Below are 1,009,194 nucleotides of genomic sequence, written 5' to 3' on the forward strand. Positions count from 1 at the left end.
GGGATGGAAACCGAGCGCAGCGCAGAGGAGGCGGCATCATCAGGCAAATTATCGCCTCGCTGATCATCTCAACGCTTCTTATGCATCAGTAACAGATTAGCGGCTGGTGATATTTTCTGTCCGCTGGAGGCTGGGACGGCGGCATCTGCTGTCGCCAAATTCCATTTTTCATTCTGCAGATGTCGACTGCAGGAAGGAGGCGAAGAAGAAGAAAATGAAGAAGAAGCGGCCTGTTTTCGTCGGGTGAAGCCTTCAGGGATTAATCACTGATCGCCATGAACGGCGAATCAATGTGGGTTATCTTCATCTGCTCGTGGATAACTCGCGTGGGCAGCTTTCACGCCTTGCGGGTGATGTTGTCACTTTGGATGAAATACGTTTAAAAACAATAATGTGAGATGTGTGTTGAAACCCATTGAAGACGGAATACCACAGCAGCAGATGGGCTGGTGTTAGGTGATGATCAGTATGGGACTGACCTGACTTTGCGTCAACACTCTGCTGGGTGCCAGCCGGAAGATGTCATCCTCCCAGGCACCTGATTTGGGCTCCAATTTCACTGATGATCCCCTGGAGGATGGCTTCACACTGTCCAGTCAGGACCCAGTCTGGTCCTCCTTGGCTGACAGTGTCTTGAGGGTGGTGCTCATATCTGTGATTGTGTGCCTCTCTTTGTTTGGGAACGTGGTCGTTCTCCTGGTTTTCCAAAGGAAGCCTCAGCTCCTTCACGTCGCCAACCGCTTTGTCCTCAACCTCCTCCTGGCGGATCTCCTCCAGACTGTCTTAGTCATGCCGTTTGCCATTGCGGCTGCCTTGCCGGGTGTGTGGCCACTGGATGCTCGGCTGTGCCAGGCTCTGGTGGTGCTCATGCACCTTTTTGCATTCGCCGGAGTCAACACCATCATTGTTGTCTCAGTGGATCGCTACCTGGCCATTATCCACCCTCTATCTTATCCGACCCGCATGACCCCTCACTTAGGCACCAACCTGATCATTGCCACCTGGGTGCTGAGCGTCTTGCAGAGCACACCCCCTCTCTACGGCTGGGGCTCCATAGATTTTGACCGTCATTACAAGGTCTGCACAGTGGTGTGGTCCTCCAGCTTGTCCTATTCTGCTGTGGTGTTCACCTTTTCCTTTTGGCTTCCAGTGCTAATCATGCTCGGATGCTACTGGATGGTGTTTAGAGCTGCTAGGAGACAGAATGCATTAGTGCATCCCATTCAGACGCAATCATACTCCCAGCCGTGCCAGCAGGAATTCCAGGGCCCCACCAGTCCGCAGCAGCTTTCTTTACCCCAGCAGGCAAGTTCACCTGAGGGCCCCTACACAGCCCGAAGACACCCTGTTCGAGTTAAACACAGACGGTTCCACTACCACTGCAAGGCAGCTCGTGTAGTGTTTGTCATCATGGCTTCATATATCTTCAGTATGGGTCCCTACAGCATTCTGAATACCATTTCGATGAGCACCAGAGTCAATGTGCCCCCGTGGTTGTCCTCCACTGCCCTTGTGCTCTTCTTCTTGCAGTGCTGCCTTCATCCGTACATTTATGGCTACATGCATCGCAGCGTGAGAAAAGAGTTCCTGGCTTTGCTTTATGGGATGCTCTGCAAGCAGGGTCGTCCACGACACAGCTCCACAGTGGAGGGCTGCTTCACCGCGACGGAGGGACACCCCAACGCTCACTCTCACCTCCCCAGTCTGCCTGCTCGAGTTTTCCCCATGCAGACTTGGGAAGAGTGCACAACGTCCTCCTCTCCTACTTGTGAGAGGAAGTCAAGAGACAGCCGCAGAGAGACCACCTCTACCAGTTTCAGCTCAGAGAGAGAGCTTCCTGTTCATGGCCAGCAAAGCTCATGATCTGCACTGCAGTCATTAGAAAGGAAATCTTTATTCCTATGTGAGGAGTTCCTGTGGATGGGAGGCGATAAATGTGGATCTAGCCTGCTGAGCTTGTAAGCGGTGGTACTGAATACATTACCATTCACTTAACAATCGTTTGATGGTTTGTCTTAAATGGAAAGTGCAGGCCTTTTGAAATTAGGTTTCCTTAAAATAAGAAGATAATATTTTAATAGCAGTAGGTAACTCTCTAGATTGCAGCAAACTCCTACTGTCTTTAAACAGCAAAAACATTTATGTAAACACAGTTTTATGAACCTTTAAATTGCTCTAATGTTGGCATTGAATGGTTATTTTCACAGAAACTGGTGCTTACAGTCTGTTTGATTTGTATAAAAAGTTGAAGCTCTGATTTGGGTGAAGGCATCACATCCAAGTGTTTTCTTGTTGTAATTCGGAAAACTCAAATGGATTTGCTGTTTGTTGTTGTGGTAACTAACTAAATACTGTATTTTCTTCTATTTTATGTGTACAAATTCTAAAGAGACATTGTCACCATTAAATAACATGAAATGTATAGGAGACCTTATACATTTTATGTTATCTGTACAAGAAAATAACTGGTGGTGCACTCCCTCCTCCCTTCATTTTCTCTCTTTCTTGTGTAACTAAACAAAAGTTCATGTGTTAATAGCGTAGATGACAATGGCTTAAAGGTTTATAAAATGGTGCTCCAAAAAACTGCTTTCAGATTTAGAGCCTAGAGTTATTTTAAGATGGTAGAAGACCACTTCGGTGTCCCTCTTCGGGCAGCCATTATCTTTAAGCCAACTAATCTGGATTTATATTAAATAAAGTGACTTATCTACTGCAGTTAAGATATTGTCAGAACCTAACCTCAGAAATCCCAAACTATCCCTATACGCTTCTCCAATGGAGTTAACTGTACAAGGGGAAAAGTTTTATTCAGTCAAGAGTATCAAAACTGGCTGAGGGTTTTTTAATATGTAAATGCTATAAAAGTTATAAAAGTTACAACATAGATTGTATGTACAAGACGTGCTGTTGTCATCATGTTCTGTCTGTAAAACCATTATAAGAAGTATCCAATATTGTAATTACTGATGTTTGAATTTCAAAATGGACCTTTAAAACATTTTTTAATTTTAACTAATCAATCCAGACCTTGCCCTAAAATGGAATATCATCTTTTTTCTGACACAAACCAATGATATCTTGAATTAATTGTTAGTTTAGCAAGACCTCCCCTCTAGTGCGTTTTATGCGAAGCATGCTGGAGGTCACAGCTTTATTTCCATCATATCGACTCAGGGTGCTGCTCACAGACTAAGAAAAATGATGTGCCCGTATCAATTTAATTTTTAGCTTGTAAATATTTATTTTCTGCAACTCCTCTTAGTCTTGAACCGCCTTTTTGGAGAATAGAAAGAATGATTCACTGTGCCTGTAAGCTAAAGAACATAGAAGGGTTATAATTCCCTTTAGTTAATAATATGGACAAACATACACACACATCAGTTTTTACTTCATTCTGGCAAAACCTGAAGATTTTTACTTATTCAGTGTGTCAAATTTGGACTCAGTATTTACTGCTTTTTTAATGTCAGCCTTTCTTTAGAGAGACAGAGTATTTTCTTTAACACCACACAACACAGGGAGCAACGTGTGATAAAAATATAACAGTGCACCAGTTGTTTTAAACAACCAGCATGCCAGGAGAGCTTATGTAACAGATGTCTTACATTCCATTAAACACATGTAAAGGTGTAAGATACCTCTTTAAGAAAAATTAGAAAGATGTGATCAGAGGTTCCAGAGATCCAGAAATTTCCATTTCATGGCAGACTTTTGAATTGGTGATTCCTTAAAATCTTAACCAATTTCTTTTCACATAAAAGTGAATGTTTGGTTCCAAAAGGTGGCGTATCTTAACAAATTGCATTTAGGTACAGTTATTTGAATCGATAATCTTAAAATCTCTGGTTGTTCAGAGGATCTAGAATATTTCCTTTGACTTTCCCGTTGATCTGAGTGTTGATCTGGTTGTTGAAGTTATACAATTATTCCACGCTGGACAGATAGTAAAGCATATTATTTAAAAACCCCTGAATGAGTTCATGGCCATGCTGAGTGTATGTAAATGTCTGACTGCACCAACAGTGCTACAAGTCAGAGAAAAGAATATTTGGAAAGCCGTAAGCTTGACTAGGGCTCATTTTAACAGCAAGTTTTGCCTTTGTTTTGGTATTTCTATAACTGTTTGTTAAAGAAAAAATTGTTTTGCCCCTAGTGTGTTATTTTTCATACTATATTGTGATAGATTTGTATGTTTTTTTTTCTTTCCGAGACCTGCCTTTGTTATAAACCTGTATTTATCCAGGTCAGTAGAGAAAACATATTTGACAATCAAACTTGTCAGAATTTTTCAATCGAACAGTTTGCATTGCAGCAAATAAGATAAAATGTTTAGACTTTAAGAAACTACATATTTTGTGCATTTGTATTAATTTGGTTGGAATAATAAATGCTGTTTGTTGTTTAATAATAAACTGTATGTAATGTATAAGAAAACCAATGTCATTTTACATTGATGTTCATCCAAGAAATATTTAAAATCAGGCATTTTTCTGTCTTCAGTTAAAGTCACACTTAGTTTTAACTTAATGGATAAATTATGCAAATTAATTTATCACCAGTATATTACAATATACTTATTTGAATTACTGCATCAACAGTTGGAAATAAAACATCTCAATCTGTTTTCCATATAGTTTTATAATAGAAAAAGTTGCTTGGGATCACTACTGAATGGGAGCTTCTAGTCTAAAGTCCAGAAATAAGTAGAAAGAAGTGACATTTTATAGTAACTCAAACACAATAAAACCATTTTCCCTTTAGATTAATTACATTTATTTGTAAAGTTTCCACCTCTGATGAAGACTTCCCACCGCCAGAAGCACACAGCAGTGGTGCTTATGCAATTAATAGCTTAACAAACCACTTTAGATCATTAAGGGATGCATCTCAATGGACTACATAGTAAGTAACTTCATGGCCTGCATTAAAATTAAAATTGGATTTTTTTTCTGTGAGCAAACACACTGAAATATTCTTAATATGTAACACACTGTAGTCACTCCAACGCTGGCATGCCTTCAGTACCTGCATCATCCTTCTACTCTACAGAATCTTAATTTGAAGAAAATGGACATCATCATACCAGTGTCAGTGTTTTATATGTTTAAACTACTTTACTGCCTGATATTTAAAGAATTTAAGCCCAATTCACACCTACAAATCAAAATATGCGGAAAATGAAAAACCCCACAAGAGGCTCTCATAATGGTGACAGTTTTTAAGAAGCATTCTCACTCTCCCTCTTTATACAGCATATGTACATTTTGTTTTCCAAATCATTCCAGAACAGAAAAAAGGAGCATTTAGCCATGAAAGAATAGAAAAACCAAAACACTAAATATTTCACTTTGTTTAGAAATTAAAACAAATGGTTCGTGGTGCCAACTTAATCACTGGAACCCTCACTGATTATCAAGGCGCCATTCAGAAGATAAAGGGTCAACAGTGAAACAATATGATATACATATATATTTATATTTAAAATGAAAAGAAAGCAACAGAGGTTTAAAGCACAAAAAAGGACGGGCTCTGTTTCAGTTCCGGTCCGTTTAGACCACTTCATGACAAAGGGAGCACTGAGGAGCCCAGCGCTGTGGCAGCAAGATGTTAGTCCATGCTTCAGCCCTCTAGTCCACTTTCACCACACTGTAGATCTTATTTACAAACCAGAAGCAAGCGAAGAAGCCAATTGTACCTAAAGGTGGGAGACAGGAAAAGCACATCTGTTAAAAAAATAAATAAATCATCAGATTAACAAGGCAAAATCAGCATAAACTGGCACCCCTGGTAAAATGTGTTAAAACCTTCAATTATACTACTATTTCAGTTGTATGAGGCACACAAATGTAATTAACAAAAAATATAAACAAGAAATAATTATTTTTAACAAAATCACCAATTTCACTTACTAGTATCTAATAACTCCAATAGAGAAATTTATATTATCCTATGAACTGATCCGTTTTTAGAGACTTTATAATTTATGACGTCATATGATTAACATTTTATTCAACACAAGGTAGCAAAAGGCACACAAAGTACACTAAAATAGTTTGTACTTGTTACCACATTACTTCTGAATGCCTTCACATGTAATATCACACTTTAAGCTTTTTCCATATTATCTTTAAAGATAAATTAATTAATTTAAAACTTCAACATTGTAGCTTACTTTCGTCCTTTTATTTCTGGAGAAAGTACTCTATATAACTGGAGATAATTTGCCCCCAAATTGTAAGTTATTATCTAGACCAAAGATCTGCCATCATTACAACCGTCAGTCCAGCTAAAGAAAACTCATCTAGAGCCATGAATGCCACAAGAGAATATATAGATATATAAATATTACTGATACTGGTCACTTTGTTATGGAAATTCAATAAAAAAGAAAAGGGGAAAAAAAAGAACCCGAATTTATTATTGTTATTATTATTATTATTAAATTGCTATTCAAAAATAGTTGGCTCTTTATTGTGGAAGGTCCAAAAAGCAACCTTTCTGGAGTCACAGTTTGCAAAAAACATATAAATATATTGCCAGAGTCAAAGTCAAAACTTTTTAAGTCCTATTACTCATTATCAATGCCAATATGAAAAAAGTCACATTGGGTTTGGATTGCAAATATTCTCAGTAAAGAGTATTTGGATAAATGTTCTAGTTAGCCATGTACCGGGTACTTTCAATGTAATATCGAGGTTTTTCTGCAACCTGGATCCTGATCAATCTAGATGAGTCAACTGCAATCGATTTGGTGATTGACATGGAATCAAGAGAACATTATTAAAAAAAAAATATATATATATAGAGAGAGAGAGAGAGAGTATATATATTTTGACAAAAACACAGCGAGCTCGGATGCATACGTTCGTTCCTTTAGTTAAAATCCCAAATCACTTCATCTGGGTGTAAAACCCCGTCTGACTGCTGAATGGGTTCCACACATAAAGCCCCCAGCAGAAATAAGTTGTGATCAAAGTTGGGATGAGATGGCAAAGAGACAACAGAATAAAAAGTGAAAAGAAGAAATGACACGGATTAGGAGTATTTAAATCAAAACTAGCAGAAAGGAGGGAAACTAATCATCTTTTTCCTGAACTGCAGAACTACTTTGCAGCGATAATCTTTTGACATCTTGTCCGCTTGCTACTTATAGCTCTGACCCAAGACAGTGTCAACCAGAACAGCCGTGACGAGCGTTGCTATGGACTAAATTTTTTATCTGCCTAATGACAGAATAATACCAGGGCATATGTCACCATCAACATCTTGGTGAGCCAAATGATCTTGTGCAACACACAGACTAGGCGGGTATGTGCTCATTATTCCCTACTTTATATTATCCTCTTTCTGCTGACAACCTGAATCTCATTTGAGTCGGCAAGAAAGCTCAACAGCGCCACATAGATCTGCAACTGGAAAAATCTAGACTATTAATGTGGCTTGTAAGAAACAGTCCTGCAGGAAAATGAAATCTAAATGTCAAAGTTTTTCAGCAAAAGGAAGCAGGAAGTGCTCTAAAACGTCCTGGTAGATTGCTTTGTAAAGACCGGACCAAAATCTGGGTGTAATGATGGACTCAGACCTGAACCTTGAGAGTCACATAAAGGCAGTTACAAAGTCAGCCTTCTATCACCTGAAAAACATTTCTAGGAATAAATGACTAATGTCATAGCAAGATCTAGAAAAACTCATTCATGCGCTTACCGTTAGTTGCATTTATTACTGCAATAGTTTCTTCATAGGTCTGATATTAAAAAAAAAAAAAAAATATATATATATATATATATATATATATTAAAAAAAAGAGAGAGAGAGCTGCAGCTGACCCAGAACACTGATGCTTGCAATCTCACTAAAACCAGGAAGATAACGTTCCATCAACCAGTTGGAAAAATCCTTATTCTGGCTGCCTGCAGCTCAGAGAATAAACTTTACAATATTTCTATTAGTTTGTAAATCACATAATGACAAACTACCAGTTTTTCTGGTTCTGGTCTGCTCTGCAACCCCAGAACCAAACATGGAGATGCTGCATTCAGCTTCTATGAACCACAAATCTATAACAAGCTTCCAGAAAACTGCAAAACAGCTGAAACACTGAGTTCCTTTAAATCGAGGCTAAAAACCCACCTGTTTAGAGCTGCTTTTGATTAACAATACATACAAATAAACTTGATGGATTGAATCATCTCAGGATTGCCATCATACCAATTGTGTATGATTTTTTACTACATTATTCTTTCCACTCAACTTTACATTAAGCCAGCTTCTTTACCAACAGTCTTTTAGTGACATACCAGATGAGAAAGTAGTCAGTGACAACTGTCTGTCACCAGTCTTCCCCATAATTGTGCAGTCCATAGAAAAACATTAAACATTAATTGGTCTTAAATTATATTTTAGTTTTCTCAGAACTTAATGTTGGATGTTCATTTGATGTAAGTCATTGTCATTTGAATGAACAGAATCAAACACTTTTGAGTGTAACAACTATTAATTTCATTTTGGCAACTTAAGTATTGAAATACATTCCTTTTTTATTTCATTACTTTATAGATACTTTATCTTATCGTGGCAAGTATAAAAGGCCATTAAAATGAGAGCAAATAAATGTTGAGGAATTTCCTGATGTCTATTCTTAGAACAGGATCTTGAATGTTCCTTCTACTGGTAATCTGACTATCCACTGGTACCACATTACCTTTGAAAAGACAGCACAACCCACACTTTTTACTGATCTTAAACTTTCACTGAATTTAATGAGACACAGAACAAAGTCATGTCTGCAATACACAGAAACAAGGACAAAACAATTATCATTAAAAAGTAAAATTCTTACCTGTAAAGAGGAAGAAGATGAGAACCATAATCATAGTGTATCCAAAGTACAGTATAGTGCTTGCCGCGCCAATTATTTGCAGCTTTGAGAAGAAGTAGTGCACAGCATAGATAAAGAGATAGACTGCTGTGAAGCCGCTGGTCAGGAATGAACGCCACCACCAATGGTAGTCCTGGATGAATCAGATAAAAGATGGTGAGTTAGGGTCCGCTAAAACAATAAAAAAAATGAAAGAAATCTAGCCTAAACATTCAGGTACCTCAGCACACAGGTGGAAGTAGCACAGCAGAATTGTGGCCTCAGAGCAGGTGATCAGGAGAATAATGAAAACCAGGAACAGGAACCCAAACATGTAGTACATCTGATGAGACCTAAATCAAAAATCTTAATTCATTCACCCTGTAAACATGTTTAAGTATCTAATATCGGAGTTGCAGATTTCTCAGAAATGGAGATTATTTCACATTTGTACCAAATGCTGTTGAGGATGAAGAACAGCTGGATGAAGATGCAACCAAAAGGAAGGATGCCACCCATGACGATCCCAGGGATGGGCTTAGTGAAGAAGGACTGCTCAGGAATTTGACGGGGGATTTGATTTGTCCGCACTGGTTGCTCAATTGCCTGCACCAAACAGAAAAAAAAGCTGAAAGCTGACAAGAAGAAAAGATAAAAACGCATTTGTCTATGTTTTGTCAACTCGGAAGATCTAACTCACAGGTTTCTTGAATCCAAAGTAGGCACCAATGAAGGTGAGAGGAACAGAGATTCCAAACCACATGGCCAAAATGGCCACCAAAGTACCAAAGGGGATTGCAGCTGAGGATCCCTCCACCCAAAGGATGAGGTTCATCATGAAAAAGTCTGCAAATACAATCCTAAAGAAAAAAATAAAACAACGACTCAGTACAAAGGTCAATTATACGTTGGATAACATCAGTATGCAAGCCTCCAGACCTGCTAACACAGAAGTGCATGAAATGTGAGCATTTGCTAAGCTAAATATTGTACCCTGGGCACAGGAGAGCTGTCAGCAACACGTTGGTCTTCCACTTTTCACCTCCAAAAGCTGATAAGAAGAGACAAGAATTAACTATTGTGACAGGAACAATGACAATGAAGTTTGCATGAAAGTTTATGAGTGAAGTATTATCCAAGTTGGTTTAGCTCTGAGATATCCTACTACATTATCTAAACTGAGGGTGACAATTACAAAACAACTTTTTATTCATTTATTTTTAAAATCTACTTTGTAAAACTGTAACTTTCATACAAAGTGGAGAATTACTTTTGTAAAGACGTGCAGACACGTAGCCAGCAGGTGTTCCCAGCAGGACCCAGAGAACCACAGCGCACGTCATCAGAGCCCCTCTGTTGGCAGGAGACAGGAATCCAAGACAGGCCAGGACTAAAGTGGACAGAAAGTCATGAATGCATCATTTCAAACATAATGTATGTAGAATGTGAAAGGCGAAACACTTTAATAGAATGCCTGGCTAACTTAAGAATGTAAAACGTGTATGGTATATGTTACCATATACTGTCATTTAAGTTGAAAGCTCTATGCTTAGTACAGATTTAGAATATCTGTTTCCATTTAGCTCCCAAAACAATATTTATGATAAAAGTCATATGATCAGAATTAGGTGATAAATTAAAGAAGTTTTCTTATTATATTTTGAACATGAGGAAAGCAGAGAATCATGCTCCAATGTTACTTGAAACCTTAAACATCCTGTATGGGTTGAATTTATTCACAACCATACAAAATAATTTGTTTTTATGCAGTCAAGATAGGGCTGAACGATATGGTTGAAAAACGTATGATATAAGTATTTAATATCAGTCAATAATTATTTATTTTTTTGTTTTACATATCTGAAATACTGCCAATCCTTACAGAGTGTGATGAAGGTCATGATGAAGATCTGGGTGCCCTGTCCAAGGAACACAGACAGCAGCATCCCCTTCCTGGGAGGACGGAAAACATCCCCATGCACTTGCTTCCATCCTGACTCCTCCTGTGCGTCTTCCTGAGGGACAAATGTCAACACAACGGTCAAGGGACAGACTCAAATTTATACAAGTTTAAAGTTAAAAAGGTTGCCAACCACCAGACACTCATTCCTGCTAGACAAACACATATATGTGAAGACAGATTTTAAAAAGGTGTAAAATTTGGTGTGAACAAACTAATTTCAAGGAAAAATACATTTTTCCCTTTTTCTGACAGATTAAACTCCTAGTTTAAAGATCCACACCACATTTTACATTCCATGTGTTCTCTGTTTGCCAGAATCATACACACCCAAGCACCTGATTTAGTTCAATCTTTAGAATGGATTTCATTAAGCTTACATAGGGTAGAGAAGATTTTTCCTTGGCCGGTGTAAGCTTTATCAAGTCTCCCTGTGAAATGTAACAGAGTATTTGTAATTTTGGATGCAATGTACTCGTGCTGGGTGGTATTTTACACTGCAGATTTAAAGCATAAGCCGCACAAATAAGCACAAGCAGACCAATGAATGGTGTTACTAAAAATAAACTCCAGTCTACAATGTGTTAGAATAATTTCTTCAGTTAAACGTCTAAATTCCTCATGAAAATCCTTATCTAGAGTGATATGGATCTACCCAGCTGTCCTGCCTTATTTCACACATACAAGAGTTTTCGATCTGATTAGTCTCAGCAATAAAAGCATTCAGGAATAGAAACACATTCAATAAATGAGAATACCATTGAAAACTTTATTTCATTAATTCAAAAAGTGACACTCGTACCGATATTTTCCAATTGGTCCATATTGAAATCTGCACTGCAAAAATACAAAATCTTACCAGGTATTCTGGTCTACATTCTAGTTCAAGTATGTTAGTACACGTGAAACAAGAAAAACTAACTTACAAATAACTTTTAAGCAAGATTTGCTTTGTGAACTTGTTTTAAGTCACTAATACCTTGATATCAACAAAAAACTACTAGTTTCATTGGCAGATTATTTCACTTGTAACATGGGAAAATGTGTTATAAGTGAAATAATCTGCCGATGGAATTAGTACTTTTTCACCAATTTTAAGGAATTATTGACTTAAAAGTTACTTGTAGGGGCGTGCCGTGGTGGCGTAGGGGTTAGCACGACCCACATTTGGAGGCCTTGAGTCCTCGATGCGGCCGTCGCGGGTTCGATTCCCGGACCCGACGACATTTGCCGCATGTCTTCCCCCCTCTCCTTCCCCATTTCCTGTCAGCCTACTATCATATAAGGGACACTAGAGCCCACAAAAAGACCCCCTAGAGGGGTAAAAAAAAAAAAAAAAAAAAGGTTACTTGTAAGTTAGTTTTGTCTTATTTCAAGTGCACAAAGATATTTACACAAAAACTAAAAAAAATTACATGGTAAGATTTTGTATTTTTGTACTGTATATAATATCAGTTTCCTTTTCAGTTAAATTACTCAAATAAATTCACAAAACTTTTGGATGCTATTCTAAATCATTTAGATACATCTAGATAGCTCAAGACACATGGCCCACTGTTCTAAGCATGTAAACATCAGACTACCAACTAGTTAGTAAGAAAACCATCCTTGATCAATGGTTTTCAACAAGGATGAAAACCATTCATCCTTTCAACAAGGATGAATGGTTTCATCCTTTCATCAGTCAATTTTATCAAAATTGTCTGATAACAATTGTATTTAATGTCTGATAAAATTAAACTGTCTGATTAATTTTATCAGACAGTAGTAACAGTCTGTTTGTAATAATTTCCAAAAATGAAAATGCTGAAACATTTTTTGGTACAGGTGGAATCTGAAAATAAATGGAGATTACTTCTAATATTCTGGTTTCATAACACCAACAGGAGGTGGAAGGGCTTGTCTTGCGTGAGTAAGTGATGATGTCCTCCAATTTATTTGTAGCAGGAAAGTTTTGTACACATCAGAACAGGAAAGTCAAACAGCGCCTTTACCTGATCCACCTGATTGTATCTGGCGATGTCCTTATGAAGGGTTCTCAGCATGATCATGGCAACCATGCCAGACAGGAAAAGCACAATTACCAGGGAATTCATGATGCTGTTGGACACACAAGACACACCTTAATGCAAATACCAAAAATAACGAGCTTGTGAATAGTAGCGACAGTTTTTTAAAGCGAAAAAGCATTAAAAGCGTATTCGGACCTAAACCACTGGATGTTGGTATGAGGCATCGAGACCAGGATGTAGTCCCACCTAGAGGCCCATTTGATGGTATTATTTTCCTGCAAAATTAATTTTAAAAAATGCAATAATCAGGTAACAGTTTTCTCCTTACAGACCATGAACAGGTAACACATTACTAAAAAGTATAGTCACACATAAAAGGCTTACCTCAAATGTTACAGAATAGGTGTAAACGATGGTTATATCCTCTTTAACCTCCCCTGGCACTTCCATTGGGTTTCCTGATTCACAGTTTGGTTTGTTTTCATCTGCTTGTTTGATGCTGTTTGCAGAAAATACAAAAAGTCAACTTATGTTAAAATGTAATTGTTAAGAACAAAAGCCAACTGTCATTAAGATCATAACCTTAACTACGTGCTGTAAGAGCATCTCAGTGCATGATAACCACTTTATGTTTGAACATGTTTTGTGTACTTTAGGACAGAAAAACAAGTCATATTTCAACTGCAGCAAAAATGATAGAACATATGGACATTTACAGTTAATGTCAACTATTGCCATTTATTGTTAATTTCATTTTGATATACTAACAGTTTCAAAATTGTCAGTACGTCAACCAAGTTCATTATTCCTCACTACAAATACTTCCAGTCAAATATGTCTATATTGTAAGCAAAGGAAAACCATAGTAGCCTTTCAACCAGCTGACTGGCAGTGAGCAGCAACAGGGAAAGACAGTGGAGCACTTTGTTACTCTCTGGTAGCTCTTTAGTCAGTAATAAGGGTATGAACAAAAACTTTTGTGGTTTTTAAATGTGAAACTATTGAAAACCTCTCTATACAGTCATGCTGAAAGGTGACGCATGTCTAAATGAGTTGCATTAAAAAATTAAATAAATAAATAGTAGCTGATTGTCCATCTACGTCCACTTGACTCTCACCTCCTTGGTTCAAGAGTGGCAGCAACCAAGCGAGAGCCTCGCCAACCTTCATTTTCTCCGCTGTGGTAAGTAATCTTTATGTCCACATGGTTGAAGACATAAAATGTGTTTTTCTTGTTGAACTCAGACTGAAAAAAGATACAAATGTGTCTCATTAGTCAACGTCCATTTCAGCTTTAACTTCATTTGAACATATTGAACTCATGCTATTCTGTGTGACAGGTGAAAGTCATCAGATTTATTTAGTTTTCGCATCATATTAATATCTTTCCTTGGTCCTCCAAAATAAGAAAAAAACATGAAAGCACAGGCAAAATTATAAGTTCAACCACCAAAAAAACCTAAAGTATTTTTAGGCAAATTAATCAGATCTGAAGGTTCATTCCTTTATTAAAAAAAAAAATTTGTATATAATAGTTAAAAACTAAAACATAAACTAAATGAGAGTATATAATAGTTACCAACTAAAACATAAACTAAATGAGAGTGCATTTAAAGATGGTTAGATAAAAATGCATTATTTGCTGCTGACGTACACTGTCACACTGCTCCAACAGGTATCACTGGTTGGTAAAGCCAAACTGGTTACATTGATTGCTAGCACAGCTTAATGCAATCCGTTTTACAGTCACTAATGCTGTTCAAGCCAATTTCCTTTAAATACACAATGTCAACTTTGTTGAAATTCCTTCTTGGGTAAAAAATTACTTTAAAGAAAATACCTATTAGCTGCTGTTAATTTATTTTAATTTCACACATTCTTATAATAAAACCACAATGCAGAAATTAAAAAAAGCAAGAAACCACAACTCACATTAATTACACAGGCATCTTTTGCTCGACCATCTGATGTGACAAAGCAGCCAATAGGGAAGCCAGGGTTGCAATACTTTTGACCGTCTTCAACGTCATAGCACCATGTCACTGGCATGTTGTCGATAATCCTTAAAATACATTTAAAATGATAAAGGTTTGCTTAAATACTTTCCTTTGTTCATTTATTCATTTTCTCTAAATTAGCATTAATTCTTAAGGAGAAATGGAATCAGTATGAATCTTCTAATGACGTGTATCTGCCACTAACCAGTGATGCTGGTAATTCAGCTGCATTCCCATCTTGAGAAAATCCAATTTTGATGCATCATCTTTGTTCCCTGCCTTGTACGTCTTGGTGCAAACTTTCTGGCATGCATTTTCTTTAAACTTGATCTACAAAAAAAGACCAAAAAAGACTGTTTTTTAGCAGCAACATGGATAAAGATTTGGTGGAATGAATGTTACATCTCTGCAAACATAGAATGAACGAAACAAAAACATTTGCCATTATTCAGGCTCTCACCTTGTAAGGGGAAGACTCAATTCGCTCACCAAATAGCACCTGTCCCAGGTTCTCCGATGGCCTCTTCTCCTGATCATCTTTGCAGAAGTCAAACCTTTATCAAATATTTAAATGATCATCCACAGAAAAATTATGATACTGATCAAGACTTTTTTTAAATCTAAAATATCAAATGACTTACATATCATATTCGTAAGGCAGAACAGACTCCACTGAATCCAAGCGATTAACAAACACCTCAATCTGCGTCTGTAAAGAAGATACTTTGAAATGTAACTTTTATAGAACATTTTTAAAAAACATAAACTAATGAGCCTGAAATTATCGCGTCCCAAATGGAAAAATAATTATCACTCACAGAAACTTTTTTAAATGGCATTAGAGGCAAAATCACGAGACAATGGCTTTTAAGCAATCACTAGTGAGACGAAACAATACAAAGTTCCTAAACATCATCACGATATGCCAGTATCCTGTTCCAGACATTAGCCGGGGCCTAGAGGACAAGCGGCTAGCTACTGCTATTTCTGCCAGTTGAAAAAGAGATGTCAAAAACACAAGGAAAAATATTGAAATTTCTACTGATGAACATGTACATAACTTATTAAGAATTGCTACTCCACTGAAAGAAATCATACCTGGCATTCTTCTGTCTCTTTGTCACAAAAACTCACGGGAGCCAAACCCGGAAGATAAAACGCCGAGCATGAACTGAAATATACGACTAGAAAATAGACCAATCCAACTGGCTGTCGCATCTTCATTTTAACGCGGGCTAAGCTCTCCAACGCTGCGATATCTTGCTGTTAAAGGCAGTGTATCCCCTAATTTATAAGGGCCTACTGTTCACCGGGTATCTACGGCTGGCTAAAAGCCGTTTCACTAACTCGGGATACGGACACCGATCCAGACTGACAACGTCCCACCTCTGTCAAGCTTCGCGGATGTCACGGGGTTTCCCCTCCAAAGTAAAGGTACGAAGGATTCGGTCTGCTCCAAACGTTGGATTTCTGTTTTAAGATTATGCAAAACTGCGTATAATACAATTTGTATTAAAATGTTTTTAACATGTTTTACTTATATTATAAAGGAACTATATGGACGCTTAAAATGAACAGGTATATTTACTATTTGAATTATTTTGACAGGCATCATATTTTGACACCGTGGAACTTTACGTTGCTTGTCAGCCACCATCACCACCCTTGTTTTCCTCGTTTTTATAGCAGAACTAAGTTAGAGAAGGAAACGATCAAGTACAATTATGAAAATGTGTGAGAGAAATCTGAATTTTTGTATAAGAGAACAGACGGCATTTTAAATAAATGAAGAGGAAAAATCACTCGTAAATTTGGGAAATAATGTACATAAAAGATGCCTAGAAAACCGGAATGATACGTAGCGCTTGTAGAAGGAAACGGAAGTTCACAACTTTGCATAGACTGTGGTGATGGTTTTTCTAAAATAACTCTAATTTATTTGCTTAAATAATCAGCCTATAACTTCAAATGATATACATTTTTTCACATTATTTAGTTGAGCTTTAGTTCTGTACCATCAACTGTAACTCAGAATTTATGTAAACAAAATGTACTCACAATCTGATCCTGGGATATTGCAAATATTGATCTTGAGAACTTTGTAATTTAGCCTAATTTCTAAGGAGTCATTCATAACACAGACCGACAGACAGATAGATCGATGCTTTTGTAGGTGTTCAGCAGGAGTCAGTTTTCCATCCTCCAATTACTGAAGGCCCTTGATCGCCAAGTCCTTGTACTCCATTCCATTTCATTCCTGATATATGCTGCAATAAAAGCATTAGCGGAGTACTTCTGAATGTGGCATAACTCAGACCTGTCTTTGGTGTCCAGCATAAACAGAAACGAAACCAGAACTGTTCTGTGAAACCCCAATGTTGCTCTCCACCTTCACGGAAACACAGTTCCAACTGGAGATACTATGAAATAACAGCAACATTTCAAAAACTGGACATATAATTAAGTCTTTCTTATTTGTTGAAAACTAATAATGAAAGTGGGTAAAATGTGGAAAGTTCCTAATTTAGAAATACTTGTTTTTATCCCCGAACCTTCAGATTTTTGCTCAAAAAGCAGATTATGAAGACACATCCCAACTATAGAAACAATTTCAGTGTAATAGTACATTTAAATCAACAAAAGAAAGGTTTTACCTGAAATTAAATTAAGTTTTGAGCTTCCCAGCCAGAGTCCAACTAAATTTACCCATCACCTATTTTCAATGCAATGTTCAGTCCCTTTCAGGGGAAAGTTTTATTTATAACTTTTAACACTGATTCATGAGTCCTTGAGGTTCATAAATTGTACCGATGTCACAAAGTGCTTCACAAAAAGGTAACCCACAAAATGCACAGAAAGCTACAGTGGAGAATACAGAACACAATGCAATCATAAAGGCCTAAATCTAATTAACAGCTTCCTTGAATTAAAGTGTATTTATTTATCTGTAGTAGTGCAGAATGACCCAGTCAAAGTCCAGATTCAAATTCAGGAAGTTGATGTCCACAATCGTTCTCCATTCAGTTTGACAGCTTGAGCTACTTAGCAAAGATGTACAATTTTTGTAACCTCACAAGTTGTGAAGTGATGTTCATTCAGTCACTTAAGAGAGTGAAAAAAAATGGTATGAGTGGTTGCATGACTAAAATTTCAAGGGATTTTAAAACAAGCATTTCATAAGTACAAATAATGAAAACGATGTTGAAACATTAAACCCAAATAGAAAATGACTGGGATACAAGAGCGGTTGTAGTTGTGCAGCGCCTTGGAGTGCCACTAGGGGGCAGGCGTATGTATTTCAGCCGGAAGAAGGTAAATAGAGGAAGAAGAGCAACCGTTGTTCACCATCATTGTATCCTCCTAAAGCCTGATAAATTTGGTAGTTCCTCGTCATAGCACGTTGGTAGCCTGCATGCTTTGAGCAGACTGAGTCCGCGTTGTTTTAAATATTACACACTTTGTGCATTTAAACCGCCGTATTGAAGTGTTTTTTTTGTAGCTCGTGGGGAAAGTCGTCTAACGTGAATAACTGTTTCGCTGATATTGGTGGCGCGTTTATCGCCATTTTGCGCGTTGAGCGACTCAAAACCAGCAAAAAGGTATTTATCTAGCAAATGATCCGTTTTTAGGAGCAGTTTTATTGTTCCTGTGCAATATTTTCCGTGTGATAGTTGACCCGAATGGCATTTTCTTTGTTTTTCAGAATGGCCGAAGCAGACCGACCGGGGAAGCTCTTCATCGGTGGACTCAACACGGAGACCACCGACAAGGCCTTGGAGCAGTACTTCAGCAAATATGGCAGGATCGTCGAAGGTGGGAATGGCCCCTCCACAAGTAGAACTCGATTTTAATTTTCTACGGATTTAACACCGCGTGCAACGCTTATGTGTTGCTGTATTTAATACACACTTAAAGTTTTATATTTTTAGTTGTAATATTACAGTTTAATTTGCATCTTTTCCTTTTGTTTAGCAGTTTTACCAATACTTAAAATAAATACTGAAGACTTTGTATGAACTCGGAATGTTTCATTTTCACTTTCGATAGATATGATGAGTGTGTTTTTTTTTTGTTGTTTATTTTCAAAATACTTTGAGGGGCCTTTTGAAAAGCTAAATAGTTTATGAATGTATAATTAAATGCTTAAATATTAAGCTATTTTATTTCCTATGCCCAATTACATTAAGGATGTAGTGTTGAATGCCCGCTAATCCCCAAAAGTTGCTTAAAATAGGAACACAGCATCTAGTTTTCTCAGTGAATTGTTCAAATAAATGACTAATGATAAACGACTTGCACCTTTATCCAGTCAAAGGGTCACATTTGTTACTACATAATCTTTTCAGAAGTGGCCGTGGGTTAAATATTCTGTCTTGGTATAATAGACATAGGATGTTTTTATTTTAATTTTTTCAATAAAAAAAAGAAAAAGATCCCAATTCAGCCAAAGAAATCAGGGTTTTATCACACCTAAACATTGATATGCCCTGGCTATGTGAACAGAATACTTGGCATTTTGCAACATACAGATTTTGAATGTTATGTTATCAATGGGAATCAAAACGGTTTTAGTAAGTCATTTCAGCACAAACTACATCTGCAGACTTTCAGATGGTGATACATCAACTCTCAAATTAGTAGGTTATACTAAACTTTCAATCAGAGTGTTTTATTGTTTTTTTAGTTATTATTGCAGTTCAGGGGATGTAATAAAATATAAAGTAAAAACAAACTATTATGTCTTAAATCTAAAAATGTATTGAAATTTTTGTCTTGGAAAAAAAAATTCTGGTCTCACCTTTTTGTTTTTATGTTTCAGTACTTCTGATGAAGGACCGTGAAACAAACAAATCGAGGGGCTTTGCTTTTGTAACCTTTGAAAGTCCGGCTGATGCAAAAGATGCTGCCCGGGAAATGAATGGAAAGGTGGGTCTTTGTTTTTCTTTAACATATTATTTTTTATAAAAATTTTAAGTTCTGATTATAATTGTACCTTTTTTTTAACCAGTCTTTGGATGGGAAGCCTATTAAAGTGGAGCAAGCTACAAAGCCTCAGTTTGAGAGTTCTGGCAGACGTGGGCCGCCTATGCATTCTCGAAGCCGGGGTCCTCCCAGAGGGCCCCGCGGGTCAAGGGGAGGAATTAGGGGCCCGCCATCCAGAGGTAAGATTTTCATCAAAATCAGGTTTTTTGGCAGAGTTTGCATATGAACTAGGAATTGGACTTTGGTTTCCTCTCGATAACGCAGGCATTTTTAAATATAGACACCTATTGGGAAATTTAAAAAGGTGGGTGTTTAATGAACTTGGATGAATGCTGAAAATATGTCCTTCTTTCAAGACTACTATGATTCAGAAGATGGAGATGGCTACTATAGTCGGATGTCATCCAGAGGTCCCCCAATGAAACGAGGTCCACCAGTTCGCAATGGGGGTCCTCCACCCAAGAGGTCGGCCCTATCTGGTCCCATGAGCAGGCGTGAGTATTTAAAACGGTCTCAGAATATTAATTTCTTTTCTTTCTTTTTAAAACAAATTGTTTCTCAACGGTTTGGGGAATACAACTGTTAACTTGTTGTCATTTCAGCTCCCATGTCCAGAGACAGGGATCCCTATGGTCCTCCACCCCGCAGAGACTCCATGTCCAGGAGAGATGATTATCCATCCCCAAGAGATGACCATTACAACCCTAAAGACGGGTAGGAAATATCAGAACAAGGGTCTATTGTGAATTATTTCTGAGCATAAACAGGAACATTTACACAAGATAAAAAAAGATTTACTAAAAGATAATATGGGAAAGTTGTAGAATAAATACTCCATAAACACTTTTATTGTACCTTGTTGTTGTGATGAACCTAAATAGATCGGTCCTGTTTAATGATTTTTAGATACTCCAGCCGGGATTACAGCTCAAGAGACCGGGACTATGGACCCCCTCCCAGAGATTACTCCTACAGAGAATATTCTAGTTCTGGCTCCAGAGATGACTATGGCTCAATGTCAAGAGGATACAGGTATGCCTGTCCCTGTAGCATATTTTACTTAATGATAATTACTCAGAAATGATTGTGATGAATAATATCGATACAACTTTAAAGTAATGTAATGATAAAGAAGTACATCAAAGCTCACAAATGTAATTACTAAGCAACAGTTAACACTGGAACTGAAAAAGGTTTTAAACATCCAAAAGAACATAAACAAAACAACCAAAAACACTAAATGAAATGAAAATAAAAACCTACACACATTAAAAACCATAAATAAAATAGATTATGAAGTTTTTGTATGTAAAATTGCCCTTCATAAATAATAATCTTTGGTTTCATACCAGGAAAACTGTCAGGTGTGACTTTTATAAGCAAAAATGCAAACTAACAACAAAAACACTCTATTTGAATATCTTTACTTGCATTTTCTAGCTTGTGTCTACAATACTGTGCGCCTGGCAAGTAACTGACACCAGAGTTCACTCCTCTTTCAGCTAAGGCAACAAGAAGGGAGGGGTCAGTCGGGTCAATGCACTGGAGTGAAGCCTTTTGTTATCCAGTTTGGTAGAAAGAGAAACGGGAAGAAAGCAAACAACCAAATGCAAATTATTGAGTTTATTTTAATAATTGTTGTGCTTACTATGACAGGCTTAGATGCAGGTTTGTTTTAGTTCTTAAGGTTTTAAGACATTCTTAAAATCGCACCTGCCCGTCTAATTATAACGGGGTTGTTATGTATTTTACCAAGCGACCGTGATGGTTATGGAGGTGGCAGAGAGCCGAGAGGCTACATGGATCGTCCCAGTGGTGGCTCCTACCGAGATTCCTATGATGGTTACGGTAAGATGCAGCTCCATGAGCTCAACAAATTATTACTGTCACACAGGGAAAAGCTGCAAAAATAAGTCATGGCACAGGCTGCAACAGAAAGCTCAAGTTCACTACCTCCCAAGAGAAGAACTTTCACCTTGAACAAACCTCCAACTCGCACATTTATATTTAATTCAAATATTGGCTTTTAGGCTAAAAGCAGAAATTTGACTAAAAGTTCAGTCCATTCAGTGCAATTCCTATATTTATCAAAAAAGTGTGGCAATTTCAGGCAAAGACACGATTTGATTTGACCTGACGCAGAGTATGCAACTGTAAGGAACCATCAAAAACCTTGGAAATGTCCATTAAGTGTTGCCTAGCAAAGCACTCCCTCAAGGAGTAAACTTCACAAACCTTCAAGACAAGTCAGAAAACCTCGTCTCTTTTCTTCACCTGGACCTGTTAAAGGAAAAATGGCTTCCTGAGTAAATGGCATGCAGAAATGGAGTAACACTACCCACTTATTCAATGTAGAAGATATAAATTTTATATCAACTGCAACTGCTCATCAACTAAAACATCCACATTAAATGTAGAACTCAAACAAATGGAAGATGAAAAAAAAAAGAAACACACAACCCATGAAATTTGTCACAGGATGAATTCTATTGGCAGAAAGTGCGCACTTAACGGTGCAAGTAATTTATTGAAGTTGAACCTTACCTGAACCATTACCTGAACCATTGACCCTGCAGGTAACTCTCGCAGCGCCCCACCCTCACGGGGCCCCCCACCATCCTATGGTGGAAGCGGTGGAAGCAGTCGTTACGATGACTATGGCAGCAGCTCCAGGGACGGCTATGGCAGTCGTGACAGTTACCCCAGCAGCCGGAGTGACCCGTACCCTCCGAGCCGTGGAGAGAGAATGGGTAGGCAGGAAAGGGGCCCGGCCCCCCCTGGCGAGAGAGGCTACCCTCCTCGTGACTCGTATGGCTCAAGTCGTGGAGGGCCTCGCGGTGGCCGTGGTGGCGGTCGGCCTGATAGAGGAATGGCTCGCAGCAGATACTAAAATGGACTTGGAAGTCTCATTAATGCAAACTTTGATCTTCGTACATACTTGACACATGTTTTGGAAGAAATCTGATGAATACAAACAGACAAAATGTGTCTTAACTCTGTGACTTAGGAAGCTTAGCTTTGTATCTTTTACTTTCCCCGTTTTATGTGTATTTTTTTTTTCCCATTTTTTATATATAGTATTTCTTTACCTATGTCACAGTGTAGTTACTAAGTGTTTTTGTCAGTTCAGTGTGAATTGAATCTGCAATGCCCTAAATATGGCTTTCATACGCTAATAAAGCTTTTAGTTGAAACTCTACATCTCATCGATTTTTCACCTCGAGATTTCTGACAAAAAAGTGACGGGGAAAAAGTGATGACACGTCTCCTTTGCAAAGTTCTGTAATCATAGGTGAGTCTGTTCGCACATATGATGGAGTGGAATGAAATATTAAACAAATGTGCTTCCAACTGGACACTACTGTTTGCCAGATGGGGAAATGTTACTGTCAAAATGTTCCAATGTAGTTCCCCTTGGAAATGGATCCATCACCCTAGAGCAATTTGATGACATGCAACAAGCAAACACAACTCGACTGATAGTCATCAGCTGGTAAGCAAAGCAAACCTTTGTTTCTCACCTGTAAATGAGTTTCTCATTGTCCTGTATTACAATCTTCACTCCAGACAACTTTTGCCTCAGGAGACACTGCAATAAGGAAGTCAACTGAAATAAGCGCTTTTAATTGTTTTATATGGTAATTTTTATAAGAGCAACAAACCATGAGGATTCCTTCCTTTTGATCAAGATTGACAATCTGAGCCCTCGAAACAACTTTTTGCTCAACGAGTTGTGCAGTTTCAAAGAATTGGCATCAGTATTTTTTTTGACATTAAGTGACATCTAGTAAAAAACGTTTTGTCTTGGTAAAAGCCAAGCAGGCATAAATTATGTTCAGTAACCAAACCTCTTCTACAAGCATGCTCAAAAAAACTGGAGACCTGTGGAGAAACGCCATCAACCCAGCAGCCAAACTGGAGGAAAAAAAAAATCATACGGAGAAACTTGAAGTTGGATTGAGAACTACAATATCTTTATATTTTATTTTTCAATACACACTTAAGACAAGGACAATGTTAATTTTTTTTCTGTGTTGCAGGATGAACATCAAAGTAATGGCTGCTGAAATATACCAGAGTTCTATCCTCCAGTTGTTGGACTGATTTAACCAGATCGTCTTTAACCAACCTAGGTATGTCCAGCACATGACAACAGCTTCTTGATCAAATATTACATTAGCATGTAAAATTGAAGCATGTAACATGTGGAATATGTTGGCCAACATTTTTTTTTGCACCCCAGTCATATGCAATATCAATGTTGCACACTAATATTATAACAACATGTTGTGCTGCCTTACTCCCTCTGGTTTATACTGTTAACTCCTTTACCCTAAACTCATTTATACATTTTAAATTGTTGCTGATTTGTAAGATTAGCTGTAACTTGCTATCATTCTATAGATCTAACTTTCAGCTTGATTTAATCTTTTGTTGATAGCTTTACAGGTGCTGTTGCAGGGGTTGGCTGAAACTGTTCGACTGGAAAAATCTGTTGGAAGTGGGAAGAGTCCAGACTGAGGAATTGGTTAAATTTGATATTTGTTGTGTTTTAAATAAAGTCTTTAAAATCAGTTTTTTCTTTTTGTCTCAATAAAACAGTGAAACTGGGAAAGATGGTCAGTAAAGCAGTTGTTGTGTAATATTTCTGAACGTAGCAAATCAGAATTTTGTTTCCAGACCTTTTGAAGTGATAACCTTTGATATAGAAATACTTGATAAGATGGATTTAAAAATTAGGGTGTGCTCTAAAAGTTTAACCCGGTGATACCTTGAAAATGTATTAATACTCAAACTTTTCCTTTTTCTTTTCTGTCACAAACGTTAAAGTACTTTGAGGCTTTGTGCGTTAGACCGGTGTTTCTCTGTTCCTCAAGGCACACTTCCCTGCATGTTTTAGGTATTTCCTTGCTTCAGTCCAGCTGATTTCAATTGATGACTGATTAACAGGAGTTTGTTGAACTGCAATCAGTTGAATCAGGCACATTAAAGCAGGGAAACCTCTAAAACATGTAGGACACTGTGCCTTGAGGACCAGGGTTGGGGAAACACTGCGTTAGACCAACACAAAGCAACATAATTGTGAAGTTGAAGGAAACGTAACCACAACCATGGCCTGCATTTATGTTTGACCCCAACAGTCATTTGGAGAGTTATCTTTCTTTTGCACTCACTGCTGCAGGTTTTTGGGCCTAGTCTGTACCAGATTGGCATGACTAGACTGAATTTTCTGCCCATCCCTGAATTCCAAATTCTTAGCACAAATTCCAAATAAATTTAGGTCTGGACTTTGACTGGACCATTTTATTTTTGCTAAATTACTTTCTCAGTCTGCTGTGTTCTGCAGGAGGCTGCTAATATAAAATTTATTAGGTGAAGCTGTGAAAAACTTAATGTGGTTTAATGTTTTCAAGTAATGTTTTTTTTCTTCCACTCTATGTTTTGTTTTGCTCTGTTCTAGTACTGAACAGCCCTTTGGTTAAGCAGAGTTTTAAATGCGTTTGTCAGATAAATTGGATTTGGGAGCAAACATCAAAAACATAACTGAGAAATTACATGCAGGTGAGCTAAATATACAAGTTAGCTGATTTCAGAAAGCAGTTGGACTTTATTTAGGCCTATTAGTGTAAAAATGAATCTTCCAATCCAAACTCAAATTATTAAACTTTGAAGAACAGTGAGATAATGTGAATTTCACATTTGCAAGTTTCCTAAATAAGTTGCAAAACACCCCGTCAGTCTTGTTGCAGACCTGCTGTTTTTTTCCCCTCATGCAAAAATATGCTGATGCATCTAAGATATCAGTTACTTTCTTTATTTTCTGAGCCTTGCTTCATTTGTTCTTGATACCATCTGCTCTCTCACACCATGTGCTGCTTTGCAGGGGGAAATCCAGCACCCTGTGTATTGTTGAGGTGCCTGTTTGCCAGTAGGGGTGATCATCAGTTTTGCGTGTAGTAACTGCCTCCTCCAACCCCCCACACCCCCCTTCTCGCCGCCTCGTTTTTTTTGTTTTTTTTTTAAACTTTAGCAGAAGTGCGGATGTGAGCTGCATATTGATACGGAACAGGCCGCCACTTTTCTGTTTTAGCAATGCGGGCTTAGGCGATGATCATTTTGTGGAGCTATGAATCCCGAGGAGCAGACTGTAACGTGGTTGATATCGTTAGGAGTGCTCAGCTCGCCCAAAAAGAACATAGCGGACCCGGAGGAGTTTCTGAAAACATCACTCAAGGATGGGGTCGTCCTGTGCAAGCTCACGGAGAGACTCATACCTGGCTTCACGCCCAAGGTGAGCTGCTGATTTATTAAGTAAACAAAATGTCAAACGATCGACTGATCTCGGTGAAAAAGAAGGGAGGGGTTTGATGAAAGTGATACCGACAGGAACTTCTCTCTGCAGCCCTGGCCTTGCATTCTCTACCCGAGCTGTAAGTTTTGACAGCTGAACGCTTTTCTATTACTTTTACAGGGAGTGCTGCGTCGGGTTAATGGAGGTTTTCTGCGAGTTTACAGTCTACAGATTTCAATAAGTGATTTCCTGTGGGGGGGGGGGAATGTTCCGCATTCTTGATATGACTGAGTAGGTCAGTGTGAACACCTACTAAAACAAGACTAGTTTTGCCATAGGAGTGCACCAAATAGTTCACACTTTCAATAGTTATACCTGGAGAATTCACCAGAGCAATAACATCTTGACTTTTTAATGCGATTAAAGTGATTTTGTATGTTAAATGTGGAGGTAACAAAGTTGATCATGATAACAGTTGCAAATTCAGGTCGTCACTTCCTCTTGAGCGGCTGCTCTTCCCGGTGTTGCGTCGAGATGCGTTTCCCCACTTACTTCTGCCCTGCTGTCAGGCCATTGCGCGTCTTTACTGGGTTTTATGGTGGAGAATATGGCGCGTTCAAGTACACATTGTACACTAGATTATCTGTGTTGAAGAAGCTGTGAAATTAAATCTTCAAATCATATTTAAATGCCTCCCCTCTCAACACTTAGCATTTTAAAGAGGTTGTACCTTTAAACACTGATTTCATTAAATTATCTCGGTAAAGCTGGACTCCTTTGATCAATTAAATGCAATAAAAAGTAAAATTATAAAATTTTAATATGATCTTGATTAAAAGCAAGTAAGTCATTTGTTTTGTTAAAATATTTTAATACAGAATATTTAATTAATCTAAACTGTAGGTGAATTTCAGAGTAGATTGGAAAACTGCTTATACTCATTTTGTGCAGTAAGGCTCTGATTGCCTCACTGTATTTAAATATAAGACTATGCCAACATAAGAGGTATTTTTTTTCAGACACATGCATGATGCTGTACAAGCCAGTTGTAGCCCATAAAGTTTGTTTTGATACCATAATAAAGCATAAAAAGAATATCTCTATTTTTTCACATTACATAGTACTTGGGGGAATTTTTTTTAATATAAAATTCACAGTTAAAGACTACAAATAATTATTTGAAGAGTAGCTTCTTTTTCATAAAGCTCATTCATTGGAATATCTGGCTTCAATTGTATTCCTCAGTTGCATCAAAAGACATAAATGTTGAGAGTAAATCAAAGTGAATTAGGCTTATCAAAATTAGTTATGCTAGCTAAAAGACAGCCTAATGAACAACATATATTTAATTCAAATTAGGATTTTCTTACTATTTGGGAATTTTTCCTTTTAAATTCTCTGATTTGGGTCAGGCAGTTTGAGTCCACAAAGTATTTATTTTTATTCCCCCATGTTGTTACACTGGTAAGCATTGTCTCTGAGGTGTTGCTTTAAAATATGTCTACATGTGCCAGTTCCGTCAAATATAGTGAATTATCAGAAGTGGACAAAGGCATGACAAAGTCCTCATCTTGGATTCTTCAAATTGTTTAAATCTGTAGTAATCTTGCTGTATTTTTTCTTTCATTATTCCGGCATTTAGCATCTACATATATTTTTTTATATGAGACAGAAATATAGTGTACTTGACCAGAATGCAAGACTTAACTTGCTAAATGTATGAAATTCATTAGGTTACTTTTGTTATTTTTATTCATTTTTTAAAAATATATTCATATGTCCAATAAATAAGCTAATTATTGAAATCATAAAATTCTAAAAATGCCTTTGGAGTTTTACTGAAACTTTCAGAAACTGAGAGTTGGTCAAAGACGTTATTTATTAAGTGTTTAATAAGACCACTGTGATATTTGAGCTTTAAATAAACGTTATAGTCATTATCAGTACCTCCACCGTTTATTGCGGTGTTAATATTGTAGCGTACAACTACACCTGAATGCACCACGTCGGCCGTAAAACGCTATTTAAAAGCGTAGCTGCAACCGGAAGTTGCAGCTTCTCTTTTCTTGCGAGCTATTTTGGTTTATCTTCATATCTTCTCCTAGCTCCACAGCGTTTGCGTAGCAAGTATGTTTTAGCTTAGATTAATAGGTGAAAATCTCTGCCTTTCTTTCATACGTATTTTGTACTCGTTGTTAAGAGAGACCTTTATTTTGAAAGTCTTCAAAGTGAGCGGATGTTTTGCTTAAATGTGGCTTCTTTGGCGTTTCTGTGGCTTATGACCGCACAGAGGAGATTCATTAGCCATTCAGTAATGTTTGAAATTGTGAGGCGCAACATTTGGATTGGGTTTACAATTTTGTGGGGTTTGTTTCTTCAAAGTGACACTAAAACTAAAGCTATGACGGGCTTGAAGAGCCAGTGTGTGTCATATACCCGCTTGGATTACTAAACCGAGGTGTGGGTTTATATATTTATTTTTTTTGCTCAGTATTCCCAGGATCCAAGAACTGAAGCTGACTGCATCTCCAACATCAAGGAGTTTTTAAGAGGATGCTCGTCGTTGAAAGTGGAGGTAAGTTGCCCCAGTGAATTTTCATGATCATTTTCTATCGACAGCGCTTTATTCCCCTGCAGTCCAAAGGGAAAGCTTTGATCACACTTTCTTGTGTTGTGATCTGCTTATTAGGTTAGACGTCATGTTTACTATGGACTAGGGAAGATGGGATTTTTTTTTTTACTGTCACCACCCGATTCATTTACTTCAAATAGCAATAATTCACTTCCTTGTAAGTTTACTTTCTCTTTTACATTGCTATGTAAATCAAATAATAACAATAATAAAAAAAAACTTGTTTAATGTTGTCACAGACATCCATTCCAGGATTCTGTTTTAGAAAAAGGGAAGTAATTATGGTCCGTGGTGTAACCTTGACATTATTATTATATTGCGCTTAAATATGTACAAACATATGACATGATCTAAATGTCTCTATTACGCAGAAAATGTTATTCTTACTGCCACCAAAATATTTATTGCTATTGATTCTTGCAGTCATAACAATATTGTTCAATATCTAAAATTATTTTGGTTTAAACAATAAGTTCCGTGGTATTTTTCAAGCACTTTTTAGAATTATAGAAAGAATAACACAAATAGCAGTGGATTGGTATGAGATATGCTCATCTATGATTACAATCCAACAGTTATATCTACTCCTGCTGAAACTGTCACTTACTGATTTATAATTATTATTGAAATATGGATTATGGATAATTAGTGTTTATTATTATTATTTTTATTTATAGACTTCAGCAAATCCTTCTCAATTTAATAGTAATTTAAAATAAACATTCTTTTTACAAAGTTGGCATATAATAAACTGATAGGTGATTATGTAGGCATGCCATCTGTTCTGTAGGCCATTTTAAAGTACAACTGTAGACTTTTACAGTTAATAGGTTGTTTAGTGGCACTCCTCCAATCTCCACAAAATTACCATGTTTTTCACAACCAGAAGTATTTTAAAACTGATTTTATTATTTTGTAAGCAAATAAAAGCGTAGTTGTGGTCTTGCGTTCATGTTGACCAGAAGTGCTCAGCAACGGGTGGGGGAGGGGAGTCGTGCACTACTCCATGCTCCATACAGCGGGGAGAAAGGGTCTCTGAGCCTTTTTCTTGCGGGATTTAAATCATAGGAATGGTATGATGGACTTTCTTTTAAATTTTGGAAAGTAACTTTTTTTAAAAATCTAATAAACCTTGATAAAAGTAACTCACCCATGCTGAAACAGGAATATAATATGTTGACATTTGCTTATTTATTTCTTGGTTTGTATGTTCAGTTGTAATATGAACCGTATCATCTTCATAAGAGTGATTCATGTTGCTACTTTAGTTTCTGTGATCATGACCTTACCATGTGTTATTACAACTAGAAATGTTTTTTAACAACAAAAAAAGCATATAAACAAGTAAGGCAGCATTAAACACTAAGACGTGCATGATGGTAACTTTTTAAAACTTTATTAGACAACTAAGCACAAACCAACTGGGACTTTTTCCTTCATGCAAGAGTGTTTTTCCTCAATTCCAGCCAGTTCTACACCGTACCAGAACAGCGGACATTAATGTCTCTCCCAGTCTGTTATAAATAATCTGTTGTGGTTTTGAAACACATCACTCGCTCTGTTTAAGCAGCAATTTGAGTCAGCAAGCTTGACTCACTTTAGTGGTTCAGTAGTCCTGCCCAGCTGGCTTGTTATGTCTGGGAGGTCCTCTTTGCTTTTTATCCACCAACTCTGGTTTAGCCCATAATTAGACGTTTTGCCAGCAGCCACTAGGTCACTGGCAGAAGGTTTCTGAGAGGTGCTGTCAAACGTATCAGCCTGGGGATGTCTATGTGGCTATTACAAACCCTGCCCTTCCCTAAGCGATTATGGTATTTTCTTTTTGCCTTTTGCTCTGATAAATAAATAACCCCTGTCTGTCCAGCGCCTATATGAAGAAAGCTGGGTAACTGCTTTCACTTCTGCTTGCAGATGACAAGGAGGAAGAGCCAATTACCGTTCATGGCCTGTGATTTTTTATTTTTATCACTGTTGTGAAATGTAGAAGATGTGTTCGCCCTTTGTTCATACTTTGCAACTGTCATTTAGTGCAACAACTATTACAACTCAGGTCAAAATCTCATAACTAGCACACTTAAATCCATGTTAAAAACTTACATGACTGACTGCAATAACTACATCATTACCAGAAACCAGTGACCAGAAACAAAGCACACAGCCTATATTGTTGCTTATTTTCATTTTATTCAAAACAATCATACAGACGTTTTTCTCTTTGTTGATTTCATACCTGAACACGTCACACACAAAAAAAATGCAACTAAACACAACTCCTGAATCTGCTGTTACAGTGCTCAGCCTCTATATTTAAGATGTTTTATTTAAAATGTGAAACTTTATCCACTGGAGGAAAGACGATAGCTGTCTGAGTTGGGCTAACCTGGCAATGTGAGTTCAGGGAAGTGGAAAGAGAATTGCAAATGAATGTTTCTCTGTTTTATTGCAAAAAGAGGTCAGGTTCAAAATATCTGTGGTTTTCTTTGCCTTATAATCACTTTATGTATGCTGCTTCGGTATAGGTTTCCTTCTATTGTTTGTGTTGCATGGAAGAATAAGAGTCTTGTTGGTGTGAATCACAAAAGCAACAAAACTCACTCTTCCCTGTAAAGGAGCTAATTTTGACCTACTTCTTAGCTATGTTTCTGCCACAGAACCTTTTCCAGGAACCTAGGGTAGGCTTTCAGGGCCATAATTACCTACCCTCGGTTTCCAGGGTAGATCCTGGTAGATCCAGCCTGATCTACCAGATTCTCATATGAAAATGTACTCTGAAAAGCAGGGAGGGGTATTACCCAAAACTGACTTTTTAGCACTTTATACCACGATGTATGTTATTCCCTCATCAAACACATACCTGGAGTGTTTGTGGGTTGCATGAAACATTCACGCTTGTTTGACAATCCTTGAATCTCCCATGGCAACCATTAGGTGTTGCTTTAACTCCTGCTCATACGATGCGCCATCTTTTGTTTCCAGTTGTAGTTGGCATTTCAATATTTGGCTTATTGCTACTAATTTTCCTACTTCCATCTAGAAGACGTGACACAGAGATGTGACGCCATATCCGGATCTAAACTCCGATTACAGAGATAAATCAAATACACTATAAATCTTAATGCAATATTTTAAGATTTTAAATTTGAATTAGGCCACAAAGTTATAAGGAAATATAAACTGGGAGATAATTGAAACAGAATGATGGTATTCAGCCAGTTGATGATGCTTAGCTCCTCCCACCTGAAAACTTCACCTGTCGTCCAGGGTAGATAAAAAGGTACTAACTCTGTCCCTATTGTGGCTGTTTTCTGGGCTAGAGCTCTATTATGGTAATCTTACAAATTAAAATTCAACTCAATAGAGTTTAATTTTAACTTGTTGGAACACAGTGCTGTGATCCCAGTCGGTAGACTGAGCCCACAGTTTACACTATGGGCTCAGTGTAAACTGATTGAAACATGCTTTATGCCTAGGTTTAAATGATCCCAGTTTGTATGAACAGATTGTTTCAGTTTTATTTTTTGTCTGACTGTATTTTTCTCTGTTTCTTTTCCATCCAGGGGTTTGAACCAGAGTGGTTATACACTGGAGAGAATTTTGGCAAGGTCCTGAATACGCTGCTGGCATTCAACTTTGCCACGCAAGGTAACAGTTCTCATTTTTTTCTTTTCTGCGGTTCAGTTTGCTTGTTCAAGTAAAAGTTCAACAGTCTTAGATTTTTGTCTCCAATGGCAGCAAAAAGAGAAACAAAACATTAGGCATTGTGATATTTATTTGGTTTTTATCTAATAGCAAATGATTTATTGGACCTTTTATTGCATCCAATTGTTTTAAGGAATGAGAAGCTGTTCACACCATTGAATAACCATGTCAGCTGTTAGAATGGGATTGTTCTGACTGTAATAAATAATAAAGTTCCTATGGTATTTTTATATTTATGATAAGAAGTCTCCATTTCTTTTCAGGAGTCATAGGCTTCCTAAATTTGTCTGTTTTGCCATTGAGGTCTAGATCACTTTTATTTAATGCACAAAAACAAGACTTATTGATACTAATTCTGTAGTATCAATAAGGGATTATTGATACTAAACTGTCATTGTGATTATGACAGTTATGATAATGTTTATTCAGTATATTCATTGTATTTTTGTTTGAGTAAATGTATGAAAGTCAAAATGTAAACTTTGGCGAAATTTAGTTGTTTCCAAGCGCTTATGCCACTAAGTATTATTTTTGTTAACATTGTCAGTATATCAAGCTCATGTTTGTTGGTTAATTAGGTGAGCTGTCAGCTAATTTAGGTAGTTTGTATTTTTGGGTTTCCCTTATGGGAATGATGGGTTGTCCAGATTTCCAAAGACTTAACTTTTATTTATGATAAAAAAAAACAACAAAAAAACAATAGAATTTTTCTTTCATTAAGCTGAATGAGAGTGTGCAGCAACAGGTGTGGGAGGGGCAGCAGTGTTTGACTCTGTTCTCTATGCAATCAGAGAAAACGGGTCATTCTGATACAAACTCTTCAGCGATTTTTGAAGCCGTAAATTTTACATTTTTCAGCATACCTTAATGCATTAATTAGCCCATGCTTGATATACTGTACGTATAACAAATTAAGGAATTGTAAATTATTATTATAATGATCTGGGAATTGCAGAATACGTTTATTTTTTGGTTGATGGTCGAAAAAGAACATTAGTAAATGAGTTGAGACTACACTGAGGGTTTTGGCTACATGTCTCTTTGGGTTACAGATGGGCAGCTTGCATGGCAGTGTGTGCTTGTGTCACGCTGTGTGCCATTTTTATTCATGCTTTAATGCACCTCAGACAGTATCCTGTGACCTCATGTGTGTAATATTGTAATAAATGGGGTACGAAGGTGAAAATACTGTTGGAATTTGAAATGCTAGACAAATCCTGGACTAACTGCTTCATTGAGGAGTCTTTGTTTGGGGTCTGTCAGATAAAAGTAATACATTAAAGTGATTCAAACACAACGGAGAGAATTATTTGCTCTGCCACTAAGTATTTAGGTTGTAGACGTTTAAATACCATCAATTCATTGCTTAAAAAACTCCAATCATTTTCATTACATAAATGCATCAACGATCCATACATCATTTTGATTTTTGTAAAAAGTAAATAATGATCAAGCTTGTGTGTGCAATATTTTTTAAAGTTGATTCATGTGTTTGCCATTCATGAATTTAATGAAAAATGACTGTGCCACAATGTGAGGAGTTGAAACTTCATTTTACTCTGGTTGCTAGGGAATAAAAAAGGTTTGCCTTTCTTTGAAGGCGATAGGTCGAGAGGTTCACCAATCAGACTTTTTCCATGTGATATCAATTTTTCTTTTTCTTTGAAGTCTGACCAGTTCTGACTAATTCTGGTCATTGTCTTTTCTAAAAATGAAAAGAAGTGTCTATCCCTTAACCTTTTATGGGATTTTATTGAACTGAAACAAGTGCATTGTAGACCAAAAATGTTTGGAGCTCTAAATTTTGATGCAATTAATTAATTGGGGAAAAGAATCAGATATTAAGTGTTTGTGCTGCAGATTAATTCTGAATCAAATCTATGGCTGACTGATTAGTGCATCTTGTGATTGATTAAATATTAATTATTGCAATCTAATGTGAGATCATTGGTATTTAGCATCCTTACATGTTTCTTGCTTTGTTTCTTGAATCCTCTGTGTAAAAAAGTGGCGACCACTGAACAGACTTAGGCTTAGGCTTCACTGTGCAGATGGCTTCACATATGGGATTTATGAGTCCCACCTGTCACTGCCTTCAACGTCTGTTTTTAATGATAACAATCATTTTAAAGTATAATATATGCCGGCGTATGGAAAGCAGAGACTCTCCTGCTTTTTCCCCATCTAAACCATATCAGAGTGGCATGAATTCAAAATGATATGCTGATTAAACAGGATTACACAAAATATTGCTGTTTTACTGCCAGTAAGAGAAAGTTCCCCTATGATTTATATCCTCGAACCTTTAATGTTTATTTGATCCGATTTTAGGTTTGAAAGGTTAATTGTGTATCACATTCCTTTCTCATCTTTTGTAATTTGAAAAAGCAACAAACAACAAACTTGGCTAGCTTTCAGTTGGCATAAAATGAGTTTCCTTCTGTGAGTGCTTCTGCTTGCTAGCCTGTGTCTGTTTTATTCCAAATAAAGCCAGTAGAAAGGTTACTGCTCAGTGCACTGGCAGAGCTGCTCTCATACTGCAGGGCAGCTGATATCTACTGACTTTAAATCAAAGTTCCTCTGCAGCAGTGGCTGACTTATGACACAGTGCTAGAGCTGACATAAATCTGATTTTTATTTTTATTTTCTCCATGGCTCTGCCTGTGCAATAAAAATGCTATCAGACATGAGCAGCTTTGGAGAAAATATGATCATAGAGCAACATGGATGCTGCACAAGCGATCTCTGATGTTGTTTATTTGAAGGCTGCTCTTTGTTTAGCTGCTTGTTTATTCCAGGCTTGTAATGTCAGTTTTGCTTAAATCCGATTATCCTGTGAGTAATCAAAAATTCGTAGCCTTTGTTTGTTCGCTGCCTTGGAGCGGTGCAGAGCAGCAGAGCATTATTAATATGAATTATCTTCAGGTTGTCATCCTCCACTGTGGTTGTGCACCTGCATGACGTGTTTGTGTACCTTTTCCAGGTGAGAGCACTGAAATGTAACCTTAATTTGAGACTTCCTGTCTTGTCCATGTGTGTGCGTAGATTGTGCTGTGGAGCGATGTCCTCAGTCCGGTTCGTCCTCTCCTAATCAGACGACGTCTTCACACGCGCTGTCCTCCACCAGATCCAAAGGGTCTCTGCGCAGACAATCTAAATCAGTGGTATGATTTCTCTTTATTTTCAGCTATATTTTATATTTTGAATGCTTAAACACATGCTGTACAGTGACACTGCTGGTAACACTGTTGCCTTGCAACAAGACGAAAGTCTTTCATCAAGGAGTTTGCATGTTCTCTCTGTACATATATGGGTTTTCTCTGGGTACTCCTAGGTCCTCTCAAAGTCCAAAAACATGACTCCTGAGTCAATTAGTTTCTCTAAATCGTCCATGTGTATGAGTGTGGGAATAAATGATGGATAGGTGCAATGCTTAAATGTGTTTTAGAGTTTTTTTTTAAGCCAATTTGTTGAAAATGCTAAAATATATTCTGAGACGGCTTTGCAATTCCTTTGTATGAAGAAATAATCTCCTAAATAAAGTTCTGGGGGAAAGGCAGTCATAAGTAGAAAATCTAGATGAAGTGTATATTTTATGTATCAACCTGCATCTGCTTTTTCAGGATGGTAAGAGACTAAATAAATGTTACCTACTAACCTTGATCGTGACTAATTTTATTTTGAGAAATTTTAAATAAGTTGAGCTGCCGTAATATCACTTAAGTTAATGAAAAGAGCTTTAGTGTTGCATTCAACACAACTTAGCCTGCTTTATGTTCAATAAACGTACTAACTTTTTGACGTTTCTGTTCCAATCTGATTCATATTCTCCGTTGGAATCTTTTAAGATGCCCAGTTGCTCTACTGGACATATATATTTTTTTTCAGATGTTATAATGAAATAAAGACATTGTTTGTTGACTGTTTTTAAGTCGTCACTAATTAGCGAATTGGTCTCAACTTACTTTGATGAACTTTTTAAGCTCCTAACACCTTTACACATGTATGATTAACTGCATTGAAACAGTCTATACTTAGGTTTGTTCTACGTTTACTAAATCAAATGTGATCTTTGGAATTAGTTTATTGCAAGCCCAACTCAAACTTGGCACAACCATTATTTATCCTGACTGTCTGTGCAGAGTAAACAGCTTTAAATGTGACCAGCATTAAAGTTTATGACTGTTTGAAATCCTTAATCCACTCTATATGCAAAGCATCAGACAGGGAGGTGTTAACAAGTAGCAGACTGTCACCTAACAGTGTTTCAGTGTAACAAATTCAGAATATTAACACCATTGATAGTCTTAATAAGACATCAGTGAAGAAAAGGAGAGATTAAAATCTACTGGAGCTTGGTGTGGATGTGAAGACACCAGAGGAAAACATTTTACTGTCTGACAATCAGCTGTTTAATATATAAATTCACTAAAAACATAAGAGGTTGTTTTATTTGGGAAGCACACACCTTTATCTGTAAAGCTCAAGTTCTGCTATAGTGCATGTTATGATAGAGTAATCAAAAAGTAATTGGAACAAAAAATTAAACTACAGAGAAAGCTCATCAGGAATGAAGCCTATTTACCTATTTATTTAATTGCATTTAGTTTTTAAACTTTTATTAAGAAAATATGATGATTAGTTATTTATTTTTTTCATTTTCGAACAATGTGGAATTTGTTAAAACATAATTTATGTTAACTGAATGTTACTAGCCCATCACTTTTATCATTCAGATTAGAAAGTAACCAATCAGTCCACAAGAGGTAAGAATCTGCAAAGTTCCTTTTGGTATCAACCAGAAAAAACTTCAGAACTGCATTTCTAGTTTAGATTGCCTCACTAATAGAGGTGGGAAGTTGTCTGCAATCAGTCTCGACCGGATTCACATCCATCCAAATAGATTATAGAGGACAGATGTTGGTGAAAGCTCTAGAAGATACATGATTTTTTTTGTAATCTAGTAAATGTCTACTTGTGAAAATATAGGCATTATTACCAGTAATATCTCACCAGTGTGTTACTGTATGCAGATATAAATCTTTACTGAAACTGTGGAAACACTAGTTTTGCTGGTGACTGGAATTGACTCAGCTGTTCGAACAGGAAATGTCTGAAAACGGCGGCGGCGGGCAGGTGATGGTGAAGGCCCGCTTCAACTTCAAGCAGAACAACGAGGACGAGCTGTCTTTCAGCAAAGGTGACATGATCATCGTCACGCGGCAGGAGGACGGCGGATGGTGGGAGGGGACCCTTAACAGCAAGACGGGCTGGTTCCCTAGCAACTACGTTCGAGAAATCAAACCATGCGGTGAGTTTGGTTTCCCTTCTCTGATGATAATCCTGCCTTTCAACTTTGACCGTATTGGTCTGAAAATGTTGAACTGTTATGCATTTAATGGACTCTTTTAGTCCAAAAAAGTAACTTTGGTAGAATTGGAGAGTTTTCACTTTTGCTTATAAGGCTCATATATAACTTGACTGAGAATAATTTAATGACATAATTGAAATTAGAAATGTTAATGTTGTAAATATATTCCGTTATTGTCTCTGAATTCCTCCTCAGAAAAGCCATTATCTCCTAAAGGAACTCCTCTGACCAAGAACTACTTCAGTGTGGTGAGTTTCCATCAAATGTTATTAAAAAAAAATGCACATTCAGGTGTAAAATAGATTAGCTATTCCTGCTTATATTGGCTAAAATCACATGTAGTGTATCAGTATTTTGAAGGACGTTTGCCCTGTTTAAATTTCAGACATTTAATTTAGTGTCCTGCTTACTGTTGAAGGAAGAATAAACATCATGGTGAAATCAAAACCTACAAATAGAAGATTGTAGCAACTTATCCGACTGGTTAAGAACTTAAAGAGGTCTCAGAAGAATTTTAAATCGGTTGTTATGCTGTAAAAAACTAATCTATGAGTGGAAAACAATCAAAATAACGGCCAACTTGCCCAAATTGGGCCATCCAAGCAAGTTCACCTTGACAGCGGACAGCAAGATGAGTCTGTAATTCAATTATTTGGACTTTTGAACAAAGGAAATGTAACTTTTTAGAAAAAGAACATTGTGGTAAAAGTGTCTTGGTTTGGGCCTGGACCTACTGCAGGTGCCCCCAATACATTTCTTAAATTTATTTTTTGTTTAATGAGTAAAAACAGGATTAACCTTTGATTTTTTTTTTTTTGGGAGGGGGAGGGTGAGGGAGTGACTAATTAATTAAATTAACGTACTAACAAAATAAATGGCACATAAATGGATAAATAATTCTTAGTTTGCCACAAGTTGGCCATTTTCTAAAGTTATTTTCAGAACATGGAAGGTTTTTATAAGATCGGATTATTTTAAATATTCTCTCTGTTTTGTTTTTCATAGGTAGTTCAGGACATCTTGGAGCATGAGCGGGAGTTTGTTAAAGAGTTACAAACTGTGCTCACTTGTTACCTCCGACCCCTGCAAGCTAATGACAAGTAAGAACAAAACAATGACATGGGTCATACTGGCTCTTAGATTAGAAGTCTGAATTTTGACCTATCATTTTGGGTAACTGAAAAAATAAAAACTTATATTGGCAGCAATATATTTATCACAATTAAAGTCATGGTTAAGATTTGTACAGGGTCTTTCACTTTCAGTTTTTTAAGTATAAAGATTAGTGAAGTCCAACTTTGGATAAATAACAGGCCATTTCTGTTTCTTTCTGTTATTTAACTAAGTTGTTGGTTCTGAGGAAATGTAGAGTATAAATAGCAGCCAGCTGCTGCACAATTACATCTATTTAGCAAGAGTTGGCTCCTCTGTGAAAGCAGAAGTTGTGCCAGTTTTTTGGTCTGAGTTTTAAGGTGTGTTTTAATATATTGCCATGAAACAAAGACCTCAGCTATGACTTTGGAGCAATAAAATAATTTGCTGCCCATCAATCTAAGAAGGGATGTAAAGCAATCTTTATCAACTAAAATTCATTATCCTATAGTGAGAAAAATTATTTACAAATGGAAACATTCTAGTTGGCTCTCAATCTTCCAGAAGTGATGTTTCAACTTGAAGTTACACAGTGCAAAGGTAAGAGGTACTGGAAGAAACCCAAAGACCCTAGTTTGTGACCAGAACATTAAAGACATAAGTAAGAGTTAGTGAACAGCCTCTTTTCTTTAAAATAATAATAGCAACAATGCTCAGTTCTCCTAATTTAGCAAACCAGTAGTTTAACAAAAAAGCTACATTTGATATCAGTGGAGACTTTGTCATGAAAAAAACATTTCAGTGAGGAAAATGTTATTTATTTGCAGTTGATTTAATTGGTTCAGTATTCACCAAAATATCATAAGGTAATGCTTTCCTAATATCTTGCAGCAGCAAACTAAATGTATCCAAATTAAGCATATTTTACTAACTGTCAGGCGCAGAGGTGAAAGGAGAAACTGGGCCATGAACCAGGACAATGACCTGAAGCACAAGACAATCTCATGTCAGAAAAAACAACAAGACTGAAGATAGAACTTCAATATCAGTCTGATTAAAATACTGCAGTGTAAACCTAAATACATTTGTATAAAAATAATCTACTGCTCACAAGTATGTAAAGAAGTGAGCAAAGCTTGTCCATAATAATGTGAGAGGCTACAGAAAAACTGAAGTTGTTGCTCTTAAAGGTGTTTTTATAAGCTGCTGAATCATTGCATGCCATTTTTTCACACACCACTTCTCCATTTTGGTTCAGTTAAAAAAACCCCAAAAAACATGGTACGATATGTCGCACTTTATTCCTCCGAGGTTGAATCGATCTAATCTTAATCCCAGAGAGAAACATATCATTTTTTTCAGCATGTTCTAAAATATAAAACTTTAGAAGTGATTTAAAAGTTACTACAATGATGGCATTTGATGCAAAAGTTACCATAGTTTAGAACAGTCTGGATTAATTTTCACTTTGTTTCTAATATTTAACTTTCTTTTATAAAAGAAAGTTAAATATTAGTCATATTTTAGAGAAGGCTGACTGTTGTCCCTGTTTATTCTCATGCCTGCATGTTCAGGTTAAGTAGTGGAGACAGCGCCACCTTGTGTGGGAACCTGGAGGAGATCCTCACCTTCCAGCAGGGACTGTGTTTAGCTTTGGAGGACTGCACCAAGTAAGTCTAGTCACTGATTTATCTCTTCAAACTGCGTTTGTGGAATTTAATAGACCAGAAGACGACAAATACATGTGATCATTTCCTTTTATGTACATTTAACACTGTAAAGTTCTGCAAAGCTTCCCACGTGTACATTTTTTCAATCACTTCCTTCCCCCTAGACGCCTCTGGTTGTGCGTCTTTGTACAAGTGCCACCTTGCAAAGTGTGTGAATGTGCAATATCACAGTAACTGTAATGTTAGACAAGTTTATATGATATGCTCTTGTAGCATTTATTCACAGCTGAGAAAATTACCCTTCACTGTTACTTAAAAACTGGTGCCAGAATAAGCCCTTAAAGTTTTGCATAAATGTGATAAACATGATAAATATGTATTTTTAACACAGAATATTTAATTTTTAATTTTTGTGTTGAATATTAATATTTAAATATGAAATTAACATTAAAAAAAACAGTTTAATGTTGAACTTTGAAACGGATGTCATGAATAATGACAAGAGGAAAATTGTTTTAAATGTTTTATGGCTTTCCACGTTTGCTATTTGAACCGGTCCTGTGTTTCTTCCTCTTCATATTTTTAACTCTTTCTCTGATTTTCCAGAGTTGCAGAGGGGCAACAGAGAGTGGCAGGATGCTATTTAAATCTCATGAGTCAGATCAAGAGTCTCTACCTGACTTACTGTTCAAGTCATCCATCAGCCGTCTGCATCCTTACTGATCACAGGTCAGCCCCTGCACACAAAAACAGCACAGTACTGTTAAAAAGGGATTGGTATTTAACTAGGTGTCACTGGTTTTCATTTGTTCTTTAGATTTTCTTGCTTAAGAAAAGAAGTAAGTTATGTTAGTCCTTTAGCATTTAATAATCAAATGTATACAATTAAAGCAGAACTTCTGTATCAAGGTTACTGTAGTATCATATGAAGAGTTAAATAAGACTAGATTTTCAATATCATGCCGTAAAATAATTAAGTCAGATGTTTTTGTTTTTCTTTTTATAGTTTTTTAATTGTTCATGCATACTGCTTGTATGTGTTTGAAAGGTTGAAATGTGTTTGCAACTATTATTTCTTCGAGTTTTAGCTCTGAATGAGAGTGAGTTTTGTTTTGATGTACTTAGGGAAGTATGCATGCAATAAACCTAATTTTATCCAAGACATTCTGCCATCCCCACAAAACTGCAATAAAATTCTGCTCCAGTAAATAACTTGCTGTATATTTCAGCAATAATAACAAAGACCTTGTTACGTTATTTTTTACCAGCTCATTATAATTTGGGAATTAAAACTTGGTTTAAAAACCTTCCTTGTTTTTAATTGTTGGCTAAACCTTGGTGTCAATAAATATTTTTGCAGCTTACAATTACCTTACAGTAATAGTATTTCATACAAACAAGAAGGCGTTTCATTAGACCAGAAGTTGTAATTTTTAAACTGAACTCGTTCTGGTTAGCTTCACGCGTACGCGGATGAATCAGGTATAAAACTGTAAGTTTGTGTTTCCGGTGAAGGATACTTAATGGTCTCAGCTTTTAAAACTGTTTAAGAAAAAAAAAACCCATCCAGCCTGTCAACAGTCAACGATAACCGTCAAACCAGGGAGGATATTTCTGTGGAGCTAACATGTCTGGAAAAAAGGAGAGTGGCGGTGGATGGAGGAAAGTTTTATGGGATCCAGAGAAGAGAGAGTTTCTAGGGCGAACAGGGGACAGTTGGCTTAAAATATTTATGTTCTACGTGATTTTCTACGCATTCCTGTTTGGGATTTTCATCGGGACCATTCTGGTTTTGCTGATGACTTTAAATATGTACAAACCCAAATATCAGGACAGAATTGTTCCCTCAGGTCTGTCATTCTCACCCTACGCCCACAACTTTGACATCATTTACAAGACGGACAACCCGTCTTCATATGAGGTGTACGTCAAAAACCTGAAGGAGTTTATTGAGCAATATAATGATGAGAAACAGACTGACGACATGAAATATGAGGATTGTGGAACCACCCCGAAGTTATACACTGAATGCGGCGAACTCGAAAGTAATACAGGACAGAGGAAAAGTTGCCGCTTCAGCAGAAGGGAGCTTCAAGGCTGCTCCGGGGAAAACGACACCACCTTTGGCTTTAAGGAGGGAAAGCCGTGCCTCAAGTGCAGAGTGTGCGGGGAAGGCTACAAGGAGGACGGCCTTGATGGAGTATTTTACGTTCACTTCACTGTGAAACAGTGACACCAGACATGATGATGGCAAAATAATAAAAAAAAAGACATAGAAAGATATTTAAGAGTTCAGATAACGTCTCTCAACGTGTGCTTATATTTGATTTTTCGTGATTTTTGACCAGAATTAAAATAGGTTGTAAAATACAGGGCGGTAGCAATAGCAAATACTCTTTCTACAGTTAACGATGGCTTGGGGTGAGGGATGATTGGGATGTTCATCGATTACTGTAAAAACTTGTAGTTTCACTACTGATATGTAGCGAGTTGTGTCTCTGTCGCCATGGTGTTTCATCCTTATGTGGTTTATATATTGAAGTGTCCAGGCTTTGTAGGGTCCTCTGTTTTATTTTTACTTCAGGTGTGAATCCGCGCTCCCATGCAGGTGTTTATTTATGTGAGTGCATGGAGATTTTGTCAGTGTGTTTAGACTAACCAAAATACTAGATTGGTACTCTGAACCTTTAAGGTGTTAAGATGATTGTGTTATATGTTTTGTTTTTATACATTTTCCTTATGCAAGTGTGTCGTAGAAGAATGTTTGTTCACGTTTAGTTCAGCTTCACAATTAATAGGTTTTAGATGGCGTTTTTCTTCAATAACATATGTTCTTTCTACTGGTATAAGTTTCATATCAATAAGACAATAGACAGGGGATGCAGATATTGGTAGGCTAATAATAGGCTTTGCCAAAAAATGCATCCCCCTACTATCTTGAAGAAATAAAGAGTAAAATAACTTTTTGTACATAACCACACTTCTCTTAACTTCTGGTATGAGTTTATATCAATAGGATAATATCTGAGGGAAATAGATAGGCATGCAAATATTGGCAGGCTAATAATTTGCTTTGCAAAAAAATGCATCCCAAAAATGCATAGTGGTAGGTTTTTTTTTCTTTTGATTTCATATGATTGAAATGAGAATTTTACATACATAAAGAGACACCATCAGGTTTTTTTCTCACTGTCTCATATTAAGTCAGAACAAATTTTTCTTGTTTCTGGATGATATGATGCACTATGTCTAGGTCTATCTCTGAAAGTGTACAGTAAAATTATGAGATATTGATTGTGGTTATAGCGTAGGTGATGCTGTAATAAAATCCAAAGTGAGTTTGTTGTCATCTCTGAGAAAATTGAGAGAAATAAAATCCTGAAAATCACACAGCACTACATAACAACTGAGGTACTTTGGGTGCATCTCCAAAAAATCTACAATAAAATTATGAATTACTTATTTTGCTTTTAGAATGTGATCCTTAAATGTATTCTAAAGAAAGTTAATCACCTCGATGGAGTTATAATTAATTCCTGAAAATAAGTTACATTCATATTTCGGGTAAGCATTATGAGTCACTTTGACTTGACATTTCTCAAAAGTTGTACAGTAAAATTATGAAATATATATTCTGGTTTTAATATAGGCCATCTACCAAAATAATCCAAAAAGTTTGTCGTCACCTCTTCAAAAAATTTGAGAAATGCATTCCTGGAAATGAGACTGTGTAGGATGCATCGGTTGTATTTCTCCAAAACTGTACAGTAAAATTATGAAACATTTATTCTGGTCATAGTAGAGGTGACTCTTCTAGCATAATCTAAAGAAGGTTTGTTGTTACCTCTGAGGATTTTGGAGAATTTGTTTTTTTCCCCCCTCATCTTCAAGTGCGACTATTTCTCTTAATTCACCATGTATACATGGGATACTACATTGCCTCTGATTTTCTCTAACTTTAATAGCAGAGACTTTAGCTTTATATTCATACATTGAAAAAAAGTACAATTGCATAAATATAAAATGTTTCCATTATTGAACAATTGATAACAATTGATAAAGTAAGTTGCATCAAGGAACGTAATATGGCCAGTAAAACAGATTTTCAGTCTTCTTAGCCTGATCTTAAGCTTTACAATATTAATTCAGAATGAGCAGATGTTAATAGTATCAACAATAAATTTTATTTATAATGCACTTTACATTTCTAAAAATCTAAGTGTTACAAGCAATAAGACAAGTAAACATTGTATTGAACAGAAATGTCATCTAAAACCTATTTAATTATGAAGATTAACAAAACGTGAACAAAGTATTCTTCTACAGTGAACTTGTATAAGAAAATGCATAAAAACAACATATAGCACAGTCAACTTTAGTCTGAACACAATGACAAACACTATCAACTCACATAAACAAACGAGAACACATTGGACTCCTAAAGCAGACATGAAACAGAATATTATGACAAACTCTGGATCTTTCAAAATATATAGAAATGAAACAAAGACTACTCGCTATACATCAGTAGTAAAACTGCAGTTTTAAAATAATCGATAAACATCCCAATTACCCCCCCTCCCCGCCACAATCGCCCATTGACAGTCGAAAGAATATTTGCTATTGTGTATTTTACATTGTATTTTAACTATGGACAGAAAAAAAAGATAAACTCAAAGACGGTGTCTGAACTCTTGAATATCTTTCTACGTTATTATTATTATTTTTTTGCCATCATCGTGTCTGGGGTCACTGTTTCACAGTGACGCGAACGTAAAATAGTCCATCAATGCCTTCCGCCGTGTAGCCTTCCCCGTACACTTTGCACTTGATGCGGAGCTCCCTGTTCTTGGTGAGGTTGGTGAACTTGATGCCCACCAGAGGCTGCAGGTAATTGGGATGCAGCATTTTGCCGTAGTAGGGGAAGTACTGGAGAGGGAAACCCGCGTTGCCCGCGAAGCCAAAGTACTTGATCTCTCCGATCAGGCCGTCGTCTTCCGCCCATCTATTCGTGCAGTGAACGGGGAGGAAGTTATAAAAGGATTTGCCTTGCAGATCGTCTGGAAGCAAATCGCTGCTGGAAGGAGGTTTTGGTCTGAAATTGATAATCCTGTTGAGCTTGACAATGAGGCACGGCTTTCCCTCCTTAAAGCCAAAGGTGGTGTCGTTTTCCCCGGAGCAGCCTTGAAGCTCCCTTCTGCTGAAGCGGCAACTTTTCCTCTGTCCTGTATTACTTTCGAGTTCGCCGCGTTCAGTGTATAACTTCGGGGTGGTTCCACAATCCTCATATTTCATGTTGTCGGTCTGTTTCTCATCATTATATTGCTCAATAAACTCCTTCAGGCTTTTGACGTACACCTCATATGAAGACGGGTCGTCCGTCTTGTAAATGATCTCAAGGTTGTGGGCGTAGGGTGAGAATGACAGACCTGAGGGAACAATTCTGTCCTGGTATCTGGGTTTGTACATATTTAAAGTCATCAGCAAAACCAGAATGGTCGCGACGAAAATCCCACACAGGAATGCGTAGAAAATCACGTAGAACACGGATATCTTAAGCCAACTGTCCCCTGTTCGCCCTAGAAACTCTCTCTTCTCTGGATCCCAAAAGGTTTCCCTCCATCCGCCGCTCTTTCCTCCAGACATGTTGGCTCCACAAAAATATCCTCTCCGGTTTACGTTCTGTAACGGTTTGACGGTTGGACAACGGCTCGACCGTTGACAGGCTGTTGTTGTTTTATCTTTCTTTTACCAGCAGTTTTAAAAGCTGAGACTTTTTTTTTTAAGTGTCCTTAACAGAAAACGCGAACGGCCAGTTTGCACCCGACTCCTCCGCGCACGCGTGAAGCTAACCAGAACTAGCTTCGTTTAAAAAGTACCACTTCCGGTCTGACGAAACGTTTTCCCGTTTGGTTCCTTCCAGTTGAAATGAAACGCCATAATTTTCAGTTGAAACAATCAGAAAAATATTTGACTAGTTTATATAAAAGCTTTACAATAGTTTATCTGAAACTTAATCATTAATTTTACAAAAGATTTTCAACATTTTCACAGTTCTTACTATCAGTCAATCAAGTTCATTCAGCTGCAAGGCACAAAATTACAAAGTTATTAAGGAAACGCCACACAATAATTGAACAAACATTTGATGAGTGCCATCAACATCAAGTAGGTTGGTCAATATTTAATTTATTATGGCTCAGAAGCAATTCTTAACAGGGGGGTTTTAGTCTTGGCTAACTAGTTTGTATGAGAGCTTTTTAGTAGGTTATATTAGAGGTACATGTTTTCTCTAGTTTAAATGAGAACTTTTCACTGGTCTTTGTGTATTTTATATGTGTATCAATCAATCACGTTTATTTGTATGCCACAAGTTCAAAGTGCTTTATGTCATAAAACACAAAAATAAAAAGTCATTAAAAATTGCCATACAGTCAGTAAGAGACATAAAATTTTGATTAGTGCCATCATCAAAATTATTAATACACATCAAATATGTTGGTCAATATTCCATTTATTGTGGCTCAAAAGAAACAGGTGGATTTACAGTCTTGATTTAAAGGAAATCTGTGTTTCAGCTGTTTTGCAGTTTTCTGGAAGTTTGTTCCAGATTTGTGGTGCATAGAAGCTGAATGCTTCTCCATGTTCGGTTCTGGGGATGTAGAGCAGGCCAGAACAAGAACACCTGACTGGTCTGTAAGGTTGATACAATAACTACAGATCGTTATATATGTTCATTTAAATTTTATGTATTTTTCACAAATATTTTGATTAGGTTTTTCAAATTTTGGGAATTTCACTTTCTTTTGTTTTGCTGTAGTCCTGCTTTTATCCAGAAGGTGACAGTCTTTCCATCTTTAAATTCAAATGTCTCTTAACTTCCTCTGAGACATTGCAGAACAGCTTTCTGTTTAAACGTCTCCTTCTCTTCCCCTCATGGTAAAACACTGTGTTTTGATTTATTGTGTGTATTTCAGTAAATGCCTCATAAAGGCAAAGTGATAAAAGAAATAAGCTATGGTCCAGCCTTGATGAAATAGTTAACATGGATGTGTCATATGAAGTTCTGCTTTGTGCGCACACACACACACACACCCCCAAACACTTGCTTACACATGTTGAGTTACACACAGGAAGTTGACTGTTGACAGGATATATAGAGTTGTGGTTATATTGAAAAGCAGGCAGGCAGGTTTTTTCACAGTAAGCACATTTGCTTTTCCTCTGCAAATGCCTTCATGTTTCTGTTTTACTCATTGGTTCAAATTGGTAGAGCTGCTGCAGGATTATGTGTGACTCTCTTCTTTGGATCATGGAAACTCATTGATGTTGTTCCATTTGAAACAGGTTGCAGGGAATTACACATAAGCCCCATGAAACAAATCCATGTTCTAATTTGCATCATGATTGTTAGTTGTGAGATTCTATTTTTTTTCACTTGTATAATATAATGTCATAGCAATGAAGCATAGGTGTTATATGGAAGTCTCACTTACAGGGGGAGCCAATTTTAATTTGAGAGGGAAAGGATGTTGCAATATTTTGCTGAAGTATTTCATCATTTCAGCAGTTTGGATTGTATTTCTTGTTGAATGCAGTATTTTAGTGAGCCAAATGTTTTTTGTGACTGTTTCAGGAAGCAGCTTCTTTTACTAAAGAGCGGAGTTATGATTGAATATTCAAACTGTTGCTGGGTATTGTTTTTCTGGATTAAGTTGGGTGTTTTCTGCAAAATACTCATCAATACTTACATGCACTTAGTCGATACACATCTAAGTATTGACTAATAAGTAATTATTGTCTGTACTTAAAAATTAGGGAGTAATGCAAAAGAATGGTTTATGTATGCATTTTCTATTAAAATTACTTTACCAGTGTAAAAATAAATAAAATCTGTGATTTCTAAAGGGTACATCAATTAAATGTAAACCAAACAGTGTATTTTAATTTATTTGTTGTTATTCATCTCTACTTTGTAGTTGTTCACAAACAACAAAATGGTGTTTTTGTGTGTTTAATAGTGAGGAACTGGGTAAGTTCATTGAGAGCCAGGGAGCAAGCACTTCAGGCATCCTCACCCTGACCACCAGCCTCAGTAAGCCCTTCATAAGGCTCGACAAATACCCAACACTGCTGCAGGAGCTGGAGAGACATGTGGAGGTACAGAAGAATGTATATCCAAATTATCAGTCCATGTCCAGCATACAGCATACTTGTGACTGAAAAAGAACCAAAAATACAACTCAAATCTTGAGTCACGCTGTGGATTGGTTTGATGTTCTCTTAAAAGCTAACAGGATTAACCTGCCATCTCAAAACCTTCCAAATTGCAATTAATGTGTACTTAATTACAAATAGTTTTACATATTGGGATTTATGTGAACATAAATTAAAGATAGGACAGTTTAAGCAATCATCATGCATATACAAAGATTCTGTTTTATATTTCAACATCTTTGTTAATTTACTGTTCAGACCAGATAATCTACCTTTATGCTTTTTTTCCCTATGATGGCAAAAAAAATCTAACTCCTAATAATCTATCATTATTTGAAGTAAAACCATTTTTTATTAAGGTTAAATATAGAAACATAAAAGAGAAACAAGCCTCTGTCACAGATCCTCCATTGTGCAACACAACAGTGAGTTTAGACTTTTCCACATTGTTAAGTTTTATTTGTAAGTTGTTAAAACCTCAATCTAGGCCAACGTACATAGTTCCAGTTAATAGGTTGGACTTTTCCTGGATTTTCTCCCAAAGAAATTCTTGCTGAATGACGCCTTATGTTTATACAGATGTTTGTTTATTTACATCATAGGAAGCTCATCCAGACTATGCGGACATCATAAAGGCAACAGCTGCATTTAAGAGTCTAGTGGTAAGTCATTACTTAACCTTTTATTAACCGGGAGGTCTCAATTTCATATATCCACCTCAAACCTCAGACAGTATCTCATTCTGTCATGGTGGGTTTCATTAATCCCAATATTTACCCTCTTCCAATGTTGTGCTCTTAGTTCATAACATTGATATTTAAGAAAATTCTTTGCTTGAAACTGAACTGAAATGGTGACATGTGGTTGAATAAATTCTGGTCCTGACATCAATGTGTTTTATATAATCTCAATAATAATAATACACTAAAACGCATAACTTCCACTCAGCCTCCTCCTTCTTTTTTTTGTGAGACAAGTGACAGCAACGCATTGCAATGTAGTCTAGAGGGTAAGATTTTGAAGAAAGTGTCTGTTCCCTCTCTTTTCTACCTTGTGTCGAGTGATTGCGTTGTTCCTACTGTAGGTGTGAAATGAAACGCCTTCATGAAAGAGCTGGATTAGAAACGAACGACCACGTTGAACCTCAGTCAACAACAGTTTGAGGCACCGTTTCCCCGGTGCGGCTCTGAGTTCCTTGTAAGAGCCGAAGTGACTCACTTGTCTTTTCAACAGAGCTTCACAGGAAACGGGACCAAAAAAAAAAGCATCAGACAACCCCGGCTTGTTTCATTTGCAAGTTTAATTTTTCTTTTGTGTCTTGAATGTGCGGTTGGGTGGGCAGGCACTCAAGAACATCTATGTAGAGCAGCGTTGACAGAAATGATGGAAAGTCGAAGATGTTGCATTGTCATTTTTTCTGTCTGATGAGGGAGAGTCCCTGTATAGCACCTGAAAAAGTTAGCTTCTTCATACAGCTTACACGTTTGGCAAATTAATAAAAAAAAACAAAAAAACATCCAAGTTGCATTGTTGTAAGTGAAATTCAAGGTCAAATCATTGCTGCTAATTTCTCAAGAAACTGTTAGTGATTCAATGGAAAATTCTTAGAAAATATGTGTCCTTTTAAGAATATTATCACTTTTTTAATGCAGCTGTTTGTGTGTTTAGTCCCAGTGTCAAGACCTAAGGAAGCGCAAGAACCTGGAGCTGCAGATCCTGTCAGAACCAGTGAGGGGCTGGGAGGGAGACAGCATGAAGAGCCTGGGACAAGTGGCCTATATGTCTCTGGTCCATGTGAGAAATGGGGCCAGTGAGGTAAGAGCAGAGTTTGGACTGGTGCAGTACAGAATGGCCACTTTGATATTTTTGCAAGAACTTTGCAATTTCTTCCATGCTGTTCTACTGTTGATATAAGATTTCTGTTCTATATTAAAAGATTAAACTTCAAAAATGTATAACATACATCTTGTAAAATTAACCTGGAAAAAACAACCAAAGCATATCTGTTCAGTTAAATATATATAAAAATTAAATAAGTTCCTTGGTGCTGAAGTATGCACACCAACTCTTTGTTAGCAAACCACAAAATCCTATTCTATATTCCTTTCTTTGGTAGCACTCTATCAGCTATCTGTCACCTAACATTTGTGTACCCTAAAGTTAAGTCTCAAGAGCTATCACCATGTGAGTACAAACAGTTTTAAACAACTTAAAAACTTATATTTTCCTCTCATAAAGTCAATCTTTATTGACTTTGGAATGTGCTTGGTATGCACCGCTAAGGAGACATTGAAAAAAGAAAAAAAAAGCTCTTCTTATCCACACCGGAAATCGTGGTCACCAGATCTTGTGTGCAGCAGATAGTATCTGGTGTGTTAGGGATAAGAAAGTTTATCTTCTGGCATTGTTTTGTTTAGATCCACTTTATATTATATCCCTATTCAGATCCAGGAAATATTCACCAAAAGTGAATATCGCTGCCTCAGTAGGTTAATCTTTTTCCAGTGTCTGTGGATGCGATGCACAAAATTCTGTACCCCTTTGCTGCAACAGTAATTTATCCCACAAGTATCGCATAGAAACCTAAACAGGCCACACGCAGAGAGTAAGGCAAGTGGTGCTTTCTTGTGGGGTTTCTGTGTAGGGGTCGACATCCAGGCCGTGGTTGGAAGACAGCCCAATGCAGATATTTAGTTTCAGACTCTTTTAGTCATGCCCAACCACTTTCCAACCACATTTGCAGTAGTTGTTTTGTTTTTTCGTACTTTACTCATCATGGATGATTTCCCAAATGTGCAACATTTAACCATTCTGCCAATCATGTGCACGCTAACAGAGAATAAGGTTTGCTAATTTGAGCAAAAGTTGTGGTTTTGCATTGGCAGGTGCAGCCTAAATGTGTGTGGTTCTGCCAAGCAGCACACTAAGCTAGTCAGACGTTTCCTACATAGTTCCGGAAATGTCTGGAATTGTATTTGACCAATTTCCTGGTCAAAATTATGAATAAACAAAAATTTAATTGAATTGTTTCTTGTCTTTGTTTATAATGAAATGACATTCTTAATCTTGGATTTGACCTTGATTCTGACATTTTGGTTTTTGACTTGCTGGTTGAATACGTCAGACTCATCCAAGATTTAAAAAAAAATAGAATTTTGCTGCTTTTTGGACTTTGGACAACTTCAAATTCAGATTGAATTGGATCTGTGGTCGATAAACTGAATCTGGTTATAATACTGAACAATGCAGATAAAGGTTTAATAAAAATGAAAATAAAAACACTTTAAAAGTATTGTTTTCTTTTAGAAATGTTTATAGATTAAATAAAGTTACCAATGTTCAAGGGTTTAGCAACCAAAGCATATCTGTTCAGTTAAAAAAAAATATATATAAAAATTAAATAAGTTCCTTGGTGCTGAAGTATGCACACCAACTCTTTGTTAGCAAACCACAAAATCCTATTCTATATTCCTTTCTTTGGTAGCACTCTATCAGCTATCTGTCACCTAACATTTGTGTACCCTAAAGTTAAGTCTCAAGAGCTATCACCATGTGAGATTGAATTGGATCTGTGGTCGATAAACTGAATCTGGTTATAATACTGAACAATGCAGATAAAGGTTTAATAAAAATGAAATTAAAAACACTTTAAAAGTATTGTTTTCTTTTAGAAATGTTTATAGATTAAATAAAGTTACCAATGTTCAAGGGTTTAGCAACCAAAGCATATCTGTTCAGTTAAAAAAAAATATATATAAAAATTAAATAAGTTCCTTGGTGCTGAAGTAATGAAAATAAAATGAAAATAAAAACACTTTAAAAGTATTGTTTTCTTTTAGAAATGTTTATAGATTAAATAAAGTTACCAATGTTCAAGGGTTTAGCATTTAATAAGGAACTTTTGAAATCTAAATAAAGCACATGAAGAAACATCTGCAAAATGATGTCAGTCACCTTCTGAAAATTGGAAGCCAGTTTCTTACTGTGTTGGCTGGTCTTTTCTGGAGCATACAAATAAAACTACTCATAAAGCAGTTCAATGAAATTGGATTTTCTTATATTTTAATATCCCAAATCCTATAATTGGAGTAATGCAGAAGCTTCAAGTTGAAAAAAGACTTGTAGAAATCCTGTAGTTAAGTTTCAGACACTCTTGTCTCAGCAACAAGAAAAAAAACAAACTGTTTTCTGTCCTGTGTGATGTCAATATGTCCAGCATGATGTCTTGTTTGTCTTCCTTTCAGGAAAAAGAGGAACGCTATCTTATGCTTTTCCCAAATGTCTTAGTTATGCTGTCTGCTAGTCCCCGGATGAGTGGCTTTATTTATCAGGTGAGACATAATGTACTTTGTATGTACTTTTATAAGAGCATACTGAAAATAGTCTAGCAATATTTGTAATAGAAATCAGGAAGCATTTTTTAAATGGAGGTTTTTGGATTTAGTTACAAATTATAAATTAACCGCCCATTGCTCTGAGAAGGGATCTCTTTAGGCAAGCTGGTGGTTTATTATACATATTTATGCATGTAGGTGCATTTTAATGCATGTAGGTGCATTTTAATGCCATATCTTAAAATAATATGAGGTTTGATGGGCAATTTATTCAAAGTGTAAATGTATTTTTTCTCTGAGTTAGAAAACCTGCTAATCTCCTGTTAAATGATGCCATATCTGTATGAAAATGCACTTGTAGGCTGAACAGCAGTGTTAAGCATGTGTTAAAAGTTTTGCCTTGTCTGCAAATGCCTAGTGGCTTTCAGTGGAGGTAGTGTGATGGTATGGGGGGGATATCTTCCCAACTGACAAAAAACATGGCTTGTCATTACTGACGGCCATCTCAATACAGAAACCAATCAAATGAGATTCTATAACCAGTAGAAATCCCAAATTTCCACAGTCTGGGAATGAATTAGAGACAAATAACCTAACAACATAAAATGTAATTCCAAGGAGTATTGTAACAATCACAACTTTTCTTACTTTTGAAAGTTCATATTTGTTTCCTTTTTCTCTGTGGCTTTTGTCCAATTCAGGGAAAGCTCTCGCTAACAGGCACCACGGTAACGAGACAAGTAGAAGATGGAGAAAACACTCCTCATGCATTTGACATCACAGGTTTGCATCTGACATACTGGGGAAAAATCTCTTCCTACCATTGGGCTTCTAGCAGCTGTTTGGATAAATATGGAATTGTTCTTGTGACCAGATTTAAGTCCTACTCTAACGCTAAGCTAAATGGTGTCTGTGCTGTAGCAGGAGCACAAAACAAAGCTTGCAACTCATCTTAAATGTGCTTATTTTATCTGTAACCTTGCAGAGATAATGGACTCCTCAACAGTTTGCAGCACTTTTTTTTGTGCAAGATTTGACTTTAAAGTAATTTTGATTTTGTTTTCTACAACTTCATTCCTGAAACACTGATAGTTTAATTAGTTAGGAGGAAAAAATCCAAGCGAAAGAGATCTGCATTGTTGATTTACTCCTACATTTCCTAAATCCTCTTTTTCTTTTTTCGGTTGTGGTTGATTTTATCAGTCGGTCTAATAAGTTGTTTGTGTCACGTCACACTTTCTCTGAAAGAACTATGATTTCCGTGCTGCTTTCTTTTGGGGTTTTTTGTAGGAGGCATGATCGATCGCTTTTCAGTGTTCTGCAGCAGCGCTCAAGAGTTGCAAGAGTGGCTGGAGCACCTGCAGCCTTACACCAAATCAGGAAGTCCTGCAGGCACCATTTCAAAGGTCAGGACACCCACTCGCACCGGCAGAAACATACACTGTATAAAGTCAAAACAATACTCAGAGTGAACCTCACACCTTGTTTAAAGTGTGAAACCTCCAGTGTTAGTCCAAAGATGACGAGCACCAGACCACTTTGATAAATCTCATACGTCTGCTTTGACGTTCTTCTGCAGACTGCAAATGGGAAGCCGTTGAGCGCAGTCGGCACTCCCACACACCTTCCCCACCTGAGTGGCCCGAGCGCCGTCAGCCGGGGTCCCCTGGAGCCGCCAAAGACCAGCAAGCCGTGGACCCTCAGCTGCCTGCGTCCCGCTCCGCCTCTTAAGCCCTCTGCTGCGCTGGGCTACAAAGAGGTAGGAACCTGCAGAACTGCACAAACAAACCCACACCAGTTTCTCATAATCAGTCATGCAATACTGTGGTAGTCAGAACCTGCAAGAAGTCCCCCTCCTCTACGTGTCCACCTTTCCAGCTTTTAAGTCGTCTTTAAAGATTTATTCATACTGTGGGGGTCCTGGGCTTTTTTATGCTTTTACATTTCCAGCAAAGGCACAATTAATCCCCACCTTTAATGAGTTTTTAACTGATATCGAGATGATTTCAGTCAAGAAAAGGGTTGAACTTTTGAGATAGTCCATCATCCAAACCTATGTGTACGAACTATTTGTCATTGCGTAAATGGAAAAGCTTCGAAGCAAACAATGAAATGTGGTGGAAGGTGATGTTTATTCCAGTAACGTCTGTCTGGTCATCAAAAGCGTGACTGGCATTCGAGAGCATTGAGTTCACTGGTGGTTATGAATTACTTGGTTTTTGATGTGAGATGATGCTTGATTTGTGGTCCACGTGGGCGGTAGAAGCTTTCATAAGTCAGCACTTTCTGCTAAAACTTTCAGTTGTTACACATTCCTACCACAGAATCTGACACTGAGCAGACAACCTTCTGTTCCCTTATGTGTCTTTTTTTCCCAAGAGTCTCCCCAACTTTTAAAATGCAAATTCTTTATACTTCTGCACCTCCTCAACTTTTTTTTTTTATTTTGGAGTCAAAGCAAGCAGAAGCCTCAGTGTTGTTTTTTTCTCTCTCCCACAATGATTGTATCTGCAGTCTTCTGAATTCATATGACGTTTCACTTCACCTTTATGCTCTCTGAATGCAGCTACCACCAAAATAAGTTAGCACTTTGTATAACATATCTAAAAGAAAAAGACAAACATTTGCAAATTGTTTAAACTGGCGTGTTTATAAAATAATGCCTGTTAATTAGTCAAATTTACTGCTGATGTTCTAATTAAAATATTTGGATAAGAGCAGCTAATGACTTGAGAAGTTTGGTGGAACATTGATTTTTGAAGAAAATGGAAAAGAAAGAGAAGTTAGGTTTGATTTAAGTTCAGACTGTGAGAAAAAATCTTTACACACACATTTGGTATATATAAGCTTCTGGTTTCAAAAGTGTCTTAAAAAGTAATTAGACTTTTTTCATTAATTTACTATAATGAATATACACAACTAATATACACATTAATATACACAACTTTCATCTCATCTCAGTGGGATATTATAAAGTTTTCACTAATTTGATTAAAAGAGCCAAATTCATATGCAGGTTATTTCTTTAAATATTGATGATTGCAGTTTATAACTAATAAAAACCCCAAATTAAGGTTCTCAGAATATTACCTGGCCCTCCAGACTCCAAATTACAGTATATCACTAAGTCCCTCCACTTTTTCACAAATCTGCAAAATTTACACAGAATTCACACAAAATCAACAGTTCTCCACATTTTTGTTATTTCACTGACAATTTTTCAAAAAATTGGCTAAAAACATTGGGCTTAAGTGACTGATGTCAAGTTAAATCTGTGATTGCTACATCTATTAATAAAAAGTCACAATATAACATCATACGTTACCTCAAATATCTTGAAAAGTCCTTACAAATATTTCTAAATTGGCACCACAAAATCTGTGATTTTGAATAAAGAAAACATCAAAGCAATCACAAACTCCTGGAGGGACTGATCAGTGTGTGAAAAGATGTTCAATATTATTTCATTTTAAGAAACACTTATTGGCTGCTGAAACAGCTTTTTATTGCTATAATTAATGGGTTTTAATGGGTTTTATCAATGCATTCTGGCACAACCAGCACTCTAAGAACATTCAGATTTTTGATATGACCCAAAATGAAAATGAGTTGGACGCCCCTGACCTAATGCTGTCAAGCTTTATGGAGATTCAGATTTTATTTGCCTGGAGGAAGATAACTGTGCAGACAAACTGAAGGCTGAGCCATAGTGTGATCACTTTAGTTCCTGCTACGTTAATTCAGTCAATCATGCAAAAGGAGCCCTGACCAAGTACTGTGTACATATACTTTACAGTACATGGGCACATTTTAGAATATGCCAACATTTCTGCAATGTAAGTTATGATTTTTTCTTTTTCTTTTTTTTTTTTACATTTTCTAAAAATCTGAATTTTGGGTTGTCTTAGTTGTAAGCAGTAATCATCAAAATTAGCAGAAATAAACAGCTGATATATATTACTCCATGCATATTGTTTCTATATGATGTAATGGGTTTCACCTTTTGAAGTAAGTTACTCAAACTTTTGTATGAACTCCTGACTTACTGAAATATGTGGACAATATGCCAAAATAGCTGGCTCCATGTAAACATGTATTACTCTTATTTTTGTGAAACTGGGGTACTGTGACTTTTGTGTGTCCAGATGAATACCAGCACAAAACTTTCTAGGGCACTTTGTGGTTCGGCCATCGTTTGAGGTTACGTAGAGCTAAATAGCAAATGCACAGAAGACTTTGAGGGGATTGTTTCTGCACAGTCATCACTTTGTTACTGCTGGTGTTTTTCGACATCAACCATCTACTGTGGAGGTCGCTTCTGTGCAGTCGTAACTCTTCGCCTGTTTCGCTATTGCATTGACAGTAATTTTTAAATTACTGAGAAGCCGCAGCAATTTGGACAGAGCAAACGCTCATCTGACAGCAAACACATCGAGTGTAGGAAGCGTGGGACTCACAGATGTGCGTGCACCAATTATGAAGCAGAAGAGGGGGGTTGAAAGTGTACTGATCAAAAACAAAAGCTTAATCTTAGCTATGATTATCAAATTTGTTCCATGTTTGCCAAATTATATGCAGCGCAAACATCCCTCTAATGTTAGCCACATAATCTGTCTTTTGGAGCCTTTAATGAACAGCAAAGACTTAACTATGTGTAATCAATACAAACTCCAATCATACTATCACTGCCTCAGATTAGCTGTGGAGTTATGGTAGGTTCTATGATGAAAGATGAAGCACAAATTCCTGGTCATTAAAGCTGCATCATGTAACTTTTATTACAAGAAAATTACATATGTCAAACTGTCTCTATGAGAGAAACTGTCTCTACGAGAGAATGGTGTAACACAGATGATGTGTGGGGACAGAAAGAGCTCCTCTTCCTTCTCCCAGTGCTGCCAATGTTAACTAGAAACAACCAATCAGAGCCAGGAGAAGGATCTCCTTGGTCTATGCTACGCTGCAGCTAGCAGAGCCTGTCATGAATGCTAAGGCTAGTTATAACTGCAGAGAGACAGTTTTTTTGTAACTGAGTTGTTTCTCCGCCATTTGCACAGTTAGTAGCGAGTACATGAGGATGATTGACAGCGCTAAGATCCTCCTCCTGGCTGATTGGTTGTTATTGGCTGGGAGGTGGAGGAGATCGATCTTTTTACAGATTATCTGTCTCATAACAAACTGTCATGACATGGTGACAGTTTTAGAAATATTTAAAAAACATACTCTTTATAAAAGTTACATACTGCGACTTTAAACAACATTTTCATTCATTTTTACTCACTAACAAATCAAATCGTGTGAACCTACTTATGCTCTTGACAAGTATTGGGACTTTAACTGAGGATGAGTGTGAAAACCTTAAATAAATGGTTGCTATGGATACTTAGTGACCCTAAGTATCCATAATTCACCGTACAGGGAATTTGCATTTTCCCTGTACGGTGCTTAAATGGCATTAAATTATTTTTTTCTGTGGATGGTGGCAAGATAAACTCGGGTTCCCGTTCAACGTCTTTTATCACAGTTTCAGTTGTTTTAAATATTGCTGTGACTGTAGATAAGTGTGAGTTTGGATAAAGAGTAACATTTCCAGTAGCTGTTTATTTATCTACTGGAAAATATGCCTTGATTGTCAAATTCATTATAAGAGAAAATGACCTCATGTCATTTCAATTCTCCTAGGAAAACAGGAAAGTATTGATCTGTAATCAATAGTTCCTGAAGAAATAAGAAAACTTAAAAAGTAATGCTTTTTCATAACTTTAGTTGGCTATGACTTTTGTTACAGCTACGACTGGTTTTATAAATAAGTTAAGGCCAGTTGTCCTTTCCTGACTCATAAAGATCCACCCATATCTGCTTTACTTTTACTCATTTTGAGGAGTTTTGAATGAGACCCAGAAAAACTGAAAGTCATTGATAAAGTTAATCACCTCATGTGGGATCTATTAACTACTAACGATAAAAAAATTGTATATTTTATTTTACAGAAACTGTTGGGGAGTGTGACTTAACTGTGACCTCACTCAGTACATTTTTTACATAAATTTTTCCTAATGTTCGTTTTTTCAAGATTAAAGCACATTTTATATTTGAGTACATTTATTGACTGAACAAATGTGATTAAAGGTTAGATATGTCAGATTTGTTTATGGTGAGATTATGTTGCTGTGCTTGGCCTCATTATTACTGTTATCTTATGTTGCTTTTTTCAGCCTCTTCTGTTTTTATTAAATAATTATTAAATAATAAGCAACAATTAGCATAATTCATCTAATTGAATTATGTGTTTCCCTTGTTGTGTATTCTTTATAAATAAAAGTTGACAATTTTGACTGGGAGCACAAAAACAGTTCACTCAACACAGGTAAACATGAACACGTCTCAACTTTTAAAATCGGTCATCAAATTCAAAACAACTTCAAGATGCCCTGTTTTTTAATAATATTCAGGTAAACATAGATAAATAATTCTTTTTTTGCATTTTTTCTTTTTTCTTTACTCAAATGTTAAGTTTTTCATCCTGTTCTGCAAAAACAGTAGGTTTGATCCATTAAGAGTGTTTTGAAACATCGCACCCTTCACTCATTGTAATGTTTCATGCACATTGTTTCCCCTTTTTTTCTCTTTTTTTCCGTTCTGCCTTCTTTAGAGGATGTCTTATATCATGAAGGTAAGGTTAGACGTGTCTCTGTTTCTGTGTGTGTGTGCTTGTGGGTAAAAATGTGGGCAGGGGGAGGTGGGATGGGGGTTGCCTGTATGTGAGTGTGTTGAGCTGACATGCCATTGCTCTGTTTTGCTTCACCTCTTCTCTTTCATTGTCTCATCATGTTGGTTTCCTGTTTTCTGTGGCCCCTGCGAGTTTTCTCTTCCCTCCATTCCCTGCAAGAAGTCAGCCAGCCACTAAGATACCTTTTTTTTCCACTTCTTCTTTTGAAATCAATTTCTGACGCACAGGAGCAGTACAATTCCACCTGAGAAGCTTCTTTTCTGGAAAGCTCAGTCGGGTCTGTCCCTCAGCAATGAATTTTTTTGATGCAGGCAAATAAGTGCAATACCTACAGTATGTTGACATCATAGAATAAAGGATGAATTTTTAGGTGGCTTTTGAAAGAAAGGAAAGAAAAAGCAGGAGCTGAGTTTTCCGTGTGTTGTCTACATGCCAAATCAAATCATTTACCAAGCAGCCTGAGGCACAATTTGTTAGACATATTAGTCATATTTTCTGCTTAAAGGTGGCACATGGGGTCATTTTTGCCCTTTTTGGCATCTTTAAGCTGCTTTTTACAAGAAGAAGAGTTGGGAAAGCACAGTTTGAATTATATGTAGTTAAAACACATTATTCAGCTTAAATAGTTTTGACCCTCTAACTTTAATCACAATGAGTCTTCATCACAAGACTGAAATCCCTGTGCATCTCAATATATTAAATGCCCTTAAATAAGTTAACTTTTTCAGTTATTCAATTCAAAATTCACATGCTATAGATTCAGTAGAAACACGTGATATATTCCAGTTATTTTCTGTTTAATTTGATGATTATTCCTTTCAGCAAATTGAAACCCAAGATTCAGTATCTTAGAAAATTTGAATACCTACAAAACAAAATTATTTTTAGGAAAAGTCATCATGCAAATTAATCCAATGACATTCTTCACAAGGAAGATAAACCAAAAAATAAGTGCTGCACCCAAACATTTTTATAGAAAGTTAAGTGTAAGAAAAAAATGAAGAAGAATTGAGGATAAATGCAGCTTTTAGTTGGTATGAATCGATCTCATTTGAAAGTCTGACGGAGATTGAGGTGCGTTCTTAAAGACACATCCCTCACTGATGTATTCAGGAAGTTTTACTTTAATTGTTGGATTACTTGTTTTAAGAAGCTCCTAAACTAGAAAAAACATCAGAAGTAAAAGCCACACTATTAAAAATCCTTTCTTTTATTGGCTAAAGCTCTTTTCATCAACTTATTCTATTGTGTTGTTGTTTTTTTACAGCACTTTGGTTTTAACCAACAACACTGTTTTTAAAAGTGCTATATGAATAAATTTGACATTGACAAAGCTGTAAGCCAAAAGCATCACATTCAGTGAAAATAAAGGTTTGTTGCAGATCAATCTGCACTCAATGAATGTAAAAGAGTTTCACGTTTTGAATTGAATTACTAAAATCACATTCTAAGAATTGCTGTCCAGTTTGAAGTGTTTCTAAATAATGGGGCATGCCATTACAGCATGGAGCAAATTACAAATTTAAAGAACTGTGACAGAAGGATCTCCATGAGTTCAAGGTCTGCACTACTCATGACAGGAATAACACATCACACGACTAAACAGGTTTTTTTGGTGAATTACTTCACACCTCTGGTTTTCAAATGTTTCACAGAGGAAACTATTTTTATGAGTGATTTCAAATTAAATGAAAACTAAGCAGAAAAGCAAAACCCTCATTCATGAAACCACATTTTTGTGGTTAGATTTTTTAAAATAAAAACACTGAATCTTCAGTTTTTACTTCAAATGCTTGGCTAATACTGTAGAGAAAAAGCTTTGGTAGTTAAGTTACTTTCATTTTCCTGCAACTATATTTTTGAACGCACATGATATAACCTATAGAAATGATTAGCTCTTATTTGAAACCCTTTCAAGCAGGCTGCATTTTACCTCAGAGACGTTTTCCTGCCAGTTTGGTCTCGGTTAACTCATGCTTGCTGCCTTGTTTGTTGATGGTTCTTTTGTTTCTTCACTGTGTGTACATTCGGGATGCAAATCCCCAAAAAGCTTGCATTGTGTTTTGAACTGAAGCCTCATGTTTCAGCTGTGTGTAGAGCCGAGACGTTTGTGTTCACAAAGATTCATTGAGTTTGTTGTTGTGCTCCTGCAGGACTCCAGTAAGAGCCCAAGGCCGATAAAAAAGTTCCTGCCAGGCAACAGGAAGAAAGACCGCAAGCCCTCTGATGACGAGTTTCAGATAAGAAAAAGTAAGAGTTTCACCCTGAACAAGAACTACTTCTAAATTTCAAATAATTCATGTTTATATTTCACTGCCTAAACTTTCTTGCACTGAGTTCATCATGAACAAGTTATTGAATCAAAAAGACCTTGAATAAAAAAAAAATCTTTAAAAACTTAAAAATCATAATGTTATGTAGCATTTTCAACCTTGACTTTGCTCAGATTTTCTTGTTTTAGTTATGGAAAAAGTAAAATTTGTCTTTTTTATTTTATAAAATTTCCACACCCGTTTAAATCCAAATTTTTCCTTGCAAGATAAGTGCATGCATTTCAAACCTTAGACCTCCTGAGCATGTAATATTAGACAGTTGTATGTGTCGTACCAACTAACTAACTCACTTTTTAGTTACCCAGTACTCTGGTTGCCTAGCAACACCCAGTTGAGTAACTTGAGCAGTAGCAGTTTAAGGTTCTGCCACGATAACGGCCTAAAAATGCAAACAATGTCAGAAAAACGGTGTATAAAACAGAAAAAGGTCACATCACCAGTTTGGCAGTGTTTCAGATTTTTAAAACAAAGCAAAAAAAAACAGATCAATAATTATTGATATCGACTCATATAAAAAGCTTATATCGTGATGCGTTTTTCAGCCCTACTTCACCTGTTGGATTAACAATATTTTTGATTAATGGTACAGTGAAACCTTCCCTTACACAGTAAACTCATGTCATGCACCCTGCTGATCAATATTCTCTTTCTTGTTTTAAATTTTCTAAAAGGTATCACCTGTTTCTTTGATTGCTAAATAACAGTCATGTTTCGACAGGCACAGCTGCTCTGGAGGAAGACGCTCAGATACTTCGGGTGATTGAGGCTTATTGCACAGGAGCCAGCCTGCACCAAACCACCACAGGTGTGTGTTGCCAGATCACACACAGATACATTAAAATGATTTTGGCGTCTTAAAGGCATCAACATAGCTCATGTGTTCATTTGTGTGTACATGCACAGCGGTACGGAAAGAGTGTGTCCCTCAGGTTCTCCTGCCTGAAGAAGAGAAAATAATCGTGGAGGAAATTAAGAGCAACGGACAGACAGTAACTGAGGAAAAGTAAGCATGTTGTTGCTTCTAAAGTAAAAAGCTTTAGGAATATTTCAGCATAAATATTTGCTTGTAATTGGATTAACCAATCAAATATGTATCCATTAAAGACAAAATCACCTTCATGTATAAAATAACTAGAATGAAATGTTTAGCTTGCTAAAACAGAATAACCGGTGTAAAGTAGCTCTTACTTCTTCTGGCATGAAATAAATGCTTTTATATTTTAACTTGTAGGAGCCTGGTTGACGCAGTTTATGCTTTAAAGGACGAGGTTCATGAGTTAAAAAAGGTAAGTTGGAATACTTGTAATAAAATGCTAAATTATTTCTTACAGAAACATGCTGAGTGGTATTAACTACCTGAAAGTTGCCAAAAACGCCAAATATACAAACTGTTAATAGAAATGATCACTTTAAACACTTCCTCAGTTTGATATAATTGTTGTTTTGTTTTTAGATCTGTACATTAACCACATTATCAAAAACTGAGTTCATGGAAGTTGGCAAATGTTAGCCAAGAAAGTACAACATGCTTAGTTTTGACCCCTCTGCTTGGTGGGAGGTTGGTGGTTGCATATTAATGCAAAAACTTGTCAATAATAGAAAGTTTTTGAATGTTCAGAACAGCGTAACTTATCAGATTAGAAAAACATTTAAACAAACTTTCTGCAACTTAATAAGGCAACTGACAAGTTCCTTTATTAGCAGAATAGAAATAGTACAGAAATAGTAAAGCTATTTCTGTAATACATATAGAGAAATGTATTGCAGAACAGTAAAATGGTCAAGTTGGTTACCTCTCATTATTGTTAGTATCTATTTTACTACATCATGTCATAAATTTATTTTAAATCTGTCACATTATCAAATTGTGTGGGTTTTTTTGTTTTTGTTTTTTCTTTACTTATGATAATCATTTTTGGGAATCTCATTCCAATTCATGCCTAGTTTGAGTGTGAAATGAAATCTATTTTAAAATGGCTGAAATGTCCTTTTGTGTTGTCTCCTTTAAAGACGTACAGGTAAGACGTTTACCTGCCGTACATTCTCAGCAGAACTCGCATAAAAACATTTGAACTGTGGAGCTCAATGAAAACTGAAAAGTAAATGAAAACGAGGCTTCTTGGTTTTAATTCTTGGTTGCTTCCGTAACATTGTTGCTTTTCTTTTTTCACACACAATAATTCGCTTCATCTGAACTATTTCATCAATGGAAATGCCTCCACTATTACTACTAAATTAACCTCATCATTTCTATTTGTTGATGCTTAACCAGAAGGAAGAAGACAGACAGTGAACTAATTTCCCACTGTTTTGACTTCATACCAGTTTCTACCACCAGCTTCTCGGTACTGTAGCCAACATGTTGGCAGTCGAAACAGCTGGTGGTAAAGTGAGTTCTGACTTTTGTGGAAACCCCCCTGTGTGAAGACAACAGGATGCTGCTCGATCTCACATGTATTTGGTCTTCCCTGTATAGAAAATATCTTAAAGATTTAAATGTAAATCAGACCTGTCAGCCGCTGAGGTGTCTGATTTAGGGAAGCCTGGGTTCCCACAATGCAACATGGCAGCAATAGGGAATTCAGATCTCCACTACCAATAAGTAAAATTTGTGAATCAAATTATTATGTTTTAATTTGGTCAAATTTTTTTTTTTAGTCAAATCAGCTCAAGAGATCCAACTTTTAAAGTGCTTTTCACGTTTCTCGGTAACACTTTATTTGAAGGAATGTGCATAAGACTGACCATTTTAATGGACTTTTAATGCAGCTTTTAGTACAACCTTGCATCAAAACTGTCATTACTTACTGAATGACACTTTCCTGCAACTTCTGGGTGCAACTTTTCTCCAACACAGAAATAAGGAGCCATGTTGTAATGACTTCCTAAAGGCAGAGTTTCAAAAACAGCAGGAGTTTTTAAAAAAGAGGCCGAGCTTTAAGGCATTAAATCACAAAGTTCAATTTCTTTTAAGTCATATTTGATATATGTATATAATTTTAGAACAATTGAAGGTAACACAGTTACATGATTGTGCTGTAAAATGACCTTTTGTGCCTGGAAAATGCACCTTTAAAGGGGCGTGAATACCTTTGCCAGAGCATTATAAATGATGCAAATCTGAGACAAACCAGTTACTGACTAATATTACCTCCAGTCATTTGAACCTTCACTCTTTAATGTTATTATTCCCCCCTGTGTTTTACAGGAAAATAAGTGGATGAAGCAGTTTCTGGAGGAGGAGCAGAAGTCTCGCAAAGAGCTGGAAAGATTGGTGAGAAAGCTGAGCAAGCAGAAGAACGACTGCGGCTGGGAGGACAGCAGCCATTAGGACAGTGGACCGTCCTCACAGCACACCTCTTCAGCCTGTTAGCTCCCGTTTACAGGAGCGGACTCGCACTGGGGCAGGTTTCTGTGTGTTTATGCGTTTATTTTTCCATGCGTGTCTTCCGTCTTCACATTTCACTTGCACATAAACGTGGAGCTTCGTCGCCTCCAACCCTGGAGCTGGATTTGACAGCTCGACGGAATCGGATCCGTCTCATCGGAAGACCCAAACAAGCATGCTTACTGCCGAACAGCTCGGCTAATCCTCTGTGTTTCAAGCAATCTCCCCCATTTGGACTGTAAGATCCGCCCTGCTAATGGAAGAATTCTGGAAAGAAACAAACTCTCCGTAGCTTCTTCTGCTGTTGTTGGAATAGAAAAGGAGTAAAAAGCCATCGAGTTTTCTGCTTCTCTTGTCTGAACTTCTTTTAAAACCGGACTGATGATCTCTTCAAATCATGACTTTGTCACTGTTGTATTTTATTACCATAGGGTTCCTTGTTGGAAAAAAAAAATCTTCCTGTTGTGCTTTCATAATACACAGCATTTTTCAACATGACAAGGATTCATCCAATTCATGTTCAGGGGATTTTATAGGCATTTTAGCAAGTCACACAGGTGACTTTAACAAGCTCAATCTCCAAATGCAGCTGTATACTGTTTATTTAAAAACTGCATGGATGTACAGTGTTTCTACATTATAAATTCTGCATCAGAAATGCAATAATCAATATATATCCAGACATATATACTCCAAAGCAATGCATCTGCATAATGAAATAGGAAAGACTTAACTCTGTACTATTTGCTATTATAAGAGTAGACAAAGAGGTAACCCTTACTAAAATATATATGGGAATCATTTTAACATGTTGAGTAGATAACCATTCTTTGTTTTGAATTTATAAGGATAGTCCGTATTTATTGCTAACCCAGACATTTAAAATGTGGTGTAAGCCTTATGGAGAACGTTTTGCAAGGAAAACCCTGTTTTATATTGCTAAAGAGGAAAAAGAGAATCTTGTTTTGCTTTGAGAATTTACAGATTTCTGTCTGGGAACAGAGGAAATAAACAGATGTTGGTGTTAAACATATTTAAGTGCCTCCCGAAGGGGTCCGAAAACCAAACAAGAGTTTGAGACCGACTGGGACTAAACATGAAATATATTCAAAGTGTCAAGCTTAGTTTAATGATGTTATTATGTATGTTGGGTCTGAAAACAAACAGCGCTTTGCTTCCTATTTATGGTCGTGGCCTCTTTCTGAAGACCAACCGCGGTACATTTCCTCATGGGGACGAGCGCACGCACTGTCAACGCTGTTATGTGGTGCACTGCACAGAAACAGTGAATGTCACTGAAATGCAATAAGTGACTGCTTTACTGACAGACCTCTGGGTAAAAACCAGCAGCCATCAGTCAGATTCAAACAACCTGCAATATTAAGGACTGAATGAATTCATGAACAAAAAACCCTCCAGATGCTTTTTATTCGCCTTTACTCAGTGACGTTTCCTGATTAAAAACAATGAGGTCCATTTTTTTTCATCCACAAATGATCCAGATTGTTGAATTTGTGACACAGTTGCTGTGTGAGAAGTGTGTTTTTTTTTTTTGTTTTTTTTTTGCACGCACCTCTATTCAGAAACTTCTCAGCACTGTGTAGCATTTGATGCAGCTGGTTCGTCTGCAAAGGTGTAACTTTCAGGCTCAAAGGCACATCTCGTCTCACCAGCCAGACTAGGTGATCTAATAATGTTGCAGAGATGCAACCTCCCCTCAAAACGACTGTTTCCATTAAGCACCACACACTGTAATTCGAAATTCCCAATAGCTTCTGTGAGCACTTACTGGTGGGAAGAAGTTCACCTGATTTCCACGCCACTGTGTTTATGTTTTTTTTGTTTGTTTTTTAAAGCTTGTTCTATGCAATTATTGTTGCAAGTATTTTATCCTTTTTTTCTAGACATTCTGTACTGTATGTTTGGTTTGATTGCTCTTTTATTAAAAGTTTAATATAACAAGTGGAGTTCTGGATTGAAAATCAGTTTGTAACCATGACAGCAATGGAAATAAGTTTTCTACATTCATGCTGGAAATCCACAGATGGCAGGCAGGCTTTTCCACCCCGCGTTCATCACATGTGCAGCGCAGGAATTTGTAGGTTGTTCAGCTTCGCTCTCAGGAAACCCTTTGCATGGTGGAAGGAGTGACATGCTGTAAGAGTAGGCTGCGTCTGCACACCTCCATAGAGATTCACACTTTCCGTACTGTTATACTCCATGTACAAAGCACGTTTTATTTGCCAACCTATACTCTCTGGAGTTTTGAATTACTCATCAAGTACTGCAGGTGTACTTATGAGCTAAAAAGGAAACATTACAGTCATGAAGAAGCAGAGTGAAGCTAATTTAGGAACACAAAAAGGCCCAGGCGAGCCTGGTATGAGTGTCACGACTCAAGATGGATGGTATAGATTTTTTCATCTCCATTTTCGCCTCCCTGGGCGAACAGTTTCTTTGGAACCTGAAAAATGTAACGAGCTTTGGTGTGTTTTCACATGCAGAATAAAATAGCTTTTAAAAAATCTCTGCGCAGTGTAGAAAAAATCAGTCTAGAAATAAATTCATTCTCCAGTTTTTTTTTTAAACAGTGAAAAATCTCTTTACTACACCTTGCCAAATCGACATTGGAAAAAAGCAATAAACATATTTGAAGCACTGCTTGCATAACTTAAAAAACTAAAAATAGATGTCAGATGTTCAGGTTTTCCTCAAAATCTGGGTCACCCTACCCAGAGAGCCCTGTATTTAAAAAAAAAAACAAACGCTCTGAATTAAGAGGTTAAACCTTTCAGGATAATGATGCAACATGGCAGCCCTGCAGAGGAAGGTGAGGGGAGCTGAAAGGGTCGTTGGATTTGTCCTTACTGTTTGTCCTGGCTCTGCTTCAGACCCCTCACGTCCTCTGCATGAACTTTGTAAAACTACTTGTGCTACTTTTGAATTCTGAAATAAGATACATTGATTTGATTTAGAAGGTTAAATTACAAAAAGGATAACTGATGAGAGAAAAAGTTGGTCTCATCAGATTTCTAAAGTTAATTTACGAGTCAAGTGTCTATCTTTGCCACCGCGAGAAGGTGCATCAGTAGTTGTTGCTGTGTGCCCTAGAAAATTAAAACCACAGTGGTTCAGAGCAGTTTCTGTTCTTTATCACATTTAAAAAGTGCTGTTTTTCTAAACTTTTAAGTTTTTTTTGTCAATGCCCATAAAGAGCTGCTGGACAATAAAAATGTAAGCGCTAATTCTTGAAATGTGTAATTCCCTCGCCCCCCCCACCCCAAAAAAAACAGACTAGATCATTCAGATTAAATATAAAAGTTATTTTACATATAGTCCAATTTATATAAATAAATACAAAGCAATCACTGACAATAACAAAGAAATAGACAATGTTATTTAATAAATTATAGTTTGGAAATGTCTCTCAATTCCACAAAAGTTTGTTGATTAACTCCTACAGAGTCTCCTTAGTATCTATATTCCATCCACAGTCACAGATTCCTGTTTTGGAGTCCCGGTCCATGTGGCTCCTACAGCTTATACATCCCAAAACTCGTCGATTGCTTTCCGTAGTCCACAAGCGAGAGGTTTTCCACCCAGATGGCGAGCTGGTTTCCCTTACTCAGTGTGATCACGTCCTGCAGCGTAACTGTGCACAGCTGAGGGTTCGAACCGTCCTTGTCGCTCAGGCTGCAGTGGGCCTTAGTCACCTCCTTCTGCTCTGCCATCTCGTTGTTCCTCAGCTTGATGCAGCCGGTCAGCGGGGCGATGCTGTGCTTGGAGAAGGTCACCCTGGAGTAGACGAGGTAGTCACCGGGCTCCAGGACAGTCAGCCAGCTTTTGTGAAAGTAGTTGATGTTCTTGCGAACTGAGAGGTCCATTCTCCACTCAAGATAACCAGCTAGAAAAAAAACAGTAAAAGTTGTTTTTTATTTTTTGATTATAACTGCATTTCTATAAAAAGAGAAAACAGATATTTCTTTTTTCTTACATTTTTTCTCAATTGTAGCATTTGGCTTTCCAATCAACATGCGTGCAAAGGCTCTGTAGGTTGTTTCTTGTTTTTCTACGGGGGGAAAACCAACTAAAAGTGGAAAAAAACACAAATACATGTCAGGTTTCTTTATCTGATTGACTTTTCTCTCTAAACTCAGAACAGCAATATTCAGTAAAATCAGTTTACCTCTTCCTTGTGGTGAGGAGTAGGTTGCCTGCAAGAACAAGAGAAAGTTAAACATCAGTGGAACAATAGACAAATAATTATTCTCTGCGCTGTATTAAATCTATTTTAGCAATGCGCTAAATGTGAGGCCATAAAAAGCATGTGAGGTGTGACATGTACGTTACATTTGCAGAGGAGGATTTCCTGTGCATCTCAAACTGAATTTTAGTGAGACTTTAGATGGTGCAAAACCTATGAATCTGCATCAGTGTCTGCCTCACCAGTTAGAGAAAACTCAAGTTTTCAGCTTTAGATTTAAAACAAAAGAACTTTTGTCACAAACCACGGCGCTACTTACATGTGCAATTTGTCTTTCATTGTAGTACAGGTATAGAAATCCTCCGACAGACAGAAACAAGTGCAGGGTCACCACACAAACCAAAAATCGCAGAAGTGGCTTGCTGTAGCCTGGCGATGTAAGCTGAGTCGGGATGAGGATCGGCTCGGGCCTGCCGAGCCGCGGGGGCACCGGCGGAGGCACCTGCGGCAGCGCCATGCTGGTCTGGTAGGTGTTGATCATGATGCAGTGGAGCGGCCTGTTGCCCGTGGCATCCCATGCGCTTCTGAGCCGATGCTCCCCACAGCAGACGAGTTTTTCTGTATGTACTTCCTGGAAGCTTTGAGCCCTTCAGATCTGTGAGAGCTGTGACCTTTGTGGAGGACGCAAGTGTGTCGTGTGAAATACATCATGCCATCTCTTCCTTCCTTTATGGCAGGTATGTTTCACTTGGTTCCATTTGTTGCAATGTTTGACTGCACTACTAAATAAAACCCAACCCTTGAAAAGAAGCTTGTAAATAGATTGTGACGTGGTTTCTGATGCAGAAAGCATACTCAAACTGGATTCTTAAATTGTATTTACGAGCTTAGGGTCGTTTTATGTGCTTGATTAGTTATTTTATTTTGAAGGCTTCAAAAAAACTATGCACTCCAGCATCCATTGCATCACACTAACTCACAATATATTTAATCAACAAAGACATACCGTATGTGTCAAATCCAACACCCAGTTCGCATTTATGACACTATTTCTGTTTGCAACTTAGTTTTTAATGTAAAATTGCTTGTTGTTTATTCTCTATAGAACAAATGTGTGAACCGGCAGAAGATTTTTCACATTTTCATAGTATTATTTGAGTTTTTCTAAAAATAATTTTTTTGTTATTTAGGTAAAAAGTAAAGAAAAAATTATTTTGTTCTTGAAGTTATGAAGTTTATAGTCATATCAGTTTTTTTTTAATGCTTCAGAGTTAAACAATACCCCACACATTGTGACTCCTGGAATAGGGTCCAGCTGCCAACCCTGAACATGAGAATAGCTAATGGATTCACAGTGTGTCAAAATCTAAATCATTTTATTATCAACCCAAATTTTGGGTTTTAAAGAAGAGCTCTTCTTTTCTGAAATGCTTAAATAAAGTAAAAATAACGACTCGAGCACACGGACCTGTGGTACTCCCTTCCAACTTGTGGTTTGATTTGTCTGTCAATTACAAACAGGCCCACAGCATGACAGATCCTCAACCATTCTTGTTAACATTTGTTATTCAAGACGGATGAGGAGACAACTCACAGAGATTTATCTAGAAGGGTTCTTATTTTAGATTCCCATACGCAGCAGGATTATCCATCTGAAGGAGTTTCACTACTTCACCACAGCAACTTGGTTGTGGTAGCAAAAGTTGAGCTAAAGTGAAACATTTTAATGTAACACGGTTTCACTGCTGAATGCACTGAGAGCTGCATTCTCAGTTTGTGCAGCTGCGGTGTTGCTACAGGATGATTCAGTCTGGCTGGAGTTGTTGAGCTGGTTCTCCGTCTTTTCTTTTCACCATAAAATTCTCTCCATATTACTAAAACAAATTAAAAAATAATATTTCCCCCCGTTCCGATTTTGAAATGTACAAACAGTTTGAATAAGTTTGGTTGTAACATCTAAAGCAACAATTTTTTTTTTCCAAACGTACATTTGTTTTTTTTCCAGTCAAAAATAAAATGATGGTACTGATTGAATTGCAATGTACTCTTGCCATTTTCTACATTTATATGGCAATATATACACTTATTTGTATTTTTCTTTTAGGCGGATAATATTTGATGTAGATTAAATTAGATTTTATCACCTAACTATCATCAATTATTTTTAATACCTTGTTTTTTGCAATAACAGCTGCATAAAATGTCTTTATCAGACAAAGAGTAGAAACCAAGCTGCATCTCTGATCAGTGATAAAGTGAAAAAAAGAAACAAATGCACGTGCAAATGTTTGCAGTGTGCACTCTAAGTTTTCTGCACGTGTTTGTTTAATTATAGCAACACATGAACCTTAGGCAGATAGCTGGTGCTGAAGTCAGTGCTGATGAGTTCACAGCTTCCACTGGTGGTTCGAAACTTTCTTAACTCCAAGCTCTACACCTTCAGAGAACAAACTAAATATTAAGCTTTGAAAATGTGTCAAACTCGAGGCCTGGGGACCAAATGTGGTTCGCCGCAGCTTTTTATAAGGCCTCATAGGGATGCATAAATATAGACTTTAAGTTGTGTGGATGTCATTTCTATCAATCAAAGCAAATCTGTTTTCATTGGTATTCTGCTAAATTACATCAACGTGAAACAATGTTCAGCATTATTTAACGTTAAGAAGTACTTATCAAATGCACGGATATCAATTTATTGATATTTTAACAATTTGTTAATGAGTTTTATCAATACATTTTGGCACAACCGGCCATTTGAGAACATGGGTTTGACACCCCTGACTTCATTAATCAACATTTATTTATTTACTTTTACTTTGTTGCTGTGAACCAGGATCATTTTGGTCCTGTTGTTGCCTCTAACTTTGATTCTCTTAATACTTTTCAAAATCAGCTGAAGACACATTTATTCAGACTGGCTTTTAATTAGTTTTATTTTGTTTTATGCTCCATGATTTCTGTTTTATCCCTCCTTCTGTGTTCTTATGTCTTATATTTTCTAAAGCACTTTGTGGTTTCTGACCTGTAAAATGTGCTATATAAATAAAATTTATTTATTTACTTACTTGAACAAACATCAAGACAGGCTATAAAAGGGATTATACTACCCTCTTTTTGTTTGGGGGAATATTTATGTGAAGCAAAATGTATTTATGTAAGGTGAAATAAATATTTTTTAAAATAAGAAGCCAAAATTTAATAGAAGGAAAGGTTGAAAAATTAATTTATATCTTCAGTTTCTTATAAGCGCTTCTTATGTAGCAATATCGTGGAGAAGCCTTTTGTTCTAGAGCAGCGGTTCCCAAAGTGTGGGGCGCGCCCCCTAGGGGAGGCGCAGTGCCATTGCAGGGGGGGGGGGGGGCGCAGGAAGCGTGTGGATAAATGAAAAAAAAAAAACAGTTACACAAAAGTGTTTCACTGTAAAGATGGTTTGTACTGTGTTTTGTTGCACACTACAACAAAAATGTGACATAAACTTTAGTGGAGTTTGAAAACAAAATATGTAACAACTGAGCACAACTGTGTGTGCCCAGTTGAATTTTTTTTCTTTGTTGGGGGGGATTTTATTGGAATCCATAGGGGGGCCCAGAAAATCTTTGGGAACCACTGTTCAAGAGAATCTTCAATGTAATAATGACCAGAAAATACATATAATATTTATAAATGTCTAAAAACAACCAAAATGAAAACCCAAAAGGAAGCGACCACTGACGGATGTGATTGTGAAGCTTTCATGGTGTGTAATGGACAAACAGGATGTTTCTGTCGCTGCGGCAGCTGCATGGAGCGGCGGTTCTGCTGCAGAGGAACTGAGGCTGCGAAGGGCTGGAGGAGGCTGGTTTCCGACCATGAAAGGCATCCGACTGATGATTTCTTGGAGCTGGATGTTCCTCTCCATGAACAGAGTGTGGTTCCCCGCTGCACTTTATGAAGGCTACGAAGCACCTGTAAAACTGTTTGAAATACAGAATGAGCCTCAAACGTTAGAACATTTACCTCACAGATACTTTTCTTTTGTATACTAACTAGATTTTGATGTAAAGTAATATGCTAATTTATACTTTTTAAACCAGCACAGTTTGCCTTTATGCAGCCAGACTTTACACTGAAATCATGCAAAGTGGTCTTAATGAACAGCTTTTCAGCCTTTCTGCAGTTTTCTTTTTCACTCATTTTCTACTCTAAAACTTGGATCTGAAAGATGCATAATTCTTCAGTTGACCAGATTTTTCAGAAAAAAGTTTTGTAAAATACAATTATCACTCAAACTATGTTTCTATTGATATTTTTTAAATGACTCAGTCAAATTCTGCTTTTGTGATTAATTACTTAATTAACTTAATTTGATTTAAAAAAAGGCTTTTGCTAAGTTGTCTGTTATGTATCAACACAATACTTAAGTTTAGGAGCCTTTTAATGCCTGCATGATCAGTAGAGTTAATAAACAACAAAATATTACAGTGGAAACGATCAAGAACTTGACATCCTCAGTGAAGGTAGTTTTATTTATTTTGAATGACTATAATTAATAATTTTCCAAGCAGATGGAAACATTAAAAGGTAAGCTGATATAGTCTGGTATTATTGATAAAATGAACATGTTTTCTATACCTGGCCTTGCAAAAGAATATTTTACTTTTCCACATTTAATCATATTAGAATCTGAGGAAAATTATACATGGTTTATGATTTTTTTATACAAAAAATATGTATATTTAAGCCATGTAGTCAGCATGCATTTAAATGTTTACCCTACATTAAAAATGCTACATGTAAAAATAACTTTCCACCTCAACACACTTAATCAATATCTATGTGCTCTGACCAGAGCAGACTGAAAGATGGACAGATTTTAACTCAGGATAAACTTGGAAGAAAACATTTCACAGACTACAAAAGACTGGGGTGAAGGTTTAGTGGGATAACAACCCTGAACATACAGCCAGAGCTACGACATACTGGTTCAGTCAAAGTCCAGACCTAAATCCAATTCAGATTCTGCAGCAAGACATGAACATTGATGGTCAGGATTGCTCTCCATCCAATCCAACCGATCCTGAGTGTGTTTACAAACAAGAGTGGGTAAAGATGTCAGATTCAGATTTGCGGGTAGAAACATAAACCAAAAAACCTGCAGCTGTGATTTCAGCTAAAGGTAAATGGTTTGTTAGATTCTCACGCAGCATGTTTTAAAATAATTTCCCTTCTGGGTAACGACTATATACAACTTTGCTTTGGACTATCACAAAATCCCAATGAAATGCAACAACTCGTGTTTGTAGCTCTACAAATCTGAAAATTTTCAAAAGGTCTAGGAGCTTAGACAATAAATTACAGTATCTTTTTCTCTCTTTAAGCTGTTGTCATAAACTTGGTGATGCTTTTTGTTTTCTGTCTTGCCAGTGAGGTGAGTTATCTTATCATCATTTTAAAGTGGCAGCATTATGTAAAATTAACTTATTTTAGCTTTAAGTCACGTTATAATGTTATTCCCTCACTAAAAACATCCTGGAGTGTTGCTTTGATTCATTCATGCATGTTTGAGAAATCCTGTAATCTCCACGGCAACCATTTAGCTGGGTGGACCTAGCCCCGCCCTCAAGGCGCAGCTCCTCCTCCTCAGAGATTCTGAGCTCCTCCTCACAAGTCCCCCACTCAGCTCCTTCAGACTAGCCAGCAGCAATTAGCGAACATCTGGTGGAACTGCACATCTCTGGAGCGCATTAGATGAGCTATTTCTCAGCACAACACTGGTAAAAAACATTATTAAAGTGTTCATAGAGGAGCCATGTTGCGATGACTTCCTGAAGGCGGGTTTCAGAGAGTTTTTAAAGAGACAGAGACCCAATTTCAAGTCATTGAAATAAGCTCATATAGCATTTTTATAACATAGTTACTTGATTGTGCAATAAAATGGGACAAAAACACAGAATACTGCCCCTTTACAGTTTTCCTCTCCAGAAAAATCACTGTACTTCATTCTTCCTGAGGTCTCACCTGGTTGTTAAAGAACACGTAGATAATGGGGTTGACCACCGTGCTGAACTTGGCCAAGATGGACGGCACCACGCTGGCCAGGGGAGTGACCAGCCCCGACCGGCCGAAGGTGGCCATCAGCGCCGTGACTCCATAGGGCATCCAGCACACCATGTAGCAGGACACCATGGACAGCACCATGAGCAGAATGTGTTGCTCTCTGCGCTGCGCGGCCAGCAGGTTGACCTTACCCACCTGCAGCCCCGGATAACAGAGTCACAGACAGAGAAGGCAAAAATTATCGAATTTCATCATTTTAAAAGCATAATCTAATATTCCTCTAACAGGTACAAGCTGAAGTCATATGAGTTTGGTTTTTACGGAGTACCGAAAGGGACATAAAAGGGAGAAAATAGAAAATACATTTTCTCATGAGCATGAGATGGTATCTAGTTCGCACAATTTTGCATATGGTGCGCACCAAGGTTATTGTAATTAATTTCATTAACTGAAATAAATAAAAATGGTAGTTAATGGGGAAAAATATAACTAACTGGAACTATGTTGCATGTTTAAATAAATAACTAAATTCTACTAAAATTAGAGAAGTAATACCCTTTATTTTTGTGTTTAAGTCTTATTTATTAGATTAATAAAATCTAATAAATAAACTCATGAATATATATATATTTTTCTGCACAAGCAGTTTCCGTCAGCTGTCGGCAAATTACGGCCTCCCAGAGGTCCACAAAATGGCCACAACAATAGTTGGGAGAAAACTAAGGTCAGTTTTTGTTTGTTCATCAATAATTTAATATATTTTTAAAATATATTATATTATATATATATATATATATATATATATATATATATATATATATATATATATATATATATATATATATAATATATATTATGTTGAGTATTCAATGTAAACATAACTGCAATAAAATACTTTGACCTTTTTGAATTCTCCACCTAAAAATGTACCATTTTAAGGAAAAACTAAAACGACTATAGCAAATAAAAACTGAACTGAAATGAAGCAATATTTAACTAAAAATAACCAGTAAAACTAGCAAACCCACTCTAAAAACATACTAAAACTAACTGAATTAGACATTAAAAAATCACAACCAAATAAAACTAAACTGTAATAAAAAAAAAAATCCAAAACTATTATAACCTTTTGCGCATGAAAAAGTTACATTTGTATATTTCCTTTCGTAGATTTTGACATTTCTTCTTGATTTTTCATAAACAATTTGTCGTTTGATTAATAAGGTGCAAGTTTAAAGCCACCCATCTGAAGAGTCTATTCATTTACTGCCATCTAGTGGTAGAGTGAAGAAAAACATCTTATTGGCATCTTTTGTTCAGAGCTTCTTGCAGCTTTCACTCTGGATTCCTGCAGAACAAAGGAAAGCTCAAAGGCTCAAAACAAATTAAGATGAATTTGTCTTCTAGTCAATATTTAAACCTAAACTCATTATAATGCTTCATCATCCAGCCATTGACTGGCCGCATCATACAACTGTATCCGCCTTTTAAATTCTTTTCAGAAATAATACATGGAATATATGTTTTTTTATACTGTAGAATGAATATGTTTTAGAAATAACTTTAGAGAAAGCTACTAAATAAAACATCTCCACCAAACCTCCTCGTTTCTGGGTTTTTCAGAAAGTGAGACATCCTTTCAAATATTTTGTTGAAATCAACTTTCAGGTCAATCAGCAGGAGGTTGGAGGAGAGCGGAGAGGAGGCAGGAATTAATCAAAATGAGATCCCACCTGATTGCCTCTGCAATTTCTTGTAGAAATCAAATGTCTAGATGAATGAAAGGAGAGAAAACAGCACAGCCAATGATCCCTCATTCATAAAATTAAATAGGTTTTTAGTTACTGTCAAGCTAAAAGCCAACAAGGACGTAGATGTTTAACTCTTGACGGCTGCACACATACATCAAGCTCTCCTCTTTTCAACATCTCGCTCTGACATCTTCTAATAATCAAATTGCAAATCCTGACAGAAGAAACAAAAAACCTGTGGATTGAAATATTGCCTGATTTTTAAAATGACACACTTATTATCATCCTTTTTCCAGGTCCAAGTGTTGAGATAAATTTGGTTTTCATTAGTCATACTTCCAGTTGTTTTAGACATTTTGATTAGCAAGTTTAGGCCAGTAGCTGTTTTCTTGTAGTTGCGTCCTCACTTATAAAAATTAACACAGACGACTAACTTTAGACATTATGCTCTCTCATCTTTCTCATTTTTATGAATGGCTTGGAGAAATTACCCTCTTTATCACCAGTTTTTAGACACTCCATTGGACTAGAAGAAGTGAAGAAATATTTTGAAACTATTTTTTTTTTTGCTTACATTTATTTTTTAAGGAAGGTTTTTGGTACTTAGTGCAAAACCAGTTATTTTTTAAGAAAGAACAACTTTCTCCACTGAACAAATGCAGTCGAATTAAAGGTAGGGTTGTTCTGAATTTTCTTTAAGTGTGAGATTATGCTGATGCAATTAAAAAGCAGATTTTACTTTGAACAGATTTGCTGATTTTTGTAGCTCAGAGTAAAGCTAATGGACATTTTATTGCTTTAGTTCATGGGAGTCAAACTCATTTTAATTTTGTCAAAATTATGAATGTTCTTAAAGGGCCAGTTTGTGCCATAATGTATTGATGAAACCCATTAACAAACTGTTAGGATATTGACAAATAGCTGTGTCTGCATTAAAATTAGTATTTCTTAAAATTAAATAATACTGAACATATTTTGAAACTGATCAGTCCCTCCAGAATTTTGTGATTTTTTTTCAATCAAAATCACTGATTTGTGGAGCTAATTTAGAAATATTTGCTAGATATATTTTTTTATATATTTTTACATTTGTATAACATATAATGACTTTTGTTTGCTAACGGGCTATTACTTGACATCAAGTAAAGCCTAGGAAGCAGTGTAGACGAAGTAAGAAATACTGCCTCCTGCAGGTGGGAGTTAGCATCACATGAACACAACGTTTTTGACCAATTTGTTGGAACATTTTCAGTAAACTCACAATTAAGCATTATCAAAAAAAAGGTGCAGGGATCTGTTGATTTTCCATGGTAGTAAAATCTCAGAAAAACTAGAGAGACTAATGGTACTATACAGATTTGACACATGAATTTTCAAGGGTTTTTAATTCAGTGCTGATATTACAGATACAATTAAACTTTATATCTCAGATGTGATAATTCAAAACACCAGTGTGAGTGCAATCCAAAGGTTGTGGTGGGGATTCTTGCTAGTTGTCTTTATTGGACTGAAACATCCTCATTCATCTGTTTCTAAAAAATGCTGCTGACTTAGTTCGCTTCTGATCATCAGGTGAAATTTTCAGGACCCCTTCTCTGCTCTGACTCCTCTGAGAGCACGGACTTTCAAAAAAAAAAAAACATGCTTATATAACGCTGGGTATCCAATGGTAACACGTAGCTCACAGGCTCTAAAAATACCTTCTGGGTGATTCATTCATAGCAGTAGTGGAAGCAAAGAGCTACTGGGAGCCTTTAATTACCAATTTAGATATGATTGACAGGTTTATAGGAAACTCAATAAAGGCTGGCTCGAGTTATGGGAATCTAAGTGGATCACTGCAAAGAGCAAAGCCGCAGCCCCTAAATAAAACCTACTCCTGCTGGATGAATTGATTCACAGATTGTAAACACACTCCAGGGGGTTCTGGGATGTTTTGGCTTGACAACGACGGTTCTGACAGCTGCAGCTCAAACTCAGACACACATTTCTGAATCCCAAAAGTACCCTGGCAGGAAAAAGCACCTGCAGAACCCATGTCAGTGGAGCCTTTGGAGCTTTTAAGCTGAGTAGACGGACAACAACAAAAGCATTTTAAGAAAATTATTCTCAAGAAAACTGCAGCACTGGTTTGTGCCATGTATACTTTAGATGCATTTGCAAATTAGCATTTTTCAATTCAGGAAATTGTTAAAGGCTTTTAGGCCTTAATATAATATGCAATTATGCTGCTTACTGATATGCAGAAGGCATAATTGAAAAAGTTATGTTCAGACTATAATTAGGAAATGACATGTGAATGTAGAGAGTTGAAGTCTGCAACAAAACCCTGAGTGAAAGCTGCTCAAAGGTTTTCTATACACGACATCCCAGTTTTTCTGCAGAGCACCAGATGAAAAACTGAGCAGACTGGTGGTTTAAAGTGTTATTAATCTCTGCAGTAACACATGGCTGTATTCAATTCAATTAAATTTAATATGAAAAATATGTTTACGTGAGTGTGATGTAACATATGAGACACCATGTTTTTAACTTGCAAACTGTTTTCACAAAATTCAACATATTCAGAAATTTCCAAGTTTTTTTCTAGGAAATTTCTGAGATTAATCTCAATATTTCTGAGTCGTTTTAAAGTAAATTTTTGAGTTTTCAAACTCACAAATTTCCGTGTTTTTTCTAGGAGATTTCTCAAAGTAATCTAAACAATTCTGATTTTTTTTGTTGCATATTTTTGACTTTTTAAACTTAGACTTTTTAGTTTTACCTAGAAAATTTCTGAGATTAATTTCAGCTTGTTTTTTTCTAGCGGATTTTTGACTTTTCAAACTCAAAGATTTCCTTGTTTCATCTAGAAGATTTCTGAGAATAATCTCAAAACTTCTGAGGTTGTTTTTTTTCCAGCAGATTTCTTAATTTTCAAGCTTAGACATTTTCCAGATTTTTTTTCCTAGAAAATTTCTGAGATTAAATTTTAAATTTTTGGGGTGGAAATTTACTCCTCTTTGTTTTCTTTCTCTCTACAACTGCCCTAATACTCCGTCATCTTACCCAAACTACTAGCCGTCACCATAAAAACCTTGACTACTTTTGCACTTACCCTCCTTATAGCAAACAGGATTCGTCCATAAGAGTAAACCATGAGCATCAGTGGCAGCAGCAAACAGAAGATGAAGAGACACAGCACGTAGGATACGCTGGTGGGTGAGCGCAGGTGCCACTGGACAGAGCAAGTGGTTCCGGGACCTTCGGGACCATAGCTGCTCCAACCCAGGAAGGGCGGCAGCGTCCAGAGGAGCGAGTAGAACCAGGTGCCTCCGATGAAGAGCCAGGCCTTCCTGAAGTCTGAGACGTCCACCTTAGAGGAACGCAGCACAGTGTTGTAGCGCTCATAGGAAAGGACTGACAGGGACACCAGGGACACAATGCCTTATGGAGAGAGGAAGAGGGGAAATATAATCATCAAAGGCAGCATATTTATTATTTTAGTGCACAAATCACATATAATATTATAACTCATCATTTTGGTGTACATATATCTTAAACTTTATTAAAAATATATATATTTTTTACATATTTGTTGAAACTGTCACCACATCATGACAGTACGTTATCAGATAATCTCCCCCTCTTGCTGTATGCTACTCTGCTGTTAGCATAGCCTGTCGTGAATGCTAAGGCTAGTTAGCATGGCCAACCATGATGGCAGATAAACAATTTTTCTGTAATAGTAAAATGTTTTTCCACCATTAGTACATTTATGAGATTGATTGACACCTCTAAGCTCCTCCTCCTGGCTCTGATTGGTTGTTTTTGTTCAGAGCCGTGCATTTCTTCAGACGTTAATAGTATCTCAGAGAGGAGGTGGAGGAGATTGACCTTTTCACAGATTATCTGTTTCATATTGTCACAACATGGACACAGTTTTACAAATATGTAAAAAAACAAAACAAAAACTAATTTCTTTTAAATAAAATTTACATACTGCACCTTTAATGGGAAGCTTTAAATCTTCCAACAAATTCACTACGATGTTAGATGGTGAATCTCAAAGTTCATTCAGACAAATAGAAAAAAAGAAAAAAGAAAATGTTTGAGGTGCCAGGACAACAAATCATCTCTCAAAAATGAAAATGGCTGCCTGACTTAACTTGGCAAAGATCTGCATTATCTGCAAGACCTCAGTGATTTCTTTTTCTCATGTAAATGAGAGGAAAATTAATCCAAACAGATAAACAAATCTATGGCAGACTGACCGTGTAACTGTGTTGCAATGTGATAATGCATGACTAAAATGGTGCAACTTTAAAAGAGCCATAAAAGATCCGTGGTTCAACGTGGATCTCAAGTTGCTCAGGTTTTTCACTTATCACTTTTACAGCTTGGCCTCATCTTTATATAATGAGCCATTCTGATTTTTTGCAATTAAGATTTATTTTAAATATATAATTTTTAATTAGAACTATATCCTGACAGGTTGAAATCTGAAACTTTCTTTTTTTTCCATGAGAGTATTGTTATACGCTTGGATAAACGTACAAAGGTCAGTTCATGAAATAGTTTTTTAATGTCTCAATCAATATAAAATTCCCTGGCTTGATCATAATTTGAAAGTGTTCAGTGGGTTTATTGCCAGAAACTCAATTATCTGCTTTATTTTTCACTATTTAAAGACTTTAAAAGATGATCTATAGGAAACTAATGTCAGCTTGATGGAATGTAAGTTTCAATAATGTCTTTATATAATTATAGAATCATTTAAAGGTGAGATCACAGTGATATTTTACAACTGATGAGTTTTTTCCAGTCATGCTGTATAAATCTCTCTCCACGCCTGTTATTGATTGTCTTCCTTACGATTTCTGGAGATATACAGAAGGTAACCCTTGGCTGAATTTTTTTCTATTTATTATTATTATTATTATTATTATTATTATTATTATTTTAGTTTTTACAATACACAAACACACATTTTGCATTTTGTTGTTGCTTTCAACTCAATTTCCCTCAGAAATCAGTAAATATGTCTAAATGACATTCTTTAATCTGTTATTTGTGATATTAAAGTTTACTTAAATATTACAGTTATTTTGTTGTTATTTTAATACAACTTCTAATTTCTAAATATTGAAAAAATATATATATTTCAGAATCAGATCTGACTCCTGAGGAATTTAACTGGGAGGAGCCACAGTAAATACGTTTTTTTATTTAATATAAATACAGAAACATTTGTGTAACCCTTCATAAGAGAATAAATAAATAATAAAATAATAAGAGAAAAAAGGCTTGAAAACATCCAGTTGTGTAATTAATGTAAATAACGTGTTTTACTGAAATAAATAAACTTTTTATTAAAAATTTTCTAATTTATATTAAATATGACTTTGTTTGTTTATTCTTCATTGAAGTTCTCTGTATTGAATAGAGTATCCAGATTTTTTTTACTCAAGTAAGAGTAGCAATAGTTGATAATATTATTCAAGAAAGTTTTACAGTGCAATAAAATCACTCATGAAAGTAACATGAATGGAGGTCATGTTGCATTCAAAGGCGGCTCGGAAGAACAAGTTATGACATGTTAACAAAGAAAATGTGCGGGAACTGAGCGTAAAGATACAGGAGGTTTGGGAGGCCCTACTCTATCAAATCCAGACGAATAATAGAAATAATAGATAATAGAATCCAGATGAATAATAGAAATAATAGATAATAGAATCCAGATGAATAATAGAAAGTTGGCCACTCCAAGGTCAAAACAAAACAAACAGCTTCCAGTCCAGGGCAGGCGCCCAGACATGACTAACAATGTGATGTCCATTGTGACAAACTTCATCAGGATTAAGACAATTGTCTTACAAACAGCTGCAGAATGTAAGTGCTACAAAAATATGTTTCATAATTTCATAATTATGAAAACTGTCGAGACAGATAATCTGTGAAAACAATTACGCTCCTCCAACTCCTCCCAGTGCAAAAATGCACATCCTGCTCAAAAACAGCCAATCAGAGCCAGGAAGAGGGTCTCAGCGCTGTCAATCAACCTCGTGTACACGCTGTTCAACGTGGTAATGGTTGAGACGCAACTAATCATTACAGGAAAACCGTCGTTGGTGAACATGCTAACTAGCCTTAGCATTCATGGCAGGCGAAGTATAATTTATAAAAAGGAGTATGAGGAAGTGTGTTTATCGTTTAGTGGTGGAAACGAAATAATTTTCATAGGTAATATTTAATGCCCTCAAAATTTTGTTTTTAAAGTGTAAAATTGGTGATAATTCTTTAGTTAGGAACTTTTTAATAATAGTTAAACATTTGGCAAACAAGTCCAGCAATGCCAAACAACAATAACAACATAACTCACCAAAAAGATAATAATTTAATATTATGGAATTATGGAATTAAATAACACTTATTACCCTCAATATTTTGTTTTTATAGTGTAAAATTGGTGATAATTCTTTAGTTAGGAACTTTTTAATAATAGTTAAACTTTTAGAAAACAAACGTAGCAATATCAAACAACAGTAACAACATATTACTCACCAAAAAGGAAATTATTTAATACCAACAAGGAATTAAATGATAGGTAACATTTAATACCCTCAAAATTTCGTTTTTGAAGTGTAAAACTGGTGATAATTCTTTAGTTAGGGACTGTTTAGTAACCAAACATAGCAATGCCAAACAACAACATAATTCACCAAAAGGTATCACTTAATACCCCCAAGATTTATTTTTAACGTGCAAAATTGATGATAATTCTTTGGTTAGGAAGTTTTTCAAAATAGTTAAGCGTTAAGTAAACAAACCTTGCAATATATAACAACATATCACTCACAAAAAAGGAAATTATTTAAAACCAACAAGGAATTAAATGACAGGTAACATTAATTGAAATGTCGTTTTTAAAGTATAAAATTGATGGTAACTTTTTAGTCAGGAGCTTCTTAATAATAGTTAAACATTTAGCAAACAAACCTAACAATGTCAAACAACAACAATAACAACATGTAACTCACCAAAAAGGGAATTGGCGAACCCGTACCACTTACAGCCGAACTCTCCAATGAGCCACCTACCGCGCAGACTCGCGGCGAAGCTGAACGGCGTCCCGAAGACGCACACCAGAACGTCGCTCAGGCTGATGTTGAGCAGGATGAGGTTGATCGGTGTCCACAGGCAGCGGAACCTTGCGAAGACCAGCAGCGTCAGAGAGTTGTTGAGGATCCCGGCCACCAGAATGAAGCCGAGGCACACCGCCACGGCCGTGTGGCCGCTCCGGCTCAGCCCATCGCGGCTGTGGGGCGTCGTGGAGTCGCGCAGGGTCGCGTCGCTGCTTAGGCTTGAGCTGTTTGTGGTGCTTAAATTAGAGCCGTGCAAGTAGAGGACCATAGCAGGTGGAGAGGAGGTCAACAGACAGAAGGAAAGTCTTGCACTTCGGCTCCAGACGCTGCAGGCTGGTGTAAGAGAGTTGAATATGACCAGAGCACTTCTTTATACCTGCACTCCTGAAATGCAAAAACACCCCCACCCCTTTTATTCTGCTGGGCACAAACACCAGTATTTTCCTTTTTCCTTTGAACCCTTTCATTTACTAGTTCAGGCCATTTTGATCACAACAGCTTGCATGAATACATCCCCCCAAATTGATGCCTTTCCAACTGGAAACGTGTTGCCTTTCAACAGGACGTGCTTATGTGAGTTAAAATTGCCTCCTCACAGCAAGTTCCATTGGTTTATTTTTTGCGTTTTCATGGCAGATGTGGGTCAGGTTCAGTGAATGTCCAAAATAAGCTTTCAATTTCAAAGTTAAAGCGGAGCCATTTACTCCTGCTGCGCCACATTGGAAATACAAAGTTTGTTGCCTGATTTATGCTAAGTTGTGCATTTCTTTTTTAGCTTTCTGTGCCCGACTGTGTTTAGCTGAATGAAGCAGATTCAATTCACAGCAAAGAATTCAGTTCTTTACAATTAGACTAACTCATCATGTTTTTTTTCCTTCTTCTTCTTCAAGTCTTTTCTCAGTGGTGGAAAACTTCAAATGAGACTCGCTGAAGTGCATTTTTTATGTTTGGACAAACAAATGAAGTGTTTGAGTTGCCAATGAACGGGCTTGCATTGAAAAGAAGAGGAAATAGAGAAAACTCTAATGACATTTAAGAAACAGTCTTGCGTTTTATTTGTTCTCTTTTAAAAATTAGGGTCAAAACACAAGCAGACCTTTTGGTTTCGGTTTTCAACCTCGAGCCTTGTTAGTGGACACTGTTTCCTCTACTGCGCCATCTTTAGCTTCATTAGTGGACCATTCAACCTTCAGGTCTTCCTCTTGAGGTGTTCAGGTGACTCCTGCAACCTTTGGGTCACTTTCTGGAGCTGTCAGTCAGTCCTGCTACCTCCAGGCTGCCCACTAGGATTATACTCATTTTCTGATTGGCTGCTGGTCAAATTCATCAAGTTGTTTTACTCCTAAAGCTTTCGAACACTGCTGCAAAAAACCATCAGAACTGTGAATAAAAATAAAACTTGACGTGATTTATATAGGATATTGCATTATTTCCTACAATCACAAGAAGGAATTGTGATTAAAATTTGTATTATCTGGTAATAAAGTCATAATATATTATCTCATAATAATAAATTATGCCACAGAACTCTGTCATCTAAAATCAGAAGGTATGAGGCAGCATTCATGCTTAGTGAATGTAATAATGAATGAATAATGAATAAAAAACATTTTAAAAGTTGATGTTTCTTTACGTATTTAGTATTAATAATGCTAAAGTTAATGCTTTAAAGCATGCTCTACACATCAAACCTGACATTAGGGTAACTCTCATTAGATCTAATTTTGGTCAGTCTGGACTGACGGAGAAAATCTACCAGCTAAATTTGTATTAATCGTTTTGGACTGAATGTTTTCCTCTTTGAGCCCAACAGCAGCCTGAGTATTCCTAAAGCATATGAATAGGAAGGAGGATCATGTATCTGGTGCCGTGTCCATGTCCACCTCCTGCAGGGACAAAGATTGGCTGCTGTTTCTTCTTTACACCTCCTCTAATGAGATTCCCTTCCAGGTCCCACCAGAGAGTCACTTCTGCACCAGATCAACGAAATTCTCCATGAGGGTTTGCATTTCTCATTAGGTCCAACCATATAATCCATGCATGGTATTATGAAACAGTAAATAATCATAATATAGTGTAAACTTGCCAAATTGTGCTTCTTCTTCCGGTATATTTAAGAAAATTTAGTTGAAAATGTAAGACTAATACATCATTCCAGATTATATATTGTAAGTGCATGAAAAACATTCCAGTAAAATAAATTAAAGCTTCTAGTTTTAACATGATGAAAACGTGAAAAGGTTTCATAGAATGTGTTTTTTTTTTGTTTTTTTTGCGAGGCGCTGCTGTTATTAGATGTTTCTGATCAGCTGCAGGTAATTTAGAAAGTTACAAAACACATTTTTCCAATTTTCTGGCGTGAAATATTGAGATATAATCAACTCGCCGTTGAATCTGGGAGGATTCATAAAAAATTTTTAAAGTTCATCATCTGAGAAAACAAAACTTTCCAAAGATTAAAGATGGTGGCCAGTCTGTCATAGACTGAAGGTCATAACAAGGTTTACAAATTAAAGTAAGTTCAAAACAAAATTATTAAAAATACTTTTGAAAAGTTAGTTACAGTTCATCTTGATTGCATTTTTATGCCTTATTAAAGTTGTGCATAAACAAATTTATAAATGTCTAGACTGAATACTTTACCAAGGTTTACAAATGAAAGTAAATTCAACCCAAGATAATTAAAAATAAATTTGAAAAGTTAATCATTTCATCTTGATTGCATTTTTCCACCTTATTAAAGTTGTGCATAAGCAAATCTGTAGATGTCTTTGCCAAAGTGTCTACAGAGAACAATTTAGTAAAAGGACTGGCTGTTACCACAAGACACGACAAAGAGGGAAGGAGAGATTAATCTTGGACTGTGTAAATTGAAATTTCTCTGCTAAATACCAAGGAAATACCAGTAAAGATTATTATTGTACAGCCAGTGAGTGAGAATTTTTTAGCTGGATTGTTTCTAAAGTGTCCTAAAGGGCATCAGTGGGAGACTTACCAGAAAACCCAGTCGATTATATGCTTGTTAATTATAGAGCTTAAATGGAAATGATAAATCAAAACTTTTCTTTCATTGACAAATGACATATTACCATATGAAAGGTGAAAAAAGTCTGAAACTGTGGGTGTTACGTTTACTTGGGGCTTTCATCCATGTTGGATAATCAGATCTCTGGATAAAAGCTTTAAAAGGTTGAAGGTAAAGTATTTAAACCTTCTTTTACTTTCTGCACATGTTTTGAAATTCTACACAACAAAATTAAAATCTAAATATTAATATTAAAAGAAATATCTATGTATCACAGAAATTACTTTATTTTTACTTATTTTTTTTATTGTGAATTACATTTCTTAATCTGAGACCTGAGTGCGAATTTCATACCACAAACAAACACTTGTTGCTTCAGGAGTCTGGTTTCTGTTTTAAAAAAAAACTTGGATGACTGGGTGAAATTAGTCTTGGAAAATTAACCTGAACCATGTCCAAACAATCATAAATACATTTTAGATAGATAGAAGGTTCACATAACTCTCTTCTTTTTTGTTTATGTTGTGTTTACGTAACTCCTTTTAGTGTCTCTTCCCCAAGTGGGCACTCTTGACCTAAATCACTTTTTTATTGACCCAATAGAGCAGCTTTAACAGCTGTGAAAACTTTTGTAGTCAACATCCTATTGCTTGGAAGTTTAAATCACTTGACAATGAAATCTGAGAGACGTGATGTAAACACTGACTCAACAAATTTATTTGACTTAAAAAGTAGAAGATTGTAGACTCAAATGTTTTACAGTGTAAGTGATTTCCTAAAACATTTCAATAATTTAACATTTCTTTGTTCTAATTGAATGTTTTCCAACAATCAGAAGCCTGATAAAAAAAATAGATAATTTTCTCATAAAATAAGTTGAAAGATCCTCTGGATCATCTGTAAAGTGTCCATTACATCATATGAATGTGACTCTGTGGCCATCCTGTTCCAGCTGTAACATGTCCCTACACTGCCATCACACAATTTAAAACACAAAGCTTTGCTTAATGTCTCGGGTTGGTGATGAGACCCACGATCTCAGACAACCAGAGCGCTCTTTACCCTCAAACACACACCTGGCTGGGGGCCCATAAGACTCGGAACAATGCCCACAGAGCAGCCATTTTGCAACCCATCTGTGGTTCACACAGCAGCGGATGGATAGAAGCTAATAATAGCACAGCACCATCATTAATCCAGCCTCATCTTGTGGGGAAAGCTACTCCTCCATCTGCGACTATGAATAGCGTTTCGACAGTGAAATGTGGATAATGACATCTCTAAGCATGTGGAGAAAATAGCTGGTGAGTTATAAAGCTGGATGACATCACATGTTGAATGTAAACAATAACCTCTTCATTTTGGACGCACTAGATTTACTTCATGGCTATCTTATATTTGATCATCGTCCTTTTATTGCAAAGAAATGTATAGTATTTGTTTGTATCTGGGTAAAAGTCATTAAAAGTCAGACATGGTTGGAGCAACTAGTTACATTTATTCAATTACTTTTACTGGAGTAAAATGTACTTTTAGGAGTATTTTTCACTACGCTGTACGTTTTACTTGAGTGATTTAATTATGAAGTATTTATACTCTTACATGAGTAAAATTCCTGGATGTTCTACCCACTGAATGAAAGACAAACGTTTTAACCAAAAATTCACCAAATACGGACACATCTGTTTTTTGGTCGTTTGTTGTTGAAAGAAAAATGTTATTGATATATTTTGTTACTTATATGAATCATTTTCATTTTTGTCCTTAAAATACCAAAATTTCCACTTAGCTTCATATTTTGGTCTGTCTGATTATGTAATTTTTAAATATTAAATGATTGATAGTTTGGTCATTTATTCAGCACTTGAGTAAACTTTTTACCAAAAACTTCTTGAGTCATTTCCTGAATGGCTACTTTTTACTTTTACTTTAGTAAAAAAATATATTGAAGTATTACTCTTACTTGAGTACAATTTTTGGATACTTGTTTACTGGTGTATAGCTGTTTAACATTTTTGACACTTTCATTTCATTACTTATTTAGCTACATTTACCAGTTTAGATGCACCAAAAATGTGTGTTTTCTAATAAAATATTACTCAATGACAAAGTGTTTTTGTCAACATACAGCTCTGCTCTAAATGTTGTTAAAATTTTGTGTGAAAACTGATAATTTTTCTTAGGCTAGAAGGCATTTGTCCTTTAAAAATGGCTGTAGCAACTGAACGGTCAACCACTGTGATACAGCAAGATGGAAAGACTAGCATTAGCAACGCTAGCATCATAAAACCAAAGCACTCATTCTTCAGAAAGTTCCATCCATCCATCCATCCACCCATCCATCCATCCATCCATCCACTGCGCATTTCCATACTATCACCTTTTCTGTTTCTGTATTTTTAATTTCCATTGTTATACTTTCTAATTTTACTGTTTTTGTGCATTTAAATATTAATCCCAGTAAACTACACAACTCCATTTCCCCAGTCCCTCAACTTCTCGATTTGTTTTGTACCTTTGTTTTATTTTTCCGTGTGTATTTATGTGAGGTTTACTTAATTAGATTTTCTGTAAAGCACTTTGTGTTATTTGTCTGTGTAGATATAAAGTTTGACTCACTGAAATGTCACTTTACTGGGATTTTAGGTGACAGACCAACACAAAGTAAAGCATAATTATGATATAGGAGGAAACTAATCAACATTCAAAAATGTTTGAGATGCATTTTATGGATTTCACTCCACTTATGCTAAAAAAATGCTTTAAATCACTGTTTAATGCAATATTAATCACTCTGTATGTAAACTTATGAATCTGAAGTCATTGATAAACAAATCTCTGACATATTATTTCTCTCATTATTGTGACTTTTATCAAAAAGAAATAATTTTGTTAATTCTACCTCACTGAAAACAAGAGAAGTGTCGACAGATTTAACTTCAGGCAGGGAGAAAACAAAAGTGTCTTTTTGTTTGGTGTAAATAAATTATAACATGAGTAAGAAATTTTTATTTGTTTCCTAATCTCAGCTGCTGAACCTAAACTCATCCCTCCAAAATAAAAATAAAAAGTAATTTATAAAACATCTAAAATGAAGGAAATTTTGATCTAATTAAACATAAAACCATCAAAAAGAAATTTAGGCAACAATATTACACATTTTTTCATAGGTTTTTAATTAATTATAGTCTTTGTATATTAAAACAAACAACAAAAATATTGCATTTGCATGTAGAATACCCAAAATGTATTTTTCTTTCTAAATTTATCCTTTTAGAAAGGATACATTTTGCAACTAATGTTTTGTTGAAAAAAAAAAACAAAACTTTTAATGCCCAACATATTTAATAGTGAAGCTGACAGAGCTCAACCATACAGACTCTCAAAAACAGTTAAATGGAAGAATACGAGTTTTACCAACAATATGTCTGTGTGTTAAATGAAAGGTAGTAGGTTAACTGTCTTATTAACTATAGCTAATTATAAACTGATTTAGGGGAAAAATTGAAGAAAAAGGAAACAAGTAAACTAGTTTCTTCATATAGTTAAAACCAGATATTTACATATAATGTTTAAAAACTTTTTTTTTTACACCATCTGACATTAAATCTGCCCTAACTCGTCCTGCTTTATGTCATTTAGGATTGTGTACAATTTTAATATTCATTAAATGCCAGAATAATTGAAGATGAATTATTTTTAATTACTTTCTTCAATTCAGGTGTTTACGTGCAATTAGATTTCACCGATTTTCTCAATAAGTAGGGAAAACCCCAGTTGACAATGATCAATTAATTACATAAATGTGTCAGAGGTTTGTGTGTTTTGCTGTAAAATTTGCACATAATCACCAAACCAAAAAGCAAACGACATGAAGATACTTGTTGAAAGGGAAAATCAGTATCTGCAATGACAAGCCACTCAGAGAGGAAGAAGTCAGTAATCCTACAGCAACATAAAATCTCCAGACTACAGATTACAGATCAAGTCAAACTTTTCTGGTTTTCTGAAGTTAAAATAGTTTGAAGCCGAACAAAAACTAGTTCATTTCAATATATAACATCATGAGAAAGCAATATTCTTTGTCAACCAGGAAATTAAAGCTGAAGCAAAAACGAGTCTTTCGATTGGACAATTACCCAAAGCTTATGATCTAATTAGTGACAAATTAGCTTAAGGTGTGTATGTTAACTTCTGACTTTGAAGAAAGTAGAAAAACTGAAGTTAACTCTCAGTACTGTACATTTAGGAAACATAGATAATTTTATGCACCTAGAAGATATTCTGTACTGAAAGGTTAATTCTGATTTGCTGTCAAAAAGAAAAAAAGGTGTTATGTATGTGTGTTAAAATATCTAGTTTAACTGTAAATTTCCTCAAGTGATCAACAAAGAAGCACATAATTTATTTACACACATCTAGAGTTATAAAGCTAAACATCCAACAGGATTTAGGACGTTTTTAGGAGCAGACAAAGTTCAGTTATTATCTTTTCATCCAAATAAAGAGAAATTAAAATGTACATTTTAAAAAAAAAACAACCCTGCAAAGAAACCTAGTAATCCAACACTTCAAAACGTCTAGATACTGATTATTAGGTATCATGTACATTTCTTCATAAAGACTGTGGGCTCAAATCCACCAACAGGGGTCAGAAACACACTGTTTAACTAAAAGGCATCAATCTTTTATTATTTATTTGTAAGCAGTGATGGCTGCCTCTGATTATTTTCAACTATTCTTTTTACAAAACCTAAAAGTACAAGGTAGTATTTTTCCTAGATTGTTATTGACCAAGCAAAGCTTCCCCTCCCTGTCTGAGTATCTTCCAACAAACCCAACCAGGTGAACTAAAGGTAGATCAGGTTGTAGCTACATTATTTTTTACGCATCTAAGAGGCTCACAGTTTTCAGACTTAACACTGGCCTGTTGACTGAAGTAAAACCCACAAAGAAAGTGCACTTCATCCAGCTTCACCTCAAAACGTGTGAAAACAGACACACGGCTCTGATACTTTAAAAAGGAATGCCAAAAGTTGAGGAACTGGTTTGCCACAGAGAGCTTCCTTCAGTAGAGGCTGTCCCAGTACGCGCTCAGGCGCTGAGGTCATCTCAGCAAACAATAGAGAGAGAACATCGTCAGGAAATCAAAATGCTGCTCTGCTGAAATGAACAGAAACACGCTGCGGTGGCTAAAGCTGTCCTCTGTTCCTTCTGCACTCCGTGTTTCACCTCAGTACCAGTACAAGTCCGTTTTATCCCCATGTCGACCTGGAAAAAAGAGGAAAAGATCATCAAGCAAAGTTAAACGGCTCTTAAAGGTGCAGGTACTCTGAAATTGTGCTCAAGTAAAAGTAGCACCACTTCGACATGCTTTTACTCTAGTAAAAACAAAAAGTATCCAAAAATTAACATGTGTAAAAGTAAAAAAAAATGTGGTAAAAAAAAGTCTAGGATGATCATATCATCTGATTTAATATTCAGAAATGGACAACATTACTGTTTAAGAGTACAGCTCTTAAAGGTGCAGGCACCCAGAAATTGTACTCAAGCAAAAGTACTTCAAGGTATGTTTTCTCTGGTAAAAGTAAAAAGTAGATATCCAGAGAAACACTTTATGTAAAAGTACAAAAGTATTTAGTAAAAAATACCTGATCATATCATCTGATTTAATATTCAGAAATGGACATCATCTCTGATAAGAGTTAAAGCTCTTAAAGGTGCAGGCACCCAGAAACTGTACTCAAGTAAAAGTACTGCAACATATTTTTTCTCAAGTAAAAGTAAAAAGTAAACATCCGAAAAGTTACTATGTGTAAAAGTAAAAGAGTATTTGGTAAAAAAAAAAAAAATGCTACTCAACAACTGAGTATCATCTGATTTAATATTGAGAAATAATATAATCACACAGCAAAAGATATAAACTTCTATGTGAATTCTGATATTTTAAAGATTAAAAAAAGGAAAAAACTTGACACAAATATACAATATAAGTAGAAAATAGCATATTCAGGCCAGAAAACACTTCCAAACACTTCTTTTTAAAATATAAAAGTTAATATTAAATTAAGACTTACCAGGTTCGAAGCCTGTTGGAGGGTCCATAGACTCCCTGTACCCCGGAGGCACCGCCCAGCCTGGAAGTGGGTCCGGCTTGGAGCTGGAGGCGATGCTGGGTCCCATCTCGCTCCGGTCGCCGTGCAGCAGGTTGAGCAGGGATGTGGGGTACTGCTGTCCAGTAAGACTCAGCCCGTCTGAGGACAGGGAGCACATGATGGTAGACAGCGCCGGACCTTCTCTTGACCTGAACGTGTTCCAGGATCCTGGCGTCTCCTCCGCCGAGCTGAGGGTCAGGATGTGTCCCGTTAACGAGTTCACCTGGGACTCGAAGTAAGGGGCGGAGACGCTCCCCTGACAGTTGTCTGTGCTCTCTGTGGGAAAAAAATTATACTCTGAGAATCATGTTTGACTTTAAAGGGGCAATATTTTGTGCTTTCCAGCCACATAAAATCCTTCAGTTGTGTATATATCAAATATAACTTACACTCTAAAAAATGTATTTGGGCTGTAGTTCATTTTATGGACTTATTTACATTAACCTCACTTAATTCGTTTGGTTTAGTCATGACAACTTGCTGTTTTGTGTTGAATTAAAGTAAAAGTTACACATTTTAACCAAATTAAGTTTTTACTTTGACTTTACTTGAACCGGTTAAGTTCAATGCCGCGTTCGTATCCTACGTCTGATGTCATGATGCAAGCTTCACCAGGGACAGATCCGGTACCGACCAGGCGACTTTGCAATTTAACGCCTTCAAATTCTGTCTCTTTAAGAAACTCCCGGTCTTTCTGAAGCTCCGCCTTCGGGAAGTCATCACAACATGGCTCCTCTATTAACAAACTTTTTACCAGCATTGCGCTGAGATGTACCTCCTATAATGAGCTCAGCTGATGAGCAGCTCCACCACGTGTTTGCTAATAGCTGCTGGCTAGTCTGCAGGAGCTGAGTGGGGGAGTGGTGCTCTGTAATTTGGAAGCTCAGAAATGTGGAGGAGGAGCTATGTCCCCCCAAGCGTTTTAAAAACCCAAATGGTTGCCATGGGAGATTAAAGGATTTCTTAAACGTGCATGAAAGAATCAAAGCAGCACTCCAGATGAGAGAAAGTCACTTTTATGAAGTACTGCCTCCTTTAGTAATGCAGTGACTCTTTTACATGCTCACCTAGTTTTACAGTTTTGCGGATTTTCTTTGACCTTAGCCCCGACTCGTAGGCCTTGTTGGCTTTGCCGAGAGCTCTGGAGAAGTGTTCGTCCACCATGCTGTTAATGTCTCCCTTGAAGTACATCAGGACGACGCTGTCAGGGTTCTCCTCCACCTTCACAGGTACCGGACTGTCTGCTCGCTCCTCCATAGGTCACCTGCTACTGACAATTCAAAAGTGGACAATCAGAAATAGCTTTTCGCATTTAATAATGTTTGAAACAAGAGCTCAAACTATATTTAACTATGAAAAATCACAATAAAACAATAATGTCTTTTGCTGTAAGAAAACATGTTTATGTCATATCTGCTTTGAACTAGTTTCTCTGGAATGCAAAACTGAACAACTTTTTGCACTAAAACATGGAAGACATTTTGAACTATTGCAGTTTAACACATGCACACTTTCCTTAATGTATATATGTTAATCTCAATTTATTTTTTAAATATTTTTTTTTTATCTTTGTGTGAAGCTACATACATTTATGTTGATGTTACACCTGCATTTCCTGACAATAATGGATGTTTCTGTCTCTATTCTATCTTTATGTTTTGCGTTTAGTCATGTTGAACAATCCTGCTAGCAAGTAGCAAAATAATTTTGATTGAGAAATTATTTTCTGTAAGGAAATGAAACAAGCATCAATCAAAAGATAATTAGACAATGTATAAAAAGTATCTTCTCTGTTTTATTTATATTTGACCAAAAACAAAAGTATCAGGAATTTTAGCAGTGCAGCAATTAAACTCCTGTTACAATTGGTAACAAGCTTTTTGGAGGCCTCCTTCCCATCATCCTAATTTTTAACTGCCTCTTCAGACTGTCTTTCATTTTCAATTCAACACCAACTTGTCCGAAGAAACATGTTGGTGAAATTAAAAGATTATTTTAAATCTAAATCTCCAAGGGTTTTTAGCTGAACTGTAGATTTATATACATCAGGTAAAATCTGTAACTGTTTCTTTTGAAGGCTTGTAGGTCACCATGTTACTCTTTTATATTTCTGAGACTTAAAAGATTTTTAAATTTTATATTTCAGAACAATTTTAAACTAAGTCTGAGCTCACCACAATTGAAATCAAGTTGTGCAAGAACATATAATTTTGTTTTGTTTGTTAGAAATCCAGCTAATCTGTTTCTTCTCCAGACTCAATAACTCCCAACATGCTGCAAACTTAATTTTAACTGAACTCTTATGGACCCAATCAACCCCATCATCTGTTAGCTTTAAGAAACGTACTTGTTTTACCCGTCTTGATGACTGACCAACGTTGAAGAGGGAGCACAAGCTTGCATTGACTGGTTGATCCCCCACTTCCAAAAAACCCCCAAAAAACAGCAGAACCAACAAGAAAACTGCAAAATCAGAGCATAGATTCAACTAGCTGCTATTGTTTTCAACGTTTACTCGGCAAAGAAAGCGTTTTACTCACGGAGCCTGCAGACTTACTGGATGATTTAGCTGGGGAGGGTTACAGCTATGATCAGAATGTTATCCAGCAGGTTCCTCAGGAGCCCGAACCGCAACTCAGTCAAAACATTCCTGGTTCAAACTGGCAGAAAGGTTTGCACAGTTTAACAGCCGCTCTGCTTAGATTTCAGCTGAATTAGAACGTCAGATTCACGGAAACTGCTTTAAACAAATTCTGAAGTTTCATTTATTTTCTGTCTCTTTGTTTGAAGAACCAAAGAGGATTGAATGTTCTGGTGTGGACCAGGTGTTCCTTTCCAACTGGATTGAAAACAGAACATTGCAACAAACTTCACATCCCTTGAATTTTCTCACAACAAAGTTTCATGTAATTTATTGGGATTTTATGTGGCTCTGGGTTGATCACAAAGCAAAGCACATCTGCAAAGTGAAAAGATTTCAGAAACAAAAATAAGTCACCCAGATAACCTTCCTCAAACTTGATCAGATCGTATTGACATCATCCCTAATCATCAATTTTCACACCATAAATGCTTAGCTGGTTTTTAGTTTGAACTGCAGCCATTCCAAAACACAAATTTGCTCTAAGTCAGGGGTCTCAAACTCCAGTCTTCGAGGGCCGCAGTCCTGCAACTTTTAGGTGTGCCTCTGCTGCACCACACCTGAACAGAATAATTAGGTCATTAGCAAAGTTCTGGAGAACTGATCTACACAATAGGGGAGGTAATTAAGCCATTTCATTCCAGTGTTTTGTACCTGTGACACATCTAAAAACTGCAGGACAGCGGCCCGTGAGGACTGGAATTTGACACCCATGCTAAGCTAAACTGCTCTCCGGTAGCTCCAGGTGTATGTTATACAGGCACTAAATAAGTCAACACTTAACATATGTAATTTAAAATGCTTTACAGGAAAAATACAGGAGCTGAGAAACCTACAAAAACTGTAAAACCTACTTTAGTCAACTGATCTAACTAAATTAGTATAATTGGGAGAAATTAGCTGCATTAGGCTTTATTGTTTTATTTAGGGATACACGAGTAGAGGACGTAAACATAAATACAAGCAGATATTTAACATTTTTATTTTGAAATTATAAAAATTTAACAATTTCACAAATACTTCTGCAATGCCATTCAAGTTTATGATGGCTGAAGTTTTTTCCCCAATCTTTCTAAAGAGGTAAAAACTAATCTGAAACCGAAAAAAGAACAATAAGTAAAAGTACATCTCTGTTCAGAATCAGAAAAAAATAAATCTGAAAACTGAAAAACATCCAATTTAAGGTTTAGTTTCTAAAATTTAAAACAAATATAGATTCCTTCTTAGTCATTTTTAATATTTCAAAGTTGTACCTTTGCCATAAATTTTATCTATTTTTTTAAATTTTTTTATTTATTTATTTATTTTAAACTTTATTTTTATTCAATTTTTAAACATACAATTACATACAATCGAACATGAGGGCAAGGGCATGTGGTATGTATTCACACTGATGAGCATTACAATGTTACAGACATTTCACTGTTTAAAATCACACATGGAAAGTAACAAGGAAAACTCCCAGGTGTCTGTCCGAGTGATGTGGAGTCACAGACATCATCTGTTACACACCTTTGGCAATAAAATGATCCCATTTTTCCCAGAGTTTCTCTCCTTTCTCCTTCTTGAGCCGTATTGTAAAAGTCAACATTTCCATATCGTGGATCAGGTTTAATCTATTTTTTTTAAACATGAAGAACTCCAAGTCAAGCAGAAGATGATCATGATCACATTTTTATTTCAGCAATAAAAATGACACAGGATACGTCTTACAAAAATAATCTTGCTGCAGTTAAATTTTGATATGCATTCACATTAAATTACCCAAATTTATCTTGCTACCAAAAATGAAAAATACAGATAAAAAAGATATCTGATTCTCACGAGCTTATTAGTTCTCAGTAAATAAAATACAATTAAAATAAATAGTTTATTTAAAAATTAAAATCAAGCACAGTTTACAAAATTGTCTTTAGTGGAAACATACAGAGATAAAGAACAAATGAGCAGCAGTTTCTGTAAAATATATAACAACGCTGATAGATGTAACAATATATAAAAATGTTTCTCTGTCTTGTTTTGAAATCCTTGAAAGTGCCCTGCAGATTTTATACCTCTACTATTACCAACCTAACCTAAAATATTTTCAGTTTCTATGAAATTAATTAATTAAACCTAGTTCATTTCAGTGTATACTTGTCACATGTGACAATACTTTAAGGTGAAATGTTCATAATAGTAAAAAAAATCCTGAGTAACATTTCAGAAATGTGCTTTTTGTGATTTCTCCCTGCTCATTTTAAAAAATTATTTGTACCCAAATTTGTGACTGATTGATCTTGTCTTCCTGCTTCAGAAGCTCACTACTGCCACCTAGCGGTGTGAGTGTTTTGGAGATTACGTGGAGGAGTCAGTGACTTGGTGGAGGAGTTGTTGTCAGAGTGAACTGAGTCGGATTTGACAAGATTGCCCTTTTTGTTACGAACGTCCATTGTTACAGAGCGTCTGCAGTCTGAATGCAGGAACAACAGAGAATAATTATTCACACTGAAAACACACGATTGTTGTGGGAATCAAATGCAGAACAGAAGAAAATACCTGAGGTTTCATTAGCCCTGAAACGTCCACAGCACAAATAAATTTTCCACTGTTTCCTCACATTTTCCTTCATCAAACAGTGGAACACAAAAACAAAAAATCCTGGCCAAAAACAACAAGATACCTTATTATTACACATACTGATAAAAATACGTAATTGTGCAGTAAAATCCAACAAACTTATATTTACCTTGAAAAGAGTTGCAGATTGCAAATAGGTACATCATGACCACTCGTGCTGGTTCGAATGAAAAGAAGCCCAACGACCAGGTGAGGCCCAGCAGGACAGTGAGGCCGACGACTGCTCTAAAGTCCTGCAGCGCGCTGCGGCTCTTGACTAGCGGTTTGTTGGTCCTCATTTGTTTGATCTGGATCAGAACCACGACGAACACGCCCAGGTTGCCCAAGAAGATGAAGAGAATAAATCCCACCACTGTGATGTAGTAGAAAATGTTATTCTGAATCCAACAGCTGTGGGAGTGGAGATGGAGAGAGAAAAAGTAATTTGGAGTTTTCTGTAGTTAAAGAAATAGACACCATGCAATGTCTGTGTTATCTCCTTGCTGCTGGACTTACAATTGTTCAGTGGACTCAAGCGCCACTCCTGTTTGTTCAGGAACAAAGCTTCCATAAGTGTCTTTATCTATGGCGAGCACAAGGCTGACTATCACCAAAGGAATACCTGTAGAAGCAGAAGAGAGTCAAATTATGATACTCTTGCAAGCTGTCTTAAAATGAGACAAAAAATAAATAAGAATATTTTAAAGGCTGGTTATGTATCTTTCATTCATGTTACCTTCAGTTTTCTAACACAAATTAGAAGAAATTTGGCTTCACAATTTGATGCCTTGAAATTGGCCTCTGTCTCTTAAATGGTGCGTTCACACAGCACGCGTTTCACGAGTCAAAAACCCATCCGAAGCTTCAAGTTAGACTCGTGTGCACTTTGACATTTTGCTCTAGATGCACAAAACGCGTTTGGTGTGAACGCACCATAAGAATCATCTACTCCTTTGGACAATCCTGCTTCAGCCCATCATAACAACACTGCTACATTTCAAACTGTTCTTTAGGAGCGTTGCACCGAGAAGTAGATAATTTGATGAGCTCAACAGACACGCTGCTGCCGCTAGTCTAGAGGGGTGATCTGTTGAGGCTGACGCTTGATTTGGGTTTTAGGCACCCCTGAATCGCTGCCACTGGAGTTTAAAAGATTTCTCAAACATGCATGAAAGAATCAAAGCAACACTCCTGGTATGTTTCTGATGAGGGAATAACATTATAATACAATGTAAATCTAAAAAAAAAAGTCACTTTTAAGTAATATTCCCCCCTTTAAAATTTGTTTTTACTCCTCTCACACAAACCTGCAAACTTGAATTGTAGGATTTCTTACTACAATTTCAATTTCTGATTAATTTGGGTACTTTAAGAAATAGAACTGAAACATAACTAAATTTGAAACAGTCCAAGAATAAACCCAAACACCAGATCAAATCTCTCACTCAAAGTTTATGTGTTAGAAAACTGAAAGAGAGTAAACTAGATTCCTGACCTGTTCAACCTGTTCAGCAAATTCCACTCTGCAAAATGTTATTGAAAGTTTAAATTAAGTTTTTTCTTACCCCATCCAACAGCGCAGAATTTCAGTAAATAGGCAGGCACGTAGGTGTTGAAAACCTTCACCAGTGCGAAGTACATGTGAAAGGCCTCCAAGCCCATCCAGGTGCAGGAAGCCAAGAGGAAATAGTGGAGGAAAGCAGCTGTCGTGATGCACAATGCGTAGCTGGAGAAGGATGCGAGCCACGAGTCGATAAGAAAGAACATGGTCAAACCCAGCAGTGCAGCGGACAAGTTGATGAGTATTTTAGATGGATAGTCCTGACGCAACTTCCTGCAGGGGGAAAAAAAAACGTTTTCTCTAAAATTCAGATATGGGTAAATTTGTTAGCCAATGTGAACAATATGCAAAAAGTTTTCTTTTGTTTTTGTTTTTATCATAATGAAATCACACTGAAAGATAAAAAAACAACCTATAATTTAAGTAATAAAGTGAGGAAACTCATGAGGAAATAAAAGTTTTAGCAAACCTATCAATAGCACCATTATTAACAAGAACAAGCTTTTATTTATTTATTTATTCCACTTTAATCTGATGAGAAGAAAAATGAACCATGCCTTTCTGTTTCCAGGGGGAATAAATAGGACGTGACACAAAATTAATTTCTTCTAGCTACTAGCAAACAGGAAAGGTAAACATCTCAAAAGCTCAGTTATAGACCTATAACAACTAGTTGTGTTTTATGGTAACCATTTTTCTAGAACAATCATTAAAAACTGTACAAGTTAAACGTTATTTAGGAGGACTGAGAGAAAAGTACAAAAATGTCACGTCTGCTAAGCTGTGGTAGAATTTTAAAGGTGAAATTTTATGCTTTCTTTAATAGTTTAGAAAATATAAACATATTCATTACATTTTTTGCACAATCTTTCTTAGAAAATGTGATTTTAGTCTGATGAGTTCTATCTAATTGTAGCTCCTTTCAGATTGAGTTTTTTTAAAGCATCTTGTCACTTTAAATCCAAATAACCTGCTGCAGGCCTCACGCAAAAGTAAAAGTTAATGTCACAAAATGTGTTGGTAGTTACTTACTCAAAAATAAGGTAGGTGAGCAAAGTGATTCCTAGAAAGATGGAGGAAAGACCACAACCAAGGTAAGAGATTATTGTGAGAATCCGGATATCTTCGGGGTCCATTGGGCCTTGGCTTACATCCTCAAAGAAACAAACAGAGCCAAACATTTTATTTCACTCACCGCACATTAAATCACTCTTTAACAAAATCATTTGTATTTCTAAACGTAGTGATAGCCGTTGTTGCCAAACACTTTAATTTTGATTTCTTCAGCCCATATTACATTACAAATATTAAACATTCTTAAAGTTATTTCTTTATTTCCATTGATTTCTTTAGATTTTTCCATGATATTACACAAGAAAGCTAGGAGTTTGAAATGTTGCGCTACATTGATCTGACTCCTGTGTTATTAAGGCAAATGTTGATTTAATGCTTGAGGATAATGTCCTGATCACAATAAATGTTTTTGAGCAGAATTCATTGTGATGTTTAACAAAATTCATTATCAGATCAGAAATTTTGTTCATGCAATTTGAAACAAGAATTTAAATTATTCCAAAGTAAAATAAGTTGTTATTTTCACTTGATATTGGGAGTAAAATAATAGAGAAATGTGGCTCTTTAAATAGATGAGTAGATTTTTCTCTGGCATATTGTGAAATAATTATATGGTTTAAACTGCAGCACTAAGTTAAAACTCGCAATTCAAGATTAATTCACTTAAAACATAATGTTTACACTCTTGTTTCTTGTTAAGTCAACTTTGTGAACTTTAATTCCTGAGTTAAAACAAAAACTATTTTCTTGTTGACTTAAATTGCATTTTCAAGGCAGCAGGTGCACTTTCATTTTCAAATGTTTTACAGTGTTGGGCCTTCACATTGCTTAAAGGAATAGCAATCTTTGTCTTAGTCTATGCAAACTTTCAAACATAAAGAAGTAAAATAGAGATGAATATCATCTGTATTCTCTATTGTTTTCACAGTTTGGGTGCAGGAGGTTGTTTTTGTTGGGTTTATTTATAAATGCTCAGTAATGTCTCACCAGCAGGACACCAAAATGTGTGAGGTGATCACAGAGACAGCTGGTCTGATGAGGGGAAATGTTACGGGTTTCACAGCCGCTGCTGCTCCAACCACCAAGGCTACCTGAAAGTACACAACACACACACACGCACCAGCATGAACACACACAAACATCCTTTTTATCAAACCTTCTTATCAACTCAGTAAAAAACCTTTATGAATCCCAGTTGTTCCCTAACAAGACTCGATTACAGTAAATCCAACTGTACACACAGAAGATAATAAGCAAAGATCCACTCACTATACTTTTGGAAATCCCAGAACACACACTTTGACTGTAAACAGAGGCAAATGTTAGTCATGTCAAAGCAAACACAGAGAAAATCTTTGATATAGCTGACAAACGAAAAAGTAATGTTTATACCCGTCTGGTTTCTTCGTGCTTGAAGGTCACCACCACTCGTTCCTGCAGGTTGATAACTTGGCTGTTATTAATGCTGGCAGAAACTACAAAGGAGTTTAAGGTCCAATTCCCATCAGTTTCATTGATTAAGTAGGGGTCCTGTTAATAAAAACACAGCACTGGTTACTATAGTAATCAGTAGAAAATATCCTTCACCGATATATTTTTTTGCGATACGTAAATTTAATATAGTAAGATAAAAATTGTACGTAAATCTAAATGTTTTTAGACTTTTAGACTTCTTAACGATAGTGAGACTATTCTCATGTTTGTGTGGCTAGCACAGCCTGAAATAAGAAGACATTTCCGTCTCTGTCCAAAGATAGCAAAAGCCGCGTCACTTGTTTATTAGATCTGTAAGCCAGAGACGTAAAACGAAAAGGTTGCTCAGCAACTTCAGAAAGTCAATACACTTCACTAAAAAATAGCACCTTAGACCTTAAGAAAAAGCCCTCCGAAAGAGCTTAAATGTCTACAAAATGTTTTCACTTTAATGTGATTTTTAAAAATATATATATACACCTCTGGAAAAAAAATTAAGAGACCACTTAAAATAATCAGTTTCTCTAATTTTACTTTTTATAAGTATATTTTTGAGTAAAATGAACATTGTTCTTTTATTCTATGACCTACTGACAGTATGTCCCTGAAATTCCAAGCAAATATTTTGTATTTATTTGCAGAAAATGAAAAATGGTCAAAATAAGGAAAACGTTGCAGTGCTTTCAGACCTGAAATAATGCAAAGAAAACAAGTTCATATTCATTTAGACACAACAATACTAATGTTTAAACTCAGGAAGAGTTCAGAAATCAATGTTTGGTGGAATAACCACAAGGACTTCAATGCGGTTCAGTGCAGTGGGCTCTTCATTTTTCCCAGGGCTGTATATATGGTTTGTTGATTCATAACTTCTTTTTAATAAGAGAATCAAAATAGGTAATAAATCACCTGAAAGAGGTTGGGCGTTCCATAAAAATGAAATTGCACTCGTGTTGTGTTTCTGACTCCAGGTGGGAAAAAGTTGTTGATCTCAGCGGGCAAGGAAATAGTCGCACTTGTTTCTGCAAGTGGTTTGCTGACAAAGCTCTGGTTAACAAATATCTAGAAAATAAAAGTAAGAAAGACCATTAAAACCATTTTAGCTGAAATTTTCTTATCTCCACTGACAGCTTAGAAAACCTGTTTTGTTGTGCACCAGTGCTTGTATATAGAGTGTAAAATGTTGCACTACTGAATCAGGAAAGAGTAGGTAACTTTTTTGTTGTTATGCCTTTTATCATCTTTGACCTCTAGGGATTTCTTCTTCTCTTCGTTTGTTTCAGAGCTGTCTTGCTGCCACAGCTGAGATGTGTTGTAGCTTGTCTGCCATTCCATAAAGAGCGTCATCACAAAGTGTCACGCCTCTTCTTCCCCTGGGCTTGTACTGCAGTGAACTTGCCCGTAGCTGTCATAAACTTATACAGCTTGGTGTAATTCCTTAAACGAATATGTACATTTAAAAGTGAGAAGTGTGTTGGTTCACGTTGGAAGCCAATATCAGTTATCTGGAGTTGTGGTTAAAGTCTCCTTCACTCCTGTTTTGTGGTTAGAAAGGGAGCTTTTGTTTATTTGTAGGGAGAGCTATCCTCTACCTATTTGATGTACTGTATTAGTTTTTACTGCTACGTCACACCTGCCAGATTATGTTGTTGTTAAGGGGGCTGTAACAATGCTTCATTTATTTTATTTTTCTACATTTAATGACTACCTGACCTTCTATGGATGAAGGTTAAATGTGTGCGCAGACGCTCACAAAAATATTAGCTGCATTAATCTAAAATTGAGTTGATCTTCCTTCCTGTTTGAGCCACGTCAAGCATTCATCATGCTGATGTGAGTTAATTTTCATTGGTGCAGACAGAATGTCTGTGTGACGCATCATGAAATCATACAATGTTATTTTTTACATTTCTATGAGTAGATCAAATTCTTGGCATGCAGGCACAAACAGCTCTGGAAAAAGTTAAGAGACCACTTAAAATGATCAGTTTCTCAAATTTTCCTTTATATAGGTATATGTTTGAGTAAAATAAACATTGTTCTTTTATTCTATGAACTACTGACAACATGTCTCTGAAATTCATAGCAAATTTTTTTTATCTATTTGCAGAAAATGAGAAATGATCAAAATAACGAAAAAGACTTAGTGCTTTCAGACCTGAAGTAATGCAAATAAAACAAGTTCATATTCATTTAGAAACAACAATACTAATGTTTTAACTCAACAAGAGTTCAGAAATCAATATTTGGTGAATAACCAGGAGGTTTTCAATGGGGTTCAGTGCACTTAATTTTTCCAGAGCTGTAGATAACTGAAGTGTATTGAGTGACAGTCTTATTACAATCATACCAGCTTACCTCAGGGTTCGTTGAGGATGACAGAGACACACCAAAGGTGAGGCCACTGAACTGATCTGGATCGACATTAATCATGGAAAGGGCAAGCGCAGGAGATTTGATATTTGTACATTCCCCTTGAAATTCTATACTGTTCCCCATCTGGTCTGTAAGATCAAGGACACTTTCCCAAAGAATGAAAGAGGGAAAAAATTAAAAAGTCACAGAAAAGTAATATAGAAAATTGAGCATATTACACTTTCTCCTTACATGTCAGTGACTGGTGTGATGTCAGTTTCAGAAAGCAGGATGTTGGCCACGATGTTGACAATGTCAACGCCAACTTTAGGTTCGATGATGCTTACATCAACCACTTCACTTAGCTTGTCCATCACCAATCCCAGCTCAGAGGAAGACAGCTGGGAGTTATTACTGAGCTGAACATCTACGAGGTCCTGAATTATGTCCACAACCTCTGCTGCATTATCTAAAAATCATTTGTATGTGTGTTATTTATGACCATGTTGTTTTAGCTATAGGAATAAATGAAAGTGTGTGTGGCTGATTCTCTTACCAGGTGTGACTGTAATGTTGCTGATGTCTGAAATTGTCTGAAACTTGTTACAGTTTGTCATATTAGGATTATCCCAGCTGGTCGTATCAGTTTCAATGTGTAGTTTACTAAAAAAAAAAAAAGAAGAAAATTTGCAATTTGTTTTGCATTTTTACACGTTTTGACTGAAGGTTGTAAAGAACAGTAGCATTAATAATAATAAAACTGTCCTCTGGTGATTATGAACTCAGTAGGCATCTACCCAACATTTATTGACAGACCATAAAAATCATCATTGCACAGTAATATCGTTAAATAGTGCATGATACTGAAGCCTTTAATTACAGTAATGATTCATGTTCTATAAAATGATTTCCTGTTCAAGCTTCAGGATGGCAGAGATGGAGCTGTAATGGCTGAGGGGATATTTGGATCATTCTGCTCTTTAATTAGCAGACTGTTATGGTATTTGCTGTAGGGTCTCAGTTTAAAGATAGCAAATGCAAAATATTATCAGCTTTTGTACACGAGTGCAAAATAAACATTTGTAATGACTGAAACCCTGATCACAGCTTAGTCAATAATATATTGTATAAAATTATAAAACATGCTTTCCATTCTAGGAAAAAAGCTTTTTGCAGAGCATGTCAACATCTTATTATGTTTCATTTGCATCAAAATACTGGTACAAATCAGATTAAACAATGATTTTCCCCTGCAAACTAAGTCTGGCCACTTCTTACCAAAGTCTGTAGGCTCGATTCGATGCTGGTTTCCTGCATTGCATCTCTGCAGTGACTTGTGGAAATGTTTCTGGCCAAATATATCGCCCATAAAATGATGAGGTTTTTTCTTCTAAACAGCTTTTTGGCTCTAAAAGAGAAGAAATAACAGGATTAGACTGCATGAGGCCAGCATGTCACTTTCAATTAGATTATTTTAACATTAAAAATAAACTTGAAATGGTATGATACTATTGCAAAATACTGTTTATTTTAGAAACACAGCTTACCTATGTGTTTGATTGATATATTTGTTGTCTGAATTGCAAAAGAGATGTTTCCATATTCTGATGTCAAGGCAGAATAAATTAATTGCTCAACTTCAGCCACATCGTACTTGTGATACTCTTGAACATGGAAGGTGCAGTGGTATCTATAGATGACATAAAGGATTAGCATGAAGGCCACATACATAAAACTAGACAATAAATCTAAAGGATGAGAATAAGCTGAAAACAGCAGATTGTCTTTTATTCACATACTGATTCTGTTTGATGATGGGAGTCTAGAAAACAAGAAAGCAGAGATTTTACTTCATTTAGATGAAACAGATTGATAAAAATTTCCATCTGAAGATGTGATTTGTCTTGTTTCTTTACTGGGATGCATACTTACCAGTAAGCCAGTGTACTCTCCCATGCTCCTGTAAAATGTGTATCAGTTAAAGAGGGAACCAAATTTAAAATATTAAAAACTAGAATGCTAATTGTGCACAAAGACTGAAGGAAAACCCACCTGTCATAACCGCCTTTTATGACAAGATTCACCACACTCAAACTGTTATTGGTCTCAAGCTTTTGTTGCAGCTTTAAGAAAAAAGGGATAATGTAAATGTTTTTGCAAATATGATTTTTCTCAGTGATTATATTAATGTTCTTACCCATTCTTCAATGATGTCTGTAGGCTTTGACAGGATTCCTGTTATGACTAAGGTCAAATTAACTCGAAAAAACTGATCTGGCATGACTGCAAAAGGAGAAAAATGTAAGAGATTACATTATATGCTTATATTTTAAATATTTTTAAATACATCACAGTTTTAAGTTGACTACATTTCTTCAGTAAGAAAAAAAAATCACACATGGAAAAATTGCTGTTTATTCTATATGTGTTACCGCATATCGGTCAGGAGAAGTGGGACAAAAACCCAGAAAACTAGGCTATGAGAAGCTTTTGGAAAAATTCCTACCATGTACAGTTGCAAAAGTAGTTCTACCAAATCATTACCTAGTACTAAGAACATAAAAACTTTAGATTTGGAAAATATAAGAAAACATTTTCTGCATTCACCAAATTCAAATTCAAAAATACTTCATTGATCCCAAAGGGAAATTAAATGTTGTTTTAATTGATATTAAAAAATTCAAAATCTAATCTAGTTATTGCAGATGGTGATGGTTGGAACGACCTCCTGTAGCGGTTTGTACTGCAGCTAATTTGAAGAAGCTTCTGACTAAAGACAAATGAAAGACTAAAGATCCTAATCATATTGAAATGTTTAATGTTAGCCACTAAGAAGATATCTGAGATCTATTTCTACACTCTATTTTTTCAACTGTAAATGTATTTTTATGGAGAACTAACCAACTGTTACAGTGCGATCTACAGGTTTTCCTGTCGTTGAAAACTTGACAGGCCTATTCGGTGTGGTCGCCGTTAAACCTTTTTCTGTAAACAAAATGAAACACAATTATTAAAAGTTAACAAACGTTTCTATTAAAGTTCAGGAAAAAAAAAATTCACAACCTCACCTGAGGTTGTGAATTTTTGTGTCCATGGTGAGGTGGTTAATGAAGGTGTAATAGTTGGTGGTGGTCTTGTCACACGAGGGGAAATCACTAAAAGACAGAAAATGATTCATCAAAATAGATATCTGAAAAAGAAAAGTGATCCAAATCCTCTTGTAGCACATTATGTAAGAATATTTTAAAAAATATTGATTGGAGATTAAGCTGCATAAATTGCATCATTTATGCAGCTTTCTAAAGTCTGGGAATTCACCCAGAAAGCAACCCAACAAAGGAACATGAAAACAGAAGTCTAATGTATTGACCCTTTACAACTACGTCACTTAATCATTCAAGGGCAAATGAGCAAATGAAATTGTTTTCCCAAGTTGTTTTAGGCAGTTTATTCATGGCTTCTACTTGTTCAAGTCGAACTAATTTGTCTGTGAAGGTAACACACCTGGATTGGGTTCATAGACGGTGATATTAGCAAAAGTTGGACATAGCTAGCTCATGCCTCCTCCTCCTCCCTTCTGATGTGTGGTTCTAAATACCAACTTTGCCTGAATTCATACCACATGATTTATATCACTGTCATAAACAGCGTTTCCCCGTAAACTGGAGTAGCCTTAAAAACCTACAAAAGACGAGATGCTAACCAGGTTTTTCCATACAGGTTAGGATATGACAGTGTGGCATTGTCTTCACGTTAATAATTAGACGCATTATGCGATATTTAATATCTTTTTAATCACACTTACTTATAACGTATATGAACTTTAATCTTCTCACCTTGTAAAAAGAGTTCGCTACAAATCCGCGGGATGACAGTCATTATGATTGACCGTTCCTACCCATCGCCGCCATCTTTCATCATGAAAAGATATGCAATAAAATGACAATGTAGTGGCGATTGTTTGCTAAAACAAACATCCAATAAAAGTTCCATCAAGCCATTACTTAGGCACTGGGGTCAAGTTTCTGTACGCAGGCAAAAGAAGGTTCAATGTCCAAACTTGTTGATTGTTCTGGATGATTTATTTTCTTATTTCAGCAAACAATTTAAGAGTTCAAACTTTCCTTTGTTCTCATGCTGCCTCTCTTGTTCTGGTAAAAACCATAGGCCCAAACCCAAATGCCTGCTGGTCCTTAATCTACACTTATAGAAAGTGGACTGACCCACATTTCTTCCTGTCTTACTTTAAAAAAATAAATAAATAAGAAAAAATAACAAAAACAAAAGATAAATAGAATCAACAATTATTAACCTGCAAATAAATTCTGTAAATAATACAAAAAATATACATTTAAGAATTAACTAACAAAATTCAAATGGATAATGAACTAAAGAATAAATAGCTCCAACACACAAGTTTGGTTTCTATCCTTTTCTGTTTATGCAGCCGATCGCACAGCACCCAATGACTATCTTTACAGTGAAATCAGCTAAATAAAAGCGATTGTAGGCTACCAGATGTCTGTTTTTAGACTGGCTTTAAAGGAGGAGCGGGCAAATTTCTGAAGAGCGTGACGTCACGTGAAAAGGGTCAATATCCAGAGTTGGCATTTCAGCCACATTACAACATTACATCATGCTGATAAAACACCAGAACTGAAAAAAGTGAAGCAGTTACTGCATGTGCTTAAATCAACATTCCCTTTAATATTAATAATCCCCCATGTGATTGCTGGGTGTGATTAGTGATCTGTAGCGTATTGGAAGACATGGGCTCACCAGCAGGAAGTACGGCGATGCTGTCATGGACAGCTTCTATGGTGAGGAAGTTGAAAGAGAAGTTCGTACTCAGCAAGGCAGAAATGTCCGTCTGAACTGTTTTGACGTTTGCAGCAGGATCCACGCTCACATACACCTCACAGCCGAAACTAAAGAGGGGAAATATGAGAGCATGTAAACAAATTATGCAAACTAGTTTGGACTATATATATATAAATACATACTTATACCAAGCAGCACTTTATTTTTATATTTTCTGCCAATCTCACCATTTCTTACAGACTCGGTTAGACTGTTTTGGCAAATCCTACAAATCAGAAACAGTTGGAAATCTTTACTTAAAAGTGACATATGTTTGCAATTTGTTTAAGAAAAAGATCATTTAGCTATTTATGTTTTCATTAACATGTATTATTTAAGGGCGTACCTCGTCTAGGTGCACTTCGCATGTTGGGCTGTAGAGAACACAGATGGGTCAAATTTAAGTCTGTCAGCTTTTTATTTGTTTGTTCCTTAGCACATTTTGTACGCATAATTTTAAAGAGGTTTTACTATTAAACATTTTTTTGGATTATGTATTTAGCTAAATCTAGACCATAGATTTATATGCCTACTACAAAATGATTAAACCTCCTGCAAATGTCAGGTAAACCAAACCATAAAAATCTATAAAACCTTATTCTGTGTACTTTTACTACAGTAGTTGTTCCATGACTGCAGTTTGAAAAGAGAAAATATGTTACCTTTGAGATGAAACGTAAATGTCTTGGACAGAAATGTTGTTGGGGAAAATGTTCACAAGCTGAAAAACAGAAAATGATAAGATACTCAACAAATATACTGTTTTAGTTCTGACCCATCACACTATTACATATCTGCCTTGCTTTTCAATGGCGTTCAAATATATTTGGCTTAAATTAATATATTACAGATTTCTTAAATGTTTCAAATGTTTAAACAGCTTTATTATTAGACAACGATAACCAGAGTAAGAACAAGATAAGGTTTTTGAAGTTTATTAATTTGTTAAGGCAAAAGCTATCCAAAACCTATGTGAAAACTAGTCAATCTCTTACCAAATCATGACTTTTTATTAACTACAATTTTTGAAAGCCTTTGTTTTGCTTGACTTAATCACTCTCAAACCTGCAGAATCGAAAAATCATCTAATTAATACCCATCTAATAACATGGAGCAGGACAAAGGATTTTAAAAAGTAACATAAAAGTCATGCCCTGACTTAAGGAAACAAATTTTCTAATTTATCAATATGAAAAGGTTAACAAAAATAAGTCCTTGGGACTCTAGTGAACAATAATAAGAGTCATTATTAACAAATTGAGAAAACATGAATCATTGGTGTATTTTCCCAGGAGTGACTGGTCTGCCAAAATTACTCAAATAGTACATAAATAACTAATCCAGGACATTACAGAAGAAACTAGATTCTAGATAAAACACTATCTAAAGAACTGCAGGCCTAAATTGACTCAAAGGAGAGACTTTGGTCATGTTTTTCACAGTAATTCATATAAAAATTATCTGAATAATTTAAGGCTATCATAGGGTGTTGATAGATCATCCAAATTTCACCTCCAGATAGTTGGCCAATCATTTACTGGTCACTTTGCTACTGTGCATTTCCCCATTGAGGGACACTTTTTTTGTTTTTATTCTATTCTATCAGTTTTACACCCTTCTTCCCACTATACATGCACTTTAAAAACAAAGCACAAGACTTGAAAATAGGTTGAAAATGTGCTCAATGTCTTTACATTTAGATTCCCATATCAACATGCGTGACAAGATAGGAAACAGTGAGACAGCAGATGTTTGTACCCAGTTTCTTGTGATTCCTTCCAGAGCCAGTGAGCAGTTTTCAGGACTTTTGAGGTTGGTTACTGTCACCCACATGTTGATTTTATAATTAGACCAGCCTTAAAAATAGAAAGAAAAGGACCATGTTAGATCCATTAATAGGGTTGTGAACCTCGAAATTAGAGAAGTCAGAATATTTTTTCTTTGACTCCAAAGTCAGCGAAATAGAGTGATTTCAAAAAGTAGCTTTGCAGGCTTGTTAAAGTAATCATGCTTCTTAAACCTTTCTGCACTTTGTCACGTTACATCTACAAACTTCAAAGTATTTTTTCTGGCTGACTGCAAGTTATTTTTTACATTAAAAACCATTTTGAAACTATAACTTTTCCTTCATTTCACCATTCTAATCTAATTTGTGTTGGTTTATCACTTATAAGAGCAGCATTGTGTTTTCCAAGCACATAGTGTCATTTTATAGCACAATCAAGTAACTTTCCTAACTTGAGTTGTTAGAAAAATGCTATATATATATATATATCAAATATGACTTTACTTTGTAATTTAACACCTTGAAATTGGGCATCTGTCACTTTAAAAACTCCTGCTCTCTGAAACTCCACCTTAAGGAAGTTATCACAACATGGCTCCTCTGTTAACCCTTTAGCAACGTTTTACCAGTGTTTCACTGAAAAATAGCTTGTATAATGAGCTCAGCAGATGTGCAGTGCCACTAGGTGTTTGCTAATTTCTGCTGGCTAGTCTGAAGGAGCTGAATGGTTTCCATGGAGCTTAAAGGATTTCTCAAACATGCATCCAATAATTAAAACAAGACTCCAGGTATGTTTTTGATGGGGGAATAACATTATAACATGAAGTAAAGCTAAAAAATGTTTGATTTTACTTAATACTGCCCCCTTATAGTCCCAGTTGATTACAGTTTAGCTTCTAGTGAAGAAAATGAGAAACAGTGTTTCAGACAGACTTATATCAACAGTTATATCAGTAAAAATAAAATCCCATATCTACCACAGGTTAGGTTGTTGTCGGGGACAGGAGGACAGTCATTCTTCCACTGCTGCAGATCCCAGCTCACCACATCTCCGTCTGCACAACCCAGGCTGCTCACCTCCTCAGCGCTCCACTCCTTCCCCCACATCCTGAACAAACCTATCTCACCTAGCAAGTTGTTACCGCTCTCCGGCTTCAGTGCACCATTAGGGAGAACACTATGAGAAACCCCCAGAGTGAGAGTGCCATTTGGTGCCAGCTGTTGGTGTGCATCATCTGAATAAAAAAGTTTATTTTTTACAGTAGATCCATTTAAGTACACCGTCAGCTTCTGGTTTTTACCAGACCATGTGAGACAGATGGAATGCCATGTCTTTAATGAGAGGTCCTGATCTATTTGGTATTGTTTTCCAAAAAGCCAAATTTTTAAATGTGAATTATTGCCTTCAAGTCCCAGCTCTTTCCGTTCTGTAGATCTATAAAGAAAGCCTGTCCATTGTGCTGAACTGGTGCGTTTTAAACGAATGCAGACGCTCAAATCCGTCAGAGCTGGAACCCTCACTTCCGGGTGGAGCTGCCACAAACATGGAGGCCCATTAAACGCCAACTTCTTTCCCCACAGGCTGGTGCTGGCAGAGTTGGCTGCTGAAAGGACGTACAGAAAAGACTAATGAAGACTCAAAAAAAACGTTTTTGAGCTCAGAATACATCTGTCACTATAAAAAATTAACAAAACATCTGTAAATACAGCAAAAATTAATAAAATGTGTGATTTTTCTAAATGCATTTCTACTGGCATGAAAATAGTGCCAGATGTTGGTACTAACTCAGGTAAACAACACATAAAAACAAATGACAACAAATAAACCTGTACATTATGTGTGGTAAAGTAGAATAAAACAAGCTGTAAAAACTCATAAGATGCAAAAACAATTCTAAAAGCAGTCATTTTAAACATATTTCGTATCACACAAGACGTAGATCATGCTGGCTAAAAGCAATGAGCTCCTCAAAACCTCTGCAATGTACCAACTGAGCACTCCTGTCACTGCGACAATCATTTCACCATAAATCAACAATCATTAGATGTGCCACACAAAACTTTCTTGACCAGTTCAATCTGCCACATTTAGGAAAGACATTACTTAGCATAAAATTATTAGCATCAAATTTATATTTGTTAAATTAAAGATGTTATTTGACAACAGCGTTTGATCCAACAACATCACACGAACAGCCCCGGATTAAAATGACTTGAAAATTTGCCTTAATCCTCTTTATTTTATTATTTATTTATTCTCCTTGGCCTTAATTTAGTTTTCAGTGTGGTTGATTATTCTGTGCTGATGCAGGATCTTGGAAATAATATGTCTCATTTGCACTCTCTCAATTGTCTTTCCTGCTATCCTGCTGGTAGGACCTTTTCTGTTTCTTTTCATAACTTTGAATTTGATCGTTATTCTTGCTCATGGTGTTCCACAAGCATCTATTTTTTCTCAATTCATTCATTTTTTTCTCCATTTTCTTGATTTCGGGTGGACTTAATTTTTATATATTTGCTTGATTTGTTGTTTTTAAGTGTTTTTATTGTTATATTTCTGTTTGAAGCACCTTTAGCCTCAAGCTGTCAAATGAAATGTGCTTCATAAATAAAATTTATTTGAACTGATCAAAAAGGAAGACAATCAATCCCAAACAATACAATACAGTTAGGTTGTTCTTCTTAATATGAAATACCTTCAAGTTGTCATTTAAAACAAAGCCTGGTCTGCAGAGTAATAAATACATTTGAGGACAAATACTTTTTCTAAGCACTCACTTCACATGTTTTAATTTATAAAAATATACATATATATGACTTCATACTTCAAAGGCGCTACTTTGGGCAATTTATTTAATCTTACCTGAATTTAGAGGACACAGTGACATCAATATAGGCAAACAGATGATCAGAAAAGTCAAGCTTCTCATTGACGTCATGACAGCAAGAATTGAAACAAAACTTCAGAACTTCTTCAGCACTCAGGTGTTCATCTGCTGTAAAAGAGAAAGAAAATCTGTCATGTTTTATTCATTTGCCTTCTCATCAAGAAAGAATAGCATGCTAAGAATTTAGCATAACTAAATTGAGTGAAACAAAATGAGACTTACCATTATGTACTCACTTTCTAAGGATCCAGTTTTGTGTTATTAAGTGTTTTGTCAGAAAGTAAGCTCTCACTTCACTTATCAAGAATCTGTGTGCACCATGACAGCTGGCAAACGTTCCTTTATTACTCTATGAGCACATCTCCACACCCACTCCCTTTGGTTTCTGGAGTTACTCATTAGTCACAAGCAATAAAATTAACCAACAAGCATCCTATTGGTTAACAAAAAGCTTCATGAAACAAACAAAAGAAATTCATAGTTTTGATGTTGCATAGCGCCTTTGAATAAAAGTCAAAGCTGGAAATTTGCAATTTGGAAGACAACAATGTATCTCTGCATCTCGTTGCACAATAAACCTATAAATATTTCAGGTAAACAACACATAAAAACAAATGACAACAAATAAACCTGTACATTATGCAAATACATAACTTCTGCAAATACATAACTTATTTGCAGAATAAGTTATTCTGCAAATAAGTTTGCAGAATAACTTCTGCTTCTGCAAATACATAACTTAAAGCAGCAGAAAACATGGTTTGTCGTTTCATTTGTGTCATTAGTGACGGCCACATCATGTGGATGTTACTTTGTGCTCATGTGTGTGTGATGTGTTTAGGTTTTACCAAGTCATGAGTTCAGCTTAATATTCTCATGGGTTGAGTTTTATCTTCAAGTGATAACTGTCCAAACAAACCTAATTGGCTTTTCCGTGACACGTCCAATGGCTTTCAGCTGTGAAGAACTGAAGGCAGGGCCAGACCATTACAACACTGAAAAAATTTAACAATCAGTGTGTATTAACAGAATTTTTACACTCATGTTTTCTAACCAGAAAGGTAAATTTTTAAGCAAATGGTAACAGTAATTTTTCCTTCTCCTTCTCCATTTTTTCTTGCTCTATACTCCCATCAAGTGGCCAAACCTTGGATTGCAACCTTTTGTATTGAAAGAGTTTATGAACTTTTCTGTCATCCACACCATGAGCCTAGACTTTACCAAGGTGTTGCTTGCACCAGAATCAAAGGTTTGACCCCAGAAATGCAGACACTCTGACACAAACACAGTCTCTTTGTTGCACTAAGAACCACTAACAAGGACCTCATTCATCTATTTTTATCCCCTTCCCTTTTCATCTCGGTGGTCCGGAGTAAAATAAGAGAGGGTCCCCCAGAAAGAAAATGGAGACGACCGGTTTGTGACGTGAAGTCCCCCATTTGGGGGACTTGTATTCATTGGTCTAAGGTTACCCTGCTTGGGAACTCCCCCTGCGTCACAGGTGATGTAGAGCGGTGGGATTTCCCAAAGATCTTTCCCACTGTTGAATTCCTCCCCTAAGAAACTTTGAGGTCAGGACGAACACAGAAGGTGTGGAGATATTGAGCAGACATCAAAAAATTCGTAAGTGTTTGAAGGTTTTAATCCATTCAACTTTCTATCTCAGAACATGTTGTTTCTGTTTTAGTTTAACGTGACATCATTTTTAAGGTTGTGTTTTCTCAAGTTGGAACATACACAATAAAGAAGAGGCATGTTTACTTTTCTGACTGGAGCTTCTTTCATATTGATGGTATGTCTGTCTTTTTATTACTTTCCTTTTTCACTGTTACTTAAATATGATAGCACAGTGCATAATTTTCCTAAATATTGTTAGTATTTTGTGAATTTTCTGCAGAACAACATCTTGAACAGGAAAACACACCTAAAACATGAAACACAGCTGTCTCTTTGGATCAGGGTTGAGAAATACTGAGATAGAGAACATATTAAGCACAACTTAATGACATGAACATTTCATTACCTGGCAAAACTTTTATATTCGGGGGGATCAAAGAGTTGGATTAAGGCGTTTTAAAGCAGAATATAACACATTAAAGCAGGACACTGGCCCTAAAAAACGTACACTGATGTAACAGACTTCAAAATGTATAATCTCCATCCAATTTTGAAAGGAAGAATGGCCAAAAGCATCCTAGTTTTTGTTATGCAAAGTGGTTAGGGATGTATGTATTCCAAGGAAGGAACTGAATAATAAAATGTGAATAGCATGCAACACATTTTGTAAAAAAATAAAATAACATTTAGAAAAAAATTAAAACCATTCTCTATTATCCTTCTACATGGGAAAGATGCATTTATTTGTGTTTGTGGCTGTAGTTGACAACATGCAAGAAACTTTAGGAAGCAAATCTTTTGCAAAGCTCTATAAATGTCTTTAGTGATGGTGAAACAATAGAAAGGATTGATTTGGCTTGTAGTCTTGCGTACTTGTTTCTAAACTCCTATAATTAATCCCCCTCCTTTGTGTGCATAGGTGCAATCTGAGCCTAGATGTGATCAGACGGAGTACTTACACCATAATGGCACCTGTGTTGCATGCCCTGTTTGTAAACCCGGAGAACAGCTGTCAGGGGTAATGCAAAGCTATTTCACAGCATCATTTCCTCCTTTAAAACCCGCTGACACTAAATCTACACCATATATCACTTTCAGGATTGTGGCTTTGGTTATGGAGGGGATGGGGTGTGTATTCCTTGTGACGCGGGGACCTTCAGCACAGATACGGGTGTGGATCCCTGCAGGAGATGCACCCAGTGCAACCTGCTGAACCGCCTGGCGTTGATTGCCTGTTCACCCACCAGTGACACTGTGTGTGGGCACTGTCTTCCAGGGTTAGTTCCATTCACAGCGCCAGAGAAAACAACAGTCGCATTTCGTTACTAGTTTCAGCTGATATACGCTGTATGTGTTATTGTGTGCAGATATTATGAGCTGAAGAGCCTGACAGGGGAGGTGGAGCTGCTGTGTATTCCTTGTGACAGACATGACAAAGTCCACAAAGAGTGTTTGCGCTTTACTTCTCGAGGCTCAAAAACACGTAAGACCCAAAGATAAACCAGTGACACCACACACAAAACTTTATGCAAAAGTTTTTGTATCTATTGGTGATTTTGTGAAACTGATATTTTTGTTTGACAGAGAGTGCCATCATGTTACCAGTCAGAAAGTCAGAAGAATCAACAGCAAATGGTAATTCAATATTTTTATATATCCAGAGATTACTTACTTACACTTATTTAGCAACCCAGAACAGGGAACCTACCTTACCAACTACTTTTTAGACTCCTATTCTTCCAAACCAGAAAAGGAATTAGACCAGAGGACACTTACTTATACTTATCTACCAACCCTGAATATGAATATCTATTTTATTTACTTTGGATCAACATTATTAGCTTTTTCTTCTTTTTCTCTTTCCTTTGGTTTGTTATTTTGTTTGTATTTCCTTTTAATTCCTGTAAAGCACTTTGTTTTGCCTTTTTGCTGAAAATGTGCTATCTAAATAAAATTACCTTTATCTTTATAAAGATCCAGAGAGAAATTTACATGCAAGCTTAATGGCCATGGCTTTCATCAAAATGTAAGGCTTTAATAATCATACAACAAACATAAATGAATTAAATGACTGAAAACAAGATTTTGGTGCACAAGTTGGAATTTTTGTGAACTTTCTTTAATCCTGTTGGGATTTCAACTGGCTAGCTGCTGAAGTGAGATGCAGTTGAATAATCTGAAGGTACCCAACCAACATTTACATTTGGGTCAATAAATAAAAAATTAACCGTCTTCAGAGATTGTTTTCTGCTCCAATGTTAACAGCATCTATATATGTTTGATGCAGGACAACTCGGGGTAAAAAGTTTACTTGTTGTATGATTTGAACCTTTTTGAGACTCAGAAAATACGCTGCCAATATGAGTTGTAAATGGACCCGACAAGAAGCCTAGCATGACTCCAAGCCCAGTAAATACTCATTCTGCCTGACAAAAATCCACATGTTGACTGAGTAATCCTCCATTTTCCTTATTTCATTGTTTTTAAAATTCAACAATGTTGTTAATTGTATAACCTTATTGTTCAGTACAAAAATAACAGTTCAAATCTATCCATAAATCTCCAAAATACCAGGATATTCATATCCCTGATGAATGCATGTAAATTTCCACCTGAACTCTTAACATGATTTTAAATATTTTTGCATGTTTTCTTGTACTTCTTTCAGGAATAAAAGAGGAAAGTCTTTCTGTGGTCTTTATCGGCGCTGCAATAGCATCCTTGTTTTTTCTTATTTCTCTGTTACTTTGGATTCTCCTCCTGACTGCAAAAAGATTCAGTAAGTTAGATCATTAGCATTTTATCCATATTTACTGTTTTATTGGACAAAACAGAGATTCTAAACATGTTTCTTTGTTCAGAGCAGATTCCTGAGCGCCGTCTAAAGCCTGAAGGTTTACTGACTGCAGCAGACCTTCAGTACGAATGTGCCTCCGGTCAACCAGAGAGAGCAACACAACAAAACCGTCCTTCAGAGCCCGTTTCACCCGAAGACACACCGAGGTATGTTTTCTGTGAAATCTGGAACAAAGAACAGCTTTATAAGCATTTATTTAATCTATGTCCTATTTTTTTAAACGATAAACTACCCAGAGGCCCAAACTCACTGAGCCATGAGAATGAGCTGCATCCCACTTCTATCGTGATTAATGTCACCACCAACATCAAGCCCTGCAGTCAGAAACAAGATAATATCATGCAGGAAGGACAAAAAGGCTTCACCACAGAGGAGGTACTTTGTTTTCTTTTCCTAGTTTTCTGAGAATCTCACAGCAGCAACACTGAGACCTTTGCTGAGCGCTCTGTGTCTTAAGATTTGAGCATTTGTTCAAACTTCAGTTTTAAAGTTCATTTTAAAGAACTTTTCTTCATGTATTGAAGTGCATAGGAGGGCTGCAAATAACAATTATTTTAGTAATCGATTATTCTGCCAATTGGATTAAAAAAAAACTTGGCAATATTTGTAGATTTTTCATTTAACCACTTAAGCTTATTTTAAACAATATTAGAAATACATTAAAAATGCAAATGAACAAATAAGTTATTTCATTTTTTAAATAAGAAATGCCTAAAATGCAACAACAAAGCAGTCCTTTTGTGAACACTTCATTATTTGTACCAAAAAATGCAACAAATGATCAAGTTTAGGGTAGACCATATTTACAGACAAAGGATTTTTTTAACCCCATTTTTTTATTTTATGTATATCTATATTTTTATTTGAGTCTAAATGTAAAGTCTGTGTATTTTTTGTACACTTTTGGTTTAATTACTGCTATGACTGTAATGGTTTGTCATCAAAAGGGTATTTTCTGGTCTGTATATTCCAGTTAACAATTATTGATTAGTAGATTAGATGACAATTATTTCAAAAATTGTGAACTAAACATATTTTTATAAAAGTTGTATACTGTGGCATAATGGGTAATTTATAGTGCCCTGGTTTTTAATTAAATCTGGTGAAAATTTTTCATATTGTCACCTTCCTAAAATAATTGCTAAAAGTTTTTTTTTTTCTCCCCCCAAATAATCTTTTAGCAAAAAAAAAAAAACTTTTTAGGAAGGTGATCATATTTTATATGTGAATCTAAATAATTTGTTCTCAGTGCTTTTATGAGCAATAAGTCAGATAAGTATATGATAATCAATTAACTTATTCTAAATCATAGTATATCTGTTGAATTACTGTTAGCATCAGTGATAAAATATATTTATTAGTTAATAAATGAATGAGTAATCCTGCTTCATCTACTATATCAACATTAGGTGGAGCAAAAACTGCAGACAATATGGGAGATTGCTCAAGGTACGTGCTTTACCTTACGCTATGAAAAGATCTAAATGTTCTCCAGTTGGGTGTTTTTTGAGCTCTTATTTTGCAAGTTCTCGCTATTGTCCTGAATCTGTTCAGGTCAGAGTATCGAGATGCTGGGCTATGACACCATCCAGGATTTGTCCCTGCTGCTCGACTCTCCCAACCACATCTACGTTCTAAGGAAGCTCGGGTTGTCTTTGGGTGTGCCGCCTCACCTCACTGCTCATTTCCACAGCTTCCAGGACCTTTTCCAGTACCTCCGCACCTCCACCTACACGCAGCTTCCCCAACTGGCCCAGGCCGCTGCGCTCCTGCCTAATTTTGAAGTTGTTTCGAGGATACACAAAGCCCTGGTGAACAAGTGATTACTTACACCCTGAGGATGCGTTCCCATGACTTGAACTGTTGTGTGTTACTCATAACCTGCTTTACATGATGACACAGTCACCAGATCAGGCTGAATTTACTTACTGCAAGATGAGAAAGACGTTGTTTCTTCTGTGGGAAATAGATTTGGAGTGAAATGTGACACCACTGTAAGCTGATTATTCATAGCAGAGCTGACTTCACTAATTTATTTTGTGTAACCCGTGCTAAGCAGAAAATAATGCATGTGTTATGATGATAAACTAATAATTTCAGATAAAATAAATCAGATTTCATACTTTGTGTGTTTTCAAAATAAATTTATGCCATAGCCAAGTTAGTCCAGCTGCAGATCAAGGCAATGTTGCTTCGTGTGTGCAATGTGAAATGGGTGAGCAGCCCTCTGGCAAAAGCATGTGAGACAAAGCCGGACAGAGGATACAGTGTTCATGGTAAAAGAAAGGAACTTGAGCTGTGAGAAAATTTTCTGATCCACTTACTGGGAGATGTTTGTGAATTGATCATCTCTGGGTCTAAGAGATTCTCCAACACATCAAATCTGGTAAGGTTTTAAGCTTTCCCATTCTTTTTAAAATTATATCAAACATACTTTATGGGCAATTCTAGTGAAATGTACTACATTTATTCTTTCTGTCTGAAATTATTAAAAAATATATATGTATTATAAATGATACAATAACCACGATAAGAATTTAACTTAGCAATAATATTTTGTGGCAATAAAAAAGACTATAAGTTTTATTTATTACAATAAAAAAAAAAAAAACTTTTTGAAGCCTGTAACAAGTACCTCTGTGAACGCTAGAGGGCGCTTCCTTCTTAATTAGAAATAGCCACGGTTGGTTCTCGTCTTTCATTCCTCTGTGCGGGATCGTTTATTAAACAGATGCAGTACAGCAGGCGTATTAAACGCTCACAGTTAATGACAAAACAGTGAAAAGAGCACGTTTTAAATAACAATAATTATTGTAATAATAATAATCAGATCAGATTGGTTTCTTTATTATATGCAAATTAACACAAAGTCAACCATGGAATGAAATGCTTAGGAGAAGAACCATCGACTCGCTATAAAATCAAAAAGTACTAGTAGCACGTAATAGTAGTACATGATAATAAAAATGATAATAAAACAAATACTATAATATTACAAAATAGAAAAATATAATATACAAAAAATAATATACAATATAGTAATATTTTTCTGAAAATTAGTCATCACTTTAATTCCCAAGACCTTTTTCATAATTCACATTATGATGATATATATGTATATTTTCAGCATTTATAAAAACGTAAAGTGAGCTAAAATGCTATGCTTTAAATGTTATCCAATCTTTTATTTTTAATCTTTGCTTATTTATTTAAATCAAAATTGCATATTATTTAGCATATAATATCCGTTTTGGTCAATGACTACTGTCCATGAAATAAATTCACATGGAACCACATCAGGAAAAGTTCGGCCCATGTTTTGTTTAATGGGTTTTCCGTAAATTGGTCAGAGTGAGGCCTCTCCTTCAACCGTCTTTGATGTCCACGTCCCCGCGGTGTCCGAGTCCAACCGGCTGCGAAGTGTTGCGCGCCCCTGGTGTAGAAAAGAAAAAAAAAACAGACAAGGAAAACTTCATAGAAATGGCGGAGAGTGCTACGACGCTCAAAGGCTTGAGAGCCCAGATGGGTAAGCGAAAATAAAACATTAGCTTGTTGTCGTTAGACCTGTTTGTGCCGTTCGTCGTGGTAATGAGTTTATGATGTTTCCGGACAGCCGCGGCCGTTTACCGGGCTGTTTGAGCGGCAAGCTTTCCTGGCTAGTAAACGTTAGCTCTCAGTTCGGTCACCTGCTTACAATGGACGCAGACGAATCTGCAACCTCTCTACCTAAAGCTAAACTTTGGTTTGACAAAAACACCCTTCTGGTTGAAGTGATTAACTTTATAAAAGCTAGACTAGCTGATGCCACTTTGTAAAAGTTCCTGTAATTAATGTTAGCCACCGATACAACTTAATGTTTGTAGTTTGAAGCCGGAAGACAAATAACGACTGGATTGCAGTATTGGCTAATTTTTTTTATAAATTATTTAGTTGTTGCGCTATTTATTTTTAGATAACAACGTGCCACGGATTTACTGACACATAAGAATTACAGACGAAGCTAGCTAACTGCTGGTAAATACCAAACTAGCTTTATCTATTTCTTCCTTTATAAATTCTGTCAATAGTAAATAATTGATCATTTCAGCTCATTTTTAAAGTTTTGACAAGCTGAGTGGTTCAGTGCCATGTCCTATTGCTGTAAACCAGAAGGCACATGGTAAATCAGCAGTTTTGCAGCTTCCTGCTTCAGAGTACTTTATGCTGCATGATTCCCCCTCCTTCATGCTCCTATGTTGCTGGCCAGTTGTGTCTGTTTTGTTGGCATATGGCATAACCCCCTCCACTCTTAAGGGTGGATAACATCAACAATGGCTGACCTGAATTTCAGTAGAAAAGCTGGAGAGTCAGTCTCTGATTGGATAGTTTTAAATGTAGAGCTGTTTTTTTTATTATTATTCTTATTATTTTTAAAAGAACTGCTCTGCATTAATAATCAGTTCAGATCTGTTTTAATGAAGTTTGACCTGCTGATTCTGGGTTGTTTTTCCCCTAATAACTAGCAGGTTATTTGATAGATGGTAGTTTATTTGACTTTTCCTGACAGGAACTGATATCGGTTATGCCTTTGAGGTGTTTATTTATTTATTAAAAATGCGTGCTTGCAATTTGGGAATAGTTTGGTTGACACTTTATTTAAATCCAAGAAATGCATCCGTGCATGATTGGTGGAACAGCAAAATTATTCCTGATGATTCTAGTTTTGATGAACAGGAGCTTTAGAGCCGACTAACAGTTCATTTTATTTATTTTTTGTTCTTTTTCCCCCTAAAGACAAAAGTGCATCCCAGTACATGGTGTTGGTTGATGCATTCGGGGTCCAAAATTGTCTGGATTTCATAGATTTGGTGCATGTTATAAATGCAACAAAAGGTTAATATTTTTCAGTGTTGGGCCTCAGATCACTAATCGGAGCCAAACAAGAAGAAAATAGTCGATTATAGTCTTTGTCTGATCAATTGGTGTGTTGCTATTTATTTGAGATCATGCTTTTCTTTGAGCTCTGATCTACTGATGATGGACTTTTGCGTTTTCTCTGGTCTGTAGGGATGCACCAAAATGAAAATTTGGGCTAATATATGATTTTAATATTGCTGTTGTGGCCGATAACCAATATTTACTAATATCATATATATTTCACAAACTTTTAGACACCTCAAAAATACAACCACACCGTTGCTTCAGTTAAACTTCCCATAATCTTTTGCTGCATCACCATCTTTGTCACGTAATGAACAAACACTACTTGTCCAACCTCTTCCACTTCCCCTCCAGAAACAAACAGCATCAAGATGTTCACTAATATCGGCCGATACTGACGTTGGTGTCATTACATTCTGCATCTCCAATCCGATTTCTTGGCCAGCCGATTTAACTAATTCAGGGAGCTCCTTGATTGGCAGATAGTTGCATGTGAAGCCGATCTTATCTACCTCAACAAAGCTCTAAAAATCAGCCACTGTCCTCTTCTGCTCTGCTGTGAGGAAGGCTTGACTGACAAACCGGACCACCAGGTCATGTCTTACGTTTGCATTTTAAACAAAAAAAATGGTATAAATCAAAATCGGAATCGGCAGGTCAGGCTTTTTAAAGATCGTAATTGGCGATTGGCCAGAAAACTGTAATTGATGCATTCCGAATCTATAATAAAATGTGTTTAAGATTGTTTGAAAGAGGTAATAAATTGTAGAGTAACATAAAACAAAGATAATCCCAATGATTGCATCAAATCATACTTACCTAATCTTTTTATTTATTTTATTAACCTCAAAAAATGCACCAAAGCATGTGCTGTTTGATGCATTTATTGCCTGAAAATGGTGAGAGTTCAAAATTGTTATGCATTTAATCACTAATAATTAAAAGAATCAGGTTTTTCAATACATGAATTGCCACTTAAGAAAGAGTTGTCCAGTTCAGTCCCTGACTGACTGACTGTTGCGTCTCTGTTTCTCTTTATTTATTTTTTCCTAATGTGACTGTCATTGAGCTTACTTTGGGTTCGGCCTCATGGTCAGAAACCTGCTTTGTTAAGCAAAAGAATCCCTGCATTTTTTTGGATGCAGATTCATGTGGGTAGACTGAAACAGGAGTCTCTATCAGTGCTTTTCATCGCTGCTTTACTGAGCTCTCGGATGTTTACTGCGTTTGCATCTGTGGGCATGAATGCTCAGCTTGTTATGGCTGCAGCAGCAGTCGGGCTCGTGTGTTTGAGCGATTTTTAGGGTATGAGGGAGTTCTCTGCATACCCAATTTGGGTGTAGTAACGTTTTTTTTTTACTCCCGGCTATAAGTGGGCTGCATTTAGAGCTGATCTTCCTGTTTCCCCCTTCGCTTTTCCAGACAGTATTTTCTATCTGGAATTTGCGTCCACCCAGTTCTGTGGTTTTATGAAAATGTCCACCGAGTTTAGAGTTACGCGTCGGAATTCTAGCTTTGCGAGGAATTAAAAACGAATCGTTTGATTGACCTTGAGTCGAACTAGAGGACTGACAGTGATAAAATAATGTAAGGAATTCGACTCGTGGGGATTGTGTCTTCCACAAGAATGTGAGGAAGGAGATGGTTTACCCTGCAGTTTGAAGGAAATCACACAGCTGCATGTGAAAATGCAAGCTTATACAGACAATAAATGAATAGCCCAAAAGCAGAAAATCTCAGTTTCTACTTTTAGTTGTATTTTTTTAATTGATGTTTGAGTAATTTTTTTATTTTCTTATGGTTTTGATTGTAATTTAAGTTTATAGGCTAGGTTAGGTCAGTGCATCCATCTATATGAACACACACAAGAATTTGAATTGCAAACTAAGTCAGTTAGTTTATATATCATCACTAAAGTAATATAAGCTTATGTGGCAATGATGATTTTACATTTACTTTGTCCTTAAATATCTCTTTAACTGTCTGGGACTGCTATTTCTCTTTAATTTGTTTAGTTTTTATGTAACAAACCTGGATGCACAGACCATTAATATGTGACTCACTTAAGTTTGTTAACTGATTTAATATAATGATAAATGCCCCATGCTGTATACACCTAAACATTGTTTTATTATTTTGTCCTTTTATGGATATTTATTACAAGAGTTCATGGACTTTGCTGCTGAACCACTGGACAATATGTCACCTTACCTAAAGAAATATTTACCTAAAGATATTTTTATGTAAAAAAAATAAATCCTCCATTATTTGTTCCACATTGGAAAAATTTCAGTGGATGAGGAATAAATCGACAGAAACACAAAGTACAAACATTTAATTCAATTTCAATACAAGTTTAAAAAAGAAAATCTTAGGAGCTACCAAAAATAAAACTGAAAAAACTATGCATTAATAAATAGTAAAAATAGGTCCTAAATGGAAATTTAATTTAATTTAATTACACTGCACAGATTGAGTGTTTTTTTTATATTTGTTAATAAAACAGGATATATGAAGGAAAATGGAGATCTGTGCAAAGAACAGCAGGATTGTAAACAGATAATCTGTTTGTTGGGAACAGTGCTGGTTGTACAGTTCCAACAGCTGCTGGTAGCGAAGGTCTGCAGTTTTGCTCCTTTGTGCATTTAGGAGATAGATCTTGGACATAAATCTCAGACAGATGGAAAAATTGGAGTATGCAGCCATATTATAGCAAGTCCTGATAAGTCATTTACCGGTAGTTTAGTTTTTCTGCAGGGTTTACAAATAAAGTTATTTCAGGTTGATAACATTTATGCTGGCTCCTTTGAAAAACATAAAATGGATTCTGCTTTTTTACAAAGAAATACATGGAAAGAAAAGTAAGAAATTTGTTGATTAAGCATTATTAGGATATACAGTACAGACCAAAAGTTTGGACACACCTTCTAATTCAATGGGTTTTCTTTATTTTCATGACTATTTATAAGGCAAGAAATCCCACTTATTAACCTGACAGGGCAGGTTGACCTATGAAGTGAAAACCATTTCAGGTGACTACCTCTTGAAGCTCATCAAGAAAATGCAGAGTGTGTGCAAAGCAGTAATCACAGCAAAAGGTTGCTACTTTGAAGAAACTAGAATATAAGGGGTATTTTCAGTTGTTTTACACTTTTTTGTTTAGTGCATATTTCCACATGTGTTATTCATAGTTTTGATGCCTTCAGTGTGAATCTACAATGTCAATAGTCATGAAAACAAAGGAAACTCATTGAATTAAAAGGTGTGTCCAAACTTTTGGTCTGTACTGTATAAATAAAAATGATAAATGCATCTGTAAGAAAAAGAGGTGTACCCGGAGGAGAGAACTCTATCAAACTGTGATGTGTCATCACTTCCTTCTTACTGCAAATAGCCGAGGCTTACAGTTGCATAAACAGGCCTTGGTAATCCTATAGTAGATTTAATGTGTGTGTGTGTTTCTGTGTGTGTGAATTAGCTTTTATCTGCAGCGTAATCTGACCTGAGATCCTGAAGGTGACAACATTAGATGGCTGGTTGTTTGAGATTTTATTTCTGGTGCTGCAGAAGAATATTTTAGTTATTTTAGATATAATTGAGGATGTATGTTAACTCCACTCCCATTCTGTTAAAATAAAAAATCAGGTTGCCATCCTGACCTGGGTAGAAACTTGACTCCTCTCCTCCCCTCTCTGTGGGTCACCTGACCTTGAGATGGCTGTGTGCATGCAAATTACCCCAAAACCTGAAAAGGATGTAAAATATTCAACTTAGCAACTCATCATCACGCTCAGAGCAAACTCAGGAAACAAAATACTTAAAAATGTTCCTCATTTGCTGTTTGGTCCTAAATAATTGATGATGATCAATATTTTAGGTACATTTTCAATGCTGGCCCATGGTTTCAAAATACCACAGCATTCTGGGCCAGATTGTGATTCGTTGATCAGCTGTTCTTGTTGGCTCCATTTCTTGGTGCTGTTTAACTTTAAAGGCCAATTTTAAGAAGTTTTGCTTGAATGGAATAATGTGAAACTATTGTTGTGGAGGCCCATGTTAATTTGCTTCAAAGAGAAATAAAAAAGGATGTAATTCAAAGGGTTTTTAAGAAAGGCAGGGAAATATGGCTGGAAAACATATCACCATGTAAGCATTTTATATCAGCTTGTATCAATAATTATTGATTTGTTTTTTGTTTTACACATCCAAAATACTGCGAAACTAATGATGTCAACTTTCTTCTTTTAGCCACAGTTTCCTCTTAAGATGTTGTTTTCATTTTTTTCATATTTACTTTTTAAGCAGTTATGGGGCAAAACCTCAAACTTCTCAGGTGCACTGAGTATTCTGTGAGCCGTGCACAGTTTAGATTTTATACTCAAGCATATTTCTACATTTCTAATGACAAATTCCCTAATTTTCCATTATCCAAACTAATACTAGCCAGTTTGATGAACTAGTTGGGCTCCTAGCTCTGTTGAAAACAAAATATCTGCTCATTTGTTACAAGAATATATACAACTAGAGAATATGATTTCCTGTTTAGGGCAAATAAAATGTTTGAAAAGTAAATGTCTATAGTTTTGAGAGCAAACTGCTTTAAAAGGTGGATTTCTTCTAGTCCAAGCTGGAACAGTAAAATAGTTATTTCCTTCAAATATAACAGCTCACTATTTGAGATACTTTCAACCCTACTGAGCAAAAAAGGAATTGGATTGTTGTTAAGCTTCCTCTGTTGACAGTGGCTTTTAAATGCTAAATATATGGTCTATCATGCAGGAAAAATATACATATATATATTTTTAAACGTTGCCTGCAGGTATTTTGGTCTGCATATTCATCCTGTGACGACGCATAGTTGAACAAAAGTGTGTCCACTTCAAGTTCTAAATACCACAAGGTCCACTCTTATATTTAGCAGTTCAGATACTTCCTGAGCAACAAGCAATTTAGCTGCAACTTGCTGCAGGGCACAATATGGAGCACAGCTGAAAAAAAAAACAAAAAACAAACCAGCTCATCTAACTTTTGAATTTTTCATACATGGATTCACTCAGTTTTTGACTGAGTCTATTAAAATATTACTGTTGATGTTGTTACAGTTGGTTCAGACTATTGTAATACAAACTGGCTTGTTTCCTGTTTTGTATGTTTTCTGTTTTTTTATGTCCAAGCTGCAGAGTTGAGCAGCTGGGTCATCATTTGCCCCCTGGTGGTCTTTATTTCCTGCTTTATGAAGCCCTGTGGCTCAGAGCAGATCTGACTTTAATCAATCAGTGTCCGGTCTGCTCCTGATGCTTTTCCACCATCTTTTATGACCCAAATTTGCTAAAAATGCAAACATTAATAGACAGAACCTTTACAATTCCTTATTCCTAAGGCAGACTGAGCTGAGATCAATTGCATTATTCAGTTTTAAACGATGGTCAGTTAAGAAGCATAAACTAAATTTGAATCAAAGGGCTGAAATCATTTTGCTCAGCAGAGAGAATATTCTGCCTAGTTACTGCCATTGGTCGGCATGGAAACCAGCCTCCAGAGAGGTGAGCTTCCAGAAAGTGCTTGAGATGTTTTAAAGAGTTAGCAGTTTGTCTTATCATCAGTAGATATATGTTAATGTGTGCAGATCTCCATAGTGATGGCGTGCTAAGAGGGAGCTCCTCTCATTGACTCTCTTCATTTCTATGAGCACACCTGGCTCTCTTCAGTTCGGTTAGGAAACGCTCTCCTCCGTCTCCTTAAAGCTTTTTTTATTCAAGAATGAGAGATGCGTCTCTGGAGAGCTGTGTGCATCTTATTCTAAGATGTTTGTCATATTTGCAACCATTCTACATGTTGATATTGTTGATACTTGGGATTTAAATCAAATCATGAAAAGATTAATGTTCGTCTTATAAAGTTCTACATATTTACATATGCTGTTGTTATGCTTAAATAGTCTGCACTGTCAAAGTTAACAGCTGCTACCTAAAGTCCTTCCTTCCTGTCAGCTTTTACTTCCCTCTATGAGGCAGTTTACTGAACTCGAAAGTTTGAAAGTCTGACCAAGCGTACCTGTAGCTTTTTGCAAATGCAAATATGTCCCATTAATTGTAGAGTTATTTGTGTTTTTTCTGTTTTAGTGTACTTAGGGCAACTTGAGTATCAATAAAATGTTGATTTTGCATTCATGCAGTACAACCCAAATTTGTAATCAGATACCGACTGTCGGTTCACTCACAACTGGAACAGAAGAGAAAGATTATATCTGTAAAAGAGACTTGAACCCAGAGGTGTCGATTACATTTTCATCCATCCATCCATCCATAAAAAAATTTGGAATATTATGAAAGATTTCTGTTTTTGCCACTCATTTCCGAAAGTGAAACTCTTACATTATTTAGATTTCTGTCTTTATTTCTCCAAATTTCTAATTTTAGAAAATTAGAATATCGTCAGAAAGTTAAATATTTTCACGCCCTAATAACTCAATTTACTCAAAACACCTGTAAAGGTTTCCTGATCCTCCAGACTGTCTCAGTCTGAGTCAGAAAGCTACACAATCATTGGGAAGACAGCTGAACACCTAATGCTTTTTACTGCTGAAAAGTTTTATGGAGATGCTGATTCCATTTTTCAGCTGGACTTGGTACCGACCCACACTGCCAAAAGTACCAAAACCTGGTCCAATGACCGCTATAAAACAATCTGAGCTTCCATTACACTTCAGCAGAACCATAGGCTGATTGCCTCCATGCCATGCTCCATAAATGCAGTAATTTATGAAAAAGAAGTTCTCTAAAAGCAACATAAATGCATAGATGTAATGTTTGAAATCCCTAACAAGTTTTATTTGAGATGTTCAGCTTTAAAACAGCAAAATTTTACATCCTTGGGTAAGCAATAAATGTTTAAATATTTTCCAATAAAGCTGTACTTCATCATTTACAACAAAAAAAGTTGTGACACAAACTGATCAAAAGTTTGCAAAATGTCACTTTTCATGAAATCTTACTGAAGAAAAACAGTTCGGGTGATGTTTTTTATATATATATATATATATATATATATATATATATATATATATATATATATATATATATAAATATATATATATTCATGGGGAAGAGATAGTTTACCATTCTTACTGAAGGAGACATGTTGCTGTATAATTGAAATGCAATCTTAAAAAAGTTTCTGTCTTCCTACTTTCTTCAGAAATTCAGTTTACCAAAAATTTTGACAATTGATGTCATATATTATAATAGGGCTGAAACAATTCCTCGAATGATTGGAGTGCCTCGATTATTAAAATTCTTCGAGGAAAATTTGCCTGCCTCGAAGCTTCATTAATTTATGTTTTATTATTTAGCGCTCCGTGTTCCGGTCGGAACATTATATGCGTTACGCATAGCTCTCACGTCTGCCTCTGAGTTGTTGACGAAAGCTAAGAGTTAGTGGCATAACGTCCAATTTTCAAGTTCGGCCCGTGGGGATTTTATTGATTAGTGATAATGCTTTCATCGTTTTTGGGGGACCAATAAGCATCCTTAAAATGACTGGCGCTATGCCTGGAGTACGGCAGCCTATCTCGTCCGGGACCTGCTGATTGAAAGCGAACGGCGGGAAGAGCGCTGTGGGAGTATTTATACAGGTAAGCGGATAGACTGAACACGCGGGTAGCTGAGTAGTTGATGGTTACAGTGTAAGTGTAGCTTTACAGATGAACCGCACAATAAATTTCATATCTTCCTGGTCTGAACAAACGTGTGGCAGAGCACATCGTGGCGGTACATGGCTGGAAGATGAGTTTCTGAGTGTGACAAATGAAGGTGGCGTAAATATCTCATATTGCTCTCCCCGTTCTTACTTTCCTACCCTGGTCTACCGTTCGTCTTAACCCCCCCCCCCCGGTCTTAAGTTCTATTTACTCCCCTCCACCCCCATCTTACGTTCGTACGTTCACCTGCCCCCCGCCCCCCAAGTCCCCAACTCCAAGCGATATTTCCCGTGTTCTCAAACCCAAAGCTCATCAGGTATGGGGCAAGGTGAGAATTCATCTATTAAACTCACTGGAGATGAATACATAAACTAAAAGCTGGAGTATAGACATTTTTTATAAGCGTATTTGTGAGCCTGCCTCTTTATTATTAAATTGAATATAATTTCAGATTTTTGTATAACTTTTCTTCGGGTTAACTTAGAAAGTGAGCTATTATTGTTACAAGTTAGTTTTCTAAACTACAGAAAAGTAACTGGTAGGGAAGCTCAAAAATGAAAAATTGGACTGATATTAATATCCAATAGTAACACTGGTGTTATGCCAGATTTACCAATATTTTATTTAATCTTTTTTATCCGATTACTCGATTAATCGTAAGAATAATCGATAGATTACTCGATTACTATAATATTCGTTTACAACAGCCCTATATTATAATTTTATAATTTTATTTTCAAAAATGTTCACTTTAAAGTTCGAGTACACAGAGATTAAATGTAGACCATGACATGCGGGGCCACAGGCAGATATTTGCTATGTTTATACTTTCTGTCAATATTATTGATAAAAGATGTGACCTTAGGAAGTCAAACGTAATGTGACCTTTCATCTGCCAGTTTTTGAGTATTAATGTCCTGACCTACTAGCAAATGCTCAGATGGATGTTATTGTGGCTGGAATATTTTATTTAACTGGTTCTAGTTTTGTCCTGAAGCAGCATGAGTAACTTTTAATACCCAACATTGGAGGTTTATTATTTGCACCTAAACTAATGTTCTGGACAGATACGTACTGTACTGTCTGGGTGTCTTTTAGGGAATCAGATCTGCTGTGATATTTCCTGAAGTTTATCTGCTCATGTCTGCACTGCGCTTGTTTTAGGGTTTGGATTTCCTCTCAGTTCTGCTCCGTCATCTGGAAGGGAGTTGATTTCCATGCAGACGGGCGGATGTATCATGTTACTCTTTGGTGTGAGAAACCATGATTAGTGCTTGTATGTGTTCAAGATGATTTGGTTACCACACAACAACAAAGTAAACGTCATAAAAGCAGAACATGCAGCATTGCGTAACTTATTCCTTTTATTCACTTGTGGTTAATTTTACTGGTTCTGCAAATTATTTTTGTTTTTCTTTAAAAAAAAAAATTTTTAGCCCTTTTAAAAACTTTAAATATTTTGTTGTGACAATGAATAAAATATTTGGCTGAAGACTCAGTTTCTATATTTTAGCTCCAACCATGCTTTCTTAATGTTTAGGAAGCATATTTTTGGTCAATTTTTCCCTCTTTGCCAGGATGGAAATTATGATTTTAGCTTAGCAAAGTTTTGTGAGCAGACTACACATAACCATATGATGCAAATAATATCCAGATTTAGAGCATAGATGAAATTTAAGTCAATGCAAGTCATAAATTAAGTTTTTACACTTAATTAACAGAAAACTAATAATTTTGATCTTATAGTTCTCTTTGTCGACAATATTTAGTTTTGAGTTGACTTTTTATGGCTTTTGCAGTTTTATATATGATATATCTTTTGAAAGGTGCTAGTTTTTTATTCACTCAGTAAGCATGCAGGGGTTTTCTCTCTTTGCTGTGTTCAACTGTTAAACATAACTAAAGGAGATTTTTCTAATTTTGCCACATTACTTCCAATAATTTTAATGTATTTGACGTAATAGACCAACAGAAAGTGGTGCATATTTGTGAAATAGAAAGGGATGCATGGTTTTCATTTAACCATTAACTCACCATGAACCATTGTGCCTCTGGCTGTATGTTTAGTGGATATTATTGGTAAATCTTGGAATTGCGATAAATGCACGTTTCTCACTCTTTCTGGCTCATGATTTCAACAGTCTGGATGTTAAATTGAAATGCAAATGTGAGTTCAAGACGTTTTGAACAACTTAGCCAACAGTTGGTGCAATCCAACGAGTCCTTTGTGGTATTAATTTGCACACAGTTTGATTGGAAAAACAACTTACTAAGTAACAGAACCCCATCTTCCACATCTTTGATCTGTCCTGTACTTGATTTGTGCCAAACTTCAAACTACACAATCCTTTTTCCTTTTATTTCAGAAATATTTGCCACTTTATGTTGCTCTAACTCATAAAATTATAATAAAATGTGACTCAAAGTTCAAAGACCAAGTTTTCTAACATTTCTTTTACTTTATACAAAGTTGTGGGTGTGAAAATTACATCACATAAAATACACTTTGGTGCTATAAATAAATAGAAATAAGTAGAAATACTTGTTTGCTAAAGTATTGGTTCTATATATCATTACTATATGTTCAACTAAGGTCACTGCTTTTGAAAAATGTCAGGAATTTCAGATTTGGTTTGAGAGTAGGCGAGAGCCTTCCAGGACAGATTTGAAAGTGTCAGTCAATACTGCGAGTATCACAAGATTGCTGGTCGTTTTACTCTTAGTCAGCAGTTCTGTAGTGCTGAATGCATGGCAACCAGAGGAAAAGAAGCTCCTGATTGATTCCAGGGCTCATAAAAAAATAATCACGTCCTCACCATTTCCTCCCCTTGTGACCTTTGGGTTTTCAGTGCAGCAGAAAACAATGATGGTAGTAGTAGAAAGTTGTGCTCAGTAAGTACAAGACTAAGCACAACTTTTAAACAATTGATTTAAGACATTTTCAAATATAGAGTTGGCAATGAGAGGGAAGATATGGGTGATTATTCCAAATCGCTCAATAAATCTTTTGCAGCAGAGAAAAGCATGTCATTCTTGCATGCTAAAATACCCCAGACTAAATAATATCACAATATTTTGTGCTACTATTGTGTTTTTTAAGTTATACTTAAAAAACACATGCATCTTTCAATTATTCTTGAAAAATATTCTCATTTGAAATATAGACTTCTTCAGTATGTCATTTACTTTAAAAAAAGTGATTTATATCACTAAACTGCACACAGTAACTGCATTTAATCATATTTCCAAATTTACTGATATTTATTGATTTTCTTGTAGAAAAAAAACAATGGAGAAAATAGCAAAATAACATTTCCAATCATACTGTCAGTTTTGTTTTTTTTTATTCAACATCAACAAGGGAAATTTATCAGGACAATGTTGAATCAAAAGTCTTAATTTTTCATGATAAATGCCCACCTCTACCTCATACTACTCTAGGTATGTAGGATTATGCAATTATATCCATTCATAATGTGTGTGTAGTTTGACCTGTAAGTCCTGGATGTCTTTGTTTCCCCTTACAGCTGCAGCTGCACAGGCACAAGCCGAGGAGCGGCGTAGCATAGCAGGGAACAGTCCAGGACCTTCAGCCGTCTCCCCTTCCAAACCTCAGGGCTGTAAGCCAGGTACATGACACCACACACTGACACAGATACAATCAAAGTTTTCTCACAGCTTTTATCTTCCATAACGTTAACACGATCCACCTCCGCCATCCTCCTAGGGTGGCTTAAAGGAGGTTAGTCATCATCTTATTACTGTAACAGTTGCCAAAGCTCATTAATGACAGTCACATGCACACATCTGCTTGCACCATACCAAGCCTTCGTAGCACTCTGCTTCTGTGTAATTCCCTTGCAAGTTGTCTGGGTTGTTGTACATGGTTTTTAGTTTTTAACCTACTTTATACCTTCATGTCTTCAGTTATTGACGGCGCCGCACTTAGAGTAGACGACCGGCTGCGAGTGGCAAAAGAGAGGCGAGAGGAGGCAGAGAAACAACAGGGTAAGAGAAGAATATGGCTTACTTTCTTTCAACTGCTTAATAAAAGCATAGCATGCAATAGATTAATCAAGAATGTGTGTCACTGCTAGTTATAGCTTCAATACCAAATGGCTTTTCATTATAGAGATTATGCCACACCCATACATGAAGGACTGCAGATTAAGTGTCTGGTTTTCAGTGGCACTCTTTATCAATCCTTAAACGTTGTCAGCTTTAAGGGAGTCCCAGATCATGGAGCGGGAGCGCAAAGCTAAGCTGCAAGTGGAACGCCAGCTGGAGGAACGTCAGAAAAAGCTCGAGGAACAGCGGAAGAAGGAGGAACAGAAACGATTGGCTGTGGAGGAGAAGAGGAAGCAGAAGCAGGAAGAGGAAAAGGTAAAAAGCTCTAAATTGTTTTCTTATATCACATGTGCCAAACTCAAGACCCAAGAACCAAATCTGACCCACCATTGCTCTTTATGTGGCTCTCTAGACTCCAAATTACATCAGTAAATACCTTTGTTTTTTTCAAAATTTGCAAAATTCACACAAAACCAACAGATCCCTACATTGTTTCTGATTTTACTGCAATTTTTTCTTTCAAAATTGATCACAAACATTGGGCTAAAGTAACTGCTGCCTGAGCCTTACTTGGTGTCACGTTATAATTCATGATTGATGCAGCAAATAATAAAAAGTCACATTTAACATCATACATTAGTGCAAATTTTGCAAAAATTCCTTCCAAATATTTCTAAATTAGCACCACAATCTGTGACTCTGATTGCAAAAAACAAAAACATTCACAGAATTCTGGAGGGACTGATCAGTATGAAAAATTTTCAGTATTATTAATAAATAGATGTTTGTTTCAGCATTCAATAAGTGTTTCTTAAAATTAAATATTTTAATGGGTTAAATAATAATGGGTTTTATCAATACATTCTGGCACAACCGACCCTTTAAGAACAGTCAGATTTTTGATGGGGCCCAAAATGAAATTGAGTTTGACATCTTAAATTGATCATCTTAGATTTTCTTAAAAGCTCATTTTAAAACAATTAGATCATGGTATATTTGTTCTAGCTCTTGTGCAGTGAAGGACATGGATATATTCCACCCTTAGAGGCCAGCCGTGGCTGAAAACAACGACTTGTGTTTTCTTTTGCTCTGTCCTTGTCGTTGTTCAGGAGCACTACGAGGCAGTTATGAGGCGAACACTAGAACGCAGTCAGCGAGTCGAGCAGAGACAGAAGAGGTGGTCTTGGGGAGGATTGTCCGGAGACCAAGATGGACGAGCAGGTACAGGAACTTTGTGTTTGCATATGCTGATTAAGCTTTAGGGTTTTGTTTTGTTTTTTTGTTTGTTTGAGGCATAGTAAACTTTTCAAAACAAGACTTCAACGTTTTCAAGTTGGTTCATATCAGCAGACACAGCAGGTTACGCTTGCTTAATATGGATTAAAAATGATTTACAGAAAAATTGCACCATGTTCTTTGTGCCTTGCAAAACTCGTCATACTCTGTTGAATTTTTCCATGTTCTTTATTTACACCTACAAACCTCAAAGTATTTTACTCCGATTTTATATAATAGACCAAATTAAAGTAGCACATAACTGGAAAGTGGGGGGTAAATATGTGGTTCTCAAAATAAATACAAATCTTTAAAGTTTGGTGTACATTTTTAGTCTGTCCCCTTCACTCTGATACCTCTAAATGAAATACAGTGAATCCACATTGCCTTTATAAGTCCAGTGTAATTTAATCGCATTATGAAAACAGCTGATCTCAGGCCTCAGAGGTTTGTTAGAGAAAATTATTGAGCGAATGGCTTCATGAAGATCAAGGAATATGGCAAACAAGTCAGAGAAACAATTTTAAACAATTTTTAAGTTATAAAACAACACCCCAAGTTTTAAAGCTGACAGTACACTTTTTAATCCATCATCTGAAAATGGGGGAGAGTTTTGTCCAACTGGCGTCTTTGGAGTTGAAGTAGAAGATGCGCCCCACAAATATGGTCTTTATGCAACATTGGCTTGAAAAAAAGCCTCACGTCCAGTTTGTCAAAAACCATGTATATAGAAAACTCCAAGCATGTGGAATAAGGTACTCTGACTAGATGAGATTAAAATTTAACTTTACATTCATGTGAAACGTGCAGTGGACATTCACCTTCAAGCAGCTCCAGGACTCATGGATTATTTTTCTTCCACATCAGAGTTTTGGGCTACTTTTTGTTTGTGTGTCACTAAAGTTTCCAGTAACATGCATTAAAGTTTGACAAAATGTGCAAATACTCAACTAGTATGATTAGTTTTAAATCCCACTCTAAGACACTTGTTATTTGGATTATTGGCTAAACTTTATCATTTTTTTAACTGGGAGAATTAACCACATCAACAAAATTCATCTGTATAACTTTTAGGTGTCATGTACTATGTGTTATGAATATTGTTCTGTTCTTCGTGTGAAGGATGTGTCCCGTCCTCGTGTTTTTGCTCCACTCAGAGCGCTGTGTTTTCCCACAGGAGATTCTGACGCCAGCATCTCTTCTCCAGTAGCTATAGTTGTCTCCTCTCCCTCGCCAGAAAAGCCACCAAGGAGTGGACAAGGTTTTGTTTAATTTGTTTACCTTTGTGCAGCATGGACTGTCGCTGGCACCACAAATGGCTTGTTTACCATCTGTCCTCTCTACTGTCACATGTTGTCCCATCTACTCCTTGCCTGGCACTAACTGGCACTTTTCACTAACGGTTTTTTTTTTCTTTTTTCTGAGGCATTCATCCAGAAAGTTTATTAGGTTTGGTTTTTAGCTTCACATGTGGCTTTCTCACTCTCATTATTGAGCAGGTTTGGTCAAAATATTGAATTTATTCCTATTTCTGCTATTTCCAAGAAAATTAACAGCAGGTAGATATATGGACAAGCAGTAGTGCGCTACCATATATTGCACATTTATTATCACAAAGTCATTTTACGCTGTAAGCTTTGCAAAGAAATACTTGGACTGCTTTAAATACTAACTTAATTGCACAACTACCATCAAATCAGGGTGTTTATGCTAATCATGTATATCTGAAAAAACTAGAAAAAGTTCAATATTTTTGTCACTCATTTCAGTAAGTGAAACTTGTACAATATATGGGTCTGGCAAACATGGATTGAATTATTTCAAGCCTTTATTGCTTATAATTTTGATGATTATGGCTTACTGATCCCAATTCAATGTCTCAGAAAACTGCAATATTGTAAAAAAAAAAAAAAAATGAATATTAGAATCCCATTGTGTCAGCTAATGGTTGTCCAGCATGTTCATGGAAAGTTAAGTGGAAGGAAAGTAAAATTGACAACAGAAATAAGTGCAGCCTTGAGAAGTTTGTCAGAGAAACAGTGCAGATGACCTGAATGCTGCTTTCAAATCAACCTGGCTTCCAGAAACCTTAGGAGAACCACAGAAGGCCCAACAAAGCATTGAGGCCTTAGAAATTAATATACATTTCTGAAGCATCACATTTGTTCTTTGTTAATATTCAAAGGCCGAATTTGGGGGATTTCATTGTCTGTAAGCTACAATCATCAAAATTACAAGATGAAAAATCTGAGTTTCATTTTCTAAAATGGGTGACAAAAAATGTTGACTTAATAATATTCAATTTTGTGTTTGTTTTTTAGACATACCTGTGTATATTGATACACCCACCAGAAAATGTTTCAAAACGGCTTCAAGATGTTCTGGTAAAGCCGTTAAGTAACTACTTTTAAGTTGTTTTTTGCTAAAACAGGAGGTGTAGCCAGTTCATGTTGCTTAAAAGAAAATAATTATGTAATTTGTTTCAAGCAGCTGGATAAAATACTCGTCTTTGGTCTACATTTCCAGTTAACCCAAATCAGAAGGATTAAGAGTTTAGTTGGATATCTGTTTATCAGGTATCTGGCAGAACAGTATTCACCAACATCATCCCATGTTTTCTGATCCTATGTTGCCTCAAACAGCAGACATAGTCGGTTTTATTTAATAGCTTCAATAAAATAAGTGAGGATTACAACCAGAATGAGTGTAAATAGATTCTGGTTGAAAGAAAGGATGATAATCTGTTGTATACTCTTTAATTAAGCAAAAATATCAAACTATCAGAAGAATAAAAGTAGATTTAAAATGATTTATGCACCTTGGTACAAAGTGATTTGTTTATTAGAATGGGGAAGGGTCAAATTGATCCACACATTTTGCAGTTGCTGGACGGTTTATTAAAAAAGTACAATAATGTCTAGACTGCTACCAAGTATGTTATGCATTTCTTCAGAAACCCAAATACCGAAACAGGCTGTTTATTTTCTTTGTCCAGTACAATAGATCCAAATGGGACTATTGATTCCAGCGATTGCTTTAGGTAATTTTGCCCGGCCCTTCAGCTGTGCACATCCAGGTGACACAGGCTACTCGGCATTGAAACCTTTCAATTGAAAAATCATCAAAGTACCGCTATTGTCTGTTGTTAATGCTGTCTGGTTATGGTTGGCTAAACCCAACATCTGTTGTCTGTTGACTACAAACTGGCTTGTTCATGTTCTGGATTTATATTGCATTAACTGAATGTTGCATAAATAGCTCATATTACTGGAAGTAAACCTGATTATTTTCTCTTAAAGGAGTTAGATAGTAGTAGAGCCTCATAGTCCCTTGTCTGCACCTGAAGTCCCTTCCCTATTGGCTGTCCTCCGGTAAATCCCTCCTCCCTTGTCTGTTCTTCCTCCCTGCTTTTAGCTGACAAGCGCTCCACATCCACAACTAACCTGAAACAGCCGCCCGAGGCTGGCATCAGCAAACGTTTATCCTCCTCCTCTGCCACCCTTGGTAAATCACCTGACAAAAGTAAGTCCTTCCTCTCCCTCCTCTCCTCAGATTGCTTTCCAATGCTCTGACCCCATACAGTGAAATCCTCTTAATGTTTTTTAGAATAAATATGCACAAACTGTGTGATTAACAAGGTTTCTTCAAGCCTCTCCCTGTGTCTGTACTAATTGTCTAATAAACTGAGTGTTTAGAATCTAGTACAATTATTTCACACCATGTGGATCCATAAAACTACTGCCTGTGGTTACTAATTGTGTATTTTTATGTACTGAATTGAATTTTCTGACAAATTCTGAGTTTTAGTCACCAAATGGTAAAGTTGGGGCCTTTTTACTCCTTTTCTTTTTGGTTGTAATTAGTCATTTTAATTGCCATTATTTTCCATGTGGAAACATGTTTTAATTTCAAAACTACCTGTCAGTACAACAGTGTTTATTTCTATTATTTTGAATGATTATGGCTTACATCTCCCAAAATATTCCAAATTGTATTGATCAGAAAGTTATACTCTTGAAAGTTGAATTGAAAAAAAATTGTACTTTGCCTTGAGCATAAAGCAGTACAATAAAGAAAGTCTAAGAGAGTTTTCTAATAACTACTAGACCTTTTTTTCCTCTAATTTTATCTGTGGGTGTTTGATTATTGTCTCTCAGGTGTTAGGCCGAGGAGTTCGTCTTGCAACCGGTTGCCAAGCAATGGCATGGCTGCTCAGGCCGGTAAGGGAGATGGCAAACAGCTTCAGGTGGAAGAGACAGGTGCAGACGATCCCCTCTTCTATCCTTATTGTGCTTTTAGAACCAAAACCGGGTCACATCACATCACTCATCAGAGTGGTGACACATTTTCAGCTCTGAAACTGCTTCCGACTCTAAACTGAGTGAGCTTTCTAAGTCTTGCTTGTATCAAAGCCTTTCAGCTGTTGGGCTTATTTCTTCTAAAGTGTGTTTTTGAAGAAAAAAGTTTGCTCAAACAGTGGTAAAGCTTGTCTGTGTGTTTACCCATTATCTCTTAAACTAGGGCATCAACTGCTGCCAGCACTGACCCTGGTGACTTGCATAAGGCTAAACGATGCGCACATGACTCGCAAACTCTTTTCTGGGCTTTTTTACTTGTTGACTCCCTCCGCAGTGTGTGGTTGGCTGTAACTCCACTCTCATGTCTGTAGGACGCTCTGTGAAGAAGAGAAGTTCCTCCCTCACACGAGTAAGTGTGAGCAGAGCACAGACCCCTGCCAAGCCTGAAAAGGGGACAACGGATGATCAAGGTGGCTAGCATGGAAAAGCAGCATGCATTGCTCGGATCGCCTCCTTTTTAACAACAAGCATTCAGCTTCATTTTCCTAAACTAAGGACTTCTGAGAGAAATGTTTATATCAGTTGAGTGTTGTGGATGTCATGGTTGGTTTTGGCTTGTCTTCTGCTCTTTAACCACATCTTTTGCACTGAATGGTCAATTTCTCTTAAAGCAGATGCTATTCTTCTCTATACTGTTGACGTTTGTAATAAAATACTTAGGGCTGGATGATATGGCTGAAAAATGTATCACGATATAAGCATTTCATATTAGTTGTTGATAATTGTGAGTATCGATAATTGTTGATTCGTTTTTTAGTTGAAATACTGACAAACTGGTGGTGTGACCTTTCCTGTTTTATCCACAGTTTTCAGTCCATGCTGTTTTATTTATTTTTAAGCAGTTATGAGGCACAGTGACTAAACCTTAAACTGCTGCTGTGCAAGATACTCAGAAGGTTGTTGCTAGGTAACCAAAGAATGATTGAGCGAGTTGCTAGGTAACCTCAGAGTGAGAGAGTTAGCTGATTCCACAAAACTTTCTTAGTTGGCTTTGAGCAGATAAAGCCTTTCCTCTTCCTACATCTCCCAGAATGCTGTGCGGTTCTGGATCAAAATTCAGTGAATATTCTACATATTGACTATTAAACATTTTATCATGTCTATTGCGATTATACATAATCAATTTATTGTCCAGCCCTAAAAATACTTAACATTTCTGCTTCCCGAACCCTATTCAGTGTTTGTCACTTTGGTAAATCTTTTAACCTTTTTCATTACTAAGCATCCGTACAGGAACAGTTCTGTTGTGTGCTGTCTGCTCTAACACGGTTTTTTTGTCCTGTTGTATCAAAGTGATGGTTGTCTTCTCCCTTCAAGATGGTGTCATTGCTGGATTTAACTTGCCGTTGCCTCAGTGCGGTGTCTCTCAGTGCCATCCTTCCACAGAAGCACGAGAGCGCAGAAGTAACAACAGCAGTTTGTTGCAGGCTCCGTGTTGCTGTTAACCACAAATGCTTTTTTTGTTTGTGCTTCAGCCACATTGTCCCGTTTGTGCCAGTGAAACTCGAATGATGTTATTGTCTTGTACAAATGTGTTTTCTGTGTGGTTAACTTAGCTATTGGTGAGCGTTACATCTACAACCATAAATCCTCTTAAACACAGACTTTCTTATTTTCTTTGGTATGACCTTACCCATGTCTAGGAACAAACTAAAAAATGAGATTTGAACCTGAATTACCGACCATCATTTATTGATCGGTCATCAGCAGATGTCCTGTCAGAAAGGGTTTCCTGTTAAGAAGCTAGTTTTTAAAAAAACTTTCCTTCCACATGAACTTTTTTTTTTTACCTCACAACAGGCAAACCTCAATTTTATGTTTCATTTAGCCCCCCTACTTTGCACCATTTTCTTCATTTGGGTGTTTTATGTTTGCCACATCTTCATTATCTGCGGTGGAGATGTGCAGCAGAAGTTAAATAACTCTTGCATGATCACATTCATTCACTCTATCACTTTGTCTTTGGACTGTTTCTCTTCTGACACAACCGTATTCTTCCTCGTTCTTTAGGATCAATTAATGGTTATTTTTTTCATCTCCTTCTTCTTCAAGGAACCATTGATTCAGCCTCACTGTCTAATTGACCTTCTGTTTTTACTCACGTTCAGTTTCAGATCATTTTTCTCTGTGCTCATTCATGGTTTGGACAGTGACACCTGAGCGACAGTCCATGTATGATTACAGAGACATAACCTTTGGTTCAGTGTGATTCTCTCCTGTTAAATCACCTGGTGACTTTTCTTTTTGCCTTCATCCTCCCCAACTCTCATCCACCCATTCCTTCCTCTGCTGTTTTTCGGTGATTTTTCGGCCGTGTAGCCCGCAAGCCACCGGCCAGTACAGTGGATGAAGGGGTCCTTAGTCGCCTGCTCACTCCCACCCAGGCCTCACTAGCTAGGAGCAAGAGCGCCGCCGTCCTGTCCGCTGAAGGATCAGATGCTACAGGTAACCTCCGCTTAGGAGACCCTGACTCAGAAGAAGGATGGCTAGATCAGCACCCCTCTCCTGCCTATTAGAGAAGCTTAGTGTTTAAAAAGTACATGTAGTGTCTCTTAGTAGTACTTCTATAGGATCCTTCTGAACTCTTAAATGTTTTTAAAACCCTTTGGCTTCGACATTGGTGGTAGAATTTGAGAAAAAAAAACACATCGATAAAATCTCTTTTAGCAATTTGCAGTGTTTACACACCAATTATTTTCAGTACATTACACTCAGTGAGCGAAAGTATGATGTAAATATTGACATGAACAGTGTTCCAGCTCACATGTCTGTTCGGTTCTGACACAATTGGCTGTTTGTTGAGCAGCAGCCTTGGCCACAAACATTTCTTTCCATCTGACGAGCCTATTGCTCCGTGAGATTTACCCTAAGCCGATTACCTATTGGTTCTGAAAAGGTCTGCCGTGTTTTTATGCACGTGTTACGGTAGTGAGGCGACACTTCAGGTGATTTCATTGATATTTGGACAAATTATGCTGTTCTAAAGTTATATCCAGTGTATTGTGTCACTGTGGCTGATGGGAATATAATACGGATATTTCTCTCTACGCTTTATAAATTATGAAACAAGCACTCACTTTAGAGTTGCGTGGACCTTTTTTGTTGTGTTTATTGACTGGCCATTACCAGGCCATTAACAGCAATAGATCCTCTGGAGCCCAGTATAGCCGTCGTCCTTGGCAGGAGGGAGAGCTCGTGACAGGGTGTGTTACACAGTCACCACTGCTGCTCAGTGCTCCGTCACAATGAATTACTGAGCACATTTGGAGCGATATTGTGACAGGAAGAGTTCTCTAGGTCTCTCCAGGGATTATGACGGCTAATCCCCCCAATCTGACACAGCAAGCTGGTGGAGAAAGCTATTTTCTCCTCCCAGCTGTAGGCATGATTACTATAGTTCCTGACAGCCACTTCCATTCACAAGTAGGCATGAACTAATTACTAGTTTAGAGGTTTCTAAAAGTTTGTTTCAGAACCACAAGTGTTTTCCATAATAACCTTCCTACAGTTTAAAGGGCCCAATTATGTAAAATTCACATTTAGTATGTTTTAAACTTCCACTTGGGTCTCAACTACTTCTAAAAGCAGCAGAAGCGTTTAGAAAAAAACTAACTCCCAGCCATGCTTTTGGCAATAAGTTAATGTATTTTGGTGTCTAGAAAATGAGCCGTTTCCAAAACCTTCCAAATGTAACACCACAAATCAGCAGGCACTGCCCGTTACCTAGCAACCCAAGCTGAGTTCCAGCACATTTGGTCAGCTGGTTTTACAGCTGTTTGCGCAAGTACCTTTATTAGCAACATGTCTGTAAAATGGCTAACAGCAGGTTTGCTACCCTAGCAAAGAGCCCATCTATTTAAATACTTAATATAGTTAATATTAGTGGACATTTATTCTATATTTTATTAATGTATTTCTTAAAATCCAACATATGGATATAGGAGACAAAACTTTAAAAGGTAGGTGTTACTTGAGCAGCACTAGGAATAATTGAAAACCTTTGGAGTGAGATGCACCAGTCAGTTGTCAGACATCTCAATTGGCCAATTTTTCCCTGAATGGCTTAAATCAGATTTTTCAAACATTGAAAAAACTTTTTTTCCCCCAAATTCATTAAATGCATCAAAGCTAAGACTTTCCAGAGTCTTCTGTATATAAACAGTTCAACCAACAGCATGTACTTTGTAACTATTTAATTTTCTGTAGGACTCAAAGATGCCACAAGCAAGCCTTTTTCCGTTATAAGAAAATGTGCTTAAAATAGTAATAAAAAATTGGTTAATATCTCCCAGAAAATGCCTCATTGTTGCATCCATACTTATAATAATGTTTTCTTTTAAAATATCTATGTAAATACTGTGATTTAAACAGTGGTATTAACATTCATTGTTAACATGTGAAAATCATGTGCGGGCTCATGCCTTTTCCTAAGTTTGTGGTTTAACTTGGGAAAATGGTCAAAATCCCAATTTTAGATATATTTTTAATTCTCAGATAAAATAAAGGCAAATCAGTCATTCTGGCCTTTAAGGATGAACTATTGTGATTACAAGACAAAGTACAAACTTAGATGTGTTTGTCTAGTGTTTTTTACAGACAGTGTTTCAGTGTTGTCTGTTGTTCCATATCGTTAGGTTTTGTGTTGTTTGTGTTATGATGTGCTTCCTGTTTAGATATTTGCGTTGTGTGCCGAAGCTTTGGTGGATGCAGTGTGTGTTTGGGACTTTTCTCAGATTGTTCCTCCTCGCTCATCGTATCTCCCAAAATGTAGAAATCAACCTAGAGCCTGCTTAAGTGCTACATCTAACAAATTGCTCTTTGTGTGCTTTTGTCCCCTCACAAACCACTCTTCCCACATTTCTCTCCAACCATCATCTGCCTCTCCCCAAATCTCCCTCTCTTCTCCCATCAACTCTCTTCACTCTGCCCCCTTTTTTTTTGTTTTTTGCTGCTTTGCTGCCCAACTTGGTCGCTTCTCACTCCTCCCATTGGTTGTGCTCCCCTGGCCCTGCGATGACTGTGTCCTTTACCAGAGTGTCACCTGTGTCCTCGTTCAGCCTCCCCCAGCCCCATGAACCCGGCGCGCGGCCCCTTGCGCAGCCGCAGCATCGACCGACAGAAGAGCGGCATGACTGCGTCAAAATCAGCCAGCGAAGCCCTCGATACATCCCTGGTGAGACATCTCTTCATTCTGCAGTAAAAACTGCAGCTTATTACATCTTATTTATTGAATTAAGCTGCATCTGTGTCAGTAGGTTAGTTAGGATTACTTGGTTGTCGGGTCTAATCTGAACTGTATATGTGTCAAATTGCTGAGTGACTCATTGAGGAGGACGTCTGAATAACCATCAGAATTTATTTAGAGACTGAATGCTATTGGAAATGTTAGCAAAATGTTAATATCTTTACATTTTTATTTATTTTATTTATTTACCAGCAACAGCTAGGCCTGGCACAATAAATTAATTAATTGCATGTTAGATTAGAAGGAGCTCAATAATTTTTATTTGCATGATTTCTCATTTTTCCAATTTCTACTAAAACTGAATGGCAAAAGTCTTCAGTTTGGTGCTTTTGTCTCAACACGCCTTTTCTCTTAAGGACAGTTTTGTTTACAGAGGCTTCATAATTATTTATTTTGTTTTGTTTATTTATTTTTGGATATTTAAAATGTCCTCCAGTTCCTATATTAAATGTTCATTAGAAGTTAAAGTTTATTCATCTTTAAGAAAGTGTTACCATTTTGAAGAATTACTTCAAAATGACTGTAAACATTATTATTGTTTATCACAATAACTTCTGGGATAATTTATTGTGGCAGGCTTTTACATCTTCTGGTGGAGTTAACATTTTAAACAATTTTTACTAGTTAACAAATTTGATAGTTTTATTATTTTACATTTTAAAATAACAATACAAAATTCAAGCACTAACAGTAAAATGGCTTTAAACTGGTTGAAAAATGGCATGACATGGTCTGATTTATATGCACATATTTACATTTGCCTGTCAAAGTATTATGCTAACCATAGGAAAATGTTGCTCCTCCTGTGCTTTGAACACGCCTGGTCACCTGTTTGTTGCATTTGTTTATCCTCCAGAGGAATAGTTTCCTACTCCTGCACACAAAGTCTACCTCTCTGTTCTAACTTGGTGCCTGGCTCTGCAGCGTAATCTGCGGTTGTGAAGGACTTCATTGTTGTTGTATGAAACAAAAGGATCCACAGTGGCCGATTATGCCCGGGTCAAGCCATGCAAAGTAGACTGACCCCACCCTGGTCACAGAGACTAATTTAGGAAGCAGTTGACTTTTTTTTTTCTTGCTTCATTGTTTTCTGTCCTCCTGCTCCACTCTTATCAATAAGATCAGAGCTAAATTAAAGTATGACAGCACTGAACCTCTTCTTTGTGTGATTTGAAAGGATAGTCAGGTCTTTGAAAAATTGCTGCCTACAATTTGGACTGACACAATAAACAATAGATCAATTAATCGCATAATAAATTAAAACAAACTTAGTAATTTCTATCTGCTTAATCTTTTTGTTTTTCTCTTTGTTTTCTCTCTTTGTACCTAAAACTGAATGACAAAAGTCTTTCATTTTATTTGTTTCTTTGTTTATTTGTACAGACTCAAAATTAGGAAATTTTGCTGAAAAATATACACTTTGCATTTAAGATAAAAAAAAAAAACGATTCTGCAAAAATCTTTTATTTCAAGTGACGGCTTTTTTTATTTTTATATCAGAGCAGACAGAGCTGAGCTTTTCATGTTGTTAGTATTTTTTGCTTTGCTTTTTTGCTATGTTATTGCATTGTAAAAAGGGAATTGAATTGTTTTATTTTTGTGTTGTATCTCTAATAATGTTGTATAAAATGGCTTAAATGTAAAAAAAAATGTATCCCATCAATTATCAGAACAATTGACTTTAAAATGAACTTGTTGCATGTGCACCTAAATACCAAAAACACTAACCCAGTGGTGAGGGCGTTAGGAGAAAATCTGCTTTAATTTGTTTCAAATCTAAGGACTCAAAAGGAACCGATTCCCTGGGTTAGAAACCACACAGGCTTCTAGGATGTCGTTTCATTAACTTTTAATGTCCAAGTGCTTTATTTAGAGCTGTAAACATGATAACAGACTGGCAGCAAGGGCATCCATGTGACTCCAGAGGAGACAAAGACACTGTACACTTCAAGCCATTGGCTCCAAATGATTAACCGCATCCATGTTCTTATGAGAACCTGCTTTAGCTCTTCACATGAATCCAAACTACTGCAGTCTCTAGAATTCATATTCAGATCAACACAGACTTTTTGAAATTTCAGATAAGACAAGGCATTTGTTGTTTAGTTGTTTTAAAATGAAGGTTTCTGCAGATATTTCCTTTTAACTTATTCAGATTTGTCCTTTTTTCCTACAGAAAGACAAACAATTAGCATCACCCAGTAGGCAACGTCCCGCCTCACCGTCAACCTCCATGGGACGCCATCGCTCACCGTCTCCAGCGCCTAGCCCAACTCCAAAGAGAACCCCGTCCCCATCAGCGTCCAAGTAAGACTTTACACATGCCCACTCACTTCTTTTGATTTGATTTTAAATAAAAATTTTACCTTTTTCTCTTACAGGCAAAGTCCCAAGACGCGCCCACCGTCACCGTCTGCGATGAAGCAGCGCCCCCCGTCTCCTCAGCCCCCATCAGCCAAACCCCCGCCCATCCAGAAACCGTCTCTCACTCCAACTGGGCCGCCAACACTGCGAAAGAGGGACTCCAAGTCCAAGGACCTGGGTCCTGTTCAGCCTGTGGCTCCACAGGCCACTGAGGCTAGCAAGACCAAAGACAAAGACGGTGAGCTGCGAAACATGCAGTTTGCTCTATTTATGTAGCACCAGATTAGGACTGCAACTAAAGATTATTTTAGTATTCCATTATTCTGCCAAATAAAAAAAATCACCATATTCTAAGATTTTTTTTATTTAACCGCTTAATACAATATCACAAAAACATTAAAAGATGTAAAGGAACAATTAAATTCCTTTTTAAAAACATTTTATTGCCTAAAATGCTGTAACATAGCATTCCTTTAGTCTGTTCTTTATTATTTGTAGCAAAGGATCCATCTGCAGCTAAAAACATACAGTTCTGGTCAAAATGAACAGACCACTGCACTGAATTCCTGGTTTTCCACCAAATGTTGATTCCTGAACTCTTCCTGAGTTGAAATAAGTTGTTTCTAAATGAATATAAACTCATTTTATTTGCATTATTTGAGGTGTGAAAGCACTGCATCTTTTTTTATTTTGACCTTTTCTCATTTTCTGCAAATAAATACTAAATTTTTTGCTTTGAATCTCTGAGACATGTTGTCTGTATTTCATAGAATAAAAGAACAATGTTCATTTTACTCAAACATTTACCTATAAAGAGTAAAATCAGAAAGACGGATAATTTTAAGTGATCTCTTAGTTTTTTCCAGAGCTGTACTTCTAACATCAACATGTCAAAAGTTCAGGCCTTTTCGTTTCACTCAACATCAGTACAGTGTAGGGCTGATGTGGTGATTCTGTTTTGGATTAACTGATTAATTATTGGATGGCAAAAAGGTGTTTAACAGGAGATTTAATTTAGCAAAACTTTAACCAGATGAAACAAAAGCTTTGAGGATTTCTGGTCGGAACATATTTACAGATAAAGAAGGTTTTTTTAATCTCACATGGAAAATGTATATAATTTTGTACAGTTATGGTTTAATCGTTGCTCTGAATATGTTGTTGTTTCAGCAAGTGGCATATTTTAGTCAGTTAACTATTAATCAATTAATCAATTTGTTGATTATTTCAATAATCAGTTCATCAGGATTAGTCATTTCTGAAGTTCACAATAAATGTAATCTCAAGGGTCCAGTTCATACCTGGTATATAATCCAATATATTCAACTCCAACCAGTTCAGATTATTTTAGTACAATCCCACCACAAAGTCCAATCAAGATTCAATTATAACTCAAATTGTAACACTTTTAAAAGCAGCTAATAAACAGTTTTCCAAGTAAGCCCATCAGATTGCTATTACTGTTAATTATAATAATATTGAGGCCAAAACAGTGTAGGTTTATTATATAATGCAACATGACTTCATTAGTCAGGTTTTGTATTTGCACAAACTGATTAATACTGGAGCAGCTAGGATGTTTGCTCTGGTGCATCCAGAAATGCTGACAATGTCGTCTTCCCATCTTAAGAGGGTAAATTTCACAGCAGCTCTTTGTTATGTTATGTTTACTTTCAGACTTTTGTTCTCTAGTTTGATGCTGTGGCAGGGTTGTTCTAATCGTTTTCTTTTGAATGACCAAATTTCCTTTAATCTTTGCAAGTAAAATATCTTGCTAATTCTCTACTCAGTTCAGTTTACACCAAATTAATGGTCTGTAAACAGTAGCACAACAAAATGCATGGTACTTCTCTGCATTTATTAAATTGAGCAAAGTTTTAACAGAATATGAAATCTTTCTAAATTTCTAAACAATCCTAAAAATCTTGTGTTTGTTGCACATTGACGTGGCAGCAGCTTTTCCCAGCATTAAATCCCTTCGGAGCAGGAGACTCAGTTATGTTCCAGCTGGAGTTGCATCCCGTTTCTGTTCTGCTTGGTGTTGCTACTGCCACCCTCTGGACAGAATGGTGTACTGCAGGATGAACTAGCAGATTAAAATAATTTGGTGCTAGTACTTAAACACAAAGTGTTTTATGTGTAAAAAATTATATTTTTGTATGCGGCAGTTTATAAAAGGAAAAATCACTTTATATATGTGTAAATAGTGCCACTTTAAATCAATTGTCAGTTGACTTAGCCACTCTATATTATAATTGCTAAGAAATTATCTGCCTTGCAAAAGTATTCATACCCCCTGACAGGTCAACATTAAAAGTGCAAGTTGCAGTTATTGTACTGAGATTTTAGCTCAGATCAGCAAAAAGTTTTGAATATTTAAGTGGAAAGGAAAACTATAAACGCATTTTCTACAAATTAAAATTGAGAGCAGTGCATTTGTTTTCCTTTCTAGAAAGCCTCCATCCAATCTCAGTCAGACTGGATGGAGCGCATCTGTGAACATAAGTTTTAAAGTCCTGCGTGAAATTTTGAACTGGATTTGGTCTGGTCTTTGACTAGGCCATTCTAAGATGAATGTGTGTAATCTAAACCATAGTAGGCAGGTCTGCTGCACTTTGTAGCATTTATTTCAAGGGTTGTTCTACATTTAGTTCCATCTCCAGTGAAGCTGAGCTGATGAAAACAATCCCTACAGCACAATGCTGCCAACATTGAATTTTAGCATTCAGTTAAAAAGGTCCATTTAAGTCTTGTCTGACTTCTGATCAGCAACATGCTTTTAGTTCAGTGTCACAGATGATAAACAGGAGAGAGTTTTTTATTGATTGACTGAGTTTCCTCCATGATGTACGCTGCGTAAAGTTGGAAATCTCTGCACCAAGTAGTCAGGGTTGTGAATTATAATCTGTCTAAATGATCTTCGGATTTGTCTATCATTTTAAAAAACAGAAAAAAAAGGTCTAATACAGTATCAGGCCATCTTTAGCTATCAGTAAGGCTCTTCTCTGTGTCCAGTAAAAAACTGATATCTTTCTTTTGTAAAAAAAGTTGTAAAAGAAACAACTTTTCTTGTTGTTGTAAGTGATTATAAACTTGCTGACATTTCTTCTTGTCAGACTCAAAGACAACCGGCACAAATTCGGCTGCTGAGGCGGCTAAGATCCTGGCAGAAAATCGAAGGCTGATGAGGGAGCAGAAGGAGCGAGAGGAGCAGCTGAGGATACAGATGGAGGAAGAGGAGAGGTGAGATTACTGCTGCACTGAGGCGCAGAAGTTATAAATCACTACAGATTGATCAAAACAGATTAATCTGTAATCTGTTTTGATGTATTAATATGTTCTCAACTAAAAACTTCTGTTTGCTCCTCTAGGCTGAGAAAAGAGGAAGAGGAGCGTTTAGCCGAAGAGGCTCGACTGAAACGCCTGGAGGAGGAGAAGAGGTTGGCCGAAGAGAGGAAAGTGAAAGAAGAAGAAGAAGCCCGTCTAGCAGAGGAAGACAGAAAAAGACTGGAAGAAGAAGAAGCGCTGAGGCAGGCCGAGCTCCAGAAGGAACGAGAGGAGGCCGAGGCCAAAGCCCTGGAGGAGGCTGAGAGAGTCCGCCAGGAACGAGACCGGATCATGCAGCAGAACCAGCAGGAGCGAATGGAGAGGAAGAAGGTAGGACGGAGGAAGAATGGAAGCAGATTACTTTGTTTTTTTAACCTGAGTCTGTTGTTGGTCTGGAAAATTACAGAATTTGAAAGAGTGGAAAATGATTGTGTTTCTAGACTTTTATTTCATTTGTTTGTCCTACTTTTTATTTATTCTGTATGTTCATCCTAGTTTTCCATTCATTTGTATTAGCCTCTTTCTTTTCTCTTTCAGCCCTTCTTTGTTTCTTTTTCTTTCTTTCTGACCCTCTTTATTTCTTTCTGTTTTTCTTTCGCTTGTTTCTTGTGTTTGTTCATCCTAGTCTATATTTTTTCATCCTAGGTTTTTGTTTATCTACTAGTCTCTTTCTTTTTCTTTTTTCATTCCATTTTTTTTTCGGTCCCTCTTTCTCTCTGTTTCTTTTTCTTTTTTTCTTGCCTTATTTTGTATGTTTGTCTTAATCTTTTTTTTTGTCCTAGTTTTTTGTTTGTTTGTACTAGTCTCTTTCTTTCTCATTCCTGTTTTTCTTTCTGATCCTTTCTTCATTTTTCTGGTTTTGTTTCTTTTTGTTTGTTCGTCTGTTTCTTTTCTCTCTTTCCTTCTATTTTCTTGCTTTGTTTTCATTCTTTCCTTTCTTTTTTCCTTGCTTGTTTTTTCTTCTTCCTTTCTTTCTATCTCTAAATCTTCCGTTTTTGTTTCATCTGTTCGTTCGTTCATTCTTTCTTTCTGTCCTTACATTCGTCCTTATTTGTCTTTTATTTCTTTTTGTCCTTGTTTTTCATCTTGTTCCTGTCTTTCCTCGTCCTTCGTCTCTTTCTTTTTTTCTCTCATTTCTCTATTTCCTCACATTGCTCCTTCTTTAGGTCTTCCTCTCTTTGCTTCATTTATTTTTCTTGTACTTTTTTATTCCTTTCTGTCTTTTTCTCTATCCATCCTCTCATTTAATCATCTTCAGTACTTTAGTGTTTTATATTTCAAAATATATTTAAAAAAAAGAATAAATACTGAGTACTCTGGAAAAGCCTGAAATTTCCAACAGGTACCCTGTCTATTGAAAACATTGGTGGAGAAAAAATGTTTTTTTAGTCATTTTCTTTTATTTTCAGAGAATTGAAGAAATAATGAAGAGAACTAGAAAAGGGGACCAAACCGACTTAAAGGTGAACTTTCAATCAGTTAACACTCTGACTTTCTTAACATGTTTGATCAGCTGCTGATCAGTGTTGAATGATGTCTTGATTATTTCTGATTCAGAGAGATGACGATAAATATTCACAGGAGAATGGAGATGAAGGCATGGATGAGATGAAAGGTGAAACCAAATGCAAGTGTGCCTCAATTTTCACAACTCAAAATATTTTTATGTTTAAATATGAGTGAAAGTGAGTCGTGTATGGAACCATTCATTCCTCAAACAGACGACATTTCTGTGGACGATGACCAGGACGTTTTGTCCGCTGGAGATGTTGGGGTTAAACAAGATGGCGGCCTGAACGGAAATCCAGAGACCGAAGACAAGGAGAACACCAACGGCACGACTGCTGACGACACGCAGGCAGGAAGGTGGGAAGATGAAATGATTTCTCCTCGTTTTAGTTTTTACAGATTAATGCATAAAACAGGAAATATTCACTTTGATCCTCTGACCCCTCGACATCAAATTCAGCCGTGGTTTGTAACGGCGTATAAAATAATACGTATTTTATACAGTTATGGCTTTCAACTTTTTTAAAATCTGTATTCTCCAATAAGCAATTAATCGATTACTAAATTAGTTGACAATTCTTTTAATCATCGATTCCTCAGAGTTCATCTGATTCTCTCAGCCCAATTCCTGCTGATGAAAATTTAGAAAAATCCTAGAATTTGTTTTAAGTTTCATCCATATGAGAATCTGTTCTTGTGGGTTTCCCAGACATCTGCAGAAATTTCAACAAGTTTATGTATCAAGTTTATGTGTTATCAGCCTGGCGGGCCACCAGGCTTCACTTGCCCTTCCACCAGGCTAAGCATTGCTTTTTATTATTAACAGTGATAACAAAGACAGGTTAAAAGGTCTCTTTGGTGAAACTGTTGGAAGAGCAAATGGCAACACAGCACATTCAGTATGTGAACACAAGGTGAAACAGAGGCCAGGTGTCTTTTTTTAATTCACCAGGACTCTGTTACCACTTCCTGTTTTTAATGGTCTACACGCTACACTAGGTGACAAGGCAGAAAATTTTAGTTGCATGCTTTTTTTATGTTTGCTTTTTATAAGACTTTACATCTGGTGTTTAGGTATTAATGTCTTAGAATAACTTATAATTACACTGAACACCAAATAATTTTGGTCTAGTTTCTAGTACACATATTTTAGGACAGTTGAAATAAGACAAAACTAATTTACAAGTAACAAGTTTTAAGTTAGAGTTTTAAGGCTTCCTGGATAGATGTACAATGGATATAAAAAAAAGTCTACACACCTCTGGGTAAAACAAATATAAATGTAAGAAAAAGTTGCAGCATCCTTGTATCATAAGTTTGCACAGATGTAAACCAACATATTGTTGAACAACGTTTTGTTAAAATTTCAGCATTTATTCTTCTTTGGTGAGAGTCTATGGTCTTCTCGCTTCTTGATTTTGCCTTTTTTAGCCATAGTTGTTTAGATTGTGACGATAGCTCGTCGTTGCAGTCACATTTTCTGTGATTTTGAAGCATGCTTGGGATCATTGTGACACCAAAACATAAAACCCGGTACCTTCCTGGCAGACACTTGTCGGTTTTGGGTCACAACTTGCTGGTATGTGCAACTGATTACATGCACCGGCGTGCGATCTGGGGCAGAAAGTCCTCGGTAATAATTCTCGTCTCTTATGTTGTTTTAAGTCAATAATTCTGTAATATTAATGAAAACGTTCTTGTTCCACTGGCAGATTATTTCGCTTGTAACATGGGAAAAAACATAAAAATGTTGTTATAAGTGATATAATAAATATTAAGGAATGATTGACTTAAAATAAGCTCCTACATCTTGCTGAGGAGTTACTTGTAAATGAGATTTATCTTATTTCAAGTCTACTAGGATATTTTCTTTAGAAACTAGACCAAGAATACTTGGTCTAGTTAAAATATGTACCTACTTATATTTTCAGATTTCTTGATAACTTTAAAAAAGTTTTAACTCAAAAACATGGTGGGCTGCTGGACGGCTGACCTAGCACCGGGTTTAGCCGGTTTTCTGGGGAAAACCGTTTTAATTCAAGTCAGAAGTGAACTTAGAGCTGGATAGTTTGGAAAGGTTTGCAGGAGTCTCGGCTGCCATTAATGGCTTTCTCCAACTCCAGTCCGGTTCCTACGAGCCGCCTCGTCGAGGGCTCAGAGTTCCTGAACGAGGAGGACTCCACCAAAGACGGCATGGTGTCCAGCCTCAACGGGAAGTCCAACCAGTGGAGCTTCGAGGAGCTCATCGACACCAACATCCACTCCAAGACTCGGCCTCTCATCGAGTCCGAGGACCGCAACCAGGTTTTAATCCACTGTGACGGGAGCTCAGATGGAACCAGGGTGGCCTTTGAGGAGAAGGGAACTCCCATCAGCACCCTGCACTCCTCCAATCAGCCCATAGAAGCCATGTCAGGTGAGGCTTCACGTCTCTGCTTTACAAACGCTGAGTCGGCGCAATCTCCCCGCAGGCTGAAACTCTTCTCCCGTTTCATCCCTGCAGAAATTTGATGCTGCAGTCGTCGCAGAGAAGCCTCTTTGTGTTGCACTCCAAACTTCCCTGAAAGAATCTTCTAGTCGTTCCAAACAGTTCCCACCTCTTCCTGCGGGAGGCGCACAAGACGAAACGGAAAGACCACCCCAAGTGCTGCAGTTGCTCCCCACGCAAAGAGGAAACGGATTGAATTAAATTAAAATATTATAAAACGCCACGCTTCAGGGAAATGTTTCATGTTCCTCGTCTTTCCTCTTCCTCTTGTGTTTAGTATCAATTCAATTTTGTGTCAAAAACTTTTGTATTTTCTTTTTGTTAGGGGCGCGTTCTTATAATTTATTAAATTGTTTTTGCTTTATTATTGTAATTATTATGTTCAGTCTTGTTTTCTCTCTTGTATGAGAATATTCCATGACACGTGAAAGTCAGGCCGTGTGAATTATATGATAAATATCTAAAGAAATGTTAATAATCATTGTTATTCCTGTCTGGGTTCGGGTGGAAAGCTTCGTTCTGCATGTGGTTCGTCTAAATTTACTTGACCGGCTGCTTTTTGCAGCACCCAGCTACGTGTATGGCCTTACCTTTTATTTTTATTTCCCAACTTTGGATTCTTTTCTCTCTAAGTGCTAAAATGCATAATTATTATGAAGCTCATGCACACACAGTTCAGCGACGGGATTCCTTCACAAACACAGGATAGATCTGGTTTTGTTTTGTCCTTTTTCTCACACTGTCTTGTTTTCTCTTTTCTAGCCACTAGGGGGCGTCACAACCACAAAGGTGAAATATTTTGAGTCTGCTTATGTGCGTAGAACCAATGTTTACTAACATCACTGCAATGGACCCGATTTTAGTCTCATATCTTTATCTTTGCATCCAGCTGCAACAAAACTTGTTAAAGGGATAGTTTGGATTTTTTTGACGTTTTGTGACTATATCTGTAATCTTTTTTTATGTGGACTGATAAAAACTAAACATAAAAAATCCAAGGTATCTCTTCTTCAGTTTCTGTTCCTCAGTTTCACCGTCTCACACCAGCTGCTATATCTGGTAAAACGCATTTCAGCTCCTTTGGTAGTTTAGAAAATGGTGGATTGTTTATATTTAAGTGTTATTATGTTTTGTATATAATCAGTATTAGGCAAGTAAAGCCATGTTTAGGAAGGAGGCGGCTCAGGTTGTGGTTTATTGGGGTCTTCTTATTGGTTACTGTTACAGCTTGAGTGGTGCGCTGTGATTGGTTTAGCTCAGTTTGGCTCGTTTGTTAGAAAATCCTCCAACAAAAGCAACTTTATGATTTCCTTAAATCTGATGTGCAGTTTTAATGTTGGTCTCGGTTTCAGATCCATCTAAAACATCTTTGGGCCATTTTGGCAACTTGTTTGACCTCTGACCTGAGTTGTTTTATATACAGATGTGGCACATCAGCTCAGGTTTCTGCTCTCACTATACTACAGAGGAGCATTTTCACCAAACTAAATAATGTGAGTCAGACTTGATTTTTCTGTGTTTTCCTTCCCTTTTTCATGAAATGCATAAAAATGTTAATATTCCCTTTGCTTGAATAATTTCATTCTAGGTTTAAATTATTTGAGCTTTGATTAATAAGCTCAGTGAATGTTACAGAACCGTCCTGCATTACTTACTCACCAAATCTCTAAGAGCCACTCGCTTCCAACTTTCATTTCATGACGTCTTTGGGAAAACGCTCCACCCTATCAGATGACTTGTTACTGGGACGCTGCGATGTTTTGATATTTCTTCGTGTTTTACTCCACCCACTTCCCCATCAAATATAGACCCTGTTTATAGTGGCAGGTGTTTGTTTTTTTCAGGTTCTGCTGCATTTCTAAATACTAAACTTAAAGCTCTCGGTCTTCACTATAATGTTTGATAGAATAGAAAGGTGCCTTAGTTTGAGATGTACTGTTTTTATCTCACAGTTGACGGTGTCTTTACCTCGGCCTCGACAATCAGTCCACCCATTCAGGGCGACTCTGAATATAAATATTTCTCTGGAGGATTTGCTATCAAGCCCTGGTTTGCAAATAAAATCTGTACTGTAAATATAAAGAGAACAGATGTGATACAGACTGTTAAAACAATAAAGTCTGAATGAAAATATTTCTGTTGTGATTCTGTTTTTTGTGCCAAAGAAGAGACAAACGAGCTCTATACATCATTTTATTTGTTTCCTTTAAGCTTCAAGTTTTAACTACGCAACAGGTTTATTACTACAATGGCGTTTTAGGGCTTTTATAAATGGGGGGGGAAAAAGAGTAAATTTTTGCCAAAAACCTTCAAATATTTTTTTATTAATCTCAGAAATTTTCTAGAAAAAACCCCAGAAATTTCTTGAGCTCCAAAAGTCAAAACCTTTCAAGAACCTTTCCACCTTTCAAGTTCAAGAAAAAAACTCAGCAATATTTAGATTAATCAGAAATTTTCTAGAAAAGAAACTTGGAAAATTCTGAACACCAAATGTTGAAAATTTTCTACAAAAAAACTGAAATTTAGAAATTAATTTCAGAGATTTTCTACAAAAAACTTGGAAGTTTCTTTGCTTGAAAAATTGCTAGAAAAGAGTCAAATTTTGAGACTGAAATTTTCTAGGAAAACACTTGGAAATGTCCAAGTTTCAAAAGGCAAACATTTTTTGACTTTTGGAAATTTTCAGTTTCTAAAATCTTTTTTTACTTTTGAAACTCAGAAATTTCAATGTTTTTTTTTTCTAGAAAATTCATACGTTTTAGAAATCTCAATTTTGAGATTAATCTGAAAATTTCTAAGTTTTGGTAGAAATGCACCTTTTTTTTATCCACAATGGCCCTAATACCTTGTCAGATTATTCAGCATGGATTACAAAGCCATGGCATATTTTATATGTCTAACATGTAACACAATTATTAATCAAAGCTGTTATGCTTGAGCAGCAACTGGCAGAATAAAAGCATTTAATCCAGAAAATGGATTAAAGCACTAAGGCACTAAAGTTACATTAGAAACACAAGGCAACAGAGAATCCCTAAAAACATCAGATTATAATCCCACTTTGTAAATTCTGCTGCCATATTGGAGACGAACTCCAGAAACAGAGACATGTTGCATTGCTGAAGATTGGAAACTTTAGTGCAAAAGCAGATTGCAAAAACCTTGATTCTCAACTTGATTCACCAAAGAACCAAAAAAAAAAACTGCATGCATCCTAATTCTGAAATAATTCAGTTTGAGTCACAAACTAAACTCAAAGCTGCAGAAGATTAGAGCCACAAAAAAAAAATTATTCTGACTTTTAAAAAAAATTCCCTCAGAAATTCTGACTTTCAGAATCTCAGAAATGTTTTAGAAAAAAAACTGGGACATTTCTTGCACTCTAAAAGTTTAAAATTAGTTTGAGATTTTCAAATTGTCTTTGCAGTTCTAGTCTTAAAATTAAAATCTATCAAATAAATTTGAAAAAGGCTTTCAGTGGATAAAGTGCAGATTTATAAATCTGATAAGAATATTTTTATTCTTATCAGATTTATTCAAACATATTCAATGTTTGAATATTTAGAGTTTGACCCAGAATTATGAGAAAAAAGAATTTTTTTTCAGTGGCCCTAATTGTCTTCCATACAAATCGGTTTCCTCATGAATCAAAAGTCTTCTGTTTACAGCTTCTTGGCGCAGTCGGGGCAGTAAATTTGCTCTGCGTTGATAACGAAGCGCTTGTTGGCGAGGGACAGGGAGCATTTCTTGCAGGTGAAGCAATACTCGTGCCAGGAGAGTCCCTCGTAGTTCACCACGTTGGTGCCATGGCCGAACCCTGGAGAGCAGACGTGGGTTTGCATCAACTTCAATTAACAGAAAAAATAAATACTAATGTTGTCGCTTTATAGCCAGAGATGAACACATTTGGGTTGGGATCTCTGGACTGAAACAGCCTACAAAACAACATGATTTCTGGTTTTTAGTATTTAAAAAGCAGTTCAAGTTGCCCAAAATACACAAATGTGATTTATTTTTTTAAACCATCAAATTGGAATACTGTGAAAAGATGTAGTCCGTTATTATTAATCTTTCTGCTATTTCTGCTGGCAAACTTTCTCAATTAAAATCAGGGTTAGATTCAGTTCAAACCCAATGAGTCTATTTCTTTTTTTTTAAAATAAAGACCAAACATTAAACTCCGGTCCGACCTGTGATTGGGTTCTTGCAGCCGTTGCACTTCTTGGCCACGTCGGTCTTGTAGCAGTCCACACAGTAAACGTGATCCTCATGGGAGGTGAAGCGCGTTCCTGCCAGAGGTTTACGGCACGTCTCGCACACAAAGCACTCCGAGTGCCAGGGCTGGTCCTGGTAGCTGATCCCTCCAGAGGTGATGGGCTTTAAGAGCAGCATGCTGGTCACGACGCTGAGCTCAGAAAGCCTGAACAACAACAACAACAACCTGGCTTCATACCTGCTTGCACTTGAAGCATTTCTTGGAGAACTTCTTCTCGTGGCACGGAGCGCAGTAGATGTCATCACCTCTGGCCAGGAAACTCTGCGTGCGGATTGGCTGCTTGCACTCGAAGCAGGTGAAGCATTCGTCATGCCACACCTTGTTCTTATACTCCACGTTCTGTGACCCTAAAGCACAAAACAGCGACTTTATGAAGTGCACTTGAAAAATTGAAGAGAATTACCTTTATAACCTGACAATGTGTTTTTGGATGATGTCTCAATGCTGTCTTCTGATTTTGGACTCATTCTGTTCACTTCATGTATTTGAACATGGACAGCTTTACATAAAAATTAAAACTAAAATAATTAGGAGACAAAAGATGAAACGTGAGGCTAGGGTAAAGATGATCTGTATCTAAATGTCAAATTCAGCAAAGACCCCAGGGCTACATACCAGGGTCATTGTCGATAGAGTAAAAAAAAAAGGGAGCAAATTTTCACCAAAAAACTCTGAAATTTTTAGATTAGTCTGAGAAGTTTTCTAGAGAAAATCTTGGAAATTTCTGAGCTTAAATCCAAAATTTGCTAAAAGAATTTTGACTGGGAAAATTTTTAAGATTAATTTTGTAGCAAATGTTCGACTTTCCTCTTTTTCTACAAAAGTTATGAGATTAATCTCAAATTTTCAGAATTTTCTCCGAGCAGATTTTCAACTTTTCAAACTCTGAAATAAATTTTTTTTAAAAAACATTACAAAATTTCTGAGATTTTTTCTAGCAAATATTCCACTTTACAAACTTAAATATATTTTTTTTAAATTCTAGAAAGTTTCTGAGATTAGTCTTGAATATTTAAGAATTTTTTTCTAGCAGATATTCAACTTTTCAATCTCAGAAATTTTCTAAAATTTTTCTACAAAATTTCTGAGATTAATTTCAAAATTTTAGAATTTTTTCCTCCGTTTTGTTTTCTTATATCTACAATGGCCCTAATACCCCATTATCCTCCTTCAACTGATTCAAGACAAGATTTCAGCTTCTTTTACATGACATTGTTGCGTTTAGAAATATTCATACACCAACTACTTTTTTTAATGTATATTTTTTTATAGATTCAAGAATAGACATTGGGATTAACTTTCTTTGTGACACTTTGCCCAAAGACCTGGTTTAAACTGGTTATTTAGTGAAGTTTTTGTCGACTCAACTCTGGTTATCCCTTTAGCCTATTAAGCAAAAAAAAAAAAAAAAAATACTTGTAAGAATGAGTTACTGAACTGAAAATGAATGAAAAGCAGCCAAAATCCAAAGGAAAACTTTCAAACACTAAAAAAATGTTTACATTATTAATTAATTTAACCTTAATTAGTTCAGGGAGTCTTTTCAAGAAAGACCCAATCAATGTTGTTACGTCCTCATTTATAACTATAACATTAACATTATAGAAGTGAAGAAAACTACAATCTGACCCACCTGGCATCACCACCTTGTAGCAGCCCTGGCAGCGGTTGCCATCCTCCCTGGAGCCGCATTTCCCACACATGATCTTGCCATCGTCTCGGGCGCTAAACGGCTCGTTAGCCAGCGGCTTGTAGCATTTAGCGCATCGGAAACAATCCTCATGCCAGTAGCGGTTCTTATGGTGGAGCTCCTAAACAAACAAAGAGAGGTGTGTAAGTTTAGAAAGCATCCTGCAGATTATCATAAACTTTTACACTGTAAACACAACATCTTATGAAGTATTTTTGGTCTCGTTCCCATAGGGCAAACATCTCAGTACACTTGAATTAAGACAAAACTAACATGAAACTAACATACAGGAGCTTGTTTTAAGTTAATAATTCCCTAATACTGATGAAAAAATAAACATTTTTCCCATAAGTGAAATAATCTGCCAGTGGATCTAGTACTTTTCCATCAACATTATCAATCAAGTTTATTTATATAGCACATTTCAGCAACAAGGCAGTTCAAAGTGCTTTGTGTCATTAAAACACAAAAATAAAAAGTCATTAAAAACAACATACAGTCACCAAATGAGAAACTAATGACAAACATTACATTTTGTCGTGTGTCAGCACATCAAAATCAGGATTTTTTAAATTCAAAATAAGCTACTATATCCTGCTAAAAAGTTACTTGAAAGTTAATTTTGTCTTATTTTAATTGTGCTGAGATAACAAATAACTTTTAGCAACATAAAGGAGCGTATATGGGGGGAAAAAATCTTCCTATAAATGAAATAATCTGCCAGTAGTATGTGCACTTTTGCATAAATATTAAGGAACTATTGACTTAAAGTTGCTGAAAAGTTACTTGTAAACTAGTTTTAATTCCAGTGTGCTATAGTATTTGCACTGGAAATACTTTGTGTTTTTGCAGTGTACGTGACAGCGCATATTTGTGAAATAGACGATAATTTTATGGTTTTCAAGAGGTAATTCATGTGAATAAAATCCAGGACAACCAGTCTTCTTAAGCCTGTACTTTGACTGGGTCATTCTAATCTCAATTGATTGAACTCGTTTATTTCATGGTGGTATGTTTAGGGTCTTGCTAGAAAATTAACGTCAGCCACCAGAATTTCCTAGTATTTAGTTTCATCCACTTTGAGTTTTAGTTTCTTTAATCAGAGCGAACAAAAATACTCCACAGTTCTCAATAAGTTTTTTTTTTTTTTTTTTTGCTCTACTTTATTTTAACACATCATGAAAAATCTCATAAAATAAACTGTATTCATATCAGTCTGTTCAATTTAAAATATCTCAACCAAAAACAGGTTTATTGCTCCTGTTTGTCCACCTTGGGGGTTTTTTTGTTTGTTTTTTTTTTACCTTTGAGTCGGCTCCGATTGGGCGTCGGCACTCTGCACAGGTGTTGGCGCAGAGTTTGTCGAAGCACTTGGTGCAAACGTGCTTCTCGTCCTTCTTCACGTACTTCTTACCGTGCAGGTTGTCGCGACAGTAGTAGCAGTCGAAGCGATCAGTCATGGTGGAGGTGAGGTAACTCCTGGGACCTGAAACAAAGACAGTGAAGGGTTAAATCAAAATGGAGGGGGTGAAATTATGTCATAAAAGAAGCTCGGATGTCTTTTAATGAACATTTCTGTTCAGTTTTTATTGAGGAGAAAACGGCGACAGCTGATAACGGCAACGGCTGTTCGTTACCTAGCAACCAAAACCAACGGAAGCAAGACAGTGCCAAAAGACAGAACCAGGTCCTTCAAAATAAAATACTTCCTCTATCCAAATTCCTCGCACTAGTTAAATATGTTTCACTTCATCTTTTGTAATTCAATTAATAATCATCATCATGTACATTATGCTCAACATACAATTGTAAATAAGTCACTTATCATGCAAATTATACTTAACAAATAAGTGTAAAAAAGTCACAATAGAAGCCATTCTTCCATTTCTTTCATTCTGTTTCATAATTATGTATTTATTTGTGTTGGTCTGTCTGATATAATCCTAATTAAATACATTAAGGTTTGTAGCTGCAGCATTTAAAGGGTATTAATACTTTACCAAGACCCAAAAACCTTATTCAAGTAAGAGTTACACCTCTTCAACATATTTTCACTCAAGTAAAAGTAAAATGTAGCCGTCCAATAAATTACTTAAGTGTTAAAAAGTAGCTGATCAAAACATTAATCATTTAATATCTAAAAATTACATCACCAGATGGACCAAAATATGGAGTTAAGTGGAAATTTTGGTATTTTTAGGATGAAAATGACAATAATTCATATAAGTAACAAAAAATAGCAAAATAAAGCAAAATAAAATGTTTACAAATTAGTTTATTTCAATAAAAAATAAACTAATTTTTATTGAAATTAGTTTATTTCACCTGCAGTGAAACTTTAACAAAAACTGCAGGTGTGTGTCTGTGTCTGGTGGATCTTTGGTTAAAACATAATTGTTTTTCATTCAGTGGGTAGAAAATCCAGAAATTTTACTTAATTACTTCATAATAAAATTACTCAAGTAAGAGTAAAAAAGTATTTAGTAAAAATTACATAATCAAATAGACCAAAATATAAAGTTAAGTGGAAATTTTTGTATTTTAAGGACTAATAATTCATATAAGTAAAATCTGGCAAAATATTATTTTCCAAATCAGTTTCTTCTAATACAAAATTGTTTCAACTTTAACAAAAACTGCAGGTCTGTGTCTGGTGAATTTCTGGTTAAAACATGTTTGTCTTTCATTCAGTGGGTAGAGGATACAAAAATGTTACTCAATTGCTTCATAATGAAATTATGAAGACTCAAGTAAAAGTAAAAACTACAACGTAGTAAAGATATTCCTAAAAAGTTACTCAAGTAAATGTAATTGAGTAGATGTAAATAGTTACTATTGAACTCTGACCAAGTCTCTAAGTTCTCAGAATAATTTCCTGAAGTGAAACCAGGAGTTGAGGCTAAACGAGGACCGTGTGTTCTGTTACGGAGGCATACCAAACTGATGACAGAGGTGCGAATGAGGTAAACCAGCTCACACAGACGGCTTCTTGTTCTGCGTTAATCTGACTTCCCCTGCAGAGCTTTATCTGTTGGCTCGTTCTCCCCGGACCTCCTCTGAACTCTGTAAACAACTCGGCTTATTCTTCATTCTGATTTCCAGCAGCTGCATCATTTTCTCCAACAGCTGATTGCTACCTACAGCCGCAGATGTTTCGATCTGATAGCAATAACAGGAACCAAGCAGGAAACAATGGGTGGAATGACATTATGTCCTAGTAACCATAGGAACGAGAGAAATATTTGTCTATTTTAATGGGATGTGGTAAACAGCCCCCTCCTGGAGCATGGTATGTCCCCCTGTTGTGTGTGGATGGATGGATGGATGAATGGATGGATGGATGGGAGAGGTTTTGGTGTAGCAATGTGCAGCTGTGCTGTCGGGATAACAAGTGGAGAGGGAACCCAGAAATAACCCAACCTGTCCAACCGACTCAAGCTTCTGGCGAGGCGAGCCGCTCAGCGGATCTATTTAAAGAACCTCCCAAAGTGGGGAGAATGTTGAAAGGCCCACAGGGGGATAAGCAGCTATTGTTGGCGCAGCTTTAATCTTTGTTGCAAACAGAGTGGCAGCTGCCGTCTGTCAAACAAACGGGTGAGATGGTATGCACTCACCCTCATCTGTAGAGGGAGAGGATTATCAAAACTGTGTCCCTGTGGACAGACGACCTCTGCAGTGGAAAAGGTCACAGAGGGACCAGAGACCGGAGCCAGACCGACCACCAACCAAAGCCGCATCTTGATTTATTACGTGGGTGTTTTTGTTGTTGTTTTTTGCATATACACTGCAAATCACCAAATCTTACCAAGTATTTTTGGTTCAGTTTCTAGTCCAAATATCTTGATACACTTGATTTACAAGTAACCTTTCAGAATATATAAGAGCTTCATGTAAGACATTAATTCATCAATATTGTTCCAGTTCTGGCAGATTCATCACTTATAACCAGAGAGTATCCAGAACTTGTATTAAAATAAGAGCAGCACTACTTCAACATATTTTTACTCAAGTAAAAGTTGAAAGGGCCGTTCAAGAAATTACTCAAGTAAGAGTAAAAAGTATTTGGTATAAAGTCTACTCAAGTACTGAGTAACTGATCAAATTGTCAATCATTTAATATTTAAAAATTACATAATCAGATAGACCAAAACATAAAGTCAAATTTTGGTATTTTTAGAACTAAAATGACAATAATTCTTACAAGCAACAAAAAAAATAAAATCAGGCAAAAGATCATTTTTCCAGATCAGTATCTCAGGGCCACAACCTGAAAAGCTTTGCTTCCTGAAATTCAAATATTTTCAGAGTAATATATTTGCGACTAACTATTTACTGCATTTCATGAGAGTATTTTAATTATATTAAAATTAGTCTGAACTCCAGGTATTAAAAACTTTGTTCCTGTCAGGAATAAATCGATGTCAGTCATTTAATAAGAATGATGTTCCAGTTTTATGGTCAATTGCATTAACCTGCTGACTAGAAAGTGGTTTTGTATAATTGTATGTATCAGTGACGCTTGTGTGGCAGAAATAGTTTAAACCACATCATAAAAATAAGTAAACAACAGATTCAACATGCAAAATCCTGCAGTAGTGTGAAAAATAAAGCAATTTCCCTCCAGTAAAGAGAAACAGTTATATTTTGACTTTAAAGTTTTACCACATGTAATTTCTGTGACATTTATATGTTTTCTAAACATCAACCAAACTAAGATTATCTTTAAATTCAGATTATTTTGTTTATGTAAATGCAAAACTTTTTTTCTCACGTTTTCATTAGAATCAGACCCAGAGGTTTTTATGTAAAAGTTTCCGAGGGTAAATTCAACAATGAGCTCTTATAAGTAGCTGGGAAAAAAATCTAATCTAAAAATGAAGCTATGCTGGAAAGAAAACTTTAATTACGCATAATAATGTTGATCTGAATGAGAATAAACATAGAAAACACATTCTTTCTGATTTTTTGTTTGATTTTTTAAAATATCAGTATCAGAATTCATTTTGTGCACGAAAGAAAGCGGGATAAAATTTGAAAAATAGCAACTCTGGAAGGCAAGGCAAATAATAGAATAAAATAATACATAAGAACATTTCAAATCTAAAAATAAAGTAGAAACACACAGAAACAACTGGGATGTTCCAGAAAAATAAATAAATTATGCTGATTGGGGTTTAGCTAAATATGCTCCTCTTGTAGGGAAACACACATAAAAAATGAACATACCAAAACATATAAAGTTCCTATTTCTTTGTTTAAAAACTTTTTACCTGAATGCCTGTAGAAAGTCATGTTTGGTTCCAATCAGGTACGAAGGGAGGAAAATTTTGAGTTTTATGATCCACAGAGCATCAAACCCAGCAACCCTGAGCATCAGTGTGTTATGGAGGCCTGTTTATACCCCTCTGCAACCCAGACCACCGCTGACCCCTCATCCAAATCCAACCTTCACCTCTCCAGGCCTTTTTAGGATATGGATCAGAGAATATGGACAGAGGACAGATTAGGGGATATATTTTGGATTCCAGAACAGTGACATCAGGTGTTAAATAAAGATACTCCCGCTGCCCCAACATGAGATGGTTAGCTGGAGTGTTAAGATTATGAACAAATGACATGATGAATCATAGGAAGAGTCAGGTTGGATGGGGAACATTTACCCACAAACATGACCACAGCACCCTTAAGGACTGATTTATTTTCAGTTTATCTGCAAAACAAATGTTGATTTTTAGTTAGTTTAGTTTAATTTATGACTACTGAGATGATATTTAGTTAATCTGCTGTCTTCAAATGAACATAAATAATTCAAAATTTCTCGTAAAAACTAACAAAACAGTTATTGTATCTGAAGTAAAGGAGTTGGGATTGAATCTGACATATTTGTTATTTTGTAAATGTGAGACAGCAGAACAAATGCATAAAAATGTTTCCATTGTTGGCTTTAAAGATGAGGAACAGCACATCTTGCTTGTACTTCCTGAGTTAACTTAGATTGGATCTAATGAAGCGTAGCCTCATCAGGCTGTAACCCGCAGCAACAAAAGTCGTGTTTACATGGCGGCAGGCCTGTTTCCACATGTGACCTTTTGCCCTGGACTTTTATGAGCCTCCATCACCCTCCAAATCTGGTTAGCAGGCAGATGACCTGAGCCAAATTGTGTCCATCAGGAGGAGCAGTGACTCACCGCATGCTTCCTCGCACACAGAGCCGTGTTAGCGTGCAGACATAAGGTCAGGGTTTGGCTAGCAGAGCCAGACATGCCGAGATCTAAAATATGTGTGGACAAAAGGCCATGAGGGGAGCTCTATCAACACACAAATACTCCCAAACCAAAGGGGCTGGCGCTCAGAGACACTCAGACAAATTCAGATAAGATTAGTGCAGGTTGGACTTTTCAGTGGTTCCAACTGGGCTCACAGGAGTCAAAACAGGAAAGAGGCAGTTCCTTCTGCTGATATGGGAGGTACACCTTTTAGCTTTGTGGAAAATAAACGGTTCTTGTTGATTAATGACACATTGGAAGTTTTTTCTTTAGGTAAATGAAAAAAAAAAAGAAAATATTCACCTTTTCCCTCTCTCTATTCCACATATGAAGACAGTGAACAGATCTTTAAAAGGCTGGGAATGATAATCTAATGTGTGCGTAATTTTAGCCATTTAAACTGGGATTGTGTGGATATATCCTTATTGATCCCTGATGTAACCAGGATAATTTTTCTATACTAGATTTAGTTATTTTATTTTTTGATTTTGTTAGATTTAATTTATTTTTATTTAAAAGTTTAATTAAAATCCCCCTTTCTTTAATTTAATTAACACCAACCAGGCGAGAACAACCTTGTTCTCGCGCGGGTTTGACGTCATGTGACAGCTGCACGTCAGCGTCCTAAATTGACAGCTACGGCTTATATGGCTGCTAATCGCACCTTAGATAGGAAACGCTGTCGGACCCTGACGTACAGGTAGGCTTCTGGTCTGTTCCCAAAGCGGTTTTCAGATATCTATTGTATATTCTTCAATCGTGTACCTCTGTTAACTTGCAGACGGGTGATTAATCAACCGAACGTTGTAAAGATCACGGTTGGTCAAGAGGGAACTGGTGAGTGTTTGCTCGGGAGCTAGCATGCTAGCACTAGTCTCCCCAGCCTGTTGTAATTATACACCGATCTAAAGCACATTCAAATTGAAATGCTTACTGAAACTATTGTTGTGTAAAAAATACTGTTTTGCATAAGTTGCATTTAATTATTATGTAAACCCTTGCAATTATAAGAAAATACATGTACATGTAAATTGATTATTTAGGCCTGTTTACACAGGCCAGCTGTATTGCCGATCCCCCGCTCAAGGAGTGGCTGAAGGGTCTGGAATACAGCAAGGATTGTCTGGCTTCATGCTGACCAGACTGGCGAGCTAACCGTTTAAGCGGATCCGGAAATACAACACCTATTATCTGAGGAAACTCTTCCGAACTGGTTGGAGATTCATCTCAACAAGTCTTCATTGAAGGAACTGGATTATTATTATTATCTTGTTTTTCCCTTTCATCATCAACAAAGACTGGTTGACTGCCTTGGTATAAGGAACTCTTTTGGACTCTAAATTGTTAACTAACTTGTATATATTGTAAATATTAATACAACTCACCAATTTTTGCACCATCTAGCTGTCTCTGTGTTTTTACAAATTGCCACCTCCTCCAGCAGACGAATCTAGTTTTAAAGGGATCACTTGGATTGATTTTAATTTGGATTATTTCAAATCCTACAAATCCTAGAATGCAACACAGGTTACACTGACCTAAAACTTCATTTTTAATTACGTCTTACAGAAAACGTTAGACAGTTTGACTGAACTTTATGATTTCTTATCAGAAAACGCCCTAATGTTCCACTTGAGTTGCTAGGTAACAGGTTGGGCTTCACTGGGGTTGCTAGGTAATGGCAGAGTTGCTTCTAATTAAATTCTGGAGATTTTTGAAATGGCTTATTTTCCAGACACTAAAAAACATTATCTTATTTCCGTAAACTGACTGGGTGTTTTTTTCTTTGAAATTCTTCTTTTTAGAAGCAGTAGAAACCCAAACAAATGCAATGTGCATAATAGCTGCTCTTTAATATCCAACAAATGAAGCTATATGAGCTACAGCTCTGGGAAAAAAGAGAACACTTTAACTTTTTGTGATTTTATTCTTTCTAGGTAATGTTTGACCAAAATGAACATTATTTTATTCTACGAACTACTGACAACATGTCTCTGAAATTCTAAGCAAAAATTTAGTATTTACTTACCAGAAAATGAGAAATGGTCAAAATAAGGAAAAAGATGCAGTGCTTTCAGACCTCAAATAATGCAACGAAAAAGCTTATATTCATTTAGAAACAACAATACTAATGTTTTAACTCAGAAATCAGTATTTAGTGGAATAACCAGGAAGTTTTCAGTGGGTTTCAGTGCAGTGGGCTCTTAATGTTTTTCAGAGCTGTATATAATAATATAATCTGGTAACGCCTCATTTCTAAGTATTAAAAGCCACTTGCTGCTTCTAAGAAATCCCACTCAGGCCGCCTTCACTGTTTCAGTATTACTTCAAAACTATTGACAGAAATATTATTCCAACCGTTTTATTCTAGCTGCTGTTTCTGCTCTCCTGTTGCTCTATAATTCACCAAACATTCAAATTGAGTTTAAGTTTCTGCTTGTGAAGGGAACAGCAGTTTATCTTGCACTCAGTTTGCTCAGCATTCACAGAAATAAGCAACCTTGCCTATTTAAGGCAGCACCGGGCCGCTGCTGCTCTCCATTCATCAATGTGGACGTCGCCGAGCCACGCCCTCTTTCTTCCTCTCTGCTCCATTTGCAATAAAAGAGAGTGATGGGACTGTCTCCTCAACAAAAGTGTCTGTCTGCCTGAGTAACAGCTGGCACAGCGCTGCCTCAGTCTGCTGCATCTCCAAGGTTTCATTTGCTTTAAGTGGTTTATGAAATGACGACAGCTAAGGACTTCTTCTCTGCCATTAAAGTTTGGTTAATTCTTTACTCAGTCACTACAAAGATGTTTTGGTTTTTAAAGGCTGGTGAGGTCATACTGACTGGAGAAAGAGCTGTAATCTCCCACTCGCCTAAATGACATCATGTAGTTGGTTTGGCAGCATCCCATGTAAAAACAGGGAGGGGACGTATGTTTTAACGGCTTAAAGCCACAAGTAGTACCTTTGGGCTCAGCAGGTTACACACATAAACACACTTAAAAGGTATTAAGATCAGGGCGCATACAGTCTGGACAAACATTAGGACACGCCAGTGAATTTTAGCAAGAAATGTTCACATATCTGAGTCTAATCTCTGGAAAATAATGTGATTAATGTGTTTAAACAACAATTCACCTTGTTTCACTTATTAAAAATTGATTTTTACAGAAAGGCATTTTCTAGCTGAGGAAAATGTTTGGATACGCTATGCAGTGTTACCCCTTCTGTTGCAATAATTACAGTGACACAACTCTACCAGGCTCTGAAATGTGTCTGAGGAACATTTACCACACTCTTTGACTGCAGTAGAGAGATGTTTTAAAAATTTCTATCATGTTTCAAGTGATAAAGATCTGGACTTTGGCTCTTCACAAGACTTTCCATCTCATAATATGGTGAATCTTCTGAGCTACAGTCATGTTGCAGAATAAAGTTCATCTTCAGCCTTCCTTTTTCCACAAATGATCTCACATTTTCCTCAAACACCCTCTGATACAGCAGATTTCATCATGGATTTTTTTAGTTTATGTTAAATGTGTCCTCTGTTGTTTTAAAGTAATCTGTCCAAAGAACTTTATTCCAGGTCTTTGTCCGCTTTTGCTTTGGAAACATTTGAATTTGTCTTGTCTTTGTTCAATTTTTCAAATGTTGCCCTTTTGCACACCTCCAAAAAAAGAAGAAGCATGCAGCAGCATATTATGCAGAATTTGTTTGAAAAATATTAAAGTGGTGCAGGAATTAGCACTGTTGGCTTGCAGGAAAAAGGTCCTGGGCTCAAATATCAATATTTGATATATTGATATTTGATAGAATATTCAATATATTGAATACTCACTGAACAGCACAGAATTATGGGAGATGTAGGCAGAGGAAAGACATTAGCCACTCAAGCAAGGTTCATGGAATCAACTAACTCTCTCACTTTTTCGTTACCTAGCAACTCATTCATTCTTTGGTTACCTAGCAACAACTTGTTGAGTAACTGACACAGCAGCAGTTTAAGGTTTAACCACTGCACCTCATAACTGCTTAAAAATAAATAAGCAGCAACAGTTCTCAGGGAGTGAAAACTGTGGATAAAACAGAAAAGGTCAAGCCACCAGTTTGGCACAAACTTAAAACCAAAAACTAATCAATAATTAGCAAAATTGACAATTATCAATATTAACTGATATGAATCGTTTATATAGTGATAAGTTTTTAAGCCATTTTGTCCAGTTTTAAATTGTAGCAGGTTTTAATGTTTCTTGTTTTAATGCATTCCTGTTGGATGCATCATCTTTACTATCTTTATATGCCATGTATAACTCCAGAAACGTCCTTTTTGGTGCTAAAATACTGCCTTATATTTCTTGGTTCTTCTGAGTTTAGAACCTTTTTCCTGTCTAAATAATTGCTATGCAACTTTATAAACACAAGTATTAAGTATTAGTCTAAGGACTAATATTTAAAGGCTTGAAAATGAGTAAAAAAGCAGGAGAAGTTAAAAGGTAATCAAATTTAGAAAGCCTGAGGACTTACTGACCAAGGCCACATTAAATGAGAAAGTGTTTGGAAGCAAAATGTAACAAAATGAGGGATGACTCAAGAATTTTCCACCACTCATGTGACGTTACACAACAAGCCTGCAGCTATTGTTTCCTGTTTGATCCTGAGTACATTAAGCTCCATTAAGATATCATGGTGTTTGTGAGGAAGAGGTGCTCAGAACACCAGATAGTGGACATTTCATTACTACAACCCAGGCAGCTGTTTACACTGAATCTAAAGTCATACCACTGTGATAACATTGCAACACAAATTCACATTTTTATCATTTTCCTTACAGTTACACAGAGCAATACTTCACCTATAAGCAAAAAATGGACTTTGAAAGTAAAGGAAACTGCCAACAATAAACTTTATTGTGTTTTTTATTTATTTTGTTCTCAGTCAGAAAGATAAGAGACGCTGTCAACATATTTATGCTGCATTACAAAGGAGAATGCAGCTCCAACCCAAAAAATGGGCTAGTTGGTCACAAGTAATTTAACTAAGTTTATCAAACTTATTTATATATGTTTGTTTATCTTGATAACTTAATAAACGTAATAAATTAACTTAGATAAACTTGATTTGATTGCTTGTTACCAGTTCACATATTTTGAACTATATATAAAATATTTTATTCAATTTTTCTCTGGGATTATTGTGAAGGTGTGGAAAAATAAGACACGTTTTGACTAAGTCAGTGCATATATTTAACATAACTCATCAGAGACTAGATAAACGAAGAACCGCAGGACGGTCATTCTTACTCCTCCTACCGTTTTTTATTTACTTCTTGCCAGCGGCTCCACCTAGTGGCGTGGAGTGGTTAAACACTACAAAGAACAACAATTATTAAAGTATTTCTTTATTGAATTGAACTGAAGTCAAGAACTTAAGGGAGAATAGGACAAACTTTAATGAGTTGCAGAATGAGTTTATTTATTTGACTATAATACGCGTTCTTGTTTTGTGCATCTTTTTAAAAAGATAAGCAGGCAAGAAGTTAGATTGGTTAAAGTAATCCAATAGCAGATATTTCTTTCTACAGCTTAAATGTAGCCATATCCAACATATCAAAAAATAAACAAATAAAAATAAAGAAAAAAAAATTCTGCCTTTTCGTGGTGTGCCAACCCCAGATTATCATCTGGTCATCACTGAAAAACGTTCTAGAGGCTTTATACTGAGTATGCTTAAATCATAATATTTAGTAAAATGTGTCCTGAGAGGAAGTGGCACCTGATGGATTGTTGAATTAAACTGCTTCACATAATGCTAAAATTCAACTTTAAATAAGCAGATATGTTGTTTGGTGCATCACTTGTTGCTTGTAACACTAATCCCCCATAAATAATTATATTTAAAGAAATTAACCACTATAGCTTACCAGAGGTGGACAGAGTACTCGAAACTTGTACTCCAGTAAGAGCAGCAGTACTTCAACATATTTTTTCTCAGGTAAAGGTAAAAAGTATCCATCCAAGAAATTACTCAATAAGAAGTATTTGGAAAAAAGTCTACTCAAGTACTGATTATTGATCAAATTATCAGTTGTTTAATATTTAAAATAACATAATCAGATGGACCAAAATATAAAGTTAAGCGGAAATTTTAGTATTTTAATTACCAAAATGACAGTAATTCATATAAGCATCAAAATATAACAAAATCAGACAAAAAAATGGTCTCCAAATCAGTTTCTTTCAATAAAAAAATATGAAACTTTAATAAAAACTGCAGGTGTGTCTGGTGAATTTTTAGTTACTGGCAGTGGGAAGAGAATCCGACATTTTACTGAAGTAAAAGTAGCAACACTTCATAATAAATTGAGTCAAATACAAAAATACTCCTAAAAGTAAATTTTTTCAACAAAAAAAAAGTTACTCAAGTAAATGTAAATGAGTAACTGCAACTAGTAACTACCCAGCTGATTCTCTCTCGAAGAAATCATGTTGGAAATGTCCCTCTAGTAAGAAAACGTGTCCCTAAGTGAACCAAACAATGTCATCATGATGAAATTCATCCATATTGATAAACTTGAATATAATTAAAACCGGACTGAGGGTCTAATTGGTGATCTGGGATAAAAGCACGGCAGCAGTTTTTACTCACCTCTGCAGAAAGCGTCTGTCACTTTGCGCCAGCTGCGATGCGTCCGGTCCGTTGGGTTCGACGGAAAGGGTTCAAATGAGCGCAGACTGCGCAGCTTTAAAGCGCGCAGCTAAAAAGAAAAAAAAAAAAAAAAGGCGAGGAAAAGAAAAAAAAAATAGGCGAGCCAAACCCCTACAAATCCCAATAAACAATGACCTCAACCAGGAATCTACAAGCACTTACCTTAGTACTCATTGGCTCTACAGAAACGGAAATCGGTGGAAAGTAGTCATAATTTTTCTGCGTCGATGGGAGCAGAGACTCAACATAGTTACAGCTCTGCTCTGCAGAAATATTCAGCTATTACATAATTGATCTTGGCAGCACTTTAGCTGTTTACAGCTATTTAAAAAATGTAGGGGATTTGTTAACTTGACACTTTCAGCCTCACTCATCTCCTTCTTTGGTAAAGAAACCAAGATGACACAGTCCTGACCCAAAGCAAACACATGCACCCTGCAGTAACCCACAATTCTGAATATTGCGCTTCAGAAATATGATTTAAAGCTCCCAAAGGGCTTTAACAGATGTTTGCATCCTCCCTTATCACAAACAACAAGCTTTACGAGACAGTTTGTGATGCTTCAGGGTGAAATTTCAGAGATCAGGAGGTTATGTCTGTTGTCGTAAAAGCTGCCAGAGTTACCTCAGATCAAGTTAAACGATAAAAAGGCTTTATAAACTTTTCTGTGCCCTGCAACAACACTCCTACCCCTTGAAATTTTTCACTTTTCACATTGTAACAGTGAAATGTAGTCCTACACTGCAAAAACACAAAATCTTACCAAGTATTTTTGTCTAGTTTCTACGGCAAATATCTTAACACTTGAAATAAAACAAAACTAACTTACAAGTAACTTGTCAGCAAAATATATGAGCTTGTTTTAAGTAATTTCTTAAAATTGATGAAAAATTATTTCACTTATACCAAAGCAATTTTCCATGTAGTGAGTGAAATAATCTGCCAATGGAACTAATACTTTTTAATCAATATTAATAAATTATTAACTTAAAACAAGCTCTTATATCTAGCTGAAAAGTTAAGTTAGTTTAGTCTCATTTCAACTATTAAGATATTTGCACTAGAAACTTGACCAAAAATACTTGGTAAGATTTTGTGTTTTTGCAGTGTGCAAAGTATTAACTCTTTGGGTCTGAATACAAATCTCTTCAAATTTTTATTTAGAAAAGGAAACATGTATCTCTTTGTTTTTATTTCATAATTTTGCACAATTTTAAGTTAACAAAATCCAGATTAAACACATTTAAATTTTAGGTTGTAACATGATAAAACATTGAAAAAGTTCAAAAGGTGTAAACACTTTTGTAAAACAATGTATTCTACATGTATTGCCTTTACCACAAACTTATTAGTAAGATTATAAAAGTATGAAAACATCACCGACAAGGCAAGTTTTGTTTTTTATCAAGTGCTATTTTCCTTAAATAGACAAAAATATCCAAATGTTTTTTAGTTGGTATTTAGGTCCAGTCAGAGGAGGAAACAAAAAACCCAAAAAACTATTAAGTCTCATTCTTCATTTAAAGTGCGTTTTAAGTCTGCACAATAAATCCCTTGATTGAATAATCACAAAATGCTTGGGGAAACTTGAGCTAAGTGCTCACTACTTCCTTCTCTAAACAGACATTCTTGAGCAAACGCCATGGACTCGGTGTCCATATTAGGAGCATTACCTGATATGTTGGGAAAGAAGAATTAAATGCTGTCTCTCATAGCAGGACAACATGTCTTTTTTAAACACTGATACATTACTTTGTTTTGAGTTTTTCAATAAATTACTCTGACACAGACTTAGCAGATCTGCCTTCAGGTCTGCCAAGTGTGGCTATTTTTAATTACCATGATAAAACTGGCAGAGAATCCTAACAATTAAGCTCTGTTTATTTCAGCTAGTCTGTAGCGCTTTCTGTGGTAAAACCAGCAAACCAATCGTGTTGGAGCTCCACTTAAGTTGCTAGGTAACGGGGTTCAGCTCGGCTGGAGTTGCTAGGAAACGGTGCAGTGCCCGTTGAACGTGACTTAGAAATTGTTAGGGTTTTGGGGCAGCTCATTTTTCAGACACCAGATGAAAACATTAACTGCTTTTAGAAGCACTTGAGACTCAAATGTGAAATTATAACATGAGTCCTTTATTTAAACAGAGACGAGGTAAACGTCTTGTAAAAGTTGCATCTTTCATCAGCTTATATACAGTGAATGAATATAATCCTAAATTTTGCTTCATTACTTTGATGGAATCTGCAAAAACACAAAGTCTTGCAAAGTATTTTGGTCTTTTTCCTAGTGCAAATATCTAAGTACATTTGGAATAAGACAAACTTAACTTAATAGCAACTTTCAAGCAAGATAGACATACTTGTTTTAAGTAAATAATTCCTTAGTATTGATGAAAAAGTACTAGTTCTTATGGCAGAAACTAGAAACTGGTTTCTAGACTAGAAACATTTGATAAGACTTTGTGTTTTTGCAGCAAGACCAATAATTTGTTTGCTCTTTTAAAATGGCAACAAAAGAGAGTTATGGATCAAACTACTCACCCTAGATCTAATTTTTGAAACATTAGTTTCTATTGACTATAAAATTAGTCAAATTGGAATTACAAAAATGTATTTGTTTTATAGAAACCAATTAAAAAAAAAATCATGTTCTTTGCTAAAATGTTTTTCAGCTGTACACGAGTCATGTGGTCAACACCCAGATGTTAAAGACGGCAGGAAGTAGCATGAGGATGTCGGTGCGGCATGTTTTTTAATGACTTATTGCGTGAACAAACTTATTTATGTGTGGTTTTAATCGCGTTTATTATTTTTGGAAACACCACAATTGCAAAATTGTGTTTTTTCTACATCAGTGGAATATTGACAAAATTTCATGGACATTTTTAATGACTAGTATGTTACAGCCTGTAAAACTGGATGAAACTGATCATTTTCACACACCAATACTTTCAAGTGACATATCAGACGAATCAGGTATGAATGAGAGGATCAGTAGTCAGACATCTGTAAACCAATACTGAAATAGGTAAATAATGAGGCCATCAGACAGAGAGCTTTAATCAAATGCAAAGGCTCTAGTTTATTGACCGTTGCACGCACACAGAACAGGTGAGTATATTTACACAGATGTAAACAGTCAGTATCGGCAACCAAAAAAAAAGAGAGGACACAGTATCATGTTTTGTTTTGTTTTTTTGGCCAGACACACATCCATTAACACTTTCAGGCATTTGGACACATTCACACAGAGAGAAAATGCAGAATGAAGAGAGAGAGAAAGAGAGCAGAGTGTCTGAAAACACGGAGCACAGCAGGCCTCTTTGGTCAGCTACTTCAGACAAGATTTCCACTGATCAAAGCTCAAGTTACCGATCAGAAAGCAGAAGCAGAGCAGAGAAACACCAAGACCTTGATCACCTTTTGAAGAGTTCACATTGTGACATGTGGATAATAATGGCACACAGTTCTGCTCAGATTTATTTAACTTCTTTTTTCTTTTCTTTTTTTTCAAAGATGCACAATCAGCGAAAGATAATTTATGCTCTGAAGACATCATTGAAAGAGCATCTTGTTGGAAACATACAAGATACAAAAGTACCAGATAAGATGGAAAATCTGCATGAAATCATATTTTCCATGCAAGTCACTGAAATGGTTCGTTACAGAAATGTTTCTTTAAACATCACTCAAAATAAAACGGTAAATAACATAAAACCAGCTGTCGGATAAAACAAAAACATTACTGGAAACAAATGAAGCACAAAAATGAGTGTGAATTACAGGCTTCTTTCACTTTATTTCCTCTCTTTAAAAAATTCATCATACAAACAAGTGAAATGATAATTCAACGTAATAACAGATCATGTGGAGTCATAAAGAATGCCTGATTAAAGCAAATAAACAAGCAAACAAGAGATAAAAAGCTAAATTAGAGGTTCCTGCACAGCAGAAGATAACCAAGGAAGGAAGAGCGATATGTACAAGCCTGCTCTACTTCCCTCCTCTTCACTCCTTTATTCTTTCCTTCTCTATTTTTTTAATTCCCATCATCCTGCATTTATTCTGCATGAACTCACTTATTGTTCTTTGGCTCACACCGAGGCCAAAACACAAAAAAAGATGGTTGTGTTCAGCTTAGTCACCAAATGTATTCTGGCTTCGGTTCAAATAAACACAGCGTCGCCACGGCGACAACCCGACCATGGCTTCCTGTTCAGTCAGCATCAGCAGATGTGAAACTCTGCAGCCCTAAACGAGTTCAGAAAGCTTTCCGTTCTTCTTTAACATGAACAAAAATAAAGCAAATGTGCAAGTAAACTTCTGTTTTACCTTCAAATGATTCGTGAGTAAACAGTTCAGTACGAAATAGGGGGAACAAATCCAGCAAGTAAACTAGCCCAACACCGGCAGCTTTCCAAATAAAGACCTGGAACAGTCCCAGTGCAAATATCTACTCCTCCCAGGGTAGATGAAATATGAAATATTAATCTGTCAAGATGAAATATTTAGTAGGCTGCAATATTTTAGGAGGCATCTTTTAAAATGATGCACCTTAATAAGATAACTGATTAATTGGATGGTCTTTAATTGTCCCAGAAAGCGGTAATGTAATGCCATGTTTTCCAAATACTGCACAGCCCTAATATTATGAATTATAAGGAGAGACAAAAACATGGCAATTTATAAAATCCAGCACTGCAATATTGAACTGACTAGTCAAACGGAGAAAACATGTATTTATCTCTCACTACATGAGAACATCATTAAAAACTTATTTTATTTCAGTAATTTAAATAAAAAAAGGGAAAGTTGCATATTATTGAGATTAATTGCACACAGATTGAGATATTTGCTGCAAATTCATCTGATTATGAAAACTCACATTTCAATTTCTCATAAAAGTAAAATCAGAACATTGTATAAGATTAATTATTAATATATGTAATTTATTATTTAACATTGTTACGTTATGGTACACAATCATGTGTATGACTGTTGACTGTATAGTTATCCAGAATACAATCAATGACATCCACATGAAGAGGTAAGCTGCAAGAGCTCAGAGCTAAAGAAGAGAGCTTACTCGAAAGTTGAGTGGAAGGAAAACAGCTAGTAGCATACGGGAAGAAGCTAAAGAGAAAAAGGACACCATTGTTGGGGTTTATTGTTCTCTTTAAATACAAGGTAAAGTTAGTTCCTCGTTTAGTTTTCAAGGTTGAAGGGTGAGGAAGATGAGTTGAAAGGCACACAATCCAAGCTGCTAGAAGATAATTTGTTCTTGGTCTGATGTAATATTCTGACTTACCGAAAAACTGAAATTTGGGTTTTCATTAGCTGGTAATCAATATTTCACTCAGTGTCCAATAAATCCACAGTAATACAATTTATGAACTGAAATACTGAAATAAATTAATGTGATGATATTCACACCTACTGAGATTTAGCTGCATAAATAACTGTGGTAGTAAAGTTGTGTAACAGAAAATAGATTTCAGAGATAAAACTAGCAAAGCACTGAAAGATGCCTAGTTTAAGTCAGTCAATACATTCATTGTTCAGCAATATGAAACTAGATTAATGAAGAAACTAAATTTACTTCACCCTTCTGCAAGTAGATAATCTCTCTAATTTCTAATTATATTAAAAATACAACAGATGTTTTAGCGTCAAGTTTAGGTACCGAAAAGGTTTTATTTTTTATTACCTTCCTGAAAAAATATCTGAATAGAAATATGTGAACAAAGCTGGATGTGTATGGCAAATGTTCCTCTGCAAAAAGCGTAGAAAACACTTTAAGGTCGAATGGATTCGGTTTACACAAAGCGTCAAAATGCGTGACGGGAATGGCACAAAGCTGACTCACTTCACCTCACTTAGGTCTCATTTTCACAGCAGCAAACCTTCAATCTGCTGTGACCGCGCTCAGAGTCCAGAGGAAGGCGTTAAGCCTCTCTCTAATGTCACAGTCTAAGGTCACCCACAGAGGTCCGTAACTGGCTCCTACTGCTTCACACAATATTTACAAGCAACCCGCACAAACCCTCCCGACAAGCCTGTGCGGTATATTGCTACCTTTAGGGACGGAGGCTTCTCTTGGGTTTAATAAATATTTCTATATTTTTTCCTGTACCATCCCAAAGTCACTTTCCCTCTCAGAGATAATCTAGTATAGAGTTGCCATGCTTAAAAACTACAATTCCCAGGCACTTGATTGTAACCAAATGTACAGTAACGTTTTTCCACTGGGTGAGCTTGCTGGGAGATGCTCAGAAAAAAGGTAGCAACATTCAAAGTCAGACCCAAAACGCAGACCGAAAAAAAAAGCTCTATATCCTAAAATACAAAGAAAACACAAGCAACCTCCACATGCATAACAACGTTATAGTTTCTCTTGAGATATACTGTACACTGACAAATTAGGTAAAGGTTGGCGTTTGCATTTACTCACCAACTCATGCTGCGATGCTACAATAAGCTGAATGACAAGAGAAAAAATGTGAAGAAAACCAGGAATGATTGAAGTAAGAGGTATGAAATGAGCAGAAAGAGAATGAGGTAGAGACAGCGTTTTCCTAAAGAGGAAGAGAGCAAAAAGGAAAAAAGGCAAAGTGCAGAAAAATAAAATAAAAATGGGAGTGTGAAAAGAGGAGAGTCAGGTACTCGTCTTTTGCTCAGTGGCTCATTTCAGTTTGTACTGGACGTTTGCGCTGAAACCTGGTTTTCACATCCGCAGGTGATCCGTGAACGGCGGCTCCGAGTCGTCCATGGGCAGAACAAGGCGCGTGCCCCTCATCACCAGCTCATGATCGCCGTACGCCAGCTCCCGGTCCAGGTCGTCCGTGGCCAGGCCGCCGCTGGTGCGGGCGCCTGTGGCGTCAGTGCTGACCGTGATGTCGCCATAAGTCAGGCTGATGTCACCGTCCGTCAGGATGAGGTCGGAGTCGTCATCCTTCAGCTGACACTCATTCTGGGAGAGGAAAACAAGGAACAAGTCGGGTTTATTACACTCATCTAAACTAAAACGGGTCCGTATAGGGATGTTATTGATTAACAGTTAACTGGATTAAAATGAGCTCAAATCGATTAAATAGTAACTTCCACTTAAACCTTTCTTTAGTGTTGTAATTTGGCTGCCATCCAGCAGAGGGCAGTGTGGGGCCAATAAATACAAAAGCAAGGATGGCGGAAACATACCAGAACAGGAAAGAGAAATGGTCCAAATAGAGTATGGTGGGGAAGGAAAGATGCACTTTATGCGGTTCTGTTTGGTAAGATGGCGTATTAGGGCCGTGGGAGAATAAAAAAAATAAAACAAAAATTCTGACAAAAAAATTTCAGAAATTTTCTGGAAAGACAAGGAAATTTCTGAGCTTGAAACATCAAACATTTGCTTGAAAACATTTTGAGATTAAATCTCTGAGTTTGAATAGTCAAATTGTTTTGGCTTTTGAAACAGATTTCTGAAGTCAATCTAAAAATGTTTCAAAAGATTTTTTCTAGAAAATCTTTGACTTTTCAAGCACAGAAATATTCTTGTTTTTATAGAAACTTTCTGAGATATTCTTTTGGTGAAGATTTACTCCTTTTTTTCTACAATGACCCCAATATGCCATTATAGTTTATTCAGTCAGTATTTAACACATCTGACATGCATAAAAGTTAAAATATAATGATGTGATACTTTTTTTATATTCACCACATGAACAATGTATCCCTTCATGCTAAGGAAAGACAATCTGCCCTCTTGATACAAATGAAAACTCAAGTTTGTAAGAAAATGGCCGCTTAACTAATTATTAGTCGACCAATCAACTTTAGATTAACTCATTAATCGATAACTTGCTTGTCCCGTGTGACCTGCAGTCTGACCTCATAGGCCTGGGGGCTGGTGAGGAAGCGGGCGAGGGGGCCACAGCAGGGAGGAAGCGTGGTAGTGAGAGGAGGGCCGCTGTGTGTCAGGATGGGCTTCAGGTAGCTGGAGAGAGGCTGGAGTCAAGGAAAAACTTACACAATGAACTCCAAGGGAGAGCAACAGGAAACAGCCGATTACGTGATTAATGCCTGGCATCAGCATCAGGAACAAAAACTCCATTGTTTTTATACATAAGTGATTTTATTCCAGTTGACTGTCTTTTCATATTTTTTGCACACAGTGAATGAACCGCTGCCTATTCATGGTTCAGTATTTGCAAGTTTTTCTGTCTTTTCTCCAAATTATTCACAGAAAATTTGTCATTTGGTGGATTTTCTTAAAAAAGAGCTAATCTAAAATCTTTGAAAGAAAATGCAGCTCATAAAGCTGGAATACATAGGCACAATGCCACTTTGCACTATTGACCCTCTCCTGTTGCAAAATGAGCAGGGACAATGAAATAATTGAACTTAAAAAATGTTGGAAAAAAAAATTAAATAATCAATATTTTATTGTAATGTTACATACATTGTATTTTCTTACTAAGCTACATTAAATTACATAAAATCTTGATCGTTTTAGGTCAGTGAGGATTAAAAAAATTAACTAAAGTTTGCTGAATGTCAAAATAAAGGATAGTTATTATTATGGCATTCATCAAATACACATCATTTTGGTAACCCTAACTGACCTAAAAAAATAAATATTTTTTCTCATTTAAAGTCAGACAGTTAAAAAAAAACGTTACATTTATTTGTAGAGTATGTAAAGATCTGGTTTCAATTGTAGTTCTTGAGATCATTTGTTTCTAAATCTATAACCTGTGCTCCCCCTGTTGGCTGAAAATATGAACTTCACCACTCACCCATGGAACTGAAACAGAACCAGATGAATCACGAAAACACGATGAGTTGTTTCTATAAAGGATACTTGTGGTCAAAGTTGTACCAAATTCTGAAAAGCCAGGCACTTTCTTGTTTGGTGCTCCTCCTCTCTGATCCGTCAGCAAAACTCATCTGAACCAACAAAAAGGGCATTACTCTGTAAAACCAGTTCAAAAAACATTAGCTCCAAGTTTTACCTTAACGTTGCTAACTTACAGAGTTTTCCTGATCAGAGTCAACTCCGACTCTGTTAGAAGAAAAACAGTAAATCAGTCGCAGTTGGACATTTTTAGAGAAATTTCTCTAAATGCCTACAATGCCCAGATGTAGAAGACTCTACCAGTTACTGGAAATGTTTGATCATAGTCACTGTCACAAACTGGGGTTAAGGAGCAACCAGCAATTACTTTTCACAGGTAGGTTTGGATAGCCTTTCTCCTTTAACAGATAAAATAAATTTTTTGAAAACTGTAATTTCTCTCTACTCGGGTTGACAAGACAAATTTAAAAAAAGTTAAATAGTCTAAATTTGAGCCTTTTCGATTCAAACCAAAAATAATCAGGCATATACATTAAATTTTTTCCATTATAATATTCTTAGATTCTGCACTGTATAAAGGCGCTATTGGGCCATTGTAAATAGAAAAAAGGGAGAGTACATTTAAAAAACTTACATTTTGAGATTAATTTCAGAAATTTTATAGAAAAAAAAGGATATTTTTGAGATTGAAAAGTCAAAAATCTCAAAACTTTTGAGATTAATCTTAGAAGTTTTCCGCAAAGGATCTCGGAAATTTCAGATTTTTTTTGTGGAAAATTTTTCAACTTTTGAAACTCATACATTTCTAAGAATAAACTCAAAATATATAATTTATTTTTTGGCAAATTTTTGACAGTTGTATGTCAGAAATTTACAAGTTTTTGTCTACAAAATTTCTGAGATTTTTTTTGCAAAAAGGTACTCTTTTTTTTTTTTTTCTTCAATGGCCCTAATATGTCATTGTAGCATTAGGACTAGTTAGGGAGGAAAATGTTATTTTCCTCAGACATTATGAGCAGTTTGATACAGCATGATTTAAACTACTAGAAGTTTCCCAGAACTGTGCGTATCAAGTTTGGCGTTTGTTTTTAAGGAATAAAGAAAACAGTCTAACAGGGAAATCTGTCTAAGTTTATGTCTGAAACTGCTTACCGTATCCGCTGACAGGACAGCATCTGAGTGGTGCCGCCACCACAAACCCAAACAGTGAAGAAAACCACAAGAAGATTGGTGGAGAACATCATCTGGCGGGCGTATGTGGCCGTGTCCCTGATGGACAGGGCAAAGGTCATCGCACCGCGCAGCCCTGAAAACCAAACAAAAACAGGAAAACAAGGTCACAAACATGTGATCATAAGGCAAACTGTCTGCTTTTAACAATCCTGCAGTCTGCTCTACTGGCCTGCAAACATCATCATGTGCTGGAAGTTGGATCTAATCTTGTTAAATCGACCCAGATTAAGGAGGAGTGACAGAGGGTAGATGTTAGCAGCTCTACCCACAAACACCGCCAGCTGGATGGGAGGAACGTCAAGGAGGAAAACCAGAGGAACGTCCTCACACATCACCCACAAAACTCCTCACTAAATCAATCCTGAATTAATAAACAAATATCCTTTTATAAATGTAAACACTCATGAAATGTTTCTGTTTTCCAGGTTGAAAAGATACAAACGCTCCAACGATGAACATGGGATTAAAGACGTGGTTCTGGAAAGTGAACAGGGTCAGACCCATGTAGGAGAAGATGAAGTTCTCTGCCAGGAAATTTAACAGCTCAAACAGCTGAAATAGAAAGAAAAGAAACATTAAAAAATGTTAACATTTTGTATTTGAGTCTCATTAATGGTTTGTTCGTGAAATTAACGGCTTTTATTCACCATATCGTAAAAGTACATCTAATATTTATCGTATTTTCTGATGAGTTTAAATTGCTCCATGTGATTGTGGAGAAACTGATGGACCTAGAATTCTTTTCCTTTTAAATCACACTTCACTTTCCCAAACCTTTCCTTTTTTAAAGTCAGGTCAAGTATTCAAAACTCCAGATTATTAGCAAAACCTTTGGTATGAGTTTCAGATAGAAACACTGATAGAAGTTGTGATGAATTTAAATCTTTATATGAATATTTAACACTGGAACAGGAAGACATTTTAAATATCCCAAATAAATAAACAATAGAAACAACAAATAAAATAAACTCTCTGTAAACAAAATGAACCTACAAAAAAGGAAAGCACCAGACTGAAGACTTTTGTAATCCAGTTTTTGGTAGAAAGAGAGAAAAGAAAAAAACAATCATGCAAGTAGAAATTGTTATTTATCATTCAAGTAATTGTTTTATTGCTTATTGCAACAGGAATATTCACACATATGATTTAAGGTAGGTTATTATTTATTACAACAGTGAATCCTGGTGTATTATTTTTACAAGGACACTCTAATACTTCAGTAAATACTAAACAGTTTTGTAGCATTAGTCTGGTTCTGACCTGCTTTGTCCGGTCCTGAGACTCTGGAGACAGATTGTTGAAGGTGTAGTGGGCCTGAGTGATGCCACAGAAGAGCACAGCCACAACACCTGCAGAACACAACATGATCATATGATCGAAAGACAAGCAAACCACATTTAAATCTTTTCAACGAGGCTGGAATGTATGAAATTACATGTACTACAGATTCACTTTAAATTTGTGTGTTTGCTACCTGTGAAGCCACAAGCTTCAGCCAGCAGGAAGGTGCTCCAGGACATGAGGAAGAACAGAGCCGTCTCCAGCAGCTGAAAGTCCCTCAGTTTGGTGAACTTCGTCACGTAGTCCGAGTCAAGGATTTTATTGAAATTAATTTAACTGATTTTAAGGGTGCATTCACACCAACCCTGTTTAGTCCACTTTAACCAAACTGTAGTTTGTTTGTCTAGAAGGTCCGGTTCGTTTGGCGAGATGTGAACGCACAATCAAACTCTGCAAGGACCAAAAACTAAAAATCCGCCTAAAAACCTCATTCTCTGTTCAGTTGACGTGAACTCTGGTACGGTTTGATTCATATGAAAATCCCAAGAGGACCAGAGGCCGCTACAAAAGCAGGAAGCGAACTGTAGCGCATGGGATTCTGGGTAAATACAAACAAAACAAATTGCTTCTGATCTCTTATCAAAGACAAAGGAGAAATCCTACAACCACTAAAATCTGACACTACTTCAATTTAGTTTACATTTCATGAGGAAGGAAGTTGCGCTCATTGCCTTCTTTAAAGGTTTTTGTGCTGTTTACTTCAGTGCTTCTTGCTGCAGCGCCACCACAGGCGAGGGGGGAAACTGATTTTCCAAAGGGTTTGGTTCCTTTGACACAATGTGATGTGAAAGCGAACCTCACCAGCTGAAAATTTAACAAATGTTGCAATTTTGATCCCCAATCAAACCAACTATACTGAACTACCAGGTGTCAAAAAACCTGCGCTATCTGTGCCACGTTACAAAGAACAATCGGTATGCTTTTGTTGTTTTCAGTACTTTACATACACCTATCTGCCAATCACTAACAGCAGGATATTATTAGTAACCTAAGGCATAACTTTGTTTATTCATAGCTTACGCAGCAGACTGGATAGACGACAAAACCAGAAAAGATATGAGAGCTGTAACGATTCCCGTGGCAACGCCCAGAGAGAAGGAGCCGCTGAAAACGCCAAGGAACATCCCTAAAGACTTCAGCAAGGCCATGGCCTCAAACGTGTGGCTGTTGTCTCCTTGTGGCTGATATGCAACAATAGACCTGATAATAAAACACAAAGAAAAACACTTAAAGGCAAGTATACACAATGGACACCAGATATTTGCATATGAAACCCTTCTATGTTTGTCTCATGTCCAGTAGGTTGACTTCACGACAGACACATTCAGGTTCTCTGTATTTATTCTAACAAAGGAGGAAATCAAGTTGGTAGTTAACATCAGTCCAATAGCTTCTGTCTCAGTTACCGACGGCAACAGAAAAAAAAAGGGGGGCGGGAAGAGCTGTCAGTTACTGGTTGCTATGGTAACCACCAACTGCCAAGAGCAGCGCAACAGAATTTAAAACGCCAATAAATGTCCGGAGAAGCAACTGCTTGACTACATTTGTCAAGAAGTTGACAAAGCACTTTGTATTGCCTTGTTGCTGAAAATGTGCTATATAAATAAAATTACCTTACCTTTAAATTAAATAAATTCAAGGAATAAAGAAACAAATTTTGACAAACTTCACATCCACAGTATCGCCAAAACAAACCCTGTTACACATGCACTGTATAAAAGAGACAAAACCTTAGTTTTCTTACTAACTCAGACTGAACTTTTCCTGTTTTAGGTCTGTTAGGATTGGCACTAAAAGTATTCTCAGGTTTACCAGCTTCCCACTTTTTTCTAGAAATGTAACCATTTGTTTGAAAACCCAATAAAAGTACAACACTATACCCAAAACACAAATTCTTTCAATTATAAAAAAGCAAAGCCAAAGAAAATTATCAATATATTGTGTTTTAACCAAATAACACAGTTTCTTTCAAATAAAGTAAAGCAAAAATGAATATTAACCCATAAAGATCTTTTGTATCGAGGAAATGGTTCATTTTTTGTCTTTTAGCAGATGGTAATTTAGAGAACTTTAGTCCGATTTAATGTCAGGCAGTAAAAGAAAATAAGGTTTGTGTCTCTTTATGCTTTTAGTCGTGCATGTAAAAAATAGCCAAACTGCAAACCAAAGAGTAGATATTTTATTTTCAGAAATGTTCTCTTACTCAATTTGACCAAATAGCCAGTCTTTAAACGGTATCCTTATCAGGCAGATATTTAAGGGCATGACTTTACATTCCAGTGTTTAATCAGAACCAGAAAGAACTCGGGCTGAATGTTTTTCTCTACTGAAAACAGTCCTGCAGCAGGAACACGGAAATACTTTAAAAATTATCCATTGCCGGGAAGACGACCAACTAAAAACAGAAAAAAGACCTGAGAATATGGAAAATTATTTTTAAATTCATGTTGAAGGACAGATATAGTCAAAAGGATAAAACAATGCTATCAAACTTTAATCAAATATGTACTGAAAAATAATTTAAAGTCTGAGATGAAAAAAATGTCTGGCAAACAGGAATTTTTTTTTTAATTTTTAAAAAATATATTGCTTACTTATTGCTCCCTAGGTAACAATGTTTCACAAAAAACACACCAGAGGAGTTTAGTGCTGAAAAGCTCAGACATTATTAAATATTTCTTTATGATGCTCTACTATGCTACTGTAATAAAATATTAATTTATTTGCAGGTTGTTGTTATTTTTACTCAATATTAATATGTAAAAACCAATACATATGAAAAACCCTAGTCTGTATATTTTCCTACAGTCTCAATTTCTCTTTACCAATGTACGTAGTTTTAGAATAAAATGTACTGAAAAACACCAAACAGGAACTTTTATCTGTTTTTCCAACCAATTTGATTCTAAAATTAGGTTTGTTCAACATGACACATAAATCACAAGGCATTTTGTCGTTAAGCTTCTCGTCTCCTCCTCAAAGATAACTAAAGGGTGTGGAAATTTTTTTCATCAAACATAATTTACTAAAAGGACAAAAAAAGCAAATATCGCAATATTCTAAAACTCTGGCTGGATAAGCCAGGGTAAAAACAACAAAAGCTTCTGATTCGTCATGCTAGTCCCCAGCCACTGCAAATGCACACAACGACATGCTCTACTTAACGCACAGTCAATGAGTTGGTGAGGGTCTCTCTGCATGGCCCGCTTCCTCCTAGCTGCATGCTATTTTAATGCATTATTCAGTGGAAATTACAACACAACGATGAAGGGAAAGAGGAAAAAGGAAGCAACACCAGGGGAACCGATTCCAGCTTGGTCAAATGTGAATCTCACACCTGGTTGGTTCACTGATCAAACATGAAAAACACAGTTTCATATATGTTTGTTCATGTCTCAAACATTCAGGCATCACGATTAGACATAATTTGATTTTAAAAACTTACGAGGACAAAACGACCGCTACGGCATCATTGAGGACGCTCTCTCCAAACAGTAATGCATACAAATCCACGTCAACCTGCAGCTCATGGAAGATAGCCAGGACCGTCACTGTGAGACCAACAGAAACACATAAAAACTGACATATACTGGAAAGACATTTATGCAGTTTCCTCAGAAAAATGCTACCATTTAAAAGAGTACAAAAAAGAAAATCTCAAAAGTGGTTACTTTTACCCTCTAACACTTTCAGAAATCTCATTCAACTTTGCCTCTAATTTTTGCATCCTGAGGATTATCTTGGAAGCTTTTACAGAAATGGTTAATTGATCTATTTAGGGTTTATGTATTCACTTTATTAGAGTCAATGTATTTCAACTTAAATTCAGTGCAAACCTGTGCATCTTTACTGAGTTTAGGCAGTCTCAGAAATAAAAGATCAACAATTTCTGAGTGCATGGAAAACAAAAATGTGGTGCAGACGATGTCAGCAATTAAAACGTTATCAGTACTTCTCACTACTGCTAGCAGAAACTAATGTTGGTTTTTAGATAAACATTTCTAAAAATGTTTTATGACTAAAAAATTTTTCAAATGATCAAAATTTAGTTTGCAGCAACTGAAATCAAGTATATAAAATATGAGTCATAACACCTACTTTTGAAAAGACTGATAATAATGCTGGAGTACCTCAGGGTTGTATATTGAGTCCCATTTATTAGATTGTATATTAATGACTTTCCTGGAGTTTGATCACCTCATGCAGGTTCAAATGTAAATTTATATGAATAATTACAAGTTGCTTAATAAAATGCATAAAATAAATTAGATCTGTATCCACATTCACAGTGTGTTTTGTGTTACTATAAATGTGCATAATAATGTCATTTATTTGATTAATTTAACCCTTTTAGACCGAACGTGTCGGGGACAACACAGCCAGATTTGCAGTACCATAAACATTTGCGCTATCTGAAAAATTCCAACGGTTTCTGAAAGAGGAACGTTGCACTTTCCAGCCAACATCGGGTTATTAAGGTAATTTCACTCCTGCCAGAACATGGAGCATGTTTTTCTTCGGTTTAATTTGATGAGACACTTTTTTAATAGACAGTAAATTGTGAAAATAACTGCTATATAGCGAAAGTTCCAGTTCAGAGGGTTAAAATATAATCCTTGAATAGAAAACATAATCAGAAGTTCATTTGAATATATACCCGGGTCTGTTGCTGAGACAATGGCTCCAAAGAATAGACAGTCGGTGAAGAAGAAGTCTCCACCCAGTTGGCCCAGGTGCTTCATCAGCGTGACACAGCCGTACATCAACAACCTGTTGGAGGACTTCTTTAATTATCTTACTAAATGGATTATCGACACTTTAAAATTCATCGCAGTAGTTAGAGCTGTGGTTTTTCTCAGTGCTGTTTCAGAGCACAATCATCTTACCCAATAATAAAACAGGAAATCACTGTCCCCACAAAGGCATAAGCCAGGATGGATCCCATGTTCCGGAAAAAATGTCTCTGAAAAATAAAAGCAAACATGCAGCTAACTTTACTGAAGTTACAGTATTTAATCATAAATTAAAACAATTTATTTAAAGATCTGAGGATGTTGTACCCTTTTCAAGCTGTAGCCTGCATGAAAGATGATGGGCGGGAGAAGAATATTGAAGAAAACCTCAGGGTCAAAGGTAACCTGAAGGCCACAAAAACAAAGATATGTATCAATAAAACAGCAAAATAATCAAATGTTTTGATGCTAATTAATGTTATGTTTAATTATTTATTTAATCGAGAATGACACAACTGGGACATTGAGTAAAATAACATGTTAAAAGAGGGCAGCGACTGAATCAAGCATCAATTAAGGCTGAGATTATTCTTATTTTAGGTCTGAATCCAGATCAGTGCCAAATTTGTCAGAGCAGAGAGACGTTAGGACGTTTTTATTTTACACTGGATCACACAGGGAACAGCCTCTTACAGCACTACAGTACACTGAATTAAAGTGGATTTTTTCACTTATTGTTTGTGTTGAATTTGGGATTCCAGAGAAATAAAGTCCTTGGAAAAGTAATTCCTCAATTAATTAAGGATTTTTATGCGACAATCCAACAGAAAATAGCACAGCTGCGAACTGGAAAGTAATGCAAGATTTTCTTTTTTACAACTATAAATAACTAACATGAGTAAAGCTGACAGGTTAAAGTATCTTTCAAAGAACAGTGGGAAAACAACTCAGTGATAGGTCATTTTACAAAGTATTATCTCAGAGGAGGTAAATTATTCGTTTCCCTAAAGAATTTAAAACTTTGCAGTTGAAATTTGACAAAATGTAAAAAGAAAAAGTTCAAATGGTATTAACATTTTTGCAATCAGATGCCAAAGCATGACACACTTCTCTATTTAACCAGAAATAACTCAAGTGATTTGTGTTGTTTCAACTGCAATTTCTTTCTTGGTAACTGTGCATTTATTTATTTAAAATAACCAGAATCATGGCTCCAACTTCAAAGCTGAAAAGTAAAGTAAAACACCAAAAAGCTCACTCAGTCATCAGCAGTAACTACCACAAACGTGAGTAGACAGCCAGTACCTTGCGCAGCATCTCGTTGTCTTTCAAGTCATTCACGTCATTCACCTCGTTGGAACTGATCTCCCCCTTCAAGGTGTATTCGTAAAGTTTGCCACTGACATTTACCAGCAGGGTGGCGGGGCTGGCGTTGACAAAGCAGCCAGTTGGGACAACGTTGGTGTCCCGAGGGACCTGAACGGCGTAGCGCAAGATTACCCCGACAATAAGGCCTGAGAAAAGAGGCGGAGAGCAAAAATAGAACAGAGGAGGTTAGAATTTAAGACAACAAAGCTCCATTTATTTTTATTGCATTTTAAATTTTCTCTCAAACACATTTAAAAATAAGAATCTGGTGCTTGGGTTTGCTACTTTCTCATCCACAGGCAGAAATAAAATAAATTCATTCACCCCTGATAAATGTAGCTCTAGTCTCATCTTGATCACACACTTTTTCATGCCATCAACAAGCTGCTGGTTAGTCATGTCTGAATTTCTGTTTTGCTAGTAAATCTTAACTTGCAGTTGTGTGTAAACTTTTTGCCTGACAGGCCAAAACTGTTAAATTTAAACTACTGGCAGGTCACAAAATTCATTAAATTAATAACACAAAAATTAGTTTATTTTCATTTTTCTTTTTACCTGATAAATCATGTTGCCTTATTAAAAGAAAAACCAACAATTTCAAAACTTCTAGGGCCAGATGATTTCTGTTTTTTGTTTTGTTTTTTTGGCCCCCCTGACTTGTGTTGGGGAGGCTGATCAAATTAATTTTAAGGGCCACAAATGGCCCCAGAGCCACACTTTGGACTCCCCTGGTCTAGTGGATTTTATAAACAAAGTGCAGAAATTCATTGATTTCCTTTTAAGTCTGCAGATTAATATTTACAGAATTAAAACTGATGTGGATGAGTTTTTGGGTGATATAAAAAACCAACATGTCAGGTTAAATAGGAGGAAGTAGTCAGTGGAGCACAGCATAAGCAGATTAATTACTGTCTTGTCTCAATTCAATGTTACCAGTTTTACCTGCTTGGAGGGGAAGTGAAATGTTTTTGATGTTAAAAAGGGAACAGAAGAGGAGCTGCCCATTTTCAAAAATAAACTACAGCTTAAACTAAAAATCACGATGTTGACATTTCACATCTGATCGATATCTGCGTTCACATCTGGTCGATATCTGCGGGTCTGATGGCGTCTCCCACCTGTCACTCTCACCATAAATCATGGCCAGCCCGGTTTCGTGCAGAAACCTGAAGCGCCGGTGCTTGAAGAGCCAGATGGTTAGGATGGTGAGGGTGAGGAGCAGGATGAAGATGAGCAGGTCTGCGCTGTCCTGCCTGTGGCTCTCCTCAGCCTTCTTCTCCGTATCATCCCCCTCCTGGGCTGGAGATGATGCTGCTGAGACACTGATGAACACACACAGGCTCACCAGAACCAGCAGCCGCAGCGTCCTCAAAGCCCGCAGCGAGACGTCCACGCTCGTTTTTGTCAACATTATGGCTATTTTCTGATAGGGTCAATGTCGTCGGAGTTAAAAGAAAAAGAGAGAGAAGAGAATGAGTCACGGACTGAGAGAAGAGAAGACAGCCAAGTCGGCAGCAAGAGTCAACCCGGAAGTTAAAATTATTTTTCTCCAGAAAGCGTATAAATGCATTTCACGCTAAAAGCCTTCTCCAGGGTTGTTTTAAATTAGCCAATGCTTGAAAAAAACATATTTGTTTACAACAATAATTTTAATAATGAAATCTCAAGCTTATTGGAGATTTTGAGCTTTTAACGGAAATTACCCATTTCACTCTGACCTGTACTTTTTTATTTTGAAATCTGCATTTTATGTCATTTCAACAGGAAGTGAATCCAAACAGGCATTTAATTCATTTTTGAATTAACGCTGCGAAATATAACTTTTGCGATAAAATCAATTAAAACTTTCTGAATATATTTGTGACTCTTTTGCTACTCCAAGCGGCAAGTCTCGCGATACAACCCAAATGCAACGTTTGCATATATCGGTATTTGTAAACTTAGATAAATCAAATTGAAAACGCACCGTATTTCATATAGACGCTTTCCTTTTAATTAGTTCAGATTTAAATAACTCACCCGTAACTTAAATAACTCATACAACTCTTGGATGCAGAGATGAATCTTGCACTTTTCGGATGATCACGCACATTTTTATTTTCACAATTTTGTTGATAGGCGTCAGCGGAAGTGTACAGACGAGAAGGCGTAAACATTCAACAAATCCGAGGAGGACATGAACGCAGCACAGCACATCACTCTACAGTTAGTTTAGCATATGGCTAATCTCTGTGGTCAGACGATACCTTGATTACATCCAAGTCGTTCATTTCGAGTTTTTTTTGTTGCCATTATTCTTTGCGGATCGGCATTTCATTTCTACTGCAGGCTTCGTAAATCACGAAGCTGGAAATGACGTCTAAAATTAAAGGTCAGCGCTATCATTTAGCTTTCTTTGCTAACATTAGCATTTGCTTACCTTGGTTTTTTATTATTTATGTTGCATTAACCACATCTGCATTGGAGGAATGAACGCAAACAAGTGTAATACAGTGTGATAAGTTAAGTTTACTGCATTATATGAATTATAACAATAGCAATGTAAACGTTACAGTCTATGGTAAACGTCTTAAGTAACTATGTTTACCTGTTCTGTTTTGCACTATAAATAAAGCGTGACAACTGCAGTAAGCTTTTGGTAAATAAGTTCATTTTGCTTAATTTGATTGTCTTCCTATCCAATTCCGTGTTTAACTAGAAGGTTTAATTTTTTTAAAATACCATATTCATGATAAAATAAGCCACAAGCTCTTAGTAAACTCAAAAATTATACCAGATCCCTGTTTATGTTTTGATTCTAGTGGGAAAGGTCGGCTCCAAGAACAAAGAAGATGCTCCTTATGAGCTGGAGAGCCAGTTTGTCTTGAGGCTTCCTTCGGTGAGGAAGTTTACTCCTTTAATAAAAGTCAGCATGGTACACTGTGTGTTTAAAGTGATGTGAATTCACTTTCTATCTTTTTCAGGAGTATGCCTCAACAGTCAGAAGGATAGCACAGTCCAGCAGTATGAACATGAAAGACAGACTTACAATCGAGCTGCACCGTAAGTTACTTTATCAGTATTGCTGCCACTGTTCTGCGCCATACGCTTGACCTGTTTGTTAAACTACTAATTTCACTTCATTTGATCTTGAAATTAATCTCACAACATCTGCATTGCTGATGGGAGGTTATCGTGCACTTATTATGTAAAGGAATATAATTTTGATTTCAACCATTGTTTTATATTAGTCTTTAAAACTGAAACTGTGTGCAGGAGTTTCAATTTATTGAGAATTTTCTCTAATGCATACAGAGCCTAAATGATGCATACAGACTCAAATATGAATATCCGCTCCCATAAACTCCTGGTATAATTCTGACTGGATGTTTGGCAACTCTTCCTAAAGTTAATAAAAAGTTGCTACTTTTCTGGCACTGGCACAGTTTTTAAGCAAAGCCTGTAAATTTTTAGTTGGGTTGAAGTTGGGGTCATCAAGATTCAACAAGGTATTTCAACAGGAAAATGATTCAAACACACAACAAAACTGAAAAAATGAACAAATCAGAGCATCATTACACATATAAAATAATTCCTTACATCATTTCCACTGAACATATCTGAACTATACTTTAACACTAAGTTGATGGCAGGAAATCAACCAGTTTAAGTTAACTCTATCAATGCTGATAAGAAGAATGATCGACAGTAAATTCAGAATTATGCCTAAACTTCACTCATGACTTTGAAAACAGAAAAATATTTAGCTAAATATTAGCGGGGTTGCATTTGTAGCCCTTCTTTGTTCATCTTAAGTCCAGTAGGTCGACGTCACAACAGATACAATCAGGCTTATTGAGTGAAATGCACAACATTAACTATGATAACAGTCAAAAACATTTACAAAACCTGGAAAAATTACTCATGAAACCTTTTATATAATTAAATTGGTCAAAAATCAATGTTAAAATATAAAACTGATAAAGAAAACATAGAGCTGATGATAATACATACCACAGTTACAGACGGCAACAGAAAAAGGAGATGAGCTGTCTGTTACTGGTTGCTATGGTAACCACCAACTACTCAAATGTAACTTTTTGACTAAAAAAACAAATTTGAAGTCTAAATAAACCAATTTTGACAATGTGTAATTATGTTGAAAATAAAATTCTGTTACATATTTAAGTTTGTATTGATGTTTTTGACTTTGAGCGTATAGAAGAAGATTCTGATTATATTTATTATGTGCTTAATATTAATCAAAGTTGATTCATGTTTTCACCAAGAAAAAAGTAGTACAACTACATCTCTCAAAAGCATAAAATTACTTCATGTGAACTTCTGTCTTGAATGAGTTTTATTTTTACGTTCTGTTGGTTTCATATGTATTAGATTTTTGTAACATTTTGAATACTGCAAGGTTAGTTTTCAGTGAAAGCACTGCTGATTAGCAAATCAATTATATACTTGCTTATGGTTAAATTTCCTGAATTAGAAATTTTACTTCTGCTGATCATTTCTGCGATTAAAAAAATGTAGTTAGAAATAATAACAAATATATTTTAACTTTCCTGAATTGTGTGAACACAGAATTTGGATATGAATCCATAAAAGCCCTTAAAAATGTTGGGATACATCTGGAAGTCCTATGTGTTTAGTTTTTTAGTTAAGAATGTTAAAAGGTAGTTCTTTTTTCCATCTGATCAGAACGCAGTGAAAACCAAAATGCTTTTATTTCTCATTTTGCTCCGGTTTACAGCGGACGGTCGTCATGGGATCGTGAGAGTCGATCGTGTTCCTCTGGCCTGCAAACTGGTGGAGCTGCCATGCATGATTGAGTCCCTGAAAACAGTAGACAAGAAAACATTTTACAAGACAGCTGATGTCTGTCAGGTAAATCTTAATCTCAACTTAAACTTTTTCTTCTGTTTTTTTAGAGCTTTAGAGCAACCTTAAATTTGATTACATATCTTATTTTTATTTATGTGGGATAATCCAGTTGATCATTGTGAAGGGGAAGTTAAACAATAAATGTTTTCCAATTTATTTTTTACAAATCAGGATCAAAAAATTTTGAAAACCATCCATAATTTTCCTTCCATTTCACAATTATGTACTACCTCATGCCCAAAGAAATTATTCAATTTTGCAATTTTTAATATGAGAAAGTATTAATTTTTTAAAATAATTCAATGTTTTCTGTATCTGTGGTTAGATGCTGGTGTGTACACTAGATGGAGACCTCTACCCTCCTTTGGAGGAGCCAACCGGCACTGACCCAAAGACTAAAAAGAAAGACAAAGACAAGGACAAGAAATTCATCTGGAATCATGGCAGTAAGTTGATAAATATTCTCACAGGTCTTGATTTTTTTAAATTTTAGCTAAAAATGTCTTATATTAGCATATTGTCTTCTTGCTAACTCTGTCGTTTCACGTCCACAGTCACCTGCCCTCTGAAAAACACTCGCAAGCGAAGATTTCGGAAGACGGCGAAAAAGAAGGTTTCAACATAGTTTTTTTATTTTTTATTTCCCTCAGCATTCCTCACCCGTCTGCTTAGCATACTGTTTGATGAGCTGTCTCTTTTCTGAGCTCTCCTCCAACAAGACATTTACATTTCATGAAACAGTGGTGAAAGTGAAAACTAAGATTTACATATAAATAAAGCATTTTGTCTTAGTTTTCCCCAAAGGCATACAAAAAAAAGCCATTTCACAATAGCTTTGATCAAAGTGAACGTGAGCGAGCCGAAGCTCTACACTTCTACTTTGTCTTGTGAATGGATTTTCCTAAAGGTGTGGAGCAAAGCCATATTGATTAGGCCTCCTCTGTTTCAGTCGCTAATGCCCTTCCTGGCCGGCAGCCAGCTGCTACCTTCACGTGTTTGTGGTTGTGTGTATGTGCATGTTGGTTTACAAGTATGCTGATCTTTCTCTGCTTTTCCCCCGCTGCAGTACATTGAATCTCCTGATGTGGAAAAGGAAGTGAAGAGGCTGCTGAGCACAGACGCAGAGGCTGTCAGTGTTCGTATCCTTTTAGACACCTGCGGTAAAAATATTCAGTGCATCCACTGGAAAACTGCGCGTGTTGTTGTGCTTTACCAAGCAAAATAAATCTCCTACATGTTGAAGAAAGTAGAAGATCACACATTCAGGTTCATCTCAGTATATTAGAGCAGGGCTGTCAGACTCACTTTCATTTTGGGCTGTATCAAAAGTCTCGATGCTCTTAAAGGGCATTTTATTTCAGAATGTATTAATAAAACCCACTAAACTGTTAAAATACCAATAAATAGCTGCTTGTTTCAGTATTCAATAATTGTTTCTTAAAATTAAATAATATTGAACATCTTTTCACACTGGTCAGTCCATCCAGGATTTTGTGATTGTCACAGTTTGTGGTTCTAATTTAGAAATATTTGTAAGGAATTTTTATTATATTTGCGTTAATGTCTGATCTTAAGTGTGACTTTTTATCAATCGCTGTATCGATCATGCACTATAACTTGATATCAGATAAGGTTGAGGCAGCAATCACTTAAACCCAACATTTTTGGCCAATTTTGAGAAAAATTTGCAGTAAAAATCAGAAAAAAAATTGGGTATCTGTTGATATTTGTGTGGATTTTGCAGATTTGTGAAAAAACTGGAGGGACTAATTTATGTAATTTGAAGTTTTAAGGGACATAAAAATCCCAATTTTATTCAAAAAGAGATTCTCATATAAATTTTCTACATAGTGCCGGTGTTTATTTCTTCTGATTTTGTACAATTTATTCTCTTTTTGCATTAAATCTGCCATGGAAGTGATCAGCCTTGGGCTCTGCTGAAGTGATTAGGAAGCCCTGGTTACTTTAATCGTGACTTTGAGCTCGTCTGCATTGTTGGTCTTGAATCGTTTCTCTTCTTCTTGATCTAAAACTTATTGGTTTAGGTCAGGTGCTGTTGATAAATCAACTATCTCCCTAAAACTCTTGATTTTGCTTTCCAATCTTATGGCTGCCATTATCTTTGCTGCATTCGCAAAAATTTCTACCACACTTTTTCCTTCCACTCAACTTTCCATTGATCTATTTATGTCTTACTTTCTTTGTGGGTGATTGTCAGTGACCGCTAGACAACTTAGCCAGTAGCTTCTCCATTATTATGCAATCCAGAACAAGACTGTATTATAACATTTCTGCATGAAAAACAAAAATAGGATGGGTTTATTTAAAATTTTGCTCTTCTGAGAAACAGGACCTTAAGTTTTCTTTAACATTAAGACATATCCAAAAAGATTAGCAGAAATAAATATTTGAAAAAAACAACATATTATATAGACTCACTGCAAAAACAACAAGTCTTACAAAGTATTTTTGGGCTTTTTTCTTGTGCCAACTAACTTACAAGTAACTTTACAAAAATATATAGGAGCTTGTTTTAAGTAAATAATTCCTTAGTGTTGATGGTATTAGATCCACTGTCATATTAGTTCACTAATGAGACATTTTCCCCATGTTATAACTGAAGTGTTAGTTTTATCTTATTTCAAGGGTACAAAGATATTTGAAACTTGTTTAAATTTGGTCTTTTTGCAGTGCATTATACATTATGACATATCTCAGCTGAGTTACTAATGTAGATGGAATCAGGTTTCGATAATAATCTATTTTATTGTGTCAATTTCATTTAACCTCCACACGTTGTCTTTCTTATGTTTTTATTATAATTCATTTTTGCTGGGCTGTGATTGGTCAGACAGTGGAAATGCCCACAGTTTTTATACGATTAGATGTTTAGATGGAGCGTCTTTCTTCTCTCTGGTGTGACAGCCATATTTGCTCCCCTGACTTTTATTTTCCCAGCTGGATTTATCCCACACTCAGCCTCCTTCCCAGCTCACCTTACTTGCCTCTGTGTAAAGCGTTTGTGGGTGAAGATGCGGTGTGAAAAGAAGCTTTTAAGGTCTCTGATGAAGCTCTGAGCCTGCCTGACAGAATAAGAGCACAGGAAGGCTGCTTTGTGTGGCTACTCGCTGTGAGTTAATTGAGACGGACTGTTCATTATCACTGCTTAGTTGAGCACTGTAAAACTAGATTATTTATAGATCCATTGTTTGCATGCAGCTTTAGACATACACACAACATATGCAGGTAGAGATGTGGACAAAGCTGGAAAATGATCTGTTTCTAGAGTGGGGAAAAATTAAAATAGTTTTTAATACAACCAACAGTAGGAACATTATTAAAGCTCCTCCTCTGTGTACTCTGCATAACCTTTTTTGACAATAGAACAAGACTTGTCTTAGAGCATTTCTCAAGTTTGGTGCTTACAGAGAGGAGAATCCTTCATCATTCCTCTTTGCACAACCTTTCCTTTTGCTTTTTTCCTCTTAAGATCGCCCCACAAAAATCATGGAAGAAGTCTGATTTTGGAGCCTTTCTGAGTTGATTTGGCCACATGTGTTAGATCAGGGGTGTCAAACTCATTTTTGGGCCACTTTAAGATCTTAAACATCCTCAAAGGGCAAAATGTATTGATAAAACTACCGATTAACAAATTGTTAGTTATACCTTTCTCAACATATGATGAGTATGTCATAAAAATAACCTATTTTCACATTGTAATTTGACACTATGCAAGAAGCTCATTGATTTTTATGGCCCTCTATAGCAGGGGTGTCCAAAGTGTGGCCTGGGGACCATTTGTGGCCCTTGGACTGAGTGTGTGTGACCCTCAAAAGCTTTTGAGAATGATAGAAATTAGGACTTTTTATTTTTAAATCAGGATGAAGTTATTACCAACATTATTTTCTCATAATGGAAAAAGTTAGGTATAACACAAAGTCTTTTTATAGCCAAGCTTTTATTATTAGTAGAAAAACATTTATTCAGAGATTTTTACTGACTTTGCTGAACCAAAATCAACTTTTATTTAATCTACTGAAATTGGCTAATTATAGCAAGCATTTTAACAGAAAGTGACCTAAATTATGTTATCGTAGCTGAGAATAAATTTGTTATACTGTGCCCAAAATAATTTGAAAACAAGATGCCTTTCTTTAAATATAGCACACCTATAGAATCATTTTTATATTTAGGATCTACAAAGAATAATCTCCCTTTCTACTACCGTAATAAATTTGTTTTACTACTTTATTTGCTTGATTTTAGTTTTCGTATTCTTTTTTTTTTGGCCTCAAGTTTGACATGTATTTTAGATTATTTTCCTGAATAAATAAATATTAGAACTTTATTCTGGTAACTTTATTCTTATATTCTGACTTTAATCTAATAATTTTATTTATTTACTTTCTTTCTTACAGAAAATTATTTTAAAAACTCCACATATTTGCATTTTTTATTTACGACAGGAAAGGTTCTTCTCTGGCAAACCTCACAAGGAACTGGTTGGCATGACGACATCGTCAAATGGTTGCTATGGATACTGGGAGACCCTAAGAAGCCACTCCCTAGAATTTTTCCCTTGCTGTCCTGCTCACTGTATATGTAGGATAAATTAAATACGACTTTGTAATTATTAGCAAGTTATCATAATACTATCTTAACATGGATGTTTTTCCTATTAAATAAACATCCTATTACAATAGAATATTAATTTATCTTCAAGGTTTTTAACCCCGTTTTTACCAGACGTGCTGTTCATTTGGTGTTGATTTCTTTGCAACACTGTGGATAAGTGAAGTTTCTGGAAGTTGTTTGACCTTAACTCCAGATGTCCAGGGTGGGAGATCATAGCAGAGGATGAGTCCAAAGAAGCCGACCAGCACGGCTCTCTGGCCAATCTGGACTCTTCTCCCGGCACCTCGGGGCACAAGATGGGTCATGGAGCCTCAGGTAAAAACAACGCAACTTATTCATTGTATGAAGTGTGGAGAAAAAGTGATTTGCTGATTTTGTAGTTCTGCTTAATAATGAAGACTTTCAGGCGAAAAATAATTCCCATACTTTGGGTCGCCGTGGATACATTGTGAAAGATTTAGTTTGCTTTGAGTTTCTCACTTTAATTTGTTAAAAATTAAAATAAACCAGTGTTTCTGTTTGCTGTGTGTTAGTTATACAATGAAAGGAAAATGAATCAATTTGATTTTACCAACATCCATCCATCCATCCATTTTCTGTTCACCCTTGTCCCTAATGGGGTCGGGAGGGTTGCCGGTGCCTATCTCCAGCTACGTTCCGGGCGGGAGGCGGGGTTCACCCTGGACAGGTCGCCAGTCTGTCGCAGGGCAACACAGAGACATACAGGACAAACAACCATGCACACACACACTCACACCTAGGGAGAATTTAGATAGACCAATTAACCTAACAGTCATGTTTTTGGACTGTGGGAGGAAGCCGGAGTACCAACACATTAACAAAAAAAAATATTGATGTTCAGCTGTTGATGAAATAATTGCTTTGCGGTTTAAGATGATAAATCACTTTCAATCACAATCATTATATTTTAATTTTCTCATCATAAATGTCAAAATATTTTTAGGTGTTCATATTAAAAGCAAGATGGCTCCCAGCCATATTCCTATGTTGCCTTCTTGTGGTTTAGCAGTTTTGGTTGTTTGGTGCCAGACATTTTGTTTTGTTTCGTTTTTCCAGGTTATATTGTACTTTTGCAATTTTGGAAATGTTGTGCTCTGATGTTTTGGCTACAAAAATGTGGTTTTGGGTCCTGTTGTGGGATTGTAGTTTGAAGAAGTCAAACAACCTAAACAAATTATAAATGAGATATGTCATATTCATAAGTAATTATTACAAAGAGAAATAAATTGAAAGTAATTTGAAAAAGGTCCATTGAAATGAACTGGTCTTTCCAAGAAAACAAAAGGTAAGTAGGAATAAAATATAGCTATGGTTGGTGAAAAGGTGAACTCTCACATTTCCTGCCAAACATTGTTTGTTTGTGATCACCATTAATTCTTATTTTCATTTTAGCTTAATAGGAACTAAGCTGTATGTAATGTGAACCATTTTTCCTTAGGTGATCGATTTTAGGTTTCAGCATTTTTCTCATTTGTCTCATTCTCTAAAGTCCCACGCGACGAACTGAGGGAGATCTTCAACGACATCAGCAGCTCTAGTGAGGATGAGGAGGATGAAGGGGACCGGCACGACGACGAAGACCTGAACATCATGGACACTGAGGACGATCTGGTGCGGCAGCTGCAAGACAAGCTGAACGAGTCGGACTCGGCTCAGAATGAAAGCGACAGAAACAACCAGATAGGTGAGGAACAAAACTTTAGCATCATGAGCTCTCTGCTGGTTGAATTCATTTCAATGAGGACTGCCAGGTGAATAGAAAGTGAACTTTGACCCTATTACTCTTTACACATACTCTGTTTATTATCTAGCATGCTGTTTTCTCTTGCACACAGGACTTAGATCCAAATACTTAGAGGTCATCATAAAGGATTAGCTCCACTAAAGAAAGAGCAAGAACGACCCAGACTGATTTTTTTCTCAGAATTCAGAATGTTTTTCAGAATTTTTCCTTTTTCTCAAAATTCTCACTTTTTTCCCAGAATTCTTTTTTTTTCCCAAAATTCTCACTTTTTTCCCAGAATTCTTTTTTTTTTTCTCCAAAATTTTGACTTTTTCTCAAAGTTCTGACTTTTTCTAATTTGTCATTTGTTTTGAGGAATTTTTTTCCCTCAAAATTCAGACTATTTTTTCCTCAAAACATTCAGAATGTGTTTATAAATTTTTACTTTTTTCTCAAAATTCTCACTTTTTTTTTCTCAAAATTCAGATTTATTTCCAAATGTTTACTTTTTTCTCAAAGTTCTGTCTTTTTCCCAAACAATTTTAGATAAAATATATATTTTTGTTTTTAGATTTACAACCTTTTTTCTTTCTTTCTGACTTTTTCCCCCTCACTCTTAGCTTTTGCTGATAAGGCAAAAGCTTAGTGTGATACAAATTCTGACATTTTTTCTGAGAATTAAATTTTCTTTCTGAATTTTGACTTTTCTCTCAAAATTGTGACTTTTTTGTCTCAGATTCTGACTATTTCCCCCCCAAAAAAGTAAACATATTATATTAAATTTATATTAAATTCTCATAATTAATGAAGCCATATGCTCTCCTTATTTTCCCTACAATCCACTTGACGACAAAAAGACCCAGACTGGATTCTCTGGGTAGGGTTCAACTGTTTACTTCAAAAATAAAAACAATACAGATGAAAATTATCCTCAAAAATGATAAAAATTTAAAGAATAATAAGAATGAGATCAAAAAACTGTGTGGTTCCGGTCCAGCAGCATACACACACACACAAACCTCTTTAACTGTCTAATAAGCAATTATATTTGCTAGTTTAGTTTCTTATATTACAAATCCTTGTGCATGAGAGGTTCTAACCCGTAAAATATTGTCCTGTCCATATTTGAACCTGTAAATAGTCACTTTTATCCTAATAAACGTAAATCATCATAAGCATTAACTTAATTTATCCTGAAGATCTGAACAAACGTAAACTGAATTTATGCTTCTGAAACTTTCTTTAACTACCTTATTAACTGAAATTAAATGTTGGATTTTTTGAATCACATTTTGTTGTTGCTGTAAGAAAAGGGGAATTTCTGCTAAGGAGTTTTAAGCATCTTTACCAAAGGTGCCAATAACTAAAGAATGTGTATAAATTAGTTTAAAACCGATTCAAGTTAAGCTATTTAGTTATTATATTAGTCTATAACCCCCTTTTGGAGAGTGCAGTTTTCTCTATGAAGTTTATTACCATAGTTAAAATATTCATGTACAAAGGCCAAAGGATGATCCCAGATCAAGGCTCGTATTTGTTAAATGTAAGATATGGACATGAGTGCCAAGTGCAGACTCTTTAATTTAAACATATTCACATTCAAATAACCTCCTTACCTAGGCTGTATGAAGCAATAGGTGCCTTAGATCATGCAATGTTTCATGCTGGGCTTGCAAGTCCCACCTCAGGGTAAATGTTCCGCCTCTTAGCCAACGCAGATGTTAATTTTTCAGTCCTAGTTGTCACAGCGACAAGGTTGGACTTTGGACGAAAGTTTGACGTTAAATTAAATCAGATCACCCTCAGGTACTTGTCAAAACAGATGTAAACAAAATAAATAAATAAACTGAGCCAAGTATCTGAACTTTTAATAAGAGCTGAGTTTTTTAGGTCAGACATCACACGCTCAGAGTTAAATAAATAGCCCCTCTTTCACTTAAACACACACGCTGTGCCCCTCACACACTGACAGCTCTCAGCTAACCAGCCTGACAGGTGTTGTATCTCAGCATGCAGCTCAGGCAGCTGCCCGCTCTGGCAGCGCTCTGCCTCCTTATCTGCATACATGAAGCTGTCAGTCAGCACCACTGGTCAGCTCCAAACACACTTTATTCCCAGTGTGTTTCAAGCTGGCTCACAATACTTCCTGCAGCAGTTCATGGTTGTGATCAGCGACGCCGCAGTGGCTGCTTCTTTAGTAATTTAACAAAACACAGCAGCTGCACCAGAATATCAAGCACCAGTCGTTACAAGCAGAGAGTGGGTACAATTAATTTGATTAATTAGGATGCTGATGAGGCAAAAGCTTAGCGTGACACAGTACGATTCAATTTAATATGGAAGTTAAGCCTACAGTGGTCTGATTTAGTTGTCTCAATTCCTTAAATTGAACAATTGTTTCCTTTAGATCCAATGTATTAGACTCCTCTTCTTGTGCTAAAGGTGTATGTCTTGTCCCTGGAGTGCTGCTTGTGAAGATGCTCCTGTAATTTTTCAGCTTTGCTGCCCAGGAAAGCAAACACTTTGATGTTTTCTTTATGTTTTTTATATTTCTAACATACGAACCACCTGCTGTTTTCTGCAGTTATGGACTATCAGGTGCAGATTAACAACATAAAGGCCAAGCTTCAGGACACGCGTGCCAGAAAGAAACAGCAGGAGGAGCTCATCATGAAAGTGGAAAACCAGGCCCTGAAGGTGAACAGCGAATCCAATTTAGGATTACACCACAGAAACACAAAATATCACCAAGTATTTTTGGTCTAGTTTCTAGCAGGGGTGCACCGATTTAGCCAGCCGATTTTCTTTATTTTGGGAGATGGGTGATGAGCTGATTTTTGAACCCAATCTTATCTACCTTGGAAAACGTCTAAAAATCAACAACTGTCCTCTTTTGTTCTCCCGTTGGAGAGTTTTGGCTGATCGACCGGGCAATCGACTGCAGATGCAGTCAGTGCACCCCTAATTTCTAGTGCAAATATTTTACTTGAAATAAGACAAAACTAATTACAATTAACTTATCAACAAGATACTGGTGCTTTGTTTCAGTAAATAACTCCTTAATATTGAAAAAAAACCATTAGTTCCGCTAATAACATTGGATAAATGTCTTGTTATAAGTGAAATAATATAGTACTTTTTAATCAATATTAAGAAATTTTTGATGTAACATAAACTCCTATATTTTGCTGAAAAGTCATTTGTGAGTTTTGTTTTATTTCAAGTTTACTAAGATATTTGCACTAAAAACCAGACCAAAAATACTTGTAATAATTAGTGTTTTTGCAGTGCATGGTTTGTTTATGCAGAAATATTTCTTCACTGAGCAGGTATTTAATTTCATTCATGATTGAGTTGGTGAATCCTGCAGAAACCCTGTTTTTTAAATCAAATTTAAAGGGGATGGATAAAAATTTATGCCACACGTTTTATATTTTTGGTTGTAAAAAATGTTCTGTGTTTAAGGAACATTTCTATGGGTTGCTTTTTAGCATAAAAAAGCAAAAAAATCTCCCTCTTCAACCGTGCGCTCTTTATTGAAAACTTTACAATGAGTGGAGCATGAGCAGACATGGGGCTTTTTTCATGTTGCCAGTGAGAGCTCTCATTTCCTGGTGTTTTGGGACCGTCTCAGGCTCATCACCAGTCGTTATTATCACAGTCGCGTGGAAAAGGTCAGCCGTCTCTGACTGGCATTCCAAGTGGCCTTTCTGTCACAGAGAAGATACTGACATGAGCAGACACACATTTAAAGCCATCACACTTTAATGAGGCTCAGCATGTCGACTCCTACTAATCCTGTTTGTGTCTCTCTCTCTCCTCGCAGAATCGCTTCCAAGCCTTGCTGGATGAGATCGTTCAGCAGGAGGAGCAGGAGATGGAGCAGGTGAGTAATTGTTTGGTAATAACTTCACGCTGTGAGCTTTTTAAAGCTCTCGGCTCTAAATACCAGCCTTTACAGAAAAGTTAGAAGGTAAAGTTTAATTTCTTCTGACACTCCCTACTGTGAAATATATTGTGATGTGAAGAGTTAATTATCATCTTCTTTCTCTACAGTTTAATTTGGTATTTACTGAGCCTCAATCATATATATTTTGTCCCCCCCCCCAACAGCTGGCCTCGCTTCAGGAGCAGCTGGACTCCCTGATAGAGAAGTGACCAGCAGGGGGCAGTCTCTTATCGGGGGCAGTCTCTTATCGTCTTCAGCCTCTCATCATCAGGAGAAAGGGAGGAGGACCCTGTCCTCATTCAGGAAGGAGGCGTCTTTTATCAACGAAACTTGCCTCGTCATTCCAATTTGGTCGTTTTTATGTATCACATCTGCAGCATTTTGATTTGTGAATAGTCTAGAAGGTTTTTTTTTCCAAGTTGCCGCATTATGCATGTGCATTTTGGGCTTTAGGAGGAAGTATTTTGTCATTCTAAAATAAAATATGAGTCTCTGACAAGTTTTGCTTCTGTCTTTTCTGCGTAAGAATGAGAAAGACATGTACCAGCATATTCATATTTTTTAAGCATTTGCTTCATCCATTTAGGGTGCAAATAAATAAACTTTTTTCTTTATTATTATTTGCTATTAATTGGACATTTTTTTAAACCATTGCTTTAAAAAAAATTATATGTTTCTGCCTTTTTTAACTTCAAAATGAATAACAGTCACGATGAAAATGGCAGAAAGTTAGCTTTTTTTTTTTATTAAGCAATGGTTTAAAAAATTGTGCCAGAAGAAGTGGGGTGATTTCCAGTTAATAAAAAATAATATTAATTTTAAGGATGAATTAAATTTAAAACAAGTGGGTCAGATTAAGTGACTATTTAAGGTAGTGTTGATACACTCACACTTTATTTAGTTGTTTCACACAGAGGGTAAATGAAGTTCTTCCATTATTCATACCCACTGTCTTTGCTTAGCAGCCAAACATGTAAAAGATCTTTATTTTTGCTCATGAAACAAATGGGAAACGATGGAAACTGAACAAAACCAAAAGGTTGCCATCAGCAAGTCTCTCAGGTGTCCTAAATAATTCTCCTTATTTTACTGGTCTCTGTTTTTGTGTGCCTCATACTAAATGTTAAAAGAAAAATAAAGCAGAAATGTTCAAGGCTGAAGCTGTAAGAATCCTCCAGGCAGCGCGGATGGTTCTGTTACAGGAAGTGATCCTCATCTGTGGCCAGATAACCTCAAAACAAATCCATCCTCATTTCTGATAGAAACAGATTAAAGAATAATAGTTTAGGTGTTATGTGAGAAACTCAAGAAATTGCTTCTGTGAAATTGCTTAGTTGAATTAAATAATAGTGTGAATATTTGACATTTAAAATTGGTTGTTTTTTTTCTGACCCATCTTCTTTTACAGAGATATATTTTAAAAAGGCTGAATATGTGTAAGGGTGTTATTTTTCTTTTATGTGTCTATTCTCTTGTCCTTATCTGAACTTCACTTCATTTAAAATGAAGAGCATCAAAGAGTAAGAGCTGATTCATGCTTTAGTAGACCCAAATGGAGGTCATTTTCAGAGCTTTACTTTTAATGAAAAGGAGAAAAAAGTTGTTTTTGACCTGTTGGTCACTGTTCAAAGAAAATCTGGCCAATTCTGATCACTTACTAATTGATTATTGTCTCCCAACAGGAAATATGTCATTGTATCATGTCCAGTCTCACTAATCTACTCCAAATTATTTATATAACCCCTTAAAATCAGAAGTACAGTGCATAATAAAGCAACAAAGCAAAAACAAAATAAATAAGCGCAACAGAAATAAACTAAAACTATATTATATAAATGACTGGCAATACTTTTAAAAACAATTAAAAAGGAAAGTATTAATTAAAATGCACATTTGAATGGAATACATTTATAAAATGTATTGGTTGACCAGGAAGACTGACGCATAATGTCAACAATAAGATATTTAAAAAATATATTAGTTTTAATTGCATGGAGGCCATTGGTGTCCTACAGTTAAACTAGAAGCTAAGTCCAGTTTAAAAGCTCTACTGAGGTCTTCTGAGAACAGTACACAGAGCTGCATGTAGTAACAGTGAAATGTTGTTGGTGGAGACAATGAGCTGTTTTAAATAAGTTGGTATTTATTACCTTCATCCAATTGCCTTCTGAATAAACCTTTGAGATGTTAAAGGAAATCTTTGAGGTTCAGCAAAATGAGGTTGCTCTAATTAGGTGTCAGTGTGATCTGACGCTTAGCCATTTTTGAAAGTTTAATTTTCTACACTAATATGTATTTAATTGTGGACGTTTATTACACAGTCGTGTTTTTATTGGATGATGTAACCCCAGTGAAGCATTTTATGTTGAGATTGGAAGTGGAACTAGAACACAGCCCTGAGGAACCCCTTAGTTAACTCCAGTAAGTGATGGCAATTGTAATAAAAAATTTCATATGTGCTCCTGAGGCTTCTTTTTGTTTCGATTATCTGAATATTCTTACCATAAGATTGATCAGCTGCTCTCACACAGACATTCCTCAGCAGTGTCAAAAAAAATACGGTAGGGGACGGATCCATGATGCTCGAGTCAGAACTTATCAAAATCAGATTTATCCTCTTTAGCATCAAACACAGACTCACTTTTCTTAACAAAAGGCAAATGGAAGAATCATTGGTCCATAATAGTCCAAAACTTCATAAAACCGGTCTTCCCTTTGTTAGGAAACACTTTCACAAGATTTACTGACCAGAACCTATAAGAGAGACCCAAAATCAATTGCTAGCTAGAGCAAACTTGATAGACTCTTTTTTTAATTTTTGTTCTGACCTTGCATTGTTTTAATAAATTTGTTATGTCTTAGTCTTATCATAATGTTAAACAAATTTATTTTACAACACAATTCTGTATTAATGTTAAACTGAAAACTGCACCTTCCTTAAAGACATGACTTGACCAAAAACCTATGATTTTTTTTAAATCCAGCACTGTCAGGGCAAGGTATGATTTGTTTTTTTAGGTTTTTTGACAACACTTAAGATGAAACCTTTTTCTTGATCAATCCGATGAGGTTAGATATTTTATTATTTATCATTTACCCTTGAATCATGAAAGAAAGTTTTATAAAAGACTGTAGAAAGAGACTCGTTAAGCCCTGCTGAATAAACCATCAGTGACAGGTTGTGTGCAAAGAGAAAAAAGAAAATCAATTACTTTTGTTGTCTGTGTAGTTAAAAATACATGCTTATGTTTTGAAGCAGTAGTAGAAGCTTCAGCCTGTTTTGATCACTATAAATGTATATAGACACTGTAGTACAAAATACATTAAATCTGAAAAAGAATGGTTATTTTTGTAGTCATCTGATTTATTTTCAACTGAACAGTTCATAGGGTGCAACCAAATCCATGGCAGCACCAGAGATTGTTTTTCCTACAGGTGCGAAAAGAGGCAAAGTATTTTATTAAGGATCATTTGTTCTTCATGAGGGCTGCACAGTGGTAGCACTGTTGCCTTGCAGCAAGAAGGTGTTTGCATGTTCTCCCTGTGCATGCTGGGTTTTCTCCGGGAACTCCGGCTTCCTCCCACAGTTCAAAAACATGACTGTCAGGTTAATTGGTCTCTCTAAATTCTTCCTAGGTGTGAGTGTGTGTGTGTGTGTGTGCATGGTTGTTTGTCCTGTCTGTTTCTGTGTTGCCCTGCGACAGACAGGCGACCTGTCCAGGGTGACCCCCGCCTCTCGCCCGGAACGTAGCTGGAGATGGACACCAGCACCTCCTGACCCCACTAGGGACAAGGATGTACAGAAAATGGATGGATGGATGGATTTGTTCTTCGTTCTCAACACACAGAGAAGAAAACTACAACAGTCACCAATAAGGTGGATATTGAATAATCGGTATTCTGAACCGAATAACTGCAATATATCTATATCTATTTCCTGTCACAAGATTGGATTTTATTTTTAATCAAAATACAATCATTGATTTATTATTATTATTATTATTATTATTATTATTATTATTATTAGTTGTATACAATATCACAACTACCGCATATTGAAAAAATATTAACTTAGATGAAAAATAAAATAGTAATCTGATATTATCATGGGGGAACTGCAGCATCCCCTTTTGCACCGCCATTGAACCAAATAACTGCTTTTAGGTATCTAAAGTTAAGTCATCAAGTTCATCATATTTATTTGTTTTCAGTATGATCTTTAGTTGTCCCACAGCAATCTAGACCTTTCTCGTACAGAAGAGTCTGGGCTTCCTTGCTCCTTGCTGCAAAGATTGCCCCACCAATCGTCAGGGTAGGCGAGGGATTAGCTCCACAGATTAAAGTGGCCATCTCCAAACCCTGGCTAATCCCACCATCTGTCAGAGAGCAGCAAACCAGCCAAGACTCTCTTCACTGGGCTAATTAGAAAAGCCAGAGGAGCGCACATCCAAAGAAGGGGGAAAGGAAATCTTCAAACTTTTCTGTTTAATATTCAGCAAGGCGATGGAGGAGACGTACCTTCTCAACTATCCAGGCGTCAAGAAGAAAATCTTGGCAGGTGGGAAAGGACCTCTGCCTCATTTCCCACTTGGGACAAAGGTATCTTTAAATTCCCTTAATGGTGTTAAATGCTGATAAACTAAATAACAATTCTAGTTTTTAAGTGTGCATTTATAGATGGGTTTTATGCACCTAAATTAGATCTTCTGAATTATTCATAAGGAGGGGGAAATTACTCCATGTCTGGCTCTCATGCACAAAGCAAACATTTGGTCAACCAAATTGCAACATGTTTTTTTGGCCCACTTCCTGTTCAGCCTCTGATCTGCTGGTCTCCAACTTTTCCCCTCCTTCCCAGTCACCATCCAGCCATATGGCACTGAGCCTGGATGTTGTGACAAATATTTTCCATGACAATGACAGCATGAATTTCCATTCACCAGTGTGTGTAGGCGTGTGTGCATGCGTGTGTGTGTGTCTTTCCACTCTACCCCAGTTGCACACACACCGCTTTTAGACGTTTTGTCTGTCACAGGCTATAAATAGAAGGTTAGGACTCAACATAATTTCACAGTGATTTAGGTTTTGTATGCATTTTATAACAAACAGGTGAGAGATCTAATAAAACCCTCCATCTCTACACTGTAAAACATTTGAGGTTGGTTTAACTTGAAAATGAAAGTCCACCTACTGCCTTGAAAATGCAGTTTAAGTCAATAAGAAAATTGTTTTGATTTTAACTCAGAAATTAAAGTTCATTAAGCTGGTTTAACAACAAGAGACAAGTTTTCTAAACATTGTTTTTAAAGTCCATTAATCTTGAATTGTGAGTTTTAACTTAATGGTGCAATTTAAACCAAATTATTATTTCATCATACTAGAAAAAACTGCCCTCGCCTAGTTAAAGAGCCACATTTCTATATTATTTTGACTCACAATATCAAGTTAAAATAACAACTTATTTTACTTTTGAATAATTAAAATTATTGTTTCAAATTGCATGAAGAAAATTTCTGATCTGATAATGAATTTTATTAAACATAACAATGAATTCTACTCAAAAACATTTAGTGTGAACAGGACATTATCCTCAAGCTTTGCTAACTGAGAATTACATTAAAATGAACATTTGCCTTAATAAAACACCGATCAATGTAACGCATTTCCATCTCAGGGTGCTGAAACAGGCCACTAAGCGGGAAATAGCTCCCATTCCTGTCTTTTTCTACTTTCAGTTTTTTTAAGTGCTAACCTAAAAACTCTAGTTTGTTCAATTCTTGGAGGTTTGACAAAATTAATAAAAACTAACACAACTGACTAAGTTTATTTTTCACAAACTTTTGAACATTTAGGTGCAAAATCTAAAATTCGCTAAATTTATTTGACTTAAAGAGAAGAAGATAGAAGAAGAAGAATTACTTTATTCATCCCAGCAGGGAAATTATTTTTTAATTATTCTTCTTCTTCTAAAAAAAGAAGATAGTAGACACAACAAAATGCGGCTCCAATGTTTTACAGTGTATGTTGCATAATAAGTGTCTGGAATTTGGTATGAAGTGCTTTTAAATAATAGAGCCACTAAAGCACTCACCACCAGGGGAATTTAAATTAAAAATGCTTATATATTCAAAGAAAAACTGACAGCTTGGAACTACAGAAGTGATAGAATAATAGGAGGAACAATGAGAAATAATTAGGAAAAACTTAGAGAGCGTGATGTCAGAAACACATTTCTGTATTTTCCCCGCTGTACATCTCAGGTGATCTTCCATTTCCAAACCCTGCTGGACAACTTTGAGCGAACGGTCATTGATGACAGCAGACTGGTCGGCAGACCGGCTGAGATCTTTGTTGGAAAGATGTTCAAGATGGAAATCTGGGAGCCCTTGTTGACGTCCATGCGGGTCGGAGAGGTGGCAGAGTTCTGGTGTGACGCCGTTGTGAGTCCTAGAGGTCATACTCATGGAGCATACGAATGTGTTTTATTTCAGCCCTATAAAACATGTCAATGTTTTTGTTTATGTGTAATTTGTTTCAGCACACAGGCTTGTATCCCATTGTGTCGAAGGGAATGAGGCTGATTGCCCAAGGGAAGGACCCCCTGGAGGGCCAGAAACACATGTGTGGCATGGGGAACCTATTCCACTATCACTCCACTGGCTTCCCGGAGCTCGACGAGATAATGCGAAATCCTCAGCCACTCATATTCATCATGGAGTTGCTGCAGGTGAGCTACAGAGTTTTATTAGATGATTTAAAGATTATTAGCCCCAGAGCAGGCTCAAGTTCAAATAAGAAGCTGCTCAATGCCTCCAAACCAGCAGGGGGCGCACAACAACTCTATAATTTCTGTCATAAATACCTTATAAGAGCAGCAAGAATGAATTTCAGGTAAAATATTTTGGAAAACGTTTTATAACCTTTGGACTAAAGTGCAAAATACAAGAAAAAAACAAAGAATTGAGATACACCATGAAAACACAAAGAACTTGGATTACCAGCAAAACAAACAGAAATATTTGTATTTGTGATAGTTATTCAAAAATCTTATATTCAGTGGTATGTAAAGAAGTTTCTTTTTTAATAGTTTTCTTTCTTTTATTTTCATGTTTTAAATAGTTTAATATTTTGCTGTGGATTTTTGTTTGCTATTTTTGCTGAAATTGTTTTTATGTTATATCTGGTTCTCGTTAACCAATTTGGGTTCCTATTTTATCAACATTTGATTCCATCTTCCAATCATTTTGTATCCGTTAACATACCATTAGTATTCACATGTGTAGCCTCTGTAGCTAGTTTCTGATAGAACTTAAGTGTTTTGTTAAATTACAGATGTAAATAACAGTAGAAATGGTCAGATCTCATGTACAAGGCAATGTACATTATTATCTATGATATATTCCATTTTGATTGATTTTTATTGTTCTACATCAGCAGAGCATTCACCCGTAACTCATTTTCATAACAAAACATCAGCGTATAAATGACCAGCACCTGTACTGACTCTGTATAATGGTTAGGTTTTCCTGAAGATATGTTGTGTTTTTGTTTGAAGGTTTCACCTCAGGGCTTCTGTAGAATAAAAGCAAAGAAAAAAACCATCAGATGTCCTCCCTCTTTATGCAACAACAATAGATAAAACAAAAGAAACATTTACAATGCACTGACAGCATAGACAAAAAACCTGTTTCTGTCTACAAACATTCAACTTTGAAGAGATAAATAAGCTGAATCTCATCAGGGACTTTGATGCTTCAAGATGTAAAATCTATATTCTTTCTTCTTTTGATGCCATTTTCTTAGGGAAAACTTAAGATCTCTGACTTAAGTTGTGTAGCCTCAACATAAAAGTTCACGCAGGAAATTATTTAGACTTTGTGCTCTTCAAAACCTAGACCTCTACCTGCAAAATGTTTAAGCAGTAAAAAGTCCTGCAATACACTATACAAACTGCAAGAACAGATCAATTTAAAGGTAATTTCCTTTAAACTTAATAGTGTTTTGTAGAGCGCAAAGACTTAAATAAAAGAAATTCAATTATTTGTTCTGCACTATTTTTATTAGCATTAAATTAAGCAAGTTGTTGAAAAGTTAGCAAACTTTTAACATTTACGAATATCTAAATGTAATGTATTTATAAAACATAACTAAAAATATTTTTGGATGACTGTTTCATTCCATTGCTGGAGGGTTTTTTCTGCTCTGCTGCATGTTTATCCTGCTGCGTTCTCCTCCTCCTCCCTGCTGCTCCCAGGTAGGAGACCCCTTGTCTTACCACAGAGAGTCGTGGATGATGGAGAAGGACGAGAAGCTGCAGACGGTGCCCATTCTCCACATGCAGGGCAACGCTCTGGTCAGGCAGAAACAATTCAGAGAGGCTGCCAGCAAGTACAAGGAAGCCGTCCTGCTGCTAAAAACAGTGCAGTCCAGGGTGAGTAAAGGATGGGGATAAATCACGGTTATACATGTCCTTTCTGTCCTTTAACACATTCATGAATGTTGAAGGACAACAACCCAAGCTGACCTCTATCCCATTTGGTCAGCTGGTTTTATCGCTGTACAATGGCTGCTGGAAAAGACAAGTGTTTTGTTGGTGACCTACCATCCAGAAACCAATTGCTGCATTCTTTTTGGTTGTGCAGGAGGCTCCACCTTTGCTTCTCAAAGATATATGGTTGTATAATTGTGAATCTGTTTGCAGCCATTTTCATGTGCAACTGTAAACGTAGAGTTGAGGGGTGTGGCCAGCAGCAGATTATTTGGCTTTAAAGTGACAGGAGGCCCCAAAATATCTAATTCTGAAAGTAGATTAAAATGAAATTTCATTATCTAAGAATGATTTTGAGCAAAACATTTAATAAAAATCTTTTGTATAGCTACTCTAATCTGGTAGGAAACATCCTGGGTCACCTTCTAGAGATGTTTTTGCTTTAGTCACTGTTTCAAATCCCTTTATTGTTTGAATCAGTTAAAAAACCCACCAGACCCATCTAGTTCAAGTAAATTATTCATCTTTACGAGGAACTGCAGAGTGACAGCAGCACCATGGCCATGTCCTGTTTTCTTTCTCTGCATGTGTTAGGAGATGCCAGGTGATGTAGATTACATTAACTTGGGGCGAATGATTGTCCCCCTGGAGCTGAACTACTGCCAGTGTATGTTGGAGCTGGAGGAGTACTACGAAGTCATAGAGCACACAACGGAGCTGCTGGAGAAACACAAAGGTAACAACAAAGTCTTGGAGGAAATACTGCTGTAAGGTTCATGTTAGGAAATTGCTATGCTGGGAATCGTGTATTTAATTTATCTCTTCCAGGAAGAAATGACATAATGTACTCTGTCTTTTCTTCCATCTTCGTTTTTCTTTTTTTTTTTCCCTGCGTCACCAAGCTTCACACTCCCACGTCTGTGTCACTATACCTCTGATGTTAGCAGCTGCATTGGAGGCTCCACGGTTAATCTTGTGCATTGAGGTGGTTTAACAGTGTGAGGTTATTATTGACTCCAGAGATGTGAACCAGCAAATCTCACCATATGCTTGCTGTCCTCTAAGCTCAAGGCTACTGATGTGCTCAAAAACAGAGAAAAACGAAGAAAACACAATTTCTTATCGAGTTCCTTTGGTGTTTTAATGTTCAAACATAGTTTAAGGCCTCTTTTTAATGTTTATTAGTCCACTGTTACCAAAAAGGGCTCAAAATATATTATGCACCAATCCTCAAGGCAAAAAAGAAGAAATCATAAAAATCAAAAGGCTTTTGAGACTGTAATGTAACTACACTAATGCTATTATGCATGCCATAATTAATTATCCTATTACAGCTTACACTTGTCAAGATGTGGGGATTGTTGTGCAGCAAGTGAGCTGTCACTGATTGTAAACACTGAAACTCATCAAGCCTGGCGATCTTTGTGCTTTTGACAGAAACTGAGATGTGATCAGCAGGTCAGGATTAGTTTTAATGAATTAGAGAATAACGCTTTGACTGGAGTGTCAGGTAGCTGGCACCTGCTAATCGTGGTCCAAGAGAAGTCGATATAGGAACCAATAACAGGGTCCTTACAGGTTCACTGGTGCAGAAAATCTGGTCTGCATGAAAGAATCTGTGAAAAACATTAATCCTGTTAGTTTCAGCAGAAAAACTGTAGCATAAATGAACCACACCGACTTTAAATTGTAGGCTTTTTTGTATTTTTATTTTTAATCAAAGAATTTGGTATTTACTTATTGGATTACATCAATCAGGGCTTGATTGTCAATGTTATGACACATAAAGTAAAATATTACTCTCAACCATACAGACCTATGTTTAACAAAAGTTTTGTCAGGAAACGTCTGAAAGTAATTTGCCAATGGCTTACAAAATGTTATTATAATGGTGCATTAGGGCCATTGTAGATTGAAGAAAAAAGAAGTAAATTTCTTCCAAAAACTCCGAAATTTTGACTTGAGTCTCATAAATTTTCTAGAAAAAACATAGAAATTTCTGAGTGTCAAAATTTGAAACAAAAATCTACTGGGTGTTTGTGTTGTACTGTAGTATAAAATTAAAATGAAAGTAAAAATGTGTTTATTGAAAGATAAAATTTTCTCTCTCTTTTAAGATTTTTGTTTATTAGTGAACATTTCACTTAAATTTGTTCTAATTTGTCACCATCAACAGTCTAGTGACATAAATCTGTGATACTGACCCTTCGTCCGTGACGTCACGCTCTCCAGAGGTCCGCCCACTCCGCCATGATGGACGTGAAAACAACCAATGCGCTCCTTTAAAGTCAGTCTAAAAACAAGACATCTGTAACCTAATGTGGCTTCTATTTAGTTGATTTCAAATTAAAATGGTCGTAGGGTGCTGCGCTACCCTACCCCAAACAGATATCGATAGAAACCAAACTTGTAATTTTATTTTATCATTTTTAATGAGGAAAGATGGCGGCGGCGATGGATAGCAGCTGTCAATAATGACTGGCAGTCCTCGGTGTAACCGCTGATTTGCACTTTTTACAGGGTAGGAAGATTAACGTTCATATACTTTATAAGTAAGCATGATTAGAAATATATTAAATATTGCATTATGGAGAAGGTAGGCGTCTAACTATTGGTAACCATGGAGACAATGCCGCACTGTCATGTAGCCTAGCATGTATGGAGAAAACTGGTTAGCATCTCGTCTTTTGTAGTTTTTAAACCTGCTCTGGTGTGAGGGAAGGCGCTGTTTATGACATAGTGACATAAATCATATGGCGTGAATTCAGGCAAAGTCGGTAATTTGATCAACGCCTCAGGAGGGATAAGATATGGGTCGGTTTCTAAGCTAGCTATTTCCATCTTTTGTAAATACCGCCGTCTGTGAGCCTCATCTAGGTGTGTTACCTTCATAGACAAATTAGCTCGAATCGAACAAGTAGAAGCCATAAATAAACTAGAAAAACAACTTGGGAAGACAATTTCAATTGCTCTGTTCAATACTTCCGTCCCTCGTCCATCATGGCGCCTGGGATGATGAAATGACGTAGTCACAAATGTCAAATTCTTGAACACTCCTGATGTAGAGAAACCAATTAACCTGACATGTTTTTGAACTGTGGGAGGAAGCTGGAGTATCCAGAGAGAACCCAAACCTGCACAGGTAGAACATGCAAACTCCATGCAGAAAGACATATTTGCTGCTTGGTAGCACTGTTGCCAAGTGTCAGATATAACCGAAAATTTAGTGTTCTTTAAGGTTGTTTTAGTTAATAAATGATCTGATTCTTAGAGTTTAAATCTACTTCAATTACTGGAAAATTATTTTCTTTAATATGAAGGATCCATTAAACAAAGAGCCAGTCCAGACCTGTGTTAAGCTACTTCAGCTAAATTTTTAAAATGTTTCTGACTTTCCATGAGAACCTGCTGGATTCTGCAGAGAGTGCGTAGGAGGACATGAGGTTGACATTACCCCAGGTTTTACAGCTGGAGCAGCCATGGGAATTGCACTGTCACACTCATGGCTAGTCATATAAGGCGAGAGGAGCCTTGCAAGTTGGCACAGCCACCACTTCAGAGCCTCACAAGTTTCCCCCCTTACCCTGTGACAGAATGCTCAGACACAGCCTGGATTTTCAGTATTACACTGTTTTGATTATTCTGTGTTAGTTTATGTACTTTGGTGCTCCCCTACTTTTACTGCATCTGATCATATTTTGGTTTGAATGAAAATCTGAGGTTAAGTCACTAATTATATACCAAACAACTGCAGTTATGGATAAGTGATCTTAAAGGCATGATTTTCACTTTTTCCCCACTTTCTCTTAGTACTACCACAAACTTCTGCTTATTTTGTGGGATTTTATGTGACAGAACAAAACAAAGAAGTGCATAAAGGAAAAGGGTGCATGGTTCTTTTTCAAATAAGTACTGAAAATGGTAGCATGCGTATACATTCAGCCCCATGAGTCAAAACTTTGCAGAACTATTTTTTGCTGCAAGAGAAAATCTTTTGGGATTTGTCTCCACCAGCTTTATTCTTCTAAAGACTGAGATTTTTGCCCACTCTTTGATGCACTATAGCTTAAGCCAGGGGTACCCAAAGTCGGCCCTCGAGGGCCGGCATCCTGCATGTTTTAGTTCTCTCCCTGGTTTAACGCACCTGGATCAAATGATGGCTCGTTAGAAGGCCTAAGAAGAAAACTGACATGCTGAAAAGGTTGTTGATACCGCCAGGGAGAGAACCAAAACGTTCAGGATTCCGGCCCTCGAGGACCAACTTTGGGCACCCCTGGCTTAAGAGGCTGTGAATATCAGCTTTCAAGTCTAGCCACAAATTCCCAGTTTGATTTGAGTCTGAACTTTGACTAGGCTAGTCCAACTTTGACCAGCTTTGAGCTAAACCACTCATTGCAGCTGCGACTTTGTAACGAGCCAAGTCTTTTCTACACTTGGTTTATTCAGTAGTTTTCCTAGTGTTTAATTTTGCTTTGTGTTCTGGTTTTGTTGTGTTTTTAAGCTTTAATTAAGAACTAAATATTTATTCTTAGTTCATTCCTAAGTTGCCCAGGCTCACTGTCAACATCCAGCTGCACTCAGCTGGTTTCAGTATCACTAGCTGCGTTTCCAGTAACCATAGAATTGTGCAAATTGAAATTATGAAAATAAATTTACTTAATATAAACGCGGCAATTAAAAAAAAAAAAAGTCCTACAATTACTGTAGGACTGTAGGGTTTTCAGCCATTTTGAAATGAATGTATTTTGTAAAACTGAATTGGAAACAATTTTTTCACATAACAGAAGTCAACAGCTGGACATTACTACTGGAGGAAACGTCAAATAAGCTGACAGGAAGTGGTAGGAGGATAGTTTTAATTTTTTTTTCTGACAATCTGAAGCTGGCTCCACCAGAGCCGTTTGTCATTGTCCTATGTTTATGGTATTTGTCCTAATTTTTTTTTACAGCCTCTAAATACAAAAAATGTCCTATATTTCCATCCATCCTCCTGTGAACTTTGACCAGCATTCCTGTCTCCGCTGAAGAACCGCTTTCCTACAAAGTGTTGATTTAAAAACAGCAGGAAGGTGAAGGTGTGAGACATAGCACAGCAATAATGAGATTTAAACGTCATAAGGAAAGCAATAGGGCTATGAGTGTGTGTGTTAAGCTTGACCAGTGAAGTGCAAAAACACCTTTCAACAGTAACATGACATTTTGTCAGGTTACAGCCACAAACTTCAGTGTGTTTTACTGGGATTTGTATTTTTATAAGTTTTGTATAGCTTTGGAGTAATCTGTCTTTTGTCAATTATAACTGCAACACTCTTAGGGTTTGTCTAGCAGTTTTTCAAATATAAGGTAAATATTTTTAACCGTTCTTTATAAAATGGTTCAATCCAACTGGATAAAGTGTCAGTTTTCAAGTCTTGGAACAGACTCGCAATTATATTTAGGTCTGGACTTTGACTGGGCCATTCTAACACCTGAATATGTTGAGATCTGAACCATTTTTTGTGACTTTGGTTGCATGTTCAGGATATTATTCCTTACTGCTAAAAATCTTACCAAGTAATTTTTGTCTAGTTTCTAGTGCAAATATCTTATTACACTTAAAATAAGACAACATTGGTTGTTCACATCGGCCCAGTTTTATTTATCGAACTGACACGTTATATTTCCCATCCATTCTCCTCTGATCACTGACCTGCATCCCATCATCTTTTTCTCTGAGAATAGTGTTTCCAGTCTCATGTGACCAGAGCGTCTTCTTCCTCATGCTTCCGCCGTCCCCAACACGGTTTACGTCAAACAGAACATTTTATATTTCTTCTTCTCCTCTATAAAAGACAGATTTGTGTAATTTTTATTTTACTCCAAAGCTATACCAGACTTATAAAAATACAAATTCCAGTAAAACACATTGCAGTTTGTGGCTGTAACCTGACAAAATGTGATGTTACTGTTGAAATATGTTTTGCAGGGGAGAGTTTTTGCACTCCACTGGTCAAGCTTAAGACGTCTCCACAGCCCTACTGCTCTCCTTATGATGTTTAAATCTTATTATTGCAGTGTTATGTCTTCCCGCTGTTTTTCCAGTTCATTTTTGTCACTATTCCACAGCCTTTCATCACCTTCTCATCCTCCTCTAAGTTGGTGCCGTGTTGTTGTTCCTCCTGTCGTCAGTGTCATGTTGTCTGCTGAATTTTAAGTCTCTCGTTTCATCCCCTCAGCGCAGCAGTTCTGTGGAAATGGCAGGCTCGCTGCAGTGTTTCTGCCGTTGCCGGTGGCGACAGTGAAATCTGGTTAACTGTTGGCTGAATAAAATTTAGCATAGGCAGAAATTAAATGCTGAGGAACAGAAAAAGCATCAGTGAGTGTATCTAGCCTGAAGACAGAGGCACTGCCATGCGAGAACGCAGCGTTTCTTTACAAACTGGTGTTAAAAACTGATCATTTATTTTTATTGCATGATAAATGTAAGTTACAAGCTTCTTGTCATCTTAGTTTAGTTAATGAAGGGTAAAAAAGTTAAATATGTTTCTGCAAACCTAAAAACACGTTCATGGTGCTTCTACATATTACACAGATTCTCCTTGTGTTCTTTTTTGTTTTACAGAAACAGAACAAGATATGTCTTGATTTTTGTATTTCTGCAAATTCATGTCATAATATAATTTAAAAATGCTGATTTAAAATTAATTGGACATTTTTAAAGACTCACAATTAAACTTTTGATCCCTGATTTACTTTTGGTTATAAGGAGGTTTTATAAACCCCATGTGATACATTTCAAAGCACCTGGAGTCACAAACTAACTGCGCTTTTAAATGATAATAAGAGATGATTATCAGTTTAACAGAATATTTAACAGAGATAATCATCATGATTATCATGATGATTATTCAATAACTAGTTTTTTCATTAATGCTGAACCTCACTGTGATTTTAAACAGAATAAGAAAACAAAACAGGAGTTTTAAATATACCAATATTTTACGCAGTTCTTGATAAAAAGGAAACCACGCTTTTCTGTCTCAGCAGCCAAGAAAGCACTGACACTTTTTAATGATGGCCTAGTCAAAGGCCATACCTAAGTCCAATTGAAAATATGTGTCAAAATCTTTAATTGAGTTGCTTTTCACATCTTTTATCAATCCTTTTCCGGCTGAGCTTGAGTCGTTTTAAAAAATAACATGGACCAAGTTCGTCGTCCAAAAAGGCCTCTAGTTGTAGCTGCAGTGAAAAGTTTTGTCACATGTAAATGTTCTGAACTTTAAGATATAAAAAATCAAAAACCTCAAGTAAATTTTTCTTCCATTTCAAATTTGCTCCTTACTATAAATTACATAAAAGCCTCAATAAAATACAGTAATGTTACTGTCAGGGGCTAGAGATGTCCAAGCAGATTAGATCTACTCATTTGTCAAAAAATTAAAATTAGTTAAAGCTGCAGTATGTAAATTTGATGAAGAATATGTTTTTCGCGTGTTTGCTCACTATGTTGTGACGTTATAATACGAGAGTGTGTGAAAAGATCGATCTCCTCCCTGAGCTACTACTGACGTCTAAAGAAAAGCACCCAATCAGAGCCAGGATGCGGGTCTTAGTGTTGTCAATCAACCTCATGTACTCTGTTAAATGTGCTAATGGCGGAGAAACAACTTACTGTTACAGAAAAACCGTCGTAATCAGTGGCCATGCTAACCAGCCTTATGGTGCGTTCACACCGAATGCGCTTAGCACGTCACAAACATGTCCGACGCATCAAGTTCGACATGTGCAGTTTGAAGTCAGACCTTTGACATTTTGCTCTGAACACCCTGGACATGAAACGCTTTAAATAGCTCAGCCTTTGGTCGCAGCTTTTGGTCGCAGCTTTTGGTCGCAGCCTTTGGCCGCAGCCTTTGGCCGCAGCCTTTGGCCGCAGCTTTTGGCCGCAGCTTTTGGCCGCAGCCTTTGGCCGCAGCCTTTGGCCGCAGCCTTTGGCCGCAGCTTTTGGCCGCAGCCTTTGGCCGCAGCCTTTGGCCGCAGCCTTTGGTCGCAGCTTTTGGTCGCAGCTTTTGGTCGCAGCCTTTGGTCGCAGCTTTTGGTCGCAGCTTTTGGTCGCAGCTTTTGGTCGCAGCCTTTGGCCGCAGCCTTTGGCCGCAGCCTTTGGCCGCAGCTTTTGGCCGCAGCCTTTGGCCGCAGCCTTTGGCCGCAGCCTTTGGCCGCAGCTTTTGGCCGCAGCCTTTGGCCGCAGCCTTTGGCCGCAGCCTTTGGCCGTAGCTTTTGGCCGCAGCCTTTGGCCGCAGCCTTTGGCCGCAGCCTTTGGCCGCAGCCTTTGGCCGCAGCCTTTGGTCGCAGCTTTTGGTCGCAGCCTTTGGCCGCAGACTTTGGCCGCAGCCTCGCCGTGCCTCCACAGAGACTTTGAATGTAAACCTGACATGTCTGTCGGTCAAAACGCGTTTGGTGTGAACGCATCATTAGCATTCTCAACAGGCTATGCTAACTACAGTAGCAGAGAGCACAGGGGTACAAGCAGCGCCACATGGAGACGTGATTGACAGCACTAAGACCCAGCCCCTAACGCTGATTGGTTATTTTGGGAGAAGACAGAGGAGCTTGATTTTTTTGTTGTTGTTTTCACAGATTGTCTCATATTGTACTGTAACAGCATAGTGAGTTTCAACAAATATATAAATATATATATATATTTCTAATAAAATTAGAAATGCAGCTTTAAAGTCATTTGTCAGAAACTTAAAATGAGCTAAAATTATTTTTGCCTGAATGACACTAACACCTAATTTCAGATGCATGGAAATCCAATTTTGACATGTTAGAGATATAAGCTGAAGCTGCAGTTTACCAGATTGCAAACTCAGCATCTACAGAGCATATTTCTACTTCCATATGAATAATAAAAACATAATTTAAGCAACCGCTTGAATTTCTGCTTCTCAGACTGCGTGAAGGGCTACTACAAGCGGGCCAAGGCTCACGCTGCCGTGTGGAACGAGAAGGAGGCCAGAAGAGACTTCAGTACGGTGGCCCAGTTGGACATCACTCTGGCTGCGCTTGTTCGCCGAGAGCTGAAGGAGCTGTCGGAGCGCATGAAAGAGAAGTACTGGGAGGAGAAGGAGCAGTACTGGAACATGCTGGAGAAAACGGAGGGCACCAGTAAACACGAGGAGGAAGAGCAACAAGATGAAGAGGAGGAGGAAGATGAAGAAACAAAAAAGAAAGAAAGCGACTTTGAAAGTGGCAAAGCAGGCGAGAAAACCGGTTCATCTGAGATGAAACGTGTTGAAGAAGGAGAATCTGGAGAAGAAAAGGTTCGGCCATCTGAGGGAGTGAAGGAGGAAGAAAGCAGCTGTGCAGTGGAGCTGCAGGCCTGTGATGAGATGGAGGGGAAGGACTGGCAGCAGATGTTACGGCTGGTCATGATTCTGCAGAACGAGGGAAACTTCCTCATCAAAGAGCAACACTTCCCAGACGCTTCCGCCAAGTTCAAGGAGGCTCTGGGATACGTGGACTTCTTACAAAACAAGGTATGCAATACAAGACAGGTTATCAGAAAAACTAAAATACTTTTAGATATTTTTCACTTTTCTATCACCTTTTAATCTCCAACTTCTGCTATTTTTTAACCGCATAAAGTAAATGTGAACTGGAAGAAAAATAATTTATCAGTTATTCTTTTGTTTTTGCATAAAAATCTGAAAAGTTTAACTATTTAGTAAAAAAACAAAAACACATTTTAATGCAATTATAACTGCAACACTTTTAGGGTTTATCTATCAGTTTTCAAAATGTAAAGATAAATATTTTTAACCATAATTTTTAAAATGGCTCAATCCGATTGGATGGAGATAATCAGAGCTGCAGTTTTCAAGTGTAGGAACAGGCTCTCATTTATGTTTAGGTCTGGACTTTGACTAGGCCATTCTAACGCCTGAATTTGACCTAAACCATTTCTTGTGACTCTGGTTGCTTGTTCAGGAGATTATCATTCACTGCTAAATATATCACCAAGTAATTTTTGCCTAGTTTCTAGTGCAAATATGTTATTACACTTGAAATAAGACAAAACTAACTTACAAGTACTTTTTCAGTACAATATACCTGCTTGTTTTAAGTAAATATTTCCTTAATGTAGATGACAAAGTGCTGGTTCCACTGGCAGATTATGTCAATTATTACAAGACATTTTCTTCATGTTATAAGGGAAATAATGTGCTACTGAAACATGTAATTTTTCATCAATATCACTTAAAACGAGCTCCTATGTCTTGTTAAAAAGTTGCTTGTGAGTTAGTTTTGTCTTTTTTAAAGTGTACTAAGATATTTGCACTATAAACCAGACCAAAAATAGTGTGTAATGTTTTGTGTTTTAGCATTGAACAAGCAACTGGAGCCACAATCTAATGGTTTAGATTGTGGATTTTGTGTTTTTGCAGCGCACCATTTAAATAAATTTCAAGTCAAGAACTAAAAAGTGGTTCAGAACATCTTGTAGCTTTGAATAGCTTTTGATGATCTGCTCGGTTTGTGTTTGTACTGAAGAGCAGCGTTGGTTCACCGGGAAACTGAGGAGCAGAGCTAAAAATATCAGACATCCATAGAGACGTCTCTATCACAGCTCTCCTTCAGAAACTTTCTCCTGCGGCCTCCAAACGCTCCATCTTTATTTTCCCTTTATCTTACAGTCATCATCTTCATCATTTCCTTCCTTCCTTTTCTATATTTGTTCACATTCTCTTGTTTGGGTTTAATCTTTTCAACATTTCCTCTGCCGTATATCACCACCGCGCCCGTCTCCGTCCGTCCACTGCCTTTCATCAGCAGGTGGATCAACACGGCGAGGACTGGGAGTCGCTGGAGAAAGTGCGTCTCCCGCTCAGTCTCAACCTGAGCCAGTCCATGCTGGAGCTGAAACAATACCAGGAGGTGGTGGAGCTGAACAGCCGGCTGCTGAAGACACATAGAGGTAGGATTTGTTTGGTGTGAAAAATCAAAGAGAGTTTGTCACACTTGGTAGGAAGCTGAAAACAAAAAATCCTACTTGATACAGAAATAGGAACACGAGTTAAAAATATGAAGGTCTTACCTCTGTAAGAATACTTTATTTCTTTATTTACTGAGAAAGTATAATTCAACATTCGGTGTCTCTCTTTATTCCCCTGACACAAACCCATGGACATCACAGTCAGAAATTAATTTTACGTTTGCTTCCTCTGTGGTGAACTATTTATAGTTGAGGCCGATGTGAAATTTCAGTTTTTATGTTTGTCTTTTCCCATCATTTAGTTTTCTCATCATTCCTCAGACATCTTCCTGTCACCGACCACAAACCTGCTGGTCGATTTAGACGTTTCCACCTCAGTCAGGAAATTTATTGTGCTGGTTTTGAGTTTCATTTCTGCTTATTTACAGAACCATGCGGCCATGTTTATGCCCTGTAAACTTTTTCACTGTTTTACACTCTTCTTTTTTTTTCTCTTTTCTTTTCGAGTGTAGCCAGTTGCCTTTAGAGGTCACCACATTGCAAATAGAGTCCATATTTGTTTAATTCAGTCTCAGGTTAACTCCAGTTGATCCGTGAAGGACTCTGAGGTTTTCTGAATCTGTTGGAGGCTCAAAGACTTGAACTGGGGCAGAATGGACCATTTCATGCACTTTGCACATTACTTAAAACGTACTTATTTTAGCTCGTATTATTTTTTTAATGTTTTACATAATTAGGGCCACTGAAAAATAAATAAATTGACATTTTTCTCAGAATTCTGACTTTAATTTTAGTCAGATAAATTTTTTTTCAGGGATCCTAATTGTCTTACGTCTCTTAATTGTCTCTTAATTTTCAACGTTTTTAGTTCATAAAGTGGATCATTTTTGACTTTTCAAGCTCAGAAATGTTCTTTTTCTTTCTGGAAAATATCAGATTTTTTCTTAGAATTTTGTAATTTTTAGAATTCGGACATTTTATTGCTTTTTCTAGAGAATTTCTGAGATTAATCTGAAAATGTCTCCTTTTTTTCTCACTAATCTTTCACCTTTTGAACTCAGAACTTTCCTTGCTTTTTCTAGAAAATTTCTGAAAACCTAAAAATGTCTGAATTTTTGTTTCACAAATTTTCAACTTTACAAACTCAGAAATTTCTGTCTTTGTTATATGGCACTAATATGTCATTGTACAATTGCTCCTTTGGGGATAAATTTATTTATTTATTTTTTTCAAGCCAAAAGTGTTTGAACTCTGATTGCTAGGCGAGGGGCTGGGTTTTGCTGGGTTGCTAGGTAACAGGTAGTGCCTGCTGATTTTTGAAGTTACGTTCAGAAAGTTTCTGAAACAGGTCGTTTTCCAGACCCCAAAAAATATTAATTTATCTCTTAAGGAACATCTGGGTGTTTTTTTAAGCACTTTGACCGTTTTGTGAAGCAGCAGAAATGGAAGCACAAAAACATGCAAAATGTGAATTTTATGTCCCCTTTCAAAGGATGTAAATATATCTCTGAACCAATCTCGTTTACCGTCTACTTCCCCCTCTCAGTACTTTTGTCATCTCCACCTATTTTTTCCTATTTCTACTCCAAAGGTAACTTTAAAGCGACGTACCAGAGGGCGCGGGCGCACGCTGCTTTGTGCAACGAGGATGAAGCTCGAAGAGACTTTGCCACGGTGGAGAAACTGGATCCAAAGTTTAAACCCTTTGTCCAGAAGGAGCTGAAGATATTAGGGGAAAACATCCGCAAAATGCACGCCGGCCAGAAGAAGAATTATTGGGAAACGACAAAGGAGAAGTGGGGTCCTGTTGGAAGCAGGACCAAGGATGCAGTAAGAAAGAAAAACACAAACTCTGCTAAGAAAGACACAGAAAAAAACACTGAGGTGGACAAAAACAGTGAAAGTCATAAAGTTGAAGAGAGGGAAAGCCCAGCAGAACACCGTCCTGTTGAGACTGAAGGAGCGGGCGACTCAGAAACAGGAAAACATCCAGATTTGAAAGCAGAGCATTGTGACAAAGAGCAAACGTGTGGGAGGACGAGTGAATTGGGGTCAGATAAAGAAAAACCAGCGAGGGTCGCGGCTCCTGAAGCAGATAATCACAAAACAGATAAAGATGGTGACCCTGCGTCCACCAGCTCAGATAATGTAGTGAGCAGGAGATCGCGGCACGATAAAGGGAAGAAGAAGAAGGTCAAACGCCAATCAAGAAACGCAGCAAAAAGAACAAAGTCAGGGACAGGAAAAGGAGACGGACCAATAAACTGACAGCAGCCTGTAGAGTCACAAGCGTTGACAAAATCAGAGATAAAAGGTTATTATATAACAAATCTGGAAGTGGAAAAACAAAGTCAGGAAATACTGATTTGCCACTGTAAAGCCAAATATAGACACCTAAATATAATGAATATAAATAGCATGGCCTCATTCTGAGTTCAATTGTTTTATTCAACCCTCAAAGCACTTAGAAAAAACACACGCACACAAACAAGCAGTTTGCCAAATACAAAGTTTTATTTCTGTACACAAAGAGTAGAAAGCAGCCAGTAACCCACTTGTTATTACAGTAAAAAGCCTCTCCAAAGAAAACCTCTCACACAGATTAAAAACTCCCAGGACAAAGTGTTGGACGACAACAGGAAATCAAAACCGTTAAACAATGAACTTCAAGGTGATTAATGAGGTATATTAGTGGTGAGTTAAACAAAAGAAAAAGCCTCATTTCACCTGCGTGAATCAGTGATTTTATGAGGAGAAACATGCTTGAGGTTTGGTGATGTATGATCCTGTTGCATGTTAGACGACATACATGAAGTCTGAACAAACATGTTCAGACCAGAGAGGACTCAGGCTGAAGAGTGATGATGATGATGACGCATGTGAACTTGTTTTTTGTTTCTGTCATGCAACATGGCGCGTTAGTTGGCATGTTTTGTAGAGGTGATACAGATAAAGTAGAAAATGATTATAATTATAAGTAAAAATGCAGCAGAACATTGTGTTTTTTCTCAAGTGGGGAAAGAAACATTAAGTGTCTGCAGCATAATGTAACTGCATCGCTAAAACACAAAACGTTACCAGGTATTTTTGGTCTAGTTTCAAATGCAAATATATTGAAACAAGACAAACTAACTTAAAGTAACTTTTCTAAGCCAATAATTACTTTAAGTACCAGGACTATTGGCAGATTATTTCACATTCAACATGAGAAAATGTTTTATTATAAGTGAAATAATCTGCCAGTGGAACTAGAAGTTCTTCATCAACATTAAGGAATTATTTACTTAAAGCTTACAGCTGGCTGAAAACTTACTTGTAAGTTAGTTTTGTCTTATTTCAAGTCTAATAAAAGGTTTGCACTAGAAACTAGAACCAACAGGATAGAAATAAGAAATACCAAAGCTGAAACTGTTCCTGTTTATTTATGCTAATTAGAGTATTGAAGTACAACTAGATGCTGTAGGAAGTTAGAAAAGTTTGATGTGTTTCTTTTGCACTTTAAAGTTGAAATTTCTATGCTATAAGTTTAGAAAAATAACCCAAAATGCCCAAAAGTTAAACTTTCAACTTAAAAAAGAAAACAACCACCCGCCCCCAATCAAATCATCCAATTCACGATTTGTTGTGTTATTTCTAATATCAGGATCTGATTTATTTGGAAATGTAATGACGGTAGATCTTCCATCTCTGCACAATTCAAACTGAAACTCAAGTATTTTTTGTGTTTTAATAAAATATGCTTGCCTAGTAAAATAGTAATATAGTGTTAGTTAGAAATACTGCCACCTGCAGGTGGGAGTTAGCATCACAACGTTTTTGACCATTTTGTTGAAATATTTTCAGTAAACTCACAATTAAGCATTATTGCAAAGAAAAGTGCAGGAATCTGATGATTTTCCATGATAGTGGAATCTCAAACTAGAGCAACTATTGAAATTTGACATTGTACATATTTAAAAAGTGATTTGGTTTGATTGATAAAATAAAAATTGAGCACACAACTGTTATGTTAAAGGTTTTATTTATGTGTTCCTCTGGAGCCCAAAGGGCCACATAAATAGCTACAGCGGGCCGGACTTGGCCCCCGGGCCATGAGTTTGACACATGTATCACAGAACATAAGGAAAATATGCGAAAGCTACTGAGGGGAAAAATAAATACAAAAGTAAATAAATTAAGACCTGTGATTAACGTATTTAAGGCCAATTTAGATGTTTTAAAATGAATGTAAGACATTTTAAGGCCTTAATTTTGGAAACATCAATTTAAAACCTTGAATTGATGTTAAGGATGGGTGGACACCCTACATTAGCAATTGTAGCAGGATGGAGGTGAAGCGTCATTTTCACACCCAAATTTCAACTTCCAAGCTAAATGGAACGCAGCATCAAACGTTTTGTAATTCGTTGATTGATTTCTGCCATATGGCGGCCGTTTATGCTGATTGTTGTTGTAGTGACTGGATTCCTCATGTCTGAATCGCTCTAAACAATCTCTAACAAGCAGTGTAACTTCATTAAATATCCATTTCTTGTTGTTCTTGTAACTGCCATGTCGCTATGATATCAAGATAAATAACAGCTGACATGTTCTGAATGCCTCCGCGTGTTTTTCACAGTTTGTCGCTGCTACATGTTTTTGTGCATCTTGACGTGTGTGATGGGTAATCATTGTTTAATGAGATGCATAAATACCCAGAGATAAATCACAATGAGTAAACATGGCTTCTGCTCATTGTTCTCCTCTGAAGCTGCGCCAATGCACAACAAAAGAAAGAAAAGATTTCGGTAATGATAATGACTTCCCTCAGCACCGGGCTCCAGTGGAGGAGGAGAAATGGTGGCTTGTGTTTGGGAAACAAGGAGCTTTCTCTTGCTTCCCTTAAGGCTATTAGCATTTGTAATATGAACTGCACATCAACCATCCATCTGGCTGCGTCCTTGGGGATAGTTCCCTAGCAACAGTATCAAAACTAACAGGCATCGAGCGCCGAGGAGGACGGTGTCAAACGGGAGTGCTGAGCCTGGGGTCCGACAATGTAATGAGTGCAGCAGACAGGTTTCAGGTTCTTCTTTGTGAGGTCGGAGCTCCTACTGCTGCAACTCAAATGTCTCCGTCCGTCCTGGAAGAATGCGGTGGTTTCATTTCGCTTCGTTCTTCCGGTGCCGCGTCTACCGGTGGCAGACATATCAAAGTGGATCTCTCCCACCAGCCCTCCAGCGATAAATGGAACAATTCTTTTTGTTTTAGTATTTTCTACCCTCCTTTCATGTCTTTCGGGTCTGCAGTCCCTCACAGCGTCTCAGGTTTGACTGCGTGCTCAACTACGCCGTGATCCCCACTTGTCCCATCACTTTCAATCAGCAGCAGCCCTTTGCAAACACTGACACACAAACATCTGATGCAACCTCCTGTCCTGAAAATGAAAAAACGTTCAGAAAAACCAACCAACTCTGTCACACCGACTTGCTTCAGTTTTTTAAGGCATTAATAGTGTGTACAGGAAAATGCATGACGTAACTTACAGCGCCTCGAAAAAGCAATCACACCCTCTCAACTTTTCACATTTTGTCACTTAAAAACTAAAAGGTTCTGTGGATTTTATTGGGATTTGATGTGAAAGTCAAACACAAAGTAGTTTTTCTCTGCATCATCTACTAATCTGATTAGATTGAGAGCGTCTTTAAACTGCAATTTTATTTTTTTCCTACAGATTCTTATTCTAAAGTGTTGGACTTGAGGACTTTCTAATATAATTCGACTGCCTAAAGTAGGGGAGTCCAAACCTTTTTCCATGTGGGCCAAAATTGTTGACTCAAAAGTAATAATGGGTCAAAAAAAACAAAAACAACGTAAAATCAAGATTTTTAAACATTAGGGCTTCGTAGATAGAAAACAAGGAGTAAATTCCCACCAACTACTGAGAAATTTTATGATTAATCAAAAATTTTCTAGAAATTTCCATGTTTTTTTGGAGAAAAATTTTAATATAAACATTTTATTTTTTTCCCTAGCAAATTACCTTTTTTTTTTTTTTTTTTTAGGAAATTTTTGCAGAAATGTCCAACTTTTTTCCCCCATAATGGCCCTAATACAGATTTTGCATGTTTGCTGTACTAAAAGAAAGTTTTCAAATTTTCAGTTTCTTTTGGGCTTGATTGAACACACGTGAGTCCGTGGCGAAGATGAACGTCGTCCAGTAAACTTGTGATAAATTTACACTTTCCCATGACCAACGTTACAAAAAGCCAGCTAGCGAGAGTATATTAGCATCTAGTTAGCGGTAGCCTCAAATGCCTCAAGTCACACAACGAAGAATGAAGAAGTCTGCAAACAACTCAAACGTAACAAAAAATACGTATAATTATGGATTTAAAAGGGGTGATTTTAATCTATGCACGTGACAATTTTCATGTATACTAAAAAAAAAACCCAACTTAGTTCCTCCTTCTTCATAATTATGCACTATTTTCTGTTTCCCAATATTTTCTGTTTCCCAATTTCCCAAAATTCCCAATAATCCACTTTTTGTCTGTTGCAATGTTGCCAATATAAATAAGTTGAAGGGGTATAAATACTCTTATAAGGCTTATAAATAATAAAGTCATCTCTCCCGATCACTCAACCTTTTCTATATGGAAATACTTTCTATCAAAGTGGAATAATAAATGCACAATCCAGAGCTATCAGTATTTTAAAACTACATAGAATGAAAAGATCATTGTGGATAATGATGCTGCCGGAGTGCATCATGGCGGTGAGCCTCGTCTGGACCCCTGTTGTGTTTGAAAGTAGAGAGAGGGAGGGCTTCAGCCTTCAGCTCCTTCTGTCAGTTTCTCTTCACACAGCATGAAAACAATAAGATCCCGGGGAGGAGGCATGCATGCTGTTACTGATCGGCATACATTTCCTCAACAGGGCAGCGTTCCAGGAACAATACAAAATGGGCTCAAAACACCTAATTTGCCTGAATGATTTGGGGGGGGAAAATAAATCAATCTCCAGGTTTATGAAAGTGCGCGTGTTTCTGCACAGCGCGTTATTGATCATGCAGAGGCTCCTTGTGTATTTAAGCAGAGAGCAGGTTGAATCTGAATGTGTATGTATAGCAGCAGACGTGTGAAGGACTCACTTAGGAGAGGCAGGAGATGAGAGCGACAAGCAGAGTGAGGAGCGATATTCAGCGTGTGCAAACAGAGGCGCTGTGCTGGCGGGCACTTTGGGCAGTCTTTAATAAATCATGGATTTAACTTATGAAAATGCACCATTCTCACAAAAAAAACCCAAACAAAAAAACCCCCGGCTCTTCTGGGGGCTGCCAGCTCCAATTTGCATCTCCTAGTGATATGAAATCAGACAGCAGCCCTGATGCAATTACCAAAATCTGAAAAATAAACCATGATAACACATTCAAACGTAAAAAACACGCAGGTACGATGGCGTGTTAGAGCCATGATGGAGAGAGAAAAAGGAGGAGTACATTTCTGAGAAAAACCTCAGAAAATCTGAGAGTAATCAGAAATTTTCTAGAAAAAAATTGGAGATTTTTTATTTTGAAAAGTCAAAGATTTCCTAGAAAAAACTCAGCAATTCTGAGAGTAATCGCTGAAATTTTCTCAAAGTAAATTTGAAATTTCTGAGTTTGAGAAGTTGAAAATTTCTGAGATTAATCTTAGAATTTTTTTCTCTGAAATTTACTCATTTTCTTCTCTCTATAATGGCCCTAAAACAAAGTCGTACACAAGTGACCCCCTTCCCCTCCAGTTTTGTATTTTTCCAGTACTTCTGGACTTTGTGCTCTGATCTGATATAAAGCTTCACACCTCTGAACGACTACACAAATACTGGTAAGCACAGTGTCTTGGTTGGGCGTTTCGTTTTTTTTGTTGTCGTTTTTTTACCCTTTGACCTTCTGCTAACAATATATTCCTCTTGGCTCCTTAGCATGCTGTCACTGAGCTTATGAAGCGCAGCCTGGCCAAAAAGGGCATCAGCGTGAGCCTCTGGCAGTTTGCATGAGAAAGGCTTTTAGTGCACAGCGATCCGGATGAGGGTTAGTTCTTAATGGCGGCGGCGCCGTGGCAGTCGCAGGGTCTGACGTGTCGCCGCCTGACCTCGTGCCTCGTTTCAGGCTGCCGTTCTGTTATTGTAGGCCCCTCACAGGGTTAGATGTGTGATGTGGTGCCTGAAATTAAAGAGGAAAAGAAATGTAGGAGCGGAAGATTAAAAAAACAGACCAAGAAATCTGCAGCTAAATAGCCTTGCAGACTGCATCATAAAAGCACTGGGATGATTTATAAGTCTGACAGTGATGCTAACCGTTTCTCTTAGCAACAGTCGATGTGTCACTCTTATCGCCCTCCTCCTCTTTGCCATTTAATCTTCCCGTCCCTCCCTCCCTGACTATCGACCCGCAGCAGTACATATTTGCTCTCCTCTCCATGTCTCACTCCCCGGGGCAGAGATCGGTGCAGGCTGGATGGACTCACCCGGCTCGGAGGGGAAGACGTTTCTCAGCTGTTCGATGACCTCCTGAAGCTGCAGCACGGTGTCCTGCTCGCGCTCCAAATCATCTCCTGACACAAACACAGTTTTAACCCATCAGCACCGGAAAAACACACAATCTCACCAACTAATTCTGGTCCAGTTTCTACTGCAAATAATCTGCTTAAAATAAGACAGAGCTAACTTACATGTAACGTTTTATCAAGGTATAGGAGTTTGATTTACGTCAGTTATTCTACTGGCAGATTATTTCACTTAAAACAAGACAAATTTCCCATGTTGTTATATATTTTATTAGTTTCTTCTTTAAATATTGTGATTTATCACCAAATCCTACCAAGTGTTTTTGTTCAGTTTCTATTGGTATGTCTTAGTACACTTGAAATAAATAACTAATAACTAACTTACAAGTAACATCTTAGCAAGATATAGAAGTTTGTTTGTCAATAATTCCTTCATATTGATTAAAAAAAGTCCTAGTTCCACTGGCAGATCATTTTACTCATAAACAGACATTTTTCCCATAAGTGAAATATTTGGCCAGTGGAACCAGAACCTTTTCATTAACAATAAGGAAATATTTACTTAAAACAAGCTCCTATATTGTACTAAAAAGTTCCCTTTATGTTAGTTTTATCCTATTTTCAGTGTACTAAGATATTTGCACTAGAAACTAGACCAAAACGACTCTGTGTTATATTCTGGGTCAGCATGTTTGCGGGTTTCAGCCTGGCTGCGTGACGCTGACCTGCTGCCTCGGTGTCGGTCATCTCCCTGCTGGGCGGCTCCCCTTGGCGCCCGCCTCCTGACACCGGAGAGGAGAGCGTCGACAGCTCGGATCCGTTCGCCTCCGAATCATCTTTGGGCTGGAAGAAGAAATAAAACAATCATTCATTTACAAGTCTTCACCTTTATAAAGCGGTAAAGTCATTTCAGATAAGAGAATAACAGAACGGGTTGTACGGTGCAATGCCAAAGTGTTTGTACCCTTTGGACATCATAACTGGATTTATCACAGACCACCAGAAAGTGCATAATTGCAAACTAAATTTGTGATTATATTCAGACCCCCTGAGTCAACACTTTGTAGAAACACCTTATTGTAGCTGCAGGTCTTTAGAGAAATGTCTCTGCTTGCTTTGCACATCAGGTGGAAAAAACTTTTAATTGCTAATTATGTCAAGCTGGATTGAGCTACAATGAACATTAATTTTAAGGTCTTACCACAGAAAATCAAATAGATTTAGTTCTGGATCATTTATAGAATTTCATTAATTTCAAGTTGAAGAACAGAGGATTTTGTTTATCAGAATGAAAATAGATTTTATTTGTATTGTTGGTTTTGTTTTGATCAAATAAAAATAAATATCCTCAATACAATATATTGAAGTTGTTTAAAAAGTTTAAGAGGTGTCGATACATTTGCAAGGCACAATAAAACAGCCTTAAAGGGTGTCCAAAGTGTGGCCCGGGGCCATTTGTGGCCCTTGAAAGGATTTTGTTTGGTCCCTGAAAACAAAGTGGTAAAAATTTGATCAACAAAACAGAAAACAACTGATCACCCAAAAAATGGGAAACTGTCTGTTTTATGTTTTCAGTCTTTGACAATATGCAGATTTCATAACATTTTTTTATTGTTGAGCAGGTAAAGCAACAACAAAAGAATCATATTAAATCATTTTATGCTCTTTCAGTTGAATAAATTTGTCAGTTTTGGACACCTCTGCTTTAAACCAAACTTAAAATGTCAGCGTTGCTCTAAAACCTGCAGCACAAAAGGCTTAGGATCCCAATCAAACATGCACAATGCAACACAAAAATATAAAATGCAACATGGCATGTTTTTGTTTTTAGCAACACGGAAGCTGACCTCTGGAGGAGTTTAACGTCTGCAGAGACTCGAAACGGATTCACGCATTCAGATGACGGCTTCCAGAGACTTTATTTTACAAAGAAATTAATCTGTGATACTCTGTGAAAAATAAATCAAACAACATTTTTTCCTTCCTCACAAGCAGGAATACGCTGAGCACTCCCCTCCTCTTCCTCTGCCTGCTCTCTCTTAGCGAACATAAGAGGCAGCATCCCGTCCTTCTTTCTTAGCGTCTTTCTCATCTTTGTCCCTCTTCTTTCCCCTCATTCACTGACCTGAATGTGCAATTACTCTTACTTAATAATTTACACAATGTCATAATGGTAACAGCATGAGTCAGCTCCCACTCTCCTGTGCTGCTCTTTGTTATACATTTCCTTTATACTGCAGTGAATCTTTTAATACGATCCTTCAGTGTCTGTTCAACCTCGTCTTTTTGTACTGTACCTCTTTGTACTCCCTCCCTCCCCTCTTTATAGGCTCCATTGTTGCTTTCTGCACTCATATGAATGCAGTTATATAAATATTAAAACTCAGATTTTTTTTTCCAGCTCTATGCAGAAAAAGAAATAAGAGAGAAAGTTACTGTGGAACAAAGAAACACCTAAAAGGATTTATCTTCATGCCACTCGGTGATACTTGATATTAACTGTATAATGCTGCCCACAGAAACGGCTAAAATGATAAATGCTTTGCAGAATAATATTCCGGTTCAGTCAAGCTCTCTTTCATCAACGATAAAACAGACTCTTCCATTATATTTTATACACAAAACACCTGATGGAGGAAAGGATCTGCTTGCTAAACTAGTGATAAGACACACAAATACGTCTACAGACAAACCCCAGTGCATCACATACAGAGGGAATTGTGTTTTCTTCTTCTTTGGTTTTATAAATAGTTAATGGTGATTTATTTCAGATTAAATGGAGCAGCTCCTCTTGGGAAACTGAACTTGAACCAAATAAACAGAAAAACATGCAAACCTAACAAGATACATGAACATAACTTTATTAAATTAAAGGGGAATTACACAAAATAAATAGACTTTATATGATATAGCTTGCAGAATGATTACAGTTGTGTTTAGAAGTGAATATATATCAATTTTGAGCTTTAATTAGCCACTTTAATTTTATTGCGGAATGTCTAAGAACATCTAGTGATTTTTAAGAACAACTAGATGCAAAAATTTGAATTTATCAAGTATTTTATCTCTTAATTAACACATACTGAGCAGCATTTCAAAGAGAACGAAAGAGAAAATCCTCTGCCTTAACATTGCAAACTGCTGAACAATGTTGTATATTAATATTTCTGACTTATTTTATATTTAGTCTATTTTGCGATTTACAAGTACCATGTTTTGTTTGTATGGTAAAGTGTCTTGAGACGACATTTGATGTGAATTTGTGGGATATAGATAAAATGAACTCAACTGAATAATAATAAGAAAAAAAACACTTATTTTCTAAGTCAATCAAACCACACTTTTCATGCTTCAGGCTTAATTAAAATTACCAAAATGATTTCTATTTGCTAAATGCCACAATAATGAGAAAAAGGATACGTCAGAGATTTATGTTAGATTTGGTCTTAAAAATACATCCAAAAATTAACCTCTAATTAACTCAAATGTGTCAAAAAGGTTTGAATTTGGACACCGCTAGCTGTTAAAAGCAAGGAAATGATCTCAAAAACAAATGAAAAATTCAGTGAAAAACTAGTAATTCAAAGACAAATGTCAGAATTCAGAGGGGAAAAAAGTATAAAATCAGCAATTCATGTCAGAATTTGTAGAAAAAAACTAAATTTAGAAAAGAAGTTGGATTTCAGAGAAATATAATTGGAATTCTGAGAAAAGTCAGAAGTTGGAAATTAAAGTCAAAAAATCAGAGAAAAACATAATTCAGAGGAAAAACTAAATTTGGCAATTGAAGTGAAAATTCAAAGAAAACTGTTGGAGTTTGGGGGAAAGAAAATCAGGGGAAACGTTTATGGATCAAAGTAAAAATTCAGAAATCAGCATGTTTTTTTGTTGTGACCATCAACGATGATGTGGGAGTGGATAAAAGACGCCGACATCGAGCATTTTGAACAGTCCAGACCTCAGCATCTCTGAAGGTTCCTGGACAATGCTTCAGTCTGAGGTTAATGGTTGTGGTGCAACTGTTTAAGTGGGATTTATCCATACATTTCAACATGAACGCATCATTTTCTTCCTGAAAATTATTAACTCAAACCTGAACAGATACAATAAATCTGATTTTTAAAACATTAAAGTTAATTTCACCGAAAACTTTAATGTTTTCAGACTTTTTAATGAAAAAAGAGAATCATTAAAAAGTCGAAACCTGAAATTCACCCGATTGTATTTGCATCTCTGTTAAATCGCTGATTTAAATGGGTTTACCTGTAGCAGAAGCTCCCTGAGTCGGCGCAGCTGCGACTCCAGCTGTTTGTTGTGGTCCTCCAGGATCTGCATCCGGGTCTCCAGGCGCGTTTTGTGCTGCCGCAGCACCCGCGCCTCCGCCAGCAGCTCTTCGTCCTGCGCCCCTCCCGCTGTGGGCGACCCGGGGCCGCCCTCACCAGCCTCGGTCAGCATGGGAAGCGCCGCTGCTTCTTCGTGTTTCCACTTGAGTCGCCTGTACTCGCTCTGCAGCACCCTGAGGACACGCAGCGGAGGGCGGGGGAGGAAGCTGTCAGGCCAACTTATTGATGTAGGAGGCAAAAAAATATCAATATGATGTATATTTATTTACCTCCAACAGAAAAATGTACATAAATATTTAGTGTAACTGGAATAATCTCACTTAAAATGTAAATAGTGACATATTGCTCAGTGTAGCGTGCTACGCTTATAACTCCAAATGTACATTAACGCAAATGAATGTTGACAACTCACCCCATTAAGATTAATAGTCTTTAATACAAGCCTTAATACTCAGCACGCAATATTTCTCCTTGATGTGACACAATATTGCGAAAAACTGTTTAGAGTTTGTAGACTCGTGATGTATCGTTAATTAATTAGATTTTGGACACGCTGACCTGCAGGCTACTGACACTAAAGTGTCTGGAACAGCAAAATGCAAGGACTGGCGTCTTTCTTAGTCATAATTTAAATTAAAAACTTAATGGACTCATCACCAAACCTTTCACTGCAACTTTTGGGGTAAAAACAAGAGCGCTGTGAGCAGTTTACTTTTTAAATTTTTTTTTATCTGTTTCCATTTATGTGTGCATCTTGCTTATGTCTCCATCAGGATTTATTCTGCACCATTTCCAACAAGATTGGTGAGTAATTCTGATTCTAAACCATCTAATTGTCCCAAAGTGTCTCCCTCTAACAATTTGGAGTTAGGGCATAAAGAAATGCAGCAAAGCAGTCCAAAAATGTTGAGTACTTTCAATCTGACAACTAGAAAAATACTTCAAGTTATTTTGCTTCTTCTAACTAGTCTCCTGAGTTCTGCAGTGCATCAAATGTTCAAAGAAAAGCTGAAGCAATGCAGTGGTAAACATGCCTCCAACCACTCATCTGAAAGTTAAAATGAGTTTTCCCAAAGCAAATAAAGAGTCAGTTTTAACATTTATCTTTGTACTTGTGCAAATGAGAAATACATTTACATTTTAGATGCTGCAAATTATCTAACTGTGGTTTTAGTTAAATATTCTGTCTTCCAACAGAACAAAACAACTTATTTTAAGTCAGAATTTGTTTTGGAAAATCTAATAAGTACCAATAAAATCTATTTAATCAATCCCTTTGCATCAGTGTGAAGAGCTTTAGAGCGACTATTTGTTAATTTATTTATTTATTCACAACTTTCTAAAGTTCTTGTACTGTGATGACTCTTTGGGTCTTCAGTCATTCTTGGATTTATTGCCGGTGGTTCTGGTGGTGGCCCAGTTTGGATTTAATGCTGTGTTTGGTTTTCTCCAAATGTCACAGTCAAAACTAGCAGATCTTCACTAAATCTTACCTCATATTCTTGTGTAGTATTTAGTGCAAATATCTTAGTAAACCTGAAATAAAATAAAACTAACTTAAAAGTAACCTTTCAGCAAGTTAAAAGAGCTTGTTTTAAGTAAATAATTCCTTATTATCAATAAAAAGTATTAGTTCCACTGGCAGATTAGTTATGTCATAAGTGAAAACATCTGCGTGAGACCAGTACTTTTCATCATTATTAAGGAGTTATTGACTTAACACAAGTTTCTATGTCTTGCTGAAAAGTTACTTCTACCTTAGTGAACTTGAAATATGACAAAACTAAGAAACTAGACCAAAATGCTTAGATTTTGTGTTTTTGCAAAGTTGTGGTTCCCTCTAACTGAAGCAGGGAAACTCTTCCAAAAACCTCAGACCTTTTCTGAATCTTTCTGTCATAAACTTTAACACTTTAGGTCCTAACTGGGCTTTCTGGAGTCTGAGATGAAGAGTCTAATCTTTTACAATTTCTTTAATATAGTAATGTCTGACCTCTGTAGATGTTATGAACTTCACCTTGTTTGGTGACCTATTTTATTCCACTTTTTTAATTTGTCCTTTACCTGGATTAAAAACCTATTGAGATTAAAAACCTAACCTTTTTGTCAAGGGAGTTCTTGCAACAAATACAACAATCTAAATTATCATTGCTGAGTCTTTCCATATTGTGTTCAACTCTAGTACTTGAGTAAAAGTATTGATACTCAAAGTCAAATCTTACTCAACTACAAGTAAAAGTTGCTTTCTTAAAACTTTACTCAAATGTAAGTACTGATGTACTTACTTTTTAAAATACTTCAAAAGTAGAAATTATGTTTTCTAATAATGTCAGATTTATTAATGTTTTTACAGATTTTTGTAACTTGCTGAAACCACGTGATTGTACTGACATGTAGAACCGCTCTGCTACAAAGAATCTACGCTACTTGTAAAAACTTCAGCATAAAATGCTACTAAAAAATTTAAAGCTTTCTTTAAAATTTATTTAAAACGTCCCCACAATCGTATGTCAGTAAAGAAAAACGACAACAGCGGACTACAAAGTCTGCTGAGCCAAAGGGAACGAGTAATGACGTATTCCCATTTCAAAAACGTCACAAATTAGCACTGCCCCCAGAGGCCCCACAGAAGCCCAGCCCGTTACCTAGCAACCCCACAGAAGCCCAGCCCGTTACCTAGCAACCCCACGGAAGCTCAGCCCATTACCTAGCAACCTAAACTGAACTACTGGACTTTTGGACAGCTGGTTTTGCAGGCATTAGGACTACAGAAATGTAGTGAGTCAAAAGTCATAAGTTCCCCAAAAAATAAATACTCAAAATACTTACTTAAGTACAGTGCTCAAGTAAATGTACTTTGTTATTGTCCGTCACTGCTAATTAGTTATATTTTTACTACATTTAAAGGTCATATTTAGATAATTAAACCACAGTAGGAACCAGAACCCTTTTAATGTCTCCTAGTATTCAAAGTCCATGAAATAAAGTTGCTGTTTTAGTCCTGACTCTCAAAACACACGAGTAGTTCTCATTAATGCTGTTAGTTTGGGTCTCTGCAGCTATGTAATGGATTTCTTTTTTGTGGCCCTGATTTATTGTGTGTACACACATTACGAACACCATGTTGGGGCATTTTGAGAAAAATAGAAATAATAATTTGGTCAAGGTTTCCAACACCCGGAGGCTGTAAGTATGTGCGGGTTTACGTTGCTGTGGGTTTGTAAAGGTCACTGGCAAAGCAGGGAGGAGACAATTATTCATATGAATCATTCGCATAAAGATGCCTCTAGTGACAAATTAAGTGCATGTAGGAGAAAATGAATTAGCGTCATTTATGGAAAATGTCTGAACTCCAAGCACATAAATTCAAATCAAAGCATTAATATTTTGTGTTTCAGACTTGCTTTTCCTCTTGCGTCACACCAGTCAGTTCATTTTGAGCTTTTCTCCTCTATCTTTTGGACACAGGGTGTCAAAGCGAAGCTCAATTTACAGCTTCTTCCATGTTATCACACTGCTATACACATTTGGCTGACAGCTATGTGTTCAGATTGGGTTTTTTCTTCTTTATTTTCAGTTGGCTGTTCAAATGACTGTAGATTTTGAGTGTGTTTACTCCCAGCAGGAGATATTTCAAATCGGAGAGTTGTTGAAAACAGTGCGAACAATAAACACCTGCACACTTTTATTGAGCTTGTCTGGATGTCTCACTAAACCAGAAGATGACACTGCAAAAACACAAAATCTTATCAAGTATTTTAGGTCTAGTTTTAGTGTAAATATCTTATTCAACTGATGTACAGGTGACGTTTCAGAAAGATACAGGAGCTTAGTTTAAGGCTGTGTTCACACTGCAGCCTGAAGTGACCCAATTCCGATTTTTCGTCAAATTAGATTTTTTTTTTGCCGGGGCCGTTCACACTTCCAAATAAATGCGACCTGTACGTGTTCTCCAGTGTGAATGGGCAAACGACCTGGAAGTGTCCCACATGCACAGTAGAGGGCGCAATAGCGTCAGTGTTCTCAGTGTTTTGCCATCCACCATAAATAGAAGAAGTGCTCAGTGTTCGCAGAAGTAAACATGGATGCTAACGGTGGCGCATAGCTTACACATTTGAAGTTGTTGTCCGACCGGAGCAGCACTTTAACAGCTTAATCCTCATTACAGTCCGTCATGGTTCTTGTTTTTATTGTATTGTATAGTGACATTTGTTGAGTATCAGTGACGTTCAGGTCGGATGAATGCGACCTGGACGTTAAATCACATTTGAATCGGATACGTATCGGATACCCAAGTCAGCTGGGTCGCATTCGAAAAGAATCCAACCTGTGTTGTTCAGACTGTCATGACAAGATGGGATACAGGTCCCAAAAAATCGGAATTGGGTCACTTCAGGCTGCAGTGTGAACGCAGCCTAAGTCGGCAATTCCTTAATAGAAGATTATTTAACTTATAACATGAGAAAAATGCTGTAAGTGAAATAATCAGCCAGTAGAAGTAGTAAATTTTTAACAATATTAAGACTTATTTATTTAAAACAAGCTCCTATGTGTGGCTGAAAACTTGTAAGTTAGTTTTGTCACTGACTCCAAGATTGTCATTAGGACAAGATTAAAAAATTTAAATAAAACAATGTTAAAACTATGATCAAAAATCTATTTTTGGAAACATATGGCAGCAGAAACAAAACTGGTTTATATGGCTTAGTTTTACATTTTACATTACATTTATATTTTCCATGTTGTAAGTGCAATAATCTGTCAGTGGATCAACATTAAAGAATTATGTATTTAAACCAAGTGAATAATTTCTTGCTAAAATGTTTTGTAAGTTAGTTTTGTCTTATTACAAGTTTACTAAGGTATTTGAAGTAAAGCCGACACCAAAAATACTTGGTAAGATTTGTCTTTTTTCAGTGCAAATAGTCAACAACGTTGTTATTCCTGATGTGTATTGATGGATATATCTGGTTTACTTCTATTTTATTTTTCATAAATGATCATCTCAGTCGATAAATACTTCAGGAATTGTTATGCATAAGTCAAAACTTCAGGATTGGGACATTTTCCCGAACAGACCTGTTCTCGTTCTCCAGGCGGGCCAGGGTGCATTGGAGCTGCTCCTTGTCCTGATGCTCCAGGTGAGCCAGTAGCATGTGCTGCCCGCAGGGTGAATCGTGGTCCAGGGCTGGGCTGGAGTGACGCAGGAGGTACTGATCTTCATCCCTGAGTCCCCCACACAGGAGACAGCACACTGAGCCACCAGCACACAGCCACCAGCAGCACAAAGCAGAGCCAGCGGCGCGGCATCACGGCCGAAGCAAAGCAAGCAGGATGATGAGGACGGGATCACAGAACGAGACAAAACCAAACAGAACGGGACAAACCCGGCTCACCGCACCATTAAACCTCTGACATCTACCAAAACGGCTGAGCTCATCTTTAACTTCAACACAACTCCGACAATAATAAAATCACCACTGACACTGAAATAGAAAAGATAATGTGAGGATCTATTACAGCAGACTTGAGGCAATAAATAGATGTCTAACTGTCTGGCAATTATTGTAATGGATGTAATGGAAAGACAGTTATTTTGCAGTTTATGTCTGGTAATAATACGTCTGCCAGTGGAGACAACTTTATTGGATTAAAGTGAACAGAAAGTTATAACCTTTTTATTTTTATGCCTGGTTATACATTGCGGTGATATTTAGAAAAAAACTCCAGCTTTTTTTCTGCATTGATTTAATGTGTTTTAATCCAACCTAGACCACAGCCTGTCACAATAAACAATTAATCAATTAATCCCATGATAGATTAACATGAGCGCAATAATTTCAATTCTCATAATTAGTATTTATGTGTGTATAGAGATATTATAATCCATTTTATTTATGGTTTTGATTGTATGAAAGTATTTATTTCCATTGTATTTACTGTATTTTAGTTGTCGTGTTTCATTTAGGATATTTAAAATATTTTTCAGTTCCCGTGTTAAGTTTTCTTTAGAAGATTAAAGTTTATTGTTCTTTGAGACGGCAAACTCACATTGTTTTTATCAATAAATTACTTGAAAATGGTCTCAAAATAGCAATAGTCATTTATTGCAACATGCAGACTGCCTCAACAAACATGTGAAAGAATAACTTTCTTTTACACGTCGCTCTTTGTTGCTCAGTGTGGCGACAGGATGCAACGGTGGCTGGGAGGTCCAAACTAACGTTACAAAATATGGAAACCTTTTACAACTTTCAAAACAAAGGCACATTTTAGAAAATAAATTAATAATATGTGAAACATTTTTACAAGCCTCAAAACAAATGACAAAATCAAGCCAAAAGGGAATGTACTAACTCCAAGTGCTCATTTCAATAATAATAATAATAATAATACATCAAACTTATGTAGCGTTTTTTTTAGAGTTCATCATCTGTCAGCTGTCAGAGGAGACGTCGGTGTTTTATACTTGGTAGTGGATACAGACTGTATGCGGTATTTTGGACATTTTAGTCAGCAATTTTACAGAAGCTGCACATTTTCAGAAAAAAACTAAAACAAACCATCACCCTCCTGCTACTTCCTGTTGTCTTCTTCGTCGTGTTCAGTAGCAACATCTGGATGCTGATTGTTTGACTTGTGTGATGCAAAAAAATATATATATATTTCCATTACAATTTTGTAAAATATATTTTATGACCTCATTCTAGTGTAGAAACTTTTTGTTTGAAAATTGTCATGTTTCAATTTGTGTCATTTGGAAAAAGTGACAAAAAATCTGAGCAGAAACACAAAATCTTTCAAATTAAAGATTTATTTTCCAACTCTGACCTGGTCATGACCTACAGGACAGCAGTGCCCAAAATAATGAGACTGCAAATCCGACCGTATGAAGTGAGCTTCTTCCTCAGGGTGACTCATCGCTGCTACTCAGCCTTAACTAAGATTTCAGCTATTTAGGAAGAGCTGGAAGTAGAAATGGGCTTCTTGAATTTAAAGGTAGGAGGTTTCATGAGCTCCTTCCTGGAGGGCGTTTTTCAGATATGACCCACTAACAGGAGGTCTCCTGGCAAATTATTGACTTGTTGGGGAGATTAGATTTCGTATCTGACATCTGAACACCTCAGAGTCCCCTGCAGATAAGCTGGAGAAGGCAGCTTCAGAGAAGGCTTTCTGGAAATCTCTGCTTAAGCTGTTTCCCCTGCAGCTTTTTCTTGAATGTGTGGCAAAGGCAGCATGACTGGATGTAGCAACAAAACTTCTGCAATACAAAATATATAAAAAATTACCTGTAACTTATAAAGAATTATCTGCTAATTAGCTTTCAAATTTACTGTAAGATTGCTTTGGTATTCTGACTGAATAGAGCAACATCTTATACATTTAATTTCTATTTATTACCCAAAATGAGCTAAAATGCCTTGAAGATTTTTACATTTTGTGACATTAAAAATAAAAACTTTATAGTATTTTAATGAGATTTTATGTAGAAAATTAACATAAAGTATAACATAACCATAATATAGATGGAAAATGTTTCATGTGTTTCAAAGTAATTATGGAAAACAAATCTGAGGAAGCGTGGCATGGATTTGCAGTCATTATGTGGACCAACTGTTCAAATTCAAAAACACTTTATTGATCTCAAAGGGAAATTAAATGTTCTTGTAACTCATATTAATTAAAAATTCCTCAAAGAATTCACTGAAACTGCAGCTGCATGTCTTTTGGGATTTATCTCAATTGGGTTTGCAAATATGGAGGCTGAACACTTTGCTCCTACACTGCAAAAACACAAAACCCTATTAAGGATTTTTTTATCTTATTTCTAGTGGAAATATCTTTGTAAAATTGAAATAAGACAAAACTAACTTACAAGTAACTTTTCTTCAAGAAATAGGAGTTTATTCAATATTGCTTTAATATTCATAAAAAAGTACTAGTTCACTAAAAACATGGGAAAAATATAAGTGAAATAATTTGCCAATTAAATAACTTTTTCATCAATATTAAGGAATTACTGACTTAAAACAAGCTTGTATATCTTGTTAAAAAGTTACTTGTAAAATAGTTTTGTTTTATTGCAAGATATATGCACTAAAAACTAGACCAAAATTACTTTTTGTCAAAGTATGTTTTTTATTTTTGCACTGTATTTTACCTTTATTCCAATAAATGAAGGAGTGTAAACACAAAAATAATTTTATTTTATATAAAGTTTAGCAGAAGAGAGACTTGCTTTTCTTTGAATATAGAGAAATGTGCAGAGAAAAGGTTTTAAATATTCAGTTAAATTCTTCAGAGACTGTTGTTGCATTTTGTCATATTTTTGGTGATGCAATGAGTATAAAGTTAAAAATAGCAAAACAAGTTCTAAAAAGGAACAATTTAGTTTGATTACATTTTATGTATGAGAAAATAAGCAGAAAAAATCTAATTTGGGAGGTTTTACATTTTTTGGTGAAAAGTAAAAAATGACTTAGTAACCAATTACTTTTGAAAAAGACTAATCAGTAAGTAAGTAGATCATTTCTTGGGGAAGTAATTTTTAATTAGAAACTAATCACTATTTCCAAGTAACTTGACCAACTCTGTTATTGACCCTAATGGATGCTAAATTTTCTCCCCGGCTGTTCTTTGGTTTTCATGATGCTGTTTGCTCCTTAATGTTCTCTGGAAAACCGCTGAGACTCTAATGGACGTACCTAATGTTGGTCTATCTAATAAAATTGTGATAAATTACACTGAGATTTATCATTTTCACGCGACAAAAATATGAAAAACGTCAAGGGGAATGAAGACGTTTTCGAGGTTATAACCGTATTTCACCTCAGTTTCCTGCCAGTAAGTACAGTGAATGCAGAGCAATGTAGGAAGATGAGGGAGTGGTGAAAGCTGTGGACAGAGACAGCAGGAGTCGGGACAGAAAACAGCATGATAGCAGCCAAAACACCAGCTGGAGACGCAGATAGCAGAGCAGCACGTTCGGAGCCATGCAGCAAAAGAAGCTGCACTGACAGACAGAGTGACAGGTCTGCAGAATCAACCCCAAATACAAGACCACAAGAGCAGAAAGCAATGCTGCTACTGGAACCGAGCGGCTTGTCATGCATACCAAACATGCTCAGCAGCTCAATTATAGATGCACATACTTGTAGAGTTACATGAAAATGCAGGAGTTCTTAAGATGCATGCGTGTATGAACAAAGGCTTGAGAAGCACTGACGTCAGAGGTAAAACTTGTTTTAACAAGTTTTGTTTTAGACAAAATAAAAAATTGCTCTTTATGTGGTGTCAATCACCGCCTTCTCTCACAGGCAGACAGACATAACATTCATCTGAAGAGAAATAATAAGCACATTTCACAATGCACACACTGAGAGATGCACCTGGAGTCCCAAAGACCATACAACACTTTGTACAGAGCTGAGACGACTTTAAAGTGCATTGAAAGAGAAAAACAATCTCAGAGGAGCAAACGTTTGACAGCTCACACCAATGTCAACAAACAATGAGACACTGACTCAAAGGATGGCTCCCAACAACTCGAAACCTCTTTCTCCACTCTCAGTTTTCCACAATGAGAAGTGACTGCATCATTCACATCAAAATAACACTTCTTCCACTTACTGCTACTCACTCTCAGCCAAGTCCTACAAACACAAACAGGCTCTCACCGCTATCTACACAAACCCAGAGACTCGAACCACAGCAGGCGAGTCGCATGATGGAGGAGCACGACACTCCATGTGTGTCAGTCCCATTATGTGGACGATTACTTATGTCGCCCAGTAACAGACAAACATCCATGTTCAAGCTGGAGCACAAACATAACAGAAATGGCTGATGTCTTGAGGGCCAAAGGGCGCGCGCGCGCACACACACACACACACACACACACACACACACACACACACACACACACACACATAAAGCAGCGACTGTAATCAGGGCGTTTGTTGTTTGGCCACATACTCACAGGCTCTCGTCTGGAGACAGGCTATCCGTGAAGAATGAGCAATTCTGGTTTTCCATTTCTGCCAATCTGTAAACAAACCCAAGTCAGTCAGTCAATGAATAAATGAATAAATAAATAAAGTCACAATCAATCAATCAGGTGTTGTCTCTAGTGAACATCCCATTAAACAGAAATGTTTTCTGGAAAAACAGTCAAAAGTCAATAAATCAAAAAGTCAACCTGCAAAAAATATGATAGCAAAATTACTACAGTTCTGGAAAACATCAAGAGTTCACTGCACTGAACCCCATTGAAAACCTGCTGGTTATTCACCAAATACTGATTTCTGAACTCTTCCTGAGTTAAAACATTAGTATTGTTGTTTCTAAAGGTTAGTGTTGTTTCTAAATGAATATGAACTTGTTTCCATGGCCTTATTTGAGCTCTGAAAGCGCTACGTCTTTCTCATTATTTTGACCATTTCTCATTTTCTGCTAATAAATAAATTTTTCTTTGAATTTCAGAGGCCTGTTGTCAGTAGTTCATGGAATAAAAGAACAATGTTAATTTTACTCAAACATTTACCTATAAAGAGTAAAATCAGAGAAACTGATGGTTTTTCAATGGTCTCATAATTTTTTCCAGAGCTGCACATTCATATCAAAATATCGCAAAACAACGGACGAGGATTAGGACCGCTGAAAAAAACAATTTAGATTTTTTTCTCAGAATTTTATTTTAAAAAACTGAAGAATTCTGAGGATTCAGTGATGCTGGTTGTTTAAATCTGAAAATATTTCAAGAGGGCATTAAGAAGCTCTAGTAGCATACATAGAGCTAAAATTAACTTTAAATTGAATTGTTTCATTGACAATTATTTCTATTTCCAGAACAGAAATAATGAATTGAATTTTGTATTTCTGCACAGAGCAGTCAGTAGGTAGAACTGATCTAAAGCAGAAAGACATGAAAGCTGCAGATTTATTCATGTGTTTATTTACACACGTACAAGTTTTTGTGCCAATGCAACATTCAGCCAAACATTCACATAGGACCAATTGAGAAACTAAGATGTTTGCTGAACTGAAATGTTACTAAACATGAACATCAAATTATATTTCATTTATAATTTTATTGACTTTACCAAACATTTAATTAAAAACTACAGGCCTGAATTCATACATTTTGTTTACACGGCTACTAGAAAGGCTGGCAACTTGGATGTGTAACACCTTTAGAAGTGTTTGAAGGCTCTTGCACCAGAACTTGTTGTTGCAGCAACATGTTCTCAGATTTTGAATAATTGCATCCAACTAGCAATAAACTGTTTAGAAACATCTGGTTCACAAGATTGCAGAATGGCAAAAACACTTTTTTCGCCTTAGAGAAAGAGCTATAAAAATGTCCACAAGGACAGAGGATAAAACTGTACTGTGACTGTCTGGCAGCCTGCAGGCAATAAAAAGCCTTTTTAGAAATAAGCTCTTCTGAAATGTAAGCCTGTGAGGAGGCAGAGTGAGCGGTTTGGGGGTGTTTCAGAACGAAGGACTGATTTGACTTTCAGTGGACAGCCGTGCTTCACAAGCTGTAAACTGTTTACTTGATAACAGCGAATACAGGGAGGTGGTGAGAATAAAACAACCCATTTATTAACCTTTGAATGGAAGAAAACCACAAGTGAACAAGCAAAACCATATTTTTCTTCAAAACCTTTTGTAAATTGACATTAAAAGAGATTTGTTTTAAATAAATATATGAATGATCATTTCCTATACTATTTGTGGATGCATCTATGCTACAAATATTCCTGCTAAAAGTGTATTATCCTGCCAAAGTTTCTGCTTGAACTTATAATCACAGAGATAAGCTGCTCTCATGTAGTTTCAGTTTTTAAGACCTTGAATTTTATTGCTAATGGATCAATTTTGTGAAGAGTCATATTGCGTAACAGCAGATTGCTTTCGCATATTGCTTCATTTTTACAACGTGTTTTACATAAGCCGTAATGTTTATGGTTTTTATTGAATGATTAAATATTAAATATATCAACAGGGACCAACTATTTTTATCAGAAACTCCTTCAGTCTCTGCTTCTCACCCTTTGCTCTCAAAACAGACTGATGTTAAAAGGTCTGATTCATTCATTGGTTGGTGACGCGGTGAGCAGGAAGGACCTCCAGTACCAGTCAGTCTTACATTGAATCTGAAGAGGCTTCTGACTGAAGACTGTTGCTGTAGGACAGTCTCTGGCCTGTCATGATGAACTAACATTTTAATATCCAGGCAAACGCTACACAGTATGCAGCCGTTTAATAAATTTGTTTCTTGAAGTCTTGACTCTTTAACCATTGATAGCTACACCAAGGGTCCAATTTAGTTCATTTTAATCCAATTATAGTCAGCTAGAAAGTGTGGCTCATTGGGGGAGTCATGAATCCAAAGCAAGTTGGAGCGTCATCCGCCTAAAAACCTCAGCCTTGGTTTGTTTAAAGTAAACTGGGACGGTTCAAATGCATATGTGAACACCAAGCAGACCAGAGAACACTCGGAAAGCAGGGAATTCTGGGTAAATGCAGCCAAACAAAATGTATGAGTGTAGCACTAAAGGGAGAAATAACTTGTGGTCTTTTACCAAAGACAAAAGATAAGTCCTACAACTGGTCAAATCTGACGGCACTCCATTTTTGTTTACATTTTGTGAAGAAGGAAGTTGCATTTATGACTTCTTCTGAGGTTTTTGTGTTGTTTCCTTCAGTAGTTCTTGGTGCAGCACCACCACAGGCGAGGAGGGGAACAGGTTTTTCAATTAGTTTGGATCATTTGACAGAGCAGTGTGAAAGTGAACCCCACCAGTTGAAAATATAAATCTTGAAACACCCTAAGAACACTATGTTCTTATGAACATTATGTTCTTAGGGTTCTTATGAAGGAAGTAGTTAAAAAAAATATTGGTTTGTTCTTTAAATATTGTGATTTATCACCTGGGAGAAGCAACACATTGCACTGCCAAAACACAAGATCTTACCAAGTATTTCTGGTGTAATTTCTAATAATCACTTCATATTGTTGAAAAAGTACTAGTTCCAATGGCAGATTATTTCACTTAAGACATTTTCCAGTGTTATAAGTGAAATAATCTGCCAGTGGAACCAACTTAAACATACAAAATAAGTAAAGAAAGAACTAAAACCTATTTGGACTATTTTTGAATTATTTTCACATGGTAACACAACCAAACTATCACATGATAGTTTTGGTTGTGTCTGTTAATCTGTATGTTTAATAAAGAGATGTTTTCATGAGCAATTCCATCTCCACTGAAAGATATTACAAAAACAAAAATGCTGTTAAAAGACCGATTTTCAACCAGTTTTCTGCATAAAAGTGTAAAAAATGTAAACATGTTTTCACTTAGGATCTTTAAAGGTCTATGTATAATTTTAAATTAACATTTGTTATCACTGTGACTGCATACAAAATAGACCGAGGTGTATTTGAGAATGAATTGAAAGGGAATGCAAACACTGCAAACGGGAAAAAAAAATTTAATTTACAAAATATTTTTGGTTTAGTTCCTAGTGAAAATATGTTGGTACACTTATTTGAAGTAAGACAAAACTGACTAACAATTAACCTTCCAATGTGATTTAAGTCAATAATTGCTGAATGTAGATTTTAAAAAGTACTGGATCCACGGTAGATTATTTCACGTATAACAATTTTCCAATGTTATAAATGAAACAATTTGCAATCACATTAAAGGATTATTAACTTAAAACAAGCTCCTATTTCTTGCTGAAAAGTTACTTGCAAGTCAGTTTTGTCTTATTTCAAGTTTACTGAAATGCTTCCACTTGAAATTAGACCGAAATTTGTGTTTTCGAAGCTTGATGAAAATGTATGACCAGCATACAGACTACATGCCAGCAGACCTAAATGTTTGCAGCAGCTTTCCTCCAGCAGAGAGATTCGCTCCAGACTGCATCAAGTTCTGCAGCGCTGTCAGCTGAAGCAGTGAGGAGTGAAAGCAGCACCGGGTAGTGATTTAGAGGCTGTCTGCAGTGTCCAAGCTACATCCTATTTCTTTTCATTTTCCAACGCAACTGCAGCTCTGAAAAATGTTGGATTTATCCGTGTCGTGGTACAGGAGTCCTGGCACGGTGAACCTTACTGCTCGTAATTCAATCTGCAACACTATTCATCAGAAGGGGTCCTAAAACCTCAAGACTGAGTCAGGGACAAGAGTAAATGAGAAAGAAAAGGGCAGAACGTAATAGCACACAGTAGTGTGTGTATTCTCTGGTGTGCACAAGCTGGTGTTTAGCTTTTTCTACATAATATTGGATGTGAAAGGAAATGAGAAATGAGAGAGAGCGAGGGCTGGAGAGGAGAAATCCTGCCTGAGCTTCAAGAGGCTTCTTTATTATCTCCTTCTCATCTATCCTCTGTGAGATGTCACAGCAGCGGTGATGATGAAAGGAATGAAGTTCGGCATCAATGAATAGGGAAGAGCGCACCGAGAGATACAGACATAAAAATCAGAAAAGAGAAAGGAGGCCATGTCGGTGTTTGAAGTGTACAAATGTCACATTTGTAACCTCAAACTTCAAATACAAATATGGTGTTTGAGATGAATGAAGGATTTATAAAACGGCAGGAATAAATTTGGCAACATTTAATGTAAAACATCTTTGAGGAAGGTGGACTTCTGCGGCTTCATGCCTTAGAAAGTCTGGCTCAAGGCAAGGGAGTTTGTAAAATTACACATTTCCTCAAAAAATACATTTAAATGTAACTAGCACAGTTGAAAAAAGGAGTAGTTACAGATGTACGAAAAAGGGAAAAGTAATTTGGTGGAGACATTGAATTATTTTATGCAGAAAGAGAACAGCAAAGTTTTCTCATCTAGAAACTTATTTTATGACCAGAGGAAAGTCAAGTTTTCTTCAACACTTAACCTCTGCAACTTTAACAGAGGAGGAGATTTTCTTTTTTGCTACTTTGAAAAGGTTATTTCTTCATAGTGCTGTGGGGGTGGTGGCAGAAGTAAGAAAGTGAAAAACATCTTTCAAATTTTTTGTTATTCTACAAGAAAGAATTTAAAAAGAGTCAGCCAAGGAATAATTATTAAGTTATTCTGACATCTATGAATTTCCTTAGAAAATGCAAAAGTAATGTAAATATTTATAACACTTCCTCTCAGTCGCCTACCTATGACGAAGAGCAGTGGTGGGATTGGTTTGCAGTCATCCGTACAGAGAGGCCAAAGAGCCAAAGAGAAAAAATTATTTTTTTAAGCTGCAGCTTGAGTAGGCCTCTTTTCAGCTGATAGTCTCAAAATGTTGAACTCCTACAGTGGAATTGCAAAGTCTGAAATGGAAAATCTTCCCTGAAGTCAGACTTGGAAAATAAAATGGCTCTCACCAACTTTGACACCAAAATCCAATATGGCTGCCATGTGTCTAAAAATACCCCAAATCATTCAATATAATATGCATTTTCAAACATATTTCCTTCATGTTCAAATTCATAAAGACCTTTTGTGTTCCAGGATTTCCCCCAGTGTTTTAAAAGCTTGGCGGCCCGCTGTACTTTACCAGCCCCCCTCCGGGCCAAGAGTTGCTTGTTTTTTGTTTTTAGAAAAGTTAATAATAAGAAGAAATTTTATTAATAATTAAAAAAAAAAAAATTATTATTTTAATCCAGATTGAAAGTATCTCTGTTGCTCTGAGCGTTTCACTGGTGGAGCAAATGTATTCCTAAAAGATAATTTTATAGTTTATGCATTTAAAGCTGGAGAGTGGACCAAACACACAGCTGGCGCTTCTGCGCGTTGCTTCTGCGCGTTGCTTCTGCGCGTTGCTTCTGCGCGTTGCTTCTGCGCGTTGCTTCTGCGCGTTGCTTCTGCGCGTTGCTTCTGCGCGTTGCCTCGCGCTCTGCCGCCGAATGATCTCTGCCCTCCTTTCACTCATACAGGTTGACCTGTATGGATATTTACATCAACCCCTGTGTGAAATTATTTTTCTTTGGCGAACTCCACATCAAGGTAAGAGTTTAAACCCCACCGCTCTGGTTGCGCAGCTCTATGTGAACAGCAGAAATAACTTGTAGACGAGCGTTCAGACGTGCACAATGAGGGAGCGTTGTGATGATTTATATTTGTGAACAAACAATTATCTCAACACGCTGCCCAATGTGTGGCTCTGTCTTCCCTGTAAAGTTTATGTATGTGGTCCCAGTTGGCCGGTACGTTAGTGGTTCCCAAACCAGCGTTAACCACATCATGCAGGTTCAGCCCGGTGAGGAGCTTTCGCGCTCACTTCACCAGACAAAGACACACACCTGCAGTTTTTGTTAAAGTTTTATGTTTTTTTAATGAAAAAAACTGATTTGGAAAAAAACTATTTTTGCCTGATTTTGTTGGGGTTTTTTTTGTTACTTATATAAATTATTGTAATTTTCTATCCTTAAAATACCAAATTGTATAGTTAACTTTATATTTTGGTCCATCTGATAATGTAAATTTTAAATATTATATGTAGGCTTTTTAACAAATACTTTTTTACTCATACTTGAGTCATTTCTTGGACAGTTATTTTTTACTTTTACCTGAGTAAAAATGTAGTATAGTATAGTATAGTATAGTATAGTATAGTATACTGTAAAACAGCAGAATACAGTGTCGTGTAGTATAGTACAGCACAGTAGAGTATAGCATAGTATACTGTAGTATAGTATAGCATAGTATACTATGGTGCAGTGTAGTGTAGTATAGTATATATAGTATAGTATGGTGTAGTATAGTGTTGTATAGCATAGTATAATATATATAATATAGTATAGTATAGTGTTGTGTAGTATAGTATAGTATAGTATAGTAAAGTATAGTATAGTGTTGTGTAGTATAGTATAGTATGGCACAGTATAGTATAGTATAGTATACTGTAAAACAGCAGAATACAGTGTCGTGTAGTATAGTACAGCACAGTAGAGTATAGCATCGTATACTGTAGTATAGTATAGCATAGTATACTATGGTGCAGTGTAGTGTAGTATAGTATATATAGTATAGTATGGTGTAGTATAGTGTAGTGTAGTGTTGTATAGCATAGTATAATATATATAATATAGTATAGTATAGTATAGTGTTGTATAGTATAGTATAGTATAGTATAGTATAGTAAAGTATAGTATAGTGTTGTGTAGTATAGTATAGTATGGCTCAGTATAGTATAGTATAGTATACTGTAAAACAGCAGAATACAGTGTCGTGTAGTATAGTACAGCACAGTAGAGTATAGCATCGTATACTGTAGTATAGTATAGCATAGTATACTATGGTGCAGTGTAGTGTAGTATAGTATATATAGTATAGTATGGTGTAGTATAGTGTAGTGTAGTGTTGTATAGCATAGTATAATATATATAATATAGTATAGTATAGTGTTGTGTAGTATAGTATAGTATAGTATAGTAAAGTATAGTGTAGTATAGTATAGTATGGCACAGTATAGTATAGTATAGTATAGTATAGTATAGTATAGTATAGTATTATAATAGTTCTACTCTTACAAGTTTTGGATACTTTGCCCACCTCTGCTTTTCAGCAAAATCAGAGTTTGATTTAAGTCAATAATTCTCGAAGACTGATAAAAAATAAAAGATACTTGTTCCATTAGAAGATTCTTTTTTACTTTAGAGTAAAAATATTAAATAAATTACAGCAAAATATCAGCAGATTTCTCCACCAAACGGGCACTTTGACAGGCTCACAGACAAACATGTGCTTACCTAATGGGTCACATCAACGGATTAATTCTGAACACGCCGACCTGCCAGTAATGATAACTTTTATTTTGATATAAGCTTGGTTTTCCATTGCTGTGAACAGTGACTGAGAGTGAATTCAAATAAGAACTGCAATGCGCTCATAAACGGAAAGGAAACAAGGAAGCAGGAGAAAATAATACGTCCTGTCAGAATAAAAGTAGGAGACCATATCAAAGACTATCTATCCCGATAATGACTCCACTTGAATCATGTTAATGAACAAGTGAGTTCGGTCTTCGCTCATTTTCTCCCCCCATGTGAATAAAAGTGTAGCTGTCGCTGTAATCATCAAGTACACCAGATCAATCGAGCGTCTTTTTTTTTTTTCTCTGAAGAGTTTTTTCGACAGTAGGCTGGCAGGAAGGAGGGTGAGGAGAGGGGGGAAGACATGCGGCAAAGGTCGTCGGGACCGGGAGTCAAACCCGCGACGTCCGCGTCCAGGACTAAGGCCTCCAAATGTGGGGCGTGCTAACCCCCTGCGCCACCACAGCACGCCCCAAATGGAGCGTCTTTGAACCACAATGATTTTTGTTTACAAAGACTTCATAATTCATTTAATTTGTTGTTCCTCTATTCCGGTGTCTAAATGTTCATTAGAATTTAAAATTTATTGATCACGGAGAATGTGTTCTTGCATTTTTATGCCATTATTACAATTATATTACTTGAAAATATTACTTGGTAAAATTGTGTGTTTTTGCAGTGTGAGTTCAGGTTTTTTCAGTGACCAACATAACCCACAGGCTGTTTGAACAAAATTATATTGAATATGACAAAACCATTGAGATATAGAGGATGTGGCAGAAAATACATTAAAAAACAGAGAATGGGATAAGAATAAAAAGAACAAGAGGCAAAATAAATGTGCAGGAGGCAAAAGAAGAAAGGGATCAAAGACAAAGGCAAACAAAGAAGAGTTGGAAGGGGAAAACAGGGTGAATGCAAGGGGGTAAAGATGAAAATAGTGCCTGCTCTCATTGCTGTCTGTTGCTCTTGTTTTGGCAGGATGTAAAGTGAGTAGATCCTCAGGGAAGTATTACACAATAGCACACATACAAGAACAGGAACGCTCTCTTTCCGTTCATGCACCGCAGGCACATTGGAGAGGGATCTACGTGTCCAGCTATGCCCACAGTGCAGCTCTGCCAGCAGTGTGGGAGTCCAGGTCTGTGGCCTGTTTATAACCTGTCACCGAGACTCTAATCTACACCGACAGCTCCCAGGTGACCAATGGGCTCACTGCCCCGGCAAGTGACAGGCCGCTGGGCAGGCTGAACCCTGATAACCTTCACAGACACTCACAGGGAAGCGCAAACTGCTACGCTTGTGTTCAAATGTGAGCGTGTGTGTGAGGGGAAAGAGCGACTGCAGCCTCCGAGCTGGCCGGAGTGCAAGGAATTAAATCAATACCGCAATCAGCAAAGACTAAAAGATTAGTGAGGGAGGAGAAAGGGTGGACGGAGTACAGAGAGGGTGCATTAGGAGGAAAGGGGGATTATATGAAGAGGAGAAGTGAAGGAGAAGGAGAGAATGTTGTACAGTAATGAGCTGATATATATAGCAGCACAGCGGAGCAAGGCTCGTACCTGCTGGCGTAGTGTTCAATCCTGCTGTGTGTGTCTGCATGGGGCAGCCTGGGTGAGGAGCAAGGGCTGAAAAGAAGCAAATTCAAAGTCATTATTCCTAAGTAAAAAAAACACCTTAGTTCAATATGAAACAGTACAAGAGGCCAGCATGCGAGACACAGCAGGAGGGAAATGGAAAGTTACTGCAGGCATTTAGTTCTGCGTGTAAGAAGTAACATTTAAGTGTTTGTGATTAGAAATGCTCACGTTTTTCTTCTGCCATGATGAAAACTGGAAATGTCACTAGCTGTGTTTCCAACACTGTAAAAATACAAAATCGTACGTATTTGTGGTCTAGTTTCTAGTGCAATAATAAGATATTATTTCAAATGACTATCTTAGTTCATTTGAAATAAGACGAAATACCTTACAAGTAACTTGTCAGCAAGATATAGTTACTTTTTTTTAGCAAGTAATTCCTTAATATTGATGAAAAAGTTCTAGTTCTATTTGCTGATTATTTCACTTATAACATGGGACAAAATTCTTGTTAAAGGTAAAACAGTTTACCAATGTAACTGGAAACATTTCAACAATATTAAGGAATTATTGACTTAATACATGCTCTTATTTCTTGCTGAAAAGTTACTTTTGATTAAGATATTTCCACTAGAAACTAGACCAAAATTACTTGGTAAGATTTTGTGTTTTTACAGTGCATTGACCATATAACTGCACAATTTGACATTTCCAAAATAAATTAGTTTAACGGAAACACTTTTTTGCATCACACAAGTCAAATGATCAATAACCAGATGTTGCCACTGGACGGTTGGAGGATGACAGCGCTGAATATGTTTTTAACGGTTTTGGACCTAAGTTTAATTTTGTTATTTTTAGTTTGGGACCTCCCGCCTTTTAGTCGAAGCTCTCTGCTTTGCACCCCATGGTGGGACTTGATCTGTCAGTCTGACTGTGCCGTGCTGCGACTCCAAATGATTCTTCAAATGTAATATGATATTTTTAAAGCTAGACAGGTTGTATGGCCATTGTAACACCAACAGTGCAATACTTATATCTAAGTACATTGTCACAACCCTAGACTTAATCAGCTGCTGCTTCCTTTTACTCCATGTTATTTGATCCTCAGAAAGGCTTACATCTGTTTTGAGTAATGTTTCCTTAATTTTAGAGGTTATAAAACAATGACACAATCCGGTGAAACATGAACTCATGCTACATCATTCTGGGTGCTCTTGTAGCCTGAGGCTACTGCTTCATGGTGAGCTCACGGATTTTTATCTCACTACTCCGGTTCTGCTTTTCTTTTCTAGCAGACTTGCTCATGAGAAATGTGACTGAATCAGAATGAGATCACAAGGCTAATGTCATGAACACAGAGAAGTGACTTTAAACCATTTTGGTGATTACCAGAAAACATTAGCAACAAATAAAAGTAGATAAAAATAAAAACATCTTTTATGTTTAAATCAGTTCAATTTCAAAGCAATATATATATATATATATATATATATATATATATATATATATATACACTTCAGGATGCAGCAGATATTTCAGAGTTCACTCATTATAATTGTTTAGTTTTGTTTCAATTTATGAAACTTAATCAAACATTTTTTATCCTCAGTAAACTTTTTAATGTAAAATAAAAACTTCTCACAGTAGCAAAAACACTTACAGACAAAAAAATGTAATGTTGTTGCACAAATCTCACTTTAAATAAACCAATAAAAAGCTCAAAATGTTAAACATTGTCCTGTTTTTTTATAACAACAGCAGTTTGTGCATAAACAAAGTATAAACAGTGACAACATAATTTATTTGATTTAATGCACAGATGTTTTCTGACATTTACCTTTTTATTTCATAACCTGTTTTGCATGAGTATTGTAATAACCATTAAAGCAACAATGTTGCTTTTTTCCATGTTTGCACCCTTATATCACAATAAAGCAGAAGTTAAACTAATGTTTCTCAAACACTCACAAACCACCTCACTCAACATTAGCCCCGCAATAACACAACATCTTAATCTATACAAGTGAAACAAAAAGGTTAGTCTCTTAACTCATTGTCTTTGTTCCTCCTAATGTGAAGGTGGCGCCGTTTTGTAGTTGTGACTGGCCACAATAAAACCATGAACACGTCTACTGGGGACGTTTTGAGTTATTTACAAGTTAGAAAACACATGGATATCAAAAAAGTACTACTACAAGCATTCTGTGAACTAATGATATTTTAGGGTTATTTGTAATAAAGAAGCATAATTTAAAAAAAGACTTGAGATGCATTGGAAAAAACACTTTCTTTCAGCAGGTAGATAGCCTGACGTAAATAGTTTTATTTTAGGAGTTAAAATGCAGTTAGTCAGCGTGGGGCGCAGCTCTGTCCACCATAATATCGCGGTCAGGTTTTCTTTTTAGTGATCCAGTCTTAAGTCACTTGTCCGTCATTATTTTTACACACAATCCTTTGGTAAGCAAACTTTAGCGTCGCACAGTTAACTTGACTCACGGCAAATAAACAGTTTTTTATATGCAGTACGTCATGGATCACTAGGGGGCGCCAGCGGACCACCAGTGGTCTAACGACCACAGTTTGAGAAAGACTGAGTTAGAGCTTAAAGAGAACCAGGAAGCAACTTAATCTTGAACTTCAGCTGGAAAGTTTGCAGCCTGCTGCATTTCCTTCTCCGATGTAAAGAAGCCAACTTGATTACAAATTTGTTAAAATCCTTTATATGACTTTTTCATTCTGGAGTTTTGCAAACACCAAAATAACCATTAACTTATTGCCAAAACAGTTTGGTGTTTTTTAGCACTTGTGCTATTTTTAGAAGCAGTAGAAACACAAAAGGAAGTATAAAAACATGCAAAATGTGAATTTTGTTTAATAGATCCCCTTTGATTTATTGTTATACTAACACATTTGTCTCAAGTAAATAAATGTATACAGTTCTGCCTGTCTGCATAGTGGAACATCTGAGAAAAGAGACAAAGGGATGGATGTGTGTTGTGGGACTCACGTCTCTGAGCTTTCAGCTTCCAGTACAGACTGCACAGGCAGGTAACCTCTCTGCGGGTGCTTTGTAAAGTACTGCTTTGACCTGAACTTGTTCTTCAGAGTCTTAGCGAAGTCCCTCATCTTCTCTCCCGAGGTTGTCTGCCGCCGTCCAGGGAAGCGAGTGGAGGAGGGGGTGAAAAGTGGAGGTTGAAGCACAGGGCATGGATGATTGAAAGACAAATTGCACTGCTTTAGAGTTGCCATCTCCAGAGACCACCTCATGTAAAATGTATCCCCTTTTTTTCCTCCAATACTAATGTTTCTTTCTATCCACTGTCTCTACATTATTGCTCTGTTTAAAATCTTCAGTTTTTCATCATATCTGTCAGAGTAATTTTTATATGCTTTCCTGCTGCAAGAACCGTACCCTGCAATATAAAAACATTTTTGCAGAAAATAAAAATACCGTATTTTCCGCACTATAAGGCGCACCACATTATAAGGCGCACCTTCAATGAATGGCTTATTTTAAAACTTTTTTCATATATAAGGCGCACCGTATTATAAGGCGCATAGAATAGACGCCACAGTAGAGGCTGGAGTTACGTTATGCATCCATTAGATGGAGCTGCGCTAAAGGGAATGTCGACAAAACAGTCAGATAGGTCAGTCAAACTTTATTAATAGATTACAAACCAGCGTTCTGAAAACTCCGTTCATTCCCAAAATGAACAGCTGTTGCTTCCTCCACTTCCGCACCATCGATTGTTCATGTTAAATTCTCTCACTGCTGCTCTATGGGCTCTTTGCACCTCAGCTTCCGGGGAAAAGCGGCTCAATCTTTTCCGATCTATTGAAAATGTCTCTTTCCACTGGTTGTGTCCAAGGTAACAATAAATGATGAACATCGATCCGAAGCCCCGACAATAAGCTGGAGAAAGGTTTTAAGATGTTCGCCTCCTTATACACAGATATGAAGGTGAGTTTTACTTTCTTTAAACTGGCTAACATTAGCTTTAGCTTATGCTAGACATTTTTCTTGTAAAAATGTATCTAAACATTTTTCATCCATTCTAACGGACAATGTTTTTACCTTGTGTTCAAGTATATTATGTGGTTTATTGTCGTTAGTGTCAGAGACCAAGTAACGGGGATTTTACGGTTCAGGCTTTTTGCTTCTGCAGCCTGAGGAACAACGAGCCCATAGCTTAACAGTAGAGCAGCTCTGGTGTCGGAGTTCTAGTTCAGCTGACGGTTCAGGTTCAGAGTTGTTGCTTTTAGAAAAATATGGCCGTGTTCCTTAAGGTCTCCGTGTTATTTCACTTTATTAGTTTTGCATGTTTCTAGTGAAGCAGGTCGGTGTTTACAGCAGTGTGTCCAGGCGGATCAGTAGCTCGGCTGTCTGGTTCTGGTCTGCTCTCTGGTTCCCATAAACTCTTTCAGGCTGAATACAGAAGTGATTCCATGGAAATAACACAGGAGGCTCCTTTACCTTCTTCTTTAGGCTGAAGAAGCTGATCCGGAGTGAAGTGAAGGCTGTAAACTTTGCTGTGCAGCGTTAGCTTTAACTGGTAGCAACAAATATTTACAAGCCACCGTCTTCTTAATTCAGGATCGTTTGGAAATCCATGAAAACTTAAAAGCCCATTATATTAGGAAGACAGCAATGTTCATAGTATAGTTTTATTTGTGTCTGAAATAAGACTTTGTCTTTTCTAGCTGTCATGGTAACTCAAAGCGGAAAAAAGAGAGCCGCATTTGCGCATGCGGTTGTGACGTCATCGCAGCAGGTGCAAAGAGCCCATTACCATGTTCTACTGTGTGACTGATTGCCTTGAGCTTAAACTCTGCAAGCGTGTCTCTTAATAGGAGCTATTTTGGGGTCTTTACACAAAACCCAACCTACACTGCTGGCTGCATCTGCGGCTGCTTTCCTCCGTTTCTTCTTCTACGGGAAAATGAAGTCGGCAGCTGCTTACCGTAGTTGAGAGACCTGTTGTGGCTCAATATTGGTCCATATATAAGGCGCACCGTCGGCTTTTGAGAAAATTGAAGGTTTTTAGGTGCGCCTTATAGTGCGGAAAATACGGTACTGCTTGATTTTACATCTTGAAATTGAATTGATCTTATAACATTTGCACTCACTCTACTGATTATTCATGGGTTTTCCTGAATGTTTGTGGTCCAAACAACCCTTTAAATGAACCAAAAATTTGCCAAAAATAAATGTCTCTACTAAGTGATTCTCTCTCCATTTATTCTATAGAGCTGGACAAATAGATACAGTTGATAAGATCCTTAATTCATGCTTGGCAGAAGAAATAGGGAGTTAGGTGTATGTATTTGGTCTTGAGTAAAGTTGAGCTTCATCTCTCCCTAAAGACTTGAATTTGTATTCTGGTAAAGCGGTACATAATGCTCATCTTACTGGGGTGTAGTACTCCATGATGGGGTAGTGCAGCTTCTTGCCCTTGCTTGTGCGGCCGGTTAGAAAACATGTCTGGCAGATGTCCACATTGAACTGCTTCAAACTGCGATACCTGTCGAGATCAATAAAACAGAGACTTTAACGATGTTTGCAGGAGAACTGAATGGAGTGGTAGAGTGGCTGAGTGTGTGTGTATTCTTATCTCAGCCATGCTGTAGAGGCTTATATTTCTCTGCACACTCTCACAAAAGATGTTTGATTTCCTATACAAAACCCTGGGTTTTTGGTGTTGTTAAAATGACTAATAGGTTTAACTTAAGTTTAGGACAAATCTTAATGAAATCTCTCAAATCAATGCAATGGCTTCAGCAGAAACAGCAAAAGAGATATCTAACAACAACACAAAAAATTCACACATTTCACAATGACCTAGCAACAGAAAATATCAAATTTATTAGTTTATTTAATATATGTAAATTATCATTCTTAGAATTCTAATTTTAAGTCCCTTCTAACAACCGGTTAAAGGTGACCTATGATGCCTTTAGGGCCTTTTGTCAATTTAAATCCTAATAAACTGCTGCTGACCAGCAGTTTACTACAACTCAATGTTTATAGTCACACATGAAAACGGCTGCAAACAATTACCCAAACTTACATCTTTGAAAAGCAGAAGCAGAGCCTCCTGCACAACCAACAAGAATGCAGCAACTGGTTTCTGAATGATAGGTCAACAATAAAACACTTGTCTTTCCCAGCAGTCATTGTACAGCACATACAGTGGTAAAATCAGCTGACCAAACATGCTGGAGCTCCACTTGGATTGCTAAGTGATGGGCTAAGATCGGCAGGGGTTGCTAGGTAATGGGGCAGTGTGAGATTTTTGAAATGGCTCTTTTTCCAGACCCCAAAAAACCATTAACTTATAAAAAAAAACAGCTGGATTTATTTTTTCAAACTTTTGGACAGTTTTTAGAAGCAGCTGAAACCCAAACGAAAGTACAAAATGTGCAAAATATGAATTCAGCATAATAGCTCTCCTTTTTTAAAAAAAATACTGCTTTCCAAAGGCCCAAAATTTATGTTTATGTCTGACACTGTTAAAAGGTGCAACAAGGACAGATATCTGTATATCACAGATTTTTTTGTTACCTGATAAAGAAAAAGTCTAATTTCCCACTTCTAAACATTTTTTAAAATAATCTGTTTTAATCATTTGATCCACTAACAATACCTTTACATGTAAATATCCATTTGGTTGAATTGAATCCCCAGCAGCCATGCCTACCTGAAACCCTTAATGGGGCATTGTTTGCAGACGTAGCATTTGGCCTGATGCTTGGTGGACTCTGCAGCAGCTACGCGGTGCAGGACGGGCAGCCAAACCATCGACTGGGGCTCGAGGCTCATCCATTCCAGGAAATGAGACACCTCAATGGCAGGCTTCCCAGGGGCCTGTTAGGGAAAGGTAAGAGAGACAAGAGACTGTAAACAACCCAAAAATAGACCAACAAGAGGCCATGTTCTTAAAGCAATAAAAACAGCAACAATTCTTTCCTGCTTAAAGGCAGTTTCAGCTAAAACGTCCCAATATTGAAGAGAGCGCCCAGCATTAAATCTTTTATGTAGCATATATGCTTAAGCATCTACAAAGCTAAAAATATAACAGACATAAATTATACAGAGGTTACTGTGAGTTTGCATGTACTCTCTCCTGAAGAAAGCTTGTTTGAAAAAAAAAGAAGAAAAAAGAAAGCCAACCTAATAAAGGAATAACTCGTCAAGTGCTCAAAATCCGTGATGTGCTAAATTCTCATTAAGTCTGCATCAGAGATGCATAAGGAAGTTGATTTCCCTGGGGCTGCCCCTGCACAAGCAGGGTAACATACATGTATGTGAGTGTGTGCACTGATCACAGGCGGAGAGGTGCTCAGAGATGTGGGGTCTCCGGGGATGAAGGAGCTCCTCTCTGTTAGCAGGGTACCCAGCTTGACTCCCTGTGGGAGGTCGAATGGCAGCTTCTTCCACACCAAAACACCTGGAACTGGAGCTGCTCACCCGATCACGCTACTCCATCTCAAAACAGATGGGATGTTCACTGTCGCTGGGAAATTTAGCTTGATTAATACAACCTCTTCTACCAGGCATATACTGTATATAAAAAATAGTGTTGGGTTTTGTATTTCCCAAATTATTTTGTTTAATTTATTTCAGGTCTTTACCTTTGAATGCTGTGAAAGCACTGAAATATTTATTGGAAGATAAATTATTCTTACTTCCTGCCTGGATTTTTCCAAATAACCTCTGCAGAGACCTTGTTCGGCTCACACTGTTTTCTAGCAACTATTTCATGCAACCTGCTTTGTTGTTGCCGTTTCCTCTGTCTTTCTGTCATTTCAGTTTAACAATCAGCATGAAGTGGAGACGAATAGTATCGAGAACTACCAAGTGTCCCTGAATAACCGGTAGACGGGTCACTCTAATTTTATCTCAGAGTAAATATAAACACAAGGAGAAACAGAATACGTTCAAAGAGCTTCATCTGATATTGCCGTTACTGACCGGATTATATTGTGCACCATGACAATATTATTGGAAACTGAGAGATTTTGATTGGTTAATAATCTTCTGCTGCCTTCAGTTTTCATTTGTTGACCTAAATCAGCAGCAGATTAAATTTAATCCATCTATTTCTCACCTTCTTGGATGATTCCTTGAACATGTTAGGATAAGTCTATATGGGCTATAACAAACGTTTTGTTACAGTTTTTACACAAAATCATTCTTAGATAATAAGATTTACGTCTGCTCAGTTCTGCCTATTTCAGAATGAGCTGTTTTAGGGCCTCTTGTCACTTTAAATCCAACCACACATGTACACATTTATACCTAATGGGAATTTAGAGCAACCAATTGAGCTAAAAGTCCTGTTTTTGGTTTGTGGGTGGAAGCCGGAGTAACCAGTAAGGATCCACACATATATAGTGGAGAATATGCAAAGTGGAAACAGAGAAGACTTGGAAGCCAGGATCCTCTGGTTTTTCTCCTACTAGAAGAACCAGAATTTTATTTCTTCATACTTTACATTTTCTGATAAATCTTCTTGGATTAATCTTGATAGGAAAGACGTATCTTGTTTCTGTGACTTATTAAATGTAATGATAAAAGTATCATGAATTATTTAAAGCACAAGCATAATAATAATTATTTTTTTCTTGAGTGGAAAACAAACAAAGGTAAATTCCCAAAGCAGCCAGTCTAATTTTAATTTTTTTGCATTTCCTTTTTTAGAAATTACATGTTTTATTTTACTTGTTTTACATTAAAAACAGCTCTGAAACAGTTTCGACTTTAGAAAGCTTTGATATAGAGAGGCGCCCTCACCATGATCTCTCCACCACAGTTCATCTGTTAATTGTTTTTTAAACAAACCCGGTGACGTAAATTAAGTTCAACCATTTCAACTTTGATCTCCTGCTTTGGCAGGCTGTCGTGCTGGAGGCATTCTCTTGACAATTCATCTTACAGACTTCTACGTTCCAGATAATTCGTCCTGATGGTCAGAGACAGTTCTTGCAAAAGTAATTGAGATATTCCTTCCAAACATCTGAACTGTAACCTGGTGATAAGCTTTTATAGAGCTTTAAAGGGGCCGTGTTGTGTATTTTCCAAGGCATTTTACAGCACAGTCAAGTAAATCTGTGAGGTTCAGTAGATATAAAAATGCTTTATATAACAAATATGACTTAATTTGTAATTTAACACCTTGAAATTGGGCTTCTGTCTCTTTTATAACACCTTTAAAAATTAATCACATTGGTCCTCTGTTAACCCATTAACAACGTTTTTACCAGCGTTGAACAGAAAAGTAGCTCAGGTAATGAGCTCAGCTGATGCGCAGTCCCACTAGGTGTTTGCTAATTGCTGCTGGCTAGTCTGAAGGAGCTGAGAGTTGGAAGCTTGGAAACCTGGAATCCTGGAATCTGCAGCTCCGAGGAGGAGCTTCATCTTGAAGGCGGGGCTAGGTCCACCCAGGCTGAACGGTTGCCATGGAGATGAAAGAATTTCCCAACCATTTATGAAGGAGTAAAGGTGTTTTTGATGAGGGAAAACATGATGTAAGGCTCATACTACCCCTTTAAAGATGGAGCCTAAGCCTCCAACACTGCTATGTAGAAAAAATCTATTTAATCAACCTCCAGAGCTCCAAGCACATCTGTTAATGGACCTGGGCGTGAAACGCGGCCGTGTCCTCACCATGCGGAAGCAGCTCCGGACGCTTGGCTCCGTGTTGCTGCCGCCGAAAGCTGCGACTTCGCCCAGCTGGCGGGGGATCTGGATGGCTTCATGCAGCAGCAGGCTGAGGTGACGCTGGTCTGTCAAGCCTCCAGGACCGGACACCTGACGGAACAAGTCTGCAAAACGTTCACGCAGTTATCCATCAATTATGCACTAACTAATCTAATTTCACACCGGCACATGCAGCAGCAATCATTATACGATGTGTGGCTAAGAGCATTAGCCACACATGTGTCTGTATTTTTCTTTCCTCTGCGTGAGGACACTTGCTGACTTTAAAATTCTGCATTTATTCCAAAGTCAAGTAGCTTTTATCTATTTTAAACTAGGAATAAAACTTTACTAATGGTCTTCCTGGTTATTTTAGAGATGAAAGACCTGAACAAAAGCCATCTTGTCAAGTTCTGACCGAGCCTTTCTCTATGCTTGGAGTCTGCCTGTCGCTGAAGAGATGAATCTTGACAGGCGCGTGAGTGTGCTGCACAATCGCAGCATTGCATGTATCGCCTCTCTTTGCGGGTTTATGTCTCCCCACAATGAGCTAACGTTTGGCTCCAACGCCTGCATCTTAAACAGCCTCCTTCATATCGTCCTCGTAACCAGAGCTGAGGCCTGTTTGATGTTTTTAAATATTCCCACAAAGCTTCTGAGTGGAGCTCTGGACATGTTTTATGGAGACATTTTCTCAGCATATCGGCCTCTTACATCTTAAATATGCTGCTTTCATTGTGCAGACTCTATGGTGAGATAATAGGAACCATTGGTACGACACAAAAGCACAAGTTACTGCAGTTTTCTCACTGCTGAGATTTTAAATTCTGTAAAACCTGTGGACAAAAATTACATTTCCAGAACATTTTCAGATCAGAATCTATATAGATTCATTAACTTAAAAGGACTGAACACATTCTCTGATGTGAAAACTGGAAAAAGATTTCAGTACGCATCGCACTGAACAAGACATGCACTATAAGAAAGCATAAATACAAACCAAATGATTTTCATTAATGAAAACGTGTTAGAGAGATATCTAGAGATAATTTTGCTGGTTAATTTAACAGGAATCAGTCAGAAACATAATATGCAAAACTGGGCTATGAAGCATAATATGCTATAGTTTAGCCAATTAATTCATATTTAATCAGAGGTTTACCAATAGTATTGTTTGGTAGGAGGAAGTGCACTTCTGCAGATGGCAGTAGGACCGCAGGGAGAAGGAATAGCAGCTTTACTTTTTCACAGATTATCTGTCTATTATACTATCAGCACAAATATGTGAAACAAAACCTATATTTTCACAAACTGGAGCTTTTATTAAACTATTTCATAGTTGTTCACAATACCTTATTGGAAAATTTGTGTTTAATACTAAGTTGAAGAACATTTATTATTACCTGGTAAAATATTGACTGCTCAGAGTCTCTCAGGAGAATCCCACTTCACATAGTCACAACTTTTAAGAACAAATGCTGCATTAAACATAAATCATTTCCATAGGAAAGACAAGGAGTGCTAAACTTATTTTAAGCTTGACTTGTTTGAAAAAGTAAAAGCCTTAAGAAAGTGACTCCTGCAAGCAATCCTTTTAAGGTTTGTGGTGCAGCAGGGAAAGAAAGCTTTCTTCATTATGGCAACATAACCATTCTCCACCATTACACTAAGTGGATGTCTTGTAATCCTGGCAATCAGGGATGTTTTATTTTGGATCTCTCTTTAAAGTCGATAAGATGCACTTACCAACTCAAACAAGCATCAGACTTACATTTGTACTTCTCCTGGACGTCTGCGATGCACAAGCTCACCAGTCCCATTTTGAAGCTAAGAACTCGCATTTTGCCGTTTCGTGCACTGCAGGAAAGAAACGCAGATAGGATAAGGAAAAAAAAACTTCTGAGATTACAGTTTTTAAAAGGTGGACAATCTCGAATCACTGCGTTGCGGATCATGTAATACAGAGCTCTGCTGGGAAGAATTACACGGGTCACAGCAGCACAATTCAGGTCAGTGAAGTAGTGTGAAATTGCATTAGAGGACATTCAGAGTAAGTAAAGGCTCTTCAGGGAAATGGTAAAGTGTGGTCCAAACATTTTATGCCCAGAAGAGCAATACAAATCTCATATGCCAGATAAAATAAATCAATAAAGCACCTTGTAAAGGTATTCTGCCATTAACTTTTTACATTTTGCCATCAAAGACTTTAATATTTCTATTGATATGATATGCAGCAAACCAACACTGGCATATTTAAAAGATTAAATGAAAATAATAAATGTTTTCTTAAAATTTATTATTTTGAATAATAATTCAAAATTATTATTGAAATAAAAATTTCAATAATAAGAAATAAAAATTTAAATAAACATTTGGCATTGTAATCAGCCCTAGAGTTGATAGAAAGATGAGTGGCACATTCTGTTCTTAGGTTGTTGCCAAGAGTATGGCGTCACATTCCTGCCAAAAACCCTGACAGAGAACTGAAGGGAACATACGTCTGATCGCAGGCATTTCCATTTATTTGCAGGCCCATGAATGCAGCACGAAAGTTGTGCACCTCTCTGAGTTTAACAAGCATAATTAGGTGAGGAAATTCTTCTGATTGATCTGATTGTCTGAATTTTCAGGTCAAATCCAGGTGGAGGTAGGCGAGTTTAACCTCTCACCATGCTGCATTCATAGACCTGCAAATTAAGAGAAATACCCATCATGAGCTATGTGCTCTCTAGTTAATAAATCTGCTGATGTGATTCCTTAATAAGCTCCTCGAGGTTTTTGGCAGGAATGTAACAACATACTGGTGTGGCAGCTGCTTAAGTAGGTGCTGCTGCAAGAACTAATAAAACGAGAAAAAAAACGATGGTATAAAATAAATAAGTCCAAATCTAAGTTTAATTGAGATCAGCACTTGAAGACTGAAGTTCATTAAAAACCTGTCATCTAACTGAGCGTTTTGCAAAACATTATGCAAGAATTTCAGTACAAGTCTCAAAACAAATTCAATAATACTTGACTGATCCCCAACAGAAATTGAATCTTGCTGTAACTCATTAATTCAGATTGTTCAGAGAGTTATTGAAGATAGTGATGACTGTTGGCAGGAAAAATCTCTTGTAGCAGCGAAAATGAAGAAGCCTCTGACTGAAGACACTGCAGATGAGAAGTGAGATTCTACAAAGTATTGATTCAACATTACATACAACACACTTTTAAAAAATTTTATAAAAAAAGAAAAAACTGAAAACCTATTATGCTCTATTGTCTTTGTTCCTCACATAAAATACATTAAAGTTTGTGGTGACATAAAATACCTTTAAAGTACTGTTCAAACCTCATATGAAAAAGATTTCCCTATATGAAGAACAGACCGTTTTAAAACAAGCAACACATTTTTGATTCATAAAATGCAGAAAAATTACATTTGAGAACGAACCACGTCATTGCTGTTTCCAAACAGCCTCTAAAAATTTTATGCAGATCTAAGCAGCATTAGCAAACACCGTGCTAATCAAATTAGCATTTCAAATGTCACACGAAGGATCAAGAACATTGGATTCATCCAGGAACATCAGGTCAAATTAGATGAAAGTGCAAATTTCATTTCTGCAGCTGAATGCTAGCCTGAAGGAGTACAGATCTGTATTTGACAGGTTTCTAAAAATGTGCACACATTAAAAAGGCACAAATATATCTATGAGAAGGAAAGACAAAGTGATGAGTCACAGTTGCTCCCCTGTTAGATTCAGGACCAGAGGAGACACTGAGCACATGGTGACGACTGGCTGTCAGCATCTTTCTCTCACGCTTTCTGCTGTGCTCCTCATGCCATCTTCAATGTGCATCCCAGCGCTGCTCCTCAGGGGACACGTTTCTCCCTGACATGCCTCCGGAAGTAACGCACACACAAACATATACGCACACACTCGCCCTAAACCACATTTTCTCCTCACAAGCACAAAAATTAAGCTCAAGTCTCGTTGACATTCCTTGCCGCTGTTTATTAGGGAACAAAAAGCAATTACTGAAATTTATTCAGACGACGAAGCCGCTGATTGTTTCTCATTAGCAGAGAATGGTTAAAAGCTACAGACCGGATATATGGCTTTCACGGCGGCTGTCTTATGTTTCACTGTCTGTGCTGAGGGGCTTTTCCTGGAGATGGAACAAACAGGAACAAAGCTGGGTGAGTTCTGGTGTCAAAGAGGATTTGCTCTGGTTGTGTCTGACCCTCTGGCTTGAAGCTGTTACTGCAGCTTTAGCCGTTCGCAGTCTTCCTAAACGTCTGAGAAAGTAGCCACATGACTGCTTACATCCGTCTCCAATCTGTTTTCCTGCAACTCCTAAGGAACAGCTCTTACAGGACATCAAATAAGGCAGCAACACAATAATAAAGTGCATTTCTGATGCCTGTGAACACATTTAAGTTCACAAAATGCCCATAAACGTGGAGCTATTTGTAAGATTTCCAAGAATTGAAGGTTTTGAAGATTTCACAGCAACATTTGCAATGCTGACAGAAATTGCTGCTGATGTAACAATTATTTTTCCATAATTATGTGAAGTCAACTTTATGCTAGCTAGGAAAAAACAAACTCCTGACTGGATTCTTTCTGCTAAGATCATTATTATCAAATGAAGTGTTAGACTCAAAACACTTGATTGTTTCCAACTCAGGACGGTATTTCCAGAATTATTTTGAATTTCTGAGACAGCGTTGACTGTATTTGGTCAAATTTGAAAATAAACATCTCTAGAAAAAATGAAGAGCCCGCTGCACTGAACCAAATTGAAAACCTTCTGGTTATTTCATCAAATATTAATTTCTGAATTCTTCCTGAGTTAAAACATTAGTATTGTTGTTTCTAAATGAATATGAATTGTTTTCTTTGCATTATTTGAGGTCTGAAAGCACTGCATCTTTTCAGTTATTTTGACCATTTCTTATTTTCTGCAAATAAATAAAAACATTTTGCTTGGGATTTCAGAGACATGTTGTCAGTAGTTTATACAAGAAAAGAACAATGTTCATTTTACTCAAACATATACCTATAAAAAGTAAAATCAAAGAAACCAATCATTTTAAGTGGTCTCTTCATTTTTTCCAGAGCTTTATGTACAAGTAACAGAATAATAAAATAGCAAAAAAGAGAGCAAATCCTAATTGGGCTCATTGATTAGTCTTTCTTGGATAATAACAAAGGACTGATTCAAAGAAGAAGCCAGAAATTCAATATGTGCAAGACCTTTTCAGGCTGACAATGAACTACAGAAACCTCCAAAGGTCAAACAAGTTTGAGAGGGAAAAGGTTGTGATGACTCATGTTGGACATTTACCTCAAATACGACAAATTTAGTTTAGTTATGTAGAACCTTTAAAAAAAAAACCATCTCAAAGCACTTAACACGATACAACAGGATAAAATGATCACAAATGAATAGAACAGAAACATACGAGTACATGAAAAGATTAAAACTAAAGTTTCTGAGGCATACTGTGAAGAAATGCTGGTGAATTTAAAATTAAGACTCTTTGAACAAGCTGATTCTTCTGCTTTGATGGAGAATCAATGATGGGTTCAGGTTTAATACACATTTTTCCAGATGAAAAACCTGACTTAGCAAAGGTTAAGGTGGAGTTGTGCTGCTTTCTGAAATAGTTTAAAACATCTCATGAAGATAGAGATCAAAAACGCTGAAAAAAATACATATGGTTTGTTTAATATATCATTTTTTTGTCTTGTACGTTTGGTTCACTTGCTTTAAGAACTAAAGGTTTAGAACAGTTAAAACTTTTTAATGGTCTAGATTTACATTTAGACATCAACAACATTCAGGAGCAAACTTAGAGAATTGTCTTTGTTCTGCAATAAAATCCCTTTGAGGGAATTTAATCTTCTGAAAAATTGTTGACTCAGTGCAACATCAAATTTAATGAGCATTTAATGAGAGAAATTAGTGCCACTTACTGCTGGATGCATTTAACACTCCAGACTTCTCCACCACATTATTTATCTTCTTCTAACCTGACAACTACAGCGTATAAAAAGAGTGAACACTTATCTTAAAATGCCAGGCTTTTGGGAAATGACAACAATTATTCAAGCAATCGTGGAAACATTTCCATGTTTAGCGTGACATAAATACAATCTAAAAAAAAACAAATATGGAAGTGAGAAAGACAAAAATATTTTCACACTTTCACAGTGATGTTTGTATTAACCAGCATTTATTCATGAGTTTACCTTATCATCAGTTATAGTAAAACTTGATAAACTGAAAGAGTGGTGAGTTCACTTCTGCTAATCTGCTAATGTGCTAATAGAGGAGACAATTTTTATAATTTTGAAAACACTCAGCACACTTAGCTTCCTGTAAGTAACTTTACAGATAAAGTGTAAAATAATAATTTATTTGGTTATTTCGTAAGCTTTAAGTTGAAAAGGCTCCAGGCCATGTATCTTAAGGCAGTGGTCCCCAACCCTGGTCCTCAGGGCCCACTGCCCTGCATGTTTTAGGTGTTTCCCTGCTGCTGTACACCTGGGTTAAATGAACAGGTGACTAACTGGCTTCTGCAGCAATTGAAAGAATGCAAAGGAAGTCATGCAATAATATGAGTCTGTAGTCCGGACTCATCAAAAACATGCAGGACAGCGGTCCCGGAGGACCAGGGTTGGGGACCACTGCCTAAAGGTTTGGCAGAAAAATAGCAGCGTGCATTATTAAATCAACACCATACCTGGAATGAGACATGGTGATGGCAGCATCATGATTTTATGATATGGGCTTATTTTTCCCATGTTGGAAGAGTTGTTTGTCAAAAAAAATTTATTCGAATTAAAATACAAGCCGATCCTCAGGATCACAGTAAATCTAAGCATGCGTACAAATATTAAGTCAAAGCAAAGCTTGTTGTGATACGCGGTTCTGAGTTGTTGCACAGGTGCAAAAAACTGAAGAACTCAAAGGTTGAATTAGCTAAAGTTAATCACTCCGAGCAGAAATGATGACGAGGTCTTTGTCTCAGGTGCTTTACCATCTTCTTACATACATTTTTGAAGACATAAAAGTTTTGATCATTTAGTTAATCATCTTCATAAGAGAGTTTATCTGTCTTTGGTAACCGCTGGTTAGCTTGTGTCAGTGAAAGATGAATTGAAAAAGAAAGGTAATATCTGTAAAAATAAAATAGTAAAGAGGTGGCAGAGAGGGATCAATGTCAGCTGGATATACAGTACAGACCAAAAGTTTGGACACACCTTTTAATTCAATGAGTTTCCTTTATTTTCATGACTGTTGACATTGTAGATTCACACTGAAGGCATCAAAACTATGAATAACACATGTGGAAATATGCACTAAACAAAAAAGTGTAAAACAACTGAAAATACCCCTTATATTCTAGTTTCTTCAAAGTAGCAACCTTTTGCTGTGATTACTGCTTTGCACACACTCTGCATTTTCTTGATGAGCTTCAAGAGGTCGTCACCTGAAATGGTTTTCATTTCATAGGTGTGCCCTGTCAGGTTAATAAGTGGGATTTCTTGCCTTATAAATAGTCATGAAAATAAAGAAAACCCATTGAATTAGAAGGTGTGTCCAAACTTTTGGTCTGTACTGTATAAACCCTTCATCAAGCTACAGCCTAAACTGCAAACAGTTTTCAACAAATACTTTGCCTTTACCTCGACAGAAAGAGCTACACCCACCTGTCATAAACATTGAGCAGCCAGTTGAGGCACATGTCAACGCAGAGAGGGATGTTGACCAGAATGGACCTCTGCTCCTCCAGCCTCTCGTACATGGCCGTCAGGCCGTGAATCACCTCCACTACATCCATCACATGCTCCCCCTGCTGCAGCTCCTGCTCCCGAAACACGTCCACCAGGCTGCTCAGCGCCACCAGGTCCACTGAACACAACACACAAGTTTCTGTCACACACACTGATATCGAGCCGAGTTAAAGTAACACTCAACCAGCAATCTGTCTCACCATCTGTGAAGGCAGCAGCTTTTTCACAAACAAAATAAGAAAGTAGATTTCTGCACATTTCTAAATATTAAGATTCAATAATAGAATCTTAATAATAAATAAATGCAGGTAACCATGGCAACCAGTGAGCGTTTAACGGCTGGCCGGCTCTTCCTGCACTCAGGCCGCGCGCTGTGTTTACAAACAAACAATTCTTCTATGACTTAAAAAAAAAAGTACTTTGTAATGTAACGGTTTTGAATTTTTCCACCAAGATTTTTCTGAGACTCCGCCTTCAGGAAGTCGTCACAACATGGCTCCTCTATTAACCCTTTAACAACCTTTTTACCAGCGTTTCACTGAGACGCAACTCAAAAATGAGCTCAGCAGTTCCACCAGGTCTGTGCTGATGGCTGAGGCAAAAATAAAGCAAAATAATAAAAAATTTACAAGTAAACGTCAAAATTAAAACAGAAACATTAAAGTAAACCCTAAATAACCTATTTAGACATGTTATCAACAAAAAAAGTTATTTTAGGGGTTAGTTACACCTTAACAACTAACAAATGATAATATTAGATTTAAGGATGAGAATGTGAGGTTTAAGTGTCATTCAATATGGGAATTTCATTTGATGTATTTATTTTAAACAGGTTTTTAAAAACAAAAAGACAAACAATCAGTAGGGCAGAGAAAACATGTGCCTGTTCAATATGACAAATAAATGATATTACATAGACAAAATGCTTACAAACTAACAAGAAGATCTACAGACAATAACAGTGATAATGACAATTTTAATTTAAGAGTTTATCTGGTGAGAGAGGTTCTTATGTAAAACTGAATGTCAGTGGCCATAATAATTTTTTTTTTAATTATTATTATTTATTTCCTGTTTTTACTTTTTGTTTGTTCAAAATAAGTGAATACCATTTTGAAGCGACCTGGAGAAAAACAGCTGTTGAAGGTTAAAGGTCAAATCTGAGGTGTTCGTGTGCATTACAGTAGGAACTAAAAGAGCTTAGAATGTGTTTGTTTCATTCAAATCAACATGCATATAAACATCAGTTCACTTCGCTTGTGAACGCAGCAGCGGTCTCCTCTTCCACGCCGCAACAGCGGTGCTTATTCACCCATTTTGGCTACTTAAGCCCCACCATATGCTTCAAGAGCAGTGACACAAATTTGATTTCTCTCTTCTAAACTAATTTGATGACCCATCCCTGGGAGCGGAGCTAAAAGGGTGTCCGTTGATGCCAGGTATAATTGGATAGTGCGATAATGAGGTAGAACAGAGAGAGGAGAGATAAGGGGAGTATTTTGAAGGATGGGAGGGAATCACCCAAAAATGCATTTTTGATGGGCTCCGACGCGGCTCTGCTCAGCCATTCAGAGCAATGAAGAATGAGGATTTGCTAGTTATCAAGGCAGCCTAGCAATTAAATTCAGTAACGATATCGACTCCTAGACCCGAGGACGGTGAGATAACAGCTGGAAAGAGAAAGTGACAGAAAGGGTTTTACGTGCTTGCTGAGATTTTACTATGGCGACTTGGTATGTGGGAAGGCAGCAAGGTCACAGGAAGGTTACAGCAGAAAAGGGAGAGAAAAGAGAAAGGAAGTAAAATGAACGGAAGGTGAAAATGGGCTGAACTGGGGTCAGATTCCTGAAAAAGGAGAAAAAAACTATCCAAACGGAGGAATCGACCCCAATGGGACCGTCAATGAAGCTTCAACCAAGCAGCTAAAACTAATTAACTTCCATTTTGTAACTCAAATGGACCAATTAATAGTCAATTAAGCAGAACGCAAGGCTGTGATGACAATGAGGATTACAGCTGCATTTTAAACCCAACAGCAGGATGTTTTCAAACCTGACTGAAGTTCTTCAAATCAGACAAAACTGGTGTCAAACGTTTGTGCAGAAAAAATGTTTGTTTGTGTCGCTATCATTTTAAAGATATTAAGAAATGTTTCCAAAGGTCATGAAAGGTCAACCAGGCTCCCTACCTTCTTCAAATCAGACAAAATTGGTGTCAATCAGCTCGACTATGTTTGTTGATTGGTTTGTGCAGCAAAACTTTTGTTTGTGCTGCTTTGGCTTTGAAGAAATTAATGAAAGTTTAAAGGTCATTTTGATTTTTTAAAAGTGGGGCGGCTGGTTGACCTTTCATGACCTTTGGAAACATTTCTTAATATCTTTAACCCTTCATGACCCAAGTTTCAAATCTCCACCTGGATTTTTTTGCTTATTTTAATTGTACAAAGTTATTTAAATGTCCAGTGAGTAAATATATATTTACCTATTTAACCATAACAACTGGAACTTTCAGAATAAAGTAAGTTTTTTTTACGATTACCGTAGAGTGTTTCATCAGATTAATTTTACTCCCAGCTGCGGCGGGGGTGAAATTACTGTAATAACCCCATATTGGCTGGAAAGAAAAAACTACTCCCCTTTCAGAAATCGTTGAAATTTTTCAGACAGTGCAAAGTGTGGCGGAATTACGGTACTGCAAATTTGGCTGGATCGCCGGCGCTTCATTTGGCAACTTCACTCAGGTTATTTTCAACTGTTTCCAGGCAGAGTGGAGGGAGCCATGATGCTTTTGATCGCTGACTAAACAAATGTGCCACAGCTAATCGGTGTATCACAGAGAGCACGTCACAGTGTATTACTGCTGGTGCAGGATAACAAAATATCACATAAGCAATCAGACAGGCAGAGAATACACCAGCAAAATACCAAACATACATCTCAGAGCCTTCTGAACCCGTCGAAGCTTCATAGCTGTTCTGTATGCAGAGAACTTGATGTTGTTCAGCTCCGCTGGTGGAAGGAAAAAGAGATATAAAGAGATTAAAGAGATGAGAGGGAGAACTAATCCATTCCGCCCTGCAACCGAGGAATAAGGCATCTCGAATCTGTTTATCACCACACTGCAGAAGTCATTAGCACTTTATTGTATTAGAAACATTATCCACACTTGCATTTTTTGGTACACATGCAGGTCCAGCTGCGACGGTGTGCGTATCTATTCCCGCAAACTCCCCGTGTCAGACGAGATTAACCGTGAGGCGCATCATGTCGTTTAATCACAATTAATTAGAGGCTAAGCGGGAAGCAATCACAGCGCTGGCAAATTGGGCCTCATAGGTTAATGACAGTAGAAATGTAGCCCCCGAGGTGATTGAGATGCGGGTCGCTTAATGAGCTGGGAGATAAAGCCTTAACAGTCCAAACCCAAACTTGGGGGCGACCGAGGTCACGGACGAACGAGCATGAGGACGGCTCGTCTCTTCACTCACCCAGCGCCTGGTACAGCTCTGTCATCTTTGGATGGTCCCAGCATGTTGTCTGGGCCTGATGGCTGAAAGAGAAAATAACAAAGGCAAATAGATTCATGTAGCAAGGACAAATGGAACTACATTTTCTTTTCGACCTCACTGATCAAAGCGGGACTGACAAAAGGAGTGAGAATAAAAAGGCGTGAAAAAGAGAGATGGGGGGAAATCTGAAAAACAGAACATAGTAGCTACGTTTCCACTACAAATGTGCTCAAATCTTTGTCTATATTCTGCTAATGTCGAAAAAGCACCAACAAGTGGTGTTTCCTTTAAATAAGAACGAAAATTAAAGTCACACGTGAATGAGCTTGTTAATGCAATAAGTCATTAAAAATCATGGAGGTCACGTTTGTAAACAGTTACATGAGATATAATCATATTTCAGCTGCTAACATTCAACATCAACCATCAAGCAGTGGAGCAACAAACTCCCTATACTTGAGACCGTCTACATTTGCGGCGTTTTGGTGATTTTACAAAGAGTTATGGATTCAACACATTCGAATTACAAAACTTTTTATGAACTGTGCGATGCTGTAAGCTCTGGTGAAGCCAGCTGCACATTATCTAAAAAAAACCCCCAAAACAAACCATAATCCTCTTCCTACTTCTTGTTTCCTTCTTTGCTGTTTTCACCAGTAGTAACATCCGGCTTTTGATCATGTGACTCATGCGAAGCAAAAAAGGCTGAGCAATGGAAACTCCAGGTGGAGTTTCCATTGCAGTTTTGCAAAATATAGCTCTGGAAAAAATGAAGAGATCACTAAAAATGATCAGTTTCACAGATTTAACTTTTCATAGGTATATGATTTAGTAAAATGAACATTGATCTTTTATCCTATGAACTACTGACAACATGTCACTGAAATTTCAATCAAAAATGTTGTATTTATTTGCATAAAATGAGGAATTTTATTTTATGCAAATAAAGTATAATTTGCATAAAATATGTCGAAAAAGATGAAGTCAGAAAGACTTCATCTTTTTTCATCTTTCTTAATTTTTCAAGAGCTGTATATTTATTTTGATCCAGCTAAAATAAAATAAAAACCATTTTGTTCTAGTGCAAAAACGTTTTCGCAAAAAACGTAAGTTTTTCCTCTAATGGTGCAGTATTAGCTTTTATAAAGCATATGTTTTTACATATTTGTTAAGATTAAGTATAATATGAAATTAATAATCTGTGAAAAGATTTGTCCCCTCCACCTCCTTCATGAGCTATTATTGTCGTCTGAAGAAATACACAGCTCCCGACCAACAACAGCCAATCAGAGCCAGGAGGCGGGTCTTAATGCTGTCAATCAATGTCATTTACTCGCTGTTAAATGCGCTAATTGGTGGAGAAACAACTTACCGTTACAGAAAAACCATTAATCCGCCTTAGCATTTACAATAGGACCAGTTGACAGGAAAAAGCTGTAGCGGCACCAGAGAGCAAAGAGGTGTGGCGGAGGGAAGGGAACAGAGCAGCGCCACACGCCATAGTGACTGGCAGCGCTAAGACCCGCCTCCGTACTCTGATTGGTTGTTTCTAGTTAACACTGGGAGCACTGGGAGAAGGTAGGAGCATACCATACTATCGTGACAGTGACAGCTTCAACAAATATGTAAAAAACATCTATACTTTTTCTATAAAAGTTACATACTGCAGCTTTAAGCAAATGTATTTTCCTATTTTCAATTTGCACAGTTTTATGGTTAATGGAAATTTAACTTGTGAATACTTTTCGCATAAAATGGCAAGAAATTTTAGGCCTGAAAAGTCCAGACACGAGTCAAACATAATGAAGGGATTCATGTTCAGACGTTAGAGTTACAACACATGACTGCTTTGCTGCTCTCATAAATACAACATGATCCAACTCATATCTATCTTTTTATGAAAAAACAAAACTCTAGGCTGCAGTTTCCTCTGAAGGGAACATCCAGGAAATGTATCATCCATAAAATGGATTCAATAAAAGGACAAGAGCAACAGAATAAATGAGAAACCCCACAGCAGGAAGTCTGCCAGAAAACATGGGCCTCTCAGGGCTGGAATCATCATTCTACCTGCACAAGCGCTCATTGATTACTGCCGAGTAGAGAGCTACTCAGATGCTATACATCTCCCATCCCCACCGGAATAGGAATACAGTCCATAAAGCACTGACTGGCAGGCTAAACAAAGACCCACAAGGTTGTGCTGCAGATGATTAACAAGATAAATACTGCAAGTCTACAGAGGAACAAAGCGCATAAATGTTTGTTCAGTTGCAAATGGAGCATTCTGTTCAAAGACATGCCTAAATGTACCTGTTACGCATTTACGACACAATTCATTTATTTAAAAAAAGTCTTTCTATCGATCAGGTGAGCTGATAAATAAACTTGTGCTTAGCCAAACAGAGCTCACAATAGTTTCTGCTCAAATCACAAGCATTATTTTTCTACTCACCAATAAACTACGGTGAGATCTTTGAAAATTTCTGCAAATATGTGTGCTACTAAAAGTTCAATAAAGATGCAGTTATGTGAAAAAATATTTATCCCAGGTCTCTTCTGCATCTCCTTTTTCAAATCAAAATCTAATTTGATTTGCATAGCACATTTCAGCAACAAGGCATGATAAAAACACAAAAAAAATCAACATCTGAAACATTAAAATGTCCAAGTGTTGTCATTTACATTTCAAAATGTTGGCTAGTGTTTTATTTATTATGGTACAAAAGCAACTTTAAAAAGGTTTTTAGTCTAGATTTAAAGGAACTCAGTGATTTTTGGAAGTTTGCTCCACACTATAAAACATTTGGAGGTGGTTTAACTTGAAAATGAAAGCCTTGAAAACAACTTGGGAGATTTCTAAATGTGCGCAAAACTAGTGGAAATCCTAACTAACGAGATGCAGAAAATCTTTTACATTGACTGGACAACGGCTTTTCGTCACAGCAAAAAACACCTGCAGATGGTAAAGTTTTTTCTTCTGATTTGCTAGTACTGGATAAACTTGAATAAGATCTACAGAAACACCAAGAGAAAGACAAGAACTTTTGCTTCAACATATTTTTGTTTTATGTATTGAATCTGTCATATTTCCAGAGCCTCTGTACAGATAATCAGGGAAAACCTGATTCATTTTGACAGGAAAACTGTTTCAATTTATATTTAAACAGGATATTATTGCTTGATTAACTTCCTTCCTTCCCTATGGAAAGTCCACCGCAGGCAGCGCCTCTGTGCGTGTCTGTTAGTGCTTACTGCCCTCCAACCCGCTCACAGCAGGTGGTTCTGCTGCAGGTCACATCTTACTGACAGGTTGTCGTTCTTCTACAATGTTTCCCTGTGGTTCCCCAATAAGACGACATCAAAATCAGGGTTTGATTATTTCCACAGCCAAACAATTAATTGGCAGAGAGCTAATCAATCTGACGACTGTTGAAATTTCTGGTGGTAAATTTAAGTTAAACTGAGTTGCTGTTGCATTTTGATTTTTCATTGCTGGTTCAATTGCTGTGTGATTATTATAGAATTACACAAATACATGCTGATTTGTTTTAATCTTTGCTTAAATCAGAGCTGGACAGAGTACACAAATTTGTACTCAAGAAAGAGTATCACCACTTTAATATATATTTAATGAAGTAAAAGTAAAAAGCAGCCATCCAAGAAATTACTCATAAAGAGAAAAACGTATTTGGTAAAAGTCTACTCAAGTACAGAGTCACTGATCAAACCATTTAATATAAAAAAATTACATAATCAGACAAAAATCTAAAATTAAGTGGAAAGTTTAGTGTTTTAAGGAGAAAATGACAATAATGTGTATAAGCAACACAAAATAAAATCTAGCAAAAGAACATTTTTCCAATTCAGTTTCTTTCCATAAAATGTATGAAACTTTAACTAAAACTGCAGGTCTGTGTCTGGTGAATTTTTGATTAAAACATGTTTGATTTTCATTCTGTGACTAGAAAATCCAGAAATTTTACTCAAGTAAGAGTAGAAACACGTCAACATATTTTTAGTCAATTAAAAGTAAAAAGTAGCTCAAGTAAGAGAAAAAAGTGTTCGGTAAAAAGTCTAATGAAATACTGAGTAACTGATCAAATAATTTAATATTTAAAAATTATCATCAGATGGACCAAAATACAAAGAGGAAATTTTTGTATTTTAAGGACCAAAATGACAATACTTTATATAAATAACAAAAAAAATAGTAAAATCAGGCAAAAGAAAATTTTTCCAAATCAGTTTCTTTCAATAAAAAAACCTGTGAAACTTTAACAAAAACTGCAGGTGAGACTGTTTATGGTGAATGTCTGGTTAAGATGTGTTTGTTTTTCATTCAGTGGAGAATCCAGAAATTTAACTTAATTACTTCATAATAAAATTACTCAAGTAAAAGTAAAAAGTACATTGTAGTAAAAATGCTCCTGAAAATGTATATTTTTCAAAAAGGTTACTCAAGTAACTGTAACTGAGTAAATGTAACTAGTTAGTACCCAGCTCTGCCTGGACTTTATCAGATTATAAAACTAACTGGGGCTTGTGTGTGTGAACAGAACTGTAATAAATTGTCAATTGATCTCCACAAAAACACCAAGGAGGCTGAAGAATTAATCAACATAAAAAAAATCTAATTTCTACACATATGTGAGGAAATCAATTGCATAATATTAGAAACTTCATTACACCAATTTCAGTTTGTTCTTTCACTGAATCTGGCACTAAAAATATCATCTGATCGAGTCATTTAACCTGGCATGAAAAAGTGCATTCACCTGGATAACACAAACAGTCACTTACTTAATGTAATAGGGCACTTTGTTTGGGGAGATGGCACGCTCCCATGGTACCTGGACCGAACCTGTGCAAACACAGAGAGAAAGAGGGGGGTAAAAATCAATTTGAGAGTGGTCTCGTCATGCATGAACTGTGCTCAGTGCGCCTGACATCGTGTCCAGACACAGTGTCCATTCAGACCTTTGCTAACGGAGCTGCTGCCCTGTAAAACAGGCGCAGTGAAGCCAGAGAAACGAGTTCATTGTGTGACGAGGTTCTCACAGAGAGCCGGCTTGTTTAGTGTCGAGTCATAGATCACAGCCAGGGAGTCAGTGAAAGAGGATCCCTGCAGAATTTCCTCATTTACTCGTACAAAGCCAACATTTAGATTAGGAAAATCAAAATGTGGATTATCAAACTGCTTTTTGGGGGGGTTTAAACTTAAGAATGCAAAACTAGATGTAATGTATTTCTATAAAGGTCTGAATAGATAAAGGAAGAGCATTAAGGACAGGTACAAGTTAATTACCTGGGCAACACTTTATCTGAACGATGTGGCTGACATAACACCTGTCATAAGCATGAAGGAGTCTTCATGAATGTTTACCGCTGTTGTCATAAAGTGTCATTCGGTAAATAAAGATAACGTTTAGTGCAACTTTGCATTAAAAGTGTCTTTATTTACCAAGCAATGCAAAACTGACACATTTAATAAACTTTTAATAGAATTTTACATTAAAAGTGTATTTATTTAGAAAATAATGCAAAATTTACACATTCAATAGATTTTTAAAGCAACTTTTAGGGCAACTTTGCGTCATTAGTGAAGACATTCATGAAGGCTCCTTCTTGTTTATAACGGGTGTTTTGTCATGTCAGTCTTATGCACACCCCTTCATATAAAGTGTTACTATTAATGGCAAAGTAACAAAATATTACCAAGTATTTTTGGTCTAGTTTCCAGTGAAAATAACATAGTACACCTGAAATAATTTAAAACAAACTCACAGATAACTTTTAAGCAAGATATTGGTTAAAAGTCAATAATTTGTTGATATTGGTGTAAAGCTACTGGCAGATTATTTCTTTATAAAAAGTGTTTTGGTGTTTTTGATAACAGAGCTCTGTGAGGGACACATTTATTTGCAAGTGAATAAAGAAATAAAACCAGGCAGCTCTAAGATTATCAGTCATTTATGTAAAAACTGACACATTTGAAGTTCATTTCCCGTTCAGCTCTTGATCCTAGCAGATGCTCTGGTTCGGATAAACTCAAATAAAAACAGAGTTGTTTTTTTTTACACTTTTTCAGCTCAGTTTGGAGTATATGATGGAGAACTAGGGCCGTACTAAGAAACTTACAAGAATAGTCATAATATTACGATAATAAAGGTGTAAAAATATCATAGTAGTCAACTTTTAAAATAAAGTCACTATATTACAAGAATAAAGACATAATATTCTTGCAAGTTTGTTTGTTCTTAATATTATCTGATGTTTAAGTTATTAGTTTTTCAGATGGTGAGAAACATAATTTGATTCTTTGTATGTCTAGTACATATAATGAATTGAACAAATAGAGTTCGACTTTTATTTTATTTTCAAAATATTGTAACTTAATTGCTGTGATTACATTGTTTTATTTTCTTAGTCTGGCCCTAATACATCGTAGTACGATTATCTTTCAACAGGATAATTATTAATTACACAGTTCATAATTCTGACCTTTATGAAAGTTTTGTCACAAGAAAGCTGCTGTTGAAGGAAAGTCACAATCTTGCTTGCAGTTTCCCACAAACTACATGTGAAAACTTGAATCTCCACTGTGACACATGGTGGTGGCAGCATCAAGCTGGTTACTGCTTTGGAAAATGGATTAACAGGAATACAGTGTAAACCCGGACAGAAAATCTGCTGTAGGCTGCAAAAGAATCCTAACAGAACAACAACTCTTAACAAACATAAAAATGTGCCATGAAACGGTTTAGATCAAAGTATATCTACCGTACCTTCTGCACGATATAATCTGTTTTTGATCTTTTTAAATGTATAAACTCACTGGATTATAAGGAGGATTAAGCAAAACAAAACAGTCAGTCAAAGCACAGGACGTGTCACTCTGCTGACTTCAGCAGGCGTAGTGCAACTAAAACATTTTGACACAAAATCGTTTCGAGGTCAGTAAGCACAACCAGAAATAATCTGTACTAATTCACTAGTGGGGTTGTTTTACTCCAGAACAATATATAAGGTGCTCCGGGTTACTTTAAAATAATTAAAGACTTTCTAAGTGAGTCTTTTAGTCTGGAAAATACGGTATGTTAGTGTGGCCAAGTTAAACCTGGACATTACTGAGAAACTCTGCATCTAATCTGGTGACTGAGACATTTTATTCTCTCCTAAAGACTAGCAGCTGTAAATCCAGTAAGTGGTGCTTTTACAGAGGGAACTGAACATAAATGCAATGTGAAAAATGCTTTTTTTCTGACTTTATTTATAAGAACTTGTATCATTTTCCTAACACTTGTGAAAGACATCATGTCTTTCATGATGTATTTTGTGAAAGACAGCATGTTGGTCTTTCACATAAATAAAACAATAAAACAAACTCTTTGTATTGTTGTAATTTTATGTAAACCAGAAGTTTTCAGCAGTGCCTCCATACATTAAAGCGGCAGACATTTTCTTTGCACAGTCAAGTTTTCAACACTGACCTCACCTTGACAGAGTAACCAACTTTACAGAATGACTTGTAAAAACAGTCAATATTTTTATTCAGATATAATTTGAATAATCTTCAATAATTAATTAGTTCAAAGAAAAACTAATTCTTTATAAAAGAAGAGAAAATGTGTTCATCAGAGAAGTTATTGCTTTAGCGAACAGCAAAACATTTCCAAATAATCCAGCAGAAACGAGACTTGAGCTTGTTTGAAAGGTAAAATACGATTAGCATAGTATTAACATAAAGGTTCAAAATTAAAATTTATAAAACAAACTAATAGTTTTTACTTACAACAGATCAGGAAAAATTATTCCTGCTGCTGCAAAGACAGCCTAGCATTCCTGATTTTATGATTTTAATATTTATGCATTGCCTTCCACAATAACAAATGTTGATGGATGATAGACTGACCCAGTAACTATTGCAATAACCGATTATATTGTTGTTTTGAGACCATTTTCAATTAATATATTAATAATGGCATTATAATGCAAGTTCGCCCTCTCAAAGATCAATAAACTTTAATTTTCTAAAGGACACTGCACACCATATCATAACTGGATGATATCTTAAATATCCAAAATAAAACCCGACAACCAAAAACAATGAATACAACTGAAATAAAAACCTGCATACGACCACAACAATAAATAAAATGAATTATAATGTCTCTGTAAACAAAAAGTATTACTCATCAGAATGGAAATGATCAAACTCATTTTAATTTATCATCCGATTGATTAATTGCAGACACAAGGACAGGAAGAGAACATAGATAACTGAGTCAATACTTAATATTTCTCCTGAGTTACAGATTTAATCTACTGATAATATTTTACTGATTCAATCAATTCAATCAGTAAAATATTGAAACATTAAAAAAATCAAGACTTTAACTCAGAGATCAATCCAGTCCTTGAGCGTTTCTATCCTGAAACTTTTAGATGTTTCCTGCTCCAACTCACCTGAATCAAAGAGCTGATTTCCCTCATCTGCAGCCACTCAGCCCTGCAGAGGCCTGCTAACGAGCCATTCACCTGATTTATGTGTTCTGGAGGAGGGATTCATCTCAAAGTTGCAGAATAGTAGCTGCTTGAAACCAAACCATTGTCCAAGCCAACGACAGAAGTCAAATTTGACCTTTCTGTCAGTTAGAGACATAAAAAGATGATTTGTGAATCCACCGGGACGGCGCCACATCAGCATCCTTCATCGCTAACTTCCTGTTTATTGGAAACCTTTTTAACCTTCTGGATAACTTCTTTGCCTCGTTCACATGCTGCCTCATGTTGCTCCTCCACTCATCAGGCAGAACTGAGTGGTGGGTTATGGTGGTGCATTTTGATGCATTACATCTTGTCTTCTATATATAGACTAAAGTAATGTTAGTACAGGCTGGTTTACATGCCTTCATTTGTTACTTCTAACATGCTACTAGCCACATTTCCATTACAAATATGCACAAATCTTTGTCTATATTCAACTAAAAAAAACACAACAAAACGCAGAAGTTTCCATTAAATAAGAAATTTAATGAAAATCAAGGTAAATAAGCTTGCTTACGCAATAAGGCATTAAAAATAATGACAGCAATAGATGTAAATAGTTAAATGAAATATATATACATATATATGTATTCAGCCATGGCGCTCTATCATTATCAGACATCATAGGAGATGTCTGCGTCTTATTCAGGCGTTGGAGCGACAAACTCTACATACTTTGGAGCGACAAACTCTACATACTTTGGAGTAACTACTTGTGCAGCGTTTTAGAGAATTTTAGACGCTGATTCAACAAGTTTGAATGAACTGTGTGATGCTGTGAGTTCTGGTGGATCTAGCTGCACAATGTCTAAGAAAAACTAAAACAAAATCAAACCATCTTCCTCCTCCTACCACCACTTCCTGTCGTTTTCTTTGTCGTTTCGACCAGTAGGAACAACCGGCTGTTGATCACGTGACTCGTATGATGCGAAAAAGTGTTTCAATGTGTCTGAAAAACCTCCTCGCAAAAACTTTTTTTAAATGAACTTTTTTTTTTTTATGCCCGTGTTTCCATTTATGATTTCAATTTGCACCATTTTATGTTCAATTTTATGGGTCTCAACTTGAGAACCCGAAGAAACACACTCACACAAAACCAAGCTTTCACATTTCATTCTCAATTTAAATCAGATCTCACTTTTAGACAACCTGCTGCCTCTCCTCATCCTCTGCAGAACAGCAGGTAGAAGAAGAGACAGAATTTATAAATGTGGCTCTCTGATCAAATTAGGCCCACGTGCGCCAGAGGAACCAAGCTCTCCAGCTCCACCTCTAACCCAAATGCACACACACACTGACAGCTTCTAATTGTATTAACCCCCTCACTCCTCTCCACACACATACATGCATCCACTTTCTTTGAGGTGGTGCCTTGGCACAGCACGCCACAGATTGTTGCAACACAAGGCACCAACTTCAAATAGCAGAGGAGGACCCTTACTGGAGAGGAAGTGTTGCGATCCAGGGCCAAAGTCTCTGTGTGCATCCTGGAGCTGCTTCAGCCGCTCCTCAATGGAGCCCTGAGGACACACACAAAGACACGCACGAAGTTAAATCAAAGACACTCCTGCTGCTCCGCACTCCCTATCACAAGCCTCCACAATTGGAAAACAAACACGCACACAGGCTACTTGCTTCTTCTCTATTAGCCAACTGCTGAATGTAAAATTAGCTGGGCTTTTATTTGTTTGGGATTTTTCTCCAGCTCCTGAAAGCAGCAGGTAGAAAATGAAGACAGATTATAAAATGATTTGCTATGTGAAAAGTACGGCAGGCTGCAGGGTCGTGTGGTGGAGAGCTGCAGAGAGAAAGCGTTAAATGTTGCGTCAATAACCATGGAGACTGGGTTGACAGAATTAAGCTTGACATGGTTTTTAAAAAAAAAACTTAAATATTTGGTAGGTTTCCCACCAAATGAGATTTAGCCTGTCTAATCCCAGTTTATGTGAAAAGTATTGGATTTGGCACATGAATCCATGTCAGCCTCCTCAAACAATGGGAGGTAAATCCACTCACTGGGAAGTGAGTAGGCAGACAAAGATAGAAGGAGAAAAAGATAAAGATTAAATAGACAATGCTCTTAAAAACTAAGAACCTGATTTCAGTGAACATCTATCAGACCAGGAAATTCAAAAATAAAATCTAGAGCTTGATTTAAATTGTTTTAGACTAATAGAGAGGACCGTTGTTGCGCCTGGGAGATGCTACTGCCAACTTTGCTGTGTTGTACGATCTATTTGCTCTACAGGCAATTTAGCCGGGCATAAGGAAGACAAATGACTAAATTATCTGTGAAGGGCAAATATTAGCAAAACAAATTTGGACAAGGACTTCCACTAGTGCCAGACAAACCATAATAAACAGTGATCAATCTGGTGCAGCAATTAAGCTTTTAATATTTCAATTAGAATAGAACTGACACCAAATAGAAAGGTGACTTCATTCTGCTGCTACTGGAAATACATTGTACAATACTATCAAATTTCTTCCACTTCAAGTCCATACATTCAGACTTTTTTGAGTCATTTTAAAGCTTTTCTTTGGACTTTTGTTGATTTTGCATTAAATTAAGAGTCAGGCCTAGCTGAGAACATTGAGTAGAGGAAAAGAAAATCTTTTTGAGATAAATATCAGCTGAAGGTTGTGTTTTAAAGAACAATTTGTGGTTAATATGTCTTTGGGATCATATTTGCTTCTGTTTTAATTCTGTTATCTTTGGTATTTTTAAGATTCAACTGCACTGTAAATCATTTGGAGGTGGTTTAACTTAAAAAATGCAATTTAAGTCAACAAGAAAATTCTTTTGGTTTTAACTCAGAAATTAAAAATCATGAAGTTGATTTAAGTTGTTTAAACATTGTTTTTTAAGTTCATTAATCTTAAATTGTGAGTTTTAACTTAATGTTGGAATTTAAACCTAATAATTACTTCACGATATACAAGAAAAGATTTCCCTCACCTAGTTCAAGAGCCACATTTCTCTGTTGCTTTCACTTTCATATTATGGTCTGTCTGATGTTGTACTTTTTAAATATTAAATGATTGATAGTTTGATCAGTTACTCAGTACTTGAGTAGCTTTTTACCAAATACTTTTTTACTTGAGTGGCTACTTTTTACTTTTACTTGAGTAAAAATATGTTTAAGTATCGCTACTTTTGAGTACTTTTGAGTATTTTTTGAGTACTCTACCCACAACTGGAAATAGGTCAGAATGTTAGCAAATGATGAACAGAAAAATGTATCTAGATAGGATTACTGTTTTACTTAACCTGGAATAAAAATGCTAATTATTAGGCTGGATCAACTTTTAACATAAATATGAATCAGCCAATGAAATGGCAGCATCTAGCCATGCTGAAGATGATTGGCTGAAGTTCAAACTGAAGAAAGAAGATGATTTAGGTGACTTTGTTTGTGCCGAATGATCTCGTCTGACTATTTCAGAAACTTTTAATCCACAGAGATTTCCACCCTGAGCCATCTTTTATGCTTAGGGTTAGAAAAACAGAAAAAACAGAAGGCAATTAGCTGGATGAAATTGCCTTGCTAAGGTTAAAGGTGAGCTGTCATACTGCATTGTATCAGAGATTCGGTTTGCTGCTGCTGCTAGTGGTGTAATGGGGCTGGGATTCTTTTATTGGACCCGTTGGAACCAGCAGAGCATCAATAAATGTCACAGCATACCTGAGTATCTTTACTGATCGTCTCGATCCCTTTATGACTGCAGCGCACCAATTTCCTGACGGCTACTTCCAGCAGGATTCATGTTACACAGTATAACCAAATACGCTGGGAAAGTTCTTGTTTTTTATTTCTGGGTAATCCTAATTACTTTAGCAAGCCGTTTATTTATTTCTATGTTTATTTCCAAGGTGTTTTTATAAGTAAGTGTAAACAGTAGGTCAAGAAATACACAAACAGCTATGACATTTTTTTTGGGGGGGAACACCTTAAATTACAATTTTATGGAGCCCCATAGGGGACATGGGAAAAGGTTTCTCTTGGTTTTCATCGTAATAAGCAAAAACACAAAGGTCTATTCTGTACACAGTCACCAATGTCAACATAAAATTCTAAATATATCCGTATTTAAAGAGCCTGAGTGGAAACGTGTTTATATGTTCTGAACTCCTTGGTGCAGAAAATTGATTGAAAATCGATTTATTCACTGCATTTTATGTTTGTTTGTGTAAGGTTGAGATGGAACTGCACATGAAAACGGACCTTTATTAACCAGATTACCAACACAAAAAGACAATCAAAACTATCAGATGACTTTACTACCCAGTGAAAAATAACTCAGAAATAGTCCAAATAGTTTGGATATAGTTCTTCTTTATTTCTTTCTAATGGAAAGTTTCTGTTTATATCTTAGAAGGGATGGAAAAAGATGAAAAATTTTGAAAAAAAAAACATATCTGCTGGAAAATATAGATCCAGGACAGCATTTTTTTACCATAATAATAAAAGCAAAAGTTACAATGGGAGGTAAATCCACTAAATAAAGGGTTTTATCTTGAGGCACACAGATCACCGAACTGAGAAGAAAAGAAAAAAGGGGCTAACCTGTTTTAAAGATCTTTTTCTTGAAAGGGAAAAGGAGGACGAATGGATTAGACTTTCAATTTGTTCTATTTTTGTAGCTCTACAAATGTCAGTCTCAAAGGAGTTTTCAAGGAAATGCTGAAAGGTGATGAAGACATCTTCAAAGCAGTTTCTACAGACCCTGAGTGTCTGCAAAATGTAAATGGTTCAGCTGTGAAGATGTTTGAATCTGAACCAAAAGGGACAGAGAAACTTAGAGGTAAATCTGTCCACATGTGGACCAAGACTTTCTTACAGAACATTAGAACATTGATTTATTTGTAAGGGTTGCAAATCAAACATGGGCAAATTTTGAGCTACAAAAACTCTTTGAAAGCAGAAGAAAGTTAGGATGCAAAGTGGGAGGTAGGATATTAATTTCTACAAACTTTCCAAGTGGTTTTAAATGATTAATATCTGAAGAGAGAGGCAGAGAGAGTAAAAAAAGTGCTGGCTGACACGTCAGGCTGTGAAGAATGATGTCATGAAGGTTATTTAATGTGAGCAGGATGTTTTAACAGCAGGTGAAAGCTGAGAGGGTTTTATTGTGTTTGTAGGAGCAGAGAGTCTGACGGTGGATGCAGCTGATGCTTGAAAAACGCTGCAGCTTTCCCTGCTAGTGCATTCATCCAATCAGCTCAGCAGGGAGGGGAAGTGAAGCTCACTTCAATGTTTCAAAGGCTTTAAGGGTAAGTGCCTCAGATTCAATGAAGTATTGCCCTCATTTTGTAAGTGCATGTTCAAGCAAACATTTCTACTGCAAACATCAGTTTTTACTGCTCCTCTTAGGAATTCTGGAGTGTCACTTTTAGATTATTTAAGCTTTATGACATGTATCACCCTGCTGCAGCTTTGTCGTTTTAAAAAAGAGTTTGCATTTTATGATCTGTTGTCATAAATAGATCTACGTTCTCACTACAAAACTGTGTGATTTTGAAAACTAAAACTTTTTCGATTTTGACCAAGCAAAACAAACCAAAATCTCGCCTTGGAAATCCAATCAAATCTCTAATGGAAGATTTTATATGGAAATTCCTAAAGTTCAATTCATCTTTATCAAAGCAGGACTTAAAAGAGAGTCGATGCTTGCTTTTAACAGCCTGTTAATATTACTATCGCGTAGCTCGACTGATGATCCCCAAAGCAGAAGCACTCAGCGACATAACGTATTAAAGATATGTGCAAAGTGCAAAAAATTAGTCAAAGTTATGACATGCTGTGCAGTTCAAGAGGGTAAACCTGATGCTAAAAGCAGACAGTAATATTACATTAAAATAAAGATTTTTTTTGTCTCTTCTTCATTTGATGTTGATAATATTCAGCTGAAAAAAATCTTAGCAAGTAGAAAACATGTAATTAGCAAAAGTGGTAGAAAGTGAAACATTTTACAACAGAATTAATGATTGAATTTGAAATGGAGAATAATAACATTTACACAGTTTGTGTTTCAAAGTCTATCCCTGCCTCTGTGTTTATAATACTGATGATGTTTCTCGTTTGGTTGAAAAGTTGAACTTTGTTCTAGAAAAAACACATTTTAAACAAACAACTTGTAAAGGCAGTTCCTCTGCTGATATGCTAAATGGTTAGGAAATTCTGAGAATGAAAAATCTACTCCAAGAGATCCATGGAGCAATTATCGGAGGCATTAACAGGTGCTAAATATCTGCAAACTTAAATTTGGATGCACTTATATTTCTGAAACTACAGGCAACAGTAAAAATAGAATATGCCAAGCAAACAGAGTCTCTCTAGACTCATTGTTTTTCCACAGCTCTAAGAAAAAATTAAGAGACCACTTAAAATGATCAGTTTCTCTGATTTTATTCTTTATAGATAATGTTTGAGTAAAATGAATATTGTTCTTTTGTTCTATGAACTACTGACAACATGTCTCCAAAGTTCCAAGCAAATATTTTGTACTTATTAGCAGAAAATGAAAAATGGTCAAAATAAGAAAAGACGCAGCGCTTTCACACCTCAAATAATGCAAAGAAACCATCATTTAGAAACAACAATACTAATGTTTTAACTCAGAAATCAGTATTTGGTGGAATAACCAGGAGGTTTTCAGTGGGGTTCAATGCAGTGGGCTCTTAATGGTTTCCAGAACTGTAGATCAGCTGTTATGCATACATGTAGGAGAAAGTCTGCTGTTGTGTTTATTTGTGCATGACGGCCAGAGCAGATAGAGTTGGATTCTCAGATCAGAGCTTTTTAAGTCCTGCAAGCTTTGAAAAATACCGTCTGCTGAAATCAGATGGTAACTTTGACAGAGAATGTATCCAGCACTCTGCAACAGAAACCAGACACACTTTTCTTATTTATTAATAAATGTTATTTATCTTTGAATAAATCTAAGGAAGAATCCTTCTCTTGTCTTTTATGTAATCTGTATTTTTTAATTAGAAAAATCATCATCTCAGTGAGGGAAATGTTTTTCTGTTCTATTTCGATCAGTTCTTCACCAGCTGAACTGAGGTCACTCATCACATGATACAAAAAAATGGTGCAAATTTCTTTAAAGAGCATTAAAAAAGATGAACATGCAAAAGATTTTCAAAAATGGACTGCACTGTGAATTCCTCCCACAGAGTTAAAATGTAGAGGAAGAGTTGAAAGCCTGAGATTCTGAAAGACATTCTTCAGACAGAGGCAAGAGGAACCGGACCACAACGAATGATGCAACGTATTGACACGAAAGGTTTTCACTTTGTTCTGATGTGCATGGGCACCTTTATAGCCCCAGATATTACACCTGCACATCCTGCAGGAAAACGTGCTGCTGGCAGCATCAAACCTGCCAATAAATTCTACCTGAAGCACTTTCCATCTGCTGTTGAGATGCTCCAGGGCCCGGGCGTTCTCCATCGACAAATGGACATCAGAGATTGCCAGCTGGTGGGCCAACTCATTGACCTGCTTCATGCCCTCTTTCACCTGCGAGAGTTCCTCCTTGAACAACTGCAGGAGCCAGAAAGAGAACAAAAAGAAGCACAAAATGGTAACAATAATCATAAATGTAAGTATCAGAAAAAAATACCTTAACTTAGCTAATACTTGACTAATCAAAGAAAAGATTTGGTAACACTTTACGAGAAGGGGTGTGAATAAGACTGGCATGACGCTGACATAAACACGAAGACGTCTTTAGTAAATAATGACACTTTTAAAGCAAATTTGATTACAGGTGACACTTTAAGACAAAAATTGCATTAAAACTGTCACTTTTAATACAAAGTTACATTAAAAGTTGTAAATAATGACACTCATTTACAAACACTCATTTGATGACACTTTTAATGCAAAGTCGATTAAAGGTAACACTTTAAAACAAAAACTGCATTAAGATGGTCACTTTTAATGCAAAGTTACATTAAAATCTGTAAATGTTGACTTTTAATGCAAAGTTGCATTAAAAGTTGCATTATAGTGTAATTATTTACCGAATGAACCTTCATGACAGCCATAAGTGTTCATGAAGACTTCATGTTTACGACAGTGTCACGTCAGTCTTATGCACACCAAATCAAATGAAATGTTACCAAATCTTTTTTAAATTTCTCCATTCCACAAACTTTTGTACAGCAACAGTGAGCTAACATCTGGAAATCAAAGCAAATGAATACTAATCACTCCAGATATATGCCTAAAAATGAACAGACAATGAAAGAAAACCATCTGATCTAAAAAAGAAACAGGATAAATCATATAAAATAACGAAGGTCAACAGAACCGACGGCTCATAAATTTGTCTGGAAATATTTTAAAACAACAAAACTGATTTAAACTAAGAAAAACAAACAGGTTCACCACCAGAATTTTAATTTTTGCTAAAGTCTTTGCTCTGTACTGGCGGTAAAATATAAGTTTTGTAAGGGTTGCAGAAGACAGAAGACAAAGTGGCTACAAAAACAAACACATGTAATTTGTGAAGGTTCAGAAAAGGAGAATAGAGTGACATTCATTACTGCTTCAAACTATCCCTGACTTTTATCCAAGAGCCAAGGTTTGCCGGTAATCTTTTAAAGCATTCATGATCAATATTTCTTCAGGCTTTGTGAAGGTCTTTTTAAAAAGCTCTTCTTCAATATTTTGAGGACTTTGGCTGCTATTCATAACAGACGAATAGCTCCTAAAAGGCATTTCTTTAACAAATAGGAAACATTTCAGCTACGATGTGACAAAAGAGCCTGAGCACCATCCTTCAGTTGATCACAGAGTGTAAGGTTGCAGTTAACGGCTATTTTAGAGCCGCCTTGTTGTTGAAAAACTATTGTTCATGTTGCTTTCTCATCACACAGATATAGAATAAACAAACACAAGATTAATGCTACTAAATAGCAGCAGCAAGATTAAATGTTTGAAAGAATGTGGAAACAATTTCAAAAATCAGGGTAGCTTTTCCTGTACAGAAAATAAACAGGTTTAATGTTACCACTGTAACTTGAGACATTTTCTAGTGCCTGGTCTCTGAGAGTCTGGATAAAATTGAGATTAGTAATCTATGTCTAATAAAAAATTTAACCTTTAACTTGGTCTAAATCACGTGTCAAACTCAAGGCCCGTGGGCCAAAGCCGGCCCGCCATAGCTTTTTATGCGGCCCTCTAGATTCTAGACTAAACCCCTAATGTGCTTAAATATTATGTGTTCAGTCAAATCAATGCAGTTTTATCTGTTTATTGCCAAATTATATCAATCAGTCCCTCCAGTTTCTTGAGAATTGTCGTGGAAATTCAGGTAAAATCAACAAATCCCTGCACTTTTTTGTACTAATTGGGAGTTTATAGCTGATCTTTCTCAAAAATTGTGAAAAACTTTCTCACTTGTACTAACCAGCTGCCTCAGCTTTAACTGATGCCAGATTATAGTCCATGATCTATATAGCAAGTCATAAAAAGTCACATTTACCATCATAAATGGTAAATGTAAAAGACTCAAGAAAATCAAAAAGAATAAAGAAATCCTGGAGGGACTGAAGAGACGTTCAATAATATTATTTATTTTAAGAATTTATTGATATTTTAACAGTTTGTGAGCAGGTTTTATCAGTACATTCTGGCACAACTGGCCCTTTAAGAGCCTTCATGATATTGATTTGGCCCAAAACGAAAATGAGTATGACTCCACTGATCTAAATTATTAATTTTCTTCTAACTAAAAATGAGGTATCTGTGACTCATTAAATTACACGTATCTACTTAATATTGTCATTATTTCAACAACTATTTGGTATCTTGAGATCAGATTAAGCTAAACATTTGACAAAATGTGATTTTTGCCGGGTCAAAGTTGATGCTCTGGACTAAACAGTTTAGCCCTTTTTAAGTCCGTTTCATTCAAACTCTAGTCCATTTCTTTATTAAGCTCGGTTTGTTTGGGGAGATGTGTATGCTCAATCGAATTCTGATGCAGACTGAAAATAGCAAACTCTGTGCTGCCTAAAACCTTCAGTCTCAGGCCTGTTGAAATTGAACAAAAACAAACACGAGAGTCTGGCACTAGTGGATGAAATTACTCTTGGTCTTTCACCAAAGACGGAAGTGAAATCCTACAACCACAAAAATCTGATGCTATTCCATTTTTGTTTACATTATTAAGACTCACACTAACACACTGTTGAAGAAGGAAGTTGCATTCATATCTTCTTCTGAGGTTTTTGTGTTGTTTCCTTCTGTCATTCTCAGTGCGGCGCCACCACAGGTGAGGAGGAGAACAGGTTTTTCAACTGGTTTGGTTTGTTTGACACAGTGTAGAGTGAAAGTGGTCCCCAATCAAACCCAATCTACGGGACGATCGGAGGTGAAAACACCATAAGTGTCTCAGTCTGAGTCTTAAAAAATTTTGTTTCTTTTGCTCTGTATTCATTTGCATATGGCTAATATTCTTTGTTTTTATGTGAACTAAAAGCCCAACCAGGGACAAGAACTGCAAATGATCTCAAGCTATAAATCTTAAACACTTGTTCCAATGCACAGATAAACTAACAAACTACATATTTTTATTTTTGGCTTTTATGTGATTGATAAACTAAGTAGCACACATTTGTGAAACAGAACAAGAATGAATAAAACTTTTTTTATGATTTTAGAAATGGACATTTCTGCAGAGTGAAAGCAAACCAGTTGAATAGCAACCAAAAATATGAATAATCTAGTATTAGATTTTATATAAATGACTCTATGATATATAATTATATTGCAATATAAGCCATGATCATGTTGCTAAACATTTTGATCGATTTATGACTTATTCTGACCTCTATCTCCAAATATTACTTGCAACTTGGCATCCTATAGACCCCGTTTCTCAGCCCACATTCAATGAAAGAGCTTCATTGTGAAACAGACATTGAGTGTCTTACTGGAGCACTTTCTAAATAACATCTAAGTGCCTTTATTCTACAATGATAGCAAATATTGAGAAATAAAATGAGGCTGGAGGCATCATCTGGATTGAAAGAAATTGATGAAAAGCCACAGAGTGCAACACTTCATTCCTTTATTCATTTACAAATGTATCTTCACTTGCTGCTGTGTCATCAATTTGCAGCATTACTTCTGTGATCAATGGAACATTTTAGAGTAGTGCTATTATTACATCTATGCTAACCCAATAACGGCTGACAAAAGAGTATACACGGTTTTAAAAATTGTTTTCATGACTGTCTGACTGTAAGTCCAAAGTACAATTTAATATTCAACATGATTGCATGGCTTGAGCCTAAAAGATGTCAGCCAAGAAAACTAAGCAAAAGTGAAAAGAGGAAAACTTTAACTTCACATAATTTATATTTTAGAAGACGATTCACAGGCTGGAAAAGGTTGCTGGGGCTGAAACGGCTCCAAGGAAGTGATAGAGCTTTGCAAAAATAGTTTTACTATTTGAATCAAATTTACTACATCTCAAACACAAACTTCAGTATCTTTTATTCATAATTTGAACCAACACACAGCAGTACATAATTGTGTTGGATTGTATAGCGATGAGCAGCGTAAAGATCAAGAAACAAAGCAGACGAGTCAGGAATTAAGCTGTGGAGACGATAAGAGAAGAGTTAGATCATCAAACAATATCTCAAGCTTTGATTATCTCACTGATCCTCCAATTCAAATGGTTGTATAAAGTGACTAACCAGGTAAGGAGAGCATTAATCACAAATACAGACAAAAGGCCACTATTGGACATTTATTGGTCAAATCTGGCTTTTATAACAGAGTGAAAAGAATTTTAAAAATTCTAGATTATAGTTTGTTTAAACTTAAAGCTACAGCAAATGTAGGAAAAGGTGTTCCAGTCAAAGGAGACAAATCTTTTTCATGGAAAACTTAGAGTGGACATGAAATAAAAAATTAATTATAGGGATGATTTGATGTAAATTTTATTGAGAATATGTGGCAAGGCTTGAATAAGGATATTTAGAGATGTTAAGTGTCCAGTCTGACTGTGTTTCTGTGTTTTAACAGAGGAATATGCAAAAATGTCTCCAGATATAAATAACCGGCAGGAATCTACACAAAAAATGCATCCAAACGTTTTACAAAGTGCTGATACAAGAGAAGCATTGAATGCAACCCAGTTTTCAGATTTTTAATTGTAAAATATTTTAATAACCTTGTAGATTTTTTTGTTCTTTCACGTCACAACTATGCACTACTTTGTATTGTCACCAATACGATCTCAATGAAACACATTAAAATGTATTTTTGTTAAGTTGGGGCAAAATGTGATTAGTTTACATCTTACAGAGATAAGATGTACATTTCAACGCCCTATGTAGATATTATCAGACAAACAGGCAAAAACTGAAGGAAATAATGTAAAAAAAGTCTCCGTTTTGTCGTTTTCATCATGAGAAAAGATGCAACAACAAACCTACAGCTAATTCTGTATCTGTCATAAAGCAGCCTTTAAAGAGTCAAAACAAGTCCTGTAAGACGCCACAGGTTTATTTTAGCATCTTTCGGTAGGTGAATGTATATGTGCATATGTCACTGTGAGCATGAGATGAGGAAACCTGACAAGTCTTCCCTGAAGACTGGGCCCAAACATGTGCTGGTTGTGACAAGAGTCCAAACAGTGACATGATTTTTGTGAAGGGTCCTCAGTTATAATGAACAGTACCACACAATTACAGGCGGCAGCGGCACTCGGCACTCAATAATGACTAAACCAACGACCTGTCATTTGTTTAACAACCTCTCCTCGGAGAAGGATCGTAACCCGCGCCGCCTCGCAGCGTCAATTTGAAGCGGCACGTACTTGTCATCGTCTCTCACATCGTAGCTGCTCTGACAGGCATATTTATGCAGGCAAACAAACATTTTGATACAGAACTGCATGATACAGATCTGAAATATTCATGCAGGAAACATAGTTTCAGTGCTCTTGGTGAAAAAAACTTGCCGTCTTTAAAATTTGCCATGTATAAAAGCTTATTTGTCATTATTTGGAGGCCCTAGTCTACAGGTAAAACAGATTTGTAACAGTTTAAGTGTGAGCGTTGTGTGTTTAGCACAACCTTGGTGGCGTCAATGTGGTCCTGCAGTGAGTCGATGAAGAGGTCGCCAACAGGCTCCCAGGCGTCCCTCACGCCCTCTGCCTGCTCCAGGGCCCCTGCCAGCTCCTCCATGGCTGCCTGGATCTGCAAAAGGCGCTCCAGTGTCCTCTCCATGTGCCTGCAGGATTTGTTGAAATTACAGTTAAAATCTGAGCTAAGAAAAGTTTTGTGCTAATGCAAACATGCAGTAGATCACAGAGATTTGTCTCAGTTTTTGTTTTTGTATTTTTTGGGGGTCAGGGTAGGATGTGTTACTTTTTACAGAATCTATTAGAATCAGTTTTACTGGCTAAATCTGAGCAAAAATTAAGGAGCTTGTCGTTCATATGCTCACAACGTACAGTCACCAGTAATAATTGTTACAAACATAATTTTCTTACAAAAGCAAATGTTAAATACACAAAGTATCTGTGTTTTACAACCAAGTTTTAACAAAAGGTAAAACCAAGTGTATCCAGAGACTTCTACTGAAAAGCAAACTTTGCTGAACCTCAATCAGCTTTTATACTTTCTTAAACTTGGCAAAATATAGTGAGCGTTTTGAAACAAAGTGACCCAAAGCCTGTTCTTATTACTGAAAATAAATTTATTCAATCGAGTCCAAAAGAAACTGAAAACTAGATTTCTTCTTTTAATACAGCATATGTGCAAAATTAAGTAACAAGTTTATGCCATAAAAAACTTTAAAAAATGTAATTTTGAGAATAATCTCAGAAATTTTGTAGAAAAAAAATCTAATGTGTAGATTAATATCAGAAATTTCTACAGCAAAACCTTGTAAATATCTGAATTTCCAACGCTGAAAATTTCTTTTGAAATTTTTTCTAGAAAGGTGGAAATTTACTCCTTTTTTCTACCTACAATGGCCAAATCGCTTTCACGTTTTGGAGCTACAATAGATACCGAACTACATTATTTGCCTGATTTCAGGTAGGTTTTTTTTGCCCCACAACTATTTTTGAGTCAACAATTTTGGCCCAGCTGGCAAAAAGTTTGGACATCCCTGCTCTAATGTAAGGAACAAACAGTTTTAAACACTCTGTAAATCAGTTCTTATAACAGCAGAAGATAGTTGAATCTGCAATGAAGAAGTTGAACATGTAGGATCTTTATAGACTGTAAAAATGTACATATCAGGAGTATTTACAGATATAAAGTGGATGACGATCGGCTTTTAGAGCAGTTCTATAGGAAGACAGAAAACAGGAATAATAAAATGACAGGCTGGTTCTATTTAAATTATTTCTTAATTCTGCAGTAATTGGGTCAAGATATGGTAAGTGAAATAAAACTCAGCTTTGAAAAATGATAATTAACATAGAAGCAGTTACTCTTTTACATAGAGCCAGGTTGGTTTGGAAAGTTTTTTCCAATTTTTTATTCTGACAGTAAAATTAGTTTAATGATCTGAAACATTGGGAGATTTTTATTCCTTTAACTGAGATGCTGAGAGATGGTGGAGGTAAAAACGCGATGAGTTGGAGAAATGATTAACGAGTAAAAGGAAAATTATGCTCTTCTGAACATTCTTTTAATTTCTTGGGGATTTAATAGTTCATAATTTTGAGTGCAATATAGCAGAAAAGCAGAATAAAGTTTAATTACTTTAATCTCAGAAGGATCTATTTGCAGAGAGAGAGCGAAGCGTCTGACCTGTGGCGGTCCACGCAGCGAGCGGTCAGTTTTTCCCACAGGTCACTCGCCACGTTCGCCTGCTTCCACACAGATCGGCTCACGTTCAAAATCCGTCGCCGTGGAGACACCTCTGCAGAAGACAGAGAAAGGTAAATAAAGCAATAAAAGCATCAACATATGAAAGCAATAAGAGTGTGGAGGACATAGCTTTACAATGATTGGTAAGAAAAGTGTGATAGCAAAGAAAAGAGTTGGAAAAGTTTAATGAAAACAGAGCAGATGGGTAACGAGGCAAAAAAAAAAAAAAGAAATAGACGTGGGAGAGGAGAAATAGTGAAACACACTGCATTATTGATCTGAGCAGATGGTGCTGTAGAGCTGGTAAACTGGAGGTAATTGGTCCCGACCCGGACCCTTTCCTAAACTTGGTATGACGCCAGAGGACAGATCACTGCTAATAACAATTAATGGAGGATTTCACCTGCGAGGGCCCTAATCAAACGAACTCTAAGGGGGAAAATGAATGTGACATTTCGGCTGGCGCAGCAGTTGGCATATAGCATGAAGGGAGCAGACCTTTTCCATCGGTCAGGGTCTCCTCTGGCTCCTGGAAGGGGTGCTGAGCCAGAAAGGCCTGGGCTGACTCCAAAACCGAGTAGATGAAGGGCCCGCGAGACTTGACATCCTCCATAAACGCCTGCAGGGGAAAGGAAGAATAAAATATAAAAACAGTCATTAAGCTGAAGGATAGAAGTGGAAAATGATGAGTCGTGAAGGCAGAGCGCAACTTTTATCTTTAAATAAAATAACCTCAACAAATAGAGACTAAAATGAGTTAAATTTTAAACTAACAACCGGGCGATGATGAAAAATTACCATGAAATATTTTGAGGATCAAATTAGGTACTACCAATCACAAATGGAAATAATACAGCTTAAAAAATATATTAACAGAAATTAAATAAATGTGTATTTCCAAGTGTTTCTTGTTTAGAAGCAAAGAAATTACATTAATTGTTTTTCACCATTTCAAAATCTGGTCTAAATTTGGTGTTTCAGCTAAAATATTTTGAACAATACTTAAAATCTATTTATTATTATGACTACTAACTCTAGAAACCGAAAACTTCTCTGAAAGAATAATGTAAATAACTAAAAAGTTAAATGAAGTTTATTTGTACACCATATTTAAGTAACAAGGCAGTTCAAAGTGCTTTACATCATAAAAACAAAAAATGCAAAATCATAAAAACACAGTCAACAAATGAAGCATTACATTTTGCTGTTGTTACACATCAAATATGTTAATTAATGTTTAATTTATTATGTTTCAAAGCAATTCTAAACAGGTGGGTTTTAGTCTAGATTTAAAGGAACTCAGTGTTTTTGCAGTTTTCTGGAAGTTTGTTCCAGATTTGTGGTGCATAGAAACTGAATGCTGCTTCTCCATGTCTGGTTCTGGTTCTGGGGATGCAGAGCAGAACTAGAACCAGAATCAGAAGATATTTTGATATTTTAACAGTTTGTGAACAGGTTTTACCAATACATTCTGGCAGAACAAGTCCTTTAAGAGTATCCATGATCTTGATGTGGCCCAAAACAAAAATGAGTTTGACACTTTATACTGTAGAATCACTTAAAAGGTTTTGGCGTACAAAAAACCCCAGCAAACTATCATAGTTGAGTAGTCGTCAAGTGTTTCTCCTCAAACCCAGCTGCAGACGAACTCGGCACTAGAGGCAGGTTATAAAACGGATTTGGCACTTTAATCCTGTTGTATTTCGACCAGAGCATGTCACAGTCACAGTTTATAATAGCATCAAAAAATTGTGGTTCTTCTTCCTTACAGGAGAACCTACCTAACGCAGTAGCGCTGTCTGCTTGTGCAGAAAAGGAGAACAAATCCACAGAGTGCGGATCATTTAGCCTCTGTTTACAGAAGTACCAGGTCTTGTACGCTAACAGTACTTGCCATGCAAATTACAGACGAGCAACTCAATTTGTGAGAAAACACACTCATGCCTTAACTTTCTGCTTTCTCTTAAACCCAGAGCATCCCCTTGAGCCTAGAAGAAAGCCATTGTGTCAACTTTCTCCTTTCTTATTCACTAATCTTTGTTCTGTATGAAACCCTCACTGCAGGTGCAAGACTTAGCACCGGGGATATTCCCCCTCTTCACAGTAATTTATTTAGGCGGAGCCAGCATGTTCAATCCTCTTACGGTATAAAGAGATTTACAATTTCAGCGAGGAAAAAAAGAAAAAATCTACATCAGTAGTTTGAATTGGAAACCCCAGCAGTGACACTGTTTCCAAGGCTTTTAACAAGAGCCCGACAGGCCCTGATAACGCGCGGAAAGTAGAGCTACACCGAAGCGCCGGCAAACACCAGCTGGCGCAGAGCAAACAAGCAAAAAGCGTGTGACGACGCAACGCTGGGGCGTGAGATAAAACTCCCAGTGCAACAGTCATGAGGTAAACCTGCCGTCTGTCTTTCTCCACTTCCTCCGCTGACATGTTTTGCTCTCTTCCCATTTCTGTGTCCTCTTTTCATCCTCTCCAGCTCTCCATTCTTCCCCTCGTCAATTTAGCTACTTTGCTTCCCAAAAGAGGAGCTGAGCCATGGATTCTCTGAGCCAGCTGTCATGTTAAAACTTTAATTCCAGCAAAATTTCACACTCACAGACTTCGTCTTTGGTTGGAGGAACATTAAGAGGGGAGCCTTCAGATCAGATTAAGATACATTATGCATGGAATGGAGAGAAGTCAGGGGGATGAAATGGCTTCATTGACTTGGCTTAAACATGTTGATGGCATTAATTTCACTCGCTCTTGATGTTTCCTCTCAATGTGTGATGAATTTTCATCTCATTTTCCTATTTTACACGAGGCAGAGAATGTTGTACAGCTGAAACCCCTCCACAGCAGGAGCACTCTCTCATCCTAACACCCAGACACACACACACATCCATGCCACACTCGAAGACATTGCCCTCTTTCCAAACCCCCCAAAACACGCAGCGTAAACATCCCCACAAACTAATACTGATGCACATGTGCCGGCACAGAAACGAAGTGCAGCACAGCGCAGACTCACACAGTGACTGGAGAATAAATCCACTTACGATCAATAATTCACATTTCTTAAAAAGGTTTAATTCTCCGTAGAAAACTGGGAGGCAATTTCCCTCGTTGCTTTGTTGGAAAAGTTTTAGTGCGACCACACACTCTGGGAGCAGAGGCATCACAGATTATACACGAGAGCTGAACTGAAAATGGGACAGAGAAAAGAGAAAGAGAGGAAGATAGAGAGAGAGGAGGGGAAGGGAGGGGAAGAATGGTGGCGTTCAGCAGAACTCCATGTAGTGAACTTGTGGGTTTATTCACAAAATCTCACACTTTAGACTCAAATTTCTATATTTCTTCCTGCAATTCTTCAATAACAGTCTACAGATTTGAATAAAACGTATTAACTTTGAACATAATCAGTTAGTAATCAATGCATATCACGTGTAGATCTCACAAATAATGTATGTTAAACATGTCTAATACCACAACTGCTTTTGTTCAAAAATCTGCACATCTTGAACATATCAAATAAGAAATGGGGCAACCTAAAAAAAAAGTTGCATTTCCATTACAAATATGAGCAAAAGTTTGCAGTTTATTCTGCTAATGTGAAAGAAAAAAAAAAACAATTTCACAATTGTGGTGTTTCTACTGGCCCTTTCCTGCAAGATTTATGATCCTTTATGTCAGGATTTTTTCTCCAAAGTGCTTTTGATTTTCTTGAGGCATAAAAAAAGTGATTGTTTCTAGGATTTTTTTCCTAGGTGATCAGTTGTAATTTTCTCCGAACACAAAGTTGTTATTTGGAAAATACATCCATAGTCTTCAGGGGTTACTTGATGTCACAATATGTTTTTTTTACCAGCAAGAGTATAAGGAGGGACTGGATATTCCTGAGTTGCTTTTTCGTCTGTCAGCCATATTGGATTTAACAAAACTGTTCCTGCACTTGCAGTGGATGGCCAGTAGTTGGCAGTGTATTATACGATGCACTAGTGTCTACTTTAGTGGTCTCTGTGCATTTATAACATAGAAATCCACAAGAAACACAAAAAAGTGGCTTTTAGATAGCTGCCCACTGCAGTGACCACACTATGCATGAAAGGGTTAAATAAGAATTAAAATCATGAATAAGTTTGTTCACGTGATAAGTCATTAAAAAACATGCGTAGCCGTCGTCCAATAACCACTTCCTGTTGTTTTCTTCTCTAATAAGGTCCGATTGTTGATCACGACTTGTGTGATGTGAAAAACATGTTTACATTGCAATTTTGTGAAATATACTAAAAAGTACCTCATGCAAGTGCAAAAACTTTTATCGAAAAAACAATAAATTTTGGAGACCTGGCTTTAACCCAAACCAACTGGTTGTCCACTTCCTGTATTCTTATTTTTAAGAACACACAACATGCCATGTCTAGGTACAAGGACAGGACAGAAAGTGAGGGGGAAAGCTGTCAAAACAATCTTCTTCCCAACAACTCGTCTCAGAAAATGCAGGACACGGCAACCATAAGATGAATAACACAAAGGAAAACACAAAGTGACAGAACATAAAGGCGGTGCCAACAAGCGGAGGACAAAAAAATTAAAACACACTCAAGGCAAGTGCATCAAAGGTTTGAAAAACTACTAAATTTTTGACACTGCTGCCTTTGCAGCCAAGCTGGCAGTGAAGATGTCTGTGACAGTCGTCACAGTGACATGATGAGGCTGACACTCAGCAGAGATGAGGCCAAGAGGCATCAAACACCAAACAGGACAGCAACGTTCCCCAGAGCGAGAAGCTGCTCAAACCAAACGAACCACAGGAGATACACTGACTTGTTTGGATGACAGAGTTCTTGGGTTAATTAGTTTTTTGGAGAGGTAACAAACATCCGTCATATTAATTCTGGAACAGGAAAAGGGTGACTGATTTTGTTTTTACATGCTGCAATCAAAATAAAGGTCATAATTCTCTACTTTGGCTTTACCTAATAGAGAAATCTCTGGCTGGTTTACTACAGCTTATCTAAATGATCAGTCCAACAATACAGGGAGAGGATATGTTTACCATCATGCTAATATTGTTATTTTTTACTCTTTCTGTAGGAATCAGCAGTCATTCAATCTAATTTTTGCTTATTTTTTTAATGCAGCGTCTTATAAACCCAATAAAAACCCTTCAATTCTTCACATTTATTTATGCTACAACCTCAAACTTTAATATATTTTATTGGGACTGATTGGAAATACTGCAAAATTATGAAGTGGAACTAAAATATTACATCCTTTTCTTTTTTTTTTTTTTACACTTTTCAGTGTGGTGTGAAAGTCCAACAAAATAGGCAATGTTAAAAAAATACTAAGAGTGTTTATTTAAAGTCTATCACCATGAAGAGGACACAAACATGAGAAAGCATATGTTCCTGATGACAACAAAGCTCCATGCTTAGCAGAAAACAAAATTTTTTATTCACCCTCAAAACAATACCTACAGTAAAACACGGTAGTGGCAGCATACTGCTGTGGGGATGCTTTTCATAGGAAGATGGACAGAGCAAAATACAAGTTAGAGGTTCAACTTCCAGCAGGAAAACAACTCTAGATATACAACCAACGCTATAATGAAACAGTTTAGCTCAGAGCACATTAATGTGTTAGAGTGGTCCAGTCAAAGTCCAAACCTAAATCAAACTGGAAATCTGTTGCACAGACACTCTCCATTAAGTCTGACTAAGATATTTTTATGAAAGAAATAGGGAAATGGTCCAGTCTCTACATGTGAAGAGCTGATAGAGATGAAAACAAAAATATTTATGATTGTAGACTAGATAAAGGTTCATGCCACACTTTCGAGATTTTTAGGGGTAAAAAAATAAAGAAAAATGACATATTCTTCTTATTTCACTTTTATTAATCTCTCACATAAACTCCAATTTTAATTTTTTACCCCTCCAGGGGGTCTTTTTGTGGGCTCTAGAGTCCCTTTTCATGAAGTAGGCTGACAGGAAAGGGGGAAGGAGAGGGGGGAAGACATGCGGTAAACGTCGCCGGGTCCGGGAGTCGAACCCGCAACAGCCGCTTCGAGGACTTGAGACCTCCAAATGTGGGTCGCGCTAACCCCTACGCCACCACGGCACGCCCCAATTTTAATATTTTGAAGCTAGTGGCCTCCTCCATGGGCTGCCACCTTATCGTGGTGGAGGGGTTTGAGTGCCCCAATGATCCTAGGAGCTATGCTGTCTGGGGCTTCATGCCCCTGGTAGGGTCACCCAAGGCAGACAGGTCCTAGGTGAGGGACCAGACAAAGTGCAGCCCGAAGACCCCAATGATGAAGGAAAACCTTGGACTTGGTGTTCCCTCGCCCGGACGCGGGTCACCGGGGCCCCACTCTGGAGCCAGGCCTGGAGGGGGGGCACGATGGCGAGCGTCTGGTGGCCGGGCTTTTACCCATGGAGCCCGGCCGGGCTCAGCCCGAAGAGGAAACATGGGCCCCCCCTCCCATGGGCCCACCACCTGTGGGAGGGGCCAAAGGGGTCGGGTGCACTGTGTGATGGGTGGCGGCCAAGGGAGGGGACCCTGGCGGTCCGATCCTCGGTTGCAGAAACTGGCTCTTGGGACGTGGAATGTCACCTCTCTGGTGGGGAAGGAGCCGGAGCTAGTGCGTGAGGTCGAGAGGTTCCGGCTAGAAATAGTCGGTCTCACCTCGACGCATGGCTATGGTTCTGGAACCAGTCTCCTTGAGAGGGGCTGGACATACTTCCACTCTGGAGTTGCCCAGGGAGAGAGACGTCGGGCAGGAGTGGGCATACTTGTTGCTCCCCATCTCGGCGCCTGTACGTTGGGGTTTACCCCGGTGAACGAGAGGGTAGGATCCCTCCGCCTACGGGTGGGGGGACGGGTTCTGACTGTCGTTTGTGCTTACGGGCCGAACGACAGTTCAGATTACCCACCCTTTTTGGAGTCCTTAGAGGGGGTACTGGAGAGTGCTCCTCCTGGGGACTCCCTTGTTCTGCTGGGGGACTTCAACGCTCACGTGGGCAACGACAGTGAGACCTGGAGGGGCGTGGTTGGGAGGAACGGCCCACCCGACCTGAACTCGAGCGGTGTTCTGTTGCTGGACTTCTGTGCTCGCCATGGATTGTCCATAACGAACACCATGTTCAAGCATAAGGGTGTCCATATGTGCACTTGGCACCAGGACACCCTAGGCCGCAGTTCGATGATCGACTTTGTCATCGTTTCATCGGATCTGCGGCCGTATGTCTTGGACACTCGGGTGAAGAGAGGTGCGGAGCTGTCCACTGACCACTACCTGGTGGTGAGTTGGCTCCGGTGGCGGGGGCGAAAGCCGGTCAGACCTGGCAGGCCCAAACGTGTTGTGAGGGTCTGCTGGGAACGTCTGGCGGAATCCCCTGTGAGACGGAGCTTTAACTCCCATCTCCGGCAAAACTTCGAACACGTCCCGGGGGAGGTGGGGGACATGGAGTCTGAGTGGACCGTGTTCCGTGCCTCCATTGTCGAGGCGGCCGATCGGAGCTGTGGCCGCAAGGTTGTCGGTGCCTGTCGCGGCGGCAACCCTCGAACCCGTTGGTGGACACCTTCGGTGAGGGATGCCGTCAGGCTGAAGAAGGAGTCCTATCGAGCCTTTTTGGCCTGTGGGACTCCGGAAGCAGCTGATGGGTACCGGCGGGCGAAGCGGCATGCGGCTCGGGCGGTTGCTGAGGCAAAAACTCGGGTGTGGGAGGAGTTTGGAGAGGCCATGGAGAAAGACTTCCGCACGGCTTCGAGGCGATTCTGGTCCACCATCCGGCGTCTCAGGGGGGGGAAGCGGTGCAGCACCAACACTGTTTATAGTGGGGATGGTGTGCTGCTGACCTCTACTCGGGACGTTGTGGGCCGGTGGGCAGAGTACTTCGAAGACCTCCTCAATCCCACCAACATGCCTTCCACTGAGGAAGCGGAGCCTGGGGACTCTGGGTTGGGCTCTCCAATCTCTGGGGGCGAGGTCGCCGAGGTGGTTAAAAAGCTCCTCGGTGGCAAGGCCCCGGGGGTGGATGAGATCCGCCCGGAGTTCCTTAAGGCTCTGGATGTTGTAGGGTTGTGTTGGTTGACGCGACTCTGCAATATCGCATGGACATCGGGGGCAGTTCCCCTGGATTGGCAGACTGGGGTGGTGGTCCCCCTGTTCAAAAAGGGGGACCGGAGGGTGTGCTCCAATTATAGAGGGGTCACACTCTTAAGCCTCCCTGGCAAGGTCTATTCAGGGGTCCTGGAGAGGAGGGTCCGTCGGATAGTCGAACCTCGGATTCAGGAAGAGCAGTGTGGTTTTCGTCCTGGTCGTGGAACACTGGACCAGCTCTACACCCTCAGCAGGGTCCTGGAGGGTGCATGGGAGTTCGCCCAACCAGTCTACATGTGTTTTGTGGACTTGGAGAAGGCGTTCGACCGTGTCCCTCGGGGAGCCCTGTGGGGGGTTCTCCGGGACTATGGGGTACCGGGCCCTCTGATACGGGCTGTCAGGTCCCTGTATGACCGGTGTCAGAGTCTGGTCCGCATTGCCGGCAGTAAGTCGGGCTCGTTTCCGGTGAGAGTTGGACTCCGCCAGGGCTGCCCTTTGTCACCGATTCTGTTCATCACTTTCATGGACAGAATTTCTAGGCGCAGCCAAGGTGTTGAGGGGATCCGATTTGGTGGCCTCAGGATCTCATCTCTGCTTTTCGCAGACGATGTGGTCCTTTTGGCTTCATCAGATCGTGATCTGCAGCTCTCGCTGGATCGGTTCGCAGCCGAGTGTGAAGCGGCCGGGATGGGGATCAGTGCCTCCAAATCCGAGGCCATGGTCTTGAGCCGGAAAAGGGTAGAGTGCCTTCTCCGGGTCAGGGGGGGTGTCCTGCCCCAAGTGGAGGAGTTTAAGTATCTCGGGATCTTGTTCACGAATGGGGGAAGAAGGGAGCGGGAGATCGACAGGCGGATTGGCGCAGCGTCTGCTGTCAAGCGGGCGCTGTACCGGTCCGTCGTGGTGAAGAGAGAGCTGAGCCAAAAAGCGAAGCTCTCGATTTACCGGTCGATCTACGTTCCCACCCTCATCTATGGTCATGAGCTTTGGGTCATGACCGAAAGAACGAGATCGCGGATACAAGCGGCCGAAATGGGTTTTCTCCGTAGGGTGGCTGGGCTCTCCCTTAGAGATAGGGTGAGAAGCTCAGTCATCCGGGAGGGACTCAGAGTAGAGCCGCTGCTCCTTCACATCGAGAGGAGCCAGTTGAGGTGGCTTGGGCATCTGGTCAGGATGCCTCCTGGACGCCTCCCTGGTGAGGTGTTCCGGGCACGTCCCACCGGGAGGAGGCCCCGGGGAAGACCCAGGACACGCTGGAGGGACTATGTCTCTCGGCTGGCCTGGGAACGCCTCGGGATTCCCCCGGAAGAGCTGGAAGAAGTGGCCGGGGAGAGGGAAGTCTGGGCCTCCCTTCTGAAGCTGCTACCCCCGCGACCCGACCTCGGATAAGCGGAAGAAGATGGATGGATGGATGGATGGATGGATGGATGGATGGATGGATGAAGCTAGTAGCTGTGACTTTGGTATTTTTTTAGATCGTACCAAAATGTTTGTCTGCATCTCCTTTCAGATTTAAATGTTAATTTATTTTTTTAATCCATAAGTATAACAGGATCCAGACAATTTAAATTCCACCTAGTTGTATAATATTTTATGGAATCTATTAAATTTTAGATCACAGATGCATGGTATGCAAAGCTGCTGGGATTTGGCTTGTATTTGCTTTGTTATTTATTTATGCAGCTGAAGGGTCACAGTGAGGTATGTAATATGTTAGTGAAGAACAAGCTGTGCTTCTTATTTAAAAATTACATTTTAATTTTGTCTCAGTGTTGAATAGATCATAGTGAGTGTCAACCTGCTCACACTGCTGCCATGTCATGACATTTTTTGGATTAGAAACCAAATATTCTGAATATAATGAACTCAATGTTCACAAGATCTCAATACTAATTAATTTCCCCTTTTATTTTGCTTTAATATTGCATGTCTGCTTTGAACACATGAACTGGAGTGTATGGTGTTGCAGCATAAATGTGGAGTGTAGATTCCTGTGGTTAGCTGCTCCTGTGGTCCTTCTAATTGAAATGCTGATTCAACAACAGAGCAGCTCTGGCTGAAGTTTAAAGGAGGTGAAACAGGAGCTACACGTCTTTTCTTGTCAGTACGGATTAACTTCAGACATGACGGCGCAGAAATCTACAGAAATGGCGGAGGTGCTCAGAGAAAAGAAGAATTTGTTTTAACCTGAATGGAGCTGCATTCCCATTACAAATGTGCACAAACTTTTGTCAATATTCTGCTAAAGTAAAAAAAACAAAAAAACAACACAATTTCGAAATTGGAGTGTTTCCATTACATAAGAAATAGAATCAAAATCACATGTGAATAAGCTTGCTCATGCGATAAGTCATTAAAGACTGTATGTGGTGTTTTGGGGAAATTTTGCAGAAGAGCTGTGGATTCAACATGTTGGAATGACACAACTTTTTATGAACTGTGTGATGCTGAAAGCTCCGGTGGAGCTAGATTGCAAATTTTCCAATAAAAACAAAAACAAACCATTATCCTACTACCACTTCCTGTCGTCTTCTTTGTTGTTTTTGCCAGTAGTAACATCCGGATGTTGATCACTTGACTCTTGTGATGTGAAAAGTCTTTAGATGTGGTTGAAAAATTACCTAATCCTAGTGCAAAAATGTTTTTTTTTTTTTTTTCAAAAACTGCCGTATGTCCCTTACGCGAATTTATTACAATTTCAGTTTGCTTAATTTTATTGTTAATGGAAATGCAACTTCTGTGTATTCATGCTTTAAGATGCATTGTTTGTTACTGAAGTAGTTGAAGTGAAAGAACAACTTAAGTAAATCAGGTGAGACTTTTAGTTTAAACAAAATGATTAGCATAGTTTCTGCTCATTTATTTTCTGATCCATGTGTCAGAGTTTCTGCTTGCTGTCATCTGGAAGCTCCATGTTTCTGTAACAGGTTTATTACCCTCCCTGTCCACAGAGCACACAGCTCTATACAACCTGTCAATTAAAATTATTTCCAAGGAGAGATTTTAATCCCTGGAAGACATCTTGGGACTCCTGCAGCTGTCCCACCAGTGGGCCTCATCACCATATGTGAAAACTTTTTGTTTGAAAGAATAACTAACATTTTGCAGAAGTTTTCCATCATCATGATGGATTGCTTTGTGAAAGAACCCAGCATCCGAATGCACATATGGTCAGCGTGAATACCATTTCATGAGAATAACCAGCGTACTTCCTACAGGTGTTTTGATGAATCTGGAGTACCAGATGGTTTCTTACAACGATTCTCCTGAGAAGTCATGGTTGGCCTTTCATCCAACAAACCATCTGTAGATTGTTATTTAAACAGATTTCCACCAACGAAATCAACAAAACGCAATAAAGAAGGTAGTCAAAATGTAAACAAAAAGTTCAATATAGAAATAAATGTGGGAACGTTTCTACAGACAAGCCTCAGATGTACCAAGAGGAGAAAACTACAACTACTGGCGTAGAAAAAGATTCTCAATAATGGTAATTTGTTGTTAGCTCAGTTTAGTTGGACAACATGACAACAGTTAAAAAAACATGCACAAAAAAATGGCAAAATTACAAATGAAACCATTATATAGTAATAAAATTTGTCTAAAGTATGTGTTAAAATATAATACTGGTAGAGACAACACAAATCTGATCCTAATGTTACAGGCAGAAATAGAAAAGGGGGAGAAACTAACTGTCATTGGTTGCTATGGTAACCACCAACTGTTAGCATAACATAACTTATGTTGATGCTTGGCAAGTGATATCACTTATCAGTTACAAGTTTGCCTGGCAAACTTGTTAAATGGTACTACCTCCAAAACATTGGCAGCAAGTGAATATTATTTTTTTAGACAATAAAATAAACTGGTCCAAAAAGTGAATCAGACGACATCTCTAACTGAACTCGTACCGGCGGTCGCTGAGATCCGAGAACGCTGTTTTATCCACTAAGCTATATCGACCGACAGAAGTCTAATGATCCTACCTGTCATCGATTCTGATCTAACGGACACCTCGCGCTTTAAGAAGCAAACCTGGATTAACTGGTGATACTTTCAGAATCTCAGTTTGAGTAAAGATTTTAACCTGTTTCTGATGTAAAAGTATATAAGACAATTGTTTTTTTCAGCATTCTCTCTCATGGTTGAGTATCAGGGTCACTTGATGAAAAAGAATAAAGATGTTTAGTTAAAATACGAAAAAAATATCAACAATAAAGAAGAAATGATACTGCCACATAGATCTGCGGTAGCCATGTCTTCTGTAAGTGAACTAGGAAATAAGCTATAGCATGTTACAAAAACAGTGTTTAAAAAGATTTCGCTATAGTTTCTCCATCCATCCATCCATCCATTTTCTGTTCACCCTTGTCCCTAATGGGGTCGGGAGGGTTGCTGGTGCCTATCTCCAGCTACGTTCCGGGCGAGAGGCGGGGTACACCCTGGACAGGTCGCCAGTCTGTCGCAGGGCAACACAGAGACATACAGGACAAACAACCATGCACACACACACTCACACCTAGGGAGAATTTAGAGAAACCAATTGACCTGACAGTCATGTTTTTGGACTGTGGGAGGAAGCCGGAGTACCCGGAGAGAACCCACGCACGCACAGGGAGAACATGCAAACTCCATGCAGAAAGACCCCGGCCGGGAATCGAACCCAGGACCTTCTTGCTGCAAGTTTAGTTTCCATAGTTTCTGTGGATATCTATTTGAAATATCATACAATATGAGGGAGATGTGAAAAACAACATAGCCAGTGGATCTTTTAAATATTTTATTTTTAATCCCATGGCTCTTCAACATTTATGTCGGCTTGCTGAGATCTGTTTATGGCACCTTGAGAGTTATTTCGATCTTCCTATGACGAGTTTCAACCTCTGAAGCAACACATAAATCAGGACAAGTTCTGCGTAATTTACATGTTTTGGTGATTTTACAGATTAATGTAAAAAAAAAAAAAAAGGCAACATACCATGTTAGACCAATAAAAGTCTTTCTAATTAGTTATTCCTGAGATCTTAATGGTTGTCTTACGGAATAGGATAGTATTTTTTGCAAAATTCTTTAGCTTTTTAAGCTTATCGCATTGTTTACTTCCTGGTTCGGTAAAGGGGTCCTAAAAAGCCACGCCCACACAAACATCTGTCCTTCCCAGCTGCCGCCACCAGTTAATTTAGCCACCAGTTAATCTATAACAACGGCACAAAAGTTGGAAATAGCCAGCTTAGAAACCGACCCTAACCTACTCCCTCCTGAAGTGTTGATCAATTTAGTGACTTTGCCTGAATTCACACACATGATTTATGTCACTATGTCATAAACAGCGTTTCCCTTAAACTGGAGCAACATTAAAAACCAGTTTTTTCAGTACATGCTAGGCTACATGACGGTAGGACCGTGTTTCCATGGTCGCTAATAGAGATACGTATCTTCTCCAAAGAGCAATATTTTATTCATATCTTTCTAATAATACTTATTTATAAAGTATATGAACGTAAATATTCTTACCCTGTAAAACGCGTTTGCTGCAAATCCGCGGTTACACCGAGGACTGCCAGTCATTATGATTGACGGCTGCTATCCATCGCCGCCGCCATCTTTCCTCATTAAAAGTTACAAATAAAAATGACAAGTTTGTTTTGCATCCTTGTCTGTTTGTGCAGCCGACCGCGCAGCAACCTATATCCATTTTTACTGCGAAATCCACTAAATAAAAGCGATATTAGACTACTGGTTGTTGACAGGCTTTAAAGGAGCACATTGGCTGTTTTGACGTCCATCATGGCGGCTGGGCGGAGTTCTGGAGAGCGTGACGTCACAGACAATGGGTCAAAACCAATAATTGTCAGGAGAATTAACTTTTTGACTAAAACAGAAATGCATTTAAAGATTAAAAACACAGTTATTTACTAATTTATTTATTATTAATAAATTTACATTAAAATGTATTTATTAATTAATTTCCCTTTGGGATTAATAAAGTATTTTTGAATTTGAATTTACCAACTTCACACCTATAATATTGCTAAAATAAAACCCTTACACATACAAAATGTTTGAAGCCACCCACAGCTTTTTATTGTGCTTCTAAGAAATCAAACTTTCTTGTCGTCATTTGACCTTTACAGGGGGCACCATGTGGCTCCATGGCAGAGCACACACACCGCATATGGAGGTTGTTGTCCTTGACGCAGCTGTCCTGGATTCAGTTCTCAACCCTGGACTATTTACTGCATGTCTTTCCTCTTGTCTCTGCCCTTTTTCCTGTCATATTACAAATAAATACAGGCATCAAGCCCTTTAAAAGAAAAGAAAAACTCACCAACAGTGATTTTTCCTGTATATTTGGAAATTTATTTTAACTTCTCTAACAGCAGAAACAGTCAAGCTCTTTATTTTATGATGTTCTGGCTGGAAAGTAGAGTAAATGTTTATTTGAGAATTTAATCGGAGTTCCCACATGCAGCAGCTGCTCACAGCCAGGTGTTGTGAAATCTATTCTAAACAGCCTTTTAAATGTCTAAAGTATTCAGCTATAAAACATGCAGCTGAACAAAAACAATAAACCACAAAAGAGCGTACACGCAACTGAGCACAGAAAGAGGCAGAAACTCACACGGACCCATAACTGAAGCCTGAGATTCTGCAGAATATTCTAACAAGCAGTAATCCATCTCAAACTACGATCTTTGTATCTGTGGTGAATTTATCTATTGGCCAGACAAACAAACTGATCCATAAGGTGTTTGTCTTTGAGTTTGTCAGGCTCAAAGAGATTTAAAGACCAGCTCATTGAGCCACAGAGCAATTATCTGACAGGCGGAGATGTCATTTTTGTCAACAACACTTAAAGACTTTCCCTAAAGGCCGACAGACAATAATAAAACACTGAAACTGCTGCTGATCTCATCCATTCAACACCACTAAAGCTTAGCAAACACACTGCAGCCAAAGAAACAAGCACATAATCCTTGTTCTGTTTAGCGTTAATAAAAATCTTGTTTACCTTTGAATCAGTGGGATGCTTAACGAAAATATGACTGTGACTCAATTCCGCCAGGTCACAGTTTGGGATTAAAACAGAAATATATCTGCATCCTTAGTAAAACTATGCAAAGAACATTAAGTAAATTCATGTTTTATTGCAGCAGCAAATAAAACAGCTTTTTCTTTTGATAGCATGTATTCAGTGTGGACAAATTAAATGTTGAGTAGTAATTGTTTTTAACAAAATCACTATAAGCATCTCTGCTGTTAATACTTTGTATAACTCATTTTTGAAAACCAAATAATTTATTTCCATTTGGTGCAGGATGCTTTCATATTGAACTTTTTTGCAAGTGAACTATTATTTGTGAACAAAGGCACAAGGATGACAATCGTTGCTCTTATTGGACAATTGAAAAACTTCATAGATACAAGTTCATGCTAAACCTTAAACACATAATCATTCATATATGTTAAAAGACAAATGAAAACAGTTCAACATTACATGATTTATCTGCTTTTTGACTCTTAATTTAAAAAGATTAAGAGTCTTTAGTAAATTTTTACAGGATTTGTGTTAAATCCTGTAAAAAATATGTATTTAATATCTCATTTGTCTTTCTCATAACAATGAAACAACACGGAGTGTCTAAATAACATTTAGTAAATAAAAAGTTTGGTTTTATGTGTTGTGTGTATGGGCGTTGTTGTGTATTAATAATGAAAAGCAATTAAGTATAGGTCATTTTATAATTAACAATCATTGAAAAATGCTAATTTCTAAAGAGATTTTTAGTTCTTCGGATCTTAACACAGTAACATTTACCTAATATCTCTCTAACAGAGCCAAGTTGATCATATCACTGTCAACTGAAGGCAGGAAAAACGTATCAGCCGTCTATCTAGTAGTGACTGAAACTGGACATTAAAGGAACTAATCGATATCTTTGATATCTGCACCATCTGCCAGAGACGTGTTTCTGTATCTCTAAACTCAAAGCACACTTTGTGGTTGTCGATAACAAACCTGCTAAAAAAAAAAGAAAGCCCAGATATTTTGTTGAATTTTGGAACAGACTGAGTTAACTGTCACATGAAAGAAAAGTTTACAGAAGTTACCAAAAAGCAGTCTGACCTTTTTCTCAGACAGAAAATAGCACATAAATTTGTCATCAATCTTTTTCCATATTCCTCCTATATGCATCCAAATGCAAGAATCTAAAAAAGGTCACTTCTTGTCACCTCTGTCACACATTTTTCCCACTTTTAGCTTTGACAGAGTAACAAATACTCTACCCTGTGAATGAATTAAAAAGGTATTACTGTGCACTTTACCTGGTGGAACTCTCTCTGGTGCTGGACGGCCCCAACGTCGCCTCCTATGGGCAGCTGCTCCGATAGCTCCTCGTCCTTGGCTGTCAGCCATTCTATGATCTCCTGCAGAGAGAGCTGCAGCTTCCCGCTGTTGTCGGAGAAAGCTTCGAGCCGTGCCCTGCCAACACACGTACGCACAGGGAATGGATTTCGCAAACGTTTTCCAAAGCACCAGCCAGGAGATGACATGAAGCCATTTCCTCTCACCACCCAGAACGGCAGCATAGAGCGAACTTCACATATAGTCAAACTAGTTACCATCATTTGTTTCAAAATAAAGATTCATTATGAGTTTTAGACAGTGTCCCTCATCTTGTTGAAGAACTGTCCTGTAGATGTTTAAAATTCAAATTCAAAAATACTCTATTGATCCCAAAGGGAAATTAAATGACATTGTAGATCATATTAATTCAGATTCTTCAAAGAGTTATTGTAGATGGCGGTGGCAGGAAAGATCCCCTGTAGCAGTCTGTGTTACAGTGAATCTGAAGAAGTCTCTGACTGAAGACATTGTTTTCAGTGAAAGAGTCTCATGAAAAGGATGGTCAGGGTTGTTTATAATTTATAAAATTTTACAAAGAATTATTCTTTGTATCATCATCTCCAGAGGTTCCACAGGCATCCCCAGAACAGAACCAGAACAGAACCAATCTTCTTAATCAGGCTGTTGGGCCTTTTTAGGTCCCTGGCTCTCATGCTGCTGCCCCAACAGATGACAGACGAAGAGACTAAACTCTCAACAACAGACTTATAGAAGATCTGCAGCATTTCGATGCAAACCTTGAAGGATCTTAGCCTCTTCCAGTCTCCTCTGTCTCTTCTTATAGACGCTTCACTGTTGCATCTCCGGTCCAGTTTGTTGTCCAGATGAACACAGAGGTATTTATATTCCTGAACCACCTCCTCTTCTTCTCCCATGATGGAAATAGGGTTTGATCTTTCACCCTGTTCTTCCTGAAATCAACAATCATCTCCTTTGTGTTGTTTACTTTCAAGATGAGTTGATTGATTCCACACCATGACACAAAGCCGTCCACCAGATCTCTGTACTCAGCCTCTTGTCCATCTCTGATTATCTCTGATTCATTTTACAGCTCAGGTCATATGGGCATGATTCTCATTAATTTGTAAGTTTTTATTTTAATACTTCTTTATCATGTTACCAAAAAATCAGTTTTTCTGAACTGAATGCCTGACTATCTTAATTATGTTATACAATATTATGCTAATACTGACACATACTCAACTATGCAAATGTAATGCATTCACTTCAATCTTTTTTATTATTTAGTGCGGAAGGGCACTGACTGTCGCACAAAGACAAGGCTATTAGCTTGTCATTTGGGATTGAGTCCAGCTTCTTTGCCAGAAGAGAAACCATATTTCTGCTTTTGGTTAATCTCATTGTATAGACATTTTCTCAACAAAACAATAAATGGAAAAGTTCAACAAACGAGCAAAGCTCTAAGAAGGGGAAATGTAGATTTACATGATAGGGGAAAATCTCTTGGAGCCATTTCTGATTCAAATGCAAGATGGATGTTCAGACAAAAATTGTGCTTTTTAGGCACATTATCTGCTCCACTTTTCACTTGTCAACTGAGCAACTAACTCACTCACTCTTTGGTTGCTAGCAATCTTTTTTTTTTGTCAAAGTCTTTCATCTGCCTACATTCCCCAGATTGCTGTGCAGTTAAAATCTGCCAGATTAAGGAGCTTTATTTCACTTCAGAGTAAAAGTCAAAGTCACATCATTTTGTATCTGTCTTTAAATGTTCCAGTACACTGCTGATTGCAGAATATTGATAAGAAATAATGATTTAGGTTCAATACATTTACTGGATTTAACAGCTAAACCAAGTAGTGGGAGGTTTTTCAGAATAAAAACTGAGTTTCTCAGGGAACAAGGAATTCTCAAAGAAATGCCATATTTCTCCTGAAATATTGAACATTTTGTGACATTTTTCAGGATTGTTATCAATGTGAGCAGAGAAAGAAGCAGCACTGGAAATACTGGATGTAAATACTGGATGTTTTGTTGTTTTTTACTTTTGTTTTCCAGCAAAAGTAAAAGTAAAAAACATACTGTGATTTCTGCATTTCCAAACTCTGACTTTATCAATCTTCAGCCACATTTCACTAAATGTGAGCAAGCAGGAACACTCTGCGACTGAAATAAAAACTGCTGTGGGTACATGGTGCAAATGATGGCAGAAATGAACATTGTGACAAGGCCTCAAACAGCAATGAGGAAAGTTTATTTGCTGATTTTAATTCTAAGTTTGCTTCCTCTGCCTACCTGTCTGCAACCCAACTCATTTATGCAGCTAATTCTGAATCTAGGATTATTTAAATAAATGTAATTTAAAAAAAACAACTTTGAAAAGGATGCCAAAATAAAGTACTCTAAAGCTTCATCAGCAGGTGTTCAAGTCATGTTTTCAGAGTTTTTATTAACCTTCTTTCATGCTCTAAGCATTATTATTCATTTTTATATAATTGAGACGGTTACAGAGTGTGACATTTTCTCTCTTTATTTGTCTCGTGTGCAGAAACCATAGCAGAGCCAGTGATTTCAGCACTCCATATGCTGAGGCGAAGAGAATCGGTAAATATAGATGCAAACAGAACAAAGTTCAAAAACCTGTTAGTGAGAAAGAAAAATTACTCCTAACATATTTGTTAGACTTCAAGGAACACTGACAACAAACTGCTTCTTTCTTTCTCGTTTTACTCTAACTGTGCTGCTTGAAACCAACACAGAATATTAAAAAATAAAGCAATATCACTCTGGTTTAGCATGAAAAGTACAAGCTGAGTATTGTTGATGTGGTCTGAACCAGTGTTGTATAAAGTACTGAAATCTCAGAGTCAAGTAAAAGTATCGGTACCTCTCCAAAATATGACTTTGGTAAAAGTCGAAGTCACTGACTGAAATGTTACTTGAGTTAAAGTCTTAAAGTATCTGAAACTTCTTGTACTTAAGTATGGAAATTACTGTAAAAATGGATGTACTCAAGTAATGTAATGAAAAGTACAAGTAAAAAGTAAAACAAAGCAAATGCAGTTTGAATGACATTTTTTATATTTTGGTAAACTTGCCAAATACACTTAAAATAATGTACCCAACCAAGTGCAGGCAAAATTAAACCTGTTAATAGATATACCTGCAGGCATCATTTAGTTAAGGAAATTAGGTGCTTTACCTATAGCACAAGGTTAACTTAACCTGCTTTACAACTGAACCAGCTTCTTAGTATACCCTCCAGGACAGAAAATACAAAGTTTTTGTAAGCCTTAAGTTTTCCCTTCAAGTAAGGTCAGTGCTGAAAATGAGAAAAATAAATAGTACAGAAAATGCGGCCAACATGAAGAAAAAGATCTGTTACGATTACTCTACTTCACAAATCAGTGAATCAGCCAATGCTACAGTCAGTAGGTGGTGCACACAACTGGTCATTATGCAAAAGAAAAAAAGAATTGGGAGGGAAATGCAGCTTATTGGCATCTGTAAACCTGGTTTTGAACTTGCATGCCTTTCCTATATTCGTTAAATTTAGTCTAAATTGCTATCGCTATGGCTTCTGTCCCCCCTTGAACAGAGGAGTCTAGGTAGCCTGATACAGTCAACATTAGGCCTAAGCTAAATACACCACGTGTGGAACTGAAACAATGCCAAACAAAGTTCATTTATGGTCAACGTTTCACAATACAGTAGTGTCTAGTGACCAAGCTATAGTTACTGAAACAGGAGGATTATAACCATTTCATAAGAAGTTACCTCGATGTGTTTCTTCAAGTTGGACGGGGAGTTTTTGTAAGATAGAATTTCCACATCTTCGGGCAGGAATAACATAAACTGCATGCGGTACGATGAATCTTTAACACCCACGAAAGAGTGTATTGTGTTTAAATAAGGCCATGGGCTCTCATCACCAGCTGGTGGTTCAGCTGGAGCCGTGTCCGACGTAGTTGCAGTCGTTGTGGTCTCCGTCTCCTCCTCCATGTGGCTGCGGCTGATTGCGAGATTTGCTTTGTGTTTAATGGGAGAAGCGAAACAGGTGTATCCTATTGGTGGTGATGAACAAGCCCAGGCAAGCAGGATACCGACTTTGTTCGGTAGCCTGCTTGCTACTTGCTAATCAGTAGGTGGGGTCAAAACACTTGCGTTTCTCTCTCGCGCTTTTTTGTAACGAGTAACTAAACCACACATTGAAAATGTATCGGAGTAAAAGTACGCAATTAAGTTCGGAAATATAGTGAAGTAAAAGTGAAAGTCATCAAAAATTTTCATACTCGAGGAAAGTATGAAGTACTCCAAAATATACTTAAGTAAAGTAGTGAAGTATTTTTACTTCGTTACTATACAACACTGGTCTGAACCAGGAAATGACTCGAGGTACTGAGAGAAACTCACATAAAGCCTTGAGTTAAGTCTCAAAAGCTTAATAAGTAACTCAGAATCATCATAAGCATAACAAGTAGGAGGTTTGTACAATTTGGCAACACTGGAGCATCCCACTGGCCCTGTTGTGCTTTGGTTTATTGACAATGTCAACAACTGTCTGTATATGAGACAAAATGTAAAAACACAAATTTTAGCACTTTCTAAAACTCCAAGTAAAGCATTGAGTTGTTTTTATGGCAGAAGTTTGTTCTTTCACAAGTTATAATTTGAGCATCTTGGACATTTCTCCAAATGTATATTTGCTCTTAAGACTTTTTCTTATAAGTCTTCAAAATTGAAAAAACAAGTTATTCTTTTCAAGAAGAGTTAAATAATTAGAGTCTGGACTCTCTTTCTGTCTGCTTGTAGTGGATCACAGAGTTGGAGTCAGGAAAGAGTCCCTGCAGGCATGTACAGTGTTTCCTATCATCATGAACTAGTCAGCATTTAATTTCTCTCAACTTCTTTTTGTGTGGGATCTCACATCGCCTCCACATTGGGACGAGGTTTTATGTTTAATGCTTTGACCCCTGGTAGGATTTTCCACAGCAATCAACCTCAGTCTAAGAGTCAGAGTATAACTCATTCAATCAACAGAGCAGATAAATGTGATCTTTTATTCAAATGTAAATAAAAAAGTGGACACTCAATGAGATGTTGAAGCCAGTATTTTGACCCTGATGAGATGCACACAGAGATGAGACGCCGTATCATGTTCCAGAGTCCGAATGATCTGGGAAACTTCTTGATCTGCAGATCAAAAGTATGACATCTGCAGCCACCGCTGCTGCTGTCGAAGTGGTCCGAGTCGGGAACCAACCGCCCTGCAGCGGGGCGCCAGTGGAGGACCGCTGGGAGACCGCTCCATGTCTCTTGGAGAAATCACTGCTAAAGCAGGACATCACAGTTGAAAAAAAATTCTAAACTAAAAATCTAAGAAGATAAAATACCATGATATACAGCTCTGGAAGAATTTAAAAGACTTTAATTTATCAGTTTCTCTGATTTTACTTTTTATAGGTAAATGTTTGAGTAAAATGAACATTGTTCTTTTATTGTATGAACTACAGACATGTCTCTGAAATTTCAAGTAAAAATTTAGTATTTATTAGCAGAAAATGAGAAATGGTCAGAATAATGAAAGGTGCAGTGCTTTCAGACCTCAAATAATGCAAAGGAAACAAGTTCATTAGAAACAACAATACTAATGTTTTAACTGAGGAAGAGTTCAGAAATCAAGTTTTGGTGGAATAACCAGGAGGTTTTAATGGGGCTCCTTTTTTTCTCCAGTGCTGTATGTATGTACATTATAATATTCTGAATGTTGTGGCATTTTTAGAGGAAATTAAAGGGTTGCAGACTTGCTGAAGGTTTGCCGGTGGAAACTGCAGATGGAAATCCAGCAGCTGATTGTCCTAAGTGCATACCAGCGCCCAGCAGGGTAAGAAATGTTCGAGGGAAGGGCTGCTCTTGCATAAATGGCACATCTGGCACCAGAGGGATGAGGGCATTGTCAAGGTTTCGCAGCGTTTCAATTACACACACCATGGGTCTGCACTCAGATATCATTACACCTGTACATCACAATTTGCCGGGACGTCACATCAGAGATAATAAGGCTGAGTGAAGAGAGGAACTCCTACATAAAGCTCTTATTTAGGGGGGTGGGCTGAATTAAAATTCAGACGGCGTCTTAAGTGTAAATAGAGAAACACTTAAAGGATTCAGGCCTAATCTAATCAGGTAGGATCTCATCAAACAATGCCCCCACTGGCCAGACTAATCAGGAGTGAAATTATGCATGACACTTGGATAATCCTAAACAATGAAGAGCCTAAAACATTCACCGTTAGCACTTGATCTAAAACAATATCAAATAGTGGAAAAGAATCCCTGAAGGACAATTTGCTTCCAGCTGATTTTGGCACCGATGAGTTCTGATTCACGAAGAATCATTTATTACTTTATTATTGAAGCGACTGGAGAGCTGCATAGGACTTTGGTACTCAACTGGTTCAAATCTTACATAAAGAACGGGGACCTTTTCTTGTCTTCTCAGACAGAAGTCACATGTGGGGTACCCCAAGTTTCAATCCTAGGACCCCTCTTATTCAATATTTATGCTCCCTCTAGCTCTATTTATAACAGGAAATAAGATTGAATACCATAGCTGCGCAGATACCACTCTACATCATGATGTCACCAAATGACTCTGAACCCATCCAAGCACTGAACAAATGCTTAGAACAGATAAATGTGTGTTTGTGCCGTAGATTTCTCCAGCTCAACAGAAACAAAACTGAAGTTATTATCTTTGGACCTAAAGAGGAACGATCTAGAGTCAACGCACAGCTTCAGTTACTACAACTAAAAACCAGCGATCAGGATCGATATCTGGGTGTAGTGATGGACTCTGACCTGAACCTTCAGAGCCACATAAAGACAGTTACAAAGTCGGTCTTTCATCACCTGAAGAACATTTCCAGGATAAGAGGACTAATGCCTCTGTGAGATCTAGAGAAACTCAACCATGTGTTTATTTTAGTCGCATTGATTATTGCAACAGCGTCTTTACAGGTCTGACTAAAAAAATCAATCGGATCCAGAACACTGCTGCTGGCGTTCTGACTAAAACCAGGAAGATAGAGCACATCGCATCTACTGCTGTTGTATCAACCATTCAGACGTCTCAGGTCTTCTGGTTCTGCTCTGCATCACCGGAACCAAACATGGAGAAGCAGCATTCAGCTTCTATGCACCACAAATCTGGAACAAACTTCCAGAAAACAGCAAAACTCTAAATTTCTATAAACCCACCTATTTAGAGTTGCCTTTGATTATTAGTAAATGGAACATTGATCAATATATTTAATGAATATTGGTGATTTTGATGATGGAACTTGACAAAATGTGATGCTTATTTGTTTCACAATTGTACGATGATGGTTTTGTGATGCAGAGCTGTCTGAACTGTGTTGTTGCTGAAATGTCCTATAGAAATAAACCTGAACTTGAACTTACTTTGTGTATTTGAGGATGTGATGAATGCTTTAGGACTTAGAGAGGAAAAGACAAGGAATCAAGGTGGTTGGAGTAAATTTCAGAAGTCTAAGGCCAATCTGTGTGAAGCAGACCATGACGTCCTCTCGCCTCTTGTTGCCCCTTCCAACTCAGTTTTCAGTGGTAATTGAATCAGTGCAGAAATGTTTCCCTTTTGTCCCAACAAAACAGCCTTTCACTCTGAAACCAGGTGCAGAGACACATCGACTTAACAAGGTTCTCATTTCATGTCTTTGATGAGTCTAAGCAACGTCATCCATCAAACGATGACCTTGGCAGTTACGCACAGATGCTTCAGAATGCTTCAAATACTAATGTGGGAATTCACACTGAAAACATGCAGGTGAACGCACGAATCGCTGCTGCTTCCACTACACATACACACACACACACACACACACAGCAGGTGAGACAAATAAAGAAGCACTTGCTCTGTAATGGAATTGTCTTAACATGACAGCTGCTGTCAGGAAAGCCCCCAGCTCTGCTCGGCTGCAGGTTTGCTGCACTAAACATCCGCTAAGATGGGATTCTCTCTCTGCAGGAAACACCTCCGAAGTGGTTTAACAGCTACTGCATGTGGGCCAGGTTCTGCAGCTGTAGACTGAAGATGTCAGACTTTATCTGTCAAAAAAAATAAATTGAAAAGGGAAGCTGAGCATCATCATTGTCTTTGCAGGGAGATTATTGTTGAAGTTAAATGTGCTCCAACTGACTAGTTCTCTGATATTACGCAAATATAAAAAATGGGTTTTGCTTTCTTTTGTAGAATTTATTGGAAAAGATGTGTACAAAAACCTTAAAATGAGTGCTTGTAAAAGAAAACTTTAGTGAAAAACTCCCCAACAGTGAGCTTTAAAGACTTATTACTCACCTTACTATTCTTCTCACCTTGTTGTGTGAGTGTTTTGTTGCAGTCCAGCACTGTTTGTTACAGTTCAACCTGTTTTTAAACATTTTAATCAAATCTCCAGCTGCAGATATGAGCATGTTTTGACAAATAACTATTTTCAGGTAACCATTAAGCCCCATTTCTAACCCTAGGAAACAGGAAGTCACAGGTCACTAATTCAAGATTAAATGTGTTTAGAAACTCTGACCAACTATAAATTAAAAAAATGCTTCAGTCTATTTTACAGGAGTGCTTATTGGATGCAGACTGCATGAAGACAATCATTAGCACAATCATTGGGGATGACATGCAGGTAATTTGCATGTCATCCCCATTCAAAGATAAAATGTAACAGACTAGCAAAACTTTAACAAGTTTTAACAGATTTTTTTTTAAATGGGCACATTGCACAGATTTTGTTTTAACCAGAAAACAATTATTCACACAACACCTGAATTCCAACCCTACCAGTAGCATTCTGAGCTCCCACAATCCCAAAACAACCACAGTGTCACAGTGACCCCGTCCCTCTAACTGCCTAACAATAATCTAACTAATCTCCCCCCTAGTCTTCAGGTGTTACCGTAATGGGTTTTTATGCACTAGTGCCCGAGAGTCCGGAAAAGCAACCAATAAATGGCGACCCCCCTGCAACTCCGGATGTGCTCCCAAGACAACTGCTCTACTCACGTTCACACCACACTAAAATCCCCCCACAAAAAACTCCATAAAGGAAGTCGTTGTTAAGCTTAACAGGGACAGAACACCGCGACTTACTATCCCGGACGAGCCCCCATTTGTCATGCCCCACTCATAGGCAATGACAAAAATGGGAGACAGACGAGCGGATCCATAGACACAATAATTTATTCAATCAAAAATATGCGCTGGGAGAACTGCTCAGCCATTCCGAGAGAGGCGTGGACCAATGCTGCTTGTCCCGGTCTGATCCGGAGGCCAACCAAGCAGACCCAGTGACTAACAGGATGTCAGTATTTATCAGCCACCCGGTGCGTTCAATTGACAAACCATCTACCTGCTTCCTGAAAAGAACAAAGAAAACAAATAGTGGACTAGAGACACCTACTGGATAGGAGGGGATCATCACAGAAGTGAAACATAGCTTTTCATTTCCTATTATGAAGGCAGCGACTAAGGCGAGTTCTGACCCAGCAGAGATGGATTACGTCAATCCGTTAAATTTTATCTTTGAATATTACCGGAGAATCTGACTCATTAGCAGTGAATTTGTAAAGATTTCTCCCTGTATAAATTTAATGTTTCAAATGTCATTTTGTCTCAGAGTTAGAACTTGTTTTTAAAAAACTATATGCACTGGATTATGCATATAAAAACAGAAGTCTGTTTTTAAAAAGCTCGACGCTCTCTAAAGTTTCATCTTAGAATAACACCAATAAAAAAAAAGGTTGTAATTATCTGAGAAAAAACAGAGGGGGAAATTATCTCATCCCAGATTGTGTTTCTGTTTTTGCTGAAAGCCTGTCTGTCTCAGCGTGTGTTTAGGTCTGTGTGTGTGTGTGTGTGCTCAGTGTGAGCAAAAAGCTCGATGACAATGCCAGCATTAATCAATACAAATGGGCTAATGGGGATGGAGTGCATGCAGCTCTTCCTGTGTTTGTAACACATAATAGACTCAACATGCTGTCATCTGCAGACATCAGAGATCGGAACAGGATCTTGTTACACCAGCGAATCTCACTGTGCAAAACCTCCAGCTGCAACAGAAAAACTAGATAAACCTCCAAAAGAAACATAAAGGAAAAACTTCTTAAAGTTCAGGATATATCTACAGATGGGAGTTACAGTTCTGCACTGGTTTGATTCCATTTTACAGTTTTATGAGTCGGTTTTTTTCCACATGGTCACTGTACATGTACATGATGGGATTTCGCTTCCAACCATGTTTTCTTTAATAACTTGCGTTGTCTTTGCACAGGTGGGATTTGTCTACACGATTGAAGTTGTCACCGAGTTATTATGTCAGGTTGTGAGTTTGGACAACTCCACATGAAAAATGTGAGTTTTTCTCTTCAATCCATTTTCACATCTTCATCCTGACTTTATGTTTTTCAGAGAAAAAGCTGCAACATGGTTTCTGTGAGACGTAAACAGCAAATGAAAGTCAAAGCCCAAGTCATGTTTATGATTTATGCTGCTAATGAAAATGTAAAGAGAACCGCGAGCGCTGCAGGAAATCTGGTGCCTCCTTTCATTTGTCAGACTAATTTGAATAAATCTATCAGTCTCTTCTGGTGTAAATCAGGGATGTCCAAACTTTTTGCCAAGTGGGCCAAAATTGTACTGTAGACTCAAAAGTAGTTGTGGGCCAAAAAAATTAAGCAAATAAAGTAGCTCAATATTTATAGATCCAAAACCTGAAGTTGATTTTTATGGACAGGCAGAAAAAGGAGTAAATTTCCTCCAAAAATTCTGAAATTTTGTGATTAATCTAAAAAATTATCAAGAAATTTTACAATTTTCTAGAAAATTTTCTTTTGAAAGATTTTTGGCATTTGAATTTCAGAAATGTAAAAGCTTGATTGTTTTATTTTTTTTTTTTTAGAAAATTTCTGATCTTAATCAGGAATTCCAGCAAATTTTCTAGAAATTTGTATTTTCTTTGCATTTCCTAGAACTTTTCTGAGATTAGATTTTTTGTCAAAAATAGATTTTTTATGTTGGCTGTGTTAAAATAAAGACATTTGGTTTTTTGAATAAATTTATTTCCAGTAATAAGAACAAGATTTGGGTCACTTTGTTTCAAAATGCTCGCTATATTTCACCAAGTTTTAGAAAGAACAAAAGTTGATTTGGGTTCAGCAAAGTTGGCTTTTCAGAATAAGTCTCTGGATAAACTTGGTAATAAAAAGACAAATATTCTGTGTTGTACTTTATATTTTCTTGTGTAAAAAAATTATGTTGGTAATATTTTTACATCCAAATTTGTATAATTTTTGAATAAGAGTTGGGGGCCATACAGAATCAGTCAAAGGGCCACAGATGGCCCCCAGGCCGCACTTTGGACACCCCTGACGTAAATGTAGTTTGTATGGGATCAGTGGTGTTAATGGATGCATTCAAATGAGCCTGGTGGTTTTAACATTTTCTGCAAATTATAAGCTGAAGTGGTGAATTTTTCTGGCAAAAATAAAGTAAATTCATGAAAAAGGGCAGAAACTTATATCTGTCTGCTACATTCCTACTACTGTGTAGGCAGCTGCATACACAACAGAAATAGATCACTTGTATGGATTTATCTGTTTGAAACTTAAAGTGTATTCAGAGTTGAGGCTGAGGGCAGGACTGTGCTTTATATCTTGGTTGGCAAACAAGTAGAAGAGAGGGCAAAAAGTCAAGATATCGTCCCACTTCTAACATTTTTTATTTTTTTATATCCAAGTAATATTTTTTTTGGGCAGAAATGTGGACAGTCAAGCTTGCATTTCAGGCGGCCATGTCTCACTTTGACTTTCATGATTTGCTACAGACCCAAACGCAGAGAGCCAACAGACAAAATTACAGGATGTTTCATGAAAAAATGTCAAAAAGACTGACAAAAAGATGGAGGAAAATACAGAGAGAGAAACACGAGGGAGATGAAAGTATAATCTGGAAGTTTGTGGCTGGAAAATAAGGAGCATGGGGGAGATGATTACTGATTATTGAAAACTATTGGATAAGTATCTGATTTAATTTTACTTAGAGGAGTGGGACAGATATTGTTTTATTGTTTTTCTGGGAGGTGAAAAGATCCAAATTGGGCCATTAAAACTGCAGTGAAAAAGCCAGATATATGTCACATTTTGACAAAAAAAAGCACAGCACATTTGTCTGCTGTGTGGACATATAGATCTATCATGATAACAAATTTTGGTTAATGATAAATTGTCCCAGAAGTTAAATAATAAACGATAATATCGTTGCTTTGAGATCATTTTCACATAATATCATAATAATGCAAGAACAGACTATCAAAATTAATAAACTATAAATTCTATTGAACATTTGACACTGGAACTGGAAGACATTTTAAATATCCAAAATAAATAAACAAAACATCAGAAGCAACAAATAAAATTAATTATGAAGTCTCTATAAACTCAACTAGCCCTTCAAATAAAGGGCTAGTTGAGACCAAGGCACCAAACTGAAGACTTTTATCATCCAGATTGTGGTAGAAAGAGAGAAAAGAGAAAAATGACAAATCATGCAAACGGAAATTATTCACCTTGTTTCAATTTATCATGTAATACATTGATTTATTGCTTATTGTAACAGGCCAAAATAAAACTCTGATGTTTTATTTTGAACTCATCCATCTTTTTTTTGAAGAATTACGACCCAGCCACAGAGAAAAGAAACCTGACTGCAGAGTTCACTGCTGTATGCTAACCAGATAATATTATACTTATGAACCCTGATTGGAAGCTTTCAGTTCCTCTAAAGCAGCTTTGGTATCCAAATAGTTCATGATGCTCCCTTTGCATGAATACAGCCACATAAAATCTCCAGATATTAAAATTTTCTATGCTTCCGTCATGAAAAAAGATTAATTAGAGAGAAAATCTGCAGATTTCCGCTGCAGCTGCAGAAGTATAAAACAACATCCATGAAAACGGATCACTTGCGGGAGCTGAGGTGAACAATTTTAATCAAAGAGTTGAAGATAAAAATATGAAAACAACACCTGAGTTTTGCGTTCCTTTAAACTTTGTTCTGAGACGTGGAAAAAAAAAAATATATATATATATATATATAGAGAGAGAGAGAGAGAGAGAGAGAGAAAATCATGACCCGAATGACAACCAGACCTCCTCTGCGCCAATTACAACGGCTGAGTGAAGTACCATCAGAGATCATTGAGAATGTGAATGCAGCATTGAGAACAATCCCTACCAACACCATAACAGAAACCAATGAGCTGATCTACAACTCAGCATCAGTGATCCTTGAGACACTTGGCTATAAGAGCAGCCATGAGACCCAATACCCACCATGGAAAAGACGGTTAGAGGCTAAAATCAAGGTAACAAGGAGGGAAGTGAGCCAATTGTCAGAGCTCCACAAGGGTACAATGAAAAGACCAGTACCCAGAAAGTACAGGCAGATGCCCATACCTGAAGCACTCGAAACTGCCAAACAGAGGCTCCAAGCCTTGGCCAGCCGCCTAAAGAGATACACAAGGGAGAATGAATCCAGAAGGATTAACAGGCTCTTCTCCACTCAACCAGCTAAGGTGTACTCTCAATGGCAGGGTAATAACAACAGAGTAGACCCACCAAGGCTGGAGACTGAACAATACTGGAAAGGCATATGGGAAAGGGAGGCGTCCCACAACAGCAATGCACAGTGGTTGATCTCTCTACGAGAGGACCATAATAACCTCCCTGAGCAAGCCTTGGTAACCATCACTGTGACAGATGTCCAAGAAAGAGTCTCAGATATGAAAAACTGGACAGCACCAGGGCCTGACATGATCCATGCCTACTGGCTAAAGAAACTCACTGCCCTCCATGAGTGACTGGCAGGCCAAATGAACCAGCTGCTACAAAGTGGGACTCACCCTGAATGGTTAACTGAAGGGCGGACAATCCTAATCCAGAAGGATCCATCAAAGGGTCCAGTCCCACCCAACTACCGACCAATAACCTGCCTCTCCACAACATGGAAGCTCATGTCAGGCATCATAGCGGCCAAGATAAGCAAACACATGGATAAACACATGAGCACGGCACAGAAAGGTATCGGTGTAAATAGCAGGGGAGCCAAACACCAACTCCTCGTAGACCGCACAGTTGCCCGAGACTGCAAAACCCGACACACCAACCTGTGCATGGCTTGGATTGATTACAAGAAAGCCTATGACTCAATGCCGCATACTTGGATCATTGAATGCTTAGAGATGTATAACATCAACAGGACTCTGAGAGCCTTCATTGCAAACTCGATGAAGCTGTGGAAAACCACCCTTGAAGCCAACTGCAAACCACTTGCACAAGTGTCCATCAAATGTGGCATATACCAAGGAGATGCTCTTTCCCCGCTACTGTTCTGCATAGGCCTGAACCCCCTCAGCCAAATTATCAACAAGACTGGCTACGGATACCGACTCAAAAATGGGGCCAACATCAGTCACCTTCTCTACATGGATGACATCAAGCTGTATGCCAAGAGTGAGCGAGACATCGACTCACTGATCCACACCACCAGGATCTACAGCACGGACATTGGGATGTCATTCGGACTAGAGAAGTGTGGTCGGCTGATCACAAAGAGGGGGAAGGTCATCCGCACAGAAGGGGTCTCACTCCCAGAAGGAACAATAGCAGACATAGAGGACAGTTACAAGTACCTAGGTATACCACAAGCAAATGGCAACCTCGATGAGGTCACAAGGAAAGGAGCCACAGCTAAATACCTTCAACGAATAAGGCAAGTCCTGAGAAGCCAGCTCAATGGCAAGAACAAAATCCGTGCGATAAACAGCTATGCCCTGCCAGTAATCAGATACCCGGCTGGAATAATTAGCTGGCCAAAGGAGGAGATAAAAGCCACGGATATTAAGACTAGAAAACTACTAACAATGCATGGAGGGTTCCATCCCAAATCCAGCACCCTGAGACTGTACACGAGCCGCAAGGAAGGAGGCAGAGGACTAGTGAGTGTGAGAACCACAATCCAGGACGAAACAACTAAGATCCATAAATACATCAGGGACAAAGCCTCAACAGACAATGTGCTCAGTGAATATCTCAGACAACAGGGAACGGAGGTTGAGGTGCCAGAGATACCATCATGGGAGGACAAGCCCCTACATGGGATGTACCACCAGCAAATAACCCAAGTGGCTGATATCAGTAAATCCTACCAATGGCTGGAAAAAGCTGGACTCAAGGACAGCACAGAGGCCCTCATCCTGGCCGCCCAGGAACAGGCCCTAAACACCAGAGCAATAGAGGCCCAGATCTACCACACCAGACAAGACCCAAGGTGTAGGTTGTGCAAGGAGGCCCCTGAGACAGTCCAGCACATAACAGCAGGGTGCAAGATACTGGCAGGGAAAGCGTACATGGAACGACATAACCAAGTTGCAGGCATAGTGTACAGAAACATCTGTGCAGAATATGGACTGGAAACCCCGAGATCAAAGTGGGAAACTCCCCCAAAGGTGACGGAGAACGCCAGAGCTAAGATCCTGTGGGACTTCCAGATCCAGACAGACAAAATGGTAATGGCGAACCAACCAGACATTGTCGTAGTGGATAAACAACAGAGGAAAGCCGTTGTGGTAGATGTAGCAATACCAAGCGACTGCAACATCAGGAAAAAGGAGCACGAGAAACTAGAGAAATACCAGGGCCTCAGGGAGGAACTGGAGAGGGCCTGGAAGGTGAAGACCACAGTGGTGCCTGTGGTCATCGGGGCCCTCGGGGCAGTCACCCCCAAACTGGACCAATGGCTACAACAGATCCCAGGAACAACATCAGACATCTCAGTCCAGAAATGTGCAGTCCTTGGCACAGCCAAGATACTGCGCAGAACCCTCAAGCTCCCAGGCCTCTGGTAGAGGACCCGAGCTCAGAGGATAAGAACCACCCGCGGTGGGTGAGAAGGGAATTTTTATATATATATATATATACATATATATATATATAGATGCATATATACATCTGCTAATCTTGATTACCTCATTTTCTTCAAAGATAAATTGCAAACAAATACTAAGTTCAAACAACATTTCAACGCCAATCAGACAGAGAGCGTTTCTGCATCAATGATTAATTAATGTATGGAATCTGTGCAGCGTTTCTGCAGTTTAAGGAGCTCGCTGCCTCGGGGCACAGAGAGGCTTTCAGCACAGCTCTGTTTTTCTCCATTTCTTCTTTTGTCAGCTGCAGAGATGTTGCAAAAGCAGGAAAAGAAAGTTAAATCCTGACGGGCTGCGTTGACACAGCACCACGGCGTTTAGTTAGTATTCACATCTTTTTTTCTTTTCGTATCTCAAGGGAAGCCACACTGAGAGTTTGCTTTGTTTAGGTCACGGTTTCGTGGCTGATCATTTCGAGAGGGAATTTAGAATAAGACAGGAAGGGGTGTTACTAAAATATAAATTCATTGGTAGAGGAGAGGACAATGCATTGCATTGCATTGTGTGCACTGCAAAAACACAAAGTCTTACCAAATATTTTTGGCTTAGCTTTTAGGCAAAATATCTTGGCACACTTGAAAAAAGACAAAACTAACTCACAAGTTAAATTTCCAGCAAGATGTAGGAGACTGTTTTAGTTTAAGTCAATAATTCCTTAATATTGAAGAAAAACTACAAGTTCCAGTAGCAGATTATTTCACTTATAACACCTGAAAAACATCTTTATAAGTGAAATTATCTGCCAGTGGAATTAGTATTCTTCTTTAATCAATGTTAAGGAATTATTTATTTCAAACACACTCATGTATTGTGCTGAAAAGTTACTTGTAAATTTGTTTTGTCTTATTTCAGGTGTATGAAAATAATTCCAGTGAAAACAACTGTGGATAAAAAAAATATACTTGATAAGATTTTGTGCTTTTGCAGTGCAATAAGAGTCAAGAAGCAAATACAAAATTAAAATTGCTTTAAAAAAAATCTTAAGTGATCATGAATTTTATTAGTTTGCTTTCAACTTAGCTTCTCTTGCTTGAATAATTCCCACGGTATGAGCATTGACGTAGTTTTGCGTCATCACTCGGTTTACACAGTCAGCTCACTTTTTTCTCAACAATTTGTCAAACAGATTCTTCACAACTGGTCACTTATCTCTAATAAAATATTAAATAGAAAACCCCCTCATGGTGCTTAGAGCCAAAGATCTGAACTTTTACTCAGTCAGTCCATTAAACACAAAGTGATGCTTTTCAACACTTTACTTACTTTAATTTTGATTATTCTGGCTTACAACTAATGGAAACCCAATTCCTTTTCAAAGAATTTGAATGTTTGATGGGGCAAATTTAAAAAAAAGGAATTTTAATACAGAAATGTTTTGCCTACTTAGATGTTAGTCAGCATCTGTGTTAAATATTTGTTCCAGGTTATTTTGTCTGAAATCTGGTGTTTTTATCTTGATTTTCACAATACTCCACTGACTTTCTGTGGGGCTTAGGATGATGACAGTGTGGAAACCCTCCACTGGACCTCAAGCAGTCTGTGTTTTATCTCTGAATCAGGAGTTAAAACATATGTTTTACTCGCAACAGAGAGTGCTGTGATGACTAAATTACAGACTCTGTGATTCTGAATGCGTCTACTTCCACATTTCAATCCAAGCACATCTTTCCAGGTGGCACAAGAATTAATTTAACAAAATTATTCCAGCAGTTAAATCAAATCCTCAACCATTCTCTAGTGCAGTCATTAGCAACCAGCTGTAAAGGGACTAAAATTATTCTTCATCCAACAAGCTTTGTTTGTCTCTATTAATAAATGTTCAAATGAAATTCAGCGGTGCTGTTTGTCCGGATTTATGCAGACTTGTTGCAGCGCGTGACCTGTGAACATCCCAAATATCCAGTCTAACAAGAAAACAGGTAAACAATCATCTAGTCAAAGCGATAATTTGTGAACTAAATCAAGGTTCTGCATGCGGCGCAGCTGTTGCCTCTGCTGGCAGCAGGAGGTTAAGTAAAAACGTTCACCTTCATCATAAATAAGTCATGCTGTATCATAAAAGAGTAAACATTATGTGCATGTTTGCCAACCTTTCCTGAATTGCTGGCCTCCTTCAGTTTCTCGTTTTACTTTCTGCACAGCGGGGTTCACGTTTGATGTCCAACTTTAGGGTAACATCCAACATGCATCTCAATATTAGGTGCTGGAGTTTTTCCCCATTCCTACACACAGAACTGGTGTAACTGGGGAGAGGTTGTAGGTCACAGAGACTGTTTACGCTCTGCAAATGTCTGAGATCAGAGTTTTCTGATTGTTACTCTAACATACTGTATGTTTGCATAATAACAGAAAAACATGCAATTGGATTAGAAATGCAGAACATTGCAATGTTTATATCCATTTCAAATAATCCACATTTTAGAGCAAAAACTATTAAATAATTGTGGAGATTTAGGGCAACGAAAGACTGTCAAAAGATGGAAAATGATATTAGTACCCAAAGTTTCTTTGGATTACTCTGGGAATATAATATTAAAACAATACATGAAAGCAGGATTTTAATTTCATATTAAAATTAAAATAGCCACTGATTTTGTTGATCTTAAAGCAGTTTTTAACTATTTTAACTGTATTTTTAGGGTCATTGTCATTTTGATGCTGCGTTCACTACAAACGCGTTTTGAGTGTCAGGCACAGATGGTTTACATTCAAACTCTATGTGGAGTTTATCCTTCGAGGGCACGAGATGCGGAGCGTCAACCAGCTCGTAGTTTTGCATTTTCTGACGTGAAACAAAAACTATGGAGGATAAACTAATTGTCGCTGTTTGTTCTTGTACTGCAATATACGACCAATCAAGTTATAACTACAGAAGCAGGAACAGAAAGGACTTTGCTTGGAAGAGGATCAGTGAGGAAGTTGGAATGTCTAATAAGTTATAACTTTTACTATTTGAAAATATTTCCCCGCATTTGAGCTATCCAAATCCGTCCAGCAAAAACGCTGCATCATGTTACATGACCATTAAATAAACATTAAGTAAACGTTAAATAAACATACTGTATTTATTTAGACAAAATATGCAGGAAACGGTGGAAGAGCTTGAAGAACACGTATGCTAATGAGTCTCCTCTCAACGCTGCCTAGAGCGATTTTGTTGCAAACGAGAAGCGTCGTTTTTGACACACGAAACGCGTTTGGAGAGAACGCACCATTAAAACTTCCAAGATCCTTTCTTCACTATTTCTTTATATTGTTTTGCCCTCATGATGTCGTCCACTTTTTGAGGGTCAAAAGTCACCAAAATAGCTACAGAGCATAATCCTGCCACAGCCACAGTTGGTTGTCTTCTCATGTATTGCAAGTTTTCAATTCATTCCAGTTAGCAAATAGAGAAATTTGGAAATTTCAAAAACTTATTGGATTAACTGTAGGATTTTTAGATAATGATTAAATTTAATTAAGACAAGAATATACATACTAAAAAATTGCTTCTTCCCAAGAGATAAACCCTGAACCATATCAATAAATTTTAAGAGCAATATTTCTAATTTCTTGAATATAACATTCCGGTTGTTTCTATTTGTTTTTACTATACTTTATATACTTATTTATTTATTTTTCACTGCCTTCAAGAGCTGCTATTTTAAAAATTAGTTGTACTTTCTTGTACAATAACAATAAAATAATTTGATTCTATTCTAATATTTGGGTAAAACTTTACGTTAACCTAATAAATGTTTGCATTTGTGAGTTTAAGTGAAATTGCAGCTCTAATTCCTTCATTTCTAAGTGTGCTTCTGAAAAATCCCGGGGCTAAAAAGCCTGTCAATTAAAACGGGATTCATCCTTAATGATGCCGTTGCTAAAGCAACATCTTATGAAAGAAGAACCAACTAGACAGAGGAAATGCTTTTCAAATCTAAATAAGTGCAGCTAAAGGGAAATTAATTACTGTAACCATTTTTATGAAGACAAAGGACAGTGTTGGATGCTGGCTTGGCTGTAAATAAACTTATTTATGCGTTTTATTTATTAGAAGAATGACTCGTAATATTTAACCCACGACAAACTTGGGTAAGCAAAGATTTTAGAATAATTAGAAATACTTAAAATATGACAAATGTAGGCTTTAAAACACAAATTAAGCCTTAAGAGGAACAGTTCTAAGTGTGCTTCTGAAAAATCCCAGGGCTAAAAAGTGACGCATGTCAGCGACTCATTGCTATGATTAACCAACATTCATGTTGTGAATCAGAATCTGATGATTGGTTGTACCGAACGTCAGTCGCTTTCACGGGTCTCTGCATGATGTACATTAAGCAATCTGATCCGAAGTGTTTCTGCAGAAAGCCATTCCACACGCCGCACTGTTATATAAGACATGAATGAAAGTCTTGTTCGATATCAGTCCACACCACAGGCGTAACTTCCTGAAGGACTGGTGGGGACATGTCCCCACCAATATTTCCTGCCCCTTTTTTTCTTTATGTGTCTGCATCTATGTGCGGACAGTAACTCGGCAGCAGCTGCACGCTGTATTCAAAGCATTAACAACCAGGTAATGCTTTTGAAAACTCCTTTGTAAAACATAAAAATGGCAAGTCCTCTCAGCGATCTAGTGCAATGGTCCCCAACCTTTTTGTCACGGCGGACCGGTTAAGGCTTGGCAATTTTACTATGTGGGTCGCATGATATATATATTTATATAAAGAAAGTGGAGAGTAGGTTAGCAATGGCAGCTTAACTTTCATCACCTGAAAATGAATGAACTATTACTGCGCTATTACTGTTCAATTAACACAAAAACAAGGCGACCCACATAGATTTTCTGACAGACAATCAGAAGAGCAGGTGTTTAAGTTAGTTAATCAACCACCGCCAGCGTTCAGGCGATCACTTCCTAATGATCGCAAAATGAAAATTCAAAAACATAAATTTGCAACGGACAGAATGCTCTGTTTGGTGTTTTTACGTACTTCTTTGTGTGGGAAATGTTTTTGTGGGTTTTTAGTGTTAATTCCCAACGCACTTGAACGTTATCTTTGCTCTGCGCTCCTGGGGCTGTTGTTCATTGGTTGCCATGGCAACGAGTCTGCGTGCAACATTAAGCTGACAGACTGAGAAAAAAACAGTCTGTTTTTCTACATTTTTCCCAGGACAAATTGCATAATTTGCTCGTAGAACGTGGCGATATTCAGAACAATCATCAAATAGGATGAAATATTTCATAAAGTATATAGGAGTCAAAGTTTGTTCAATTTTAAACCATCCGACAGCGAGTAAAATGAAATTATTGGTCAATATAATAAAGAAATTTGTTTTGTTCTCTTGTGTTTTTACAGAACGGACAGAAACCAAACTATTTATAGATTTATATGCAGAGAGAATATATTTTACATATCCAAACATCAGCATCTCGGCTTTAAGCCACATTTTATTGAATTCAGTAACATCGATGGTCACTCAACTCACCAGCTGCTCCAACCAGACACACAAAAGGTTTTGGGTCTTTAATATTTGCTACATTAAAGACAGACCATATCTCATCTGCTATGTGTAATTTAGCAAAGGTTTTGCCAACCAGCTGAGGGACGGTTTTGGAGTCAGAATCACATGAAAAATACAAAGTTTGATTCATTTGGTTTACACAGAAGTTTCTTATTCTACTTTTGGAATGCTTAATAACATTTTGATTGTTACAGAATCTCGTGTTGTTTGTGTTTTTAGCACTTGGTAAAATCAGACAAGAAAAGACAACTATGTGATAATTCTTCACAAAAAATATTTCTGAATTGTGAAACTGTTTTCAACTGTAGGCAAGCATTCAGCAAATACAGGCTGATTCCACAAATTAGAATATGACTGAAAAGTTCCTTTGTCAGCAGATCCATCACCAACTGAAAGACATTATATAGATTAATTAGATTACTTCCGTTTTAACATATTTATATTTCATAGTATGTTTAATACCTGCTAAAAGGTTATTTTTGAACGGTGATATTAATCTGAGAAGCCTGATCAGGACGCATGTCCTAATTTATTGAATAAGACTGCAAGGCATTCACATGTAAGTTTTGGCTTTATTCTTAGCACTAAAAAAGACTTTTCTTTTCTTCCAGTAACGGTGGGTGCATCCTGCTCCTCCTCATCCCCACCAACTTGCAACACAAAATTACACCCTGGCTCCACACACAGAGAAAATAGCAGTTCTGCACAGATGCATACCAGGAAGGAAGCTGCGGGTTTTTTTTCTCCTTTTATGTTACACGACACAGAAGCAGAGATGGAGTGGTGGCTGTAGGCACAAAAGGATGATAGAAGAACCAAAAGATGACAAAAAAATCCAAGGAAACAGAAGTAAAGCCGAGTGGTTCATGTTTTGCATGCTGAAGGAAAAACAGAGATGTAGTTTGTGTATTTCAGAGGCAGTGGTCCCTTTTTATTGGGTTTGTGGCTGTTTGTTTGTGGATAGAGGCGACCGTGCTCCAACACGTTTATGAGCATCAGAGAGTGGGGGGCTTTTGTAGCAGTGCAGTATTCCTCCTCGTGGTTCATCTATCAGATCCTGACACAAAAACACATACTGAGGGAGTCCCTGTTTCTGCTGCGTCCCTTGGGTGAGCGCAGCCTTCCAGGGTTTCTGCAGAATAAATCTCAGTTTTTCCCAATATTCATTCATTATAGATGACTTGGTATGCTTGTCAGAGGAAGAAGAATGAAGAAGTGAAAGAAGTAGAACATAGTTCAGTCGTACACGGATCATTTTTTAAAGATATTTCATAAGTCAAAAGTTGATAGATTATGTAAGTAAAATTACGCTACGACAACATCATAAAGCTTCACTTAACACCACAGGTGGTAGAGAAGACAAGAGTTGACATATGTTGAAGTAACATTACTTCAACATATTTTTACTCAAGTAAGAGTAAAAAGTATCCGTTCAAAAAATTACTCAAGTAAAAGTAAAAAAGTATTTGGTAAAAAGGCAACTGAGTAACTGATCAAATTCCCAATCAGTTAATATTTAAAAATTACATAATTAGACAGACAAAAATATAAAGTTAAATGGAAAATTTGGTATTTCAAAGACCTAAATCACATATGTCAGAGTCAAGGCCCGCGGGCCACATCCGGCCCGCGAGAAGGTTTTTTACGGCCCCTGGAATGATCTTGATTTATTATTAGAACCGGCCCGCAGACCGCAGTAAGCCGGCACCCCGTCTGAAAAAAAAATACCTTCCTTATTTGAACTGTAAGTAGTTCTTTAAATGTTCTGTGAGATGATGTACTTACCCATGTATCCATAACAACCGGAACTTTCAATATCCACCAAGTTATTGCCGAAATATACCATCTATTAAAGGAGTGCCCCCCGGATTAATTACACTCTCTGCAGCTGCAGCTGCGAAGTTACAGTATTAACCCGATACTTGCTGGAAAGTGCAACGTCTCCCCTTTCAGAAACCGTTGGAACTTTTCCACTTAGCGCTACGTGTGGCGGAATTACGGTACTGCAAATTTAGATGTGTCGCCGGCGACACGTGTAGCTGCGCATCCAGGCTGCTCAAACGTTGTCTATGTTTGGCAGCACATACCTGTGTGAACAACTGTTTTCTTTGATGAACCTGAACAAAACATCACACAGAAGTCAACTTACTGCTGAACACCTTCACTCAATTCTGAGGATTTCCTCAGCTCAGAGCCTTACCCCGAACATTGATGAACTTGTGGAAAAGATGGGACACCACCAAGTATCACCCTCAACCTCAAACAAGTGAACATTACTGTGCAATCACATATTTAGAGTTTTTACTCAGTTCAAGTTTAAAAGTTAAAGTTTAATATTTGTTTTCACTGCATGTTACTTCTCCTTGATGAAAGTGCTGTTTTTGATTAATAGATTTTTGCACTTTATTTTATTGTATTTCAATCCAATTATATTTTAAAAATATTTCAGTTGTGTCTGTTGAAAATTAAAGATTACTGACAGAGCCATAAGAAAATATTGCTTTATTTATCTGATCATATTGGAATATATTTGTTAGGTTTTCAGTAGGTTCAATTAGGTTCACTAGACTATATGCGTCACTTAAAAAAATTTCAATGAACATTCGATCAGTCCGGCCCTCGGCTTGTAGCTAAATTTTTTATTTGGCCCTCCGTCCATTTGACTTTGACACCCCTGACCTAAATGATTCATATAAATAACATAATTACAAAGTAACAGAAGCAAGCTAAAGAAACTGTCGTGTTCTGTGTTTTCTGTGTGTTAATTTCGAGTTTTCTGTGTTCTCCGAGTCTCCGTGTTGTCCCGTCTCCCTTTGATTACTCCCAGGTGTTTCTTATTCCCTGATTACCCCCAGTGTATTTAATGCCACCTGTGTGTCTGCGTCTTTGTCGGGTCCTCGTCGCTTGTTGTGTGATTTCTGTCTGCCTGTTCATTTGCCACGCCATCATTCTGTTGCTACCGGTGTGAGCCCTGGTTTCCGCTCAGCCGTGCCGCCAGAATCTTTGTGAACTGTTTTTGAACGTTATTCAGTATTAAAATTACCATCTTTACCTCATCCTGGGTCTGCTGCGTCTGCCTCACCACATCCACCGCACCAATTCATGACAGAAACATGTTTTTCAAATCAAGTTTCTTTTAGTAAAAACAAATATGACTTAAAAGAAATTTGACTTATTGCTATAAAGAAAAGCGAAATCAAGTCTCATTATTACTAATGAGCAGTGCATATATAAGGATATATTGCATATGAAATGACTTAATTTTGATAATTATGTACTTAGTGATTAACTTTATGTGTAAAAAACATAACATATCCATTTCTCCTTTTCCATTTTGAAACTATAATAGAACCAGTGACTTGTGATCAGGAAAACATTTAACTTGTAATCTTGAATAAGAAGTAAAATCGATGCTTTTTTTCCACTTGACAGACATTTCTTTTAAAAAAATGTCTTTTTATTGGGAATATAAAAAATTTTGTGGTCAAAAACTGTTGAATTTCAGCCGCGTTGCCTGTTGAAATACATGGATAGCAGTGCAATGCTGAGCCTCACCTCTGGTGGCGCTCTATTGCAAAAAACGAATGAAGCAGTTAGTTGGTGCATACTCATTGCTTTTCTCTCAGTATCCCCAATATACTTATTTATTTACACGTGTTTTACATATGCTGACGTTCCACTGTCTGTCTGATATCTTTAATAAATGTGAGTGACATTTAGTCTTTCTGATCAGATGTAAATGTGAAGTAAAAATGAGAAGGTTGAGGCAGAAAATACTCTGCCTCTATGATAGGGGGCAGTGCTGAGCCCCATAAACGCAACAGGAAGCAGTTACTCTTCTTCTACACATTTTCTGACTGAAAACAGTCGGAAAAATAGAAAAAAATTTAACTGCAATGTAACAGTTTAAGGCAACTCTCTTCTTTGGCTGCCAGATTTTTAAAAATGAAAGAAAAATGAGAAACAAGGACATTTTTTGGACAACCTTGAAAGTAAGATCATATACAATTTGCTATTTTAATCTCAAAAGAGGGAGGTCACCTAAATAAACATTTAAATTTTAAGAAATCATATATGACCTCATATTAAATATTCTCTTATTTTCATATTGCTGGATTATCGGTTAAAGCATAATTGAAAGCTTTAACCAGGTAAAACTAAAATATAAGATTTTGAATTTGTACATCTGACTCTAGAGGAGTTTTGCCTCACCAGTCATGAACCTCGCTGCATGTCACTGAACAGAACAATGTTTTCTCTGGTTTGAGGGTTTAATTTGAGTCATATAAACTCTTCAGCATGCGATGGTACAGCGTGTGTTAAAATCCTGATTATTATTTCCAGTGAGTCAAACAGTGTAGCCATCCAGAAAACCCAACATTGTTTCTAATCTGTCCAGGCTCCGACCGTGAAGCAGATGATGGCTGGTAAGCAGACATAGCTCACTGCTCTCCTCACTTTTGTTTAATTTCAAGCAAGGCAAACGCACACACACACCTACATGCGAAGAGGTAATTCATCAAATTATTCATGGGATTCCTAATTTCCCAGTGGTTTGTTGTATCATTAATGTATAACAAGACTTGTTCTGTCAGGCCTGCAGCCCTGAAAGACGTGGGTTTCTTCTCTGCATGTTTTTATTCTAGGGTTCCTTCGTCTTTTCTTTGAGTCGCAGCAAGTCCAAGCCGGATAAAAGAGAAACAAACAGAACCGGCTCCAGATATAAGAGAAAATAAATTATGGTAAAAAATGTAAATAAAGATTTTAATATCCTAACCCAGACAAGTGACACCAATAATAATCAATCTTTGTAAAGGATGGACGGACAGACGGATGGATGTATGGATGGATGGATGGATGTTACTTTATTTCAGGCCACTGCATTGATCTTTAATGAATTGATTATAGATGATCAGATGAAGCCCAAATTGCCAAATTCCTTCAGTTGGAACTAAATTGATCCAATTGAACGACAGACGTCAAGCGCAGAGTCACCAAACTTTGGTATTTAACTATTAAAACACTAAAGCTGTGAAGCACGGTGGTGGTAGCATCATGCTAAGGTTTTGTGGCCGTTCTATCCACATGTTGATAAAATATGATAAAAACGACATTAAGCTTGTGGATTGCCTCTCTCCTCAACCCCTAATAATAGTAAAGTATTTATTGTTACAGTAAAGTATTTATTGTTACATACTGTACACATATTTATTGTATTTAAGATGTGTGGGTCGAAGTGAGGGAACAATAAATTCTGACTTGTTCAGTCATTACTTATTTTTACATAAATTAAACTTTTATGTTGAATGATAAAGAACGGTAAAAATGAATAATTAACGTCCTGAAGTTAATACATTTAGGGGCCATGGGGAGTTTAAGCAAACATCTGACGGTCAGTGGATGAAAAAGAATAATGTGGCTTTTCATGCTTTGTTAGAAACACAAAAATAAAGTCTTAAAGTTAATCTCAGACAGCAGTGAAAGCAGTGAACTGCTTATCTATTGTAGAAGAAGTAGGTTTAAACTGTTGACCTTGAATAATATAATTAGGATTAACATGTAACTGGGGCTCAGTGAGTCCTGCAGGCATTGTGCAGCAGTTTTCTTGAGGGAAAAAAAAAAACGGGGCAAAATATCACCACAGGGCATTTCACCTACTTTCTATATGGTGTTGTAGGGAGGACAAAAGGATGGGTGAAATTACCACAACAGCAGAAAAGGTAAAAGAAAACAAGGCTGGGATGGCAGCTAAAGCAACTTTAAACGAGGAGGGTGTGCAGCTGTAGAAACAGGAACATTGAGGTAATGACAAGAGCAGACAGAGATAAAAACAAACTCAGAGATCACCGTTTGCCCTCAGACGGATGCCAAACGTGGGCGGTTGGCTCTCTGCAGCCATCCAAGCCACGGAGCTAAACAATTCATAGCATGCGACTGAGCTACCCACACCGAGCGCCGTGTGCATTCCCTGCAGAGCAAAACAATGGCCATGTCACCGAGTGGCACAGCGTAAGCTCTAACAATGCCTGATACCGTTTTCTTCATGCCCGACACAGAATCAACTGTACTACATGGAAAATCTGTCTGAAGGTAGATAACTAAAACCCAGCAGCACATGAAAAAACACCACACTGTGTCTTAGATGTGACAATTCAGCAACAAGTTGATCCTTGCTTTACTGGTGCAGTGTGGAGGAAAACAACTGGCTTTCTTCAAAGAGCAGCTGGAGTGCAATTTAGACAAGGACAAAGACTGATGTGTCTAAGATTTCGACACACAGGTTTAATATGGAGGGTTAGGAGTAAAAAAAGTAATAAAAATACTAGGGGTGCACCAATAATTATGGCTGATAACTGATATTTACCGATATTCTATGTATTTCTCTACATATAATATACATATTTGACATATTTGGTTAAAAAAACAACAACCAGAAACAGACAACAAGAAGATGGAAATAAATATCGGTTGTTAATATTGGCCCAGTTTTATTTATCAGGTGATACTGATACATAAAAAATGACTAATATCGGTTGATACTGATGTTAGGGCCGATATATCGTGCATCCCTAAAAAATATCACAAAAGACATAAATGTAAATTTCCAATTAATTATTTAAAAGAATCATAAAACAATGAAAAACATAATTAATTGATTAAATTTACCACTAAATTAATTATTTAGCAGTAAATGGCTGAGTTTGACAGGTTAAATTATTTCACTTTGAAGGAGCAACAAAATAAATAAACACTGTGAAATAATTAAATAGAATTTTAAATAAAAGTTTATTTAAATTCATTATTTAGAATGTGGATTTCATTATTTTATGGGACATTTAGTTATTTAATTGCATATCATTCGGTCCATGTTTTTGGACTGTGACAATAATAAAAATCTCCTGATTTCTTGGAAATTTCCAAGAAAGTCAAGACCAACTTTCCTTCAAGCCAGTTCGGTAAGTAATTAGATTAATGCTATCTTAACATTCTTCCTGTTCTATTTTTAGTAGAAATAATTTTAAGATTTTTTCCCTCTACTTTGTATTTGTATTGTATTTCTATACATTTAGAGAGTGATTTTTTGTTGTTGTTTCAAAGTTTTTCTGAATAATTCTGCTAAATACAACACCTGCCTGTTCCTTCAGATATAGTGTGAACAAGAGTTTAGCTGGCATTGCGAAGACAATGATGAATAATATTAGAGCGAGCTTTTTAGATATTAAATAAAAGTGTCCTGGGAATGGAGCCCTGAGGAACCCCGCATGTGATTTATGTTTGGTTTCTAATGGCCAAAGTAGGTCTGGACTGGTCACAGTAATACGCAATCCCAAATCAGTCTGCATGCTGGGAGAAATTAAATGCATTACAGAGATCCAGTAATATCAAGACAAAAAATTTTAGACGCGTCAATGTGGAGATAGCTGTGCTTTTAAAACTATATCAATGAAGTTTCCGTGTGCTAAGAGTAAAACTATTGAGCTAAATGTTAAAATACACAACAAAACTGACTAAATATTTCTTAAAGAACAGCTGAATTCATCAAATATTGCTGTGTATTACTTTATTTTACACAATAATGTCCAAGAAAAAAAAATTAACCATTGTTTCCCTTATTTTTAAAAATTACAGCATGTTAATAACTTCACTGTTAAAGCTCTTAGAAAGCCAGGTTAGCATTTAGCCCGTAGCATGTGTGCCTAATTATAGCTGCAGTTTGTAACTTTTAAAAAATATGTTTTTATCATATTTGTTAAAACTGTCACCATGTCATGACAGTATAATATAAGACAGATAATCTGTGAAATGATTGATCTCTTTCTTCAGATACTATTCCTGTCTGAAGTAATGCACCGTTCACAATCAAAAACAACCAATCAGAGTCAGGAGGAGTTCTTAGCGATGTCAATCATCCAGGTGTACGTGCTGCTAAATGTGCTAACGGCGGCTAAACAATTTACCATTACAGAAAACTACTTATCTACCATTATTGGTTGTATTGTAGCAAAGAACAAGGGGATGGGAGAAGCAGCATGGAAATGGGAATGATTGGCAGCGTTTAGACCCGCCCCTTGGCTCTGATTGGTTGTTTTTAGTTAGCACTGGAAGAAGGCAGAAAAGCTTGCTTTTTTCACAGACTCATACAATACTGTCACAATGTAGTGGCAGTTTCAACACATATTCAAAAATATTTTTTTTATAAAAGTTACATACTGCAGCTTTAAAGTTTCACACAGCTGTTGGCACGACATTGTCACTATAGCGAAATCCAGCAGCACAAATTTGAATTTCTCCCATTCACACCATATGAAGACATAGCCTTAGGGACGCCGTTTGAAAGGATGGACAGAAGCTTTGAATTTTATTGTAACAAAGCTTCAGTGAACTGTCAGTCAGAGCGAGACAGGCCATTGTAAAACCAGTTGTCTGTACATCGCAAGCAGCTGACATCAAATGCAGGCAGACGCTTCCACCGGACAGCTCTCAGCCTCAAGGTTAGACAGCTTCTCCTCATTCATTCCCATTTCATCCTGCCCTTCTCCGTTCCCTACATCTCTCCTGTGTGATGATTTAATACCACCTGTCAGTTTCTCCTCTCCTTCTACCCTTACCCCATATGTTAGCGTCCTTCTGTATTCCCCGATCTTTCTCGCTCAGCCTGATGCAGCCAGAGTGGAGGTTGGATGTAAACAGCAACTGTAGGCCATGCAAAGTGATCTCATTATGCAGGACTACAGGGTAAACTGTCTTACCCAATTTAATAACTATCCTTCCCCTCACAAACTTTTCAGCTACATCAGGGTCAAACAAGCAGTTAAGGGGTGTCAAGAAAACTGGTATGAGGTTTGAGATCTATCCAGGTACACACAGAAAAAGGTGCATGAAAGCCTGAAGGAAATAAAGCAATCTTGTGTTTTGATTTATAATGATTGAGTGTTTTGATAAGGATTAAGTTGAACATGGATGAATACAATAGGTAAAATGACTGTATGTAAGTAATCACTGAATGATTCACTGAATGATTCTGAAGTGTACGAATCATGATCTGTAATAACATGACAACAATGAAATGATTAAGGTTTGATGATTTATAATAAGTGAAAGAGGTGATTAATGCTTATGATTAATGCTTAATGAAAATCAGCACATAGTTTTTAATATTTGACTGTGTTTAAAAGTTAATCAGAGGAAAGCACATAGGCTTTAATGTTAAAAAGAAAAAGGGAAAAAGCAGAAGGGGAACTTGTGAGTTCCTGCTGTCGCAAGCAGTTCTGAACAGATGGCCAGACGCACAGGATGGGTGGGGCAGTATGGTTGGCTAAGAACAACACGCTGAGGACAGGACGCTGAGGACAGGACGGTACTTTCCATCCCAGCCAGCAGACAGGAGGAGCCGAAGACACGTAAACTAACACTCCCCATACACATATATGGCAGAGAACTGTATATAAGCAGACGGAAAAGGAGAAGTTCTTGTTCTTTGTCTGCGGCACCGAAGTAGAGCTAACACGAAGAAGCAGATCGAGGAAACAACAGCAGACCACACCCAGAAGCCACGGGAAAAGCTGAAGCTTCGTGCCGCCAAAGGGAGACAAGTTCCAATCGTCCAACCCGGGTTTCTGATTCGATCGTCGGTCTTGCCTCAACCCAAACATTACAACAGACTTGGAGAAAAGACAAAGGTTCCGGAGGGATAAGGAGTTGGGTTTTCAAGACAATTGAACCCTCTCTACTTTGCTTCTATTCTAAAGAGGATTTTCCACACAAAGGACAAAGATTCAGACCAAGGTTTTCGGACGTTCCTGTTGCTAAAGATCCACCATCAACTGGGTATGAGTCGAACTTGCTTCCTAAAAAGCTATCTCAGAATCTGCGACATAGGTTAGGGAAAAGAGACAGTAGGGTATGATTGTACATGTTGATCTTATTACACTGCTCTTGAATTATATACAATTGATTATTGATCTGTATGTCACATATCCCTGCTTAAGCTTGCTTAATAAATTCATACTCTAAAATTCTAATGAGGTTGGTGGACATTGGAATTAATTGAGTCATTTACTCCTTTTTCAGTTCTTTTAATAAAGGTAAAACTAATGTACATGGTTCTAGTAAAGAGGAGGCTTCATAATTTCCTTTGGTGAGAGTAAAATAATGACCCAGGGACTTACATCCAAGTCACTAAATCTAGTCTAGTCGGTTCCAAGAGCAAGTTATATTTTAGAAAGCGAGCTACCGTTAACAGGAGTGGTTATTGGAATTATGCAGCTGTGAGGGCTACTCAGCTGACCGTTTCTTAACTGAAAAGGGTCGTAACTTCTGGATTGGAGGTAGTTAGAGCTAGACGAATCGCTTTCGACACCAGTTTAAATAGATTATCTCTTATAGATCTCTTTTAGGGTAATACCCAGGTCTTAGAGATTTTCCGGACCTGTTAGACAGAGAACTGGTCAGTAGTCAGCCCCGGAGGATTGTGACGAAGTGGGCGGGGCTAGCTATTGCAGGATAACGGACATGGCGCCCAACGTGGGGCGGAGCCAAGTAGGCGGGCCCTAATAAACCAGGTCAGTAAAAACAGAAGTGTGATTCTGAATAGCTCACTTGGATGGTTAACTCTGAGGGAATAGAGTTAACGGTGACTGATAAGGCCGTCAGTCACAACCCTTGCAGTAACTGTATAGCATGCAGGTGAGGGAAAGCTTCTACTGAGGATAAGTGATAGTATCCAGACAGTGAAGCCAGTAGCCAACACAGCCTGGACCCATCCCTACTCAAGAGCGCAAAGAGAGGCTTTGGGGGATAGGCAACTCGAAGACAAAGACAACTATGGATGACGAAGAAAGGGGGGAACTGGATCCCCTGCAAAAGCCAGCAAAGGGACAAGAGGCAAGCAACATCAGCCGGGATGGAGAGAGTCATCAATCCCATCTTTCCCAATCCACATTAACACAATTGCCTGTATCATTGATATTACTCGGTGATGGATTGGATTCCTGGATTGAGGTAATTAGGAGGGTTTTCTTTGAATCTCACTACACCATCAAAGAGGACATGGCACGGAACTTAATGAAATACCTGGTACGGACTCGGATATACTTTTGCACACAGCTTAAACATGGTCACCGACTGGGAGTCGTTAAATGCCCGGTAAAGGTAACCAAGAAATCGGAGATCAGAGAATGGCTGGAATGGTTCGCTGAACTCCTTGAAGGATGGACGATTGGTGAGCTGCGGATGGTCTACAGCCCCTCCGAGAAATATGACAGCCTAGTGAAGACAGCTACATTGGAAGCGGGCATCGATGGGATCCTGGTGAACCCTCTCGCCAGTGGGGTGCGCAAATACAAAGAATATGCCGAGGTTCTGCAGAGACTTTCGGCCTTCAAAGAGACCCGAGGAAAAGAGCAGGCCCCAGACAAAGCGGAATCGGAGGTGGCTGAGGCCCCCTCTCGACTGCCCAGCAGAGCCACAACACCGACAAACCAGCCGAAGCAAGCTCCGCAGGACCTGATAGACCTGACGGACAACGACGACAACATCCCAGCTCTACCGGGATCATCGCGAAACGACGAAATCCCCTCTGAACAGTCAGGAGAGGAAAATCATGAGGGAGCGCTCATCGACGGCTTCACCAAGGAGCAGTTGGGGCAAGCGGCCAGGGACTGGTCCCCTCAACGGGATCTGGGGGTCGGGTTTCATCCCCGAGTCCACAGCACGGAGAGAAGGCAGCCACCGCCACCTACGGAGACTCCAGCGGGCAGCAGTTCCGACGAGGACGAGGAGGAATCGGATGAGGAGCTGTGGGACCCCGGCCGCCCTAAAAAGAAGACCCAAAAGTCGGATGTTTGGAGGAGCACCCGAGAGTTGACCAAAATACCATCAGAGACCATCAGCTTAAGGCTGCAATCCGGGCTCATGATTTACCAGTTTATTGGAGGAATATGGGACCTTGAAGGTGACGGGCTGATTGTGTTCACCAATGATAAATACAAAATCCACAATCGAAAGTTTCGACGCAGCCTTAAAAACCAAGCTGGGAAATACTATCAAAAAGACTCAAAGGTGTTGGGGGCTTCCTGTAGTGAAGAGACTAGAGGAGACGTAGTGATGATGAAGGGCTACAGTCTCCCTTATGGTGCCGTAATCCTGGTCCCAATTGATGTTTACAAGAAAGGAGAGAGTCTGGAGGAGTATCGGAAGAAGATGTGGCATGGACTCGAAAGGGGCCTGGTGACCGCCAGCAACGAAAACATGAGAAGGGTGATGGTGAGCGTGCAGGGACTAAGATCGGCAGATTTGCCAGGGGATACCGCCAGGGCGGTCACAGAGAACGGAGTGGTGAACATAGCCAAGACCAACAGTCATTTCTTTGTGTTCAAAGAGGTGGTGGTGGTGGTTGACCCCCGTATGCATCGACTCCGTACGGAGCAAGGTGTACGAATGGCAACTGAAATGGAGGAACAATGCCGCATCAGCCACCCAGCAAAGGAGATCAAGAAATATCCCTTAAAAATACCCCAGAGTGGAGTTTCAAACACCACCCAGACCGGCACGGCCAAGGTTATGGAGCCACTCAGGATAAAGTTAAGGGAAGCACCAGTCGGGCCAGAGTCCCAGGCCGCAAGATATGTCAAAGAATTCTCATTCGAGGGAAGCAGCAGTGAACTGAGGCAACCCAACACGGACAGAGTCAAGAATGAGCAGCTGACGGTCCAGAGAGAAGTAGGACCGATGAAACCAGCCAAGATTCAACCGCTAAACTCCCCCAGGAGGGAACCTCTTAGACAACAACAGTATGAGGACATCAGCGACTCGGAGGAAGGAGAAGAGCAACAGGAGATCGAACATTCTGAAGAAGAAGAAGAAGAGAGTGAACACGACAGCATCTTCTCCGACCCAAAGCAACCACCGACAGGGCATAAGACACTCCGAACAGGACAGCACCGAGGAAAGAAGAAAGAAATAGAAACCTTTGACATCGAGGGTTCTTCTGAGAGACTGGCGAGAGACGTGACCTGGGGCCCTGTACAGGCTAAAGACGGACGGCGTACGTATGTACCAGAGGTCGGTCAGACAGAGTACCAGATTCCAGCAGGATGGGCCAGCAGGCTGGGAGACAAGGTGCTGCTCGAGGTAGAAGCGACAGTCGGGGAGTGGGCTAACATCCTGATGACACCATCCTGCTCTACCCTGACAGCACACTATTCCCTGACCACCAACTTCAGGAACGCATACATGGGAATTATGTATGATGTGATGCTGCGACGACTGAAGAAAGCGGCCTACAAGTACTCCAGGGAGACTCGACAGAAGCTGGACGAGGTGTCGGCTGATGAGGAGGAACCTCAGGCGACGTCTTCAGAGCCAGGACCACAGATCCCGCAGAGACCACAAGGGGTGTCAGCCCAGCCACCGGCCACTACTACTGGACAAGATGCATACGCAGAACTAAAGAATCTAAGGCTGGTGATTCGTAGTAAAAACGCAGACGAAAATAATGAGGAGTATTTGAAAGATGTCTGGCCAACTGTGCTATCTACCACCAACCACGAAGGGGCCAAAAAGTTGTGGCTGACCAGCGTGACTGCGGACCCGATGGTTGGAACAGAGTCAGCACAGAGCAACTATGAGAGATTAGTGTTGGAGGACATGGACGACGAAGAGTCCCAGGTGAAGAGGGCTAGAGGACGGCTGGACAAAGGAAGCCGGTTGGAACCGCTTTGGCACACACTAAAGCAAACCGTTTCTCCCGCGAGGTATGTGAAGGTACTGCGTGAGGTGACAAAGGGACGAAGAGGAGAGATTGTGTTTGTGAAACTACCAGTGAGAAGCACAACCGTGGCCCAGATGGATGTGGCAGTGCAGGGATTCGACCTGGAGCAGCAGTACTATGAGGACAAAAGGAAGAAGGAGGCTAGCCAACCAGCCAAGCCACCTGGAAGGGTCAACATCAGACAGCCATCTAACTTCCAGAACAGGCCGTTCCCGCAGGGCACACAGCCATCCAACTTCCAGGGCCGGCCGTTTCAACAGGGAGCACCACCATCCAATTTCCAAAACCGGCCGTTCCAGCAGAAACCACCAGGACCAAAAGGAAGACCGACCAACCCGCCGGCTTCACAAAATCAGCCAGGGAAAGGTCAGTTCCTGACGGATGAAGAATATAGGAAATTGAGCCCAGAGCAAAGGACGGCCCTCCGTGAGTCCCGTAAAGCCGGGGCCGGAGGGTCACCAAAGTAATGGCGTCCAGGTCGCGGGTTATTTTAGAAAATGCCTACTGGGAAGGGGACGAAATCTACGCCAAAGTGGAGGGAGTACCCTACCTGGTGGACACCGGAGCGGAGGTGTCTATGACCCGCAAAGACCTAGAAACAGCAGGACACCTGAAGGTTCAGTTTGCTAATGGAAAAATAGAAGAAATGCCATACGGGACATGGAAAGGAGTAGTGTGGGTGAAAGGTCCTTACAATCTACTCACAGTAAAAGACTTAGATGAACTCAGTAAAAAGAAAGGCACACATCGCCGACTAGAGCGAAGGCTGACGAGCTTGAAAGCAAGGTTGGTGAAAGTCGGCCCGACCCAAACCGGATCCGGGCAGCAGGACTGGTACAAACCGATTGACATACCGACGGTGACAGAACAGAAGATCGCAGAGAGTGACTTCTCCCCGGCTGGGAAAAAGAAGCTGCGTGAGATCATCGTTACAGCGCAAGTGGCACGGTTCAAGAACGATTGTGGGGATTTGGGTCCAAAGTTTGTTCATCACATCGAAGGTGGGGTTCATCCACCTGTTCGGCAGTACCCGCTGAATCCGGGAGCAGTCGAGGAGATGGACAAGATAGTGAAGGAGCTGAGCGCCCTGGAAATCATCAGAGAGGAGCTCAACCCGATCACCAACAGCCCCATCCAGGCGGTGAAGAAACCTGAATCGGCTGGAGGGGGTTGGAGACCAGTTATCAACTTCAAGGCCCTGAATCGGAGAACAATAGCAAACCGAGCCAGTCTAATCAATCCCCAAGGAGCGCTGAAAACTCTTCGAGTCAAGAAGTTCAAGTCATGCATCGACCTAGCAAATGGATTTTTCTCTCTACGCCTCGCCAGACAATCGCAAGGTAAAACTGCGTTCACCCACAAAGGCAAGAGCTATGTGTGGCAAAGGTTACCCCAGGGATACAAGAACTCCCCAAACGTGTTCCAGTCAGCAGTGATGGAAGTACTGGGGGACGTAGGTGCAACTGTGTACATTGATGATGTCTTTATTGCTGATGACACAGAAGAAGAACACCTACAAAGACTACAAAAAGTGGTAGAAAACCTCACCAAGGCAGGCTTGAAGCTAAACCTCAAGAAATGTCAATTTGGACAGTTCCAAGTGAATTATCTGGGTTTCCAAGTCACGTCGGACTTGGGACTCTCAGACGGGTACAGAGAAAAGCTGACGAACATTCAACCACCTCAGTCAGAGAATGACTTACAGAAAATATTAGGACTATGCAACTACGTCCGGGACCACGTACCCAATTATCAGAAGTATGCCAAGCCTTTGTACAAATGCCTGAGAAAGAGTGAGGAGGACGAAAAGGACGGAAAAAGACCCTGGGTTTGGACAGCAGCGAATCAACAGAACCTGGAAGACTTGAGAAAAGCCATTCAAGCAGCTGTGAGACTGGAGCCAAGAAGTTTGTCAGAAAGACTGGTGGCAGAAATCAGCTGTGAGAATGACGATGCCATGATCAAAGTGAGTAATGAAAATGGAGGCTTGGTTACCCTGTGGAGTTACACCCTGACTTCTGTTGAGAGGAAATATCCGCAGGAGGAGAAAGAGCTAGCGGTGTTAGCTCGTTACTGGGGTGTGCTGAAGGATCTAGCACAAGGACAACCAGTTAAAGTCATCACACAGAGCCAAGTTCATAAGTATCTAAGAAAAGGTACCGTGGAAAGTACTAAAGCAACTAACACACGGTGGGGAAGATGGGAAGACATCCTGCTGGACCCGGAGCTTGAGATTGGGCCAGCACAACCCACCAGTAAGAAGAAACCGCCAGAGACATCTGAGAAGCCAAAACAACCGGAATGGACAATCTACACCGATGGATCCAGAAAGGGGTCCGACCAGTCGGCATACTGGGGATTTATTCTGAAGCAAGACGGCAAGGAAAAATGCCGTCAGAAAGGAAAAGCTCCCGGTAGTGCTCAAGCCGGAGAAGTAACGGCCGTACTGGAAGGATTGCTGGAGCTGGTGAAAAGGAAAATCAAGAATGCCAGGTTAGTAACCGACAGTTACTACTGCGCTCAAGCCCTTAGAGAAGACTTGGCCATTTGGGAAGAAAATGGTTTCGAGACAGCGAAGGGCAAGCCAGTGGCACACAGAGACTTGTGGAAAAAGATTGCTGAGCTAAAACTACAACTGGAAATAGATGTTGAGCATCAAAAAGCACACACGCATGAGGGAGCTCATTGGCGTGGGAATGATGAAGTGGACTGTTATGTCCAGCAAAGAAAGATCGTCTTTGTCGGTACCGAGAAGTGGGACAGCACTCCCAGAGGACGGGAGGTCCCAGAAGAGTACGTGGTTGAGGTCGTGCGGAGCGTGCATGAGGCCCTTGGACATGCAGGCGTACGACCTACCCGTAAGGAGCTGGAGGAGCAGGATCTTTGGATCCCAGTGAAACAAGTCCAACGCGTGCTAAGGGACTGTGAAGTATGTGGACAATACAACGCAGGTCGCCGAGGGCAGCGGATGGAGGGGTTATCCATCAAAAGCACGGTCCCCTGGGGTTCAGTCTGCATGGATGTTGCAGGCCCCATGGGGATAACAGGAAGAAGAGGTGAGAAGTACCTCTTAGTGCTGGTGGATTCTATGTCGGGGTTTGTAACTACAAAAGCAGCCAGGAAAGCAAACGGCAACAGTGTTGTCGGCATGCTGGAACAAGTATGCAGTGCCCTGGGAATCCCGAAAGAGCTGCGCACGGATAATGGGACTCATTTCCGTAATTCACAGGTTGACCAATGGTGCCAAAAGTTTGGAGTAATGCGAGTTTACTCTCCACCCTATACCCCACAAGCTAACGGAGTGGTAGAACGAGCCATAGGGTTAGTGAAAAGCTGGATAGCTAAAAATGCTAACACCAACAGTTGGAGCACACAGGCGGTGGAAATAGGGCAGGCCCTGAATGACAGAAGCAGAGCCGAGAGGCCCGCCCCTGCAATGGAGCTCAACCAACGGCCGTTCACCACGAAGGAAGTGGGGCGGAGCTCCAGCGACAAAAAGGAGAAGCCGACGCCCAGAGTGCCATTCCGAGAGGGACAGCGCGTGTGGGTCAAAGCAAGAGAGCAACCTGTAAATGCAGCAGTAAAACCCAAGTTTGAGACCACTGACATCGTCAAGCAAATACTGGATAGGAACACAGTATTGCTGAAAAGAAAAGGGATTCAAGGAGTTGAGCAGCTCAAGCCAGTTCCTGACTAAAGTGAAACAGAAGCCGGTGAAATGGCCAGTGAATCATGTACCATTCCACCCTATATCGGACTGGCCACCGTGAAAGGGGTGGTTATAATTAGAAGAACACCTTCAGGGATTTGGGCAGGACGAGCCCTGAAGAAATTGGATTGGGCTAAAAAGGGAGTCCTGTCGGAGGAGCGAGAGATGCTGATATGGGCAAGAGCTAAAAGTCGCTGTCCGGTTTGTTTAGTAAACAACCCACTCCCCATCACCTGGGAGGGACCGGGCCGTGAGAAACCCAGGCAACAAGGAGCCACCGCAGAGATACTACAACATCTCCGCGTCTCTCCGGTTACGGTTTTGAACAACACCATCTGTGGGAACTGCCGGGTAGGTTACCTGCCCCGACTTCAGTTGGAGACCCAATGGAGTTGGCAGAATGAAGAACCAAAAAGCTGTTATTGCGTCTGGGATGGGGACGATCTCCATCACTGTTCTACTTGCGAAGACCAGCTGGGGAGAGGAGAACTGACTTTGACAGGTCAGGCTGAGGGATGGCAGGTGACGAGGTTTTACAGCTCGCTGCGATATTACAGAACATATGGCCAAGTACAACCAAATCACGGGAGCCCCATACCGCTAATATTACCGGGACCTTCAGCTCCCCCGAACACCCCAGAAGAAGCGGATCCATGGGTGTGGAGGAGGGAAGAAGGGCCCCATGATGTCCTGTGGGATTCTGTTCATGCTGCCTGGCCGTATGAAGCTGCCGGAACATCCCTGTCATTTCCACCATTGAACACCAGCCACTCCCCTGTGATCTTCCGGGTACATCGGCCTCACGCGTACCAACCATCAGCTGAGGGACTAAGTGCACTCCCAGATGACACCAGAGACCAAGCCGTTAATGGGGGTTGGACAGGCCCCTGGGAGCTGACCACATGGGCACATCTGATTTTGGAAGTCATCAATGACTGCACAATTCCTGTGGTGGATTTACCGGACGTGCCAAGGGAAGATGGAGTACGCTGCTCAGATATGTATTACTACACCACTGAGGTGGACGGGTGGGGCAGCAATGCGGTAAGACCTAAGGAAAAGTCTTGCCTGTACTGGATAACAGCGGAGTCCCAGTTTCGGGATGGAGTATTGCAACACCCGGGAGGCGTGGCCCACAGAGCGGGTACGCCCTCCGATCCTAGCACCTCCTGCCAGATTCAGCTGTCAGTGCGCATGATCACCGTCCCCTTTAAAGGAATCTACTCCGTCGGAGCAGCCATCAAAGTGGTGCCAGACGAGCAGAATTACGCCACCGTGTCCTACACCGAACCGGAGCCTCCTAAGAAGAAACCCAAGACCCACGCCTGGCAGAAGCTCGCTTCAGCATTTCCATGGAGGAAGAAGAACCAAGACTAACGGATAAACCGGAAGGGGGAAAACGAGTCGTCAAGTCCCAACGTCAGTCAAAACCCACAAGACGGACAGGTACAAAGGTTTTAGTAACTAAAATGTTCAAAGTAGGAGCTGGAGTCTCGTCGGGACTATCAGATAAAGGTCCGTTCCTGAGACTCCCTACTACCTCTATTCTCCTGGATATGCCAAGAGAAGATTTCACTCCTTCCAATCCGCTCACCGAAGCATATTTTCTCAAGTACCTCATATATCTTCGACCCACTGATTTTCAGAACACCAAACAGGTGGGGGAAAGTGAAGAGTACACGTCACCCCCTCCAACGAAGCCACATTTATTCATCCCCACCGCACCGCCTGCTTGGCAAGGACGACGGTCCAATAACACGGTCCATTATGCATCAATTTCACCTATGAGCCCAAGATCTCTGCCATGGACTTTTAATACAGTGTATCACAGGGTACAGGGGATCGAACTACGGATAAGGTGGGGTCCCCATTACCTTGAACCACTGCAAGGACTGTATTGTGAAATTTCACTTAATGACATGATTATTTGGACCACATCACCAAGTATGGCAAAAACCATAGTAAAGAGGGAAATGAATCCAGAATGTTATATATTTAATAACACCAGGCTTCCATTGAAATTGGAAATAGACAGGGTCTACCCCAACCCACCACACCAGAGGATTTTTACTCCGTCAACCTGGGGGTACCGCACCAGACTAACTTTGCATGGGCAACCTTTGTACACCTACATCTCAGTACCCGCCCCAATAGGGTACAATCACGAATCTTGGTATGACCAGGCGTTGAAAAACGGCACCGCCCAAGGCCCGTTTCCTCGGCCGCACTATTGGAGGGTGTTCCACTGGAAGTGGGTGTGGAGGGGGTTGGAGCCCGACTTACCCTACCCCTCTCCTATATTTACAGCCTTGCAACAAAGAAGAGCCACCAGACGGGTTGCAAAGAACCCGGCTCACCAAGGCTGTATCAAGGCTTTGAGAAAAATTTGTGCAAAGCCTGATGCACCGGATCCCAGAGAATCACTAATCTGGCCAGAATGGATGCTATCGGCATGAGGCGCAAGCCTACAGACCAGGGTTGGCTGGACTCAACATCGGATTCGGACAGCTCTTCTGACACTGACGACGACTCGGACACCTCTAACGAACCTTTGCTACGGAAAACGACTACGATAACAGGAAAATCCCTTTGCCTGAAAGGGCTGCTGACGCTTCTTGCTTTGCTATTTGCTGCTGCTGTTCTCGCTACGACCTTCTACTTCATCGGAGTTGGACCGTGGTACCTTACGCATACAAAGGTCACTTATGGACATTCCAAGTATGCCACCTTCAACTGCTGGAATACAAGCACCACGGCTATTTTTGTGCCATGGGACAACGAAACTTCTGCCCAGAATCGAACCGGATTATTCGCCAAAGACAACGGCAAAAAGTATGTGGAACGCCGAGCCTACAAATTGAACGACTCCTCCCTAGACGACCTCTTGAATCGGACCTGGGAGATCTACGCCTATGACTTCCTCAACACAGGAGCACTCTGCTGGATACGGGTTCTACAACGCAAGGAACGACGGACCGTCAGGTGTAACTGGATTCATCCGGATCGAGGATTTCCAGAATGGCATTGCAACATGGCTTGTCGATCACTACTAATGTTGCCGAACCAGGGGTACTGGGATACCGAAGTAGTATACCCGGCCCCGCACAGGTCCTCAGGCTGTCGGGCCTGGCTCCCACGAGGGGAGTTTTGGGGTGACTATCACCTAAATTGCAGAGAGGATGTCAACATCACAGAGCGATCGCGGGTTAACAGCACCTCCCGAAACGACTTTCTCGATTGGGCAACGAGGCCACCCCCCAACGACAGTTTGACTAACATTACGGCCTTCCTGATTCGACAAGGTCCAACACGGTTTATGTACCAATCTGACCAGCAGCATTGTTATAGGAACCACTTTAGGTGGTTAAATGCCTGCCTCTGGAATAAGTTTGTCAAATGCAGGGGCCAAAATTATATTGTCACAGCTGTAGAGGAATACCGGTCGGATTTCTGGCACTCTGTACGCTCAATACGGACAGAAATTGAAACCTGGCTAAATCACACATTCCCATGGACGTATATAGCCAAAGACCAAACGTTCTTTGAGGGAGACTTCCCCGAGGGAGCGGTTCGCTCTCTTGCTGGGTTAGAGGACTTTCACATTGCCAACTTACGTACTCAACCCCTTCCAACTCCTGATGACCTTCTGAGCGTTCCTAAAGGCGACTTTGCAAAGATTGACAAATGTGTTGCGCGCAGTATTTTTGACAGCCTTAATAACACTTGTTGGGTGAAAACCCACTCGTCACCACGATGTGACCTCGTACAAACTAGCAAGACCTTCTATTCCACCTGGAGGTATCACTGCCCTGATCCTGACGTCCTTCCGACCGCTAAATGGGCTTTACGGGCCTGGTATGAGGATTATTCTCGGAATTGGGACTGGGAATGGTGGGGACTTCAGCAAAAAGAACTTCAAGCCTGGGTTATACCCTGTCTCCGTCAGTCTACCAATTATTGGATCCAGTACCAGTACCTCGCCACAGTTTATTCTAAGGACCGCATGATTTGGCCTGGGGTTTTTTGGAGACCTGAAAACTACGTCAACCCCAGACCCTGGCGCATGACTTGTAAAAATAACACGCGACAAGTCCTTGAGTGTGTCATAAGTTTAGCCAGAAGACCCTGCCATGAGGTTCGAGGTTGGGAGAGCTACTGCAACCAACATTATGCCGATGAGTATGACACTCACTCTTCAGAAGTTACTTGGCGCAAAATAAATGGTACATGGCGGAGGGCTATTGTAAGCGGAAAGACCTGTACCGACGCAATCCTAGGTTACCACCTCCAGAAGCGCAAGAGTATTCTGGGTCTGCCAGTTCCCTTCATCCCAAACCCCCTTATAGCCATCGCCGAAGGACATGCTTTCCGAAAGAGTATATGTGATGGGAAAGTAGACCCCGGGTTTGACTGGATTGGACCTAATCTTTTGTATTCCAACCTCACCTGCACAATCTCTAAGGAGATTTGGCAGAAATGTGGCGAAGGAGCGGACCAACACGACTGTTTCTGGTATGAAACTATGGGTGCAACCATCGTGACCGCAATCACCGAGGTTGTCGAAGAGGCTGCTAGTGTGGTGGAAGGGGGCCTCCACATTGTTGAGCAATGGCTGCTGAGTGCGCTGAGTATGCTGTGGCCATACATCCTGGGCCTACTGGGAGTGGCCGTGGCTTTAATCGTCGGCAAAGTTGTCCTGGAGGTGTGGCTGAAAGCACTTTGTCGTTGCAAAAAGAGGGAGTACCAGGCCCTCCCCCCGAAGGAGGAGCCTGCTTCTGCATAAAAGAGAGCTGCCGTGTGCCTGCGAGCCATTCAATCCTCGCTGCAGCTGCCGACAGCACCGGAACCAAAAGAACCACCATCGGACATCATGGAATCTAACTCTTCGACCAACACATCGAACCCCAACTCACTTTTTGCTCCAATTCAAGTGAGTACCCTTGAGCACTTAGGGGTTACCCTGGCCTGGGTACTCTACTGCCACACTGGTTCCTGGCCCAGGGGACATCCTATGAGGATCTTCGTTGCGCTACAAGGATATGTGAAGCTTATCCTACGACCCATCATCCTCCAGAAATGGGGGTTAGCTTCATCCCTCTTCGCTTGTTACCTGATGGGCCGTACCCGCATCAACTGGCGCAGGGGCGTTGTGGTCTGCCTATGGCTCGTCACCGACACCACAGCCCTGATACTGGAGTTGGTCTTTGGGGGTCGTCAAGCCACTCGAACCGCCCCACTTAAGATCCTCACAGCTATTCTAGAAGGGCTCTTCGCAGTATCTATCCTCGTCTACTTAGCGCGCCAAGCCTTGTCCATCAAAGGTCGGGGCAGGCGCATATGGCTGCAAAAGTGGATAGTTCTGGCTCTCTGGGCAACGGTTTGGGGGATCTTGGTGGTCCTCTACTGGCTTCAGGAAACCTCAGACCTAGCCATCGTTGTATGGATGATGACCTATGCTGCAATATTCCATGATTCCGCTCATGTCTATGATAGGGGCGAACCAGCTCCAGATCATGACATTCCGGTTCCTGTGATTAATTCTCCCTGGCTGGCAGCCCAAGCAGGCACACGAGCTTAAACCAGCTACACTCTCCGCTTTCGCTTTTGCATAATTGTTGTGTTATTGTTAATCCGAAACCCCTAATCGTGAAGTTACCTAGGTTGCTGTTTCTTCTCAGGCACCAACCTGCTGTGTGGGATGTGGGATCGCCGCAGAGTCCTATGGATTCATATGGGTTGCATCGTCCTCCCGCTGGTGTCACCGTTGCGTGAGCAGCCGTATCACCGATGTAACGGCAATTCTCTGCGCCACAGGGCAAGGAGATTTGCCTTACATAGCGGCCTCCACATCTCGATCCCTGGAACGGGTGCACAAAATAGTGTGGACCTCTGCCTTTGGCCAAGAAGACGACGACCTTATAACATCTCCACTGCACACGGGACTCCTGCTGCCCGTGATCCAGAAATTATGGGAGCACCAGCTTACTCGCCAATGCCTGCCAACTCTACACCTTCTCGATGGACGAGTTGTGGCAGTGGGCGAGTACCTTCCACCAGCGTGTCCCGTGTCGCCGGATATGTTTATCGATGTCGGATGCCAAACCAGCAGTGCGACTCACAGAAAAGGTACCCAAACTGAGATTCTCAGTTCATCTCACCAAGCGTGCCAGACAGAAGACCCCCTCTTCGTGTCATCTCCTTCACCGGATCCGCCTTCAACCGATATGGATTTTCAGGATCTGCTGACTGAGTTGGAGGGATTCTGTGACGACCCACCGACACTGCCAGACTCTGAGATGGATCTGTCTTCGCTTCTGCAATTTTCCCTGGAGGACATTAGCCCTCCCGGATCAGCAGGATCTCCACTTCCTCCACAGTTGGACGCCGAGTGCTGGATTTCTCCGCCGTCCAATCTGACGGAGTATGAGGTTGTGGATACCTGGACACCATCATCATCTCCGGTTGCCTGCTACGAACAGGACATCTTGACTGCTGATTGCGGTGATGGACTTGACCTCTTTTGACCTCGGACTTTGTGTTTTCTGCGATGCACCGTCCGATCTCAAGGAGGGGGTGTCAAGAAAACTGGTATGAGGTTTGAGATCTATCCAGGTACACACAGAAAAAGGTGCATGAAAGCCTGAAGGAAATAAAGCAATCTTGTGTTTTGATTTATAATGATTGAGTGTTTTGATAAGGATTAAGTTGAACATGGATGAATACAATAGGTAAAATGACTGTATGTAAGTAATCACTGAATGATTCACTGAATGATTCTGAAGTGTACGAATCATGATCTGTAATAACATGACAACAATGAAATGATTAAGGTTTGATGATTTATAATAAGTGAAAGAGGTGATTAATGCTTATGATTAATGCTTAATGAAAATCAGCACATAGTTTTTAATATTTGACTGTGTTTAAAAGTTAATCAGAGGAAAGCACATAGGCTTTAATGTTAAAAAGAAAAAGGGAAAAAGCAGAAGGGGAACTTGTGAGTTCCTGCTGTCGCAAGCAGTTCTGAACAGATGGCCAGACGCACAGGATGGGTGGGGCAGTATGGTTGGCTAAGAACAACACGCTGAGGACAGGACGCTGAGGACAGGACGGTACTTTCCATCCCAGCCAGCAGACAGGAGGAGCCGAAGACACGTAAACTAACACTCCCCATACACATATATGGCAGAGAACTGTATATAAGCAGACGGAAAAGGAGAAGTTCTTGTTCTTTGTCTGCGGCACCGAAGTAGAGCTAACACGAAGAAGCAGATCGAGGAAACAACAGCAGACCACACCCAGAAGCCACGGGAAAAGCTGAAGCTTCGTGCCGCCAAAGGGAGACAAGTTCCAATCGTCCAACCCGGGTTTCTGATTCGATCGTCGGTCTTGCCTCAACCCAAACATTACAACAGACTTGGAGAAAAGACAAAGGTTCCGGAGGGATAAGGAGTTGGGTTTTCAAGACAATTGAACCCTCTCTACTTTGCTTCTATTCTAAAGAGGATTTTCCACACAAAGGACAAAGATTCAGACCAAGGTTTTCGGACGTTCCTGTTGCTAAAGATCCACCATCAACTGGGTATGAGTCGAACTTGCTTCCTAAAAAGCTATCTCAGAATCTGCGACATAGGTTAGGGAAAAGAGACAGTAGGGTATGATTGTACATGTTGATCTTATTACACTGCTCTTGAATTATATACAATTGATTATTGATCTGTATGTCACATATCCCTGCTTAAGCTTGCTTAATAAATTCATACTCTAAAATTCTAATGAGGTTGGTGGACATTGGAATTAATTGAGTCATTTACTCCTTTTTCAGTTCTTTTAATAAAGGTAAAACTAATGTACATGGTTCTAGTAAAGAGGAGGCTTCATAATTTCCTTTGGTGAGAGTAAAATAATGACCCAGGGACTTACATCCAAGTCACTAAATCTAGTCTAGTCGGTTCCAAGAGCAAGTTATATTTTAGAAAGCGAGCTACCGTTAACAGGAGTGGTTATTGGAATTATGCAGCTGTGAGGGCTACTCAGCTGACCGTTTCTTAACTGAAAAGGGTCGTAACTTCTGGATTGGAGGTAGTTAGAGCTAGACGAATCGCTTTCGACACCAGTTTAAATAGATTATCTCTTATAGATCTCTTTTAGGGTAATACCCAGGTCTTAGAGATTTTCCGGACCTGTTAGACAGAGAACTGGTCAGTAGTCAGCCCCGGAGGATTGTGACGAAGTGGGCGGGGCTAGCTATTGCAGGATAACGGACAGGGGGCAATTGTCTAAACAGGATGCCAGCAGAATTAAAGAAACAGTGAGCCTGGATGTTTTCCAATTAAGCATTAAAGAATTACATGAACCCATTGTAATTGTTTTGCTCTGACAAACCTCTCGAGTGTAGAAGCAGCATTTACCCATATTATATCAATAATTAATATGACTTCAAGCAGAAGTGAAGTATGCATTATTGTGTGACGGCACATTATTAGTTCAGAAATGTCTTTTTTTAATTGCCTAAACACAACGGAGGCATCTAAAAAGGCTGTTTGTTGTAAAACATATCATAAAAAAATACATAAACGTTGCACATCACTATGCAGCTTGTAAACATGTTGGCTGCAATTATCTGGCTGCATTAGTGTGTACATCCTAAACTTCTGAAGCACAGGAGAAAAGCAATTTTAGTAAAAGATGGGACAACAGGGACATTACAGAAGCTAAATATTTCCACGAAATTACTGAAAAGACAAGACTGAAACTGGCCACACAGGCAACAGTTAAGGAGCTACATTATTACCAACAATACACTGCAAAACACCAGATCTTACCAAGTATATTTGGTCTACAGTAGTTTATAGTGCAAATGTCTTAGTACACTTGAAATACAACAAAACCCATTTACAAGTGAATTTTCAACAAGATATTGGAGCTCGGTTCAAGTAAATAATTTCTTTATCTATTGATGAAAAAGATTATATCACTTATAAGAAGTAATTTTTGCCATGTTCAAAGTGAATAAGTCTGCCAGTGGAACCAGTACTTTTTCATCCCGGAATTATTTACTTAAAACAAGCTTGGTGAAAAGTTACTTGTCAGCTAGTTTTGTCTTATTTCAAATGTTCTAAGACATTTGCATTAAAAACTAGATTAATACTTGGTAAGATCTGGTGTTTTTGCAGTGTACTGACTATTTCCTACAATCTGCTGTAATCTCCATATATCTGGACTAAGAAGTCTTAATAAAAAAGATAAAAGTGCATTCATAAAAAATTTAAGTTTAGCACATAAATGATCAAAATCGTCAAAAGAACGCCACATCTACAGTGAAACATGGTGGTGGCAGCATCATGCTATGGTGTTGCTTTCTTTAGATGGAACTAAGTTTTTTGTCAAAATGGATGGAGTTATGAACAGATCCAAATAACCCATAACATTCCCAGGATTCATCCAAATTAACAAAAGAAAAATACATTTTGGTGTTTTCTGATCAGAGCACATTTATAGTTGTGTGTCCTACATGTATTATTATACATAACAGCGAATATCTTATCTGGCAGTTGTTGGATCATCTGACAGTTTACAATTGTCACCAGATGCAGAGGATGACATGTTATTTGATGTTACCAGAACTAGCAGAAGGTTGAAAAGGCCATGCTAATGGTTTCAATGTATTGTGCAAGTGCTCAGCATGTGGGAAGTGCAGATGTCAAAGTGGCACAAAGTTGGATGCACTGGGTATATGAGGGCACCCACACACTCAGTGTCATCCCACTCCGGGCTGTAAACACTTAAATGCCATAGCTCAGATGGCTGGCACAGATGTCATGTAGTTCTGAAAGCTCGTAAACAATCGCCTATCTCAGGCTTTGACTGCTGGCACAAAATGAAATTCTTTGTAAATTCAAAAACCCAGCCTTGCCGAGTCTGAATGTGAAGAAAGAAGCATAATAATAAAATTCTTTAAAAGAAAATAGAAAATTAATTTTGTAAGCCAGATTTGAATTCCATGTATTTTGTAGTGATTTTATTTGACAGAGCAGAAAAGTCAGCTAAGCTTGTTGTCCATTTGTATTCATTGCCACCTCTTAATAAGATCCAGTCCTCCTCATTGCCTTTAAAATTGAACTACTTAGTGAAGAGTGCACTTGAGTGTAATTCCTTGTTTGATAGAGAACAAACAGCTTCATGAAAACCAGGAAACACAGCAGACAATAGTTCAGGACAATAGTCCTGAACTATTGTGACAAAATCTAAAGGAGGTTTCAGCTCTACAGCAATATTCCCAGTTTCAGACATCTCACAAAACTCGGTTCAATCCAGTTGAACCGAGTTTTGTGAGAAAGAGTAAGACACAGTTTAAAACTTAACACATGGGCATGGAGAGTATTAATCAGAAAACTCTGGAGGAGTTGCAAGGATCCACAGCTCAGATGGGACGACCTGTTAACTACTCATTCACTCCAAGAAGCAGCCCTATATAGAAAGTTATTGTTAAAAATGAGAGAAAAGCAAAAATATTTAAGAAGTATGACTTATTTTGCATGGTACTGTAGCTCGGCTGACTCTCTTTAGCTTCAGAAAGTGTTGAGCCAGTTCAACATTTACACAAGTTGACTCAAAATTCAGTTCACATAACATCTGCTAAATAGTGTTGCACCTCGTTTCAGGTAATAATAGCCTCCAGGCGTTGCATTTGTAAACTAGATTCAACTGTTAGTCCTCTTTTATGTTTAACTCTGCATATATGAAACTGATTTTGTTTGAGCACAACTTGATTGAACAGCAACAACACGTTTGTAAATTGAAGGCATACATCACAGTTTTCAATCAATAACAATATGACATATTAGACACATGATCAATATCAATAGATATAGAACTTTTAATATTCAATATTCTGGGAGATGAAGGCGAAGAAAAAGACTTTAGCTGCTCACCCTCTTACGGCCAGATAAAAATGGTTAGTGGCAGCAACCGACTCACTCGCTCTTTGGTTACCTAGCAACTTATTCATTCTTTGGTTGCCTAGCAACAACCTGTGGAGCAAGTTTCAGTTTCCACCACTGTGCCTCATAACTGCTAAAAAATAAACGGCAGTGTGGAGTGAAAACTGTGGATAAAACAGGAAATGTCGCAGCAGCCGTTTAGCAGCATTTCAGGTATTTAAACTTCAAAAATAAACAATTATTATTGATATCGACTGATGTGACAAGCTTATATTGTGATACGTTTTTCAGCATATCGTCCAGCCATGGTTCAGATTTCACAGAAATGTCTCATGAATGCACATGAATGCTCTTTGAGCACAATACCGCCTACTTTTAACTCTGTGCATCTTTCATGATAGGAAAGTTGAGCCAAAACACCCAAACTAACTGAGAAATGTTTGCATTGAAGCCATACTTTATGTTACACCATAGTTATAAGTTCTCATTTTATTCAGTCTTCTTCATGTATGAGTCTTTTGCTATGGCTTCTAAAGATGTTTTATGTGTCTAATTACAAATTTTAGTTGCATCTACTTTACTTAACATCTTTCATCAAAATCAAGTTATGCTTAGAGCTTCTGCAAAGCAATTTGTGCTAAAATCATGTGTGTACTTGCTGGTTTATACTCCCAATGCATCTTACGAATGAACAAGTTGTTGAAAATTGTTTGAGATTTTTAAGTCAAAAGCAGTAGCGCAGATGAAAGCAGAGACTATGTAGCCAAAGCAGAGAAAATATGCTTCTTTTTCCTCTTACCGAATGTTGTGGGACTTGCGTTTGATCTCATTCCAGCAGAGGTTCATCTCTCCTGTTTGGTGGGAACTGCTTCCTCTCAGTCTCCGGCACTCGGTCGCCTCCTCTGGCCCCTCACCGTCCACAGTGGACTGGCACGGCACACACTGGCATCCTGGCCACGAGGGCCGCCGCGCAGCTACACAAACAGAGGAACACAATGTGTTTGTTACAGGACAATCTTTTTGAATTTACTCTCTGATTATTACATAGAGGCGAGGTAGGGAACATAAAACAGCACAGGTTTGTCCAGCACTTCGATCCTTTGACCTTCCCACAAATGGAGATGTCCCCCATTTTCGCCCTAAAACCTTTTCTCTGAAGTCAGTGGTGCCACAGTTCTGACCCATATTCAGTGGCCATGAAGAATTTTGTCTTGAAGTCTTAAAGAGAATCGATTATGTTTCTGTGGGCGATAAAAATCATGTTCTTTGCGTTTTTTGCACAAAATAATTCTTAGATAATGAGATTTTAGTCTGGTTGGTTCAGGATGAGCTGTTTTAAGGCGTCTTCTCACTTTAAATCTAAATAATTTGCTTCTGGCCACATCCTCAACTCAACATTTACACTCACATGTGAAAATGGCTGCAAACAGATGTACAATTATATAATTGTACATGTTTGAAAAGCAGAAGTGGAGGCTCCTGCACAACCAACAAGAATGCAATAAGTAGTTTCTGATAGTAAGCCAACAACAAAACAGTTGTCTTTTCCAGCAGCAATTGTACAGTGCATCCAGTGGTAAAAAACAGCTGACCAAACGTGCTGGAGCTTACCTTGGGTTGCTAGGTAACAGGGCTGGGCTTGGCTAGGGTTGCTAGGTAACGGGGCTGGGTTTGTACTTTTTTAAGCACTTGAGCTGTTTTTAGAAGCAGTAAATGGATCAAATGTGAACTTTGCATAACAGGTTATCTTTATCAGTTCATTTTAAAATAATATATGAAATGATCCAAATTCCCACAGCCCCCAAACTAAACTTTGCACAAAATTGGGTCTTTCAAAGAAAAAATAAGCCTGTATATACAGTAAAACTGGTTGCAAAGTGATTTAAGGACAAAAAAACTTTAAACTTTTGGTGTGGCTATCACAAAACCCTGATGTCAGTTCCATAGAAAATTTGTGGGCAGACCTGAAAAGGTGTTTGAACAAAGCAGCCTAAAAACCAGACTTATTTACAGCTGTTCTGTCAGGGGGAATGGGCCACAAGTCACCAGCAAACTGCGGTGAGGAGCTTATGGGAGAACAATCAAAATGTTTTACTAAAATCAGACTTCAAACATGCAAGGAAATCAAAATGCAAAATCAACCAAATGTATATAAACTCACAATTCTGCTTTAAAAAATATTTTTATTGATCTCCTGTAACATTCTGATTTTAAATGCTGTCATTTCATAAAAAGGACTTGAAATAAATGAACCATTCAAGAATATTCTAATTCATTGCATAGCGCGGTATGTAATCATAGCTCTCTGACGTCCATGGACCTTAAAATATAAGAGTCAAGCATATATTACAACCAGGCAGCCCTTGTTTTAGTTGTAATAATGCAAACATTTTTACTACATTTGCGTTGTAATATATTGTAAAGTTCTTACATGAATCTGTATCAAATGAAAGAAATATAAAATAACACTGATAAAATATGAATCAATATTATTACACAGGTATACTCAATTGAAGCTATATTTAATAACTCTGTCCTGTGTGTAAAAGGAAAAAACCGGAATCTCGACACAGCAGCGGTTTTATCCCATTATTCCATTCCATTAAACTCTAAAAAACAAACGCAGACAAAAAGCTTCTTTTATTCCAGACTTTTAGAGTGTGAGGGTATGTAAGGCAACATGAAGAAGTGCAATCCCCTCGATGGACCAAAGAGGGGAAAAAAACCGAGGGAGAAGCCCACGCGCACCAACACGCAAACAGAAAGCACACTCACACACTCAAATGTGTGGCTTTCAGGGCAGCAGGAGCCTTTCTGGGCTCACAGGTCCCGATATGAGGTTTCTCTATTTTTTATGCAATTCACAACATATGACTGAACACCAGCTGTGCTTCCAAATACGCCCTCAGAAACCCAAACCTCCCATACTGTATGCAGACGTGCACAGACTGTGATCAGGCCACGTTTGGTCAGTTTGTTCTTATCAGAGGGTTTGCAGGAAAACTAAGCCTATAGCCCTGACAGCAGCAAACATCCATCTGCTGCAAAAACACACACATAACACACACAACTCTGGCTCAGATGTTAAATGAGCCGAGTTATGTGTTTTGATTTAACATTGTTCTTTTTTCTATGAACTACTGACAACATGCCTCCGAAATTCCAAGCAAAAATTAAATTTAGTTTAAAATATTGCTTATGGTTATACTTGTTTAACACCTAGGATGGAGTAGCTTGTCAACAAATAACAATTTCCCCTTGATGATCAATAAAGTATATTGTATTTTATTCTTTATGAAGTTCAAAACTTCCAACTTTATACAAGTTTCTTCTTTTAATATACTGAACTGTATTAGGAATTATACATACTCCCATCTACAATTACTTTTTTCCTGGTTTAAAGCATTTTAGTTTGGTTTCTTTTAAAAACTTTTCCTCCAAGTTCAGGTGGACTTGCCTACAACAAAGTGAACCCGACATAAATTAGGAGGAGAAAACTTTGTTGCAGTGTCAACATTTGAGTTTACAGCTCCCCAATGAGGGAAAGACTTTCTTTCAAGGCAGACTAATCCCTTTTCTTTATCTTTACCCTCCTTTGCCTCCCCTCCACTCCTTTCTGCTGTGCATTCATTCTTCTCTCTACGGTTTCCTTCGTCTGTGGCGTTACCTCACTCCAGATCTGCTAGAGGAGGTTTCTTCTTTCTTTTTTTTACATGAATCATCCCCATCTCATTCCCATTGCTGTCTGCCGTTATCTCTCCTCTTCTTTTTCTCCCTCTTCCGGACTCAGACAGCTCTGGTTAGTGTAGGCGAGTCTTATATGAATCAGCACATCCCTCACAGACTCTTCTCCTCTCTCTGCCTCTTTCCCTTCTCTGGTAATCAGAGGTCACATGAGACTCTGCATGCAGTTAGCACTTTAAGGACCTTACTTGAGCTCCAATCCGCTAAAAGAAATGAAATTGGAACCTGTGTAGGGTTCTGACAGGTTTTATTTATTTTCCCAAAGTGTTTAGAAGTGAGGCAACAAAGGCCATGTTTGACACAATGAAGTGTGAGAGCAGAAAAGAGCCATATTTGTTTGTTTGGGATGTGAGTGCTGACAGTCAACGACCCCATCAGTGCCAACATCAAAATAAAACCTGGAGAGCAACAGATAGTTTGGAGGAAAATATTTGTTTCTACAGTGAACCCTGAAGAAGGGGAGACATTTCTGCTAGCAACCTGAGATTGGTGCAATTTCTACACTAAAATACAGTATCCTGCAAAACATTACAACCACAAAAACCTATTTTACTGGGCTATATGTAGTAAACAATGGCAAAGAAGTGCATAATTGTTTAACGGAAAGAAAACAATACATGATTTTTGTTTATTTTAGCAAATCAACGTCTTAAGAAGTGTGATATTTCTTTATAATCAGTTTTACTGAGTTTAGTGTAATCTCAGTATAAATCCATCTGTTCTGTGAACCTCTCAGAGGTTTTTTAGAAAATATTGAACATGAAAATGAAGGAACACATAAGACACATTTTAAAATTATTAAAGAGTTTTTAAATAGTTAGGTTATAAAATTTTATCCCAAATATGTCATATAAAAATAAAAATATGGCAAACTGCTGCAAAGCTACCAAAACCTAGACAGACTAGAAATTCAGATAAGTTCACAAAAAACCCCAGTGTAACTCTGGAGGATCTGCAGAGATCCACAGCTCAGGAGGAAGAACCTACAGATAAAACTAAAATTACTCTGAAAATGTAATTTTTAATAGTAAGAACTGATTTATTTATATTTAGTTTAAAGATCCGCCCCTCTACCTTATAGGTGTTAAAACAACTTGCCATTGATGAGTTCTGACCAACTTTTGCTCCTTAGTCCAACAACACTTCTCTTACTCCTTAAGTCAGTGTTTCCCAACCCTGGTCCTCAAAGCACAGTGTCCTACATGTTTTAGACGTTTTCCTGCTTTAATGTGCCTGATTCAACTGATTGCAGTTCAAGAAATGCCTGTTAATCAGTAATCGATTGAAATCAGCTGGAATGAAGCAAGGCAGGGCAGTGTGGCTTGAGGACCAGGGTTGGGAAACACTGCCTTAAGTTATTAAAAGTGCCCTTAACAATATGGCACTTTAAGAACAATAAGACAGAAGATTGTATTTAAACTTACTTTTTAAAATCATGTTACACCTTGTGGGTCGTTTGTGTGCAAGCATCAAAATCAAACTCTGCGTGACTCAAAGAGATAATCAAGCAATGTGACGTGACTCACTTTTGAAAAATAAAACTACTTCATTTACATTTAAATAAAAAACTGAGTGTCATCCTGGAGCAGGACTTTCAACATACAGACATAGTTTTAAATTAATTATTGAAATAAATCCTTATTTCACTGTTATAATACCAGTCCAGTTAAAAGTCTGCAGCAAAACTGAAAACTACTGTTCACAATTGCTCTTCATTTAATCTGACTGAGGTTTAGCTATTTTTGCAAAGATAATTGGGATAAAAATATCATCCCAAAAAGACGTGCCCAAAAAGAGGTGCAGCTCTAATTGCAGCAAAATGTGAGTTAGTAAAAAACATAATTTGACACTTCTCAGATTATTTTGGTGAATAATTTTAACAGCCATGTAGTGTTTTTCCTTCAGATTTGTCCACTGCTTTTGTAAGTCAAACACATAAAACTCCCAGTAAAAACAGCAGCGTTTGTGGTTGCGACTTTACAAAAGGTCGAAGGAACCACAATTCCATCAACAAAAAAAAGATAAGTGTCATTCAGATGTTTCAACCATCTGCTTCTCTGATGAAATCCTCTGCTTCATTGCAGATATTCACCAGCTCACAGAACAAGACTTTGTCTCTTGCATTAAACTTCAAAACCATGAGTCAAGCTCTAAACATGAATTATTTACAGTCCTGATTGGATGTGGCATTGCTCAGTCAAGAGGAAGTTCAGTGTTTTTCACCCCAAAGATACTGACAAGCCGCAAAATGACAAACGATATTCGGCTTCTGCTCGAGCCCCGACTCACTTATGTATTTTTTGTAGCAGGTTCAGACACAAATCGCGGCCCAATTACTCGTTTGGGGACAGAAACGACCACAAACCTTCTTGTTGTTCTCTCCTTTTCCTTTTCTTTGAACCACTCAACCCAAAAGAGCTTGGAAGGATAGTTTCCAGACAATGTGTGAATTTCAAATCAAAAGAGCTGCAGAGGATAAAAGATTGCACGCAGCGCTTTGCTGGATTTCACAGAAACAGAGAAAAGACAGTTTAACCGTGCAGATAAAGTATGAGAAGATCAAAGCCACAGCGTTGCTACACCGTGTGTACATGTTGATTTTAATCGAAAAAACTCAAGACTGAACCTCTGAAAAGCAGCTAAGGAGTCACGATTTACTCTCATTAACAGAGCTTTGCAGATAAATCAAATTCTTTCATGGTGTGCAAAGCCTACCTTAAACAGCACGCTTGCTGTGCCGCTACCACAGGTGAGCTGTCTGTATTTACCCAGTGCTGGCAGAGAACGCAAAGATGTATTAGACGTGCACTGGAAGAAATATGGAAGAGGGGAAAGAAGCACAAACATGGGAAGGAGTCGGGTGACCTAAGCAGTGGAGATTTCTGTCCTGGTCAAAGCTCGCTCTGTCCTCATAGATTCCTGCTTACCCCTACGTTATCCCCCATTTTGCATCACGAACAGGAAAAGGCCATCTGCCTGTCCTTCAACCCACACACTGAGAAATGGGAATGCAATGTAAGCTCATATTGAAAAGAAAGTTGATGCACTCAACAGTTACATTTCTAAGATTTTAACATAGCATTGACCCGATCTTCATCAGGCTTTATAAACTCTAAATATATACAGATAGTAAGCACAACATGGCATAACCCATAAAACCTACAACATATGCCTTACATCTACAACTGCATACATGTCTGTGCACACAAATACAGTACATGTACATACAAATCTGCTCTCAGCTCTTTCACATAATACTTTCTGCTCAGATTCTTTTTGAGTGATTTATGTGTGTTTTATTAAATTAAGTTCCTTCAAAAAAGTAGAATTCAAGAATTTGAAACTACGCTGTTAAGTCCTGGATTGGATAATTGTTTTGTGATTTTTTACGACTTTGGGTATTTGTTTTAGCTATTTTTACCTGTCATCATCTTATGACATTTTTTGTCTTCCATTTTAATTATTTTCTGTGAACTGATAAAATTACAGTAGACCGAACATGTAAATATCTCATATTTAACATAAGACAAACTGTAAAAACAATGTCTATATCAAATTTAAAATGATTCAGATGATCAGTAAAACATCCTGATGTAAGCAAACTATAAAATGTATGCATCTTTGAGGTTGTATGTGAAAATATGGACATGCATTTGGATCTCCTAAAATATATTTTTGGTAAATATTAGGTTTCTTGTAGTTTTTCAAAGTGGCTTTTTCCAATAGTTTTCTTTCTACTTTTCTTGATATCTTTCAAATTCTTCCGATCATTTTCTGATCAGTCTCTTTACCTGAGTTGACAAACCTAAAGAAGTGATCTAGAGATGATCAATTGCATCTTACGCCTTCAATAACCAGCATAAAAATCGTCAGGCAGGACGTGAGGGAGTCGGCCGGGTTCCCGTTTTGAAACAAACACAGAAATAAGCAATTAAAGTTGAATCTGTCCAGAGAGGACAGCAGCGGGGACACACCAGACAACACATCGATTGTGTCCCTTTAAATGGAACGAGACTTTCCAGACACCCAGCGCATTCTTGTAACATTGTAGATTCTTTTCCCACACAGAGTGAAGGCCTTTTCATATTTCTGAGACCATTTTGGCATCTTGACTCCTTCAGTTGCTTTGGATGTCTTTACACCCACTGAGTTTCGTTGCTCTATGAGATGATGAGCAGCGTTGGTTCCATGTGGATTTTGTCGTATTTCATGATCCAATTTAGTTTAAAGTTTCAAAGAAGAAATGTAAAAGTCACACATCCAGTATTTTGTGAAAGAAAAACAACACAAAGGATTGTTTTCTATAGTTAGCGGCCAACATCAAGATCTCTTATTTTACCCTGCAGATATAAACGACACACATTATTAGAGCTGTAACAATTCCTCGAGTGATTCGAGTACTTTGATTACTAAGATTTATTGAGGAAAATTGTCTGCCTCGAAGCTTCGTTAAATGTTGTTTTACTATTTAGCACACCATGTTCCAGACAGGTGATTATTTATGTTGCGCAACACTTTTACTTCAGCCTATCAGTTGCTGCTAAGTGCTAAGTGTTAGTAGGATAAAATCTAATTTTCAAATTTGGCCCAGGGGATTTTATTGATTGATTTTATCGGTTTTCAGGGATACGGGGGGCAATAAGCATCCTTAAAATGGCTGCTGCCTAGTGGCTGGTTCAGAGTGTATGCAGATGCAGATATAGACGAAACACACCGGAGTGCTATAGCTGACGGTTAGCGTAAGTGTAGCTTTACCGGAAAATAAATTTACCTCCATCCCAGTCGCAACAAATGGGTGACAGAGCGCTTAGTGACGGTCCATAGCTGGTAGTTTCTGTGTGTGACAAAGGAGATAAATCCGGTCGCGAACGTGGACATAGAAACTATAAACAGTTAGACAAAGGGAGAGTTCATCTATTAAATTGACTGAAGATGAATACATAAACAAAAAACTGGAGTCTAGACTTTGTGAGCCTTCCTCTTTATTATTAAATTGAATATAATTTCAGATTTTTGCACAATCTTTGTCCAGGTTAAGTTAAAAAGTGAGCTATTATTGTAACAATTACATTTTTTAAACTAATAAGAAAAGTTATTGTTAGCGATGTACAAATATGTAATTTTATTAATACTGCTGCTGTTATGACAGTATTTACCAATATTTTATTTTCTGAAAAAAATATCCAAATTGATCGCTCGATTAATCATCAAAATAATTGATAGATTACTCAAATACTAAAATAATAGTTCACAACAGCCCTACACGTTATGCTTGCATTTGCAAAGATATGTTACGTTTATTCTTTGATGATAATAACTTTAACATTCTATAGTGACTTTTTCCATGGGAAAAATTGAGCCGAATGATGCTTAAGTGAACAAAAGGAAATGGAGCCTTGAACAAAATATTCCTCAGTGTACAAAACCAAACAGGTTGTCCACAAACCTTTTCACAATTTCTCACATACTTCAATGTTTGTGGAGATTTGAAGTGTTAGACAAACACATACTAATGCACATTTGTAATGGTAGCTGAAAAAAAATGCAGTCAACTTTGAAATACTTAAAAAACATACTCTATAAATCAGAGTATGCGTTTCGCCTTGGTGTGTCAACACTTTGTAGAAACGTCTTGATTTGCAACTACACCTACAAATTTTTCAAGCGATATTTCTCTGGCAGCTTTACACAACAACAGACCGGTTCTTTATTTAATTCTTACAAAAGACCTCAACCTCCGTCTCATTCGCTGGAGAGTATTTGTGAATAGTAATGTTTGAGCTCTGACTGGGCCATTCTAATACAAAAACAAACTATAATATAAATTATAATATAAACTACCTAAGTGTTTTAAGGGTTTTGTGTACAAGTTTATACTTTCATAAGCAGAGCAGAATGACTTTTGCCATGGTGCTCCACTTATTTGAAATTCCTTTGGGTTAATTTAAAATGTTATGGACACAAAAATTAAAAAGAAAGGAAAAAAACAAAGACAAAGATGGGGAAAAAGTTTGAAAGAAAAGAAAACAGACATAAAGGCAAGAAAGAAGCACAAAAAAACAAAAGTCTGAATCTAAACCTGCAGAAAGAGATTGAAATGACGTGTGTTTTGATGGTGGATTCAAATCCAGACAGTCCGAGACGTTGACTAAATGAAAAAAAAAAAAAGATAAACAAACTTATAAAACTCACAGGGAGCCAGAGCAGAACAAAAACCATACATTCAAAGAAAGTAAGATATAACAGGAGGAAGCAGCAAGAAGAGTAAGCAGAAGAGAGGTTTAAATACTGAGAGGGTGAATACTGGAACTAAAGACCTGGGGCCTCATGCATAAAAGAGTGCGCAGTTTTCACACTAAAACTTGGCATACGGAAAAATTTAGAAAAGTGCGGCACACAAAAAAAATCGGACACATAAAGCCGTGCGCACACATGTGGCCACGCACCTTTTCTTTATAAATCCTAATTTGTGGGTAATAGAACGCAGCTGCTGGTCCGCCCCGTCTCCTCCCATAAATACATATGTAAATTAGTATAAATACACGGAAGTCTGTCACCACGCATAACCATGGCAACATCCTATAAATATTTATAATAATAATAATTGTATATTTTATTTAAAAGGTGCTTTGAGGACACATAATGTCACCTCACAAAAATAAAATACATTTTAAAGAAAAAGAAATCCAAATTTAAAACATAAAAAATAAAGAGATCCTGCAAACTATAAAACCACAAAATAAAAAAATAAAAAAAAATTTAAAGGTTGATGTGAAATGTTAGTTTCCTGTCATACATTGTGTTTTGCATCCATGGAAAAAAGCTCAAATTTGGTCTGACCATATTCATTCACTCATCTGTATATAGATAAAAAAGATTTGTAAAGTGCCCAACTTAAATGTTTGCACTCTCTGTAAGAACAGAGATTTTTGTTTTCTTCTGAGGCTGAAAGAGCAAAACAAACTTTTCCTCCTTCATCTCCATCCTTCACCTCCGAGGTTTTGCAGGACAGCTGCAGTTATGCTGGAGGTAAATTGCACACAGATGGACTCCATTATTAATTTCACTGGATTTGATTAGAGGCTAATACAAACACACTCTGTAATTTTCAGACTTTCACTTGCAAAATTAAACCAGAAACCTTCATCCTCCCAAATCAACAACTTTGTGTTGGTCTGTTGCATAAAATCCCAACAAATTACAGGTTGTGTTTATAAAGTATCAATGCTGAAATACTTTTACAAAGCTTTGCATTTTCTTTTCATATTGTAGATAAATTCAGTTTGCATCTAGCTTTGGATTTTGTTAATAACCAGTTAGTTAGGAACGAAAAGCAATGCCTTTACATTGACATCACAGGATTTGGGGTTTTTCTTTAATGCTTTTTAATTCAAGGTCAACTTTATACAAAACAGAAGAAACAACAAAACCTCATGTCTTGTCTTGTTTTCCCAAAATAACATACAGTCTGGAGATTTGAGGTTGAACGCAGCTATAACCCAAACTCTCTCTGGAAATTAGAAATATTGACTAGCTCCCTCTGTTTGGATCCAGCCTGAAAAATCTCACTTTCAAGACACCATACGCTCTGAAATCACTTTTTCCCCATTTCTGTTTATAATTTCAATTCTGACGTTTTTTTCTTTCTTTATATAATGTCCTTTGGTGTTTTAAACATCACTTATAAAAACATTTCTCTTCTTTACCATGTAACATTTAGATTTTAATGTATTTATTATTATTTATTTTGAATATGACTTCTCATTTATTACAAAATTAATATCTCACAACATCAAATAAAACTTAACACTGTAACTAATTAAAACCAATATAAGTTTTACAAAAAGAAATGTATTTCATAGCTTTTCCTATCTCCTAAGTCACGTGCTTTCATAAGAAATAGACATTTATATTAAAATCCACCTTTGCTGTGACAGATGGAGAGATTGTAATTAAATGGAACTAATTCTGCACTGCAATTTAAAACACATCCTTCTGTTTGATGACTAAAGCCAGCAACATTTTGTGAAGATATTACACCCTCAAAAACAGCACTTAAGAGAAGTGTTAAAAACACACACACACGCCTGCACACACACCCCACTCTGTTTTGGCAAAAGACGAAGTGGTAAAACTGCAAACTCTGCGGCGATGCTGTGCTAAGTGAGCGGCGCTGATTCGACTTTTACAATCATATGCCAAGCCAGCAGCGGCGCAGTATCAGTGACCAGGAGGCCTGCTGCTAAATGACATGTAAATACCACACAGTGTATTTTCTGAGTGGTATTTACCACTCAGAAAAGTGGTAAAGCGTAGAGGGATGTGTGTGTGTGTGTGCGTGCGCTTTGGCTCGTTTCTGTAGCAGGCTCTTGGCTTTGTGCCTGACGGATGTTAGCAGAGGTTGGACCAATGCCTCTTTGCCTCTGTGCCCCACTGTCCCAGATCCCCTCAACAGCCACCAGTTACAAGAGGCAACACACACACACTCACACACACCCTGGTGTTTGCAGGCCTCCGAGCGAGCCGAGCTTCCCCTCGCTGCTGCAGCCATCACACACACTGCCTGGGAGGCTGCAGGAGCTCCGAGGGTTTGGCACAAATAATTTTTTTACATAAGAAATGATAAATACTAACTCTTAAGAAGTAGACGCACATGTGCTGCAAGTAAAACACACACTTTCACGACTTCCAAACTGTCAAGCAGTCATAATGCTTTCAGGCACCTGTCAGACTTCTTCTTCTCCCCCCTGAACTCTCATCAAACTGTATCCAGACTGCAGATTTATGGCAGTGATGATGTGAGATCTGGAGCGACCAAACGAACCCCAGGAGCAAGGACAGACTTTTACTTTCCCTCCCGCTGCTGCTTCCTTCCGGCTTCGTCACGACCACACATTGTCACGCCTGCAGTGCTTTTCTTACTAACTGGATGTTATGTTACCCTGTGTGCTTCATTATCTGCTAAATAATAAATCAACTCTCCCCTGGAGTAAATATGCCATTTACACACTTAATTATATTTGCATGGTATATTGCTTATTTTTGGCTTCCCAGGCAGTTTGACAGGACAATAGAAGCTCCGTTGATACTGACACACTGTAAAAACACTAAATATTGCAGAGAATTTTTGAAAAGTTTCTAGTGCAAATATCTTAGAAGACATGAAATAGAAAAACTAACTAACAAGTAATTTTTTAGCAACATATAGGAGCTTTTTTAAGTCAATGATTCCTTAATACTGGAATCACTGGCAGATTATTTCACTTGTAAGATGGGAAAAATATGTTAATATTAGTGAAAATATCTGCTAAAGGAACTGGTACTTTTTTATTAATATATAGAAATTATTGACTTAAAACAAGCTCCTTTATCTTTCTGAAAAGGTACCTGCAAGGTTTTTTTCTTATTTCAAGTGTACTAAGACATTTGCTCTAAAAACTAGACTAAAAATACTTTGTAAGATTTTGTGTTTTTGCAGGAAGTGAGTGAAAAGAATGGTAACATAATAAAAAATACTATATAAGACATATTTTAATAAACTTAAACTTCTTATTCTGAAATGCTGACAACTTTTTGCAGTTTAATCATATCCTGTACTTAGTTTAATCAGAATTAAGAGTGAAATAAGAGACATATTTTTTAAATTAAAAGATAGCTGTCATTGCTAAAGCAGATCGGAGAAAAGCAAAATCACACCAAAGTGGATTTTAAAGAATGAAGTATAAAAATTCACAGAAAGTCAGGTTGAGAAACGGGTTAAACCAACACAGAAAAAACAGCCCAGGTATGAGGCTGGTAGCACAAATATCTGACAAAGATGGAAAACAAACAAGGAGTACAAGAACAGAGGAGGGTGATTAGCAGAAGTACATCTATGTGGAGAGCAACAACCAATCAAAATGTTACTGCTAGTTTTGTTTTAGATCTATCTAATTTATGACAGAAAAACAACAAAAATCCATTTTAGCAGTGACATCTGCTAAGCTAATTTTCCCTCATTTGCACCAAATTAACACCAGTTTTCTACAGACACAAATTTTTCCCTATGATCTTCAGATCTGCTCCTTAAGAAAACCGAAATATAGATAAACATGAGCAAGCTTCCCTATAAATTAATGCATAATGTTTCATTTAACCGTGAGCAAACTGCATCAGTGCAGAGAGGCAGGATTTGCTCGATGGGGTCATTTTAGGGTCAGAAGTAGAAGCATAAGCAAACTTTTCTACATTCAGCATCTGCAAATATTTATGTTCATTTTTATTTTTTCTCTTAAAGAGTTGACAGGTAATGTTATCACTTTACCTATTTAAATCTTGTTCCCATTATGATTTGTGTTATTAAACTGTTGCCAGGTACTGTTACTCAGAATAACAGATGAATGAGATGTTGTGTTAAAGTGACACCATTATGTGGCAACCAAGCCAATACGTAAATAGAACCAGTTAAGAACAGGATGTTTAACCAGAAACACTGGAACCATTTTTGTGAAAAGTCTACAATATGTTTGTACAGAAAATGGAAAAAGGTTGGATTGCTGCTTAAACTAATGTTACACAATTCTATGGATGCTTGCTTCCCATTCCTGAAGCTTTGAACTTAGCTTTACGCACAAACTATAAAGCTATATTTTGATTTAATAAGTACAACTAATTAGAAATATAAACAATATTGGGAACACGTTATTTGAAAGGGCGTTAGAACTGTGAATAGCGACACTTTAAATGCAAAGTTTCATGAAAACTTGCATTAGAACTTAAGTTATTACATCTGGAAACCAGCGATCAGGCCGTAATCTGGGAGTAGTGATGAACTCTGACCTGAACCTTCAGAGCCACATAAAAACAGTTACAAAGTCGGCCTTCTGTCACCTGAAGAACATTCCCAGGATTAAAGGACTAATGTCTCAGCCAGATCTAATGAAACTCATCCATGTTTTTATCTTTAGTTGCATTGATTACTGCAACAGTGTCTTTATAGGTCTGATTAAAAAAATCAATCAGATCCAGAATGCTGCTGCTGGCGTTCTGACTAAAACCAGGAAGATAGAGCACATCTCACCAGTACTAAAGTCTCCACACTGGCTCTCTGCAGCTCAGAGAATAGACGTTAAAATATTATTGTTAGTTTATAAATCACTGACCGGTTTAGCACCACAACACATTAAAGATCTGCTGTTGTCATAGCAACCTTCCAGACCTCTCAGGTCTTCTGGTTCTGGTTCTGCTCTGCATCCCCAGAGCCAGACAAGGAGAAGCAGCATTCAGCTTCTATGCACCACAAATCTGAAACAACCTTCCAGAAAACTGCAAAACAGCTGAAACACTGAGTTCCTTTAAATCTAAACTAAAACCCAACTTGTTTAGAGTTGCTTTGAGACATAATAAGGGAAACATTAATCAATAATCTGATGTGTAACAACGGCACTTGACAAATGTAATGTTTCAAGTGTTGACTGCGTTTGCATGACTTTGTATTTTTGTGTTTTTATGATGTAAATACATTGAACTGCCTTGTTGCTTAAATATGCTATACAAATAAACTTTATTGATTGATTGAAAAAAGTGCCAGCTTTGGGCTTTATGGCAAAAACTTAAATTTTAATGCGATGTTGCATTAAAACTTGCAACAATATTTCATACATCCACTTGCTACAAGTGGATGTATGAAAGTTCAATACTGAGCAAACCGCCTGGGGCTGAATCCTCTCACAACCAGAAACTGAGGGTAAAAAGCTTTCATGATGAATAAAGATGAGTAATCCTTAACCACTTTAAAATAAAAAGACACTCTGCTTATTGATCAAGCTGTCAGAAAAATTAAACCGGAAACAAACCAGAGTTCGACCTTGGTTTCAGCCGTTTCCCAGCCACATCTTATTTAGACCTTTTCCGTCAACAGTAATAATTAGATCAGCTACGACGGTGAAAGATTTTTCCTAAAAAGCACAAAAACATTCACTGGCACAAACAAACACACCACATGTGTGAAACTCCAGGCCAAATCCGGCCCGCTTTAGCTTTTTATGTGGTCCTCTAGATTCTAGACTAAACACTAAATGTGCTTAAATATTACGTTGTAAATTAACTCAATGCATTTTTTTTATCAGTTTACTGTCAAATTATATCAATCAGTCCCTCGAGTTTCTTGAGAATTATTGTGGGAATTCACAAAAAATCAAGAAATCCCCAAACTTTCTTGTGCTAATACATAATTGACATGATGCCGGCTCCTCCGACAACCACACTGTTATTAAGGCAGACTAATGGACCTCAGTTACCCTACACATTTTTTGAGTCATTTTTGCCTTGTAAACCAACACTTAGGTAAAGACGGCGGGCAGGAAAATTCTGTAACTAGTCCTACGTCGGGTCTGTAAGGTTATTAGCGGGAAATAACGGATAAATCAATGATAAAGCCCAAGAGGATAAATGAGGGACAAAAAAGTCTGATTGGATTTAAGTGTGAACGTGGGACAAAATGGGTGAGTAATTACTTAAATAATACCGGCTTGTGAAAATCTGCCTTCAGAAAAATGCTTAGAAATAAACAGTAGTATGAAACTGTGTTTAAATGCCAATATCGCAGTTAGCGCAGTCTGTTTTCATGCTGCCATAGAGCTACAGTAGGAATCTATACGCATAAAATCCAGTATAACTACCTTCACTTATTGATCTGGAAATTATTAGATGTTTAGCTTTGTTATTTTAATTTAACTGAGCCGTTAGGAGCCCTGAGTTGTTACGTCTTAGCACGGAGCCTGAGCCGTTAGCCATTAAGTCTTAGCACGGAGCCTGAGCCGTTAGGAGCCCTGAGTTGTTAGCCATGAGTTGTTAAGTCTTAGCACGGAGCCTGAGCCGTTAGGAGCCCTGAGTTGTTAGCCGTGAGTTGTTACGTCTTAGCACGAAGCCTGAGCCGTTAGCCATTAAGTCTTAGCACGGAGCCTGAGCCGTTAGGAGCCCTGAGTTGTTAGCTGTGAGTTGTTACGTCTTAGCACGGAGCCTGAGTCGTTAGCCATGAGTTGTTAAGTCTTAGCACAGAGCCTGAGCCGTTAGGAGCCCTGAGTTGTTAGCCGTGAGTTGTTAAGTCTTAGCACAGAGCCTGAGTCGTTAGCCGTGAGTTGTTAAGTCTTAGCACAGAGCCTGAGCCGTTAGTCGTGAGTTGTTAAGTCTTAGCACAGAGCCTGAGTTGTTAGTCGTGAGTTGTTAAGTCTTAGCACAGAGCCTGAGCCGTTAGTCGTGAGTTGTTAAGTCTTAGCACAGAGCCTGAGCCGTTAGTCGTGAGTTATTAAGTCTTAGCACAGAGCCTGAGCCGTTAGTCGTGAGTTGTTAAGTCTTAGCACAGAGCCTGAGCCGTTAGTCGTGAGTTGTTAAGTCTTAGCACAGAGCCTGAGCCGTTAGTCGTGATTTGTTAAGTCTTAGCACAGAGTCTGAGTCGTTAGTCGTGAGTTGTTAAGTCTTAGCACAGAGCCTGAGCCGTTAGTCGTGATTTGTTAAGTCTTAGCACAGAGCCTGAGCCGTTAGTCGTGAGTTATTAAGTCTTAGCACAGAGCCTGAGCCGTTAGTCGTGAGTTGTTAAGTCTTAGCACAGAGCCTGAGCCGTTAGTCGTGAGTTATTAAGTCTTAGCACAGAGCCTGAGCCGTTAGTCGTGAGTTGTTAAGTCTTAGCACAGAGCCTGAGCCGTTAGTCGTGATTTGTTAAGTCTTAGCACAGAGTCTGAGTCGTTAGTCGTGAGTTGTTAAGTCTTAGCACAGAGCCTGAGTTGTTAGTCGTGATTTGTTAAGTCTTAGCACAGAGCCTGAGCCGTTAGTCGTGATTTGTTAAGTCTTAGCACAGAGTCTGAGCCGTTAGTCGTGAGTTGTTAAGTCTTAGCACAGAGCCTGTGCCGTTAGTCGTGAGTTGTTAAGTCTTAGCACAGAGCCTGAGCCGTTAGTCGTGATTTGTTAAGTCTTAGCACAGAGTCTGAGTCGTTAGTCGTGAGTTGTTAAGTCTTAGCACAGAGCCTGAGTTGTTAGCCGTGAGTCGTGAATAAAAAGTCACATTTACCGTCACAAATAAGCATATATTTCCAAATTAAAACCACAAACATGATATTTTAACAGTTTGTGAACCCGTTTTATCAATACATTCTGGCACAACTGGCCCTTTAAGAGCCTTCATGATCTTAATTTGGCCCAAAACAAAAAGAGTTTGACACCCAAGCATTTTAGACAAAAAATGCTTGCAGATTATTGATGATTAATCTTATTAGAGTTTCTAGTTTCAAAGTTAGACTTTTTTAATTTCTACGCTGTTTTGTAAAAGAGTCAAAGATACAGATGGAATAGATTCAACACAGAAACAATTTCAGTTTGAACATGAAAGCCTGAAAATCCAACTTACCATCTATGAGAGGAATAATCCACAAACAAACTCCACAGATCTTATTAACAAACTCCAACATTTGAAGCAACAAAGTATTTACTAAATTATTTTCATTTACAACTGAAGCAAATCTCACATATCACACAAACTATATATTGGCTTTACAACCAATCACCCTGTTGGAGCTGAAACTCTCAACAAAGTAGAGGTGTAAAGCAAACAAAAATAATTTCTTTGTGGCATCTGGGTCTAAATCAAGTTTAAAGAAGAAAAGGTAAACACTAAACACTTCCAGCCTGCTGGCACAAAAACTCAAGAATCTCAGTTCTCCAGAAAGAGGATAAAATTATTACAAAGGGAATCAGAAACCCACAGGTTGTGCTGCAGGTAATTGTTTTTTTAAGTGTTGCATTTTCTACAAACAAAAACACAACTTACTTCATTATTAAGCTGAAAATACGGTCCTATTTTCTGTAACTGCTGTTTTTAGTCAACACAAAACTCAGCAGAGAGACAATCAGCCATCCCCTCAAAGGGCCGTTTTAAAGCCACCGAATATCCAAACATGCATGTTTTTACACCATCAGGGGATATCCTGCTTGCTTGGGGAGTAAAACATATTCACTTTGTAAATGAAAAATACAAAGCTAATCTTAATGGGTTTTAAAGTTCATTAAATATGCAAAAATGGGCCATAATGATTAACTTACTTATTAAAACCTCGTTCCCAGGTGAATGATTTCATGCCCACGTTTCACAGACGAAAATAGACTAAAACGTTTATTGGCTGCGGGCGTCGAGGAGGATCTTTGAAGCTCCTGAGCCAAACGCAGAAAGACGCCCAGTGGTATTTAGTTTTAGATTAAATAACCTGGTATATTAAATCTCTCTAGAAGAAGAGTTTTTGTCGTACCTGGTGTGTGTCGCTGAAGATTTAACCAGTTCTAAAGCAACTTATAGTCAGAGTTGGGTATTAATTAGCTGTATATTTACTCAGTTACATTTACTTTTAGTGGAAAAATAAAACTTTTAAGAGTATTTTTACTACTCTGTACTTTTTACTTTTAGTTCAGTAATTTTATTATGAAGTATCTCTACTCTTAGTTGAATAAAAACAGTGGGATTTTCTCCCCACTGTTAACATGTTTTAACTAAAAATTTACCAGACACACACACACACACACCTGCAGTTCTTGTTGAAGTTTTATAAATTATTTTATTCAGAGAAAACGATTTGGCCCGATTTTGTTATTTTGTAATGGTGTTATTTATATGAACAATTTTGTTTTTTAAAATACCAAAATTTCCACATCATTTTATATTTTGGTCTGGCTGATGATGTAATTTTTAAATATTACTGATTCGCCGAGTCACCTTTTTACCACCTTTTTATCACTTTTTTAATTTTGGGTTTTCTGCCCACCTCTGATTATAATATCAAAGGCATGTAGTAATTTATCAAGAGAATAAATCCCCATCTGAAAGAAATGTATTATTTTGATCTTTATCTGGATCACTTTACTGAGGAAAACCTAAAAATAAATATCCATAAATTACAATTAGACAGTATTTCACGTTTGATATTCTCATCTTCTGACAACAGCCTTTGGTGTGTTTATAAAAAAGAAATCAAAGAAAATTTTAAAAAAGAAAAGAAATGCACCTACTGTCTCACGATTAATTTGAACAGTACACAGATTAAAAGTCAATCCAGTCGCTGCTTCCTGCTGTGCAGCGATGCGTGCAGAGTAGACGTCTGCTTCAAAAAGAGGTAATTTATCAAACCCCAATTGAAATCCACACTAATTAAGATGCGTTTCATTCACTGGGAAATTAAATATTCTTGTGGGCGAGAGCAGCAGAACCAGCTGAAGTGTAAGGCAGGCAGGTGTTTATGTTTTTAAAGAGATTGTCTTTAAATTTATCTCATTTTTCATACGTTTGTTTTTAATAAAAGGAAACTTTCTCCCGTTGTTTCTGTCACATCAAATTTCACTTCAGAGTTTTGGTAAAGAGATACGTTTATTCTTTTTCCTTCCTATTAATGCTTCTTAGCTCCATTTCCTTTTAGCAGTCTACATGCATTATCACACACATTTCCTTAAAATACTTACTAGAGATACAGAATGAAAAAAAGAATCTGCAAAAATAAAGTGTTTTTATATTCTCTGAAAATGCATTACCTGGAGGGGTGTCTTGTTAATGTATGAAAGATAAATATAGCTCTAAATGGAAAATGGCAGAAAATGTGATTTTATGTGCAGCATTTCCCTCTGTTTGTTAGTATCTGGATTCATAATTTATTTATGCACGTTGGCAGCAGTCACTGAGCAAACAGGACGAATTCAGCTACAACATTTTCTGCACCTGGCATCTGAATTCAGCTGAAATCTCTCCTACTAATATGAGCCATTATGAAGGCGCAGATCCAGAGCAGCTTCACTGATACTGGCGAAGCCATCATTTTTGTCAAGTGAGGCGTGTTTATATGAATATCAGCACTGGAGTTATTTGTTTTTTACGTTTTTGCACCAAAAACGTTAAAAAACAAAACACAAACTAGAGAGCAGATTTTTACGGGTGCAGTTCCCATCACAGCAAAGGCATCACATTTCTCTGGCAGTAAATTTAAGTACTAAATATATCGAGCACCAACATTTTAAAGGATAATGATTTCTAAGCATGGAAAGTAACTTTGGGGGTTGTAGCTACAGGAGAATTATACTGATGCTCATAAACATAACATTTGCACAGAAGCAATTTGGTTTCAAGGTCAAATAAATCCACTTGTAATGTGTCATTTTGGTGCAGAAATGATCATAAGACAAATGTGATTCAGGAAGTTTTATGAATAATACACATAAGACAAATCAGCTGCATGATAGCAATTTTCTTTAGATGCCACATTCCCAATTTAATAGGCGTTGTCCACAGAATCTGTGAACTAAAGATGGTAAAATAAAGATATTACTTTTACATCTTTAACGTGTCTGCTTTGCATCAGAGGTTTGATGACAGTAAAAAGGAGAAACAAAACCTGAAACAGAGTTCCCACAAATAGGAGTTATTGCAAATAATGTCTTAATTTATTTTAAAATAAGTTTTTATTCACTGTCATTTCTGACATTTCTGATCAGAAGGGACTTGTCACCTGACATCTCTCCTTCAGTAGAGATTTAACCTAAAGCAGACTTTAACTATGACCTGTTTTCATAGGTGAACATCCCAGATCTCCTACTTAAAGACTTGAGAGTCTGAGTTTTAATCCTTAAATTCCAGATATTAAAAAAACATCGTAGAACTCAGTCAAATAGCTACGTATTGCTCTGTATAGAAATATATTTTGCATCCTGAATTACCTTCACTCCTGTTGTGAAGACTGTGTTATGACTTTATGACTGTGATTCAGTCATAAAGAGCTATTTTATAACACAATCAAGTAATTACATTAACTTCCGTTGTTATAAAGATGCAATATACAGTACAGACCAAAAGTTTGGACACACTTTCTCATTCAATTCAATGAGAAGCTGTGTCCAAACTTTTGGTCTGTACTGTATATCAAATAAGGCTTAAAAGAAATTTGAGTTTGTAATTTAAAGTCTTGAAATTGGGCTTCTGTCTCTTTAAGAAACTCCTGCTTTGTCTGAAACTCTGCTTTCAGGAAGTCATCACATTATCGCTCCTCTATTAACCCTTTAACAACATTTGAACAATGTTTCACTGAGAAGTAGGTCGTATAATAAGCTCAGCTTATTCCACCAGATGTTTACTGCTAGCTAGTCTGAAGGAGCAGAGTGAAGGAGTCGAGGGCGACGGCAGTTTTGTGAGGCAGAAGCTCGGCTTGGAAACTGCAGCTAAGAGGAGGAGCTGTGTCTCGAAGGCGGGGCTAGGTCCACCCAGGCATTTTGAACAGCTGAATGGTTGCCATGGAGATTACAGGATTTCTCAAACAAGCACGAAAGAATCAAAGCGACACTCCAGGTATGTTTTTGATGACGGAATAACATTATAACATGAGTTAAAAGTGTTAAAGTTAAAAGCTCAAAAGTGTCCATATTAAATGATACTTCTGCTTTATTTGTCCTGATTCAATATTCAGTTTAAAGCAAATTACCCAATAACAACAAACTCATTCAGTAAAATTACTTTAAATACAAAACTGATCTGCTTTTACAACTAGCTTATTCCAGCTCCCTAAAAAGTTTAGCTTTTTGAAACACCAAGACTTTAAGCATCCTGGCATTTATCCCACAATTTTATCTGTTACTGAAATGAAATCAATCAATATGAAAAAAAAGAAACAGGAGCAGAAATCTTGCATAATTCTTAAGTATTATTCACAGCAAAATATTCAGCCACAGTTTGATTTACTGCACCACCAGCCCACACTGACATAAATTTGTAATTACTACCAGGGACGGCTGGTATAAGTGGGCTAGTAGGGCTAAGCCCTCCCTGACGTTTACAATAAAGTTGTTAAAATAAACAACTTAAAATTAAATACCTAAAAATAAATACATTTTAGAAATAATGTATCACATTTTGTTACATTTTCAACAAACCTGGTGTCAAACCGCCTGGGGAAAATCCCTGGGTCTTTCCAAAGGGCTAACTTCTGACAGCCCCATGGACCTTACCAAGCTCCGCCCACAACCGACCCACGTGACCACAAGTCTCACAAGCAAAGCCTAGCAGCGCGTTGTTTCTATGTAAACATGACTCGATTAGTGCATCATTTCTACCGGATTTTCACAATATATCAGCTGCTACAATGGACAGAGGAACTAACAGGTTCATGTCATCATCTGGGAGGAGGTTACTGGTTTCTCAGTCACAAGCTGGTTGCAAACCTGAGGCCAGCAGGTGTCAGTCAGTTATGGTAGATCTGAAATTTGGTTTGATGACGTCAATATGAGAAGCTACAGACTGATAGGAGGAACCAAAGAGCTCTGTAAAGGTAAAGACAAATCTTCTGAAGTTGGGATATAATTAATTTAATTTCACATAATTATCGCGGTAGAAGCCATTTGTTTGTTAGAACAAATATATTTCATAAAATTTTATTTGATGTTTGTTGTGAATGACGTAAACTCACAAACGAACGAGGTAATTAGTCCAACGTTTAGAAACTACAGCGGCTGTAATGCGCCACAGCAAAGGTAAACAAAGGTAAAATAACCCGAACAGGTGATCAACTCAAAACCACTCTTACCTTTTTACTCTCTCTCTCTCTGTAGTTTAAGCACACCTGTTACCGTGGCAACCGCCTGCGCCCCGCAAGACGAGCAAAGATTACGTTAAAAACATAACATTCAGTCCGTTACGATATCAAGTTTCCAGGCTTGATATTTATTTCTCGATTATTAATCAGCGCTTCCCTGAACACAGCGATGGTTGATTGACTAGCAGTACTTGGTGCTAGCGTGGCTAACACGAGTAACAGTTTAGTCCAAAGCCTTTTCTGCTAAAATAAAATCTGTAGTGTATGTCAGATACAGATACATTGCATATTGATCTGTTTAGCTAACGTAAGACTGAGTGGCAGACAGGCTTCAAGGTGTAGAAGTTGTATCACATAAAATAAACCTATCAATCACTGCTGCCATTATGCTGTACTTAGCTAACAGGAAGCTAACTGTGTTTGTGAGACGGCCACGCACGTGACCACATAGAATGGACATCAACCAATGAAAAGCAGCCCCTCCGGTAAGGTCCATTCAGCGTTACTGTCTGTCACTGCTCAGAATGATTGACAGGCGTCTAGCCACGCCCCCTCAGTTTGCGGCTCATTGGAGCTAATTTTGGTCAGCCCAGGGCCAGCCTACAGTGGGCCAGATTTGGCCCCCGGGCCATGAGTTTGACACCTGTTGAGTAAAGGAATAAAAACTATTGTAGCACCGCTGCTGAATCTTTGGAGCCAGATGCTACCAGGGTAAGTCTAATACAGATGTCTTGCATATATTACTGTGGCTACTAACACATGCGAGAAAGACTCCATGTTTGCTCTCCATGTGTTTATTTCATTGACTGCCCTGAGGACTATATGTAAATTGCAACCGTGGATCCATAAATTTTTTGTTTACATGTCATTGAAAGAGGTTTTCTTGTTTCTAAATGAGAGTCTGATAATAATGACTGAAATTGCAGTTCAACCGCTTGGAACACCAGTTTGTGCTGATGACGACCTGCTGATGTCGACCTGACATAATAAAGGCAGCTGAAAGCACAAATCAACAGGGGAAGAGCTTTAATGGATTCAACACTCCGCTGAGGCCCATTTTAAGGCATGAATCTCATTAAAACAGCAAGAAAATGGTTTTTGACAGCCAGTGGAGTGACATTTGGTTATCTACTCCACTATTCACTCTCCTTGCCTGCCAGCCTTGTCACTTCCTGTTTGCTGGTGGAGCTGTGGAGACTCCAATAGTTAGCAATCCGGTTGACAGCTCGCTGTCCATTAAAAAACCGACTATAAATTTCTCAGAGTATTTCCAGGCGACGATGCGAGCCGCATAACTTCAAGGGCGGCCTTTACCGAACACGAAGACGTTCACACCGAACAACCAGCAGCGGGAAACGCAGCCGTGGCGTTTTGTCTGTGTCACAGTTTCCTGGGACTCAAGCTCTTACTCCAACTGTGTAATTGGGACAGCCAGAACTCCAGGATGGGACCGACTGTTCGGGCAAACAGGGTCATGTCTGTTTGTCTCTTGCTCAACACAAATAGAGTGATGAAAAAAATATGTTGCTGGAGTCATTTACATGCTTCAAAACAGGGCAGTCTGAGTGGAAAACACACTGCAAAAACACAAAATCTTACCCAGTAATTTGGTCTAGTTTCTAGTGCAAATGTCTAGTGCAAAAGGAAAAAATTACTTAATTTTGATTGAAAAAAGTGCTAGTTCCACTGGCAGATTATTTCACTTATAAGAAGACATTTTTCCCAAATTATTAAGTGAAATAATTTGCCAATGCAACTGCAACTTTTTCCATCAATATTAAGAATTTATTGACTTGAAACTAGCTCTGATATCTTGCTGTAAAGTTACTTGTAAGTTAGTTTTGTCTTAATTTAAGTGAACTGAGACATTTGCACTAGAAACTAAACCAAAGATTTAGTGTTTTTGCAGTGTATGGGATGAAAGTGGGATGCTGAATAATGAGTGGTCGAGGGAAGGAAAGCATAACATTAATGATAAGATTAACTAAATAATTCCTCAAAACTACCTCAGCTGTACTTTAGATGTGAATAAAGTCAATGCTGGTGCTGATTAGAGGAACCAAAAAGGGGTCAAGAAGGGAAAGATAAAAGGAGACAATAATTACTTTCAATAAAACAAGTCAGTGTGGATTTCAATGGTTGAATGAACAGCTAATGATAGAAGGGAGTATAAAATATTCAGGTAGCAGTGCTCACCTCCTGTGGAAGTTTGAGTCCTTCATTAACCTTCTTTTTACAATCCTTGCTGCCTCCAACTCAAGGATTATCAAATCTGTACATCCTTACAACAGATTGCTTGTCAAAATTATATTAATCTTTGTTATAATCCACCAAAAATAAGTTCTGAAGGATGAATCATTTTCTCTTTAGTGACTTTTATTACAAATTTAAAGAAGCAAAGATGATGATTTAAAATGTTTATTTATTTATTGATCGAAATAATTAGATGTACTAAAAGATTATAATTACTTGTGATCACACTAAGATCGATTTTCTTCTAATTTAATGAAGTAAACACAAAAATACTAACATGAATGCAACAAAATTGATTTCCAAATAAAGAATAAACTTTCAAAATATTATCTAAGCTGATTGAAAAGGGATTAGAGTGTTTCAAAGTTTTATTTTATTTTTTTCCCTTCTGAAGTTTTAAGAAAGAGTTTGAGTTATACTGCAAAATGCTAATCTTGAGTAAAAAAATCAAGAAGAGGTTCAAATTTTTCAGTTTTCTTTCCTGTTCTGTTTCTGCAGAAAAAACAGGAAGTGCCGACTTTGACCAAAATGTTGGAACTTCCACTGAACTTCGTCGTGTTTGTTTTCATAGCCGACAGGAAAATCTCACCTCAAAAGGTGTTCACTCCTAATTCAGGTAACCAACGCTCTTTGGATGGTTTTCCACTCTGGATTACTCTAGAACAGTCTTTCTCAAACTGCAAACTGCAGTACCCAGACCACTGGTGGCCCCTAGTGGTCAGTGAGGTACTGCATCTGAACGACAGTGGCTTGAGCTCAAAGAGCGACGCTACAGTTAGCTTACCAAAGGATTGTGTTTAAAAATAATAATGGACAAATGGCTTAAGACTGACTAACTGAAGATACTGGTGGAAAGTTTCTCAGGGTGAGTTGCAGAACATTAAATTTTGAACAATACATAGCATGCAGATCTCGGTCTAATTCTGTGCTGAATGCAATAATATGAACAGTGCTGCACCCCGCGCTAACTAACTGCATCTTAAGATCTAAAATAAAATTATTTATGTTGGGCTGCCTACTGGCTGAAAGAAACATTCAAGTCTAATTTTCTTTTATTATGCTTCTAAATCACAAAGAAAGCATAAACTGTTATTTGTAGTAAATTACGTTTTTATTTCAATCTGTTTCTATCACTGGAAAGCTTAAAATCCATACTTTCATATTCTGTAAGTAACTCAAAACACCCAGAGTAAACTTGTTGGTTTTATTCTGGACAGTCACATTTACAAAGAGAATGAGTTTAGAGACTAATATTTTAATTTCAGGTTGTATACAGTATATTAAGATGTTGTGTTATTGCGAGTCCAATTTCAGTTTAGGCATTTAAAAAATAAAAGTTTTTGAATGATGCTGAACATTTTGAAGTTGTGATGAAAAAAAAACATTAAAACTTAATAAAATCTTTACACAAAAATGTTTACCACAACTAAATGCTGCAAAGTGACCAGGTTTGTCTTTTACCCAGAATTTAAATCTCATTATGTAATCCCTCTGGTGGGATAGGATGGCATCACAAGCCAATAATCCAAATGAAAAACTAAAAAGAGAGCAAACAATGGCTCTTCTTCTTGATGTTGCTTTTTACCAGATGGAGAAAAACGATCCAACACTTTAGGTTTTCTCCCCATATGGAAACGAAACATGTAATTTCCAAATTCGCAGCGAGTAAAAAACAAACAATAATTACGTTTCAGTGAGCTTGGCGATAATGGCCATAGATGATAAAGTGGTGAAGGATGTTAAATGATAAAAACACTGACTGCAGGCAAGAGAGAATAAATGCGTAAGCAGATGTCAGATGTTGGGCTGGGGAAAAAAATAGTTTAAAAAATCAGTAATGGAGCATTTAAAGTGTCCTAAATCTGAAACGACAACATGACATTTACACTGCAGCACCGACGGCTGTTTAATCTCACTAGTGGAGAGCAGAAATTATGCTTCAATCCCATTTTTGACCCGTTAAAATAAGGGAAAATGCACGTATTGAAGCCCAATAGGTCCTGCAAATGTCTCTTTGAAATGTCATTGTGAGCAAAGCAAAAATATTGAGCCTTTTTGTAAACATAGTCTCAATCAAATACATACAAGTCACTTAAATTTAATGATAGAAAATATTTTCAGACATCCCTTACAATACTGCATATTAGGGCCAAGCTACAAGAATTTTTGTTAAATTATGAGTAGTCATAATATTGGCAAAACAAACAAAACTTTACCAGAACATCGTAAAATTAAGGGGAAAAGTCATTTTAACTCTTTATGTCCTAAATTCAAAATGGATATAATGGATATTTTTTTGCTTATTTTAATTGTACGCAGTTCCTTCAATGTCCTGTGAGTAAATATATATTTGTCCATTCATCCATAACAACTGGTACTTTCAATATCCAGTTGTTATACTCAAGTTATATTAAGAGTGTTTCATCAGATTAATTGCACTTCCTGCTATGGCGGGGGCTGAAATTACCGTAATAACCCGAGATTGGCTGGAAAGCGCAACAGAAACCATTGGAATTTTTCAGATAGCGCCAAGTGTGGTGGAATTACGGTACTGTAAATTTGGCTAGATCGCCAGCGCTCCGTTTAGGACTTATAGCGTTAATAAGAAAAAGATTTAACTGAGAGGGTTTCTAAATGGATTTAGAAACAATCACACGTTTAAGAGTTCATATTTTCTCATTGCTTTCACTCTGCAGAAATCCCAAACCTTTCCCAGGTTTTAGTGATATTCAGAAAATCCAAGCAGTTCAGGGTTTGCCTGAAGGCCCATTAAATATGCTCAGGAAATTCTAAAGGAGATATTTTCAGATAAATTTACCCAATAACTCAGTCTTTAAGGCAGTATTCATATCTCATAAACTAGCTGGACTGAAGAGTTTTGCCTCTTAGCTCAACTCCTTCTTCACCAAACAGACAACAGTAATGCCCTCTTTATTGCAGATAAAGCTCCAGTCCGCCTCTCCATCCTCAGCTCAATCCGGCCAGGAATCGCTAACAACACACCAATACACACATACACACACCCTGGACAAAGTATAAGGTACACCATGTTAGTTTTGAGTTTTTCCTGCCATGACCTCCCAAAGAGCTTTAAGAGCTCCTCCATTATGTCTGTTGACACCATTTACATATGTTGAGGTTATGGTCAAAAAAGGCAACTTTACATAATACCTCCAACCTGGTTTTAAAAGAGGCATTGGACAGGTGTACCTAATAAACTGGCCAGAAACTTCTACAGAGGCAGTGACTCATCATTAGTGACTCATCTTACTTTTTTTAAGGATCTTTGAGAAGCCGACTTTAATACCAGCTGCGTCAGACTCGCTTATTCTGCTTCAGAGCATATAGAAAGTCATTCCTTAAAGACACAGACAGATTGAACCGGGAAAAAAGTCAAACCTCACAACAACACTGCGCCACACAACCCGCTCAAAAACATCACAAACAATTTCATAAACTGAACATTTTGATCCTGATAAAACGGACACAGCTCCTGGTTCAGAACAGAACAAACTAAATGCCTTTTAGTGCTACTCTTACTTTAGTTTTCTTTCTCTGACTCTCATCCAAAGCGCCATTACAAATAAAACAATGAAAAGTATCATCTCTATATTCTGTTACAATGGGGTTTTTTTAGTTATACATGCCAAAAACTCAATTACAAACTGTTTAAAGTTCAGGAAAATGAATTATAATCTACTAAATAAATAAAAGGCCAAACCTAGTAATAAGGTTAGCGGAGCTCAAATTTCTCACATAATAGTTCTATTGATTGTCCTTTATAACACAATGATTTTTTGTTAGGTTTTTTTTCCAGATTCACTGATTTGCAACAGAAAATAATTACTTCGCCTACAGATGAACAGCAGTCACAGTTTCAGTGAGGTGGCAAAACTCTGGAGTACTTTATGAATATAAAAGATGTACAGAAAAAATTTTTTTGTTTGCTTTAGCCTGGAGAAAACAAGGAAGGTAAATCAATGTCAATTATTCATAGTTTGTGTGGAAGCAAGAAAAGGTAAACAAAAAAAACTGCAAGGAAGGTTTATTGAGCTAAAATTGTTTAAAAAGTGTAAAGTTTTCCCAACAGAAAATATAGACAAAATATATTATGTACAAACAACAACTTTGTTTTTGGAAGACGCCTTTGTTGCGTTTAGGTTGCTGTAACTAAAACTTTCTTATTTTATGTTGCGCTATATGGATAAATATAATCCAGGTGCTTTAAGACTTCACTGATAAAACATTCAGAAACAAATTATTATTTAGAAAACTTTTTAATTTCAGGTTCAAATATACAAACACTGATTGGGAGACTGTTTTAGTTTTACTTTGGTTTCCACTGGGTTTTTTTTTGTTGTTTTGGGTTTTTGGGGGGTATTTTTGGTGTAAAAATATTTGAGCCTTGAACCTGCAATTTTGAAGTCAGAGACAAAAATCCTTTAGGAGTTTTGTAATTGTAGATTTTTTTTTCAGTCTTTCACAAATGCAAAACAACAGTCAGACCTCTTCAAATTCTTAAATACAAGAACATAGATGGTATTCTATGGGTCAGATTTTAAAAAACAAATCTTACACTTAGTTTTCCCCAAAACAAATCCACATACCTGTTTTGGAAAAATATACTTTTTGTCACTCGCAGACCAAAAAAAATGTTGTTGTACTCCCACAGATTATTCAGGAAGGTGCTCGGATTTCATTTGTTGCGAAATATAAAATCAAAATATAAAAATCCCTGCCATAGTATTTTGCTCCACTCAGCAAAAATGTAATTAGTTTTACAGTTGGAGTAAAACTAATTAAAATAATTGTATTAACATCTTCACACAGACCAATTTTTTATAGTTTTTCCTTAACACAGACAAGTCAGTGAACACAACTACACAACACTGCTGATAAAACCGCTCCACAAGTCACACCGGCACTGTTCAGCAAACACTTTGTATGTAGTATGTATGCCTGTACAGCAGGGGGTGCTGCCAAACTATTTTTCTAGTAATACCACAAACCAATACGTCTAAGGGGCCCAGTGCTATTTACAACCTTTAGCTATACTAACAAGCAGCGCATATTAAAAATCGTCAAGACGTTCCACCAACTCCTAAAAATGCATAAATTCAAACTGACTGCGCTACATATTGTTTTACTGTCTATTTAAAGGTGACCTGTTACTCTTCCTTGAACAGGTCAGGATATATTCATCGCATATTTTTGGAAAAAAATACTCTTAGATAATGAGATTTTAGTCTGTTCAGTTCTGCCTATTTTCTGTTCCTTTCAGAATGAGCTGCTTTGAGAATTCCGCTTGGGTTGCTAGGTGACTGGCTGGGCTGCGCTGGCGTTGCTAGGTAATGGGCTGAGCTTCGCTGGCGTTGCTAGGTGCCGGGCAGTGACTGTTGATTTGTGACGTTTCATTCTGAAGGTTTTCTGAAGTGGGCAATTTCCCAGACACCAAAAATATTAACTTGTAACCAAAAAACAGCAATGTGTTTTTTAAACTTTAAGCTTTATCTGTTTTTAAGAGTTTATACCCAAATGACAGCACAAAAAGGAGCAAAATATGAATTTGCCTAATCCTGTTAGAGGAGGATACAAAGCTGAAGTCCGCTTCAGACTGAATCTTCCAACTCAGAAAATTGTTAAAGGGTGATTCCACTTAATCTTTCACCACACTTAACATCTTTAACCTGCTGTAATTTAAAAGTAAAACAAATTGGACTAGATTGTTCTACATTAGTAGTAGGATTATTCAAATCCACTTTGAGATTTTCAAAACCTTTATTTGATTTGTGAAAGTTCAATAAAAGTCCATTTTAGTCCAAATTTGTGGACTACTTACTGGTGCGTTCACACCAAACGCGTTTTGCACGTCTGGTTTACATTCAGTCTATGTTGAGGCATCAAAATTGCTCTAGCTGTTGTCTTCCGTTGCCGGCCTTTTTGTCGGACGCCCTCGATGCTTCAGACACTCCAAATCGCGTCGCAGTAAAGGCACGAAATGCGCCATGACGGGCCCTCGACGCGCCTCCACTTAGACTTTGCATGTAACCCAGACACATCTGACGTGTGAAACGCGTTTGGTGTGAACACGCCATAACTTAAGGAGTGACCGAGCAAGTGACTAAATAAAGAATCTGAACACAACTTTGGTTTTTTGCAAAACCCTCTCTTGCAAACCCTTGACTCGGTGTTTGATTCTCTTCTTTGGCTTTACAACAGCCAAATAGCTCCCAGGTCATTTTGTTTCTCATGCTGCTCTCTGTTCTGCTCCTTGTGCTCCCAACTTGTTGGTTTGGATTTCTGTTTAGTTAAAGTTTACCTGCCCTGCAGCGCTTTGTGTAGTACATCGTTTTGCTCTGTAACAAAGATGTGGGCTTTCCACCTGCCTCCAGCGAGTCCTGCATTTTGGTCCTCTGTCTGCTACGAAACAATCTCACAGCCTGGCTCAGATTTCTTTGACCTGCTGCCCTCTGGCAAGTTCTAGAGCTTCATTAAAAGTAGAAAAACAGACGTGTGGAAAGTGTTTTCCCCCACTGCTCTAATCATTTTGAACAACAACCTCACAAACACATCCAGAATCAATTCATCACACTCCATGATGCATCACATTTATAAGCTTGTGCATTATTTTAAATTAATTGCTATACTTGACACAGTGTCACATTTAACTTATACATTTATCACAATGGCAATTTGCCTGCTTTATATGCATCATAAAGCAGCTAAAATTAGTAATAAATGTTTTGCACACATCTGTTCCATTACATATGTTTTTTATGCTCTCCCTCTAAGGAGGCGGATGTTCTTGTAAGTGTTTTTGATCAATAGTTGTCCAGACTTTCTGAAGGTCTTTCAAAGATTATTTTTGTCTTTTGAACTTGTCTGTTTTTCATTCACTTTCTATACATTATATTCTCCTGTGTCCTTAAGAATATGAAAGCGGAGAGAAAAGTTTACAAAAATGGAAAAGTACAATAAATAAAACGTTTCTTTTGCTGGCATGGAGGACACATGCATCATCCTTGAGGTTATTATGTACAAAATGAAAGGTTTTGAGCTAATAATGTGCTGATTGTCTTGTGGAGTGAGAAGCCAATTATAAGACAAAGCAGGTAGGTATGCAAACTTTATGAAAAATATTGTGCTACATATTTGTTGAAACTGTCACCATGTCGTGACAGTATGGTATGAGCTATACAATCTGTAAAAAGAAATAAAAACATAAAAATTAAGCTCCTCTGCTTTCTCCCAGTACCAACTAGAAACAACCAATCAGAGCCAGGAGGCGGGTTTTAACGCTGTCAATCACAATTCTTTTGTGGTGTTGCAGCTAGAATAGCACGTTGTTGATCTAGTTAGCATGGATACCATGCTAGCATGGATCTAGTTAGCATGGATACCAATGACAGACAGCTTTTCTGCAAAGGTAAGTTGTTTCTTGGTCATTAGCACATTTAGCAGCGAGTATATGAGGATGATTGGCAGCGCTAAGACCCTCCTCCTGGCTCTGATTGGTTGTTTTTGGTCAGCATTTCTTCAGACAGCAAAAGTAACTCAGGGAGGAGGTGGTGGAGATTAATGTTTTCACAGATTATTTACTTCAAAGCATCATGACACAGTTTTAACAAATATGTAAGAAACATATTCTTTATAAAAATTACATACTGCAGCTTTTAACAATGAAATCTGAATAAAAATAGAAGAAACTACAGACAACATGAACACAGATAGAGCTTTCATGCTTAATAAAATGAAAGTAAAATAAAATTATCTCCTTTTTTACACTGGTGTTTGGTGAAGCTGGGACCCCCAACTGCCCAACACATTCAAAAACAATCTGAATAAAGTTTGAATTTATGCAAACTTAAATATTGCAGCATGAACTAAAAGTTATGCATCTGGACCTGTGTCAAGGTAAATAAGTAAAGAGATTCATCACTGAGCTTATAGCATCCAGTCCAAATACTCAAAGCTGTGCTGGGATTTCAGCCCACATTAAAAAACTAATGTATATACTGTATATCTACCAGCTGACAGCGGAGAAACAATCTCCTGTCAACATGCCTATATAGATTTGCTACTTTTATCTGAGCAGTACACTTTCCCTTCTTAGCGCAGAATCCTCCTGGCATCAGAACACGCAGAGAAATTACAGTGTTTGACACTGACAAGACCTCATGAAATAAATTAAGAGACAGATCCAAGGTCAACGCTAGACAGAAACCTCACGTTCCCCACAAGTATGTTCAAATATAATGATATTTATATACCTAACAACAAGCAGATTATTTCTCAGGGTTAGCAACTGTTTAGAGATGTTTTATTCTCAGGGAATTAAAGTTTAAAATATGAATTTAGCTGATTAAAACTTAAAATTTATGAAGAGCGAATCAGCCTCTTGGGAGCCTCAAGGAAGCTGTTGAATAGGATAATTCTGACTTCAACTGCCTATCTTAATGTGAAAGACTAGCAGGCAGTACTGATCGGTTCTGGTTCTGGGCTTTTGATGTATAGAGCTTCATGATGGATCACTTATACAACTGAGCTGGAAACAGAATAGAAGTAAAAGTTAAAGAACGTTACCAGGTGTCACCGACGACATGTCCAAAACCTAAATAAAATTTGACAGACATGAAACAAACTTATTGCAGAGGTTAATAAAAATGTAAAATAAAAACCTTTGTTGTAGCTTGATTTCATAAGTTTTAACAGTCCAAAGTACTCTGGGAGCGTCATACATTTCAGGGGAGGAAACATCATGCAGAATCGATTGACCAATCAGAAGCAGAGTCAAGGCAACTTTAAAACAGCCAATAAATATGAACTCAAGTCTTTTTAAAACTAAGCTCATTTTTAGACTTTAAAATTGACACCATGTTGTGACAGTATAATGTGAGACAGATGATCTGTGGAAAGATCTACTATTGCTGTCTGAAGAAATGCACCGATCCCGACCAAACACAACCAATCAAAGCAAGGAGGAGTATCTTAGCGCTGTCAATCAATCCTGTCAACACGCTGCTAAATCTGCTAATGGTGGTGAAACATCCAGCTTCACTAGTGGTCATGCTAACTAGCCTTACCATTCATTGCTAACAGGGAGAAGCTGTATCATAGCAGACAGCAGGGTAGGGATGTGAACATGGGCATGATTGACAGCGCTAAGACCCTCCTTCTGGCTCTGACTGGTTGTTTCTAGTTAGCACTGGGAACAATGGGGGAAGAAGGGCTTGATTTTTTTTTTACAGATTTTCTGTTTCATACTGTACCATTATGAAAAAATGACACTTTAAACAAATACATCAAAATATATTTTTTATAAAAGTTACAAACTGCAGCTTTAAGATGTTTTGGTTGAGACCTGACTGCATCACTTTGCACCAGCAAGTTTTATATTCAGTATTTAAATGAGACGACACTGAAAAGCATGAAAGACTCTGAATGATATTTCATACCTTTCCAGCCTTGCTTTCCGCACCACACATATTATGGAAGCGAGATAAAGTTCACAGTGTGCTTTCTGTGCTCCATTAGAATAAAAATATTTAATCAAGTGTCCAAATATTCCCATAAACCCGTTTGAAATGCCTCCCTTAGGTACCATTCAGGGTAAACAATGCCATCACTTTGTCATGATCCTGAATCAAGATATTACCTCGCGCATGTAATTAACATTTGTATTCAGACCAAGAACAATGCATCATCTTGATTAAATAAATATCGAGTGCCACCTCCATGAGGAATGCTGCATCATTTTTCCCCTGCAGTGAGCAGTAACTGGATTAAATAGAATAGGACTTTCAAATGGAGCAAACAAGACATGGAGAAGAATTTATCAACACAAGAATAGCTAAAGAAAGCTGCTCTCTGCAGCCGTGACCCTGTTGCTAAATTTTAGCCCCCCTCGTGGCACATAAAGTTGTTATGGGACCGCCATCAGTGAAATAGAGGTGAGCATTGACCTGATGCATAGCAGCATGTCTCCACTATTTAAAGACTAGTCTGTGGTGGAAAGGCTATGGCTAGAGAGTGCCTTGCACAACTATTCAGATCCCTCAGAGCTTTTTATATTTTGTCATGTTTCAACCACAAATCAAAATTTTTATTAGGATTTTCAGTGAAAGACCAACATAGACAGCAGTAATACAGACGTGACAAGGATGGTTTTCTTCCTGAATCTGCATTAGTTAAGCAAACTGATGAGACACTATGAAGGACCACCAGCTGATCTAATAAAGATGTGTGCTAGCAAGCTATTAGCTATTTTACCATGCTGCCATTTTATGGGTTGAAATCTCCGACTGCTGCTTCAAATGTTTAAAAAGCCTAACATTATTTTGTCCCTGATAACGTGTGTAAAACTGCACAGTTAGGCTCATAAAAATGCCTCCATAAAATGCAGCTCTGATAAATCTGACACATGTAAATGTCTCAATCTTTATGAGGAAAAAGATTTATAGTACTGGTGATACAACATAAATGTTATTGGTTGTCTGTAGTTTAGTTCACTAAATATTTTTCTGTGAAAGAAAATCCCTGGTTGTGAGCTGACATATTTTATTATTCAGTGTGTCAAACTGCCCACTTAACGCTCTCATGATTAAAGATGACCTACAACAAAATTAAGGAGTATCTAATATATTCTGGGAAAATCATGGAGTGTGACTGATGCTGCCACTGATAATGATTTTTACCATCTTTTGCAAACTATCTAGCACTTCTACCCTTGTATGCTTTCCTTCATCCCTCTATTCAGCATCTAAAAATTGCATTAATGCCAGTAATTTGGTGCTTTTACTGATTTTATATCTTGAATTGTTTATATCTGAAACGATTCTCCTGCAGCAACAGGTTATGGAGTTGGGAAAGACTTACAATCAGGTAACATTTTAGAAATTGCCAAACTTACATCAGGTAGCAGGGATCTCAAGATGAATTATAGTGGTAGGTTTGGATTGTTTCTGTTAGAAATGGGAGTTTTTGAATACTCAGACCACAGGTGAGTTGAAATCTCTATGAAGGATTGGAGGGAGAGTGTTCATTTACCGTGGATTGTTTCACCCACAGGACTTTAGGATAATATTTTATACGCTGGAAACCAGAGACAATGACGTCACAGAGCGCAGACCAAAAAAAACAACTTTGCCTACAAAACTGTGTCTCTGCTTGGCTGAAGTGAACTCTTGTGCGATTCGAATGTATATGTGGATGCATCCAATGCAAGAAGTGGACTAAACCGCAGGGCATTCTGGGTAAATACAACCAAAACAAACAAAAGCTGAAAATGTGACAAATGTTTTGTTTTTGATCCCAATCGAACTGGACTTGCAGGTGTGAAAACAACCTAAGAGTTATGAATACTTTTGCAAGAAACAGTTTTTTAATAACAATCGGTTTGAAAGTTACGGAATTATAATCTTTAAAATATTTGTTTTTAATCTGAACACAATATAAAAAAAAACAGTGGGATTTCAATATGACAAAGATTATAAATGGTAAAGCAAAGCCAAAGAGGATAAAATTAATTTGTGTGTGAAAACTTTAAAGCAGTATTAACCAGCTTCATCCCTCCAGCAAGCCAGTACAGCCTCTCACAGACGACACATGAATGAAAAGAGACTGTAGGAGGAAGACTTTGAAGATCACAGTGTTGCTATCAAGGCTGCGCTTTGGTTCCCATTCACACCCTAAAATATATACTCTCTCTCTGCAGTAATCTGCATCACTTCTTCCCTCTTTTCCTGTCTTCCTCTGTTACCTTCTGCACTCTTATGAAATCCTTTTGAGATGTTTCCTTGCACTGCTTTTGATTCCCATTAGCCCTTCGTTGTCATAAACAGTGTCATTGCTACACACAGGGAGGGAAAAGGAAGGAAAAGTGTGTCATTGAGTGACAGAAAAAAGTGCAGATGGGGGATGCAGAGGGGAATCGATATTAAAAGAGAGAAAGGAGAGCAACAAGAAAACAGTCGATCCGAAGCAGGCGTCTGAGTGGGAAAGAGCTTAACGGTAATCAACAAGAGCAAACCTCAAAGGATGAACTTTCCTTCATAAAAAAAAACATTTCCAGGAAAATGACTCACTTAGAACAAGTCTTTTTTTAAACGCAGAAAGAAAGAAAGAAAGAAAGAAGAGGAAACAATTAAGATGCATGTTGCATGCAGAGTTTATTGGCAAAATCTCAGCTTTGAGTTTTCTGTGAGAGAAAAGAGAGTTTTCTGATGTTCTTCAAATGCTGCCCTGGTGACAGGAAGATTGCCAGTATCTTCAGCGTCGCGCCACACCTCCACCCCCAAACAAAACACCAAGACGTGTTCAGAGTGGGCCGCCTGCTCGTGTTCAACCACACACTCTTATTCTGAGAGCCATTGCTTTCATAAATGAGACATTTTGTCGTTATGGAGTCTGCTGCAGCATCGCTTCATCCCTCCCACCTGCAGACAGAGGGTTTGTTTGAAGGCTTTACAACGAGCTAACGACAAAACTGTCACTGTCCTCTTTGAGTTTGTTGAACAACCGGCTGTCACTTTGATTGACAACCTTCTTCCACACCCACTCACTTCCTTGTTTATACAATTAATTTTACCTTAATGTCAATTAGAAACACTAAACTGCAATTATACTGCATTAGCAGCCAATAATATAGTGACTAATAGTTTATTTTTCTACATTAATAGTAAAACAAAGGGTTGTGTCAAAGTTATGACGGATTTATTTTGTAAAAAAATCTGACTATACAATAAGATATGCAGATATTTGTTTCATAACGTAATAGAAAGGTTTCACCGGCATCTGTACAAATAAACAAATAAAGGAAGCGAACTCACCCTACAAATGTCATATTTACTAATTAAAAATGTCAATATTAAAACTCCACATACTTGTGACTATAAAACCTAATCAGAAAAGATCTGTATTTTATATGAAATACATAACAAGACTCCTCAATAAAGGAAACGTTTTAGTTATGGTGAGCAAAGCTTCCCGGTATATAAATTCATTCACTAATGTGAGATAAATGTGTGGGGAGAATGGAGCTATTTGGACATTAAAAGGAAAAAAGTACAAGGAGAAATTCTGGTGGGAGGGCTAACCAGGAAAGATTTATTTGGGCCACTTGAATACACCTTACCTCCTACACCTAGATGATATTATTCCTTGAAATAAAACCAATCCTTTCAGATTAAAAGTTTGAAAAACCTTTTTAAAAACACATAAATGTATTTCACATCCGCTGGATACACAAAAACAGACATTTATCATGAAATCAAGGAATAAAACACAATGGAAGTCATGCACCTCTGCATGTCTGGAGTGTGTTAAATCATTATAAGTACATGACTTGTCCCTTTCTCATGTACTTGCAAAAGTAACAAAAACAAAAATGCCAGAGATAAAGATCTTAACATTTTCTAAACACTAAAGTAAAAGTGCTTGGCCATAACAACCATTGTTACATTTGGAGGAACCTTATGTTTTCTGTTTTCTTTTTACTTCACGAGGGATTGGTGCACTTCACAAGGTAAAGTAAGGACAAAATGTGGAAATATTGATGAAAATGTTCAAGACAGCAGCCAGGAAGAAAACGCTCTGTCACAAATGGATCCTTTCATGACTACACACATTAGTTACAAGGTGGTAGAAGGACAACAAAGTGAATGTTTTCACAATATACCATAGAAAACCCGTAAAATGAAACATTGTGTGGGCAAGTTGGTCAGAAGGAATTAGCCTAAATATCAGGAAACTGCTGTGAGAAAGTTTTGGGAGGATAACAAAACAGTTTGACCCAAGTCATAAAGTTTGAAAGGCAATTCTAGGATTTATTAGGGAAACGTAACTCAAGTTCATAATTCTGCCACATATATAGTATTCGTAATACTATTAATCCTAACTAAGCTAAAACAGGAAAAGTTTAATCTGATTTAATGTTGAAGAAAAAAGTAAGTTGGTGTATTTTAATAAAGTGTATGTAAATATTTGGCTCCAGGCCCAAAGCTGCATTATAAATTTTCCACTCAGATAAGTAATTATGACACGGTTGTGGAGAGAGTGGTGTGTAACTTTATAAAAACATTTTTTCATACAGTGAAAAGGTTAATCGAATTTTAAATTAAGCTGTTATTTGTCAGCTTATGAGACCTTATTAAACCCGACTGGTCTGTGAAATCCAATGCACAGGAGAAATGAAGTTTCCAAACCTACTTAAACTTTCAGATGTTAAAAGGAAGCAAAACAGATTATTTTTAACAGCAGCACTCAAGAGATCCTCCGGTAACAGACCGGAGGCTAAATACATCTCTCCCCTGGTAGGCGTGCGTGTGTGTGTGTGTGTGTGTGTGTGTGTGTGTGTGTGTGTGTGTGTGTGTGTGTGTGTGTGTGTGTGAGTTGGTTAAGACGTTTGCCATCACTGGGGTTTCTGGTCACGCTATTCTGCCTGGCGTTATTACACCACACATCACTCAGAGCCACTGTATACGTTATTCATGCCCCCCGGAGGAGTCGGTCAGAGGCTGTGCTGTGACAGAGCCCTCAATCACAGAAAGCCGTGCCGTCTGCTCATACGACCCCGTCGTGACACGGCAACCTGTGGTTAAACTCACTCCAGCCGTGGATCTGCACTCGGAGTGGGGAGAGCATCACCAACACCAACTTTCATTATTCCAGATGTAAAGTTTACAGGACATTACCTTCATTAATGTGTGGATGATTTAGATGAAAGACCCACACATATTTGGTCCTGCAGCACATAACAGCTAGCATTCATCAACATGGGCTGGCTGACAGAGAGTGAGAGGATTTTTAATCACTAGTTGGTTCAATTTCACAGAGAACCATAACTCTTGGTGCCAAAACATAATCTCCTAAAATGGCATTTCCAGTCACCCACTGTGGGTTTGTTCGTTTCAGGGCAGCTTTGGTGTAGCCTGCAAGATTTACCTAATATTAGTCCTGAATGAGACTTTATTCTTTCCCTTCTTTAGGGAAATTTACACTAGCTGTCTTTCCATTAACCATAAGATTGTGCAAATTGCCAATTCTGAAAAACAACCAACAAAAACCTCACGTTTCTCTGTAAAACGTTTTTGCGCTAGAATGAGGTCATTTTCCGGCAGTATTGAGACAATTTTTTTAATCACATGATCAACAGCAGAATGTTACTACTCTCGAAAACGTCAAAGAAGACGACAGGAAGTAGTAGGATGATGATGATTTGGTTTTGTTCTGGGCTCTCACAGCGTCGCAGAGTTCATAAAATGTTGTGCATCATTCGAACATGTTGAATCCATAGCTATTTTGTCGCAGAATACAATTCCCCCAAAACTGTGGAATAAGACATCGACGTCTCCTCTGATTGGCTGACAGATGATGAGCGCTAGCGCCATGGCTGAAATATGAATACAACTTAATTTCTTATTTAATAGAAACGCTGCAACTGTCAAATTGGATTTTTTTGAACATTAGCAGAATAGTGACAAAGATTGGCGGACATTTGTAATGAAAACGCAATTATAAAGCAATGTAAAGAGGTAAAAAGATAAAAGACAACTTAAAATACAAAACCCGGCAAAGCTATTAAATAAAAAAGTACTGAGAAAAATTTGAAATTGAAGCATTAAAACTTAATCAGAGTTGCCTCCAGGAAGCAACCCTTTCCTCTCAAACTCTTTATGAAGCGAAGCCTAGAACAGTGGATTGGTTCTTACCAGGCTAACTTTGACTGGGCCGTTCTCTAAAAGTCTACTGAAAATTACGAAGTATTTTCGCACATCGCAAAATAGCTCCTGAAATTTAAAAATATTGCCTAAAATGCACAACGCAAGTAAGCATTTTTGTATGTTTTTACTTTTATTTTGTTGTTACGCTACAAATTTCCAGTGCTTTTTCTGTTCTTTAAATCCTGCTATTTTGTTATGTAATTTCTATACTTTGTTGCTGCATTTTGATTTGCTGGTTGTGATTGGTTCGTTTTTATCCCAGGAATGCTCTGATTGGATGAAAAAGACCTGTAAGTGATTGGCTGGTGACGTGCTTCGTTTACATACACAGAGCTGAGTCCTAGCACACAGAAAAGGCAGATCAGACTTTGCCAGAGGTGAGTGTGTGCCAGAACCCTATTGAGCAGATTTAAACACACACACCACAACTTATCCTTTGTTCACGTAGAAATCTGAGATCAAGGTTTGCTGCTCTGCCTTCAGTCAAGCCCTGGAGTTTTCAATACTCCGTTTTTATCTGTTGCTTGACTGAGAATGAAGTTGTTATGGTTATGAATGTCATAAAACTTATTTTACAACTTTAGCTACTCTAATTTGGTGGTGGTGTAAAGTTTTATTACAATTATCTGCTATTTTGCGGAGAATTTACAGCCTGCAGAGAAAAGAGTAGGTTTTAGTAACTTTTTGGAGTTAGCATGTCAAATTCCCTGAGAGAGTTTTCTCAAAATAAAACTATAAACTTCATGTTGGGTTTAGGATATATATCCAAAAGTTTTTTCTTATAGGTTTTGGTTACTTGTATTAGTTTTGGGTGAAACTATTTCAGTTTAAGATGCAATGTTGCACAGTTTTAATCCACCTTTGATTTGATTTGAACATGCTTTCTGTGCAACCATATCTGTGCAACATATAAAAGAAATTTGTCTTTGTAATTTACGTAGCACCTTGTAATTGGGACTCTGCCTCTTTAAAACCCCCAGCTCTTTCTGAAACTCTGCCTTCAACAAGTCACAACATGGCTCCTCTTTTGACCCTTTAACAACATTTTACCAGCGTTTCACTGAGAAGAAGCTCCGATAATGAGTTCAGCAGCTCCACCAGGTGTTTGCTAATTGCTACTGGCTAGTCTGAAGGAGCTGAGTAGGGGAATTGAGGAAGCTTAAAGGTTGGAAACTGAAGCTCAGAAGGCAGAGCTGCGTCTTGAAGGCGGGCCTACGTTCACCCAGATGTTTGGTTGCTGAATGGTTGCCATGGCGATTAAGGGAGTTCTCAAACATGCATGAGAAAAAAAAATCAAGGCATCACTCCAGGTATGTTTTTATTGAGGGAATAACATTATAACGTGATGTAAAGCTCAAAGATTTTAAGATTGTAATTTTTATCTAATACTGTCCCTTTAAAAAAGATTTAGAAATGCTTTCAATTTTCTTTTTCTGCAAAACTTTTGGGATTTGAGGCTAATTTTACCACAGTACCAAAAAAAAGTAAAATTAGAGACTAGAAAAAACAAATTTGCATATTAAATCAGAAAAGAATCTGATATAAGACTTATTCTTAAGCCATTCTTTTTTTTTTTACCCACCAGTCTGTGATATCATGCATTATGAAGTGTTGCTTATAACTCTGGTTCGTTCTTGTTCGGTTCTGCCACACCACACTCTGCCTTTTGTCCAGGGTGTGAAGCCACTCTGGACCCTGAGCTGCTTCGAAAATTCAAAGTAAATTTTATTTCATTAAAAGCACCTAGCCAACTAGCTCCAACTGGCATGGTGGAAATTTAATTTCACAGGGACGATAAGGACCTAATTTTCTCAAGGGCAGCGTTCAGAGGAGACCTTTAATAGGGTTACCATCGTCTGCTGAGCTCCTGTCTCCTATGATGTCATTTAAAGTCTCAGGTTTTCTCTTTTATTAAAAACCTTCCACCTCTCCCATTCCTGCATTGTGTCTGTTTAAATAGACCTGAGGTGATTCCCTGCTCAGATTTACAATACAAAGATTACAAAGACACAAAGAGGCAAGTCTTGATATGGAAGGAGGTTATATATGACAATAATAAAAATTAATTCATTTGAAACTCTGTTTCTTACTCTATATGGTGTTTCTTGCTTCATTTTCAGGATAAAAACATAATCTTTAATTAATGGGAAACAAAAACAAACATGTTTTTTTATGAAGTTGATCTCTAAAGCTGTTTTAGTCTAGAAGACCAGCTTTGTTACGATTACAGCGCTCTCCATAGTTAGTGAAGAAAAAACTTTAAAATAAACTAACCTCTTATTGCTGCAGCATTTTCTAACAGAAAATACAAACTTTAGTTTGCATACATCTATTTAGTGTTGAATAAAATCTCACATTCAGAAATAATTGTTGTTTTTTGTAAAATTACCTGTGAAACAAATTGTAGCACTCCCTAACAATTCTCATACATTTTTATGAATCACTGTTCCACCTGGAAGATTTAACAAATAATCAAGATTTAAATGTAAAATTACACAGAAACTTGTTTTCTTAGACATTCTTCAAAGTGGGAAAGACAAGAGTCCATTTTATTATATATTAGTAAGGTTGATGCATGTTGAGCCACATCTTCATTTGCATAAATTAACCCAAAGCTAAAATGTTTAAAAACAATTGGAGTTGTGAATGGAGAATGATGTTTATCTTGCCAATAAAAAAATCTCTAATGCTTACAGTTCAACAATTTAAGAAAAAATTTATGCAACAGTGAAAAAGATTAATTCAACCATTTTTTACATTCTTTTTTGAGTTAGTTTCATTATCACTTATAAAGAAATTCTGGTGACTGCTTTATGCTTAAAAAATAATTTCAAATCAAAAAGATCAGCTTTGGTTTTTATTGTTTTAGAAAATAAAAATATACAGTTTTCAAAAAGATGTCTTTTCCCAGCAGTTTAAACTAGAAATGCAGTTGACCCATTCCTCCTGACTGAACTGGAGAACTGACTAATTATGTTTGGGAGTTTTCCTCCATTTTGAAACAGAGATTTATCTTTTTAAATTATACTTTTGTTTTGTTTCCTTTGCTGATGTTCAATATACGTGAATTATGTAGATAAGAAATGTACGATTCTGTTCATCCAGATTAAGGCCAAATTTCTAAAACCAATTTTCTGCTTGAGAAAATCTGGAAACTGTTTTTTTTTTTTAACATACATCAAAGTTGAGATTGGAAACTGCTGACAGAATTTGGCAACGGAGGAAGACAATCAAGATTACAGTGTTTATATCACAAGAAGGAAGTGAACCAGGATTCTGCAGAATGGAACATTTTTCAGCTCTAATGAGATTGTTTTCGTCTTTAAATAGAGGAAACATGATTTTAGTGTTTCCATCTTTTCCAGCTCCTCTGTCATCCATCGATGTTTTGAATGTTTTAATTTCTTATTTTACACAAAGTAATCCTTAATAAGATGAGCTACAGCACAGAATCAATCACACTGGGAGCTTTCTGCTTCGTTACTCAGATTTTATGGAAAACATTCAGAGAGCAGAGGAGAGCGACACACTGCTGTCACAGCTTTATTTATTTATTCCTTCCTTTCTTTCTTTCTTCATTCCTTCCTTATGTCCTCCTTCACTTCATCTTTCTGCATGTCCTTTGTTTCTTTCTTCCTTCTGTCTTTTTTATGTCCTAATACTTTCCTTCTTTCCTTCCTTGTTTCTTTGTCCTTCCTTCCTACTTTCCTTCCTTTTTATGTTCAAATACCTTTCTTCCTTCCTTCCTTTCTTCCTTCCATCTTTCCTCTTTGCTTATGTCCTTTCTTCCTTCCTTCTGTCTTTTTGTTCTTCCTTCCATCCTCTCTTCTTCCCTCCCTTCTTCCTTCCTTCCTTCCTTCTTTCCTAAGTGTATAAAATCTGGACTTTTTAACATGAAATGCCTGGAAGAACATAATAATAATAATAATAATAATAATAATAATAATAATAATAATAACTATTCTGGCAGAAGCTTTAATAATTAATGGCCTCGGCGTTGAAATGCACAAACAGCTGAGAAACAGTAAACATTTTATACAGCGTCTCCTAAATCAAAGTGTCATGTGAGGAACATGAACAAATTAATTCACAAGTAGCGAAATATTGAAATATTGCTCTGGTCCTTTTACACTGCGACAGCTTCAATGATGCTGAGCAATTTGTTGACGAACAAGCAAATGTTGATCTCTGCAAGACAAAAGAAAACATTCCTGCCAAACACACGATGCAGAAGAAGAGTGCAAAGGTTCTGCATATCAGGAAGGAAGGAAGGAAGGAAGGAAGGAAGGACATAAAGAAAGATGGAAGGTGACAGGTTGCTAGGTGACGGGCTGTGCTTGGCTGGCGTTGCTAGGTAACAGTGGAACTGGAACGTTTTTATCAATATTCAGGAGATATCACTTAGAACAAGCTACTATATCTTGCTAAGAAGTTACTTGTAAGTAGTTTTGTGTTATTTCAAGATGTACTAAGATATTTGCACCAGAAACTTGACCAAAAACACTTGGTAAGATTTTGTGTTTTTGCAGTGAGATTGTTCTGGCTGCTGCAGCTCCTTGTCTGTGTCATAAGACTCAGAAATGCATCTTCAACCAGACTGCACATCTCAGGAAAATTAGTGACTAAATAATGAAAATGAAAACGCCCAACCTCACAAATATTATTGTCCCAGTTATTAAACCAAAGCTTGAAAAAGCGGACTTGTCCTGAATGTCCTCCTGGAGCCGAGAGGCTGCAGAGTAATCGGTGTGCTGACTTCTGCAGACCGCTCTCAGTATCTGTCACCAGCACTAGAAGAAGGGATTAACTTCCTGCTAATGAAGGGCAATTCACTGCTGCTACAAGGACACAAGGATATCAAAGTGGAGACCTCACACTGACAACTACTGCGCTCCAGGATTAGCACTTAAATTACAAAAATGTCAACAGAAACAGAGAGAAGGAGATACTGTACAAACAACACACAAAACATCACATCACTTCTTAAAAAACTGAAATTCAAACTGAATTTCCAGTTGTTTTTATGAGTGCAGGATGAATTAATGCAGACACAAACAATATATGACTTCTCTGAACTCTACTAACGCCTCACAGAGCATCAAAGCGACACCAGCAGCTACTTTTCAGTCACACACAGCTCACATGATAATCATCTCTTTTGCACAAAAGCGTAGGGACAACGTTTGATGCATCCACATCTGTTGAAGTGGTAAATTATGGGATGTAATAATTCATTTGTGTCAATGTTACATAATAGCCCTGGTTGGTCCCATAAAATAAAATGTACCACATTGAAACAGACAATGAAATCTGTCAACAGTGTAAAAATATGTTTTAATCAGTTTCGGGCAGAGAACGAGGAATGCACCGATATGAAAATGTAATATCCGATATTAATATTGCTGTTATTATTTACTGATATTATATGTATTTCTATAGTGTTTTAACACCTTCAGAAAAAATAATCACCAGAAACAGACAGCAACAAGATGGAAATAAAAATTTGTTGTTCATATCTTCCCAGTTTTATTTATCGGCTGATACCAATGTCAGGGCCGATATGTCGTGCATCCCTACTGAGAGCTAGGAATGCATGATATAAATGGTATGAGGTAGAAACTATAGAAATTTGGCCTACAATAGAGATCGGCAGTTGCATAACCAGCCGGCATCAAAACCAGCTGGTTACGTCATCAATAAGCGGGAAGCAGCGTGGCAGAGAACGCCAAGGAAGAGCTCATAGAAAAGGCAGGTGCAGTACATACACCGTGTTCCAAATTATTATGCAAATTGGATTTAAGTGTCATAAAGATAAAATTTTTTGTTGTGCTATTAAATTTATAGATGGTATTGTGTGTCAGGGCTCTTTGAATCACTATAATTAATTTCAGAGGTAGGTTGATTAGTTTGTCTGGTGAACTCAATTAAAGGAAATCTATGTAAGAAGGATGTTCCACATTATTAAGCAGGCCACAGGTTTCAAGCAATATGGGAAAGAGAAAGGATCTCTCTGCTGACGAAAATCATCAGATAGTGTAGTGCCGTATGACAAGGTATGAAAACCTTAGATATTTAACAAAAACTGAAGCGTTATCATCGTACTGTGAGGAGATTTGTGGCAGATTCAAAACAAAGTTGGGTTTGTTCAGATAAAGGAATAATCAGGAAGGTTTCTGTTAGACAAATTCATCAGATTAAGAGAGCAGCTGTTAAAATGCCCTTGCAAAGCAGCAAACAGTTATTTGAAGCTGCTGGTGCCTCTGGAACCTCAAGGTGGAGGATCCTCCAGAGGCTTGTGGTGCATGAACCTACTATTCAGCCCCTAACCAGAGCTCACAAGCAGAACCGGCCGCAGTGGGCCCAGCCGTACATGAAGATTAATTTTCAAACAGACTTGTTCACTGATGACTGCTGTGTAACCCTGGATGGTCCAGATGGACGCAGTAGTGGATTGGTGGTGGATGGCCACCACATCCCAACACGGCTGTGACGTCAGCAAGGAGGTGGTGGAGTCATGCTGTGGGCTAAAATCATGGGAGAGAATCATTGGTCGGCCCCTTCAGAGTCCCTGAAGGTGTGAAAATGACCTCAGCAAAATATATGGACTTTCTGACTGATCACTTTCTTTCATGGTTCAAAAAGAAGAGCCGTACCTTCAGTAGCAAGGTACTGAAGGTACCTTCAGTACCTTGCTACTGCATGACAATGCACCATCTTATGCTGCAAGGAGTACCACTGTATCATCAGCGCAAACCCGACCGGACGCGCAGAAGATAAAATTTGCTGAATCTGATGGACCCCGTTTCTTAACTCTTCCGGCTCCCGCGGTCGTAGCGTGGTGATCGGGAACAGATGTCACCACAGACATGGTCGGACAGCGAGAATGCGCCGTGGGGCGGAGTGACGGTCTGACAGTCTTTCCAAAACCACACAAAAAAAACCTTGTAAAAGCATACAACTCATGGGGTTTTATACAAATCATATTGTGATATATATCATTACCGCCACGCATCACAATTTTCAAACAGATATCATGAATTTGATTCAGCATCACACATCCCTGCTGAGAACTACGTGACCTTAAAGGGTTAAAGCAAAAATCTGAATAATGTTGATACACTTGGGGAGATGGGTTCAAAAACATCAAACAGAAACATGTCAGTATTAAAATTCAGCAAAAATGTTTTTAAGTTGCAAAACGTCAAAAGTTAGGAAACTGCATTTCAGTCTTTATTTATGGTGACCATTCTCCTGCCAGGAAAGAAGAAATCCTGCACTGAAGCATTTTTCCTGAGCAGAAATGCATTCAGAGGAAACTGCTGCTGCAGCCTGTTCCTCTGGCATTTAATAAACATTAAAAATATGTTGCTTAGTGCTCTTTTTATGATAAAATAGCTGGTTTCTGTTTACCATTTAAAGATTTCTGGTCCAATTTTGTAGCAATTTACTCCACATTCATCAACGTTGGGAACTCAGGCTTGGTAGTAATTCTTAGGCTTTAAAAATCCAGCAACATGTTTGAAACAGGAAATGGTGTTCAGGAATAATGAGATATTTTGTTGCAAAATGACAAATGAACTGAATATACAGATCTATTTAATAAATTAGAATATTGTTGAAAAGTTCATTTATTTCAGTGATTAAATTCACTCCATGAAACACATTGTATAGATTAATTTCACACAGACTAATGTTTCAAACCTTTATTTCCGTTAATTATGATGAAAATCTGCTTTTAGAATATTATTTCAGACCAAAGAAAACATTTTTAATACAGAAATGTGGAATTGATTAAAGATGTATTCAAAGTTTATTTACTTTTAATCTGACAAGCCTCATTAAAACACATTTTTTAATCTATTTAGTATAGTTTAAATGGATCAAGAAACAATTAGAATATTATGGAAAAGTTAAATTTCAAGAAGTGAAACTCAAATTATTTAGAATAATAACAAATAGTAAAATATTTAAAATCTTTTTTTATACTATAATTTATATGTAATTTAGAAAAAAAAATACAGAATACTGTAAAAAGGATATAGCATATTCATGGAAAGTTGAGTGGAAGGAAAAGCGTGCAGGTATAACTGGCAATCATTGGGCATCTTAAAGTAAACATAGTTTCAGAAAATATTATTAAATATTTGAAAATATTTAATAATAGTGTTGTGACATTCTCTAGTGATCCGATGCTTTTGAACAGTTCTTTAATATTAATTTTAGGACTCGGTTACAAACGTTCTTTGTTTTTTTTTTTTTTACATCTTTCCTAGCTTAAAATGCTCTGCAGCATCTCATTATTCTATTTAATTTAAAAATATGCTGTATTTATGTAATTGGCCAATAAATAAAACAGAAGAATGGGCTGGATGGATGAAGACAGTACGCATCTTCATTGCTCACTGTTTGCGTCCATCATGCACAGAATACCTTCATAATTTATATATTATTTTGAAATGTTATATTTTGTAAAAATATATGCACAATTATTTCTGAAAGAACATACTGCTTACTTAATATAGATTATTCAACGTTTCTTGTTAACCCACAAAAACAATTAAAATGAAACTATATTACAGATAAAATTTAAATTTAAAACATTTTAAAAATAAACAAATGAAGATTCGAATGAAGTTCCTTCATTTTTTAGTAACTCTTCAAACAAAGACATTTGCTGATACCTGATGTTTTTCATGGAGCTAAAAATAACTCCAGTGTTTTATTTCTGTTAGAATCATCTTCAGTTAGTCGTTCCCACCCAATAATGTCTCTTATGCATTAATTATGATCACAATTTCTTACTATGCCCTTTGGTGGCAGCCATGCGACTTCCTGCTTATGTATAAATAATGTCCATTTCTATTTAAGCAAAATTGCAGCTTTTTCTTCTACATAAAACTCAGTTTTTGGAGGCAGTTTAAACTGATCACTTCACTCTTTACTGAGTCACTACTGCTCTTAATATTTATATTTCTGTAAATAAAGACGTGGCACTTTGTGATTCTCACTGATCTTCATCATAATCGATATGCATTCGCTTAATATTTTTTCCACGTTCTCAGAGCCATAAAGCATTCTACATAAATGTTAAAAAAGAATTTAAGAGGTGTATATTATGGTTTTGGTTTCCATAATGAGAGTTTCTGAATCACTTTGGCAGCCTGCATATATTACCGCAGCATTTTTGATCAGTCTGATGAGGTGAGAGAGAGCACTTTGAGCTAATTGGGCTGAATACGAATAAAACAACCATTAAACATAAATTACCCTCACCTAATAACGCTGCCATGTAAAAAATATATCAGAAATCAAATTAATGTTGGCAACAGGTCTCTCTCTAGCAGGGATTGAAGTTTTTTCATTTCCAATACAGATATCTGAAGTTTAGTATCAGTCGATACGATACAGAAAAACAGTGCTGAACTGACTTAAAACATTTTAATTTTTTAAACATAGAGTTACAGTAATTATAGGTAATTATAATTCATAAGTTAAACAAGACATTTTTCCCATATTGTAAGTTAAAATGTGTTGTTCCACTGGCAGATTATTTCGATTATAACTAGGACTTTCTCATCAATATTAAGGGATTATTAACTTAACTCAAGCTCATATTTCTTGATGAAAGGTTACTTGTAAGCAACGGTTGGCAGAGTATAAAAGATTGTACTCAAGTAAGCGTAACAGTACTTCAACATACTTTTACTCAAGTGAAAGTATTTGGTAAAAAGTATGCTCAAGTACTGAGTAAGTGATCAAAATATCAATGATTTAATATCTAAAAATGACAATCTGACAGACCAAAATATAAAGTCAAATGGACATTTTGGTATTTTAAAGACCAAAATGATTCATATAAGTAACATAAATACAAAATAACAAAATCAGGCAAAAAAAATAAAATAAAAAATCCAAGTCAGTTTCTTTCAATAATAAAACTTATGAAACTTTAACAAACCTGCAGGTGTGTGTCTGGTGAATGTTTGTTTTTCATTCAGTGGGTAGAAAATCCAGAACTTTTACTCAAGTAAGAGTAAAGATTCTCCATAAGAAAATTAAAGCTTCAGTGTAGTAAGAATACTGTTAAAAATAAATTGTTTAGTTACTGCTAAGGATGAAAACAGATGAAAATGCATCCTACACCAGAAAAGCAACCGTGAAAAGTGTTTCATCACTGAAATCCTCCCCCGTCATTCTCAGGGGTGACAGAGGGAAAACCGCGCTAAGAGAAAGAGGAGATGAAGGAGTGAAGAGGAGGAGTGACTGGGAAATGGAGACGAGTGAGAAGAGTTTGGTAGGGATGCGCCACACTCGTAGCCCCTCAACGCAACGCTCTCGCCCTCCGGGGGAAGGAGGGAGAACAAGAAAATGAAAGAGGAAAGGAGATAAGAAGATCAAACTGTGACAGGGGAGTGGAAACAAGAAATTACAAGAAAGAGAGAAAAGAGAGGAGAGAAAAAAGGAAACATGACGCTCCCAGAAGGAAATATGGCAGGTCTTTGACAGTGTGACACACTCAGAGAGACTCATGGAGGGGAAACGGGCTAAGCTGTCTTAAACACAGATTAACAGAGAGAACCGCCGTGATGTCAACTCTGAGCTACATACATGATGAGACGAAGAGTTAAGAGCAATAATGAGACGGTGCTTTATTTAATCACAATCATCCACACTGAATATTCACCTAATTTATGTCTTATTTCGCCACAGATTGACTTAAAGTGGTAAAATATGGAGCAGATCACATATACACTGCAAAAACAAAATATTATCGAGTATTTTTAGTCTAATTTCTAGTACAAAAATCTTAGTATGCTTGAAATAAGACAAAACTAACTGACCAATAACTTTTCAGCAAGATATAGGACCTCATTTCAGTTCCTGAATTGAGATTTAAAAAGTACTAGCTACAAATCTAATTTTTCCACTGATAACTTCAACAATTAAATAACTTAATTATTTAATATTTCCATTTGTAGAGCTGTTATGTTGCGATTAGTGCTTTCCACCACATGGTCAACTTTTTTCTCACCCATTTTTTTTTCTCAACCAAAAAACCTTGTACACCTTTTGTGGTGAAATTTTAAACTTAAAATTTATAGTACATTTTTAACCTGTGGTGTTCAAAAATGTACACACATCAATGCCAACACTACATTTTAGACATCTCTATATATAAAAAAAGAAGAAATTTAATTTAAAAAAAATTTTAAAACACCAAAAATGGAAGTTACGGTAATTTTATTTATGTAGCACATTTTCAGCAACAAGAAATTCAAATTGCTTTATATGAATTAGAAGGAAATACAAAACCAAAAGATAGACAAAAAGGTAAAAGTATAAAAGTACATGTTTATTAAGAATAATAAGTTGACTAGATGCTGGTTCTCCATGTTTGATTCTTGTTCTGGGTTGTTAAGTAGATGGTACTTTTTAAGTTTGTTCTAGATTAATATCAGGTCTTGCTCTGATATTAAAAGTGTAAAGCTAAATGTTGGTCTAAAGTAATGCGTACTCCACTGTTTATAAAAGTAATAGACTAAATAGAACCGGTTTTAGTCATTCTCATGAATAAGTTAGGATACCTTTATCCCAAATAATAATGACATGATTTTCGTTCCAAAATTTGCAGCCAGGCCTTGGTGGAGTTATCGACAGTTTTTTGGTTCGTCGTCATGTTGGATGTTTCAGCTCTGCATCAAATTTATTCATTTATTTTTGCTTTTCTCCTTCAAACGCCTCTGTAGAATTTTTTTTGCACCTTTACTAAAAGTATTTTTTCCCCAAAAATCTACCTGAGTAAATGTAACAAGTTACGACCCAGCTCTGTCCTCATGGGCCTCTCAGAAATATTTCCGATGGGATTTCTTTCTTTTTCCAGTGATTATTTCGCACATGGATACAGCCTGAAATGACGCCACGCTAGAGTTGTAACAGGCAAAAGGCACATTTTCACAAGCTGACACATTTTGGCAAGCATATGATATGTGATGCAACTTTTTCTTATCAAAACATTCAAAAGGACAGACTACACATGCAGATGGTCAGCTAACAGCTTTCACTGATACGAAGAGAAAGGCTGTTTTGCTGACAAAGTCATTCAAATGTATTGGAGCAGGTTGATGTGCTAACCAGAATCCCAAATGGAGATATCTTATATGAAACATTGAAGGGAAGCCAGTCCTCCCACATGCTATGACGCTTGGATGGCAGAGTGAGCTGTGAAGAGTGCACAGCACCAATTTCTCTGCCAACTGAGAGCTCCGAGCCGGAGTTACACTCCCCAAATTGCTTCAACTTTAAAGCGTATCTACAGTCAACCTTCTCCTTTTTTTAAATCCTACTGTCACCTTTCATGACCTTAGGTCCCCTCCTTGTTCACTAATTTCCTTCCTCTGCTGTGAAGACGCTCAGTAATTTGGAGTCAGAGATAAGGCCAGGCAGAGGATATTACCCGAGGGGAGACAGTAATTGAATTGGTTCCAGTTGGGTCAAACGCACCTAAATGACAACATGCCAAAACCCAGGGCCCACTTACATAACTCCAAGAAACTTCAAACCGCGGGTCTGTAACAAGAGCGGATCGCAGGAACGCAGCTGTTGAACGCACCGCCGCAGGGCGAAATAAGGAGGAAAACAAGGGAAGACAGCGGCCTGAGTTTCTCTCAGTGGTGATGGGAGTGTAATTTCTCTTGTCGAATGGGAGGAAATAAAGTTACAGGAGCATCATTTAAAATTTAAATTAGGTGAGTCAAAAGTAGACCTGTCATGATAACAAATTTTCCTGGACGATAAACTGAACCTGAACTTATTGCGATAATATATATATATATATATATATAAAATATTATAATATTGTTGTCTGAGACCATTTTCAACTAATATAATGTTACTAGCTTAATTACGCAAGAGCCCATTCTCAAAGATCAATAAACTTTAAATTCTAATGAACATGTAACACTGGAAGACATTTTAAATGTAAAAAAATAAACAAAACAAAACAACAAGTCCAACAAGTAAAATGCAACATGAAGTCTGTAAACAAAATTATCCTACAAAAAAGGATTGAAGACTTTTTTCATCCAATTTTTGGTAGAAAGAGAAAGAAAAAAAGAGGAAAAACGATCAATTATGCAAATGGCAATTATTGAACTGGTTTTAATTTATTATGTGATTCAAGAGCAGAGACATGAAAGAGTTAAAGCTGCGCTATTTAACTTTTATAAAAAATGTTTTTGTGTGAAATGTGTTGAGAAAACATATACGATCACCATGTCATCACAGTTTGTTATGAGACAGATAATCTGTGAAAAGATCGACCTCCTCCATCTCCTGTTTGATGAATTGCACCGCTCCCGACCAAAAGCAACCAATCAGAGGCAGGAGGAGGGTCTTAGCGCTGTCAATCAATCTCATGTACTCGGTACCAAATGTCCTAATGGCAGAGAAACGACTCACCATTACAGAAAAAATGTTCATCAGTCGTCATCGGTGGCCATGCTAACTAGACCTAGCATTCGAAACATGCAATGCTAGCTGCAATGTAGCAGAAAGCAAGGAGGTATGAGCAGTGCCACATTGAAGAGTGATTAACAGCGCTAAGACCCGCCTCCTGGCTCTTGATTGGTTGTTTCTAGATAGGACTGGGAGCACTGGGAGAAGTGAGTGGAGCTCTATTTTATTCACAGACTATCTGTTTTATATTATCACATCACAGTGAGTTTCAACAAATGTGTACAAATAAAATTATACAAAAGTTACATGCTGCAGCTTAAAAAAAAAAAGGCATAAATGGAAATATCCCATTTTAGGTTTCTTAATTTTTGCTTGATGATTTAAAACGAACCAGAAAATTTAAAAGACAGATGAAATGTGTGAGAGAAGAGGAAAAGAAAACTGTAATCATCTCAGGTTAAAATTCACCAACTATAATGTCTTAGAGACCAAGGCTCTAATAAAACAGAAACTATTTTACCTCGCTATCATTTTTTAAATGAGTGAGATGAAAATTTTACCTTTACTTTCATCTCCGCTGTCTTCATTTATGGAGGACGTTTTGTCCAGCTCTCAAGTTTTGCAGGAAGAGATTAATAAGAAATATTTTTCATCTAACAAGTCCTTCAGACATGATGGAGAAATTTCTCAGAATTTTCTGATTCACCGAAACATTAATGGAAGAATTTATTTATTTAGCCTGAAAATAAAATGCACACAACATTAATGGTAAGTTTGAAAAACAATAATAAACTACTATTCCTTTCTTTTTAATCAACCTCTGTTTTTGTTTTGTTTTTGTTTTTTTGCCGTACCTTCATGTCAGTTCATCTACAATCTGAAAAGTCCATACAAGATTTGTTTTACCTTAAAACATAATTAAATATTTAAAAGGAAAATTAAAGCAAGACTAAAAATTACTACAGTACTATGCATAATTATTCACACTCCTTGAATTTTGTCACATTTTGTGCCAGGCAGCTCTAGCTTAGTTTTTTTGGAGGGGAATTTAAAAAGACAGAATATCATGAAATAACATGATTATAAAGCAGAATGAACGTGTCATTTAATATCAATCAATACTGACAATTACTGATTACTTTTTTGTTATAAGTACCTGAAATGCTGACAGACTGGTGGCGTGGCTCTTCCTCTTTTATCCACTGTTTTCACTCCTCTTTTTAAAGAGTTATAAGGCAAGGAGGCAAAATCTTAAACTGCTGCTGCACAAGTTGCTCAACAGGTCGTTGCTAGGTAACCATTGAGTGAATGAGTTGCTAGGTAACCATAGAGCGAGCGAGTTAGTTGATTCCACCAACCTTTAACTCGCCGTGAGAGGTTGGGCAGCTAAAGCATTTCTTCTGCCTACATCTCCCAGAATGCTGTGCGGCTCTGGATCGGAGTTCAGTGAATATTCTATAAGATGTATCATCTATTGATATTGATTGTGTGTCTACCTTGATGTATTGTAATTGATTTATTGTCCACCCTTAAATAAACTATTTTCATATTTACACTGCATCCAGACAAATAACGTGACCTCTGAACTGGTTGACACTGGATTTTATTTATGTTTGAGGAAATGGGATTAAATACAAATGCATTCCATTATGTTTTTCTAACAGAAAAAAACGTGACAAGTCGGATTTTTCTTCCACTTCCCAATCACACACTACTTTGTGTTGGTCCATTAAATGCGTTTGCAACTTCAGTCCTCCAGTGTAAACATGCCATCTTACCATCAAATTATCCATCTTTTCATCTTTGCGCCGTCTTGATTCTGTTTATTCTTTTAAGTAGCAGCTGAAAGCTAATTTATTCAGACTGGGCGTTAACTAGTTTTATGCTCCATGATGTTAATTGTATGCTCTTTTATCTTTTAATCTTGTGTGTTTTAATGTTTTTTAATAAAGAACTTTATGGTTTTTCACTTGTAAAACATTCTATGTCAATAAAGTTTAATTAATTACTACTAAAACACTGGGCTTCAACAGATTAATGGTTCCCACTTAGAAACCAGTTTCATTCATTTCTCAGCTGTGATTTTTCTTTACTATTTTTTAATTTTGTTTTGGTATCAGGCACATAAATAAGTTGTTGTTTGTGAGCCAAAATGCACCAAAAAATTGCAAAAATGCTAAAAACTGTGCTTTGAAAATGTAGGTAATCTATCCGGAAGTACATGACCTGAAGGTACTGAGAATGAACTAAAATACTCCAAACATTGGACATTTCAACACATATTTCTACAGCTGTTTCAGGTTAAATAATCCTTCTCCTTATGGAGTCCAGAGAAATATCTGGACTAGACTTTTTCTGTCCAGAGATGTTGAAAATCAAACTACATTTTAGTATATTTGTTGAACCTAAACCACTTAAACCACATTTAAATATCACTACATGTATTTTCATTCACTTTTCAGCCATACTTTCACATTGTCTAAATGGAAGACCTTGTTGTCTTTTCTCTCTGTTCAACAATATCTTGCTCTGAATGAACGCTAATGCTGAAAAACAACAATATGAGCAAAAAGCTTGTAAAAATGCTTCAATATCCCTGAATAAATCTGCTGAGCCTCTCAGTGATTATCTGTCAGTTCAGAAACAAAGGCTACTCTTTTCACATGTTGTTTTTTGTCGGATTGGTGTGATTAGTGAAGCTTAAAGAACTTTACTCTTTACAAACACGCAGCGCTGCCGATCCACACGAAGCAGGCACATTTTAGAAGATGATACCAGGAGTCAAACAAGTCAATAGGCTTAGAAAATAACCACTAATAAAACCCGCAAAGATTCGTTCTGAGCCCTCAGGCCTTTCTGTGTGGGTGTGGGAGACAGTATGTTATTACATGCTTCGCTGGAGAAAATGCCTCTTTTACATGAAAGGTGCACACATGAGTGAATCCAAAAGTAACAAACAAGCATGAGAGACATCTTCCAAAAGCATGAACTCTATAATCTCAAACCTCTGTTGTGTGCATCCCAGAACAATCGAAACGGTAGATAGTTACCCAGCGGTGAAGACGTGATTGACGTGGCTGCAGGATCGGAGCCTCTGTGGAAACGAGCCAAGCTGTCCGTGGCTGCCCTGTGAAGTCGGAGGGGGGAGGGCAGCCTGGACGCGGAGCGACAACGGCAGCAGTCTCCTCAGGAAAGGGAGCCGAGGGAGGGGAAGGACCTGGAACACAGAGAGCAGGGTCAGAGACTCAGCCCTGGTGGACAGAAGGAGATTTGATAAGAGATGGACATCATTTAACAGCTGTCATTGGAGTTCAATCTATTCCAGATGCTGGGCTGAACGCCAAAGTCACAATGCTCCTCCGTCCTGAGAGCTCAGCGACGCTCAGAGAGCAGAAAGAGCAGAGAGGTGGAGGTTAAAATGCGGTGACACCAAGCATAAAGCAAAGGTTTCCCCCAACCTTTAAGTTAGATAGACGGAGCAACGTGCTGGGGCTGTAACTCAGCTTTGTAACTCCGGCTCGGTTCTTGGGCTGTTTATTATCTGCAGACAGCACAGGCGGGTCTGGAATAGAGGACTGCTGAGACACCGGGTGCCGGCCACCGGGAAGAAAAAGGGAGTGGGACGATGCAAGAGGAATGCCAATGAGCATCCCCCGTCTCCACCCTGAGAATTAATTTTCTGTTCTGGCAAAACACAGAAGTGCTAATCAACTCTACCGGGCCTTGGGTTCGATAGAAACCTTGAAGGTGACCCACTGTGCTTCCTTAAACTGGCTAGAATGTACATATGGTTGATTCAAAACATGTTCATTACATTTTTTGCACAAAATCATTCTTAGATAGTGAGATTTTATTCTGGCAAATTCTGACTATTTTGAGCTCCTTTCAGAATGAGCCGTTTTAGGGTGTTTTGTCTCTTTAAATCCAAACAAGCAGCTGCTGCTGTCAGGATCTGTGTTTTTCTGTGTTTATTTAGAGTTTTCTGTGTCCTTGAGTCTCTTCGTTGTCCTGTCCTCCCCTTGATTGTTCCCAGGTGTGTCTCGTTTCTGTGATTACCCGCCCATGTATTTAACTCCACCTGTGTTCCTTGTTCCTCGTCGGGTCCTTGTCGTTGTATGTCATTGTCAATGTCTAGTCGTCGTGTCCATCTGCCTGCTGCTCGTTGTTTGGACTGTGTTCCCGTCATTAAAATCATCATTTTCATTTCTACCTGGGTCTCAAGCGTCTGCCTCACCTCAACACCGCACCTTTTCATGACAGAAGGACCCGACCAGACCGAACGGTGAGGCACGCTATTTTTTACTTTTCATCATGGACCCAGAGGAGTTAAAGGAGCTAACTGAAACGATCAGGGAGTACGAGGAGGCAATGGCCAAGCCGTACGCTGCCATCCGACGCCTCGGTTTCGCCATCCGCTTGGGACTGCTGCTGGACTACTGGGTTCCTCGTTTTCCGCACCCGGGGTTGGTGGAGTTGCAGAGGGAGGCAGAGTGGGAGCGTAAGGCGGCCCTAGCCGTCATGGCTGGCGAACCTCTGCCTCCCAAGCCGCACAGTTTCTCCGCCAGCCCAGATCCCGCTCCAGTTCCGGGACCAGCAACTCCAGCCAGCGTTCCAGCCGGCGCCCCCGAGGCCGTTTCAGCCGGCGCACTCCAGGCCGAATCAGCCGGCGTTCCGGTCGGCGCACCCCCGGCCAAGTCAGCCGGCGTTCCAGCCGGCGTTCCTGCCGGCGCACCGGAGGCCGTTCCAGCCGGCGTTCCTGCCGGCGCACCGGAGGCCGTTCCAGCTGGCGTTCCTGCCGGCGCACCGGAGGCCGTTCCTGCCGGCGCACCGGAGGCCGTTCCAGCCGGCGCACCCGAGGCCGAATCAGCCGGCGTTCCAGCCGGCGCACCCGACGCCGAATCAGCCGGCGTTCCAGCCGGCGCACCCGAGGCCGAATCAGCCGGCGTTCCAGCCGGCGCACCCGAGGCCGTTCCAGCCGGCGTTCCTGCCGGCGCACCCGAGGCCGTTCCAGCCGGCGTTCCTGCCGGCGCACCCGAGACCCAGACCCCCTGCGTTCCTCCCGAGACCCAGACCCCCTGCGTTCCTCCCGAGACCCAGACCCCCTGCGTTCCTCCCGAGACCCAGACCCCCTGCGTTCCTCCCGAGACCCAGACCCCCTGCGTTCCTCCCGAGACCGAGACCCCCAGCGTTCCACCCGAGACCGAGACCCCCAGCGTTCCACCCGAGACCGAGACCCCCAGCGTTCCACCCGAGACCGAGACTCCCAGCGTTCCACCCGAGACCGAGACTCCCAGCGTTCCACCCGAGACCGAGACTCCCAGCGCGTTCCGACCGAGACTCAGACCCCCAGCGTTCCACCCGAGACTCAGACCCCCAGTGTTCCACCCGAGACCCCGACTCTCTGTGCTTCACCAGAGACCCTGCCTCGGGGGGCTCGTAGTCGCCGTCTGTGGGCGGCCCCCGGGACTCATCATGGCCACCTCCAGCGCCGCGGACGGCCGCCGGACCGCCTCCGTGGTTCCCGCCTCCAGTGCCGCGGACGGCCGCCGGACCGCCTCCGTGGTTCCCGCCTCCAGCGCCGCGGACGGCCGCCGGACCGCCTCCGTGGTTCCCGCCTCCAGCGCCGCGGACGGCCGCTGGACCGCCTCCGTGGTTCCCGCCTCCAGCGCCGCGGACGGCCGCCGGACCGCCTCCGTGGTTCCCGCCTCCAGCGCCGCGGACGGCCTCCGTGGTTCCCGCGGACGACCGCCAGACCACCTCTGTGGTTCCCGCCTCCTTTGCCTCCGCCCACCCTGTGGGTAGTTTTTTGTTTGTTTATGGACTCTTGGCCCTTCTTGTGTTTCCACCCACGATGGTGGGTTGTTTTTTGTTTTTCTGGACTCTGGCCCCCCGTCCAGCGCCCCTCCGCCCACCCTTGTTGTGTTTTTTTTTTTGTGGGCGTCTGGTAGCCGCCCTTGAGGGGGGGGTACTGTCAGGATCTGTGTTTTTCTGTGTTTATTTAGAGTTTTCTGTGTCCTTGAGTCTCTTCGTTGTCCTGTCCTCCCCTTGATTGTTCCCAGGTGTGTCTCGTTTCTGTGATTACCCGCCCATGTATTTAACTCCACCTGTGTTCCTTGTTCCTCGTCGGGTCCTTGTCGTTGTATGTCGTTGTCAATGTCTAGTCGTCGTGTCCATCTGCCTGCTGCTCGTTGTTTGGACTGTGTTCCCGTCATTAAAATCATCATTTTCATTTCTACCTGGGTCTCAAGCGTCTGCCTCACCTCAACACCGCACCTTTTCATGACAGCTGCTGGCCAGGTCTCCAAATTAACATTTATGCTCACATGTGAAAATGACTGCAAACGGCTCCTCACTTATACAACTGTACATCTTTGAAAAGCAGAAGTAGAGCCTCCTGAGCAACCAACAAGAATTCAGCACTTGTTTCTTCCAGCAGCCATTGTACAGCGCATCAAAACCACCATCTACAATAACTCTTTGAATAATTTTTAATTAATATTAGTTACAACAACATTTAATTTTCCTTTGGGATTAACAAACAGTTTTCGAATTGAATTTGGATGGTATTGAATACAGTGGTCAAACCAGCTGACCAAACTCTGGAGTTCCGCTTGGGTTGCTAGGTAACAGACTGAGCTTCGCTGGGGTTGTTAGGTAACGGGCATTGCCTGCTAATTTTGTGATGTTACATTCCAAAGGTTTTTGAAACGGGTAATTTTTCTGACAATTAAAAACATTAACTTATTGTCAAAAATCGACTGGGTGTTTTTTTCCCTAGAGCTGAGATTGTTTTTAGAAGCAGTTGAGACTCAAATGAAAGTATAGAAACATGCAAAAGGTGAATTTTGCACACTAAGTCCCCTTAAGCCACAAATAAAGTATTTCCTCTAAGCATCATCCTGATCATTGAACTGTAAAAATGTGTTATTCTGATTTGACATCACAAAGAATTGAAGTTTGGAGCTAGTGGAGTTGCAAAAATATCTGACATGGATTTTAAACAAACGTTATAGAAATGCGATAATGCGCAAACATTTTAAAACCACTCAAAAATCCTTTATACTTTTCTTTCATGGAGCAAGAATTTCCTGTAACCTTTCAAAGTTTGTCCTGGTCAGAAGTGCTGAAGGCTTCCTGAAGGTCATCCAAGGTTCTCCTTTCGTCTTCAGTGGCTTTTTTTTAAAACTTTTTTTACGTCTTAGAAGAAACAAATCCAGCAGGAGAGACGCATCATCCTTCAGTTTTGAAAACAATCAGAACACCCTATGACTGTGTTTTTCTTCAACTTCTGGACATATACTGTAAATATTTAACATTAGTTGGCAGTAGTGTGCTTAAATACAGTTTTGAGAATTTATCATTTAGCTAAGAAGCATTTTTTTAACTTATTAGTTCCAGCCCAACACATTTTATTGATAAAATTATACTCTGACTACCCTGCATTCTTCTAAAGGCTATTGTTACAAGAAGAAGAACAAATCATTTTTGTCCCATATATGTATGTGTGTGTTCAGATCAGAAAACTAATTTTCTTTATGGGCTGCATCAAGATCATAAATGTCCTCAAAGGGCCGGTTGTGGTAAAATGTACTGACAAAAATACTTGTTAAACGTAGTTTTCTCTATGTTCGGTTAGTACTTCTTAAAATGTAGCAACTTTTAACATCTTTTCACAATGCTATAATTTAGCCCTATATAAATGAAAACTGATTTGATTTGACTGAACATTAATGCTGTTGTCTTTAAAGTTCTGCATAAATAGTTACGGCAGACCGGATTTGACCCGCACGCCTCAAGTTGAACACATATGTTAGTCATTTTAAAGAAAACTTTAAAATCTTTCAACACCTTGGATAAAAGGAGCAAAAACAATATAAGGGATGTCTCAAAGGCTCTGAAGCATTACTTTATATGGAAATGTTAGTCAGCACTCAGTTTGGCAGAAAGGTGTGTAAGATTTCCAATAAATATCGAGTCGAGAGGTTAGGAGGAAACACAACACAGATAAAAGTTTAATGCCACGCTGTAAGAGGAGTTGAACTATTTGAAAGTAAAAAAGTGTTGTTTATAATTCACATTACGGCTTTTTATACTGTATGAGGAAATAGGATATTCCTTTGACTTATTGTTTTCCTGCCTGTCAGACCACCAGTACCGACGAAATCATTGTTCCCATTATGTGTTTTTGTAGAAAAGGGATGTTTGTTTACGTTTGTGAAACTGACAGAATATTTTACTGATTGTACGTACTCAATATGCTACTTTTTTCTTCTGCTGCATCCCGGGAGAGTGTCAGAATGAAAGCTGAATGAAACAGACCGCCGTTACATCACCAGCAACTGCGGGAAAAGTGAGAGACAGTTCTCATTTCCAGATCCGACAGCGGAAAAACTCAGCACAGCAGCTATATCGGGCCCTCGCTCACAGTAAATTACATTCCCCCACTCACCACAAATAATGAAATGTTAGATTGTAGAGGATATTAACATGTTTAAAGGTTTGTTAAAGATATTAATTTATTTAAGGCAAGACTGCCCGAAGGGGAAAACAGCAGGGAGTAGCAGGAGGAATGGAGAGAAGGAACACCATGTTAAATATCAAAAGCAAATGCATAAATAAGGCCAAACAAGGTGAGAAACAGGAAACAACACCGAGCTGCAACAAATCCTACCTCATATTTAAAACTGCTAAATGTTAATGAGATGAAGCGAGCAGAATGGAGAAAGAAAGGTTAATCAAATCCAAAAATGTCAATAGAAAGTTGCATAGCTCTACTTAGCTTGAACCATGGAGACTGAATCCACATATAGAGAGACATCTGAATGCATTAAACAAAACAGTGGAAGAAAAAAATCATCACTTTAATAAATGCTGTGGTGAAGGCAGCCTTCCTACGCAGTTCTGCTCAATTCTCATCTCCCTTCGGTGATCCGCTTGGGGTTTCTCCCATTGAGTTGGATTTCTGCAGCTGAATTCTGGGTAGGGCTTGTGAGCAATTGATGTTAATTTTCTGAACTGTTTTTGAATTGTAGCCAGCAAACAACAAAGACTTTCAGAACACTTCCAAATATTGAGAAATTAAAGTTGGAGCAACAGAAATGTTTAAGATATTTTATAGCTGGCAGAGATTTTGTGACCCTTCCCCCCTTGAGGTTGTTTACAGCGCAAGCAATTTCCCGTAATCCTCATCGAGTTGTCGTATTGGCGTTAGCGATTGGGTAAAATCAGATCCAATTGGGAAAGCTGAAGCACATGTGAAACACAAATAAAAAACTGAAAACTATAGGTACAACATGGAAGAATCAATTTGACATGTTTATAACTTAGAGCAGTTAAACTACAAAAACAACACTTTCTAAATTAAATAGCTGCTTATCAAATTACATTATCAGTCCTTATAATGGTGTTCCTTCAAACATAAAATACAAACAGTAAACACCCAGAGGTTAGCCTTAAATTAAGCTTAATGTATGATTTTTAATGTATAATGCTAAAAAAAAATAAGCTATCCTTCTTTACTTATTTATTTTTTGTTTGAAGTAAATGAAGTAAAATCATTAAAAAGTGAGTCATCTTTACTTGTCCCACTGGTTAATGAAAAATGCTGCAGCCAGTGTTATTTCCAGAACAAAAAGCATGCAACCATTTCTGAGCTCTACTTCCTGCACTGGCTCCCTGTTAGACTTGATATTGATTTTAAAATCCTGCTGCTCGGCTTTAAAGCCTTAAATGACCTTACCCCTAAATACATCTCAGTCTTATTGCCCTGACTTTTTCTTTTCCCAGCCATTATGAGAGTCCTATTATTTTTTTTCCCAGGTTACAGTTTGTGGCAGAGAGATGGAGCATTGTTTTCATTAAGCCCTGCTTTTAATGGAATATTCTGTCCATTTAACCTCAGGCAGGTTTTATTTATGCTCATATTTCCTTCAAACTACTCTGTTTCTGAAAACATTTAGCAATGTTCAATTAACTTATTACATATTAAATCATATTTATCCAACTTAAAGGAACATATTATGCTTCCTTGAACAGGTTAGAGTAGATCTATGCGCTATACCAAACATATTCATCACCCAACTCAACATTTACACTCACACAGGAAAATGGCTGCAAACAGACGTGCAATTATACAACCGTACATCTTTGAAAAGCAGACATAGAGCCTCCTGCACAACCAACAAGAATACAGTAGTTTCCAGATTGCAGGTCAACAACAAAACATTTGTCTTTTCCAGCAGCCATTGTACAGGGCACACAACGGTAAAACCAGATGAATTAATGTGCTGGAACTCTGCTCGAGTTGCTAGGTAACGGGCTGGGGTTACTAGGTAATGAGCTGGGCTTGGCTGGGGTTGCTAGGTAATGAGCTGTGTCTGCTGATTTGTGATATTACATTCTGGAGGTTTTTGAAACGGCTAATTTTCTAGACATCACAAAACATAAAGTAATTGCCAAAAACCATCTGGGAGGATGTTTTAATCACTTGGGCTGGTTTCATAAGCTGTTAAAACCCAAACTGAAGTACAAAACATGCAAAACGTGCATTTTGCTTAATTCATTGAATTTAAGGTCAACTTCATTCTGGATTAATCAACACGATGCTCCTACATATCACAAAAAAATGTGGCCAAACTGCAGCAAAGGTGAAAGATCTTCTGTACTCAGCAAGTTTTTGTATCCCTGAAATTGTCACTTCTGCTCTTACTATGCTCTAACCTTCAGGAAGAATCAGAACTGCCCTCATACCCTTAAAAAGTCCAAAACAACCAACGGCTTTTAGAAGTTGCCTTATCTAGCAAATACAATCCACATATGCTTAATGTACTGTCAGTATATGTATATATCTAAAAAAGTTGTTTTCTGAAGGTCTCAGAAGATTGTTAGAAAACAAACAGCATTATAAAGACAAAGGCACAGAGACGACAGGTCAGGAGGAAGATGTGAACAAGTTTTAAAGCAGCCTTAGACTATAAAGCAGCATTTAAAGATGAGTGTCTCATGAGGCACGCTTCAATCCATCATCTGAAAATGTGAGGAGAATTACACAACTGGAAACCTACCAAGACACTAATCAGAAAAGCAACCAAGCATCCTTGCAGAAATCCACAGCGGTGGGAGAAGATGTTTACAGGAGGACGGCCATTTGTCATGCACTCCACAAAGCCAGCTGACATAAAAAGAGTTTTAAGAAAGAAGAAGTGTTTGTTAGTTAAAACAATATGCAAAATGTCCATGTTTGTGCAAACATCACTGTGGGGCAATATCTGAACTCTGACACTAATAATGCTTTTTTTATTTAGTTTGTGCAGAACTGTGACTTACAACATCTTGCTAACTTGCACTCTACATAGTCTGAGGTAGTGGAAGTGTTGTTATCCAGGTGCATTAACCAAATCAGAAATATGATATAAAGAGAAACCTGTGAGCTGCTGGTGTTGCTTTTTCCTCCTCCCACCTCCTATGCCTTATTAATCAGTAAACACCTTGAAAGAGATTTCCTTTGATTGCCTCGCAGGTACATATTCAGTCCGAACTGCAGCCTCAAGATTTACCTTATTCCTTCAGTCTCCCAGCAACCAGCACAGCCAAACCTGGGAGAAATAAGGAGGGTTTAACCCAAGCTAGTCGTCCAACTCCAGCAGCAAATGTGTCAAAGGATGTGTGGGCTTTTGTGCAAGGAACGAGTGGATTGGACAATACAAACTGTGGTTTGAAGAGCATCAGTTGAACTCAATGCGTGATGCAGCTGGTCTGCTAAAATAATTGCAATAACCTTCTGAGGAAACTAGGAGACAGACGGAAGATGAGCTCCAAGCTTGCCAAGAGTCTTTGTAGCTCTGCTTTGGACATAGCAGGAGATGAAACATGCCTAGTGTCACGAACGCTCTAAAAAAGAAACACCACCGTTCTACAAAAGTTTTGAGTCTCCTCTTCTTAATATGCTCTTTCTGAAACCAAAATATCTTATTGTAAAATTCTGAGACGGCAAAGACTTTTAACCGGGAACTGAAACTTTTGGAAAAAAGATAAGAGCCAAACAAAGAGATCCACAATATCAACCAAGAGTCCTTGCAGAAATTCACTGGAAACAAGAAAGATTTAAAAACTCTTCCAAATATTTCAAAGTTTTTTTTTTAAATGTAACTGTCTTTCCTCAGTTTTTCTAAACGTTTCATATTTTTCTATAGTACTCAAGTCATTCATTAGGAAATTTCATTTAATTAAAATCACAACAGGGTGGCATAAGGTTCACATCTTCTCACTAGATCAAGCACGTTCTCCTCACCGCTTTGAAAAATCAGATCATCGAAGATCTGAAGCGTTTTATCTATAGATCAGATCGCAACACCATCCACTTCATTTGAAGTTGCTGTTGACTAACGAGGGTATTAACTGCTTTGATCTTTGCATTGCGGTTTTGGATGTGTATTTTTCTCAGCATATGAAAAAAAATTCTGATGTGAGGCAAGACTTTAGACGTCCAAATGCATGAAGACAATTTGGTACACAGCGCTTTCCCCCCTTGGCTCTCAGCTGTGCTAGATCCTTCAGCAGCTATTTCCAGTTGTGCGTAACAATCCCAAGTGGATGAATACTCTTGCCATTCATAAAATGTGTGCCCTACAAACCTACATAAAGAGGCTGCTAAGTTATATTGTACTAGTTTAGAGGAAGGAGATTTTTAGTTATTAACTTTAAAATGTATTTTTAACATTTTTCTGATGTAGATGCAGCGTTTCAGTGCTTCAACGTTGTGTGCTCTTAAATGGATAAAAAGCAGATAAAAACTTTAATTAGTTTAGTTTCTGAAAGGGTAAATATAGGGGTAAATATCAGTCTTAAAATGATTATGTATTTCATTTTTTAGTCCACTTTCAGAAGGTCTAAGTCATGAAAAGCTTCAAAACTAAAATAATGATGAAATGTCCAGGGGAAACCTCTTTAAATCCCATATTTTAACACTTTAGAGCTGCAACTGTCTTAAATAGGTTACATTACTAGTTGAATCTGTAAAAAAGTGCAAATTAAATGGAAAATTACTATATTGTAGCACCAATGAGTTGATTCCAGAAGAACTTTTAACATTTTTCATGATCACCTGTCAGGTATCTATTTTTTCCTTTTTTCTTGAGGGCAAACAACCAAATGTGGTCACTTTGATGACCAAACAAAATAGGCTCCAAATGCCTCTTTAAAAGCTTACTAGGTGGTTAGCAAGCGACTACATAATAACTCTTACTTTTCAGCAAAACAATAAATAAAAAACCTAAAATCCATTCCTAGGATTCTCTCTGAATATTTTTTTCTTTGCAATTTTTCTACATGCATCACTGAGAGTCCAACTAAAGCTTAAAAAAGTCTATTTACAATGTAGGAATAATATTTCAGAAACCTGTTCCGATTTTCTGTCCACTTCCCAAAAGGAACTGATAGGAAAATGGGCGAAAAAGCAGACACAGTTTAAAGAAAAACTTTGACTTTCATAAAACTTGTTAGGCTATTGATTAATACAACATCAAATTCTTATGAGAAAGTATGTCTCCTTGGAAAGAATATCCAAAGAAAGTAGGATGTAAGTCAGTTAGGGTGAATCCACTAATAAAGGCTGTGAGCATCAAATACAAAGTAGTAAAATATTGATCATTTTTATACTTGGCTGCAGTGACACAGATACAGTAGCCAAGCAATGAAGGTTAGAAATGCATCAGAAAGAAAGTGAGATGAGACTTATTCAACGCATGTCATTTTATCTGCCAGTAAAGATTTTCACTTCACTTGAAGGACAGTTTTTCAGCAAAAACACAATTTGAATGGAAGGAGACGGAAACTACTGCTCTCACATGCACATTTTGCATGAAGTATTTATTTCCATTTCTTATTTTTTGGTTTTAGAAAAATAAATGACATCAAGGGAAATCTTCAAACACGAAAGGATAACTGGATTTATATTCCCTTGATCCTAATAAAGATCAACAAGCTATTTTTTCAAACATTTAGAGCCAAACATCACGCTTCTGACAGATTTATACTGACAAACAGGCAGACAAAGTGTTGTTTAGACCTTAAGTGCAGATCTGTCAGTCTTTCACAGAAGCACAACATTGACAGTAACACGATGTGTGACTGAATGCTAAAATCCACCCCCACCATTCTGTTGTTCCCCAGTGGCGACCCGCTGACCCTGAAACATTTCAAAAGGAATCTAGTTGGTTCGGAGGACATCAGGCTGTCAAAGCATCACTTTCTTCAAGGTGGATAAGGGGTACTCACACCCCCGAGCCATTTTCACGCATCTCCGCCCCTCCTGCTGGCTTTTCCCCCGAACTGATGCAAGGCAGTACGATAGTTCAGTCATGTAGCCGCTTGTCAGTTTAAATAGGACAGTGAAATGCACTTCAATCGCACAACACAATTCAGCATCCACAGTTTTAAGCGCTCATGTCACATTCACGCTTGCTGGGTAATAAGGCGTTTTGTCTCTGGGTATAAGGGTTCACTCACTCAGAAAAGTCCAAGCCACGTTCCAGGGGCATGAAATAGGTTTTGACCAAATCAGTAGGCTATCTAAGAGATCAGGGTTGTGATAGTTTAGGATTATTCATTATAGACACGTTGAGGCGTGATGTCACACACACAAGATCCCGCCCTCCATCTCCCTGCTGGAGGGCAAAACGCTGTTTGCCGACGACAATGACCAGCATTGGTTTTAACCGTCATGTTGTCAACATAAAGCGCATCATCTTAAATGCACTAAATTAATAATCCTTACATCTCCAGGTTTCATTTTGTTAACAGAGTTGCTCTACAGCGGCAACGCGGCTGTGGATCACAAGAAAAAGAATAATTTTTTTACCCTCCAGCAAGAATATTATTTGTTGTGCGCTCGTGCAAAATTTGCCGATGTAAACAATAACATGCAACATGTCTATAATTTCGTTTTATTTTGTTGTTACTTTTTGTCAGTTAATTTTAATGAGTTTTCAGAGTGTGCTTGCTAGTTTTAATTAAATACTGGTTAGTTTCAGCTTATTTCTTAGTAGTTTTTGTTTTTTCATACTTGGGTTAACTTTTAGGTGTGAAATTCAATAAGGTCATATTGTTGATGTTGATTGGGTAATGAATACTCAGCGGATACCATTTTCAAAAAATTTATTCAATTATTGTTGAACAACCCACTAACTTCTGTGTTTTCTCCCATCTTTTGCTGCCGGAGTTTTAAAACTAGCATAGGAGACCACCAAGAGAAGCGTGGAGCGCCGTAACTTGCCGACAGCTGATGTAACCATCAGTAAAAAAGGCTATTAGATTCATATACGCAAAAACGAAGGATATTACATTTATAATTTCAGTATATAATTTCAGTATAGTTAGTTTTATAAATGCATAATATAGTTCCAATTAGTTGTAGTTTTGGGTTCAATTAACAGAAATGTTTTTTTTTTCAATTTCAGTGTTTCTTATTTCATTAGTTTTAGTTAACTAATCACTTTTGTGAGATATTGCTTGCAAGAGATTTCAACTAATTGTGTCAAACTTACTGGAATAGTGAGATTAAAATCTGGTATAGCCATTTGTTCATAAGGGGGGGAAAGAGCACAAAACTTGTGCAAAATAAGAGCAAGAAATCAATACGTGTGAAAAGCACAACAGCCAACAAGAATAAAGAAAACATGCAAGATGGAGAGGAGAGAAAAGGTGGAACAAGAGGTATGAAATGAAAAAGAAGGGACAAAGAGAATGCTAGATGAATAGGTTATACCCTTTATTCTGAGCTAGCATCAGACAGAGAGGCACCAAACATTCACCAAGAGCTTCCTGTAACATGGCAGCAGTCTTGTTCCTCCGCCTCCCATTAAGCCCAGGTTCATGTGATGGGAAGTGAAATACTAGGAGGACCTGCTGTCATTTTCGTTCATCTCAAAGGTATGTCAGCAATCCCCCGGTAGGTCTCTGCGGTTGGTGTTCAGAATAAAACTATCTTCACCGTATTACAGCAGATGGTTCCCATAGCTCAGGGAAACTACAGCCCCTCTGCACACATTCACCAGCTTGGAAATGTAGTTATTTACCACTATACGCTACAATAAATGGTCAATCCGATTCATCCACCAAAATGTGTTACACATAACTCAATATTATACAGCGGGAGGTGGGGGGATAACTTCCAGGGAAAACTGGGGTTAATACAACTTTAACTCTTTTTTCTCCTTCAGTAAAAGAATGAAAATAACATTTTTGCTAAGGGGATTTAACTTTGAGTCAGTAGCTTCTATTCAGTGAATGAATTCAGCCTCAACAACACAAGCATTTTGCACTATATGTCCCCTTTAAGTGAAATAAAATCAATTTTCCAAATCAGTAGGCTGTCTAAGAAAAAAGGAATACCACCAATACTTCAGAAAAAAACATAAAATGTTGGTGCATAACATTTTTAAATAACAAGCTATGTTCTTCTGTCATATTTTTAAGACTTTATTCCCATTTGACACCAAATACCAGCTGCTTTAAACTAAAAACAGCACTGAATGTCTAATAACTGAAATTAAAACAATCGCCTAGTACCGGTACTTAATTGTGTCATTTCCAAAAGTGGTGGATAAAATACATACTAGAGAAACAATTATCACACATTTATTGTTTTACATAAAACAAAGGGTGAAAAAATCAGGAACAACCGTTTATAAGCACAAATAAGTGAATGACATGCCTGTTTAATATGTCTAAAAACACAGCCGCTACCAGCGTTCTGTTAGCCCCGTTTGTGGGGAGGCTGAAGTGTGAAAATCACCTTTCAAACTTCAACTTCAATCAATTCTTTCACACTTGCCAATATGTCCTGCCAGCCGGAAGAAATGCGAAGCAATCAAAGAAAGAAAACCCAATAATATGTCACACGGAGCCACTAACTCTACAAAGCAAATATCACACTGCCACAATGCAAGCAGGCATGATTGAGCATCTTATCAACATCTATGGTGCTTCTTGTTTTGTTGCCCGCTCCTTTTTTCCGCAGGAGAAACAAAGGTGGCAAAGAGATGAATAAATATCTGCCCAGCGCAGCGTAGCAGCTTGGCGAATGGTTGCGGTGGGAAGGCATACAGAGTGGCCATCTTTAAGCGTGTCCTCTCCATTTCTATGTCCTTGCTGCCATGTTGCTCTCACATTGCTCACCCTCCATTATTCATGGTTTAAAATAGCCAAGACACGACCAAAGATAAAGACAAGCCAAACAGGAGCAGTAGAGCTGTGTTTCTCAAACTTTTTCAGGCTGACGACCTCCTAATCCGTTTAATAAAGACTCACAATAACACATCTTAATCTATTCAAGCTGAAATGACAATATTAGTCTCTTAATATTGCTGTTTTCATTGTTCATTCTACAGAGAAAGATGGTGCTGTTTTGTAAGTAAATATGTCTACTCGGGGGACATTTTTAGTTATTTACAGATTCTGAAATTGTGAAGCTTACAAATGATGTCAAACACGTGGAAATCAAAAAAGAAGTTGTTCTTTATCACCGAGGGTTGTATTGTGTGCATTAATAACATTTTAGGGATATTTGTAATTTAGAAGCATAATTAAAGAAAAACAGACTTGAGTTCCTTTGGCAGAAACAAAAATCCTCTTCTGCACCATGAAATATAAAATATCCACCCGTTTCTATCAACTGTATGTGTCTATTTAATTTAATTTAAAATTATTTAAAGTTAAATAATTAATTTAGCCAATTTTTTAGTGGCAATTTTGCCGAATAAACAAAAAAAAACAATAGCCGTTGACGTGTGAGCAGAGCATTATTAGAAAGAAAAGTGGAAAACAAAGAACAGTTCTCAAGACTGGAGTCATACCGTTGAAAAGAATTGAATCGTTCGTGAATGACACATCAATTCTCTCTGTAGGCATCACTTGACTTCTTCCAATCCTGCTGTCGTCTTCCTTCCATTGATATCTTCATATTATCTTTTGAGTTACCCGGTTTTAAGTCACTTATCCATCGTTATTTTCAAACACAATCCTTTGCTAAGCTAGCTGCAGCGTCACACTTTGAGCTGACGTCACGGCAAATAAACGGTCGTTTACATGCAGTACCGTGCACGCCACTAGGGGGCGGCGGCGGCGGACCACCAGTGGTCAGGAGCCTGCAGAGAAAGACCGTGGTGAGGACTTGTGTTTGGGGAACAAATGCTTATTCATTTTCATCTGTTTGTAGCAACAATCCGATCGTCAAGCGGCAAACAGGTAAACTCTGCTGTTGATTACTGCTATTTATTTAGCAATCATCACACAATTTATGTCTGATTCATTACACCGTGTTGAAGAACTTGCGGTAATTAGGAGGCATAATTAAAGCTCAGTTTTTGGTGCACAAACTTGCAGGGAAGCTTGCTGCACAACTACAAACCCGAGAAGAAATCCATTTGCTCCGTGTCTGTGATCTTAAGCAGTATAAAGGATTTCATTTGTTCAGCAGATTGAGTAGTAATACATCACATGTTTGGTTAGTTCTTGCAACAATCCCACATACATTTGAGAAAATGCTGACTGGCTCCTGCGGGTTCAGTGGTATACTGAATTTTCCATTTACAAATGGTGCATTCATTCAGATGTGCAGTTTTTGCTCTGTAAGTGAAGTGAATGGGCTTCTCCAGAGGGTCATATGCAGAGATTAGTTCCCAGCCTTCTTCTCCTAATGAACCCTGAGGATGTGGCTGATGGGGCATGGTGCCATATTGCACATCTGAAGTATGGATTTTTTATTTTACTTTATTCAGTCTATTTATCTATCCATCATGGAAGATGCAGGCACAAAACTCCACAGCTACAGTTTTGATGAATAAATATATGTATTGCACCAAATTTTAAATGTGTATCTCAATAAATTAGCATATCATTGAAAACTTAAGGGAATGCCTTATTTTTAATAGATCTTTTACACAGTGAAGCATTTATTGCTGCTAGATCTGCTGATTATGGGGTAAGTGAATAAATCAGCTACTTAGATAATAATAATAATAATAATAATAATAATAATAATAATGAAACAAACACCAAAAATGGCTTTTTAATACAAAACCATTATGTCCTGAGCATGCATACTGCAGAATTCACTGCAAAAACACCAAATTTTATGTATTTTTGGTCAAGTTTCTAGTGCATATATCTTAGTACACTTGAAATAAGACAAAACCAAGTCACAAGTACATTTTCAGCAAGATATATCAGCTTGTTTTAAGTAAATTATGTCTTAATATTTATGTAAAAGTACTAGTTGCATTGGCAGATTACTTCACTAATAATAAGACATTTTTCCCAGGTTATTAGTGAAATAATCTAATAGTTGAACTGGTACTCTTTCATCAATAAGGATTTTTTTTTACTTACAACAAGCTCCTTTATCTTGCCAAAGAGTCACTTATAAGTTGTTTTATTTCAAGTATATGTAAGATATTTGCACCAGAAACTACAAAAACACTTGGTAAGATTTGGTGTTTTTATAGTGTATGAAAACTGCTGACCTAACCTTTTCTGGTTTATGTTCCTCATTGGAAATAAGCCAATATAGGTCAGTGATAAGGAAGTTGATTGTTCACAAATGATGTATCCAAATATATTAATTAAAGGTTTAGTGGAAGGACAATGTGAGGCAGAAAAAAGGTAGATCACAAGGATAACTAGAGTTTTAGAGGATTATGGAGAATATTCTCCATACCATGCTGCATCAATGCAGTAATTTATGCAAAATAAGCCCTGACTAATTATTTAGAACATGAACTATTAGTCATAGTTGTACCATTGTCTAAGAAACTTTAATCCATAACCATTAAATTTGTTTCAGTTCTTGACTTGAAACTTTACCTTTTGAAGGAATAATCTAATTTGTTGGTTTCCACCTGTAGACACAATAAAAATAATTGACTATTACTTAAATTTTAATACCAAATACACATTTCATTTTGTCATGTACAATAAACTCTGTAAAAGCTGCTAACTTCTCACTTACTAGTTTTCATATTAAAATGCATGTTCTCCTGTACAGTTTATGAAATTGTCCTAGACATAATCCTCTTCGCTTTGTAAGCTTGTGCAAAAAAAAAAAAAAAAAATCCCCCAGGGAGTCTTCCAGCTTTGCATTCATATAAACTCCATAAAAAGACACTTTTTAAATCTCTCTTTCACAAGCTGACAACTTTGCCACTAACTTTATTGAGTTAAAAAGATTTTAACAAGGACTCCAACACAAACCCTGACCAGGTCAGGTTCCCTGGATCAGAATTATTCATTCATATACTGCAAAATCCATTAGATGTAACTACATTTTTTATGAAGCCCTTGTAGAAGCTTGCAGTGTTTAATCAATGGGAAGGCTTCGTTTTCAGGACGGGTCACTGGTTTCAGGCAAGGTTGCCTTACAGTTCTCCTTGAGAGATGATCCAGCTCCAATTAAAATGCAGGTCAGCTTCAGACTACGAAGACGAGAACCTGGAAGAGGATTTCTTTCTGTTTTCTGTTGACTAGCAGGTTGTTATCCGACTGGTTGATTGTTACCAACAGGGAGGTCCAAAGTGCGGTCCAGGAGCCATTTACAGTCCCAATATTTATACAAATCTGGCTTGTCGGTACAGGTGGTTGATTCAGATGGAGAGGTTTCATTTTTAAACTCTTCTTACAACAGAACATGCTAGGTTCAACACAAAGTATTCATCTTTTAAACGGGCGGTATTATGGAAAATCTAATTTATTGAGCTTTATATTACATTATAGTGTTAAAGTGAGGTAAGCATTTACCATGTTATGATGTTCTTCCCTCATCAAAACACATCTGGAGTGTTGTCTTGGTTCTTTCATGCATGTTTGAGAAATCCTTCAATCTCCTTGGCAACCATTCAGCCGTGCAAAACGCCTGGTTGGACTTAGCCCCGCCTTCAAGGACAAAGTTCCTCCTCAGAGCTTCCGCCTCACAGAGCAGCCGTCCCCCATTCAGCTCCTTCAGACTAGCCAGCAGCAATTAGCAAACACCTTATGGAAATTCACATTTGCTAAGCTCATTATATGAGCTACTTCTCAGTGAAACGCTGGTAAAAACTTTTTAAAGAGTTAATACAGGAGCCATGTTGTGATGACTTCCTGAAGGTGGCGTTTCAGAAAGAGACCGAGGCCCAATTTTAAAGTGTTAAATTACAAATTCAAATTTTTTAAAGTCATATATAGCATTGAAGGCAGCATAGTTACCATAAATTCTACATAACTATACATAATCCTGCCCCTTTAGTGAAAAGAAGCTGTTGCAGGATGAAAACTTTATTTTCTTGTTAGCAATATGACATATTTTTTATAAACTTTACATTGCTCATGTTCATATTTTCATTTGCTAATATTTAAAACTTTGGAAGGAGTATCTTGTCAACAAATAAGCAATTTCCCTTTGTGGATCCATAAAGTATATTCTGATTCTGATTACAGATAGATTTATGTGTCCAGGTGGAAGCAACAAATGACTGCACTAAAAAATTTAAACAAACAAAAAAAGAGACACAAGCTTTGATTGCTGAAAAACTGATTGGTTAATTGGATTGTTCAGAATATTAACGAACGCATCTATTCTTACTTTGGATAACACAGAAAGACAGGCATTAATAGAAGAAAATGAAATATACATAATGCTTCTAAGATAATCTTAGAAGAGAAATACTAAATCAATGCATCCAGGGAGATTAAAACACGACTAAAAATTAGAGGTGTAATTATAAAAAAAATCACAGTTGAAACGTGTTTGAGTTTTTAAATCATTATTTGGTACATTTTCAGTATGCTTTAATGAAGAAAAATAAGTTTTAAAATATGATTTTGTTTCACTTTGGTCAGCAGTAAACAATCATTTTCCATTTCTGCAACTTTTTTAAAAGTTTTATTTTTGTTATAAAACTTAGAAAAGTGTAAAATTTGATTAAATTTCTTCAATATTTTAAGTACTATAAGACAAAACCACTTGAAAACTGTCAATGTTATGGTTCAGATTTCTATATTATTCACAAACCAGGACATTGAAGACTTTTTTAAATGCTGTACGTTGCCATTTTTTCTTTCTTCATTTGTTCTTCAGTAAGAACAAATAGATATTTGTTTCAGCAAGCACAAAAGTGTGAGCTTTTCAGATTATTCTGATTTTCTTCAGCTCAAAACCTTTTGCTTTACAGCAGTAATTAAAACAGGCACCATGTTGTTGCATTCTATTATATTTATGTAAACAACTAATCTCCCCTGCCTTCGCTGTAATTTCTGCTTTTACACACAACACACTTAAACACAAAGGTGATTTCAATTGTTTGGGTAAATTAAAAATAACATACTCATAAGCCATCTGTACTGCGATTATTTTTCACACTTGGTATTAGCACCAGTCCATCGTATTCAATGGCAATATCAGGCACATATGTTGGATAAATATGTCAGTAAACCGCTTATTGTTTATATTAATTTCCCTTGCAAATGGAAGGGAGCTCTTTCTCTGTGTCTGTTGTTCATATTTATTGTAAAATAGTGCCGCCATCTTAATTTATTTCCTTGGTCAGACTGTATTAAGAAGCAGAGCATGATTTATGCAGGACACAAACAGCCTCCTCAACCTCACAAAGAGAAAACGAGCCAGTGTGAAGAGCTTGTCCAAGTTCCAGGAATAAGCTGCCAAATATCAGTCATCTTCCTCCTCCACATTATGCAAAGTGACAGAAGAAGATCTACGAGCGAGCGGCGTTTGTTGCAGTATGTGTTAGATTAATGCAGGCCAAAGAAAGCGTCCTCCTCCTCACCAGACAGGCAGGATGGAGAAATAATGTAATTTAACTGCAGACTGAACAGTGAAACAACAGCTATTCTCAAAATAAACACACTTTTCAATCCATAGCTATTCATTCCCTTACCACCATTCAAACACATTTGCTAAACCAAGTAGGAAGTTAATTATAGGCTTAATTTGATCAAGAACCAGTTTCCGGTTTTAAGAAACCTGTGTCGTTATTATTGTGGTTCCACTTGCATTCTGAAGCATTTAGTAATGGATTTCACAGCTTGTTACCACAGCAGACTGGAAATTACTGGAAACTTTCCAGCTGTTAAAAAGAGACAAAGCTCAGAAAATTTTCCAGTCGTGTGGTTGCGGCCATTTATGTTGGATTTTGTAAGTTTTATGAATATAGTTTGTCTTCAGGCAGTTAGAAAATACTATAGTTTAGATCCAAAATCTGTAATTAATTTTTATATTTAGAATTGTTTATATTACTTTGATAACTTTTAGACCCTCCCATTAAAGTCATTAAGAATACTTAATTTAATCACTTAATGTCACTTAATGATATTAAATGAATGTTATTAAATTAATGACATTAATTTTTCATTATTAAATTAATGACATTAAGTTAATGTCATTAATTTACATTAAGTGCGCTTAATTAAGAGCACTTAAATTAAGCTCTCGTAATTTAAGTGTTTATTTAAATTAATGGCAGGGTGCTTTTGTTTGGCAAATGTCCGGTGTGATAACGGGAGGTTTTGGTAAAATAATTTAATATAATTTATTTATTTATTACCATTTTTTGAACTTCAAACATCCGATTAAGTTAACTTTCATTTTCAACTAAATTGTAAGAGATTTTTAGTAATTGTTTTGTCTATAATTTTGAAAGAAATAAAGTATCTGGGTTTATTTTGTCAATCAAGTTGTAAGTTTAATAACAGCACAAAACCAAAAATGTCCAAGTTTATTGGAAAAATTTTTGTTTTAAAACTGCTTTAAACATCTTTAAAACTTTATTCCAGGCTTTTCTTCTGTGCTTATTGGTGATAATGATGCTTTTGTTCACTAATGTTGATTGAACAGCTGGATTTATGTCTATGAAGTATGTTTATTAACTAATTAAGCTGCATATAAAGCTAACTGAATAAACTAGATTTTATTCAATCATATCACTGCAACGCTTTTCAAATGTTTATCTGAAAGAACAAAATAAAATCAATGGCCCCTTTTTCATGCCACTCCAACATTTTTGATTTGACCCATCACAATAAATCCTGAATAAAAACACATCACGTTTTGTGGTTTTAATGATAATCCAAGGTATTAAAGCTCCGCCTATGAGGATGTTGAATCTTTTCCTCATGACGCATCGTTCAGTGCGCTGTCACCGAGGAATCCCCATGAGAAAAACCCCCACAGCACACTCACTTCCAGCAATTAAAATTGATTTTCTCTGCAAAGTCATTATGGGATTGTTTGACTTTTCAGCTATTATAGCACTGATGAGAGAAGACAGCAGCTGATAGATAAATAACTGTTTAATTTAAATGTTTAATCTTTATTTTTGGACTATTAGCAACATGTTTGCTGTGTGAGCTGAATAAATATAATAGTCACAGACTCTTCTCTGTGTTTTCTACCTCATACATGCTGAGCTACTAATAAAATCTAAAACCTATGGAGAATATTTGCTTTTCAGGGTTCAAAAAATTTTATTTGGAGTTGCTTCTTTTTATTTTCTAATATTGATGTCATCTGCTTATATCTCTTTATAAAAGTCCACTGCACTGAACCCCATTGAAAACCAAATATTGATTTCTGATCTCTTCCTGAGTTAAAACATTAGTATTGTTGTTTCTAAATTAATATGAACTTGTTTTCTTTGCGTTTTTTGACATCTGGCAGCACTGCATCTTTTTCATTATTTTGACCATATCTCATTTTCTGCAAATAAAAACTAAATTTTTGTTTGGAATTTCAAAGACATGTCGTCAGTTGTTTATAGGATAAAGAGTAAAATTAGAGAAAAAACTGATCATTTTAAGTGATCTCTTAATTTTTTCCAGAACTGTATATCAAAAACATAAAAGCTTAGAAATAAAAAAACATTTTTGAAATGGTTCAGCCCAATTAGCAGCTCATAGAGAGCCAATTAACTAGCAATTGGATCAGTTCAAAGTAAAACAATATTTTATTTTGCATGTTTATAAATTTGATGATTTTAAAACTTCTCTTTGTCCTTGAGCTCCAATCTCATCGTCTTCATCTCTTGTGAAGCTCTAAATGACTTTATCACTTTTCTCTCCAATCATTTTCTCACATTTGTTTTGGCCTCATAGATCTGGAGAAACACAGCGGCGCATCAAAAAATATTGCCATGACTGTGGAAAATCATTACTAACTTTATCATAGCACATCCTCTGTTTCTCTAATACGCAACATAATCTAATTGCACTTTGCAGGAGAATGTGGCGTGCATACCATGTTTGTCTTTCCAAGCGGATTGGAAAGCATTGTTGGAAACTGAATCAGTATCAATGTGACCTTGTAAATATACAACTAGAGTGAAAAGAGGAAATCTTACTTGGATCAATTTACGACCTGAAACTTTGAAAAAAATAACATATGTTCAAATATACGGCGTAAAGTGTACGTAAATAAACTTGTTAAAAAAGAGGAAATTATTGATTTAATGGATAAATAAAGGTTCAATCAATGAATATGTTTCTTTTTCTCTCTTAAAGTGAGCATAGTCAACTGTTCCTCACAGTTTCTCTTTGGTAAACTGTAATCTTGGGGCTTTTACTATTGTCACAAAGACAACATTTATTCCTGTTTCCTTTGTTCTGAGAAATAAAACTACTCTTATGACAAGTGGTGTTCAAATCACAGATACTGGGTGTTTGTATCATAACAAATTTTGATTGACGATGAATTGTCCCAGAAGTTATTACGATAAACTATGATGTTGTTTTGTGACCATTTTCAAGTAACAAGTAATATAATGGCTGTAGCAAAATAACGCAAGAACACATTTTCTCAAAGATCAATCAACTTTAAATTCTAATGAATATTTAATACTGGAACTGAAAGACATCTTAAACGCCCAATGTAAATAAAATGACCAACTGAAAACTTTTACCATCCAATTTTAGACAAATAATAAATCATGCAAATAAAAATGATTGAGCTTGTTTGCGATTAATTCATTTATTGCTTATTGTGACAGGGCTTGGTATTTGTGGACGTGCAGCTCATTTAAAACAAACAATTTATGGTGGCGAGTCAGTTTATGAACATAATAATCCTCTTTCCATCAGGATGCCTGGGTTTCTGCTCTCACCAGACCTGCTGTTTCTTCCTTTTACTGTAAAAATGTGCAACTCTTCCATCTCTTCCTTTCTTGTTAGACATGATGCTGAGGAACAGCTGGACTCTGGCCATCAGTATAAATCTTTCAACGACACTGCTGACAGAGCGATGCTGGAAAGCAGCACCACTGCTGAATAATGACAGTCCTTCAGTCAGAGACACAACACTGGATGCTTTTCTGCTGTTTCCACTGTTGACACTAATTATATGGCACTAAAGTTCAACTGAAGGGTTGTTTGTACAGCATTTTATTGATTCTATTGCAAACAAATTACATAAAATCACCCAAGCAAATTTAAAGTAATGTTTTTTTTCCATGTGTATTTATTAAGGATTGTTTTCTATGTGGGATTTTTTTTTTTCAAAATAAGTGCATCAAATTTTACACATTTTCCTTTTTTTTACCGTCAGTGCATTTACACAAAGACAAAGGTCAAAGGTTGCAACTCTCCATGTATGCTTTTGATGAGGGAAAAACATAACATGAAAAGAAGCTGAAAAAAGTCAATTTTACTTAATAGTAACTTTAAATGTGACAAATTATTCTTCCCTGAACAGGTGAGGACAGATCTAAGGGCTATATAAAACATTTTCATTGCATATTTTACACAAAATCATTTTTAGACAATGAGATTTCAGTCTGGTCAGTTCTGCCTATTTTGAGCTGTTTTAGGGACTCTGTCACTTTAAATCCAAATAAAGCTGCTTCTAGCCACGCCCCTAAGTCAACGTTTACACTGGCAAGTGAAAGTGGATGCAAACAGATGCGCTATTATACAACCGTACATATTTGAACAGCAGAAGTGGAGGCTCCTGCACAATCAACAAGAATGTAGCAAGTGGTTTCTGGAAGGTAAGTCAACAATAAAACACTTGTATTATCCAGCAGCTATTGTACAGCACATACAGCAGTAAAACCAGCTGACCAAATGTGCTAGAGCTACATTTGGGTTGCTAGGTAACCCAAATGTTACCTAGCAACATGGGCTTAGCTGGAATTGCTAGGTAATGTGGCTCAGCAATCGAGAGGTGTCATATCTAGATACCAAAAACCATTAACTTATTGCCAAAAATAGGCTTTTTTTTTAGTGCTTGAGCTATTTTTAGAAGCAGTAGAAACCTAAATGGACGTATAAAAACATGCAAAATGTAAATATTGTATAATAGATCCCCTTTAACTACCAAGTGAGAGAGATGTTTCACACATAACCAGCAAAAAATCCTCAAACATTCTTGATCAAATAAAACTAAAGTCATCAAGTCAATATTACATCATTAAATGAAACATCCCATTAAGTTTAAAGCTTCAAATTATCATAAAATCTGTTTAAATCTGCCTAAATAAAGCCAAAAAAAAAAAAAGTTTGTTACTTATACATGTGCTACTCTTAAGTCTGTTACTGACTGGAATACTGGAGACGACAATGTGCACAACCCGGGGAGATAATGAAAGGTTAAAGTGTCACTTCTTGAAGGCGCCTCACGCTACACATGATTCAAACAACAGCAGAAAATATTTGTGCAAGAGCCATTAAATCTGACCACAGAGGCATGAGGGGAGCAGAAGACAGGACTTGATGCATAAGAGCAGAGTTTTCCCAAATATCAGGGAAGGAATTCCTTTTTTTGGATTAAGTGGGATTAATAAACTCTAATTACTCTATCTTAAAAAATAATACAACATGTAGAGAATTAATGCTACTGATTTTAGTTACAGGATTGCACAATGGTGCAGTTGTTAACTTAGATATTTTTAATCTAGTTTCTAATGCAAATATCTTGGTACACTTGAAATAAGACAAGACTAACTTATAAGTAATTTCAATCTGGAGAGACTCACACAGAGAAGAAAATAGCAGTTAAAAAGATTTAATGGTACAATTTCTTTGGCGCTCGGACCCGGCAGAAGACCGTGAGCCGAGGATCGCCGTGAGCAGGCGGTCTGCTCGGCGAGCTCGGGATAGTCTTCCCCCCCGGGACCGAAACTGGTGGTGGAGCGGAGCTTGGAGAGGAAGAGCACAAGGGATCCTGGAGGACGACCCTCATGGTGAAGGTGGAGAAGGGGAGGAGGTGGGTCGAAGCACGGCTGACGAGCAGGAAGACCCCAGGGTAGCTTGGACTTTTGAAGGTGTCTTTGGACGACGATTGGCTGGAGCGGCGTGAAGCTCCGGTCCGGATTGGCTGCGGTCGGGCGTAGTGATTAGATGATGTGGTGAAGCTGGTCGAGTCTCCCAGTTTGAATTTTCGCCAAGGCTCCATTTTTCAGCAAGAAATATAAGTTTTAAGTCAATAATTACTTAATATTGATGGAAAAAAAATACTAAATGAAATAATCTGCCAGTGAAACTTTCATAGATATTAAGGAAATATTCAATTAAAATAAACTCCCTTTTCTTGCTGACAAGTTGCTGTTAATTAAGTTTTGTCTTATTTGAAGATATTTGCACTAGAAACTAGACCAAAGAAATTACTCCAGTAAGAGTAAAAGAAGTACTTGGTCTACTGAAATACTCGAGTAATTGATCAAATTATTTCTACTTTTATTTGAGTAAAATTTCTGGATCTTCTCCCCAATGAATGAAAATGTTTGATTAAAAAGCAAACGTTTTAGCCAAAAAGTTCACCAGACAGAGACCTGCAGTTTTTGTTAAAGTTTTATAAGTTTTATATTGACAGAAACTGATTTGGAGAATTTTTCTTTAGCCTGATTTTGATATTTTTTGTTACTTGTGTAAATTATTGTAATTCTCATTGTCATGTTAAAGTTACTTTTAGTTGAGTAATTGTTTTGGATAGTCCGCCCTTCTCTGGTTGTCCTATCAGCCTTTGCAATGCTGCAAGGAGAAATGGATGGATGGATGGATGGATGGATGGATGGATGGATGATGGATGGATGATGGTGATCACATCTTTTGACTGTATTCGCCAGAAAAATCCACATAAAAAAATAATCCTCCACATCAACCTAAAATGAGGCGAGCTTTATGAAAGACGAGTAATCTTAGCACAAATTTCAATTTCAGACACCCACGCACATTTTTAAATCCACACAGTATATGGGATTTACAATCCTCCTCAAGCGCTTATAGTTTTACGTGTTTAAATCCAATCATGACTGTCACATGATACATCTGAAATGAGCCGCTCCTTATCAGAGCGCCGCAACCCTCTTCATCACCTCCTACCCGAACCTGTCAGGAGTCTGGCAGAGGACAAACAGATGCCAGCCAACCTTGTCCTTGTACTAACTCTGCTATGTGGCACTAAATGGGTTCAAGCCGTCCTACAGGATGTTCTTTCCACAAATCACCAAGCTGTCCTTTTTCTATATGCCTGTTTCCTAAAGTTAATTCTCCTTGAATCCTTGAAATGCCATAGTTCAGCTGCGAAGCGGGGTGGCACTTGGCTAAATGAGTCTGAGTTACGCTGACAGAAGCTTGGCAAGTTTCCTCCAAAGAAATAAACTAAATGAGGTGACATTTCAAGATATATGATATTTAATTGTTTCATTTTGAGTGATGATATTAGCAGAGGTTAACAAAAAAAAAGAAAAGCAAATGCAATCAGGGCATTGATTTTTGGAGGCTAAATGACTAAGCCAAGATCGACTGAGAGTAGCAGAAGAAAACACCATTAATATCGAAGCTTACTGTTTCCAGCATTACGGTTCAATAGAAACACCTAATTTCTACTTCATTATTATCTCTGGTTAAAAATGCTGTGGTTTTTTTGTTATTGTTGTTTATGCAGCTTTTCCAACCTCACATTTCCAAAACAGACATTTCTTCAACACGTTTTATCTCACACCATATCTGCAGTGAGTCAGACTGTATTTAACTTAAATGCTTAAGTCATCACTTACTCTGTGGAAAAACACTTTTCACCTGTCACCCAGTAAGGAACAAGCTCAACCACTGTAAAATCACCACTTGTCCTTGTCAGTCTTCAACTCTCCTGTACTTCGCTTTCACTCTTTTGCAGTAAAATGTGAAAGGAAGGAAGAACTCGATGTTTAAAACTGAACAATGCAACAACGAATGTTTAACACAATGTTAACTCAACAAAGAAAAGAAGGGAGATCTAATTTTATTTTACATGAGGCTGAACCTTTTCATATTGTGTCATATCACAACTCCATACTTCTATGTGTTTTATCAGTCTATATTGATAATTGTTGATTTTTTTTTGTTTGTTTCAAATATCTGAAATACTGCCACACTGGTGGTGCAATCTTTCCACACTTTTGTTTTTTTAATTTTAAGCAGTTATGAGTCACAGTGGCGGAACCTGAAACCGCTACTTTGCCAGTTACTCACCAGGGTGTTGCTAGGCAACCAAAGAGCGAGTGAGTTGCTAGGTAACCAAAGAACGAGTGAGCTAGTTGATTCCTCCAACCTTGCTTAGCTAGCAGTGAGACGTTGAGTGTTAAAGCATTTCCACTGCCTCAATCCCCCAGAATGCTGTGCGGTTCTGGATCTTCAGTGGATACTCTAAATATTGAATATTAAATATTTTATCAGACATAATATCGACTGATAATAATCTCAACCAGCCAAATGAAATTGTGTTTAGAGCCATGATTTTTCGGGGGGGAAAAGAAGAAGAAAAAAAGACAACTTGTAATTTTAGATAAATATCTAATATGGAATATTTGTTGTTATCTTTAAGAAACCACCATTTTATTTCTATTTGTAGGGCTTAAAATAAAGTTAAACAGAAAACGTAGTAAAAAGAGTGGATTTTTTTTCTGTGTGTGGAATGGAAAATTATGTAAAAAATATAAAAGCACATAAAGCTAAAACCATATTGGTACAGTTAGTGTCATTTTCTGTGGAAATTCAATGCAAATATTGCAGGAATTAAGCTGAAAAACCACTACTATTTTATATCAATTTAAAAATATTAGTTAATTTTTTTTAATTTTCAGCCAAAGTTATTAGAGGCCATTGCAGACGCCTCACCTAAATAGACAGCAGAGACATACTGCGAAAAAATGAAGCAGTACATTTGTTATAACCATGTATGATTTTTCTCTCCCTTCACAGTTTTTCACTACGTAGTGGTGATCTTTAGCTTCAAAACCCAATTAAATAAACTGATATTTGTGATTACAAAGAGAAACACAGTAAAATGCTCAGTGAATGGTTTTCCTTGAACAAGTAATTTGGGGTTATGCATTGGTTTTTATTGTAACTAAAAGGGAGCAAAGACTGAACATCTTGAAGGGACATCATATTTCTGGAGAATCATTTTTTAAAAGTCTGTAAAAAAAATCACGTTAGCCTTCATTATGGTTTAATAAAGAACAATGGAACATTGTGTTTCTCGGGGGAGCTCCAGTGTGCAGCAAAATGTCTCATTCAGGCGGTGACCACAGCGCCCTTTTCTCTCCCTCACAGCAGATTTCATCTTTTTTGAATGGCTTACAAGTTCTTAATAGGATTTCCAGTGAATCAGGTGAGAAGGTTGGGCCACATCCTCATTTCTTAAGCTTTGGCTGATTAACATAGCAGCAGTGAATTGTTCTGAATGAAAAGCTTGTCCTCCTTTAATGCTGCTAACTTCTTCCTGTTCCACTGCTGCAAAAGAGGGTTAAATGTGTTTCCAGGTATTAAACCGCCTGTCTTTTCGTGTTATATTGTAAATCATATTCAGTGACGATCATAGAAGGATCCGCTCCATGTCTCCATTCAGATTCAGAATAGATCTATCTGACTTTGGCTATTTTTACTCTCCAGCTAGTATTTCTGCTTCAGATGAGCTTCTTCAGCTTACTACTTCAGCTTTACCCTGCATTTTCAGGGAAAATGATGACATTATACTCTTAAGTGGGCTCTGCTTTAAGCACCTGCACATTTTGTTCAGGCTCACGATATGAAGGCAAAGTCCAATCATTTTCTTCAATCCATTTACGTTGTTTACATAAAAGAAGTCAGCATCATAAAATGTAATTAACAACATCACTGCTGGTGAAAGTGGAGCGCTGTGCTCACATGAACACCCCCCACTTCCACACTAGGTCACCAACATTGGACATTGACCTCCTTTCTTTCTCGGTGCTTAAAATGGAGGGTTAACTTCAATCTCCCTGCTGCCTCAGTCTTCACACAAATTACACAAAGATGAAAAAAGGGATCTCAAACCAAGCTTGTATAAGAGCTATCCTGAGTGATGCTAACTACCTGTACAATTTCATTTTTTTACAACAAAAATAAAATAAAAAATAAGACAAAATCGCTCTTCAAAGCTCCTAGAACAAATTTTCAAAGTCTTCCTGATCAACACCTAATGAAAAATACACATTTTGCATGTTTTTGTACTTTTTTGTACTACTCTCAACTGCATCTAAAAAAAATCAAGCTCTTAAAAAAAATACGCAGCCAGTTTTTGGCAATAAGTTAATGTTTTTTGGTGAAGACGGGCCGCTACAGAAACCTCCGGAATGTAAAGTCACAAATCAGAAGGCTCTGCCCATCACCTAGCAACCCCAGCCACATTACCTAGCAACCCCAGCAAAGCCCAGCCTGTCACCTAGCAACCCAAGCAGAGCTCCGGGACATCAGCTGATTTTAAAATGCTGGAAAAGAAGAGCGTTTGTATAATTCCATATCTGTTTGCAGCCATTTTTACATGTTTGTGTAAACATTGAGTTTATGGGGCGTGGCTTATTTCAATTTAAAGTGACAAGACGGCCTGAAACAGCTCATTCTGAAAGGAGCTCATTATCTAAGAATGATTTTGTGCAAAACAAAATAATAAAAATATTGTCCAACAATGAATTTGTGCAAAAGAATATAATGAACATGTTTCATATAGGTAAGGTAAGGTCATCTTATTTAAGAAGCACATTTTCAGCAACAAGGCAGTTCAAAGTGTTTTACATAAATTAGAAGGAAATACAAACAAAACAAACCAAAAAGGTAAGGGTAACAGCAGCAAAAAATGTTACAAATCAAAAGTAAAATACTAAATATTGGTTCCCCGTGTTTAATTAGAATAAGAATTGGTGGCCCATAATTTATAAACCAATAGGTGATTATTAGTCTATAAATTATACTTCTCTGGATTAGTGAGGTATAAAACTAAAAGTTGGTTCCAGTTGTTCTGGGTTGCTAAGTAGATGGTACTGTCTAAGTTTGTTCTAGAATTGTAAAGTATAAAGATAAACTTGGTTCCCCATGTTTGATCCTTGTAATCCACAAATTATAAACTAACAGGAGTTTTTCTGTGTCTTATTCCAATATTAAAAGTATAAAGCTAAATGTTGGTCTAAAGTAATATAGCCCATAAATCTATCCTAAACTATTCAAGGAATCATAGAAGGTCACCTTTAAATGGTGGCTTAGGCATCAACGTCATTAGTTTGCATTAAAAACTTATTGAAAGCTTAAATCTTTATTTTCCTACAGTGATTTCTTTAATGTTTTTTTTACCCTCTTTCTTTCTCAAATTCCAAAAACAGTTTTTTGCCCCTCTCCATTTCCTTTCTTTGTCATCTGGCTGGGTAGTTGACGACTCACATTTCAGATCCTCATAGCATCTTTACATAATCACATCAGACTTCAAAGACTTGTGCTATAAGAGAGAAGAAATATTAAATAAAACTTCTGCGACCGAAGGCCCAATGAGAACCAGATCAATAGGGTGCAAATAAGAAACACGCGCCAAGCAAAGTGTGAACGGTGGAAATTGTACACCCCTGAGCAAGACATCTTGAAAAGAAAAGAGTTCTTCCGCTGCCAATTCAGTTAAGCCTGCACAGCAAATTTCACACAACCATTTTGTGCTCTGCTGATAAAACACTTCGAAAGCCCATTGACACAGACAATGCCTTCAGTTAGGAATAAGCCATTTTTGTCCTCGTTCCCTTTCATCAGTATCCCAAATAGCACCAAGCCTGACTGAACCGTGAGCAAAAACACACCGACGAAAACCGACTCCAGCATCAAACACACACAAATAAACTGTGCGGATGAAGTTTCTACAGAAAACAAGACTTATCCGCCAAACTGTATTTATAACACTATGCTAAATGCAATTTGTGATTAGCTCCATTAGGCTTGTGAAGAGGATGTGACACAAAGGCACTAGTGTCCTGCACCTGTCGCCCTCTCATCTACCCCTCATTCAGTTTCTGTCAATGAACGTAGCTCGCTTCATTTCCATGCCCCACTCAAGTGCTGTATCGATGAATAAAAAGATATCTCTGGTGAATAAATGCTAGCTTCTATTGCCTCTCGCAGGGAGAAAATTAGATGGATTATTTAGCGAGGATCAGGCTTCCACCTCATTGAGTTTTACTGATCTTGCGTGCTTTCATTTTGATTAAGATTTCACATCTGGAAGCTTTAAACATATTGCTATCATCATCTCCACCAGCGGAGCAAAGAATCACCACAGAACTGCTGGCTGGGAGACCTTTTTAACCCGGCAATCTGTCTGAGGATCGCGAGGAAAAAAGAGCTTATTTGAGGTTTGGGAAAGTGTCTCTTGGTCCTGTCGACTGCTAACATTGAAGCAACTAAAAAACTCAGATTTTAATTTCAGTTCGACCTCATGCTGCTCCATAAACAAGTGTCATGCAAAAGAAACATGGCTTTGATTTTGCATTTACAAGCTTTTGCAGTTTTGACAGAAAGGTATTCATTTTAATGATCAAACGATCAAAGCGAACTGCAACAGGCTGTGTGTATCCAGGGGTTTCTATTCCAATTATTTGATTTCCAGGGAGGTACGATAGAAAAAATATATTTTAAAACATCTTCACCAACTTTTATATTAGGACATTTTCTCTGTTTGGTCAACAAAATCACCTCATTTCATTCTTGCGCTGCTTTTTCATTGTTATTGGTCACCCATGACTTTAAATCAAATATGCAGTTTTATTCTTACTGAACTAGTCAGAGTTCAAGGCTTCATCTTCCTAAATATCGGACCAGTAAAGGTCAGTTTCCGCTACAGCAGGGATGTCAAACTCATTTTGGTTTTGGGCCAAATTAAGATCATAAATTGTTGTGGCAGAATGTATTTATAAAACCTGTTCACAAAATGTTAAAATATAAATGAATCCTTAATATTAAATAATATTATTGAACGTCTTTTAGTCCCTTTTAGTGATTTTTTTAGTGATTTTTTTGTAATAAAGATCAATGTGTTTGTGGTACTATTTTAGAAATATTTGCGCTTGTTTATTACAGTAAATGTGACTTTTTATTACTCGCTGTTTAGATCATGGACTATAATCTGACATCAGTTAAGGCTGAGGCAGCTGTTTAGTACAAGTAAGAAAGTTTTTGACAATTTTTGAGAAAAATCTGCAACAAACTTCCAATTATGTATTAAGAGCAAAAAAGTGCAGAGATTTATTGATTTTGTGTGAATTTCCGCAATAATTCTCCAGAAACTGGAGGGACTGATTGATATAATTTGGCAGTAAACTGATAGAAATGCATTGATTTGATTGATAACATAATATTTAACCACAGAATCCAGAGGGCCACATAAAAAGCTACGGCAGGCCGGATTTGGCCCACGGGCCTCGAGTTTGACACATGTGCACTACAGGGTAGATAAAGTTTGTGACAAACTGAGATTTGATGCGGTTGCTAGGTAACAGCGTAGTGTGACTCAATAATTGGGAGGTTTTTGAAACGACTCGTTTTTCAGACACCAATAAACATCAACTTATTGCCAAAAATGGCTGCAAGGGTTTTTTTAGGCGCATGGGTTGACCCAAATGTAAGTAAAACATAAGTTATGAATTTTGCATAATAAGTTCCCTTTAAGACGTTAGGATTGTCTCTTTATCAGGGTTGATGCTATCTAGAGCAGTAAATATCAGTCAAAACTTTCACCAACTCAAGTATTTCAAATAGCTCCTGTTCTGCTCCTGTCGTTGGGGAATAAGTAGTAGAAATAAATCTTTTGTTGAAAGAGGTAGAATAAGGTATCTACCAAAGTCAAAGTAAGGCGTCAAGGGTTATAAAAGTAATTTGATTTAAAAACTTCAATCATTTCTATTAAATGGCATCTATTACTTTGATTAGTTCCTTAAAAGGCATCAAATGTCAGAGCTCAGCTGGTTCATTACTTTGTGCTTTCAGTAGTAATACCCCAAAATTAAAGGCCACATTCCTATAAAGGAGATCATAACCGATGACTTTGAATTCTCCAGCAAGTTATATGTGTTGAATGGTCTATTAGCTACAAACGTTGAAGTCAGTCATACTAGGACATAAGCTCCATTTTACTGGAAGATTTCTAAGAATTCAACTCATATTTCTTCCTGGAAAGATAGGCATATAAGACGAGTTTGGCGTTGCGCCCTTGAGTTTGAAAAGAGCACATTTATATCTTACTAATGCCATATTTCATAAATAAATTCTCAAGTTTTATAACTTGTAATAACATCTTGGTGGAGTGTAATATTAAATTTTTTAACCAAACAAAATAATTTGCCTATAAATTCAATTCAAATCAAAAATCCTTTTTTATAACTCATATTATTCTACTTTTTTAAGAGTTGTAGATTATGATGCTGTGGGCAGGAAGGCTCTCCTGTAGAGGTCTGTGTTTCAGTGGTTCTGAAGAAGCCTCTGACTGAAGACCAACTTAGAGGATGCTCAATGTTGCCTGTGATGTTTTTAGATTAATGAAGACTTTTTCTTTGCATCATCACCTTCAGAGTATCCAGAACAGAACAGACCTTTTCATCAGCTTGGTGAGCTTTTTAAAATCCCTGGTGCTGATGCTGCCACTCCAACGGGAGGAGAGATTACTTTCTCTCCACAACGGACTTACAGGAGAACTGCAGCATCTTGTTGAAAACACTGAAAGACCTAACCTTCCTTAAGAGCAATAAATCTAAAATATAGTTTATCCAATGGATAAGCAGAGCTACGTTTTTGTTTAGCACTTTAGCATTTTTGCTAACTTTAAGAAAGTTAGCACACTTAGCTTTCCTTAAATAACACTTCCAAATAACCAAAAATGTACTTTTCTGTTTTGTAAACTTCCCACTGAATAAATTTCAACATCTGTGTGGAAGTTTTTTATTATCGACTGTTCAGAAATCTTAAAGTAGTTAGATGTTTATATTCATGCTTTTATTTTGAAGTGGCCGAAGCTGACCCATTGCCTCTCCTCTATTCTAGTTTATTCTGTACCCAGAATGCATCGCTGCAGAAATGCAGCTTTTCTGTAAACAGTTTAAAATCTATGGATTCAGACCGAAGCCGTATCGTGGTCAAAATTAGCAACAGGGTTAGCAAAACTTAACAACTGAAACCACAAAAGAAAGAATCACCTCCTGTAGCACAACCATACAGGTATTTAACACATTTATTCCTGATGAGTGGTATACTATTTGTAACACATTGTGACACTGACACGGTGAGTATTAACACAGCTGCATTTAGCGTTTTAGCACATTAGCTAATGCTAGCTCTTTAACGTTAGCAGAACTACTATTTGTGATCAGTGCTTAAGGTTAGCATAACCAACTTTTTAGTTAACGGTATCCACCACTGAATTGATCAGAAAGTATGTATTATCAGTTCAGTACAAAACTTACATTAACGTCACATCATTAAAGATATTAAATCAGCACAAACAAGACGGCATTAACCGCATTTACAAGACATTTGAAGATGTGCTTCCGCACTATTAATCACAAGGAGCAGAAACACCGACTGTGGTTTAAGATGTGTACATTTTTGACATTTTATTGCTGGTAACCACAGAATATATCATCTGGAAAACCAGCAACACTATAATTTAGTAACAATGTGGCAACAGAGCAGAGTTCTTGGCAGAATTGTGTAAAAAAAACAACTTTTTCTGACTTTTTTGCTTATTTATTCATAATATTCAGAAAAATGACAGCATAAGGGAGTAGGATTTCCAGCAAAAAATAGACACACAAAAACCCAACGTTTCCATGAACACAAGAAAAGAAAGTTGACACAAGCAGGGGTGAGACTCGGTTTCCTGTAGCACATTCACTAAGAGGAATTGCACACCATCACCATTCTTCTCACCCTCCTTTGGTCAGTCCCTAATCCATCTAATAGCACCCAGACATTGTCAGGTCCCCCCTGTTCACAACTTGAAAGCACCACTTTACCCATTACCCTTCAGCAGAGGCTCTTCTTCTCCTGGCTGCTCTGACGCTCGGATGCTATTTGGAGTCATTAGGCCACCGAGGTCAGCACTTAACTTACATTTTCACAGCCTCAGGCACCATCTTCTCCCTTTTCTACCATCAGTTTTTCATCTCTTACTCAATTATTGTTGTATTTCGAGTCAGACACAACAGTTTGTTGTGGAGAATAAACCAGAGCGTTATAGGCAACATTTCTAGAAATCAGATACGAGCCATAAGAGTGAGTTGGCAGGTTTCTCTTTGAAGAGTGTTTTAATTGGTCCAAATAATTTAAGTAAGGGAATAAGAATTGTATTTCTGTCAATCTATGTCGAAATCCAATAAATAACCAAATATGCCAATTATGTTGTTAGCATATTAAGACTATTTCGTCCACACTGAAAGCCAAAAAATAAAATTCTGAGAAAAATGTCAAAATTCTGACAAAAAAGCGAGAATTCTGAGAAAGAAAAAAAACTGAATTCTGAAAAAAAGCGAGAATTCTGAGAAAGAAAAAAAACTGAATTCTGAAAAAAAGCAAGAATTCTGAGAAAGAAAAAAACTGAATTCTGAGAAAAAAAAGCGAGAATTCTGAGAAAGAAAAAAAAACTGAATTCTGAGAACAAAAGCGAGAATTCTGAAAAAGTTTGAATTCTGACAGAAAGACAAAATGCTGAGAAAAAAGAACTCGGAGGAAAAAAATCTGAATTCTGAAGGAAAAAAAGAGAGAATTTTGAAAAAAATAAAGAATTTCGAGAAAAATATTCTGAATATCCTTTTTCCCCGGCGGCCCTATTCCTCTTCTGTACAAGAGCTCCAAAGCGCCATGAAAATTTTTTTTCGTCAATTTGGAGTCAAACATTTTCTTAAAGGAGTAAAGTTTTACTTGATCATTTGCAAAGATTCAGAAAAACTGAAATAAGTTTAGAAACTTTCAAAATACTTTAAAAAACATAAAACTTTGCTTGTAAATCCACAGATATTAGATAACTTATCAGAACCAGTCACTGCAGGTACTTTTAATTTATTATTCCAGTCAAACAGGAAAAAATAAGCTACGCTTTAAGGTCAAAGTTACAGCTCTTGCTCTAATTTTTTTCTTGTAAACTTTTCATTTTTGCAGAAATTCATATGCAGGTTCTTTTTGTTCAAATTTGAAGTTGGCTCATATAATACCTGCGGTGCGCTGAAGCAGATACCAGCCATTATGGAGTAACACCTCACTAAATGTGGCAGGGCTTTGAAAGCTACGGCAGAAAAACCGTGAATTTAATTTTCACTTTCATCCTCTTTATGTTCTGGCTCATCTGCACCAGAGAAACTTGAAACCTTATCTTATTTTGCTACATTACATTAATTTTTCTTTTTATTGTGTGTATAATAAAGCCCTAGAGGTTTAAATTATGGGCTATTATAATGCTGAGTAACAAGGTGAAGTCAGCCATGTTCCTGATGAGTGGCCAAGTAGCTGTTGTTTACGACGTGTATTAGAAAAAAGAAAAAGAGGAGAAACTTTCCACCAAAACAACTTTTTAGATTAATCTTAGAAATTTTCTGGGACATTTCTGAGCTTGAAATGTCAAAAATGTGCTTGAAAAGAAACAAACAAAAACAACATGAGATTTTTTAGATTTAATCTCATACATATTTCAGAAAAGAAAATGGAAATTTTGAGATTAACCTCATGAAATTTATAGAAAAAATTCTTTTAGATTAATCTCGTGCATTTTCTAGAAAAAATGTGGAAATTTTTACATTAGTCTCATGCATTTTCTATTAAAAAAAACTTTAAAGTTTTGAGTTTTCAAAGGCAAAAATTTACTAGAAAAAGAAAAGGAAGTTTGAGATTAATCAGAGAAATTTACTTTTAAAAAAAGTCTGGAAATATTTGTCAAAATCCAAATAAATAACCAAACATTCAAATATTAGGCATAATATTTATATTATATTATCAGCATATTAAAAGTATTTCTTCCTTGTTATTTAATTTGTAAACCTGCACTTTATTCACACTGAGTTTTTTTGTGTGTGTGTGGTTTTGGGAACTGACGGTCTGACGGGACAGCTCCCACACTCCTCCGCTGTCTGACCGTAACATTATAACCACGTAAAAAAATGGAACGAAATCCACTTAATTTATTTGATTAAACTATATGCCATTTATTATATACCCAAAATTTAAGTTTTGGGTGTCTAGTTTAGTTTAATTGACTGTTAGCAAAACCTTGACTTGGCCTGTCACAATAATCAATAAATCAATTAATTTCACAATGAATCGAAACAAGTTCAATCATTTCCATTTGTATAATTCAAAGTTTCTCTCTTGGCACCAAAATCTGGATGATAAACGACTTCAGTCTGATTCTTTGGTTTTAACCAGCCTTTTTCTTGAAGGATAATTTTGTTTACAGAGACTTCATATTTCATTTTATTTACTGTTTTGTTTATTTTGGATATTAAAATGTTTTCTAGCTCCAGTGTAAAATGTTTATGAGAATTTAAAGTTTATTGATCATTATGTTCTTGCATTATTTTCCATTATATTACCTGAAAATGGTCTAAAAAACAACAATATTATCATTTATCACAATAACTTCTGGCACAATTTATCGTCCAACAATATTTGTTATCGCGACAGGCCTAACCTTGACCAAAATCAACTCATACCCACTCATTTAATAAAACGCTGTAATTCACAGTGTGGTAATAAAAGTGGCTTAGAGATGGTTACTTTTAATAAATCCCACCAACTTGTTTCCCAAACGTTAATTTCATCAGGCTATCAGAGTCACTCCAGGGTTGGTGAGTGAAAGAAGAGCAGGATCAAATCGCTTTCAACTTCTGCAGATCGTTCCCTCCGGATAGCGCAGAGCAGGAAGCCACTCCGTCTAATTAAATCCCATCCCGACGTATTTAACAGCATAAGATCTAATTACAACATTTAGTTTCACTTAAAAACAGACTCCAATTTCTTTCCTCCTACACGCCACAGTTTAATTACATCCAGCATCTCGGAGAGTCCTGACGGCAGCAGAGTTGCTATAGCGATGACCGTGGCTGAGCCGTGCCTGGAAGTCGTTCAGAGAAGAGAGTCTCCTCTCGCAAAAAAAGACCCACAAAGGAAACCAGGAGATGCAAACAAGCGCAAGGAAAAGGCTTTACCTGTCATCTCCCTGCAGAAGAAAGACTGAGTGCGAACACAAGCTCCGCCAACCACAAACAAGGACATTATTCAGTCATGTGTCAGCCTTCTTAACCAGACACAGGCTGCAGCAGATGCTACCCACCAATCTTTTCCTGATTTCTTTTTTGTTTTAGGCGACTTGAAAAGGAGGAGAAACACTTTGTGGTTTTGATGGCGGCTTTGAAGCAGAAATCAATGAAAGCGTGATGGCTGCTGTTGCGCTCATTAAATACCCTTTTCTGATGAAAGAGTGGGTGGTATTGTAAATCAATAATCCTCAAATACTAATCCAACAATGTATCTTGGACATGCCACTTCAAATCCTCAAATTCCTGCCTTAAAGAGGCAGGATTATGTGTTTTCCAGCCACAGAGTGCCATTTTGTAGCACAATCGAGTAACTATTTTACCTTCAGTCATTACAGGAACTGTCTAATACTGCATTATAAGCCTGGCGGGCCGCCAGGCTATCAATCAATCTAGTTTATTTATAAAGCATATTTCAGCAACAAGGCAGCTCAAAATGCTTTCCATCATAGAAAGACAAAAATAAAGTCATAAACACATCATACAGTCAACAACTAAGAACCCAGCAACAGAAGTAACATTTTGTCGAGTGGCATTTTTAACACCATCGAAACACAAATAAGTGATCAATTTTACATTAATTATGGTTCAGAAGCAACTCTAACCAGGTGGGTTTTTAAAAGGAAGTCCGTCGTCTGCTTTGCGGTTTTCTGGAAGTTTGTTCCAGATTTGTGGTGCATAGAAGCTGAATGCTGCTTTGGTTCTGGTTCTGCTTTGCATCCCCAGCACCAGAACACCTGAGCGGTCTAAAGCTGCATTCACACCAAGAACGTTTCGTGTGTCAAAATCGCGTCTGAAGCTTCAAGTTGGACATGTTTGCTCTTTGAAGTCAGACGCTTGACATTTATGCTGCGTTCACACCAACCAAGTTTTGAGCCGTGTCTGGTTTTCACTCAGTCTATGTGGACGCCCGTCAAACGTGTCAAAATCTCTCTAGGCACCCGTAGGAACGAGCTGTTGTTTTCTGTTGCTGGTTTATTTGTACAATGGCGGATGAAATTGAGAGAATGACACCAAATATTATATACTCAAAGCTTCTGCAACCATAACAGAAGCTCAGATGTCTGCTGAACATTTTGTGTTCAGTTTCTATTGAACAAATAACAGTGACAGCTGATAACGGCGAGACGCACGTTGGAGCTTCTTGCCTTTTTTCCTTTTCCAGTTACTTTGATCAATGGCAGATGAAATACTGAGAGTCCAGGTTTTATTTACTGAAATCAACAGCATATCGCCGTCGAGCACGTGTTTGAATTTACCAGATAATTCTGAGGTTTTGTGAGTTTCGTGGGTTTCACAAGCTAGCTGGACGCTGACGAGGGTCGCCATCAGAGCTGCTTCATCTCCATTGAGCCCAGTTTAACCTGCTAACCTGCGTCTCCTGGGAGGACATCAACTACAGGCCACTTCTTCACATAGCGGAGGCTCTCTGATTGGTTCACGCTCCGTGTCAAGGGGGTGAAAGTTCAGATTTTCCAACTCGGGCGTCGGATACTCAAAACGCTGTTGATAGTTGGTGATTAGGTATTGCTAATAATATCTTCCAGTAACATAATTACTAAGTGATATTTTCACATTTTCTGTCAAGTTTAACCATTTTTTAACTCAAGCGCCCCTACCATCGGGCTTACCAGGTTTTCTGGGATAAACCCTAAAATATGACTTGGTAATATAACGCCTTGAAATTGGGCCCGTGTCTTTTTAAGAAACTCCAGCTTTTTCTGAAACTCCGCCTTAAGTAAGTCATCACAACAAGGCTCCTCTATTAACCCTTTAAAAACGTTTCTACCAGCGTTGCACTTAGAAGTAGCTCCAATAATGAGCTCAGCGGTACCACCAGGTGTTTGCTAATTGCTGCTGGCTAGTTTGAAGGAGCTAAATGGGGAAAGCTCGAAAGCTTGGAAACTGTGGTTTTGAGGCAGAGCTGGCTTTTTTTACAGCTGAATGGTTTCCATGGAGACTAAAAGATTTCTCAAACATGCATGAAACAATCAAAGCAACACTCCAGGTATGTTTTTAATGAATGAATAAGAATACAACATGATGTAAAGCTCATAAAAAGTAAATTTTACATAGTACCGCCCCTTTAAGAAGCTTGACGCCCCAGATTGGGATTCTTGAGAGAGATCTGCTGCGGCGCATTTAAGATGCATTGCTGAGGCGCATTTTTATAGAGAGATCCAGCCGTACCACTGATTTACTGCCTACTTTACAAATCAATAATTTTAATACTCAGGCATTGGCAGCAGAGAGGTCACAGATATTATGGAGAGTGCTTTTGTGTCATGCATAATAGATAGTGTTACGCTCCGATCTCTTAGACATGGTTGTTTACATAAACGACTCCTTCCTCAAAATTTAATGCACGACATTAAGAGAATTACTTAAAAAAACAAAACAAAAAACAAAAAAAACAGACAGCAGCATCTGAGTTCCCAGTTTAACAGAAACCAGAAAACAGTTTTCCTGTTTTATTAGAGGGAAAATTACAGAAAATACATCCGTCTGTTTCCAAAACATCTTCAGGATCTGGGGAAAAGTAGGAGCTCAACCAGGCAGCAGATACACAACACATCCACTTAAAGTTTAACCAGATCAAAATATGAACCTTTGCTCCATGAGTTTTCAAATGATGGCAGAAAAACAAAACAGAAGCTGAATTATATTATGCATAAGCTAATAAAATGAACTAAATACGGTCAAAAGTTAAAGCAGTTTGACTTATTTTACGTGTTTATAACCTGGTCAACCTTAGCACAACACATACATCCCGTTTAGTGAGTAATCATAATTGTTTTTGTGATTTTGCAATGAATTTTGCAATATTTTTATTTTTTTATAGCATTAAATTTGAGTTTTTGCTACTCACCATATCGATTATGGACTACAATCTAAGAAATAAGAAATACTGCCACCTGTGGGTGGGAGTTAGCAGTCACTTAAACCTAATATTGACAATTTTTGCACAAAATTTGAAAAAAACTAAAAAATAGAATTAACGTGGAAAAAATGCAGGGATTTGTTGATTTTGTGTGAATTTTTACAACAGCAGAAATGCAAAAAACAAAGAATAAAACAAATCGCCCATTCTCTCATCTTTTTGTTTGGAAAACTTGAACCTTGAATTTTGTAATTGAGTAATTTGTATAAATTATTTTCATTTCAAGGACCGATTGATGATGCTAAATGATTGATAACTTGATCAGTTTCTCTGCACTTCAGTAGACTTTTTACCAAATATTTTTTTACTCTTGAATTACTTTTTTAGAAGGATGGAGTAAAAATATGTTGAAGTATCGCGACTCTTAAGTACAACTTCTGGCTACTCTGCCCACCGTAGATATAACAGTAATAATAACAATAACGACGATAATATTGATGCTAATAATGCTATGACAACAAAAAAAACATAATATAACATCAAGACAGTTTCTCGTATTTACTGTAGATCATTTCCTTATAAAAAAGGTTTAATTGTTTAATGTTTGGACAAATTGTTCACATCACACAGTGAAACAAAAAAAACTTTTTTATGATCTTACAAGCTTTGAATTTGCGTTTCCCTCTGAGATTATAAACTCCATCTTCTTTTTGAATATTTTCTGTTAATTTTGTTCTTTCGGCGGTGCCTGAAACCAAAAGTGATGTGTGCATCTTTCAAAAAGAGATAAAAAAAAACTAAAAACAATCACATAAAAAGTACTTAAATGACTTAAATGTGGTAATAAATAGCAGCCATCTGGTTCCTTAAAGAGTCGGTTCTGAAATATCTGTGCTGCTACTCTCTTTCATTTTTCAGGATGAGAGGCTTGTTTAATAGAGAAGAGGAAAATATGCTGTGCGAACAGTTTCCAAAATAATCCTCAATAATCCTTTATGTAATTGCAATGATTAGCAGCAGAGCTAGCAACATAAATATCAAATAGCACACAGCAGGAAGGCGGCTTTAAAGGGCTGCTTTGAATTATTCAGTGCATTAGAGCATAAATCAGAGCCATTTAAAGGAAACGGATGGCAGACATCATGTTTTAAGGGAACAACGCAGCAGCTGCATGTCCTAATAATGACGATGTCTGGAAATCCTGATGCAGTTTAAACAACAACTTTCCTCCAAGATCAACATTTTCCTCAGACACGGTGGAAAATCAACTTCCAGCTCGGCCTGTTTTTCTGGACGATAAGTTGTCCCAGAAGTTATTGTTATAAACAATTACTTTGCTGTTTTGAGACCATTTCTTTCAGTAATTCAATGCCATAATAATGCAAGAACACATTCTCAAATATCAATAAACTTTAAATTCTGATGAACATTTAACATTGGAGCTGGAAGACATTTTAAATATCCAAAATAAACAAAACAACAAATAAGATGAATTATGCAGTCTCTGCAAACAAAATTGTTCTTCAAACAAAAGGTTTAGCTGAGACTAAAGCACCAAACTGAAAACTTTCATCATCCAGTTTTTGGTACAAAGAGAGAAAATAGAAAAACAATAAATCACACAAACAGGTATAATTGAGCTCATAGTCAAGAATTGATGTATTGTTTATTTTAGCACGGTTAGCAGCGAGTACATGAGGTTGATTGACAGCGCTAAGACCCTTCTGCTGGCTCTGATTGGTCGATCTTCAGACAGCAGTAGTAGCTCAGGGAGGATGTGAAGGAAATTAATCTTTTCTCAGATTATCTGTCTCATAACCAGAAAGTACCCAAAAGTTGTACTTCAGTAAAAGTAAAAGATAGCCAAAAAAAATTTACTCAAATAAGAATAAAAAAATATTTGGTAAAAAGTCCTGTATCAAAGTATCAATCATTTAATATTGAAAATTACATAATCAGACGGATCAAAATTTTAGTATTTTAAGTATGAAAATGACAATAATTCATCTAAGTAACAAAAAAATAAAATCAGACACAAGAAAATAAAAATAACTTACGAAACTTTAACAAAAACTGCAGGTGTTTGGTGAATTTTTGATTAAAACATGTTTGTTTTTCATTCAGTGGGTAAAAAATCCAGAAATATATCTCAAGTAAGAGTAGAGATACTTTATATTAAAATTACACAAGTAAAAGTAAAAAGCACAGTGTATGAAAAACACTCCTAAAAGTGATTTTCCCCCCCATTGTAACCAGTTTCTACCCAGCTCTGCTCATGAACTGCCACAACATAGTGGCAGATTTAAAAAACCTACTTTATAAAAAAAGTTACACTGCAGCTTCAACAACTTGTTGACAGACATCCAGGACAAAAAGTCTCAAAAGCGATAATCTGAAGTTTGGAGCAAATAAATTCCCCTCCCCCCCCTTTTTTTTTTTCTCAGGTGACAAAAAAAATCTCTCCTGCGCCGAGATATTCCACGCTGCGCCTGGGTTTAGATCCCTGACGACCCCCCATCCTCACCTCTCTGAGCGTTTCCTCACGCAGAGAGGGGGACGCTCGCAGTTTCAACACTCAGAGGAGTGCGGCGTGAGGCCTGACAGGAGCGCAGAAACACGACGAGGTGTTGGAGCAAGTGTGGGCGTGCACGGCAGCTCTGCGTGCACGTTGGCGAGCGCATATGTACGGAGGGTCCAGGGGAGCCATGCAGAGCGAGTTATAGTGTGATGTCAGGTCTAATTAGCCAGCCTCGCCTAAGGCTCATTACTCACAGACGAAATCGGGAGAAGAGGAGGACAAAAATGAAAAGGCCACACAGGGAGAGCTGAGGTTCATCTCCACAGCCTTCTCATTGGAAATATAGCAGCGCTTTGATAAGGGCGCACGCACCCCAATCAAGACCCCGGATAACCTCCTTCCTCAGAAACTCCCAGGACGCATTGCTGCTTCTTCGCCTTCAGGGACCAGCAGACACTGAGCGAGGTTGTAGAGGGGAGGTCGAAACCATGTCGATACATTCTGAGTATTAGCAGAGACGCTTCATACGCCGTCGTCTCCTTGGAAACGCATTTTCATCCATGTCTGGAAGCAGCAGCTTTAATTCTAAGATAATGTTTCAGGAGTGCTTTACAAACAGGCCTGTTGCAATTAGCAATAAATCAAACTATCGCATGATAAGTTGAAACAAGGTCAATAATTTACATTTGCATGATTTATCGTTTTTCTCTTTTCTCCATTTCTTCCAAAAACTGAATGATAAAAGTTTCCAGGTGCTTCGGCCTCAACTGTCCCTTTATGTTAAGGATAATTTTGTTTACTACGACTTAATAATTCGTTTTATTTGTTGCTTCTGTCGTTTTGTTCATTTAATTCAGATATTTATAATGTCTTCCAGTGTTAAATGTTCATTACAATGTAAGGTTTATTGATATTTGAGAAAATGTGTTTTTGCATTATTATGACATTATTTGAAACTGATCTAAAAGAAACTATATCATCATTTATCGCAATAACTTCTGGGACAATTTATCATCAAGCAAAATCTGTTATTGTGACATTCATAATTAGAAAAAAAGACAAGAAACTATCACTGGTACTGCAGTGGAACCTCCTTTAAAAACACTTAAAAATTCCTATTTTGATAGTTCAAACACTAAATATAAATTAATTTGCATATGCACAATGGAGTCCATCTTGGCACCATGGCAGAAGATAACGTCTAGAGCAGCGCCGTCAAACTCAGGTTCATTTTGGGCCATATCAAAAATCCCGAAGGACCAGAATGTATTAATAAAACCCATTAAACTGTTTTTAAAAATTAAGAAATAGCTGTTTGTTTGTGTTTCTTAAAATTATATATTGAACATCTCTTCACACTGATCAGTCCATCCAGGATTTTGTGATTGTTTGTGTTTTGGGGGTTTTTTGCAATTAAAATCACATATTTTGTGGTGCTAATTTAGAAATATTTGTAAGAAATTTTAACAATAATATATGAGGTTAAATGTCACGCTTTATTACTCGCATGGACTATAATTTGACATCAAGTAAGGCTGAGGCAGCAGTCACTTAAACTCAACATTTTTGACCAATTTTTGAAAGACGTTGCAGTAAAATCAGAAGAAAATGTGGAAACTGGTTGATTTTGTGCGAATTTTGCAGATTTGTTAAAAACTAGAAGGATTAAATTATGTAATTTGGAGTTTGGAGGGCCACAATAGGAGTTACAGCGGGCCAAACTTGGCCCCTGGGCCTTGAGTTTGACATGTGATCTAGAGTCTTCCTTCTCTCCACTCCAACCAATCAGACAAACCAACAATATTTGTTGGTTTTAGAGAATGATTAAGATATAAACAATCCCATCCTAAAGAAAGGTTCGGTAGAGTTTTAAAATGCTACTTTTCTAACCTCCTGTAGAAATTGGCTGTGCTGCAGCTTGCAAGTAAACAGGAATAGAAAATTTTGTCTCGGTTGAATTATGCTTTAACTTTACCACAGATGGCCACGCTAATTCACTTATTCCCAATTAGAAGGCAAAGAGGAAAGTTTTTTATGCCTTTTCCTCCAAAAGTGTCTGAAAAGATCATTTTCTGACTCTTCAGTCAAATAAAAATAAAGTCACTTTCTTAGGACAGCAAATCCAATCTTTTAACAGTTTCTTACAATCTAGTTAATAATTAAATCATGGAAACGTGTATAAGTGCAGCTGCTGCCCTGAAGCAACACCATCCCATAATAGAAAAATCGCCTAAGTTGCCTGAAGGCAACAATGTGTGATTATGAACGTTTGGTACAGCGAATGTTCAAATGCGTTCTGTTTATCATATTAATAATTATGGTTTGAGCTTTACATTTTAATTAAGGTTCAAGTAATTAACATGTATAATGATATGTTGTTACATAATTCCTAAACATTTTAATTTACTTACAGATATAAATATTCGTACTTCACCTTAACCTTATTTAATTTAGGTTTGGGACTAATAAAGTATTTTTGAACTGAATTGAATTTGAATTTAAGGAAGAAGAGGACAGAAATCACACTTTCAGTTGAGCAAAGTGAAGGTAGATTAGAGTTAAAGGGGACGTATTTTGCAAAATTCACATTTTGTAAATTTTTATACTTCCAAACAAACACACCCAGCCAGTTTATGTTTTTTGGTGTCTGGAAAATTTACTGTTTCAAAAACCTTCGGACTGTAACGTCACAAACCAGAAGCCACTGTGTCGTTATCTAGCAACCCCATTAGAGTTCCGCCCGTCGCCTAGCAACCCCAGCAGAGTTCTGCTCGTTACCTAGCAGCGCAAGCTGAGGTCCAGGACGTTTGGAGTACAGCTGGTTTTACTGCTGGAAAAGACAAAGGATTTGTAGTTGACTTACCATCCAGAAACACAGGCATAATTATTTATTTATTGTATATAATAAGCATTTTAAAATGCTTATTATATTTGTATTTTCTAATATTTAACCATTGGGATAGAGTAACTTGTCAACAAATAAGCAATTTCCTCTTGGGAATCGATAAAGCATATTCTGTTCTACTCTATTCTAAACCACTTGCTGCAATCGTGTTGGTTGTGCAGGAGTCTCTACTTCTGCTTTTCAAAGATGTACGGCTATATAATTGATCATCGTTTTGTAGCCATTTTCACATGAGTGCAAATGTTGAGTTGGAGGGCATGGCCAGCAGCAACTTGTTTGTACTTAAAGTGAAAAGACTCCCTAAAACAGCTGAAAGGAACTCAGAATATAGAGACTAAAATCTCATATAATAATAAGTTTGTAAAAAAAAATTTATAAATGTTTTTTGTAAAGCCTAAAGATGTATTCTAACCTGTTCGAAGAAGCGCAATAGGTCACCTTTCGATAGAGATGAAGACGACAAGAAGCAAGCAACGGTAAGAGATCAGGAGCAGCTGTCAAACTAGTGACTGGTCTTTGACAAACTGCACAGAAAGTTTCACTTCAGTCGACTGGATTCATGGTCTCTCCCACAGCTTCAAGGCCGAACAACTAAACTGTGTGTCTAAATTGATGTTTGCTTGATAATTTATAGAGGCAGAAGAAAGTTAGGAGAGTGCTCTGTCATATGTCTCAGAGACATTAATACCAAAGGGTAAACACCTGTTAATGCTTCCCCTTCAGCTCACATGATGGGGAAGCATGATCCACGCTGCAAAGTCAAAGCACAAAACTGTGCTTGACAAAAAAGAACAACACAGATTGCAGATACGGACATATAAATAGGCATGAGATGTCTGTATGTATTTTAATTTCCAGCTACAAAGCAGAACTTGACCTTTACATTTTGTAACAGCCTGTGACGGCAATATTGCTGCTCGACAGTCGCAGGCGTCAAGCGCTCAGGTGGGCGAGCGTCTGCAGATAAAGAGTCTTCAGCTTCTCTGAACACCTGCTGCAGCACAAAAGCTGGAGGGAAACTGGACTCACGCATCAAAAAGAAAAGTGACGTGTTTAGAGTTAAAGCTGCAGATAAATACAAAAGTAAGAAACACAGTTCTAAAAATGAGGGATAATACAGAGTGACAAAACACCATCAACAACCATTACTACCACCATCAGTAAATAGTAGAAAACCACCAATCAGATGCAACTCTTCCTGCTTCATCCCGCATTAAAGGGAAAGGAGTTTTGCCTTATTTGTCTTAGGAAATAAGATTAGCTACTACAACTATGCAGACGATACACCGCTCTACATTATGATGTCACCGAGTGACTCTGAATCCGTCCAATCACTGAACAGATGCTTAGAACAGATAAATGTGTGTTTGTGCCATAGATTTCTCCAGTTGAACAGAAACAAAACTGAAGTTATTATCTTTGGACCTAAAGAGGAATGATCTAGAGTCAACGCGCAGCTTCAGTTACTACTAGAGATCAGGCCTGAAACCTGGGAGTAGTGATGAACTCTGAGTTGGACCTTCAGAGCCACATAAAGACAGTTACAAAGTCGGCCTTCCATCACCTGAAGAACATTTCCAGGATCAGAGGACTAATTTCTCAGCAAAATCTAGAGAAACTCAACCATGTGTTTATTTTAGTTGCATTGATTACTGCAACAGCGTCTTTACAGGTCTGACTGAAACAAAAATCAGATCCAGAACTCTGCTGCTGGCGTTCTGACTAAAACCAGGAAGCTAGAGCACATCGCACCAGTTCTAAAGTCTCTACACTGGCTCTCTGCAGCTCAGAGAAAAGACTTTAAGATACAGTTGTTAGTTTATACATCACTGAGCAGCTTAACATCACGACACATTAAAGATCTGCTGTTGTCATAGCAACCTCTCAGGTCTTCTGGTTCTGGTTCTGCTCTACATTAGAACCAGAACCAAACATGGATAAGCAGTATTCAGCTTCTATGCACCACAAATCTGGAACAAACTTCCAGAAAACAGCAAAACAGCCAAAAAACTGAGTTCCTTTAAATCTAGACTAAAACTCACCTGTTTAGTTGCTTTTGATTGATAATAAATGAAACATTGATTAACATATTTGATGTGTAAACGATGACAAAATGTGATTCTTCAATTGTTGATTTTTGTGTATTTATGATGTAAGGCACTTTGAAATGCCTTGTTGCTGAAACTTGGTCTACAAATAACATTTGATTGATTTATTGATTTGATTACCATAAAATAAACCAATGTGGTTTTTCTACATGTTGCTAAAGTTACACAACAACACATCTGGAAAAACAGATTAAATTTAATCATGCTAAAGCAAATGAAGTATTTAAAAAAAATGTGGTTGATTTAATGTTGGTTTAATCTTTTCTTTTAAATATTTTCTAGCAAAATCCAACATTTTTTTATTCAAAATGTTCTGGTGTTTTTAAAGAGTTCATGAACTCTTGCTTTTGAAAGAGCAAACAGGCCCTTCACTGCACCTGGCGGCAGGATTGAGATGTTTTTCCACGTGCTCATATTGTTTCATATTAGACAAAAACAAAGTGATCACTGGCTTTTATAATCACTGCGTGAAAATAAAGGTGAATCATTATTTGGGTAGATAACAAAACAAAGTACTAAAGGCCGCCTCTGATCATGTGGGTGGTGTATGATTACCATAAAAAATAAACTGTGAATTGTTTGTTTTGCGTTTTACATTTCTTTATTATTCCAGAGACAAACACATAAACACATTGGCAAAGCCATGCATACACATTCTGAATAAATGAATGTGAAAATATTCTGAGGAAAATCAGCCTGAAAAGCATCGTCTTCCATAAAAGCATTTAGACAAAAATGGAGCCTCATTTTATCAAAAAAGGTTGCAGTGATACAAAGAACCTCAGCGGTATTGTGAACAGCAAACAAAAGAGATGCTACCTCTAAAATACAAACACAAAAACATATTGTGTTTGTATTCTATCAAACAGCAAAGCAAACCCACAAAAAAACAGATTTTCTGCAGCCTGAACTCCTCGTCCGTCCGCAGACAGGCTTTATGAACCGTGACTTCACCAAAGAGAAACACAGATCCATTAGATTTGTAATTTTCTACGACCCGTGACGGCTGCTGGGCAGAAACTCAACTCTGTGAAATAATGAAATTTGTATTTTTTTTTCTGTCTGAATCAGAAAACTGGCCGTTGTCCAGCGCCTTTCAGCGCCGATGGCCCCGGCTTCAGGACGATTTCAGCCTGGAACCACCAGCCGGCGCGATTCAATCTAAATAGTTTTACATTCTGCTTGTATTAAATGCTTTTACTGACTAAAAATGTTTACTCCAATATTAAACCATGTAGCCCAGAGTGCTGCATATCTCACCTAATGATTGCTGCATAGTGAAAACATCACAGATACTCATTACAAACACAAATGCCACATTGATTTTGAGACTTTAACGATGAGTCGTTATTTCCTTTTGTTGTAATAAAAATTGAAGAAAAACGCTACAAAGAATGAATTTACTGTGACTTTTTTCCTAGTCACACTGTGTCACATTTTCCCAGCCATGAACAAGCTTACAGCATAACTCTGTCTGCATATGCAAGTAGTTTTCTTGGGAGAATTGGTATATTTTATTTAAATTGGTTGTTTTCCTGGGAGAAAGTTTGCTTTTGGAGAAAAGTCGATCATTTTGACTCAGGTTGGACCGCCGGAGACTTTTCTAGAAGTCGGATTTCTCTATTCCAAACAAGATGCGACACCAAACATTGTCCAGGTTTCGACCATCTGACCCGAGCTGTTACACTCAGAGTTTTTGAGTGAAAGTCTGGTTCGTTTTTGGAGGTGTGAACACGCAATCAAACTGATGCAAACCTGGAAAAGTAAATCTGGTCCGCCTAAAAACCTCTGTCTCAGTTTGGTTGAAGTGAACTCGGTTTGAATGCATATGTGAACAGGAAGTGGACTACAGCGCAGGGCATTCTGGGTAAATTCAACCAAAACAAATGCATTTATCTAGAGCTAGAAATCCTAAAACCAGTAAAATCTCACAACGCTCTGGGTTTTTTACATTTTATGAAGAAGGAAGTTGCGTTCATGTCTTTTTGTGAGGTTTTGTATAATTTCTGTCAGTAGTTCTTGGTACAGCGCCCCCACAGGCGAGGAGGGTACAGGTTTTTCAACTGGTTTGGTTTGTTTGAGGCAGTGAGATGTGAAAGTGAACCGCAGCTGCTGAAAATGTAACAAATGTTTCAATTTTGGTTCCCAATCAAATCAAGTCTACAGACTATCAGGTGTAAAAAAAACACCATAAGAAGACACTAAAGCTGAAGAACAACAACGTTCACATCCATAGTAGAAGAGTTTTATGTCACATTTTGACCAAAATGACAAGAAGCTTCAATGCTAATTACTCCACCATTAATGATAACAGAGATAAATCCAAAGATGATTTACCAAGTTTTAGTGAGGTTTTATGAAAAAAAGAGCAGTCCAAAGTCTTCTTTAAGGCCTTTAAATTAATAGCATCTGTGTACATTTTTAAATATGAACAGGTGGTGCTTCTAATTTACACTCAAGAGGAGCTCACTCAGCAAACAAGAAGAAAATAACTAAACAATTTGATAAGAATCCCAACTACATCTTCCATTTCCTGCTTTCATTTCCACAAAATTCAGCAGCCTGTGAAATATGGATCCAAATATCCAAATAATAATCTCCACGACAAGAGAGCAGCACTGTGTGTTCTTAGTCATTCTCTGGAGTGTAAAACTAATCAAAATGTAATTAAAAGTTTACAGCTGTGCAGGTGCATATACTCAGCTGTTACAGTGCATCTCTTTTTACCTGCAACACCTTCATTTGAAACTTCTTCCTTCACCCGGACCGCTTCAGGTTACAACGATGTAAATGAGCCTCTCGGAGTCGGCGCATACATACGCATCTATCTGCACTAAGTCTTACGAGAAAAACATAAATACATTCACGAAGGGGCAGTGCTCTGCAAGTGGAAAAACTGTGGAAAAACAGTACATTTCTGCCAAAAACTCAAATTTTGAGATTAATCTCAGGTATTTTCTAGAAAAACAAGGAAATGTATGAACTCCAGAAATCTAAAATTTGTTTTTTGGTCAAAATTAACTTCTTTTGTCTATCTACATATGCTGTTGTACATCTATCTGTATCAATATGAGACAAAACACACATTCCCACTTGCAGAGCACATCAGCATACGAAGGCCAATATAAAAAAAAGGAGGATTAAATGTTCGCCAACATTTTTTAGATTAATTTTATACATTTTGTAGAAAAGAAACTTTAACATTTCTAAGTTTAAAAAGTTGCAAAATTGCAAGGTAGAACTCAGAAATTTTTATATTCATCTCAGAAATGTTCTAAAAAACATATATAAAATTGTCTGAGCTTGAAATTCAAAGTCAGAATTTGCTAGATAAACTTGAAATGTTGAGATTAATCTCAGAACGTTTTATGAGTTTTACACTTGAAAAACTAAAAAAAAAAAAAAATTTTACTTGTGACATCAGAAATTTCTGAATTTACAATTCACAATTCAAAAATTTACTTTTGAAAATTTCCTAGTTTTTCTAGAAAATTTCTCAGATTAATCTCAAACTTTCAGAGTTTCTTACAGCAGATTTTTTACTTTTCAAACTAAAAAATTTCCAAGTATTTTTCCTCTCCATCTACTAGGACCCTAATGCGCCATCATACCCATCCCCACCAAACAGTCCAAACTTTTGGGATTTACCTTAGAAAAATTGCAGAAAAATAAATTGAAATGTCTGAGATACAAATAAATAAAAAAATCAAAAATTTGAAAAGTCAAAAAAAAATACATTGAGATTAATCTCACCAAGTTGTTAGGAAAAACAGCTTTGAAATTTCCAAAATTAAAAGTTTTTAACTTGTGAAATTTAGGATTATCTGAGTTTTCTTCAAGAAATTGTTTTAGATTAATTTCAAATTTTTAGTTTTTTGGCAGACATTTAGTTCTTATGAGAAAAATGTGTAGATTCCTATGTAAAAAAAAAAAAAAGAGATTAATTTCACATTTGACTTTTTGAAATTCAAAAATCTAAAATGTTAGACAAAGATTTGCTAGAAAATAAACCTTGAAATATTTAGCTTAATCTCAGAAAAGTTCTGAAAAACACTTGGAAAAGTTAAAATTTTCCACTTTTTACAGTTTCCAAGTTTTTTTTTCTAGAAAATTTCTGAGATTAAACTCAAAATTAGATTTTTTTTTCTAGCAAATTTTTTGACTTTTCAGGCTCAGAAATTTCCAGGTTCTTTCTTGAAAAAGTTTCTTTTTTTTGCATAAATCTACTGCTTTCTTCTGTCTGCAGTGGTTCTAGTACACCGTTGTACATGCGCATCTACTTCCATTAAGTCTTGTGAGAAAAATCACATGCATTCCCACTTGCTGTGCAGCAAAATAACTCCAGTATCTTGTTGTGTTTTTGTTCTTATTTTGCAGATGACGCATAGCCCCAGCACGAACCAGCCTTCAGTCAAAGTGATGCAAAAAGACTCGGGCCAGCGTTCCTTAAATTTCCTCTCAGGACCATATTAAAGAGACGGGGTGGAACAAGCTGTGTCAAATCTCCCGAGCCTCCAATAAAAGAGTGCAGGGATAAGAACTGCCACTCTGACTTGCAGGGATGCGTTTTGATGTTTGAGGGTGATTGCATCTTCTGAGAAAGAAACGCTCAACGCTCTGCAACATGCAGCATAAACAACGCTGCTGCTCAGACGTACGGCAAGCTCAGGTGTCGCACAATCCGAAGCTTTTTAAGACCAAAATCTGCTTTGTTCGCCCATCTACCTCCAGCTCCTCGACACTCATCTGATTAAATATTGGTGATTAATCTGTGCAGCCATCTGATGGATGCAGGTTTTATTTCTGAAGCTCATTTGCATATAGACAGAGCTTTAAGAGCAAAGACTCCCAGAGACGCTCGGCAACTTCAGTCCATTAGAAGAGATTAGAGAAGAAACGTGGAAGACTGTAATAACCAGCAGCCAGGCAGCAGAGCAGCCACCTTTGCTGCAGACATCCATGTCCGGTCCAACCAGGTCAACATGTCTCATTACTTGGACCCGGACTCTAGAGCGCCCTTCTTCCTTCTGCAGCGCGACATCAAAGCAACACATTAACTTTTGACATTTTCTTATGATCTTAAAAAAAGGGACTGGATTTGTACTTCTCCAGGCTTTTTGAAAGTCTTTTCTGAAGGTTATTTTTAGACTTTGCCTCATTTTCTGCCCAGTCCTGGTACCAGACCATGACAGCAGCTCTATTCTGAACAATGAAATAAGAGGATGAGGAGGAGATAATTGTCTGTCAGCACATAAACAGTATGTGAAATTTAAATTTTAAGAAAGAGGGGGAATAATGTAGCAGACGTAACGCAGGTTTTTACCTTATTGGGGCTTAAAGGTGACAGAATGCTTCCTGGAACAGCTTAGGACACAACTATGGTCTACACAAAACATGCTCATTAAATGTTTTTTGCACAAAATGATTCTTAGTTGAAGAGATTTTAGTCTAGCTCAATCAGATCTCCTTTCAGAATGAGCTGTCTTAGGGCCTCTTGTCACTTTAAATCCAGATTAGCTGCTGATGGTAAACACTCCTCATCTAAAGCAGGTGATCAAGCTCTGCAGAGGATTGTTAGTGAGGTAGAAAACAGACGAATCTAAAAATTGCAGGACAAATGTTCTTGAGGACGCGAGTTTGATGTTTCTGTCTTGAATATCTTGGTGGTTTTCCTCACTTGATCTTTGAAACTGAAACGTAAAAAATATATGTTGTGCTGCTGGTTACCAGTGGTGAGCACGCTTTCACCAGTCCGCTAACAACAATGCTAATTTCCATTTAGCGTTTTTGCTAACTTTAAAACCAGTTAGTGCCCTTAGCTGTTTCTAAATTAATTTTTCCAGATCAATTATAGAGCACCAAATTACTTGGCTGTTTTGTAAACGTTCAGATAAATAAAGTTCAACATCTGTGTTAAATTCTTAAAGTAGCCGCTAAATGCTGCGCTGCTTTAGCTTTTTAGAGTTAGCTTAGCTAATGTTAGCGATTAGTGCTTTAGGGTTAGTTTAGCTAACTTTTTAGTTAGCAGTGCTCACCACAGTTTATGCTGGATTTTGTCTCTACTGCACAAATATTTGAAGAAAAGTTGCAAAAATTTAAAGAAATGCACATTTAACACAAAAAACTGCAGCAAATAAAAAATTATTCACTGCAAATATTGCCAGATATATTTTTACAGCTTTTCCTGCTGCAAAAAGTGAAATAAAGTTATCCAGTAATGTGTTTTTTTTCCTGAGTTAAATCGGAAAGGTGTTTTTTGTTATGAAACAAAAGGAAGCAAATGTTTTGCATTTAATTACTGTGCATTGGTCATTTAATAACATGCTTAGCATAGCTTAGTTTGAAATGCAAACAAGGAGCGACACAAATCCAAGACTAAAGTTTTGGTTTATTTATGGTTTTACAACACAAACCTGCTTCATAAAACTATACATCCACCTTCTTAAAATGGGAGATTTGAACAAAACCAGCCCAGCTGACAGATGTTTGGAGACAAAGACAACGATAACACAAAAGACGATGTGGGAGGTGATTATGTAGCTGCCAGGAATGTCCAAGGCATTTTTTCTTCCAACAATGGGAAATGTTGACATGTTGGAGGAAATCAGTCAAAACAGCTCTTTTCGTGAAAGCCTGGATTTAAAAGGAGAAAAAAAGGAAGATTCGAGACATTAGAAAAATAAATCTCTTTTTAAGTTACTCTGTAGCTAAAACCCAAAACACTTTGATCATAAAGTGTTAAAAACCAGCACGTCTTTGTAACTGAAGGTCTGGTTCCTGCGGAGTTGAGCTAATTAGCAGAAAATAATCTGCTGAGGAGAGTTTCCAGGCGGCTTCAGTAATGATAAAAAAAAAACTTTCAATTTGGGGTAAAATGAAAACTGGACAGAAGTGAGAGTAAATATCTTCCAACGGTTTTTCAGGTCTGTCGCCCAATTTTAAATAAAAGTGTCCAATATTTAAGGAATCATCAAAAGCTGCGATTCCGTTCGCTTTATCTCAAAGTTTTCACTAAAATGTTTCATTTTATTCGTTTAAGGGATTGAAAAATGTGCCATCACTGCAGGGATATTTGTGTGAAGTAAAGCAAAAAAAGTTTTGAAAAGTAAAACTTTTGATTTGAGTCATTTAGTTTACTCAGTGTGGTTAAATCAAAATAAGGTTTGCATGTTTGGGTTTTCTCTGGGTGCTCCGACAGTCCAAAACATCACTTTTAGCTTAATTCACGGTTTTTAACAAAATAACAGACAAATCTGAAAATTATCTGTAATATTTAAAGGGTTATAGCTAACGATTACTTTAGTTATCGATAAATCGATTGATTATTCTGATGATTAATTGATTATCAGTGTAAAAATAGCCACTTTCTGCATATCCTTAAATTAAAACCATATTTAAAAAAATAATGATAAATTTTTCACATAAGGAAATAAACATTTTATTATTTCATAATATTCCTTTAGTGAACATTATACTTTATAACATCTGCAGCTAAAGAAATACTTCTAACTTAATCATATGAATTACTTTCAACTTATCAATACTGTTTTTTATTTTGTTTTATTTTTTTTTTGATTAACCAAATAATAATTAGATAGCAAAGGGGGCTTAGTATGAGTTTTTTGAGCCAGAATTGTGAAAAATTTATAATTTTGGACAGTTTTAGGATAATTGCTGCTCTGAGTGTGTTGTTCTTTCAGCTAATTGCATTTTTTTAAAGTCTGTATACTCCAGTTAATGGTTACTCGATTGCTAAATTAGTTCAACAATTGATTAATCATGAATAATTTGATTAATCGTCTCAGCCTGCAACACAAAACGTCTGACAAACTTCCACCGGTTGGACCATAAGGCGTCTCTTTGCCTCAAACAGAACCGAACAGCAAAGGAAACTCAACTTCATGCTTGCATGTTCTCCCTGGGATTCAATTGTTTTTTTCCTTCAAATAAATTTAAAAAAAGAAAATGTTTGTGGGGCTAATCTCTGATTTCTCTACAGCTGTGCAGCTCCTCTGCGCTTCAGACGAGTGATGGACGGCTGAGCTGTCCAGGGTTTACGCCGCCTTTCACCCAATCACAGCAAAGTGAATATAAACAAGATAAAGTGTGAATAGGCAATCAATGAATGGAGGAGATTTTTGACATGCCGATCAATAGCCATAAGCTTTAGCCGTTTTGTTGGCAGGGACAGAATCAAATAGGTGGCAAATTCAAGGAGGCTTCATCACTGACAACAACAAACACAGAACGCGTTTCACCCACAATTAAAGCAGGATCTCAAATCCGTATTGATTTAAGAGCAGACGAATCCCCCTCATCAGTGGGTGCAACAGGGATTCATCACATTCTGCCAGTTTCATGAGTTACAGAAGCACTCCGACTGTTAGTTGTGCAACACTAAAGGGTTTTACCAGCTATCCATCTGTGGGATGGAAACCTTTCTTTCTCTGAGTCATATCCCAGTTTGAACATTTTTTAAAGTATCTGTTGGTGATTCAGCACAGAAACAACACAATCAAGTTACCGCTGTATGAAACCCAAAACCATTAACCTCCGGAAAGCTCTCTGTGTTACACCTGTCTGCATGAAAAGAGCTGCACAAATGATGTTTGCTGGATTGACGGAAAAGCTGCCTGAAAGTGATCACATTTTAATTGACTTCCAGACCAAATGTATTCATAGAGAGGTGAGGCGCAGTGAGCTTTCAGAAACGAGATAATAACATCCTCATATGTTGCTATTTCAGCCCTAACGCTTTAAATTCAGTCCAAAAAATCAAAACAAAAAGGAAGTTCTCATTTAGCAGATTCAATCAGACGGTCAGTGGAGGGTTCTGGTTCCCCATAACCAGAACCAAACAAGGAGAGTTCAGTTTTTATGCTTCTATAATCTGGAACAAACTTCCAGAAAACTGCAAAAAATGCCGAAAAATGTACATGTACAGCTCTTTGAATTGACTTCTTGTTGAAATGTGCTCTAGAAATAAACGTCTCTTATCTTGTAGAAACTAGAGGAAAACCATGCAGAAGGCATTTTTTATTATAATTATAGGGGATGTATTACTGCAAAAACTAAATCTTACCAAGATTTCTGTGTAGTTTCTAGTGCAAATATCTTAGTAAAATTGAATTAAGACAAAACTAATTGAAAAGTTTCAGAAAGGTATAAAAGCTTGTTTCAAGTCAATAATTCCTGAATGTTAATGAAAATAATTAACTTGTAACATGGATAAAAATATTTTTGGTAAATTAATCTGCCAATGGAACTAGAACAATTTTAAGGAATTACTGACTTAAAACAATCTCCTATATCTTGCTGAAAAGTTAGTTGTAAGTTAGTTTTATTGTCTTATTTCAAGTGTGATGATATTTGTAATAGAAACAAGAGTAAAAATCTTTGGCAAGATTTGGAGTTCTTTAAATTTTATGCAAAATTTACATTTTTGTTAACTTAAATTTGGGTTTCTACTGTTTCTAAAAACACCCCAAATGCTTAAAAAAACAAACACCAAGTAGGTTTTTGGCAATAAGTAATTCTTTCTGTGTGTGTCAAATTATAATTCATATTTTGCCAATTGTTTTACTTCTATTCAAGTTTCTGCCTCTTCCAAAAATTGTTGAACTGCCATTTTCTGGAAATAAATTAACGTTTTTTGTGTCTGTAAAATTAGCAGTTTCAAAACCTTCTGGAATGTAGAATGACTACTGGAAAGTACAAAAGTTTTGTTGTTGACTTACCATCCAGAAACCATTTGCTGCAACCTTGTTAGTTGTGCAGGAGGCTCCACTTCTGCTTTTTAAAGAGGTATGGTTTTGTAATTGTGAATCTGTTTGCAGCCATTTTCACACACGAGTGTAAATGTTGAGTTGGGGTCATGGCCAGAAGCAGATTGTTTGCATTTAAAGTGACAAGAGGCCCGAAAACAACTAAAAATAGGCAGAACAAAATAAAATATCATCATCTAAGAATGATTTTGAAAAAAAAAAAAAGTTAGAAACAAGTTTTGAATCAACCCATATACATCCTAACCTGTTCAAGGAAGCATAACATGTCACCTTTGCACAGCAAAAAAAAAACAAAATTACCAAGTATTTTAATATCTTAGTACACTTGAAATAAGACAAAAGCAAACTTACAAGTAACTTTTCAGCAAGAAATAGCAGCTTGTTTTAAGTGAATATCTCATTAATATTGAGTTCTGTTGGTAAATAATTACACTTGTAACATGAAAATAATCTTTTTGTTTTAAGTAAATTTATCTGCCAGTGGAACTAGTACTTGTTCACTAATATTAAGGAATTATTTACTTAAAACATGCTGCTATATTGTGCTGAAAAATTACTTATAAGTTAGTTTTCTCTTATTTCAAGTGTACTAAGATATTTGCATAAAAACGTGAGTAAAATACGTGAATAAATATATATGTTATAAGTTCACTGTGATAGATATCTTATAATTTTACAACTGGTAGTGGAGAGAATCTGCTGAAATGCATCCATCAGTAATGAGTTCATGTCTCCATCAGATGGTTAATAACCAGAAAATGTGCAGCAGTAAGACAGCTCAGTTTGAGGACTGAGTGGGTGCATCAAGTGTTTTGTCAATATTCCACTTCGACTAAGAAAGCCAAACTATTCAGTCCTCATTGCGAGAAAACTACCAAGATTTTCCAGTGAGAAAACTTCTGTATCTGGTTAGAAAAACAAATCGCTGCGCCTCACCTAACAATACAGACAGGAGATGCAAGGTTCTTACCACACCACGGGGGTTTAGCAGTTAGCATTCATCATTTTTCTTCTTTCTTTTTTTTCTCCCCATGACTCACAGCCTCCTCTCTGAGACTGAGCACCAACAGGAGATTGACTCTAAAAATAAAGAGCAGGCTCCATCAGCATTTCCTCTCATACTATACATCCAGCTACTGAGGCGTCGAGCACAAAGCCTTCATCCCAGCTCTCCGTCAGGCTGACGGCGGAGAATACGCAGAGCTTCTCAGCAACAATCAGGAGCTGATCTCAGTGACACTCTCGCTGAATATAGCTGGTGCTTATTTGGTGATTTTCGTGTGAATGCATCTGTGGAACATCAGGGTTGAGGAGGAGAAGCTTGCAGCTGTGTTTATTGAAAGGTCAGCGTGAGTGGAGCGAATCCAAAAGGTCAAAGCAGTAAAAGAATCAAACATCTGAATCCTTTTTCATATTTCTGCGGGAAAGTCCTGCAACCTACAGCCGAGTGCTGAATTTTCCACCACTGTTTTCTGAAGGATTATAACATTTAATTGGTCTGCATAGCAATAAGTTTGATCTCTAAACACTGCGGTTGCCATAGGAACTACAGCTGTTTGCTTCTAGAAAAAACTGAAGACTCAAGATGATTTAGATTAAGAAAAATGATTTCAGCATTAGTTGTGAGTAGAATAAAAAGAAATGCCACGGCTTTATGAAGCGCAGAGTATTTTTAAGGCAGAAATGTGACGAAAATAAACCTTCCCTGAGGCAAGGTGCCTAATCTGAGATAGAGAGTGTTTCTCATCAGAAGACTGAACTGTAAAATGAAAAGAAGCTGCTCCATTTCCTGCGGCGCGATTCAACAACAGGCAGCAGATCATTTGTTTGGTGATTTTTAAACGCACAAGAAACTTAAAAACGTACCTTTCCGTGTCATTCAGAGGAATTTCACAAATCGTAGCCGTCTTGATTTATGTCGCTTTCATTTACATTTTCATCGTTTTCATTGACCCATTTCCCCATCAGGTACCGTTCCCCCAGATACTGGGGGAAAACCACACACTATGTGCATCTGATTAGGGCGCAGTTGGAAAAAAGTGGGATAACTTTGCTGAAACGCGTTGTTTGAGCTTTCACGGTGTCCGTAGTTCTCTAGAGAAGAGCGCTGAACAAGCAAGTGCTTGTTATTTAGCGCTGAACAAGAACACGTATATTTTGCCACTGGGCGGTGCGGAGCAGTGAAGAGACGCTGGGGGAACCGTATCTGATGGGGAAACACGAATTGTAGTAACACCAGCATTGTCGGTAGGTTCTTCTTCTTCTCTGGATTGTAGGAAGCAGCTATGTTTTGCATCATTCTATGCATGAGCTAGGGATTCCCTGACAGAAAAGATCCTTTCATTATGTTTACAAGACAACGGTACCTTTCAGAAACATTGCGCTCTGCAACCCATTTTCAATCTGTGCCGTTGTCAGAGAAAACATTTGGTGGTTTTTTGTAAATGTACACTACAAACGCAACAAAACTCTTCTGTTTTCACCCAAAACTGTTGTCGTGTAAACAGGGCCTTAGAGTGTTTGTTCTAACTATCTTTGTTTTAACTCTGCACTAAACACAAGGCAAACCAAAACTATGGGGGGATTTCTCTGACATAATTTGAGAGCACACATTTTCATTTTGAAAGCAGGATTCCATGTCTTTCTTCTCAAAACTTGTAATGCTTGTACTCAAAACTTTTGCTCTAAGACATTTGCACAAAAACTTGACCAAAATTACTTGGTAAGGTTTTGTGTTTGTGTCTTAAACCCAAATTCTCACCACAGATTTTTCTGAAATCTCAAACACCTGGTTTCTACTTTCTTATTAAATCCTACAGATGCATCAGTAAAGTTCTTATTTTTACAAGTCCGGGAAAGTTTGTTTGTGTACATTTATATATAACCTGTTAATAAATGCCACTCCTCCCTGCGCTCCTGTCCTGAAGACAGGCGTTGTAATGACACATGCCACTGATGGGGTGCACACTCCTGAGCAACACCAAATAAAAGCAGACAGAATTAATTGCAGCTCGCGGTTGTGACCTTTTCCATTTGATAAATCATAGAGCCTCAGAGACTGCCATTACCCTGGTAGATGGAAAACACACAGCTTTGAGAAATGATCTGGGATCTGAAACCGTATCGACCCAAACATGCTGTGCTCTCTGCACACAAAACCTTTTACATGCACAATCTGAAATATTCTCCCTCTCTAAACGAGACGGAGACACTACATGAATGTCTGGAGAGAAGTCAAATTTGTATTTCATCACTTAGAAAGGAGAAGCATTCCCCTGACGCTCAATTAAAATTCAACAAGAGGAGTCATACAAGTTGCACCAACGGAGACTGTCATTAGGCTATTTTCTAATTCATTCAGGGAGGATGTCACATTTCCTGAGACTGTGTCAAAAGGAGACACTTTTAGACTTCCTCGCTTCTTCAAAATTATTTTCAAATTTGCAACTTTTGCAGAACAAGATGAAGATTTTCAACAAATTTCATCAGGATAAAGTAGTTTGGCTGCACAGAGTGACGCCATGAATGCCTGATTGGACGACTATATGCAGTGTATTTAATAAAATATACATAGAAAAGCATGACTTTTTACCAATTTCCCTTATTAAACTTTAAAATGTGATCAAATGTTTGAGCTGTTTTTAGCTCAAACATTTGATTATGATAGAAATACTGAACTATATATAATAATAAGTATCTATATCCAGAGGTGGGTAAGTAACTAGCTATATTTTCTTGCATAACATTTTGGAAAAATTTTACTTTTATGACTAAGTTTACTTTTAAAACTCTAGTTCATGGATATTAAATCTGCAGTATGTAACTTTTATAAAAAAATATTTATTTACATATTTGTTCAAACTGCCGCTATGTGATCAGACAGATGTTCTGTGAAAACATTTAGCTCCCAATGCTAACCAGAAACAACCAGTCAGACCCAGCAGGAGAGTCTTAGCGCTGTCAATCACCCTCTGTGTGGTGCTGCTCATCCTCTCATCTCATTCCCCCTCTTGCTTTCTGCTACAATGCAGCTAGCAGAGCCTGAATTCTAAAGCTAGTTAGCATAGCCACTGATGATGGTGGATAAATGGTTTCCTATAACGGTAAATTGTTTCTCCCCCATTAGCTCATTTAGCAGCGACAACACGGGATTGATTGATGGCTCTAAGACCCGCCTCCTGGCTCTGATTGGTTGTTTTTCTTCAGTCTGTAATATTAGCTCAGGGAGAATCTGAAGGAAATCGATCTTTTCACAGATTATCTGTTTCAAAACAAACTACCACAACATGGTGACAGTTTTAACAAATATTTTATATTTATATTTATATATAAAAGTTACATACTGCAGCTTTAACGACTGGAAAAAGTATTTTAAAACCTCTGGTCAGGCCTAGAACTGCTATCGATCAGGAAGTTTATTTACTTCAGACTGGGCCACATGGTCCACCATTAGTCTCCTAATGTATCGGCTTTTATTCCACTCACAGTTTCTGTGATCTTTAGTTCTTGAGATGACACACCAGTCTAGCTGGTACAGTTTGCTTCCTGTGAAAACCTGGGACTTGACACTTTCCTACCTTCTTCCTACACATCACCTGAAACTACGAGTCAAGCTCTTATTTTAGGAGATTCTTGCTAAAAGGGTTATGTAAATCTTTCTTGCTTAAATCCTATTAAATTTAATGCATTTCCTTTCAAAAACAAGAGAAAAGTTGCTTAATGTCTTACAATATAAGCAGGTTTTCAAAATCAGATCATTTTGGCTATATAGAGTTTTTTATGTCAAAAATAAAACACCTCTCTTGAAATTGGAGCAGATTTTCACACTCCATAATATGTGCTTGGAGAACTGCCATGAAACAGTCTCCAGCATTGTTTTTCTCCCTCTTTCGCTGCCTGAAGGTTAGACGTGGAGTGAGTCAATCAGGAGTCACTTCTAATGAGTTCATCACCTTGTTTATGACACGGATGGATTTCAAATTATCATAATTTTGCTATTATGCCTGTAAAATAGTTTGAGATGACTGTTGCTGGTCTGAGTCAACCCTATTTCCCGAATCCAACAGTAAGAAAAAAATAAAGACGGGAAAAATTATCTGCACTGATTGAGGAGTGGGGAAAAGCTTGTTATATATATATATATATATATATATATATATACAGTATATATTTTTACCATGCAGCAAATGACACTTGAATCCCATTTATGGCTGGAGCTAACAATTATATTAGTAATCAATTATTTTATTGATTATTTGGTTAAAAAATTGCCAGATTCTGCTGATTTTTCATTTAAGCCTGTTTAAAATGGTCTTGTATGTCACAATGGACACACGATTAATATCAATAGATAATATATCTGACAAAATATTCACTGAACTCTGATCCTGAACTGCACTGGATTCTAAGTGATTTAGGCCTGAGCTGCTAAATTTTAGCTGGAATCAACTAACTCGCTCACTCTGTGGTTACCTAGCAACTCACTCATTCTTTAGTTACCTAGCAACACCCTGTAAAGTAAGTTGCGCAGCAGCAGTTTAAGATTTGTTTCACCACAGTGCCTCATAACTGCTTAAAAATAATAAAAAAGGGCAAATAAATAAAATAATAACTGTGGATAAAACAGGAAGCATCACACCACAAGTTTGGATTTCATTTCAGATATTTAAAACAAATATCTAATCAATAATTATTGATACTGAATAGCAAGTGCTTATATTGTGATAGAATTTTCAGCTATACCATGTAGTCTAACCTGTTTTATACATCATTAAAAAATGGTTTTATATATAGATAAACAATTTTTCTGTTGTTTATCTATATATTTTCTGTTTAAAATAAGAAAATAAACATTTTATTTTCTTATATGCAGCGATCTAGCGTTCGTCTAGTGAACACTTAAGCAACAGATGAATCTGAAGATAAAATAATACTTCTAACATCAAGATAACGTCAATACAGTGTAGGGTTTATCGGTTGATCATCTTGGGGATTTAATAATTGGTTAGCAACTGGTACTTAGGAGGTTTTTCTTTCTTTTACCCCTCCAGGGGGTCTTTTGTGGGCTCTAGTGTGAAAGTGGGCTGACAGGAAAGGGGGAAGCACAGGGGGCGAAGACATGCGGCAAATATCGTCGGGTCCGGGAGTCAAACCCGCGACGGCCGCGTCGAGGACTCAAGGCCTCCAAACATGGGCCGCGCTAACCCCTACGCCACCACGGCACGCCCAGGAGGTATTTTTAACAGAATTTGAACAGGGTGAATCTAATACTGTCCCACTTGCGATCGTTTTATAAGTCTTTATACTCCAGTAAACAATTAATCGATTACTAAATTAGTTGACAATTCATCAAAATTAATCCAATCAATCCCATTTATTTCCTAAATTATATCTATAGCCTCTACATTAAACAGAATAGTCAAAATGCCCAGAATGAATCTAATTAAAGACGCAAACTGCTAACAAAGCTAAAGAGAGGTCAAACTGCACCAATCAGTATGTCAAAACCCGTTAGCTTTAACTGTCGGATGTTCACACGTGTGGAAGATGAATTATGACAAGTGAAGAGCAGACGCTGGATCACATTAACACAAACTGACACTTCAGAGGTTCATCCAATCGAGAGTAAAACTTACTTGTAGCGTTACAGAAGCGACTGTTACTCGGCGCAGCACGGAAAAGAAACCGCGCGAACATGCAAACCTTGTGAGCGGCAGCCAAAAGAAAGAAGCATGCTACCCTCAGAGAGACGCTACCCTCAATTAGAGAGTCACAGCTGGAGAAGACTTCTGAGTGCTCTGGAAGATGGAGATTCATCCTCAGCTGCACATGACGACAGATGATGCAGCTTTTCGTCTGAAAGATGGAATTTTATCCTAAGCTGGAGCTGACCATTAAAAACACTTCAGTGGATTTAAAGTCAAATTTGATAGAAAGATACCCGTCAAAGACGCCTTTTCACACTACAGTAATGTATAAAGCAGCAGAAGCATTTCTTCTTTTTTCCTTTTAAAGCTGTTATGACATCGTTTCTTATCTTGTCATGTACAGAAGGAACAGGAAATTCACACATCCTACATAGAAACACACACAGCCATTTCTCCCCTCACTGCCTGACATTAAATCAGACTAAATGTTTCCTGATGTTTTTATTACTTTCTTCAAATTTCAAAGTTTAACATGCATCTGAATAATTTAGTATGCACTCCAAAAACACAAAATCTTACCAAGTGTTTTGGTCCAGTTTCTAGTGCAAATATCTTAAGTTAATTAATGTAAGTTAATTTAAATAAGATTAAATTAACTTACAAGTGACTTCTCAGCAAGATATTTGCACTTGTTTTGAGTCAATAATTTGTTAATATTGATTTAAAGGTTCTAGTTCCTTTAGCAGATTAATTTACTTAACTTGTTAGATCTTAAAATAATCTACCAATGGAGTACTTTTTCATAAATTTTAGGGAATTATTGACTTAAAGCAAGTTGATATTTCTTGCTGAAAATGTATTTGTAAGGTTATTTTGTCTTACTTAAAGTGGACTAAGACATTTTCACTACTAGACAAAAACTACTTGGTAAGAATTTGAGTTTTTGCAGTGTGGTTCAAATGGTGATGGCATGGAGCAAAACTTTCAGAAGATAACAAGAAGGCAGAATCGGATACAGCAAAGTTGCTCTGTTTTATCATTTTGAACCTCTTTTATGAAACATCCTGGACTTGCAAATATTGGCAGCCTTTTGAAAATCTCCAGATGTACAGTCTCTGGAATATACAAAGAATGTTTTTACTTATGCTAGCAGCGCTAACGGTGATAATCACTAAAGCATAATTTAAAACTTATTTTTTGTAATCCGTAAATTTCCTTTCAGAGAAGTGATTTTTCCTTTACGTCCAATTTAAATTATAACCAGGTCACATCAGGAAGGCTGGACAGAAACATTTTGTCTGCTGTTATGTTGTCTTATATTACAGTTCTCAAAGAAAGATTGGAATAAAATCTGTCAGATGATAAGCGCTTTACAAAAAAATCGAGTTCAGTAGGCTAATTTTTAGTCCAGTCCTCTCACCTTTCCATAGCGACATATTCTGCAGTGTCTGCTAAAGTAAAGAGCAATACAAAGGACAAAAGAGTAAGGCTTTGCTGCCAAACAAACAGTATCATATAAGTCACGTCTTTTAGAAAAGCTATGAAAAATATTCAGATAAACATTAAAGCAACCAAAGCAGGCATCTCTGCCAGGAAGCATAGGGAGGATTAAAGGTATCTCTCTTTCTGCTTGTGCTGGTTAATACTGGTACACATATCTGATCCTCTTTTAGGGGAAAACACTTCTCAGAGCAAGTAACACACCAGTCCTGCTGTTGACATTTGATAAAAACTCAGTAGATTCAGCTTCCACATGCTGCATCTGCCTACCCCAGATTTCACATCAGTCCTTGTAGTCACTGTCAATTAATTTATTCTAACTTTGAGTAAAAGAGGTGTAATCAACTCAGTATCACCACCATGAATTAAACAACAACGCCACAGCCCTCACAGAGAGGCCTGCCGCACCTGGCTGTAAACAAAACCTACATAAACATGTCACAGAAGACAACCTGCAGACACTAAACCGTTTAAAACTAAGAGGAATGTAACGGTTACCAGATTCTGGATAAAAGCTCGGACAAGGACAGCTACTTCAGATGCAGGGCTTTAATTATACAGCAAATTTTAATTTGGCTTTTTTACTAAAATGTAATTTACTTTTAGTCATCACAGTTGTTTCAGTTGAGTTAAACTTTTGGGTTTATTCTACACATCTACAGGCAGATAACTACGGAGCCCTCTAGGGGACATGGGGATTTTTTTTTCTTTTGCGTTACCTCGCAAAACTTTTGCGTTACCTCGCAATACTTTTGCGTTACCTCGCAAAACTTTTGCGTTCCCTCGCAATACTTTTGCGTTCCCTCGCAATACTTTTGCGTTACCTCGCAAAACTTTTGCGTTACCTCGCAATACTGTACTGGTCAGTTATGCAGCATAATTGAACACTGCCAGCCTTTCTTACGGTGGGAGCCGTACTTTATGCTTTAATATAAGGTTATGTGAGGTTTTTCCATGAATGTTAGTATCTTTTTGTGAAATATCTGAAGTTTTATATCTTTCTTTAGGATAGAAAGGCACCACAAACCTACGATATAAACAGAAACCTTCCGTAAGTAGGAAAGAAATAAAAATACATTATAATTTGGACTATTTCTGAGTTATTATCGCGGGTAATAAATCATCTGACAGTTTTGATTGTGTCTCTGTTGTGTTCGTAGTCTGAATGGTTTAAAGAGCTGCTTTCAGTGCCGCTCCATCTCAGCCTTAACAGACATAAACATGCAGTAATAAATCGATTTTCAATCAGTGTTTTGCACCAAACAGTTTTTACTGTTAACAAGTTTTTATTATTAAAAACACGACAAACTAATGATGGTAAAGGGCCGCACTGGGTTAACTCTGGGAATCTCATCTGTCCGTTTATCAATCAACTCCAAACCTTTTCTTTGTTCTGTCACAATTATCGATTTATTCCATTTTGATGATCAGGTTCCAAACTTTGCAAGGACTGACCGCCCCGCTCACCGCTTCCTAATACACACAAAGCCAGTATCCTTCCCATTCATACCTGGTGACGTCACGCCCACATCGACACACCTAAGTGTCAAAGCCGCTGCTCCTGTCATATCAATAATTACTTATTTCATTCATATGGCTCTTACAGAGCCTCAGTGAAAACTTGTTTATTATTATTAACTGTTTGGTGCAAAACACTGATTGAAAATCGATTTATTTATTACTGCATGTTTATGTCTGTTAAGGCGAAGATGGAGCGGCACTGAAAGCAGCTCTTTAAACCATTCAGACTACGAACACAACAGAGACACAATCAAAACTGTCAGATGATTTATTACCCGCGATAATAACTCAGAAATAGTCCAAATTATAATGTATTTTTATTTCTTTCCTACTTACGGAAGGTTTCTGTTTATATCGTAGGTTTGTGGTGCCTTTCTATCCTAAAGAAAGATATAAAACTTCAGATATTTCACAAAAAGATACTAACATTCATGGAAAAACCTCACATAACCTTATATTAAAGCATAAAGTACGGCGCCCACCGTAGGAAAGGCTTGCAGTATTCAATTATGCTGCATAACTGACCAGTACAGTATTGCGAGGTAACGCAAAAGTTTTGCGAGGGAACGCAAAAGGTTTTGCGAGGGAACGCAAAAGGTTTTGCGAGGGAACGCAAAAGTTTTGCGAGGTAACGCAAAAGAATTGCGAGGTAACGCAAAAGAAAAAAAATTCCCCATGTCCCCTAGAGGGCTCCGTAGATAACAGGAAAAACCAAAACACTAAACGGAAAAAAAGAAATTTAGGAGCTACTAGCATGCTAGTCCCGAATTGCTAACACATTAGCACAGTTATTTCACTCTCAAAACATCGTTTATACAAGACTAGTTGATGGAATATAACATGACAACATTTTATGGGAATCATATATCTGTGCTTTTGTTGCGCTACTTAACCTGTTCAGTTAGAACAATTTCTGATAAGTGTTACATCAGCACTTCGTTCTTGGCAGACAGGGAAGATGGTGAGGTGGAAGCTAACGGTCAAAAGAACATACACGTTCGATGATATGACAACATCACAGCGCCATCTAGTGGTCTGGCAGGGGGACTGCAGCCGATTCAAGCTGTATTGGCTGTGCCGTCCAATCGTGGCACTTTTCCCCCAATCAACATCCGAAATAAATACAACGGCACATTAGGGCCATTGTAGATAGAGAGAAAAACAGGAGTAAATTTCCGTCAAAAAAGAATAAATGAGTCTGACAAGTCACAAATTTGAAAGAAAAAGATTCAAATTTTTGACATTAGTTACAGATATTTTCTAGAACAGAAACTTGGAAATTTTTGAGTTTCAAAAGTTAAAAAAGTGGGGGAAAAACGCAGAAATGTTTAGATTAATCTCAACTCCACAGTTGTTTACTTTTTTGAAAGACGTAAATTGTGCTCAGTGTCTTCTTTAGAAGCTTTCATGTAGTTTCCTTCAGCGATTCTTAGTGCAGCGCCCCCACAGGCGAGGAGTTGAACATGTTTTTCAAATAGTTTGGATTGTTTGACACGGTGCAATTTTGGTTCGCAATCTAACCAAGTCTACTGGACTATCAGGTTTGAAACACAACCCTAGAGTGGCCCAGTCAAAGTCCAGACCTAAAATCCAACTAAGAATCTGTGGCAAGACCTGAAATCTGTTACTGGCAGTCAGTTTCTATTCAATCTGACTGAGCTTGAGCGGGTTTGTAAAGAAGAATGGGCAAAAATTTTGATTTCTACCTGGTCGATATTCCCCAAGACCTACAACTTTACTTACTCAACACTTATTTTTTATATTTTTAGTTGGAAAAAACCTTGGAAAATTATGCTAAATTTTCCTTCGCACAACAATGAACAACTTTATATTGGACTATAACATAAAATCCTCATTAAATAGGAGAAGTCTGAGGGTTTTAATATTTTTAACACTGTACGATTCCAGCTGTGGAATCAAACTCCATATTCTCTCTCCCGAAAGCGCAACACGACTTTTGTTGTTATTTTATTTTGCAGGCTTTGTAAAAATGTAAATATCAAACTGGAGCAAGATGAAACAACAAAAAACTCTGACTAAGACCAAATGAAGTTTCATGGGATTCGAACTCAGAGGATTACTAAGCTTTTTAGTTCAGTCGAGGCTGTTTTTCACACTGTATGACAACAAACTGCTTCTTCTGAAGGGAGAAAAATGAGCCTTCACATCCACAGCTTTGCTGACTGTGTGCAGATTCCAGTGGGAGTACATTAATAACCGCTAATTATCCTTATGCAAAGAGGACGACGGCCATGAAAAATGTCACTTACTTAAATTATCCTTTAAAGACGGGAAAAGGCTAATGCAGATATTGAAGTCCGGTCATAACGAAGAAGGTGGAAAACAAAATCGCAGAAGCCTGGATCTGCTGCAGGAAGGAGCAAAGTAATAAACCGGGGTCATCGTTAATTTAATCACACCGGCTCTAGTTGACGAGGTCACGGCGTACAAACTCATCACAGCTTCTTCTCCTCTTAAGAAAGCAAACATGCAGCAAGGCTGATTATTCACAATCACGCCATCTGACCCGCAATCAGAGTTTTATTATAAATAAAGGAAGGAGCGCATGGCTCAGACCGCATAATGTCACAACAGTTGGTAGGTTGCTAATCCTTAACGCTCTGCTAGAGTTGCTGCAGACCTCAGGCTGATATTAACAAAGAACGACGTTTTCAGATCGCAGTCTTCAATTTAGCAAGAAAAAAAAAAACTCCCACAGACGATACCTTATGTTTAATACAAACAGAATAAAAAAATAAAAATGCACATTTAAGATGTGAAGATTTCCATAACGTAAGACTGCTTTTGTCACAACCAGCAGCGGTTTGTACTCAAGGAAAAGGAAAAAGTATTTGGTAAAAAGTCTAATCAAGTACTGAGTAATTGATCAAATTTTCAATCACTTAATTTTTTAAAATTTCATCATCAGATGGACCAAGATATAAAGCTAAGGGGAATTTTTGCTATTTGAAGAACAAAAATGACAATAATTCAAACAACAAAATATAACAAAATCAGACCAAAGAAAATTATAAAATTAAGTTTCTTTCAATAAAAAAACTTTTAAGAAAAACTGCAGGTGTGTCTGGTAAATTCTTGGTTAAAACATGTTTGATTTTCATTAGGTGGGTAAAAAAATTCAGAACTTTTACTCAATTAAGAGTACATATTAGCTGTTAAATTAGTAGATTTGTAATAATTATTGATGAAGGCAAAGAAATTGGTTTATGAATTGTCTGTTAGTTTGTAGTTTGTTAAATTAATTATCTGAATAATTAATTATCAGACATGTATGTAAGTATTATATTGGCTTTTCACCAATTCATAATTTGATAATTAAACTTCATTACCTCAACCAGGAACTGAAGGTGGAAATTAGCATTTTGTGCTGTAACCTGGAGCCAGGGTTTCCCCCAGAAAACCTGCTAAGCCTGGTGGCAGGAACACAAGAGCGGACCGCCGTGTTTTTGTGTTAAAAATATTCAAAGTTTCAAATGTTGGAACTGCACGGCTTCATAATTTGGAAATAATAGCTTGTGAGGCTAACCGAACTGTGGAGGACTGCCCAATGTAGCTTAATCTGTCTTTCCTGTCACTAACTGATGTATAAAGAAAACCTTATTTAATATAAATAAGCAACACTTAGCCTGGCGGGGGCCTGGTGGCCCGCCAGGCTTATAATATACTGGAGGAAACCCTGTGCACCATTAATATCTCCTTTTAAAAAGTTAATCAAATGTTATACATTGTCTCTGCATAAATAAATGAAAAGTAAGTGGAAAATTCTCATCATATTGACTAAAAATACCTCCGTTCCTACTGCTGAAGAGAGCTATAATAACATTGACTAGATGCTAATGTGAATAAATTAAGCATTAACTTTATCAGTACTATAAAATAAATACTCCAAATATTTAATAATAGTTTCCAGTATTTGCTTTCGCTGCTCTATTTGTACAGAAAAACACAAACAGCTGATAATTAGCGAAGCTTTCGTCTCAGAGTCTTTGGCTACGTTGACCGAAATATGATTTTATTCACCAAACAAACCACCCAAAAAAATCCAGTTTATGTTCCACACAACAGATACTTGGGGTAGAGCATCAAGTCAGAATATTTTAGAGATTTTGAACCTTAAAATCCTTAATATATAGTAGAAATCAGATATTTACACACAGTGTAAAAACATCTCATTAAGTTAAACTTTGGTATCAGTTTTATAGATCAGGTTCAGATTATTATCAAGAATTTGAAATGATTCAGCAAACAACTGTGACCTTTATAACTCTATCGACTCATTAAAGCAAATTTTTTCCAGTAATTTTATTATTTCTTTTGCTAATTTTATAACTCTGTTCTCATAGTTAAACAAAGATTCCTGTAAACTGGCTCTTAAACTCAAAAACAACTTTTTGAAAAAAAACAAATTCTGTCGTTTGTCTTTTTATTTTTTAAGAAAAGGAAACAAGAAAAAAAATATTGATTAAAATCAGATCTGAAAAACTGTCAATTTTCTTTTGGTTTATTTCTTGATTTTTCTCCGATGTCAAACAAAGCGGCAGCATGTTTGAGACGTTCCTTTAAAATGACTGTAATACTGTAAATTAACAGAGGCTCAGGAAACGTATGACATCATCATCTAGACCTCCTTGTTTTGTTCAGACAGTAACAGTTGCATTCATCTTGACTTTTTAATTTGAAGAAAGTAGTTTAAAAAAATGCCCCCCAAAAAACACCATGTCTCCATCATTCTGGCATTCAGAAAATACCAAGAAATTCAGTGAAAAGTTGAATCATATTTAATATCAGACATTGAGAAAGAAAACTTGTTATTTATATTTGTACACAGTGCATGTAAATAACTGGTTTTACTGCGTCTTGCTCTTGGAAAATGATCCATGCTTAATCAGGGGAACAGAAACATAAAACTGCTTCAAGAAACTTTTGAAAAATGTGAAAGAAAAGCTGAAATATGCACGGCAGAACTCCCAGATGGAAAACCTAAACCAACCGTGATTTACTTTAATTCGCCAGCGGCTCCTTGGTGACATTACAAATCAACATTTCTGAAGCAGAAACTGCAATTTACTGCAGATTATTCACAGTCAGAGACACCTGAGCATTGCATGTTGCACGAGAGACGGAGTGACTGAAGGAGGTCACAGGAAAAGATCAGCAGCAGCTCGCATGGTTAAAGATAGCAAAAATGAAAACATAAACAGCTAAATTAATCCACTGTAATCAATAAAACTGATTACAAATGCAAAAAAGTCTATATAAAACGGGTATTAAAAACATAAATCAATCTAAGCAACCTCTTTAAGAAAAACAAATGACACTAAGTTGTCACCATGGTGTCTGCTCTTTGTTATCTCTAATCTGAAACATTCAGCCTGCAGCAGGAGTGTTAAAAATAAATATATATTTAAAAAGATTTTAATGGAAAAATTACCAGAAGGGATGCAGAGGAAGAGGAGCAAGGACAATGGAGCATCTTCGTCATCCTGTTAGTCTCTTACAATTACATTTCACTGCTGACTGGAGCCTTGAGAAGCCCTCACTTCTGTCAAATCTTTTCTCTTTCTTTATGAAGACTTCACAGCGTGTTTCTCATTATTAACTATTATTAAACCCATGATGCTGGTTTCCTTTCTTCGCCCAGCGCTGGCTTTTGTTGCAGCTCTCCAGATTAAGAGATGAGCGATCCTGTCATCTCCTGTCCTCCAGGAAGTGCTCGGAGAAACAATGGCGGCTCGTTTGAAAATACTCCAGTTTAAATAAACAAAAAGTTAAGCAGGTTTCAGGGGCTTTTTTCGGGTCTGACCTGCTAATTCTTAATTCTTCTAACCCTAAATAAAATTAAGGAATCACAAGATTTAAGCATCAAACTTCATGTTCCTTATATTTATCTGACTTATAGTTAAGTAGAAAAAGTCATGCATCACAGTAAATGCTGGTTTATCGACTGCAGGAGTGATGAATATTTTATTTTATTCCATTTTTTAGTGTCTCCCCAGAACAAAATCATCCATTTTTTTTGGTGCATCTGTAGTTTTATTGTGGAGTTATTCTCGCAACAAATCAATTAAATGAATAATAAAATAAAACAAGGTCAATAATTTCCATTTGCATGATTTATTGTTTTTTTCTTCTCCCTCTTTAATGACAAAAATGTTCAGTCTGGTCGTTTGGTTTTCAGCCAGCTCGTTTTTTAGAAGGACAATTTTATTTAGAGAGACTTGATGACGAATTTTATTTGTTGTTTCTGTTGTTTTGTTTATTTATTTTGGATATTTAAAATGTCTCCCAGTTCCAGTGTTAAATGCTCATCAGAATTTAAAGCTTTCAGAATGATTTCTTGAGTTATTATTATACAATTATCATTGCATTATTTGAAAATTGTGTCAAAACGACAATAAAATCGTTCATCGCAATAACTTTTGGAACAATTTCTTAACCAGCTAAATTTGTCATCCTGTCACTCCTCCGTAGAACAGCGATGGGTTTTTGTGTTTGGTTTTTTAGCTAAAAAGTTTTGCTTCATTCGTTCCAAACTGTTCAACGTGTCCAGAGTAGAAAGTAAAACTTTTTGTTTTAAAACCTGCAAAAAAAATATCCCACGATACAATTCTTAAAATATTTTCTTTTAAATACTACAGAAGAAATGAAGTCACACATTACTGTTCTTTCCCTTTATGTTGCCGTGCACTGCTGCTCAGATGGCTGAAAGAGGGTTACTCCACTTAAAGTGTTTGTTTTTAATAGAAAGACAAATTTGGCTGCTTTTAAGCATCTTTGATGCCAAAACAAGCAGCGCAGTTGGAGTAAAAATAAATTTTATTAAGATAATGCTGCAGTTGTGACGCTATAACGGTGTGTGTGTGTGTCAACAACTCAAACTAAATAGATAATTACAGTAATTAAATGTGTGTTACTCAAAAAGGAAGAAACAGGAAAAAGGAATCATCTTCTGCACAAGAAGCACATTTACTTGAAAATGAAACTGTTTGTTTGCTCAAGTCTATCCAGGAAAATCTAATTAACAATAAATAGAGCAGATGGAATAATTGTAATAATTGTAGCTTTTTTAGTCATAAATAAAAACAGTGGGATCATCTTATACATTTCTGTCTCGATACCCTGAAATATTCATACTCAGGTTTATGATGCGCTGATAAAAGCGATATTTTTAGGTTTTTTGTTCATTTTAATGGGACATATGGCTTCCCACAAGGCGCAACCTTCTGTCCAGAGCTTATAAAAAACAAATAAATAAACAAATTTCATATCAGTTGTGCCTTGACTACCCTTCTAGAAAGCTGTGCACTCTAAGTGCGTGAGAAATTTTAAGATTAATCTCACAAAATTATTAGAAAAATTCTGAGCTAAAAAGTAAAAAAAAAAAATTTGAAAAAAACTGAAATTTTCGACAAATCTCATAAATTGTCTAGAAAAAACAACAAGAAAATTACTTAGTTTGAAAAGTCGAAAATATACTAGAAAAATCTCAGAAATTTTGACGTTCAACTCAGAAATATTTTAGAAAAACTAAAAAATCTCAAAATTTCTCTCTGTTTTGGCAGAGATTTACTCCGTATCCTTACATTTCTATCTACAATGTCCCCAACACCCAGTCTTACATGTTGAACAAAGATTGATGTAAGAGCATAAATTGCAGGCATTGTTTCAAATCATGGATCTCTATAAAGTTCTGAATAACAACATGAAGATTGATGGCAATATTAGGAGAAGAGCAAACGCAGCACTAGCATGTTCAGATCTTGTGTTTTAATTCCGGATTAGCGTATAGGCTGTTCCTAATTTTACACCCACTGAAGCACGCAGGATTTACTTCCCTCCCTGCAGATATTTTCCCCAAATTATCCCACTGCGCTGCAACGTGGAGACCTCAAAGGATTCTCGGGAGGCTTAAGACGCACGGCGTGTAATTGTAACCATAATTACTGTCGACATCCAGAGTTCAAATCCGACTCAACACACCTCAGTCTGTCATCGCATGTCAGTCTCCACCCAAATAAAGTATTGAGGCTTGAAAGGGAGCCACTGAAATGTGGCTTTTATCCTGCAGGAGAGCCAGAAAAACCCCACGAAACAAGTTCTCGTCCAGAGAGAAGTGGGAAACTCCATCTATATGTTGCAAAACCACACACACACAGAGAGGGATGGGAGCTGTAGACGTCCTGAAGCCCCTCATGAAAACCAAACCATCATCCATCACACGTTGCTCGGCTGATTCTTAGAAACCCACAGCTTCAAACTGGGACCAGTCTCACAAAACACACACGACAGCACCACGCTCCTCTGCTGCTCGGCGTCCACCAAAAACATCTCCAGCAGAAATCAATAAAACATAATTAATCTTACCTCTCTTTCGCCCTCTTGCTGCCCCTCTGCCTGTGAGGAGGGTTTGCCCACCGACCACCGCTCAGCTGGACGTGTTGGCGGAGACCCCAGTGAAATAATGTAGTCCCGGTCGAGGCATGAGGAAAGTGAGGAGAGCAGCAGCATGAGGAGCGCGGCGCTGCACCGGCGGCTCCGACACTGACATATCAGAGCGATGCTTTCTGTAAAAGGAGCCTCGGCTCAGTCACATCGGCAGCAGCCAGCAGAGGAGGTGTCAGAGCTGGATTTATCTCCTGGAGACAAACTCAACTCATGACAGCGTGCCTTTCTGTATTTTCTTCTGCCTTACGTCTAAATATTAACTTTATTCTTTTTTTTTATTTGCTCAATAGATTTAGTTATTAATAAACTACTGCAGTCATTAGCTTTGTGTACTTTTTTCCGCAGAAATACACCTGATTAGCTCCCAGATTTCTCCTATTCAAATTGATTCCTACGTTAGAATTTCTCTCGGACCAATCAGCAAGCAGGAGAAGTTGTGAATGATGACGTCGATTTTCTGCGCCGTAGTCCGCCTGCAGTTTTAGCGATGACAAAGCTTTTCGGTCCGTGTTGGGCGCGCTTTCAAATGTTGAATTAACATCAACGGCCATCTTGTTCAGCTCGTAAAATTTAAAACAAGGAGCCATCATTTCTCAAAAGCCGAGAGCCCAGCATGTCTGTAAAACGCAAGTAGCTTAGAAAAAGGCTAACTTGCTAACGTTTGCCCGTGTGTTTACCTGCTGTCCACACTCCAGTTCGATAGGTGGCGGCAACCAATAAAATTTAAGAACTTTACCCGGTGACGTATGTGGGCTAAACGGAAATGTGGCAGCTCTACTCTAAAACAACCTAATCAAGATTACAGCCTACAGACGTTCAGTTTGTAAAGCAGAAGGGTCACGTAATGTTAACTAGCTTAACAAATTGACTGATGCTATCCTAGCATGTCAAATAATAACACGTACCTTCTCCGTAGTCAAACAGGTACCATTCCACAGAATTAGTAGCTTTTGTCCAGTTTTGAACAAGCCTGGCCATTGCGTTCCTGTGCGATGACGCTGGAATAAAAATCTCCTGTACGGATTTCTCCGAGGCCCAATCAGCGAACAGAAAAATAAGTTGCGAATGATGACGTCGTTTTTCTGCCTGTAGTTTTAGCAACGGCAGCGGAAGGGTGTTTGACGCAATCCCCAGTGGGTCATTAAAGCTTTTATCATCTTTACCTCCAGATCCAATTCACTCAGTGCCAAATTTTGATCCATACTCCATTTATGTTGATTATGATTGCCTTTTTTTAAGTAAGAAAACAACCAATAAAATGTTAAGAAAGATTCTATTACGAGATGTTGTTTTTTCACCAGCTTGTATATTTTATTGGTCCAGCATTTTGGAAGAATTGGAAGTGTAAATTGGAAGTGGACTTGGATACTCCTAAAAAAATACTTAATAAACAATAAAGTAAGAGAAATTTCTTATAAAATTATTCACAATGTTTATCCTGTTAAAGCATTTTTGATAAAAAGATATAAATGGGATTTGGACCCTATGTGTACTTTTTGTAAAAATAATGAGGAAAAGCTTGTTCATCTTTTTTGGGATTGTAATTATACCAAAATATTCTGGAGAGATATGTCAATTTTTTTTCATCAAAAAAATCTCAATATTACTTTAACAGATAAGGATATTTTGTTTGGGATGGAGAAATGTGAACTTGTCAAAACAGAATTTTTATATGTTGTCAACTTTTTTATTATTTATGGTAAATATCATATTCACACCTCCAAACATTTACAACAAAAACCTAATTTCCAGATTTTATTATCTTCTATTAATATCTATTTAGAATCCTTAAAAATCAGCTCTAATGCTAAAGCCATTCAAATCATAACTGCCCTTAAAGAACTGCAACCCTCGAGCACCGATTTGATTTTGACATTGTAAAATAATTGTTCTATGTTCTGTAAAGCCCATTTATGTTGTATCTGTTTGTAACTATTACTGTTCTATGTTGTTCACATATGTTCTTTGTTTGTAATAAAATAAAATAAAAAAAATTTTAAAAAACGGCAGCGGAGGAAGTGAACAAAGCCGTTCAGTTGTTTACAAATATTGAATTGACAGCCATCTTCTTCTTTTTATGACAGTTGACAGGCTGGAATGGAGTGTAGCTTGGAATGCTAACAAATTTTGAAGCAAAAAAATATTGGTCTCCTTGAGGTATTTTAATGAAATGCAATAAGTCAGAAGTAGAATGTTTGTCTGAAACGTCTTGTCTTGTGATCTACGTACCATTTCCCTTCCCTCAATAGAATATTTGGAACAGAACAATAAAACATGTCTCACTGTCTCTTTTTGAAAACAAGAATAAAACTTTCCTGTAGGACTTTTTTCCCCATTTGAAATATTGTTCTATAATAATGTCTTCAGATGTGGAGGAGCTCAATCTTTTCACAGATTATCTGTTTTTTAAATTGTCACAACATGGCGACAATTTCAGCAAATATGTAAACAGCCTATTTTTTATGAAAATGACAAACTTAAAATCATTACATTTCAGTCAATGTTTTCCCTCTTCTTTGAATCAACCTTAAAGTTACTAAATCTACCTAGAAATGCAAACGGTACTAAATGAAATCTGTTTCACAGGATCAGATACAAAACGAGAGAAAATAAAGATCGCCTTGTGCTTCTGCAGTAAATTTATAAGTATATTTAAAAGATGCGTATTAATCAACCTGATTGTGTTCTTGTTTCCTTTTTTTTACTACCGTATTTCCCGCACTATAAGGCGCATAGAATAGACGCTACAGTAGAGGCTGGGGTTACGTTATGCATCCATTAGATGAAACTGCGCTAAAGGGAATGTCAACAAAACAGTCAGATAGGTCAGTCAAACTTTATTAATAGATTACAAACCAGTGTTCTGAAAACCCCGTTCATTCCCAAAATGAATAAACAGCTGTTTTATTATTTTCCCGAGGTAAAGTCAGTGACGTGGTATTTTCGTGACACAGTTTATCTTTTAACAACAGCAAGGTATAACATATAGTGGAGGGGAACTTTTCCTCCATTCAATAAACACGTAAAAAACAGTCTGATACTGTTACGGTAAATCAAACGTTAGTGCAATCACAATATAGATCCACTTCCGCTATAACCATTGATTCGTTCATATTAAATTCTCTCGCTGCTGCTCTATTCCCGTGTTCTACTGCGCCACTGATCGCCTTGAGCTTAAACTCTGCGTCGTAAGTGTGTCTCTTAATAGGAGCCATTTTAGGGTCTTTACACAAAACCCAGCGTGCACCGCGCGCTTCTTCTTCTACGGGGGAAAATTAAGTCAGCGGCTGCTTACCGTAGTTGCGAGACCTGTTGTGGCTCAATATTGGTCCATATATAAGGCGCACTGGATTATAAGGCGCACTTAAGGCTTTTGAGAAAATTGAAGGTTTTTAGGTGCGCCTAATAGTGCGGAAAATACGGTACTTGTTGTGTTTGAAGTAATCAAATCATTTCCACACTAGCATAGTGTGTTTTTACACATTTATGGAAGAAAACTTTATAAACGCTGGAACCTGTCATGTAGAAATACTTGAATATTCATGTAGCTAATCGATTGATAGGCCTGTCGCAATAAGCAATAACTCAGTTGTGTGATAAATTAAATTGTAACAGGCTCGATCATCTTTATTTGCATGATTTATTGTTTTTAACCACAAACTGGGTGACAAAAATCTTCAGTCTGGATCTTTGATCTCAACTAGCTCTTTTTTTGAAGAACAAATTTCTTTACAGAAACTTCATATTTTATGATCTACTTTGTTTATTTGGGATATTTAAAACGTCTTCCAGTTCCAGTGTTAAATGTTCATTAGAATTTAAAGTTTATTGAACTTTGAGAATGTTTTACATTATTATGCCATTATTGTTACATTACTTTAAATTTGTGTCTCACAGTAAAGCTTATGTTTATCGTGACAGGCCTATCGATTGATAGCTTCTTCTCATCAATTTATCACAACGCTGTCTTGTAAAACTCTAATCCCAGAGCTAAATAACTCATTAATCTACAACTTTATTTCATATTGTGGCTCAATAAGTAGGTTTAACCCCTGAAATCTAGAGTACGGCATAAACATTTTATTAGCATGCCTCGTAAACAACTAAAAGTGCATAAGCATCATAAAAAATATGTACACTAAAAGGACTTGCAGGAAGCAGAAGAGATTACATATGTACATGACTTTTAAAACGAATCCTTAAGATAACAGTGGTTGTTTTATGTGTGGCGCAGATCCGAGCTTCTGGCTCTGCGTCACGTTGTCGCAGCCGTCGCCCGCCATCATCACCCTCTGGTTGATGCTATTCTGCACAAAGTCTTTAAGGCCGTCGAATCCCTGGGTGAACAGATACTCCAGGTACCAGTTCCATGGCTTGGATTGCTGAAAAACACACGGGGAGTCACATCAGAAAACATCTGAAGGACTGTTAGATCAAAGACGGATGACTGAGGTGAGTCAAGACTAGACGTGACGTCTTAAATGAACACAGAACGGAAAAGGAGACTCGTTTTACCTTGATGGAATTGAGGTCCGTGTCTTTCATGCCGGGCCAACACTGATAAAGAGACGACATTAATATTCAGTGACAGAAATCTGTGGGAAATCTCACAAGATCGCAGGTGGCCCAAACCCCCCAAAAAAGGTGGATGTGTATTATTAAACATCTTAAAGGGCAGCCATTAATTATAAAATATCCCTATTGATTAATGCATCATCTTTGAAGGATACATTAAAACTCATTTGTCTTAATTTAAGTCTGTTTGGCAAAATTCACAGCAAGAATCCAAACTGATCCATCAAAACAACAGACAGAGTTTCTGCCTGGGAAACTTCCAGTTCCACTTCTTTATGAACATAAAATACTGAATTTTTGACAAATATTTCTACAACCTACAAGAAAACAATAGAGAAAGACAGACATATGAAGAGAGGATGAAGGAAGAAGGACTGGAAGGAAATAAGAAAGTAATGAAGAGGGGAAAAGGAAGAAAAAAGGGTAGTAAAACATTAAAATGAAAAGAGAAGAGAGATGAAGGAAACAAAAAAGAAAAAAGGAAATGAAATAAAGGACACAATGAAGCAAGGAAGGACAAGAAGTAAAAGGAAGGAAGGAATGAAGTGGCAACATGAAGGGGACATAGGAAACAAAGAAGAAAAGGAAGAAAACAAGGAAAGATGAGGAGGAGTCAGAAAACAAATAAAAAAGGGAATAAAACAAAAATTATGGAAATGAGTGGCAAAGAAATTGTACAATCAAGGAAAAAAGGAGGACACAAGATTGGAGAAACAAAAGAAAGAAGGAAAGAAGAAAAGAAAAATAGCAAAAAAAAATTAAATATAAAAGGAGAGAGATGAAGTAAAAAAGAAAATCAAGAACATAGGAAGGAAGGACAAGAAGGGAAGTATGGAAGGAAACAAGAAAAGACAAGGATGGGTGCATAGGAAACAAAAAAGAAAGAACAAGAACTAAGGAAGAAAGGAGACAAAAAAGAAATGAAAAACAAGGGAAAGATATTGAAGAAAGAAAGGAAGGAATGATAAGAGGAGAGAAAAGGAAAGAAACAACAAAGGATAAAATAAATGGGACATAGAAAACAAAAAAGAACACAAGAAGGATCCAAATAAGTGAGGAAGAAAGGAAGGACACAAATAAGGAAGTAAGGACACAAGAGGTGAAGAAAGAAAGGAAAACGGGTAGCAAAACATTAAATATATGAGGAAAGCGATGAAGGGCACAAAAAAGAAAAACGAGAACCCGATTTAGACAGCAGTCAAGGGGATAAACTCTGACAACATGAATATTCTTCATTCTCCCATCTTCTTCCTCATAACTCGTGGAGAACAATAAACTCCGTTTGTTCCCAGATTCCCACTGACCTTGTGGTGGAAGTCCAGAGCGTAGCTCACGAAGGCCGGGTGGTGGATGAGGTCGAAGCGCGTCGAGAACTGCGGCACGCCGCTCTTGGCGAGCAGCTCGTCCGACAGACGCACATCCGCTTCCGGATAACACATGTTGGAGTTCCACAGGCAGTTCACCAAGAACACCTGGTAGCGGTTAAACTCCCGGAAAGTCTGGCGGCTGATGTGAAAGCCCTGCTGCAGAAACAAAACAGAACCAACGAACAGGAGGAGATTCATTTACTGAGTTTGATTCATCGTAATCAGAGTTCGGTAGTAATAGTTACATTTACTTTACTAACATTTCTGAGGAAAATTTACTTCTAGGAGTTTTTTTACTACACTGTACTTTTTACTTTTACTTGAGTTACTTTACTATGAAGTATTTCTGTTCTTACTTGAGTAAAATTTCTGGATTTTCTGCCCACTGAATGAAAAACAAACATTCAACACACACACACACATATTCTGCTAAAGTTTCATCACTTTTATATTGAAAGAAACTGAGTCAGAATTTTATTTTGCCTGATTTTGTTATTTTTTGTTACTTATATGGATTATTTAAGTAATTTCTTTGACGGCAACTTTCTACTTTTACTTAAGTAAACTTTTACTTGAAGCAGTGCTACTCTGACTTGAGTACAATGTTTTAGGGACTCTGCCACCTCTGGTCTTAATAAAAACAATCGGGTGGCATTTGCAGGCGAGCCGGTCGGCCGGCAGGAGAAAAACCTGCTTAAAAAGTCAGAGCTGCGTTGAAATAAACATTTCTAAACTCTCATGTGAGAGGAGATTATGGTTATCAGGTTTACGCAGACGGACTGGCTGAATGTCAAATATCTACCTCAGTTTCTAAAACAAACAGCTGGATTACGGACACAAAACTGATCCAGCCACAGATCCACAGGTTCATCCTTACCTCAGTCACTTTCTCCTGCCTCTTAGCAGACGTCAGGTTCACTTTGTACCTAGACAAAACAGAAATGATGCAACTAATTACAGAAATATAATCCCATTAAAGCTAGAAATAAGACTTTAATTTCACACATCAGATTTTGTCAGGACTCTACATGCCGATATGTGATGAGACATTGTTCTTTCTCACACCTCAGCCAATTTCATCTACAGTGCTATCTTAAGGTAGAAATTCAAATCGTCAATGTATTTTTATTGAGATTTTAGGTGACAAAGTGGTGCATTATTGTAGAACAGAAGGAAAATGATGCTTGGTTTTTGAGGTTTTTGCGAGGCATGCATTTCTTTTACTCTGTTACTCTTAAATAAAACTCATTGTGACCAATTAGAACAACCCAGTTAGGGTGAGTTCACATTAGCCCTGCTTAGTCTGCTTTAATCAAACTCAGATTTCTTTGTCTAGAAAGTCCAATTCATTTGGGGAGGTGTGACTACTGTATGCAATCAAACTCTGGTGCAGATCAAAAAAGCAAACTCTGGTTTGCCTTAAAACCTTGGTCTTGATTCAGTTGAAGTGAACTCTGGTGCAGTTTGAATGCACATGTGAACATCAAGCGGACCAGAGACCCCTCCAAAAGCAGGAAGAGAACTACTGTATAGCGCAGGGGATTCTGGGTAAATGCAACCAAAACAAATTCAAGAGTCTGGCACTAGAGCGAGAAATGACACAGTCTTTTACCAAAGACAAAAGAGAAATCTTACAAAGGCAAAAATCTGACACTACTCCATTTTTGTTCACATTTTGTGAAGAAGGAAGTTGCGTCCTGTTTCTTCTTCTGACGTTTTTGTTGCCACCACAGACAAGGAGGGAAACGGGTTTTTCAAAAGGCTTGGTTCATTTGACAGAGCAGTGTGAAAGCAAACCGCACCAACTGAAAATCATCCCACCTGATGGTCTACTGGACTATTGGGTATGAAAACACTCTTAAAGTCCTGACCTAAATCCAATTAAAAACATGTGGCAAGACTTGAACATCATGTCCCACGTTCAGTCTGAGTGAGCTTGAGCTAATTTGTAAAGAAAAATGGGCCAGATTGAAAGTCTTTGTTTATTTAAAGCTAGAACAGACAAAGCACCAAAAATGTTCTACTAAGGTATCCAGGAGGGTTTCATTTTAGATTTGTAGATTAAGAAAAACTAATTAATCATTTGCCTTCCACTTTATAATAAAATACACTTAAGGTTTTCAATTTTAACTCCACTAAATGTGTGAAAGATCAGAGCTTATGCTACCAGATGAATGGTCTCCCACCTGTGCATGATGAAGGCCAGTCTGTCCACGCTGACTGGGTCGGCAGCAAAAAAGGCTGGATAAAAAACTCCTGGAGGAGGCATGACCACAAGAGGAAGGCCAAACTTCAGGAAAGTGTCACAAACCTGCGGAAGGAGGGTGAAAAAATTATTCTCCAGCTCTTAATCTTAATCAAAGCTTTTATGAGTCTGCAGGGCTCTGCATTGACATCCTGTAATCTGATGTACAGTACACTTTCATGTTGGGCCAATAATGCTGCGCTCCATTTAGCTCAAAGTCAGATCTCAGATCTGGGAATTATGCTATATCCAGTTTGATCTTGATTCCAGTTGGAAATCAGGAAACTAGTGGGATTTGATTGTTTTTGTGCTGGCAAACTACTTATAACAACACAAGTTAATAACAATGTATTATATGCATACAGATTATGTTCACATGTTTGATAGAAGCTTGTGTATAATTATAGTAAAATAAAAATACTTAATTTTTAGGTGGAAAGAAGATTTCAAATAAAGTTTCTAGGAGTGAAACTGGGTCATAAAATCTGCTTTGAATCGAGTTAGATCCAAACTGGCAAAGACACTTGCAGCTTTGGATAAAACATACAATATTTAGACCCAGTTAGCAGCTCTCACTTACTGTCTCATAGAAATCCAGAATGAAGCTGAGCAGGAGAGAGTGGCAGCCCTCCAGCTGGAGGCCCACGGAGGCCAGCCGACCCACGAAGTGAACCAGCTCCATCACAGAGTCCTTGAACCCTGACAGGGTTATGTTTCTGAGACAGAGAGCAGAGCAGAGGGTCACACACAGAAACCGCCTGCTCAACTGACACCAAGGGAAACTTTCAACACACGTTTACTGATTTCAGATAAGACGGAGAAAGATCACTGCAGCAGAAAATATTATAAACTCAAACCAGAGGGGCATTCATAATGACAGATTTACTCAATGAGTCAGCAAATTTTACATGACATGCCAGGGATAGATTCAAGGCTCAATTCTGAATTATATTTTTTATTTACACTAGGGCTGGAATATATGGCTGAAAAACTCATCACAATATAAGCATTTCATTCAGTCGATTTTTTTTTTTAACCTTCAGATTCATCCTTTGTGAAGTGTTCACTAAACGAATGCTATGTTACTGCATTCTAGGCAACAAAATGTTTATTTCCTTCCTTAAAACCAGGACCAAGTGGTTTGTTTATTTGCATATTGAAATTTTTTCTAGTATTTTATAAAACAGGTAGGGCTGGACGATGTGAATGAAAAACGTATCACAATGTAAATGCTTCATGTCAGTCAATATCGATAAGAATTTATTAGTTTTTTTTGTTTTAAATATCTGAAGTACTGAAAAACTGGTGGTGTGACCTTTCCTGCTTTATCCACAGTTTTCACTCCACAGCATTGATTTTTTATTTTCAAGCAGTTATGAGGCAAAACCTTAAACTGCTGCTGCGCCAGTTACTCAACAGGTCTTTGCTAGGTAACCAAAGAATGAGCGAGTTGATTTCACCAACCTTACTTAGCTGTGGTTCTGGATCAGAGAGTGCAGTGAATAGTCAATAATCTATCAGACATATTATCAGGTGTCTATGGCGATATATATATTGTTATTGATTGATTGTCCAGCCCTACCAAAAAGTAAAATGCACCAATTTGCCTCATCTTCAAAAAAATAAATAAATAAATAAAAGTTGCGAGTTTCTCCTTTTTTTGCGTTAAGTGGATTTTTATAAAAACCAGGCTCCAGTTGTTCTTCAGGCTCGGGTTTAACCGAGTGGACGTAAAACTCACATGGACGTGTGGCTGTTGAGGCTGATGTCCAGGTCATCTTCCAGAGCGTACGCAGAGTGCCAGGTCAGCCATTTTAACAGCATGTGGTTTAAACATTCGATCAGTCCACACTGCAGAAACACAGAGAGAAAGCACTGATCAAACACTCAACGACAGCAGCGCTTACAATGAATGCAAGGCTAACACGGGTTAGCTGCAACCATGAAGATCCAGTCAACATGGAGCTACAATGTGAGGACTATTCAGGATTTCTGAGCATTTTAAGGTCAAACTTTTCATCTCTTACATTTCTGTTTAGGCCCTTTTGTTTGGATAAAATGGATGGAGGGATGGATGGATGTAAGGATGAAAAAATGGATGGATAGATGGAAGAAAGTGGAGAGAAAAAAACAGATGGAAACATGACGGAGAGAAAGTGGATGGATGGAAAAACAGATGGATGGATGAATATACAAACTATCGGACGGATGAATAAATAAACTAACTGATTCACAGATTGATGGATGAATAGGCAGATGGACATGGAGATCGGAGACGGATGCACATTTTAGAAAACAGGATTTAAAAATAAGCTTTTAAAAACACCTCAACATTGAGAGCACCCAGATTTTTCCAGAAACCCTGAAGTTTTAACAACTTTTGCCTCAAACAGCAAACTCACCTTAAAAAACAGCGAGGACGTGAAGAAAAGCTGCATGAGAGGATCGAACAGCAACGTCTTGATTTCTGAACAGGAGAGAAAATATCACAATTATTCCTGCTCAACTAACAGCTCACATTTTCTAATAAAGCTGCCTCAGTCCGGCTCTCCGTGTCTATCAGTTACCATGCTAGGAAGCAAGTAAGATAGAAAGCAGCATTTTGTTTTTGGTTTTGTGGACACTCACGCGAGCTCGGAATGACGGGAATGTTGCTCAGGAGGCCGAGGATCTGTGGACGCAGTAGAGATCCGTCCCAAACGTTCAGGAATTTGTACATGAAGGCATCAGAACTGTTAAACCCCTCCTAATGGACAAAAGCATTGTTAAATTAAAACATGGGGCAACACTTTATTTAAATTAGATTCTGACTTTTTTCTCATAATTCTAATTCTGTGTGAGTCTATGTCAAGATCCAATTAAATAACCAAATATCTTTAGGTGTATGTCAACTATGCTGCTATTGTATGAAATTAATCATTTAACTATTTCTTCCCTGTTATAAAATTTGTAAACCTAAAATGAAAGCCTGTCCCAAATTCATTTGGTAGATTTTTTAAGATTAGATTTGTCTGATGGTGTAGAATGAGAATTTAAACAATTCTGAGTCTGAGAAACAAAAATCTCAGCGTTCTGAGTAAAAAAGTCTGAATTTTGAGGAAAAAACATTTGAATTCTGATTTAAAAGAAAACAAACTGAATTCTAAGAAAAAGATCTGAATTTTAAGGGGAAAAAGTCAGAATTCTGAGGAAAAGAAATATGATTACTAAAATTAAAGTAAGAATTCTGAGGAAAAAATTAATTCTAAGAAAAAAGTCAGAATCCTTTTTTTTGGTGGCTCCAATTGTCTTCCATACATTGAATTTATTTGTTAGATTTGAGTTTTAAGACTCGATTTGTTTTACGGTGCATTAACAGCTTAACAATTCTGATTCTAAGATGGAAAAGAAAGTCAAAATTCTGACTTTAAACAAAGAGACTTCATTGTCCTTCAACTGTACATTTGAAATGTACATATTGGGCAAAATTTCATTCCAATACCAATAAGTAAACAAAATAATAAAATTATTAGTTTACATCTTAGAAATATTGCATAATTATAAAATAAATGAACACATGCGATGAGACGCTCACCTGCAGGAAGTGCTGTACCGACAGCAGCCGGTTTAAAAACTGTAGTGCTTCCTCCGGGTTCTTATTGGCTCCTCCATCGCTGCAGAACAAAAACTCTGAACAAGAAAGAATAAAATTTAGTAACTCAAACAGACAAATATTATTCTGGAATTTTTTATTTCTTCTCCTAAAATAATTCCCTTTGATTAGCCAAACTAAGTAATCCGCTGGAGTTCAGCTCAAGGTCAGCTTTAATTTGGGAGTAACTTCTCCTGCTTGTCGATGATGATGATGATGTCACAGCGGTTTTGTAGCTTCACGTCCAATCAAATCTCATTTACCTTCGTGGAGAGTGTAGCCGAGCCAGAAGTTGAGTCGCAGGAGGGCCGACTCATCCTGCACGCAGTCCAGGTACTGCAGAGCCAGACTGGAACCCAGCAGAGAGCCCATCTGAGCCGGCAGCTGGCGGAGGAACAACCACATAAAAACATCATCACACACCCATCAACACCGACAGGCACCCAGAGGCACATTTTAATAAAAAAAAAAAAACATGCTCTGAAAGTCAAACTTCACATTAAAATACAGAATTTGTTGTTTTACTTTATGATCATCCTGTTTACCAGTATTAGGAGAGTTAATGCTGATAACAGAGTTATAATTTTCATTAGAGTTTAGTTTTATTTCACTGTGACCTTTTTCTAGTTTTCATAGAGTATTTATTAGATTTTACTAGTTGTCATTAGATAAATATTGTTTAGTTTTTATTAGTTATAGCAGTTAGTTTTTCCCGATCGTGGCTAATTTTTAGGTGCCAAATTCAAAATGGTAGAAGTGTTTTATTTTGATTATGTTTACATCATTTGGCTAATCATTTGGCTCCACAATAAGTACATTTTTTTAAAAATGAATTCAATTATTGTTTGCTTTCAACTTTTGTTGTCGCAATTCTGTATTGCCAAGAAGAGTCTGAGTGCCGTAATTTACCGACAACTGACGTAAACTGCTTGTGTGGGGGGATAAAAAGAAAATAAATCTCATATCCGTTCAAAAGACTAATAAATAAATTCATAAACACAAAAACAAAGGATTTCATATCTATAATTTCAGTATGTTTTATAAACACACAATATAGTTCCCATTAGTTATAGTTTTTCCCCATTAATTACCATTTTTATTTATTTCAGTTAACGAAAATGTTCTCTCTATTTCAGTTTTTGTTATTTCATTAGTTTTAGTTAACTATAATAACTTTGGCTGATACAAAAAGTCAAGCCGAGCTGAGACTCCAGTGACAGCGCACAAGCAGCTGCCTCAAAACATGGAGAGGCTGCCAGTTTTATGGATAAATTTGAATAAAAAGGAGACAAACTATGAACAGACACAATTTCAACAAGAAGCGATAAAGTGTTGATCCTTTACCAATATAATCAACACAATAAAAGAACGGTTTATTCACAATTTAAAAAACAACAACAGAGTTAAGAAAGATCTTTGGCTGTCTTTTATAAGCTGTGTTGTGTGCAAATAAAGAGGTGAATTTATGTGTTACACTGAATCTCATTTTATTTTATTTATTTATTTTTTTGCTTTTATTACTCATTCAGGACAGATAAACCTCTAATGACGTCTGTGAGGGGAAAAAACATATAATGGTAAAGTTAATGAGACGCACAGCGCTCATAAAGCGGGTTTATCCTCTAATCTAATAAAACAATTACAGCCGTGGGGCCACCTGTGCTCGGACTGAGATATATATGCGCTGCACGTCATCCAGATTAGACGGTGTAACAGCACCACCATGTGGTGGTAAGGCGGCATCACACCAGAAACAGATTCAGCGCCCTGAAGTGAACGAGTGGAGACGGATTTTAAAATAAACCACTCTAGGCTTGTGTCACAATAACACATTTTTCTGGATGATAAATTGTCCCAAAAGTTATTAGGATACACAATAATATCATTGTTTTGAGACCGTTTTCAAGTAATATAATAGTAATTGTATTAAAAACACACTGTGTGTTAAAGATCAATAAACTCTAAATTCTAATGAGCATTCAACACCGCAGCTGGAAGACATTTTAAATATCCAAATTAAATAACAAAAACAACAAATAAAATTAATCATGAAGTCTCTGTAAGCAAAATTGTCCTTTAAAAAAAGTTGCGACCAATTCATCAGACTGAAGATTTTTGTCATCCAGTATTTGGTAGAAATACAAAAACGATAAGTAATGTTAATGGAAACTATTGAGCTCATTTTAATTTATCATTCAATTAACTAATTTATTACTTATTGCGATAGGTCTAGTAAATTTGTTTTAAAGTAACATAAGTGATTTCTAATAAGCTGATGTGCAACTTTAAGGCAAACAGTTCACAATTTGGATATGAAGTACCTAGAATATATTTAAAAAAACACTTTTCTTTCACTGTTTTCCTAATAATCTGGTTTTTAAACCAAAAAATGTCTCATGAAGTACCATTTTGAATATAAGAAAAGTCTTAGATTAGTCCAGGGACAGTGTACCTCGATGCGATGCATGTTTTGCAGCAGCTGAGCGAAGGACTGGATCTGCTGCATAGGAACCAGCTTCCTACTGGAGCTCTGCGCCGCCTGGGGCTCCGTGATGGTGACGGGGCTCAGAGATGGCAGCTCCAAGTGAGCGTGTTTCTGGAAAAGCAAAACAAAAGATTTCACTACACGTTCAGACAATTTGCTGACGCATTTCTGGATTGTAGCTAGGAATGTTTTAAAATTAGATGTCACCACTTCATATTTAAGCTAAGCTTTAAAAGATTCAACAGTTAAAAATGTTTATTTCAGGTATTGTTTGTCAAATCCATTTGAATAATATTGGTACTTTGTTTATTCAACCAGAAATAAAATACTCCTGTTTATTTGCCTAGAATATGGTAAAGTTTTCAACAAAATAAAATCAAACCCACTGGCGAAAATAGTAACTCAGACTGTTCAATAAATCAGCTTATTTTGTGTTTGTTTACCTTCACTTACAGATTAATTACACACGACATGATCTGATTCATTTGTGTATCTCTGGGTTTTTTTGGCAAGTATGGCTTTTAGCTGAAGAAAACCCACGACTCAGTTTCTCAAAATACTAGATTATAACCTAAAACCAAATAAAATTGTTTTTAAGACAGAAATGTTGGCTGATACATCCTTTGACTTGTTGTCACAGTTGTCTATAGCTGCGTTTCCATTATAAATGTGCGCATAAGTTTGTGAATATTCCACAAAACAAACACAATTCCACAATTGCATTTCTTCTTGAATTAAAGAAGAAGTGCAATTTTTAAAAATCACACTAAAAAATATGCTCAAACTACTTCCTGTTGTCGTCTTCTTCATGGTTTACGCCACTGACAACATCCAGGTGTTGACTTGTGATGCAAAAAAAACTTCTTTTTTTTTAAAGTGGCAAATTTCCATGAAGCAAATTTATTTTTGAAATGTCAAATTGAACAATTATACGGTCAATGAAAACGTAGCTACTGAAACAGTGAGCAAGAAGGGTAAGCAGAATCCTTCTGGTTTCATAATGGTAAGTTGAGTGGAAGGAAAACGTTTTGTAGAAAAAAAAGGTGTACAAGAAACATAACCACAGCCTTAAGAGGATTTCTTCATGATTTTCACTGCTGACAAGCTTTGTAGAAATGCAGATAACCAATTTCTGCCTTAAAGAAAATTATGTTGCTGCGCCTGAAAAGTCCAGAAAAGTAGCTTCACCTAAACCTCACAGTGGATCCACGTAGATTTGTCAAGAATAAGATGAAAAACAGAAGATTCAATACCATCAAAAACCATTTCTTTAAATTGATATGTGTGTAATTTTATGAGAAACTGCATTTGGGGGTTTATTTTGCTGTAAGCAATAATATTTACTTATGATTTACAGATATAAACTAAATGAAATTAAATAAAAATACTATCTAAGTCCACTTGTTCATTACAGATCCACTTTCTAATCTGATCCTGTTACTAGTACTAGGATAAAAACAGAGATATAGGTTGTTTTCCATTTGTAGGAAACACATGGAGCCTCTGGTCAGAAGGCTGATGAAATGTTGCAATAATGCTGGGAAAGCAGCAGCAATATGTCAAGTGCTGCAGAAATCATTTAAACTCTCTGAATAATATGCTGGGGAACCCACCCTTTTCCGAGAGGCGGTTTTATCTCTGACAGCGAAGGCCAGACTGATGCTGGAGGCGACCTGCATGTCGTTCCTCTTCTGGACTGTGATTAGAGCCGACTTCCAGGGGGAAATGTGATTCTTAAACCCACTCTGCAAGAAATCAAAGAGCACTTGTGTTTCATTGCTGTTTAGAGTTTACAGTCAGGGAGTATTAGAGGAGCTTTAAGTTTGAAACTAGAGTACAAACCTTCATCCGGGATGGTATGGAGAGTGTCACCAGCTCAGGGCAAAACACTTTATAGAGAGACAGAAGGTACAGCAGGTAAGGCTGCCTTCCCTGAGGAGACAAGAGAAATGTGCAACACAATGCATAAAACATGTCTGCAGAGTCCCAGAAATACAACAATCAGTTCTGTTGTTGCAGAAATAATAAGTACCATGAAAAAACTACAGATGCGTTTACAAAAGGTTTACATGTTTTTACTCGTTTATGTCTTGAACAACATATTTCCATAGTTTCTCTCTGGCAAGTCAGGAGATATGATCCTATCACCCAGTAATCATAACACTTCACTTAAAGAACCAAAAATGAAGGGAAGGAAGGAAGACGTGAGAAAAGAGAGTGAAACAATAAAAGACAGTGCAAAAGACAGAAATACCAAATGAAAGAAGGAGTCAGAAAAGAGTCAAACACAGAAAAGAGAAAAAGACAGAAAAAGGTCAAAGACAGAAAAATCCAAAACAAACTAAATCAACAGGAAGTTTACCAATTTAGACTGCTGCTCCAGTAGCTTCCTGACTCTGAAGACACGCACTGCAGTGGAATAAAAATACTGTTAATATTTTTCACAGAAGTGAAGGAAACACTGAGAACAGAAAAATAAATATCAAAGCCTGGCTTACCATTTTCCTTTCTGGTTAAAAGATACAACAAGTGGCAAATGAAAGGGCACTGAAAAAGAACAAGAACAAGAAAATGTAAAGTCTTGTTCATAACACGACAAAATATAATCATCAGTTTATATTACATATAATTAAAGTTAAATCAATTTTGCTCTGACACTTGCAGGTATAGACGATAGATGAACAGAATTTACTTTTGAGGTCAGACACTGATGTTGGATATGAAGGCCTGGATCGCAACTCTAATCTAATCCAAAAATGTTCAATGATTTGAGGCCAGAAAGACCAAGTCACCAATTCTTCCATATCAAACTGGATAATTAATTTACCTTATTCGTCCGGAAACATAAATATGTCACATTCACCATCATCAGCGTGTGAATAGGTGAATAACGGCATGTAGTGTGAAGCATTTAGTCTATACAAGTACGGGCCATTGGCCATTTACATGTTAATCTGAGAGAGGAGTGAATGAACCCACCTATGTTAAACATGAAAAACCAACACTAAACACCTACTCTGCATCTCTGACTCGTCTCTCCACGCGGTTTCATAGCATTTCAGACCTTTGGACAAGAGACCAAAACAACTCAGACGGCAATATGAGGGATATGTTTGGACCTCAAGCAACAACGACCCAGCTATTGAGCTGAATAGAGGCTATTATATGTCTTTAATGCTCAATCTATGACCTTAATTTCTCTATTGGTGTGACTGTTCTCATTGCTATTGACTGTAAACGGTTCAACCATGTTCAGTCTTTTAGATCAGAGCGGAAACATCTTGAAGACAGTAAAGACGTCCAGCTGGATTTGATAACTGAGACTCAACACCAGCAATTTGCTTCTTTAAAGTTGGTCATCTCATTATTAAAACTCTGTTATCTAACAATTTTCATACAGCAAAAGGTATTTATGACAGTTTCTCGTATTTATACCATCTAGCAAAAATAAATTAGCTAGTTATTAAATATGAATCTCATAATATTTAAAATGTCATAATTTAGCATAACTTTGAATTGTATCTCATGATTACGACTCATTTGTCTAATAATAATGAGGTACAATATTGGGTATATTAATAATCATAATTATGAGACTTGGCTATATCTCTGAGATATTGGTGATAAATATTCATTTCTCTGTCATTTTTTATTTTAAAATACAACAAAGTAGTTTTTTTCTCATTGGAAATAAAATGGGCATCTCTCAAAGGATTAAAGAATGGTGCGCAAATTATTAAAATAGTGTTTATCTGCTCTTATTTTCATGAGGCAAATTATTTACTCTTCTCTCAACTATTAACAGAAATGTTTTAAAAGATATTACAGGAAACAAATCCTTCTTATCAAAGTTGACCAGCTTTTGTTTATAAGCTGCAGCTCTTTATCTTTAGCTATTTTTCTCTGCCCCAAAACGCTACCATTACTTCCCACCATTTTCAAAGAAGTAAATAAGTTTCAAATTAAATCAACACAGAGAAGATGAGTCACATACCAGATTCTCATCTGTGACGAAGCTGAAGATGAAGCCATAAATGGCCTGAAGCTTGTCCTTCGCATCGATCATGTCAAAAACAGTCAGCACCCATTTTATAAATAAAACCTACAAATTTCAGAGAGAAAAACACATAAGCCCAAAACATACAAACAAAATTGACTGAATAGCAACAAGATCAACTTCATTTTAACATTATTAGAGAAAATTTTTAAAAAACAAATCTGTGCCGTGTTTTTCTAATCTACATTATTTGGATGTTAACGTGTGGAATTGATTGGATTTTCACAAACCTGAGTGCTGATGGGTAATTTCCGAACAGTGAGCCAAACTATGGCTCGGACCACAGCCTCCTGTGGCACCACTGAAGCGGGGAGCAGACACTTCAACACCCGTGCACATGGACTGCTCCCTGCAGACGTAATAAATCCAGAGAAGTAGCAAACGTCAATAGATAGATCACAGATTAACATAGTATTTTCTACAAAAGGTGCCATATGTTTTTACAACTCACTGGTCCATTATATCATCTCTCATATCATCAGCAATAATTCAAAGAAAATGTTTTGTTTTACATTTAAAAATTGTCCGAATGAAATAGAGAAAGTTGTCATAAACATGCAGGTTGTTGGAGTGTTTTCAGTTTGTGTGATTGCTTAGTTCAGTGCTTTTCAAGATGTGGGCCTCTAGGGGGCGCCTCAAAAAGTTAGAGTGAAGAGAAAAAAATTGAAAAATTAAACGAAATAAAGGAATAAAATACATTTTTAAATCAAATTTTTTTTTTTAGAAATGTATTCTGTTATGTTTTCTTGTTTTAAATATAAGTTAAAACAACTTATTGAAGATGCAGATAATATATATTATCTCACAGATAGGAAATTCAGGAAAAAGTTACTGTCTTTCTCATCTTTCTGACTGGCAGCCAAATTTATAAAGTTGCTTTGCTCCTCAAACTAGAAATGGAAACATTTCTGACAAATAAAAGACAGAAGGAACCATCCAGCTGCCCTGCTGTTGAGGTCACTTCTGCAAAATCCTAAACTATGGAGATTAAATACTGTTTGATGGGATTAATAGAAAAACATTACATACTTTTTTTATCAAAAGAGGGGATTGTGGTGAACATTTTTATCTGATAATCTATTGAACATCCCATTAATAAAGTCATAATATATTATCTGATAAAAAATTTCCACCATAGAACTCATTGTTAACAAATGCTAAATGAATGCAGTAATTGTCGAATAGTAAATAAAAGTGAGGAAAAAAACTGCAAAATTCAATATTTCTTTACATATTTTGTAGCATTGTCTGTGAGCTTGCAAAGGGGGTTCCTGACCAGAAACTAACGTCGTTGGATGGGGCCATAGCATGGAAAGGTTTGGGAACTCCTGGGTTACTTAGTTGATAAAATACTAATGTTTCCTAATTACATAGCTTGTTCTTCAGTTTGCTGTGCTAAAGTGTAAAAGTTGCAGTAATTTGCTTCAAAGAGCAGCTAAGTGGCGGGCTTACCCATGCGTAGGCTCATAGCAAAGTCCAGCATGACAGAAATGGCCTCTGGGGACAAACCCCTGCTGAACGCCACTTTCTCCACCCGCACCAGATTGTTCTCCAGCTCATCGTTCCCAGTTACAGGAGTGCCTGCTTCCACTAAAGGGCAGAGAGAGAGGCGAGGAAGACACATCAGAATGACAGAAATGCAACTTCTGAGGTTGGATGGGATGGGATACCATGAGAACATAAAGATTTCCAAAGAATACAAGTATATATCTACAGATTAGATATGCACGAAGGAGCATGTAAACATGATAATGTCCTCAAACAGCTCTGCACAAATACATTTCTGTTAAAACTTTTTAGAAGTTCACAACATTTTAATTTTGATCTCGTGTGACCTGTTAAGTGGCTTGTATTTATATTTTCTCTGCTTATTTCTATAACCATGATAGTGGTAAAGAACAATTTCTCATTCACAGAACAGTGGTTTAAAAAAATCTTAAAAATTAAAACTAAAATAAGAAATAATTTAAACTCAAAATGTCATTATTAGTGTTATGTTCAGGGCAAAATCCAATTAAATTTGACTTTTCAGGAGTTCCTCAAGAAAAATAAATTGTCAAATTACCAATTATAAGGACGGCTTAATTCCAGTAATGCTAACTAATCATTGTTCTTTCACTTGTAACTGGGAAAAGTATGAATAATTTTCTACATGCCATATTTAAAACAAAATCTAAATAGAAACTTTTTGTTTGAAATTGATACTCTTTCTACACTACTGTTTTATCATTTGAGCTGGGTGTTTTATTTTGCTGGTCCCATTAGTTCATTTCTTTTGATTTATCCATTTGCAGTAGGTTTATAAATTATATTTTTTGTGTTTGACTATTTATTAACCAAGAGAGACACAGTCTTTGCTTGAGACACTGCAATAACACTTCACAGTCATAAATGTGCATTGAATTGCGTGAAGTAATATAGTAAATAATAAAGTATCCTATCTATGCAGAACATATAAATACAGTTTATGCAGCTATTACTGTGATAATCTAGACATCCAGTAACCCTCGTTATAACTAACATTTATAAATAATTGCTTGTTGTTTATCTCAAATATTGTGTAAGGTGTAAATAAATACAACATTTATCTTTTTGATAAAGGGAAAGTGGAGAAAATGTGAGGGTTTCCTAGCTGACTACTACTGTTCTGTAGGACATGTTTATAATCGTGACGTAGGTTCGTCTTCCTCTGCGTTAAGATAATACACCATAAGCTATTTTTAAAGACATTTTACGTTCTCCACTATATTCCGCCAATTACATGTTTCTGTTCATTATTGTACTGAAGTTTATAACTCAAGTACAGTTCCGTTGATGGCTATGAATCCAACTGTTTTCGTTTGTGGACCTACCTTCAGAGAAATATTTCAAGGCCAAAACGAAGGGGTCCTCCTCCTCTTTCTTCCTCCTCTCCTGTTCTGCGATTCTCAGACTGCGGTTGCTCCTCCGAGTGAACACAGACTGGTCGCTCAGATCCGAACTGTCCGAATCCGACAAGTTTAGCTGCGTCGCCATGTCTACATTGCTAAAAACTTTAGAAACACAATCCCCTCCCCAACTCTGCTTCCGTCTGTTCAAAGGAAACTCAAAATCTTCCGCGCCGACCGTTTGCTATGCGCCTGCGCAGTGGCGTCCATCCGCTGAGGTGCTTCACGGGAGTTGTAGTCTGTTTTGGTTTGTAGTTCTTGCTGAGAGAAAAAGCTAGCGGTTTCCCTGATAATAAATATGAACATTTTGTTTTCTCTCTCTCTTATTTGGGAAAATATTTAATCACTAAAGTCTAAGAATAACATAGTAAGATTTTTGTTATTTTTTTGTCAAACTATTAGAACTATTGCCAGTAGAATATTGCTTAAGAATAAAGAATAATTCTCAAAACTAGCTTCAGGCACTTCAATATACTTAAAATTAGCCTTCTTCATCCATTCCAAAACAGATTCGATGCATGTTTGGCATTACTTTCTTGATGGAACATAATATTGTGGCTATGTTTTTCACATCTGAACTAGTTTCTGTCACCTCAAAGGAAAAGATTTTGGTCAAAATGTAGAGGAACGATCCAGGAACCTAACAAAATTAAAATATTTGGACAGCATAACAATAAGTAAGTTTGGAAAAGCCCAATTAAAGCTTTCAAACCTTTGTAAAGCATTGTGTTGGTGGCAGTGCTGAGGGTCTATTTTGCTGCCACTAGTAGTGATACATCATACAACTACCCAGGAACCACAGGTACAAGTTACAAGGTGTTCCCATGGGGCAATTAACATAAACACACCAAAACTACTTAACAAGATAGCATGCTATCAGGCTAACTTCAGACTTTTGGGACAGCCCTGCCCTCAATTCTAATGTTTTATTTTATTCAAAATTTATTTTATCAGGCAAGTAGATAGAAAACAAATTATCAATTACATATATATATATAATTACTTAAAAACTGATTCACACGATTATGCTTCTTTACAGAATAATTGTTTTCAAAATTCCTGTAAGTTGAGGTATACACTTAAAATCCAGGAAAAAAGTCATGCTTCAGATGGATCATTAAAAGCTCTGATATGATATAGTCATGCTAACAATGCCTATTAGTTTCTGCTGCAAAACTGACTTAACTTTGAATGAAAAGGCATAGATAAAAAGGGGAAAAAAGTCACTCTCACCTCCAATTCTTTATTTAAAGTTCTTCATTTACAGAAATATTGACAGGATTTGTAACTGCACCTAAAATGCTCAAAGATGGAAAAAAAATCACCCAGTTTTGTACTGTAACAGTGAATTACAAGGAATAATATACAAGTTCTTACAGACAAAATTATAATTGTTTTGGTTAAATTGCTGCTGTACCAGTTAGCAGCAAACACCTGAGGCAATCTGTGTTGCCCTAAACCTGGCAGAAGAAAGAGAATATTCAGATTATTTTATTTTAAAACAGGCCATCATCTGAACACCCAGAAATATCTACTGAAATAAACAGTAAATGAGTATTTGCATTATTTTGTGTAATTCATCTTTGTGTTGCCACAGCTTTGAAAAGCTGACATGTAAGTGGTACAAAATTTTATCAACAGTTCTTTTTTGGCTTATGCACTCCTGACTAAATTAAGCATGCTTCAAATTGACTTATAACAGGTCTTTCCTAGCTACTTACGGTATAAAAACAAATTAGAAAAAACTAGATCCAAGGACTGATGGAGAAGCGGCATTCTCAAATCAACAATTAAAATATGTACTCAAGTAAAAACACAAACATTTATTACAGCTGCAGCACTCAAATAAATAGAAAACAGGACTGTGGTGACAATAAGTTGAGATCAATCAGGCATGATTGTCCACAATTATGCAGAGGAGAAAAGGAACATGAGTTCTTAGTTTCACAGTGGAAGTGCAGAGGAATTGGTGAACTTAATCAGTCAGCCAGCTGGACGACAGAAGATATGTATATGTGGAGGGTTATTACTAGAAGTAAATGATTCCCTTTAATTTTCAATTACTGCAATCCATTTCTTCCTTTACCGCTGTAGACCTTAAGACTGCTTGACCTTGTTCCTTTCTTGGTCGTTGATTTGCAGCTCCTCCCGGGTGTCCTCCCGATCTGGCCGATCATCGCTCTGCCGGGCGATGAGCAGCCGGCAGGTAAGCAGAATACCAAAGACTAGAGCGTGGGCGTATCGCTTCAGGGGGTCCCCTACTAGCTGGTGGAAGAACAGCACAGCCAGCATGACGAGCAGCAGCAAGAAGTTGGCCACATCCTTTGGCCGGCCTGGGACCAGGGTCAGCACCACTCCACAGCCCACTTCTAGGGACCCAATGATCTTGCGAAGCAGAACGGAGCTGATGCCAATTTTTTTCAGACCTGGCAGCGCCTTGGCATAGCTTTTGTATGCCCTTTTCTGAAAAAAAAAATCGCAAAGAAAAAGCTAAAAACTCTGCAAATGCTTTCACCATATTCAGCAGATCCAAGTGTTATTATGGTTTTTTAAACAGTTACTATTGGGGGAGCAATAATTGCAGTTTCCTATCCGATCACAAATCTTTAAAAAGCCTGGCCTGCCGATTTTGATTCTGGCCGATACTTTTTTTTTTTCTGAAATGTCACAAAATATAGCAAGAATGTTGCTGAATTGCTGGGATGACTATTGTTAACTGCAAACATGCAGACATGACCTGGTGGGCCAGTCTGTCAGTCAAACCTCTCACAGCAGAGCAAAAGAGGACAAAGGCTGATTTTTAGACCTTTGCTGAGGCAGACAAGATCAGCGGATAAGATCGACTTCACATTTAAGTATTGGCCAGTCAAAATCTCCCAAAATTAAGAAAATCAGCACCGATTTATTGGTGCACCCGTAGTTAATCTAACCCACATCGTTCCAATAACAAAGACGAGTTAAGAGCCACTTTTTTCCTATGAAAGTTGTTGTGACAGAAAGTGTCACAACACTAAGACCAATATATTTAATACATCTAGAAATCTTCCATAATTTTTTGGGCTAAACCATTTATCAAATATATTTTTAAAATTCTGAAAAAATGTTATATGATTAAACAAATCTATAATTATTTCAATTCTTTAAAATTGTATTTCAAAGAGCAACTGTTACAGTATTAAGGGTAAAAGAACCCAAATCCAAGACAAACGTTAAGAAGAAAATAAACAAATTATGTGAAACCTGACTTAATATGCCATAAAATAAATAAAAACAAAATAAAATATGTCAGTGGTCTACCAAATACATACTTACATAAATAACAGATTTTAAAAATGATTAATATATAAATAATTTTATATTTAACTCATGTGACATTGTAAATACTTATGCTCTCATTAAAGCAACAAAGGAGGACTTTTAAATGCAGTTTGTTGTGAGACTTCATAAACAAAATTGATCAAAATTGTGGTTGGTTTTAAAACTAAACCATGGTCATTTCACTAACAATAACATTTCATATTAATAACTAATACAATGATTGCCAATCCCTACTGGGGTCTTTTTGACGAAACTGAGAAAGTTTATTTTTACGATGCATTGGAGCGCAGGCGTTCTATAAATAATCCTAATAATGATGAAATTATAAATAAATATGTGTCTATCTTTAACATACGACGTAGCCAAATTTGGATACACTAAATTATTTAATTACGTACTAAAAAACTATCTATCTTTAATATGATTTATGAATGGTCTAATGTCAGATCATCAATCATTACTGTGAAACAAAAACCATTAAAAAATCATGTGACAATAAATAATTATGTTTGCAACTCTGCAGAACTGTTGTAACTACTAATTCTGCACAATACAATAAATGCTTGCATTTACAGCTCCAAATATAAATAAATGCAATTATTAAGTGTTTATCAGTACTACTGTATTACTGAATGTAATTGTTGCAGTAGAGCGACCATTATTAAAAATGAGAAAGTTTACTTTAGAGTTGTTTTTGTTTTTGTGAGGCCTTGGTAGGTATGCAGTGACTGGGTATCCCCAAAAATCTTTTATCTGCACTTTTAACAATAAATTACACATATATTATGATGAAATTTTAAGTTCACTCCACCCATTCTCATTTTTAATCCAATTATTTATTTATATATTTATCTATTTACAAATTTCCAACATTAATCAATGTGTGATATGAATGTATGCCTTTATGATTCCGTATTTTATTTTTGATGGGGATCATTGGGATGCCCTCCAGTCAGCTCTGATCCATGCAGGATGTTTCAACATCAGCACCTGCAGGTGCATCTCCGAAATTGCTCGAATGCGCCGCCATTGCTCTTCAGTTCTTTTTCTTTCTTTCTTTCAAAAAGGAAGCCTTATAACTACACTTTTAAATGTATACACATAGTAAATCGTTATTATTTATGCATAAATGTAAGTAAATACACCGGCTTAACAAGAAATATATATTTTACATTAAAGTTCTTTCCGCAGCGCCGATTTCGGAATTTTTTTGCATGCGTTATACATTGATGGAGATATATTATGAGGTTTATTTTACAATAAAATGACCTTCACAATGATGATTACAGCAGAGCCACATTTATCTGCAATATAACCCAATTCTTCACAAGGATAACAAGGCTTTAGCGTGGCACGTTGCTCTACAATGAACTAATTTTCCGGCTCTTTCATTATTTAGGTCAGCGTCTCCATATGTTAATATTCGAGCCCGTTTGCAGCAAGCCTAGAACAATGGCTCTCATTTAGCCCGACTGATGCGCTAAAGAATCAACGCTTACTCACCATCTCACTGTAGGCATCTTTGCTTAGTCTCGGGGTGAGCTTAATAGTTCCCATAAACACGAAAAATAAACCCAGAGCAAAAGAAAGGGCCACTATGGTTATTGTCCTTGGCGAGGCCATGTTTCAACCGCCGTGCACGCAGCCGGGCCGCTTCCCAGTGGAGAGTGGATGAAAGTCGGACGGTTTCCCTCAACCAGGGGGATGGGCTTCTGGATGAACCAGGAAAAAAATGGCGACACGGTGCCACCGCCACTTTACTCCGCATCCCCGAGTGGGGGGCTTTCTTCACAATTATACACAACAGAGAGCAATTTAAACCCGCTATTAGGCCACAGACTGGTGAAACTGAACCGCTGAGAAGGAATGATTTTTGGCAGCAGTTGGTGTTGCTAGGCAACCATGATACGCTATCGAGTCACTGCACAGGATTAGCTTGATTCAGCTTCGTCCGGGTTGCATGGGGCCTGTGGACAAAATTATTTCATGGAAGAACCACCACACAAGACAGAATTAAATTGGTTGCGCTAACAAGCGAGCTTGTAAAATTAAAGATTTGCACTAAAAGTGCAAGTGGAATGTATGGAAACATTCTGCCAGAGCTTGATAGATTCAGGAGCAGTATCTTGTTCTAACAAGATCATATCATAAAAAATTCGTTATAGCCAGAACGAGATATCAAAATATGCTCCTCTGACACATTTAGACTTGTTAATAAGACATACTGTAAAGAGGCTTGCTATGATTCTCTTCTCACTGTATTTTAGTTTTACTGAGAGACTAATCTTATTACTACCAGTTTTGAAAAATGAGAAAAATTCTCAATTTAATACTGCATCTCTAGAAAGTTTTCTTGTATTAACAAGATACTGCTCCTGGATTTATTTTAAAGTTTTGACAGTTAAAAGTTTCTGTAAAAATATGACCACAGCTGGTAAATTATTAAGAAATGTTTTATTTGTGTGACTTTAAATTTTGACCTTGAAACGAATGTGTCTATCTTGTCAGACAGAGTCTACGTTCTTCTGGTAATATTGCATCTTTACTCTGCTAATTATGACTATATTCTTGTAATTAAACAATTTAAAAAAATGTTGTAGCCTGGTAGCCATCATACAACTCACAGAAGGGACAATAAAAGTCATTTTGAAAATATTTTTCTATCATTTGTAATTTATTTTTCTTTTAGAAAAGAAAACGATAACAAAAAATCTAATAGGAAATCAGGTATAAAAAAAAACAACTTTAAAATGACTAAAAAAACTGATTTATTTTTTATATTTACTGCTTCTGAGTTTCTAATTGCACCCTTTTAGAGTTTAAGTAAAATACAATATTTTACTTTTTGTTGTATTTTATATGAAAAACAAAACACAAAAAAATTTAATTGAGATTTTATTTTAAGTCATTTCGCCCAGACCTACCTCAACACGTCAAACGTACGTCATTGTGGCCATAAAGCTTCATCTTTGTTTTAACAGATTATAAAACTCCTTTTTTCCAGACATTGAAAACAAATATCTTGTTAAAGGGTTAACCATTGGAAACCAAGGAATACCACCAATTTCAAAGAGTGAATAAACACAGATTATGTTTATCTGTAGTGTAATAAGTCTGGAAAGTTTGTCTTATCTAAACTTTTTAAAAAAGTGAAAAATCAAAGCAGGAAAGAACACAGTCACCTGACTTCAGAGCTTTATCCTTGACATCTTTTTATCCAAAAGTCAGCTCCTAAATTCACCTAAAGGAGTCAGGTGAAATTTTTAGCCAAGGTGGAAGAACTTGATTCAGGAGAAGGTCAGTTTTTTTTCCATCCTCCTCTCGCTCTCAGTCCGAGGTGATGGAAAACATGCGTCGCCAAGGTCAATCACATGTTCCAGTGCTTCCAGCTCACAGCTCGTTTGTGGCTGCCTTCCATGAAAATACTCATTTTCTCTCAGTTTGGGAGACCTTTAATGATTAAAATGTGAAAATAGCTTCAATAGGACATTGATTCCAAACATCAAAACCATAAAGCTGAGTCCAAGATGTCCGACCATAACAGGAGACAAGCCACTTTAGAGACAATGTTTTTATTACATTTCATAATCTAATTAGGTATACAGCTGTTTTTGCAAAGATATCAGCTCATTGTTGGATAATTCTCAAATAATATATAAAAACATACAGTTTAAAAATTATCACATTTTACAAACTACAAATCAACATTTTGGCCAGGTACTCACAATACTGCCTAAGTTTTCTCTTTTTTGTACACTGTACAACACGACTTTCTTTTTTTGCCTTCCCTTCACTGCACGCTGAGACTTCTCCTCAAATGCTCAGGGGTCAGGAGGTCAATACAACTTTCCTTGTTTGGTAAAAGTAGAAGTTATTTCCAAGTGGGTGAGGTGTGTTGAGTATTACTGCTGTAGATTGTAGGTTGTGTCTGTTTGGAGAGTCGGAAGCAACTGGATTCACTGTCCCTGAGCCTGATCCTGACGTTCCTTCACAGCCTGGATTGCTTTTCGGTACAGATCTACCGGGAGACAGGTTCATCTGTTTAAATTAAAGTTTGTATTTTCAGAGTCCTGGGTTATTTTATCTGACAGGTGGAGGTAAGAAGAAGTGTTTGTGCCTCACCAAAGGTTGCGGAAAGGTCCACGGGTTGAGAGTACGCCACCGGCATTCCCTCTGTGTTGATCTTGTTTTTTCTTTTTACCTTCACAACCTTCTTCTTCCTCTTCCTTTCTCCTTTAGCTATATGTAAAATAAATTAAAAATATGAGGTTTCATTTCTACACACCATAACGAACAACATTAAGGCAGCTAAGGATAACCTTTAGTTGGTGTCTCGTTGCTTTCCAGGGACTCTGGAGCATCCAGCATCTCTTCTTTCACCTTTGTCTTGCGTTTCAGTTTGCCTTTCTTCGGAGGGATCAGGGCACTGCTGGCTTTGTCTCTGCTTCCAGAACTTTCTTGCCCTCCTTCATTTTCTTCACCCTCCTCTTCCTCTTCAGGTGCTTTTTCAACATCTTTTACACCTTCTTTAACCTTCACTGGTTTTTTCTTCATCTTCTTTGACCTCAGCCTCTTCTTCAGTGTGTTTTCCTGGAAAACAAGACTCGTTATTTTGTTGTTGCTCATGTTTGATCTACCAGATTCTTCAGATTTCTGTTCTCACTTTAGATAGCAACAAAAGACCCTTTCCAAAAGACATGTTAAGAATTTAGCTGACTTAAAATGTGACTCATTATGCTTGTTTGAACAAGTTAGGATACAAAACATGATCATCACATGTTTTGGCACAAAATCATTCTTAGATAATGTAATTTTAGTCTGATCAGTTCTGCCAATTTTGATCTTTCAGAATGAGCCGTTTAAGGCTTCTAGCTGTGTTTGAATTGACCATGTAATTGGGCAAATTGCAATTACGAAAATAAATTTGCTTAATGGAAACATGAAAATTTTGAAAGAAACACGCGTTTTTCAATAAAAACTTACCACCGTAGGATGAGGTGGATTTTTTGCTGTATCACAATTAGCATATTGCACAAAACTGCAACGCAAACACTTTTTTCACGTCACACTAGTCACATGATCAACAGGCTGTCACTACAGGCGGAAAATACGAAGCCGACAGGAAGAAGTTGGAGGACGGTGGCGCGCAAGTTTTATAATGACTTAGGCGTGATAATTGTGTTTCTTACATAAATGTGTTTTCTCGACATTAGCGGAATATCGACACAGTTATTCACACATGTGTATTGGAAATGCAGCTCCTGTCATTTTAAAGTCGAATAAGCTGCTGATGGCCACGCCCCCAAACTCAACATTTACACTCGCTCTTCAAAATGGCGGCAAACAGATGCGCAATTATACAACCTTACTACCCTCCTGTTTCTGGGTGGTAAGTCAACATCAAGATTCTTGTATTTTCAAGCAGCCGCCGTACAGCGCATACAGCCGTAAACCTAGCTGACTAAACAGGGTGGAGCTCGTTTGGGTTGCTAGCGAGCTCCCCAAACGAGCTAGCTGGGTTGCTAGCAAGCCCAACCGCTAGCAATTCAGCGGCTGGGCTTGCTGGGTTGCTAGGTAACGGCTTCGTGCCCGTTTATTATGACTCAACTGTCTGGAGGTTTTTGAAAGCGCTACGTTTCCAGACTACAAAAGACATTAACTTATTCCCCAAAAACTTCCAGGTGTTTTTTTATTGTTATTTTAAATTGTTTCGACTGTTTGAAGATGCAGTTTAGACCCAAATATAAGTAAAAAAAACCCCAAACAAACAAAAACAAAGACGTCCCAAATGTGAACTGAAAGCTGAAAGTAATTGTAATGTACACAATGACTGAAATATGCTATCTGGTCTACTATTTCCACAGACTTTTTTGCCATGATGAAAACCAATGTTCTACTGACCTTCTGCAGCATGTTCCTAATGGGCTGCAGCTTTCCTTCACCACTGTTCCTTTTCTCTTTGTCTCTGGACCGATGAACCTGACGCAGATCCGACTTGCTGGATCTCATTCTGAGGTGAGACGAAAGTGAAAATTAACCATCAGGTCTTGTTAAAAGAACCAATCTCTGTTGTATTCAGTCTTTCCCTGGTTCTGACAGTACCGTTCAAGTTTGGATATTCTTTGCCCTTTCTCGGCTCTGCCTTTCTTTTCTCTCTCCTGGGGCTCCAGAGGCCGCTTGCTGTCCTGCGCCACCCGGGCACACAGATCCGGGTAATCCAGGCAAACAGCTCGCAGCAACCAGCGGAGGCCTCGCAGAGTCTTTCTGTCTGACCAGCGCCGCAGGTCCATTAAGGCTGAACAAGGCTCCTGGGCAGAAAAACAAAAGGTTCAATCTTCATATTTCAGTCTGACTTCATTGTCATCAGGACTCCTGAACTAATGGAAAACTTTTAGAATAAAAGTAGATTTTAAATAGGGAAAATAAAGTAAAGTAAAAAAACTGCCTTTTATCCATCCGTCCATCGATTTGTTTATCAATCCATCCATCTATATGTTCATCCATCCATCAATCGGTCAGTCCATTTGCCTTTCCATCCATTTATAGGTCCATCCATCCATCCATCCTAGTTGAGTGTCCACATCCAGTCATTCTGTGACCTTGTTTCCAAGGCGACCTCTGAAGTTTACTCACAATATGGCACAGAGAGCGGCTCTGGTTGACCAGCTTCTCTAAGGAAAGAATCTCAATCAGTTCACTTCCCAGCAGCGCATTCATCTTATCCTGTTTGTTTGCCAACCTGAAAGCACAACAACACACGTAGGAATTAATCCAATATAATTTAAGTTCAACCAGAACTAGAAGTCAGGTTAAAAGCAGGAAGTCGTTACACTAATATGGGTTTTCCTGCAACCCTCGGTTGCTTCAGCAGGTCTGCGAGAATGTCCCTGGCCTCCTTCATCCTCTGCCTGTCGCTGGAGTCCACCACAAAGATGACGCCATGGGCTTCTCCGTAGAGCTCCCTCCACGCTCCATGGGACTCCACTGATCCTCCGGCGTCCAGCAGCGTGACGAGGTAGTTCTCCACTCTCAGCTCGTTTTTAATGCAGCCGTGGGTTGGCCCTGCGTCGACACCAGTAGGGACTGGATCAGCAGAACAGGTGAGTCAGGTGTTATATTCCTGCTGAGGATATCTAACGCTGGTGTGTTTAGGACTGTACCTCTTAACATCCCTCTGATCGATGAGGTTTTTCCTGCTTTGTCAAGACCAACCACGAGAATGGTCACTTTCCTTCAGAGAAATAAAAACAGAGCTATATCAGTCCTCTTTTAAAGGTGACATATTATGCTTCCTTGAACATGTTAGGATTGGTCTATGGGCTCTATAAAACATGTTCATAAAATTTTTTGCACAAAATCATTCTTAGATAATTAGAGTTTAGTCTTATTTTGAGCTCTTTTAGAGCCTCTGTCACTTTAAATCCAAATAAGCTCCTACTGGCCACGCCCACTTAACTGAATATTCACACTGCACGTGAAAATGGCTGCAAACAGATGTGCAATTGTACAACTGTACATCTCTGAAAAGCATAAGTAGAGCCTCCTGCACAACAAGCAAGAATGCAGCAATTGGTTTCTGAGTGGTCAACCACAAAGTATATTCTCATATTTTCCAGCAGCCATTGTACAGCACATACAGCAGTCAAACCAGTTAGAACTCCACTTGGGTTACTAGGTAACGGGCAGTGTCTGCTGATTTGTGACGTTACATTTAGGAAATTTTTGAAGTGGCTCATTTTCCAGACACCAAAAAACATTAACTTATTAGCGTTGGATGTTTTTAGAAGCAGTAGAGACCCAAATGGAAGTATAAAAAAATGCAAAATGTGAATTTTGCATGACACACCCTTTAAGGCTAGGAATGGTGTATTTTTGGGAAATAAGCTTGGACCATATTCCTTGAAAAACCTTAGGGGTTTATTTATATATTAAAAAAATCCAGGCCAACCTGGCTCTATGTGAAAAGAAATCGCCGCCTTATTAAAACAAATTGTCTTTTGTAGAAAGCAAAGTTATTTTTCACTGACCACAACCCTGGATAATTTCTGCCAAACCTGCAGAAACAAGAAATCTCTTAACTAGCACCTGTCTGACACTCTGAAGTAGGCCGAAGGAATGATAACAAAGATAACAAAATGAAGGTTTGGATTGGGCTCGTCAAACTCCAACATGGCTGAATTTAAACAATTCTGCAAAGAAGAGTGGACCAAAAAAGTGTTTTAGGCTAAATGTTGTCATCAAAAGTAACTAAATTATTTATTAGATTTCAGGGGAAATAACCAGGTTTTTAGGTATAGCTAATTTCTGTTATTCAATGAAAGTAACATTTAAACCCTTTATTTTCCGTTTACTCTGGCAGTCTTTGTTTCATGATCTCAAAACATACAAGCAAGACAAAAAAAAGCAAATCCAGAAAAAAAATCAGCAAATGCATTCTCCTCCGTTGGAGCTTCAGGTTGAGAAAGCGGCAGTGCGTACCTGATTGGCTCCTGGATTTTGGCGACCCAGCTGCAGCAATTGCTCATCAGGTTGAACATGTTGACTTGAGGAGAACAAGGTGAGCACAGCGGCCACCATCTTCTCTGGAACTGGTACCTGCAGGCGGTAAACCTCAGCATTAGTCATAAAACGGGGCTGGAGCAGCTGGAGTAAACGGGTTTACGGTCGGGTTTGACGCAAAGACGCTTTATGCCTGTCTACTCTGGGCTTTAGGGACGATCCCAGATGGTTGGTAGTTTCCCCCATGCATTGCAGTAGACGCTGAGCAGAAGGTCTGGCTGAGGTATTCAGGCCACTGACTAACCTGCTAGATATAAGTTTGTCAAGTACATCTGCTCAGGCACCATAATCTGCTGAAGCCCGTTTAGAATGGCCCACTTTGACAGTGTTGTTCACAACATGACCCGTATTTGTCCTCAGCAGACAAGCAGATGAGTTTTTATTTGACATTTTGAAAATAATGGAGAAAAAACTAGTTTTCCAATAAAAATGTTTTGACGCTAGCATGAAGTGTGTCATTTAGCAAAACTGTAATGGAAGCCCTTTTTTCTAATGATCTGCGGATTCATACTGAAATCCTTCAGTCAATTTAGATAATGTATCTTAACAAGAAAACATTAGAAAGTAGCTAAATTATTAAGATTTTGCCTAAATTAGAGTCTTTTTGAAGGCAGAAGAAATTCTGAGGAATAAATGAAATGGACTAAAAGAGAAAACACTAAATATGCCTCTGTTCCTTAACAAAAACATGCAAATGAGGGAAAGTTTCAGAGATGGATGCCATCCATTCCGTCCATCATGCCAATTAAGAGTCAAGCTTTCATTTTATAGTAGTTCCTAATAATTAAAAAAGGATTTATTTATGATTTTATTTACTGATAGGATTGAATGCTTCCGACTTTAAAATAAATAAAATAGAGCACATGTGTCAAACTCAAGGCCCGGCGGCCATATCTGGCCCACCATAGCTTTTTAAGTGGCCCTCTAGACTCCAAATTACATCAATAAATTCCTCTAGTATTTACAAACACAAAATAACCACAAAATTAACAAATCCCCACATTTTGTTCATATTTTTACTGCACATTTTTCTCAGAATTGGTCATAAACATTGGGTTTAAGTGACTGCTGCCTGAGCCTTACTTATATATTAGCGCAAACATAAGAAAAATTCTTTTGGACTCCAAAAAACCCCCAAACAAACACAAAAACAATCACAAATTCCTGGATGGACTGATCGCTCTGAAAAGATGTTCAATATTATTTACACTTGTTGAATGCTGAAACTACTGTTTATTGATATGTTAAGCAACTAATGGGTTTTATCGATACATTCTGGCTCAACCGGACCTTTAAGAACATTCAGGTTTTTGATTTGGCCCAAAATGAAACTGAGTTTGACACCAATGGTATAGAGTCATGTTCAAAATCTGACTCACACCACTTCTTTTCTTTTTAAGATGTACAAAACACATTAGGTGGTTTTGCACAAATTATTGGTTTCGGATTGGTAACACAGATTCTAGCATGAATTTCACTCAGTATTTAGATGGGAAAAGGAATTAGTAGTTATGAATATTACTACTTTTTTCTCATCACACGAGTCACATGATGTTGCTACTGGCACAAGAAGAAGACGACAGGAAGTAGTTGGAGGATGATGACGCAGTACGTTTTTTAATGACTTATCGCATGAACATACTTTTTCACGTGTGATTTTTAATTGCATTTCTTATCTAATGGAAGCACTGCAATTGTGAAATTTTGTTTTGTTTTTTGACATTAGTGGAATATCGACAAAGTTTGCTCATATTTGTAACTTAAACACAGTTAATTACTTGGAGAGGCACCAGAGATTCAGACCGCAGCTTCTTAAACAGCTAATATATCAACACATCTCGGACTGTGCAGTCATAATTTATCCAGGCAAATATTTGCTATTTTTTATATAAAGAACCTACATACACACATTAAAAACAGATTTAAAGTTTCCATAATCTCTTTTGCCGTCTGAAGGATTTTGAATTTTTGCCAAATGGTTAATTGGATGTTGTTTACCTTCAACTGAACTTTCTAGTCAGAGGTTTGGAAATGCAAAAGCATTCTGGTTTTGGAGGTTTTCCAAGGCATAAAGCTAAAAGACTTAAAACTAAATTACCAAACCGGCAAGTGAAATTATAAAACTATTTTGCTGTTCCTCAGAAATCTCAGTGATAACTAATAAAACAAACTATTTACAAAATAAACCCACATTAACCTCTTACAACTCAGTATTCATCACAAAACGTGTCATTATTTGATTTTTTTAGTAATAATTATGTCATGCAGGTGCTGAAACTCAATAAAGTGATCTTCAGTGCTGCTGGCACTAAAATAAAAAGCAGATTATGTGAGTAAATTAGCCTACATATTAAAATATGCAAATGTAAAAATTCATTCAGATACTCACAGAAGCAGATCTATGTCCATGCATTTGTTTGGGTGTTGGCCCCGACTAACATCCTGCACCAACCTGCTGCTCAGCTAATCAGGCTCACAGTAAGCGGTTAGTCACCTCATGTGGGAGGTGCATCCTGGGAAACTTCTCCGCCAATCAGAGAGCGCACAGTTTCAGTCGAAAATCTCATTGGACGGCGCAGGTTTCCTTTTAACTTTAGCAGATGGAGGTGAATAAATCCGTCCAGGACTAAATGTATCGAGTGGTGTGATGTGTGACGCTCCATGATTTCCTTTTCCAGGACTCCAGAAAGTACTACAGATACTAAATATTTTCAATATAACTAACATTTATTTAGCAAAAAACTGCTTTTAAGAACTTTTAAAAGAGCTCTTCTTAATTATTTAATTATAAAAACTGATAAAATTGTACATTTATAAATCAATATACTATGTTACTATTGCTATATTAAGTGTGTACAACTGGTTTTGTAATGAATGTTTTGTTTTTAGCCATTGTCATGACAACGGCTAATGGAGATCCCAAAGACAACTGGAAAAAAAAATTCAACAGACAATGATACAGAGAGCTACAGAGAATCATGATTTGTGTTTTATGAGTAGAAAGAGTTTTAAAAGTCCTTTAAGAGACATTTGCAGATTTCTATGGAAGACCAAAACTGACAGAATTAAAAATAAATATAGAAATACATCTCTGGAGAAGGGGCTGCACAGTGGCGCAGTTGGTAGCACTGTTGCCTTGCAGCAAGAAGGTCCTGGGTTCGATTCCCGGCCGGGGTCTTTCTGCATGGAGTTTGCATGTTCTCCCTGTGCATGCGTGGGTTCTCTCCGGGTACTCCGGCTTCCTCCCACAGTCCAAAAACATGACTGTCAGGTCAATTGGTTTCTCTAAATTCTCCCTAGGTGTGAGTGTGTGTGTGAATGGTTGTTTGTCCTGTATGTCTCTGTGTTGCTCTGCGACAGACTGGCGACCTGTCCGGGGTGTACCCCGCCTCTCGCCCGGAACGTAGCTGGAGATAGGCACCAGCAACCCTCCCGACCCCATTAGGGACAAGGGTGAACAGAAAATGGATGGATGGATGGATCTCTGGAGAAAATGAAGAGCCCACTGCACTGAATCCCATTGAAAACCTCCTGGTTATTCCATCAAATATTAATTTCTGAACTTTTCCTGAATTAAAACATTAGTATTGTTGTTTCTAAATGAATATGAACTTGTTTTATTTGGATTATTTGAGGTCTGAAAGTGCCACATCTTTTTTGTTATTTTGACCATTTCTAATTTTTTGCAAATAAAAACTAAATTTTTGCTTGGAATTTCAGAGACTTTTTGTCAGTAAATCATAGAACAGAAGAACAATATTAATTTTACTCAAACATATACATATAAAGAGTAAAATCAGAGAATCTGATCATTTTAAGTAGCCTCTTCATTTTTTCCAGAGCTGTATAAATATGTTGTTTTTCCTTTTCCTTGCACATGCATTTTCAACAAGAAATGTATATTTAGGATTTTTTTAAGAGTTTGGTTTTTTTCACATTTCCTCGTCTCTTTTTACTTTTCTTTATGCATTTCTGCCTCATTATGCAAATGAGGAGGGCTGTGTCTTAAGGCTTCAACGTCTGACTAGTGATTGGTTAGCATTATTCTCTGCTTGGCTTCAACTAAGATGGCTGCAGTTAATCAGAAGTCAATGAATATGAGGAAACTGTTTGGTGTTAGTATAGAAAAATATCTCTAATAAGTAAGGACACATTGAGAACAAAAAATAAAAGCATTTCTGAAAACAAAAATGGTCCAACCAGATACTAGCTGTTATTGTTTGAACTAATTTCTGTTTATCATTTATTTATTGCTCATTTCCTTTAGATTTTCCCTGCTGTTCATTTATTCTAATTGTTTATGCTTATTCTTTATTTTTTTTGTTTGTTTATGTTTCACCTCACCCTCTGTTTATTGATTCCTCGTTTGCCTCTACCTTCTCCCTTCCCCAGCTGCATCCACAAATTGTAATTACAAAAATAAATTTACTTAATGGAAACACACCAATTTAAAAAAAAAACTCTTTTTTTCCTTTTTGATAAAGTTTTTGCATTGATGGGATGGAAATGTGAAATGTCCTATACAAATAAACATAACTTGACTTATGCCACTTTTTACATGCATAGCTAATGTATGCTTCTATTATGAATGAGTTCATGATAGAAATTATAACAGAGTAACTAGTTATATTTAGATTTACATGAGTAATTTTTTGGAAAAAGTAAATTCAGGAGTATTTTTTACAAAGTTGTACTTTTTACTTTTAAGTAACTTTATTAAGAAGTACTTCTACTCTTACTTGTCTGGATTCACAAACATGTTTTAACCAAAAATTCACTAGACATATACACACATCTTAAGTTTTTGTTTATGTTTTATAAGTTTTATATTGATTTAAAAAATTGTCTTTTGCCTGATTTTATTTTATTTACTTGTTTGTATAAATTATTGCAATTTTTGTCCTTAAAACACCCAAATTTCCACTTCACTTTATATTTTGGTTTGTTTAAACATTAAACAACTGATGTTTTGATCAGTTACTTAGTATTTTACTCTTACTGGAGTAATCTATTGGATGGTTTATTTTCACTTTTACACGAGTAAAAATACGTTGAAGTAGTTCTACTTTTACTTGAGTACAATTTTTGTTTTTTGTAATAAAATCTAGTAACTAAATATGTCTAAATAATTCAGTCCCAGATATAATGAGTTGGAAAAATGACTCAGTTCTGCGTTTACTGCGGATTAACTCAACAGACTATGTTGCATAATGGTATTAATACAACAATATTAATAAGCTGTATTTATTAACAACAGCCACTAGATGGAGCCATATTAAAATGTTGTGCCTGAAACGCCATTGCGTTTGAACAATAAATCTTTTCCTATTCGGGCAGCAAATGTATCACATATATTGACAATTAAATATGATTACATGTTTATTTAAAGAACGCCGCGGAGCATTACCAGAAGATTTAAGAGGCAACGCTTCAGTTGGACTTCAAAATCAATATCCAGTTACATCTTGCAGAGACAGAACCAATGGCCTCTCTCCCTGCTTTATCGCATTATGTCATTTAAATCCCGGTCCAATCAGGCGGTGCTGAGTAAACTCATCCCTGCGTCAGCCGCACACACACATTCACACTCATGCAGCAAAAACACAAGCATCTATTTTCTCCTGCTTTCTGCATTATTCTGCTGATGTCGCAGTGTTTGTTACAGTCAGCACATCCTGAGTGAGAATAATCAGATGCACTGCAAAACATTTAGGTCGCGTAACTTGAAAATGAAAGTCCACATGCTGCCTTGAAAATGCAATTTAAGTCAACAAGAAAATTGTTTTGTATTTTAAAGTACATGAAGTTGATTTAACAACAAGACAAGTTGTCTAAACATTGTTTTTTAAGTTCGTTAATCTTGAATTACGAGTTTTAACTTAATACTGCAATTTAAACCAAATAATTATTTCACAATATGCAAAAAAAAAAACTGCCATCTATAAGTTAAAGAGCCACATTTCTATATGATTTTCACATTATCAAGTTAAAATAAGTACTTAATTTACTTTAGAATCATTTAAGTTCTTGTTTCAAATTGCATGAACAAATGAATTTTATTAAACATCATAATGAATTCTGTGCAAGAACATTTAGTGTGATCAGGACTTTAAAATAAACGTTTTCCTTAATAAAACACAAGAGTCAGATCAATATAACGCACTGCCATCTCAGAATACAGAAACATGCCGCTAAGCATTCTGGGAAATAGTTCCCACTCCTGTCTTTTCTTCTTTCAGTTTTTTAAGTGCTAACCTAAAAACTCTAGTTTACTCAACTCTTGGAGGTTTGACAAAATTACTAAAAAAGTAACACAACTGACTGAGTTTATTTTTCACAAACTCACATTTAGATTCAAAATGTAAAACTTGCTAAATTTATTTGACTTAAAGAGTTGAAGATTGTAGATTCAACTAAATGTGGCTCAAATGTTTTACAGTGTGTCTGTGCTGAGACAGGAAGTCTGGAACAGCTTCAGATTTAGGGCTTTAAAATGCAAGACGTGGGCAGAATACCCAAATATTGTACACAAGTAAGAGTAAAAAAGTATTTGGTAAAAAATCTACTCAAATATTGAGTAACCTTTAGTACAAATATCCTGGTATATTAGAAATAAGACAAAACTAAATTACAAGCAACTTTTCAGCAAGATACAGGAGCTTGTTATTAATTCCTTAATATTGATAAAAAATACAAGTTCCACTGGCAGATTATTTCACTTAAAACATGGGGAAACATTCTTGTTATAAATTAAATAATCTGCCAGTGGAACTATTTCTTTTTCATAATTTTTAAGAAATTATTTACTTACAACAAGCTCCTATATCTTCCTGAAAATTTACTTGTAATTTAGTGTAGTCTTATTTGAAGTGTACTAAGATATTTGCACTAAAAATAGACAAAAAAAAACTTGGTAAAATTTTGTGTTTTTTTGCAGTGTGGTCAAAAAATAATAATAAAAAAATCTCCCTCCATCACTTTGCACATTTAACTAACAAAAATCATCTCTACGACATGTCCTGGTGTGTTATTAATCTCTTAATGATAGCGTATAAAAGCTACCAAAGTAATCCCAACAATTCCAGATACAAAAATTAATTACAGATTTTGATTCCAAATTAACTTGAGTAGATTTTAACTGCCTAAAAGAAAAAAAAAACTATAACGATCGCACTTGTGATTGAAAAGAATTCAACATAAATGGCCACAACAGTTTTTATTCATTTGAAGCTGATTAAAGTAAAATTGAAGTGTTTGGCCACAATTAGCATCGAAATTTGAATATCATCCCAAATGTAAAGTACAAGAGTGGCAGCATCATTTTCATAAAGCCTAGTAAATGTAACGCTTTAGGTTGAGTCACCAGACACAAAATTAAACCCTATAATAACTACGTTCTGAAAAAGCTACTGGGATCCATTCTGGATCATCTATTCAAAGAAACAGAGTGTACAGTAAAGAATCAATAGCAGCACATTTATAAATCTCATGTATAAGATATTGAAGTTTACAAAAATTCAACATAAATGGCCACAACACCAATCTCAGGGTTTTAAACTGAGATTGATCTATTAAGGACATAAAAGTTGAATCTTCCGGTGTCGTTTATTTCAATTTCATGTGAAGCATTTCAAAACAATCTGAAGGATCGGTAACAGGAAATATGCAAGCAGCTTGCTCTGGTTCTGCAGGAGGAACTTCCCGTCTGCTGGGTTCACTGACTGCAGGCTGGACTTGAATCACTCACACCACACTGCAAACGCATCCATTACTGCACTGCAAAAACACCAAAACCAAAGTATTTTTGGTCTAATTTCTAGTGAAAATATCTTAGTACACTTGTAACAAAAGTTGCTTGTGATTTAGTTTTGTATTATTTCAAATGCGGTGATAATTGTACTAGAAACCAGACCCCAAAAATGTAAAATATTACCAAGTACCTTTAGTCTACATGCTGCAAAAACCAAATTAGACCAAAACTTAAGTATTTTTGGTCTAATCCCCAATGCAAATATCTTAGTACACTTGAAATAAAACAGAACTAACTTAATTAACTTTTTGTTAAGATGTAGGAGCTTCTTTTAAGTTAATAATTCATTGATATTGATTTTAAAAAAGTACTCAATATTAAGGAATTATTTAATTAAAGCAAGTTTCTTTATCTTGCTTAAAGGTTACTTGTTGGCTAGTTTGGTCTTATTTCAAGTATACTTGGTAAAATTTTGTGTTTTTGCAGTGTAATGACAAGTCTTCCTGAAATGTGCAAACCCCCACAAAGTTGAATCATCTCTCCTAAGATCTGATTAAACTGTATGATGTTTATTTATTCAGTTAAAGCTGAGTTGAACCTGTTCTAAGCTACTTTCGTCAAAGTTAAAGCTTATTTTAATTATTATTTAAGCTGTTGGAAAAGGATTTGCATTGGAAATGTTTGAACAAATCAGGCGCCTGTAAACTAAATTTGAATTTGCACCTCTGCAAACAGGATCCTTTCATTTCATTCTTTAAAATTAATGACTAGATGTCTTTGTTTGAGTGTAACGCTTGATGGTTTGTTCTGTTTGAAATCTGCACCTGTTCAGGCCTGTAGGTCACTAAAACAAGACCAAGCCCGCCCTGCTGTGGGGAACTAAAAATGGAAGTGAAACTGATCTCTCTCTTTGCCTGTCCTTCACACTACTTTCATTGGAACAGGACAGACCCTGGCAGTCAGAAAGGAGTGGCGGTTAATATCATCTTCCACTTATTTCTTTTGTTTTGTGCTTTGTTTGATGGTGGTGAAATAATTCAGTTTGAAAGATTTGATCTCCACTAGCAAATAGATTGTTAAAATGTGTCAAGTGGTTAAAAATTAATCCGTTTCCAACTGGAAAAACTTATTTCCATAACAGTTTTATTAAATCTGGCTCGTCATTTACACTTTCTGATTTATTTTGACCACTAGATGGTGTTGGACTCATTAAAAATCGTGTTTAATGTGAATATTTCAAGTGGCTCTACTCTCTGGAGTGCTCGTTTCACACAGCTTGCGAAACAGTTTTTCAACATTCACAGGAACAGGTCTGATTTCAGACCAAATTTCATTAGAACCAACACGTCATCTGTTTAAAATGAAACTCAAAACGAGCGGGTAGCCCATCATTTCAAACCGGAAATGGGATCTACATGCATTCCCCAGCGTTAGGCTTTAAAATTATTACTAATTTTTTTTTTTTTTAAAGGCCCAGTAAGAAACAAAAAACATTTACAGCTCAATTAAAGTGTTCAGATCAGGTTTAGTATAAGTTTATATTATGCTTCAAACCTTTAAAACACAAAGTGTCCGCTCCTTAACCGTTCGCCGGAGAACAACTTGGGTCAAAGTGATGACAGCCGCTGAGGGAGGAGTTTTCCGTTTAAATAAAGTGCAAAGCTTTTGCGTTTGGACGGGTATAGAAAAAAATGGAAGAATGGTCGACCTATCAGAGAAACATAATCTGGAAAGAGAAATTCGTGTTCAGACGTTTTAATCAACAGTTAAAGGTCCTCCTAGAAACTGATGTTGCGAAGTTTTTGATCCATGTTTTTGTATATGTCCCTATCAAATAAACATAAAAATAAATAGATTTGCCTCATGAAATGAGGCACAAAAAATGGCGGTAGGACTTGGCAAACACCATGGACGGCACTCTCGAAACTAAGGACGTGTTACGCCGGTCTTAAATTATGCTGACCCAGCGTCAGGTTGTAAACGGCTTAATTTTATCAAATATTTTATTTCCGTTGTAATTCACTAGTTTTTAATTAAATTATTTACATGTCCTTTTAATTTCAATAAATCTGGGTTGATTTCTGTTTTATTTTGAAAGGAGGTTGTATTTCCGCTCTGCCTCCGCCATTACGGTTGACTTGACGCAGCAGATGAATTAACAGTAAAAACACGCAGCCCAGCTGAGCAGCAACAATGCGGTGTGAGAAACACCCACAACCCGGTGGGCTGGGGCTCTCTCTGTGTGTCTGTGGGTCGCGGTCACCGGCGTGGAAGTTTCTGTGGCTTTAGCTCGACTGTACGCGTCGTGGGCTGAACTTTCTTGAACTGCTGGACGCTGCCCATGCGGAGAGAGAGAGCTGATCCGGGAGAAGAGGCGTTTTCCCCGCTTTCTTCGACGGTAAATCAAACCCTACTGGGGGCGGACTGTTTGTGAGCCAGCCGAACCGTGGAACGGGACACAATGAGACACCTGCCATGATCGACTTGGTGGAAAGTTGGGAGCGACGGCGCATTAAAGGGATATCCCGCAAAAGTGATGTTTTTGCAGCGTAGTTCAATTTACCTGTGATTCATTGCTGCAAACCTACTGATACCGATATATGTGAGGTGGCCATGGAGGAGCAGGGCAGCGAGATCACGGACATGGAGCGGTGCTCCTCCCCGGAGGAGTACGGGCTCATAGTGGAGACCTCCCGCCGCCGGGTGAACCCCCCACTCAGCGTGGTGTGGACAACCATGCTCTACTGCGCAGAGTTCATCACCGCCTGCATCCTCTGCAAAAGTTACCACAAGTCCAACGACGTGATCTGGATGAGCTTCACCATCACCTTCATGCTGGTTCCCGCTGTGCTCATCCAGCTGACCCTGACCTTCATCCACAGGGACCTGGGTCGGGACCGGCCGCTGGTTCTGTTCCTGCACCTGCTGCAGCTTGGACCGGTCATCAGGTGGGAAACGGGGCTGTTCTTTAAAACGCTGAACATGATGCGTCTGCTGGTTGTTCTGGGTTTTAAACTTTTACAATAACGAACTTGCATTAGTCGCCCAGACCCACTAATCTGTTACTAATTTATTCTGACAATAATCGATTAATCTGATGAAAAATTGGTTTATTCTGCAGATTTTCTGTTTAATCACTGAAGCAAATACACAAATGAGCATTAAAAAATTCAAATTCAAAATACTTCATTGATTCCCAAAGTATTTCAGCTTTTCCGATGTTAATCAGCTGCTTCCTGTTGTAAACCACCCTGTTTCTATGGTTACACTTCACACCAAAACAGCAAAATATGAAAAATGTTGACAAAAATCTGTCCAACTACCCAGAATCCAAAACAAGAAGGAGCGGTTTCCAACCAAACGTAATATTTCCCCCAGAAAGGGAGGAATAAAATTTTGAAAAAGAAAAAAAATCTCTATGAAAGTATAGATGTACTCCAATGTGCTGCCTCTCTGAACGTTGTAATTCTAGAATAATGCAAACATTGAACATGTATCTGCTGGTTATCCTGTTTTTGTTTGTTTGTTGTTTTTTTTTTACTTTTTTAACAACAAACTTGCATTAGTCCCCCAGAGAGTCACTAATCTGAGCTCAGCCAAACCAGACTTTAAAGTAACAGGAATTTACTCTTCAAAAGTCCCCTTAAAGTGTGTGTACAATGTATATGAATTTGTAACTGCAACTAACAACTTTCCTGACAACTAATCAATTAATTGGATTTAAAAAAAACAGACACATTCTGCAAATTTTCATGTACCCTTTAACCCTTTGTATACCAGATTAGAATGGTATTAAGATACAAATAAACAAATAATAATTAATATGCAAACTTTGAAATTGCATCTGCTGGTTAATCTGTTTATTTTTTTACTTTTTGAACAACAAATGTACTTAGTCGCCCAAAGAGTCACTTATCTTATCTCTATATCACTATATGATATTTCAAACTTCCTATAGCTCAGGAAATTTGAAAAATAACCAAAATAAAACATATATAAAATAATAGAGAGTAGGGCTGCAGCTAACAGTTATTTTAGTAATCGATAATTCTGACAACTAATCAATTAATTGGATAAAGAAAATTGTCACAAGCCCTTTTATGGAATGGTAGAAATATATTTAAGTATGCAAATGAACATATAATCAAATGACCTTTTTGCGTCTGTATTCCCCAGTTAACAATAAATCAACTACTAAATTTGTTGATTATTTCAATCAATTCATTATAATTAACTCAATTAATCATTTCATAAAGCAATTAATCGTTTAATAAATGATTAAAAATGTTAAATATAATGTTTTTTTCAAAACAACCAGAAAAAAGATTTAAAATAATTTGTGAACAGATTTGAACAGAACAGAATAACCACATTGTGAATCAAATAAACAGAAAACAGGAATGATGTGTTCACTGGATGGTTTAACCTCAAACCGAATCTGTGCTGGTTTCCCAATTAGATGAGCAGCTGGGGGCTTTTACACGTCTGATTTGCCTTGCTTTGTTTTGTTAATTTGACATTTTTATCATGATTGGATTTTTCCAAAAATTATTTGCAAAGACAATCTAAAAGCATTTGCCAGGATCCATGTAAAGTGTCTGGTGAAACTATTTGCATTTCAACATATGGCACAAACCTCAATGTGCTTTTTTTCCCTGAGATGTAGGTGACAGAAAAACACAAATTAGTTCCTAAATATGAAGTGGAAATAAAGAAAGCCATAGCTTGAATTTGCTGACAAGACAAATTTTCATTCACTCCAAGAGAATGTCAATAATAAACCCATAAAAAGTAATATCTTCAGTTTGCCATAGATCATGTAGAGGATACAGCAAATGTGTGGGAACGAATCTGAAGAAGCCTCTGACCCAAGCAGAGCTTCAACACGTTTGGTCAGCTGGTTTGACCTCTGTATGCACTGTACAATGGCTGCTGGAAAAGCCAAGAGTTTTGTTGTTGACTTAAAATTAAGAAATCACTTTCTACATTTTTGTTGGTTGTGCATGAGGCTCTAATTATGCTTCTCAAAGATGTACGGGTTGTACATCTGTTTGCAGCCATTTTCTCATGAGTGTAAATGTTGAATTTGGGGCGTGGCCAGCAGCACCTTATCTGGATTTAAAGTGGCAAGAGACCCAAAAACAGAACTGACCAGAGTAAAATCTCATTATCTAAGAATAATTTTGTGAAAAAAATGTAAATAACACGATTTGTACTGCTCTGTTCTAGGAAGCACAATGGATCACCTTTAAAAATTGGTTTAATGAAGCAAAATGTAGCTCATGCTATTTATTCTTCAGACTACTTATACTGCTGCTAGTAATTTTAGTAGCATTGCTACATTTCTACAATAAATTGAGAGTTTGAGGGAGCATCCTGTTGTCCTCACTGGACAGCTTCCACTTTCCATTAGCGTATCATGGAGGTTAATGGGAGACGAGTGGATGTAGAGAGCATTACGGCCCGGCAGGGTCATCTTAAAGACCTGACAGGATGCTGCTGAAGTTTTGTTTTTTAATGATCCATCATCATAATAACTTCCTGTGAGCCATTGTTCCTGCAGCAGATAACAAACCAGATGGGCTGCAGCGGCTCTGAAAACAAATCTACAACAACACCGAGCATCCTGCATTAAGAAAATTATGGGGTTAACGGTTCATGATGGTCTGAATTAAAGGCTGTGCAGCCTCTTTTTTGACAGAGTAACCTACATAGCTCCTCTGTGTCCCAGTAAGATGTCCTTCATGTGTACAACCCACATATTTCTGTCCAGGGGCGTCCAAACCTTTGGGAATTAGGGCCAAAACTGTCATGTTGAGAGAATTCAAAAGCTCAATACAGTATCTTTACATAATTAAAACTGTAAAAATGCATTACTTGAGACATGTATTTTTTTTATTTCTTCAGTAATATACTAAATAAACTAGAGATGAAAAATATATTGGCACCAGCATCGCTATTGGCTGATAAATAAAACTGGGCCAATAAGAACAACACATTTATTTTCATCTGTTTTGTGCTTGTGGAGGCAAGTGACCAAACAAAATCATCCAAAGGGCCTCAAATGGCCCCCAAGCCACACTTTGGCCATTCCTGATATAGACAGCTGTCTGGATCGGGTTAGCTGTATGTCGATACTAAAGTTACATGATTTAAGATTTTGTTGAACAATGTTCTCTGGAGTAATAAAAATAAGGCCGAAACGATTAATCATGATTAATCGATTATTGAAATGATCGTTAAGTCTGTTGCAGTAAGCAATAAATCAATTAACTACATGATCAATTAAAATGAGATCAATAATTTCCAATTGAATGATTGCTTTTCTTGCGTCTCTTTCTATCAAAAAACTGGATGACAACAGTTTTTTGTTTACAGAGAATTCAGTGTCCATTTTGTTTGTTGTTTCTGTTCTGTTTTAAATATTTAAACTATTTTCCAGTTACAGACTTAAATATTAGTTAGAAATTAAGGTTTATTGATCTTTGAGATGGTGCGGTTGCATTATTATGCCATTACTATTTCATTACTTGGCAATGGTCTCAAAACAACATTATAATTGTTTATCACAATAACTTCTGGGATGATTTATCGACCAGCAAAATTTGTTATTATGACATGCTTAATAATTGTCAACAGATTTAGTAAAGTGGAGAATAAAAACTCAAAAACGGGCCATTTGCTGAAAGAACAACTCACTCAGAGCAGTAATTTGGCCAAAACTGTTCAGAAAATAGGTACGTTTTGAATTTAAGATGAAAAACCTGATTTGTTTGTAAATATTTTCCACCTAGAACTCAAGTGACAACGTTTTGGCTGGTTCAAATTCTGTAAAAAAAAATTGTTACGCCTGCCCTAATTGGACAGCAAAATGAATGTGTTGATGTTAAATCAAGCAGAAAAGCCTGAGCTTTTCACATGTTGATGTAAAATATTTTCTTTAGCTGCAAATGGATCCTTAGCCACAAGTGGTTAATCGTACTGCATTTCAGTCAGTTTATTTTTCCCTATTTAAAAAGGAAATTTATTTGTTTATTTGGATCTGATGCATTTCTAACATTGTATAAAAAGGCTTAAGTGTCTAAATGAAAAACCTGATGAATGTTTCAATGTTTTTGTCCGATTAATAATCAGAATAATTTATAGAATACTCGATTACTAAAATAATCGTTAGCTGTTGGCATAAATAAAAAATTTTTTCACTGTAACCATTTCATTGTTCACTCATTTTTAGTTTAGATAAGCATGTATTATATTAAACCTATTGTCTTTTGAGAATTTTATGCTCATAGTTTTGGCTTCTGGGAGCTTTAGATCTGAATTTTGACTGAAAACTGGAAAACGTTTCTTCTCTTCAGTCTGTTTTATGTTTGCTGGTTTTGGTCTGGTTCCAGTGAAGTCTCAGCTGTTTGACACATGGCCTCATTTCTCATCCTAATGCTGCCTGTCATGATATGAATAGTTTTACATTTTTCACATTTTGTGACATTACAGTCACAAACATTGATGTATTTTGTTTGGATTTTGTGACATAGACGGACTGAAAGTCTTAAAACATCTTAAAATTTCATGGTTTGTTCAGATTAAATTTTGCAGTCCAAACCCGTTTTGTAATACCATTTCTTCTTCTTTGCAATCTGTCAAATCAAACCAGACTTGTTCATCCCTTTTCCTTGTTTTACTGCTTTGAACTTTAACATCTAGGAGTGACAAGTGGGATGTTTTGTATTTTCTACACTTTTAGTTTCTTGTGCAATTATCTTAGCACACTTGAAATAAGACAAATCTAACTATTGGAGGTTGTTTTAAAGTAATTATTCATTAATACTGGTTAAGAAATTAAGATTTAAGAGGTTGCCATTAATACGTAGAAAAATGTCTTTGTTACAAGTGGAATAAAATGCTAGTGGATCTGGTACTTTTAAAATTAAATATTAAGGACTTGCTGACTTAAAAAAAACCTACATGTTGCTAACTAAGTTTTGTCTTATTTCAAGTGTACTAAAATATTTTCACTAGAAACTACTTCAAAAGCAGAAAATATTACCAAGTATTTTAGTCTAGTTTCTAGTGTAAAGATGTTAGTACACTCGAAATAAGACAAGCAAGACATTCTTCTCTTGTTATACATGATCTGCCAGTGGAAATATTCTATTTCCATAAATACTAAGGACTTATTTACTTAAAACAAGCTCCTGTAGTTTGCTGAAAAGTTACTTGTAAATGAGTTTTGTTTTATTTTAGTTGCAGTAAGATATTTGCACTAGAAGCTAGAGAAATACTTGGTAAGATTTGTTGTTTTTGCAGAGTATGAGCTGCGTGCGCTCTGACCTGGGGTCGAACTTTCCGGTTAATCCACTTTTGGGAACATCCACAACTGTTACTAATGAGTTCATACCTGGGGAATCTCTTTCTTGTGGCATCCAAATGTTTTGAAAGTAACCTTTTTAAACCGTACCAAACCAAAAATGCAGAAACAGCCGCTCTTCTGCGATCAGAACTAGTTGCTTTCGCTGTATGCCCACTTGCATGAAGCATTCAGCTCAGCAAACTGCCACAGCTTCTGCTTTTTCAGGGTTTACACTTGCTGCTGAACAGCTAACGTGGTGCTTTTATTTCAGAAACGCAGCAGCTGCTTACACTCTGAATTTCTGTGTAAATAGTAGTAGTAAAGGGCACCGTTTTTTCCGACTGCTTCTGCATTTTATTTCTGTTTTTATTTTTCAGTTTGGAGCGGATCATGGGTTGTCATTTGTCTGAGGTTGTGTTTGCCTAATGGCATGATACGGTAATGTCCACATGATTTTCATGCTGAGTCATGATTTAGAATGAGTTAGTCACCAAGATCAAGGTTTCTGTCAAACCATTTCTGCAGATTAAAGTCCGAAAAGTCCTCCTGTGTGGAGCAAAGAGTAACACAGAGGTGCCCCTCCCACACGTGTTGCTGTGCTGCCACACCTTTCCCTCGGTTACAAAATAATTTGGCCTTTTGAACAGAGAGGATGATGGTATGGAAGCTAAAGCAGTGCCTTCAAAGTAATGTTAACTTGTTTTACTTAAAAATGTTTGAAATTCTGCATAATGCAGTGCTTGTTTGTGAAATGAATGTTACATTTTTACCTTTTTTTCCACATAAAATTTAAAAAAGTACCGTATTTTCTAGAATATATTCACACTTTTTTCATTGTTCTGCTTGACATGTCACCGGATCATATAATTAACATGATCCCACTCATGATTAATAATTTATAAATGAACATGACTTGTTTTATGTGTTTTTCCTCTTTATGGTGCAACTCGTAATCTGGAGCAACTTTTAGTCCAAAATATACGGTAAATATTTTTCTACAACCACCTTTCACTGCACAGCTGGAAGTATTTTGGATTGAATTTATTGCACTTTCTTAGCCCAGTTAATGTGAAAACATGAACATTTCCCACAGATTCTCAATTTGATTTAGCTCCAGATTTTGACTAGGCCATTCAAACACATGAGTATACTTTCACCTAAGCTGTTCTATTACAGCTATGGTTGTCTGCTAAGGTGAACTTCTACCCCATTCTCAATTGTTTGTCTCTTACTGGGGGACAGCATCCCCACAGCATGATGCTTCCACCACCATGTCTTAAGCTAGGTTCACACAGCAAGTCTTGATACTCAATTTTTTTCTTGATGTTTGTTGATACTACTGAATGATGTGACCACAATTAGAGGTCTGTGTCGTGTATCAACCCAAAAGCGACTCCAAAATGCACAGAAGAAGAACTTTGATGCCACAGCGGCACATTGTTTCCAGAAGTAATAATGGACGAAGCCATTTATGGATCGATTTTAATGTTTATTCACCGATGAGAGCCAACGGTTTTGTCACAAAATCATAACGAGACAAACAAAGCTGGTAAACGAAAGCACAACGGTTTAAAAACTGCCGTTTCTGTAGGGTCGGACAATAAACCAATAACTAGCTGCTCAACCAGTGACACATATGGCAACAAAACAGCAGAATGTTTGATATTCTTCATAATTCAGTGCTTGTTTGTGAAATTAATGTAAAAAAAATTTTTAAAATCACACAAAAAAAAATCTATTTGAATGCTGTATTTTCCAGACCAACTATTTGTAGCTCAACACAGCCACTTCATCCACCTGCTACTCTGGACATGCACACCTATTTTTCTTTTTCATATTCAGATTTTATTTCTTTATTTTTGTGTCATTACATCAAAACAATATCTTATCCTGTGAACTTCATTACTGGCAATGGCAATAAAAATGATTCTGGTTTAACCTTCCACAACCAGCTGAATATGTTTGGTGGAGTCAACTGACTCTCTCACTCTTTGGTTACCTAGCAACTCTCTCACTCTTTGGTTACCTAGCAACTCGCTCATTCTTTGGTTACCCAGCAACGACCTGCTAAGTAGCTGACACAGTTTGCCTTATACCTGCTTTAAAATAAAATTTTTAAAAAAACGGCATAGAGTGAAAACTGTGGATAAAACAGGAAAGTTCAGGTCACTGACCTTTTAGTTTCAGTATTTCAGATAATTAAAACAAAAAACGACTCTGTAATTGTCTATTGACTGATATTAACTTTACTATAAAACTGTGAAAAGACGCTTGTGAGAGCCGTGATTCACACATTGGGGTATTTTTTTATTTATTTCATTTTTTATGGGCAAAATAAAACGATTTGGGTCACATTCACCTGCTGTGTGAACTTAACCGTACAGATATGCTAGCGTTGCATTTTGTCAACACGCAGCAAATCAAACTGAGCTCCTCCAAAATGATCACAAACCTATTGGCTGATTCTCTCATTAAATTTCACAAGATTTATTTAGCTGTATCAGAATACACAGGACTGAAAGCTGATTGTTCTGTCTTTTAAAAACGAAATCAAAGTGATTAGATTATGTTAGCATTTTTTGTTTGCTCTTTTATTGCATCTGATATTTTTGCATGCTTGGTTAGAAAAATGCTAAACCGTTTTATTTTTCTAGCTGTTTATGTTTTGCTTCATGACAGAGGACAATCATGTAAGTGGCTCTACCTGTTTCTGCGGCTGCATGACTCACATAGGAAGAAAATCTGCTCCACTTTCTGAACTTTGGTTTGTCAACAGATTAATTTACATCAATGCAGTGAATTTACGGTGCTGTTGGGCGTAGTCGTTAAAACGAGGCGAAGAGTTCAACCTGCGAGCTGAATTTACGTTTCAATTTAGATTTAAGACGCGTTTTTATTTTTAAAGAGCTTTGCTTTGCTCTGTTAGTGATCTGAGCTTTGAAAGGGAGAAATGTGAGTTTGGACTTTGTGACAACAAGCAGAAATATTTCCTGACTCTGTATTTTTGATTGATATCCATTTGAGGGAAAACATGGGCTGCAGGCTTACGGTTCCCACTGGAGTCGGGCCAGAGACGGTTCGGCCCAAAGTTCACAGTCATTCATTTACACGTTGGAGATAAAGCTGCATGGACCTCCTGACGGCTGTGGCATTTAGCATGCGTGGCGGCGGCGTTTAGCCTGCGTGGCGGCGGCGTTTAGCCTGCGTGGTAGCGGCGTTTGCAGCTGAATGTTTATTGATTATTAAAATATCTGGAGCTGCAGGTGATGAGCAGCGATCAGTTGATCAGGATTTATCAGGATTCAAATTGTTCATCCTGCACCAGATTGGCAGAAATTAACGTCTTTGTGTTTACACTGATTATTGATTATTGATCAGATTGAAACTTGATACAAACAATAAAATCAGGCTGAAGGTTGATCTTTCATCCATCCACCCATTTATCCATCCATTCTATCATCCGTCCACCATCTGTTTACTATCCTTCTCATCATCCATCCATTTTATCATCCAACCATCCATCCATCCGACCAACCAATCATATCCTGTTCTTTCAATTTTAAAAATTCTTGGGGGAAATTTTTAAAGTCCATGACTCTTAAATTCAGACTTTATTAGTTCTGTAGGATTTATTCTTGATAAGTGAACGTCTAATGAAAATATGAGTCTGGAAAAATGTGTGTGTCTAAAATCCAGCACAGGTGCATCTGCTGGGTGTGCACTCTTCTTCTCTTTCCTGCACTCCTCTTCCCTCTTCATGAGCGCTTTGTCCTTGGCAGCGATTTTAAAACCGCTCTAACACAAAGCAGCTTTCCGTCTGTGCCGCTCTGCTCTGTTTGAGCACAGCTTTAGCACTTTCAGTTCAGGAAACCCGTGTTAAGATAACGGTGCGCTGCGATCTGGCCCTTCTGCTCGATTAAAATCGCCTCTGCTGCAGTTCGGGGCCCTGATGGGAGGCTTCCTGTGTGACTCTGGGATGGTGCAACTCCTGACTGCTTGTGGCTGCTCAGACAAACACACCATATCTGCTATCAAACAAGGAGTTTCAGCTCATAATGTTTACAGATAGTAACCAGATACAGCTATACATTGGGCAGCATAAGCCTTGGGGGAACCAAGATGGCAACCAATGGGAATTTAAATAAACGACTTTACTGTTGCTGTTGATCTGAAATCGGATCTTGTGGGTGGGTAAATCCTGCTCTGACTTGTTCTTCTTTTTTCTCAGTAAATTACATCTTGAGACATAATTACAGTGAGCTCAAGCTAGTCTCAGCACGCAGTTTGTCATCTGAGTGTCAGTGAGCCTGATGGCGAAATCTGAGGAGAACAGAAACAGGATGATCGCGCTGCACTGCAAAAACACAAAGTATTTTTGGTCTAGTTTCTACTGAAAATATCTTGGCACACTTGAAATAAGACAAATATAATTTACAAGTAACTTTAAGGAAAGAATTAGGAGCTTGTTTTAAGTTAATTCCTTAATTTTGAAGAAAATGTAGTTAGTGAAATAATCTGCCACTGGAACAAGAAATTTCTTTCTATATTAGAAGTTCAAATCTACAACCTGAGCATTAAGGCCATACTATAATAAATAAATAAAAATAAAATTACATAAATAAAATAGTATCACGAGAATAAAGTCATAATATTTTGAGGATAAACTCATAGGAGAATAAAGTCATATTGCCAGAATTTAAAAAACATAATAAATAAATAGAATAAATTAAAACTAATACCAGGATAAAGCCATAATAATATCAGAATAAAGCCATAATATTAAGAGAATAAAGTCATAATATTAAGAGAATAAAGTCACAATAATATCAGAATAAAGTCACAATAATATCAGAATAAAGCCATAATATTAAGAGAATAAAGTCACAATATTATCAGAATAAAGTCACAATAATATCAGAATAAAGTCATAATATTAAGAGAATAAAGTCACAATAATATCAGAATAAAGTCACAATAATATCAGAATAAAGTCACAATAATATCAGAATAAAGCCATAATATTAAGAGAATAAAGTCACAATAATATCAGAATAAAGTCACAATAATATCAGAATAAAGCCATAATATTAAGAGAATAAAGTCACAATAATATCAGAATAAAGTCACAATAATATCAGAATAAAGTCACAATAATATCAGAATAAAGCCACAATAATATCAGAATAAAGCCACAATAATATCAGAATAAAGCCACAATATTAAGAGAATAAAGTCACAATAATATCAGAATAAAGTCACAATAATATCAGAATAAAGTCATAATATTAAGAGAATAAAGTCACAATAATATCAGAATAAAGTCACAATAATATCAGAATAAAGTCACAATAATATCAGAATAAAGCCACAATAATATCAGAATAAAGTCATAATATTAAGAGAATAAAGTCACAATAATATCAGAATAAAGTCACAATAATATCAGAATAAAGTCACAATAATATCAGAATAAAGTCACAATAATATCAGAATAAAGCCATAATATTAAGAGAATAAAGTCACAATAATATCAGAATAAAGTCACAATAATATCAGAATAAAGTCACAATAATATCAGAATAAAGCCACAATAATATCAGAATAAAGCCACAATAATATCAGAATAAAGCCACAATATTAAGAGAATAAAGTCACAATAATATCAGAATAAAGTCACAATAATATCAGAATAAAGTCACAATAATATCAGAATAAAGCCACAATAATATCAGAATAAAGCCACAATAATATCAGAATAAAGCCATAATATTAAGAGAATAAAGTCACAATAATATCAGAATAAAGTCACAATAATATCAGAATAAAGTCATAATATTAAGAGAATAAAGTCACAATAATATCAGAATAAAATCACAATAATATCAGAATAAAGTCATAATATCCCAATAGTCAAATTTCAAGAATAAAGTTGTACTAAAATAAACATAAAATGAGAATAGCCATAATATGAGAAGAAAATTATATTTTGAGAATAAAGTAAAAATTTATGTCTGTTCTCACATTATTTAATTTTTTTCCCCATTATGTGACTTTATTATTCTAATTTTATTATTTTCTTTTCTTAACTCGTCCTTAATATTCTGTTGTAAACTCTGTTGTCTTGTTCCAATCTACTTCACTTATGTCTAGCACTTTTTAAAAATTAATATTAGGTAATTATTTACTTATAACAGTATTCTATGTTTTGCTGAAAAGTTACATGTAAGTTATTTTTGTCTTATTTCAAATGCACTGAGATCTTTACACTAAACGTTGACTAAAAATCCTTGGTAATGTTTTGTGTTTTTGCAGTTTAGAGCTGCTGAAATAAAACTGCTGTTTCCTTTAACATTGGAGGACATTTGTTGTGTTTGAGCTTCTTCTTCTTCTCTGGTCTGTTTCAGTCACAGATGGGAACAGACTGCATGTGAAAAGTTGCAAATGAAGAGCAGCGGCCCACGTTTCTGTTTATAAATCGATTCAGCGGCGCTTTAAAAATCAGCACATTTATTCTGACTAATCCACTCGTCTGCCGCTGCGTTGCCTTCGCTGCGTTGCCTTCGCTGTGTTGCCTTCGTTGCGTTGCCTTCGCTGCGTTGCCTTCGCTGCGTTGCCTTCGCTGCCACACCGAGTCCCGCAGGTTTCTGCTCACAGAATATAAAAATGGACGGCCTGCTGGGTTTCTGGTTTTAGTCCAGTGGAAAAGTCTGGAAAACCAAATAAGGAAGGAAAATATTTGTAATTCCACATGTTGTCGTTCTTTCTTCCTGCTTTCCTCTCGCCCTTTGTTTATTTCTTTCTCCCTCTTTTCCTTTCTTCATTTCTTACATACTTCTTTCTTTCTCTGTACCTTCTTTTCTTTTTTGCATTTTTTCATTCTTCTGTCTCGTCTGTTTCTTTTCCTTCCTTCTTTCCTTTGCTCTCTGTCTTTATCTTATTTTCACTCTTTCTGTTGCTCTTTCTTTTTCTCTTTCTGTCTTTCTTTTGCTCTGTGTCTTTTGCTTTCTTTCTATTTTTGTTTTGCTCTTTCTTTTGTTCTTTCTTTTTTTCCTTTGGCTCTTTCTGTTGCTTTTTCTTTTCTGTTATCTTTATCTTGTTTTTTTGTCACTCCTGACTTTCGTTCTTTTTCTTTATCTTGCTTCTTTTGCTTCTTTCATAATAATTTATCATTTCTGGGAAGACGAACACAGATTGGTTAATCTGGAGAGCAGGACTTCAGCTTCAGATTACAGTTTATCCATAAATATCTGATGGGATTGGATGTTTATTGGAAACCAGCAGCCAGTGTTGCCGGATTGAGCAACATGTTGCAGTGAGTTATCAGTTTTACATCCCACATTAAAAATGATACAACTGAATTATGGCTTTTGTTAGGAAATAGAAACAACTTTTCTAAATGTAAGTGAGTTTCACTGTTTTTCCTTAAAGTTGTTGGAATATGTTTATAAAAAATGTGGAGTTTATTTCTTTTCAGTGGTTTTTATTTTGGTACAGGTTTTACAAAAAAGCTTGTAAATGTAATTAAATTTTTTGATAGGATCAGCAATGTTTTCCATCTATATTTAGTAGAAGAAATTAAATAAACAATGTTGCAGAGGAAAACGTTGACACAATGTTCATTTTGATGGTTAAAAATAGAGTAAAAGTTTCTGTGGTGTTTTTAAATGATAACCTGACAGAGTTTTTCTCTCTGGTGTTTTAAAAATGTTTTTTGTTCTGTGGTTGATGGACGGTTAGTTTTTAACTCTGTTTATGTGAAAGTTTCTTAGAATGTAAAACTCTGCATATTAATTGAAATATAAATGTGTTAAAATTAAGAAAAAGATGTCTTTTGTGCTTTTTTTGCTCTTTTTTCACTTCTCTTTCATTAGTTTTTTCGCTCTTTTTTCTTCAACTCTTTGTTTTCTCTTATTTTTGCTCTTTCGTTCTTTTGATTTTTCTGACATGTTTTTGCTCTTTCTTTCACTAATTTTTTCCACTATCTTGTTCTCTTTTTTCCTCTTTTGCATCTTTCGTTCGCTCTTTTTTTGCTCTTTCACTCTTTTCATTCAATTGCTTTTGCGTTTTTTGTGCTTCTACTCTTGTTTTTATATAGGAATATCTGTCATAAATAGGTTTTGTTGCATCACAGGGAATAATAGTCACCTTGCAGTTGAGAAGTTTGTTTCGTCCTCTGCTGATTGTCGATGTTCCTTTGAGCAAAGCACTGGTGCTAAATCTGACCACCAATCCATGTCTGAATGTGTCTGTGAGCTGCTTGAAGACCGTTCCAGTGCAAAATAATTTTCAGAAATTGGTCTGCCTAGCCTGTTTTTTGTCCTTTTTTGGTTGTTTTTTCTGTAAAACTCTTGATCCATATTCCTGCTTGCAGCCGGTTTAGTTTGATCCATATTCCTGCTTGCAGCCGGTTTAGTTTGATCCATATTCCTGCTTGCAGCCGGTTTAGTTTGATCCATATTCCTGCTTGCAGCCGGTTTAGTTTGATCCATATTCCTGCTTGCAGCTGGTTTAGTTTGATCCATATTCCTGCTTGCAGCCGGTTTAGTTTGATCCATATTCCTGCTTGCAGCCGGTTTAGTTTGATCCATATTCCTGCTTGCAGCTGGTTTAGTTTGATCGATCTTCCTGCTTGCAGCCGGTTTAGTTTGAGCGATCTTCCTGCTTGCAGCCGGTTTAGTTTGATCCATATTCCTGCTTGCAGCCGGTTTAGTTTGATCCATATTCCTGCTTGCAGCCGGTTTAGTTTGAGCGATCTTCCTGCTTGCAGCCGGTTTAGTTTGAGCGATCTTCCTGCTTGCAGCCGGTTTAGTTTGAGCGATCTTCCTGCTTGCAGCCGGTTTAGTTTGATCCATATTCCTGCTTGCAGCCGGTTTAGTTTGAGCGATCTTCCTGCTTGCAGCCGGTTTAGTTTGATCCATATTCCTGCTTGCAGCCGGTTTAGTTTGATCCATATTCCTGCTTGCAGCCGGTTTAGTTTGATCCATATTCCTGCTTGCAGCCGGTTTAGTTTGATCCATATTCCTGCTTGCAGCTGGTTTAGTTTGATCGATCTTCCTGCTTGCAGCCGGTTTAGTTTGAGCGATCTTCCTGCTTGCAGCCGGTTTAGTTTGAGCGATCTTCCTGCTTGCAGCCAGTTTAGTTTCGGCTGTGAGTGACTGTAAACTGTGTGTAAAGATTCTTGCTGAAGCAACAGTGTCTGGCGGTGCATTCCTGCACGGCGATGTGAGATTTAGTGCTGCAGGGAGGATCTGCAGAGGGGCTGAGGTCATGAGCTGAAAACGCAACTCCCAGTAGTTTAAGTTGAAGTTTATTTAACTCACTTTTTGTTTCTGTTTTATGTTGTTTTAATGGTCCAGGCTGAAAACTTGCTTCTGACACAATATGAGGGCTATTGCGTTTTTCTTTTTGCTTTTTACCTCTTTTGATTCAACCTTTTTTCTCCTCTTGCACAGGAGCACATATTTGTGTAAAACCAGTTTTTTTGTCTGTATGAGCGACACCCACCCCAGAGACCAAACAGAGAGCATTTACCTTGCAAACGTTAAGGCAGCCACACCCAGACGTTCTCCGTTTATCCTCCGACTGCCCTCTGCTGGAGCGTTCACTGGAAAAGTTTGGTTTGGCCAAGATTTACAATGAAAGGCCTCTTTGTTATGACAAATGTGTAACTTAATTTCCTGTACGGAAAAATCTGTAGCCACCGTTGATGAGTACAGAGTTACCTTTAGCTGGCAGACATGCTACTTTCTTGTAACAAATATATTTTTACTTGCATCAGGGTTCTTAAAATAATTGGAAATGTCTTGATTTCAAGGTTTGGAAAGTGCTTTATTTTTTATATAAAATAATTAAAACTGGACAGTTTTGTAATGAAGTGCAATCTAACTTTTGATTGAAAGCAAAATTTGGAAAACATTTACAGTTGAAAGCAGATATTTTACATTTTTCTCTCAGCTTGTAGTTAAATTAAACTAAACTTTTATTGTTTTAGGTTAACTAGAATTACCAAAATTATTTATATTTGCTAAATGCCAGGAAATTTTGTGAGAATTTCTTTTAGAGATTTAGATATTGTGTTTAATCATTTAATTTGAAGGTTATTTATTTAAGACGATTTGTTTTGATTGTTTCGAAGCATTGAATATTTTTTTATTCCTAGTGACTTATAGATGTATTGTGCTGTGTAACTGAATTAAAAGTTGGCTTTTGTTTTATACGTTATTGAAATTTTTTGTTAAATTAGTGAGACATTTCAAAACATAATTTTGTTAGATTTTATTTTATCTTGTCCCTGCTGTAAAATGCCGATACGTCACAAGATATTGTTAATAACGGTGACAAATTATATCACAGTAGTGAATTTTAAAAAAACAAATTAGTCATCCAGTAGGTCTTTAACTCCATATTAAAAGTTGGTACTCCTTTTGAAAGTCTAATTTTCACTGGAGAAATTTCATCTTGCTGAAATTTAATAGTAAGACTGTCAGCTGAAAACAAACTGATTTCCATAAAAGACAAATAAAATACTGGAAGAAGCATAATTTCATTTTAGTTAGAATAACCCTTAGCTGAAAAAGGATAAATTAGCTGAAGTTGAAGTAAAAATAGCTGATATAAAAAGCAGAACTGTGAGCTGATCTACTGGAACAGCTGGAGGAAGCTGGTGTTTTCTCAAGCACTGCACAAACAAAAAGTCTTTACCAAGTAATTTTGTCTAGTTTCTTGTGCGAAATAAGAGAAGTGTACTAATTTTCAGCAAGGTTTAGGAGCTTGTTTTACGTAAATAATTCCTTATTATTGTTTTTTTTTTAAAGTACACATTTCACTGAGGCTTATTTTGCTTTTATTGTGGTAAAATATCTTATTCAGCACTTTTTCACCAATATTAAGAAATTATTTACTTAAAACAAGCTCCTGTAGATTGCTGAAAAGTTACTTCTTTTGTCTTATTTCAACTGTACTAAGATATTTGCATTAGAAACTAAACCAAATAGTTTCAAATAGTGAGTTTTTTTTTTTGCTTTGAAAACCTTTACAAAAAGCTGGACTGAGCTTCAAAATCAAATATCAATTATTCATAATTCTCTAATAATTCAACTTCTTAAAAAATCAACAGCTTTGAATTGGCTAACTGCATTTTTATCACATACCCTAAAGATGTTTTTTGTTTTTAGATCTTCATGATGTAATCTTAAGAAACCGTCCTGTAACTTTTAATATGATGTTGCCCCGTGCTGGTGCTCACGCAGTACTACACTCTGACCTCCCGATGCTTCTCATTCTTCAGGTGTTTCGAGGCGCTGGTGATCTACTTTAAGGCAGGCCAAAACGAGGAGCCTTACGTCACCCTTTCCAGGAAAACCAACCTGCAGAAGGGCCGAGAGATAGAGCTGGAAATCGGGCAGACGGAGCGGACCCTGGCCACGCACCGAAACGCCTTCAAACGCACCGCCGTCATCCAGGCCTTCCTGGGCTCCACTCCTCAGCTGACGCTCCAGCTGTACGCCACCATCCAGGAGAAGTACATCCTGTCTGACAGACGTAAGAGATGCTGGTTTATGCCCTCCTTTAGAGCTTTCTCTTTTTGCAGAAATTACATTTTGAGTCTTAAATGTACAGTATATTTTGGGGCATTTTGAATCTCTGATTTGTATTTTTATACGTTTATTTAAGAAAAATAAGTTGACATTAAATACGTTAATCACAAATCTTAACTTTAATCTCATATTGTACGCAGTTTTCGTTTTTCTCGCGGGACTTTACTGTTACGTAAAACACTTCCACTGTATGGAAGGCCATATGGGCCATAAAACGCCACTTCTACCAAACGTTTTAGCTAAAACGTCACACAAAAAACCGCCAGTTTATGACTTAAGACACCAAAATACTACAAAAGTACATTGAAAACACAGTTTTTATGCAGTTGTAAAACTATCTTGTCAATGACGAAAATGATTAAACACTGGTTTTCATTCAAAGTGGCGTTCAATTACCAGAATAAACACCGTAGTTTTCACCATTCAGAAGGTAGTTTTACAACAGCATAAAAAACAAGGCTTTGAAGGAATTGTTGCAGTATTTTACAGAAAATTGTTTTTTATGTGGCTTTTTAGCCAGATGTGTGGTAAAAGTGTCGGTTTGTGACCACATGGTTATACAAAAAGTTCTTAAAAAGTATTAAATTTGTGTTGGGAAAACTTGCAGAAACCTTATACGTTTATGTCTGGTTTTATTTACATTTCGCTGTAAGACTGAGTTCTGCAAACATGCTGATATTAGTATATGTCATGATTCATTCACAGTTTGTAAACATAAGCTTTATTGCCTGAAACTGAGAGCGAGCTCAGTCTTTTGGGAGAGGCCTCGCTTTGGCCTGAAGGTGGCGCCAGAGCAGGAGTTAACATTGATCATTAGTCATGAAACGCATGAGAATTATTTGATTCAGTCATCATCAGTGTGAATGCATACAGGAGGGTTGGATGGATGGTTGGAACCAACCCAACATTCACACCAATAAACACATTTAAATCCTACTTCAAAGCCTCGATTCAACTCTAATTAAACCCTACAGTCAGAACAGGACTGAGGTCAGGTGGTTTGCTTCCTGTACTTGGTGCGCCTTGGTGACTAATGCCCTGCTGGGAACCAGACACACCTGAGTTTATATGAGGCTGATTGAGGTCAACCAGCTTCTGATAAGATCTGAACCAGTTCAGACGGAGCTGGATGCTGCTCCAGTGGAAAGTCAGGGAAAAATTAGTCAAGTTCAACCAAAAGACATTTGATCTCAGTGTTTCTGCTGCGGCAGTGAGGCTGGAAACCTCACCTGGTTCAGGAATGTTTAAAGGTCTGGAAAACTGGAACGCTTTGGGAAAAAGTTTCTGCTTCCAGACTCTATTAACCAGTGTCTGTCCTTCCTCTCTTCCATTTGTCCTTCTTCCTTTACTGCATCGATCTGTCCATCCATCCATCCATTCATCTCTTCTGGTTTCCATATTTAGTTTCATATTTGCTATAATCTGATAGAAATTATCTGTAATTTCCCTTCAGAAACGTGTGTGTGTGTGTGATACTCCAGGTTATTCCGCTCCAGTTGTGTTAAGCTCTCTCTCCTCTCTGCAGTGGCGTTGATGATCATCACCCTCATCTCCATCACCTATGGCGCTTTGGTCTGCAGCGTCCTCGCCATCCAGATCACCTACGACTCCATCAAGGTGCGGCTGCGGCCCGCCGCCTACCTGTGCATGGTGGTGTGGCGGGCCCTGGAGATCACCACCCGGGTCACGACCCTGGTCCTGTTTAGCACCGCCCTGACCCACTGGGTCATCCTGGTGGGCGCGCTCAACCTGCTCTTCTTCTTCTTCCTGCCGTGGGCGGAGTTCTGGGCGCGGAGAGGCTCTCTGGCTGAGGGCGTGGAGAATAACCTCTCCAAGCTGGGCACCGCCGTGGTGCTGTGCATGTTCACACTGCTGTACGCCTGCATCAACGTGTTCTGCTGGTCGGCCGTGGAGCTCGACCTGGCAGACCAGGAGCTCATCGACCGGAAGCAGAGCTGGCTCCGCCTGGCGCTCTACTACTCCGGCCGCTTTCTGGAGAACTTCGTCCTCATCACACTCTGGTACTTCTTCAAGTCGGACTTCTACCAGTACGTGTGCGCGCCGCTGGTGGTGGTGCAGCTGCTGATCGGCTACAGTGTGGCCGTTCTCTTCATGCTGCTCTTCTACCAGTTCTGCCACCCGTGCAGGAGCCTCTTCAAGTTCAACGTCCACGACTGCCTGCACTGCGTCTGCTGCCGGCGCCGGGCCGCGAGCCGGCGGGGCAGCATGCCGCCTTCCTACTCCACCGCTGCCACCATGCTTAAGGAGGAGCCGCTGGAGCTGCTGGACCCTCAGAACTGCCTTCCTCCAGACGGCGCCGGGCCGCTGGGCGAGCGGGAGTCTTTAGCCTGACAGGAAACACACCAAAAACAGGAGGAATGCTGGGAGAAACGAGACGCTTAAGCAAATCTGGAAACAAATCAAGTATTTTGGGTCAATTTCTAGTGAAAATAACTTACTACACTTGAAATAAGACAAACCTTACTAACATATAACGCTAAAGATCAACTTCTTAAAGGTATTTGATCATTTTCTGACGCCAATTCAAAATTATGTTGCAATTTTTAGATGTTGAATTATTGAAGATTATTGTTGAAATTCAGCCACGCTTCTTGTAAACAGGTTTGTTCACTGTTAAAGCAAAATTACACCAAGTATTTTTGGTCAAGTTTCTATTGCAAATATCTTAGTACACCTGAAATAAAACAAAACTAACTGAAAAGTAACTTTCCAGCAAGATACTGGGGTTTGTTTTAAGTAAATAAATCCTTAATATTGATGAAAAAAATACTGGTTCCAGTGGCAGATTATTTTCATTTATGATTTCTTGTATATAATTTATAAGTAAAATAATCTGCCAGTGAAACTAGAACGTTTTCATCAATATTAAAGAACTATTGACTTAAAACAAACTCCTATTTCTTGCTGAAATTTAGTTTTGTCTTATTTTGAGTTGACTAAAATATTTGCACTTGAAGCTACACTGCAAAAACACAAAATCTTACCAAGTACTTTTGGTCTATTTTCTAGTGCAAATATTCTTAGTACACTAAAAAATAAGACAAAACTGGCTTGCTTGTAAATTTTCAGAGAGATTTAAGAGTTTGTCTTTAGTCAATAAATCCTTAATATTCATGAAAAGGTGTAACAAAACAATTTTTCTGCAACTACAAGGCTTGTTTCTGCCACTGCACTGCAAAAACACAACATCTTACATTTAACTAACATTTAAGAACTCAACCTCTACTAGATAATGTTTTCTAATGCCAATTCAAAATTATGTTGCATTTTTTAAGATATTGAATTATGAGAGAATTAGAAATAATTGAATAATATTGAAGTTCAGCCTTGCAAAACCAAAATCATACCAAGCATATTTGGTCTATTTTCTAGTACATATTCTGCAGTACACTTGAAATGAAACAAAACTATCTTACAAGTAACTTTTCGGCAACACATAGGAGCTTCTTTTAAGTGAATCCTGTCCAAACTTGTTGATAATTTCTGGGACAAAGTTTGTTTTAGAGTAAAAAGTCACTGGAGATTTCTGAACCCACTTCACTATGACAGTAAAACACAACAAAATTTAATAAATAACATGGTTAGTAAAAGAAAAACACTTTTCTTTACCAAAAATATATTACTTATGATATAAGACATACATTTGTTTACTTAAACTAAGGACTTTTATTTAAGTCAATTCCTTAACGTTGATTTTTTTCTTCTTTTTTTTTTTTAGTACTGGTTCCAATTTTTTTGACTTACATTTTTCATATTTCATAATTTTCATCAATATTAAGAATTTATTTACTTAAACCAAGCTCCTATTGCTGAAAGGTTACTTCTAATTTAGCTTTATCTTATTTTAAATGTACTAAAATATTTTCACTAGAGGCTACACTGCAAAAACATAAAATCTTACCACGTATTTTTGGTTCAGCTTCTAGTGCAAATATCTTAAATCACTTGAAATAAGACTAAACTAACTTACAAGAAAGTTTTAAGCAAGAAATGGGATTTTTTTTTGAGTAAATAATTCCTTAATATTGATGATAAAAAGCTAGTTCCCCTGTCAGATTATTTCACTAAGACATCTTTATCATGTTATCAGTGAACTAATCTGCTTTTCATCAATATTTTAAAACGTTTTTACTTAAAACAATCTACTAAATCTTGCTGAAAAGTTTGTTGTAATTTAGTTTTATTTTATTTCATGTTATAAGACATTTGCAGTAGAAAAAGAACCAAAAATAATTGGTAAGATTTTGTGTTTTTGCAGTGTATGAACTTTCCTAGATCATGATTACGCCACCAAAGAATGTCACACTTGGAGATATTCGGCGATGCTCAAAAGCAGGTGATGAAAGCGCAGCACTGAGCCAGGTGTGTGTATGCGTGTGTGTGTGTGTGTGTGTGTGTGTGTGTGTGTGTGTGTGTGAGTGAAATGGCCGAAACACTGACCCAGGACAGTTTCAGTTTACCTCCTCTCAGGGTTTCAAAGCTCCCCCGTTTGCACATGTCTTGCATCTGCACTGATCAGACTTGAACGCAGGATGTCAGAAAATGTTACAAAGCTTTGACTGGTTTCCTCTCGGCTGCTGTCTGTTCTTCACAGCTCACTGCCTTTAAATGGGGGGAAAAAAACACAAAATGTTGGACACAATGTTCTGCTGAGAAACTAAAAGGATGGTGAATATTTGTGTGTGGCCTCTGTAGCAAAGATGTTATCAAGAAGTAACCTAATCATTGCGTAAAATTAAGAAATGGACACTAAATGAGCTTGTAATTATGCTTTGGTACTGTGCATGTTTTTATTTTTTTAAGTTGTCTAGTTTGTCGTTCAGTGCCTTGACTACTACTACTTGAACATTAAATAAAGTGAAAAAAAAATGTTTTCTTACTTGCAGGTGCATTTAATGTAATAAAAATAGCATAATTTTTAATGCTAAAAAGGTATTACAGGCATGTAATGTTAGTCGATACCATCATGTTGGATACTGAAAATCTCCACATGGAGAGAAAGACATAAATGATTGTTGCTAATAATAAATCTTATTTAAACGCACTTTACATTTATAGAAATCTCAAAATGCTACAATAAATCAATTAAAACAGCATCAAACAAGGACCATAAAATAGATTTAAACATTAAGCGAATACAAGAAATGCTAAAGAAGCTGATTGTTTTTAAACCTATTTCTAAGCATAGTTATAGAAAGTCAATTGGAAGGAAAAAGTACAAAAATGAACAAAATTTTAAAAAACAGCATTTTTACTACAGAAATGGCAACTTATTTAAAATATGTACATATAATGTACAGTTTATGCATTTTTTTCAGGGCTCCTTTTTCATTAAATGCTGCATTACTGCAACACGGCATTCTGTGGCTCTCCTACGGTGTTAAGGAAGCCAGTTTCTTTAATGAGGGTGTCCACGCATCCTTAAAAAGTCTTAAATTCATGTGCCTAAAATTACATCCTTTAGATGTCTTAAATTCATAAAAATAAAAAAAAGTATTGTTGGCCTTATATATTTAATCACAGGGCTTAAATTTTGTGGTGGCAGGACTATTTAGCCAAGCCAACTACATTTATAAGCATTTTCAAAACTGCAAAACTGACCAAGATGCTGAAAAGACGTCACATAAAACATCACATTAAAGATGTAATAGCCAAGTTTTGTTTATGTAGTCTTTTTGTCTTGTGATATATATTTTTTTGTCAGTCAAACATTTGAGTCGCTTCTGCATTGCTTTCTGTTACTCCAGGCGGTTGAGGCTACCGCTAACTAGCTGCTAATATACCATTGCCAGCCATAGATATAAATATTCATATCTGTGTTGCTAGCTAGCAAAGGTATATTAGCAGTTAGCTAACAAGGGTATGTTAGCAGCTACTTCCCAGTAACCATTGTTTCTGGTTGCTGCCGTGGAAACAGGAGGAAAAACTAGCTAGCTAGCTAGGAGAACTAACTAGCTAGCTGTTTCTAGCTAGCTAGCTAGTTTTCTGGGCCTATCATTCCGGTAGTTTAAGTACAGATGTATCGCCAGTTGGCTTGACAACGTTCGTCTTCGCCACTGGCTCACTGTGTTGCTAACCCAAAATATGCTACATGAGCTCAATACTATGGGGCTAAGACTCTTACGTTTCTTTCGTGATAAGAGTCTTAAATGAAATGGGTCGGATGTTTGTCATTTTTGGACACGCCATGTTTTCATAAATTGGGGTTTATGGAGGTAAGTTTGTTGAAGCAGTTGTTTGATGCAGGTAGAAAACCCGCTGGAGAATAAAATCAGCCTCTCCATAAAGCTTATCAGCAGAGGGAAGCATGACGTGCATTTCCCGGCATGCAGCTTGGATACAGTCCGGACTTTGTTGTCCTCTGTCTCCAGATATGAGATTTTAATTTCTAGAGGAATAAAATAAATTGTATGGAAACAGAAGTTGTTTCTGGTACGTTTATTAAAAAAAATAAATGAGGGGTAAATTTCCGCTAAACAAAACTTTTGGGGAATTTTGAGATCTCAGAATTACTGAGATTTTTTCAAGCACATTTTTGACTTTTGGAGCTCAGAAATTTCTTTGGTTTTATTCTAGACATTTTCTGAGTTTAATCTCAAATTTCTAAAGAACGTTTTTTTTTTTTTTTGCGTAAATGTATGGCCTTAATTTACCGTTCGGAAGTGACTAGAAGGAATGTGGAAAATTGCACCGCATCCTGAAATCACAATCCCCTCTTTTTTATACCACACTCTTTCCTTCCACTAAACTTCCCGTAGTAGAAAAGTTTACTTCTTTAGAAGCTTCACAGTTTTAACTGAATTACTTAACCTTTCTTATATTTCAACAAATGAAGAGGCACAACAATAAAAGTTCACTGCGCCACCGCAGCAGAGTGAGGTTTCCTGGATGGAGTCGGTGCTTGTTTCCTCATTCCTCCCTCAATCCAGTAAAGGTTAATTCAGCCTTACGCTGCAGCCACACAGGAATGTGATTCTTCAAGCCTCCTCGGAACTTCCTGACCAGCGTAATTTCACCTGCTGCGGAGGAGGATTTGCTTCCCTGTGCATCTGGGTGTGATGGAGGGAGGAGTCCCTGCAGGTGGGAGCTATAAAACCAGCGGGCTGAGGATGAGGAGCCACAGAGAGCCGAGAAGAAGCCTTCATCATGGGGAACTGGTTCGTCAACAATTGGTTTTCAGCCATCATAATAGTGAGTCCTTATCCAAACTTCATTTGAGGATTTATTAGACCTTTTAGCGGAGTTTTACGCACTGATTTTGCGCGTAAGGGCAGTTTGCATCCTTTCTGAAAGAGATCCGTTTTAACGAACACTTTGTTTTTTGCAGTCCGTCTGGATGGGCCTGAACATCTTCATCTTTGTCTGGTTTTACTTCACCTATGAGCACGGAGAAAGGTTTTACTACACCCGCCACTTGCTGGGGGTGAGTAGTGAACACGACCGAAGCTGTGCTGCTTGTCAGAGCTGCAGAAACTCCTCGCATACTTCGGATTTTTGAAGCCAATTCTGATCCAAAGAAGCAGAATCAGGGGGAAATACCTGAGATTTGGAGGGATGGTTAAAAAGAGCCTGGCTATAGACATGGGGTGTACAAACTTTTTGTCAGAAGGATTCGCAGGACTGAAACATTTTATCTTTTACTTTTCGGAAATAAACTTACGTACTACGGCCATTGTAGATGGAATACATTTCCGCAAAAATCTCAGAATTTTTTGATTAATGTAAAAAAAAAAAAGTCTAGAAAAAAAACCCACTTTTTTTTTTACTTTTGAAACTTATTAAAAAACAATCTCAATAAAACATAGGTCAATTCATTGTAACAAAAACAGCATTTAGATCGCTCTCTCTTTGAAAACGTGAGCCAATTTTTAATGGATTAATGAATGTTCAAACTGTGTGTGGGTCTGAATTCGGTCTTTTCATCATCATCAATAATCCACATTAAATTGAGGAATAATTTGAGGTAACTGCATTTTTCCCTCCTGCAGTCTGCCTTGGCCTGGGCCAGAGCTCCTGCAGCCGTCCTGAACTTTAACTGCATGCTGATCCTGCTGCCAGTGTGCAGGAACCTGCTGTCTCTGCTCCGAGGATCCTTCGTGGTAGGACGATGTTTTTCACGCCTAATTTCACACCACAACCCACAATTACTGACAAAGACTCTAGTAGATTAAATCTGGTGAATATGTCAGCTTTGTCCTTGGAAAATGTAATAAAAGTTGATTTAATGTGCAGGAAAACTTAAAACTTCAAAAGGAAAAATGTAAAGGTTCAGTTAAATAAGGTGGGGAAAGGCCATTAAGAGCTTTAAAATTATTATTTTTTAAATGTACAGGAAGTGGGATTAAAAAAGATTTGAAAGCTGGATTTGACTACAAAGTAAATTTGTTTCATTAAAATTAAACTTCTGATGAAGCAGGTTTCTGACAGTTTTATTTAACATTAAACCTGACATCTGTGGTGACAATTAGACCTGTTGCAATAATCAATTAATCACATGATAAATTAAAACGAGCTCAATAATTTTCATTTGCATGATTTATTGTTTTATCTTTTCTCTATTTCTATCAAAAACCGAATGATAAAAGTCTTCAGTCTGCTCCTTAGCCCTTTTTTTAAGGACAATTTTGTTTACAGAGACGTTATAATTAGTTTTAATTGTTGTTTGTTTATTTATTTTCGATATTTATAATGTCTTTCAGTTCCAGTGTTAAATATTAATTAGAATTTAAAGTTTATTAATCTTTGAGAATGTGTTCTTGCATTATGTTACTTGAAAATGGTCTCAAAATAAGAATATTATCATTTATCACAATAACTTCTGGGACGATTTATCGTCCAGCAAAATTTGTTATGGTGACAAGCTTAGTGCCATGAGTGAATTATAAAAATGCAAATGTAACTGTTTACATCCGTTGCTGCCATGATTTTTAATGACTTATCACACGATCAAGTTTATTCGTGTGTGATTTTGAATTCATTTTACATTTAATGGAAACACTGCAATAGCAAAATGGTGTTTTATCGACATTAACAGAACAGAGGCAAAGGTTTGCGCACATTTGTGCGGAACCACTGCTGTACTGCCGTCAAATAAAACACATTCAGTGTTTTGGTGATTTTTTTTTACTGTTTTACTGTCCAAAAAAAGGGCGAACCGCGCTAATCAAGAGACAAAAAGAATTGGAAGTTATCTGCATAACAGTGGGAAGACATTTTTGTGCGCAGATATAACTGCATGGGAACACAGAGGATGCGCGCGCAACTTGCCTACGGAAAGAGCTGGCCGTTAAACGCTCACTGGTTGCCATGGTTACCCGCATTCGTCTGGCTGTTTTAGCCTAAGCTAGCATGTCGCCAGTCATCGCACTATAACCGTCTAACACAGCGCGATAAAATTTGTTATTCTACCAAATTAGCGACATTAGTAAATGAGATGCGTGTTAATGACCGGTAAACATTAAATGCAGATGAGTAGATAAATGACGAGAGAAAGTTCACCAAACGTCGGATATTACTAGCTAGCAATATTTAATTAATTTGTACTCGAATGGCTCTCAGTGGGATATATATAAAGTAGGCCACTTCAACACAGCGTCACGCATAGTCCTAACAAAGGGAGTATTGATAAGGTTTAAATGGGACAATGAACTGTAACACCACTCCTAACGGTGGCATTACGAGGCCGATGTTGGGCAACTTTCTGGTTTTACGGAGAGTAACGAAAATAAACATGTTTCTAACCCTGGCTTCCCTCCACGTTACTCTTTCAGCGCTGCAGCAGAACAATGAGGAAACAACTGGACAAAAACTTGACTTTCCACAAGCTGGTGGCGTACATGATCGCCTTGATGACAGGTGAACTCATGCATCCATTTCTAAACCAATCCCACAACTCTGACAGGGTCCTTACATTTATTTACCTCAATTTCTTTGACAATTAGTTTGACATTTTAAATCTGTTATAACAATGAAATTCCTTAATGTGTTTATGTTGGAGCAATTATGCTTCAAGATGTATATCTGTCTGATTTTCTCTTGTAAGCATATGAGGAAATAGAAGTGGAAACAATGGTTCTTTGTGGTCGTTTCTCTTTTTTAAACATGTTTCCTGCTATCTGTCATTTTTGTTCAGAGGTTAGCTATGTGCTAACTAAATTTTGAACCTAAATTTGATCCTTCAAAATTGAAGATGCTATAAAAAGTTGCTTGTTTTTCAAATTAAAGAATCTCAGTTGTGTTTCTATTTTCGGATTTCAGACAAAATAGAATGAGTACATTTTTTAAAAACAGTTAAAAGAAAGTCAGAGAAAGTTTCAGCCCTAATGACAAAGTAAAATCCTTGGACCAGTAATAATGTCTTAATTTCTGGATAATTTATTTGCAATTTTACAATAATACAGATAAAAAGGGCTTAAAATCCTGTAGAGATTTGTTGTCCCTTGTCAAAAGGACAGAATATTTTAAATACCTCTGGGTTTTTTGTTGGTTCATGTTTAACCTGCAGTTCATCAGCATTAGGATCCTTCCTGAGCGCAGGTGGTTCTGCAGACTGCAGAACCAGAACCAGAAACAAAGCGGTGACCTCTCTCCTGTTTACTCTCGCAGCCGTTCATACGGTCGCCCACTTGCTGAACGTGGAGTGGCTGAACAACAGCAGACAGGGAGTTTACGACAAGCTCAGCACCGCTCTGTCCAACCTGGAGGACACAGATGATTCACACGATTCACACGATTCACACGAGTCAGACGATTCAGACCACAAAACCACCTACCTGAACCCCATCCGCAAAAACAACATCGTAAGTCCTGCACTGAAGCCCACCATGTTTACATTTCCAATGCAAATAAATAAAAGTATGCCACGTTTCCCGATAAATTAAATAAAATCTGTACCGATGCAATCAATGCGGCATTTAGGATAGAAGAAAAATCACTTTTCCCACAGGAAACACCAACTTAAATGTGTTTTTGATTATGTACCACAGCAAATAGACCAGATTCTGCCATCACAAAGGAGGATATCTTTGTTTTCTTCATATCTCAGAAATTTTCTAGAAAAAACATCTACTGTACATTTCTGAGTTTGAAAATTTGCTCCAAAATTTCAGAAATTTTGAGATTGATCTCATAAAATGTCTAGAAAAAAACATGGACATTTCTGAGTTTGAAAAGTTAAAAATCTGAAACCCAGAAATTTCCATTCTTCATTTTTTTTCAAAAATTTCTGAGATTAATCTCAAAATGTCCGTTTCTTCTAGAAAATGTTCAAAATCAGAAACTTTTTTTTATTTCTGAGATTAATCTCAAAATTTCTGAAGTCCTTCTAGAAAATTTTCAGCTTTCCAAATTCAGATATTTTCTATTTTTCTTTTAGTAATGTCCTCGTTTCTTTTATAGAAAATTTCTGAGTTTTGTGACAAAAATGTACTCCATTATTTTCTAACCCTAACCCTAATATGCTGTCATACATAATAAACTGTACTTTTGCTTTCAATTCAGCAAAAAGCATCAGGCTGGTCTAATATTCTGAAATAGGATTAAAGATATTTCCTCTTGTTCTCTCGCTCTGCCTCAGGATCCGCAGCAAATCCCCACCTACTTCGTCTTCACGTCCATCGCCGGCCTCACCGGCGTCATCATCACTCTGGCGCTCATCCTCATCATCACGTCCTCCATGGAGGTCATCAGGCGCAACTACTTCGAGGTCTTCTGGTACACACACCACCTCTTCATCATCTTCTTCGCCGGTCTCGTCATTCATGGAATCGGGTAGGAGAGAATTTGTTCGTTCTTCTTCTCCTGCAGCGTTGTTGTTTATCTTGTCATTTACCCGCCCGTCTCATCTTCAGGTACATCGTTAGGAGGCAGGGTGAAGATTCGTATAAAAAACACAAACCCTTGTTTTGTCACAACCGGACAGAGGATTGGGGAAAGATTCCTGAGTGTCCCATCCCTCAGTTTGAAGGAGGGCCTGCTCAGGTTTGTGTTTTCTCACTTCAGTTTCTTTGTGCGATTCTCCTCCCGGTAGGAAGAACGTAATCATTTCTTCCTTTTTCTCCGTAGACTTGGTGGTACGTGATCGGCCCAATGGTTATTTATCTATGCGAGCGTTTGCTGCGCTTCATTCGCTACATGCAGAATGTCCAGTACAGAAAGGTAAAACATCAGTTTTATTATTATTTTCATGTGTTTTCTTGCTGCTGACTGATGTGAGAGCAGGGCCGGCCAAAGCCTTTTTGGGGCCCTGAACAGATTTTCATTTGGGGCCTCCCATACCAACATATCACCACCAGATGCTTCATCTTTCCTATGTTTATTAGCATAATTTGTAATTAGCTTACATCATACCAGTGTTATTGTTGCCATTGATTTTGACCTTCCAAGAGTAAAAAAACAACAACAACAAATTTGTTGGATTCTGAAATGCAGAATGGTATTTAAGTATGCATATGATTTTAACTATTTGAAAAGAACATTAAACACTACATTTACAGTAAACAAGGCGACAAGCTAATATATTATCTTTCCCCAACAGTGACCACAGTCAACAGCAGGAAAATATTAAACTACACTGCAAAAACACAAAATGTCACTTAGTATTTTTGCCTAGTTTCTAGTGAACATAGCTTGAAATAAGATAAAACTAACTTACATTCTTTAATATCGATTAAAAAGTACTTGTTCTATTGACAGATTATGTAACAAACAACATGAGGAACATGTTTTGTGAAATAATCTTCCATAGAACTGGTACTTTTTCAAATCAATGTTAATGAATTACTGGCTTAACATAAGCTCATATTTCTTGCTGAAAAGTTGCTTGTAAGTTTGTTTCGTCTTATTTCATGTGTAGTAAGATATTTGCACTAGAAACTAGACAAATATTCTTGGTAAGATTTTGTGTTTTTGCAGTGTATTATTTATGTAACAACTATAAAAATAAAACAGAAATAGTTAATCAATGTGTAATAACATGTAGTTCGCGTTATTCGATGTTATTTAAAATGTTAATATATTTGATCACACTAGCTTAGCGTGGTGTTGATCTTGGGGGCCCCCTGCTGGTGTGGAGGCCCTTAGCAGCTGCTTAACCCCCATATTCCCTGGGCCGGCTCTGACTGAGAGGTTTTTTTTGCAGATTGTGATGCGGCCGTCCAAAGTGCTGGAGCTGCAGCTGGTGAAAAAGGGCTTCAAAATGGACGTGGGCCAGTACGTCTTCCTCAACTGCCCGGCCATCTCGCAGCTGGAGTGGCACCCGTTCACCATGACCTCTGCCCCCGAGGAGGACTTCTTCAGCGTCCACATCCGCTCGGCCGGCGACTGGACGGACAAACTCATCGACATCATGGAGAAGCTGCCGGAGGGAGCGCAGGGGCCCAAGTAGGTGTTCGCATTACGAACAACAGTCAGGTTTTCCATCAAAAATCTAACAGATTGAATTTAGAGGGAAATTATGAATCTTGCTTTGGTTGTTAGTAGTTTAGGCTGTAAAAACATTAAAAGTGAATGATGTGAGGCATGTTTGATTTTATTTTCCCATCAAACATTTATTAGTTTCCCTCTTAACTGCCTAAGGTGGCAGTAAACATCTTGCCTAAAAAAAATTAGAAAAATAAAATAAATATGTAAATTAGTTTTGTTTTTTTTACACTTTTAGAAGCTTTAAAGAAACATAAAAGTACGGCAGAGCATTAGGGTAAAACTAATCAGTTTTATATAACTATGAGGATAAAGTTAGAATATTACGTGACTAAAGTCAAAAGTAATAATAAAGTTGTAATAACACGAGAATAGTCATACAACAATGAAGTCAAAATTTTTGATTAATTTGATTGGATACATTTTTGATTAATTACCGCCATCATACGGTATGGCGGTAATGAAAAAAGTTTTTTTTAATTACGAGAATAAAGTCCAAATAATAAAAACATCACACAATAAAGCCATAATCTGACAGTAAAATCTTATAACACTAATAAAATTGTACAAGAATAAAGTCAAAATAAGAATGTCATATTATGAGAATAATCATATTACTGGAAAAAAGTCATACCGTAATAAAGTCATAATAAAACAAGAATAAACGGGACTTTCTGACCTGCCTGCAGAGTTTCTCTGTTCTCATGATGCTGTTAATGTTCAACTACTGAGATTAAAGTCTGAATAAATGATTGCTCTTGCTTTCCTTTCGACGCCTCAGAGTAAAGAGGGCTGAATATGCAACATTTCTTCTTCTCTACTCTGTGTTGGTGTTTCTCCTGAAATCCCCAGTGAAACTCGCTGTAAGTTGTGACGTTTATTTGTTCTCAACCGACCTGCTGTCCGTCTTCAGGATGGGCGTGGACGGCCCTTTCGGGACGGCCAGCGAGGACGTCTTCGACTACGAGGTCAGCATGCTGGTCGGCGCCGGCATCGGCGTCACTCCCTTCGCCTCCATCCTCAAGTCCATCTGGTACAAGTTCAAAGACAACGACCCCAAACTGCGCACCAGAAAGGTGAACCTGCTCACGTTTCATCACGATGACAAACTCAAGGCCCGGGGGCCAAATCCGGCCCTTCAAGATAAAAGCTGTGTGCTTACGGATTATTTTATCAATCAAATCAAATTATATTAATCAGTCAGTCTAGTTTTTTTCAAAAATTCACGCAAAATCAAAAGGTCCTCACACTGGTTCATGCTAATGCGTAATTGTAAGTTTATTTACAACTTTTCACAAAAATGGTCAAAAACATCAAGTTTACGTGTCGCTAACTCCCACCTGCAGGTGGCAGTACTTCCTACTTTTATTATCATCTGTAATCGATATGGGGAGTAACAAAGCAAAATCACATTTACTGTCTGTTTTCAGCGCAAACATTTCTTGCTAATATCTGTAAAGTAGCTCCACAAAATCAGTGATTTTGGTTGCAAAAAAAAACAAAAAACAATCGTAAAATCCTGGATGGACGGATGAATGGGAAAAGATGTTAGACATTATTCAATTTAGAGCTGCAGCCACCATGTCGTGATAGTATGGCATGAAACAGATAAACTGTGAATAAGTCGAGCTCTCTGCCTTCTCCCTGTGGTAACCAGAAACAACCAATCACAGCCAGGAGGCGGGTCTTAGCGCTGTCAATCAGCGCTTTGACCCACAGAGTCTGTTGTGAATGCTAATGCTAGCTAGAATAGCTGCCAATGATAGTGGATACGCGGTTTTCCTGTAACAGTAAGTCGTTTCTCCATCATTAGCTCATTTAGCAGCGTGTTCATGAGGTTGAATGACAGCGCTAAGACCCTCCTCCTGGCTCTGATAGGTTGTTTTTGGCATTTCTTAAGATGGAAGTAGTAACTCAGGGATTAGGTGGAGGAGATTGATTTTTTTTTTTTACATTATCTGTCTCACAACATGGTGACAGTTTGAACAAATATGTAAAAAACATTTTTAATAAAAGTGACACAATGCAGCTTTAGAGACGAATTTAAAGCAGACAGATGTTTCTGCTTTAAATTCTGCGGTGCCATAGTTCTGACACACCTTGCTGTGTTTACTGGTCTCAGATCTATTTCTACTGGTTGTGCCGGGAAACCAACGCCTTCGAGTGGTTCGCTGACCTCCTGAAGGCGCAGGAGAATGAGATGGAGGAGAGAGGCATGGGGGATTTCCTCACCTACAAGCTATTTCTCACCGGATGGGACCAGAGCCATGTACGAGTCAGCGCTCCAAAGTCCAGATTACCCGTCATCATTTCCTCATGAACGCCGCCATAAAACCTTTTTTCTTTTTCCTTTTACTCCCATCAGGTGAATTACATCATGGTGAACATGGATCAGGAAACGGATGTGGTCACCGGGCTCAAGCAGAAGACTCACTACGGCCGACCCAACTGGGACAAGGAGTTCGAACAAGTCCGCAATGAGAACCCAACGTAAAGCAGACGTTTTATTTCATGTCCTCTTTTTGGAAAAACAAACATTTTTATTGCTGTGCTGCGCATTAGTGCCATTTTAGATGAGGAAAAAAAAGAGATGAATTTCTGCCAAAGAACTCAGAAGTACTGAGATTTATCCCAGAAATGCTCTAGAAAAAACTTGAAAAGTTCTGCGCTTGAAAGGTTAAAAATTAGCTTGAAACAAACTAACTTTTAAGATTAAATCTCGGGAATTTTCTCCAAAAAATAAGAAAATTTGAGTTTCAAAATTAAAAAACTTGAAAAACTCAGAAATATTCTTCTTCTTTGGAGAAAATGTAATCGTAAAATGTCTGTTTTAAGTTTTTTAATAAAAAAATCCCTGAGATTATTCTCAAAATTTCAGATTTTTCTGAAAATGTTTTTGACTTGTGGCACTCAGAAATCTTATGGATTTTTCTAGAAAACTTCTGAGATTAATCTTAAGATTTTAGGGTTTTTTTCTTGCAAATTCTCAACTTTTGAAAATCAAGGATTTTCAAACTCTTTCTAGAGAATTTCTGAAATTAATCTCAATATCAGCTTTTCCTGCCAAATTCTACAGTTCGAATTTCTTGTTTTATCAGAAAAATTTCAGTTTTTTGGCAGAAATGTACCTTTTTTAATGCATTGTCATACTGAGCGCATCTTAAATAAGTATCACATTGGACTTCAACTCCAAAAATAACAAGGAGTAAATTATTTTTGAGTATTAAACAGAAAAACAAAAGAAACAAATAAACAGATTTGCAGCCGCTGATGTTTGGTTTTGGTCGTCTGCAGGTCCGTGGTGGGAACGTTCCTGTGCGGACCCGAGGCACTCGGGAAAGTTCTGGAGAAGAAATGCGGGAAATACTCAGACGTGGATCCTCGCAAAACCAAATTTTACTTCAACAAGGAGAACTTCTGAGCCAAGAACAAAACGACTGCTGTTGAACAGCTGTTACTGAGGGCTGGTTCTGGTTGGGGAGGAAATTCACAGATCGCTACTGACCTTAAAGATTCACACCCAGCTGCAGAACCGGCCGGGTGGGTTTGACTTTTAAATCCACTGGAAAGCTCAGGCTTTGTTATCATGAATCATGAAGTTAGCTCCAATAAAGGTTTCATTGTTACCATGAAGTGTGAAGCTAAAATGCCAATTTGTTAACTTGATGTGTATTTTTGAAAAACGCAGCTGGTTGTGCTAATTTGGGATAATAATGGGCTGATTTTAATGTTGAACTGAACTATGTAAATCCAAACCCAAATGTAGAAAATGTTTAAAACTTTACAGCTTTTCCTTTTAAGAAAAAATTACATTTTTTACTGACTGCTAAGGCTTTGTATATGTTGTGGTTTTAAAGCTGTAAATATTAAAATAAAGTTTACATATCTGTTACAGGAAACAAAGTGTTTCAAATCAATTATGTCTCTTACTTGTTGAGGAAGGTGGTTTCCTGGAACCAAACAAAAGTTTTCCATCTCACATTCACTTCTTCCTGACTGGAAACAAAGGCAGGTAAACAAGGAACAAGGTAGCAAATTAAAGACAGTGGCATTTCTTCCTGTAAGAGTTTATTTTTTATTTAAAATATTTTTAATTAAAAATAAGGAGGCATTTTGTGACTTCTTTAGTTTTATTGACAAAACAGTTTTGAGATTTTACAACAGTTTGGTTTAAAGGAAGGAAACAAAAAACGTGTCCATCTTCTGAAGACATTTGGATCAAATCTACGCTCTTCATACAAAAAGAGAAAACAAAGTTATGATCTCCTACACTGCAAAAACACTAAACATTACCAAGTACTGTTATCTAGTTTCTAGAGCATTCTTGAAATAAGATCAAACTGACAAGAACCATTTTAGCAAATAATTCCTTAATATTGATTAAAAAGTAGCAGGTCTACTGGCAGGTTATTCACTTATTGGAAAAATGTGAAATATTCTTTTTTATTTCAAGTGCACTGAGACATTTTCGCTAGAAGCTAGATAAAAATACTTGGCAATATTTTGTGTTTTTGCAGAGCGGCCAGTTTCAGCAGGCAGCTCCTGCAGCAGGAATGAGTGAAAACATCGTTAAAGTCAGAAAACTCCTTCCTGCTCCAGGCGGGAAGCCGAGGAGGAACGCCACCTCAGAGAATCACGGAGCGCCGGAGGCGGTTTTCTGAATCTGCTCCTTGAGTATGAGGATGCTCTGCCGCTGCTCCGGCGGCAGCATGGCGATCTGCTCTGGGGTCAGCTGCAGCACCTGCATGATGAGGGCGGCCTGGAAGAGACGGGACGGCGTTAAGCGGCGCCGGCAGGAAACATCGGCGGCGCCGTTGATGAACCCACCTTCTCCTGATCCTGAGTGGAGACCTGATTCTGGCCGGGACTGAAGCCTCCTCCTGAAGGCGGGACACCAGAAATACCCGGACCCTGCAGGACAACAACACAGCCTCAGCTCAGTTCCCTCACTTCTTTTGCATTTTCCTTCACCTTATAGATCACGTGTGTCAAACTCGAGGCCCGGGGGCCAAATCTGGCCCGCCGTAGCTTTTTATGTGGCCCTTTAGACTCCAAATTACATCAATGAGTCCCTCCATCTTTTCACAACTCCTCAAAATTCACATGAAATAAAACAAATCCCCACATTTTTTCTGATTTTATTACAAATTTCTTCTCAAAATTGGTCAAAAACATTGTTTTTAATTGACTGCTGCCTCAGTCTTACTTGACGGCAAGTTATAGTCGGTGATCAATTCGACTAGTAATGAAATGTCACATTTAACATCATACGTTAGCACACATACAAAATTTCTTACAAATATTTCTAATTTGGCTTCATAAAATCTGAGATTTTGATTAGAAAAATCACAAAATCCAATCACAGCTGTTTATTAATATGTTAACAGTTTGATGGGTTTTATCAATACATTCTGGCAAACTGGCCTTTTAAGAACATTAAGATTTTTCCCTAAATGAAACTGAGTTTGACACCGCTGGTACAGATGCTCACTGACAATAACTAGAATTGGTTTAGCTGCTAATGTGTCAACATAACGCGGTAAATCTTAAATGAACGCCTGAAATGTAAAAGAAACACAGAGCTTCGGTACACTAATACGACAAGATGACAAGGTCAGGAGAAAGTTTTAATTAAGAAAAGAAATAGGGAGCGAGAGGGACGAGTTCAGTCAGTGACGGTTTCTGATGTGGGTGATATGGGCAACTCCACAGGGCGGCATCTGTGGGGCGGCGGCATGAGCGGCAGGAAGAATTTGTTTGTCAATGTCGTGGATTGTTGTAGTCAGCTTAAGATGGGAAACGGCATTCAGTCAGAAACTAACAAATGGGATTTTACAAAAACAGAAAGATATTAAAAAGTCGAGCCGATTAGAAATCACTCTCAAAGACTTTTTGTTACGTGGGCCACAATGGTCATGTCAGAAATGCAAGAAATGATAAGAAAATAATACCACTAATTGTGATTTTTATTATTGTGCTAAAAATAAATGCAATATATTACTTAAAAATACAGTATAAATTTGTAGGAAAAAGACGTACGAATGATTGTAGATTAAACATAAATGAGGTTTCATTAGGAGAAAAATTACCAATAAGTTCATATTTTGAAGATTCTATTTTCTTGTTTTGGAAAATTAGTTTTTGTCCATTTTTAATCAACAACAAATCCAGTAACTGGATAATAAAAAAAATTGTGTGCATATTTTTGTTTTCAAGAAAACTTCAAACTTACGATTCAAGTTTGGTTATTAAAAGGCAAATACTTTTATCATGTCATTGAAGGATTTTAATTTATCATTAAACAAAAGTCTGTGCTGGTGGGTCAAATTTCTAAAACTCTCAAACTGCAGTCGGGGGCCACACAAAAAAACCCTAGGGGCCGCAAATGGCCCCTGGGCCACACTTTGGACATCCCGGAGTTGGAGGCTAAAACATGCAGAAAGTCTCAGCAGCTGGAAGATGTTTTTAACCAAACAGAAGACACATTTAAGGCTCCGCCCAGTTACCGGTCTTGCAGGCGGAGGAACGTTTGGACCCATGGCGTGGGGGACCGGGCCCTGCATCCCGGGCACCATGGGAACCCTCTGACCCGCCACTGGCCCGCGAGCGTCCATCGCCCTCGGGTCACGGCCTGAAGGAAAACAGGTAACGAGCTTTAGGAGAATATGATGCTGAAACTCAAATCTAAGACATTTTCAGAGCCGTGTGAATGAAATTTAAGACCTGTAACAGAAATGCAAAAGAAAATCAATAACAAACAAATCATATTGGTTGGGAATGACAAAGATGAACATTGTCCAGCCAGCTGGCAATACATTTTCACTTAGCCATGATGGAAGTCAAATATGCTAGCTTTACCCTTAGCAACAAAAGAGTATATTAGCAGCTAGTTAGCGGTAGCCGTAGCCGCCTCAAGTAGCAGAACACAGCAACGAATTCTGCCCGCGATAAAAAGCTTTGCGCAACAATAAAGTCCCGCGAGAAAAAATGAAAACTACAGAAAATATGAGATTAAATAATCCTGTCACAACAAAATTTAAGACCTGTGAATAACATGTTTAAGGCCAACTCATTTTTTAAATGAATTTAAGACATTTCAAGACTTTTTAAGGAACATCTAGCTCAGTCTACAGCTGTAAAATTATAACTCTGATTAGTTTTTATTTTGTTTTGTTAATTCATTGCTAGCTGGAGTTGATCTTAGCTCTGTAACAAACATAATTCTGATAAATTATCTTCCACAACGCGTTTTTCTCCGACTCATACCTCTGGGTTCCATCGGCGGTCCCCGCGGCTCCATCATCGGCGGCCCTCGCGGGTCCACCATCATGGTCCGCGGCTCAGGCATCGGAGGGCCTCTCATTTCGGGCGGCCCGCCTCCCATCTGAGGTCCGCCACCCATCTGAGGTCCGCCTCCCATCTGAGGTCCGCCTCCCATCTGAGGTCCGCCTCCCATCTGTGGTCCGCCTCCCATCTGTGGTCCGCCTCCCATCTGAGGCCCGCCTCCCATCTGAGGCCCGCCTCCCATCTGAGGTATATGTACGGGCGGAGCCTGGTGAGGCGGCGGAGCGGCCATGTAGCCCCGGCTAAATACAAACAGTTCAACCAGATTTACATTTTTAGGATTGATCACCGCTTTACAGATTGATAGCTTTAACAAGCGATCGGTGCACCGATCTTTAAAAAGCCCGACCTGCCGATTACGATTTTGGCCAGAACTGCGGGACACTTTCAGGAGATCACACACATTTGGAAGTCGCATATATTTGGTAATCTCAACGACCACGTAAAAAACAAATGTATGGCTACGATCACAGAAATCGTGAACGTAGCTAAAATTTAAACAAAATCTGAAGATTGTTTCTGAATCGAACCCTAAAAGTCGGGACTGAATAGTTTGACACTGAGATTCGCGTCTCTACTCCAGCCAAACAAGCTGGACTGACTCAGAAGAACCAGATGAACAGAACAAAAAGACGACTTCTCGTTAGTTTACAATGGAATGGAGCAGAGAGGTGCCGTTATCCAGTGGAGTGGTCAGTACTGTGGCGTTAATCCTGCTAACAGCTGTTGATGTTTCTTACTTGGGGTCGATGACCTCTCCAGTGACAGACAGCAGAGTTCCTCCTCTGGGGTCATTGGGTCCGTCGCCCAACAGGCCTCTGGGTGGGATACCGCCCGGTCCTACAACAACAAAAAAAATAAAAATCAATCAAAGCCAAAAACCACGTCATGAGTTTTCTTTAGCAGCGCTGAGTGGGCTGAATTTCCTGGCAGACACACACACCTATAAAAGGTGTTGGCTTTAATGTCAGTCCCGAGCCGTTTTGGGTCAGGTTAAACCAGCTCGCTCCAGACAGCGACTGGCAGAAAGACCTGCAGGATTCTCCAGTCTAAAGCAAAAAGTCCCACTGCGAGACATCTGGGCCGATTTCACTCTTTGACCAACTCAAACACACATAAATGTAACGAATGCCGTCCTATAAATAACATGTAATAAGGCTGAGTGTTTCTGTTCGACAACAGCCGGTAGTTTTCCCCTTTCAGAGTGATTAATGTTTAAATGCTCCACCACGTCTGTAAGATCCTGGAAAATATTAACTGTGCAGGACAAGAAAAAGCTCTTTGTTTTGGTCTGGAACCGTTGTTCTCAAAGAGAGAAGCATTTAGACAAAAACAAAAGACTAAAGAAGATCCAGTGCAAGCGTAACGTACTTAACTGTGAGTAGCACTACTTCAACATAGTTTTACACAAGTGAAAAGTAAAAAATAGCCATCAAAGAAATTTGTCAGGAGAAAAAAGTATTTGGTAAAAAGTCTACTCACGAACTGAGTAACTGATCAAAACATCAGTCATTTAATATCTAAAAAATTACATCATCAAACAGACCAAAATAAAAAGCTCAGTGGAAATTTTGGAATTTTAAGAACCAAAATGACAATAATTGAAATTAGTAACAAAAATAATGAAATCAGGCAAGAGAAAATGTCTCCCAATCAGTTTATTTGAATAAAAAAATGATGAAACTTTAACAAAAACTGCAGGTGTGTGTCTGTGTCTGGTGAATTTTAGGTTAAAACATGTTTGTTTTTCATTCAGTAGGTAGAAAATCCAGAAATTTTACTCAATTTATAATAAAATCAATCAAACCGTAGTAAAAATACTTGTTTTTTTTAAAACAGTCACTCAAGTAAATGTAACTAGTTACTACCCAACTCTGATAACCTTATGTGCCAATCATCGCTATCACTTGATCATTATATTTTATGATAATAATAACAACTATTTTATTATTATTATTATTATTTATTTTTAATGCCCTTTCACTCTGCAACATCCCTGCTCTGGTTTTTCAAAATGATCCAATTTTAATTAAAATGCTCAACAAAAGGAAAAGATTTTTTATAGACAAACAGCAAAGTGAGTCTCAAAAACCACAAACATGGAAACTGATTGGCCTGGATCTGTCGACAGAGAGGCAGAAATTTTAAAAATAAAATTAAACATCATGCATAAGCTGGAGCAGGTCACACTGATTAAACACTTCAGTGTGGAAGTTGTAACTGAGAGGAGAAGCTGCAGCTTTATAAGCAACAGAAATAGGTTTAAAAAAGGAGCAGGAAGCTTCTATAAACTTCTCCTTAAAACAGTTTCAGCAAATAACAGGAAGCTGAACAGTTTCCAACAAAGCGGCTTTGTTTTTATCCTTTAGAAGAGTCCAGTTGTACAGACAGGCTAATGTTTAGCTAGCAATGCTAAATGCACAAATATAAGGCGGTACAGACAGCTGGGCTACCACCCTGTATTTATTTACAAATAATAATACAATCATATTTAACTGCAGAGCTGGGCAACGCTGACTGCCCTCTTTAACACATGGTTACCTGAGGATAGACAGAGAGAAAAACAAAGATAGAGAGACAAAAAAGATACCAGAGGCAAAGATACAGAGAAACAAAGAGAGAAAGATAGAGGCAAAGAAAGACAGATAAAGAGATAGACTGAGCTAGAAAGAGACAAAGACAGAGAGATAGACAGTGACAGACATACAGTGAGAGAGAGAGAGATAGATGAGAGAGGTGTGAGCAAAAAAATGGAGCAAGAGATCAAGTGAACGAGCGAGAAAGAGGAGAGAGAGATCAGCTCAGTTGACATCAGCAGGTCAGGTCTTTACAAAAAGTGGCAAAAGGAAATGAGCCAAAAAAATCTCTGATTCCGACACAGAAATAAGAGAATTTCATGACGAGAAAATCTCTTCAATTTCTTCACTAAATCACATTTATCTGAAAAAAAACATACTTCCTAAAAACAAATCTACATTTTCCTGGCAGCAGCCAATCACAGCATGTTGGCATTTTGGATCATTTCGCAGAACCATGTTCAGAAAGAAAAACAAAAGACGTATGATTATTTGAATGAGTTCAATAATTCCCGTTTGCATGATTTATTGTTTTCTATTTTCTCTATTCCTACCAAAAACTGGATGACAAACGTCTTCAGTCTGGTGTTTTGGTCTCAATTAGACCTTTTTCTGAAGGACAGTTTTGTTAACAGTGACTTCATAATTCACTTTATTTGTCGTTTCTGGTGTTTTGTTTATTTACTTTGGATATTTAAAACACCTTCCAGTTTCACTGTTAAATGTTCATTAGAATTCAAAGTTTATTGATCTCTGATAATTTATTACACTACTGGAAAATGGTCTCAAAACAACAATATTATCATTTATTACAATAACTTCTCGGACAATTTATCCCCCAGCAAAATTTGTTATCGTGACAGGCCTAATTATAAAGCATAATATTACTTTTATAGACAAATAGTTGAGGATGATTGTGAAACTGATCCAAAAGCCCTTGAGTTTCTGACCCGGTATCTTTTCATACCCAGCCTCTCCTTCATGACGCAGCATTTTCTGCACCAGTTATCATCGCACTCTCACTCTCAGTTCATGAACAGCCTTGATAATCGCTCTCAGGGTGCAGAGTGAGACAGCGAAAGGCATTAGGGAGAAGCAGACATGCAAGCAGAAACAGTGGAAATCAAACAGTGAAATCCACAGATTGCCCTGCATGTGGACAGCGTCTGTCCTGCGGAGTCTACTGAGCTGTCAGGGGGACTGAGGGGTGACAGTGATACCTTGAGGCCGCTCGAGAGCGGCGGGTCCGGCTGATCCTGTGGGGGAATTCTGTAGGTTTCCTGAGCCAGCATTAAAGTGAAAAGAACAGGAGACACAGGACTCAAGACAGCGAAGCGGCAATTTGGGGCCAATCACATCATTGCATGCACACAGAAAACACAGGGAGGCTTCACTTTCAAATGAAAACGTGTCAAACGTGCAGAAAAGAAAGAATCAATTTTCATATCTGACATTGAGCAACACAATGAAGAGGAAACGAATCTGATCCAGCTGAGAACATTAGCAGAGGCTCTGGTGACACCTAGTGGTCGCAGTGAGTCACGGCCGGTGCAAAAATTAGATTTAGAAAGTATTCAAACTAGAGCTGCAACTAACTAACTTATTCTGACGATTAAATGATTAATCAGATAAACAAAATTACACATTCTGCAGATTTTTCATTTAACAAATTAACCCTTTTCAGATAATATTAGAAAAACATTAAAAGATTCAAATAAATAACTAAATTAATGCTTCATATTAGAAAATAAACCTAAAATGCAATAGCGGCATTCTTTTAGTAAACATTTGATCATTTATAGCAAAAATTCTACAACTAAAAAATACTTCTGACATCAAAATGTGAAAAGCTCCGTCCTTTCTGCTTGACTTGACATCAATGCGGTGCAGAGTTGAACTGTTTATTTTGTCAATTAAACAATAATTTCATAGGAAAAAAAGTTTCCTAAAACAAGATTTGTTTTATTCATACAGAATTTGAGCCAGGTGAAGCTAAAATTATAACACTAGAGGAGTTCTGGGTAGAACATTTTTACCGATGAAGATTTTTTTCTTTTATGTTAAATCCAAATGTTGCTAAATAATCAGTTACTAATTTAGTTGACGATTACTTCAAAAATCGATTCATCATTATTAATCCAATTGTTTCAGCCTAATTCTGAAATATGTGCTGTCAGAAAAAAGGGAACTTTTTGTTGTAAAATTAAATTGAACGACTTCCCATTTAAATGTTTACAGATTCATATTTCAGGACGTCTTTGGAAGTTTGTTACCTTCACGGGTTTTCCAGAAACAAAACGCTCCTTGACTCTTTAAAATAAAAAAATCCTTCCCTGAGTCTTCTAAATAGAAATCTAAAGTTTCAGGCTGAACTCCAAGTACTGAGGAGTCATCGGTCACCTCCAGCAAAGCCTCTCAAAGCCAAATCGAGGGAATTCAATTGAATCGGTTTTAACCTTCGTGAGGTTGTAGGATCATTTATCGCTTCTAAAAAAATTTTTATTCATGGAGGAGCTCATTTCAGAGGGCTACAGTCTGTAACTTATTTAAATTTTTTTTTTACAAACCCAACCTTCAAAACAGGGTGTTAATCTCAACCATTTTCTCACAGGTTTCTACGGCGATACTTTGGAAACCTAAAAGAGCGTGACTCTAGCTTTGCTTATACAGATAATTTAATGCAAAACGTCCCCCGATGATTTATTTCTGCCTCCGACCACAGACTGCTGTCTTCCATGGCGTCCGGCGCTGCTGCCACCGAGCTCAGCACAGATCCACGCTGCATTTCAAATCAACTCCAAATGTGACGCCTGATCTTCATAACCCAGGAGGGATTTCAACGCACGTCGCAGAAACTCAGAGAAACCTCAGAAATCAGACATAACCTTTCCTGTTTGTGGTCAGTTGGAAACCAAACTACATTTATTTGATAAACAGCAGAATAATGAGACAGATGGTGATGATGTCACGACTTCCTAAGCTTCTGATAAGTTAAAAATAGACACACTTGTGGATGTGCTTCAGTGCAACACCTGCTCTATGTATGACATCTAAATCTAAGTATATTAAAATGTGGGCCTTCACAACTCAGATTTAACTTTGGGTGCAATTTTATAAAACCTGAAGGTTCGTCTGCAGGGAGACTCGTCGAAATAGACCTGAGGCAAGATCTCAAAACATCAACAGAGGAATTTCCAGATGAAGAAGAACCCCGAGCATAAGAAATTCATATAAACTTACAAATCTGAAGAGAGATTAAAAAAATATCAACGTAAAATGTGCATTATTTTGGTATTTAGCAGATAGACATAATCTTGGTAATCCTCACTGACCAAAAACCGGAAAAGAACCGATTTAATGTAAACAATATTAAATACTTTCTTTGAAGCCTGTATACTTTCTGAATTTATGATAATTTAACTGCATTTGTGCAACACTTTTCGATGCTAAAATGTTAGTTTTAGATTTGTTCGTTTTAAAAAGGAAGCCTCGCATATTTTTAACGTGATTTGGGTGATCGATAGTTTGTTTACTTTTGCCTAAATCAGCTGTCGAGTTTGTTAACTTTTAATTGGACGTTTTTATTCTGTGATTCTCTTTGAGTTTTATTTTCATATAAAGAAAAACCGGTCACTACAAACCAGAACGTTCAGTGTGTTTGCTGGTCAGATGTGTTGGTTGGGGGAGCAGAAAGTGGGAAGATTTTAATCTCATCACCAGCATGTTTCTGGGTATTATTAACATTCGAATCTGAGAAGTATAGAAAATACTTTTGAGACTACGTCTTGAAAGTTGAATTTTATGCTTCAAAAATGATGCATGACCTTAGTTTATTAGCATATTTACTCGACCACATTGATGCAATGCAATCCTTACTATGGCCTCGAGTGAGTAAAATAAGAAACGAATAGCGATTACCTGGAGGTCCGATTGGTCCGGGTCCTGGTGCAGGGCCCGGTCCAGGCATGTTGGGGACGCCCATGTTGGAGGGCTGCATCATCTGAGGGGCTCCATTCACATGCATGACCGGCTGATAAAGAGACAAAGCTCAGATTAATATGGTGGGCGATATGGAGTTAAGAGTTTTACTGCTGTATTTTGTTGAAGTATTGTGAGAACAATAAAAATTACAATTAAAAAAACTTTATTACTTGTTTTTTAGGTATCCGTATGGTTGTGAATGCATGGTGTAGCATTAATACCAACAAACACACAGATGCTGCTCTTGATAAACATTCCCATTTGAAATATGTTTCTTCAGGACGACACCTGCTTAAAGAGTGTGACTTAAACTGCACATAGTAACTGCATTTAATCAAATTTTCAAATTTGCTTAAATTCATCGATGCTCTTGTGGAACAAACCGGTGGAAAAAATAGTAAAAATAATAATTTCTTATAAGATCATTTTCATGATAATGATGAATAATGCAATAAATGCACACTCCAAACTACCCCTGTAAAGCGTTTGCCTGCTTTCAGTCTTAATTAATTTTTCTTTCATTTTCAATCTTCATTAAACACAATTATAGAGTTTATAGTGATTATGTGTGATTTATTTAATCACCTGAGGACAGTGAAAGCTTGCTTTAAGTTTTTACTTTATGTGAATCCCAGAAATCGAAGCAGAGCCTCCAACTTCAGTCCTTGAGAGTAAGTATCATGTAGCTTTTGGAAGCATCCTTTTTCTAACACACCTGAATCAAATGGCTGGATTTCCTCATTTAGCTCTGCAAAGATCTGGCAATGAGTCATTTATTAGATTAAAGTGTGTTTGGGCAAAGACGCCCTTATAAGTTACAGGATAGTCACTCGTGAGGACTGGAGTTGGAGAGAGGGTTGGCGTTTATCTTACCACAGGTTGTGGTTGAGACACCTGCACATTGGGCTGAACAGGAGGATTGACAGGCGGTGCTCCTCCACCCTGACTGCTGGACACCAGGGGCTGAACAGCTGTTTGACGATGCAACATTTTCTGTACAAAAATGAAAAGCAGTTTCATCAAAATCTTAATACCCAAATCCAATTCCAAATGTTGCCATGAAGAACAACCTATTTGTCTTTCTTTCTTTGCAATAAACGATAATATTGTTGTTTTGAGACCATTTTCCGGTATTATAATTGGAATGGCATAATAATGCAAGAACACATTCTCAAAGATCAATAAACTTTAAATTCTAATTTAACACTGGAACTGGGAGGCGTTTCAAATATCCAAAGTAAATAAACAAAACAGAAACAATAAATAAATGTAATTATTTGTTGTTTCTGTGAAGTCTATGTAAACAAAATTGTCCTTCAGAAAAAAGGGGCTAGTTGAGACCAAAGCACCAGACTTTCAGTTTTTGGTAGAAAGAGAGAAAAGAGAAAAACGACAAATCATGCGAATGGAAATTATTGAGCTCATTTTAATTTATAATGCGATTAACTGATTTATTGCTTATTGACACGAATAATTCTCACCAAAGCGATCTCCGGGTCAACGATCCGCATCACGACCTGCGCCTGCAGCAGAGCGTAGGCCAGCTGCGGGTTCTGCAGCAGCATGTTCCTCGCCTCCTGGGGGCTGTTTTGTACACACAGCTGGGGAGAGAAATCAAATTTCACAAATAAAACATTAGGTTAAAAAGTACACACTGGGTGGAAGCTTCAAAATACACAAAAGGAGGTAAACAAAGATGCAGGTTCCAAGTCAAACTTTCATACAATTACAGACTTACATCAGCAGAGTTCTCGCTACATTTAAGCTCAGTTTTTTTATGTATTAACTGTGACATTTTGGACAGTCAGTCACACAGATCCAGTAAACCAACTTACCTTCATTTGTTTCATCAACTCAAACATCTGCTCAGGTGGAAGACTCGCCACAGCTCTGCTGATGGACTCTGGAGCCTCCTCTGGCGACACACTGTCTCCAAAAGGAGACTCGATGATGGGGGTTCCGGTCCCCAGACCTGTGCAGAGAAGGAAGAACGGTTTCTTCATACACAGACAGAAATTATAACCACATCTCCTTTGCTTTAACTAATGCAGTAACTTACTTTTGAGCTCTTCTTTATTTTTTTCACTAGCTGCATTGTCGACTCTGAGAGCCCGACCACTGAACTCTCTCCCATTCAGGTTCCTCATGGCGCTGAGGGCCGTTTCCTGGTCCTGGTATTCACAGAAGCCATATCCTTTTGGCTTTCCTGTCTCTCTGTCATACACTAACCTGAGGAAAAACAAGGGACATATACTCACAATAACATCTACACCATAAAAAGAAGCAACGGATGACACATATCAATAAACTACGGCATCATAGAGAAGATTTTTTTGTTTAAATAATTCAATTAAAAAAAAAACTTAACCTCATTTAGATTCATTATATACAGCAGAGGTGTCAAACTCATTTTCATTTTGTGCCATATCAAAAATGTGAATGTTCTTAAAGGGACGGTAGTGCCCGATTGTACTGATAAAACCCATTAAATTGTTAAATTATCAATAAATAGCGAAATTTAGCATTCAATAAGCGGTTCTTAAAATTAAATAATATTGAACATCTTTTCCAATGACCAGTCCACCCAGGATTTTATGATTGTTTTTGTGGTTTTTCTGCAATCGAAATCACAGATTTTGTTGTGCTAATCTAGAAATATTTGTAAGAAATTTTAACGATATTTGAGCTAGTATATGACGTTAAAGGTGACTTTTTATTAATCGCTGTATCGGTCACAGATATAACTTGACATCAAGTAAAGCTGTGGCAACAGTCACTTAAACCAAATGTGTTTGGAAAACCTTTAGGTAAAATCAGAAAAAAAATATGGGAATCTGTCGATTTTGTGTGAGTTTTGTGGATTTGTGAAAAACTGGAGGGAATTATTGATGTAATCTGGAGTCTAGAGGGCCATGTAGAAAGTTACGACGGGCCAGATTTGGCCCCTGAGCCTTGAGTTTGACACATGTGATATACAGAGTGATGTTTCTTTTTCAGAATAGTTTTAATCCAAGGAATGCAGGAGTTGTAGCCCGTGTTCAGGTTTGACTCCACACCTGTTGAATCTCCCCCAACAGTAAATATTGAATAGCATATACTTCACCCACCATCTTAAGGATGCGGCTGTGCCTGTTTCTTGCATCCAACTTCCTGCTAGGTCAACAATGTTCTCCAGGATTGTGCATTCATTATATGACATTTTTGTATGCAATATTACAAATTCACGTTTTAATTCAATTGATTTACAAAAATCAGCTACCTTATCTGATATATTCTACATTACTTAGAGGCACTTGTATTAATCAAAAACAATTGATGGAGACAATTATGTGCACTTTTATCCTGGTAATGTTTCTCCTTTACTTACCTGAAGCTGACAACAAGTCCAACTTCGGAGAATATGTCTTTCAACTGCTCTTCTGTGGCTTCATATGGAATGTTTCCAACTGAAATAAGAATTCAAATGACAGAATATTGAATAAAAACAAAAAGAAGCTAACATTTCAAATTACAAAGCTATTTGCTTATTAGCGTTGAGTTTTGTTCCTCCGCTACATGGCCGTATGTGTAAGCTAGGAGGTCTCCATTCATTAGCTGATTTCTTTTACTGTTTCATGCTTTGACCGCTTCTATTAAAGCTGAACTCACCGAAAACTGATCGTAGTGACCTATCCACGGCTGGGTCTCTGTTCGCGGCGGCAGCTGCGGCCGCAGCGGCCACGGTAGCTGCAGCAACGTTCGCCATTTTGGGGACCAGAATGAACGTAACACCGGAGGATGTCAAGCAGGAGACAACATCCGGTTGTTAGAAGAGGCGCCACGCTCAAACACACCAGCAGCGCGACCTCTCTCGACCTCTTGAAAAATTTCACTAACCGATCCCCGAGAGTTTTAATTGATTCCGTTATTAACGTCGAACAACGCCGAAGACAACCGGTCGTCACTTTCCATTAAAACACAGATGGCGCTGTTGCTACGGTAACCGTTGCTGCCTTCTTCCCCCCCCCCACCCCCCAGCATAGAAACAGAGAGATGGACGGTTACAAAGTCACGTTTTCCTTCCTAAAAAGTCAACCAGGTGAACTGAACGACGGAGATGCAGCTTTTCCGCAACAGAGCAGAAGATTAGGTCAGTAATTGTTTTATTTTTAATACTTATTTATGTGCCAGTTATCTGGTGAACAGTAGCCGTTAAAATATCAGGAGGGTGTTGCAGTTAGTTAACAGTTAACACCTGTGGAGGCTGATAAAAGGGAGACCGAGACATGTACATTGAATTTGTAGAAAAAAAACACATTAATTTCAGATCAGTTTATCTATTCTTGTTGAAATACACTACAAAATACTGATACCGCTTTAACTTTTTAACATTCCACCACATTATAACTACAATCTTGTATTTTATGGTTGTGAAGTGACAGGAAAGATACAAGGATACATTTTGTTTAGATTTTCCTTACAAATAAAAATATCAAAAGTGTGGTTTGTAGTTGTATTTGTATTTAACACAACTAAAACGCACCAATGCATAGATACAATGCAGTTTTTTAAATTAAAGCAATTACAAAATTAAACTGGTAACAGGATGATATGGGCTACAAAATAAAATTCACAAACACTTCCCAACCAGTCTGACTGAGTTTGACAGATGAATAAGTGCATGCCACACTTTTCAAAGTTTTATTTGTGAAAAATGTTTTATACTTTTCTGACATCACATACAATCTCAATGAAGTACATTGAAGATTAACATTGTAAAAAGAAAAAAAAAAAAAGGAGGTGAGGAGGTATGAATATTTTTGACAATATGAGTTTCTCACACCATTGGGGAGTTATTACAACATTGCTTCTCTTATCTGAGGTTTACAGGCATGTCTTACCACACCATTCCCATCCTGCTGAGGTCTGGACTTTGACTGGGCCATTGCAATTTGTTGACTTATTTCAATTTGTGGCTGTGTTTTGGATTATTGTTCTGTTTCATGACCCAGTTTGTGTCAGAATTTAAAGGTCAGACAGATGACATCAGATTTTCGGTTTATTGGTATACAGAGGAATTGATAGTTGACATATTGATTACATGGTATAATAGGTTTCCTTTTAGTATGGTATTCTGTAGTATTGCCAAAAAGATTTACTTTGTCTCATCTGTTCAAAGAAAATTGCAGGGATTAATATTTCCAAACCTAAGGCAGATTGACAGTCTTATCTTAATTGTGTTGTTCTCTCATTTGACATTTAACATGCTAATTGAGGCCTGTGGGTTTTGAGGATGCTGTTTGCAATCTTTGCTGGCTTTTTCTTTGCTGCTACTTCCTGTTTCTTTCCTGTGGCACATATATAATTTTTTTTGGCCAGAATGATGGTCAGCAACTAGTGCTTTTCTATGGTCATCATCGCTGATGTTTTCCTCACTGCATCGTGTTAACAGACACCTGCCAGCGGAGGTGGTAACCCTTGCTGATGATCAGCAATTTAAATAGCAACACCTGATACTTCCCCCACCTAAATCCAGTGAGAAACCAGGGAAGTACTTAGAGTTTACAAACAGTTTTTTATGTTTCTGAACACTTGAGCTTAGATTTGAATGATTTTTAAACTCTGCAAATTTTTAAAGTATGTCCTCATACATAAATTTACAATCTGGATTCTGAAAAGCTTTTGCTCCAGGGCAGTTTTAAAAATTGCAGTAAAGTGTACTTACATCTATAGAAAAGACTGCTGACTCAGGACTTCTGCATAAAGAACAAATTGCATTATAGTTATAATGGGTTTGTACATAAATACATTAGTTCTAGAGACATTGACTGTTTATCAGGAAGTTGTACACCAATAAATAATACATTTGAGAAGATTTTACATTTATTACTCTCTTGAGAAGTCAAACAAATATATATAGTTAACCTGAATCACTTTCAAAATGTTTATGGAAATAATATATTTTCCAGACACTAGTTTGTCTTTTTTGCCTTTTTCTTTCAAACAGACCAGAAACAGTTTCTAAATTAATGGATAAAGAAAGCAAAAACTAGCAGGTTCTGTTAATATTGAGCCAAGATGTTTGTGTTTCTATTGTCTCGCAAATTCAGATATCCGTAGTTAATAGAGCAGAAAAATATTGTATAAATATCTTCCAGTGAGGAAATTCAGGTGTACAAGTAGAAAAAATGATTCACCCCCAAAAATAATATTATAGTCTAAAAATAGGGCTGTGTTTATATTGCACTAATATATAGCAGAAAGCATCCCCAGGACATTTTTAATGCAAAGAAATTCAGCAATTCCCTCTGAGCGATCCCTTGGCAACAAGGGAGAATAATCGCAGTTTTAACAGGTAGGAATGCCTGGCAGAACCAGACTCAGGCAGGGCAGCCATCTGCTGCAACCAGGCACAACAAGAGGGGGAAAAGACTAGAAACAGAAGCACTAAAAACAAAAAATAACCACAATAACTGCTCTGAAAATCAGCCAGATCCAGAAAACCATGAAGAAAATTTACAGCCCACGTGCAGTTTAACATTTGAGCTGTAAGTTTTTATCAGGTATGTACGCGTTTGAATTTTGACCTATAGCCGGTAATAATTAATTTTCGCTTCTTTTCTTTTTTTGACGAAGTGAAAAAAAAATGTCCGCTTGGTTCCACTGGGGCTCGAACCCAGGACCTTCTGCGTGTAAAGCAGACGTGATAACCGCTACACTATGGAACCAACTGGCTTCGCGAGCGCCTGGACTCGGCATAACATGACACCCCAGACGAATGCGCAGTTACGCGTGTATTGCAGAGCGCGGTTGTTTGTGACAACGTTTGGGAATGACAGAGCGGAAAGTCACGGTGTCCTCCACGCTGCCGCTGCGCCGCCTCAGTCCCAGCTCGCTCGCCTGCTTACTTTCGGCTGCCCCTGTTTACGTCCAGTTGAGGGTCGATTCCTGTTGGGACGGTTAGCTTTTGTCTCTGATCACCCTGGGCTGCAGCTTGTGAACTATAAACACGGAGTGGAGCGAATCCCCTTAATTTGTCCCTATTTCTTTTCTCGTCTTCCGCCGACTCGCACGGGCAGCTAGTCGAGATTAGCGTCCGGAACAAAGCTGTTTTTGCGTGTCCTGCTGGTATGGTGCGTGATTAGTGTGTGGACGGTCAAACTGAAGGAAATGGCTCGCTGCTGCTGCTGCTGCTGCTGCTGCACCTCGCCAGCTTATGATGTCATGTGAATGTGGGACACTGATGTGTTGTGTGAAAAATACGGACATGTCGCGGAGATAAAGATCGCATATTTAGCAGGAACATTTACAGTGATCAAGTTTGACAGAAAGAGTCTTATTCGCAGTGAAGAAATGTACATCCGCCCATCATCACTATGAATGTCATGTTAATTTGGATCTGTTAATCAGCTGGTCTTTCTCAGGGTGGAATGATTATATAACAATCTACTTAAAAGACTAGAAAAAACCCAATTAGGTTTAGATTTATATTATATTATTTCTGATCCACATGTGGTCAAGTTCAACCATCTATATTGTGGAGTTGCTGGGCCAGACTCGAGAAAGGGCTTACAGGGACAGTAGCAGAGGGCTCCGATTTTTGAGAGGGCCACAAGGATTTTTATTTCCTTATTTTTCTTTTTTAGTTCTATTAATATTTTGTTATTTTTATGAATATAGATAGTGTATTGACGTATTGGATAATTCTGAAGTAACAGTCAATTTCTTTGGGAACAACATGGAGTTATTGTCCCACAAGTCTGAACCGGAAGTGATCCACGCCACTTAACCGCCATCTTGGTAGGCAAGCGTAATGCAAAGCATAGATAAGCTTTGTCTTTGAAACCAACAAAATGAAAGAAGAGTACTCAAAAATTTAGTAATCGAGTAATAGTTGTAATGTACTTATATTGTTTATAAATGAGATGAAACTAGGCGAGGGCTAGCTCTAAGATTGTGGCTTGTTTATTGTTGTCATAGCAACTCCATAGCAACTGTCATGACAGTTAGTTACAGATACCTACCAAGATGGTGTCCAGCTACAAAGTTCCTGAAAGTGTGATGTCACATGAAAACTATGTATTAATTTACTGTAATTTACTTTAATAGAATATATTTTCCTTAGTGGATAGGGCACCAAAACTGGCCCCAGCCCAGGGGCCCACATCCTTCTAAATCCAGCCCTGGGAGCATATATACATGTGTAAACTAGAACCCACATGTTTTTTTGCTGCCACAAACAAGTTTCTGCCATAACTCTGACAGGATAAATAAGCACCCTTCTCAGAAATGGCAGAGCTCATTTTTATTTATTTGTTTTATTTAAAAAAAACAAAAACAAGAAAAGATTAAAAAGTAATCCTGACTCAGAACAAATACAATTTTCCAGCAGGTTCCTGCTCTGCAGAACATGCAAGCACAAACATACATCACTGCCATCACATCAACTAACACCAAACTGTACAATCACAGATAAACTCAATAGAGTGAAGCAGCAACAGCAGCAGAAAGCCACGTCTTAGTGGCTACAGGCTACAGCAGTATTTGTTGCCTCCTTAAAATAATCTTAAGATAATCTTCAAATGCATTTTTATTTAATTCTTTCAGTGTCAACAAGGCTTAATTTGGCCTTGTTTGTTTTAATTGCTTTCATTGCATTTAATTAATCTTCAGTCATATTTTTGTTTTTCTGTCTTTTAAGGCATATTTATAGTTTGGAGTTAAGTACAGCGCTCTGTTACATGGTACTAATTTAGGTTAAACGCCAAGTATTTTGTGACTGCAATTTTTTCCAAATAGTCAAATTTTATCTTTGTTGAAAGCAAAAATGTAGTGTATTATCCTTCTTTTAGCCAGCTGACAGGCAGTACACATGTGTGGAAGAGGTAGCGCATGTTTTTTGTGACTGAATGTTCAATAAACTCTTGTGACTCCAGGACTTTGACTAGGATTTTATCAAAATGACTCTAAACTGTATGAAAGTCTAAAAGAATAAATTCTTGACATTTCTGAGTCTTTGAATTAAGAGATTTATTTGTGCTTTTACATGTGAATGTATGGACATTTTGGAAATGTAGTGTTTTTGTCATTGATTGAGGTGCACATCAAAAATATCTCAATCAAGCAACCGTCCCGATCTTACAAGAAGTTCTGTCCGTCTTTGTTTTCTTGTTGCAGATCAACCTTAAGTGATAATTCTAATGTAGCTGGACTATCAAACTAATTTAACATCAAACTATTTTCTTTCATCCACTTCTTGATTCTACCTGTCGAACTTCTGAGTCTAATTCTCTCATTTTTAGCCATGTTCACTCCAGTGAAGGGCGGAAAGGCTTTGTTCAAGAATATGGGGATGACAGCTTCATCTATTTATCATATGGCGTACAATGGCAGACCTTGAGAGCCGGACAGATTTTCACTGATCCAGGCTCCGGCACTGCAGGCAGGATTATTAGATAAAATCATATGTGGGGAGAGTCAAAATTCATCATGTGTTCATTACTTTCTGAAAATTTTCAAATTAGTCAAAAAATACAGCGATGCAAAATGCAAAAAGAAAATATTGAACACATCTTAAGTTCTTGCTACTCAGAAAAGTTAAATAAAACATCATGTAATTGGAACTTTGTTTTTGATATTTCAAATGACAACAGAAGGTACCGATTATCAAACAAAATGCAGAGTCAATATCTAGAACAGGTTAATCAAGCTTTTGGAAAATGCTAAAATCCTCCAGCCCATGTTTGGAGGATTCTTCCATTGTTCCAACAAAATACCTCCAGCCTATGTGATTCATGAGCCCTGTAGCAATGCATGCCTCCTTTTTTTAATTTTAAGTTTTTTGGATGATGCTTAAGTCACATTTTTTCAGATTTAAATTCACTTTTTTGTTGTTTAGAAGTAAATTTACAAGCCTTTGGACCAAATTATTCAATGAGAAGACAGGAAAAGTGCTCATTACTGAAGATATTATTTCATCAGCTGCTGGTTTAGTGCTAGATTATCTAAAAGCCTTCGGCAGGTGAATGCATCTTTATAAATTCAAATTTTTTGAGATTGGATCAGCTGCGTTGCCGCATTGGTATATTGTTTTGATCCGGAGAACTGCTTGATTTCTTAATTTCATTCATAAAACATCAGAAAATGATTGTACTACTGTTCCCTTTATTGGCTCGCTGACAAAAACACATAAGGACCCAGAAGGAATGGTGTGATTTTAGTGTAATTTGGTGCAGTTTCAGAGCCCTGGTGCATGTCAGAAACAGGCACCAGAATGCTACTTAATGGCTTCCCCAGTGGAGCGGCATTGTTGTCAGGCTGTGGCCAAATTGTCCAACAGTCAGTCGAAACAGGGAGTAAAGGTTCTAGACACAAAGGATACCTCACACAGACACATTGGAACCGGGTAGTTTTACAGTCCTGACCAAAATGTTAAAGCTGGACAAGAAATTTCAAGAGATCACATTTTCTGCAGCAGGAAGAAACTAAGAAAAATTATAAACTTCAACATGCTGCTCTTCAGCTGATCAGCCTTGAATAGTTCAAATCTTCACAAAAATCTGGATTTTAAAGTAATTTTCTGTCAGGCATTCACACTGTCATGCCCTCCTCTGATAGCCAAGGCGACACGGCTTTCTGTCTTTGAATGTGGCACTGTAAGCTGCACAAGCAAGGCCTCTTGCAACAATTCATCCCTGCAGTGGTTGAATGAAGGAAGACAGCGGGTTCGACGCTTTCAGGAGAAGGTCAAGGGGTAGAACCCAAATAATTTCAGCTGTGGTGAGTTTCAGGATCTAACAAGGCAGATATCCGACCCAAATGAAGGCCGACTGCAGCTCAGCAACCATTAGACCGCAACTTAGAAGGGCTTAAAGCACACAAAATACTTTTCAAGGACTACATTTTCTTCCACGGCATAAACGTGCCTATTCTGCTTTGCAAAGAAGAGCCAAAGACACTGGAGATGCAATAATCTGATGTAAATTCAGATAAAGTCAGCAATTTCATCAAATCAACAAACACGCTAAGGGGGAGAAGGTTTGGGTCGGTTTTTAAGCTAGTTATTTTCAACTTTTGGAAAGGCCGCTGTCTATGAGTCCCAACTAGGTGTGTTACTTCTACAGACAAATTAGCTTGACTTGAACAAGTAGAAATAGTGCTCGACTTGACATAAATCGACTCGCAGATTTATCAGCCAGTCGTTTCCTTAATTTTGGGACTTCAGAGAGTGGCTGATACTCATATGTGAAGCTGATCTTATCTACCTCATCAAACCACTGTCCTCTCCTGCTCTGCTGTGAGAGAGGTTTGACTGACAGACCAGCCCACCAGGTCATTTCTGCACATTTGCAGTTAACAACAGTCAGCCCACTCTTGCCAACTCAGCGACTTTCTTGCTATATTTAGAAACATTTCAGACAACAACAAAAAAATTGGTATAGGTCAAAACAGGAGTCTGCTGTTCGGGCTTTTTAAAGATTGGTAATCAGCGATCGGCCAGAAAACTGCAATCGGTGCAAACCTATTACACTGGCAAAAATAACTTGGAAAAACAGTTATTGCAAGTTGCTTTGTTCAATACTTCCGTCTCTCATTTCTCACCACACAAGACGTTTACGTCAGCTGTCGGCAAATTACGGCTCTGCATTCTCCTCCTGGCAGCACTTACACTAGTCTGCAAAACAACAACAAAAGTTGGTAGAAAACGCCAGATTTAGCTGGTTGTTCAACAATAACTGAATACATTTTCTGAAAATAGTATCTGATGAGGATTCATTAACCAAGTGATAATCACAATAAAATAGTTATTTAATTCTGCTGCTAAGAAAGTTAACCATAGTGTGAAAATACTAAAACTAAACGACTATAATTAATAAAAACAATATCTAACTAATACTAGCTAATTAAAGCTAGCTAAAGACAACTGAATTAGACAACAGTCCTCAACATCTTCTTCTGCAGCAAGTCTGTGAGCGGAAGAGGATAAAGTGGCTGCATGACTTCATTCCTCACTAAGCGGCTGCTTGTAATCTGGACCACTGATCCAGGGTCAGCAGTGTGCCGACTTTGTTATCCATTTGATCTAACATTGTAATCATTGCAGTAAAGTTGCAATACCTTTCAACAAGTGTAGTTGTAGATGTTTTCCCCTCTCAGTGGGTGCAGTTTCACAATGTCCAATGCAGTAATTACAAAAATCCCCCCCAAAACCCTGTTGGTCAGTTTAACAGACTAAAATCTAAAATACACACACAGGACTGTGAAATTTTAAATACATTTACACTACCTTGAAAAAGTCTTCTCAACATTTCACATTTTATACGTTGCCTCAATAAAGTTGTGTATATTGTATTTATATTTATTGAGACCAACACATTCATGAAAGGAAACACAGTTTTAGAGATGTTTTGCAAAACATTTATGAAACCTCAAGTTAGTATAGGAGTGCACCGTTTGCAGTTTTCTGGCCGATCACCAATCTTTAAGAAGCCTGACATCAGGGTGCTGTGGTGGCGCAGGGGTTCAGCACAACCCACATAAGGAGGCCTTAGCCCTCGATGTGGCTGTTGCAGGTTTGATTCCTCGCCTGGTGACCTTTGCTCCATGTCTTCCCCCTTCTCTCATTACCCACTTTCCTGTCAATACACTATCAAATAAAGGCCACTTGAGCCTTAAAATCTTAAAAAAAGAAACCTGACATTCGGATTTTGGCCGATACCAATTTATTTTGTCTGAAATGTTGCTAAATATAGCAAGAAAATGACTGAGTTGGTAACAGTGGGATGACAATTGTTAACTGCCATGACCTGGTGGACCGGTCTGTCAGTCAAACCTCTCTGCAGAGCAAGAAAGGACAATGGATACTTTGGACACCACTTGACCCAACCAAAGTAATTTCCCTGCTGGGATGAATAAAGTAATTCTATTCTATTCAAAGTACTTTTAGAAATGCCTTCAACAGTTTTACACATTTAGACTGAATTTTCTGCCCATTTATTTTTGAAAAATGCATCAAGCTCAGCCAGATTGTTTATGTGATGGACAATTTTCAAGTCTCGCCTCGTATTCTGACTTGGATTCAGACCTGGACTTTGACTGGGTCATTCTACCATAAAGGTTTTGACCCTCATTGTAGCTCTGGGTTCATGTTTACGGCATTTTGTCCTTCTGGAAGGTGGACCTCTCTCTACCAGGTTTCCCTCCTGGATTGTTCTGAGTTTAGATTCATTCATCCTCTCTAACCAGCTTCTCCTGTTCCTGTTGGAGGAAAAGCATCACATGATGCTGCTAACCAATGTTCCACCTTGGAGATGCTGTGTTCAGGATGATGTTCAGTTAGTTTTGAATTAAATCTGGAAAGTTTGAATTTGACAAGACCACGTTTTTATTTGCTGCGGCCCCTTCATGACAGATGCAAGTTAGAAGTCATGACTTTCTTTCAACAGTGGCTTTCTTCTTACCATTCTTCCATAAAGGTTGAATTTATTTAGTCTACAGCTAATGGTTGTCTTGTCAACAGATTTTCCCACCTGAACTGCCTCTTTGTTGCTGCTCTGATGAATGTTCTCCTTGTCTAGCCTGTCAGTTTAGATGGACAATGATGTCTGGTAGAAAAATCCATTTTATACTTTTAGAGCATCTCTTTATTTTCTTCTTTTCGGCCTTTTGTGTCATTTGAAGAGAACTATATTTACACCCATCTCAATGCAGACTTATTATACACACAAATGTATAATGCTGCAGGAGTTGTCTGTGCTAAATATTTCTTTTTATCTCAGATTTGTTTGTTGACAGCGATATCATGTTATGAAACTCTCATATTTTTTAGTTTTGCCACCAGATGCCTTAGCTCACTGCAGACTATTCTGAACTCTCAAAATTCAGCAGCTGTTTGAAAACTGAACCCTAAACATCAATATTTTATTCACACAGGAAATACAGAGACTATCTTGCTCATGCCCACAGCCTCCTTTATAGTAAACTCACACTGACACGTCTCTTCTAGTGTATTATTAAAAATATTGTATAACAAAATTTAGAATATATTCCCTTGTTGAATACAGGATGTATAATATACAGAGATGTCCCACCGATATCAGTGCACATGTACTGTTTACTCACTGTGTTCAGACTGCAGAAATCCCCCTCCACAGAAAAACACTCACATAAGTGGAGTGAAAAAGTGTTTGCACTTCCTGATTTCCATTATTTGTCACACTTAAGTGTTTCAGAACATCAAACCAATTAAGACAGTAGTCAAAGATGACAAAAGTAAACACAAATTGCAGTTTTTAAGTGAAGATGCTTATTATTATTATTATTATTATTATTATTATTATAGAAGAAAGAAAATTCAAAAAAGAAACTTTGACTTCAAACATCTACATCAAGAACCTGGAAGGTGTTGTTTGTCCTGCAGTCTGAATCTGCTGTGATTAATTAGACAAGTCAGGTTTATTGGTAAAATACATTTCATAAAACAGATGAAGAAACAAATAAAAGTAACAATTAAATTGAGATCATAAGACAATTTTTTATAAAGTTAGTAAGGCATCACACAGCAAAAGCATATAAGTTTTTTATTTTATTTTTATAAACTGAACTAGAAAGCAAAAGATTTTATTTGACAACTAAGTGCAGGGTTTGAATATGATGTCACAATGTCATTCTGCCAGTGCCTGCTGCTGCAAACATCCCCATAGTATGATGCTCACACCACCATGCTTCACTGTAGAGACGGTGATGAGGCGTACCAGGTTTCCTCCAAATATGACGCCTGGCATTCACACCAAACAGTTCAATCTTTGTCTCAGCAAATCAGAAAATTTAGTTTCTCTTGGTCTGAGAGTCCTTCAGAAGCCTTTTGGTAAACTCCAGATGGGTTACCATGTTTATGAAGGATTGTTTTCGTCTGACCGCTCTACCGTACAGGCCAGACGATAGTTGTCCTTCTGGAAGGTTATCCTCTCTGGAGCTCGGACAGAGTGACCATCAGGTTCTTGTCACCTCATTGACTAAGACCTTTCTTCTCTAATCGCTCAGTTTAGACAGCCAGCCAGCTTCCGGAAGAGTCCTACTGGTACCAAACTTCTTCCATTTACCGATAATGGAGGCCACTGAACTCACTGGGACCTTCAAAGCAGCAGAAATGTTTCCCCAGATTTGAACCTCAAGACAATCCTGACTCAGAGCTCAATACAGACAATCCCTTTGAGTTCATGCTTAGTGTTTGACCTCTGACCTGCACTGTCAACTGTAGGACCTCGTAGAGACAGGTGTGCGCCTTTCCAAATCAAGTCCAGTTGGCTCAATTTACCACAGGTGGACTCCATTTAAGCAGTAGAAACATCCCAAGTTTGACTAGTGGACACAGTTCAGTTTAGACCTTCATGGCAAAGGCTGACAATATTTATGTACATCTGATTTCTTGGTATTCTAGTTTTTTATAAATTTACACAAAAAAAAGTAACATTTTTTGTCATAATTGAGTATTTATGTATAGAATTTTAAGGAAAGAGATTATTTTGATAAAATTTGTAATAAGAATTTAACATAACAAAATGTGGAAAAAGTGACCACTGTCCAGACATTTAAAGGCTGCCAGCTGCTTGTTTCACCTAACACTATCTCAGTGGTGTTTTAATGCCCAGGAACCTACAGAGACAACCATGTTCACCTGACTTTATAAGCACCATGAGTGCCTCTGCCTCAGGTGACAAAGTGCGTTTCATGTTTGGATCACACAGGTGTTTAATTTACAGTAAATCCTTATTGTTAGATGTCAAAAATAGCTAGAAACATAAAATTTACATGAGAACAACAGTAAATCATAAGCTGGTGTTTGTTGTAATTTCAGCATGGTGAGAATACTTTTAACTACTATCCCAAAATGTGATTATGGAGTCGTAGAACTACCATAGATAACCTTTGGCTGTTTATCTTTAGGGGGAAGAATGTTATCCCATAGGATTGAGTTAACTCTTGAAGTTTGCACAGAAATTTGAGAAGTAAAGCTAAGAGTTGATCCCAAAAAACTCACTGTAAAAAAAACTAGACATACACAGAAATTGCACTACATTGGCAAATGTATTTGTTCACTCATCCAAATCAATGAATTCCTGCATTCAAATCACTTCCATGGCCACAGTCGTATAAACTCCAGCACCTGGGCTTACAAGCTGCTTCTACAAACATTTTGTAAAAGAATGAGTCACTTTCAGAAAAAGTATCCTGATAATATGTTAACTGTGCAAAAGGTCCTACCAGGATATTTCTTCGCTACTAAATATTCCAAAGTGAAAGCGTTTGAGAATGACAGCAACTCAGCCACAAAGTGGCATCCGGAGTCAGGTCAGCGGATGCTGAGGCACACATTGTCACGTTTTCTGTCGTTGAAGCTGGACCAAAATGCAGACTAGAGGCTTTGAGGATCATTGTGAACATTTTTATAATAAAATGACAAAGCTTACAACAGAAGCACAATGAGAACAGGTCATAAAATAGCGGTGGAGAAACGTAAGAATCCAACAAAGAGCATAGAAAAACCAGGAGGTAAAATACTGAGACGGGTGGAAAATGACAAGAGAACCAGAAGAGATGATCAGGGGAAACGGGGCGCAGCTGTGGGAGGAAGACTAATTAACACAGAGGGAGCAGAACTAACAATTAATGAATTTACAAATCTGAGAAAATAAATTAAAATGTAAAAGCAGCAAAACACAAGTACTAAGAAACTAAACAGAAAGGAGTGAACTAGTGTGGCAACACCACAGAGCTTTAATGAATACAGAAAACTGAACAGAATATGACAAGACCTATTGAACATAAATAAATCACAAAAAATGATTATAACACAAAAACCCCAGGGTCGCGACACAGTGTGCAGAGGTCACCAACAAGCTGCAGAGCTCCAGTCTTTGTATGCCCTTCATAGGATCTGAACAATGAAGCATAGAAAGCTTGATGGAATAAGTTTCTGTTTCTGAGCAGCTGCATCGCATCCTCACTTCACTAAATCCAGTCTGCAGCTCAGCGTTTGGCTTTAGCGTTAGCCAGGAGAAACGTACCTGCCTGGCTGCAGTGTGCCAAGTAGAAAGTTGATGTGACTTTTTTTCCAGAAGTTGGATTCTCTTAATTAAAGACGCCAAGATATTTCTTACAGTTTAATGATTACTTTGAAAGATCAGTTTGGAGATGACCTTTTTCTGTTCCAACATTTCGTACCACTGCCCAAAGCAAAGTCCATCCATCCATTCAATTTAAACTAGTTGATTTCACAGCAACTCTTTGTTTTAACTGGAGAGGTTTAATTATGTTTTATTTTCACCTGTGTGTGAGTTGAAGTGTCAGAAGCAATGTTTTCAGTCGTTATTAATATCAAAGTCAAGATGGAATCTGTAGTTAAACGTAAAAACGTGCTCATTTAAAACAGTACCATGCCTTCTTCTGGGTGTTTTGAATTGAATCTACATCCGTGAATCTGGGATTCACAGGAAAAACACTGAAATCAAAGATTAAAGTTTGTTGGCACCATATCTGGCATACAGTGCAATTTTATGACAAGCTATATTTTTCTACAACTTTATCTCTGACCTGTGTGTCCTTTGGTCTTCTTAATCTTTGTTTGCTGAAGGTTTCATAGAGCCGCTGATATTATATTAAATAGGGGACTTTTAGGGGCATTTACTTCCACTGGACTTTATTTAAAGGGTTTTTTTTTATTAAAAAGGGTCAATATTAGCCTGGCCAATAACTTCCTACGTTCAATTCTGCTCAATTATCATGTCCCTTTGGTATTTCTCCTATTGAACTTGATTTCTCTGGTAGACTTTCAACCAATCAGTGAACAGAAAGAAAAGTTGTGAATAATGACATTTATTTTCTGCGCTGTTTTAGAACTGTAGTCTGCCTGTAATTTAGGAAACGCATTGGAGGAAGTGAATGATGCCAGGCTGGCCTCGCATCCAAAATACTGAATTAACATCAACAGACGGCTTGTTCGGCTTGGCACCTCTGTTCTCGAAGGATGGAACCAGCAAAGCATGGAAACAACCAGCAAAGGATGGTTACGAATAACATCTTGCCAAAACAACATCTCGGTTGTTTCTGGAGTTACATTCCAGTCAGATAATGTGGGAGAAAGCAGTTGAAGGCAGCAAAGGATGGCTGTTTCCAGTCGAACTGGTGCATTACATACGTTATAGCCAAATGTTAGCCATTGAGTAAAATTTAAAGCTTCAACAGAATAGACAGAATCCAATCCGAGTAAGCAATCAATTTTCTCAGTGGCCGAAAGTTTAGATCCAAATAGGAGCTAGGAGCTGACTTTCACCAGGCTAGGTGAATATATAAGCACACCACACTTTCCAGATTTCTGTTTGTTATAAAAGTGACAACAATGTGTGATCTGACTTCTGACTCCCCATCCTACTTTTGTACTCCTTTGTGTTGTTTGTCATAAAATCACAATCAAACATGTTGTGTTTTGTGGTTGCAGTGAGATAAAATGTGAATACTTTCATAAACAAGACCTGTTCTCCTTAAATAAGCTCTGTGTATTAGCTGGAGTCAATAAGGGGAAGTTAAGGTGCTGTGTTCACACCTGTTTGTGAGTTAAAATGGCAGAAGCAGCGTTTCCAGTCCTCATTATCACGAAAGTTAAATGTGGCCTGTGTGTTCAAATCAAATCATTGCTTATTCAGAATAACATTTCTCTTTATGCCGGTTGCTTTTGCGTTACATTTCAGTCAGATAATGTAGGAGAAAGCAGCAGAAGGCTCTAAAATGAAAGGCTGAGACCCAGCGAGCAGCCAGCCTGCCTGTTATTCACCTGTAGGGCTTATCCCGGCGCTAGGACCCAGGGTGCGCGATTTTCATCTCCAGCTGCTGCAGACCGAAAACTGGCAATAAGGGAAGATCGCGAGGACAAGCCAAAATTGCTTACTGTATTCATTCTGCTTCAAAAATCCCACCCGTGGCCCCTCACCGAAGCCCGGGCGACGGCGGCGGCCGCTTGTTGCGCTGTGTGCGGGCTTTGAGGCTGTCGACGGCTCGGAGCGCAAGGTAAGACGGTGCAATACCATGCGATTACTAATAACAAAGGCGTTACGGGCGAGCAGGGGGCATTAAAGGGGGCATTGCACAACGCAGCCGAGGGCGAGTAAAACTCTGCCAAACTTTGACCTGGATATTTGCGTTTCCCCTCCCGGTTTGTGTCTCGAAGGAGCCGCAGTAGTTGGCGTGATGTTTCGCTGTTATCCCGCGGCATTAAATGCGGGATCGTGTCACATGTACACCGACAGCCAAGTTGTGGGGATGACATCCGTGGAAGTGCCGTCCATGCGTGCCGGGTGCGGGGTAAAATCCAGATCCTGACACAGTTTAGCCCCCCGTAGATGCGATTTGAACATTTCGGAGATAGATTTAACACAACATAGCACACAGGGCCATCCATTAACCTGGAGGATAACATCACTCTGGACTGTTTCTGTGAGCGGCTGCTGTCCTTCCTGTAGCTTACTGTGGAATAATTGATCACTTCTACCAAGATGGAAGGGCATTGTTGTGGGTTTGCGTGTCCTGACTTCCCCGCAGCCTCGACATTATTGACCAGGTGAAGCACCAACTTAGACGGGACATCCTCCTCGCCGTGAAGCATGGCGGCCTAAATAGGGTCGATAATCTCCGATATGACTAGCACTTAGATGAGCATGTGAGCCCACTTTGAAGACGACACACTTTGAACAAAATAAAAACAGGCCTTTGAACATAAACAAAGTGCATTCATCCGTGGCATCGCAGCTGCCATCGTCGCTTGTGCGGAATACCACATCCCTGATTTACAATAATGGCGTGGATAACAAGTTTTGAAATGAAAAAATTAAAAAAAAACTCCCAGCTTCACACATCCGGTGTGGAGTCTGTGAAAGAAAACAGCCGGTCGCAGCCGGGGGATTTCATCCGGAGCTCCTGCGCGGAGGTTCGGGTCTCCGGGCTGCCCCCCTCCCCAGCCCGCTCCCCCAGGCTCAGACACAATGCGATGTGTCAGCTGCCCACTTTGTGTGACTGTTACGGCTCTCTACGGCGTTTCCCTCCTCACTGATCGGCCGCTTGAATTTGTTTTGCCGATTTCCCATCTGGCCGCCTGTCAGCGATTTGTCCGATTACACGCAGCCATTGCTGGGCGAATGGCGAAGGGCAAGCTGGAGTCTCCTGCACGGCGGAGCAGCGAAGTAGTTTGTGGACAGGGTCGTTGTCCTGCACGGCGGCAGCAGCCACACTAATTCCTCCCACCACACGGCGGCTTCAGCCCGGCCGTTTTGGGCGGTTATTTCCCCACCAGGCACCAGGCTGGAGTTTAGAAAAGTCAGATATTTGTTGCTAAAGGAGTGGATCCCCCGTGCAAAGCAGCAGGCCTGCTCTGCTCTCTGGATTCAGGTAAGACCAAGTGGCCTAATTACAGCGCAGTCCCCTGCACCGCTTAACTATTGTGCCAAAATGTGATTATGGAGTAAGAGCGCTGAATGACCTGTGGCTGTTTATCTTTAGGGGGTGGGGGGATCTTGTCGTTTTCCATTGACTTACCTGTCATGATGTGAGCACAGAAATATGAGAATCTAAACTAGGATTATTCTGACTGTGCAAACTGGAGTTAAAATCACCTAACTGAATCCAGAACCTAAACTAGCCTTATGGTAACAGGAAATGTGATTTTGGCATACTGCTCTGCAATGTCAGAGCTGAAGACGCACAACACAGAGAGAGAGAGAGTGAGGCGCTGTCTCTATCATCATGAAATATTTGTTTCAGTAGGTTTCACTCATTAGGTTTTTCAATTCATATTGTCTCAAAAATGTTTGGGCCAGAATGTGATTCTCAGGTAAAAATACAATGATTACACTGCATAGACGTAACATTTTAACAGAATTATATAGCATTTCAAACAAAATCAACAATTATTTCCTCTGACGCTAAAATAATCTAACATTTTGACTATCGTAGCTCTGATAACCACATCTGTAACATTTATTGACTAGCTGTACATTTTTGTAAGCAAACATACTTACAAATACTTCTTAAACAGCTGACTTTACTTTCCTGAAAGGGAAAAACTGTAGCAGCTCTTTTTCTGCCATCCATAAGTAGTGCAGCAACTAGTGGGGGAGGGGCAGCGATTTCTCACTCTGTGCTCAATGGTTTTGAATGAAAAAGTCTCGGTATACCTTGACATCTGTAATCGACCCATGTCTAGTTTAAAATCTGTTTAATTACCGTCTTCATTGTCATTATAAATAGTTGTTAGCAGTTTCCATCGCCATATGTGAAACCGTCTCTATTTCTGATTCACAAGGTCTCAGATCGGTTTATTTTGATTTGAAAACAATGGAGATTTACACAAGCACAGGAAGCTCATCTCTGGATTTTATGAAGGAGAGAAGATTATAAGAATAGATTTGTTTAATTCAGAAACACTTTGTACAGATATAAAGAAGTGAGATTAACATAATGTCGAGTTAAAAGTCAAAAGTTCCCAGAAAGCCAACATCAGCTTTGCTTTTTTTAATGTTTGTTGTATTTGTGACTGAAGGTTGAGATGTTTTTGTTACTTCCAATCAGTGTTGTGCCTTGAATCATCTTTTGGGTCTATTTGGACTATTTTCACTGATAATGTAAACTACATGAGGCTTCAGCAAAAATGAAGTTGTCAAGAAGTCAATTTGAGATCAACTTTTTAAAAATGGAGCAAGTAAGACGGGTTTTCCCATGTTTTCCCATGTGGGTGAGTTAAAATGTAAGAAGCAGTGCTTTCTCTCTAATTAAACTTAAATCTTATTCAAAATAATACCCAGCCTTATTTTGAGTGTCTTTGTAATGGCTCAAAGTCAGCTGCTCGATTCAGTAAAATGAAAATCTCATTTTAATTGAGCTGAATCTCTGTGGAACAATGCAAATTTGTGAATTTGCAACTAAGCATTTTATGTTTTTGATACTTTTAATCAGTTCCGTGCTGTATATTTATATTAGGGGAAAAAACAATTTTAATAAGAACGAGGTAAAAGGAAAAGGCTAATTCTGGTCCTCATTATATCACTTTACTGATATGACACCCACAAGGTAAATGTAGTAGAAATTATTTAAAATTTGCTTGTGTTGGCCATGTATGTGAAACTGAAGCTCATAAAGAGACTGGTGAAGTTAGATGGCATGGCCACAGAAGACCAGAGGTTCTTTGAAGAAGACATGTTTTAAAATCCCCCTCCGTCCGCCAGGCTGCAGCTGGAGGGCCTCTCGCTCCCTCATGTTAGTCCTCCAGCAGCAGACCCAAACCTCTGCCACTCTGGGTTTTATTAAAGCCCGTTTCACCAGCTGACTGCTAATTGACCTGTCGTGGGCTGACTCAGTCAGACGCTCCGTGATAATCGCAACCCCGCGTTGTTTATTTAAAAAAGAAGAAGGAAACACACACACGCACACACACACATTTCATTACTTCGTTGCCCCGATAAGCCTTTTCAGTTTAGCGCACCGTTACACTCTTCGGTCGCGATCCCCCATTCCCCTGAGCGGCTGGAGCGCGCGTTGCATGCTGGTACCTGCAGTTCCGAGCGCTCCCGGCCTCTCCAGCGTCCAACGCTGGGCGTGGAGAGCCGAGCACTACATCTCCCATGCTGTCGCCGCGCACCCTCCTGCTCCTCTCCCTCCCTCCGCTCTCTCCCACCAGACTGGAGGCTGGAGATACGGAACGGACTGTCTTGACGACCCCCCCTCTCTACCCTCCCCTTCTTCTCCTCCCTTACTCCCGCCCCCCCACCCCGGACTTTTAGAGCCGAAAACCGTCGAGATCAGTGAGCAGCCGCGGACGGCCGGGGCGAAAGGCTGGACACGGCCGTATCTATCCACCACAGTCGTGCCTGCACGTCGCTTCACTTGCCATCTGGACGAGCGGGTTGGTAACTGTTTGTGTCATTAGACATCTTTTCGCTCGCTCGCTGATTAGCGCCAGATTGGTTCAGTTTTGGAGGTAGAGAGTGAAAGAAGAAACAAGGGGGGCCCGGAGAGGAGAGGCTCGGTGAATGCCTTTCAACGCCGGAGTGGCTCCGTGAGTCGGTCCGGTGAAGGGCCGATAAGAGAGGCTGGAGCACTTCAGCATTAGGGCGGCCGGGGATAAACACGCAGCGAGCCGGACCCGGTAATAAGTTGTCGCCCCTCTGCTGCCCCTCTGTAGTGGACTACTTTTTCTCACCTACCTACCAGTTGGTCCAGTTTGTGTGCTTTTTGGGCCAGTGGAAATAATCATTAGTTTGTCATGTGTTACTTTGTTGTTGTTGTTGTTGTTTAGTTCGCGTCTCGTTTCGGTCTCTTGTTTTGACTTTGCTCGGATGTTGACTGACCTTATCGGGCGCAGATGTGACAGATTGTGGGGGTCTTCTGGCAGGGCTCTCCCGTCACTTCGCTGGTTTAGTCAGCGAGCCGCCTGCCCGGTTAGTGTCCATGTTTGCCTGCGGATGGACCGGTCACCTGAGAGCCCGGTCCTCCCATTATGCTGGAGGAAGAGAGCAACGCGGAGCTCTCCAGAGTTTTTCCGTGCTGATATTTATACCGACTGCCCCAGCACAGCGTGCATGTGGGCTTTTTGTGCACTTTTTTTTTTTTTTCAGCTGTGACATTGGGAACCGCTGAGCAGGACAGGGGGCTGACCGGATGGAAGTAGGGGGGCCACAACAGAATAATGTGGCTGTTTTTCCTCCCTTTTTTCATCCCTCTCTCCCTCTCTTTCTCTCTCTCAGAGGTATTCCCAGCCTCCACTTTTTGTTTTCGTCTGCTGCCCACGGCGTGTGCGCGGACCTCTGCATGCATTCGCTGGCCTACATCCGAGCGAATGGATTCAGATGTTGCGGAGCAGACCGCGATCGGAGCACAAAGACAAACTAGCTGTAAGCAACTGTTGTACGGTAATGTATGCAGACCCTCCTTTCCGCGGAGCGGCATCTGCATCGCTGCTTCTCCCCTCTCTCTCCCTCTCTTCTCTCTCTCATCTGAACACGCAGATTACACGCAGAGATTGTGTCTGTCTGTCAGTATGTGCATCATCTTCGCTGTGGCTCCAGTGACTCAAAGGTGAAACATTTCCATTGCATTCAAAGCTTTCACCTCAGATTTTTAGAGCCTTTTTGGTGCGCTCACCTCCACCTTCACCCAGGATGCTCCTCCTGTGCACCTGGATGCTTCATGCTTAAATGTGTGATATAGTTATCTATGTTCTTACATTAAATTCTCTGTTCCCTGTAAGATAACAATCAAAACTTTTCATCATTTAAGTCGGCCTCTCTCTGCTCTGCTGGATTTTATTTAAAGTAAAACGCTGCAGATAAAGGTTAGTTTAGTGGTTGCCTCATATATGGATTAATGTATGGCTCTACGGAGGACAGACCCCGGAGACCAGGGGTCAGAGGCCGCTTTAACACTAGCTCCTATGTGAAGTGTCAGATAAAAGCAAGTGTTAGTGAGAAATTATTTAGTGTTGTTGAAAATATATTCTGTCCTTTAGCTGTGGGCTGAACGAATGGCTATAGTTGTTGTATAGTCAGCAACTATACAATTAATTTGAGGTTATTTAGATACAACAGGGTAAGTAATGCATGGATAGACTGCATAAAACTGGGTTATTACTGTAAATTAGAGCTGCATCATGTACTGAGTGGCAGATTTCACCATTAAATCTATTTCTATGTAATATTTGGTATTGTTCAACTTATTCGACCCGCTTATCTGTGCCCACCCCAGACGTAGGACCAGTGACCAAGATCCTGAAGCTCAGGGAGAACAAAAGTCATTTTGCAATGTCTTCTTTCCTTAACATTGCTCAGCCCTAAGCATCATGCATAATTAGTGTGTAGGTTATGGTCAGCAATGGTTTGATATTGATTTGGGTGTTTGAATTATGTCCACAGACGACCATGTTCACACTTATCTGTTGAAGGCAGCGTGTTTTTCTCTGAAATGTTTGATACTCTGCTGTGCACACTTACATGCATTTATTCTTTGATAAGCAGGATATTCATGCATAAGGGTTCATTAGTAAGGATATAATGCAATGAGGATGATCATTTAAAGCCCTTGTTGACCTGAAAATGTCACCAAGGCAGGACCTCAAACATTTATTCAAACTTGAATAAGATGCATGTTGCAGAAAAGGTAGGAGCATGTTGTACACAATACCGTTCAGTATTGTTCTTGTCCTTTAAACTTTTATGCATTTTTCCAGATTACAGCCACAAATTTTAATGAATTTTCTGTGATTTTATATGGGAGACCAACACAAAGTAGTCCTTGATAATGAAGTGGAAAGAAAATTATACATTTTTAAGAATAAACCTTAAAAAATAAAATCTGAAAAATGTTGCATGCGTATTCGGTCCCTTTTATTTTGCATTTGTACTAGACCTATTTAGTCGGCTTTAATCGCCCTGTTTGATCCACTTTAATTGAGCTACACTCCAAAAGCAGGACACAGACTATGATGCAGGGCATTCTGGGTAAATACAACCAAACAGAGAAATGGCTCATGGTCTTCTGTCAAAGTCAAAACAGAAATCATACACTTCTAAAATCCGACGCCACTCCATTTGTTTACATTTCATAAAGAAAGAAGTTGCGTTTAGTGGCTTCTTCAAAGGTTTTTGTGTCGTTTTCTTCAGTGGTTCTTGGTTCAGCGCCCCCACAGGTGAGGAGGGGAACAGGTTTTTCAAAGGGTTTGGATTGTTTGACACAGTGTGAATCGTACCAGCTAAAAATGTAACAAATGTTGCAGTTTTGGTTCCCACTTGAAAAACAGTGTAAGTTTTTTTTTTTTGTATAACATCTGTGAGAAAACATGAAGGCCAAGGGACACAACTGACAGGCCAGGGAGAAAGTTGTGGATAAGTTTAAAGGGTTAAGTTTTGAATCATATCCCAAGCTTTGAACATTTCACAGAGAGCAGTACATCCATCCATCAGGCTGAGCAAGAACGGCATCAAACAGAGAACAGCTCAGAGTCCCATGGTAACTCCTGAGGAACTGCAGAAATCCACAGCTCAGATGGAACAATCTGTTGGTCGATCACCCCACAAATCTGGCTTTTATGGAAGAATTGCAAGAAGAAAGGGATTGCTGAAAGAAAGCCTAGAAACATCCCATTTAAAGAGGCACCGAAAAACAAGAAATAAATATTCAGTCAGATGAGATCAAAGTTGAACTTTTATGCCTTTCATGCAAAATGTTGCATGTGGAGAGAAACTGACATGGGGCAGGACATTCCCTGGGTGAAACATGGTGGTGACAGCATCATGCTTTTCCTCAGCAGGGACAGAAATCAGGTTAGAATTGATGGGAAGATGTGGCCCTTTTCCAGTGGCACCTTCTCAACTTGGTTTTCCACCAGTAATGGTTCTGTGATACCGGCCCCTTTGTTAGAGCCACTTTGGTGGGAGTCAGACTGAAAACACAGAAAACCACGACTGATTGGCTGGTTGCAATAATCTGACCCAACATTTGTGAAAACTCACTCAGAGCCACAGACTGACAAGAATGTTCAATATGGCTTCCTTCTCCTCCAATGTTGTGTTTGTGTTGCACTATGTTTTGGACTCTAAGGCTGTCAAAATACACGTCAACCCCACCCACTAGAGCTCTTACTCAATTGTAATGGAAAACCACCAGAACTGCGTAGAGTCGAGTTTTGCTGCTAGGTGCTAGTGGAAAAGGGTCAGTGGACGGAGTTAAATACACAGCAATACTAGAGGGAAACCTGTTGTAGGCTTTAAAAGACTTGAGACTGGGGCAGAGGTTCAGCCAGAGCAACGATGGAATGATTTCATGTCTTAGAACCGTCCAGTCTGAAGATCTGCAGCCGGACTTTAAAATGGGTGTTCACAGATTTCATCCAGTCTGAATGAGCTAGAGCTATTTTGTCCAAGAACAAAGGCAGAAAGGTCAGTCTCTACATGTGCAAGCTGGTAGAAAAAGACCCTAAAAGGCAGTGAAAGGAGTTTTCTATAAAATATTAATAATTCTGGGTGGCTGAAATACGTATGTATGTGACACTTTTCAGCTTTTTATTTGCAAACATTTAGAAAATATTGTTTTTTTTCTGCTTCACAATACGCAGTGTTCTGTGTTGTTTTAACACATACAAGTTTCTAAAGTTTGTGAAATTTTTTTAAAAAGTTGGAAGGGTGTGAATACTTCTTTAAAGGCATTGTGTAACTTTCTAAGACATTGTGCGGCGGGTTTGAGGTTTGCATTTCTGTAGGTTTTTTTAGTTAGTTTTTGTCTTGCTGATGTCTTCAGTGGTGTGTGAGCTGCCTGTGTATCAGCAATGATCTGCCAGTATCATTGATTTATTTTGGGATGCGACCATCTGCAAAATGCTAATGTGCTTTAACCTACAAACTTTATTGTCCCTGTGTCCAAAAAATGATTTAATGCATTTGTTTTAAATTGGAAAATTTTCCAAATCACGTCTCCGTGACAACTAGAAAAGCAATTGTTGCTTGCCCAGAGTAATGACAGGTTAGACATTACTCAGTAGCCCAGCTTGTGGCTTTAACAAATATAGTGTTTAAGCCAAAGAATGTAACAGATGTACTATTTGAATTGACTTTTTAATTTAGGTTAAATGTGTTTTTTCTAAATACATATCTTCAAAATAATGATTAAGGAATATTGAGTTATTTGGCGACATTTGCCAGATAAATGTGTGTTTATGTGCCGGTAGTACATTTCTAAATACATTGCTGACATGCAGTTTTTGTTTTCTTTTGTTTTATTTTTTTGTCAGACGTGTTAAAATTTTAATATCAGATAAAGACAACCAGAGTAAACACAAATTGCAGATTTCAATTGATTTCATTAATTAAGGTGGGAAAAGTTATCCAAACCATTCATTCACCTGTGAAAAAGTAATTGCCTACTTGTTAAATCATGAAGTAACTCTAATTAACCCTTAACAGCTTCTTCACAAAAGAACCCAGAATAACATCCAAAACGCTGCAGGCCTCTCTAGCATCAGGTACAGTGGGTGTTTATGAATCAACAGCAAGAAAGAAACCGTTCAAAAGCAGCTTCTGATCCAAGATGAAAGCAATAAAAACACAAAGATCCGCCACACATTTGCCTTAAAAATATCTCATTGATCCCCAAAAACTCGTAAATAATGAGACAAAGGGAAACTTTTTAGAAGAATTTGCCAAAAAGTGATATTTCCAAAAAGCAGCGTTTAATCTTCAGCGAAATATGGTGGTGGAAGTGTCATGATCTGGGACCCCCTTTACTCCTCCAGGTTCTGGTAGAGTTGCTGCAATTGATTAAACCATGATTTTTTCTCTCTCCCTTTCTCTTAGAAAATGAAGGTAAAAGCCATCAGTCTGTGATGTTAAGGTTGCTAACACTTGGGTTATGCAGCAGGATAATAAAACAAAAAGAAGGGTTTGAAATGGCCTAGTCAAAGTCTTTACTTAAATTTGATTTAGAGGCTGAAGTCACTCATGCTTAAAAACCTTCCGATTTGGCTGATTCAATCATAATTTGAAAGCTAACTAGACTATGTTCACAGAGCAGCTGAATGCGACCAAAATTCACATTTTTAGCCCACATGTGACCCATACCCGACTTTTTCCAATTTGTGCTACTTTCATGTGATACTACATTGGATATGCATCGGATTGCGTCTGCAGTCAGAACTGTCACATTGCATTTAATTCAACTTTTACGTCACTAATGAGAGACATGTATTATAATTTTGCACCAGAAGAAGCCAGACGCTGTAAATCCAGACACAAACAATGGCTGAAAATTATAATTGTGAAATTATGAAAGAAGTCTGTGTCAGTGAAACGCATCACATCACAATCCCACCACTCTTGGCACCGACTACTCATTCAAACAGACTTCTCTGCAGAAGTTAATGTTCCACATTGCTGTTAGCTGTGCTTTCTTTCTGTTAGCTTTTTTTGCGTGTTGTTATGATGTTGAGACAATCCTGTCGGCTCCCTTTGCTGAATAAACTGTAAAACTGATCCATAGATTGTAAACAACGCGCTGCTGTGTGATTTCAAAGTTCTTCTTCTGCACATGTGAATCGCTTTGGGGTCGTAAACTGTTCACATAGAAGTGAAGCAAAAATCATAGTAGCTCCCGAAGACCTGCTGTGTAAACGTGGAAATATTTCCTTTGCTTTGATATTATTTTATCTGAAACGTGATTAAAAAAGGAAAAACAGAAGCAATCTGCTGTGGACAAATAATTGGGAAATTCAACCCTCTGTGGGTTTTTCTTCCTGTGGAAATCCTGTTCCTTTTTTATGTTGTCTAATGTTCTAGTTAATTATATTTGTTACTCTGCTGTGAAAGGAGGGCTGTTGGACTGATTTAAATATCTCTTTTGGTTTTCAACACAAACAGATCATTAGCGGTAAAGCTAGTCAGCAAAGTTAGGCAGAAAAGCCTCAGCATGATGGCAAAGAAGTGATGTGGTTGTTGTTGGCTATTTGTGACTCTAGTCTCCTCATGTTGCAACAAGTGCATTAGCTCTAACTTCAAATATTTTCCTAAAAAGAGTAGTTCCCTTTCAAAATTGATAGTTTTACTAAGACAAAGGAAAATCTCACCCAAAACACTCTCTGGGCCTTTTTGATTTTGCTGTGTATGCTGTGTGATCCAACTCCAAATGGTCCGCTTTGTGAGTTCATACCTACGATTAAAATCTGTTCCAGACCTAGGTCTCCTGACCTAGTGACAATTTGTGATCAGCTGTTCAACCAACATGACATCAGCAGCTCATCTCCTGATGTTACGCCTAAACCACAAACACATTTAGCCACCTGAACTAAACCGTTATTCAGACATGAACACTGAAACACTCAGCTCAGCTTTCCACCAGATGCAATGTGAGATAAGAAAATGAGTCTATAAAAGTAGCAATTATACATAGTTCATTGTTGATGCAAGACACACATGTTTAGGTTTGACACCCTTAAATTATTATTTTTTTCTTAACTCAGCTGTGCTAAAGTCCTTATACATAATAGACAAATAGTTTTGTGATAAATTGAATGAAAATAGGTTTTGCACTCTAAGGCAGCTCTGGAAAAAATAAAGAGACGACTGCAAAATGATCAGTTTCTCTGATTTTGCTCTTTATAGGTACATAGCTTTACACAATATAGATAGCTGCCTCCATGTGTATACCAATATAGGAACTCTAGATATTTACCTTAACTCTAACATTGTCAAAATGTAACATTTTCCATGACAGATACAAGTTATAATCTAAAAAGGACAACATATGAGCTACTTTCTGCAGTACATTCAGCCTTATTGTTTCTCTTGAAGTCTTGCTTTCTCTCGCTCTCTCACAGCCTGAATGATCTGGAGACATTTCAATATGCAGTAGAAAACTTCTTGCATCTTTGTGTTTCTTCTGACTTTATAGTAAGTTCCCCAGTGACGCTAGTTCCTACTTCACTCAGTAATAGCATCTGTACTAAGGAGTGTTGTTGTATTGTCCCTGTAGTACTTAGATTTGTTGAGCTCATGGATCAGGAAAAAACATATATTTTTGTCTCAGTGACCAGCAATGTTTTTATTTATTTACATTTTTTGTGCATGACCAAATAACATTTTCTGACATCTAGTCTGAACGAAGCTGCCCTCGATCTGGCTTTGGACTGTTTTCATCTGTATTTGGCGCTGACTAAGTCAGTGGTGGCCAAACCTTTTGCCACATGGACCAAAACTATCCAGTGGAAAGTATTGGTGGACTGCAAAAGTATTTATTTTATTAAAAATGTAAAAAAGAAAAAAAGTTTGGTTGCCTGCTTTGCAATAAGCTAAACATGCACATTTAACAAGAATGATTTAAAATGCAGGTTAAGGCGTACCAAAATCACCTTTTGCGTAGAAATTATGTTTATGGTCCTGTTTACTATTAAATTAACAGAAAAGTTTAATATTTTGTACTATGTAACATTTTTCATTGTGTGAGGATTTTTGTTTGGCAGCAATAGGCCTGTCGCGATAAACAATAAATCAATTAATCACACGATAAATTAAAACTATCGACCTCATTTTAATTATCGGCTTTATCGTTTCTTCGGCCTTTTTCTCCTTCTGTTGATGACAATGAAAAAAAGGCTCAACTCCGGTGCTCTCCCTTCTCTTCCTCATTTCCTTAGTGTAAAGCCCAGCGCACACGACACGATCTTAGAGCTGTCGGCCCATTTTCAAAACCTGACAGACCACACATTATCCGACAGAAATTCTAGTTATAACGGTTCGATCGGGTTCGTTCCTGCCGTGTGGTGTCCAACAATGGGCACAAAATAATGGCTACAAGTTCAGTTAACTAATTTTAAAACCAGGCATTAATCAATGCTTTACTACAATCTACCTGCAATGTATGAGGCCAGTGTCAGTCCTGACTGAATGAAAATCATTAGAACCTATTTATGTCACGTTAACGAAGAACAGCTGAAAAGTTACCGGGTTTATCAACTGCGGTTGCAATTTCGCTCCAACTGCGTTAAGCTCCCAGTCGGGAAAAAACCCTGATTTAGATCGGAGCGGCCACGACGATCTACCGTAACACAAAATCACACCACAGGATGATCGGTTACGAAATCGCAAGCAACAATCTTAGAACTCCCAACGTTCTAAGATTGTCGTAAGGGGAAAAATAGGAGCAAAAAACCTTGTAGTGTGAACTATTGCATCAGGTAGTCGATGTGCCCATCGTCTCTATTTAAATCTAATTATTACTGAAGGGCAACATAATATACAGACTTCATAATCTGCACTCTTTTGGTTGAATGCAGTATTTATTTCCACTTTGGCTTTATGTTGTTTAGTTTTTATTCTAGTACATTTTTTGTTAATGGAGACTGAGAATCCATTTTATTTTTGATTGTTTTGTTTATTTTGTTTATCAGTTCCAGTGTTTAGTGTTATTTTGAAAATAAAGTACATCTATCTTTGGCAGGAAATCGCATGCATTATTATGTCATTTCCATTAAATCAGTGTAAACAGGTCTTCAAACAATATTATCGTTTATCGCAATAATTTTTGAGACAATTAATTGCTCAGCAAAATTTGTTATCGTGACAGGCCTAGGCAGCAAACATGTTTATCTACTTAAAAAAGGTCTTCATCTGCCCTGTGCTAGGGCCAAATGTATACAATTCTTCAATTGCAGTAGATGGCCGCACAAAATCTTTCCAGGGTACGCCAATGGCCCCGGAGCCGCACTTTTGACACCATTGGTTTGAGTGCAGTCAGGTGGATATTAGTGCCAGCGCCAAAAGGGAGCCCTGTATTTAGTAGTTTACACTTGGGATCAGATCAGCCTGTTTGCTTCTGGCTTTCTTAGATTTAAGTAAAAACAGAACAGCACAATATCAAAATCATAACTTGTTCTTTCTTGTGTCTTCTGCAGCATATTGCTTTATTTTAAAGAAGATCATATTGACTGGCTGAGCTCCCACCTGAGGCATGTTTTGCTAGAGAAACACCTATGCAGGTACTTGTTTTCTTTCTGTTGAAGTAAGATCACTTGATTAGAGCAATTTGTCCTCTTATCCTCTTAACCCTGGTCTCATTAACCTCTGTCATTACTCAGGTGGAATCTACACTAATGAATGTAGGGGATGGAGGCCCGGTGAGCAGAGAGATCAGTGCTCTGACTAAAGCATCCACTAGTATGGTGGGAAATCCCCCGCAGACGCTAACCCCTGAGTTTAGAGGAGATGCGAACCTCAGTCAGCAAAACAAGACCACTCCAACGAAAGACTGTAAGGCCTTAAAAGCCTGCCTGGACTCTAGCAACTGCAACCATATTCCGGAAAATCCTCTGCCTCAACAGCCTAATAATGCACCAATGTCCAGCCCGGTTCTGGCCAGCTCAGAAAAGGGAACAGGCAAACAGACAGACACCCCAAAAGTCAGAGCTGATGGGTCTGGCGTCTTCCCCGCTCCCCAGTGGTCAAGTGGTGTAAAAGCCGGCCAGGAGGACACTCTCAATCCGTGTCACAGCAATGTGACATCTAGTAAAAAATCACACCCACAAACGCAGTCTCTGCAAAGTCTCGCTCCAGGGTTTCAGTGCTCTGCCATGTTCAAACCAGCCCAGCCCGTTGCCTTTATCCCCTCCTCTAACTTCTCCCCTCAGCTTTGTAAAATCACTCTTCCACCAGCGTTGGGTCAAATCGCAGCATTGAGAGATGCCACAAGCAGTCAGTTTCAAAAAGAAATTCAGCCTCAGGGCTCAGGTGTCGGAGGCAAATCTCTCCTGCGGACTTACCCCTACTCATTGTCCGTGGGCCGAGCTCCAGACAAAAAAGCAGCTGGATCAAACCTGAAACTCAAACCCAACCACTCGTCAAGCAAGACTACCAAATCTCTAGGAGAGCATAAATCTTTAGCCTCTGTGGTTTGCTCACCAGCTATTACACTACCATTGCAGCATCCGTCATTAACTTCAGCAGCAGCCACTCACTACACCTTGTCTCCGACCGCTGCCATCTGCTGCAGCTCCACATTGGCCGGCATAACTTCCCAAAGTCGGCTCCTGAACCATCTGGAAAAAGCCAACAGCATAGACAAGACAGCCATGGGTGCTCTTAATGCAATGGCCCCCTCTGCTACAGAAAACCACTCTGCTTGCTCCAACGAACAAAGAGATGTACCTCTCGATTTGTCCGCTAAATCAAAACGTCCGAAATGCATAGGCGACGCACCGGTTTCTGCGATCGAGCCTCATGGTGAGTCCATTCCGAGAGACTTTCTGAACGCAAAGAGGACTCATTCTACAGCTTACTGCTCAAACACACAGTATCCAGTTTTACCGAACTCCCACAGGAACGGATCGCATCAAAAGCAGTTGAGTCGGACTCAGAATCACCAGATTACAGAGTCCAAACCGACGTGGGGGAAGGGATCTGCACAGGAGTCCATTAAAAGTATCCCTGGTACATATGTAGGTGTGGCGAGCCCCATACTGGCTTCCACCCTAAGAGGCAAAGATGGAAAGGGGACCTTTGCTGATGAATTACAGAGCTTTGCAAAACAAGAGTTTATATCTATTATTGACCAAGGAGAACATCTGGCATCAGGAGGGAAGAAGCCATCCTGTCTGGTGAAGGGGAACCAACACGCTCAAAGCGGGAAGCATGTTAAAAACACTGGCACGGCCTTATCCAAGAACTGTCCCACTAAAGGAGCTCTGTCGGCCGCCCTGTTGAGCTCCGCCAACGCTGGAAGTCAAGAGAAATGTGGCCCCAACAAAGCAGCCGGGCCGTACTCTGCTGCTGCTGTCAGTCCAACCTGGCAGCCGCCGGCCCTCCTTCCTCACAAACCCGCTCCTCTTCAGAGAAAACCCCCCCAAGGATCAACAAAGACAAAAGGCACCGCCGTCGCAGAGGGGTCCAAGTTCAAGAGCCCGTCCAAACCTGAGGAGAACAAATGGGAGAGAATGAAGTCTCCCCTGTCCAACCTGGCTTCCATTGTTAAGCAACAAGGTCTTGAAATGACAGCTCACACAAATGAGGGGAGCACTCAAGCATCACCTGGCACATTGAGAAAATCCGATGTTCTGAATCCACTCAGTGAGAGCAAAGACGTCCAATCTAAGCATGGTACTACTTTCGAATACCCCCCTTACAGGCCTGTGGAGAAATGGCCGTCTCAAGGAGAATCCACTCAAGTTACAAACAGGCACGAGATGTTGAATGCTGCTGAACTTTCAGAAAATAACACCGCCGTTCACAGCACTAGAGGCGAGCACGCAAAGCAGGGCTCCTCCAACCCCACTGGTCAGACTCATCTGTTTGGGAGCAATGCATCAACAAATGGGGGCAGGATGGAGAGCAAACTGGCCCAGGTGTTAGAAGGGGAGATATCAAGGAAAGAAAGTGGGACATCAAACGGTGCTGCGGGTGAAAAATTGGAGGGCATGGTTGCATCCATCCTTACAGGCCAGCGTAGAGGTGGGAGTGACGCGTTGAAGAAAACAGCAAACGGTACCAAAGAGGAGTCGCCGACCAAAGCAAAAGCAGCTGCTATCAAACAAAAGAAGAGCAGTCCTAAGAAACCAGCGAAGGAGAAGCCAGCATCAGAACCAGTAAAGAAGGCTGCAGGGAAGAGAAAGCAGGACAAAGAGAAGACACCAGTGAAAGTTTCTGTGAATAAAAAGGTACATTTTGTTGATACCTTGCCGATCTTTAGTTTAATATTCATTTTGGAGTCACTGGGATGAGAAAATAACACATATAAAGGTTCTCATGAGCTGATTAGGTGGTCAGAGCTCAATTTCATGAACCCAGTCTATGATTGATTACTTCTAGGGTTTTATTTTGAGTTTGCTTTCTTTACTTTACCAAGAAAGTTTGTGATCAATAGCATCCTGTTTAATGTGCTCCCTGTGTCCCCTGTGAATTTCAGCAGAAGAAACAATCTGCACCTGCACTGGAGCAGAATCTGTCGAAAGGAGGGCTTTCCCCTCAGAGTACAGAGCCGAATCCAAAGGACAAGATCAGTTTCAATGAGGCTGAGCAAGCAGCGCGGAACAAAACAGGTACGGCCTTTTTTTATGGTTTGTACGGGTGCTTGAAATCCTTGCAAATGCTTAAATCAGTTCAGTGTTTTCAAGGTTTGGAAAGTAATGAACTGCACTACAAAACAGCACAGTTTTGTAATAAAATGTAGCCTAAAGCTTGATTAAAAACCTAAATTTGGAAAATTTTATGTGCAGTTGAAACCAGATATTTTCAAAGACACAGACACATTTATTTTTCACTACCTGAAATAAATCAGACTTTTGGTCTGTTAGAATTAAAAAACTTATTTCTATTGGCTAAATGCCAGAAAACTTAGTCTGAACTTTTTTAGATTTTAGAGGTTTTTGTGTAACTTTGTTTATTTACTGTGTTTAAGCAATTAATTTGAGTAAAAAGCTCACAATTTGGTTGTTTCAATGTAATGAATATTAATTATTCCTAATTTCTCAATGGTTTATTGATCTGTCTAATTGAAATTAAGTTGTCTTTTATATGCTAAACAACATTATTGAAATTGTAATTTTTTTTGTTTAATTACTGTTTTGTTCTCAGACCAGTCAGGTGTATGAGGTTTGTTAGACATTTCAAAACAAAAAATCTTTATTCTTATATTTTAGTTTTCCTAGAATACTATCGCGAAACTGTTAGTAACAGTAACAAATGGTATAATAATCTGGAACTGAAACTGACTTTTCTGGGTTAATTTGTATTGTTTTTATTTCCAAAGTGTGGTGCAGGAAAAGTTTGAAATCTTACCTTGAAAATTCTTGAGAAGTTCTTGAATTTTACTGTGGGAAAAATATATGAACGCTGTTTTGTGTCGTGAAGCATTTACTGCCTTTAAGCGCTCCCAGCATATGCGCGTTTGTGGTATTTATCATAGATTTAATTATGCTTTCCATTTTAGTGTTAGTGCAGTCACTTTAAGCAGTTTGTGTGCAGAGATCAGATGTTTCTTGTTTCTTTCAATTCATTTTCTTCACATTTACAGGCATAAAATCTGAACGCACTAATCAGATTTTATTTCATTCATTACAGATAAAAGCAATCCTCTCGGTGTAGACGCCTCGGTGTCTCCCAAAAACTCCACCGCGTCCAACAAAGAACCAGAAGCGACAGAATCCTCCTTCCCACGACTGAGGAGAGGACAGCGACGGGCCGACGATGCTCGACTTGACCTCTGGGGGTTTGCAACGCCGTCCCCTCCGCCTCCGCTGCCCAAAGATGTGTCTCCATCGCCGCCTTCGACGCCCAGCCAGCCGGCTCGCCGTCCGAGAGGCAGGCCCCGATCGAACGCGTTGCCTGAACGAGCATTTGAGGGGAAGGTCAGAACGGCCGGCGTCGAGGCTGACACGCCCCCACACAAGAAACGTCGGCGATGTTCCAGTAAGAAGTATGAGACTGGGGAATACATCACTGACAAGGACAAGCTGGAGGAGGGCGAGCATCTGGGAGACGCTCTGAGGCAGGACGCCGAAACTCCAGCAGGTAACACAGAAGAGCTCCAGTTTGGTTTCAGAGTTTAAAGGTCTGGATTAGTATGAAAAACAAAATAGATTCATCTATCGACTCACCTATTTATCTGTTAACCATCCAGCTGTTCGGGTTTTTTTAGCCATTTATCTGGCTGTGATTCATCCTTAAAAAGTCTTAAATTTATGTATCTGAAGATAAAGCATTAAAAGTTCTTAAATTCATTTAAAAAAATGTGAGTTATCCTTAAATATGTCAGTGACAGGTCTTAAATTTTGTCTTGGCAGGATAATTTAATATCCTATATATGCTTTATTTTTCTTGTGAGACTTTTCTGTCAGGCAAACATTTGAGTCACCCGCAAACATTATCATTATGTCCTCTGACTCGAGGCGGTTGCGGCAACGCTAACTAGCTACTAATAGTTAGCTAGCTAGCTTTAATGCATCTATCATGGGTAATTTTATCGTCTTTTTGCTGGGCAACTTTCAGCTTCGACATTCATCTTCAGTTTTCAAGTAATATCATGATTATGACATAATACTGAATGAATAATGTTATTTAAAATGGGACACGCAGGAAACATTTACTGTACCAGGTTATTGCTATTAATGCTAATTTCCACCTTTAGTCCCCAAAACGTAAAAAATCAATGAATGAATGCAAGTACGCCCTCCCAAAGATCAATAAGCTTTCATTTCAAACAAATATTTAACACTGGAACTGGAAGATATCATTTTAAATATCCAAAATAAATAAAAAGAAACAACAAATAAAATGGATACTGAAGTCTCTGTAAACAAAATTACCCTCCAAAAAAGAGGCTAGTTGAGACCAGAGCACCGAAATTAATACTTTATCATCCAGTCTTTGGAGAGAGATGCGAGAAAATAGAAATTATCAAGCTTGTTTTAATTCATCATTGGATTAATTGATTTATTGCTTATTACGAAAGTCTTTTTCATTGTTCCTTTGTTTTTGTTTTTTATGCAAGTTTAAAATTCAAAGCTTAAAAAGTATAAAAATATCTATTGAGGACTTTAACAAACAAATAAACTAAAATAAAAAGAACTCCAGAAATTTGAGTGTGGAAAAGATTTGACTTTCTGTCATAAAATGTTTTGGAAAAGGAGTCGGAGTTTTAAAACCTTTATGAAGTAAATCCGAAGTACGAAGGCAGTCACAGAGTAGTGTGTAATGTTATTGGCATATTAAACAATGGCAACAAAATACTCAGTTTGACACGTCATACTGAGTATACTGCTCTTACACGCCTGTAAGAGCCTCGTTTTAAAACCATTATTGTGCATTCATCCTTTTCTTTGGCAGTAGGGAGTTATTTAAATCATTTCAACTTGTTTTCGTGTGGCAAGTATTTGTCATTGTCTGACGTTTCATAAGTTAAAGTAAAAAAAACGTTGTGTATCAGGGTGAATCACTGCTGGAAAACTTATGAATGATTGTGTAAGGATTGTAAATCTATTTACAGAAAGAAATATGAAATCGCTCCTTTAAAAGCAGCAGAAAGAAACTATCTTTAGAACATGACGTAGGTGCTTGCTTTAGTCATTCAGATTTTTTACCCATTTCCTGCTTCTGCTTTTATCCAAAAACATTTTTTTCTTTTTATCTCCAGTTTAGTTGGAGTTTAGATTGTTGTCACTTCTTCTCTAACAAATGAATCCCTTAACTTATATGCAGTTCTGGGAAGAGTGACTTTGTTTCTCGTTTGTTAAGGTTCTATAGATGATGCCCCCTTTATCAGATCTTTTAGCCTGCTTCATGTCGTCAGGAAGGTTCTATTTAATTGATGAATCTTTGGTTAGTTAGTGTAAGAGGAAAAATAATAACTTGGAAACTGCATTTTGTATTTACTTCATCTAGGGCAGGGGTCTCAAACTCCAGTCCTCGAGGGCCACAGACCTACAGTTTTTAGATGTGCCACAGGTACAAAATGCTGTAATGAAATGGCTTAATTACCTCCTCCGTGTGTAGATCAGTTCTCCAGAGCCTTAATGACCTAATTATTCTATTCAGGTGTGGTGCAGCAGAGGCACATCTAAAAACTGCAGGACTGCGGCCCTCGAGGCCTGGAGTTTGAGACCCCTGATCTAGGGTATTATAACCCTGGTGTATTATAAGCCTGGCGGGCCACAAGGCTTTACCACCAGGCTGAGCTCTGGTTGTTTATTTATTGTAGGTTGTGTTGTTTTAATGTTTGCCTTTTATAAGATAGAAATTTTACAGTTCATGCTTAGACTTTGTTAAAGAACCGCTGGACCACCAGGCTTAGCAGATTTTCTGGGGCAAACTCTGTTGTCTGATATTAAAATTTGTTTAATTTTACTGTGACCAATAAAAACAAACAAAAACAGAATAAATCTGTGATGGCAGCAGGACCTTAACATTTTTATCTTCTTAAGGATATGCTTTGAAAATGGCTGCTTGTTTTATAAATTATGTCTCGACAAATAAAACATTTAAGAAGCAGAGAACTAGAACAGCTAGATCACCTGAGAATTTCCTTCAGCAACTTGAGTCCACAGATGAAGCAGGAGGAAGAGGAGGAGGAGGCACATGTCTTTCACTTCCTCTTCTCTCCTGATTGATCAGTATCCTGATTGATTAGCTCTATACTAATAGCCAAAATCAGTCACACAGATGGACACAGATAGTTGAATAAAAAGCGGGAATATCTGTGTTGTTTTGCCTATTAGACCGTTTTATCAGTGATTCCTGCAGACAGGCTGCTTCTCACAGCAGGGGGGCGTTGTCAGTGCAACACCAGCAGACCACATAGGAAGCTGAGCAGACTATTGCACAAACTTTACAAAGAACAGCATCATACTTAGAGGAAATAATACAAGGATGTTGTTTGTTTATTTTGTATTTTTTTAGTTTCAGAGCCTTTAATAAACTGAAAAAGAGATGATTCAATTCAGTTCAAAAATATTTAATTAGTCCCAAAGGGAAGTTAAATGTTGTAACTTATATCATCCAGATATCTTCAAAGAGTCGTTGTGGATGTTCATGCTGTGGGCAGGATGGCTCTCCAGTAGCAGACAGTCTTCCAACACATCTCAGTAGAGCTCTGACTGAAGACTGTTGGCAGTCATGTTATGCTAACAGCTCATTTACCAGAGACCATATTTCACAGTAACGTGTCCTGGATGACACCATCAATTGTAAGCAAGCACTGCTAATCTACCTCCTTTGCTTTTGCTTCTCCTCTTTAAATCTCCGTCTGACGTTTTGTTACAAAGCAGAGAGACGTTGGAGTAGGGGATCTGAGCCATTATGATTGAGGGCTTGAAGTTCCTCATCTCTGCTCTGTATCCTTTTCAGCTCCTCTAGGATTTTATGTCATAGTTCAAGTATTATTTGAGCTTTAGAGATGTTAATCAGCTGCTCCCAGTTCCAAAAACAATACGTTGTTGCTACGGTTACACATCACAACAACTGTCCTCAAGTAAAATAAAAGTAAGAGCAAAAATCCTTAGAGCTGCACAGCGTTCAAAACAAGACAATAATGTGCAAAACCACCAGGTTAACAATAAACTATCAAATCTAGTAGATTAAAATTTACATGAATATTAAAATTAAATTTTTTCTTAGCATAATGGAGACAATCAAATTGACTTAATAAATCAGCCTAAATCAGTCGTCTTTGAGTTCAAATGTATTGAACTCAATACCAGTTTGAACTTTACACTCTAATGTAAAAAAAGAAAGAAGATAACCAAAAAAAAGAGAACAAGTTAAGACAGTTCATGTTCCTTTTAACGCACAAAAAATAACAAAATAAATAAATAACAAAAAAAGAACAACGAGCACAGACAGTCCATGTTGCCAGACTGAGAGGTTTGCTGCTGGTATAACCCAGAATAAATGGATTATGGCTTATTTGTTGAGGGTTTCCAAGTCGAGTCACTGGGTGAACATACTGAGGTTCATCTGACAAAATGTAAAGGTGCACTGGGAGTTAAAAATGTGACCTTTAGCTAAAGGGGGGCTAAAGGTCAAATCCCAGATGGAGTTTTCTGTGGTTACCCTGTTAGGTGGATTATTGATTATGACTTGATTTAGGAGTGTCACTGTCTCTGCTCCTCCATTTCCCTGCTGAGCTTTGATCACATTAGCTGTTTGGGGAATAGATTATTTTATAATTCAACGATGGGATTAAGGAGTCAACGGAGTCAATAGTTTACCTTTTTTCATGCCCCATTAAACCAATAAGATTTTATGTAATATAGGAACACAAAGGAGTGCAGCAGGAAAGTGTTCATGAATTTCTAACAATCTTATCAATAAAGACCTGAAAGGGAATCAATAGAGGGATGAAATATGAACACCTTCGCAAGTCGTCTCACATTTGGCTGTAGCTTGGTGCTACTCTGCACAACTTTTAATCAATCCTGTCTGCAGATGCGCAGAGGGATCGGTGTCCGAGTCCAGCTGCCCCCAGCCCAGAGCCCCCTCCCCCACCCAAACCTTCATACACTCGCTCCGGATCCGTCCGCTACCAGGAGAGCGAGGAGTCCGAGTGCAGCAACAAGCCTTCTGGAAAAAGGAAGTTCAAAAGCAAACACCTCAGTGACAGTGATGAGCCCAAGGTACGCTCCCGATCCTTTATCCCAAGCTGCAGCACATTTCTAATCATGTACAGTTCTGTAAATATGTAAGATTGCACTGCCCCCCTGTGGCCAGATGACACGCTGTTCTTCACAGATATGGGATCAGCTGGGACAGCAGGTATCCACATGGATGATAAACGCCCAATTCTTTTCTTTAGAGTAAGACCAAGCGCAGCAGCTCAGGGAAACGCGGCTCCTCCCTCCCGCTGGACGACGATAGCGCTGATGCAAAATCACAACCCACGCCTCTGCCAACTCCAAAAAGTTTTCCATCTTCTCCGACCATCAAGAAAAGCTCCTCAGGAAGAAGCAGCGGTTCCGACTCGTCTCCTAAGAGGCCGGTTCCTCCTGAGGTCCGCCGACTCATCGTGAATAAAAACGCTGGAGAAACTCTGCTGCAGCGCGCCGCACGCCTTGGCTACCAGGTAAACCGCCGTCACTGCGATCCGATCGGTTTGTTACTCCAAAACCAGAGACGTTCTGAGAGTCTGTCCGTCCTCTGCTGGGCAGGACGTGGTCCAGTACTGTCTGGACAAGGACATCAGGGAGGTGAATCGGCGGGACAACGCAGGCTACACGGCTCTTCATGAGGCGTCCTCACGAGGTTGGACTCAGATCGTCCAAATCCTCCTGAAACACGGAGCCGACGTAAACTGCAGCGCTCAGGATGGAACGAGGTGGGCTTATGAAGTAACTAGTTACATTTACTGGAGTAATTTTATTTCTTAATTTCTGGATTTTCTACCCACTGAATGATAAACAAACATGTTATAACCAAAAGTTCACCGGACACAGTTTTTGTTAAAGTTTCATCAGTTTTCTATTGAACGCTGAAACGATTAATTGTGATGAATTGATTAATAGTCAACTAATTTAGTAATCGATTAATCATTAACTGGAGTATGTGGTCAAAAAATACCATTTGCTGAAAAACATCTTATCCAGAGCAGTAAATGAGCCAAAACTGTTCATATTTTACATTTAAGATATAATCACCTTTGTGTTTAAATATGTTTTACCCAAACGTCTCAAGTTGGTTTTAAATTAAATTAAATTTAAAATTAATTACTAAATCAAATGACTAAATCCTTAATTAAAAAAAGATTATTTGGAAAAAAATTTATTTTGTTATTTTGTAATTGTGATATTTATAGGAATTATTTCATTTTTGTCTTTAAATTTTCACATAACTTTATATTTTGGGCTGCCTGATTATGTATTTTTAAAATATTAAGTGATCGATGTTTTGATCAGTACCTCAGTACTTTAGTCGCCTTTTTACCAAATACTTTTTTACTCTAGAGTAATTTTTTGGACGACTACTTTTTACTTTTACCTGAGTGAAAATATATTAAATTATTGCTACTCTGATGGTGATTTGTGGTCATGAATGTAGGAAGTATAATTAGCTTTACCAGATGAGCTCAGGGCAGGTTTTTGATTTGGTGTCATTTGTTACCTTGTAGATTTCCTGAAACCCACCTGTGTGTTTCTCCCTCTAGGCCACTTCATGATGCAGTAGCCAGCGACAACTTGCCAATAGTTTGGCTTCTGCTGAACCATGGAGCCGACCCGACGCTGGCGACTTATTCTGGCCACACGCCGGTCAAACTGGCGCACAGTCAGAGCATGAAGACCTTCCTCACAGGTACTGACGCTGTTTCTGCCAGAAGTCGACCCACAGCAGCAATATTTAACCAGAGAGCTGTTTACACGCTAGCAAGGATCTCATGAAGCCAACCGAAAGTAAACAAAACGTGAATAATTGATGATGTGTTTTCCAAGAGTGAAAGTGTCAACACATTAATAAACACGGTGCCCACTTCTCATTTGGCACGGCGAGGCGGATTAACATCTGCTGTTGGGTCCAGCGTCTCCTTCAGAGCAGGACAATAACTGTTGTCAAACGCGCTGCTCGTCCTGCTGCTGGGACTCTGCAGCCGCCCCGATGCCGAACATGACAAGCGGTGATTATAGTGACGAAGTAACCAATCAGGAACAGACGAGCCGACTTTATAAAAAGCAGAGATGACTCAGTTGTTTTTGTTTGTTTCTGGATCGCTAGCCTTATTCATCCAGGATTTACAGAAAAATATCTTCACAGCAACCATTAAAGATGAATAATTATACACACAGTTCAAAACAGGCCCATCTACATGCTGTAAGAAGACATTTTTTTTTCCTTCGTCAGACTAAACTGTTACATGAAAACATATTCTTATTTGTGAAATCCCAGAAATATGAGAATATTGTTTTATAGCAGGTTTCTGAAACACTGTCAGCATTTTTATCAGTTCATCAGAAGCAACAGCTGATGCAGCGTTTTCAGTTCAGCATTCAGCTGCATCTCTTAAAATGTCTTTCTGTTTAATAATCTTAATCTGGTGCTCTGAGGATGCAGTGTGCACAAAATCCAGATTCTGTGTTTTTCACTGGTCAACCCAGATTTTTTTTGTTATATTTCAAATTTAAAATTCTGTTATGATCCAGAGGAAGACATGCTGTATCTAATTGTGGCGGTGAATGTCGCAATAACGACATGATCAGGTGTCCAGGTGTCCTTAAATTTGTGTTTCAGAAATTTAAGGCCTTGAAATGTCTGATTTTTAAAAAAAAAAAAGTAAGTTAGCTTTAAATCACAGGTCTTAAATTATGTCATGGCAGAACAATCTAATCTTGTATATTCTGTGTCATTTACAAAACTAAAGAATTTGCAGGACTTTTCTGTCAGGCAAAATTTAGAGTTGCACTCAAACATCTTCATTCTGTTCTGTGATTTGAGGCAATTGAGGCTACTGCTAACTAGCTGCTAATATACCCTCGCTAGCTTGCTAGGTTTTTTGCATCTGTCATGGGTCAATTAAAATTTCTAGCCAATTTGCTGGGCGACATTTTGCTTCTCCATTGGATCACTTCTGTTGCTAATCCGTATGATGCTAGCTGCATCTTGTGCAAAAACAAGTTTGGCCTCACAAAATACGAGATATTCTGCACACTTCTGTTGGGATACATTTTCTAAGTTTTATTCATAATGCCCTTAAGAAGGTCTTTAAAAGTCTTACATTTGAGTTGGTGAAACCTGCAGAACTCCCCTCAGCTTCTTTCTATCTGTTGATGTTCAAACTGTCACTGAGTATTGATGCAGTATACTTTATTACTTTATTTTCAAGAGTATTGTTCTGACCTGGAAGGCCGCGGTGAAAAGGATTCCAGTTTACCCTGGGATTTCTACAGCAGCTCGCTGTTCGGTAAGAAACCTCTTCACAGATCTGGCTGCAAATGAAGCTCATGTTTATCATTTACAAAGTCAGTTAGAAAAATTTTTATTATCTGTTCTTTCTTATATTGGGGATTTTATTTCAGGCTTTGAGGAAAGTCGACTGAAGTGTTCATACCAGGAAACATTCGGACTGGATAATAAATCCATAACAATTCATATCACAATAAACACACGATCAATATCAATAGTTAATCCATCTGATAGAATATTCAATATTTAGAATATTCACTCTGATCCAGAACTGCACAGCATTCTGGGAGATGTAGGCAGAAGAAAGGCTTTAGCTGCTCAACTAAAATAAAAAAAAACAACAGCATGGAGTGAAAAGTAAAATAAAGTAAAATATTCTACCAGAGTGGCAGTATTTCAGATATTTAAAATAAAAAAAGGAATCAATGATTATTGATATCAACTGATATGAAACTTTTTCAGCCCCAGGAGACAGAAATAACTTCACTAATAATATCAACATCCATCCATAATTTATGTCATATGGAGTAAAGTTTGAGTTGCTCCTCACCATTTTTATCTGCACTTTGACAGATGTTGTTGCCCTTTAATCCAGTAATTCATTATTTAATTTTAACATTATGTTCTCCTCCTCTAATTTCTCGGTTTGTGTCCAGGCTGCTTATCCTCACACCTGCTTGTTTGTTTACTTGTAGACTAAACTTTTACAACAGCTTTTGGTCTTTAGGTTGCATGTTAAAATCATGATTATTTTTAAGACCCTCAAATCTAACTGGGATTCGGTTTTTAATATAAAATTTGTGATTTTTTTTTTAGGGTGATTTGTTCTGTTGTATTTTTCCTCTGCATGTAGCTGTGAGGGCTTAGCATTTCCTTTTAATAAACACTGTGATTGGCTGAGGTCGGACTGACCACTAGGGGGCATCCAGACCTCGTGTTTTGCAGCCAGCTGGATATCGTCTCTATTTCCTGTGACCTCTGTTGACCCTGCTGTGCAGAAACGGACCAGGAGCCGTGCTGGGACTTCCTACTGTCTGAGGAGAACCAGGAGCCGGAGGCGGAGAACGGAGACGTGAAGCCGGAGAGGGACTCAGACAAAGACTGTCTCGTGTTTGAGTTCTCGTCTGAGCCGCTTTTACCCTGCTACCATGTTCAGGTTTCACTGACACAGGGGTGAGTTCAAAACGACGTTACCGAGACAAAGCAATGAAGAGAACTGAAAACCCGTGGAAGGTTTTTAATCTACATTCAGAGTCTGGATAATTTAAAAACATGTTTATTTCCAGCCTTTATTCCATAGTCTGAAATGTGTAACATTGTTCCTCACAGTCCGTGGATGGGCAGCCTTCACAATGTTTAAATATCTGAAACCAATCAATCAATTCATTAATTAATCAATGACCTTTCGTACAGAACCACAGCAACACAAACCGCTTTACATATGAAGCAATGAAAACAACATAACAACCTGAAAAGAGATCAAATAAAAATAAAAATCACCCAGTAAGTCTGTTAAACTTACACCACAAAGGATAAGAGGAAGAACTGGGTCTACGTAGATCGGGTTCTTCAAAGGATGCAGACTGAATTCGGACTCGGCTAATGTCTGAAGAAACAACTTCTTCACTAAACAAAATGAATTCAAAGAATTAATAAACAGGTTTTGACAAACTTCACATCTTCAACATTTTAAAATAAATCCTGTTACAGACATGCGGTAGTAAAAATGGCTCTTGGCTGACGAGGCGTTTTTTCTTTTGTTCTTCCTCCCTGGCAGCTTCTGTAACTGGTTCCTGCTGACGGACGTCCTGAAGCGGCTGAAGATGTCGGCGCGGATCTTCCGGGCCCGTTACCCGCACTTTGAGGTCGTGAGTTTGTCCCAAGCTGAGCTCTGGAGGCAGGTCTCCGTCAGCCAGGTCGGCTTCCCCCGGAAACGCGGCGGCGGCGGTGACGATGATGAGGAGGAGGAGGACGAAGAGGGCCCGGTGGAGCTGGTGTGCTGCGTGCCGGAGCTGCAGAGACTGCTGGGCTCGTCCGTTCACATCTTACCGGAGGAAGACGAGGAAGAGGAGGAGACGCCGCTGCCCACAGCCAAGTGTCGGAGCCGATAGCCCCCCCGTCCGCCCCGCGTTTCCATGGAGACAGCAGGAAGCCTCTCCGTCCGGCGGGACTGACCCCCGCGACAACCCTGACCCTTGACCTTTGACCTCACACACAGGAGTGGTCAATGCAGGAAAGCAGCTTTCAGGTTCTTATCTTTAGGTATATTTGAATACACAAGAAACTTTTTTACTGATCCGTGTGTACATGGTTGTGTAAATGTATATCAGGGTGAACATATTTGGTTACATAAATGAGTTGCCGTCGCGACGAGCCGGCTAATTTTTCCGGTCTTTCAGTTTAGCGTTTAGGAGACGACCCGAGACTTTTATTTTGAAGGACTCAAGGGAGAGAAGAAACCGTGGCACATAGTGAGACACATTTCCGCTTCGCTCCACTCGGTCGCCATCATGGACAGACAGACCGTCATGAATTGAACGACATCATCGAACGACATCATGAACCGCCACGTTGAGAGTTTGTTTACAGAACCAGGCAGACGTTCTCCATTCATCATGAACTGTTACAGAACCATGGAGGTCCAGAGACGCCCGCCCGACAGACTGCAGCCATGACCCGTTTGGGTCGGACCCGACCCAAACCCCCACAGTGTTTCCAGATCCCAGAGTTCTTTGTGTTGGAGCTCCACTGTTTGTTGTGCTTAATTTAATAGTCATTAATATATTTGAACTGTTGTGTATCTGAGGAGCCGGTGTGTGAGGAGAGACCCTCCATGGTTGGTGCTTCGTTCTGAAATGTTCTCACTAAGGATCCCTTTACTCTGAGATTACTCTCCCTCCTTCAGAACCAGTGTTTCAGAAACAGCTAAAGTACAGTTTTATTGTACTGGTGCTAAAAATAGAGTTTTGTGTTGACAATCAACGAAGTTTCTTTCTTTCTTTCTTTTTTTTTGCTTTGACGTCACAAACTAATAAAAGATATTTAAGGTGTAAAGAAAAGTTTAGTTTAGCTGAGGGGAAATGGGACGCAGCTAGACTGAAGGAGGTCCTGGAAGAGGATTTTATTTGATTCTTTTTTTAAGAAATCAAGCAGAATAAAGCATGATTGTGAATCATAGTTGGTCTCTGTTTTTGTTATTAGTGGGTTGTTCAACTTAGGGATACAGCTAATAATTATAGTGTTTTATCAATTTACTGACAATTAATTGAGTAATTTGATTAAAAATTAACAAATTTTGCAGATTTTTCATTTAACCGCTGAAGCTTATTTATATATTTAAAAAAATGAAATGAATGCAAAAGGTAAAATTCAATAATACAGCAACTGCAGCTAAAAAATAAATTTTATACCAACATGTGAAAAGTTCAGCCCTTTCCACTCAACTTGACAGAGAGGGCTGAAATTTTAATATACTATTATTTAAAGTATATTTAATGATACTTTTAACTATTATTACAAGTAAAAGTATAACAGGAATACACTGTACACATCTGTTGATTTCATTTTTTTATTAACTGGTTAATAATTGCATAGCAAAATAATAGATTTATTTTTTCCTTTACAGATTTGAATTATGTGAAACTAAAACTGCAACTTAATGAGATCTGGGTCAAAAATATATACCAAAAGTGATTTATTTTAGTGAAAATGCAAAATGTAGATATATTATTAATTACTGCTCTGAATACTTTGTTCTTTCAACAAATTGCCTACTTTAATGTCTAATCAATTACTAAGTTGACAATTGATCGATTCATCACGATTGACAATTGATCGATTCGCTCATGTTCAGATTGAAGCTGAAAACTTGTGACCGATGCGATCCACTAGAGGGCGCCACAGACAGCAGTTCAGTTCACTGAAGACCTGAACAATCCTGTTTTATCGGTGTTACGTCACTGCTACACGCGGCTGCGCATCTGCAATAAAACCTCATTCTGGGATCATCTGATAAAACACATTAAATCTGAATTTTATGCCGGACAGCTGCAGTTCAGACACAAGGAAGAGACGAGATTTAACTCAGGGAAAAGTTAAAAAGGTTCAAATGTAACTGATTATAGCTGATTTAAGATTGTACAATGATGTCATCAGATGGAGAGAAAAAATAAAGTTGTGTACGAAGTCATTTTATTAAATATATACAAATAAATTATTTCAAAATAAATTAAGGCAGAAGAAAGTTTAATAATACACAATTAAAAGTAATTATTACAAGTCAAAGTATCATATTACTCATGTAAACTGCAATACTTCATAGTAACAATATTACTCAAATTTAGTATTGTTAAAAGTAAATGTATCTTAATGATATTGTGTAAAACTAGTGATACTTCATAAAAATATTACTCAAGTAAAAGTAATTAAGTATTATTAAAAGTAAAGGTATCTTAATAAGTTTACTCAAACAAAAGTAACAATACGTCATAATAGCAGTAAAAGTATAATGTAGCAAAACCACTCCAATTTTTTTCCAAAACGTTATTCGAGTACATGTAACTAAGTAAAAGTATCTAGTTACTACCTACTTTTAATAAACAAACTTGAAACTCATATCAAAGCATTTAAATCGCATTAGAAGCAGGTTTGAGCTGGTTTTACTGGAGTTTCTCTGGTTTAAATGGGATGATTCATGCTCTGCCACCAGTATGTCCGCCATATGCGTCCCAGTGTGACCGGAGCGGGGCAGCGATGCCAGCCGCCGCCCCTGGCAGGGCCTCCGGGTCCAGATGGTCCCGCCTGCCGGGAGGTTACTGCAGTTCAGGCTGCGACCAGTTCGCCCTGTTCCGTTTGATCAGCTTTATTGACAACGGAAGATCAGATACTTTGGGGAAAACGCTGAGAAGTTCAGATTTAGCAGGTTTTTTCCTCCCATCATAACTCATCTGGTCTGTTCTCAGGCCAGGGTTCGGTTTCATGTCTGGGTCTCTGTAAATCTGGGGCCGTCAAACATCCAGCCGGGACCCCGCAGGTCCTCCCCCCTCTCGCCGAGCCTCCGCCGAGCCTGTCCCCTGATTGGTCCGCACGGACAGGCAGCGGCCTCTGATTGGAGGAAAATGAGGGCAAGTCTGCTCAACCCCACCGACAGACTGATATAAAACACCGAAGAATAGCAGGAAGGCTTAGTCCATATAAGGTAACATGATGGAAAATAACAACTTTCTCTCAATATTATTTGAATAAAAACTTTTGAAACCATCACGATAATATTTGGATTACTTTTCCCCATGATTATTCTTTTTGTTAGTTGCTTTTTATGGATTTTATGCTGACCACAATTATTTATTTTGATAATAAACAGGGTAAATGTCATGACCAAAGAGTCCTACAGCCATTTTATTTGACCAGATTCCTTTTTGTGAAGTAAAAAATACATTTGGTTAAAGCATTCTGCAGATTTAACTTTCACTTTATATATATATATATATATATATATATATTTAAATGTTTCTTGAAACAGTCACCATGTTGTGACAATAAGTTATGAGACAGATAATCTATGAACGTCTGGCTCCCTCTGCCTTCTCCTGCTGCTAACTAGAAACAACCAATCAGAGCCAGGAGGCGGGTCTTAGAGCTGATTCTTCTTCCTGTCAGCAGAGCTTGTCCTGAATGCTAATGCTAGTTAGCATGACCACCGATGACAGCGGGCAACGGTAAGTTGTTTCTTTGCTGTTAGCACATTTAGCAGCGAGTACGTGAGTTAATTGACAGCACTTAGGCCCGCCTCCTTGCTCTGATTGGTTGTTTTTAACTGGGAGTGCAACATTTCCTCAGATGGCAATAACAGTAGCTCGGCAATTAGATGGAGATTGATGTTTTCACTAATTATTTTTCTCATGCCGGTACAAGATTGTGACAATTTTACAAACTATGTTAAAAAAAAAATTTTTATTTAAGTTTTTTAAAAATAAAGTTTAAAAGCTTGATCCATTTGTCACTAAAACTTTTGTGGCATAAATTTGCTTCAACTGATTCAGTCCTAATTTGTTGAATTTTTGTCAAAAAGTTTGAGGTATTCTTTCGTTTTTTGACAAGAATTTTAGTTGTGTTTTTAAATTTTTATTTTGTAAAAAAAAAACTTGACGAGGCTCAAAAAATGTAAAATTTCCTACATTCTTTATCACTTACAAATTAGGCAGGGAAACACCTGGCATGGTGCTGACACTATAAACCATTACTTGATATTTGACCTTTACAGAGGCAATAAAAGTTTGCATTTCACTCTGATAATAAGGTATTTTTGATTTATTTGATCTATTTTTCAGGCAGAAATTACTTCTAAAACTGCATAAACTCATCACCTCTGTATGCCATTTTGCCTCTATTGCAACATAATTTTTGGTTAAAGTTTTTGTCACGCTCCAGCCAGACAGGCGAGACAAGCCGTTCTTTTTGCTGCTGAACTGAAAGTTATATCTGTTGCAATTCGTTTGCAACAAACCCAACAAAGCCGCTTTCTTAAATCTGCGAAAGTTCAGGGACATTTGAGGCTCTTTTGTGTATTTAAATGCAACATTCTCTTCAAAATCAGCAAAAGAGAGAAAGAGATCCAGGCTGGGAGTTTTAATTCAGCTGCTTTTCTTCTTGGTCTGGATTCTCGTGGGAGTTTTGAGGAAACGATCGAGCCGAAGGAGTTCACCGAGGACGCACGTTGTCTTTGTTAACGGCTCCTTGAGCGCGTTATGTAAGAGTCCTTTATGAAAGCAACAAAAAAACGAGGCGGTGCACAGATTGAGGAAGTCCTGCCGACTTCTCCTGCATATAAATTTAAAGCTGGAGGCTTCCTTTTCTCTCTGGTCTCACTGAAATCTCGACAAGCCTCGACTTGTTGCTTCTTCTGTTGAAATTAAATCTTTCAGTCTGAATTTTCCCTAAAAACCGATAAAGAACCTGTAAGAGTGTTGTGAATACATAAAAAAAACACATAATAATTGCAAAATTACATTGCAATTATGCACTACTGTTGTGCATAACTATTCAAATGTTAATTGCATGACAATTATGCACAGTATATTATTTTGCAATTAAAAGTTTTAAAGCAATAATTTAAAAAATGTTAAATCAAAGCTTTTTGGAAGCCATCTTACCTGCTGTTGTATTTTATGTTTTGCAGAATAGATCAAAGTCAGCTGGACTGAATGGACAGACATTTTGAAGACTTCCTGCCTTCGTCCACATCTTCTTCTATTATGCCTCCTTGAACAGGGTGTTTATATAAATGATACCAAACATGTTCATTCATAAATCATTCTTAGATAAAGAGATTTTAGTCTGATCAGTTCAGATTGAGCTGTTTCTCTGTCACTTTAAATTCACATAAGCTGCTGCTGGCCACAACCTCAACTCACCATTTACACTCACACATGAAAATGGCTGCAAATTGATCCATAATTATGCAACCACACGTCTTTGAAAAGCAGAAGTGGAGCCTCCTGCACAACCGACAAGAATGCAGCAGGTGGTTTCTGGATGGTAAGTCAACAACAAAACACTTGTCTTTTCCAGCAGCCATTGAACTGCGCACACAGTGGTAAAACCAGCTGACCAAACAACCTGAAGCTTTGGTTGCTAGGTAACAGCTCAGTGCCCTTTCATTGTGATTTAACAGTCAGAAGATTTTTGAAATGGCTCATTTTCCAAAAACCAAAAATCCTTAACTTATTGCCAATAACGGCTGGTGTTTTTTTATTTATAAAGTTTTTGTACTTCCATTTGTGTCTCTATACTTTTAAAAAACCCAAATGCTTAAAAAAACCTATACAGCCTTTTTGCTTTTTTTTATTTTTTTTTACAATAAATTAATGGGGTTCTTTTATATCTGGAAAACGAGCTGTTTCAAAAACCTCCCAATTTTGAATTCATATTCGACGTACACTGCACTGTTACCTAGCAACCCCAGCCAACCAAAATCCAGTTACCTAGCAATCCAAGCTGAGCTCCAGCAGGTTTGGGCAGCTGGTTTTACATCTGTATGCGCTGTATAATGGCTGCTGGAAAATATGAGTTTTTTGTTGACTTACAATCTACAAACTACTTGCTGTATTGTTGTTGGTTATGCAGGAGGCTCCACTAATGCTTTTGAGTCTAACTCAGAATAAAAGATGTATAATTTTTATGTGTATAAAGTGTAAATGTTGAGTTGGGGGCGTGGCCAGCAGCAGCTTATTTGCATAAAAGTGACAGAAGTCTAAAGCAGCTCAGCCTGAAAGGAGCTCAAAGTAGTCAGAACTGACCAGACTAAAATCTCATTATCTAAGAATGATTTTGTTAAAAAATGTAATGAACATGTTTTGTTTTGCCCATAAACCATCCCAACCTGCTTTCAAGGAGGCATAGTGAGGTACAGTACCTTTAAATTTTGATTTATGAGGCAACAAAACGTTAAAAGGTTGGAGGGTTTAATAGTTTTCCAGCACACTGTGTGTCTGTTTCTGACCCAGCAGCAGCGTTTGATATCTTTTGTTTGTGCCAACATGAGGACATCTAATAGGGTTAAATGCAGAGTCTCCCTGACTTCCAGGCTAAATTTAACATCAGAGGAAGACAGGAGCTCCATCATGCACTGACCTGCTGCAGACATGAGCTTCACCCTGCATGCGGCTCTCCGTCCAGGCGCTCTGCACGTGCCGCTACGTTGATATTATAAACACATCTGATGATGCTGGACAGACTCTGATTCTAAACTAGGAGATGTTTATCCTTCGCACATGAGCTGCAGCGGATTAACTGAGAACGTTGTTTATACAGACACCAACACTCAGACTTTGAGTACGCCATCATTTCTCAGTGTTTTCCTTTAAAAAGCAAAGCTTTCTTTCTTTTTTTTCTATTAGTAAATCCATAAAAAGCACCAAACATTAAAGAGTTTAACTTCATAAAATAACATTTAAATAATGATGTTCTACCAATTTTGTTTAGTATGGAAAAACATAAAATCTTACCAAGTATTTTTGGTTTAGTTTCAAGTGCAAATATCTTGGTACATTTGAAATAAAATAAAATAAAACTAACTTACAAGTAACTTTTCAGTAAGAAATATGAGCTTATTTAAGGTCAGTAATTTCTTAATATTGATAAAAAAGCTCTAGTTCTACTAGCAGATTATTTCACTAGTAACATAAGAAAAATGTTTTGTTTTAAGTGAAATAATCTGCCAGAGGAACTAGAACTTTTTCATTAATATTAAGGAATTATTGACTCAAAACAAGCTCCTATATTTAACTGAAAAGTGAATTATATGTTTTGTCTTATTTCAGGTGAGCTAAGATGTTTTCACTAGAAACTGGACCATAAAACCTTGGTAAACATGTTTAGTGTTTAGTGTTTTTGCAGTCTGCGATGTTTCAGGCTGTTTTTCTCCTGCAGTCGGTGGCGTCTGCCTTGCAGCTTCCAGCAGCTCCAGACCTTTAGTCCCAATTAGATGCAGCAGAGATGGACTGACTGAGACTCTCTTATCTCCCCGGATGGAGGCTCTGATTGTAATCACCACTTACCTGATAATTAGAGCAAACACCGGACCTTTGGTTCATCCTCCCACTTCTAAGGAACAAAAAAAACACATTTCTGTGTCTCTAATGCTTTAACCTGCAAAAGCAACTGTTTCTTTGTGGCTCAGAAGCTAAAAAGCTGCAAAAAACTCAAAGTTTATCAACTGTTTCAGGAACATTTGGTCGATAAGGTTTCTGTACTTCTGACATCTGAGCTTCTTTTCTCCACAAGCTGCTGTGAAACTAATATCTGATACATGATTAATCTTAAAATCAGTTGGGTAATAACTAGTTACATTTAAGTAAGTTTACTTTTAGGAGTACTTTTACTCCCCATTATAGCCTCATATTAAAAACTCTTAAAACGCATTTTTAGTTGTCGGCTTTGACACTTTTGCTCTTACATCCATTTTAAAATATCAAAAATTTCTACATAAATTTATATTTTGTAAGAAGTGCTGTTCTTGCTTGAGTACAACTTTTGGATACTCTATCCTCCTCTGTACAGCGCATATAGCGGTGAAACTAACTGACCTAAAGTGTTGGAGCTCTGCTTTGGTTGCTAGGTAACAGGCTCCTAGGGTTGCTGGGTAACGGACGGAACTCTGAAGGGGTTGCTAGGAAACAGCGCAGTGCCTGTGGAAAGTGACAACTATCCTGAAATTTTTGAATTTGTTACATTTCTAGACATCAAAAAACTTTAATTTATTGCCAAAAAACATCCATGTGTTTTTTTAAGTGTTTGTTCTGTTTTTAGAAGCAGCTGAGACCCAAATTGATTTACAAAACATGCAAAATGTGAAGCCTTGAGCAGCCTTTCCATTTTTACTCTTACTTGAGTAATTTCATGGATGGCTGCTTTTCACTTTTACTTCAGTAAACATATGTTGAAGTAGTTCTACTCTTACTTGAATACATTTTTGGGTACTCTACCCATCTCTGCTTGAAATGCATCTTCTTGTTGCGCGTATGCATGGCTGGAGTTTGTGCTGACCTGCATTAGCTGAACACAGCGGCTGGTTTAAGGGTGCAGAGGCTGCACAGCTGAGAGGATTGTTCACTCTCAGAGATACGCTGTGTCAGGCTGTAAGCAGCTCCAGCTGGACTCCACACCCTCCCTGGTTTTCCTCTTACATAACCTCGTCTGGTCCTGTATGCGCTGCACGTAGCAGGATCACACTAATAACCGTTCTGCTTCAAAGCCAACTATCAGGGCTGCAAGTTCAGCCTTGACCAAGTGTCTGAAAACATAACATAGCATTGGCAGCAAAGAATTATTGAGTATTTGTGTTTATAATCAACTCTTGGGTGTTTTGTTGCAGCGGTTCTGTGGGAAATCCTCTGCCCAACGGGGAACGTTGTGTTCCTGGCTGCACAGCTGCACCTTCTTGCTGACAACACAACAGGCTGGGACTGAAGGACTGGCCAGCAGCTTTCGTCTGAAACCAGATTTGTCGAGCTGACAGTTTCAGATGTTTATGTGGAGGCCTGGCTCAAATGTCACACTGATAACAAGAGTTAAAACAGTTCCCAGAACCAGGAGCTGAAAGTTTCCCTGCAGCAGGACGCGCTGCACTTCAGTAAACTCACATGCAAAATGCACCACAAACGTCTCTTACCATTATCAAAGGTAGTTTATCACATTTCCCTGATACTGTGTTCTTAATTAACATGCAAATGCTAAATTAAACATGAAGCCTGTGAACAGTTAGATAGGAAAGAAAATAAAGAGATGTACTCTGCAAAAACATGAAATATTACCAAGTATTTTTGGTAAAGTTCCTAGTGCAAATATCTTATTACACTTGAAATAAGGCAAAACCTATTTACAAGAAACTTTTCAGCAAGAATTAGCAGCTTCTTATCAGTAAATAATTATTTAATTTGAAGAAAAAGTTCTGGTTATAAGTGAAATAAAATGCCAGTGGAACTATTACACTTTTAAATCAATATTAAGGAAATATTGACTGAAAACAAGCTGCTATTTCTTGTAGAAAGGTTACTTGTATGCTAGTTTTGTCTTCTTTCAAGTGTACCAAAACATTTGCGGTAGAAACTACACTAAAGATACTTTGTGAGTTTTTGTTATTTTACAGGGTTGATCCTTAAAAGATTCACAGAAACAAACCATATAAAGATACAAACAAATGAATCACTAAGAACCACAAAATAAGCAACAAAAAGCAAAAACAATCTATAAAAACCAACAGAAGCTGCTAAAACTTACAATTAAGGCACAAAAATCTAATCTCTAATGTGCAAAACATGTCAAAAGATCTAAAATTATTGTCTATGAATCGAGATCCTGAAATCAACAAAATGGTTATTTATAGAGAATGTAAATGTCTGGTTTAAACTGTATATATCTTATATTATTAGCTCCTGATTAGCGCTGCCCGGTTTGTAGCACGGTAGCATGTACAGGTTATCTCCACGTACTCTATCTTCCTCCCAAAGTCCAAGAACATGACTGCTAGGTTAATTAATTACTAAAATTGCCCTTAGATGTCAGTGTTAATGTGCATGGTTGTTTTTTTAATGTTTTATTAGAGTTCAACAGAAGAAAAACACAGATCTGCATGTTCAGGTGAGCAAATGGCATCTAAGTACAGAGCCCTGTGGAACACCATAAAATAACTATACATGTTGAGAATATTTTATTCCTCTGTAAAACCTTTAATTATCAGATAAATGAAGCTTTGTCGATACTTTTAAGCCTTTCTTCTGCAATGTTGAAGTAAAATATCCGCACTTGTAAAAATAAAACAATCGTAAAATAATAAAAGGAGTCAAAAACAGGTTAAATAAATTCAAAACCCTCACAAAGAACCTGAATTGTTACAAAGTTGCTGTATAATGAGACAAAGACAGAAACATGTACATTTTCTACTAAATATGACTGTAATAAACTCTAAAACACAGTTTATTACATAATGTGATAACGTGACCGGGTGCCCCGTCCTTCATGCAGAGAAAAAAAAACTTCTTTACTGCCAAGTCGCTCTGTAGTCTGTTACTGAAAACACATTATGGGATCGATTAGAGCCAAAAATACTTTCAAACGCAATTCAAAGTTCATCATGAAAGTAAACAAACACGGCGAGGTCGTTTCACTTCCATGAACATGTTCTGCTCTTCTCAGTAAAGTTTGTTTACATTTTCTGAAAACTTAACTTATCGTGTTTTACAGGAGAGATCCTGTAACTTGTGAGGATAATCTCTCTACAGAGAAGCTTTGTCTCCTTGCACGTTTCCTGCAACCAAGCGGCTCTTGTGCAGCCAGAAAGATGCCAAACACAAATGCTAATGACATCAGCCTGCATGTTGGTTCACATTATGTCTACAGCACAAGGAAGCGCTTTCTATCCGAGCCGCGCGCTTCACATGGGAAGATTTTACGTAACAGCGACGCCTGGCAACACCGACCCTGCTGCACAAGAAGCAGCGTGCATCCCATTACACAACAGCAAATTTGTTTTAATTCCAAGCAACTGCTGCCTTCAGACCAAGTTGAAACCTGCAGGAAAACCTGCAAAGAGCAGCTCACTGACTGCTAACCTTTAGGCTAGCTCTTATTTGGCTGCTTAATAAACGTTTCAGAACCGAGGTGGGAAAATCATGGTTTGGGATTTTTTGTTACGGAGGAAATGTAATTGCCAAAGCATCCTCATGTCCCATTCACATAGGAATGTTTTATTCTAAAAGGGTTAGAAACTCTAAGAAAAAAAACTTTTTAATTGCTTGTCCCCAACAAAATGGCATCTTGATGCTCAATTCAATACGTTTGCGTTTAATAAATAAATTTGACATTGTTTAATTACCTAATTTTGGGAATAAATTCAGGAGCAGGGTCTTGTTTAAACGAGAAAACGTTCTTGTTTTAGCCAGATTAAAAAACTTTTTTTTTATATTACATTAAAATATAATAAATCCCTACTAAATAAGAACAGTAAAAAGGCAACATCTCTTGGGTTGTCTAGCAGAAACGGGGAGCAGAATGAAAGTCATAGCGAAACCTTTGTTGTCTTTTAACAAGTCGTAATCCGTCAGAGTATTTTTATATATTGTTAAAGAAAAATGCTAATTTTAGCAAGATTTCTCATTAAAACGATGGATGAAACCTGTCTTGTTATAACAGCAAAGTTTTCTCGTCATAACGACTTAAAAAAGTTTATTTACAAGCTCTTGAATCTAAAAACTTCCGTATAATTCAGACATTTTTTCCCCCTGAAATCCAACTTCTGTTTCGTAGCCGTTTGATTAACGGCTAACGGTTGACGACCCGCATGCGCAGAAGAAGAACGTAGACGTCACACTGCGGTGCATTAATGGACGCTGCCTTCTGCGGATCAGTTTTCAAGTTGTTTAGCAATCGGAACCGACATTATTGACACAAGATCATAACAACACAAAGGAAGCTAAAGTGTGTCGCTAGCTTTAGCCATTACGTCTATTTATCGCGTCTGTTTTCCTCTGATGCAGAATTATGACGCACGTCCTCATAAATGCAGACATAACCTCCTCATAACCTCAGAAGTTAGATTAAAAGGTTTTATCTAACTTTTAGATGACGTAAAAGTTAGATAAAATGCGGCACGACTATTCTGACAGCAGACTTTGAAAACTATCTGATATCTATAAAATTTAGTGTCACAATAAGCGGCAGAAATCTGATTTTGTTTTGGGTTAAAATGTGGGAATTGGGATTTTAAGACTGCAATGAGAAAGCCGGATACGGGCAAAAATAAAAAATAAATAAAAATCAGTTGTGTGTGAACTGTCTGAATGAGCTTTGGTCACGGAATTTATAGGGTGGGGAAATATTCATAATATACTGTATATTGGTAAATGTCAGTTATGGCAGCATTGATTCTCAAGTCAATGCATTCCAAGTAAAAACCACAAAACATAAACCATATGGAGAACAGAATAATTAAAATTAGGTTATCGTTTACGTTCTTATCTGACTGGATTTTGATAAAGTATATAAAATGGGTGTAAAATATGAATCTTAGTTGTAATTTAACCTCCTGAAACAATAAAACCTGCACAGCAGTGATTTAGCACCAGGTCATCTGATGATTATTGCTTTTACCTACAGTAAAAGCACCAACTCCAGTTTAATGCAAGTACTGATCAGATAAATCACGCTTTTTAAAATATATATAAATAAATCTTTTACCAAGTATTTTTGGTCTAGTTTGTAGGACAAATATCTTAATACGCTTGAAATAAGACTAAACTAACTTACAAGCAACGTTTTAGTAAGAAAAAATAGTTTGTTTTAAGTAAATAATTCCTTTATATTGATGAAAAAGCATTAGTTACATTAACCTGCCAGTAGAACAAGATATTTTTTCCATATTATAAGTTTATATTATAAGTTATAAGATGGGAAATTTTTGTTTTTTAACTTATATCTAGTACTCATTAATATTAAGGAATCATTCACTTAAAACAACCTCCTATATTTTGCTGAAAAGTTACTTGTAAGTCAGTTTTCTCCTATTTGAAGTGGACCAAGATGTTTGTACTAGAAACTAGACCATAAATACTTGGTAAGATTTTATGTTTTTGCTTTGAATGTCTGTCACTTTCCATGCATTTATAAACTGAGGCTTTTTTAAAACATTCCTGCAGAACAATTGGAGTTATACGTCAACCTGAAGTTCAGTAAATATTTTCCCAGTTTCTCTCTGCTTTGATTGGTTGGTTTTCTGAGAGGTGCCCACACAGTAAACTCTCACTATCAAAACAAACCGGTTTGCAGTCAGCTGTTTGCTCAGGGAACATCACAGTTAAAACATTTCTCAGTCCACCGATAAGAGGAACGTAGACACGACCTGCCCTGTGAACTGATAATCTCTGCTCTGCCCGGTTATCCACCGTTTTACGGCTGTTGAGCAACTCCGAGGCGCAGCCAGAGCGGAGGACAGGAGACACCGCCCGCTCCTGCCAAGTCTGCAGTCACGCAGCCTCATCATGCCTGGCAAGGCCCATTCAGGTCTTTCAACACTTAACGACTCCCCAGCATGTCCCAAGATCTGTCTTGTCACGTTGCACACTGAACCCCAGACACGTTGCAACACCTGAGAGCTTCCAAATTTATCTGAACGTCTGGCTCCTGCTTTTTAGGCAGGGCGAATGTAACTAGGGAAGATTTTATTACATAAAAAACCCAGTGAACTTTAAGCTGTACTGCATGATGAAACCTCCTCCTCTTTTCCTTTGCAAATCCAGAATGTACTGAACGTTTGCTCTCAGGTTTCTAAAAGGTCGAATGTGGCCTGCTGGGAGGTCAACTCTGCTGCAGAACATCTGACCTTGGACATTAGCTTCATATCACAAAAATATTCCTCTTCAAAATATCATGTTTTGGTTTTTGTTTTAGTGGGACTTAATTAAAATGTTTAATATAATTAATTGCAGGGTCTGTAATTGAATAATATTGACAAAAATAAGCAACATTTTCAATTAAAATGATCAAATAAATAAAAATATGAGCTCAACAGCAAATATATGTTTATTGTCTTTAATGTGCTATTTGGTTATTTAATAATCAGATTGATGCAAAGGGGTTTTATAAACTGTAAGTGGAAAATCATAGCAAAAATAAAGGCTTTCAAACACAATCTATGCTCAGAAAGGTTTGACCATTATCTACATTAAAAATTATGGCAACAATTAATACAATTGAGTAGATTTTAAACGCTCAAACTTTGATAAAGCGATTAAGTAGAAATGAATGAAATAATTGGTCGAAACATTTAGGATTTTGTAATAATATTACAAATGTTGAGTGAACAAAAATTAATTTTATAGCAAAAACTGATGAATGTTTACCAAGTGTCTAAAAAAATATTTTGATATACCAAATACCTGCAAAAATGATTCACATTTACTAATTTATTATGTGGAATGAATTTATATTTTCTGATGATCTGGATGAAATAAATTTTGGCTTACAAATTGCATTAATGATTTATATTTACAAATTTTGTGTGTGATTAATATGTATAACTAGGAGATGCTGGTTAGCATCTCCAAATGTCCATCCATCCATCCATCCATTGTCTGTTCACCCTTGTCAAAACTATGAAAGTCTCAGATCAAGCGTCCTGAGACATTTTAAAGTGGCTAGGTGTTGACAAGAACAGGGTCATCCTTTAAGTGTGGAAGCCTTTTAATGCCCAAAACGTTAATTATTTAGAATAGAGTGGCATAAAAACAAAGAAACATCCATCTATTAAAAAACGCTGATAGGTAAACTCTGTGAAAAAGCTTAAAAAGACTCAATTTCTGAAAAATACAAGAAAATGGCCAGGCGCAAAACATTAAGTTGGAAAACTCAATCTGTACAATACTGTATCAATGAAGGCTTTAGATAAGATTATTCCATAATATCAGAAGCAATAGTAAAAGACAAAGAAGTTGAAGAAACTGTTCTGGTATTTAGATATCTAACCTTCCTGTTCCTGTTCTTCTGGCATTTTCAGATGCTTCTAGCTTTAAAAGTAACAAGGCTGTTTTATTATGATGCAATCTGTGGTTTTTTATTGTGTTTGGATGCATATGGGACACAAAACTCCATTATATCATCAACCAAAAGCAAACAAAAACTGTACTAGCTTTCTAATAAATTACTTTAATGCTCCTCTTTGTTAATCTTTTCTACAATTTGGAGATAAACAGGTCAAACAGATTCAATTTCAGTTTTTTTTTTACATCCTTTCTGGACTCTTGATAAATTAAAACATCAATTTATTCCAGTGGTTTCATTCGGCTCAGCTTAAAAAGAAACCACTGCTCTCTCTGGATCCCCTGCGGGGCCAGCTGTCACCAGTGCAGCTGACCCAGTTTACTTGAGTGGGCTGAGGCACACTGACCAATGCAGCCATTTTGATTCAAAGGCCCATTGTGTGAGGGGAACAGAGAGGAGCAGCGTTCAGAAACGCAAACCCTCTGACCCTGCCGGCGGCCTCGCTGCTCTCTGGAGGAACAGCAGCAGCTCGGCGGACGGTGTCGCTCTGTGGACGCCCTTCATCCCACAACCTCTTAATCACTGCTGTGAGATGGAGGGGGGTGAGGATCCGAGGACGGGATTGGTGGAGCTGTTGCTAAGGGGAGGGCTTCTCTCATTGATGGATAGATGTGGCTGGACCCATTCTGCTTAATGTGTTGTTTTGTGTGCCGTTCCCCTACTGAGCACCAAGCATAGCAAAAAAGATCTGCTGATATTTGAAATAAATGTTCCTTAAACTGAATCTCCTGTGCAAAATTCATATCTGGCACGTTTGTTTACTCCAATTTGTGTCTCAACTGCTTATAAAAACGCCCAGTTGTTTTTGGGCAATAAGTTAATACGTTTTTTTTTAGTGTCTAGAAAATTAACAGCTTCAAAAATCTCCTCATTGTTAAGTTACATTTCGACGTTACCTAGCAACCCAAGCAGAATTCCAGCATGTTTGGTCAGTTGGTTTTACTGCTGTATGATGGCTGCTGGAAAAGACAGGAGTTTTGTTGTTGACTTGCCATCCAGAAACCACTTCCTCTGTTTCTGTTTGTTGTGCAGGAGGCTCTACTTCTGCTTTTCAAAGATGTATGGTTGTATAATTGCGCATCAGTTTCATTCTCATTCTCTGGTGTGAATATAAATGTTGAGTTTTGGGGCGTGGCCAAGCAGCTTATTAGGATTAAAAGTGAGAAGACATCCTAAAACGGCTCAATCTGAAATAAACAGAACTGATCGGACTCATTAAGAATGATTTTGTTTAAAGAAATGTAACAAACATGTTTTGTGTAGACCATAAACCCATCCTAACCTGTTCAAAGAATCACAATAGATCACCTTTTTTAAAACTAACTGACGTGTGTGATTGCTATTCTTTATGCAGATTTTATCCTCTATTCCTGTATTACGTGGTTTTGTACTTAAGTGACTTTTTAAATGTTTTATTTGTATGTATTTATTGTGTTTTATATACTACACTTCCATGTTTTCCTTCCAGATTTTATCTCAGAGAACGTCCAGGTAAAATAAAAAAAATACAGGAAATAAATGACTGTATCCGTCAATATTTCAACTGAATAACTGCAAAAGTTGAATACAAACTATTAATAATTAAGATTTTAATTTATGTGAAAATCATGTGTGCCACTTTTGCTCAGTTACTATTACTGAATTGATTGTCTATTCTTTCTGTATTTGTGGATAATGCCCCCCATTGTTATTTGCTGGAGTTCCAAAGCTTTGGAAATAATTTTATAACCTTTTCAAGGCCGACAGACGTCAGTGAGTTTGTTTCTCAGCGTAATCTGTTGGGGTTTTTTAGCTTTATGCTGTTGAACAGGTTCTGTTTTAATGATTTCTCTTTATTGCACACATCAGATGAAACTAAACCAGTAAATGTTAACCAAAGTTACAATTATTAAAGAATATATCACATAAAAAAATCATTTATCTTTGATAAAGTAAAGTGCTTTAGGTTTGAGGTAACTGGTAATTTATGCTCCTCGTTTTCCACTGAAGGCAGAGAAACACCTGTCTGCTCTCTAATCAGGTTTATTGAATTTGCTTCGTCACTATTGTACTTTTTGTTTCACCCAAATCTTATCAGCTGTGATGACTCAGTCCTGTTTATGGCCCAGAGTTCCCATTCCCAGGGTTTGAGATGATTAGTGGACTTTGTAAATGTCACTGGATTCAGTTGTACTTTAGGATTGGTAAATATTCCTAAAGGTATGGGGTTTTTTACTGCAGGGAGGATTTGCAGCTTCGGTGTGCTGCAGACCAGCTCACCACTGATTTGCATAAAACAGCCACCATGTTCAAATACAGAGTGCTGAATTTGCTTCAGGAGCAGCCATGACCCTTTTATGCTGCATTTATCATCACCTTTAGGTGAATTTGATATTTTACACTGCAAAAAAAAAAAAAAAAAATACAAAATCCTAAGAAATGTTGGTCTTTCTAGCACAATTACCTTAGTATGTATATCAAAATTTACAAGTAACTTTTCAGCAAGAAAAGGGAGCTTGTTTTAAGTCAATAATTTTCTAATATTGATGAAAAAGTTCTAGTTCCACTGGCAGATTATTTCACTTGGACATCCCTGATAAGTGAAATAATCCAGGGGAACTAATACTTTAATATTAAAGGAATTTACTTTAAACAAGCTCATATCCTTCTAAAAAGTTTCATAGTTAGTTTCATTCTATTTCAAGTGCCTTGCAGCAAGATGGTCCTGGGTTCGATTCCTTGCACCAGGGTCTTTCTGCATGGAGTTTGCATGTTCTCCCTGTGCATGGTGGATTCTCTCTGGGTTCTCCGGCTTCCTCCCACAGTCCAAAAACATGTCAGGTTAATTGGTCTCTCTAAATTCTCCCTAGGTGTGAGTGTGTGTGTGAATGGTTGTGTGTCCTGTCTGTTTCTGTGTTGCATTAGCTGGAGACAGGCACCAGCATCTCCCGACCCCATTAGGGACAAGGGTGATAGAAAATGGATGGATGAACTAAAATACCTGGTAAGATTCTGTGTTTTTGCAGTTTAAAAAGGAAGTCTTCTTGAATTTTAAAATACATTCAATGCAAAACTCCAAGAGTCACATAAAGGTGAAACATTGCATTTAAATATTGAGGATGCAAGTTAGAGAGCATTTTTTATTAAGTCTTAAAGCAGAAATGAAAAACTAAATTTAGAATCCCAAAAACGAAGCTTCGAAAATCTCAAAAATCCAAAATGGCCACCTTCAACCGTCAGTAAAGGCACAAACAATGCAGTTTAATAACTTTTATTTTGCAAACAATCTTTCCAACTACAATAGGAACTAGTAGTTTATACTGGCACTGGACTAAATTTAGCAAATATAACCAGAAACATGGAGAAGCAGCATTCAGCTTCTATGCACCACAAATCTAGAACAAACTTCCAGAAAACTGCAATACAGCAGAAACACTGAACTCCTTTAAATCTAGACTAAAACCCACATGTTTAAGAGTTTCTTTTGAACCACTATAAATAAATTGACCAACATATTTGATGTTTAATAACAGCACTTGGCAAAATGTTTACTGGTTCTGATTTTGTATTTTTGTGATGCAAAGCACCTTGAACTGCCATGTTGCTGAAATGTGCAGTACAAAAAAACTTGACTGGTCATTTTAAAAGTTAGTTTCTTGAACTAAGCAGTTTCTAAAAGGAAAAGCCAAGCAATGATCCCATTACTACAGCAATAAGGAAGAGAATGAAACAATTTTAAAACATTGCCATTTATTTCAGCTGTAATGCATTTTATGCATCAATATAAAACTGATTTTGAAATACAAGGACAAACATTGAGCTGTTAAAACGTCACAATGACCTGATCAGGGCAGCAGTAGAAACGGTATGAAGCCAAGGCACACCAACAAGTGGAAGGAATTAAACTTTGTACAGGTAAGAGCCCTTCAGCTCAGCTTTAAGATAAATTAAAGAAGGAGGATGGGCAGAACAACCAGCATTCAACATCTCCTACAGGTAGGAACCTTTTTATTCACAAACATGTCTGAACCTGAAACAAGGTGATTGGTAAGGTTCTGTAGAAACCAAAGCTGTGCGTCATCTGGCTGGAAAAAAAAAAAAGAAAAGTGAGGAAACCTCCACCAAGCACTGAATACAGAGGTCTGGCATCACTGGTTTCAGGTGGCAGGTGGAGTGCAGAGGAGGAGTGAAAACAAAGAGCGCCCTGGTCAGATAAGATTTCTTACAAAAAGTCAAAGCAGTCCAGTGCAAGAGAGAGAGAGAGAGACTTCTATCTCATGAAGTTCCCTCCTCCGATTTCTCTCTTGTATCTGTTGGTGAGGTGGTCGGCCTGCAGCGTGAGCTTGGACAGCACGCCAAACAGTCCTCTGAGGTGATAATGAAACTGATGCTCCAGGTCAGCGTTGTCCTGCACAGCCAGATCCCCCTTCACCGATGGCTGCTCCTCTTCCTCCTGCTTCACGGCGATCTCCAGGAAGCTGGCGCCGCTGCTCATCTCCCTCTTCAGCAAACCCCACTCCATGTCGTTCTTGATGGACTTGAGGAGCAGGTAGTGTTCGTACATGTCCCTCTGCTTGTTGCTGGCCACCTGGGACTCTGCCACGTCGTCGTCGTTGTTGTTGTTATTATTGTTGGCCTGCTCCTCCAGGGGAACGTCTCTGAGCAGGCTGGGCACCATGATGGTCTCGTCCATGTTGTTGGCAGCTGCCATGAAGCGGTGCATGACGTTGAGGAGAGAGTGCTTGTTGCTGGCCGGGTCGTTGCTGATCTGCATCATCATGAGGGATTTATAGGCTTAGCTGCAGACTGGTTAAATTCGGGTTGAACCTGTAAAATAGGAAGCAGAACAATTAAAAATCTGAAGCACATAAAGCTGACAAGTCATCATTTCCTGAATATTCCTGCGGTGAAGCAAATCCTCATGACCTTGAATTATTTTCTCTATAAATGACGCTCATATGAAGCAGAAAATAGAGAGGACTCACACTCGCCTGAAGCTCCAGAAACCCTGAGGAGAATCTTTGTTGGCCGTTTTGGTTGTTAGTCTCGCCAGGAGCCGGACAGAAACCGCCGGGAAGGAAATGTGAACGTTTCCTCAGTTGTCTGGAAGCGTTAGCCCCGGTTTTATACCCGGAGCGCCGGCTGGAAAAAATAAAACAAATCAAGCCCCGCCCCCTTTCATTTCTCCTCACAGCCAATTGGAGTGCTGGGAGAATGTGGGCGGAGCTTAGTAGCTTCTGATCCGCGGCTGACCAATCAGAGAAGAGATTAGCGCCATCAGTTAGCCATGTTTGTGCCTCTGTTATCCGCTGCCTGGTTACGTCTCTCTGCGTGCTGCCAGGCCGTTACAATCTGAAGACACCTAAATAATACTCGTCTGTCAGGTTAGACTAGCGGGAAGCACTGAAAGGTTTTAATTACATCAGATTAATCCAGTTTTAGAATATCCCCCCCTCTCGGTTATTCGCTCTTATCTCCGCATTGGGAGCTTTACCCAACACTGCCCCCTGCTGGCTGAGCCACGTAGCTTCAACATTAACCCCCCATGAACTGATAAAACTCCCTAATTTAAATTAATAGGTCACAATCTGTAACTCACTTAACACAGGTTAAAATATACATCTATTCCACCTGCTAGAGGAAACGCTGGTCTTACCTGAAGGCTTTAGACCGTAACGGCTCCAGAAACCCATTATGGTTGACAGGCCTGACTTTATTAAAGTCCCAGCAGCAGCAGCAGCAACTCAGGTGTGTTTAATTACATTAATTAATAATCAGGTGTGGCATAGTGCAGCTCTGGGCCTGTCTGGAACAGAATAACACTCAACTATGAACCAAGTGTGGGTTTTTTGTTTTTTACCTGCCATTACATTTACATCTAAAAAGTTTTAAAATGTGTTTTTTTTTGTTTTACTCGTATGATTTATGTGTTCAGTCGATATTAGGTAGAAAGATCCAAACTACAAACTAAAATTTTGAGCAGTTTTTGCCATTTGGAAAATATAGAAAAAACGCAGTCAATTATTATAATAAAAGTAAAAATGTAAATAATCGAAAATCTTTATTTCAAGACAAAAGGTAGTCCATACCATTTAGAAATAAATACAATACTTTTTTTTTTTTTTTTTTTACAAATCCTCTAGTTAAACTAATGAAGTCCTAAACCTTAAATTGTAATACACATTTATACTTTGATTCTTAATAATTTAATAAAATGTATTTTTTTTATTCAACCTTTATTTTACCAGAAAAAACGATTTGAGATTAAAAACTTATATTTCAAAGGAGTCCTGGCAAAGAGGCAGCATAAATTATTACTATATTATATTGAATTATTATTTATAATAATAATAATAATTACATTTTGTTTCCAGGAGTAAAATGGGCAAAAAGGATGGTTTAGCAAGAAATATAACAGAGAAACAAGGGAAATATAAGTAATAAAATATACAGCAGAAATATGAAAAAGTACAAATACAGCAGCAGAATTTATACTACATGATTATGTAAAATAGTTATATTTCACACATAGTTATAACTCTATATTGATTATGTAGTTATAATCAATAAATAGTGGCCAATATCATTTAAAGTTCTTCATTTCAGCAATTAATTTGTGTTTATTAGTGTTAATTTTCAACATTCTGACTCACAGCTGGTGAAAACCCAAATTTCATTTCCTCAGGAGATTTTAAGATGATATAAATTACAATATAGAAACATTCCCTCTGAGTTAGGTGTCCAGCAGACAGTCACTGATACGCTCCACAAGGATAGTTGAAAGGTCAAGTTACAGCTAAGGTAGCTGGCTGTTCAGAGAACGTTGTTTCCAAGAATATTGTTGGAAAGTTAGGTGGAAGGAAGAATGTGGTAGAAAGGGTTTCACACAATACAGGGATAGTTGAGAGGACTGTACATGAGATTAAATAAATGAAATAATTTCAGCAATATCCTACTACACTGACATGTTTCAGCTGTTAAATGGTTAATAAGAACAACTTTATTTGCACAACAGCCTCTGAATCTTTTATTTTGCAAATATCCACCAACTCTTAGGTATCTGCAGGTTCAGCTACGTGCGTCTGAGACCGAGTTTGTTTTGCCAACATGGAAGCAGTAAAGTCAAAAGAACATGAAATGCAGGTTCAAAATACCAAAAAGTTTACTAATATTTGACAAAAACACTCGAACTAATAAAGTATAAATTAAAATAGCCGAATTTTAGTTCTGGTTGTGCATCAATTTAATTTGACCAGCTCCTCTCCTGTCTCTGCAAAAACTAAAATAAATAAGTCTGCCTTTAAATGATGGATATAAATGTTTGCAAGACAGAAACATTTAACGTATCTTTGCTGTTTTCTGCCGGTCTGGAGTCTCTGCTCACGTTGAATCTGGTGTTTATTTTTCCAGCAAACACAGAGGGGAATCTCCAATGTACTGAGCAGCTGAAAGTAAACATGGCAGTAAACACAGACACTGGGAGTTCCCTTATTTCATGGCAAGGTCAGAATATGTTTCACTGGAAATAAAGGTAATTTAATATTCACAAAAACAATGTTTTATTTGAAAAAAAGCAAATTTTTCAATAGCATTCTGAGCATTTTTGAGTTTTAAACCTTGAACTAACAACTTATTCATTATTGTGACAATGATGAATAATTTTCACAAAATGCAATTAATGATACGCTCCTACCTCTAATAAAGGCATTTAAAATATGAATGAAAGAAGCAAATAAAGTTTTTTTCTTGGGAATGTATGTATAAAAAGTGTTTTTAATAATAGAGACAGGTTGAGTTGGTAGAAATATTCAAGTTCTGCAACTAATGAGCACAAACTTCAACTAAACACATTTAGTTTATATTATTTTGTGTGTTTTTATCACAATCTCAGGAGTAAACGGCTGTGCAGACACATCCAGAGACCGCGGCCCGTCAAAGATACCAGATTTCATCTTTATTTTTTTTCACATGCATCCAAAGAACAACACCAACACTGAACACAGAGTCATTGGAGCGGCTGGATTGGCACATAATGGCTGCCGTTCATCAGTACTGGCCCACACACCGTCTCTCTTCCACATAATTCATCCAGAGCAGCGATCTCTCCGTCTCCCATTAGTTTCACATGTAAAGACACAAGTGGCGTTGAAGATTTTCTATACACTAGATCAAGCTTATTAGTGAAAAACAGGCAGTTGAAGCACAGGAAACACAAATATTAAGTTAACTACATAATGACAGCTAAACTGGAGTGAGTAACAGAAACTTGTAGGTCCCTTTGTTTTGGTCAGGTGTCATCCCTGTAACGCGTTCGCTCTGCTGGGTGAGACAGTAAAAGTAGAAGCTGTAAGTTTTGCTCCCTAAAAATGAAACTAACGCATTTATACAACATTAAAATCTGAGCTCAGTTTGCACCTGCAGCTGCCCAGCCGTCACCTGCAAACAGAGACGACAAACAGATAAATGAGGGCAGCGTAGTCAAGAGAAAGAGGAAGTGAAGCCAGTAAAGCCGTACCTGTGACAGGTGACTGCTAGACCATCTCGTACTGGTTGTTGGTTATGTAGCGAGACAAGCAGCAGGCCAGGAAAATCCCAATGACCTGAGGGGAAAAATAAAATCAGAGCAAACAACATTTATCTGGCTCCTGCAGCTCATATTAAACTGAATGCTTCAGATCCGTAACTTTCACAGAGACCCAAGTTAATATTATAACCTGCTGTGTTCTTGGACCAACGTTGAACTTTAACCCTGCTGTAAATTTACAACCAGATGAGCGACTGTCAGCACATTTAAACTGATAACATCGCTACCGTTACTGGCCTAATTATTAACTGGGATGGAGCAAGAAAGCTTTAATTATTTTAATTAGTTTCAGTTCAAACCAGAACCATCAATTGATTAAAAAATGAAATCAGATTTATGACTATGCCTAGAAATGTTTAACTGTCTCAATCCAAACAGGCCTGAAGAAGGTTTAAAGGAAGCCATTTTGTTTTAAATGTTAGAAATGTTCCTCTCCATTCATTTCCTATGGAACTGGTTTGATGAGGCGGCAGTCGCTTGTCTTCATCCAGTGAAAGGTTTTAAAATGTTTCAGTATTTGATCATTAATTAAAGACAATTAAATGAAAATTAAACTTTTCTGTATCCAATAATTATTTTCAGGGAACAGAATCTAAAATTTGATAATGGCACACTATTAAAAAGCTTATAATTTTATGAATTTCATACATCTGAATATTCAGCAAAGTCAGAACATCTGATTAACAGTCACAGATTTTAAGTTTGAATTTAGCTTCAATTATTACAAATGTGTTAACTGGTTTTAATTCATATTGAGAGCTTAATAGCTACAAGATAATCAAATTATATCTTTAAAAGGTGACTGTAATCCCAATCAAAGCTCTGATTCTCCTTGTTTCTGGCTGCTGGAAGTCAGATCAACGCAGCTCATTTAAAACTCATTTTACCTCAAATTTCCTCCCAGTTTGTGTTTTTAGCCATGAAACAATCTGAGATTAACGCCGTTTTGATCTGATTTCACTGTTTAAAATGGCTGATCAAAGAGCTGATTAGCATCTGAGGATGTAATCTCCATTAAAGGATCCCTGATGAGGAAATGCGCACAAGAAATGGCTGAGCTCGTTCTAGTCGCCTCGTTCTGGAACAATGCTGAGAAAGCTGAAGCAGAAATGTGAAAACTGCCAGCGTTTTAGAGTGTTTTTAATCCTCCCTAACGTGGAGTTTGGCGCCCAAACTGCTTCATTTAGACAACATTTCTCCTGTTCTGCCTCAGTTTGGGTTCTACTATTAAAGCTGAAACTGAAAAGGAAAAGTTGTAAAAATGATCCAACTGCGTCGTTCTCACACACTGCTGAGTCAGAGAATTTTTTAAAGAAAAAAACAAAACAAATATTAGTTTTTTTAAAAACATGCTCCAGGTGTTGTTCAATAAAAGACAAGTACAATCTTTTAGTCGCCTCGTTCAATAGAAATAAACTTTGAACACTCACTGATCAGCAGCCTGCAGAGCCAGGCAATCTGAACATGTTGCACTTAAAACAGGTTCAACTTGAACACTTAATTATGTGACAGTTGTTCCCTTAAATACTGTATATAAAGGAAATCAGGAAGCTTTCACCCCAGAGGCTAATTGTATGAGACATTTCAGTTTCAGGAGTTTTTCTGTTTTTTTTAAGGTCTGGATATTCAGGTTTTGTGGCCACTAATTAAAATATTTTTAATTAAAACCCCTTAATAATGTTACCTAAGGATGACTGTGGAAGGAAGATGATCATTACTGCTACGTATGGCTTTGATCTCACATTTGGGGAAACAAAAAGCTTGACATTGTTTAACATGAGGGAGAAAAAGCAACCAACCTGGAAGAAAGCAATCCCAAAGGAGACTCCAGCAATAATTCCTAGGTTGGATTCCAACACGCTGGTCACCAGTGAAAAGCAGCCCTGACAAAAAGAAAAACAGACAGAATAAATTGAAAGCTTCCAGTAAACCTCATGACTGCAGCTGGTGTAACTCACCTGAGGGAACACGAGTGTGCTAGCTTTTCCCGGGTTTCTCATGTTCTCTTCAGTGCAGTTGTCGCTGCTCTTACAGCAGCTCATAGGAATCCCGTGAAATTTGGAGTATTCCGTTTTTCCCCAGTCAGAGGAATTCGTCATGCCGCAGCAATGCAGCTGGAAAAAGAAGAAGAAAAAAAAAAAACCTTTATGCACCAGAATCTGATCCTAAAGGAAATCCCTAGTGCTGCAGTTACCAGGTAATCAAAATTGTACTGCATTTTTACATTAATGTTTTTTTAACAGATGTGACTTGTTTTTATTTTAACCGTTTACTGTAATTCACTCTGCCTTTGGCTATACATTGAAATCTGTCACAAATGACGGGTCATCTTCTGGTTCTGCTCTGCATCCCCAGAACCAAGCATGGACAAGCAGCATTCACCTTCTATGCACCACAAATCTGGAACAAACTTCCAGAAAACTGAAGAACAGCAGAAACACCCAGTTCCTTTAAAGGTAGACTAATAGCCCAGCTATTCAGAGCTGCTTTATAATAAATAAAACACTTTAATAAATGAAACACTAACCAACATCTTGATGTGTAACGACTGTAATGTTTCAGTTGTTGACTTTGTATTCTGACTTTATATTTTTCTGATGTGAAGCATATTGAAAAGCTCGTTTCTGAAATATGTGTTAAACTTGACTTGATGTTATCCATGTTAACTGTAATCTTATAATCTCTTCCATCAATCTGCTAATGGTCTACAGATGACAATTAGCCTCTTTGGCTAAATCCAGCATACATGCATGATATTTTAGTGTTCGTTAATTTGCATTATCTCCTTCATGAAATAAATAAAAATTCAACGTTTGAGGCGTAGCACCAACCTTTTTCTGGAGGGCGTCGACTGCTTTGCTCTTGTTGTCTTTGCCGTCATACGTTTGAACTGCGCCCTCGTAAGCCTTGCTGATTTTATCCTTGATCTGATGGATTCAAAACATGTTAAGCAGTTTCACAGCTGAACACAAACGACTCCACAGTTTCAGTGATTTACCTCGTGCCGGAAGATGAAACCTGAAACTCCTGCTATCAGCTCGGCCAGGAAGACCAGGGTCAGAAACATGGCGTACTGAGAAGCAGAGGGGAACATGGGTAACCTGAGCACAGAGATCTGCAAAGGGAATGTTTTCCTTCCACTTCCTCGCTCACCAGTTTCAGCATCCATGGGCTTCCTCGGCATGTGGCGAAGCAGCCAAACAGCCCGAAAACAACAATGATGGCTCCGGTCCCGATCAGGACGTACGGCGCGTTGGTGCTGTCCTCAGAGACGAGGGAGAAGTAGGCCTCCAGGCTGACCTTACCCCAGACCCCGACAGCCAGCAGGATCACACCTGTGAACTGAGCGAGACGCCGCCGCCATTTTAACGCGGTGAAAACAAAAATGCCAATGATTTTACCTGCAAAAGTCCAGCCATGTTTGGCATCTTGTTCTATTTTTATCAAATATTTTAAAGCTCTGGAATTATTCACAGTCAAAGCAAAGTAAATAAATAAAATAATGACATGATGGCAACTTCTTTTTCAGTGGAGATGCAATGACTTAGGGCTGTAATTAATTAACTGGAAAAAAATGGCTTTTCATTTAACCACCTAAGGATTTTATATACAACATTAGAAATATCTAAATAAACATTTTATTGCCTAAAATGCAACAACATAGCATTCAGTTAGTGTAAGCTTGATCATCTGTAGCAAAGGAAGATTCTGCATCTAACGATGCTTCTAACATGAAGTGAAAAGCTCAGCTCTTTCTGATCAATTTATCAATATAATATATGGCTTATCTGTTGATTATATTTTGGATTAACTAGTTATTCATTGGGCAGCTGAAGTTTACTTTTTTTCAGAATTTGAACCAAGTGAAGCTAAAAATGTCAATGAGTAGATCTGAATAGGACATACAGACAAAAGCTTTATCTAATTGCAAAATGTTTATATTTTTGTACATTTCTGACTTAATTACTGCTGCGAGTGTGTTGATCTTTCAGTGATTAGCCTTTTTTGAGTCTGTATATGCCAGTTAACGGTTAACCAATTACTAAATTAGTTAATTAATTCAATAATCAATTCATCATGATTTGTAGTTCGTGGAGGTTTTCACATATGCTGTAAATATATCATAGTTTGTTTTAAAATTACCTGTTTTTTTTCCATTACTTGATAGGCAATCAAGGAAAAAATTGGTCCCTTCTTATCTTTATTAAACAGAATAATAATTATTTTCAGGTGACGGGGTTTAAAATTTGAACATGGCACACTATTAGAAGTGTAGATTTATATGAATTTCAGACATCTGACAGAATATTGAGCCAGGTCAGAGCAGCTGTCTGATTAACATGCGGTGTTCTGTCTTTGCTCCACAAATGTGTTTTTTCTGAGCCACAAGCACAACTTGATTCATTTATGTCGACCGAGATGCTTATCCAGCCTGACAGGGACATGTTGGGTCCTTTTATTAATCGTAGAGAACAGAATCCAGGCTGGAAAAAACAAAAACAATTTCCAACATTGACTTCCTCTACCAAATCAACACCGTTCCCACGGGAACAAACGCAGCACAAAAACAGAAGCAGGATTGTATTTCTCAGAGCAGAAAGAAAAAGGATAAGGTCACCTGAACTGCAAGGTGTCTGATTAGAGCGCTGTGGGTCAGAAATAGACACACACACACACACCTGGGACCGGCGCTGACCTCCACCTGGGGTTCAATCAGCTAAATGTTTCTTTCTTTAAAGCGCCGAGTCGTTAGTGTGAGCAGCTGAAAACAGCCAGTAGCAATAAATGGCCAGATAAAAGCCCTGAAATCAGCCAGCAGACGCTGCTTGTTTGATCTGCACAAAGATTAACACCGAGAGCAAAAACAGGCTCTGATTTTCCTTTGTTACAGTTATTTTTGGCCATAATGTTTTCAAACCAGCCTACTTTGACGATGGGAAAATATTCATGTTTATACCTTGTTCAGCTTCCACTAGCAAACAGAACCAGAATTTGTCTTTTTTTAAAAATTAAAACATGCAAACTTCCATAGTTAGCTGCATCATTATTGACAGAGGAAAAATGGAATCTTCCAGGGAGTCATTTCACTTTTTCACTCACTCACTTCTATTTATTACGCCCAAAGGTTTTAAGGTTAATGTTGCTAACTAACCTGTTCTAGCCTGAGAAAAAAAAAAGCATAAATCCTGATAACGCTGTAATCGAGTTTTAAAAATGGGTTAAGCTTCTTGTACTGAAATCCAGAGTCCTTTTTCCCTAATTTACAATTCTGATTTTTTTCCACCTGAAAAGATTTTAGAGCCCATCCTAAAGACAAAACTCGTCTTCTGTTATAAGCCTTAACAGAATGGAGGTCGTCCTTATCTCTTTAAGAGCAATCTGACTTTCTTCTATTTGTACACAGCATGACTTTGGCTGAGAATACAAAGTCCTGGACAGATGTTTGTACTGAATCTTAAGACTCGAGTCATCTTAAATAAAAAAGGAGCTGCACACACACACACACACACACCTGATCTTCATGGTTTTGATTGCAAATTTTCAGAATAAATTTTCATCTTTTCATCCAGTAAACATACTAAGTGCTATTCAACCTATAAGACTTGTGTAAATCAAGTACACTTCTTACAATGTTTTAAGATGTTTCTAGAGAAGAAATATTCTGAAAATAAGTTCCTATCTCTGCATCTTGATGCTCAGAGTTATCCCATCTCTCATAGTGAGGCTATAGAAAAACAACAAAAAAACATTTTGATATTTTGCAGCCAACTAATTAATGAACCAATTAATCAGCTACTTAACTAAACATGTAAAGCATATCTTATATCTTCAATCAAAAATCTGAAAACTCTTTAGCTTTGTTATTGTCAAACTATGTCATTTTGCCCATTTTACTTACATTTCCAACACAAAATGTCTCATTTTTTACACTTAATTTCTTGCCTAAAAAAAGTCATGCTTGTTTTTCATATGACTTTTTAATTAGGTAAAAATAAATGATTATCAGTTTCATAAATAATTTATTCAGAGCAGCGCAAAGTATTAATGTGAGCAAGCTTTAAAATGAACAATTATTCTATTCTAAGTCAATGAAAGTTTGATTTATGATTTTACATGTACGATAAACTTCCTTGCCCATTTTTCTAATCTATACTATAGTGATGAACTGAAATAAAAACACCCTGCTCTTTCATTGGATTTATTTTAAACAACCAACAGCATATATTTGAGTCTGAAATTCACCTTTTAAAAAGGGGGGAATTATTTAGAGCTTGAATGCAGGTCTGATACTGTTTTAACTCGCAATATAAAAAATTGATTTGCAGGAATCGATTATACAATGTATGAAACTCTGAACCCCGCAGTGAATTTCAGGCCCTGATTAGTTTATGTGTTCAGCTACCATCGTTTACTAAAAAAAAACAACAACACCTAATTTGATAGTTTAATACATGCCGTTTTTTATCCACCTGGAAACGTTAGCATCCATCATTTTTAAATACTGTAACTTTTACCCTAAATCTATCATCTCAGCATCATTTGAAGATTTTATTTTCAAATGCGCCACAAAAGATATTTTGGAAATTTGTTTTTCTATTTAATATTTTGATCATCTAAATTGATGTAAACTTTATGAAAAGATGAAGACGGCGTGGTTCACGAACAATTTCATGTAAAAACTGCAAACCCTTCAAGACTCGACTAGACTTATCCATTCTTTATCAAAATGTAAGAATATTTAAAAGCTAGGTTTCTATAGCAACCTCTGCGACCATATTACCCCAGATTAAGAAGATGATAATGGATGGAAACAGTAAATTCAGCATAAATTTAAGGCAGATACTTCTACATGAAACAGGCTATAAACACAAAGAAGGAAGAATCTCTATAGAAATATTTTGCAGAGCATTGCAAAGGCATAATTTTAACTACTTCCTCAATTTAAACATTTTATTCCAACAGGACTGCCCACCATAAAACTGTGAACCAAGTATAGTTAGCCAACATTTTCAATACTTTGCCAAACATTCCTTTTCAGGGTGTATTTATATTTTATTCAGAGTTTTGTATTTTGGAGTTCAGTAAAAAATAAATGGCGTTAAATTGTTTCTGACACGAAGAGACCCGAGTCTGAATTCAGTTGATTATTCGAGTTCAGTGTTGCTGCTTCGCGTCGTGTGTGATTCAGCTGAGCGTTTGAACAATGCGGAGATCATAATGTTTTATTTTAGTCGTGTTAAATCACATCAGCAGCATGCCTACGGCTCGTTTATTTCGGTTGTTAAAGGCTAATCGCGGTCGGTCGAGAGTTTTCCTCCCAACGGTCGGAAACGCAGAAGCTAACGGTCGCTTCGGTGTCTCCCCAACGGCCGAAGAGTTTCCAACAAGTGGCTGAACAAAACCGACTAAAACGTTTCATTCGACATGTTTGGCTCATGCAGTGATTTGTTGTTTTTTTTTTACCCCCTCCGACTTTCTGTCACTAGCCTCGGTAGCCGCTTTGAGCCCCATTGTAGCTCCTTTATCCAGCCACTCACCCAGAAAATGAGGCTGTAAGAAATGAGGAAAGTCTTCAGGCAGGTAATCACTGGCTTCGTCTGAAGCCGCCGAGATGGAGGAGACATGTTGCAGTTTAGGTTCACAGCGAGAAAATAAGAGATAAAAAAAAAAAAGGTTTCCCTTTCTGCTTCCCGACGCCGAGGTTGTGGGGAAAACTTTAAAGATTCAGCAAGAGGGGGGAAGTGTCGTCACTAAGCCAAGAATCACTTTCCTGAAGGAACAAGCGGCTTCTCCTACGTCAAGGTAGCAGCAGCCATCCTTCAAAAAGGCCTCAAACAGGAAGTAGTTAACAAAATAAAAGCGCTGAACAAAGGAGGATTTTAAGGAAAGCTTGTTAGTGAAAATCTTATTGATCGTTATAAAAAATTAGAGCATCATTCGGATTTTTAAAGTTTTAAATAAAAATGTTTATTACGCACATTATTTCTTGCACATTCCTTGGATTGTTAGTTTGACATTTTTAATTGTTTGATTATTTCAAATAACTGCACAGTATTTCCTAACTTTTACTCTTGTACAGATTATTATTATAATTACTATGTTTGTTGTTAATGTTAATCTTGTTTATTATATATTTTTTAACCGTTTCAGAACTTTTAAAAAAATATCTAGTACTGCTATTACACCAGAATTTCCTTGTTGCGACAATAACAACAATGTTTCAAAAATGTTTCTATTCCATTCTTTTATTCTAAATTTCAAGCATTATGTTGTGTTTATTTATTATTAAGAAGGACTAGAAATGTTACAGAATATGTTTGCCGGAAAGCTGAAGAAGCTGACTGTGTGTAGACATCTGTATCCAAGCATATTATTTCAAAGTTTAGTGGATGGAAAAAGTGTGATAGAAAATTTGTACAAAAGCAAAAGCAGTAGCCTTTAAAGGATTTTAAGGCAATTCCCATCATCAGAATCATCCAATTGTCTCCAGAGAAATAACAATAGATCAATAAAATTATTTTAAAAGGATTAAATATTTAACCTCAGCTGTCCAAGACATTGATTTTTAGTAAACGTTTCCATTTTTCTCCTATATGTTGTCAATGCTTTGTGGGGTCAAATGATATTTTTTGCAGTTTTCATTTTGTCAAAGATGTATAAAATTATGGAGCTAAAGTTTATATGAAGCAAAAACAAATTAAACTGAAAAAAATTTAACTAAAAAAATAGTTGTAAACATTTTTTTCAGTTTCAATTTCTTTTTCTTTTGAACAAACTCCAGGGCCCTAATTGAGCTATATGTAAAATATGAAGATACTATTTATTTTCAGAATTTTACGATTACCTATATGCTTCCAAATCAAAAATACTTTCATGAACTACAAATCTGCATATTTTTTGTTACTTCTTTATAGCCGTGTGCTTTTATTCTGACAGTAGCGGGACCATTACCAGTATGACGAAGTTCGCCTTGACGTCTCAGCTGCGGTGAAGTGACCCAAGTAAATAAAATTATTACAACGTGGCACTCAGTGAAACACGGCCTTTAAAATTAGCGGTTTTACTTTCTACACATTTTTATTTAGATCAGTTTCATAGCGGCTAAATTAAGCTACAGTATTATCTAATAGGATGTTTACAAATTAAATATTATCTAAAATTACAACAATATGTTTCAGGAGTAGCTGATTACTATTTGATTTAATTAGTGTCTACAATTTTCAGATTTAATGCTTAAAGAAGTTGTTACCTAATTAAAAAAAAAACAACTACCTGGTTGTTAAAAATTTAACTCCAGCAAAGTGTACAAGTCATATTAATGTAAATGTTAAAGGAAAAAAATCACTATTGGAGCTCGCGGGTTAATGCAGCGGTTCCCAAAGATTTTCTGGGCCCCCTATGGACTACAATAAAATCCCCCCCCCCAAAAAGAAAAAAAAAAATAAAAATCAACTGGCCACACACATCGTTCAACCAGACATAAACCTGTACACATATTTTGTTTTCAAACTCCACTGAAGTTTATTTCACACTTCAGGTTGCAACAAAATAAACTACAAACCATCTTTACAGTGAAACACTTCTGTGTAACTGTGTTTTTTTTCTCCATCCATCCACACCGCTTCCCCCCAACCCCCTGCAATGGCACTGCGCCCCCCCCTAGGGGGCGCGCCCCACACTTTGGGAACCACTGGGTTAATGTGTTGGGGTATTTTAATCCTCTCTATGCCGTTTGTGGGGTTAATTGCTCGATTCATCATGTTTAATACAGCAGAGGGGAGGAAACGTGCATGCATTGAAGCCCGAGGGCGCCACCTACTGGTTTTACCTTCTCACTTTACTGAAAAACTTTTCCTCTTCAGGAGCCTCTTTTTTGTCCTCATCGGGGTTCAGGCGAACTCAAGATTTTTAAAGGATCTTTACCAAACAACTTTGGAAACTTTTCCAGATTTTTCTGTAATCATTTCTTCTAGAATCTCCCTGCACAAAACAAAACAATCGCTTTTATTCTCCGCCTGCAGAGGAATCGTGGTTACTGCCATGCCAACCAACCGATGTGTTGCTGCTGCTGCTGCTGCGTTCATTTTATTCTTCTTCTCAGGTGAGTTCAGAAGCTACAAAACATCTCATAGCAGATCTATAACTTTTATATTATTGTAAAATTAATGCAAGAACATTTTCAGGACACTTAATGACAAAAAAAATCCGTTGCTTTAATTGTTTAAAAATCTAGCTTATTGCTGAAGTGATTTTTAAATTACACAAATGCTGCTTTAGGCTAAAGATTAGAGTGTTGAACCTCAAATTACTACCCTACTGCCCGATTTTACTACAACAAGAATGTGTAACTTTCCCTTTGAAGAAAAAGAAATCAGAAACCCTTTTAGAAAAATATATATATGTGTATTTAATTGCATGTTGCATGAGATTACAGAGAACATAGTAAAAAAAAAAAAGGACATAAAACAAGACAAAACCAGAAGGAAACAAAAGAAATATCAGTAACAGTTAGTAATCAATTACTTGCAAGTAATTTAAAGTAATTAAACTAACAGTAATGCATGACAAGTCATTTACCTTGTAATAAAATTAGGTGCATTAACATTTAGTTTGTAAGAGTCTTTAAAATGTCTTTACATGTCTTTCAGTGTGTTTAAATATACGGTTTAATGCTGTATGTAGGATTTCTGGAGGTAATTACAGCAGCTCATCTTTCGCCTCTTGCTACTGCAGCAGGAAAACGCCTTCATCTCAGCAGAAACAACATTTGTATTAGACACAGATGTGCTGACTGCACAGTGAGCCCATCTTCCTCGCAGGAATGAGGAGCTGCTCCTCAGCGTCCCCCAGCATGCAACTGGCCAGGCTCCAGTCAGGATGAATTAAACATTAACCCATCAAACACACTTGTAGATTCAAGCTTCTTAATGCTCCATAGACAAAATCCTTACTGGCTTTGCAGCATATGTTTTTGTTTCCATTGGTATGTAGATTTGTCTTTGAGGTTGGAAGGCCTCCTTACCATCACCCTAATCAACAGATTGTTTACTAGATTCAACGAGGGATACTTTTAGGGATTCAAAATAAAATCTTAAATTTCTTTCATACCGGATTGGATTTCATTATTATTTTTTTTGCTTTCGTTAAAAAATAAATAAATAAAAATTGAGTATATTTTCAGAAAGTTGGTTTTATTTCTGTCATCTCTTCTGAGAGTTGAATCCATGTATGTATTAGGTTATGAGATTATATTAGCAGAATAAAGACATAACTTTACCAGGAGAACGTCTTGAAATTTGGTGTTGTGCATGGAGCTCTACTTCTGCTTTTCAAAGATGTATGGTTGTATAATTGTACATCTGTTTGCAGCCATTTTCATGTGAGTGTAAACGTTGAGTTGGGAGTCGTGGCCAGCAAGATGTCCTAAATCAGCTCCTTATGAGAGTAGATCAAAATAAATACAACTGACCACAATAAAATCTTTTAACTAAAAAGGATTTCCTGGGGATAAAAATGTAATGAACATGTTTTGTAGATCTACCCTAACATGTTCAAAGAAGCATAATAGGTCACTTTTAAAAATCTGAATTTTCCTGCCAATTGTCTCTTGTTTTATCGGGTTAAGCTGTAGTTTAACTTCCCTCTCTCATCCTCAGGTGCTTCTCTGTGCTTACTGGACAGGTGGTTTAATTACAGCTCTGCTCCAATCACTACCAGTTAAATACCGAGGAGCTCTCCCTACCCTCTCCCTCAGTGGGGCTTCATTTAATCCTGCAAGATAACAGCCACACCTAAAAACTGCCCAGGAGCACACAGGGACTCAGACGATTGAAAGGACGCTGGTCGTTTCTCTTTGTCATTAGAGAGGAAGTGGACACACAGTGCCATTGTTTGGGTATTCTGCACCATTTGATCCATGAGGCCCCAGAGCCAGACTCAGGGCAGTTATAAAGGTAAAGCTTCCTTGAACAGGTTAGGACAGGTTTATGAGTGATACTGAACATTTTCATGGCATTTTATGCACAAAATTATTAGATTAAGAGACTTTAGTTCTGTTTATTTAGAGCTCCTTTCAGAATGAGTTGTCTTAGGGCCTCTGTCACTTTAAATCCAATTAAGCTGTTGCTGGCCACACTCCCAAACTCAACTTTTACTCTCTCATGTGAATTTGGTTGCAAACAGATGAACAATTATACTATCATACATCTGTGAAAAGCATTAGTAGTGCCTCCTGCACAACCACAAGAACACAGCAAGTGGTTTCTGAATGGTAAGATCAAAATCATTAGATTTAGATATTTAGCATGTTTCCAACAGCACACTACTGTACAAGGAAAAAACAAAACACTAAAAGTCATTAAAAGGTAAAGGAGTCAAAAACCAAACATTAGACAGAGAGAAGAGCTTAACAGGCCTTTAGACTAACAAAGTCTACATTCAGCCTGAAGTAACCCAAATCTGATTTTGAATTATTTTTGCTTTAATGCAACCTGTATCTGAGATTATTATGACAGACTGAATAACACAGATTGCATTTTTACAAATGCGACCCAGGCCACTTGGATATGTGTTCCTAATCCAATACGCATCTGATTTTTAAAAATGTGACCTGTCTCTAATGCTCGGTTCAACCGACCTGAACGTCACTGATACACGACCTGAACGTTATTGATACACGACCTGAACATCACTGATACACAACCTGAACGTTATTGATACACGACCTGAACGTCACTATTCTACGTTCTGGTACGCGCAGTCAGGAAGAAAAACAACAGCCATGGCGCACGGTAATGAGGATTAAGTCATGTGCTAGCTGCGGTTGGATAAAAATGTTTAAATCACAAGGTATGCTCCACCGTTAGCATCCGCCGTTAGCAGTTAGCGTTTACTCCCAAAAATACTGATCGATCGATCGATCGATCGATCAATCAATCAATCAATCAATCAATCAATCAATCAATCAATCAATCAATCAATCAATCACTTTATTTTGGTAAATTGTCCACATTAAACACAAGAAACAAGGAGCATGCTCGCTACATGTGACGTTAGTGCGTATTTTTAGGTTATTTGGGGTTCACATTAGGAGATCACATAAAAGTTGCGTATATATGGAAACAAAAACAAAAGTGGATTTCACATAAACTAGCTGACCAAACGTGCTCCGCCTGGGTATTTTTTGTCTCTGCAGAAATTATAGGAAGGTGTAACAAATGAGGCCAACAGGTCCAGTTTCAGATATTATTTATTTTAACACCCTTTATGTTCAATATGAATCAAGCTCAGAACACTCAAAAAAAGTAAAAAAATAAGATAAAATAAGGCTTTTTAGCTATTTAAAAAAAATATGTGACAGCTTTTAGCAACCTCAACCTTGGCTGAGGTTGCTAGGTAACGGCGCAGTGCCGTCTTGAATGTGACATTACATTCCTGAGGTTTTTGAAACGGGTTGTTTTCCAGATTCTTAAAACAATTAACTTATATATATTGCTAAAAACGGCGGGGTGTATTTTAAACGCTTTTTAGAAGTAGTTGAGACCCAAAGGAAGTACGAAATGTGAATTAAAGGACGTGCCGTTTGAATGCCCTCATGGTGCATGCCGCTTTAAGTCTGCTGCTTCTTGAATCTTGCACAATATCAGATGAGCTGAGTGTTTATTTCCTGTGTGACTAATGCTCTGAGAGGAAGAGGGGGCTACATTAGCCTGGGGGGAAGAGAGCTCATTATGAGGAAAAATGCTGATGACAGCTTTAATCTAAAAGTCTTCTGCTTTTAGAAACAATGTGCCAGCTGGATGTGAGGCATCCTTATTAAGAGAACATGTTGTTGAAGCGACCTTTCAGTTGGAGAAAGAAAGTGGAGCAGGAATGAGGCCTGAGACGGGGGGGAGGAAACTCTGGCATCCAGCTCCAAACATGGAGTCAGACTTTCAAAGGGCATAATGAGCGTGAAACAGCTGCAGAGAAGTTCGGGTGGCTGCAGAGGGAACTACATGTGGTGTTGTGCAATAAGATACACAATGAGTCTTTAATAGAATAATGAAACTGTGCTGGGTTTCCACATTTGTCATCAGATGAAGTATTTTATAACGTGAGGCTGAAGACATCCCATATGCTTCCCTTTATTCATTCATACAAGTCACTTTGTTAAAAAGTCCATTCATTTCAGCAGCTTAATTCACTAAATGAAACCCATTACATGGATTAATTAGACTCAGGCTGATGTTTTCAAGCCTTTATTTGATTATTTTCTGCCTACAGTGAATAAAACCTGACATATAAAAATAAAAAAGACACAAGAACAGAGTACATGCCTCAGACTACAAGATAAGTCAAATGTTATGAGTTAAAATCTTATGTGGTGTTTGAATGTGTCAGCTTTAACATATAGAGACATAACACACCTCCAGCTTTTTTAAATATTGGATTCAGAATGTTTGGTTTGTGATTCATTTATTTATTATTTTTAAAATGATGTGGAATAACTTTTGGTCTAGAAGTAAAGGAAATATAAATGAATGACATTTTTAACACATAAATTTGAATCAGTGAGGGAATCAGAGATTTTTCATGGAGGCACAACAAAAAAAATTAAACTAAAAACACTAAACATGGCAATATTTTATTAAAACTAAAACTAAGAATGAAACTTAAAAATAAATAAATAAAAAATACAAAACTACAATATCTAATTGAATATAAAAAAGAACAAAACATTAAATAAATAAATACACAAAACTATCAAAACTAAAAATAAGAATGAAACAAAAAAAATACAAAACAGGACAATATTTTATTGAAACTAAGAAGAAATAAATAAAAAAAAACACATAGAAGGTTGCAGAACCCTGAACTAGTGGATGAAAACTGCGATCCTGCCTCAATATGGCTCAAGCTAAAAGAGTAACACCTTAATTTATAATTCATTATTAAAGTAAAACTGTGAAGGTAAAATATGAAATTGGTCCAAGGAACTAATTAGCTACAGTTTCTGTGCCAGTGCATATCATAAGAAACTGATTTAGTTTTTTATCCACCCTGTTGGTCTCTGTGTAGAACCTTCCAAGTATATTTAATGCAGGCTTAGAGGTTATTTCTTGATAAGTTTCATATTAATCTGTAAATGAGCCTCTTCTGATTTATGGTTGTATTTTATGAAGATTTTTTATCATAAAAAAAGTTGTCAAGAAATAAGTAAATATGAAGATTTTAGTGAAACAGCTTCCAGATCTAAAGTTAATCAATTCTATAAACAAATTAATGATGACAAGGAGATAATTATAGCTTTACATCAAGTTAGATAGGTTAAATAATTTAAAATAACTGATGCACTACAAAAATGTAGTGAAATTGAAACTTTTAAATAAGGTTATTAGAATCACACTGCAACAAAAACAAAACATAATCAAATTTTTACACATTAAATCAAGTATTTCTGTTTAGTATTTACGTTTGCATCTGTGAGAATGATGTTGGAGCTTTTCACACAGTTTTAAAACTTTCATGAGTTTCCATCATCCTCCCTGATTTAAAAAACAGACATTTCCTCCATTAAAGTGGAGGAAATGAGCCAATGTGAGGGGAAGCGCTTACATGGCCGCCTGTCTCTGTTACCCTCATTTTCTGTCCTCTTCATGTAATATTCATCTGTTTCACCTACATTCACTGGAAACATTTCAGCCATGTTTGAAAATGTGTTTTATGTCTCCACATTTCAGCGGGAGCCACAACAGACTACGACAGCTACAGTGACTTCGTAGAGGAAGACTTCACTCCTCAGCTGGACTACAAAGGTGCAAATGTGAAACACGTGTATAATATTAATAATAATAATTATAGTAATAATACTTTATTGATCCCCTAAAGAGGGGGAAATTTAGTTTGTCCCAGCATTGCACACAATAACAACAATAATAAACAACAATGAGCATATAATGATAGTCCTATGGACACACATATTGCTCAGTACATTAAATATATAATTAAAAATTTAAAACGCACAGCTCTAGAGACTAATAATAATATTTAAGGCAGCATTATTTGAGGCAAATACACCTCTCTATACTTTATATATACATATTGATTATGATTAAAATTTGATGCTTATAATGGTTGTTACATTTGCTGTTCAAAATTGCAAAATTCACAATACAAAATTAACATTTTGGATGTTTTTGTTCCTTCTGAAAACAATCCAAGCACTTAGAACAAACTTCCAGCTGTTATTTTGTCGTCAGTAATTTAATGTTTTTTGGTGTCTGGAAAACAAGCTGATTCAAAACCTCCCAATTGTTGAGTCATAACCAAAAGGAACTGTGCCGTTACCTAGCAACCCCAGCTAAGCCCAGCCCCGTTACCTAGCAACCCCAGCTAAGCCCAGTATTTAATATTTAATACCAATATTTAAGTTATTTTTCTTTCCATTACATCTAGAACATGTGACATTAATGTTTTATTTTTTTACAATTTTAATCTTTTGTTAAATATAGAAATTGAGTTTAACTTATTAGACAAATTGGCATAAAATTTGTCTAATAATGTTATTGTTTTATGCTGTTTTGTTGCACAGGAATAATTTTGTACATTTAACAGTTGCTCCATTTTGCAGATTTTCTAACCTTTTTTAGACTGGCTGCTTTTTCAGTTCTTTCCTTGGATTTTGGAGGAATTTTCCTAAGAATTGATAAGATGACATAAAATAATCTTCATTGGTGACAGAAATGAAAACAGAATACTAAATAATAACAGCAATAAATCATTTTTCTGCTTTACTTTGTATGTTTTTTCTTCTTCTTTGAAAACAGACCCAAACTGGTGTCGCTCTCCACATCTGCCTAATGGTGAGGTGTCGTGCCGGTCCGCTCGCGGCGTGGCCCACAGGGGTTTGCTGGGCACCCGGTGTGAGATGACCTGCGACCGAGGCTACCGACTGCTGGGCAGAAGGTCGATTCAGTGCCTCGCCAACCGCCTCTGGTCCGGGTCGGCTTACTGCCGCAGTATGTGGAAACTTTTATTCTTTATTACCAACAATATGAATCTGAGGCCTTGTTAATTACTGCTCTGAATATGCTCTTTCAACAAGAGGCCTTTTTAGAGTCTGTTTAGGGGTTAGGGTTAACGATTAATCGATTGCTAAATACGTTTACGATTATTTCAATAATTCATCACGATTAATCGTTTCAGCCCTATTTTAAAACAATAAAGCAAAAAGTAAAGGAGTAACATTTTATTTGAACTTAAAGAACTTAATTCAGAGTCCTCCATTGGAAATGCTCTGCATGCTAGAGCTCGTCTATTGAATGCTTTAAATAGACGAGCAACTAGATAGACGAGGATCTAACTCTGGATCCTAAAATGGATGCTGATGTTAATGAGAAACCAGAGCTGGGAAACAGACTTACGAATAGTTAGTCATGAGTCTGATAGAACAACCTGCAGGCGTTTCAAAGAGGCTTTGTTTAGACACGTGAAGGATGAATTTTAGTCATCCAGATGTGAAGAAATAAGAAGAGCATGAATAAGAATTTACACTTCAGATTGTAACAGAATGAAACTTATCAAACTGCCAAACTGAGATTTAGACTTAGACTTGTACTTTATTGATCCCTTGGGAAGACTCCCTCAGGAAATTGAAGACCAACCAAAAACATGATTACAGCAGAAACCAGTGTCTAATTCCACTTTATGCTTTTCCTTACATTGTTACATGAATTTGAAAGCTAGCAAAATGTAATAACAGAAAGTTTTCTCAATGTACCGCTTGAAATGATCATGAAATTAGAATAAGGCTGAAACGATTAATCAGATTAATCGTGATTAATCTATTACTGAAATATTGTTAACTAAGTAAGTAATCGATTAATCATTAACTGGAGAACTCAGACTCTACGAAGGCCATTTGATTAGGAAACTACATGTTTAGATCAGTAATTAAATCAAAACTGTACAAAAATATGTAAACAATTTGCATTTAGGATAAAAAAAAAAACACCCTTTATTTATAATTCTGTTTAATCCAAAACATAGTTTTAGCTTCACCCAGTTCAAATTCACTAAAGGAATGGTATCACATTCTAGGCAATAAAACGATTCTTTTCTCATTTAAAAAAGGAATTGAATTATTTATTTGCATCTTTTAATGTCCATCCATTATCTTACACCCTTGTCCTTAGAGGGGTCGCGAGGGCTACTGGTGTCATGAGGTGCGGTGGTGAAGGTGGTGAGGCAGACGCTGTAGACCCAGGTTGAAGTAAAGATGGTAATTTTAATAATAAATCAGGTTCAAAACAGTCCACAAAGTTCTGGCGGCACGGCTGAGCAGAAGCCAGGGCTCACACCGGTAGCAACAGCAATTATCCGTGGCAAACGAACAGGTAGACAGAAATGACGCGACGAGGACCCGACAAAACACAGAGACACAGGTGAGACTAAATACACAGGAGGTAATTAGGGAACGAGAAACACCTGGGAGTAATCAAGGGGAAGACGGGACAACACGGAGACACAGGAAACTCAAAATAAACACACAGAAAAACACGGAACACGACAACTGGTGCCTCTCTCCAGTGAACGTTTCGGGTGAGAGGCGGGGTTCACCTTGGACAGGACGCCAGTCTGTCGCAGCATCTTTTAATGTATTTCAAATATTGTTGAAAAAAGCTTATGAGGTTAAAATTAACTGCGACAGACTGGCGACCTGTCCAGGGTGAACCCCGCCTCTCGGCCAAAACGTTTGCTGGAGATGGGCACCAGTAGCCTTCACAACCAAGAAAATGGATGGATGGATGGATGGAGGTTAAATGTAAATCTGTATAATGTGACAATTTTGTATCTGATTAATCGATTAATTGATTAATCGTCAGAATAATTGATAGAATATTTGATTACTAAAATAATTGTTTGTTGCAGCCTTAAATTAGAATAAATAAACAAGACAAAAATATAATTTCAGAGCCGATGAAAGGTCCTGCAGGACGAAATAGGCCACAAATAATATTTTTTGATTGAAATTTGATCTGTAAATCATACACTTCAAAAACACAAAATCTTATCAAGTATTCCTGGTTTAGGTTCTTGTCCAAATATCTTAGTATACTTTAAATAAAACAAAAATAACTTAAAAGGAACTATCCAGAAAGACATAAGAGCTTGTTTTGAGTCAATTATATCTTAATATTGATGAAAATTTGCTCTTATATTGACAGATTATTTCACTAAAATCTGAGAAAAATCTCGTTATAAGTAAAATAATCTGCCAGTGGAACTAGGACTTTTAAATCAATATTAAGGATTTTTGACTCAAAACAAGTTATTTTATCTTGCTGAAAAGTCACTTGTAAGTAAGTTGTATTTTATTTCAAGTGTACAAGATATTTGCACTAGAACATAAACCAGAAATACTTGGTAAGATTTTGTGTTTTTGCAGTGTAAAAAAGGGCCTAAATATGACTGCAGTGAATGTGTGTTGATGTTTCTGCAGGGATTCGTTGCCATGTCCTGCCCCTCATCCCACAGGGCAGATACTCCTGCACTCAGGGCTTCTTCGTGGACTCCAGGTGTGAGTTTACCTGTCGACCCGGCTATCGCATCGAGGGGGAACACTCACGCACCTGCCTGCACCGGGGTTCGTGGAGCGGAGTGCAGCCGGAGTGTTCAGGTTGGGTTTCTTTAAGATGTTCAAATTTTTAAAAAGTCTTATAGGAAATTCTGTGAAGTGCAGCTTTAACTCGGATCCATTTGTGCTATTGTTTAACTTCCTGAGATTCCGTTCTCAAAACAAGCTCCATATGTGTTTGCTCCAACGGCTTCACAGGAACTGACTAATTTCCTGAGTGGATCCAAACCACAGCCCACAGTTACTTTTCATGTTCAACTCCTGAAATAAAAGCTGTTGCCTTTTCCACAAAACACTTCGTAAAACTTCATTAAGTTTTCTGAATTAGCATTAGCGTCACTTAACCGTATTGTCTGTGTTTATCTTACATCACTTTGTTCTCTAAATGGGTAAATATGAAATTTTAGACCCATAAATCTTTACTTATTGAAATCATAAAATATAAATAAAGCATACTTAGGCCTTGTCGTTGTTTTTAAAGGCAAATAAATAATTCTAAAACACATATTAGCAGTAAAAAACAGGAAGTGAGCACCATATTTGGATGACAACACATAATCTGGATCTACAGTGTCAGATGGATTCATGTTTTATATAAATTAAAAGGATAATTTAATGAGAATATGCTCAATAATTGTAGCAAGAGCTTTTGATACAAAGATAATATAATCAGGCGGTAAAGAGGAGAGCCTATGAGATAATTATTTAACTTCAGATTTTATCATTTATTTTCTCTGTGTCTGAGCTAAATGACGGACAAAGTCTTTAACTGATTGCTTTAACTGCTGTACCACCCATCATGTGTAGTGTTAGCATGAAACGGTTTTTTAGGACAAAATACCATTTTCATGGGGAAACTAACTGCAAATATCAGAGTTTAAGCAACTTGACAAACTTGTTTCTGGACTATTGTTTTGACAGAAACATTAGTAAAACATAGAATGGTTGTGTGGATAAAAAAGAGACTTACACAATCACTGCTTTTTAATCTAAAGAAGGCTTTTCTGATGACACTTTTAGGAGGAATAATGCTGGCAGAACCGCAGGAGAAATGACTTTTTCTCTCTCAATGTTGCCAGAAATATTGTTGTTTTTCTCTGTGAGTTTGACACAAAGAGGTTTTATAGCTTAAATCTGTCCTTTGGGTTCTGGTCTACTAGGTCTCACATGATAAATCACCATAAAGACAAATTTTATTAATTCACACACTTTACCATTGCTACTTTTTTGTCTTTGGTGGACATTGTGTAATGACCGAATTTAGTATTCCAAATTAAAAATTATTTGTTTTATGGCCCATTTTGGCTGTATTCTACTGACTTTATGGCAAATTTCTTGGACTTAGAGATGAATTTACTGCCCTAGCTATAAGCCTGACCACTACTGAATAGCTGTTAAAATTATATTTGCCAGTTTTTAACATCTTAAAGGAGATCTATTACACAAACGTCACATTTTGTATGTGACGTTTGTACTTACATTCGAGTTAAAAAACAAACACCCAGACATTTTTTTGGCAAAAAGTGAAGGTTTTTTAATGTCTGGAAATTGACCCGTTTCAAAAACCTGATTGTTGAGTTACACTCGACGCGCACTGCGCCGTTAGCTAGCGAACCCCAGCCAACCCACTCTGTTACCTAGCAACCCAAGAGGAGCTCCAACACTTTTGGTCGGCAGGTTTTACCGCTCTGTGTCCTGTACAATGACTGCTGGAAAAGACAAGTGCGTTGTTGTTGAGTTATCATTCAGAAACCACTTGCTGCGTTCTTGTTGGTTGTGCAGTAGGCTCCACTTTTGCTTTTCAGAGATGTACGGTAGTATAATTGTGCATCTATTTGCAGCCATTTTCACATGCAATTGTATACATTGGATTGGAGGTTGTTGCCAGTAGCAGATTGTTTGGATTTAAAGTGACAAGAGGCCCTAAAACAGCTCAATCTGAAATAGGCAGAACTGACCAGATTAAAATCTCATTATCTAAGAATGATTTTGTGGAAAAAATGAAATGAACATGTTTTGTTTAGCTATAGAGCAATACTAACCTGTTCAAGGAAGCATAATAGGTCACCTATGGTAACATGATGAGAGACAAACAGGAAGAACTATGCCAGATGAATAGAAATGCATAGCTGCAGATCTTGCAATAATAAAAGGCATATCTTGTATCTGCGTTTTGTGGTGATCAATATTTTACTTCAGATACCGACCCTCCGAAGATCAGGTGTCCACCATCCAGGCTGAAAGTGGCTGAACCTGGGAAGCTCACCGCCAGAGTGAGCTGGGACTCCCCAGCTGCCACTGATACTGCAGACAAACACCTTAAGTAAGTTGATTTTCTCCTTCCTGCTTCTTCTTCTTCACTTTTAAATAAACACTCGACCGTCTCCTGTCTCTCTGCTGTGCAGTGTGGTGCTAGTGGACCAGCAGCCCGGCTCTGAGTTTAAAGAGGGACTGCATGTCATTAGATACAAGGTGTACGATCAGGCCAGGAACAGAGCTGCCTGCAAGTTTATTGTACGTGTTGAGGGTAAGCGGCCAAGGGTTTTTTTCCTCTCATGAAGTGATTCCAGCTGCTACACATGGAGCTGACACAGGCGTTTTTCCACTCTGTCTCAGTGAGAAGGTGTCCAGCGCTGCCGCCGCCGCTGCACGGTTACCTCATCTGCTCCTCTGATGGGAATAACTACGGCGCAGAGTGTGAATACCTCTGCGACGGCGGATATGAGCGCAAGGGAGCGTCTAGCCGAGTCTGCCAGTTCAACCGCAGCTGGAGCGGAGGACCGACTGAGTGTGTCTGTGAGTAGAAACACACAAAACACACAGCAACAGTTTAAAAGGTGTATCGATAAATTCATTTAGATTAGTGTTTTATAGCACGAATCTTTGGGAGATGTGACTATTTTTGTTTAAAATCTGGATAATGTGTAACTTTTTGAATACAGGGTTATCTGGCAAGTTTTAAATTTTTTCAATTAATACCAGAGACCTTAGAAGTTTGATTTGGGATTAGCTCATACATGTTTTAAGATATGTTTTGAGTCTTGTACACTTAGGATGTTTTCATAGCTGATAGTCCGGTGGTCATGGTTGGACTGGGGACCAACATTTGTTACATTTTCAGCTGCTGCAGTTCGCCTTCACACTGCACTGCATCAAATGATCCAAACCCTCCAAAAAACCAGATCCCATCCTCGCCTGCGCTGCATCAAAAACTACTGAAGGAAACAACATAAAAACCACAGAAGAAGATATTGAGCGTGACTTCTTTCTTCACAACATATAAACAAAAGTCGAGTTGCATCAGATGTTAGTGGTTGTAGAAGGTTCTTGGTAAAAGAACATGAGCTATTTCTCCCGTTAAAACATTAGTATTGTTGTTTCTAAATGAATATGAACTTGTTTTCTTTGCATTATTTGAGGTCTGAAAGCGCTGCAACCTTTTCATTATTTTGACCCTTTCTCATTTTCTATAAATAAATACTAAATTTTTGCTTGGAATTTCATTTTACTCAAACATATATCTATAAAAAGTAAAATCAGAGAAACTGACTTTTATGTGGTCTCAATTTTTTCAAGAGCTGTATTTATATACTAGCTTTTTGCTCTTGGGGAACCCCTGGTGGTGTGGAGGTCCTAAACAGCCTCTTTACTCCCATTGCCTTGGAAAAGCTCAAAGATCATGAATAATTTTAAAAGCCTTGGTAAATTTGTGCAAACATTGTAGTATTTATGTGCTGCAGTTGGTAAATTATTGTTTATTTTGCAGCGATGGAGTTTAAGTTCAGCGTACAGACAGTCGGCGCTCTCCTGGACCAGTTCTATGAAAAGAGGAGGCTACTGATCATGTCGGCGCCCAACATATCCGACCCGGACTACCAGCTGCAGAACATCATGATCCAGGTGAGGAATCGTCGCTCTGATTTCTACAGTGTTTACAGGGTTGTTTTTTTAACAGTGCTTTAACAAACAGGTTCTTCTTTTCCCCAGAAATCTGACTGTGGGTTGGACCTTCGACACGTCACAGTGGTTGAGCTGCTGGGCTCTCCGCCGCGTGAGACAGGACGCATCAAAGAAAATCTGCTGCAGTCGGACGTCATCGAGGGTTTGAGGTGAGACCTATTTATGGTTCATTCAGAGAAAATAAACTAATTAACAAAAATATATATATCATTACAAGTAAGGAGTATTTTCTCTTCACCTTTTAAAGGGGAAATATTATGCAAAATCAACATTTTTGTTTTTTTTTATCATGTAATAATGTCATTTCCTGGAAGTGTTTCACAATATTTTGTGACAATAATAATAAAAATTATGATACATTTCTTTTTACTACTTCATTTTAATATAAATTAACGAAGCTTCGAGGGAGATAAATCTTCCTCAAGGAATTTTAATAATCGAGGTACTCAATCATTTGAGGAATCGTTTCAGCCCTAATTTCAAACAAGTAAAATGTCAGAGAACAACTAAAATAAAGTATAACAATAATCAAACATAAAAAACTTCCATATCCAGATTAAAAAGGAGTAGGAAGAAGACAGTTTGTTAAACCTACTTTAATTGTCTCAAATTTTTACTCATGTCACAATTTCTACTATTTCCAAATTACATCTATACAATTAATTTATTATTATGCAGTCTTACTATTTACAGTCTTCTGTAACTCATCCATACAGCTACATTCATTTTTAATAAAACAACCAGAAGCTAAATATTTTCCTGCTCTATATAATCCATTGTTTTTCAAGTTAGTTTAGTTAAATACAGCACGAAGGCAACATAGTTACTTGATTATGCTATAAAATGGCACTGAGTCTGGAAAACTCGCAACACTCTCCTTTAATGTCAAGAAAACACTCACTTAAGAGAGTCTATTACTCTTATCCATTTTATAGTTAGTCATCTTCAAAGAAACATAATTAAAACAAGCTTTGGTCTACTGAGTTTTAAAAAAAGTCTCAACTTTGCACCAGAAACACACTAATTCCTCCTAGGAGAACTCTAGGCTCAGACTTATTTCCAATAACTGTGTAAGTCGAGAATGGAGCCCCTCTCATTCTTTCCAGTCTGGAAAATCTCCAAACATCCAGTCTTTACCCTGACTCATGAATCCACAGCTTCACAGGACTGAACACAGAGAGTGGTAGTTAAAGGCAAGATGCTGCAGGGTAGGGAATAAAAGAAAAGAGCCAAACTTTGTCCAACATGTGTGGCAGTTGCAGCAGTAACAAAAAAATAAATGTAGATGTGTTAAAGGTGACATATTATGCTTCCTGGAACGGGTTAGTATAGGTCTATGGCCTGTACAAAACATGTTCATTACATTTTCTATACAAAATAATTCTGAGATAAAGAGATTTTAGTCTGATCAGTTCATAATGACCTATTTTAGGACATCTTGTCACTTTAAATCCAAATATGCTGCTGCTGGCCACGCCCACTTAACTCAACATTTACTAGGTTGCTAGGTGACGGTGCAGCACTCATTGAATGTCACTTAACAGGAGGTTTTTGAAACGGCTCATTTTCCAGACACCAAAAAACATTAATTTGTTGCCAAAAAACAGGCAGGTGTGTTTTTAAGCGCTTGTCTTTTTTTTGGAAGCAGTAGAAACCCAAAAAGTACAAAACTGTGCACAATATGTTTTGCATAACTGGCCCCCTTTAAAGCTGCAGTTTGTAACTTCTATAAAAAAAATACTAGAGGTAGGAGGAAGGTTGTAGCGCTGTCAATCACACTCTGCTCATCCAGTCTTACACCTCCCCCTCTGCTACTGCAGAGCCTGCCATGAATGCTCGGCTAGTTGGCATAGCCACACATGATGGCAGATAAGCAGTGCTTTGTGTTTCTCCACAATTAGCACATTGAACAGGGAATACACCAGTTGATTGACAGCACTAAGATCCGCCTCCTGGGTCTGATTGGTTGTTTTTGGTCGGGAGCGGTGCGTTTAAACAATAGTAGCATAGTGACGAGGTAGAAGAGATCAATCTTTTTGCAAATCAAGAAACCGGACTCTGTTTCTGTTGTTAATTGCTTGTATTGTTTCCGTCTCTAGGCAAGCATTCAGAATCTCCCGATTCTACTTCAGCATGGTGCTGCTGGACAAGCTGGGCATCGACCAGGAGCGCTTCATCGTCCCGGTGTCGTCAGAGGAGCTGTTCTCCTACATTGACAATTTCCTGCTACAGGAGGAGGAGCGCGAGAGGCTGGAGCTGCACAGAGACTTCTGTGACTAATTTATGGAGGCTCTCCGGCTGTCGTGGCAACGCTATCATGTTTATTAGAGGAGATGCAGAGGGACAACCAACCAGAAACCAGTTCCAGGAGGGGCAGGGGGAAGCAGAGGGCAGCTCCTCATGTTTAAATGGGGTCATTACACAAGACTGAAGTGCTGGCACTGTTTGTTCAATATAAAACCAACATCTGGGGCAGGAAAGGAAGGAATTTATTTTATTTTACATCAGGCGCAAATTCTGTTCTAATTTATAATGAAATAAAAACATTTTATTGCAAGAAATCTAGAATAACCTATTCTGCTTTAATGTCATGTTCAATTATTAAATCCCAGTTAAAAATCTAGTTTACCAGTAAATGACGCATTAGAAGAGGGAAAATGACCAGGTGGACATAGCGATGCAAGTTATTGATTAATGCATTTAAAGTTGACTAATCTTATCAATTGACTAATGATTACTTGATAAGCAGCATCTTTTAATTATCTTACTTTTTCCTGCTTATCTTTTAGTTGAATTCCTTCTCTTTTCACTTATTTTTTAAAGGAGCGGCCATCTTAGAAACCTGAGTTTTCTATCAAGATGCCAACTGTCTTTCTATAACATAAATAGCTACATTTTTTAGAAAATTATTTTGTATCAGATGTATTAAATACTGACAAAAAAACCCCCAGAAAATTGTGTTTTTCTCACATTATTAAAGTTAGACATATTTTTAAAAAAACATAAAAGAGCCTCTAGGGTTGATGACAAAAAGATGAAATATGTGAAGCACTAAGTTGCTCATGAACAGAGATGTTCATATGGAAATCTGGTTGATCTTAAAGGAATGTTAAAACTTCGCTAATGAAATGCTTTAACTCACGTATCGCTCATTCAGCGATATTAAAGAGAAACGTTAGGTTGCCAGTTGCTTACATTTCAAAACAGAACCTTGTAAAGGTCCATTTTGCATCCCATATCTGACTATTGGACCGTTTTTCACTTCCCATTCTGGAATAGCCGCCATATTAATTTCTGTATAAATGGCTCCGGCTCGAGATGATCAGCCGCGCCCTCTACCGGATGGCGGCCAAACTACAACACTAGGAGAATGTCTAAAACGGACGTTATTAATCAATTTGAGCTAAATTTAATCTAATAATCACATCGACAATTAACTGCAAGTCAATTAAATGTTTCCATCCCGCGTTGGATGCAAATAGAAAAAAGTGGAGACAAGAACACAATGGGTTTAACTTTTATTGGGTCAACAGATGTGACTGATAACACTCCAAAACAAAATCTTAATAAACGTAGTGTCATTTAATTTATTCAAATAAGGGCTTTAATTGAAGTTCTATAAATATAATGGTAATAAGAATAAAGCACAGTGGTGGTTTTCATCCAAACCCAGAAATCCTCCATAATACCAGTTTACAATCGTTTTCCTTCATACTGTTCTTCTGTAAACAATTATAAAGACAAGTGTAAAAAATTAAGAAACTTCTGTGTCCTACATTATTTTAAATGGTAATACATACAGTCAGAGTTTGAAAAAGTGACTAAGTGTGATGGTTTGGTACATTTTCAATAGTAACACCAATCAGGAGTGGGTGAATTAAGCCGAGTCCCGTACAGAGAGGGAGGAGTGAGCAGACGGTAAAACTGCAGCAGCCGAGCTTCTGGTCAGATAAGTTTGGTTTCTGCAATGAATCCAGACTCCAGTTTGTCTCAGAGGCCAGAACTTATCACATCAGATCATTTTCAGCTCTGTCCTCATTTACCCTTCGTCTTTCCCATTGAGGAACGCAGTGGAAGAGTGCCCTCTGCCCACGAGTCGGGGTACTGCATCATCTTCTGCCACAGGCTGATCTCCTCTCCCACAGACTCCAGCTCCACTTCCTCTTTTCCTATTTTTACAGCGCCTGCAATGTGAAGATTGCACAGCATCCGTTATGATCCATGATGGAAAATTTCTGCAACTCATTATATTCACACAAAAGAAAAAAAGTAAAGTAGTGATGATCTTAAAGTAAACAAAACTGGAAAATTAAGACTTACAGTATATGCAATGTTCTTTCCATTATGCAGAAATAAAGAGTTCATCTTTAAAATGATTAAAATGACATTTTTATCTGTTTTTATTGCATCATCAAGTAACTACGCTACCTTCAGTTGTAATTTTAAGTAATTTGTATACAGGATTTTTATAAGTTTTACTGTACAATTTAACAATTGAGCCTTTGTCTCTTCACAACATTGCTCCTCTATTATGTTTATACCGGTGTTGAACTGAGAAGTAGCTCATATAATGAACTCAGCAAAAGTGCAGCTCCACTTTCCACAGTTTGGCAAACACAGCAGGTGTTTGCCAAATGCTGCTGGTTAGTCTGAAGGAGCTGATTTGGGGAAAGCTCAGAAGATTGAAAACTGCGGCTCAGAGGTGGAGCTGTGCCTTGAAGGCGGTGCCAAGTCCACCCAGACGTTTTGCACAGCTGAATGGTTGCCATGGCGATTAAAGGATTCTCAAGCATGAGAAAATCAAGGAAACACTCCAGGTGTGTTTTTGATGAGGAAATAACATAATTTAAATCTAAAACAAAGTAAATATTACGTAATACCACCCCTTTAAAATGCTGTTCAGCTCTCAGTATGAATCAGGATTTGCTAGCATTCCGGTTTTACACCCTGACAACACTTACCGGTAATATGATTAACCTGATGAAGTTCTGGTTGTTTTTTTTAGATTTTCCTGTCAAGCTGAAAACAGAAACATTAGTTTTTTACCTTTTCCTGAGCTGAGGCGGACTCCTCCCAGGAACTCGTTGCTCAGCATGGCCTCTCTGTCCCACACCGTCAGCTCTAGGCACATCTCTCTCAGCTGCTCCAGACTCAGCTCTTTGTACACAAACGTGCTGTTATACTGGGGGTTCAGGTTCTTCTTCACGATGTCGGTCTTCCTCTTTGTATTCTTCGCCTTAGACGGGAACAGGTACCTGCAGAGCCACAAATACAAGCCCAGTTAATTAAGAATTGTTTTAATAAATGTCATCAAAGCAACTATAAGGATGGGAATCAAGAATCGGTTCTCTGTAGTTAAGTTTCTTGGATTTGTTAAGCCGCCTGCTTAACAAATCCACTTATCAGTTCCTGTAATGCATTTGCGTGATGACGTGTTGCATATGCTCCGTATTTTAAATGAGAAAATATCCAAGATGGCGTCACGGCGGAAGCGCTCCAAGATATCTTTATGTTTCTCAAAAAAAAAGACAAAACTATGGCCGGCTGGAACATGGTCAGAACTTTAATCACAATGAAAGGAGTAAATACCTCCATCATCCACAAACAGTTCACTTGCAACCGATTTTACGAATGTAAAGTGTTTGATACGTTGCTTAGCAACAGCAGTGACTCTCTGATCACAGCGTCTCTTGCTTTAAAAGTCCCAGGTAATGTTAAACTCCTTCACATTATTGTGTTAATCTCAGCAGCCCACTGAGTGCATAATCTCCAACATTCAGTCAACTTCAATAAATTAGAATATATTTTCAGATGAGGCTCGTTTATTATATTAAAAAGGACAAAAACTGTTGATGTGCAGGAAGCTGCATGTTATGTCAAAATGTTTCACACACAGATTCTTATAGTTTAAGCAAGTTTTAATTTTGTTTCAATCAAATACATCATGGTGCATATTTTGAATTAAAGAGTTTATTTCCCAACTCAATGAGAATCGATAAGTGGGATCAATAATGAATCGATATCAGTTCCCATCCCAAGGCGTGTGACGCACCCTTTCACAAAGCTGTCGGACGTTCCTCCGGGTTTCATTGCCATCAGGTTCTTCGCTTCTTTAATCAAGACATGCAGCTCTCCACTTTCCACAGGCGGAGCTTTTTTACCTGAAAATAAGAAACAAAAACCGATAGAAAGAGTTTTAAAGTGTATGGAAACAAGCTGGTTTCTGAGACTTTACCTTTGACTTTCTCTGCTGTCGTCTTTTTGGGCGTGACGTATTTCAGTGAGATCACCAGCTCTCCTTTGTACTGAGCAAATGGTGAAGCTGGCACAATCGATCCTGTCTGTTAAAAGTCAGAAACATTTAGGAATAAAAACATGAATATAACCAAAAAAACAAAACAAGGTTCATCAGGACTGGGTGGCTCAGTTGGTACAGTTACCATTTTAAAACAGAAACATACTCACACTAAAACATATTAATGATTTTATGAACATAGCTTTAAGTTGATGTGTTGTAACAGTCAAATATATGTGAATTATTCATCTGTTTGTCTTAGCGACATCACAAAGCAGCTTCTCAATTGGACAAACAAACATCTCAGTAAGTAAAAGAGAAATACAGCCCTTTAAAACACCTATAAAAAATTTGATTTGTTTTTATTATATTACATTATAATAAAAAGATTTATTTCCAAAGCAGACTGTGATTCAAGGAATAAAAAGGGTTGGATGAGAAGGGAGAAATTATTTCTGATTTTGTTAAAAATAAAAAAATTCAACTTAAGCTTGATCACAGGTATTGTTGGTCTCTGTCTAAAAGTATGGGAGGAAGAGCAACTGGACTGTCTCCTGTTTTAAAAACATCAAATTTCTCTACTGGCTCCATTATTCAGCTGCTGCTGCTGATCAATGTTTCTGCCACATCAGTGACGTACGAGCAGCGCAGAAACAGACTGAAGGTGTTGAAAGGATGAACTGACTGAGGCTGGTGGAGGGAAACAACATTTAGACAAGATACACTGCAAAAAAAGAAAATCTTACTAGCTATTTTTGTCTAATTTCTAATGCAAATGTCTTAGTACATTTGAAATAAGATAAAACTAACTTACAAACAACTTTTAGCTAAATATAACAGCTTGTTTCAAGTCAATAATTCCTTAAAAAGTACAAGTTTATAATTTGCCAGTGGAACTAGTATTCTCATTTCTCAATATTAAGAAATTACTAATTAAAAACAAGCTCTGGTATCTTGCTGAAAAGTTACTTGTAAGGAAGAACACTTGAACTAAGACAAAGCTAAGATAGCTGCTTTAGAAACTAGACCAAAAATACTTGTAAAAATATTTTTACCAATCAGGAAAAATACAACTCTTTTCCTGATTGGTGTTAATACAATCAATAACAATAAAAACTTTTAAATCAAATTCTGTAACTTTCCAGACTGTGTAGGAAGCCCAAATAAAGGCCTGTGGTCAGCAGCAGGCTTTAGACCAACCTTAGCAAACGAAGGAAGAATATGGTTTCCAAACTCCAATTTCTGTGAGATATTAATACCTACATACACATTTTCTGTAAGTTTTGTTTTCCCCTCAGATGTTTTGGCAACAGGTAGGATATAAACTACATAGAAAATACCCATCATCCACCAGAAAACCTTGTTTCAGGACAGAATCGTCTCTTTAATCTACCTTTCCCATGAGAGCCATTTGTTCCTCACATCCCAACTCGATGTCTCTGCAGTCCAGAGGGACCTGCACCTCTCCCAGGAAGGCGTTACGGCTGAGCCGACCGTTATGCCACACCGATATCAGCAGGGCGCGGTTGACCAGCTGAGAACGGACGATGGAGTACTGGACAGCAAAAAACCAGGTAATTAAAGAAGGGTTTCTTAAGGCTTCACAAATTCAAATTTAAGACTTTTTAAGTCCATCAAAAGCGTAATGTAATACCTGTAGCAAGACAGAAATGTACAAAAAACAGAAAATCATATTTTAAATCCACTTTATTAGGTAGATTTGGTTACAGTGAGGTGAGTCACCTTTCTTGCCAAACAGGAAACTTGACAGACGTATAATAAATATAAAAATAAGCAGATTAAAGTGGAACGGTGCCCTACTTTTTCAAGCTCAGAATATTTGCAGCAAAGTACCAGTTAGCAAGAGCTAATGGCAAAGATGAACAGCATCCAGCCAACAGACAATAAATTTAACCAGGGGTGTCCAAACTTTTTGAAATGGGGATCACAACTGTTTAGTTAAAAACAGTGGAACACAAAAAAAAATGATATCTTTTGCTATGAAAAATACTAAACATATTCTATTGTAAACAACTAAACACACTATTTTGATGAAATGTACTAGCCTAATTTCTAAACAGAAAAAATCTGGTAATAATTTTAGATGATTTCTAGGCTACAAGAACAGGATACAAATCCCTTTTTTCCTTTTTAAAACTCTCTTAAATGGATGCACCATTTTTAACTTTCATACATTTGAATGAAAGTTAAAAGCTGTCAAATTAAAATGAAAACATGGAATGTGAATAGTTTGTGTTGTTTCTTAAGATGGAGAAAATGTTCTCTCCATCGTTATACTTTAATTTGTTCTAAGCATATTACTGCCAACAATCTGGTGAAATAAAGCAGTGCTCTGGACACTCCTGATTTACATTTTACCCATAGCAGGTCACAAAAAGCTAGCTAGTTAGCTATATTAGCAGCTAGTTAGCGGTAGAGGCAGGTTAGGCTAACCCTAACCGCCTCGAGTCACAGAACGTAATAATTATGTTTGCGGGTCACTCAAACATTTCACTGACAGAAAAGTCTTGTGAAGAAAAAATAACATGTACAAGATTGACATATTTAAGGCCAACTTACATTTTTAAAATTAATTTAAGACATTTCAAGGCCATAATTTTTTATACACAAATGTAAGACTTTTCAAGGAAGAGTGGACATCCAGAAAAGCAGGGGTGTCAAACTCATATTCATCTTGGGCCATATCAAAAATCTGAATGCCCTTAAAGGGCCGGTTGTGCCAGAATGTATTGATAAAACCAATTAAACTGTTCAAATATTAATAAATAGCTGTTCCTCTGGGATTTTGTGATTGTTTTAGTGTTTTTTCTTTGGCAATCAAAATTGCAAATTTTGTGGTGTCCATTAAGAAATCTTTGTAATTAATTTAACAATATTTGCCCTGATGTATGATGTAAAATGTGACTTTATTACTCGCAGTTTCATTTATGGACTATGACTTGACATCAAGTAAGGCTGAGGCAGCAGTTACTTAAACTCACTTTGACCAATTTAGAAAAAATATGCAGTAAAATCAGAAAAAAATATGGAGATTATTTATCTTGTGTGAATTTTGCAGATTTGTGAAAAACTGGAAGGATTTATTGAGTAATTTGGAGTCTAGAGGGCCACATAAAAACCTACGGTGGGCCAGATGTGGCCCTCGGGCCTTGAGTTTGACATGTGCTGTAAAGGCTTGTCTGGTGGAGAGGTAATGATAAAGATCATGGACGAAAAACAAAAATATTAAATTTTCTAAACTTGTACCTAATGATTTCCAATTCAACAACTACTTCCATATAAATATAAAAATTCAGCTAAATTTCCCTGTAAGCTGCTCTGTTTGTGTTTCAGCTGCCTCCACTGAAAGCGGGACCAAAAATCAATATTTGACAATAGCTGTACTTATCTTCAAAGTAAATAGAGATCCTAGGGTCAGAGTGGGTGCGGTCATTAGTTGGAGCAAATACCGTGCAAGAAAACCAACTCTGACGTTTTCTTTAAGCTAAAATGCAGAGTTCACCTTTATAGTTTCATTGTAGACGGGGTTGATGGTGTTTTTCTTGATGCTGGTTTTTCTCTTGCTTTGACGTGATTTGTCTGGGAGCAAGTAACATTTCACATAACTGAAACACAAAACAAAGAGAAAAAAACAGAAAAAGGATAAAAGAAGCTTAGGTTTTCCCAAGGAACAACTGCTGGTCTTCTGCAGTATTTCCTGACTAAATGCTGAGGCGAATGTTGACATACAATTTCCTGTGAAGTTCAGCTAATCACCAAAGGGATGCAAGAATCGAGCCTGTGTAAACATCGCTGAGGCGTGTTTGCACATCAAAAACGCACAGAGACCATCAGTCCTGCTGCTCAACAAGTTCAGGATTTTATTCGGTACAGTTTTTGTGTCGTACAGTTGGAAGTTTAAAACTCACGGGTTGGAAACCAGCCGTGATGCGTCGGCGTAGGCCAGACCGTTGCACTGCTTGATGAACACATGGAGGCTCTGTGTGTGTTCATCGTACTTCAGAGAGAAGAGGACGTCGCCGCTCACCTCCACGCTGTCAAAGTCTCCGGATTCACTGTAAATACTCATCATGCTCTGCACAAACAGACGTGAGGAGTCAGTAAAATAGTCTGCATTTTAAAGCAAACATTGATTTTTAGATAACCGCTGCTCAGACATTTCCTAAAGGACTAACAGTGTTTTCTTGTTATCCAAATCCTGTTTAAACATGCAAGAATTTGTCATTTTTTTAAAGATAATTTGTATCAAAACTGAGTAAGCTGGCGTTCTAGATGAGCTCAGAATTTCCGAACTTGAGGCAGGAAATCCTGAGGTTGAAGATGCTCATTTAGATTAGCTGATATCAGCTGTGAATGCTGTAAGAAATGTCAGAGCATCAACACCTTTGAACTCTGCAGACTGGAGGTACTTCTGGCAATCGACATTTTATGAAAGTTAACCAAGCGATCGATATCTTCCTCCTCCTCCTCATCCTCCTGTGTGGTCATAAAAACATTAAAATAAACACAACAGTCACACTATACAGCCGAGTTCATTATAATGTCATCAGCAGCTTGAGTGATCCAGGTTCAATCGGGTAAAATTAGACTTTCTGGTCACGTATGTTTGTTCTATCACTTCTGAAAAATCAATCTTAGATAAGTATAAATATTTAGTACTATGCCCGTCACAATAAATCAATTAATTGCACAGTGAATTAAAACAAACTATTTCCATTTGCATTATTTATCTTTTTTTTCTACCAAAAACTGAAAAAAAAGTCTTCAGTCTCAACATGCTCCTTTTTCAAGGACATTTTTGTTTACAGAGGCTTCATAATTGAGTTTATTTGTTGTTTCTGTTGTTTTGTTTATTTATTTTGGATATTTGAAATGTCTTCCAGTTCCAGTTTTAAATGTTCGTTAGAATTTAAAGTTTATTGATCCTTGAGAAAATGTGTTCTTCCATTATTATGCCATTACACTTACATTACTCGCAAATGGTCTCAAAACAACAATATTATTGTTTATCACAATAACAATAATATTGTGGAACAATATCACAATATTGTGATATTGAGAGTCCGCAAGGCTCTATTCTTGGGTCACTTTTTGGCAATTTCTATCTGCTCCCCTCAGATCAGTGCTATAATAAAATGTGTTGTTATGACAGGCCTATTCAGTACAGGCAATAATCAAGCCTAAGCAAAAAGTGGAAACATCCAAACCCAATCAAGTACTCAATTGCCCCAATCAATGAATTTTTAAATGATTGCATCACAGAGAGAAATTCCTGATCAGAACCAGAAGGAAACGATACAATAATGATTCTATAAATAAACGATAATATTCACCACTTACCTGTACGTCTAAGCCTGGAACTGATCGGCTTCGCTTGCCCATTGAAGCCTCTGGTTCCTCACGCAAGTCAAGTGTTGATAAACACTCTAATAAGACATAAACAGAAGTTAGGTAGATATAATAAAATAATTAATAGTTTTTCTAAATGGGATTAACAACCTTTGGGTTTTGGGTCTATTTTGACGCTTTTCTTGAAGAGTCGTTCAACTTCCAGGTCAAAGTTCGCATTGAGGTGTTTCACATCCAGAGCCTCCAGGACAAAAATGGTAAAGTATTATGAAAATATATAGACACACATATAAAAACAAAAATTACAATCATTTAAGATTGAAGTAAATGTCCGTACAGAGCTGTTTTTTGAGCTGCCGCTTTCAGTTCTGACAACGTCTGTTTTGTCTGGCGCCGTCGTACTGGAGGCTGCTGGGCTGGAGGGAACGGAGCTGTGAGCTCTGCAGGAAAACACGCATCTACTGAAAGAAACGCTTCGGAAATGTGCAGCTTTATTCTGCTACTCAAGCACACAAAACAAGAAAAATAAATATCTGACCAGCAATCCGCTTCCAGTTTAAAAACATAATTAACATTCCTCAGATTTATTAACTTACCAAGACATTCCAGAAATTAAAGCCTTACTTCAAGTGAAATTTTGTAAATATTCTGTAGTTCAAACTGGAGTTGTTTTTATAATTTAGCTCCCATTCATTCACTGAAAAAAAGCTGTGGTTATTTTTAGGGGTGCACTGATTGCAGTTTTCTGGCCAATTGCCAATTATCGATCTTGAAAAAGACTAACCTGATTTTTTTGTCTGAAATTTCGTTAAACGAGAAAGTTGCTGTGATGGCAACAGTGAGGTGACTATTGTTTACTGTGAATGGGCAGACATGACAGGCCAGTCTGTCAGTCAAACCTCTCTCATGGGAGAGCAGAAGAGGCAGTGGTTGATTTTTAAACATTTGCTGAGGCTGATAAGATCACCTACACATGTAAGAATCGGCCGATTTCTGATCTCCCAAAGTTAAGGAAATCGGCTGCCTGATAACTAGAGGTGCATCAGTTTATTTGTCTCTGTTTTTATACATCATTAGTAAAATGGTCACATATGCTTGAATTGATTGTTAAATAAATTTTGTCAAATAAAGAGAATTTAATGGAAGTAGTATGAAATACATATAAATAATACGAGTTACGGTTTCAGTTTCCACTTCACTTTTTATTTTAAGGCTAGTCTAAACGGCGTTAAACTGTGAATTTACCTCAGTTGCTCAGGAGTTGCCCGGCCGGATTCAGTCTCAGTTTTAGCGCTAAAGACACTGACGTTTTCTGCAGACTCTGTGTCACTGCGTGGAGGCTTTGCAGAAACACTATCCTTTGGTTCAAGAGATTCCATTGAAGCAATAGATCCTGAATTCTCACTTGACTGACTGCCAATGCAAACGTAACAAATAGTTGTGAAATACTCCTTTCTGCGCATTGTGATAAACCTTGCACTAATCCTTCAGAAAACAAGAATGATGAGGAACGAAGACTCACTCTGTGTTAACAGGCAGATTTTTCTGTCTGGGCAGATGCTCTGGTTTGGGAAGAACTGTAGTTCTCAAGAGTTTTTCTCCTGCTGTTTCACGTTTCCTCGCTATATGAATAAAATAAGCTGTTAGAACCAGAAACAGAACCACAGAAGCTCATGTCTGGTTCCTGTTCTTAACTAACCTGCTGGTCTCTTTTTCAGGGAGACCCTCACGAGATCGTGCCCAGGATTCATAGAGAAACGATTAACTCTTTGATCGTAGAACCAATCGCCCGTCCTCTTCTTTACGTCCCTGAAATTTATTACAAACACATTCAGAGAAGTGTGGAAACAAGAATTTATACACACTAGGCATGAATATCTAGTTGGATACATGGCAGCAGGGGCTGGTGATGCAACTTCTGAATAAAAAGTCAGTGAATTTGATGCCGATTGTAGCAAAACAAGGTTGAATTTTTGCAGTAGATTAAAGAGTGTTTTTAGTTAAACATCTTGAATTTGTGTAGAACACTTTGAATTATCTTAAGGTCCTCAAGGCTCTATTCTTGAGTCACTTTTTGGCCATTTCTATCTGCTCCCCTCAGATCAGAGTGTGGAGTACAACATCTCATCATTAGCTGCCTTTTCATTGAACATATAATTGTGTAATCTGACATTTTGCCACCAAAAGGATTCACCTCCTTGGTTGTTTTAACCTTAAAACCTCCTAAACAGCAAATAATTTTTATAGGTACTGTATTTATGTATGCTGATGTATTTCTGTCACCACATAAGCATAGTCACTGGTTTAGTGACTCAGTTAGGGTTGTCAAAATTATCAATATCTAAATGTAATATATCCTGCAAAATTAATTACTTAAAGATGCTTATTTGCATCAATAGGTACAAACTGATAAATTTACATTTGTCAAAGTAGTCTGATTTCTTCTGTCAGCAGTAATAGAAACTCAACCCCTTTACAATGAGCTGCTGCTGGAAGTTGGTTTGTGGCCCTTTGATTAATATTAAGTGGCCCCTGACAGCAATTCAATAAATTTGGCTATCCAACACGATTTGTAATTTTTCTAAGACGGTAATTTCCATGGCAAGTTTATATCTTCTTGAATGGAAAATGTTAAGTACAACACAAATAATTTTTCTTGAGTTATCCTTTTTATATTATTATGTTTTTGGTCGTGCCACAAACATCCAGCATGTTTCTATTCAGACTAAACAGACTCTGGCACACGCATCCATTACATTTGGCTAAATACAGCAAAGGTTGTAAAAAAAAATCTCACTTTAGTTGCTGGGAATAAACTTTAAATATTTTATAAGCTTATAAAAATGGAAATTAAGTGCAAGAAGCTAAATTACTGTAAACATTAAATATATTTGCCTTAATGTGCAGGTAAAAGAGAAAGAATTCACAATAATATTTTTTACATTTTTAATTGAGAAAAAAAAGAACAAATTTGCCCCTGAATATTTTCAGATTGGGGATTTTGGTTGGGCACTACTGCTTCAAACCAATGGCATAAAGGACTGAGGTGTTTCCATTTGAGACAAAAAAAAAAATCTACAAATTAAATCAAGTCTTTAAAAAAATTTGAGTGGTTTTGAACAAATGCAGTAATAGTAATGACAGCAGATATGCAAGGATGAGGAAAACTATGGACAAAACAGTTCTTACGTTTCTTTGACACAAACGTTGCACAGCCAGGATCCGTTGGGCAGGACAGATTGGCAGTTTCGACACACGTAGTGACTGCATATTTTACACTGGTTGGAGAAAACCGGCAGACGACTCAGAGGCTCCTGGCATCGGCCACAGCTCCGCTCGCTGTAACTTCCACCGCCACGCTTGGCCCCTTTCCGTTTGATCTCCAGCAACTCCGACTTCAGCTTCCTGAGATAAATAACCAACAACCACCATATTTTTATGGCAATCTTTAAAGTATAACTTACTGTGTCACAAGAGGAACATAAAATTAAGGGAACCCCAACGTTTAAATCTCCTGGCCATAAAAACGTAACATGTTTTGGTACTCTCTGGTCTCTTCTCACCGTACTCGTTTGTCTTCCACCATCCTCAGCTCCTCATCCCGTCGCAGCACTTCCAGGATTAGCTCCCGTTCCGAATCGGACAGGAAGCCCAGGTTGATCAAATCAGGAGCCTCCGGCATTGTGTCTTTAACTAAGAACAGTCAGCTCAGGAGAACTGGGTCGACTTTATGGATGGCACATCGACATGAGGAGCCTGCAAAGAAGAAACCAATAGAAAGTTTCTGCAGAACTCGACAGAACCTGTAGCTCAACTCAGCAGGATGTGGTTCATTTGTAAAACCCAGAAAAACCAAATGGACCGAATGCTACATGCTATAACGATTAAACCACATTTCAAATGATCAAAAAAAAGGTATTTGAGTAAATCTTGATGTAAACATATTTTCCCACAGCACTTTAGTCAGAAATTTTGAAAAAGGATCACGACATGCAGTTCCCCACCTAAAAAAAACTAAACAAATGCATAAAAAGAAGCAGGAGGATTTAAATATCCCACAGACATCCTCTGCTGGGGTTAAATGTTTTGATTAATGAAGGCCGAAACAACATGAACTTGGCCATCATGGAGGGTTCCCACCCTGTAAAGATACAGAGAGCAGGGTGGAGTTCAACAGCATAATCATTTGTTTAAACTCAACATCAGTTTTATAGTAAGCCATATTCCCATCTCAAATAACAGCTTTCTAGGTTACCTTATAGCAAAAGCAAACATTACAGGAATAACCCACGTAACTTTTTCCTCATAGTTTGAATACCAACAGTTACACAGCACCTATAGGGCAACTTCTGGGTGATAAAACAACTACCAGGAACTGGTGATTTTAACAAAAGACAAGAACTGCTGCTAAAAAAGTTTATCAAGGTTTACCACGATGTACATATAAATCTATTGGCAAGTCGATAATGCAAATAAGAACAGATTTAAACTCACAAGTGACTACAACTCTCATATGGTCTTTAAAACTCACCGGTTTAGGTTAAACATTTATAAAATCTGGCGATTAAAGCCCGGTTAATGAAGCCCACCATTACCAGTTAACCGCACCAACGTTGACGTTACGTTACGAGACTCAAACTGCAGCGCAAGTTACACCAACTATCCACGTTAACGACTACAGGCTGGTTTGAGTCGCATAGAAACGGGTGAAAACTGTAAGTCGGTACAGTTACATAAAAGTGTCTAAACTTATCTAGTTAATTGGTGAGAATTGCGCACACCTGTTGGTAAAAGGCGACACCAGTCCGCTGTCGGCGCTGACTCGGGTTACTGTGAGAGACAACGACAGGAAATAAAGAGAAAAAACGATTAAGAGCTGTAAAAATACAGAAACCATCAGACGATTCGGTAGAAGTAACTTCACTCACCCTATTTCACCGCCACGGTCCAAACCGCACCTCCACGCTGAGTAATATTCCTCCCTGCTCCAATGCCTGGCGGTGTTTTCTTTTTCTTCCTGCCCTGCGGGATCCGAACCACTGCCCGGAAGATAAAGGAAAGTTTGCAGCACTCGGGTCGGAGTGCCTTTCCACATTTTCCATGACAGGTGCATTTCTTTTGCTCCGTTTACCACAGAATGAAACGCTGCATGTGGAAAAATCGGCCCATTAACAGTTTTTTCCTCACATCCCAGCTCCTTTTCTTCCTTTTGGCTGGAAAGTTGGAACGGGAAGAACAACATTTCCCCTTAAATCCCGCAAAACATTTAAAGCTCCAGAAAAAATGGAAATAATTTAATGTTCATTTAACATTTTTTCTCCTTTTCTTTTGATTTTCATCTTTTCGTTAAAGTTTTATGTAATCAAAATAATTTTTTAATAAAGATAAGGTAATTCAAAGGTACTTTATTTTCCCCAACATTTGTGTCCAAGTGTCTTCAAAGTCTTTGCTGTGTGCAGGAAGAGTCTCCAGTAGCAGTCAGTCTTGCAGTGAACCTGAAGAGGCCTCTGACTGAAGACTGTTGCTTTAAGACATGCCAACAGCTCAATTTCAAGAAATCTACAAAATTTTCAAATCTAACCAGTGTCTGTTGGCACATTTATTAAAAATGAAATTTAAATAAACATTTAAAATAAAAATAAAAATGTTAAAAACAAAATAAGCATTACAGGAAAGTCAGCCTCAATTTGAAGAGAGGAAAGGAGCCACAGTTTAGCAGCAATATTAATCAGGATAAACTATTTTGTAACCAGAAATAATTAATGTTGATATGTTCAGCATGTTGCTACCAACAAAGCTCATTTTTTTTCTTTAAAACAACTTTGACGTTTTGCTTTAGCAGATCGTTGAGAAGAAAAATCCCTTTTCTGGGAGCAAATCTTCCCTCATCTGCTCAACCGAGCTCAGATAGGATTATTGTGAGGGTCTCAGCATGTGATTCACATTATATCCACGCTAATAAAAGCATGCAGGGAATCGTCTACATGGAGGACTGACTCTCCTTCAAGAAAACACAGAAGGGAAAAAGTGTCTGTTTTACATCAAATATACAGTATATGTTCATCGTAGGCTAGAAAACTATTTCAAGTGATAGGATTTGAAGTTATTTTGAGAAAAAGTCAAGAGTTCGACTTTATGTTCAAACGCTTATTTAGCATAACCCTGCAGAGAAAAAAGTAAGTATTTTATGGCTAATTTGTGATTTAAAATTATTTTCTATCTTTTCATAAACTCTCATACTTGCTTTAATTGCTATAAAATGTAGAGATATCTGGTCTTTTCTGTTTGGATTTTCTGTTTTGATCCTTTTGTTTCTGTGCTTGCACTTCAAAAACACCATCCCTGTTGCAATGAGAAATAAATCAATTAATCACATGATAAATTAAAGCAACGTCAATCATGTACATTTTCATAATTTATTGTTTTTCTCTTTTCTTTCCCTCCTTCTACCAAAAACTGGATGTTAAAATCTTCAGTCTCGTGTTTTGGTCTCAACTGGCCTCTTTTTTTAAAGGACAAGTTTGTTTACAGAAACTAAATAATCATTTTAATTTGTTGTTTCTGTTGTTTGTTTATTTTTGATATTTAAAATGTCATCCAGTTCCAGTGTTTATTGATCTTTGAGAATGTGTTACTGCATTTTTACTTGAAAATGGTCTCAAAACAACAATATTATCGTTTATTGCAATAACTTCTGGGACAATTTATCGTTCAACAAAAAAAAACTTGCCAAGTATTTTTGGTCGAATTTCTAGTCCAAATATCTTAGTACACTTCAAATAAGGCAAACTAACTTCCAAGTAACTTTTAAGCAACAGATAACAGCTTGTTTTAAGTAAGTAATTCCTTACAATTGATGAAAAAGTTCTAGTTCTACTATTTCACTTATAACTGGGGAAAAATATCATAAGTGACATAATCTGCCAATGAGACTCGTATTTTTTCCATCAATATTAGTGAATTATTGATCTAAGCCCCTGTATCTTGCTGAAAAGTCACTTGTAAGTTATTTTGTCTTATTTAATTAGATGTGTAAATATGTATAATGTGAGATATAGTTGGTTGAGACAATTGGGGCAAAAGTTTAATACTCCTTACCAAACTGGATATGATAGTTTTGTATTGTATTTTCAAATTTTAAGTTTGATTATTATTAGGATTTTCGTTTGTTTTCTTCTTAGTTTTTACATTTTACTCTTTCAAAATAAATAAAGATTTCATTTCAAGTGAACTAAGATATTTGACCTAGAAACTAGACCAACATTTCTTGGTAAGATTTCGTGTTTTTGCAGTGTAAGATGAACAAAAACCAGTTGGGTAAAATGTTTTTAGCTCACCAGAAAAAAATAAACCAGGTCTGACGGGGTTAAATAAAAGTGTTCTCGACCCTGCAGCCTTCTGTTATTTACTCCTGGGAATAAAAGCAGCAGTTTTTCGGTGCTAATTCAGGACGGTCTGCAGCCCAAGTCCAGCACAACATGGTGCACATGAGGCGCATAAGACTTCACATGCTCTATGTGCTGGATATTTATTTCCCATGATGCACCAGTGAGGTCCATGAACAGAGAAGTTATTCGGTTTGCGGTGTCACTGGCCCAGGCCCGCCACACCTCTCTGTCAGCGTTCTTTGCAGAAACATTTTGAGGAGCGGCGTCGCCAGCAGCAGCGTTCGGTAAAGGAGAGGTGACGTTCTGATGAATGTGCAAAACGCCGCCGGTCGTCTTCTTCAGCAGCCGACACGCAACGGGCCAGCCCTCCTCAGAGCTCGGGATGAGACCCAGGTTCACCCGGTCGGCGATATTACACAGCTGTACCTGGGAAGAAAAGAAAACAAAGGCAAAAACATAAAATTTTACTAAGTATTTTTTGTATTTTTCAGTGCAAATAATTCAGTACACTTGAAATAAGACAAAACTAACTTACAAGTAACTTTTTAACAAGAAATAGCACTTTGTTTTAAGTAAATAATTCCTTAATATTGATGGAAAAGTACTAGTTCCACTGATTATAATAAGACATATTTCCCATGTTATAAGTGAACTGGTGTTTTCTCATCAATATTAAGGAGTTATTAACTTAAAACAAGCTCCTACATCTTGCGGAAAAAAATAACATTTCTGATAATACTATCATTTTTTGAATTATTTTTATTTATCGAGACAACAACAAATCAAAATTCTTATTATTAAAACAAGTAATAAAATACATTTTTCATTATAAATGATATACGATGCAATAAACGCCCACTGATACTTTGTACATGGGACGCCAAACAACTATTTAAATTTTAAATAATTTATTCTACAAATAAAAAATATTTTTAAAATACTACTAAGTAAATAAATGAATGAATAAATACATTTTAAGTCTTAATCCCTGTAATAAAAAAAATAATAAATTGAAAAAATCTAAATAGGCAAAAAACATAAATATATATCATTATATTATATTATATTATATTATATTATATTATATTATATTTCAATGGCGAAAAAAAAGTTAATTGTTCCAACTCAGTCACATTGTGAGTTTCCCAATCGTACCAATAGGGGGTGGTACTGAGTTGAGCTTTAGCGGAATTGCCCCTCCTTATTTTAGATCAGTGGTTCTTAACCTATTTTGAGGTGCCGAACCCATCAGTTTCATATGCGCAGTCACCGAACCCTCCTTTAGTGATGAATAAAATATTTTTTTTCCCAAATTCAAGACATAGGTATATGTTTTTTGCTGGTGCACAAAATGAGCCGTGTATGAACGTCACTTTGCTCAAAGAACAAAACCATGAACTCACAGCAAGTTACAGTATGACTTCATTCTGGCCCCCCCAAAATATTTCGGCCCCATGAAAGAATTTCAGCTCCCAAAATATTTTTTTACTATTTTACTAATTAAAAATAAATTTGGATTTTTTTCAAAGAATTAAAATGTATTTAATAACTTAATTTTTTTTATTTTAAATTAAATTTGTTTTTTTGTCATTTTGAATCCACAAAATACTTTTTTGGGGCCAGAATAAAGTATTGCACAAATGACATACCTGCGAATCAGTGTGACTTCTGCTGATGTTTTTGGGAGACCAGTTCAGAGAGGCGTGGCTTCACCTTGGCAAGTGCGTCTTCAGAGCAAAGTCTGTTCATTTTCTTCTCTTTTTGCTCGACATATTTAGTATGAATTAAAATATTAAGAAAGAAACCACGCGACGTACAACTACGACAACCGTTGAATACTGCGCGCACTAAATTCCCCGCAGCCCTGATTGGCCGAGCAATGTAACATGATCCTCTGCAGTAAGCGATGGCCAAGCGGGGCGTCATCACGACTTTACACAAGTGTGTCTTTACCTCCGCGGTAGAGGCTCTGCCGAACCCCTGAGACCGACTGATCGAACCCCTGGGGTTCGACCGAACCCAGGTTAAGAACCACTGCTTTAGATGCTTTCCTTCTCCAACGCAGCTGAATCAAATGAATGGCAGATGAGGGAATTCAGTCATTTGATTCAGCTATGTTGAACACATTTAAAAAAAAAAATAAAAACAACAAAACAAAACCAGCCAAATGAAGACTCATTACTTGACGGCTGTCTCCTTGATGGATGGTGCAGCGCTCTGACACCCCATTTACTTCCAGGTTTTTCTGTAAAGCAGCAACGGCGTCAGGGTTCCACTCACAGGCGTGAACATGGCTGGCCTTCGCATGGACCAAATATGGCAGAGTGAAGTATCCAATACCTGACAGAAGGTAAAAATGGGACAATTACACAGCAAAATGCCAGAATAATTAAATGTATTTTCAATGTTGACATCACTCTGAACTATGGAAACCGAAGAAGTTGGTGAAGAAAAATCCTTATTTCCAAAACGTAAATCTTCAGTAAGCATGTAAAATTTTTCTGGACGATGAAATGTCCCAGAACTTACTAAATAAAAGTATTGTTGTTTTGAGACCATTTTCAAGTAATAAAGTTTATATTTTAATGAACATTTAACACTGGAACAAAACAACAAATAAAATGAATTATGAAGTTTCTGTAAACTACATTGTCCTTCAAATAAAGTGCTAGTTGAAGACTTTTCTCTTCCACCTTTTGGTAGAAAGAGAGAAAAGAGAAAAACAATAAATGATGCAAATGGAAATTATTGAACTTGCTTTAATTTATCATGCGATTAATTGATTTATTGTTTATTGCAACAGGCTTAATCTTAAAGAACCAAAACTTTGATTGAATGATAAAATCGATTCATCTCCCTGCCCTGACTAACACATTGAGCTTTAATTACCTGCATATAAGTCGACCACAGTCTCTCCACTGCAGTCAAATCCGGCCACACGGAGTTTCTCTGAGATGTTCCCGGCTGAGAACATGCATCTGGTGACATCAAACTCATAACTGAAACAAAAACAGGTTATTCATTAAGAGCATGTCTATAAAATATTTAGAAAAGCAATCAAATTATATATATGTATGCACCTGATGCCATTGTCCACATGTTTGACCCAGCTGTTGTCGCCCAGCAGCATCGTTACCACAGGAGACCTGAATCTATCATCCCTGGATATCCGACTCATCTTTGCAAGCCGCTTCACCCTCAGCTCTTTGGTGACTGCACTCCATAACTGATCGCCTATATCAGAGAAACCAATCAATCAATAAAGTTTATTTGTATAACACATTTCAGCAGCAAGGCAGTTCAAAGTGCTTTACATCATAAAAACACAAAATGACAAAGCTATAAAGAATAGAAGAAAAGAATTGGACAAACATTATATTTTGTCATCGTTACACATCAAAATGTTGATTAATGTTTCATTTATTATTAATCAAAAGCAACTCTAAGCAGCTGGGTTTTAGTCTAGATTTAAAGCAACTCTGTGTTTCAGATGTTTTGCAGTTTTCTGGAAGTTTGTTCCAGATTTGTGGTGCATAGAAGCTGAATGCTGCTTCTCCATGTTTGGTTCTGGGGTTCCTGAAGGGAATCACCTGCTGGTTCCTTTCAAACCTGGTTCTTAAAAGAACCAGGAGGTTGTCATAGGTTGCTATAACAACCTCCCAGATTCCTGGGAGGTTGCTATGACAACAGCAGATCTTTAATGTATTGTGGTGCTAAGCTGTTCAGTGATTTATAAACTAAGAGCAGTGTCTTAGAACACTGGCTCTCTGAGCTGCAGGGAGCCAGTGTAGCGACTTTAGAACTGGGCTGATGTGCTCTATCTTCCTGGTTTTAGTCAGAATATGAGCAGCAGCGTTCTGGATCAGCTGCAGCTGGAGGATTGATGATTTTTTTAGTCAGACCTGTGAGGGCTTTCAGTAATCAATGCGACTAAAGATAAATGCATGGATGAGTTTATCTCTAGATCTCACAGAGGCATTAGTCCTCTAATCCTGGAAATGTTCTTCAGGTGATAAAAGGCCGACTTTGTAACTGTCTTTTTGTGGCTCTGACGGTTCAGGTCAGAGTCCATCACTACTCCCAGGTTTCAGGCCTTATTAGTAGTTTCTAATTGTAATAACTGAAGCTGTGTGTTGACTCTAGAAAGATAATAACTTCAGTTTTGTTTCTGTTAAGTTGGAGAAAGTTATGGCACATCCTCACATTTATCTGTTCTAGGCATCTCTTCAGTGATTGGATGGGTTCAGAGTCATGAAATGAACAAATTTTCTACAGTTTGTACTAAAGTGAATGAAGTGGTACCTATTTTATCCCATATCGGCAGAGTAAAGCAGCTGTCGCCCAGCAGAACGAGGTCTCCATGCCTCTGGAAGCTCCGAGGAAGATCGCTCCTCATCTCCTCCATCCATCTTTCACCCCGATACTCTAACAACTCCTGGATCGTTCTCTCCAGTTTATTTCCAGGTTTTCTCCCCTTCTCCTTTTTTGACTGTGGAGACTAAAGAGAGAAAAATAGAGATGTTAAACACCTTAAAGCTCCAGTATGTAACTTTTATAAAACAAATTTAAAAAAATATATTTTTGTTGAAATTGTCACCTTGTCGTGACAGTTTCATGAGACAGAATCTGTCAAAACGTTGAGCTCCTCTGCCTTCTCCCAGTGTTCCTAGTGCTAACTAGAAACAACCAGTCAGAGTCAGCAGGCAGGGCTTATTGCTGTCAATCATCCTCTATGTGGCGCTGCTCGTCCCCTCCCACTTCTTGCTTACTATGCCATAGCTAGCACAGCCTGTTGTAAATGCTAGGCTATTTAGGATAACCACCTAACCACCGATGACATTGAATAAATGCTTTTCCTGTAATGGTAATCTGTTTCTTTCTGAAAACTAACCTTTCAGCAAGAAATCTGAGCTTTTTTTAGGTCAATAATTGCTTAATATTGATTAAAAAGTATTAGTTCTACTAGCAGATTATTTCACTAATAAAACATTTTCTCCATGTTATAAGTGAAATAATCTGTCAGTGAAACTAGCACTTTTTAAAATCAATGTTAAGGAATTATTTACTTAAAACAAGCTTATATTTCTTGCTGAAAATGTACTTGTAAATTAGTTTTGTTTTATTTCAGATCTTCTAAGATATTTGCACTGGAAAATAAACCAAAAATACTTGGTCATATTTTGTGGTTTTGCAGTGTGTCTGACTGGGGAGCTCTCAATTTAGAAAAAAATTTAAATTAATGTATTGTCTTTATAATGAAGCACAGAGAGTAACGAGTGATAATGCCTTTCTGCATCAACAGCATCACAACTGTAAACCAAAACAGTGGCAAAAATGTCCATGTATAATCACATAATGAAGCACAGAGGCGGAAGTGCTTAGATCCAAAATAACTTTGGACCAACCAAAATACTTGATTACAAGACATGACAAAAGAAGGTTTCTTTAAAAACACTCAGCTCCTTTTATTCAAACAGAATAAGTTATATTTGGCGCCCTATTCCATTTAATCAATGTTGTTAGGCTTTATGCTTGCAGCCATAGGATCAATAAAATAAATTTTGTAGCGGGTGTGCAAATATTAATTTTAAGTTTTTTAAACTTTGCAGTTAACTGCCTTCCATCTGATCGCATTGATACTAAACACAACAGAAATCCTAACATTTAAATAAGGGACTGAAGGTGGTGGCAGCTACCTGACTCCAGGTGAAGTCACAAACAACTGGAGTCAAAGTGTTTCTGAGAGACTGCAGATCCAGCTGTGAGGCGCAGGATGGTGAAACAGGAAGGAGAACGGTCCCGTCTGGTTGTTTAACCAAGCTAAAACTCTGGTCCAACATCCCCCTGGACTGGAGATACATCCTGTATAAAAATAAAAAATAAACAAAGTGTTTTTTAAAAACACAATAAACTTCTGACGCTCTACCAGTTCCTCCCTGCTACCTGCTAGCTTACTAAGCTAACAGCTTTCGCTGTAAACAGATCATTACCTGAACTGCTGTGCCTGACAACAAGCCACACGAAGACAAGGTACGCCATCCATTTATGAGCAGCTGAATAAATGCTTTGGATTTACTTTACATGTCTTATTATTTAGAAAAACGCTACATGCAGCCAATGGGGTACCTGCCATTGATCAAGCTTTTGTTTCCAGTCGGACTGTTGTGAAGGACGGACAAACTGCTTGTTATTAGCTATTAGCTGGCCCCATGTTTAGCTGCTTTGCAAATGTTATATTTGATCAATTCAAGCTTTATTTGTCTACTTTTGGGACGGAGAACAAAACTGAGAATAAATTACACAAAGAAGTTGAAACAGCAAGAAGTAATTCCCAAAATAGACAATTTCTCGCTAATGTCGGTAGATGGCGACAAAGTGTTGTTTTAAATCCAAAGTGTTACATGACCTGCGTCATTATATAAAACCTACTTAAAACTATCCAGACATTTTACTTAAGAAAATGTTTTTCCCAAAAAGTTACTCAAGTAAGTGGTACCAGAGGTGGGTAGAATACCGAAAAATGTACACAAGTAAGAGAAGTACTACTTTAATTTACTGAAGTAAAAGTAAAAAGAATAAAGTAAATTTTGGTATTTTGAAGACTAAAATTTAAAAAAATAAAATAACACAAATAAATAATTAAAAAGGAACAATATCAGGCATAAGAAAGACTTTTCCAAATCAGTTTTTTGCTATATAAAACTTAAGAAACTAATATTTACAATAGATAAGTGTTACACACAGATTTATATACTTTCAGGAATAATATATAGAGTTTAATGTATCTTCTTGATCTTAAAACGAATTAGCTGATAGAAAATATCATTAAAAAATAAAGCTTGTGTACAAAGATGAAGTCTCATTTGAACATAATTGTTGTATCACCGGCCAAAAATATGTAATCTTTAGGTTCTGAGATTATTTCAATATATCTGCAAAGTGTTCAAATACCAAAATTTTTGATTGCTGGATGCTAACACCCACACTGTTTTCATGGGATCTAGATTGAATGTTAGGTCTGGACTTTGACTTGACCATTTTAACAAATTAGCATCTTTTGAGCAAAACCATTCCATTGTCGCTCTATTGTATCTATAGGCTTTGTATCCAGGTAAAGCTTATATTTTTATTTGTAAAACATTTTTAACAATCATGGATGATTTGCCTTTGACAGCACAGTTATGAGCTTCCTCAAACTCAAGGCCATAAAAAGGTTTATTACATCAAATCACAGTAGAAGATATAAAAATTTGTGGTTGTAGCAAAATACCAGAACGTTCTATGAATGTTTGGAAAATACCTCAACACAGATAAGATAGAGAAGGTTGCTGCCAAGAGGGAAGTAAAAAAATAAGAACTGCAATGAGATTTGAGGTTGAGAAAGTCTGTATATTGTAGCAAAAATGTAATTTTTTTCTGAATCTCACTTTGATTGCTGCACTAATGAGGTCAAACTTCTCAACACAGAGCAAGTAGACTTTCCCAACACCGATATAAACACATATTCAGATTTGTTGACATGAATACACAGTTAATACGAGTTGTTTGTCTTTTTAGTTTTTTGAAACCCATCTGTTGATATTTATTGTCTCTTCACTCCCAATAAGCAACAAATAAATGATTGAAGACATTGTCTAGTTATTCAGCTCAGCTTATTTTAAAAAGATGGAGGGATACACATTAATGAACATTAGCATATTCACATAAGATTATAACCAAGTGGCTAATTTTGAGCCTACTGGCAGGTTGGCGTCAAAAACATAAAGAACCAAAACAAGATGAACACACGTTCTACTACTTAGATACTTGTTATCTTTATAATAGGATGGAATAAATCTATTTTCCTGTTGTTTATGAACTGTTGATTGTACGGAGTTTGTATTTTGAAAATATGGCCTCTCAGTGTAAAGGTCATAGGTCAGCTACCTGCAACTTTGAGCTGCATGCTGCTCTTTGGACTCTCCACAGTGACTCTTATTAATTTTGATCAAAGATTGTAGAACTGAGCAAAGATTTTTTAATTATTGCAAAAGCAGATTTTATGTGATTTGGTTCAATATCTGCATTATATCACATTAAAATGAAACAAATAGAAAAAGACATAAAAGTTTGAATTGACCAAATCTGTTGATTGTGATTTTGATGTTAAATTAAAAATCTTTCACTTGGTTCTTGGATTTAAGCAAACATAGACACATTGCAGATAAATACAATATGTTTTATATAAAAAGAGCAAGGTCGTCATTTTAAAAACATTAGGTGGATCTTCTTGCTGTAAAAGATGAGTAAATAAATAAGTAAAATTTAATTTACATAGCACCTTTCAAGATGAATATCACAAAGTGCTTCAACAAACAAAATAAAGACACAAAACAAAAAAAAAGGTGAATTTTTCTCATCCTAAAATAGAAATATAACTGTGTCTCTTTAGCTGTAAACATATATATGTTATATAGTACTATATATTAAGCTGGGTCATTTTCCAAAGGATTTTGTTATGGTTTTCAAGAAATTAATTTGTTAAAAATGAGGCTAAAAACGGCTCTTTGCTCTGAGCATTGGTAAAAAAACAAGCAACAAAAAATAAACAAGCAAACTAATTAATTTAAGTAAATAATTAATATGAATAAAACAGTATTAGAATTAAACAAAGTTAATTGTTGATTTTACATAGAATGATAGTAAAACAGTTCTCAATCCTTTGTAAGAGGAGCTGAATCTGATCCTTTGTTCCTCTGTTTCACCTGTGCTGTCCCTTTAAGACAAGACTTTTCAATCTAGGCGTGTTTCCTGCTGCCATTGACTAAAACCAAGAGCTCATCCTGCAGGAAAAAAACTGGAGCTCTTCACAGCGCAACGCATTTCTGCTCAAAAAACAGATTATTCCTGTTTTCTTTTTTTTACGATGACCTGGTTGGTCTGACTGCATCCTATTCTCAGCCCGGGATCTGTGACTGCAGCGGGGTCGTTTCTGCAGCAGCAGCAGCAGCAGCTCGCTTTATTATTATTATTTTTTATCGATAGGATATGAAAGTCAAGCGGTCAAGGTCCGCTCTGCCACAACCACGGGTGGATTTCCTCTCTTTATAGTGGGAAATATCTGTCGCAGTCGTTTCGGATGGATTTCTAATCATCTGGACCGGAGGGATTAAAGACCTGCCTGAGGAGAAAGGGAAGCATCGAATAAAAACACGCTGCAGTCAGATGGAGTAGGAAGCAGCAACGATGTGACAGCCACAGTCCAAAAAGGAAAGAATAAAACAAAACAAACAAAAAATGCAGCGGAAGTCTTTGTCATCCGAGCAACCCGCCTGTTTTTGACCGAACATCTCCACCACTGACCCGATTCTGTTAGTCCCTGTTTGAAGAAGTGAAGATTTTGGAAAAAGCAGCCAGCATGTCGGCGGTTATGATAACGCGAAAGCTGCGGAAATGGGAGAAGCTCCCCGGGAAGAACACCTTCTGCTGCGATGGGAGGGTGATGATGGCCCGGCAGAAGGGTATATTCTACCTGACCCTGTTCCTCATCATCGGAACCTGCTCCCTCTTCTTCGCTTTCGAGTAAGTCACAGTAGTTCACCTCAGAGGTCACGGAATGAACACTTTCCTTACGGCATGTGTTCAGCGTTTAACCGCTTCCAGTGGTTATCATCACCGACTAATCGATTGGTCAATTACTTTTTTACATTCCTTTTGATTATGGGTTATCCGGGACCCATTTCAAGGCGTAAATCTGGATTTATCTGTAAAAAATGGAGAGTTTAGAAACCCAAGAAGACACACTTCCCTTACAGCATTTGTTCAGAGTTTAATGGATTGACATCTTAGAGTCCTTTGATTCACGGGCTCATTTGAAGCCCAAATCTGGATTTATGTGCAAGAATTTGACAGGTTAAAGACCAGAGAAGACGCATTATTCTTTCATCTGTATGTTCAGAGTTTTACTTTTCCAATTGTTACCATAGACTAATTGATTAGTCGATTAAAATGTTGGCCGTTAATCTGGATTTATCTGCAAACATTTGACAGCTTGAGAGGACATTCTTCTTACAGCATTTGCTCTGGGTTGTAACATTTCCAATCGTTACCATTACTTACCAATCAATACCAATACTTAGCAATCAATGTTATTTCTTACCAATCGATTAGTTGATTGAAATGTTAGAGTCCTTTGATTGTGGATTGTTCAGGACCCATTCGAAGTCATAAATCTGGATTTATCTGCAAAACTTTGACATCCTGAAGACCCGAGAAGCACACTTTTCTAATTGTTACCATTACAGACCAATCGATTATTCGATTGAAATGTTAGCGTCCTTTGATTATGGTTTCTCCAGCCATTTGCAGCAGTAAATCTGGATTCATCTGCAAAAATTATGTTCAGGATTTTAACGTTTCTAGTTGTTACCATCATCTATTGTAGAATCTGTTTGTTATTTTTATGTCCTTTTAAGTTAAGTAAAGACTGAAAGATGACCGTCGGATTCAAGACCTCTTTTTTCTAGAAGAAACGTGTCGCGTATGAAAGAGCTTTAAGGGGCTAGACTAGTGAGAGCTTGCCGCACTTACATCTATCAATCAATTATCTGATATAGAAATTTTAGATTTCGTTGGTTATGAATTATTCAGGGCCCATATGATCCCGTAAATATGAATTTACAGTTTAAAGACCCAAGTCAAACCGAGTCAGCAAAATTTACTTGACTTTCCTTTATTTTATTTTTTTTAACTTCCTTTAGTGCAAAATATATTAACTTTAATATAATATTTCAAACTTCTCTATAAAATTTGTTTGCATTTTCCACAAAAACTTACTTTTTTGAGTAAATATTTGGCTTAGTAGCCTATATTTGGTATATTCTATCAAAAAAACACCCTAAAATCTTGAAAAAACATCTTTACAAAAGTAGCAAAAATAATAATTCAATGTGTTTACATGTGTCATCAGGGCCGGTCCAAGGTTTTTTGGAGCCTTAAGCAGAATTTGATGTGGGCCTCACCACTAATGGCGATTCAACAGATTTTTGATCAAATCTGGGAATATTTAATTGGTTATTATTTCCTGCTGAAACATATTTTTAAACAAAATAAGCTCAAACACAAAGAAAAGATGTAAAATTATAATTATAACTAGGTTTACAAACAATAAAACACTGAATATTGCTGTTCTAAGTTTAGAAGGTAAACTTACCAATTCTTTTAAATCTTAAATTAAAATGTTAAACAGCTAAAAACCTTCTAACTTATCTATAAAGAAATCACCAAATTAACTTTAATAGTAATCTGATCCTCAATAAACAAATGTAGAGATGTTAGATCTGTAGTTTGTGTTAAAATTGAAGTAGTTATGCGAATCCCCTGATGGTTTGTGGGCCCACAGCAGCGGCTTGATTTGCTTGTGCCTTGGGCCGGCTCTGTATGGCACTTTCTATAAGGTCAATGCTACAAAATAGATATTATTATTTATGTGGATCAATGATGATACAAAAATATATCTAAAAACAAGCAGTCTTTTAATATTTGTTTTGTTAGAAGAATTTAATAAACAATTACATTAATTTCCTGACATTTGTTTCTTACTTGAGGCTTTAAAAGCTTCATCAAATATCAAACATGAAATGTTTGATATTGTCACATTTCTGAGACCTGAGATCTTTTTTCATTGTAATTACATCATGACAAAAACATATCAAATGTAACAAAACATAAAGATTACGCAAAGACTTCATCTTTTCTTGTTCCTATCAATGTTTTCTTGTATGAGGATTAACTACCTTACAATAAACGCGCATTTAAAATATTTCTGAGGCTTCAACCTCTTTAAAATGTTTTCACTTTCCTAAAAAACTCTCTGTGTTGAGTGAAGATGTTCCTAGATTTACATATTCTCTATGAAAACTTAAAAAACAAAATGTTTTGTGCTTTGTTTTCTTTACATTGCATCTAAAAAGTATCTTTTGCTCCTAATAATTGCTTGTAAATCAAAACATTTTTGGAATAATTACATAAAGGTCAAGTCAATAGATTTGATTCATACTTTAAACTCTGTAAGTGTCCATACTTTTAATTTTTAACTCTTACTATAATATAATACCAAAGAGAAGTTCAATTTATTTTTAATTAAATTATTTGTTATAACTTTAGACTTTTAAAATGGTTTAAAATCTGATATTCCCAGTAATACGATTAAAAATTATCCTCTCTGTTATCTGAAAAATTGGCCAACAAACTGTTAGCACACTGTAAAAAAGATTTTTGGGATGCATTCAATATTAGCTGTTAAATATTCAAAATTTTAGTCAAGCATATTTAGTTTGTAGATGTTTTATTCAACAACATTAATTTACTCTATTTGGTAAAACCTGCAATCTTGACATCTTTATTAGAATTTAACTGTTAGCTGCTAAGTCAGCTGTTAGCTATTGTTTGTGACACCTGGCAGAGGTTTAGTTTGTTTTATAATTTAATTTTCATTAATGTTCAGAAAAGTTACAACTTGCTTTAAAAGCTTCTGTTTTGAAAAATAAATTTAAAATTGTTTCCACTTGTTACTAGTTCAGTAGAGGTGCTAAAGTGAAAATTGCTAGCTAGCGTAGCTTCCTAAGTTTGATTTTTGACTGTCACATAATATCTTTAATTTTCAGGGTAAGTATTTACATTCCCCCTTGTTAGAAAATATTTATATTTATTTTGCTACATTTTATGTATTACAATCCAATTTAGATTTTTTTGTTTCGTTCTTACAAAAGAGGAAAAAGCAGCCAGGTAAAATTATCTTCATAATTAGGCAGAATGTAGCAAGCTTATTTGAATGCATTTTAGCTGTTAAATTTACATAATTTATACTCAGGAATATAAATTTAGATCTAACAAACCAAAATGTTTGTAAGTTTAACACCAGTTTAATTGATTAATTCTAACAGTTTGTTTTAACAGTGCACTCGGTAAAAAGCAGTGTGGTTTTTTTTTTTTTTTTTTAGCAGTGAATGCATGTTTTCATGTCCCTATCTGACTCAAGGTTCACAGCTGATTAATATTTAATGTGTTGAGTGGCCCACCTTTACCTCGCTGTAGATAAACCTCTTCAGCTTCCACGTCTCAGCACTTCTGCTTTTTATGTGTTTGAGGAGCATTTAAATCAGTGTCTACGCTGATTTTCTCCTGCTTCTTAATTATTCCTCATTTTTCCTGAGTTTTTTTACCCAACACACCCAGATTGATGACTTGGCACAAAGTGCTGCAGTGTTAACTCAGCCTGTACTGGACCGGCTGGGTGTGTGCAGCTGTCGGGTTGAATCCGTTTGCCGTGTGCAGCAGAGGCAGCGGCTCTCCTCCTATCTTCATGCCCGATCGTTTAATGGCCTCCTGCTCTCCTCTGAGTCTGCACAGAAGGAGTTTTTGTCCGGCCAGGAGCACAGAGCGGAAAAAGCTGATCCGCTGAGCGCTCCGAGGGTCGTTAGCTGAGGATGTTCATATTACAGAGGAACATAATTATCTGGAGTAGATGGGGGCCGATATTGAAAGTGAGGCTTAAACAACATGCTGGTGGGTTTAGCTCGACATTACTTTGCAAGTAGAAACCTCAGCTGTTTCTGTGAAACTCCAGCTGCAGGTTTAAAGTGTTAATGGTTGTAAATAAGATTGTATTTCTTTATTGTGTTTTATTATCATTCAAGAAAACAGTTACTGGACCATTTTTTATTTTCTTTAATTGAAGTTTCTAGAACCTAAGATTCAGAGTTGGGTAGTATTTAGTTATATTTACTCAAATACATTTACTTGAGTAACCTTTTGGAAAAGAAATTGCTTTTCGGGATATTTTTACTACATTTTTCTTTTACTTGAGTAATTTGATTATAAAGTATTTCTACTCTTACTTGAGTAAAATTTCTGGATTTTCTACCCACTGGATGAAAAACAAACATGTTTAAACCAGAAATTCACCAGATACAGACAAACACCTGCAGTTTTTGTTAAAATTTCATAAGTTATTTTTTAAAGAAACTGATTTGGAAACATTTTCTTTTGCCTGAATTTACTATTTTTGCTGCTTGTATGAATTTTTGTCATTTTAGTTCTTAAAATACCAAAATCTCCACTTAACTCCACATTCTGGTCCGTTTGATGATGTCATGTTTAAATAGTAAATGATTGATAATTTGATCATGTAATCTGAGCGATGCGTGGGAAAACTCGCTTAAAAGTAAAGCAGAATACACAAACAGAAAGGAAACATTAGACATGTAAACAGCAGTGCTGTAACTTACTCTTATTTTAGTAATCAATTATTCTGATGATTAATCGATTAATCAGATCAAAAATATTTCCACATTCCAAAGATTTTTCATTTAGCCACTTCTTTGTTTTTATACAATGTTAGAAATACAATAAAAGATGCAAATTGATAAAGAATTTCTTCTTTAAAAAGGAAAAATAAACATTTTATTGCCTAAAATGCAATAATGTATCATTCTTTTGCACCAGATGAATCTAAAACTAAATCACTTTAGGAGTGTAGGGTAAAACGTCTTTACAGAGAAAAATATTTTTATCTTGAATTCAAAATTTATATTAATTTTGTAGAGTTTTGACTTAATTACTGCTCTAAATCTGTAACTTTTTCAGAAAATAGACTTTTTTTTTAGTTCAGTTAACAATTAATCGATTACTAAATTAGTTGACGATAAGCCTCTCATGATGATAAATTTTGCTGGACGATAAATTGCCCCAGAAGTTATTGTTGTTTTGAGACCATTTTCCAGTAATATAATGGGAATGGCATAATAATAATGTAAGAACGCATTCTTAAAGATTAATAAACTTTAAATTCTAATTAGCATTTAACACTACACCTGGAAGACATTTTAAATATCCAAAATAAATAAACAAAACAACACAAACAACAAATAAAATAAATTATGAAGTCTACGTGAACAAAATTACTCTTCAGATAATTTTGAAGGAAGATTAGATTTAAAATTATTTGAAGGAAAGGATAACTATTTTTGTCCTTGAAATGGCAAATTCACTTCAAAAAAAGGAGTTAGTTTAGAGTTAACAAAATTAAAGCACCAAACCGAAGACTTTTATCATCCGGTTTTAGTAGAAAGAGAAAAACAGTAAATAATGCAAATGGAAATTATTGACCTAGTTTTAATTTATCATGTGATTAATTGATTTATTACTTATTGCGAAAGGCCTAGTTGATGATTATTTGAATAATTGATTCATCACGATTAATCTGATTAATCGTTTCATCCTAGTAAACAGATTAGTCAGTAGATGGTGTCCTGCTCATTTTGCAGCTTTTATCCTTGGACATGCTGTAAAACACGCCTCGTGTAGTTTCCAGGCCTCTATAGAGGCTTTTTTCAGTTTGATTAGTGATAAATATTTGTGCGATACATGAGTGTGCATGCACACAGCTCCCTGCAGAGCTGGGATGGAACAGGACCACAAGGACAGTGAGTCATCTGTCAGTCCACCGCAGGACAGCAAGCTGCATTATGTGCAGGCAATGAGAGTTTTCCTCTGTGGGCCGACCCTGCAGAGCAAAGCGTCAGATCTGGTATCCGACCCGCCAGCATCCGACCCCACCCTGTCTCCCTGCCAGCCAGTCAGCATCCAGCTGAGGCTAAACGAACAGTAACATGATTTATGTTCAGAGAACATGCTCCATTTAAAGTCGCAGCGATCCGCAGGCTTTGTCCTCTGGAAGCTTCTCTGTCAGGAGGAGAGAGATGCTTTCTATTCTCATACTGGGAGTTTTACATTTGAATAAATACTCCTCTAACCGAAATATGTAAATAATGGATGGCTGTTTCATCGCTTTTATTTCCCCCACTGTCAGATTTTCTCATCTGACTGAATATTCTGTGATGCAACAGCGTATTGTATACTGGGATTATTGCTTTAATCCCAGTAAAGGGCAACAACCCCGTCTCTGATGTTTCTGTCAATGTAATATTAAAATGTTACATAACAAGGAAGCAGAGTTATGTAGTAACAAGTTACGTTTGCTTGAGTAACTTGTTTTGAAAAAAAAAATACTTTTTACTTTTTACTTTTACTTGAGTAATTTCATTATGAAGTATTTCTCCTCTTGCGTGAGTAAAATGAATATAAATAGGAAGTATAAACAGTGATGATGACGTTGTGCTCATGTCTTCTTCAGAGGTTTTCATGTCATTCCTTCAGTAGGTCTTGGAACAGCGCCACCACAGGCGAGGAGGTGAACTGATTTGTCCGTTAGTTTGAAAAACGTTTGACTCGGTGCGGTGTGAACATGAACCACAGCAGCTGAAAATGCAACAAATGTTGCAACTTTGGTCCCGAATCAATCAAACCGACTCATAGACTCAGAAATGACGACATGAATTTAAAAATGTAAGCAAAAATGGAGCTGCGTCTGATTTTAGTGGTTGTAGGATTTATCTTCTGTCTCTGGTAAAAGACTAGAAGCCGTTTCTCCCTCGGATATTAAACTCACACGTCTGTTTTGGTTGTATTTACCCAGAATGCCCTGCGGTTTAGTCCACTTCCTGCTTTTGGAGCGGTCTCCCCTTCGCTTGTAGTCATATATGCGTTCGAATTCACTTTATTCAACTGAGACCGAGGCTTTTAGACAGACCTGACTAAACCTTTTTTGGTCCACATCAGAGTTTGATTGGGCGTTCACACCAAACTAAGTTCAGTTAAATCGGACTAAACAGGAATGCTGTGAATTCACCCTCAGTTCACTTTCTCTTTCTAAAAGCGATCTGCCACACTAAGGATTGATCTCCTTTACTGAAATCCACCAACTCATCCACTACAGACCCTTTAAGGTCTGCAGCGCCTGAGCAGGAGCCTCAATTGATCAGACCTTCTGGAATAATTTATATGTGGAACATAAAAACCATGCATTAGCGCTCCGATTGGAGGAGTCGCTTTGTGGAAAAGCGTATCAGTTGCTTGGAGCCGCTGCTGCAGAGGGATGTATCAACGCTCTTCACATATTGATTTTCCTTTCTATACTGTAAAAGCCAAGAGGCCAGCTCAGTCTGCGATCTTATATTTTAAGATCGCGCCCCAGAAACGTAGTGAAATCCAAAGAGAGCATAATTCATTTTGTGGATTAATTCACAACAGCTCACAGCTGTTAAGTATTAATAAGAAAGTTCAATGCAGGGAAAACGTAAGGAGAGACATAGCTTTGACTGCAGCAGCGTTTTTCTTCCTGAGACGGTTGAAGGGATTTTAATCCAGACTGCAGCCGTTTTTCATCTGGAGGCTCATGTCATCCTGAATTTAACCGCTGAAGCGTCAGGATGAACGTCTGCAGCAGACACACCTAGAAACACATCCACACCTTATGCACACTCACATGTCGAAGTAGCTTATCTGGATCGGGTTTATAACGGGCGTTATTATTTTATGTGCTGTTATTTATAACCTGAAGGTTCTCCATTGTTAAGCAACCACAAGCCTAATGTCAGATCTTCAATGTTTCTGCACTGATTCTGAGGAAATTAATCTTATAATGGAGTAAAACGTTAAAGAGATCAGAACATTTCTCCAAAATAATGCTTAATATACTATATATATTTTTAAGTTTAATTATATTCCTTATAAAAAAATAACAAACATGTTTGCTGGTTAGAAAATTTACTACTTTCAATAAATGACATATAGATTAAAGGTGGGAGATATTAATTTAAAGTTTTATCACAATATCTGAAAGTACTTTTGTAATAATGATAAAAGTTTTGATAAAAACTATTTATTAAATGTTTTTTAGGTAATTGTGCCACAGCAGTTACAGCCCTACAAACACAAATAATCATCTTGAAAAACATTTACATCGTTCTTCTTTAGGACTCCAGGCACATAAAAAAGTGCGATTTCTATCACTAAACTGCAAGAAATATTTTCAAATTTATTGGTATTTATTGATGCTTCCATTGATAAACAGTGGAGAAAATAGTAAAACTATAAATCCCAACAATAAGGACGTTTTTTAACATAATTAACAGGAATTTATGGTACCAATAAATCAAAACTCTTATAAGAAAATATATCATGACAAATTATAAATTCTGCTTTATGAAGAAAAAGATACATCAACTTTATAAACAAAAGATGGAGGACAAGGACAAAAAAGAACATTAGCAGTAATTAAGCCAAAACTGTACAGAAATACAAATACATTTTACATTTAAGATGAAAATAATTTTCTTTGTCTGTAAATATGTTTTACCCAGAACTCCTCATGTTGCATTTTTAGCTTTACCCGTTTAAACTTCTGTAAAAACAAACAAAAAAAATCCTATTTAGCTTCTTTTAATTGGATGATTATCTGATTATTATTTGATTAATCAAAAAAAATCAACAAATTATTCTTTAGTTGTAGATTCATCCTTTGTCACAAATAATCAAGTGTTCATTTTAACCAAATAAAATTCTTATTTTCTTATTTTAGAAAGGAATTTAATTATTTATTAGTAATTTAATATATTTGTGATATTGTATAAAATAAACTTAAGTGTATAAAAGAAAAATCTGCAGAATGTGGCAATTATTTATCAGAGTCATTGATTAATCGATAGTCGCAGCTCTAATCCAAACAAAAAAAACAGAAACATTTAGTGTGATTTATTGACTGTAAATAAAAAACAAATGATTATTAAACAGTTTGAGACAAAATGTGTCAATATTTGAGCTGTTTGTGTTGAGATGCTCGTTAACTTGAGTCAAATAATTTCAGACTGCTGACTTGTTTTTGTTTAGACTCAGATTCTTTTTGTAAATATTTTAATGGATGGATGATGGATGGATGGATGGATGGATGGATGATGGATGGATGGATATTTGCAGACACACTGGATCATTTCTGTGTCTACAGGTCTACTAATGCTGTCGGACACACAGGTGCAGCTAATGAACGTTTTGAGTCAAAGTGTTTCACAGATATTTCGTGTTTTAAATTTGCAGTAAAGTCACTGACCAAGATTTTTGGCTGCAAAGGCTGAACCATGGAAACCTGTTTAACCTGTCTATTATATGTTGACGGTTCAAAAGCTCGACAGGTGAGAGAAAAAGAAAAGAAAGCGCCGTCAGATTAACACGCCGGCTCCAGACCAGAGTACTCTATGAAGACGAGTCTCTGTGACACTTTGCTACGTTTCCTGAGTGTTTTATGATGACTGTTTAAAAATAAATCTTCATATCACTCTGAAAAACACCTGAACCCCTGATAAGGTTTAAAAATAACAGCTATAAGAAAGCGTTTGTTCAGTTGTTCAGCTTCTAGGAAGCGAGCCTGGCTTGTGAAGATCTTTGTGTGAAATGTAGAAATATGTATGTGCAAAGAAAAACGATCTATTTATATTTACTATTTGCTAAAGTAAACGTCCCACTCTCTGAGGGATATAAATAAAACCTGTGACGCAACATGTTTTGTGTTGGAGCTTCACGCAGCAGCAGGTTTGTTGTGTTTGGCACAATGAGTGGAAACGGGAAGAACCAGCTCACCTGGTTCTGATGCAGATTATGAAATTCACCCAACGGCTCATTCAAAGCCCGCCAGCAAAAGTCCAACACATTTTAAACTGTTAAGGCGATTTAAATGAGACAATTTTACATGTTGGTAGGTTTGAGATGGAACGTACAAGCAGAGAAGGACAGAGTATCCCAAAAATATACTTCAACATATTTTTACTGAAGTAAAAGTAAAAAGTATTTGGTAAAAAGTTTGCTCAAGTACTGAGTAACTGATCAAATTATCAGTCATTTAATGTTCAAAAATTACATCATCAGACGGACCGAAATATAAAGTTAAGTGGAAATTTTAAAAACCAAAGTGACAATAATTCATATAACTAACAAAAAAATAACAAAATCAGGTAAATTTTTCCAAATCGTTTTCTTTCAATAAAAAACGGATGAAAATGTAACAGAAAGTGCAGGTGTGTCTCTGTTTATGGTGAATTTCAGGTTAAAACATGTTTGTTTTTCATTCAGTGGGTAAAAAATCTATAAATTTTATTCAAGTAAGAGTAGAGATACTTTATAATAAAATTACTCAAGTAAAACTGAAAAGTACAGCTTAGAAACAATACATTTTCTTTTAAGTAAATGTAATTGAGTAAATGTAACTAGTTGTCACCCATCTCTGTTAATGAGAAAACATTTCATCTTGCATCTAAATCCAGTTTTGCTGGATCTCTGCTGATTAACGCGCCGGCTCCTCGGCAGCTGAAGGCGGCGGCGCTCAGCGGAGGAGGGGCTGATGGGAAGTGATGATGGAGCGTGACTCCAGTTCCTGACGGTTATTATTACAGGAATCACCCGCTTGGTCGTCCTGCTCGCACAGTGGAAGTTTCTATCGATCCGACTCTGCTGCTGCTTCCCATTAGTGGTGGGGAGATGCTGCAGAGGCTCAGACTGGTGGAACTGGGAGCTTGTCGTTTCTCCAGTATGCTGACGTCTCTGCGGTTGCAGCTAATCACATGGACTCTGGTCTTTGTGGTGTTTTGCTGACTAAGCTGGTTCCTGTTAGCTAAGTTTGTTGTGGAAATGGAAATCCTGGCTGGATGAGACAGACGGTCCCTCCGGGATGTTGGGATGTTTTTTTAAAATTATTATCATTATTATTATCAAATTACAGATTTAGTGGCACCTTTGAGATCAAAATTGTGAATTGTTTCCCTAATGGGATCTTAAAAAAGATGAAATTGTTGAACAAAACCTTTCCAAAAACGACAGTAAATGTTTAAGGTGCAAATAATATTTAAGGTGAAATAATACAAATGAAGTCCTGTGCAAAAGAAGAATTCAAGTTTTTTATTTGCGTCTTTTAATGCATTTCTAAGATTGCATAAAAATGTTTAAGTGGCTAAATGAAAACTTTATATAATGTGGGAATGTTTTTATCTGATTAATCAATTAGTCTTCAGAATAATTGATTATTAAAATAACTGTACTACTGTTTTAATGTCTATTTTTTTCGTTTGTGTATTCTGCTGCTCATACCTTTTATTTGTTACGACAGACCTGAATGTACTGAATAAGCTGATTAGTGATGCGACTGTTAAATTGGAAAGTCAGGAAAGATGTAACCCAAACTACAGTCATTAACTTTATCCTTTAGCGCACAACATAACTTCATTTCTCTGACCTTAACAATGAATAGTCGGATTATGTTAAATTTATTCATGATGGTTCTGTGTGCAGGCAGATACGTCAGATGCTGTTAAAGCGTTTTTCTTGTTCAGGAAGCGTCTCCGTTCTGTGGAGCATCATTAGCTCTGCATTATGAATATACATCAAACAGAGAGGAAGCAGTTTAAGTATTAATACCAGCATTCAGGAGCTTTGTAGGTGCTGCTGCTATGCTGCAGCACTTTGCGCTGCAGCTGCCATCTGTTACCAAGCAGCAGGCGGGTTCAGAGGAGTCCTGCTGGCTCTTGGCCCGCTTGGACCGACCACCAGAGCTATGCTGATACCAACCATGTTGTCCGCCAGGGAAGAGGGCTGCGGCCGGTTTATACACAGCTGTGAGGTCCGGTTAAAAGGTCACGACCTCATGCTTAAAGCAGCAGATCGGAGTGTTCCTGTTCTGGTGCGACCTCGCCGAGAGGATAGTGTTTGTTGTGTTTGTACGTAAACTTTTTCACATTTAGTCTCGTTGCAACTGGGGACTTTTTGGTTTTTAAGACACAAATGAACTGAATTACAAAATTATTTTTTTTAACTCTGCACCAGTACAGCTCACTTAATACACCAATATTTAAGTGAAAATATTGGTGATAGATTTCCATGTTTATTGGGTTTCTTCACTTTAGACCAACACAAAGTAACACCTTGTTTTGGTAGTAACACGGGAAATGATGTATGGATCCTGAAGATTTAGAAATCTACTGCTTCTAAAAACAACCCAGCACTTACAAAAAATAAAAACATCTGGCTGTTTTTTAAAATTTGTAATAACTTTATTTTTTTGGTGTCTATAAAATATGTCATTTGAAAAACCCTCCAATTATTCAAGGGGCTCATATAATTGTGAACAAGTTAAGTCATGAGTATTTACTGTAATTTTATTTTTACTAAAAGTGAATCTTGGGCGTGCCGTGGTGGCGTAGGGGTTAGCGCGACCCATATTTGGAGGCCTTGGGTCCTCGACGCGGCCGTCGCGGGTTCGACTCCCGGACCCGGCGACATTTGCCGCGTGTCTTCCCCCCTCTCCTTCCCCATTCCTGTCAGCCTGCTTTTGTGGGGGGTGAGCCCACAGAGGACCCCCTGGAGGGGTAAAAAAATAAAAAAAATAAAAGTGAATCTTCCGAATTTTTTATACCACATAATCTTGTTTCCTAATCCAAGGTGTTGATTTACCAGTTAAAAGTTTTAATTCCTCGAACTCAGAGTTCATAAATGCACGTATTGTATTATTTCCGACTAGAGCAACACTTTTTGTCGTGCTCCTTTTCTGTGCAGGTGTCCGTACCTGGCCGTCCACCTGTCTCCTGCCATCCCAGTTTTTGCCGTGCTGCTCTTCCTGTTCGTCATAGCCATGCTGCTGAGGACGAGCTTCAGCGACCCCGGGGTCCTGCCGCGGGCCCTTCCAGAGGAGGCCAACTTCATAGAGATGGAAATCGGTCAGTAGACGCATTTGTCTTCATTCTCAGAGGGGGAAAATGTAAAAAATAATCATCTGAACCTGAACTCAACTTAGCTAATGGAGACAATGGATTTTTTAACTGTGTAGGAGGATCTATTATTCAAATTTCACGGTTTGCATGTTGATATATTTCCATTTGTGTCTCTACTGCTTCTAAAATGTGGTGTATTAGGGCCATTGTAGAAAAAAACAAGTCATAAACTTCAGCCAAAAAATTCAGAAGGTTTGATAGTAAGAGAGACATGTTGTCAGTAGTTCATAGAATGAAAGAACAATGTTAATTTTACTTAAACATTACCTATAAAGAGTAAAATCAGATCATTTTAAGCGGTTTCCTAATATTTTACAGAGTTTTATATGTATATAAACACTACCAGTCAAACGTTTGGACAAAACTTCCCACTGAATTGGCGAGAAGTTTGACAGGTTGGTAATGTTTATATATTTGCTCATGATCTGTGGCTCCAGTTTGCCACAAGATAAGTAGAAAGGAGTGTAATGTCTTTGGTTTGACAGGGCAAAACAAACATGACCAGCTGATTAGTAATGTTACAGCTGCTTGTGTGATCAGAGATACAAGCCTGCTAATTATTAACTTTTAAAGGACAAGTGTGCAGAAACGTGTTAAAATGTAGGAAAAAAGCTACAAATTTACTGTAAAAATGTGTGAACAAAGAGCCATGTTTAGAAACTTTCTCTGTGATTTCTGATTCAAATATTGAACATAGATTCACAGTGTTAATTTGCATTTATGCCAAATTATAATGGCTTCATGAAAACAATTTTACATAACACCTGTCTTTAAAATCGCTGGAGTTTGCTCTCGGCCTTTACTGATAGTACCAAACCTTTATGATCAGGCATTTAAGGGCAGCTACAGGAGTGACATCAGCATGTTTTTCCTCATCTTTACCTGGGGAGTTTTCTGGACAAAAATAACAAACACAGATGTGGGAAAAATGTTAGTGATTCAAGCTAGAAGTATTTATGAGGAATAAATGTTTCAGATCGGTTTATTTGGCATCAAACAGGCAGAACCACATCCTTTTGTTTATCATGCTTCTTATGTTAGAAACTTGTTTTTCTAGTTACTTCATTATAAAGCTGGGCAATATGTTTTAAAAATAAAATCTCTTTTTTCTTTTCATCTCGGATCCAATTTCAGTAACTTTTTTTGGCTTGTTTTCTTTTCTAACATAAACATTTTTTCAAAAAGTGACTTTTAAGTGACAAAAAGTGACAACTCGTGCGAGTTGTATTAGGTCCAGGTTACGAGAATTTCTGTCTAATTACAACACTATAGTCAACAAGAAAAACGTTTTAATAAGAAAAAAGCTTTGAGTTATCAGGATCTGATGTGACAAGCTCAGTTCCAAAGCGTTTTATTTTCAGATGATATTGATAATTATTGATTTGTTTTTTGTTTAAACATCTGAAATACAACTGAACTGGTGGTGTAACCTTTCCAGTTTTCACTTCACGCCGTCGTTTTTTAACATTTTTAAGCAGTTATGAGACACAGTGGCGGAACTTTAAACTGCTGCTGTGTAAGAAACAGGTCGTTGCTAGGTAACCAAAGAGTGAGCGAGTGAGTTGCTAGGTAACCGAGGAGTGAGTGAGCGAGTGAGCTGACTCGAATTCAAATTCAAAAATACTTTATTGCTCCCACAGGGGAATGAAACGTTGGTAAAAGCCTTTTCCTCTGCCTACATCTCCCAGAATGCAGTGCAGCTCTGACTCTGTTATTGTCCAGTCCTAATGGAAATGTGCTTAAGTTTCACTGTGGGGAAACTCTGGACTCTGAAGCGGAGCAGCGGAGTTAAGGGACTCGCTGTAAAGAGCGAGCGGAGGCATGCAGCAAGACGGGTTTGCTGCTCTCATTATGATGGTGACTCACTCTGCGTGTAGGATGACAGTTCTGCTGCGGCCCTGATGACCCTAATGGACCAGCTACAGATTGTTGCAGCAGGTTACATGAAGGATTTTACAGGAGTCCTCACACTGACCTGAAATTCCTGTTCAACCTACACCTGCAGCAATTGCTCAGTAAATTATATAATTCTGGATTTCAGGGCTTTTTTAATAATCCACCATTCCTTCTTTTTTCTGCTGTTTGAATCTTGGCTTTTTGTTTGTTTTAAACCAAGACCGATGGCCTTACCTTTCCATACCTTTGGCTTTGGTTATTATTACACCACTGCCTTAGTTTAATTCCATTACGTTAGATAATATTTTATTAAATTGAAAACAGAAAATCTTTTTCCTCTTGTGTTGCAGCTTAAAGTGAAATAAAAAAGAAAAATCGTTTTTGCACTTTCCCAAAAAGTGGCACATCTTTTAATCTACAACTGAAAGGACATTTCACAATTCATGTGACAGGATTGTATTTTATTCAAACATATATATTTATATATTTTTTACTAATTAGTGGACATCAGCTTCTATGTCATCTGCAGCAAAATTACACATTTAACTTTCCAAAATATTATTTGGCTTCCTTGTTAACACTAAAGTAATACTTAATCTCCTAATGGATATAGATTACACCTGAATAATCATTAGGAGTGCAACGATTGCAGTTCTCTGGCCAATCACAGATCTTTAAAAGCCTGACCTACCATCTAGTTGCTACACTACAAAAAGACAAAATCTTACCAAGTAACTTTGCTCTAGTTTTTGTTCCAAATATCTTACTACAGATGAAATAAGACAAAACTAACTTAATAGTAGTTTTTCAGTGAGATTTAGAATCTTGTTTTGAGTCAATAATCCTTAATATTAATGAAAAAGAACTAGTTCCTCTGGCAGATTATTTCTCATGTTGTAAGTGAAATAATTTACATAAGAAACTAGTAGGTTTTCATCAATATTGAGGAATTATTTACTTAAAATAAGGTCCTGTATCTTGCTGAGAAGTAACTTATAAGTTAGTTTTTGTCCTAAGATATTTGTACTAGAAACTAGTCCAAAAATAAGATTTTACGTTTTTGCAGTGTGTCTATTTTCTAGTGCATCCCATCTGAGCTCAGCTTAGTTTAGCTATTTGTATTTGTATTTCTATTTAAAAAGCCATTTTAATAACCAGGCAGACATTTTGATGTCGCTGCTGCAGCCTGTGTGTTTCTGTCCCTCATCCTGCTGGTGGCGTTCCTGAGGAGGGTTTCTAATCCTAGGAAACTGTTTCCTCTCTGTGACGCCTCCAGCAGATTGAGCCCGGCCTCCCTTGGGAGTGGCATCAATCCCTCTGAGTGCATTCTCTCAAATTTAATCCCAGTTTCTCTTGAAGGCCCTTCTCCAGCTTTATTTGGATGATTAATATTGGTTATCGCTTACTGTCAGAAAAAATCTGTTCACCATTTCAATGCCTCATAATGAGTCTGACTTATTCGTGCAAAAACCACTTTACATGGCAGATATCCTCTACTCAAGGCTGTAAACAAATGGTAATACGCTATTAGTTTAAATTAGAGTCACTTTTATTGTCTTGTCTGTATGCTTTCTCCAGCTGAGAGAATTAACTTCCTCTAATATAATCTTTTTTTTTTATCTTAATGCATCTCCAGAAATTCATGTGGGCATGCTTGCTCTTTCCCATTAAGAGGTAATTCTTGTCTGCTCATTGAAGCAACTTAATGGTCGATTCTCCACAGCGGTTTCTCTCTTGAGGGATCTGAGTTTGCAGCCTTGCGATCATTAGTCCGCCTCCTGGCTTCTGCAGCAAAGCATAATCAGAAATAATGAGCTGTCAATCAAACATAAAATTTCTTTGGAAGAGAATCAGGGCAACTGAAAAAAAGGAAAAAAATCTGATGATTTTTCTCAGAACTTTGACTTTAATTTTTAAATTCTGATGTTTTTTTCCTCAAAATTGTGCTGTTTTATTCCTTAGTATTCTGACTTTTGGTCTCACAAGGATCAAAAGAAGAAATGTCTGAGTTCTAAAACCACAGACATAATTCTAAGAAAAAATTTCAATTCTGAGAAGAAAATATCACAAATCTGAGGAAAAAAAGTCACAATTTTGAGAAAAAAGTCTGAATTCTGAGAAAAGAAGTGGTAATTTTAAAATTGAAGTCAGAATTATGAGAAACTATGTTCCAATTTTTGAGCAAAATGTCAAAATCCTAAGAAGAAATGTAAATTCTGAGGAAAAAAGTTAGAATTTTGACAAACTGTCACAATTCCAAGAAGGAATGTCACCAATTTTGAAAAAAAAAGAAGAAAAAGGTTAAAATTCTAAAATTGGTCAGAATTCCTAGAAACTGGAGATCGGCGCCAGCAGCTCCCGACCCCACTAAGGACAAGAAAATGGATGGATGGATTCCAAGAAACTATATCACAATTCTACAAAGAAATGTCACAATTTTAAGAAAAAAATATCAAAATTTTGAGAAGAAATTTCAGAATTCAGAAGTAGAATTAAAAATCTGAATTCTACTTTTTTTAACATTTTTTTTAGTGGTCCTAATCTTCTTCAGTAGATTTATTTGGTTAGTTTTTTTCTGGTTTTGCTTTATTGTCAAACTTCAATGCTTCATATCATGTAAACTTCATATCAGACATGTTAAAGTAAACAGTTAATGCAGTTTTCAAGTAACGATTTACTTTATTATCACAGAAGTTCCACTGTGAAAATGACTCCTTCTCCTTTGGTAAATCATGAAATAATTGCTATTGGTTACTGTTTTGAAAATCTGAGTTCAATTTCACCAAAGCTTGATTATTGCCAGGTTGTAGAAACCATAATTACTTAAATAGAACCAGTCTGACAACATGAAGTTGGCTGAAAAATCTCCAAAAGCAACACATTGAGCCTTTAGCAACAACTCCAGAACCGACAAAAAACAAAGTCACTATGATCTGTCAGTGTGTTGATGACATCTTGTTTTTGTTTTAATTCACAGAAGCAGCGAATGGGAGCGTCCCTTCTGGGCAGCGACCTCCACCTCGAATCCGTAACGTTCAGATCAACAACCAGATCGTCAAGCTCAAGTATTGCTACACCTGCAAGATCTTCCGGCCTCCGCGAGCCTCTCACTGCAGCATCTGTGACAACTGCGTTGGTACGTCATCTCAGCTGTGCTGCAGAAATTAGCTGCTTTAAATCACTTTAACGTTCAAATGCTAACCAGTACCACTGGTTGTCAAACATCAAACCAGTCTCAAAAAATGTCTACACTATTTCATCCAATTAAGCGTCAACCACACATTTCCATTACACTGAAAAAAGTATATTATGTTAGTTACGATGAAATTAATGTCTAATCGATATTAATTTAGAAGATAAACAAGTCTACCTCTAAACTAGCGGTGGACACTGCCAACTTAAAAGATAGTTGCAATAACTATAAAGCATTAATCATAAACATTAGATCTGCTAATGCTAAGGTGCTACACCAACAAGATATTTAGCAAAAACGAATGCTAAAGTGCTACACCAAAAGGGTATCTCTCAGAAGCTAACGCTAAATTGCTACATCAACAAGGTATTTTACAAAAGCCAATTCTAAAGCACTACACCAGCAGGATATTTAGCAGAAGCTAATGGCAAAGCGCTACACCAACAAGGTATTTCTTTGAAGCTAATGCAAGAGTGCATTTAGCCAAAATAGTATTTCACAGAAGCTGACGCTAAAGTGCTACACCAAAAGGTTTTTTTTGAAGAAGCTAATGCTAAAGAGCTGCACAAACAATGTATTTCTTAGGAGCCAACAATAAAGCGCTACACCAGTAGAGTATTTCTTAGATGCTAATGCTAAAGTGCTGTACCAACAGGGTATTTATTCGAAGCTATTGCTAAAGCATTACATCAACAGGGCATTTCACAGATATTTGCACTAGAAACTAAACAAAAATACTTTGTAAGAAGCTGAAAAGGTAAAAGTTGGTTCAAGCAGCAGCTGTTGTGTAGTTTTAATAAAGCCAGGTGAAATGGGTTGAGTTAGAAATAGTTAAAGGAAGAGAGATTTGGGAGGAAAATTGCCTGCAGACATATCAGCATTCTTAAAATAATTTCAAAAGCTTTAAAAATAAACACTGAACTAAGCAGACGGGGTGGAAGTTCTAAGAGTTGCAGTCTGTGCTTTGAGCGATGAAGGTTTGACCTGTGACCCCGCCCGTGTTGAGTTTGGAGCTGTTGTAGCGTGTCACCTCCTGACCTCGAAAAGTAAAATTGATTTGGCTGCTGATGATTGAGGGCTGTGTTTGAAGGAAGCCTTGGAGTCGTGGGCGATATGAGAGGAGACAGTGGCGCCTCAGTGAGGGAATAAACGCTGAGTCATTGTGAACACCAGTTCATCTGTGTGCACCTGCTGTGGAGATCCTGCCATTGCACAGCGACACGCCTCAGTCGCTGTTAACTTGGAGGAATCGTATTCATTCTAGGTTAAAGGGGACCTATGATGCAAAATTCATATTTTGCATATTTTTATGGTTCCATTTGAGTTTCTGCTGCTTCTAAAAGCAACTCAAGTGCTTAAAAAAACCACCCAGTCTTATTTTACCAATAACTTTAATGTTTTTTGGTGTCTGGTAAATGAGCTGCTTAAAAACTTTCAGATGAATCACATTCAATGGGCAGTGTGCCGTTACCTAGCAACCCCAGCCACGCCAAGCCCCGTTACCTAGCAACCCAAGCGGAACTCTAACACATTTGGTCAGCTGGTTTCGGCTATAGGACTGGAAACAACAGCTTTGGGCGGGTTGTTAAATTTTGAGCTGCTTTTTATATTTGGCAAATTTTTAGAAAGTATTCAGAGGAAAATTATTTCGCAATAGTTGCCAGAAAAACACCAAACGTTTAAATAAAGCCTTTAATAAAGCCCAGCCCCGTTACCTAGCAACCCAAACTGAGCTTCAACACGTCTGGTCAACTGGTTTTACAGTTGTATGTGCTGTACAATGGCTGCTGGAAAAGAGAAGTATTTCATTGTTGAATTATCATTCGGAAACAACTTAATGCATTCTTGTTGGTTGTGAAGGAGGCTATACTTTTGCTTTTCAAAGATTTACAGTTGCATAATTGTGCATCGGTTTGCAGCCATTTTCACGTATTGGGGGCACAGCCAGTAGCATCTTATCTGGATCGAAAGTGGCAGAGGCCATTAAGCACCTCAAATAGGCAGAACTAAAATCTCATTGTCGAAAAATAATTTTGTGCAAAAAAAAATGTATGAACATGTTTTGTTTAGCCCTTAGATTTCTCCCAACCTGTTCAAGGTCACCTTTAATGTTTGACCAAACCAAAGAGGAGCAAATCTTGCTTTTGTGATCCACCACTGTCCGTTTGAAACCGAATAAATCTTGGGTTTAAGTGAAGTTAAATTTGATTGTGAAGGAAGTGCGGTGTTTGCAGTTTTAAAGTGAACTTTCCTCAAGTGTGAACGATTACCCTCCTGCTGCTCTGTGGGCCTCAGATAGACGCTGCATCAATCAGAAACCCTGTTAGCTGCTCTCAGCCTGTAAGTGGCTGCTGTTGCTAGGCGAACTGGAAGATAGTTTTTCTTTTCAAGGTGGACGGGGCTTTGAGTAGATCGATGTTAATGTGATATTAAATACGTAAAACGTTCCTGTGATGCTGTGGCTTCGTTCAGCAAGTGACCCGATGAGATCCGGGTTTGTTTTGACGACTGTTAGCCGTCTGAGGCTCAGCAACAGTCAGACTGAACTCAGTTATTAATAGAAATCTGATTAAACAGCAACAGAACAGCAGTAAAAATTACTTTCCTTTATTCCTTCATAGTCTCCTTCTAGCCTTTGTCCTTATTTCCTAACTCCTTGTCTCTCCTGTTTCTTTCTTTGCCTCCTACTTTCTTCCCTTCCTACCTTTTTTAATACCTTCCCTTGATCTTTGTCCTCCTTTACTGTCTATCTTTCCTTTCCTCTGCCCTCCTTTCTTACCTCCCTAGTATCCTTCCTGTCTTTCTTTACTCATCTTCTTTCCTTCCTAGTGTCCTCCTTTCTGTCTTGTCCTTCTTGTCTTCTGCCTTTTTTCTCTCTAGTTTTCTACTTTCCCTCGTTCAGCTTCCTTCCTTTGTTCCTTTCCTCCTTCCTTCCTTCTGTTCTTTCTTCCTTCCTTGCTTCTTTTGTTCTGTCGTTCCTTCCTGTGTTCCTTGTTTGTTTTTTCCTTTCATTCATCCTTCCTTCCTTCTTCCTTTGTCTCTTTCTTTCTTACTTGCTTTTTTCATTCTATTGTTCCTTTCTTTTGTCCTTCTTTTCTTTTTTTCATTTGTTTTTTTCCTCCTTTTGTTTCTTCCTCCTTTATTCCTTTTTTCCTTCCTTCCTCCCTTCCTAGATTTTTTGCTTCGTTCCTTCCTCCCCTTGTTTCTTCATTCCTTCTTTCCTTTCTTCTTTCATTCTGTTGTTCCTTCCTTTTTTCCTTCGCTAGTTTTATTAAGTTAATTTTTTTCTTTCTGTCTCTTTTTGCATACTTAAAGCTTTTTTTTATTTAAATGCAATTACAATTTTATTGTGAACCTCAGTCTAGAAAGTAATTCAAGTTTGTATATGAGTAATTTAAATTTGTGCCAAATTGCCCTTGATTTAAAAATAAATAAAATAAAATAAACCTAAATCAAACTATTCCCCTCAAACTCCCTGCTGTGTAACTTTTAAAAAGTGTTTGAACTTCTGTTTAAATCTGAAGCCGTTGAGGAACATTAAGAAGGTTAAAGATGCTAAATGCCTAAAAATAAAAAAATTATATCACCAGTAAAAGTTAAACTGGATAAAAATATTGAAATTTGGGGTTTACCAGCATGTTTTATCTTCTAGAAGACAATAGTTGGTGTAAACTGAATGTGTTTTCTTGCTGTGAAACTGGGGGAAATATCAACGCAGTGATGTTTTTCCTGTTGTGCGTTTTGACCCTGCTTTCCTCTGGCTTCGCTCCAAACACGGAGGAGGAAGAAAACTATTTTTAGACTCCAGATTCACAGAAACCTGGAGTAATTTTTCACACATTCAATTTCTGTAACAACAACTCAGTTTGTTGTTTTCACATATTAACAGAGAATGTTGTTGCTGTTGCTTTTCAGACCGTTTTGATCACCACTGTCCGTGGGTGGGCAACTGCGTGGGCAAGAGGAACTACAGGTACTTCTACCTGTTCACCCTGACGCTGTCCCTGCTCACCATCTACATCTTCGCCTTCAACATCGTCCACGTCGTCATGCGTGAGTACGGCGGCAGGAATGTGGCAGATCTGGAAGGACGTGATGCAACAGGAGCTTAGCAGCAGCTGATAGTTCATGTTGCATCAGAAGCAACCTGATGAGATTGTGCTGCTTTTGTTGTACTGAAAGAAGTTTTCCTTTGACCTTCTTATTTTAAAGGAAAACGTGGCGATACAAAACATTTTTCAGTACATTTTTTGCGCAAAATCATACTTAGAAAATGAGATTTCAGTCGTCAGTTCTGCCTGTTCAGAATGAGCTTTTTTAGGGCGTCCTGTCACTTTAAATCCAAATAAGCTGCTGCTGGCCACGCCCCCAAACTTAACGTTTAGACTCACCCGTGAAAATGGTTGCAAACACATCAGTTAGTCAAGTTTATTCATTTGGCACATTTCAACAACAAGGCGGTCAAAACTTCTTTACATCATAAAAATACACATGTACATATTTGAAAAGCAGAAGTAGGGCCTCCTGCATAACCAACAAGAATGCAGAAAGTGGTTTCTGGATAGTAAGTTGTTTTGTCTTTTCCAGCAGCCATTGTACATCACATATAGCGGTAAAACCAGCTGACCAAATGTGCTGGAGCTCTGCTGGTTGCTAGGTAACAGCGCAGTGCCTGTCGATTGTGACTTAACAACCTGGAGGTTTTTGAAATAGCTCATCTTCCAAACACCAAGAAAACATTAACTTATTGCCAAAAACTGTCTGGTGGTTTTTTTAAGTGCTTTGAGGGTTTTTAGGAGCAGTAGAAACCCAAATGTAACTACTAAAATGTGCAAAATATGGATTTTGTATAATAAATCCCCTTTAATGCCATACTGTATGTATGAGTTGTACGATTCAGCACATTTACCTCCCTGGTTCTCCTGTCTGTCTCTCTTTGTGCTCAGGCTCTGTGGATCAAGGCTTTCTGAGCACCTTGAAGGAAACACCTGGAACATATCCTTTTAAATATGAATACATTTTATGTTTTTGTGTGTGCGCGCCGTGTTTTAAGGAAATCAAGAACTTTCTTCCTTCCTTTTTCCTTCGTTTGTCCGTTCCTTGTTTCCTTCACACGGCAATTTAGAAATAAACTTTTTCAATAACAGGTTTTTGCGCTAGGATGATTTTTTTTGGTTTATCAAAATTTGTGTGTTTTGCTAAACTGCAATCGAAACACTTTCTTCACTTCACACAAGTCATGTTATCAACAACCACACGAAACACGAAAACTACAATAAATTACGACAGGAAGTGGCAGGAGGAAGATGGCGCCGCTTGTTTTTTACTCATATGTTGCATAAAAAAACTTGTTCACTTGTGATTTTAATTACATTTCCTATTTAATGCAAATTGCGCAATTGAGTTTCTTCGACATTAGCATCTGTTCCAAACTGTTTCTTCTTTTTGGCTTGTAAATGAAGAGCTTATAATCAGTTATAAATGTTTGGTCCCATTTGGTTCCTGACAAGTTTTACGACACGGCTTAGAGAGGTAGAATATCCTCGCTACTCCAAGATGGTCAAAAAGGTTTGAAGGAAAGTTATTAGATAACTAAAACTAACAAAATAACTAAATCTGAAACTGAGAAAACATTTTCATCAACTGAAATGAACAAAAACAGTAAGTAATGGAGCAAAAACTGCTGGAACTATACTGTTCATTAATAAAGAGTAACTAAAACATGCAGAAATTATAAATATAATAACCTTTGTTCTCGTTCTTAATATCTATTTATTAGCCTTTCAAACTGATGTGAAATTGATGTTTTTTGTTTTTTTACCACACGTCACCTGTTGGTAAATTGCTGTTCGCCATAATCCTCCTGACAGCAAAGGTGTAAAACACCAGAATCAGTTGGTAAACATAGTTTTTGAAAATATGTCTTATTTCAGCACTCATTACCCAGTCAGTGTAAACATAATCACAATAAAATACTTTTAGCTTTTTGTATTCTGCACCTACAAATTAAGCAAAGTATGAAAAATCTAAAACTGCTATTATAACTATAAAAACTAAACTGAAACTAAACAATATTATGAAAACTAGCAAACACACTAAAAACTAATTAAAATAACTGAATTAGACAAACAAAAGTCACAACAAAATAAAACTAAACGATAAAGAAAATAACCGTTAATTAAACGTAAATCTCTCTGTAGGAGCAGGAATCCGTCCGTCGAGCGTCTTTAATAACTTCCAGCTGTTTTAACGTCGCCGTCTCTTCGCTGTTTGACCGGCGGCCATGACTCAGACCTGCTGTGGTTTTCTTAACTGGAACTCACTGTACTGGAAGTGCTGGTGTGCTTCTTCACCCTGTGGTCGATGGTGGGACTGACTGGTTTCCACACGTACCTCATCTCTCTGAACCAGACCACCAACGAGGATGTAAGTGGTTTAGGATCCTTTTCTTTCACTGCCTTGCATAATTTTTTCTGTCTGTCTTTTATCTTTGTATCTTTTTCTATTTTCTCCTTTTTTCTCTCTTCTTCTCTTTCTCTTATTCTGTCTTTTTTCTGTTCCTTCCTCATTATTTTTGATTTTTCTTTCTTTGTTTCTTCCAATTTTCCTTTTATGATCTTTTGTTTTGTTCTTTCTTTCTTTTGTTAACTTATTTCTTTTTTCTTTCTCTCTTCCCTTTTTCACATTTTTTTTTTCTGTTCTTTTCTTTCTCTTTCTTTCTTCTTCCTTTCTTTTCTGTTTTTCTTTTTCCTTTTTCTCATGGTCTCTCCCTTTTTTCTGTTTCTTTTGTTTTTCTCAGGCTTTTTTCTGTCTTTTTTATTTATTTAACAATTGTTAAACTGTATTTCTAAATGTTTTATTCTCAAATAAAAAAAATTATTCAAGCTGAAAACATGTTTAACATTTGGTAATTCTGAAATTTTACAAACAGTGTAGATAATTATTTAAGTCTGTGATGACAGTGATCAGAAATCCTAACGGCATCTTTTAGTTGTGAACTCTGCACCTTCAGATCTTTTTTACCGTTACCGTGACAACTGCAGCACCTCGTTCACCCCTGGAGGACAGAGGGACTCATAAACTGTAGCTTGTTTAACCTTTGTGTTGTAAACTAAAGTCGACTCTGTTGTAAAAAAAATAAGATTTTTCCCTCGTGATAGAAAAAGGAGCTCTAAATAAAATAATATTTTAAAAGTGACCTATAAAGCTTCCTTGAACATGTTTGGATAGATCTATGGGATATGCTAAACATGTTCATTACATTTTTTGCACAAAATCATTCTTGCACCAAAATGGCTACAATCAGATGCCCAGTTATACAACCACACATCTTTGAAAAGCATCAGTAGAGCCTCCTGTACAACCAACAACATCACAGCAAGTGGTTTCTGAATAGTAAGTCAACAACAAAACTCCTGTCTTTTCCAGCAGCCATTGTACAGCGCATACAACTGCATGGTTGTCATATCTGACTAACAGTTTCCGGCCCAAACACAACATAAAACCAAAAAAATAAAAATAAAATCAGCCCAAATCTCAGCCTATAATGAAACCTGTGTTAAAAAAGCCAGATATAGTCACATATATCTGTTAATCATCTATATGCCACAGGTCATTGGCTGTATAGACAATGTTTCTGGTTGTCCTTTATTATATTCTGACCAGTACCAGGTCCAATTGGGACTCTTTGAACACAGTGAGACGTGTGCATTTTATTCTGATACAGTATGTCCTATTAAATATCACACATGAAGTTCTGTTTTTCAATAGTAGCACTTGAAATGACTGCGCAGGGTTTTTTTTAATCACTTAGACTCTTTCTAGAAGCAGTAGAGACTCAAATAGAAGTATAAAATGTGTTGATAAAATGTCTCGTTTAAAGTAAAAACACCTACATTGTCTGAATTGTTACAATAATTCCATTTTGTTTCTGGATTTTGTTTTGGCTTCTGAGCGTTTTCACGTATTGAAGTCAGCTGGAACCTGAAATGGCTGTTTGTGTCGATGTTATCTAATCGTCTAAAAATACATATAAATGGCTTCTATTCTTAAAACCGTTGTCACATCTGAGGGCAAAACAGACTCGTCTGTTTCTTTCCCTGAACCTCTGGGCTACTTTTAGAAAAGCGTCTGAGACCCAAACCAGATAAGAATAGAACAATTGATCGTTTTTATTGTGTTTGGTCATTAATTACACACAGAAGTGGGAACAGATTCAGAGGAGCTGCATGTGGATTAGTTATTCTGTGTTTTCAAGCCAACGTCTGACTGCAGAAGTTCAAAAATGAAGCGGGAACGATGATGTTAGTGGTTTGAGCTCTTCTCCTTTGTTATAATGATTAATTTATCGTCCCCTCGCTCCTTTCCAGTGGGATAACTGGCCTCATTTTTTCCATTCATTTAATCAGTAATGAAGCATTGCAACCTGTGATTTTTTATTTATTTTTTTCCCGCTGCGGGAGATGAAGCGATGGCTGTCAGCCCGGTCGCTTCAGCGTTTGTGATCAGCCTAATAATAGATGCATCGATACCTGCAGGGTCTGGGAGCGCAGCCAGAAGTACAGCGGCGTGATGGAGGCACCTTGAGTGGTGCAGCCGCTCTGGTTTCCCATAGATCACACACACACACACACGGCGCCTGGTGACCTACATGTTTACCACCAGAAGCATTTTTCTGTCTTCTCTGCCCTGCAGGTGGGTCGTTTAGTTCATGCTGAGCTGTAGGAGTCATTTTACAGATCCACTTATCTGTCTCTTAATCTGGTTTGTCTACATCTTTTTATCACTGAGTGTACGGAGTTAGTAGTAACTAGTTACAGTTACTTGAAAACAGAGTAGTTTTACTTTCTGCTTTTACTTGAATAATTTTTTTAGGAAGTATTTCTGCTCTTACTTGAGTAAAAATATGTTGAAGTAGTGTTACTCTACAACAGACACACACCTGCAGATTTTTATCAAGTTTTCTAAGTTGTTTAATTGAAAGAAACTGATTTTCTATTGTCTGACTTTATTTTTTGTTACAATTATGAATTATTCCCATTTTCTCCCCTAAAATACCAAAATTTCCACATAAAGGTTCTAGTTACACTCGTAGATTATCTTGCTTATAGCAAGACATTTTTGCCAATCTACAGATGAAATAATCTGCCAGTGGAACTGGAACTTTTTCATCGATATTAAAGTAATTTGTTAAAACAAGCTCCTGTATCTTGCTAAAAAGTTACTTATTACTTATTGGAGGTATTTCTGTCATTAATCCGTCTCATGAAGCATGTTCATGAATTCACTAAGTGTTTTTAAGCTGCTCTCCTTGTCGGCTGGTGAACGGAGTCACTGTTAAAGCAGGAATCGTTTAATCCTGCAGGATGAATTTTAGTAGGTCAAACCAAAGCCGGTGGGAATATCGTCTAAAAACGGAAGCATGCTTTTGAATAAGGTATAAGCTAAAGGAGGAACTGTGGGAGTGAACTGGTTGACTTTGTAGGGTGGGTTTTGGTGTTTTCTGCTGCTCTGATTGGTCTTGCTGTGCGTTTTATTTATTTTTTTTTAGATTAAAGGCTCCTGGTCTGGGAAGAACAGAGGCCAGAATCCTTACAGCCACAAGAACATCGTCAAAAACTGCTGCGAGGTTCTGTGTGGGCCGACCTACCCCAGGTAAATACCTCTGCTTTTCTTCATTTCCCTCATTTCTTCTCTACATACAAAGCATTTCCTGGTCTGGCTGCTCCATTTATTCCCTGTTCGGATCAGTAGTGAGCGCCGCATTCAGTTTCTGACCCGTTTTCTGCCCTCCAGCGTCTTGGACAGACGAGGGCTGATGCAGGAGGATTCGCCCGCTGCTGCAAACAGTGAAGGTCCCTGTTCCTTCGACAACCTAGTGGCACAAACTGTGGTGAGCGCATTAATTCACACACAGTCAGCCCTCTGCTGCAAGGTGCCACAAAACAGCAAGCAATTAATCAGATTAATTGATTATTGAAATGATCGTCAGCTTAACATCTTAACACATCTTAACACCCAGTAAGATGTGTTACCATGACAGGCCTCAGTGTGACATGCTTGATTTTTGTTTTCTCTCTTTTTAACCTCTTTCTCTGCATCTTTTCCACAGAAAACCACAGCTCCGCTCATCCCCAACGAGCACACGCCTGACGACGTCAAGCCGAGCATCGCAGCAGAGAAAAGCTCCGCCCCTAAAGACGACCCGCCGCCGGCCGCAAAGCTGCCGCCGCTGGCTTCCCCAGAGACCGATGCAGAGACGTCCATCATCAAGAACCAGTAGCTGGACGGACCAGCAATCTGTCGACTCATGAACTGAAAAACAATAATCACCACCTGATCATATGAGGGGGATTCAGTTAACCTTTGACCTTTAACGGATTGGAGCGCCTGTGCTTTTCCTGCAGAGACGTTTGCCTCCTAGAAGAGAAGGAAAATCAGCAGCGTCCCGTCTCCTGATCACTGCATGGAAAAGACTCTCAGGAGAGATGCTGCTCAGAGATCCAGCGCTGATCGTTAGTCTGTTTGTTCATCATTTGAAACTGTAAACATTTAAATCCAGAGGCCAGTTCAGTTATAGCAAGTAGCAGAGACAAAGGGTCTGATTCCTGAACATCGGTTGAAATAAAACACTGCAGAAACTCTAAATCCTACCAAGTATTTTAGATTTTCTAGAGCAGACATTTCAGCCACATGAATAAAACAAAACTAACTTACAGGAATATTTTCAGCAAGATATAAGAGCTTGTTTTGAGTAAATAATTCCTGAATATAGATGAAAAAGTACAGATTATTTCACTTATAACAAGGGACAAATGTCTTCTTGTAAGTGCAATAATCTGCCAGAGAAACTACGACGTTTTCATTAATATTAAGAGATAATTGACTAAAAATATGCTCCTGTTGATGAAAAGTTGCTTGTAATCAGAAGTGGGCAGAGAACACAAGAATCACACTCAAGTAATAGTAGCACTACTTCAACATATTTTTACTCAAGTAAAAGTAAAAAGTCTAAAACAGGATGAAAATCATTTTTTTCCTATGGATTCTTAATTGGACTTAAGTTTGGACTTTGACTGGGACATTCTAAGTTGTAGGTCCTGGAGTAAAGGTAACTAGTGACTACCCAACTCTGCTTGTATGTTAGTTTTGTCTTATTTTAAGTGAATTAAAATATTTGCACTAAGACCTAGAACATAAGTATTTGGTAAAATTTATTGTTTTTGCAGTGCATCATCTATGCTGTACATAAATTACATGCCCTATGCAAACCATTGTGAGGCTGGAAAAGCAACTTTGTGAGAACATGGGTATAAGCGTTGGTTTTAACCTGGGAGTACATGTGACGTCCACGCAGGAGGACTCGTTCGTAGGTCAGACACCTTCCAGGTAACCTTGTCTTCTGATTCTGCTGCATTCAGTGCTGTTCACACGTATGTGCATCTTTTTTAAAAAATCAATCTCAACGGCTGTGGTTTCTTTTAGTTTGGTTTTTTTATAACTAAGGATGTAGTGTGATGTTGAGGCTTGTGAGATTGCAGGTGGTGTTGAGCCCCTGAGTCTGAGGAAAGAAAAGGCCTAATGAGCGTCGACACTCGCATTAACAGTGCCTTATCAATGCAGCTGCAACTCGAGCAACAGGGACGATCCTCTAACAGTGTTGAATCAAAAATCAGCTACAAACGGTAACTTTATAGAAGAAAAGATGGCTAACATCTCGCTGCAGCCAAAAACGTGGTGGGACTTGCTAGTTTGTTAGCGTAGCTTATCTTAGCCTAGCTCAGTTTACATTTGTGTGACAAATTGCTTAGTAAAACTGCTACAAGACAATGATAGTAATTTGTATTTCTGGAAATCTTCAAGTGTTTTATGATTTCTACATATTTTAAACAGAATAAATTAAGCTTCTTCTGTTTAAGCTAAGCTAACTAGCTGTGAATGCTGAATTGGTCTAAATGGATTTCTTCATTTAACTGAAAAAAACTTTAATTTGTTTTAAAAAGCAAACTGAAAAAAACACGTTTTGACCCATAAAGCTTTCAAAAAGATAAAAAAAAATTCCAGAAGAATTGATTTTGTCTGTTTCAACTGAGAAATAACAGTTTCACAAAATGATTAGATATGAAAAAAATAATTAGAATTTTTGAAGAAAAAAAACACTATCTTAAATGAACTTAGCTCAATTTAAATTTGATTTTCAGTTGATGGAAGCAACTAAAAAACTTGGTGCAGCTTGGCTTAGCTTAGCTTAGCATGGCTTAGTTTAGCTTTTCTTTGTGTGAATATAAGCCAATATTAAATGCGCCTGCTTAGCAAAAGGAACATGTATTTTCCTTTTTGTAAAGGTTTCTCAAAAATAAAACAAGCTTTTCTGTTTTCTGCTAAGTTCAGTTTAAGCTAACTAGCCGCTACAGTTGAATCTGTTCAGTCTAGCAGGACTGATTCCTTAATTTAACGTTCAGAACAACAATAAATTAGAATAAATACATTCTGTAATTAACTCTGTGTTAACAAAACTGGTACAATTGTTTTTAACAATACTTATGAAAAGAAACTCAAATTTTTCAAGATGTAAATTGGAGATTAATTTGTGACTATTTTAAATTAAAACAATCTAATGGTTTAGATAATTAAAAAATAATTGGGCTCTTTGGGGAATAAAAGACAACTATGCAGCTGCAAGTTTTTCAGCAGATTAAATCCAATTATGTATGATTAAAATTTCCTGGGACTGAATAGTTTAACTTTAGCTTAGCTTAGCATGAAAACAAGCCCCAGCTTAGAAAAACAGTTTGTAATCCCACACAAATATATATTTAGTTTCTCTAAATGTAAAAATATTTTGTTAACATTTGGGTTGTACATAAATGAGTATTTTTAGTCTTTAATAATAATGATAATAAATCACATTTTCAGCTAAGCTAACTAGCTGCTAATATCTGATCTGATGAGATTTGGAAAACTGGTTTCTTAATTTTACAGCCAAAATTAAACATCTAAATTTTCTTCTTTTATAAAAGGGAAACTGCAACAACATATCTTACATAATGATGCTTGAAGAACTGATTTTCCACCAGACGTTAATTAAAAACTCTTTTTAGAGATACAGTATTCCACCTTTGACTTGGCCACAAAAACATCTGATAAGATAAGAAACTGGAGTTTGTGATGCAAAATGAAAAGTAAAACCGTTATTTATTGTATATTGTTAGGTAGAGTTGCGATGAAACATATTAAGGTAACGGATAACGAAGCGTGGCTAGGGTTTATTGTTCAGCACCTTCTGTGAATTATGGCCAAGGTGATCTTCCTTCCTTTGCATTTTCTCTCTTCTTCTTCTTCTTCCCTGCCTCTACAGTAAACTCTGTCTCTTGATATTTGCTCCTGCAGAAGAAGTACCTGACACATCAGACAGTTTTGACGGGATATAATCGCAGAGAAAAGAGCGGGAAGATCTTTTCACACGTTAGTATTTAGAAGGTGTTAGCTGATAGCGAGTCTGTAGTAGTGACTGTGTTGTATGCAAGACAGAGTTTGTGTTTGTGAATGTTTCTTGTGTAGACTTCAAGTTTTATATCAGACATTTCTGCCGAAAAAGATTTATTTAAGAGTTGAAAGGGATTTTGTTTAATCTTAAATAAGGCACTTAATAAAGGTTCACACTGAAGCGTAAGCTAAAAGAATGTCTTTAAAATAAAGCTGGCCACTACGCATCCATAACATCATGATAACCTATGAAAGTTTGCAGAAGTTTACATTTCCAAAGCAGCTTGTGTAACGCTAAATGTTGCCATGATACAGCTGTATTTCAAATATTAAATTGCCAGTAAAAAGTGCTAAACCTAAAGCTGAACTCCTTTACTGTGAAGGTATTTTAAGATGGTTTGGTGTTATTATCGAGAAGCAGGAATGTAGGTAGTGGACATTTGAGAAAAGGGATGTTTGTGTTTTTGAAGCACATTTTAAAGGGACAGACGGATTTTTATGTTTTTTATTTTTGAAGACCAGTCTTAGCTCTTGTATTTATAATTCCTGTGTTGAAATGAAGATCAGATCTGAATGCTCTGATCAGTCAGTTACACCGCATTATATATACAGATACTTTGAAGGAATCATTATTTGTTTTCTTTGTTTCGTATCAACACTGTGATTCTCTGTATTTCATTCAAATTGCTTCACTTCTTTTTACTTGATCTGTGTGTCCATTAAATAAACAATGTTGTCTTACTATAAACTGACTTTTTAAATATTTTTTTCACAATTTGAATATTGTTTTGTATACAGACGTTAGTGGCTCGCTGTGGAAAAAGGCTCTGAATTAAACGAAATTGGTGTCAAATGTTTAAGTTACGTTTGAGCAGCAAAATATTTTGTGCCGCTATAATTTTAAAGATATTGATGAATGTTTCCAGAGGTCGTCAAAGATTAACAAGTCAAACAAATTTGGTGTTAGTCAACTGTCACAAACATAAAATTTCTTTGTTTTTTATTATTACAGTCCAAATATTTTTCCAGCACAAACGTAGCACAGATGATTGACACAATATTTCTTTTCATTTTGTGAATGTGGATTGGCTAGTTGACCTTTGACCTCTAGAAACATTTATTAATATCTTTAAAATGAAAACTATTTGACACCAACTTTGCTGCTGCCGTTTGTTGGCTCATCAAAATGTTGCTGAAGATGGTATTTTTGTAAATATTACTCCCAGAATGCACTGCGTTAGGAAGGGGAGGAGCTTCAGGAAAGGAAACTCTGATGTCATAATTTATCAGCTACTGTCTCCATAGCAACTAGTGGGGAAAGAAGTGAAAATGTTTAACCAAATACCTGTGAATTTTAACGCACAACTAAAAACCAATTTAATCATTGATTAACCAACATTATTTACACTCCACTGATTAAAGTTTATTTAATTTATTTACAGTCAGAAAACATCATATCAGTGACATTTTAGGTACATGAAAAATGCGACGACAGTTTACATCCATGAAGGAAAAACCTATGAAAACATGAAGGACAGAGTGAAACCCTGAATGCTTTAGCTGAAACATTATAATACAACAAAACATGCCTGAAGTAAAATTACACCTTCATATTTTACAACAAGTTGGTTAAAAAAAGCCGCCACCTGTGGCAGCTGGTAACAGTTTGTGTTGCTTGTAAGCGAGCTGTGAAATCATTCATATCGTGGGAAAATCAGCCTTCAGTAACGGACGGCGTGCTTGTTCAGGACGGCAGCAGTGAAGTGGCATTATCTGCTCTCTTTCGATGAAGAGAGACTTTAAATGCCGATCACAGTCTCAGAAATGAGCGGGGAATGTTTGAGAGTTTCCCATCACCTGTCACTGTCCTTCGTCCACCGTCAGCTCCTGCAGCTGTTCCTGGACGGCCTCCAGGTCCCCGGCCTCCTGCGTCTCCTCTGACTTCTCCTCCTCTTCTTTCTCTGTTTGCTGGTTTGACTCCTCCTCCTCCGTCTTCGGCTCCTCGCGGCCATTCTCCAGGTTCTCTGAGCTCTCAAAGCAACCCGAGTCCCGCGGCTCCTTCGAGTTTTCAGCTGGTCTCTCCTCCTCCTCTTCATCACCCTCTGGTTCAGACTCATCTTCAGCTGAAAGGTGGAAAATAAATCAGGTTTAAGTACAGGATATGTCAAAAGAATCTTTAACTTGACTGTTTTAGGGCCAGTGCAGAGAGAAAAGAAAAAAAAAGTACATTTTACCAAAAAACCCTGAAATTTTTTAGATTAATCCTATAAATCTTCTAGAAAAAAAACAAGGAAATTTCTGAGTTAAAGAAGCCGAAAATTTACTAGAAAAAAATTCAGAAAATTTTAGATTAATCTGATATTTTTGAGAAAATCTAGGAAATTTCTGAGTTTGAGCAGTCAAAACTTTTCTAGAGAAAACTCACATAGTGTTAGATTAATCTGAGGAATTTTTGAGAAAAGAAACTAAGAAATTTTCTGAGTTTGAAAAAAAAAAGATTTGCTAGAAAAACCAGAAATTTTTGATAAATTTCAGAAATGTGAGAAAAAAATAGGAAATTCTGAGTTTCAAAAGTGGAAAATTGTCTAAATTTCTGATATTTTCTAGCAAATTTTCAACTTCTCAAACCCAGCAGTTTTCTTGTTTTTTTTCTAGAATATTTCAGAATTTTTTTGTGAATATTTACTCCTTTTTTATCTACTCTGGCCCCAAACACACCATTGCAAGACAAAGATTTGCAATGGTGTTTTGTGTTTTTGTGCAAAACACAAAATCTTACAACGTATTTTGTCTAACTTCTAGTGCAAATATCTTAATACAATTGAAATATGACAAAACTAACTCACAATCAACCTTTTAGCAAAACATAGGAGCTTGTTTTTAGTAAATTATTCCTTAATATTGCCTGAAGAATTATAGTTCCATTGGCAGATTATTTCAATTGTAGCTATAATCTGTCAGTGGAACAAATGAAAATAGATTTATAATATATGGGTAAAATGTCTTGTTCCACTGGCATATTATGTCACTTATAACTAATACTCCAAGATTTGCATGTCAGTTTGTGTAGTTATTAACCTTTTAGGGCATTCAGACAGGTCAAACTGAACAAGGTTTCCCTTTATTCTGATGATATTTTGCTTTTTATTTCTAATCCCCAAATTTCTTTTCGGTTTGTATTGATACTTATCTAGTTTACTTTTAAGGTCATAAATTAATTATATTTTTGTCTGTAAACCTCTCTTTTGTAATGAATAAGAACTCAATAAATTCTGAATATTTTTACTCAATGTTTGTTTTGTGTTTGGACGTACAGTCTCTGAGCAGGTCAGCTGCGTTCAGGATCTTGGAGCGGTGATCTGGGTTTGTGATGTTCAGGTCGTTCAGGTGAGACTCCTTCAGTCCGGTGAAGTCCTCCAGGCTCTGGAAGCCATGCATGGACAGCAAGGAACTCAGCTCCTGAAACGCAAACAGAGTGAAACTCTCATCAGACTGTGATTAATGTGTGGACAGGAACCAGAGAGGTAACAGCTCGGTCCACGTACCGTCAGGCCGATGCGGTCCAGGACTTCCTCCAAGGTTTTGGGCTTGGATTTGGACCGGCTGCCTTTGCTGTGGCAGCGTTTCCTCCTGGTTGGAGGCGTCTCATCAGGCAGAAGGTTGACGTAGATGAACTTGAAGGATCCCACTTTGTTGTTGAGCTTTCCTGTCCAGGTTCCCACGGGGGGCTTGTCGATGATGTGGATAATGTCACCTTTCTGTAAAATAAGACGCAAAACATTGAGATGAAGGTTTGCTCTAATGGAACGTTGGAAACCCTCAATGAAAAATGTAATGGACATATTTATTTTATCACCTATAGACATATCTTTTTTTTTTACTCCTTTTTTATGTTTTCCTTAGATTGAGTCAGTGTGTTTAAACATTCAGAAAGCGTCGGGCCCTGCAGATTATTCTTCCTTCGCAGAATAATAATCAGCTGAGCCGTCTTGTTTCATGGAGCTAACAAGCTCCCAGGAGGACAACAACAACCAGACAGAAGACTCAGCTAAAGGCCAGATCACAGACAGACTCACTTGGAGTTTCAGCGACTCCACATCGTAGGGGCTGGGAGTGAAGTCGGTGTGGACCACGGCGCGGCCGCAGAAAGGCCCGTTGTAGGCGCTGTCCTCCAGCCTCATGCTGTCCCGCTGGCAGTACCCGCTGTCCAGGCTCTGCCTGTCGCTGCCTGAAGACAACAGATGGTTAGGGCTGGACAATAAATCAGTAACAATATGTATTGCTATAGACACATCATCAATGCCAATAGATAATAGAATATTCGACATATAGAATATTCACTGAACTCTAATTCAGAACCGCACAGCATTCTGGGAAATGAAGGCAGAGGAAAAGCTTTAGCCGTTCAACCTCGCATGGCTAGCTAAGAAAGTTTGGTGGCATCATTTTATGAAGGATTCTTCATAAAATCGTCTTCATGAGACTGTCTAGGGAAAACAGAGTGTCTTCAGTCAGAGGCTTATTCAAATTTGCTGTAACACAGACTGCTACAGGGGACGTTTCCTACCAACAGCCATCACAATGTGCACTAACTGAAGAATCTGAATTAATATGAGTGACAGCAACATTTAATTTCCCTTTGGGATCAATAAAGTATTTTTGAATGTGAATCAACTAACTCTCTTACTCTTTGGTTACCTAGCAACAACCTGTTTGGTAGCAAGAAGTTTCAAGTTCAACTTAACTTTGGTTGCCTAGCAACGACCAGTTAAGTTGTCTTATTTAGGGCTGTGCACAAATTATTGATCTGCCTTATGTTATGTTGACTTGTTAGGTTTTATGTGATCATTTACACTGCAAAAACAAAACTTTACCAGGTAATTCTGATCTAGTTTTTTGGTGAAAATATCTTAGTACACTTTAAATAAGACTAAACTAACTTACTAGTAACTTTTCAGCAAAATATAGGTGCTTGTTTTAAGCTAGTAATTTATTAATATTGATTTAAAAATAAGTCCTAGTTTCACTTATGACAAAACATTTTTCTCATGTTGTAAGTAAAACAAACTGCCAACAGAACAAGTACTTTTTCATCAGTATTAAGTAATTATTGACTTTAACCAAGCTTCTATATTTTGCTGAAACATTAATCTAGTTTTGTCTTATTTCAAGATATTTTCATTATCAACCAGATAAAAATACGTGGTAAGGCTTTTAGTTTTTGCAGTGGGGGAGATTTCACTGTTCACTTCTTTCATTCTTTGCAATATTATTAAAATCTATTTTTTAACCATCTGTCAGCAGATGTCAAATATTTATGAGGTTACATTTTTCCTTGTAGGAAAAAATAATAACAGTAGTTCCAATTATTTCTGAGTGGTGAAAACTTGTCCAAACATAAAAACTGACACAGTCACAGTGAATTAAATGTTTTCTCTGAGCAATTAAATTTGACCATAAAAGGGGCAGCATGTTTGTTTGCCTCTGGTTTTTCTGTGGTGGTTCTTGACGTTCGCAGGCTTACTGGCAGAGAGCTGGCGGCTCACTGGGCTGGGAGCCGTGTCCTCTGAACCCGTGGAGCAGACAGACGTCCTCTGTCCCGCACTCAGGTCTGGAAGGAAGTCAGAGGAGACGGGGGACAGCTCCTCGCCGCTCTCCGCCTGGAGAAAAAACATCGAAAAACAACGCAGCTCAGAGAACTGTTTACTTTTAATTAAACCAAATGACAACCACTAAATATCAATGTCCTGTTTTTCTTGCTTGAATAGCAGTCAATAATAAAAAATAATTAGAAAAACATTCATTCTATTTAAATTATTTCTACTAAACATTATTTCAAATAATTTGAAATGTTGATAAAATTGATCAATAAATAAATTCACTTCAATTTGCATATTGAGGAGAAAATTGAAGAGAATAAATAAACATTTAAGCAAATAATAAATAAATATGCATTTATCTAAAAAAATAAACATTTACTTATTTAAGCAAATAAATAAAAATTAAATATTTATTAAAAATGATAAAGTGACAAACATAACGTAGCAGAGAATTATATTCTCAAATTTAGCTTAATCAAACATTAAAAAAATATTTGATCAAGTTGTTGGATCATTAATCTGTTACATGTTCCTGTATTTTATTTAGAAGTTAATGAAAACAAACTTAATGGACAAATTATTTATCTGAACCAAATTAATCACATTTCTTGCCCACAAGATGGCGACAAATAGCTCAGATTTAAATTATTCTTAGTAAATTTTATTTGTTATTACTTATGTACCAATTAATGAATTCACTTAGAGGTATTTGCATACTTATTAAAAAATGTTTAATTAAAAAGCATAGCAGAGAAGTATTAAGTAAAATTTTGATTAAGTCATAATTTAACTTAATTATCAGTGATTTTTTAAAAGTCAGACTTTAAAACCATTACTGGTTTTATTAATTTTACATTCAGCATAATTTTATGTTACAAGCACCGGTAACATAAAATAGCACAAATGTTATTTTTCCAAAAGCAAATATACTTTTCAATAACATATACATGACATGGGTAATTTTATTTTTTTGTGTAAATGTCCACAACTGTTACCACTGGTCTTAATTTCTGTCGTTTGCATTAATAATAGTTATTTTCTTGACATATTAAAATCAATGTTCATCTTTCTTTACTTTCTAACTTTCTTTAATTGTATGTTCTCAGATTTTTTCCCATTTTGAAAAGAGCAGCAGGCATCTGTGGCACCTCATATACTTTAAAATTAAAGTAATATTTAATGTTAAAAATATAACATCTAAATGTTCTGCACCATTATGATGATGAATAATAATTTTTTTTATAAAAAAAAATTATTTATTTAAATAATTAAATAAAATTTAAAAAATTGATAAAGTTGTTGGATCATTATTCTGTTTCTGTATTTTATTGACTTGTTTGAAATAAATGCAGCGCATTTTCTGACCACAAGAGGGAGACAAATAGCTCAGAATAACAAGATGGAAGTCTTTTTAGATAAGGTTCATCTGGAACACGAACTAGTGCGTTGTGGGCTGTTTTTTAGGGCTGTAAACATTTTTCTATTAAATGTTGTAAGGATTTAAATTGCCAGGTTGTGTTCTGCTCACCCCCTCCTCAGCCAGGGCCTTCTGCACCATCTTGGACGTTTTCCGGGTCATCGTACGGGAGATGACGTTGCGCCATTTTTTCCCAAGTTTGCTGCCACTTTTCACAGCTTCTTCTTCTGTCAGATTGTCTCCCAGCTAACAAGACAAAAAATAAAAAACACCAGCTGTCTATCAACACCTGTCAGGTTACAAGAGATCACAGAAAGTGTAAAACAGCGACCTGTTCCTTTAATGTCACAAAGGCGAAGCCGGTTTATTGTGATCGCTCAGATAAAAAAATGGTTAAATTCTCACGAACTAGAAACCCTGCAGGTTTGTGGTCTTGGTGTTTGAGAACCCACACACACGCACACACACACACGCACACACACCTGCAGCCTGGTGATTTAAGGAAACTGAGGTTCTCACTGTTTCTACAAGGCGGTTACTCAATAGTTTTGATTACATACAACATGAATACATTGCAACAGGCACACATTGTCACAACGTCTCTGGGTCAATTTGTCTTTCCGACCAACTAAAGTCGCCATCTTTAGCCATTTCAACCCTTTCTAAATTCATTTTGTACCTGGAAACAAACCACCTCGCTCTCACGTGACCAAACTGTTGTGCAACAGTTTATTTCCCAAAGTTACGTTCATTACACTGTAAAAACACAAAATCTTACCAAGTGTTTTTAGTCTACATTCTAGTGCAAATACCTTAGTGCACTTTTAGTAAGAAAAACTGACTTACAAGTAACTTTACAGCTTGTTTTAAGTTAATATTCTTTAAAAAAGTACTAGTTCCACTGACAGATTATTTTCTCATCTTATGAGTGAGATAATCTGCCAGTGGAACGAGAACTTTATCGAATATCGACACATTAGTAATGAAAACATATCTATTGTTTGTCATTGGTTTGGCGGTGGGTGCAACACATTTGGTTCTTCATGTCGGCATTTTTACCATTATTATTTCTGTTAGCATCTTGTTAGCATCGCGGCTTTTACTAAAAAGTGTTTCAGACAGAAAATGAGCAGAGAGGCGAGGAGAGAAAACCATGCAGCAAAAGCCTTGAGGTTTTTATTAAACACCAAATGACATCATCAGGGATGACAGCATGCACAGCCATGCACTGCAAAAACGCAAAATCTCACTTGTTTTTAATGCAAATATCTCAATACACTTGAAATAAGACAAAAGTAACTTACAAGTAACTTTTCAGCAAGAAATATTAGCTTGTTTTATGTAAATAATTAGTTAATATTGATGAAAAATAACTATTTCCAATGGAAAATTATTTCACTTATAACAAGACATTTTCCATGTTATAAGTGAAATAATCTTTCACTTATAGAGTTAGTAGTATTTTTTTTATGTACGTTAAGGAATTATTTACTTGAAACAAGCTTGTATATCTTGCTGAAAAGTTACTTGTAAGTTACTTTTGTCTTATTTCAAGTGTATTAAGATATTTGCACCAGAAACTAGACAAGAAAACTTGGTAAGATTTTGTCTTCTGCATCAATTCAATCTAGTCACTTATGCAACTGGAGAAGTATCTACTCCGACACTTTAACGCAACTAAAGCCACAGCACTGTTTACCTATAAGCTGTCCAATCAGGACACAAGTAAAGTATTTAATTCTCACTCAGATTTCATGGCTGAGTTAATTTGTCAGATTAAAACCTGATAATGGCGAGTTTTAAATGCGTTATAATCTCCAGGGAAAGGCCTGTCAGATGCCAGATTAATGCTTTCTGCTTCTGCTCAGGTTGTCTGACGCAGAGGCTCTCTGCTTGACTAGCTGTCACCAGAGGACATCCTGTCTGCTCGGTGCTGTCATCTGCACCGCACTGCTTCTCCTTCTTACTTCCTCTTTGCTTCTGTACTTCTGCACTCCTTCGTCCTACAACTCGCTCAACGCTGCCGAGAAGTGACTAACCCTTTCTGCTGGGAGATTCACAGAAAATGTAAAGCGGCTGATTTAGAAAAAAAAAAAAAAGGGAAGCTGAAATGTAGCTTTTTTCAGTCACAACTGGCAGTAGTTTGGTTTCTCTCTGGGATTGAAGAAAAATGAGGAACACTGTGAAAACACTACCTGTAGGAACAACCATTCAGGAACTTAAAACGACAAAGATAGAGGCGCCTACTTCTACTTTTCCAGCCTTTTGTTTCAAACTGGTTTTGGGTGAGAGACTCACATGCTCGTCTAAGGTGAACTCCTTATCTGGTGTGCAGGGGGAGGTGGGCTTGTGCTTCATGAAATCCTTGAAGCTGCTGGACCTCTGCAAGGTGAGCTGCAAAACACGAAAAGGCCATGAAGAAAAAGCACAAACTGCAGAGGCACAAACACAAAACAAAGCACCAGATAAGCGACTGTTGGTGCACAATGGCTGCTGCTCGGTGATTTAGTGCTGCAGCGCTGATAAGGCTTCTGCTCTTATCTCGTATGGGTTAAACAGTGAAAGCGCAGATGGATTTCTGCTTATGAAAACGATTTGTAACGCTTTATTTGAAGGGATGTGCATAAAACTCACATAAACAACGACTGCTATGAACACAAAGGAGTCTTCATAAATGTTTATGATTCTTGTCATGGAGTGTCACTCTGTAACATTTTTAATGTCAACAGAGTAGAATATACTTGATTGATCCCCACGGGGAATTGCTTATTAGTTGACAAGTTATTTGAGAATACAAATATAACAATGAGTGATAAAATATGTAAAACATATAATTATGAATGCCTAAGAGTGATATAAGTCATTCAAAAAGTCATTAAAAAGTTCTTTAAAAGTGACAAATTTGTATTATATAATGAATAATGACACTTTTAAAGTAAAGTTGCAGAAAAACTTGAACTGAATGTAAATTACAAGTGTAAACATTGCATTAAAAATGTCATTATTTACTAAATAAAACTTCCTGACAACATTCACAAAGACTCCTTCATGTTTTTGACATTTATATCAGTCTATGTGTAGACTGATATAATATTGGTAACACTTTAAATAAAGTATTACCAAATTACTTTTTTATTTTTGCACAAACACACTGCAAAAACACAAAGCCCTACCAAGTACTGCAAATATCTTAGTACACTTGAAATAAGACAAAACTAACTTATAAGTAGCTTTTCAGAAAGATGTAGGAGCTTGTTTTAAGAAAATAAAACTTTAATATTGATTTAAAAGTTGTAGTTCCACTGCAGATTATTTCACTTACAATAAAACATTTTTCTCCTGGTACTTTTTAATCAATACTAAGGGATCATTTTTACTGAAAACAAGCTTCTATATCTTGCTGAAAAGTTACTTGTAAGTTACTTTTGTCTTATTTCAGGTTTGCATTAGAAACTAGACCAAACACCTGTTGTGTTTTTGCAGTGCAGCCAGAAATCTGTGTCCTGAGCTTTCTGCAAGCTGCAGCTCTACCTGTGACTTGTGTTTGTGTAAATTTAGAGCAGAAAGGAAACGAGGGCGGCTGATTAACAGCTGTCTCTGAAATAAACCGCGCCACTAATATAGAGCGCTTAGCTGAAGTATTAATATCTTTGGAACTTCTTCACATTTTGTTAAAAGGAGAAACTGAACTTTATTGGGATTTTTTTCTGATGGACTGACAGACAGTTGGAGGTGTTTCAACCACCAGCAGGGCTGGATTTACAAGGATGTGGGCCCCTGGGCTGGAGCCAGTTTTGGTGCTTTAACAAATGCAAATCACAATACATTAATACTGTAATAAAAATGGAATAAACATTACATTTAATAAAATGAGTCCTATAAGTCAGTAGGTACAAACTGATGCCTGGTAGTTTAATACCGATAATCCATGATGTTCCCAAAGAAATTGACTGAGTTCACAATTTTCCAACATTTAAATGTTTATTTTTTATAAAACTTCCAAAATATTAACACAACTCGTCTAATTTGGGGATATTAGTTTTATATAACTACCAAGAACCTTTTTTATCTGAGTCAATTTGTCAACTTTCTAAATCACATTTCTACCAGTTTTGATCTTCAAGAGCTGAAATGTTTTTCTCAAACTCTTTTGGACTAGATGGACATTATTTTTGGTCATCTTTTTCCAAGTCTTCCTACAGATTCTTAATTGGATTTAAGTTTGGACTTTGACTGGGACTTTTTAATTTTCTGGTTCTGCTGGAAGGTGAACCTTTGACCCAATTTCAGTTTGGGTTTAGCAAGTTTTCTAGCAAGTTTTCTTTCAGGATTGTCCTACATTTAGAGGTGGGCAGAGTATCCAAAACTTGTAATCAGATAAGAGTAGCACTACTTCAACATATTTTTACTCAAGTAGCCATCCAAGAGTAAAAAAAAGGTATTTGGTAAAAAAGTCTACTCAAGTACTGAGTGATTGATCAAATGATCAATCATTTAATATTTAAAAATTACATCTTCAGATGGACTTTTGCTATTTTGAGGATCAAAATGACAATAATTCATACAAGTAATAAAAAATAAAATCAGGCAAAATAAATTATTTCCAAATCAGTTTCTTTCAATAAAAAAACACAAACTGCAGGTGTGTGTCTGTGTCTGGTTAATTTTTGGTTTGTTTTTTATTCAGTAGGGAGAGAAAACAGAAATTTTATTCAAGTAAGAGCAGAAATACTTCATAATAAAATTACTCAAGTAAAAGTAAAACGTACAGTGTAGTAAAATAATCTTAAAAGTACTTTTTTCCCCAAAAAGTTGCTAAAGTAAATGTAATTGAGTAGATGTAACTAGTTACTACTCCTCTCTGTTAAATGCTGCTCTGACTAAATATTACTAAAATGTAAATATTACTAAAATATATTTCCAGTCTGTGGCTGCAATGTGACAAAAGGGGAAAACATGCAGCTGGTATTATTAGAAACCCTGATAGTTTTTAGTTGACGACTGTAAGCAGTTACTACCCAACTCAGGTTAAATCAACAATTGGTTGGTTTTGTACATGAGCCCCAAAAAGTTTCTTATCGAATCTACTTCCACCTGTTTGCAGCGCCCCCTACATGTCTGGTGGAAAATTGCAGCAGAACCTTTAAAGGATTTCTGTCCATTTTGGCTTCATCTCTCGTCACTCGTTCATTTATACGCGACTTCTGGAGCGAAAGACGAAGAGTTAAAGTCTTCTTGGCTGCTTCCCAGATTAATGCTAATGTCCATTTTCACAAAAGTTTTCTAACAAATATAAAAAATTATGATTACAGTAAAAACAAGCGGACTCTGTTTACCAACTAGTTGATTTCTTAAAGCAACTGGTTGCACAAAATTTCTGTTTTCCAGCTATTAAAATGATGAGTATTCGTTTTACACAAGTCCAAGCTCAATAAAAATCGTTTGACAAAAAGGAACCCCACAGCATGACGCTGCTAACACCGTGCCTAATGGTGGAGATGGTGTATTCATAGTATTTCCCCTTGCACAGCATTCTGCTTGTAACCCAGACAGTTTAACTTCATGGTGAACTTTATTTAGGGGCATCAGAGTTCTTATCACGATAAGAAAAAAATCACAATCTTTATCATTTTCACAAAATAGTGCAGTAAAACTCTAACTGCATATTCCCTGGAACTAATCAGAGTAAAGTGGGCTTACTAAATTATGTAATTTCATTTGTAAAGATTTGATAAGACAGGACTGTGTTTTCCACCTGTGCTCTACTTTGTGTTGGTCTACTGCACAAATCTCAGTAGATTTCATAGACGTTTGTGGTTATACTGTGATAAAAAGGTTAAAGAGAACTTTTGCAAAGATCTATAAGTGATGAAAGTAGCGAGAAAACATCAGACTTCCAGATTGAATCTTTAAAATATGCTAATTAGGATGTCAGAAAATAGGAAATACCGGTTTTCATACTTCCTCATCATCGATGTTTGACATTTTGTGAACGTCCAAGACCTGCAAACTTCTTTCTTTGTTTTACAAATTACAATTTTCCTGCACACCTTCTGAAATTAGGAACTGCTGTTAACCACATCGGTTGCGATTTTAACTCCTTTGCATAACTATCCACAAGCAGAGTTTTCCCTCTTTCTGTGGCGGAAACTCTTTGTCTAATTTTCCGTCGAACTGTGGCGCAGCGCAAAAAATCTTATCGCAGCTCATCCTTCTGTCTCTGCGTGCTGAAACCACAGGAAATGGGCAAAGCTTGAGCAACTGCTGTCAGCCAATCATTGCAGATGTTTTAGCAGAGTAAAAAACCTGAAGAATTAAAACCACAGGTGAAGTCAGACAAACTCGCTGACCTTTAACATATCGAGTTTTTGCTGCAACGTAATCGAATAAACTGAGTAGCTGTTGAAAATCGAAGCCACAACGATGACTCGATGACTCCGTGAGCGAATAAAAATGTTTTCTGAGAACAAAAGATGTGTAATGACAAGATGTCAATCAGACCGCAGGAGCAGGGCTGAGGATGGAAAATAAGGGCACTGGTGTCGAGTGTGGGAGGCGTGCTGATTTGGTGACAGCTGGAGACGAAGCCGGCTGAAGCCACAGTCTTTTCTGACTCAATCTGTATCTGCAATGAATCACCAGGCCAGAACAGAGGAACTCACAAAGCATAAGCTGCAGAAGATGGTTAGGAAATTCACAAAAAGACCTAAACTAGTTAAACATACGAGAGGTTTTTAAAGTTCTGCGTTTGTGGGTGTTTCAGGTTGACCGCAGAGCTCTGCACTAAGTTGAGCCGACATCCTGTGTTTAAAAGACTTAGACAAAAACCCGCAGAGTGTGATGGAGTTCACTGGAGTTCTACTACAAAACAGTAAAAACATTAAGCTCAGTCTTGTACACACCAACCAGGCTTTATTGTCAGTTTCCCAAAGTAAAGTCAGAAGCAGAAACTCACCTTCTTCTTCTGCGTCTGCTCCTTCTCTGACGCGTTCGATGGCTTTCGCCTCAGCATCTTCTTACACTTTTCTCTCCGGACAAGAAAAGTTGCGAGAAGGCTGCAGAGTTTAATCACCTAACGACGTCTGTCACCGCGCTGCCCAGATCTGGAGCGAGGTGAGGAGAAACAGAAGAGGGCTGAGGTGCGCTCTGCTGCAGAAGAGTGAAGTGAACAAGTCAGGAAGTCACATGGGTGCAATGAAACCAAAAAAGCAAACCTTGTTTCTGCTGCTCAGAAGCTCAACAGGGCTACTGGGTTAGTAATACGCATTACTCATGATTGCGTGCTATTAGCTTCCTTGAAAAAAGCGAACTTATACGCTCAACAGCTCTCAGGCACCATTATGGCAAGATCTGCACTGCAAAAACACAAAATCCTACCAAGAGTTTTTGTCTAGCTTCTAGTACAAATATCTTAGTACACTATAAATAAGAGAAAACTAACTTAGAAGTAACTTTTTAACAAGATAAACCTTGTTTTAAGTCAATAATTCCTTACAAAGTCCTAGTTCCACTGGCAGATTATTTTACGTATAACAAGATATTTTTCACGTTATAAGTGAAACAATCTACCAAAGAACTAGAAGTTTTTTATCAATATGAAGGAATTATTGACTAAAAACAAGCTCAAATAGCTTGCTAAAAAGTTACTTGTAAGTTATTTTTGTCTTATTTCAAGCATACTAACTTATAACTATACAACATATAACTAGAAGCTAGAAAAAAAATTACTTGGTTGGATTTTGTGTTTTTGCAGTGATGACAAGTTCTGCACTGCAAAAACATACAATCTTACCAAGTATTTTTGGTCTAATGCAAATATTTCAGAGCACTTGAAAAATGAAAAAACTAATATACAAGTAACTTTTTAGCAAGTTATATGAGCTTGTTTTAAGTAAGTAATTACTTAATAATGATGAAAAACTTCTAGTTCCACTGGTAGATTATAACATATTATAAAATGGGAAAAATGTCTTGTTATAAGTTGAATGATCTGCCAATTGAAGTAGTACTTTTTCATCAATATTAAGGAATTATTGACTTAAAAGAAGCTCTCATATCTTGCTACCAAGATACTTGTAAGGTAGTTTTGCCTTATTTCAAGTGTGCTGAGATGTTTGCATTAGAAACTAGAGCAAAGTGTTTTGAAGTGTGAAAAGATTAAAATAATTTTTTCAAAGTGACAGTTGCTCAAAATCAGTCGAATAAAAGCTCCATGAATTTGTTAATAAGGTCATGTATATAAAAAAAACTCCCATCTGTTTATTTATACTATTCAGACCAAACAACAGTTTTGCAGCCAACATGTCAAAATGTATTCATAGTGAGCACATGTAAAGTGTGGAAGTGAAAGATGATCAAGGATGACATATTTGGAAACTGCAACGACTCTGCAGCTGCCAACCACTGAGGATACAAAAATCTCCCCGCCAGCACAATAGCAGCAGTAAACATTCATGCAGCTAATAACTTATGAGATAAATTTGCTGCAACGTCAGTCACAAGTTCCAGTGTTTTGGACAAAAATACAGGAGTGACTCAGAAAAATGTCTGCGCTTTTTTTTTTTTAAACATACAGTCAGGCTGCAGGACAGGGAGGCAAAAACACGATCTGGCAGCGAGTGCAGAGAAGGAAGTTCAGTGCAAGGCAACTTCAGCTTGTTATTTCAGTGGTGTGAAAACCACATGAGTAGAGGATGCCCTGTTTGAGTTTCCTGTCACTTGACTGCAGGTTGGCAGCCAAACTCATCTGTCTTTATGATCACAAAGGTATGAAAACAACAACCAGCAGCTGAGCAGCGATACGGTGAAAAATTCACCATGTGGAAACTCAAAGCAGTGACAGATTAAATGTGATGCAGACAAACAAAAATGTCTTGTTATGAAAAATTACTCAATACATCAGATGTAAAAGTATTTAAACATAAATTATTAATAAATGTAGTAAATGTTTGGCCACTAGTTGTGCTTTGGAGCAATATTTCCTCAAACGCTGTGATCTAATTTTGTTTATAATCTAGATGTAAACAATGATGCAGCTAAAAATCAACTAGTTACACCTGAGTGCACTGCAAAATAACAAACTCGTACCAAGTGTTTTAGTCTAATTTCTAGTACAAATATCTTAGTACACTTAAAATAAGACGAAACTAGCTTACAGGTAACTTTTCAGTAAGTTATAACAGTTTGTTTTAAGTAAATAATTCCTTAAAATTGATGAAAAAGCACTAGTTCCACTAGCAGATTTTTGCATTTATAAAAAGAAATTTTTCCAAGTTATAAGTGAAACAATCTGCCAGTGAAACTAATAGTTTTTCATCCATATTAAGGAATTATTGACTTAAAGCAAGCTGTTATTATTTTTCAAGATATTTGCACTAGGAACCAGAACAAAGATTTTGTGCTTCTGCAAAGTGAAGTTTCTCTTTTGCTTTCCACATTAAGGACTCCAGAGCTGATCAGACAATTAAATATACAGTATAATTATATATACAACATAAATATATGCTTTGCTTTTGATAATAACCCTGGTTTAAAAAAATGGTTGATTGTTTTGCGTGAATACTCACCCACTTCTCGATATTATTCAGTAGATGCATCTTTTACTGCAACCACAATATGGAGATCAAGCTGCACCTCTGGATGCTGCAATTTTACTCCATTCTTCTTTGCGTATAAGGATTGGCTATAAAAGAATTTTTAAAAATCTGCCACAAATTTTCTATTGGATTGAGGTCTGGTTTCCTAATATTAAACATCACACAGATAAGATTTAGGAGAAAAAGGCCCTCTAATCTTCATTTAGTGTAATATGTATATATGAAGGAGTGGCCCATAAAAACAGGTGTAAACAGGTGTTAACTTGGTCATTAAATGCAAAGAAAATGTGGATTTACGTTTGTAAAGTTTCATTCAAAAATTAACTGCAGTAATTTCGGTTATTTAGCCAGTCATTTAATTTACCAGGCAAAAAAATTTAGCTTACAGTAAAATATATACAGTAGCTCTAAACTAAATATTTAGCTCGGAGCTAAAAATGTAGCCAACATGCGATAACCGGAAGTAAACTTTCAAAAATAAAAGCTGGATCGTCACAGTTACTCTTGCCGTTTCATTTGTATTTCCATTAAATTGGGTCATCTTAGGTTAAACTGAAATGTTGTACATATTGAGAGGAACACATACTATACTACTTTCCTAAAGTTGCATGAGCAACAACGGAAGTGAATCAGTCACGTCAGAAGAAAAGACCCAGCTCTTATTTTGGTTGTCCACTTCCGGTTATCGGCACGTTAGCATATTAGCTAAATATTTGGCTTGCTAATTTTGTACACTAAAGTTTACTAATTAAACACTGAGCTTGAAACTGACATTTATAAATAAATGAATATCATGGTGAAAATGTGACTTAGAAAAATTAACTCCTATTTTTGTTTTGTCTGATGAGAGGCTAAGTACCCTAAATTATTGCTGTTAATTTTCGACTGCAGTTTTACAAACGGCACCAAATATAAAGCACTGTTTGGTTCATTTGGAAATTCAGGTTTTAATGACAGGTTTTAATCTCCTTCTATAATTTTTCTTAGAGCATAAATGTGTATTTGGATCTTGCCTCCACGAAGTCCAGTTAAAAATTTATTTTAACTTCTACAGAGGACACATGGTAAATGGACACAAGACAAGTGCATGATCAGAAGAATCTTTTATTTATAGAAAAGAATAATTTCATGCTAGTAGTTCCTTTTTTCCTCCTTTACAAATAACGGAAAAAATAGAAAATGCATAGGCAACCTCTTTTAAGAGCAGCAGTTTTAAAGGTTTTTAGTCAGGCTTAGTGTGTTAAGGCAGGGTGGGAGGTGTTGCACATTTACACCTTTAAGATGCAGGACCAGTTCCAGGAAATGAGCAGATTAGAGCTTTGCAAGCTAAAGGCATAATGATTAAATTTGAAAATATATACTGTAAATCAAAAATCAACTCAGACGCCAGAAATAAAATCTGAAAGCAAAACGTAATTTCTGTTGGCTGAAACATATTGAAACATAAACTGTGTACAATGTGGTCAGCTGAAAAAGGATTTTGTGGCATTTAAAGGAAATGAAAAAGCTTGGGGAAAGGAACTTACTTACTTTTCTTATAAATAGTCAGGGTGGGGTAACTTACGGTAACTTATCAAGCACATTCTGATTAAACCTAATAACACTTATGATTACATTTAAATAATTTTAATATGACACATTTGTTTAAAAAAGAGGCAGAGAGATTAGACACAATAATAATCTTTCAAAGGTAATTTAATTATGACTAAGCAATCTCATACTAAACATTTAGCAAAAACCTAATCGTTACCTTTCCAGACATAAATGACTGTTGTTTTTTGAGAATTTAGGTTCCAACCAAAGTTTAGATTTTGTCAGCATGTTTCTTCTGACTAAAGTACTATTTATCCCATCTATAATCTGATACAAAACAACAACGGCAGCAAAAAACAAAATGATGGATGAAGTTAAAGATAAACGGCAAAGAGGGCTTCCACCCTCAAAGATGTGGAGCTGATATCCAAAGATAAAATGTCAAAATACCAGTCGAATCATTAAAAATGTATTGGTACCATTAAAATTTTATGCACCCCATTTCTACCAAAAGAATAGCAGCTGAGATACTTTTGTTCCACAAGATTCAACCATCAATAAAATCAATGTTTAAAGGGATCTGTAAAGATGTACGAACCCTTCGTGTGAATATCGAGGTTCTGGTGACTGGCAGAGTGACTACATGTAGCAATAAACACATAGGCTACATACCCGTCTTAGCTAGCAGATAAAAGCTACATTAGCTAAGCTAATTTTGCTACTTCGGCAGTAAGTACTACTGTAAATATCACTGATATTTATCTTAGTATTACAAAAAGGTGGGTTCTCAAAAATTTTAATCGATTAATAGTTGTGATGTACTTATATTATTTATAAGTTAGATAGAAACGAAAGTAGAGCTAGTTCTAAGCTTGGCTTGTTTGTTGTTGTCATAGCAACTCCATAGCAACTGCCGGCTAAGATGGCTGACAGTTTCAAAGTTCATGGAAGTGCAACGTGACATGAGAACTACAGTATGTATTGGTTAAACAATCAGCAACAACTTTGTCAGTCGTCGTTGTTTCAAAGTGTGGCACTTTATTAAAATATACATTATATTAGCTGGTCATACAAATGTCCAGTTTAAAACCTCAAACTATAACATAAAAAAAAAAAAATCACAAAATATAATTTTAAATATTAAAAAACACACAAAAAAAATCATATATTTGCTCACATGTTTTAAATTATTAAATATATCATACATTTTAAATATTTTTTTAATATAAATTTCTGTGCAAGCTGGTGTAGCTGCTCGGTGGAGACTGCATAGAGGTAACTTTTGAGTGCAAGTCTGCTGAGGAGTGCGGCGGGAAGAGACGCTCAGATGATGTTGTGCAGAGCGAAAACCAGAGCGATGAGGGTCAGGGAGGAGGAACAGACGGAGGCGGAGGATCCAGCCTCGGTGAAAGGCTGGGTGTTTCTCAGCATCCAGTCCTTCTCCTCCTGCAGCCCCTGCTTGTCCAGCTCAGGGCCCACCAGCCGACGAATCATCTCATAGTAATTATTCAGCCACTGCAGCTGGAGATGGAAATACACACATATATTATTAAAGGTGTTTTCACCCAATAGTCTGGTGGGCTCGGTTCGATTGGAACCAAAACTGCAATTTTTTTAGTTTGCTATCACACTGCACTGCACCAAATCTTTTTAAAAACCTGTTCCCCTCCTCACCTGGGCTGGTGCTGCACCAAAAACTACTGAATGAAACAACATGACAGCCTCGGAAGAAGACAATGAGTGAAACTTCCTTCTTCACAAAATGTAAACAAAAATGGAGTGGCGTAGGATTTTAGTGATTGTAGGGTTTCTCTTATCTTTGGTAAAAGACCAAGAGACATTTCTCCCGCTAGCGCTAGACTCTTGAGTTTGTTTTGGTTGAATTAACCCAGAATGCCCTGCTCTGCTCTGGTCCAGTTGGCATTTACATATGCATTTGAGCTGCACAAGAGTTCACTTTTTTAATTTCCCAGGCACATAGTGCCATTATAGTATAATGAAGCCTCTGAAATTGGGCCTCTGTCTCTTTAAAAACTCCTGCTCTTTCTGAAACTCTGCTCAAAAAAGTTGGTTTTACATATTACTGCCCTGTTAAACAAACTGAGGCCTAGATTTGTAGGCAGAGCAGGATTCGCTTCTTTGGTCCGAATTGGGAGTTTGAAGGCACATTCACATCTCCCCTAATGAACCAGACTTTCTTAGAAAACAAACTAGAGTTCAACTAAAAAGGGCCACACTTTGGACACCCCTGAACTAGTTTTAGAGATTCCTAAAACTGTGGGCACTCAAACTACGGTCATACTGCAGGTAAGATAATCACGACTATCCACTACTCATCACAGCCCCGATTGAAGACTTCTCTCTCTCTATTTGAGTAAAAAATTTGACATGTTTGATCTAATTGTGGCACTAAATGCAGAGTGAAGTTAAAAAGTGAACTTTTCACTGGGTGTGCTGAAATATTTAAAGGCACTAATTGGCCGTTATGATTTATTTTGTGATAAAAAAAATTAAACAGTTTAAAAATATATTTAACAAAAACTATGAGAAGGGATTTAAGATACCTTATATGTCTGTGAAAACATAAATGAGTTAAAACAATACATTAAAATATCTTTAAAAAATAAACAAAAACATAGAAGTTTGCTTCACACGTGGCTTTGTTTTCTTTTGCGTTGTTTTGATCTCAGAGCTGCAGAGACGCTTCAACCACAAGAGTGAGAGGGGATTTTAGGAGGAAGCTAGAACCAATGTTGCAGGAAGGGGGAAGACAGGGTCCGTGTCACACTATCGAACGTCCCAGAGGTATTTACAAATTAAAACAGGAAACTGATGGCAGCGTGTTATAGTTCATGAATCTGCATCTGCCTGGTGTTTTGTAATTGAGAGATCGCTTCTGCAAAAGATTCCTCACCTGCTTTGCACTGAGGAGTGAAGTGTCGATGAGTTTTCTGTCGTATGGGACCAGAGACACAGTGTCAAATGTCAGGAAGTTATGTCCAAACTGAGAGACAAAAAGGTCCGTTAGTGATAAAGTTACTGTGAGAAACATTTTACCAATGATGAGCTACAGCTTTCTGTTTGCTCTCTACCTTCGTATGAACCGGAACGGTCACAGCGATGTCTTCAATCCGAATGCCAAAGTCATTCTCTTTGTAATATCCAGGTTCTGCAACCAAAAGGGAAACAGAAATAGATTTATATACATATTAAAAAAGGGTTTAATCACTTAGAGCTATTTTCTGGCTTTGCATTTTAGTTATTCTGCAATAGCACAAAATATTACCAACTAATTTTTGTTTAGCATCTAGTGCAAATATCTTACAACACTTGAAATAAGTCCAAATAACTTTTCAACAAGAAACACGAGATTATTTTATGTCATTAATTCCTTAATATTCATGAAAAAGCACTAGTTCCACTGGCAGAGCAACTTCAAAAAATATCTTGTTACTAAGTATATTAATCTTTTGGTGGAACTAGTACTTTTTAAATAAATATTAAAGAATTATTTACTTAAAAAAAGCTCCTATATCTTGCTAAAGGTCACTTTTATGTTAGTTTTGTCTTATTTTAAGTGAACTACGATATTTGAATTACAAAGTAGAACAAGTTTAGTTGGTAAGATTTTGTATTTTTACAGTGTAGTAGCTTTTCTTAAGTAAATAACCCCTTAATATTTATTAAAAGGTACTATATTAATTGGCAGATTATTTCACTTATAACAATACATCTTCCCACGTTGTAAGTTAAGTAATCGGCCAGGGACACCAATACTCTTTTCACGAATGTTAAGAAATTATTGACTAAAAATAAGCTGTAATTTCTTACTGGAAAGTTACTTATGTTAGGCTTGTCTTATTTCAAGTGTATTAAGATATTTGCACTAAAAACCAGACAAAAATACTTGGTAAGATTTTGTGTTTTTGCAGTGTACGTGCTAATTCGTTCATTCATCAGCCATCTAGTTTTGCATGCAATCAGATTATCTTTGGTAATAAAATGTTCCTTAAGCCTCCCTAGTTTCAGACATGTTTATACTTTATTAAGTGATTTTATTTAAGTTCACTGGAGTCCACAAACAAACTGATTCTGCATTATCCTGAGAGGTTGATGAATTTACAAAGAGCTCACCAATAGACGTGAACATGCCAGCTTTAAAGGGAATGTTGTTGCTCTGAAATCCAACCGGCCCTGAAAACACATCAGAATAAAACATAAAATATTACATAAAGCAGGAAAAACAGTGGAAGCAAACCTACAAACATATCTGGTGTGACAACACTGTAATTCTGTTTCCTTATGATTAACAGAACCAGAACCTGAATATGATTTTTTTTAACATCCTGGTATATTTTCCTGCAGTCTGAATAAAGGAGTGAGGACAGAAAAACGCCACTCCTTCTGCAAAGGCTCTGCTTGGAGCAGTTTTCAGGTTTTCTTATTTTAGAGAAACAAATTTGAGAGCTGCTTAGCTTTTCTCCACTCTGTGTCTGTGACAGAATAACCACTTCTACATGTTTTTTTCCACCTAACAGCTACATTTTTATTTGCTCTGGTTATCTTTGTATTACAATATAATTTATTTAATTATCAAAAATATTTACCAGGAACAAATGAAGCAAAAGCAAATGAAATCTCTGGGGCTGAGGAGGTAAATATTTTGTCACAGCGCTTTAATATTCTTTGTTACCGTCACACTGTGGCTTATTTACTTCAGCTGATGTGGGCATCAAGTGATGTAAACCACATCACAAGTGGTTGAATTGCAAAATGAAATGTTTGTTCACACACATGCATTGTTTGCCAGGTTTTGTAACGCTCAAACAAACCCCCAGCTATTCAACTTAATGAAAACTGTCTGAGATTTAGTAATCTAATTAGATTTATTTAAATATATATTAGTGTTTCTGTTTCTCTGTGGCAACAAGTATTTAAAAGGAACCTATTCAGATGTTTTTGTGCTTCCATTTGTGTTTTTACTGCTTCTAAGAACAGGCCAAGCGATAAAAAAACCCAAAACTTATTAACTTATTGCCTTTTTAAGGCAATAAAAAGGCAATAAGTTATTGCCTTTATAAGGAAATAAGTTAAAGTTTTTTGGTGTTTGGAAAACGAGCCATTTCAAAAACCTTCCAAATGTTAAGCCATATTCCATGGGCACTGCACCGTTACCTAGCAACCACAGCCCAGACCAGCTCGGTTACCTAGCAACCCAAGCTGAACCCCAGCTGGATGCGCTGTGTAATGTAACCATCCAGAAATCACTTTCTGAATTCTTGTTCAATTCAAATAAAATCCAGAAATACTTCATTGACAGAGGGAAAATAAATGTTGTTGTAACTCATTAATTCAAAGAGTTAGTGTATGTAGTGATGGCTGTTGGCAGGAAAGATCTCTTGTAGTGGTCTGTATTACAGTTAGTTGTACAGGAGGCTCCACTTCTGTTTTTCAAAGATGTACGGCTGCATAACAGCATATCTGTTTGAAGTCATTTTCACAAACGTTGAGTTGGGATTTAAAGTGACAGGACGCCCTAGAACTGACAAAACTAAAACCTCATTATCAGAATGATTTATAAGAATGATTTTATGCAAAAAATGTAATTAAGGTGTTTTGTATTGCCTTTAGACCAAACCTGTTCAAAGAAGCATAACAGGTCACCTTTAAAAATCCTAATGAAAACCTTACACTCATGAACTCCAAAGTAGTTTCCCACTCCGTGACCGGTGCCGTGGCCGTAGTTCAGGCCCACCTCCCACAGAGCCCGACGGCCCAGCATCTCTATGCGCACCCCTGTCGAGACACAAAAGGCCTTTTACAGAGCAGAAAGCAAACATCCTGCTGCAGAAACAGGAGTGCAATCTTCTCAACATGATGTGGACGAAGAGAGCTCTCATAAAAACATATTTCAGGGACGGGGAAGAGTAAATCCAACTCAAAATGTGCTCCAGAGTTTCCCACTCACCGCTTGTCCCTGATGGAAAAACAGTTTGAGATATTTCAATGTTTCCCATGAGAACTCGAGTGAACGCCTCCTGTCAGTGGAAAAACAGGTTTCAAATACAAAGACAAAAAAAGTAGGTAAAGAAAATAGACCTGCTTTATTCATTTGTGTGGAAACTGTTGACAAATTTGAATTTAGTTAATTTAACTAGAGAAAAATTAGTTGAATTAAAATGTTTAGTTGTCAGAGTGACATAATTTGTACATCATGAGTGAAAAAAATGCTAAATAAGTTCACTGAATGTACGCATAATACAGCAAGCTGACAAAAAGTATCGCTAGTTCAGTTAGCCTCTCTTTTAGCTTCTCTTTTGTCAATCTGAGGTGAATTCATTAATTTTATTTTCGATAAACATAACATCATAAGGTCATAAACTCAGATTATTATCATTTTTGCTTTCAACTAACAAAATACAATTATGTGCACTGCAAAAACGCAAAATCTTACAAAGTAATTTTTGTCTAGTTTCTAATGCAAACAGCTTAGTGAACTTGAAGAGAAATATAACTTATAAGTAACTTTTTAGCAAGATATAGGAGCATATAGGAGCATATTTTAAGTCAATATATTAAGTCTTTAATATTGGTTTAAAAGTACTAGTTCCATTGTCAGATTATTTCACTTATAACAAGGGAAAATGTCTTGTTATAAGTGAAATAATCTGCCAGTGGAACTAGTACTTTTTCCATCAATATTAAATATTTACTTACTTAAAATAAGCTCCTATATCTTGCTGAAAAGTTACTTATAAGTTACTTTTGTCCCAAGTGCACTTTAATCTAGACCAAAATACTTGGTAAGACTTTGTTTTGCAGTGTACATAATTAAATTAAGTCAGTTATGCAAATGAAATGAGTATCTAATGTTCTTCATTTTGTAGAGTAACATGGAACTCACTGAAAAGAAAAAAAATATGTTAAGTCAAACATTCATTTTTTTGAGTGCAGTCAGAGGCTATTTAATGTAAATGTCACCTTCTGCATATCTGTGGGTGTCCCCCAGTGAACCGTGCGGGTGATGTCAGTGGTCCCGTCTCTGAGAGTAGTGAGAAACGCCGTGACTCATTTTTAGCTCACGAGACGTGAAGTGAAACCGGAGGAGAGCGGATTTACTCACAGATACTGACCGCCGGAGTCAACCAAGAACATCTCATCAACCGTCAGCCTCCTGCCGGTTTCTTCTGACGGACTGAAAAAAAAAGAACACAGGAAGTGATACCGGTGAAATATACGACAGTGTTTACTGTTAAAATACAATAGAAATGCTTTTAAAGCTGTTTTTAATAAGAAAGGAAAATACGTCAGGCATCGCTGTTTTCTCTAGAAACTCCTACGCGTTCACACGTGTTGAGTTCTGAAAAAGTTCAAACTAAGATTTTTTCTTTGTAATTGTTTTTAGACATCAGAGCTGTTGGTTGTTTGTCTGTTATACTTTCAGGTGGTTTAACAGAATTAGCTGCGAGACGAATGTTTGACTGTATTACTGTGACAAGCTGTACATGGTGAAGTTATTCAAACAACATAAAGTGTGAAATCAGTCGTCAACTAAAAACTACAGGAGCTTCTCAAAATACCAGCTGCATATTTTCCCCGTTTTGTCACATTGTAACCACAAACTGGAAATATGTTTTAGTGGTATTTATGTGACACGAGTCCATATTTGTGAAGTTGAAGGAAAAGGATTTACGTATTTAAAAAAACATGCTACTTGGTGAAACAACAACACAGTCAGAGCAGCATTAACACAGCTGGGTAGTAACTAGTTACATTTGCAGAATTACGTTTACTTGAGTAACTTTTTTTTTTTTAAAAACAACTTTTGGGAGTATTTTTACTACGTTGTACTTTTACTTTTACTTGAGTAATTTTATAATGAAGTATTTCTGCTTTTACTTGAGTAAAATTTCTGGATTTTCTACCCACTGAAGGAAAAACAAACATGTTTTAACCAGAACACACACCTGCAGTTTTTGTTTAAGTTTTATATTAAAATAAACGGATTAAGGAAAATTTTCTTTTGCCTGATTTTGTTACTTTTTGTTATATGAATTATTGCAGATGTATCCTTTGCTACAAATGATCAAGCATTCACTAAAACAATGTTATTGAAATTTACTAAATAAAATGTTTATTTTCTTATTTAAAAGGAATTGACTATTTATTTGCATTTTTAAGTGTATTTCTAATATTGTATTCAATATATGTCGTTACTCATATTAATTGAAATTCTTCAGATAGTTGTTGTAGAAGCTGATGGCTGCTAAAAGAGGTTAAATGAAAACTATGCTGAATGTTTTTTCTCTGATTATTCAATTAATCTTCAAAATAATCAATAGAATAATCAATTATCAAACTAGTCCTTGACTTATATCTAAGTGTTTTGAGGGTGATATTGTTACGTATCAGAAAAGAAATCTCCACTGCGAGTTTTTAATGTTTTCTCCCTATTTAAAAAAGAAATTGTTTTTTGACATTCAAAACTGCCTCCTTATAAAACCTTTGAGCCTTTTAAGAAGAAAAGCCTCAATAATAAGTAAAACATCAGAAAGAAGAAGACATGAGTTCATCTCACCTGTAGTGGGCGAGAGCAGCGTTTGGTCCGCTTGCAGAGATCGTCTCAAAGCTCGGGCCTCTGTTGTCCTTCTGTTTGCTGCAACGTTTATATTAGCTGTGACTCTAAAGTTTTATAAATACTTTATTAATACTACAGAGTAAAGTTGTGCATGTTAGTTCTCCGTAACGTTGTGCATTCACAGTTCCAACAAGGCGTTTATACACAAACATGTAAGAATAATACTTTCTTTTCTGTTTTGGTTAAATACATTTTATTTCTGCTTGAAATGAACTTAAACATTAACTTATAGCCAAAGAACAGCTGGTTTTAAACTGTTGGCTGTTTTGAGAAGCAGTTCAGGCCCAAATGGAAGTACACAAACGAGCTAAATGCAAATTTTTCATAATAGTTCTTCTTTAACGTGAAACATCTTTGCATAAAGTGAAATAAAGATCACATTTGCTGTGGATTGGAGCTATATAAATAAACTGAACTTAATTGAAAAGTTTATGTTGGTTTAGGCTAAGACTCTTCTTCTGCAAACATCTGGTTGTAACTCAGTTTGTTGACTCACCTGCGACAGTGATTTACATATTCTGCAGCTCTCAGCTCGGTCACGTTCCCTGCTGGGACGACCTTTTCCAGCCACATCAGCAGCTGGATGACTGCAACCGCATCCCTCACCTGAACAAAGTTAAAAGTAAAAAGTAAAAGTTTGGGTTTGTTTTTTTCAGGAGGTCAATATGAATCTGTCTGCGTTTGGGACGTACATGAGCTTCCCTCAGTATTTGTTCCTCAGTCTCATCTTTCACAGCTTTAGTTGTCAACACAGGAGAATAGGAGGATGTAATTAGTTTCTCCTATATTAGACAAACAAACAGTCATTAATATAAAGTATTTCTTACAAATGAGCTGAACTTTTTGAAATGATCTGCATACCTGAGGTGTTATGAGCTCATAAAGAGCGTAGTTTGTGTATTCTGTACCAATCCACACTTTAACGTCGGACTGAGCGACGTAGGTCATCAGATTCTCACGAACAGAGTCGTAACTTTTCAGCTGCACGCAGAGGGATCCGGTACAGGACGCGCTCAGGTACGCCTTCAGCTCCTCAGTCACTCTGTTTGTGTGGACGAACAGCCTGCAGGAGGACGAAAAGTAATATGCTCATATGCAGGACAGCAGGGCGTTTTGTTGGGTCTGTGGTGGAATACTTGAAAAATATGGAGGTTATTGTTTACATCCGGAAATTTAACGCAAGCACACAACGGTGAAGGGCAAAAATGTAATTCTGTTCCATCCGAAGCCGCGACGCTGCAACCCGGAGATGTTGGCATTATTCATTTAGTGCAGTGCGCCACAACAAAGGGAAAAATAATGCAGAAAAACCGTTAATAACTCAAAACCAACTGTGTCGACTACGCTACAGACAGACTCGTTGCCATAGCAACTAACAACAACACCGCTAATGTGTCAGGATTCAACACCAAAAAACAGTCAAACATTTTCTACATAAAGAACTGAACATTCAGTTCGTTACAGTTTTATGTTTATTTTGTGATTATTAATAAGTGATTGCTGTGGTAGATTAGCTAATAAAACACAGCTGTGATTGATTAGCTAATTTAAACTCAATCTACTGAAGAGCTGTCAGAGTTGTTGTTTAGGTCACCTTTTTTTTAACCAAAGCACTCAATCCTGCAGCACATCTACATGTTAAGGTTGTCAAAGTCAAGCTAGCATAACTGAACTACTTCCCTCTCCCTTGCTATTTTTAATTAAAACTTTATCTGTCTGTGTGAGTGTTGACAACTTGTAACAAAGCACTGTGTCCCTTTTACTTTTATATATCAGGCATATATTTAAGATTTAGCGTGTTATGTTGATAACTCGACAGTTAAAACCAATGCTAGTCATGGGCTACAGCAGGAAGCTGGAGTTGGGATCTTGTGACATCACGCTGCAATGTGTCTATAAATAATTAGTTGTTCAATAAATAGATGTAAACAGTGAATGACTGACCAGATCTGATCTAAAGTTAGAAGTGTGTAGGAGTAGAAGAAAGGATTGTAGGGAATGTCGTTTCCACGTAAATTAAAGAGCCCTGAAAAACAAAAACAAACATCATCACTGACTTTAATTTCTTTCCAAACTGTTATTATGATTTATTAGTTTGACAAAGCACCAGTTTTTTCTCACATGCTGTTTCATCCAGAGCTGAGAGCAGAAGAGCTGTGGGTTGGTATGGATTGGTCGTCATCAGACTCCGTATCTGCTCCACCTTATCCTGCCACGTCCTTTCTGAGAGATCCAACATTTTACTTTAAAGGGGCAATACTATGTGTTTTTCAACCATTTTATACCACAATCAAGTTACTTTGTTACCTTCAGTTGTTATATCACTTAAAATAAATTTGAATTTGTAACTTAACGCCTTGAAATTGGACCAGTCAAAGTCTAAACCTAAATCAAACCAAGAATTTTTGGTAATACTTAAAATTAATGGACTAAAAAAAAAGAGTTTTATTGAGTTTGCCAAGTGAAACTCTGCAGCTGGTAGAAAAATCCAACATAAGACGTACAACTGTGATTGCATTCAATACATATTCATGGCACACCTTTCAGGTAATATTTTCAGGTAATCCCACTGAAATATATTGAGAATGTGAAAACCTTGAAGCAGTATGATTCATTCTGCAACACATTGTATTGTGTCAAATGATAACTAAAATAATCTCAACCCCAATCTGCTCAGGGATATTCTTTACTTTCTTAAACTTGAGAAAATTAGGAAGTCCCTTCACTTCTCTGAGCAATATACACACACTTGTGTTAAACACTACAACTATAACAATTTAGCTGCAATTATTATTATTATTTACTTGCTTACTTATATTTTTCTTAAGTGAATTTGTGTATTAAGTTTTGCTAAGTTGCTCTTGGCAGTTGGTGGTTGTCATAGCAACCAGTAACTGTCAACTCGCCCCCGCCCCCCTTTTTTTCTGTTGCTGTCAGAAATGTATATATATATATAAATATAATTTTATTTGGAAAAAGTGGTGTTGTTTTTGCTCTTTATGTTACCTTAGTGTTAGGGGAGGCTACTTTTCTGCTTTTTGAGTTTATGCTTTTGTTATAAAGAAGGTTATTCAGTTTCTTTTATTTGCATAATATGATAATAGTTTTGTGATTTTATCATTTGTTAAAAAATAAATAAAGTTTTGGAAAATAAACACTGCTAAAGATGAAGAAAACTGGTTCAGTTGGGTCAACTTTTTTTAGTTGAATCAATCTAAATACATTTTCCTGTAAATGTAGTTTATCTTCTGAGAATAAAAACACATTTTGTTCTTCCCTGCTTGTTTGACATTCAAGTCATCTTCTTGTTCTTCATTACTTAATGGATTCCATCCAGTCTGCCAAGAATATAAGAGCCATCTTTCTTATCCCGACTGCCGGATAAGAAAGAGCATGCATCATTCTGTGCATGCTCTTAAAGCCATGCCCAGAATGATTTTTACAATTAAATGTACAGACCATTAGGTTTATAGTGCCCTCCATTTGGTCCATTTTTCTAATCTGCAGCCATAAAGCCTAATAAGACCAACACTGAGACGACTTCCTGGCTTCTCTAGTCCTTCTGAGTTAGTGTTTGATCTACCAGCCAACCGTAGAAAACACAAACACAGACTTTATGGTTGTTTGAAGACTTACGAATGACTCTATCAGGCAGACGGGTGAGGCTGTCTGCTGGGATTTGAGGTCTGTCTTTCCACACCTGGTCGACCAGGTTGACAGGAATGGACTTTAGGATTTGATTGCTGGACTCCAGACTCATGGCGTAGTTCTCTTGCGTCTCTAATGGAGCAAATTGCAGGAAAATACGGCCATTAAACAGAATCAATCTCAAGTAAACAGTCCGGATGGCGTCGGGTCTGGGTTCCCTTTCAATATGTTCCATCTATTTGGTGCTTTATTGATGTTAAAACGGACTAACAGCTGAGGTAAATAGAGTGAAAACTCACTGAGGGAGAAGAGGAAGGGATCAAAACCGATGTTGCCTCCTGCTGGTACCTCTGAGATGAGCCACTCTGCCACACTGATGATGGAAACTGAAACAACAAAGCAAACGTTTAACCCAGACATCACAAAATATGGACAAAAACTAATGCAGAGTATTGCAAAGAGTCATCATTAAATGAAATTCTGCAGATTAGTCTTAAAGCAAACCGAATCACCACTTTCAGCTTGATAATGACTAAAAAATGTACCTTCTTTCTTCAATGTGCATATATGTATAACTAATATGTAAAAACTAAATGAAGAAATTTTAACCAGACTGCACAAAATAAGCATTTTTGTAACCATCACGGCACATCCTCACACTATAAAATTCAAATTTATTATGTTCTCTTGCGTTTTTCTTAAATCCTATCATTTTGTTTTAAATTTCTGCCACATTAATACACTATTTTGATCTACTGGTATTTATTATTTGTTTTTCATCCAAGAAATACTCAAATTGGAGGAATAAAATCTGTCTGTGATTGGCAGGAGGAAGATGGTTTTGGCCTTCTTGGTGTTCCATACACGAGTCGAAGAAGTGTTACAGTGGATGTCTTGAAGTTTCTTTGCTAAAAAAAAGACTTTTTCTCAAAGTATTCAATACATTTCTATAAGTGTGTCAAACATTCTCTATGTGAATTAAGTTTTTTCACCATCATTATGCAATTTTTATTTTAATGAGCAATGTGCTGCAGCTAGCTATTAGCAATGGCAACTAGTTGTTAGCAAAATGGTTACCAGCTATTTTAGAAATGTTAACTGTCTGTTAGCAAAATAGGTGCGTATTAGTAAAGCTGTTTGTGCATTAGCATAAATGCTAATGAATAGCACAAATGAGGACTAGCTTCTAGATAAGGCTAGTTATCTCTTAGCATGTCGTAGCTAGTCATTAATAATGCTAATCAACCCTTGGCAGTAAGTTTAAAAAGCAATTAACAATACCAACAAGCTATTAGGCATTAGTTGTGCTAATTAGTAATGCTAATAATTCCTGCATTACAATTTCAACACTTTCTACAAACTCAGTTTACTCAGTTTAGAGACTTTCTGGTTAGTTTTAAAAACGTGAAAAATAATAATTTTATTCTTCTTCTTCACACGAAATTCAAAGTCTTCAGTGACTTTGTTTCTATCTCCCAGCTCTGGTATATGTGTTCATGAGTTGTCTAATTGTCAAATTTAAGTTTCCAACAAATGTTTAATAACATTTATCTAGGACTTTTAGTTTTGTTTCAGTTTTTGGTTGATGGATGTCTGACTACAGTGACCATTAATTGTGGGACAGATAATGGAAAATTGATGATTCATGTTTCCATAATTGTTTTAATCATAACTTGTTTTTTAAATATAAAAAACAGTGGATTTTATAAGCCTTATCCTCTTGAAAAACAACAACTAAAAAACGAGTAAATATTTCCTCTTGGATAACAATTTTTGAAAAACACCATAAAACGTGGAAAAAGCAAAATGCTGCATGAGAAAACAAGCTTTGTTTATATGGTAACTTTTTCATTATAAAACCCCCATAATGACATGTTGAGTCTTTAAAAGGCTGTTTTTGAAAAGATAAATAAAAAACACACCACAACAATTTAGAAGGAATGCATGTGTGCAGCGCTGCCATCACAGCGAGGCGCAGTACAGTCACCCATACCGTCTTTCTGCAGCTCCCAGTTGCAGTCCATCTGCCTCTCAGCTTGGACCCAGTAGCGGCTGTCAGTCCACAGAGCCGCCTTGGTCTGAGTGACAACAGCAGTGCCTGGAAAAAAGTGGGACAACAGCTGCACTATTAGGTGGTCGGTGTTTGATTACCTAAAACTATAAATATCAAACTTTATACTGTATGTGAAAAAACATCCTTAAGCTCTTTAAATGTAAGTTACAAGGTCCCAGATGTTCTTGAAGTGATATTAATTATCCTTCCATTCATCCAAAATTCTTCAAGACAGTTCACTTTTGTGCCAAACACAACGTCAAAATACTTGAACTGTTCTGCCTCAAATTTTAAGGCCTTTAGAAGTGACATAGCCTCCTTGAACAGGTCATGATAGGCCTACGGGCATCACAGCACATATTCATCACATTTTTTGCACAAAATTATTCCTAAATAATGAGATTTTGGTTTGGTCAGTTCTGACTAATTTGAGCTATTTTAGGGCATCTGTCACTTTAAATCCAAATTAACAGCAGCTGGCCACGCCCCTAATTCAACATTTACACTCGCATATGAATATGGCTGCAAACAGATGCGCAATTATACAACCATATATCTTTGAAAAGCATCAGTAGAGCCTCCTGCATAACCAACAAGAATGCAGCAAGTGGTTTCTGAATTGTAAGTTAACAACGAAACTCTTGATTTTCCTGCAGCCATTGTACAGCCCATACAGCGGTAAAACCAGCTGACCAAATGTGCTGGAACTCAGCTTGGGTTGCTCGGTGACGTCTGGGCTGGGCTGGTGTTGCTAGGTAACAATGCAGTGCCCACTGATTATGACTCAACAATGGGGAGGCTTTTTGAAACAGCTTGTTTTCCAGATACCAAAAAACAGCTGGGTGGTGTTTTTAAGCCCTTGAGCTGTTTTTAGAAGCAGCAGTATAAAAACATACAAAATATGAATTTTACATAATAGGCTTCCTTTAAACATCTTTGGAATTTTGCAAGGGATTAGCGAAAGAAATGGGAAAACTGTTTTTGTAACAGGCGGCAAGTCCAAATTGATGTGCAGAGATGACAGTGGCTAAATTACTTTTTTATGCCGTATTGATGAATATTACATGGCTTAGGAAAGAAACTAATTGGAAATGGTCAGGAAACATAAGTGGAAAAAAACAGTCACAGCTCATAGAAAAACTCTAAAGAAAATATGACTTTTAAAAAATGTGCCTGAAAAACATAGGAAGGAAGTACGGCATTCATTTTCCAACTTTGTAAAGTAGAACTTACTACCAGGTTGGATCCTCAGTTTGCCTTCACTGCATTAAATTGTTTAGAAAATGTTGGAAACATTTATCCGAGTTGACATGACAGCTTCACAAAGTTGTTGCGGGATTGATGGTCGTAAATCCACAACTCAAATCCCCTGTTTCACCACAAGTTGAACTCTGAACTTGTGGTGAAACGCCAAGAGAACCGTAGATCGCTCAGAAGCGGGAAGTGGACTACAGCGCAGGGCATTCTGGGTAACTACAACCAAAACAAACGCGCTAGAAGGAGAACTAGCTTCTGGTGTCTTACCAAAGACAAAATAGAAATCCTACAACTGTTAAATTCTGACGCTACTTTTTGTTTATATTTCGTGAAGAAGGAAGTTGCGCTCAGTGCCTTCTTCTGAGGCTTTGTGTTGTTTCTTTAGTCGTTCTTGGTGCAGCGCCACCACAGGTGAGGAGGGGAACAGGTTTTCAAAGGGTTTAATTAGTTTGATAGTGCTGTGTGAAAACGAACAACCAGAGGTGGGTAGAGTACCCAAAACATTGTACTCAAGTAAGAGTAGCACTTCTTAAACATTATTTTACTCAAGTAAAAGTGAAAAGTAGCTGTCCAAGAAATTACTTAAATAAGACTAAAAAAGCATTTGATCAAAACATTAACCATTTAAAATCATGCAGAAATTTGAGATATTTTAGGAACCAAAATAAAAATAACTCAAATGAGTAATAAAAAATAACAAAATCAGGCAAGAGAATTTTTTTTCAGTTTCTTTCAATAAAAAAAACCTATGAAACTTTGACAAAAACTGCCGGTCTGTGTCTGATGAATGTTTGGTTAAAACATGTTTGTTTTTCTTTCAGTGGAGATTCTAGAAATTTTACTCAGATAAGAGTAGAAATACTTCATAATAAAATTCCTCAAGTCAAAGTAAAAAGCACAGGGTAGTAAAAATACTCCTAGAAGTAAATTTTTTCAAAAAGTTGCTCAAGTAAATGTAATTGATTAAATATAACTAGTTACTACCCAACTCTGTGAACAACACCAGCTAAAAATGTAACACATGTAATTTTGATCCCCAATTGAACTCTAAGCCCCGGAACATTACAAAAACCCTCATTCTGATTTATTGACACATGGAGAGATAAAAACACGCTTGTTGTTTGACTCTGCCATCTGACTGCTGCAACAAAATCAAAGCCCATTAAAACAGGCAACATTTTTACAAGCTGCAGTTTCAACGAGCCTCGTGTTTCTTTTATAACTAACTTTCAGCTCATGCTCCTTTGACATTTAATGTCAACAAGGCATTTCTTGTCCAAATAACCGCCTCTCACCAGATATTTTCTCCGTTTCAGACATTTTTCTGTGCGTCTGAGTGATGGTTGTGCTTTAAAGTGCCCTGGTATTATATCAGCAGATTGTGACATACTCAAACAAGCCCATCTGGCACCAACAACCGAGCTGCAATTTGTGATAAAAAGCAACAGAACAGATGTACCAAATAAAGAGGTGAGATCATATTTAATTTGGTACCAACAGCTGAGTAAACCACTGAAATAGACTCATTTTCCACACATTTTGTACAGTTTTGCAGCTGCGAGTTCAGGTATAAACTTCAATTTACTGTAGGACTGAAACGATTAATTGAATTAATCACGATTAATTGATTATTTAAATAATCGTCAACTGATTTAGTAATTGATTAATGGTTAACTTAACTATGCAGACTCAAAAAAAGCCATTTACTGAATGAACAACATATATTCAGAATAGTAATTAAGCCAAAACTGCACAAAAATATCACCATTTTACATTTAGGTTAGAAAATAATATCTCTGGCTGTAAATTTCCTCTAGAGGCAGATTTTGCTTCACCTGGTTCCAAACTCTTAATAAGCATCGGTTGTTATCTAATTATTAATCAATTAATCTGAAAAATAATCACCAGATCAGCCCTACACTGTATTGATGTGAAGCAGAAAGTTGTTGATGTTGATGCATCCTTTGCTACAAATGTTCAAGCATTCACTAAAGGAAAGCTGTTATTGTATTTTAGGCAATAAAATGTTTATTTTCTTCTTTAAAAAAGTAATCAAATGAGTTATTTATTTGCATGTGTATGAAAAATATGCAGAATTTGCCATTTTTTTTATTTGATTAATCAATTAATCGTCAAAATGATCAATTAATTGATCACTAATATAATCGTTACTTGGTTTTACTCATTTGATTTCCATATAAATCTAATTAGTAAAAGCCTCTTCTATGACCAGCCTGATAAATCAGCAGTCAGGTTACTGTGCGAGGACAGTCACCATGAATGAGAGGACGCAATTAAACAGCGGGTGAAAGCGCTGAAAACAAAATGAACGACGAGTTGGTGAGGATGTGGGATGAAAGCAGAGGAGCTCGGATGTGGAGGGGGACGAAGAGGAGGAGGAGGAGGATTGTACCTGCAGAGCCTGTAAAACCAGTCATAAAGGCCATCCTGGCGTCACGTGGGGCGATGTATTCACTCTGACAGAATAAACAAAACAAAAACAGGCTGCAAATTAAAACCACACAAAAGCAAAGCAGGATTTTGAACCCGGATGGATTAATTATGACAGCCGGCAGATGTACCAGGTGAGCATCAGTGCCAGGAATGATGTAGGCAGAGACATTCAGGGGCAGCATTTGGGCTCGCAGCTCCTGCAGCTGGATAGAAGTATTTACTGCTGTGCTGGGGAGATACTGCAACAGACAGACAGGAAGAACGATGAGGCGCTCACAAAGCAAGGAGAAAACCTCCACATTTCATTAAACCCAGCAAGCTGCTGAATTATCTCCTTCTCTATCATCCTCTGTAATCATTAACGCTGGGTGAATCCACTGAGGGCAAAGTTGTAACTGTTTTATGGAAAACTGTAGTTTATTGTTCACTGCTGAGTCTCACCGGTGGAGTCAGAGAGCAGTTCCTCTCGGTTCGTTCATATGCAGCGGCGCAAAAAAGATGGCCTGAAAATACATGAAGACAGAGGAAAATTACAGATCCTGACTCAAAAGCAGCTCTAAACAATTAGATCAGCATTGACCTAAAGGTACTCAGTGTTTCAGCTGTTTTACGGTTTTCTGGAAGTTTGTTCCAGATTTGTGGTGCAGAGAGGTTTGTTTCTGTGCAGACAATGAGTCAAAGCTGAAGATTTACAGGCACAAAAAGTCAGAATAAATGGAAATCAGAGCACAATTCTGCAAGACAACAAACAATTTTTTATTATCTATTTGTTCAGACGCAGCAGCTCTGAAAGGCAAACTGCAAGATCATGAAAACGGAGAAAAAAGACAGGAAAAGTTACAAATGTAACTTACTCTGCTGAATTGTGTTGTTAAAACAATTAATCAAGCAGATTTCAGCAACAATGAGCGCTTTACATCATAAAAACACAAAAATAGAAAGTCGCCAATTGAGAAACCAGTAACAAACATTACATTTTGTCGAATTTCATAATCAAAATGATCAATACATCAAAAATATCTGTAAATGTTCCATTGATTATGGCTATAAAGCAACTCTAAACGAATAGGTTTTCAGCATTGATTTAAAGGAAGTCAGTGTTTCAGCTATTTTGCTGTTTTCTGGAGGTTTGTTCCAGACTTGTGGTGCGTAGAGGTTTGGATCTGTGCAAGATTTATGAGCACAAAAAGTCAGATCAAGGGAAATCAGAGTCCAATTCTGGAAGACAACTCAAAAGTTTTCTGTTATCTATTTGTTCATATGCAGAAAAGGACGAACTACAAGAACCTGAAGACGGAGTTAAAATTTTGTAACTAATCCTGCTAAATCTTTTTTTGAAACATCTCTATCGATCAATCAAGCAGATTTCAGCAACAATGAGCGCGTTACATCATAAAAACATAAAACTATAAATTAATAAACCAATAACAAACATTCCATTTTGTTGAATTTCATCATCAAAATCATCAGTCAATCAGTACATCAGTACTCCACTGATTATGGCTCAAAAACAGCTCTCAACAAAAATACTTTTAGCGTTGATTTAAGGGAACTCAATGTTTTGGCTGTTTTGCAGTTTTCTGGTAGTTTGTTCCAGATTTGCGGTGCGTAGAGATTTGCATCTGTGCAGACAACGAGTCAAAGCTGAAGATTTATCAGCACAAAAAGTCAGAATCAAGGGAAATCAAACTGCAATTCTGCAAGACAATGGAACATTTTTCTAAAACTGTAAACCTGTTTTAGTAGCTCTAACGTTACAGCAGCAGCAGAAAAGAAGACAAACTCTTTACCGGTCAGTACGACCACAGAAGCCGCCCACAGCCACGCAGAGGAAGGCATCTTCAGCCGCACAGCGCTCTCTGACTGCCGGCCGACCTGATGTGCATGCAGGTTATGTGACGAGGAGCGCCGGGCGATGTTGTGAGCAACTGTGTCTCTGTGTGTGTGGAGAGCCGCCCTCTCTCTCCCTCCTCCTGCTCCTCCTCTTCCTCACTGCCACTCACTATCTGCTTTCCCTGTGGCCCTTCCTGGTAGGACTCATAAGCAGAGAGTGGATTTTTAGAATAACTCTGTGCTGTGTCACTGTGACCAGTCATCTTGTTATTCAAATGTTTCCCTCGTCAAACATTATTTACTGACACATGAAATCAGAAATTTACAATTTTCTTCTTTTTGGTCAGATAGGAGAACCAGAATTATATTTTTTATGTTAATTATCTAAATAACGAGAGAGAGAATTTTAAAATTTCTTCAAAATAAGAAGTTTACATACATTTGTTGTGTGTTTTCATAAATTAAAATGATCTTTAAAGCTGCAGCTCGTAACTTTAATAAAAATATATTTTTTATTATTTGTTGAATCTCTCTATGTTGTGACAGTAAAATATGAGACAGATAATCTATATAAAAAAATGGAGCTTCCATGAATTCTCCCAGTGCTAATTAGAAACAACCAATCAGAGCCAGGAGGCGGGTCTTAGTGCTGTCAATCACTACTCCCACTTGCTTTCCAGTCATGAATGCTAAGGTTAGTTAGCACGACTATCGATGAAGACGAAGGGGTTTTTTTGTAACAGAAAGTTGTTTCTCCACCATTAATACATTTAGCAACGAGTACATAAGGTTCATTGACAGCGCTAAGGCCCGCCTCCTGGCTCTGATTGGCTGTTTCTGGTCAAGAGCGATGCGTTACTTTAGACAACAGCGGTAGCTCAGGAGGTGGAGGAGAAAGATATTTTCACAGATTATCTGACTCGTAGCAAATTGTCACATGATAACAGTTTTAACAAATATGTATAAAAGATTTTTATGTATAAAAGTTACAAACTGCAGCAGCATCATGTAAAACCGATATGTTTTAGATTTACATCATGTAATAATGTTATTCTCTCATCAAAAACATACCTCAAGCTTTGCTCTGATTATTTCATCCATGTTTGAGAAATAATTTAATCTCCATGGCAACCATCAGAGACTAAGCGCTTGATCTCTGATGGCCGTCCTTGCAGTTCCTCCAGACTAGTGGCAGCAGCAATTAGCAAACACCTGGTGGAGCTGCTGATCTCATCATATGAACTATTTCTTTGTGGAGAAAGTTGAAAACAGCCGAACAGAGAAATGTTGTTCTGATGACTTCCTGAAGGCGGAGTGATGGAGAGAGCAGAACCTCTTAAAGGGACAGAGGCCCCATTTCAAGACATAAAATTGCAAAGTACAATTTACTTTATGCCATATTTGATAGTTGCTTGATTGTTCTATAAAATGGCACTATGTGGCTGGAAAACATATAACACTGCTCCTTTTAGACTTTAACTATTTACATCTGGATCTACAATATATTTTTCTAAAGTTTCTTCACCAAACACTGTCTATTCTGACGAAACCAGAAATTTACAAACACAAAAATACACAACTTCTTCTTCAGCTGTTTAGGTTTAGCTGTTAGCTGTTAGGAATGGAGGTGAGAGGAGTATCCAAAAATTATACTCACGTAAGAGTAGCACTATTTCAACATACGTTCACTAAAGTAAACAGAAAAAGGAGTAGAAATTAGTCAAGAAAGAGTAAAAAAGTATTTGGTAAAAAGTTTACTCAAGTACTGAGTAACTGATCAAAATGCCAATCCTTCAATATTTAAAAATACATCATCAGATGGATCAGAATATAAAGTTATGTGGTAATTTTGTACATTTAAAGACCAAAATGGCAATAATTTTTACATATAGCATAATTACAAAAATAACAAAATCAGGCAAAAATATCTTTTTGTTTTTCTCAAATCAGTTTCTTTCTATATAAAACTCAAGCTTTAGCAAAAACTGCAGGTGTGTGTTTGTGTCTGGTGAATTTTTGTTTAAAACAAGTTTGACTTTGACTTTATTGGCCTTATTGAACATAAAGTTTGTTCTCCATTCAGTAAAAATACACACAGTTGGTAAAAGGAATTTTAAACTACAGTGTAGTAAAAATACTCCTAAAGATGATTTTTTTTCCAAAACGTTACTAAAGTAAATGTAACTAGTTAGGAGAAATGAAATTATATATTTTTGGCTAATTGTCTGAATAATAAGAGATAGATTTGATTTAATTTCTTGAAATTAAGAAGTTTACATAAATTTACTCTGCCTTTAAGCAATCTGGGAAAAACAAGTAAAATACAATAAATCAACAGTACAGTTGTGATAGCTTTACATTTAATTTACCGTATTTTCTGGACTATAAGTCGCTCTTTTTTCATAGTTTTCATACTTTTTTTCTCTTCATGATGCATTTTGTTGACTAATGCTTTAAATGTTAATTCTTCTTGACAAAAGTTAAGCATATAAAATCAGAGATCCAATTAGCTGCAGAGTTTCACCTGCTGGCTGCTGCTGTTGGTTTATTAATGTGGAGCTCCAGATTTACGCTCCTACTGTCCCAAATGTGACTGAATCGACCCGATGTTGTTTTTTATTAGGTGGCAACTCTGTGTTACTCTGAGACTCACCAGATTTGAAGATTTCTTCAAAACCTGGCAGAGCTACAGACCAGCAGGCTGTTGTCTTCCTGACTGTTTTCTCTGTTAGAAATGAGGAAATCTAATTTAAAAAATGGGGAAAACCTCCAGGTTTGACTTGTCAGACTCAAAGAACCTTCCTGTTTCTTCTCACAGAGCTATTTTTAGACATCATGAGACCCAGACACTAAAGTTGGAAATCTTATTATGTGGAAAGAGACCAAAACATCTGATTATAATCAGGATGCATGCCACACAACTCTACGTTTGTAAGGCTTCATCTAATCAGATGAAGCTCAGTTTGGATCTGTTTTATCTGCTAACCCAGAGGAACAACAAGAGTCAGAGAATTAAGAGAATAAAAGGCCAAGTGGAGTTAGAGAGCGACCAGATGGAGTCGGGCCCAAAGGTTTCAGGCAGAACCTTTAAAAAGGAGCGACGGCAGTCCATTAATGCCAACAAAGTCAGCTTTTAGCTCCAGCAAAATGTGACATTGATGTGCATCCACTCTGTTGTTTTAGGTTGTTTGTGTTTAAAGTGTAACTAGTCCACCTATGAAAGCATAACTACGCCCCTGGCAAATATAAAGAAAAAAAAAGGGAAAGTGGGAGGAGTCAAGAGACACTTAGGGGCGTGGCCAAGTGTGCACAAAGCTAAACACAAAAAATCCTGCAAACCTTCAAGCAACAAAACAAATGTAAACAAAAAATGCTGAAATTACAAAAAATGCTAAAGTCATAATTAAAATACTGCAATGACAGGAAAACGGAGCAAAATAGGGAAATGCTTCAAATAGCAAAACCAACAGTAAACTGTCTCCACAAAACAGAAGTGCTCCAGACCACTAGGGGGCGTCGAACAAAGAACATGAGACAGTTAGTGTTCACTCGTCCATAGTACAAAAAAAATGGAGATTTAAGTGAAATGGAGATTTAAAAAAATTCTTTCTTTATATCGAACAAATCAACAACAACAAAAAACAAACAAAATACAAAGAAAGAATTCACTTAAATTATTCAAACAGACAAAAACAATGTTTGTCATCAAATGAATCAGTCATTTTAACTACCGTATTTGTTCAAAAAGGAGAAGATGAATGAAAATAATTGCTGACATACGGGCGTCAGCGCTGATTACAGCGGCTGAGAGAGACAACATGACATGTTACGAGTCTCTGCAAGTCTGGACCGAACCAGGCGGAATGATAAAGTCCAAATCAAATCACTGCTCAGTGAGGGATTCATAACAAAATTGGAGTTTAAGCTGAAGATTGTTATCCTTCGTCCAGAAGCAAAAACAGGTTAAGACTCACAGTCCAGTCCGTTTGTTCAGATGATTAATTTGCAGAAAATTTATTGAATTCTGTTTGAGTAAATTGCTTTAAAAATTAAACGAAAACGCCTGCATGGTTTGGTGATCAGAGAATTTGGAGGAGGATTGGTCGTGTTCACCTGATACCAACCTGACCCAGACGCTGCTGCTGATGTTTCCTCCTCCACATCCAGGCAGAACCTGCAGAACCTCCAGGCTGGCAAATCCACAGGAAAAAAACCACAGAGGAGGCAAATCCAACTCTTCCCAAAAACAGGATTGTTCTCTCTTTATTTTGTTCTCCAGTCTTTCTTTTGCTCTTTCTTTCCTTCTTTTCTTTTGCTTTTCCAATCATTCCTTTCTCTTTCAGTCCTTTTGCATTTTGCTCTTTCTTTTGCTCTTTAGTTCTGCCTTTACTCTCTTTCTTTCTTCTGCTGTTTCTTTCTTTCACTTGCTTTTGTTCTCTTTTCTTTTTTCTCTTACTGCACTTCCACACCCTGCACACTTTTAAACAGAAAACATCCATTATTATCGTTTACAGAGGATTTAGAAAACCAATTCTTTCAGGTTTAATGTCACTTTGACATTAACTCAATGCTTTAAATAGATGCTGTAATAAAATATAAATTTATAGACAAAACATGACAAAATGCTACAAAAGGGAGGAGAATAAATATTTTTTTAAGGCACTGAATATTTTTACTGGGGTTGTTTTCTGCAAAAATAGAGCAGAATATTTTTTAAAAATATGTAAATATTAGAGATGATGACAAATGTTGAGGAGCAGCCTTCATAATTCACAGTGAAATAATCTGTATGCTGCTTGCAGCGCTGCCCGGCTGCAGTACTGTAAATAATCCTTTCAAAAAGCCTCTTAGTATGTGTCGCTGTGTTGCAGACATTCATCATCAACGCAGCGGCGAACTGCACCTCACAGGCACTTCCTGCTGCAGGAAGACCTTCAGGAGAACCGATGAAAAATCCTCTTCAACTCCAATGAAAACACTGAAAAGAAAAGCAGCTGGAGAATTTTAAGTGATTTAATAATTGAGATGAGACACAGATTAGCCAGAACTAAATGTGATGGGGGGATTATTACAAGACAAATGTAAATAAATACACATTTAACCAACAAAATGAGGATGGTAATAAACTCACTTATTACCAAAATATTGAATATTTACCAACAATTGGAGGTAGATCTTTTTCAACCAATGAGATGGAGTCTCACTTTTCACATTCATTCATTGAAGTTCAAATGTTGATAAATGATAAAACATGCATTACAAAACATGCTGTAATTGTAAGCATTCTGGTGTATATTTGATATTTAAGACAGCATTATTTTTTAATCATTACAAAAAGATAGAAACTGATGTAAATATGTTGTGTTTCACATTAATAAATCTGTATTTGTTGGTATTTTACAATAATTTATTTGATGTCTCAGCTTAAACTCACTGATTAAGAGAAGCATTCAGCTCATGTCCGGCTGTAATTAACAAGAATAACTTAATTTGAGGATTAAATTTGTTTATTTGATCTGTTATTTTTTTAACAGGTTGTATTTTGTGTGATCTGAAGCTTTGATTCATTTTGGGATAATTAAAATTTCTTTTAAGATAAATTTTCTTATGAAACTCGCTCTTAATTTTAGCTCATATTTGACGAGCTTAGTTATTTGCTTTGTTGTTGCGTTTGTAGTTTTTTGTTTATTTTATCAAAACACATCTCTCTTGTAAATGAGATCTTTGATGTCAATGAGACATAAAAGTCAAATAAAGATAAATAAATAAATACATGTCAAACTATTAACCTGAATGAGTAAAAATCATGCGTACATTCTTAAATATTGCACATTTCACCAAGGTTTAGACTAAGCAAAGCTGTCAAAACTTACATTTGGATTTGTCCACAAAAATGTTTAACCATGAAATAAATTCTAAAAGACAAAAGCAATAGACCAAAACTCAAAGACAGATTTGTTTGATTTAGTATTATTATAGAGCTAATTGTACGTGCAGAATATATTTTATTATGTGTGGACACAGAGATTAATGGTACATTTGTTGAGATATTGTCTGTATTTTGACCGTATAGATTGAATGAATTGAAAATATGCAAATTAATCTGAAAAGCCATTAAACACTGGGTCATGCACTGCAAAAACACAAAATCTTACCAAGTCTAATTTCTAGAGTAATTATCTTAATACCCTTCAACTAAGACAAAACTAACTTCGAAGTGACTTCTCAGCAAGATATAGGAGTTTGTTATAAATCAATATTTCCTTATATTTTTATTTAAAAAAATATTACTTTCAATGGCAGATTTTTTTTACTGACATGGGAGAAATGTCTTGTTGTTTGGAGTAAATATTTCCTTAACATTGATTAAAAGTTATAAGAGAATTAATCATTTTTTCTCATATTATAAGTTATAATAAGGGATAATAACTAAGGAAATATTTAATAGAAACCAGCTCATATGAGAAGTTACTTGTAAGTTAGTTTTGTCTTATTTCAAGTGTTTTAAGATATTTACTCTAGAAACTAGACCAAAGAAATACTTGGTAAGATTTTTCTTTGTATCAGACTAAGCTCAAGAATAATAATTTCTAAAATTTAAAAAACATAACACTGTAATCACAACAATAATAAAAACCTGGTATGTTTTTATTTTTGTTTTAGTGGACATCTGGTTGTGTTTCTCCTGCAGCTTTCTCTGCTGCGTCGTCGTTTTCTTTAATAAGTAGCTCAGACTTTGAACCACGGCGACAAGCAATGCAGCTGTTAATATTTGTCCAAATCTGTCCCTGTACAGTGAAAACTCCATATGCGGCAATAAAATTACACAATTCACTGATAACACCAGAGTATTGAAGACAAAGAGAAGCAGTAAAAGAGATTACATAATGGAAACACAAAGGTTTAAAGTCTCTGATCGTGAAGATTCGATTGTTTATGATGTGCGATAAAACTCAACAATGAGTTACTAAGCTGTGCATTTTTGAAAATAACTAAAGTTAAACACAACTCATCTTTTGCTTTGCAGGTCTAGATATGAAGAATGTTTTAGTTGAGTAGAGAGGATTACTGCAAAAGGTTGTTGCTAATGTTATAAACTCATGATAAGTTGGCATTTACTGTGCATTAAGTCTATTAGAAACTCCATTCAGAAATCTGATTTTTCCAAGCTGACACAAAGACAGCTGTCAGTCCTGCACTTTATATTTATATTTATATTCATATTTTATACTGTATTTTATTTTATTCTGGAGTAACCTCACAACATTGGAAGCTCAAAACATTGTCCTGAGCCGTATACAACGAAATTTCGTTCTGTATACACCCTGTGCATTGAAAATGACAATAAAGTCAGTCTAAGTCTAAGTCTAAGACAGCTTGGTAAAAACAGAGTAAAAATCAACTTTCCCTTTAATGTTTATTAGCTTTTAATGAGAAAAGCAGCAGAAACGTCTTTATTATTGGCATAAACCTTTTGGTTTTATGTGTTTATGCTACACTGTAAAAAGATAAAATAAACAAATAAATAAATTGTGTAATTTATGTTCAAATACTGTGCAACTGTGGTTACCAGAGTTTTACTAAAAATGGACGTAGTGTAACATTTTTCACATATTTATATAATTTTTATGTTTTGGCAGCCATCACTTTAACAGCTCAGAACTGTAAAAAATACTTGAAATTTATTCTTTTTTTGGAGTTATGGCATCTCAATGTATTTTCTACAGTAATAATGATTTTGATTTTACAATCTGTAACTATTGGTACATTAAAAAAAAATATTTGTCTGCATTTTGATGAATACATTTATGGGGTTTTTTTGTAAAAGAATGACGGCAGAATTAACTTGTTTCCAAAAAATTTGGAACAACAATAAACTGTAGTTGTGTCATCAGCTTCAGTTGAGGGAAAAAGCTGTGTTTGAGCTAAAGGTTTTTAAATTTAAACAATAATGAAAGAAAACAGTAAAATAAAAATAGTAAAATTGAGTCATTTAGAAATAGCCTAATCATGTATTTTGACCTGTTTAAAATTCGTATTGTGTTTTTAGCTGAAAGTAATGGAAAGCAACTCACAAGGTTGTCAGAACTGTGGGAACAAAATGTATTTAACAATTTAAATATATGAAAAGGTATAAAAGCTACTTTTGAATCTCAAGGAATAAAAAATAAAAAGATTGCAATATTAGTAAAATGGAAAAAACATGAAGAAAAAGTCAACATCATGGCTTGTTTGTTGGCAGAACAAGATAAATGAAGTTTTGCATCATTAAATGATTGATTGAGAATATATAATATTCAAATGATGTATTTGTTTAATATTTATTAGAGCTGACAGAAAAAACGAGCTGCTTGTTCAACACAGAAACTAAAACGTTACTTTTTTAACTCCTAATATTTTAATAAACTCATATAGATCTTATACATACATTAATTATAGATTGTCACAGTTTATGCAGGTTAATTATAACCAACTTTCAACCTTCTGACTTTAATGGCAGCTTTTCTCACTTCCCTAAACATACTTGACACTAATTGAAATAACACGCGTGAATGTTGCTGATATTATCTGTTATTTCTGTGCAGAACTTGCGATGCAAATTACTGACAGTAAAAAAAAAGCATTAACACAAACAGTCAGTTTGTTCCTGGCTCAATACATTTTCTGAGTAGTTTAAAATTAAAACTAGATGTTATTTTGTTGGTTTGAATTAGCTACATGAATACATGAAACAGCAATAAAGGCCTTCTTGAGGACAAAAAGTTTTTATATCCTATTTGCCTTGAAGGTGAAAAACCAAAAATGAATGAAAAAATTTACCAAATAGAAAATTTAGTTTAGCAAAAAGGGAATAAATATGTTGAGTAAACAACAACTCAGCATTGCTTATAGTTAAATATCAAAACAAAAGAAAATATGATCAAACAATCGATGAACATGCTTATTGTTAAGGTGATACATGGAAATAAAAGAGAAAATGTTCATTTATGCTATTATATTTACCACATCAGTTGGCAGTAAACCTAACTGGCCACTAGAGGGCGGAAGTGCGCCGCAAGTCCTTTTTTTTTGTTTTCTCCAGAGTAAAAGCATTTCCCAGGTTACTGCACTTCCTGAAGCAACTGTCACAATTTAAGGCTGAGTGGGAAATGTTTCTGCAGAAATTCACTCTGTCATTTGAGCATAACAGAAACTTACAAAAAGATAAAAAGAACACAAACAAATAATAAACACTTTAATGACATAAAGAGGTTCCAAGAGTGTAAACACCACTGTTAAAATATCAGCAAAATTACACCATGACAATTGCAAATGCAATTGTTGATTTACTGTGTTCATTTAAACTAAAACACACAACCCCCACACGCTAAACAATATAATATTAAAAAATAATATAAAACATTTATAACTGTGCATCCATTTAAAGGAAACTTTGTAGAAACGCCTTTTGATTTTGAACATGTAGGTTTTTTTGGTCAGAGTCTATCAGAGTGCTTGTTGAATTATCATCTAAAAACCACTTGTTGTATTCTTGTCGGTTGTGCAGGGGGCTCCACTTTTGCTTTTCCAAGATGTCCTGTTGTATAACTGTGCATCTGTTTTCAGCCATTTTCATGTGTGAGTGTAAACGTTGAGTTGGGGGCATGGCCAGCAGCAACTTCTCAGGATTTAAAGTGACAAAACGCCCTAAAAACATCTCATTATGAACTGAGTAGGCTAAAACCTCATCATCTAAGAATGATTTTGTGCAAAAAACGTAACGTAAAAAATGGAAGAAAGCATATAGGTCACCTATAAAAAACATATAAAGCAGTAAAACAAACAAAAACCAAAGAAAACATCTTCCTCTTCAATGAAAGACAAAAATATATTCTAACTAAATGCTCAATGATTCCTTCAGCACAGTTTGTGGTTAAGAAGTGACCTGTCCACCAGGGGGCAGAAGTGTCTAATGTAAGGCACTCCTGCCTCCAGGCCCAGTGAACATCCTGTTCTTCAGAAATCTTGCTCCATCATTGTTGCCCCCAGTCAGTCTCCATCAGTCAGACTCAGACTCATCTTCTCTGCTCATGATTCGTGTCAGAGCGATTCATTGCTGGTGTAAGCCGTCAGACGGCGCTGCAGCCTGAACACGAGGCTCAAAGTTGAGGGCCGGGGTTAATAAATGGTAGTCCTGGCAACAGGGTTGAACGTGTGAGTCAGAGCGGCTCAGGCAGGGCGCTGTGGCCGAACAGTGACGTCTGCTGTCACCAAGAGTCACATCTGTGCTGAACAAGAGTTGTAGGCCGAGCAAATCAGCGGAGGAACCCTTCTCACATCCAGACGTCTGTTTTGTTTTTGCTCCACTGTAAACCACAGCAGATCCAGTAGATGACAAGTGCAGCACTGTTTGAATGGTTTCAACATCACGAAGGATTAAAATGCAGTAAACAAAGAGGGAGGAACAGCATGGGTGTTCCTGCTGCTGCAGCTCTGGGATTGTTGCTGTGGTTTTGATTCTTCCAGATCTCTGAAGGGTGGATGTTATTTCTGAATCTTCCACAATGGCTGCTGGCGTCTTTTTGCTTCGAACTGGACATAAATCTGATTAACTGTAGCACCAACCCTGAGAGCCTTGATGACCTGCAGACGGATAATAGTAGGGAAACGAGCAACTAATTATTGATTAATGGTTTAATAGATTAATATTCCTGTAATGGCGATTGTTTGTCAAACAAAACATCCAATTAAAAGTCCAATCAACAAGTTACTGCTGCACTGTGGTGATGCTTCATACGCAGACAAAAGAAGTCCAATGTCCAAAAACCGTAAAGGTTGCTTTTTACGGTTTATGTTTCCAGTTTGACAAGCAAATAACAAAGACCAAACTATACATTGTCTACTGCTGCCTCTCCTGCCCTGGCAAAAAACAAACAAACATCACCCCAGGTCCTACACCAGTCCCTTCAGAAAATTGACCCACAGATCTTCCTGTCTAACTAAGAAAAGAAAAGAAAATTTAAAAAAACACAGAAACAAAAATACATAAAATAAACAATTATTAGCATACAAGTAAACGTTTAAACAACCAAAAATATAAAGTAAACTAAGAATACATTTTAACAAATTTAAAAGTAATGAAAATAAAGCGTAAATTGCTCCGACAGTTCCGAGGTCGCCATCCAGCAGAGGGCGCCGCTTGAACGCAGCCGTTGAGACAGAATCAAAGATGGCGGCGGGATCCCAATGGAAACGGTCTGTTATCATTACAATATGATAACGTTGGGATCCCTAACGGTGTTATGGGATGGAAAAAAAATGCTCTTTTTGCAGTTGTGTTTTGAAATATAAACACTCGACAACCTCCTTAAGTTTCACCGAGCGATAATGATGGAGCAACGTCAACTTCATCAACCAAAGATTACTGATGTGCTACGAAGACGGAGTGATCATAACAAAGAACAAAAACATGATGCCAATAACAACACAGAACCTGAGTGAAGTTGGCCCCCCCACCTTCTTCAAATTAGACAAAATTGGTGTCAATCAACTCGGCTACGTTTGTGCTGGTTTGTGCAGCAAAAATTTTCGTTTGTGCTGCTATCATTTTAAAGATATTAGGAAATGTTTTAGAGGTCATCAAAGGTCAACCAGCCCTCTTAATATCTTTAAAATGATAGCTGCACAAATGAAAATCTTTGCTGCACAAACCAGCACAAATGTAGCCGAGTTGATTGACACCCATTTCGTCTGATTTGAAGAAGGTGGGGGGCTGGTTGACCTTTACCCTTTCCTTAATATCTTCAAAACCGAAGCAGCACAAACAAAAATCTTTGCTGCACAAACCAGCACAAACGTAGCCGAGTTGATTGACACCCATTTCGTCTGATTTGAAGAAGGTGGGGGGCTGGTTGACCTTTGATGACCTCTAAAAACATTTCTTTATATCTTTAAAATGATAGCGGCACAAACGAAAATTTTTGCTGCACAAACCAGCACAAACGTAGCCGAGTTGATTGACACCAATTTTGTCTAATTTGAAGAAGGTGGGGGGGCCAACTTCACTCAGGTCAACACAGAGGTCTGTGTGGGTTTTATGTACTTGATGGGGTGACCACAGACTGTACTTCAGTATGAACGTGTTTATGGGGAATAAAATATTTCACCTATTTTATTTCTTTTCATCTTTTAATTTTATTTTCAGAAACTTAGGTTTCTGTTTTGTATTTTAAAAATATGTCCAAGTATAATAATGTGCGAAAAACACAATTTTGTGTTTATTTAGTCAGTATTTAATACACATGACAGGAAACAGTGTTAAAATGTACAGATTTTTTAAAATTAAAAACCAAAAGCTGGTTGGCCATCCTCATGAGCAAACTCTTGTTTTTAAGAAAATGGCTGCTTTTCAATTAATTATTAATCAATAAACAGCCTTTAATCGGTAACTTGCATCCATAGATGATTTTGCAATAAAAATGTATGGTAAATTACAATAATAAGCAGCTGTTCTGCCCTGTTATGCAGTTGCATGAAGGGTTTCTGACTTCGATCACGTTTACACGGCACAGTCCTGTATGCCGATGTTGGTCCCAGTAAAAAGTAAACATCAACCCACCAAGTTGGGGTCACTCACTTCCAATCTTTGAGTGGCCTTTGTTTGCTGTCCCGCTGCAAACAAAGGCAGCGGGACTTTGTTTGCTGACAACAAACAAAGTCAGCGAACCCCAGGAAGCTGATATCAAACTGCTGCACTTCCCCATGATAGCACGTTCATAACAGCAAAACGTTTTCAGCTTTGCATGAAGGCTGGTTACAATTAAAAACCAGGGCTTTTAAAATGTGAACTCCATTTAGTGGTTTTATTTACATTCATAATTTAAAACCGTAATTTGTTAAGCGAAGAAGACAAACATACAGAACAGTTTTAAACACTCCCAAGGTTTAATTGATATCATTCATGTTTTAAAGTGGTTTAGCTTGTTATTCTTCAAGCCTTGTTGAAGGTTTTCAACAGTTTTTCTGTGAACTTCAGCAGCTTTGTAGCTTATTTACACTTCTGCTGTGCAAAACCATAAAGTATTATCAAGCAATTTTGGTCTAGTTTCTATTTCAAATACATTAGGACACTTGAAATAAGACAAAACGAACTTTCAAGTAACTTATCAGTAAGAAATAGGAGCTTGTTTTACAAACAAATATTAATTTTATATTTTTTGTTTCAGCTCTAGTTCCACTGGCAGATTAATTCACTTACAACAAGACATTTTCTCATGTTTTAAGTGAAATAATCAAGATAAATAAATACAATTTTATAATAATAGTATATTATTAAATAAAGTGTTTAAAAGAATAAACACCTTGCAGCAAGGTCATCATTATTATGTTATCATTTATATTATTCATTTATGCAATAAATAAATATTTTATATTTATTTCTTATGTGTTTAATTTGTTTAGCTCAATTTTTATTCCTTTTATTATTTTTTTTACCTTATTTATGCATTTCTTGCTTTATGTTACTCAGGTTGTCTTCTTTATCTTAAAGTGTATTTGATGATGTGAAACTAAAGCAGAGCTCTGTAATGGAGGCAAACACATATTAATGTTTCCATTGCAGAAACATTAAGTCAAACATGTATCACATTTCTTAGGTATAGTTCCTGTAAATCTGTTTCCATAATAATAATAATAATAATAATTCTATAGTGAGTTCCACAGCTGTCCAACAAAAACATGTTTTATTGGAGATGAGCAATAATTGCAAACAGAGAGCTACAGTTGGAAAACTGTAACTTCTTTTCATCTGCATCATAAACATCCCAACATCTTGAAGACATTAGGACGTTTCAGCACCAGCCATACATAATGTCTCTGCCGTCTTTTCTTCACAACACAATGCATAATTTCAGTTTGTTTGGCCAGGAAGAAAATCTCTTCTCATTGTGTTGACGAAGCAACAGTCTGGAGTCCAAGTGAAACCAGATTGCCCAGAGAGATAGAGGTTAAAGGGCATCAAATCAGATGCTTCAGAGACAAATTTCTGCATTTTAAAAACACAGCAGGACTCTAAGGCTGCGTTCACACATTGTAAGCTATTAAGTGACCCAAATCTGATTCTTATTTTTATTTTTAGCCTAAATGCGACCTGTTTCGGATCTTTTCATGACAGTCTGGATAATACAGGACGGATAGTTTCAAATTCGACCTGAACCTGAACGGCCAGGTCAAATTTATCGAACCTGAACGTCACTGATACTCGACAAACGTCACTGATCTTACGAGCAAGCGGGAAGAAAAACAACAATGATGGGGGACGATAATGAGGATGAAGTTGTTAAAGTGCTGGCTCTGGTCGGACAACAACTTCAAAACCGTAAACTACGCTCCACCGGTAGCATCCATGTTCACTTCCTCTAACGCCGAGCACGATCTCTATGTGTGACGTTTCTGCGCCCTCTACTGCGCATGTGGGACACTTTCAGGCGGTTTGAGATCACATACACCTTATATTTGGAAATGTGAACGCCACAAAAAAAATAATAAAATAAAAAATAATAAGAATCAGATTTGACAAAAAGAGCGGAAGAGGGTCAATTCAGCTTCTAAATTCAAATGAAAACAAGATCATCAGTTTAAAGGCTATCAGACTTTTTCTGATTCATTTTAATTTATTTTTAAGTAGCAAACAAATAGTTTTTATTTGACACTAGGCATATCATGATAACAAATTTTGCTGGACGATAAATTGCACCAGAAGTTATTGCAACGAACGATGATATTGTTGTTTTGGACCATTTTCAAGTTCGGAAATGGCATAATAATGCAAGAAAATATTCTCAAATAATAATAAACTTTAACTTATAATTAATTTTAAGACTGGAACTAGAAGACATTTTAAATATCCAAAATAAGTAAAGAAAACAACAGAAACAACAAATAAAATGAATTATGAAGTCTTTGTAAACAAAATAACAAAAGAAAACTTTTGTCATCCAATATTTGGTAGAAAGAGAGAAAAACAATAAATCATGCAAATAAAAATGATTGACATTGTTTTAATTATCATGCAATTAATTGATTAAATGATTTATTGTCACAGACCATGTTAGTTTTATTAATCAGAATTAAACACACAGTCTTCATTTTAAGCCCAATCTTCTTCGATAAACAGCGTTTTAAGTTCTCCATCTCTGTTATAAACTATTTCTCAACCTTTCTTCCTCTCTGGAGGTTCTTCGCTGTGACACGGCCAGAGCTGGTGAAAAAACACAGCTTTCCTCCACCGGCTGACATCATGAAGGATTTTGTTGCGCATCATTTCTGTTTCATTAAATATACGCGATTGGCTGTGACTCATGCTGAAATTCTGTTATTTATCGCTTGATCTGTGGTTTTTATTAGGCAAAAAATAAAAACGTCACATTTTGGGGAGATTTTAATACCTCACTCTGGCCTGCAGCCAAACATAAGATGACTTGTTTTACTTTAAAACTCTCCAGAGTGACTCTTATCTGCACAGCTCAGTGCTGTTTGTTCATTTTGGGTCTCACAGTGAAGCAGCTGCTACCGGCTGAATTTAAGGGTTGTTTTAGGCGGTCATTTAAATCAATAGCCGTCGGGCTTAGAGGCTGAGATGTTACTGTGTTACTCATGAAGTCTAAATAAAAGGGATAATTTAAGTTTTATTTGCTTTCTTAATGTTTGGCAGGAAACTGGTTTTGAAAAAAATTATATTTTTACTAATAGAGGATGAAATAACAACAGATCATTGAAATCATAACAATTTGTCCTAAAACTGACATGGATGCCTGGATTAAATTTCATGCTAACTCAGGCAGTTGTTATTCTAGGCGGTTTCTATCCCTGAAGTGTCTGGTTCCAACGTTTGGAAGCTTGTCTGAAATATAGAAACACGTCTGTCAAAGCAGGTTGTAATTAATAATCTGTAAGCACTGAATTGATTAAGTCTAATCAGAAAAATGTGGAGGATCTTACAGCAAATTCTCAGCATAAAAATGTCATAATCATCATGCATGTCTGCAAGTTTCCTTATGAGAGACCAAAAAACTTCCTTAAAGGAAAATACAGTTCTGCTGTGAAAGGTAGAGATGAACTTGAAGGACAAATTCATGATTATTTTGATATATTTATCTTTTCTTTGCGCTTGAGTGTGTTGTTTTCTAAGCAAATAGCATGTTTTAGATTAATGATTAACTGATTACTAAATTTGATTATTCATAATTGATTTGATGAATTGTTTCAGTCCTATTATCAGTAGAGCCAATGAAAATCAAAAAAGCTGCATGAGGTTCTTCTTCATTCACATTTTTTGTAATTATTCCAGTTATTTTAAAGTGAAAAAAGTTCTGGATCTAAACCAGATGTTTGCCACTGGTTCCAGTAAATCATCCCGGCACACAGAGAGTTAAACCTCAGCCCCTCATCTCTTCTTTCTTACTCTCAGCTCCAGCTTCCCACGTTGCGGTCTGCACACCTACGCCTGCTCACCAACTCATTCGCATAACACCATCATTAAATTTGAGAAGACACAATCATCTCTGGGCTGATCTTGGATGAGGATGAGTCAGCATGCAGGGAAAAGGAACAAAGACTGTCACAATGGCTTTTAGTAAATATTCAAGGACTGAAAATAACAAAAACAAAGGAGATAATAAGATATTTTAGAAGAATCAATCTCACAACGCCACTCTCCCTTGTAAACTTGGAGTGTGGATATAATATGGGAGAAAATGTGAAACTTTTGTAAGTCACTCCAGGCGATGCAGAGCAGCAAACTGAAAGGCCTTATTGAGATCAGGGTGCTGATTTTTCTTTTCCCCAAACCTGAAAGAAAAACGGACCAACATCAGGCAAATAGAGCCAAAAGCATGATTAGAGAGCCGACCTTCGACCTGCTGCCCACTGGCAGACACCGCAGAGCTGAACCAGCAGACAGAGAGACCCACAAATCATATTCAACAGTGTCATGCTTTAATTAACACAAAATGACGCCTAGACCCCAAATTATTACTGTCCTTTGTTAGATTTAGGTTTCTGAGAAGTCACCAGGATGTGAATGCTAATCAAACTCTGGTCCAACTACAAACCAGGCCTCAGTTCAGTGGAAGTGAATTCTGACAGTTTGAATGCATATGTGGATGTCAACCGGACCAGAGACCGCTCCAAAGCAGGAAGTAGACAATAGTGCAGGGCATTCTGGGTAAATACAACTAAAACAAACGCGAGAGTTTATCACTAGAGAGAGAAATGGCTACTGGTCTTTTGGTCAAAAGAGAAATCCTACAACCGCTAAAATCTGACGTTACTCCATTTTTGTTTACATTTCTTGAAGAAGGAAGTTGTGCTCAGTGTCTTCTGAGATTTTTGTGTCGTTTCCTTCAGTCGTTCTTAGTGCAGCGCCACCACAGGAGAGGAGGGGAACAGGTTTTCAATGAGTTTGGAACATCAGACACACTGCAGTCTGAAAGTGAATCGTACCAAATGAAAATTTAACAAATGTTGCAATTTTGGTCTCCAATCAAACCGAATCTATCGGGTTATCAGATGGGAAAAGACCCTGAGAGAAATGTGGTCAATGTCTTCAACAAAACGACCAAATTGACACCAAAATGTGATGAATTAATGTTTAAAACCTAATAAATATAAAAATGACACTTTGTCTCCATTTGTTATTCTGCTAAACAGACTTGAGAAGATTGTGGGAATCTTCTCACACTTATAGATTGAAGGAAAAATCATTACGATTAATCATTTTGAATTAAAAATCAATTTTAAATCGAGTAGTTCTCTGTCTCATTACCAGGCTTCAACAGAACTTTATTACAAATATGAGATGATACACAAATTTTGTAGTATTTTTGGGGAAACTAAATATCAACTGCATAGAATGAACTTTTGTTGTTTCCACATGTCCAAGTTTCGCTGATCTCAACCTGTGTTTATGTAAATATTAGGGAAATGTTTGTGCAATTGACTTCTAAAATGTAATAAAAACATTCTCTGGAAATGCCTCTGAATATTTGGGACTAGAAATAATTATATTAATCCAAACAAAACCAAAAAAATAAAGCATAGTTTGATTTAAGTGGGAATAAAAGTTTCTGATCTTTTTTTGTAAACATCTGGTTTCACCTGTTAGTCCATTTGTAACAAGGTGATGAACCTGCTGACAGTAAGAGAGAAAAATCTCCAGAGGAGAGCTGCAGCCTTTCGCTCAGGGAAAGGAAATCCCTGCAGAAATCTGACCCCACAACAATCACGGTGGAGTCGCTCCTTTCACCGCCGACTCAAGACAAACGACAACTCCTCTGAATCAAGCTGGATGAGAAGATTCGACGCAACTCCGCAGATTAAAGCAGGAATGCAGCATGAATGACTGCAGACCACGGCCAGTAGCTGATGTCAGGAGTCCTGAGTGTGGCTGCATGATCAAGGCTAACTTTGATGCTGCAGAGGGTGGCATGCTTTCTGTCCATGTGTGAGCCAGCAAGGAGTGAGATAGCGAGCAATGCTGGGATTACTGGAAGGTCGGCAGCTGTCAGGTGAGATGGATGCAAGACTTCTCCGCTGCCGGCTCAGATCACACACCGCCACAGTCGGAGGTGGAGGAGTTCGAGTCCCATGGCGCAAATGTTTCACTCACCATCCACAGGCACACACGGGTTTAGATGCAAACGCACACATGTATTCGTGACCAAACAGATGTACACATGCATAGATCTACACACAAACACAAACGGTTCAGTGGTGCAGTCAGCTTGCAAACTGCACACGTCCTACTGGGCCGCGCTCCAATCAGCCGGATTAATGAAGAGGTATCAGATTTTACAGTACAGCAGCATGTGGCGCTCTGGGGGATAAATGGTGAGAGGCTGCAATTCATCAAGTCTGTCTCCAATAATGTAATCGACTTTTAAGTTTGGGGTATGGTAAAGGCAGCTTGCAGAACTTTGTTGCACGGTTGACTTATGTGCATAACAAGTTTTTCCACATGGAAAGTGCTTCTTTACATGGAGCTTCATAAATACCTTATGTGTGAATAACGCTCTGCCTAGATCAGGCGGCTTCATAAAGCATCTGAAGAATGACTCTTTCAAGATATTTTAAAGGTGACCTATTGTGCTTCCTTGAACAGGTTAGCATATTTATGTGGCCTATACAAAACATGTTCATTCAATTTTTTACACTATATCAATCTTGAATAATGAGATTTTAGCCTGATCAGCTCAGGATGAGATGTTTTAGGTCTCTGTCACTTTAAATCCAAGTAATTTGCTGCTGGCCACGCCCCCAACTCAACATTTACACTCACAAGTAAAAATGGCTGCAAACAGATGCACAATTACACAACCGGACATCTTTGAAAAGCAGGAGTAGAGCCTCCTGCACAACCAACAAGAATGCAGGAGGTGGTTTCTGGATGGTAAGTCAACAACAAAACACTTGTCTTTTCCAGCAGCCATTGTACAGCGCATACAGCAGTAAAACCAGCTGACCAAATGTACTAGGAGCTTTGCTTGGGTTGCTAGGTAACGGTGCAGTGCCCTTCAAATGTGTCTTGAGAATCAGGAAGTTTTTGAAATGGCTTATATACTTGTTGCCAAAATCAAATCCTCTGGGTGGATTTTTCAAGCACTTGGGCTGTTTTTAGAAGCAAGACACAAATGGAAGTATAAAAGGCAATCATGGAAGATAAAATATTGGAGTTTGAGCTATTTTGAAAGAAAAAAAGTTAATCTCTAGATGTTTAAAGTGAACAGATAAAGATCCGAAAAGATTTTTCTGCTCATTAAATGCAATTTTCCCATTCACAAACCAATCATATGGTAATTTCTGTTGGTCTATTACAAATAAATCCCCCACAGTACACTACAGTTTTTATTATAGCATTAAAAAATGTGATAAACCGAATCGAGCACTTTTACTAGACAAATAAATAAATAAAAATAATAAAATCCTCTAGCTGTTCTCCTTCAGGAAGTTTCCCTGTCTTGAATATTTTGCAGAGGTAGCTGTTGTTTTCAGACTGCTGTTATCATCAGTGCGGCTGTGGAGGTGTGTTGGTGAAGAGCTGCAGAATGATAAAAGCCTGCAGTTGGTGCGAGGCGACAGCTTCTCGCTGCATTACTGGTCACTCAGCAGGGAGACTTGTTACGCCTCCGTTTGTCTGGTCGAGTGTCAGATTCCAAAGCCCTGAGGGAATAACCCGACTAGATGCAGGCGAGAGGGAAAACACGCTGGGGAGCGTTCAGTAGATGAGCTGCAGTGGCAGGTTTCACAAGATGAAGGTCTGATGGAGTCTGAAGAGAACAGATGATACGGAAAGAGTCAGAAAAGGACAGCATGCAGCGTCAGTTCTTACAGCTAGAAACCAGAGATCAGGCCTGAAATCTGGAAGTAGTGATGGACCCAGACCTGAACCTTCAGAGTTCATATAGAGACAGTTACAAAGTTAGCCTTCTATCACCTGAAGAACATTTTCAGGACTAAAAAACTAATTATTTAAAGTCTATTTCCTCTTTAAGGAAATAGTTTTTTGTAATTTATGAATTAAATAATTATTTGTGCATAAATAATAAGCAGTTATTCTGCATCAAAATTATCCTTCCATGAAATTCTAGTCACACAGGGCCACACAAAGTCAAAACTCCACAGTTTGGATGAAAAAATAAACTTGTCACCCCACTGGGAGGAAATGAACATTCTTAAAGGAAGTCCTTGGAAAAGTCATTGTTATGTTTGGCATTGAAGGCATTAGCAGACCATAAGGACTTCTAACGGCTGAGCACTGCTAATGGCCGCTCCGGCGCTCTAGAAATAGCAGAAGCTCAAACCAGCGTTGTTTCCAAACAATGCATTGCTGCACCGACTCAATCGGACTTCCCTCGGCTGATATTTTGGGCGTTTTTAATGACGTCCGGAGAGCCAGAAAAGACTGGTGAAGTCAGGCGGGAGGTACCCGGTCCACAGGAAGATATTGACTTCAGGGACCAGAAAAAAGCACCCAAACAAGCAGGCGTCCAAGTCGGTAAACAGGAAAATCCTCAGAGGAAGGCACCTGGTTTGAGTGCAGAGCCTTGAGGGACGACGACACACTCCAGCTCGTGCTCTGTTGTTTCCTATTGACACACAGCGTCTTTACATTAGGACGTCCTGTGTGTGTGCGTGTATGTTTGTGAGTCTGTCATTGTGTCACTTTGTTTGTTTAGCAATTCATATCGCGGGTGTCATTAATTTCCCTCTGGAATGCGTTCTTTACTGATTGCATAGGCTGTTACTGTGTGTGCAAGAATGCTATTGTTATAATCGGTACAGACGGTTGAGTGATCACGCTGAAACACCCAAACAGACACCACGCAGCTCAAATGTTGCAGCTTGATTAGAGCTGGATGCTTTCCATACAGACAGTCATGTAAAAGTTTCAAGTGAATGAAAGAAATCAGGCTGGAAGAAGAGAAGGAAAAGAATAATAAGAAACCAGAGGAAGCATTCAGTGTCCAGCCTAATTAGCAAAAGTCTGGACTAATCAGTATTTTTGTAATAACAGAGGATGAAATTGCACAGCGTAATGTGTAGGTTAACTTGTTTCAATAAATCTGTGTTGATTTTTTTTTTTTTTACTTTGAGGCTTTGTTAATTTTTATAGCTCTCACTGGCAAATTTAATCTCTTATAGCAGGGAGGTATTATCATTGCATCAATACCAACCCATTAAATCAACCCTAGAGCATTACCATGTTGTCTGATATCTCTAAATAAAGTCTTGTGTAAAGAGTTTCTTTTGGAGAATCACATAATTAAAGTCCACCTGAATGTGACTCCAGCCTGTTTGGTCCGCTTTAATCGATCTCTAGTTTGTTTGTCTAGAAAGTCCGGTTCTTTAGGAGAGGTGTGAATGCACAATTGAACTGAAAAAGCAAACTCTGGTCTGCCTAAAAACCTTGGTCTCTATTCGGTTGGGGTGAACTCTAATGTGGTTCGAATGCATTTGTGAATGCAAAGCGTACCGGAGACCATTTCAAAAGCAGGAAGTGGACTATAGCGCAGGGCATTCTGGGTAAATACAACCAGAACAAATGCACGAATCTAGCGCTAGCGGGAGAAATGGCTCATGGTCTATGACCAAAGAGAAATCCTACAACTGCTAAAATCTGACACTACTTCATTTTTGTTTACATTTTGTAAAGAAAGAGGTTTCACTCAGTGTCTTCTATGGAGGTTTCCTTCGGTCGTTTCCTTCAGTGGTTCTTGGTGCAGCGCCACCACAGGTGAGGAGGGAAACATGTTTTTCAAAGTGTTTGGTTTGTTTGACACAGTGGAGTGTGAAAGTGAACTACAGCAGCTGAAAATGTAACAAATGTTAAAATTTTGGTTCCCAGTAAAACTAACCAAACATTTTGAAAAACCTGTTCCCCTCCTAGCCTGAGGTGGCGCTAGATCATGAAGTACTGAAGGAAACAACAGAAAAACCTCAGAAGACACTGAGCAAGACGTCATTTTCTGCAAAATGTAAACAAAAATGGATCCGATTTTAGTAGTTGTAGGATTTCTCTTTTGTAAAAGACTTTGAGCCATTTCTCCCGCTACTCAGTGTTGGAGTGAAGTAATGCCCCTCTTTTTAGAAATAATACATGCTGATGCTGTTCTTTAAATTTCAAAGTTTACAGAGAGCAGATGTTTTCACTTGCATTTCAAGTGTTTCTGGTTAGTAAAGAATGAGAAAAATGACAGCTTATTTTCCCAAAGACTGGTCTGAGCTATAGCAAGTCAATCTGAGGAGAACAAAACCATCTGCAGCTGATTTCCTCTACATTTATTCATGTTGTGTAATTATAAAAATAAAGAACCACGTCAGGTGCTGTAAAAAAAAAAAAGCAGGAGCTTCAGAAATCTTGACATATTTTTGGAGTAAATTTCTCCAAAAGGAAAAACCATACTGCAAAAATCCTTTTCTGAGGATCACAAATGTCTATGTTGACATGCTGAACCCAAAAATGAGGAAACTGAGACCTAAATGCACATTAAGCTTACGAGGTGTCTGCAATAGATTAAACAGGAGCGATGAGGTGAAGTATTGCCCAGCTCTTGTTCACACATCCAGGAGCTTATCAATGACCTCTGAAAGGATTAATGTGGTGCCTAAGTTGACCAGTAGACCCATCATATTAAGGCTTTTCCACCACCTGGAACCAAAGTTATTACAGTTAACTAAAAAATGAAATAACAAAAACTGAAATTGAGCAAACATTTTCATGAACTTAAATAAATAAAAATGGTAACTAATGGGGGAAAACTATAACTAACTAGAACTCTATCATGCGTTTATGAAACTAACTAAAATATACTGAAATATTAGATATAATATTCTTTGTTTTTGTGTTTATGAATCTATTTATTAGCCTTTTGAATTGATGTGAAACATTTTGTTTCCACACACAAGCAGTTTATGTCAGCTGGCAGCAAATTATGGCAGCACTTACGCTGGTTCGCAAAATGGCGACAGCAAAAGATGAGAGAAAACGCCAGAGTTAGTTGGTTGTTCAAATAATTGAAAACACTTTTTGAAAAAGTGTATCTTCTGTTGATCATTACCCAACCAATGTAAACATCGTAATACACTACTTTGACCTTTTTGAATTCTGTACCTAAAAAGTATGAAAAAAAACTATAACCAACAACTATACAATATTTCACTAGCAATAACTAATAAAAACTAGCAAACACACTAAAAACTAATTGAAACTAACTAAATTAGACAAACAAAAAGCTATAGAGAAACAAAACTAAACCATAATGAAACACTCAAAACTATTAAAACTTTCTTGGATCTGGGCAGCAACTGGGAAAAGGTACGCACCTCTCAGTTTTTTCCTGGTCTTCACAAATTTCCCTGTGACTCTTGTAAATCTTCGCTCCATGGCCGACTCTGAATCCCAGAACAAAACTACGTCTGCATGTCAGCCAGTCAAACTGGACCATTATTTGGACTGGTTAGGCGGTTTGGTTCTGGCAAACTTTGAAAGAATACTGCAGTCACAAGAGGATTTAAGCTTATTAGCTGTTTTTTATTCACATATTCCACATTCAGGAAAGAGGATAATAGTAAAGAATAGAATAATCACATTTTTTGCTTGTGCGATAAAATGCAAAAATGTCATTACGACACTGCAGGCTGCTGTTTTAAAAATATAATGTGCACCAATGGGAGTTTGAAAAAGTGCCAAAAAAGTATGAATAAAATCTAACTCATGAATCACTTTTCTTGGAAACTGTTTATTTATTTCAGAATAACCAAAAGCAGCCAATAATGTGTATATTTGATATTTTATATACCTATAAAGCCCTAAACCGTGAATCTGGTATGAAGCCTTGACATATACAGAAACTTTACTCAGGTTGAGCATTTATTTAGCTTCACTTGTCAGTCTGACATGTTATATAAAGTTCATGTAAAACTGAATGCATATTGTTTAAAGTCTCTCTAGGAGGGAAAATAAAAAGCAAGTGTTTGATGGGACCAGCGGTGGATCATAGCTAGTTACTTGAGTAACTTTTTGGAAAAAAATATACTTCTAGGAATAGTTTTTCTGCACTGTACTTTTAACTTTCACTTGAGTAATATTATTATGAACAATTACAACTCTTAGTACTCTAAGTACCTGGATACTTTATCCAGTATAAGTAATTTAAATGAAGAGCAAACACAAATGAGACACAGAAGCACTTACAGTTTTTATGTCAAAGTGAGACTTCTAACTTTTACACCAGCTTTGTTGTTCAAATGTTATTTTGTTGAGCCAGTTGGAGATCAATAGCATACAGTGAGCACTACTTATTGTCTTTGTGCATTACCCTGTTAAAAATGTACACATTATCCACTGTAAGTATTCATTTTAGGTGAAGTCTAATATAGAAAAATATAAAATTACTTTGAACCATGTTTCTTCTGCCACTGGGTGTGCTACTTTTTATGTATTTGTATTTTTTCCATTTTATTTTAGTCGTAAAAATACCAGAATTTGCTTGACTTTATATTTTGTGTTTTGATCACATCATTCTAAAACATTAAATCAGATTTTAAGATCAGTTGCTGAGTTCTTTTTACTTTTACTTGAGTAAAAACATGTTGAAGTAGTGCTGCTCCTACTTGAGTACAACTTTTGGCTCCTCTACCCTCCTTTGTAAAGCGTAAATAGCGGTAAAACCAACTGACTTAACGTACTGGAACTCTGATTGGGTTGCTAGGTAACGGGCTAGCTGAGCCGTGGTTGCTAGGAAACGGCGCAGTGCCTGTGGAATGTGACTTAACTATTGGGACGTTTTCGAAACGGCTCATTTTACAGAGAAAAACATTAACTTAATGCCAAAAACCAGCCGGGTGTATTTTTTTAAGTACTTGAGCTGTTTTTAGAAACCGTTGAGACCCAAATAGAAATACAAAATCTGCTAAATTTAAAATGTTTTGTGGCCTTTTCACCAAATATTTGGCTAAAAAAAGCCATGCTTTTTACTTTTACTTGAGTAAAAATATGTTGCTGCTCTTACTTGAGTATAAGCTCTTTCACAGGATGAGCAGCGTCCAGTGGAAAAATGGAGCTGCTGTTGTCGGCATGCACTGTCTGACCTCGGTCCACATATCATCCAGAACGCCTGTTTGCTCAAACACCTTCTTCACCCAGCTAATGGCAAATGCTATTTATATCTGTGGTATTACCTTACACTGCAGTCTTATCCAATATTTTAAAGTTAATAAGCTGGCCCACATTTCAGAGCTCTCTCTCACCATGAGGAAATGTTATACTAGCCTTTAGAAATGTCAAACCCCGAGGGTCTGATAAGGTAGCATTGCTCCGAATATCTGCAATACATTGTTTTATTGATGATGCACAACCTGGACGTCTCAAGGTGAAAGAAACATAGTGACTGAAAGTCTAAAGGTATGATGGAGTAATAGGGCCATACTAAGAAAAAGTTGAAATAATACAAGAATAAAGTCATAGTAATATGACAGTAAAGTCTTAATATTTTGAGAATAAAGTCATAGCATTATGAGAAAAGTCATTACAAAAAAGTCGCACGAGGATAAAGTTGCAATAATACAAAAATTAAATCATGAGAATAAAATCCTTATATTTTGAGAATGAAGTTGTAACAATATGAGAATAAAGTCATAACATAATAAAGTCGTAATATTACCAGAATAAAGTTGGAATATTATGAGAAAAAAGTTTAATTAATTTGAGAACAAAATCATAAATTGACTTTATTTGATCTTTAATCTTACTTCAGGTCGTCTTATTATGTTTATCACTGTGAATTCCTATACCTGGGCAGCAACTGGAACTGTTGTTTATTTTAATAATTACTCAGGATTTATTTATCTAACGTAATTATTTCTTTATTGAACTTTTCGAATAGCAGTTTTGCTTTTCATTTAATAAATCTGGACAACATTTGATCATCTCAAAATCAAAAATACATTGAGAAAAAAATAATACATTATGCAAATTAAATACATTTACTTGAATTAGGTTAATTCAAGTTAATTTATTAAGTCTATTATTTTTCAAATTAAACATAACCATAAATAAATAATGTTGGATAAACTTACTTCAATTACTTGCTATGTAATAAAATGGAGCTGCACTATAGACTGATCAAAACTGAATGAGATATTTCAACAATCAGTTTTTATAAAATACAGCTTGAGAGCAGGAAGTGAACACAGAAAAACGATGAACTCTCTGCTGTTTTTTTGGCTTCAGGCCGACTAATGACTGAGACAAGTGTAAAAACTGTAAACGTCTCGTTGCAGGCCTGCTTAATATCACCAGTCTAATTTTAGACAGCAGTTGGTGCCTGGGAATGCTTTTTAGTGCCCACATGCATTTCCGAATAGTAACTGTATTTATAGATGTTGCTTTAAACAGAAGGTACACCCACTGTTTCTGAAAGGACCTATAAACAACAGTGGGTGTTATAAAGAGTGTTTATAAACACAGCCCAAAACTGAATTCAGCTTTTTATTAATGGTGACTCTTATTAGCTTTATTGTTTATTTTATTCAAGATATGGAAACAAGATCATAATGGTACCAAAGAGTCCTACAGTATAGTTTAATACCAAAAGCAAAAACACAAGCACTAAACAAGCATCGCTAACATCTGATAAAGATCAACAGGTTTTTATGGTCAAAATTTTATTTCCAGACTTTTAAACTGTAATTATTCTCATAATCATTAGTTAAAGTCACAAAATCAAACTAGCAAGTGAACAAAATTTTAAAGGTATTAGACCTATAATGTTTCCTGGAACAGGTTAGAATATATCTATGGGCGACGCAAAGCACATTTATAACATTTTTCTGCACAAAATGATTCTTAGATAATGAGATTTTAGTTTGGTCAGTTCTGTCTATTTTTGAGCTTCTTTCAGAATGAGCTGCTTTATGGCTCTGTCACTTTAAATCCAAACAATCTGCTGCTGGCCACGCCCCCCAACTCAACGTCTCCACTTGCTCATGAAAATGGCTCCAAAAAGATGTGCAATTACACAACCTTACATCTTTGAAAAGCATAAGTGGATCCTCCTGCATAACTAAAAAGAATGCAGTAAGTGCTTTCTGTATGGTAAGCTAACATCAAAACACGTGTCTTTTCCAGACACCATTGTACAGCGTAGCCAACAGTAAAACCAGCTGATCAAATGTGCTGGAGCTCAGTTTTGGTTGCTAGGTGATCGGCTGGGGTCGCTAGGTAACAGCACAGTGCCTTTGGAATGTGACTTAACAATCAGGAGATTTTAGAAAACATAAATTTTTCAGACACCAAAAATCATTAAATTATTGCCAAAAATGGCTTGGTGTTTTTTAAGCTGCTTTTAGAAACAGCAGAGACCCAAATGGAAGTATAAAAATGTGTTAAATGTGAATTAGAAGCAATACTCTGTTCATATACGACTCTGTTGTGACAATATGTAAACCATCCAGTCTCAAAAAAAAGAGGAAAAAATAAGCAGGACACCTTGAGTAAACAAAGGTTTGGCACTAATCAATCAGTCAGATGCCTGAGTTCATACAGGTCATGTACTGCAGCAGGGTCCACTTTGGTTCTGGGGTCATGGAGGAAAAAGAAAAGAAAAAATGACACACATTAACTTCTGAATCCCTGCAGACTCTCTGTGAACCATCATGAAGAACTTCCTGGTCGTACATCTCACCTTTCAGCTAATTTGGTGTTGACCCTGCAGTGAAACCACCATGTTGGCGGCAGGCCAGCGAAAAAAGTCAGTGAAAAATTTTATTCATGTTAAATTTCCAAGGCGCATGCTCATAGGCAAAGTGCATATTTAAACTGAAATTAGGGTTTGAGGTCAAAACATGAAATTCAGCGTTATTAACATGATACGGCATGTTCATCTCGCAAAAACTAGTGAGAAGAAAATTCCTCCATGTAGGACGGTACAACCTGGATTAGATTGAGACGCAGTTACTTTTCACACAGAGCCGGGCTTGTTTGGTTTACATTTTTTTCCTTTGATAAATGTAATCAAACGGTTTTTTATTGATTTGTGTTGTCATTCCCTAAAATTAAAATTAGTTTTATGATCTAAAAAAATTACGTATGACAAAAAAATAAACTAAATCAAATAAAATTTCCACAGCATTGAAAAAGTTGCATATTTAATGCATAAAATGGTTCAAACAAACAACAAAATAATGACACTTATAATGAGTGCATAAACATGACCTGCTTATGGTATAAATGAAATTTTTCTTAGTTTGTTATTTGACTCCATACATTTTATAAATTTTATGAATTGTTTTAAGCATAAACTTTAAATATTTAAAACTTTAGGCCTTAGGTTTAGTTGGGTTGAGGTTATTCTCGTTTACATGTTGTTTTTCCTTCTGTCAGTTTAAATTTATAATCATTTTTCCAGATATTACTTGTATCAGATGTTGCTTCAATGTTTTTAGCTTGGCAAACTCTTAAAACACATTCTTTCTCATTGTTCTAATCAACAATAATAAATCATTAATCATTTACCTGCTCTCATACAAGAGCCGTCTGACCTTTGGCTCCACATCCTCGTCCAAACGAGGACAACAACAACAACACAATGGAATTTGAAAGTATATTAAGTCTACAGGTGCTCAATATCAGAGATGAAGAGCCACTTTCAGTAAACAATAGCTGCATTCTTGGCCGTCGATGTGGATGTAGAGGTGATGCTCCCATCGACATTCCTCAGCGTTTCCTCGACGCCGCCGATGAGCGGCTAGAGGTTTTTTCCGAGCCGCACATCCTTGGCAGAGATGGGGCTGAGATCCCAGCAGGTGTGAGGCCGAGGCGGACTTTCCAAGGATGTTTAGTCAATGGAGGACTCATTCATGTCCTTCCCCCGTCTCAGCAAACAAAAGGACTGGAATGCAGGAGGATGCCTGTCGACATGCCGCAGATGGAGGCGATACGATCTGCAGGATCTGATCACTGGTTCAGTGGTTCATACACCGGAGGCCAAATGGGGCTTGTTCAGCCGGTCTTAATAAAAATCAAAACTCCAGACTGGAGGAGTAACGGCCGTCAAAGGGTTACAGATGGAGATGCAAACAATTAATCGATTTATGATGGTTTATGAGATTAAAATTAGTTTGATTACATTAGCTAATAGGGAAAATGTCAATATTGTGGAGACAATTCTCATTCTGAATGTGATTTCAGAAAGAAAAGGCATTCAGATTTTAATCTTTTTCTCTTTTTTTTAGGAAAACAAAGCTGATTAACAAAATATTATAATTTTGTTTGCAACAATAAAGCAACGTCAACTTTACCAACCGAGGATGTGACGACAGAAAAGTGGAGGAATATTGGTGAAAAATTGTAACATGATGGACAAAAGTCGATGCCTTTTGAGGGTGAAGTTAATGCACTGCAGTTTTAATATTCCTTTAAGAGAAACAAAGACTACATCTGTGTTAACATTAATGTTTCACATATTTTATCCTTTTCATATTTTATATTCCTATTCAGCTTACTGTTTTATTATAATAAATACTAATAGTGAGAAAATCTGTTGGTATGTAATACAGCTGACGCAAAATAACATTTAAATTTAATGATTTTTTAAAAATTTTGCATATGAAAAAATGTGTCCCTTATCTTATGGAGAGACGTTTGACCCTTTTGATAAAAGAGAAGTCAGATTGTTAAGAAAATGGCCGGTCAATTGATACGATCGATCAACTGATGTTATTGCATTAATTGATAACATGCGCCCCTCGTTACGGGGTTTCCATGTTTGTCTCAAACAGAAAACAATCCAATTCTTAGCAATTCTTCGGTGAAGTCAATAGAAAGGAATAATTCAAACAAATCAAATGGATTTTTGAGGAGGGAGGAATTTGTTTGAAATGTGGTTAAACAACAACAGAACAAAAAGTAGCCAGCAGGAAAGAAACATAATACCACCTACGGCTTCTGTGTTGCCTGACACAAATACATTTTAAATATCGCCATGGTGATTGCTGGAGATGGGCTTGAGAGCTGAAATTGCACATAATTGCACCGTCTCAGCATGAGTGAATCTTTGGAGGACTGAAAGTGCAGCGAACAAACGACAATCCTTTTCAACGGCAACAAGGACATGAAGAGGCAGCTTCTGCCAGCAGCACGTTTCAGCGTCTGATTGCTGGTTTTGTTTCTCTGCCTCAACACAGGACTGTCTGCTGACATGTACTGAAAGAGGCGACTAATGTGATCAAATTCAGAAGAAAATATTATCAATAAAATTGTATTTTAAAAATTAAGCTTTAATGAGAATGGATAATTATTTGTCGAACTGAATTTTGCTTTGCTGGACGTAACTAAAGTCATGCTGAAAAGAACATGAATACTGAGCAGTTTTCAAACAAAGAGGTAAAATATTAAATCAATGCACAACAAACCTAAGAAAACATTAAAGGGGCGGCATTATGTAAAATCAACTTTTTGGAGCTTAACTTTCATGTTATAATGTTATTCCTTCATTAAAAACAAACCGGAGTGTTTCTTTGATTCTTTCATGCATGTTTGAGAATCCTTTAATCTCCATGGCAACCATTCAGCTGTGGAAAACGGCTGGCTGGACCTAGCTCCGCCTTCAAGACGAAGCTCCTCCTCAGAGCCTCCGCCTCACAGAGCAGCCCTCCCCGACCACTCTTCTATTCAGCTCCTTCAGACTAGCTAGCAGCAATTAGCAAACACCTGGTGAAACTGTGCATCAACTGAGCTCATTACATAATGAGCTACTTCTTTAAGTCATGTTTTATATAGCCATAGCATCTTTATAACAACTGAAGTTAACACAGTTACTTCATTGTGTGAAAAAATGGAAGATAATACTGCCCCTTTAAACATTTATAATCTTCATAAAAATGCTCTATTGATTCATAGAGTTGTTCTAACAATGCCTCCAACTTTTATCATTATAAACAATAAAAATTAAAAACAATGAAAAACATGATTTTGTTGTTAAAATGTGAAGCAAACCTCTACAAAAATAAAAGCAACAGAAGATCCACTATTTATCAGAAGAAACGTATAAAGAGATGAAACAACATGGCGGTCTAGGACCAGACTTTTATAAAACCAGTGGCTCCATTACCAACCCTGGCTTCCTACTGGAACTGCTACAGTGGAAAAACTGGGACTGATTCCCTTCCTAGTCGGCAGTATTTTAACACAGAATACAATCCTTTCTTTTTAACCTTAGACGCTCCACTTGGGCGACTGACTCTGTCCTGGAAACAAAACAACGGTGCTAAACGATACGAGCCCTGCAGCTGACTACTGTAAATTTATGTCTTCCTTAAGTGATTTTACAGCTCTGTTTGACTCCACGTGTGACTTACAGCCTCGTTCTTTAACCTCAATATTATTTTAACCTCAACCGTCGCTAACCAGGAAGTGGTGCTTTTGGTAAACAGAGGAAACTATTTTCCCTTTTCAAAGGATTGTTAAGGGATGTTATGGGGGGAAATGACACAACACCTGCTTAACATTGAGCCTGTTAATTGTCTCTCATATTAACAGCAGTTTTGTCTTATTACCTTCAACAATTAATGCAGAAAATACATAGAATAAACACACAGACATACCAAATTACCCTCTATCTGTCATGCCTGAAGATCCATGTGATTTCCTTTCCTATTCAAATGCGGCTGTTATAAACAGTAACTGAAAACCATATTTTAATCTATGTGTTGTGCTGCTGATGGTTATCATGCACTACTAAATAATCCAGAAAAGGTGATCCACTTTTTATGGTAAACTACACAGAAAATGTGCACATTTGTTTGAAATTATTGCAACCAGAATCTGTTTTATAGTTTGTTACAAAAACATTCACAGTCCTCAGTCTTGATTTAAAGGAACACTGAGCTAAAAACCCAAATGTTTAGAGCTGCTCTTGATTAATTATAACTGGAACATCGACCAATATTTTGATCTATACTTGCTTGATGATTTTGTAGTGTTCATGACGCGTTTCATTTTTTACATACTTGTTAAAACTGTAACTATGTGGTGACAGTTTGTTATGAGACAGAAAATCTGTGAAAAAAAATGTAACTCTTCTGCTTTCTTCTAATGCTAACTAGAAATAACCAGTCAGAGCCAGGAGGTGGGTCTTAGCACTGGCAATCATCCTCTGTGTGATGCTGCTCATCCTCTCCCTCCCCTCATTGCTGCAGCTAGCATAGCCAGTCATGAAGTCATCATTGTTTATCCACCGATGATAGTGGATAAACAATTTTCCTGTAATGGTAAGTTGTTTCTCTCTCTCTTTATATATATATATACATATATATATATATATACATATACCAGGACATTCAGGAAGTTGATTGACAGCGCTATGACCCGCCTCCTGGCTCTGATTGGTTGTTTTTAATCAGGAGCGGTACATTTCTTCAGATGTACCAGTAGAAGCTCAGGGAGGAGGTGGAGGACATCGATCTTTTCACAGATTATCTCTCTCATCAGAAACTGTCACAACATGACGACAGTTTAAACAAATACATAAAAAAACCTCAAAACAATGGCTGGATTTACACTGAAATTAAATGAAATACAGGTGGACTCTATTTATTTACCAGATAGATTTTCTTTTGTTTGGTCTATCAAATCAAATTTAATCCGAATAAGTCACTAAAAACAACTTTTGCATGACAGTTTCAGCAAAAAGATAAAAAAAACTAAACAAAAAAACATTATTTCTCTAATCAGTATTACCTGTCTAAAAATAATATGAAACAGTAAAGAGACTAAACAAAGTAGCAGATTTCTTTAATAGCTGCACCGTAGGAACAAACATCAGGCTTTAAACTGTGGAGTGGCCCCAGCTGGCTTGTCATGATGCTTTAATGGGGCCTGTTGATGGATGACTCCATTACTGTACCACAGCTTGCTGCGTCACCTCCAGCAGCTCACTGAGCCAGCAGACTCTCCTCCCTATCAGAGGATGTTGTTTCACCACACGGACTCACGGAGACAAATATGACGGGAAAAAACAACTAAACAAAACATATCTCTAGGAGAAAAACTTCCTGTAAGCAGGGAACGAGCTTGATTAGAGCGAGTGTCCAGCAGATAAGGGAAGCCATGTTGGCGACAGCGATAACAGTCCAACATCCTCTGACGGAGAGAGACGGCACGACGCTCCATCTTCAGGAACCAGACCACAGCAGCCGGGCTGTTTTAACTGGACTGAACCATCAAGGTACGACCCAGGCTACGTTCACACACCAGGAAAATGTGACCCATATCCGAACTTTTCTGCCAGAAAGTGACCCATGTCCTGTTATGGTTATTTCTCTAACCATATCTGACATTTTCTACCAAAATGTGACCCATATTCAACTATTTATAACCACATCTGACTTTTTCTGCAAAAATGTGACCGATATCCAGTTATGGTTATTTCTTTAACCATATCAGACTTCTTTTGGCAAAATGTGATCCATATTCAACTTTTTCTGCTCAAATGTGACCCATATTCAACTTTTTCAGGGCAGTCTAGACAGTCCAGTTCTGATCTTTCCTCCCCAGAAAAAAAATCTGTTCTCTGCCACTTCCATATGTGGAAGGAAGGCTTACACTTCAAGTAAAAAAGTTGGAAAATAGTTGTCAAGTAGAAATAGAGTAAACTGATTAAATTAAAGTGATACCAACAGGTAAAAATAAATATTTTCAAGTAAAACAAATCAGTATCTTCAGAAAACAAAGAGTGGCGTCTCTGTTTGCACTACACCTAAGCTGTCTATTGGTGGAAAAATGCTCCATGAAGTTTATCTATTTTTTGTGAATTTATCAGATCTGGACGGGTCCAAACAGAACCATCACACTCTATCTGAACTACATCAAGATTCTAACTACTCTGTCGTTTCTCCCTGAAGACGGATGAGCATCAGCCTGTGAAACCCACTGGCTGCAGCGTCCTAATAAATCCCAGGTGTCTGTGGGGTGTTAAACCTGAAGGGTCGTGCCCTCTGTGGCCTCGGGGCAGAGCTGATCTGCGCCGGGCAGCTGACCCCAGAGACCCGACAGCGCTGCCACACACCATCATATTCTGCATTTACTTCGTTTTCTTCAACATCCGTTTAATCTTGATACAGATTGCTGCTCCTTATAGATGACTGAATTCAGTGCGTTAGCCAGGAAGATGCTGTGGGGGGCTCGGACTCAGATTGATACAGCTACTCCTCCAACCAGCAGGGGTCCTCTGAAATGGGCTGATAAAACATTTAAGGCTTACAATAAATTTTTTCACCAATGAAGAAACTTCTACTGAGCCAGAGAGTGAGGTGTAGGAAAGAGGAGGATGGGCTAGTTGACATCTGAAAATGTCAAAATGGTGATGCTTTATTAAAGGTGTCTGGTTGTGCTTCCTTGAACAGGTTAGTTTAGGTATCTGGGATACAAAAATCAATCTAAAATAACTACATTTAAGTCTGATCAGTTCGGCTACTTTGAGCTCCTGTTTTAGAGCTACTTATCACTTTAAATCCAAATAAGCTGCTGCCTGCCATGGCCTCTCAACTCAAGGTTTACGCTCTGACTTGTAAGTGGCTGCAAATTGATGCACAGTTACAACAGAACATCTTTGAAAAGCAGAAGTAGAGCCTCCTGCACAACCAACAAGAATGCAGCAAAGTGGTTTCTGAATGGAAAGTCAACAAAACACTTGTCTTTTCCAGCAGCCGTTGTACAGCGCATACAGCGGTAAAACCAGCTGACCAAACATGCTGGAGCTCCGCTTTGGTTGCTAGATGACCAAAGAGGGTGGATTCAGCTGTGGTTGCTAGGTAACGGTAGCCTGGTAAAATCCAGCCACTTGTTCTATGACTACAATTCTAAAACTGTGCAGAAAATTTACGTTTTTTCTGTTCGCTGATTGGTTGAAATCCACTTCGATGGGAAAAAGTACAAATGGAGAGATTCCTACTGAGCAAAATTGCACAAGAAGGTAATGGACAGGCTATGGTAATGACGCATACCTGTTGATCGTGACTCAGCTATTGGGAGGTTTTTGAAACGGCTCGTTTTTCAGTCACCAAAAGAACATTAACATGTTGCCCAAAAAAACCTGCTGGGTGTTTTCTTTTTAAAGTCGGGTTGTTTTTAGAAGTAGCTCATAAGAAGTCCCCTTTAAATATTACCTGCCAAAATCTTTCCAGTCATGTGTGAATTCTTATCACTCCTTGATTGACTGCGTGTATGTGTTGCCATTTGGAGAAGAAGAAGAAAAATAGAACATGACTTAGGGGAGCAAACATCATTCAGTTTGCTAATTGCATTGCCAGTGAACCAGGATATGAAGCCTGAAAGAATGTGGTCAGGAGGTTTCCAAATTACCTCTCCATTCAGCGCCCAGGCTTACAATAACACACTTTAAACTCGTTCCTTTAGGCCACGCCAACAACGCAAACATGTAAATTAGGATGAGAGACCAATTTCCTTTTCCAATTATGCCCCTCGTTTGGTGTTACTACAGTTTGCCAAAAAAGTGTCGCTCTAATTCAAACAGGAATCACGCAGGAATCAATCCACAGAGCTGTTCCTCTGCGGCGAGGAGAGGAAGCAAACATCTGCTTCTGACCACAAACTGTTTCAGCCTCACAGTGAAGGAAGGAGCCTGATGCAAGACTGTAATAACTTGTATCAATAAACCATTGATCGTATGTGAAAGGGAATAAAAACTAGTGCATAATTGTGAGGTCGAAGAAAACATTTTGCTTTTTGAAGTATATCTAACCCACTTTTCAATGTCACCCATAAATAAAATCCAGCACAAATATTTGCCTTCAGTAATCAATTAGTAAAAAGAGTCCATTATTTTTATAGAGGATCATTTGTTTGTAAACAGAGGATGTGCAGAAAAAGCAAGCCGGCCTTCAAACACTCACGGTAAGATCAACAGATATGTCGAGTCCCTCTAAATAAGACAAACAATAAGGACACCAGAATAGGGTTTTTCCTAACATTTTTATTTAAAAAAGAAAACAAAAAACAGAATTTACATTTAACGGGCAAAGAACAAATAAAATACAATCATTTCTTAATAGTTTGGTGATGACTAGAGGGAAAATGAAGATGAAGCTGCATCCATCAAGGCAGGTGATAAATTAAGCCTTAAAACATAAATGCAGTGGATTGAACGGGAGAAAATGCGAGACGAAGTGCTAAAAATAAAACCTCTGATGGCTGCAGATGCCGCAAAGCTTTGTGTGGAAGTTACACCGGCAAGAGGTGATCCAGGTTGTAAATTATTTCACTAGTCTAATTATAAATAGTTTAAATTGTTAAAATAATGTGTTTTTGAAGGCGACGTGCGCAGTAGAGCGGCTAATTGCCTCAACCGGAGATTCCATCCCCGTCACAGCTCCTCCAGACTAGTGGCAGCAGCCATGGTGGACCTGCACGTCTGCTGAGCTTATCATGCAAACTACTTCTCAGTACAATGCTGTAAATGGCATAATGAATGAATGAACATTGTTGTGATGATGTGTTGAAGGTGGAGAGTTCCAAAGAGGAGGATGTTCTAAAGGCGAAATATTCTGATTTTTACATTTGAAAACATGAATAATCGTGAAAAATAATCAGCTTTAATATTACGACTTTATTCTCGCAATATTACGACTTTATCCTTGTAAAATTACACTTTATTCTTAAAATATTAAGACATTACTCTCATAATATTATTTTATTTTTATAATATTACTACTTTATTCTTGTAATTCTTTTTATTTTGTCTTAGTGTGGCCCTGATAGTCTGTCATAGTGGTTTGATGAGGTCAAACGCGATGCTAATTAACACATTTCATCTAAAAGCGAGCTGCCAGCTGAAGCATTTGGATCTACTTTCTGCAGAATCATTACTGTGTGATTAAAATGGCCACCAGCAGATAAATTGCACATTTTAGAGTAAATCCTTCCTCTGTTCATCCTATAGCCATCCATGCATGATAAATATGAAGCTGAAAATCCCGCTCTGGCACTGCAGCGTCGCTCACATCTTGACTGACACATGAGAACTCTAATATTCCCAGCCTGATTATAATCCCTGTAGTCGACCTCATTAGCCAGGCATCCGCGCTGAACCCTGGCTGAGCAGGGCCTCGCAGCTCGGCTGTCAGTCAACACCTTCTCTTCAAACAAAGAGCATCATGGAGAAATAATCCAGCGCTCTCCCCCCAGAGTTCACCAGCTGACTGTTTTGGGATTTGTCATGCGTATACAGCGCCTTGCAAAAGTATTCATACGCCGTGAAATGTTTTCATGTTTTGTCACCTCACAAACCCTGACAAATTTGTTCAGTTTTTCTGCTGTTGTTACATTTAAATGTTTAAGATAACCAAGCAAATTAAGTTGAGTGAATGCAAAATCCAGCTTTCAAATTATTTATTTTATTAAAGCTGCCAAATGTAACTTTTATTAAGAAATATGTTATATTTTTACATATTTGTTAAAACTGGTCTCACATCCTGGTCTAGTCTACTTCTTTCTTCATTGAAATTAAATCAACATTTGATCAAATAAAATTGAAATAAATAAATAAAATAAATAAATAAATAAATAAATAAGGCAACCAAGATGCTTTCATTGAACATTAGAAATTTCTCTCTAGTTTTAATCAAAACTCATTAAAACCTCTCAGCCGCCACACAAACCAGTTCATTGTCCATTCAGCTGATGTGAACTTGTCAGGTTCAGGTCCCCAAGCAAAGCAGCAAAGCCTCAACTCCAGAGTAAAAGACTGAACTGAATTCCTTAAAGTTAAGATGTTGGACAAAGGTTGGTTTGAGGTTCCTCAGTGAACTCTGAACCACGCTGTGTCGGCGTTCATTCTCGCTTTGGCCCACCACTTAGAGTAAACACCAACACTTAAAGCTGAATGATTTCAGAAGACGTTTTCTTTCTTCCCTCCTCAGCTCAGGGTGAAACAACAAGCTATAAAATGACACTGCGGTGGCGCTCTGAAACATGGAGCTGCCAGCGTGATTTACGGCAACCTCACTTTTCCTGAGGGCAGCGGCAGAGACAGCAAGGAAGACGGATTCGAGCTTTTGTGGGGTCTTCTCATGGAAGACCTGAGCGATGAGACCCCGGCTGCTCTCATAACATTCCTCTGCTGTTTGGGTAAAAAACTAAAACAGAAAATGATACAGCATGCACGCCGCTGCAGTGTCACCAAACACCCACACCAAGCATCGAGATGGTTATTCAACTTTGAGCTTAAAGATGACCTATTGCTTTCTTGAAAAGATTAGAATAGGTCTATTGGGCTAAACAAAACATGTTTTTATATTTTTTTCACAAAATCATCCTTAGATAATGAGATTTTAGTCTGATCAGTTCAGAATGAAATGTTTTAGGGCGTCATGTCACTATAAATCGAAATAATCTGCTTCTGGCCACGCTCCCCTAATTCAACATTTACACATGAAAATCGCTACAAACAGATCCACAATTATACAATTGTACATTCTTGAAAAGCAGAAGTAGAGCCTCCTGCACATTTAACAATACAGCAAATAGTTTCTGAATGGTAAGTCAACAACAAATCACTAGGCCTTTCCAGCAGCCATTGTACAGTGCATACAACTGTAAAACCGTTTAGCTGACTAAACGTCCTGGCGCTCCGCTTGGGTTGCTAGGTTGGGTTCTTAAGAGTGATTCAACAATTGGAGGTGTTGAAACGATTTAATATCCACACACCAAAAAATATTAACAAAACACTTAACTGTTACTAGAAGCAGTTCAGACCTAAATGGTAGCATAAAAGTTAGCAAAATATAACTTTTGCATAATAGGGCCCCTTAAAAGTTTTATAAAAGTTTATTGAGCTAAATAAGACATTTAACATGTTTTGCTAGTGCTTATGTTCTGCTGGGGTTGCTAGGTAACAGTAATGTGACTTACCAATCGGGAGGTTTTTGAAACGGCTCATTTTCCGGACACCAAAAATCCTTAACGTATTGCTAAAAAAAGCTGAACGTTTTTTTAGTGCTTGGGTTGTCTTTAGGCAGCTGAGGCACAAATGGAAGAACAGAAACATGCAAAATGTGAATTTTGCATAACAGGTCACCTTTAATATCAAAGAAAATAAATCCTTGTACTGATGCAGGAAGATAAGATTTCAGCTTTTGTTCTGGAAGATTTTTTAATCATTTAGATGAACAATGAGAACCAGATTTTTGCCCGTTCCTTCAGTAAGAAAGTCGTTTTTGTATATGCATATCCAGACCTCTGCGGCTGACCCTTAGTTATGTAAATGTGATGCTGCAATGCCAGTCATGTAGCCTGGAGCGCTGTGTGTTCAACACAGCCCTCCTGGACCGCCGCTTGGGAAACAGATGGCAGAGAATAACACTGTCACCCATCCTGAACGCTGACATCCTGGGCTAGTCCTCTGCTATCTGAAATCCCCCTCATCCTCGCAGACCCGTCTCCAGATTAGGAGATGCACATGAGTGAAACTGACTGGACAGCTGAACCTCATTAGCCAAACGTAAGCTCCCATTTTACAATAAGTGTGTCTGCTGGAGGCTGTCATAGCAGTGCGGGCGGTTCTGTTTGCTGGGCATGTTTTGGGTTCAGGACAATGGGACTAATGACCAGTGAGCCAGCCCTCATGTGAGCGCTTTAGAGGAAGACGGGCATCGGATCTGGACTCAAACAATTAGACAATTAACTGGTTAAGAGGTCCAAGGATTAGAGAGCACTGAATTTCTGTAGATTAGAGATTAGAAAAGGGAACCCACTCAGGAAATTAAATAAGCCTTCTTATACCAACATGAGAATCACATTTGTAAATGAAGATTAAAATCAAGCTGTTAGACAAACTTTAGACAATATGGGATGGGAAGGTTTACAACATAAATCCTGCAGAATCCCTTAAATATGATGTTTTTAGTGTTGGTGTTTGAGCCTTATGCATAAATTGCTCCTTTGGGACAAATAAAAGTTTTATTTAACTGAATATAAATAGGCATGAGCTGGAATAAGAGAGGCTACCACTGTTTCACAATCTATAGTACATTTTCTTTTTATGTAAACAGCACACCAAACACTTGAAACAAAAAAACACATCCTCCTTACCATTACTTCTGAATGGTAAGTCAGAAGTAACTCAAAAATTGATCAAGAATTGTTGGATTTTTGATCAAAATTTTAGAAATGAATTCAATCATATACATATTTTGTCAATAGTAATACAGATTTAAAATTAAGTGCTTGGAACTATAGGGCTGAACGATATAAAGATTTCACACTAGTCGATATTGATCATTATAACTAATTTTGTTTTGTTTTAAATATCTGAAATACTGTCAGACTGGTGATGTGACTTTTCCTGTTTTACCCGCAGTTTCTTCTGAATCTACTCATTTTGTTTTTTCACTCCACGCCGTTGTTTTTATTTTTAAGCGGTTAAGAGGCACAGTGGAGAAACTTAAACTGCTGCTGTGCCAGTGTCACCCTGCAACCTTGAGTGGCTGAGGGTAATGTAGAAAAATGATCTTCTCTCAATGTGTGATGCTGTGATACAGAAAAGATGAGACACACACGTTGAGCTTCCATCAGCATCCAACAGGAAGATTTATTCTTCTTGTGTACAATGAACAAACTCCATACTTTCAAATCTTTTGTATTTTTAACAATCCAAATAAAAATACATGAATTTGCTTTTAGCCATTTTAATAGCCTTCACGACCTCTGTTCTGCACAGATAAAATATACTTTAATATTTAACCATCTTAGCTTACAACTGTATTGTTTTACAGAACAATAGTACTTTATCTGCTACACAAAGAAATACAGAACTGAAAAAGGTGTAATGGTCCTTTAGTGCTGCGTCTCTTTACTAACCTTTAACTACCCACTCAACCATATGGTTTAGCACATTTTGGGTCTCTATATCTCAATATGAGGAGTGCCTAACTTAGTTTAACCTGATTGAGCCATCTCTGCCGCTGGGTTGAGGTACGATATGCTAAAGAAATCCACTAGAGGGCACTATTTCTTTAAATAGTATTCTTCTTCTTCCCCTCTCCAACCAGGAAGTCAGAAACACAAAGATCTGTCACAAATATCGACTGGTTGTGGTAAAACTTTGAAAGGTAGGAATAGTTTTCTGGCATATGATAGTATTATAGACCTTACTAAACAGAATTATGTTACTTGATACCACCTAAAAAGCTAAATTAAAGGTCTAATAATTTTTTTAAAAGACGCTTGACCAAACGGTTCATTTGTCACTTTATGGTAAATGTAGCAAATTAAGCTAATGTAGTTAACATTTAATTTTTTTGCTATAAAATCAAAAGTCATTTTCATCTATTGGTGTAAATATGAAACAATAAGTGTTATTACAGTGTTATACACTAAGAATAATTATAACATCATTATCTTACAAAATAATTTTTGTGACTTTCTGAGTTGATATTAGCAAATATGGTAAAATTTTAGAATAAATGTGGAGAAATCATAATTTTTACAACTACTAACTAATTTTAACTTTTCAACCACCACTAGAGGGACGCTAAATCCTTCTATGGTGCAAAGCCACGCACTCTTCTCACCCTTGTACCAGAAAATCCTCAAGAATCTGATTGTGATCTGAGTGATGATGACCAAGTAGAAGATCCTGATTATCAGCCCACACAAGCAGATGATACTAGAGACAGCTCTTCTGAATCCCTGGATGAAGAGGAGGCTCCCACAAAAAGCAGATCTTCTACACAGCCACCTCGTAAAAGGAGCAGGAAAGGGAAACACACACTAAAAACTGTTCCCTTGGAGCAGCCAAATGACAACGCCGACCCAAGTTACATCCCAGGCCCCAAGAAAAGCACAAGAAGAATCTGGAAGCAGGAAGACATTGATGAGATCCAGGTTCTTAATTCAAGACTTGAACCCCTTGAAGCTGTGCCCGCACCCTTCCAGTATTTCAAAATGCTCTTCACTGATGAGATGATTGAACATATCGGACATCACACCAATTTGTATTCTGCTCAAGAGTTGGGGGATCCAATCAAGACTAGTCCTGAAGAGATAGAGCATTTCCTAGCGATCCTTCTTTTTATGGATGTGTTCAATTTCCCGTCACTGGAGGACTACTGGCACCGTGAATCACGCTTCGACCTGATCACTGACATCATGCCAAGGAGGAGATTCCAGCTGTTACGGCGATACATTCATTTATGAGGGAGATGCAGTCTGTGTCCAAAGGGAGTGTGAAATGCAATGTCTTCCTGTGTTTGAATGCAAACCAGGAATGCTTTAAGTTATATCACCAGAGGTAAAGTGCATCTAATGCACAAAAAGAATGCTGTTTTGCAAACACATAGATGAGGTTGGAAATGTGATGTTTTAATATGTTTGGTAATGTTTTGCTGTGTTTGCCATGTTTTTTCAAAGTCTAAATGAAAACAAGTAACACTAGTTCAGTCAATCCTCCAGATACGTGACACTTGTGTCCCAAAATACATGCTGTTGCACCAAAACAGAAAAGGTGTGCTGAGATATAAAAGAAACAAATGTTTCTATTGTTCTGCAGTATTTTCTTTTCCCTTTTCAATGTAAAAATGAATGTTTTGCACTGTTACTTATAATCAGAAGTGGATTGAATGTGAGAATTTTGTGCTGTTGCACTTTAATATAGATACAGTCAAGATGGGAAGATTAAAAATGCAATATTTCCTTGTTTGACGCAATGTTTTCCTTGGTTGAAATTAAAACCAGTGTTTTGTGGCATTTTGACAGAAATAAACTGTATCCAATGCCCAAACATTTTTTGTTGTTTATTTCTTTATAAATTAGCATTTTATTTTAATTTATCTACTGTACTTGTTATTGTTATTACGTAATGTACTTAAACCATTAAGTGACATCTCAACTGTTTGGTAGAGATCAATATTTTAAAAACCACAAGGTCTGTTGAAAAAAAAAATTGATTGTGTATATGAGTCACCCTAGGGTAAAAAAAAATGCAAAGAAAAAAATGTTCACAGGTTTTTTTTCTTGGTGTGGTTGTTAAAGACAGCCATTAGTTACGAATGTCGTACAATATGGTTTTGCTGGTTTTTGAGAAGGAAACGCCATTTTGCAGATAAAACAATTAAAATAGCGTAATTTATCTGTAAATCGTTTTGAAATGTACAAAATCCAACCAGTTCAATATGAATTCAGCAGTCCTTTAGCTGTTTCTCAGCTAGCTCAATACACAGGAACAAAGTCCGCTAGCATTAGCATAAACCAGTCTCCAGAACTATGTCCCGTTTCCTACACAATACTCATCACAAACCGGACAACATGACTCACTAGTCAACTCCCGATTCAATAAGCTCTTTAACTTCCAAAGGTCATCAATATGTATGCATAAAAATACATTTTTACTGACCTGTGACACAGAAAAGATGAGACACACACGCTGAGCTTCCGTCAGTTTTTCCTATACCACCATCTCGACAGCGCCTCCAGCGGTCGTGCGTGGAATTGCACGGACCAACCAAAACAACACCAAAGAACTCACTACAACGAGAAACCAAAAGATACTAAATGAAAAATAATGTTGGGGTGCCTATTTTCTTACTTCTTGGTTTTTATTTACTAATAACTTGTTTTTCGCCCCTCTACACCAGTTACTCAACAAGTTGTTGCCATGCAACCAAAGAGTGAGAGAGTTAGTTTATTATGCCAACCCTGCTTTGCTTGAGAGGTTGAGCAGCTAAAGTCTTTCCTCTTTCAGAGAAATTATTCAACAAACTGACATATTATCTACTGATATTGATCACATGTCTGTTAATTATTATTAATTTATTGCCCTGCTTGGAACTTTAATTTGTATAATTTGTCTGTCGTAAGAGTAGTGATGGGCAAAAGAAAAGTTTTGCCTTGACTTTAGAGCATTTTAAGCACAAAAGAGAGACAAATAAAAACACATCTCTTATTGAGCACAGATTTATGTTTTTATTTATATTTTCATAGTACAGGACTCTGTTATGGAAGAGTTCAAGTTTCACTGTGCTGAACTGTTACCTCATTTTCAAGTTTACTTTGAAATTATTTTTCTAATGTTTCTCTTGCTGTATCCTTGAAACTTTAACTCAAATTCAAAGAGACAGTATATATATTACTTTTTATCCAACAGGAGGATTTGACTGACACACAAAGTTAGCAGTCAAACAAACAAGAGACAGAAAACTAACTAGAATCTTAAATCCGTCTCATCAGATTGTCTTCTGTTTTCAGGGTGGTTTACTGTGACAGCTACTTTTCTATGTTCGACTCTGACCAAATATTTTGTAAATTATATTTAAAGCACTACAGTTGCAGCCTCTACTATTGATAGGTCTGGTTGATTTTAATCTGTCTTTGTTTCTCCCATTTGTGTTGAGTTTATTTAAAATCTGACTGTCTTGACAGCACGTGTTACATGAGATCTTTGACTTCCCACTGCCAAACCGCCAACCATCAAAAATATACAGAAAACTGTCACAGCAAACAAATTATCTTGAGAAAATTCACGATTTGTGTTTTTATAAGTTCATTTGAGTCTCAACTTTTTCTAGAAATAACCCAAGTGCTTAAAAAAAAACACTCAGATGTTTTTTTGGGAATAAGTTAATGTTGTTTGGTATCTAGAAAATGAGCCGTTTCTAAAGTCTCCCAATTGTTGAGTCACGCTCCACTGTTACCTAGCAACCACAGTGGAGCACAGCTCATCACGTAGCAACACAAACTGAGTTCCAGCACATTTTGTTATGTCACAAATCAGCAGGTACTCCTCGTTACCAAACAAATCCAGCAGAGCTCTTTCCGTAACCTAGAAACCCAAGCTGAGCTCCAGAATGTTGGGTCAGCTGGTTTTACCGCTGTATGTGCTGTGCAATGGCTGCTGGAAAAGATAAATGTTTTGTTGGTGGCTTACCATCCAGAAACCACTTATGCATTCTTGTTGAGGAGGCTCTACTTTTCAATTTGTATAATTGCGCATCTGTTTGACGTTAGAGTGTAAACATTGAATTGGGGTTTGTGGACAGTAGCATCTCATTTGGATTTAAAGTGACAGAGCCCCTAAAACATCTCAACCTGCAAAAAACTCAAACCAGACAGAACTGAGCAGACTAAAATCTCATTATCTAAGAATGATTTTGTGTAAAAAAAAAAAAAAACATGTATTGAAGATGTTTTGTATAACTCATACAATTATCCAAGCCTGTTTAAGAAAGCATAATAGGTCACATTTAAAACAAAATAGAAAATAATGCAAACATGTGCAGACCTCAAACTGTAAAATAATGTTTTTTTAAGTGTAAACTATCCATTTCTAGCCTTGTGATTGACACTTAACAAGTTTAAACAAACAGCAGATCCTTTGAATTTGCTGAAAGTTAAACCACCTCAGTAACATTCCAGTTTGTGGACTCGCCTCTGTATACATTAACACCTCTAAGCAGTTAGAAGCAGGGTGACATGTCTCCACTCGCTTTCGCAGCTGCCGCTTTCACTTCTCCGTTGCCATTTGAACCTTTTCAGAATCACCTGTGGGGCAAAATGTCAGAATACCCCAGTGACATTCTCCACGCTCCACTCTTCCTCTGGAGCTCGACCGGAGACCCCGCTGTGTAAACCATCACGCCATCGAGCGAGGCCGCCCTCACCTGAGAATCGCAGCCGACTTAGACCACCAAAGGCGCCCTTCCCCAGAAAAGATGTTTTTCCTTGTACACAAATCATCAGGGGAGCACCAAGTCAAGAGCTAATTTTCAGAAGGGATCATATCTGCATCTGCAGCGGGAAACCAAAGTCCCATTTTTCCCTCACATCTGGAGATCTGCACGGCCAAATAGATGGACGCGCTGGCTGGTGGAAGTCCTCATTACCCATCCACATCCTCCCAGAGAGGGTTTGCCTATTGAGGCAATTAATCCTGCGCTGCTTCAGGGGTCATGTGTCACTTCTAGTCCATCACTTCCTTGTCAGCCACGTTACTTTCACACACACACACACACACACACACACACACACACACACACAGAGGTGGAGAATAATGTCTGCAGAGATGGTCTTGTTGTGATGGAGTTGGCCATGCGTGACGAGCCGAAAGGAGGTTTTCATCCCTGAGAGAGGAGCGCTGATAACAGACGGAGAGCGACTATCAGCTGGTCGGTTAACCTGAACCTCAAATCAGTGGCTGAACATCCAACACTGAAGTTTTAATTCAAGATTTAAACTACAATATATCTGAATTCACCACTAAATTTGATCTCAATCATCAATAAGGTAAGAAAAAATACTAAATTAAATGGAAAATAGAATTTATAGTATTTTGTACACTAAAGTCACATTCATTTACAGAGAGACGCAGATGAGAAAACTGCTTGAGATTAAATATCGTCAATGCAAAAATACCAAATCTTATCAACCACTTTTGTTCTAGTTTCTGTTCAAAAATCTTTATATACTTAAAATAATACATAAATAACATACAGGTAACTTTTACTTTTTAGCAAGATATAGGATCTTGTTTTAATTAAATTATACATTAATGCTGATTAAAAGTTTTAGTTCCTCTGGCAGATTGATGGGAAAATGTTTTGTTGTAAATCTGCCAGTGGAACTAATAACTTTTTTAGCAATATCAATGAATTATTTACTTAAAACAAGCTCCTATATCTTTCTGAAAAGTTTCTTGTAAGTTTTTATTTTTATTTCAAGTGTGTTACGATATTTGCACTAGAAACTTGGCCAAAAATACTTGGTAAGATTTTGTATTTTTGCATTATTGTGAAAGGAAGCTGGGACCAAACCCAAAATCCAAGCCCCTTTTTGAACTTTTTGATAACATTCTGTTTATTTTTTCCTACAAATATCACCTGAAACATCAACCACACTTTTCTAATCAGTGTAACCAAATGTTCAATAATTTTCTGTATTTCTGTTCCATTCAATTCACTTCATTTATGAAGGTTCAAGGCACTTTGCAACGCAAACGGATCAACATAATGAACATAAATGCATAGACAGTTAAATACATTCATGTAGACAAATTTAAATTAAAGTTTAACCTTGTAATAAATGCATTACAGATTCAGTATATGAACCATTTGCTAAGAATCATAAGCTCTCTACGTAAAACAGAGACTGCAGGTAAGATACTGAGCGTTCAGAACCTTTCGAGTGAACCCCACTTTAAAAAATCTAAAAAAACAACCTAAAATGACCTTTCAACTTAAAAATTAACAAAAAAAATTATGTATGTATGTATGGATGGATAATATAGCAAAAGTAAATTGATTTCCAATATTTATAAAATCTATTTAAATCATTTTTGTGTAACTTTTGTTTTCTTTACACAATAAATGCAGACAGAAAACTAATTTTATTCTGATTTTCTTATATATAAAGTAAAAGTGACACTGTTTCAAAATTAAGTGAGGGTTATCGAATAAAATGAATAATTTAAATCCCTGGAGAAACGATTTAAAGATTTCCATTTTTAAGCTATGATGATGTTGTAACAGTTTGATACATTTCCTCAGTTTTAGCCTGATGTTGCATTAACTTCAGAAACAATCCGTCTCTGGAGGTTTTAATGTTAGAGGACGCAGAAACAGATGATTCAACCAGCAGTTTCCGTCTTGTAAAGCGCACAGCGCTGCCTCTCTGATCCCTCCGTGTTTAACGTCCATCTGCTCAGAGACGACGGCGTCAGACGTTGCCCGTCCAGGGAAACCCAAAGTCACACAATAAAAACAACACAGGTACAAAAATAAGTGAATAACTATGTGGGACTTCTTCAATGTGCTCAGTGGCAAAACGATGCCAGTTTCTTGATCTTTGTTTACAGCAAGCAGCTCGTTGTTTGAAGAGGCGGTAAATATTTCTTTTTCACAGCTGGGGTTTAATACTTCACCTCGACATGTTGACTCCTGGGCTGCATGTTGCAAACAGATGAGGACTTTCACCAGACTGGAAGTATTATCTGAGTCTCCTCACTCTTGGCCCGGCAGCGCGTCAACAACAGATCTGCACGTAGCCAATGAGTGAAATGTTAAACTCACTTCCTGCAGTTGTTAAAACAACCTGATGAAAACTAACATTTGACTCATTTCTGTGGAAAAGAAAACAGTTTTGGCTCATCTGTCAACAACTTTACATACTGTGACTTACAGAAGGATTCATACTTTGCAGTACAACTAAAACCTAAACTTAACATAAGGAGATTTTAGTTGACAGATCAACACAAATTTCTGCAGAAAGATTAGGGAAATGGGAAATAATACTGAAACGTGCGGCATGCATTTGTTTCAGGATCCACCTTTTCTTCTAGGTTCAACTGGAGGCCAAAATTGCAACATTTGTTACATTTTCAGCTGGTGCAGTTTGCTGTGTCAAATGAACCAAACTAAGTGAAAAACCTGTCCCCCCCTCGCCTGTGGGGGCGCTGCATCAAAAACCACTGAAGGAAATTACACAAAAACCTAAGAAGACATGAGCGGAACTTTCTTCTTCACAAAATATAAACAGTTTGCTTTTTTTTATCTGCATCAGAGTTCGATTGAGCTTTCACACCTCCTCAACCAAACCGAACTTTCTAGACAAATGAACTAGAGTTTGATTAAATCGGACTAAACAGGGCTGGTGTGAACGCACACTTCGGCTGTTTTCACCAGTCTGGTGGACTCGATTTGATTCGGGCCCAAAATTGCAACATTTCTTACTTTTTCAGCTGCTGTGGTTCGGTTTCACATTGCACTGTGTAAAACGATCCAAACTAATTGAGAAACCTGTTCATGTTCTCACCTGTGGTGGCGCTGCACCAGAACTACTGAATGAAAAAACAGAAAAATCTGTGAAGAAGACACAAGCACAAGATTCTTCTTTACAAAATGTAAACTTTAGCAGTTGTAGAATTTCTCTTTTGCTTTTGGTGAAAGAAAACAAACCATTTCTTCCTGTAGCCCCACAGGTCTATTTTGGTTGTTTTTACCCAGAAACCCCTGTGCTGCAGTCCACTTCCTGCTTTTGGAGCGGTTTCTCATTCACTTGGCGTTTGTATTTGTATTCAAAAAGCACCAGAGTTCACTTTAACCAAACCAAGGCCAAGGTTTTCATCGTTCGCTCATTTGGTCCGCATCAGAGTTCGATTCAAACCTCTCCAAACGAACCGGTCTTTCTAGACAAACAGAGTGAGTAACGTGAGCTAAATATCGATATCCCACTAATTTAGAAAAAAACTGTTTTGTAATTGCAGTGTTTCTATTGAATAAAAAGCAGTAACATATGGTTGTTAATCATATGACTTGTGTGATGTAAAGACTGTTTTTCTATTGCAGTTTTGCCAAAAATCTGCCTCATCTTAGCACAAAAACTTTTTTAAATCTAAAAATGTGAGTTTTTTCAGAATTGCCACTTTTCTATTAAGCAAATTTATCCTCCGATCTCCAGTTATACAGAATTTTATGGTTTGGTTCAGCCGCAAAACAGGCTGACCTTCCCTCCACCCAGGACTTACAGCATCATGTCAAATGGAAAACTATTTTGGGGTCGTCAGACTGATTTTTTTTTTATTGATTGCGAACATAAGACAACCTAATAATAAAGCTAAGTCCAGTTTTCAGGTTTCTTAAAATTCCTCTGGTCTCTGGGGATTAGCTCAGCCTGCTTAGCATTTATATATTCTATCTGCAGGTATATTTTTAGTCCTTTTTGTCAGCAGGACAAATGGAAAACCAGCACTGAAACTGCAGCGCGGAGCTGAAGTAAGAAGGTTAACATCACTGCCTTTAAAGATAGGATCCACTCTATAAGCCTACTTCTGCTAAATGAACTATTTTCTGTTGTCTTGTTTAAGTTTACTCCAAATTACAGATTATAAAATCACAAACAAGTCAATCCTGAAACTTTTCTCAGCTGTTGTTTCTCTGATCCAGTTGCTGCAAACTGAAAAATCCAAACCATTATTAACTTTTTGCACGTAGAAGCACCATTGTTTTCTGTTGTACTTAATTTAATATAAATACATCTAAGAAATTAGCTTTTTGAGAAACTCTAGTGAGAGCTTTCTCTGAAGAAATGAACAAACAGCTCAGCACAAATAACTTACAAAAATTAATGACATGAATTTTCTTTAATTTATTTGGAGAAATCAAATGCAACTACTGGCAACACTGATAAAAATAACTTAATCTTTTGTTGCAGTAAAGCAGTTCAATTTAAAAACAGCCAACATTTAAATTGTGTACATTTATATACAGGGAGTGAAAACCATGTTAAAAAATATATTCATAAGAATTACTGTATAAACTTGCATTTTTACTCCATCTTACTTTTTAAAGTTGATTATGAAATGTTAATTGGTAATCCATGACTTCCTGTTTCATGGATTACTGTGAAACGGTAATCCATGAAACAGGACTGATACCAAACAAAACCATCACTGCAAAAACACAAAATGTTACCAAATAGTTTTCTAGTGCAAATATCTCAGTTCACTTGAATCAAGACCAAACTAACTTATATGTAACTTTTCAGCAATAAATACAACCTTGTTTTAAGTCATTAATTTCTAAATATTGATGAAAAGGTTCTTGCGGATTATTTCTGGCAGATTATTTCACTTATGACAACATTTTTTCCATGTTTTCAGTGAAATAATCTGCAATGGAACAGGTACTTTTTCACAAATACCTGTTTATGGAAGTCGGATCCATAAACTTTTAGTTTTCGCCTTTTAAAATGGGATTCCCGTTTTTCTCTCTGCTGGTCGCAGTAGAAACAGACCTGCTGGGACTCGGTTCAGATCCAAACGATTCACTCAGGGAAACCAAATAAGATCTTCACCCTGAAGCGGAGTCATCCTCAGGAATTTTCCACTTTACTGAACAGAGCTCAACTTGTTGGCAGCAGAACAAATACAAGCATTGTTTCTTCTAAGGTGTATTTCCTTCATCCAGTTTCTATTTTAAATGATTTATCATTTCCCTGCTGAGCACAGCTTTGTTGTTTTAAGGTCAAGGTTCTTTTTGTCAACAATACGGCTTGTTTCCAGTCCATCAGGAGTCTTAAATGTTTAAGTAGATTAAAAAAAGCATTAAACCAGCGTTTTACTCTGCAACTTAAGACAAAGAATCTCCCAAAGAATCTCTTTTGAGTTTCATTCCCATGTGAAGCCTGTCGGCCATTGTTACTTTGAAAACAGACTTTAAATGTTTGAATGTTACAACATATTCCAGCTGTCCAACCGAAACTTTGTGTTGCCAAAAAGTTTACTTTTCAGGAAGTGAACGGAGCATCTCAATGTAAATTAAAATTATACTGTCTTTACTTTTTTGACCTGTGTGAGCGACGCACAACCACAAACTGATCAGCGTGTGCAGAAGAAGAACATCACACAGCAGCGCTTTGTTTACAGAAGTAATAAAGGATGGAGCCGTTTCTGGATTAGTTTTTATTGTCACAAAATCATAACAAGATGAAGGAAGCCAATAAAAAATAAAAAAGTTTATGAATGTCGGCTCTGTTTGCTTCAGCCATAGTTTACGTCCAGATTTCCATCTTCTGTCTTCTTCTGGTTTATGACGTAAAAGTTGGATAAAATCAAGCCGTTCACACTGCCATGAAAAATAACTTACATTGTTTAAATATCTGCCAATTATCTCAAATAACTGTTAATCTGTACAATATATGAACATGTGCTTCTTTTCTTTTGGAATAGACCTTATATTAAATATGCACTGCATTAAAGGAAACATGTTATTTATTCTGTTAGTTTTAGAGGATGTTTCAGTGATCTATGCCCTGTTTTGTCCTCCATCAGCTGCATGTTTGTCAGAAATCCTCGGCTGTGACAGGAATATCGGCTGAGCTGCACTTGAGTAATAAAGGGCTTTAAACAGCAATGCTCCTTCCCACTTTAGGGATTATGTGCTTATCTCAGTGCCCAAAGTGAGAGCACAGACAAACTGCTAATTGCATGAACTGAATTAAGTGCAGAGTCAGCAGTAACACGGTGGGCTGCTGCTCCTCTGACCCCTCTGACGCTGGAAACCGTCTGCAGGTTTCGTGAGAAGGTAAGAAGATGAAAGCGAGCCTTTCAAACATCTAAATTGCTCTGCCTCTCTGGATCTGTCAAAGCTCTGGAAAATGAGATCCGGTCTCGGTTCTGCTGGGGCCGCTGATCCCAGCGGAACAGGTTCCAGTCCCAGGAGTGGGAATATGAACTTCAGCCTTCAGATGGTTGGTTCTGCAGTAAAACACGGACGGTATGACAGCCAGGCCGCGCCGTGAGTCACTGCTGGATGCGATCATTTCCTGATTAAGAGTCTCCAACATTCGGACCGCTCTCACACCTGATAAAGCTCGCCGAGGGCCTGGACATGCAGGCTCTTAAGCGACACCGAGATAAATGTGAAAGTGATGAAACCCAGAAGCTCTGTGAACTCACAGGTCTGGAGCCGCTGCCCTCTCGGGAGAGCAGAGAACATAATATTCACAGCCTTTGGCCTTGGAAACATGTCAACCACAGTGCTGCTCATTCTCCAAAGGTCTTCTCCATTCTACTGCTCACAGTTTCAGGTTTTTATAGGATCTAGTATGAAAAATTCACATTTTGCACATTTTTATACTTTCATTTGCTCCTAAAAAGTTCTTAAAATAAGAACCACCCAACTGTTTATCAGCAATAAGTTAATATTTTTTGGAGTTTGGAAAATGAGTCGTTTCAAAAACCTTCAGATTGTTGACCCACTTTGGTCAGCTGGTTTTATTGGTTTTACTGTGTACAATGGCTGCTGGAAAATACAAGTCTTTTGTTGACTTGCTGCATTCTTGTTGGTTGGGCAGGAGGCTCCACTTTTGCTTTTCAAAGGTGTATGGTTTGCAGCCATTTTCACTTGCGAGTTGGTGAATTTAAAGTAATGCTGTCAATCGATTAAAACATTTGACCAGATTAACCACGCTCTTGTTAATCCCTATTCTTAACTTTGTAAGCTTGAAATGTTAGAATTGCACATTTTAAAGAAATGTTTAAGAAAGTGTTTTATTGTTTCAAAATCTCAGTTTTTCAGGTTTTCATATTCAGGAAGGTTTTGCAGAAGTCATTTTGTGTCAGTTTAGAAACTATAAACTGGTTGTGGTTTATTGGAAGGATAATTAACCTGTGCAGTAATTTGGCCACACAATACTTTTGTTTTATTCAAATTAATAATGGCACATCATGACCAGTGAAACTCGCCGATGATCACAACACTTTGACTCTCCTCGCTCATCTTTTCAGTCACTTTTGCGACTGCTTTGTTGACCGCAGTACAGGACCGCACAAGGTGTTGCTTTGAATAGAGTGAGCTTCTCTGGAAGAGAGGCTCTTCGATCAAAGCAGGTAATGTGTTAAATCTGCATTAGGTAATATAAACGCATTAAACGTCTTAAATTAGCTGCAGGCGTTAAAGTGACAAGAGGAGCTCAAAACAGTCATAACTGACCAGACTAAAATCTCATTATCTAAGAATGATTTTATTAAGAAATGTAACGAACATGATTTGTTTAGGCCACAGATCTATCTTCACCTGTTCAAGGAAGCATTATAAATCACCTTTAATAAGATTTTTGGTACAACATTGAAACCATGTGCAGGAAAACTCAACTGAGCTGAAGCAAGCCGGGACACTTTTCCCGCCCTGAAGCGATGCCTCCGAAAGGCCTGCGGCAGGAAGAGCGATGACTCGGCTCATCCTCACTGACTTATCATTTTCTGAATGTTCCTCCACCAAGTGACTCAGCGCTTTTCCCTCCAGATAGTGGGACCGAGGCTTCCTGAAACGACAGATCCTGGCGTGTTCGCTGCGGCGTCACCTCTACGACACTCGCCGCCCACCGCACATCACCGTCAGGACGCCACGAAGCGCAGCTTGTTATAAAACACTCACGATGATGCAACACTGTGAGCCTCCAAGAGTGTAAAGAAAACATTTGGCTGTGGAGTAGTGGATGGCATGAGTCCTTCAGAAGATGATTTAGTGATTTCTGCAGGAAGCAGTGGGTGACTTTTAGAATTTCTGAGGCGTAAAAAGAATGCTGCTGGCTGTAATTCACTCAACATTTCAGGACGGAGCTTAAAGGACATATTTATATCATAATTTATCCAGCTTTAGCTTTAAAACAGTTTGGGTTTGTAGCTCAGGATAGGTTTGTCTAAAATCACAAAACATGTATAGAAGAAAAGAGAATATAGTAGATGGGTCTAGAAAAGGGATGATGTTATAATTGGAGCACAAAACAAAATCATGACATCATAAACTCAAATTGGCCCCAAACAGAGAACCAAAAATTATACTCAAGTAAAAGTAGTAATACTGCAACATATTTTTACTTAGGTAAAAATAAAAAGTATTCGTCAAATAACTTACTCAAGTAAGAGTAAAAAAGTACTTAGAAAGTCTACTCAAGTTCTGAGTAACTTAGCAAATTATCAATCATTTAATATTTAAAAATCCTATAATCAGATGGACCAAAATATAAAGTTAAGTGGAAATTTTGGTATTTTAAGAACAAAAATGACAATAAATCACATAACAAAAAATAAAATCAGGCAAAAAAAAAAATCTAAATCAGTTTCTTTCAATAAAAAACTTTTTTCTAGGTGATCAGTTATAATTTTTTCCAAATACAAAGTTGTAATTTGGAAATACATCAGCAGTATTATTAGTAACAATATGTATATATTTTACCTGTAAGAGTCCTCCAGGAGGGACTGGGTAGTCCTGAGTTGCTTCTTCATCTGTCAGCCATATTGGATTTAACGAAAATGTTTCTGCACTTACAGTGGATGGCCAGTAGTTGGCAGTATATTGTATGATGCACTAGTGTCCACTTCAGTGGTCTGTGTGCATTTGTAACATGAAAATCCACAAGAAACACAAAAAAATGACCTTTAGATAGTTGTCCACTGCAGTGACCGCTATGCATGAAAGGTTTAAAATACCGAAAAACAGGAAGGCAGATTGGGATTATAACAGGGCATATCAAATCTGAATGTTCTTACAGAGCCAGTTGTGCCAGAAAATAATGATAAAACCAATTAAACTATTAAAATATCAATAAATAGCTGTTCCTCCAGGGTTTTGTGATTGTTTTTGTGGGGTTTCTTTTAAATCAAAATTGCAGATTTTGTGGTGTCAATTTAAAAATGTAGAATTTTTATGATATTTGTGCTAACGTATGATGATGCTACTTTTTATTAATCGCTGCATGGATCACAGACTATAACTTCACATCAAGTAAGGCCGAAGCAGCAGTCACTTAAACTCAATATTTTTGACCAATTTTGAGAACATCAGAAAAAAAATGAGGAGATTTGTTGATTTTGTGTGAATTTAGCAGATTTATGAAAACCTGGAGGGACCTATCGATGTAATTTGGAGTCTAGTGGCCACATAAAAAGCTACGGCGGGCCAGATTTGGCTCCTGGACCTCGAGTTTGACACATGTGGATTATAAGCTGTTTTGGCTCTGAAAAATGATGTTTGGACCTAATGGAGATGGTCAACCCAGTCGCACTGACGCAGTCCAGCGGCATGGCTCTGAACCGCGAACCCTGACATTAATCCTGTGGGTAATGTGGTTCTTCCTGTAGCTAATGAAATCTGAAGCTTTTAAATGGCTGAACCTAACGACACCGGCTGACAGTTTTTGAATTAAGCAGCCGTGACTGCCGGGCCTGCCGGGCCTGGACCAAATAGCACACAGATGGCCCACACAAAGTTCAGCCCGTCTCCCCGTCATTGGCTGCCCTTGGGCTGCTGCTTGTGTTTCCAGACCAGCTTGACCATTAAAGCAGCAAAACGTTTAGACAGCAGGACAGCTGCTCAGGTTTGGGCACAAGGATCGACGTATGATCAGCTTAAAAACTGAATCATCAGCAGACCCGTCACAATGAGCAATAAATCAATTAATCACACGATAAATTAAAACTCAATCATTCCCATTTGCACGATTTATTGTTTTTCTCTTTCTACCAAAACTGGATGATGAAAGTCTTCAGCCTTGTGCTTCAGTCTCAACTAGCTCTTTACAGAGTTTATAATTATTTTATTTGTTGTTTTGTTTGTTTTACATTTTTAAAACATCTTCCAGTTCCAGTATTAAATGTTCAATAAAAAGGTTTGTTGATATTTGAGAATGTGCCCTTATCTCCATTATCTTACCTGACAATCGTGTCAAAATAACAATATTATCATTTATCGCAATAACCTGAGAATTTATCGTCCAGTATAATTTGTTATCATGACAGACCTATTTTTGAGAATAACTCGAAAGTGTAAAAACATGTTGATGCTGTAAAACACCAACAACAAACATGAGCCTCAGCTCAGAAAAGTACTTTCTGATCTGTCACGATAAATTTAGCTGACGATAAATAGTCCAGAAGTTATCGCGATAAATGATAATATTGTGATTTTGTAACTTTGTAATTTTCAGTTTTTATTATGTAAAAACAGAAGATTACACCTTACTGCTGGAATGTGCTACACAAATAAACCTGATTGGTTGATTGATATTATTCTTTTAAGACCATTTTCAAGTAATTTAATACTAATGGTAAAAGCAGCTTTAAAAATGGTTTTTAATTAGGCGATGATTAGGAACACTTTGAAAATGTATAAAAAGTCTGAATCTTTGGAAGAAACTGAGCTCTCCGTTTCATGAATGAGTTCTGCCATATTTAATGGTGCTGCTATTTAAAACAGACATTAAATCCAGACTCGTCTGATGATAGCTGAGGCTGTCAAAGCCGGACCCAAACATGAAATCTGAAACCACATAATTGCAGATTTGGTTGCTCCAAATATGTGATGCATGCAATCTTCACAAACCAAATAAATCAATTAATTTACACACTGCCAACCGCAGGGGAGGCAAACTTTCTGAAGCAGTGCCAGGAAGAATAAACAACTGCAGAAACATCTCAGACCAATTTTTCTCTCAAGCGCAACAAACAAGCCATTCCAGCGGCCCACAGAGCCGCACTGTGACTGCAGCCTCAGGACACGGAGCGTAAAAATGACTTTATACAGCCTGATAACGCTTCACAAAACCAGAAAACACTGGCTTTTTCACACATCTGACCAAGACGATCTCAGAAACTAGCCTGGGGTCTTCCCTGTGCATGCGTGGGTTCTCTCCGGGTACTCCAGCTTCCTCCCACAGTCCAAAAACATGACTGTTAGGTTAATTGGTCTCTCTAAATTCTCCCTAGGTGTGAGTGTGTGTGTGAATGGTTGTTTGTCCTGTCTGTCTCTATGTTGCCCTGCGACAGACTGGCGACCTGTCCAGGGTGACCCCGCCTCTCGCCCGGAACGTAGCTGGAGATAGGCACCAGCATCTCCCAACCCCACTAGGGACAACGGGTGTTAGAAAATGGATGGATGGAAGGAAAAGCTGCTGATGTGCAGAAAGTTGCACTTGTTCATTTGACAAGGATTTTTATTTTTAAGCAAGTTTCAAATTTTGTTTGACTCAAACTCAACATGGTGCATATTTTGGATTACAGTTTGTTTTTTAACTCAATGAAAACTAATAAGGAATTGAATGGATAAGTGAGATCAATAATGGAAATGGTATTGATAAATTCCTATCAATTCCCATCTTTAGTTACAACATTTAATTTTCCTTTGGGATCAATAAAGTATGTTTGACTTTTGAATTTGAGCTTAATTTATGAGCTACTTCCTCAGTGAAACTCTGGTAAAAACATTTTAAAGGGTTAATAGAGGAGCCATGTTGTGATGACATCCTGGAGGCGGAGTTTCAGAAAGAGCAGGCGCTTCTTAAAGAGGCAGAGGCCCAATTTCAAGGCATTAAATTACATTCTTTTAGTCATATTTTGTATATACAGTTCTGGAAAAATTAAGAGACCACTAAAAATGATCAGTTTCTCTTATTTTACTCTTTATAGGTATATGTTTGAGTAAAATGAACAATGTTACTTTATTCTATGAACTACTGACAGCATGTCTGAAATTTCAAGCAAAAATTTAGTATTTATCTGCAGAAAATGAGAAATGGTCAAAATAATGAAACAGATGCAGTGCTTTCAGACCTCAAATAATGCAAAGAAAACAAGTTCATATTGATTTAGAAACAACAATACTAATGTTTTAACTCAGAAATTAGTATTTGGTGGAATAACCGGGAGGATTTCAATGGGGTTCAGTGCAGTGGGCTCTTAATTTTTTTTTACAGAGCTGCTTATTTATATATATATATATATATATATATATATGCATAAAACACTGAAGTTATGTAATTACTTTGCTTTGCTTTAAAATGACACTAAATGCCTTTAAAAAAAACAAAATGCTGCTCCTTTAAAAATCTACAATCTGAACTGGTTGAAAACCATTTATCTTCAGACTGTTGACTCTTCATGGTTAGTTTTACTAAAAGGCTTTTAGGCAACAGCAGCATCGTTTGCTTTAAAGCGACACCTCAAATGGAGCATACCAGGCTTATCTGGGCTGAAGAGCCTCCCACAGCGCAACGCAGGCTGAGTGTCCAGATAACGAGCGAGGGCCCGGCTGCGCATGTGACATCGGGACGTTTCGGCTGCTCTCATTTAAAGCAGCTGGAGAGGTGATCAGAGGTGGAAACATGAAGCCGTCGATGCTTCCCCAGCGGAGGCAGAGTCTCCTCACCGCCTCAGAAAGATGCAGGGCTGACAAAAGGTGACCAGATACTCAGCTGCTCTGAACGTGAAGAAAATGAGGCAGAAAACGCAGCTGAAACCAGACATAAATGAATATTTCTTTGAAATTCCTTTGCTTTCTTCACTAGCTGTGTTTCCATCAACCAACCGAGCAAATTGAAATTACCAAAATAAATTTGACAAATGGAAACAAGCCGATTTCAAAAAATATTTTTCACAATACACGAGTCACGTGATCAACAGCCGGATGTTACTACTGCCATAAACGACAAAGACGACAACAGGAAGTAGCAGGACGATAATGTATCGTGTTTGGATCCACCGAAACTCTCAGAATTTCACATTTCATAAAAAGTTGTGTCTCATTTGAAGGTGATGAATCCATAACTTATGTAAAATCACAGGCTACAATTTCTCCAACATGCCGCACAGGTATAGTACAGACCAAAAGTTTGGACACACCTTTTAATTCAATGAGTTTCCTTTATTTTCATGACTATTGACATTGTAGATTCACACTGAAGGCATCAAAACTATGAATAACACATGTGGAAATATGCACTAAACAAAAAAGTGTAAAACAACTGAAAATACCCCTTATATTCTAGTTTCTTCAAAGTAGCAACCTTTTGCTGTGATTACTGCTTTGCGCACACTCTGCATTTTCTTGATGAGCTTCAAGAGGTCGTCACCTGAAATGGTTTTCATTTCATAGGTGCCCTGTCAGGTTAATAAGTGGGATTTCTTGCCTTATAAATAGTCATGAAAATAAAGAAAACCCATTGAATTAGAAATGTGTGTCCAAACTTTTGGTCTGTACTGTAGCTGCTCCAAAGTTCAAGCCCCTCGTCGCTCCAACGCCTGGATAAGACGCCAAAGTGTACTCTGATGGCTGATAGATGACGAGTGGTTAGCGCTTCGGCTGAAATATGAATAAATCTCATTTAACTGTTTTACATGCATTGCTGCCGTGATTTTTAATGACTTAACATGAAAAAGCTTACGCATGTGTGACTTTAATTTAATTTCTTATTTAATTGAAACACCTTAATTCCAAAATTGTGTTTTTTCAACAACAGCAGGATTTGTGCACATGTGTAATGAAAACACAGCTAATAAGATGACTATAACAGAGCAGGTTTTGATGCTCAATTCTGATTTTTTGCAAAAATTAATTTTTTCTGTGCTAATAATTAAACCCAACTGAAATCAGACTTCTATGTCAAAGGTTTACGTATCCAGAGCGATTTCAATGCACAGAAAAACTACGTAGACGTCACACAGTAGCGCAACATTCGTGGAAGTAACAATGGACGCCTCCGTCCATAGATCGATTTTAAAGTTTATTCATAATTATAGTTTTCAGCCATTATTTTACATCTGGATTTACAGCATCTGGATTCTTCTGGTGCAGAATTATGACGCACGTCTCACCTCAGTTACATAAAAGTCTAACTAAATGCATCATGACCATTCAGACTGCAGACGATTTAAAACAAGTAGATATCTCATTTAGTAAAACAAACAGAAGTGGCTCAAATCTTATTTTCTGGGGGTGAAAAGTTTTAAATTGGGCCGTTCAGCCTGCGATAAATAAGTCGCAGTCGTCTCTTTTGTGAATGTGGTTTATGTTTTTCAATATTTTATAACAACCCGTATGATGATGTCATGACTTTTCCAAGTTTCTGATTGGCTAAGTCATAAGATTTTAAGATTTTAAAACTGTGGATATATTTTGAGGCAACTCCGGAAGCACGGCGCTTAATGTGTGACATCATCATAAGAGCCAATAAAACATTAAAATTATTGCACAACCCACGCTGCCTCTGGCGAATCACTTAAAGTTTTGACTGAAGAACAAAATATTTTCAAATTATTTAGCGTGAATCCTTTGCACCTATCACACGTTTGTTTTACTAACTCCCTTCTTTCTCCAGATATTTCCTCTTTAATAATCAGATTGATGACTTCGCTGCATATCAGTTTGTTGAATAGTGATTCAGGTTTTATCACAAAAAGTGGAGGCACATGAAGCAAATATTATTTTGTGAGTTAGAGCCTTAAGTATGTGTTGGTGTACGTGCCTGAGAGCTCATCTGCAGAGTTCGCTGTGTGCCGTAATGCTTTGACAGGAAAGTTACGTCTCCGACAGCTGAAACATGGCAGGAAGAACAGGTGCCAATATACAGTGGAGCGCTGCCAAACACATAAATACCAGCCTGTTCACAAGCACAACACTTCAATCTGCACAGCTGGATGTCCATCCAACAAGCACGGGGCTAAAATGTTCAACGAATTTCCTGTGTGGAACAGTGTGCTACAAAATTAATCATAACACTTCAATCCTCCCTTATCTTTACAAATCACAGTCACAGATTATTAGTAGTTGATAAATAGTTATATAGTTAAATAGGATCATTGTTAAAAGGAAATTTTATTCACAGATACAAATCTTTAAAGCATGTGTGGTTTGTTGGAGAACATGAGCAAACAAACAGGATCAGAAACGCAAAAAGAGAGAGTTGTGAAGAAGATTTAGGCTGTTTTCACATTCGGTTCAATTCGGGGCCAAAAATGCAACATTGTTACATTTTCAGCTGGTGCGGTTCACTTTCACACTGTATTGTGTCAAACCATTCAAACCCATTGGAAAGCCTGTTCCCCTCCTCGCCTTTGGGGGCGCTGCACCAAAAACTACTGAAGGAACTGAAAACCTCAAAACCTCCGAAATGAGTGCAACAAAAATGGAGTGGCATATGGCTGGACATTAAATCAATAACTATATATATCGGGATAGAGGTGATCAATATCAATAGATTATAAATCTCACAAAATATTCAATACACAGAAAATTCACTGAAGTTCAAACCAGAACCGCACAGCATTCTGGGAGATGTAGGCAGAGGAAAGGTTTTAGCTGCTCAACCGCTCATGGCCAGCTAAGATACTGTAGGTTGGTGGGATCAACTTATTCTTTGGTTACCTAGCAACAACCTGTTCAGTAACTTGCGCAGCAGCACTTTGAGGTTTCGGCACCATTCCTCATAACTGCTTAAAAATATCACTGTGGAATGAAAACTCTGGATTAAACAAGAAAGGTCAAGCCACCAGTTGGAAGTATTTCAAATATTTAAAACAAAACACTAATCCTTAATTACCGATATCTACTGATATGAAATTCTTATGTCATAAGTTTTTCAGCCATGTTGTCCAGCCCTAGAGTAGAATCCGATTTCTCTCTTTTGCTTTTGGTAAAAAAAAAAAATTAAAAATCACACAAACATTCAAACTGCACCAGAGTTCACTTGAACCAAACCAAGACCTGGGTTTGTAGGTGGACCAGAGTTCACTTTCAGAGTTAAATTACACGTTCACATCTCTCTGCATGAACCAGACGTTCTACACAAAAGAACAGGAGTTTGATTAAAATGGATTAAACGGGGCCGGTGTGTACTCATCCAAAAGCTTTAGGCTACAAAACAAGATCCCAAGCAAAAAGACACAAGAAGTCATTTAAGAGACACAGCTAACATGAGGAATCAGGAGCTTCCCCATTAGCCAGATGATTGGCCTTCATGCAAAACACTAATAGTGGAAAAGTAACAATATCTTTACAGTGAAACACAAAAATGGCATCATCATGCTGTGGGAGTGCACTTCTTTATGGAAACTGTTCAGAGATGATGGGATTGGGCTAAATACAGCAAAATATTAGTAAAGTCTTAGCTGTATGTTTAGGACAACAACCCTAAACATACAGCTTAAAACAATAAACTAGAACATATGGCCTAGTTAAAGTCCACACCTAACTCTAGCTGAGAGTCAGTGCTGAGACTTAAATACTGAAGATTAAAACAATGTAAAACAATCCCATTAAAATAAGTCAAAATATCTGAAGAAGATAAAGCTTAAGGGGTGTGAACGCACAAACAGAAGGATTCAACAATATGTTGAATCATACATATTAATTAAACCCTCATAAAAAAATAACACAAATTCAATGCCAATATGTACATCTGATTATTAAGGTCTCTTTATTACTCCAAACTGCAACCAGCATGTGAAAATCCACAATCTGTAAACTTCCTCTTCTTCACAAAATACGAGTCAGCAGCCATGTTGGCGATTAGTGATGGAGGAAACGTGCTAACTGCGCCGGCTCGGCTCCGGCGTCAAACATAGATACGCTCGAGTGCTGGTGTGTGTTTGTCATGTTTTCCATGTTTTTCTGTGTCTGTGGAGGGAGTTTGTACTAAAGTATTGGCCATTTGTGAGGCTCTGTTGGATCTAATGCCAGAAAAATAATTTAATTTAAAAAAAAAAACTTCAGCACCTTCAGGGAACTCTTCAATTGACCTCAAACATAAACCCAAGAGTTAAAACAAAAAGGAGAAGGGAAATTAATGCGACACCTCTTCTTTAAAGGAACGCATGCCAACTTTAAATTTACGGCTATGTGCATTGATAGATAAAAATGATGTGAAATACGATTCCTTGCTCCAAAGTCTAGTTGCTACGTAACTGAGAGGTCAGGCGTTTCCTCTGAGGAGACGCAGTTTCTTCAGACATCCATTCATCACGAGCTGCCAGCTTGCCAAAAGCACAAAGGACAGCATATCCTTCGCCGACTCCCTTTCTGTCTTCGTTTGTCTTTCCCGTCTCTTTTCTTCTTTAAAAAACCCATTCACAACCATATTAAACTTCTTTAAAATAGACCCAGCACAAAGAAAACTGCTGTATTTCTTATTTTCTCAATAGCGATTTCACTTTGTCATTCAGTTCTGCTAAATTTCTGGATGCCGCCCCATAAATATTGTTCCTTGTGCTTGTAATTAAACCAAAAAAGGGAAAATAATCGGGAGATGAAGTGAAGGCAGAGCCGGTCCGAAGCAGGTGCGAGTAAAGCAGCTGTGTGGGGCCTCCACACCACCAGGAGGCCCCCAAGAGCACCAAGCAAGCATCATAAAAATATTTATATACATTTAAAATAACATAATACGTCGAATAATACAAACTAAATGCTACTACACATGGAAAAACAATTTCTGTTTTGTTTTTATAGTTGCTATACAAATAAGTAATTTCTCTTGATAGCTGCTGTTGGGGAAATATAAGATATAAAACTTGTAAATTTAGTGTTTATCAGCTGATATTACTTTAGGGCCATCACAATAACACATTTTGCTGAACAGTAAATTTTACCAGTTGTTATTGCAATAAACGTTAATAAGGTTGTTTTGAGACAATTCCAGTAATATAACAGTAATGGCATAATAGTAAAGCAAGAAGATATTCTCACAAATCAATAAACTTCAAATTCTAATGAACATTAAAACTGAAACTGGAAGACATTTTAGATATCCAAAACAAAACAACAAACAAAATCAATTAGAAAGTCTCTGTAAACATAATTATTCTTCACAAAATGGCTAGTTGAGACCAAAACACCAGACTGAAATTTTTTATCATCCACTTTTTGGTAGAAAAAGAGAAAAGAGAAAATCAATAAAACATGCAAATGGAAATTATTGAGCTCATTTCAATTTATCATGCCAATAATTGATTTGATTATGGCAACAGGTCTAATTACTTTAAAATAGTTCATTTGCTACTTTTGTAAGGTCATAATAAAATTGTGAGGACGTAAGCTACTTACAAATTTTGCTAACGATGCCTGCTAGTTACACATTTAGAGTTGTTTAGGAATAATGAAGCATCTGGTGTTTGCACAATGGTACGGGGGGCCACAAATTAAAATCTGCTTAGGGCCCCAAAAATGTTTTGTCCGGCCCTGAGCGAAGGAATCTGAGTTTCACTGAGACGTCAGGTGCTCTCCATCTGCATTTCATTGAGCTACATGTAAAAAAGTGAGTTTAATGGGTCTCTGAGCTCATGTAGAGAAATGCCCCTTCGCTGCCCCCGCAGGAGCAGGTGGGGACTGGGGTGACTCACATAAAACAGAAACAAATTCAGCTTTAACTTCTGAGTCCGCCATAAAATATACTGTTTCATTAACAACATTTCCTCTTCTTGCACTATTTCCTTTTTTGCAGCTGGAGAAGTACTCTCCAGATCTGCTAAAACTTTATTGTCTTGGTGACCATGAATAATTTATTTCGATTGTACGGGGAAAAAAGGAACCTTTTAAACAAAACGGGCTGTGGTTTTTCTGCTGGGAAAGAGCAAAGAGAATTCATAATGGAGGAAGGTGACAAGGCATCAAAGAGAAATTTTACAGACAGATAAGAGACAAAAGAGCAGCGACTTCAAAAACACTTTGAGTTTTTCCCTTTTTCACCTTTATAACATGTTTTTTTCTTCATCTGCTGTTTTTTTTATATCACATTTATGTGGAGCTGAAACTGCACATAAAACAGTTCAAACAATCTGAGATGGATTATACCTTTACATAACTGCATTGTTCCACCAGATTTTAGCCATTTTTCCTTCAATCTCCTCACGATTTCCCTACACAGGCCTTCAGCTACCAATCAATCAATCAATAAAGTTCTCTCTAGCAACATTCAGCAACAAAGAGCTTTACATCATAACAACACAAGAGATACAAACTTATAAAAGACACCAGACACTAAACCAGTAAACATTACACATCAAAATAAATGCTTCATTTATTGGTTTTTAGTCTAGATTTAAAGAAACTCAGTGTTTTGGCTGTTAGCTTGTTCCAGATTTGAGCTGAATGCTGCTTCTCCATGTTTGGCTCTGGTTCTGGGGAAGCAGAGCAGAACCAGAGCCAGACCAGAACCAGAACCAGAAGACCTGAGGGATCTGGAAGGTTGACAGATCTTTAATGGTCCCATTTCCGGTGGTCTTGATAAAGAAACAATCACTCTGCTGAGTCTCTCCTGCTAACTCACCTCTGATAACCTGCATTAAACCAGGTGGTTTGTTTCAGAAAGAGCCACTCAGATGAGACAAAAATATGTCAGCAGGTCCAGAATATTTACAGAAAAGCACAGATTTATCTATCGCAGCCGCCTGCAAACCATTTCTCTGTTCGAAAGGCATTCGAGATCCGACCTTCGAAAGATAAAATAAGAGAAAATCTGTCTTTTCTAAAAACATACAAGATAAAAACTGAACACATTTTTGCTCTATTCGTGGGATTTAGAAGGAAAAGAAGCAGCCAGGTGTTAATTAAATTAATTTGGTACTTTTATTCTTGGTAAGTTGGAGCCAGGAGTTTAGACAGTTTGCTGATTTGAAACATAAAAGAGTTTATCAACATGTCAAGAAGAAAATATGTTAGTATTAACTTTACAGACACAGCAGCTGCTGTTGGAACGGGTTACGACGCCATTTCCAAATTATCTAAAGTAAAAATAAAAAGTGAAAAGGATTATTATACAGTGCAAAACATTTAACAGAGTGGCCATTCTTCACACTAAATTCAACCCACAGTCAGAGAATGCAAAGTTAAAAACCCCAGGGGGTCCGTCTCAGAGCTCAGTTAGCATGTTAAAAGATGAAGTTTATGACAGGAGAGATAGAAACTGACTGATGTTATGCCTGAGTGAACAGATTAGGATCGTTCTATGGTCTATACAAAACATGTTCATTACATTTTTTCACAAAGTTATTCTTAGACAATGAGATTTCAGTCTGCTCAGTTCTGCCTATCTTGTTTTAGGGCCTCTGTCACTTTAAATCCTGATAAGTTGCTGCTGGCCACGCCCCCAACTCAACATTTACACTCACACATGAAAATGACTGCAAACAGATGGGCAATTATACAACCATGCATCTTTGAAAAGCAGAAGTGGAGCCTCCTGCACAACTAACTAACAATAATGCAGCAACTGGTTTGTGGATGGTAATTCAATAAGAAATCACTAATCGTTTCCAGCAGCCATTGTACAGCACATACAGCGGTAAAACCAGCTGACCAAACTTGCTGGAGCTCAGCTTGGGTTGCTAGGCAACGGGCAGTGCCTGCTGATTTGTGACGTTTCATTCCAGAAGTTTTATATTCAGGTTTCAAACATTTTGAAACAGTTAATATTCAAGACTCTAGAAAACATAAACTTACTGGTATAAAATGGCTGTTTTTGTTTGTTTGTTTTAAGCACTTTGGTTGTTTTTAGAAGCAGCTTAGACCAAAATGGAAGTACATAACTGAAAAATGTGAAATGTTTCATAGTGGGTTTCCTTTAAGAGAACCAGAAAGGTTCAAGAGGTGGACTAATTGCTTTCAGAAAATCAGAAAATCACCGGTGCGTGAGTAAGAGGCAGCTGAATTATGTTCCTGTTTCTGAAGATGTTTTACCTTCAATAAAAGGTTCTGGTTTGGCGTCACAATCAAAAGGATTAAACACAGAAAAGAAACCACATCTGCAGGTTCTTCTGTTTGAAATAATAATGGTATTTTGACAGTAAAGATATAATTGCTTTGTCTAAAATATCCCGCCTCATGTATCGAGGTAAAAAATGAAAAATAATAAAAATTCGATTGAACTAAGTTTCAGTTGCAATAATCTTTAGCTCCATCAGTTTGCAGCAGACGAAGCTTTTGTGAGCATTAAATTTTGTCTGTCGTCTCCCCCAGAAAACATTTCCTTATCTCTCATCGGTCAATTCACGTTGCTCTATCAGGACCACGCTGCAGCACGCTCAATCCTCGGCTGAGGAAAAAAATAATGCATTCAAAGGAAACAAATCATCCATTTTCAAACTTTAACTTCTGCGGCTTCCCACTCTGGATGAAACGTCCCGTTGATTTAGCTTGTTTTGACTCTGGTTGTTTGCTACAGTAAAGGAAGGGTGGATGATCGTGAAGTCAAACGGTAGCGGTGGTAAAAGTAAAACCATGACGATTGGTGTCATTAATTTACCTTTCATTGGAAAACATCAAATGCCAAACATAAAAGTAAAGAGGGGGAGTTTTTGTCTTTTCAGCGTAAGCAGTGAAACATGGAGGGTGATGATGTCAGAGACGCTGATATCACCTGGCACCTGCAGACGATCCGCTGCAGATTCTTCCTACTGATTAGACATGCAGAGGTTGAAAAGGCTCCCCGTATTTATGGTTAAATATCTGAGGAGAAGCTGAGCTTGACTGGGACATGAGGGCGCAGAGCGGAGCTGCATGCTGCGAGTTCGATGGAAACTACAGAAATGCATCAATCTGACGTGTTAATAGAGCATAAAGCAGCTCAAAATCTGAACCTTAAGTGAGCAAAAACCTGTAGACTTCAGAGGAAATAAAGATTATTTGGAAAAGAGACAATTTTACAAAGCATTTCAGTGAAACTCATTGAATGTTTACATCCCTGCTGATATTTTGTTATTTGCAGTTTTATGCATTTTAAATAACATTCCTGTTGGTTTTACAAATCTCTGTTTTTCTGCATAATTTCTTAGTTTTTATATATTTTATATATAAACACAATATATATTGTATATATATGGTATAATATATTTATAATACATTGTTGTTTTGAGACCATTTTCAAGTAATATTTTGATAATGGCATAATAATGCAAATTTGTTCTCTTTAATTTTGTAAAGAACGCCTCACACTGGAACGGAAAGATATTTTAAATATTTAGAATAAAATACAACAACCAAAAACAATAAGAAAAATGGACATAAAATCCACTTTAAATGGATTATAAAGTTTCTGCAAACAAAATTTCCCTTAAAAAAATATACATTTTATTAATCAGACTGGAAATATACATCATTTTTTAAATATGCATACCTGGATTTCCCTTTCTGTGGAACAATAAAATATATTTCTATTTATTTTTAATCAAATATTCTGTTCTTAACATAAAGATTTGTTTTTGTTAACTTAAATCCTTTTTCATGAGATAATAATAATGATAATTCTCTCTCTCAAAGACTGATAAACTTTAATTTTGTAAAGAATACCCAACACTAAAACTGGAAGACATTTTACAAAATACAACCAAACGATTAAAAATAGGAAAATAAAAACACAGTTTGTAAAAATTCTCCTCCTCATTGTGTTGGATTATCAAACTACTGAGGTAGTTTAACTCATGTCAAAGTTGCATCTAAAATTATTGACTTAACTTGTTGCAACCATGAAGGCCCACATCATTACACTGCCACTACCAGGAGTTTCTGTCAGAATAATAAATTCATGCAGATTTTTCTGGATCCTCAGGCGAGTCTGAGGAGTTTCTCTCTTGTTGAAGAAAACATTCTCCCAACATTTATCACTAAAGAAATGTTTCTTCTTTGATCTCCTCAGATAAACCGACACGTTGCAGATAGTTTTAGGGACAAAACCTCCCCAGATTCACCCTGATAACCTCTTTTCCAAGCGCTGACAATCATTTTCTCTTTGTTCTTAGCATCTGAGCAAGTTGAGCTCCAAGGATCGTTTCACCAAAACTGCATATTTAGTTTAACTAGCACCACTTTTTTTTTTATTACAGCTCTTCTTGCATTTTATTAGTTTAGTATTTTTTATTGCATCTCCCATAGAAATGTGAAACCTAACAAACAGGTTTCTTAGGGTGAATTCACTCCAGCTCTGCTCAGTCCAATTTAATCGAACTCTAGAAAGTTTGGTTCGTTTGAGGTGTGGATGCTAATCGAACTGATTTGGACTTTTAAAAAAAAGTAAACTCTAAAAGCCGACTTCGAGTTTTAGTTGAAGTGAACTCTGGTTCGGTTTGAACAACAAGCAGACCGGAGACGGTTCTAAAAGCAGGAAGTGGACTACAGCACACGGCATTCTGGGTAAATACAACCAAAACAAACACACAAGTCTAGCGCTAGTAGTTTGTTTTGCTGAAGACAAAAGAAAAATCCTTCAACTGTTAACGGGTGATGCTGATCTATTTCTGGTTAAACTTTGTGCTCGTGTCTTCTTTATAAGTTTTTGTGTCATTTCCTTCAGTATTTCTTGGTGCAGCGCCTCCACAGGTGAGGAGGGGAACAGGTTTTTCAAACGTGAACGTAACAAATTTAGCCATTTTTAACCCCAGTTGAACAAAGTCTACCGCACTATCAGGTGTTAAACATTCTTAGTTTGACTTATAAAATGGATTTCAAAGTGTTTAAATATTAATTTCTGCCTGGGTCTTTATTTTCAAAATCAGTTTTAAATCTTTTGTTTATGAAACTTGTTTCTGTTTTGTGTTCAGGTCATTCCTTTACTTTAGCACGTTTTAGATTTTACCATTTTAGTCCATTTTGTTCAGAGCTACGCAGCAATGTCATGAGTCATTTCAGTTATTTCCCAAGATCATGAACCCTGTAAGACTCGGAGCAGTTCACGAGTCAGTCAGCATCATCAATTCATCCAATCCCAAATGGCGAAACATTTCTGCATAACAAGATGATAAAACATGTTATAATTTAAAAAATATTTAACCTCAGCCAGAAATTTCACACCAGAGGTAGAAAGGAAGACATTAGTTTCTGTGATTGAAGCTTTGAAAATTGCTTTCCTCTCTGGACCCGAGTGTTTTGATTTCCAAGGAATGACAGCTGATGTCTAAAGTTCAAAGTCTGAATTTGGAAGAGAAAAAACAACAAACCTTTACAAACAGACTGTCTGTCTTCTTTAAAATTATGTCTCAACTTAATTATGAATTGTGCAACATGCGTGTAATGATGTCTCTTACCTTTCAGGGGAAAATAACTTTGTTTTTTAATTAACATGAGGAACCCGAATCATGCATGAAATTACTAAAAAACGTGTTTATAGAGAGAAAGTCTTGCTGCAGGCTGCAGGAAAATGGATTGGCGTCGATAAAGTCACCATGAAAGGCCTCTGATTCTTGACATTTAATGACATAAAGCGGCTGCTGCGTTTGTTTAAAGCTTCGAAATATTCCAACAACAACATCAGACTTTCTTTGTTTCATGGCCGACGGCTCGACTTCGATCTGGATTCAGTCTGGCTGATGAAACGGTCTCCTGTAGAGACGGACGTTTGATTTGTTTTCCATTTTAATCAAAGCTGCTGCATCTGATGGATGCTAAACCCCTGGAAGCGGATCCGGAAGTGTTTGGACAAACAACAACACTGCTAGCCTGCCACTGTTCATTTACTCACCCAAACAGAAACGCAAACAAACATCCGTGCACTTCATTAGCATCTGACGGCTTTATTTAGAAGAGGATGATAAACAGGAAACACAATTATTGTGAATGCTGCTTTTTTAAAATGCGTTTATCCACAGCTGACGGGCCACCTGTTGATGACTTGTGCATGAATGTCAGAAAATGCAGATATACCTTTTCCATCGTCTCAGGAATGTCTGGCTGTTATTAAAAACTCAGGAATGAGGAAAAGTCGTCAGCAGTGACTGCATCCAACACGAACAGTGTTCCTCCATCAAACGCTTCCTGTAAACAGCCGAGTGTTTCCTGTGTTGAGACGTATGTGGCTGTATTGCTGCCCTCTGACTGCCAGGTATCTCCCCACATCCCTGAGCGTGAAAAAAACCCCACAATCCCCCACTGTCTGACGAACACAATCCACCGACACACACAGGAAACGCCATCTGCTGGGTTTTCATTACAGGCTCTGCTTCGAGCTACTTAAAGCTAATGGGGTGCTAATGTTTAAGCCCTTAATGCCAACTTTACCAAGACTCAGCCGCCGTTATCCGATGTTCGTATTACATTTTAACAGCTAATCAGTCCACAGCTATAAAATAACACTGGGAACACCTGGACCAAATCCTGGATACTGGCTTTAATTTGACTTCATATATCTTGACTGCTTTGCAATTAATTTATTTCCTTTTTCACGTTTCTGTCGTGTTACAATCACAACCTAAAGACGTCCTGTTGGGTTGTTTAAGTGATCAGCTGCCACAAAACTGGTGCAGAAAAATTATCTTTACCTAAGATCCATTGCAATTCTCTTAAATGGGACTTATTATGCAAATTTCCCACTTCGCCCAGTTTTAGAGATACATTTGAGTCTCTTCTGCTTCTAAAAACAACGCAAACACTTTAAAACAAACACCTGGCCAGTTTTTTGGCAGCAAATTAATGTTTTCTGGTGTCTGAAAAATGAGCCATTTCAAAAAACCTTCTGAATGTAATGCAACCCCAGTCTGTTGCCTAGCAACCCCAGTGGAGCTCCAGGACATTTGGTGAGCTGGTTTCAATGCTGTATGCGCTGTACAATAGCTGCTGGAAATAATTTCGCATCAATTTTTCGACATTTTCACATGCGAGTTGGGGGGATGTGGCAACTAGTTTGGATTTAAAGTGACGGCTCATTCTGAAAGGAGTTCATGGTGATCTACAAAAACTGCAACTACAGGATTTGTTTGCATTTTTCTCATTCAGGGAGCGCACAGCTAATAGTCAAATTATCTCATCTGAGCTGGCCAAGCCCCCAACTCAACGTTCACACTCACATACGAAAATGGCTCCAAACAGATGCGCAATTATACAACCGTACATCTTCAAAAAGCAGAAGTAGGGCCTCCAGCGCAACCAACAATAATGCAGTAAGTGGTGTCTGGATGGTAAGACACCAACAAAGCACTTGTCTTTTCCAGCAGCCATTGAGCAGCTCACCCAGCTGTAAAACCAGCTGACCAAACATGCTGGACTTCAGCTGGGGTTGATAGGTAACAGCACAGTGCCAATCAGTTGTGGCTTACCAATCAGCAGGTTTTTGAAACGGCTCGTTTTCCAGACACTAAAAAACCTTAACTTGTCAGAAAACACCTGGGTGTTTTTACTAAGTGCTTGGTTTGCTTTTAGAAGGAGCAGAAACCCAAATGGAAGTATAAAAACTTACAAAACGTGAATTTTACAAAATAAAAAAAGAGATCTCCTTTAAAATTTGGTTGCTAAGCTTCAGTTGAGAGAAGAAAAAAAAGCTGAACTGAGCTAACTTTTTTTTTTACATCACTCTATTGTTCTGTGTCATAATATACAACTTTAAGTTTTTGATTATTTAATGAAGAAATGTGAAGAGGTTCAGGGGGAGTGAATACTTGTAACATTAACTGTTAATTTGAAACAACTGTGCAGGCTCATCGCTTTGAGATCATCTCTGAATGTTGCATGAAAATGAATTTTAAATTAACTACTCCTGACTACCAAATGAGTCTGTAATGGAACTGTAGCTCCCTGTATTGCTCATTATGTGCCGTTGGAAATAATTACTCCGCGTTTCTGTGAGCGATCAGCGAGCACCTCTGAGAAAATGCGGGGAACGGACGAGTTATCTCGGCGCTAAAAAAAGGTCAGGCTTGGATAAGCGGGTCTTTTAGTCACCCGGGAGGTGTGACGGGTTGCTTCACAAGAAGTGAAAGCTTCAAGTGCTGCGTGTAAAAATGGAAGGTGGTGTCGTTGTTGGACCTCAAGTGGGTGGCTGAGGCGCTGGCCTCTGCGACCCGGAGGTCCTGTGAAGACAATAGCGGAGCTGTGTGAAGCGGGATCTGCAGAGTCGAGGGTCAGAGGGCCGCTGCGCCGGAGCGACCGCTTAGCGACAACACATGAAAAGAGGCTGAGTGGAGGAGGACCAACACGGGGGGCGGGTTGCTTTTTAGGGCTCCATCCATCATGTGTCACTGCTGTCCTTTGGGGACGCGGATCTTTGGACTCACAGTAAACTGACCCCTATGTAAACAGTTCATCACTTAGACATAAATAATTTTATATCAATCAGTCGCTGAAGTGTCTTATTTATTTTCATTCTTTGCCGGGTTTTTAACTTTGTGGTTTGGAGTCTGATTGAGTGATTTTGGACAAAAATCTTTCATCTTCAGGGTGAAGAATAGAAAGATATGGAAGAGGATTAGGGCCGCTGAAAAAACACAAAGAATTCAGACTCAGAAATTCTGTCAGAATTCAGACTTTTTCTCAGAATTCAGACTTTTTCTCAGAATTCAGACTTTTCTGGGGAATTTTGATGTTTTTCTTAGAATTCTGACTTTAATCACAGAATTGTGACATTTTCTCAGAATTTTCCTGTTTTTAGAATTTTGAAATTTTTCTCATAATTCTGACTTTTTCTCAGAATTTTAAAATTTTTCCTCATAATTCTGTTTTTTTTCTCAGAATTTTGACATTTTTTTCATAATTCTGACTTTTTCTCCTGAATTTTTGCTATTCTCACTATAATCTCAGATTTCTAATTCTATGTCAATCTATGTCAAAATTCAAATAAACAACCAAACATTCTTATGTGCATGTCAATTATGTTGTCAGCAGATCAATAACCAATTAACTGTTTCTTAATTGTTATAGGATTTATAAACTTGCATTTATCTACACTGACAGCTTCGCTGAAATTTATTTATAGATTTTAGTTTTATGACTAGATTTGACTGATGGTGCTTGAACAATTTAAACAATTCTGAGAAAATAGTCAAAATTCTGAGAAAAAATAGTTAAAATTCTTGTTTTTTGTTTCATCGGTCCTAATCCTCTTCCGTAGAATGATGTCACAGTGTGGAGTTTTGTTCCTTTTGCATATTCTGCATGCTTATGGTAAACAATACAAAATTTATAGTCCTTCTTGAAAAATGGGAGAAACTTTGCCTTCTTTGGCCAAAGGCGATAAGGAAAGTTGGACTTCTCACAATTCACATCAACCTTTCCTGTTTATCGTCCGATAAACAAGACATAAGAAACAAGCAGGCTTATTTCGCAGGGTGCGGCTTCATAGCGGCTTTTGTTCACGGAAAGAATATAATCTGTGTAGCGAAAAAAAACAAATGACTTCACGGTGCGGCTGAAACAAACACTGCGAGCCGTGGAGTCGGCACGCTCTGATCGGTTTTTTCCTGCTGTTGCTCGGAGTGTCACCAACTTCAAACAGCGCAAATGATTTAGTGGCGCACCTTGGAGAAAAGACAAAAGCTGCACTGCAAAAAAACAAAGTCTTACCAAGTATTTTTTGTCTAGTTTCTAGAGCAAATATCTTAGTTCACTTGAAATAAGACAAAACAAACTTAAAAGTAACTTTTCAGCAACATACTGAAGCTTGCTTAAAGTCAATAATTCCTTGACTGTACTAGGACTTTGATGAAAAAGTCCTAGTAATAAGTGAAATATCTGCCAGTGGTATTTTTTTTAACCAGTTTGTGTTTTTGCAGTGTGGTAACCTCATCTCACACCTCCCTCTCTTTCATCTCCCTCCCTCCCATCATGAACTGGTGTTTAGATTTCTGGATCCCGTTTGATTCAAAGACTTTTCAACTAGGGATTTATCATAAACCTGCATGCGCCAGCCCTTCCCCCCCCCCCGTTTCCTCCGCTACCGCCGCCGCGTGCTTTTGCGTGTTTGCAGGAAAGGGGTGGAGATGGTGGGTGATGGTGGGGCAGGAGGGCTTGTCCGTGACCCACAGAGTCAGTGATACATAAGCCACATGACCGAGTCGGCTCACAAGCGCGCCGGCACGCTGACAGACCTGAACCAGCTCCTCTGAACTTGATTCGATCCTCTGACAGAAGAAGAGACGCTCAGATAAAGACGTGCCTTCAGTCTTAGAGAGGGAGCTGTCACACACTGATATACAAACACACACATTCCTAGAAACTGACACACACGCACAGAAGCAAACAGTCTCTCTCTCTCTCTCCTTTACTGCTCGCTCAGCTGCTCTCTCCCCCTCCCATCCACACACACACTCTCTCTCACACACACACCACTACAGTATATCAGCGAGTGACTAGCGGAGAGCCAGAGGGGAGTGCAGAAATGAATGTGAAGATCCTGACGCTGGTGATTGTGCTCTTGGTGTCTCTGCTGTGTCCTGCCGGTGCTGGTGAGTACGCGAGAGGCCGGCCCCGTCGCTCGTCCTCTCCCTCTTTTTTTGCTTCTGCTCATATTTCTCCCTGTGTTTGTGCAGGCAGCTGTAGTTGATCAGTTACCCAGCATGGTTAGCCTTGTGTGGGCTCTAAAAAGGCAGGGATCTCAGCACCTGGTTGTGTACAGTACTGCACTGCAGTGGTTGTTCTTCACACTCAACTTGAATGTGGGTTTTGTCGTTTCGCCTCCCTGCTTCACCTGGATGCGTGTTTGCAGTACCTGGAGATGGTTTATCTGTGTGCAGAGCCAGTTTTGGCTGTTATGAAAGATAGGATTTGCATTGCACATGTTCTGCGAGGTGAATCTTGTTTATTTGCAGCTTGATTTGTTTTTACATGCCTCTGGCTGTGCAGCACCTATAGATGAATGCATGCCTCCTGTAATTGCTGAATGCATCGATGAGGATGATTAAACATAAACAATTTTCCTCTGGAGTCATCCGTCGGACCTGAAATGTCCGCTATGTGGAAGAAAAACATGAACTTAGGAGATGGGGGCTGGCTCAGGGAGGGAATGAGTTCGGCGGTTAGTTTCGATGTGCGGATGTGATGCAGGTAGCACAGAGGTGTGAAAAAACAACACTTAGGCCTGTGTAAATGTCTGGACTATATTTGGGATTGTCACCAAACCAAAAGCGCACACACAAGCTGTGTTTACGTTGAGGAGCCTTCCCAGACTGTTCAAGCTGGCATATGGAGCATTTCTTGCATGATTTGGTGATAGGTGGTGTGTAGACTTTATGCTTGGAAAATGCTGTCCACTTTGTGCGTCGATCCACAGCAATCACAGCTCCCATGCTGCACCGGCAACATGCTATTTTTGTCTGAGGACACGGGGAAATGGGAAGCAATTATCTAGCATCATAGCCAGTGTCGCTTTTCACGCCCTGCGTGTGGCTGAGCGTGCTCCACGCCTGAAAAACCCCACCGTGCCACACCGAACGACGTGAGGGGGGGAAACAAGGCGGCTGCGCCTCGGGCTTTTAATGGAAGCTCATCCCTCTCGACAGCCGAGTCCTTCTGCTTCTGCACCTTTTCTGCTCCCCTCCCGGCTGGCTCTGCTGGCAGGAGGAGAAGGGAGAGGGAGAAATGGAGTGAACGGGAGGCAGGGATGCAAGCGTGTTGCGGCGCCGATGGGTGTGGGGAGGGATGCTAGCTCGAGTGTGTCTGCGTAGCACAAGCCTCTGCTACAGTATGCGCCGTCGCTGGAAGGTGTCGGAAGAGACTCTGCATGTAGGCAGTGGGTGTGAAGCCTTTCATCTTAAAGGTGACCTATTATGCTTCCTTAGGATGGAGCTATAGGTCTATAAAAAACCTGTTCACAACATTTTTTAAACAAAATCATTCTGAGATTCACATTTTCATCTGCTCAGTTCTTCCTATTTTGAGCTCCTGTTTCAGGGCGCTTTGTCATTTATAAGCTGCTGGTGGCCACGCCCCCCAACTCAATGTTTAAATTTGCACGTGAAAATGGCTGCAAACAGATGCACAATTGTACAACCGTATATCTTTGAAAAGCAGAAGTAGAGTCTCCTGCACAACCGAGAATGCAGCAAGTGGTTTCTGAATTAGCCTGGCCTTTGCCCTCCTGTGCCGCTTCGCTTGATTCTAATCTCACGTCAAAGTTCAGTCTGGGTTTTCTCCCATTGAAGAGAACTTCTCTGCCCGGGTTGAAATTCAGCCAATCAGTGAAAAGAAAGAGAAGTTGTGAACGATGACTTTGATCTTCTGCTCTGTTCTGAATTGTAGTCTGCCAGTAGTTTAATCAAAGGCACCAGAGGAAGTGAGAGAAGCCAATCAGTCCATGTTGGCCACGTTTCCAAACACTGAATCAACATTAACTGCCATCTTGTTTGGACCGGCACCTCTCTCTTGCAGTGGAAGATGGTTGTTTACAGCGCAGGAAGTTACCAGGAAAGCTTCGTATAGTCATTAGTAGAGCGCATTACATATGTCATGGCCAAATGTTACCGATTGGGTATAAATAAAAACTTCAACAAAGTCCAGACCCTCTGGACAAAGCAGAACTAGTGGCTGGTTTTTACCAAGATATTTCTAAAGAGTAAGTCAACAACAAAATACTTTTCCAGCAGCCATTGTACAGTGTATAAAGTAGTCAAATGTGCTGGAGCTTAACTTGGGTTGCTAGGTAACGGACTGAGCATTTCTGGGGTTTCTAGGTGACGGGCAGTGCCTGCTGATTTGTGACGTTACGTGGGGCAGGTTTTTGAAACAAGCCATTTTCCAGACACCAAAAAACATGAACTTATTGCCAATAACTGGCTACGTGTTTTTCTCTAAGTGCTTGGGCTGATTTTAGAAGAAGCAGAGACTCAAATGGAAGTATAAAAATGTGCAAAATGTGAGATTTGCATAATAGGTCCCCTTAAAGGAAATTGGTTTTCACGTTTAGAGTGTTTCCTCTCCCCTCCAGACATCTGTGGCTCTAAGAAACAACAGATTGGTTAAAAAAACGGAAAGTGTGCCGGATGCAACGAACACAGAACCGGATCTCTGTGACCCGGGGTGCGGAAGTGTCCATGTGTAATTATATTTATGATGCAGATGCATATTAACAAAAACTGTAGTGCAACAGGCAATTTATTCAACAACCTAAAGCTGTTTATAATACCCATTCAGCATCCTAAATGAGATTCTGAGGCCTTCTCTGTGGAATATTAGCATCTTTTAGCAGCACACCTCGATTACCCATCCTTGAAAAGCACTCTGGCTGAAGAGTGGCCTCCAGCTTTAGACATGTGGCATCCATAATTCATCCTGAGGCCGAACACTCTTCCTCCCTCTGTGAAAGTCTCGGGGATGGCATGTAAACAGTCCCTATTCACAAAACACGTCTGCCACAGCCTCTTACAAGAAATCAAAGTTTCACTTTTCTCTGCTGTGGAAACATCCTGTCAGTCTTTACCAGGAGACTTCACGAGATAAAAAACCAGCAGCAGCTGGCTCAGACATGCATGCATGTACGCAGGTGCAGTTCAGCAGCGGAGCAGGTGATCCGCCGCCCAGATCACGATTATCAGAGGGAGAAATCGTCTGTTCGAGAAGAGGGCATCTTTATGAGAGCTGTCAGCAGAGCTATTATTCTGCATTAGACTTTGATGTATTGTCCGCGCCAGCAGGCTCTGCAGCGCCAGCATACAGGACAGGCCTGCTCTGATGCTCAGAGACGTATTAAGTAATAAAGACGTTTTGTGATGGCTTGATCAGACACAGTTTAACGTGTCAAGGGTTTTAACATTATGGTGCCATTAATACTCAATTTTCTGGATTTACAGTCCTACACTGCAAAAACACAAACTCTTACCAAGTGTTTTTGGTTTAGCTTCTAGTGCAAATATCTTAGTACACTTGAAATAAGACAAAACTAATTTACGTTACTTAAGTTTTCAGCAACATTTACAGCGCTGGAAAAACTTAAGAGCCCACTGCACTGAACCTCATAGAAAACCTCCTGGCTTTTCCACCAAATATTGAGTTATGAGTTAAAACATCAGTATTGTTGTTTCTAAATGAATATGAACTTTGATCTTTGCATTATTTGAGGTCTGAAAGCGTTGCATCTTCTTTGATATTTTCTGCAAAACAATGCTAAATTTTTGCTTTGAATTTCAGAGACATTCAGTAGTTCATAGAATAAAAGGACAATGTTCATCTTTACTCATTTACCTATAAGGAGTAAAATCAGAGAAACTAACGTCTCTTAATTTTTTCCAGAGCTGTATTCAGCTTGTTTTATGTAAAAAAAAAATTTTAATATTAATTTTAAAAAAAGTTCTAGCTCTTCTGGCTATAAAAATAAATTTTTCCAATGTTATGAGTGAAATAATCTGCCAGTGAAACTGGTACTTTCTCATGAATACTCATTAATTATTGATTGAAAGCAAGATCCTATATATTGCTGAAAAGAAAACACAAAAACAAACAGTTTAGGTCATTTAAATCTATATTTAGATTAACAACTTTATGAAACCCAACAGGTAATTTATCTGAAGCTCGAGTTTGCCTTCCACAAACAAAAAATCAAACAATGAATGATGGAAGGAACTATTTCTGCATAAAAGGACAAGAATCAGCAAAAACAGTATAAATATATCAGCATCTGCACATCAGCTAAAAGAAAAAACAAACTACTATTTATGGTCGGCATCGTCCATAGAAAGCTACTTAGTAGGTAAAAGGAGAATGTACGACTATTTTCTTGAGATTTTGTTACTATAAATACATTAAATCTTATCATCCTAATAGTCTGCATGGCACATTAGCTTCAAAATTACTGTGTCTTTTCTGTTTTCAATAAAAACATTCCCTTTATAAATGCTTTTTAGTTTTAAATTGTTGTGTTAAAACCATGAAATTGTAAAATCTTGGTATTTCTACACACAGTTTGCCTAATGGCCCATGACTAATAATATTCTTTCTGCACCAGAATCAGATGTAAGCAGGATGCTTTGACTCAAATCAGCTTTTTGTAACGTAAAGAAGATGTTTGAGGCTGTGGATGTGATTATGGACAGTGTGTTTAAAAGTGAAGCGGCTAAACTCTTCCAGATGTCCAGCGGATAAAAACTCCCTAACAGCGGGCAAGCCGTCGGGTCAAAGAGGGGAAAAGCAGAAAGGTTATTACAAGATTACAGTAAAATCAAAGCGACAGGCTTGTTTTTTTTAGACACAGGAGCTTTGAGAGGAGCAGCTGGGTTTATATTACTCACTACGCAACACACCCACAGCGTCAGATGGAGTCTGCTGCATGAAGACCCTGGATTTCCACCTCATGCTGCATCACAGCGAAACAGAGCCAATAATCTGACGATTCAAACACTAATACAGGTTCTGCATGTCAGCAGAGAACCATTTCCTTCAAATCCAGTTTTAAAACGCCACAAAGCATGAAGGATTTGAGTTCAGTGCAGCGCTGTGAAACTCATCTTCATTTAGGGCCACATCAACATCATGGATGTATCGATAAAATCCATTAACATATCGATCAATAGCTTCTTTAAATGACATATTTAACATCTTTTCACACTAATCAGTCCATCCAGAATTTCAAGATTGGTTTTGTGATTTTTTTCAATCAATCAACTTCATTTGTATCTAAAACACCAAACTAAAAGTCAGAAAAAATAAAAACATACAGTAGACAATGGAGAAACCAGAGACAAGCATTACATTTTGACGAGTGCCGTCCTCAAATTCATCAATACAATAATTTATTTTTGCAATAAAAACCAGTGATTTGTAGAACTAATGAGACATTTTGCAATAGTTGAGCTTGTTTATGACAGTAAACATGACTTTTTGTTACTTGCCACATCGATCACAGACTGTAACTTGACTTCAAGTAGCGTTGAGGCAGCAGAAGTAGGAAATACTGCCACCTGCAGGGGGGAGTTAGTTTCACTTTTATTCTGTTTTTGACCGTTTCTTGCAGAAAATTTGCAACAAACTCAAAGTGAATAAGTGTGGGGATTTGACTCTTGTAAATTTGGGCAACAAATTGGACGAACTGGTTGATATAATGCGGCAATATGCAGATTAAAACTGCTTTGATTTGATCGTAGGGATGCAAATAATCAACTCATTAACTGTCGATTTCTGGTTCATTAGATTAAATTTAGTTGCAAACGATTATCTTTGTAGTTTGGCTGCTGTCCAGTAGAGGGCACTGCTCGTCAACCTTAAGTGGAGCAGTAAATACAGAAACAAAGATGGCAGCACCATACGAGAACTGGAAAGGGAAACGGTTCAAACCATCCATTTTCTAACACCCTCGTCCCCTAGTGGAGTCAGGAGGTGCTGGTGCCTCTCCAGCTAACGTTCCGGGGTCGCCAGTCTGTCGCAGGGCAGCAAACTCCATGCAGAAAGACCCTGGGCCTGAATCGAACCCAGGACCTTCTTGCTGCACGGCAACAGTGCTACCAACTGCGCCACTGAGTCTCTGTTGGATGCAAAAGTAACTTTATGCAGTTCTGTTTTGAAATATAAACACTTGACAAACTCCTACAGTTTCAGCTTTGAGTTTTCTATTCAGGAACCTGAGAGGTTCATGTTTTGTTATAATTTATAAATGTTTATGTTTAATAATGTGAGAAAACCACAATTTTCAGTTTATTCAGTGAGTATTTAATACAGATGACACAAGGGGAAATATTTAGAATGTTTCCTCTTGTGTTGTGGATAGATGGTCAGTCCTTTTCATACTCTTAATAAATTGGCCGCTTTAGTCTATAGATAAGATCGATCAATTTTAGATCAACTCAATTAATAACTTGCATCCCTATTTGACTGACAAAATAACATTTAAGCACAATTGTTATGCTGAAGTTCCTATTTTTGCATCCTTCTAGAGTCTAGAGGGCCAAATAAGAAGCCACAGTGTGCCGGTTTTGGCCCCCAGGCCTTAGGTTCGACACGTGGTTTAGAGAATCAATTGCCACCATGAAGGTTTACGAGGTCGTATCCAAACAGCTTTTACTCCAACATTCAACACTGAGAAAGTTTATTCCTGGATGGAAACAAAAGCTAGACAGTTGCCAGTCTTCCCAGAGTCGGACATCTAAACAACGTCAAACATCTGAGGGCTGAAAGACGGAGCGACACCTCAGACTCCGCTGACCCCACTGACCCAGTTACAGTCAAAAAAAAACTAAACTAGTACGGCATGTTTGGAAAGCTTGCCAGGAGAAAGCCACTTTTTGTTGATGTTGCAGCATGATTTAGATTAGCAAAGTGGCCTTTAAGCAAACTGTGGATTTTCAGAACAAAGTCCTCTGGACAGAAACCACTGGAGCAGAGACGTTTTGTTCTCATGCATGGCATGAAAACCAAACTCACCATCTCAAACATCTTGCTTTAGCTGCCAAGCACAGGGTTGGAGCGGTAAACAGTTCGGTTTTGTCAACTACCTACAGCTTGAGTCAAATTATGGCGTTTCTGTATACACAATCAACTACTTTAAAATGAAATGTGGGCAAAAATATTTCCTCATCAATGTGAAAGACTGACATTTTAACTCACAGGAGATTAAGTTCAAGTTATGACTGATTCAGGGTGACCTGAAATTAAATTATAGTTCAGATTGTGTCAGCTGAATGCTTTCATTCTGCAGAAAAAATGGGAAATATGACAACTAAATGACTTGAGAACAAAACTAATACTGTTTGGATCTACAAAACTTTCATAGATCAGTTTATAATACACCTAAAACGATTAATCGGATTAATCCTGATTAATCGATTATTGAAATAATCATACGGACTCAAAAAAAGAAAATTTTCTGAAAAACAACATATTCAGAGCAGTAATTAAGTCAAAGCTGTGCAAAATATATATTCACAGATTTAGCATTAAATATAAAAACATCTACATCTGTAAATATGTTTCCGCCAGTTTTAGCTTCACTCAGTTCAATAAAATGTTTATTTCTTAATTTAAAAAAGAACCAAATCATGTTTATTTGCATCTTTTAATGTATTTCTAACATTATATAAAAGCATTAAGTAGTTAAATTACAAATCTGTAGAATATGTCGAATTTGTTATCCAATTAATTGATTAATCGTCAGAGTAATCAATTATTAAAATAATCAATAGCGGTAGCCATGGTTAATAGTGAGTTGTGCTCAACAGCTACATTTTCAGCCAGAAACATCTTATTTCGTGTGATGCTTATAAAATTATACCACAAACAGTGAGTTTAACCCATTATATTTAAGAAATGTCCTATTTTGTTTAATTTTGTGCAGAAACGGCTTTAAATTTATGATCCAATCAGAACTTTGAGGCTGTTTTGGAGAGCTCTGACCTGTCAGTATGAATTTTAGCTGATTTGTCTGTAATTATTATCCTCCAAGTAAATGTAGCACAGAAAGTATGTTTCAGAAAAAGTTAACATTTTCAATCACAGTCTCAGCTTTAAAGCTTAGAAGGAGCAAACAACTCTCATGTACTCTGTCCAGCCTTCCTGTTATCTACTGAAAATCTTGCTCTCTCTCACTTCTTGGCAGCCTGAATTAACCATTGAAGTCTCTCACCGGCTTGCAGAAAGTACAATTTTCTAAAAAGCTTCTTACATCTCTTTCCTTCATAATGCTAAAAACACCAAAAAAGCTTTAATGCTACCATTGATTGTTTTGATTTTTTTTTAACCAATCAGTTATTTTTACAGTAGACACAAAACCTTTTAGGTCATTTTTCTAGTGCAAATATCTCAGTACATTTGAAAAATGACAAGTAACTTTTTAGTAAGACCTTGTTTTAGGTCAATAATTCCTTATTATGGATTAAAAAGTTCTAGTTCTACTGGCAGATTTCTCTATAACAGGGAAATGTTTTATTTAAGTTAAATAATCTGTCAGTGGAACTATAACTTTTTAAAGAAATAAATATTATTGACTTGAAACAAGATCGTATATCTTGCTGAAAAGTTAATTGTAAGGTAATACTGAGATAAAAACCATACCAAAGCTACTTGGTAGGATTTTGTGTTTTTGCCGTGTAAAATCTGACAAGAAGTTTCCTTTTGCTGAATTTGTGCCCATTCTTGTCCTGTTTAATCTAATGAAACTGGTTTCACATCATCCAAACATTTTGCCATGAGAGCCAAAATCATTTTGTTGAAAACACATGAGGGGCATAAAAAGTATTTTAAACCAAACCTTTGTGCCTTTCCTAAAATTTTATTATTCAAAAATTAACTACATTTTAAATCATTGTTGATACAAAACATAGAAAAAGTTTTGCATGTTTGTGTTATAAGACGGATTTCTTACTTTTTTGGGGCTGAATGCTTTGAGTTTAATAAAACTGGGTTGATGTTTAAGATTTTCTAAGATGTTTTTCTCTGTAAAAACATCTTTTAAAAAAGTGTCTTATCTGCATCAACCAGCCATGTTTGCATTGAGGTTGAGGGGCCGCACAAAATCTTTCAGAGGGCCACTAATGGCCCCGGGGCCACACTTTGAACACCCATGATGTAAACTACAGAATCATGACATGGTAGAGAATACAGAAAGGTGATTTTTCAAAACATCCTTCCCATCTGTGCATCATCACTCGTGCATTTCGGGAGAGCCACCCACTAATGAGTGCGCTGGTCTGGGAGTCGATGAGGAGATTTAGTGAAAACTCGTAGCTCATTTGGACATAAGACCAGCGTTTGGGCTGACGGTCTCAGGAGAGATCGGCGGCTGAAGACTTTGGCATATGCGACCGCTGTAATGTGATTCAGAGCCTTTAAAATTAATAAATCTACTCACTTAGATGTTCCCTTGAGAGTAAATCCAGTGAAGCAGAGAAAAAGCAAAGGAGGAGAAGTAAAAGATGGTCCAAAGGGGGCAGAAGAGGAAAAGGGCAAACAGGAAGGAGCTGAGAGGTTGCTTGAGATTTCCAGAAAAGGAGTAGTTTGTTGTATTTTTTTAAAAGATATATTTAATCAAGGGAATAATGAACCTGATCTGCTTCCTCTTTTAGTATCCAGTGTAGTTTTGGGGGTGGGTGCACTCCTTAAAACTTAATTAGACCCAGATATTTTTCAGAAAGCGCTCCATTTTGCATCCAATAAGAGAAATGATTTATGACTCTTTTTTCTCCCCCAACATCAAGGGTTACATTGGGAGTGTTTGTAGCGGCAGATCGGATTCCTGATCCCGACCCGAGTCGACGTTTTTATTAAGGCGGCTGCCAGAGAACAGAATAAATACTGCGGCCTTTAAGAATGCAGGTGCTCTAATTACTTTCAGGCTCCATTTGTTGGAGTCCAGAATGTGAAAATGTGACACTTTTATATTGCTTTACAGATACCATTTGTCGTAGGAAATCATTTTTCTGCGGCTGAGTGGAAGGAAAGGAAATCAGTCTGACAGATTGCATAAATGTGGACACTGACGCTACAATAAACCTCCACAGCAGCCATTATGGATCGCTGTAATTCGCTTTGTGATTAAAAATGCTGCAAATCTTCTACTTATCTGACTAAGATGATCGATTTTAGCGCTTGTGAATTTGTGGATGCATTGCTTGGCAAAAGTATTCATATTTCTTGAACCTTTTTAACATTTTTAATGTTACAAATTATAAATGTGGACATGTATCTTTGGATGTTTAGATAAAGTTCTGCATATTTGTGAAGTGGATGAAAAAGGATACATGAAAAAAATCCGTCTAGAGCAGGATAAAATGTATATCTCAAGTAGGGCTGAAACGATTAATCAATTATTCAAATAACCGTCAACAATTAATCACTTACAAAATTAGTCAGTTAACTGGAGAATATAGAATCAAAACCAGCCATTTGTTGAAAGAACAATCCGTACAGAATGTGTTGTTCTTTCAACAAATTGCCTTTTTGAGTCTATGTACTCCAGTTAACGATTAATCGATTGCTAAATTATCATCATTACCATCATTTCAATAATTGATTCATCACGATTAATCTGATGTTTCAAACTTAGCTAGAGCAGTTTTGCTAACATTTTCAGTCTCTATCTGTCCAAAGCTGCACAAAAGACTTTCAGCTTGAATAAAAGTTCAGTCTGCAAAGTTTTGACTCAGTTTGCATAAAAGTGAATCACTCAGATTTTTACTTGTATATGAAAAAGGGGGGATAAAAGTACTTATTATTTGAACTCCACTTTATAATTACGGGCTCAATGAAAAAAAAAACACAAAATATTATCAAGTACTTTTGGTCTCTAGTGCAAATATCTAAGTACAGTTGAATTAAGACGAACCACAGTTACAAGTAACTTTTTAGCAAAATATACAAGCTTGTTTTAAGTCAATCATTCCTTAATATGGAGGACAAAATACAACTTCCAGGCAGTGGCGGCCGTGCATTTCACACCTAGGCCTTCAGTAGAGCTCCGTCTGAATCAATCCAACCCTCAATAACTATTTTATGGCTATAAAACTTCTACAGCTGCGACACACATAAAAAAGCATCAAAAATAACCTGATAAAATTGCAATATTATTTAGGAATATAGCAACATTTTACTCACCAAAAATCCTGATTATTTGTACACAAAATCCATCCTCCTTTCTTTCCTGAAGAAGGTGTCAATTACTCTGTTGTGCAGATTATCCGTGTTTCAGTTCCATGAAGAAGTCCTTTTCTATCGCCATCGAAGCTAATGCTGCCCTCTCGTATTTCTGCACAAGTTTTAATTCGCTTAAGGGCTGAGATTGTCCCTTCAACAGAAACCATCGTGCCCCCGAAATGAAAGTTCCTGCTTGCCCAAAAACATGACAGTCTATCAGTCTTTTTAAGATTTCCCTATTTTTCTTCACCTTTTCGTTGTGTTTCCCTGCCACTTGCTCGCTCAGCTGTAGATCCACTCTGGTTTCCCCAGAAGGTTTGGAAAGCACCGCTGCTTGTAAGTGTCCGGCGGTGCTTTGATGCCTCGTTGCTGCCTTGGTTAGGCGAGTCAAACTTACAAATCCAGTGTGGCTCCAAACACCATGTCGATCAGTGGCAAATAACAAGAACTCCCAGCAATACAATTTGCAGCGTTCCTCGGAGCCTGTGAGCCAGGAGTACCGCTCGTAGTTAGTAGACTGAAAGTGGCGGACAAATCCTTTTCCCGGTTGTGACAGGCTTGCTAGCTCCGGAGTTGCCCGACGTTGCTTAACAATGTCCAGCTTTTCTTGAAAAGTCCGTCTTGAAAATGTCTTTGACAGTAAATCTCCAACCAAATCCATTTCTTCTCCTCCTTCACCCATTACGGATTGACAAAACTGCTATTAAATCAACACAACAACATCTTTGCTTGTGCTGCTCGCTACAGATGCAGTTTGCTAGCTCTGGCTAGTACACTCTTTGACTAGCCAATCAGAGCGTGTGAATACGCTGACGTTTCCGTACGCCTGTTAGAGGGCCTTGGTGTCGCCAACTCAAAATCTGATTGGTTGAAGCAACAGTTTGATCGACATTTATTTTATGCTACAGGGCCTCCAGGCAGATTTCTTTGACCCTGGCAACAAATAGTGGCTGAAATGTGATTGGTTAAATGCTTAAATATGAAAATACACGTCTGGAAGCAGCGCAACCAGGGGGCTAGCAATGAAAGGAAGCGGACAGACCATTTGGATTTATTTAATACGTATTCATGGACAAAATATAATTAACATCAGTCTGTGATTCAGATATTTTTAGGCCAGCAGAGAAGGCCTTGCAGGCCCTGACGGCCCACCACTGCTTCCAGGGGTAGATTATTTTACTTATGGGAAGAATATTTTCATATAAATGAAATAATCTGCCAGTGGACTAAGTATTTTTTAATAAATAAGAAATTAATGACCAAAAACAAGCTTGTATAGTTTGTTAAAAATTACTGGATCAACAATTCTTGGTAAGATTTAGTGTTTTTGCAGTGTAAATTTCTCTTCCCTACTGGTTTCTTCAGAGAATAACCGAACATGTTGATGCTCATCATCTTGTTTTAAAAAACGCCAGTCGCCTCAGCTCTTATGTTCCTCTGCACAGTCCTCCTCATCTTCCTCACTCCTGGGTCCCTTCAGTAACAACAGAAATCATCCATTGATGAAATCATACATTATTCATCCAAATCGCTCTGCCTTTGATCACAAAAGTTATTTCCCTTTGGAGATTATTTCACACTTTCAGACGCTGGTCAATCCAACCATCAGCCTCTAAATAATAGCATGGCTCTCCCCACATGCTGCTTCCGGGATCAGGATGGGGCCCCACGCTGGGTCCCTCTGTCTCACTCAGGCCCCTGAACACAAACAGATGTTTGTAAAAATAGAAGAGCTAAACAATATAAGGAATTCATAAACATGCCTCCGGATCAGGAAAACAGTTTATCCTCTCCCTCTGGGCAAAGCGGTCCAATAAAAAAAAATCTGAACTTCAGCTCACCTGCAGCTCAACCAGTCAGTGAAAGTCTTCAAAAATATATTTCCTCACTAAATATGTGTGACGAATTTGGTTATCGTGTTTCATTGTGCTGGATTGACCCAGAAAACACCAGGAAATGTGCTGCACACGTTTTATGTGTGCAGCACGTTAAGGGAAAACACAGTAATGCAAAACAAGTGTGTCATTACAAAAAGGTAAAATCCTGTAAATCTGTTTAAAAAGTACAAGGACAAAAAAATATCCTTAATAAAACACTAGAAATGTAAGGAAAATGTTCACTTTGCAGTGCCTTTTTTTCATTTTCTCTGTATCCAAGCATTGAATAACATTTTGTTTTCTCATTTTGTAGCATTATTTCTGTTAAATTAGCTTCTTTACTAATAGTTTTGTCTAATAGTTACTAATAGTTCTTTACTAATAGCTTCTGTAAAGCTTCTCAACATATGGAGAGGCCATGTCATAATTTAATGTTACAGTTTCACCGATGTCTGAGAAAAACTTTAAATCAGTACGTTGTAACCAGACCTGTCATGGCAGCAAATTTTGTCGTAATCATTGCAATAAACTGTAATATTGTTGTTTTGACATTATTTCAATATATTGATAATGGTATAAAAATGCAAGTTCCCTGTTTGAAAGACCAATAAACTGTAATTTTGTAAAGAATACTTAACATGGGAACTAGAAGATATAATGAATATCCAAACACCAAGAACAATAAAATGGTAATAAAAACTGAAAATATTAATAAAATAGACTAAAATGGAATGGAAATTATTGATCTCATTTTAATTTATCATGTGATTAATTTATTAAGTTGCTTAGTTGTAACAAGCAAAGACAAGACAACAATAAAGTGATACCTAAATATAATTAACTAATATAGATAACTAATTTAGCTGGACAATAAATTGTCCCAGAAGTTATTGCGATAAACAATAATATTGTTGTTTAATGATAATGGTGTAATAACACAAGAAAACATTCTCAAAGATCAATAAACTTTAAATTCTGATTAATATTCAACACTGGACCTGGAAGACATTTTAAATGTGCAAAATAAATAAACAAAACAAAAACAACAAATGAATTAATCAAGTCTGTGCAAAACAAAATTATCCTTTACAAAAGGCTAAAACACCAGAATAAAAACTTTTACCATCCAGTTTTCAGTAGAAAGAGAAAAACAATAAATCACGCAAATGGAAATGATTGAGGTCACTTAAATTTATCAAGTGATTAATTGATATATTGATTATTGTGACAGGCCTCGCTGTAGATTACATGCCTCTTCCTGAGGTTAATATCTGCTTCAGGAGTTTCTCTTTGATAACTAAGTTCGGTTAAGAAACATAGAAACCGACTCAATGCAGGCGCTTTTTCCTTTAAATGTTCCCTATTTTCTTCAGATGAAACCGTCTGCCTCACATTTTTAAAAGCTGCAGTGAAACCTGCTCTGCTGTGGCTTTCAGTTTCTCTCTTTCTGCTACATGTCTAATGGAGGAAGACATGCAGATTCACAGCAGGGGCGACGCAGTTGAGGGAGGGGCCTGGTTTGCACTGCTGATGTGTGTCCATGGAAACGGATGGTTGGAGGATCCCTTTGCCCTTGACGTTGCGGTCTCTGGAGATCAGGGCAGCGGTTGGTATCGTTACCTACCGCCTGCATCGTACGGGTGACGCTGTTATTGGAAACAGCAGACCCAGCATCTCCCCTGCTCCTATAGCCGCCGATGTTTGGCACATCCAGTGGAAAGTTGGGAGGAAAAACCTCCCTAAGGAGGCGTTTTGTGTTTGTGTCTCTGATTGTTGACCATATTCCAGCCGAAAAATTGTACAAGACTTTAACCTGTTCTATAAAGTATCCTAAATTCTGAAAAAAAAAACTTTATACACGCATATTTCACACAATATGCAAAAAATGTTATGTGACACAGAGAGGGGTTGTAGTTTAAGACGATAAGAAAATAAAACAAATTAATGTATTAGAGAAACCAAAAATAGTTTTTGTTTATTAGTGAGTAAGGAAGGTTTATGTCATGGATTAAATCAGGGGTGAAAACTCATTTTCACTTTGGGCCGTATCAAAAATCTGAATGTTCTTAAAGGGCCCGGTTGTGCCAGGATGTATTGATAAAACCAATCAAACTGTTAAAATGTCAATAATCAGCTCTTCCTCCAAGACTTTGGCCAACTTTAAGAAAATCTGGAGTAAAATCAGAAAGAAAATGTGGAGATTTGTTGATTTTGTGAGAATTTTGCAGATTGTGAAAAACTGGAAGGACTTATTGGCGTAATTTGGAATCTAAAGGGCCACATAAAAAGCTACGGCGGGCCAGATTTGGCCCCTGTGCCTTGAGTTTGACACATACGGATTAAATAATGAGTTTTAAAAAATCTACACCAGCTTAAAAAACTGTTTAAAACGGAGCTTATTGGGAAACATTTGTATGGGATGGGTGTGTCTAAGACCAAATAACAACAAGTGGCAAAGTTTTAGCTGAAAAACTTTAAGCTTTAGCTTAGTTCAAATTCTGTAATAAGAATAAAACTCTCCTATAAATCACCCTTTGCTGTCCAGTTATTAATCAGTTCATCTAAAAGAAATAGAAATTCTAATGAATGAACGCTTATTTTTCTGGCAACTAATCAATTACTCTGTTGAATAATCGATTATTCTGTCGGTTAATTGATTATTCTCTCTTTTGTTCTGGTGATTAATTGATCAGAAAATAGCTAACAGATTAGCCTTATACTTGTGTGTTGACATCAAGTCAGGCAGAAAAGGGCTAAAATTTTCACAAGTTGATGTTAGAAGTATTTTTTAGCTGCAGGTTCATCCGTTGCTACAAATGATCAAGCGTTCACCGAAGGACCGCTCTGTTGTTGCATTTAGGCAATAGAATGTTTATTTTCTTATCTGGAATTGAATTACTAGTTTATTTTCATATTTTAATGAATTTCTAATATTGCATAAAGCTGCAAAGTGTGATGACTTTTTATATGATTAATCAATTAATCAACTACTACTTTGATTACTCATCATAGTAATCAATAGAATAATGGGTTACTAATATAATTGTTACACATTTAAAGTCAAAAAGTAGATCTTTTTAAGACTTCTCAACACGTCTTATGATAAAAAAGTAAAAGTGAAAACGTTGTGGTTTCCCACTCAGATGGATATATGGTTTTCTTTTTTTGGTCATTTTCAGTAGGCAGCAACCCACAGTAACCTTGTAGCCACAAATTCACCTCTTGAGCTGGAGTGAGATTGTGAATAAACTAAGAGGCAGTCAAGTGGTGAGGGGAGTCACAGCTTCATTAACTGCTGCAGGCGGGCCCTTTGAACTCACAGAGCTCTGATCATGGCGGAGCATGCTGTCTCACACCTCATCATTTCATAGAGTCTCTAATTCAGGGCCGTACAGCACTGAACTTCACAGACTCAGAAGGACATCTGTGGAAAGTCAGAAGCCTCAGGGCCGCCCGGTTTGTTTTTAATTAGTTTTGAACCTTCAGAGAGTGCGTGGGGTAACTTCCAGAGCCGGGTTTGGAAGGGGTTCAGTTCAAAAGCTTTCAGTAATGGGAGTAACTTTTCATGCATTTTGGTTTCCTCGACGGACTTTGGTGTAGACAAAGCCAGCCTTCAGCTCAACCACAGGCCTAGCATTATCACGCAACAACAATGATGCATATCAAACAGTCCGCAGCAGGAATAAAAAGAAAAGTGCTTGTGACCAAAATAGCCCCCATCCCCTTGTCGTGCCTGCAGGAGAACTCAGATGCAGAGTGAAGTGGCCCGCAGAGGAGCCCGAAGACGTCACCGAACACAGACGGCCGATCGCACGTTCTGACTGTGTGCAGAGGAAAAACTGCAAACTGAGAACCTGGTCGATATCAGCTGACACTGTCAGACTCTTTGCTCCAAACTGAGCACCATTCACAACGGCTGCCATGGCAACCAGGCCTGAAAGTCAGCAAGCGATCGGTACCAGTTTCTACCGAGGCCCAGACTGGCTGGTGGGAGAGCAATATGCGGCATTGCTACGGCTGCAGCTAACGATTAATTTAGCTATCAATTATACTATAATTTATTCTGACAGTTAATGTATCAATTATTCTGACAATCGATTATCCTGACAACCAATAATCTCTATTGTATTGACAATTAATCGATTAGTCTGAGGATTATTCTGACAATTAATTGATTATCCTACAGATTATTCTGACGGTTAATCGATTATCCTGACAACCAATTATCTCTAGTCTGAGGATTATTCTGATGATTATTCCGTCAATCAAATATTCTCTCTATTGTTCTGGTGATTAATCATTTATTCAGGCAATTAATTGATTATTTTGATGATTAATTGATTATCATGTTGATTAATTTGACACATCCTGTAGATTTTTCATTTAAGCCTCTTTTATACAATATTAGAAATACATTGAAAGATGAAAATAAATAATTTGATTCAAAACAAGAAAAGAAGTTAATTAATCGATTACTAAATTAGATGACGATTATTTCAATTAATCACGATTAATCCTCATTTTTAAGCTCCACTATGAGCTGAAATAATAAACCAGTGAGAACATTAAAATGAGTTACAACAAGAATATACTATATCGGCATAAACAAATCAAATAAAGATATCAATTACAACTTTTACAGATCAAAACAGAAATGAACAACAAAGCACAGCTTCCTTGGCACAAACCCGTCCATATGTGCAGGATGAATGTGTGGGGAGGCCGTCAGGCACCAAACAAATCCACTGTGTGATGCTGCAGCACTAATGGGGCTTATGCTATGTTAAAAGAATGTTTGGCTCTGTTTCTGGCACATTTTACACACTTCATCCTTGGCTTAATAGCCCTGATCCCTTAATGTGCTTATGCAGCATGAGCATCTCTGCTCTTAACACGATTCTGTCTGGATGTGTGGGTTAGTATGTCTGAGGTAATGCTGTGCTAAATTAGTGCATTAGCTGAAGCTACTCCTCTCCTTTTAGTGAATGAAGGAGGAAGGCACATGACAGCGAGCCTGCATCTCCAACGTCATGGCAAAACACCATAGCTACACTCACCAGGGAACTAACTCTTCCTCTCTTCCACTGAGGAGTTCACATCCACACTATCAGCTCTTCCATGCAGAAACGATTAACTCTAGATTATTACTGTATTACTATTGATTTTATATAAGTCTGTGCAACAAGAATATATGGATTTTTAAAGGCAATCTGCACATTTTTGTAATTCATGTGGGTCTCAGACGCTACAAAAAAACCTGCCTCTTTTTTAACATTAGGTTCAAGTTTTTTTGGTGTCTGGAAAATTTGCCGTTTCAAAAACCTACACAATGCTGAGTCACAATTGACGCGGGACTGCGCTGTTACCTAACAACCAAATTGGAGTTCCAGCATGTTTGGTCAGCTGGTTTTAGCGTTGTGTGTGTTGTACAATGGCTGCTGGAATAGTCAAGTGTTTTGTTGTCCTGAAGTTCAGAAACAACTTTCCGCATTTTGTAGGTTGTGTAGGAGGCTCCACTTCTGCTTTTCAAACATGCAGAGTTGGATAATTGCACATTTGTTTGCAGCCACTTTCACGTGCAAGTGTGAACTTTGTATTGGGGGCATGACCAGCTTATTTAGATTTAAAGACAAGATGCCTTAAAAGAACTCATTCTGAAATCAGGCTGACTAAAATCTCATCATCTAAGAATGATTTTGTGGAATAAAATATAATAAAAATGTTTTTTATCGCCCACAGACCTATCCTGACCTGTTCAAGGAAGCATGATAAGTCACCTTTAATATTGGTATTTTGACGGTTAAGGAGAAAAAAAAATTCTTTTTCATAAAGAAGTTTTATTAAAAGTTTATAACGTCTAGATGGCGCTCTTCATTTGGCAAAAATCTTGATAAGTTGGTCCATAACAGTGAAGCTAACAGCTAAGACAAAAGCAGCTTTCTGCTATCATAAAACAACTAATTCATGGTGCAGAAAAATCATGGTGTTTTTGGCTAGTATGACTTCATGAATAGTTGTCTTACTTTATTATTTGGGTTTATTTTATTCAACAGAATTATTTACTCGGGTAACCGACGCATGAAGCGGTCCACCTCTAATTATGTTCCTGTGGGAAACATGTACTGAAAACTGAGGCCACAAAGTATTTCCTGTCAGAATAACAACTTGATAGTAAAGAAAGGTGGTGTACAAATGAATAAAAGCTTTTGACTGTTATCAGACTCTAACTTGAAATGATCTGCTTATAAACCTTTGACAGAAACTCAGTTACAAAACTCAGGAATATTGCTTTAATTAAAAAAAACCTACAAAGATCTGGTAAGAAAACAATGTGACAGAGCTGTAATTTGCCTCTTGTTTCACATATCATAAGATAACATAACATTTAACAAGTTTATTGTCCTTATTATATAAAGAAAACATCATAGACTGTTGGGGAAATTCCAAAGGCATTTTTACTTAAAACCAAAAGGGCTTTTTAGGTGTATAATTAAAGGAGATTTGAAGTTTGATTCTGTGGCGTTTTTTAAGCAGTCAGTATGTTACCTGCACCAGAAAACTAATTCACTGAACTTAGTTTGTTGTAACAGTGTTGAGCTAATACTGGGTTAAAAATGGCCAAATCAATGTATATTTCTGCAACTACACTACAAAAACTAAATATTTATTGTCTAGTTACTAGTGCAAATAGCTTATTGCATTTAAAATAAGAAAACTAACTTACAAGTAATTTTACAGAAACATATAGGAGCTTGTTTAAAGTCAATAATTTCTTAATTTTGATGAAAAAGTGCTAGTTCCAACCAGAACCAGAACTTTTTCATCAACATTAAGAAATTATTGACTTTAAACAAAACTACACCAAATTGGTTGGTAAGATTTTGTGTTTGTGAAGTGTATTCATCCATTTTGGTTTTCAGTCGTTTTTTTTATGCCATTTAAATAAAAACAAAACAATATATTTCTATTCTTGTGGGGGTCTTAGAGCTCAGTGAACATCCATACAAAATGCAGCCAGAAGCAGAACGAAGAGGTGTCAGATAAGAGATATAACAACTGTGAAAATAACCCACAGAGGAGAGATTAGATTTGAAAAGCTCCGCCGACCATGAAAGTGAACTATGAGATTGCACGCCGCAGATTCTTGATGAGTTTGATGAGAGATGAGCAACAAGAGAAGAACAAACTCAGAGCAACAAATCAATTTGCACCGACGAAGAAAATTAAACCAAGCGGGGGTGAAATCTGTGTTGGTCATTCTTCAAACTCTGCATGTTTGACACTTGATGTTTTCTGATGAATGTGAGCGTTTGTTGCTGTAGTTTGACTTCCAGACGAGCAAGGTTTAATCTGTTAGAAAACCCATTATCCTGCCGCTCCATTTACGCACATTTATCACGGCAGCGGCGGCGGTTTTGGCAGCCAATACTTATAAATCAGGTTTGCAACTATCAATAAGCGTCTCCTGCTCGTTGGAGGCGCTGCGTTTCCATATCGACACACAGCTGTGATATATATTTTGCTCTCGGTAGCCATCAGGGCAACTTGGCGTTGAACCAAACCCCTGGACGGACAAGCAGAGGATGTATATCTCTCTAGGCTCCAGTGATGGAGCCTGCATTCCTATTTTTACAAGGCCGCAACAAGACAGAGATCCATTTAAAGAAGACATCATAACATATTTCACCTCAGGAGTTGGCAAAACTAGGACGAGGAATCGGGAAGCGGCCATTCATCATTAGCATGAGGAACAGCCAGTTTCTGACATTATCAACTAATCGTTTTTACCTCTCCACACATGCACACGCCTACTCTTCTTATTTTCAAAGCAGCGGAGGTAATGATAGTAGCAGTGGCAGCGATAACAAAGCATTCCTGAAATTCCCCTGTTATTAAACTTTAATGAGAGAATTACCAAGCAAGGGAAGATGTGCTGAGTTTTGATGGAAAGGGGGCAAGTGGGGGCTTGAAGGTCACCAGAGATGGTGGAGAGATGCTGACTGTGATGGGACACGTGTTATCCAGCAGCCGCTTTGCTGTTTGACCAAAGCAACACAAACATGGAGATCTCTCATGGGGAAAGATCAGACACGATAGGACAGAGACTAGATCTTATTTCAGATTGTGGAGATGTTTATCGAGACTTTGGACAGAGATAAATGAGATTTTTCCTTCAGCAAAGTGATATTTTACTTTGTTGTATTGTAGTTTCTCAACTCAAAGCAGATTTTTTTTATTTGCTGTAAGTGATAATATTTTATACTTTATTTTTGGAAAAATGTTAACTAATTTGGTTTGGTTCACTATTGTCACTATTTGTTGTGTTAATGTGTTATAAAAGTATTTTGTTGATCCTTAAAATTTGTCCAAAGTCTGTATTGGTCAAAATAACTCAAAGGAATAACTACAAAAACACCCTAAAGTCAGACGTTTACAGAAAAGGATTAGAGGAACTCAAGAAATGTTTTACTTTCTTTCTCATAATTCTGACAGAAAAAGTCAGAATTTCAGCCAAAAAAGAAAGAAAAAAAAACATTCTGAGGAAAAGTCAAAGTTCTGTTGAACAAAGTCAATAATGAGACAAAAAGCCAGAATTCTGTAAAAAAATAAAAATAAAAAATTTTAAAAAGTCGATATTCTGAGAAAAGAAAACATCAAAATTCTGAGAAAAACAATTACCGGTTCTGAATTTTGAGGGTAAAAAAAGTCCAAATTCTTAAATAAAGTCCAAATTCTATAGAATAAAAAAATCTGAAAGTTCAAACTTAAGAAAACAAAAGTCAATTCTGAGACGAGACAAAACTGAGAATTATGAGTAAAACAAAAGTCAGAATCCTGAGGAAAGTCAAACGTCTAATCCTGAGAAGTTTGATCACATCAATCAGTATTGGTGATAATTACTAATCCTTGTATTTACTTTGTATCAGAAGATCGATACCAAAAATACAATATGGTGCTGTGTGACAGAGCAAGGCGTCACTAATCATTTTAATTGTTTTGTAACATTTTAAACGGTCTTTAGTAGCTTGGCTAGCATTACAAAAACATTATCCATGTATATATTTCAGGAGAATATAGATCCTTACTGTAACTTACAGATTTATAAAACATTTCCATCCATGCCTCCATGTTCGATCTATATCTCCTCCACTATAGAGGAGTCGAGATAAAAAACTACCCGTCAACAACTGATATCCTTTCCCCACAGAGAGTTAATCTATACCACTGGTGTTATTGCCGAGGCTGGCTTATTTTTAGAAGCTTTCATTACACTTTTCCCTGCGTGGCCAGATAGGACAGGCTGAGATTTGTCAGGAGGATCGCGGGATGCTCCCCCTGAATCCCCGGTGAGGAGCTTCGGCTGACAGCCTGCAATGACAGGAGACATCTAAATTGTCTCATTATGGAGCCGGACTGTGACAGGCTGAGCCACCCGGAGAGGAAAAACAGGCGAGTTTGTGTGAGCCGGGGCGCAATTACTTCTACAAACTCGCACTGCGGTGTGTACGTGTTGCTGTCTTTAGAGTGGAGGGTAACCTAAACACCGGTAATGTGCAGCAGGCTATCGGGTGTGTTTTCGACCAAATTGCTTTCCTGAATGGTTCAGCGATGTCTGCAACCCCGTCTGAAACTCGTTACGTCCAAAGTTTTCCATTTTAATGCTTTTCACAAGGAAATTAAATGGGTTGGCGGTAACCATTATCAGTTAATGAGATAATCTAAAGCTGATTGATCTTATCAATCGACTAACGGTTAATTGATAAGCGACCATTTTCTTAAAAACTGAAGTTTTCGCTTTTATCAAGAGGGCTGACTATCTGCACGAACTATGTCAGAGGGACAGATATTCTTCAGCTCCAACACAAAGTAACACATTCAAGAATAACAAGAATCCCTCCTCTAAAACAGACACCTACAGTTTGGCTCCAACTTGAAGCTCTCGCAGAAGCAGTTTTTTTGGTCAGATGAGACAAATATTTATTGATTTGGTCACAATGTTAATGTAAAGGATAAAGCCTTTTAACCTGCAAACACTTTTCCTGCTACCAAGCACGGCGGTGGTAGCTTCATGCTGGGGGTTTGTTTTGCTGCCACTGGAAGAATGAAAACTACGTCCAAAATGTTCAACTATCATGAACAGAATTTTGTGTTATAGCTGGAAAATGATGTCAAACTGGGGCTTAAATGGATAAAGCAAACATTAACTTTTTAGAATGACAACCTCAGCCGTAAGAAAATATATGAACTATTTAAAAAAAACAATGTAACTAGCCTTTTAAAGGTGAGAGGTCAAATATCCAGCATGATTTTTTACCAGAAACTTGTCCAAAACACAGTTTCTCTGCAACTTGTAAGGGTTGTTTAACCAAATATTAATGGGGTGAATGCATTTATTCAGGTCTGTATGTATACTGTTGACTAATTCAACATTTGGACCAATTTCAATCCTTGCATACTTTAAGTTTCAAATCCTTAAGGAAATGTTCAGTTTCATCTTTGCACATGATTTCTAAATAAACTAGTTTGTTTTCTTCATTCTTGTGTGTCTGTGTGCTCTGCATCTGAATGAAGAGGCGTTTTTATGGGCACATCAGGAGAAACACAACCCCCAGTGATACTCCCAGCTTCTCCTTTTTACCATTCAGGCTCCAGGACCTGAAAGAAATCCGCTGAATTCCTCCAGGATGTGTGAACGTCCGTTTCACTGCATCTGTGGAACAATAACAAGGGGATAATGCACAGATTACTGCTCCAACGGTCAAAGATATGCTTTAGATGTGGAAATATGCTGCAAATTAATTAGCCCACTGTTGGCTATGGCTGAGTAATTTGGTCACGGAAGAAGATTAGTGTGGAAATGCAACTTAAGATGTCTGGCATTTCAGGGATATAAGCTGAAAATATTCTGGCTGTCTGACTCAATCATTATTATTTAAACACTGAGACTTGAAGTGCTTGAGTTGAATAAAAAACTTCATGAAGCCACAACTGGATGACATTAATTAATGAAAACTCCAGAAAAATGTTTTTGAATTCTGCTCTTAAAGAAAGTTTTTTTGTTTAAATGAACTAGTTAAAAAACAGAGATGAATTGTTCTTTTAAGAGTATTTATTACCAAAACTGCCTCAACTCACACCAAGTCATGAGAAAAGTCTTAAGGAAAGTGCAAACCTAGCATCATTTTGGCTTTTCTAAGCTCCTCAGCAAACTTTTTAACTTTTAGAGTCTCGCAGTCGACCGGCAGACTTGTCTTCAGCCTTGTCCTCACTCAGGCCGCTGTAGAGCCAAAGACGGTCATTCCCTGGGGAATTCTAAAAATGGCGCCCGCCGCTCCGAGGAGAAGAATGTCATGACCTCATGTGAATAATGTCAATCAGCTTTGTGACTGGAGATGCAGGAAGTAAAGGCACTGAGGGAAGATTGTCTCAAAATAAAATAAAAAAAAAAAAGTTTCCTTCTCCAGTTCAGGTGTCAGTGACCCTATCAAAATATAAGTTTGTGAGGAAATGGCCCAGTCAAAGTCCAGACCCAAAACCAGTTGATGGTAACACTGTATTTGAAGACATGACACTTTCATAAACATGAAAGAGTCTTTATAAATGTTTATGACTGTTGTCATGAAGTGTAATTTGGTACATAATTACATTTTTAATGCAGATTTGCATTAAAAGTTACATTAAAGCTCCATTAGAAGTATAAATTTTGCATTATTTGGTAAAAATAATAATACTTTTAAAGCAAAGTTGCATTTAAAAAGTCCATTAAAATGGTCAGCTTTGCATTAAGAGTGTCATTATTTACCAAATGTGACTGTTTATGACGGTGCTCATAAACATTCACAAAGACTCCTTCATGTTTATGACAGGTGTTACGTCAGGCTTATGCACGGCCCTTCAAATAGTGTCTCCAAGTTTTGTTATTGCTCATAGATGATCTCATTTCAACCTGACTAAACGTTAGCTAGTTTGGTGAAGAATGACGTCGAAAGCTTGAAGAGAAACTCCAAAAGCTAAACGTGAGAGAGTTTAATAGAATTGCCTGCCACACTTTCCAGATTTTAAGGCGTTTAAATTTTTTGAAAACATGTTAATTCCACAATTATGCACTCCTTTGCGTTAGGTCATCACAGAAAATCTCAACTTGTAGGAGACAAAACGTGAAAACACTGTAGCTCAACTGCTGAAGACACATATTCATCACTTTGCACACAATATTCAATGTTTTTCTAAAGGTGAGAGTTAAAGAAATGAAGTGAAAATGAAATGAACTCCTCTGCTGCCTTGGCTCAAATGTCACTCAACTTATAAAATGGATGTAGCATAAAAGATCACACATATATGCCAGAAAATGAGCTGAACAAACAGAAGGGGAGTGTGGCGGCATGTTGGGTGGACCAAACCCAGGGGGAAAGAAAGAGCTTAAGGAGATCAGGCCTCACTTATTGAGAGACGACCGAGAACATCTGGGTCCACTCTGAAGACGTGTAAACGAGGGGAATCCACACTGTTTCAGCGCGATTAAGCTCATCTCTGAGCATGGGAAGCTCCTTTGCTGCGTTTGGTGTGTCGAGGATTTTGTAAACTCCAGGCAGAGTGATGGTGACATGAAACATGAGGGGTTTAGGTTTCTCGCCTTGGTATCTGCTGCACTGACCTGATGCGCCTGCAGTGCTGATGGGTGGGCTCCAAGGGGCCCACACACACTCTGACACACACCCATTCATTCTTGTCTCTTGTGTCCTCATCCATTAGCAGTATGATCCCTTTTAGGGTCTTGCTTCAAGCACCAATGTTCCCACTAATACCCTCGCTGTCAAAAAGTTGGGTAACTCTACCTTTTTTGGTTGTCTGATTGATTCCTTGGTGTGTGTGTCCTCCAGGTCCCATGGCCTCCACGGAGCATGGCAGAGGGCTGGAAGAGGCAGCTACAGTGAGAAAAATGGCCCAGCAGAACCCAGTGAGAGGCGGTCAGACCCACAGACCAGCCAAGAGAAGACGCCCACGGCCCCGTCTTTCCCACAAGGGGCCAATGCCGTTCTAGAGCAAGGTCAGTGTCTCCTACGGCTGGGCAATATGACCAAAATATTAAATATTGGATTTTTTATTACTATATCAGAGGACCGGACAATAGTCAATAGCAATATACTGTATGTTGCGATAGAGACATAATCAATATGAATAAATAATACGTTTGATAGAATATTCACTGAACTCCAATCCAGAACCGCACAGCATTCTGGGAGATGTATGCAGAGGAAACGCTTTAGACTCAACCTCTCACTGCTAGCTAAGCAACGCTGGTGGAATCAACTAACTAACTCACTCTTTGGTAACCTAGCAACTCATTCATTCTTTGGTTACCTAGCAACGACCTGCTGAATAACTGGCACAGAAGCGGTTGAATATTCCACGACTGTGCCTCATAACGGCTTGAAAATAAAAAACAACGGTGAAGAGAAACAAGAGGAAAGGTCCCACAACCAGTATCGCAGCATTTCAGATATTTAAAAAAAAAAAGAATAATCAGTAATTATTGATTTCAACTGATATGAAATACAGTTCAGTCCTACTAGATTATAATATATTTTACCATATTTTAAAATAACCTTCAATGTTATTTTAAACAATGTATTATGTAAAATGACACTGGCGTACTAACAGACCAATCATGTTTATTGAATTTAAATTCAAAATCAGAATAAATGTAACTGTACTTATTGTAGCCACCACTTGCACACAGATGTTAGTGTTTCTGTGTTGGATAAACATTTGGAGTTAATTAGATGTAAAAAGCTAAATTATTATACTCTGCTGCAGAGTAACTAGTTACATTTACTCAATTACATTTACTTGAGGAACATTTTTGAAAAAATTCACACTTAGGAGTATTTTTACTACACTATGCATTTTACTTTTACTTTAATAATTTTAATGAATAAAATTAGCCAAGTAATTTTATTCATTACAATTATCTGAGTAATTGTAATCACTACTCTTACTTGGGTAAATATTCTACCAACTGTGAGTAACTTCACTGAATTAAGAACAAGCTTGTTTAAACCAAAGGTTCTCCAAACGCAGTGAATCAGTTTCAAACTGAATGAAACTGATTTGGAAAAATGTTGCTTTTGTTTGATTTTGCTATGTTGTAATTTAATTGTTTTTATTAATTATTTTTATTTTTTGTCTTTAAAATACCTACATTTCCTCTTAACTTTATATTTTGATGCAGCTTGTGATGCAATTTTTGAATATTAAATGATTGGTATCATTTAATATCAGGATTTGAGAAACCGTTTTACTAAAATACCTTTTTACTCTTACTTGATGGCCACTTTTGACTTTTACTTGAATAAAAATAAGTTAAAGTATTGCTGCTCTTCCTTTAGTATAATTTTTGAGTTTTCACTGCTGCTTGATGGTTACGATAGACATTTTAATCATCATAAATAGAAAAGCTTATGATACAATCAAATAGATTCAATACATCGCCCAGCCCAAACCTTTGCCACCAATAAAAAGTAAGAGTATCGTAGAAGAAAATGACATTTTTTACCCTCTGTGGAGTCTTTTAAAAACACAATATGCCTGCCGCTGCTGTGTTTACCCAGAAGACCCATCTTCTGTAGAGTCTGACTCAGATATTTCTCCAGAGGATGTCAAAAGAAACACTTCCAGAAATATTAAAACATAAGTGCTGACTACATTGGCCAGAAAACAACTTACAACAAGAAACTGTGAAAACAATGTGACTTAAAGTGCTGAAACACTCAGTCGGCAGAATCAGGTCTGATGCATTTGATGAAAACTAAGATCAAACTTCTTCTGTGGGATGTTATTGTTGGATCCAGACCTGCTGGACCAAACCTACCAGCTTGAACATCTGCCCAGAACAACTGCAGCTTATTTAAATCTCAGTTATTCTTGTAAATCTTACCTCCAGGGCTGTTTGGCAGGGATAAATCTTTACTCTAGATCTGATTAAGTAAATAAAAGCATTTTCTCCAAATATAATAATTTTGAAGAGATAAGTATCCAGGTTCTTGGAAATAAATTTTAACTTGACGTCAACTAGAAGTAAGTTTTGTGTGAAATCTCCCTCGTATTGAAACTTGTCTGTCAACTTTTCACTTCTTTATTGTTTAATAATGAACATAAATAAATTAGAATTATCTGAAGCTTCACTGTGAAACTAAAATACTTGATACAAATCTGCAGAAACTTAGGTTCAGACCTCTAATGTCACTGAAAACCAACAGCAGCATGTCCACACGTCTCTTTCAGACAATACTAGACAGGCAAACCTGACGAGACATAATATCCCAGCAGGAGGTGCCGACCACTCAACACTGACCTGCAGAGGTCCTGCATAAATTACCCTAGTGAGAGGAGTCTGCAACCCAAAGGCTGTTAATCAGTTTGAAAAAAAAGGATCAAAGCAAAGCGCCCAGAGGTGTTTTACAATCTATAACAAATTATGAATAATCAATTGTTACCGTAGTTTTTTAAGAAGCTTTTGAAATCACTCTGGCTTTAAAGACGAGACTCCAGGGACTCATAACAAAGATGAAAACAATGAAGGCAAAAGCAGGGTAGTAGCACTTGAAGGGCTGCCTCTGCCAATGAGAAGTGAGAATCCTTTCAGAGCGCTGAGTGTTTGGAGTTCGACTCGGTGCCAGAATGCTGAGCACATAATAAACGGGAGCTTCAGAAAGCTGCGAAGCTCTAAAACTGAACGGCTCAGTGAGTCACAATGCTGTCTCTGCAAACAGCACTTAAACCACAATACACTGGAGAGTTTTGTTGTTGTTGACTCCACTGACTCGGCTCCTCATACTTTTGGTTTGCAGCTCACCTGACTCATGAGGAAGCTGATTTCTGCTTTGTGTTGGAATCAGATGGTGCACCAATAAACAAATCGTTTCACAATTGCACAAAACTTACTTTTTGGGGTATTTTATAACTTTACATACATAGCTTTATAAATAAAACATATTGTTGGTCCAAATTTGTGCAAAAAATGCCTCGTTTTGTCCTAGTTCACAGCTTTTAGACCTTCCACAATGACTTCTTATTCATTTTAGCTAGAAATTATAGTGATCTAGCAAATGTTTTAAAATAAAAACATATTTCAAAATGCAGATTTTAGTCGTTTCAACAGAAAAATTTCAGTTACATTGAATTTTTCACAATAAAATAACACTAAAAGTACCAGTGATATTTTTTATACCTATTTTTTTGTTTGTGCTTTTGGTTCTAAACCGTTTTCCATAAATAAAACAATATAGAACAATTTATACTTCTTCTATATAATAAACAATAGCGTGACAGATGTCGATAAGAGGAAATGTTAGCCACCAGCTTAGCAGTACTTAAGATATTTAAAACAAAAAAAAATCAATAATTAATGATATTGTTATTGTTAATTAATAAAACCGTTTAGTAGGTTTTGGAAACCTAGTAAACGGTTTAGCTGCTTTTGTTTAACGGTTTAGCCCTACCAAACCACTAAACAAAAAATTAGCTCTGCAATTAGCACATTAGTGGACGTGAGCCCACTAGTGATACTTAACAATAATAATTGTCATGTAACATTTATTGCTCCAAATACGTTTAATTTAGATGGACTGGTGGCATAAAATGTCCCTTTGGCTTGTAGAAGCTGCAAACTGAGAATATAAAGTCTTCACCAGGCCAGACAGCTAGCATCAATTTGTCTCCCTTTCTGCAACATCAGCTTGAAAGGCTCTGTTCTTCCTCATGCTTTCCCTCTTCTCTTCTTCGATTTGAGCCGACGGTGGGAAAAGAACCGCCCCTGGGATCTGCCGTAGATGCATTTCGTTTGATCAAAGCAAGACTTCAGCGGATAGAGACAGAGTTGAGCCGTCACTGACCTAAACATAATTACAACAGTGTTTACACGAAGATAAAAAAAAAAAACAATGATTCCCCTGACGTTGTCCATCCTTCAACCTTGTGCTATTTAGCAGCATCACCCCATTTTGGATTCAAAGACAGCTCATCTTTTATTCTCTATGACACCTGAGGCAATGTCAGATTTTTCACCGTTACACTTTCCAGATGTGAGCAGCTCTGAGAAGAAATACTGCGACCCAGGTCAGCCTCTCTAAGCATCCAAGTAGAGTTGGATTAAAACAACTTTTGGCTCTTAAGACATGCCAGTGATAGTATATGAGACAACAGGATATTAAAGACTTAAAGCCAGAGGCGATTTGTGGAAACCCCCAGTGGCCTCTAGTGTGAGAAAACTCTATAAGTGACTCTTTCAAGGAGTTTCCCATCAAAACAAAGGGAGCAGGTCTGTGTCTCCTTCCAAACACTCACTTTATGATGTAGTAAGCCTACATCACAGATCTAAAAGCACAAAGAGCAACAAATGACAACATGGCTGGGTTGAGATATGCTATAGATTCATTTATGTAGCATTGCATGTCAACAGAAAATGTTGAATTGAAAGAACAAAAGGCTGTTATCAGCGAAAGAATCATACAAAGGAGAGGAGGACATAAAATACAACAGAACATAAAAGATTTTTGTTTTCTGATTATGATCCTCCATCCAGAGTCTATTATAATTGGCTGGCTTGTGTTTCACAGCATGATATGCAATTGTTTTTCTTACTCCCGCTGCAATTTCCAATCAAAGACTGTGAAATCGGGTCGGGACATGTCTAAGGTAGTCTTCTAGATGTGCAAGATAATGTCAGAAATAACACGGACGAAGCTTTGGCAGAAAACCACAGATATTCAGACTTATTAGAGAGGATATTGAATGTCTTTGGACATGCACAGAGCAAATGATCTTACTTAGTCTGGTAGCTGTATTCTCCGTTATCTGTTGTCACTTTGATAATAATAACCAGAGATCAACCCTGAAGTAAACAACTAACAGGAGAGTAGATAAGCTTTCATTACATTCAACAACACGGACCAGTAACAACGGCAGATGCATGTCTCTGCAGTAGAAACTACAGAAACAGGAGATTCCAGGAACAGTCAATAAAAATATGGAGGTTCTGGTTAAAACGAAAACATAAACAAGTTCATGTTTTTCTGTGTCTAAACCCGTTTCGGAAACCTCCAGAATGTAACATTTCAAATCAGAAGCCCAGCCTGTTACCTAGCAACCCCAATGGAGCTCCGCTCATCACCTAGCAACCCAAGCTGAGCTCCAGAACATTTGGTCAGCTGGTTTAACCACTGCATGCTGCTGGAAAAGAGTTTTGTTGATGGTAGTAACCACTTGCTGCGTTCTTGTTGCTTGTGCTAAAGGCTTTACTTTTGTATGAGTGAATAAATGCGCATTTGTTTGCAGCCACTAAAGTTACTCACAGTGGTTAGGATGTCCAGAAATTTACTCAAGTAGGAGTAGCGATATTTCATAATAAAATTATCAAAGTAAAAGTAAACAGTACAACGCAGTAGCTGAAACACAGAGTTAAATCTAGACTATAAACCCACCTGTTAAAATTTGCTTTTGAACCATAATAAATGAAACACTGACCACCATATTTCATATATGATTTTGGTGATGGCACTCATCAAAACGTAGCGCTTATTAAATTAGTGTTTTCTTTATAACTTTGTGATTTTTAACTGCCTTGCTGCTGGAATGTGCTGTATAAATAAACTTGAACTTGATTACATCTTTTTCAAAAAGTTAGTCAAGAAAATGTAAGTCAAATCTGCTAAAATCTCATTATTCAAGAATCATTTTGTGAAAAAATATGTTTGTTTCTTAATCTCCCATACACCTATCCTAACCCGTTCAAGGAAGCATAATGGGTCACCAGTGAAAGTTGTTAAAACAAACATTTCTGATGTATTTTCCTGCCTCTTTTTGTTTCTCTGTGTTGCAGGCACTGCCTTGAGCGCCCTCCCCCAGGTTCTGATTTCTATGCTCTTCCTTCGCCTTGGGGGGCCTTGCAATGAAGGGCCTGCGCTTGCCCAGCCTGAAGAGTGATGTCCATAGCACCTGCTGGTTCTCCAAGCAACTCTGTCCACCTAAAAATCAGGACAAGCCGCTCACCCTCGGCTCCAGGAGGAATAGGGGGGCGTTGAAAAGGGGGTGGGAGGTATTGAGCCTGAGCTACCAGACTCTATTTCTCTGTCTCTTTATCTTACTCCCTCCTTACTGATATATCTCTGTCTTTTTTTCAATTTGCTTAATAGAGGCCAATCATAGCAATCTTTCCGAGTGTCTCACACTCTTTGCATGACATGTGGTGGAGAGGGAGCCCCGTCAAAAGAGTCTTAAAGCTTCTGTCACTCCTCCAGGACGTGGTTTTCGCATGTCTCAGATCCAAAGTCCCATCAGTCGCTGATTTCATCACTGTGTAGCTACTTAAACGAGCAGATGAGCGGGTCTGATCGTGCAGAGGAAGTAACCTAATTTTTGTTGTGATTCTCTGGAGCTGAAGGTTTAGCGTTGAAAGGAGTAATAATCATCACTTAATTACGATTATTAATGGTGCTTTGTATCTTTTAATGTCAGTTTGTCCACATGCAACGTAAACTAAAACAAGAGCACATGCCATTAGGACAACTTCACGTTCCCTCGCTCATTCCGAAGCTGTTTGGGTGTTTCTGAGTTCATTAACACCTCGAGGGGAATGGAGCGGCTTTCAGGCTCAAGGTTACCGTCCCACCTTGAAGGAGTCCTCTTACCCCTACCCTGACCCCTGACCCCCAGCCTTCTCGCCACACCGCTGCCCCCAAGCAGCTGCTCTTCACGACTGTTACCCGGCGCTGGCGGCCCGCTCCGACCCACGGGCCGCCTCGCCCCTTAAGGAAGTGCCAAATAACAACCTTCTCCACAATGCTGCCAGGAACGGAGGAACGAAAAAGTCAGAGAGAAACGCATTACCTCTTGTTTGAAGTCTCGATACACTGACACGTTTATGCTTTCTCTTTGTTTTGTTCATTTTAACTTCAGCTCTTTGTTAATCCGCCGCCGCGATCAGCCTACCACTAGTGCTCTAGTTTAATATTCAGCATACGAACAGAAAAAGCTATGCCTTTCCATTTTACTGAAATACATTTCTATTTTTTTCTGTTTTAGTTTTATTTCCTTTTTTCTCAGGGTGCTGTGATAGAGGCTTGTACTTTAGCAGGCTGTTATGTGCATTTACTCAAGACAAACATACAAACTCATATGAGCGTATTTTCATATACTGTATCTTTACTCTCCCTGTATGTATCCTCTAGTTTAATCACTACGTTATTGGAGAGTTATTCACGTCTTTTCTTGAGCTCCCTGCGTTATGTTGGATGCAGTTGCCTTTCTAATCAGCCCCTCCGCTGCACAGGTGGTCGCGGATTTGATCGTCATGCCCATTAAATCCTAAACTTAATCTTTCGTAGATGTCCACATTTAGTCAGAGCTCATTGTTAAATTGGCTCAGACTGGAAGCACATCATTTTAACTTCAGTCCCCCTGCTGATTCAGGCTGTAATCATATTGCATATTGGGAACTTGATAAGCCTTGTTGCGTGTTGGACATGCAGAACTCTAATTTAGTTAGTTAAATCAGTTTCAAAAACATAATCTAATTAATCTACAGTGGGTGTGCACAACTCTGTTGCACTGCCTGGTTTTCCACCTTTACTGTGATAAATATCCTGCACAATTCAACATGAAAAAACAAATCTGTTAGGAGTGAAATGATTAATTGTGAATGGATTATTTAAATAATCATCAACTAATTTACTAATCAATTAACTTCAGTTTACAGACTCAATAAAAGGTGAAAATAAAAACAGAAATTAATCCAAAACTACAAAAAATATTGACATTTTCCATTAAAGATAAAAAAAAATACATTTGTCTGTAAATATGTTCTGCCCAAAACTCCTAAGGTGGGAATTTGTTTCACCTGGTTCAAATTCTGTAAAAAATAAATATATATTAAGCATCTTTTGCTATCCAATTATTAATTATAAAAATAATCAACAGAGCAGCCCTACACTGTATCAAAAGTTACTGCTGGCAGAAATGACAAAAGCAAAAACCAGAAAGTAGTTGGAAGATGAAGTTGCGTCAAGTTTTTTAATGACTTATCGCATTAATAAACTAGTCAGATGTGATTGTAATTGTGTTTTTTATTCAATCTTCAATTACATGAATAGCTGAGTGTCATCAGCATAACGGTGGAGGCTGATTCCACAGTTCCTGATGAATCCACCAAGCAGCAAATATGTACAAATTAACAAGTAGGGGACCTAGAATAGAGCCTTGGGGGACGCCTTAGTTAGCATCGAAGAACATGTATCCATACTGACCATAATAGTTCTATCTGTGACATAGGAGCTGAACCACCGAAGAACAGCGCCAGATGCTGTAGTCTATTTAAATGGAAACAATACAACTGCAAAATTGCAAAAAATTAGCAGAATATCAACAAGGTTTTGCACACATCAGTAATGCAAACACAGCTAGTGCTGTCCCATATTTTGCCCAATTACTGATGATGTTGTAATGATCTTCTCTTCTCTTGACGGAAACCGTTGTACAAAGATATTTTGTAAACTCTCTGCAAACAATGGGGTCAGCTCAGCGATTTAAATGAGAAACTATTGGAAACATCCAAAATAGGAAACTTGCACTTCATTTCAAGTTAATCAGATTCCCTTAAATTGTTTGCCAAATATGAACTCAAATACGGTGAATGCTGAAAACGAACCACACTCACCCTCTCCAAACGGATTTATTTGTTTTTAGCGATAAAATTGTACAGGACATACCTTTCACAATAAAGGTGGAACAATTTTTAAAAGGATAAATTACTTTACAAAAACCCAGCATGTGAACAGGGGAGTGGACACTTTTATAAAGGCGCATTACATTTCCAGCACTTTTTCCCTCTCGCCATGTCTCATGCAAATATTAAAAATAAAAACGCAGAATCTTCTCAGCCCCAGCGTGAGAAGCTTTTATTAAGAGAGCATCTAAAAGCACAGTGGTATCCCAGCCACGCTCACCTTGATTAAAAATGCATTAAATCCTAGGGCACTGTGAAGTGTAATAATTTCAGTTCTGCCATCATTTTTTTATACCCTCACAGACAGAGATGTAGATTTCGTGACGGCTTTGCTCAGGAGGTCTCGTGTGTTTTTGGAGGGAAGAATATAGGAAGTAAACGAGCTGGGGATGAAGGTTCAAAGCCGCAGGAGTTGGGAAGGCAAAGGGGCTCGAGTCAATATCCCTCTTCTCTCCCTCCCCGCCTCAGAAGTTATTGTTACTGAGCCGAGCAACGTCTGTCTCCGCACTGTTCTTCATGAATGTATCCTCACCATCTGCACCAGCCATGCTGCCCTCGCAGAGACAGGAGCAAACCGATGTTTATGTAAGGAAGCCCCTTTTTAATCTCATCATCAAATGCCAAATATCCCACAGATTCAAAGCTTCTAGCGTCAAATAGTCCCAACAAATAGACGTGGCTTTGCTCAAAGACTTCTCTGTATGGGTTTGCAAGGCTGCACTTTTTGCAATTCCATTATGCTGCTGGAAAAAATACACCCTGAAAACAAGAGTCTCTCGCTATGGAATGGTTTTCCAGTGTGTTGTGACAATTTCCTTTCATCTGATTCTTGTCTAGCTGGTTGTCCAAAGCTTACTTTTTTGAATACAGTGTGACAAGCTGTACCTTTTGTGGATGTAACAAACTAGAGAAGTAGTCTGCAGAACAATATGTCGTGGACACGTGAAAGCTTTCAGGCGTTCTTTTCTCGTAGATCATAGCTCACCGCCCTCCCCTGCACATCAGGTTTAATGGAAGGACAAGCATGTCCAGGCTAAAACTGAAAGGCTAAACCAATACATTATGCTCGGGGAGCAAAAACCATTTTCCTTAATGGTCTTTTCCAGCTAGGCTTACACAAGAGAAACTATTCCTATCCTCTCAATGTTCCCCTCTCTCTCTGTGACCATCACAAGGCCTGAGTAATGTTTTCTATGCACTTGTTAGCATGTGTTCCTGGTAGAAAAACCCTTATTCTGTTCCGTTTATGTTTATTTTTGTCCAAATGCATTTGGCAGGGAGTGTGTAAGGATGATATGTAGATATGTGTCGCAGGTGGAGATAAGAAATAAATAGAAAGCAGGTTTTAAACATCAGCTCAGTCACCGAGGTAGTTACGGCCCCTAAAAAGTCAAATAAATATATTTTTTGTTTCTTTTTTAATTCTTCTTGTATTGAAATTGTTTTTATATCCATCACTGACTGCAGAAATGGAAGCAGAGCTACCACGCTACACATTCCATGATTTTCCCCTCTGAATCCTTTATCCCGTCAAACTGTATCATGTTGGCCTTCAAAGTGGGAGTCTGCAGGATCGAGTGGCTGATATTTAATCCAACAAATAGAGACCTTTTTTTTCCACTGGCTGGGCAATCCAAAGGATAACTAGATTCCAAGTCCCATGAGGAAAGCCGATGATCAGTCATTATCTCGAAGCCTCAAAATGAGACTTCCTACACCCAGAATAGCACAGGCCCCTCCTGCCTCGATGGCGACACATTCTCCATCCGCTGTGTCTGAGAGCAGTCAGTCACATTCAGAACAATCGTAGGAGAAATGCAGTCTGTAGGTTTATCACAACAGTGTTACTAGATCTCAAGCAGATACCGTTTGAAAGACAATGTATTACTCCTTAAACTTATATTCTGTTCATGGTGTGTGCTCATATTACTCACCAGGCCAAATGTACAGTCCCTGTCTCTGTTTTGATGTTGAACTGGGCAAAAATAAATGACATGAATAAATAAATAAAACAAGTGTATCAGAAATGGTTGAATACTGTGTACATATTTGAACTTTTGGTTTCTAATTTATAAAAGATAAGCTTTAGCTCTTGGAGTACTTATTTTATTTTTTCCTTTCATGCGTAGCTTTGTGTTTTTATTTTCTATTTCTGTAAAGTGTGTAAATATATCTTTATGATAATAAGTAATATTAAAAATCTTATTTTAAGAAATAGGCCTGTCTTGTGTCTTCTTTTACCATTGAAAATTAAATTAAGCTTAGAACTGGTTCTTTTAACAACAGCACACAATTTTGTGAGCTAGCTGTTGCAAAATACAGGTGGCTAAATAAGCTAGCTGTGGCAAAACACAGGTAGCTAAAACAAGCAAGCTGTGGCAAAATACCGGTGGCTAAATAAGCTAGCTGTTGCAAGATACAGGTGGCTAAAACAAGCTAGCTGTGGCAAAATACAGGTAGCTAAAACAAACTAGCTGTGGCAAAATACAGGTGGCTAAATAAGCTAGCTGTTGCAAGATACAGGTGGCTAAAACAAGCTAGCTGTTGCAAAATACAGGTGGCTAAATAAGCTAGCTGCGGCAAAATACAGGTGGCTAAATAAGCTAGCTGTTGCAAGATACAGGTGGCTAAAACAAGCTAGCTGTTGCAAGATACAGGTGGCTAAAACAAGCTAGCTGTTGCAAAATACAGGTGGCTAAATAAGCTAACTGCGGCAAAATACAGGTGGCTAAATAAGCTAGCTGCGGCAAAATACAGGTGGCTAAATTAAACTAAATGCAGCAAAATACAGGTGGCTAAATAAGCTAGCTGCGGCAAAATACAGGTGGCTAAATTAAACTAAATGCAGCAAAATACAGGTGGCTAAATAAGCTAGCTGCGGCGAAATACAGATGGCTAAATAAGCTAGCTGCGGCGAAATACAGATGGCTAAATAAGCTAGCTGCGGCAAAATACAGGTGGCTAAATAAGCTAGCTGTGGCAAAATACAGGTGGCTAAATAAGCTAGCTGTGGCAAAATACAGGTGGCTAAATTAAACTAAATGCAGCAAAATACAGGTGGCTACAATAAAAAACAGAGGCCTTAAGTGAAAGGAGAAAATGAGTAAAACAGCTTAAGAGGAAATTATGGATAAAACCGTAAAGGTCACACCACATATTTGGCAGTATTTCAGATATTTAAAACAAAATAAATTAATAAATAATTGTCTATATTGACTGATATGAAACAGTTTTTGATATGTTCTGCAGGCTTCAGTTTGAGTTTTGTTCTGTAGATGTACCTCATGCCAAAAGTCAAATCCAAGAAATAAACGTACACCAACACATTGGCTGCTGAACATGGAGAAATAATTACAGTCTGCTTAGATTCAATAAACTGTTCTGGTTTCCAATTTCATTACACAGTTCAGAGAATAAATAAAGAAAAATTTCTTATTAAGAACCGGGTGAGCAAAATCGATGTAACCAGAGGTGGGCAGAGTACCCAAAAATTATTCTAAAGTAAAAGTATCATTACTTCAGCATATTTTGAATCAACAAGAAGCAAACATTATTTGGTAAAAAGTCTGTGCAAGTACTGAGTAATTTAATCAAATTACCAATCATTTAATATTTAATAATTACATCATCAGATGGACCAAAATATAAAGATAAGTGGAAATTTTGGTGTTTTAAGGACCAAAATGACAATAATTCATAAAATTAACAAAATCGGGCAAATCAGTTTCTTTCAATAAAAAACTTGTGAAACTATAATAAAAACTGCAGGTGTTTATGGTGAATCTTTGGTTAAAATGTGTATTTTTCATTCAGTGGGTGGAAAATCCAGACATTTCACTTAAGTAGAAATACGTCGTAATAAAGTTACTCAAATAAAAGTAAAAAGTACAACGCAGTAAAAAAACTCCTAAAAGTACTTTTCTTTTTCAAAAAGTTACTCGAGTAAATGTAATTGAGTAGATGTAAGTAGTTACTGCCCAGCTCTGGATGCAAGACTTGTGTGCGTGTCAGCAGTAACTTATAGAAGATCTTGGTGGGGGGTGAAGCCCGGTAAATAAATCCTGTAGCATGTAACCGCCTGCCACTGATCGCTCCGGCAGTGAAAGCTCTCAGTCTAAACCTCTGGCTGAAAACGCATTTATGTATGAATGTGGTTTTGGTAGACAGAGAAACAAACAGTAACTTTGAGAACATTCTTGAGGAACAAATGTCAAAATATGCAATTTGATCTGCTGATGTTACATTCATGCAAAAGGAAAAGATCTTCTATATGATATTTGTTGTTTTATACATGTTTTGTGCATTGTTTAAAATCCTCTTTTCTTTCTTTCTTGCATTGATTTGGCAGCATTTGGTGTTTTTTGCTTTTATCCTCGAGTCCATTCTGTAGGAGATTTTGGCCTGCACACAGTTGGCTGCAGTTTGACCCTTGCAGTCCAGCAGACATGACAAAAATTTATGTCACAAAGGATCCTCACCACCAGCAGATGCCAAAGTCCTGAGCTTACTACAATGAGCAACAATGGTAAGAAGTGAGCAAACCAACGTGACACAAAAAAACTCCTGGGTTAAACCTGGGTTGTTTTACTAAGCCCCAAATCCTTCCTCTGGCATTAAACAGGCAAAAACAGCAACATGTTTACGCGACACACCATTAACCTTTACGTCTGGCTAACTCTTGTCTGGAAATTGCTTCATCGTTGTCTGGCTATGGAACTGTAAATCAGCTTTTGTCCATTATGTGTATTTTCAACAGCGACAGGCGGCTTTCTCCAGAGCTTTCAGCGGGGAAAAACCATCCATCCATCCATCCATCCATCCATCCATCCATCCGTAGCTTAGACTTTTGTAATCCTGGTAAGGTCAAGGGAAGTCCAGTGCTTGCGTCTATCGGTCATTGGGTAAGAGGCAGGGTAAACTCTGAACACAGTTAGCATCCTGCATGTAACCCGTCATTTATTTCATATAAACGGCAGGATACATTTGTTTATATGAAATAAACGCTTGTTACGTTTATTTCAGAAACCAATGCCATTGGGTAATACCCAATAAATAAATAAATGGGTATTTATTGATTTACCCAATAAATAGTTGGGCAAACCAACCATTTACCAATAGCCATTTACCCAATAACTGTTCACCCAACTATTTATTGGGTAAATAAATGGTCATTGGCTAAACCATTTGTTTGAAAATTGGTAAAAATTGAAATTGGGTAAAGTTTAAGTCTAAAACTTTTGCCCTTGGGGGCAAAAACTGGCAAATTTAAATGGACTGTCTCGCCACAAAGATCATGAAATTAAAAATGCAAAACTTTGTTCATTGTAATATATATATTTTTTTTTCTCCGAAGAGTTTTTGCGGCGCTAGTGGCTCGTATTTTTTGTACAGTAGGCAGACAGGAAGGAGGGTGATGAGAGGGGGCAAAGGTCGTCGGGACCGGGAGTCGAACCCGCTCCAAACGTGGGGCGTGCTAACCCCCTGCGCCACCACAGCACGCTCCTGTTCATTGTAATTTACTTTTTTATTATTTTTTATCTACTCAACATTGAACACAATTTTTATCAACTCTATATCATTAAGATTCACAACATTAAAAAAATTTAATTAAAAAACAATTTCCAAATTTTTTAGGTCATCAAATGTTTTCTATTTTGTTGACCAAATTTTTACCATTCTTGACTTGTGGTCAGGGACCAAACAAAATCATTTCAAGGTCCATAAATTGCCCCCAAGCCACGCTTTGGACACCCAGCGAGTTGAACCTCTTTAAACTGAAGAACGACCTTAACTCTTGGAAAATTGTTCCATCAGGTACCAAAGATGCTGCATTGCAGGAATATCAAATTCATTTTCACTTTGGGTCACACTGAGATCATGAATGTTTTGTATTGATAAAATTAGTTAAGTTGTTAAAATATGAATAAATAGCTTTCCTCTGCATTCAAAGAATACTATTTATACATTTAATGTTATTAAATGTTATTTATCATCTTTCCACATTGATCAGTACCCCCAGAATTTTGTTTCTGTGATTTTCTTCTTTATGTTACTGGCGTCATAATGAAGCTAATTAAAGATGGGGATGTTTTTCAAGAGCTGTATTTGTCTTGTTTGGCTATAATTGCTGTGTCATGCAGTTACAGACATACAGTTACCGAAAAAAAGAAGCACTTTCATTGTTATCACAATAGTGTCACGAAATATAGTGATAAAAAGTTAATATCGCCCATCGCCACACCAGACATGCCACAGTATTTATGGCATGTGATTTGTATGTGCTATACAAATCAAATTTGATTGATTGATTGATAGTAAAAACAAATCAGGTGCACTTTTTTATGGGCTAAATGCATCCGTCTACGTCAAGAACCTGGACAGGTTTTCTGTAATAAAGTGTAAACATATGAGAAAAGTTTCTTCTTTACTTGGGTTAGAAAATTTGCCAAGCAGTTGGTGCACAGAAGCCAAACAGCTTCTTGTATTTATATCTTTTTTTTTATGGGGAAAATTGTCTGCAATGTCTTTGAATACAAAGATTTTTTCTTTTAATCAAAACACAAGGGTATTTTCTGATATTATTCGGACTGAAAAGAGCTTCATTCTTCAGTCAGAGTGATGAAATGCTCGGGGTTTCATGTGAGCCACCATTCCTCGCTGGGACCACTCAGAGGAAGTGTCTGGTTAACGCAGAGCTCTGACATGTTCTGACAGACACGACGTCCCCCTCCTGAGCACCGACAGACCCCAAAAGACGCCCAAGGTTATGTCATCAAGCCTGGGTCAGCTGTATAATTGGGCCTGAGGTCATTGGGAGGATATGGAGCGTGGCAATGAGGCTATAGAGTTACTGTTTGTGGCTGGGCAGTGAGAACTGCCAGTAGGGCATTACTGAGGCCAGACGTCCCCTTCTTAAAAGTTCAAGGTCCATCTGTGAGTGTGGCTCTATTACTGCTCAGCAGCTCCCTGCAGGGAAAGGGAGCAACTGAAGGAGACTTGGTGTGTTAAAGGTGACCTATTATGCTTCCTGAATCAGGTTTCAGGTGGGATCTATGGGCTTTATGAAACATGCTCGTTACATTTTTGGCACAAAATCATACGTAGAAAATGATATTTTAGTCGGCTCAGTTCCGCCTATTTTGAGCTCCTTTCAGAATGAGCTGTTTTAAGCCTCTGTCACTTTAAATCCAGATAAGCTGGTGCTGGCCACGCCCCCAACTCAAAGTTTACTCATATGGGAAAATAGCCAGAAAAAAGGAGTAAATTTCCACAAAAACTCAGAAATTTTGAGATTACTGTTGATATACCATTCGGAAACCACTTGCTGTGTTGTTGCTGGTTATGCAGGAGGCTCCACTTCTGATTTTCAAAGATGGACAGTTGTACAATTGTGCATCTGTTTGCCACAACAGTGTATTAGGGCCATTGTAGGGAGAAAAAAAGAGGGAGTAAATTTCTGCCAAAAAACTCAGAAATTTTTAGATTAATCTAAAAAAAATTCTAGACAAAAAAATCGTGGAAATTTTTGAGCTTTTAAACTCAAAATATTTCCAACTTCTGAATCTCAGAAACTTCTTTGTTTTTTCTTCTAAATTTCTGAGATGAACCGTTTGGGTTGTTTTTCTGTCTACAAAGGCCCCAATACTCCATCGTGGCAAGTAGATGCACAATTATACAACTGTACATCTTTGAAAAGCAGAAGTAGAGTCTACTGCACAACTAGCAAAAATGCAGCAAGTGGTTTCGAGATAGTAAGTCAACAACAAAACTCTTGCCTTTTCCAGCAGCCATTGTACAGGGCATGCAGCCATAAAAGCAGCTGACCAAATGTGCTAGAGTTCCAACTGGGTTGCTAGGTAACGGGCTGGGTTCAGCTGGGATTGCTAGGTAATGGTGCAGTGTCTGCTGATTTGTGATGTTAAATTTGGAAGGTTTTTGAAAAGGCAAATTTTTCAAACACCAAAAAACATTAATGCAGTCCCCGTTGAGTTTGGCTCAGGGCTTATAAATCCCAAAAGTGTTTTTCTTTTTTTTTCCAGACACCAAAAAACATTAACATACTGTCAAAAACAAGCTGGATGGTTATTTTCTTTTAAGCGCTTGGGCCGTTTTTAGAAGCTGTAGTAAAAAAAAAAACACATGCAAAAAGTTAATTTTGCATAACAGGCCTCCTTTAAATGTTAGATTTTTGTGGGGAAAAATTAAATTCTTTAAATTGTTGACAGCATTCCCTCAGATAGCAGTGAAACAGCAGGAATCTGTAGATTAGAAGAGCTGCTTGGTCACATCTGCACGACAACATATGCATGGACTGTATGGATTCAGACTGCGGGAGTCACATCTGGATCTCTCTTAGCACAAAGGCCCTGAATCAACTTCTACCACATCATAAAGCCTTTATTGCAGCTGGCACCCCCACATTACCACCAACAAAGCCTGCAGAAGGTACCGACAAACCCACGCTGATGGATATTACCCAGCTCCCTGCTGTCACTCAACCACCTGGAATCTACGGCCTCAAATTACACTGAATATACACCCTGTAATTCAAAATCAGCCACACATGTGGAGATATTTCTGATTACGATGTGTTTATATTTTATGAATGTTATTCTGTCTTTATGGGAAGATGATTAACAGCAGAAGTCTGCAGTGTTTTGGCTAAATCAGCCATAAAGATATAAAAACTATGTGCGTGTTTAGTGAGCGTAACATCCTATTCAATTAGTCTCCTGCTAAAACTCAGATCTTGATGCTACATTCTTGCAGCTTGGATTCAGAAAAACATTGTGATGCTAACCGCAGTTAGCGATACAAGCTAATAACACGTTTCTTTCCTTCTGCATTGAAACTGCTCTCACAATCAGATCAAATGTTGCACAACACTGTCTGCTCGTGATTTATAATGAGATAACTATTGTTAGAAGTGCAATAGCAGAGTACGCTCCTGTACCTTTCACCATGTTTAATATGTGCGGCGGCCATATTGGCTAATTAAGTCCGGGCTTTTTGGAGAACTAAGATTTCCAGAGTCAGAACGAGGAGGTCCACTTAATTTTTTATGACTTGGGATGTAAAATTAAAGTATCCGAATTACCACCTTGCTTTTTAAAAAAAAAATTATTTAGGTAATCTAAAAGTCATACTGCTGTAATTCAAGTGTCTTCTTTGCTTAATGTTGTTGTCACATCCACAAGAGACAAATGTTGGACATCAATAGAGACGCAAAATAAACTATTGAGCATCTAAAAGTGTAAATAAAATGTATTGAGAGCAATATTGAAACACAGTATTTCTTGAACTTCATTTTGACACAATACTGTTATTGTATTTTACAGCAATTTTATGTGATGAAGCATCACAAAGTAGTGAATCATTGTGACATAAGGTTGTTAAAATTAGACAAATATTTTGAAATTAAAAAGAAAAACAATGAATGACTGTCTTGTTGCTATCAAATCAGTGCAGACAGGATCTGGCATCTGTTTTTGTGCCGTTTTTAATTTACAGTAAAAAACAAACAAAAAAACTCACTAAGTGAATAAAATGTTACTGAAAGTTTAACGTCTTGCAAAAATGGTAGGGATCTCTAACTCACTGGTTCTGAAATTAATTCAGCTATAAAACCTAAATAAATCCCCCTGGCTTTTATATAATTCTGGTTTTAAGGCAGCATCAAACTCAGTTTCATTTTAAGCCATATCAAAACTCTGAATGTTCATAAAGGGCCGGTAGAAAGTATTGATAAAACTCATTAAACTGTTGAAAACATTTAAAAAACAGCTGTTTGTAGTTCTTAAAATTAAATATTGAACATTTTTTCACACTAATCAGTCCCTCCAGGATTTTGTGATTATTTTTTGTGTTTTCTTCCAACCAAAATCACAGATTTTGTGGTGCTAATTTAGAAATATTTGTAAGAAATTTTTACAATATTTACGCTAATGTATGATGTTAAATGTTATTACTCGCCTTATCAATCACAGACTATAACGTGACATCAAGTAAGGCTGATGTGCTAGTCAATGTTCTTGACCAATTTTGAGAAAAATTTGCAGTAAAATCAGAAAAAATGTGGGGATCTGTTGATTTTGTGTGAATTTTGCAGATTTGTGATAAACTGGAAGGAGTTATTGATGTAACGTGGAGTTTGGAGGGCCACATAAAAAGCTACTGCGAGCCAGATTTGGCCCCGGGGCCTTGAGTTTGACACAAGTTTTAAGGTGATTAAGTACCCATTATTCTGATGCCAGTAAATAAAATCCAATACAACTAACTACCATCAGAAGTCTAATTAGTAAATAGAGTTAATCTTTGTGTATTTATTAGATGTGCAAAGCTTTTTGGAGACATACTTGCAGCAATAAGAGTTTATAACATTTACTGCATCATTCTTTATAGATTTTTATTTTACTTTCAATATAATATGCAGGTTTTCCTTCAACCAAACAGCAATGCAATGCTGTAAATCACTATTTTATTTTTCTGTGATGTGTGAAAACTCAGGACTAAACTACAGACTTTTTTTAGCTTTTAATGCCAACCTCTAAAGAGTGTTTTGGCTGACAGGCCGTATTGACAGGATGCAGGTGTGGCGGCCGCTACCTTCTGTGTTTGCATGCACAAGAGAAAAGTCCGACACAGATCTGCATTAAACGCGAACAGCAAAAACTTCCTGCATGCAACAGAGAGCCTGGAGCCATGCAGGTAAGAGGCAGGAACAACAGCCCGGGTAATTCCCTTCAGCTGTGTTAACACCAATAACTCTGCCGGGGCGACGGATCGCTGAAGTGGTCATAAAAACAAAGAAAACAAACACAGGACGGGAGGCAGCTGATGGTGAAGGTGAGATAAAGACACTGTGGGAGACGAAAAGAACTAGAAATCATTCTCTGTTATTTTACTTTAAAACATTTTATATAAAAGACTAACCGCTTCTAACGTCATCTCTGTTTCAGCCGCAGTCCCTTGTTGATGAGCCAACACGTCCCTGAGGATTTCTCCACAAACCGTACGGATCAGCCACTTCAGCTTTATCTCACCAACCAGGAACAAAGCGAGTGCAGCAGTCCATAAGCTAATATCGTCAGGGTCGTAACTTTCCCATCATTGGACCATTACACTTTGATGAAGGGCGACCCTGGATATGAACTGCTAGCTTCCTTAAGCTCTTCTTAAAATGTTGGCGTTTGAAAGAGAAGACATTTCCTTTCTCGTGTCAGTGTCAGGATAAAGAGAAAAATCTCCCCTGAAGTCTCTGCATTTATGCTAAAACAAACATTAAATGATCATGATGTTAGCTTGGAGGAATTTGAGGTCTTATAAAGTACTCACACCATGTGAACTTTTTTAGATTTTGTCATATTAACACAAACCCACAGCGTTGTATCAGGGCCATGGTAGAAAGAAAAAATAAATAAATAAATATAAGAGTACATTTCAGCAAAAAAATAATAATCTTAATCTCAGAGATTTTCTAGAAAATAAAGAAAATTACTGAGTTTGAAAAGGCAAAATTTGCAAGACAAAAAAACAAGGATATGTTTAGATTGAGCTCAGAAAATTCCTACAAAAATGAAAATCCTAGAGAAATCTCAGAAATTTTCAAGAAAAAAAACGTGGAAATTTCTGGGCTATAAAAGTTGAACATTTGGTAGAAAACATTCCTAAGTTTTGAGATTGATCTCAAAGACTTCTAGAAAAAAAAGGAAATTTCTGAACTCAAAGTCATAAAATTTTAGATTAATCTCAGAAATTTTCTAGAAAAACAAAGACATTTCTGAGCACCAATGAAATTGGGAGATTAGTATCAATTTCTGAGATTAATTTTTATCAAAACATTTTATCAAAACTTCCTGATTATATGATTTTTAAATATTAATTGACTAATAATTTGATCAGTTACTCAGCACTTGAGTAAACCTTTTATCAAATACTTTTTACTTTTACTTCAGTAAAAGTATGTTGAAGTAGTGGTACTCTTGCGTACAATTTTTGGGCTCACCTCTGCTTAAGTTGGTTTTCTTTTATTCCAAGTATCCTAGGATATTTGAATCACCTTACAATTATTTTCTACTTTTGCCGATCTTACACTAAATTCAATGTGTTGTGCTCTACAATTAAAGTGGATGCACTTTGCAATGACATTTAACAGGAATTTTTTCTATTGTTTACATGCCTGCAACCAGAAAACATCCTCATTCCTACCGAGGATGTAAACAGTTTCAATCCTGCCGTCCGTGAGAGTTTCCAACATCTATCAGAGAGCAGACCTGCACACTCACAGCCAGGAAGGGAGCAAAAGATCAAATGAATTTCAAAACAAAAACATGTTTATCAGCTTTTTGTGTGACATGGATTTATCTACACACACATCCTGGATGAATTCCCCCCTCAGAAAATCCTGCTCCTCTCTTTACCCAAAGGATCTGAGAAGGATTATCAACTTGTTGAGGACGTTCAGGAGGCCATGTCTGACCTGACCCACTCAGGAAGGTCTCATCCTTTTACTGAATGACGAGGCGTTCAGGGTCCATCCTCCCTTCCAGATGCACACTCAAAGGGGCGAACACTCCTCCAAAGATACAGACTCTCATCTGTCAGGAGGTTCAAAGCAGAGAGAGGACATCCTGGATGTTGTGGTCGAAGTTCCCAGGCAATGCAAATCCCAAAATTGCATACAGTGCAAAAGTCTTGCATCATTTTTCTTATGTTTCTTAGAAGGAGCCTGACTTTTTGGCTGAAAAGCAGTGGTTCTCTATGTTCATCAGGTTCAAAACAAAAGACTGTATGTTTATGAACCCAGAAAGCTAGATGTCACAATTAGGCTTCAGCTTTATGGTGTTTTCACGCCTGATAGTCCAATGTTGCAACATTTGTTACATTTTCAGCTGCTGCGGTTCACTTTCACACTGCTCCGTTTCAAACAAACCAAACCTATAGGAAAACCTGTTCCCCTCCTCACCTGTGGGGGCGCTGCACCAAGAACCACTGAAGGAAACGACACTAAAACCTCAGAAGACATGAATTCAACTTCCTTCTTCACAAAATGTAAGTGGCGTCAGTTCTTAGTAGTTGCAGGATTTTTCTTTTGCCACTTCTCAAGCTAGCAATAAACTTGTGCATTTGTTTGGGTTGTATTTACCCAGAATGCCCTGAGCTGTAGTCCACTTCCTGCTTTTGAGGCGATCTCCAGTTCACTTGGTGTTCACATATGCATTCAACCATGTTGAACGATATTTGTAGGCGGGACTGATGTTTTTAGGTGGACCAAAGTTCACTTTTTTTGCTCTGCATCAGAGTTCATTACACCTCCACACCTCAAACTCAAACAAACCAGACTTTCTACACAAATTAACTAGATTTCTATTAAAGTGGACTAAACAGGGACGGTTAAATTTCAACTTGTTGCATCACCATCAAAATCAGGGAGGACATATACAGTTTAGAGGATTTATTCTTAAAGATCCGTCACACAGCAAAGAAAGAAAGCTGTATAGACATTTGATTATCACTGGACAATCTGGAATAAAAAATGTAAGATCAAATCGATGCTTAATCCAGTTTTATTTTTATCTAATATGGAATTTAATAAGGTATTTTTATCAATAAAACCTCCTCCGTTGTAATGTCAACGCTTGGCTACCCGTGTAGTTATCATTGATGAATAAATAAACACTCATCAGTAATAATCCTGTATTGATTTCAGGCTGGAAATATGCAGCCAAAACCAATTATGAATAAACTTGTGCAGCAGCGTGTGAACCAATCAATAACCTTGACACAGCAGGGAAATAAACAAAGGGAGCATTTAATAAAGCATCGATTATTTCAAATGGGGTTTTTTCTAACCAAAACAAAGAAGCACAAGTAGCATGTTAGTTTTTTTACCTTAAAATGAAAGTATTAATACATGGCATAATTATGTGACCTTCCAAAATTGCTACATTTATTTATATACACTCACACCTAGTATAAAAGATGTAGAAGAAAACCCTAAAATTAAACAGTTTGCCTCGTATGTAGTTTGAAATAAATCCAGCCTTAGATTGTGTGCTTAAATACAAAGGATCGCATGTTTAACATTTTGTGAGGGAAAACTAGAGTTTCTCAACAGGCTTTAGAAACTTAATTTGTGCTTTAAAGTGTCAGTTTAGAATAATTCAGTCCAGGTTGTACATTAATGGACCTTACCAAGCTCCGCCCACAACCGACCTAGGAAATCCCACGTGGCCACAAGTCTCACAAACAAAGCCTCGCTTTTTTTTTTTCCGTTGTTTCTATGTAAACATGGCGTCTTCCACTTCGACTGATTCTCTGCAGTGTATTTCTGACTCGATTAGTGCAACATTTCTACCGGATTTTCACAATATATCAGCTACTACAATGGACAGAGGAACTAAGAAGTTCATGTCATCTTTTTTGGATGAGATCAAGGTGTTTGCAATGCCTCCAATTTTGTGCACGTCACAGCAAAATGCTTTCGCTCGAAGAGGAAAACTGCAGATCCACACACCCTCTGCATCAATATAGCTGTGGAAAACATCACGATGCCTATTGTTCTTGCAAGGCTGGGTAAGTCGGGCATTCATCGTTTTGTAGGTTACTTTTGAAATCAGTCGGTGATTCCTGTGGTTTCAGCATGTCTTGATGTGAAAAGGGCAGGAAAAAGTTTTTCACAAATAGATTTAATGAATTTCTTTCCGCATAGTAAGACATGAACTGCTAATTAAGTTCTTTTTTTAAAAAGTGACATTACACCATTTAAAACTTTGAAACAGATACCAATTTCTGCATCATTAGCCAATTATAGTGTTCACAAATCTTTATAAACATATACATATATATATAAAACATAGGTTAATAAGCTATAGAAAGAAAACATGTTTGTTTTGGTGGTTTTACCTTTATGAATGATTGTGCTGCCCCCAGACACAATGACACCCTGGGTAAAGTTCCATATCAAGAATAGCAGAAACTGCTATTGAAGACAGGAGGACGAGCCATTCAAATGACAGAAATGTGTTTTGGGAATACATGATATATCAAAGCAGAGTATTAATTATTGGTAATGATGTTTTGTTCAATGAAAGCGAAACAAATCAGCTGAGCATTTAACAAATGTTGCAATTTTAGTCCAGACTATTAAGAGAGAAAATAATCTAAAGCTAAAAGACACCTGGATAGAAATGGTAACTTTATCTGGGTTTAGCATAATTTAAACTGAAAAAAGATGTTATAATAAAAGTAGTAATAAATTAGTAGCATGGTAAGTTAAAACAAAATCAGTAATTTCCATTTGCATGATTTATTGTTTTTCTCTCTTCTCTCCATCTTTCTACCAAAAACTTATGATAAAGTCTCAGTTTGACACTTTGGCCTCAAATCAACCTTTATTTGAATTGATATTTTTTTTAGAGACTTCATAATTCCTTTTATTTGTTGTTTTATTTATTTTGGTTATTTAAAATGTCTTAAATTGGAGTTTAATATTTATTGATCTTTCAGAATGTGTTCTTGCTTTATATTACTTGAACATTCTCTCAATACAACATTATTGTTTATCGCAATAATTTCTGGGACAATTTATCATCCAGAAAATTTTGTTATCCAGACAGATCTAATTATAAGTAGGTTTGTTCATGTCTAATAAACAGAAATGAGGAAAAGTGTTTCTAATTTGCCAGGACAGATTAGGTGAAGTCTATTTAAATCATGATGGTACATTTTCTTAAATCACTGCTAAAACCTCCCCAGCTTTGAGAAACGGTTCCCATTAGCCCATCAGGGATTTTCTAATGTCTTACTGCAGGTCAGACATCCAGCTGCAGACAGGAAGATGGAGGATGAGGAGAGCGGGGGGGATGAAGGGATAAACCCGGACTCAGCAGCTCTCCCTCTGCCTCTTCTTATCGGCTCTCACAGCCAGTCCAGACGCAGCGCTCCCAGAGCCAGCCAAGCTTTCTTGGCATCTCCTCTTCCTCCTCTGCTGGAGAGGTGAGTTTGTCCTCCCGTCTGCACCTCTGTGTGAAGCCAGGCGCACGTCAAGCAGCGGCAGCAGAGCGCATTTAAATCATCATCTGCTGGCGCCATTAGCGACTTCACAGAATACCTTATAAAAGTACTGATACCACCATTTAGTCTATTTTCATGTAACGCTACACTTCCGTGAACTTTGTAACTGACAGCCATCGTGGCAGACGGTTGCCATGGAGTTGCTATGACAACAACAAACAAGCCACAAGCTTCAAACTAGCTCTCGCTACAAGCTCTTATTTCTTGTTGAAAAGTTGCTAGTAAGTCAGTTTTGTCGTATTTCAAGTGTATTTTTATTTATAAAAGTAAACAGCGCCATCCTAATAGGCAAGCGTAGTAATGCATAGCGGACCTGTGGCTTTGAGACCAACAAAAATGAAATATGTGGACACTCTTAACCAATGTGAGAGAAAGATAGATAAACAAAATGGCTGCTGTCGGGATCGACTCCTAGAAAACGAAGAATGGAAAATGTGTCGGACAATGTGGACAAGATGCCTCGTAGTTCACGACTATATCGACTACATCATAGTCGTGACTTAGTGAACATGAAGAGCACAACATGGAGGAAGTATAATCAATGTTTAAATGGATTTTTAAAGGACATATGAACTCCTCATGTGAATAACAAGGTTCTGGTAACTGGCAGAGTGACTACATGGAGTAATAAACACGTAGGCTACATGTCCGTCTTAACTAGCAGATAAAAACTACATTAGCTAAGCTAATTTTGCTAGTTCGACAGTAAGTGCTACTGTAAATATATCTGATATTTATCTTAGAATCATACAGAGGTGTGTAGAAAAGACTGTTATGGAGTAATCGCTGTGATGTACTGATACTGTTTATAAGTTAGACAGGAATTAACTTTTAAGTCAATAATTCCATGCTGTCGATAGCAAGGAAATAATCTGCCGGTGGATTCATAGACATATTTCCAATGTTATGTTATAAAATGTGAATTATTTATAAAATGGAATTTTATAATGTAATAATTACCTTTTTGTATTCTAAGTTGGAATAATTTTATCAAATTCCCATTTTATAAAATTGAGATTTATAATTTATAGTACTTATAATAGTATAATTCCCATTGGTTGTATGTTGAAGGTTATTGTCCTGATTTGCACATCCAGATGAAGATCTTGCCCAATTATTCTTTTCCATATTATGGCTTATAACATGAGAAAAAACTTACAAGAATACAACTTTATTTCCATTATATTATTATTTTGTTCTCAAAATTTTCTTTTCATTATTTTTTATTAGTATGGCCCTAACACTCTGTCGTAGAAAAGAAACATCAAACTTTTTCAGATTTTACTTGTAAGTTATTTTTTAAAAACCATGTGTCCTTTTTGTTTTTCACAATTACATGTCACTTTATGTTGGTCTGTTAATGTAATAAAATGTAAACAGGTTGATTGAGTCTGAATTTAAATATCTGGAAACTGTCCTTGCTGATAAACTCCCTCTGGAGCAAAAAGCATCTCAATCCATTAATTATTCAACATATGATAATACCATGTATGCGAATGAGGCTTCGCTTGCAGGCATCACATTAAAATGTCGTCTTATAAGCTAATTATTTCTGCTGATTTGTTTATTAGTTCCTTACCCGATCCCTGCAGACTTCCCTCTCTTCTGCTCCTACATTGTTGGTATTTCTCTGCGTTTGAGTGCATTTGCTGGTGTGGATTTGTTGTGTGTGCATTCTTTGAATCTGCGAGGTAGGTGACATCTCTGGCTCTTATACAGCAACATCAGCAATACGTAGAAAACATTAACCGTAGAGAGTCACGGTAAAGATGAGTCAGGATGGCCGCAAAGTGAAATGATGATGAAGGGCCGGCGGGTTAATGGACATATGACTTTTAAATGAGATGCACTTAGATTGTGTTTAATGCACTCCAACCGGATAAACAACAATAGCGCCATAAATATGTAACAATTATTATGCTGTAGGAAGAGAGTATAATTTATCTTCCAATTAAAAAGAGATTAAACTCACACTGCCCGGTTTGGGACGAGATGGAGCGAATGTGGCTAACAAGTTAGCTTCAGATTGTTGTCTGGGTTTGGGTCTGAGTTTTTTGTTATGATTTATTTGTTTATACTTAACACTTGATCCCATTCAAATAAAATTAGGGATACATTCTATATCGGCACCAACATCAGTACCGGCCGATATTAGTAATGTTTTAACATATCGGTATTGGTCCGATAAATAAAACTGGGCTGATATGAGCAATCAATATTTATTTGCTTGTTTCTGGTTGAGGTTTTTACCAAAGACATCGAAACAGTAATGAAATATATATATAATGCTAGTAAATATTGGTTATCGGCCATAAGAGAAATATTATCGGATATCAATATCAGTAATCAATATTCATATTGGTGCATCTCTAAATTGAAAAAATCTAAAACTACTGTAAGCAATAAAATCTAAACAATATTTAACTCATAATAACTCATAAAAACCAGGAAACACGCTAAAAGCTAACTGAATTAGACGAAACGTCGTAACACAATAAAACTAAACAAATGAAAAACCTTGGTTTAGACTCCCCTGCTTTAGGTCGTTGTTTCTCGAAACCTTTTAGCCTACTTTGAGTTGTCAGACTGGCAGAGTGAGAGTAGCACTTCTTCACCATATAATTACTCAGGTAAATGTAAAAAACAGCCTTCCAAGAAATTACTCAACAGTAAAAAAGTATTTGGTAAAAAGTCTGCTCAAATACTGACTACCTGGTCAAAATATCAATAATTTAATATTTAAAAATTACACCACCAGACAACCCACCATATAAAGTTAAGTGAAAAAGTTTGTACTTTAGGGGCCAACATAACAATAATTCATACAAGTAACAAAAGAATAAATAAAATCTGGAAAAATGTTTTTTTTCCAAATCAGTTTCTTTCAATATAAAAACTTTAACACAAACTGCAGGTGTGTGTCTGTTTGGTGGATGTTTCTTTTTCTTTCAATGGGTAGAAAATCCATCAATTTTACTCAATTATAATAAAATTACTCAAGTAAAAGTAAAATGTACAGCGTAGTTAAAATACTCCTAAAAGTACCTTTTTAAAGAAAAAGAAAGTTGCTAAAATAAATGTAATTGAGTAAATGTAAATAGTTACTACATAACCCTTCAGACTGGTCCTGTTTAAGTCATATTTTTGATTCTACAGTTCTGGCTGTAATTGGTCCTATTTTAAAAACTACATTTTGAATTTAATGTGATTGTCTTTGACATTGAAACAGTTCAGTTTGCAGTGATTTCCTTTAATAAACTGCATCACATGAAGCACTGACTGCTTTCTGAGCTGCTTCCCCTCGTTTATTTCATGTCCTTATACATGGATTAGCCCAATAGCATTTAAATGGCTCAAACAGTGATCATTGTGTCCAAACGTCCAGATGGCAATCCAAGGAGATCTGATGACATTTGACCCCTTAATCGTCCTTATCCATGCCCCTGACTGATCACAGAGGTTTTTACCAACACTCGCTGAGGAGATTATCATTATGCAATCATTGATGGGAGAAATAGCATATTGCTATTAACTGCTTTAGATGTGAAGAGAGGCTAAGCCTTCAGGAATCTGTGTTGTCTGCGTTCACAGCAGGTAAATGCAACTCAAATCCGATTTTTCTTGTACCCATATGCGACATATCCAACATTTTCATGACTGTCTGAATGAACAAATTTAGATCGTTTCACCCTAAAAAAATCTGATTTGTTCCACTTCCCTATGTGGTAATAAATCGGATAGTTTTCAGAGCATCTGCAGTCTGAAGTTTTGTTTTTCTACGACATACTAAGAAAAAAATCTAAGTAAAGAAATTAAATTCCAAAAGTAAAATCATAGTATTACAAGAATAAAGTCATAGGATGAGAATAAAGTTATAATAATATGATTTTATTCTTACAGAATTCGACTTTGTTCTCATAATTTGAACTACCGTAATTATTTTCTTTTCTTAGTGTAATCCTAAAGCTCCATTGTATTTTCCATCAATATTAAGGAATTATTTACCAAAAATAAGGACAAATAAGTTACTAATAAGTTAGTTTTGTTTTATTTCAAATATATCAAGATATTTGCACTAGGGCTGTTGTAAACGAATATTTTAGTAATCAAGTAATCTACCGATTATTCTTTAATAAAATTATCAAATAAATTCTAGGTAAATCTGGAAAGTAAGAAGGGGGGGAGCATTACGGGGATATTTAAGGCACCTTTGTTTGTCACACTCAGAAACTCATCTACCAGCCATGTAACGCCGCAATGAGCTCCGCCACACATTTGTTCAGACCAATATGAAATTTATTGTGCGGTTCGTCTGTAAAGCTACACTTACACTGTAACCATCAACTACTCAGCCGCCCAGTACCTGTATAAATACTCCTGCAGCCTCTTCCCGCCGTTTGCTTTCAACCAGCAGCTCCTGGAGTAGAAAGGCTGCTGTACTCCAGGCATAGCGCCAGTCATTTGAAGGATGCTGTTAAGGAAGAATAATTTATAAATTAACTTTGGAAAAAAGTTTGGCTCTCTCTCTTCCTCAAACTCCCAGGTCCTCTCAGCGGGCGACGTGCGGCCACAAGGAAAAACAACAATGCGTGTTAATGTCACAGAGTTACAGAGTTTAATCCCATACAAAGCAACGCATGAATCAACAACAAAGCTGCAGAGGAACAGAGATATACATTCATTACTTTGAGACAAGAAAAATAGAGAAAGAAAAAACAAAGAAAAGGCAAAGACGCGTCTTTGGAGAGAGCTGATGCAAAAAAAGCAAAATAGTGACAGCTCTCTGAATTATTACTCCTGTGCACGAACTCTTATACTGAAGGTGTGTCTTTCCTTTTTAATATATTCAGTTAAGGCGTACCTCTGGTTGACCAACTGGAAGCTACCTTGGACACGCAGAGAAACTTAGAACTCCCCCTTATTTACGCCAAAGATCAAAGGCCATTTGCTCCCTGTTTCAACAAAAGAGCCAACAGCTGCGTCCTGGGCTCCTGGATTCTATGGTCATTTGGGTAAAGAAAAACATGAGATAAGATTTCACAGATACCTGTGGAATCCGGAGTCTCTCCCGTTATCTCTCCTTACATAAATTCTCAGGACAAACTTAAATCCAGAAATTTGGTTCAAAGAAAGGTTATCTTCACAAAACCCCATTTAGCATAAATCCTGAGCCATTTTCTAATACTAAACAAATCATTTTCATTTAAACAATTTCCATTTGATTCTGATATTGTCACAGATAGTACAATTTTCAAATACATTCATCATTTACTAGATTAGTAGTTCTACAATTAGATAATACACTCTTCATTAAAAACATGTTATTAATGCTTAGAAAAATGTCTTAGGAATTAAATGTTAGTGGTTTCAACATTCTATGTTGTATTCAGTTTTACACCATCCCAGATGTTGGTTCTGGAAGACTTTTGATCTTCTGTGACCCAAACAGACTTCTCTCCTCCAGGCTCAAATGATACTGCCCTGGAGATGCTAATTTTACGGCCTCCTGTGCTCTGACAACACAGCAGGAGCCCCATTTAGAGATCCCTTTTGATCTGCATTTGGTTACTGCACTTTGAATACTTGCCCATCAATAGTTTAGTTTTAAATCCTTAACACAAACCTGTTCAAAATTAAGAAATTTCTTCAAAATAAGAATGTTCAATATACCTTTTACACATGCCGTAAGATTAACTGTATTAAGCACTAAAAATAATCATTTTTCCTCAACAATGCTTATTGGTCCCCCCAAAAACGATGAAAGCATTATCATCAATCAATAAATTCCCCACGGGCCGAACTTGAAAATTGGACGTTATGCCGATAACTCTTAGCTTTTGTCAACAACTCAGAGGCAGACGTGAGAGCTACGCGCAACACAAATAATGTCCCGGCCAGAACACGGTGCGCTAAATAACATGACATAAATTAATGAAGCTTCGAGGCAGGCAAAGTTCCTCGAGGAATTTTAATAATCGAGGTACTCGAATCATTCAAGGAATTGTTTCAGCCCTAATTTGCAAACAAAACTAGACCAAAAATACTTGATAAGGTTTGTGTTTTTGCAGTGCAGCACATTATTTTAACTATTTAAGGCCCAAAATTCAGAGTTAACCCACATTTTGCTGTCACGTCAGCAGCTCCTCCACTTATGTAAACATGACCTCTGTTAGACTAACAGCAGCCTGACAAAATGTAATCTCATTCCAGGGAATTCGCCACAAACCAGAACCAGCGCCGAGCGTCCATGTGCCAAACACGCGGCTGAGCCGAGGCAGAGACACAAATCAGGCGACACATTCCTAACTTTGGTTTAAGGATAAATCATGAGTCAGCGCCGTGCGCTCCTGTCATCACCAGGTCAGAACCAGCTCATGGACTCTGCCAGACATCATCTGTTTCCCTCCCAGATTTCCTGTCACGTCCACTCTGGATGATCTACCAAAGCAGATGATGATTGTGTCTGGACTCCGCTCTGATGCCGGCGTTCCTCACAGAGTCGACATCTGCTATTATTCATTTCTGTGCAGCGTGACAAACAGTCGTGACGTCCCGCTGACCAAACATCTCCAACGCAGTAATCCATCACACAGAGAATGAAGCTCTAGCGCTTTAGCCGGTGGGGATGATTAAACAATTTGCATCAATATGTCGACATGCAACATGCGATCGCATTGGACAAAGCGGCTGAGAAAAGATGCAGTTTCTGGGATTAAATCTTAACAAAACAGTTTTTACACTCTTCTGTTGATAAAATTTGATCTGTTTGACAACAACAATACTCTTTGTGACCTAAGATGCGTCTTAGAACAGGTTAGGCTCGGTCTATGTGCGATAAAAACATGTTAATTACATTTTTTGTACAAAATAATTCTTATATAATGAGATCTGAGTCTGTTCAGTTAGAATTAGATGTTTTAGGACCTATTGTCACTATAAATTCAAATAGACATGAAAATTGCCTCTAATACATGCGCAATTGTACAACAGTGTATTTTTGAAAAGCAGAAGAGGAACCTCCTGCACAACTAACAAAAATGCAGCAAGTCAATAACAAAACACTCATCTTCAGAGTGGGGTGGTAACTATGGGCTATATAAAGTCCTTCTTAGATAATGAGATTTCAGTCTGGTTAGTTCTGCCTGTTTTAGAGCGTCTTGTCACTTTAAATATAAACAATCTGCTGCTGGCCACGCCCCCAACTCAACGTTTACACTCGCATGTGAAAATGGCTGCAAACAGATGCGCAATTATACAACCGTACATCTTTGAAGAGCATTAGTAGAGCCTCCTGCACAACCAACAAGAATGCAGCAAGTGGTTTCTGGACGTTAAGTCAACAACAAAACACTTCTCTTCCAACAGCCATTTTACAGCGATAATTTTACATTTACTTGAGTAACTTTTTGGAGAAAATTGACTTGAAGGTGTATTTTTGTTATGCTATACTTTTTATTTTTACTTAAGTAAATATTATTGTTACTGCCCACTGAATGAACAACAAACATGTTTTACCCAAAAATTCACCAAACACAGACCTGCAGTTTTTAATAGTTTTACAGTGATATAAATTGATTTGGAAAAAATTTATTTTGTAAATTTTGGTTCTTAAAATACGAAAATTTCCACATATTTTAGTTCATCTGATGATGTCATTTTAAAATTTTAAACGCTGGATTGTTTTTTTAAGTTAGTACTGAGAGATATCAGAAGAGCCTGATTTTTTCCTCAGATTATCTGTCTCATACTGTCACAATATAGACAGTTTCAACTAAACAATATTAAATATTACAATTTATTAAAGTTATATATTTACTGCACAGACTAATAAGCAGTGTGAGAAGCAAAAATAAATTCTTAAAAGCACAAAATTGATAGTATTTTCATTGTTTACGTTGTTTTCCACAGAACCTCTCAACAGAACCTAATATCCAACATCTAGACCAGGGGTCTCAAACTCCAGTCCTCGAGGGCCACAGTCCTGCAGTTTTTATAAGTGCCACAGGTACAAAACACTGGAATGAAATGGCTTAATTACCTCCTCCTTGTGTAGATCAGTTCTCCAGAGCCTTAATGACCTAATTATTCTGTTCAGGTGTGGTGCAGCAGAGGCACATCTAAAAGTTGCAGGACAGCGGCCCTCGAGGACTGGAGTTTGAGACCCCTGATCTAGACTATCCCTCAAAGATAAATATTTGTGTCCAAAGACATTACAAATGCAGACATTATTGTCCAGTTTCTTGTCCAAATGTGGTCAGATACAAAAACCTCTGAGCCAAAGACACACCGAAGCTGCAGTGCTGTTTTCACCTCACACTTTCTACAGCAAAGTAAGGAAATCACCACTATATGTTTACGGGCCCTAAAGTCATGGCTGCTGACAGCTCTATTGCTTCTTGAGGATGGCTTTCTGGAACAACAAACTGGAACTCGTATTAAAGGGAGAAATGTGGAGAAATTGTGAGTAAAGACCTGCTAGACTGTGCAAAGAGTTTCAGTCTGGGAACTATGCGGATCTGAAAGCTCATGTTTCATTTGCTCTGCAGAATACAGGCGGCCTCCATCTTGTAAAAACTGACATTAAATAGGATGATGATTTGAGTGATTTACCTCGTATCAGGCAGTTGTCAATAAAACTGTACCCAGTGGATTTGTTAAATAAAAATGTGTTAAATGTTTTGTTTTTGAATCCAACTCCAGCCAAGAGCAAATTTATCTCTTAATAAAGACGCAGATTGTAATTTTTTTTTATCAGTAGTTGTGTTTCCATTGACCACAAAACTGCTCAAGTTGGAAGTATGAAAATAAATCCGCTTAATGGTACCATGGCAACAAAATAAAATAAAAAAACAAAACATTTTTTTCATTAAAAGTTTTTGAGCTAGGATGAGGTGTTTTTCTGGCTGAATCAAAATTAGTGCAAATTAAACAATTTTTTCGCATTACATGATCAACAGATATATGTTAAAAATCAAAGAAGACAACAGGAAATGATACCAGGGATGTCAATCACCCTAAAGTACCACCCTATGGTCTAGAAACAATGTTTTAGCGTTACAGAAAAACTGCCATCATTGGTGGCTATGCTAACTAGCCTAGCATCCATGAAACGTGCCGTTGTTGTGAACTACTTGTAGCGTAGCGGAGAGCAAGGAAGACAGAGTGCGCAGCAGTGTGTGGACTTATTGAATACGCACAACACAAACAGACGATTCTTCTACATGCCGTCCAAAGCTGCGCTGCTGCAGTAAACTGAACTACTTCCTGCTTCCTTGCTATTTTTTCTTAATTAAAACTTTTTCCTGACTTTGTTTTCTAGTTGTTGTAGTGTTGACAATTAGAAGCAAAGAACTGCGTCCCTTTTTCTTTCATATATCAGGTGTACATTTAAGATTTAGTGTGTTATTGTCCAGGGCGTGCTGTGGTGGCGCAGCGGGTTAGCACGCCCCACGTTTGGAGGCCTTAGACACGCGGACGTCGCGGGTTTGACTCCCGGTCCCGACGACCTTTGCCGCATGTCCTCCTTCAAAAAATGGCGCCGGCTCAGCTGGCTGCCTGCAGACACAACTCCTGTCGTGTGCTGTAACTGCGAAATAATTTCCCTGCTGGGATGAATAAAGTAAAAATTATTATTATTATATTGACAACTTAACAGCTAAAACTAATGCTAGTCATTGTAAGCAAGCAGCTTTTTGCCCTCCAGCAGAGATGGGATTTGCGTGTGACGTCACGCTGCAAGAGGTCCGAAGAAAGCAGAAGAACCTTCTATGGACAAATACGCATCTATAACAAATATGTACAAAATTTATAAAAGTTACTACTGCAGCTTTAAAGGTCAGTAATAAGTCAAACTCAAACATGCACTGGATGCCCGGTCACTGTTTGTCTGCTGCTGCATCTGATTCAGAGAAAATAACTGTTGTGCAACTTGTCGCAGTTTTACCAGAACCTCGTTCTGCAGTGAGACTCTGGCAGGTCGCCACAGACCTTTCACCACACGCCAGCAGCACAACTCAAACGGCAACAAAAGAGACCCCAAAACAAACCTCTGGCTTTTTGACACCCTGTGCTGGAAAACAGAGCGGTTCTGTGCGCTAGCTGGAAACCCGGCAGATTATTTTCCCATTAGACATGCTTCATTTACAGACCAGACAATATATGAAAGCCGAGCACAAATCAGGTTTACAGATTCAAGTCTAGGCTGTAGCTTTAACCTCTCCATGTTTGCTTTTCATCCTACAAATGGTCACGTATAACCAGTCTGAATGTTTACTGTATAAACAGACAATTAAAGTGAAGCTGACTTAAAAAACCCTGATTTCTTTTTACCAGTTTGTTTTTCAAGATCAATTGGCACAATGTTTTTACTTTAACATTTTCCCTACTGATTGGGCAATACAATATATTTGTAAGAAATATAGATGCTTTAAATCAAACCATTTAAGCAGTGAACAGCAAATCAATTTAAAACCATTAAAAAACAAGGTCACTACATGCATTTCCATTACCTCCAGGGTATTTTAAATTTCAGCGCAAGCTAAATATTCCTCCTTCAGTGAAAGTTTAGGGATTCTGTCATCATCAGGCTAATTGCTCCACTGTGTAAAATATGTGTGAGCCATGAGGCGGGAATGTAAAACATGTCAAAGAGCGCGGACGGCTTTGGATGCAGTCTATCAATAGTTTGCAGAGATGTGTTTTGACAAAGCTCCAGTATGGGAGAAAAGTTGGAATCTTGAATGTTACATGAGGGTGGAAAAGTGTCTGTAGGGCCTTAATACCAGGTCTGCAGACTGAAACGTGTCGACATGTGGGCGATGAAAGTGACAAAAGTAGCATGCATCTGTTGTGTTGTGAGGCAGTTCTCAATAAAATATGTTTTATGAAGTGATAACGGGTCACAACTTATAGCTTTCTGACCAAATACTTTACTGCACATTTACCAGTGAGTTATGAACCAATAAAATGTTTCACTGACACTTAACTCAGCTGCTGAGTGTCTGAAAACATTTTTCTTTAATAACAAACGAAAAAGTTCCAATGTTTTATCACACCAATAACCGTAAAGGCAAAATTATGTACGTATGTACGTACGGATGGACGAGAGGATGAATGATGGATAAAATGATGAGTGGATGGATGGATGGAAAATATTAAATAAAAGCAGGTTGTTCATCTGTGTAACGTTGAAAGTTGTTTTACATTCTGGTTTTTCAAATGAAGCCAATAGAGCAGATTTGTCAGTGCTGAAGTTGGTACTACTGAAGGACCAAACACATATAAAAAGGGGAATGTATTTAGGTTCCTGAGTGATGTGAGCAGCTCACCAGTCAATATGCAGGTTTTTAAACCCTGTTTTTCCCCAGTGTTTTTACCAAAGCGCTCTGTGTGTGAAACACATTAATAGAAAATGTGTTAGTGTGTGCTGTGTGCTGACGGGTGTCTGATCTATCAAAAGAGTGTTTTACTCTCCAAACATCACTAGCAACATGTCCTCCAGGCAGCAGAGGAAAGGAAGAAGCCTGCTTGCTGTTAGCTTACCATTTAAATAACATTACGAGCGCATCTGTTACAAACTGCACATCTGCGAACATGCACATGGATTTTACTGGTAATACATGTTTCAGAACAACATGGCTGCCACCCAGTAAGACAAACCACACTGGGCTTGTCTTACAAGAGCAGAGCTTTGTAGTAACAAAGTCCAGGTGCTACGCTGGCCTGCCTGCAGACCACGTCTGTCCCCCAGCAGGAATAATTGGCTGAATCTAAAAATACAACAGCGGAAGTTCCTGAGCTGCCTAAACATTTACTAAACAAGAGGGAATGTAGTAGCTTTTATAAGCTCTTTAATGTGTATTGGTTTGCTCCTGCAATCGAATTTTATACAAAATATAAAGCATGGCACTCTGAATTGTAGAAGTATGTTTGTCTCACTAAGTAGCTTCACCAAGTCGTAATATGAAGGGTTCATTCACACCATCCCTGTTCAGTCCACTTTAATTGAACTCCAGTCAATTTGCTTAGAAAGTCTGGTTCGGTTGGTGAAGTGTGAATGCATATGTGAATGCCAAGCGGACCACAGACCGCTCCAGAAAGCAGGAAGTGGACTGTCGCACGGGGCATTCTGGGTAAATACAACCAAAACGTGCTAGTCTCACGCTAGCAGGAGAAATTACTTATGGTCTTTTACCAAAGACAAAAGAGAAATTCTACAACCACTAAAATCTGATTCTACTCCATTTTTGTTTGCAATTTGTGAAGAAGAAAGTTGGAGATTTCTGTGACGTTTCCTTCAGTATTTTCTGGAACAGCACCACCACATTCGAGGAGGGGAACAGGTTGTACAGCTAGTTTGATTTGTTTGATACAGTGCAATGTTGCAATTTTAATTCCCAATCGAATTGAACTGTCAGGTGTGAAAACACCTATACTAAGAAAACAATTTTACTAAAAAAAAATAAAATAAATTGGGGCATGAAAGTTTACTCAGTTACACAATTTAGTAGAGTTCCCATGTTCTTGCTCGGCTTTGGTTGCTAGGTAACAGGGTAGGGCTCAGCTGGGGTTGCTAGGTAACAGTACAGAGCCTGTGGAATGTGGCTTAACATTTGGGAAGCCTTTGAAACAGATCATTTTCCAGACACCAAAAACATTAACTTATTGCCACAAAAACGTCTGGGTGTCATTTTCTAAGCACTTCGGTTATTTCCAGAATCAACTCAGACCAAAATTTGACTTGCATAATAGTTTCCCTATAAAACGGCAGTAAAAGTTCACCAGAACAACAGAGACACAATGGAAAGGTTAAGATCAAACAGCCAGTCAAAGTTTAGATTTAAATCCAATTTTCAATCAGGAATCAGCAAAAGTTTCAATCTCTAGATTTACAAATCTGGTAGAGACAAATGTGAAATTACCTGCAACGAAAAGCTGTTTGAAAAAAATATTGAGCTAGCTGAATACAGACACACTCTGTAATTTAGATATTCACTTCTAAATTTCCGGACGACGTCACTTTGTATTTAGAGTGAGATATTTGTGTGTGAACTCTCCAGGGTGGCCGGAGTCATTTGAGAAAGAGGAAATGCAATTCAAAATATATGAATATAGTTTTTCACATATAGGCCATTTCATCCCAAAACAAGTAGAGAACATTTGATAGTCCCTTGGCATGAGGGGAAAAACAAATATTCCCATAAACGAGGATAGCTTATTATAAAAAAAAAATAGTAAAATTTTATCCTTCTAGATTCAGCGTATTATTTTCGACCTATGCTTTCCTTCTTTGCAGGGTATTACATTTCCTCAAACATAAACATATTCCCATAGATATAAGAATGAACAAATAAACTAAAACAAGGAGGAAGACAGAAGTTTTCAATTTCCACTGTTACTAAAGTTAGCAGTGTCTGGGATATATCCCAAAAAATTCACAAGGACATTGTGTGGCCATGTTTAAGGAGGCCAAGGCTCTAATTATCAATTAACTGGGTTATTATTTTCTCCTAGTTCAGCCATGCAGCACATATGTGCAGCTATGTGTGCAGGATGCATTGATTAAAGCTAATAAAATACTTTACTTTCACATTTCACAAGCAATTTCCTGCAAAAGTAGCAATGTATCCGGTTTATTGTTCATTTCATGGAGCAAAATCTAATGTTAAGACACCCACATGTAAACAATTAAAACATAACTGATGTACTGTATGTTTCAATGGAGAAACTTGCTCCAGGCTACCAGCTAAATTAGAAGAGAGAATGCACCTTTGACACCTCGTTCTTACAGTTGGCCGATAAAATGAGCGGTCTGAAATCCTCAGGGTGCAGATCTGATGCTGCTGATGCTTTGTATGCTCCCCTCTTTTTACACATTTATCTTCATCTTCCGAATGGCTGCTGGCTCTGGCCCTGACGCCAGCTCCTTTTTGCGTGTTTGATGATTAAATACGTTTTGATTTGTCAGGCCATGTTGTAAACTTCCTGTGTGGTTGCACCATCAGTTCTGTGTTCCACACCAGCGCTCCCCAAAGGAGTTGCATGAACACCATTATTATCCCTGCAAATTAGCCCAGTTAACCTGCCCCTGCTCCAGCTCACTCTTTGTTAACCCCTCATTTTTCACCGTGTCTGGATTCAAGACCAAAGGATAGTGTTACCCTCCGCTTTACCCTCCACCCCTGCAGATCCTAACCTCTGTGAATATTAAGCAGCGCAGAGTACAGGAATGCCTTGGCTAAATTGGCAGCAGATGTTGGTGAGGGGTATTTGGTTTTGAGGTGTTTTGTCTGCAAACTTGAGCTGTAAAACATCGAAGGCCTGACATGTCTTCTGCTGAATCTCTAAGGTGAAATGGCACAAAGTCAATATGAAGCTTTTGTAAGGCAATGGACAGTCAACTGTCTACTGGTCTCTCTGATGGTGACTTTTGCAAAGGTGTGCAGAGTTCCCAAAAAATTTACTCAAATTACTACTGCAACATATTTTTACTCAAGTAAAAGTAAAAAGTAGCCATCCAAGAAATTACTCAAGTAAGAGTAAAAAAGTATTTGGTATAAAGTTACTCAAGTGCTGAGTAACATATCAAGTTATCAATCATTTAATATTTTAAACTACATAACTAGAGGAACCAAAACATAAAATTAAGTGGAAATGTTGATTTTTTTAAGAACGAAAATTACAATAATTCATATAAGTAACAAGAAAACAGGCAACATTTTTTTTTCCAAATACAAAAAAAAAAAAATGAAACTTTAAGAAAAACTGCAGGTCTGTATCTGTGTCTAGTAAATTTTTGGTAAAACATTTTTGTTGTTCATACAGTGGGTATAAAATCCAGAAAACTTTACTCAAGTAAGAGTAGCAGTACTTCATAATAAAATTACTCAAGTAAAAGTAAAAAGTACAGCGCAGTAAAAATACTCCTAAATATACATTATTTCAAAAATAGTTACTCAAGTAAATCTAATTGAGTAAATATAACTACTTACTACCAAACTCTGCTTTTTCAGAGCCATTCCAGATTATGTTCTTAAGTTGCAATGCTTCAGAAATGTGTTTGAAATATTTGAGGCCTAAAAATGATCCACAATTACAGCAAAAGGTTAAAAAGTATTTGAACCCAAGGCTAGATAATATGGCTGAAAAAATGTATCACAATACAAGTGTTTCATATAAGCCGATATCAAAAATAATTGATTAGTTTTTGATTTCAAATATCTGAAATACTGCCCAACTGGTGACATCCCCTTTTTCATCCAGTTTCATGTGGAGCAACAGAACGTTCTCCTTTCACTCCACGCCTGTGTTTTCATTTTTAAGCAGCTGTTGTGTCAGCTATATCATAACACATACAACAAACAGAGGATTTGAACCCGGTAACGATAAGTTTGTTAATCTTTTTTATAACATCCAAATCTTATCATATAATTAACCGACTAATTATATGATATGTCACGCTAAAAGAGCTAAGCTAAACGACAGAACAGGAAACAGCAACGAAGGTTAACGATGAATAAAAAACAGAACAACTCACCTCCATATCACATTGCCGCAACGCCGTAGCGTTTTTTTTTTTTGTTTGTTTGTTTGTTTGTTTTTTATCGCTTAACTTAACTCCACAAACTATCGCCGTTTCATCTTCTTCTTGAAAATTTTTATTGGTGGTTGGCAAAAAAAAAAAGTTAGGTAGCCATTCCCGCCACCAACCGGTAAGGAGTTGCCATTTCGCCTGCCATATTTGTTTACTCTAAATTCCCCTATGGTATCGCGGGATTTTACGGGATTTCCTGTCTGAAATCTGTTATACCTACATTTTTATTTTTATCGTTACGTGTGAGGTCTCTCAGGTTCTGAAAAATTGTATTTTACTGTGTGAACTAGGGATTACCCAACAGGTTGTTGCTAGGTAACCAAAGAGCGAGCGAGTGTGTCGATGTCAGCAACCTTGTTTAGCTAGTCATGAGAGGTTGAGATTTTCCTCTGCCTACATCCCCCAGAATGATGTGCGGTTCTGAATATTCTACTGGACGTTTTATCTATTGATATTGATCAAATGTTTATCGCAATATATATATCGTTACTGATTTACTATCCAGCCGTATTTGAACCGTTCCAAATTTCTACATTTTTATTTAATTTTTGTAACCCTTACATTTCATATCTTCAGACAGTTATGTGAGCCAAAGATAAACCAGATACAGAGAAGACTAATTACCTCATAAATCCAATAACATCTTGGAGATAAAAACTACCTGACAATAAATTATTTTCTTCACATCATTTTCATTTTCATCATCTGTCCTTGAATTTCTTTATGTCTGGGCATGCTGTGCTGTTTTTGAAATATTTTAACCAATTAAAAAAAAAAAGTTAATTCTATGTTAGATAGAATAAAAAAGATGAACAGTTGGTTCAGTCAAAGGGTACAGATGTTTTTCATAGATGAGTATGCTGGTTTTGATAGATATTTTTACCTTGTTAAGTGAAATCATCATTTAAAAATGTTTTATAATCTGTTGCATGTAATTGCGGCAAAACAGCAAAAAATATTTTTTCACAGCACTGGTCCTTTATGTCCTTTACATGACACCACAATATTTCTCTCAATAATCCACACCGCATGGCTAAAATGTGGAAAACATGCTAGCTTCTAATTAGATTATACATTGATGGTGTTAAAATATACTTTTAGAAAAACTACATCTGGTCTGTGAATGGAAAATGTTGCTTACCTGCCAGTCATGTCAGTTTGAGCTGAAGCAGGCCTGAGACGTCGGGTATCTGGATTGAAAAAGATGAATGACTGGTGCAAAAAGAAAATGATTTTGTATTTTCTTCCAAAGTCTAAACCAGCTATTGCTCCAGGCCACGACTCCCGACATAAACTGTGACACATGTGATTTCTTTTTTTAAATTCCCAGCCCCTATAATGAAAGTTTGGACTACTGGTGTTCTGGTTCCAAGTCCTCAGAGGCAAAGCAAGAGGAGCTGGTTGTGGGCCAAAATAAATCAAAATATCGTAACAGGAAAGAATGTTATGATTAGCCTTGTCTTGATGTATTTATTGAATGAGTTTAAAGCAAGTCTTTGAAAGAAAAATGTAAATTGGGCACTTTTTGTGGCAAAGCAAATAAACTAAAAGTGTGTGGTAGCAGTAAATCAACAATGTGCATCAAAAAAGAAGAGTCATTGAGTACAAAGAGCATAGAGCGCTTTTGATATTCTTGTTTACCCCATAGCTGCACCACAACTATGAGCCTTTTGACTTAATTTTTCTAGATGATTTGAACTCTCCATCCACAGTGGTTTGGCTTCGGATTAATCCCATTTTCATTTGCTTACAAATTATTTTGACCCCTCAACAAAAAAAACAACAATATACAGCTTTTAGGACCAAACAGCAGCTATATGCTAAACAGCCAAACTAGTGTGAGTGTTAGCTAGCGCTACCTTGCTAAAACAAAAAAATGTGAAGAAAAAAAACAACAGAACTATTGAGAAATCTGTCTTTTGCCTTTTATCAACATTTACTGTGTTACTTTAACTTTACAGTACATCCCCGGTAATCATGGGGTTTAGGAACCACAACCGCTTGTGAATATCTAAAATACTTGAGATCCCTCTAAATACGCTTACACCGGCTTTTAAATTAACTTCAAATGCACTAATATACAAAGTGGAAACCATTTTAGCACCGCTGTAGAGGCTAACATCTACAGTCTTCTTTACAGCCAATCAGCACCAAGAAAAATAAATGGAGCTCCTGGATTGGCTGCTGTGCAACTTCAAGTCAATAGAGTCTCAAGTAGCATTGCATCTTGGTGCTTCAGCTGCATTATCCTTAAATATTTTACATTTGTGCAACAAAAAAGTCAGTGAGTCACCACTGCTCTGTTAGCATTTCTTTAAATAAGCAATTCCTCTTTTGGAAATTACGTCTCAGACATCTTAGCAGTTGGTAGCAATGTTGCCTTGCAGCTAGAAGGCCCTGGGTTTGAATTTTCCATTCTTCATGGAGTTTGCATGTTGCATTTTTGCCTGACTGTGAGGTTAACTGGTTTCTTTGTATGACTGTTTGCATGCGTGGTCATTTTCGGATGGTACAAATGACGCTGAGACACAAAAGGTGGTAAATTGGGAAAAGGTTTAAGAGTTACGCAGTACTTTTACTCTAGACAACCAACTTTTAAAAAGCACCATAAATGTAATGGTAAATTAATTCCTGATAAATCAAATAAATAGAAAACATTTGTTTAACTTGCCATGAACCATTAGGACATTAAATGTCTTCCTCACTATGTATCTACGGTAACCCAGAGAGGACAAATCAAAGACATGGACAACAATGGGCCTTTCACGTTTTATGTGGACCACATAGTTTGTGCTTCACATTTTAAGAGAGAAGATGAAGAAAAGGGGAAAAGAGGGCTTTATTTCTTTGCAAACTCTAATGTCACCACTAGAGGGCAATTCATTTTTTATTTCATTAAATAAAGAATTTCGCTGAGATAAAGAAAATGAATGTGTAAAAAAAGTTTTCCCATCTTTCCCACTATAAAAATTATACACTTCTTGCTTGAAATGCATTTCCTCACAAAACTGGATGCAATCTATCAACAGAAAAACTCCAGAGAATCAATCAGTTTAAGTGCTTTGCAGGAATTACGTAATATTATTTTGCCTTCTTGAGAAGAAACCATTACACAGCCAGGAGATATGTTCCTATATGTACTAAGCAAAGTCCTAAAGCAGCTCATTTACTGACAAGGTGGAGCTTAACATGAGCGCTACATCTAAGGGTGGCCAAGATCCACGCAGGCCATCTGCCAAGAATCCAATTCAGCAAGTGGTTGGATCTGTGTAAGCCTTAATCTGAAAATAGAGTCGCTGTGCTTAGAAAGATGCTAACATCCCTTAATGGGTATGAAAGCCGCCGCAGGAGAATACAAATCCTGCCTGTTTTCTCCTGCCTCCCAGACTTTTATCCCTGTCTGTCCAGCATGCCTTGTGAAGTTGAGTAATTGAACTCTTTGGGACAAAAGGGGAAAACATTTAACAAGTGTGATGTGACTGTCCCACTGTGTGAGACTCGCGGAAACTTAAAGGTGAATTATCATGCTTCCTTGAACAGATTAGGATGGATCCATGGACTATTCAAAACATGTTCATTACATTTCTTGCTCAAAATCATTCTTAAATAATGAGATTTTAGTCTAGTCTGTTCTGTCTAGTTTCAAAAGGAGAAAAGGGGCCTCTTGTCACCTTAAATCCAAATAAATGTGAAAATTACTGAAAACAGATGCGTAGTTGTAAATCTTTGAAAAGTAAAAGTGGAGCCTCCTGCACAACCCACAAGATTGCAGAAAGTAGTTTCTGAATGGTAAGTTAACAAAAAACACTCATCTCCAGAGTGTAGTAACTAATCACATTTACTTGAGTAACTTTTTGGAGAAAATTTACTTTTAGGAGTACTTTTACGATGCTGTACTTTTTACTTTTACTTGAGTAATATTTTTATAAAGTATTGCTACTTTTACTTGAGTAAAATTTCTGGATATTCTACCCACTGTGAGTAACTTCACTGACTGAAGAAAAAACAAAAATCATCAGATACAAGCACAACTACAAACTTGTTGTTTTTGCACATATTTGTTGTTTTTAGTGACTTGGAGAAGTACTGCCTGAATGTGTTATTTTGAAATCATGCTATTAATTTGCATTCATTTTTTTATTTTACTCTTTAAAATACGAGAATTTGGATATAAGTTTACAGTTTTGTCTGTTCTGATGACATCACGTTAAATATTAAATGACATGCTCTGATCAGTTACGCAGCATTTGAGTAGATGCTTAACCGGATCCTTTCCTCTCTTATTTGAGTAATTTCTTGCACAGTTACTTTTTTCTTTTACTTGAGTAAAAATATGTTGAAGTAGTGGCGCTCTTACTAGCGTACAATTTCAGGGTACTCTACACTCCTCTGTGCAGCGCATAAGGCGGTGAAACTAGCTGACCAATCATGCTGGGGCTCTGCTTGGGTTGCTTAGGTAACGAGGGCTGGGCTGGGCTGGGGTTGCTAGGGAAACGACGCAGTGCTCATGGCATGTCACTTTTGTTTTTGAAACAACTAATTTTCCAGCTGCCAAAAAGCGCTGGGCGTTAGTTTTAGAGTTGTGACCCAAAATGGAAGTACAAAAACATATACAACTTTACTCATTCATAGATTTATTCATAGAATAACACATTTTTATGTTAAAATATTAACATGTTATTTTATATTTAGGTCATATTTATATTACTTACAGTATTACACTTATTGATAATATATATTGTGGTTATGTAGTAGCTACTAATATTTTAACACTTTGGATGGACTGGCTTGTGAACAAAAAAAACAATTTCTCCTTGATTTCTACATAAAAGGTGAATTTTGCATAATTGATCCCCTTTGAAAAAAGCCTATTTTCCTTTATCTCCTGATCAAACACAAAGAAAATGAAAATGATGCAAGAGAAGCGGCGTAGATGAGGAGCCTGGTGTTGGTGGTGCCTGCCACCTGCTCGGGGACGGAGGCTGGAGGAGTTTAGGGTAAACGTGAGGTCGCTGCTGTCAGCAGTCTCTCAGTTATACAGGCCAAGTGGGAGATATGAGGAGCAGGGAGATGATGAGGGACATGAGGGCAGCGCAGTCCCTGCCACTGCTTTCATTCAACCTCACATGGCTTGTAAACTCTGTGTGCGCTGTGGTATGTGTGTTTGTGTGTGTAAACATTCTTGCGAACAGTTTTCTCTCAGGACTCGTCTTGCGTGGCGCTCCCACAGTGGAAGGCTGTCCGTGACCCCTATAAACGGAGAGATGCCCACTTCCTTCCACCCTCAGGCATGCCAGTCCGTCCACAGGGGAATAGGGGCCCCTTAATTTATTATTTGTTCCCCTCTTGTTAAGGAAATACTTTCTCAATAGCTCTTTCTCCTTTGTATATTTTTACTGTTCTTATTTCTTCCTTTATCCAACTCTGTCCTCTCTTATTTATTTGCTTTCTAAACACCGGCTTGGCTCGCTACACTCAAGCTGCCAAGAAGAGACTTTAAAAAATGGCTTTTGTCCTCTGTGAAGACAGTGTTTATTTGCCTGAGCGAACCTGAAGGGCTGCGAGATCTTTTGTAGGGTTACCTATGCGTAGGTGACAACATGCTAGCTGACCTTGGTTAGCATTACCTCAGGCCTTAATCAGATTTCTGTGCTGCAGATTGAAGATATGTTGACCGCTACAACGAGCTCACATGTCATAATTTATCAGCCCGGCCCTGTCACTCTTAATGTAAAGCCATGTGAACTTAACTGGATGTTATGAACGCAGCACATGTTGTGTGAAATGGCCTCTTTCAGCAGAATCACACAGACACATTCAATCTTTTTCCTAAGCAAAACACTCGCTCCAGTGTTTGTTAGCATTAGTCAGGTTTTGCCCCGCCTCCTGAAAACGAACATTTAAAAAAGAAAAAACGCTGATCAGCCTCTCAGCTTTGAAAGTCTCGGCCTTCTTTAAGGATGGGAGGCGTTGAACCCCTGCCCCGGGTCACTCTGTGTCACCGACCATCTTTTAGGGGTTAATACACATTTTCCTCTGTTATCACAGATGTTTGATGTCAGCAAAGGAAAACGAGGGATGCAGGGGTCACTACATAAATAAAAAAATAAAGGTTTTCCCAAACCAATTTTTTAAAAACACTGATATTTTTACTTCCATTAACAGCTCATTTAGGTCCATTTGCTTATCTTTCCATCGTCTATCACAAACACAGTGATACTTTTCATCTTATTGTGCAGAAAATTCATTTAGTAGTTCACATAGTCAATTCTTTTTATATCACATCTTCTTTTTTTTTAAATCTGGCACTCTGAAGAGAAATCCTCCACACTTTGGTGGTTCACTTACTTTATCTCTGGTGCCACCGTGAGGTTTGAGTGAAATAAAAATAAATGCTGCATGAGTTACAGCCAGTTCTGACCTGTGAACAAAATGCAACAAATTAGAATCATAATTAAATCACTTTCCATGAATTATTAGCTGGTGCACTGCAAAAACACAAAATCCCACCAAGTGCTTTTATTCTGGTTTCTAGAGCAAATATCTTAGTTCACTTGAATGAAGACAAAACTGACTTAGATGTAACTTTTCAGCTTTTAATATTGATGTAAAAGTACTTGTTCCACTATTATTATTAATTACTTAAAACCTTGGAATATTGTCTTCTTATAAGTGAAATCATCTGCCAGTGGAACAATAACTTTCTCATCAATATTAAGGAATTATTTACGTAAAATAAACTCATATTTCCTTCTGAAAGTCACTGATGGGTAAGTTTGTCTTATTTCGAGTGTACCAAGATATTTCCACTAGAAACTAGACCAAAGTTGCTTGGTAAGATTTTGTGTTTTTGCAGTGCAACAACTGAACGAACCTTTTATTAAACTGAGGAATAAAGATTTCTTAGCCATGCTTTCTAAATGCCTTCAAAAACTTGCCAAACAGGTCAGATGCCTCCCAAAAGAAACCCACAATGTTGGTTAGTTTCCTAATGTTTTCAGTTTGTTTTGCAGGCAGCAAAGAAGAAATGCCAAAAAAAATACAAATATAATTGACATAAATAGAATCAGTCACAATGCAACCAGGAAACAAACTACTGCAGTTTCCATTGGCCCTTTCAGGTCAAGTTACTGATGAGGATGATACCAATAGAGACAAATTAAATTGTTTTTGTATCTATATTGTATTTTTTTTATTACCATGTACTGTATGAGAAAAGTCGGCAGCAATGTAATTTTTATGAATAAAATAAGAGTATCATTGGGTCAGTAGACGGGTTTACAATACAAATGTGGCCGATACTCCACTAATGTTGAAAAAACACAGGACCAAAAATTGTTAAAATAAATTTTTTAAATAAATATTGAACAAATAAACTTGAAGAATTCCTTCACTTTGATTATTAAAGGTTTGTTTTCTGATTTCCTCCTTCTGTAAATGCCTCAGTCAGACCTGAAAGTGTCTGCCTTCAGTTTGAAATTTGTGAGTTTAATCCTAAAATCCTGCACTGTGACATGTGCTGGGGGCGTTCTTGGCTGAGATTATGAAACTATTAGAGGTTCAGACAGGATTTATGTAGCAACACAAAAAGAAAAAGAAGAAAGAACCAAGTTCTGGTGAGAGTTGAGAAACGGACTCGACTAACGGACTAATCCTCAGGTACCCAAAGGAAACAAGGCAGGGGAGTTTGTGTGAATTGGTACACAGAAATAAAAAAAACAAACAACTATGTTTATATCATTACAACATTTAATACTTTACCAGCTGAGTGAGTCTGAGGCTCATTGGATTGTAGTTTGTTAGATTTTGAGAGGAGGAAATAATTTAACAACCGTTTGTTCAGGTCTTTACTGAAATAATCAGAAGTTTTCTTTTCTTTAGTAAATTGCATTGGGAATATTTGTAACAAATTCATACATCAAAATTTTGCAGTAACTAGTTACATTTACTTGAGTAACTTTTTTGAAAAAAATTTACTTTAAGTATTTTTACTACAATGTACTTTTCACTTTTACTTCAGTAATTTTGTTATGAAGTATTTCTACTCTCACTAGAGTAAAATTTCGGGATTTTCTGCCCACTGAATGAAAAACAAACATGTTTTAACCAAAAATTCACCAGACACAGACGCACACCTGCAGTTTCTGTTAAAGTTTCATCAGTTTTTTATTAAAAGAAAATGATTTTAAAACATTTTCTTTTGCCTGACTTTATTTTTTGTTAGTTCTATGAATTATTGTCATTCTCGTCACTAAAATACCAACATTTTCAGTTAGCTTTAAAATATTAAAAAATGTATAATTTGATCAGTTACTCAGTACTTGAGTAGACGTTTTACCAAATACTTTTTTACTCTTACTTGAGTAATTTTTACTTTTACTTGAAAAACATGTTCAAGTATTGCTGCTTTTACATCAGTTAAATTTTTGGTAACTCAGTCCCCCTCTGCGTATATAAACAACCTGAATTTAACTGAATAAAGAAAAACCCAATTACCCTGGAATGAGTACCAAACATGACAGTTGGAACTTAGCATTAATTTTTCCCAAGAATAATGTATGACCCACATTAATCATCAGATTGGACCTTTTTTTTGTCCTAACCAGGGAGGCTGGAGTGGCGGACACTTGGGTGTTCACCTCAACATGCAGCTGAAGCTATCAACAAGCTACTGAATGCAGCTAGCTGAAATATAAACTTATTCAGTGACCTGGGGTCAGGTCTGCGTTTGGCTACTCGGAGTTGTGCCTACGCCAATATTTACACAGGAGGACCATAAGAAAGCTGGTGAGGGACATTTACTCCAACATTAGTGGGTCTCTGTGGGTATATCTGAGCCTGCGTTCATAGTTTGGACTGAGTGTGGATTAGAGGAAATCCACAATAAATTAGAACTTGTGTGATTCGTGTTTTTAAGGTTGTTTGCTGCTTTATGTTTCCAAAATAAATCATTAAAAGCTCAAAATTAATTTGGTTTTGATGAGTTTAGATACATTTTTGCACAGCAAATATCCTATTTACGTCTGAAACAAAGATAACACTGACTGGATAAAAAAAGCAAAATGATAGATAAAGTTTACAGCACCTATTGTTTGATGTAAGAATACAGATACCACCTTATTTTAGTTAGTATTTTAACTTTTGGCCCATTACGCAAAATTCACATTGTTCAAGTTTTTTAATTCCAGTTGCTTCTAAAAACAACCCAACTGCTTAATAAAACCACAAAAGCTGTTTATTTGCAATAAATTTACTTTTCGGTGTCTGGAAAATGAGCCGTTTCAAAAACCTCCTGATTGTTAAGTCACATTCCACAGGCTCTGCGTCGTTACCTAGCAACCCAAGTAGAGCTCAGCCCGTTACCTAGCAACCCAAGCAGAGCTCCAGAATGTTTGGCCAGCTGGTTTTATTGTTTTATAATGGCTGCTGAAAAAAGACAAAAGTTTTGTTGTGGACTTACCATCCAGAAACCACTTGCTACATTCTTGTTGGTTGTGCAGGAGGCTTCACTTCTGCTTTTCAATGATGTATGGTTGTATAATTGTGCGTCTGTTTCCAGCCATTTTCACGTGTGAGTGTAAACATAGAGTTGGGGGCGTGGCCAGCAGTAGATTTTGGATTTAGAGAAAGATGCCATAAAACAGCTCATTCTGAAATAAGCAGAACTGACCAGACTGAAATCTCATCATCCAAGAACGATTTTGTGTAAAATATGTAGCAAACATGTTTTGTATAGACCATAATTCTATGCTAACCTTATCGAGCAAGCATAACAGGTCACCTTTAAGCATCTCAGGAGATCCTGAGGGCCTCTTCATCAGAAACAGATCCCCGTTATCACCGAGTTTCTCGTCGCCAGAGGTCCTCCAACCGTCTCTAATCCAATCCGATCCGTTATTAGCTGCATTTTTCAGCTTCATGCCAGAGCTAACAAGCCTCTGAGAACTTTAACAGCTGGGAATGTTAAAATCTCATGATGAGGATGAAGATCAATGAAAGCCGGAGCGCTCCACATAAATCATGCTGCTCTGAAAAGATGTTTTACAGCGCGCTGAAGCTCATTTGAGCGAGCAGTTCTCATGAAACCGAGGGCTCTTCTGGAATAAGTCACAATCCGCTGTGATTTTTCAAGCATTCAGTTTTATTTAATCTAAATCCCAAGTACATTTTAATGCTTGTGCAGGATGATTGATAACAGACAGCTTTGATGCTAACAATAAGGAAAAGATTAGTGAGGAATGCTCTGCCGAACACTTTTTTGTGAAATGACATCAAATTGGGACACTGGTTCTGGAAGAGGAAACAATGAATCACTCAGATCCAGGTGCTCGTTTGCTGAAGGTTTCACAAAAACAACTTCACGAGCCATTTGCTAAGCAAACACAGCTTACTCTCACAAGCAGCATGCAGATCTGACTGTAAAAACAAAAGCAAGGTGGGACGCTTTCAGTGACGGAGGAGGAGCCCGTCTGTGTGTCTGATTACAGCAAGGGGGTCAAAGGTTAAGAGGTGGCAATCAGAAAGAGTTTGAGTGACGGACGAGGTGGCTCTGTGTTTCTGCATTTAAAGGGGCGGCATTATGTGTTCTCCAGGCGCAAACTGCATCATTACAACAAAGGTAACACCAAAACTCTTTTCTTTGTGACTCTTTCATTATTAGAACAAAACGATATTCATTACAGAAACTCACCACTTTGTTATGATTTTTGTTTTGTTTGAAGAATTCAGACTTCTCAGTCCTAATAAGGCAATAAAATGGAAAATTTAGTTTTGAGGTTAAAGGGGCAGTGTTATGTTGTTTTGTTTTAGCCATTTTGTAGCATAATTGAGCAACAATGTTTCCTTCTGTTGTTATAAAAATAAAATATGACTTAAATTTTTACTTTGTAATTTAACACCTTTAAATTGGGCCTCTTTAAAAACACCTGCTCTGCTTGCAACTTGCTCCTTTATTAACCCTTTAACAACGTTTTTACCAGCGTTGAACTGAGAAGTAGCTCCTACAACGAGTTCCACCAGGTGTTTGCTAATTGCTGCTGGCTAGTCTGAAGGAGTTGGGTTAAGTAGAGCTGCTCTGTGAGGTGAAAGCTCTGGAACTGCATCTCTGAGGGGGAGGTTTGTCCTCGAAGGCGGGGCTAGGTCCACCCAGGCGTTTTGCACAGCTGAATGGTTGCCATGGAGATTAAAGGATTCCTCAAATATGAAAGAATCAAGACAACACTCCAAGTGTGTTTTTGAAAAGGAAATAACATTATAAAATAATATGAAGATCAAAAAAATACATTTTACACAATACTACCCCTTTGAATTTAAACCTTGTTTTACAAAAAGGGAACAAAATGTGTGGGAATCAGAGAGCTGGAGGAGATAAAACCCACTTTAAAGGAATATTAGAGCCAGACCAGAGCCTCCTACAGGTTTCAGACTGATCCATTTTAGTCTCCAGGTCATCTGCATGCGACCTGTTATCAGCTGGCTGAGGCCTCCGGGCGGTTTCAATCTGTCAGTGGCTAGAACTGCTACGCTTACGCTTCATCAAAGTGCTCATTCTGGGTCCGTTTGTCATGTTTTCTGGTCTGTTTTCTAATCCGTGCATCAGGGGAGGATCCAGCAGAGGTCTATCGGATCGGGCCGAGTCACAGGCTGCAGAGTCTCACCTCCTCTTCCGCCACCAGACTCCTGAAAGGCAGAAAAACAATAAAACACATAAATAAAGTAAATAACATTCATTCAAAAGCTGATTAAACCAGTAAAACCAGATGTTTTATATTAAAGTCCTGCCATGTGGAGCTCAGCTCTCAGCGTGACGTAAATCAGGAAGGATCTGTGTGTGACGCAGCAGAGCGACGGCAGAAGGACCTACAGCCAAATGGTGTTCACATTTTCAGAAAACTGAAGCACCAAGCATCTGCAGGAGCTGCTCTGAAATACTTTCTTGGGCCATAAGCCCCCCAGTAAGGGCAAACTGGGCTAGTTAGTGTGTGTGGTGGAGGTAATTTAAACCAAAAAAATCATTTCCCATAAATGGATCTAATTAAGGATAACAAAACATCCAGTATATGAAGAAAAGTAGAGAAAACATTGGGTGAGGGTTTACTGTGTGAGTCTAAGAGAGGGAAGTGGAGCTGTGGAGGATTAGTAAATGAGTTTAATGAGGGGTGTGCTGACACTAAAAGGCTGGTACAGAGCAGAGCAGAAGGTAAGATGTCTTCTAAAGGTGACCTACTATGAACTATGACCTACTTGAACAGGTTAGGATACAAAATATGTTCATTACATTTCTTGCAAAAAATATTCTCTGATAATGATATTTCTGTTGTTATTTCTGCTTAATTTGGGTGAAACCGTTGATGGATGTTAAAAGTGATCTATTATGCTTCCTTGAACAGATTAGGGAATTTATGGGCAACACAGAACATGTTCATTACAAAATAATTTTCAGATAAAGAGATTTTGGTCAATTCTGCCTATTTGGAGCTTCTTTTATGGCCTCCTGTCACTTTAAATCCAAACAGGCTGCTGCCCCAAATCAACATTTACACTCACGTGAAAATGGCAGCAAACAGATGCACAATTATACAACCGTACATCTTTGAAAAGCAGACGTAGAGCCTCCTGCAACAACCAACAAGAGCATAGCAAGTGGTTTATAGATGGAAAGTCAACAACAAAACTCTTGTTTTTTCCAGCAGCCATTGTGCAGCAGTAAAACCAACGGAGCAAACGTGCTTATAGCTCAGCTTGGGTTGCTAGGTAGCGGGCTGGGCTAGCAGGGTTTGCTAGGTAACGGAGCAGTGCCCGTCAGATATAACTTAACAACTGGGAGGTTTTTGAAATGGCTCGTTTTCCAGACACCAAAACCATCAAATGGCTTTGGTGTCCTTTGAGCACTTCAGGGGTTTGAGACCCAAATGGAAGAGCAAAAACTTGCAAATGTGTGAACTTAATTGTCCTACAGTTTCTTTTAAATAAGAGATGATCGCTGTATTCTTGGCTTGTTTTTAGAAGCATTTGAGACACAATGGAAGTATAAAAACATGAAAATGTGAACTTTGCATAATAGATCCCCTTTAACTCTCTTGAATCTCAGCTCAAAACGCAGCAGGGCCCCCTGTAGGTCAGAGGCGGCGGCACAGGGAGCAAGGGGGCAAGAGGATGTCTGTGGCAACGACATGGGATGACAGAAGTGCGTCACTTCACATAGCAGGATGGCAGATGGTTGAATAACTTCAGTGAACCGAGGGAAATGACAAGAAAGCCTCAAGGTCACATGCAGGAAGCTGCATCACTTCCAGGAGCTGTTTCCTGTGACCCGGGCGGACACGGATGTCAAGCCTGTCTGCAGGAACATCTTAAAAAGAAACTGCGGATTTCCAGGCTAAACTACGTGAGATGGACCACGAAATAACCGTTAAGTTTCTCCCCCCACATGATTTCATACAGACATACAGAGGAGAGTAAAAGTCTTACAGTTCAGCTCCAAACGAGAGGCTGGGCAGCATTAAACATCCAAAATTAAAAAATGTAAAAATACATTCAGAAATACATCCTTTCATTAGAATAAATGAACATTTCTAGTTCACATTATTATTATAAATTTTACCGGTTAATTCCACAATATATAAATTTAGCTTTTGTGGAAAGAAGAAGAGTTGAGAAGAAATTCAGAAGAAATCAAATTTACTGTAAAAGACAACAGGAACACGTGGAATAAAACACTGTGACAAGAGGAAATGAAAATGAGGACCAAAATGGTATTCAACCAAAAAAGTTGGTGTTTGTGCTGCTTCAGCTTTAAAATGCTAATGCTAATGCAAAGAGCTCCAGTTTCTAAACCAGGATGTTTACAGTTAGCTTCAGGCTCAGAATATTCACCCAAATATATTATAGTTGTGTTATGAAGATATAAAGATGTTTCATTATGACTTTAAACATCCATTCATTATCTTGTTCTGATTTCATGTTAGCTCCAGCTAAAGGTGTTAGCTCTGGCTAATATAGTCCATCATGTGTGTGTTTGTTTCATCAGATACATTGAGTATAACGGCACATGAAAAATTTGGCGAAAAGTGGTAAACTCCAAAAGCAAAACATGTAACAGACAATTTTAGAAATAATTATGAGCTTTTACGTATCACAAGCAAAAATTTTTACGCCAACAGGAAAAACACAAAAAATTTAGGGAAGCATGTTCAACTAGTTGTGGTTCACTTTAAGATTTTTATGAGTGTTTTGTTTGGCAAAAATGTGAATAATTCATGTTTTATGTTCTCTTTTTTGCAATTAGTCAGAATTCCTTTATTGTCATTGTGCAAGAAAGCACAACAAAATTTAAAAAGTAGCAACTCTGAAAGGCAGTGCAAATATAGAAATACATAATAATAGATGAGTATGTTTTAATAAATACAAAAAACCCCATAGTTGGACACAGGGAAAAAGGAAATAAAAATGTTGATCAGCGTCTGGATGAATTTGTTGTGTTCAAATCATAAAATCCCTAAAATACAGTGAAGTTTGTGATTTTAACCTGCTAATGTCTGTAAATGTTCCTGGGGTGAGAATATCTTTGCATGGTACTGTGAATATTCATTTTTTTCTGATACAGAACAAACATCAAACTCAGCATCCAGCAGATTAAAATCTAAGATCAACATGCCGGGACCACCATGCGCTGTTCTTCAAGCCCTTCAGAAGACACTTCCTAAAGGGGAACATTGTTGAGCACCATCTGTTTCCATCTGACCCCCTACCATGGAGAAACACTTTCACAAAAGATGTCAGGGTCTGTGGGTTATAACTGTAACCAGACTTAATGAGGACATGCAAGAGGATGACAAACTTAACAGAGAAATCTCCTTGTGCTGTGTTTTTCTTTTAATAAAAAACCCCACCATGCCTTCCCTGTGACTGACAGTCACACTAACAATCAATCTTAACTTTCCATAAATCTTCCCCTGTCTCTACTGTAAACCCTTGTGGCAACGGCACAATGAGTATTACTACAACGGTGAGCTTTGTATTTATGATTGAGATGTGGTCCCTTAAGGAGGAAAAAACTGAAAGGTTTAACATTGTTTTCACAACCAACCACAGAAAAAAACTGTACCTTCCTTCTACTAGCCAGCTAAAGTGTGATTAAATTAGCTTTAAACTACAACACAAAAACTGACATGGCCCCCTAATACATAGTTATAGTATCTCTTTATTTGAAAAAAAGAAATCAGTAAAAATATTCTGTGTATGACTGAAAAGTTAGTTATGCTAACCCTAAGGTGCTAACATTAGAATCGCTAACACTGCTATGCTATACCAACATGGCATTTAGCGGAAGCTAATGCTAAAGCGCTAACTTCAAAACAAATTATGTCTGCCCTTGAAAGACTACAACCCTTAAGCATCAATTTCATTTTGACATTATAATTTATGTTCTATAATGCCCTTAGATATTGGACTTATGTTTATATATTGTTCTCTATTCAGAATTTTTGTTCCTGTATGTTCCTGTTTGACATTATCTGTTGACTACAGAATGATTGGAGTTTATTTTCATGTGCAAGTGGGTGTCATCTTTTCTTACCTGTAGGCTGCAATCTCCATGTCTCTTGCCATCTTCTCACTGAGCAGCTTCCTGTACTCCTCACACTGCTCTTTCATCTGGGATTTGAAGTCAACCTCCTGCTGCTTCATTTCTGTTATAGTAAACTAAACAACAGATCATTTGGAGTGTTTAAAAAAACAAACAAGGAGATGAAGTTAGAAAAGCTGCATCAAGAGTTCCAATGCCATACCTCCAACTCTTCAACCTCATCCATGTACGCAGCCCCTTTCACCTCAACTTCATCCAACAGCTCCTCATTACTCTTCTCAAGGTCATCGAGTTCCTTCTGCAGCTCTGAAATCTGCAGAAAGACATCCAAAATCAGCCATTCATTTACGCTATGACGCTTTCTGCTATTAATGTGTCTTTTTCTGGAATCCTAAACAACAAATCAACTTAAAATTGTCGGTTAATGGCTTATAAAAGCTAGTTCCAATTGATTACCCAATAAAGTCAGATTAGACTTTTTTTATGTTGTAGTTTGGCCGCCATAAAGCAGAGGGCGCTGCCGGTCATTCTTGAGCGGAGGTTTGATTTTATTTATTTAATCAAAGATGGCGGCATGCCAGAACAGAGGGAAAAGAACGGCCCACACAAGAGTTCGGTTTGGGATTCAAAATGCACTTAACGTTCTGTTTTGAAATATAAACAAGTTTCACCTTAAAAGTTCTCATTCAGGCGGGTTTCATTAGGGAGCAACGTCGAAGGCGAGGATGTGACGACAGGAAAGGCAAAAATAGGAACAAGAGCTACATCTAAGCTTGTTGTCATAGCAACTCCATAGCAACTAGTTACAAAGTTCACGGAAGTATTCTGTATTCTATTCCTCTTATTTTTCTATTCAGTGACCTAGAGATTCCTGTTTTGTTTCATCTAATAAATATGTACAGGTTTATTATTGTGAGAAAAACACAATTTTGTGTTTATTGAGTTAGCATTTAATGCAGCTGACACAAAATAATGTTAAAATGTAATATATTTTTTTTAAATTCAGCATTATGAAAGATTTAGCCTTTCATGTTATTGAAAGATGGCCGACCTCTTGCTAATTAAGTTGATCTATATAAGATGAATCAACTTTATATTATCAGGAACCTAACTTTACCTAACATAGAGATCATGAATATGGGAGAATATTTATCCATAAACAACAACATACCAACATCTGGCATAAAACATTGATGCCTGTAATTATTTAAACGCAGTAAATGCAATGATTGTTGGATGTCTTCTGTATTTAGTCATATTTCTGACCACCTGATGACCACAAATCCCAAATTTTCTTGTCATTCAGCTCTGATTTAGTCTTATTAGAGCCGTTTAAGAATGCTTACAGCCGTGTCAGTACAATGCCCCACGAATGTGATTCAGATGGGAATATCTTGATGTATGGTTAATGGATTGCCATCAAAATTCATGCAGACATTCATTGTTTCCAGATGACGACTCCCACTGACTTTGGTGATCCCCCCGACAATTCATCCTGCCCTACCACAAGGTTCACATTTGTGGTTTTAGGGTGAAATGCTTCAGCATTAAATGGATAATTTGCAATGGTCATCATGACTGTAAGACTTTCATGCCTACAATTGCTGCGAAAAGGGAAGAGGAGAGATCAATTTGTAAATTATAAAACCAGATCAATGAGTTGCAATGGATGGTTACCTAAAACTAACACTTGCAACATAATATTGTACAAAAGAGCTGAAGTATTGAAAGTAACTTTCCTTTAAAGTGGTTTTGATCTATATTTATTGAGGGTTTTTGAATCCTTTGGACTTGGGTTGCTTTTTCACCACTTTTTCAGGCCAAAAGTAATTTTAGACAAATATATTGTTTCCCTAAGTCACTTAAGATTCACCAAACTTATTCAGGATAATCAGATTTCTGCCACAAAGTGTGAAAATGAACTGCTGTAAGTCAAGCTCCTCATATAATACACTTACTTTAGTGTTTTTGTGCATTTAATAATTTTTCACGCTTATCTGTTCCCTAAAAAATATATTGTAATTTAGCTACACCCAATAAGCCACAAAATGGGTGAACAACATACGGTACGCAGGCCACTTGTGGCTCTCGGGTTTATTACACGTGGCCCACCAGTTTTACATTTTCTAAGGGCAGGGTTTGTTTTTTATAACACAGCAACAGGTATTGGTTTGGTTCACTGACCATTTTAATTTCACAGTAAATAGGACCTCAAACTTGAAGAAACCTTTTCTGAAAAGCAGGCTTATGCTAATTCTTTCCCAGGGAGATTAAGACATACAGTGTACTTGTTGCTGAGAATAGACAAAATCTTACCAAGTATGTTTGGTCTAGTTTCTACTGCAAATATCTTAGGACACTTGAATAAGACACAACTAACTTACAAGTAACTTTTCAGCAAGAAATATGAGCTGGTTGTAAGTCACTGATTCCTTAATGTTGATTAAAAAATGCTAGATCCATTGGTGGATTATTTAATTTGGAACAAGACATTTTCCCCATGTTATAAGTGAAATAATCTGTCAATGGAACTATGATTTGATTATATTTTTCCACCTAAAAATTAGACTACTTTTTTTAATTGAAATATTGCAAGTTCAGTTTTTTGCTGGATGGGTCAAATGTTTCTGTGAAATTATTGTGCTGCTTTTAATTTAAACACTGAGGCCAACAAGAACTTTCAACATAATCACTTTGGCAAAAACTTTGGACATCAGTGTAACGTGAGAGGACAGAAAAAACTCGAGATTTATATAACTTTAGGAAGTTACTAGAAAGTCTGGCTGGTTGGATGCAGAATAAGCACTTTCATAGCTTCCTGTACACAGTAACTTGATTAATTTCTGTCCTAAAAATGATAAAATAATAGTGAGCTGGAGCTACTAAGAACAAAATCAACAAACACAAAAAGGCAAGGTTAGCTTATAGGAGCATCCCTCCCTCAGTGTCGGTGTCTGTGTTGCTCTGCCATGAGTAATTGCAGCAATCATAGAAGTTCAACAATTATCTGTCCCAACCAGATGGGGATCAGGCTCACATTTCAGAGAAACCGTCTGAGCAGAGGGAAGCCCGGCTCCTGATGACTCGCCAAACCGGCCGAGCCAAGTGAGAGTCCTCTCCTCCTTTCCCCTGGCATGATAAGTGGAGTGGAGTCATGCCTGTATATGCGAGCAGCGGCTTTGGACGCCATCACTGCCTGCTCTATTATATACAGTCCTGAGTCGGGCCTGATTTCACTGCAATGTGTTTGTTTGGTCATGTTGTGTTTCAGTGAGAAACCAGAGCCTGAGCATCCATCAGAGGCGAGAAAGGAAGCAGAGCAGGTCGAGTTGAGCTGTCCATCCGTCAGGCGGCGCTGACTTGAGCGGCGCTCGTGTTGGAGAGAAGTGGATGATGTTGGAGGAGCTGTGCTGTGGTTTCAGAGGCTTGGTGTTTATTTAAAGAGCTGGAAGTGGAGCCGCAGCCTCGGTAATGAGAACCAAACCACCAGGTTTGCTACAGATGTGGTCAGCTGTGGTGAAACCGTTGATAGATGTTAAAGATGACCTATTATGCTTCCTTGAACAGGTTAGGAAATGTATGGGCTACACAAAACGAGTTCATTACCAAATCATTCTTAGATAATGAGATTTTAGTCTGGCCAATTCTGCCTATTTGGAGCTTCTTTTATGGCTTTTTGTCTCTTTAAATCCAAATAATCTGCAGGTGGCCACACATGAAAATCCCTGCAAATGCCTGTACATCTTTTAAAAGCAAAAGTGGAGCCTCCTGCACAACCAGCAAGAATTCAGCAAATGGTAAGTCAACAAAAAAACACTTAATGTTAGTACTGCTGGAAAATAGATAATTAATTATATTTATATTTAGGCATGTTATCAATATCAATAGATAATAGGTCTGTCACGATAACAAATTTTGCTGAGCGATTAATTGTCTCAAAAATTATTGCGATAAACGATAATATTGCTTGAAGACCTTTTTACACTGATTTAATGGAAATGACGTAATAATGCATGCAATTTCCTGCCAAAGATAGATGGACTTTATTTAACACTGGACCTGATAAACAAAATAAACAAAACAACCAAAAACAAAATGGATTCTCAGTCTCAATCAACAAAAAATGTACTAGAATAAAAACTAAACAACATAAAGCCAAAGTAGAAATAAATACTGCATTCAACCAAAAGAGTGCAGATTATGAAGTCTGTATATTATGTTGCCCTTCAGTAATAATTAGATTTAAATAGAGAAGATGGGCACATCGACTACCTCATGCAATAGTTCACACTACAAGGTTTTTTTGCCCCGATTTTCCCCTTAGGACAATCTTAGAACTTTGGCCGTTCTAAGATTGTCGCTTGCGATTTCATAACTGATCATCCTGTAGTGTGTGGTGTGTTACGGTAGATCGTCGTTGCCGCTCTGATCTAAATCAGAGGTTTTCACCGACTGGGAGCTTAACGCAGCCTGTTGAATGTGACAGGTAGCCAATCAGAAAGCGCGGATTCTGGGCGTGCCGTGGTGGCGTAGTGGTTAGTGCGACCCATGTTTGGAGGCCTTGAGTCCTCGACGCGGCCGTCGCGGGTTCGACTCCCGGACCCGACGACATTTGCCGCATGTCTTCCCCCCTCTCCTTCCCCGTTTCCTGTCAGCCTACTATCATATAAGAGACACTAGAGCCCACAAAAGACCCCCTGGAGGGGTAAAAAAAAAAAAAAAAGCGTGGATTCTCCTCTGTGCTTTGGGAACATCTTTTTTGTATGGGGATGGGTAAAAAATGGCTGATCAAGATTTATTTCCACTTTTCAAATCGCAACATATGTCTTGAGGCAGTGAGTGTATAAACTTTTCAGACTTTTATGAGTCTGGAGCCAATCTGTAAGCCTGTGGTTAATAACCGAGGCCACTAAGGGAGATAAATCCTGTCTGGGCTGCAGACGGGCTTTCACATCTCCTGCTGAAAGTGTCCTCAGAGTAAACACTCAGGATCTCCCACACTGCTGCTCCTCTGTCACTCAGCTGCTCCTCGCCTGCTGTGAGAAACCATTCGTTTTCAGGCTGTGATACAAACCCAGTCATGGATTTAAGTTTTATCTGATCTTTGTCGACAAAGAAGGTCCGAATGTATAATTAGAGGATGTGGACCAAAAGGAGACAAATTATGAGTTTAACTTTAAGGTTTCTTCCTGTGGTGGCTCTTGCCTTGACAATTCATGTCTTATCAGCAAATTAGAGGTGATAAAAATGTCAAAACCCTTGAAAAATAACCAAAATTATTTTGTTCATCTATAACAAGATGGCCAGTGCAAAGAACCTAAAAAAGGGAAGTTATTGTGAAAAATATAAATGTCCATGTTTTTGTACTTCCATTTGGGTTTCAACTGCTTCTAAAAACAGCAAAAGTGCTTAAAAAAAAAAACACCGAGCCGTTTTTTGGCAATAAGTTTATGATTTTTGGTGTCTGGAAACCAGCCATTTCAAAACCATCCCAGCAACCCCAGTAAAGCCCAGCCTGTTGCCCAGCAACCCGAGCTGAACTCCAGCACATTTGGCCAGCTGGTTTCACCGCTATATGTGTTGTACAATGGCTGCTGAAGAAGACAAGTATTTTTTGTTATTGACTTATCCTCCAGAAACCACTTGCTGCTTTATTGTTGGTTGTGCAGGAGGCTATACTAATGCTTTTCAAAGATGTTCGGTTTATAATTATGTATCTGTTTGCATTTTTATGTGCAAATTGCATAATTTAAGGTTTTGGTTACTCACATATGGTGTGTACCTCAGTATTTAATTTGTATTTTGTATTCTTTTGCACTTTACTTACTGTGTGTTATCTTTGTTTTTTGCCTGGGAGCTGCTGGTAACTTCAATTTCCTGAGGGAGTCTTCCCAAGGGATCAATAAAGTACAAGTCTAAGTCTAAGTCTAAGTGTAAACATTAAATTGGCAGGGCGTGGCCAGCAGCAGTGTATTCGGATTAAAAGTGACAAGATGCCCTAAAACAGCTCAATCTGGAGGGACCTCAAAATAGCAGAAGTTGGCAGATTAAAATCTCCTCTTTGTGCAAAAACATTTCATGAATATATTTTTTGAAGCCCACTGACCAATCCTAACTTGAAGCATAATAGGTCACCTTTATGTGAAGATAACTTTTTATCTTCACTTAAGATAACATAAGTGAAGTTATCTTTAACTTTTTAACTGTGGCACTTCGTTTTAACATGAAATATTTTATTGACTATCTACTGTACATTCCTACTAGTAAGAGTAACAATTCATTTTTACGGTTCAAAATACCTTTCAAGATACCTCAAATGACATCACCAAATCTAATTACAATTCAAGATAACTTAAACTTTATTATGGGCTAGTAAAATTACATTTTTAGAAATCTGAATTAAGAAATTACAAACGGGCCCCTTGTGCTACAACTGAGCTGTCCAAATAGTTGCCTGCGGAAATTTGGGTTTAGTCAGAAGATGCCACAATGTAGAAAGAGTTCAGCAGTTTGTTATATGCGGGAAATGCAAATCTTATGAATTTGAAAGCTGCTTAAGTCCGCAAATAATTTACTATTTATTATCTTCCAACAAACACAATGCACTTAAAATTGGATTTGAAGAGCAAAAAGTACAATTGTCTACTCATTCCCTAGCTGAAAATTGACAATTTATGAAAAACTTTCTCTTTTTTTTATTGAAATTTTAAAATGACAGACATCTTTGTTATTACAAGAGAAGTTCCTATTTAACAAAGATCTCTGGAAAATTATATTTAATACTTGCATAAGAAACACATGAGTTCTTGCAGTAGTCTGCAGGGATTGTTTAGAAGTAAAAATGACCTGATCTGACCCAGAAAGTCTTTTAAATTTTGTTCACATGGCTACACTTTTTGTAATTTGGATGACTTTCCCTTTTAATGGAGCTAACAAGAGAAGGAAGCTCACTCACCAGAGTCTTCATCTCGTCCACATCAGTTATCTCTGTTGGGTCTTTGACCATTGACCCACCAGTTCCTCTCGCTTCCAGTTTCTTTCCATCGCTTTTGCCAGAGGAGAGCGCCCCAAACTCCAGCTGAAGAAACAAACGATTAGGAGACAGAGCAGTCATATAAGTTTGCAAAGTTGAAAATCAGAGAGATCACAGCGGCGTCTCGTTGAGTAAGGTAAGTGTACTTTGACAGATGGAGCAAAAAGCCCCTTCAGAGGGGTGGATGAGCAAAGCTCTCTCTTCATGCACCTGATTTGTAATTACATTGGAGGGGAAACAGCCGAAACAGGCAACATGAGGGCGCACAGGTGTGTGGGATGAGGCCAACAATCACCACTCCCGTTTAAATCCAACAGCAATCATTTGAACATCGAGACAATCGTGTCTCATAATTGAGGCCAGGCGCAGACAGGACGCCATCCAGCTGGCAGAGGAAGACGCCGAGTGGGAGGGAGAGAGCAGATAGACGGGATTTAGGCAGAAAAACTAGAACACAGTCACTTTGAGACAGACACTGGTCTGGCAACTGCTTTCCTGCACATACGTAATGTCCCTTCACTGCTCCATCTAGGATTTCTTCTTTGTTTTAATGGCTGTTGGCAAACAATTATTGGAAGCATTACCGCCGCCAAGTGGTAAGGAGTGTGTACCACAAAACGACAAAAAGTGCAACAAAAGATTAGATCTTGTTACTCAATTTACATCGTCTTCAAAAATAAAAGACAGCTTGATAGCTTCGGCTTCAGGCAAAAGCTATCAACAATATCTAGTTTCATTTTCATTTGCTAAGATTTTTAATCCGTTTGGGCTTTCTCCCATTGAAGTGGATTTCTCCACCGGGCCAATCAGTGAACAGAGGAAACTCTGAATGATGACGGTGATTTTTTCCACTGTAGCCTGCCTGTAATTTTGGCAATAGCAGCGGGGGAAGTGAACAAAGCTGTTCAGTCCATGTTGAACTCTGATGTGGAACAAAAAAGCAAATTCTGGTCCGTTTAAAAACCTCAGTCTCAGTTCAGCTGAAGTGAACTCTGATCCGCTTTGAATGCATATGTAAATGCAAAGCAGGCTGGAAATCACTTTAAAAGCAGAAAGAGAACAATAGCGCAGGGAATTCTGGGTAAATACAACCAAACCAAAAGCATAGCGCTAGCAGGATATATGGTTTGTGGTTTTTTGCCAAATACAAAAGTGAAATCCTTTAACGTCTACAATCTGATGCTAGTCCATTCTTTACAATTTGTTTTTGTTTTTTTGAGAAAAAAGTTGGGTTCAGTGTCTTCTTCACAGGTTTTCTTGTCATTTTCTTCAGTGGTTCTTGGTGCAGCGCCCCCACAGGTGAGGAAGGGTACATGTTTTTCAAAAGATTTGGTTTATTTGACACAGTGCAGTGTGAAAGTGAACCACAGCAGCTGAAAATGTAACAAATGTTGCAATTTTTGTCCCCAATTGAAGCAGCTAAGACCCAAATGGAAGTACAAAAACATGCAAAATGCAAATTTTACTCTTACTTGAGTCATTTCTTGGACAGCTACTTTTTATTTTTACTTGAGTAAAAATAAACGTTCAAGTAGTGCTACTCTACCACGTTTTTATGACTAAATTATTTTTATATAAAGAGCTGTGCATTTATGACTATCAGGACTATCAGGTGTGAAAACACCCTAAAACTTCAACCGAGTCCAGGCCTCCAGGAAGTAATTGTTTATCTGCAGCCGAGAGCCTAGGTCCTCTGAATAAAGCGAAACGTTGAACAAGAGGCTGGTTTGTACCGGTGTAGTCAGACACACAGATGATTCAAATAAAAATGGATCAGATATTCTTTTCTAATGCCTCTAAAAACATCCAGTGCAGAGCTGAGAGGGAGCCTGGGAAGGCGGCCTGCAGTCTGATTACAGCCCTGACCTCTGAACCAGCAGACATCCTCACCCCAGTCGGGGTCAGACCCACCGGAGTTCCAGCCTGACCTCGATGCTGTACCTTTGAGTTGCACTGCAACTACCAAGGTGGACGAAAGCCGTTCTGTCCGGGTCCAGAACTACAAGCCCGACTCTCAGGTTCTTCTCCTCTGTTGTGCTAAGAGGTAAAGAAAACAAGTCGGGGTGTCGCAGCATGATTTGTGAAAGCTGAGATTTATGTGGAGACCCGAGTGGGGGGAAGAAGAGGAGGTGATCAGCAAAGAGGATGAGGAGCAGCTGTCAGAAGGACCTTAATTAAATAAGAATCAATTCTGCAAAATAGAGCAAAACATTGTTTTAAACAGCAAAAGGTGCAATTAAGGATTCATAAATGCACAGCTCTTTAAATAAAAAATAAAAAACATGGTAGAGTAGCACTACTTGAACGTTTATTTTTACAAAGTAAAAATAAAAAGTAGCTGTCCAAGAAATGGCTCAAGTAAGAGTAAAATTTGCATTTTGCATGTTTTTGTACTTCCATTTGGGTCTTAGCTGCTTCTAAAAACACTCAGACATTTTGGGCAATAAGTTAATGCTCTTAGGTCTCTTGAAAAGGAGGAGTTAAGTGAGAATCAACAGGCACTAAGCCGTTACCTAGCAACCCCAGCCAGCCCAGCCCATCGCCTAGCAACCCCAGCTGAGCTCCAACCAATACGTTTGGTCAGCTAGTTTTACAGCTTTATTCGCTGTAAAGAGGAGGGTAGAGTACTCAAAAACTGTAGCACTGCTTCAATGTATTTTTGCTCAAGTATATGAAGCTATTTAAGAAATTACTCAAGTAAGAGTAAAACATGATTCGGTAAAAAAGCTACTCAAATACTGAATTACTGATCAAAACATCAATCATTTCACATTTATCTCACCGGATAAAACAAAATATAAAGGTATTTGGAGAACTAAAGGAATATAATTATTACAGCATAACAACAAGATAAAGTCAGACAAAAGAAAGAGTTATCCAATTAAATGTCTTTCAATATAAAATGAAACTAACAAAAACGACAAGTCTGTGTCTGAGTTTTTGGTTAAAACAAGCTTGTTCTTCAGTCAGTGAAGCTATTAAAAGTACCTGCGTTTCCATTTTCCATGGAACTGGGCAAACTGGAAGTATGTAAACAAACTTAATGAATGGAAACACGGCAATTTTGAAAAAACTCACATTTTTCAATAAGAATTTTGGTAGTATAACAACCAACCAGATGTTTTTACTGGTGGAAAAGACAAAGACAGGAAGTAGCAGGAGGATGATGACGGCGCAGTATGTTTTTTAATAACTCATCACGTGAACAAACTAATTCATATGTGGTTTTAGTTTTCTTACTGAATGAAAACATGGCAATTGCAAAAATGTGATTTTTAATGATAGCGGACTGTCGACAAAGGAAATGCAGCTAGAGGGTAGAGAAGCCAGAAATATTAATCAAGTAAGAGTATCGATACTTCAAAATAAAATTATATATGTACAATTACAGCAGACTAAAGATACTCAGTTTTTCCAAAACGTTACTCAGGTAAATGTAACTAGCCACTACCAAACTCTGAAAATAAGGTTTAAATCTGCAGGATAAAGGTACGTTTTGTTTCTTATTAGGTTTATCTGGACACATCCTTGAGTCTACAGCCAGAAATATCAAACTTCCTTGTGGCACATTTTGTGTTTCTGTACCTGGAGGCTCTCGGCCAGCTGGCGGTGGTACTCCTTCACTTCCAAGGCTGGGGTGATGTCAGGGCTGCCAAACCTGACCGCAGCTGCAGCCAGCGCCCTTTCATCAGGCTGCAGCTGGCTCTCCACCTCCTGCATAGACATCCAACACACAGAGAAACACACCGATGATCCTCCATGAAGCAGCAACCATTCAGCCGCCACGCTGTTATTTAAGGCCCATCCAGTTTATCATTCTTTGGATTTTCCATTTGCCTGTTTGGCGACCTTGGCATATTTAAAAAAAGTTACAAAATCGTGAAGCTGAACAAATCAGAGCCAAACTTTACTTTCAATTCCTTAAAGACTTAAACTCCTCAGTTTAAATGAATGCAATAATGTTCACAGCAAAATCCTGGGAAACAACTGAAAATGTTCTCACTATTTCCATTTAGTGCCTCAATTTGCATGACTTGTACATTATTTGTATATACACTGAGATATTTAAGTTGAGCTTTAATTGTAACTTTTAGGTCAGAATAAATTTGTGTTTTCTATAAAATAATCTGTGCATGGATGTTTCCTTTAGTGCCAACTAAAGGACAAAAATTGAGACATTGAAAAGCCTTTTTGATTATTATACTGCAGAAACTATAAGTATCATGTGGTTAGCACACTTTTGCTAATTCGCTAATAGCGATCACATATTTCATCTAGCGCTTTTTGCTAACTTTGAGAAACATTAGCACACTAAGCTTCCTCTAAACTAATTTTTACAGAGAAATTCTTACCTGCCTGTTTTGTAAACTTGATAAAGTTTGACATCTGCATTGATGTTTTGGTTATCGACCTTTAAGAGTTCTTGAACTAGTGAGCCGTTTATATTCATGCTTTTATTTTGAAGGGGGCGAAGACTGTTTACGCAGGACAATCCTCACGTTCTCCTTCTCTTTTTATTTTTTAACCCAATATTTCAAACAAGAAACATACAGTAACAAAATAAAATAAGATATAATCATTAACACAATTATTATAGAACATGTAAATATGACATCAAAATTAAATTGGTGTTTAAGGTTTGTAATCTTTCAAGGGCAGATATAATTTGAATTGAAGTTAGCGCTTTAGCATTAGCTGCTGCTAAAAACATTGTGCATTATTAGTTCAGTGTGTTAGTGGAACTACGACAGAGTATTATAGACTTAATAAGAAAAAACAAAGTAACGAGAATAAATTCATAATATCACAAGAATAAAGTCGTAGTATTGCGAGTATAAAGTTGTATAAGAATAAAGTTTAACTAATAGAAATAAAGTCATAATAATGAGAATAAAGCCCTAATATTTTCAGAATAAAGTTGTAATATTACTTCATACTCATAGTAATTTAACTATTCTTGTATATTTCAACTTTATTCTCGTACGATTTTATTCTTGCAACATTAATTCGTTCTCATGTTATATTGAATTTATTCTTGTAATTTTATTTTATCGTTGCCCTAATACTCCGTTAGCGCTGCTAACTGTTTAGTTAGCATTGCCCACCAGTGAGATACTGAAAAGATGAGTAAAATTGTATAATTAAAGCAAAGTGGAATAGTGAACAAGAACCTGAAATCATGTAAAATAAACTGAGTAACGCTGTTAAAGCTGAACACAGAAACAACCTCTGCATGGATTTCTTCATCGTTGAACGGAGTTGCTCCTTCATTATTCAGAGGCAACATTTTTCTGCAGCTGAATAATGACTCCTGATTTGTCAGGAGAAATTGGACGTCCATAAAGCAAACTGATTTCTGTTTTTATTTTAGGTTTATCCACATTTCCCACACTGTGAGTTGTGGTCCGGAGGGACTGGGCGGGTTTCAGGGTCGAGCAGCAGAGGGAAAGATGGAGTCGCTCCGGGTTCGGCTGGGCTGCGTCTGTCATCTTCTGGTGAGGCAGAGGATCGTTGTGCGGCGCAGCGACGACGCATGGATGCAAACAAAGTTATTTTAAAGGACCGCTTCACTAGTTTGGCAAAAGAACAAGCAAATAGTTAATTTAGCTGCATTGTGTGTTTGGTAAATATAAAGACTGCACAGATGTTTGCTGTAAACCAACTGTCACCACATGCATTAAAGTTTCTCTCGGCGTCGAGTTCAAATGAAAACTAAAATGTCTCAAAATAGCCACAAAAACTGCCTTCAAATAAAACTGAATTCCTCAGATTTCCAGGTTATTATAGTGAAAAAGGGCGAAAGCAGACTTTTTAATTAATTTGTGACAGGTAATATTGAAAATGACCGAGATCTGAAGAACGGTTCTAATATCTCCCAGGTTAGCTGATGGACAGCTCTGATTAAATGCTGCTTTGCTCTCTAATTTTTCTGGATCTTGAAAGGACTTTTAAAACTTCTGCTGAAAGGTTAAACAGGGATTTTTCAAGTCGTTATGTTGCGAGATAAAAAGAACCAAACATACCTTTTATCAAGAAGCTCATTAACTTTCTTATTAGATAATGAAACTCTCATTTAGAGCGTTAGCATATATTTTTAAGCTTCTACAGTTAATATATTAATGCTTAAATAATATTTCAGCACCTTATTCCTATAAGATTTAACTTATTTTTAGTTTAAGGTGTTTCAGACAAACTTCAGGCACATGAATGAAAGGAAAAACACTCTTTTGTACAAACTTATAGCATTTTAGCTTTGCAGAAAAAAATCCATAATTGCTATGAAAAACAGAAATTTGAAAAATAAACCTAAATAATTAAAAGTGATCAATTTTCCCAGAAGGAAATGATATTATTTACGTCTGGCTCATTGGTTACTCTCCCATTTTCTCCTTTAATCTGCAGGATGTTGATTCATGATGAAAGGAAACGAGACAAGAAGAAGAAAGTTTTACTTCCACTGAGGCTTTATCTTGATTTTTCTCCTTTAATTTATCTCTACTGACAGTTTTTAGAGGAATTGACCCAATAACGGCCTTAAAGACAAACTATTGTAATGATATTCCTTAAATATGTTTTTATGTTACCAAGTTGTGCACAGTCAGATTATTTGAAGCAGAACAATTTAGTGTTAACAGAAAAGTGATCAAGTGTTTATATATTTCTCATTTATTTTTGCTTTTATGTAGTCAGAATTGCAGGAAAAATGTTGATGAGGTGATTTTGTCACTTGTTGAAAACTTTCATTTTTTAAGTACCGAAAATAAAGCCAAGGACAAAAAGACTAAAAATAGTTGCTGTAGTTGCCCTTAAAACAGCAAATCCATCCAAAAACTGATCTTTATTTAGTTATTTATCTATTTAGTTATTTTTAAATCCCAGTTCTTCTGGTTCTTCAAACGTTACTTTTTTTATTTTGTTGTCCTTTATTTGTCCACAACGACATTAAAATTAATTCTGATTCTTGTTGGTTTATCACACATCAAATTAATAAATTATAATGCCGTTTGTGGCTGTAAGGTGACGAAATGTGAATAATTTACACAATTCAACTCAGATTTCGTTGTGTAAATCTAACCGCAACCAGACTTCTGAGTGAACGGATTACGTCTCTAAAGCGACGCACAATGTTTACAGAAGCAGCAATGGACGCCGCCATTTTAAAGTTTATTCACAATGAGAGCCGACAGACAAGATCATAATAGGAATCTAATAAGAAACTAACAGCAGTGGCTTTTTATGCAGGATTGATGTTAACTCTTGTAACGTCTGTTTGGATCAGAACTAAGAGTGATGGGATTGTGATGCGTTTCACTGACCAAAAAAAAAAAAACTCGTTCAGAAATGTCATAATTATCATTTTTATACGTTTACGGGAAGCATGCGCAGCCAAGACAAACGCTACAAAATCAGTACGGTGGCCGACAGGTGCAAACGAGCAGCAAACGGTAAAATGAAAGAAAATAGAAGCAAAAACCTTCAATCAACAAAACTAATGCGAACAAAGAGAGAGATCTGAACAAACTCCTGCCTAAGATCAGTAGCTGTTAGCGATCAGTAGCACACAGCTAGCGGATGTTTGGTGTTACACGCAACAGAAAGCTGAGGCCGATGTTTCTCCCTACATCCAGTGGGTGGTCAGGTTGCTACGATCCATAGTAGCCACACAAGTACACCCGCTAAATAGAAACAAACACACCCAATGCAACATTTTCATTCTGTTGCTAGGCGACGGTGCATTTTTGTTCCAAAAGCAAGCAGAGAACGTTTCGTTCTGCAAGAGCGCAAGGAGAAAGGTTTGAGTAAACATTACAAGTTTTGAGAAGAAAGACATGAAGTCCTGCTTTCAAAATGAAAATGAAAGTAAAAGTATTAAACGTTTTGAGAACGAAGGACATGAAATTCTGCTTTCAAAATAAAAATATGTGCTCTTGGATTACGGCAGAAAAATTACCCCATAAAAATGCAACATAACCGTTCAGACTCTTGGAGCTTTGGAAACAATCAGATCCAAATTATTCCCATATATAGGAGTGGCAAAGATCCGATTTTTGGGGGTTGACAAGATGAGGATTGTAGAGAAAAAGCGGATTAAAGTCGCACTAGCCTGCTGTGTGAACGTAGCATTTGATTCAGCAAATCAACTGAAGGTTGGAGATTGTCACCACAGAAATAGTTTCTCATTTCAAATATTTTTCTTCTTCAGCTGATTGATTTGTCTCACCATCTTGTGTTGGGTCTCCATGTTTGCCAGCTGCTCCTCATAGACGGCCACTTGGTCCCTCAGAGCCAAACACTCTGCAGTCACAGCATCGACCGCCTGCAGAGGCAATCAGAAGGAGGAAAGTTTGAGTTTACTCTTCATTAAAACACAAAAAGACTCGCTGTAGAATCTATTTTTGCTTCAATATCTCGTCTGAATTTGGTTAAATTCACTGAACAGGAAGTAGACGCCGCATTGCAGAGGAAAAGTAGAAACAAAAGCTCCCGATGCATTTAGGGGGTCTCGGCTCACATACTTCCTTTTTAGATTAATGCAGCCGGAGTGGCGGCTTTTATATTTGCCCACAAGAATCCTCTTTGGGAAAATGGAAAAAAAATAAATAAAAATTTGTGCTTGGTGAAATAAAATACCTGAATAATTAAGGTTTGTGTTTGTAAATCTGTAAAACTGTCCTCTGCTTGAACTCGAGTCACAAATCTCTGGTGAATTTCGGCAGAACTTTTAACATTTCGACTTTCCTCAACCTGGTTGGACAGCAACGCCCAAAGTGGAGCAACAGAACAGAGTATTTATAGAAATATTACCAATTATCTGACACTAAATGCCCTTTTAAGGTGAAAATACAAATGTCGAGAGGGAAAACCTGCAGTCAGGAGCTGTTTTTTAAATCCTCTGATGTTTTTGGAGCAGTGGCGTCCCTCAGGGCGCCGCTTGGCTCGCCTGCATTTCCTTCTATAGTAGCACTGAAACAATTAATCAATTATGAAATAATCATCCACTGATTTAATAATCAATTAATCGAATGCAGACTCAAAAAAGGCCAATTACTGAGAAAAACAAAATAACCATCACAGCAAATAAGAGAAAACTGTATAAAGATTAAATATATTTTTGCATTTTAGGTAAAAATTCTTCTTTGTAAATAAAAATTAGTCACCTGGTTCAGATTCTGTAAAAAAATTAAAGTCTCCAACTAAGCTCCTTTTGCTGTCTAATTATTTATCAGTTAATCAAAAGCGATAATCAATGGATCTATACATTGATGTTTAGTAAAATGTCTGTTTTTAGCTTCAGAATATTTCTTTGCTACAAATAATCAAGAGTTCACCAAGTTAATGCTATTTTACTGCATTTTAGGCAATAAAATGTTTATCATTTTAAAAAGGAATTTAAATACATGAATCTTCTCATGTATTTCTATTATTGTACAAAATAAGTGTTAAATGAAAAATCTGCAGAATGTGTCATTTTTTAAATCCAATTAATTGATTAACTTGCAGGACAAAAAAGCGTAATTAACAATTTTGAAAAATCAGAATAAAATCAAGCAAATTGGTTTGATTTTGTTGTTTTTTGTAGAAAAGTAATGTAATTTTACTCTTACTTGAGTAAAACTTCTGGATTTGCCTGATTTTGTTATTTGTTATATGAATTACTGTAATTTTTGTCCTTAAAATACTAAAATTTCCACTTAACTAACATCTGATGATGTAATTCTTAAATATGAAATGATTGATAATTTGATCAGTTGCTCAGTACTTGAGTAGACTTTTTACCAAATACTTTTTACTCGTGGGAAACTTCTTGGCCGGCTTCTCTTTCCTCTGACTTTAGTGCAGTTTTTGTGAACTTCTGATAATAGGCATCATTTTGCAGATCAGAGTGATATTTGGGTTCATTAAATTAAATTATTGGTTCAGTTTTTATGTCGGTTTTACCAGTTTTTAGTCTGAAATTGTGACATTTTCACAAAGTTTGCTTCCACAGAGAAAATTAGGCTGAATTTGTGAGTCATGACACGAAACAGGTGCAAAATAATAAAACCGGACATGTTTTTTTTTTTTCTTTGGAGGGAAGTTGAGCTTGTTGTGGTTTAATCTGTCCAATTTTCCCTCCTCTCCTCCACATCTCTGCTCTTCATTTACTTCCCTGCCAGAATTTCCCACCGAATATTGTCGCCCTGCAGCTGCAACCAATTCAGAGCGGCAGAACGGAGCCAGCGGCGGCATCAGGGCGCTGCAGCATCGAGAAATGTGTTACATCTGTAAGGGAGGAATCAAAGCCGCGCTCACATCTGGTCCAGCTGCGGGACGATTACTTCAGCCTGGTGTGAGGAAGAGGAGGAGTCGTGTTGAGGGTTTGGTTGCTGAACAACTACAGGTTGCTGCTGCTTATTCACAGCGGCTGAAACGCTTGACAACACCTCCACTTAGTGGGCAAGCTACAATATTACACCAGAGGTTATATTAAAATAACACTTTAGTGACATTTTTCCCTTCATTATTAAAACACAATAAAGCTCTGACAAATTAGGAATCTGTTACAGAAACTCAAACCACTTTATTATGACTTTTGTTTTGTTTGAAGAATTCAGGTTCATCACTCCTGATAAGGAAATAAACTTTTAATATTTAGGATTTTTTAAACAGTAACTGAATGTTTTCCAGCCACATATTATTATTTTGTATCACAATCAGCGTTACCTTTAGTTAAACGTTGCACAGATCAAATATAACTTAAAAGAAATTTAATTTCATAATTTAATACCTTGAAATTGGGCCTCTGTCTCTTTAAGAAACTCCTACTCTTCCTGAAACTCCGTCTTCAGGAAGTCATCACAACATGGCTCCTCTATTAACTCTTTAACAATGTTTTTACCAGCGCTACTCTGAGAAGAAGCTCGTTTAATGAGCTCAGTGGATGCACAGTTTACCCAGGAGTTTGCTAGTTGCTGCTAGCTAGTCTGTAGGAGCAAAGCAGGGGAGTTACGGGCGACGGTTTCTCTGAGAGACAGAAACTATGGAAACTGCAGCAGGAGATGCGCCTCAAAGGCTGAATGGTTGCCATGGAGTTTAAAGGATTTCAGCACACACATGAGCATGATTGACACCGCTAATACACACCCCGTGGCTCTGATTGGTTGTTTCTTTTTAGCACTGGGAGAAGGCAGAGGAGCTCGATTTATTTCACAGATTATTTGTCTCATACTGTCACAACATAATGACGGCTTCAACAAATATGTAAAAACGTATATTTTTTATAAAAGTTACATAATGCAGCTTTAATTAAATCATATTCAGGGCTCTACGGTACCTCGGATGTTTATGTTTTTCTTTTGTTTTAGAAATTCAGCAAAAGAAAGTCTGATATTTTACAATACGGAGAACAAATTTTACCTCAGCCGCATCTTGTTGTCCCTGCTGGACGACGATCCTCTGATATGCAGCTTTTTCAAACTCCTTCTGGAGACATTCAAGCTCTTCCTTCAGCTCCTCTGTGTCACAAATAATCTCATCCTGCAGGCAGAAGACAGACAGAACCGAAATGGGTTCTGACTGAAGTGGACAGGAGGGAATAGAAGGTGAGAAAACCTCGCCAACATGCAGCTGACGCACCCTACCTTCTGCCTGCGCAGTTTTTCCACCACTGCCTCCAAGCTGAACTTCGGTTTCGCTGCAGTGGAGGTGATTTCAGTAGAGGTGGGTTGACCGTTCAGATTTTCCTCCAGATCAGCAATCTGACATTCAAGAGAGCCGTTCTCCTCTTCCAAACAGTGGGCCTGAAGGCAGCGGACCCAGAGGTGAAGAGACAGAACAGTAGAGAACAAAAAAGGTTTCTAAGTCGATTAGAGAGGCACCGATCCAATTTTAATATCTGTATTGGTTCTGATATTGAGAAAAGTTCTAGATCGGGTATTGGTGACAATGTCTCCAATCAATAATTGCAGATCTATTCAGTCTAATTCTATGCTCTGTGATTTTACATTAAATTTACAAATCCTAATTGAACTATCTGAACCATTTGAAAGAAGATTTGTAGCAGTTTAGTTTTAAATGTTTGACCAAGGTAATAAATAAGTTATTGCAATAAAAGATAATATTGTTGGTTTCAGACCATTTTCAAGTAATATAATACTGATGGCATAATAATAATGCAAGAGCACATTTTCTCAAAGATCAATAAACTTTAAATTCTAACAAACATTTGACACTGGAAGTGGAAAACATTTTAAATATCCAAAATAAATAAACAAAACAAGAGAAACGACAAATAAAATTAATTAAGTTTCTGTAAACAAAATTATCTTTCAAAAAATGGTTAATTAAGACCAAATCACCAGACTGAAAAATTTTATCATCCAAATTTTAGTAGAAATGGAGAAAAGAGAAAAACAATAAATCATATCAATGGAATTTTTTTTTAAAAGTGATTAATTCATTTATTGTGACTGTAAACCTATTTTTGTCAGTTTCAGTTTATTATTTACTCCTAATTGCAATGACTAAACAAATTAAAGTTGTTTTTTACATTTTTGACCAACTTGTGAAGATATCTGTGTATCTAAGTTTGCTGTACTGTGTAGAGGAATATAATTATATTAATAGTTAAAAATTATGTTGTTTGGTTGGTTCGGACTAAGACAACTGGTGCAGAGTTGGTACATAAATTTGTAATTCAGTACATTTCTGTCTATTTATGTAAAAAACACGCATTTTAAGTCAATTCAACTGTTTTTCTCTATCAGATCGTATCGACAGATACTAAACCTCAGATATTGGTACCGGTATCAAAAGTGAAAAACTGGATTAGTGCATCTCTAGTTTAATGTCTTTCCACACCAACTCAATGAGTTTGACCAGCCGGTCGTTGAGGGCAGCCATGGTGGTCCGCTCCTGGATGAGCCGGTCTAGACCCGCTTTATTCAGAGCTGTGGCTGTAACAAAGTCTACTTTATCACAGTCACATTTGCCAGCAGAGGCACACCTGCAAGAAAAGCAAACAACACAGAAACTGGACTGAAGAAGCAAAAATGTAAATCTGACATTTGTTATACGTAACGACCTCGACTACCAGAGTGTTTCTATTAAATCAAAAGGCTTTTGTTAAGTACTTACACTCTGAGCTTGACATTACATACTTCCTTAATACAGTTTTCAAAACATTCAGATATTTACTATCTCGTTTAATGTTGGACTGCGTGTAAACACTGCAAAAACACAAAATCTTACCATATATTTTTTTATCCAATTTCTAGTGCTTGAAATAAAGACAACTTACAATTAATTTTTTTAGTAAAATATAGGAGTTTCTTTTAAGTCAACAATTCTTTAATATAGAAGAAGTTGCTCAACTGGCAGATTATTTACATTTTACTTACATTTAACACATTTTCCCATGTTATAAAATAATATGCCAGTCGAACTAGTATGTTTAAAAAATATATTTCTAAGAAATTATTGACTTAAAACAAGGTCCTATATGTTGCAGAAAAGTAACTTGTAAGTTATTTTTCTATTTGCACTAGAAACCAGATCTAAAAAATTGAAAATTATTTAAAATTTATTTTCACTGTATATTTATTTCCAGAATATAGATAGATAGATAGATAGATAGATAGATAAACATTTTTTAAGAGTTGCACTTTTTGTTAATAATGAATAGATTAATAAATTTAGCTATGCAGAGATTTATACATGTGAATTCAAACACGTTTTTAAATAAATGTTAAAACAGCCAGAATATCTTTTTTCCAGTAGCAACATAATAAACGATGTGATGAACCCTGACCTGGCGGAGGCCTGGTGCAGCCTCGGCCCTTCGTTAGGACTCCGCCTGTCGTCGTCAAACAGCCGGCGGTATGAAGACACTCTGAGCATGGCCATGGCTCCGGATCGGGTCGGGATAAAAATGGCGCCAGCCGCGCCACACCGGGCTTTATAACCGCAGGGAATGTGGCATCGAGGTGAAGCTCACTGCTTATAGCATGAACGTCATTCAGAGAGGACTTCACACGTACCCGAGTAGTAAACTACTAAATCAAACTGGACAGTTATTGGGTTTTATTCCGCCTTCCACCAGTAACAATCCAGCACCCTGCAGGATGTTGCATGTATGTTTGTGATTTTTACTGCCTAAAAATCTTTATAAAACTGTGGTCAAAGCTTTATTTTTGCCATGACATGGTATTAAAATAACGTTTTAGATTTGTGGTCTACCTGTAGTTTTAGCAATGGCGGCGTGGTTCCAAATATTGAATTAACACTAACCGCCATCTTGTTCGGATCGGGACTTCAACACTAACCGCCATCTGTTCGGATCGGGACTTCAACACTAACCGCCGTCTCGTTCGGATCGGGACTTCAACACTAACCGCCGTCTCGTTCGGATCGGGACTTCAACACTAACCGCCATCTGTTCGGATCGGGACTTCAACACTAACCGCCGTCTCGTTCGGATCGGGACTTCAACACTAACCGCCGTCTCGTTCGGATCGGGACTTCAACACTAACCGCCGTCTCGTTCGGATCGGGACTTCAACACTAACCGCCGTCTCGTTCGGATCGGGACTTCAACACTAACCGCCATCTGTTCGGATCGGGACTTCAACACTAACCGCCGTCTCGTTCGGATCGGGACTTCAACACTAACCGCCGTCTCGTTCGGATCGGGACTTCAACACTAACCGCCATCTTGTTCGGATAAGCACTTCTGTTCGGAGTGGAGGACGGTTGTTTACCAGGCACACAATTTCCGGCAAGCTTCATAGTGCAATTTCCAGTATGCTTGCTGTACAGTATCGGCAAACTTAAAATGTAAAACTTTTAACAGTCTGCGCCTCCAGCAAGAAATCATTTAAAACATTTTTTACAGATAAACTTACTGAAACTTCATGAATCAATAAGTATAATATTCTAAAATGTATCTACAAAACGCATAAATTTGTTTTCCATCATGTGATTCAAACACATTTTAAATATTCAAAATGGTTTTTTTTTTAAAGAGAAAGCAAATACAACTTAAAAGGACCTAAGATTTTCAAAATGTAAAGTTTCATTTCAATAAAACAATCTTGACAATTTCTTAATGTACCTAATAGAAATTTGAAAATTATTATGAAGTGATACGGCGTTGAATTTGAAATATTTCCATAATGGTCTTCAGAGCTGGAATAGCTAATTTTCTCTTAATGTGAATAGGAGCAAATATATAGGTTTATAAATGACTTTTTATTTTATTTTTTTGTGATCTAAAGTACGCTGGACGGTCTTGTAGCTGAAATGTGTGATGCCAATAAACTTGATACTTTCTGCTGTTTTTCATTCAAAATTTCTTGTAGTTGTTACACAAACAATTCACATTTATTATTGTGTGAATTAAATAAAACAAAATGAAAATCAAAGCGTAGAACAAGTGGCTGGTTGTATTTTGTTTTGTCTTTGTTTTTTTACCAGGCTGGGTCACAACAACAACAAGTTGAAAACATGACAATGGCATTTCATGTAGTTTTATTCATCTTAAATAAATTAAAAAGTACCCAAAAACATTAAAGTCGCAGTTAAATGTACCTTAAATTTATGAAACAAACAAAGACATCAGATGACGTTAGAGTTGCATCCAAAATTTAAAAATGTTCAATCACGTTTTCTTGCTAAAGATGACAGTTCAGCTTTCTACTGAAAAGGTAAACAGTTTCCTCAAGCAAAAGCAACCATTTGGCAAAACTCACATTAACGTTTGATTTATAGTTTTCACCCTAAAGTGTGTTCTTATTGTCTCTGTAGCTTAATATTTACTGTTTTTCTGTAATTGGGTTTTCCGGGCATCAGTTACTCAAGACGCCGATCGGAGGAAATGAGTGTCATGATTGTGAAAACTAAAGCTGACGTTTGTCGAGAGAAACCGTTAAAGAGGAAACGTTCAACAAACGAAGGGGGGGAAAAGTTCCTTATTTCTACATCCACATTACAAGAGTTGGAAGCGAAAAAATAGTTTCCTCAGTGGCACAGCTGGGACCGGAGTACAAACCTTAGCTTCAATCTTGGTACGCCTCCTCCCAGAAAACACTGCAGAACTTAGAAGAGCTTTTACTCAGCAAACACTCGATACAGCGACTGTATGAGACATGTGGGAGGACATGTAAACAAACACAGATATAAACAGTACCACTGTAATGGCTGACAAGAGACAACGTCACAGAATCTCACCACCGGACAGTCATGAAACACAAAACGTTCATATTTACATCGAGACGTCAAAACCCTCGGAGGGCGGCTCTACACTTGGCCAGGAGGTTTAGTGTGATAAATGTGTTGTGTAAGGCTGACAGAACTGAATGTACGGAGGGAAAAACATGACAAAAATACGGTGTTCGTCGACCTGAGTGAAGCTGAAATCAAATAAATTGGTGTCAAGCCTTGGTGCAGAAAAAAATCTTTGTGCTGCTATAATTTAGAAGATAGCAATAAATTTTTCGAAAGGTCAACCTCCGTTTACAAAAAAGCAAATGTGTGTGAATCAACTGTGCTACAAAATGTTTAGCGTCACAAATATACAAAAAAAATGATATAATTCTTGTTTGGTTTTGTTAATGTCGGATCTCTAGAAAAAAAAAAGGCACAAAAAAATTGCTGCACTAAAGTAGCAAAGTTGATTGACGCCATGTTTAGTTTGTTTTTGTAAATGTAAACTGGCTGTTTGACCTTTGATGACCTCTGGAAACGTATTAATATCTTCAAAATGATAGCAGCACAAAATTTTTTGCACAAACATTTGACACCAATTTGAAGAATGTCTGGGGCCAACTTCAATTAGGTTGTTCTTTATAGTACTGGTACAAAAGTAAAACAAACTGCAGTAAAAAGAAAAAAATCAAATGTTGCAAATGCAGGAGGAAAAAAAATATATAAATAACAGTTAAAATACAACCAATGTGTTAGCTAATAAATTCTATTCTCTCCTCACCTAAAATGCAGCAACAAATGATTGTCCTTGCTTAAGCACAAACATTCGTAGTAACTAAATACTATACTTATTCCTACAGAGAAAGATTAGGGCCATTAAAAAAAAACAACTAAAAATTGTGCCTTTTTCTCAGAATCAGAACTGCCTAAATGCACAATTAGGCAAATCTAATTATAAAACGAAAATCTACCAAATAATTTTGGGACAGTATTTCCGAGATTGAAGGTTTACAAAACATATAACAAGGAAGAAAAAGTTATGTGATCATTTTCATATACTAACAACATAATTTACCTAATTTATGTGGATTTTGACATAAACTGACAGAGTTATAATTTTGAGTTTAAGGTCAGAATTCTGAGAAAAAGAGTCAAAAGAATTCTGAGAATTCGTAGAAAAAAAGAATTCTGACTTTAAAGTTAGAATTCTGAGGAAAAAAAAGAATTTTCAGAATTCTCAGAGAAAGCCAGAATTCTAAGTTTAAAGTCAGAACTCTGAGAAAGAGACGAAAGAATTCAGAAAAGAATTCTCAGAAAAAAGAATTCAGAGGTTAAAGTCAGAATTCCATTTTTAAAAAAATCTGAATTCTGAGAGGAAAAAAATAAAAAGAATCCTGAACAAATTTCAGAAAGAAAGTCAGAATTCTTAAAAAAAATTAAAAAAAAGGTCAAAATTCTGAGTTAATTAGAATTTTAAATTTTCTTGGTGACCCTAATCTTCTCCCGTACATTTCAGACTAAATGATCAACAGTATTATTTACCGCCACTCCTCATAGTAGCACTCCTGTGTTTAGCGTGGGTCTCTCTGGATAGTGTTTCCACAGTTTGTCCACTCACTGTTTTTTGGCATGAGTGTCTTCCCGTAAAGAGTCGGCAGACGGCGAGGGCCAGTCTCCATCCTTTAAGTCATTAAAAAGTGAGCCAGTTCAAACTCTTCCCACATGGAAAACGCGACGCCTGCTGAGGTCAAAGTGACGTCTCTGCAGCCCGTGATGGCCGAGTTGGTGAGCGGTTTGGTGAAATAAAGAGCGGGTCGGTGACCCGGTGGGTCGGGCCGTCGACCCGTTGGTTAGTCGTCGTCTGCAGACATGAGGAACCCCAAGATGAAGTTGATGGCTTTCTGTCGGTCATGACCCGACTGCCTGCTGGCCATGTTGGGTGGCGGTCGGATGAGGAGGCTGGCGAAGAGAGTAGCTGAAAACACAAAACCGTCCATATTAATGTTTATTATCGTTACAGTAAGTCATGTCCATTATTATTATTTTTCATTCAATCCCAATATTTATTCATTTATTTATATTGTATATTCCAGGAGTCCTTATTTGTTCAGTTAAATCTCATTATTTTTCTTATTTAGAATTAATATTTTTACTCTCACTACCTCCTTTTCATTTGTTTAAATTAATTCCTTATTTCATACTGCTTATATTTTTGTCAACTTCCACTCATTCACTTTTGTTTATTCACTTTTATTCATTTGACCTCAATAATTTTTTAATGAACTTGATTCTCACAAAATAAAATGTTATTGTTTATTTTATTTTTAATTAAGTCATTCACTCTTGGTGTTAATTTTAGTTAGATTTTTTTCTCCATTCAGCTTAATTTAATTTGCTAATTTCAAATTATTCTTGGTCATTTTGGTTAGTTTGTAGATTTTTATTTATTCTTGTTTTTTTTTTACTTTCATGCATTATGTTCATTTTTAATTTTTATACATTTTCATTCACAAATTTTTTTCAGTTTCCTTTTTTAAATGTATTAATCATACAAAACAAACATTACAGACAAACAAAAAGTGGCATCAATCTACTAAATGTCTTAATTTTATTCATTTGTTAATTTCCTTTAAGATTCTTGTTAACTGATTTATTCTCCCTCATGTCTCGCATATTTTTGTTCTTTATTTCCTTGTTTTGATTTATTTACTTGTTAATTTATAAATATTCATCCATTTTTATTTTTGCGTATTAATTCGTTTGTTCTGTCTTCAGTTCTCTTTGTTGGTTCATTTTTATTTTTGCGTATTAATTCGTTTGTTCTGTCTTCAGTTCTCTTTGTTGGTTCATTTTTATTTTTGCGTATTAATTCGTTTGTTCTGTCTTCAGTTCTCTTTGTTGGTTCATTTTTATTTTTGCGTATTAATTCGTTTGTTCTTTCTTCGGTTCTCTTTGTTTGTCAGTTTCTTACCGATGAGGTTTGCTGTTAGGTTGTTGTTGTTCGAGTGCTTCAGCAGTTCCTTCAGGAAAGACATCAAGTATCGAAACACGTTTCGATGCGGCCGGGAGAGCTGTGAGACCAGCTGTGAACGTCAGAGATGTTTACTGCAGATTCATCCCTTCGCTTTGTGTTTCAGAAACAGAAGCATCTGGCGGCCGTCTACCTGCTTGCAGAGGCGGCTGTCGTGAGAGCTGTCAAGGCACCGTTGGTAGAGTTCGTAGCAAACCACCGGCTCCGGCAAGGCCTCCAGGAAGATCAGCAGAGCTTCGGCTACCGAGTGGTTACAACCAGCTGGACCACAAGTTACGGAGAAACTGGAGTCCAGTAGAGTTTACACAAAGAATAACTGAGTTCAAACTGCGTTTCTGCACACATCGGTTCATTTTCTACTTAAACTGTTTTTTACAGTTAAGTATTTTTTCAAAATTGCACCTAAAACTCAAAGTTTATCAGAACGGCTGCATTTCAGTCGAGGTTTAATATAAGACCTAAATGATTAATAGCGATTAATTGTTAACTGAAGTCAACTAATGTAGTAGTCGAATAATCGTCAACTGGAGTACACAGACTCAAAAAAGTCAATTTGCAAAAAGAACATAATCAGAGCAATAATTAAGCCAAAACTGTATAAAAAATACAAATATTTTCCATTTTAGAAAAAATAAAAAGCTTGGTCTGTAAATTTGTTCTGCCCAAGACGTATTTACAGGATTACTTAGTTAGTGGCATTTTTATCTTCACCCTGTTCAAATTCAGTAAAAAAAAAAAGGAGTTTAATCTCCTATTAAACTCCTTTTGCTAACCATTTATTAATTGGTTAACCCAAAAAATAAACAAATCAGACCAACAGGAATGTTTCAGATGTTGATCTTAAAAGTATACTTTTTAGCTGAAGATTCATTCTTTGTTACAAACAATCAAAAGTTCACCAAAATAATACATCTTAGACAATAAAATTATTCCTTAATTGAAATACTTGTTAATTAGAATTTTTTTGTCTATATATTATATTATAAACAAATTTGTAGAATGTGAATTTTTAATCCAATTAATTGATTGTCAGAGTAACTGATAGATTAATTGATAACTAAAACAATCGTTAGTGGCAAGTCTATATCTAATATTGAATTACAGATAAATGATATATATATATAAACTGGATTAAAGTGTAAATATTTCCATCTTTCTTTCCAATCCAACATCAAAACTGCAGGTTTTGAGTTTAATTAGATTTTTTTTAGCGTTCCTGGCTGCTCTTTAAACGCTCCACTAAGCTCTGCTGGGTTTTGCTGAAATCTCTGAAGCCGAACCAACAATTCTCCTGCATCTCAATGACTAAATGCAACTGCATGAAAACTGGGTTTATCCTCTGACTTTTTAACTTTAATCAACCTAAAATGTATCATATTTTATAAGCTAATGTGAAGATAACCTTCATTAACATCTGGAGCATGTTGTAGATGATGTGGTTGGAAAGGATAATTCGATCTTATAATTGCAACTTTAAAAAAATAAACCTGATTTTTAATAAAATAATGTCAAGGATACGTAGAGACTCTGGGATGCTGGTGTCCAGGCAGTCAATGATGCTCTGGAGCTCCTCCTGCAGGCCTGGAGTCTGGAATAAATCCTCCTGCAAGCAAAAACATAACGACTCAAACACCAGATTATCCAATGGCACCAAGTATTGGAGCCTGGCGAAGAAAAAAATCTTAGAAATTACAGGAATAAAGTCAGAAGATGGCGAGAAAAAAGCCGTACGACAATAAGTTGAGATAAAATAAACTCATAAATTAGTATGATGAAACATCATGAGAATAACACAAGACGAGAAAGTTGGAATAATACAAGTAGTTTGACAAAAAGTAAATATTATGAGATTAATGTCATAATAATAAGAGAAAAAAATCAGAATGAAATGAAAATGAAGTCAGAATATTATGAGAATAAAGTCAAACATCGAGTCAAAATAAGACCAGAATAAATTTGGATGACAAAAAGTCTCAGTATAATGAGAATAAAGTCATAATAATATGAGAATAAAGTGACAAAAAGTTGAGACTAAAGTCGTAATGATAAGAAAAACAAAGTCGTAAAATTTTGCGAATTGTCATAAAGAGAAAAAAGTCAAAATATTACAATAAAGTTGTAATATTTGTGAAATGTAGTAATTTTATATCTCCTACATGAAAAATAAATAAACATAATAAATGTTGAGCGCCTTGTAAAGTTACATATTTTTTTTGCAAATGGGACAAAACAAACTGGACAAGCTGATCACGTCTGTAAATCTACAAGTTTTGCTCTCATTGAAGCAACTTTTTTCTTGTAATTTTACAGCTTTCTGGCAATATTGGGTTTTAATTCTGAAAATATGGCTATTCTCAGAATTTCAAATAAAAGAATAAAATCCTTGTCTGTCCCCAATAATCTGTCATAATCTAGAATCTCTAAATTACAACAAAACTCCATTTATACAATTAATCAAAGCCTAACTTCATCTTAAAATTTAAACTTCTTTATGTCAGTGATCAGACAAGTAACAGAAAAATAAAATAAAAGGGATTTTATTTCACTTAAACTGATCTGATGACACTTCATCAAACTTTCCTTTTGTTTAGAGAAACCACAGCTTTCTCTTTATTGTGGAAGTTATTTCATAAAGTCATGTGTTTTAATCAGAATAAGAAACTGTGGTTAAATAATCTGGACGTGTCGCCGTACCTGATCGCAGGACTTGGTGAAGAGGTGGTTGACCAGGATCCAAACCTCTTTGGGGATTTTCAGAGGTACGTCGTCAGAACGTCCTCCATCCGCAAACATCAAATTCACCATCGACTTTTCCTGAGAAGCAAAAAAAAATTGACAATTTCTATCAAGAAAAATTTTATTTTCAGAGAAACATTTCAACAAGAAAGCAGATAATTTGAAGGGGAGACATTTCACAAAGCGGCAAATGTTATTTTTGTTTCTGCAAATGGATCCCAGGTCCAAAAATAACCAGTACGGCTCATAAATCAGGGGGAAACAGAGAGGATAATAAAAACGATTAAACTAATGAAGCACAGACCAGCAACAACTAAAACTTTAAGATTGCGTCTTCAAATCACTTTTAATCTTGTGCGCTCCAAAGCTTTGAAAGGAGATTAAACATGAGTCGAACTTTCACTGGAGACGTTTTCCCCGTTTCTCCTACAGTTTAATGGATAACAAAGATAAAACCTAAAACTAAATTACAAAGCTGTTACTCATGTTTGATAACACTGAACTCCAAAGCTGACAGGAAGTTAATATTTATCTAGTTTTACGATATAATATTCGAAGCTGACCTATTATGGGTCCTTGAACAGGTTAGGATAAGTTAAACAAAACGTGTTCATTACATTTTTTGCACAAAAGCATCCTTAGATAATGAGATTTTAATGTCGTACTATTTTGATCTCCTTTCATAATGAGGCGTTTTAGGGTTCCTGTCACTTTAAATCCTAACAACGGCAACAAACTCAACGTTTTAAACTCGCACGTGGAAATGGATGCAAACACATGCGCAATTATACAACTGAACATCTTTGAAAAGCAGAAGTGGAGCAGCCTGCACAACCAAAAAGAATGCAGCAAGTGGTTCGTGGATGGTAAGTCAACAACAAAACACTCGTCGTTTCCAGCAGCCATTGTACAGCGGTAACAACAGCTCACCAGACAAAGTGATAATAATTCATATAACAAACAAAAAATAACAAAATCGGGCAAAATAAATTGTTTTTCAATAAAAACCAAAAAAACTATTTTTGGTTAAAACATGTTTCTTTTTCATTCAATGGGTAGAGATACTTCATAATAAAGTTACTAAAGTAAAAGTAAAAATACTCCTACAAGTAATTTATTAAAAATGTTACCGGGGTAAATGTAATTGAGTAACTAGTTACTACTGAACTCTGCCAGCAGGATGTCGATAATGTGGCGTAAAGGGAATAATCGACTCGTATCTGGACTGATGGACCTCTTTGTATCAGATTATTGGTTGCTGTTAATTATTTACCTTCTCTGTACCGCTGTCCTCTCCCTGAGCAAGAAGCCAGCCCGCAACCACAGCAAAGAAACGAGCAAGAGCAGGAGAGAAAACACACAAAGGAGATGTGTAAAAGCAGGAAAAAAAATTAAAAAATCCAACGCTCTCGCATAAATGTTTTAATATCATCAATCAAGTGGTGAAATCTGATTGTTAAAGTGGAAATTCAGGAGTTTATCCCAAAGTTTGATCAGATAAGGTGGAAAATATACAGGAAGAGATGATGAGACAAGAAATGAACAAAGTCAAAGTTTCCTTGATTTTTTTTTTTTTTAAGAAATCTTGTACAATGTTTCTGCTACTTCCTTGTTCACAAACAGAAATACACAAGTTGGGACATTTTATGTTCCTAAATATAAACCGACTGGTGACTGAATTTAGCCTGAGGGAAGAAATGAGCCCTCACACGTTCACACTCTGCAAAAACAAAATATTACCAAGTAGTTTTGGTCTAGTAGTGCAGACATGTTAGTGCGCTTTAATTAACCCTCTGGAGTCCATAATATAAATGGTCGTTTTTGACTAAATTTTGATTTTACCTTTATATTTCTTAATAGAAACCATTAATATTGCCTTATGTGGTATCATTCTTTTCAGGACAACCTTACCTTTGTCAATATACACTTATTTGGATATACTGATATTGCATTTTGGGCCTAAAATCACACAAAAAGATTAAATTGGAGTAAAAAAAACGTTTATTTTTTCAGAGTGAAACCCACAAATATGTATAAGAAATGTTTTTTATGGTTTAGAATACTAAAGTATACTATAAATTTCAAAATCAATATGTACAAATATAGCAAACAACTCATGTTTAGAAGACTATTATCAATAAAATGTACGTAGGTAATAATCATTTGTGTACAAATACTTACAAAACATCAAAACAAGATTCCAAAAAATATATAACTTTTCCAAATAAATTGAAGTCCTGGCAATGTCTTATCTATATTTGTACAATTATTTACAAAGGATCAGAGGTTACACAGGATAATAAAAATTATTACACTGTCAGCGTCCTCCTCTGTCTTCCAGGGTTCACAGTGGAGTGGCTCAGCTTCAGGCCACTGAGAACTAGACTGTGCAGTTGCGCAGCGCCGCCTACTTCTGAGTTTGGATCTCCGCATAGCTATGTCTGTGCCTGCCTCATCTTCTTCCTGATACCCATCTACATCTCTCTCACTTTCTAAAACGAATGACTGAACCGCTACGTCGTCATCAGAATCCTCGCTGTCTGCTTCAGACTCAGGCTGTGGATCTCCCTCGTCTTTTAGCTCAAAAGAGAGCTTCGCTGCCTGCTCCACATTCATTCTTCTCATCATTCTTTACAGACAAAACCAAAGACAATTTCCTACACACAAATTACAAAGTAGATTTTACTGATCGGTCTGACATCGGTTTGTCGATGGGCCTCTTTCTTTTTCCGCCTCTTCTCCGTTCCCGCGTTACCGCTTATTGTCATTTTTCGTGCCGTTACTTGCGTCACCGTCTTACGTTTCTTAGCAACAAAATGTTGTAAACTCTTATCAGTTGAATATGTGAGATCGAGTGAGGGGATCTCCTGTTGTGTTTTATTCTTTGTGTTGCGAGAGCGCTCCGTTTCACTCTAAGACAGTGAAAGGGAGCGGGTTTTACAATTTCGCTGATTGAAAAAAATGCATCAAATATATTTAGCATAACTTCGGTTTTACTTCGCCTATTAACATAATTTAAAAACTGGTGTGTAGTTTATAATGTGGACTTCAAACTCAAGTTGAAAGTGAGAATCGGGGAGGCGGAGTCTTGCTGCTACATCACCCCAAATCAGACATGTAAAAAAGACGCGTATACGCATCCATAGACTCCAGAGGGTTAAAACAAAACTACAAGTAACTTTTCAGCAAAACATAGGAGCTTGTTTTAAGTCAATAAATACTTATTAACAGAAACAGTACCAGTTCCATTGGCAGATTATTTCTCTTTCTTGTAATTTATTTTTGTCTTATTTCAACATATTTGCACTGTTAGAGCAAAAAGACTTAGTAATATTTTGTGTTTCTGACATACAATTTCTTAGTATACATAAAAGTAGACAAAACTTAAAAGCGTCCAAACTTTTACACCGAGGACTAAAATCCTCAAGTCAATTTTTTTCCTCCCCCAATTAAAAACAAATAAAAAATATTATTGTGAATCATTTCTCCTTTACATTCACAACAATAAATAAAACATGTAATATTTTATGTTTCCCTTAATGTTTACAATTATTTAACTTTTTGGACTTTTTTGGAATTTTCCATTTTTAGTCTATAAAATGTTTTTAGTTTATTGCCAGCAATGATAGTGAGAATTTTCCTTTACAAGCTTTGCTGTATTTAGCCAAATGTAATGAATGGGTGTGACAAAGATGTTTGTGGCACAACTAGTAACATAATAATAACAATAATAATAATAATAATAATAACAGGTTAACTCAAGGAAAAATATTTGTGTTGAACTTAATATCTAAATTGTTTAAGAAGATATAAACTTGCCATGGAAAATATCATCCTAAAAAATTACAAAAAGTGTTGGATGGCCAAATTTGTGCCGTTCTTGAATTGCAGCAAGGGGCCACACAAAATTAATCCAAGGGCCACAAATGGCCCTCAGGCCGCAGTTTGGACATCCCTGATATAGACGCTTGGTTTAAGTTAATGATTCTTTAATACTGATAAAAAGTTCTTGTTCTAATGGCAAATTTTTTCACATTTTTTCAATTATATGTGAAATAATCTGTCACTAGATCAAGCACTTTTTCATCAATATTAAAATAATTATTTTTTTAAAAACAAGCTTTTGTATCTCGCTGAAAAGTTACTTGTAAGTTAGTTTTGTCTTATCTCAAATGAACGGAGATATTTTCACTAGAAACTACTTGTTAAGATTTGTTGTTTTTGCAGGTCAAGTTCTGGTCACAACATTCTGATTATATAAATGAGGTCCAACCCAAAATAAATGAAACACAGTTGGCTACTAACAGCCGTTATGTTTTTCCTCACCAGGTCGATGAGGTTGGCGACCTCTCTGACCGGCTTCCTGATGCGACACAGAGTCTCCAGTGAGGTGCCAAAGCAGCTGGACAGGTAGTTCCCAGAGATGGTGATGAAGTAGTCTTTGCCGCGGTCCAAATGGAGCACCAGGATATCATAAATAGAGTCTTGTCCAGAGTTTAGCAGCGTAACAGAGTCTTTACTTACATACACCTCCAGATAGATTTCCAGGGTCTCACCTGCTCAGAGAACACAGAAGAAGTCCAAAAGAAAACAGTTATCTCTTAGGAAACGAGGAGTTGTCTCTTATATTAATGTGGTTTTTGCTTTTGCTACTAATGCTGACAATATAAAGAACATTTAATGCATGAACTGCGGCTTAGTAAAGAGTTTGTGAAATTTTATCACAGTAAAATTCAAGCATTTTCAAGGTAAGTTTTCAACTTTTTGCAGATAAAAACAATAAAAATGAACTAAAAAAATTATAGTTTCAGTTCATGACTGTATAAATTTATTACTGTTGTTAATAAAGTCTAGTTATAGTATTCTACCTTCTACAGCAGGAACAAAATAAACTAAAATATACCATAATTTAATGTTTTTATACACCTGGTTTATCCAAGAACAAAGCACAAATTTAACAAAAAAATTCCCAATTTCAATAATGTTGTTTAACATATAAAAGATAAAGCAACCTTTATTTTAATTACACATCTCAATAGGTCAACTAGAAATGAGGAATAATAAATATTTATTACATTGAATCAATCACAACAAATCATGTTAAGGTAAATAACCTTCCTGCTCACATTAAATGCTGAAACGCAAAACAAATTAAAAATAAAATCTCTACAAAATGTTCTTGCCATGTTTTCTGGCATTTAGCAAATAGAAATAATTTTTGTAAATCTAACTTACATAAAACAAGAAAAGTTTAGTCTGATTTAACTTCAAATAGAGAGAAATAAATATCTATGTGTCTTTTTATTAGGTGTATGAAAACATCTGGTTTAACTTTATTATAAAACTCCAGAGTTTTATAATATCCACTACTTTTCTTATCTTGAAAAGCATTTTCAAAGATTTCAAGCACCTGTAAAAACACCGATTAAAAGAAAAGGAAAAAATAAATCTTACTTGGCTCCAAGAATCCATCGCTGGGTTCGGCACGCAGCCACGGTTTGCAATAGTTTGGGTCGTTTGGTTTGGGGATGAAGGCAAAGTGACACGGTACCTGGCCGTCGTTTTTAATCAGGAAGCGCTCCTTCTGCAGCTGCCTGAACTTCACGTCCTTAAACGTAAACTGCAACACGACGAGGAGAAATCCAGCAAAAAGCACATTAATCCCAGCTTTACAGAGGATTGCAGTTGGTATCTTTACCACAAATTTGCCCATTTATTTGTAAATATGTGAGTTTATCATAAAAAAAGTTGAGCTTTATTACATCTATCCTGCTGAGAGACACAGAAGGAAGGCAGTCGTTCTCCATGCGGTCCATGGCGCGAACGATGTCTTCAAACACTCTTTTCTGGCGAAGCTCATCCACGACTTTCACCTGTTACACAAACAAACATCAACATTAATCTAAATTAGCCTAGCATTTAGCAAAGATCCTCAGCAGCATGAGATGCGTGCCTAGTGTAGCTTTCTAAGCCAAAACAGATGATTCTTTTAAAATAAATAACTATAATCATGTTTCAGAGAAAGTTTTAAATAAAAAGTTTTTAAAAACTCCTAACTTTACTGCACACATTGCAATATGGTTGAAATTTTAGTTTATATCAGAAATGTTTTTATTTTCCACAAAAAATTTTTCTTTTACTTCCACATTGGCTAAAACAAAAAACAGTTACTAATAACTGGCAGCTTGATTTCTAGACTTGTACTTCAAATCTCAAAACATTTAAACTATTTTCTATAAAACTACAGAAAAGTTTGACTTTATATGACGACTTTATTGGGGTTAAAATGTGTTTATGTTATCAAAAATGTGGATTCCTGGGCATGCTGTGGTGGCGAAGGGGACAGCGTGACCCATGTTTGGAGGCCTTGAGTCCTTGAAGAGGCCGTCGCGGGTTCGACTCCCGGACCCGGCAATATTTGTCGCATGTCTTCCCCGTTTCCCGTCAGCCTACTTTCATATAAGGGACACTAGAGCCCACAAAAGACCCCTTGGAGGGGTAAAAAAACCAAAAAGGATTCCTTTAAAGAATAAAAAAGCACAAGTAAAACAGAATTTTGAAAAACTAAAACAAATTTTATGAAGCTCTAAAGTCAGGCAGCTTTACATGTACCGCATCTAAACAATGCGATACAATAAACTGTTTCTATTCTATTTGTTTTGATATCTTTAAGTTTTACCTAACTTGTTTTGATCTTAAAGTTTGTTGCCATATCCAGTTTACTTTTTTATTTTTAAGTCTTGTGTGGGAAAAAAACAACACATTTTGTTTTTTGTGGCATAAAAGAACTAAGTTAGAGAGCTCCTTATATTCTGCAGTCAAAAATTAGAGACGTTTATGATCACAAAGAAAGAAAAAACGTCTGTATTTCTTTCTTCTGCTTGGAAGCTACAAACAAATGTTTTGAAGTTATTTTTTCATCACTTCCTGATCTGGACCTTTAAACCTGATATTTGACACTCCTCCACGTCTTACCCCAATTTTGAAGAGCGAGCTGACGGGCTTGTGGTCGCTCGTTTTCATTTCCATGTGGCTTCGATATTTGAGTTGCGTGACGCTGCTGCCCCGCCAAAGAATCCTATCGCACCAGGCAGGGATTCGGCACTTCCCGCTGCAGGAAGCAGATAAAGTTTGAGAGGAAAACATGAGTGGAAAATACAGAAAGTACTCGAGAAAAGAACTGCTGCCGCAGCATTAGGGCAGCAAAACGTTTCAGCCAGTGGAAAGTGAACCGTGAGGAAAATTTGTAGAAATTAAATCAGGAAGAAAAGTGAAAAACTTAAGTTTAATCTGCCATCGGATTCAAATTTACAAACATCCAACTAACAATGCACGGTCGCTTTTATTCCTACCATTTCTTCACATACAGTTAGGGCAGACACGATTAATCATGATTAATTGATTGTTGAAATAATTGCTGACTAATGTAGTAATCGATTAATCGTTAACTGGAGAATACAGACTCAAAAATGGTTAATTTCAGAACTTAATTAGTTTTAGCTGAATTACTCACAGCAGTAATTAAGCTAAAAATATTTTTAAAAATACAGACATTTAACATTTAAGACAAACCAAAGAACCTTAACTGTAGGTTCAATCGAATTATGTAAAAATTAATTAAAAAAATCTCCTCCTAATAAACATCTTCTACTATTCAATTATTAACTGGTTAATAAAAAAAACAATTAAAACTGTATTGATTAAAATCAAGTAAAAAGGATCAAAGGTTTTACATGTTAGAAATATTTTAGTATTTTATTGCATTTTACAAAATAACATCCTTATCTTATTTAAAAGTTTAAAATTAAATTTGAATAATTTTCTAATAAAAAAAGTTTGTTTTGTAACTTGATCAGCCCAGACTGACCTGAACACAACATACATTGAGTGCTCAGACACAAATAAAGGCAATAAAAATATACTTGTAATGCTGGTTTTATTTCTGAAAAGAAGATCTGATGAAACAAGACGTACCTGGAGTCCCATCGATCCGTTTTAGTGTCGTACTTGTATGTGGGAATGAAGTTGATATCTCCCTCTAAGAAGTCGGTGAAGGCTCTTTTGGTTTGTCTCTGAACGTTCAGCTGCACATGGAAACAGTTTTATTTAATTTGGGAAACAAAATCTTCTTTCTTAACCAAACTCAAAGGAATAAAACCTACAAAAATCTGATAATTCTGCCCATTAACATCAACCCATTTCCTATAACTTCTGTAAAACTGTTAGATATTTGCTACAAAGTGCTATTGAGCTTATTCTGTTTAGAAACTCAATCCACAAACAAAAAAGGCATAAAACCTTTGCCTTGCATAACCTAACAGACATATAAGTAGAGCTGTTTTTTTTTTTTTTTTATTCGTATTAATGCTGCCTCAGTTTATTACCTGGTCATACTCCTGCAGCTTCTTTAGCCTGTTCTCAGCAATGAGATGTTTGACTTCTGCTGCATCGTTCAGGAAGAGGCGGTAGTTCAGGTCTCCAAGCCAGATCACCACACTGGAACAAAACCAGCAGCTTTCAGACACGCATGGTCAACTCAACGGTAAATATGACCTGGCCATTTGGTTTTTTTGGCAGTAAATTAATGATTTTTGGTGTGTGGAAAATGTTTCAAAAACCTCCAGAATGTTAATTAACATTCAATGGGCATGGAGCAGTTACCTAGCAACCTTAGCGCTGTTACCTAGCAACCTAAACTGAACTCCAGGGCGTTTGGTTTTACCGCTGTATACACTGTACAATGGCTGCTGGAAAGAAATGTGTTTTGTTGTTGACTTTAGATCCAGAAACCACTCTGTGCTTTCTTATTGGCTGTGCAGGAGACTCCACTTCTGCTTTTCAAATTTGATTAATTGCGCATCTGTTTGCAGCTATTTTCAAGCAAGTGTAAATGTTGAGTTGGGGGGCGTGGTCCGGCAGCAGCTTATTTGGATTTAAAGTGACGAGAGGAAAAAAAGGAGCTCCCCATATGCAGGACTGAGCATAAAGGTGCGTTCACACCAAATGCGTTTTGAGCGTCAGGCGCGTCTGGTTTACATTCAAAGTCTATGTGGAGGCGCGTTGTGGGCAATCTGAAGCGTTTCACTCATCTGACACTGGACTTGAAAAATCTGATCTTTCGTCGCTCGATGCAAAGCGTCAACCAGGACGTGCATTTTCTGACGTAATCTCAGGAGAAAAAAAACCTAATTTGGATAAATTGTCGCCGTTTGTTCTCGTACTATAATCTATGACCAATGAAGTTATGACTACAGTAGAGACACAGAAACAGAAAGGACTTTGGTGTGATGAGGATCAGCGAGGAAGTTGGAATGTCGGGTAAGTTATAACTTTTATTATTTGAAAATATTTTCCCGCATTTGAGCTATCCAAATCAGTCCAGCAAAAATGGTGAATCACGTTAAAGAAACGGTGGAAGAGTTTGAAGAACATGTTGCTAAAGAGTCTCCTCTCAACACTGCCTAGAGCGACGTTGACCCGCCTGACGCGCGTCTGGAGCAAAACGTCAAGCGTCTGACTTCAAAGTGCCCACGCGTTCTGTAAAGTCAGAACTGAAACAAAACGAGGACGTGTTGGTGGGACTCACTCGTGTTTGACGATGCTCAGCGGCGGGTAGTCCAGGAGGTGGAAGGTCATTCGGGCACAGATGTCTCTGTAGTCCTGATTGCGGCGCTCAAAGTCTTCGACATGAGCCGCCAGGTGGCAGTTAACGATGCAGAAGCTGGTGTTGTGGAAAACAAACCTGACAGCGACGCCTCCTTTGTTCCCCTAAAACATCAAATTAAAAGGCCTTCAGACTGATGAAGGAAATTGCAGCAGTTTCAAATACTCAGTACATATTTTGTTTATTAGAGGGCAGAAGATTCAGGGTAAACTAACCATTTTTCCCATAATTCCCGTCCCAACGTGCTCTGCAGCCACTTCCTTGATGTGATTCTTGTGTTTCTTCTTGACAAAGACCACAAGCATCATCCCAACAAGTCGGATCACCCGGATCTGCAGAAATTATTTTAAAAACTATTATAGAAATTTCTCAGAATAAGCTTAGATTTTTAACTCCGTTTTTGTTTACTTACAAAGTTCCTACATATTTCAAAATTCTAGGTTCAATTTTGAAGGATTTTCTGTCAGCTCAACCATTTTTTAAAGAAACACACACATAATGTAAATCTACAGCACAGATTGTTCACAGGAAAATAACCTCACTTCTATAAAAGGTTTCCAAAGTGCAGGGGTGTCCAAAGTGTGGTTTGGGGGCCATCGGTGGCCCTTCAACTGATTTTTTTTGTGGCCCCAAATCCAGTTCAAGAGAAATGTTATTTTTTAAGGTTTTTATTTTTAATTGGCGCAAAATTATTACCGACATGATTTTCTTGCAACGGAAAAAATTAAGTACAACACAAAGTATTAATCTTTTTACAACCAAAGTTTTATAATCAGTAGATCCACATTTATCCAGAGACTTTTACTGAAAAGCCAACTTCGCTGCGTCTGATTTGACTATAATTTATTGAGATCGGCTAAATAAAGCGAGGCGTTTTGACATTGGGTCTCAGTTATTCTTGTAACTGAGAATAAATTTGCTCAACACAGCCCAAAAGAAATTGAAAAATAAAAGTTTTCTCTTAAAAAAGCAAAATCCTTTTTACGTTTTAGATCTACAAACTCGAACATTTTTTCAAAAAAAGTCACTCAAGTAAATGTAATTGAGTACATTTAAATTTAAATCACATTTTAAGGTCAATAAGTGTTAATTCAATGACAGATTATATTGCTTGTCTGAATATTTGGTGCAAAATAAATGTTTTATCTTCCTGAACAGAAAAATAAGAATAAGGTTTTTATAGCATTAACACTTCATCTTTGATGATTAACCCTTTACTCGCCTTTTTGTAGTTGCCTTTTCTATTCAGGCTCCTCTCTACGGCTTCGATCCAGACCTGCTCTTTGGACGACTCCAAGTAGAAAAACGCCTCAGTGCTCAGGTCCAGTTCTTGAAAACTACAATCAAAAATAAAGTCATTAATATCCCAGTTGTTAGCATTTCCTAATCGAGTTTATAATTGTGTTGCTTGATGGCTAGAGTTCAATCGTTATTGCTTACTGACCCAACGGCGTAAATATCAGGAGGATCGGGGTCGCACCAGAGCCAGGGATCCAGGCTGCTGTCTGGGGACTGACCGTTCACGTTCCAGGTTCCGATGAAGAAACTGGGGAAAAAAACAAACAAACCAAGTTTGTTTGGTAAATCCAAAAATTAACTTCTCCTGCTTTTTTTAATTAAAACAGAATTAGCACATATAACAGCGTGTACATGAGAGGTTGATTGGCAGCGCTAAGACCCGCCTCCTGGCTCTGATTGGTTGTTTTTGGTCAGGTCTGTGCATTTATTCAAGAGTATTAATCTTTTCACAGATTATGTTGGAGCCTATTAAGTATTAGATTAACTTATTTGCTAAATGATTAATGTTATCGATACAAATTTATGCTAATGGTAGATGTATTATTTATTTATTCTTGGATTAGGCCGTCCTCCTTGTCAGGTCAGCCTCCAGCTGAGATTAACAAGCAAAAGCAGCTGCTGTGGTTGATCTAATCACAGCAGCTGCTTAGATCAATCAGCTGTGCTTCTTGTGTTTCTTCTTGACAAAGACCACAAGCATCATCCCAACAAGTCAGATCACCCGGATCTGCAAACATTGATGTTATTTTTACCTACCCGGATGATGTTATGTTTCCAAATATTTGTGTATTTTTATACACAAATATACATAAAAATAAATATTTGTATGTATATGAAAATATAAATTTTTATTAAGATTAAGCTGCGTGTGAACAAGGTTTGAGACTGAATCCGTTCCTATTTGTTCGTAGGCGGCCTCCTTACCTGAAGGGCTGGATGTCCACATACTCCTTCTCCTTTTTGCCCAGGCGGTGTTTAATGAGGTACTCTCTTTGCCCGGCCTCGCTGGACAGCATGGCCTGCCTCATGGTGTTGGTAGACGGACTGTCACACCAGGACGTCGGCCTGTCCGTGTAATCAGTAGGCCTGAAACTACTGGATTATAAAAAATTTAAAAAAAGAGTTGAAAGACAGAAACATTTCAAATAAATTACACATTTTGTCCAGGTGGACTCACTCTGGTTTGTCTAATGAAATCCTTAAAAGACAGAAACATTTCAAATAAATTACACATTTTTTCCAGGTGGACTCACTCTGGTTTGGTGTTCGGTACAGGAGCGGTGCCTCGGGCCTGAAAGGCTGCAGCCGAATCTTTTGGGATTGGAGGCGGAGGAAGAGGATTGGACGGAGGGAAGGAGGCTTTTCGGGGAGGCAGAGTGGGAACAGGAGGCGGCTCTCTGGACGCAACGATCCGATTCTGCTGGTTCTTCTTCTCCTCCACTTTAACGGTGTTCTTCAAGCCCTCTCCAAATCCATATTCTGAGCCAATAAATGTTCAGGAAAGATTAAAAACAGGATTAAGAAAAATTAAGATTAAATATTAAAATATTTAATAATATTACAATATTATTTAAAATATAATATTGTGTGTTTGATGAGGGAATAACATTATAACATAACTTAAAGCTAAAAAAAAGTCAGTTTTACATGATACCGCCCCTTTAAACCATGAAAGTAAAGGTTTATTTACATAAAAAATATTTAAAGCAACTTCAGTATAATAAATAAATATTACATATTAAATGTAATTATAATATTAAATAATTTAATATTCAATCATATTCTTTTATATATATTTTTTTTTAATTAAGGTTAAAACCAGGCTAAAAAAAATCCCTTGATTTAGTTCAAATGTCAAACTTTAACATTTTAAACCAGCTGATTTTTACCGGTGGCGTTATGATTTCCTGCTGCGTTGTTGAGGTTGGAGACCGGAGCTATGAAGGTTCTGGTCTGGTGGTCTCCGCTGCTGTTGGCGGTCTTTGTGGCCCGCTGTGGTGGAACCGGAACCGGACCTCGATGCGCCGCTGGGGTGAGCGGCTCCATCGCTTTGGGTTTACTTAGCTTGTACGCAACTGGAAAGATTAAACAGACAGTCAGAAAAAATTTTAAATAAGCAAATATGTATCTCTTACAACATTAATTTAAAATATAAAAACAGCTGATGTCCTCAAGAAATGCAAATACCAAAGTAACTTTCATCTGTTTCAGCAGATGTCTGTAAATGACCATTTAATGAAAGAAAATACCAAAAAATTTAATTCAAAGATTTTTTTCTCAACGTCAAATAAATGAAAAACAAACCCAAAAATGTAAGAAACTGTACGGCTGTCTTTTAATAAGCCTTTTCAACCAATTTACAGATACATTTTCTACAGTAATTATTCTATTTGGAACATTTTAACTAAAATATAAGTGAGTTCAGTTTGTTCAGAAGGTTAAAAAACTTTTTGGAGGGTAATTTTATTTAAAAATCTTTCAAAATGAATGATTCTTGTAGCGCTCGAACACTTTTAGTCCACAATGCAAAAATTTAAGACACCTCTGACCTAAATGAATGCATCAAGTAATCCACATAATTTCTACAACAGATTTAACCAAAACAAAAAACAAAAATCATGAAGCTCAGCCCTAGTCATCAGAAACCTTTTATTGTTTGTTTTATTCTTGTCATTTTTTCCTGAAATATGCAGCGTTCTCACATACGGCTTAAATGTTTTGGTGCAGCAGTACACAGTGCACGACACCATGTTTGGAAATTTTATTAAATTTAATAAAAAGGAAAGCATGAAAAAAAATGAGGAAACAAAACAAGAAACGTTTAAAATGTATGATGTTGTATCCAGGGTGATTTCATCAGAGGAATGACGTTAAATGAATAAAAACTAATAAATCTGATCATGCAATGTTGTTGTTCCAAACAGGGCAAACTATATATAAAGTGAGTTTTCTTTTACTTTATAAGAGTCTGAACCATAGCTTGTAGCTTGGGTTGTTTGTTGTGGTCTTGCGGATAGTGGCTTTCTTCAGTAAAGCAAACAGTAAATATAATAGTCAAACTGGATGAACAGGTTAAAGAAGGAAACTCGAAGTAAAACCCTCCTTGAAAATCTTTATCTCTCCAGGAAATTGGTCACAGGCGGCAACCAGGACAGGAATTTAAAAATTTTACTGATGGAGAAGTCAGAAAACAGCTAGGTCAGCATTTAGACAACCATGCTGCTCGTAACACAAGAAGCACAAAGATTTTTTCACAATTCCCTTGTTATGACTTCCATCAGCTGCTGCAGCCATTACTTAAATCACTCATTTTTAACCAATCGTAAATTATTTTCTTGTGTGTGACCTGTAAAACTGTTTCAAACGCTGAGAACATTATTTTATTACTCCAATAAACTCAATATAAGTGGTGTTCACACTCATTTAACCTCTTATGCGAGTTATTGCCACATAACTTTTAATTCAGGAGAGAGTGCAGTTACTCACTTCCTGTTAAAGACGAGTTTTCCTCGTCTTTGCATGCAACTGTTGCCGCATGCCTGCTCAGAATGAGGGATTTTTGCAAAGTCAACAACTCAATGCAATGGCAGTGCAGGATGTGTGAATGATGCATGTCTGAGTTTAAAAAAATTTCAATAAACTGAACTGAACTGACTGGGATGGTAATTAAGATCAATTTGGAACGTAGATGAATGAATTCGACTGGATAACTGGACTGTTTTTTTTGTAAGGTGCTTTGAGACGTGCATAATTCTGAATTGGTGCAAAAAAAATAAACTAAATTAAAATGGAATTGATGGATTTACCAGCATAAATCAGACATAAAACTGATTGACATAACACTGAAAAAAAATAAAATATATATATTTCAATAGAAAATTGATATAGAAATAGAAAATACATGCAAATATTTTTATGGCTACATAATCTAAAATAAAAATAAATCAGTTTAAATATTCCCTCACAAAAGTTAATGAAAACATTCAACACCAGCATAAATTACACTTCATACAAGTGATTCCTCATTAGACTTCCTGTTATTTTTTTATTTCTCATGAAAATAAACACAAAGTTAGGACAGAATAATTCACCTTGTAGTGATAACTCTGTCCACTGAAGTTCATGTCACAATAACAAATATTGTCAAACGATAAATCATTCAACAAATTATTGCAATAAATGATAATATTGTTGTTTTGAGACAATTTTCAAGTAATAATCAAAGTTCATTCTTTCAAAGACCAATAAAGAACATTTAACACTCAAACTGGAAGACATTTTAAATATCCAAAATAAATAAACAAAAACAACAGAAATAATAAATAAAATGAATTATAAACTATCTGTAAACAAAATTATCCAACAAAAAAAGGCTAGTCTAGACCAAAGCACCAGACTGAAAACTTTTGTCAACCAGTTTTTGGTAGAAAGAGAAAAACAGTAAATCATGCAAATGGAAATCATTGAGCTTGTATTTATTTTTTATGCCATTAATTGATTTACTGCGACAGGTCTAGTATATACTGATGTGTAGTTCTGGTTTGAGTGCAGCAGAAGTGGAAAAGTCCATATTTAAAGTCTTAATTCGAGGTGTGTTTCTTTGTGTGCACAAGAGGAGAGAACAGAGATCAGAGCAGCGTGGCGAAATCCACCCTTAGTAAATAAATGTTAGATGAGCGACTCAATAATTAATCTCCTCTCTGACTCAAGCAGCCTCACCTTGCTCTTGAGCGCTTTTCACCTGCGTTAAGAACGTCTGAGTCCGCTCATCGTCCTGCAGCTCCAGCATCAGCTCTGGAGACCTTTCTCCTCTGATTCGTACTGTAATACTCGCTGAGGAAAAAACACCTGCATGTCAGACACGTTTGGATTTTGCAAACACATTAGAAACACAACAGCAACCTAAATCAGCATTCCTTCAGCGAGCTTTGGCAACTTATGGCCCAACTCTGCAGCTAAATAAAGCCGCTTTGTGCTGCAAGCATTCTCTAAAAATATACGTCTGGGAAAGGGAGCAGAACTAAACTCTGCAAATATGAGTCTGAAACTTGTAACAAGCTGATTGGATGCGTGGAGTTAAACTCAAGAAGTACTCACAATCGTCAGAAAAGTCAATCAGGAGAGCCTCTTCAGCTTCTGGAGGGAAACAAAATAGAAAGGAAAACGGTTAAGTTCAAAGGTCGGCAGTGGGAGTGAACCTGCAGGTAATTCAGAGGGAAACGGTCTGAGTTTACTTTAAAATGTCTCTTTGAAGTGGAAATTAAAAAGTGAAAGTTTAACTTTCACTTTCACATTACAGAGATGTGACCTTGTCACATTATAACCAAAAGTTCAAGAGAAAAATGACACATGGTTTTTATTTCATTCTCTCACATTAAAACCTTAAAAGTGTGGCATGCATCTATATTCATCCCCTTTATTCTAAAATCCTGTGCAACCAATTACCTTCCATAATAACCTAATTAGAAATTTAAATTAGTTGCATTTAAAGGGTTGAGGTCTGCCAGAGAACATTTGCGAACAAGATGGAGTCTCATAGAATGATTTAGATAAAATAATATTCATGTGCTAGGAGAACCTAATCAAAGTTCAGACCTAAATCTAACACAAAAGTCTTGGGCAAGACTTGAAAAGTTCATGACCATAGAAAACCTGTCACAATAATCAATAAATTAATTAATCGCATCACAAATTAAAACAATCTCAATGATTTCATGATTTATTGTTTTCCCTTTCTCTCTTTACCAAAATTGGTCTTCAGCTTGATGCTTTAGTCTCAACTAGCCTTTTTTTAAAGGATAATTTTGTTTACAGTGACTTCATAATTCATTTTATTTCCTATTTTGTTAATTATTTATTTTGGATATTTAAAATGTCTTCCAGTTCCAGTGTTAAATGTTAATTATAATTTAAAGTTTCTTGATCTTTGACAATATTTTCTTGCATTACTTTGTCATTATTATCACTATATTACATGAAAATAGTCTCAAAACAACATTATAGTTTCATCGCAATAACTTCTGGAAAAATATATTGTCCAGCAAAATTTGTTATCGTGACAGGCCTCGGTAAAAGTACTCGCTCAATTGTGGCTGAATAAAAATGCACACCACATTTCTGTATGCGAAACTAAGTATCGTTTCCTTTCCACTTCACAAATACACACACACAACTTTTCTACACCTCAAATCCCAATAAGAAAGCTTGTGGGTGAAAATGTTTAATACGTTAAACATCACGTTTTACTGAATCCTTTAACAATTTTAGAGTTACAGAATATTTAATAATAATGATCAGAATATGCAGAAAAATGTTTAATGTCTAACGCTGAGAAGAAAAAAAGATACATACCTCGTATAATTTCAAATTTCTGGTTCACAGGTATGGATAACTGGGCCACTGGACGAGACACGACAGCATCAGGAGTGGCCAAAACGCCCAATCTAGATGAGAGCAGCACAGATTCTGATGTTGAAATGACTGAATTCAGCTTTACTGAATTCAGTCATTTACTTTTTCCATCACAAAACCCATAATGCAATTAAAACTCAATCATTCAGCACAAGTAAGATGCGTGTGCTGGGAAGATTTTAATCTTTATTAATGGAACAAAATGCAAATTTAGTATGTAAAAAGAGAGCATGCATTCATGCAAATTCATCCTCTAAACTGCAGTTAGGTTAAATCAGCTGAATAAGCAAACAACGGTGGAAAAATAACAAGCAGGCTGGCTCTGTTCTTCGTTCAAAGTTAATAAAGACAAGTCTGAGGGAAAAACTGAATTATTCAGGGTTTAAAAAGTAATAAGTTATAAAGTTTTAAAACAAAAGGATTCAGATCTTTGATGAATGTTAATATTGGCAGGGAAACACTCACCGATAACTGACTGGGATTGAATCAGCGCTCTACCCACACTTCCCTTTCGCTTCACAATAAAAATGATTCAGGCTTTCTAAATGCGTCACAGGGAGTTCTCTGAATCAACTGGGATAACCTCAGACATCACAAACTACAAACCAAAAATCTACTGCAGAGGGGTTGCATCCAGTCATATCATAACCCAGAGTAAAATACCATGACTTCACAATATATTCACTGAAAAATCTGCTAGACTACTCCCATTGCTGCTAAACAATTACTTTTTTTTTTGAGAAATGTGCTTCTTTTTTTATGTTTTTAGGATTTTCAGCCAATGACCTAAGCTAACAGAATTTAGTTAACATGATTATCACCTCTCTGTCTGCTCTTTATAGAGCAACACTTAGAGAATAAAATAATTACGTTTGGAAACCTTTTATCCCAATTAATTAACCTACTTTACAGCTTGATTGCTCTAGTTTTAAAACCAGGTCATCTTAAAATAATCCTTCAATTTATGGTGATTTTTGCAAGAAGGAATATTTCCAAAAATGACACGAACAGAGAAAAGAGAAACCTCTGTTTATTTATGATATACCTCTGCTAGCTTATATATTAGCGGTAAGAATTTATTATATTGTTTATTATTTATCATGAAACATTGCGTGTCATGATGAGAATTTTTATCTATTGTTTTCACAATAAAAACCCCATTAATGAAGTTTAAAATCCACCAAAACTGTCTGTATTGTAGGAAAACAATTTAATTAAATTCCCTCAGATTGGTACAAAGAAGAGAAAAGTACGCAGTCATTTACAGTTTTCTACTATAAACAGACAACTTTCATGGTGAAAAAATAATCATTAACTTATTATTATTATATAAAGGTATGACAAAATGTATATATTATATTTGAGCTGTCATAGTTTAATTTGGCCCATCAGAACTGCTTCTTGGATGAGTTAATATGGTTTAAACAGCCTGAGGCTTAGAGACCGTGTGACTCTCATTACAGCCCAAGACCAAGCGAAGGAATTCAGAATAATCTGTGGTGAGGTGGATGATGGTGGAACTAACTGGGAGCTATACTGGTGATTGGACACACAGCTCCCACTATCACTAAGCAAACCCTGCAGCTGTCAAACAGACACTAGACATGATCTACCACATGACTTCCTGTTAAATTACAATCCAGTGGCAACAAAAAAGTTTCTCATTCAGCTAAAAATCCTGGAACCAAGAAGTTCTGATCAAACCTGGATCAACTTTGCTTTCCAACAACACATCCTGTCTGTCAGTGTGACATTGTTCACTTGCTTACAGTGCTTTGATTATCTTGCATGTTTGCATGCTGAAAGCCATACTTTGTTTATAAAGCAGGGCGCTGGATGTTGACTGATGAGACATTTCTTATATACACAACTCTGCATACATGACATACGTTCAGGCTCCATGGCAGCCAATCCAAAAAAAAAAAAAAGCAAAACACCAAACACTGAAACCCTACAGTAAATAATGCACTGAGAAATTACTCTGTGCCCCACGGATCCGCACAATATACTGAACTACAACAATCGTCTCAAAAATCAATATGTCCTAAAGTAACATGGTTTTATTTCAACAATAATGTAGATGTGAAGTTTATAAAAAATTGTTCATTTATTCCTCAACTTTATTTTTGTTTAGTCAAAAAAATGTGATGTTCTGATGTTTATTGCTACATACGTTTTGCTACGTTGCTCTTGACTGTTGGTGGTTACCATAGCAACCAATAACTGACAGCTCCTCCCCCTTTTTATGCTGCCTTCTGAAACTGTGCTATTTATTGAGATCACCTCTGTGTTTCCTTTATAAACATTATATTTTAACATATATTTTTAGACAAATGTAATAATATAAAAGGTTTCATATATAACTTTGTCTTGTTTTGTTTTAACTATTATCGTAATTAGCTGTGTTTAATTTTACAACCGTTAACTGCTCATTGGGAGCCATTGCCCAGTCATTTGTTTAGGTTTATTTGTTGTATTTTATTTAATGTAAAAGGACAGAAACCAACGTGATTTTCTATCTATAAATTCAGTGAACCTGAATGTGTCTGTTGTGAAGTCAACCTACTGGACTTGAGACAAACAAAGAAGGGTTACACTAAGACAATAAAGCTTAAAAAGAGTGACAGAAACTTTGTGATGATGGATAAAGAGGGTAGTAGCTGAAAATATGAAGTAATCTCAATATTTAATAATAATATTATGGTGCCATGTTTAACAAAGAGCTAATATTCAACAACACTCTTCAGTGTGGAAGCTTTTACTGAGTGACAAGTAATTAAAGTCAAGATGGCTGAAAAGAATATAGGAACATTGGTAAACTTTGTCCTTTTGAAATGTATTCCGTTTTTAAATGCTAGATGCTTTCCAGAAACATTTCTAATAGAAAACACGTAGAAACTACCGTTTGCGTAATCACTAAAATACTCATTTCATAGTCATTTAATAGAAGAGTATGAATGAGTACCTTTTGAAAATAACTTTTAAGCAGTTATGAAACATACTTGTTATTTATTAGCCCATGTTTTTGTATTTAAAAATGTTTTTAGTGGTCTAGTGTTGCATTCTGATCTTTTTTTCATTAGCTATGAGCAGAAAATCAATTAGCTATACAGTATAATGTATTTAACTTTGTGAATTGAAAATTATTTATTCCTGACAATGTGGCAGGAGGCTTCCTTCACTCAATAAAAGATGCGTTGTTTAAAAATATTTTGAATGTTGTTATGTTTTCTCATATTACAGTTATTAAAGAGACAACAGAATCAGTTAAAAATAAGCATGAGCAGGCCAAAGCCAAAGCTCAGAAATTAGCTGAAAATTATGATCAGTGCACAGAAAAATGTCTTGACAACACGAACACAATCTGCTATTGATTTACCAGCTGTGCAACACTAAAATCTGATTTTATATATCTGATACTTACATAAACTCTCCATTGCGTTCAATTAGAGACAGCAGTCTGGGCTCCTTCTGGCCAGACCTCAGCTCCTGACCTTTCACAGTGTGAGCAGCTCAATCAAGGAATCAATGTGATGGAGGATGAGGGAGCAGCGTGGACACCACAACAAAGGGCCTGTTCAACTCAATCATTACCCCACTGCGCTTACTGATCGATTAGTTTCATTCTGGCAGCAGATAGATGTTAAAATGAAACCATAGAAAGTGAAAACAGGAGTCAAAATAATCTGAAGGAAAACAGGACAGAGGGATGCAGTTTGGAAGCAGCTGCATTAGATTAAATAATGACAGTTACTGAAATATAAATAGGTTTAGTCAATGTTAGTAGCATTATATGTTCATATGGTTAGCAGGGGATTAAAAGTCGGTTGTGTTCTTATCAAGATACATAAAGCTAAGGTTAGGCTAACCCTAACTAAAAATAAAACGAAAACATCACTTAAAGGATATTGCCAAGCATTCCTCGTTGGATATCCCCAAAGTGGACTCCATTCTTACCCGGAACACATAAATACCCCTTCGCGGTTGGCTTTGTGTGGGATCGGCAGGAATGTCGGGGCGAGGAACGTTAAATCCCAACCCGGCGCCGCGGCGGCCTCCTTCCGGGCAGCTGTTTGTCTTCAGCGGCTAATGCTAGCCGTTGCTTAGGCAGCGGGGGGGGGGGTCTCAAATGTTTCAGCGAGCCGCAGAGCTCCACAAATCTCGATTAGCGTCCATAACTCTGTCACATACGGTTATGTTATCCCGCTTTCCTCGCGTCCCGTTCGGTGTCAGGAGGCCAACCGGTCGGGCAGCATAGCGTGAGCGGGCAGTTGGGAGCAGAAATGCTGCTGCTCCTCCAGTAAAGAGATCGCTATGTGGGCTCTCTCCTCCACCCACCTTCGTCAACACCGACGGAGTCCAGCTTCCAGAATTAAGTGGATCAGGAATAAATACTATACTGCCCCCTACTGCCACGGAGTATCCACTAACACTTTTATTCAAAAATCTTACAAAACTAAATTCAGCTAGATAACCACTGGTTTGCTCTAGTTAGCTGGGTGGCTAAATGGCTACCCAGCGCCGTAGATGTTTTTGTAAAAGTTATTGACTATGTTTTTAGGTTTTGTAATAAACATCTGCTTAGCACAAAAAATAAATAAAAATTAAACTCATTTATTTCCTTAATTTATTTTCATTTTTTGGCTGTGAGCAGTGGCGGCTGGCCAGTAGGGGGCGCTTGGGCGCCGCCCCCTTTAAATTGTTTAGATAATAAATGATTTCTATTCTGAACTGCAAAATACTTAGAAATGTATTTATTCATACTGTGTGTCCAATAGACATGTTAGAATTTATTAAAATAGTAAATACATAATTCTAATTGCTCACATTGTGCACACTTCCTATGTGCAGGGCGCCGTCCTAATGAGAGTGTATGTAGGCGCATCAACTTTTGGCAAGCAGGTGATCTGAGGCTGACTTTTAATTGGTTGTTTAAGGTTTTCCACAGGGCGCAGCGCTCTGCGTCCCGGACACACCCATTTTGTTGTGTCATTACTGGTAGAGCGTCAGTACTGGCTAATTTTTTTTAAAACATTGTGTGATTGGACAATCCCCGATTCGACTCATTAGCGCAGCTGCAGTTCGTTAGGTCGATTCACGGTTACGTTTGCATTAAGCAATGCATTTTACTGCTTTCCGTGTTTGCTATTTCAAAGTTCTGGCACGGAGGCAATGTGGACAACAACTGGGGTAAGAGACTTAAAACATCTTTCAGAAAAATGCAAACGGCACGAAAACAGCCGCAGCCACCTAGACAATGCAATGAAGCTAAGTTTTTGGGGGAAACTTAGCATAGCTGAAAGGTGCTTTTCAACTCTGAAAAGAATCAAGACTTTTCTGAGAAACTCAATGACTCAGGACAGGCTGAATGCATTGGCCATGTTGTCAATGGAGAAAAGACTACTCACAGAGATGACTGACTTTAACAAGAATGTAATTGAGAAATTTGCAGGGCAGAAGGAAAGGAGGGCAAAATTCTTGTTCAAATAGTGCTATTTTTTAAGATTTGTTTTGTTTGTTTTTCATTTGTTTGTTTGTGTGCGCCCCCCTCAGTTTTTTTAGCACCAGCCGCTACTGGCTGTGAGTATTTTTGACTAATAATTTTGGCCCATGTATCTGTCACGGTTTATTAACCATCAATATGGTGATTCTCTGCTCTACACCAGAAATAATTAACTTCTTGGATAGAGGAGATTGGACTTGAACCAATTTGAAGGATATTATATTAAAGCTTCTTTAAAATCTCTAGTAGTGCAGTTTGTTCTTATTTATAAATACCAATCAGGATATAGGATCCACTAGAATAAATAAATGCAGGGTGGGTGCATGGATGCAGAAATACATCACTGTATGGAGTACCAATAAGTTTTTATTAGTTTTAATATTTTTACATTGTGTTCATTTCATATTTTTCATACATCAGACAAACCAGTTTAATAAAAACAGTTAAAGTGGTGGAAGATTTTCCTATGAGGATATTATTAATTAAAAGAACATGTGGTCAGTTTTAATTTTAAGTGCACCAATCCCACTAAACTTTGCTACATTAATGACACTCAGCAAATGAAAGTTCCTTTTTGTTTCTGTCAGATTTTAATCAGTTGCTGTACGTTTTAATCTTGTGAATGGCGTAAGGACTAGAGTCCAGCTGTGGCCAGATGTCTCCGTTGGGATGAGCTCTGGTCTGCTGCACTTCTCGCTCAACCAGTTCCACTGACAAGGTGGACGGGCTGAACGTCTCCGTTGCGCGGTACGACTGCGTGAGGTGGCGGAAGGAGGAAGTGTCTGAGACATTTTCGTCAAAGAGGTCGTCCATGAGCTCCTTGCGATGCCTGCGAGAGGCTTTCAGCTGATAGTTCAGGTCAGAAACGAGATCTTTAACGTCTCTCACCAGTGTGGAGCGAAGCCCGAACAGACAGAGCAGGAACACCAGACCGGCACAAATACCAGAGACAAAGTACAGAGCCACTCTCTCTGGGAAACCTGCAGGAGAGGAGAGGGATCATTAATCACAAATCAAACACACTCCATATTCATGTAGACCAAAGATGTAGTTATATCAACATACAGCAGGAATAAATTCACCTCAAGTCCTAAAATGCAATAATGTTCATCCAGTTACTATCCAAGACTAAATGGATAGTCTTGGATATCCATTTAGTGGTTTTAAAATAAAATTAATACACAAGCAGAGAGAATCTGGTTGGTTGTTAAACATTTTTCCCAACAACAGATTTAAATTGACACCAACCATACCCCACCCACCATCAGCTTTACTGCAGGAATCCTCAACATTAGCATGATTAATTGTGTGCAGGCAGGTGTGTTTATTTTTGTTTATTGTGATACTTTACAGTTCTTAGCAAGATTCTTCATAGGCCTTTAGCTTTTTCACACTTTCACCATGAACCCCATTTATAGATATTTTACATGAAAGACCACTAGTTTTAGCTGTCAAGTTGTCAATATAACACACTAAATCTTAAATGTATGCATGATATATAGAAGAAAAAGGGATGCAACACTACAACAATGAGAAAAGGAGGCCAGGAAGAAGTTTTAATAAAAAAAAAAGTGAGGGAGAGGGAAGTATGTCGGTTATGCTAGCTTGACTTTGACAACCTTAACATGCAGATGTGCTGCGGAAAAAGACAATCCACACATCATCTCTGACAGATCATCAGTAAAGTAGGTGTTTAAATAAGCTAATCAACCACAGCTGCATTCAGTCGATCACTTAATAATTGCAAAGTAAATATCAAGCCTGTAAATATCAAAACTGTAACGGACTGAATGTGTTGTTATTTTTCTGGGAAATGTTTGTGCGTTTTTTGGTGTTGAAAATCCTGATACATTAGTGGCGCTGTTGTCAGTCAGTTGCTATGGCAACGTGTCTATGCAATGTAGACCATATGGAGAAAAAAGAAGAATAAGAGGCGTTTTGAGTTGCTCTTCAGCAGTTTTTCTGGGTTATTTTTTCCTTTGCTGCGGCGCTCTAAACTAAATTAATAATGCCTACATCTCCAGGTTTCATTTTGCTGACGGGGTTGTTCTACTGCGGCATCGCAGCTACAGATAACAAGTAAAAGGACCGCATGCGCACACCTCAAGCGTTGTGCGCATGCCCGAAATTTCCGGGCATACACAACAGCATTCAACGCGTGTCGATAAGCAGGTATAGAAAATGGATGGATGGATGGATGGATGGATGGGAAATCTGGCAATGTGAGAGGGCAATGAATCATTCAGAAAACTCATTACAGCTGCTTTTATTTGAACGAAGTCAGATTTGATATTCCTCGATGGGTGAGCCTATCTTTCCACCTTTTCACTCTTTCATAAGTGCACAAAAACTTGCAAATTTTCTAAACAAGCAGACGCATTTATGCAACACAAGGGGGCGCCCACCTAACTGTCATATGGGCATTTTTAGGAAGCAACACAAAGAAACCCTGACACAAATGCCATAACTAATTATTTAGAATGCTGATGTCTCTGGCTTAACTTCTAACTTGAGTTCTCTGTAAGTTAGTAAGAAACACATTTTTCAAAAAATAAATGTTATACGCCTGAAGTTAGGCTTTTGTTCTACATCTGACTGTGGGAAAATACACCAGAAGGGTCCGTTAAAAAAACTTGACCCCATGGTGTCTCAGGGTATCAGAGCACATACCCAATAGTTTTTCAATGATCTCCAGACAGTTGGTAAAGAGCACATTTTGCGGCCTGTAGGTGGGGCCAGTGTACCATCCACCTGCAGGTGAGAGGGGTCTGGGCTCAGAGACCAGTCAGCCGGGCAGATCATACAACAAAACCTGAGAAAATCCGATTAGTGCCTCACCGTGTGTGAGGTCTGAAATCATGAAGGGATCAGTCGACCCTCGACCCACATCTTCAAGAAGATATCTGGGCACTAAAGAGGAAATTATATGTTTACATCAGGAGAATGCCATGCTCCACTGCAACAATAAAATTTTATCAAGTATTTTTGGTCTAGCTTCTAGTGGAAATATTTTATTACACTTGAAACAAGACAAAACTAACTTACAAGTAACTTTCCAGCAAGATGTAGGAGTTTATTTTAAGTCAATAATTCCTTAATATTCAATTCAATTCAGTTACAATTCTAAAATAATTCAGATTCTTGAAAAAGTAAATAGTGATGGCTATTGGCATCTACTCTTGTAGCGGTCTGTATTACAGAGAATCTGAAAAAGCCTCTGACTGAAGACACTATGTTTTCCCAAGATCTGATGAAGAGGATGGTCAGGGTTGTCCATGTTTTTCTTCATTTTATGAAGAATCCTTCTTTGCAACATCATCATCATAGTACTTTTATCAATATTAATGAATTATTTACTTAAAACAAACTCTTACATCTCGCTGAAAATTTACTTGTAAGTTAGTTTTGTTTTATTTCAAGTTTACTAAGATATTTGCACTAAAAACCAAGAATACTTAGTAATGTTTTGTGTTTTGCGGTGTGCCTCAGCTGTGGATAACACCATCCACTCTGTTATTTACCACAAGTGAAGGAGACTCGCAGGTGTTTCCTGGTGCCGGGGAAGCAAGGGTCCCCAAAGGTTTGAGTATCTGCAAAGATTGAACAGTTTTCTCTGCCGTGACACCTGCGGGAAACCTTCCTCAGAGCCACAGCTGACAAACACTCTGAAACAGACAAAACACAGACAAATATAAATCACACCTCACAGATATTCCAGTTTTTCCCCTGTTTGTCACTAAATGTTTGCTTCAGACCCATGTCGGATTTTGATCCTGGCTCCTCAGGACAGTTGGGACTTCCATGAAGCAGGTGTCCAAACGTAGCAGAGTAGATGGCGAGGACAGACTCGTTTTTACACAACAGCCTCAGACGCTCGTTTTCACACACAAGTCTTGTGTGATGGTGTTCTGGAAAAAACAAATTATGAAGCAAAACCAGATAAGCATCTGCAGACTGATATGTTTCAGACTGTGAAATGATTGGTGTCCCACTGAGTGAGAGTGGGACACTCAGTGGGTGTCCTGTGGCGTCTGGCTCCAGGAAGCTGGCAGCAGATCCTGAATGCTGCTGGGCGTTGGCCTCAGGCTGACTGCACCACTTCCTGTGGATGCTCTTTTGGGATTAAATGTTTTTTTAGAGTCAGGACGTTCAGCGGCCTGATGTACTGATAAGGTGGGTGGTTCACACAGCAGCCCAAAGTGACCCAAATCCGATTTTTTTTTTTGCCTTAATGCGACTTACTGTATATCTGATCTTTTCATGACAGTCTGAACAACACAGGTTGTTGTTTTTTTTTCGAATGCGGATATCCAAGTCAACTTGGATATTGTAAAAGTCTTTTATCACTGGTAATATCCCCATATGTGTGTGATGTAAAAAATATGAGTCCAACATTCATTGCAGGGATTTTCCAGCATTAATGTGACATTTGCCATGTAGCATATTGAGCTGAAAAACAAACAAATTGTTTAGTATAGTTAATTCAATCTAAGACACAGTAGTTTGTTTTCAAAGTACTCATTTGTTTTCAAATGAGTACTTTGATGTACCTGGTTTGCACTTGTAGGACACCAAGAGGTACTTGGTGGTGAGTGGACAGGGATCCGGTCCAAACACAGGAGCGAGGACGGGAATGTGACATGACCGCTCGTCCTGACACTCCGACTGCACCTTCTGCAACAGCAGGAAAACATCTGGTATTCTACATGAATCAATGATGTAATAAATCTGTGTTTTTCAAAGTGAGGGCCCTCAGAGGGTTGGAGGGAAGATGTGGAAAAAATGGAAAATGAAAAAATGGAATCCAATACATTTTCAAATCATAAATTTTAATCTTTTGACAAATGGAATTATTAGATATGGCTGAAAACACTGTATAAGAGTTTCACATCAGCCAATATTGATAAATATCAATATCAATAATTAGTGATTTTATTTGTTTGTTTTAAATATCTGTAAAACTTTTGTCCCCACTTTTTACTCCTCATCATTGTTTATTTTTAAGCATTTACTAGGCACAGTGCTGAAACTTGAAACTGCAAGTTGCTTAACAGGCTGTTGCTACGTAACCACAGAGTGAGTGAGTTGCTAGGTAACCAAAGAGTGATTAGTTAGTTGATTGCACCAACCTTTCTTAGCTGGTTCTGAGAGTTTGAGCTGCTTACATCTCCCAGAATGCTGTGCGGTTCTGAATTGGAGTTTGGTGTGTATTCTATGTATTGAATATTCTATCATATTTACTTATATTGATCAAGTATCTATCGGTATATTGTTATTGGTTTATTGTCCAGCCCTATAAAATATACGTTAAAATAACTTATTGAAGCTAGAGATAGAAGAAGAAGAAGAAAAACATTTTCTATCATTTTTATAGTAATAAGTGAATCTGTTTTTGTTGTTGCCACTCTTTGGGAAATGTTAGATATCAAACTTGCAAAAATTTGTTGTTTATCAGCTGATGTTACATTCAAATAGTTCAAATAATACAGCAGACTTAAATACCACTCTGTATTTCAAAATCCAAACATTTTTGTTTGTTAGCTACTCCTGTAAAGTTAAAATTAACAGCCATAACAACATCGGTGTGATGTGAGCTAATTAGAAAACCACACTAATGATAGTAGGTGTGTTACACACATAATGTAGCTTAGGAGTGATAAAGCAGCTGGTGTTAAAATGTTGGTATCGGGGACCCCAAATGAAAATCTGCTAAGGGCCCCAAAAATCTTGGACTGCCACCGGATTACTATAAAAACATGACATTTTCTTATCAAAAGAGGGGATTATGGTGGAAAGTTTTATCTGGTAATATATTCAACATCAGATTAATAAAGGCACAATATATAACCTGATAAAAAAATTTCACTACAGAAATCTTTGTCATCTAAAATCAGTAGGTATGAGGCAGCATTTATGCTAAATTAATCTAATAATTAAAAGTGAGAAAAGTTTTTTAAAATTCAATGACATATTTTGTCTGTGGGTTTCCAATGTCCCCGGTCAGAAGCTAACATTGTTTTGGTGGCAGTGGCATGGAAAGTATCTCACTCCGAGGCCATGATGAAACTGAGATTGTTTTTTTTTTTTATGAACGTCTGTTGGGAACAGATTTGTTGAAGAGGTGGTAAAACTGGTGGGTGCTGGTTTACTGTAAGTCTGTCTTTAACTGTTCTGATGTTACAGAGCCTAGATGTGAAACTGGAAAAGTTTTACCTGTAATAAATCACATGACTGCAGTTTCATCTACCTCTAAAGCGGTGGAGGAAGTACAATCTGTGTCCTCCTCCTCTGCTGTGATGTTTGTGTTTGGTGCAGAGCATAAGTGTTTATAAGGGACACGTCTTCCATAGAAGGCCGATAGGACGGCTACGGATGTCCTGGAGGGACATTTGATGACGAGCAGGTCTCCCTCACAAGCGTGAGCCGTGTGGTTCTTCAGAATACTGTGGAGATACACTGAAACACAAATAGGAGATTATTTCACTTCCTCCCTCTTTCATATTTATTCATCAGGAATGTCTTGTTAACCAATTAGTGGTCTGTAAGACATAAATGTGACTATTTACAGTCCATGTGACTCAGCCCTGCTTCATGTGGACAGGGTGGTGTCCCCAAGTCTCCGTCACTGGGTGTAGCTCTCCAAGACAATGTTTGGACTATGACCACACATACAATCATGTTTCGCAGAAACACAAAGACACCGCGCTGAAGTCCTCCCTCCCATCTGTATTTCCTGTAGCAGCCCCCCGTCTCTTATGTATGTACAGTAGTTCCTCTGATGCCGTCATGTGGGATCCACCTCTGCTGGTGAGCCAAAACTCAGGGACTGTGGTTCATATTTAATGGAATAGTGACTGACTGAATGTAGTTTGACTATTTCTAGAAGATAACTTTCACATTTGTTAGTATAAACACAAACTAGGGAATCTAGAGAAAGGAATCTACTACACAAAATTCATATTTTGCAAGTTTTTGTACTTCAGTTTGGGTTTCTACTGCTTCTAGAAACAGCCAAAGTGATTAAAAAAACACCCTGAGGTTTATGTTAATATTTTTGGTACAAAAGCCTCCAACGTCACAATCAACGGGCATTGAGCTGTCACCTAGCAACTCCAGCAGAGTTCCGCCCGTCACCTAGCAACCCAAACTGAGTTCCAGCTCATTTGGTTATCTGGTTTTAGAATAGAATAGAATAGAACAGAATAGAATAGACTTTATTGATCCCCAAAAATTGGTTATTTGTTGACAAGCTACTCCATCTAAGGTGTTAAATATTAACAACACAAATATAACCATAAGAAATAAAGTTTATAAAATATATATATATATATATATATATATATATTTATAAGTCATGTAGGTAAATCAATATGAGTGTAATTGCAACTAAAAGTAATTCATATGCAGACAGTGGTGTTTTTTTGTTGACTTACCATCCAGAAACCTCTTGCTGCTTGCTTGTTGGCTGTACAGGAGCCTCTACTTCTGCTTTTTAAACATGTACAGTTGTATAATTGTGCGTCAGATTGCAGCCACTTTCATGTGTAAACGTTGAGTTTGGGGGCGTGGCCAGCAGCAGATTATTTGGATTTAAAGTGACAAGAGGCCCTAGAACATCTCAATCTGAAAGGAGCTCAAAATAAGCAGACTAAAATCTCATTTTTAAGAATGATTTTGTGGCTATATTCTTATCCTAATCTGTTTGAGGAGGCATAATAAGTCACCTTTAATGCATTTTATCAGGATTTTATGTGATGGAACAAAATGGCACATATTTGTAAAGTGGAAGAAAATAATGCAGAACATGTTTTCAACTATTTCTTTGTACAACCATCTTTTGCAAGTGGCAAGCTTGAAGTGTATGTCTCTATTAACTCTTTACTTCCAGATCCTGGAATATTTATTCATGCTTTACAACACATTTCAAGCCCTTTAGTAGTTGGACTCCATAAATATGAATATTCTGATATGCTTACTTATGGATATCAGAATAAAGAGGGATGAGTGCAAATGCATGCTGTAGTTTTATTTTCCAAAAAATCTTGAAATCTGCATCATTTCCTTCCACATTTTGGTACTACTTCTGCATAAAATCTCAATGAAATACAATGGAGTTATGGTTGCAAAATGAGGAAAAGCATAGAAAGTCTGAATACTTTTGCACAGCAATGTAATGTCCTACATAGGCGACATTTTGCTTGGTTGCTCTGGCCGTACCAGGCACTTATTCACAAAGAGCCGTTATTAGCTTGTTGCCAAACAAAAGCTACAGCTACTGTCAGTCACACAAAGCTTAAAATCAAAACTGTCTCAAAAATCACCACACAGCAATTACTTTCACTATCAAAAAAAAGAAAGATATCTGGTTCTCCCCTCATATTTTTTCCTGCTGCCTCTTTACCCTGATTTTAGTCTTCCAGCTAAATCATCAGCTCAGAAAAAAGGATGTGCATGTTGTTAGGAAATGTCTTTCCGACGCTTCCTGTTGTAGAAGCCCAAACGTGTGGAAAATCACGCATCAGCATTTTTTCAACCACACATTAAAAAAAGGGAGGAAAGTAAGGAACTTACGAGATAAATCAGGTGCCGAAAGTGCAACGGGCGTCTTGAGAGCAAGAAAAAGAGAAAGAAAACCTAAAGATGTGAAGAAACTCCATGCCTCTATCATTGTGAGTGTTCAGTAACGGAGCACTGGGGTTTGCTGTGCTTGGAAACGGGTCAATGATGCCTTTGTGTCTGCAAAAAGAAAAATACAAAACACAGCCTCCCTGCAGTTCGCTGTGTGAACAACAGTTTAAACCAGACAATTTAAACAATTTGGTAAAACCCAGATGACGATGTCATGGTTTTGTAAACTTCTGCAAATTATATGCAATTATACTGTCAGAAATGAAAATGTTATGCTGCGATAATGACCGTATCAAACAGAAAAAAAATCAAGAGACTTTGTGAAACACGGTGGAACGAGTCCTTTACCACAAAGGACTGAAAAGCCGCTCAGAAAAGAAGAAGCCAGGGCTTCAAATGCAACATAAAAAGTTATATTACAGTTTGCAGAAACACAAATGTGTTCATATTTAGAGATGCCCTGTGGTCTGATGGAACTAAATTTGTGTTGTTTGACCAGAATGACCATCATTACATTAGGAGGAAAATGTTGAAACTTGGAAACCTCAGAACTTTTTCACTTGAATTTTAGAAACAACTTGTCAATTTATTGTTGGGATAATAATAAAAGTGGTGTTTCGTATTCTGATCTTTTTCACTTTCTTATGAAGCAATAAGACACATTATCCTGTTGCTACACACAGAAAGACCTCTCTGCATAAAAATATGAAGAATAACAAAGAATAGTTGCACTTTTAAGACAGAAATAAATTAGGGGAAAAATATACCTAAAATATCCAAAGTCCAAATAAGAAACATGATAAACCAGGACTAACTACCTGGAGTGAGACAGCAGCAGGATCCTGTATGGAGTAAAAGAAAGTGGAAGAGGTCAGAGGAATGTGGTCAGTGACATGGAAACCAGGTGAACCGAGCTGACAAATCGCTTTGAGAATGTGATCTGAGAGGAAATGACGGCTGAACCCAGAATGAAAACGCAGGGAAACAGAACACAAACACGTCTGCTCCATGAAAAAATAAAATCTAATTAAATCAAGCAGAAAACAATTCAATTACAAAACACAAGTAAGCACAAAGAATCTTAAAAATGAACTAATTTTGGATCATAATAAGCAAACCAGCGTCCCAGGAAGCTAGAAAAGGTGAGGTAAATAAAAGTTGATCTGAAGCATTTATATAATATTAGTACAAGGCTGGCCGAAGGTTGTACAGGGCCTTTATGCAGAATGTAGTTTGGGTCACCAATACAGATTTAGTGAAATATTGAAGTGAGGGGGAGTTTAATTGGCCCTGCGACAGACTGGCGACCTGTCCAGGGTGTACCCCGCCTCTCGCCCGGAACGTAGCTGGAGATAGGCACCAGCAACCCTCCCGACCCCATTAGGGACAAGGGTGAACAGAAAATGGATGGATGGATGGGAGTTTAATTGGCTGAGTTTGAAAACAATTACTGATAATTGATAATTGTTTTTCAACTCCTCTGCGATTTTGGATCGTAGGTCAAATAATATTTGAGCTTTTGAGGTACAAACCAGCTGCTACCTGTCGCAAAAACAACACTTTGTCACCATGGATACGCATCCACCTCATCATCATACCTCGTGAATTCCCAGAGATGCATAAGTCAAGTTAAGTTCATTTATATGGTATTTCAGTTTCCACATCTCCAAATCCACAAAACATAAAAACTAAGCCTATAGCTAATAATATTCCTAATGATTTCAAATTTAAAATACGTTATTGATCCCAGTTACATTACATGGTTATTACATTTTATAATAATCATCTAGGCAGGAATCTATTCAGTAAATTCAGTATATTTTCACACTTGTGTTGGTTTAATATAGGTAATTAATAGTGACCGTGATAAAAGTTTCTTTGAAAGATGTTTACATAGGATTAGCAGCAATATAAAGAAACAACAGTGTTGGAATAAAAGGGTAGGAGTTAACTTGTAGGGTTGGACATAAGTGCTGTCATTTTCTATGGATCTTTCTGGAAGAGTCACAGTTCCTGAGTCCAAGACAGCAAGACCATGAAATATAACTAAAATGTATGAAAAAATGACAATTTCCTCCAAATGACGGGCTATGAGTCAAAAATCTGGCTTAAAACATTGATTTTTACAAACAGAACAGCAGAGTATCATCTCTTGACCTTGGTGTGTGTGCAATGACAAAATAAAGTGTCATTTTCTTGGACTCCGTTCTCCACTGTCAGGTTCCTGTTTATGGAGATAAGGCCCTCTTTTTCCAAGAGGTCACTTCCAGCTGCTGTGTGTCTCTCTCCATGACAGCTTGGCTTTCCTATCACTGCAAAAGCACAAACCCTTACCAAGTATTTTGGTCTAATTTCAAGTACATTTGAATTAACACAAAACTAACTTACAAGTAACTCCTTAGCAAAATGTAGAAGTCTGCCCTAGGCCAATAACTCCTTAATTATTTCACTTATAATATGGGAAAAATGTCTTGTTATAAGTGAAATAATATAAGTGGAACTAGGACTTTTTAAAATTAATGTTAAGACATTATTGACCTAAGACAAGCTTCTATATCTTGCTAAAAATGTAAGTCAGTTTTGCCTTATTTTAATTGTACCAAGATATTTGCAAAAAACAATTGATAAGATTTGGTGTTTTTTGCAGTGACATTGCTTTTCTGGAGAAGAGGAAGTAAGAAAACAGGGTGTTTCCCAAAGTGTGAAAGTTTCTTCAAGCAAGTATCATATTGAAAAACATCTATTGAAGTAGTGTCCAAACTTTTCCTTTTTTTTTTACTACTATCTACTCAATAATAAACAAACTTTTTGCCCCCGTGGCCAAAACTGCAAATTTAAACTACTCTCAGGTCACAAAATTTGTTAAATTTAAAATGCAATGATGAGTTTATTGTGATTTTTCCTTTTTGTTTTACTTATACCTGCTCAATAATAAACAAACGTTATGAAATATATACATTCTTAAAGATCCAAAACATAAAACATGATTTCAGACTGTTGCTTTATTAAAAGAAAAGCAAAAAATATCAAAATTTTGGAGATTATCCGTTCTTTTCTACTTTGTTGACCAAACTTTGACTTGAGAGCGGGTCAAAATCATTTCAATGGCGATAAATGGCAAATAGAAAAGTAGAAAAAGTATGTTAACAGAACTGAACTTTTCTGCTGTTGTCATAGCAACCAAACTGAAGTTAGTCTAAACACAGCGCAGAGATTACAAACTAAATACCAACTGGCCGTTTAAATCGTTTACCTCACCGGTTTTAATGAACCGTAGTCTTACTGTAAAAGCAGTAGAATCACCAGTTAATTAATCAAATCTGATTGCTTTCAGGGAGACGGGCACATTTTAAACATTTATACCACAGACACAATGTGGGAGGGAAACTCCCATTGTACCGCACAACACTATTTCTTTCGCCTCCCAGAGGGAGTATGGATGAAGTGTCCTGGATTTACAAGCAGAAAAAAGAAAAGAAAGCTGGAGTCAAGATAGTTGCAAAGTATCAGGTCATCTCCTCCGTGGTCAGAGTTTCCAGTGTTATTTATTTTAATGTGATATTTTGTTTATCAAGAGTATGAATTTTCCAAATTCTTTTTGGCCTGCATGTTAAATAGACACATGACTCCCAGTCTGTTATCCACGGGCGTGCTTTTTAAATTCCTTAAAATGGATTTCACAATCTTTCTCTGTTACTGATAGACACGTTTCTTCTGGGAAGTATTCACTGTACCAGAGGGGATTTTGCAATATAGTTTCCCTTCCACCCTTTTGTGTAAATGAGATCATTTTACAAGAATCAGCAGTCCTGAAAACTGACCCTACACCCCTCCACAGCTTTCATTTTTCATTTTAAGACATCTTCACAAACTCACATACTCCAGTGTTTAGAAACACCACATGCTTTACTTTGCTGGTATTTTCAGTATATTTATTGGAAAGAAGCATGAACTTTTAAGCTCACATCATGAAGGGAAACCCCAACAGGTTTCAACTCAACACCCACAAAAGAAAAGGAGAACTAGAAAAGAAACTGTTAATGCAGTAAAACACAATAATGGACTAAAATATTACAAACACCTGCTTAGGCCTGCTAGTTCCCTTTTTGTCGCAGTCACAACCTCCAAAAAATATATTTACATTTTCTCTGAATGAGTTTTTCAAACTTGTGTTTAATATGTTTTCAAATAAATTGCATGACTGTAAAGTGGATTTCTATGGTACCAAACAATAGAGAAGCATTTGAAAACAACAAATTA

At 37.3% G+C, this 1,009,194-nt stretch overlaps 36 protein-coding genes, 2 long non-coding RNA genes and 1 other non-coding gene across 93 annotated transcripts; 16 read left to right on the forward strand and 23 right to left on the reverse strand.

Moving 5' to 3' along the window:
• The first annotated feature begins 468 nt into the window (after positions 1–468).
• gpr101 (G protein-coupled receptor 101) lies at positions 469–5,335 on the forward strand. Its single transcript, XM_028008114.1, has one exon. The coding sequence runs from the start codon at positions 520–522 to the stop codon at positions 1,861–1,863; it is 1,344 nt and encodes a 447-aa protein (XP_027863915.1). The 5' UTR covers positions 469–519; the 3' UTR covers positions 1,864–5,335.
• tm9sf5 (transmembrane 9 superfamily protein member 5) lies at positions 4,760–16,233 on the reverse strand. Of its 2 annotated transcripts, XM_028008112.1 has the most exons (18): positions 15,928–16,053; positions 15,471–15,538; positions 15,290–15,383; positions 15,035–15,159; positions 14,765–14,894; positions 13,951–14,078; positions 13,217–13,331; positions 13,028–13,107; positions 12,815–12,920; positions 11,201–11,251; positions 10,743–10,875; positions 10,131–10,250; positions 9,854–9,911; positions 9,561–9,720; positions 9,315–9,466; positions 9,102–9,213; positions 8,843–9,014; positions 4,760–5,698 (listed from the first exon to the last, which is right to left on the reverse strand). In XM_028008112.1, exons 1-18 carry the CDS (start codon positions 16,051–16,053, stop codon positions 5,631–5,633), a joined length of 1,998 nt encoding a protein of 665 aa, XP_027863913.1. In that variant the 3' UTR covers positions 4,760–5,630. The 2 variants fall into 2 exon arrangements, with proteins under 2 accessions (XP_027863913.1, XP_027863914.1); XM_028008113.1 differs by lacking the exon at positions 11,201–11,251 and having other exon boundaries at positions 5,631–5,698; positions 15,928–16,233.
• A 1,907-nt stretch (positions 16,234–18,140) lies between these two features.
• rbmx (RNA binding motif protein X-linked) lies at positions 18,141–24,386 on the forward strand. 2 transcript variants are annotated; one of them, XM_028008115.1, is made up of 10 exons: positions 18,141–18,428; positions 18,533–18,642; positions 19,649–19,755; positions 19,838–19,991; positions 20,169–20,306; positions 20,415–20,526; positions 20,719–20,844; positions 21,569–21,660; positions 22,389–23,945; positions 24,254–24,386. In XM_028008115.1, the coding sequence occupies exons 2-9, from the start codon at positions 18,534–18,536 to the stop codon at positions 22,700–22,702; spliced, it is 1,152 nt and encodes a 383-aa protein (XP_027863916.1). In that variant the 5' UTR covers positions 18,141–18,428; position 18,533; the 3' UTR covers positions 22,703–23,945; positions 24,254–24,386. The 2 variants fall into 2 exon arrangements, with proteins under 2 accessions (XP_027863916.1, XP_027863917.1); XM_028008116.1 differs by having other exon boundaries at positions 18,144–18,428; positions 23,853–23,945.
• A 1,429-nt stretch (positions 24,387–25,815) lies between these two features.
• Positions 25,816–66,984, forward strand: arhgef6 (Rac/Cdc42 guanine nucleotide exchange factor (GEF) 6). Of its 2 annotated transcripts, XM_028008601.1 has the most exons (22): positions 25,816–26,104; positions 28,596–28,679; positions 32,294–32,378; positions 35,481–35,599; positions 37,542–37,746; positions 38,002–38,054; positions 38,812–38,906; positions 40,473–40,568; positions 41,175–41,297; positions 48,590–48,728; positions 49,388–49,447; positions 50,454–50,600; positions 53,030–53,116; positions 53,821–53,902; positions 54,410–54,525; positions 54,699–54,878; positions 59,772–59,792; positions 62,003–62,099; positions 62,901–62,987; positions 63,086–63,185; positions 63,414–63,468; positions 65,391–66,984. In XM_028008601.1, the coding sequence occupies exons 1-22, from the start codon at positions 25,940–25,942 to the stop codon at positions 65,511–65,513; spliced, it is 2,319 nt and encodes a 772-aa protein (XP_027864402.1). In that variant the 5' UTR covers positions 25,816–25,939; the 3' UTR covers positions 65,514–66,984. The 2 variants fall into 2 exon arrangements, with proteins under 2 accessions (XP_027864402.1, XP_027864403.1); XM_028008602.1 differs by lacking the exon at positions 59,772–59,792.
• On the forward strand, positions 41,304–43,457 carry LOC114139006 (sodium/potassium-transporting ATPase subunit beta-1-like). Its single transcript, XM_028008605.1, has one exon. The coding sequence runs from the start codon at positions 42,196–42,198 to the stop codon at positions 42,799–42,801; it is 606 nt and encodes a 201-aa protein (XP_027864406.1). The 5' UTR covers positions 41,304–42,195; the 3' UTR covers positions 42,802–43,457.
• Positions 44,734–46,432, reverse strand: LOC114139004 (sodium/potassium-transporting ATPase subunit beta-1-like). The gene has a single exon (XM_028008603.1). It carries the CDS (start codon positions 46,212–46,214, stop codon positions 45,318–45,320), a length of 897 nt encoding a protein of 298 aa, XP_027864404.1. The 5' UTR covers positions 46,215–46,432; the 3' UTR covers positions 44,734–45,317.
• A 146-nt stretch (positions 66,985–67,130) lies between the features above and the next one.
• On the reverse strand, positions 67,131–70,591 carry cd40lg (CD40 ligand). The gene is made up of 4 exons (XM_028008604.1): positions 70,094–70,591; positions 69,757–69,784; positions 69,565–69,657; positions 67,131–69,474 (listed from the first exon to the last, which is right to left on the reverse strand). The coding sequence occupies exons 1-4, from the start codon at positions 70,313–70,315 to the stop codon at positions 69,104–69,106; spliced, it is 714 nt and encodes a 237-aa protein (XP_027864405.1). The 5' UTR covers positions 70,316–70,591; the 3' UTR covers positions 67,131–69,103.
• Positions 70,592–73,297: 2,706 nt separating this feature from the next.
• On the reverse strand, positions 73,298–85,005 carry tmtops3a (teleost multiple tissue opsin 3a). The gene is made up of 4 exons (XM_028008251.1): positions 84,581–85,005; positions 80,659–80,987; positions 75,772–76,005; positions 73,298–73,727 (listed from the first exon to the last, which is right to left on the reverse strand). The coding sequence occupies exons 1-4, from the start codon at positions 84,951–84,953 to the stop codon at positions 73,506–73,508; spliced, it is 1,158 nt and encodes a 385-aa protein (XP_027864052.1). The 5' UTR covers positions 84,954–85,005; the 3' UTR covers positions 73,298–73,505.
• Positions 85,006–98,159: 13,154 nt separating this feature from the next.
• On the reverse strand, positions 98,160–115,459 carry adgrg4a (adhesion G protein-coupled receptor G4a). 3 transcript variants are annotated; one of them, XM_028008049.1, is made up of 29 exons: positions 115,338–115,459; positions 115,077–115,209; positions 113,191–113,817; positions 112,186–112,283; positions 111,090–111,148; positions 110,774–110,801; positions 110,616–110,653; positions 110,347–110,495; positions 108,636–108,722; positions 108,469–108,552; positions 107,765–107,850; positions 107,620–107,690; positions 107,500–107,527; positions 107,367–107,389; positions 107,115–107,257; positions 106,846–106,975; positions 106,124–106,230; positions 105,820–106,036; positions 105,571–105,733; positions 104,122–104,274; positions 103,132–103,269; positions 103,009–103,042; positions 102,727–102,830; positions 101,698–101,819; positions 100,670–100,938; positions 99,621–99,726; positions 99,235–99,515; positions 99,045–99,146; positions 98,160–98,958 (listed from the first exon to the last, which is right to left on the reverse strand). In XM_028008049.1, the coding sequence occupies exons 2-29, from the start codon at positions 115,150–115,152 to the stop codon at positions 98,810–98,812; spliced, it is 3,672 nt and encodes a 1,223-aa protein (XP_027863850.1). In that variant the 5' UTR covers positions 115,153–115,209; positions 115,338–115,459; the 3' UTR covers positions 98,160–98,809. The 3 variants fall into 3 exon arrangements, with proteins under 3 accessions (XP_027863850.1, XP_027863851.1, XP_027863849.1); XM_028008050.1 differs by having other exon boundaries at positions 113,191–113,814; positions 115,324–115,456; XM_028008048.1 differs by having other exon boundaries at positions 115,324–115,456.
• Positions 115,460–116,522: 1,063 nt separating this feature from the next.
• Positions 116,523–121,700, forward strand: LOC114139162 (tumor necrosis factor receptor superfamily member 27-like). 2 transcript variants are annotated; one of them, XM_028008894.1, is made up of 11 exons: positions 116,523–116,724; positions 116,812–116,893; positions 117,638–117,736; positions 117,817–117,995; positions 118,086–118,201; positions 118,303–118,353; positions 119,387–119,497; positions 119,580–119,721; positions 119,812–119,950; positions 120,985–121,024; positions 121,130–121,700. In XM_028008894.1, exons 2-11 carry the CDS (start codon positions 116,855–116,857, stop codon positions 121,396–121,398), a joined length of 1,185 nt encoding a protein of 394 aa, XP_027864695.1. In that variant the 5' UTR covers positions 116,523–116,724; positions 116,812–116,854; the 3' UTR covers positions 121,399–121,700. The 2 variants fall into 2 exon arrangements, with proteins under 2 accessions (XP_027864695.1, XP_027864696.1); XM_028008895.1 differs by having other exon boundaries at positions 116,828–116,893.
• Positions 121,701–121,847: 147 nt separating this feature from the next.
• On the forward strand, positions 121,848–158,959 carry map7d3 (MAP7 domain containing 3). 21 transcript variants are annotated; one of them, XM_028008890.1, is made up of 20 exons: positions 121,848–121,961; positions 135,722–135,823; positions 136,122–136,202; positions 136,414–136,577; positions 137,372–137,483; positions 138,715–138,798; positions 140,952–141,059; positions 141,695–141,796; positions 142,207–142,305; positions 144,215–144,340; positions 146,929–147,068; positions 149,317–149,447; positions 149,522–149,742; positions 152,621–152,747; positions 152,876–153,161; positions 154,241–154,294; positions 154,389–154,456; positions 154,551–154,697; positions 156,464–156,756; positions 156,844–158,959. In XM_028008890.1, exons 4-20 carry the CDS (start codon positions 136,434–136,436, stop codon positions 156,849–156,851), a joined length of 2,250 nt encoding a protein of 749 aa, XP_027864691.1. In that variant the 5' UTR covers positions 121,848–121,961; positions 135,722–135,823; positions 136,122–136,202; positions 136,414–136,433; the 3' UTR covers positions 156,852–158,959. The 21 variants fall into 21 exon arrangements, with proteins under 21 accessions (XP_027864691.1, XP_027864671.1, XP_027864672.1 ...); XM_028008870.1 differs by lacking the exon at positions 121,848–121,961 and adding an exon at positions 122,939–123,101; XM_028008871.1 differs by lacking the exon at positions 121,848–121,961 and adding an exon at positions 122,948–123,101 and having other exon boundaries at positions 154,389–154,446; positions 154,553–154,697.
• A 48-nt stretch (positions 158,960–159,007) lies between these two features.
• On the reverse strand, positions 159,008–175,824 carry fhl1a (four and a half LIM domains 1a). 3 transcript variants are annotated; one of them, XM_028008899.1, is made up of 6 exons: positions 175,705–175,824; positions 164,099–164,280; positions 162,738–162,915; positions 161,282–161,451; positions 161,019–161,205; positions 159,008–160,645 (listed from the first exon to the last, which is right to left on the reverse strand). In XM_028008899.1, exons 2-6 carry the CDS (start codon positions 164,252–164,254, stop codon positions 160,491–160,493), a joined length of 846 nt encoding a protein of 281 aa, XP_027864700.1. In that variant the 5' UTR covers positions 164,255–164,280; positions 175,705–175,824; the 3' UTR covers positions 159,008–160,490. The 3 variants fall into 3 exon arrangements, with proteins under 3 accessions (XP_027864700.1, XP_027864699.1, XP_027864698.1); XM_028008898.1 differs by having other exon boundaries at positions 175,692–175,819; XM_028008897.1 differs by lacking the exon at positions 175,705–175,824 and adding an exon at positions 168,065–168,194.
• Positions 175,825–178,805: 2,981 nt separating this feature from the next.
• On the reverse strand, positions 178,806–195,376 carry slc9a6a (solute carrier family 9 member A6a). The gene is made up of 17 exons (XM_028008893.1): positions 195,282–195,376; positions 194,394–194,685; positions 193,200–193,408; positions 192,222–192,299; positions 192,048–192,124; positions 191,819–191,931; positions 190,607–190,712; positions 188,220–188,361; positions 187,295–187,400; positions 187,081–187,169; positions 186,259–186,372; positions 185,990–186,101; positions 185,740–185,893; positions 184,764–184,794; positions 184,594–184,679; positions 183,621–183,726; positions 178,806–182,718 (listed from the first exon to the last, which is right to left on the reverse strand). The coding sequence occupies exons 2-17, from the start codon at positions 194,671–194,673 to the stop codon at positions 182,473–182,475; spliced, it is 2,049 nt and encodes a 682-aa protein (XP_027864694.1). The 5' UTR covers positions 194,674–194,685; positions 195,282–195,376; the 3' UTR covers positions 178,806–182,472.
• Positions 195,377–195,463: 87 nt separating this feature from the next.
• Positions 195,464–208,961, forward strand: taf7 (TAF7 RNA polymerase II, TATA box binding protein (TBP)-associated factor). Its single transcript, XM_028008896.1, has 12 exons — positions 195,464–195,633; positions 196,064–196,140; positions 196,226–196,304; positions 198,004–198,137; positions 198,460–198,580; positions 198,689–198,747; positions 199,201–199,273; positions 202,971–203,084; positions 204,280–204,474; positions 207,098–207,210; positions 208,340–208,399; positions 208,627–208,961. Exons 1-12 carry the CDS (start codon positions 195,615–195,617, stop codon positions 208,669–208,671), a joined length of 1,089 nt encoding a protein of 362 aa, XP_027864697.1. The 5' UTR covers positions 195,464–195,614; the 3' UTR covers positions 208,672–208,961.
• Positions 208,962–212,866: 3,905 nt separating this feature from the next.
• LOC114139214 (aryl-hydrocarbon-interacting protein-like 1) lies at positions 212,867–230,615 on the forward strand. The gene is made up of 8 exons (XM_028008991.1): positions 212,867–213,061; positions 214,723–214,902; positions 215,001–215,189; positions 216,717–216,893; positions 217,545–217,686; positions 225,879–226,465; positions 227,760–227,904; positions 229,514–230,615. The coding sequence occupies exons 1-8, from the start codon at positions 212,966–212,968 to the stop codon at positions 230,188–230,190; spliced, it is 2,193 nt and encodes a 730-aa protein (XP_027864792.1). The 5' UTR covers positions 212,867–212,965; the 3' UTR covers positions 230,191–230,615.
• Positions 230,616–235,130: 4,515 nt separating this feature from the next.
• drp2 (dystrophin related protein 2) lies at positions 235,131–505,910 on the reverse strand. Of its 4 annotated transcripts, none has more exons than XM_028008994.1 (25): positions 505,653–505,910; positions 428,874–429,040; positions 371,866–372,040; positions 321,026–321,182; positions 305,101–305,221; positions 304,543–304,654; positions 302,851–303,007; positions 297,146–297,292; positions 291,184–291,262; positions 285,996–286,056; positions 281,172–281,233; positions 280,618–280,692; positions 277,601–277,802; positions 271,663–271,748; positions 269,859–270,016; positions 266,890–267,056; positions 265,602–265,713; positions 263,196–263,332; positions 260,168–260,233; positions 250,773–250,838; positions 245,873–245,986; positions 240,714–240,966; positions 237,176–237,293; positions 236,412–236,498; positions 235,131–236,107 (listed from the first exon to the last, which is right to left on the reverse strand). In XM_028008994.1, exons 3-25 carry the CDS (start codon positions 371,910–371,912, stop codon positions 236,088–236,090), a joined length of 2,604 nt encoding a protein of 867 aa, XP_027864795.1. In that variant the 5' UTR covers positions 371,913–372,040; positions 428,874–429,040; positions 505,653–505,910; the 3' UTR covers positions 235,131–236,087. The 4 variants fall into 4 exon arrangements, with proteins under 4 accessions (XP_027864795.1, XP_027864793.1, XP_027864796.1 ...); XM_028008992.1 differs by having other exon boundaries at positions 245,873–246,019; positions 505,653–505,908; XM_028008995.1 differs by lacking the exon at positions 321,026–321,182 and having other exon boundaries at positions 245,873–246,019; positions 505,653–505,907.
• A 3,623-nt stretch (positions 505,911–509,533) lies between these two features.
• cenpi (centromere protein I) lies at positions 509,534–527,197 on the reverse strand. Of its 2 annotated transcripts, none has more exons than XM_028009790.1 (20): positions 526,946–527,197; positions 525,546–525,683; positions 524,324–524,442; positions 524,031–524,138; positions 522,535–522,583; positions 522,399–522,445; positions 521,879–521,968; positions 521,650–521,781; positions 520,004–520,147; positions 517,815–517,935; positions 517,495–517,589; positions 516,549–516,666; positions 516,323–516,387; positions 515,662–515,771; positions 514,501–514,636; positions 513,862–513,986; positions 512,553–512,601; positions 511,613–511,828; positions 510,249–510,290; positions 509,534–510,115 (listed from the first exon to the last, which is right to left on the reverse strand). In XM_028009790.1, the coding sequence occupies exons 1-20, from the start codon at positions 527,106–527,108 to the stop codon at positions 509,933–509,935; spliced, it is 2,250 nt and encodes a 749-aa protein (XP_027865591.1). In that variant the 5' UTR covers positions 527,109–527,197; the 3' UTR covers positions 509,534–509,932. The 2 variants fall into 2 exon arrangements, with proteins under 2 accessions (XP_027865591.1, XP_027865590.1); XM_028009789.1 differs by having other exon boundaries at positions 511,613–511,831.
• A 1,046-nt stretch (positions 527,198–528,243) lies between these two features.
• Positions 528,244–532,214, reverse strand: tmem35 (transmembrane protein 35). The gene is made up of 2 exons (XM_028009846.1): positions 531,842–532,214; positions 528,244–529,483 (listed from the first exon to the last, which is right to left on the reverse strand). Exons 1-2 carry the CDS (start codon positions 531,959–531,961, stop codon positions 529,118–529,120), a joined length of 486 nt encoding a protein of 161 aa, XP_027865647.1. The 5' UTR covers positions 531,962–532,214; the 3' UTR covers positions 528,244–529,117.
• A 1,680-nt stretch (positions 532,215–533,894) lies between these two features.
• Positions 533,895–541,415, reverse strand: arl13a (ADP-ribosylation factor-like 13A). 2 transcript variants are annotated; one of them, XM_028008186.1, is made up of 10 exons: positions 541,287–541,415; positions 538,817–538,933; positions 537,499–537,569; positions 537,169–537,421; positions 536,972–537,077; positions 536,441–536,646; positions 536,240–536,348; positions 534,658–534,928; positions 534,461–534,577; positions 533,895–534,356 (listed from the first exon to the last, which is right to left on the reverse strand). In XM_028008186.1, exons 1-10 carry the CDS (start codon positions 541,304–541,306, stop codon positions 534,295–534,297), a joined length of 1,332 nt encoding a protein of 443 aa, XP_027863987.1. In that variant the 5' UTR covers positions 541,307–541,415; the 3' UTR covers positions 533,895–534,294. The 2 variants fall into 2 exon arrangements, with proteins under 2 accessions (XP_027863987.1, XP_027863988.1); XM_028008187.1 differs by having other exon boundaries at positions 533,895–534,376.
• Positions 541,416–548,767: 7,352 nt separating this feature from the next.
• xkrx (XK related X-linked) lies at positions 548,768–569,103 on the forward strand. Of its 2 annotated transcripts, none has more exons than XM_028009361.1 (3): positions 548,768–549,595; positions 566,285–566,538; positions 568,120–569,103. In XM_028009361.1, the coding sequence occupies exons 1-3, from the start codon at positions 549,261–549,263 to the stop codon at positions 568,944–568,946; spliced, it is 1,416 nt and encodes a 471-aa protein (XP_027865162.1). In that variant the 5' UTR covers positions 548,768–549,260; the 3' UTR covers positions 568,947–569,103. The 2 variants fall into 2 exon arrangements, with proteins under 2 accessions (XP_027865162.1, XP_027865163.1); XM_028009362.1 differs by lacking the exon at positions 548,768–549,595 and adding an exon at positions 562,082–562,309.
• On the reverse strand, positions 560,986–564,900 carry LOC114139425 (histone H1-like). 2 transcript variants are annotated; one of them, XM_028009364.1, is made up of 2 exons: positions 563,143–564,894; positions 560,986–561,704 (listed from the first exon to the last, which is right to left on the reverse strand). In XM_028009364.1, the coding sequence occupies exon 1, from the start codon at positions 564,203–564,205 to the stop codon at positions 563,300–563,302; it is 906 nt and encodes a 301-aa protein (XP_027865165.1). In that variant the 5' UTR covers positions 564,206–564,894; the 3' UTR covers positions 560,986–561,704; positions 563,143–563,299. The 2 variants fall into 2 exon arrangements, with proteins under 2 accessions (XP_027865165.1, XP_027865164.1); XM_028009363.1 differs by lacking the exon at positions 560,986–561,704 and adding an exon at positions 562,123–562,169 and having other exon boundaries at positions 563,143–564,900.
• A 4,460-nt stretch (positions 569,104–573,563) lies between the features above and the next one.
• On the forward strand, positions 573,564–583,933 carry nox1 (NADPH oxidase 1). Its single transcript, XM_028008293.1, has 13 exons — positions 573,564–573,806; positions 573,943–574,038; positions 574,604–574,714; positions 576,386–576,470; positions 577,221–577,414; positions 578,191–578,384; positions 578,465–578,594; positions 578,679–578,771; positions 579,754–579,995; positions 580,948–581,110; positions 582,157–582,303; positions 582,400–582,524; positions 583,329–583,933. Exons 1-13 carry the CDS (start codon positions 573,762–573,764, stop codon positions 583,453–583,455), a joined length of 1,752 nt encoding a protein of 583 aa, XP_027864094.1. The 5' UTR covers positions 573,564–573,761; the 3' UTR covers positions 583,456–583,933.
• Positions 583,934–584,145: 212 nt separating this feature from the next.
• Positions 584,146–597,824, reverse strand: cstf2 (cleavage stimulation factor, 3' pre-RNA, subunit 2). 2 transcript variants are annotated; one of them, XM_028008294.1, is made up of 13 exons: positions 597,584–597,824; positions 597,303–597,381; positions 595,995–596,164; positions 595,771–595,907; positions 595,417–595,536; positions 594,809–594,928; positions 593,873–593,984; positions 591,175–591,234; positions 588,119–588,218; positions 587,301–587,620; positions 586,541–586,665; positions 584,862–584,945; positions 584,146–584,793 (listed from the first exon to the last, which is right to left on the reverse strand). In XM_028008294.1, exons 1-13 carry the CDS (start codon positions 597,678–597,680, stop codon positions 584,668–584,670), a joined length of 1,650 nt encoding a protein of 549 aa, XP_027864095.1. In that variant the 5' UTR covers positions 597,681–597,824; the 3' UTR covers positions 584,146–584,667. The 2 variants fall into 2 exon arrangements, with proteins under 2 accessions (XP_027864095.1, XP_027864096.1); XM_028008295.1 differs by lacking the exon at positions 591,175–591,234.
• A 124-nt stretch (positions 597,825–597,948) lies between these two features.
• bcorl1 (BCL6 corepressor-like 1) lies at positions 597,949–642,036 on the forward strand. 7 transcript variants are annotated; one of them, XM_028008290.1, is made up of 13 exons: positions 612,796–612,976; positions 617,701–617,847; positions 626,385–626,468; positions 626,568–629,138; positions 629,387–629,519; positions 630,541–630,990; positions 635,401–635,588; positions 635,768–636,034; positions 636,120–636,286; positions 637,112–637,257; positions 638,780–638,857; positions 639,858–640,032; positions 640,637–642,036. In XM_028008290.1, the coding sequence occupies exons 3-13, from the start codon at positions 626,463–626,465 to the stop codon at positions 640,968–640,970; spliced, it is 4,515 nt and encodes a 1,504-aa protein (XP_027864091.1). In that variant the 5' UTR covers positions 612,796–612,976; positions 617,701–617,847; positions 626,385–626,462; the 3' UTR covers positions 640,971–642,036. The 7 variants fall into 7 exon arrangements, with proteins under 7 accessions (XP_027864089.1, XP_027864091.1, XP_027864088.1 ...); XM_028008289.1 differs by lacking the exon at positions 612,796–612,976 and adding an exon at positions 616,713–616,859; XM_028008288.1 differs by lacking the exons at positions 612,796–612,976; positions 617,701–617,847 and adding an exon at positions 597,949–598,064.
• On the reverse strand, positions 600,570–600,642 carry trnav-uac (transfer RNA valine (anticodon UAC)). The gene has a single exon. It is a non-coding gene; the product is annotated as a tRNA-Val (tRNA).
• A 17,623-nt stretch (positions 642,037–659,659) lies between the features above and the next one.
• Positions 659,660–661,089, reverse strand: mid1ip1l (MID1 interacting protein 1, like). 2 transcript variants are annotated; one of them, XM_028008868.1, is made up of 2 exons: positions 660,915–661,089; positions 659,660–660,756 (listed from the first exon to the last, which is right to left on the reverse strand). In XM_028008868.1, the coding sequence occupies exon 2, from the start codon at positions 660,707–660,709 to the stop codon at positions 660,200–660,202; it is 510 nt and encodes a 169-aa protein (XP_027864669.1). In that variant the 5' UTR covers positions 660,710–660,756; positions 660,915–661,089; the 3' UTR covers positions 659,660–660,199. The 2 variants fall into 2 exon arrangements, with proteins under 2 accessions (XP_027864669.1, XP_027864670.1); XM_028008869.1 differs by having other exon boundaries at positions 660,921–661,081.
• A 2,772-nt stretch (positions 661,090–663,861) lies between these two features.
• Positions 663,862–672,295, reverse strand: tspan6 (tetraspanin 6). 4 transcript variants are annotated; one of them, XM_028008865.1, is made up of 9 exons: positions 672,052–672,294; positions 667,667–667,855; positions 667,512–667,586; positions 667,345–667,440; positions 666,472–666,627; positions 666,313–666,396; positions 664,445–664,529; positions 664,345–664,365; positions 663,862–664,245 (listed from the first exon to the last, which is right to left on the reverse strand). In XM_028008865.1, exons 1-7 carry the CDS (start codon positions 672,136–672,138, stop codon positions 664,461–664,463), a joined length of 756 nt encoding a protein of 251 aa, XP_027864666.1. In that variant the 5' UTR covers positions 672,139–672,294; the 3' UTR covers positions 663,862–664,245; positions 664,345–664,365; positions 664,445–664,460. The 4 variants fall into 4 exon arrangements, with proteins under 4 accessions (XP_027864666.1, XP_027864667.1, XP_027864668.1 ...); XM_028008866.1 differs by having other exon boundaries at positions 663,862–664,248; XM_028008867.1 differs by lacking the exon at positions 664,345–664,365 and having other exon boundaries at positions 663,862–664,248; positions 672,052–672,295.
• On the forward strand, positions 666,593–667,045 carry LOC114139158 (uncharacterized). Its single transcript, XR_003594394.1, has 2 exons — positions 666,593–666,710; positions 666,869–667,045. It is a non-coding gene; the product is annotated as an uncharacterized LOC114139158 (long non-coding RNA).
• A 2,025-nt stretch (positions 672,296–674,320) lies between the features above and the next one.
• On the forward strand, positions 674,321–690,677 carry srpx2 (sushi-repeat containing protein X-linked 2). Its single transcript, XM_028009302.1, has 10 exons — positions 674,321–674,615; positions 680,236–680,310; positions 681,322–681,513; positions 683,997–684,173; positions 686,331–686,454; positions 686,537–686,658; positions 686,748–686,927; positions 687,898–688,031; positions 688,119–688,240; positions 690,191–690,677. The coding sequence occupies exons 1-10, from the start codon at positions 674,555–674,557 to the stop codon at positions 690,369–690,371; spliced, it is 1,368 nt and encodes a 455-aa protein (XP_027865103.1). The 5' UTR covers positions 674,321–674,554; the 3' UTR covers positions 690,372–690,677.
• A 915-nt stretch (positions 690,678–691,592) lies between these two features.
• sytl4 (synaptotagmin-like 4) lies at positions 691,593–705,009 on the reverse strand. 4 transcript variants are annotated; one of them, XM_028009297.1, is made up of 18 exons: positions 704,685–705,008; positions 704,538–704,586; positions 703,320–703,512; positions 702,946–703,161; positions 701,456–701,565; positions 701,279–701,378; positions 701,002–701,169; positions 700,094–700,196; positions 699,907–699,997; positions 699,748–699,833; positions 698,791–698,883; positions 698,316–698,482; positions 697,910–698,012; positions 695,780–695,941; positions 694,327–694,432; positions 694,144–694,252; positions 693,138–693,346; positions 691,593–692,275 (listed from the first exon to the last, which is right to left on the reverse strand). In XM_028009297.1, the coding sequence occupies exons 3-18, from the start codon at positions 703,436–703,438 to the stop codon at positions 692,127–692,129; spliced, it is 2,091 nt and encodes a 696-aa protein (XP_027865098.1). In that variant the 5' UTR covers positions 703,439–703,512; positions 704,538–704,586; positions 704,685–705,008; the 3' UTR covers positions 691,593–692,126. The 4 variants fall into 4 exon arrangements, with proteins under 4 accessions (XP_027865098.1, XP_027865102.1, XP_027865099.1 ...); XM_028009301.1 differs by lacking the exon at positions 701,002–701,169 and having other exon boundaries at positions 704,685–705,009; XM_028009298.1 differs by lacking the exon at positions 704,685–705,008 and having other exon boundaries at positions 704,538–704,665.
• Positions 705,010–706,591: 1,582 nt separating this feature from the next.
• Positions 706,592–713,315, reverse strand: tyw2 (tRNA wybutosine-synthesizing protein 2). Its single transcript, XM_028008040.1, has 7 exons — positions 713,135–713,315; positions 712,841–713,006; positions 711,447–711,642; positions 710,225–710,378; positions 710,034–710,143; positions 709,327–709,484; positions 706,592–707,570 (listed from the first exon to the last, which is right to left on the reverse strand). The coding sequence occupies exons 1-7, from the start codon at positions 713,185–713,187 to the stop codon at positions 707,202–707,204; spliced, it is 1,206 nt and encodes a 401-aa protein (XP_027863841.1). The 5' UTR covers positions 713,188–713,315; the 3' UTR covers positions 706,592–707,201.
• A 2,614-nt stretch (positions 713,316–715,929) lies between these two features.
• Positions 715,930–749,154, forward strand: zdhhc9 (zDHHC palmitoyltransferase 9). The gene is made up of 9 exons (XM_028009005.1): positions 715,930–716,705; positions 729,618–729,778; positions 734,706–734,864; positions 738,837–738,974; positions 739,868–739,916; positions 741,245–741,347; positions 744,472–744,575; positions 744,717–744,813; positions 745,033–749,154. The coding sequence occupies exons 1-9, from the start codon at positions 716,542–716,544 to the stop codon at positions 745,201–745,203; spliced, it is 1,146 nt and encodes a 381-aa protein (XP_027864806.1). The 5' UTR covers positions 715,930–716,541; the 3' UTR covers positions 745,204–749,154.
• A 653-nt stretch (positions 749,155–749,807) lies between these two features.
• On the reverse strand, positions 749,808–762,622 carry sash3 (SAM and SH3 domain containing 3). The gene is made up of 8 exons (XM_028009590.1): positions 762,379–762,622; positions 757,722–757,817; positions 755,535–755,669; positions 753,931–754,066; positions 752,483–752,634; positions 751,952–752,164; positions 751,721–751,865; positions 749,808–750,529 (listed from the first exon to the last, which is right to left on the reverse strand). The coding sequence occupies exons 1-8, from the start codon at positions 762,433–762,435 to the stop codon at positions 750,267–750,269; spliced, it is 1,197 nt and encodes a 398-aa protein (XP_027865391.1). The 5' UTR covers positions 762,436–762,622; the 3' UTR covers positions 749,808–750,266.
• A 4,909-nt stretch (positions 762,623–767,531) lies between these two features.
• xpnpep2 (X-prolyl aminopeptidase (aminopeptidase P) 2, membrane-bound) lies at positions 767,532–786,542 on the reverse strand. Of its 2 annotated transcripts, XM_028009787.1 has the most exons (21): positions 786,393–786,542; positions 785,044–785,105; positions 784,731–784,841; positions 784,562–784,625; positions 780,832–780,936; positions 779,138–779,224; positions 778,827–778,970; positions 777,312–777,413; positions 777,135–777,216; positions 776,052–776,253; positions 775,883–775,972; positions 775,687–775,796; positions 775,131–775,208; positions 773,676–773,747; positions 773,534–773,594; positions 772,521–772,590; positions 772,244–772,348; positions 770,687–770,746; positions 769,645–769,721; positions 769,467–769,556; positions 767,532–768,073 (listed from the first exon to the last, which is right to left on the reverse strand). In XM_028009787.1, exons 1-21 carry the CDS (start codon positions 786,439–786,441, stop codon positions 767,876–767,878), a joined length of 2,019 nt encoding a protein of 672 aa, XP_027865588.1. In that variant the 5' UTR covers positions 786,442–786,542; the 3' UTR covers positions 767,532–767,875. The 2 variants fall into 2 exon arrangements, with proteins under 2 accessions (XP_027865588.1, XP_027865589.1); XM_028009788.1 differs by lacking the exons at positions 784,562–784,625; positions 784,731–784,841; positions 785,044–785,105; positions 786,393–786,542 and adding an exon at positions 782,125–782,465.
• Positions 786,543–792,778: 6,236 nt separating this feature from the next.
• Positions 792,779–794,232, forward strand: LOC114139391 (uncharacterized). Its single transcript, XR_003594433.1, has 2 exons — positions 792,779–793,621; positions 793,802–794,232. It is a non-coding gene; the product is annotated as an uncharacterized LOC114139391 (long non-coding RNA).
• Positions 794,233–862,041: 67,809 nt separating this feature from the next.
• On the forward strand, positions 862,042–899,406 carry apln (apelin). Its single transcript, XM_028009037.1, has 3 exons — positions 862,042–862,436; positions 888,296–888,462; positions 894,295–899,406. Exons 1-2 carry the CDS (start codon positions 862,370–862,372, stop codon positions 888,454–888,456), a joined length of 228 nt encoding a protein of 75 aa, XP_027864838.1. The 5' UTR covers positions 862,042–862,369; the 3' UTR covers positions 888,457–888,462; positions 894,295–899,406.
• A 39,573-nt stretch (positions 899,407–938,979) lies between these two features.
• Positions 938,980–966,196, reverse strand: vimr2 (vimentin-related 2). The gene is made up of 10 exons (XM_028008097.1): positions 965,270–966,196; positions 964,321–964,465; positions 963,102–963,260; positions 962,878–962,997; positions 959,702–959,797; positions 955,066–955,194; positions 951,403–951,525; positions 944,650–944,760; positions 944,439–944,563; positions 938,980–940,540 (listed from the first exon to the last, which is right to left on the reverse strand). The coding sequence occupies exons 1-10, from the start codon at positions 965,362–965,364 to the stop codon at positions 940,498–940,500; spliced, it is 1,146 nt and encodes a 381-aa protein (XP_027863898.1). The 5' UTR covers positions 965,365–966,196; the 3' UTR covers positions 938,980–940,497.
• A 774-nt stretch (positions 966,197–966,970) lies between these two features.
• Positions 966,971–995,153, reverse strand: ocrl (OCRL inositol polyphosphate-5-phosphatase). Of its 4 annotated transcripts, none has more exons than XM_028009018.1 (24): positions 994,713–995,153; positions 994,228–994,307; positions 990,744–990,835; positions 989,490–989,528; positions 989,112–989,225; positions 986,282–986,467; positions 985,646–985,871; positions 985,317–985,484; positions 984,538–984,639; positions 984,316–984,430; positions 983,309–983,425; positions 983,016–983,197; positions 981,814–981,925; positions 981,404–981,513; positions 980,405–980,540; positions 979,192–979,302; positions 978,884–979,049; positions 977,756–977,985; positions 974,703–974,726; positions 973,388–973,507; positions 972,212–972,296; positions 970,827–970,954; positions 970,634–970,745; positions 966,971–969,637 (listed from the first exon to the last, which is right to left on the reverse strand). In XM_028009018.1, the coding sequence occupies exons 1-24, from the start codon at positions 994,752–994,754 to the stop codon at positions 969,513–969,515; spliced, it is 2,922 nt and encodes a 973-aa protein (XP_027864819.1). In that variant the 5' UTR covers positions 994,755–995,153; the 3' UTR covers positions 966,971–969,512. The 4 variants fall into 4 exon arrangements, with proteins under 4 accessions (XP_027864819.1, XP_027864818.1, XP_027864821.1 ...); XM_028009017.1 differs by having other exon boundaries at positions 985,317–985,487; positions 994,713–995,152; XM_028009020.1 differs by lacking the exon at positions 994,228–994,307 and having other exon boundaries at positions 985,317–985,487; positions 994,761–995,152.
• A 1,489-nt stretch (positions 995,154–996,642) lies between these two features.
• On the reverse strand, positions 996,643–1,005,049 carry LOC114139723 (protein eva-1 homolog C). 2 transcript variants are annotated; one of them, XM_028009810.1, is made up of 8 exons: positions 1,004,878–1,005,049; positions 1,002,554–1,002,762; positions 1,000,857–1,000,980; positions 1,000,062–1,000,214; positions 999,828–999,971; positions 999,145–999,216; positions 998,977–999,057; positions 996,643–997,286 (listed from the first exon to the last, which is right to left on the reverse strand). In XM_028009810.1, exons 1-8 carry the CDS (start codon positions 1,004,972–1,004,974, stop codon positions 996,901–996,903), a joined length of 1,266 nt encoding a protein of 421 aa, XP_027865611.1. In that variant the 5' UTR covers positions 1,004,975–1,005,049; the 3' UTR covers positions 996,643–996,900. The 2 variants fall into 2 exon arrangements, with proteins under 2 accessions (XP_027865611.1, XP_027865612.1); XM_028009811.1 differs by lacking the exon at positions 998,977–999,057.
• Positions 1,005,050–1,009,194: the final 4,145 nt, after the last annotated feature.

This window comes from Xiphophorus couchianus, chromosome 23 (genome assembly GCF_001444195.1).
Source record: "Xiphophorus couchianus chromosome 23, X_couchianus-1.0, whole genome shotgun sequence".
Taxonomy (NCBI): Eukaryota; Metazoa; Chordata; class Actinopteri; order Cyprinodontiformes; family Poeciliidae; genus Xiphophorus; species Xiphophorus couchianus.

Coding starts and splice junctions, on each gene's coding strand:
- drp2 (XM_028008992.1), bottom strand. CDS start 371,912: ATGAACCTCTGCTGGAATGAGATCAAACGCAAGTCCCACAACATTCG. Junction 291,263..297,145: donor GCAGATGGAAAGTGCTTCAG/GTAGAATTTATT, acceptor GTGTGTCCTCAG/GGCTCCATTGAGGAGCGGCT. Junction 260,234..263,195: donor GAAGCTGAAAGCTCAGAGAC/GTGAGTCCCACA, acceptor GCTTCTTTTCAG/CCCTTGCTCCTCACCCAGGC.
- arl13a (XM_028008186.1), bottom strand. CDS start 541,306: ATGGACATAGATCTGCTTCT. Junction 536,647..536,971: donor GCCGCTCTCTGTGCCATATT/GTGAGTAAACTT, acceptor TTTTCTGCCCAG/GAGCCTTGTTCAGCCTTAAT. Junction 536,349..536,440: donor AGAATATCCAAACTTGAACG/GTACTGTCAGAA, acceptor GTCTCACCTCAG/AATGAGATCCAGCAAGTCGG.
- cstf2 (XM_028008294.1), bottom strand. CDS start 597,680: ATGGCGAACGTTGCTGCAGCTACCGTGGCCGCTGCGGCCGCAGCTGCC. Junction 595,537..595,770: donor AGTTGATGAAACAAATGAAG/GTAAGTTGGTTT, acceptor TTCTCTCCCCAG/CTGTGTGTACAAAACAGCCC. Junction 591,235..593,872: donor CGGACCAATCGGACCTCCAG/GTAATCGCTATT, acceptor ATGCTGGCTCAG/GAAACCTACAGAATTCCCCC.
- bcorl1 (XM_028008288.1), top strand. Junction 630,991..635,400: donor GGACGCCGAAACTCCAGCAG/GTAACACAGAAG, acceptor TCCTGTCTGCAG/ATGCGCAGAGGGATCGGTGT. Junction 635,589..635,767: donor GTGACAGTGATGAGCCCAAG/GTACGCTCCCGA, acceptor TCTTTTCTTTAG/AGTAAGACCAAGCGCAGCAG.
- cenpi (XM_028009789.1), bottom strand. CDS start 527,108: ATGGCGACGCAGCTAAACTTGTCGGATTCGGACAGTTCGGATCTGAGC. Junction 520,148..521,649: donor AAACCGCCTCTCGGAAAAGG/GTGGGTTCCCCA, acceptor TTGCTTTTCCAG/AAACACGCTCACTTGGAGCT. Junction 516,388..516,548: donor TCCCGTCATTCCGAGCTCGC/GTGAGTGTCCAC, acceptor TCTCCTGTTCAG/AAATCAAGACGTTGCTGTTC.
- xpnpep2 (XM_028009787.1), bottom strand. CDS start 786,441: ATGCCTTCCTCTGCGTGGCTGTGGGCGGCTTCTGTGGTCGTACTGACC. Junction 784,626..784,730: donor CTGGCACTGATGCTCACCTG/GTACATCTGCCG, acceptor TTATTCTGTCAG/AGTGAATACATCGCCCCACG. Junction 775,973..776,051: donor ATGAGCTCATAACACCTCAG/GTATGCAGATCA, acceptor TGTCTAATATAG/GAGAAACTAATTACATCCTC.
- vimr2 (XM_028008097.1), bottom strand. CDS start 965,364: ATGGCCATGCTCAGAGTGTCTTCATACCGCCGGCTGTTTGACGACGAC. Junction 959,798..962,877: donor GACAACAAGATGCGGCTGAG/GTAAAATTTGTT, acceptor TTGCCTCTGCAG/GCGGTCGATGCTGTGACTGC. Junction 944,564..944,649: donor ATGAGGTTGAAGAGTTGGAG/GTATGGCATTGG, acceptor TCTGTTGTTTAG/TTTACTATAACAGAAATGAA.
- LOC114139006 (XM_028008605.1), top strand. CDS start 42,196: ATGTCTGGAAAAAAGGAGAGTGGCGGTGGATGGAGGAAAGTTTTATGG.
- rbmx (XM_028008115.1), top strand. CDS start 18,534: ATGGCCGAAGCAGACCGACCGGGGAAGCTCTTCATCGGTGGACTCAAC. Junction 18,643..19,648: donor ATATGGCAGGATCGTCGAAG/GTGGGAATGGCC, acceptor TTTATGTTTCAG/TACTTCTGATGAAGGACCGT. Junction 20,307..20,414: donor ATCTGGTCCCATGAGCAGGC/GTGAGTATTTAA, acceptor TTGTCATTTCAG/CTCCCATGTCCAGAGACAGG.
- LOC114139723 (XM_028009810.1), bottom strand. CDS start 1,004,974: ATGATAGAGGCATGGAGTTTCTTCACATCTTTAGGTTTTCTTTCTCTT. Junction 1,000,981..1,002,553: donor CTTCCTCCACCGCTTTAGAG/GTAGATGAAACT, acceptor CTGCTGTTGCAG/AAGGTGCAGTCGGAGTGTCA. Junction 999,972..1,000,061: donor AGGATCAAAATCCGACATGG/GTCTGAAGCAAA, acceptor TGTCTGTTTCAG/AGTGTTTGTCAGCTGTGGCT.
- adgrg4a (XM_028008049.1), bottom strand. CDS start 115,152: ATGACGTCAATGAGAAGCTTGACTTTTCTGATCATCTGTTTGCCTATA. Junction 101,820..102,726: donor CACATTTTGGTGTCCTGCTG/GTGAGACATTAC, acceptor TGTTTCTTTGAG/GATGTAAGCCAAGGCCCAAT. Junction 98,959..99,044: donor CAGGGCTAATGAAACCTCAG/GTATTTTCTTCT, acceptor TCCTGCATTCAG/ACTGCAGACGCTCTGTAACA.
- LOC114139425 (XM_028009363.1), bottom strand. CDS start 564,266: ATGACCTCAGCCCCTCTGCAGATCCTCCCTGCAGCACTAAATCTCACA.
- nox1 (XM_028008293.1), top strand. CDS start 573,762: ATGGGGAACTGGTTCGTCAACAATTGGTTTTCAGCCATCATAATA. Junction 578,772..579,753: donor AGAATGTCCAGTACAGAAAG/GTAAAACATCAG, acceptor TTTTTTTTGCAG/ATTGTGATGCGGCCGTCCAA. Junction 582,525..583,328: donor GTCCGCAATGAGAACCCAAC/GTAAAGCAGACG, acceptor GGTCGTCTGCAG/GTCCGTGGTGGGAACGTTCC.
- slc9a6a (XM_028008893.1), bottom strand. CDS start 194,673: ATGTTGACAAAAACGAGCGTGGACGTCTCGCTGCGGGCTTTGAGGACG. Junction 192,125..192,221: donor CAGGCTACAGCTTGAAAAGG/GTACAACATCCT, acceptor TTTATTTTTCAG/AGACATTTTTTCCGGAACAT. Junction 186,102..186,258: donor TGTTCATCGTTGGAGCGTTT/GTATCTTTTCAA, acceptor CCTCCCATCCAG/CTGGCGGTGTTTGTGGGTAG.
- LOC114139004 (XM_028008603.1), bottom strand. CDS start 46,214: ATGTCTGGAGGAAAGAGCGGCGGATGGAGGGAAACCTTTTGGGATCCA.
- tspan6 (XM_028008867.1), bottom strand. CDS start 672,138: ATGTCTCCTCCATCTCGGCGGCTTCAGACGAAGCCAGTGATTACCTGC. Junction 667,441..667,511: donor GTTTCATCTTCCGGCACGAG/GTAAATCACTGA, acceptor TGAATCCATCAG/ATCAAGGATAAAATCAGCAA. Junction 666,628..667,344: donor TCGACGCCCTCCAGAAAAAG/GTTGGTGCTACG, acceptor TTCTTTTTCCAG/CTGCATTGCTGCGGCATGAC.
- taf7 (XM_028008896.1), top strand. Junction 204,475..207,097: donor CGACAGAAACAACCAGATAG/GTGAGGAACAAA, acceptor TGTTTTCTGCAG/TTATGGACTATCAGGTGCAG. Junction 208,400..208,626: donor AGGAGCAGGAGATGGAGCAG/GTGAGTAATTGT, acceptor CCCCCCCAACAG/CTGGCCTCGCTTCAGGAGCA.
- xkrx (XM_028009361.1), top strand. CDS start 549,261: ATGGAGGAGCAGGGCAGCGAGATCACGGACATGGAGCGGTGCTCCTCC. Junction 549,596..566,284: donor CAGCTTGGACCGGTCATCAG/GTGGGAAACGGG, acceptor CTCATTCTTCAG/GTGTTTCGAGGCGCTGGTGA. Junction 566,539..568,119: donor GTACATCCTGTCTGACAGAC/GTAAGAGATGCT, acceptor TCCTCTCTGCAG/TGGCGTTGATGATCATCACC.
- zdhhc9 (XM_028009005.1), top strand. CDS start 716,542: ATGTCGGCGGTTATGATAACGCGAAAGCTGCGGAAATGGGAGAAGCTC. Junction 716,706..729,617: donor TCCCTCTTCTTCGCTTTCGA/GTAAGTCACAGT, acceptor TTTTCTGTGCAG/GTGTCCGTACCTGGCCGTCC. Junction 741,348..744,471: donor ACCAGACCACCAACGAGGAT/GTAAGTGGTTTA, acceptor ATTTTTTTTTAG/ATTAAAGGCTCCTGGTCTGG.
- mid1ip1l (XM_028008868.1), bottom strand. CDS start 660,709: ATGATGATGCAGATCAGCAACGACCCGGCCAGCAACAAGCACTCTCTC.
- sash3 (XM_028009590.1), bottom strand. CDS start 762,435: ATGCTGAGGCGAAAGCCATCGAACGCGTCAGAGAAGGAGCAGACGCAG. Junction 755,670..757,721: donor AGTTCACCTTAGACGAGCAT/GTGAGTCTCTCA, acceptor TTGTCTTGTTAG/CTGGGAGACAATCTGACAGA. Junction 752,635..753,930: donor GAGCCGCCAGCTCTCTGCCA/GTAAGCCTGCGA, acceptor TGTTGTCTTCAG/GCAGCGACAGGCAGAGCCTG.
- LOC114139214 (XM_028008991.1), top strand. CDS start 212,966: ATGGAGGAGACGTACCTTCTCAACTATCCAGGCGTCAAGAAGAAAATC. Junction 215,190..216,716: donor TCATCATGGAGTTGCTGCAG/GTGAGCTACAGA, acceptor TGCTGCTCCCAG/GTAGGAGACCCCTTGTCTTA. Junction 217,687..225,878: donor GCTGCTGGAGAAACACAAAG/GTAACAACAAAG, acceptor TCTGCTTCTCAG/ACTGCGTGAAGGGCTACTAC.
- tmem35 (XM_028009846.1), bottom strand. CDS start 531,961: ATGGCCTCGCCAAGGACAATAACCATAGTGGCCCTTTCTTTTGCTCTG. Junction 529,484..531,841: donor AAGATGCCTACAGTGAGATG/GTGAGTAAGCGT, acceptor TTTTTTTTTCAG/AAAAGGGCATACAAAAGCTA.
- srpx2 (XM_028009302.1), top strand. CDS start 674,555: ATGCCAACCAACCGATGTGTTGCTGCTGCTGCTGCTGCGTTCATTTTA. Junction 680,311..681,321: donor TCCTCAGCTGGACTACAAAG/GTGCAAATGTGA, acceptor CTTTGAAAACAG/ACCCAAACTGGTGTCGCTCT. Junction 688,241..690,190: donor GACGTCATCGAGGGTTTGAG/GTGAGACCTATT, acceptor TTCCGTCTCTAG/GCAAGCATTCAGAATCTCCC.
- arhgef6 (XM_028008601.1), top strand. CDS start 25,940: ATGAATCCCGAGGAGCAGACTGTAACGTGGTTGATATCGTTAGGAGTG. Junction 32,379..35,480: donor ATTCAACTTTGCCACGCAAG/GTAACAGTTCTC, acceptor GTGTGTGCGTAG/ATTGTGCTGTGGAGCGATGT. Junction 59,793..62,002: donor GGATGTCTTATATCATGAAG/GTAAGGTTAGAC, acceptor GTGCTCCTGCAG/GACTCCAGTAAGAGCCCAAG.
- tyw2 (XM_028008040.1), bottom strand. CDS start 713,187: ATGGATGGCGTACCTTGTCTTCGTGTGGCTTGTTGTCAGGCACAGCAG. Junction 710,379..711,446: donor GCCGATATGGGATAAAATAG/GTACCACTTCAT, acceptor TCTCTGATATAG/GCGATCAGTTATGGAGTGCA. Junction 709,485..710,033: donor TGTGGTCGACTTATATGCAG/GTAATTAAAGCT, acceptor ACCTTCTGTCAG/GTATTGGATACTTCACTCTG.
- fhl1a (XM_028008897.1), bottom strand. CDS start 168,086: ATGACTTTCTACAGGCATTCAG. Junction 161,206..161,281: donor AATGCTTCAAGTGCAAGCAG/GTATGAAGCCAG, acceptor CTGCTCTTAAAG/CCCATCACCTCTGGAGGGAT. Junction 160,646..161,018: donor CTGCAAGAACCCAATCACAG/GTCGGACCGGAG, acceptor TCTGCTCTCCAG/GGTTCGGCCATGGCACCAAC.
- tmtops3a (XM_028008251.1), bottom strand. CDS start 84,953: ATGGTCCTCTACTTGCACGGCTCTAATTTAAGCACCACAAACAGCTCA. Junction 76,006..80,658: donor TCCTGTTTGCTATAAGGAGG/GTAAGTGCAAAA, acceptor CCGGGGCTGCAG/GTGGGTAAGGTCAACCTGCT. Junction 73,728..75,771: donor ACGTGTTCTTTAACAACCAG/GTGAGACCTCAG, acceptor TATTTCAAACAG/TTTTACAGGTGCTTCGTAGC.
- apln (XM_028009037.1), top strand. CDS start 862,370: ATGAATGTGAAGATCCTGACGCTGGTGATTGTGCTCTTGGTGTCTCTG. Junction 862,437..888,295: donor GCTGTGTCCTGCCGGTGCTG/GTGAGTACGCGA, acceptor TGTGTCCTCCAG/GTCCCATGGCCTCCACGGAG.
- ocrl (XM_028009017.1), bottom strand. CDS start 994,754: ATGGAGTCCACTTTGGGGATATCCAACGAGGAATGCTTGGCA. Junction 984,640..985,316: donor GTGGACATCCAGCCCTTCAG/GTAAGGAGGCCG, acceptor TTTTTTCCCCAG/TTTCTTCATCGGAACCTGGA. Junction 973,508..974,702: donor AGGACAGCGGTACAGAGAAG/GTAAATAATTAA, acceptor TTTGCTTCTCAG/GAAAAGTCGATGGTGAATTT.
- LOC114139162 (XM_028008894.1), top strand. CDS start 116,855: ATGTTTACTTTTCTGACTGGAGCTTCTTTCATATTGATG. Junction 119,722..119,811: donor TCACCCGAAGACACACCGAG/GTATGTTTTCTG, acceptor TAAACTACCCAG/AGGCCCAAACTCACTGAGCC. Junction 121,025..121,129: donor AATATGGGAGATTGCTCAAG/GTACGTGCTTTA, acceptor GAATCTGTTCAG/GTCAGAGTATCGAGATGCTG.
- cd40lg (XM_028008604.1), bottom strand. CDS start 70,315: ATGATCAACACCTACCAGACCAGCATGGCGCTGCCGCAGGTGCCTCCG. Junction 69,785..70,093: donor ATGAAAGACAAATTGCACAT/GTAAGTAGCGCC, acceptor TTGTTCTTGCAG/GCAACCTACTCCTCACCACA. Junction 69,658..69,756: donor CTCCTCACCACAAGGAAGAG/GTAAACTGATTT, acceptor TTCCACTTTTAG/TTGGTTTTCCCCCCGTAGAA.
- map7d3 (XM_028008870.1), top strand. CDS start 122,954: ATGTCCACGTCCCCGCGGTGTCCGAGTCCAACCGGCTGCGAAGTGTTG. Junction 137,484..138,714: donor AGACCAAGATGGACGAGCAG/GTACAGGAACTT, acceptor GTTTTCCCACAG/GAGATTCTGACGCCAGCATC. Junction 153,162..154,240: donor AGCGAATGGAGAGGAAGAAG/GTAGGACGGAGG, acceptor TTTTATTTTCAG/AGAATTGAAGAAATAATGAA.
- sytl4 (XM_028009297.1), bottom strand. CDS start 703,438: ATGCCGGAGGCTCCTGATTTGATCAACCTGGGCTTCCTGTCCGATTCG. Junction 703,162..703,319: donor GTGGAAGACAAACGAGTACG/GTGAGAAGAGAC, acceptor TATTTATCTCAG/GAAGCTGAAGTCGGAGTTGC. Junction 695,942..697,909: donor TCTACAATGAAACTATAAAG/GTGAACTCTGCA, acceptor TTTGCTGTCCAG/TACTCCATCGTCCGTTCTCA.
- tm9sf5 (XM_028008112.1), bottom strand. CDS start 16,053: ATGAAGATGCGACAGCCAGTTGGATTGGTCTATTTTCTAGTCGTATAT. Junction 15,160..15,289: donor TTGAGTCTTCCCCTTACAAG/GTGAGAGCCTGA, acceptor CTTTTTTTGTAG/ATCAAGTTTAAAGAAAATGC. Junction 13,332..13,950: donor GCCACTCTTGAACCAAGGAG/GTGAGAGTCAAG, acceptor TTCTGCAAACAG/CATCAAACAAGCAGATGAAA.
- gpr101 (XM_028008114.1), top strand. CDS start 520: ATGTCATCCTCCCAGGCACCTGATTTGGGCTCCAATTTCACTGATGAT.